Raw genomic sequence first — 1,153,433 nt, forward strand, 5'->3', positions numbered from 1 at the left:
TGCTCGCTGCGGACGGTAGAACTTTTTGGCTTTCGGTCTGGAGGACTGTGGTGATGTTGTCAAGGCTTCGGTTTAGTTCAAGCACCTGGCTTGGAAGCTGCTCGGTGGGCTGGGTTTAATCTCAACCGGGGGTTTTTTTCTCTCCACTTATCAACTTGACTCAATTTAAATGCATGATTGGTAGACCGGAAATATGGGTTGCGTTCTGTTCTGGATGTCCTGCGGGGATCCAGGCAGTGATGTAGAAAGAAAGATAGACCGGGAAAGGAATATTTATGATGCAAAAAACAAAACAGAATCAATTATAGAGAGACTGTATGACAGAATTTCTGGTGATCCAGTAGCCGAAGTGTCGGTCCGTTCACGCTGCAGAACCGTACATCAAATCTCGTCCGGACCGGACCGTCTCCTCTTAACTACGGGTATAATGACGTTTAGGCAATCAGAAATGGTGGCCAAACACTGTCTTAACCAAACGCTTCACACTAGTGATGGGAATGTTTCGCAAATAAACGAACGGAACGGAACTAGGTTCATTTGGAATAGCAACGGATTGGAACTGGCAGATTAATTAGCATGGAATCGCGAGGTGAGTGGGGGTCGTTCCTCTTGCAAGGTTTTTATATATTTTCATTGAAACGATTTAGGAAAACGCCTGATCATCATTCCGAACCTCCAACTTGATGCATCGATTCCATGAACCTGCCATGTTCAAAAATGTTGAACAGCACGAACCTGTTAGGTTCATTGGGGAACGCGTATCACTAATGAATACACTTCTCTTATGGTTTGCGAAACACTGGAAACGTGAGAGAAAATAGCGACAATAGCACTGAAATTTCTTCACAAAACTCTGAACAAAATGGGTGTTTAAATTTATTTTCGATTGTTCGTACGATTGTACCGTTTAGTGATGTGCAAACTGAGACAGATTGAGTGCATGACTTAAATCTTAGCAATGCATGACAAGATTTAAATCATCATGAAGAGTTTTTTTCAATTCACTTGTAATTAAACTCTCCATGCCGACTAACCACTCACTCACTGCGTTTTAACTCGCTCAATACGTTTTAATTTACTCACTGCGTTGTAACTAACTCATTTCGTTGTAACTCACTCACTTCATGGTAACTCACTCACCTCGTTTTAACTTACTTTCTATGTTTCACTCACGCGTGAGTTAATTATCGCTTTGATAAATTAAAACACGATGGCAAGATGATTTCAGTAATTTTTAGTATTTGAGATAAAAATAATGTAAAAGCCAGGCTACATGATGTGAGATGCCACAAAGATTTCACTATAACGAGGGGATATGCGAAATCTATACGTCAAAAAGATTTCGTCTCCTCGAGCTGAAATCTCGGGAAGATTTCGCTTCACTCTAGCCATCTCTGTCACTTGTTATGCGTTGCCATTGTTATTTTTCGGCTAAAGAGAGAGATGAAGTGCTCTAAACAGCACGGGTAGAAGAACCGAGATGTTTTTGACGTAAAAATTTCGCCACTTTCCCCCTTTTAATCGAAATCTTTTTGGCATCTCGCATCATGTAGCTTGGCTTAAATGCAATATCAAACTCACGAGTAGTGTTTTTTAAAGAAGAGAGGGCAACTCTCACTAACATGTGAGATGTGAGGCCTCCCGGTAGCTCTCGAGATCACTACCCAACACTGCTCACGAGTGAGTTAAATCGTACTGAGTGAGTTATAACGTACTGAGTGAGTTAAAATGAAGTGAGTGAGAGGTTAGTCGGCACGGAGTGTTAAATTATTTCTCGAGATTTAATTCTTAAGGAGTGAGTAAAAGATTTAACTCACTATTATAACTCATTCACCCTGATTTAATTCACGGTAAGGAGTGATTATTCCCATCACTACATTGTAGTTACTGCTTTGTTTCGTTTAGCAACGGTTCCGGAACCTGAGACTTTTAAAAGCTGCATAAATACGATCCACCCAATGGAAATTTTATTTTCTTTGTTTTGTTTGGGTTTTGGATTGTCTTGTAACAAACGCTCATCTATATTAGGCTTTAGGGTTGCCCTCTAGCCTAGAGTAACGTGTCAATTGGATCGGCAGATCTGTGGGCGGCTTGGATTGTCCTAGCAATAGACTGTCAGCACTATTTGGCAAATTCTTTCAGTGTCAGGTAGATTCGAACAATGGCTATGTATGCGTATCAGGATAGTCACAGACTTACTTGTGAGCATGGAGCATGCGCACTCTACACCGGGTACTGTTTAACTCTTGCTTCTTCTTCCTCCAGGCTTCGCCACCTGCGTAGTCATAGCAGCCATATAGTGTCTAACTAGACGGCAGGACCAGGGTTCATTGGACCAGGATACAGGGGTTTTCAGTTGATAAGGCAATAGTTTCCATTTTTATGGACTTTGAACTTTGTGCCGCGCTTGATTACGAACCCGTTGCCAGAATCGCCCGTGCACACCATCACCGCACTGGGCCATGTCTAAACACACACTATTTATATCGAAACTCCGAAGAAGAGCTCCACTTGGTAAACTTGGTGGAACTTGGTGGTGTTTCCACTAGTAGCTAGCTCCTCGAACTTTAGGCATTTGACGCTTTCTGCTATGCGGCCAGAGATGCGGCCTGATGCTTTCTCTTGTGAATTTCCATACCAGCAAATCCGGACATAGCATGCCGGGAAAATCCGCTCCTGGCTAGATCTCATCCGTCTCCGATTCGAATGTCTGGCAGTTTGTTTGGCGACTCTCTCTCTCTCTCTCTCATTATCTCCCTCTCTTCTCTCTCTGGCGAATTTTCATACATAACAATTCTCTCACGATCGTACGGGGAGAGAGATACAGTGACCGGCAAAATAAAGTGCCTACTCCTTATTTTTTCATTTTCTCTCACTTTTGGTGTTTGAAATTCTGATTTTCTGATCCGAGCTTTTTTTGTCTATGGAATATTTTTCCGACGTTTTTCAAGCAATAACTCAATGTGATTCTCGATGTGATAGGTATTTGCACCATTATACTAAAAAGAGTTGGAGGTATACGTGCTAATGAAGAGATAAATTGCTGAATTCTTCAAACTGAATGAGCGATCCAATAGGAAGTCCTGAGACGCATTGACACATCTCACAAGCTCAAGCGCACGCTTTATCAAATTTGATACTTTATCTTCCGACCGGAACACATGCTTGGTTGTTTGTATCTTTGTAAACTAAATCGACTGCCACCATATGCACTGCAAGCGAAGGAGTTACTCGATAGATGGTTCTCAATTTATTAAAGTTTGGTTTACGTTACGTTTACTTTGTTTCGACTCCCATGACGGGCGCCGAACGATAGACTTAGATCGCTAAATAAATACATTTTACGATCTACGCACTACACACTGTATCGTTTATTTTCTTGGTTTTGTTGACTTGGGTTGTCCTGGAATAAACGCTTAGCTAACGCGTTTCATCACTACACTTGGTTTCGGTTGCCCACCAGTCTAGGGCAATCTTGCAAACAGATCGGAAGACCCGTGGGCATGAGTCATCTTGGACTATGCTCTACCAAGATCCATCTCCGCTGGGCAGATCCTTGCAGCCATCAGGGGAACTCGACAGAATGGCCGTGTGTGCGTGTCAGGATAGTCACAGACTTACTTGCTAGCTTGAAGCATGCGCAGGCTACACCGGACACCGTTCATTATCCTACGCTCCTTTAATCACTTTCCGCAACCAGTACCGGAGTGGTGCTACGTCCGTGTACACCACGTACTTATTACGCGCGCAGGTCAGAGTATTCGGGTCAAACTGTCCGACAGACACTACACCCCGAAGGTAGTACTTTGTGCCGCGCTTGATTACGAGCCCGCTGCCAGAATCGCCCGTGCACGGTACCGAACCGTGCCCATCGGCACAGAACAAACGCGACGAACCGGCAATCACCTTTTCCAGGTTACGCGAGCAGGACCGTCGGTCGACCACCGTAGCCGTGACGTAGCTCGGATACTTGGCTTCGCCGCTCTCGGTAACACCCCAGCCGGACACATAACCCTTTACGCCCACAATCTGCTCCAGGTTGTCGATTTCGGTCCACAGACAGATGGGCCGGACGAGATTGTTGTAGATGATCGGCTGGTCAACCTTCATCACGGCAATGTCCGAATCTGCCAGGCCCGTGTCCTCAAAGTAGTACTCGTCGTGTATCACGATTCTCACTACCTTACGTTCCTGCAGATCGGCATCGAAGAAGTTGTCGATGTTGTACATGCCCGGCACGGTCGACAAATCGTTCGGGTTACGCTCCGCTCCGTACGTATCGTACATGCAATGGGCAGCCGTCACCAGGTGCAACGTGGTAATGATTGTGCTGCCGCAAATGTACTTCGGTTTGGATGCGGCAATATCGAAGATCGGTGACGCCCACGGGAACTGTCCTTTCGGCGATCGTATGCCGTTAATCGAGAGACGGTTGAAGACTTGGGCCGGTTTGCCACATCCACTCAAACAGAGATAAGGAAAGAATAAATTTGCATGAAAAAATAGAACACAAAATGCCGGGTTTTTGGTGCTTATAAGCCAATTTTTTTTGCTAAACTTACATGTCCTCTTCCTCTGCACTGTAGTTCGGTTGCACCGGCTGCGGTCTTTGCGTTATCACCGGCTGCGGTCTTACCACCGGCTGCGTCACAACCGGCTGAGGTCTTTGCGTTATGATTTGCGGTGCCGGAGTCTGCACCGGCCGATAGATGGGAATTTGCGGTGCCGGCGTCTGTGGCGGTTGGTACTGTAAGACGTTGACGTTGTTGACGTTGTTGACGTTGTTGCCATTACCACCGTTCGCCAACGGTTGCATCTGCGTGAAGAGCGTGTGCTCCAGGTTGATGGTGGTCACAACCTGTCCGGTCGCTTTCTGACCGGTACAGATCGTTTGACCGTTCACGCTAATTGCCAGCACGCTCGGGATCACATTTTTGAACGGGAAATTAACGCGATACTGTGCCGGCAGGTTGCTGTAGATGTCGCGGAACGTTTGCTCCCTCGATTTCACTAGTGTGATCGATCCGACGTTGTTCTGCAAACGAAAACAATGTGGTAAAAATTGTGAGATTTACGATAAAGCCCTAGTGTTCGATTCCGTGTTAACGGCATATAAATGTGTCTCTGTAATCCGCTGGCAGGTTCGTAGTAAATTAGTACGCGCAGATGAGGCCAGCAGACGAAGAACATCAGCTCGAAAAGCTTTTGCTAACCAAACCCTCCCCAAAACTGGTTTCTCCCTCTTTCGGTATAAAACAAAAGAGTGGCAACAAAAACTGCGTAAAACCATGTCGTTTGGATTTACCGGCTGTTGAGACTGCGGCCTGTCATCGTCGACGCTCAGCTCAAAATTTCATTCGAATACCGTTGCTCCACGCGCACTGAGACTCCCATCAAGGGAATCCCATCTTATCTACAAACGTCCAGCCACCGTCCAGTGCTAGTCATGATTGATAGAATATACAACACACAGGCCACAGGCTTGGAGTGACTGGCCGGAATTTCGAAACATTTGCTTTCACTCACGTACAATTCATTGCGGGAAGGAATTTCTAGTCACAGAAACACATCCACGGATGAGGATGAAGGAATCTTGAGGCAGACCTCTCCTTTTGGAAACAAAAATATAGAGCTTACATGGAGCTATAAATGTGCTTGCAGTGCCTATCGGTGTCGAGGTCGGTTGTTTTTTGGGGTCTTCCAAATGTCAAGTGTGTCCTCTCTGCGAAAATCTATATTTAGTTTTCCGCGAGCCGTGTAGGATCGATCCGATGGCACAAGGCTAGAGAAGCGACACTGGAAAAAATACGTAATGTTTTAGACCTTTGCGAACTTAAAACCGGTTTGTATAAACATTCCTGAATTTCAAAACTGAATATTTAGGAAGTGTCAGGGTTTGAAACCTCCACAAACCACCGATTCCACTCATTTATACCACATTGAATTAATGAAGCACGCGTGGCTCGTAGCAGAATTCTAATCAATGTTGGACAATACGTTGTTTGTGGTTGCGGACAATAATCTAATTTTTCACAATTTTTTTGTATCTTTCACAGAAAAATCGCGGCTAGGCGATATTGCGTTATTGGTTTCACCTTCGCACGAATCCCTAAATGTCAGCCAACGTTTCTACTGTTCGAAACATTTCGTTGGCCCAGGCAATGTCCCAGATACGGTAGTCAAAATTGGACATATTTGAATATCGCATTACAGAAGCGCATCCAAAAACGACCCTGAACCGTCTGTATCGGACGACCAGTTCTGGTCGTGACACATAGGGCACCGGTGGTGCTTCTTGGCCGAATTAGCCACAAATTTCGCGAAACTGTCTCGAAGTGAGGGGGGGGGGGGGGGAGGGTGTAACATTTCTGGTTTCGGGTTCGAAAATCGTGTGTGACTTACCTGCGGTACGGCGATACCGATCGAAAGATCGACGTTCAACTTGACCAGTTGACCGATGCGCAGACCCTGCAGCTGGACGTAGCCAAACACCTGGTTAGAGCTCGGATCGAGCCGGTACGAGAACACGTTCGGGCACGGTGACCGCAGATACTGACCCTCGACCGGGCTGTGCGCTACCGGACCGAGCAGCACCAGCAGACAGACGCACGTTCGCAGCAGCAAGCTAAACGCCGGATATCGCGTCGAACTTTTGGCGTTTATTCGTACCGTCAACATGATGTGTGCACTGCAGTAGCTGCTCTTGAGGGGGGGAGGTAACTGTACGCGCGACAACAGGGGCGTCGCTGCCCCACACACACTATACTCCGCTAGCGGGGGGGAGAAACGAATTACGATACGCGTAGGACACTTCTGACCTAAACTTCGCTGCTCATACTTCCTTCCTTCACAACCTGTCTACCGTCGGCGGTGATCTAGCCGTGCACACTATCACCGCACTGTGCCGTGTCCAAATGCACACTATTTCCAAACGAAACTCCGAAGCGGCGCTCCACTCCCCGATAGGATAACTTCAACACCGGAACAGGTTTCACCAGACCGCGATAGAATTCGAATCCGTTCTACCACCGAACGATGCGTAAGTATGTGGGGAATCCGTGGGGCACTACTGCTGTGCTAGTGTTGTTGCGACTTCCCAAATGCTTCCTTATCGGATGCTGCGATGAGCACCCAGAGATGATTCTCTCCGGCCAACTGCGACTGCTCCTGTGTGAACGCGAGGAGATTAAGCACAGCGAGAGAGCACAACAATCAACAGGTGCCTGCGTGTGTGCGTGTGTGGTGTAAAGCAACCTCCTAATGCGTCCCGCACACTCCCTCCTATTGATAACCCAGCCGAGGGTTGCCAGTCAGTAAGGAACACGGTCCGTTTGTGCGCGCACGCTACGTCTTGAACGATCCGTTCGGTTGAAGCTGTTGATACACACTGATTTGACGGGTGACGCCTCGGTGCCTCGCGCTGGCGGTGATGAACGCCGGTCGGGGTGAACTGACAGCTGAGCGGCACCTGAGGGCTAGGTGCAGGGCAGGGCGATTGGGTTGGATGGGATGGGGATTTCAAGTGCCATCAAGCGCCACCGGTTTATTGTTCAGTACTAATACCACCGCAGCTACTACCGGTTGGCCGAGGTCGGGCTTTTCATCGATCCCGCTCCGTGCGTACGCGTGTGCGTGTGTGCGCATGTGTATGTGTCACGCATATCACTGTTCGGGATGCAGCACGATCGTTGCGGACATCATCATCATCTCGGCAGTTTTCACGAACGGGTACTCGATCCCCATGCATCTTGCCTGCCAGGCAACAGATCTCTATCTTTTACTTGTATGTGCGAGAGTGTGTGTATTTCGCTCTTTCCATGCCATCATCTATCTTGAGTGACGCGTCGCGGGGAATTACCCGTATATTGGGTCTGTCCCCTAGTGTCGCCATGGTTTCGTTCGTGTACGTGAAGAAGCCGGGTAGGAGCTTCAGCATCGCTGCTGACCGGCCCCTAAAAGCGTGCAGGATAAGCATTTCATTAATGAACTACCTTGGTGGGGAATTCCACCACCTGCCTTTTTTGTTTTGATTGGCTTCCGTTGTTGTAGCAAAAAGGGTGTGAGAACGCCCTCAATATCATCATGTCCCTGCCGAGTGTTGGTATGCTGATGTACCTGGAGTAGGGCCAGAACACCTCAGCAAAGCATATGTGCACCTGTTGCAGTAAAGGACATTGGTAAGAAGTGCCTCGATTGCCTATTACCTAAGCAGTATGTGAAGCAAGCTGAAACTATTCGTGCGATTACATCCGAATGCATCTGATGATCGCACCAACAACTCCAACGAAACTCTAATATTCAAAGCTGCTCCAGCATATAATTAGAGGCAACCACGAGGGAGATACTATCGCTCCTAGTTCGAAATCGCTATAAAATTCTCACACTGGACCGTTTTGTTGTTGTTAGGTGCAGTGCAATGCATGAGATGCAATTCGTGTGTATTTGTTTTCAATAACATACATGTGATCTTTGTGTAAAGCTCTTTTGAATGATTACGTTTGCAATACCGATGTTGGCGGACAATTTTATTAATTAAGCTATATTCATCCTCACGATGCTGTGGCGATACTGTTCAGCCAACAACCAAGAAGACATTTACATCTTATTTGTCTTTCTGATTATTACGAACAACCCAACACACACGCACACACAGACAGACTAAAGTCCGGTTTGAGAAAAGTTAAATATACAAAAAGGTGAAGAAAACCTTGGAGATTCGCGTCACGCTATTACGCCATTTTGAATTTATCAGTTTTTCGATGTGATCCAATCCATATTATCCAGCTCCTCCAGCTGTGGACGATAATCGTTGCGCAATCGTACCGATCGCACCTTGATCGTGTTTTGCAGCGTCCGCGAACAAGAACGAAAGGTCAGGGAAAAGTTGGGGTTCATGTTACATTCTTATACATTTATTAGACACGTTAGCAATATCTTTTATTTGGTAACTAGATTCGTTGAAGCTGCCGTTGCAGCTGCTTAAGATTGGATGCGTGGATGCTATCCGCCCTGTATGAAGATGTGTTTAAAGTAGTCTAGAATCCCGTGGCTGATCGTGTGTGATTGTACGGGCCATGGGTTTGATGAAGACTGGTCCTTCGAATTGCCCACACGCTAGACTTAGAATCGAACCCATAATGCACCAAGATCACCTCGCAATCCAGACCTCGCTACGCTGCCGAGTTGTCGCGTATAACATCACTAACCGTGACGCCATTGCTGAACTCGTTCGCACGCTTATTGTACGTCACCACCTTAACCGCCCGATCGTGTTGCCACTTGCGGAACAACCACCAGCCACCGTACGCCACGGCCACACACAGCACGCAAGCAAAGATGGCCACCAGAAACGCTAGCATCCCGAGCAATCGGTCCACATCCCGTTCAAGGACGCGCAGTTCCTCGTCCTGCTGCTGCTGGTGCAGGACCGTTTGATTGTACTGTCCCCGGATGGTGGAGAACAGTGCGTACATGAAGTAGATCGTGTTGCGCCCGAGATTACGCAGCACGGTCATGTCCCGCTTGACGTGGTTCATCGTGTACTGCGGCTCGAACGTATCCGTAACGTAGGAATCGGTCACGTGCGTACCGTTGATGTAGCAATCACGCGGATCGCTCGTCGAGCGGATGTGCGTGCGGTTAAGGTACGCGTTCAGCTGATCGTAGTAGGTACAGTTCCAGCGGTTGAACGAGAGCGAGACTAGCTCGAGATAGGGGAACTCTTGGCCCAACCGCTCGTAATTGATCAGCTCCCGGAGATAGTTGAAGTTTAGGCTCAGATACTGCAGCGACCGCATCCGAGACAGATCGCTCACGTTCAGACGCACAAAGTTGTTCTGCGAAAGATCCAGGTTCAGGATAGACTCCGATGCCAGCAGTCCCTGGATGTTGTTCTCGCTGAGGCTACAGTTCTGCAGCCGTAACGTAACCAGGCTCGGAATGTTGCGGATCGAGTACTTGAGGTTGTAATCGAACTTGGACACATTGTTGGACGACAGGTCCAGATACTCGAGCTGGTTCATCTCGTGCAGGCCGACGATGTTGTCCAGATTGTTGTGGGACAGATCGATGTGTTCGGCCCGGCTAAACTTGAACAGGTCCGCGTCGTATATGTTGTTGTGCTGAATTTGCAGCGCCCGCACATTGAACGACTTGTTAACCGTGAGCGTCTCGATGTGGTTGTTGTCGATCTTCAGCAGTGCGATCTCCTTCGTCTCGATGTACGGCATCCGGCGGAAGTTGTTGTCCGACAGGTCCAGCTCGTAGATCTCGTCCACCATCGTGATCGGGTCGAACAGCACCGTGGGCAAAAAGGCCAGCTGATTGTGATCCAGCAGCACCGACGACAGATGATCGTTGAAGTGAAATTGGTTCTGCGCCAGTGTGATCAAACAGTTCTCCCGCAGGCTCAGCGACTCGAGCGCGTACAGCCGATCGAACGCTTGGCGTTCGAGGGTGTGGATCAGGTTAAAGGACAGATCCAGCTCGACCAGCCGTATCAACGAACCGAAGGTAAGGTTGTTGATCGAGTGCAGCCGATTGTTGGACAGGTTGAGCGTTTCCAGCGAGTAGAACTTCAGGAAGGTGAGCTCGTTCAGTTCCTCGAAATTGTTGAACGCAAGATTGAGATCAAATATCTCGTACCCTTCGCCGACGAAGCTGCTCAAATGCCAGTGGACCTCTTTGAAGCCCTGCCTCGAGAGGTCCACCTCCGTTTCGTTGTTGCGCAGGTTGAGCGTGTCCTCCGTCAGGTAGCCGTCCCAGTTCGGCGAATGGCGGAACTCCTCCATCAGCGTTCGGTGTCGATCACGTTTCATGCTGACACACTCATCGCCCCGTGATGGATCGACCGACAGCAGCAGCAGCCAGATAATCGTCACGCACAGGCTGGCCATTGTGAATCTGCAAAACGAAAAGAGAGTAGGACGGTTTAACAAAACAGGAAAACGGTGAACGCTGCATTCGAACGCGAATGCCTATCACAAAGGTAGAAAAGCGAGCAAAACTGTCGGAACGATGTGCAATTTTGTTCATTATCAAGCAAAGAACGTGCCGGTAAACCGTTTGGCAAACTACCGGGTACGTTGTTGATTCTTTTACACAGAATCGGCCCTAGCTTTTGTGATAGAATGTATATGGCAGTTTGTGTGCTTCTATGCAAAATCTTTGCGTTGAAAGCTCCCCATGACGTCGTCTCAACGATCGATCATCACGTAATTATTACACGAATATTATTTGACCGCATCGCGTCGCCGGTGGAAGAGATCTAGGACTTTCTGTTACATCCATCAGAAAAGCAAGCCTACCGAAGAGCCTTCATTTCAGCCTTCTAAGGTTACACGTTCAGCAGAAAACGAATGGGGATCCCCATTTGCATAAGGGGGATGCATTGTGATGAGATCCATCTAATGCTGAGTACATTCGCGTACAAAACAACGTCAGAATGGAACAGCTTTTGAGAGAGAATGTATCACGTTTTCTGTGGAATTGAATTGATCAATTAATCATTACCTCAATTAATCAAAAAATCCATTAGAAGCCTCTAAAACCAACCGACAAGAGCGAATTTGCTGACATTGAATGATAGAAAAACGAAAGACTTCACTATCAGCAAACAATAAGCGACGAACCTTTAAAAAATCAAGTACAATATTCTACTTTCACTTTTTACGAATTTGATTCCGTTTTTCTTCGCTTTCTCTCATTCAAAGTTCACACAAAAGTGTTGAATTGAGCGTGAACTAAAATTGCTCTTTCATTCCACCTTAATATGTCGAACAATATAAGCCAAACCTCGCCAATCGGCTCATTCCCGGCTTTATCAGCACGGGGAATAAAATTACCGCCAATTAAACCGACTGGACAAGATGTGCATACTAATGGTATTATAACACGGTGCCGTAATACACGTCAGCGTCAAAAGGGTCGCCATATCGACGGACCGCGCTCCGCCCTGTTCCGATCCACGCGACCTTGATTAACCACAACGATGGGGTGGGATGGAGCGCACTGGATGTGGATGGAGAGGACACAGCGCGGATGGTATAAAAATTCTAATGATGCGACTGCGTTTGTTTTTGTTTTATCGTAGCTTTAGGGTTCTTTCCGGTCGAGCCGTGTGCGATCGAAATATGGTACGAAAAGCGAAAGGTCTAGCAGGGATCTAGCATTATGAGTAGGTCTAGGTGACTGGTGTACTGTGGTGTACTAGGAATGGTATGCCCTGATCGATAAGGCGATGCATTCCGCTCGGCGTCAGTTACGACGAAGAACAAAAGCTGGACATACTGTGCATGCCGCATGGTTAACTGGGCCTGGCCTGTGTCTATAGGTATATCGTGCCGTACGTGATGCAGCTGTTTGCCGAAGCTGGTCGTCTGTCGACGATAAGGCGGATGCCTCAGGGTTTAGTCAAATGGATGGTCCGCATTGCTTGTAAACAGAGACAATCTTGCAACACCGCCAGCCCTCGAAGCTGTTCTACCTTTGTTGTACGGAGCTAGAACAGGCAGGCACATTGTAGCATGGGATTTACATTAAGGGAAAGTTTCTCCAATCGAATCAGTTGAATCAGTTAGCGAACCCGGCAATGATTCATCGTAATTATATTTCTGTATCACATCGCAACCGCTCATGCATGAACTTCCAATTGAAAATACCCCGTGAGACGCGAAAAAGAATTTATTTAGGTATAATATTGCGTAAACACACCCTCAGACCCAATCACGCTAAGAGCTACCAGAGGCGTGTTTTGCCTTTCGAAGCTGCTGTTTGTGTTTGTTTGCGTCGTTTGTTTGCTTCGCTCTTCGGAAGATGAATGTCAATGACAATCGACAAGTTCACAGTAGGCTATTATTGGGTGATCTTCAAAGGTTCAAGAGCGTACCGTCTGCGATAACCAGATTTAGTAAGTATTTGAGGCGTGCTTTGGTGCTGTTGCGTGCTAAGCGGATCAATAAAGAGAGTAAATTAAATCGATCGTACCTTGCTGTTGAAGCCATTATTTCTGTCGTTCTGTCGTTGTGGGTTGCCGCCACTGTAGACGACCGAAAGTGACTGTCACTGCTAGGTGGATGACTGGCGCAGCTTTCTCTTCGCTACCTTCACTACGCACGTGCTGGATGAAACTATCAGTCACCGGCCGCAAGCACTTGTTTCCTGTTTTTGTGCCGTCTATGTCTGACTGCAGTCCACAGCAATAATGATGTGGCCACACAGCGTATTGTCACCAGCTGTCAGATTGCGAGACCGATCATTCTACGCCACCTTTTACTGAAACCTAACACAACTTGCTACTGCCACAGCACACGGGATGAGGGTTCGTCGCTAAGCTCTATTACTGATCACTAATTACTATGAGCACCTTAGAATCGATCGTTGCGTTGGGACTAGAGGTTGGAAATTTTTTGCTTCGGCTGTAAGTTTCGGATTCGCTCACTTTGTGCGGATCACTTCGCGGGCGATCGGTGAGAACTTCACACGGAACGTGCCCTGACGCTGGATGCATCCACTGCACGCAACAATCGATAAACATCAGCAATGGTGCGAATCACGGTGTACTCACTGTTGCACACACGCTCGACAAGACGCACGATCGAAGCACTTGCATATCGGACGTTCGTTTGCTGCACTACACCACTGCACTGGCCCGGTGGGATGTGGCCGGGTTGCTTCAAATTTTCCACTGCGTCGGCTGGCGATGCCCGGAACAGGTGTGCAGTGGGCAACGGTTGAGCGCGTACTGATCGTAACGGATCGATCGCGGTGGGGATGTTATAATAGAACATCGAAACTGTCCGACACACGCGACGCACAACCCCTTTGGGACGATGCGCAGTGGCGTTGTGGGCCCCTGCTCGAGGTTTGTTGATGATACACGGGTATCGTAAACACACGTCGGCTGTTGATGGTGTGCGTACCGAGGTACTAAGAATCACGTATACATTAATGAGCGTTTGTAGTGTAATCGGCAGGTCGGGGATTCGAGGGTGCATCGGTCGGTCAAACTGCTTCACCAGGTGGTAGGTATCTAGGGAGGGATTAGTTAACCAGGAAGATAGGAAACAGCTCAAACATACTCACATTCAGTACGAACTGGGACAACAGTGTGTAGTGCAGCTGGTAGTATTACCGTCAACGTTATCCTGAGCCACCGGATGGGACCCTGGGCTGTAGATTGGTTTCGCGTAGAACAGAGGAAAAAAACACCCGCCGGGTTGCCCACACAGGGGTGTTTGGAACGTTTGAACATCGAACCCAACGGTGGCAGCGTACGTGATGCGATGAGCTTTTTGTCGATGTCGCGCTATGGCACGCGAAATTGATAACGCCACCAGCGATGGAGTGGAGTCACGGCTAGCACGGGCAGCATTAGACCGGGCTTACCTATTTTTATTTTTATTTTAATGTTGGCGCCTGGTTTTAGACAATACAAAGAAACAAGCTGGCCGCGAGTTTGTGTAACGCTAACATTTAGTGGCAAATTTTTAAAAAGGAAACAATTTTAATTTGCCGATGTCAACCCTTTGATAGTACTAATAAAGTGTTTCGAGCCGCCCGTGTGGCATTTGCTTGATTATCTTCGTGGAACATGAGTATGGGTGTGCTGAAATAGTACTAATCGCTTTATAATGTTATTTCGGATCAGATAAAATATTTGTTTGCTTTGGTCGTACCACCCAGTCCAGTCTGTGGTAGGTTTCTTACTCCCTTAGTTGTGGCACGGTTGTTAGCTGGAAGCGATTTTCATCAGCACGTGTTTATAATTGTAATTCCAACTGACACAGTTTTTGATTACCATAGTATCGAGTGCTCAGATACATAATGCCACTATTTCTAGAGCCAAGCGATGGCTAATTATTGTTCTGATGATTTTATATTAACAGAAAACCAGCTGTAAACAGCTCAATCGCCATTGATTTGACGCCCCTGCCGTTCGCATCTCGTGGCATTGTGTTGTGCGCATTGCATACCTTTGGGCGCATTCAAAAACAAACCGTCGAATTGTTTTAAATTGGTCGCTTTATTCACGTATTTTCATTACTACTTTAACGCTTTCTATACTGTTGCGCCCCCGTTTTGCGCTGTGCATGATAAAGAAAATCGTACAGAATTAACATAAAAACTGTTATCTCGAACGATAAACACTGCTGAACGCCCAAAAAATCGTGCTCCGAGGGCGTGGAAAACACTACTCCAATTATTCTACTTTGTGTTCGGAGCTTTTTAACCAACGGCCGCGGCCGTGACAACCGGCTGTCCGACGCTGCAAAATGGTACGCACTGTGGTACAAATAAATAAAACCTTATAACATGCTCATTCCACGCTCAGTCCGTCCCGCTCGGTTTCCGGCTAACTTGAATATCTAGCGGCGATTGGTGCTTGGTACTGCCGGACAGTACGCTCGACTCCTGGGCATCGATGTCGCGAATCTGGCTCGAAATTCGTTTCATCCTCGGTGGCGGTACCGGTGCGTTGGCTTCCACATCGCCGTACGGCGACGGTGCCGTGGCAAGATTTGCGATCGTTTCGGCTGCGTGGCCCCCTTTCTGCGTCTTTTCCCGGTTCCAGCGCATCAGTGCCTTTATCCGCCCCCCATGATAGTGATAAATATAAAGTGCAGCAAATCCACATAGGACCAGAAAAAGCGACATAATCGCCACCAGTGGGCCCATATACTTGATGCCCTTCGGTGGCTCCTCGATCGGCTCTTCGCCCTCGGACGGTTCCGTGCTGGAGTCGGGCGCGCGGGTCGGTGTCGGTTTCTGTCCCGGTCGTAGCGGGGTACGATTGTCCTGGCCATCCTTTTCGCTCACCCTTACATCGGCACAGGCACGGAATTCTTCCTGCGGACCACAGCCCACGGCACCGTTACCGTCCGGACAGATGCCCCAGTTGTTGCCGGCGACGTACTTCCACTGCACGACGCAGTTGTTGCAGTTTAGGTCTATTGGGTGGAAGAAAAAAGAGTCACGTTAGAAGTGAGTACGAGATGATCATCGGCGCTTGTCACAAACCTGCTGGAAGTTCGGCCTTCATATCGTAGATACGGCTACCGTTGCGAGGATAGAATCGAGTCTTCAGATCGTTCGGATGGGGTATGCTCGGTGTACCGCTGACGATCTTCATCAGATGCTTATCCAGACAGTCTTGCTTCGCTTGCACATTGTCACAGATGCGGAACTCGAAGTAGCTGCAACAAAGAAAAAGGATCCACATTAGGCGCCCAGGCCTCTCTACGCCACTCAACCTACGACTCACCCCATGTGGCTTGCTGTCAGCTCGACTCGTAGCGTGATGGTGGTGCCGGGTTTGTACCTTCGCACTATCACACCCTGGCCCCATTTGCCACCGAACTCGTGAGGCCGCGGGATCGGTGCATCGAACGGATCACCACACTCACCGCACTTGCCCTCGTTCTTTTGCCACTGCCGGTTAAAGCCACCACAGTACAGCTCGTGATCGTTGTAGTTTGGAGGTGTGGAGAATCCGTAACGCCAGGCCGATGCACGACTCGGTGGTTCTATCAAGCGTCCATGTCCGGAGCAGGGCTCCATGTTGACTACGATCAGCAGGAACAGCGCACATGCCACTGCAGTTATGGACGGTTTTCGTCGATTGATCATGATGCTGTTGTGTGCTGTGATACACTCTTACACGTGCAGTTGTTGTAGAATGTCCGAGCCCTGGGATTCAAACAAAACAAGACGGGAAAATAGAACCACTTCCAGGTTATACTCTTGATACACTAAACTAACTTAAAGCTTAAAGCCACAGAAACAAACGAACAGATGGATCGAAGGGTCCGACCACCTTCGATGATGCGCACACACGTCACTGACTTGCCCCGAACCGACACCGATGAACCGTCGATCGTAAATGAGGTCCCAAAAAGAGGTCCACCTCAAACTAAGGGCCCTCGGGCAACTCCCTACTCCGCGTTCGGTCGGCGGAAAATGGGAGGTGAGCCGTGTGCGTTCGAGCCCTGTGCACAATTTGATAATAGCTCGCCAAACAAATCCGTCCACCACGGGCGTTCCGATACGATTCCTCCTCGGGGGTGGATTGAAGGCGAAGGGTAGTACAGCGGCAAAACAGCGCATCTTCCGCGTGCCTGCTGGCAAATACCACCCCGCGTAGTCCGGGGCTCGGCGCCCAAGCATAAACGCTGTCGGGGTTGTTGCCGATGGTCGGAAGGTAAAGGAGTGTGTGGTGCGCTAAATATAAACACATGCTCGCACCCATTGGGCGGATATGCTTCCCGCCCATAGGAGTGTTGGCACAAAACACAACATCAAGTGCACCCGCAGAACAATGGAACTCGTCAGCGTCAAATGCCGATCCGATACCGACGCGGCCAAACCGATACTATTTCAGCACTATACGTGTGCGTGCGTGTGTGTGTTTGAAGGGAGGAAGTGTAGCAAATACGCCGAACTACTCCTTTCGATCACTTCCTTCCTGATAAGGGGCCGTGCGCTACCGGTATTTTGTCGGAATATTTTGGCCAACAGTCGGGTAGCAGCCGACGTCCGGTGATCGGTCAGTTTGAATTCCGTTTTTCCCTGCGAATCTCAACAATGTGGCGATAAATCTTGTACCGGCTTGACAGCTTAAAATCGTTAACCGAAGGAATGTAAGGAAGTATTCAGACGGTCAGAGATAAGTGCAAGATAGGACGATGTTAGCTCTATTACGCGAACACCTTCTGGCGATAGCAATCTTCCCTAGCTCAGCTGCTCTCTTGAGCTACCTCATGTAGGCTTGTTACGTTACAATTACAGTGGATGATTTCACATACGATATCCTTGCACATTACCTCGCCAAGACGCTCTTGTGTGGGCTCCGTTACAGATTACCCGATTACGTTACTGGGCCACCGGGCGGGGTTCTCAAAACGCACACTATCGGTTTGCGGATGCTCGTTCGACAATTGTGCGACAACAATGGCACGGAAAGATTATTGGGCTATGACGGCTCGCCTGCGTAGGCTCTCATACGTTATGTGCGGTGGTTTATATAAATCGCGATTTACTTTTGTCACCGATGCGCGCTTAAATTGTTATGTGATATTAAAGTATCGCATTATGATGGGATCGCGATGGAAAGAGAAAATCAGTGAGCACATGTGTGAGAAATTAATTACCAGATTTTCTTTAGCAATGGCTTTTCAGAAGTTGGATGGATTGCTAAGTACAAGTAGAAATTTGCTGTCATTATTATTTTTGAAAGAAGGAAAACATAATTCCTTCTGGAGCAATATAGCTATGAGCCGTACAAAAAATAAGTATAAGTAGTAAGAATTGAAGTCAAAATTCATTCATATTCGATTTGAACAAAATAAGCTTCAATAATTATCTCCCAGATGGCGCGCTGGTACGCCATGTTTTGATTGGCACTTAGCTCCGCCACCGTTCATTGTCATATGCCACAGCAAACCTACATCAGCTCAGCTTTCGTTTCGTTCCCATCGTGACTAACCGAAAATAAAAGTAATTAGGCAGCCGGCCCCTCGAAAATATGACTTGCGTTACCATCACCGGCCGGCCATACCAGAAAGTCTCACCATTGCATTTGCGTGTGTTTGTGTGTGTGTGTCTTGGTACATACGGTTGCATTTATCGACTTCTTCTACCCTTTACGCTTCTGACCATTCGCTCTGACCCCTTTCTCACGAATGCAACCGAACTTGGATGGAAACCGCGTGCGCACTGACCGCCAACGCTTGGACAACGATGGGACGATGGAGGTCCAGAAGTGGCAGCAAAAGCTATAAATTGCAACGAACACTTGTGCGGTGCGGTGTGTGGAGACACGCAACCACGCTTCGTCACAGAACCACACGCTGGCATTGAAAACTGGCCGGTGTCCAACAGACGACCGGCGGGGGCCGGCAAAAACAGATCGCTACTATTCTCGGTGACAAATAGCCGTTTCCGATCGGCATATATTTAGCGGCCATTGTTCTCCGACACGTCTACTGCTGGACTACTCGCGAGAGAACTAGGCAGGGACAAGGCGCTTAGAATACGCGCAGCCAGTAGCAAAGCGTCGGACCAATACAAGAAGCGACCTCTAGTGCGTGATCGCGGCTGTCAAACTCTTCAGCTGAGTGTACGATGTATGTTGGATAGCTATTACCAGACCAGCATGATGATGATTAGAGTCAGCGAATTCGTGAGTACGAAGCGGATTATAATTAGATAGAAATGGGACAGCTACATTAAATTATAGCACCCAACCAGAACAGATCATGAGTTGCATCTTTAAGTGATCAGCCGCGGATCGTGATGGATGTTGGTGCAATATTTACTGATACACTAAGAGGATTAGACTTAGTTTTGACATCTTTACAATCGCAAAGTATTAAAGTTCGTGATTCCCTTCGACCCGATTGACCCCAATTTTTTTTTTCTCCTAAATAATATCAGGGGAAAAGCATAACCAACACTGTAAACTCGTCATTGTCAAATAAATCTTCTCAGTCGCTTCAATCGCTCTACCGCAAATGTTAATTTAAAGACATGATTGAAGTAAATCACCATCTACAAAAAAACATAATGCTCAAAAGGGTGAAGCGAATTCAATGGACGACCGGTTAAATGGTTTGTTTGGGAAAGAAAAAATGACACCAAACGGTCGTCGATCATGCATGGGTGATGAACCATTAAACCAGCCCATTGGGTGCCGTTTTTCAGCCATTGCGGTACACAATCAAACATCAAACAGCCCACAATAAAATGCACTTTTATTTGTTATGGGTAGGCCATTTTCATGGATGTCTGGGTCTAATATGAGTGGACGGAAAAACACAAACGTAAATCACTCTGAAAAATGGAATCATTTCACTTTTATGTGTCAATGAAGCTATTGTCCGAACGCCGTTCAAATTAGCTCACTCACAGTCACCTGACAGTGTTGAGAGCATTTCAAAAATTCAACTAGCCACAGCTGGTCAGTGTGCTTTTCACGAGCGATTCGAATGATAATCCGTTGCTGATGCGTTACTCCGATGAAAAAAGAGGTGGTGCTTGAATGGGAAACTACTAATGGAAAGCTAATACCGGTGGCGTACCAGCTCGGCATCTCTCCTGTGCCTGTACGAAAGTCGATCAAGTGATGGCGCGATAGTGGCAGCAACCCCTTGATGCCGATAAGCACCATTAACTTAGATCACGAGCACGTGCATCATTTAGCTTTGGCTGGCACGAATCGGACAAGAGGCATCCGATGAGGTTGGTAGATAAAAGAGAAGCAAAGATGAAAGATGCGGATGATCTTTGGTGTCCAAAATTGGCTTAAAATTGCTCAATTAGCAATTCATTTCGGTTTTGTTGGGTAGGATGATTGAAATGTTGAGCGTGGCTAAGGAATGCTTTTTTTTACGATCCATATTTTGTTGGATTTAATCAAAATTTAACAATCTAATATGACGCACGTTCCAGTGAAAATATTATCCACTGTCCACCAGCACGTGTGGCTGGGTGGGTTTCGATGCGATTATGCAATGGGCGCACTTGTAGCGATTAAAAGCATCAAAAACCTAACTCCGGTGGACATGAAACGGAATAACGAGGACACCCGCGTGTGGGCGATGTGTGGAATGTGTAATACCGCCACTGTGTGCCGTTTTGTGGATGAGCAGGTCTGTGGAACGCAGCCGTTACCCTCCATTGTTGATTGATTGATGGTGAGCATTGCAGTGCTGCAGCACATGGTAACGGGCGTACACCTATACACTACTGTAGCAGATTGCGTAAAAAAAACATTCAATTGATATGCCTGCGCTCGTCCGTTGCTTATGCTGTGTATTGTTTGTATGTTGATGGAATTATTTTTTCACCTTTTGACCAGCTTAAAGTCGCACAGACACAGGAGTTGTGGTTTGTATCGGAACATGCTTCTCGAATCTTCCGATTCCGCGTACCTTATAGGATGTACCTGTCTAGCGAGCAAGCGTACTTCCTGCACATGAGAATTGGCTTTCAACTATTAATTTTCCACACAAGTGGATAAGTGAACCGATGATCTTAAGCTTAAAGTGAACGAGATCTATACAACGTCTGTTCGTGCGCTCTGAAAGGTGTGGTCCACACACTGCCTTTGCGGGGCTGTTTCGTGTTACTTTTTTATTTCGCGTGACCTTAAACAACCAGCAGGAGAGAACTGGATGGTGGCGAGACTCCGAGCAAAACCTTTAAACGCTTCGTCATCAACCAAGCCGCATCCAATTCAAGCCCGAGCCTTGTCATTGAAAAACGCTTTCCGGGCCGAACTATCGCAGCCGACTCCGGGCAATGGGGATAGCACTGCGATGACTGGTGTTGTGTTCTTGCGAACGAAGCGCAATCCGTAGTGAAAGGCAAAATAAGAATAGGGGGGGTCTGTGTTTCCGCTCGCCGGAGCGTTCTTACCGGTTCTTTTGCCGGCCAATGAATCATTCCATGGGTTCCAAATCAATCACCACTTGGTGTTTGTCGAAGCTTTTTTGGGGGGCCCCCCAGCAGCTTAAAATAGATTGACACGATACTCCTACATGCACTCAAGATAAAATGTTCAACAACAATCATTGTAAGCGAAACAAAAAGAAGGAAGTGAAAAAAAAGTATTTTTTGAGGTTCGTCGCTTGTTGAGTCTTTTGTTTTGATTTAGCCGTTTTTCAGTCGTTTTAAATGGGAAGAAAAACGCTTTTTGGTGTTTCAATTTGAGAAACATTCCACAAACCTAGAAGAAAACTGTGGCCCTGAGCTGGATAATGTCAAACTAATAAAAAAAAACCGTCACTCCTCAGCGTGCACCACATAATATGCGTCGTGTGCAACAATTACATCCAAACACCGGCTTCCGCTATCATTACCAGCGCTCGGTTGGGCTGCATAAGTCACCAGATGCAGTGCGAGATTGCAGCTCACCGGTACGCAATCGTTGGGCACCTTTCACTGCGTACCGAGCCACACCGACAATGCCACACAATGACAATGAGTGCCAGCTGAACACCCTAGTCTGAGGTGAGCTGGGTGTCCCCGGATCATTATCGTCACCAGTGATTACGGCTAACGAAGCTTGTGCGCCTTGATGGCGCACACACCGGTGGCGCATCTATCTTGCACCGAAACCACCTTAATGGTCACATTGAACTCCACGCAGCACCGCGAGTTGAACGAGCGAGAGATGAGCAATTAGACAACTTTCTTCACACCGGGTGTCATCGAGCTCATTTGCACGCCGTGGGAGAAGGGACGGCTAGAGACCTCAGCAAGGGCTCACCACTTTCGAGCGGAAAAGACGCATCAAGTGATTTGAAAACGATTCGCAAACCGTGGTTCGGCATTGTTGTGGTGCGCAGAATGTGGCTACAGTGCAGTTGCATCGTTGCTGCAGGGAAACAACAATGGTCTGCGGCAAGTGTTAGATTACAGCAGAAAAGCGTGAAAGAAAACGAACCGCTCGCGTAATAAGCTTCCCCCTTGATGAACATTCTTTTACCACACAAAAGCACCGGGGCATAGAAAAACCGGGAGGCCAGTGCTACCGGTGCATTGATTTGGAAAGTATATTGTGGCTGAATTGTGTGTTTCATTCTTCCCGTCAACAGCTCCCGGATGCTGCGGTTTCCCTTTTCCTACTGCAATCGGAAATGGTTTGCATGGTGCATTTCTGGCTTGGTTCACCGGTCACCGGATCGTCGAAGGTTGCAGATCGAAACAAAGTGCCAAAGAAATTAAGCTAATTTATTGGTCAGGTTGTTTTTCTGTGCGCCTTTTCATCCGTAAAGTAGTAAACTTACAATTTTTATGTACAACAAGTAGAGAATTGCGTTGGTGACGGTGAAGAATGATGAGCCAAAGCTGTTTTAATGCACTTTTTCCTTAAGCAGATGAGCTTGACTGAATGTGGGATGACGAACGATTTAGAATTATTCTTGTTGAATATTTATATCGTGTGGTTTTGCGACGTATTTTGAGCCCATCTTACACAACCGATTATTTTTAAATCAAATCTATTTTAACTGCTTCAAAAAATTTTTCACTTTCTCGCATTATACGCTGGACACGACATTTGGATCGCATTCCCCCCCAAAAACAACGCACAAACGCATGTCGTTTCATAAGGCTCATCGGCCGACGCAGCCAACGTATCCGGTACGATCGGTAACATGGCCGATACAGCCCAAATGATAAGCCCAAAACACGTTTTGCAACATTTCACCGGGTAAAACAGTTCCCTGTGACCTCTTACACAACCCAGCCTCCCTCGAGTGACAGCGGTGGGACAGTCGACGAGTGATAGCAGCCAGTTGACTTGTGATTCCGAAAGTCCTTCTTTCGGCGGGCCGCGGTTCGGAATTTCTCCTCCATGTCATATTCGCTTTCATTTTGTCGATTGTAGGCTGACCTTTTTTTTTTGTTTTCCAAAAGCCTTCTGCTTGTCGGCGACCTTGTCTTTCTTTTTGCCGTTTGGAAATGATTTTGGGCAGAGAAATGAGTGAACTGTCAGGCGAACCACCCCAGCCGGAAACTGCTGATTACGCTGGGGAAGTGAAGGAAAATGATAGTTTTACACGAGGAAGAAAATGTTTTCTGTACTTGTGCGTTGTGTATATCTTTGCAAAGCTTCAGGTTATTTATTGCCTGTCTCTGTGGGGACAATCATGATCGCGAGGAAATTGTTGCTTTGGGACCATAAAACGAAAGTAAAGGTGATCGATTGGTTGAGGTCCGGTACGACAGGTGAATAGTGAGAATGGCATTAAAACTCTGTAACTGTAGTTTGGTGAATCTTGCCTTGCATTACTAATTGGCTCTTTCGCACAAAAGGCAATCGACAGCTGCTAAATTATTGCTCAGAAAACGACGCCCCTCATGATAATGCTGTATAATAAGAGAAAGAAAAAAGGTTTACAGTGCTTGAAATATAATTTTTGTATCAAGTTTTTATTACAAAACATCTATAAAATGCTTGCTTGAGTGACTTTGAAGCTAATCTTATTCCTCCAATGTCGCCCAACCGCCATTAGCTGCGGTGTCACGTGGGTGAAATTTGAATTTATTATCACATGCATCGCCATCTTTGCTGTCACTGCTCTTCAGCTGTCAGTTACCGCTTTTTGCCTCTAGTATATCATCTGGTCGATCATCAAACCGATCGATCGTGTTGTGGGTTGTCGGTGTTTCACCTTTCCCTTTATAGCCGTACTCGTTGACCGCAAGCCCGCTGGTCGGTCGATGATGACCGTCCGAAAGAAAGGCTTTCCCTTTTTTTTAACAGCCGGAAAAAGGTTGTCATTGCTACCAGCCGCGGCATCTCACACTTCAAAAGACAAATTAAGATAAATGTTCGCCAAAAACTGACGGACGGACAAAGTTTACGCAACACCATCAGTGCTCAGGAACTCCCATCCGCTTGGGTAAACAGAAAACCGATGAAGCACTTTCTGCCCCGGGTGAGGTTAAGTGACACTTCACGAAGAGGTACAAAAATAGAGGTTCGCACGCTTCGTTGCAAGGCGTCGTAAGAGCATATCGAGAGCGAGATGGAGTCACATCCGTAAAGCTTGGTGGAAAGATTTTGACAATTATCTCCAACCCAAAAAGCCACAATGTATGCAACGACGTCAACGAGAGATCCCAGCACAATGCGGGTACTTAGAGTACTTAGTGTTCAATGCTTGGTTCCAACCTATTCCCATGATGATGGGAAGCGTCTTCGGTTGGCTTGGGGTTATGTCTTGCGGGACGACCATACATAAAGTACGGAGCTTTCTCATCGGTTTAGCTTTAAAAGGCACTCGGTACGCTTTAAAATTAGAAGATAAGCTACTAGCATCTTCACCAGCATGGTTTGTAACGCAGGTGGCCCAACGATTTCAACTACCCCGTTTTCCAAGGATTTTGTGTATGCGGGAGGAAACATGCAAGTGCGGTTCCAATTTTGGGTCCAGCAAACCACCAAAGGTCGCATGATTTGTCCCTTCCCAAAACCACTTACTACCTCCAAAATCGAGTGCATCTAATTCGCTCATTAACATTCAAGTCTCGCTACGAGGGGAGGCAGAACGGATCGATCGGTTCCGTACCACGTGAGTGCTAGTATTGGTAGTCAAATTTAAACATTAACTAGACGCACAAAACCCCCCACCAAAGGCCGAACGATACGCTTGAACGCCGGCGGATTACACTCTGGAGCTAATGAAACTGTTTACTTTTGGGATATCACCAGCAGACTGCAGCACGCATAAAGCGATACTAATATCGATGGATCGTGATGCGAATTTTGAATCCTCGATTCTATTTCCTGTCATTTCATCCATCCTTCATTTCGTGCAAAACATTTTAGGTTCAAGCACTCAACAGACTCATCCTCTCAAATTTAATTTACATACCCTTTTAATGTTTAGAAGTAAGCATCCCATAGACACAATGGTTCAACACTTCTAGACTCGTCATTATGCAAGGGAAAAGATGAAGCTTTTTGATTGTGTTCTCATCGCATGTCTTCGTTCTCAACGTGTGAAGTGGGAAGATCTCCAACAGATAGAATGCTGTTGTGTGAATTTCCAATATGATAATGAAGAAACTCATGGACCGTACGAGAGTGCGAGAGAGTCGTGGTGTGCGTTGAGTGCGTTGGTAGATAGTAAGAGCGCTAGACGATCTACTAACTGTCATGCTAACTCATATTTGACAGTTGCCTACATTTGTGAGTGCATCCATTACATTCTTGCACAAAACACAAGTTCCATTTCACCCCGGCAGATGAAAACTACCGTTCGCGTCAGTCTACTCAGACAAGCATTGCCTCACGAAAGATGGCCCCGTTCGCTCTAGTTCGCAGCCATCTTTGGGCGGGCATCGGTTGCGAATTGCGTGTTGACGTGACGTGGCTATAGTGGCAGGCAATAGGAGCGGATCACGATTGATCCATGACACCTAATTATCACGTTATGCGAAATGGTCAGAAGTTAGTGCTAGAGATGAGCGTCTACGCGCAATTCGTGCCCGCGAGATGATGAATATTCATTCGCCGTTGGGCAAGAATTGGAGCAATAGTCGAAAGAAGATGATCTATGGCCATTTGTGGCTTTTGGGCTGTGCTGAACCCGCGTGATGGTAAGTCTCGAGTTCAATGGATGGTAATTAGAGAACAAATCCGCTTAATAAAAAGAAGACAGGTTTAGCAACTTGAAATGCAAATTTCCCAACGCTACGTGCTATTAGCGAGCTTTCTTTATCGAACTATCGGTAGGATCGGGAGATAAACATAGCTAACCTGTTTGGCGAGGCAATGAACCTCAATTTACTGCACCACTGTTCCACTTTCCAGCGTAATAAAAATTGCACCCCAGGTGGACAGCAAGCAAGATCGTGCGGAAAATTCTCGTCCAGGAAAATATTTGCCTTCAAGCGGCGATGCAACGATGTCTTGTGCATCCAGAAATGACCTCCTTTGCTGGATGCCTTTCTCCTGCTAGCAGCAGGAAGTAGTCGTCTGGTGACGACTTGTGATCTACGTAGGAAGCATGAAAATGCTGCCGTTGGAAAGTATGGAACCGTTGTCAGTGGCGTGACTGTTTGTGGCCCACTGAACTACAAACGAATAGACCATACCGGTCACCATCTCACACACGGAGCTAGAGAGACTGCGTACGTTGGTGGATATCATTGCCCCATCCGGTTGTTTGCAAATAAATATCGTGGCATTTCACCAAAACTGGCTTTCCTTTCGGGAAGTGGAGCAAGCACAAAGGGAGAAACCGGCTAGATGTTTGATTTGTTGCGTTTCTTTGAAGAAGCAATAACACTAGGGAACGTAATATGCTGCACCCACTCAGACTTGATTGTACAATTCAGATTCGTTTATTGTTTAGCATTAAAAACATAACATAAACACAACGAAGCCGTTGCTTTCCAACTTTTTAGCGTGAAGGAAGGTTGATGCCTACGCATTAGTGACGCTTGGACCAGGCTAAACGGTGGAACAGCGTACGTCTTCGCTAAGGTACTCCATGTAAGGCAAGACCAGAAAAGACAACGAAACGTTCAATGACCGTAACATTGACCGAGAGGAGAATGTTTATTTTGCTTATTTTGGGATGTGTGCTTGTGTCTTGAAGATTGTTTAAAATAAAAGGTGCCTGTCTGACTCAATGTCTGTAAAGCTGAAGGCGAGTGTGTTGCCAATTCAAGACAATACAAGATAGACAGGCTGCAGGAGTGTCCGAAATCCCTCACAGTTCCTCGCAATTTCTTACCAAAAATTAAACTCAGGACTTCTTCCAGAATTATCCAAGATTTACTGGATTATCTGGAGACATTCTCTTTACGAGAACTTCACAGTTGCTGTGTTTTCCCAAGATATCAAGATCCATTCCTTTCTACTGTGTCCTTCATTTGGTTGGCGTTAACAAGCTACAGAGGCAAGAAGTCCCAGACAAATGAGATCTAGAACGAAAGCCTATACCAAGATTTGAGCTGACTTCGTATCCGATGTCACCAACTTCTCTGTTACTCTCCTAAAGTCTACACTGAACTGGAGGCCAAAGAACCCCGACGTCACGGCGTCAACTTTTATTTATAGTAGGGAGCTTTCACAGTTACTACAACACAGAGAAAATGTGGTGTCTTACACAGACGATTTGAGTCCGTACTGTACTTGACCCATTTGAGAAAGAAATGGAGCCTTGAAGCCCTATTTCAGTTGCGTCAAAACGCATATCACGTAGCAACGCTATCAACACGTTGCAATCTTATATTTTAATTAAGTGTGGCACGCACTAGCACATTGCAAAGTTTAGGTGGAAAAGAAGGTTCTTACCTTCACTTAAAGAAACGCATTCAGAATTTCGTGCAAAGGTTAGATCAGCGTTGTAGATACTGATGGAGATGCGAGAAGAAAATGAATTTCATAACACGATACAAAGAGCATTCACCAGCCTGCACTCTTATGATCTTATGAGCCAACTGTTTCATTTACCAACTCCGGTTTAAAACCTCTCGTTGGACTTGTTGTTCTGCTGTGCGGTAAACAAGTTTCCTGACAATCCCAACCTTTCTGTATTCTTGCAAGTTTTTGTGCCACATCAACGGCGCCTTTCCTATTGCTTCTCGAGAGCCAACCGACCGGGTGCTGACGGGTTGTACGCTATCAACCTGGCTCGGCTTTGTTAAACAACCGTTCGTGCACAGGAAGGAGCTCGTTCGGGTGAGCCAAAGAACAGCTGCATAAAGCGTTCCTTTCATGATGTGGAGCAAGTTGGGTCTCGGGCCGTTTTTTTTTGTTGCCACCAATTTGGACCCGACTTGGTTTGCGGTGCAGTAGCGCTAGCTGGATTGCTTCGCGTCGTGCGCAAATTGTGATGGCTAAATGCCAGAAGGCTTCTTTGAAGCAGATTAACTCCAATGTGCTTGGATCGACTGGAGAAGGGAGAAGCGTGCGCGGCAAGGGATGCTTTTCAATCGAACCTTCCAAAAACCCTCACAATCGTCCGTGACAGAATCGACCAGAAACGTTTGGGAGAGGTTTTGGAGATAATGTCGCCATGTTTTTCCAAAAGAAAAAGGAGAGACCATACATGCACCTTTAGAAAATGCATGCAAAACTGCACTTCAAGGTTCATGTCCTATGCGAAATGGAACCCACAAATGTGTGCCGATTTTATTGCAAACGGCCTGATATCGATTTCAGCTCACGAACACTGTTGCAACGTGGTAGACCTGAAACATGAATACCAAGCAGTCGGTAAATGCACCCTTAACCGACTATGACGTACCTAACGCGAAGCTGGTTGGTTTATAAGACGAGCGACTTTTTACGAGGGAAATATGAAGTTAAAATTGTGGAACTGTTGAACCTCACTCGTACCATCTTGAGATGCATTAAATTGCTAGAAAATTGCACACGAATAAGGCTTTCCCCTGCATTGCTCCATCCATCAATTGAATGGAAAGCTTCGAAAAATGTTTTGACCGACTTTTTGTTGTTGCTGTTGGCCGATCCATCCACACCCATCCTCGTCCCATTCGATTCGAGAAGGTGTTAAAAACAAATATACATCAGTAACAGCCAGCCTCCCCCAATGCCAGCGATGGGTTCGCCGTGTGGCGCGTCTCACGCGGCCTGAATGGATAAGAAAAGTAAAAGTAGCGAACCAGCAAACAAAACATCACCAATCATCCGGATTGAACAGACATGCGCTCACTTTCTATCGTACTGGGCACGATGTCCGCCGGCTACCACCCGGTTTATCGGCCAGCAGCAGACCCCAGCTTTTCGGTGCACTGGGTGCATGGGCGAAGACACACAAAAAGCAAAGATCGATCGATCGTTCGAGTTTGCAAAGATTGTTCGAACCGGTTGCCAAGATATCCCTCCCAAGCAAAGGAAAAGCAGCTCGCGCGAAGCATAAAACCACCACAAAGCAGGCGGCCCCCAGACTGTTTGCTTATGCTACACCGTATGCTCTCGTATTCTGGACGCACATTGTACACGTGTGTGTGTACGTGTGTTCTACTTACCACACTGAAGCGATGCATACGAGACCTCTCCCTTTCGGTCGTGGCGACACACCAGTGGAGTTGGTCGCGGGGGGTTGACAAAACTTTCCTTTTCACGAGCAGTATTTCGACAACGGCTGACCACTTGCCTTTGCCGGTCACTTTACTTGAGACGGTTCTTGCGCACTGCGCCAGTTTCTGCACCACTTCGGACCGGTTTTCGGTTTTCAGGTTGACTTATGGAAGGGCTTGTGGTTCTTTTCCGGGGCACCAAATTCACCACTTCTTTACTTTGGGCGATTATCACAAGCACACTGTTGGTTGGCTCAATCACCCAATTTGCATCGAATAAGCACACCGTTGCGGCACACACTCTGTCAGCCACACGAAACCGCTGGAGGAATCAGCGGGTACGTACGGGGTGGGATTTTCCTTCCAGTACCCACACCGCGCCAATGCACGAAACTCACATGCGTGACCTGGGCACGTCGAGCACGTTTAATTTCACGCCAACTGGCCAACTCCGCGGACAGTGCTCGCAAAACTGCGTTCGCATAAAGCCAACGAACCCGATCCGAGACCCGAACGCGACGACGACCGGTTCGAGCAAATGTTTGTACGCAACTGACGCCGCGGTTCTACGCGGTTGCTGCTGCGTGCTGCAAGGGACCACCGACCGCCCGAAAGAGAAAGAGCTAAGACCCCCAAGACTGTGCTCCAGCCGCTCTCGGGGGGTGGTTGTAAGCTGTCGGGTCGAAGTCGTTTTTCCAATTCCTTTCCGGATCGGTGGTGGGGACCGATCGGGCTGCCGTTGGGCTTCACGCAGCGTTTTTCGTTGCGCTCTCGGTTAGCGGAACGATTCGATTAATGGGACTAATGAGATGCTTTTGTTTTGCTTGTTACCGCTGCCTGCTGATAAACAAGTGATTCATATTTTTCTCAAAATTCTACACTCCTGCGTGTGTTACGTTAGCTACTTAATTGTAAGCCCTTTACGATCAACAACAGATGGCAAATGGGGTGCTGGAAATGTTAAGCATTCTTTTTCGATGAGACTACCGAAATTCGGATATGATAAAGTGTAGCCCTCGGAGCGCTGTTCAATATTTGTAGTAGAAAAATAGATTCATAGTATATTCCAGTCCATTTAGGAAAAAAGTTTATAACAAAATATTTTCTTTTAAAACCATCCTCTCACCCACCATAAATATTCCCTGCAACCGAAAACATATTAGCTTACTGAAATCATTTCACTATCGTTCTGCCTCTAGCAGCACCATGTGTGTCGAACACACGCGCCAATAATGCCCCATTTGGTATGTTGGTCCCTTCCGCTAGAATCGTTCGATCTGTTTGTGGTTTTCGTAGCTCTTCAGCTGATGCAAATTGTCCCACCATAGCGGTAGCCGGTGTTGCAAGATAAGCCGGAACCAGGGCGTTAGCGGTGCACCGAGATTAGCGATGGTTGCATCCAGCCCGTTGCGCGGAATGTACCGTACCTCGCTTACCTCGCTGTCGTTTGGCTTTAGATCGACGTCTTTCTGCAGGAACAGAATGTAGTCGATCTCGTGCTCGCCCCACGTCCCATCACCCCTGTCGGCGTAGTGAATGCGGGTGATATAGTGGAAGTTTTCCGGCCGTGCCTATGTGCATGTGAACATCCGCGAGCTTTAACAGGCATGTACTGATTTTGTTGAAGATGTCGCGCGCCCTTACCTGTGCCATCGGGATGCCGAGCTCGTAGTTTAATCTCCGCTGGGCAGCACGTCGAATACCAACTGCGTTTAGTTCTTCCCGCTCTCCGTCAATGTCGTACAACGGATGGCTGCAGCAGGCGTTCGTATAACAATCGGGAAACGTTATCTTTCCGTAGGGCGCACCGCAAATACCGTACCGTTGTCATGGAAATGTAAAAAGCGTCGAAAAACAAGCGATCATCATCTGCTGCTAGGGTTTGACCGTTTCGGAAGCGTTTGAATTATTCATGCGTGCTTTGCCACCCGCCAGCCGCCGGCGTGACGTAAGGAAGCAAACGGAAACGGAGCGATCCGGTGCGATCGGAACTTCCCACAGACTGTACGGGCACGGTGTGTGAAATCGGCACACGGAGAAAGTGGCGCGCATGTTTATGTGTGTGTGTGCCACACATGCTAACGTACCTTGTGGACGGATCTGCGTTGTAACAGCATGTCTCCGGCACTGTTGAACAGGAACACACTGAACGCTCGATGCAGGCGAATGTTACCCTCGGGATCCACCCGATGGCAGTCCCGCTTCGATGCACTACCGACGTACTGATCGCGTTCATTCACCAGGATGCACTTTTCCTCCAGCGCTAGCTCCTGCAGTTTGGCCGAGCTGGCCGTGGCCACATTTGAATAGGTCCGGGCGGGAGGCAGCAGTTTGCCGGCCGTGCGTAACCACGAAGAAAGCATATTGACGTTTATCCACCCCACGAAACCGACGACCGGACTTTCCTCACACGCGGTTAACTTTTATTTGAGCAGCGAACGAAAGAAAGTGCGGAAGGTTTCTCTAAAATCACAAATTCCTCCACACTGCTCTGTAATCACGGTGTTATTTACGTTGCGTTTCGTTTTGTTATGACAGTTCTCGAGATTGAATTTAAATGTCAGTGGGGCACAAACGTGTGGGGATTTTTAAATAATAGAAACATGCAAATTACGCCATAGGATTGAATTGGGGATGTAAAATTGTAGTATCCAGCAGTTTTTAAAAGTGCTTCGTTTATACAGAATACGAATTTCAACTGTTTTCTTGCAAATATCAGCTGTTGTTTTGGGCCTGCAGTAAAAGGCCTTTTTGATAGAGGCCGTTCAAACGTCATCAAAGAGACGAAATGGAGGTGAATGTACACGGAAGACATATTTGTATACTGGCAACATATAATATAAATTACACGGCTTTTGCTCATTATACAAAAAATGCATTTTTAAACCTTTCCTTAACTAATCGGACTTGTGTAACAAGCAATTGCAATGGAGATGGTCACCGTGTACGACCGCCTTAAGCAAGTTGTGAGCTGTCAAGATTCACTTGACGTTGTTGAAGAAGCGAAAAAATTGATAATCAATCTCATCACATCATAAGACTCCCCTATATTCTTTCGTAAATAACAAAAGAAAGCCCTCGCAAGGGTTTCCACTGATTGGGGAATACTTCTTTCCAGCCAGCCCACTAGCCAGTACGACGTGCGCTCTCTCTCTGCGGTACATTCCTACACGGTCGTAACATTCACGATGGTAAGCAACGATGGACCGTGGGTTCCACATCTCATCATCAGCAAAATATTCGTTCCCCACCCTGCCTGCCCCGCCGCACACCTCCCAATCCGCAGTGCTGCTTGGCACTGGAGCCCGAGAACCTGATAACAAACATCCGTTTTCCACCCACATCGTTTCCAGATTCGCTTCATACTGATACAGAACCGTGCCGGCAAGACGCGGCTCGCGAAATGGTACATGAACTTCGACGATGACGAAAAGCAGAAGCTGATCGAGGAGGTGCACGCCGTGGTGACGGTGCGCGATGCCAAGCACACAAACTTTGTCGAGTTCCGGAACTTCAAGATCGTGTACCGCCGGTACGCCGGGCTGTACTTCTGCATCTGCGTCGATGTGAACGACAACAACCTGTGCTACCTGGAGGCGATCCACAACTTTGTGGAGGTGCTGAACGAGTACTTCCACAACGTGTGCGAGCTGGATCTGGTGTTTAACTTCTACAAGGTGTACACGGTCGTGGACGAGATGTTCCTGGCGGGCGAGATCCGCGAAACATCTCAGACGAAAGTCCTCAAACAGCTGTTGACGCTGAACTCGTTGGAATAGGCTAACCCGCAGGGCGCGCGTGTGTGTTTTTATTGTTACTTGCTGCTGTTTCTCCTCACCTTTAGCTGGCTCAACTTCCCCATTCTTGGGCGGTACGCAGAGGCGCGAACCGAATGTAAAGATGCAATACGTTACACGATGCGCGGGGTCACCGAAGGTTCGAAGCACACGCACAGCATTCCAAAACAAAAGTTGATACTAAGTAGTTGTTGAACAACTTGTGCAAAGCCATATGTCAGGGACTTCGGAACCGATGCCCGGCTCCCTCAGCGACCTCCCGCATTCAACCTCCATGAGTCAGCTGGTTCTAGGTTCGCGTTTAAGTTTTTCCTTACGAACGTTCATCACCGCTTATCATCGATCTGTATGATATATCTACTACACGCTACTAAGCACTGTTCCCCGGGAACGGGGAGCCCAACCATTACATACAAACAAACAAACAAAACAATATTCGTGTAAAGAAAGGTAATTTTTCCGTTTCGGTTACTCCTAGAACTGCGAGGATGCTGAGCTGCCGCAGTTGGACGATACTTCTAGGAAAAGTGCAAGCGAGCTAATGTTGCACTGACACTCACCAAAATGCGAAGGTTTAAATTAATGGAAACTATTAAATATAACGAAAAGTAAGGCAAATATTATAGTAAATACTACTATTATGGTACATATTAACGAAAATGATCTGTATTGCGTATAGTAATCGAATAAAGCAGAGTAAACGAACAAAATGCTGCTGTAACTAACAAAAGGGGGAAACACTGCACCAAAATCGAATACATTATGCGGACAGGGGATTAATCGGGTTAAATTTTCTTTTATTATTGCAATTGCTTCATCTCAACAAGACGAATGGATTGTGCTAAGAATTAAGTAAACTTGTTGTACAATCTAGAAACATGTGTTAGGCCGCCGCGATTCGTTCGTGGATAAAATTCATTTCCAAAGGCACACATTAACTAACGTTCTCCGTGCTTGTCCCGTGTGTCGAGCGTGCACTAGCCTATCCTACTCGTAGTCAGTCTAAAAGCAACTCATTTCCAAGGTCGGGGTGTTTTGTTGGAAGATTTCCCCGCCAGTCCAAGCTGATTCAGGGCGGTAGCGGAAGCTGACCTGCCAACTCCCAGCGTGCCCGGATGCGTTTCATTGCCGTTGATGCGTACCGTCGTCTCCTTTTCCGATTGCTTCCGACAGCTCGACAGTACCTCCTCGAGCCGTTTGAGATCGTTTGGTGATTTTTGAAGCAACAGTTCGATGTAGTTGTGGAGCAGTTCCTTCGGAAAGCTAGGATTCCCGTTCGATTCCAAGGATTTTCTTCCACCCGGTGTACGGTAGGAGTCATTTTCATCAGTTAGGATCGAATTTTTCAGCGAGCTAACCCCATCGAGACGATCCTTGTCGACGTGCTCGAGTGTTAGACGGCTAAATTTGGCCGCTTTCGCATCGAGCTCCGCCTGGTGGGCAGCATTGTTTGTGGCAGTTTGCTGGCCCGGACTCATCAGCACGTCGAGCGCTTGCTTCCATTGGTTTTCCATGATCGAGTGGAGCTGTTCGGCAATGTCCGCCCGCCGACTGTGGATCGTGCGCAGCTTATCTTCTAGCTCGTGTATCCGCTTGGCCGAATTGGTTAGCTGAAGACGGTACAGTGACTCCTGCTCGTTGTATCGCTCGGTGAGGAGTTGCATCTCTTGCTCGCGCTTCTGATCGATCAGCTCGATCTGACGCTTTGCACGCTCGGTTAGGGTGCGTTCCCGTTTCTTAGCCTCCTCTTTCAGCTCTTCCTCGACGGTGGTGAGCTGCTTCTGGAACTCTTTCAACTTATCCGACACGACGTCTTCGAGCTGGGATTGGTAGTACTTCTTGAGCGAAAGGCGCTGAATTTCTAACTCTTTCAACAGTTTTTTCTACAAAGGTAAGGAAGAAAAACGAGAGAATTATTAATCATCCCAGGGGAGACGTTGGCATGCCTAGCCAATCTACCTACCGATTCTTCCTGATGGACCGCAATCTGTTCCTTCATGTGTTTCGCTTGTTCCTGTAAACTTTCGTTCTCGCGTGTAACCTCCGCAAACCGTTTTCCCAGCGTGTCCGTTTTCGTTTTGAGTGCACAAAAATCGGCCCTGATCCGCACACTGTCGGCAAGCTTTTGCTTTTCCGCTTGCAACTCAGCACCAAGCTGCTCGTTCGCTTTCCGCTGTTTGCCTAGTTGCTCCCTTAACTGCCGCTCGTTGTCACGGCTGTTTGCTAGCCGTATTTGCAGATCCTCCATCTGTTGCCGGTGTACATCGTTCACGTCACGATTGGCAGTGGCAAGGTGCTCTATCTTCGCTTCCAGATTATCTTTTTTATCCTCTAGCTTTCGCACTAGGTTCAGCGTTTCGGCCAGCTCCTTCTCGAGGAAGAGGTTTTTGTTCTTAATCTCCACATTTTCTGCCATAAGCTTTTCGTGCGTTTCAATGTGCTTGTGTTCCATGTCCCGAAGCCTACCCGTAAGACGGGCCGTTTCCTGTTCCAAGTTGGCGATTATGGACACCTTCTCTTTGTCCACCGACAGAGCTACAGCGATTTTCTCCTCGTACTCGAGCAGCTTTACGTGCAGTGATTGAATGTTACGCTCGCAGTGCTGTCTCCGGAGGCGTTCCTCTTGCAGCACCTTCGAGTATTCCGGCTGTCCGGCGGTACCGTTCGTTTGCCAGATATCGCTTAGATTGAGAAGGTGACCGTTTTTGCTGGCCGGTTTCGTGACCATTCCGCCGTGTACGTTGCGCGGTGGTTTTTGGGGCACGGGACCGCAGGATGGAACAGGTTTTGAAAGACCATTGAAATCGTTTCTCGTCAACGATGGATAGTCTTGCACCGAGAGACTATCCACATCGATCAAAGAACCATCCGGGCTTTGTCCTGGACGGTTGTGTTGGTTTGCGCGAGTCTGCTGGCGTTGCTGCGCCCTTTGCGGATCGTCCTCCTGCAGAAATCGGTCTATTTCGTGCAGCAAGTACTGTTCCTTTAGTGGTTCCTTGTGTGCGTGGTGCTTGAATGGCGTGGAAGCGACATAGTGCTCGGTTCGTTCGGCGGCCGTACAACCGACCACGGAATAATTTCCTATCCCTGCCATCGATTTTACGTTGCTGCGTTGAGCAAATGATGCATAGGACAAACAATCCGCAAAGTCGAAGGAACAGTTGGCTGGCGTGCGAGGCGTAAGTACAGCGGACGATTCACAGTTAAAGAAGTCGGGCGGTATAAGCAGCAGCACGTCTGTTTCATCGGAATCACTCATTACATGCTTGTGGAGTTAAGGTTAACCTTTGGAGAAAATGTTAAACAGGCACTTGAATAGTTGACCAACCGATTAGAACATGTAAAAAGATTAAAATAGAATCATGGTGGTGTAGAAAAACTAGAAGAAAAAACAAACAAACACAAGCCGTCGCTGTCGGTCGGTGTCAGTTGTAAACAAATGGACCGTTGCACTGTTGGTTCAAATACCAACCAAACGGACAAAGTTCACATTTATAAACCGAATGAATGAAACAAAAAACATTTTTATCAAGAGAATTAATCGTCTTATCGTGGAAAAAATTATTCCTCGTTCGAAGGACATTTACAAACGAAATCAGCACTAAACACTGGAAAATTGTTCAATAAACCGTTTCTTCCCAAGTGACGGAGAACAACTCCAAGAACGGGCCCAAGTAGCATTATCCATACCGAGTTGTACTAAAAATGGGTGAACATCGAGAAGGTCTGGCAAAATTAAGAAATCGCACGTCTCTCTTCTTCATTATTATTGTACTTCCATCACAGCAATATCTGCTGCAGTATCGAATGCAAAGAATTTTATTTATTTTACTTTTCATCGCACAGTGCTGCCAGAGTACAGGAGGCGAAACAAATCCTACCAGTACTGTTATTTGGGCGCGAACGGCGAAAAGTGTCAAACAAGCAGCAGCAAAGTGGTGGTTTGGGAAGCTTCCATTCTGTATTGCAAGGAGACGCGGTTGCACGTTGAGTTCAGCAAAAGTTACAATTCGTTTTTGTTTGTTCCCGGGAAAGTAAATCGAGACAGATACATCATGGCCGACGATAAGAAGGACCCCAAGAGTTCCGAGTCGGAGCATATCAATCTGAAGGTGCTCGGACAGGATAACGCTGTCGTGCAGTTCAAGATCAAGAAGCATACACCGCTCCGCAAGCTCATGAACGCTTATTGCGATCGGGCCGGACTATCGCTGCAAGTCGTCCGCTTCCGATTCGATGGACAACCAATCAACGAGAACGACACTCCGACCACGCTGGAGATGGAGGAAGGCGACACCATCGAGGTGTACCAGCAGCAAACGGGCGGCCAGTAGAGCGGATGAGCGTGTGCAGGGGAGGGGGAGAGGAGAAGAGGAGGAAGCGTTGAACCGGAAGAAAGAAAGACGACGCTGGATGCAGCGGGAGGGCAGATGTCACAACTATATGCTGTGTGCGAGCGAACAACATCTTGTGGAAGTAACGGACCGGCCAGGTGGCAGCATTATAAATTAACCATACCTATATTAAGCGCGTGAACTAAAGCACGTGAAATAAATAATATGTGAATCCCAACAATTCGTACTTTATTCGCTTGGCGTGTAAAATGAGAAGCAGGGAGCTGGGGGGGGAGTAAGCATTTTTCGCCGAAAGCCCGGAGTTGGCATCGGAGTCTGTTTGACAGCTGCTGTCAAAACCGCGAGCAGCCTCGCCGAGAGAAAGGAAAGAAAGGGAAAAAAAACATCTTCGACACCGCTTGTCCAGTTGTCCCCTTTTTGTGTTGGATTTTTCGAGTGGATTGGCGCACTGAAAAGGGCTAAATTTTACGCTAAAAATGGCTGATGCAGAGGTAATGGATGGCTGCCGCTTTCCGGTGAAGGCCGCTGCCGGCTGGGTGTAGCAGTGGAATTGCAATTTTCGTTCATAATAATGCTTATCTCGATCCCGACACACTTGCGCTTTTTCTCTGTAGCTTGCTAAGGCCCTGAAAGACTTGCCGAACCGAGTGCTGAATGTGCCCGTCGAGGAGCGGCCGGAACTGTTCCAAAATGTGATTGCGGTGCTGCCAAATCCCGGTAGGTGGTGTGACGTGTCGCATTTAGCCGGTGTGCCGTAACCGTGCGCCCGTCTGTAACAGACCTGTCTGTTCCGTGGCACAATCTAACCTCAATCTGTTTTTTTTTCTTCTTATATCTGCCCGTTGTGAAATTGTGTTTTTAACCGGCGTTCGGAACATCCGCAGGTATTAACGCCACCATCGTGCGGGGCATATGCAAAGTGATCGGAACTACACTCACCAAATACAAGGATCCCGAATCGCAAACGCTCGTGAAAGAGCTGCTGGTGGTGGTGCTAAAGCAACATCCCGACCTAACGTACGAACACTTCAATGCCGTGCTGAAGGCACTGCTTACGAAGGATCTTGCCGGTGCGCCTCCGATCAAAGCAGCCCAAGCGTCCGCCCTTGCGCTGGGATGGGCTAATCTGATAGCTCAGCATGCGGACCACGGGACGGCGGTGGGGAGGAAGGAGTTTCCCAAGCTGCTCGAAATCCAAGCCGGTCTCTACCAGCTGTCCCTGACGTCGGGCATACAGAAGATATCGGACAAAGCGTACAGCTTCGTGCGGGAGTTCTTTGCGAGCGAGGACGGTCTGGCCCAGCGGTACTTCGACAAGCTGCTAGCGCTGGAACCGTCCAGCGGGGTGATAGTGATGCTCTGTACAATTGTTAGGTATTTGCAGCAGGAGCACGGCTCGGTGGAGCTGCTCGACCAGCACAAAGCCAAGCTGCTCGATCACCTGGTGAAGGGATTGATAACGGTGAAGACAAAGCCGCATGCGAGCGATATCGTCGCCTGCTCGGTACTGTTGAAAGCCATCACGAAGGACGAACTGCGTACGATCGTGGTGCCGGCACTGCAACGGTCGATGCTACGCTCGGCCGAAGTCATTCTGCGTGCCGTTGGTGCAATAGTGAACGAAATCGAGCTGGACGTGAGCGATTACGCGCTGGATCTGGGCAAACCGTTGGTGCAGAATTTGGCCTCCAAGGAGGAAACGGTGCGCCAGGAAGCGGTGGAATCGTTGAAACAGGTCGCGCTCAAGTGTGCCGCCCCTGGTGCGATCGAAACATTGCTCAAGGAGGTGTTTGCCGTGCTGAATGGGTCCGGCGGAAAGATAACTGTGGCGGAATTAAGGATAAATCTCCTGCAGGTTGGTATCGCTTGGGGTTTGCGGGGCGATCAATTTGCCATTACGTTAATTGCCGTCCATTTCCAGGGTGCCGGCAATTTGAGTTTCAACAAAATTCCACCACAAAAGATTCAAACCATTCTGCCCGCCGCGTGTGATCACTTTTCGAAGGTGATCGAGGCAGAAATACAGGAAAAAGTCGTTTGCCATGCGCTGGAAATGTTCGCCCTGTGGACGGTTTATCACCGTGGAGAGATACCGACCAAAATTGTGCAACTGTTCAAGAAGGGGCTGGACGCGAAAGCTCAAACCATTCGCACGAGCTATCTGCAATGGTTTCTGTCCTGTCTGCACGACGGAAAGCTGCCCAATGGGGTCGATTTCACCAGCACGCTTTCGAAGATTGTCGAGCGAGCGGCGCAAAGTCCGGCGCAGACGCCCGTCGTCTCGGAAGGTGTCGGGGCTGCCTGCATTCTACTGCTGACGAATCCCAGCGTCAACGAAAAGCTAAAAGACTTCTGGAACATCGTGCTCGACACGAGCAAGTCACCGTTCCTGAACGAACGGTTCCTCTCGACGACCAACGCCGAAACGCGCTGCTATGTGATGGTCATCTGTGAGCAGCTGCTCACCAAGCACCGGCATGAGCTGAAGGGGAACAGTTCCGTGGACCCGTTGATCCGTGCCGCTATCGTCTGTGTAATGTCCTCGCAGGCAAAGGTTCGTCGCTACTGTCTACCGCTGCTGGCAAAGATCGTCAACGGCGAGGAGGGAGTATCGCTGGCCAAATGCTTACTAGCTGAACTGACCCGTTACGTGGAAAGCACCAAGCTCCTCAACGAAGGGGACCCGGCTGAAGAGGGTGTAGCGCCACCGCAAGCACTGATCGATGCCGTTAACACGACCTGCGGCGTAGAGCAGATCGCTAACCCGGACGCACAATCGTTGGCACTTAGTGCACTGCTATGTTCCCACCATCCGGCGGCCGCCTCGGTACGCGGTGACCTGTGGGAAAGCATACTGGAGCGTTACGGGCTGCAGGGAAAGCAGTTTATCGCGCTGAACACGGCTCAAATCGAGGAGACGTTCTTCAGCGGTTACAAGGCAACGGCCATGTACGAGAATACGCTCGCGACACTGTCACGCATCAGTCCGGAGCTGATTCTTTCCGTGCTGGTGAAGAATGTGACGGATCAGCTGAACAATTCGCGCATGTCGAACGTGACGGACGAGGAGTACTTTACGTATCTGACACCGGAGGGCGAGCTGTACGACAAGAGCGTGATACCGAGTACGGACGAGCAGATACAGACGGCTCATCTGAAGCGTGAGAATAAAGCGTACAGGTGAGTGTTAAGCCACTCTTCGGAATGGAATTGGTTCTTCAGCAGACGCTCCTATATGCTCCTCTTTTAGCTACAAAGAACAGCTGGAAGAGCTGCAACTCCGCCGCGAGCTGGAAGAGAAACGCCGCAAAGAGGGCAAATGGAAACCGCCGCAGCTGACACCGAAGCAGAAGGAGGTGATCGACAAGCAGCGCGAAAAGGAGAACGCCATCAAGGCACGGCTGCAGGCACTGCACGACACCATCACGACGCTCATCTCGCAGATCGAGGGCGCGGCCAAAGGTACGCCGAAACAGTTGCCCCTCTTTTTCCCCGCCCTGCTGCCGTCGATACTGCGCGTCTTTGCCTCTCCGCTCGCCGCACCGGCGATGGTGAAACTGTACTACCGCCTCAAGGACATCTGTTTCGGGGAGGATCGGGCGGAGCTGGCGAAGGACATCGCAATCGCTACGATTCGCATGAGCAAACCGCACTGCGATCTGGAGGAAAGCTGGTGCACGGCCAACCTGGTAGAGCTGGTGAGCGACATACTGGTGGCACTGTACGACGAAACGATCGATATGTACAACGTGCATCGGGAGGAGGAGGGCAGCAAGCGCTACCTGCTCGACGCGCCAGCCTTCAGCTACACGTTCGAGTTTCTCAAGCGAGCGCTCGTACTGCCCGAAGCGAAGAAGGACGAAAGTTTGATCATTAATGGCGTGCAGATCATTGCGTACCATGCACAGCTCAAGGGCGATACGGTGGACGGGAAGGACCTGGGAGACGTGTATCATCCGGCGTACATGCCACGGCTGGAGATGATTCGGTTGCTGTTGCGACTAACCCAACAGCATAGAGGACGGGTACAAACGCAATCCGTCGCCGCACTGCTCGATGTGGCGGAAAGCTGTTCCGGGCGCGAGTACACCACCCGAGCCGAGCAGCGTGAGATCGACGCGCTGCTGGTGGCGTTGCAGGAAGAGCTGGACGCGGTACGGGATGTGGCGCTGCGTGCCCTGGCCATCATGATCGACGTGCTGCCCTCGATTGCGGACGATTACGAGTTTGGTTTGCGGTTGACGCGCCGCCTGTGGGTGGCGAAGCACGATCTTTCGCCCGACATTAAGCTGCTGGCGACCGGCATCTGGCAGGACGGCGGGTACGAGGTGCCGATCGTGATGGCGGACGAGCTGATGAAGGACGTCATCCATCCGGAGCTGTGCGTGCAGAAGGCAGCGGCGGCCGCGCTTGTGTCGATTCTTGCCGAGGATTCGTCCACCATCGAGGGCGTCGTCGAGCAGCTGCTCGAAATCTATCGCGAGAAGGTGGTAATGATACCGGCCAAGCTCGATCAGTTCGATCGTGAAGTTGAACCGGCGATCGATCCGTGGGGTCCGCGGCGTGGTGTCGCCATTGCGCTCGGCAGCATCTCGCCCTTCCTTACGCCCGAGCTGGTGAAGAGCGTGATCCAGTTTATGGTGCGGTCGGGGTTGCGCGATCGGCAGGAGATCGTGCACAAGGAGATGCTGGCGGCGTCGCTCGCGATCGTTGACCATCACGGGAAGGATAGCGTCACCTATCTGTTGCCCACGTTCGAGTACTTCCTCGACAAGGCACCGAGCAAGGGTGCGTACGATAACATTCGCCAGGCGGTGGTCATTCTGATGGGTTCGCTCGCGCGCCATCTGGACCGTGAGGATGAGCGTATCCAGCCGATCATCGACCGACTGCTGGCAGCGCTCGAAACACCCTCCCAGCAGGTGCAGGAAGCGGTGGCAAACTGCATTCCACACTTGATTCCCGCCGTCAAGGACAAAGCGCCCGAGATCGTGAAGAAGCTGCTCCAGCAGCTGGTCAAGTCGGAGAAGTACGGTGTTCGTCGGGGAGCCGCGTACGGCATTGCCGGTGTGGTGAAGGGATTGGGCATCCTTTCGCTGAAGCAGCTGGACATTATGTCGAAGCTAACGCACAACATCCAGGACAAGAAGAACTGGAAGTCGCGCGAGGGAGCGCTGTTTGCGTTCGAGATGCTGTGCAGCACACTGGGGCGCCTGTTCGAACCGTACATCGTGCATGTGCTGCCGCATCTGCTGCAGTGCTTCGGCGATTCGTCCGTGTACGTGCGCCAGGCAGCGGACGAGTGTGCCAAAACGGTGATGGCCAAACTGTCCGCTCACGGTGTGAAGCTCGTGCTGCCGTCGCTGCTAAACGCCCTCGACGAGGATTCGTGGCGAACGAAAACGGCCTCGGTCGAGCTGCTCGGATCGATGGCGTTCTGTGCCCCGAAGCAGCTGTCCTCCTGCCTGCCAAGCATCGTTCCGAAGCTGATGGAAGTGCTGGGGGATTCGCACATCAAGGTGCAGGAGGCTGGTGCGAACGCGCTTCGCGTAATCGGCAGCGTGATTAAGAATCCCGAAATTCAGGCGATCGTCCCTGTGCTGCTAACGGCGCTGGAAGATCCATCGAGCAAAACGTCCGCCTGTCTGCAGTCGCTGCTCGAGACGAAGTTCGTCCACTTTATCGATGCACCATCGCTGGCCCTTATTATGCCGGTAGTGCAGCGCGCCTTCATGGATCGGTCGACCGAAACGCGCAAGATGGCGGCACAGATTATCGGCAACATGTACTCGCTTACCGATCAGAAGGACCTAACGCCCTACCTGCCGAACATCATCCCGGGACTGAAGACTTCGCTGCTCGATCCCGTGCCGGAGGTGCGTGGTGTTTCGGCCCGTGCCCTCGGTGCGATGGTGCGCGGGATGGGCGAATCCTCGTTCGAAGATCTGCTGCCATGGTTGATGCAAACGCTCACATCGGAATCGAGCAGTGTCGATCGGTCGGGAGCGGCCCAGGGTTTGTCGGAGGTGGTCGGAGGCCTGGGTGTGGAGAAGCTGCACAAGCTGATGCCAGAAATAATCGCCACCGCCGAACGGACGGACATTGCACCGCACGTGAAGGATGGTTACATTATGATGTTCATCTACATGCCGTCTGCGTTCCCGAACGATTTTACCCCATACATTGGGCAGATTATCAACCCCATCCTGAAGGCGCTGGCGGACGAGAATGAGTACGTGCGCGACACCGCACTGAAGGCCGGTCAGCGTATCGTGAATCTGTACGCCGAGTCGGCGATTACGCTGCTGCTGCCGGAACTGGAGAAGGGTCTGTTTGATGATAATTGGCGCATTCGGTACAGCTCGGTGCAGCTGCTGGGTGATTTGCTGTACAAGATTTCCGGCGTTTCGGGCAAGATGACGACGCAGACGGCTTCGGAGGATGACAACTTCGGTACGGAACAGAGCCACAAAGCTATCATTCGCAGCTTGGGCGCCGATCGGCGTAATCGCGTGCTTGCCGGGCTGTATATGGGCCGCAGCGACGTTTCGCTGATGGTCCGCCAGGCAGCGCTGCACGTGTGGAAGGTTGTGGTCACGAACACTCCGAGGACGCTGCGTGAAATCTTGCCAACGCTGTTTTCACTGCTGCTGGGCTGTCTGGCCAGCACCAGCTACGACAAGCGCCAGGTGGCTGCCCGTACGCTCGGAGATTTGGTGCGCAAGCTGGGCGAGCGCGTCCTGCCGGAAATCATTCCAATCCTCGAGCGGGGGCTCAGCTCGGACCAAGCGGACCAGCGACAGGGTGTATGCATTGGGCTGTCGGAGATAATGGCGTCCACCTCCCGGGACATGGTGCTCACGTTCGTAAACAGTCTTGTGCCGACCGTACGCAAGGCGCTGGCCGATCCCCTGCCCGAGGTGCGTCACGCTGCGGCCAAAACGTTCGACTCGCTTCACACAACGGTGGGCGCAAGGGCGCTCGAGGACATTCTACCCTCCATGCTGGAGAGCCTTGCCGATCCCGATCCGGACGTAGCCGAGTGGACGCTGGATGGGTTGCGGCAGGTGATGGCCATCAAGTCACGCGTCGTGCTACCGTATCTCATCCCTCAGCTGACGGCAAAACCGGTCAACACGAAAGCCCTCTCGATTTTGGCGTCCGTAGCGGGCGAGGCGCTCACCAAGTATCTGCCCAAGATACTGCCCGCCCTGTTGGCCGCGCTGGCTGCCGCTCAAGGCACTCCGGAAGAGGTGCAGGAGCTGGAGTACTGCCAGGCGGTGATTCTGTCCGTCGGCGACGAGGTAGGCATCCGCACCATCATGGACACGGTGATGGATTCGACCAAGTCAGAAATTCCCGAAACGCGCCGTGCGGCCGCAACTCTTCTGTGCGCTTTCTGTACACACTCACCGGGCGATTACTCGCAGTACGTGCCGCAGTTGCTGCGTGGTCTGCTGTGGCTGCTTGCGGATGGTGATCGCGAAGTTCTGCAGCGATCGTGGGACGCGTTGAACGCTGTCACAAAGACGCTTGATTCGGCACAACAGATCGCGCACGTAACCGACGTCAGACAGGCGGTTAAGTTTGCCAGCAGCGATCTACCGAAGGGTGGCGAACTGCCTGGCTTCTGCCTACCGAAAGGCATCACACCACTGCTGCCCGTTTTCCGCGAGGCTATTCTGAACGGACTGCCCGAGGAGAAGGAAAATGCAGCGCAGGGTTTGGGTGAGGTGATCAAGCTAACCTCGCCGGCCTCCCTGCAACCGTCGGTGGTGCACATCACCGGTCCGCTGATTCGTATCCTTGGCGATCGGTTCAATGCGGGCGTAAAGGCGGCCGTGCTGGAAACGCTGGCCATTCTCCTGCACAAGGTGGGCATCATGCTGAAACAGTTCCTGCCCCAGCTGCAGACCACCTTCCTGAAGGCGCTGCACGATCCCAGCCGCACGGTGCGCATCAAGGCGGGTCACGCACTGGCGGAACTGATCGTCATCCACACCAGACCCGATCCGCTGTTCGTGGAGATGCACAACGGCATCAAGAACGCGGACGATTCGGCCGTTCGCGAGACGATGCTGCAAGCGTTGCGTGGCATCGTGACGCCGGCCGGGGACAAGATGACGGAACCGTTGCGGAAACAGATCTACACCACGCTGGCCGGTATGCTCTCACACCCGGAAGATGTTAGCCGTGCAGCAGCGGCCGGTTGCTTTGGTGCGCTATGCCGCTGGCTAACTGCGGAGCAGGTGGACGATGCCCTCGCGAGCCATATGCTGAACGAAGACTATGGAGAGGATGCCACGCTACGGCACGGGCGTACGGCGGCATTGTTCGTCGCGCTCAAGGAACATCCCTCCGGCATTGTAACGGCCAAATATGAGCCGAAAATTTGCAAAATCATCACGGGAGCGCTCGTGTCGGATAAGATACCGGTTGCGATGAACGGCGTGCGTGCCGGCGGCTATCTGCTGCAGTACGGCATGACGGACGGTGCGGCCAAACTGTCCACCACCGTCATCGCACCGTTCGTCAAATCGATGAATCACAGCAGCAACGAGGTAAAGCAGCTGCTCGCCAAAACCTGCACCTATCTGGCGCGTGTCGTGCCGGCGGAACGGATCGCGCCCGAGTATCTGAAGCTCGCCATTCCGATGCTGGTCAACGGAACGAAGGAAAAGAACGGCTACGTGCGGTCCAACTCGGAGATTGCGCTCGTGCATGTGCTGCGGTTGCGGGACGGTGAAGAGTTCCACCAGCGTTGCATCACGCTGCTCGAACCGGGCGCCCGGGAATCGCTCAGCGAGGTCGTCAGCAAGGTGCTGCGTAAGGTGGCGCTGCAGGCGGTCGGCAAGGAAGAGGAGCTGGACGACACGATTCTCACGTGATCAGCAATTGGCCGTAGTCAGCAAGGGGAAGACGATGTGGCGGGAGCAAAACCCGCCGAGGGATTCGGGTGGCCAACACTGCGAGACGGAAGGCTATCGCACCGTGGTGCGTTTGGTTGGAAGTTGGCGAAGGTCAGCAACCGGCTGGTTGCCAGTTTTAGCCCCACCATTCACAGTCAGTGGCATCATCATCATCATAATGGACGTTTTGTATTGGCGCAACTAGTACCACTATTATTACTATTACCACTACTGCTACTAAACCTGTCGTACAATATCAAACCCGGAGAATAAATACATTCAAACGTGCGTGAGGGTATGTTTGAGGATACTCCTGTCGATCATCTGAATATCACACTTGAGTAGGGAAAACCTTTGCATAAGGTCCTTCAACAGCGGTTTACTTACTTACTTGCTTATCAGGCGCTACAACCGCTTTGCGGTCTTGGCCTGCTGCAACAATCCTCGATACCGCTCATGGTTAAGCGCCGTCCTCTGCCAATCCGTATTGATCCGTGCCAATATCAATGCCATCACTCCATCTCAATTTGGGCCTACCACGCCTCCTCTGTCCGTGTGGACGGCCTAAAAGGACTTTACGAGCTGGGTCGTCCGGTGTCATTCTTATGACGTGACCAGCCCACCGGCCGCCTGGAGAGTCTAATGCGCTGTACGATGGTAAGATCATCGTACAGCCCGTAGAGCTCGTCATTGTAGCGGCTCCTCCATTGTCCTTCCACACATACGGGGCCAAAAATCCTTCTGAGCATCTTCCTCTCGAACGCGGCTAAGATGGCTTCGTCAGTTTTGGACAGAGTCCATGTCTCAGAGGCGTATGTGAGTACTGGGACTATAAAAGTTCTATACAGTCCCAGCTTCGTCCGTCGCGACAGGAATTTGGAGTGGAGAAGTTTCCTTAGGCTGTAGTACGACCGGTTGGCAGCCAGCACCCTTGCGCGTAACTCGACATCAATGTTGTTTTCGGTGGACTGACTTTTGACCCCAGATAGGTGATGTTTTGGACAGCGGTTTACCCAACAACAATTCTATTGGTCTCTCCTGAGGTCACTTAAGCTGTTCCGATTTAACTAACAACGCCGCAATATTTTGCCTGTGCAGGACTAGCAGAAGTTTTAAATTTGGAAACGTCTTGTGGAACCAACCAAACTATCTACCTTTCCCCAGAAAGTCTTGGTTCGATGTCCATCCTGACAAGGCCATTAATGAAGACGAAGATTGTGTTGGAAGATACTTCCTCTTACGAGTGGAAAACAACAACTGACTAATTTTATTCATCTAACATAACTATTCAAGCAACGCCTACTAGATTCCTAACTCCCGAGGTTGCTATGATCCACAACACTCCTCCTCAAACTCGGCAGATTCTAATCCAATTTGTTGGCGCATCATCTCCATCTTCGCGCGTGCCAATGGTTTTGTTAGTCCATCGGCAACCATCGGGGCGGTCCGGTGGCCGAGGCGACAGCGGCGCCGGTCTTCATATGGCAGGACCGAGGTTCAAATCCCATCCAGACCGCCTCCCTGTACGCAAGGCTGACTACTTTGCTACGGGTAAAATCAAGTCACAGAAAGCCAGAAATGGCAGGCCGAGACCTCTCGAGGTTGTAGTTCCAAAGAAGAAGAAGAAGAAGATCGGCAACCATGATCACTGGAGCAATAGTGAATATCTACTACACCAGTGTTCAGCAACTCCTTTACAAAATTGAACCGAGTATCGATGTGCTTCGTCCTATTACTTTCACCGGCAGATTTTCGCATCGGCATCGATGTACAGCTTCAGATTGTTTTCATGTATTTTTATCGGGGTCGGAACAGGTTCGTCGATATCCTTTAGAATCTTCAATAACCTTCGCAAAGTGCCACGTACTCCGCTGCAGTTGCCACGAAAGTGTGACGCATGGTTGCTTACGTGCTGTACAACTGATTGGTCCTCCGAGAAGAACGACGAAACCGGTGTTCGATTTTCGGTCTGTCTTATCACCAGCCCAATCTGCATCTACGTACACTTCCAGCTGCTCCAGTGAACCCAATCCAGCTGCTCTTAAACTCCAATCCGCGGTGGACTGAAGATAACGTAGCGTTCGTTTTGCTTCGGTCCAGTCTGTTTCTGTTGCCATTACTCACCTTGCGGACTAGAATTGATGCACTGATTGCAGTATCTGGTCTCGTGTTTACCGCAACGTACAGAAGTGCGCCCACCAGGCTCTGAAACTCCTCGATTCTCCTCGCATGGATACCTCCTCATAGCCCATTGTTGCTCGGGCTTTCTGGTCACCGGTATCCCAAGCTGTGGTATCTACTGCAGTACTTGATCTGGGGACAGCAGCACTCGTTCCGGGGACAGCGACACTCGCCGGTTTCGTTCCAACCACGTGCCGCCACAAGTCGCGTGAAGCTCTTTTTAATCGCAGTTCAGATTCAGCCTTGAGATTCAGCCCAGTTTGTGCGCTGGAGAAGTCCTTGAAAAAATAGACCTCTCCGAAGCAACCGTACTCCGGTGGTGGCAACCCAAGCATTGACTCGGATATACAGTAATACCCAACATTCCGCAACAAAAAAAAGCCCAACGTGTAAATTACTATGTTTGTTTATTAATCTCTATAATATTTGTTGTCCACAGTTAAACTTTGAAGTGTATCGTTTCCTGTTTCTGCCAACCAGTCTCGTTGCTGTTCTTTGCTTTCCTAATATTTGTTCTTGTACCACCAGTTCGATCTACACACATGCAAACATAACAGATTAAACATGATTGGCGCGTGCCTTTTAAACTTTAGAATGTACAACCCCCGTGGGAAGTGGGAATTCGATTGATCAACAAACGGAAACAATTGCAACTAGCAACCAACCGGTTCGGTAGCAGCGTCCTGCCCGTGTACCGTCTTACCAAATGGCGTGTGCTTTTTCAGTTCACACATCGCATTGGAATGTAATGTAGAAGGAAAAAAAACATCAACAGCCACACACACACATATACATAACAATACGAGAGGTGAAAAACGAAAATACGTTACGAAAATCTTAGATTAAGCTCGAAAGAATCACAATCTTAATGACGGCTGGGCCGCATCGGAGGTGGCATCATCCTCCACTCCGTTCTTCCTCCGTTCTGCTCTCGGTTCCTGTTTAGGATGGCGGCACCCAACCACCGAACCGTCGTTCTAGTTCTTTGGCCACGGCAAAGATGAGATGATCCTGTCCAGGTGCAGCGACAATCTACGAAAGGATATTGGTATCGTTAACATCATCATTTAAAGGACATTAGAACGGGGATTCGAGTGGCCGGTACAGTACCTGTACACCGATCGGTAGCTTCTCCCGATCAAACCCGACCATGCAGGAGGCGGCCGGCAAACCGACGGTGTTAAACACCATCATGTAGGTCGTGTCGACCAGCTTGTGAAAGATGCGATAGTGGCGGTGGGCCGTGTTCGGGAACCCGGGATAGATAAACACCCCGTCCGTGCCGAGCAGATCGATAAAGTCTTTGCGCAGCTTCTCCGTCTGGCTGTCGAGAAAGTCGAGCCGGGACTGGGGAATGTAGTTGTTCACGATGTGCTGCATCGGCCCGATCATGACCGAGGGCAGATCGGACTTGGACATGCCGAGCAGATACTTGAACAGCTCCCGCTTGATCGTCGTGTCCGGTTTGCCGTTCGCCTGCGGGCTGTAAATCGTTTCCACGTTCTTCATGCGCAGCATCTTGCACACCGAAATGTCCAGCGTCCAGCGCAGCCGTTTGAGGTTGACGCGTTGCGCGTTCAGGTGTGCGGCCACATCCCGGATCGCGTGCACAATGTCGGGATCGATCGGTCGCGTCAAACCGGACGGTCCGTCGTTCTCCATGTAGTAACACTTGACCGCACCGAGCGGTACCGGTTTGTCCAGCGTGACGGGCGCACCATCCGGGTCACGCATCGCTTCCAGCAGCAGTGGCAAATCTTCCGCGTACCGGGTCATGGCGCCGGGGGTGAAAAAGCTTCCCCAGTTTTCATCGTCACAGGACGGATGATGTCCGTACGGCGACACTACGTACGGGGACGGTTTGTGCCCAAACACCCCGGTAAACATTGCGGGCAATCGGGAGGATCCGGCAATATCGGTCGTCACACCCATGAGGGACCCGGCGGACGAAATCAGTGCAGCTTCACCGCCCGAAGATCCACCGGCCGTGCGCTGCAGATTGTACGGGTTGCGGGTAAGCCCCGTGCACTGGTTGTACGTTTCCCAGCAGAGACACAGTTCGGGCGTGTTGCTCACCAGCAGCACGATGGCACCGGCACGCTTTATCTGGCGCACGACCGGTGCATCGCTCAGGGCGACCTTCTTCTCGGCCAGCAACCGACCGGCCGTATTGCTCATGCCCTCGACGGCGAGACTTTCCTTGATGGATACGGGCAGCCCCAGGAGGGGCTTTGTGCGGGCCAGCTCTTCCACGGTTCCGAGCGCACCCTTCGCCAGCAGTCGGTCAATTTCGCGCGCTTCTTCCAGCGCGGCCTCGAAGCGATCCTCCACGATGGCGTTCAGCAGTGGGTTGACCTGCTGGCAACGGTGGACATATGCGCGCACCACATCCTCGCTACGCACTTCCCCCTTGCGGATGCGGTCGGCGAGCACGGTGGCTGACAGCAGCAGCAGCGGATTATCAATCGGTGGCAGCTTGCGGCGCTCTATCCGGCTACTGACGCACTGCGAGTAGGGCATGACGAACCAGCTAAACACGCACATGGCTGCACGGAGCAGCCGGCGTATAGCGAAACTCATTTGTCTGTAAGAAGGAACCAGGTAAATGCCACATTAGTTTCCCCGGACTTTAGTCACGTAAAAGTGTTGGGTACTTCTTGTGGAGAATCTGCAAAGATCGAAATATCCCCCTTTAATCTTTAATCTCGATTTTTCCACAATTAAAGTGGGTATTCTAATAATAAACAACAATCGAGGTGAGCTTTCAACTAGTGGCAAATCCCTCCGAATGATTCAGTACTTCACAGTGCACAGAAGCCAATCGGGGAAGGAATTTGGCCTGATCCTCTCCCACATCGAGTGGGCCACCACACGCAATCGACATCCGCTACTTGAAAGCGTACTTCGCGAGGACGCATCGCCACTTTCCCGGTAGAAAAGTCCGTCGTCGTCGGTGTTTATGGCCGGTTCATGCGGTTTGAAACGACCTCAATCAGCGGTCTATAAAAAAAACGCCCTTTCTAACATTCCTCGGCTAAGAGGAGGGATCATCTTTCCGTTTGCTATTTGCTTTGGACCAGCTGGAAGTGGATACTGGTCGTTCGTGTTCGCGAAACGTCATCTCAGGGCAGTTCCTGAGGGATTTGGAGCTGTTGGGGCTCTCTCTAACACTTGTGCCGCTGAAGTGTAGTGCGTTGACGCTCGTCTCGTCGATTGCTCGTGTCTCGGTGTGTATGTACTTCACGCCGACCACGATCTTACCCCTGCCCTTACCTTCCATTAGGCCTGCCTCGAGCAATAAATCGTAATTTTATTGATTTGCAACCACACCGTGACTACGAACGTCAATTTTAACCTTGAATTGCAACACGAAAGTTGGTTAATGGAAGAAACCCGACGAAAACAAGGCAAAAACACCCATTCTCAAGTGCGCGAGAGCATTACACAGCGCTGAAGATAGATGCTTGATGAAGCTTCATTACATTCACAGTGGGACAGCAATTGAAGCACACACAAGCTCGTATCAAAACGTGTTTTATGGGAAATTCTACCACGGAGATCAGGTCATGCCTCAGTGTGAGATGGAGACGAAGAACTGTAGCACAGCAAGATCCAACTAAGATCATCTGACGCGTCTAGATGGACTGACACGAGATGATAACACGCCATTATAAGCGACTCAAAGCACAACACGTCACACGTTTGAGATCAGTGGCCTGTAATTGAGTTACATTTCGAGCAGGAAGCTCCCCGAAAACCAGTTTCCCTCACGATCTACCTAAGGCTAAGACTAACACGCTTCTAAATCCGTACGAACGCAAACACACGCGCTGCTATTCTTTCACTTGGCATACACTGCTTTCGATCGAAACTCCACGCACTCCAGGAGAAAGTGCACAGCTCAACCAAAGCTGGCTGAAGATGGCGAGGTGCTGTGCTTTGGTACGGGCAAGCGTACGCCACGCCACGCCAATTACATCGCGAGCGGCGTCGTATCGCTGAAACCAGACCGGAGAAGATCAACACCGTTCCTACCGTGGCAGCGTACAAGCAATCAAGGGCTGGTGCTGAAGCAGACTGACGATCGGTGTTTCGTAACTGCACGATCAGACCCGCACATACCGAAGGAAAGATCGCGCGCGTTCCGCTTCTCCGAGGAACTGCATAGCGAGATACGGTGCGTGAGCACTGGAGGACGAACTGAGATCCTCACCAAACTTTCTGTAGAGGCTTGATGCCCAACCCCATGATGCTCTCCAAAGGCAGGCTCTGGCCAGAGAGACCATATGTTTCGGAGAGTTGCGTTCCGTTTTTATTTGTGCTCAACTTCGTGTGTCTTCCGTGTCGAACAGTTTTTCCTTCACATCAAGCAAGGTCTTTAAAGAACCAGAAGAAGGTGTAATTTTACCACACTATGTGCTTAAGACTATGTGGCAGCAAAAACTGTTCAACATGTAGAAACGTTGGAAGGTTTGAACTAGAAGAGGACACACAGTGTTATAAACTGAAACAGACGAAACGATCGTCAGTACATGCTAACAACTCTGTATCGACATTTGCCTGGTTTTTGTCGCCTAATTACGGTAATACATATAAAACGTGATCGCAGCTATACAGTGTGTAGCAGAATTTAAAAGTTTAAAGCCAATGGCTTGGAGATAGATAGCTCGGATCTTCAAACACTTGGGTCAGATAGCAGAGTATGGGTTTTTGGGAGGAACACTGAGTACCTCAGATTGCAGAGTGGTGAGATGAATTGTGTCTGAAGATCTAGTTAAAAATCGAGTTATAGAGAAGAAATGGAAAAGCTTTATCAAGTTTATGTTAAAATCGAGAGCTTTGCTTTTATATATTCGCGAGCTCTTCTAGACATTCACTCAGACTAGTCCAGTCACACCAAGATGTTAGACAATATTGGAGTGTGAGGAAGTATACAATGCAGATGAGCTCTATCTACCGATGAAGCTCCTCGCTAGGTGTACAGTTACGTTACGCACTGTGCGGAGGGTAGAAAACGTTGAAATGGATATGCATTAGGCAATCTGGCCACTGTCACGAACAAGGGTTCACACATTCGTCCAGCATCCAGCAGCAAACCCCACCCGAGAACGTAACATCCGCCGCAGGTAGTAAAACAAAACCTCAAAACAATGGAAATTACACACCGAGGATCATCCTATCCGATCTCGGAACACGCAAAGCAATGTAAACCTTTTTACATCCTCAAAACAAACAATGCGATGTGTGGTTACGATTACGGATTAATTAATTCAATGCGATGCTGAAATCCCACTCCAATCTCAGCAACTCCACAGAAGCTTCCCTACCCTCCCATATGAGACTACTAATGGCGGCAAACGTCCCTTCGGGGTCACAGGTTTATCTAATGGAAGGCAAATTAATGGCGTCCGATATGCGCCAGCTCAGCGGTTGATAGATTTTAAGCTACCAAGCGGTCCCAGAGTGGGACCAACAGTTCGAACTGGTGATTTAAAATGAATTAGTCAAGAGCAACAGTGGGGCTCCTCGTTGGTGATAGATTAGCGATGGAGTTCAGGTGCCCCCTAATGATCTACCGACGGTGAGAAACGGACTGGGGTTAACTTTGGAGGTAAAATGAGCTGGAGATTTGTTAATGGATGTGTTGATGCTCACCGCGAACTACAAAGAGGGAGTATTTGGAGTAATATTTGGGACACACAAAAAATGGCGTAGGTTTCTGTGTCCTCCAAAAATTGGCCGCTGTGATCGCGTGTCAATCGGGTGATAGATCGTTGTTGATCTCCACGGCTAGATATGCTGTAACCGATCGGTCAAACCGAGTTCGTCGATAATCTTCTGACGCAGTAGTTTGGGATTTTTTCACTTTCAAACTCACCCTCTCCAGCGTCCAGGGAATTTCGAAAGCGTATGGGAAGCACGGGATCCCTTTCTGAGGCGCAAACTTGGGAAAGCCCTTGCCATCGCTGAGTGCGATCGTGTGCCGTAGTGTGGTGGCCACTGTGCTTTGTGGGTCTGTTCGCTTTGGAAGCAGGAGTGAACGTCCTTCGTGAGAGCAGCCGGCCGGTTGACCTGCTGCTGACACAATTGTACCTTCAAACTGCGCGTTTCATAACGCCCGGTGCGTTCCACACAACTTCACCAAGGGAATACCGCCACAGAGAGAGTGAGTGAAGGACGGTGAGATGTATGCGCGAATCTTTTACGTCAGGTGAAGTTGAAGCGAACCGTATCCTATTTTTGCTGGCGTGCTTCAAGAAAAGGTGCATGTGAGTGTGTCGCTGCATTATGCGTCTGCTCAATGGCGAGTCAACAAGAAAAAAAAAACAGCCACAACAGCAGCTGGCCCTTATGGACGGGGTTGCCACAGTGCACGAGGAAGCTGATGGTGACAAGGTCAGGTAGGGCAGCTCCGTCATCGCTTGTGCAACTTATGCAACGGGCTGCTAGAGGGCTGCGAACGGAGAGCACAGTGTGATAACTCAGTGTTTGGTGCGAAGTACGCAGGGCCGGGGTTGGATAATGAGAAGTAAATTTACTTTCGATAAACATTCCGTCGTTGCCCTTCAAATTTATTTCGACGGACAGCTTCACCTACCCTTGATCAGGAGGTTTCAAAATTTCGGAGCTTCTACTTTTGCCACTAGCATCGCAATATCTAATTGGTCCTTCCGCACATGAAAAGCCGAACAAATTAAGCTAGCTGGATATACATTTTAAACTCTTCGACAAATTGCGCAGATTGTTTCTTCTTTCTTTTTAAGTAACAAATATCCTGTCGTTGAGCAACATTGAGACATCAATGTTCAATTTTAAATATTTTGTAGAGGTACAGACAATATAAGGCACTTCTTTAATCATGATAACCAGCTTCACCAACTGTAAAGCGCATCAGAGTGCGAGACTTTCAGGAAGGGGTGGCTCGCCATCTAAACGTTTCGCACACGACGATTCTTAACCTTGAATTTAGAAGAATCTTTCTGCAGAAAAAAAAGATGCGACAGAAACAACACACTTTCCTATTGGCCAGCATAAAAATTAATTCTCAGAACCTGTTACACACTCTAGAACTGTCTGGACGAGATTGTTTTCCAGTCGCTGCGCAAACTGCTCCAACCAAGTCAAACGTCCAACCTCCTCAATATATGCGTAGACGTAGCGTTTCAGTTTCTTCTAAACAGGCAGCGATTAGATTGAGCTTAAAGTCGCAAGAGTGATTAACAATTCTTTCTTGCCAACGAACAAACCAGAGCCATTATCTTACCCCGATAAAGTGCGAATCACATCAATACCCCCAATGGAGGGGCCCCTTAGGACGGGTTGATACGCATATGCTTCTCTCGGGGGCTTTGCGACATTAAAGCGAGTTCGAATATTGGTAAGCATCGTGCCCAAATGGAGAAGGACTTCGGAATTCTCACTTCATCTCAGAGATGAATATTTTGGAGTTTATCAATGCAGGCAGGCATCGTGTATGCAAGCGAGCTACCTGATATTGCTTGTAGCAGTCCTGCGTACGGGGAGTCGGTCCGGGCGGCATTCGATACCTCGGTCACAGGACAGCTCTTTTAAATTATGTGTGTCAATGCTGATGGAGATAGCCATCAATACCATCTCCAGCTCGAGTCTCCAGAGTCAAGGGAAGATAAATTGCTTAATTTGTGGAACACTTTACGGTGATTCTCCGACCGACCCAACACCGTCTTTAGGGACCGGAAATATAATCACGGTGCTGCAATGAAACGCGTGCTTGACAAAAGAATTCACCATCGTCTCACTAAGTGACTTAACGTTAGCTCACGTGTCGCTATAATTTAGTGTGAAGCTGTTGCGATAGGCAATCAGCATGGTTTTGTTGCGGTTTATTGACACTGGGACTCGAGTGGTGGAACGAATGCCTTTTTTGAGCAAATAAAAATGCATTCACTAACACCTCTAGCACCAGCTAGCACCCCGATGCAGTGTACGTACGTCAGCGGACTTTTTGCACAACTGCATCGAAGTTGGGTTGGGGAGTTTTCCGATGCATTATGCATTTGTTCGTGGTTGTAATGGAAAGGTTTTGTCACAAACCGTTGACTATTTTAAAATATTCCCGAATTCAATTTCCCTATCGGAATTGCATTCAGATTCAGATGTGCATCGTAGCAGCACACTACTAAAGAACCTGACCTATCCCAAACTATTTTGTTCTTTTGCCATCTCTTTCACACACACTCGATTTATGTGTGGCATCAAGCAGCAAACGATCAATAATAATAAAAAAGCAACATAACTGACCGAATTTAATCAACTACAGGCACATTTCAGCATTGGATGCAATTTTCGGGTGCCGGATCGAAAGCAAATTGGCACTTTGGTTGGTAGCACGCCACACATCGGACGGCTCTAATGATTTGTTTATTTTAGGGCTGCTTAGCACTCGGATCGATATTTTCAATCGCACTGCAATTTCCTAGCGCTTGGCTAAACAATTCCAATTGGCTCACTCTTATTTGATTTTGCACCACGGCCTATCGGATTCTCCGTGCCGGGTCGGGGATGAATTGCGCGATTGAAACCGGTGGCAATCCAACTACGGACCTGGAAAACGGCGTATCATCGCTAAACGTCTTGCGAAACACAGTATCAAAATGTGTGACGTTTTGCTTTCACTCCTTTGCCGTAAAGCAGCTGAGCGGACACCCCGGCACACCGTGTTTGGGGATGTTGGGTGGGGTTGTTGAATTTTCCACTCCCAAAGACTTGCGAACCATAACACACAAGCACACACACTAGCAGCATCAGAGGACACGGTTCGTAAGGTTCCTTTAACTTTTTCGCTTTGAGGGAGATGTTTTCACGGAGATTGACTCTTCGATTCCTCAGCACCGATCACTGTAACACTTTGCAATGTAACTTACTGGTTGCATTCGCGCACCACTTTGCGGTAACACTTGGCGTAAATGAGCCGCAGGAACTCGACCAGCGCCTTCAGTGGCGAACTCATTGTCGATGAGTCCGGTTCGATTTTCATTGAAACGGTGATGTTGCTGCGTCGTTACACTCGTCGAAAGCTAATGCCCGGCTGTTTTTGCCCACTTTGCCACCACAAGCACATTTAATACTGTTGCCCGTTGGTGTTGTTGCTGTTGTCTGTCTGGCTGCCTGCCTGGTACGACGTTGCGCGTAAACTGGACCGTGCCGAGTGAGAGAATGCGGCCGTACCGGTGGGGTTTTTGTTGCACAGGGAACGATTCAGCCGCTGGTGTCCGTCCCGAAGTGGCGCAAAACAGTCCGACGCGACAGAAACCGAACCAAAGGCTGGCTGCTGTTACCTGTTCCTAATGGGTGCGAACGAGAAAGCGTGTCCCGTGGAACGGTCTAACGGTGCGCACTTTTCACCCCTACGCAAAGCGAATGCTGCTGCAACAACACCCCTAACGTGCGGGGTGCAGGCAGTGAGAGTTGCGTTTGCGATATGCGCAGCTAGAAAAGTATTGCACTCTTAGTGGATTTAGGGAGTTATCTTTGAAATTGTGGAAATGTGATAAAGCAAATGAGGATCTCATCAGATAGCGAATCAACGCGTTATGGTTGGAATCTTGGGCTCAACTACAGAGGTATTGCGATGACTTGATCGACTTTTCCTATTGGAAAAAGGATAGTTGAACAACATTCCGACACGGATAATCGAGCACTGAGCTTCACCTATTTAACGCCGAGAGATGGAATATCTTGGGCCGTTTGAGTCTTATAAGAATTAAATTGAATAACATCACTCATAAAGCGATCCTTAAGTGGATAGAAAACACTCAGAGCAATGGAACTGAGAGTCAACCAGGATCTGGAGCTATCTCGTGGGTAATCGGTAGCTGTCCCGGCCTTCGAATCCTACCTTCAAGTGATATAATTTTCTATCCCAGAAATATCAGAATAAAATCTTTTAAGGATGTAAAGTCGATAAAGAACTATGGAGGACTATTTTTAAATCAATCAAGATTCTAGCAAAGATTTCTTCGGTATGAGGTTCACACATGGAGCAGAATCTTTTGAACCATCTTAGACTCGCGGCTAGAATGCTCTAGGATCTTAGAGATTCGTCAAGGGCATGAAGTAGGATTGGTCACGTCAAGAAAAAAGCGCCGGACGACCACGCACGTAGAATGTTCGGCTGTATACTTGGACCTTCGACAGAAAGAGGAGACGTCGAAAGCTCTTGCTGAAATGCAAACAACTTCTACAGTGGACCGAGACGACGCAAAGCTCCCTCGGACGCAATAAAGGACGGCTACGATTATTAGTTTGTAACAAATTTATATTTATCCTGTACATGGTCTAGCAGTGACAGTTTCTAAAGTCAATACATAATAAGAAACTCTTAAGGCATGCATCAAGCATATCAAGAAATTGATGTAAGTCATTAGTATCCAAAGCCTGTAAAAGGCCTATCCTAACATGAGCATTCTTTGGATTGGAATTGAAGCATCCCGTAATGCCCAGTTTGCTCAACACAATATGTATGTACAAAAAAGCGGTTTAAATTTTTCAAAAACAAAAATCATACCCACCCGTCGTTGGCCGGACGTGTGTAGCCTTGTTCAATCCGCAATTAATTGTCCCGCAATTTTGCTCCTTCAATGGAAAGATCTACAAGCGGACGTGCCTTGCTTTGCCGTTTGCTCTCGTTAAACCTCTTCCAGCACAGTTCGTATCGGTTAAGCTGCTTCTTCGACCTATAGGTGCCGATATTGACTTCGATTTTCGGTTTCGGTCGCACGATGTACACCTTGTCGGATTGGCGCGGGACACGCGCCCGATAGGACCACCCTTTATCACCCGGCCGGATAATATCTTTCTTTGGCGTGAATAACCAAAAATCCGGCTGGCAGACCGGTGGAGTGGATTGAACGACAACCGCAACCGGTGGCTTGCTGCATGCGGAGGACAAATGCTGCAGATCATGCTGGCGCCGTTCCTCCAGCGACATTCCATTGAAGCTAGTGCTGATGTTGTAAACCGAACGAAACCAACCGGTGATCAGCACGTGCGCTCGGTCCCGGTTCACTTTCGTTTCGTCCGGATGTTTGTACAGATACATGACCGCTTTGCCTATGCCGGACTGCTTCAGGTAGCACTTGTCGATGGTGGGAAAATTGAGCAACAGCTTCAGGACACCCTCTCGGATCTGCAGACAGGGCAGCGCTCTGTTCGGTAGCGGTGCGATCCAATCGGTCAGCACACACAGCACGTTGTGGCAAAGCAAATCGTGCTGCAGATCCTTCTTGATCAACTGCGGCATGACTTGGTGGAGGATGGCGATCTTTTTCGTGGCTGGTTTGCCCGCTACGTTAAGCAGCCGATCCTGGCTGGCCGCCTGCCGCATCCGCTGCAGTAGCTCCTCTATTAGATCATCGTTCTCGATGCTGTCACGGTCCTTCTTACGTTTGAGACTCCGGGACCGTTCGGCCTGTTTACGCTCTCTTATTGTATCGAAATCGGACACAAATTCTTCGCGTACCGGACGATCTTCCGTGTTGTTCACTTCGTGGCCACTATTTTCCAGGATGGGTTTCTGCTGATCCTTCTTTTCGTTTTCGGCTGCATCGGTATTGTTCGGGATGTTGCTGTCCTCATCGTCATCGCTTAGATCATTTAATGCCATTAGTTGCTCGATCTGCGTTTTCCCGTCGGACTCACAGAACCAGGCTGTTTCCATGATTGCACCCCAGGCTGTAAGCTGTTGTGGTTGATGTTCGTTCCTCGCTGTGATACAGCATCCAACACGATGCAAGTTATGAGAATGTGTGGCTAGACTGTTGAAATCTGTACGAAACAACGTTTACTTCGAGCTTGTAAGATCAATTTTTCCCAAGCATAGTACTAGATCTAAACAAAATCGTGCTGAAAAAGATAAAAAAAACGGTGCAAAAATACAAAGAACGCACACTTCGCCGAAACGTCACTGAGAACAATAGAACATAATTTGAATTCGGTAGGAATGTTTTCGTACAGCGGTTATGTTCCACTATCCAGCGTTGTCCATCGTCATCGACCACTGTGCGATTATTGACAGTTGTTGTCACGTTCGGAGACGTTCGGCAGATGCGTTTACATCGACGGGTTCGTGGATGCTCAAAAGTGCAAGTTGTTCACAAAGAAGAAGAAGTTGTTGTTTTCCCCCTTTCGGCGAGTCGGTGAGTGTTATTCTGTGCTGACTGTAATTCACCAACAAACGCAATCGGTGTTAACTGATATTTGATCGGTTTGTTCCAGCTAGAGTATACAAGCCAAGATGTCTATCCTCGCGTACAACGGTGGCTGCGTGGTTGCGATGAAGGGCAAGAACTGTGTGGCGATTGCCACCGATCACCGGTTCGGCGTGCAGGCACAAACCATCGCCACAGACTTTGAGAAGGTGTTCGAAGTGAATCCACACATGTATCTCGGGCTGGTCGGGCTGCAGACAGACATCCTGACGGTGTACCAGCGGTTGCTGTTCCGCAAAAATCTGTACGAAATCCGCGAGAACCGCCAGATGACACCGGAACGGTTTGCGGCAATGCTGTCCAACTTCCTGTACGAGAAGCGGTTCGGACCGTACTTCATCGAGCCGGTCATTGCCGGGTTGGACCCGAAAACGTACGAACCGTTCATCTGCAACATGGACCTGATCGGGTGCCCGAATCTGCCGAACGATTTCGTGGTGGCCGGCACGTGTGCGGAACAGCTGTACGGTATGTGCGAAACGCTCTGGAAGCCGGACCTGGAACCGAACAGCCTGTTCGAGGTGATATCCCAAGCGCTGGTGAACGCGTTCGATCGGGACGCCATCTCCGGCTGGGGCGCAACGGTGTACATCATCGAGAAGGAGAAGATCACGGTGAAGAAGCTAAAGACGCGTATGGATTAGAGTGGTGCCGGATGTGCCCGTGAGGAGCTGGGCCGTCGTACACTATCGGGGGAGCTTTGTTTACTTGAATTAATACTTTCCGTTTCATTTAAGCTCGAGCAGCGTTTTGTAATGCTATCAATAAAACACAAAAACACACATTTCAAAAGGGAACCTCAAGAGCGAGTCTTCAGTCGGCGTTACGAGCGGATCGGTGGGTGAGTAGAGAAGGGGGGCTTTTCGGACAATCGAACCCGAGGAGAAGCGACGCAGGAAAGAAACGCGGGCCCTCTTCACCAGGTGGAGCTTAGATTTACATAAAGCGGTGGTTTATTTCAGTGTTTTGGTTTGGTTTTCCGTTTGCTTTTACGTGGGCCCCGGATGGCGCTCGATGTAAGGTTAGCTCTATACAGCGTCATGCGTTCCAATGGAAATGGGATACAGAGAGAGAGAGAGATCACCGGAAGTAGAGAAAGGAATTGCACCATTTTCTGTTAGCGTACGGTTAATGATGATAGATTTCACATTTGAATGCGCTTTTGCTTTGTCACAATTTCTACTATACACAATCGAACTAACGAACGAAATCAGATACCCCAAGAAAATCGCAAAACAAATCGGCGAAAGACACAAAGAAAGCTCGTTCGGCATATGCGTGCTGAAAACCAATCTAATCAGTCTTCTTATGTTGGCGACGAATTCAGCCTTCACCCCCCCATCCGCTGGGCGTTGATCAGCATCCGCCCGGGCATTAAGGAAAACAAAATTTTGAAAACAAATTAAAACTGCCAATTGGGAAGTTATTATTCGAGATATTCGGGTGTGTTGTTACACGTTTTAATATTCCTTTCCTTTCTTAGCAGCTGATAGGTTGTTGCTCGAAAGCTCGTTTGCGCTGCCCCGTGCTAAGGCAACCTGTACATTACATTGGTTTTCCCTAGTGTCCTTAGCTAATGATGGGAAAATTAAATTCGTAAAAGAAGCAGCAGTACGCCACATTGACTAAGAAACGGGTTGAAGAACATAAGCTTACAAATAAATATTACGGTTTCTCATCCATGATCCTTTCGCGCCAACACGTTCGCTCGCACCGTCTGCTCGGCCACGTGGCTGCGACAGCATGGTCAGCGCCGTTAGCTTACGCACGCACTCTGTCCTATGTGTATATGTATATGTATATATATATTTGGGTCTATATATAAATAAGCTTTTCTCTTTTACGGGCCAGCCATCCGCTTGGCCACCATCAGTATTATTAGCCCCGGATGTAGTAGTGATAGTAGTGATAATAGCGTGATGCTTCCTACTACTTTCTTCAGCGTAGTTAAAATGCAAATAAGCCTTACAGTGTAGTGTCTCCCTTTGCTTCATCATCACATGGCCTTCCATTGCTCCATCCTGCTGGCAAAAAGCTGAACTAATGTGACAGTAGCAGTAGTATTAGGTAGTGGTAGTAGAGTGATATTGATATTAGAAGAGCTTTCACCTGCTCACCCTGCTCGGCTGTAAATTTGCGTTACAAAATCGTCGACCGTGTGGTAAAATGGTGGTTGTAAATTTTGACTACGCCGACCGGCCAATTTTATCGTACACCGAACAAGGGGAGACTTCCACTAGGGTCGCCATCTTGTCGAATGCTGCCTACGAGATGGATGTATTGAGCTCGTTCAGTTACTGATATTGATGATCATTTGTGTCTGTGTGTGTGTGAGTACGTTTCTCTCTTCGCGCCCCCTCTGCTCTATATGGTTAGCTTATTGTGTTCGGGTTCAACATCCTGCCACAATACACCTATTAGTTCCTATATATGTATACTGTACGCTAAAGTTCCACTACCGTACCGCGCCAAACCGGCCGCCGTTGGTAGTGGTAGAAGTAGAAAGCGAAAAATCGGTCTCATGTTAATATTGTCCTGTGGTTTTACAATACTTGTTTTGCTGCAAAATCTTGTGTTTCATCCAACTATCGTGGCTGGCCTGTTCCCCGGACGCCATGTTGTTTTTTCTTTCGATTGATTCCTGTATATGGGTTTTGGCCATCTCGTTGTTGCTGATGGGTGAACTATTAATGAGCGTTTTGCTCGGGATGAGATGGGGCTACTAATGATAGTGTGAGTATAAATCGCTCAAAATACATTTGATCCGACTACGGGCAATCTGAGGCCATGATTAGGTGTGTGTGTGTGTGTGTTTGAAAATATATGCTCTATGCTTGCTTGCTCTCTCTGTAAGGGGGGTTTTTTGGCGAGATAAAACAGTGATATGACGAGATTCGGATTGTGGTTCCATCGGTTGTGGTCAGAGTGTCTAGAGGATATGCTTTGGCGGTGCAGTCTACAAGAGTCTTTTGTCGGATATTAGTATGGACCTTAACGCCCCATAATGCAGTCAAAAGCTAGTGATTATGAGTAGTGGACAATGAGTATCTTCTGGGGAGATAGGGCTGCGATGAAGAAACGGGGACTCTCCTCATCTACGTGGATGAGGGGGCGCATATTCGGCTAGCATTAAAGCTGAAGGATGATGTCACCGTATCGGGGAACAATTGTGAATGCGATCTTTTTGTCCTACACTAATCGAAGGGGAATGGGTTTATGTACACGAACTGGTCTTCGAAAGAAAAACTGGATTAGGTGATGCCCTAGCACTAAGTATACAAGATCTATATGAGTGTGAGATTTTTTTTTCTTTTGACTTTGTACAGAAACCAAACGCTTGGATTTTCTCCCTAAGATGCGAATAGATTGTGCGCCATTATGATTTCGAGGTTTACGAATTACGTGAGATCTGGGGTCCTTCGCTCTCCCTCTCTAATGCTGCATCTGCATGCCATTGATCTGTGACGCGTTTATGTACATTTCCCGATCCTGGTCGGAGATCATGGAGTAGTTGGCGGAATCACGATCCTCCGGGATGGTGGCCGGCGGCAGGAACGTGCTGTGGTTCGAGTGCGAGTGCACCGGCATACCGACCCCTGTCGATGGCATTGCGAGCGGGTCATGCAGAAGCTTGGAGAAGGTATGATGGCCGGCACCGAGTCCCAGATGTCCGTAGGGCGATTCTGCGTTCTTCATGTACGGTAGCCGCTTGAGGAACTGGTTGGAAGATGTCGCGTAACGGACATCGTTCGGAAGGGTCGTACGGTGCTGGGGTTGGATCTGTTGCCGCGAGCCCGAATGGGGCGGCGTGAAGGATGCCTGCGAGTGATAGTGATGGTGCTGCTGCTGATGGTAACCTGCCGGCAGGGGCATCGTACTGCACTGCGGATAGTCCGATCGGTGCATGTCGGAAGCACCGCGGGTTAGTGGAAGCGTCGCGCTCGTGCCATCCTTGTTGAAGCTCGACATCTTCATGTTGGTCGAGCGTCCGAACGGTTCCTCCTGGATGGCGGGCGGTGGAGCCTTGATGATGGATTTGTAAGGACCCGATCGGGGTCTTATGACCACCTCGTCACGCTCTTCGCCCGAGTGTACACCGCTCGAAGTTTCGGAGGGCGCATCGCGACAGTCGGGCGGTGAGGTTGAGCTTTCCGTCGAGGTGGAATCGGACCGGGGCGTGAGTGCTTCGGTTGGCATGCCGGAGTCTGCCCGTCGGAGACAGCGTGGTGTTGAGCCGGGAGCCTACAAGGAGGAGGGATAGAATTAGTAAGCCTCGGAAAAGAACTTCACTTCCTTGTCACTTACAGCATTCTCCAGATGGTTGTGCACGGTAACGGTGACCGGCGCCAGCGGACTGCTGAGCTGTTCCGGCGATCGCATGAACGTTTCGCGTGACATCGTACGAGTGATCGGAGGCTCGAGGTCCCGGGTGGACGCATACGTGACACTGTCGTCCCGCACACAGGCCAACAGTTTGCCCTCCTCCGACGTGTCGTCTGCATGATCGTTGGCACTTCCGACGAGCGTATTACTGTTGCTGGCCTCATCCAGCAGATCACAATCGTCCAGCAGCTGGGGAGGTGGTGGTGGGGGAGGTGGAGGAGATCCAGAGGGTGCGGGATGTTCGTACGGACCGAGATGGAGCAGATCGCCCGTTGGGCCCCTTAGCGTAGCGTAGTCTCCGTCATCAGCTTCCCCCGTAATACTGGACATACGTATCGTGGTTCCACCGGACGGATGGCTAATGAGCGACACATTGGCGATGGGAGAGGGGAATGAAAAGCGCGTGTAAGTGTGACTGGAAAGCTTTTTTTTGTCGACAAACACAAACGATACAAACAAAGGCAAGCAAACACTATGTTGTACGGATCAGGCTTGGTGGTGGTGCAGAGGTATGTACAAAACGGGTGCATTAACGTCAGGACATCATCAAAAACATGCTAAACTGTAGTACCGAGTAGGGACAAAAACACGCAAAACTAACAAACAACAAAACACACAGAACGAGCACGAGCGAGTTGAAACTTGGTAAGACTTGTCTTGTGTATGCTTTACCGCTTGTTGCCATGTTCGTGAGGACCGTGAGCGAGTTCGGAGGACGTACTGGTTACTTCGTTGAATGTTACTTTGAGCTTCGGCGAGTTTGGCGCAATCTTCGGCCAGTAGATCGTTTCCTCTTCGCCACCCGATCCCGTGCCGGGGCCACCGCCCGGACCACTGCCAGGTCCACCGCCTTGACCACCCTGCAGAGCATTCACCGGGGTACCGTTCGGTGAGCGGAGACTTCCATTTCCACGCAGCAACGGTTGACTAGAGGCACCGGCCGCTCCAACCAGTCGACCACCGTCCAGTGGGGGGAGTTTGAAGTGCCAGCGTCGTTTGGCCGTCAGTCCCAGCCATAGGACGATCCACAGAAATAGATGTATCACGGAACCGAGAGCTGTCGAAGAAATAATCATTAGGAAGCGCTTTCAAGGCGTTATGTGCACTAGATTACTTACCAGCAGCGAGTACAGCCCCATCAAGACTTCCCCGATAGGTGGCGCTGAGATCGTGCATCAGTGGTGCCTTAACGACGGCCAGCGCTAGTACGAAGCAGAGCGACGAACAGTGCGCAAAGTACGCCCAAACGTCTGCGCTCTGTTTGGCCGTGATCATGCGACGATCGCGCACTCTCGCCGCCAACTTCCCATGCCCGTACAGATACAGCACCATCGAGGATGCTATCGTGAGGATAAGCGCCAGCATGGTCAGTGCGATCGTGACGGTCCCGTTCAGGATCAGGGCCGGGGCTTGCAGTGGAAGCGCTTGGCCCAGGGTTTGCAGCTTGTACAGCACACTGGCACCAGCGAAGCTAAGCAGAATGTCCGCCCCGTTCGCAATCATCTGCAGACTGAACAGGCAGGCGAACGATTTGGACGTGTGCCAAAAGACGGACGGATAGCGGACGGCCCACACTGCTAGCGCAATGGCAAGATTCACAAACTCCAGGCTCGGTACGCCGGCCCACGCGGATGCGGCACCAAACTGACGCTCGCTCGGTGAGCCGAAGATCTTAGCCAACATGGCCGGAAACCCGGACAGTTGCATCGATCGCAGCGTCAAGTTGCCCGGTGCGGCACCGATCAGAAACGCTGGCTTAATCTCCATCCCGTGCTCATCCTTAATGATGAACTCGTCCTCGTCAACGCTCGGGATGTTTTCGATGCTTTCCAAACTTTCGCTGCTGAACGTTTCCATCGCGGACAACGGTTCCGAGTGTCTGCTTTTGCGGCTGATCGTGGCCGCTCTGGACAGCGCTCCGGACGCGCTGCTGGTGCTGGTTGTCGTGCTGGACTTCGGTTTGATCTCGATAATCTTGGAGTTGGTCGTGACCGGCGTGGAGGGGATAATGTTTTCCGGGATATTCACCGGCTTCAGGATGTGAATGTCACTGTCCTTGTTGGTGGTGGTGGTGGTAGTTGTGACCCTTTTCGTTACATTCGGAACAGTGGTCGTGGTGGTCGTCGTCGTGGAGATTGGTTGAGCAGTTGTTGGACGCTTCGGATGACTAGAGTCGGACTTTGCGATAGTGCCTCGCGTTGTACCGGGTGGGGCCGAGATTGTTGGAGAGCTCGTGCCGGATGGTTTCGCTTTGCTGGACACTCGCTTTCCACCGGCGGACGCTTCGATGAGCGTTGGTGTACCTTCGGGTTGATTGAGCAAACTCCAGTCCAGTTCCTGCTGTTCCTCCAGCTCCAACCGCGTGTCGATCTCTTCCGTGTACCGATTCCGATGCTCTTGTTGATGCTGTCCGTGTTGGTGATGGTTGGCGTGATGTGATTTCCCCTTCCCGCCAACGTGTCCCTTCCCGATCGTCGTCGAGTGAGACGTCTTTCGGTGATGGTTGTTACGGGTTGGATCTCGTCGACGGCTTTCGCGACTGCTGGATCGCTCTAGGCTTGTGTTCGGCACGGTGCCCAGGGTAGATACCGGTTGTTTAAGTCTCGGTGCATTTGTAGTTGTCGTCGTGGTGATGAGGTTACGCATCGGTGGAAGCGTGTGAAGTGTAGTTGGATTTTCGCCCGGTACATTGAAGTTTTCCATCGTTGAGATAGCAATCGAGGAGCTGCCAGCGAACAGCTGTGTGCCCATCTCGAGTGCTTCGTGCGTACGGAACGCCTCGTCGCTAGTGTCCAGCGTAGCGATGTCATCGTCATAGTCGGAGAACTTTTCCACGAGATCGCTCTGCTCGAAGTATCCGTTGCGGTACAGCTTGCGCTCCAGCTCGCTCATCGGCGGGCGTGCTGTGGTCGTGTTCGGGTACGTCGGTGAGGAGGTCATGAACGATAGCACCACCAAACGATCGCTGTGGGTGACCATAAAATCGAGATCCGTGCGCCAAACGTGTTCTGGAAGTAAATAATTACGAAAGCGGAAGCGGATGAGTTTCGTGCTGCCTCAAAACAACTTTGTCTCAATGAGTCCACAAAAGTGCATCAATTTCATGGAGAAGTTCACAGCTCCCCAAAAAAAAACAAAGATTTAACGAGTTTCCCGTCCTAATGGAGTGGCATTTTGAAGCATCAAACGTCCCGCTCGAGGGAACGGACCAATAAATTAGTTTCATTTCCGCCGGGAATGTCGCCAGGATGCATCCAAAGCATCCAAACGAAGCCGATCCTTAAACAGCGAAGACTGCATCGCTCGAACCGTCCGTTCCCCGGTGGGACATTGTTGATGACCGGGCCCAGCTGTCGTGCCCATATTCGCTCCTTCCAACTTTTTCGAGTTGACACACTTTCAGCACAGGAGACAGGCGAACCAGGGACTTTAAAAATTCTCTTTCATGTCGCTTACTTCAACGAGCTAACTCGTTCAAAGTGCAGCGAATGAAGCGTTCTTCCGGTTGCTTGAAGCGATTCATAATGCAGTAAGTTGGCCTGTGATTGTTTTCGCGTTTGCAGTCGGCAGCCTGCAAGACTCGTTGTGTCAATTAAATTGCATCGGAAAATGGGTCGTGGTTGTCGCAAGAAGCTAACGAGCGCTCAGTTTAAGACATCAGCCACTACTTTCCAATGCAGACGCGGACGGCGAGTTGAGATGGGTTGGAAATTTAAATTAGTTGAGGGCAAAAGTGACTGCCTGTGAGCTGTGTGGTGTGTTTGCCGAAAGGATCTGCCCGACGTGTCTGGCTGACGGACGCAAGGAGAGGTGGGCGAGCTGTGGTGCTGTTTGCAGTTCAGCCTACGCTTCATCGAACTTTGATGATCGGATGTGTGTAAGCTAAGGCTTATGAAGTGGTCGGTCAATATTTGATCAGCAGCCAGCCTGCCAGGTTGAACTGAACTCGGGGCAAAAACTCGCCCCCCCCCGAGTGTGTGTGTGTGTCTAGGTGGGATAGTTCGGATCCGATAAATAATGTGGGACAAGCACTTGATGGCAGTCCTACCAGCAGCGGGCAGTGGATATACTGTGGTTTAAAAACTTTATCTACACAGTCTCAAACAGAGCCGACGCTGCTCTGGTGATGAGCGCGCAGGTGAGTTTGATTTCATTATTATAGGGAAAAATGGTTTACAAAACCGGGCAAAATTCCGGTTTCGTTTACTTTTCACCCGCATAACACGGAACATTCTCGTTAGCAAAGCGGGAACGAAAGCGAACTGGCCGAAAGCTTCATATCGTTCAATTTGACGCTAAGCTGTCCTGGAAAGCGTGAACGCGGAAAGTAATAACAAATTGCTTGCGGCTACCAATTCGCCCGGCCGTCCAACATTCCATCTGACGGGGGAAATTCCATTTCTCCCAACCCATTTTGTCCATTCTTCTGCCTGTATGCGATGTTTTTCCCTCTTCCCTCTTCCTGTGCGTTGTGTTACGAGCCATCCTTTCCCGAGGCTGTTTCTTATAATAAGTAAGACCAAGCCCGTAAGGAAAAAGAAAATGTAAAAAAGGGACAGTTTTACGTTCCGGACAGTGTTTTGTACGGACAGTTGCAATAAGGTGCAAACAAAAAAAAAAGAAAGAAAGAACATGGTGTAAAAACTGTCCCGTCACAGATACGGAAGGAAAAACACAGGAAGCGTGATTAATTAAACGTCATCATGGTAACGCAGCCGGGCACCGGGCTTTGTATGCCGGTAGTTGTAGGCCTTTGTTTGGCCGGCGTGCTCAAATGCTTTTCCCGGCACCCGGTTTTTTAACGCATTTTTTCCCTTATTGATGAGTTGGTTGATGAAGCTCGGAGTTTTTGTTTTTTTCATTTGCTGTGTAATTTACTTTTCCTTGTGCTGTGTTCGGTGTTTGTTCATGGGTGTGAATTGGGTTTTTATGGCGCTTGCTCGTTTTGACAGGTTTGGTACTGTATTTCATTTTTATGTATATTTTAGAGTTTTTTCTTTATTTTCTTGAAATTATATTCGCTTATGTATCTAGTGTTAGTCTGTTCCACGATTCGTATCATATTATTTTAATTGCACACGAATCCTTACTTTCACCGTACATACATGACGGTGCTTCTGCCAGCGATAGACGACCGACAGACGTTTGAAAATAAAAAAAGTAAATCCACAATCTAACCCTTCATCTCTCAATTCTCTCTCTCTCTCTCTATTTACACTCCCCCCCCCCACCCTCCCATCAGACAGACGACCAGTTCCGGTGAAGCGCAATAATGTGAATGGAAGTCATTAGTTCTAATTACATTTTTCCGTTGCACAATTTTTGCAGCTGTACGATTGCAGCCTGGCCACGGGAATGTGGCCTAGAGTCCATTCCAGCATAGCAAGGATAGCAAGTGCTTGGAATCGCTTCGATGCTTCGGTCGCCGGTTACTGATCCTGTCTGATTGGGTAAGGAAAGAAATAAAAAACGAGAACGTCGAAAGAGTCGCTTTATTCTTAGCGCTAGTGTAGCGTTGCGTTCCAAGAGTCATGCCGTGTCAATACTCGGGCTGGTGAGTAGAAAAGATTTCTAGGCGGGGGGGGGGGGGGGGGAGTTGGTTTTTTTCTGTTTGGCTTTCGTGTCCAAAGAGCAGGAGCACAAACAGATAGAAGGAAAATAATCAGCTTAATTACCGCGCTCCGCACCTGCTGGCTCGGTGCCAGAGTATGGCTCGGTGCATAGTTTTGCTGTGAAGTGGCCCTGCTCTTAGGCTTAATTAAAGAAACCCTTAATAAGGGGATGATTTTTGTTGTTGTATTGCTTACCGATTTTCTTAATATAATACGGGGTGGGAAAAGATAAGACGTTTGGTTTTAAGTGAGATAGACAAGAAAGGCAAGATAAGGTATCCTGGTAAAAGTTGTTTTATCCTAGGGTTAGAAGTAACATTTCAATGTCTTGCAGCAGCTATGATCAAAAAGGTCGAAGAAATGTAGTTGAAGACTCGTTCGTAATAAATAAGGTTTCATCTCTGAGCTAACAGTAGAAAATAGTGATTTTAATGATTGTAGAAAGTTATTCTCAATTTTGTAATGTATGAATAATGTTAAGCGATCATTAATACTCTTGTATAGCCCTTAGCTTCGATTTGCTTGTGATGCGTGCCCCTAAAGGTATGCAATATTGTTTTAAAACTGCTCATGAGTTGAATTTTACAATCAACAATACAACCACAGTTCCAATTGTTTGTTTATGGTCCTTTTTTTTTATTCATAAACAACGGCCTGGCCGTATTGCTTAAAGCTAAATTACAAAAATAAGTACAATTCACGATGGTTTGGAAACATTTCCTTCTCCAAACCGTGAAAGGGCACCTTATCCCGGGTGAGCTCGGTTGATATATATCCGTCATCCAGTAGTCGTGGTAGTGTTGGTTGCGAGGGTCGGTATCGTAGGTGATCATCTCATCCCGTTTGTTTTTTGGGATATGCCATCGTCAGTTTTCTGCGTGTCGAGATCCAGCGTTCTTCCATCCCTCTGGCTTGTCTGCTTTCTTTGACCGTTGCAACACGCCATTGCAACGGTGTAGTTTTGGTCCTGGATCATCCTGGATATTCCGTCTATGCCATACCAAGCCCCTCTAATATCGCACTCATTCATACATTCATTCATTCAATCAGTCATTCATCATCATACACACAAGCGAGATACAACACGTATAACAGACAAACAGTAGGAGTGGAAGGAAAGAAGGTAAGGTACTAAACTACAATACCATTCGCTCGGCAGAACTCAAAAATAGCCCTCAGGTAGGCATCATCCCCGCCCCCCAGCAGATCTCGAATTGGAACATTGGGCGTTCTGCCGATGTCCCGAACTGCGTCCAATAAGGAGGGTCGTGCTGCCTCGTACTCCAGACAAGACCATAGAATATGATCTATGTCATGGTATCCGAGGCCGCAGCCACATGTTTTGGAGTCGGCCCGTCCTATACGCTGGAGATGCGCACCCAATGCGAAATGGTTAGACCTAAGCCTAGACATCATTCGAATGAACGCACGATCTCCTGAGATGCCTTGGAACCAGGGCTTCAAGCTAACTTGGGGAGTGATCGAATATAAAAACCTCCCAAGCTCATCTGTGTCCCACATACTCTGCCACCGAGCCATGCAGAGAGATTGTGGGGCACGCATGTGCTCGTGAGGTAGGATAAGCCTATCAAAAAGAGACCCTTCCGAAGCGCCCTTTTTGGCCAATTGATCTGCCTTTTCATTGCCTAGAATACCGCAATGAGCAGGCAACCAAACAAGAGATATTCGGAAAGATTTTTCAAACAAGGAGCTTAAGACCTTTAAAATTTCTTTCACAAAGTAGTCAGGGCTCTTAATTGCCTTCACAGACTTTAGTGCTTCGACAGCGCTTAAGCTGTCGGAGAAGATGAAATATTCGTCTGGAGGACAAGCACTTATGATCAATAAGGCGTAAAAGATTGCGGCGAGCTCCGCTATGTAGATTGAGCATGGTCGGCGTACTTGAAAAAATGCTTCGGAATCGATGTTATATACGCCAAAACCGATGCCCTACTCTGAGGAGGATCCGTCTGTGTAAAATTGGTTTCGGTTCAAATGGCCATACTTTTCCACAAAAATGCTGGGAATTGTCGTCCTGCGAAGACTATCGGAGATAGACTTTGTATCCTCTTTTAAAGAGGTATCTACTATAAAACGGGAACTGCAGGACCCTGGCAAGCTGGCACGATTTACATTTTCTGGACTGCTAGGGTGTACCTGTAAAGAGGCAAAATCATGATATGTGTTCATGATTTTGCATTTAGATCCTATCTCATGCAGTGTGTTGAAGTTCTCGATTATCAATGGGTTTGAGACAGTAGAGCGTACGAGAAGGCGAAGCGAGAGTAACTCAAAACGGAGCGCTAGCGGCATCACTCCATTGTTTATGGTCCTTAGGAGTGAAACAAGTGCCTTTTTTCTGCTCTATATCAACTTCAAGCAACAGTTTTTAAAATATTTTTTCTCCAAAACTTCACGTCCAAAAGCCACCCGGGATGCACTATGATTGTTTACTTTGTTGTGCAACCATAATCAGATTCGCTCGCAATCTCTGTTGGGCGTCGTTTCTCCATAACCAATACGACTATCCGAGCAAGCAATGGCACAAAGAAAACAGCCCACTGCCCACTTACCCATCCGATCGTCCACCCGTGAAAGTGGTTGCAGCTACAAAATACACCATAAACTCAATTTCGCTCGTTCGCTTTACGTCGATGTTTTGTATGATTTTCCTTTAGGTGTTTCTTTTTTTCTTCGGTGCTATAATTTATAACCTCAAAAGCTGCTGTCGAAACGGAACCATCCGGCAACCGGACATTATTGAACGCTTCCCTACACGCTCAGCATGCGTGCAAAGATGCTCAGGATGCTGGGGCTGGGTGTTACAGTTTCCTTCGAGCTTCTGGTAGCAATATTGGATGCAAGGAATGCACTTTGTCAAAGCTGGGCAAGATTGTGCACTGGAAAAGACGCTATACATTGAGCGGAGCATCGTGGAAATCGAAGCAAGGTACAAAAAACTTGAGCTTGTTTTGCAATGATCAGATCGATATTTCATGTGCATCGGAGGAAAAACTCACCCAGAAGTTACATCAGAGGAAAAACTTTGTTGCTTGCACGAGTAAGATATAAATATTTCCACCATCACCATTTATGATGCTTCGAGCGTGTGTGTGTGTGGAGCAAAGAGCATCATGTTTCAAAGCTCTCGGTAGCTGTGGCGCGTAAAAACGTGATATCTTGATTCGATATTGGTTCGGTTCGGAGAGTGGTTGTACAACGTTGTTGCATCACACGAGACTGTTTTTGTTGGGTGATAGAATTGAATCTTTTACGATGCTTTTAATGGAGCCTCCTCCCGGGCAAAAATGCTTGTGGGTTAAAGTGTGAACAGTGTTGCTGCAGCTGATGGTCGGTAAATGGGTCAACGAAGGAAACAGAAGAAACATCGATAAGGATGCAATAACAAGCGTGTTTAATGGTGCTGAAGAGTGGAGTAGAAATGTTGATTTTGAATGCAGAAAAAGCATAATTAAAGAAAAATGTTGGCAGCATATTTTTATCATTGCTTCGGTTCGGTTGTAATGGTGATTTAGTAGAAGGATTTTACTAATAAGAGATAATGATTTTGTGGACATTCTACCGAACCATTAGGCGAAACGAGAGGGGACGAGCAACCAGCACCAGCACCATAAGTAATAAGATTAAAGTTAATTCAGTTTTTATTACCTCCTTCCAGATAGAACTCAGGACGCACTCCCCTGCCTCGAGTGTCCAGACCACATCGTTCCATCCATTAAACAGCTTCAGATGTTTAATGTCTCAATCTTGGGGATCTTTTATCGGTTCTGACTTTTCGTTCCGCAAGCAAGGGTGAGGGTGAAAGGTCATTCGCATGAAAACTATTTCCGGGTATCCTGGTGTGATGTAGCACTTAAGGCACCACCCTAACCGTCCAGCATCCGGTTCGGTATCGTGTCGTTGACACATCAAGATCCGGAGGAATAAAGTAGCAAAGGTACGAGCAAGGTTGAGAACTGGAAGCAATTAAATCTGATCTATTTCAGATTAGAGTACCGTGGGACTTTCGGGTCCCGTCATTGGGAGTGCGAGTTGGGGATGTCAGTTGGACTGTTTCTCACGTGGAGGTGATACGTTTTACTCCATGTATTATCCGATTTTATGGACAGCTTTTTGGGGGAGGGAAGAATGAGTTTGGGTCATGTAATTTGATTAATACTGATTTATATGACACAGTGAATGATAATAGTTTTGGTTGGATCTGTTGTAGTAGAAACATGTGGATCACCATGCGTCTCCATCGAAGCTGCAAAACCACCAGGCGTCTCCATTAAGCCAAATTAGATAACATAGAACATAAAATCGTTCTGGGTTGTTGTAAATTTAAAACAAAGCAGTCATTTTACTGCATAAATTTAATCTTTTTATCACATTACCTTCAGTAAATGATTCCCTAATATTTAGAAAGCCTGTTTTGTCAACGACCCTAGCAGCGTAAAGGGATTGTTTATGTCTGGATTTTATTTATCTTAATTAAACGCTAGGATTTAGGTGCCCGTTCACTCACCCCACGCAGACCGTTTCCGAAAAAGCGGGCCGTATTATCTTTAAACCCTCGGCAACCATATGTTTCCGATCGGGGCTTTGATTTGGGTTGCGCCGGTTGCGGAAAGGATTAACGATAATTCGATGAGTTTACCGAAAAATGGATTGGGACACAGGTACGGTTGGGCCGCACCCTCGATTGCAACACTGTGACCGTTTTGCAATCGAAATAATTGCTTCCCAAAGGTTAATCCTCTTACTGCTAATGCCCTTTTCACCGGAAGTTGCCCCATCCACGTTGCCGCTTTGCTGAGCAAATCTTGTAATAAACTGGGCAAGAAGGGGAGTGAAAGCGTGAGTTCGGGTCCGGGTGTAAAGTTTCCCAGCATCCATTCATTTACCGAGCAATTCATCTACCCGTGTAGGTGCAAGCATTTAAATAGGATCCCAGGATGACGTAACTGAGCAGTTTCCCGGTCTTTTTGATACACCGGGATGCTTCCGTGTTATTACCACTTGTGGGGTTGGGTGGCGTTTGTTGGGTGGTTCTCCCCGGCGAGGACAAGTAGACGAACACAAACAATAACATGACTCGCTGTTGCTGCTACTGCTGCTTCTGAGTAACATTGTTCCACTTGCGAGGCACAGTCGAATGGAATGTCGGATACAGAGCTTCGGATAAGGAGTTGAGGTTTTCAACCCTCGGGCTAGTTGTTTGCTGAACCAACATGCAGACATTAAGCGACATGAAGTTTTTTCTTCCATCGCAACATAATGTCGTAACTCGGTGTGTGAGTCTAGCTTTTGCTCAAAATCTTGGTTTCTTCCGTTGAACTTATTGTGTGAAGCTGGTTGGAATAAATTTCACCACTGCCGATGGAACTTCACTCGCAGCGTGATAAAAAAATCTCATCCTTTTTTCTATAAGAAAATCACTATAAAAGAGAGAGAAAGAACATGGCATCAATTCCGTTCCGAATCGACATGATTTTGTGACTTCCACTTTGCTCTGGGAAAGAATAAATCGCCAGGAACAGCGCAGAGCGGCAGAGCTGTTGCAGGGCGAGAGTCTTTAGTGAAATTGAGTTTACTTTTACCATTGTCATCTTAAACAGATTTTAATGATGTCCCTTGTTCTGTGTCATCGCTTTTTCTGGATGGGGGAGTTACACTCACGCTCGAACGAATTTAAAAGCGAAGGAACAATATTGTAGCTAGGCGTGGAAGGATTAAAGTAGTGAGGATTGAGTAAAAATGAGGAGTATTGTTGGATGGTTTGGAGATTTTACCTGAGCTTTGTTACTGGTATTTGAGTTGAAATTGACGGAGTAGGGTTAGTTGGGGCTGGCAATGATTTATGCATGAGAATCATTTCAGCGAATTGTCTGACTGTGCCTCTCTTACTTTGAGCATTTAAATGTGAGTATTGTGCTTGTTTTAAAATATTCGTCTAGAAATTATGTCAGAAAATGGTCATATGAACTCAAGTTTTCATATCGTCCCACCGATAAACTTCCTTTCACTCGGACATCTTCATTAGCCGGGTGTTTTGCATAAAATCAACCCAAAAATTATTGACAGACACCAGGAAATAAGTGTCAAGATGATTGCTTTGATGAGTTTTTCTGTTTGCTCACTTTCCTCGAGTGTCGTCCAGATGAGTCCCAACCCGCCCCCTTACCGGGTCCCCCAATGTTTAAGGAAGTGATTAAGCAAAATCAGCAACTTTTCCCACGGTTTGCTTACAGCGGGCTTGAGCAGGAAATCCAGCGGTGTTTTACAAAAAAAAAAAAAAAAAAAACCCAAGGCGTCCATCCCGAATTATGATCCAAAAAACCCTAAAAGTTGTTGGTTTGTTAGCATTTCGCTTATCCTTCGCTGCCTACCTTAACCTTGTTTCCTTCCCGCTTAAAGCGGAGTTGTACACTCAACTTTAGAGGACAATCTTGTGAGGTTGAGCAGTAAAAAAAAACGAACAACCCTCTCTCAGGACATTGTTTGGACGGTGGAAAGTTAACGAAACTTTACCTCAAAAAAGAAAAGATTATCCCACGCGGGCCCGACTGCCATAAACCATGACCAAAAGCGCCAAAAGTAAAAATTCACCCGTAACTTTCTGTTTTGCCTGTCAGAAATGAACCCTTGTAGGAAGCACAAGTCTTTGGCCTGTTTGGCTTGCACACGAAGATAAGTGATGGATCATGGGGGAAAAAGTAGGCAAAAACTCCGCCAAGAGCACGGATACTATGCTGTACGGGGAAGCTGCTACCAACAGGCGCTACTACTTGAAGGATCATATTCAAAACAGTCCTTCACCTTCACGGCCGAGCAGGAGGAAGGATTCTTTTGAAACATGACTCGTTTCCTGTGGTATGATGCTGGGAGTCGGTGTGTGTGTGTTCTTGCGTTTAGTGCTAGTAAGTAGAGAAGGGTTGTACCAGGAATGTCGCAATAAGCCAATGTTCACAATCGACTGCTTCTGGGAGGAAAGTGCAACACGCTTTCGGGACTTAAGTGTGGTTAAGTTGTTGCAGCAGGAACTCCACAAGTTGAAAAACATTTGAACGGTTATGCAGAGCGAGAGAGAGAAAGAGAAGGATTGAAACGCGCCATTTGTTCGTTCGTTTCCAACTAATTTGTTGCGTACAATAGTTGTTGCTTCAATGTGAAGTGCGTGCATGCGTGTCACGCCGCAAAAGTTGTTGTTCTCCAACAATAATAACAAACCCGAACCATGTTACACAGGCCGGCATGATTCAATTACAAGTTTGTCCTGATTGATTGAAATGTTTTCCCCCTCTCTGTGGCGAGGCACACGCATGTGTAAGGAGGCAGCATGGGGTTACATGAGCACAGCGCCCACATAACCTCACCGATGTTTTACAGGAAGTTTGTAGCAAAACTTTGAACCCGATTTGTTTGACAATGTATTGTGAGAGGAATGCTTGTGATGCGATTATATGAGTGATTGGATCAAAACGTTTTTATTTTAAATTCCTTCAGCTTGGTAGCTTCGTAATGCTGGAGGTAATAAATTTGTATCAAAATCCCACTTGTCACACGAAGTACTCTTGAAACCGCACGCCCTAACAACTTTGAGTGAAGCGATTAAATGAACAAAGCCCAGACACCTTTTGTAGGGGAACAAATACACTAAGCTCTAAGAGAGAGGGAGCGCGATTTGATGAAGCAACAATTTGTAGCCCGGATTGACTTTTTTCCCGGCCACTCATACCGCGCGTTATTTAATTACTGTCGTCCGCGAAAAGTTAGTCCAATGGACCCGGCCGGAACGCCAGATTTTACGCCGAGCACCACTCATCCAATACGGAACTGGAAGGTGTGAAGTGGTTCGCTCTTTCATGCTGCTCACTCCGGTGGAAAATCCTACCGGAAAAGCCTATCAGAGAAGCTTTCGCAATCGCGGGCCCGGAGACCGTCTGCTGTCACCTTCCCTTGTGCCGGGTTGTTCCTGTACGAAAGATGACTTCCTTTGGGGATTTTTCCTCCAACTCCCGAACGCGCGCACCGTATCGCGTGAAAGCTAAAGAGGTGCTCAAGAGGCAACCAAGCGTGGAGGAGTCGCACGGCAAAAGGGGAAACCAAGAATCAGAGGCGTGGAAGGAAAAACCTCCGGAAGCTGGGAGGCGAAGGTTGAAATTTACCGCCTTCAGGCTGATAAGCGTTTCAAAATTTTTCAGGGGACGAGTCGAGAGAGCAAAAGCCTTACCTTCTGACACGGTAAGCCGCTAAAGAGATAGGAAATTTTGAAAACAAGACTGCTCCTGCACCCGACTGGAGAACGCCGGGTGGAGCTGGTTGCGTTGGTTGGTTTATTATTTTATCAACATTAGAACAGGATGGCGTGGCACTTCGCTAAAAACCGCAAAACCCCCTGAAACCGAGCTGCTTTGTTGTGCTGCAGTTGTGGAGGTGGATAGTGGAAGGTTGGCAGGCTGAAAAGGGATTTCGATTAGTCGACGTGAGTTAAAGCGATATGAGCCAGGAATTAGAGTGTGTGGCCACCGCAATTTATTGTGTCGGGTTGTCGGGAAGCAGACAGTTAATGAGATTTGTGATGGGAGGGCTATAATCGGGTAGGTTGCTTTTGTGATGCTTTTATTGCAAAAAGCGGTTAGGGATTGGGGAGTTATGGAAGGATAAACATTATAGGAAGAGCTACAGTTGCACTACCTTTTTTTGCAAAGGATTCACGAAGAAATGCCAGCAGCGCCATCTAATGGGAATCTCTGTTAGTCTACATTAGAATCCATGACAGTTCAAGGCCGGTATGCGTTATGGAAACTTTTGTATGCGTTATGACATTTGGTGACTAAAATGCTGTCAGTTATCCATACAAACTGGCGAGCTGAACTAGGGATATGTCTTCTTCTTTCCTTGGCTCGAACGATCTCTTAGGGCATGGCTGCCATTTCTGGCATACTAGACTTATTGATACCGCATAGTTGGATAGTCAGTCCTCACTATGAGGGAACGGCCCAGATGGGATTTGAGCCCCGGTTCTACCGAGTGAATATCGGCGCCGCTGTCGCCTCTTCCATTGGATTGCCCCATATATCTAGCTATAGTAATTGGTCTACGGAGATGAACTAGAAATGTTCCACGAACTCCTGGACGGGCAATCTTGAGTCCAGACACGGCTGAAACAATATCAGCTTATCATGGAAATCTTGTTTGATATCTGTGAGATATTCAATTGGTTTAGTCAGAATAGTAATCACCTTCATCAACTGTTACGAGATGCTTTCATCGGTTTGGCTCTGTCTGCTCTAACATTGCTTGAATGTTCGACTGATGTCGGGATAAAAGTTCCAGTTTTCTAGGTAATGTCGTCATAAGCCCTATTATTAGTACTTTTACAAGACTCCCAGTACTTCAGCGCTTCTATTCCTCCTTATTACTGACACAGTTTTCGCCAAACACACTAGCCCCGATTGCCGTCGTTTGATTACAAAGACTTTTATTGCGATGTTTTGTGGTGTAAGTGCAGTTGTAAAACAAAGCAAACGCCATCGTGGTTGTGGGGAGCCAACTTCACGGACTGACTCATCAAAAAGTCCAGGTCAATGTGTATACGCTTCGATTGCATGTTTTAATTTCTTCCGTACCAGTCATAAAACCCAGTCACCACTTTGCAGAACACGTACGGGATCGATACGGGTTTCCTCAACTCCTCCGAACAAGTTTTGCCTTGTGGACTTGCGGGAATCAGGATTGCATCGTGCAATTTTTATTATTTTCTTCTACACCATGTACCTTGTGAAGAGTTTTTTCCAGAAGTGCAAGAAACACGGGGCGAGTGAACCGTAACGCTTGCATAGGAATAATAAAAAGCAACCCTTTTCGATGTAGCCGAGTTGTTTTCCGTCCAGCGTGGATGTACAATGCAATGGCTTTCGGTGACATGGCGTCCTTGTGTGCGGTGTAGTGGACGGTTCGCAACGAGAACAGTCCACTTTTTCTTAGCAAGCGAGTGGATATGTTTTTCCCCCTTTTGCTTCAGGGTGTACAATGTTGTGATGTATTTCTGTTCAATTTTCGATGTCATCGTTCGATGGGCGTATTGAATGACCTTAAAGATTGTTGATGTGAAAACAGGGGGACAGGCATTTAGGGGTGCAATATTTGCGGTAGGCTGCTACTCCACAGTGTGTAACGCACCGAGAGAGATGTTGGAGATTGAAACGAAGCTGTGTTGTCCCGATGATGATAACATGGCTCCTCTCAGGAAAGATCTTGTGTGGGAGCAAAACCTACTCATGGCTGATTGTAAATCAAAGGGCAGGTTTATTTGCCCATTGTTTCCAGCCCGTTCCCTGCTGCTGGATGGAAGCTATTAGAAGTTTTTATTTGGTGATACACAATGAAGGAAGCAGAGCCTCCGGGGAGTAACCTCAAACGGACTCGAGTTGAACCATAAAAAACCCTCGTTCTCAACAATCCACATCTTACGGCGAGTCCCGTATGAGGCAATGGTTATATGGCTAGGGCTCGATGGCCTCCTGAAGATGCGTCCTGAAGGATGACACTTTTCCGTAGGCGATAAGCCCGATCCCTGGGTTGTTGATAAGCAGCGGGACCGATTTAAGGACGGAAACAAAGTTGTTTATTTCCATTCCGGTTTATCTAACTGTGGCCGGAAGGATGGGAATTCTTCGAATGGTCACAGCGATAACTTCAACACCACCGTACCCTATCCTTGATGCCCAATAAATGCCCTTTCCTTTTCCCGGGATGTCGCCTGCAGGAAGAATCTTGTTAGTGTTATCCAAAACTTTACGACATTTTCGAAAAATGATCCAACAAAGTCGGAAAGCGAGGAAGAGCGAGCCGCAACACCATTTCGACAGCTGCTACGCACTGATGCTGCCTTGGCGTTAGTCGAAGCAAGTCAGTGACAAGTGCGTTAGCTTCAAACTGAAGATGCTCGCTCGTGTGCGGAAGGTTTCAGTTTATGATTGAACATTCTGTAATCATACTTTGAAGAAATGTCTTCAAAAATCTCTCACCCCTGGGAAAATGGGAAAGGAAGAAGTGGGTAGAGGTAATTGCGTAGAAGACAATTTAAAACATCGCCGCAAAATGTTTTACTTCCCACAACCCCAGGTTCGCTTATCCCTTCTAGCGCTTATCGTTCAGTATGGTTTACTAGGGTTGGGATAAGACCATCTTCCCAACTGAGGAAGACACGGAAGGATCCAATAACAAAAGCTTCGTCGAATCGTCGGGGTGCGAAACTTTGACGGTGTAAACTTTGCATTATAATCATCCCGTTGCTGCTGTTGCTAGTCTCCGTCCTATCTTGGAGCAATGGGAGGAATTTGCAATCGATCGCTCGGCTCGCCGTGATGGAGAGGTTTAGGATAGGAATTTTAATTAGGATATTTTTGAATTGCTCTTTCCGTTTTGTGCCTGTCCTCTGGAAAATGGATAGAAAAAAAAGTGGAAATGGAGGTGCAGCTAAGGCATTAAGTTGTTTAAGCACTTAGTTAGCTAGCTTCGGAAATGGTTCATAATCGAAAGAAGAGGATGAAACGGTGAACTTCACCGTTGTAGAGCTTCGTGAGAGTTAATTTTTTAATTGCAAGAGAAGATATTTTTGTATGCGAAGAAAACTGCCGGATGATGCAAAATAATGGTTCAAAAACATTCTTGAAATATTGACCTAATCTGAAGCGTTAAATGAGGCCTTTTTGGGATTGTTGAATGCATTATCTACTGACACGAAGGTTTAAAATGATAGTTTTCCCCGTTTCATTATCATCGCTGGGTAAAAGCTTTTATTTTCCATGGAACGCATCAAACCATAAATAAACCATAACTTTTTCCCAGCCACAGATATAGACAGAATGCACCATCATAAATGCAATTTGCATTTAAAGCACCTTATTCGCCATCCTGGAGTAAGCTTACTGCAGATGCAAAAGAGCAACATTTCCAAGACAAAAAAAAATGAACCATAAGACACCGACATCAAAGCCATTTTCCTCGCAAAACAGGAAGCGATTTTTCACCTTCACAAAACATCACCGGAAAACGCTCGTATCATCATCAGCTTTTTCCAACCACTGTTCAAAAGGCACGGGGAAAGCAAAATGAGCTAAAATGTCTGTGGAAAATACAATTATGGCACCGTTAGGGAAATTCAGTGCCATCCAGCGAAAGATGCAAGTCCATCCGGGTGAAGACGTCCCCCCTCCCGCCCCAACATCGAGTGGGGGAAGTTTGTCTTTGTTGAGGTGGGGATTTGTTTTTCCCAAGTTTTCTTTTATGCTTCTTTAGTGCCGTGGTTATTCATACAATTTTACGCAATTTATTTTCATTGAATTAAAATCATTTTGTACTTGTGGTGTCACTTTTGCGGGTTTTTTTTGGAAGTCACGGTGAAGCATCTTGCTGTTTGAGGAAACGATTATTGATTCTGGCGTGTGATGAAAACTTTTGTCGAGGGATGAAAGACTATAACAAAGAGCTAAGAAGAGTGTTTACCGAAAGGTAGAAAACGAAAGAAACAAACGAACAAAATAAAACTCTTAAGAGAAGGAAAAAAGGAATAAAAGAACAGATAAGGACAGGTGAAAGAAATGAAAGAAAATGGAAAATTTCCTCCACAGTATAAGCACAAAGTGTGATGGAAGAACCGAAGCAGCTGTAAAGATGTGGAAAAACAAAACAACACTAATAACACCATTACTGATAAGACATAATCCTCCCGAATGAGCGGCAAGTTGTTTCCCTTCAATGTCTCTCGGTGTATGCAAAGAAAGTGAAAGCTGGCGATACTTCGGACTGGGAGGTTGAATCTATTTCCCGTTTTCAGTAAAAAAAAACAGGAGCTGTCCGATGGTTATGGGGTTTTCCTGTATTTTCTCCCTCTCGATGGAGATGGAGCCATGTTTTGTTCCTTTGTTTTGTGTGTGTGTATGTTTTCCATTTTCCATTTCCGTTCAAAGGCGAATGGCATGTCGGAGGAACGTGTACGTCCGTCCGTATAAAATTGGATTATTGCCTTTTATCCCGTTAGCCTTTGATTGGCCGTTAGTTTAGCTTCAGTTTTGGTACGGAGCGACAGCCGGATGGGATAGTTTGAATTTTAGCTGGCGCTTTTATAAACTGTATACGTCGGATTGTTTTCTATCCGGGGTTTTCTCCGCGAAGCGACGGTTCTGTTGATTTGACGGATCCGATCTGTAAGGTTAGATGCTTGTTTTCGCTTTGGTAACGAAGGAAGATTAGGGCAGTGAGCAGATAGTTTCGTTTGGTGCCATTTTCTTTAGTCTTGAACGAGTAATTGAATTTGGGAAATACTTTAAAGTGTAGTGCGTGGAACTAAAGCGATGTTTTAAAGAATCTCAGTGAAAATCGATTCAAATTTGCATTTAAAAAGAGACCCTTGTTGTAGATAAGATGCAAATGAGTTTCTTAATGATGCTCTTCTTGTATAGTGATTAAGGTCTATAAACACCTGAATGTATTCAATCATTATTTTGAGATTCTCGTTGGACAGTCTTTCAAGTTAAAGAGGGAGTTTTTACACTTTTAGGAGTTGTGTAGGTAAGCTACTTTGGATGTCTCCAAAATCTTGCGAGCAAGCACAAGATTTGATTAATAGATTGCATACTTTTAGGCGTATCAAAGAGTAGAGTCGTTGAAGGACAATTCTAATATAAAACTAAAACAGGATAAACATATTATACGAGCAAGATATTGAATGCATTGCGAAGTCTCAAAGATTATCACGAATGGTTCGAAGAGTTTCCTATGAAGGACTCTCCAGGAATCAATCCTATCATCAACGCTGCTCTTTTCATGACGCCGCCTTCATTTGGCGTGTTTGAAACATCAACGCTTGATTTGACGCCCCCTTTTCACCGCCCAGTAGCCCATTTGAGGTTCCAATTTCAAAGGAAGGAAACTTGAATAGACTCATCTCACATTTATCATCCTTCTGCAACTACACGGCTCTAGTTGATGAACGGTCTCATGCATCTTTTCTGGCTGACTACACTGGTGCATCTGACACCACAGGTAGGGTAACGCTTTCGACAGTCAGACCGAGTCAGAAAGGCATCATTAGTTATGCAAATGCGGTCAGCGGATGGTACAGTGTACCTGGACACACCAAGCTGCCCGAGGGCGATTGTCCGGATTTTATCGGTCACCAAGGTGCGATGGGTTTATCGCCGACGCTGGTGGCAAATAACGTACGTAATTCGAAAGCGTTCGAGATTACTGAACCGGGAGAGATTATCCAGCGGTGGTGGGTTAGAGCTACCGTGTGTGTGTGTGTGTGTGTGAGAAAATGGGATTTATTGGGCTTCTTGAAGTATCCTGCTGGTAGCTGAGGAGCAATGTAAATGGCACATTAAACGAGGCGAATGATATAAAGCTTCACCGGGAAAATGGGGTTGATTGAAATGTATCCGGTGAATGGGAGCTCACCAGGGATGCGGATTGGATTTCAATCACGAAGGAGGATAATTGTTTAAGCATTGCGTATTGAAAAAATCGCTAGAACAAAAGTTAAGTAAGTGCGCCTTAAAGTATGCAATCTACTGAACAAAAAAATATTTTTCGACAAAATTTCCCTTTGAATGTAACTTATTTAAGGTTATCAGGACCAAATAAGCAAGCTCATTAACTGTTCCATTCACCCACAAACTATTGCCCAGCTCGGTTGCCGTTTTGTAGCATGCAAATTAAAGCACACGCAATACAAGCTGATCATGTTTGTTTCGTCGAAAGTGCAATTATGCTTCGTTATGCACTCGCACTCGGAGTCCAGCCGTTCGCTCCTAGCGAAGTACGACCTGGCACCAGGGGTGTACCAGGGCCGGGTGGCATTTATAATTGAAACCGTTTATCATCGGTTGGTCAATGTTTTCCCGGAGCGTTGCATTCTTCCGCTTAGCTCTCGGAGGCTGCGTTTGCTGCCTGGGCTAAGGGATGCAGTTATAAAAGCGTAAATTATGTTGGAGCCTTCGGATGTAGCCTTCGGTCGATTGTCTTCCAAGTGGGCCGGACACGTGAAAGTGGTCTGCATGCCTGAGTCGAAATTGGGAGGCCGAAGTGTTTGCTTAAGGCAGCACAAGCACCGAGCTAACTGTGTTTGATTTATGTTCTTGGTTGGATGATGACGCAATGAAATGGACTTCGGTTGGAGGACATGTTTATTTTGGTGCGAAGTTATATTTTGAATCCGATTGGAATGTTTATTGTTTTGGAAAATTCTCCAAATAGTCATCGTCTCGTTTGACGAAACCTTGTCTAACCTCATTCTAGTCAAATCAATGGAGTTTTATTTTCATGCCTGCCATTTTTCTCCTGGTGACCTATGTCTTGGGTGAATATCGTTTTATTCCAGCTCATCAAATACATCTTGAAGGCGTGGTTAAATTGAAACACCAACAAGAAAAGGGTTCACTCAAGAAATCATCCCATAGCTAAAATCTACTTTCACTCGTCTTCAATCCAAAAATCGGACAAGGAACGAAAGAAGAAAAATCAATTTGGTGTATACTTTGCCACGGTTGAGTTACCTTTACGATTATAAACTCCCCTACCAGATGTCCGGAACCTTATCGGGACTGTAACACCAGAAGAAAGTATCCCTCACGCCGGTCTCCGTTTTTGGGGATAAAGTCGGGGTGCAAAAGGTTAAGAAAATTAAGCCCTAATGCCTATAATATTCGAATGCCTAATACACGCAAACTGACCCGTACCTCCCTTTCTGTGGATGTTTCCATCATCCAAAGCATCATGCTGGAGTTTCTAGGCCGGTTTGTGAGGTGTTGCATGCTTGAAAAATGTAACGGTAGCCCATAAAAGGCGGAAAGAAAAAGGAAAATGGGATCCGACGTGGCTACACTCCCGACAATCACTCACCTCCATCCACGCTTTTATGGGTGAATGAGAAAATATGGATTCAATTTATCAATTTTCCTCAACCGAAACGTGTTTTGGAGATGTGGGGAGTTTTCCGAACCAGTTCGATAAGGTGATCGAAAGGGGTGCCCTATAGCACTAAGTAGATGCAATTGGGTGGAAGGGTATTTACATAAAAAAATACTATGTTAATGCTTGTGTCTAGGCCATGGTCTAATTTAATCGTTTTTGATAGGCAATATTGGGTAACTTGAGTTCCTTGAAGAGAGTCCTTAGATGTGGCTTCATTTTATCGTGAAACACGTGTTGTTTTTGTACATTTTGTAGCTATTTATTTACATTTCTTTCCCAACACACCACACTAATACGCTACCATTGGTCTAGAACTGGCAGTATTTGTTGTTTGTTCTCCCTTACTAAAGTGTGTCTTGGCAAATAAATACTCTCTTCCATGTATGCCAAGAAGCGCCTACGGCAGTACGGTTGGTATTTCCTTATCGCACCGACAGCTTCCGGTTCTTCAACCTTTCCCTGTGCGGGAGCGTCGTATTTCATCGTTCGTTCCACGCGAAAATGCATCAACAGACTGGCGGCAAACTTCAGCAGGTAACTCTGCGGACAAGGTCTGTGGAACAGGTATTTACTGACCGAGGTTTTTCGGGTTGGTTTTGCGCACGGTAACCTACCCCCAAAGGACATTCTTTCTGACTTCCGGCAGTTCAATCACGACAAAGAAAGTGGGACCGGAGCGAGGATATGTTTATGCGAACAATTTATGTTTCCTCTGCCCGAGTGAAAATTGGTTGCAGTGAAAATGGTGAAGCATGACGAAAAAACAGCTTCTTCTTTCACCGTCTTGGCAAGTTCTTTGCTGCCTCATTTGCATTGCCTGTTAAGTTTCCCGCTTCCGCACGAGGGAAAGATAGTTTCGCCGAAAAGGGAACTTTCACCAAGGCAGGTGAAAAAACTTTTCTTCCCGCCCTTGCATCAAAACCTGAGACATGGAAATGAAGTTTTTTTTGCGTCTTGAGTTGGAAAACTGTGGTGGTATATGTATGCGAAAAACTTTACCCTGGTCTTATTACGAGCTTTTTTGGGGGGGTAGGGCGATCTCGCATGCACTTGCGGTGAGTTGGTGCGGAGGTTTAGACAAACTCATGCAATTATGCTGGTTTCTTATGATGTATTTTCATGAGCCACCTGAGCCGCTAGATTCTGCAATGTGAGGAGTAATGGAGTTCCGGCCCGGCCCTTTTTTAGGAATTCATAGCGGTATGAGAAGTAAGTTTGGCGGCAGAGAATTTGGTTTTGGTAGTTTGGAGAATTAATTAAAAATGGCTTTACATTAAACTCCACTAGCTAGAGCTCTGCATCATTAAAGTCTGATATCGTGGAAGAGAAATTGAAGTCGAATATCCAGTGAACCTCATAGTAAAATCGATTTAAACATTCTGAAGATATAACAAAAAAGCCTCGCAATATGTCACATTCGATCAAGAAACTAATTTGATTCGAAATTGTGACAGCCCTGTCAGGTGTGTTAAAAATAGCGCGGAAATCTCTTTTTCTCTTCCGGGTTCCAATCGGTTCTCCGCAGCAGTCTGGCAAAAATGCTGCCGAAGACAGATTTTAGCCAATCAGTTGCAGTATTGAGAACCTGCGTCTGGGATCAGGCACAGCCGGAAGTAGCATCCGCGTTGACAGCTGTCGTTCGTTAGTGTTAGTTGTATGGCTTTGTGGCGCTGCAGCAAAAGTAGGCAAAAAAATAGTAGCGAGAAGTTGACAAAAATATAATATTGAGCAGGTGTTTAATATTGAATGCCTGGCACTATTTTTTATTGTTAAATATGTTGATTGAGGTTTTTTTGCTCAAAAAATGCTAGTTTACCTACCAAAAGAGAGAATGGATGCTAGTAAAATTTCCACGACATCAATTAATGGTTCTTCTTCGAAGCTCATATTTAATTTCCATGAACGAACTCTTTTTTAAAGCGCCCAAGAGGTGTCAATAACCTTATGACAACCGAAACGTTTCTTTCTCTCTCTCTCCTTCGCCATCAGCTTCACATTCATCCGGTAAAATGTAGCAAATTACAGTTTAAAAGCTATTAATTTACGGCTGTTCGCTTGGTTGCACATTCTTCAAGACAATTATCTACCCCTACACACCGATATACTTTATCTCGGTATATCGATTTTCTATTCACCCTTCCCTGAAACCCTCCCCCCCGATTTTTGTCCGCCCTTGCTTTGCTGACTTTCGATTCTACCGGCGAGATCACGAGACACCGGCGTCCCTACGTGAACCCTCCGGCGCTGGGAGTGTCGTCCAGGGCAAGTGATGTGTTTTATGAGAAAAGTTTCACCAGGCTGATTTCCCCCGGGGACAAACCTTGTCGTCCCCAAAACCTCTTTGAATGAGGCCAAAAGGGAAAACCTTCCGCACGGAAGGTGTACGGAAGGCGTGTGCATTGTGGTGAAATGGTAAAGTAATAGAAGAAGCGAACGATAGGAAGCGGAAATGAACAAGGATGACTTACAATTACATTGGAGTGTTTTTTGCTGTGGGTGCGTGCGTATGTAAAGTTTGAAAAGAAAAGTGTTATTTCTTAAATGCTTGCTTCTTGTTCCGATAAACTGTTCGTCTCCTTCTTTAAAGTCGTGCTTGCGGCATATTTATGACACGTCTGGATGGGTAATTTTCATATGAATCGCTTCAAATGTAAATTATTTATTGTTATGTGCTAGAAGTTAAAATTTTCTCAATTCTGAAATTTTGAATTTGAACACTTTTTCTAACTCCTTTTAAATAAAATTCTATTTATAAATCATTCTCCACATCATTCGTCAACAGCACTAGGAGCGATAACGTTTGTTTGCGACATTTTAAAACAAAACGCACTCTTTTACAGTCCCATGTCCAAACGGCTTAAAATGTCATCCTTTTGCAATGGTCGTGAAAAATCGAGAAATAAATGCCATCTTTGTCCGATGTGCCCCGCGTGCTGGTAAGCGGGTAAAATCAAATCGAGAAATTGCGCGTTGTAAATCAATTCCTGACAGCGCGTAATAGGCGTACACTCTAGTTTTTTGGCGTGGCCAGCAGCAGGACACAAGTCACAGTTCCACGAGCATGACTTCCGGTGGCGGAATGTACGGTGGACGCCCAAAATTGAACGCTCGCGCGTGAGGGAATGTGACCAGATGGTGCCAATGTTTCGTAGTCGTCCGTACACTGGGCACCGTGGCTAATGTCAAATGTGATGTGGACGGGGTCGGTAGCGTTAGGGCGGGTTGGTGTTGCAGAGAGGATATCTCTGCACTTTGCGCACCCTATCTTTCCGATCGGCTGTCAATAATGCTACGTGGAAAAGGTCGCGCACGTCGGGTGTGTGGCCCGGAATTGCTGCAGGAAAACGCAGGAAAAGTTATTTTTAAATCATGATGACGATTTTATCCCTGTGTTTGCTGTTTTTGGGAGTGTTTGCAGAAGTTTGGAGTTCCAAAGTTTTCTCCTACATTTTGTATGGAGGGATAGGGAGTCTCAGACTAAAGCGTGATGGTTGGGTGGAAAAAGTTTGCGTCGATGTTGTCGATAAGCGAACATATTTAACATGGGTTAAGTAGGGATTTAAAGTACCGCAGCGAACGAAGCAGTAGAAGGCACTTAAGCGATCCTTGGAGGAGAGGAAAATGCTCAGTGAGATATAAAAAATAAGTTGAGAGAAAGATTTTTGAAAGGAATCAATATTTTATGAATAAATATTAAATATTAGAAGGCAATAATGAGGTTTGTTTAGAGTCATAGTAGGAAACAGAATAGCTAACCAATTTTCCAGTCCGAAAAGTGACACTGTAAAACACATTTTTGCCCTGTACACTTCCCACACTACTGGCTTTTAATGCAACAACGATGCTCTGACTAGTTTTATCCAATTAGGCTAATTTGTAAATGAAGTAATTCGAACGCAAAACCCCCACGCAAGCCAGTCACGGATGGCTTGCATTAGAATAATTACAATTGATGAGGCTCGCCGCTGCTTTGGTGAAAAACAATCCCGATGCGAAACAGGAAATGCAACAAATGGATTAAGCTTGCAACACGATACGCAGCACGAAAGCGGCGGAACATAATTTAATATTAATGTAAAGCACGTTTCAACATCCTTTAATAACTGTTTTCTGTTTTTGCTACTTTCGCACGGACATGGAGTTGAGTGTGAAACGTAATAATGCTCATGTTGCCATGTTGGTTGCCACCGACTCACCGCTATGTGATACTCAGCATAAAAACATACAAAATCAAATTATTGGCATTACGAATATGATCGGTGTTTGTTGTTGGGAGCGATCGCTATTCGCTCTCAAACGCGCTCGCTTCTCTGCAATTTCCCAATCCAATTAATTTCCGCTATCATTTAAGCTGAAGAGAGTATCGCTGCTCGCGATGAAAAGCTCACTTCAGGGTGGGTGGGAAATTTAATTATTACAATAATAAAGCATGACAGGTTTGCCGCACATCACACGCGCTGACAGGAAACCATCGTTGACAGCGGCACGACACTGGAGCTCCCGGTAGCATTTTCCACCCAAAAGCCTTTGCGTGGTTCTTAAGCTTAAAAGGGAGATGAAAAGCGGATTATGACACCGAGGACAGCGAGACCGAGGCTTCAATGGAGCCTTGTTGCACGGTAACGCTTTAAAGCTCTTGGGAAAGCCCTCAAGAAAAGGTGCTAAGCAGGTAGCGAAACAAATTGGGGAATTATATTTTACACCGGCAGAACAAACTAATCGCCCCAAATGAATGGAACCGGGCACTATCCACTTCCGGTTCCGGAAATGCGAGGGTTCTCTTACGAGTTGGAAGGAGCAAAAGCAGTCTTGAGCTCCACCATACCACCAACAAACTCACATACTCATGCTTGGGAGGGTGAAAAACCAACCCGGCAAAGGCCACCCTCTGGTGGGAGCTCTTCGAGCGACCGTGCGTTCCAACTGCACATTAATTCATTCTTATTTATTGTCATCTTTAATTTCAGTTAGCTTTTCCATTAGAAAGTTTCGCAGGTGAAATAGTGCTTTCCGTTTCCCGTGGCTTTGCACCCAGCTGCGGGATAGCGTGAAATCGTTCGCCGGTTGGGTTGGTTCGTGCCGGCAGACTGTCGTACTGAAGCTAAGGAATGCTCTGGGCTCACGTGAAGAAGAACGCTAAATTGAGGATTGTTTATCGACTGGAGGGAATAGGAAGCGGGACCTAGAAGTTCGGGGCTTTAAAACAAACCAATAAGCGAAACAAAGAGAGAGAGAGACCTTAAAAGCAGCAAGAAATAATATGATGGCTTAATAAAGTTTAGCTTGCTTAGCTGGGGGAGCAAAAATGCCGAGCTGGATAAAGAATGCGCTTTATAATATTTTTCATTAAAATAATACCCACACCGAAAGAAATCCAATACAATGTAGATACCGTTTATGGTTTTCCGAGCGAAATGCTATCAATGCGGTTCTAGTGAAAAAAGCTTTTTGGTTTTGTTTGGACACCACAATAAGTATAATCGCACACACACAAAAACGGGTTGCAGCATTCCCGGAAACCAACCGCGTTCTATTAACACTTGATCCTATTTCTATTATCGGGGCCTCCCTTTTTTGCCGTTGCTTTTCCATCGTTGTCCCCGGCCCGGGCGTCCTGTAATTGGATTTTCTCGGTATAATTTCCCGCAACTCAAGGGCAAGGCTTCGTGCGCGTCATTCGGTTGCAAGCTACTTCAGGTTTTGGTTGTGTGTGTGTGTGTGCGTTGGAAAATGGGCTTAAAATAATTTGCCAACAACAGCGGGGAAAACGGGGGGTTAGGTTTTCACATTACAGCTTTCTTGTGTTATTTTCTTAGGAAAAAACTTGCTATTTCAATTGGCTTTTGAAAAGAAGAACAGATTCTTGGGAAAAAAGGTATTTATTGCTTGCTGAATGGTGAATGAAAATACTTTTCTTTTACAGAGAGAACTGAGCATGAATGGAAAAGCATTTTTATTGGTTTTTTTTTCGGCGATTTTTTCACCCAAATCAGTTCAGCGTTAGTTTAAATATGAAAGGAGCAATTTTCTAATTAAATTGTACATTACCTCTTGGGAGGAGTCCATTTTCAATCACTTTTGCTTCGAGCAGCAATCGAGGGAGCAGCAGACAGATTGCCGTGATGATATGTATGAAGGCCGATGTAGGACCACCGTGAATCCAAAGAGACCTGATAGGGTGAAAGAGAGAAAGAGGTTAACTTCAACACTATTCCAAAGCATTTAAGTTTTACTACTTAAATTAAAACTTTTCAAACACTCTTTTTTCAACGAAAGGAGAAAAAAAATAACAATTTTCTCCTGTATCGCTTCTAAGGTGAAACACATTTTCATGCCCGCTGTTTTTTGCTTCCGAAGTTCTTTGCTCAAGGAATGATATACAGTGCAGCAGCGTTTGCATAATTTCGTTCAGCAGGAGCAGTGCAACCAGTACAGACAGCTCTACCACCGCCTCGTACGATTATGCACGTGCGCCGATGCAAATGCATGAAATGACAGAAGCGAAAATAATGCGATGATGATAGAAAAGCTAGATAAAGTGGTATGCACATTGGCAGGACGCTTTGCCCCGATCGGGGTTTGCTGTTATGTGTGGTGCCAGGCCAGGCGATGCGAAATAGTGCCACTCAAATAGCTCCGGGGACAGAGTGGTATGAATTAAGCAGGTTGTTTCCATTACCAGATGGGTTGATGAGTCGCAAACGTGATGCAAAGCCGGGCCATTCCCATACGGAGCGTACTGTGCACGGTTCACAGATTAAATTGATAGGGTGAAAATGAGTGAAAATACTCAGCAAACAGTTTAATAATAAGTCTTGTTTGAGAAAAAGTCTGTGCGTTAAGAGACAAGTGAAGCTGGCTTTAAATTATTTTTGAGGCAAGCTTTAGTTCTCCTTTTAGAATTGCAAACTAAGAAGAAAAATATAACTCTCGAGCAAAGATCTGGGATGCCCCTCAAACCCAGTGAGTGAGCGCCTAAAAGTATACTATCTTTTGACGCCATCTGTACGTGTGGTTTAGAATTTATAGTTTGCCACTGCTTGTGAAGGCCGGGCTGTCGGCAGGCAGTGTTTTGATTTTGCCAGCAGCTGTTACCATTGTTATTAAGCGCAGACGAAGCATCCATCACCGGCAGAAAAGACAAACATCGGCCCGTGGGAAGTTGTGTTCCAATTGGAACCGTCTAAACAGCAATTGGAAGCGACGCGAAACGGTGGCAAGAAGATTTGGCAAGAAGTTCTAGAAGCATTCTAGCATTAAAGGGAACCGGTGTTGCCCCCGGTTGTGGCTGACTGCAAATTGTGCTGCAAGAGTGAACAGGGGATTATGAAGGTTGCTCGGTTCTGCACGGTGAAGGATTAGCTGATAGCGGGGGCATATCTATCGGAACGCTTTTCCCACACAAAGTCTAGTCGATATTCTTTAGGGAGGGTTTTGGCTTCCTAACCTTCCGCCTGTTGTGTTTTGGCTCCAAGGAGTTCGTGCTATACGCGAGCTAGTTTTAATTAAAGTTGGTGCTTGTGTTGGGGCCGAATACTAGCTTGCGTCTCATTAAGACGATCCCAGCTCCTTGCTGCGGGCGCAAGCTGGCAATACGCACCGGGGCGTATTGTGTTATGCAAGAGCTAAGACATTCGGTTCCACAGGAACAGACGCGTCAATAGTGAAGGAACGGTGATCACTGGAACCATCGTTCATGCACGTACAACGCGTCGGAAGCCACCAGTCGTTGAGGAAGTCATCAAAAGTGCTGATACTGCAGCGTAATGAGAATATAATGAAAATTGTTTTGATTGTGTTTCGCTCGCAGAAACACCGGTCGGAATAGATGACGATGTCTTGTTGCAGTAATTGTCTAACAAAGCAGACACAAATACAATTAGGCAAGCTACGCGCGCGGATGAAATGTGCTCTCGCGAACTTTAAACGAAGCTTCGCATCGGAATGTAGGTTATGGTCCTTAAGTAAGTAACCGCAACAGTCAAGCAGGTTTGGGATGTACTTATGTTTGTTCACTTACCGCAAAGTTCCTTCGAAGGCTTCCTCCTCCAGTCCGTCATGGTTGGACGACGAAGAACCGTGCCAGAGCTTGGTGCCTGAGGCCAACTTCATACCATCGTTCGCAAGATTGCCCACGCGAAACAGTGCCGAAGCTAGGAGCAGCGGCAGAAACAGGATGACCAGCCCGCAGAACACGATCTGGATGTCAAGCTCGGTGGTGGGTTTTTCGTACTTCCAGCTTAGCGCGGATAGTCCGATGTACCGGTGGGTACCCTGCACGATCAGGTATCCCTGCAGCAGCGTCATCAGAATGCCGTACCAGATGGACCAGAGCGTGTTGAGGTGAAGCCGCCGGCGCCGATGCTTCCCCGGGTTGATATCGGCTGCGTGTGTCTGACGCCGCAGTGAGCCAGCGTTGGTCACGTACTGGGTGGAGGTGTTGCTCGTCAGCACGACGCTGCTGTGCGATATGCTTGAGTTGAGACTTTGGCATTGCTTGGACGAAGCGGTCGAGGTGGCGGTGATGTTGAGCAGTGATCGGTTCTTCTTCGAAACCATCGTTATGTCACCACCGTTCTCGTACCCCACCAGTGAACCAGTTATGGACATCGTGAAGCTGAAGTCGAGCTATGAGTGACTGCCGAAAGATGGGGTCTAGTAGGTGATGATGCTGCTATAGTATACTACGTTACGTTAGGCTACACTACGGCGATGGTGAAGGATCGCCCTTTTGGGTGTGCTTTAATTGCGCAAGTGTTTGACAGAACAAAGACTAGAGCCAACAACAAAGTCATTGAGCAAGTGGGCGTATGACGCGGCACAAAAGTGCATGTCATAAGCCTTGGTAGCCGACGGACGGCCGAACCGTAGGAATCGGCTCGGGGCTACGTATTTTGGAGCAATCCTTTCGGTGGTTGCCTTCGATATGTCGAGTACATCATTGTGTCGAGGGCTGGCGAAAGACGTTGCGCGGTGAGGGAATTATGTCTGTGAAAGAAAGCGAAGATGAAAGAAACGATTAGTGATGTTGAATAGTAATCTTCAATTGAATTGACGATTTAAGGATAGTTTTACGTAGATATTCTCAAAGTCGTTTCGTTACTTAAAATATTTAGCTTTGTCAAAGACGAATTGCATAAATTTAGGCGAACAAGTTTTAAAAAGCCTAAAGCTATGCATTCCGCATAACATGTTTAGTGTTTTCTTTCAAAAAATTCTTAATTGAATTTTCAAAAATTCCGTATTGATTCAGAAATGACGTCAAACATCAGAAAACACTGCAAGGCACCTCCCATTCTTCAACGTGTTTTACTTCGTTACCAAAATGTGTCCCACTCGGTGCGGGTGATTTGTGGCTACATTTGTGTTACCTTTTTGCTTTGGCACAACTGTCCCTAATCGATGTCAATTTGAAAACGAAGAAAAAGAAATCCCAACGAAAATGAAACAATATGTGCCTTCGTGTTTTTTGTTGCTGGCTGGTTTGTCACAAAGGTTTATCGTTGATTGACGAAGGTATGTATGTACTCTATGCCAGCCCCAAAAAACGGACCAGAAAAAGGTCTGCAAATCCGGTCACTACGCCAACCAATCATTGGTCCAATGAACCTCACCGTCAGTCCGTTTGGTGGCGGTATTGCTATTGTGTCTCGATATCATCTAGGAGTCGAAATCCACAACCGAGAGCCACACAATATGGCCCACTTCATCATGAACCATTAGCCCAGATGTGGTAAAGCGGAGGACCAAACTTTAGTCCACATTTTCTTCGTCTGGTAAAAAATGGGGAGAAGATGGTTGAGCAGAAAAAAAAAATACAGTAATTCTACTAGTATTACACTTTGCAGAGCATCGGTAGGTAGGAGGATATGAACGAGGGAGGACCAAAAATAAAAACAAACTTTAACAGAAACAGAACAGGAGCAACTTTTTTTGCAGCTTTATTGTTTGTTTGTCTCGCCCATGTTTTGTTTGGCCAATCGTAAAACGTAAATCGTACTATGGCGGAGTCGACGGGGAAAAAATCAACAGCAGCAGCATTACTGTGTCTCGATTGTAGCAGATTTTCATTCACACCGATCGATCGATTTTCAGACACCAAAGCGTAGGGAAAACACGTCCTGCAGAACAATATCCTGCAATGGGGAATTGAGAAGAAGGGGCGGAAAAAAATTGGTTCACTTTGTGCTGCTGTGCATACCTTCGGTACCGTCTGGTGCGGAGCAAGAGTTGAAAGGAAAATGAGACGTGGTAAAAATAAAATCAGCAATGACCAATTCTGCTCGTGTGCCGATGTTCGCCAAATGGCGAGGGAGAAAAATGCTTAGCGATGATGATGCTTATGGCGATGATGGGAGGCAAAAAAAGCACCATCCGGGGAGCTTTGCATACGAGATTTCGGAAAATTCTTCTCTGTGTGTGAGATGATGATTTTTTGCACTGTTCAAGCTCATGCTGATGATTGTGTTGAAAAAGATGTTCTCGAACGTACACCACGCCGTAGCTTTCTTTTCCATAGAAAGCGTCTCTTTCGTTTGGACGATCTTGAACGCTTTGTGTTGTCGTACTAAAGTTTCGCTTATTTTTCTTTCCAGCCATCCAGCGACTGTTTATTTACATAATTCGATGCTGAGGACAAAAGTTTCTGCTCCAGTAAAAGACATCGGTTACATCGGTGCAGGTCAAAACACAGGTGGACCCAGTTACTGGCATCAGGTGCTGGAGTGCTGTGAGAAATAGCATTCGGTTTCGTGTTGGTTGGTTGTTCTTGGGCAAGCGAGCGAACAATTCAAATGAAACGAAACGAGTGTAGCGCGATATAAGCAATAAAGCTTTAGGAACTTATTAAAAATACCGACAATAGCTTCGTCTGGTCGTTTGCCAAGCTCGGGTTGGCGGTGCTGGTTCGCGTCGTTCGCCATTGAAAGACACTTTAGAGTGCATTTGCGCGATGCAATCATCTTTGATTGCATTCAGCTCGTTAGAGGGCACGCATAAAAGCATCGTTGATGGTGATGATTTACGGAAAATTGAAAAGCAAAATCGTGATTGAATCAGACGGTAAACGGTGGAGAGTATTTGCTGTGTAAAATAACATAATAAAGAGAAGAACGATCGAGATAGTGAGAGGGTGCTTATGGAGATGGTTTGAAGGTGTATTATGAACTTCAATCATCGGAATATATTTATTTTATTATTGACATAAAATATTACCGATATAAACGATGAGTGTTTCATGTAGTAGAATGTCATACTCAGAGAAGTCCAGTTTAAATGGTCCAGTGTTGTAAAATCCCTTCAGAGGCTCGATCTGGATGAATCCGACTCGGGAGACAGTCGTCAATCGTATCCAGAGCAACTTTAAAAACAGAGGTCAGGGATTTTACAAGCTGGTCACCGCATGTCTAGCAGATTGCCGCTCATGGTATCTCAGGATCTTGCCGAACTACACTAGAACTCGAGGACCGTCTGTCATATGTCTAATTACATATGGCTCCCGTTAGTGTCTGATAAGATCCCTTGAAAGTCAGAGCAACAAAATGAATTGTCTCTACCCTTAGAAACAAATACGAAGTCTATCAAATATGAAGTCTATCTAGAAATATTTTAAATATCATTGCACAATTGTTCGAGAAAGAAGACGAGCGACCAGTATCATAGCGACGAGTTGTGAAACAAATTATTTATATACATACAAACTTCTTGAACATTTTTCCCCCAGCTCATAACTCCCAATCCCGTCCAATATTTCTCAAGTGCTCCAACCACTCTGGAAACGTCCATTTTCAAAATTGCTGCGCGTTCTTGGAGCTGCAGCGTTGCATTTCGAGATAAAATGGTACCACTTGTTGACGAATCCACGGCCCACAGCACAAAACTTGCTCTTACGCGCTGGACGAACGGCTGCGACTGTGATGTGATTGATGGTCCATCGTGGTCCATGAGGCAGTGGCAGCAGTTCTGGTCTAGCGCTTCCGGCACAAGAACTTTTAGCGACCTACTTTTTTACCAAATTGCCCACCCGAAGACTCGCGTAGCGGATATGCATTTTATCGCAAATGGTTTGATGATGATGATGATGGCGGTGGTGGTGGGCCCGGTTTTTTTTACGTCTAACTTCCGCTTGCCAGGTTGGAGCGTTCCAAGAAGTTAGTTAAAAGCAGAGAAGCACCACTTGAGAGAAGCAAAACTGTGCCACGATAAGGACCGCCAACGGCTGCAAGTTGCAAGGCTCGGAAAATAGAGCTCCCGGGGAAAAGAAAGTGTTTCGTCGTTCTGCTAATGACAACATTAACTTCCCCTTCCCAGGTTTTGTACTCTAAAGTTGGCAGAGCGTTTTTCCTGGAAAATATTTAGCAACAACATGTTTGCTACATTATTGAAACGAGGCACGCAGAACTATCTTGCGCTCGGCAGTACAGCATCCCGGACGTCCCATTTGCATAGGATACTTTGCATAAGCTGTAGCGTGCTTCGAACTTTAGGGAAGTGGCCTGGTCTAAGTTTTGTGTACCCTTAGAGTGCTCTAATTAAAAATCGATAGCAATTAGATGTCCATTTCGACACCTGCAGATGGTTGAACGTTGTTAAAGCGAAACAGAGGGCAAGAGAAAAAAAACAGTGGAGACAGGCTGAAAATAATAAGCCAATCAATTATCATTAACGTCCGGAAATCATCAAGCAAATGAAATTTCTCTGCAAACCGGACGTAATCAACCACGAAACACTCGACGTGTTGATGGGAAATTGATGATTAGCGTCACTGTGGCAAAAGGAGGCAAAAGGAGTAAAACGAATTGAGTGACAAGTTGAGTCGCGATTAAACGATGATGCTTTAAAAGATTATCGTTATCGATTTCGGGTAAGGCGTAAGTAAAAGAACCGAACAACAAAGAAGCAGATGCCGCCTGTCACTGAATGAAATCCAGCTGTCAAATCTAATTAGCCGGGGAAGGAATTTGTTAAACTGCTAAAGCTATTTCTAGCCAACTGAACAGAAAAAAATGGGATTAAAATTTCCTCACACAGCGTGTTGCTCCATTGTTGCTCATTAGCGGGAAAATGGTTTTAAAAAATGCAAGTAAACCATTCCGAGCCACCATAAGCTGTAGCATGTTAGCCATTTTGTTCCATTCCGCTGGACCGTGATTGATGAGACTGGCGCGTAATTTGATACTCGTAATTGACCGCAGAGCAACTCCCTCCCCTTTCTGCAACGTCTAAGGGCGGGCGTCTGTCATGTCGCCGTGGCCCGTAATAATTTCATTAACCATTCGTTTGGCCTACCGAGCCTTCCGGGTTTGCGGTATGTGTGTGTGTGTGTATGTGAGGTACCATTTTCCATTTCCTGGTTGGTGGCCGTGCTCAACAACCGGTTGCCGCTTCTTCCTTGCGCGGCAGTGAAAAATTGCTTCCGGAAGGCGATGGAGCAATATAAATTGTTTCAGCAAATAAAACCGTTGTTCATTTTGGTGGGAGTGGTGGAATGGATGGTGGGAGGGTTGGGTGGGGCATGATGAGGAAATAATTTTTAATAAAATTATCCCGCCATCCGCCCATCGACTCCTGGTGTCGTCTTCACTGTGGGCGAGTGTAGTTCCACCAGGATCAAGTTCATTCCTTAACTAACTGTTGGGCGATTGTGATGGGACGGGGAGTGGGTTTCAGCGATCAGCTATCCCGGTAGCCATCGTGACACTGACCGCAGAAAACGGGGGCAGTTTTCCCCAAAATTAATTACAGCATAATGCAGTCGATAATCCTATTAGTAAGTGTCGTAATCAAACCCACATTTACAGGCCAGGCTTGGTTGATGAAACAGGCCGACAAATGGCTGAAGGATTGATTATTATGCAGGGCGCGTAGTATTTAATCAGTGATTTAAAATCAGAAAGAAAAAAAAAAAGTTTAATTTTAATATACTCAAATTATGGAAGCGTATTCGCCTGAAAGTATGCAATCAGGGTACAAAAGCTTGCTGAAATGGAATATTTTTTTAATAACCCTGTTTAGGATCAATAATTTTCTATTAAAATTTTACTTTTTCATTAAATTAATATCGATTCTATCAAGATATGTCCATCCTACGAGCAAAAACACTTCCAAGCACCATGCATCAGCAATAAATAGGCACATAAACATTCGCACCATCCACAATTTTACAATGTTTGTCGGGTGGAAGATAAAAGTCTTCAATTCAATTATGGAGAGCACAATTTTCCCTTCCCCCTAAAACCTCCCTCCCACCCTTTTCCTCATTCTACCATTTCGTCGGGAGTAAATCTCATTACAGTACTCGCTGTTCCTCAAGGAACAGAAGAACAGCAAGTCTATCGCAGCAAAAAATAGAAACACACTCACCAAACACGAACGCAACGCAGTGCAAAATCATCGAAAACCTACAATTACGTTGCGGACAGTGCCATACCTGGTCGTAACGCGAAACTTCTTGCCCGTTGGCAGACAACAAGGAGCAAAGGTTCGCCGAGGAGGCAAAATAAACACAACAGTGAATGGTGGCCTGCCTGCCTGCCTGAGCTGGGTGTTTATTTTTTATGATGCTATAATCTCGCCCGAAATGGGCACTTACTGTCCTTTCCGGCGAGGGCGAGACGAGTGGAAGATTTTATGTTTTATTTATGTTTTGTTTTTGCCTCACTTACGGTGTTGATGGAGTCTTCGGGGCAGGAGTTTTGCTTCACGAGCGATCCTGCGAAAGGGCACCGTGGCATCGACAGAACGTAATAGAACGATCAAGTGCCGGTGTTTGTTTGATTTTGGGGCCGTGTTCACCGTCACCTCATAAAAGAATACACACCAAACGCTCCGCTGACCTGAAAAATCTCGATTCGTTCGAGGCATCGTTGATTAGACAGAGGCAATTTTGTTCCGCATTAGAAGTTTGACGGTGTGAAGAGAAACAAAAAAGTTGCCAAATGTCACCAGCCATTTGATTTTTCGCAAGTTCGCAAATGTAAACAATGCTGAGGAATGTGATTAAAAATGGACGACTGATGGAAGAGAATGGATCGGAGGTATTCCGAGAATTAAGTGGAGGAAGTTTGTTGATTGATGGACTTTTTATTAGCACATTCGAATGATGCTTGTGTGAAAGTTGAAGTCGTCGTGAGGTTCACCTTTTTGATGTTGTTTGACAGCAAATGTTCGCTGGCAATGCTCAGATATTTATTTGAGAGCCAATAGATGCTACATTGCTGTTCCATATTCGTTGAAGTATAAAATATACACAAGTATGCTCCGCGCAGTACGTGTAGTGCTCAGCTTAACAAACAACTGACTAAATTGAAACATACAGCATTCACGTATCGTTAAGCTTTACAGCTTCCTACCGGTGGCGCGAAGAAAAAAGAACCACCGCGCATAGCTCGACTAATCCCCGGCCCATTGTTTGCAATCCAAATCCCCACGGCTAAACACAACTAGTGACAAAATTTTGGTGCCAACGTGCGTTGATTGGTACGTTTGTTGTTTACATTCGGTCTCTCAATTGCATCATCATTCTGGCTCACGTTGTTTATCTTCTGGACGAACAGAACGTTGCCTGCGGTACTAGATGAAGTCCTGCGAGATCGATTTGCTGACGGGGCGGACATGCTGCACACAGAACAAGGGAAAACAAATTAAGCGAAATTTCCGTTTGTTCCAGACATGAAACGTCAATCTCGTGTGTTGGTCCACCCTGCTTAAAGCTTGTGGTTGTTGTAACAGACGGCCACGGCTAGTGAGGGCGGTGATAAATAAATATGTGACGGAATGTTAAGGTTTGGTTGACTCGCTCGCTGGCTGGTGAGTTGTACGACCAGCTGTTGTCGTTGTCGTTCATCATCCCGGATGGATACTAAGGGATAAGTCCACACATGGGATGGGCGAGTCCTGGACAACCAGTACCTAGAAGCGAGAAACAAGGAAGTGGTCCGCGCAACCCTACGGACCATTAAAACTCGCTTTCAATGGCAATCAAGCTTCGGGGCGAGGGAATCCGATTTCCCGGTCCCGTCGACTTTACTTACACATGTCGAAAGCTTCCCATCAGTCATGGACAACTAATCCTCCCCCGGGTCGTACGGGCAAAAAAGGGGGAGCAACATATCCATTACTATCATAATCTACATCATCATCAAACGTTATCATCATCCTTATCATCATCAGCCTTGCTTATCGTCTTACACCCTTATGTACGGATTCTTCCATGCAGGGAAAGCGCACCAGGACCCAGGAACGGATGGTGTTTGATTCGTTTTCCATCTTTCTATAACGTTACGAAAATAACATCAACGAAACGGGGCGGAATAAAAAAAGAACTCATGATAGCATTTTCTTTGAGTTTCTTTTTGAGGATACGGGACACGTTTGTTGTTGGCTAAACCGCTCTCAGGGAAAGGAAACCCCTCTTGTTTGGGAAGGGTTAGAGTTTGACAGACAAATTTCAAGCATGAGGAAATTCGCAACATTTTATTTTCGTGTTGCGATTTTCGTGATAAGAAAATAAAATTCTTCGACAAATATTATTGCTGATGTCGAAGCAAACGTTCTTTTGTGGCTAAATATGGAGCCAAGGCCAAGACACACACTCGCAAGGGAGTATTATGATGGAATATTGTGGAAATTTGTATTTCATGTAAATAAAGAATCTGGAGTTCGATTTCTGCGCACGGCAAACCTCGTGAAAAACCTTTCTATTTTGATTTATCCGGTGTATGGTTTTAGAATAAACATTTTTCAATCGCGTGGTTTGATTTTTGAAGGAAAATTCTTGGAAAACAGCCTCAAAAGATATGCTTAAAAACAAAAATAAAGGGAAAACATTTATCCGTCCCGAGGCTTTCCCTTACTGCAGAAGGAAAGACAGAAATGCGCCGGTCATATTTCATGCCAGTTTGTGCCGGAATAGATATTTCAAGAGATTGAAAAGGATCTTTCGCAAGGGTGTGAGGGTGATAAAACGCCCCGGAGTAGCAAATTCAGGCACGGGAGGATACGACCAAAAATGTTGCCATCGATTTTCGTGCCCTCTGCTGAACCCGTAAGCATCTGCATGATACCGGGGCCGGCTTTATTGGAAAAGAAAATCCTCATACAGGGAGGCTAGGAATGTGCACTTCGAGCGAAATGTGGCAAAAAGAAATGGGAAAATTTCCACCAGAAAAAAACGGGCCATCTTCTAAAGGAAAACTATTGCGAAGGAAATACCGGGAAAATCGATCCAAATGCATTTCAGCCACTTGCAATCTCGAGATTCGTCGCCTATTTCTTGGCAAGATTTTCTTTTTTCCATTTTTCTCCAACTGGAAATGTAACGGTGCTGGCAACTATGTTGGTAACAGTAATTCAACGTGATCGAACACTACCGGTGCGCTAAACTGCAACCCGTGGACGTGACGTGAAGCATGGTCACGAGGACGAACACCAGGCGCCTCCATCGATGTTGCGACATTGCAATTGTCGAGCTGCGCCGTTGAACGTGCAGTTTAAATGTGAATGCAAACGATCAGTGGGTGTAGCGTTTCCTTTCTTTTTGCCTTCTCATATTATTATTCTGCTCACCTGCAAGTACCTGAAAGTGCAGGGAATGGTCGCGATGAGCGATTTTGGATTGGCTATGAAAATATTGAATTTAATTCCACTTACATAGCGCATCCCGTGAGACCTCGATTGCATAAAAAGTTGAACTGGAGCAAACCTTTCATTGGAAGCAATTAATTTTAATGAATGCCTTCATTGGGAGCGTGTTTTTTTTTGTTTGCGCTCAACGTACCAAGACCGAAAGATAATAAAAACATGCACACACAAACTGACTGTGGAAAATGGAAGAGAAAAACAAGAAAAACACAATGCACGAACTCAGCGCTTTCGGACTGGCTGGTCTCGCGGTTCAATTAAAAACTTGTACACGTACAGACCACGCGAGAGAATGAATGACCACGACAGCCGACTCTTGCAGTGGCATTTCACCGGGAAACTCAATTAAGCTTGTACCATGTTTCCTGTGGCCTCCGTACGATTTGCACGAAAAATAAAACAGCACTCGAATGCCATGGAGTTCGGAAACTGCATTTCGAATGCATTCCGGGGGCAAAAGATTTGATTCCTCACGATCACGATGAACTGTCACCCAGTGCGGGAAAAGGTGTGACAGCGAAACAAGTTCAATTTGGTTCGAGTGGCCAACTCCGACGCTTTTTTTTTGCTTTGGCGGACGTCGGTCTACCAATGAAACCACCATTGGCGCTTAAAGCGAGCAAATGTCAACGGCATTTCATCAATCAACGGAACCATACGGGGTGATGGCAAAATCAAAACTAGCAAGCGTTCGTACGCTAGATGGCCGGTGATCCTGCGTCCAGACGGTGCTGATCTTTCCTTACCGCACTCAACTCGGATGATGATGACGTTTCCCATTGATTTTGATCGTTGTGGCAAAAGCGAGCGAGGTGATGATATTCATGTTGCTAGTTTATTCAGCAATGAAACAGAAAGTTTTTATGTGTTTTGTTGGTCGTGGGGTTTTTTTTTCTACCGTCCCAACCGCAAACAGCATTGAAAACCCGTGGTCGTGTGCCTGACGCGGGATCTAACCTCAAAAAACAAGCACTGAAACCGTTGGTCACCCCGATTGGTTTGGATGGCTGGCTGGTGGTTTTGTACACTTCGTTGTCACGTTATGTTACAGTGAGGGAGTGTTTTTTTCTCCACAGCAGCAAATTCTAAATCTCGTTATAGAACTGTTACATTCGTTTAGAGTTTTTTACCTTCATTTTGCTATGAGGGAAGGCAAACAGCGACCACGAAACCACCAAAAAGCAGGGATAAAATGTATGTTTGTACTGTTGCTTACAGATGTGACTGGAAATTACAGACGTAGTTTTTAGGGCGAGCGTTGTTTTTTTAACATACCACCAGATGTAAATTGACTAGAAGGTGAAAGGATCGTGTGAACTGCATTGGTTCATTGACCTTTTCCCCTAAACAATGTTGCATAGTGTGAGCTGTATACAACACCACTACATGCTTGACACAGCATTCTAGAGCACTCGCATTAAATTTTATACTTCAAGCGCCTGAATGTATGCAATTTTTATGCAATGAAAATATAAGTGAGGCTTCTTAAGGCTATTTTGACTTCTTAAGCTTCCCAGCAATTTATTTTAACTAAATTTAAAGGTGAGTTTTCCGAACGATAACAAAACGTTGGAGTCTACAGAGTCTTTAATCCTTCCACAATCCTTCGATTGCGTATTGCCAGGAGAAGGTGTATTTTCAATTTACGATTTGCACTAGCGACGCTATGTATAAAACATTAATCCAATTTCTAACCAACTGAGAGAGAGAGACAGAGGCTAGAAGAACCAATCAAACCAGTCGTATCATTGCCCAATCCTTAACCAATGGAGGACGGATAGAACGCAAAAGGACGGTGAAAAACTGCCCGCAGCAGTGTTAGCAGATCAGGGCAAGGAATTACTAGCAAAAAGAAGGGGGAAGGAGGGTGGGGGGGGGGGGGGTGTTCACCCACCTCGAGCAAACGTGACAAACGGCACTGGTAAAGGATAAATTTCATTTGTTCACTAGCCGCCGCACACTCCCGGACCGCCGCAAAGTCGTTGAATCGTAATTTAGAATGCTGCATTCGTCGTCGGGCAGACATCGTTCCCGTTGGACTTCAATTCAGTGATTGGGTTGCCGGATGCGGAATGCGTGTGTATTGCAGTGGAGACCCTTACCAACGGTGACCACCTGTACAAATCCTTGCAACGAGCTAAATCGTAGAAATCTTCCGAATGTCTCGGAATGGCCGTCGAGGGTTCTGGTGGGTAATTGATAAATCCCGTGCGAAAGATACCAGGTGAGGGCGAGGAGGATATCGAACGGTTTGTCATTCAAATGATGATTTCAAGGGATTGTAACAGCACCATTACGACGGACGGACGTGATTGGGTTGGGAATAATATTGCTGCTTAATGGATTGTGTTTTTGAAGTTAAACGATGGATATGGAAGGTTGTAATGTATCCAAATATAATTTTTCAACTGAAGAATGTGTAGCAACTATAGTGAATTTTTAGCTCGCTATGAACTCCTAATGTAGTCTCAAATTTCCATAAACTAAGCAGCCATACCAGAAGCATATTTAATTTATTATAAATAAACATGGTCGTGGTTTGTTTATTTTCCCAGAAACTGAATTTTAGTAAAGCTTCACCATCTACAACGTTACCGTGTAGCAATCAGGTTAGTTTTCCCATCGCTCATACTCGCACCGGACTGATACTGACAGTCCATCCATCCATCCATCGGAAGCACCCAAACGGGCTTTCCACCGACGCTGTCTACCATGTAAATTAGCAACGAGCGACGAATGCGTGTAGTGGCATGAACGCTGTTTCATTAGTGCTTCGAAATAAGCTAAACAATTAGGATGATTTAATGAAACGACCTACCCGGAGTAGCAGCGTCCGTCAGGCAACAGTCGGTATGCGTGTAGCTTCAACGATCTGCCGTACCGAAGACTGCCTTCATTTCACGAGGCGGAAACCAAAGCAATGCAATTAGCGGCGCGCGGTTACGTGCGGTATGTTGGTGGAAAACTTCATTGTACCCTTTAACGGGGAGTGTTGCGGTTTCGGTGAAGGAAACGAGGACCACCACAATTGGTGTGCTGTAATGAACATAAACAACAACATGCCGCTTCGCAGCAAACGGGAGGCTCGGTATGTGGCTGCGTTTTTGCCCGCTGCAAGGATTCGACGCAAAAATGAAGCACAGTGAATATTGTGTTAAAGCGAACCTCCTGACACGTTGACATGTGGAAAGGCTCTTGTAGATGTGCCCATTATCTGACTGCCATCATCACTGCTTTTGATTACCATTTCCTTTCGGACGTTTTCGGAATCAAACATTATAGGATGTACTGTGCGGAGAGGTGTGAGTATTTGAATGCGTGGCGTCAGATTTCGTCTGGCAATGCTGGAAGTCTTGCCCGAGGGTTTGCTCGTCCTAGGTCGAATAGTTCCAGGTATAGTCCTTGGAATGCACATCGAATGCACTTTTGTTAGGTTACCATCAGCTCACCATCACCATCAGGCATGTTAGAACACATTAGCAACGAACGGAGAGGCTTCCAGCGGATATCACATGGCAAACGGGCAACTATCATTGACAATGTACAGACGTCCAGACACACGAAACGTTCACCGATGATCCTTTTTTGGAAGGACAACGAACGGAAGAGTCGCACATCTCGTCGTAACAGTGCAACAGCAATGTAATAGCCGTTCGGTCCACTTGATCCCTGTAGCTCGGCCCTTGTTCACCAAGTAACACAATGCGATGCACCAGCCCAGACTGAGAGTCACTTGAAGTTTAATTCAATTACTGTACGGTGAATGACTTTTGCTTTACAACGCACACATGCACACAAACACACCCATTGGTCAGCCGGTGAATGGTCCGTACGCAGCAGCACATTCCTGTGGGCACTCCGCCTGCTTGATTGTACGGCACTGGTTTTTAGGGTTGAGCTTTAAATACCCTTAGGGTTGGGTTGGGTGGTTAGGAAACCGTTCGAGCTCACCGGTTCTGGCCGATGGAAAAATAAGAAACAGTAGCTTCACGCTACGGCTTACAGAATAGATTGACCGACCGAGATTCAACCGGGTGGAGTGGGTTAAAAAAGACCAGACACCATAACTAAACTTCCGGGCCTGTGGTTTACCGAGCAGCGTTAAGAGACGAGTGTTTGCCCGATTCGATCGGCTGATAGTGTTCGATCTGTGACACGTTGTATCGTCGGGCAGGCAGACAGTTTTTGGAGGATTTTGCTGGCTTTACTCGTCCCATTGTGTGTTCTGTCACCGCTAGAGAGTTGTCCCGGTATACTACCGGCTAGGGCTGTGGCTCGATTAATCTTTAATTTAATGCAAGCGTTTTTCCTTTGTCAATTATTTAAGAATGCTCAGCGTAGAAAGTTTAAACATTCAATTTAAAAATTCAAACAAGCTAAGCTACACCGCTTTCAAAGAAGGGTGCAAGGAGTTGAAACATTATCTATTTAGTGTGGAAACTTTTTAATACCATTGCTTGCGGTAAAACTCGGTGGAAGGATCATGTGGGAAGTGGGTAAAGGGAATGTAAACTTTCATCGGTGGGTTGGATTGATTTTACTTTATTTCCTTTGCGGTGTTACTGGGATGCTCTGGTAGAACGACACCGTGGGTTGAAACTTTCAAAGCGCATTGCGGAAATGTACCACAAAACTTTCACTCGAAGTGACCTAAACCACCGCTGGTCATAAACAAGTCAGGCAGGATTCACCCGCCTGGGATGGAAGGACAAAATATTTTCAGAACTTTTCGCTTCGGCCAAGAGCGGGGAAAAACGAATGATATGCAACCGATAGGGGAGGTTAAAGGGAAAGGAGGGCGTGGAAAACGCTTTTCCACAGCTACCACCGACAAGGTCATTTATTTGGGATTAGTGTTGCAGCATAATTATAATCTACGGCACCAGCATTAGACGGACGACGGCGGGTGCGAAACGGCGCCGTAAGTTATGCAATTAGTTCGCTTTCGCAACCACCGCAGCGCAGGATTTATTTCTCTAATGAGCACAAACGATGACGGGCCCGGGAAATTTTTGATCCGACATTATTGCGTTTCGGGAAGATTGAAAGAAGGGGAGTTCGTATCGTATATGTGGCCGTTATTTGCGGAGTTGTCATATGAAAAGATTTATGTTCAGAAATGACTAAATTGCCAAACGTAACAGTCAGATAGAGCATTTCAGTTGCAAATATATTTATATTCTCCATTATCCTTCTTTATGGGGCTTTCGAAAGCAATTAGTTGGATACCTTGTCAGGAAAAATGCAGCGACCTGCTTTTCTTTAGGATTATTTTTTCTATTTTTGTTGCTAACGTAAATCCCTGACAACCGCTGACTAGACAAAGATGCTTTTTCGACGGCAAAAACAACTCCAGACGGCTGGGAATGTTATTGATCGAATCAATGACCGTCGGAGACACTCGAGGGAGCGTTTCATTTTCAGAGCATGTCTGTGTTTTTATCAGCAACATGTCGTCCAAGCTTTGAAGAAGAATACGAGACTACAATGGGACACAGTGTGACGTCCAGGAATTTTGCTTCGTGAGAATATTTGCACCAACTTGACAGACAGTGAACGAATTCTTATGAATCTGTAGATCACAGTGGTAGTTATATTACTAGGAATCTCTGTATAAGGTAATGAAGTTCGTTTTTTGATACACTTAAGCATGTCTAACAGAACGCGAAGTAAATTTTCAACAATTTTGGATGATAATTATAGTCCCTCTGTTTTATCCTACACATTCAAGTGTTAAAGAGGTTGTTACCCGCAACCGACGGGACCGAGAAGTACAGGGGAAAATACGTCGTCTGCAATCACTCTTCCTCGAGAGCTGTGAATAATTACGTTCATTGCTTCCTGTGGCGTTCCTTTGTTTGGTTGCGTATTTAAACTTCATTGCTGCCGTTACACTTTGCACAGTGAGGAGCGTTTAATTTCACATTTTTAAGGTACCCAAAAAGCCGGTGCGCTAAACAGAGCGATGGTTGAATGAATGATTTGAAAATAGCTATTTTTCCTGACACCAGCACAATAGACTCCTCTCCCAGCGATTCAGCTGAATGGAGGGAGCGATGAAATGGAGACGATATTTTTCCTTCATTGTACTTCTTCGTTTCGCTGGCCCAAAACATTCACGGAGCTTAGCGAAACCATGGAAAATAAAAAGAAATCGACCCCCCCGTGTGGGATGATTCTACAAAACCGCAGGACGGAGCAGCAGCAGGTCGCACAGTGGGAAATTTCGTGGAACAGTTGAGTCGAAACTTGGGCAACCGCTAACCAGCATCTCAACTTGATGGACAGAGTAATCGTATTTTGGGTAGCAAATAGCTGGCGGGTTTTGGACGCACGCTGACACCAATGATTGGGACCCGTGCTCCCAAAGCTGACCAATTTATGATGAGAGATGAAAATGTAATGAATCACTTGCGTTGGTCGTGTGGAACGAGGTTTGATGGAAATAAATCATCCGACAAAATTAACCGATATTTACACTTGGCAACTGTTTAGGGTGGGTGTTGGTGCGAGCATCCAACAAAACAAACAAAAAACGCCCAAATGTAGGCAACATCTCTGCACGTTCTGTAATATTAGACGAGAGCTATGCCGCACTTTAAACAGTGCAGAGAAAAACAAAAGTGAAGCGGCCGATTATTTTGTTGACATCAGCATAAATGTGTGCAAACACAATTTAACTAATGCATCTTTATCGATGAAAATGCCCCAATGTGAAAGTACGTCGTACCATATCGTGTGGAAAATTGTGCCCGAAAGCGCACCCCTCTTCATACGAACGAACGATTGAGAATGGGTATGTCTGCTGAACGACAGACAGATGATTGGGTTTGGGGAGAAAAACGGACGAATAGAGCATAGAAGGGCTTAAGTTCTTGCTGATGATGTGTAAGAGAAAGTGACACTGACAGTGACACTGACGTCGTTGGGGAAAATTGCACTGCTGCTGCTCCACCAGCGTTGAAGCAGTGAAGGAAAACAGGTTCTTATTTATGCTTCAGCCTAAAACAAAGGGAAGAATGTGAGTGCCCTTTTCCCTGCTCGAAAACATTCACTTTCGTTGAAGAGACCGTTTTTGTGTTGTAGAATTTATGAATCGCCTGGAAGAGGGTGTCGTTCCTTGCAACAAGGAGGCACATGGCTGCACATTGTGTACGGTGTATGGTGTTGCTGCAGAAATGATTGGTTTTGTTTTTGCACACAACACAACCGTCCACGTACCTGCATGCTGTTGCATGTTTACCACGCTCTGCACGGCGAACGCTTGGAGTTTGGCTTGTTGTAAGCTAAAAAGTACATCGAAAAAGACCTGGCGAGTTGTTAATAGAGTAGCGTTTATTCTTCAACCCTTGGAGCTTGGAGTGTAGGAAGGAGCATTCGAGTCGCGGTTCGGTTGTGCGTGTATGCGTCTGCTTGGTACGCCGCTTCCCACATTTCAACGCAAAACTCAAATGGCAAGAGGGATGGAGACGCCTGGTGCTGACATGTTTGATACACGCACACTGACACACCGGCACAATCACTGAGTGGGATTTCAAAATGGCATTGCGGTGATGGTTAGACACAAAAACAGCCAGTAGCCAAGGGTGGCATCACTGAATGGCATGACGACGGGCCGACCGTGGAGAGCATAATTGTTCAGGCATTTATGCTGTGGTGTTACCCCGCCAGGGAATCTCTAGCCGTCCTTCGAGCCTTCTCTGTGATCGTTGCAAACCATGCGTTGCCGGGCCTGTATGCGTGAAGTTGAGCGAATCGGAAATCCCAACGGCTTGAGCGGGATCAGTCCCGGTATGCCTTTTTTCGGACGGGAAGTTTAACGGTGGGGCTGTCCGAAAAAGATGAGCAAGGGACAAGGGCGCCTGCTTTCGGTGCTTCCAGGCCTGACAGCAAACGTGGCCGTATCAAGCGTATGTCAAGTTGACACCTTGGCTGTTATTGTTTTTCTATGCTTGTGTGTGTGTCTGTGTGTGCTTTTGATTGAAGGTTATCACTTAGGTCTTGAAGTGGGTGTTGAACGAAGGTCAGGTTGAAGATGGTTGGTTTTATTATTCTTTCTTACTCTTTTATTATTGTTGTATTTCATCAAATTAAAATTTTATTGAAACTAAAAATAAAAACGGTTTGACGAAAAGGAATGAAAATAACACAAACATAAACCACAATGCGAAACGAACCACGGTACTTCTGTTGCGGTTAGGAAAATGAGTGAAGTACTACATACTATATTAACAACCGGTGAAAAGTGAGAGTTGTTGTTCCGGAATAAATAATGTTTTTTTTACTCTTACACACACATTGGAATATCTCGTGAACACAAAGGCTGTGTGGAACAATTTACTGCCTTATTTTCGCGAATGATGTAAAAGTGAGGAGATCGGGAAAAATACCTCCCAAAGTGCTATTGTGGCAAATGAGTTTGAGAGAGAATTGAATATTCATAGGATCCGAAGTTTGGCAGAGACGTTTTATAAGTGTTGAATGTTTTAACGCACAGAAGGGTATAATATTTAAAAATTGAGAATGATGCCTGAAGTTTAACAATTATTCAACTTCAATATATATACATGTTGAATGTAATTTGAATATCTTCAAAGACACTAGTTTGTCTTCAATGTCTGGAAGCTCTTTTTCACTCTTTAAATTTATTTTGATGACATGTTTGTAAGATCCTGCTTTAAAATCTTAACCCCATAGCCACTCGCAACCCATCTAGAATGTAAATGAAAATTTAAAGCTTTGCCCGAACCACGAACCACTCGAAAAAGAATCTAAATAATAATAACATTGCCATCTTGTTGCGTCCCATGCACGGTGGATAAACTTCAAGACCTCGAACAGTAACGAAAATTCAGAACGGCAGAGTCGCACCACCGTATGGCAAAAATGATCGCGACACAATGGATCGTTACCCTCGGCCCGCGATGACTATAAATGGTTGAATTAAAATCACGGCACGAAAGCAAAATAAATAATGTTTCCTATGGGGGAGGGTCCCTTTACTATCTGCTTCCTTCCTTCATCCTTCACTTCCTATCGACAACAGTACGGCCTAGTGACGATAAGTGACCGACCATTTCGCTCGACTTTGTGGAAAAAAAAAATCGTCTCCGCAACAGTAGCAAGCTGGGACACGCATTTTAAAACGATTGTTTCGTCTAGGTTGAGGAAGTGTACTTGGCGCGGAACCCGCAACGTTTGCTGCCATTTGACTGTAGAGTTTATGACGATGTTCGTTCGGCTGTGTATGATTCGGAACAGTCGTACAGTGGTCCCCCGTGACTTGAGAAAATAAACCAACACCGGAAGGAAGCATATAATTGGCGGAAAACTAGAAGACGGGGCAAGAAAGTTCGTGCTTTCGTGAAAGCGAAGATGGTTGGAAAAGGACACTTGAAAGGATTAAAATTCCATTCGGCGAGTTGAATGCAATCGGATAGGGTGGGATGGCATGGAAAAGGCCATCTTCTTCCTTTGTGTCGCTTTGTACAATACACTCGTCCAGTGTTCCGGTGTCACCGGATCAGGCTGGATCAATCTGCAGGATGCGGTGATTATTTGTTTGAGTTGTGCCTTAGGTGTAGCGGTTAAGCTTTTCCCGGCAAGCTTTCGAATGTGCAACCCCATTCGCCGTGGAAAGCCACCCGGAGACCAACGGACGGACGATGTAATGATTTATGTCCACTTGCCATATCCTGCCTGGTACGGGTTGAAACTTGATTATTTTTATGTCCTTTTTGCTTCCTTTGCTTCCTTGCCGTTGCATCCGATCCATTATTTGCGTCAACGATCGAACGATGCAGGCGAGGGATAGCAACGTGATTGCTAGTAACATGACGCTGTTCACCCTTCGAGGATGCTCTCATTCTGTCAATCGGTTGGTGGAGTCTCATTCCACAGCACTGCTTGTGACAGGACGACACGAGATCGAAAGGGTAAGGAAACGAAACAAAAGAGGATTTCATGTTGTGCCGAAGTTTGCTCCAAAGTGCAATGCAAAACACTTTGAAACTACAATCATGGTACTTTGACGTAAGCAAGTGTTCTTTCCTACTTCGCTCACAACAGTGCAAACAGTTGTTCAAACAGCTCCACAATACAACTTCCCTACCGACAGCTATTCCCGAGGATCCCGAGGATTTCTTTTCTTCGAACGTCCACAACAACTTCGATCGACAGCTGTTGTTTACTGGCTGAATGCTTTTTCCCGGGCAGACTGTCGCTGTTACACCGTCTTACCGTGCTTTATGATGTTCTGCCAGTTCCGTGTCTGTGTCGTTGGGTTATCCTTACAATCGACGTACGATTGCAGCTAGTCGTAAAACACCACCAGAGGCAACGGAATAGCCCAGAGAGCAAGCCCTCTCCACCATCATGTATTCGTCGGTTGGAAAGATTTACATCCGTTTACTATTCATCGAAGCATTGTTTATTTTCTCTGTTATCTGGTTTAGGTCTTTTTCTTGGCAGTGACGGAACAAAACATGGCCAGCAGCACCAGCAGTCGCAATGATTCGGAAATAGTGATATTTGTGTTGTTATTTATGTGTTGCGCCGTAATGGTGACGAATGCAGTTTTTTGTGTGTGTGTGTCGTTATTTAGGACTGGTGATGCATTTTCAATTGGAAACAAATAAAGCGTTATGGTAGTTGGAACTCATATAAGACATTGCATACATTTAGGCGCTCTAATTTACACTGTACTAGTGAACAAATCCAATTGATAAGCATTGACGTCAAAACAGTGTAAAGCAAAAAACAAAACAAACACTGCCTTTGTAAATACGGTTGTACCCATATCTCAATTCATCTTAACAAGTAAACGCCAAAATAGCGGAGAAGAAAATCGCTGCCGACACAAAAAACAAAATCTAAGAAAAGGAGGTTTACAATCGCAACATCAGTCACCCACTTCAGGGTACAATAAATCAATAAAATTCATAACGAAATGTCACCTCTCCACTCTGCATGTGACACGGACGGAGAAGCATTGTGACAGATCACAAAGACAAAAGGACGGGTGAAGAAGGGTGACAGAAGGGATGGCATCCCTTAGCTCATCAGTACGGAATCCTTCAAGTGTAATAAACGAATTTTCTTCCCCACGCTCGACATTTCACCACCTTATTGCGGCAAAAAAAAATGGTAAAGAGCCTTGAGTACACTGGTCGTCTATCATGGCATTTGAATGTGTTTCGTTTTATTTCATCGTTTTCCAGCGTACTCGTACACGGTGGGCCGAACGTTTCGAATCGGGAATTTTCGCACACTTACAACACATTGTGTCTAAGAAAAAAGAAAAAAAACCCCCAACCCGGTTGATGAACGTGGCAGGCAATATAAAAATTACCACCTGTGCCAAACATCCATCTCCATTCTGCATGCCCACACCGCAGCAACAACGACGGTTTTGGTAGGGAAATTTATCAAAAATATCCTTCCCTCGCCATCCACAGCTCGTTTTGTTTCGGAAGCTCCATTGTGTGGCGGTTCAATGTCATCTTCTTTAGTCGATTCCGAGTCGCATACATACGCATACACACTGTTGACTGCCAGATTAAACAATGGCTGACGCTTCTTTTGACACTGCGCTGTACCGGGGCTGTGAACACACACATGGTTATTCTTCCTACGCACGAAACCACAATATCTGCACCGGACAGGAATGGGAACCGGCAAGCAAGGAAGGTGTTTATGCGTTATGTGGAGTTTTGGATGTGTTTTGATGAGGCAGCTCCGGTTGGTTCCGTAACAATTTCCATAAAACGAAACGGCTTCAACCCCAACCCCCAGTGGAACGGGGCCCACCCACCCCCCAGCAGTCACATTGATCGGAAGGGTGGGTGTACACGCTGGCTGCGGATAAAAGAATAGACACCCGAACGGCACCCAGGGAGACTTTTGTTGAAAATTAGAAATATCCCTGTGAGCCGTTACCAAAGTGACACCCGGTGGAATCGATGGGGTCTCCGGTCCCTTGCCGCACCACAGCACAGCCAATACCGATGGGAAAAGATGGAAATGACAATGAAAGAGGGTGTAGTGCTGCTTTCCCTGTGTCGGTCCCACCAAACGTACCTTACTGGGAGGCGTACACAAGCGTTTAAACATTAAACGAAAAATTTAACCAATAACCATCGTACCGAACGTCCGTTTGAGCCAAGGTTTTAATGGTTGGCTTGTATGCGGGAGTAAGTGCTCTGTTCTGGTTTATCATTATTCCTTTGCTATTGCCTGAATATTCTCACAGACGTTGGCTTTGCCCGGCACAGTGAAAAACCCTCTTTCGATAGAATTTCCATGTGGTTGTTTGGGTTGACGCGTCTATTGCGTAGCAAGAAATTGGCTTTTGTGACACACCGCAACAAAACAGGGGACAATATCCCAACTTCTTTTCCGTCAATCCTTTGGTAGTTACTCAGTAGCGTCGTAGGAAAAAAAGGGAAGAATGTTGCTTCAATTTCGTGCCAAAATGCGCTAGAATGGATTCAAATCCGATTTGAGTGATGGAATTTGAAGCTCAACTCTTTTTTTGGCTGGACTTTGAATTTCAAACGAAATGGAAAGTACGTGCGTATATCGAGAGATAGTGGTTTTATGTTTAAAGACAGTTAAGACTGGCTGTTTTTTAGGTGGACAGATAGCTTTGGCGTAATTGAAAATTCGAGACAAAAGGATCTATTTTTGGGAGGATGTTTGTGCCATTTCTAGCCTGAATAGTCCTTGAAGACTATTCACTTTTAGAGGCATTTTACTGTGATGAAAATATCCTTGTAAGAGTTTCATCTATTCAACTGACAAAAAATATATCCAACAACATAAATGCTTGTAAAATAATGCTCCCGAAGATAATTATTGATTGAAGGTAGCAAAAGTAAGATCCAATAGCTGATGAGCGGCCATGAATCTCAATACAACCAATCAGCGAATGGAATTTCGATGACGATTTTAATGACATTCTACCACCTCACGTTCGCGTCGCGGTTGGGAAACATTCGTCCAATGTCCTCCTGCTCCACTTGAAGCATGAAATGATAAATGAAGGTCCTTGATGTTTTCAGATTCTTTCTGCCTGCTGGCAATACATTTTCCAGCAGCTCTCTGATCGAACTTAGTTTTTGCCCCCCAATCCACTCAACAGAGCGAACGGTATCGGAAACGTGCCCGCCAGTGAAGCGTTATTTAGAGCGCTCCAAGATTTTAGGTTTCTTTGATGAATCATTTTGAGGATTCTGGTGTTTCGTTCATGTTAAAATGAATGATGATTTCATCGTGAACGTGTATAGTATGCCTGAAGTATGCAGGGTTGTAACATGATTGAAGACAAATTGTGACAACAACAACCAGGCAGGATAGGGATAGTGAGCAGAAACTTTAATCTGTGTGATTCGTTTTCGCTTTTTTTCGCTTTCTCGCTCGTCTGAAGTACACTTGAAATAGGCGAGAAATAAAATAAATCAGAAAGTTTCCATCTCATGAAGCTTATGCGAGTGCATCCTTCGTGCTATCTTTCCTGCCGGTGTCTACCCGAAGACACGTACACTGGATGTGAGTTATAACCTGCAAATGGATGTTAGTGCATGGAACAAATGCATTCCGTGTGGAAGAGCAAACACGCGCTTCCGGTATCCGGTGCGATGAGTTATGAGGAGAATTTTTCCTCATCATTTCTGTGCTTTGCGTTTCTACAACGATTTCCACCATCCAGGGCTCAAATTATGGATTGTGGAAGGTAGGAAAAAAACTGTGTGGCTGGATATGTTTGACTTCACAATGACATGCTTTCCTGCCAGCCGGTTCGTTTGGTGTGGTGAACCGTGCTCTGCAGGATTATTAATGGACCTTCCTCGTACAAACGGTGCACACATTCGCTCTGATGGATGACCATCATGTTACGAGCCAACAGTGGACAGGTTAATTCCAACGTGTACGTACTATGATCCATGAGAATCTTCCCTGGTGCAGCCAGTGCCAGGACGGTAAGAAATTATCACAGATCTCTTGCCCATCTTACACTTCGACCCCAAAAAACCGGGACAGCGGGAATTGGTTAATTTGTGGGGACAAATTTTCGCCGAAAGGAAAACAAACTACTGACGATTAAAATTTCATGAGCCGGAGGGTTTTCACTCGGTGCGCCCGGTGAAAAACTTTCCTTATCATGCAATTATCCCTTGCACCACTTGGCAGGAAGTTTTAGCATCTTTCCCTTTCCGCAAAAGCTTGGTCGCTCGTCGCAAATTAATTCATTTTCACCGCCATATTCCGGCGACATACAACTACGAGCGACCTCACCTCGTGTGTTTGATAGTGATTCCCTCAGTCCATTCGGTGGTGGCGGCTCACCCTTCACGATGGGACGATAGGGCACAATGTGTTATTAGCTGTGAGACCAAGGTTAGGGTATGTCATTGGGATGGAAATTAAATTCCAAAAGTCCGGACTACTTCCTCGACCGCTTGGCATACGGGGTAGTAGTAGTGGTAGTTTCCCCACTCGCAAACAACCTTAGAAAAGGACTGATAAAGCGTACCGCAATTCATCCATGTAGGCTTTTGAAAATGGTTCCTGGTGAAAACCACGTAGCAAGCCCTCGGAGAAGGTTTTCTTCTTCCACCGATCCATACGTTTGAGGACAAATGGCTTTTTTCAAGAGTATGTGTGTTTGTTATTTGCTTTCTCTTGTACGTGGGATTCAAATAGGGACCAACACCGTACGAGCTTCGACGGTTTTGTGCGCGTTGTGTACTTTTGACGCGTTATTCCGTCAATAACCATTAATTTGATTACGCTCGACATGAAACAGATAGCCACGGGTGACAGAATGGGGACACCGGGTGGACTGAGGTTTGTTTGCCTTCTTCGTTAGTGTGGGTGGATGGGGTGGGCAAATGAGTGTGTGAATGAGGGCAAAGGACGTAAGTGAGTGTGAGGCCCGTGTCATTAATAGAACAACGACCCGGTTTGGCTTATCCTTTGACCCAAAGCATGGTCTTTGGTGTTTTCCTGTTTCGAGGGTAGTTCGAGAATAGGGTAGCTCGGGATTTAGTTGTTGGTGACTAAGAAAATCATGTACGGTTGGAGCAGTTTTTTCCCTATTTTAGTGGAGCTTAAAGAGGAAGGTGCTTCAAGATGCTCGTAGGGAAGGAGAATGATTTATGAGAACATAATGAAGTACTATGTGTATAAGTAGAATTTTAGAAAAAAAACATAAATTGAACATAAATTGGAGCTAAGGATAAAAGAACTCACGTTAGAAATTGGTACACTTTCCTAAAGCTATCCGAAGCTATTAAGTTTGCTTGCCTAGCATTACACCTGAACCCATGTATGGAGGATTGCATAAATTAGGGCGTATTTTTATTCGTGAAAATGTCTTTTACGCAAGGATTATTGGAAGCTGCTTCTCGTGAATTCCTTTTTAAAACTCATCATGAATTGCGTGGAAGTATCAAAAGCAAGTGCTGTGAGTAAACAGCGTTTCAACCTACATATTTCTTTATATTTTCAACCCTCGGAGTGCAACCTAATCAACACAGGATTAGTTTTCTTTTGCCTCCCGAAGCATTATTGCGCTTTTGCTCATTTCGCTCTCGCAGACTTGAAGTGGTCTGGACGAGGGGTTGGCAAGCAATTCGAAGAAATCAAGCGATAAATATATTCACGCCGCTAAACGAAACATCCTGCATTTGTTTGTACAGCACGATGTGTGTTTACGTGCGTTGCGTTCTCTATATTCCCGCGTACATCACCGCGAATCAACTTTATCCTGAAAAAGCAACACTTTCCTGAAACCTTCACAAAAAAAGAGCATAACGTGTGTGTGTACCCTTGTGATGTGTAGGCTCGCTGTGCATGCGTAAGAAATAAACGGAAGACGCGGTTTGATACTGAAAAACAACTTTATAAGCTCGTGTGTCTTGCATACCGATGATTGACATCTTGAATACCATCACGTATCGTCAGGATTCGGGATTGCGCTCCCACGTGGTTCGTGCAAGAGGATAAAGAACACAACTTCACACCTTTTATCGCGTACACCTTCCAGCGTGTTGATGAGCTTTTCCTTGGCGAGGCTACCTGTGACTCCGCAAAAGTGTTGAATAACATTTTCCTCCCACGTGTCAGGTTAGCTGGATGTGCTTACGTAAGAAGGACGAATGGCAGGTTTCTCTCAGGGTGAGAAAATCAATCGACAGGAAAGTCATCGCTCTTGAAGCGGCAGGTTGGGTGAATTGTAAATTTTTGAATTCAACACACGAAAACGATTTCCGGGAATGAGTTTCCCGGTTGCGTTTGGGGAAGGAAAATAGGCCAAAGTTATTGTGCGTGTCTAATGAAAGTATCCATACATCTCTGCAGCCTGTGCCCGACAGAAACGCTTCTCATCTTTCAGGAATGAGCTCACGAAGTACACTCAAATGTACTTTTTCAGATCGATCCAAATTGATGGATACATTACCTACCTTTAAAGTATGATGTTCAGTTCAACCGATGAAGGATCTGTGATGGTATATCCTGGAGGAAGGAAATCGAAATATTTCTTTACTGTATTTAGGATTTAAGGCAGTTGTATGGTCACCCTTAAAAGCAGCGCAAATGTTCATTACAAACCCAAAGTCAGTTCATACGTTTAGATAGAATACGATCTCATCTATAAGTTCTCAAGTATGATATCAGTTTTATTAATACGTTTCCTTGATGTGACTGTGCCCTTTACTGTATGGATGTGTTTTAATACAATCTTTTTGCCAAGAATTAATTGTTCTTCATCATGGTTTACCTTTTCGTGCCGTTGATTTGTATTTTCTTGACTTTTTCTTCTGTAAGGGCTTTTGTTTGGCGGGTTTTTGTCAAAGGCTTTATGTATACTTCTCGGCGTTCGTCTGATTTATCAAAGCATGTCTTATGTACGGTTTGGGTTTAAATTTTGCTCTCAGAGGGACTTTCTACATTTTTGTCAATTTTTGTGTTGATTCTGTCTAACAGCTTACACTATTTTGATTTCTATTTTCTAATGGTTTTATATGTCTGTGTGTGTGTGTACTTGCGGCTGTGATGTCTACCATAATAATTGCATTTGGAAATAAGTTACCTCTTTTTTCGCCAGAATGGTATAGTTTTAACCTCAATCGGTTCTTTGTGTTTTGGAATTTTGTCCATATAGTCTGAATTTGGTACGATAGGAGTTTCTATGAAACTAGATGTAAGTTTTTACTGATATTGGCATCGTCATTTGAAGGATTACAATATAAAAGTATATTCATTCAGAATACCTACTACATAAAACTTATAAGCGATATTGAATAGTTTTTTAAAATAAATAACTCATCATGACTTTTTATCGGAAGCTTTGTCCTGAAATCCTTGAAAAGCAAATACAAAATCGACAATACATTCAAATTTAAGCAATATTAAATATACTTCACGATATTGATTTTTTTCATTTTAAATATGCTTTGCGATGTTATATTTCTTAAGCATAACATAAATTCTATAGCAATTTTTCAACGCCTTCAAGTAATTCCTGTACTAAATCAGATGTACGGTTGAAGAAACCAGCTAGATTTTCAACACACATCTACAATCATTCAAGTAAAAGGTGGTGGAATGTCTATGGCAGTAAAGACCTACAGTATTGATGCTTTTGCTTGGTTTCTGCAGAGACCTAACATTACTTTATTTAAACTGAAAACATGACATTATTCTTCGATCCCAACTTTTAGAAAGTGAATAAATTAATTAAACCATGAAGAAAGGCCAAAGGAACGGTACACATCACCTTCACAAGCTGCAGGTATCTCGAGTGTATCGTTTTGCGAATAGAAAAAGAGTATTGCTTACAGCAATTGTTACCACCTTAAGACTTTTAGTCAACTTTCGTCTTCTTGCTAGGAGGTTGAACCGTGTGTTCTTCATCTTCATCATTATCTTCCTCCCCAGAACTGTTCTCTTTACCCTCGATCGAAGGTTTAGGACTGCTGAGCGAGTCATCGCTGGCCATCGCGCAACGTCCACTGTTTACCGTGGTCTTCCTTCGCGTTTTGCCGGAAAGTGATTTTCGGCCAGTGGCGTTATGCCGCTCCATGCTGTCCTCTGACTTTGTACAATCGTCCAAACTGTCCAGCACGAACTTGTTATCCTTGGAGGACTCGTCCGATCCGAGTGCACTTTTCTCGTGCTCCGTGTCACAGTTACTGTCATCGGAAGGTTCCTCATGGTTGCTTTGCGTCATCGGTAAGCTGGTGGAATTTCCGTTTGTTGTCATGGATACATCCGATTTGGCAGGATTACTGGGTGACGCACGACTGTTGGGATCTACCGTATCGGTGAAAGACTTCCCGTTTGCCGGTATGTGCTCCAGCAAGTCCGGCTGTAACTCACTGGCAACGTAATGTGTCCACAGCGCGAGCTCCACCTTGTGTGGCGACCATTTTTTCTCGTGTGCCTTCAGTCCCGGCTTTGACGTGTTGGGTTTGTTCTTTTTTGCAGGTGTTGCACTTAACGAGTCGTCCTCGTCGGATGTGCCGGAACTGCTGTCGTCTGTGTTGCCATCTTTAGCCGCCGTTCCATTGCCGGTCCCTTTGACGCTACCGGTCGGCTGTTCGGGCACGCAGTCTGCTGGATGGCATTCGCGATTTAATCGATCGGTCGTGGTCTGGATGTGTTGCACGAAGTTCATGTACTCGCGGGTGGTGTAGTCGATGCCTTCGATCTCGGGTATCGCCATCAAACATTCGTCCGCCATGAATGGGGCGGTTTCGGGTGCGGCAGCGGCAAGCAATGCCGACGCCATCGTTGTGCCGACGCCCTTCAGATTCGAGAGCGCCGTAATAGCCTGCTCTAGGTTCGGGAGTTTACGGAAAGCTTTTCTCGTTTCCGCCTGCACCGCTCGGGGTGTGTTTACTTTGATCAGATAGGAGAGTTGTGGGTAGAACTTGCCGCGAGTTTGTTTCCATTTCATGGTTTTCACCAGCTCCTCGTGCACGATGAACTGATCCTTGCCACGCTTTTTGATCAGCTGGGGCAGTTTGTTCTGGTACCAGTCGTCCAGTCGGATTAACTCGTCCGGTTTTTTGCACTTGTTTTCCGCTTTCAGCTTTAACACCTCTGGATACAATGCCAGCACGAAGTCGAACTGTGCTGATGTGCCCTGCGAGAAGAACGTTGCCGTATCCTGCTTAGACATCTTGGAAGCAGTCTTCGTGGTCGGGGGTATTGCAATCGATTTCGAGGCAAAACTTCCCTAGCCTAGACACCTTTAAAACTGAAATAATGAAACGAAATGGTACGTAAACGGTAATATGTGAACACTATGTTAAGGATCAGGAAGAACTGCAACGAGCGTCAGTGTTTTCGCTGCAACTCGTCGGCGTCCCAGAATGCAAATTAGTTCGTACAATGTTGTTCACTCGCTCCCCAGTTCACATAAACAAATGCTAGAAAATGCTCCCCTAGGAGATTTTGGGTACATTTCTGCAGCCGTTAATCCTTGCCGGCAGACTTGATGGCGTTTCATATGTTCTGGTAATTATTACACACCGGATTCCGGATCTATGCAAAAGTTTCCCTTGAAAGAGCGGGTTAAACGGAGCAATTCCTGGGTGCACGTCGGAAAATGAGTCCTTTATTGTTTACAGCAAATCATTAATCACCGCCAGCTCGAACCTAGCCGTTGCTTTCCAGACAAAACGTGCAGGCGTTAGAAAAATGCCTAGGGGTGAAAAAGTAGCATTAAACTAGCAAAACTTACACCACCACAAAACTGGGTAAAAACCAAGCACGAACAAAAAAACACAGACAAAAGCAATAAAAAAGCAAAAACTTTATCTACCGAGCTTATCTCACTGGGTTATGGAGAGCTCGGCTAGATGACGCCGGTTCACGCAAACGGAAGTGAACAGCGAACAAAAGGGAGGGCGAAAGAAAAACCCTTCCACTAATAATGTCGATGACTTTGGCTTACGTACGGTGGCAAACGAAGCATTATTGCACACGCGAAAACAATGGAAATGAGCTGGAAGTCGGCAGGATGCGGTAGGTGTCCTGGGCCGATCGTTTGCAGCAGAGTGAACCCAGCGTGGGCGCCTGCTTTGGTTCATAAATATCCGATTCTTTTCCGGTTCATTTGAAGACGCTAGTTCCGGTCCGGTGCTTTCGGTCGACGTTGCACTGACTTGGGGCTCGGGCTCATTGGGGAGCTCGTAAAGGGAGCTCGAATTGGATGAGTAATTCTATAAATCTTGCTCCCAAACCCCTAGGCCGTTGGTGGGCATAAAGTTTAACTGCGCTAGTGGCTAGTGCCCGTATGCAATGAAATGGGGTGGTAAATGGAAAGGTTGGTGGATTTGGTTGCTTTCTTTTTCTGCTCCGACTCCACTCTACCCAAGGAAAATCCATCCATCCGTCAATCAGTTTGGGACTATGTTTTTTTTTGTTCCTTCCATTATCCTGAGTGAAGTCCCAAATCGTAGCCCTACTTCCTGAACAGTACAGAATTAGATTCTCGTGCAATCAGCAATAGAAACATGAGGTTAATTATGGGAAATTTAATTAGTTTTCGTTTCCAAGCGGGAAGAGCTCAGCGTTTCCTCCTGTGCACCGCAGGAGCCATTTCTGGCCGACACACCTAACGAACAGTCTTACATAGGATCAGGCCGTAAGGATAGGCCGTAGCTATAACTCCCTCCCATAAACAGATTAAACATTAAAGTTCAGCAGGAACTCCTACGATACGTCCGCAATCGTTATGAACCCCGTCTAAAAATCCAATCAATAACAAATAAAACCGTTCCCAATTTTCTTTTCTTCGATTCTCACCCTCCTGCCTGCAGATAAGGCTAAGCCAAATAGTTATCCTCTCGAGCGCACGAACAAGAAGTTCGATTGCGTCCAACCTTACCAAGTTGAGTTTCTACTACTGCTAGGTCACAGCGAAACTTTCTTCCCGATGTGCGGTGATACCACCGCAAGATCGATCGATTTGAGTTCAATTATTTTTTGTTTGTTTTGCTGCACACGTACCGAACGCAATGCACACCACGAGGCTACGAACCGGCAGGAGCCGGGTGTGGAGCTGAAGTTTCTTATTTCAATTTCCGCCTGCGGTTTGTCAAGTCTTGCCCAAAATGTCTTCCCAGTGCGGCGAATGCTTTGTCAAGAACTAGCTCGCAAACTTTAATGTAGATGTCATCGGCACGCACCAATTGTCAATGGTAACGGTTTGGGGGAACATATCTGCACCACAAGGAACGATTGACATTTTGCTTGTGGCTGAAGAAGGTGTTTGTGATGAACTTTGGAAATGAAAACGCATTAAGGGAGAAAGAAGCGGAATTGAGAGTCACTCAAACAGTATTTATGTTAAAATGGTATTATAATAAGTTTGAATGTCAAGAGTAGCGTGATAGTAGAGCAATTGCATACTTTAAGGCGCTGAGTATGGCGCATCATGGCAATTGCAGCCTAGAAGAGTAATAAATCTTTACATTTAGTAAATTACGAAGCAAACTGAAAATCAAATTCTACTTCATAGAAACACTGGCTTCTCCCAAATATTCATATGACATTTTTTTGCTGATAATCACTCCACCGAGAACATTATTCACTCAGGAATGTTTTTACGTGATAGCAAAAGCCATGCTGCCTGACAGAACACTGCCCCGAAAGCTTGTTTAACTGATGAATTTTAAACCGAAAAACGCCAATCCCACTCAACCTCACGAGAACTTTACTGCAGCACCCAGGTTGAACTCTCGTGCTCGTGCTGATAAGTTAAGAAACGGTTTTTCGGTAGTGGTGCTTTCGGTTGAATTTTGGTGCTTCACCATGTCACACGATTCTGGCGAGGCCATTAATTTCAACTGTCTGCCAAGTGGCAACTGGCATACCCTTGGTGTGCTTCGCGCGTTGCACTCGGAACGAAGCGCAAAAGGATCTTAAAATAGTGTACTGAATGAAAAATGAAATTTCGCGTTCGTCTTACGGGCCACGGACATCCTCTGGAGCGAGCTGCGAACGGTTGCAAAGAAGCAGCGTGGTTCCATGAAGACGTTACTATGATGATATTTTCGAGTGGTTGCAGTGCATCAGCAAAATGGATGCACGGGTGTGTGTGTATACGCTCCTGAAGCGTCGTGGCTTGTTTGTTTCAGAACGTAAAACGTGATAACTCATATTTAATGGCTAAGCCAGCATGATAAATATGCATTAGACAGCAACATCACAGCAGCAACAGTCGCAATGGAACGGGTTGCGATGCTGGGCCAGAGGATCATAGGACTCTGTGCCATCGGGCAGTACATCCGGCGATAAAAAGAATGTGCATGTAAGTGCCCTACAAAGTGTACTATCTCAATCAATATTAGCGATTATTGAAAAGAAGTTTGCATCCGGTAGGATTAGGATGACGTATGGTGTGAAATTGACATCCATGGGTAAGGCGGAGCAGATGGCTTAATTAACGCAATCATTAATAACTCAAAGAGTGCCTGGGAAAATCATGCCTGGGAAAAGCGAGTACTTACAGCATCAAATATCAATAATTTGCATTCTGGTGACGCCATTGCAATTCTGGAAGATATTCAATTATTTCGTTTTACCTTTATACTTTTGTTGTTTAGTTGAGCTGGTATCTGGTTGTTAAATGTTGAGTTGTCAAATGTTTTTCTCTAGTTTCATTTGTCACTCTAAGCTTGTAGAAAATCGCCTTAGCTTGCTCTTGTTTGTTTGTTTACACTTTTTTCTGTTTCTTTTTTGTTCTTTTCGTTATGTTTAAGATGACAGTCTTGTTATTTCTATAAATTATTAGTCAATAATATTTTGTAGCTTTTCACTTACGATACTTGCCTAAATAAAGATATACAAACACAGTCAATTATTTTCTCACAATTCATATCAAAGCCTCTAAATAGCTACGTTATCACATCACACTTTATCATTCCTTGGAACATTCGACGGCTATGCTCGAATGTTCAACTTGTTCTCCCGCATAAAACTCGCACTCTCTTTTTCTCTCTCCGTTTCGGCTCTCTAATTCTCGCTCACTATGATCGCACAACGTCATGGCGCTAATGTGGGGTGTTCCGACGATATTTTCGCACACTTTACATACGGCACAGCGCTTAGACGTTCAGCGAACTCGGCTGTAAGAGCGTGGTTTTCTTTAAATAGTATACTCTGGTAAATAAATAGACGGTGCCCAACGCTTCTGCACCATGTGCTAGCACGATAGCGATATGCCCACAGGTGTTCAATATTGGAAACGATCTAACCACACTGCTAGGCTGCATGGGATAGCTACCGTCTCTCCCTCAATTCGTGGGCATCCTCTCACCCGCCAAAGTGTTTGCATTGATGACAGGAAGAAGCCGGTATCGATGGGTGGACTAGAAAGCGGTTGAAGGGGGGAGGGTTATCGGTACCGGTGGAAAGGGGGTGAAATTTATACGCGCGAACTTTTCTCCAGCCGGTAAAACCGCATCGGAAATGTGTTTAGCGATTAGAGGAATACATTTCACTATAATTTATTTTTATGAAATACTTTTAGTATTTTTGGTATTATTTGAAGTAACGGACGTTACAGACATTTTTTATCATTAATCGAAAGCGATAAAAAATCATTTTCTTTGTGCAAAACGCACACGAAATGGGAACGAAAAATCGCGAAAACGAAGCACCATACACACGACGTAGCAGACGAAAACCACACTAACACATCCGAGCGGGAATGCACCAGAAAAGAATAATTAATCATTAGCTTTCAGAGGGATAAGAAAAGGTTTCCACTTTACTAAAAAAAGGCTGTTTAACGACATTAACTTTTAGCCAATATGGTACAAATCACACACGTTCAGAGGTGGCTAAATAGACTGATATTAAACAATTCCTTTGTTGCTTACGACGAACATTCGCACGCACACGGATAAGCAGAGCAGAGAGCCACCGAATGCAAGAAGAACAACACAACACAACCGAAATACATTACCACAAGTACCATCACTGACCGTCACTTGCACCGCAAGACACGAAATTCTAGCACGACTTGCCCAAACACGGTGCCTTACGCCGTTTTCAGTTGCAAACGTCCAGCGCCCGGGTACATGGGAGAACCAACCGAACCGAGCAAGAAAAAAAAAATCGATGAGCGCACCAACCCTGGCACACACGCACACAGGAGAACTCGGTTCCGGCTGGCCAACCCGTGGCCGTGTGTTCGAGAGCGCACTGTGTTTGTCTGTGGTGTTGTTTCGCGACACACGGCACAACCCGTTGCGTCCACTACACGGTGTTCCGTTGCACAGCACCGCAACAGGACCGGAACCGGAAGATGCAGCAGGACGAGACACGTTCGAATTTCACCCCGCTGCACGATGAATCGAAAACCACGGCAGTAAAATTCACCCTTCGCGTTGCGGAATTTGCACGTAAACTTTCGCAGTGTGTAGGTACGATCGAATGTGTTGTGTGCGAAGACGTCAAAACTGTGCTACGTACCGTGCGGCCGTGGCCGCAAGTGAGAGTCCAGAGTTGCTGTCGCTCTCGCAATGTAGTAGGGTGGTTTGCTCTCTCGCGAAAATGGCTTCTCGTTCTGTCTGGTGGTGTGGACCACTCAAAAGGGGGCTGTTTTGGGGTGGGTGAATGGTGGGGTGGGAGGGTTGAAGTTCTCTCGCTCTCTCTCTCTCTCGCTCTCGACACACACACTGTGTGTGTATGTGCGCACTATCTCGATTACGGCGACTACGGTGAACTCATCGGTTTGGCCCAACACACAGAGTCGCAGTCGAGCCAGCAGCACCCGGTTTGGGAAATGCGTGCTGTGCGGTGTTCTCTTGGCAGCCACAATAATGCTCTTGCTGGCCTGTAGTGTTGTCTCTCTGCGGCACTGGCACACTCGCACACACCGTACACTGCTGGGTTTTTGGGCTGGTGGCGCAAGATGGCGACCGGGACTGTTCGAAAAATCGATCGCCATGTGTCATATGAGGAGGTTTTATGAGATTAGATGGGGGTCGTTCTTTTTTGTTCTTCAACTGTGTAAATGATTAAAATGTGAACGAGAGCTAGGGGGGTTGTTTAAATAAAGTTTAATGCGAAATTTCATCTGCAGGATTAATGAGTTTTGCTTGCTTCTCCCAGTAGGCAAATCGATAGAGAGAACAAAATAAAACGCATGTGAATTTTTGAATCGGGAAAGACGTTAAGATTTGAAAACTGTGCCAGATAGTATGTAAAGTACAAATGACTAAAAAAGGTCGATTTAAGGTACTACGAAGAAAAAATCATGAAATTGTTTACTAAGAATCTTAATGAAGTGATATGAAATAATATAAAAACTTTTGCAAATTAAGCAGAAAAAAGGTATAAAATAAAAATAAAAAGGTTAAAGGAGAAGAAAAAGAGAAAATAGAAAGACAATAGAAGAGGAAAAAAGAAGAGTAAAGACAACAGAAAAAAAGATAATGCTGATGATTACCTATCTAATCCCTACCAACTGATACTGGTATCAAAAATGAAAATGAGATTTGAATTCTGGTAAATACAAAATATTTGATGGAAATATTGCTGAGTTAAATCAAAGAATGGAACAAATCTATGGCAAACGAACCTTTCACTATAAATTAAATGCTTGTTGTGATTGATACTCATGAATCTGGAAGAAGATAGTACAGAACGATTTCGATTTCAGTTTCAACGAACGCAACCGAGCCACACTGAGAACCAGCACGATGCTCACAATGAAGCATAGGTTCGATATTCACTTGTTGGGCTGATGCAAAAACCTGGTGCACTGCTCCTTCCATAGCAGCATGAAGTGCCACCGGACAAGCATAGAGCGCACCACAGCTCAAGTGGACACGAATGCTTCTTACGCCAAACCGTTCCGCTTCGGTTGAAGTGGCAAATACCGGGACGCAAATGATGCAATAACAATATTTCTTTACGAACCACTTACGGCGGGTTCGGGTGGTCATTATGCATGTTTTCCGTGTGAAGAGCATTATGGTATTGGGTAGTGTTTGGGTAATTGATTCGTTAGCTTCAAGTGGTCACATCGGCTCGGGGTGTGTTTGGCAACGTGTGTTCCTACCCGAATGAAGATATGCTGGCGATAAGGAACAACTGCTTTGTTTCTGGGAAATTATTGTACATGGCTAGCGTGTTGTTCGTATTGGACTTTAACTTTGAGAGTTCAAGTATAGAACGTTGATAACGGAATAAACATTTGTAAGCGCTGCTTTAAAGGGTATTTTTAAACCATGAAATATGTGTGTTTACTTACCTCTGGACTGGAGACTTTTCGAACCAAACACGTACAGGCAACAATCTACAAGAAACAGAAAAATAACAGTTCATTAAAACAATATACTAAAGGAAGGCACCATCAAAACAAGCCCCACGAACGATGCAAAAATGGTGCATTAAATTATGCTGAGATAAACCCGATGGAATGTGTTTTTTAACTGCAAAAATCATCTAATTCGCCTACCCAGGGCGGATATTAAGCATCTGGAGATGCTTGTGGAGAACATAAAATTTAACGTAGTCCATTCAATGACCCTCGGGTCTCGTTTAGGTTTTTAATGACAGGCGAGTATAATTTAGAGCTATGGTTTACAATATTCCAGTTCAAGATATTCTTCGTAAGCGAAAAAAGCTTTTGCTCTTAGTAGATATCTTCAGACCGTTTGTCTGACTTCTATACCAAAGCAGACATTTTGACTAAAGCACCAACTGCAACAATATTTACCAACTTAGTCACGCGCCACGAGTAATGTTTGTGTTTATGTTTCCCGTTTCACGGTGCAATCACTCAGGTGAGAAATCGAATGGAAATATCGTACAGATGAAATATAAAACCTTTCGACCGAAGGAACCGACCTTCTTCAAGCGAACTTCCCGATGAGCTGCTCCTTCCCTGCTTTCGGTATGGGTAGGTTCTTTGTCCGGATGTTTTGCTGTGCGGAAAGGAAACCTCCTGCGGTAAAGGTTAAAATAAGGTAATCTGTATGCATGAAAACTGACCCAAGCAACAAATTTAGGTCGATTGTCTTATCATGGGACCGGAATATTTCGGAAGGTATTATGAATATTCTTCGTTGTACACCCTGCATTAATTCCATTATCTACGAAGGAAGTTTTCAGGGTTGAAAGAATACATATTTCGCCGGCCATTAATTATTGAGATTGTGTCATTAGTATTTTATATGTTGTTGAGTGAAATTAAGGATTGTTTTCTATCTATGGAAGAACCCATCAGTTTTGTGAACTGTGAGCTGAATTTTGCGATAATTCTGTATAATACTACTTCAAGTATTACACGTGTTGCATTGCTTTAGTTATTCTTTGTAAAGCTAAAAGGAGATGGCTTTCAATTCAATTGTTGAGAACGGTATCAAGTGTGATGATAAAGAACGACAGTAAACGTATAAGGAAGTTCGGAAGTCTCATCGGGAAGCTGCACCCAAAACTTCTACCACTGCTAATGGAAAATGCTTCTTCCTCTTCGTTGGTGAAGATGCATGGAATTGAATTTATCGCCAGTCATCGAGGATGAGCATGAGGATTATAAATTGTTCGAAGATGGTCAGATAAGTTTGTTGATTTCTAGACCATAGATAACGTTCTGTTAATAAACTACGGTGCCTAACACCCTTGGAGAATGAAATAGCTTCAGGATTAGAATCAGCTCTAAACCGAAACATCGGTCAACTTTAAAGGAAAAATTAGATAAATTAATGAGATATTTGATAACTATTAAAATAGGAAACAAGTGGCAGTAAACAAAGCGCTCTTTACTTTTCCATCCATATCTTTCAATCGCTGCCAATTAAATGTGACCCGCTAACACGTAAACGCCATTTTCTAGTCCAACAATCAAATCGCCAGAGCGGTAATCAAATAATCCATTCAAATGGTACCACTCGCATGTCAAACAGTCCGAATGTGTATAATGCACTTCGTACAGTAACGTTTTCCAATCATCCCCGGGTTATTGTCCTTACGCGAGCAGTACCCCTCGACCATCGCCAACTGTGACAACTCATTCATTACCATCATTAGTTAGTCATTCACGGATATTCACGCCCCGGAACATCGTGTATTTTTTTTCTGGTCCGCATTTTAACTAAGGGGTACCCAGGACTAATGGTTAAAAATAGCACGAGTGTGGCACACGGTTGGAGGTCTAGCGTTCCAGGAAAACACATGCAGATTAACTTTTGGAGGGCTACGGCGAGAAAACGGGGTACAGATAAATGGTTTTAAGTCCTGCTGTTAGGCTCAAACATCGGTGTCCTCTGGTGACGCACAGTGTCTTCTGGTGTGTGTGTGTGTGCCGTTGTTACAATGAACCAGAAGCAGAGAGATCGTACCAAGTGCTCCAGGGTGATGACATATGCAGGTCGAGGGTGCCATCGTTTATTAATTTTTAACATTCCACACACTAGACTCGGTTTTTTTGAGTGTAATATGTAATATAATACGAGAGCTAGGACCCTCTGTTTGACATTTGTCGCAATGGATACAAAGGGGTCTTCGCTTTAAATTTGGTGCCATGTGACAATGAACATGTTTCCCTCGTGCTTTTGCGAGGAGACATTGTACTGTTTCGTATTTGTAGACTAATGCAACCTCAAATAAAGTCTTTGTTTTGGGCTCGTGGTTCGTGGTCGTGGAGTTTTCCAAATATTATTGTACTCCTCTTAGAAAAGAGGGACATCCAGACGATCTTTCGAAAAGGGCTGAGCGTACGAACGAAGCCCACCATGGCAGCATGCGTAATGGGAGTTATAAATTATTCATTTCCTCTGGGTCATTGATGGCAACAATCGTCACCAGCGATCGAAGAGCGATTGTCACATGGCCCGATAGCTCGAGCCGGTTCCCTAAACGGATTAGGTACTCGAATGCCGGAACCATACACCCACCACACCGCCCCGTTTCATTCCCGGCCGGATGAATAATTGAGCATCGAACGGTCGAAGTGCACGAGATGCCGACCTAGAAAACGGTTAGATGATAAGCAGCGATTGAGGTCAAATCGTACGATGGCCCCGATTTTATTGCCCCACGCAATTGGTTCTGTCTTCCGGCATTCTTGCGGAAGCTACAACTACATTCTTTGGCTCGGTTGGTAATCAACAAATCGAAGGCAGAATCAAAATTCGGTGCCTGGAATTGCACTTCCGTAGATGGCATCCGGTCGCCGGCAAGAAGTAATTACTTTAAAAGTCTTTCGGCTCGAACAAACAGGGAGCACGTGCCGAGGGGTTCTCGTCCGTGCCGATTGGACGAGGAGTGAAGGGAAATATAATTTTTATCAATCGATAAGCAGCTGCCACTAGCAAGTAGCCATCGTGGTTCAGATACAAATATCCGTCCCTTCGAGGCATCATTTGGAGGGATAATGTTTCCGAGTTCTTCTCGGACACCGGAATCAATTGGCACCAGCGGTTGCAGCCTGTCAAAAAAATTGATAAGAAATCAACCCAACGCGCAGCACTGTGAGGCACACGTGCAGCGGATCAAAATTCTTCACCCTTATACTCGGGCTCCCTTGATAGCGTCTGCCGGCGGACATATTGTGCCTCACAGGAGGGATGTTTGTGCTTGTAGTTATTCGCTAATGCACCACTCCCCGCTGCCAAAAACTACAATCTTAATCCGACAAACCGGGATTACATCCCGAAGCGCATAAAGCATGATAAAAATTGCGTACCGTATGCTGGAGGATGAGTGGTGTCAGCAGCACGCAACGAAGAAAGCACATAATGAAAATGCGTTCCAGCCGACTGGCCATGAAAGTGATCCTCCCCGAATCCCCGAAAGGAAGCAAACTGGGCAGGATTCCTAGCGAGCGTACGGTAAGCTTAGGAAGCAATGTGGGCAGGTAAAAGAGAGACGCCCAGCTAAGAAAAGCGTAAGGAATATCATGCTGCCGAAATCGCTCGCAAGACTAGCCAACGGGGAAGGAATTCTGGTCCGGTAAGGGGGGTACTGTCTGATGATGGAACTTCATCCATTTGGTGCACCCGAACGGATTCAATCGTTCCTGCAATCGGGACATAATGCGAGAAGTTTGAGGTTAAGGCAAAGGAAACGCTCTCCGAAGAATGCGAATCCTATGGCAACGATGCGAACGGAACAAACGGAGCGTAATGTATGCGCAACGGTAGGCAAACCGGGAAGCGAGTCTTACACGGGGTTTTATGTTTGGTTGATTACTGCCGAAGTTCGCCAGTAAAATGGACGAGAAACTTTTGTTTGCCCTCGTTGGCAGGAAGTAGCGCACAGCTAGGGGAAAAGCTTGGAGCAGCGACCCGAGGATGGAGGATTCGGTAAATTAGAGAATCTTCAGGAAGACTTATTTCTCGATAAAGTTTAGTGAGGGCCTGTACAGTGCCGTTTCCTGTCTGGAGTTGGCCTCCCACGTGCGGTGAGTCATACCGTTTGGATCGATTGATCGTTACAGATAAAGCAGGATTTGTGGGCACATTGGTAGCATCAATATTTCTGAAGCTGTTAGGGAAGTTTGGTTCCGTGAAGAGGAAATAGACTTCAGACCGAGTGTGGCTGTCTATCTGCATTCAGGAATTCGATTGAACCAGGAAACAACTTGATGTGATATGTATTGCAAATCACTGTACCACGAAAAGCCCTGGTACATATTGGAATCTGCCATCATTTGTTTAAAAAAAATACGCAACACATCTCTCAGCACGCTTTCCATCTGTTGCGTTTCGAAAGCACCGTTCAATCACCGGATTGCTACCTGGGTTGACCTCTCGAAACGGTGCAAGCGGTCCACCGTAAACATTCGCCATCTGCCGGTAGTCCTCTAGGCTTCTAGTTTACTGGTCCCATGCCGATGAATTGCGTCCCATTAAGGGATTAGAGTTTGCATGCTTGTAACGTGATCGTTTTGATAGTTTTCGTTCAGTTCTCCAAGCTTCGCCACCCTTGGTAGCCACCGACAGAGCTCGACAGAGCTCCCTGTTGCGTCGGCAAAGCGTACGTATTCAACTATCCATCGGGGTCCGGCAACGTTAAGCGAGCCGAAATACGTTCGCACACGCACCTGGCCATCGAGGATATCGGATCCCGTGCAGTGGTTCGCGCATCCGAAGGTACCAATTAGAAGGGTTGGGTCCTCGGCCGATTGGTACATTTGGCGGCAGTTTTCAACCGAAAAGGCTTGAGAGGGATGGCATGGTGCAAAAATGCACTTTTTTGCAGCCATGTTGTCGGTCTGCTTTGGTACCGTCGGAAGCCTTATTTGCCGCGATTGACTTGACCGTTGCCCACGTACGCTGGGGTGCCCAAACGCTCGAAGCATCTTTCGCTGTGTTCGCCCTCTTTCGTGGTGCATCCGTTGTGTTTGTGTATGGTTGTTTTTGTCTCTCCCTGTCTCGCACGGACACCAACACACGATGAGCCATCGGCTGAATTTATGCTGCAGACGTTTCGGGGGTTTCGCATCTCTGTTCCTGGCTTCGGGAACCCGAAAATCGTCCGAAACAGCGTGCTCCGCTCAAGTACCTGCGGGCATTGGTGGCAGGTAATCGACCTGACCAAGCATGAAATGAAGCAGCCAAACAGTAAAACAGACCGTACAGAGAGGAAAGCAAAAAAAAGTCCCATTTCGTAGTGACTGCCGGCTGCTGACCGAGATCGTTTTGTCGGGGGTTCAGTGCATCCAGGGAACAACCTGATTTCCAATCCAGACTCATTCGCCGCGCGCTCGATGGCAGCCACACTCGAGAAGGATGTGTACGGGCGTGAAGGTGAGTTTTTAACTTACAATGCGCGAGGACGAGCCAACTGTTCGCTACATAATGCTGGACAGCGAATGAAAGAAGACAAAAAAGGGTCTGACAAAGCGAGGAACCATCAAGTCGTTGTCGAAACCCCGTAACGTAGCAGCAGTTTTTGGAAGCTGGGACCGGTCGAGTGCGAAGACGATGCGTAGAAGGGAAAGGAAGAAACGAAGGACAGAAATCGGAGCAATAACAAAACCGGTGAGCAGATGTTCGAGTTCTCCAATCCAAACGACCGCGTGTGTTGTGGTACAGATTGATCGAGGTTTCGGGGATTTTATTTTTATGGCATACAACGTTTTTTGAGACTGGCAGAAGGCACCGGCCTGCGACGACCCGGGAGGATCCCAAGCGCACAGTCTTAAAGATGTTCCAGGGCCAGCCGTCATTTATTGGGGATGTTTTTATTTCCACCAAAATGGTTTCGGTGTTCCTTTTAATCCGTTGACAGTGTGTCAATTTTGTTCTGCAAGCATTTTAGAGCTCGACAAAAAAAAAAGAGCGTCGAGTGTCACGTAATTGGTTGAAGGGGGTTTTGATGACTACAAATCCTCGATATGTTTTTCGGGGTTTCATTTTCGATGAGCCCGTATACATTGAATATTAAGAAGCTCTTGAGCAGCTGTCCCGCATAAGCGCAGCATGTACGAGCTTTAAATTCAAGTACCAAAGCCCAAATTGCGTTGTCCACGGGGTGTCCAGCCGTATCCCAACTCGGACGTCCCGATTATACGCAGTCATTAGTTGAACATGTTGCCCCGCTTATTCCAGCTTTTAACCCGGCCTGAGGTTAAGCATTGCTTGGACACGGGAGATGGAAACGAATGTTAGCCACCAGTTGGTTGGCGGTTTCATTGACATCAAAAATACTGTCCGTGGTGTGTGTGCCCTGTGGTTGCCAACACCAGCAGCACCAGTTGGGCGATGAAAATCGCGCTCATACTCACCACTGTCCTGTGATGAGTACAGTGTGCCGTGCTGTGCTGATTCTAGTGCTCCTCGGGGAGTTGTTACACGCAAAGCTACTTTTGTGGAGAAGGTTTGCCAAAGTGACCGAGCACTGTGACTACGGTACTTGCATACTAACTACTGGTGGTAGGAAAAATACACAAAAACGTAACATAAAATGCGGTTTGGCTAGGCGCGATAGATAAGTGGATCGACATTGCCGAAGTCGGTCGTGCTTATTTTATAATTTATGCATTTCCAAGTACGGTTTGGCTTGCTAACAGTCCTTGACGGGCGAGAGAATGGTATGATTTAAGTTTCTACACGATTTTAAAGGATTCTATAGAACCTATCGGGATATTTTTGATCACCTTTAGTGAGTTGAATAAAGACTTTGAGTTGACTTTGACTTTGATATTGATTTCAAAATAGATCTAAACAAAAACTCCCAACCGATGCTCAGAAACTCCAGAGCATAACCTATGCCTGTTTCGTAATTATAGAAATAAAAGCTAGGATAATGGCAAATAAATCCGAAGCCAAATTAAATTTAAAACCCTATCAAAATAACATAATTCCTACCCACCGTCGGAACCGGTCGTGTGTGTGCCCTTGGCTGATAAAATACAAGCCGGACTAAATTTGATCATCATTTTCCGCCTCGTTCCTGGACACCGGGCCGCGCCGTTAATCCCTCTCCCTAGCCGGACATAAACATTCGATCGCATTACTTATTCACGCACGCTTATTCCGTGGTTTTTATGTTTTGTTTAGCTCCGCCGAGCACGGTGGGTGCACTGTTTTCGATCACATATGGGTCCCTGTCGGTTGTGGTTTCGGAGCGCCACGCATGCGGGAGTGTGGTAGAAATTAATGCTTCTCTGCTCGATACGCAACACCTTAAAAATATGCATCCGCACACCATACCATGGCCTACACCACGGAAAAGTTGTCTCGCAATTGGGAGCGGGAAGTTATTCGGAAATTAATTATGCTGAAATTGTTTACAGCGCTGCCCCGGTGTCCCGGAGTGGACGTGTGGACCAACCGACGGATAAAAAAGAAGCAAAAACACTTTGGTGCATCGGTGTATGACTGGAGGCTCGATATTGATGGCCAGTGTTTTAAGTACCGTTCGCAACGCATCGCCAATAACCGATAGTTGGTGTGCATTCGCCAGCGCAGGATGCATGTTAAGAGTTGCCACAGCATGACTGGAGTTGGATGACAGAAGATAATTTATGCACTGAGAGCGAAAATAAAAACAAAACTCAACACAACAAAGTGTTCCCCACGGTGTGATGTCCAGCAGAACCGATAAATAATCATCCGATGGAGTAATTTTATGAAAACACAAAGTTGTTGGCTATTGGAGGATGAAGTACTGCTTTCGAAGCGCCAATCTGTGAGACGGAGATGGATCGTCAAATAATATTTGGATGAAATTCCAAGCACCTAGTTCAGCCGAAATGTCAATTAGGATTGGCTCAGAAGAGGTATTTTGTTTACGTAAACGTTCTCAAGAACTCGGTCGGGAATCTAATCCACTCCGGAGCCTTATCGATTTCACCTGTAGCACAGTGTTTCGCAGGAAAAATACCATTTATCGAAAATTGAGCCATAAAGCCATCCGCTTAGCTTCTGGTACGGTTGAATGAGCACTAAACCGAGTAGCTGCTAAAGGCGTTGGGACTAGGCGACTATCCGCACATAACATAGGCGATACTTGAGCATAGCTATTTATCAATCAGAATGTACCTACGCCTTAGGTGGCACTAGACCGAACTATTGTATAACCTGATGAGCTACGGTGTACACACGGGCATGAGTAGAGCAGCTAGAAGCCCACCCAAAAAATGGCACAAGCTAATGTCACAATCTTCTCTCCACGTATCGGATAGACGCTGTGTTGAGTCCAATTTTCACCAGACACACATGCGACAGGGTAATCCAATATGCGGAGCTCGAATTTGATACTATCCTTCCCAGTGACGGGTGACAGTAACTTCAACGAAGTTACGGCATGCACGTAACGTGTGTAAGTGCCTGCTTCATACAGCATGACTCAACGCAATGACTTTCATCGTCGCTAGTCAAAAAGCATCGAATCGTTACATGTGGTCACAAGGGGTTTTCGTCCTTTGCATTATCACATGCTTTCGAACTTATTACGATGCCAACGCCAATCCATCGGCCCAACTTCTCTCACAAGACAACCGTAGGCAAATCTGTCTTTGTTGCGGGAAAAGGGACCAAAACTTAGACGAGCTCGTTATCGAGCGGTGCCAGAAGCGGTCGGGTGGTTTGAGATGGCTTTTGAAAATAAAATGATTGATTGCGATACTCGCCTGCGATCGCCTCGGGACCAATGTGCTTTGTTTGGGTTTTAGATGCTGGGGATGGGAGGGTTTTCGGTTGGCCGGGACCGCTGATAAAGGGCATTAAAAGGTGAAGGTCGTTCCGCCTGAGGAGCTAATTAAGAGTGATGGAGCAATTAAAACGGGCGGTAATTGAATCCGTTGAATAGTGACAACAATACTGTATAAAGTGGAGGATAAGCTGGGATCAGATTGTCGGTGCTGGTAGCCAAGGCAACGTGTTGCTGTAGGCAATCAAGAGTGCTCTTGGTAATTTAGTTATACAAATGTTAGAGAATGTTTTATAGTAGGAATGACTAAAGATTCGGTGGATTTGTTAATTGCATCAGTCAAACCTGTACTCATGTCCTCAAAACTTGTTCCAAACATTGGCTTTTCTCTTTTTATGCCGAAACGCTTCAGTGATCTCTTTATAGGGAGTTTTCCGAAAAAATAGGCAAGCTCAAGGCGGACATTGTTCAATTTAGAATTCAACTCTTAACGGATAGCCTTGCACATATCCTTCCGAATGCCGCACCATATCGAAAGCAATCCAACCATCATCCTATAAGAATCTGTGCCAGTAACGAGAATTTCATTGCAAATATGTTTTCATACAATAAACGAATTATACTTGTCCTAGCATTGAAGCTACACAATAGAACAACTTCTGCAGAACTCTACGCCCTACCATGTGCATCATTTGCATTTGCATTCAGATGCAGATGCATCTTGTCGGGCTGTTATTCCGATGAGTCAATAAACGAGCGTGTCGGCAGCATCCCGGAAGCATTGCCCCGACTACCACCACCACCATCATCATCAACGTGCTCCGTATCCGGCTGTTGTGTGCGGACATCAACCACAGACCTCAGAGGAGTTGCTCACTTGCTGTAACATAGTTGCAGATAAAGCACCTTGCCCGAAAGAAGGAGTGTCAAACGCTGACCGAGCGTACAAAAAGCTGGAACCATCCCGTTTGTTGGCCGATCCGACAAAAAGCAGAAGGATAATCCAGCGTGAAGTGAGCATGTGTGTGTGTGTGTGTGCGTGTGTGTTTGATTCACAGGAAGAAAGGTCGTTGCTTACCGTTTTGTGGTTTCTGTTGCGGTTGCGGTGGTTTTTCCTAGTGAAGCTGGCAGATTGAGACGAAAGAATTGTTGAAGAAGTCTGCCGTTGGTGGAGATGTGCTGGAAACAGACATATCCAGCACCAGCAGTTTCCCGGAACCTTTTCTTCACGTGCTCTTGCAGAACGGAATGAATATTTCATCCTTGTCTGGGAGGAACCGGTATTCTTCACGAAAGCCGAACCTTAGTTAAGCTTTGAAAAAACACACTCAAAACTGGAAGCAGCCAAGCCAAGGTGGAAACCCGGTGATGATATTTCGATAGGATCCACTTGAGTTTTGCAATTTCGAATTACAAATAGCTTGTGCAAATATTGAAACGGCCCGAAGGATACAAAACCAGAGAGCGAAGGGTGAAATTGGGCTGGGTGAGAAAATTAGGGAACGACCGAAGATGTAAGAAGGAACTCAAACAAGAGCTTGTGTGTGTGTGTGTTTCTATAAGGAAGTTCATACCCATCCATCCACACATTTGACAGACTGAGCAGGAATTACTTGACGCTGAAGCCACTTGTCGACAGACAGCAGACATCAAATAGAGCTGCGATGAAGAATTTAAGTAAATTAAAAGTCCTCCATCTTAACTGCATCACCACACTTTTGGATGGATCCCGGTACAAGCGGGTTGTCTATAAAAATGGAACGGAACCGTGTAAGTGCCAAATCTTCTTACCCTCGCCCAAAACCCGGAGCGCTTGGGTGCTATCACGAAGCAATCGCTTTTAATGTTAACTTTTGATCTTGAAATGCTTCTCTCGGAAAGGGCACGGAAAAATTATTCGCGCGATACAAAACGACGGTTGTGTTGCGTGTCGGAAACTTTTCCGTGCGACATAAACCCGTCCTACCAGCAGGGATGAGTTTTATGGCAAAGATTTAAGGAGGGTTTGCACGGAGCTAGAACAAACGATAAGAAGACTGCGACGCTGAGCTGCAGAGGGGTAACTTTTCCTGCAGCACAAAGAACGGAAGTGAAACGATAGCTTGAAGGCACTCCGCTTCTTCGTTCGATTACGTGGAGTGGGCTAAATGAGAAGGTGGAACCGTCGTGTACTGTCAGCACACGCTTTAGAACGTAAACCAATCTAAATCATGTGAAAATTAGAGAGGGTATTGCGTACCAAATGCAAATGGAATGATGAGATTCGTCGTCCTCGCTGATAGATAGATAGTCTCTTGGTGATGTCCGGATATACTTCTTCCAAAATCAATACATGAGCAGATAGTCAAGATCCTGCCCTCTCAATCATGCCAGGCGACAAGGTCAAGAGTACGGAAAGAAAATGCCAATTACCACGATTTTCTTTTGGGTACCATCATCATCATCAGCTGTCATCAAGCCGTTTGGAATAAGGCTTTCAAACAAGATTCTGCTGGCTGCTGAAAAGACTGACCGTACCAAACACGCGCATACCAGCTTCCTAATCACACCAGCAACTACTCGCACAGGATGAGTCAGAAGGACGCTGTCAGCAAATTGGCAAAGCGATATCAGTTTCTGTGGTCCTGTGGTCCTACCACCCTAAAGCCGACGCTATTTAATGCCCTCGGGTGCTCAATAAATGAGGAAATCGAATTTAAATTGAAATCAATTGATAGTCTCTGATTGCGCAGCGACCTATCGACCTATCGTCGTCTCCCATTTGTCAGGCGAAAACGCACACCTTCTCGCTCCCACCCATACACACCGGACCTCGCAGGAACGGATATTTGATGGCAAAAGGACCATCCTTCCTATAGTAAGGGGCAGAGGAGTTCATGATGAAAAGCTTCCAGCTCAATGAGGGAAGGCTTTTTGAGATGAGGAGGCACCGAGTGACAGGCGCTCGGTCAGAAGTGTTTGACATTCCTCGAGCTGGTTCCTGGTTGATTTCCTGGCTGCAAGACCGCCGCTGTCCGAGCAGGGCGGTGTTGTGGTGAAATTTTAGTCGGAAATGAAATGAAAGCTCGCTTCCGGCGTGCCACAGGAAAAAAAGGAGAAATTGAGATGTTGGAGGTGAACTTTGGAGTGCCGTTTAGTGTGATGAAGTGAACATTACTGTCGACAGTTGCTAATGAAGTTCTGCATATCGCGATGTAAGGAAGAAAGGAGTCGATTAGAAAGGTTCGAGACATCCTTTACCGTGTGAAGGCATATCTGGCTTCACAGCCACGCCACAAACCCTCGAAACAATCACGTCAAGTAGGAATATAAACTGGAATTAAAATTCGTCAAAAATTCAAGTACATTAATGAAACAATTCAAAAAGAACATGACATCAGTGGTTTTACGCTCAGCCCTCAGTTGGTGACACGCTCCCTAGGCTGCCGTCATTCGTTTGAGAGTTGAGAAGTGTCCTTCCGCACCACTCTCCAACTGTAGCAATTAGTCGGCTAGGGTTTGGTTGAGTGCATTGTGGTGCCATGTACGCATCTGAATGGGAGTGAGAACGAAGGCACTTCACAAATGCCAACACGAATGCAGTCACACTTCAACAACTCTCCAAAGGACATTCCTTTTTTTTGCCCAACAGTTGAAAAAAATCCTCACTCAGCGTGTTGAGCAGCGCCGAGTAGCAGCTAACCGGGGAAAACAAAAATATTTCATGTTTCAGCATGATGATTGGCAGTTATATTATTTAAAGCCAGCGGCGTCGTTGCAACTTAATATTAATAATTTTACACAGTCACAGCAAATGAAACTGATGCACAAAAACCTAAATAAAATAAACCCAACTCGCCATTTAGTTTTGGTAGTTTTAGTTGACGTTTCTCGAGTGTTTCCAGCTCACACGCTTCGTGGGGCGTCAGTCGACTGCTGGGCGTAAATCAAACTTTTATTCCATCACCATTACCCTTTTGCGGAAGTGTCCGAAGCAGGACATAAAAATATCATCCCACACTCCTGTGCTGTTTTTCCCCTTTCCAATGGTGAAAAATCCTACTCAGGATACGCGAAACAGCATGAAAGGATAACGTCATGAAACCGGGCAAAAAAGCAGTAGAGAATATAAAAAAATGCCACCGCGTGATGGGGTGGAATGGAATCAAAAAAGTTATGCTGCACATTCACCCAACGGCGAGCGACTATGCGCACGTGATTATACCCCGGCTGACGATGGCTAGGACAATACTGTATAACTTCAAACGGGTGGTAACAAAGCATTTTTGCGTAGAACCGGCGAACGGAGGACAAACCATGGACCGCTGGAAGACACGAGTAAGAAAGGAAGCGCCGGGTGAAACAAGTTGCCAAACATGAGCACACATGCCACCCGGACCGGGACCGGGGCACAAAGTTGAAATATGTTTAACGTGACTTTTTGCTTATGATTTTTCACGATATGTAGTTTGCTTCTTTCTGCTCCGGTAGAACGAATTTAATTTTCCTTTTCTGCCGGCATTTTTATTTCGGCATTAGCTATTACGGTGGGACAGACTGGCACGGGCAGGCACATACACACACGTGAGCCAAAGGTGTATTGTGATATGTTTTTTATTTGCTACGCTCGTTAAGAATTGTGCAGCATTATTTTCCCGGGCAGGACCTCGCACAAGAGCACCGCTAGTTTTGGGAAAGATAATTTCATCCACCAAACCGACCGGCAGCAGTTAGTGCCACAAACCCGTCGTTGTTTGGACATTGTTCGCACAATAAAAGCAATGTGAGGAGGAACAACAGCAAATAGAAAAGAAAACAAATGGCGCAGCAGCACTCACTCAAAAGACGAATTAAATCCTTTTCCACGATCGGGGCACGTGAGGGCAGCCGAAATTGGCAAACAAAAATAATAAAAGAACAGGGGTTTCGTAGTCGTCGTTTGTCGTTCCTGCCCGGTGAATCATTTTCCAGTTCCGGTCTAGGCGTACGGTGGTGGTGAGAGGGGAAAATACACCCCGTCGAAGGGTAACATAATTTGGAAAATTTGTGCAACATTTGTGCAACGTGTGAAATGGCGAAAATTTGGTCACGGTGTGCTCAAAGAAACAGCACACCGAGCCGATGTTTGACTGCTTTCCGGGATCTCGCACGCGGAGAAAAGTTTTTTCCACCCTTATCAGCAGAGGTTTCGTTGGATGGGAAAACGATTGAAAAACGGGGCCAGTCGTTTGTCTGTTTAGTTCCATGCAAAAAGACCGGGCGTTCGCGGGAAAATGTGCAGATTGCTAATATTTATTCAAGGGATAAGACGAAACCCGGCTTCGCTGTCTCTGGTTGGTTGGATTTGAACTAGAACTTTGTGTACGAAAGCACGTGATGGCGAAAAACTCTCTCAATGATTGTATCGAGCCACAAGCAGGACAAAACATGTTTCCTAATCGATTGAATTCTCGAAGAAAATCTTCGGGAAAAGGAAGATAGAGGATTGAAAAAAAAACCCACACCAACGACGTTTTTCTCGATGGAAAATCGATAGCCAGGCCAAATCGGCGACAGTCCACAGGAAGTTTCCGCATTGCCTTGACCAAAACGAAAACGCTCAGCTTTTCACAGTTGGAACGAATCACGGAAGCAGCGAGTTCTGCAGCCGGGCCTCCCAACATAAACGGAAGCAGCGTTCAAAACATTAGCCTTCCTGTTGTGGGTCGGGAAGCATAGAGAAGAGAATCGTTTAGCTATTCTTGCAGGATAATCTGTAGCTTTTCGGGATTACTTGCTGGCCGTTTCTATTTTCGCAGACAAGAATGGACCACGGTTGACGGAGTGTAGTCAATATAATTGGGAGCTGAATGGACGAAATCTTTGATAATATAGAATCGTTATTATCATTTTGTGCTTAGCAAGTAAAACGGGAAGGCAGGAAGTTGGTAGTAGACGCTAAAAGTATTGATTTGGTGGTATGAACGCCTGAAAGTATGCAATATAAAATGTATTCGGGACTTTCAAGAGGACCGCTAGTAACTTTGCCCAAGAATACTAAAAGTCAACGTTTAAAAATGCTTTAAAACATAGTCCTGATACAGATTTTTCATCCAGGAAATTTCCCAACAGAAATCCTTCAAAAAGGAAATAGAAAATGGGAGGAACTAAAACAAAACTATTAAAAAAGCACCACTCAACGAACACCGAAATGAGGTCACAACACGGAAGAGGCGAAACTAATCATATTTCATACAAACCGTTGACACTAATCTGGTGCGTTAGTTCAATTTAGATTTCAATTTAGATAGAGCATCCTGCGTGTGGCAAAAAGGTTGCTCACCTACCTATGGACGTACAGGAGAACTTCGAACAGGACGCACCAATGATTCATGGTTGAACGGAAATTGATCAATTATTCTACACCACTACAGCCCATAGCGCACTCGCACAGCCAATTTGTTATGCAGGAGCTCTCGACAGGAAAATGAAGGAGACTACGTATCAGGTGTTTTGAGCAAAGAAAAAGCTCATTTTTCCTCGAGCTTAGGTTTCGGTAAAACTGGAATAAATTAAAGTTTGAAGAAGACCGGGGGAATGGTCCGGAAAAAGAAAGCCCACGCTACGTTTTCTCATCACTCAAAAGCACAACACATCTCCAACGTCATCCGAAGCGGATGAGCTGGAAAATGCATGACTTTCCCGATAACACCAAAAAACCGCCCACGGTCGTGGTGGCCAACGTTCGCAAATATTCACACCTTTATGCTCACCGCGTCCCATCGCACAGTCATCGTTGCTTTCACAACACAACACAATGCCCAGGTTGCCGGACCCAGGGCGCAACAAAGTCACCGAGCTGAACGGAGCAGGACGAAACGTCCATTCGAACCATCGCATCTCATCGTCCCGGAAGTACCGGAACGGAGCATCGGATCGATAATGGCACGCTGATTTTACTGCACAGTATCCGGACCGTACGATGGTCATTCATTTGGTGAATATGAAAACTACGAAAATGGATTCGAAAGGAGTGAGTGAGCGAGGCGACAAAAACAAGGTTTTAGACGGGTGCGTTTTTTCTCACATCACAAAACTGGTGGACGATAACCGATGCTTCGGATACGTTCATCCGAAATTCCGAATAGTTTGTTTGGGAGCAGCTGTCGATTTTGTCGGAAAGGTTTTGCGATGGTAGATTGTACTTGTGCCCTTCTGTTTCAGTGACGTTACTGTTGCTCTGTCCCTTAGGGTAAGGTCTTGGTGGCGTAGGCCAAGTAATGTCATGACCCTTGAGCTACGTCAGCGAGAGAGTTATGACATACACTTTGAAACGCAATTTAACATTAAAAAGTATAAATGAGACGATATCGCCTGAATGTATGCAATTATAATTTAGTTTTCATCGGGGAATTCAGACTAATATGTAGTTTTCCGAAGCAATTTACACTTTTAGACAACAAATATTAAATGACATCGTGAGTGCGAATAGGACTTCAGAATCTCACTTCACTGCATGATGGAAACTGTTGAAACAAGGCCAGCTTAGCCTTTCAACAAACACAGCCGAAGCAAATGATAACAGCTCTCGTGCCAGCGCTTGTCAGCGGCGGTTTAATTAGTCACATTTAAAGTGATGTTTCGATCGGCTTTATCCGCTCCTTCCTCATCAGGTTTTCCCAGGTTTCCACTGTTTCTGCCCGTCCGAGGAATGCATCCGACGCTTCACACATCCCAACTAGGCATAGCATCACTACACACCACTGTCCACGGGATTGTACTCATGCATTTGTTAAATTCCATGCCAACCCGATAATCCGCCTATCGAATGCACTTTCACGCACGGGACCGCCCGTAGCGTTGTCCGTGGGTCGGAAAATCATTCGCCCCAGCGGAGCCGTGCAAAAGCTTACTGCGTCCGATAATGTACGTACATTGTGGCACTTTTTTAGGTGGCTTCCGGGGTTAAAGCATTTGAAGTGCACGTTTGAAAGCACGTACCGAGGTACCCGGGCCATAGTAGCCCTCTCTCCATCAAAACTAACAATCGATGGGGAGCTATGAGTTTTCCGGCAACGGGAAAATGCAGCACAAGATACATAAAAGGCACACTCACGCAGACACACGTGTGCTGCATTATTCCAGCGTTTGGAGCTTTGGTGCAAATTTGTTTCATTCCGCTTTCAACCGTCCATACATATGCTCGCAAGCCAGTCGGTCGGACATAATCCACGCCCAAAACCATCGACCATAGGCTGTTGAATATGTTTTTGTTTTTGCGCTTTTGCGCTCTCGCAGCTCACGTACACCGGTTTTATCGGCCCAAACTAAGCTTCTGGCTAGAATTTAGCATCGAGAAAAACTTGGGGAGCATCCGACACGGTTAAAGCTTTGGCGATGGAAAATACAAAAAACCGGGGGTCTAATAGTTTTTGTGCTAGAACCAGCATCAGAATGCAACATAGAGGATTCTTTAAATGGAATTAAATGGCTGGCAGGACGCTGTCGGGCAGAGCGTAAAGTGTTGTTATAGTCGAGCTAATTTCCATACAAATCGTTCGACCAGTAATGGATGGGAAAACAAAACCTAAACGATGGAACAAATGCAATTTGATTCCTTTCATGTGCGGACGATTCAGCTGGACGGTGCGTTTGGGCTATAAAAAAATGATAGCTTGTGTTGTCGTGGACATTGGTGCTATCAGAAACACAAGAAAAACACAAACGGATTGGAAAAAAAATCTGGTTATCTCTGTTCAAATAACTAAAAGCAATCAGCACTTGTGGCCCATATTAAAGTTGAGCAATTGATGAGTTCTTGTAGCTTGTGTTGAGTCGTAGAATAATGCAAATGTTCGCGGAATAAATGTTTAATGTTCGTTGATAAGAGTTTAATTTTAATTCCCTTAAGTCCTTAAGTCATCTTGATATCAATCTTATGCCGATTATTTGATGCATGTAGCCTAACTGCTAGACGCAAACAGCTCGTTTTAATGTGTCAAAAAAGGGACAATTGTTCAGAAAAAACCCAAAAATACAAAGACGCCTGCCTGATGCTACGCCTCCAAATATCTCGTAACCATCAAATTCTTCCGGATTTCGCTTATCGGCTGTGAAGATAATCATTAGCGCTCAATGTCGATCGTAAACATTGCAAATTCAGCGCGAAATCACGCTTCCGCATGAGCCGCCTCGAGTTGGAAAACGTATTTTTCGGTCGTTCACTCACTACTTCTCACCATCATCATCATCATCATCGTCGTATCCTTATCGCAAGCAATAATATTGGCACTGTTTTTAGCCGAATACCAGCACCCGTTATCAGCCGGGTCCGATCGGTGTATCAATGCGCACCGACGCAAAAGGTCTTTAAGAAAATGGAATAGAATGAAGAAAAACACCACACCCACCCGGAAGGGTAAATGGTAGCTAATGATGGTAAAACTATGGCAAAAGAATGGCGAAAGGAAAGCCTCTAAGCCTACCGTTCTGGAGCTTTGTCCTTGCCACCGGACGACGTGCTAATGAAACACATGTAAAAGTGCCGGTACGTGTTCGCAATAGTGAAAGCTCGCAACGAGACGGCGTGTGTGTGTGTGTGCTGCATTTTCCTGTGTTTTGGCCTCCATTCCCCAGAAGAACCTCATCCAATCTCTGGACCAATTTCCCGCACGTGGAAAGATTTCACCGGCACGATGCGCGTTGGACATGGGGTTTTTTTTTAGTTGCTCCCTCTATTCTTCTTGCGTATTTCGCCTTAGGCTTCTGGTTGCTTTTTATGTGTGTATGTGAGTGTGTGTCGGGTGTTATTTTCCCTTTCAATGGAGCACGCCTAATCGTAACATTTTGCTTGTGACTCCTTTCACAGTGCCATGCCGTCCACTCGCTGTGCAGGCCCATGTGGGTGGACTGTTCGGGGGGGTTTTTGGGGTATTTTCCCAGCAAACATCAGACGGATGAGAAGAGATTCGGTCTGACGTTTAGGTTGGGGTGTGAGCGAAGAATAAAAAAACCAGCCCTTATAGGGATGGTCCTGATGGTACATACCGATGGGACTAGTTTTCCAGCGAACTATTATCGGGTGGCTGTGTCGAGGAAAAACAAAACTCTATTATAAGCTTCGTTATTCGCCAAAAAGGATCCTTAAAGCGGTGATGCATTCTTGGTAAAAGATACTCAAGGTCCTTTTTCATCGGACTCCGGTCATTTAACTTGACCATCAAGTCCTTTTTCGGCATCGCTATTTTACCTTGAAGTGAGAAAGAATATTCTTTTATACTTCTGCCCTGTCCAAGCCCGGCACAGCGAATGAAATAAATTATTCAGTCCAATCAGTTACGGAATTACGCTGAATCGTCATCCGTGCGGCACCAAAACGAAATAAAAACAACGAATGTCCCAAGTGCGTGAGTGAGAAATTCCGCCACTGAGTGGCACGATAGAATTTGCCGATGGTCGTAAGAAGTTGGAGAAACGATTCGGGCTGGAACTGTTTACGAGTCGATTGGCCACACCTGCGAATAGGGGACACTATTACTATTAAGTGGTTTCACCGCTTAACGGAGGCATAATAGAGCTCTGAGGAAGCTGGAACTGCTGAGCGATGAAGAATTTTCCCGATCGAGAAGGATGAAACCGTTGCTGACCTAATTATTGTGGGGCCTATGGGAGGATTAATGGGAGAAATATAATTCTCATGAATAAAAGGGTAATTTACACTAGCAACGGGCATGCTGTGTACTGTATACTGTACGTATAAAGATCTTTAAAATATAATATTTATGGTCATCTTTCGCTAAAAAAAGCTCCGAGCACACGTAATCGCGTTGTGATAGAGCGGAAAATGTGTCCATGGCATAATTTACGACCCTGTCGAGGCTCGATCGTGCCACAGTTTAAAAATTCATCATTGTCGCGAATATCGCTGCCCATTTGCGTTTCATTTGTAATTGATGTGTTACACTATTCGTGGCGGACTGCAAATAATTGCCGTTGCAATTCCGAGGCTGTAGTGGCACTCTCGATTCGAGGGGATTTTATTGGAAATGAGTGAGATGTAAGGGATGACATAAAATGGACCAAATTGTTGCGGCTTAATGTCCAATGTTCGATGAAGCATAGTAATGAACAATTTAATACGATAAAGCGATACATGTAGATAATACCTGCGAGGAAGCCACGTAGTCAGCGACAAGGAAGGATTATGAAAAATAATCGTATTCTTTCTTCAATTTGAACACTTGCATGGCTTCAGGTACACAGAGAAGCAAGTAATTCCATCAATGATAATATTTAATCCTGTAAAATTGGGGATGCGCGACTCAGCCAACCTGTCCACAGTATTTTAAGCCACATATGAGTAGCTCCCTCTTGTCTAGAATCTCCTATGCAGCTGCCAGGAAAGTGATCCCATCGTTGTGGAATCGAATTAGACGATGAGCTGGTCATGTCATAAGAATGGAACCGAACAACCTAGACCGTAAAGATTTTCAGGCATTCTCGTGGACATGGATTCATGGACAGACAAAACAAAACTAAGATGACTTTGCTTAGCCAGACAGGAAAGCTGGGATATTGGATTGACAGACGCGGGTCTCAGACCGTTAGCGATTTCTATTAAGACCGTGAGCTAGTTGTGGAACTATTAATATCGTAATTTGATACTTACTTTCTAAGAAAATCCTCTTTATATTGTTCTTTTATATAATCCGTTGAAATTTATTAAGCTCCACAATTAGCACTTTGTTTACACAACTTGATTTGTAATTAAAATCACCTCGTTTGTTAAACACACAATACTGTGAATCATTTCATAAAACTCTTCCCTAACCACTTGGGCACACTTTAGCACTTTAACAGGACGCTATTCACAACACCTCACTCCTGGACTTGCTATTGGCACCTCAAGTCAGAAGTCCTCTAATTTTCACCAAGAACCGCACCAATGCTATGAGAAGTTAAGTTTTCACTCACTCACTTTTACGTATTATGAACACTTGCCACTGTATATTGATTTAATCATAACGGACATCACTTCAAAGCTGCAGCTCTGGATAATTCCACAATTGCAGCAAATCGAACGTTTTCACTGCCTGATGACGCACACGGCGAATGACGCTAACGGTTCCTTGTAAGGTACATGGAGGTCTCTGTCACCTGCAAATAGAGAAAATCGATTCACCGAAGGTCAGCACCGTTGCCAAACAAATCGCAAACACTCGGTACACAGCACGGCACAAGACACCAACGAGAACCATCCCTACGTTGCCTTGTATTCCATGGATAGGCAGGCAAAGTACACAGTAGCCATAGCACCAGCGTAGCAACCCCCAGGACGAAGAACACTTTTTCCACACTTTGCTTCAGGTTGGGCGATCAGGTGCAACCGAGCAGAAAATGAAGCAACTTTCAAACTTATGTGATGGTAGGATGGAGCACAGTAACTTCGGATAGATTTATTTTATCGGGGTTTTTCAGCAAACTTCTAGCCAGCACGCTAACCTTCCCGTTTTACGATGCTGGAGGTAAAAACTTGGACGAAATAAACATCATGAAAAACGGTTTTCTTTTGTCATTTCTGCTATATCCATCTGGTTGGGTAAATGAAATTCACTCACAAACATTCGGCGTATGTTTCGCCGCTAGCGTTATGTTTACGCGTTCACCACGTTTTTTTTCTCAGTAAATCTTCCACAATCACGTGCCGATGCTTTTCGCGTCTCGGTCGGCGAACGGGGACGAGAAGAATCACAAACATTCGGCATCGCAAACGCCACGACTAATTACACGATGTTCCATTTTTATCCTCCATCTCACACACAAACACACACACCCGCACACTTTTGCACCTTGTTACTGCATCCCTGTTTCTGGCCATGCACTCAGGTCCACCGTCAGGGACACATTCCATCGAAGCGGTTGCCAAAAAATCTTTGCCAAAAAATTCCAACTTCCCCAAATCAAGCAACGGGCATCTTGGTCACCACGGTACGCGGCGTGCGCTGGAATCCTTTTACGTCGTGCGAGCAATCGCGACACTCACACCTACACACTCGGTCGTCATCATTCACGACGAATCCAAGGATGCGTTGATTCGGGTTCGGCGGTGTTGGTTTTGGTTGCAGAAGCGCGCGCGCACACACAACCCGGCAGAAGACGCGAGCCGGCAAGCCGAAATGTTCGCTCACACCCGCACACAACAACAAACACACACAAACCTCCTCACACGAAACGCCAGCTTTCTGCTGGAAAGGATGACGGAAATGTATGTTGAGGGTGCGAAAATGCGCTACAGCACTTTACGCCCGCTCACGACCAGTTCCCGCAAATGAATGACAGAATGCGTGCGGGAGTAACGCGGCGAGAGCATAAAACATCGCACGCGGCTGCACAACGGGTGCGAGTGGTTGACGGTTGGTCAAAAAATTTGTACTTGGTGGATGAGAGTGTTTCAAGTTTCTCCGTACATGCAGAAGAAATTTCGATATGATTCTTCCTCATCTTTTCAGTCTTTTAGTTGTCATAAATTTAAATAATTTAGCTGATTAAAAATTACACCAAGGCTAATTTTTCCCATGATTTTTTTGAATCGTCCGCACGCTGTCAAAAACATTTTATGAAGTATTTTCCCAATTTTCTTCGTAATGTCCTTGATAAAATTCACAATGCACTGTAGCTTATTCTCTCCCATTATCCCCTCTCTCATAATTTCGATACTCTCCTTCGCTCTTCACCTAAGGGCGATGTTTTCGTTCAACTTCGTGCAACCGCCGATTCAAATTATACTTACGGTTGCTGTCGGTAAACAAACCGAAAGGACAAGGACGAGCCGGTCTTCTGGCCGCAATACCTTCCAAACAACGCCACGATTCTGGATACTTTTGGGAAACGGTGGAAAACGCAGCAGCCCAGCTCTTTGTTTTATGCTGCTTCTATCGTACCTGCCACGCTCACTCTTGCCCGACTGTAGGAGGACATCCACAAGCGACCACCCACACATCTAGCCCGGCCGGTTTCCGCGCGAAAGGGAGTTCAAGTTCATGCGCATTCATTCTGCATTATTTGCATCCTACCCGGCACGGTAAATCCTTGAACGGTACGCGGCACCGATGAACACGGATTCAATAGAACCGGTGGCAGAATGTGAGGGTGTAATGGTGAGGCATGGATGAAATGTGATCGAATTCAGTTTGTGGGGTTGAAGTTTTACGGGACGAGAATTTCGCCATCTGTTAAAACGTTGGTGATTTGGTTAGTTTCCTGGCGGTGGAGGATTTTGGCAACTTGTTTTTTTTTCTTTCGCCTGTTTGAAGAACTGCGATGATGAAAACTTGCGCCCCGGTGTGGATTGATATACCTATTTGCATATGCATTAACCAATCGAAGTGGGAATGATGGTTTGTGGAAATCACGACATGTAAATCTAGATTCGTCCGAACGGTGTACAATAGATTTTTCGTCCTACGACGAAAAAAGTATATGTTTTTAGTTCATCTATCGGAAGTTTGATTAAAGGGAGTAAGTCAATTTACATATTTCGCACTAGTCTGTATTGAATATGCAATCGAATTGGTTAGTTTATTATATTTTTAAGTTATTCGCCTGGCGCTGTGCATCGTGATCAAAGCGCCTTAAGGTATGCAGTAGTATGGTGAGATGATCATCGTAGAGCCGTTTTAATAATGCTTTTTTAGTTCAAGTCCATTATGGATAAAAGGTATTTAAATATAAGATATTTTATACAGATATAGGCGTCAATGCAAAATTACGAGAATTAATTTTCAATTAGGAAGCTTCAAATTTATTAAGCCCTTCTGCCGAATATTTTCACCATAAATTAAGAAAAAAGCATAACCCAAATACTTCGATAATAACATGTCCAAAAAAAACCCAAGATTCCCACGAATAATTACGCATCAGGGTTTTCATTTTTTTTTTCGTGGCGTCCCTTGTGTGCCCTCACAGGTTGAATCGCAAAAGAAATGACAGTATGGCATGCAACACACACGTTACGCATTGCTTACGGCTTCTTTGCCAGCGCGGCCAGGTAAATTGTGCCAGAATTGTCCAATACTTTCAACCCCTTTCTATAGGCCTTGTTGCCCGTTCGCAAGACCTTTACCGCAAAAGAGATTCTGTTACATTCTCTCCAGGCGAAATACGAAAATTGTCCAAAAACGAAACGCGACCACATCAATTACCACCCTGTCGCTTCTCGCTACCCAACCCCTTTTGTGACCCCTTCTGCGAGCTACGTTCTTGTTGGTTGGTTCTTGAAGGCTCCAGGTTCAGATTACTTCAAGTCTCAGGCTGTGCCAGGTGCCGGTGACAGTACCGTCTGGCGTCTGGTGATGCGTAAAATTGTTCCAACGCTCCTTTCTCCCTGTTTGATTACTTGAGCCCCGACGACTGGTGACATCTTTCATCGCCACGCTTGTGGACAGCGGTGTGTTTTTGGTTGGGAAGCCAAAGCTAACCAAGCCAACCCCATAATTGTCACTAATTATTAGTTATGCAACTCGGGAGGGGCATTTCGATCTTCAAACGTGAAAGCTATTATTGCAGGAAGTGCAGAAAATGCGTTCTGGTGCTGGTACCGAGAGCTCGGGTCTGTTGCATCGTTACCTGATTTAATTACAACTTTTCAGCACTTTTATCTCGTCCAACTCGTCCACGTGTGTCGCAAGGAACATCGTGTCACACTTTTTCCTGGTCGCCCGACTGCTTTCAAATAGTAGGTCAACGAGCCACGTTTTACGTAACGCGTGTCCTCACGGGAGAAGATCCTTTTGGAGCATCGTTACAGGTAGAATAAAATTCACTTGTCTGCAAAGTGGCGTTTCTTGTTTGCCGTGTTTATTTTATCCTGTCCCTTCGAAACATCCTTCATTTCGGTGCCAAACACCTCAACTCCCTGGAGAGAGACACCCGCCTTCTTCCTCATCCTTACGATCGGCGTTCGCAGCGGGTAAGTTACCGTGGACCCTTTTTGTTTGAATTTCTTGTCAGCTTCTTACCGTACGCCGGCCTACTTTTTATCCCGTAACAGGATGAAGCATCCTCAAGGGGGGTGATTTTCGTTTGTGAGGAGTAAGGAAAAATTAAGGCGCATTTTCCCAGTTTAAATTCCTTTCAACGCGTGGATTTGAGACTTGCACACGGTTTGCAAATTTGTGAAACGTTTTGTTGTAAAAGAAAGACACACACACACATCACAGACGGAGTGGCGAATCCTTGATGCTCGCGGACTCTAGATGGGATGGATTTAATTAAAATGTTATCAACGTACTCAGCACGTAAAGTGGCGCAAAGTGGTCGTTTGCACGAACATTCATGGCGGTTGCAGTGCAAGCAAAGGTGGTGCATTATTATGCAGAACGAGTGCGTCGTTCACTGGACGGCTGACACTGGCGAAATGTTTCCCTGGGTGTGATCCGGTTTTTTTTTCTGTTAATGAAGCTTCTGGTACCTCATTTGATTTCATGAAGTTGGAGAAAGATAATGTTTAAATTATGCTGGACTGGGACTGCAAGAGTGCTAGGACTCGGAGGAGCGAGATGTTAATTGTATGCATTATCTCACCCATTTTGAGATTGATGGAAGCGCGTTCTTTTAGCCATTTTCACCGTGAGTGCGACTCTTTAGTTAGGGAAGGATTCTAGTAAATATGTGTCTATCAGTGTGTTGAAGCAGTTCTTTATTTCTGCTTGTGGTGTAATAAACTGTGCCCTTCATCGTGACTCCTCGTTGTTGTCGGTAAAATTCCCTCTTCTAATGCTTTTATTTATGAGCGACCAAAGCCTACACTTGACACCTGCTGTTTTATGGGACCGTACGGTCAACTCGAACTGTGTCCTTATCCTTGACACTGTTTAACATTCCGGGACAAGAGCGACGGCGAAGGATACGTGTATGAAGCACCTTGCAAAATTTGATCGACGAAAGGACAGAAAAAAACAGAAGGTAAACAGCATAAACAATCGTCAAAAGGAATCCCACAAGAATCGATTCGATCTCGAACAGAACAAAAAGGTAACCCGATGGAACATATTTCGTATGTTTACGTAGGATCATCGGTTCCTTCAGATTGTGCGTGCAGATAAGGCAGCAGCAGCAGCAGGTATAGGGAGCAGTCAGGTACGACCGCACGAACGCATCGTGTAAGGTTATTTATTGGTTTAAGCAATTTGCAACACATGTAAAAATGATGCACGAATGATATTTTGCTCGCTGCGTGGCTAACGTACGGACCATGGTCTCTAGAATAATAATAAAGTACGAAGCAAGACGCGTGAAAGTAATAATTGCGCTCTAAATTGATTCTCGTTTGCACGCTTTCACGTCACGGGCTGACAGGGGTTGCTGCCCCTTTTTCTCCAATAGTGTGGTAAGTTCCCCTTTACCGATTGGTTCTAATAATTGCTTCATTTTTGTGTTCTGTCGCGCACTGGGGTGATAGCTTTAAATTTTGTGAGGGTGTTCAGCAGGACGGGGGGGAGCGGGAACAAGGGAAGTACGGGGAGTAGTAGCAGAAATTTGATACCACTGTGGAATGATGTTTTGACACCAAGAAGCAATTTGTTTCGTCTTATTATGGGCTCTTTCCATTATTGAGATAGCGGGGATACGGGTTGTGATCAATATTTTGTTGCTTTCAGTTGGGTAGGGAAGGCTGTTGGTAGCTTTATACAGTTGATACGGCTCTGCCCTGTATGGAGAGAGGCGTGCGCCTTAATGTATGCAATTGTGCTTTACACGTACGTCGAAATGCTATAGTTAAATTAGAAAGAACCTTTGGGAAATATTTAAATGCATGAGTTTGCATACTTTAAGGCGCATCAGAGATGAATTACGCGTGTAACTCAAAAATCTTTCCTATACTGTTCGCCAGCATCATAAAGCAAATAAATCATGAGTATCAAACGCTAAAAAAATCGTTTGTTCTGCCTCATCCAGGAAAAAAATCGACAAAAATCAAGAGTTAAATATGAATTATTCGATTTGGTTGCGACAGCTCTGTCCCCTGTGCCGACGACAAGCAGACCGGGTAGTAGCAAAAAACAAAGAAACAAAAGGTGCATAAATTTTGCTTCACTTGTTGGTAAAAAAGTGACGAACAAATCGTTGAAAGCAGAGCGGAAAAACTTCAGCAAGGTATTTGCTGCGAGCTATGATTAATGTAAAATTTATTTCACTTCCCCACTCTGGCAGCTCGTCTTGCTTCGGAGTTCCGGTTGTTGATTGCCGATCGGTTGACGGCGTCGGTGGACTTTGTGGCTGCTGGCCAGGTGGAAAAAATGAAACAAACCACCACCAGCCGAAGAATCGTTTGGTGGCAGCTGACGGAAAGCGGATCAGTTTGTTTGCGAAATTCTCACTGCATTTCCGGTTTCTTTTTCGCTTCATCTGCTCTGATGGTGGGGGAAAGGACGGGCAGTCAGGATTGGAAGGGACACAGCGGGAAAAATCAAACCAACCTGTTCGATTAACAGTAAATCAACACGGGATTCGTCCGAAGGATGTAAATACTACCGGACCGTAATATAGGAATGGAAGGAATGTGATGCGGCATCTGGTTGATGAGTGCATTTTCAGAGTGGAATTTCATATTAATGCACAGCGGTCAATCATCAATCAAGCTGTTTTCGTTCCATTCTGTTTGCAAATATTAAATAATTCATATCGGACGAGTTTGAGGAGCAATAATGTGTGGATTCTGCACTATTACTCCAGGTTAAAAATCTCTTTCATGTAGTCATATGGGTTTAGAAGTATAGAACAATCCCTCGCGGTTGAGTTAAAGCTTAAGCAGTTTTCCCAACTCACAGGGCTATCCGCTTTAACAGTTGGCGCAAATGAAAAATTGCAGCACATTTTTCATATTTTCATCTTCATCTCAAGTCATCATAGCTCGGTGTATTTGGCCACCCCAAGTTCGTCCATGGTTGGGAACAAACGCTCGTACGTACAATTCCATTCCTTGTTCTGGAAAGGTACTTTGGCATGATGATTTTTTGTTTTCTTTTTTGCATTGGGTAATGTTGATAGGAATGGTTTCTTCAGTCACCAAAAAGAATCATGAGTGTGTGTGTGGACCGACTTCAGAGGCTGTGCGAAAAACGTGTAACATTTGGCAGGAAATGAATACTTATAATGTTTCTGCCTAAATCTGCGTGGCGTTGGTGATTTATGACACCGAGAGGGCGAAAGAAAACCTCAAAACAGGCAGCAGGGGAATTCGGCGATAAGTTATACATAAAAAAGCAGAAGAAAAACTTATCACAAAAACTGACCTTGACAGTTGAACTAAATTCCACCCTTGCAGCAGTTGCAGTTTCATCTAGTTTGAATATTTTACTGCCATGTAGCGCTGGTCAGTATGAAAGTGTAAACAAACGGTAATGTCTCAAGCGCTTTCCACCAACCAGAAGGAAAATTCGATGTACAGTTCCACCACGTTTTCTTCTGGCTGGCGCAATCGTCAATCGGCGCTCGTCACACGCTGCGTCTTCCGCACTCTCGGGAACGCGTTGATTTCGAGCAATTGTTTACAAATCCCTCAACGTGCGAAGGAAGGGAACGATGTTCGGTCAATTTTCACATCTGGAACACGGATGACTCGCAGCAGTCGCACGACCGACAGTGAGTCACAGCCCAACCGGCTCTTCGGATTTATTTGTTGTCTAATAGGTTGCACCTCTATTCATCAATTCAGTCCAGTGTTTTGCTTTCAGTTGAGAATTTGTTTTTATTTGTCCTATATACTGAATTCGGCTCAGTTCGCACCACGTTACGAGCACTTTACGGATGCAGCAGCTATGGGGACGGTGGTGGTAGTAGGCACCACCAGCGCTGCCCGGGGAGACTGTTTACGCTAGAGCAATGAACGAAACGATTTGAATGCGATTTTGCGAAAGTGATGCGGAACATAAATTTAATTTTGATTAGACTGCGATCTTTGTTAATTTTTTTCCCACAATCGGTAAGGTTGCGGTGTTAGCCGTTAAGCAAGGGAAAATAAATAATTTTAAACAACTCCGAAATGCGTGATATGCATCGCTCTCTATCAAGGAGGAAACGCTTCACTACAAGCTCTCTACAGGGGGAAACAGCACTGTGCGGGTTTTTCGATAGCAAAATGGTTAGCATGGTGGGAACGTTTTAAGGGACAATCGTCACATTAGCAGCGTGTGATGCATCCTTAATCTCCACGACAGCTTCAACAAGCCCCTTTAACTGCCTACACACACACACACACGAAACGCAAGCGCAGCGTTGCCTAATATTTTAAACGATTCGTTTTCCTATCAGAGGCTCGCAAGCTTGCAGTACAATTTGTTTATTCTAACACCGCAACGCCTGCTGAACACCACTTGCCACCCGTTCAAGGCGACAGCCCATTCATGCTTACCCAAAAAACAACAACTATAGTGGTGCGATTCGGAACGTTGCCCTAATATCCTACACGCCTACTTGCTGGCGCTATAGCGCTGCTTTGTTCGGCACGCGCCAGCTTAAACGATCACACCGAGGGCGGGTTTGGTGCCGAGCAGATCGGAAAGCTTTTGCTGGTAGGAGCCGACGACGGCCGGGTCTATGATGCCACGGTTGCGGAAGATCAGCTGCAGCGCATTCAGATATTGCATCTCCGTAAACTGGGCACCTTTCTCCACGATCGCGGTAAGAATTTCCTGGGGGTGGGAATTGAGTGGAGTTAGTAGGTAAGCTTAAGAACTCCTCGACCGATTGTTACCTCTGGATCGAGATAGAACATTTCGTAGAAGGAACGTGCATAATCCAGCGCGACCTCCCGTGACGCTGTGATGCTGCTCAGCGTTTGCTGTAGGGCCAGCGCATTTCGGCACATCCGCTGCACGCCCGAATGATCGATGTATTCCATAGAGTTGGCGGCCATTATAAGAATCCGCGCAGCCAGGTGTGCTAAACCTTCGAAGACATACTGCAAACAGCAAGATCGATCGCTCATTAGATTTGTTTTCTTCTTTTGGTTGAAAATCCCGCACTTACCTTAGTTTTCCTCGGATGCAACGTTGAGCTCAACGCTTCGTCCATGTCCGACAGTACCTTCGTGAGCTTCAGCACCTTCGCGTCCGGTTCGAGCGAATCGTTCTTGTTCGGATTGTTTGCCTTGTAGCGATCGGAGGGGCTCGACCGGAGGTAATGGAAACACTGCACACGCACCTCCAGATGCAACACCAGCAGACAGGTGTTGGCCAACTCTTCAAATTCCAGTGCCAAATTGATGAGCACCTTGATCATACCGTCCTTCACGATTACCGGACTGTTCACGATCGTTGCCGTGCCGGCGGGTGAAGGAGAACCGGGCGTAGAAACGGGCGATGCAGTCACCAGCCCATTTACGATCGGTTTCTTCAGCTCCTGGGCAAACTCCGTAATGCGATTCGCGAACCATTCCATGCTTTCCTGCAGTATGGCCAGCTCCTTCAGTACGCCCACATCGGACAGGATCTCTTGCTGGGAGATGCCCCCTTCGCCGAGATTGCTGGTCAGCATTTCGGCTTCGCGAACGTTGCGCTGCTGCACCTGGGTGGGACTTTCCTCCTCCGATGGTTCCGTTTTGATCAAGCGCTTCTGCTGCAGTTGCCGTATGCGGGCGTTCGATGTTTTCAGATCCGTCCAGTTCGGTAATGATCTAGGGGGGGGGGGGGGGGGGGGGGGGAGCGGAACATTTTCAATCAAAAACGACCTCCGAGCTCAGCCAGCGTAAGGACTTACTTCAAGAATCGTGTAATATCGTCGTCCTTGAGCCAGGCGACACTGTAGATGCGCTTGTCCTCGGTTTCCGGCTGGACAATGCCCCGGTATGCGGCCTGGCACGTCTCACGGTACGTCTTCAGTAGCGAACAGACCATTTTTAACAGTTCATCCGAGTAGGTGGGAAGATCTTGGATGAGTTTCTTCGTTTCGGCAATTCCTGTCCATTTTACAAAGGGGTTTAAAATCGTTACCATAAAATAATTAAAAAATATATTTAAATACTCACGATTCTCTACGATGACCGTATTCTGCAGTAGCGGACGCGTTAGGCCGAGTCGCTTCATTTCCTCCGGACTGATAATGGTGCGCCACGCATCCTGTGCCTTCGACAGCGACTCGATCGTTAGCTGCAGGTTCCGATTGTGACCACGTGCCAGATAAGCGTCCTTTACGTAGTTTGCCAAGAACGTGTTCAAACTGCACGGTTGTCTGTTGATGGAGCAAACGATTCAAGTGCATTAATATAGCAATTCGGCATCGCTAAACCAGCCCTCTAACGTACCCAGACTTGCATTTCATAAAACTCTCAATCTCCTGGATGTATCCCATCAGCGGCAGATATATCTTCCGCACCAGGGACGCATCCGGCGAACAAACCAACGCTCGCTCACGCTTTCTCCGTTCCGCCGCGGCAGCACCATCCTTGCCACCGAAGTAAACCGGCTGATGCTGATGGAAGCTACTGTTCAGCAAATGGGACGAATTTCCGCTGACGGTGTCTTCCTTTGGCGTACTGTTCGACACGTTCGACAGATTGCGCCGATGTTCTTTCGGCTGTCCCTGGTCACCGTCGGCCGGCTGTGCTGCTCCTGCGTCCGCCGTGTGGGACGATTTGTCGAAGCGGAACAGCAGTTTCTTGCCCGGCGTTTTTCTACGGCTAAAGAACGAATTCACGTTGGTGGACTGTTCGGCAAACTGGCCCCGCAACAGTAACGCTTCGTCACCGCTATCGTTCTGAATGTCCAGATAGTCGGTGAGCACAAGCTTGAGGACGGCTTGCGCCTGGCCCCAGTACTCGATAATGTCGTAAGGCTTCACTTGCGGAATGTTGTATCGTTGTATGACGTTGCCATAGTTGCGGAGCGCTTGCTGGTGCGCGTTGGCGATAAGCTTGAACTGTCTGAACACCAGATCGAGCAGCTCGAGTATTGGTACCGGTTGGGCGGGTTGCGTCGGATCCGCAGCCGATGCACCGGAAGGTGTTCCATTGCAGGCAGCAACTGCCGCAGCGGACGATGGTGTGCTGGTAATAGCGAGCGCAGACTGTTGCGTGTGCTGCGGCTGGTGCTCCAGCGAATTGATGTGCTGAGTGGATTTGGTTACGATAGCTAGTAGTTCGCTTTGCATTTGTACTTTTATTGACTGCAACACAAAAAGGATAGTTAGTCATGATACAACTTGAAGATCGCAAAGGACTCACCTCAATCGATTCAGGCACTTTCTGTAACAATGCAAAGCATTCAACAATTATACTGAGGAAATATGACGAATTGACATCCGGATCTAGCAGCTCTGTATCTTCGATTATTTCGCTCTTATCTACGTCCAAAAATCCGTTCTTGGAGATCTCAAACAACGCTTTGCGTGCTTTCGTGTTAGCCTCCACCCGTTCCGCCGAGCGCCGCAAAACGTTTCGCTGGAACGGTGACGCTCCCGGCGCGTACTGACTGTTGCGTCCCGATGCTTGACGCTGGAAGTTCTGCAACACGTCCGCCGTGCTGGACACATACAGATGTTTGTTCAGCTCTTCCAGCAGCTTCCCGTACAGCTGCTGGCGGCGATTCTGAAAGTCTTGCCGTAGATCGTTTAATCCTTCCACACCCTTTAGCTTTCCGTCCGTCGTTTCGATCGATGCCATCAGTAGCTTGGTGGCGTGCAGGTAATGCTTCTTCGCCATGTAAGCAGTCAGCTGGGCCGGCACCTTCCGGATCTCGGTGATTTGATCCAACATCTCCAGCACGTACTTGTGCTGGATTGCGTCGGTGTACAGTTTCTTCAGCTCGTCGCGGCGACAACGCAGCAACTGTTTGCAGGACTGTAGGTTTTCCTTCACCACATGTATTCGCTCCCGGGAGGCCGTAACTTCCGTCGACACCTTGCCGAACAGCTGCATAACCCGCGTGAGGTCGCCATCGCTGCGTGAGACGAGTTCGTTTAGCCGCTGGTCGGTTTTTCGAAACTCCCGCTCGATTTTAAGCTTCTCCCGTTCGCGCTGCTCGTTCGTTTCACTGGCATCGAGTGTTTTGATCACGGAAACAAGCAGCCCGCAACCGCTCTTGAAATGGGGAAACAAAGAAAAGCAATCATTCACTTTGGGTTGGCCACGTACAAAGCAACGGACGAAACATAAGCGGGCGGATTTATCTTATCGGCGGCACTAGTTGTTCTGGATGTGTTCTGCCTCCCAAACGATGATGTCACTAGTCGCTAGAAGGGGAACGGGCGTTCATTGCCTTGTTGGCGTGTTTTGCTTACCATCTTGCATTTAGCGCTTGCAGATTCACGTGAGGCCAACGCTCCTCACTCAAGCAAACCACCCAAATGGTAAAATTTTGTACAAAAATTCAATCAAATAACAAAAACTAGCGAATTCGTCGGAGAAACTACACTGTTATGATAATAAACAACACACTCATCGCCAAACTGCATGTGTGTGCATCTGACAGCTAGCGTGCGTGAAATGAGCCCGTTTGTGTTGAACCGTTTGTTTTCGTTGCGCGCATCGTGCTGTATCGCTCACTTCAACGGAATCTAACGGAATGCATTATCTATTGCTGGCCTAGTTTGGCCCTGGCCGAGATGACGCACCATCCGCCAGTCAATTGATTGATTACCACCCACTGTAGAAAATAAACACAGCATCTTCTTCAAGAAAAATGCTTTATACGCTCGATTACATGGTTTCGTCGGTGAAACCTTCAATTTACAGGCGTATCGGGAGAATAGAGCACTCGAAAAAACGTACGTTGGAAGTTCAAATCGTGATATTTACCGTTTCTTTGGTATATTTAACTCCTCGCGGAGGTTTCACTGGCGGAGAATCCATTGAACGAAAACACACGAAAACAAAAGCGAATGTAGGGTTATATCACGGCTGGTGTCGATAAATTTCCACGACTGACAGTTGGGTGCAAAATGTCAAGCTGTCAATGTGTGTGTATTTTTTGGAAATTCAAATTTGTTCGTTGCGGTGTGTTGGTATGATGGCCGGGATGGTGCTGCTCTGAATGCGTTTGGCCCATGATTCGCAACAATTCCAGTCTGTCTTGGAAGTGGGACCGATTGTCCAGCAATTGGCATGCTAAATCAAAGAAGCCAGTTATGAAGATAGCAGGTTAAGACTTCTCGAAGTTGCAAGACTGAAGTTGATTTTAGTAAAATTGAGTTCGTTTTTTTGTCGAATCTCATCAGTGTCAAGCTCAGTTTTGAATATTATATAATCTACATCACATGGAGTCGATCAGGTTGGCGATCCGAAAACAGCGTCGGTCCAAACAGCATGAAAGGATATTGAACCTCTTTTGGACCGTACCCCCGAAGAAGGGGTAGACTATTCGACTTCGGGAAATAAGAAAATATGTTGAGTAAACCATTGAGATGACCAAATAGGGGTGTTAGTTCGATAACGAACCGTTGTTGAACCGACCACGCGAAGGAATGGTCGATTCGGAGATCTCCGCGCAGATTCCTGGCCTTGTCAGAGTTGCTTCAATCAGGCGGCTAACCTTTTTTCCTGGAAAACCAGGAGAAGTTTTTAGCGGCGGACTCGCACTACACTAACTCGACGTGGACAACGGGAATGCCGTAGCTCGATCAGACGATTAGCCTTTTTTCCTGGATAACCAGGAGAAGTATCTAACCGTGGTTCTTGCTTGGCTTGATTTCGCCTAATTCTTCCGACGGAGTGGGGAGACACCTAAGTGCGTAACCAATTTCCGGAGGGAAGGCAAAGGTGAAACTTTCCCGATTCTGTATGAATACCCAAACAATGAAACACAAGTTTCTTCGTTGAGGTTTGGATTACAAGTCGCTTTTATTCTTAAAAAATCCTGTCTTATATACTAAAATTCTGTGGGAAAAAGAACATGAAATAGCATTACATCGATCTCCTTTATCCTAACTCGGTATGCCGATGCGTTTGATCCCTGCCTGACGTCGGCTAGTGTAGGAGGTCTGTAACGTTACAATGTCTGGCGATTGTTACCCTATCGTTTTATGACCATGGGTAATGCATCGCGCATCTGTGGTTCAAGTGCGTATGTTTATTTTCCTATTGCCTTTTGCCTGCGCGTCGTTTACTCTATTCGTCAAGTTGGTCTTTCCTTCACTGCCCTACGACCGTGCCTTGATCTTCGCGCAGGTCCTTTTTTCGTGAAACTAATCGCGCAACGATAACGTATGCGTTGGGTTCTAGCGTTAACCTTTTTCGGCCTATGTTCTTCACTTTCGTATTTTATTACATGGTCTGAGTTTAGGATTACCATATGTCGAGATTTGTCCCTTTTTCGAGATATTTCCAATAACGCATCATAATCTTGTCGCTCTGTTAGTTTAGGGTTTTTTCCTAAAATAATATTTGCCGGTGATAGTTTATCCCAAACAAAGATGTTTAGTTATTTAAAGTTTTCATCTAACTCTTGCATGCCTGTCAGTTTAGCACAATTTATTTTGTCGCGTTCGCAACAAGGGGGTTAACCCAATAGGAAGTTCTGTTTTGCAATTGCTCAGTTGCAGATGAATGATTATGAATAAGTCTAACTTTAGGCGCAGTAGAGATGGTTCAATGATATTACGCAAATTTAAAAGTGAGAAAGTTGAGTATAGAGAGAGGGTCTGCATGGGAATCAACTACAGAAAGTGTCTTGTTCAAACTGGCACTGCAATCACCTCGGCCACCGGACCACTAGAAAAGTATTAGAAACAATGAAAGAAAGTTGCATAAATTTAGGCGTTCTGCGATCCAAAAACACAAACCACCAGCTGGACCAAACAAGGAGACACACACATAAAAGATTCAAATAAACGGTTATGATTTAAAATTCATTTTCTTTCTTTTTATAAATTAACTTTAAGTAATTCAATATTACACACAGCTTGTAAAGTTATTCCATAATTAGTTTACTGTTTTATTTACTGTTTCAATGTTTCCATCATCATCATCATCGTCATCTTTGTATCGATTCCATTGTTTGTATTGTTTTGTTTCATGCCGTTACCATGCCGCTCTAACACCTGTACCGATTGCTAACGGTTTTACTGTGCTCTACCCTTTCTTTCACCGCGTCCTCCTGGTTTGCCTTTCCCTTCTTTGGACCCTATACAATGTTATATTATATATCTAGCGCTTTTTACGATAGTGTTGTTGCTGTTGTTAGCCGCTTGTTAGTACAGTGCTCGTTCCTGTGCCTACGCTCTCTGTCCCAGTTGAATGCAACGCCTTGTGTTTTTTTTTCGTGCGATCTTCGCTTACTGTGGAGCAATCCAGTCGAGTTTAGTTATTGTTTTAACATTCGGTACATGAAGTGAACAGGTTTACAGATAACCACACACGCGGTATGTTCCAGATGCATTAGGGCGTAGCGTTCCGATGCACTTTCTATGCAGCACCGTCTGGTTTGATGGATGTGGTAAACAAGAGCCAAAGCTTTGGGAGGGAGCTTTTTGTTTTAAATAAACGATCACTTGAAAGACGTTTGATGCAATTGTACACCAACACAAGTAAGATGGGTTTGCTTAAGAAGAATTTAAGAATCGTGATAGCTTTGCTCGCGATAATTTCTGCACGTTCAATCGGCCGATCAGCACACATACTCGCACACATACACAGCTCTCCAACCAACACTTTCAAATCGCTTAAAACGTGTGGCAAACTAAAAGATGAACATCGCGTCACACGGCACACGATCAGAATGAATTAGCCTAATATATATATGTATATATATTAATATAATTAAACAATTACTTTTTCTGTTTGCTGTGTTCGGTTTGCGGTTGTGTTTTGGTTTCCATTTTTGGGTTGATGTTGTGTCTTTGTTTTTTTTTTGCTGCTATCTTCTCACTTTTTCTCTTTTACTAGATGCACACACACACACAAATTTCACACATACGCACGCACAAACATGGCGGCGCACTTGTTTGTTTTTTGTTTGTCTTTAGATTTATCAGTAATGCTAAATAATGTTCTTAATCACACACATTTGCTTATTCATTCTACGGCGCGTCTCCTCTGCCCCCTGTCCCGGCCGTCCACCCCGCTCACCCCGTGTAGTCTCTTTACAAAGATGATTAAATTGTACAACATGTCTTGTTCTTATGCCTCCTCGTTGATTGATGCGTTATTTCCACGGCGCCGTTCCTCGGTTCCTTGTACGGAACGGAACACATACAGACGTACGAGACGAATCAACCGTTAACAGATCCTTAGCCACGCTAGATTGGTTTACCGTCTTCGCTATCCTCCTATAGATTCTCCTCTTGTTTCTGTTTGCTTTCTAAATCTGAACCGCTAATGTATTATTACTGTTATGTATCTCATTTGTTAATAATGTTTTTCTCAGTATATAATAGATTGACTTCGTCCACTTGTTTTCGATAATTTGTTGTCTTGTTTTTGTTTTCGTTCTTGTATTTTTAAAAAATCGTTTTTTAAGGCCATTCCTGTTCTGAATTGTTTGATAGTTTGCAGCAGTGAGCGTCACTCAGCAACAACAAGATGAGCTGAAGATGGTGGTAGATGTTAAGGAAAGGGACGAAAAAGTTAAGTTAAGAAGGAAATGTAGGAAAAAATAGGAAAAAATATAAAAAAAGGAATAAGAGAAAAAAGAAGAGACAGCTTTACAAAGTGTAAAGTGTTGAACAATTCAGAACAGTTTGTTTGTTTTTTTTTTGTTGGGTTTGTTTTGTTTGATGTTTTGTATTGTTTCATTATTCATGCTTTTAATTTATGCAATTTGCTTTGTCTTTTTTTCCTCTTTTCTTTAGCTATGAACGAACGATGTGGAGCGAACGTATGGGTTTTTTTTTCCTCAACATGCGAGAACTTATCCGAAACCGAAGGAACATTTATAGAAAGTGAACGACACGGGAAAAAAGTACATATCTTATGCGTTTTGTTTAACATCCTAAAACTATACTTTAAAAACGCCTTACAAATGGTGCGCTGTTCCTTCTTGCTATGTGCTTGCATTTAATAATTTTTGGTTTTTCACATTCCTCACTACTCACGCTCACCACGCCATTGCCATGTTCGGTTTCCTTCTATCTGTCTAGTTTTGTTTCCTTTCCTTGTCTGCCCCTTACAGTATTATGTTTGCCCTACCCACTTTTCCCCATTGTTTAATCCCCATCCCCAAATATCGCATTTCGTTTTTTCATATTGTATCCTTTCTGTCTGCTTTCACACGTTCACCCTAGTTTACAGTGGTGTAATAATGGTTTCTTCTTACGCTTTTTTTTGGTTTTATATATTTTCTTTTCACCTTTTACCCTTATTTTGCATGCACGCAATACACTATTCCCATACTGTGGTTGAGAAGTGTGAAGCGTTTGCTTAATATATGAAAACAGAACAAAAAACAAACCATAAAAAGATACTCTACTAGTGCACATCAATCAAGTGAGGGAAAATCAAACAAAAAAACACGTTACAATCACAATAATGCGAAGAGTTGGGTGAGTTAAATAAAAATCCCATATGTTTTTCTTCCCCGACTGCCGGACATGCGTCAATCGGCACACAGCGATCGAACAATGTGGGAGGTATCTTTGTGGTGGTGAAACCTGTTCGAATCAATCGTTCAACCTATCGGGGCACTAGGGTTGACGTGTTAGATTATAGATTAAAAATAGTGTAAAAAACAAACGGCACAAATGGGCTTCACTTTGGTATTTAGTAAATGGATGAAATGACTTACGCGTCCTTGTCGGGGATGTATAAAAGTTCGATAAAAATCAGTATGCAAATTTGTTACTAACAAATGTGTAAAATGATGTAAATTGCTTTAAAAAAGAGAAACACTTGCGCTGGCAAATTGTACTAATAAATAAGTGGTACACATCAAGGAAACAACAATGTTCCGTCTACACACATACACGCTTAAGAAGAAAATGAGGCATCCCGATCAATCGAAGTTGCCCCATTTCCAACCATCTTGAGTCCGCTAGCTTCGATGAATTGCTTCGACAAAAAGGAAGCATACAGCGTCCGCTATCGTGAGCAGTTTTGGTGGGTGGATCCCGCCGCCCTGCAGGACAGAGCAGTGGCCACATCGACATGGAGAAACCTAGTCGCTAAACGTTTCCGAAACCTCGCCGCTACGCCGTAACGTTAATTATTGCTTTCGTTTTTTTTTGTTACTTTACTTTATTGTACCATAATCGGCTTATCGCTTTAGATGTGAGGGGGTTGTTTTTTGTGCAATTCGGTTGAGTTGAGATGGAACAAAATTTTCAACCCCAAAACTTCTGAGCTAGAGGTTGAATCAAACAGTTGCCAAACATAACTGCCATAAAAAGTGCAGCTGGCTTGGTTGAAAGAAAAAACAAATATAAAAAAAAACCTTAACAAGAAAAGAAAACAAACATAAAAAAATGTGAGATGGTGTAATTGTGTGTGTGTGTGAGAGAGAGAGAAGGTGACTAAAACATTTGACTAAGAAGGTGATTTTTGTGCACTAATAAAGAACTTTTACTGCATTCGTTTCCGTACGAAGATGAGGTGGGTTTGTAGTTCTTAGATTTGCCCGTACTTGTTGGTGTCTGCCGTGGGTTGGAAAAAACCAAACGTGCGATACAGTGGGGCGGGGTAGGTGATTGTGGGTGCACTAAAGATCCTCCACTACTGAGTAAACGTAAGGACGTGAGTGGCATGAACAAGCTGTTGTTTTAAGACATTTGATCCGCCTGGCTTTGGAGATCTCGGTCGAAAGATCCCTTAACGGTGACAGAGGAGTTGTGCATTCGAGAATAGAACAAATGTGTGTGTGTGTGATCAATTAAGGTTGCCAATTTAGCGTAAACAGAATAAGGCAGAGAGAGTGAGAGAGATAGAGATGCATCAAGAACCAAAGCTTGGTAAGCTTAAGCCTAAGCTGTCAACGGTTCTTACGTGCGCCATTAGATGGAAGGGTTTTGCCCTTTTGGTTTTGCTCGTGGGTGTGTCGGGTGATCGTGCGCCATCGAACGTGCCAGAAAAAAATCGTGCGTCGAACAAAAAGGTTTAGGTCGTAATGGAGGCATTCGGTTTTGCATTTTACTGCTTGCGGTGCTCTAAAAGAGAGAGAGAGAGAGAGAGAGAAAGTGCACGTGTGCTGCTACTATTGCTTACCGACTGTTGTTCGGTGCTTGTTTTTCGATTGATTTCGATTCGATGTGTGTGTGTTTTAATGCGTGCGTTTGTTTGTTCTCTTGTTTGTCGTTTCTGTCTTTTTTCTTCTTGCTCTTGCTTTATCCTTTTTCATTCATTCTTTTTGTGTTGGTTTATTCCTTTCTGTTTTCTCTTGCTTGATGTTGTAGTTTCGGGTTCATTACTTGACTTTGGGACACTGCTTCTTATATCCTGGTTATTTATTATTACTTTCTCTAGAGCTCCACTGAAAGCCATCGGTCTGTTTTTTTCTTCTCTTCAGGTCCAGGGTTTTCCACGCTCAACATGCTACTTCACTAGCGCAGGGTCCAACTGCTAAGCTAGCTGCTTCGGCTGCTTTCGTCCTAGAAATTTCCCTATATCAAATCTGTGTACGTGTATGAACAAAACAAGTGACTTTGCTCTATTATCTTCTCTTATCGTTTCCCGCTTTGCTTTTTCTCTGCTCCTCTATCTTCTATCCACGCTTAGGCGGATGTAATAAGGTTAGTAAAACGCATAAAATTCAGCCAGCTCTCAGCACACGGGACCAACCATTGTGATGTGATGATTTTCTCTTCTACACTCGGTTTTTTCCTTAAGAGTTTGGTTTTGCAATAGATAGATAACATTGTAACGTGGGGGGTTTTGTTGTGTATTTGTTGTTGCTGTTTGTATTATCTTATGCTTGAGTTGCGATACCAGAGTTTTCACCTATTTTGTATTTCCATTTTTTAAATTTAGCTGTTGTTAGCAATTCTGGTTTTGTAGTTACGATAAGATTAAAATTTGCCAAGCTGTTTCTTGCTTGTTGCTTTCTTCTTTTTTTCTTGTAGGAAAATGGGTGTTAGTCCGAAAACTGTACAACAATCTCGTCAACAAAAAAAAAAAAAATGTAAGTTGTTCCGAGCGTTATTTTGCTTTGCCTGTTAGCTGGTTTGCCTTGTTAAACGTGTTGTTTTGCATCTTGTCTTGTCTTCATCATTTTGCTAGATTTACCATTACACTCGATTGTACTACATAGTATATATCTAAATAAGTGTATATATATATATTTACTTGTATATATAATTTTGTTTTTGTTGTTCACTGTATGCATAGTATGGTTGTTATTTTACTCTTATGTTTCCGTGTTTCATCCTTTCTTGATGCCTTTGTCTAGCGTCCTCTTTTCGCGATCGTGTTCCCCGCGCATGAAGGGAGGACCTGCTATGGGGCTGGTTGAATTGGTTAAAGCAAAAACAGTTTCTGCAACGCATATCTATAAATGTAACGAAACTATTCCTAAGCAAACACACGCCCTTGGATCCTAGCCGGGCATGGTGCGTAAGTAATAAATATTATTTAACCAATACACTACGACACGAACATAAATGGAATGGACCTTTTTTAATGTAGCAGAATTACAAATTCATTTGAAAACGAAAAGAAAATGAAGGACAAATAAATAAAATATCCCTCAAGTGGGGAGGAAAAACATAAGACAAAAAAAGGAGCTCTAGGTGGACAGTAAATAAATAAAAGAAGGAATAATTTAATCGCGCACAATGCACAGTACAATTCTTTGGTTAATCCGTTTCCATTCTATCGTCCTACGAACACGAGAAAAAAGTAGTGTTAACAGAAGATTTCTTGTAGGATTATTTTTTAAATAATTAACTGAAGGATCAAAAAATTCTTTTGGAAATAGAAACACATACTACTTTAGTCGGAAAAATAAAGCGACTTTTCACTGATGGCGTATGTTGCAGTATTTTTTGCAGGTCATAAACACAAGTGTCCTAATGTTTAAAACAACGAACGGCTTTGAAATATCAAACAAATGAAGCAATCTAACTCTTATGTGGTTATTCAAATCGTCGGCTGTTTTAAAAATGTAGACAATTGTTTTACGACCTTAGATCGCTTGTTTTCTTCCTCGATCCTTTTAATTTGGGCGCCGTATGTGTGTGGTGTTCAGTTTTGAAAATTATTTCCCTCTTCCTTATGATCGTTCTTACTGCTGATGCTATGCTCCACCTATCGATAGGCTGCCGATGTAATTTTGCGTGCCATCTCTTTTCTCATTTGTGTGGGATAAAGTGTTTTTTTCATATCGTTTGTTTGATTTGATGTGCACAAATTGAAAAGGTGAGTGTGTGTGTGTGTGTGAGATTTGATTGTCAGAATCATTTTCATTCGTTATTCACCAACGCCACCTGGTGTGGGGGAGGGATAAAAGTTAGTCTTTCGCATTTCCGCATTACCTCGGTCGAGTCAAGTCTTGTTTGTTGGTTTTTCCGGCCCTCTGCACATTTTTCGATTGGAAAATTTCATACTAAACACCCACACCCATACACACACCGCCATTCAAAAGGATCTCCTTCATATCGCCACCAGTAAAGTAAAGGGAAAAGTAATGAAAAGCGAACGTTAAATAAGACTTATAATTAAACTCACTCAATACACATCCATAGCCAGGTCGATCATGTGCCGGGGATTCGGTTTTCCTCTTTTTTTGCTAGATTTGCTCACTGTTTAGCTACGAATAAAATTTTACTTCTGCATATTTGCTTTTTTGTTTTGCTTTCAGTTTACCATACTTTCGAATATAAATGTTTTTGTTTTCTTGTTTTGTTTACCACACGACACATCACTGCATTACAACATCTTCATACGTTTACTATTCTAAAATGTGTTTTTGTTTGTTTTGCTTTTTTTCATTCCGCTGGCTTTGCTGCGTTGCGTATGCTCTGTTCTTGTTTGGTATTTTTCTTGTTACACCTTTATAGTTGCTTTTCCATAGAATTTTACTGCTCACTAATTCACTATATATGTTGTTTTTTCTTCTTCTTTGTTTTGCTGTTACCTTGCTAATAAGAATCTGCCTCCACCGGTTAGCTTAAAGGGGTTCGTTTTTTCTTTATCTTCTCCTACTGGGTTCGTTCAAATATGATCGGGCACGAAATTGATATGTGTGAATTGTTTCATCTTTGTTTTGGTTGCTGTTGTATCATTTAGCATTGTTGTTGTTGTTTTTATCATATAACATACTCGTCTAGAATTTTTGTTACTCTTTTGTTTTGTCATTAATCGTTACAAACGTCTACTTTCCTACTGTACGGTTTTAGTCAATCTGCGCCAAGCTGCGAAGCTCATTCACCCGGTAGCTCGATGCAGATGCTCGTTTTGCAGATGTCGTGTGTTGTGTTTGCATTGTTTCGGCCTATCGACCCGCTTTCTGCTGGGTTCGATTTGTTTTCCATCAAGGCAAGACACATTTCTAGATGTTTGCTGCTGTTATCTTAGCCCTTTTTTGTAAAGCTGTCCCATTTTTTTGGGTGACATTTTTATCCCATTTGCTTTCCACCATACTGTTGCTGCTGTAGCTGGGCTAGCGTTAGTTAGTGAAAACGGGCTCTTGTTTTGGTGTGATAAAACGAAACTTTCAAAACCAAACCGAAGCTAGCGTTGCTCTCTCCTTTCGTTTAATAAGGATAAATGTGTCTTTTGCTGCCACACTCACACATAAAAACTCACACACAAACACACTCACACACACACAGATGCACACTCGACATCGACTACACGTACACGCTTCGCAACGATTAATGTTCTGGCTTACTACACTTACATGCTACGCTCATCGGGGACTCCGGGATCGCCAGAATAAAAACCACCGGACCAGGATCCACCCGGTCAAACCCGGTTGGGAGGATAGACGAAAAAAAGAAAATCTGAACAAAGTCTACCTTTCCGGGCGAAACAGGAATAGCCTTATAGAACGTAAAAACGTAACGCTTCTTCTTATCGAGAACAAAAACTAACGCTAGTGAAAGGCATTTCGTGTTTGGAGGACCGTCTCGTACGAACCTAGGAAACGCTGGTTCCCCGTTCGTTCGCGTTCGGTCTCGTCTTAAGATGTGCTAACACATGAACAAGTGAAGCGCTGCAAAAAGCGCTTTGGTCGAAGCTCTAACGGTCAGATTGAAGCGCTTGAAGCGTGACGTAAGCTGGGCGTTCATTGCGCAGAAGCGAACGGCCCGGATTCGATCACTTGCGGGTTCAAAACGGAAACAGGGAAAAATGATAACAAAAACTTACAGTAACTACCAGCTGTTCGGGTAGGGATGTCGGCTAAAGATGCACTTATCGATTCACTAACGAATATGTTAGCGTGTATACCTATATATGTACCAATGTATATGTTAGCCTGTGCGAGGGGAGAACTTCCCGACGGGTCGTCGGTTGTCGCTCTCCGCATCTCGCAATGTTCTAGTTCAACTGCTACGCTAAGAGAGAAAAAACACGCTTCGCTAGCTGCTTTCGTATGTTGCGTTCGTCCTTACGATAGATCCAAATAAAAATATGTTGATATGTATGATTTGCAGTAGTTCCCACATGTTGACAAGCACCCCAGGGCATCCGGAGATCCTGAGAATCCAATCGAAAAATGCTCTCGAGGTCCGCTATCCATCTGCTCTAGTGGATGGATATCGCGAGAATCTCCACCTCGGTATGCCCATTCGGTACGCTCAAAACTGGCCCAGATTGTCGGCTTTTTTGCGGCGATTTGCGGCCAAACGCCTATCCCAAGTCTTAACTACACACATTGAATTGGACGGAATGATTATGCTTCTGCTTTTGTCGCTTTCCCTTATCTTGCCTTGCCCTTTTAGCCCTTTCGCTTTGGGTCTCTTCTCTTCTCTTCTTTATCCCCCCTCCCCCCCATCAAACCTTCTCCCAAACTCTCCTCTCCCCATTCCCTTTCCCAATCGCTTCTTTCACTCGCTCTAATCTTTCTGCATCTTTCACTAGTTCAATGGTTTCGTTAAGCTTGTTCGTGTTTGCTTCGTTTTGTTTTTGGATTAATTGAGTTTACTTACACGCTACAGTTCTATGCTTACGGGGGTGTGTTTTTCTTCTTGTCCCCCCCGCACATTATTTCATTAGAGACAATTACGGTCGTAATAAAGGTATAATTAGAATAATTTAAAAAGAAAATCAAACATCAAAGTTTCACTACTTATTGCTATGCATTGTTTCACTTCTTCAGTTTTTTTCTGCTGCTTCTTGTCGATCGATTACTTGCTTTGCTGCGTTTGGTTTTTTTGTTAATAGGAGCGAAAATCAGTACTGTCTTTTCTGTGGAGCTCTTTTTGCATTCTTTGTTACTAACCTATCGCCGCACAATGTATCTCTTTGGTATTTAAGAAAGCATTTTCTCTCTCTCTCTCTCTCTCTCTCTCTCTCTCTCTTTCTTTCACTCTTCTGTGTGCTCAATCCGAGTTGTTTTAGATTCTTTGGTTTTTTTCTTCTTTTTAGGTAACTATTGCTGTTCTTGTGATTTTTCTTCTCTGAATGATTTTTCCTAATTAAAATTTACTTTTCCTTCTGTATTTTTTCTCCTTTTTAGCTTTTCATTGCATAACGCTTGTGCGGCTGGTTAGCAACGGGCTCGTATGACTTTCGCTCCGTAATCGTTATGCAGCTAATAAACTACGATGAACAACAAGACATGTTCTTTTTGTTTGCACACTGTACAGCAACACATAATTTTAATCACACGCAGCTAGATCATTTCTCCGGGTCGGGTTTAATGTTTTTTTTTCTACTTCTATTCTTCCTCTCTAGGGTCAGAGGCTCTCTTCCAAAGAACGATATCGGTGACACTTTTTGATGGGTGTTACTCAAATTCGATACATAAGGCAAAAGTATTGCAAAAGATGTTCTTGACCACAACAAAACCTAACCAACATTGATCGAGGGTGGTTTCCTGATCTCTTCTCCCGGAATGGGTGGATGGAAACAAGTGAAACAGGCAAAAATCCGGCAGCACCGGAACGTAAACACACCAGCCCAGCAGCGCCAGTAATATGGCGGCACACATCACACGCGTGTGCGGGGTCAATTTTTCGTCTATAAAAATCTGTCTTTTTAGAGACACGCTAGGATTGCTTCGAAACAGACACGTATCCGGTCGTATATATGTATATAGATATAATTATATGATTACCTAAATCCCTTTTCCAGATCTCCCCGATATATTCGATTTTTTAAAATTGCTAAATACGCTACACTCGCGTGCACGTGGTTTGTTGTTGTGTTTTCATTTCTCTCTTGCTATGTCTCGCGTAACGAACGATCCTCTTCCCTTCTATCCTGGCTAGTAAATGTATCTCGTTTCTTAAATGTCGATTCAAAATCTTGATATGCATGGATATTTTCATTTACAAAGTTTTTTTGTCTGTGTCAGTGTTTCGTTTTTTACTTCTCCTCCGGTCGGTGCTAGTGTTGCTGTTTCCCTCTTTCCTCCGTCTTTGCCTCTATCTCAGTGTTGATTTTTTTTCTCTCTATGTGTGTTAATGTAATTGTGTCTTATTGCTCACATTTTGTTTCAAATCGTTTCATTTTTAGTTTTTAACTGCTAATGTTGCGCTTTGTTTTCCTTTCTTGCGTTCGGTTTTAGCTGATGTGAGGCATCGAACCAGGGCTTAACGCAGCAGTATTGAACGGCAACGGCTTACTGCAAAGCAATGCGTCCATTTTCTTTGTTGTTTTCCTTGCGCTCTGCAGTGATGAAACCCTAATCACATAGTGTTGCCATTCGATCTTGTGATATTCATGTGTGCCCTGTTTGCCTGCTTTTATGCCGTTTTGCTTTATATCTCAGATTGTTGGATTAAAAATGATGGTAAGTTTTAAAAACGGGATGTAAAGAATGATTGAATGTCCCTTTTGGTTGTTGGTGAATGAGTGGGGAATAAAAACGGTTGTTCGTCGTTTTGCTTGTCGTTTAACCGTTTGTTTGTTTGTTAAACACAAAATTGGAAACTAGGTAGAGTGATGATCGGGTTGAAGTTTGCCAGCTCTTCAGGACGCTCTGACGCTCGTTTTGCTTGTTCACCTTCACCTCCAACAGCAGATCATCACTCCGTTTAGGGCACATTTTGGTAAAAAGTGATCAACTAGTATGCTTTAGCTAGCGCGCTGCTTGCCTTTGCGCAGCGTTACACTACCCGCTACCCTGTCTGCTCGTAACGCAGCGTAACGCGATCGCCATAATTTCTTCGCAGTAATTGTTTAGTTTTTTTTAAGGACAGTAGTAGGTAGTAGTAGTAGTAGTAATCGTAGTACTAGTGGCTGCAAGGTGTTTTTCTTTGTTAGGTAGGAGAGTTAATGATTACTTACATTCCTATCATCTAGAGCATCGTCTCGCAACCTTCGCCAGTGTTACAATCTTAGCGTACGGTTGCTAAAATTGCGCCTCATAATTTCGTCTTTTCGATCGCTTATCACAGGGATCATCGAACGGATCGAACACACATCGATCCTTTCTGTATCGCGCTGGGCTGTACTGTGTCTCTTCCATTACGGTCCTTTACTTTTCTGATCTTTTTTTTTTTTGGTTTGGTTGTTAGATTAGCTTATCCTCTTGCAAGTAGCCTGCACACCGTGGCCGCCTTAAGATGTTGACTCGCTTTTACGCACGTGGATGGACGGCAAAGGTGAACAGTCCCGCATTCTGTCCACCGAGTCCGGCCATTGATGTTACTGGCGGTGGACAAGCGCGTTCGTGCATGCCGCCCCCGATTAATGTTGTTCCGCCGATACTGCCTACGCCGCCACCGCCGCCGCCTCCGCCGCCGCCGTTCAAGATGGTGGGATTGCCGGTGCTGCCGATGCAATGATGGTTGCCGCTAAGATTGCTATGGTTCATGATGGTGGTGGCTACGGGTTGAATGTGTTGTGGTCAGGTTGTTGCCATTAGGTACGAGCTGAGATCGGTTCGTTCACTCTTCTTCCCCAAATGATGTTCCATTCTTGGCTCCAAACCCGCCCCCCTGCGATGACCGAAGAAGAATGAAAAGTGGACGAAAGAGAAAACAAAGGAGAGAGAGAGAAATAGTGAGAAAGTGTTTATGGTGGAACAACAAATAAATTTAAAAATGAGCAGCCTTAATTTCCAAGCTGTACATTGGTGAAAAAAGTAAAACACTCTGACACATTTATTCGCCACGTGGCCGTCACGTGGTGTGATGTGAATGTAAATAAAGACTCGTTTTGTTAGCACGAGGGTCCACAAGGGATCCAATAAGTGAAAAACCAAAATGAAAGTCTGCACTTTGAGCAATAAGTTACCCCAAAATGAAGATTAAAACGTAAAAAACCGGAACCCGTCACACAAATGGAGACGCATGGTCCTTTGTACAAAAGGAAGCAAAACCAAAAATAAATTCTTGTGTATTTTTTCAGCTTTTAGCCTTCTAACCCACAACTAAATTGTCTTAAAATGTACAAAAAAAAAAACCGAATTGTAATCACACGGTAAATGCATGTTGGAGATCAGTGTTTTGCGTCTGATTAGTGCTTAATATATCGGGTGGTTTAAAGGTATTGGTTTTTACTGTTTTTAAAGAAGGGGTCAATTTACAAAAAAGGGGTTTCTAAAATTTGTGCAAAAAGTGTGGTTGTGTGAGTTTTGGTTTTGCATTTTTTTATGTAAGTGGTGGTGCGACGTTCGCAAGAACTGGAACTTTTGCATTAATCGTGCAATGTGTTAACGGTTACATCACAAATCAAACTCATTCAAAAAACCCGCAATCGGTGCAAATAAATTGGTGGTGAAATATTAAACAAACTTGTGTTTATGTGTGGCAGGGGAGAGGGAGGGCGAGGAGGGAGGAGGAAAATCAAACAACAGTGAGCATCAGGTGTTGTGGGCTTGGAAAACATTTCCCAAATCGAGCAAACCAGGATGGATCACTGTAAGCATGAGTGTAGGTGATCGTTGGCTGTACTTATTCAACAAAATACGTGTCTTGTTTTTCACCTTTGCATTAATGGAGCACACAATATTTAAGGGATAGACAGGTGATCGGTTGTTGGCTTGGTTTCATTTGTTTTTGGTCACATCTTTTTATTAGCCAATTTTGATACTCAACAACCGATCGTGAGGGACACAAAGGATGGGGAATGGTAGTGGTGGTGATGGGGACGAGGATGGTGGGTAAACATACTTCTCTCTGCTGCGCGTGATTCTGTGCGTAGAACTGGTGCGACGGTATGTCCGCGGCCATCTTCGACTTGGCAAACTCGATGCGCATGGCGCCCCGGTCCGATGACAGCAGGAACTTGCCCTGCAGGGCGGCCATCGCTGCCGCCGCGCTCACCACATCCTTAAACTCTACGAACGCAACCGGGACCGGGGCCACCCCACCGCCCGACCCGTTTACAAGCGTGGTGTTGGTGGCAGAAGAGAGTGCTGTACCGTTGCTGGTGGACAGGCTGTGATGGTTGGTGCAGTGACGATAGATACCATTCATGATGTTGTTGTTGTTGACATTGCCAGCGGCAGCAGCGGCGGCGGCGGCAGCAGCAGCAGCAGCAGCAGCAGCAGTAGTAGTAGTTGTTGTTGTTGCTGAACCCTTAGTGTGCAAACGAAGGCGACAGAAGCCAGGCAGACTGTGGTGGTGGTTGTGGTAGTAGGTTGGTGGAGGTGGTTGTGCAGAATTTAATTTTTTTTTAAATTTTTTTTAAATGACAGTTTGCAATAAAAAGGAGCGAAAATAAAGAAAAACGGGTGGGAATTTAATCAGGTCAGTATGATATTCGTTTTTAAAGGAACAGCCAGGATGGATGGAAAACGGGATAGAAAAAGCATGAAAGTGGAGTTATATTTTCGTTGGGTTTCCAAGGGGAAGTTTGGGGGGGCAGTGTTGGTGGTTTTAATTGTCGTTGCGATGGAAATAAAATGGAAAACAGGTAACAGGAAGTATGTGTTAGAAACGGTGCATAGTTCAAATAGAGTTGATTGAAACATTCATTCGGGCAGGCAGGGCGGAACCGGGCGGCCGTTGGAAGGGTGCGGTCTCTAGCGAAAGGCCGTCCCACTAAAAGCCCCGGCAGCCAGATTAGATAAGATAATATGGTGGGGTGAAAAAAATTTAATAGTAAAACCAATTTTCAAAATACAAACAAGAAACAGACAATTTAAGGAACGAGAAGGAAGACAGAGAGAGAGAGAGATAATTTTACAATGTGATAAAGGGGTGAGGATGTAAGAAAAAAAGAAAACAACAAAAAAACTTTAATAGTGAACCAGTAAGAAGCATTCCGAATCAATGAGGCTAAAACACTAACACAGCTTTACAGTTCATTCAGTTCAACTCGAGTGGCAAGGAACACGGGAACATTGTGGGGTGTGTTTGTTTCATTAGCTAGCGAGCAAGGGGATGAGAGGGTAGGGGGTAAGGTACGAACCAGTGAAAGTGGGGATGAGAATAGTAGAGAGTTGAAGTTTAGTAATAGTGGCATTAAGTATAAATATCGAACTAACGGATGGATGCAGTGACAGTTTGAGTGTGAGTGTGTGAGTGTAAACATTGTTTTTTCGGTGAGAAAAAGGGGATGCAAATTTTCCTTTTACTGATTTGGATTTTTTTGTTCATGAAAAATGATGTATTTCAAATATAGTTAAACATGGTGCACTATAGAATCAAGTTGCGAAGTGTTGAATATTTCTATGTTTAGATATATGCATTTATATGAAGTTAGTAATGGGAAGGTTTGCTACAGTTGGATGGATTTATTTTGGGAGTTTTATTTATAGATCGAAAACTTCTCGATCGAAACTTGGTTTTTAGTAGTTGATTATAGAGGGTTGTTTAATCGATAATATAAGATGACATTTCGGTGTAAACACTTTTCTTATCTTGAGGAGTTTTAAAGGGAATGTTAAAAATACGCCCAGAAAACTCAATACCCAAAAAAGGCAAAGAAGAACACCAGAGAAACAAAATGTTCTTCAACAAAAAACGAAACAAAAGTCAAAATACTGAAATAATTGACTATGACAGCGATCAGTTTTTGTTCATGCAAATGGAGCTAAGACTTTGCTCTGTGTGGTTTGTATGTCTATCAGGTTGGAAACAGAATCTTAAACCGTTTTTTGCTCAATCAACTCAGAAAAAGAACATAAAAATGACGGATTAAGATCCAGATAGAGCTAACACACACAGACAGTTGCAAGCTACAAACACACGTACACATCCACTAGAAATGAACTGAACAAAAATTAAACCAAAATTGGTTGCTGAGAATGAGCTTAGAGATTAAACCGTACTCCCACAGGCGACAGGAAACACGATCTCGGCCACCACATTTTCTCGTGCTAGCCGACACCGATTGGCCGTAAACAAATTAGAAAACGGCCCAACACAGAACACAGATTGGTATAAATCGGACAAGAAAAGGGTTAAATAAAAGACGAAAAAAAAAAACGGACAGCAGGGAAAAAGAGTTCGAAAAACACAAGTTGATAGATGAAGATAATGAAAGAGCGGCAACAAAAAAGGGAGGAGACAAAGAGAAGAACGAGCGAGAAAGCAAGAAGGAACTGAAAGAGAAGAAAGTGAGGAGCGCGAAAGGAAGGGTTGGAGAAAAAGAGACAGAGCGAGAGAGAGCAAGAAGAAGGAGATGGGCGGAAGGGAGGGAAAATCGAGAAAATGAGAGGCGACCACTCACCTAGCGAAAATTTCTTTCAGCTCATGCTCGGATACAAACTGTCCGAGATTGGCAACGAACAGTGTCGAGCAGGGAGCGTTGGCGGCTAGCGGCGGGTTCGGTGGCTGATTCCCACCGGCAGTGCTGCCAACCGGACTGGCCAGTGCCGGACTGGGCAAAAAGTGGTTCGCTGGCAGGCCGGCGGACACATGCATCGATGCTGGATGTATTGCTGACGGGTGCGGCATTTGCATTTGTTGCTGAGAATTGGAAAAGAAAACAACAGTGAAAAACGGATGGCAGATAAGGGACTCAGAGTGAGAGATTCAGAGGGGGGTTAGTCATGATAACAGAGGACAGGTGAGTTAAATACTTTGGAAGAAGACCGTTGAAAATTGGACGCCCTAATTGGAGAGAAGGACCCGGCGTATTAAAAGGCTTAGAAGAAAGGCGTTAAATAGGGCAAAGTTGTGTTATCGGAGTCCTTAAATTTAAAGATTCGTCGATATTTTAAAATTCCTTGTTAAATAAAAATCATCAAAACCTTTCGCAAATTCCAACCATGAGCCTCTAAGCCTATAAAGCAGCAACCTATATTAAAACCTCACTCCAATATATTCTCGAAGAAAAATTATCGGTGCACATGGAAATAGGCCGTCCCGCCACGCAATATATTTCCCTTGGAGCAAAAGTTTGTCCAAAGCCAGAATGCTGCAGTTGGGCTAATATCCAGCAGTCTCTCCATGAAAACTGCGAACAAAATCTGTACTTCCGGCAGTGCTCACCCGAGCGTCCGCCATCGTCAACCAACAAGTGTCGCTTCTCGAACGAAAGGCAGCCAAGAGGCCCGCTCCTGGCGCAAGTGTGTGTGTGTGTGAGTGTAACTTTTAATTAAAACTTCATTATTATGCAAATGAGCCAAATTTACGCTCCATTGCAGTGGTTCTCCGGGAATGTGGGCAAAAAAGCTTTCAGCCGCATCCTTTCGCTCGCACGTTGCATTCGCTGTAGGAAGGTATACGCTGTGTGTCGGAAACGGAAAAGCAAGTTAAACAATATGTAGACCGAGGAACGAACACGCACACAAAAAAGGCTCCCCTTGCGAATCACTGCTTCCGAGCGCTATTTTCGGCCTTGGATCAGTGGGGAAAAAATGCTTCCCAAAAAAAGGTTTTTCATTGGAGTATTAGAGAATTTAATTTTCCTCCGTCGATTAAACCGATCCTTATCGAGTCGTCGTCGTTGGAACGATTTTAATGATCGTTTGTGAGCAAAACCGTTTCGACCATTCGTAACAAAAGCGGCCGCGCTATCGAGCAAGGGATAAAAGCGAAAAGAAGCATAAAACAAAGTCCTTTCGGTGGAAATTGGGTCCCCCGATTTTTTGTGGTCCTTCTTTTCCAAGCTCATCTCGTTCGACAAGCTGCTTAGCGAACAACAAACGAATCATAAAATCTGTCATCGAACCTTCGAGATCATGTTGGCCGGCTGGGGCGTTGAGTTGAGCAGTGCGGGCCTCCATAATGCGGATTACGGACCAAACTTGTTCATTTTGGGGAAGGTTTTCCCTTTGCCCGGTTTTGTACTGGGAGGCAAATCTGCTTAACTAGATCCTGGGGTGGGAGAAAGCCTTTCGGCTGATGATGGGAGAATCAGTTTGGCTTCATGGCTTTGTCATTTAGGATGGAGAGAGAGAGAGAGAGAGAGAGAGAGAGAGAGAGAGAGGGAGCATTTTTTTGTAGACTCCTCTCGGTGTGGGTCATCTGATCCGGTATGGAAGACAGTAAAGTAGTTTTCCCTTTGTTGTACACGCCATCTCCATTTATCTCGGGGTCAGTTTTCGGTGGTGAAAGTTAGACGCTTGCCGAGGAATCCTTTCTTTCCCTTCTTTTCGGGCAAACATGTCACCCTGGCCATAGGCATCCTGGTGTTCGATTGAAAGGATCGGAAGGATTTGAGAATTATTAATTGCGGGGCAATCATTAGGAAAAAGGTGAGCGCCAGGGTGTGACCGGGTATTAAGGTTAGATTTACTGGCCGGCGTTACTCTTGCAGCTTATGACAGGATTGTATCGGAAAGTGGGACAATCTTGTTAGGGGAAAATCTTGCTCTTTCTCCCTTCTCATTGAAGCCCAGCCGAGTCGCCACACCTTTAGGAGCGCGTCAAGTGCGGATGGAGTGGTTTTGCAGGCTCGTCTCTCGATGGGCTCAAAATAGGATTAAAAGTAAGTTGCCCCTTGACCAATCAGCCGGGCAAATGGAAAGAAAATTGTGATGGAGGTGGTAAAATTATTTTAATTTTCCTCCGGAACGCAAAGTGCATCCCACGGAACTGGATCATGAAGTGAAAATGGATGTCAGGTGCCAGTAGCGATTTAGCCATCCATTAAAGGCACTCGTTTTCGACCCAGATTGGATTGGATGTGAATGAATGGATTTCGATGGACCAGGAAGCTTGACGGCGCTTGATGGAAAATTTATTTTCATTAAAATGCAAAAATTAATTCTCGTTTTCATCAACGCTCGCTCGCTACACAACAGTCGGGGAGCGCTTTCTCCCAGGCTCTGGTGTGAGTCAAGCTGGAGGGAAACTATTCTTCGACGGTGCAGAAATATCTTCTGAAGAAATGGTAAAGAATTTAATCTCAGCTGACGCGCTGGCGTAACTTTTTCTTCCATTTGCGAGGCCAACAAGCATGAAAACGGTACAAACAATTCATCTTCAAACGTGTACCGTGTTCTACCCGTCTCGGGGGGGTTAAATTGGTGGCTCACGGACACACACACACAACCACACCTCCATTGTGCACCGGTTCACGCGGTCCGGGAAAGCGAGCATAAAGCTAAATGGAATACTTTGTTGCTTTTCATCTGAAACGTAAATAAAACAAGTTTTGTACGGAGCTGTTTAATTTTCTCATGATCTCCGGCCACCAGGTCGGGAGGTGCGGGACACGAATAAGGGGGGGGGGGGGGGTGGGGAGGAACAAAAGGGCAGAACAATAGACCGGCAAAATGGTAGATGAAGAAGGAAAAAAATATTTCCTTTTTTTTGGGAAGGCGCTGTTGTTGTTGTTGTGTGCTCCAATCACTTCCGCTGGGAAAATGGCCACCGGGTAAAGTTGTGAAGGTCCGCGTGGGAACTCCGTGAAAAGCTGTGTTCTAGGCACAGCCCTGAGAACGGCGGAGCAAGTCGCAATTGGAGGAAGATTATGAGCCCGAGGGAGTTAAATATGATTCCAAGAGGTGAGTTTGAACCACCTCGCGGGTTTTGGGTTTCTCTGCTGTGTGGTTGAAGAAATTGAAAAAAGGAAACCACGCACAATGGGTTTGTACCTGTGCAGAGCTTGATCGTATGGTATCTTCAGGATGTTGGAAAATCGTTGCAGCGGAACTGGCAATTCTTGCTAGTCGTTTACCCATCCATTCTGAGCTACTAACTGAGGTGAATATGAGAAGGCAGTAAAGCAGTGAAATGTTTGAGAAAAGATTGTGAACTTGATTTAGTTGTCAAATCAGTGGAGAATTTGTAAGTTGTAATGTGAAAATGAGTCAAAGTACATCTAACAAGCAACAAAATATTACAGCAGCTATTAAAGCAGTAAGTTTAAAGCACAATAATATAAGCCCAAACGGAGAAGGAATTGATCCCTAGCTGACATAAAAGCAGCACAGCAGAAGTTTGAATGAAGAGTTATCAAACACTGACAGTATCGTAAAGCCATATACTACCGTCCATTATCAACGATGGCCACCTTGGTCCCAACCAAAAGGGTTTCCCAATTTCGCTTATGAGGCGCACTGTCTCGTGTACGCGTTTAGTAGACGATAAAGCTTTATGACTTCATTCCTAGTCGTTAAATCGAATGGCGATACTAACGACACAGGTGGACCCTTTTTTCGGGGAGGGATGGCCTATATGATCCAATGTAAGTGATACGGCAGTACAGTAAAAGCTAAAAGGAGCATCCTAGGACGAAGTGCTTCAATAAACAGGTGAAGGTGAGCACATTGTTGAGAGCGATGACTTCATCAATATCAAGATCTACCTCAAGATGAACTTTCACAGTAAATAGGAACGTTGCTAATATCAACAATCATAAGTCATAAAGCGTGAAAACAAAATGGAGTACTATAAAAGGAAATAGAATTTATTTGGAGGGAAAATCTTAACTACAGTTAACTCTTTTAAGGTTAAAAATAGCCCCCAGATGTAGGAAAACTGATGATGCGCTGAGGATGAGGATGGCTGATGGCTGAACGCAAGCAAACTGAGCGCTGTGTATGTACATTCTAGTGGGCAAGTGGCTTCATTATTTCCTAGCCGCAGGTTGCACCGTGGCGAGCGATCTGTTTCGGGCGCTGTACAAGGTTGAGCCGGTGAAACGGTCATATTTACAAACGCATACTAAAGCGCAACTCAAGATGCAAATAGAAGCACAACCCTAGACCGAAGGGGCCCGCTGAATAAACTCGCCGCAACGCAAAGCATCGTATGGGAGTCGTGACTGGTATGCAGTTTCCGTTGTTCTCATTACGTGGTACCTCACTGGGGCGTTTTTTGTGTTGCTTCTTCTCGCCGTTGCTGTTGTACTATAGAACAAAGAAAGGTACGTGGAGGTGTGTACATTTCAAAAGAACTCTGCCACGCGAAGAAAGAGCAGCAAAAACGGAGCGCCCCGGAGCAGGGGTTCTGCAGAACAACTGAAAGCGGTGTATGTATGGGAATAAAAATTCTCGGCAGGTGATATTCTACACGCTTTAAATTATGCATGGAAAATGGGAAAGAATGGCAACAGTACAAGGGTGGCTTTGTATGCGCTGTTACAAATGTTTCAAGCTGCTAGAGATGCAATGGATACACGGTGTAGAACTGATTGTAGAAGTGAGTGATACTAGCTATTATTGATGCTCAAACATCTCCATGCCAAGGAGGAGAGGTTTCATGATGAAGAACTTGTTTCATATAATTAGTGAGATGACAGTGAAGATGATTAAACTAAACCACGAAACAACTTTAACTTCTTTCCACTGATGATGGCGTTAATCCTAACACAATTTCAATCACAAGAAGCAAGACACAAGACTACAAACACGCTTGAGGTTCTATCGGTGCGAAGGATAAAATCGGATCAGTAAACGGGAAGATTCAGGCAGACATTTGTATGTACACAGGACACCCCTTTACCGATCAAGATGGAGGACAAACGCTTGGAGTGATTTAGTGAATTTTGGTGGCAACCCTTATATGGGAAGCTTCTAATATAGCGTGTACTTACTTGGTGCATCGGCTGCTGCTGTTCGAGGACTTTGTCCGTATTTAGTCAGAGGTAAGACCGGACCGGGACCTGCGGATGCAGTGCCGGATGGACGAGCGTTGCATGCTGCAGTGCGGCTGCACTCGGCAGCTCAGCGGCCGCCGCCGAGAAGGCTAGCGGATGGTGCCAGAGTTCCGGGCCGCCAGGAAAAAACGGTGTACCTAAGTCTGACAGAAAGATTCAGTTAGAGTTCTTCGCGCGATTCGTTTGCGAACCAAAAAAGTTGAGGATTTTTGGGACATTCTTGTACGGTAGGGGCAATCTGGATCTCTTGGGGGAAAACTGTGTGGATGTGGATGATGATTTCTGTTTCGGGCGAAGAGTAGTTCAAAGAGTAGTCTTTGCTGTTCAAGGTTGAGTTAATAAAGAGTGATGGATGTGGGCCATTATGCTGTATGCTGTTTGCAGTGCTGGTTGCTATCGGTTGTACAGGATCCAATCACTTGCTACGAGACAAATTGAAGTTGCTTGCAAGCGGCACCGATCGTTCCGTGTCGTCCTGGTGCTCGCGGACAGGGCTTTTTGTGCACGCACGTGTGTGTTTTGTATGCGCAATGAGTGTGTATGTTCGTCTGTAGGGGTGTGTGGATGTGTGTAGCAGCACAATGGTGACTATTCGGGGTGCATTGTTGCACGCTTCTTCGCTACAGGGTGCTGCTAGGTCGAATGGATGAATCGCAATAGTTAGTGTACCGGTGTGCGTGCACTTGCTTAACTGTACTAATAGAACATTATTTAAACAAAAATGTACAAATACGATAAGGGTGGGGGCAGGAAAACAGGTTCTGCTGTGATTTGCTATGCGGGTCCATACTACAAGTATTATGCCGGAAAGTGCTTCATTTGCTATAAAATAGGTTTCAAGGGGCGTTGAGAGCTTGAGAGAAAGGTTTTTTTTTGGTGGCTTATTGTCTTACGCAACCGAGCAAGGATTAGCCAAAAAGTTGCGTCAACAATCTCGTAGAACACAGCGACTGTATAATCCTACGTCCCAGCTTTGATATTTCTTTCCTCTTGACTTCATACACTTGCGTGTATGGCTGTGTATGAATGACGGGGTTCCTTTTTGGTTTTCGCAAGAGAGACAGGGCGCGTTTCATGTGTTTTGTGTGAGGGTGGGAAAAGGGAAAGAAAATGTAACGAAAAAAAAAGTACTTACGTCCAGCAGTAAGTGGGTGCATCAATGCAGGATGTGCAGCTGTGGCCGCTGTATTAGGTTGTGGTTTTGGTTTGCTGACTTTAGTGTTACTCTTGGCGAATTCCAAGCGTATTGTTTGGGGCATATCGGGATCGAAGCGTACACCTTGCTGCAAGATTTATATTGTTTTTTTTTTGGTCGATTTTTGTTTTGTGGTTGCGCGTGTTGCGAGTCCGATTTTGTAGTGGAGAGGATTGTTCATCAAACGTTGGGATGCATTTTGCAAACAGTACGATTGGGATGCGTGTAGTTTTGCGTTCATCCATGGAGCGGGAGAGTTGTTTGATTGTTTGTTTTTTGTTGCAAAATTTGTAGCGAAGTGAAATTTGGTATTTTTGGAGTTTGGTGCAGTTATGGTGGGTGAGATCGAGTCGTTGAATGTTTTGTTGATGTAGCGAGAAACGAAAGAAATTTCCATTTTCCATCGCGAGCCCACGAATGGAAAACAGTGGACAGTATGGCGTAGAGTGGGACGTAAGAGAGAAAGAGAGATGGGAGAAAAAGGAGAAGAAAATAATATGCATGAATTTACGTCGCGATGGTTACATATTACGATTTGGAACATTTTGTATTAGATGAGGAAAAATCATGATTTACTTTCTATCGAAATAAAAAAAAATATTAGGAGTTGTATAAGGAAGTTAGATACAAAATTCACAAAAAGTGTTAAAAATAGTTATCGGTTAAAGCAAACAAAGAATATTGAAAACAGTTTAATAAAAAAATGCTTCAAAATTACGTCAGTCACACAGCAGTGGGTTCAACACAGTAAAAACGACCGCCTCTTCGTATCACTTGGTATGGGAATGCAATAGGACTTTTCTTGGGAAACTTTCTCCTTCCGAACGATGAGCTTGATCAACCGTGGCGAAATGTCACAAGTCAAGGCAATGAAGCGAGCAAAAATCAATCACCACTTAACAGTGGCTTCAAACCCCATTGTGGGCTTCAAAGGAGCGTGAGAGAGTGAGCGGGTGAGAGAAAATAAAAAAAGACTAATCAGATTAAATCACATCAAAGATCAAGCTCGGTGAAGCATCCTTGGCAGGAGCACACAAATAAAAGCACACTTGGTGTTTCCCTCCGCTCCTTTACACGCTCGTCTTACAAGCTTTTCTTCCAGCTCAGCCAATACCGGCTTGCTTTGGAAGGTTAGAAAGCGGGTTTGGAAGACTACACCGCTCAAACATATGTATAGTGTAGACGTTTGACTTTACAGTGAAGAAGTCTTAACTTTGGAAGGGACGCTGGTTGAAGAGAAGCGAAGTAATCCGGGTTGTTTTTCGTTTGAAGACTTGGGTCAATAGCACTTCTAAGTGTCAGGACGATTAAGAGTGTAAGTTGGGTGTGTGAGTGTGTGTGTGTGAGTGTGTGTGGGTATTAGTTTTGAAGGACGTCGACGAGGAACTGACGATTGTGACGGTTCGAAGTGACAGAGTGAATTACGTGTTCGGTGTTTCTTTTTGTGTGTGTGTGTGGGTAGGCGTGTGCAAGGTTTCCGTCGTTCAACAAGTTGCTTCAACAGCAGCAGAATGGGAGGGACACTTAAAAAAATGGTGTGATGTGAAAACATAAGGACAGTACGCTGTCCAGCCAAGTTAATCGTGTTGAAAGTAGCAGTAAGAAAAAGGACCGGCAAAAAAGGTGTTTATGTGTGAGTGTGTGTGTGTGATTCCAAACCAAGTTACTATTCTATTCTGTGGACGCAGAGAGACGCTCAATGAGAGAGGATTGCAAGAGCGAGAGAGAGAGACAGAGAGAGTAAAGAGAAAAACAAAACACCGGTACACCCACGAAGGAAAGTTGGAAAACCCACTAGCTATGTGATTAACACGACAAACAAATAAAAGCATCAAGATACATCGAGAAGGAGTGGGAAGGGCGAGTGAGGTCGTGGGTTAGTAGTGGAACGGTGAAACGAGCCATAGGAATAGAGCTCCAATCATGTAAGAATTTCCAAACCAAAGAAATAGAAGAAAATGTTATAATAATAGGAAGGAACAGGGAAAAAAAACATTATTCTAGCGGAAAATGGGAAATGGTGAAAATGGATTCTTCTTTTTTTGTTTATTGATACGGCCGGGGGTTTCTTCTTGTTCATTTCGTTTGCATCAAGACGAAGAGGCGCATTACGAGGGATGGTGTATGGGTGTGAGCAGTTTAGCAAAAGTACGGTGGGAAAATTGGTACGGTCGGCCTTTACCTGTAGATCCTGCTTGGCGGCTTCCGCTCCGGCCCGGGTGTTGAACGTAACGAAACCAACAGGCTGCAAGAAGAGTGACGAAGATAGAAAAAAAAACGCGTATGGAGGTGTATTTGTGTATGTTTTTCGGAGCAGTTATTACGCAGCGAAAGGAAAACTCGCCGAAGAGAAACTGCTTCGGAGCAGAGAAGCGGCAGTGAAAGAAAGTACACAACACCTTGCGATAATGGGACTTACCGATGCCGTTTTTCCATTTTTGCTGGTTACCTTCAGCAGCGATCCTTCGTAACCTTCGTAGGCTCTGAACAGTAGATAGAGCTCGCGCGGCTTCGCATCCATCGGCAGACCACTGACGAAGAGTGTGCGAACCTGGAAGAGGCAGAACAAAGTAGAATCGGGGCGTGAGATTTAAGGGATTGCATATTGTTAGCAGTAAATTGATGTAGGAGTTTTATCACCATGTCGTTTGTGTACGTGGTGTGAGCGAAAGAAAGAGAGCGAGAGAGAAAGATAATTCTAAAATCAGTTAAAGGTCTCACGGTGAACCTCGTTGTCTCGACAATCGGCAAAGATCCATCTAGAGAGTTTTCCGGCTGGGTGTTTTTTTTCTTTCGATCTAGCTTTAAAGTTTTGTTTCCCTTTTTTATCTTCAAGGTAGACCATTTTCCACCACTTCCTTCTGACGGCGTGCGTAAAATCGGCGGTGCGATGATGGGTTTTTCCTTACATCCATCCCGTCGTTCCAGAAATAGCACTCCGACACAAATAAAGCAACAGCAATGTTTTTGATGCAAAATCGCTCATCGCGCGATGGTTTTTCGTACCGAGGGTGGCATGAATGGTGAAAAGTTGAATGGAATTTGCACCGTGTGTTTTTAGTGCTTCCTTTGGATGGCTTTCGTTTGAAGAATGTTAGAGATAAGACACGAGCAGGTATGGCGAACAAGAAAAACGCCCCAAAACGTGTTTGCTTGATAGGTGTTTTTCCATTCTTTGTGATCAGTGTAGTAAAAAAAAAAAATCGACAAATCTTTCTGCAAAGTTTGAGTTTGAAGTTGAAAAACGGTTGAATTCCAAAATCAAAGAAGGAAGATTTCACGCTCTGCGTAATAATCGTTCGCTCATGTTTCCCATTTCAGAGGTGAAAATTTTAACGGACGTTTTTAAGCAAAACTTGATTGTCTTTAAAACAATAACAAAACGAAACATCTCCCTCGCTGTATCGGTTCACCATTTTGTTCTTATTTATTTCTCCACCTCAGTATTCTAGTTGGTTGGTTGAGCTAATTTTAATAAAGAACAACTTCCGTCCGAGCTCGTTCGAAGTTTGCAACGTCTTTCGGCGCTTCGGTGTTTCACTGTGCTGACGGTTCCGGACCAATAGGGAAGAGTAAACTTTCCGTTCGCCCCTACAATTTACGAATAGCAAAAACGCCGGCCGTTTGCCACCGCTGGCGAACGGTTCAGTATCATGGAGAAAACCGATTTAGTTGTAGAACATAAAGGTTAGTGTAGTCTAGTGCGCGACGGTAAAGCCGGGAACGATTGCTGGGCTGTGAGTCGGCCAAAGAAAGCCCGAAGAAAGAAAACACTCATTTTGTGGTAAAAATTTGACCATCAGCAACAGTGCAGCAGGGGAAGCTATTGTTTAATTTCTGTACAGAAGAAGAAAAAATCTAATTTCGAAACGTAACAGCTTTTCTTGGGCGTTGTGGTTTGGGTTTGGACCTATATTACCGAACGGAAACCACCGTTGGGAATAGAGATGAAGTGAAATGTTTTTTCTTTCTCCCTCACTGACCGCTTGTTTGCTTTTTTCATTTTAAAATTCGTGTGCAAAAAAAGCAGGAACTTTCCCGGGCGAGGTTTTTCCACCTGAGTTTTCTACGCAATTCTGTCAAGCTATTCCACTGTTTGTTGCATGCTGTCGGTGTCGGTTGGTTGGACTAAAGTAAATGTTTATTATTTTAAAGTTTTTCCTTTTTTTTCTTCTGCGAAATGGTTTCCTTTCATGCCGGGCACATTGTCTTGTCGGGATGTTCGTTTATGCTCCGTCATTAGTGTGACCTGTGTCTCGTGGGTTGGTTCGGACCCGGGAATATCAATAAAGATCTCTATCTTGACAAGTGGTTTTCGTGCCTTTTAAACGGTTTCCCTAGCTTTTGCGAGTGTCTGGAGGAGGAAAGGTCACGAAAGCTGACGGGGAAAGATTACAGCAGCGGGATGAGAAAAGTGATAGGTTTTTCGGTGTCGGGCAATGATAATTCGTTTCTGATAAGCGAAGGATCAGTATGAGGTGCCAAGTGCCACAACAGGCTGATGAAAGATTAAATGAAAAGTCTTGTCTTGTGATGATGGTTGGAGCTGCAGTCATGACATGATAAGATAGGCTGATTGGAGAAAAAGTATTTCATAGGGAAGATTTAAATAAACGCAAAACTTTTTCATATGGAATATTTAAATCGAGTTTTATGTCTCGAAAAATAAAAATGAAATTCGAATCACAGTTTATTAGCAAAAGATGAGTTGAGTTCTGTCTTGTCCATGAATAGTAGAAGAAGGCCTGATTATAGTGTTAAGGGCATGATCAATTATTCACCAAGAACCAATAGATTGGGACGAACATAACCCTAACATGGCAGACAAGACACGGCTCATCAATGCGAAGATGGAAAACTATCCTTCCTATCAAACACTTCTCGTTTCGGATTGGACGAGATGTTACTGAAACAATAGAGCGATCTTCGTACCTGATTTATAATTTATCGTCCGATGAATTAAACATCTTGACATTTTAGACGCAACCGGTTATTCACACCTTCAGCTGCTCAAGTATGCAATAATTTGTTGCTGATGTGTGTGAGTTTCAAACCAATACACTTCACCCAATCCCTTCAGAATAATAAATTTGCTGATGTGGGTTGTTCATCATCTTTGGGCAGTTTTTTGGTCGGGCGCCCGGCCCTTCAAACAACAACGGTTTGTGGGGTTTTCCCATGTAAAGCGTCGTGTTTAATCCTTCGCACCGTGCTCACACACCGGGTGAGAAGGGGGAAGCGCTTTCCAGGAGGTGCGAACGAGTGATGATTCCCTTGTTTAACAAAAGCCCTCCAGGGCTAATACCCAGCGCACGCTTGTTTGCCCTTCATCACACATAGGTGTGGTGTGGGTTTTTGGGGAGTCTGTGACGCGCCTGTTATCGTTTCATTTTAAACGAAATTAATTATTAACTACGATGCGAAATGAAACTTTCCCACGTGACAGTGCCTGGTGGGCTGGTCAACCGAGGGTGGAGGTGAGGCGTGCGTGCTCAAGTAGCAGCGAACATGGCAGGCGAGTAATGGCCGGCAACGGGAAGCTGCCACACATTATGCTCGTCCTTATGGGTCGTCGATCCAGTCGAGCCAATTCCAATTAACTTCCTCCACTACCGTGCCGTGTGCCGGTCAGTGTGGGAAAATTAGAAAGCCGAGGCAGAAGAAGATTGCAGCCCGATAACGTTAAAGGCCGGTGTGATTAAAATTTCATCCACCGACACTATTGCAACTAGGAACCGTCCTAGTTGGAGTTCAGAGTGAAGATAATTGGCTGAGCAGAAGGGCATGGGAGAGTGGAGGGAAAAGTGGCAGGTAGGCTAGTTTTCCAGTGTTTTTAGCAAGTTTTTATCACAAAGTAGTTTTAAGTAGCATGAATTAACGATGAGCGTGTGTGGACGGTAGTAGCAGTGGAAGGAAGTAGGCTTGCTGCAATTTTTTCTCGTGTCATTTGTTTGCAATAGCAAGGATGAGCGTAGTAAGTCCACTCCTAAAAGGATATGATATGGTAGGGCAAATTACCCGAAACCCAGCTGGTTCCGATCGCAGCCAACGTATCGTCCGATGGAGACGCCCGGTCGCTCGTAACAGAAACCCATAATTTTCCTCTTTCGATGCAGTTAATTGGTACCGGTGGATTAGGGCGATGGTTGTGAGATGCACTTACCGAAAGGATATGCATAAACTCACCCGGTTTGTCTCACCCACATCTGGCTGGGCGACTAGTTTTAGCCCATTTTTTTCTTTGCCTTTAATCATACCGAAAGTTGGGCTCGATGTGCGAGTTTGGAAGCAATTAACAAGAGCTGTAAGAATAATTTACATCCAAAGAGTGACATAAAATATATGCACCTGAGAGTCATGAATATTTGCATGTCCCTGTTTTGGAGTTCTAGGGTAGATTCAAAAATATCCTTCATCGAAAGATCCAGGCCCAACAGATCGAGATGAAGGGTATCCCACAATCCTGGGTATGCTCGAGAAAAAGGTTGTTCGGCTGAGTTGGTTTGAAAAGTTTTAATGAGCTTTCTTGCCGATATCAATCATGATAAAAGTGATAGCTAGCTCTGGGAATTCTGGAACGTGTGTGTGTGTGTGTGCGTTGGGAGGGCTATGTCCATACGAGATCGAACCTTTCCCGGGACTATCAATCTCTATCAGGGCGATGCGGTTCCGTCAGGCTGGGTGCGGTGTCGTGTGTGTTTAGTATTTATGAATATTAATGTGCATCAACGGATGGGTTACCTTTATCAGCTACCTTCGGGGACTATCCTTAAAATTAGATTTGCATTATCATTAACCGTATCATAACTTTAACCCAATTTGATCTCGTTAGATTTTTCTTCGATTTTGTTAGTTGGAAATCAGTTTTGGAAAAATTTGTTTAAATAAACGGAAGTATTCCTCATGGCTCCTGGATGGTTAGAAAATAGCTTCAAGTTCTAGCTACTAATTGTCTACACGATTCATCTGCCACGCCGATACTTAACTAATGAACTCGTCAGTGTCATCCAGAATCACGGTCGTGAAATCGCGCTGAAAATTTTCCACCCGCAGGTAACCGTCCCGGCACGATAACGAACTTTTCCGAAAACGTCCGGAAAAATCGTCCACCTAGGCGTGAGAAGGAACCTAGTTCCTGGGATAGTCTGTGTCTGGCTCAAGCCGAACGAATGATTAAATTATTACTCTTCGGCGGTTTTCCGAGCCACACCGAGGAACAGTTTTGTCACCGTCAACGGTTTTGACTTCCGCTTTGCCGCTTCCGCCACGGTGGCCACGTCTCAGTGTTGCCAATATTTGTCACACTAATTAATTTAAATTTCGTGCCACGCCTCGCGGTCCTGAGGACGGGCGGAAAATGTTTAATTAAAGTGGCGAGGTCGTGCTTAGGGGGTTGGCTTTTTTCTCCGACCAGCGCGTCGATCATATCGCGACAAGCTGATAGCGTTTTATTTGTACTGTTTTTTTTTGTTTTTGGTTAAAATGGTTCTTTTCAAGAAAACTAAATAAAGAGCGTGAAAATTTGTTGGAGAAGATTCTACGAAGCTTAGGCCTTAAAGATGAAAATGTCACCTTTCGCTTGCAGAACCTCTTGCACGTAAAATTTCCAATCTCCAGCAAACCGATCGTTCATTACGCCGTGATAAAATAATGACAAAACATTTATTATTTTTCTTATCCCAAGTGGATCTCGTCCCATTCCGCTCAATGTTCTTTCCAATTTCCAAGCACGCTAGAATCTCGTTCCTGCTGGTTTTATTGCAGGTTCGTTTGAAGGGCACACGGGGCCCGTCTATTTTCCCTTCATTTCCACTCACCAAACAAGAAGCACCGACTCACCCGCCGGGGAGGTTGGGTTGGAAAACATGGTGAAAATTATACCAAACGCCGGCCGTAACAACTTTCGCTTCCGTTTGACAAATATTCGTGTTGCGTATCATCGTGCTCACTGACAATCTTTGGCTTTGTTGCTTTCCAGCAAACCAACTCAAACGTTGTAGATTGAGAAAAGTCTTGCAAGTCTTGAAAAGTGTGGGAAAAAAGGAAAATAAGCTAGCTGTACGGTGGAAAGCCGCTTACACACTGTGAAAATGTGCCCTCGCAACGTTCATTGTTGTCATCCATCTTCCGTTCCCAGTTTCTCACCGCTTCAGGACCGTTCTCGGTCGACGTGGGGACAGATTGAGCGCGCTCTGTGCCCACGAGACGATAAATTACGCGCATCGCTCGATTTGAATGGGAGATAATCATTAAAATTTTAGCAGCGTGAAATTTTCATCAAACTTTTGTCCTCAATTCGTTCGCTCGGTGCGGGTGGCTTGGTGATGCTGTACCGGGGCTGCGCTCATTCGTCGTCGCCCTTCCTGAGCCATGAGTCCTTTCGCGGAAAACGCGATTGAGGTTTTGAGGTAGCCAATGGGAAATCTGTACTCTCTGCCCGCTGGAATGGGGTTTTTGTGTGTTCCTGTTTTCATGGACCCACTCGACGGTACGGTGTGGGGCAACAAACATCGATGACTTAATTAATTTGTGCCTGTTATCCTTCCCGGAATCCGTCGGGCGAAGGTGAAAGTGTGAGTTTTAAATTAATGTTTTTTAGACAATGACCTGTCTCGCGAGAGGACTATCTTCATTCCACCGGCCCTGGGCTGATTGATTGCTTGCTTTTTGGGAAAGCTTTTGCTTTAGTTACCCGTTGGAATTCGTGTGTAAGTACGGTGTGATGTGCTTGGTGTAAGACACCGATTAATCGATCACGAACTGGGTTTTGGAAGGAAAATAGAAATCTGGTAGCTAAAGCGTTTAACAGGTTACTGAACAAAATTATTCACTGTCACTCATCTGAAGCGGTGCAATCATGATGATGTAAAATTAAGATATCGTTTACAAAATCCTTCACACATTGGAATGTTATGCAGGAGGACTTGTTGGTTCCACGCTACAGGGCTAATAAATACTCAGTGGATTTTTTCTATTAGCTTGCTGGATAATCAATCAAGCTTTAAGAAACACAAATGTGCCACATATTCATTGATTAATCATCCACAAAAGGTAAGATGCATGGAAGCGCAATGAAATCATCAAACACGTGTCCATTCTACAACGTACTGGGCGTCTCCATCAAACCACGCATCGGAACCACAGCCACCGCATATGTTATTTTTCCCGCCAGCCCAAACATCCACCCGACGGAATGCGAAGCTAACAGCTTATTTGCCCAACGGGTTTACAATACCATCCCATACCTTCCAATTGGCCACCATAAACCACGCTCACAATTTATTCAAAACCCTTCTTTTTGCGGCTCCAAGGAAGGTGCCCCGAGGGGATGCTGTACAAATGGACAACAACATTTACGGTGCTTCGTATTACTTTTATCTCTTTCTCCCTTCCGATGGTGACGGTGACCATGAAGAGTTCGATTAAAGCGGTGAGTGGGAATGCAAAAATGCTACCAGGCGGCGTTTCGATCCCACGCGACGACATGTTGGATAAATATTGACACAGTAAACTTAGCAGGGCAGCTATTAGACGAGGGGTGAAAGGGTTCCTCCACCCTTTCGGCGAGACAACGAGAAAAGACAAAATGTACGCCCACACTCCCGTTTCTGGTACGGAACATCCTAAGCAAACATTTTAAAGCCTCGTCCCGTGTTCGCCTCTTTTTCTCCTTTTCCCTCCCGAAGGATCGAGTTGGGGTTTTCTTTTGCTCCATTTTCAATCGATTGTGGGCTGGCAGCAAAAACTGGATCCGTTCAATTTGCGTACATACAGAAGAAGTTGTTCAGTAGATAAAAAAGGCTTCCCGCAGATGGAATAGGGGGAGTGATGGGGGGTGTGGTAAGACGAAGCATAAAAGGAAAGCATGCGTATCCGCAGAACGAAATATGCCAGTTCGACACAACAACTTCCTCGAAAGGAATGTGGTGAATTAATTTCACGACAAGAATTCAATCCGAGGGCCCACCCCACAAAACCCTCGGTACAGCCGCTTTCCCGCGTGCTAGGAAAGCTTCTCCGTGTGGCAGGGAAATGTGAGCTCGTTACTTTTCCGATTGCATCGAAGGCAAGGAAGACAGCACCGAGTGGGTTGGCCAAGGCGGGGGGGAAATGTTTTTGCGCAATGGTTTTACGATGTGTGTTTCGAGTTTTTGCTCAAATTATACACCCACCCGCTCTGCTCCGGGTGGGGTGGATCGCGCTAATTGACGCAGAGATTCGGTCGGTATGGAGCTGGCTGGCCCCCGAAATTGGCTCCGTGCTCCGTGTCTGTTTCGTTTCGTGCGATGGAAAACGCAACACGTGTTGACATTGCCGGGTGGTGGCGAGGGCTTGGCGCTTTTCGGGCACGGATAGGAGCTAATTGCTGTCGCGTTGCTGTCGTAGATTGTAGTGAAATGTGTGCCTGGTTGGTTGGGGGGGGGGGGGGGGGTGCATCTTCGAGCAAAGCGAAGCAGTGGTCGTGGTGGACCTTGGTAACAGCTTAATGGTGGATAATGTAGCCTAATAAGCGATTTAACGAGCGCGTAGAGCAACTCGTTCGATGTTGATTTTTGCAAAAGATTACATCAGACCAATGGCATTCGCTGTTTGCATTGGTACATGGGGCTTTGAGGTCTTGAGTAGAAACTGGAGTCATTTCATATTATTCTTAGGTCTCGTGGAGCGCGCGAAAAAGTTAAAGCTTAAACTCGTGGTTGAAAAATCTGCCAACTAGAAACCTTGACAACGAACAATTTCATGCATGAGCAGCCATCATTACGTTGTGAATGATGGTGTAAAGTTGTGTCGAACAGGCCCAATACACCACTCGCGAAAAGTCGCAACAGAAAAAAGCTCCCCCATTACTCGGCCACCCTTGTGTGGTTATTCTGGCAGAAAACAACTTTAAATGCGCACGTGTAGCTCATTTTTATCCATTCCAAACGAACCCGCGAACGATTCACGAGCCTTATTAAACATTGTGGTCTGTGTTTATCCCCCCCGCGTTGTTCTGGTTGGGAACCACAACAAAAATAAAACATAAATTGGGAAAAAAACTCATCTCAATTTATTCTGTTCAACCTTTCTCCGCAAGAGGGAGGCTTGACAGCGCGAAGAACTCATCCCTCTCGAGGCTGCGAGGGTGAGTTTTAATCCGAATGACGGAAGAAAACGATTTTCGCGAATTGTCAGCATATTTTCGCTGTATTCGCTTGCGTGCGTGTACGGTTGCTGTGCGTCGCCATTTTGTTGTTGCTTCCATTGTCAATGTTACGTAAAAGCTTTGTTCAGCGAGACAGATTATGAGAAATTCCTTCCAGCCGCTTCCGTCCGTTGAATTCATCACTACAGTAAATATGTGTGACCCGTCCCGGACCTGGAGGCGTACAGTAATGTAATACAACTCGGATAAAGCAAATCTAGGCGCGAGGGGTTTTACAGCGCTCGCGGATCTCATGTATAATCGGGCTTAAAAGATTCACCGGAATATGGTAAGGGTGTGGTTTGGTCCATTTCGATTTCGAGCCGGAACAGGACATATTCATGATTTTACTGCTCCCTGTGGCCAGTTGTGTGCGTGCGCTGGGCAGATCGTGCTGGCGAGCTTGACCATAACTATTCATTAAAATTTACAGCCTACCGAATTCATCCCGAGCAATCGTGCAATCGTACAGCGCACGTTCGCGCGTATTTTGGACATTCGCCGGACGACGATTCTAAATCAAGCTCCGTCAATCCGTCTCCAACTCCGAGTGAAGTTTTGGCTATCGCTCCTGGGCTCGAGAATGACGTGCCGAGGGAGTTGGTGTGCGTGTTGTGTATTGTTATTGTTGTCCACCACCAGGGAAAAAGCATTTGGCCGACTGGGCTCGTGTATGCGTGATTATTAAATATGGATTTATTATAATTATACCGGTGTACTGGTGGTGCTGGCGCCTCGTTACTTGTCGCCGTCGATAATTCCATCCGATTTGGAGCCACGGTCTCTCTCCTTCTCCCTCGGTTGACCTCGTTGTAATTGTAACGCATAATTTATTTCACCCATAGAATTGGGGACACAAACACACCCGTGCACGCAAACAGAAGTTGCGATAAAATTATTTTGGCGAGCTATGTCACCTCATGTGGGTGAGTTTTAGGACAAATTCATCATCGTTCACTTTGGACAGACATGTTTAGTAGTTGAAAAGCGTGTACACTTATTATCTGCTGCTTCCACTAAAAGCTCTCTTTTCATTCCTTTCTACCGGTGGAAAATTTTTCATTAAGATAAATACACCAGACACAATGAAACAAGTAAAGGAAAACTGGCCCGTAAATGTTTTTCACCCTTAATGGACCCCCACCAGACTATGTACTAAACAGTAATTTGTGTCGTTAAACTACCCTCCAGCATGCGATTGCATATGGCTTTGGGTTGAGCCCTGGCGTGCCAAAGTGGGTGAAAATGTTTCGCACGAAATCGCGTGCGCGTCGCGCGGGTAAACGCGTCCAAGATGGCCACCGTCGGGGGCAACAGTACAGCGTGAGGGTGTGGAGCAAAAAAGTTGACGTACATTTTCGTGATGATTATTAAAATATTATAATTAAATCATGAAACATTCGCAATCGCAATATAGTTTGCTCCCAGCGGAAGGCAGTTTTGACGTAGCCTTAGGCAAATGACCATTGGACGTTCGGACGATCGGTTGGACAAGCAGTGAGCTAATGAGAAGGGGTTGTAACGCGTTCCCGAATTACCACAGCACAGCAACGAAATCCATTCGGAGCCAAATGGCAAATGATTTATTCATTTATTTAATATGCGCCCACCACGTTCGGCACGCAGTACGCTTCCATTCAATCATTGTGTAACGTCGTCCATGGCAGGGCAGCTGGCCGTATGAGCTGGTAGCTGGTTTACATTGGACGAATCGAATTTACCATGACTGATTAGGTTTGGCACGGGCCGTTTGCTTATCGAGAACGAAACGAAACGTTCGAGCGCGATTCGGTTTGAAACAATATTGGCACAGCTGCTAGGATGTAGCGATGAAACCCACTCACGCAGCAGCATTCGAAAATAGCAAATAGTTTACCGATATTTTCCACGAAGCAATAAAGGCGTTGCATGTGGAAAAAGCGACTCCCAGGACGGAGTTTCAGAGTTTTGGTTGAACCAATAAATTATCGCATGGTTTTTTGAGTGGATTTGCATTAGCTGAAGCTGTTGGTCGTTGTTGGAAGTGGAGCCATTTTTAACCAATTTCAAGCTGGGTCGTCTGACTGAGTAGTTAATGCTACGGTCCCGCAAAGCGCACGGAATTAACCTCACGAGAACGCAAGAAGTTTTGTGTGTCGTTCAGTGGTGGAGTTTAAATACGTGTCGTGATTGTCCATTAGAGCGAAGCTAATAATTACACTAATTATCTTAATGTTATGTGTGCCGCATGGCAAATGTGCTTTGGAGAACTCACTGAGCACTCGGCGGAAAGATACGTGTGTGTGAATGGGTGTTTCGATGCTTTGTTGTGTAAAGCGAAACGAAAATCATCCAAAAGTCACCCTTTTTTGGGGATGGATTTTTCTCTCACGCTCTCTTGCAAAATCTTCACACCGTACTTGGCAAACGCCTCCGGCCCTCGGCGGATGTGCACGAACGAATATGTTTGAAAAAGTTGGGTATTATAAGTATGTTTCAGGAATAAGGAGGAGAACGAAAACCCCTCTTGCACTCGCGTTTATTTGGGAAGTTTGGGAAGTTTGCCAGATTCAGCTCCAAATAACTGCATTTCCTACCCACTGAAAAGGCTGAGCCAGGAAAAAACACAACTTCACCGTGTGTGTAAAATATATACTTGCGCACACCCGTAATGGAGGGAACGAAAATCTTTAAGAATGATGGCATTACGAGGAAGTTCGTTCTGGGTGCCGGGCAGCTTCAATCTGATATGGGGAGGGGTACCGTTGGTCGGTGCTGGGGTGCTAAATCTTCCGTCATGTTAACGGCCGTAAAGCACGGTTTTCTTTTCGGCAGAAACGTTTTTGAACGAAGGATCGTTTGCGGGAACGTTCGGGTCAAAATGATCCCGTGTTTCATGTTGTTTGATGGCAACAGGAAGTGAGAAGATTGTAGCGCGGTTGTAAGTTATGGTTTAGGAAATATGAAACTTTAATTTTGTTTCTATTTCGCTGGAAAGTACTGCTTTGGTATCTTCATATGCCCACATGATTTCGGCTAGGTTAGACTGTAGAAGTTGCGGGGATAAAAGTAAATGAGTTGTTAACGAAGACTTTATACACGCATGGATTCGTAATTGCTTCATAAAACGGCATGAATCTGCCATTGATGTGCCTTTTAATTAGGCTTCAGTAGTTGATTTTCTTGGAAAAAGTTCGAAGTGTCAATTATAAATTTTAGCTGTAACGTAAATAAGTTACATTTAACAGCTCTTCGCCTCTCAAGCCGGGAAAAAGAATAACTTCAAAAAAGGTCCTCTAAACCACAGAGGATTAAGCGCCATCCACACTCAATCCAATCCAAATTTGGTTTTTTTGAAATATTTGTAAAGTTTCTAGCACAAAGGAGAGCCATATGCCAATATCGTAAATTGGTCATATTTGTGCACTTCTGGATTGTCTTTCAAAAGACGTTAGCTGAAGTTTTCTCCTTAGAGTCTCAGATAACTCAAGCATAAGATTAAAATTAAGATAAGCAAGAAGATTTACAAGTCTGGTGAGCTTTTCCGGTATTAGCTTAGAACCCTATCTATGACTTTTTTAATAAATAAAGAGAGGTAGGAATGAACCTTCTGCGCTATCTTATTCAGGGGTTCCCTCGTGGTAAAGATCTCAGCAGTTGATTTACCATACTTGCAGATTCAGAATTTTCCAAGTATTCGTAACCAAAATTTAATAAGTATTACTTCGAACATCGTTTACTTCCTGCTCTTAAGTAAAGTTGCGTAAGAGTAATTTCATCATCAAATGAGCAGTGTTCAACAATGATTCTCAAACGCTTTAATAGCAAAACACGTCCTCAAAAAGGTCATGCACATTTCCACCTGCTCTACGGTACGATTGGTGAGATGACAAATTGTAGATAAATGATACCATCCACAAACATACCCCTAGACACCTGTCCAGTTTCATACATTGTGTGTCAAACGCACGGCTAACCGACCAACCTGACAAAAGCGAACCCCTTGCCTGACGGTGCATTTTACCGCGAGAAAATTCATCCTACACTGCAATCGATCAGGGCTGCTCGACAGTGCCCTGTGGTCGGGGAGGAAACCGTATGCAACCGGAAACGAACCTCGGCTGTGCTCATTGTGAAATAGACACCGAGTGACGGTGCAGGTGGTGAAACGCTAGCGAAAAACGGAAAGGTCACCATGGTTTTGTTAGTATTAAATTATAAACCGCCAGTATCATGCAGGGCCTCGGTCGGTTTCGCGCTTTGCGAACCGTACGAAAAGCACACTTCAGCCCCTTCCTGCGGGTGCTTGGAAGCAAGCGGGTGCGCGATTTTTTATAATTAAATTCTAGAACAGAAAAATTAAATTATTACATTATTTTCCACAAGCTCGCCGTGGTACGCTTACTGCCATCTTCCCCTCCCCCCCACCCACTGAGGCATGTGATGGTGCTCCGGTGGGAAGCTTTCGCTTCTTTGGAATGAGAACAAAAATACACACAGCAAGCAACACCACCAACGGATGCTTTGGATGCCGGCCAGAGGGACTAATGAAGAATGATTTATGATGCTTACGGTGGGATGGAGAACAACATTTCCTTCTGCCAGCCAGTGCTTGGTGTGGCCCGGGATACGCATGTATTGTGTAGGTGAAAGAAAAACCCCAAAATCACACATATTCATCGCGTCATCTTTAAGATAATGCGTGGAAATTTGTTGGCAGAAAATCTCGGAACAGCGTGTCGCCCGGCGTTCACATCCCTGCTGAGGGAAATATGATAGCACTTAATATGATTAAAATTTGACGTGTCGCACCGGGCGCCTGACTACCTGTCAGGCGTGACCTGTGAAAGTGCGTGTTAATTGAGTTTCGTTCAAAATTAACGGACTCTGAGCGGGGGAGGACCATCACTGGCTGAAGGGAAAATTGAGAGTAAATATTATTTGCCCAACGCCGGTGACAAGATTATGGTGAGAGGATTAAGTGACTTCGCGAAGAAGTGCAAAAGGACAAGCAGATAAGAAAAAGTGCTCCCAAGAGACATAGAGCTAAATTACCGAAAGCAAGATAAAAGAAAAGAGTTATCTTACCATAAAAAACAATTTGACTGGTCAACAAAAGATTGTGGATAGCGCGAGCAAAACAACCTCCTTCAACTTGTGACTCCCGCTTCCTATCAAACTTTGGCGACACGCTGCCGTCATCTGCAAAAGGCAGTGGCGGATACCTAATAGAAATGCAAATTGTATTTAAAAGTGTCCGTCAACTGTACGCCTCCGACCCATCCGATTCGTCTGTCAGATTTATGCAGTTAAGCACAACAGTTTTGCCGCGGCTACTATCGGTGGCGTCTGTTTCGAGGCCAAACCCATTACCGCTTAAATAGGGCGCAAGGATAACGGAGGATAACGAATTCAAAGTTTATCTGGACCGTTGTTGGTGAGTGTGTGTGAGCCATTACCCGTGTGCTTTGGGTTTTCCTCGTGTTTTTTCCACTCACAACACAAAGAGGAAAGGTTTATCCGTTTTGCATTTTAATGGCGTTTGTTTGCGGAAGTGATTTGCTTTGGTTTGGTTGCATTATGCTGCGGTACTGAGTTTGTCATCGAGTATGTAGGAGCTAGCGTGACGAAGGATATAGTTTGAGTTAGTTTTTCTATTTCGAAGGAGATTTGCTATAAAAAGCTAGTAATGATTTATGGCATGTAGAGACAAATATCTTCCGTCAAAGTCAAAGAACTGAATGGAGTTTTAAACATTATTGATTGACTCTTATAATCATATTGAGGAAGATTTTTTCTTGATTCACAGAACTCATGGCTTATAACATTTGACTCAATCTGATTACTTCGGTAGCAGATGCAACATTCTCCAGAGTAGCACGTGTCAGGATTTCAATAAGATTATGACACACACAGACCAGCTTTCCAAGTTGAACAAGAGCACTGTGTTCGTATCCAAAACGCAAAAAAATTGTACTCAAAAGGAACATGGCACCGAGGCTCTCAGAGATTCGTTTGTCATAGTCTTCCGATTTATATCACGCAGCGCACCTCCTATCGCGACACTGATTGGCATCGAGATGTCAATGGCGGCACACACGGCGGAACAAATTCAATCGCACTTATTTACCGCATCGTGCATTCCATTTCCTATGCAGCGCGTGCACCGAAGTGATGTGATTTAGTTTGCTTCCGTTGAAGTGACAGATGCAGCAGAAAGCAGACGTCATGAAGTTTGGAAGGTTGGTTCGTAGAGCGTGCGAGTGTTTTCTCCCCCGCAGGCCATGACAAGACAGACTACTCTCGGGGTTAGTTTTTGCTACTTAAGCATCCAGATTCCAAATCTGTATGGCATAGTCCTGGTGGCAAAAAATAAGCCATGACCAAGACACGCAGCGTACAGACGTGTGTATCACGCTGGTTTGTACTGGTGTGTATTCCCGGTGGGGATCTTCGTGAACCTTAAAACGTTCTTCAAATACTCTCATCGTCGCGCACCTGAGATGGGGATCCACACATAACACACCACACACACACACGCACACATGAAGTGGAGCTAATGGAGAAACCCACTCGTGCCTGCTGTCTGCAGATCGGGAACGGGAACCTTACCCAGGCCCAAGGCCCCGTGTGTCTTCATTACGAATTTTCGGAGACATTAGGATAAGACACCTTGGGTCGTTAGTACAAGGTTAACATTTTTCCGTCCCAATCGGAGGCCTGCCGTAGCCTCCCGAGCCATTACCGCGTAAATGACTCCATTCACCAGACCCAGGATTTTTGTGGGGGGGGGCTTGAAGTGGCACGAAGGAAAATGTTGCCATAACAAGCGAGCCCTCTTCACAACTTCATTTCCTTACACCAGCGCGTCGGGCAGGATCTCTCGACCTACACCTTTAGAGTAGTAATCTAGCGCATTTGAAGGCGGTCGGAGAAGCTTTAGAAAGGAGTTGCTTCTTTCCGGTGTTGGTAATGGTTGCTCGGAAAACCGTGCTGGGATGAGTACCACACCCGTTGGAAAGCATCAAAATTGTTGTTATCGGCGTGTGGAGGTTTTTTTGGCTTACTTCTTCTTGCTTTTATTTTAGAGCGTGTTGGGTTGTTTCTAGCCCAGGCGATACGGCTCGCCCCAAAGAGCCACTTTTCTGGAGGTAAGTCAATTTTCATATTAAGAAAATGGTCTCGCCATCAAGGTGAACTCGAAACCTCGGTACCGACCCGGTATCTTGGCACTGTTTTGCTAGGATATTTACATTGCAGGAGCGAAACGATACAGCCTGGCAAACGGTAAGGAAGTCGTATTTGTCTTCGGCAAAGCCGTATTTCGCTCCCTTTTTCGGTTGCAAACTGGCTAAGTAAAGGGCAAACTCCTCATCGTGGAGCGGTGACTATTTTGGGTTTCTTTACCAACATCATCATCGTCAGCATCACACTCGGTGGAGGCCATTGGATCGATAAAGTACAGGGACCGGCTGGGTTGGGAAGTTGGAAGGGATATCAAAGTTGCTCACACCATTTGCTGCCCAGCAAAGGCAAAATGAGAGCTTTACAGTTTTCGTACCACCGTACCAGCACTACTACCACCACTACCGCTCAAACAGGGACATTAAATTATCTCTAATCGGTCTCGAAGGTTCCGAAGCCAGTTAGGTTTCGGTTTCGGAGAAATGAACTCACTCATGAATAGTTTCCCCGGGATGGTCGAACCAAGGGGAGGGAGCAGTCCGGGACCGAAGCCTGCGAAGCCAGAGGTGATGACGATGATGTGAGGTTTACAGAAAGCACTTAGCTTTCGAAACCCTTTTGGCAGGACCCGCTCGGACTCGCCCGGCAGGAGCTTTCGAAAGCAGTTAGGAGCTCATAAAACTATCATTTAATTAGTGCTGTTTTTAAATCGGTTCGAGTGCCTTGAAATATGGTTAGATTATTTTCATTCGAAAAGCTTTTTCCCGGTGCCTGTGGAAAAGCTGTGCGACATGGACAGGGGACAAATTTAAATGAGTCTGTATGTGCTGATACAGATGGAGAATAAATTCAGCTGGAACATCGTTTGGAAATTCGATCGTGGAGAGTGGGTTTTCGTTTACTTGCGTGCTTTGATTGTTGTAAAAATAGCATCCACAGAGTCGTCTTGAATGATTTGCATACCTGTGGAAGGAAATGGGAACGAGAATAATTAGAAAATCTGCTCACTGTCATATTATGTCCTTAAAAATAGGACAAATATTTAGTAAAGAATTTGATGAGATTTTTCCCTTCCTTTAGTGATTCAATAAAGGGTCAGAAATTCAATTGCCTCGGAAAATGAAGAAATTATTGCGCCTTGGATGATTTCCAGCATATGTTGACTTTCCCTGTCCTTGCATCATCAAACAAATCAAGGAAAACTTAAGCCAGATTAAAAACAACACCTTATTCTACGGTAGGACTGTCCGTTTCCGGTGCGGTTGAATTTAAACTCATTGGATTTCCCAGTACGGATGTTTGGCCTCTAGCTATCAACTACTGTCCAGAGCTAAGAGAGATAAGCTGGGCTGACTTTTGTCCAATTTGAAGCCCAAATGGACAATTCTATGACCTCAGGAACTATCTTCTGTTAGAAACTACAGAACAAGGCATTGGACTGATGAAAAATCCAGCATTGATCTGCAACTGGTGGATTAAATCACCATCAACAGTATTACTGGAAATCCTATCATAGGAATCTAAGGGAAAATTTTGCCTTTCCAAGTGAACAAGAGGCTTTCGACAAAGGGACAAGAACACTCCATTTATTGATGAGAAAGATAGCATGTCATAGAATTCAAGCAACGTAATTGTTGTGAAATTAAATTGTAAAATATAATGTATGTATAATGTCAGTAAAGTAGTTTATAAGACTCGTAAAAAGTCTGTTGCGTTTCGCTTTTCCTGATGTCAAATAATTAGAGTGCATTTAGCGATTAAAGCTGCATTTACCAGACACACGGAAACTACACTTTAACGATGGCTATAGCGGGACAAGGATCAGGAAAAAGCGAACCACCGTTCTACCTTCTACATTTCACTCAACTAGTAGCACAAACACAAAACAGGCAGGAAACAGGGTCATAGTACTGAAGGGCTATCGTTGCTGCTGTTGTTGTTGTTGTTGTGCCTCATCATTATCCGGAAGGGGACGTGACGAGGCACAAAACAAAAAAATGAAACGGCAACGCATGGAAATGATGATCAAATTACATGTTTCGATATAATGATTTTTTTTTGCCGTCTGTTTTTTGCTGCTTAATGTTTAGCCGGGAGTTTCTTTTGCCGTTTGCCGTGTGTATGGAAAAGAGCTCATATTTTATTCACTTTTCCTTTTTCGCATGCAACCTCCCATCGACCGTGGTAACGTACTGTCCAGCAGCAAGCGAAAGGCATATTGATGGACGTGGATGATTTTTTGTTGTTGTCCTGGCGTAATGTAGAGGACAAGGAGGTTTTTTTCCTGTGCGCTGAGGCTCAATCTGTGTGCTTTATCGCTGGCGTGGACTAAAAAATCGATCGTTTTCCCACGTCAGCCAGGAGTACGCACTGTTCAATGGGTTGAGCCACCGCCGGCCAGACATGATGGCATCGACGTTAATAGTTTGAAGGACTAACGACGAGGACGCATATTACACAAACAGCCATGTATATCCGAGTGTTATGCTTAAATTAGTCACCATTAAATGACCTTCCAGGTGTGTGTGTGAGTGTGCTTGTTACTTCCGAGTAAGTCTCGCTCACTACTGCACTTAGTAGGAAGGCATTTTAGCGAGCAGAATGCTTTCGGTAGCTTATCTTACAAGAAAAATGTTTTTATTCAAGACAAGCGAGAAAGGGAAACCTCACCGGGAGATAGGTTTCCCCGTCCTCAAGGTTTGTTTAATTTTAATTGGCTTCTCCATCTTGTTTCTTCTGGCTGGGTTGTAAAAAATGCGCCCTCCCTGTATGTGGCTGGGTCACGTGCGAAAAGTCCACAGCATTTCTTCTCGTCCTGAAGTGGTTCGAGTGGGGCGCCCTTTTTTTAACTGTGTGTGTTTGGTCCGTGTTTGTTCACAACCAGTACTTTGCTTTGTTTCCAACTACGGTCGGTTAGACGTGGTGAATGGGATGCAGCAGCAACAAAAAATGAACCTTGTTATCCCTGTCATTAGTCGGATAAATAGGCTTTCCTTTCTGTTCGCGTCAACGCTGCGGGAGGATGTTTTTGTGTGTGCGAGTGTGCATTCCACCAACACCAGTGTGTACCCGGGTCGTTCTGCAGAAGTTGTCGAGTACTGTCGGGCATAAAAAGCAACGCAAACAAATGGTTTGAAGTAGTTGGGATGGAACCTTACTTCATGCACTACAAAGTAAAGGTTTTTTTCTCTGCATTGTAAAAAAGTACGCAGACTTACATTAGATGTTAAAAAGTATTTTAAAGAACTGGAAAAAAATTGGAGATTTAACAGCTGCATATAAATCTGAACCTCTCTAACATACATTCTCTACTAAAGTGTCGTTTGATTACTAAATTTAGCAGTAGGACTGGCACAAATTGGTGTCGTCTTAGCAACAACCACTTACTGCATTCCTTTCGAGTGCACTGGTTTCATGTGCTCACCGTAACAATGAACATCACTTCCAACGATGGCTTGACTCACTCATGGCAATGGAATCATTCCGAATTTCCCTGTCGGACGTCGTGTTCAGCGCGGTTCAGTAGCTCTGCAGCAATCTCACTTCCGACCACGGATACGGTTAGAGTCCGTCAGGAATAAAGTGCTACCATTCGGTGGGTAAAGTTAATTTAAAGTTTAAATTTTAATTACAATTCCACCATCGAGCATCCGGATAGCGGGTTGGGAGTTTTTGATCAAACATATCAGGTGGTTGTGAATGTAGGTGCAAGTGTGATACGATAACGAGCGGAACTTGATAAACGATGCATCATGGAGAAGTAAGAGATGTTCTTCAAAAAGAGTTACCATGTTGGAAATATGTATTAACAACTGAGAAGCCTTAATTGCAGTACGACTTTCAAGTCGTTTGAATATATCTTTTAGCAGGGAAAAAATGCTAACGAAAGTGAGTCATTGGTAAGATTATATGCACAAGTAGAAATGAAACGAGCCCCATAAACTAGCACAAGATATCATCCCGTACGTAAATGAACATGTCATTGAGTGCAAAGATAAGTTGGCTCGTGTCATAAGTCATCCCTGATGATGGGAAACTCTCAAAAGCGACCGTGTAGCGTAGCCGGAAAAGTTCTCGTTAACTTGCAGAATGTAATGAGCCTCGTCGGTAGCTACAGTCGGACGAGTTCAAAGCAACGTTAGCAGTGTCGGGAGATCTCGTCGGCTTGTACGCCTCACGCATGTCCAGCGCAGAAACGGGGAATAGAATAGAGAGCTTTTCGGAAATTGTATCCGTTACAGATTTTTCCATCCAGCTCGGCGGGTAGCGTTAGCCCGGACTTGGACGGATAAGGTATCGGAAAGGCGAAATGCGTCTTGCAGTCGAGCCGTAAGCTGTTGCGAAGTTCATGAATAGCTAACAAGTACCGGAATGACGGTATCCATTGCTGACTTTGCAGCACGGATTGTGCCATTGGAGAGCTGGGAACGTTCGGGAACGACCTCTCTTAGGCTCGGCCCGGAGTACTTTCATTTCCAATTCCCGCTCGGCCAAGGCTGCCTAAAGGACGTCGTGGCGTATTCTGCCCCGAGGGCCCATTTGCGCTCGATGCAGAAAGAAGGCCCTCACTCGTTCTGTGTTGCAAGATGGTGAAGGTGTTTTTATTCTGCCTGTCTCTCTTACTTTCTCTCTCTCTCTCTCTCTCTCCTCTAGTCTGGATTCATCACACTGCAGTCTGGGATGCACCTTCGGGCGATACAATGTTTGCAACGAAGCGTTTCTCGTCCCGTCCTGCTGATGGAACACGTTGACGTTGAATCAACTGGAATAAAGGAACCACCGAAAGGTAGGAAACGATTCTTGCTCTCAATGCATGCGTTTTTCCCTTCCGTCTTCCCTCCATCCACATATGGCTTGGTCACTCAGCGCGTTGGTGGCACGGTAGCCTCGAGGAATATGGGAAAGCGCCAAGCGGATTGGTACGACATCGCATTTAGAATGAGTTGCACTCTCGACGTGTACGGCTACCACCAACACCACCGTACTGGGGAAATCTTGAACCATCGTCATCGTCGGCGCCATGGATTGCAACCCCCCTGAGCTGGGGGATTTTACATCGGGCTTGTTTGTTCAGCTTAATTGCTGCAACGTAACACTGCAATTGACTGCGACGTGCTCAAGTGGATGCACTTGTGTAGCGTTTTGCCCGAGCCGTCCTGCCATGCGATCAGCCTCATCCCATATCAGTTCCTTCAGAAGGGTGGCTCGTTTTGCCAGCAGACCCACACACTCACACACACGTAGACAACATGTGCTGCATTACGTTACCTTTATATCATGTGCTGTGAAAACCCTGACGTTTGTTAGTGCTTTTACTGTGAGAGAAATATTTCGTAGAATTTGTAGGGTCTGCATAAGGTCATGGGCTATACATTTCTTTGGAATTGAAGGATGCGAGCGGTTGTTTCAATGGGAATCGGTTAATTGGTTCTTATGGTTGGGGTTTCCCAAGTAATAGTAAAAGAACATGATTAATCTGGACCGAAGTCAATAACCCGAGATTGAATTTGGTGTTTAAATATAGATCATGGAAGGACTAAAGTTTCATTCGGCATTAGCATTAGGAAAATTAAATTTCCTAAGCTATCTGAGCTATCTCCTGCTTCTTGATACATCAGATTTTAAATATGCTATATGGAAAATGTAAGAAAACCCACAAAGGCCGTAACAAATCATTAAACCACATTCCGCATTCCTCTTGAATATATTCTGAGAAAGACGCACCAACAACAGCGCTGCAACATGCATTTTCCCATTTGCAATGCAGCTTGTGCGGTCGTTCGATAGGCTAGTTCCTTTATTGAACAACCAATATTAGTTCCTCAGCCTTTGCCGTCAGTGGAATGCTTCTTCAACGAAGATCGAGGCAGGCAGAAAATGGGAAAACTAATACCAAGCCTTCCTCTCGAACGTCATGAGTGCGCAGTCAAGCCATTTTCTAAACACAAATGGAAACATGATGTTTCCTATCGATGAGGAAAAACTGCACTGAGCTGCCATCAACTATCAAGAATAAAAGCTTTGTAGTTATTGTGGATCCTGTGCGGTGAGCAAAATAGCTACGCCACAGGCACCGTTTTGTTGACCGAGTTAATGCATTTGGGAGAAGCGGCACAGGGGGTTGGGGGAGCAATGAAAAATGGCCGGGAAGGAAAACAACCTGGAATGTGCTTTTCAGTGCTAGCTTATTTTTATTCCGTTAACATTATCCTATAAGTCTACACAGCAGACAGCGGCATTCACGCTGGAAGCGTTTCACAATGCTCAAACAGTCCGCTTTGGCTAACGAGTCAGTTCGATGTGTTTTGATGTCGTGTTTGATAGCTATTTGGAAGCAAATAGCTTTTCATGTCTATTTTTCCTGTCAGTTTCTACGGTACGGTACGATGGATCGGCTTCAAAATTAAATTATCGTTTGGCTGTGGTGGCCTCGGCCGGAGAGCTCCTGCTCATGCTGAAGGGCATGCAAGAGACAAACCCAATGTTTTGATACATGAAGTTTATGTCTACTGATTGTTTTGTACGAGGCATACTTAGGACCCGGGAAAATGGGACAGTTTAAGACGAATCCAATCGAAAAAGGACTTAAAGAAATTGCATCATACATGTTATGAGTGCTCTTAATAAAATTACGATTAAATAATGCTGGTTGCATTGGTTATCTGTTTTGTTTAACGAGTTATTATTTAATATTATGAAAACGATATTAAATGAACCACCCAGGTGCACCACTTAGGACAAGCTCATCTCGTTACCGTGCGTGCATCAGTTTCATTAACGGTGAGCATAAATCAGACCACTTTTTTACGACGCTAAAAATGCTGATTCACCTTCATCACTTAGCTTTCATTCACGATGGGTTATTTTATCCTCGGGCACAAAAAAATAAACAATTGATAACGGAGAGAAATAAAGTTAAAAAAACAGTATAAATCGCTGGAAATATGACATGCTGGGTGAATATATTTCATCACGTGTTTCGTTATTTTCCATCCGTAAAATTACCTGCAAACGTAGCACAAGCGAATGGCAGTGTTATGAATCGTTTGCAGGTTTGAAACAGTTGGAAGAGTTAATTTATGGTGACAGTGTTGCTTTTCAACCGAACTTTAGCTGGATGAATTTTGTTGCTTGTATTTTGGGTACAAAATTACGAGAGAGTACATTTTTAGTTGGTGCAGCAAATATAAAGGATCGTTTCGTTGAACGCTCAAAAATACACAGTTGGAAGGATTTCGACTCAAGTTGTTGAAATTAACATGTTGAATAACAAATTGCATGATTACAATTCGTTTAACGAGCGGCTGAATATTGTGTGGGAATGAAACAACCAGGCGCCTCCATGAGTGCGTAGCTTGAAATAATATTATCTTGAGCTCTTGATGATTCCATTTAAAGCAAGTAAAATGTGCTATAATAATAATAAATTTCCTTCTCCTATAAACGAACAATTTCACCGGTAGCGAATAGGAAATGGCGCCGAAAGACTGTTGATATAGGCATAATATCAACTTTAGGAATAGTGAGAAATGTTTATAGCCTCAAAAATGATTCTGAAGCTTTACTCTCAATTTTTGTGTAGGTTTTCCAACTCAATGTGGTATTATTGAACCACTCCAAACGCTACATTTATTTTCGGGTTTCGGGCTAATTTTTGAGGCACGCATGCAAACGAACAAACAACACGTGCCTGGGTCATCCAAACACCACGGAACGGACCACCGGTATTGCTCGTTTACATTGCACCTTGCACAGAACCAATCATAATTAGCACCAGTTCATTTGCATATCTAAACATATCGATCGTCACCATCAAGCACAGCAGATACTTGGCGCGTGGGAAATTCGCATCGGCTAGGGATATTTAAATCCAGGAATTTAATCAACATTTTCCAGCTACTAATGTGTGGTTTAGAGGTTGCTGGATGGAATTGGGAAAACACAATCCCACTCGGTTAGATGTATTGACAATTTAAGGGTCAATGTTAAAACTCTTACAGTGGTTGGCCTTATTGGAAAAGAGGGATAAAGAGAGAGGATTACTCTAATCAGCTGGATCCATGTTGCTGTTGTTCGGCTGACAGCTTGTCTCATGCATGCGGATCACAGCTTTGATTAGTTGATTAGGAGGGTTAAAATGGCTTCAATCGTTGTTGGATTTAAAAAAAATATAATTAACTTATTTTGGAATTATTTGAAATAGTATTGTATGAAGTAGAATCCCTTGCATTTAACTTTCGATTGCCCTAGTTTTCATTAAGCTATAAGTTTTCCCCGTTCAGTCCCGTAAGTTCCAGCTATGGTTAGTCTGGTGGAAAAATGGTGTTATCAACAGGAAAGCAGATGCACTTTGCAGTCTGCTTTACACAGATTGTTGCTTCAATTACGAACCATCTTTTTCCCGTGGCAACGAAAGAAAGCAAAACTTGCTTTCCAGCTATTCCAGTTCCGAAGTAAGACGAGCAGGATACGGCAGTTCGGGGCGTTAACGACCATCACCAATACTAGACACCATATTTTCAAGGTGGCTTATCGTAAAACCGCACCCCAAACAGACCGGGGGAAAAGGTGCGCTCGTCACTGCCGTATGCGCATGATTATGGGTGCGGAGAAATTTTCATTTTTCGCTTCGCCAGCCATAAACGGTTCAGATGCGTGAAAGTAAACGAACTGTAAGCGAGTAAAGCATGATAAACACCGTACGGATGGAAAGTGTTTCTGGCATGGCGCCCGGTAAAACCAGCCGGAGCCAGCAAACCAAATGACACAGGGACGTAAGAATATTTGTGTTTATCGTCGTCCGGATGGGAAGGATTTTCCCTAGTTGGTGGTGGTTTTCTGATGTGGTTTGCAGTTTCGTCCTAAGGTGCTAAGGATGTGGTGAGTGGCTGGTGGGAAATGCAGTTTTCTAGGTGAAATCAGAACCGCTTTGCGCTTGATTTATGAGCATATGGTTTAAATTTGATTTAAAAAATCCGTTCCGATCCTATTTTTATATTTCGTTGAATATTTCCTAGCTCGCACCAACACCGATTAGTTCGTCTCTCCCTCGTCGGTATGCAAAACACCGAGCAAGCTACACAATGTTAAGTGATTATTTTTCTTGCTTAACCATCGCACGGATTGGAGAAATATTCAAATGGCGGCAAGAAGAAGGAAAACTGTTGCTCGATCGTCGTCTGTTTCAGTTGCACGGACCGGTTCGAGCCGAACCGTTTAACCATCTTCGTTAGCATTTTCTATCCATTCCTCCGTTCCGGGCATTGCAACAGTGTAGAGCGGATCTTGGAAAATAGATGCAGAGCGGTGATGGGCGTTTTTTTTTGTGGCGTTGCAGCGTCATGGAATGCGAAATGAGCAAAAAACCAAGGGCTTCCTCTTATCGAGCGACTTACTCATCGCGTCTAGTTAATTATCCGACGTTGATTTTAAAGGCATGACCAAGCTGTGACGTACTTGTTGCTGAAGATAATTTTCCTCTCGGAGCTTTGCGATATTTTTAAAGTATTTGAAACGTTTCTTTAAAACTCTGACTTTCTTTACTATAAACATTTTTTGATGTAGCTCAATGAACTATGGCTGGGAAAAATAATAAATTGCTGTAAATGTCCTTACCCATCACTGGGACTAGGAGTGTTGGAATGAAAAATGCCTTTTTGTCGCCATGAACGTCAGAGGCGAATAGCGAACGCCCCAGCTGGCTCTGGTCAAATTCCTGTGGAAAACCCTAAAGCATGTAAAAATGGTAGCCAACGCAAAAAAACAGCCATCAGTTCACCCTTGTCAAGGGAAACGACAACGGACCAGCGAACGGAACTCTCAAATATGCGCACCAAAATGGTGGGAGAGGCAACCGAACCCATCGAAGGCGCACGTTGAACGACCGGAAGTTGAAAAGTCAATTGAAGGCATCAACGATTCGGGGGAAAGGCGAATGACGGCGCTACGTGGAAAATGCAACACGACAAACTGCGATTCCGCTCCGCAGGGGAGACCGTGTCTACGAAAGGACGAAAGGTCTCGTTATTGAATTAACTTGTTAAAATAACCGACAGGATGACTTGCGAGCGTTCGGGGGCATGGAAGCGAGAAGAAGCTCGGAGTTTGTGTTTACTTTTTTTCCTCTTTCTAAAGGCGAGTATGTATGGGTTGAAGATTGGAGAAAAAATTGAGAACAGTCATGGCACATCTGAACTCTCCTCTGGAGACATGGAGTACGAAATGCATTAAATATTAATCGTATAAATTTACGACACACTTCAATTTGTCTTTAAACGGGAGCTGAACATAAACAAATAAAACAAAGTCAGCTTGTTATTCTATTGTCCCACACAGCCATTCAATTGCACTTGGAGCAAATTTTTCCCCAAATTATTATCGCCAATCAGCGCCCTATAAAACACGGCGCCCCCGAGATTCCCTGGCCCCTGGTTCTATCGATAAAATCGAGTTTTCTGTATCGAGAAGCTGGAGTGAAGTCGGTCATTGGTTTTTGTTAATGGTTTTCTTTTCTATTTTCCCCGGACACGGAAAAACACGTTGCCGACACCGAGGGTTGGACCGGATGGCGCGGATTTTTACGACGCTCGTTTACAGCCGTCCCATTACGAGGCATATTTAAAGAAGCATTATAATGGCGAAAATTGGAAGTATAAATTTTATTATCGTGCGTAAATAAGTTCAATCTTGAGCGATTGGACAACGATTGCGAGGACGGTGGCCAAATGGTGTGCTGTTCGTGCAAGTACGCACTTTTGGGCTGATGTTTATGTAAGTAGTCGACCAGTGGCGAGTGGGCTCCAATCTCACCATCGATAGGAACACTCAATCGGAACATTTACACGAATGCGGCAGCTTGTTGGCATTTGCCGGAAATGGCAATGTGCTTTTCAGGGAATGTTTCTTCAAACAGTGTGGCTAAAATTCCGGCCATTCCACGTGCGGAAAGAGCAGATAGTAGGAATTGGCGTTTTTCTTCTGTGCCGCACTGCTTTTCCCGGTAAGTATAATTATGAGCCATCGTATTCAAAGTGTGTAGCGTCACATTAGCAAAGTATTGACTTTTTCGCTTCCTAGCTTCCAAGAGGGTTTTTGGCACATTAAAGGGCGGATGGTACCTGTGCGTTACAGCCACTCAAATTAGTCCTGAGCAATTTACGAACTGCGATGGAGTGAGTGATGTAAAGTATGAACTACGATGGTGTCTACCTTGATATCAAGCAGGAAGAACTCAAGTAGTTAAGGGGTTTTAGATGGACTTCGAGTTGGACGTTGTAGAAAATGTTGAAAGCAAGCAATTTCAATGAGCAATGGTAGAACGTCATCGGTAGAAAGATGTCCTAAATATTATTACTATCAATTCAATATTGCGCCGTTCCTCGTCAATAAACATGAGAATATTTAAGGTTCGAAGAGAATTTTTACTTACAGCAATCAAAACGGTTTGAACCTATTGATTTTCGGTCTTTGAAGCACGAAATAAATGTGCTGTACATACCTGAAAAAGAAAGAAAAAATAATTGTAGATTAAAATAGTTTATGATGTGTCACATGAGATTGAATTGGATTGGATATGATTGAATTGAACCCTGGATAATAAACTGGATTTTCGATATCGAATTTTATTAGTTGTTAATTAGAATATAGCAGTAATACGGCCAGGCCGTTCTTTATGAATAAAAAAAAAAAAAAAAAATTAGAATATAGCATTAAAACCTCTAACAAATCGTTCTCTATGCATGATAACACATAATGAAAATATAATGATCGTTCTGTGGTCCGCAAGATCGGCAGATATCACGAGACGTCATTTTGAATTTTTCGAATATACTGAACCTCCGAAGATAAAGTTAGAAGACTAGAATGTTTTACTCAAGGAACACATTCATAAACCATGGAGCAGATTGTTGTCATGTACTGAAGTATCAAGCCTAGAATTATGTACGTAAACCTATGTTGGGCCATCTATCCGAATAAACACAGCACCAGAGATGCTTCAGAAAGTATGACACACCTGGATGATAGGCATGATACAATTTCCTTGGAGAGAAATACGTGGTATTAGCAATTTTATTCAATTACTTGAGAACGTCCTACCAAGTTTACGCTTTCCTTTGAAAAAATCCACAATTATCTTCTTGGGAATTTTAAAAGCATTACCAAAAGCTTGTTTGCTCTATCGACAAACGCTCACACTTGGAACATGTTCAAACAACGCTGCGATCGCTTAAGCTCGCCCATGTTTGACACAAAGCTGTACATACAGTTGCTGTCAACTGGGTGGAAAACTCAACCCCAGCAACAAAGTGTTGTGTCCCAGATTCGACTTGAACCTGCCAATATCTTAGCACGCTCTCTCTCTCTCTCTCTCTCTCTCTCTCTCTCTCTCTCACTCACTTTAACAGCACCTGTTTGAAGCAAACGAAATTTCTCATCCATTTCGTGCAGCACCACGGCAACCACAACACCGAAAACCGAACCGAAGCACACTCTATCGACACATGTGTTTTGTTGCCCCGGTAACAAAATGGAAGGGGAAAAAATGGCCGCACGCCCCCGTTAGGAAACAGGTGGGAGTAGATGCGGTTTTTGCTATCGCAACGGCCCAGAAACACTCCACGCATGTTTCTTACCCTGTCGTGTTCTACAGCTCCTGCTTGAACACTTTATCGGCCGACGGTGATGGTAACGGAACAGAAAAGGGCTGTAGAGCTGTTATTGATAATATTTGAAGCTATGAGTAAAAATTTGTTGCTTCAATGATGGGCCCGGAATTTCTCCCACGCGTAAAAGACGCCATCGGCAGAACATGCTTCCGGAAGCCTTTATCTCCGGCTTCCCGGCTCGGGAAAGCCTGCATTAAGGCGTGATGAAGCTTTATTTGGGCGGTGAGAAGTTTGGTAACTGAGGTCAAACCATAAAATGTATGACGTACAAGGGAGGTGGGCGAGTATGTTTGACTCAAATGAAAAAAAGAGGAAACCCGGTACCGATATCTGAGACGTGCGATCGGGTGGAAAATATGGCATTTCACGCAAGAGATAAATATTCCCAATTTATTGATTGCGACACGCGCTATTGCGAAGGAACGCTTCCTGAGGAGGAATCGCAACATTGTGCCATTATCGTGGATCATAACACAAGGAACTCGAACAGGTGTGTGCAGTATCGTAGGGTCACATACGTGCGTCGCTTTTATTGATTGATAAAAGCGAGTGCGTGCTGGTGTGCGGTGCCTGGTGAGTGAAAAAATCGCTTCAGTTGGTGCGCTCGTGTTCGTGGAAACATCACTTAAGCTAATGAAGCTTGAGCGCTGGATTATCGTGGGCTTTTCCAGCGTATGATTATATTTAGCAGGGCAAAGCGTTTCCTGATGATAATTACTTGAGCGATGCGAGTGGTACGTTTTCGCATTTTCTCTCAATTATACTTGTTTATTTGTTGCTTCTTGCATCGCTTGACGATTATCTTATGTCTTGGTATTGAGAATAAGCTTGGAAAAATGGCACGATTTATAAGTGCCCTAGTACTCCAGAGATTTCACTGTAGGAGTGATACAGGAATTGTTTTTCTCTGAATAAAAATGAAGAATGGTACTTCATTTCCCGTTGGCTCGAGTAATTGTCTGCAAAAAATCCAGCATTATCTTGGATCTCGTTCAACAAAATTATCAGCCATAAGGATCACATCATACTTTCCCCTCTTCAATTCCAACCCCAATTGATCGATCGATCGATTGATGATGGCCATTGTTATAAAACGTTAAATTCAATTAAAACGGAGTCATTCTCTGTGATTAACTTCCATTCGGTGGTTTGTCATAAAACAATTCCTAATCAAACCACATCTGAAACCGAACAAATCGATTCCATTCCTTCTTCCATCCAATCGTTTTCAATCTTCAACGCGTTGCTCAAACGCAGCCAAGCCCTATCATCCTTTCGACTGGATGCAGCCACCAATTGTTTGTTGGTAATTGTTGTACAAACCGGCAAGGTTTCGACAGCAGCACAAGGCGCCTGCTCAAAAGTTCGAACGGCTTGGGTTTCGATTTTCACCTGAGCGATTCTGAATTTGAAATCGATCTTTCCAGTCAGTTGCGTTTCCAAAATACCGCAGCGACTTCTTTGTGTTGATTTTACCTCCGTGCTCGCCATCTTCTTCAAGGAAAATGGACCGAATGATAGCAGCCAAGACATTGCAGCTGGCTCTACGATGTAGCACAGTTTGTTCGTTTTCTTTAAAGCGTCCATTTCAACAGCTTCTCACAAGCGGTTGGAAGCACGTTGGCTTTCGTTGAAGATAGTTTCTAAGTTCCGGTGTTCCCCACAGAACAGCATCACGCCCTCATCTCGCAACATCTTAACACCATTCGGGGCGCGTACGTATCACAAAGGGAATTGTTGGATGAGCTCTAATTTTAATTAGAACAACTGCACAATGGCTGTTGGAATGTGGTGGGCACACAATTCAACATGCAGCTACAACTGCACACGTACACGCTTCAATGCGCTTTAACGGTAAGCGAGAGCAAGTTGCGCTACTCATAATGCATCATAAATGAGCAGGCGAGGCTTATCCCGCGAAGGAATCTTACGGAGAAGAGGTTCGGAAGATGAGCCGTCAGTGTTTTAAATATCGTTGAGTAAATAGAAAAATTCAACAGAAGCTGTTGATATTAAATTTTTAAATGAAAAAGCTATGGAATAGTTTGATATTTGTATGGCACATCTCACACAAGCACAGCAGTCGGCTGTGCTGTTCGTTATGGAAAGAAAGATGGAAATTTTTATCCACAGCGAGAAAGAAAGCGCACTGAATACAGAGTGATTAAACGCTAATGGAATACAAACAACACCATTACCTAGGGGTGGGTGTCAGCTGTCTTGCATGATACCGTCGTGTTTGGCATCATTTACACCGTGGAACAATGGCAATGGCAAGTGGCACGCACATTTGCACGTTGGCATTTCCAACATCTGGCTCTCTCTGTGTCTAGGCATGTAAAGCAGCAGTCCAGAGCTATCCGCTTGGCAGCTGTGCAGTAATGCTTTTCCGGAGGTGGAATAGCTTTCTCTAGACCGTTGCGTTCCATCGCGTGAAAACAAGCTCAATGCAGCTCTGTGAAGAGCATTGCCGATCCAGTGTCTTAGTCGTTGTTGCGTCTTTCTTCTGAAGATTATATTTATTGCAATTAATCCTCCCTGGTTGAAACATATTTCAAGCTGGTTTTGTTTGCGTTCTTTAAAATCAATCAATCAATAAAATCAACTCAGAGAAATTATGATATTGATTGACTTGACCCTATGGACTAGTCAAGTTGAAATCTGTGTCTTAGAAGAGCCAATCTAGATCCGATGTTTGTCTTGAGGGCTGCTTCAATGCGCCATACGATTAAGTAAAGGAATCAGACATCATTAATCGTTCATGTCGCTTTAGCAAGGCAAACGATATCACCAAAAATCCTCGCAAGTCTTTCCATAAAACATAAGGAGAAATATGGTTCTACGGTAAATTAGGACTGCAATTATAAACGAACACTTTGTTGAGTTCCTCGAATGGCCTGAAATGATTCCTACCCCGATATAGAAGATACAAGTACGAAGATGCAAATTATCAATTCAAAGACTTCGCTCATATATCCTGGGTCTGATTTGCATCATTCCTTGGAAATCCTTAGGGGTATACTAATATTTCTTCGAAAATCCAGCAATTTGCCTTAATCATCAGAACAAATACGATGTGCTTGAACATGTGTCTGGTTATTATCTGAATTCTACTTAAAAGTCTCCAGAAATGCAGTAAGAATCCTGAATGTAAAGCATGTTATAATGTCCGGAGAAGCATATTAGTGGCATCAAGGCTTTTATTCAAGTTCTTGAGAACATTTGAAAGTAGCGATTGAGCATTTGGTGTAAAAAGAGCAGCAATCTCATAACTGCTTCAGCTTTTCTTTGCTGCACAGTTCACTATTCTTGTTTAAGGCGATTCTAGACCAACTTTTTTGCTTGGCTCTAACACACACAAAAAAATGCGCCTCAATCTTTCCTACAGACCCGTCCACAATTCTCGCCTTAAACCCTTTTAAAGGATGGTTTTATAACGCCGTACCGTACGCCGGTGGGTAGAAAAACCACGACTTGACATCTATTGTTGTCGTTTGGCGTGACACTGCACTGTCACTCTTCATTACGACCGTCGACCGAATACGACCAGGATCTTTCGGATCCATATCCTTTACACACGCCATGACAGTGTTGCTGATCTCACCCTTTCAAACTCGCCATGGCACGGCCAGGGGGCTGGGATGGCTGGTGGTGAAAGGCGCTAACAAAACCACAATATGGTGGGAAATAATTTTCGCTGGAAAATGTCAACCCCTTCGGAAAAGCGACCTACCGATGGTAAGCATAAATGGTTTAACGATGGCTCGTTTGGATGAAAGAATGAAATGGGCACGAGAAGCTTTTTTCGTACGGAAATAAGTAGAAGTAAATTAAAACTCGCAATAATTGGAAGGTGTACTGAGCAAATAACAACCGAAATTAAATGGAAGCACTCCCATATCATCGTGGAAATAAGGATGTATTGAGTGGTGCCATTGAATTTCATTGTCAAAAGCTTTTTCGTTGGTCCTTGTAATATTGGCAATAAGCCAATTTAAATTTTTATTTTTAAGTTAGAAAGATCATGCTTTTTTTGTGGATTTTAATGGATGTGCTACAAAATAAATCATAACCTTTTAAAATGCTAATGTAAAATTATTAAGGCACCTAAACATTCTTAGAACCCCTTATTATCTAACCTCACCAGCTGGTATGAATGGAATTGGTGTACAAATTTCACAAAAGGAAGCACGTGCCGAAAGCCGGTGACAAATTAATGACATCCATTTACGAGCCTCAGAACATGCTAACCGTGCCCTCAGGAGCAAATGCTTCCGAAACATCGACGTTGGCAAATTGTTTGCTACACGTCAGCCGACAAACGGTCAAAACCCTCGGAAAAAGCCTGCAATGAAGGATTTTTAATCCACTACCGTCCCACATTGAAAGGGGTAGCCGAAATGACACACCATATCTGGGCACCAGACCCACCCATTTTCCTACGTGGTGAAAAGCTGGCTAAGAGATATTGGCCATGAAAAATAAATGCGTTTGTAATAGGAAAATGAATAAAACATTACGAACCGACCGTGTGACGATTCTTGCCACTCTGTTTGCGAAACGAGGACGGAAGGTGAGTACGAGCGAGCGAGAGAGAGAGAGAGAGAGAGGGAGAACGCGCAGGGAGTTGAAAAGTGTTATAAAGCGAAAGGGATGTTTGGGATCTGGACGGGTTCCATCGCTTCACAACCGTTACAATGTTTCAATCCCACCGCTCGGGAGGGAAGGACCACGTGAATCGGTCCACGGTAATGGAGTCATTAATCACTTCGATAAAACCTGATGCGTGTGACATTAGAGTGGTGTTTGAAAAGCAGCCTGACATCGGATGGGGTTACATGGTTTCCTTCGTAGGTGAGTAGGACAATATGTGGGAAATTTAATCAATTCTTACTTAGTAGATTTTTGGGGATTTTTTTATTACATTTTAAATACTTAAAAAATAAGTTTTCTTAAAGAGGTTCAAAAATACCCTTAAATCTATTGATCCCATAAGAGTGCTTCACGAAATTGTCTGAGTGAGCTTTTTCCAAATGAACACTTGTGTGTGTGTGTGTATTTCACACGATCGCAAGCAGGACACGACCCGAACATAATCAAGCCGTCCTCATTTTTACCATCACACTCTCATGCACTGGCTCTGAAAAAGCGTTGTTGGTTTATTACGTTTACGTGCCAAGCTGCTTTAAAAATCCCGCTTCTTCCCACTTGAGCCACTTTAAAGGTGAAAGTAACACAAACTGAACATTACTTTCAGTGGAACCAGGGTAGGATAATACATCTAAAATCGATCGAAAGCTGAGCTCTTGCCCGAAGAGATCCGCTAGCAACCGTCGTCAACGCGTTAGGAAAGTTGGTAGAAAGAGCAGTTGCTTGTAGTGTGCGAGCGAGCGACAGAAACACCACCCACAGGTAAAATGATCGGAAAAGCTTTCCCTTTCCCGATTGGCAAGCAACATAAAAATAGCATGCGATGAGAGAGTATCCATTTCGGGATAGCGCATTCACCAACCAACCCACCACCCACCACCATCAACACGCGGTGCGTACGGCATCGGAAAAATTGGCTGTCGAGGGGGGTTGTAATGGGTGAGAAGGTCGAACGAAAGTCTCACGGAAAGCGCGAAGGCGTTTCCCCATTTATTTTGCCCCAATCCGAAGACACGCACCGTTCGAATCGTTCGCAAAAAGACGAGACAACAAATCGATGTAATTGGAACAGTGCAAATGTAAACAGCAGGCAAGGTAAAAACGCGCTTCACGTAAAAACCTCGCTCGCTGACGATCATTACACGAGTGTTTGCTCGGAGTTTTTTTTTTCGACAGTCGCCTACCACTGAAGATGAAAGTGCTAACGAAAAGAGGGAAAACGATTTTCCTTCCCCAATCAGGAAGGATATGGGGGACAAAAAAGGGAGAAAACGAGGGACAAAAAAACACCAGTAAAACAAAATGGCTCAAACAGTTTTTAAAGCATTTACTAAGAGCCTGTTTTTTTGTTTTCAGTCCCTATTTCACGGCTCAAGGAAAAGTTTTCTCATGTTTGCGCTTTGTCAGTACCTTCAGTTTTTTCCCCGCGGGGAAGATAGGAAGAAGGGCTGACACTAAGACAAGAGGAAAAAAACCGCATCGTTATTGATGTGCTATTAGGCGATGGTAATTGGAGTAGATCGTAGCGAAGGATGTTGGTTGGGTGGGGCCCGTAAGAAGGGTGCGCAATCGAAAGCAATCGGACGATTAATGAAGGTCGATATGTTTTTATGCGTTCGATATTGGATGCTTTGCTTGCTTTTGTGTCTGTGTGTGCCTGTGCGTGTGTCGAAACGATCGCAATGAAGCATATAACAACGCTATTCATTATGGTGAAGCACTGTCACGTTACTGGAGGAAGTCTTTATCAGGATCGACATGAAAATTAGATGACTATATGAGTGGTGCAAACGAAAAGCAAAAGAAGAAAAAAAGAATTTTGCCTGTCACTAGGATTTTAGGAATCCTTCTTCCTCTTCTTGTCACTATTGCCTTTGGAATCCAATCGCCACTTGCTTGTTAAAAAAATATTCGAATAATGGAGTGTCTTCCTCAGAATTTCCAGTAGTGATTGGAAATCCAGAGCATGTTCTGGAGCACCCTCCAATATTCCGGAAGAACCCAGTACCTCAGATTGTATTCCTAAACTCTGGATCCGTTCATTCCTTTGAATCATCACGAGCTATGGCCAATCACGAGGTACTAAGGCTGACACCTTAAGTGACTAAATTTGCAGTCTTTGTAGTCTATGACAAAAAAAGGCAACATTTTGACCTTAGCGCGCACTTGATGTCCTTATGAGAAAGCTCTGATCGATGTTAGGTAGAACCACTTCACTTAAAACATAACCTCAAATACAGAGCACAGAAGCGCAGTTTTTAATATGGTTATGAAGAGTAATGATATTGATTCACCCATTCGCTCAACTACATTTCAATCTGATGCTGACTTTGCGTTATATGCTTCCCACGAATTTATGCCCTATACACATATCCTTGATGCTCTAACACAATATTTACTTCCTGCTTCACCATCCGTGGACCATCCGAGGCAAATGACTAAAGGTCGTATAGTAACAACGCACGAGTTTCACTCTGATCCTGATTCTCTATTGCCGTAGGTATGCTATTCCTCTATCTCCAGTTTCTCCCTTCTCATTTTATAAAAAAAATCACCACAGAGAGCCATCATAAAACACCAACATATCTGCCGGTTGCGCCAGTCGCCACATGAAACCACCTTCATTAGATGAAATGAATGTTTTCACTGCACTTAGACCGATGAAACGATGGTGCAATTAATGCCCTTTTTTACGTTTGGCTCTTCACAGTTTTTGCACTTCCCGCTGTTATTACACACGCAAATGAAGAAATCTCTGCAGCAGTAATGATTTCATCACGGTTACTGTTTTGCTCCCTTGCTAAAGCAACAAGTTGAAGGATGAGGAGCGAGAGATAAAATACACTCATTTACTTGATGCTACGCTAGCTTCTGGGACGAAACATTGGCTAAACTGAGGCCTACCGAGTGAAGGCGATTCATCAAACAACTCACCAGAGGGCACCGCATCTAGTCTGGCTGATCTGATGCCCAATGTTGCAATGGAAAAACCGTCCGTACGCACACGGCACAAAGGAACGGGAAAAGCTTTTCATCTAATTGCTTCATTTTCTGGTGTGTGTGTGTGTGTGTGTGAGTGAGCCAGTGTTATGTCGGTGACATCGTGCCTTAATCACTGCCATTGATTGAGGGGTCCATTGTCGAGAGGTTACGTCCGATGCGGGCTGCGTCCTTCAACGAGTAGCCTTAGCATCAGCGAAGTGTCGAAACGTGTGTGATTTAACCACTGCCGCTGACGTTGACGGCAATCCGATGAAGGACGCAATTATTCGCAATACCTGTCCGATTAGGATCCGAAGCATGCATGGTGTGAATCCGCTATCCTCGGCCTAATCACTTGTGATGTATCGATAGGTTTGAAATGAATGCTGAACAAAAACGACTGTGAAGATGATTGCGTTTTATGTCGCTGGCCAACCGATACCTTTGACACATGATGGTCTTTATGGGATCGTACATCTAACAGCTAATTAAAGACACATCAGAAAGGTGGTAGTGAAATGATTTTGTCTGGCAAAATAAAGATTTCATTTAAAGAAATTTCAAAATGTTTAAAGTCCATGTATTTGATCGACCAAAAGCAAAACACTTGCTTTCCACACATGTCAACCGTTTTGTGAAAAATGTGCTCAAGTACTCAATCAAGACATTCCTTTTATTTTCCTTGAAAACATTTCCTGTCTTCCCTTCCTTTCACAGTCCTGCTCTCAACTCATACTTATAAAAAGAACCTTCAATCGGATGTGACACATGGTGGCACCAGCAGCCTGAATTACGCTGAGTGGATAATGGGAGTCCGGAGTCTTCACACTGCCGAAAACATACCTACTGAACCGAGAATGAGCAAATGAGCTCTCGCAAAATAAACCACACTTTTGCAGACATTCTTCGGCATACTTTCGGTCCCACCGGGACCAACCAACCAGCCAACGCAAGCTCTGCCAACAACACTGCAGACACACTTTCCAGCTCCCGGGGTCATAAAAAAGAACCGTACGGTGCTGGTGCTGGTTGCTGCTTGCCACAAAAGTATGAACCTGCGAGGCTGAAAGTCAACCAGCGGCATTAACGGAAGCACCGGGTGGAACACAGCTCGTGGCCAGATTCGCTGGATGAGACTTTTGGTGTCATTTTGTTCTCGCTTTTGCCATCGCTTCTCATTCATCTCGTGCTTGTTTTTTTTTTGCTTGCTTCTGTTGGCTTACTAACGATTCCTCTGCCATCGCAGTGTGTTGATGATGTTGTCGCATGGATGCGCCACCATTTCCTGCCCAGCCGCTCCATCTCTGCCTCCGCTCCAGCTTGACAATCAAATGAAAATTAACTCCTCCATTAGGACTGTCAGCGGCATATTTTCATTTTTCGGCACTGTCAACTGGATGTTGTGCGCCTTCGTACCTTTTCGGCTGTAGTATCGTTGCACTGGTAAGCTCAAAACACACGAAACAAAAAATTATCTTGGTTTCCGTAGTAATGTGGAAAACGATAGCGAAAGAGGGAGCGAAAATGGTGACTGGTTGTGGAACTGCATCTATCTTAATTTGAAGTGGTTTGAGGCATTTTTTTACGATGTAAAGAGCAAAGAGGAAAATATTTAAAGTGAAAAATAGGTTCAATGCAAGGCAAATGATCTTTTTAAAAACGGGATGCTTAAATCCTGCTAATGAGAAACTTTATTGCAAACCCCGATGGAGGCGCCTGGTGGATTACGTTGCTTGCTCTACATCTTTAATGTTTTATGGTAACCAATTGCTGCTTTTGTGAGTTTTGTGTCAAAAATAAAAATTAATATTTTTTCCTCACTCGAACGTTACAAAACAAATATAAGCTTCGATTTTTATGGACTTTCAGAACATTGGTATACACTTAACACCCCATGATATTTCCCATACTATTTTAATAACTTGTAACGTTGTCCTCATGCGACAGACCACACATACAACCGAGTGCAAAATGTTCAACAATACAAGTTTAAATATTTGCTTAACTTAACTATTCATGAACTCTCCCACCGTCGCAAATAAACATGAAAAAGGCAGGCTCCAGCTAGTGCACTCAGCCATTCATAGGAACACCTCGGTGTTGTGTAGTGTGTGTTTGTTAGCTACTGTAATGCAGTACTGTTGACTGGTACCCCTTTGAGAACCTCCTTTGTTGATTTTTGTATCACCCCAATCGAGCCTGCATGTAACTCCAGGTGCATGCTTAATTTTATTTATCCCACTATCAGGAATGGCTTCAACGAGTTACGGGAATAATGCTTGAACACGCAAAAGTTCTATGTTTCAAAACCCGTTTCTCTTGCTTCAGCATGATCCAAAATGTCATACACTGGTTGTGTAACATTTTTCCGAGAGCAACACAAAAGTACAATTAGATCCAAAACAGGAACAAAACCTCGATCTCTTCGTGGCAGTGGCTCAAGGGAGGGAGTTGACGTTGTGAAGTTGTTTTTTTTTCTTTCTTCTTTGCCTCGCTGCTCAAAATACAACCTCTCTGACACTGTATGATTGCATTGCGTTGTGAGGAAAAAAACCTCCTTCCCAGAGGGTAAAAACTGCCATAGTAATCAGAATCGATCTCACCTGGGCAGCTAAACTCCACACCAGCCAGGAGAGGGACTTTAGAGAGTCTGTCGGTTCTGCTAACGGTGCAATGTCGCTGCGTTGTTAAATACACACGCCAGCGCTGCAGCAAAACGTACTAACAAATAGACTTGTGCATTGTGTGTTGGGCACCGTCAACAAGAAAAAAGTCAACCATGCATCATGGACATAACGAAAAAAAAGAAGTTCTCTTGTAAAGCCCGAACTGCAGGCAGGGCGAGCAAAAAAAACCCCTGCACTAAAAATGCACTCGGAAAATCTACTCCAAGCTGCAGGGAGGCGAGCAACACTCAAAACCAAACAAAAAAATCCACCCTGAAGCGAACCCCGAAAAAGCACCGAACAGGAAACCAAATCTGCAAGTTCATGCATATTCAATACGACCTGTCACTGGCATTCAAGCGTCGAGGATGTCCCCGTTTGCTAGGCTAAAGGTGTCCCGCATCCTGAGCAGAGCAGAGTAGCTTTGCGTCTGGTCGGTCCCTCATGCATTCAGTTGCCAACTCACCCCTTCGGGAATGGTGGGGGGGTTTGAAGAAACACGTCATCAGCTAACCGGACGAAGTTATGGTTGGATGACCCAAACAGCATCACTCTCGTGCAGTCTGCCTTGATACTGGCACACCGTGAGCCAACCTTCAATCCGTTTTCCGTACCTCGGCTGATTTCCCAAACGTGAGTGAATGTGTGTGCGTGTGTGTGTCTGTGCGTTTTATTTTTATGATGATCCTCGCCTTTGTTCGGCCTACACTTTCGGGGAAACAAATTTCGACACCACAGACAACCGTTTTTAGGCTTTCACTGCACGTGTGTACAATCACAAAAATAGAACCGTCTGCGTGCGTGTGTGAATGTGTGTGTGCGTGGAGGTTTTTTTCGAGGGAGTATTTTTGCATCCAGAACTAAATTCCAACGGAAATGGAATGGCGATTATGTTCGGGGTCATGCGTTTGATTTTGTTCGAATGGTTCCTTTTTGTTGCGTTTCTATTGGGAAAATGTTTTCTTTCTAAAAAATACGCCCGTTTATCCCTGGCTTGGCCTAGTGAGGGATGAATTGACTGAGACTTAACTCACGGATATCTCCCACGGTGAATCTTCCAGAAATAAAACTCGATCCCATTTCGCTGATCTGCATCAATAAATCATAATTTGCCTTACCTGGAAAGATACAAAAATAAGGATGGTTTTCAGTATTTTGAAGAAAGCTATTGTGGGCAATCGTATATGTGAGATTTAATGAAATATTTAAAGAGATTATTTGCACTAGCTTTATATTGGTTATGAGACGGTTAAAAGTAAAAAAGGAAAATAAGCCTAAAGGTAGGCAATTTGCTCTACAGTGTAAAGAAGGATATTTATGAATATCATTATTAGTTCGCGATTGGCGGGCCCTTGAACATTGTCGAAATAGATTATAACCAACCATGAATATAATAAGGTTCTTTTAATATTTTATACTAGGCAACCTTAACATAAACAACCAGATTGTTTTTACTATAAAGTTTTACAGAAATGAAACAATCAGTGTGATCCGTATTAATATATCCATGAACACATCCCAGGGGCCACACCAACAACCTATTAACCTGATAGTAAAGCAACCATGTAAATTCTTCGCTCACTACGGTGATTGAATTAATTCCGCGTTATTTAACCGTTCTCCTTACGGCAACAGATCTACAGAAGAAATCGGCTCCCTCGTCGGTCCGTTTCAATTCTTGAACGCCGACGAACACCAACGCAAACGAACGCCCAATGCGGTACTTCACACCCTCAGCAGCATTGCACCTAGATCCAAAGAGAACGCGACAACAAAAAAATCCATCCGCAACACGTACCGCACGTGCATCACAAGCCTCCAAGGATACACATTTACGGTTTGATGGTTGCGACGCATCAAGAATCGGAAGTGAAGGAATTGAGCGATGTAGAGGGACCTGCTTGTAGACGATCCCTCTTCGAGTGTAGTGCATCCTAACATCTTTCCGTGCAATTTACCTTAATGCCAGACAGATTTTCTCTCCCGCAAGGGATTCACAGTCACTGCCACCGTCGCCACGATCATCTGTCTCCGGATCCCGGAGTTTTATGTATTCAAAACAAGCATCAGCTCATGCGGCGAGCGTTTCTGCTGCTTTTGCGTTCTGTGCCCTTATTTTTAACCACAACCGGATAGACGAAGACTCATTCTTTATCGTCACGTAAGGGAGTGTGTCGCCAAAAAACGGGGAGGTTGCCTTGTACGCTGTGAGCTGTCAGCCGCGTGCTGGTGGTTGTACAAGTGTATCCCATATGCACACAACCGTTAAAGTATGCATCTGGTTAGGAAACACGTCTGGCTGAGGGTGTGCATCGTAGTCACTGCCACGTAGCCATGTCAAAAGTCGGGTGAACTTTGCTCGAACTGGGAAGAGAACGGCGAGACAACTCGTCTCAAAGAAAAACACATTTCCTCGTTTTCCATGTGTTACACACACGCACACAGTTCGCTTCAATCTCACGGGTTTGGTACAGCTAAAATGATGAAGACATTCAATCTTGCAAACCAACAGCCCCAAAATGGCGCAGGAAGAGGTGAGCTATCCGGGATGTAAAAAACATCTCACACCGAAACCCACACACACATACCGCGACACATCGGTGGAGCAAAGAAAAGTGCGAAAAGGATTAGCATGTTACCTACGGCACCGAACATTTGCCGGATGAGTTTCGCTTTTTTAAGCTGGGCCAAACGAACATTTCGTGCAACGGGACGAGCAAGCCCTGCTCGTTCTTCTCACGTCACGCACGGCCCAACTTCTTGCAAGGGCGATTTTTTTTTTTCAGTGGTTCGTGTGAGCTGTGTCGTTTGGGAAGTGATAGTGAGTCTGGCAGGAGTCGTTTCACTTTATCATCCGTCCTCCGGCTCGGTGCCTTCTGATGCACGTCACCGGAAATCAGTTTTAACCGTGGTCTGGTTTGATATTTTGTCGTTCCAGCAAAACCCGCGGCCCATCGGCTCGAGGGTGCGGCATGAAGACAAATGAGAAATCTCAGTTTTCATGACATTGCCCAAAGATTTGCTGGGGTTTGGGTGGTGTGTTGTTACCATGCGCTTTTACCGGTCGTCATCATTTCAATTTTTTTTCTACTGCTCCAGAACAGCGAGTGAGTGATGGACGAAAGTTGAGGTTATGTTTTTCTCCGCTCGGTTTGCGACTTCACTTATGGGCGCTTGACGAGAGCGCGAATGTTGGAGATGGAGATTGTAATGGTGTGAGATTAACTCAGGAAATTGTTCTTTTAAAAAAGCCGACTTTATGGCTGTCACTTTATGGTAACGACGCGATCATTGGAGGACGGCACGCGCGCCTTTTGTCAGCTTGTGCTACCGGCCACGAGGGGGCGCGTTGCTTCGGACGACATCGGCGGACGGACCCGAAGCGAAGGATGACGTGGTCTGGCGTGACGATCGAGATAACGAGGAAAGGTCCTTTCTTTTTGATCCTGACCAGCGGGCTAAGCGGACGAATTTTTAGTTTCGCAAAATAAAGTAAAGTATACTAAAGAATCCACTCGCCTTCTTTTTGATTGCTGGTCAGGCGTTGCAATTCGCAACATTCTAAAAATTCGTCATTCTAAAAATTCGTCATTCTAAAAATTCGTCAAAAAGCGTAAAAAATCACACCTGTAATTTTGTCTTGTAATTGTCCAGTAAAAGTAACACGAGCCGTGCAAATTCGGTTCGCCTTTGCATTACTTCCAAACCACGTGGCAATCACTTAACCTAAAGGACTCGGTAAGAAGTATACACACACACACACACAAGCATACATAACCACACTCCACACAAAGGATCCGAAACGCGTAGTGCGAAATGGAGCAGAGTGGTGCCGAAATCTCGGAGTTTACGTGTGCGACTTGTGAGAAAGTGGTAACGCAAGGCGAATCGATCCAGTGTGACTTTTGCGATAAGTGGTTCCACCAAAAGTGCGCGAATGTGGACAAAGCGATAGAAACCAGGGCGTGGTGGTGCGCGGAGTGCGATACGAAATGTAAGCTCGGTATTGCTAAGGAGGAAGAAATAGCGAGCATGAAGAGAGAGATGGAGGCTCTGAGAGCCAAAACGGACGACGTGCTGAAGGCGTTACGAGAAAAGGAAGCTGAAGTGGTACGGCTCCGTGAGGACCGCGGGCAGACCACGTTTTCTCCGGATAAACCGCTTCCTTGCTCAACGGCTAAGCGGATTACGGTAACCGATGATGGTGAACTAAGTCAGAGCCAAATAGCTGCCCGTCAGGCTGTCCGGTGCGAACTCCCTTCATTCGCTGGGGATCCCGATGAATGGCCGCTATTTCTGTCAACCTTTAAAAGATCGACGCGCACATTCGGATTCAGCGATGACGAAAACATCCTTCGCCTGCAAGGTGCGTTGCGAGGAAAAGCGCTACGCATGGTGCAAAGCCGCCTACGCAACGCGGATAATTTGGATCAAATTATGGCAGCATTGGAAAAGTCCTACGGCAGAGCGGACGTTCTCGTTAACTCGCTCCTCGAGCAGATACGCGAAGCACCGGCGCTGAAACCAGAGCGCCTAGATAGCTTTATCGAGTACGGTGAGCTGGTAGCAGAGATTTGTGCGACCGTCAAGACGAAAGGAGCGTCCGAGAGGCTGTACGATGCAGCGTTGCTTCAAGAGCTGGTGGACCGGATGCCCGCGTTTCTACGATGGAGCTGGGGAATGCACAGGCGGCAGCTGAAAGGTGTTACGCTGAACGACTTTGGTGCATGGATTCAAGAGGCGACGGATGGAGCGATGGCGGTAACTCCCCCCCAGCCGAAGAAGAAGACGACAACACGACAGGTTCACGCGCAACATGTGGAAACGCATGTAACCCAGTCCAGCAGAAATCGAGCATGTGCGGTGTGCAATAAGGACACGTGTGTGGCGGTTGGTGAGTGTATAGTTTTTAACCAGCTTAGTGTTTCAGCCAGATGGGAAAAGGTACGCAGCTTAAAACTGTGTAAACGTTGCTTAGGAAAGCACTACGGCCCGTGCTCGGTACGTGTTGAATGCGGTCTGCAAGGATGTGTGGCTAAACATCACCGCAAATTACATCGTACCACCAGTGAGGAGCGACCGGTTGAAATTAATCATCATGGTACGAGAACAGACAGCATGCTGTTGCGATACGTTCCGGTGATGCTTCATGGGAAGAGCGGTCCGGTTTACACCCACGCGTTGCTAGACGAGGGGTCGACGGTGACGCTGATGGAGCAGGAGCTTGCAAGAGAGCTAGGAGTTTCCGGTACTCTCGATCCGCTATGTCTGCTGTACAGTGCTGGCCAGAAACGTGATGAACGCGAGTCGCAGAGAGTGACAGTGCAGGTGTCTAGTGTCGAAGAAAAGGCGCCCGTTTACTCGATGACCGATGTGCGGACGGTTAGCCGGCTTTCACTCCCTAGACAGTCGGTCGATACAGAAGAGCTAAAACGCAAGTTCACGCATCTCGCGACGATTCCAGCACAGTCATATGAAAGTGCTTCTCCACGCCTGTTGATAGGCATCGACCAGTATAGGCTGACGAGACCTCTGAAAACGATAGAAGGAAGTGCGGGACAACCGACAGCTACCAAGACGCGATTGGGATGGCTCATATTTGGTAAGTGCACAGACTACGATAACGATTCGAATTTAGTGCAGCCAGAGTCAAGCTACCACATCTGCGATTGCCAAGGAGCCATCTCAAGGGCAGATCGTATGATGGCAGCGTATTTTGAGGTCGACGGTTACGGTCCCGCCAAGCAGCTATCGCTTTCGAAGGAAGATCAACGAGCGCTGGCGATCCTGCAAGGCAACACGAGGCACATCGATGGGCGGTACGCAACCAGTTTGCTATGGCGGAGTGACAACACTTTTATGCCGGAAAACCGTCACATGGCTGCATCAAGGATGGAGTGTCTCGAGCGGAAAATGCAACGAGATCCGAATCTCGCCGACAACATAAACCGAATCCTCAGGGAGTATTTGGCGAAAGGTTATGTCAGGCAACTAGGAACGGACGAGCTGAAGGTGTTTTATCCCAGGAAGTGGTACCTACCTGTGTTTCCTGTTACTAACCCTAACAAGCCAGATAAAATCCGCTTGGTTTGGGACGCAGCGGCTGAAGTGAAGGGTGTCTCGCTTAACAAGAAGTTGCTGACCGGACCAGATCTGCTGACGCCGCTACAAACCGTGTTGTTTCGTTTTCGCGAGTGTAGGATCGCGGTGGCGGCTGACATTCGCGAGATGTACCACCAGGTACAGATTTACGGTGACGACGTGCACAGCCAGCGTTTTCTATGGCGATGGGGCGACACCAATGCAGAACCGCAGGAGTACGTCATGCTGAGGATGACATTCGGTGCAGCTTGTTCTCCTTGTACGGCGCAATATGTCAAAAACGAGAATGCCGAACTGTATCAATCCCGGTACCCTCGAGCGGTCCAATGCATCAAGGAGGAGCATTACGTGGACGACATGTTGACAAGCCTGGAAACCGAGGCGGAGGCCGTCGATCTAGCGCACCAGGTGAGCCACATTCATGCTAACGCAGGGTTTCGGTTACACAATTGGCTGTCGAACAGCCGCAGTGTTGTTGCAGCAGTGCAAGGAAACCCAGAAGCGGTAAAGGAGTTGGATTTTGAGTCGTGCCTGAAGCCGGAGAAAGTGCTGGGAATGTGGTGGGACACTGCAAATGATAGTTTCAGCTTCAAACTATCCCGCATAAGACACCTCGAACTGGCACGCAAAGATAAACCCTTATCTAAGAGGCAGATGCTAAGGACCCTGATGTCCATATACGACCCCTTGGGCTTGATTGCCGGAGTATTGTTCTACTTGAAAGTGCTGCTTCAGGAAGTTTGGCGCCTCAATCTTGGCTGGGATGATGAAGTACCGGACGAGATACAGTGCAAGTGGGATTCCTGGATGCAACGATTGCCGGATCTGGAAGGCATTACCATACCACGATGTTACCGGCTGATCACACCCTTTGCTGAATCGTGTCTTCAACTCCACGTGTTCGTCGATGCAGGTGCTGATGGTTACGCGGCGGTCGCGTACTTCAGATTCGAGTTTGATGGCCAAATAGAGGTGGCTTTGGTTGGGGCAAAAGCAAGAGTAGCTCCGCTTAAATATTTATCCGTTCCAAAACTAGAGTTGCAGGCTGCCGTGATGGGATGCAGATTAGCCTCGTCGATACAGAGTGCTCATCGACATGAAATTCATCGTTACTATTTTTGGACAGACTCGACTGACGTCATAGACTGGATAAATGCGGACCATCGTAAGTACTCTATTTTCGTCGCTCACAGGGTTGCTGAAGTTCTGGAGACAACTACTGTTGACGATTGGAGGTGGCTTCCTACCAAGCTGAATGTAGCCGATGAAGCGACGAAGTGGACCAACCTAAAACATCATCTCGCTTCCAACCGATGGTTTCTTGCGCCGGAGTTCCTGCACATACCTGAAACAGAGTGGAACGTCCCCTTCAGAACACCATCGGGAACCACAAAAGAATTACGGAAGAAGAGAATGCTTGTTGGCGCTCACGCTGTACACAACACGTTCATATCCTACGAACGGTTTTCACGCTGGACTCGCCTTGTTCGGACCATTGCCTATGTCCGTCGGTATGTAAACCTGATTTTGAATAACAAACCGAGATCGACAGGTCCTCTCACTCGCGAGGAAATCCAGGAAGCTGAACGAGTCGTCATAAGGGATGTGCAGAGAAATGCATTTCCGGAGGAATACGCCCTACTTCAAAGGCACCGGGAGACACCCGCAGCGCCTTCATGGAAGAACCTGATACCCAGAAGCAGTGTGCTGTTCAAGCGGAACCCTTATATGGACGAAGATGGTATCCTGAGACTGAGTGGCCGGATTGACCGTTGCCGTGTCGTGGATCCGGCGACAAAGCGACCCATCCTGCTACCGAGAAGACACCGCGTAACAGAGTTAATCGTCGACGACGTCCATCGCCGCTACAAGCACGGGAGCCAAGAGACTGTGGTCAACGAAGTGAGACAACGATTCGATATTCCAGCTCTTCGGTCGGTGTGCAGACACGTACGTCTGCAGTGCAACATGTGTATGTTGCTGTACGCTCGTCCGGTTTCGCCGCAGATGTGTGAACTGCCAGCTGCGCGTCTTGCTGCATATATGATGCCCTTCTCATACACGGGAATAGACTACTTCGGCCCTATGATAGTTGCGAACGGACGGAAGACGGAAAAACGTTGGGGCGTTTTGTTTACATGCTTGACGGTTCGAGCGATCCACATTGAGGTGGTGCGGTCACTGTCTACCAGTGACTGTCTGATGGCGATTCGCAGCTTCATGGCGCGTCGTGGGACGCCGATCGAGATCATCTCCGACCGAGGTACTAATTTTGTTGGCGCTGATCGGGAACTCAGAGAGGCAGCTGAACGGGTCAACTCGGCGATCCTCAGCGAGTTCGGTCCGCCCGACCCAACGTGGAAGTTCAACCCCCCCGCAGCTCCCCATTTCGGTGGATCATGGGAGAGAATGATTCAATCGGTTAAACGGATGCTGACTCGCACCCTGAAGGAGAGGCACCCCACGGACGCGGTACTGACAGCAGCGCTCATCGAAGTAGAGAATATGCTAAATTCTCGCCCGCTTACCCACGTTCCGGTCGATGGTGAGGATGATGAGCCGTTAACCCCAAACCATTTCTTGTTAGGATCTTCCGCAGGGACGAAACCTTTGGTTCTGCATGACGATTCTCCCGCGGCCTTGCAGCAGAATTGGAAAGCTGTGCAGGCCAGGATGAATGGCTACTGGAAGAAGTGGGTAAAATCGTACCTGCCAACCCTGACAAGAAGGACGAAATGGTTTGAACCACATAAACCGATCCAACCCGGAGATGTCGTTATTATCGTTGACGAAAACAACCCGCGGAACTGTTGGCCGAGAGGAAGGGTGGAAAGTGTCATTCCGTCTCGAGATGGAATCATTCGTCGGGTCGTCGTAAGGACAGCACGCGGGACAACGCTGGAGAGGCCGGTGGTTAAGCTGGTCACGCTAAACGTCGCGCAAAAGGTTATCGTTTAGCACAGCAAAACGACTGGTGGACTGTCACTTTATGGTAACGACGCGATCATTGGAGGACGGCACGCGCGCCTTTTGTCAGCTTGTGCTACCGGCCACGAGGGGGCGCGTTGCTTCGGACGACATCGGCGGACGGACCCGAAGCGAAGGATGACGTGGTCTGGCGTGACGATCGAGATAACGAGGAAAGGTCCTTTCTTTTTGATCCTGACCAGCGGGCTAAGCGGACGAATTTTTAGTTTCGCAAAATAAAGTAAAGTATACTAAAGAATCCACTCGCCTTCTTTTTGATTGCTGGTCAGGCGTTGCAATTCGCAACAATGGCCTTAAAGCATATCATACGGGACGCATCTGCGTGGTAAAAGATTGCACTTATGTTAGGCGTATGAATAAAATCTTAAGAAATTAAAATAAAATATTACCTGTGCTTGGCTGACAAACCATTTCATGCGACTAGTGACAAAAAAAACATCGACCAGACTGCCCCGAAAGTTAAAAGGCTGACCCTATCTATACACAGTGAGTTCCCAATTTATGATACCAGTCCATCCCGGTGCCATAAAACAAACGCTCCAACCCCATAACCTTCGAAAACCTCGAACCACTGGTGAGCAGGGGCCATAAATTCATCAACTTTTACGACCAATTTCTGCTGGAATCAAAAACCAATTGATCACTTTTCAAATTACTTTCGATCGACATTCGCGACGTGGGTCGGCTGGACCTTTATGCTCACACGGCATCCGGCGATGGAGTGCCGTTTCTTAAAGCCAAAAAATGCGTCACCTTTAAGAGCTTGCAAAAAAGCAAAAAGGAGAGAGAGAGAAAGAGAGAGAGGCTAAGGATTTTTTGTATGAGTACTCGAGCTTTTCCATCAAATGGAGCCGCATGGTGGCAGCATCCAGAGCTGGAGCGGAGTTTATCTAAATGTTTTGTTTTATCACCACACCACATCCTCGTGAACGATGGCGCCGGTAATCAATATAACTTCGCCTTGATGGTTCGCACGAGACGCTCTCGTCGCCAGCAAATGGGAAAACAAATAACCCGAATGTAATAAATTTGAAAATAATGACCTATTTGACGAACGTGTTCTTTGGTGTTGGGTGTCTACCGGGAAAGGATGCCGACCAGGAGCGAACTTTTCTCTCTTACTGCAAATGGTGTGCGAGACACGATTTTTCCACCGCTCAAGTTTTCCTTGGCAAAATTAAGTGGGATTAAGCAGCACCGACTGTTTACGAAAAACTTGTAGAAATATCTCACTAGAATTCTATTTTTGGAGGCAGTCTAAAAATTTTGGAAGCCTATCAAGTTTACTTCGTTGTTCATGTCTCAGTTTCATGAACACTTGGCTTATGTATTGGATGCTTAAGTGGAAGGCTAATAGTGAAGGCCAAACACTGCGCTTAAACCTATCCTGAGAACCAACGCTGGGTTTAAGAGGCAGCAATACACTTTTGAAGCGTTGTATAGAATAGTTGAAGGCTTAGTGTTCGTAGAAATTATAAAAGATGAGCATCATCAAATTGTCTCCGTAGCTGAGGTGTTAAAACTTTTCTTATTCTGAATATTTGTCGAGGAGGATCAATGTTTGGGATAATAACTATACGATCTATAGCAGAGCTCGTCATTTTTACCATTTTTAAAACTTTATAAAGATAATATTACGCTACCAAACATAAATGGCTGAGAAATCTTATTCCTTGGACATCATCTATGTGAGTTGATGCTACTCTGACTCTACTACTCGAAAGAATGACCACCAAAAACGTCATCTCATTCACAAGAATAACTCCGAAATCGCTGACCTCTGTAACTCAGCTCCCAATCTGGCTCTTCTCATCCAAAAAAGAGTTATGAGCTCTCAGAGTGTCTGCCCTATTACGATAATATACAACAGCCAAAAAACATAAGTGGGTTGTATTTTTTACTTTATCATAGAAAAATACTGCAATTCAAACGATTATACTGAAATGCTTTTAGTGATTCAAATTCTTTTTATTTCCTCTTAAATCCCAACAATGCGTCACATCTTCATATGGAGTCAGCACGCGTTGCAGTCGTAGCATAGAACTTAAGTGCCTTTTTGTACCCTGTACAGCACGATTCGAGCCCTTCCTGCTCCCAGGCATCCAATATATTTACCATATTTTACGCCTTTTTTGCTGACCGAGTGTGCCCCTGATTTTTCTTCTCTTTGCTTCTTTTAATTTTTTACTTTCCCAATTTCCCCACTGCCCGTACTCATCGGTTGCAGCACCTGCCTGCATGTTTAATTAAACATGTTTCATGTATTTCAATTTTATCGATCATAAATTATAACCCACCGCGAGCGAGGGTGTGCACGCTGACCGGTCTCAATAAATATGTTGGTGTGCGCGTGCCTCTGTGCGTGAGTGTGTAGGTGCATCCAGCCGACCCTGAGCGGCCCGCTCGGTCGCTGGAAAATGAACCAACAACGTTTTATGTTTCGCACACATGGGTCACCATTTTCGGTGTCATATAGTTGGGTGTTTTGCTTTATTTGCACCGGCCACTCTACCTTCTGCCGAGAAGTATTAATATATTTTTATTTGTTGTTTATTTTTGATCCATTTTTTTACTTCTTCCCTGCTGTGTTGTCTGCCCTGTTCGATGGTTGTTATTTTTATGTGAAAACCCATTAAAACACACTCGGCCACGAGGGAAAAAGTCGGAATGGACACTTGGGAGCGGCATTCGCACAAACACGAACACAATGTTCCCTGCGCTCAATATCGTATTGTTTGAGCTGCTATCGCACGAAATCCAGCGTAGTGGAGTTTTGTTTTAATCTCAGCACTAGGAGCTGTTTTTTTGTTTGTTTGCTGTAGTCAAAGGATCACTATCAATCCCGGGTGGAAATGGAGTTGAGGGAAAATGCACAGGATTTTTTTTTGCTTCTGGAGTTGGAGCTCTAGAACGGATGCATTCGATGACGGATGATTATTGAGTTGATTGGGTCCGAGGCTCGAGGTTAACCCCGGAGCGATAATCCGCCCATCGGTAGGTGCATTTTCAATTAAAAACCCCGGGCCCGTGCCCGGTAATTTGTGATTGTGAAATGCTTTCAATTAAATGCTTTTATCGCTCGGAGGCAAGTGAACCTGTGGATGGATTCGGCGAGGCGGGCGAACGTATGAAGAAGGTGGATCAGGATTTTGCTTTGCTTCGGTGGTCCGGCAAACTTAATTTTGATCGCCGGAAAAACACAAATTATTCATGAAAACGCATAGAACGCTTTGAGCCTAATTTATTATTGAAAATGAGCACACTCAAAAACACATCTACGCCCATAAATAGATTTGAGCTTCCAGGAAGAAATTCGCAATACAAGTAGTTAATAACAAAATCAGCATTTCTTGAGCCAAGGAATCCAGGAATATTTTACAGCAGTTCAAAACAAAATCACAAATCTAGGAGTTGCTTTCGCCGACACACAAATAAAACGAATAAAGCTTTCGAGCTTCCCGGTCGGAACAGTCGAGTAGATAAATTATCGATTTCCACCACCACAGCTCATCCGCACGAATCGTAACACACAGACACACGGCAGACCCATCGAGACAGGCAGTCACCACATTTCGACACTCGCGCTCCCGCTAAACTCCCACCCATCAGCACCACCCACCCACCTTCCCATCATTCGTTCGCATGATTATCACGTTGCGTTTCCCATTTCCCGGTTGGCCGAGGGAAGAAGCAGCAGCAGGAAAATGGTAGGAAAATCGTTATTCATAGTAACAACCCGTGCCAAGGGGAGGGTGAAGTGTGTGGAGCGGGACGGGAGCATACATGTAGTTCGGGATACCCGGGAGTAAAAGCAAAACCGTCTCTCCATTTATCGACCCCAAAGCCATCTTCGACATTTCGAAAGAGCGACGTCATTACGATGGCGCGCTCCTGTGGCGTCATTTCAATCGGCGGCTAATGGGCGAGACATAAATGTAATGAGCAGCTCTATGGCAACTCGTATCGTGTGGTTAGAGTGTGGTGTGCGAAAGGGCAGGAGGAAGTGAAAGAGTCGCGTGAAGAACTCATCAAGGCTTTTACCGGGAGGGTGAACCATGGCTTCAAGTCTTCTGTAGGGAAGGAAAAATCAGTGTTCACGTTCACAGAATGTTGAGCAACATGTAACAAGCTTAAGCCTTTTGTAAGATTCGATAGTTTTTCCACAACTTTTAACAGATAATTTTTTGGAAACAATTCTTCCCAGAATACAAAGGATTAATTAATTTTCCATACTCGCTCGCTCTCTCACTTGGCGTATCGGTTCGAATGGCAAATGTTCCTATTTCAATGCCAAATCCATCGCCGAGAGGCACCTGTACGTTCCAGGTAAGACAGGCAAGAGATTCGATCTGGTTCTGAAAAGCTGCGTTCCTCTGTCGCCCGAGGAGAGCTTAATCCTCAAGGCTCGCACGGAATGGTATGCAATGGAGTTGAACAACCACCGAAAATTGAAACACGCCCAAAGACCACCGGTTCGGTTCGGAAAAGCTGCAACGGCTACGGATACGGACAGCACACTGTATACGCAATGGGTCAGTGAAAGGTGCAGTCAGCTGCAGTCTTGCAGGCTGTACTGCCACAGGGAATGTAAAATTTAATTGAATCGCTCTGAAATTGATTTCCAATCTCGGTGTTAGATTATCGACTTCTGGCGTTATTAGGCATGTGCTGCAGTGTTGAGGTTAAGGGAATTCATGGTTGAAATTTTTGAATCAGCATTCTATATTAGATGTTTATAGCATAACTTCACAATTTAATAGATATCTTTCGCTGCAAATTATACTTAACATTTAAAAATTTCTAGCAAATGACTCAACTGGAAACTGAGATCTGGAACTGGATGTGATTCGATTCATCTTTCACATCAATTATGAACGATTTTCAATTTGCAATAGCTACATCTTGCTTTTTAAGAATCGGCTGCTGTCCACATCTGATCCAAACAGCTTTTCCTCCGATATTGAACCTGTTTTTCGCACCCGAAAACTCCCCGTAATCAGTGAAGCTCATTCAATTATGCAGCACCAAACCACGGATGCTTGACACGGTATCCTGGCAGCAAGAAAACCGTTTGTAAGCTAAATCAATTTAGTGTTGCGCAAACAGTACAAACCATCCACCACGATATGGGTGTCATATTAAATTATTAGCAAACGCAATTAAACCGTGAGCTGACTAAGTATTACAAGCCCGTTGTAGCAATCCCGGCTCCGATTTTTCTGAATGGGCGCCTTACCTGCCTTTTTTTTGGGGAGGAAGGAAAAGCTTCAGACGTCGTGAGTGGTTACACGCAGAACAACGCGGAAGGAAATTTAATAAAGCAAACATCACGTACCGAACGAGTCAAGGTTTACTGCTCTGCCAACCGCAGCCCTTAAGCAAATAGCTCGAAAGGTTTTCTGTGGACCAAAAAAGAAAGCGAAACGGAAAAGAAAATGCCCCCACCTCGCGTATAATCACTCAGTGAAGAAGTGCATAAACTTCCGGCTCGTTTCGATCTTTTAACCTTCGCTTTAAGATCAGCCTTTGCCTCGAGGACGCTCCGAACGCCGCTAGACGGAGCGCACATTTGGTGGTACAAATCAACTGCTCCAACAAGCTCCCGATCGGTGTCCTCTCGTTTTCCGAGCGCTTTGACTGTGTTTTTTTCGGAAGATGATTTGATGTCTTGCTAGTGAGTGCGAGCGAGCGAAAGAACGGAGGAAAACTGTAGCATAGATAATATGCCGCTGGGCAGGCAACTGCGATGGCGCATAAATTATGCATGAACGAAACCTTTGCTGGCCAGGTTTGGGCTGGGGGTTTGAGGGCTCGTAAGGAAAACATATTTGCTACAACAAGACAAACCCGACTGTGTGTGTGTGTATAGCCGAATGGAGTAGATTCCTGCCTGTTTCGGGGGCTGATGATTTGGTAGGTCTAGCTTTCACCGGGAGCTGCGAAGGGACAGCGGACGACAAATAGCAACAGCGGCATGATTCGTAACTTCTTCTGCGGGAAAACGGAGAACTGGGAAGAGTTGCTGCGATGATGGTGGATGGTGGGTAAATATTTTATTCATGACTGAGTGAGTGAGGAGCAGCGGCCAAGAGATCGGGCAACGTGTTTACCCATTGTGAAGGTTTGTTTGCTTACCAAGGGACTGAAGGGACTGAATGAGGGTTGGTATGTATTTTCGCTTATTTGTTGAGTTCAATAATTGCAACAATCATTTATTTCCGCGTTCAAGGATAATGTTTTCTGTTGCGAAAATAATTGAGAAGACTTCTCTGATCCCTTTTAAATAAACTCTTCCCATAAACTACTTTAGGGGTTATTATTTGTTCCACAAAATATTAAATTGAAACAGACTTTAAGAACCTGTTACGCGTCCGCACAAATTTTCAACAATCACCACATCGACATACGCCAGCAAGCAGGCAATCGTTCCCTATCGCGCTAACTCCCGAAAAAAAGCTCACGACACTCACGACAAAAGAGCCCACGACACATATTAATGGGCCCTACATGGGCGCACTAAATCAAACCGAACCCACCGAAAATCGTGGGCCCTTTTAACAGTCTTACCATATCGGGGAGGGCAGCAATATTGTTTTTGCCGGTTGACTCCTACCGTCCGATTCGTCGTCCGCCCGGGAGGAAAATCCAAACCACGGGACATCATTTTCATCGTCAGTGGCGAGCGAACGTGTGGCATAGGGCTGGGCGATCCATAAAAAAGCCCGCACCCTTTTCTGGTCCTGGCCAGCGCGTACGGAATGCGGCGGCAACAACAAGTTCGGCACGTCCGGCCAAACGGGGAGCTAATAAATTATGCATTAAAGTCATTACCGCTAAGCTCCTCAAGGCTTGATGAATATGCCGTTTTATGACAAATTGTGAGAGGCAAATGAAGGCACTGCTGCCCAGTGCCGGTGAGGGCGTGTTGGGGAGACTTGTGACTTTTTGGGGTTGGAAACCTAGCGAGAATCAGTGCGTTAGCTTTATCGTGAAGCAGTAATTAAATTGGACGTGATGCGAAAGCTACTATTTTATTATAAATATTGTGTGATTCTACTTAGTGCGAGAGTCCTTTCCGATAAAAATTAAAGAACTTCCAGAAAAAATCAATAACAAATGTAGTAAACAAAAAAATACCCAATTGATTTTTGAAAATTCCCCAACAAAATCCTTTCCCTCAGAGTGATTCAGAAAATCAAACAAAACGCAAGAAACAATTTTGAACTCCAGTCAACCATTAATCGCAAAAATCGTTCAGTGAAAAATGTCACAAAACTTTCTCCGATTTTCGGTCCCCACCCCCAAAAAATGGGATCCAGGGATACCTCAGGAGGATTTTTTTGTTGGGTAAACAATATCGGCAACCACATTTCACTGAGTTTCCCAAACTCCCTCGAGACATTTTCGTACGAGCATAACTCGATATCTTGTTAACCGTTTGCAAAAACAGCAGTCCCGGACTGGAGAATCGGTCAGCTACAAAAGATCAACAAACATACCGAAAAAAAAACGAGAAAGAAAACAAGAAAACACTTTTCCACTTTCTTGCACACAAATGAAACGCTCCAAATGGGCAGAAAGTGCAGGTTAGAGCAAAAAAGCTGAACCGGGAATCTCTTCTCTTGAATTAGCAAAACAGAACGGCAGAGACGAAAACGAAGATGCAAACGGAAAAAGGTGAAAGGATACAACCGAACCCTGGCCACCCGAGCACGATCGGAAAAGTGATTTCACTGTGGACAGTGTTGCAAAAACAATCGATCAAACTTCTCTCGTTTTTAACTTCCAGCTTTTCCAGCTTCGCTCGCTCTTGCTTTCCGGTGTTTGTTCGATGTTTTGGGTTTGATTGTGGGCAGCTCGATTGAGCTTTTCCGGAGCAGTGAATTCCCCGTGCAGCAGAGTTTAACCGCAGCAGAAAACCGCTTGAGCGTATCCCGAGGTTTAACTGGCAGGATGAAACGTCTCCGTCTAAGAGACAGTTTAAAACGAGCTCAAGCTAAGCAACTATGTGTGGAACGGATTTCCCTGGTGAACGTTAAAGTGATGCAGTGATTGTTCTGCCGATGGAGAGCATGGATTCAGCAAGAATTAAAACTTTAGATTGAAATTGACGTTCGATGGTGGACCACATATTCCCTCGATTAATGCTATTCTCAATATCATTCGTTTCGACGTAGAGAGAGAGAGAGAGAGAGAGAGAGAGAAAGTAACAAGATACAGACTTCAATACAAAAAAGGACTCCCCAATCAGCAACCATTGATGGTTTGTTGGCTTTGGAAAACAAGTCTCGAACCCTCGCAAAAGTTCCTTCCAAGCATAAAAAGGACATCCCTCTGCTGAACGACACCCCGGCAGCGGCGAGGAGACAAGTTAAGTGATTTTCTTTTCTGTTATTTCATTAAACTTTCCCATTGTACCGGACACACAACGCCGGCCCACATTGGAAGGGTTTTGAGACTTTTGCCGCAGGACGAGGTCGTGCAGTCAAGAAGCAAGCAAGTCAAGAATCTTGCCCGTTGTCGACGCAACAAACTCGCTACAAATCGTCATTCGACTACCGGGCCGGAGTGTGAGTTTCCGGCATTTTCCCGGATACGACAGGCAGTAAAAGTGGCAACTCACCAACCCGATTCGTAACGATTGCAACGGACGGGAAAAGGGCTTTGATCGGTGTGGCGAAACCCGGCGGGGGAAGTATGGTCACTTCAACTTGATTGAGTTTGGATAAATGATGCCGAGTGCGAGTGAGGATGGCAAAAAGGACAATTGTTACACCAGGATCGCACCATAGGGATCCCGTGAGCGATACGGTCTCGGTGTGCACACAGAAGACAATCGGAACGGAAAACGGAAGTGTTATCTTAGCAGCAACTCCCCTTGAGCCGGTAGGTCGGTGTAATAAGAGAGGCATCCTGTCGCCGTTTGCTGGACGTTGGCGATAGCTCGTTAGGGCCGTTTCGCAAAACCACATTCTTGAATGCGCATAGCAGTGTGTTCACCGCAAGGATACTTCTTCAAGGAAGAACAATCATCAAGAGCTACTGTGTGTAAGGCAACGTCTCACGCTGTCGGGAATGGAATTGCATTAAACTTTTCATATGAATTTTATTTATTTTTGTTTCGTTTCGTGTGCGATCGGAAAATGTTCATCACTGTTGGGGAAGACGCTTCCAGTTACTTTACAGCAGCCAGAATGGTTTTCTTTTCATTCGTATTTATGAAGATGAAATTCCTGTTTTGATTATAGTTCCTTTCCTGACAAATCCGCAACCGAGGAAATGCCACTCATCCTGTCAATTAAGTGATTGATTTTTTTTTTCGGCCGTTGCTACCAAGGACGAGCAATCCCGAAAGTTACCTTGGTGCTCTGTTCCTGGGCTTTACTTTGTTTACTACTCCATGGCCAATGGCGTCCAATGGCAACCGTTAAAAAAGCGGAATGTTCTTCATTGTAGGAAAATATGTCAGCTGCAATGAAATATTGATGCCATCAGAAGACTTTACCGTACCCACGCCATAAACAACGAACCATAGCGTACGAACTTTCCGTCCTGTCGAGGCAAAAGGATTAAAGGTGAATTTAATTCGATTTGTACGACTTTGCCACCGTACTGCGACAGCCTGGTCCTAGGAAAATATATTCGAATGCATTCATAACTCCCACAACCAGTCGACCGTGAGCGAACACTCGATCCGAGGGTTTCCGATGCCTAGCGCTACGTTTCCTCACGGGAAAAGCTTTTCTCAGGAAACAAAAAAGAAATTCGTCCCCCAATTCGACATGGTTCAATTTTGGACCACCCTCTTTCCGGGGAGGTTTTCCGTTAAATCAAAAGTCTTTTTGGTAAGAGCACGCTGTTGGGCTTGGTTGACTGTTGCACTTTTGAGGGGAAGCGAATATGATCGTTTTTTTTTTTGCTTCTTCGCCGTTACTTTGTCCGTTGGTTAAATTCATGTGCTCACTCTACTCAAACCAAACTGTCCAAACGGTGTGATTTATGAGAGGGAAGTGTGTGAAGTTTTATTACACATCCGGCACACAAAGGTACGGTGGTACGGTGGTCTGAGGGAAGGAGAATAGGAGGACGAATTCTTCTTAAAACTCGATGCCAACTCCGTCATGCCGGAACGGTGGTCGAACAATGAAGAATGAGCGTCCCAGTGGTCGGCATCGATATTGATTTTGATAAAAGTTTCCAATACTTTCAACCACACAAGCTTTGTAACGGCGTAGAAGCATGGGGACATCCTGTTTGAGAGTTGAAAAGAAGAACCATTACAATAGATCTTTTACATCAAAAGCACATGCTAGTATCCTGGATAGTTATATTAAAGTTTTAACTAAAAAATTAAATCGTCCTGCTTCTTCTTAACCTCTTCAAGCATCTCATGGTGACCTTTCGCAATCGATTCACGTATAAGCTAATGGACTTGATTAGAAAGAAAAAGTTGTCACAAACAGACACAGGGAAAGAAGGAATATCGTCTTCCAATGTGAAACAATCGGCACGATGAAGGCAAGTGGAAAATAATACACATCATGCATTATTCAGGGACTGCCAAGTGTGTGTGTGTGTGTGAGCGCGCGTGTGTGGATATAAATCAAATTTTCAGCAAGCATGGCATCGCTCAGCACGCTTTTTATTTCCCTCGGAAGCACACGGACCGTACAAGTCACGCAATTTTTTGGGGGGTCCTAGAAACATGTACAAGATCTCACACATCTGTAGAGTTAAAGCAAGTGGGACAAAATAGAAAGCTTTATGGCCGGAGATTGCGTGAGATAGGATGTCGGTTTTTGGGGGTAAGGTTTTGTCCTTAAAGTCCTAGAGCGCTCTAGTTTTGGATTCTATTATGTATTGGGCTTATCTTTTATAGAGTTTCAGAAAGTAAGTAAACTAGAAAATCCGACCCGATATTGTCATTCTGTGATTGAGTTTGGAAAAATTGAGGTAAGCCGTTCGAGGACCTCAAGATTATCTTAAAACAAGTTAATTCAGAGATGCAAATAATTTGATTGAATTCAAAATAATAAAAGTAAGAGCTCAACTCCAATATTTGGGAGACTTTCTTGGGCAGCAGCATGATTTGTGGGTCTCATTAGGTACCACTAATAGCACGGTTTCTATTTCTACCGAAACATGAAGCATTATTAATTAACCTTTCACTATTGCCAACCATTTCGATATCGAACAATACCAGTTACTACAATCCCCCATGCACGACTTCGACGACCAGTAGTAATTATTTAATTTGGGTCTTACGCTAACGAACTTGGAAATTGCTGCAAAGCGTTACCCGTCGTTGGAAACGAAGCTGAACGCCAACCGCAAGCTTACATTCCATCGTACCCGATAAGCTGCCACGCCAAAGCTTGACACGCAATCGAACACCCAACGCTCCGATAAGACAGTTCTCCGAGTCCGTGTAAGGACTCGCTGGTCTCTCAATCCCCCGAAGGACCAAGGTTGGCTGCCAAAAATAGAAATGCCCAATTTATGCGATTCCTTATCCTGCTAATGTACCAATCGAGCGAGTGGAGTGAAGGGAACAACTTTTGGCCCTTTTTATTTACGAACCGTGTCGAATGGCGGGGAGTTCCAAAGTTCGTTTGCTTACATTTTTGCACGCATCGGTTATCGTTCATCGCTCGCGCTGTGAGTGGACCAACAAGTGAAAGAATGCCAAAACGCGACTTCACTTTCCAGGAAGTAGGACAAAATTTGCAATTGTCGAGCACTTGGCAACATTGATGACGGACTGGTCAATGCTATAGCGCCACCGTTCAGCTTTTAATTGAGCACGTTTCGTGCTGGCGGTGACCTTCCGATTAACGTTTCCAAACCTGCGATTAACCTCCACGGTGGGCAGTATTTTGTGCCACGGGAAATGGGCAAAACTGTCCAAACAGAAGCGAAAGAAAAGCGAAACACATTATATCTTTAACGACCATCGGGTACGTTTTATATTCGACATTATTAATTGGTCGAGCGCGAGATTGAGTACAATATTTCGTGCCGGTGTGAAATATCGTTTGATCGAATGGCCGACGACTACTCCCGGCTAATGAAACCTTGTATTATTTTATTAGCATTTCCACAAGACGGATGGTGCTTTTAGCGACTGTCGAATGGTCGATTGAAGTGTGGTGATGAATATTTCAAGCTTAATTAATACCGAGCTTCATTTGTGCCATGCGTTTTTTTGGAGCCCAATGTGTTGATGAAGTGTGCGATAATGGTTTGCGAAGAATAGTCGAGAGGTATAATTTATTTTTCACAATAACTATCAGATTCGTGAAAATGCTTATTCAAAGCTTCGTCGCTGCCTAAAAGCCAAAACAAACCTGCTCCCGAAAACGCAATTCTTCAACCCCTCATTCCTACATCTTCCTTTGCGTCGGTTCGATTGCTTAGCAAAGCATAAAATTGCTGACTTTAATTTATGCAGATCTACCGAACCAAAAGGGAAGAAAAATCATATAACCCCCAAAACACAGAGCCAAAGTGTTGCCTAAGGCAGTGCCAGGATGTGGGATCACCCGGCATCACTTCCCGGTGGCTCAACCAAATGCTGAGCGAGCTCCATTATACAGTGATCAGGGTAAACGTAAAGGTGGGTTCGGGATTTTTCCAAAGAAAACAAGACAACCATTTTCCAATGTGCATGCCCGGCGGGTGGAACTGAAGCAGGAGATGGCACCCTGTTCTGATGGCATGAATTCAGTTGGTTTAAGGTTGTACGTTTTAAGGGCCGCTGTACCGCCAGTGTCCCAAAATATGGCCGTGCCGGCGCTACCGACTCGCAGCCCGATAAAAGGCTGTTGTTGATTTTGCTTCATCCTGCACCATTCGGTGTGACATATCTGTGGAGTCATTTCGAATGAGACTTTCGGTCCTGGTTCGGTCATTTGGGGATGGGGTGGGAGAAAACGAAGGTGGGGGGCCGGAAAAACTGTCAGCAACTAAACCACCCGTGCACGGAAATGATGTGCATGTGTTTTACTCCGGTTTTCTGCCGTCGGAGGTGATGCCGTCGGGTTTCGACCTTCCGGGTAAAGGTGAACATTTGGTTCCTTCTTTGTGACAATTTTTTGCACTTTTCTGTGCACGTGTTTTATTCCGGTTTGGTTGGGCGGGGGATGGTATAGATCATCGAGATAGGGCAGGGCGGTTTCACCTTCGAGCTTAGGGGAGTGGCGTTTATGTCGCCAGTCACAAGTCCAACATACTGCCGGCCGTGGTTCTGTTTAACGAGTCAGTTTTTTATGTCACAGTTTTTCCTCATTTTCATGTGCGAAAAATGGATGACAATGGGAAGCGAGGAGTGCTTAAAAAATTTCACCAAACGTTGTGCTAAGAGCGGAATAACCTTCGGCTGTCTAAAGGCAGACCTGCTAGCTCGGGCAACAAAACGGGATAAATGTTGTTCATTTTTGCCACCAGGGTTAAGGGTAGATATTAATGAAAAGTTTATTTTTATTTTCAGTTCCACGAAGCTTTTCGTATAGTTGAGGGAATATAGGAGTTTAAGCAACCGAAAGCGTTAGTTTTTGTATTTGTAATGAAGATTGCATACCTTTAGGCGAAATTATGACCGTTTAATTCATTTTGCTATCCGACGGCGGACAAATAAACTAAGTTAAATTATTACATACCTAGCTAGACGGTTTAGAATGATTTTAATGCATACCATTGCTCTTCAGTGCTCATTAGCACCGTTTACGCACAGCGCGCTCCCGGAGTGTTCCATTAAACTCAAACGCAAATAAATTACTCCGCAGCGCGATTACGCTAAACGTTCTCGCTCGCATCCCCACGTTACGTTACGTTACAGTTTCAGTGCCACCCGTGCAGGAAAACAAGAACACCAAGCACATAGCTTCCGAATTCCGAATCGAATCGGCTCGACTCGCGTTCGCGTTCTGCTCTGGGCCTTGGCTCCCATATTATTTAAATTTTCCACGCCCTGTTTTGTGGCGCACGTATCGATCGATCGCGCGATTAAGCGTAACAACCTATCGAAAAGACAGCAATCGTTCGGCGGCCCGTTGCCGAAAGCGCCGTTTGCCGTTTTATGCATATTTTACCCTTCCCGGGAGAGATTGATGCGTTCAAATTAGGGGAGCGCTCACCACGCACCGGCACGGAAAAACGATTCTACCTTCGATGGGGAACGTGGCTTGCCCGTGCTGTGCCGGTTTCATATTTGTTCGCATGGTTGCTCAAGCAGCAATCGAGCCAAAGGCTGGCTTTTCTCGACCCACCATTGTGCTGTGTGATTTGTTGGTTTTTGTTTTCCTTGCCCTTTCATCCGTTTCAGCGTGCCGGCGAACATTCCGTCGCATTGATCATGTACTTATTATTCGGACAGAATTCTCGGAGAAGAAGAAAAAAACACCCACCAATTTAACTCCACTCCCTTAATTCCCGGTCAGAACAATCGAGCCGAACAACGCGCTTCCGGTGTAGCGATCAATATGTAACCGTGTCGATGGAGCAGCCAACGCCGTGACAAATTTCGATACCGATCCATTGAACGGTCGCCATGTGGGTGCGATCGATATTGATGCGGCGGAATCGATTCCGACCCCAACAGGCCTGCCAACTGGCAACAGACGGTTGGGCCTCAAAATGGCCGCTCATTGTGCTTATCACAATGTAATGGTAATGCTTTAATGTGCACTCTAGGTGGTCGAACAGTACACGCACAGCCCGAATCATCATCAGCGTTGTGAGTGTGTGCGTGTTTCTTTAATGGGTTCGTTCCCGTTTGGTTGACGATCGGGCTGCACTTGCATAGCAGTGGTAGCTGTAACCACACTTCCAATGACTTTTTAAACGATGGATAACAATTACAGCATCACGTCACTTCTGCATTCGAACGTAAAGCTTCCATATCGCATACCCACAATCGCACCGACAAAATGGAACTAGAAAAAAAGGCGCATCTAACAAACAAAAAACACACACAAGAACGCAAACAAACGAACGGAAGTCATGCCGGTAAATTACAGCCAGCGTACTTAATCGACTCAAAACATCAACCGGTGCGCTGTATGCACTACAATGGATGACGGGTTGATGGAGTGGCGAAGATGAAACAGCAACAATAACGCACCCGTTCACTGTTGTTCTGACCTAAGCACACGTGCTTGTAGAACCTTTGGGAACCTCGCAAAACACGTTGCGCTTGGTTGGCATTGTTCTGAGGCGACAAACGTCATCGGGACGCCATTTTGTGCAATCCGATCAAAACGGACTTTAAAATACCTTTCTGATGAAATTCGTGTGGCTTTGTCTAACTTCTTACGAAGAGTATTGGTATGAATTCGTCCATTTAACTTGCGTAGTAACATACATTATACTTGCTCCCTGTGGGTTACTACGAGAAGCTTCCAAAGACTTACGCAACGCATACATCACCATGTAGTACAGGGTTGATTAGTTTTGATAACATCACTCACCTGAAACGGAAACGGGAGGAAAAAAAGCACTCATTAATGAATATTCATTAAAATTGTATCATTCTACATCATGTACAGTCTCATGGGCGAACTTTGTCTTTTCATCTTCAAACATTACGTTGGGAGCGTCATCTGACCAGCGTCTCTTTGACAACATTATAATATTACTACAATTTAAAAGAGTCTCAACAATCTACTAAACAGACAACTCCCTAAAACTAGTACAAGGTAGTAGCAATAATGCGTCACCGAAGCTAGAACAAGCCAGAAACCCATATTAATTTCGCACATTGGAAACTGCCATCGTCGAGCTAATTTGAATAATGTTAACTATGGCCATACCCACCACTAGAACATGAAAAGTTAGCTCAGTCGCACACACACACTCCTCGATTCGGAGAACGGTTGGACGGAGTGATGTATTTCGGCTGGCACGCATGTCGATGGAAAAAAAATGAAAAACCCACCGAAATGGCGGAATGATTGCTGACGGCCGGTCCGTGGAATGAAAGACCGAAAGCAATTTCATTTGATGAACATCCAGCCATAATGTGAACCGGAATCACGGTTCGTGTGCGACCCGGGTGTGCACCGTATCCACACACGCACATGTCCAGGGCGATCACACAACATTTCAACGCTTTGATGGAAAATGAATGTTTTCCAATGGGTCACCGGGCACCGTACGGATATTAGCGTGGTACCGATTGAATGAGCTTCGTCTTTTTGGGGGTGGCCATTTGCGCTGATGGTAGTACCTACTACCGAACTACCGAGATTATTGCATGTGCCGCACCCCAATCACGCTAGAACGGGAAACCGATGATCCAATAGTGTTGTGTTGCGTCATGTGAGCTGATCACGGGTACGGTTCGATCGGTACACGAACGAGGGTGATCTCACGAGCTTTTGAAGGAGACTTCAAACATTGATTCAACTCTTGAACGAACGAAGAAAAATCAATCAAAGAACAGAATTTGTTTAATCCTTGCTCGGTTGTGACATCTTGAGCGCATCTTACACCTCAGTCGAAGTTACCTCTGATTGGATGTTAACGTACGATGCCGTGACAAGGCACCGTGAGGGAACGCTGATATACCACAAAGCTGGAACCATTACACCGGAGGCCGTGACGGCATTTGCGTGTGCGTTAATTTCCCGTGGGAAACGGCGTTGATTAGCTTAACCACCGTGAGCGCTAATTGGATGAAAAGATAGGTCCGCGGATGGATGGATGCGATGGAGGTTTGGAAAAAGGATACGCCACAGCTAAGCTGCATATGCATAGACATGTTGTTGCAAATATCGGTTTGCTTCACACGCAGTACTGGGTTGGTAGCGATAGTCAGGGAGTGGAATCCTTTCACACTATGAAACACAGCACTGGTAAATAATTACCAAAGGCAATGGCAACGGTGCCGAGTGTAGTGAATGAACTCGCTATTTCGTGTGACGTGTAACATCTCCATACTGGTGTGATATAAACAAATAAACATCCCATAGCTCATAATTGTGCTCCCGGTCGTGCTATCATGGCTACTAATTTTCACCACGTCCTTCGAGCGACTATGTATGTGTGTGAGTGTCCCTGAGCAGACATTCCGAATATCGAACGGAGAGAACTTCATCCACGGAACGACACAAACATAATCACTTCCACTCGGAGCACACTTCCGACAACTTTGTTATATTAATGCAGCAAACACCACGCAAAAAATGGTCTGTTTACAGAGTTGGTGCTTAAATCGGAATAAAATACTCCGCAGCGAAAAACTTTATTGATCCTCAATTCTGCTGTTTCGAGGGTGCTTAGTTTGTTGTTCGACTGTTGGGCCCTCGATTCATTGTCCGGTTCGGTCCAGGTTTTTTAGCAATGCACAACAAAACTTTCTCGATCTAGCCCTGTTTCGTGTTTTGTAAGCTTGGGGAAAGTGGAAATATATTGAGCGATACTTTATTCACAGTTTTGCGTTTAAATGTTGTAGAATAAAAGACAGACATTGTAAGGATTGTTTTCAGTAGAGCAGCGGAAATCAGAAAAGAAGCTGAAGTTATGATTTATAGCTTCTCGGGTCAAAATGCAGCGAGAAAAAATATTATATCATGCTGTTTTGAATAAATAATGCGTTTTGCTGATATATTAACTGTTTCATATTGAGCCAAAGCAAGGGATTACAGATACCAAGAACATTTTTAAAGAGGCATTTCATGGTACAACATTTGAATTTGAAGCTAATTATTCCATCCAAAGGAGATATATGTCCTTGTTGTGTAAGGGGCTTACCCAACCAAACTATCTTATCGTCTTGAAGGTCTGATTATCCATGAGATCTTCCTCTATCAAGATACCTCCCATTCTAACAGAATTAGAAGTCTAGGAGAACTCCTTGAAGCTAGTTTCCAAGAGTCACGCTCTGAGTCTTTCCTGCCGCGAGTTTTACTCAAAATAGCTGTGAATTAAACTCTTCAATAATACCTTGTGTTTTTTTTTACAGAAAAATACACTGTTGCCTTGTACCAAGATGATCCTAATGATACATTCCTTCTTTCACGATAAAATACTCATTTGCAGTTCATACACTCATCTGTTTTTCTCTAATGGCAAAATGATGAGGTCAAAACGTGGAAACATCATTCCCAGATCATCCTCACTCCTAGCTATATCACCATCACCATCTGCTACCTCAACTAACGAGTACAGTCGCCTCTACTCGCCTTAAGAACGCTTTTTCCTAAGACTTTTCGTTTTTGTAAATGCTCCTACCACAGTACCTAAACCAGATCTTTGGGTTACCGAGCAAAAAGAAAAAAAGCCACCTATGCGAGTATGCTCAAAGCCCAACACGTAAGTTTGCGCTCCGATTATGTTTGTCAGAGCGTAACGGGAACCGGGATGACGTGGAGAAAACAAAAGAAACCGGCCCATAGTTTGGGGCCGTGCCGGGTGTGCGCCGCATTGAATTCATTACGGATAAAAATAACGCCGCAAGGCGTTCTTTTCCATTACGAAGAATGAATGCGAGCGCACAGTGGTGAAACTACCCATGGACAATAAGAACACCTTAACCGGACGCATTTTCAATCCCATTCAACTCCGTTCTCTAGGTTCTGAGTCGATAGCCCAAAATCTTTCGTGACGCCATTTACAGTGGAAGTATGCTTCTTGTGTAGGATTTCACCTACAATACCTGTATGACAATATCGCCCAGCAAAAACCTTGCACGGCATTACCTACTGCCACCGGCCTTATCGGTAAGTTTCCGACGTTCAGTAACGTTTTGGGGGTCTGAAGTAAGTACTTGGATGGTTGCTGTTGTTGTTTTTCCTCTTTCAGTCAGCAACTCTTCTGCGCAACCGACCGTGTCCACGTCCAACGGAACGACGGTGAGCCTGTGTCTATAGGTTCCGGTCGCCTAGTTGCGCTCGTAGGGTAGCTGTAGGGTGGCTGTCGACGGTAGCTGTGTGACTATAACCGCTGCTGGCTGCTTCGGTTGACCGGCCAAGCGGAGCATAAACAGAGTCATCAAAAAGCCCAACCCCGTGCTAGGGTAGGGCTGCCTTCCAAAAGGCAAAGGAACAAACGCAAGCGGCTGACACACAATGTGCCCCCGGTTCGGAGGATGTTGCTGGTAAGTGTTCACATTCCGTCGAGCACTGGCCGGGCAGGCCAAGTGCAATACAAGTAGAAACCGGCCACGCCACATTCCTGCAGTAATACAACACCAAGGAAATGGGTGAGCATCAGGCCTTTTATAGTTCAGCATAAAGAACAGATTTGTGAATGAATAGGAGGAACATTAGCTTATTACATTTAATATTCGCAGCAGCGAGAAAAAGAGGCGCAATTTTAGCGAACTGATATTGTGTCCAGAGATACTGAAGTTCTGTAGAATAGTTCGGAATTAAAGACGAGGGTGGTTCCATGAAACCATAAAATTGATACGCAGTGTATCTGAAGCGTAACGAGAAATGATAGTGAAATCCTATTTTTAACCTCACACCTAGTCATCAAGGCGTTAAAAAACAAGCTTTCAGACACGAGCAACCAAGAATGGCTGCGTCAGCGATACCATGAAAGTGAATCAATATTCACTTTACTTACTTCTTTTGGATAACGGATTATGGTCATTCATGGTGACGTTCGGCTTTTGGAAGACCATTTTTTAAAAGAATTCATAATTTCTCGAAACTATATTCTTCCCAAAATAAATCGAAACGAAATGAGGAATTTACTCTAAACTGTACTATTTTGTGGTGTCCTATAAAACGTTTGCTATAAAATAGCTTAATGAACATCCGCTTCATGCGTATGATTAATTGCTAACAGTTTTATTTTATTACAATTTCTTCAGTACGTGGATTCTCATAATTATGCAGTTATCTCTCATCACACAATCACATGAGCTTCAGGTTTTTCCCTCTATCCTGTAAAACTGAAGAACAAGCAGACATGGCGACTGATGCAGGCCAGGGATTAGGTCAAGTGTAAACAACGCGCCACATCAGATCAGATCGATGGTTCATTTGATCCATGTCGGGACCACCTTTCATTCAGGTGTGTACAGCGACCAGTGCACACATACGCTGATCGGTAGGAAACGGGAAATTCTCGGAAAAATGGTAATAGAGCTTTTCAATACGGCCAATGAACACAAACTAGCGCGCTTGGGACGTTTTTACGATATGACGCTGTTCCGATAATCCTAGCTAAAAGCGTGCTGGTGGAATATTCATACACGTACGTAACAGCAGCGAAGAATCCGTACCGTTCCATGACTACCCCTTTCGTACTAGAGCGCCAATAATCTTTCTCATTAATCTAGCTCGTCGGCATCATGCCGTGCAGGTGAGAACGACAATGTTAGCTAAAGCTTCCAATTAGATAAAGAGCCTTACAACACACCATACTTTTCTTCAGAAATTCTCTTATTGATGTGACACTCGTATTGTGACTAATTGGGAAGTTAATATGGTGGTGTTACGACATTCCAAAACAAGCAAGTCAGAATATCTTCAAACATGGTCTGCTACTTGCTTACAATGAAAGACATCCATTGCGCAAAGATTGAACTAGGCTCACTGAAGATGATACGAAAAAAAGAAGCTCTGGACGATCTGATCAGCTAATTGACCGGAAAATCGATTTCCCTGCCTTCCCGAACGGAACGGAAGATGTGCGCCGTATGGCACATCGAGCTGGAGGACAACACAAAAACAGCCCCGTAAGTTGGGTCCGCCATTCGATATGAACCCCTAACCTAGCAAAAGCTAGTAACGCATGAAATTGTATTCTCTTCTCGCCCCAGAATTTGAACAGATTTTGGGGCGTGTTCGGAAGAGAGCATTGTGCTTGTTAGATCCACCCAAACCACCGTGCCGAAGCACCGGATGCGTTCGTCCGGACCGGTCTCTTTTCTCCGACGAATATGGCAACAGTTACTTACAGCGAGCCGCGCACAGGAAGGAAAGTAAGTACGCGTTGCGGTTTCTTCGGTGCGTTCGGGCGAATCGAACGCTGATTGACGGACTGTCAGTCTGAGTGGCCGTTTAAAATACCGCCACAGCTGAGCCGCCGGTAGCCACAGCGACATTCGCCTATCACTTCCTGTGCAGCCATCTCGTTGCAGTGCGGTCCGGAAGTTTGCCATGACAATTAAGCTTCCAAGAGCCCGCAGAACCTGGGTTCCGTTCCGGTGAATGTAAACCACAATTAAACAATCCACTCGTTGGCTGCGTACAGCACACCGCCAAGCCCGAAGCGTCTGCGACCACAGCTGACGTACCCAGCCGCGTTACAGCAAGGGTAGGCAAACCGCATCCACGACGCATGCCAAGGTACAACCGTGTCCAACGGAGCGCAATTACTGCAACACGCTCTTGCAACCTCTCGCACAAGTGAAATGGTAGATTCTAATCGTATTAATAATAACTCCAAGAGCTGAAGTGACAGCATGAGGTACATGCAGCAAATTGTGGAGTACCTTTCTGGTGCGTTCTGGTTTGCCAGCAGCCGAGAGCGGTTGTCATTAGGTACGGGCAGCACGGATCGGATACGGTTACTCGTCCCAAAAGCCACAACGTCTTCCGTTAACGTGTGCTACAGTAACAACACAGTTCCGTCAGTAGGAAGATTTTGAATTTTCCAGTGACATTGCGTACCAACACACCAGCTCACAACATGAGTACCATCACGGGGTGTTTGGTAAGCACAATTAAAATGATCTTCCCACCTGAGGAAGAATATTTGTGGTTTGATATTGAGGCGCTTATCGGTTGGCCCTTTCATCCAGAAGAATTATCATTAGTACTTACATCAAACACGTCAAATTGCATCATGAAAAAGTTTTTCAAACTCACCTGAAAGTAAAAAGAGAATTAAATGTTAGAACAGACTACTCATACTGTAAAAATCTTTAGAATATTATCGGTGAATAGGATACTTTATGAGTTATTCTAGGCGTACTCGAATGAGACATTATATCGCTAACCTATGGCGCAATGGCAACATTAAAACACATTGTCCAAAATCACCACAAGAAAGCTTTACAACCAACTCCCCAACAACGACAAAATATATTAGATGACCCATCAACAATACATCCAGCGTTTTTATCGAATCTTTACAGCTCGCCTCCAATAATCGAGTTTGTGTTGGTTGTTTATTCGAACGCTTTTCCACTACATCAAATACCTTGCCGTGCGGTTTATGGGAACGAACTCGCGCCCCGTTGGCCGTTGGAAGCCGCTTACGCAAATGTTAACGAGCTACAATAATATGTTCAACCTTTCACAAGTCCCCGTTCAATGGCTGACACGGTCACAGGTCACATACACACCTACCTTGGCTCGGAACTATGAGCTAGAAGGTGTACACAAAAAAAAACACGCCAACCTTCCCTATGGAAACGAAAACAGTCAACCGACAATAATTCCGGTCGGTCATCAAACTTGCGTGGTGGAATATTTAGGCGCCCGGGTCGGGAGAAAATCAATCGACATGCAATAAAACCATAAAACCTTCACCCAACAGCGACTAGTTGGCGTTCATAACGGGGTGCGGTTCGGGGTGGTACACAATCAAACGCAACCACGCGACCATCGGCTGACAACAAGGCTGGGGTCGGTTAACAACACTCTCTGAGCCACGGGAGGCTTCGACCGGGAAGGTCACGGGACGGAAAGGATAGCCAGGACTCTGGGTGGACGCGTAGTCGCATTCACTCCGAGCGGATCGATCAAAGCGCGCTATTTTTGCAAATGATTCTGGTCGCTATTTCACCACCGAACGGCATGTGGTTGATGGAGTATATAAATTACAAACAATTGGCCATAAATATGGTGCAAACGTGGTGCCGTTAAGCTGGCTGGAATTATTGTACGTTTCGGAGAAGAAAAAAGGTTGACACACACGCACGTACGAATTCTGGTAATTTATTCGACCAGAAAAATACAAATTAGCGGTTGCAAAACTATAAGCCAGCATTCAAATCAATTTGAAACTGCTCGCTGAAAGAGGTTCAATGGTTGGACAAATTTTCAAAGCCCATAAAAGCCCACCAACGCGCCGCCATGATTTTGTTATCACCTCGTTGCTGTTAGCCTGTGTAATCTGAACGGGCGACCCTTGCGAGTCGCACCAGACAACGGCGGTCGGAAACGGCTGTCATCGCATGGGCAGAGTGAAGCGTTGTATTTTCCCGTACCATCATTCTACGTGGGTGCTAAAGTGCTCACCCATTGCCCAGTGACATCGGAACCTTAGGCAACAGCACAAAAAAACTCTAGCCCCCAAAGCTTTTACTCGTCAATGTGTTTCCCCCTTGTAAAATCTCCTGCTGGGCGTTGATTACGACTACGGAACATGTGGAGAGGGTGAGAGAGATACTGTGTGTATGTGTGTGTGTGTTGAAGGGCAACACAAACAAAAGCATTACAACAGCAACAGTGACACACGAAGAAAAAAAAACGCAAAACAACAAATGGTTTTGGCCACATACAAAAAGTTGTCGTCGTTGGTAACAGCGTTTCGGTCCGGGCACTCGCCATTGTCACCGGTGGATGGCAATAAAATGTCCACCGGCATCAGCAACCATTTCCAGCACGATTCATGTGTGTGTGGAGGGGGACAGAAATAACCGATTGAAGGCACGCAACCACGCGTCACACTAAACACGCGCGATGGATGATCCCAGATGGGTTCCAAAATGGGGCCTCGATACGGCCAAATGAACGAAATAACAGAAATTATAGCCCATTGTTTCCTGTCGCGATATTTTTCATTCTTTCAACCATTCACGCGGCCGGGACGCGGATGATGCAACAGTTTCAAGTTACCGAGATCAGGTTTAGCGTCCAGATAGAACGTATTTTACAACTGCACTGCCCACCGGATCGGGTTTGTTCGGGGAAACAAAAGTGAGTTCCTACGCGATTTTCAAGCTGAAAGTGGATTTCTGACATATGATCTTATTATAAATCGAAGTAAATAACCTCAGATTATTTATTTTACATTATCTTTCTGCTTGACTCAACAACCTTGAAGGGTCTTGGTTAGAGACTTCTGGTTTTCTTGACCTGATGATACCAGTAACTGAAGAGCTGAACTCGGAGGATATGACGAACAAACTTAGGTTTTGAATTGACCAGTCAAATGACTTGCCTCTATTTACAAAAAAAAAACTACTCAATGACTCAAGCAATTGTTATTTCTATTTATTATTATGCTCTTGAAACCAGCGTCAAAAATGGCATGATCACAATAAGTTGAAGAGAATATTGTGTACGGAGATAATCAGACCCATTCAATAGAACCAGTCCGCTGGAAAGTGAATAGAAATTCGTTCACTATGTTAAGTGTCCCATCAACCGGTGAAACTTCCAATACCGGCCAGAAACCCAGTTTTTTTCCAACGCAAAGAAATGCACCAAACATCTTGCCGATTGGAAGAATGCAGAGATTTCACTGCTACACGCTCTTAACTCCAGCTACCATAAACATCCAAACATCCAGCACCGAGAAGAGCAAGAAAAACTCCAGAACCAAGCCCGCAGGATCCGGACACACCCACATCCTGCCCGTGCCCACCGAGTCATCCTGATTCCGTTTGCCGGTTTTCCGGACGAGCATTGCCGGAAGCGACTCGATCATGGCGGAGGAAGCGTAAAACTTTGAACCAAACCTTAAAGTCAATCTGCGATGCGGGAACGAGCGAACGAGAACTAACGAGTAACTTTCTTCTACCGAACTGTACTGCAAAACTTGCCGCCTGCAATACACGGCCGCAGGGAACCTTGGATGGAATTTTGTTCTGACGGTACTGCCTGCTTCCCGTGACTTCCAGCGCGTTGTTTACTTCATTCGAGTAACTACCAGTTTTGCTAGCATCGATTAAGGATCCAAAACGGGGGAGATTCCGTCCACAACTGCGTCTTTCTGCAGCATCACCGACTTTACGGACTTTCGTTCACACTTTTCCGCAACTTGTTTACCTATCGAGGAAGAAGAAAAGCATGCTGCACGGCGAATAAAAGCTAGTCCAGAATATCTCATAATCGTGTCCCACTAGCATTTTCCGGGACTGGGTGAGCTGGCACTCCGGTAAACGACAGTTACTGATGGTTTAATAATGACAAAATAAATGGGTTGCTCATTTTCATGCAAATTTCCACCGGTGTCGAACACTCCCCGCCACGATTAACACGCGGTTTTCATATTTTATGATGCAAAACGAGCTGTTCAAAAGGTGCCATGTGCAGTTTTACTACCGGGGAACATCCTTCATGCTCTCGGGGGTGGGTCAGTTACTCGTTGTGAATATTAAGGCGCTGTGGTTTAAACACTGTCATCGTTGGCTTTTGTTTTCCCTCTCCAATCGATCGAAGTGATTAATGTCCCACAGGTTCCTCGGACGACCGATCGATTAGAAGACTATTTTCACCAGACCTTCTGTGAGCAACTGTAACTACATCGTCGTTACATGATGTCCCAAACGCAACTTAAACCGCACCGTAAAACACTCTGTTTAACCGAACGTCAGCCAACGGTGCTATAAAAGTTCGGCTCAGTCACTGGCATTGACATTTGCCGGAATTGAACAACTTTTTCTATCTGTCCGCTGTTTCAACAACTCAACTGCTTGACAGTTCCTGCCACGATAAAACTCTCCTTCGTCGGGTTTTTGTGTGTGCTGCTCTGTTATTGATTTCCAACGTCCAACGACCGGTGTCCACAACGACCACACCGATGACTTCTAAACAACAGAGCAAGCGTCGTCCGAGCATGGGCACTGGTAGTTGAAATTAGCACTAACCAAAAGCTTCGGCGGTTTGGCAATTATTTTCTCATTGAAGTTTTGCGTCTGCTGTAGACGACATCGAGTGACGTTGTCCGGTGCTAAGAACTTTCAGCACTGCTTTCTGTTGATGCAGATCGTCCGGCTGGTAGATAGCACGGACGGAACAATAATTAAGGTAGTTTTATTGGGTATTTGGTTTCGTGTTCTGGTGGAAAGGAGTTTGTTTGGTATTTTGTAATAAATTCCACTTAAATCCAAGATAGTACGAGATTGAACTCTCTGTGAAATACTGAATGCTCAACGATAGCTAGTTACTGTTATATCGTATCTATTTAATGAAATAACTTCAGTGGGGAATAATAAAAACGCAATTCAATCCTGTTAGACTCTACGACCTTAGTTAGACCATTAAATATGAATAGTTTAGTCTGAATTTCAAATGTAATGTTCGAAAAGCATAGGGCGAAAAGCTTTTGAATAGCTCAGTAAATTATTTCTTCCACGGTTCTGGCCGATACTGTTGCATCTAGCTCGGTTCGATTTAAATAATAGCACCCAAGTCATCCTTAAATCGATCTTTCGCTGAAAATGCCACCATAAAGCTTCTCCCCCAAATATGCATACGCCAACCGCACCAGCACCAGCAACGATGCACATTTCCAATAAACGCTGTAACCGACCGACGTGTTCCAACGAGACTTGCAGCTTCAACCCAACGTAACTAGTCCAGCCATGTAAAAAACGGTTACAAACTTGCACCTTTTCCAGGGAGGAAACATTTTAAAACTGCACCATTTCTTCCCATGCTTGCAGTGGGTGGTTGTGTGGAAATTTAAAATTTATTCCCATAAATTTTCAATAAACACATCGAAAACAACGGCCACCGTGCAGTTTCGGTCGATTCTTTCACACTAGCCGACGGGCGAGTGGGAAGAAGGGTCGGAACGGCGAAAATTCTCGCGGGAAATGGATACGGTACGAGTACGAACAGCACACAGGTGCTAAATATTTAATCGCAACCATCGAAGATGCCAACAATACGAGGAGAGTTAAGAAAAACGGGGCAAGACACAAACTTCAGGTGAAATGGGGGTGGCTGCAATGGATCGCTTTTCCGCTGGGTGTGAGTTAAGCACGTGAATATCACGGCTGGATTTGTTGCACTCTTTAGTGGTCTCGAGGTGCACTGCACCGTTAAAGATGTGCCTTTCGCTCTTTGCAACACGAACGTGTTGATCGGGGTTCGGTTTTTGGTGGACGTATTTTTGGGTTCGTTTAGCGCCTCGGGAGGGTGTAAAGCGACGACCATAGCCTTTACATTGGTTACGCTTTTCCTTTCCCAAAGACATGGCAAGAAAACATGTTACATGCTACGGAAATGCACCGGTTCCGTTGGAACATAAAAGCAATAAGGGAGTTTTGTGTTCCACCGTGCGCGTCCCACTCGGAAGGACACATTCGTGACAACGGGGCGCCATTTCACCACACTACCCAGCCGGCGAACGGGAGCGGAAATTGAAACACATGAAAAACAATGAGATATCGTTTGCCAAATTTGTGCTAATCCTCCGAGAGCCATGAAAAATGCTCCACTGCAACAAAGGAAAGCCACCACCACCACCACTTGCACAGCCGTTTGATCGGCAGCAGCCGGATCGGAAGGTGAAAACTACCCTCCCGAGTTTCCTTCGGCGTTCCTTTTACACGCGGAGACTTCACACAATTCCGGTGGTTTTACTGGAAGGTTTTCGCCTTTGCTTCTGCTCAACCGATCCTGTCCCGAATGTAGATGAGCTTGGGGATTTCCGCACACATTCCAGGACAAGAAATATCACGTTCAAAGCAAGATGCTTCTTTTTTCCGTCCTCTTCAGTCTGCTTCCTTACTTGGTGGCAAAAACAAAACACAACGACCGACCGGTTTTTTCATTCCCCTTTGGGAGGCACATGACGAACCACTGGAAGAGTGGGGGCAAAGTATACTAAACCTTTTAGCGGCAATCAAAATTTAATACCTCATCATACACCAGCCCAAGCGTTCTGGGAAGTCTCGGTCTATTTCTAAAGGTGAGATGAGCCTACGAGTACGCCGACGACTACGGAAACGGTGGGATTCTGGGATATGGGCGATTTTTTTTCTTCTCATTGGGTTCCATATCATAGTGTGTCTTTTTCCGGACGGAGTTCGTGTTCTACTCATAAACAAACTCGCGTCAAAGCATGGGGAAAAGCGTCTTCCTTTCTTTCTCCAGCGATAAAAATTGCCACAATTCACCCATCAAAAGCAAGATTCATCAGAATTCCCTTCCCGAGAGGGAAAGCATCCAACTCTCGGGTGGGCGTGATGTGTTGAAAGGGGGAGCCGAAAATTAATCAACCTTCTCTCGTACACGTTTTGACGTGGTTTTGCTGGCGGAGTGGATAAAGTTTGGGCAGGAAGGATGCATTAAAGCGCAGTTAAATTGTTCCTTCTAATGAAAGATTCTATCACTTTTGAACTGAAATCGAGACAGTTTCTTGTTTATAACTCGCTCATAAAAATCTGTAAAAGCTTTTAAAAATTGGGAAAATATCACAAAATCCATCTATTGATCCTTGTGATTTGTCGAAACTAGTATCCTGAGCATTTCACAGCTCCACTCATAAAGTTCCATTAGTTTATCGAACAATCTTTTCTTCCTTTTTTAAAAATCACTTGCCATTATCCTTCACATGCAGCAACGAGCTAAACCTCAAAAACTTTTCCTCGGAAACACGGTCGAAGAGAGATGGGAAAACACTGGCGACAGCTTGACGACAGCTTGCATAACTATGAAAAAAGTTTGTTGGTCATAATTTTTGTCGACCACAGCTCAGTTGTCTGGTCGGAAGCAAACATTTTATTTCTACGAATAGGGCTAGCTTTGTTTGAGTGTGTGTTCGTATGTGACCGTTTGATATGACTTTTGCTGACACACGAGCTCATCAAGTTTTGACCAGAATGGAAGCTCGAAATTATTTCAGCTTTGATAAGTCTAAACGGATTGTATGTTTAACTCAGTAAATGCTTTTCATTAAAATTACTTTTGAAAATGGTATTATTTATTACAATCATACTAACACGCTTCCCTTCACTAGCGCTCCAAAATCTCTGTACAAGAAAATGCTTTCATGTGCATGATACATATGCCGCAATGCATTGCCCACTTTCATCCGAAAAAAAACCTTTCTTCTTCCATCGCTTCATCGCTTCCGTTTCAGTGCGAGCCAAATTCGATACGGCACGAAACAGAGCCCTTCACAACGCTGTACGACGACTCCCTATTTTTCTCTCGCACCCATCTCGTATCGAGCCGAAGATGAATCACTTTCACACAGCGCGCAACTAATCCGAAACCCGTACCTTTACGAGCCGGCATCGGGTCCCTGTTTTGTTTCCTGCACCATGCTCTCGACAAGGATCTTCAATATTTCCGACGCGATATCTTACCGGCGGACAAACGGCCTACCCCAACGAACCGTATCCCTCAAGTGTTCACCACCCTTCAGTAGCGTGGGGCTCTTATTTCGACAAGCCCGGCGTAGTAAACCAATCACACTTGAGCGAATTTTTCGTTCCATTGCCATGGAACCGGGTGGCGCGGGTGATGTGCCGGGACAGCGGAAAATGTGACAAAGGCACACTCTTCACCGTAACACTTCAGTGCCAACACTTGTAACCTTGCGTCCTTAAGAACTTGCGGTGAGAGGAGCGGAGACAGCGAGGCGGAGGAGAAGGCTTTACGCTTCACAATCCGGTCGCCAATTTATCAAATCCTTACAACAAATCCTTCGACATTAGTGGAGGATTTATTTGCTCGGTTTGGTCGGGCGAGACATTGAGACTCGCTTTGTCAGCGTGGAAAAGGAGCACAATTGGAATGGAAGTTAATATTTTCGCTACCTTACTGAGGACGCACATGTGAAGATTGACTGAAGGATTTGAACAATTATCTTTAAAAATAGTAAACTCAAACCATGGAAAAACCATTCCAAAAATAAATTGTACTACTCAAAATTATACGTATCTTGTTTAAAGCAGTTTTAAGACTCTCGTAACGATCAAACATCGTCCAAAGTTGACATCTGCCATAAAACGTACCATGCGTCTCCATCGCTGCTTTGCTGTCCCGTTTCCACCGCTAGCAAACGAATTCCGTTACCAACTCCAAAAATTCCATCCAACCTACCTACAGTACTAATTAAGAAGCAGCATTCCGAAAGCAGCTTCAACATTCGGGGAGCGCTTGGCGTCCCATTCTCCAGCAACGAACCCATAAAGAAAAAAAAATCGCTCCCTCATTCATGCCGTAACGATGACGAGCTGATGATGATGGTGGCCACGATTCCACGTCGGCGCGTCCTTTCACAGCGAATTAATTGCCGGCCACTTTATCACTTCGAGGATCGTTTCCACCCAGGTCCCAGGGCCAGTCCGGTCCAGGACAGTCGGAGGGGAAAAAACGAAACGGTTGATAAAAGTGCTTACTTGATGGAAGAAAACTCATAAAACGCCTGGTAAAATATCAACGGGGAATTGCTTTCATTAGCCGCGTTTTATGTGAAGCGGTTTTGTTTGCGAGACGCGAGCTGAAGATCGGACGAATGAGAAAAAAAAAAGAACTGACGAACGTGGAACCGGAACTGGTGAAAGTTTTTCCAACACTCGACCGCCCCTTTGATAAAAAGCGCCATTTTGGCGTATCGAAAACCAGCAAGCAGTAAAGCAGGAAGAAGCTGGTTGAAGTTGAGGGTTTTTATTTGATTTTGTTTCGTCTCGTTTCGCACTTTTTTCGGTGTTGTTGGTGGTGGATCCTTTTTGAGTACCGAAACTCGAAATAGCTCCCGTGGCAGATGCTGCTCGATAATTTGATGACTAATGCTGTCCAAACGAAAACCCGGAAGGTCCTCGAAATCGTCTTCGCTCTCGTCGTTACAAGGCAAATACAGCTAGTCATATAGGGCCCAGGAAGCGAGGGTTCCTCTGGAATGCTATGCACCGGAGGGTCTAAAATATTTAATTATTCACACTGCAGTAAAATGAATTTCGTTACCGGGAAGACCACCGGCCAGAGATCAGCTTCTTTGGCTCGGCTGCTGACGATGGTTTGTTTTACGATCATTATTTATGTTGGACGACGCTCTTACGGGGCTAAGTTGCTGCAGTTGGTGATGAAACATGCAGCAATTAGATGTTTCTAATTGAATAATAAATGAAACACTGGCAATGCTCGTCTGGCACTTCGGGACGTTTTTTCTCGACTAGGATGAGGATCTTTCCCTGTAGTTGATTATTCGAAGCAACATTCATCAATTAGCTGTGTTGTTGAGATTAATTTTAACTGTAATCTTATTTATTTTCAACGTGCAAGGTCCGAAGACATCTTTTTGGTAAATATTATAAGAGTTGACTCGACTCTTCGCTCTACAAAATTTTCCTGAATATCAACCGAACTTTCTTCAAGGTTCCTTTAAGAAGCACTAACTCGTATTGAAGCTCTTTCATAAAAGTCTAAGCGAAACACCCATCAGATTTGTTATCGTAAAACTTTCAACCACTTCAAACCGAAACGATTGACCACCAACTCCGGCATGCTGTCACCAACTGTTTTCTTACACTATCAACCCACTTCGTCAGTGCTAAGGGTCCAATTTCAATACCCGTCGAGTGTCCCCATTTTAGACTGAACCACTTTCCATCAGGTCGTCTTCCATTACGTAGACAACTAGGGGGGATTTCTCCAACAAAACTTCAAGTACGGGAGGCGTGAAAAGCTGATCCCATTTAAGCCATCCATTTCCTACCTGCACTTTCCACCGGACACTTTCCCACCCGACGCCCGATCCGATTCCGTTGCTTGTTTTGCAACAATGCAGTGCAGCTCGGTCGAAACAGAGCATACACTATTGATTGCAATTGCTCTGATAACTTTCTTGTAGACGCATCGCACGGAACGGTTTTGCAACAGGCGCACATCGAGGCCGTGCGGGATGTTTGCATGCATTGGCACGGTAACGAGTGCTCACGCCGCTAGTGCCACTGGGAAAAACGCCCCCAACGGATGGTTCGAACCGTACCCAACAACAAACCTCCCGGATACATTCCCACAAACGGTCAAATATTCGCTCAGATAAATAAACAAACAAGCAAACAAAGTACTTGCCCTTTTCCACTCACTGCTCGGTCGGTTGTTGTATCTTGTCCCAAACACACGGAAAAAGGAAAACTCGGCCATGAGCAAACACAGCACATCGACAACATTTTGCTGCATTTACGAGGAAGCCCACACAATCGTTTGTGCCAATCTGGTCGCTTCCCTCCGAGCACTTGCACCAGGAAAAACTCTTTCTTCTGCAGGCCTGAGAAAACTCTCTTCTCGGGATGGGATAAGCTGATAGGACGGGTTTGTCGAGCATATACATGTAACACTAGCAGCACAAACCCGAGGGGTCACAATTTTATGGACGACGGCAAGCCATTTCCCTCGCCGTAATCTTGCCAGGAGCGATGAAGCTTTGCCGAATGCGTATGAGCCGTAACCGAACGTAACCAGTTTCTCCAGCGCGCGAAGGTTATCTTTGCCGGAAGTGCAAAATTCAGTTGCAAAAGTTCAGCCGAAACGATTTATCTAAATCCTTCCCATGAATTCACTAATTGAAGTTTTCTGCTTAAAAGTTATCTGCCCAAAGCGGGTCGTGCCCTAGCAGAGCGAGCGAAGGACAGTGGTGAATGTGGTAGATGGAATATAAATTCTCCAGAATTTAACCCCTCACAAAATCAAACATACGCTCACTGTCCGGACATTTCATTATCGCTAAAAGCACAACCAGTCAGCCAAATAAATTAATCATTCCCATCGAACTGCATGATAGTTCCAGCCACAGTCCGAAAAACTCTCGACCAAACTTTCTGCCGAGTGAAAATCTATCATTTTGCGCCGACTATTTGCACTGCGAATGAACGCTTCCGACCCGATTTATCTCGGATGTCTCCGGACTGTGTTTGCGGAAAACGGGACTATCAAAACAAGCTCACCCTGGGCCCCCATTCTCCAAACATGCCCGGCGGTTCCCGCCCCCGGGGTCGTACGGCTTGGACAAACAATCTCCGAATCAGGCTGGCGCCAGGACCGCTTTCGAACGTTTCAAGATGACGTCCCGTCGGTCGTCCATCGACCAACCTAGACCGGGTGGCTCCAAGCATCTGGCCAGCATTATGCTCATGACTGAGGACGCACCGACCCAGCAGAGTCCCGGGGTGATGACAGCCCGCAAGAAAACCGACCGGCAGCCAGACCCCAGCAAACTTCCTGCAGCAACATAAACGTCATCATTAAACATGTATCAAATAATTAACAGCATATGTCGGTCGGTCGATGGAACGTCGGGACGATAAAGCGTCAACTGGTTGGTGTGTGTGGGTGTGTGTGTGAGGAACCGTTTTGTGACCGAATCGATTCACTATCGTTCCCATTGAGCCGTGCCAGAGCGAGAGTACTGCAAGAGTGCGCATTTGTTGCCACAGATGGGTCGTTGATGTGTTTCGTGGAATGGAGCTCGAGTTAGTTCAAAGTGTGGTAAACGGACATCTATTCGCTGTGAGGTGAAGTTGTGCATGACGAAGGAATATGTGTCCCGCATCGCAAGGAACAACCGAATTGTGGGTACTACGGCAAACAGCCGTGAAACGAAGAAGAGCTCAGTTTACTAAGAAATGTACGGTGGCGCCCTCTGACGGGAAATTGAGCTTAGTGCACGAAGGACGTAGCTTAGACTTCCAATATTTTACATATTTTTTTACTTTTATGTAATTTCTAAGAATCGCGTCCAGAATAAGATTCTTACTATTCTCTGAACCAGCAATTGGACGCCCTTAAAACCATGTCTACGTCAGCACATCAACGCTGCTTTACATATGCATGCCACTGAGAATAATTCCGATTCGAAGTATCGTTTAGGGCATTTATCGAAAATGCATTGGATTGTAAAATTTGCAGAGAGGAAGGGCTTGCTCTCAACCTTGCCCTCCGTGACGACAAAGCGCTTCCCGTGACAATGAGCGCTCACGTTTGCAAGGTGGATCGGACGGGCCAACGCAGCGAAGCGTACCAGATGGATGGGTAAACTGCAGGCTACGTGAATCATGAATGATTGAAACATGTTTACAGCAATTACGCCTGCTCGTGCCCGTGCCGTACCGTGGCTCATTGATTGCGCAATCGTGTCGAACCGGGTTCGAGGTCAGTCAAGCTGGCAAAGTCTAGCCCAGAACCAGCGAGGGATGGCGCTCGATTTATGACGGGGATATGAAAGGAGACAAACCCTAGCCAGGCTCATTGCCAGCTTGCTCGGCCGGTCGGTCGGTCGGATCGGACGGAAGGGTTGAAGTTTATATTCTAAGCATAAAACAAGCTGTATGCTTACGGATAGCACCACCAGCATAACTCTGGTGATCGTACCACAGCTGTCGCAATCAAACATGATGGCTAAACCTTCATCACAAACACCCACTCTCCCGTAAACACACACACACACACGCACCAGCAATCCACTTGAGCGGTTGGAGAGTTCATAAAATTTGCATTCTCCTCCACTTCCTCTTTCCACGCCTTTCGTCTGGGAAAATCCCTCACAACTTCTTGTGGCGCTCACCATCATCCGCTCCAAAAGGTTGATGGATGGGTTTCGTTGGATGATGAATGTGATCAGCTTTTTATTGGCCATCCTTCCACAGCTGTTCCACGCGCAAGGAGGCAAGGAACCGATCCCGCACAGTAAGTGGCCAACGGGATGCGAAAGGGTGAAAAACCACATGTTTTGCCGCCCATTTCAAACGCCTAGGCACCACTGCTACCACGCCGAGTGCAATGAAACTTCGCTCGAGCGTACCCGGGCAAGCGGGAACCTCATTCATATTACATTGGATTTTATTTGCCCACTTTATGGAGATGGAGCTGGAAGTCAAGGATAATGTACTTTCGTGTCTTCGTGTTTGGTCGCCGTTGTTTGGCAGGTTTCAACACCGTGCTGTAGCGCCCTACAATACACTCATTGCTCTCACGCGCTCTGCCACACTATTGCACTGCCCCGTTTTGGTTAGAGCGTTTGGGGAGGGTGAATACGTTCAAAGTACTTACTCGCGTAGTATTTACCGGGTGATGGTTATGCTGAGTGCTTTCTTCGTTAACGACAATCAAGATCCGCCACGCTTCGTCCTGGAGACGCAATGTGAGTGGGTATGTTGCCGAAGAAAGAATATCACATGCACTACGCCCTGGTAGCAGTCGCTTGTTCAATTGTCGCTAGTTTAAGACGAGTTATTTAACAAAATTTTGTGGCTTTTGGTACAAAAACACGCTAAAATGTTGTGCCTTTTAAAACAACTTCATGGCATGTCGCCGGGTTTGAATTATGACTCTTAATATTGTCGTAAATTTCTTCATCTACTCGGGGATATGAAGCAGAAAATTAATCACGCAGCATCTTCTTGGAGGGTGAGTCATAATTCGTAAGGATTTTAACAACCGGAAATTATGGCAACTTGTTTGGGAGAAGTTTATGCGTTGCGTTCCAGCTGGAACGTTTCGTTGTTTTAAAATAAATTGCAGTCATGAAAAGGATAGTAACTCAAAAATTGCAATCAGTTCCTTCTAAAAGCGGATTTTGTTTAACTTAGTTTCGATATCACTTGTGAAGGTCAAACTATTCCTCAGAAAAAAACCTCATGCTGATCACCTTCGATGAGCCGACGTCAGGTTGGTTTGGGGTCCTATGGTCCAATTTTTCGACCAACATTTATTACACGACGCCATTAGCCATAAAAATGTTGTCCCACCGACAACCATCGGCCATAATTTGTTCTAGCACATCAGCGATTCCACGGAACGGTGGAGATCTGATTTATGCGGCACGGTGCAGTTTTACCCAGCCAGCATACAATGTTGATCTCGTTCGACGCGTTCGAAGTGATCAAATGCAATCAAGAATTATGGACGATCGAATCATAAAAAATACCTACACGCTGCCAACACAAGGTGCACAAGTACAGAAAGCGGAGCAAAATAGAAGAATCATTCGAAATGCTCATTAATCAGTACATCGAGATTGCAGGCGCTCGGTTTCGGTCATATGTGTCCACCGGATCAACTAGGAGCTATGTGGGACCGAAGATGTTTTCCATACAGTTCCCGCTCACTTTGGGCGAAGAAGACCTAGAACCGTACTGTACGGGAACATAAATTAATTCCCAACTCGTTACCCTGTCGAGGTATCCATATTGACAAGAAGATTGAAGATGCATGGCTAAAAACAAACACACCGAAGGCAAGCAATGAGAAAATTACACCACAATCCCAAACACTTGAGACGAGCGAGCTCAGCACGTCTGCTCACTGTTTCGGGACGGTTATCCCGAGGCTTGATGAGTCTCGACAGCGAGTCGATTGCGTCTTGGCGTTAATCTGCACCAATTACTCTTCCGATCGCTAATCGAAGGCGATCATTTATCGATGGTGGCAATGGAATGTTCCTCTCTAAGACGAAAAAAAGCGCCAAACGAAGGGCGATCTTGTAAGAAATTTTAAAAATATTGTATCCTTTTCAGATCGATAGAATTCATCTAACCTGCGCCAAACGATCGCACTAACAAGTCCCACTGTCAAGCGCATCAACAGCAACAGCTCAGCTTCAAACTACCGGGTTTCGTGCACTCTTCCGTCATTCGATCCCAAGATACAAATTGCACCGCCCAGCCAAGGTATCCGATTGCCAAAGGTGGAGCGCATCTGTGCATATTAATACGCAGTTGAACGTGATCCTTTATCCGCGAACCAACGCCAACGACCGTATTTCGCACGCCTCGCGCGTCCAAGCTCCAAGGCATCACCTTCAACACGGTATCGGGAAGGATTAGTTTCAGCAAAATCGCCCCAGATCGCTGGTGTCTGGGGAGTGTCGGGTGTCGTTTGCAAAAGGTGAAACACTAGCCGGAAAAGTATGAGCCGGCGAGATGGAAAGGCAAAGACAATTTATAATTAGCCGATAGGTGACGCAGAGCCCGTGCGACCATCGAAGGCAAATATCAAAACCATACGGTGCGATGCGTTCCTACCGAGCCGGATCATTATGGCACCCGATCGGATTGTTCGCCCGATTCCCCACCCAGCCGAATGGCAATTTGAGTCGCGTTGAACGATGTTGAAGCATCCCTGGCCGCCCTCCCCGATCGGGTTCGGTATTGACTCAGTCAGCGCCAAGCCCCTTCGCCCAAGGTTGCGACACACAAATGCCAAGTCCCCAAGAATCGCCGACCGATCGAAAAACCGGGACGCACAACTGCAACCTGAGCAGCGTTTGGAACTTACCGCACTTACGGTTCGGGGCTAGGGTTTTCTTTTTGCAAAACCTCCCGATGATGGGCAAACACACATACACCAATTTCTAAAATTACAGACGTCCACTAGAAGGCGCGCGCACCTTCTGTGACTCTGCTCCAACCCCCGGGGACAGTTTGATGTGTGTGGAACTGTCATTTTTCAACCCTTCGGCACCGCGACACTGCACTTGCGAGCTGCAAACGGCTCGCGTCATCGGCCTCCCCAAGCGATCCCGCCAATATTTATAGTTGATTGTGACCTAATGGGAATGAATCTTTTAAAAATAGGATTGAATTACATGTCTCGCCGCGAAGTGCACCGCGACACACAATCGTTATGCTGATCATAATGCCAGCGACCGGTCGCCAAATCGAATGGTAAAGGTCCGTTTGGCGTCCAATGGTCGAGCGTCGTCTCGAAGCGTGCGATATTCTACGCCACCCGGAAAGACTTGATCGGTACGCAAAGATATGACAGATGTTTCGTTTGGACAAATTCACATCTCTTCCAGATAGCTAATTTGTCTGTCACTTAAATCAGGTCCGGGGAAGCTAACTTCACATAGAGGAGAATTCTGATAGATTTACGTAACACCTACCTCTTCCTCGTTGCTGGCTGTATTGACGGAGTCCATGCTCTGCGACAACGCCAACGGTGCCATCGGTGTCATCTGTCCCATCGAGCTGTCCATCTTGAGATTGCCGGTGGCCGACTGGCCGGTCTGTCCGAGTCCGGTGTGGTTGTTGTTGGCTGCGTTGACGGCGTTCACGTTCAGCGCTCCGTTCATGGACGGACTGCTGACCACGGCGTTCGACTGTGCTACGACCGGCGAGCTGAACATCGGCGGCTGCCCTACCCCAACTGCCTGCGATCCGGTGCTACAGGTAGGATTCGTACCCAGGGGCGCTTGTCCCGCTAGTGCACTGGCAACCGATACGGACACTTGGTTCGGTTGCGGTGAGATCGACTGCTGTACCTGCTGCTGTTGAGCTTCGGTTTGCTGATGGTGCAGTTGCTGAAGATGCTGCTGCTGTTGCTGTTGTTGCTGCTGTTGTTGCTGCTGCTGATGATGGTGCTGATGGATTTGGTGCTGCAGCAGGGCGGCTGCAGCGGCGGCAGCGGCAGCGGCCGATGGATGCGCCGGGACGAGGCAGTTGCCGAGGGCCGGAAGGGCAGCCGCCGCGACGCCGGGCAGCGCGGTCGTGCGGAGTCGCTTCGGCGATAGGACCTGCGGGCCGCTCGCTACCGTAATCTGCGGCGCTGGCCTGCGTTTCACCACGGTCGACGAAATGGTGACGGAATTTACTGACGCGCCACTGAATCGAACACCATGTGTCGATCCTGCAAGAGAGATAGATGTAAGGCAAAACATTAGTAAAAATGGGTTTTGGTTTGAATATCATCCAGTTTGAAGTCAATGTTTACAACTGTCATCCATTACGGTCATACTGCCAATTGTAAAGTAGGTTAACGCATGTGGTCAACCCATACTGATTGCAGCCCGGAATGTCATGATTAAGATCTGTATAATTAATTCGGTCCAGCGCAATGGAGGCTTGGATTAACTCTGGCAGTCCGTACGCTCACCCACCTCCCTGTCGGTGTAATCGTCCAGCACGCAAGCGAGAACTCGAATGTGAATGCGGCGTACATAAACCATTCATCCCGTGAGGCCAGAGTGAGAAAATATGACCCTATGATTTCCCATAACTCTGCTAATAATTAATGGCGGTGCGGCACGAAGACAGCAGCATTAATGGTAGGAAAATCGACCACGACGGATGTCACACCATCAACGCAAATGGGCGTTTTTCGTGATCCTGGTAATCCGGTGGGATGGTACACGTGTGCTGTGAAAATAATCACGTGCCAAATGCTGTTCCAAAATCTTTATACGGCCTTTCCAATTTTATAGTTTTATTTAAACAAACGCCTTATGCTTCGGACCAAACTCAAGGAAAGCAAATCTGCAAACAACGATCAAACAGCATGGAACGAGTCGATGCAAATGGGGCAAAGAAAAACCTCAGATCTGGCCCATTTTCGTAAAGTACTTTAGCGGCATCATAAACATTCCTGTTGTGCGCGAACGACACTCCTGGGGAACCTGTTGCCTAAAATCTTGCTCATAACTCATGCGCTAACGATTACCCTGGATGGGGTCGGCCGGGTCGTCCCTTCCAGCAACACTCCTTGGTCCTCCACATTCGTTCACAACTCCGGCACCAGTCTGGGCGAACTTGACTCGGTCGGCGTTCTCAACCACGGAGTTCGAACCTTGCGGAACTCAGCAGCAGTGTGTGCGGGGGGGTTTATTATTAGCGTACCGTTTGCACGTTACCGCACGTTAAACGATCGTTCGCGCAATGGACGCAGTGTACCAATTCGGCACAGGTGTTGTCAGTTGTGACGTGTCAAAAACCGATCCCCGTTGCACGGTAGGCCATAATAACCTACCCCATCCAGCATCCCACGAGCCCGGGAAGGGGAGGGGGTATTTCTCGGGGTGGCTTTTAAATTCTGACCGAACCAGGCACTACCGGTGATTCGATGGCCAATGGCACCAAACCGCTTCGATGGTAGGTTCCGAGGTGGGCAAATCGCGGTGGAAGGCGAAGCGGTTTGGTTTAGTGTGAACTGGCCGCGGTTTAGAAATAACGTAACGAAATACGATGCGCCTTCGCGGCTGCAGCGTTACCGTAGTGCAACGCAATCGATCATCATCGTTGCAGTTGCAGGCGCGCTGCGTTTGTGTGTGTGTGTGTGAGTGTGCCGTTGGCGTTGCGGAACAGTGCAGCTTCGTGCGCTGGATGATGTCGGTGTTCATTTCAAACGCCCAACACTACCGGACGCCACTTGCATATTTAGTTTCTTGTTTTTGATGTTTTGTTACCGAGAAGAAGGATTCGAAAAGTTTGAGTTAAGAGTTTCAGGAAACCTAATTTTTTATAGACTCAAAAAACGATAGAAATATTTTGTATCAAATGAAGGAGGAAAAAACTATGCTATAAGAAACTATAATATTTGCTATAAAAAAGTCACTCCAGAGACTTATCAATCCATAAGATTGGTTTGCTCAGAATTATGTGGGAGAGCAGCACGTACGGTTTAGGAGGCGGTGAGTTCTTGCAAACCGACCTACGACTAAATAAAGTTGACGGAACAGGTCAAATTCCACCCAAGTTTATAATTATTCTGCATCATTATTTGAATAACAATAAGCAAGGAAAAACATCACATCAAGGTTACGTGTGGGACCTTATAACTGCTTTGATATTATCAACAAACACTTCCAATCACACAGAAATGTACTTCAACGACCAAATTGGAATACTGCCCTTAGTAACACAAGGCACTAATGCTGTTTCAAGCATTAATTCAGCTAATATTCGCTTTCCCGATTTACGCTGGAACCGTGCCAAGGTTGGCTGATACCTTATAATTTATTGAACAGTTGCATGAAACGAAACCCTGTTCGAAGTATTTACGCCGTCTGAGACGTCCTTTTGGTCGTTCCCATCCTCCAAGTGCATAGGAAATATGGAACCTAAATTTATGTGTACCGAACAGTGCACTCCGATTTCTGAGTCGATGGACAAATGTTGGTCGTGCACGAGATGGGTTATTTTTTCTTGCTGCTCCCTCGGACAGTTGATAGATGAACATTCTTTGCCAGCGACCGCACTGACCGATTCAAAGTCGCACCGGATTGATCATAAAACTATTACCATTAATCATGTTTGCAGTTTTAAGCAAGTTGTTAATACTATTAAGCAGCGAGTCTGCAGCGACTTTCATCGTTGCTCATCGATCCGATCGTCGACGAGATGTGGAATTATAATTTTGATTAATGTGCGCTTTGCGAAACATGCACTTCGGGAGCATGCTGTTCGGGGCAAGATTAAGAGGGAAATGTGGTGCGACTAGAGAAAACTGCACTGCTCTATCGATCTTGTCATGTGCTTCAAGCTTAGCTCACAAATCAAATTGTTTAAATTCTTTTATCTAAATTAATAAGAAGTTTGGACTTGAACGAAATGATATGAAATGACTTGGTAGCGTAACTTCCATTTTCTTAACCAGCTCACAAGCTCTCTTACACAAAATCCACTTTCGATGAACCAAGGCACCGAAAAAACTAATTAACTGGCAAGCTGTCAGGCTAAAACCAACCACAGTAAGTTGATCCTTAACGCTATAAAATCCTTTCTATATATAGTTAATATGGCGCGACGAAAAATGACGCAAAACAGGAAAGCTCTCCAACAAAACTGGAATTCAAAACTCAAAAGTCTCTTTTTTATCATCTCTCACCCTAGAATGGCATGCTGGGTTGCAAATGAGACAGGAACGCAACAAACAAGGAGCAAGTGTATCACGACTGCACTGCTAGTTGGCTCGGGATTTAAACTTCACTGGCTTAAGGTTTTGTGTTTTTATTCGGACTGCATCACTGCAACACAATGTTGACGCTTTAAAACTCTCCAGACGACCAGGAAAAAACGGTTTGGAGGGTTCGTTTTTTTCCCTGGCAAAACGTGCCTTGCGTAGATCAGACGTGGCTGCAAAATAAGTTTCTCATTTGTTTTATGGAGCAGTCAGGGCTTCATAGCTATGGGAAAGGAACTATTGAGAAGATTCTGGCGAATGCTTCAAACAAAAAATCCTTTACGAAAACTCCTATCAAACTACTTGTTTGTGCGTAATTATCTAGAGTTCCGGAAAATTGAACAGCACAACTAGTTGCTGGCAAGTTTTGATTACTTTCTGCAGAACGATTGACATCTTTACTTCCGCATTTCGGTAGGGCTCACTTCATGCGCATTGCAAAACAGTTCAGAGAAACTACAATCGAGACTGACCCACAAAAAGACCTCCGCAGCGCTCAGAATGGTTCGATCGAGCTCACGTCGCACGGTAATTAGAAGTTGGCAGTCATTCGAAACCACGGCTCAAACATCAGCCCGGTGGCCATGCTGCTGTAGTAATTAAAAGCGGAAAGAATCCTGCCTCACACACACACACACACCACGCAATCAACGTTGCAATGGAAATAGAGTAAAAGTTCTCTATCGACATTCCCGTAGCGTTGGAAAAACTTCTAGTTTCACTAGCCTCCGTTCGACAAGGATCGGTAAACGTAGGGAACAGAGGTTACAGATGGATTGCAAAATTAGAATCCAATTGATGCTGGAGGCGACAGGCAGCAGGAGTACCGTGCAGGTGTAGGTGACTCGGTCCCGAATGGACAGTCCATATGCAGCGAAGCAAAACCATTGGTTGGACCATAAAATGAATTTGCTGTTCAATTAATTCCTCAATTGAACTTGATTGTGTAAAAGCCAACCCGGCCATCCCATCCCACTTCCCAGTGTAATGGGCCCGGATGAGGTATAGAACTCGACCACGGAGGTTTGTATGGGTCAGTAATTAGTGTGGCTGTATTCGTTTGTGCTAATTCTCTCCACTAAACGGAAAAAGCGCGTGTGAAGTCAAATTTCGCTCCCAATTGGAAAGGAAAGCTCTTGTGATTTTATTCCAAAAACTCATAATAACGCTCAAAACGAGCACGTGTTTTATCAAAAGCATTGTAACATTAAAAGCGTCTAATTTTACGTAAACCTAAGCGTCCTTAACCGGACGAAACGATCCACTTTAATGCCCGGCAAGCTTTATCCGTCTAAAGGCGTGTAATAACCAGTGCCGGACCTTTTAAGCCGATTAGCAGCGACTATGCGGCACCGCACACTTTCCCGGATGGATGTCTTCTGAGTGTGTGCGATGTGCTACTATTACATTCATTCGGACTCACCTTGCCGACGCCATAAGTCCTTGGACCATTAATCTTTTTTTTTTTTGGTCTCTGGAGCGCTAAAAACGCCTCGCCGAAGCACGGTAAGCATCCATCCGTTCCATTGTCCTAACCGGAAGCACAGTGATACCGGCTCGGACTCGGACAAATACTTGTGAAAAGAAAATTAAGCCTCCGATTCTGGCGTTCTCTCCTTGCTCTGTGTCCTCTGTGAGGGAGCGCTGGCTATCCGTAAATAGCGCTCTTTAGCTCGTTCCGATGCCTCAAACCGTTTGCCCGTGTGCCTACCATCGCTCGTGGCTCTTAATTAGGGATGAATTATTCCCATTATATTCCATATCTTCGCCATCTATCGTGCACGAAACGCGTCTCGAGATCTCCCTTTTGCTGCTGTCCAAGATCCATCGCTCCACGGGAACCGAGACTTCTCGTTTCTACCGAGAACAACATCTCCATTCCACGACAGCAACAGCATCGAAAGGAAATCGCTCTTATCAACGTATTTTGCTCGAGCATTCTTTGCCCACTCCTGATGCCAAATGTTCCCCGAAGGAATGCATCGCCGAACGGAATGCTTTCGCCGAGGTGTACACAATGGGCCGGATTTGCGTGTTCACTTTGCGACACGTCTACATAGAAACCTCTGCTCGGCGGAGGGAAAAACATGCGCGCAATAAAGCTGGAATGCGTTCACTGGCGGTATGCGTCCGGAATGTTGTCGTTTCATCGCAAACGAGATATCAAACATTCCGTTCCCTGTCGTGGCTAATTAAACCCACGAACTCAAACGCCCCGACGCTTTCTCTCGTTTCGTGTGGGCAGAGTGTGGGCTACTTAACTCGGCAAAGGGAAAGAATCGCACCAAAGAACTAACTGATGCCACTCGGCCTCTCCAGGAAGTGGGGCTTTTAGTGCAGTGCGCGGGACAGCTCTGACCACAGCGGAAGTACAATCATCATCGGCCATTATCATGATCACCGTCAGGAGCGTCAGTATCATTGTGCACCGTGCATCCGGGACGACGAATGCAACCGGTACCGGGCCAAAATTGTCCAGAACTCTTCACGATGACGATGATAATGCTCTTATTAAAGAAACAAGAGTCGTACGCACCAAATCCTGACACTGACCAACGAGTGCATCCTCCCTCCCAGACAGATGCACTAGAACGTACTTTATTTTTCCGGTGGCATCGCTCACCACGACCGAGTGGACCGAGTGGGACTCGGCTCCATTGTGCTCCAGTACGCTCCAAACTCATCTCCAGCTCATCAGTCTGAAAATTCCATCCGCTTGGGGCTCTAACGGTTAGGTACGATGTCTGCCCGGGGAACGAAGCTCAAATATATCCTTCAAACAGTTCCACAACCGGAACAACAGCTTGGACACGATTAAGCTTTATTTATTGTGTGTCTCACCACATTTGGAACCGTGCTTCAACCGGCAGCAGATTTTGCACATTTGTCTTTTCTTTCCCACTTAACCGGGAGTAACTGGGTTGGTAATCTTGTTGTTGGAATTTCATACATACCGACATCAAAAGTGTGTGCGTGTGTGTGTGTGTTCGGATGATCCTCTTTGGGCGGATCAAAATCCCAGAGAAAACAGACACAGAGAGCTAGGACATTGGTTTTGAATTTTGGACATTAGTAGCACCATGATTCCTGAAGTTGCATTGAGTGCAGTACACTTAACTCGTGAATTATTATGTCCTGCGTGTGGAAAAGGTTCTGAATTGGATTCTAGCAATAGCAGAGAGAAATTCTCTTTTTAAATTATAATCATCTTGCTTTGTCATAAATACCCAACAAACCCATACCAACGATTCCAACGACGCCTCTACGTGACAGACGTACGACCAGCGACCATATAACCAAATAACGCCTGAATACCTTTTCAATTCGACCACATTCAATAGAACCGTGATTGATGAAAGCGTGTGAGTTTGGCATACGTCAGTGCATTGAACTGTCAGCATGTAGAGCCATTGTGTGAATTGACAGGTATTTCGCTGCTTTTTTTTAAATCCTCACCTTAACTCAACAACTCCATTTCCATGTGCTCTATATGTACCCAGCCAGCTAATGCTCGAGTTGGTGTGCGAGCAGATTTGTTGTTTGTCGCAACCCAACACCCCAAACAGCGTGTAGTAGTAGTTGGAAGAATATCTCTGTACTAATCTAAATAAGATTACCCAACACAACACGAAGGTGCATTCGTCACTCACACTCACGCTCAGCACTTTCGTTGCCGTCGGGTACGTGAGAGACAGAAATAGACCAACAACAACAACAAAAAATGGCCCTTATTCACTAGATTCCGATCTGACAGATTGATATTGGCATCGATACAGGTGGAAGCTGGTGCGAAACTTATCGGCTAGGTAAGAGAGCGTCACCGAGGCAATGGGAACGAAAGCGAACAGATGGATTGACAAATGAAGTAGACGTGTGGCGCCTGGAATGAGAGATAATGGATTCTGAAATGCAAGTTGATAGGTCTGTATCTGTCTGTCAACGAAAGGATTCAAGTAGCTCACGCGTGTGTATTGATTGCTTTTTGCTGAAGGTATGCGTCATGCATACATACATTTAATTTAATGCACCAACAACTCTCCCTTATTTGCATCCCACTGGAAGCTGGTAGATGGGCTTGGTAGCGAATCGATTTCCCAGAAGAGCTGTGAAACTGTGAGTATTTTATGGAGTATGAGCACAACATCATCTGAAACCTCATTTTCCGAGGTTTCGACGCAGCTGAAGAAACGGCACAAATCGTCCATAAGCAGTGTTTTTTATCCCGCACGCTCGTGCCGCTGTGCAATCGTGTGGATTGGGTTAATTAATTTTTTCACATCAACCCCTGTAGGCGAACCTACACCCAATTACCACCGACTGGGGGCGTCCGTAAACACATCCCGATAAATATCGACCAGTGCGCAAGAAGATCCACCAGACCCACCCAGACGCTTGCTGGCAGACCAATTAGCGAACGTAGCATTAAATTTAATTGTTAATTCATCTTCACTTCACCGAGCGCACACAGCCGGGCGGAGTTGGCTGGAGAATCTTTTTATAGCCATTTTCGATTTAGCATGTCTATTTTAACTTCCCTAAACATTTGCTGTTTCATGCTCTCTAGATGGTGGGATGATATTCTTCGGAGGCTTCTCGTTCTTTCGCAGCTGGAAAGAAGTGACACGATTTCATAATTTGACACTCTTCCCAGCGTATCGACCATTTGTTCTTGGTAATTGCATTTGGTCGGGTGTTGGTTGCCCAGTCCATCCCATAGCTCACGCTCTCTCGCTCTCTCTCCCTCCGTCCGGTTTCAGTTGATCTTCGATGATCTTTCAATTGAATTTGATTGATAAATATTGTTTCATCGATAACAGTGCTCGGGCAGCCGGCAATGCGTGAACGCCAGACCGTATTTGCTTAACTCAATTAACGTGGACATCAACTCCCATTCTCGTTCGCTCTTTGCCGTGCCGAAACGAGGGTGAATTCCTTCTGGGGTTCAAACGTATAAGCGGCTGCGAGCACGAAGAAGCAGCTGGCCCGAGATGGACGAATGATGAAGCGTACTCAAAAATATTTACTCAACTACGTGCCGAAGCGACGATCTGGGTAAGGTGTATTTATATTTTATCCATCTTCCCCACGCACACAGACAGAAGGTGAGGCTTTTTACGTTAGCTTTTCCCACCTTTCCGAATAACTTCCTGCAAAAACAAAACCGAAAAGACACCCAGAAAGGTAGTTTACTGGAGCAACAAGCGGCTTTGGCATACTTTCCGGAAAACCAGATCCCACCGGGACTGGAACGACACGTGTGTTTGAACGAGTGTAGGTGTGCGGGCTGTGTGGTGAGCTGTATTTAGAAATTGCGTACGTGCTGGCGTGCGTGCTGACACTCGCTGGCAGGATTTGTTTGCCTAGTCGCTGAAGCCACCGTAACGCAAGTCAAAGTTACAGGACCGGTTGGAGATGAAGGAAAAATGGCACCCGTTGGTGAGGACCGATGAGTTTGAAGTGGTGCTGCTGATGATGGCGGTCGTCGGTATTTGCGCAAACCATTTGCCAAAGGATTCTGGGTGGGTTGTTTTGGTAACGGTAAGTTTGGTGCTGACGAGGCATGTTACTTTCGCCGTATAATGTCCTGGAAAAGGACCTGACGCCGGGCTTGCGTCACTCAGGCACGAAACATTTCTGGGACGACAAACAGACCGACCCCCAAAAGGACCGATGGGACTCTCCCTCGGTCTGGAGCCTCACTGCTGAAGGTAGGCTTTTTTCTTCTCCAAATATCTTCCACGAGCCAACAAAAAAGCTGGCTGCCCAAACATTCACTCCTGGGTGGGAAAAGAGAGGGCTGATGAAGTAACAAAATATTAATGATGACGCTGCACCCCGATCGGACGGACTTCGGGATGGTGGCTTTTCGCATTCATGTGTCATACGCTCATCAACAGCAGGGCCCGGTCGATGGTCGCATCGCATGCTCGACTTGATTAATGGTTCTTTCATAGCCAACACACACACACACAAACACTCACGCAAATGCAAACGAATGGAAATGTCCTGCCTCATAGCTAAAAATGGGACATTCTTTTTTTTTGTTTTAGTTCCTGTGCGTTAACTACCCAAACCCATTGAAACCTCACTGGGCGGATGGAGTCCAGCGAACCCGAAAACTAATGAACAGTAAACGAGTGAGCGCGAGCGTCAGAGAACGAGAGTCCTTAATTAAGACTTCTGGTGCGGTTATGACCGCCACCGACAGACAGAACGAAAAGATTTCCATCCGATGACATTTCTGCTGAAAGCCTCCACTGACGTGTGGAAGGTTAATGAAAATACGAGGCTTGTAAAACTCGGGCCCCATATCGCCCATTACTATGGGCCGTGGTCACGACACTCACGTCCTTTCAGATAATTATCAAAAATGTAGCACCGGCTTGTGATGGCTGGTCTGGCTGCCCACACTGTTTTGTTTGCCCGTGCTCCGAGCATGATCAGAATTTTAACTACCAAATATCCACACGGGACACCGAGTATGGGATGGCATGTGATACAGAATAGCCGAACCATTTCGTAATGGAGAATTTTTGGAGTGAAGTGCATGAAGAGCCTTCACAACTCTCCGAGGGCTTTTGAAAGATCTAAATATGTTGCAAAATTTCTCATGCGAAGGTAAAGAACATAATTAGCTTTTTCTAGACAAGAAGCATAGACAAGAGTCTCCAGGAAAATGCTTGATTAAAACGATTTACCCATTCTAAAATTAACTCAGGGTGGAACTAGGTTGAGGGCGAATTTCTAACATGTTCCAAACTCCTTTCCGGGTAACTCACTTCCGGGTTGGATCACATTCCAGAACTTCAGACATTGCAATATGTGCTCTTGATGTTGCTTAATTTTCCACCACCTTCGAGTGTACCAAGTTATCACCCACATGATGAAACATACGATCCTTTCTCACGAAGATGCATGCAATTTTCTTTTCACACTCTCTACCTGGCTCAACCAAGATGCAACACATTCCTTTTCCATCATCCAACCTCCAGAAGACTCCACACGAGACGGCCGAAGAAGCGTTTTCGTCACGATGCTTTGATTGAATCAATCGCATCGCTGTAACGCTTCACCGCCACTGGAAAATGCTACGCCCCGAAAAACCTTTCCCTTGATAAGATCGTTGATTTCGAGAAAAGTGTAAAGTAAAAGTAAACCCCGTTCTGCATGCCGAGGTTCTGGCGAGAAGGTGTATCATTTACCGCAACGTTTCTTCATTACTGTCAGTTAACAAGGACTCGGTGGGAGCAGAGGGAGCGAATTTCCGCGGCTTCCAGTGTGAAAACGGGTTTTCGATCGATTTTCCAATGCACGGAAAGGAGTTTCGCTTTTCATCCTGGTAGTGCGAACGTTCACTTCCACGCTGGTCGCTTTTCACGTTGATGCGAATTTTCTTCTTGCTGGCAACGGCTCTTATTTTCATACAACCGATTTTCATCACACACACACACACACACCGGCTAGCACCCATTTGCCTTGTCTTTTCAATCAATGAGCGAATATTGATTAGACAGTCGCACAAAAGAGAGCCACAAAAGAAAGAAAAGCTCTCAATCCGATCAACCTTCCTAGCAAGCTTTCGCACCTGTCCGTCCGTCCGTACATGCAATCGAGCCTTCGCCCGGGAACCATCCTTCAGCATTCATTCACTCCAGGTGGTGTGCCGGGTTTTCCCAAGCACCACGGCGACGACGACGACGACGAAGGGCGGACACTATTTTCTGCTCCACTCTCAAAGGCACTATCGATCAATCACTTTTTGATTGGGAAACCGGACGGTCGGTCCGTCCGGAATGGGTGGGGAAAAATTGGATCAGAATGGAAAACAACATTCCAACCAACACACATACAATCCGCATTCGGAGCTCATATACACGATCCTCGCGATCGGTGGAAAAAGCATTCCGGGCAGAGTGAGGTTACGTTCGACTGTGCCATCCCTTAAGGAAGGCACACCAAAGGTGCGTTTGGTTCGAATGTTTCGTTTTATCATTGGATTTTCCCGACAGTCCTTCCACCCACCGGTATCCTTCGCTACTGCTAACCTTATTTTCCACCCGGTTCTAACGAGAAAAATGAACTTCAAACACGGAAGAATTTTTTCATCCAGGGTTTTCCCTTTTTGCGTACCTTTTTATCGTATCCACCCAGTAGCCCAGTCACTGTTGGCATTTTCGTAGCCCATTTTTCAAGTCCGCTCGGTACTGCATTTGTGTGTGTGTGTGTGTGAGAGAGAGAGAGAGAAACCCCTTTCCCGGAAAAACGGCCACAGACGTAAGCGGTGTACATTTTTATATTTACTTATTTGTTGATGTAATTTCTTGCCGCTGCTACAGCGTTTATGTTTTCCCCTTGACCACTGTTCGCTGTTTCTGAGTTTTTCTCCGGGTTTTTTCCTTTCTATGATCATTGCTGGACAGAAGGTACATTACCGGACGATCCAACGCTCGGACTTATTGAAGCAATTTTGGGCTTTTTTCACCCTCACTCTCTCGCTCAACCCAAGTCGAGTATGAATGTAATATTTTCAATTTTTCCTTCCACGATCATAGGGAAAAGCACGCCCGCAAAAAAGGGGTTTTTGTTTGTTCTTGCGCTTTCCTCCCAGCCAAACAAGACGGTCAAACGGGGAAAAGCGCTACAGCGAACCCCCCGGTTTTGGGAAGGTGATACAAAATGATGCTGGCTTTGCTGGTTCGCTCGTAGAAAAGCAATTTTTCAAATCCGACCAGACAGAACCCTGACCTGTGTTGGATTTTGGTTTCCCCAGTTTACCGGTTGTTTCCTTTGGGCACACACACACACACACACACACACACACACACACACATACACACAGGGGTTTGGATGCATGAGGGAAACAGGCGAATGAAAATCGCGATAAGAGTGCAGTCACTGTCCGATGCAGACACAAGGAATCACTTTTGCACCCGGCCAACCATCATCATCGGCCTCCCCCAGAAAGCCCCAAACCTAGACCTGACTTTTGTTTGTGCGGAACCATCCATGAATCAACTCTGCAGTACCGGCATTTTTGGAGTCTTTTTTTCTCTTTCGATCCCTCTCGCTCCCGGTCGCTCTGCCGGAATGAAGCTGCGTAACTCAGGGTTTTTTTTTTCTAGCTGAGTTTGTTTCCGCTGACGTTAAACACGGTCACTAACGAATGCAGCATTGGCGTTGGACGGAGACGGTTTGACCGTCCAGAACGACGGCCGGAGATTGCACAAAAGCCAATTCGCCATCATAATGCGGATTTACGGACGGGCCAAATGGATTTCGAATGAACGTTTTCGAGCGTTGGGTTGGAGTACAGATATTCCCAGTCAGTCGTACAGGGTTATATGAACATTATTTTCCTGGAGAAAGTCAAGGGATGATACAGCTTTGAAGATGCTTTTTCAATTATTGAGAGCCAAATCAATCACTCTTGATGTAAGATTAGTATGTGTTGTGACTTATATAAAACATGTAGTTTTGTCGTAGAATATTTTCCATTTTAAGGATAACTTTACAAAATTGTCCCCCAGGTTACCCCTTTTCGCATACGCGTTTCAAACAGCATGAACTAATTAAAATGTGTTCAACAATCCGAGCAAAACCACAACCCAACCCAACCGTGGCTCACCAATTTTCCGCCTGCAGATGTTTGTTTAGTTGGTGTTTTTTTGCTGTGTGTGCCTGAATTCCAATTAATTTCAAGGATGCAACATGTCCACCCCAGCCATCCGTGGGGTGTGAAATTTTGCACACCTTTTCTGTCCCGGGTGTATGTGTGTATGCGTACCTGTGTGTGACAAATTGAGTGATAGCAATTAGCAAACACCCATGTAACGGCTCTCCAACACGTAAAAACCTTCCCGGTAATGCCGGTTACGTACCAGACCAGATCAGACCAGAGTTTGTTACGTTACGTTAGCATAACGCTTGATACAAAAGAGAGAGAGAGCGAGAAAAAAAAATGATTCTAAAACAATGTAAAACGCATGTATTCCTCGAAGCCAACATATGATACAGGGGGTTTCCGATAACTTCACAAGAATGGCAATATTTTAGACAAGGCAAGATAATTTCTGCTATTCGCATAACGTTTCAGGAACGTTTTCTTCTTATTTGGCACTGCAACCACGAAACACTCCCATTTCTGGCTTTCCGTGACTTACTTTTATCCGTACCCGACCAAATAGACAGAGCTGCGTCAGTGAAGCGCTCGGAATGGGATTTCGACCCCGTTCCTGCCGTGTTAAGATCGTCGCCGCTATCGCCTCGGTCACCAAACCACCAGATATTCATTAGAAACTCTCACAAAAAAAAACCATCCGTCTATCCTTGAAGTCTTTAGACACTAACATGTGCACCAGTTGTCGAAAGGCCTGGAAGACCCCTAACTATTGTATTACAAAAGTCTTCAATTGAACACCACAATATCTTTTATTTTTAATCACATTTCATACCACGATTACTCAATACTCAAAGTTCTGAATTAAATTGTTCTCAATTAGTAGCAGCTTTAGATTTAAAAAATCCACAAGAGCGCTTTTTTCAACTAACAGTAAAGCAACAAGAAAAATCCAACCCTGCACAGAAAACCTACTCTGTATTGTCCGTTCGTTGACCACCACGGTCAGTCAGTGGTTGGGCAATGGCTCGTGACGGACAGTGCGCCAACGTTCCACGCGTTGCAAATATGGTCCGATGAAGAGAGGATTGTGTTTTTCAGTGCACGCTGCTGTTTAGTTTAGGGCTTACCCAAAACTCGCCCAACCGTAACCGAATCACTTGATGATGATGATGATGGTGGTAGCGATGGTGGTTCGACGAGCTCACAGCCACAGACAGTTACAACCCGTTTGATTTTGTGTGTTGCATACTCGGACAGGATACCAAGGCAAGGCCTATCGAACGCTCTTTTTCTATTCTTTGTGGCTTCGTGTACTTTACCCGTACTCACCGGAACAACCACCTAATGACAGTTCATCGACTCCGAATCACGCTAGACACGTTTCCTGTGCCAAACAACGGTCTATTGCACTGCACACATCACAAAAGAAGCAAAACCGTTGTGTAAAACGAGTACGATCTGATACACTTCTTCAGGTCATGGTCAATTGCACTTATCGGGTGGTTCTGTTTTTTCATGTCGAAACATTTTCCCTTCCGGCGAACTCTGATTGGAAGGTGTGAATTTTAATTAAGGATCGCTTGGCGATCGCTAGAAGCAGGTGTGCCCGTCCCGATTGAGTCATCGCAGGCGCGGCCACAAATTTTCCGCCTCTACCCCAAAATCTCATCACATACGGGCGCCAAAAGAACGATAAACAAACCATCGGTGTGCGATGTGCGAGTTTTACTCCGGCGAGTGAAAAGAAAATAAAAAATCCATATCCCCCTTTTCCCGAATACTTTACAGTTTGCGTGGCGCAAAAGCACACACAAAACAATGAGGTGAGAAGAACAATTTCTTTCTAGTTACATTATAAAAATAGAACCGCTCCAAGAGGGAGCGAGAAGGAGAGAGTGTGTGTGAATGGCGGGAAATGAGAAAAGGGGGTGGTTTAAATTGAAAATTAATCCCCCAAGCACCCGATCGGTGCCGTATCGTGACTTTGAGTGGAAAAGTGCATGAGAGTAAAAACCGTTGATGCACTTTCCATCTTCGGGTCTTCAGGAAAAATCAGGTTGCGGCATTCGTTCGTCACTGAGTGTTGCCTGAGCATCGCCAACAAAGCCGAACCGATTGCGTTCGAGGTTGTATTGAGTGTTGTTTATATTAACAACTCCTACAGCACCCATTACTCAGTAATTGGCAGGTGTAATAGAATTTTTCCCGTGCGTTCTCGTGCCACCTTGCGTGTCCGTTTTCCCGAGCTTGTTTTCCTTTTTTGTCTAGGTTGCCGCATTGAAAACGCAACCCAATCAGCACCGACCCCAAAACTAAAACCCTCAAGTAATTGGCAATTGTAACAATCGTTTGCCGCGCACAGTGTGCCCGCACCACAACGCCGGACCGGAAGTACGTGTGGCATCACGTGTTCCTTTGTGGTTTTGTACGTGCATCGGTGCCTTTCCTTTATTTCTCGCGTTTTCCATCGCCATCGGAAAACCTGTCCCGGAAACGGTAAGTACGGAATTGCTTCACCTTTACTGCTCTCGCCTTTTATTTTATTGTGAGGTCGGGTTGGTGTTTTTTGCTGTCCATTCAACCGGCGCATAGCCCAAAGGTATGTTTGTATAAGTTCCAATCTGTTGGTCAGATTGCCCACCAGCGGCAGGTGTTCACCACAATGTGTTCACCACGCGACAACGCGAGTCGTAGCACGGGTGTTACGGTTTACGGGTACATGAACTTATTGTAAAAGAAAAAAGAAATATTGCTTAATACTTTTGATGGATTTCAACTCACACACGCAAAGAATGTGAAGGCCCTTAAGCGAAACACGTACCTGCAAGCAGAAAGAGAGAGAAAATTTTCTATTAGAAAACTGGTCCTGTATTAAAGCTCGATTTTTCAACATAATTTAAAAACATCAATTTCGTCTTCTCTTCCCACGAGAGCCCTCACAGCGAACACATTCACTCCCATTGGATCCTCAACAATTTCCAGCAAAAGGTGAGCTATCCTATCCTATCACATCCAATAACACACCGATCCCGCAACTAAATCCCTAACAGGCTTTGTACCGTGTACAGGAGTTAAAACGGGACACCAACGACACCGTAATTTTTCAATTTTCCAATCCAATCCCCAAAATGCCAATATTATCGGCAAACGTCAGGCCGATATCCCAGAAGGGGTTTTCTACCGTTACCATGGTGTTAACGATCGTCCGAACCGAACGAGGCAACAACCGGTTGACTATCTCCATTTATATAAAGAATAAAAAAAAACCTTCAAACACACACACACATACTTCGAGAGCATACACACTTCTATTAGTCCTTCCCGTGCAAATTTCCCGGCAGTGATGCTTATAAATACGGCTTATCTATCCGTGGTATCTATATCAACTATTAAAGCAAAGCAGAGCAAGAAAAAAAAGGTCGGTACATGGAACCTTCCAATGCTTGGATGCTTTTAGCCGAGGACATAAGCTTAATTTAGTTGTCTACTATCGATCTACCTGGGCCGGGTTTCGATCCCATTCATACATCTTTTTCGTGCCCTCGACGTCTGAAGTCCTCGATGGCTCATTGATAACTTCACACCGTAACGCTTGGACCCTTGCATCGTCCTGTGGTCCAGAGTGGTTCCTACAAATCCCCACAGGCAGTGGAGAGATAGATATGTATCAAGATAGCTGGTGATTGGTTAGCATCGGAAAGGCTAGACCAAAACCCGGGTACCGTTGTTTATTAGCTGTTCCAAGGGATTCGTCTAATCTTGGACACACCGGTGAGCTGGGTTTCTTCAAACCCTAGAGAATAATCCAAAACGGATCCAGCTAGAATTGGGAGAGCATTGGAGCAGTTTCGAAAAAAAAGTTCTCCCAAAACTCCTTATGAGAGGACGGAGCGGGTTTTCAGTAAAGTCTCTGTTGAATCTAATAATCATTTCCAGAAATGCTGGCAAACCATGAATTATGAGTTCGGATCTTTCTTGTTAATGAACGAAATAAAGAATGATGGCAATACCGAAAGCGCACCCCGTGAAGTAGCCAAATCAAGAGTCTTGAGGATATCCTCGTCGATCCGAAGAACCAGAGCAAACTCAGACGGTAAAGACAAACTCACTGCATCCACTAAATCAACGGAACCGTTTTATTCAATTTCCGAAATGCAAACGACTTAAGCAACAATCTTTCGACCCTTATCTCCATTCCGTCGTATCTGGTAGGTATTTGAGTAAGTGGCGGAAGATACAGGAGCTGGAAACTACAACAAAGCTGGCAACGGAACAATGTACAAAATTAAGCGAACGATTTGATCAAACACAGTGCATCCGGGAACACGGGACCGGGTGTCGAAAAGATGCAGAGGAGGACATCTTCGCAGCCAACCTCTTGCCAACTAAGTAATCAGTGAAGAGGGTAAGCGAGTCTCGTAAGCGATTGCTGCGTATTTCGATCTCGTTCTACCAGTGACTTGCATTAGTTGTTCATTTTATTCTCATTCTAGGGGGTTTCCCTGAGTGGGATCCTTTTATTTCTTATTGTCTATCTTCTGTACTTTTTTCCAAAATCTCGTTCTGTTCCAGAGAGAAATTCTTTTTGCGTTAGAATTTTGTAGCATTTTTCTGTCTCCCCAGAACCGGCCGAAAAGCAATCGGTAATGGGACTAATTAATTACGTTTTCAGTTCAAGGCGAAAAACACGTACTTCCTGTGGCAAGCAGCAGCCACGAAACCCAAAGTCCCGAAGAAACCTTGCAAATCCGGCAAACAATCCGGCAACTGCACTGGAAGCGGAGAGGACCAAAAGGTCCCGAGAAATGCAGCGTCCCTCGATAACAAACCAGCCCGAAGCGCAAAAACCTGCAAACGCGTCGAAACGTTTCGGAACATAATTTAGTTAGTTGAACAAGAAACACGTACCGCGGATACCGAGGTTGGGGAGCAACTACTACGCCCGAGAGCCAGTGCAAGATTTCGCTATAATTCACATCAAACACTAAAGGAGAGCTGGAAAAAAAACCTGTCCTGAATCCATTATTTCGTACGGCATTGCCGTTTGGGTTTGGCCGGTTGTTTGGAGATTGTTTCGGCTTGTTTTTGTTTTTCTGACGCTCAATTTGGGCCTTTGGTGGCGTTTTGCAGATATTTTAAAGACTCAGCGAACGGTTTTAAAACTACCGTAATAGCTCAATTTCTTCAACTTTTTTAAAATGTTACTTCTGTGGGATTTCTGCAAGACTTATATCGCACTCGAGCATTGGTACTTCAATTTAATGACTCTGAAAAGCTCACTTATTGCTGTTGCGAGATCCACCGCACATAGCCATCTGCAAACAGTCTCGATAAGAGGTGATCCTAAGCAATCAAATTTGAATATAATAGTTACCAGAAAACAACACACATAAAAATCAGCTCCAAAATCCCATCGACAAATCCCTACTTCAATTTAATGAACCATGGCCCACGGTCTATTCCGGCATGCACGCCTTCCAACGGCCATTCACGTTGGGAATTTGCGTCCAGCCAATCAGCATATCCTCTTCGGTGCGTTAAAGCTCTGCTTGTTTTGCGGAATGGTCAACAGGGACCCACCAATCGACCTAACCGTGTTGCTCTCAACCTACGACCAAGAAGAACAAGACCATCACATCATGGGGGTTTTGCGGAGGGCTCGCATATTATTTTGGAGAGAAACGTTCGATAAGCTCTACTTGGAGGGTAGAACAATTCCAGCTAAAAAAAACAAGATGCTCCAAATGGCAACACGTGGTATAGGGTCGTCCCTTATTTCTACCATCCCATACATCTGACGCCGAAAACGAGCTGTTACTGTCCAGTCCTCCCAACAAGAAAAAAACAAACAACGTTCGTCGATGGCTATCACATTACTCATCGCTTTTGGGGGTATAAGGAAAGTTGATCAAACATTTATGCATTCCGCTTCACCCACACAAGTGCTACTATTCGCCATTCACTCCAATGCAAATAATGGCGTGTCTTTGTATCGGATCTCGAGCCAGAGGGAGCTTTATTGGAGCATGTGTTTTTTCTTGCTTCTTTCACTCAACCGATGGCATGACATTGAGGGAAAGATGTATTCCTCAACTCGAGGGCACGCATAAAGGACGATTGTGTTAAACGAGGGGAGATAAGCAGGGCAATGGAAGGGCGGATGGACTCGGCCAGATGAAACATATCTGGAGCTGTAGTACAGATCCTAAAAGCCCTTACGGTTGCTGCCACCGAAACCGCCTGGAACTCCTAATCGATGGTCTGAAATTATGCCCACCATTTCGGAAACGTGTTCCGTACCGTAGAACTATGCTCCAACACACATACACACACCCACAGCGCTATCTTTGTTTGTGTGTATGCAGCACAACATTGTTGTTCGGAAAACCTCCCGGTGCGAGTCCTTCTGCCAGGTGCACCTACATATCAATCCAACATGCTCGTGGCGTGTCCACACACACACACACATAGATTCAAGTCCTTTTTCGTCCCGATGAACCTGACGGTAGAACAAGTCTTGTGATAAATAATGCATGTGAAACACATCCCTCCCAGCGAGTACTTCCCCCTAGACCTCTTGGTGAGTGCGAGAGCTTAGCCTGTATTAGTACGCTCCGCATACGCTATGTCCTGTCGCTAGAAAGTCGTGGCCAGACAGGAGAAAGCAGCCTGCTTCGATCGCTTCGACCGATGATTGAGAAGTTTGTATTGGTGTAGTTGCTTGGGACGGGGGCTTGAGTGTAGTGAACTGGTTCCCTTTTGTTGTACTGTGGCCGGTCCGTGTTGCCATGGAAGCGATGTACGTGGCACAACCACAGCCCCGTACACGCTTGATGGGCGCCCGTTCTTCGGGACATGCTGTCGCCACATGCAATCTACCCCCGGTTTCCCCACAACGCCATACCTCTTCCAATGGGTGGACTAATGTTACGTAAATAAAAACCTAGTTCCATCGAAAAAAAAAACAAGAACGCCATTGTGTTGACGAAAGGTTCCGAAAGTTGAATAATCCCTTTGGAACAAAGCCAAAAGCATGCATTAGAAATGATAAAGAATAAACCGTTTGGGGGAAAAGAGTTTCCCTTTAATGAGCGCTTTTCTGTATATGTAAGTGTGGAAAGCGCATAAACTGCACCTCATCCTACGGGTAAAGGATGTTTTCCTCTGTTACATATTATCTACCCTGCTTTTATCTCCTTCTCATATAGCCGCCGTCTAGTGCTTTCTTTTGGTGTTTCATTTAAAGACAAGTCGAATCGTACCGAAGAAAATTCCGTTCCAAAATGGCCGGACTCGATAAAAAAAATCGAACGAAACCCAAACCAAAAATAACAAAAGCTTCACATTCCAACGCAATCGGAAAACGCGTTTGGAAATTTACCATTCCGTACCACCCACCCGAAGGTAAAAGGTTAGTCTGGCGAAAGGTAAGCATGATTCTTGCTTCCCAATATCTTCCCAATCGCTGCGCCAAAGTTCGTGCAGGAATTCGAACCACCAGCACAATGCGCTTCCTATCCGTTTGCTACAGTTTCCCAAGAAAATGGTACCCACGACCGAACGTCCGGTTCGTGGCTATCTGTGTGGCTGTGGGTTAAATTTTTCCTTACTCGCTTTTCTTTATCGGCAACAGATTTGCTTCCTTACAGCTTTCCAACCCCGCGAGGAAAACATTCCGGCGGCTCTGCTTGTTATCCCTTTTTTTTCTTCTTCGTTTGGTTGGCATTGGAGTAGCGGTTGGGCCAGCGCAGGGAACATTTTTGGTTCCCAATTATTTTCGATGAAATATCAGATAACCATTTGGTGGTGGATATGGAACCCTTAAACGGACCATTGGACAACTTGCCTCTAATGGTATCGATTCGCTAGAAATCGGTCCGGGAATCGATTCGGAGCGCTCGGTTGCTGTATGCTTTGGACCTCATAATGGTTAGATGATATTTTTCCAGTTCGATACAGCGCGTTCAAGTCTATTTCTGGTAGAAGCTTCTTGCTTGAGTTTTGTTTTTTAGGGTGTGGAGAAAGTGAAAGTATCGTTAACAATACCGAACTCGGAGCTGGAGCTTGGTATGAAGTTGGCTTAGCGGGGATTGCATCCTACAAAAGGATTAAATTACACGATTGAACAGAAGATCAGCAATTTTTTTGGTAATTTGTTACGCAAGAAACGTCTTCCGAAATGGGATCCATTACAGCTTAGGATGAGTTTCCGAATTTAATTCCTTTTCCTAGAATTGCGTTCTTTATTTAATCTCTGCTCTCTCCCGATGGCTATTAACCGCTGCTTCTTTTAATGGCAATAAAGAACGCTTTTTGGGAGATTATTTAATATCATCAAATTATTTTACCATCAACTTCGACCACAAATATGGACATAATGGTGCTGTAATAAAAGCACCCGTGCAAGCTACCGACCAAACCCCAGCAGCAGGCTCCGGTCCGTAATGTCAACCGACTGTCAATAAATATTGTTTCATAACAAGAGTAATTGCGCACTGGCAATAGCATTCATCGTTGGAACATTGCAGCGGCAAAACTGATCAAATACGTCCGACACACAGGCAGACGGACCGATCTGCTTTCTGCCTGCGCTCGACTGTGACTATCTACGGACCACTCCTACGCGGTTTACATTTGATAGAAGAAGAAACACACCGTGGCCTGTTTTATTGTGGAGCAAATGTAGCAGAATGCAGAACGATGCCCACGTGCCCTGGTGTTGTTTGATGCCCACCCGATTTCCCTCCACCAAGGCTAGGTTGGACGGTTGCAAACGAAAATGGTGACATACAGACGGCTCCGAACGAGCTCGCACAGCAATCAAAGTCAAGCGATTCCTGGTTGGAAAATTCATCCATACAGCTCGATCTTGGACGAGCTCCACAATCACGTTGCCAAACGTCGGAGCAAGAGTTTACTTTTACATTGTTTTCGAATAGGTTTTCCGACCGGATCGTACATCACCCCAAAACCCTTTGCTGGTCGGGTTTTTTATACCCTTCTATTTGCCTATTAGATTTCCTAAAGTGTTGTGTTGCGTTAGCCGCCATTCTTCCCACACTAAACGTTTGCCATTTTAAAAATCAGCGCTCGTACGGCGAAACGAGCGACACCGCAAGTGCGTACCTTTGTTGGTACCCGGTTGCCGGAAATGTCCGGAGCTGACGAGGTAGCACTGCAGTGAACGTAACGGGCGCAAATATGCAGCTGCGATCCCATCTAAGGGCGGCGTGTACGACCGCATGTGGGATGAAAGGGAAATATTAATGCACAGTTTGCAAAACCAAGGTCGGCCCAGATGACGACCACGGCGACAACTACGAGATACAGCTGCGGTGTTTGGCTGAATGTTCTAGCCTGGGCACTTAATCCACCGGGGCAATTTGTCTCAGGAATGCTTTTATGTCTATAACACCTATTAAACGATTACTTACAGGCCCATCGCCATTGCCCTCAAACCTTGGTACCTTGATGACCTTTAACTTCATCAAAACTTCGCACTTCTCCCCCCGCAGTTAACTTAACATACCCGGTCGTTAATTTCAAACATTGTTTCAAGGATCGGTTTCTTGCTCCAGTTCCCTTTCTTATGGTCTGGTGGTCGAAAGTAATGGTCTAATTTCTGCCCATTTCGTCTTAAGATTAAATTGTGAGCATAAAATCTCACGTGCGAAACACACCGAACAGCCAAACGCAAGTGCGCAAGGCAAGAAAACTTTTTCCACCCCAAAGGCCCAGAATTGGTCAGCAGTTGTGCTGTTGTGCCCAACCGTCAGGTTAAAAGATGTCACGCTGGCGACAGTAGTCCGCGACATTCGACCTTCCGAACCGACCACCAACGGTAGCAATTGGCTCCGGCAGTCCCACTGACACGGGCACGCCAACCTAAGCCACACGGTCACCTCTGCACCTCCCGGGAGAATAATCATTCTGGCGTAACATCATTTATTTATTAGTTGTTTCGAATTTATGGAGTCCCATTTCGGCATGCAGCGTCCAGTTTCGCCCCAACGCTGTCGGTCGCGCTTTTTTCGCTTCGTTCGTCATCATCGTCATCGGCCAACGTCGGTCCGATGTCCCAGGGTTTGGAGTCGTAAAACAAAAATACTGGCTACCGCCAGACCAGTAACGATGCCACAGCACGGAAAATGAATTTTTCCGCTGCCCAGCTCGTGGCTCGTGGGTTAGCCGAATGTCCCGGAGGAGTTGGTCAAGTTTTGTTCGTTTTTTTTTTTTGCTGGACAGTGCCACCGCAAACACTGGCGTGGTAAAGTTTACCACAAGATGGCTGTGTCTGATACATTGAAGCTGCTGCAGTGTTGTTGTCCAATAGGAATTATTTAAATTTTGGATAAAAATAAATTTCTTATTCGCTATTGAGTAATAAGCAAATAAATAATAAAACACTAAAATCTAATAAAGAACTCTAAACGAAATCGACATAATTGCTTGCCGAAATCAACTTAACAATTAATGAGCAAACAATGAACAAACGCTTGCACGCGTGCAAAAATCCCTTTGTTTCGTACTGATCGTCCTCCACCCCGAGGGTAACAACTACACACAAAAAAACCTTTCCACGGCACATAAACTACCCCTAATCGGATACCACGAACCGTATCACTACCGTCTCCCATGCCACCGAGAAGGGTCTCCCATGCTCGGGTGTATCAAAATCCAATATTCCTAATTTCCTTTCGCTAGTTTTCCCCCGCTCGAGTCGCGCGTATGGCGTGCTGGCGCAGGAAACTGGAACGGTAATCGAATTTTCATTATCGACCCGAAAGTTAGGCACATCACGAGAGCGGGAAAATTGATTGAGCAACAACATGTCGATCCCGAAGGGTGGGCCGTTCTCTTGGGGCCGGTAGGACGAGTGATGAAAGGACGCCAACCATTAAGCGTGTACAAGCGAGCTTAGCATATTGGTTGGTTGCCTTCAGGTTGGTGGTAGTTTCATTTTGAAGCTCTAGGTAATGATCGAAATAGTTAAGACATGAGGAGAATTTAAATAGACAATACTTTATAAAATTATTGAAAGTTAACTTCATTGCCCTATATTTTATTAATTTAAAAGTAACAATAAAAAAACACTTCAAAAAGTTGAAGAAGAGAAATCCGAAATGAAAGTGAACAAAAAACTATATCACCAACTCTGAAACATGTCCACCGTAATTAGCTCACAAACACCAATATGCTCCAGTTTGAACAATCAAAACTGGCACTGGCCGGAAAAGTCACCATTCGAAAAGCAGCGACCTTTGACGACGGCTTGTCTCCTCCGGTGAGCGGATGTTTCAAGGATACGCTCAATCAGTATCGTGTTACGCGAACCTCCATTCCACATCGACCAGCGGCAATTGAAGAGACAAACAAAGTCCTTCTCCCCGCCCAATCTCCTTCTCTGTCGCCCTATTGTCGCCTCGGTGAGGTTGATGCTGGCGGGCAGTGACGATACGGTGGTAACCTTATCCCGAGCACTTCGTGTACGTGTATCATGTTATTCGGGTGTTAGCTTTCTTCCTCGCTCTCGGAATTCTCGCCGCTCCCGTCACCCACACTCTCATCCGACTCACTTTCCATTCCGGTAGACTTCCGGTTCGGCTTCGGCAATGACTATTTGCCTTGCCTTGAAGGGTGCTTTAAACGAGAATCCACGGCTCGAAACCAACCAATGTTCAAACCCCAATTGGTAAAGTGAAAGAAGAACAAGTACTTGGAGTGTTTTCAAGAGTTTTTCTTCACCTTTTTTCTCTTGGCAGTGCTTTCGCTGGTTCGCAAAATCACAACCCCCGGGCAAACTAGTTGGTGGACCAACCAAAAATTTGTCATCGTCGCGACAGTCCGGTAGCATAGTTGCGTACCGTCTTAATTGCGACCAGTTTATCATCCGCTCTGCAAATCGCGACAATCCGGTTGACAATATTGATCATCCGGTGCAGAATCGTTGAAGCGGTGGGCCAGATAAGAGCAGCAGTCGCTCTCCAGAACCACAGACCTAAAGCCAAACACAGAAAGAAGAGAAGCCAATTGACTCAAGTTGCTGCTTTCACTGTAGCATTGTAGGCCATGGTTCGGCAGTCTAGCCTGGTCGTGCGAAACGACCCAGGAACAAGTTGCCCAGTTGCAGTAAAGTGCGGCACTAGACAGCATTGCAGCTGTACTTGCCTGCGACGCTCGAAAGATCTAGGCAAGAAACGTATTGACCGATTTCGCTTCGAACCGATTGAATGTTTTTCCTTTCATTCTCTCGTCCTTAGCTCTCGTCCTCACTAGGATATCCTTTGGAGCTTCCTAAAGAGGAGATTGAATCACAAAGGAATACAAAAAAATCAATTCAGCACAGCTCAACCGAACGCTGGATGCATCGACAAAAACCGGAACCAAAAAATCTGTCCCAACTTCTCCGCGTGGTGAGAATCTTGCAGCAGCAACAAAAAAAGGACGAAAAGCGAATGAAATTGAATGCAATTTAGACTCAGCAAATTCTTGGTCTGACACTGGACAGGCCATGCCGAGCCCCCGGGCAAAGTCGAAGCCCACCACCAGCAAACTTGTGTGACATTATCGAACAATTTGCAGAACACCATCTCGATACGGTGTCTACGACGGCACGGTGATAGAACTGTAGGATTTAATGAGGTTTTCTGGTGGGGTCTTTTTTGTTTCAACTGTGTGCCGTAGGTTTTTTGTTGTTACGTAGTTCATTTTTGTCCCGCAAATTGCCTTGCCAGCGGGACGAGATTATGCTGCGACAGATTTATACGGCGATAAGTTTTTCCTTAGCTCAGAGTTATTTTATCCGAGTTTTTCGTTTTGCGGTGACCGACAGGAAGAAGGTTGAAGTTGCGTCCGTTGGCCACAGGATGACATCGAATTATGTGCTAATATTTGATCATTGTTTTCGATCCAGGGCATTAGTTCGGCAAACTTGACTTAGGGAAAAGTTGAGCCTGACGTGTTTGACCACGAAGCAGAGATGAATATCTTTTCCATCCCAGTTGATGTTATTAATTTGGATCGTTTTGTGAACGTGAACGATGGCTTTAATATTTTAGTTTATCTAGCTGTAGAAATAATGATAAACCTCAAACCTGGATCACAAAAGCACCTCGATAAGGTCGTAACCTTTTTGTCGTGTTTTTGTCGCTGCGCCCTCCTTAACAGCAAGGACCTTAGATACCTTCAACAACGTACCAAGCTGCCAAGCTGTTTTGGCACATCGTAAAAATAAGGGTGAGAAGTGTTAAAGAGGTTGTGTCAAACAACACGCCCGACCGACCCATTCCGCCGCACCACGTTCGATAAGGGTTGTTCAATCCGGCCCAACAGCACTCACACACACAAAAAACGAGCCCACAGAACCACCGACAAAGGACGACACTTCACGTCCATTCAAAATATTGCCTCTTTTTGCAACTCCACGCCGTACCGTAGCTATCGTTATTCTGGCCGGGGTTCTGTGCTGGTGTTCGGGAGGCTCTTAAGCGCGTACCGCACCGCAAACCCAGCTTTCTACTTCTTCACCTAACGAACCCGGTCCACACAGGAACACAGGATTGCTTCAGTTTTGTTTATCGGCAACGTTTCCAACTTGGGGTAATGTTGTTGATTATGGTATTTGCGCTCTATTTTCATCCCTTGCCGAATGGGAAAGGTTTCCTTTAGAAGCTAATGCTTGCCTATGTTTTACCTCCATCCATACATTACGCTGGCCCACACAGACATTGGCTTTGATCGACCAACATAACCTTAAATAAATCACAGAGTAATAACGACAGCCAGTCTGGAGCATGGAGCGAGTAACAGACGCTGCCTAAAGTTACATCGAGAAGCATCGGGTGTTGGCATAAAATATTGGCACAAAAGTTTTATCAATAAACGCACGACCGAAAGGCGCCATCATATCATGTCGTTCGATTCAACAAAGTATTCCGAGCCGCACCGAACCGGATCGAATTTCGCAAGCATCCGTTGTTTCGTCCGTACCATGGTGACGGTGCTGAAGTTTGGAGTCCTTATTGCGGGGGAAAAATGGACAAAGTAGAGGTAGCTGCATGTAGGTAGCATAAAAATAAGCCATAGCTTCGTTCATGTTTGTCATCCTGAAGCCTTACAGTTGGCAACCGAAGATGAGAAAAAATGAATATCATAGTGGAAGTGCTATGGAAGTTCAACTTTTTAAAGCTAAAATTACACAAATGTTTTATGGATTGAAATACGAGACGTCAATCAAGCTACTATATTTCCATCATTTGTGTAGTTAACAGTCAATCCAGGAAGAAATATTCTGACAACAACTTTAACTTCAAACATCCAACAACGCACTATTGAGCCCTCAGCAAAATGTCATTCAAACAATTGTAATCATTTCTCCAGAATGGAAACTTCACATTATGTACAACAATAGGCGCTCCAGAAAATATTATTATACCTAGATTCCAGAGAAAATATCTTGCAAAACTCATGGAAAAGTCAGCGAAACTTGCACACTCGGAGACTTCCGTTCGGTTGGAACGTGTTTTTGCTCCAGACGGTTTGGCCATCTATTCTGGTTCATCACAACGTGCCAGCAATCCGAATAGCCACGGAATGGTTACGAAATGTCTCACGGTTTGCCGTGCTTCTAGCACCAATGAGGCGTGCTTGGAAAAAAAAAAGTTATGCCAAGGTGCATAAATACTTGGGCCGTAAAAATAACACACCGCTACCGTGTGTTGCCCCTGTGTTGGTGGTGAGTTTGTTTAAGTTTAACGTTATTTTATTTGAAGTCATGTTTCCGGTGGATTGTTTTCGGAACTGGTGTGAGGTTGAAACTGACACGCTTCACTAGAAACTATAGCATGAAGGGCAACTTGATGTTCGTTTCGTTACATGATCGATGAAATTGCTATAAAACTTTATAGTTAATGTGTCATCGGAACATTCCTAGATTGAGAAGTCAGATACGCCTCTTAGACCTGATGAGAGTACGTAAAAATGCTTCTTTCTACGAAATATTGCTGACTGCATAAGAATGCAATTGAATGATAAAATTCTCCTCAGATATTCCTCATACTTACGAACACAAGCATTCGACAAAAAATTCCAATTTTAAATGCTATAATTTAATTATTAAATGCTAAGCGAAATTTCCCATTTTCGATTCGCCGCCGCCAATAGAAACGAAACCACCCAAGCACCGCACTTAAGTAACTAAATTTGAAAACAAACATTGCCTTTCACAGCGTTCGAATTTGGCCTCACAACAAACCCACAACCTCCGCCAATGACGAACCCGAAGCGGCATCGCCGACAAAAACTCAAAGTAACACATTCCGTCAAACAAGTCAAACTGTTCTGTTGCCTCAGAAGTATCAGCGCACGGCTCGGCCGTACAGTGCCGTACAGTTACGCATCGGCAGCGGAAAACATTGGCCAGCCATCATCATTCTCCACGCCCGTACAGGAGATGGTTTGTTCTAGCGAAAATGTGTTTTTAATCAACGTTGGGCGAAACAACCGCAGCAGCAAAAAAAAGCTCATTTCTTTTACATGACACGTGAAAAGAATAGGTTTGTAATGTGCTATGTGTGTGCTTGTATTTGTGTGTTTGTGTGCCGTGTATTTTGAAGATCGTACTTTGCAAGAAGTACCGTGCAGCGCGAGAGAGAGAGAGAGAGAGAGCAAAAAGAAGCTAATTGTAGAATTGTTTCCAGCATGATTGCGATGATTAACATTAATTAAGTGTTGCGGTGGTGTGGCCCTGGCGAGCGGAGTTACGTTACTCGCCGGTTCTTTGGGTGGTTTTGGTATGCATTATTTTTTGTTCTTACAACGAGAGAACCCAAAGAAATAACCAAAGGAGAAGCGTGAAGAAATAAGACATCTTGGGGGATAATGTGTATGCGAGCATGTTGCTCTGTTCCGCCATCTGTCGGTATGATCGTACGGTACAAACTCTCGCTCTCCCGTCAGTACCGAAAGCCCTTCACCATGCATTCGCCTCACAAACACATCTCGGCCGCTGAATCGTTGGGTCACTCACCCAACTGGTGTAAGAGTCTATCCAACCAGCAGCGGCCCGGTGTAAGAACAAACGATGCGCTTTATGCGTTTGGGGGTGTTTTGGATCATAAAACCTCGCTCCAATAATGAGGCGCCTTATGGACTCGCGTAGCAACAACAATGAGCTTATAATCAAGCAATGACAGTGTCACCGTTAGTGCTCATTAGTCAAACATCTTGAAAATATTAAATCCAACAACAGCAATTGTAGCGCACCACGTGTTGCTTGAGGCTTCCTTTCATCAATAAACCATCATCACGTTTCAGTCGCAACCAAGCACCAAGCTCGACCAAGCGAAATAAATCAAGATCGAGAACAACCCCACCAGTCGACTGTCTGCGGCTCCTTGTGCATGATAATGAACATCCACTGCATTGCGAAGCTGTTTCCGCAAAGTGTTGTGTACGAATTGCGGATGTACGATGATAAATCACCCACATTCAATCACACAACGATTGCAATCACAGACACACAGACACACATGCACACTTGGTCACATTCCGATCGAAACCACATCAATCGGTGCTGAAGGTACCGAAGGGGTGTGTGCCGTTAGGTGTTTGCTGGTCCGTAAATGATTGCAAGAAAAGCTCGACACTACTGTACGCCCGGCTGGCTGAGCCTTCAACATTTTCTGATCCGTTGAGCCGGAAAATAGTCGAATTGTTGAAGCCAACGATGAAGAAGTGAAATTAAACTCATTGCACCAACCAATTTAGCGTTAGCGGCACGTTTCGTAAGTGTGGCTGGCTTGTTTTATCACATCATCTTGGTGGAATCGCTTGACGAAGTCTACAGTTAAATACTTGTTTTAGAACGACACCTGTAAACAAGGAGGATTGCCTTGATCATCATGCTTCCTTTATATGAACAGTAACATTCAAGGGAACGCAATCGCTACAACACATTTCCTGTACCACAGATGGCGACGCTTGGATCGTACATTCCAGTCCAGTGATTGATGCAAAAGCTCAACAGGCAAACGCACGGAAAGCATAAATCTTCGCCAAGTATCGAAGGGTTACAACCTGCATGATCATGACTGTTTGTCAATTCCTCAACAGCTGTTGCATTAGTTCGCGAAGAAATAATGTCCCGCATCGGCTATTTACCGGTCAGCAGTAGAATAAATTAGTCGGCAAAATGTCGGGGTTTTACCACCCATTTGCAGTGCGGTCAGTCGCTTACTAATGCATCTTGAAACACGTGCATTCTACACGAACTCTAATGTCTCCGATGTTGTGACAGTCTACTCTCAGCTATTTACTCCTGAAAGTATGCAATACGTATTGAGCGAGTTGAAGACTTCTCAAGGACATTATACTTCCATCCACAGCAAATCCTAATGTTGTTTGATACTTGGGCTAGAGTTAATTTTGGAAATCTAATTTTCTCGATAAAATACTCCAACAAGCATTTAAGCTTCCCCAGAACGGTATCCACATTGCGTTTTCTAACCTTCGAGATGACTCACGCCATCCAATCACACGCTCATTAGGAAGATAATTTTATGACTGTGAGTTCTTACGCTCAAACCCCGCTCGGGTACTCGGGTCGCGCTGCTCTGTACCGCACCGAGAAGCTTGTGACGATGCGGGTTGAATGTCTAACGAAGGAACGTGCTCGACCGGCTTTTAGCTGATTTTAAGTAAATTAATCTTCATGCAGGCCTTCCACACAGCTGGGGCAGCTGCGTATGCGAAAGATGCTTCGTACCTAAGGAATGATAAAACAATTTGTTCACCCATCAAATCCACTTTAGCCCGGAGCGTTCAAGGCTGACGGGTGGTGTATGTTGGAGATCAAACAACGAACAACGCAAGTTCTAAATACTAATCCGCGATCAAGGTGAAGCGTTTTCGATCCGACCCAAGCCCGCTTCTAAACAGCTTCTGAGTGGCAAAGATCACCGATCTTCACCCACACTTATAACATGCATTGTTTCGCATAATTGCAACGTTGGCACGGGAATAATGCACAACTACTGCAACAGAAGAAGCTGCACCTGCAAGTTGTGTAAGGTTTTGTGCTTTAGAAGTGCGAATGATGCGAGTCTAATGGAATTCTCTGCCACAAGCTGATCATACACGGCGAGCCTACGAACGAACGAACGAACACCCGCTCCATGATCTTGATCTCGTTTTACGTGGTAATAACTGGAGAGTAACAAAACCCTCACACACATTTTTCTTTATCTTGACGTATAACAGTGTAACTCCCTTTTAGAACATTGTTTCAGCGGTGCTCCATCTCCATTCTAAGCACGTCGATTAGACGCGCCAAGATCCGAGATTTAAGATCGTTCCCACAATCATCGGTTGTTGATTATTAATTATCCGAGATGAAAATTGGCGCAAACCGGGTGGTTGAGGCACACGTCGAAGTTTGCTGGCAGACCTTCAGAGCACGGAGTCTGGTGCACGATAACACTAGGGAGACTGTATGTGGGTGCTGTGTCTGGGATGGAGGGCTGGCTAATCTGGCGAAGGCTTCACAGTGTACGACCAGTACGCCGCTACGCTGATGGTGGTCAGCGATTTGCATTTGCTGAGCATCGAAGTCGGCGAAGGCTCTCTCCGACCACGACCTACATCGAGTCGAGTCGAGCGCCCGCGTGGCTCGATGGCCGTGAAATTGAACAGGTGAGCGTGTAACGATGGGCCACTATCACTAATGTGCATTCGGCGCGTTATTAAGGGCGACGTGCCAGAACTGCCGGTAACGGGTGGGGAAACATAAGAGCGCTGAGACGGCAACAAATGTTGCTCAACGTTTGCCTGCATTACGCGTATCGAGTCGAGTAATCTAATTTCATTAATTGCCAGTATCAACGAATGGACTCCCCGAGCGTTTCCTTCCCGTCGATGGGAAAATGTGTAGCGTCCTAGCATTGTCCGGATGATATAATCGCATTCCACATACACCTCTAATTCGATAGTGCTTAAAATAAACATCTCTCATGATTGAATTGTCTCACAATAAAACAAGCGCAGAGATAAGCTTTTTCAAAGAATTCTGTAGCTACTAATTTGGACTCAAAATTGAATGGCACTATGTCTATATGTTCCAGATAGAGCTTTGTTAGCAATATATTCGTTTATTGCCAACAGGTCGTACATCATATAAACAATTTACTACACCATTAAAAATTATTTGCTTTCTCCACAAACCTGCTGAGCTGCCGAGTGAGGAATGGCTCAGGGTAAAACCACTTTCATTGGTGCAAATAAATTCACAAACGATTTAATTATGACACCCCAACAATTTTAGCAAAACTTCAATCAGCTCACCATCCCACCCAGGTGACCCTTCATGTGCCATCCTCACCACTGACACCACTGACTGGGGAACAATTAGAAAAATAAATGAAACGAGGCAAAACACCAACCCCCACCCATCTAGAACCAATAATTGATCGTCCTCTCGCGATTCGATAACTGTCGTGAAACCGGTGCAAATGACGAACCAACGCATTTGCAATTATTTTCCAGCAGCACCAGCAGAAATGTAGGTAATTATTTTCACTTAAACCATTCACGGGTGTCAACGGCACATCGGTAGCGGTTTTGGTGCAAACAAACAATATCGAGCTCATTATCACTTCCCGTTTTCGCCCACAACCCGACAGTAATCAATTCCGGTGGGAGCTTCAGTACCCATCAAAAGCATGCTCGCAGCTCGACAAAATTTTAAATTGCTTTGAACTGAGCAAACGGACCGTTGTTGATTCATCGGTTTTGCGTGCGAGATTTAGATTGATTCACCTGTACATATTCGAGCACACGGTTGGAGGGACATTATTGCAATATAGGCAGATATTTCTGCCTCTGTGGCACGATGATTTGTTTGATCAAATTGAGACCAAAGAAAAAATTCGGTTGCTAATCCTCGTTGTAGCAATTATGGCTACGATAAATAACCCCAGCGAAAACCGTTTCCCAGCGACTCGATTCTCACCAAAATTGGGCTGCTGCTCGGCTAGATGATACAATCCACCAACGTTATAGTTGGGATCTACAAACTGCTGCTGCTGCTGCTGATGAAAGTAAAACTGGGGATGTTGCTGCTGCTGCGGCTGCTGCTGCTGCTGCTGCTGATGGAATTGTATGAAGTCCCCAATTTTGAACCGTTGCTCCGTTACTGCACTGTACGGAAATACGTTTGGGTCTCGATTGGCAATGGTGTCACCTTAACGTAGTAAAACTCGAACGATCACTCGTAATTGCTCGTAGTAACGGGAAACCTTGCGATCGTTTTTTTTTTTCTTCTATGCTTTTCTTCTCTTATTTGCTTTTTAAGCTTTAAAAACACTGTTTTTCTTTGTATCAAAATTATTTGGTTTTCGCTTTGTAATTTGAACTTATCTCCGATGCAACTTTTTTTGGATAGAAACTAAGTTTTTATCGCTTACTTTTCTTTCGTTAATCAATTATTAAAACCAAGTAACGACACAATCACAAAACATTTCACTCCACACACTTGTTAACGAAACTTGTTATCATGCTTTGAGCTTCACCACAACGCAAGCTGCACACTTGAAATCGATTTCAATGTTTAACTTTTTTCCTCTAATTTTTGCCTTTTTTGTGATTGTTGCTAAAGCATTACTGGACAAACCCCTGCGAAACAGACCACACGGTTAGTTGGAACGTGAGCAAAATAGAATATGCTTCCCAGGAAAATGGTAAACTTCCTGCGGAAACACTTAACACATTGCCACAGGTATAGAATCCATTCAGGCACCACACGATATCACTAGGCACGGTATGATTGCAACGTTTTAGCAACTTGACGAACAGCCACAACGGCGACAACGACAGCAACCACGCAACGATCGGTTCGATGGAAAATGTTACCCCCTATGTTGGTTCTTGAGCTCAATGGAAAACTCGTTTCTAAGCTATATGGGAGTCTGTCTTGTTAAGGCCAGAACGATCGGAGAGTAATTAAGGAGTGAGAAGGCTTTAGTTTAGTTGTAAACCAAAAATATTTGATAAGCTGCCTTGTTCTTCAGGTTAGTTCTTCAGGTTCTCAAAAAAAAAGTCTTCTCATGAAATAACATCTTCACCTTCTAACTCCCATAGATATGAACAAAGGCACTAGTCCGCTGCTTGAATTTACACCCCAAAACATTTCCATTTTTCCCACACTGATTCCCCAGAAAAAAAAGAAAGAGTTCCCCACCAACAAACAAACAGCAGACTTGGCTATTTTTCTACCCTTTCGTTGCATTTTCTGCCTCACCTTGCGAGCGTTTGTGGTTTTCTGCAAAGCTCGGCAGAACAGCACCTGGCACGAGAATGGTTGAAAGAAGTGCACCAAAAAAATAAAGGGAAAAATCCTACCACAACCCATTCACTGTGGGTCAGCTGTGTGCGGAACGCGCTTTTCTTCCGACTCTTTTGCCCCAAAAAACGGAAAGTCCATTTTCTTGCTGACTCTTGGTCTGCACCCTTGAGGTGTTGGTTTTGGGGCGTCCATTTTGGTGACTTTATTGGCGCAGTTTTTTGGGACCGTTTTGGGCTTTACGCTAGCTGCCTAACCGCGTTTGTCGGGATTGTGGTTTAAATAAGGTGGCGTAACGAGGTATCAGCGTAATTGAGGTTACTTTCAACGAGAATTTCATCATACGGGGTTTATTTTCCAAATAATAGTCTCTATGGCCATGAACAATTCTACAAATCAAAATAGACTTGATTTGTTTTGAAATACGCATGAGCTTTTTCGTAAATTGGAGTCAAACTCGACTCTTAGCCCTAGAGTTTCTTTAACAAAAATCACTAAAAAAGTCAAAAATAAATATCAGAAAAAAACCTATCAACATACTCTTCCACGCTCAGAAATCGAATCTGATCGATCGTTGGAGCGATTGATGGACCAAAATTAAGCACGGTATTAAGCTCGGCAGTGACTTTTCCAGAATCGTGGCGTTCGGACCACCGTCACCGGCACCAAAGCACCGTCAATTGCACGACAAATTGCCCGTACGACCTTCGCGGAAGCTTCGATCTGAAACTGAATCGATATCCGCCCGAATCGACGAGCGGGTGCTGCGTGCCACGCGGAATTTGCGCACCCCGCGCACCCACTCGCCCGCTGTAGGGTCGATCTAACGCTAACCACCCACAGAACCACCGGATCACATTTTGTTTTGTTTCAAACACACACAAAAAAAGAAGTAGTGCGACACGGCACAACGGTGTGTGCGGTTGGGGTTTGTTGAATTGCAACTCGAATCGTGGGTGTTGCTGGCGCTGTTCGACGTCGTAGTCGTCGTCTTGGGGATGATTATTCCACGTTTCACGAAGCTTCTCCAGCTGAGTGTACACTCGTGTGCGTTTCGATTCTCACAGTAAGCACGGCACGGCACGACTCTAGCACAACTACTACGGGCAGGCCGGTTGCTACCCACTGGATTCCGCACCGAACACGGGCTGTGTTGCAGAACACACGGTTTAATTATTATATTTTTCCTGCCCTTGCTTGCGAACAGGGGGGGGGTGGAGACAGGAAATCAACAACAACAACAACAACACCAACACTGTATGGAGCCCGTGTGCCTGGCTTGAATGGTTGTGTGCGACGCGGCGCGAAACTAACGTGAACGGGTACGGTGACACACGTGCGGGGATGACGGTGACGATGACGGGAGGGTTGGCTTTGGTAGAGAGTGTGTGACACGACACGAACGGCGACGGAGTGTGACGACGATGCTAAAACAGCTTTGCCTTCTCATTCGGTGCGATTTTCCCGACTGCTAACAGTAAACTGAGACCGCGTCGACAACAGCCGTTCGCAGTTTGTGTTGCTTCGGTTGGCTTGGGAGTGTTGGAGCAAATGTACGCTGCGTAAGGCGGAGCGAACCGAGAGCGAACCGCGAGAGCAATCGGAATGAACACAACGGCACGACGAGAAACAATCCAAAAGAACGATTCCGAAGCGCGCACCGTTTTCCAGCTTCGCTCTACCATTCGTTCGACTCCTACGCCAGCTGGCTGCCGCCAACGTGAGCGAACGTGAGCAAATGCGTGAGAGGCATCCGAGCGTTTAGAATGAATGAGAATTCGTGGGAATAGGGGCACGATCGGTCGCTCGCAAATCGGTCGGAAAAACGGGGAAAACATAGCAAAAATGAATCTACTTTATGTTGCCCAGAGAAACCATTTTGTTCAGTGTTTTGGAACATTTGTTAGGGTCTTTTTAAAATTATTAGCAGAATTCACCATAACGCTATACTAAAGTTAGTTATTGAACTATAAAAATGGCCACTAATGTCACAAGAACTTCAACATGTTTTAATACAACCACCGAAGCAGCGAAATTCATTCCGCAAGTGAACACGGAATGAACTAACGAGAGCTTAACGAATGAACCTCGATTAAATTCAGACATGCCTACGCTGTTCTGAACAATTTCGAAATAACTCATTCCTCAATTTATTTCCAGCGCAAAAATTAAAGCCTAGCACAAGATATCAACAATTATCGTTCGAATGTCACTGCTGCTCTAGATAAAAACTGATGAAAATCGAACGTAGCACATTCGCCTTTGACAACCTGTTTACGAACAGTCCACCGATTCGTCCACCATCCCACCCTGCTAATGGTTTCGTTCTCGCTGCACGACCAAACGCAATCATTTCTCAGCTGTGCAACTACAAACATGATGCAAATTGTGTCCACCGTCAGCGTACCACCTCCAACCATTTGCAACGACTCCGTCCGTCCGTCCGTTCGAGAAATCGTGCCACAACGCGACAGACAAAGTGTCGTACCGCGGTGGTCAGTAGCCGTAGTCAGTACTTTTACCCAAGCCACGAGAACCCGTGTTGGACGCAACGCTCGGTACACCGGCGTTTGACTGATTGCCGACGCCGGGCTCAAGCTAAAGTTTGCCACCACCACGAACTACCTGCACGGTCGGTAACATTTCCCTTGGCACTGATTTTGAATTCAATCGAGTAATTCGATCGCTCGTCAAATGGAGCCCGAACCCGGAGGGGAACGTGCTGGGTGACTGGCAAGCCGCGTGGAGTGAAATTGTAAGGTTTCTCGCTGTCTTGATTCTTGATCGCTTCGTGTTTTCGTGGCCACAATCGAAAAGGGCACCGGTTGAAGATGGGGAGCGTCCGTGAAACTCTTCCAATCGGGCTTACAGAATAGAAAATGGAGCATTGAAAATCGGGTGGAAATACAACGGAAACGCGAGTATAAACGATCATAAACGGAACGAGCTAATAGCTCAGCGCGGTTCAGTTAAGCCAACGTTCGTTTCCTCGCGCCAAATGACGGTGTACGAATTACGAACGAACACAAACCAATAAGACATGTGCTTGCTGTTTGACTTTGTGTTTCAGATATTGGAAGAATTGTGTTTTCTTCTGCCCGTCGTTATAATTATTTTACTACTTTAAATAACAAACAAACACACAAACTCAAAGCTACACAGCAAACCGGCGAGGAGGTTCGTCGCTTAAGCCGGCAATTAAACTCGAAGTCACCCGGTACCGGCAAGCAGATCTACGCGTGAGAATGAGCACGATCGCATTCTCATTCGACCAGTGAGCAGCCGCGGAGCAGAAGCGAACGGAGAACCCGGTGGTGATGTAACACGCGCGTCCCCGACCGTACACCATCTGCTGGTCATCCCTCGCGCACAGTTCCTCCTCAACTTGCCCTTCCAGCCCAGGTATGATTCACCTTCGCAACATGGCGGCGTGAGCATATTGCATCTCACTGCTCAACTACGCAACGAAAAGCGATAAAAAGCGACGGCGCAAGAAAGCGAAGACGAGCACAAAACAAAATACAACCTCTCGCGCGGTCCCTGTTGGGCCCGGCAGACCGTTCTACCGGCAGGTTGTTTTCTTCCGTCTGGCCGGAACGTACGCGCTCGTTGTGCAATGCTGTAAACTGATGACGAAAGAATTGATCGAGCTGCGATGGTGGACACGTGCGTGGAAGGGGGTGTGAGTGAGTGGGCAAAGGCAGCCAGGGCAGGAAGTCACTTTGCTCAGGTGCTTTTTGTGTTTTCCTTCGTACTTCGTACTTGCATCTGACAGCGTGCGTGTTTTTAACGAGCGACCAGCAAAAACCTGCAGAACCAGCAGCTGTGAGTTTCTTGCGCTCAGATCTGGAAGACCAGCTCGTTGTGCGTTCCACGCGGAAGCTAATCGATGTTGCGCTACGGTACAGAGATCGATGAGAACGGGGCAGGTGGATTTTCACACACCCAAGAAGAACGAGTTGGATCGAAAGTGCTGAAGAGCTTCGCGCTGGCTAAGGGATCTGATGTGGACTGATGAAGGACAGAGGTAGAAAATGAAAGTGATAACGCTGAAACGAGTTCTTGCGCTACGCTAGAGAAATTGCTGACAAGAGCCATCTTCAGCAACTAGTTCACATACTTGCTCTCTTGATTTTCTAAAGGATTTGATAGGATCTAAACAAATATCCAACAATAACGTCATCATCAGCGAACAACTTTTGTACACCACAAACCATCCAACATCCTAAAATGTTTCTTCAGCCGTGCTCACCACAGCTCACCAGCGCACCGAAAAGAAAACCAAACGAAGCAACACAGAAACGCTCACACGCTGGGGAAAACTTCCGACAACTTTAATTTGTCCACCAACATATGACAGAAGCCGAACTCCCGGAACACAACACGCCGACCCCTTCTTCCTGGGCGACAGATGCTCCAATGGTTCATGTTATGATTATGACTTTTTCTCCCCTCTCGCTTCACGTTGCAGCCCCTGCACTGGACCTTCCCCCTTGAAGCTCTCGTCGGTTCGGTGGTGACTTCCTGAATGTGTCCTTGCGAGTTTCCATCATTTCACCCCGCGAGCACAACGACATCGGTCCAATTTTTCGACCAATGTCCTTTCGTGCTTCGTGTGTCGTTTCTCTTTCTTTTTTCGGCTGTTTCCCCGGTTCTGTCCCAGACATTCGTTTAACCTAGCGTTGAAACATCAGACCAGAGCATTTGTCTCACCGTCAGCTGGTTGATATTTTGTGTATCTTTTTTTTGTTTCGTTGTTGCTTTTATGTTTTTTTACTGACTGATACGGGCCTCGTTGTCGGAGGGAGATTTCATCTGCTCAGCAGAAGCATGATTGTATGGTGAAATGTTGATGTCCTTGTACGGACGACTCATACGTCAATTTTTATATTTTTTTTCTATAATTGGAGTATTAAAACAAATTTAAGCTCCATTTTAGACTACTTTATGTTTTTCGATTGATTAAACGTAAGCCTCACTTTATGTGTTCGATATTTGTTTAGACCAGCTTAAATTGCTCGTTTTCACTCATCGTTCGCTGGCGAATGGCATCGAAAGATTCCCACGATTCTTGCATGAATAGCAAACAACGGATTAAAGTAAACACTAACACACTTCCATCACGTCCGAAAGCTTATTTCATCTAGAGCTGTTGGATTTAAAAAATACCCAGCATCGCACTGCCCTGATGATGGGCGATGAATTAGATTCACCTGATCCAGACTCCGTTACCGTTGGATTTCTCGGCTAGCACACAGCATTATGGTAGCTTCAGTTTCATTCGAGTCAACACAGTTAGAGCTATAGAGAAAAAAAAACGAATCACACAGAAATTTCACCCATTACGTTTCCCCGGTTGGCATATGGTCCGTTGCCCAGGTTTTCGAGCCAGCACTGCCGTCGCATAAATCTTGGTGGCCGTGAAAAATGAGAAGCCACCTCGAACTAAACCACTCGAATGTGGTTCCCGTTTCTAGCTGTCGCTGGTCGCGTTTTGTACTGATTGATCGGTCAATCACCTGTTTGATTTATTTTTAGGACGATCAGAAGACGGTAGGTAAACAGAGAGGAAACTGTTTATATGAGTAGTCTAAGCTAGCTCACTATTTTGTTGCTCTCTTTTTTCGCTAGTTTAATATGAAAATTAGGTCATGGTAGAGCTAAGCACTTATTTGATTAGGAATTTTAGAGAAGAAGTTGAAGTGCCCTTCTCGTGCTAGAATAAATTTAGATTAAAGTATCAAAATCGATTCTGGACGTGTATTCTACAAATTTCAAGAAGGCTTCAGAGTTCTACTCGCAATCTCCCCATCTCATTTGCACAATCTTCGCCAGCTACCAGCTCTGCTCCAGTTTTACAATTCCGATAGGCAACCTTCTAGCATAACGAACTACCTTTCTCCAGCAACGACCTTAATCGAAATAAAATTATCTTCAGATCGCCCGAAAGCTTCACTTTAAACAAATCGCACAGCGAATGCAGTGGCCTGCAACGAACCTCTCGCATCGAAAACGTTCAAGGTGTGCGTCTGAACCATTCCTAGCACATAAAATACAACTGTTTGGAAAACGAAGAAAGAAACACAATACACATGGATCGGATGGAGAAAGAAAAACTGATGGAAAAAAAACCTTACCTCAGGCCCGCATAACAGCTACTTGCGTAATTAATAATTCATTTTACCACTTACCAACGTACCGATCCACGTTGCGCGATTCTTCCAACGTTGTGAGTGGAAGAAAAAGGCCAGGCCCTAGAACGCTGGACCCGCAAGGTGTACCAACACATAAAGATACAGGCTGAAACACATCTTCGCATGAGAAAAAGCGCGATTCCCAGCGATGATCATTCTGTAGCCGAAAACTGACCGCCGGACTCACCCCGGTTCGCATGTTTCGATTGCTTTAAGGGTGGAAAATAAAAAAGCGAGCCCAACACCCACCAAATAAATGCTTTTCGTTCTATTGGATCGTTTAGTGTCGGGCAACGTATCCGAGCAGAATGATTTCGTTTGCTATTGGATGGTCTACCATAAACAAGACGGTTTTTTTCTGTGTGTGTGTGTGTGTGTGTGTGTCTTTAACCATTAACATTTAGCTTGAATTAAGGCATGATCTTGGGCAGTTTCCTTCCTTTCGATGGTACAAATCTCCGAGCCCAAATCATTAACGATGCAAAAGAAGACAACAAACAAGAGAGTAAAATAGCTAGAGTAGCAAATCCCCAACTTGTAAAGCGGTCACATAAAGCGCTGAACGAAGATAACCCAAAAAAGGGAATAAAGATGTTTTGATGCACAAAAAACAAACGCAAACATTACGAACATTTCTGCTCGAAGGTGAAGTTTCTCCCTCAAAAACACGCCAACACGCTCGAAAAAGCCACGCAAAAATGGGTGGTAGAAATGGTCTTCCCTTCAACTTTCTACCAGCCCTAGAAACAGCCCCAGCAACTGCAACAACTACCCCGTCTGGCGGTCGATGCTCGATCCGGCCTGCAATTGTCGATTCGGTTGGGTTGTAAATAGCATTCCAATTGGTTCGTGCAATGCAACGTGCATTTATGTTGCACTCACTCTCACTCTTTCTCTCTCTCTTTCTCACTCTCCCAATCGCTAGACACCTAACGCGCACAACCTTGACTTACACCTACTCGCCACATCCTTTCGGTTGCATGTGTTCCATCCGGCCCGTGTAACATACCTGGCCGTGTTCTTTTTTGTCTAGCTAATTTTTGCTCCCTTCAAGAAAGCATCGAAAGCACACTGCATAATCAGTCGAGCATGAAGAATCGTTCATCAGCCCATTGCCTGGGGGGGGAGGTACGGTCGAACGTCGGTAAACACCCGCCACAATCTACCGTGAGCACCATTATCGGCCATAACGAAAGATGTTTTCCTTCCCTTCTTCGCGCGATTTCTTCACGATGATGAATTGCTCAAATGGCGATAAGTTTCGTCCAACATTTTATTTTGACGAATAACTACCGAATGAAACTGAACTCTTAAAGCCTTAACTAAAAAGTATGATAAGTTAGGGAAACATCTCTACCGAACGTTAGTGCAAAGTTAACATGAACTCCATTACACTTAATGCCAGATCAGCGGATCCATTCCAGCGAATGCTTTTACAACCGAGTAAATAAAAATGGTGGAACCAGAGCTGCAGATTGAAGTGCAGTTCGAACAGTGCGTTCTCGCAAACGTTTACTTTTTCTTCCGCCACTTCAAAATACAATAGACTCCGATGTTGCCCTCCGGGGCTATCAGTTGAGACGGTGTGGAGTCGTCGTCGTTTGTGCGGGCACGAGAGTTTCCGGATAGGGTTTAACCATAACTGCATCCGTCCGTACGGGCATCGTTAAAAAGGTCAAGCGAAACGGTACAGTTACCCCTTAAAGATTAGACGTCAATTGCTTGCACTTTCGCACTGCTAATCGAACGATCAGCGTGAGCTCGCCGCTCAATCGATCACTGGCTTTTGCCGTATTAAGGTCGTTGCGCTAGATAGAAATAAGTCTACCTTTTAACATCGGGAAGTGCATGACACTTAATGAGAGCTCTCACAATATTTTCTCTTCTTTAAAAGCAATTTGAAACATTCAGCAATTTTAAATATCCTCACGAGTTTCTTGAAGCTAGCTCTGATCTCAACTATCTGTGTCTATCTGTGCAATGCGTTGCATTCTCGATGATCTAACCCACCCAAGTGACAGGCCAAGTCCCCTCGGCTAGACTCATTGGGCTTCGTTACTGACGAGTGCATGAAGTCAACGTAGGTCAATTAATTACCACAACTTCCTCCGAGACTATGCGACGGCAAGGCGGCCCTGCTCCTTACCATCGTCGGACCCTTGCTTGTCTGTTTAATTGAAGATATTATCAACGGCTTCGTCGGCCGTGGCACGGTACGACCCCACGGTCTAATGCTTCCCATACGCGGAACGAACGCGAGAACCTAACTAGCATGGCAAGAATGAAACGATACAGAGGAAAGCAAAAAACGCACTCCGACTAGAACGACCCAAAGCGGGCTAAACACACACACACAGACACACACAGACTCATGCAGACATCCGAACAGCAACGTTTAAGCCATTATCGACCGCTAAAGGAAAGCAGGAAGCGATTCTTTCCATTCGGCGGATTCTCTGCCCATCTCTGCCCATCGGTTGGAAGCTTTTGCTTTTGCGGCCCGACCCATCGCAACATTCCCACTGGCAACAATCCGGGGTTTTTCTTCGACCCCTGCAAGGAAGATGAAAGTGAATCGGTAATTTAACTGCCAACGTGGAAGCCTCCCAGTTGGAGAGGAAATGCTCGACATGCCCTACAGTATGGTGGCTACCGTATCCTATTATACGCATCCTGTGTGTTGCCCCACAATGCGAACGACGCACGAAGGGGAATCTCCGGAAATTCTTTCGCACTCGCCCCGGAGGACATCGGGAAACAGTGCTGCAAGCTGCAAAAAAGCCGGAAGAAGCGTTTGCAAGCCGTCGTGTTGGTATTCTAGGGATCCACACGATTCTAGGGATCCCAGTTCTGCTGGTTCCCAGCTAGAGAGATTCATATTCCAGCGTTTCTTGGAAGAGTAAGGCATAGACCCTTGGCGACGCTACAAACACGTGTTTTTGATCTTTCGAGCACCTTGCGCTGAACTTGATGTGCGCAATATGGGGTGAGAAGCAACATAATTGTGTGCAACTTCCCGCAGAAAACACTGGCTCGGAGTGTGTGTGTGTCATTGCATGCCATCATCAACGATGGCTAACACCTATCAACGAAGCAAGTAATAGCGGACACTTGTGTAGCTAGGGTTGCCACGGCAGGAGGAAAATTAAATTCTCCCCCAGTGAAAAACAGTTTCCCTACACCCTCGCTGCTTGCGAACGGTAGCGATTGCCGAGGAATGGCGATATCAACAACTTTAGCTCTGGTTTCACACTGCACTACTAGGTAAATGGCCACAGATAAGCGCGTGGAAAACTTTTCCACCACACAAATACACACCCAGACCAACAAAAAAAATCAAACGAACTCCAACAGTTAGCTAACCTGGGCGAGGATGGTTTACGTTCGCGAACGTAGAACACCCCCACAGAAGAAATGGAAGCATGCCCGGCAAAACGTGAAGGCCACACAAACGGAAGGAAGATGTACGAGAACAGAGAACGGAAAACTAAACCCAATCCAAGCCACCTACCCGACCCGGCGTTACCGCAAACCCGCACAGAGCGGTAAAAGCAGCCGAAAATAAGGCCGATGGAAACAGGCGAAAAAGCAAAACTCATGCTTCGCTCGTCTGCTGGTACGAAGGGAACACGGAGAACACGGAGAACGGAAATGGGATACAAGGAAGGTTGTGGGGGGGCGGTATGGGAGGTGGTACGCAGGTGATTTGGCGGAGGAAAAGGTGCGCGCACATGGCAACCCCCCCAAACATGAACCGGGAAGGGTTGAAAATGGAGCGAATTCGTGCCACCAGCGAATGTGTGCGAGAGGATGAACACAGCGATGCGCTCTCGTTTGGGAGAAACCAATTTTTCGTGAGAGATAGAACGATTGAGAGAGTGAGAGCGTGAGCGGATGAACGTTACGGTTGCTATGGAAACGGGGGAATCAACAAAAAACTCATTAGGGAGTGTTTAGACGACGTCAACGCTAGAGTCTCATCGGAAAAGGGTAGGTTAAACTGGAAATATTAAAATTTAAAATGAATAACTAATTTTACCAATAAATAAAAACTTACTTATTTTTGGTACAGTAAAGCCTACAGTACACACTTATAATATTGCCAAAGACTTACAAACATTTCACAACCACCTCGAAGACTCAGTTCTGTCCTCCAGGATTAATCTAAATAGAAGATCGGGCATTTGCTCCCCCATTTTCCCTCCCAACTCCCAGCAATTGATTTGGTGTTAAATATCTCCATTAGAACGCTAGAACAATAGAGCGAGAAGGGTGGAGACGGTGAACGCTTGCTTTGCGCTAACAATTAATGTTCCCAACCAGCGGCATTGTTTGCGATACAGTTCTACTTTTCGCTGGCTTGCGATGTTGATTATTATGTTGGTGGGAAAACTCTGTGGGCCCGATAATTAGATGGAAACGGCATCGGTTAGGTGTGCCACGCTCTGCCGCCGGATCTCTATTTGCCGATTGCCCCGGAGGGGGGGGGGGGTGGAGAGAAAAACTGCTCAGGAAAAGGAAAGGCATGGAAAGCAACATAACGGAGGTTTTTCTGTTTTCTGTTACATATTTCAGCGCGTTCCGATGTTTAGCTTTTTTTTGTTGTTTTTTCGTTCTGCGCCATAAAACTCGGGTACGGTGCGAAAGGCGTGCTAAAAGCTCGATACAGAGAACAGAACGATACGGGGAAAAGAGGTGATGCTTAATGATGGAACAGTAACAGTTGTTGATACTTATAGCTTATTTTATTGAAGGTTAGAAATGATGTAATTGAATGATATTATGGCAAACTTGTTTGTCATTGCTATAAAATTCGTTCCATATTGGCTCCTATTATAGTAACTCATGGAGGCTAAAAACTCCGTAACATTTTTCAATACTCCAATCTTTAAAATCGTAACCAATATCTTGAAATACACCAACCAAAAAAAGCATGGAAGTTACACATCAATAAGGCTGCAAATGTTATTTTTCTATTCAAATCTATATCCTTGTTACATACCTTTCCCTAGCACACGCATATCCACCAGGTACGACGGTAGGTACTCACTTTTATCTGTTCATTAATAATAAATCCCTTTTGCCGTAAGCCGCTAGTCTGAGAACAGGCGAACGGATTCAGCAGCAATTTTTGCTCAAACGGCATTCGAAATACGAATGTGGTACGAGCCGAAGCATTCTATGCGCACTCGATGAATCATTCATGAGCGGGAAGCCCAACCGCATAAGGAAATGGGAAGGGGCCCGGCACAGCCATTGCTGATTTTGTTGCAAATGGAAATAGAGCCCATAGTGAGATGTAGTCAGCCGTCTCCAATTGCCAAAGGTACCGTGTGGAAGTGTTTGTAACCTTCCGATAATATGGGATTTTACTTATGTTGTGCTCCAACAACTCATAACGTCCATAAGTGTTAAATTCGAAACACACAGGTCATGCCGACTTCAAGATACTTCAAACTCTTTAGCTTCCTATAGTGCATTAGTCTTCTTTACCAGCTCTGAAATTGTACTACCTTCATGAGTATCAACTACGGAACTACGCTGGGAAAAGTATGGTCCTCTTAGCAACGATTTCCGTTGCCAGCCATCCATTTTGGAGCCGTTTCGAATATCGATATCGAAACCACCTCCGCTACTATCCCCAACCAACCCTTCACCACGGTTTCACCGCACACCTACCAGTTAGCAACCAGACCCGTCCCGTTACCATGGTGACGAAAGCTTCGAGTTTGCCATAAACATTAGGAGTCTCCTCACAACCACCTACAGGGCTAGTGGGCGCAATTGTTGTTGCCCGTAGTACGATCCATACAATAAAACACTCCCTCAAACCTGCACAGCTACAGAGGAGGTCTTTCGCTTTCGGGGAGGAAAAATGAAAGCAAAGAAAATACTTCCATTTGCCCATCATCGTCATCATTGCAGTTTGTTGAAAGTGGATACCGATGATTGCTTCGGCACATTAACCCATCGGGAAGGGTTGACTGCAAACTTGGAGCGGTACGGCCGAATTTCTGAAAGATTTTCTTCTGTTTTTCCGAAGAAAAACCGCAACCTTTCAGGGAGATGGCCTACACAAGCAGGTATTTGAAGGGGTACGGCGCAGTTAGTTGCCTGTATGGCGAGGAATCGATCGTCTAACACTTATTTTAGAATACTTTATAAGGATTCCAATGTTTTCAGGTATTCGCCTGTAGCCTCACAGAAGCTCAAACTATCTTGATGTCTAATGCCCATTATTAGCCCCATGCTTTTTAAACTAAGTCCACCGTGCTGTCAGTCTTAAACATGTTTAGCAACGCGGCCATCCATCAAACTGTCAACCATCAAATGACAATTGTTCATTACTTCTTTGTATCGAAACAATCAACGTGTTAAAATGGACGCATAATTATCATTCCAATCGCGCTGTCCCAGTTCCGATGTAGGTCAATACGGGCTCAATATGAAACTATTTTCCCATAAAACATTCACACACGACTCAATCTCGCGCCCGGATGAACAGGACACCCGGGGTGGATGGTAAACAATGGACCTCTTTTTAATTGATGCTATTAATAATTCCCGAGCCGCAATTGACACTCGGGTACGGACTCGCGTCAACAATCATTACTGACGTGTCAAGCCGGCTCAGCCAACCACGACACGTCAGGAAAGCACAATCCGGGATGACTGGCTAATGAGTTCAAGTAGAAGTAGAAATGTCAACTGTCAACATCCTTTAATACTCACCAAATATGTACCACCAACGATCTGCTCACCACCGAACGCTTGGGATGTTTTCCAACGGTGTCTGCTGCAGTCTAGACAGAGCTGCTTCGAGTTATCCCGAAAACACTCCAAAATCTTCACAACAGCAGGGACTTCACTTCGCACCGGGGAGTTCGCGTGCAGGAAATAGCTTTTGCACACGTATACTCTTACACACACACACAGAGACAGGAGGAGGTGGGCTGTATGTCCTTCCGGCGTACGTTGCGCTTACGTCACACAAAACGATGCACACAAACAAACACGGGAGCGCTCGCTACACACCCCCACGTTCGGGTTTCGTGGGTACCCTCCCTGGCCAGTTTTGTCTAGGATCGTATTCGACGGGTTTTCCAAAGTTTCAATTTTCCGCAGGTTAAAGGTCAAGCGAGTTGTTTGATCAAACTCGAAATGTCGCTCTCGTTACTAATGATGCTGCTTGTCGTTGTTGAAGGCCTAACCAGCAGACGCTAGTCTTATGATATGTATTGGGCTTTATTTCTATTACTTTGCACTTTAAAACTCTCCTTCGGGATTTCCCTTTTTTTCTTACATTTACACTTACAAGATAGATAGATATATTAAGCTTTCTAGTTGAACTTTTTACCACACAACATGTATCGCTTCGATGTTGCTCTGATGATATGTATCGGTTTCTGACGACTTACGGTCTAGCTTAGAGCATCCTAGGTCTACGTTTTCTTACAGCTATGGTTGATATGTAAGTGATATTTGTAATGCGTAGTAGTCGACTACATTGAAGTTATGTTTCTACCGCTCGGTGCATCGGAATGCAACTTCCACTTTGCACTGATGGTCCAGGGAGGTACGGTGGCATCCACTGTGCTTATCCCGCACTCCAACGGAATGTATACGCCGTGGGAATATCACTAGCACTTCGCCGCACCGTGTTACACCGTGAGTCGCTCCACTAAATGCAGTTGTATTCACTAATAAACGATGGCATACAAATTCCAAATAACCACACATACACACGCACACACTCGCCGTACGTACGCCGGAACTGCTCAATCGCTCACTCCCCCTCACACGCTTAGAATCCTGCCCGTCCTGGTCGTCCCCACAGTAAAAGAGGGTCAAACTTCTTATCGCAACTTAACCGTATCCGTTTGTGCCAATTGCTGCGCTGCTCTGCAAGGGTGTGCTCGCGTGGAAAACGGCCTTTTGTTTGCTGGACGAACCCGCTGGTGATATGGTGATTTGCGTTGGTGGTGAAATTTTGTTTGGTGGCAAAAATTTCGCAGCCCCGTGTAATGATTACAGCCGTTTTGCGTGCCGTGATGCAAAATTGTGAAGTATTGACTGATAAAATGGTTGCGATTAGTTGCGCGCCGGCGCGCCACACACCTTCAAACATTTTCGTTCCGTTTGCTGTCACGCCGGTGTGACAATTTTGCCTGACGTTTGGTACAGCGATGTGGCTGCGTACGTATAATCGATTTGAAAAAGGCGTGGCTGCGTACTCAGTTGTTTTAGGCTGCGTCGGTAGAATTGTAGAACATTAGTAAGTGTGAGTGGTTCAGTTGCATTTTAAAAAAAATTATATTAAATTTAATAGTTGGATTTGTTTTTCTTATTCATTGTTATTTGTGCCAACAAGACACGGTAAAACAATAACAAACAACAAACAAAACAATAACAACATTAACAAACAAAACATAAAATTAAAAAAATGACCTAAAAATTAAATTGATATTGACAGAAAGGGGACTATTTAATCTCACATTCTGACATGAAATGAAATGAGGAAGATATTCAACCACGCACGAAAGATCAGACGGTATTGAAGAAAATCAATTTTACGTAATACGTAGTACACCAGCTGGAGCATGAGAGACAAAGAGCCATGTCCCAACACAAAGAATGTTCCGTTTTCTTTACCAGAAGATCCCTGGAACGAAATAATTATGAAAGAACATATATACAGACAAATGAAAGTAGATCTGAAGAACCATTAGACCCAAGTAGCCAAAAGTCGAATTGATTCTCAAGATGCCAATGCTGTGATTATAGAAGACTCGATTGGAATATCTTACAGTAATACCATTCCTATTGGAACTTTGGATATTAGTCGGATACCAGATACCAAAGGAATATTCCAAGGTGGACCTCATAAGGCTGCAGTACAATATTGGTAGACGAATTCTCAAGGATAATGAATACACAAAGCGAGTAAAAGTTTTCGTTTTCAATCTCACAGTTTTATTGTCGTTTCTCGACATTTTCTTAGCCGAGAGGGGATACAGTTTTTTTTTCCTTTCTTTTATATATATATTAGTATATATATAGATTTTTTGTTTGTTTTGTTTCGGTATATTTATATATGGTTTTAATAATAATAGAAATTTTTGTATTTTACAATATTCTCTTGAATTATGTTCATGGTTGCGATCGCACCTATCGCTCGTTTAATCGCATCCCCGCTCCCTACGCCAGTGAGCAGTGTGTTCTGTGCCTGTCCGCCTATCGTATCTGTCTGTCTGTCTGTCTGCCTGACTGCCGTAAACGGTTTCTCGAGCGGCGATCAATCCGGTTCGTGTGTTCGTTTTGCCTGTTTTGCCATGTACGAGTTCAATGTATACGCGTTCTTAGTGTGCATGTTACTGTATACGGTTGACACTGTAAGTATAATGCAGTTTAACTATAAGGTTTGTGTATATTGTGTTATCCTGTTTCCCATTTTTGTTTTTTCGCATTTTTTTTTTGTGTGTGTGAATGTCGCTTCGTCCCGCATTGTTCTTCCTAAATGGAGTGGAATGTTTGTGTGTTTGGTATGATCATTGCGTCCTTGCGTCCAAACCGAAACGAAATGTACGATGATATATGTATGTAGAGCAGTGTGACCGTTTCCAAGCCTGCGTACGCGTTTGTTTCATTCCGTTTGGCGCATTTTGTGGTTAGTTTGATGTTTGTTCATGTTAGTTGATTTGTTTTAAATATTTATATAATGTTGTCGATTTTCGTTTCCCGATTAACTTCTAGTGTGAGACAAACAAAACGCATGACTCTAGCCATTAGCCGCGTACCATCTTCTTGGGTTCGTTCATTCAGCATTTACTTACAGCATTGTCCCAGTAGTGACGTGTTCTTTGTATGTATGTATGTTTTCTTCATGTATCGTGTATGTTTGTGTAGTGTGTATTTGTGTGATAATACTTAGTTTGATATAAAATAATTTTAAAATTTACGTTTTTTTTACTTGCATGGCTAACCTTCCACCGTCCAGTCGTTCATCATTGGTTCTTAGCTACGGGATACTAGTTGATCTCATGTGTCTCTGTTTTTGCCTAGCTTTGTACAAACGTTCACCCATCTCACCACGACGGAAACGGGCAAATGTTGCGGTTGTATTTTGTGTTCCATTGTGTTGGGTTTGGATTGTTGATTCATTTAATGGTTTAGTTTCTTTATTTGTTTTGGGTTTTTTGTTCAATTGTTTTGTAAATTATTTTACTCTTTGCTTAACATCCCATTTTGTTTTATCTACTAACATTTCTATTTCCCCGTGTTTTCCCTCCCCAACCAAACACTTGCGTACACATGCTCTCACTTGCCAATAGTGCGGCCATTTGTTATATGTTTGTTTGCTTTGCTTTTCGCTTTGTTTTGATGTTGATGCTACTAGTGCTCCCCGGTCCTATCCGACACTCCTAACCTCAACAGCAAATAATCGATATAGTGGTAACATTTTTCACTTCCCTGGATTCGTTTGCACGTGCGTCACCCGCCCGCCCCAAAACAAAAGGGCGAGCCGTTCGCGCCATTTAAACGTCGCATCCACACAACTGGCAACTGGCATGTTCCAAGCAACCTATACTCAACATTGCAAATGATAAGCAGCAGCGTACAGCGATTCATAAGAATTTGCTCCAAAAACTTGTTCCTGGTTCCACGCGTGCCATCTTGCTCCTATCACGTTCCTCCGCAAATTAGGCATTCGGTCGTAATCGTTTGGAGCATGTGAAAACTTACCCTTAAATAGGAGAACAATTAAAACATTAGCTTTGCATATGCATAACACAACACTACACCCTAAACTATGCGTTTTTGTTAATTTTGTATTCAATAGGCCTCAATTGCTGTTTCCGAATTAGTTTGTCCTTGGTTTTCCTTCCTCTGTTTGGCGTGGTGCTTTTTTACAAGTTGTCGATCGTTCCATGGCCGCATGGACTTTTATTATACTGCAAAGCACTTAAAGCAACAAATTTTAACCCTACCCTCCTGTGAGTAACCTTGTTCATACTCGTTTGTTCTCTTGCGTTTGCATGCTCAGCGGGGCAAAATGGTGCAGGATCGTCCACGCCTGCGGACGTGCGGACCTTAGCTGGTACTAAGCGTATTACGGTTCCAGATGAAACAAACTTCAAAAGAAAATATGCACAACGATATCCTTAAAATCAACTTTAAGCTCACCCAAAAAATAAAACACTTTTCCAATCATCAGCCTTTTTTCGGGGGCAAATGGGTTCGTTGGATTCAAAATCGCCGTTACTGTTCTTTGTTTTGTTGTTGTCGATAAACCAAAGATTATCCAGAAATTCGCGGGAAGAGAACAATCGGTTGGTCCTGGTATTGTTTTTCTAGCTTCGCCACTCATCCGAGTGTCCCAAGGCAGCACGAACACGTGGCTTTTGTTTTCGTTTCTTTTCGGTTTGTTTTTCTTTTTGTTCTTTTGTGGCGTTTCAGGAATCCATTTCCACTGGACGGATCAAACATCTGTATCTGTGTTAATCAAACACTCTGTTTTTGCCAGAAAAATAAAGCAGCAAAGTAAATCATACCACGCTGTATAGTGTCCAAGTTTCGTTGTTTAAGAAGTCATCGAGAAAATCGGACAAAAGATCATCTTCAAGAACACATCAAATTAAATATGTCCTTCGAAAGAATCCTTATTCCTGGTACTTAGAGAGAGGAAGAGATAGAAAGAGAGTTGTGAATGAAATCGAGTTTTAAGAAACTGCTAAAGAAGAAACGCAACTAAAAGGAGGAGCTTCAAAGCTGAAATCCAAGCACATCAAAACCGATACCTTTGGTGCGTTTTCGTCAAATCTTCCATTCAATTTTCTTGCGTCATTGAGAAGTTAGTTTGATTGGCTATATGATAATGAATCGTTTCTCAAAGTTCCCTGTAGAAACCTGATCTTATTTACAGTGCAGCAAGCTTGCTTGCCTGCCTTTTTCCCACCGTTAAGCGTTTCCTTCGCTGCGCTCCTTCCTTATTTGTTAGTTTGTTCTTGTTTGTATTTTACTTTGTTCGTAATTTGTAAGACAGCTGATGCTCGTTGCATTGCGTTTCCTAATTTAATTTAATTATGTTGAGGCTTTTGCTTTCAAAACGGGGGAAGAAATAAGCTTCGAGAGAAGAGATTGAGAGAGAAATAGAGTGAGTGTGTTCGTGTGTGTGTGGAAGAGAGTGACCAAGCAAACCCATTCTTAATGGTAGCTCCAATGTACTGTTGGACACTGCTGATAGGTGTATTGTTCAGGGCTGGAGCAAGCGTCGTCTACACACTTTCATCGTACCATCATTCCTTTCTATGTACAAAAACCCAAACGCAACCAAACGATATTCTGGTGATGACGAAACATTTTCCATGCGCAAGAACTAACAGACCCACTTGGAATCCGAAACAGACAAATAATCATCGTTCAAAACTGACTCTCTAATGTTGGTGTTTACGAGGGAACGAATGTTCTGTGTCCTCCCGAAGAAAAAACAGGCATACAGCGCCATTTTTTTGTGAAGATATTGAACTTTGCCAAAACATTGGAATGCCAAGATCCTCACTTTAACAGTTTCGCAAAGAGATTTACTTACTTTCATCACCATCCTGTATTGCACCGGCAAAAAAGCGATTAGCGAACTTTTGCCTGAACATCCAACATATCCACCAGAGACAACCCAGAGCAAAAGCATAACATACACACACATACATATACACACGCGTCTGAGCGGCCGGGGTGGCCATCGGCCTTTCCCTTTGCGGTAATATGGTTGATTCAGGATTCGAACGGTATTCTTATTTCATGCGCCTAGCTAACCCTAACGTTTTCTCATACTCAGCAAAACAAGTGCTGCATCCTATATAATGTTGTTGTTCTCGTTTTTTTTGTGTGTGGTACCTATTCCTTGTTTTCGGTTTTGTTATGTTTGTTTTATGTTTTTTTTTTATGTCTTCCTATTTTCTTTTTCTTTTTTATTCATTTTTTCAACTTTCATTTTGTGTTCATATTTGCTAAGAATTGTCTTACTGATAAAGATATGGTTTTTGGCTCGTTTTCTCATTCCATTGGTTTAATTTTTTATTTTCCTTTCTCGGCAAAAGCACGCATCCTGACCGCCTTTTTGCTGGGGTTTTTTGTTTGCTTTAGTTTAGTATATAGTAAACGTGCATTAGCATTCATTAACTACGTCCCTTCTCGTCAGCTGGTGTGATGATGTTTTGTAAATTGTTTTAACATTATGATTTGTTCCTATTCTCTTACACCTTTTCCCATTCCTTTCGCGTCCATCCCGTTTCGCAAGCCGTGGAGCACGAGAAGCTCAAAGCTTTTACACTGCTGCTGCTGCTGCTGTTGCTGCTGACGCCACAGTTTTGATGGCCGTTCCGGTACTTTCCTCTTATTGTGTAAATGCGGCTTAGTAGCTGATTTAGAAAGCATGACTTTTATTTAAACAGCGTCTATTCGTGTGCTAAGGCAAACAATATGTTGATTTTAGTTTTGTTTTGCTTTGTTTTTTTTTGTTTGCTTTGTTGCTTCGTTCATATGTCATAAGGTATGTGTGAGAGATACTAGTGTTTGAATGTTGCTGTGTGTGTGTGTTGTTTGTGTGTATTCGATTCACATGAGTTTGTTTATTTAACTGATTCGGTTTATCGTTTGATCACTTACCTGACCTTCTAGCTCAATCTACCTATCCCATCTTAATCGCTCGCACAAGCCATTTTGTACTTCTGTCGTTCCTCGTGACAAATTTGTTGCTGTTGAGCAAGAATAACCCAGTTTGTGGAACATTGTGATGTTATGTTTCATTTCAGCTGGACAAGTATTTGATATTTAATGCCCCTCTTTGCCCTTCGAAGGGCCCTCATCTCACGCCAGACCGGTTTTATCCATTCGTTATCCTTCCTAGCTGCTCTAACTGTATCCGGCGGTTCTGCCTTCCTTTTCCTTTTAACGTTTGACTGAAGCATATACTTATTATAATAAGAGTTATGATTTTTCTTTTTATTTTATTCTTTAACCTCACCCTACCCTTTCGTGTCTGTCTGTGTCAAGTGTGTTTTGTGTTTTGTTTAGTTTTGGTTTGGTTTCAAATATTACAATTTAATAAATTCACAGATTTGAGTTTCTTTTTTTTCTCCTCCTACCGCCTCGTTTATTTCACTTTCGCATTACATAATACGCTTGTGAAAAGAACTTTACTTTGTTTTTGTTCTTCCTATTCTTGCCTCTGTTTTGTATAAGTTGTGTTTCAACATGTTGGGGCTTCATATTTGGTTGAGTTGCCTCACTTTGTTCCTAGTCTCATTGTCGACTTACAACGAATATGCTTTACAAGAGAAATGGTTAAAGTATGGTAATGGTAATGGTTTTGATTAAAACAAGTAATATCTAGCTCCGCATCCCGCCCAAAACACCGGTTGATATATGCGCTCCGACTGCATCTCTACTGCCACAGCAGATTGGTTCCGGTAGTGGTGTGTGGACGCTGGTGGGCAGACCCCCACAGTTGGCAGCGCAGAACCGAGCGTGCCAGTAAGTGTAAGTTTTCCAGTGCGTCCCTGCGTACATAAGGCCGTAACGGTTTCGATCGCGCGCGAACTAGCAGACACGTGTTGCTGTTTTCCTTTTGTTTTTGCTTCAGCGTTTTCCACGTTTCCACTATCGCAGACGTAGCTCACTATCACACCCGCCTCGTGATGCATATTCGGGTGTGAAGTTCGCACCATTTCCTTGGATACAGTGCAGGTTAAGAAATAAGTTTGTCTTACTGTAATTAAAAGTACGGAAAGAGTGCAAAACGAAGAAATGAGAGAGAGAGAGAGAGAGAGAGAGAGAAAGAAGAGAGTTTAACTTTTTTCAAACATTTATTTAACGTTGTAGTTTGAATCTTGCATCATTCAGCATAAGAAATAGCTACCCTAGCGATTTGGAATAAGATAGACGCTAAATGATTGATCAACAACCTAACAGACGTTTTATTCGGAAATGAAGGTAATATGAAACTAATGCGATTGATAGTGAGACGATAACAAATGCAAGGAAAACAAAACTGCACGTGCATTCTCAAGGAATAGATCAGTTTTTTGATAAATTGTCCTAAAAATATATATAATAAGCCAGCAGAACCTAGAATTGCACTGTCGAAAATAAGGGATAATCTAACATGAAACTTAACCGCAAAGCAAGCTTAACCGAACTGCACATTTATGTAGTACACATGCAAAAGAATGTTTGAAGTGATTCATAGACGTACCTAGAGAGGAGATACCGAATATTGGGAAAACAAGGTGAGTTGTTTTGTGTTTGCGTTCGTTTGCTAGTTAACGTGTTTGCAGCTAAGATTTCGTTATGCACATTCGAATAGTGTAGACTACGATGTGCTCAAGCTAACCAGCTACGGTGGCACTGGCTTACGATTGGTTCATCGTGTAAGGTTTGCAGGAGCATTCGTGTGACTGGGAGCACAAATTTTACAGGACTTTGGATGTTTGTTGGTTAGGAACCTGACTAGGTTTGGTTGGAAGTGTATGTCGTTAAGGAAAAGGCGAAAAACTGAACTTAACAGGAGCTGGAGCAGGATTCCTCCAACATTAACTTTGGACTAGACCAGATGGCTTGACATTGTATTAAAATGGAATGTAGGTTGAAGTAAAACTAATTCTGCGCAAGCTTTTGCATGATGTATGGTCAGCATAGACATACTGCAGTAAAATTAGTGTTTAACAATTAAATACGAAGAATAATAGCAAAGGTTAGATAATGGCAACATTTAACTTCTTTAACAAACCTATCGGAGTGTGTTGAGCTGCTTTCCAGTACTTATAGCTTCAACGTTTCGCAGTCTTCATGCTTTTTTAACGATAAACTGAAGGGTGGTAAATGACATCTCCCGGGAGGTCTAACCTCATATGTACCTCAAATTATTCTTGCTACCCTTCAAGGGTCAACATTCTGGTAGAAGTCGTGATAGCAGAAATAAGTTCAGTTTAACTACACAAACAAAGAACCTAAATCTAGAACGATTACTAAAACCATACACGTTTCAAACTTATTGCACGCACACGGTGCCAGTAGGCATGGCTGCCTTTCACGGACGTTGGGTGTGAGCGTGTGTACGTGTCAACAACCAATCGAACATAAAACATTTGCTAAACGTTTAAACAGAACACAGCATTCTTTGCAACAGGAATTTGATAGGTTCAGAGCAACATCGGAGCCAGCCAGAAACTGGAGCAGCAGAAGGCAGCACACACTTGCTCGACACAGACATGGCGGCTGGAGAAGCAGGCAGAGGTGTGTTCAACAGTGGCTATGCTTATTATCAGCACACAACATAGGAGATAGAGATCGTGTGTGTGTGATGTCTTTTGGGATAGTGAGATAGAGAGCGTGATGATGACGGAATGGTGGAGAGAGAGAGAGAAATAGAGAGAGAGCTGGGATAGAAGAAATTGTGGATTGATGCTCAATGGGTCTCAGCTTAGAGGCTTTACAGCTTGAGTGAATCGAGTGAGGCGATCGAGGATCTTCTAGACAGGCCCAAACTAGGTGGCCCACTGACCAGTGACGTTGTTCCGAACAGTTTGTACCAGCCGATGACTATGTGTGAGAGGTTGAGGTTGTCCAGCATTATCTGTGCTACGCCCATGAATACTTTCTTGCCCTCCATGCGACCATAATCTCCCCAAACCGTGACCTGTGGGAGGTGGGGGAGAGAAGTGAGACAGTCAAACATTAAACGAAGTTCCTGCTCGTGTGTCGTCCTTCCGGCGATACTTACTTGCAGTATGCACCCCGCAAACGGTTCCCTAAACACTAGTTGTTGCTGATATAGTGGGTCTAACGTTTTCCTAGCAGTCGTTGTTTTTGCTTTTTCTATACATTTTTTACCGGAAACTAAATACACTTTAACGTAAGGCGCTGGAAGTACTTTTGAGCCAGGACGTGCCTGTGGGATCGAAACAGAGATGCGATTTAACAGTGTGGCCGGACGGCATTAAGCCTAATGCTTTGAACTCACCTGCAATCCCCTTGCTCTTATCACTTCAACCTCTAAGGAACCCTTCTGATAGCACATAGACAGTTGAATATCACCTAAGGCCGGAGCACCCAGTACCTGGCGTCCAACTAGCTGTCCTGGTCCCAAACCATCGATGAAGTCCGATAAAGGTCCCGTATCACCCGCTACTCGTAACGATGGTGACCATCTGAGGCGTGCATGTTACACGAGTGTGTTGGATACGTTATGAGAAGGGAAATATAATAATACATTAATCACTGGCTGGCCGTTGGATTTATATCACTAAAGAGAAAACTAATACATAATTGCAAAATGAAACGGTACCTAGTGCACTAACGGGAACAGAAACTAGAGGTATTCATTCAAAAACTAATAAATTCGTAATAGATAGACGAAAGTACGCAGGATTTTATCGTTCCTGACCAACTTCATTCAATAAGTTTGCAAACATTTCGTTTATCCTTTTAGCGAATCCTATAAATCGCCATTCTTAGAAAGGACCAAGAATAGCGCAAAACTAAAGTAACGAAATTAGTAACCAAACACACAGACATCAAGCACACCAAAACGCACACGTACACGGTGAATAATAAATATAGCTGAAAAGAGATTGGTTTGGATCCGGAAATTAACTAAAGGTTTTTTTTTATTTATTGCAGTTTTAACGAGGAGAAGAGACTAAAAGTTAAAAAAAGATAGATCATGGTTAAATATAAACTGAATAAACACAAAACGTTGCAATTATCGTTCAGTTTCCTAGAGTAGGAAAAGGAAGGGTTAATACATAAGTAAATCAACATGAACGGATAGTTTCGCACAGGTTTTGCTTTTCATAAAACAGGAAAAAACAACTTCAAAAGGGCACAAACCACATATCAAGGTAAAGTTTTCTAGCAAAGAGCGTTATATAGCGATGTACAAAACAGACGGTTCGGTTAAGAAGTCTCTGAAAGTAGAACATCCTCAACATACAGTACAGCTTGGACACAAGTGATACTGAGGAAGCTGTGCTATGTTGACCGACATAGCCACATGGCAGGCAGCACACAGGGTGTTTCATTCGTTAGTGAAGAACAGATTACAGTAGGGGTTCGTACACTTAGGATTGTAAGAGAAGCGTCTCCGTGGAGGGCGACCGTAAAGTCGGCTTGGGCATAACGCTTCGGAAAGTATACATCAAACGATCGGTAGAATAGGAGTTGCTTGCTTTCGCTCGAAAGAAAACGGCTAGAGCTCACAGTGATAAACGCTTCACGAGGGAGAGATAGACAGTTTGTAGTGTGTCGTGTAGTGGAGCATTCTACGAAGCGTACAACTACTAGGTGCTGAGAGACAGTCATGCAAACTACTGGTGAAAATGGAGAATGACATTGGACCAAGTATTTACATGAGTATTGGCAACAGTGGCAACAACCAATTCGTTACTACACTACTGGAAAATCGTCAACAGAAACTTTTGTTAACTCCTTTGGATAGAATAACCATAGGAGATAGGCACACGTCAGTATAACCTGCCAAAAATGTACATTTATTTACAAATATATCTCACTGAAAAACAGAAACATATGCAAAATAAAACAATTTGTACAAACCCAACAGTAAACAAACGAAATTACGCTTAAAACTTAAATAAACTATTCTGTAAGCCTTGTTTGCTTGAAGCGTTGCGATTATAAAAGCATTGCATTGCATACATTTCGGCGCTTGGCTTATACTGAGCACATTAAACAGGAATAAAAAAAAACAACTCGCGATCGAACACGTGTGCCACGTTTGCTTTGCTTGAGTAATAACGCATTGAACACAACAATTGGACAGCTAAATAGTAAACAGCCAAAACATGAGCAGAAGGATACAACAACGGCAGCCAACCCACGAAAGCCAAAGAGAGGAAATAGAGAGAAAGGGAGGCGTTACACAGAGAGAGACAGAGAGAGCGTTAAAGCACATAGTACAACAAACACTTAGAAATTGAGAAGAGAATAAAAACACTCATTAAACATGTCCCCACGGAAGAGTTGAGACAGACACAGAACGAAACGAGAGTATAGATAGACGAGGGTGAAAACACATACGGAGTAATAAAGGTGAAAAAAGTTTCGAGTGGCGACAGGAAACGGAAGGCAAAATTATTAGAACAGAACGGAAACGGAAATCGTTTTCGCATACGGCAACACGGCGCCACACCGAAACGGTGGCTAAAATATACACACACACACATCTCACACACACACACACACACTTACGAGGAGCCTTCGGAGCTCGAGATCGAGTGTAAGCTTCCGGCCCGATAGGCTGCCGACTGTGCTGGTATCGGTGTCACTTCGACCGATCGCTGTATCGAACCGGCCGACGCCCGTTTTCGCTGCGACGTCGAGGATGAGGATGAAGACGACACTCCTTGGTCTGCGAGCAAGATCGAATGGGCAAGATATGGAGATGACAGTATTGGTAGCTGTGCATGCCAGTACGGATGTGTGCGTGTGACTATGGGACGCAATGTACACGGTGAGCGGGATCGTCCGAGCGACGATGCAGGCGCTAAACACTTTTGCTAGACGCTGCGGCTGAGTCGTTCCTGGCCTACAATTGCCAGACGTGGTTCACTATTCTCTAATCAAATCAGTTAGGATCTAGCTAGCTAGCTATCGAACGCAGGTTAACCTTCGACAGAACTTCATCGGCTCCCAATGCAAACGAAACGCGATGAGGTATTCGCGAATCGAATCGAGTCTCGCCCAACAAACAACTGAACATAGGTGTACAAACGTAACAGTGGCATGACATACGGACGATGACAAACACTTAACTGAACAGAAACAGAAACAATTGCTCTAAACACACTTCCAAGCGAAGAAACAAACGAAACGAATTTACAGGACGGCCATGATACAGAAGCAAGTGTTTCGCCAGAAACATGAGCAACAGTCAGAACACACCGAGTGAAACCTCTTCCGCCATCGTCTATGGACAGAGCTTTCGGCACCACGCTACACATACTCCTTGTGCACAGCCTCACCCCGTCTACGCCATTACGAATACGACAGCAATTAACGCTTACTATACACTCTACCCATCAACACGTGTCGCCTCGACTTGCCCAACCAGCACGATGCCATCGTACAGCTGAGCCTCACCCAAGGTTTCAGAACAGCAACAGAAACACCCTTGCACCAAACAAATACGATGTTGCAAATGATGAACGATCGAATGTGTTAACGATAACTTAGTAAACAACAGAAAATCAAAACAAGACACTAAGAACCATTAAGTTTCGTACTCGCGCATCTAGTAAAGCGTATCTAGTTTACAGTAGTGTTTGTGATGGAGTGAGTGTGTAGGGGTGTGTAACGACGGCTGCATCCCTGTGGTGTTGGGTTGGTGTATGCGTGTATGATGCAAACGCGTGTTGAGTGTACCGTGTGGATCATCCTCGAGCTTGGTAAGGTGCAGCAGCACTAGCGTATAAGCGGGTTCGCGGTGTAGCTGTCGACAGTATCCGACATTCGGGACGATTGTATCTCTCCCCGTAGCTCCTTCACGATACGATTGCTTCAAGTTCAACGTTCGAATCTCATTCCGCATCGTAGTAAAAAAAAACTTCCACTTATCGGCAAACAAGCTCAATGTCGATAAGCCCCGAATGATTATGCCTTAAGACGTTGCAACTTATAACAAGGGATCCTAACCAAAAGATGGGCAAAGACGATAAAAATAAAACCAAACTGAAATACTTTGTGTTTAACTTCTCGTTTAGTTAGTCCAAACTCTTTTCCTGCTATTTTACTACTAATACACTACCGACTAACAGGAAGTAATGAACGAAACGAACATATAACGTGTTGCAGTAAATAAAAACAAACCAAAACCCAACTACAAAGGAACATCCGGACGACGATTTGCTGGTAAGAAAGAGCCACCAGTCTTTCTCAACTCAATAATAGACGCGTGTGGATGTTCCGTCAGAAATTGATTACAACACCATAACTCGATACGGTTACGGTAAGAAAGGGTTTTGTGAACTAGCAAAACTAGAAACTATAACAAACAAAATGGCCGAAAACAAACAAACTAAAACGACAACTATCGACGGAACGGATAAAGAAACGAAAGAAAAACCAAGACCCTAGTAACCAAAACACAGGAGTGAAACAAAAATGGCTGCAGCGAACCTGTCACCGTCGGCACTTCCTTCACCATCGCTGGAGGCGGACGAGCCTCGCGATAGACCGCTGCCGCCCCGCACCTCGCCCGGAAGCACCTCCTCGCTTCGATGTACGGTGAAGGAATTCTTGCCACGCTTACCAAACCCCATGCGTCGCTTACGACCTTTTTCATATGTTGAATGAAATTGATTATCAAAACAGTGTCAGTTCCGCACGCTATTGGCTGAGAATGGTATTTTTTGTACATTGATGCTACACACAGAAAGAGAGACACACAGTGAAACAGAGAACAGGGCAGGAAAAGGGGACGTGCGACGTGGCAAGGATATGGCGTCGGGGGCAGGAAGCCGGGGAAAGGGAAGGACGCTGGAGGGATGGAGCCAGCGCTCCAAGTATCACCGTTCGGTTCGACTGTTCCCCTCTTTCTCGCTGCTATTGTCATTGGGCCATTGAGCTGAATTTAGAACACCAATCGCCAGATTGCGGCCAAGAATTTCGATACGCTGGGCACTAGTACCAGCGATTTGGAATGTGACGCCGTCCAGGAAAGTTACGCCACTGTACGTAATCCTGCGTCTGCGTCTGACAGCAACCACTGTACAAAAACTCAAACTCACACGAATAACAAGACTTATGCAGAAGTAGTTACCTGTTGCCGACAGTTGCGATGTTGAGTTACTCTTGATACCCATACCAGTGCCGAACCGGTCCCGGTCCCTGGTGGGTGTTTCGCTTTTCGGCGATCGTTGGTCCAACTTACGTCGTGCGTCCAAGCTCTGTATCACTGCTGTATCACTTAGGCTACCGTCTGAAATGAGAGCGGCAGAGCGAGAGATATCAGCTTCCGAGATGGAGATCCTGAAGCTCTTGGCCCACTTACCTATCTTATCCTCCGGTGTTCCCTCGGTATTCGAAAGACTTTGGTCCAGTTCACCGCGCTCCCGCGATTCCCGTTGCTCTCGATCGCTCAGATCTCGGTCCCGCTCCTGATCGCTGCTGTTCCGATCGCGGTCTCGCTCACGATCACGCTGCCGGTAAGCATCCCGTCCTCCGTTGTGGCCACCGTAGCGACTGCGGCCCCGCACATCGTAGTCACTGTGGGACGTGCGCGTACGTCGTTGCGGATGATCGAATGCCCCCGAGGAAGTAGACGGTGATCCAGAACGATTCGAATGACGATCGTGCGAACGAGAACGAGATCCACCAGCACCACGACCACCACCACCACCATTATCGTCCACCGTTGACGCGTTGGAAGATTTTTTCATCGACGGACGTTTCGGTGTGGTTTGCAGCAACGCAACGCCGTTGGAGGATTTGTTGGAGGGAAGAGTTGAAGCATAGTTAGCGGTTTTTCTACTACTAGCAATACGGCCACTACCACCAGCGCTGGTGCTATACGGTGACGAGGGAGACTTGGTGTACTCGAAGTACTCGGGCTTCTCGTTAATACTGACGGAGCTATGCCGCGCACTATCGCTCTTGCTACTCCCGTACGTTCCCTCTCGCGTTCCACCATGCCGATCGTGACGATCGCGCTCCTTCAAGTTGGCCAGAAATTGGTCCAAACCCTCAAGGCTACTCGTACGCCTCGTATCATACCGTGCTCTACGTTTCAGCGAAGACTTCCCATTGAACGAAGAGTTCCTTCCACGAGAGAACGAACTTTCAAACACTTCATCATCACCCTCCTCCTCTTCCGCTCCGTCTACATCGTCATCGTCTTCCGCACTGTCACTGTGGTAAACCTTACGCCTGAGCCTAACCTCACCCTCTTCGTTCGACACAAGGCTAGAGCTGCGTGACTTACACTTGGGAAACATTTCCGGCCGTCGGCAAGGATCATCTTCCTCTCCGTCCGGTACCATCCGGCGTCCCTTGCGTGCGTATTCATCATCACCGCGACCTCGTCTTTCCCCACTTCTCTCGTACCCTACCGCTCTCTCTCGACCATAGCGATCGGTGAGCCGTTCCTTCAAGCGCTCATCCTTCAACAGATAATGCTTACGGCCATCCACAAACTCATACTTGTCGTAACAATCATGGACCCGTTTGCTGTAGTTCAGCTCACCGTCACTAAACGAATGACTACGATTCAGTACGGTTGGACTTTCGTCACTCAAGTAAACTGTCGACTTCGGTTTCTGCAGCAGCTCCATGCGCACCTCGTCAATGATGGACTTGATCGATTCAGAGCTACTGTACAGTACGGTCGATTCCGACTTGATCTCATCCACACGACCCTTGCTGTCGGACTTCTTGCTACCAAGCTTAGACTTGGAAGTCTTCGTGTCTATCTCCTTGAAGTTGGGCTTCTCTGTCAGCTTCCCTTTCGAGGTACTCGCAACCGAAGCAGATGATGCCGCTTTGGTCGTTTTTCCTTTCAAAGATCCAGCCTTCTTTATCGATCCTCCACTGGTTTTGGCTGGGCTTTTGGTGCCTTTTTTCGGAGTACTAGCGGTTGATTTCGATTTCACCATCGCAGAAGGCTTAGATGTCGAACTTGCTCTAGTAGCTTTGCTGACTTCTTTCTCTTTCTTCGTTACAGCAACTTGAGTGTCTTTCTCTGCCGGTTTAACTGCGCTCTGTTTTTCTACCTTTCTAGTCTTATCCATCTCGTTCTTCTTGTTGGACGAAGAGTTCTCAACATCAACATTTTTCACTATATTCAACGTCAAATTGCTACGATCTAGACTGCTCTTGGAGCCACTCCTGCTCTTTCTACCCTGAACTGGAGCAACCTTCTTCGTATCGCCGTAACTATCCTGCGGGTCCATCGTTTCGTCCTCACTATTCCCACCACCCAGCGAACGGGTCCGTTTCCTGTACACCTTCTCTTCCACACTGCTTGCAAACACATTCTTCCGAACGCTTTTCGTCTTCCACCCCGTATCCGAATCGTACTCAATGTCTATGATTTGATCCTGAGCGATCAGCGAATGGGAGCGTGCTATCTTTTCTGGCTTACCGTGAACGACACTACTGACCATGTACGGATCTTCACTCGGTTTCTTGTGGTAGGACGAATAGCGATACTCGCTTGGCGATCGGAGTACTTCGATCGGTTTGCCAAGAATTCGTTCGGGATTCATCTCCATATTGCCCATACCGTACTCATGCTGATCAATCGCCACAGGAAGACTCACTCCTATTGACTCTGTCAATGGAACTCTTGCCTGCTCCAGTGGTAGCGCCACATCTTCGTAGATGTTTGAAGTACGCGAGCTACGAAACTGGACATCCGGTGCGTTGATCTCACACACCGTACCTTCCGGGTTGCTGGTGTAACGGATATTGCTTTCACCCAGATTTTCCCTACTGTTGCTAATGCAAGTAATCGTTTGGTTCTGGTAGCCAGTATTCGGGTCGTACACATTTTTGTTCGAAATGCAAATATTCTGACCCCCGGCTCCTCCCATACCACCCGGTTCGTACACGATACTATTATGAAGGTTCTGATCGGAAAAGGAAGACTTCAAAATTATCTGATTCGTGGCAACGGGTGGTGGAGCATACTTGGTCGCAGGATCTCCACCGCCTCTGCCCATCGAAACATGCGATTGCGGATGGTAACGGTTAGAAATGGAGATCATCTGATTGCGTGGTTGCGAGTAAGCAAACGCGTGCTGTTGCTCCATTGGGCGATTGGAGAGTCGTCGCATGATCATGGAGTTTAGATTAGGTTCCGACGTGTTCGTACGCATTGCATACGACGGTCGTCGACCCATTTGTGGTCCAGGCTGTTCGTAATCGACAGTACCTGTTCCATCGCCTGCGTGCATTGAGGAGGACATAATGGGATCCATCGACACACCACCGGTTGGAGGTGCTCTCGCACGGTTAAAGTAATGTTCAGTTGGAAGCGATCCAGATTGGAACTCAAAAGAGGTGGCGGACAGCTGGTTACCTTGCTGGCAGGAGGAGAGATTAACCGAAGTGCTCATAACGTTATCGTTTCCCGGATTCATAGAAAAGCTCTGGATGGTAGAACCACAGTCCGGTTGCAGTGTTATGCACTGCTCGTTAAAGTACCCCTCCGGCATGGACCCTCCATGACTCACCGGCACAGGACCGTAGCTACCGGCCATTCCCGAAATAGTCTTATCGGGTGGAGCCGGAGAAATCGGTATTGGATCCGACAGTACCGACTCGATCGGAACACCTAAAGGTAATGGGGATCCAGAAGCGAAATTGCTACAGGTACTAGCGTTACCAACTACGGTAGGACCAACCACACTACAAGCGGGAGGTTGCAGTTCAAACTCCGGTTTGGGAGGAATGATTGCGGGTTGCGTTACGTCCGACAACACCGGAATGATGCCCGACTTATCGGTTATCGGCTGTCCGCCCGAGTACTCACTCGGCAGCGCACATAGTGACGTCGTTGCCCATCCCGTCGGTAGGCTTCGGTGCTGTAGGCGGCGGTTTTGATGCGTCCTTCAAGATGTTCATACGAAAACGATACGTGAAGCGCTCGTCTTTTCAACTCAATGCCCGGTTGCCTCGAAGCAAGCTCACCGTAGGTTTCTGCATATTTTTCGAGACATTCACCCCACATGACTTACCTGATCCCTTTCGATCCGCGCGGTCGCTCCGATTGGGTTGAGAAAGCACTTGAAGTAACACTAACTACCGATTCCATGTCGGAATCACCAAAGTCACCCATAAAATCCTTATCCGGAGATAGCGAGTGTCTTGGCCTAATTCTACTCTCTAACGAATGCGTCGTCAAGTCACTGTCGGATAGTCCGGAGTAGTGTCGTTCCCAGCCTGAAAGAGATGCAAAAAGCATTTGTAGAACAGTCGGTTGAGTGCTTGAGCCTCACTCTATCTCTCTGTCCGTACCTCCCATCCCTGTGCTACGGTACGTCGGCTGATGGTGGCTCTGGCGGCCACGATGCCGCGCGAATCGACCACCGCTGCGCTCCTCAAAGTCCTGAATGAACCGCTCCCGTATTGCTGCATTCCGTGACATGTGAGGTACTTGTGGTAATTGTCGTTTCTTCGGTGAACCGGTTGGTGTCGCAGTCGCTGATCGTGATTGAAATCTTGGCGCATACTGATGCAATGGAAGAACTGGATATTCTGTATATCTATCATCTTGTGGCGATAACGAGTCCCGCCGATCGTCCCGATAGTTGTCGCTCGGTGCGGCCGATTGGCTTCGCTGATTCATCGCCATCGTACCGTTGCGCCTGTACGCCGACGATGCCTACAGGGACAAGGATGCGTTAATCTTCAACCTCACCACACACAAGAGGACAGATCGCATGCACATACCTCTGCACTCATCTGGTTGTGAAATCCCTGTCCAACACCAGAAACTGTGCGATAGTCCTTCGCTACCATGCCAGCTGCTCGTTTCCTGCCTTGCGGGGACATATCCCTTCTAGATCGTCTGTCCTGCAGATCGACCTGCGAGACGGCGTTGCGGCACATACACAAACACACACACACAAAAGAGTTTCAAACGAGAAATAGATTCCGAAACAAAAAAGAGAAAAACAAACAACAAAATTCGAAGTTAGTAATGTTCGCTCCAATATCTCAAAAGTGGATATCGCACTGGAAAAGAGTGATGTTTTGTTATGCTCGAATGGTCTGTGATCTGTGGAACAACTACTCTGGTAGTGAGAGATGGTCACTATCGCGCCGCCCTCTTCTTCGCGGCAAGTTTGTCCTGTTACGTGTAGATATAGGTGTATATGGGTATGCGTGTGTGTGTGGATTATGTCCTGTGATGCTGTACGAGTTTCGGAAACGGAAGGTCCCACACGCCCCGACGTATCTCCAGTGTTCGATGAGACGGTTTCCCATGTACCCGTCGCTAACGATAAGCTCTACTACTGCACTACAAATATTTCGTTACAGGTGACAGAACTAACAGAGTCAGCATCAAGCATCGATAGAACCAGCTAAAAAGGGTGTACTGAAGCTGGCCAAACATCGGCCTACCCTTCGAAATATATAATACCCAAAGCCAAACGTTGTACTCTGCTCTGTTGCAGGTTAGCTAGGTCGTTAGAATAGAACAGGAAATGTGTAACAAACATAGTTAAAAAACGGTAAAGAGCTAGAGATAGAGAAGGAATCAAAACCAAACAAGCGGAAGGAAGTAAAAGTAAAGCTTAACAAGAGATAGAGAGAGAGAGATAGATGAAGAGAGTAATAGAGACAGTGAAAGATAAAGATGATGTAGCGTAAACAAAATGAATGTCGAAGGAACTGCTCAAAACCAAAACAACAAAACTATTAGCAGAGTAACAGTCTAACGTAAATGGTTACTAAAACGGTAAATAGCTAAGTGTGTATATTCCTCTAGTATATGTAATCTTCGTTTCCCAACTGGGGTTCGAAAAAAAAAAACTCAAACAGGAAGCTATACATTTGCCAAGCATAGAACGAGCCCTGTTTACCGTGAAGGTATGTGCGTCATACACTGCACGGTAAACAGCAGTTAGTGTATCTGCTGAAGTTCACGTTATTCATTTCTCAATTACAACACCAGCCGTGAAGCGTGTTTGCATTTGGTTAATTGCCCGATTGACATGACTAACTTCAAACTTAAACTCCAACCTCGCGCACGTATGTTTTGCTGAAAATCAAACAGAAGAAAACATAAATGAAACACATCAATGACAGAAAGCATAGAACAAGTACCTAGAAAACACCTAAATGTGAAGGAGCTCCTGCTTTACATCGTTTGGCGCTTATTCACAATCTGAATTAAATTGTATGTAACTTACTTTGCTAAAAGTTAATCGTTAAGCAAATATACACACCGATCGACATGTACACTCAAACATCGGAAGTTTGATCGGAGTTTGAAAAGGAAAAGAAAATGATCCTCGGAAATTTTGCACTAAAGTGATCAAACCAATAAGTGACCAATGAAACCTTCCTACAAACAGATTCCGCTGTCTCTCCCATGCAGCTGCAGAAACAGCTTTTTGTTTGGCTTGCTTTAAATGTGCAAGCACGAGCGGAAACACGTGCTTTCAATTATGCTGTTTTTGCTGCTTTTGGTTGCTGCTCGCTACTGAACTGAACAACTGGTATCCCTTTCCGTTTGTGGCTGTGGGGTTAGATGTGGCACACAGTGGCAGTACAGGTGGTATATCATTTTGGCACGGATTTGGTTGGTTTGTTCTGTTCTGTACTGAGAGGGGATGCTTATGCGAAGGTTATGCGTTTACCTCTGGCGGAGGACTAGATGAGCTGCCTAAGGATGATACACTAGCGCCGTCACGTCCGGTCATCAAACCATCTATATCGCATTCGGATGTCGTATCAGAGTCACTCAAGCGTGAGGTCGTACTCGGCGGCGATAAATGATCGGTCGGGGTCAATATCATATCCAATTCGTTGCCAGGTTCTTTATCGTCTCTACGCAACTACGAATAGATATTTGTGAAAAATGTAATGATTGGTTTGATTTGAGGTTTGTTTGGTTGGTTGGTTTTGGTTTGGTTGGATTTTGTATTGTTTTAGTTTTGTTTGTTTTGTTCGTTCGTTTGCTTCTCTTTTGCAATTCATTGGAGGTTGCCTTGTGCGGAAGGCTAACCGTGCTAGAAGGACGAAGATCATGTTTGCAGATCCGCTCTTTGGTAGGTGCAACATGGAGTTAGATTGTTTATTACTGTTGTTAAACGTGATAAGCAAATCAAAGAAAAACATAAAGGACTAGAAACTTAAATCGAACTCTTCATCATTATATCGTTATGGAAAAACAATCATAAAATGGAGGTGTGACTAATTTCTCCTTTCATTTGGACACAGCTACCCAGAATAACAGTGCTCTTCTTTCCAATTTTTGTTTGCTAATCACATTACTCACTCAAGACGGGTGTTGTAAATGATTCTATGAAGGAAAAGTAGCAATCAATTTGCATGATAAATAAAACAAAATAAGAAAAAGAAAACATAAAAGTTCATCGTCCTATGTATAAAGCCGAACGGATGGCAAGCGTCTACGATGATGGCGGACGAAAGTTCAAATCTGGCAGTAAGCGGTATTGCTTTGTTTGAAATGGAGATAAATAGAAAAGAAACAAATAATTTCGAAAAGGTAACAATAAAATTTAATTATCGCTAATAAAGACAAAAAGCAACTGGGTTTTCAACTCCAAAACTCTGCAGAAAAACCAACAAAGTGGAGAAAGAAACGAAACAGCAAATAGCTAAGGAAAAAGAGTGAAAAAGATATCAATAGAGAGAAAGACAACGTAAAACATGAGAGGGAAGTATAAAAACCTGCTTACTGTTAACAACTGTCACTAAAAAATAAACGAGAACGATCAACACGAAAACCAAAACAAACCACGTGTGTATGTGTATAGTGTGTATAGTTGGTTGTTTTGATGTAAATCATTTTGCGGTAAGAATTCTCATAGTAATGTTCTGACCGGTTATTAGATTTCAAATTTGTATTAACTCTTAATAAGGGAAGAACAAAATGGAAGCTAACAAACAAAACATAAAAGATTCGCGTTGTGGGATAAGTAGTATAAGTAGTAGTAGTAGTAGTAGTAGTATTGGTAATGGATAAGAACGGTGTGTTAACAACGAACGGACGGATCGCAGATGGATCGCATACCAGTTCGCAATATACGTACAGTATCTCGCAGGGAGTCCTGGTGGGGTTGAAGAATGTACCATTCCGCCTCATCGTCCAGCGGGTGCGTAGACAGATCGATTATAACCTCGCCAAGAAAATCGTTCGCACCGTACCGCACGTAATCCCACACCGTCACCTGCAAAGTATGCAATCGTGAGTGCTTCTGGCAACGGCCCTACATCCCGGGGTATAACTCACCTCAAACAGACGGTTGTTAAGGTCGGCCCTTCTTAAGCCTTCGTAGACGAACGTTTGTCCCCAGCGAGGATCGTTCGTAAGGGCTAACGTTTTGGTGCGTCGTTTCGATTTTTCACTTCGATCCGGCAGCAAACAGATCTGTTGACGTAAGCGAGTTTGTGTGTGTGTAGCAGAAACGATTCCCAACCCCAACAAAAACGCGAGAAGCAGATAGAAATAGGCGTAAATAAAACGGTTAAAACCGGAGCAACTGAGCTGCGAACAGAGCTTACCTTAACGTACGGGTTACGGGCGGCACCGTTTCCACGCGGGACGAGACCATTGGCGCACAGGATGGTAACGATCAGCTGCAGTGAGCTCGGTTCGAACCCAAGCTTGATCTGTACCCGGCCACCGACACTATTCTCCTGCGATACCGTACCGGCCGGTGCTAGCCGGTTGCTGTACCGAGAGTTGGAGTAATTTCGCACACTGTGCAAATCCGGCGATCCTGGTGAAGTGACCAGCACGCTCGGCTTATCGCGACGATCGTAATTTTCTACGGCGAAGGTGAAGGTGAAGGTTTGAACAGGGAGTTATTAAGGTGGTGCTTACATTGGCATTGCTTACCAACCGGTCGCCGGCAAGCAAACGTCGGGGAACGAATGCACAACACGACGATGAAGAACAGAAATTAACGTAAAAGCAAATTGGCAAACGGAATGGAAGAAATCAAACGAGAAATCAACAATAAAAGCCTTCAATAAAGGCTTCAAACAAACCCGGCATGAAGTCGTTTCCGGTTGTGTGAGTACGTGTGAAGGAAACTGTTTCTGTTCCTTGCGGGATATTAAAGTTATCAGCAGCACGATTAAGTAAGCGTTCAAAGCATGTTAAAGTTGCTTTTTTGTAAAGAGATATTAAAATCGCAAGCCTTTTATCGTCCCCAGCTTCCAACCATCGAAACAAACAATAAGAAACATTTGCCCCTCCGTTTTGCAATTCCCCATTGGCAGATCGCTCTGCAGTACCGCTTGGAGTTACCCGGCTTGGAACTGTGAGCGTGTGTGTATGTGATGTCCCACATAATTACCTGGCCTAATGTGAGCACTTTCCAGTTCGATGAGCGCTGCACGGGTATCGCTCGGTAACACCTGGCCACCGCGCACCTTCAACCCTAGCACGTCTTCGCCGTCAAACTGTCTGCGCTGCACCAGCCGACCGACCATTCGGCCACCGTCCGCCGATGACACTACTTGCCAGCTTACCGGATTCTGTGCAGGCGGCACGGGACAATGTGGAAGTGGAAGTGGTAAATGGAGAATTTTCGCGCTTTTGTGTTTTTCGTTCGACTCGCGCAAGCAATATGCCGGTGCGCGTGGTCACGAACGTTCTAATTGTGTATTTTTTTATATGTGTTGGTGGAGATTGCGTGAGTGTGACAGATTTGTATCGAGATTGTTTTTTGCGGCAGAAAGATTGGTCTAATGAGTGAAGTTGGTGCTGTGTGACCGAAGGAGGTTTCTTTTGGTTATCTTGGTGAGTAAACGTAAAGATGCCTGGGGATTCTTAAAACTAGCTCTTATGGTCCAAACCGTCAACGTCAGTGATCTTTCCCTCTCGTGGCGACATTATACCTAGTTAACCTTCGATTAGAAGGTCCAAACGAGCAGAGTCTTCAACAAGGTCTCTCGTCCATCAAACAATATGGTAATGCTGGCACAAAGTGCTACAACACATTCGCACACAGAAAGAAAAAACAGAAAAAAACACAGCTCAGCCACACCTCAAAACTTACAATACACATCACATTATGCAACGGAAGGGAAGAAACAAAAACCGGAAACCAACGGATGCTCGGTACGAGCAACGGGCGTATAAAGTGGCCGAAATCAATCATGACGAATCGCTCGATAAAAACTAACACACAACCTACACAAAACGGATGGCTGTCAATCGACCACAGACAATACAAGCGATGGAAACAAAGAGGGACGAGATGAACGAGAGCGATCAAGGCACGAAGCAAACCACACATGATGAAGGCGAAGTCCTCGCCATCCTGTAAAATGGCTTTCGTCTACCATTTCCGGTTTGCCCTCCCGGTGGCCAAGCTCGTAATCGTAAGAAGGTGAGGCGAAAAACGAAGTCAAGGACGGAAAAAAAGGATTATGTATCGCAGAGGATGAGTTCGGGTGGGAGGCATAATAAGGATGCGGAATGGAAACGGAGACAAAACGACTTGTCACAAACACCGGATGAATTGAAACCATGAATTGGAAAATGAGAACGGAACAGAGCAGAAATGGTAAAATGGTAATGGCAGCTTCCAATGAAGGACCGAAACGGATTGGAACCAACTCCAACTCACAGATCGATCGAGTGTGACTAGTTTGGCGTGCGGTACGGAACTAAAATGTAGGTTGGTGTTATCGGTGGTGTGTTCGGGTGATTTCTTAACCAATCTAATTACACATCCAAAAACATGGCTGAAGTGATGTTGAAGGAGGTTTGAAATTTTAAAATGATTTAGTTTTCCACTCTCTAACTTTACACACACACAGAGATACAGAGATACAGAGCGAGCTGAAGTGAATGGAATGGAAAGGGTGCGATGAGGCGCGATGAGCAATGTTTGAAGGTACTAGTTTCCAAAGAAATGGATTTTTATGTTACCCTGCGGCACAAACAACACCGGTACTCTATCGAGCATGTACATACATACAATGGTGTATAAATAGACATTGGCAAGACGTAGTAGATAAGGAACACTGTCTGCGAGAGCGTGACAGCAGACAGACGGATCCGCTTGCTGGGAGAGGAAGAGAAAGAAAGGTAAAACACAAACACGCACACACAAACAGGAGACAGAAGACGATTGTGTACATGAGCGTAGATGTGCGAAAAAGAGCGAGAGAGCGAGACAGAGGGATCGATAGAGGGAGAGAGAGACAGATTGTGTGAGATAGCTAGATCACGGCGCAGATGAAAACATTCGCAATTTGCTGGAACAAAGAATGGCACAATATTGTGGTTTTTTTTGCATACGATGAAAGCATTAATGGACAGCCATATTTACAAGTTTTTTTTTTTTGCTCTGCACTGAGCACAATGGGCGATAAGAAAGGGCAAACCAGCCAAACAAAGCGTTGCATGCCCACGACGTGTGACATTAAGGTAATCGTGATGATCCTGAATTTATACTATTTTCTAGCAGTTTATGCATTAATAGTGCAAAATTTTTCGTTTAATTAATATTAATCTTTATCCAAGGATATCACACCTTCATGTCACATCGTTCGATGATCGTGGAGTCAGTTCATGCATAGAAATAAAGCAGATCGTACATCGAACATGCAAAGCAAGAGCGTCAGAGTGTGTTAAGCAGAAACAAAACAGCGAGCCAAACCAAAGAATAACTGAGACTCTAGGAAGAGTAACACAGGTAACAATGCTAGATAACTTGGTGCTAAACCACTATCTGGTGAGCTTTCACCACCAACACTATCAGCTACTAGCGGTGCATTCCTGTAATGATGCTGTCGTTTCGTTTATCCGGCGATGATCCGCTGCGAAACACAAGCAATAATTAGTACGTCGGAAACGTGTGTACCAGCGTTGCATACATTCCGGCGCACGGGTCGAGGCGATCCACACGTTCGCGCAGCATCTTCGGAACCGGTAGTAGCTTGTTCCACAGACACGTTGTACGATTGCAGTTAGAGGGAGTTGGCCCCGTTTTGTCGTGCATTGTTCTGTACGTCATCAATGTCGTCAATGGTCGGTAGGCAACTCGTTCTCCCAAGTCCAAGTCCCAAGATTGTTTACATGTGTATGGGAAGATGTTTGTGCGGTGTATGTGTTTATGTTAGGGTTGTGAAGTTAGTGGAGATGTGTGACAAGTGTGTGTGTGTATGTGTGGCACTATACCTTTGGGCCATCGCCACGGTTCGAGTCTTCGCTACTGGTAAACGTGCTACTCGTATCAATGCCGGAATCTTTGGTCGCCGAGTCCTGGCTGCCCTGTCGTTCCGATTCCCACCGGGACCAATCGTCCGAGTCCTGCCCATCGAACCGGACCGTCTTCTTTCTGCGCTCGGTAAACCGCCGACTGTCGGCCGGTTCGTCCCAGTACGGATCCGGCTGCTCGGTCGCGGCCGGGCTCGTGCCGTAACGTGTGTGCGAATTCTGCGCCACAGGATGATGTCCCGTGGTACTGTGGCTGGAACCACCGCTGCTGCTACTGTTACACTGCTGATGATGATGGTGCGGTTGATGGTGCTGATGGTGCTGCTGCTGCTGCTGCTGCTGATACGGATGATGCTGACTGCTACTGCTGCTCCCGCTACTACCGCCGTGCAGGCCCTGCGGTATGGTGGCCGGACTCGGTGCCGCCGTACCCGATGGATGATGGAGCGAGGGATGATGCTGATGGGGCTGGTGATGGTGGTTAATACTATCGTAGGCCGTGGATGCAATAGTGCTCTCGCCGACCACCACCTGCGGCAGTGGCTGCTGCTGATGGTAGTCCCGCCCCAGCGGATCCGCCGACTGCTGGTAGTGATAGGGATGGGATGAATGCTGCGTCGACTGGGACGGTGATTGATATCGGTTGTGATTGGTACGATTGTAACTGTTGCGTTGCTGCACGTCCAGCTTTGTTGCTCGATAGTCGGTAAGGTTTGCGTTCAGTCGTGTGTGATTATCGAAATACTGTCTTTGGTGACCGGCTGGAAGAGAAATGGGTTCGAAAGCGGAACAACGCCTCAGCAACACTGCTTCTGTGTTTTTTTGTTTTGTTTGGTTTTCTTCAAAACTTCTTCAACTACTTCGTCTGCTTCGTTCACCTCAGTGTGCAAAGCATCCTTGCCACGCACATACACATACATAAGGTAAATCGCTACAACTTAGGGTTAATGTCAACACAACAAAACAAATCTAGCGATTGAGCTTTAAGATGAATTGTTTGTCGCATCGTCATCTTAATGGCTAGAAGTAATCTTAATTTTCAAGGTAACACAAATGAACGGAAAAGATCTCATTGGCTCAATCAAACCAATCCACAACCCATAGACCCCATAGACACTGTGAAGTTTCGCAGGAACCAAAGCTTTACACAGCTTTACCACGTCATAGCAAATAAAATCAATGAGTAACAACTTAAGAAAACAATGAAAACTTTAAACCAAATGTATTCCGAAATGTATTGATCTTAGTGCTAGAGATTGCTAACGCAACATCAGCGGTGCATGGTAAAACAAGTAACATCATGTGTGCAATTGGCTGCATTTCTGTCTGCAACTACTGACGAATGTATCTAGGCATCGACATCATTCTAGACGAGAAGAAAACTCAACCAACAATGTGACGAAAACATAAAACACAAACTCGCGTGTTGTACTATCGACGAAATGCTATCCAAATAAAACACAAACCGAAATTTTGGATAAGAAAGATAACTTATCAACCTATAGCTTGTGGGAGGTTTTCGCAGCAACATAGACGACGAACCCTTACTTGCACATTCAATCACAGACTGACAGATTTGATCAACTTTAACGGTGTAGTTAAGAAGAGTAATAGACAAAAGAAAGACAAGTAGGTAAGGAAATGGGAAAGTGCGAGAAAAATACATATAATTATACAGAGAAAGAAGGATAGACACAGGCACAGAACATTCCAATACGATAGCCAGAAGAAAGAAGTAGAAGAAAGTAGGTAGTATGGTAGTAGTATGCAAACTGATTGTTAGTCACAAACAGACACTTTGCTAACAGCTGATGATAGATAGAGGGATACACACGACACACACACACACATCCACCGTATCACAGTGTTGTACAAAACATTCACAGATAAAGCAGAGCAAATGGTGAGCGAAGTACATCAGGCTAGTAGTGAGAAAGATATGATGGAAACAGCTGAATTGCGAATCAGGTAGATTTAATAGAAAAATTTTAATCCAGTTTGGGTATTTCATTGCTGATAGCGTTGATGGTAGATAAAATTGGACCTTAATGATGGGACGTGAAATATGTTCTGATGTTATAATACAGTAAATGCACAACCGAAAAGAGGATCTCCAAAATTGAAAGAATATGTTTGGAACCCACATAAACGAGCTAGAAAAAGGCATGAAACCTTCAAATTGTGGTACTTTTAAAATCATTAATTTTTCATTTTTAAAACTCTTGATGGAGACGCCTGGTGGTTCATATAAATAAAGTCCATTTTTAAAATTTCTCACATTCTCATACACACCGACTCCAGTAATGGCAAACCAGTTATAAATATATTCATCATAGAGTCCTATCCACGGCGGCCGACCAGTCTCAGTCAATCATGCAATAACACAGAAATCAAAAATACTTCCAGCACTGCTAAGCTCGCTACCGGAACCACTTGACGTTCGCTAAGTGTGCGGCGTGTGACGTACATCACTCAGCATGCTTACTGCGGTCGGGACTGTTTGTAGCAAGAGGAAGACTACGTAAGAGATGAAGCGCTGTTCTCCGCACAAGAGTAACATGCTGTTACATCAATGCCATCGCAGACCTTGACAAACCTCCCCGGGAAAGAGGCACGGCAGAAAAGCCTCGATTTGAGGGCACTTCTAGGCTACATACACACTCCAAACCCAGAAGTTCTACTTGTCACACGGTTGCCCCGTTGGTGTTCGGTTTCATCCAATGATCGACCGATAGAAACGATTCGGTGTAGAGCACATGTACCTTCGTATAATTACACTCACACATCTGCACCGCTCTTCAATCTCTGCTTGAACGGTGATTCATTGTTTCAGCGCTGTATGGCAGGGTTAGCATTAACAAGCCACACATTCCACGGACGATAAAAAAACCGGGCAAGAACAACTTTGGCCTCCTGGACACAAAAAAAAAAGTTCCCGATTCACAGATGATGCCAAGCACGAACGCTCCTGCTGTAAAGGATGTGCGACGTGGTCAAAGTTTTACCCACCGTGAAGTGCAACGGGAACAGTGAGCAAAAAAAGGAGCAGCGATTTCGCCAGCACGAGCCCACCCCATGAAAAGCGACAATTGGGTCATCGATAAACGATCTGCCGTTTATGTGTTTGCAATTTTTTCAATATCAATCCATCGGAAGGTCAGGTCACGGTGGGAAAGGATTAGTAGAAGAAGATTCTGTATTCTACAGGGACACCGGGCCAGCTATATTTAGCGCCGTAAACGTCGCAAGTCACGAGCGATCTCCAGCCGGTATTAGCGAAGAAGCCTTAGGGCTGAACCTACTGGAACGGACCGGGCCCAACAGCAGCAACAACAGCAACAGCAAACCAACCACACGGCACGCACTCGCCCATTCCATAACGGGCGTATCAAAACAGTAAGGTGGTTTAGCACACCGCCGTACGATGCTGTTTCAACGCGGATAAAAATAGTTCAACACATCAAATGTAAAAATAAACCCAGCTGCACCTCCCCTGTACTGGCGCTGGCTGATAATGTTCGCTGTACCACCGCCATAGTGCTTGAGTGCAATAAAACAAGTTGCTGCTGGAAGAAAATAAATAAAATTAGCCTCCAGAGCAGACTGTTGCGTGCCACCTTCGTGGCCAATAATATCCAGTTGGACGTAAAGCGGGCCTCCGAATGCTGACCGCACATTTCCACAGGGTCAGTAAATTTCGTTTTACGAATTACATCGCTACGAGTTAGCTGAAAATATATCTAATCGCTTTTGGGTAAACTCGTTTGTTTGTTTGAGGCTAAAATGTTCATTCCAATACCAAAAAAATAGCTTCAGTTGTTCCTTTTCCACTAGAAACTTTGTGATCATTCGAATTATTGTTTCTTCATCAGATCGATTGCTTATTCAATAATCTTGAATTCAATAATAATACTCTTTCTTACGACGTTTTCCTCCCATACAAAGCCAAATCCAATTTGCGAACCACACTTCGATACTAATTTGCATTCGAAAACATTCTAATTCGCTGCACCAAAACTACCCTACGAACCATCCTCAGCGGAGATGCCACACTGGTTGGAAAACAAATGCAACAAACTGCACCATCGATCCGTTTGTAGTACCTCTACGGAAAAGACGGAACCAGGCCCAAAATCTAGTCGAACCGATATGGTAATAGATATTGGCAGAAAATCATTAATTTGGCAGCAAACTGTCGAATGGTGGTGGCGTGAAATTGAATATGCATTCATAAACACTCCGTTGGTTGCGATTTGGATGCCTTTCAAAGCTTTCACTTTGCCGTAGACTGTATGTAAGCACCATTTATGGTGAGTCCATACAAATGGATGAGAAGTTTACGAGCAAACATTTTCCTTTCGATGGACGTTCTTATTCAATTTATTCGAATTGAAAGCGTCTTGTGTGTTTTGTAGGATAGAAACAATTTTAATTATGCTTTCCTTGTACTACGATGGACACGCATGGTTGTTTGTAGTCTAATGGAGACGCATGGTGTTTTGTGGAAATAAAGCCTTTCACCTATAACTGTATTGCGATTCTAGTAACATTTTTAAATTGCTTTAAATCAATCCTCGAGTATGATCCCAATTCTCCATTGGGGGATAATCACATCAGCTCATTATCGAATGTGGGCATTGGTAAGCAATTTCTTAACAGGTTCATTAGAGAGAGAGAGACATTGAAATGAAGCCGATGTAGGTCAGATAAGACGCCACTTCACTGCTTAGACTTCCCCGGGTCTTCTCGACCCGAAGAAAATCGACCGGACTCACGTGGCTGATGTGTAAAAATAACAAATTATCCTATACATGACTGCAGTGGCATAACGAAGCCATGTGAAACTGCCCAATACGTTTTCTTTTTGCGCTCCACCGCTTTTTCCGACTAGCCCGATCTTCCACAGAACATTCCCCAGAACCATACAATACCATGCACGGTTCTTACTTACATCATTACGGTACGGTGGAATCTTCGCAACGTCTGCTATGGCTTGAAGAAGATCTTCTTCGTTGGTAAGCTTTCTTTCGTTCAACAATCGATAGCTATTCCACAACCGAGCCAATAATGAGCGTTGTAGTAGACGGTGCGAAATCGCTCGAAAAAGATCGCGAAACGGCAATCCAATTTTCTTCAATAATCTCTTTGTCCGTTCGTGCCCGTGGTGCACTAGTGTCATTTGCAAATGCGGTTTGGTGACAACTTTGTTGGTGACCAGTTGCAGAAACCAGGTAAAACAGTAGAATACAGGGAGAGGACTGCAAAGTTCCTTCTTTTGTGGATGGAGTTTAAAGATTTTACAACAAATTTGGTTCTTCAAAAATGTTTTTTTGAAATTAGATGTGTGCTTAAGTAATAAATTTCATAAAGACAAAAAACAAGTTTTAAATAACAAGAAATGGATAACGTTCACAAACAAAAATTCTATTTTACTCAACGAACAACTTTGTGTAGAGTGTTTCGATTTCAGAATAATTCAATTAGGACAACAAGCACTTAAATAAACGATACCAAAACACACTAAAATCGAGCTTAATTTTATCTCATGAGCTTGATGTACGGATCAACGAGTAGATAAATGGTTTTGTGTTGTGTCGGAGCGGTGTGTCGGTAATGAAATGATAGTACGATTGACTGTTTTATAACAAAAAGCAACACTCACATTTTATCAGGTCTCTGTAGCCTCGCTAGGAAAATAAGTCAAGCATCTGTAGTACAGTCAACGCGTACACAACACACAACAAAGCTGTATCGTAACATCATCCACTGGTTTGATTACTTCAATAGATAAACTTCAATTTTGGACACAATGTAGATTTCTCATAGCTTCTTCCGGCTAATTTTACTACATCCGGTGTAATTGTGCATGCACTGCTTGACTTGCACCTTTATTTTGCACAATAAACCAACGTTACCTCACGCAGCGCCTATTGGCATTCGGAGCCGAAAGTATGGGACTTTACACGTTTTCCAAATTTCCAGGTATTGGTAAGGCGAGATATTGTCTTGTTTTTCCACCTTTTTTTTGCAACAGAGGGGTGTGATATCAAACACCACCACCAGCATTGGATCTCTCGTTTTCGCCTGCTTTTGCTCTCTTTCCTCTTTCCTAACACCCGTCAGCGTGTCTGTAGATCCTCGACCCCGGAAAGGGAGAAGTTTATTTTTAGACACCGAACCGAACCGTACCGATGCCGCGTCGATGGAGCTGAGTTCGCTCGTTCGGCACTCACCGCGACACAAAGCGAACTTCAAACATCCTTTTACTTCCGATGCATTACCACGACACAGGTACGACCACACGTACAAACACCCCTATCACACCCAAACTGCGTGCGTTATCAACACAATACACAATCTCTGGTCTGGTCTCTTTGCCGGTCTCGCCGCCACAACTCGATCGTTTGTCGCAGTATCGCTCTTTCCACTACTTCTGGTCTTCCTGCGATCCTCATAGCCTGGTCTTTCTGAACAACATCTACACCACTAAACACGGTTGAGATCTCTCGTTGTGTGTGTATGTGTTTGTGTTTCCGCTCTCGTTATATTAAATTATATTGCGTATTTACGATCACAGAACTTCCTCGAAAAACGGCTTTGCAACAAACAAAAACAAAGTCCAAATTGTTTGTACGCACCCACGGCACTCTCTTCGTACTGTCTCAATCTAACACCCAGCCAGAGTCCGTCCACGGGACGGAGAATCAAGCGTAGATTTCAACGACGCACATACACACTGTTTTTCTTTTTAACGGGAGCCGTTTTCGGCACGGATTAGCCACGACGAGAGCAAAATGTGTAGGGAGCGGGCTAAAAATAGCATCATTCCCGTCCGACTGGTTCTATTGTTATTTACTCACAAAACCGTCCCGGGATACGCGGATACGCAGCCTCGATTCAGGATGTCGCACTAACCGTACGCACCTCGTTTCGTTTACGCTAGCGTACTATTAAACACACGGAAACCACTGTGCGACGGTACGGTTGCATACTTGTAGGCGCTGTAAGAGTTTGAAGCATATTTCACTTGCTTCTCTGGTGGGTGGCCATCATCGGGCCTGCAAGCATCATGTGACGAATATTCCGCACTGACTCCTTTTCGGGCTCAGGGATAGGAGCACCATCAAGGACATTCACCGGAATGGATCCTTGGGCTTAGTCTCTCCGGTGCACGATACCGACCCGGACCGAAACTTTGTCAACAAAGTTTCACCAACCGTGCACGTTTGTCCACGTTTGACCACCGAAAATTGATCCAAAATCGAACCGACCGACGCACCGACTTTTTCAACCGTTTTTATCCTTTTGCCCAAAATGTGTCCTCGCACACTCTCACACTCTCACACAGCTGAGGGCACAATCAAACTCAAATTTTGCTCTCTCCTGATGGGGTTTTTTTTTTTTTGCTTCTTCCCACTTGCCGTGCACTTCTTCGCTGTACATGTGTGCTTTTACGGATTTCGTGTGTTTCGGTGAGTGTTTTTGTGTTCGTGTGTGTGTGTGGGTTTCAATGTTTTTTTCCTCTTGTTCATATCTTCCCACTAGCATCACAGCTCTGTCTTTCTCTCGCGCGCGCTTTTGGCCTACGCTGGCACGATGCGGAACGGCGTGAATGGTCAATTCTTCCGGCAATCGATAATTTCCGGTGCAAAGCTGTTTTCCTTCAAACTGTGTAGAACCCCCACCGAAGGCACACGGGGCACACTGTCACACGCGCGCACACACTCACACACACTAACGCGCGTCCTGGAAGACACATATGCGCATCCATGCAGCTGGATACGATCGAGGATGCAATCGAGGATGCATGTACGGTCGTAAGCTCCCGAAAGTTAGCTCCTCAGTCTGGCAATAGAGGCATGTGGTTCCATCTTTTCCACAGATCTATTACACTCTTGCTTTTCTCACCAACTTATCATGGGAAAATCTTTGCTCTGAATGCACAGAAAGACATGATTTGCATCTCACCTTACACTGCAATTGTTAAACACACCAACTATTCCGCTTTTTCACCACACTTCCGGAATACTTCCAACCTCACAATGGTTTCCAGTAGAGGAAAACTAAAACACACTTTCACTCTGTTATTTCACGCCCAACCCGTACACGAAAAGCCACGGAGGGCATAGAAAAATCCGTCCAATCCACACGATATCGTTCACCAGCGGCATAATCTTTTCGCCCTTAAGCTGAACCCGGTGAACAACCTCAATATGGCACTGGCCTGACTCACAGTTCCTCACACTGTCCGGCAGAGCTTAAACCACATTCATACCGCATCGACACCGTTCCTCACAATAACTGCGCCCAAAGCAGCGCAAAAAAAAACTTCTTCTCCGGCTGTGTGTCCTTATTTATCGTTTTCAGTAAGCGAACCGAAAAACTGGGAATTCGGTTCGGTTCCGCTGGTTCCGAAACACTGACACGTTCGGCGGCTAGCGAAGGACTGAACCTCGGCGGTGGACTCGGAAAAATTTACATACACTGCAAACGGTCCTGGCCCGGTTCGCTACGCGCGCTCATGCCTGCTCGCTTGCTTGCTTGCTTTGGCTGCTTTTCGGACAGGCGGGACCGAAGCGACCAGTGCCAAACTTATACGCACCGGCGCTCATCAATTACCGTACCGGTGAGTTACTCGGTTTGGTAATTTCGGAGACCTCCAATCCCGAAAGAGAGGCTAATGAGGCTCTGCTGAGCTGCCAGAGAAGAGAGCACTACGGCGTGAGTTCCATCACCGACAGGGACTGACAGGATGGTGACGATTTCGTTCATATCTTATTGGGATTCTTTTACGAACAGTGTAACATTTCTTACTCATTTACTGGACAAACCGTGTTTCATGCTTCAAAACGCTATGGTGCCCTTTTCTTGATCAGGTGTTAATTTTCGTAAAATGTTTACTGCTACAAGCTTTTGTTTCCAAACGTACGGCAATCGATTTCTCTCTCTATGCTGTCAGAATTTTACTCATCTCTAGCTACTATCATCTCCCTCTCTTTCTCTTTTCTTGCTCTTGCTCTCTCGCTCTCTCCTAATATTCACATGTAATTCCCTTCCGAAAAGATAAAAAAGTAACGCCAAAGAGCAAATGATCTGTTCTGGCCACTATTGTTTTGGTTGTTTCGTACCATCTCCCTTTCTTTCTCTCTCTCTTTCCGCATCAACACCTTAGTTCTTTACAAACGTTGGGGCGAGAAAAAAAAAATCAATATCTTCGCATCGGGGACGCAATAATCAAACCAAACCCTACGTATCTACGTCAGCAGACGGTAAGAAGCGTATCGGCAAGCGCCCAAAGACGTCAACATGCAGAAGCCAAGGAGAATCCATGGTTTTCCTGTGCCGCTGACTATGCCCGCAAGTCACTCATGGCAACGGTGTGCGAAGAGCGCGTTGGAGAGGGTTGGTCCTGCATGAAAGCGTCCATGCGTCCATGGGTTCCACGATGGGGGAACCCGTTTCCTTCCCTTCAAGCGACCGGGATTGGCTTCACAGCGAGAGACCGTGCGAGAGTAAGGACGCCACTCAGCATCCTCGTCCAAGGTCATTGATATGAATTTATTAATTGGATATCTACTCTTTGGATAGCACTTTGAATTACTTCAAATACGCATACACACAAACACATTCCAATAGTAAAAGATTGTTCAACTCGGTAAAAGAGAAATTAAGAAGAAATTCGAATAGTGTTTCTACTTGGAAGCATTATTCACTGCACAGTGAGCAAGGCAGACAGAGTGCTCTCGATTTTACAGCCCATGCACGTGCTAGCGCTGTGGGCAGTAATTGCTATCCCGTATGCGTCGGTGACACTGTGTGTACCTCGGTGCGCTTACCAACACCACCGCAACCGAGCGAATCCAGTTGTCAATGGGAAAAGTTCCAGCACGTCACACATTTACACACAAGTAAAAAAGGCGTTCGGTTTTGGACGGGCTCGAGAATGGAACCGACTGTATCCATCCAACCACCATACAAAATTGACGTCAGGATTGCCTACACACACGACGGCACACGGCTAATCCTTCACCATACGGATGTATCGGTGCGGCCCGGCAACATCGAAAGAAGAAGAAATTCATATTCAAGCACTCGGTTCGCCAGTGCGAGGTGTCATTAAATCGCAATCAATTTCAACCTATGACGTGGATGACATTACTCGATGAACTGAACCGGGCACCAGACGTCTCCATCGCTGACGGGCCGTTCAGTGAAAATTTGAGAACAAAAAAAAAACAATTAATTATTTTCGATCGAACCGTAACGCTTTCTTTTGTGCAACCTCCGCACATGCGAACCTTTGCAAGCATGAAGAGATCATCTCGGCTTCAATATGCTGCATCTTATCGCAAGCTGCAGTATTGTTCCTGATTTTCTGTACGACCCGTTTTTCCAGTACCTCAGGCGCATCATGGCACAATCTAGCCATCAGCAGACAGGGCTACCTCTACGGGAAACCTTACAATTAGCTACACTGATTGCACCGATCACACACACACACACATCGGCATCTGATTTGGTGCAATCTTATCTGCTGCCACAAACTGGCCCCATTTCCCAAAGGAAGACTCGAAAATTCTGACCACAATCAATATGTCGAACACTCGAGCACAAAAGCGGCAAACTTTGCAGCACACACGATCTATTGTATTGCGACCCAGCAACATACTTTACCCATCGCAGCCAAGCGCAAGGTCCCGAAGCAACTCCATTACAGTGCAGCGGAACGGGCGCAGTGTGCATGTTCACATTATTACTATTATTGCACATCTTCATCGTCTATAATGAAATTTATAACAGCAAATAATTTACGAGCGCTGCGAGCAAAAGGGCCAACCACCTCAGCCAGCCAGAAATGGGACGCAAGCGGAGGTTTTGTGTTGCACAAAACTTCCACCGAAAAATAGGCCACCAGCGCCAACTGGAGCATAGGGGCACAAAAGTGATAGTGGCCCTGACAGAGAGCAGGTGGTAGCGGGTTGGTAGGCGAGCAACAACAACAACAGCAAAGACCCCAAAAAAAAGGGAACTTTTGCTTCAAGATACTGCAGTAGCATAGAGATACCGCACCCGTTGTTGGTTGCTGCTGATATCGTGGCCTGGCGCTCAACAGCACACGCCGTTGAGCCCCTTACACATGCAGACGAACAATTGCATAGCCGATGGTGTGCAGGAGGCGAAAAAATTGCAACCTCTATGAAAAGCGAGCGGTTGCGGCTCTCCTGCTCAGGCAGTACAAAGAAACGGACCATAACCCTGTGGTAAATGGTAGTTGACAGTTTCTTTCCAATTTTTCCCATGCACGGGCCCGACCGGGGGCTCCATTTGTCTCGTCTTACACCGGGGCACGTGCAGATAAAGATGCCCCCGAAGACGTTACAGGGAGACGAGAGGAGCAAAAGGGCGCGATGGGTGGTGTAGTCCGAGGGAGTGAGAGTGAGGTGGAAAAGTGAAATGCAACAACGGCAGAAAGCCAATTGACGATGCAATGAAACGTGCACCCCGTGTACATGGGAAGACGTTCGGGTGAAGCCACTTAGTCAGCGACAGAAGCGACTGCCCGGGAAACACTTGGGTGAGGGAGCAAAAGAGACGAGCCAACCACCCCCCCCCCCCCCCATTACAAAGCAACTGACAGAAGTCATAGCAACCGGGCCACGAAGGCACCCGGGGAATGCGTCCGGGGGCCGTGGAGTTGTGCGAACAAAGTAAGACATTCTCCACTGTCGGCCACGTACGTCGCCTTGTCTTCCAGCTTCGCTAGCGCAAGTGTCTCCGTGCGTGGATGTGTGTTTGCTGGAGACACACAGGTTTTGTGTGTGTGTGTGTTCTCTTTTTACTTCTTTGTTCGTTGCACTCCGCAAACGCGAACGAGACGAACGCGGTCCTGACCTACAAAAACCTTGGAGAACAAAGCGAATTAAGGGAGGAATTAAAGAAAGGTCGGTTCTTGTAGGGCTGCGAGGTACACATATACACACACTCACACAAGCACACCGCGAAACATATGGAAACGGACGTGCGATGTTCCAGACAAATAAATTGTGAGCGGGGTTGCCCAAAACCCATCGATTGTGGGCCAAACGGGCCATATGAAGTACTGATTTAAAACTGAGTGCGGATCAATGCAAAGGTCGTACGAGCATTCGTGCACATTACTGCGAGCTCAATTCTACATAAAGTTGCTAGTCTTGAGGCTAGCGAGCATACTTTAAATACTCTTTCAGGCCCGAAGAACGGGCGCTTCCTACGAGAACCGTGCCTTAAATAGCATACCGTCCTATTCAAACAGAGCGCCGAATGGGACGAATTGACGTTGACAAGCTTTCAGCTAATTAGATGGCTACAGAATGCTAAATGTCATCGCCATCCTACGCCGTTACAGCTCGTAGATTTTCGTAAATCGCACAAATCATCGGCGATGCTCCAAACTTTCACGCTTTGCGTCAGGCTGAGAAAAATCCGATCATTTGTAAATGTTATACTTAATTTCTATTTCATAATTAAAAACCCCTCCAATTTGGACGAAACCAACGGACATGGAAGGAATTTTAGAAACCGAAGCCTACCGTATACCATATTTTGCTAGCGAGAAGGCAGTGAAAGTTAGCAAAGGAAATCATTCAATGGAACTGTCTGAGGGAAGCGAACGTTTAACGTCATACGCGGCTTCGGTGCGCGTGACGTACGCTACTTAGCTAAGTGCCCTCATTTTGGCCTGGCTGCGTCATTCCTTGCCTAGAAACGCACGCAAAAAGCCTTCGCTCCGCAATCGAAACTACTTTTCTCCGAAACAATTTTGTATCCGAAATCATAACGACACAAACAGAGGCGAGAAACAGAAAACAAAACCAACAACAAAAAAACAAACACAACACGAAAGTAGAAAATACTTTCACACTAAACGCTAGCGGAAACACTAAAGAGATAAAGTGAAAGCATATTTGAGAACCGACGTACTATACCGCCCGGGTTCCCTTGTTGGAGATAAGGAACGGCAAGCAGTACAGTACGAGCGAAAACATAAGGGAAAACAAACATAGGCTCGTGGAAACGAAGGGACCTCTGGCCGATGGTTGAACGTCAGGGTCACACAGATAAAGCGCCGCAAACTTACCTTCGAACTCCGGCGTGGAGCGAATGTCCTCATCGGAGCTGCTGAAGGACCGTTGCTGGGGCAGGTACGGGCCACCGAGCGGTCGCTTGTGGGATTTGGTGGGCTCGGGTGGAAGATGGACGCCACCAACGCCACCAACACCGCCACCTCCCAGACCGCTACTACCGTGGGCCGAGCTGGATTGGAGCGATTCGGCGTAGTGTTGCTGCTGTCGCGGATGTACCAGATGTGGATGGGTGCGCATGAGATCTTCAATTTCACTCTGCGAAATGTTGAGGATGTACGTCACAATGGACCGGATTAATTGAGGATCAGTTGAGAGTAGCTCCAAACCTACCTGATAGTAGCTGGGATCATCATGACCATACCCGCCCAACGACCCACCACCACCTCCAGCATGGGTGATGTGAACCTGGGGAGTCATTGAATGTTGCCCACCGTACGGACCTCCACCAACACCTCCTCCGTGTTGCATCGGTGGCTGAGGAAGTTGCGAATGCTGTCCGTACGATCCACCGTACCCAACGCCCTGCTGACCTCCGGCCCGTCCACCGTACATCCCTACCTGCCCGTGACCCATCTGCTGCATCCGTCCCATCTGCTGCTGGTGATGGCCGGGTGACATCATCATGTCCATCCCGCTACCATCCGACTGGGATAGCCGGCGGGTCGGTGGATCTTGCTGGCTGTACTGGCGACGCAACTGGCTGTTGGCCCGTTGCATCGGATTGTTCTCCTTTTCCGCCGCGCTACGTGCCCGCTCCAGCTTGGGCCGCTTGTCGGAGGGATCGTGCGGATCGAGCATCGTTTGGGGTAATGTCTGGGAATCAAGGAGCAAGGAGCAGCCAACGAGGCACGTTGAAGCAATTGGGCAATTAGAAAAAAAAATCATTTTGAAAGAAGACACTTACCCTCGGATCACCTTCCTGCCTTCGTATCACCCCATCCGGGCTGGTGCTCTTGTTCATCCATTGACCCGTCTTTGATAGGAGTTCCTGCTTTTTCCTACACACTATGCATACCCATATGACCTGTGAAAGTGTGTGAAAGTGATGGAGTTGAAGTGATTTTAGCATATAGACATTGTTAAACTAACTCTGATTATTATTTCAGATATTTTAAGCTTTTTTTTAATTTCATCTATCCACCTAGACTTTCATCTGTAGCTGGATCCGACTTACACAAAAACGACCCGTATGGGATTAGAAACTTGCCTGTCTGGGATTCGAAGGACCTAGCGTTGATTGCCTTGTGCTCTAGCCACTAAACGAATATCAACAGATTTAATGTCACTACTATTTTAATTAGTCATTTTATATTTCTGCCCAACAAAGTCCAAATCTGGCTCTTCTTCTTCCTCTTCTTTCTTAACACTAAAACTTTGTCAAGAATCTCCGAAATATGTCAAGCCTCTTTACCATAAAAAATGGAGGAAAAATAATTTAAATTCAAACTCTTTAATAAAAAACAGATTTCCATACATGTTCCTTGTCCCAAGCACGTCATCACTTTTGCTAGGGAAAAGGGAAATTCTTATCCCAAACGAACCGTCGTGACTCACGTGGATCGCCCATAGCGAAACACAATTATGCCCCGGAAAGCACAACTTGTGTATAAATTTTTAAATTTGATTTTCTGCGGTACCATGCCCCTATAAACGACTGTGTGCCGCTATTCCTCTGCTCGGTACGGTCCCACAAACCCGGCCGACATTAGAGCGAGCGTTCATCATGAGCTGTGCATTTTTACACACAGCTCGCATCCTTTACGACAACGTGCGTTGTTTTGATGCCAACAATTTAAACTCGCTGCGTATCATGAAATATTAACCATACGCCAAAACGGCACGCGGCAATTCCCTATTCGCGCACTCTCCCGAGGCAGGCCGAACACCCCTTTCTTCCTGTTGCCTCCCGTTTCTCCTGCCATCATTAGGACACGAGGTTCTACATTTGGGTCAGCGAAATCTCTCGAGGACTCGCCCGAGCGATGGGTTGCGCTCCCTTGGAGCCGCTTGGCAACTGTAAAGCGCAACTGCTCCAGAAAATCGGTCCACAAAAACAAGCCGCTTCACCAAAAACCGTTCAGACATAATGAATGAAAATCTTGCCTCGCTTCCCGATTTCCACGCCCACCCACCCCCATCACAACTCGTTTGAGCGAAATTAGTTTTCAATGATCCAATTTGGTGATGGCGATGGGAAACAGTTCGCCCAGCACATAAGGGGGAGGTCAAGAGTCTCGGCAGCGCTTCGACATGCTTCGGAGTTCGGAGCCAAAATAATAATTATTACTTTGCCATCTTCGTCCGTGGCACACCACACCGCTCCGGCGCAAAAAGCATTTCCACGAAAAAGGAAATGAAACGAACAGGCGGCCGGAAAGCTCGACCCGGACCTCCATTTTTGTGAGGCGTAGTGGCTACTGCCACTTCAGATTTTCGTCATATTTCATCGACGCCGACGATCGAGCTGTTGTAGCCGACACCCGGTCGACACTCATCCCCTTCCCTCTCCCCCCCCCCCCTCCCCGTTGCGTCGAGCCACCTAACAGATACGGCTCGCCACGGCCTGTGTTAATAGTCAGTCAAACTGTCCGTCTCGTGGCACCATCCTCTTCCCCGCTTCCTTGAGCATTGACAACAGCGGGAGAGAAAAAAGGCGTACCAATCCGTTGCTAACCGAGATCCGTTGGTTGGAGGCTGTGAAGGAAGGTCGATGTCGCTAGACAGCCGGACAGCCGACGATCAGTGCCGTGCGTAGCATATGCGGATTTAATTTTTGGAGAAAACTGGCACCAGCATTCTGGGCGCCTATGCTGATGAGCCCAGCCAAGCTCGAAGCTCGCCCGCCGACTCAGATTTGGATGCTCAGATCTCGTCTCATCACCGTACGGCGGAGACTCAACCAAGGCGTAACGATAATGACAAGGACGGAGACCAAATGAATGCCAGACTAGACACAGTGCATGCCACACACAAATACACACGACAAAGACAAATCGAACGCGAAAAGACGATGCGAGAGGGTTGGGCGGGTATTTAAAATTATGTTCACTTATATTATGCTCCCCACGCTCCGAAACGGCCCAGGGAGGTACCGTGCGCAGACCAGTGCGCCAGCAGCAGAAGAAATTGAAGCCAAAAATTATGACCCATGTAAATGGGCTTCCGGCTTGCCATTTTGGTGCCAAAGGCTTTTTGCCCATCACACACATTGGCGAGGCTCATTGTCCTGGGAATGCTCACTTTATTGGGCATCACCAAATCCGAATGTGTGAAATGTTCCGCAGCGGAATAGAAGCGACGATCGTTAACAAATCCAACGGTCGGTCAAAGCAGATTCACAATTCGCAAATCCGCCCGTTTCCTGTTCGTTCATAAATCAAAAATCAATAGAGAGTGAAAGACAGAAAGAGAGAGAGAGAGAGAGATAGAGGGGTGCATGATGGAAAGCTGCGTGGCAAGGGCTTTTGCTCCGAAATGACGTCATTTCATTCATTCGCATTGCTTTTCGTGCTAAGGTAGGCGGCCTAGGCAGTTAGCCTAACCCATCGTAAGTGGTGATGGTGTGTGGGAAGCAAAACGTGGTAAAGTTTTCATCTTCGATGACTTTCCACTCCGAGCAGCAGAGCGATACAGTATTGCCCTCCTCGTGCGCGCGTGCTCACGTTTCTTGTATGTGTTTTTCGTTTCTCTCGCTTTTCCTACTGCTTGTGGTTTTCGCTACTTTCCCTACCAACGTTTAGACATTATGGACTCGTTTTGGTTGCATATTGTTGTTCGCTTGTTTCGCTGAAGTAGCACAACGCCTGCTTCCGATTAGTCGGTGATGTGTTTCTAGGGAATCCTCGATCAATACTCGGCTTTACTGAGACGTGTCGTTTGACTAGCACGGTACCAAGATGTCTTGAATGAACATTGAAGTAATCGTTCTTTTAACGTGCTAGTGACAGTTGAGATATTCCTAGTTCAAGTAGATTTGTTTTTAAATATCGCCCCTAGAAGTATGCAATCTGCCTCCACTACAGCCCTCAGGATTTATGTCGAAATCGATCCCCTATCCTGCTAATTTAACTTCGATACCTTTTTATACTCTTTTTTAACTCTTTTTTAAACTCTTTTTGACCCAACTGAGAAAAAAGAGTAAAAGACTTACCTTATTGTTGCGTAGTGTTACTTTGCCACCGCATTTGGCACAGCAGCGAATGTTGCAGTAGTGACAGATGTGCCCGATACCGTCCGCGAACTTTGTCTTGAGGCAGATGTGACACGTGGCCTCCAGCTCGACTCCTGCCTTCTTCTGCTGCTCCGACTTCTGCCGGATCGAGTCGACGAGCGTCGCTACCTCGTCCTGTTTCCGTCTGTTAAAGCGAAATTGTACAAAAAAGATGGTTTTACGATTTAGAAAAATCTCCACCCTGTCATTAGTTTTATAAATTGTGCAAAAACTAGCTCGATATGTGTGTTTTGATTTGTATCACGTGGGTCACTGTTTTTACCGTCACGATCCGAAATGATTAAAAGCGTTCATGCCTAAGCTGACGCCAGTGCAGCAAAACACTTTATACATAATGGAGTTTGAAATTTGCGCCAGCTTGTTCACTGCGAATCCGCGAAAGCAAAACTGGTAGGAATTTTAATTTTACATTACTTTTTACACGACTTTCCACCATCCCCCGGCATCGATTGTTTATCAATTACCGATTGCTATGCTCGGCTAGCTGCATCCCGACACGGCTTAATTGCTTATTTATAGTTGAACCAACCCCCTTGCCAGTATTTCAAATTAACTGCAGTATTTACTATTCGGTTTGCATAATCAACTCCATTTTTTAATGCTCTAAAACATGGCATCCGCGCCCCGGCTTACTTACCGCATAATCTCGTTCTCCCGTTCCTCTTCCTGCTTCTGGCGCATCATCACACCCTCGATGATGGCCCGTTCCTCCTGCGTCAGGTGCGATAGATCGGGCATGTCGTCCATTTTGCTGTCGCTTGCTAGTAATTCACTGCCTGATCTGTGAACTGTGAAATTATCTCGGTTTTTTTTGTTTTGCTTTTTGTAACTCGCACTCGTTACTGCAACTCACTACCCGACAGTGGTGGCACAGCTATCCGCTTGCAGTAAGAGAGCGAGTACGCACTTCCGTAAACACCGATTCACACCTTGTTTATCGATTTCGAAACATCTTTCTTCGCCACCTTAATAACAAATTTGATAATCACCCCTTTTTGTCTGCTTTGTGTGGTTAACAATTTATCACAAACAACACATGGTGCGGATTTCACCGGTTCGCTTTCACGTTTGAAGTGTTTTGTTGCAATCGAGTTTATTTCTTTCGTACTTTGTTCTGCAAACTAACGCGCCGGTTGCGCTGAGATATGCAATATGATGTTAGCACTTGGGCAAAGTTTAACTGGGCACAGTAACACCGATAAGCACGTATTTTCGCCTCACTAGCACACAGCTTTTGCTCACTTGCATTGTACGTTTTAGCATGTTGCACCGTACACTAGCACACACCACCGCACTGTCGGCACTTTTTCTTCTTGCGAAACAAATCGGCAAACGACGGTTTGTCACCTACGCGACCCATACCGTTCGTAGCGGCTTGATACCGGTTCGTCACTTGCAGCCCATCGCTGGCATCGAGTTCACCGCTGATGCACCGGCACCGGATCACGATCACTTGCAAGCGGCACAAGCTTCCGGCACACCGTGCTCGGTCGGGTTGCACTGTGTACACTGGTTTGACCCGACGCCTAGAACCATCGTCGTCGTTATCGTCACCGTTGGCTACACTGGAGAATCGAATGTCGCGGTTGGTTTGGGTGAACATCTTCTCAGCGCAACGTCACTGATTTGGTGAATTGGCCGTTGTAGTTGCTGCTGCTGATGGTGATTCTGCCGTTGACGATGGTGCTGACGACGGTGATGATGATGATGATGGTGGTGCTGATGCTGCTACTGCGCAGCCCACCAGCCGATTACAGACGGTGGTGTGCCGTTCACCACCCGAAAAGCAAGATGGAGGCTGCGGCGTGTTGCCAAGACGCACCACCCACCCTGCCACCCTCTCAGGATGTATGATGCATGGTTAGAAACGACGCGTGTTGGGTAGACATTGCCCGATCGTTTGCATCATGAATGGGTTGAATTCGTTTCAGAAGTGTGTGTGTGTGTCTTTTTTAGTTTTTTTGTGAATCCTGGTGAATAAAGAAAGAAGCGTTAGTTTGGGTGTTGGATGTTATTAAAACTATTTGAAAAATAAAAATATCTATTTGAGACCGTTTCTTTTGTAAAACACCAGGCGCCTCCATGTTTTTGCCTAAAGGACCAGGCGCCTCCACCATAAGGGCTCAATTGAATTTGTTTTGCAAATATAATGGAAATAAAATCAGAAATTTTCATGTCGATTTTTTAACCTTAAAACGCATATCCGATCATTGTGCTACTTTACAAACAGTTATATTGTAAAAATGAACTCCCACAAAACTCCCTTCTCCGCTAGCGTTTGTTTTGTTCTGCTGCTCCTGCCGGGGATCCATTTCCCAGGATCGATCTCAAAAGCGCTTTATTTTTTGTTACTTCACATGCAACCAACATTGATTCTTGACTATCGTATCGTAATGCGCCCTACGTCACTCGAGCTTATCTTCGTCGCTACGTACGTAACGGACGTACGCTCACACACGCAAGCGTTGCCACATTTCCTGTGCCTGCTAGTGTAAGAATGTGCGTGGGTTACTGAAACACTGACACCCGTCCAATGTTGCCCTTCAATGACAAATCCCTCGTTCGTTGGTGGTCAACGGTTGAGAGTAGCTGAGACGCATTCACTCTCCCCCACACACACACACACGCACACTGTCACAAAACGAATTTATTCGTGAGAACCGTATGAACAAGCAACAACAAAAAAACGAGGAAAAACCTCCCCAAAACGCACCATCGAAAGCCCCTGTCCCAACTTTCCCACACTGCTTGACGCATTGTCAATTTGCGCTCCTCTCACTCTCACTCTCCCACACGGGCTATCTCCATCGCCCACCTTCACCATAGTCCAGCTGGAGTGGCAGAGCAAATGGAAAGTCAATTTTCATTATCGGCGCATGCTCCGATGAACTGTGAAAAATGTGTAAGAGCGTGAAAGAGTGCACTAGATTTACGTTTCGGCCAAGTACTCAACCACGATGATGAGCGCACGACAGCAACCAACGAGCCTGAGTTACAAATTACTCTCAGTGAAATGTTTCATTAGGGGGATTAGGGCACTCACCGCGGCACTCAACTAATGTCGACGATATGTATACATGTGTGTGTGTGTGGGTGTGTGAGTATGCGAAGAAATAGAGTAGTGATAGGGTGAGATTATTAGTCTCACTAATAAATCTCATTATTGCCGTCCGTTCCAAGTGTGGCACTTTCAAGGGAAAGGTTTAAAGCGATCTGGTTGTGTTGTGAAGATTAACTAGTGATCAATTTCAAATAAAATACATTTCATAAAAAAATCATTCAAACAAATTAAAGCTAAATAGAGAGTTCTCACCCCAAAATTCGTCTTACCTCAATTATTGTTCACCAGCCTTTAGTCAAGTTACGGAGGATACAGTTTTGATATGGTCTCCATTTTTTCCTCACAAAATCACGCTGCTCTTTTTCATCACCCAAACACACGCGCTGGTACCTAGCCTTTAGCATCGCATCGCACCACACTGAGCAAATCGGCCATTCCCGAACTACTCAACCGTTGTTGTCTTCTGCTCATTAACTACAGCTTTCCTTTATCGGATGTGTTGAAAATTCGTTGTACCAAACACAAGTTGCTACCATTCACTGTATTAAACATTAACATAACCTGTTAAACACTTTCACACCACCATTGTGCGCACATTGCTGCATCATTTTGATGTGGAAACCATATGGGTTGTTGGGTAAACAGTGTACCTTCGACGGGACTACGGTTGAATCATGCACCGGGTTTTGCCGATTTTACCACACACAAACGCTGCTTCACTAATCGATGTAGTGCCCCGAACCCGGACGCACAACCGGACTTGCAGATTAACAGACTGGTGGCTCGAACAGTTAGCGCTTGCTCGTACGCCAGTAAACACGCTCGTCAGGCATCACGAGTTTCACTCACTTCACCATGATTAGTAGCAGCAGCAGCAGCAGCAGCACATTCACTACCAGCAGCGAACGAATGCATGACCAACATCATCGTACCGAGCGAAACTACAACCAGCTGGTTGGCTTCTTTGTTTGAGACACTTTCGAAGGGCCAACCGTTTTGCTTACCCACTTTTTGGGTTAAAGTATTTCACCGCGTCGATACATTTTAGCATCTGCATCTCATTTGCGTTGGAATGCTTTCTCTCTGCCACTGAGACACTTTATTTCCATACCTGTGGATACGTTTTAAAATTGAAGGTTAATTTAGCTGACTAATCCCAACACACAAGAAGAACTTTTTTTATATGAGAAGAATCGTTAAACAGAACAATACGTTAAATCTTTTCACGCCCAAACCAACATATGGAGGAACAAAACTTGGCTCATCTCTTGAGCAACACCGACGACCGTTCAGACTTTTCACTCCGACAAGACAAAGAAAGCCCTTTTGATGTATAATAAACTCACACACATCATACAATTTATCAACACTTAGCCTTATTTCGCAATGAATCACTAAAAACTTGAATAGCACAATAGAAGCAAAGAATTATTTCACTTCAACCAAGATGCACCACGTACAACTACGGCCACACAGTATCCAGCCAGTGATGCACTTTAGCAAGCACATCACATCACTTCAGTCGCCAGACTCCAGCTCAGGACGATCTTTTAATCGCCTGCTAGGCGCGGACACGATGCATATATACACTGTCTGTCTCCCCTGGTCAAAGGCCACACTGGTTCAGCCCCACTAGCATCCACAGCTCACCATCATCTCACAGCACAATCCGGTGAGACGCTTCCGAACCGAGGGTGAGCAAGTTTTCGTTTTTGTGTTGCTCACCCACTCGACTGACTCGGCTGCGGCGGCAGACGCTCCCTACCGCCTGGGACGACCACGACGACGATGCACAATCAAAGCACAATCGATTGATTAGTTGTGTTTCACTTCACCATGTGTCGTTCGGTATATAATTTTCCTACGGCCTTCACCAAACACCGTCTATTTCCTCCGAGTGTTTCACGCACTCGAATGAAGAAGTTGTCCTGCCTATCAGCGCTTATCTCTCACATCGCACAGCGCGTGATAACAAGCATTTATCTTTACAATATTTCCACTACACTTTTTACTACCGAAACTGAAAAAAACCCCAAAATCCAGAGCCCGCAATCAGTTTTCACACGATTTCGTAAGCAAAGCAAACAAACTCAGTACTCCTGCTCCACTACACAGGTGTGTGCGAGTGTGTGCGTACTTTAGTAACGGACATGTACACTGACGGTGGAATGTGGTAGTAGTGTAGTAATAAACCGTTTGCCTATTGGTAGTATTGGTGGCAGCTGTCCGGGAAGCAGCAGCAGCAGCAGTGAGCAGACGAGGCGTAACACGCGAGTGGGAATAATAATTGCGTTCAAGTGTTTGGCGCTGTCTTCGCGGACGTCACCGTCACCGATGGTCCGTGGGCGGTAAGAGAGAGAGAGTGTGTGTGAGTGTGTGCGTGTGACGATACCAAACAGGGCAGCATCGGTATGCGTTGTGTGCGCGTGTGTAGAACGGTGCTGACAGGCGAACGATAAGGATTAGCGCGGCGGCCCGAACCTTGATAAGCTGTAACGAGAAACAAAAACACACACACAACACGTCAAACTTTTGGACACATTGCGGAGGGTGGAAAATTTGATGAAGAGGACACTAAGTATGGTTAGCGATAGTAGTTTAGTTGTAATAGATCCTTGTAGTCGCTGTGAGGGCGCAGCGGTGATAATGCAGATAAGCTACCATGCTCGTACGGGGTCACCAACACCATAAATGTTGGGGTGGGAAAACTCGCATTTCACAGGGTCACAGGGCGCGCTTTAGACTCCGTTCGTCTGTAGCAGTACACGGTGAGCATGTTTTGTGGGAAGTTATAGGTCATAAAAATTAACCCACCTTTACTTTTACTTTCATAAATTTGAAGTTTTTAAATAACTTTTTAATCTGAAGTATTACTAACTCGAATTCTTTTCGCACCAAAAAAAACCTCTCTTTGCGCTCGTACACAGGTAACATTTAGCATTGCCGCCATTGCAACCGCTCGTAAAGTCACCAAACTTAAAGTCCCAAGCCCTATACACCACTCTACAAACACATGCCACCCAAGTATGTATATGCAGGGGCCGTTTGTTTTGTTTGTTTGTGACACTCCCGGTTTTTCCTTTGCCTTGCTTCCCTTCCACCAGACCACAGGCAAGTGAGCAAAGCCCTAACGCATCGTAAACAATGTGAACTTATACGCTGCTGCTACGTTGTACTGTACTGCATATGTTTCTTGCAAGTCCCCATGAAGAGCATCCAACTTTGCACCCTGTCGCCCACCTTAGTAACCCATCGTCCCCGACCTGGGGATAGCGGGAATTTATTGACTCGCCAACGTACAGTACGCCCCAAATCGGGTGGAGGATGTAAAGTGCAACGATTCGAACCCATGATGCCTATGATGATATCGATCCTAACGCTAACTCTCCTAACATCGACAGCAAATCTGATAACGCTAGACGCTGGTGGGACTGAGGACAGTGTTCGGTTCACCTCATCGATGCGATATGATTTAATTTGTTAGATCTATAAGCCGGTCCGTCGACGGTGAAGCCAACAATATGGTTGCCTGAAGTTCGCAAGCAGGTCAATGCAATAAATCAGGAGAGCACGGTACGATGATGTGATGATGTGTCCCGGTTGGTTTTATTTTGTTTTATTTAAGCCCCGACTCCCGCTGGTGGTCCAATCTATACTCACCTTGAATCTATTAACCTTCTCGTTGCACTCGACTACGTTCCTCGCAGAGCACACGGCTGTCGTTCGTCGGTGTCAAACTCTTGCAGCAACTTCGACCTGCCAACGCCATTAGCATCCTTCTGTGGACTTGGACTTGGCAAGGATGAGGACCGGACATTAACGTGACACTAATTCCATCCCTAAGTGAATTTTCTACATTTAAACACACATACACACACACACATGTACACGTTCCATATCCTTCGAAGCTTGTCAGCGCTGGCAGCATTGCCTCATCTTCGTATCTTCGGGCCTGCCCAGCAAAAAGGGACACACGAGATGTAGCACACGGTATGCATCACCCGTATGTGTGTGTGTATGTTTGTGTGTGTGTGTACCCTGTGTTTGTTGCAACGACGATGCGAGTATCCTTCGAGCATCAGGATAGGTTTTTGGAAGACGAGAGCCGAGCGCTCTCGGTCGCTCGCTCTCGTGGCTCCTTCAACAGGGAACGATGAGCGTGTAGCAGGGAATTGCAACAATGGAAAAGAAAATTCACACGCACGCACGCACACAGATACACCAAGTCACACAGATAGTACTCGCAGCTCCCTCTCTCTCGCTCTCTCTCTCTTTCGCACACATGGAAACGAACGCGCGCACACTTTACCAGCAGATAGCAGGAATCGGACGCAGGACAAACGAGCGTGTGGAAGTCACGCAGGTGGATGGGAGCAGTGGAGTGAAAAGAAACCTCTTCCACACTTTCCCTGCACGAGTACGAGGATGTCCTCGTCCACACACACACACTCCGCGGATCGTCCAAAATGCGTTCCGTTTTTGTTTCACACTATTCCAATGTAGTTTGCTGTCTTCTCTGCCCTGCTTCCCGGGCGTCCCTCCCGGGGCAGGAACGATTTTTCACCAGCTCCGTGAGACTCCCTGCCCGTTTCGACAAAGGAAGCGAAGGACCAGCCACGTCTTCTTCGCCGTCGCACCCCCTCGCGAGCGCTGAGTGAATTAGAATTTGAGGTCGCCTTTTTCTCGTCGAAAACGGACCTCCCTGTTTCGGTGGGTCACTGCGCTGGGTTCGGTAGCGTAGATGGGTGGTGTTGGTGGTGGGTGGGCTGCTCGGGTGCGCAGTACTGCGGAGAGGGGAGGCAAGAGCAATCTGTTGGACTCCTCCTTCCTGCCACTGAAGTAGCGGAGCACTGATGTAGTAGCATATGCACTGGGTCACACACACACCGAACGGGAAGTCCTTTGCGAGGGGTGAAGGAGCGTTGGGGAGGAGGGAAGGGAGGAAAAGGGAGGGTAAAGGGTCACAAAATAGCAGCATAATGGCTCAAAATTTTCACTTCTTTTCTTTGCCCGTTCGCCCTTTTTCACAAACCTGCAGCTTTCCTGCAGGACGTGTGCGTTTGCGTGAGTGTGTGAGCGCGTGTGTGTGTGTGTGTGCGCGCTCTAGTGAGTTTGCAAAATTGCTCCAAATTCCAGAACAACCAGACATTTTTCTCCAGATTTTTCCTCACATTTCCCGAGGTTTTCTAGCACCCTTGGTAGCATTTTCTTGGTTAAACAGATACACACACACACGTACGCATGCACGCACGCACGCAGAAACGCCACAAGAAGGTGGAGAGATTTTGTCACGGACTTCAAACCCACCTACCCACCCGCAATGGCCAGTTTTTGTGGGTGAAAACAGAGATATGGCACACGCACACGAACCATCCTCACACACACACACTTCCTTTCTGCTTCTGACCGTACTTGGTCCCCAAGTGTCGCCCAACGGTGCGGGACCGAGATTAGCTTACATGCACGGAACGGCCACGGAACGGTCGACGTCCCACACGTAGATACACACAGGTTAGCAGCGATCGACGGCGCGGACTTGCACGGGATTGTTGGGAACGAGACGAGAATTCAAAAACCATTAACAAACACAGGAAATGCAGAACCAACAAGGAACAAGAGCACTGAAAACTGGCGAACGCGAGCCCGAAAACGCTTTTCTTTCCCGTCCCGTTACGGCTGTGACGAGTGAGTGGAAAATCGCGCTGCCATCCACACACACCGAGGCTCCCGATGCTAGGCGCTAGGGCTGGAGCGATTTTTCCACGCTTCTCGCCCAAATTCTCGTACCCCAAAATTTTGTGTCCAGAGAGAGCGCGTGAGAGCGAGCGTTTTGCCAGCGAGCTCGTGGCGCTTTGGATACGCGGCAGGAACAGCACACAGATGCTCCACACGATGCTCCACGGGCAGCTAATTTGATTCGACGCTCCGCTCTGGCGAAATGTGAACTGCGTGAGGGAGCAATCAAGTTTATACCGTTCGGTTCGTTTTTGAAAATGACAGTTACGGGCAAAGTAGCTCCAGAAAATGGGGAAAGAAATTCTGCATTTAAAATAGAGAAAAATTTAAAACACCTCTTCAGTTACGCTGCACATGGAAATCAATCGACCAAACATTAATAACCCCCTCTTTATCTCTAGCATTTTGATATACTGGTGTTCAGTGAGCTTCCGCAATAAAATGCCAACAACATTCGTAGGATAATACACTAACAAACGATTTTTAATTGCAAATAAAATTAACGAAAATCTATTTCTTAATGATATGAATGCTTAAAAAACATCCTTTCAAACATGAATAATATATTTTATTAAAAAAACTTTTAACCACAAAATCGATCTTTTTCTTCCACTATGCTAGTGAGAAGGAATGTTGCTTCCGTGAGCATCCCGTGCGAGTTGCCCACTTTTTTTTTAATTGCAAGACTTTCTCATTGCACCAACAACCGCTTTCGGAAAAAATTGTTAATACACACTCTTACCACACTTTTCCCACAGTATACCTGTCATTTTATATTAGTCTTTTCTCAGTGCAGAGCATATGATTACAACCGAAAATGAGTACAACTGATACAACCGCATCGCTTTGTTTCTTAAAGCTCTAAACTAGACGATAAAACCCAACGTCTCCAACGCAATGCATCGGAACCGAAGCTAACCGGACTAGGTAACGCACGACAAACAAACACAAAACTTAAACTACATCGTGGTAGCAAAACGTACGCAAGCTGACGACTTGTGTTGCTACTTACTGGTGCCTGTTCCCGCTATAAGCTACATTATCTCTTAATGCTCGATTGCTCGTTTCAGTCGTACCGGTAAAAACTATATTGCAATCCGATGAGTTTGTGTTAAAAATTATCTCCTAGCTGCTTGCATTTTTTTTCTTCCTTCTTTTCGGCTAACCTAAGAGTACGGATTATGCTAATCTTTACGAACTACCCCCCAATGAGATGGTTCATTGGGAGTGGAATAAGAGTTGCTTTGCAAAACTATAACGCGATGCGCTTCTATCCTGCCCGTACCGTAGAAAAGCAGGTACGTCTTTACCACTGGCAAACGCACAGCACCAGAGTCACACGCATAGTGTTGCTAAAAGCTAAACGTCCTAAAACTGAACTACATCTACTTCATGGCATCCGCTTTGGGTGATGGGCCATATACGTAGCAATAACGTAACGTACGCGTGGTATGCACAGATTGTGACTATTCAATATCCCCTAGTAGTAACTGTATGTGTGTGTGTGTGTTTTGTTCCGGTTAGATACCGCTACTGACATCGCCCTGGTGTCGAGCAGGACGATGGACGGAGTGACGACCGATCGGTGACCGATGGTGGTGATAAATTCATGGTTGATCGATTTTGGAACAAGATTTAGATAAATTTAAAGCATTTCTGTTTGTCGTGTGGTATTCGCGTCTTGAACAGGATCGAATCGGCCCGGTACTGCGTGTTGAGTAAGGGTGTGTATCCAAACACCTGAAATGGGAATGAAAGAAGGGGAAAGCAACTTAGCAATTGTGATACACAGCAAACATAGGAAAATTCTATACTGCACACATTCGTACACCAATCAAAATCAAGCAAGCTGCTCGTTAAGATAAAGGTACGCGGTCTGAGAAAGTGCTATTGAAATGAACCACAAAAGCCGACGCAAGCGGCCGGGGAAGCGTAAATATGGGAAAAAAAGAAAAATCAGCAAAAAGCAGCGATTTACCAGCGAAGACCACGATGTGGCGGTTGTTGGTGTTTTCGATCACAACTCCATACAAACTACTCCAGCAAAGGCAACAAGTTCTCTGAAGAATTCTACAGCCGAAACTAATAAGACGGAAACAACTGAAAGCGTCGGTGGCGCTTCCACCTTTCCCGATAGAAATCTTCCAGAAGAGATCGAAAATGACCAAACACCCTTCCCGGAAGTGAACCGGAAGGATGGCAGCTCTTATCCGGAGTCGGCAGCTACAACTAATGACGAAAACTGGCAATCGAAGCTTCTGAACAACTGTACGCCATCCACATCAAGGTGTTCGCCGAGCAGCGATCGAGCTTACTTCGATTTCTACTCCTAATTTACACTTGCCACCAATAAAAGCCCCCCCCCCCCCAACTGCTCACCTTGGTAAAGAAATTGATGCACTTGTGGCGCTCCTGGAAGTGTGTGTCGTCCTCGCTGAGCGACACCGGACACACCGGACAACGGAACGTCCAGCGGGATGTGACCTTCACCGGCGGTTTGCGTGTTACGTGCGATACCAGGAAGTTCATCGCAATATCCTCACAGTTCATGTACTCGTCCACCTTGTCGCGGATCGCCTGTGGCAGCGTGTACGTGTACAGATAGGTGTAGTACTTGTGTATGAAGGCGGCCCCGGTCAGCACCATGCTCAGCTCGCAGCTGTAGTTCGAGTTGTAGTTCCACGAGTCGAGCGTATTCACGTCCCACGCATGAAACCGGCCCGGGAAACCAACCACCCGGTCCCGATGCTCACGCCAGACGCGAAATCCGAACAGAATCTCATCGTGCCGCAGATGGGCATCGTCATCGACCGATAGGACCGCTTCCGTTTCGATCGCATCGAACGGTAGGAAGCGATTGTTGAGTGAGTTCCGTGGTGCACGAACGACGTGCACCGGCACACCAATGTCCGGCCATCGGAGATCTTCCAGCGGCGGTTTCGGTGAGTTCCAGACGACGATCACCTTGTGCAGGTACGGCAGACCGTACAGGCGGCTCAGCGAATCCATCAGCACCTGTTCCCGCTCGTACGTTAGCATCACGATCGTGAACTGTTCACGTGGATAGTTGCCACCGAGCGATTCGCCAAACTCCTTCCCTGTACCACCCGCACCCTTCCCGATCGGCCGGAAGCCCATGTGCGAGCCGATAAATTTGGCGTCCGACGGTAGCACGGGATCGAACGGCAGCTGCGGATAGAGCGAGAACGGATCGGCCCAATCGTTCCACATTTCGCGCGATTGCACCAGCGTGGCCGTGTAGTTTCTGCGGAACGCCGGACTAGGGTACGGTGGTTCGATGGGGCCGAGTGATTCCTCCGGTTCGGTGTCGATTACCGGGTCGGATTTGAGCGGGACAAAGGATGAGTTGAACACGCTGTGCGCTACGACCGAGGGTATCGGTTTCGGTGGAATGCCGAGCCGATTGCGCAGACTTGCCACGATCGTATCGACGGTCGACTGTACCGAGCTAAGGTATCGTTCCCACACGAGCCGACCCTGGCGGCGCATCATCAGCAAATCGGCATCCGGAATGGCACGGAGCAGGAAGTGTAGCTCGGTGATGCGTGCTTTCGGGAGCGAAATCACCACACGCCTCCAATTCGATCGTTTCTGCGTACGGCAGCTGCACCTGGTCGCCTCCCAGCACCAGCGGAATCGCTCCTGCTCGTAGCGCCTCGTAAAGCCGTGCCTGCAGCAACGTGGAGCTCGTACTTCCTCCGCCGGGCGCAAGCAGCAGCGCAAAGGTCGACTCCTTCAGTACGAACTTCCGAGAGTTGTCCGTCCCGCAGAGTGACCACTCTCGCAATCCCGACGGACTGCGCTGCTCCGTGGCGGGTACACACTCAAACTGCAGCATAAAGTAGTCCTGCGTCCTGCCCGAGGACATCTCCTTCAGATGCTCGATAATGAACTCGTCCACCGTGTCGCTTTCCGTGTCGTCTGTACCGTGCGGTCCGGCCACACCCAGTGATCCATTCTGGCCGTGCAGTTCACCCTGAAAGCTTAGCAGATACTTCCTTCGGGCCGGCAGCATCGGGGCACACTCCTGCCAAACATCTCCACCGGGCGGTCCCAGGATGGGTGGCGCAATCAGATCAAAGCCAACGCGAAATTGACTTTCCTCGAAGCTCGACTGTACCAGCATGGCTCGACCCGTGTCCATCGAGCGACCCTGCAGCATATTACCCGTGCCGGGGCCAATCTCTCGGCGGGCGAAATTCAGCAGCACGTGATTTCGACCGTCGCCTCCCCAGTACGGTAACAGTCGAAGCCGGGTAACGTTAAGACTCGATGGCTGCATGGTGCCGGATTCAGGCAACGACGACCGGTCTGAGCCTCCCAGGGCCGCGTTGTAGCGATTGTTCTTCAGTACTTCGTGCTCCGCAAGCGCTTCGCCGACGAGCACGAGAAAAACGCATGCTTTTTTCGGATCCGTTGTAAGGTGCGCATTGTAACCGAGCGTTTGTTTGATGGTGGTCTTCAGGAACCCGTCGATATCGAACCCTTCGCTAACTACGAACGTCGTGTCCGGATCGTACAGATACACCGGAAAGCCGGACGTTAGACTGCAGCGCGAATGATCGAAGCAGGTGCTCATTTTACACGCCCGGCTCTGCTCACCCCCGATCGGGCGCATGTCGGTCGGTAGTGTCTCAGAATACAGAGCCCTAGGGAGGGCTAGTTCCGGGGTGTTGCGTAGCACCGCTTCACGTTGAGCCACCTGTGCTTGCTCGACGGAAATCTTCAACCGGTCCAGCTCCGTCTGTTGCCGCGCGAGTTCCTGCTTAAGCTCGTCAATTTTCTGATTGTACAGTCCGATGTCCGACTGTAGCTTCTGGCGGCGGGATTCAAGATCGCGCAGTTCCAACGACACCGTACCCTTCATGCGCAGCATCTCGTCAATGCGCAGCTTCAGATCAGCCGCCTTCATTGGGGTCACGTCCTCGAACGTGAAGAGTTGCGAGCGTGTCCGGTGGATGTCATTGTGCTGGACGTTCGATTCCTCGTGCACGAGCAGATTGTAGAACACGAAGGGTAGCGTTAGCGAGCAAACCACCACGATCAGCACCACCCGGTACAGCTTCATGTGCTTCAGCCAGTGACATACGGCGGCGGTTCCGGACGGACCGCTTCCGTTGCCACCGAGCGTGTCGTAACTGTTCATGGTAAAGCAGCAGAGTCAGCGCGTCGTCGTCTGTGGGCAGTTATCGCATTGTTCGTGGAATGAAGTTGAAGTCGGAACAGTTGTAGACAGGGATAGCCCGGGATAGGGACCGTTTCCACGAGGAATGCACACACCAATGTGCGAAAGGGAACGGCCAACGGGATCGAGTTATGGAATAACTTTACACAGAAACTTTTCACAGCACAACTTTATGGTAAAAACATATTTCGAGTGCAGCGCTTTGCATGATCCGTACACATATGTAAGAAGAAGGTTTTGTTTTTCCTTGTTGACAGCTGGACCAATGTTGACAAAATAATCTGCACAGTGGAACCCCTCCGATTGGGTGCAAATTTGCGTAGAATTTCAGAAACATAAAAATATAAATTAAAGGCTGCATGTGCTGTTGTAATTTCAATATAAATTCATAAAACTGTGATTTAAAATATATAAACCTGTAATATTTATATATTTATGTAATTTACAGTAGAGGACGACAATGCAGAAATCAGAATCAGAAAGATATCAGAATTATCGTTGTTTTGTTGTAAAAAAACTGTACATTTTCTTCAAAATTTCAAGGCAATCTAACAAATGCTGGATCATTTATTCAACAATAAAATAAGGCCACTACAGCGTGTTTGCTGGATCCTGTCATCCAAGCGATTGGACTGGTGCTTTTAGAAATGATTTTGACAGTTCCTTTCGCACAAACATATATTTTGTGTATTTAAACTCTTCCAGTTGTTTTATACACTATTTTACCAATTTATTCTCATTAATGAGCCACATATAATCGCGTTAAGTACATAATATGCAATGAAATAGGATTTGTATGTCTTTTGCTGATGACCGCTGGGTGCTCCTTTAGTGCAACGGCCTTTTCACAGTTGGCAGACGATTCGAAATCAAACTGAATGACAGGCGGATACAAAATAAAATAAACCGCACTTTTGCGTTCGGGACGGTTTACCTTTCGAGAGTGGTACGCTTTGCTTGCCTTCGCCTTTGTTTCGGGATTCGTAGCCATTAAGCCGCTCATGAACGACGCCTAGCAGTTCCCGGTGTGAGATATGCTCCGTTTGCTTGAGGTCCAACCCTTTTACCATGTTAGCTAGGTGGAGAAGCCCGCGGTGAGAAGTGAAGCCTACCCATCGCAAAGGAACATTGTTAGCATCATTGGGAGTGTTGATAGATTAGGAAAAAGATTGAGTGGTATTAGCTTAAGCGCCCGGTACCATGATGGATGTTGAAGAAACTACCAAGGTACGACTGGATCAGGAAATTGCCGGCCGGCTGCAGGATGAACACCCCGAACAGTTTATTACGTTGGTACGAATGCACCTGTCGTTTGAACTGGATCTCAACACCGACACGGAGTGAGTAGCTGACCCGGGGAGTGCTGTTGGGAGATTTTGTGTGCTTTCCCTATACCCGTGTACCGATTCCCGCCCACAGGAACGATCCAGCCGGATTAGACAAGCAGAAGCTGAAGAAATGGAAAGGATTTCACAAGAAAGCGAAGGGCTGCACATCGGCCAAAGTGACCTCACCGGAAACGGCAAAAGCAGCACTGACGAAGGCAAACATCGATGACCTGAAACAGCTGATTGCATTCCTGGAGCAGGAAGAGAGTATGTATCTAAGCCCTATTTTGTCGATTAAATTGCTGTGCTGAATTACCGGTCGTTTTTCAGATATCTCACAGGAAGGTATATTCCGAAAAACCGGTTCATTGACTCGTCAAAATGAATTGAAAAACTTACTGTTGCAAGGCAACATGTTACCGCTGGATGGGACCGGTTACACGGCGCACGATTGTGCTAGCGTGCTGAAGAGCTTCCTTGCCGATCTGCCGGAACCACTGCTCACCGAGCTTTACTACCCTGCGTACTGTCAGGTGGCCGATCTCTTCCACTCCAAGGAATCCTCCCATGCATCGCGCAGTGAAGATCGCCTGCTAAATGCTCTACAACTTCTGTTGCTTTTGCTGCCGGAAGAAAATAATATTCTGCTACGGCACATTATCGAACTGTTGCATCTGACAATTCAGCACGAAGCGACCAACAAGATGTCGGCCGTAAATCTGGCCACGCTCTTCACACCGCACCTGATATGTCCGCGCAAACAATCACCAGAGGCACTGCATATGACGGCTCAGCATATGTCCGGCATCGTGGGATTCATGATCAAAACCGGCACCCGATTGTTTCACATCCCGCCGAAGCTGGCCACCGATATACGGGCGTACTTTGTGGAGCAGCGGCGTCGTAAAACCATGTCCCCGGAACACATTCTGAACGAGTCCACCACCTCCGACTCGGTTGCGAACACGGTATACACGTTCGTTGATCGGGAAAAGACGGCCGAGGCGCATATAATGAATTCTACGGACACGGCTCTGGCGCAGCTGTACGCTCACATCCAAAGTTTGCCCGAGTCGTCGAAGAAGAAGAAGCTGGTGAGCAAGTTTAACCGCCAGAATGGGTACGGTACACCGCTGCAGGTGTTGATGCAGCGGGAGAAGCACGGGTCGGGCGGAACCGGCCCGGGTAGTGGCGGTGGGTTGAAGTATCCCCGCTCGATAAGCGACTCCATCAAGCGGCACATTTTCCACAAGTCGCTCATGTCGAGGACACCGAAACAGTCGAGGACGGGCAGTCAAACTCCGACCACGTTTCAGGTAGGTAACGGTGGCCGAGCTGCATGTGGATGTGAATGTTTTCGGTTTGTTACGATTTTATCCTCTACTCCTTTGCTAACCGCACCGGCTGTTCGTTTGCTATTGGCGTTTGATGTGTGCTGATGCCCTGAATTCACCACCAAATCCATTCATTAATCCTCTAACCATTCTCATACTGCTAAAACAAACTCTAACCAACCTCTAACAGACTCCGAGCGGGACGAGCTACGGCAGCGGAGGTCCGAGACAGCGCGTACTTTTCCAGAGTCCCGTCTCTGCATCCGATTCACCGTCCAGCGTTGGTTCGCCTGCGTGCATCAAGCGTTGCTCCTCTGTATCGTCCTCGTCCTCGTCGCTCTCTTCGATGTCCTCACACTCGTCGGCCGGTAATCATCCCAATGCCGGTTTCCTGACACGCACGAGCAGTAGCGAGAGTAGCTGCAGCACTGCTAGCTCACTAGAGCAAAAATCCATCTCCAACCGGGGCACAGAAATATCGAAAGCTGAAGCACTCAAAAGAAGGTCGTCCGGTGATTTAGGAGACGAGCACCAACTGTCCGCTGAGCAACGATGTGGCAGCATTGAGCCGGAGGCGGATGCTTCTTTAGAGCGGAAACGAAGCAGAGTAGACGATCGCCAGGAGCAACAGGATCACCAATCAGCGGGTCGCTCGAAATCCTCCCTGATGGTGCGGTTCGGTGTCGATACGGTTGCCGGTTGCAATCTGATCGAGGACCATGAACCGCCACCTCCCGAGGATGATGAAGACTTTGTCGAGCAGGAGGACGACGAGATCGATGGGAGCGAAAGCGAGCACGACGTGGAGTTTTCCCACGCCCGGCAGCTACTGTCGGTCGGTGACGATGGCGAACAAGATGACGATGAGGATGGTTTCGAGGACGATAGCGAGCGGATACTGAGCGATACCGAGGAAGATCGGTACGGGTCATCGGTGCTGGGCGAAACACGATCGCGATACCGGTCCGAGCCAAATCTTAGCGCTATCGGCTACCAGCATCGACACGGCCGGAACAATCGGGATAAGAAAGCGTTGCTAAACGAAGAGCTTCCCAGCGAAAGCTCGGAAACGGACTGCAAACTGCGATCGTCAGGCACGCCAGGCGGAGGTACATCGACCAAGCAGCGAATCAACTTCTTCAAGAACAAACTCATCAAGGGTGTATCGATGGGTAATTTGCGTTTTCCGTTCGGTGGTGATGCTAGCAAGGGAAGCAAGAAAAGTACCAACCGATCCGTTGAGACGTTAGATCAAACGGCCGCGACTACTGCGAGGAATGGCAGTTTTGCGGACTGTAGCTTTCTTCCGACGCTGCGAGCCTCTGCTTCTAGTGGGGCCACCGGGTGCACGGTGCCCGATTCTCATCCGCTACCAGCGACCGTTAGCTGGACGGCCAGCTGTCTAACCAGTACGCCCGGTCCGGCAACACTCATCGGCGGGCGCAATTCAATGTCGCCAATCACGAAAAGTACGCAGCGGATGCCAAAATCGATGCAGGTATGTGTCACTGAGCTTAAATTTAGTGCTTTTTATCGCTGTTTCAAACCAAGCAATGCTTCTAGCTTTGCGCTTTCTAGTTGGTTGCGCTGGTTTCTGTCTCACGCTTCGATCTAACCAGGCCATTACTAAAAAAAATTACATTCTTGTATGCCTTTGTTGCTTATTGTGTGTGATTTAAACCCGGTGGTGGCTTATGTATGTGGCTTAAGCTTTTTAAAATTCTATTAACTACATTTGTATTCAATTTCGAACGGGAATGTGAGCTAAATTTGTAATGATCAATATTTCCAATTGAAATTCGTTACAGCTTACTGAAGGTGGGCGGGCTTTATTTATACAATAGTAAATTAATGAAATAATTGCATCGATTGACTATTATTTGATTACATTCGCAGGAATCGATCATGACACCGCGATCGCGTAAACCGGTCATGCTGCTAGCGCTGGCAAATGCAAACGAACAGCAACAACTGTCGACGACGTGCGCCAGCTTCTCAAGCTTGAAGGAGGAAGATGAGGAAATGGATCTGGAACCGGCGGCAGGCGTTTCCACGCTAAACGGTGGCAGCAATGTGGCCACACCGTCACGCATCGATCGGAATATTAAGCAGCTGATTAACGACACAGGGCTGCCACCGATCGGTAACGAGGTGGGTCTACCCCCGATACCCAGCCATTTCCCTGCCAAAGGTAACATTGACTCCGGTTGCGTGGTTGTTCATGGTGGTGGTGATGTAGCTGAAGGAGACCAAGCGTCTAGCTCTTTGACGAGTCCCTTTCGGTAAGGGTTTACTTTCTCTGTATTGCTTCGCGAAGTTCCCTTCATCCTGTGGCTTTAATCATGTCCCGTTACAGACATTACCTGCTCAGTCGCGGTTTAATGCCGGCGGAAAGTCCGGCCGATCTGTCGTTCGCCAGCCAGTCGGATGATTTTGAATCATCGGCAGAAATTTTGGACCAACTCAGCGAATCTAAGATGAGCGAAAGTTTGCTGTACTGTATGAATGGGAACGAACCGAAGGAGGACCAGACGAAAAGGACTGCCGCCCCGCTGCAGCGATTACCCGAGCGGGTTGATTCTGACCTAGACGAGACGGCACTGTGAGAGGGAATCAGATTTCCAGAAAACAAGAGAGAGAATTCGCTTGAACCAGAGAGAGAGAGAGAGAGAGAGAGAGTAACAGTCAATCAAAATTTTAACTTTTTGCTCGTACATGTGCAAGCGAAGAGTTAACAAGCTTACAGATAAAGAAGCTTAATGCTGCTTAAATTACGCTATTATTCACGTACCGACACGTACCGAATCCATCATAACGGATCAAACGGTCGGAATGGCACGCTCGACCCGGTCAGCACCATATGGCGATGCGATTCTTCCGAATAATAAGCTGAATGGACGCGAATACTTAATCGGGCGCGTATTCCGATAAATACAGCACAATACTCAGTGCGCCACGACAGACGGATTCGGTACAAGACAAGTTGTAAAGAAATTGTATTACTTATGAGTATTTTTTGTAGCTAAGACACACACTTCTATATTCCCGTATACGTTCGAGCAATAAAGAAGGCTGCATATACGAAGAACCGTGCGTCTTACTGGGTGCTTTTCAAATAAAACAACGTACACGCATGCATTAAGACCTTTAGATGATATTTTAAAGTAAAAGTAAAAAGCGCTTCACATATGCTGTATCATCATTCCGGCAGTCAGGTTTGCGTTAAACAATAGGACAACACTAAAACTCATCCTGAGCCATCTCCGAGTTCATGTTCAACCCTCGCTCCTTCAGGGCTTTCGCGACCAATCGATGCTTCTCCTGTCGGGCCTCCTGCTCCCGGCGCTGTGCATCCAGTATGTCGTCGACGGAGATTTCCCTCAGGGGCAAGTTGCTTTCCTTCTCGCGATCCTGAAGCAGAAAAGTGAAACGAGACATTATTAATTAAACGAAACAGATCGCGGACCACTTTCTGCGCTGCGTGCGCTTACAATCTCTCCCAGCAATACAACGTTTTCTCCGCGGATGATCACCACACCACGCTGAATATCTCCGTACTCGTTGCCGACGTGTATCCGTTCGATGGTGCGGTGTAGCACCAGGTTAGCGAACTGATCCACGCTTCGCAGGTAACCGATCAGAGTTCGCCCGTCATGTAGCAGAACCATCAATTTTTCTAAGGTAAAAAGGAGATTGATTAAATTCTCGATTGAAGCTCTGGCTGTTTGCCAATACGTTTACTCACTATCGACTTCATACAGCATGTGGGCGGTGCCGAATAGTGGATTATCCATCGCAGAGGAATGTGGAAAAGGTGGCCGACGCCACTTGAGAGCAGTAGTTAGAACGTTAATATAGTTTTACCGGAGATCTCCAGCAGGCACGGAAAACACACAGAATTGGGATGTTGGTAATGGCAGAATGTTGTTGTAAACAAAGTTGCGGTAGTTTGACGTTTCGTGTCCGGTTCCCCGGTGAAAAATGGCTTCACAATCCAACATCAATAGGCCTTTTCGTTTTAATTCCCTTGCAAATGGTTGAAAACAGTAAAATGTTTGTTAAAATTAACTTGAAACGAATTGAGTCTCATATTCTTTAGATTGTTTGAACTGATATTACATTCCTTAAAATTTTTGCACAAAATTAGCAGAAGCAAAAAAACTCCGCTCCGAAGCTGTCAAACATGAGGCATTGTTGTGTTGTTGACATTCGGATTGCGCGCTAGCTTGGTGAAAACCCGGTGTCGTCTGCAAAAACTGTGCAAAAATTAACTTATTTCGGCACTCATTAGCTATAACTTGTGTCGAAATATTGTTGAGTGTATTTAAGATAACACTTCCCGGTAAAAAATAGTGTAAGCATCCCTCGCACATACTCAAAATCACTCTTGCTGATTCGCTTGTTCTGTTTTAGGTTATGGTGCAGTGTGTTGTTATTGGCGCATAGAAGAGTCACCATCGAATCTTGCGGCTTGTGTTGTCTCGTAACACACAATATCAAAATGAGCTATTTAGAGCGCAGTATGCACATGTTGGATGAATCGGCGGCCCAACCGTACCGTTTGATGGTCGGGTCTAAAGAATCCAATCGTTACAACTCGTTACAGCAGCAGCAACAGGCCCACGACCAACAACAGTTTTCGCTGTCCATGATGGGCGATAGTGTGCTAGATTCCGTGCAAGACGTTAGCATGCTTCGAACAGTCGATTCAGAGCGCGGTGGCCCCCTGTCCGGCAGTCAGATGAGTTTGGCTGCAGGTACGGTGAGCTACAGCAATGTCAACGTGCGAGAATCGACCAAGCAGCTGTGCGAAGAGTTCCTGCATGTGGTGCAACGCCACAAGAACGCGTCGGATGTGTTCGAAGCGACGGATGAGCTGATCCGAACACTGGAAGAGACGCTTGTGCCGATGAACAATGCCGCCAAGCAGCTGCTATCCGCCGGCCGCGAGCGCCATCTGCATGCGGAAGAGATGTGGCTGAATGCGGAGCGCGATACTTGGCGGTTGATGGTGTGCCTGTATCGCGACCGCTTGGTTACGCAAAAACAGGACAACGAGATGGACGATTTGCCGCTGGTAAACAGTGAGCAGACAATTATCTCGCATCTGTACGGGGGCAATGCGAATCTGCGCGAGTATCAGATGATTGTGGACTGGCTGGAACAGATGACGCTGCACCAGAATCAGACGGAGCTGAACCACTACATGGGCCGTACGGTGGCGTGGGAAAACACGCTTCATCAGCTGCTGGAGGTGGGCCAAACGGCATTCGGGAGCGGTCGTCCGTTGGTGAAGAGCCTCGATCCCGATGCACCGATCCGCGAGAAGCGTCCACTGCACGATCTCGACGTGGAAGATCAGATGCAGCTAGCCAAGCGCGTGTTTCTCGACATTCGCCAAGGGCGGCTGAAGGAAGCGCAGATCAAGTGCGAAAACTATGGCCAAGCGTGGAAGGCGGCCCTGCTCGAGGGCTGGCGGCTGCATCACGATCCCAACTACGAGGGCAAAACTGACTTCGCCACACGGGAATCGATCGAAGGGAACCCGAGACGGGATCTGTGGAAAAAGTTTGCCTGGCAGATGGCGGAAAGCCGCATGCTGGATCCGTACACGAAGGCTACGATCGGGTCGCTGTGTGGCCATCTCGATTCGATGGTGGAGGTGCTGTCCGAGCACTCGTGGAACGATATGCTGTGGGCGTACGTTAAGATCCAGATCGATATACGGGTGGAGAGCGAGATACGGTCGCACTGCATCAAGAGCTACCTGCCCATGCCGGACCGTTACTGGAACGGTAAGAAGTCGCTGGAGCAAATATTCGATGCGCTCGAGGCGCACAAGAATGTGCGCATCTGCACGGCGGCCAAGGACGTGGACAAGGTGATCCAGAAGTACATCATGCTGGACGACATTCCCGAGCTGATGCGTATCGTCGACGGATGGCTGGAGGGGACGGAAGTGGTGCTGATTCCACAGATGCTACGCTTCTTGACGCACTTCGTATTGTTTCTGCGGCAGATTGGCAAGACGTTCCAGGAGGATATTGGAGACCGGGTGATTAAGCGATACGTGGAGTATTTGATAACGCTCGGCGCGTCGCACATGGTGGCGTTCTACACGGCCGCACTGCCGCCGAACATGCAACTGTTGCTGTATTCACGGTTTCTCGACACCATCACCGACAGTCTGCAGCGAAAGCAAGCCCTAGAGGATGCGTACAATTTCGGACTGGACGTTCCGACCATTACCGTGTACACGGTGGAACGTTACCGTCTGATGGAGCCTGAAAACGACGAGTCAGCGCCGACCGCTTCCGGCACGTTGACCGAGCTGGACGAGCGGAAGATTTTCTCCCTCGAATGGCTTACCTTCTATCCCGAGCAACGGGGTGAGCTGTTATGGCAAACCAACACGCTCATCCGCTACTTCCTGGCCCGGCGCAGTATCGAAGCGGCACGGAAAACGTTCGCAGTGATACCGGCCGACACGATGGAGCTTATATTCACCCACTACGGTTCGAAGGATGACATTCCGTGCCGGGAGGAGGTTAGCATTCGTGAATATCTCTGCTACCAGACGTATCTGGCCGCGATCCAAGGGTACAACGATTGGTCCCATCTGTTCTACAACGGTAGACCGAAACCACCGCCGGTGGTGAAGATATCGAACTTTACGGAACGCGTCACGTCTGAGCACCGGGAGGAAACGTACCGGAAGGAGCTAAGCAGCTGGGAAGAGCGTATCGGTGACGTAACAACGCTGACGCGTGATTTGCTGTACAACGTACTGCTGTTCCCGGAGGCGGGCTGGCTGGTCGATACGGACACGATGAAACCGATGCCGGAAGACGACGAAGATTGGCAAAATCGAGCGGTGCAGATGGAGAACCTGCGGAAGCTCTGCATTCCCGAGATAGTGCTGTTGCTGCATCAGCTGCACACGCTGACCGATCGGCACAGCGAGAACCTGCTGCTGGCCGATGTGCTTAGCTCCGAGTCGCGCAAGCTGTACAGCGTGTTCCCCAAGCACAAGCTGGCGGAAACGCTTACAAAGATAGCCGAATCGTCCCTCACGCTCATGAACAACCGGAAAGACCCGTTTGTGGGCGATGGTGCGAAGAAGTAGAGATGGTGAGGTAGCACCAGATGAAGATTGCATTTACTGCCCCGATTTGTTTTTCCTTCTCAATTCTCTGTTTGTGTTTCAGTAAAATTTTAAGTAATAAAGTAATTAACTGTGGAAGAAACGTAAAATCGTAACGTATTATTGTTCAATTCAAACCGACGGCGAAGAGCTTCGAAGAACGTTCGAATGAAAGCGACCCGCAGGTTCGAACACTGAGTAGGCGCTGGAGTTTTGTACGACTGTGCGCGTGTGTGTGCGTGCGATCGCACTGGGGAGCTTATCATTTTGACAGCTGTGCTGAAGCTCTCGGCCGGATTCTTCATTTCGTAAACATTGCACGCGAAACCAGCTTCGTTTTTCTCAGTCCGCTGTTAGATCCGCTGCTGTTGCTCGGTTAGTGCAGTTTCGCGATCGTGTTCTATTGTTTCCAACCTCCAACACGGGCTGTTGTTTGCGAAGGTGGTATTTGCGTGTTGTGGTGTTTGTGTTAAGAGCTTAGTGTGTAAATATTTTCCGTCTATCGTTTTCTAGCGTGTGGAGTATCGGGAGGAGGCGTTAGAATCGGGTGCTGGGGTGGTGTGTTTTGATGACAAAACGGGGGTTGATTACGTACAAGGGGTTTTTATTCGTTGGGTGGTCGGTCAGCACCAGCTGGTACGGAAAGCTTGCGGTCCCGTTGTCATCTAAGTAAACATACCGGAATGCCGGTGCAAGTGTGGTAGTTTGGCATGCCGCACAATGTACTGGTGGTGCTCTATCGTGGTTGGCATCGCGTTGGGGTCATGGACTAATGAATCCGAAGCAAGTAATATCGCGACCAGCGCGATCGGTGACAGTGGATGTGTGATGTCACCGACGGAGGTTCGCTGTAATCGGTTTGGAGTGTGTGAAATGGGCTCAGATTGTTCAGCAATTAAAACTTTGATTCTTAATTTAACATAATTTTCTACCAATGCGAAGGCCCGTTCTAGAGGAATAAAAATAATTGAATCTGTCTTTTATGCGGCGATGCGTTCATCGGGAAGGAAATAGAAAAAAATAGACGAAGTAGGCTACGGTCGCCTCAGTTCGGGTATAAAAGCAGAGCAATCTGGTATGAAGATTGAGTATTATTTTATCGGTTGCCGCGTACGGTTCGTGTTGTAATAAAAAGTTGGTGTTAATGCAAGAAACGTTCCAAAGTGTAAATCAGTGAAATGTTTTAAGAAAAAAATCCCCCGAAAAAACGAACGGTAACGGAAAGCAAGCGTGGAATGTAAAGGTGTCCAGAAATTGGTGTTGGTACGCGCGCGCCCAAATGTCAAACTTCCAGCAGTAGAGTAACTCACAGGAAGCGAAGTATTCTCGACGTGTGTGTGTGTGTGGTGTGAGGGGAAAACTCACCCCACGGTTTAGCAAGGTAAGGAAAATGAGTTTCCGCTGTGCGATGAGGACGCGCGTACGTGTGTGCGTTCTTCCCGCTCGTTGTTACTGTGTTGGTACCAGTCTTTCTCACGCTGCCTTAGGAGAAGGAGTGCGTGTGTGTGTGTGCGTTAAGGTATCGCGATTTTCCCCGGAAAAAACGGTGTCCAACAAGGATACGCGCTCGGATTGTTGTTCTAGGTGGATCTTTCGCCCCGTGTGCTGGTTGGTGCTTTTCTTGCGGTCGCCTCTTTACACACGCTGTCAGTTTCCTACGGAGCCAGTGCCGTTCCGGTGGTTTTTTCCGTGATTAATATCGAATAAAAGCTATCCGTACTAATCGCGAGTGAAGCAGCATCAGTGTAGTGGGAACATTTACAACCGTGCTTTTAACCGTGGAAGGTGTTTTCGTTTTCCTCGCTCTGTCCACTTTTGGTTTCGCTTTTTGCATTGAAAAACGGCATCCGTTTGATCTGCGAGCACCCTGCCGTGGATGAAAACGAAAAGGTAAACGGAACGTCGTGTGTGTGTGTGTGGTTGTAGTTGTGTGTGGGGGAACCGTTCTGGCTAGTAGTGTAGTAACCGCGGCATTCCGTCCACTACGACGGGAGTGTCTGTACAACCTGCTTGCTAACCACCGAGCGGGCAAGCGAGCAAGCGAGCGAGCAAGCAAGCAAGGCGGGAGCCAAAACAAAAGCTGCGACAATTTTCACCCGACAAAGTAAGCTTTGATTGTGTGTGCTTTTGTTGTTGTGGATGGATGGGAATGGTGCATTTCGGTGGTGTGGCTCTACACTGCAGTAGTACAACGCGAGTGTTCCGTTTGGCGTGCGTATTACGTGAAAATACTTTCCTTCTGGTGGGAATCTTGTGTGTAGCAGCGTTGACAAGAACGCGTGAAAAACGCCCCACCCACCTGGTTACGGGAGCAGAGGCAAAGGTGTGTGTGTGTGTGACGGACGGGCGGGTGGAAAGGATGTAACGGAATGGCAATATGTAAAGTGTGGCCGACATTTACACGCAAATTCAGGTCTACGGCGTTTCATCCAGTGTTTATGGAAAGCTAAACATAATCTAGTAAATAGAGCGCGTCACGTCACGCGTAGTCAGTGTGCTCTGTGATGTGTCGCAATGCCTGCTGTGATTTGGGAATTGTTTTTGCTAAGCTCCATGCCACGGCTGGCAAAACACACCCCAAACGGCATTGCTGGACGCATACCAATGCATAAAGAAGTTTGAGCAAAAGCTTTAATATGTTTTGGATTGTAAAATAGCGGAGGTAAAAATGGTAAAAGATTGTTTTAACTACAACACTACTCCGCTCGGACGTGTACGGCAGCAGCACCAGCAGCTGCGCGAGTGCAAAATTCGGTGACACTTGTGTTGGTGTGTGTACTTATCTGCTGGTTGCTAGGTCTGTCGGTGTATGAGTTCAGCGCGCGCGTGTGTGAGTGTTTGTGCTCTGGGCTGGAAAACGTGTAGTAGAGAATTGCATCCTTTTTCCTTACTTCACAACGTGTTTGTGTATGTGTCTGTGGGGAAGTTTGATTGTGTTGTTACAAGCGAATGTAGGAAATGTTTGAGCCTCGACTGGAAGTGAAGTACTTGACATGAATGATGACAGTGAAGGTTCGGTTTACTTCAAACATTCTTGGGCGAGTTGCGGTGTAACGGCATGATGGCGAGAGTTTACATCTGTCAAAGTGTACTTCAACTATTTTAATTTCGTTTCTTTATTTCATCATTTATTTATTATAGAGTCGTTATACTCTATTGATCGTCTTCTTCGTATTGGTCTGCCTCTTTTTGGTTTTCTTGATTTAATTTGCACTTGTCCAGATAGTCAAACTGGTGCACGGGTTCGACATTCCGAATGAAATTCGATGTCCAATGCTAGCGTAAAGAATGATCCAATGCTAGCGTTTATGTTGATATTTTACAATCTTGGGAGGACTTGGCAACAATTTTTGAATGCTACGCTGTAATTATCCTTAACAGGATATTGATTCTAGAATTCGGAATTTGTCAAAAACCACATTTTCGCGTAAACAACGAACGCTGTTAACACTATTTTAGATAAATAGAGCAAATCTGATTGAAGACCTTAAATTTTGAAACTTCAGTAGAACTAGTTGGAATGAAAGGGCGGAAGGACAGTATCTTCAAATATAGTACAAAAATATCCTAAAAATAAAGAGTTGATATGTATAATTAAAACACGCTTCAATTCAGACTTCAACCCACTCAATTTGTGTTGTTAATAGATAATCAAGTCTTAGTTTTTCAAAGTCTCTTCAAAACTTATTATACAACTTTTAGTGTGGTCGTTACTTAGATCATAAAACTAAAAATACCTTAGAATACATCTCGCTTATCCTTGTATGCGTTTTCAATTTTGAATATCAACTCAAAAACACAAAAACCCCCTCGAACTTGTCAATTGAAGTTCTGTTTTCCGAACCCGCCAACACGTCCATCCTTTTGTGTTGGTGTGCACTTTCCGTGGGTGCTGTGATTGAGAAGGTCCTGCCAGTGTTCCACGTTACCGGTGGGCGTTAGGTGGTGTACCGTTACAGCAAACGCTCATCTTGCACGTGTGTGTGCGTTGGATCCTCCCCATGAGAGTGAGCTGAGTGGCTCAGGGGTTCGCTTTCTCGGATGGGAAACGGATCCCACGTCTTCCTAGGAACTCGCACCAGGCCCGGCTTGACCGGCGTGACGGCTTTCGGTGGATCATCAGTGCAGCAGGAGTCCTTCACGTAGCCGGATAAGTTAGGCCACACCGTCGGTCGCAACACTGGTCGGCAGCTGCCCCGCACAGCGAAAATCGCAGGGTTAGCTGCCTTGGTTTGGCTGCCTAACCCAACCGACCCAAAACAATGTGGTGTCCGTGCGTGCGTTTGTGCTTCGGGAAGACACACGGTGGGAACCGTTTGGTACGTAAAGTTGGTCATTGTTGTTTCGCCGAGCGTTTGCGTTGGCAAAAGGGACGAGTCATCGCGTATTGTGGTTATTTTTAGAGAGCTACCCTGCCTTATTACACACGAGGGTTGTCGGCGATTTTCCACACTTTGTTACGCTTGTAATGCACATGTAGTACGTGTTCAATTGGTCCGCTCTTTATGCACACACCGAGCGCTGGGCGATTGATAGAAAGTGACAGTGATGCGGATTATCCGAACGCCGCCGCCTACCCCCGTCTGATAGGGGTTGTGGAAAATTGAAATCGAAATTGGACGTATCACTGCAGAGACTATGTTTATCAAGGCAAACGAGAGTGAAAATATTAGGGCGAGCGTGGGTGGAAACCGGGTACTACTGATCGATCGTAAACATATTTTTGGGAAATTGATTCGCATTTCCTTCCAACGAAACGATGCTCTGCCGGCCGGAAAGTGTTGAGACTATCGAGAAGGGAAGGTGGCAATCGATCTGTGTTACATTGGATGTTTTCTTGTGATTTCCCTGGGAGGAAAAACAGACCGTACACAACCGGCAACGGAGATCAGTCAGTAGTACGGACGGCGTCGGTCCGGATCCATCTGCTTTCGGCAAGGGAGTTAAATAAATAATAACACCAGCGCACCAATGCGTGATTTGTACCGTCAACAACATGATCGGGTTACGGACTAATTTCAGAAATTAAAATTGCTTCTGTTCATTCTTGTATGTGTGTGTGTGTTTGTGCGTGTGTGAGAGAGTGTTTCTAGTGTATGTTTATTCATGCGTTATTTCGCCACAGTTTACGTACGACGCCGACGAGCTATCGACGACGACGCCACAGCGCAACAGTGCAGTGTGCAGTTGGTACGGTGAAGTGCAACCAAGTAAAGAATTTTCCCTAGTGTAGTGTGTGTCTTTTGCTAACCAACCACACCAGACAGGCGAGTAAGACAAATTTGGTTTGGTCTTTTTACTGAGCTTAATTTTCGCATCCAGCTGTGAATGGTAATTGTGCATGTGAAACACGGTGTCTGTGTGCGTGTGTGTGTTAAGAAATCATCTCAACAGTAATTAAAAAATCAGTAGCAGTAGAAATAAATAACGAGCATCGCGAGCGTTGATGATCGACGGGCCATCGTTGCGTGGTGGGAAATAGTGTGACACACATCGCACAAGGAAAAGCAGCACGTAATCAATCACAAATCGCAACTGTGCTGGGAAGCGGAACGATCGGCACACGATGGCTGACGACGAGATTCTGTTCGACGATGTGTACGAGCTGTGCGAAGCGATCGGGAGGTAAGCTTGCTCTTATGTCATTAAAATTAATCAAAGTAATTCATCAATTCCTATCCGCCAGCTGAGGTGTGGGACCGCCTACGCCAGCCGCACAGACAGATAAAGCTCTCTGTTTAATTAAAAAAATAGGCACGGCTAAATTCTACTTCCAAGTACCGAGGCAAGCGTGGTTCAGCACATTCCTGTGTACTGGCGGTGCATAAAACTTTTGAGCCCTGCAGAGAATTTACTACCCTCCACACGCAGTCTTTGCTAACAATACGACTTGCTTGATTGGCCGTTCCGGTGCACGAAAGTTTTTGCCAAAGTTCTAATGAATGCACTTGAGAACAGAGAGCGAGCAGCTTGAAAGTTGGCATCGCATTCGCGAGCATGTTCCCGTCTAAGGCCTATTTGTATGCAGATTCATTTGACATGGCATGGGCTGCGGGGGACATGGAGGGTAAAGAACAGGAGGAGAAAGGTATCCCAAAGGTATCACACACACTCACAAAAGGTTAGCGGTTGGGAAAAGTCTTTCCCTGAACTCAACAATCGTATTTGGTTTGGGAGTAAGTTGCTGTGTCTGAGTCGAGCAAAACAATTTGGTTGATGCACATTTTTGAAGTTGAAGTTGGTTGGGGTGTTTTTTTATTGGGGATGAAATATTCGAAAGAACGTGAATTGTAAAGAAATCTGTTTATTTTGTTTATTTTATAAAAAAGTTCTAATTTGTACATAAGCCAGATATTTGTAAAATGACGAAGTTAAGAGGGGAATACGCTGGGTAGCAAGACAAATAGGCTGTTAACATATTAAAGAGTATTCTTCAAGATTCTTCAAGACTTCAATATGAAACACTTTTCTAACATGTTTTTAGTTGAATCCGTTGATGTTTTCTTCGCGGAATTTTATTTGGTAAACTGTAGAATTCCAATATTCTATCAGCAGATGTAAGTCTCCGACGTACATGAATCACATGTTGCAGGTAATCAGTGATGGACGGAATCATAAGACCACACCAAAAATTTCAAAAAACCAGAGATCGTAAACTGCGTTTTACTAAAAAAAAACTAATGAAGATCGATTTGTATAATTATCCCACTTGCACCCTTAACCCAATTAGGTGGTCTTACTCTAATATTCTTCACTGTATTATTATCTTCCTTCGCCGTTTTCTCTTTGAAAGCCAAAACTACAAGTTATAAATGTTATTGAAGCGTTAATACGGTCAACTTGTTTGTTGTCTAGGTTGGCTTCAATTTGCGTATATTCAAACTTTATCCTGCTGTCCATTCAGAGAGTGAAAGCAAAACAATGCTAAGCAAAGAACGGACAAAAACATTCCTTTAACTTCTCGTCGTTATTTCACACCTTTCACACAATGCTCATTTGTCCTCCGTCCGAAACTGGAAAAAGTACTGGACATAACGAGATATATAGTTTGCATCAGATGCCTTCGGTGGTAGGTAAAACAAAAGAAAACGAGCAATTCCATCCGTATACCGCGCCGAATGAGATGTTGCGAAAGGTATGGCCGCGTAAAGTTTGTCCCGCGTCCATTCACCGCCGTCCGAGTGCGCTCTGTTCTGATTTCAATGATTAATGACAGCCGAGGCTAGGGTAGGCTAGCTTTGGAACCGACTCTGAAGCATCAACTTCATCTCGACAACTCGAGGAATGTTGTCCGGTTGTGATTCACCACTGCATCGTTTTACGCATTCAATTCACGCTGCTCCGGTGTGGCATCCGCGTTGACAGACGTGGTAATTGCGAAAGTTTACACACCTACACCCCCCCCCTGCTACGCTGTTCCACCTTGCCGGTGGTGAGTTTGCAGGGTGGAAAATAGCATTCGGAAGGATATGTGCAGCATCCGATTTGCGTAACACGAATCCTTTTGCATCGCTAAGGGGGCTGCATACTACGGGGTAAGCATTTGACCTACCACCTGCCGTCAGTCGACGTCCAAGTACACGCTGTACGGGCGCGCGCGAGTGCTTTGGGTTCCGCGTTTTGCGCATGGTCGACAAACGTTCGGTTGTATCTCATGGAGTGTGCTGTTCGAGTGGTACGATTTACCCCCGACAGCTAGAGAGAGAGAGAGAGAGTGGTTGTCGGTGTATGGGTACGATTGCTTTCCATTAACGTCCATGTCCGAGATACACGAGCAGATAGCACCTTACATTGGTCGTCCTTTGATGTGTAGGACAGGACAACCGATGCGACTGTTTGAGTGAGATAAAGTGAGCGCTGGGATTTTGTTGTCAGAAATGTAGCGTCCTTGTAAGCGTGCGAGAGTGTGTGTGTGTGTGTACCGGAACACTGAGTTCAACTGTCATCAGACATCCGGCCCGTTTATGTCACTTCGCAATGGTTTGATGTTAAACTTTCGCACGCGAAGAAGGACGTACCGCGCGAGAGGGAGAGACAGGCGAGAGTGTGAGACTGTGGCCGAATATTATGACGTCAGAGAGAGATGTTATGCTCCGTCACGGATCCGCTGTGTTACAGTGGTCCATTGGACCAAGGTGAAGAAATGCAAGAGCCACCAAACTTTGCTGCCCATCAATGCTTTGTTGGGCTGTGTATTTTCCTTCGCACTCAAGGGCTTATAGAGAAAGCTTCCGCGCCGAGTACTCCAGCTATCTCAGCATCCGACGTTATTCCAACGGAAACGATGGACGCGTAACTATCTTGAATCAGTCCCACGAGCATCCGATAAGATCTCAAATGGGTATCTTAAGATCCCGATGAGGTACGCAAGAACCGAGCCGGATGGAAATTGGTTATCATTTTGTGTTACAGTTTATGCCCAACCCCCACCCGTACCGAAGGTGCAGGTTTAAATGGCCGACCCGGCACCAGGAAATGGGATGGGATGGGAATCGCGTAGGATCAGCAAAACGAAAGACGCTCAATGACACTTGAAATTATGGTTGAATGATTTTCATGCCGCTCCCGGGGCGACGACACTGTCCACGATAATGATATCCTTGTGTGAAGGATTACTGGGCAACGAAATAAGATTCCAATTACGTCCTGTCCCGGGTACTGTTGTGTGGGTGGTTGTCGGTGGATCTCCCTTCACCCGGACGTAAGATGTGTTTCCGCCATGGGAGGGGGTTTTTCCGACCGCCAGTCAGGGGAGAAAGGTGCTCGAGAATAATGTAATAACGTGGGAAAATGGCATGAGACGAGCTCAGGAAAAGACTAAACTATGGGTACATTTCGTCGTTCGATACTGCCCTACCTCGGGTCTGGGCCTAGCGCACCACGGACAAAAGCTTGGGTGCTCGGTACCCGGAAAAACCGGATCGGAACCGTGCTACACCTCCCACAACCGAACCACCGTCAACCAAAAAGGAGCCAGAGGAAAAGGAAAAAATAATAAAAATAAATAAATGAAATGTACTTTTACCCTCTTTAGTATCATGGGTCGCTTCCGTAAGCATTAGTTTTCCGGTTCCACTTTCGCTCTCTCACTCTAGCTTAATGTGGTCTCTGCTGCAGCTTTTCCTCGCAAGGGGGGTGGGAGGCAGGAATCGGAAAAACCGGTGTGTGGTGGCAAAGGTCGCATTGCCGGTCGGGACCTTCGGTCGGTGCCAACCGGAGATTAAGTGTGAAAAGCATGATTAATGGTCGCATGCGATGTGGTTGAGTTCATATTTTGCACCAAACAGCACAACCACACACACACACACACACACACACTCAGCACGACCCTTTTACCATCAAACCACGACTCCGTGGAAGTAATAATTGCTTTCGGCAGTCCGCGCATGGTGGATCTTTGGGCGGTGGATTAATTGGGTGATGCGTGCGTTCGTGCGTGCGTGCATGCGTGCAACTCGTGTGAAATGTGTTCACCCCTAGCCTAGCTGGGAATTAATTTTTCACGTCCCACGGTGCGAATGCTCGAGATGAGCAAGGGCTTCAATAATTCGTATCGCTGTTCTTAAATGATCCTTTTTATTTACTTCGAGTGGAATAAATCGTACCGTGCGTCGTGGAGTCCCGCCTAATGATAGGTAATATTCATAAGCATAAATCATTCGTTTTGAACTAGATCATGCACAACTGTAAGCATACGTTACAAACGAGCTTATCCATTGTTGTACAAATGCTATCAAGCAGAGAAGAGACCATGCCAAACGTTACCTTCGTTGAGCCCCTTTTCTCATGGAGGCGCCTGGTGTCTAACGGCAAAACCGATCATACGTCCCGCGGTGGTTGCGCACGCGAAACACGGGCAGGAAATGGCCCCGACCGGTGTTACCCTTATTTATTCAAGAATTTGTGCGCTTTTTTGTTTTGTTTTGGGGGCAAACTTCATTTCGCATAAACTTTTGGCTAAACTCATAAATATTAATTGCGTGTGCATCCGGAACACGGTTAATTTCGTTTTGTGCTTCGGCGCTACTTATCATCTTTCAATTTGCGCCCAGTTTTAGGCGTCTAGGGGAGTAGAGTAAGGCCATTTTAATCATAATGTTTTGTTTCCTTTCGATGTTGTCGGCTCTTGTGTTTGCTTGCGGGAGAGAAAATTGAAAGTTTTTACTAGTACAATAAAAAAGCAATGACTGAAGAGTGTGTCACTGTAGTCGTGCAGTCATGTATTGGATTTTGTATCGTGGTTAGGATTGGTTCGTTTTGCTCTCGGTTTTCCAAGTAATGGAAAAAGCCAACGACATGCTCTTGTGGCTTCTGGCTGTTCAGGGGGTTGGAATCGGTCGCACCGTTCGCCGAAGTAAAGTTCCGGGAAAATGGTGCTGAATGACAGGCATCATGTAGACTGCAAGTAATCAAAGCTCCCCGATTAAGGATTTTTATCTGCTTTAACAAGCAACTGATTCTTTGCTGTCCAACTAAGTTATATAATCTCATGGGAGCGTGCGGCCCGGCTATCGGAATGTATCGCTGGCCCGGTACGTATCGTCCCGGTACGTCGTTTCCCCGAAGTAATCTTTCGCTTCGTAGAAGAAGTAGCAGAAGAGATGGAGGATAAAAGGAAGAAGGCTTCTGGCAACTACTAGCAACAGTAGTAGTAGCAGTGTGACAAATAAAGATAAACGATGACAGGTTTTCCCCTTAGTCAAAGCACTCCATTTGTGAGATGTGTGCATGTACACGTGTGTGTACGGGTAGAATACTTTTACAATCCTACACGCACGTGGCAGCGTGGTACATTGGATCGTCGCGGTTAGCATCGTGACATGATCAATGGTGTGCCTCGTACGGATGGTGGATTTATGGAAAAGTTTGTCTTCACACAAGCCACACAAGCTTCAGCTGCTTCCTGCACTTCACCGTGTATCCTGTGCCTTTTACTTACGCTTGAAGCATTCCCACGGGTTTGAGTGTGTTTGTGGTTGCGCTGAGTGGTGCATTTCCTTCGGGCCGTTCCGCGCGGTACGTGACTAACGAGCATTAAAGTGTATCCGAGGCGGTCCGCCGGCTGTGGTTTGGCTGTGGCCCTGCCACGGAAGTAATGTCCTCTGGTAGGGCAATTGATGCCGATGGGTGATTTTTGCCCCTTCATCCGAGATTGTTGGTCTGATTTCTGCGCACACACCACACACGCTCCGAACTTCGAGGTAAAAATGTTGCCTTCTTGATTGTGGGTTGCGATTGAAATCGGCCAAGTTATCCGGTTTGCAGTTGTAGCCATTTCTTCCAAATCGGTTTGTTCGCGGTTCGATTGCGTACGGTCATGTTTGCAAAGTTGGAAGCGGTCGTTCGATGGTGGGGTTCGTCTTTAATAGAGTGCATGTTGCAGCAGCAGACGTGACTTGTTTTCGACCGCAGATGTTTGCGGCGAGCGTCCGCAGCGTTTGGCTGTGTGTTTGAGGCCTCGTACGTGTGTCTTTCTATTGACGAACGTGCGCTCATCGGGATGGTTTACGATCGAATCGACGACACAGCACAATCAATAGATAGCGTATGTGTATATAAAGAAAGAGAGAGAAAGCGAACGAAGAATTGCTTCTTTTTCGAAAGAAATCTTCTCCTGGAACTAAAGGAATTGATTTGCTATCAGAACGTTAGACATCAAGTGGGATGAAAACACGGTGGAGAAGATGCCGGATTTAGCTTTTCTGTTGCTGGTTGCTGGGATATTGAAGAAAATAGCAAAAATAAAAAAAACCCGTCCAAGACACTAACCCAAGGAGGGTTTTTGAAATTACAGGTTGTGGCCGGTCCCACAGCCTGGAACATGACGAAGATTTATGGCGTTTATGTGTGTACATCGGTTGGTATGGCAAGTGATGGCTGAGTTACATATGGCTCTATTTATTGCTCAAGCGACCACCAACCGAACCGTGGCCGCGCACATGGCAGAACGTTCTGCTGTTTGATGCAGTTCAATATCGCACTTGACGCTGACAAATCGAATTTCTGCCTTGTTTTTTAGTTTTCTTCCTGAGGCTTGTCCTTACCCAGTTTATCCACTGGTCCAAGCACTCAGTTATCGATTGCAAAACGGCCGACGGCTCTTGGATTCATGATCGAGTTGTACTTCTTTTTTTCTCTGTAACTCTACCTCCATTTTCTCCATGTTCCAGTGTTGGGCTTGTGGGACCTGGAAGCTGATAAGTCGAATGCATTAGCGTTGGTATTTTCGTTTTGGAAAGTTACGCTGTTCGCCGTACTGGGTTTCTGTTAGTGCGAAGTACTCAATGAAATCCAGACTCCAGGCTTTATGGGAACAAGCTATGACGGAAGAAGTACTCTAGGTAGTGAGGACTATGAAAATGCGCAGAGAGAGAGAGAGAGAGAGAGTAAGAGAGGAGTGGTGGTGAAAGTGGGAACAAAGTAAAACATATGTGCCCTGCGAGGCACATCGTTTTGGGTTGCCATTTTCGTGCGCCACTGCTCCGAACAGGCTCGAAAGTTGTTACCTTCATTTTTTCTCGAGCTGGATTCTTTTTTGCCGGCTGCTCTGAGGTCACGTACCGGTACAAAACAGGGAAATAATTGATACGCGATCCCTTAAGAGTTGACGGAGTTGAGGTGAGGCGACGAGTTTGTGCTGAAAAGTGCGAAAGTGACTCCGCCGTACGGAAAACCGGGCCTCTGGTTGTTGGATACGTGACAACGGGTGTAGCGCTGAAAAGTTTTTGGACGTCGTTCAAAAAACATTCTTGCCTCGATGGCCTCGTGCCACCGGGAAATCGCATATACGTGTGTGAGTTTGCGTTTATACTGCTCAAAATAAAGCTTTCCCACTGGGAGAATCTGGTGTGCGTGAGTCTTGACTTTCCGGATGGCCGAGGCAACATTTAAGGTAAAAAAATAGAAGGACACAAAAAGACAAACTTCAGTATGCAGTCTACACTGGAGCGGCAAAAATATCTCCAGAGTGCACCTGGACGTGAATTTTAAGGAACCACAGGCATTCAAACATCTTGCCCGGTTGGGAAGTGAAAAAGGCGAAACACAAGCTATTTTGGATCGTTTGCTCGGGCATAAAAAAGGGGTTTCTCATACTGTGTGACGCATTTTGCATCCCATTTTGAAAGGCAAAGGCAAAAAGAGAGCAAAAGAAATGGGGGGGGGGGGGGGTGGCAAGGGTCAGAAGAGAGCATATGTTTGAGCTAAAATTGATCCTACTGCAATAAGAAATTATGTTCGCAGGGAGTTTTGCTTTCTCATGCGCAACGCTTAGTATGTTAATATTACATCGCTCGCTTGATTGGACAAAATGGACTCGTTTATGGACTTTGCCGTCGTTTGCATGGTTGCTTTGGCGAGAAATTGATTATAAGCTTGTAGTGCACGGCTCGGGCAAAAGCTCGTTAACTACTGCATAGTGATATTGTACTGGTCGGATTCAAACACAGCGTACACTTACGTGGATTATACTAGATTGGACATTAGCTTGCATTATATCGTGTAACTCGCCTGTACGCCTGAAGGTATGCAATTTTTAACTGAGAAGAACCCAAACAAAGACTTCCGTGCCGGACCGCAACAAGAGATTGCATACTTTCAGGCGTCTCAGCTCAACCGTTTAAAACGGATGAATTAACACACATCTACGTCAATATTTTAATCAAGGAACATTTAACTTGAACGTAGCAGCACTATTTATCTTTTAATTGCTCTCTCCCCAACACATTCTGCTCAGCAAGAAAGAACTTCGCACCAAAGTGGTTTCGCACTCTAAAGACGTCGATCTAGGCTGCTTAAAAACGATGCATATTTGATCGTTAGCCGGCGCACTCGAAACAATTGTACGCTGTGGAACTCTTCATTTGCTGCAGTTGAATGGACGGGTGCCCTTCAAGCGCACCAACCCTGTTTTCCATGGTCGATGCCCAAGAAGCAAATACAAGTGCACAGGACCGGTCGGTAACAGTTTCTCTCATAATATTTCGCTTCGACCATTAAAAATTCATTGGATCAAATATTCAATGGAGCTCGGTCTGACTTCGGTCTTAACTTGGGCGTTGAGTCGGAAGCAAGGATCCCTCGCTTCTCGGGGAAGACTGGAGAACCAAAAAAACCCACACACACACAAAACAAGAGGAATGGATAAATTTTCCGCCTGAACCCTGCCGCCGTGGTTTTTTTTTTGCTGGTTTTGGGGAGTTTCTTGTGATTTTGTTCTTCGCTCTCGGTAAAGGTTAGCGGGGTGGGGTGGTGTGGTGTGGAGCAGAATGTCGCGGGGAGTGTGTGCGGTGTCTCGGGGACATGAAAGGAATTGTCCTTTCTATTTGAGGACACTCCCCGGCATCCGGAATGCGGAACTATGCGTCTTTTCTTTGTCCATTTCATCCGCCATTAACCGGGAACATTGGTGTGGAAAATATTCATCCTTAAAGCGTCGGGTGGACGGGGCGAAGCGGACAAGCCAGCAGGATGCGGCCACGATCGTTTGCCATCTTCTTCGGGGTAACGAATGTTAAACTTTGTGAACCCTTTTTATGGTGTTGGCTGTTTACGGATGTATTGTGCCGTCTCTCTCTGTGTGTGTATGTGTTTTTCTTCTATCGTTTCGCTATTGTTTGCACACAACCGTATCTTTGTGTTTCGGGACATCATCTCGCCTTTCTCGTGAGTGAACCCCGAGCGGTTTGTGTTTTTTTTAGCGTGGTGTCATCTTACGAGCCGGGGCTACGATTTATGTACATCGTACACGCGTACGCGCGGCCAAATGATTTGCTGCCGGTGAGCTTTTGAAGGGTTCTCCAAGGATTGAGAATTATTTCGGTGTGGTTCTCGGGCGTCATATCACATGAAGTACTTCGGGTGTGAGGTGTTTTTTTCTTCTTCGTGGGCACAGTTACATGAGCAATGTGAGGTTTAAAAATAAAAGCAACTCTAGCTACCGTAGCAAAAACAAAGAGGATCCAATTTCTTCTCAAAGTTCAATCCTTTGACACCTTTGCCGAGGATGCTCTGGGGTTTTTTTTTTATTCTCGGAAATTTCCTTCCTGGGGTTTATGCCTGGGTCTGCTCAACCCGGAGTGATATATTTCGTCATAAACTTTTCCTTTCTTTCCGTGCGTATGATTTCTTATTCCCTCTTGATGATCCTTCATTGAAAGTGATCAAAACAAAACTTTTGTCCCAATTTCGCTGTCATCGTGCGTTATGAAACCGTTTATCGTTGAAACATTCATGAAACGCGGGCCAGGGATAGGGATTGGCACAGCAAATTGAAGGATGAACGCTGTAGTGGTAAAGTAATTTTCTTCCATCGACGGTTGTTTTCGGGTTGGGATCCTCCATCCTCCCCGGTTCGTCGATCCCCGCCCAAACCACCGCTCAAAGTTCAGGTTTTAACGTTCACTTTCATTTTTATGGCGGTATCATTTTACGGGCTTTATGAGTGAAAGTGAAGTGAGGGTTGATTGAGGGTTAAAACACAATGATGGTCCCATCGCCTTGGGGTAAGTGCCAAAGGTTGCAAGGTTTTGTGACGCAAGGCGGCAACACCGGCGGCGTCCTTCCTTTGTCTACCCTTGTTGCCGTGTTGTGCGTTCGGCTCGGTTTTTGGGGTTATGCGGTACTTGCGCTTGATATGCCTTTTTCAAGACACACTCATCCGTGCAGGAGTTAATTGAAGAGGCTCGGAAAAAGTGTTTGTAATGTGCGATAACGTGGGTGCTTGTTTTCGCTTACCTGGAAAACAGAAGAAGAACGCTCAATCTGTGTTTTGAGTGGTGTGTTTTTGCACCTTGGTCTGGCCATCCATTAGGTTGGCAGTTTTTAGTGTTGTGGTTTTATGTAATTGTTGGTGAACTTTACTTTTTACTGTATTGTTAAAAGTTGTAAATTGTATTTTTAATGCAATTTCGGTCCGCAAATCTGTGTTTTATAATAAGTGCGGCAGGAGTTGGTAACAGGGTCGTTCGGATATGTGAATAGAATACGCCAGTACGATTTAGTCTAACCATGCTAGATTCCATGTCATCATTTTGAAATAAATAGACTAAAGCTTTTACCACTAATCCAGTTCGGTTACATCAGATAATATCGAGCCAGGACTTTGTTCGTCTAAAATCCTGTTTAAAAATAATCCTGTTCGCCTGCTCCAAATGTATGCAAATGCTTCAGGATAAAGGTTGGGATAACAGATTTTTTTTTTGTTCCGATAAATTGATGATATTTTAATGAGCTAAGGGGAATTCATTTTTAATGGACAATTATATTATGTTTAATGACACTGCTGAACCCTCGCCATTGTTGCTGCAACAATGTTGCCCTTCCAGGAACATCAAAGCATTTTTAACGGCTCAGCAAAAAGGGTTAACAAGAGCATCAGGAGGTCAGTGCTGTATCGTTTAAAAGTGTAATAAATGTTAGGCTGAAAGCCTGAACATGGCCGAAACTCTAAAAGGTTTACATCTATTCAAACTACTCTCTGCTGCTCTTTTGTGTTAGAGATTTTAGATGCAACGATGGTTAGGGATCCAGTTTTTTGTAGGTATCTAATCGCAATAGTTAAATCCTATCTCTTCCACACATGCTGCAACGCAACAAAGTTTGGTGAGATGCAGCTGAACCCGCGCGAAACATTGCTGCTGACACTGCAGCGATGACAATGTAGTGATGAGAGTAGGAAAAAAGGGCACAATTTCACGGTAATTATGAGCCTAGCTGCAGTATGTCACAGGAAGCAAGGAACACAAAGCAGCGAAAAAACATCATCAGTAGTAGTTGTTGTAGTAGGAGCAGCAGTGGTATTAGTGACAGTAGCAAGGACTAACAACGATATTGGCCCTGTGGCATCGACGGTTGGATGAGTCGCCAATACGGCACACGCCATCCGTGATGCCTGCTGTGGTGCCCGAGCTTCTTATCGAAATGGCACAAACTATCCTGACGTGGCCTAGGGCCTGCGTCTGTATTGTTGCTTTTTTTTTACTCACACTCGCGCATACGGTAAAGCGGAGGACATGAATGTAGCGCCCCGAATGTGCATGAATCTCGGTTCACTCGTCCGTAAAGCTCGTCCGGTGCATACAACGTACGACACACTGTCATTAGCTGAGGGATTTGTCTGCTTTTCCGGGCTTTTTGATAGCGTGGTGACGTAATGTGTGTTGCATTTTGTTTGGCGTGTGTGAAGAGGCAAAAGAGCAAGTGAAAACTCATGAATTGCATTGTTATGCCATTGTATTGGTGAAAGTTGTTCTTCCCTGACAGTTGAACAATTCTAGGATTAACGATGCATAGGTGGTGGCTCTAGTAAAGATTCTTACTTAGCGGCTTTAAATTTTTAAGAATTTAGATGTATTTGATTATCTGCCACACTAGTCTGCCAAGGATTAAGGCTACTCAATTTTGCAGAATTTCCTCTGAAATAGCTCCAACTATATGGTGCCCGTAGCGTGAGCTAAATTATTCTCACGAGCGTCCTATATTGGTTAGTGCTAACGTAGCTGCAGCTGAAATCAAGTGATAGAACAAGTACTGCTCTTGTTTCACCACACACAATACAAGGAACATTGTGAGCTGGGAATTAATTTACTTCGCTGTTTTGTTCCTGGTATGACCACCGGAATTGGACGGCAACTTGTCGTTAAGATTTATTCCGACAAGCGCACACACTCGCCAGCTGCATGAGGTCTACTTTAGTGAATCTCGTGCACCAGCAACAACAGGAGCTAAAATGGAGATAACATCTTCAAACAAGTCTGCCCTGAAATGATCGTTGTCGAGCTAGAGAGAGAGAGCGAGAGAGATGGTTTGCTGATGGCCAGTCACAACCCGTCATACTTCGTTCCCAGATGTGGGAAATAGGGCAGACGGAGACGACGTTGAAGGGCAGACGCTTGGCGAACGCAAAATCAAATTGAGTGTGGATGGAATTTGTCAAATAGAGAGCGTGCGAGGGTGAGGGCTAGAGTTGAGGGACTGTTGAGTAGCGTGGCACGCTACGGATAGTAGGCTGAAGCAGCATTAATGAATGAGATGCTCAACGGGTACCAAATCGAGTTTGTTCGTTACGTCAAAAGTTTTCTGACGGAGGATCAAAATGATGGTTGCCGTACAGACATCGGCTGGTGCTGCGGTTGACACTTAATAAATGTAGCAACATGGCGGTACACGGAAGAGGTGCGCTAGGAGCTGGAAGTAGAGAAAATTCGGAATGTATTTAGAATGTATTTGTGTTTGGGGCACTGATCGTTAAATAAGGGTTGCTCTGTAAGAAAGGGTCTTCGAAGGCCGGTATTTAACCATGATTACGAGAAATCGATAATTTTCTTGGGACTCGTTATTGGGATGCTCTTTGTTGAAGATCGCTTATGCCTTTGTAGTGCAACAAATAGTAGTGTAACAAGACTCTGTTGAACACTTGTCCGAAATGCTCCAGCACAAACGGCTTTGTAACATTGTAGTAGCTCCGGAGGTAGTTAGTCTGTAAACCACCCGTAACAAGAACCTTCGGACCCACCGGGAGAGAAAAGTTCAAGCACGCAAACATTAGAAAGGTATTCCGTTGTAGGTTGGCCAACAAAACCACAATGTAGCGTGTCTGGTTAATGGCGGCGAAGGGTATGTTCGTTACTACCCTTTCGCCGAGCAGCAAGGGTGCATCGTGTTGGTGGATGTCTTCTGTGTCTGTGCGTGTGTTACGCCTAAAGACACGCTTACGTGTCGAAGGTAGGCGAGAACAAAGTTAGGGAAAGAACAATAACAATATTTCAGGATTTTTAGCACCTATCCTTTCATCTGTTCAGCGTATCTTGAGGAAGGCTTAAACCACGCGGTGGCCAAAGTGGATTCATCGTTATATGTCTTATGATGGAAGTTTTTTCTCCTCTTCCTTCGCCGACCGAACTCAGCTCTGGCATAACGAGAACGATAATGCCTGCAGGTTGTCGGTGTTGTTGTTCTTTTTCGCTCTCGTTCCAGTAGCTCACGCGTTATTGGCGGTGTTACTAACGAGTAGCAGGTTAGCACGACCATACTATTTGACCTTTAATGTCGTGGGAAATATGAAACGTCGGGCACCGGCTTGAAGTTGGTTGTGAAGGTTGTTTCGGGCAGCAACGGCGTTGGAAGCGAGGGAAACCATAAATGGCGCAAGAGGAGCCACCTTTTGGTGAAAAGTTTTCCTCCCGCGACACACGGTGGCCGATGTCGATGTGTCCGTAAATCGGAACAGAACTTCGACAGCTTGGGTAGTACCACCGCTTAGCGACGGATTGTTGGTTGAAAAATCGTGAAGCCATTAACTAGATGCTTTATGCGGCGCCTTTCCTGTGGAGGACACATTTTCGGGGCGGTTTCTATTGTCTGGCGGTGTGCCTTTCAAAAACTTTGACAGGGGATAGAGAAAAATGGATGAATTTCTTTTTCCTGTGTGCAAACGAGCGCAAGCTTCCTGTCAATGCCTCGGGGGCTTAACTGTTAAAGATTACGGTACGGCGTTCGGGCTTGGTGTTGAGTGTTTTTTTTTTCTTCTGTGGTTGGTACGATGGGGGTTAGCGCAAAGCTTCATTTACACGTTATGAATCGGTATTGTTGATGAGATAAGATAAATCAATCTTGTTGCGAGGATCTTTTGTTCGGGAAATGAGTATCATTGATCAATGGAGAATCTCAATGAAATGCAATTTTTACACGTTTTTAGATCCACGTTTTCAAAAATGTCGCTCTAGTCCAAGAGGCTTTCGATTTTGCAGTAGTTAACTTTGTTTCACAATTTTATTAAAACACAAAGCAAGTAACACAAAAATAGCGCAAAAATGGCATGTATCACAAGATCCGTCTGTTGTAATGGCTTTGTTTGCATTTAAGGTTTCTGTTACCTTGTCGATTTCTCTTTCATGGCGGGCTTTTTTATGTTTCAAAACAAACAGCAGAACAAAGGGCACCTTCATTTTCACAACGTTTGCCTCAGCTAAGGTTCTTTTACAGCCACTCAATGGCACTGTCTCTGATTTAAGTCAAATTAATGAGATACAATTTCTCTTTCTTTCATTCAAAAGTTTCCACATTAACAACGACGAGGATGAGCCGGAACAGGTTTAAGTAAAAGCGAATTAAAACGAGAATAATGAATTAAGACGAGGAAGTAGCCGGATTTTTTGTGTGGATTGTGGCCATTAAAAAGGACACGGATTTTCGTTTAGTCTATTAATTACTCAAGTGTTTAATTATCATCCGCGTATGAAGGTATATTTCGGTTGATGTGCACACCAAATGGTAGATCGAATATTTTTATAGCAAAAGTTAAAATCATTAAACATGTTTATAATCAGCCTTTATTGCTTGGCTTTGCTACAACGTTTGCTGGCTATCGAGTCTAGTGGTTCTAGGCAGCGTAAATAAGAGTTGTAAAATAATTTAATTAGAGATTCTTGTTTTTGAGGTTAAGTTTTCATAGTTAAAATACGTATGATTGACTAGATTTGAAATTAACAAGAATTATTTTCTAGATTGTTTATATGTCAATATATAAAAGATATTTATGTTTTATAATCAATCTTCCAGTGGCAATTAGAGTTACTCACAAGTCAATAGACCACGTTAAAAGACTCTGCTGTATTTTATGATGGAAAATACTCTATTCGTAATCCGTTCTTATCATTAAACTTTGCACGTATTCCGTCTTCTGATCCGATGAAATATCGATTAAGATGTAATCCCGTTGGATAGATTACGTACATGTCTGGCATAACACCGATGAGGTTATAATGAAAGCTGACAAAATCGAAGCTTCTCAAGCAGCAACGTGTTAAATAGGTAGATTATGGGTCGAAAAGGGATGAGCAAAAAAAAAGTACATTTCCCCGCACAAACGGTGCCTGCTGAATGTAAAGTTGATGAAGTCATTGAAGAGACACGGACACGGTAGGTCGTTATGCTCTGACTATTTTGCTAGCCTGCAGCATTACCTAGCTCTACACCCTTTTTTTTATTCACTTTGTGTCATGATCTTCGCGCGAGTCATACACACATACGAACATACATACAGCTCGCTTAAACATTCTAACCCCGCACATTTTCGTCCGGTGTTCGGTAAGATATCGCTGACAATGCACGGTTGGTACGTGCAAGCGCGGGTGCACTGGATGGGTGAAATAATAAATTTGTTCCCCATGGTAAGAAAACGGGGGAGGTTCCTAGGGTTAGTGGGGAGACGGGGGAACTCCAGTTTGAGACTTTGGTGCTCGTTAGCGGCACACAGGCGAGCAGATGCTTCCGTAGCACTTCTGCTGCTGCCAAGAGAGCCGTATGATGTGATGTGTGCTGGGGGTTTGGTCCTCTCCCAGATTTGCTCTGGAGGCAGCTAGAGTGACTTTTCCGAGATAACTTAATATGTTACTTTTGCCTGCTACCATCGCTCGCGAACCCAGTGAAGTGTGCACCAGCAACGCCGTGAGCTGGAAGACGGGAGCTATTAAATAAATACGAACGTGGAAGGTTAATTGGGATAGGTTAGACAGAGTTAAATTTGTTTCTCACGCACCGCCGATTACACAAACCTATCGACGGCACAGAGCTCACCGAAAGAGTAGCGCAGAGTATGGGCGTTATCGCGGGTGATTGCCGTAGAGGTGCAACTTAAGATGGCTGTTGTTTTTAGTGCCCAAGACACAATTACGAGCAGATGGTGCATCGAATGGTGAACGAGAGCCGGAATGAATAATAAATATTTGCTTTATTTTCGATCAAGGTGTGGTCCGCTCCAGGTGGCGTTTGTTTACAATGTCGCTTAAATTCAATGCTCCGATTCTTGGCAAACGGTATCGGGTGGTTTCGTTAGAGATTCGCTGAACTTTTTATCTACCTTCGAGCGCTGAAAATAGATGGTCGGTAGAGTGCTTTTTAGTTGGCAGCACCGATAGAGAGAAAGGGACGTAAATTAAGCGAGACAAAGTCCTGACAAAAACTCTGGGATTCACTCGAGACAGGTTCACCCGAACGTTGGGATGAAATAAGGATTTTCAGTTTTATAGCGGAAGTAACGATACTGTCAAGCAACTAATTTATTCTGTGTGTCAAGCATCCTTGAAAAGGTGGGGGCTTGTGCTTTTTATATCAAGCCAACATTTAATCTCAATTTAGCAAGATTAAAACTCCAGTGGACCTCCACCAGTTCAGTACATGTGCGTGTATTCAACAATCCAAAACCGCACGGACACGGTCGGACATCCTGCGTACGGCATTGGAACCTTTGTTTGCTGCAAAATGTGCGTAGAATTGTAGTTACTTAGTTACTTGATAATGGAATACTTCTGAAACCTTCTTATGCTCGACGACAACATTACCCTTGAAGCTCGAAAGTAGGGGGATCCCGGACATCACAAAGCATTGGGGGCGTATTTTGTGTCGTGTACGTGCAAGATGCTTGGGCATACCGAGTTTTGTAGCAGCCAACCTAATGTTGGTCCTAAGTGGAAACTGCATACGACAATGAACGTAAGCGAGTCACCGTTCGGGTTGAACGAAAGAATGGAAGCACATGGCGATAGGGGTCCCGTGAGCAATGGAAAAACGGCAACGTATCCTAATACTACATAAGTACCACAACAGGACAAAAAGGAGCGATCGGGTTGCGAGAGAACACCGGCGGTGCATGGGTTGTTCTACAATGAACAACGTTTTATTAAACGAATGCAAACATGATGATCAAATGATGCCTTCGTATCGCACCGTACCAACCAACGTTCTCTGTGTGTGGAGTGCCACCAGCCGGAACTGCAGCAGGAAGCAAAAGCAGTAACCGAGCGATGAAAAAGAAAGGAAAACCCTCCGAAAAGCCCTCTCGGTAGACGTGCAGCAGGCAGGTAGCTATTTTCGCAGCCCGGTGCTGCTGTTACATGCAAGTAACGACGCTAAAGGGAACGACCACACGACATACAGAGACATTGGGAGGGATTTTCTAGCAGGCAGGTAGAGGGCTCTGTCGCTCTGGTGCTAAGCATCCGTTGACGGGCAAAGCTCAGGTTTATGAAAAATGGACATTTGTAAATGCCTCTTTCGCACATACGGGGCTCTCTTATCCGTCTTACCATCAGCAGCGAGATCATCATCAGCAGGTCGCACAAAAGTCATTTCTGTCATCTCTTCCATCATCAACGCAACCTCGCGTGGTGGTGGGTTGTTGCTTATTCAGTATTTCCTCGGGATTTATCCACCAAGCCGCATCTGCTCGACCTGTTTGCTATTAGCTTTATTTGCAAACGCTCCTGGGAGCAAACGGTCCTCCCGTTCTGGTCTGGCCTATGGGAAGCGAGAGGTTGCTGTTGCTTGCGTAATGAACGTTCTGGTGTCGCCCCGGGGGCAGCTTTTCTGCGCGAAACCGCTTTGCCGCTCTATCAAATTAATGTCACTTTGACAAAAACATTAAGCAGAGCATAAACAAGAGCACTGGGCACCGGTTTGCGTTCCGCCCTTTCGGCAGGTGTAAGATTTGCTTTGATGTGTGAATGCTTTTTTTTTGTTTGTGTTGGCTTCGGGGTTATCTTTAACTAAAGCCATAGAATCTAAGAACTAGCGCATATCCCGTTTGCAGCTGAATATTGACAAGCGGGGCTATATTGGACGACCTTATCCCTGCTGTCACAAACTTCCAACCCAGACAAAAAAAAAAGATGTGAAAAGAACTACCCGACAGTAGTGTGAGGCTTACCTCACGTCGGGTTGGATTTGGTGTTCGGTAAAGGGAAAAGTGCCTTGAATAAACGGTACCAATAATAGCAATAAATTTAGCAGGAAGCAAGCATGAGCTCGAAAAGAGGATAAAATCTTTTCCAAGTACAAGTGTCTGTATGTAGTTTATGCTCGTCGAACCGAGTCTCAGGCTCGGTTAAAGTGTGGTGCTTCCTTTCTTTTCCAACACCGAAGAAGTGATAACCCGGGACCAATTTCTGTACCGGGGCGACGAATAGGGTTCACTCGTCGAACGGTTCGGCTCGTTTGGGCAGACTAAAGAGATTACATTGATTTGCGTGCTTTCATGTGTTCTATTTCTGCCCAAAGTCTCTCTCCTGCTCGTACCAAGGAACACACTTGGTGCTACCACACCTTCGTACCGATATATGATTGGATGTACGATTTTGGGACAACACTAAAGGCGAAGCTTTTAATGCCACCAAGCGAGGCCGGTGGTATGCCTTTCGTAACTCAACTCCGATTGTACCTTAAAGGTGTTTTTCTTTTGTACCAAACTGTACCCCGTCCCACCGGTGCTGGAGTTTTCATTTTACCGTTGTTTGTTTATCGGGCCGTTTCGCCGATGGGATTTCGGGAAATGAATAGGTGCAAAAATGCTATCACTTTTCACCAGCCGGAATCGACTGCTGGGAGGAGCAGCAGCAGGATTATGCCATCCGGATTGGATTGTAAATTTTTCATACATGGGTGCCATTTTTTAGGGCAATTCAATACGTTCGCTTAAAGCCCGGTTGTTTGCCCGGAACGGAAGTAACGTTAATCCTTCCGGTATCCTTTCTTTTCTTTCATTTACGTTGCGGGTGGGGATTCATACAACTACTGCTGTCTTGCTTTGACAGATAGTAACTTACTCGGCGAGTGTAATTGAATTTGAATTTAAATTGGAAATGGAGGATGGAAATAAATTCCATAAATTTAGCCCACAAAGCTGGTTTTATTGGTGAATGTCGCTGTGTTTTTTTGGGGAATCGTTTTCGTATAGTAAAAGAAGTATCTGGATGCTCGTTGAAGCAGGAACACATGACGCAATTTTCTTGGATAAATTGGTTCCATTTAATCAAGATTTGGCCACTTAAATAATAAATTAAAGTCTGTAATGCTGTACTTTATATTGTGTCCATATTTTAATATCATGCCATTGATCACCTGCACGACAGCATTTCCCAGATGCTTCTGTGCCGCCGGTGATTAATACTAAATTACGGACGCTTGTGCCGCCAGTCGCACTCCGCGCTGTGGGTTGTGCGTGTTTTGTTGATCACAAATGATAAATGATTGATTAAATGGACAACCTGTTTTTAAAAGCTGGTCGCTACTGCTACCGACCGGGAAGTGATTGCCGCATCGTCTTAAACTATTTTATAAGCCTTGCTGCAAGGGATTTGTGCCACGCACACGTTCTAGCGGCCGGTTATTTCACTTGGTCGCCCAGCAAAAGGACGATAGAGCGATGTTATTGTATCATCTATCTTCATTACTCCGCCACCAGACAAACAGCTTGTTGAGGTGGTCTACCGGGTTGCTGCTGTCCTGTCTGTCGGCTAGGCCACCAGGTTCGGGGAACACCGTTCGACCAAGCGGCGTTCGAAGGCCTGCGATGTCCATCCCCGGACGGAGGTCGATTTCGAAAATGGCAAATCTCTCGTTTTAATGGAAGATAAATATTCGAAGAGCTTAGTTGGAAGTTTTTAATTATTCATTGGTGATTTATTCACTGTTGTAAGCATTTGATATTCATAACCTGTCACAAAACTAATTAGGCAAGCTGGGATGGGGGGGGGGGTTTTCTACCTGTGCCCGGTTGGCTGATCAGACGGTAGACTTTTCCCAGGAACAATTTTCGGCACAGTAGTACCTGGCATACCGCAAAGTGCCAAAAGTATGTCGAACGATGTCACACAATACGTGACGGGACCGAAGCGAATGGTGGAAGAGTGGAAACTGGACGCGAGAATTTGGGTGGTGAGGGAATAGTTTTTCCGCCAGTTTCGTAACGATTTAAATTACATCGAAATATGCTCTGTGGTGGGAGTCGACATTCCTGGTGGATTTGGACCCTAAGCGTGTTCTGTGTTTTTTTGTTGTTGTTGTTGTTGCGTATGAGTTTGATGTCAAACACACTAACCATAATGAAGTTTTGGTGTATAACGAGTGGGATGTTGTTGTTTGAAGTTCATACAGATGGGTTGGATAATTGAATTTACTGACGCATTATGATGGTGAAGCTCATATTTAGTTGTTATTTACCTGCCCTGTTGCGAAGTCCACAATTGTTGGCTTTTGGTCTATCGATGTGGTGCAGCCAAGGGTCGCTGCCAGGTGCTCACTGCATGGTTACTGCGTAAATGTCAATTATGATTTCCCAGAACTTTCTGCTCTCGGTATTTGTGTGTCGGACGGCATTCGTTTCAGTTTCAGAGCAAACTGCTCGGAAAGACAAAAAGTTGTTTGGCATTTGAGTCAGTTTGCCGACCCAATTACTTTAACAAAGCGCGTGTGGTTGTAATCCTGTACGAATGTGGATCCATTTTAAGATCCGTTGTTAGTCCCCACTCGCATTGAGATGCAGACATTGAAGGACATATGATAGGTTGCTACCGATACATCATCGCTATTCGGTGTATCGTTTGTATAATTCAATGCTTGATCCTTCCCAGTTTTGCTACGGCACAACGGCTGTGACCCAAACCAATTCTGCAGACTCCCTGGAAGCTCGATGTTGATGGTTGCTGTTTGTTCTTTGAAATTGCATTGTTTGTAATGTGGTATGATTGTCCGGTTGTTTGCTGTAAGCTACCTATGACGAATCCCAACTCGACTACATCCGTTTGTACACACCGAAGTACGACTGTTATGGACTAATTAATAACACGTTTTTACCGTCGATTACCTAACAAGGGTGTGTGTGCGTGTGTGTGAGTGGTGTTTCTCTCATATTCATCATGTTGAGTATGCTCTCAGGATATTTGCACTGACAGTGAAGTTTGTTGATATCCTTACCGTTTGGTATGTACAGAGAGAGCAGGCGAGCGAGCAAAAGTGAGAACCATTAGCGATTATTAATAATCCACCCGTAAGAGGACCCTGAAGCGTTCCGTGTGACATGCTGCAAAATTCGACCATTTGCCGTTCACCAACCGTAACTTTGGCTGTTTATTGTGCATACAATCTCTTCTCCCCGGGTCTTCTGCTGGTCCCTGGGAACGGAATGTATATTTACGGATTGTTAATTATGATCGTATCCGCTTTTTGCGAATCCCTTGAATGCCGTGAGCCATTGCAAAGAAAGACCACCGGTTACCGGTGGGTCGTCGCCGTGCATGTCTTCTTTATGGCGGTACCACGGCTAGGGCTCTGTTCATTATCGAATCATGAGCATGAATGGTCCGGACTCCCCGGAATGGTGCGCGCTTTCGACGTTTATTATTTGCACGCCGATGGTCATTTTTCCATTCGGGAAGGCAATTATTCGTTGGTTGGTGGTTTGACTCACCCCAAGTGGCATTGTACATTCTGAAATGACGTTACATCGAGTCATACGGTAACTAACTACATGTAGAGCATCAGACGAAAGAAGCATAAATCCTTCTATTACTGCTTTTATCACAAATACTGTAGCACGTAATAAATCCCTAAATGTCGGTACTCGGCACACATTCTTGGGGAGCACGAGTTGCACGGTTCTACAGTCCGCACACGCGTACCGACAGACACATTATTCCATTATGCAAATGATAATGCACATTTTTTGGTGTTCCACCAGCGTCTAAGTAACGGACGATAATTAGACGGCGGCGTGTCTTGTTACCACGTTTGCATAAAAGGTAATTTTCTGTGTTCTAATATTCTTTTGCCCAGCCGGCTCATGCTCCAAGTGTAGTGGTTAATTTTGCTAACTGAATTAGTAAAAAGGGGAGGATGTTCATTATGTTTCACGCGGCCACCACGGCCGTACGTCCTGCAGATGTGTGCGGCGATGATGAAAAAGTAAACAGTTCCCAGGCGGTGCGTGTGTGCGAGTTTGGTTTTGGTGGTAAAATGATAGCGCCAGGACTAATTGGCTAGTTGTAAATGGTGTGTCTCATTAGTCTTTTTTGCTCTGATGTTGTATTCAAACCATGTGCGTGTTGGAAAGTCCTCCTCCTTTTCATGTGTTTGTTTTGCGCTTTGATGTCGGAATAAAAATTGGGTTAATGTTTATTTAATGTTGATGGTTTTGTTTGGTTCCTGACTTCTGGTTTCGCACACATTCCATTGCCCGGGACCGATTCGATCGGTTCAATTGTTTCTCTCATATCATATCTTAATATTGTCTTACAACCATTATCACCCATTACATTCCGAATGCATGAACAAAAGCGGTATGAATAATCAAACGCGCCGCAGTCTTAAAACCAACAGAGAATTGCAAAAAAAAATTCGCAACATAATGGTTTCCTTCCCCGGGTGCGCGCGCGTGTTATAGTGACTGTAATAATGGAAGACGCGGTGGTACATTTTTGTTGGAATCGAATTATGCAATACCATCGCCGACCATGCACACCGTGTATTGACAGTGCCGGAGCAGCATCCAATTTTCCGCTTCGCCAGGCGAAAGACGATTGCGACTGCAAAGGTTTGGCGCCGCCAGCAGCAAACACAATTTACTCGCTCGCACATTACGCAGCGCAGATGAAAGTATTGAACAGAAAATTAGGTGCTAATCCATATATTATTCGTAAGGCAGAGCTGCAAGCTGCTGTTCCAAGCTGCCGTATGGAGACTTGCGTGTGCTGATGTTGCTCCGTACGGTGTACTTTAATCCCGGTGAAGATATTGTGTTAGCTGGCTGGCAGGAACGCATGCTGCGTACGTTCAATTACTTGAGTTAGTGTTGCTCATGAGCTGGGAGTGGCGTTTGAAATATAAAGAAAGTAGATTTTAATGTATTTTAATTGAAACTCCACCGAGCTTGCTTAACTGCCCGTTTTTATCAATTTGTTTTCGAAGCTACCCCCGTTATGTAAATTTTCTTATAAAATTTATGCTCCAACTTTTGAGGATAGCTCCACAAGATTATTGTTTCCAACTTTCATATCTTTTTATATTAAAGCATTACTGTTGCCAGCTGTTAAATGAGATGTAAAAAAAGATCATGCAAATGATTTCGTTTCCCGCAGATGGTAGCATGATGAGATAATTAATGTGATTTCTCGTGGTTATGCGTTGAGCGTAGTTGCGCATTAGTGCCCCGGTCGTACGACTGCAGGAGCCTGCTACCGGTGTGCCCGGCCGAGGAGTAATTGTCATACTTGATTTGATTTGATGTCATTAGCTTTATTATGTGCATAAATTAACATTCAATGAATGTGGATGGTGGTTGCACTGCTTTAAATGCTAGTGACGATTGTGTGGTTAATGGATACGTTTCGCCGGTATTAGTTTCACTGACGAGTTGAACGTAGTATTGTCTTCTAGATCATTAAATGTGTGGTAAAAATTAAGCCTAAAGATGTGTTTTCTGTGTGTTGTGTACTTTCAGAGGTCCATTTTCGATAGTTCGTCGATGTATCCATCGGGAGTCAAATCAGCAGTTCGCGGTCAAGATTGTGGACGTTGCCAAGTTTACGGCCAGCCCGGGTCTCAGCACATCCGGTAAGTAACAGCGAGCGTTTGGTGTAGATAAGCAACCACATATTCTTAGAATCCATTACTCACTTCACTGTCTCCTGAATGGAGGAGTTTTGATGGTTTCTTGTTTGATGCCCATCCAAGACATGGTGGGCTATAGAAATAGAAATAGCTTTCCGGAGTCCGTTTTTTTGTTGAAATTTGTATAAAGGAAACCCGAAAGATTCTACTTACCCACAGTAACACTTCCTGCTACAATGCTGGCTTTAATTTCCGCCCGTGAAACACATCCTAGCGTTTGCCGCTCCAGGAGACTATCCGAAACCTACGCCTACCGTACGTACGTACGTCGGGAGGCAGTAAATCTGAATGGTATGGTTTCTGTGCCGTGTTGAGAAGAGGCTGAGAGGTCTCCTTGAAAATTGGCTTTTTCGCCATGCAAGTCGGCCTTACGGTGGTGTGGTGTGCCACACATATTCCCATCACTTTTCATTCTTCATCAGTTCATTTTTCCTGCTGACACAGGCCATATTTCAACCAGAAATCAACCATGCGTATGTCGCTCGTAGCCGTTCATTCGCTGTACAGAAGTTCTTGGTGTGTGTGTGTTCTTGCCCAGGTCCTCGGGCCGGGTTGCTCCAGCAACAATCACGCTTCCGCAAAGAGTTTCCGTCCGGGGCCGGGATAGAATAAAGCAAATAAGTAGGAGGCAAAGTTGCTTTTTCCGTTCGGAAAGTTACACGATCTGACGCTAAAATTACGTTTTCATGCATCAGTTCTTTTCGACATATTCGAGAAACTCTGGGAAGCATCCGTAACGGTAGCAATCTTGAGTGTAGTCGCATATGTTTCGGACGCTGTAACGTAACCTTGGCCGATTCTTGAAACACTGCAACGTTGTCGTTCCTTTCCACCAGGAACCAGGACGATGGTTGGGCGCGTGCTTCGGTACGCGAATTTTCAATGTGCTGCGTCTCCAAAGTTGGTACTCCAAATGTGTTACGTGGGAGCAACGTTGATCCGATGTGTGCTGCTCGCGCTGACGAATATTTATAATTAATAATTTGATGTACCCACATTAAGGTGAGGTGTCGGGGGTGCGGTGGCATTCCGCGAAAAGCTGGTTGTGGTTTTGTGATTTTACTGTTCGCTGATTTGCCGTGGAAATGGGAGTGGGAATGAAACACGCTTGTTTTAGGGAAAATGTTCCAACCGAGGTGTTTTGGGAAAGTTTGAAGGATCGCTTCGTTCACGCGGTTGTTGTGTTCGTAGTCAAAGGGGTAAGAGTTATGTCCCATCGGGATGGATGGCTTCATTGGGCTTTTTTGGTGGGCAGGCGTCAGATTGTGGCGTCAACATTTGAAGCTCCTGCTCCGGCACGGGAACCGTAATTCAATTTGGCGGGAAATGGCTTGGAAGCAGAACGGTCTCCGAAACGGACCGACCGAAAACCCGTGGATCTCCCGTGTTTGCGGATGATTGATTGCGTCGTCACTGCCGTTGTCATCATTATTCATCCGTGCGGCACCAATGAAACACCAGACGCCAGACATTACTGCGGGACGTTTTGGGAGCCATTTTGGAATTTGGAGAATGCTCGCAAATTCACCACGAACGCACGTGCTCTGATCCCTGTTGGTGGATGGGTTACCGCGCGGGAATGGTGTAAGGTGCGATGTTAATTGAAGTGAACTATGTTCGCTTGAGCTTCTGGGTGGGGGTTGGGAGCAATTTGTGCGGGGAGAAGGGGTCACCGGCTCTTGTTTGATTTGTGTGCCAACTCCATGAAACAACGTCAAGGTATTATGGTCAAGAATTACGGCTTGACCTACCGTTAAACGTTTGCCCGGCTGAGCTCTTGGGGCTAGAGCACCAGTTGCGTTATCTGGACGTAAAGTTGAGTTCAGGAGCATAAACTTGCGACACTTGAGCTTGAGTCTTGGCTGCTGTCAGAATGGAACGAAGCTGCGATGGCTTCGCGGGTTTACTGTTTGTCTGGTGTCACTTGGCGAATCGAGTGCAACGGTGTGTGTGTACTTCGCCGTCGGTTGATCGTCGTCGTTAAAACAAGCCGGCAAAAGGAAGCCAATTATCTTCGGAAAGATTAATGGAATAGGACATGATTTATTGTGTTTCTCACCGAGCTGGCAAGGGCACGGTTTGCAGCTGAAGGGACAGACGAATGTTTGATTGTTAGGTTGTTGCCACGGGGAGCTACTGTGAGCTCTGGCAGCTGGTTAAAAAGAATGTTACAATCGAAGATTGTCTATCACGCACTGTGTTCGGCAAGCGGACAGGAATAGTATGTCAAGTAACCGAGAAAAAGAAAGCAGGAAAAAGCAACACCGTTCTCTATTGGCAGAGAAAAGTGTATGAATTATTTATGCGAGGCAGTTCCTAGAACCAGGATACCAGGGTTACATCTGTGATCGACTCGGTCGCGTTCGGTTTTGCAGTGGTGGCGAAAAAGATACACAATCACTCAGAAAAGTTTTCGACCGTTCTTTTTTTGTTACTTGTTTGTTAGGGCCTTGCATTAAACATTAGCCAGTACAGTTCGGTCGTTTTCCAATCTTCCAAACTCTTCGAAGCCGATGTATGCATGTGGTCGATGTTTGCGGTGTTAGTCTATATTGGTTCGAGATAATTTGATAAAGTACTGCTGACGAGTGCTGTGTAGTGTTTGGGGTTAAGAAGGTCCGATGATGGAGGCATGCGTTACTTCCTGGCATGATAGGAATTTCTTGTTAATGCCGGATCCCGGAACGCATCGATTTTGATGCATTTTGATCGTTTCAGTGAAAGCGGTGTGATTTGCAGTAAGCTTTGTTGTTTGGTGTAGATGAAGGGCCATTCTATCCTTGAATATTGAGGCTTTTCTTGGAGACTTTGTTTCAAGATTCCTCGTATGGTGTTTTAAAATTGTAATTAACATAATGTTTTTTGATGTGTCTGTCCTATAAAAATGGAAATTGAATTGCCCTTTTTGAAAGCCGTTACAAAGCATTGCAATCCGGCATGTTGAATAATTCCAGCAATAAGAAGGTGGCACGAACTTCGAGGTTCTTTATGCTTTTCTGCTCTTTTGTTCGTTTGCTCTGCTCTGCAATCATTACAACGTCTTTGTGTCGTGTGGTTGATAAAATACGTTCCACTTCATTGTGCCTCGTCTGTATCATTTGCCTTATTCCAGCCGACTTTCAATAATTTTGTACAGTGTAACGACCGGTACCTCTCCCGCTGTGGTGCCCTTCAAACCCAGGGACCGAAGTGTAAAGAATGTCCATCGACGTAAAATTCATTACGTTGAAAAATTACTTCAGTCGGCATGTCTGGTGAGCCTTAGTTACCATCGCCATTCGGTTGATTAGTATTCTGGCCACACAGCACGAAGGACACAGGAACGGCAGCGGTGTGCATCATTGGCCTGTAGGCATTGGCGGGGACAGGGGCACCACGTCCTAGCATGCTGTGTGGTGTACCAGTTGTCCTGTTTGTTTTAGCTCGGCCGGTCAAAGAGATCTGAAATATTCGAAATCCTGTGTACATTACCATGGTACGGAGCCAGCTTCATCTGATATCATCAATGGGAGAGCGGTACACAGGAAGGTGTCCGTCGACGAAAAGGACAACCGAGACCGAGTGGTTGGGGTAAAGAACAAAAAACCCGCCACCAACAACCACTCTGCTTGTAAAGATTGTGCGCTGGTATGCCTTTTTTTGTTTCTCTGTGTGTGTGTGTGGAGCAATTGCGGCAGGATGAGCCGGGAAAAAGCGAAAGCAATTATCATAGATTATGCACTGTGGCTTGCTGTTCGTTTCGATTAGCGCACAAAGGCTGGCGGCGGAGTGTGGAGCGAGCGCTGGTGGTAATGTTGACTATGGACACATTGTGATTTTGCTTCGCTGCTTGTACTCTACAGCATCATGCTTTTTTACTATTGCGTCCTGCCCGGGGTGAACAAAAAATAACAAATCTTAAAATCAGCAAAAGAAAGACTAAAATAATTTGTTGTTTATTAAATTTGTCTTGTTCTTATCGGTGCAGGACGAACGACGAAAGCACAGCGCGGGATAAAAATCTGACGCTACCCTTAGCGATTTGTGGCTTAATCTAGCTTTGACGCTTGGAACTGATGGGAATAAGGTTTATGGAAACTTGAGCGAAGCAAGAGAAGAGATTCATCTGATTTTATCCTGTCTCTTGATGCTGTAAAAAATGGCTTTAAAAGTTTTGAAATAATTAAAAGCAAATGAAAACATGATGGCTGCCTGGCTTGCTATTTTCAGACGTCATGGAAATCATTTGCAAACGATGCTTTATTAGCCAAACATGATTTAAGACAGGTTCGGAAAAGCAAAATTCGTCCATCATTCAGATACGCCTGGCTTGGCAAGAATTAAAACACATAAACCGAAACAGTATGCCACTTCCTCCGTGGGAAGTCGTATATTTGATGACGTAAGTGCGTGCATGCGTTATCTGCGTTGCTGCTCAGCCAGAACGCGTAGGTAACAGGCAGTAGAAACGATTACTCGAAAAAGGCACGTTAAACTCGCGGAAAGGTTGGCAGATTCTGGTGCTGTGAAGCGTTATGAAAAAAAAAAACACCCGGAAAAGCAAAAGCAAACCACAAAAACACAAGAAAAGGCGGTAAAGAAACCGCTGTGCATAAATTATGTTTCTCAGGCTTTTTATTGCAATGAAAAAAAGAAACGGAAAACCTTTCGATGAAAGTGAAATTTATGTTGGGGTCAAAATTATTAAGTTTAAGCAGAGTGAGGAAAAGGGTTTGGATGGAAAATCGAATTGATTTCTCAATTTTATATGGGCACTCAATGGGGCTTTTTTTTCCTTTGGGCGAGAAAAAACGGAAGTATGTTTTAGGGTTGAATGAGAAAAAGCGATGAAAACACATGCGCGAGCTAAAGATGGGAAATCAAATCCGTAAAGCAAATGAGATATTTTTCTTCGATCGATAAACCCATTTCCCTGACATGGCCTGCGGTAAGTACTTTTTGCTCCCAAGCATCAATCGTCACACACACACACACACACACACACACACACACACATCAAGTGAAAAACGCTAATAACCAATATCATCTCGAACGCTTATTGTACGTTACAAGCTGGTAAAAATTGAATATTTAATGGGGCCTAAATTATGGCCGCTGCTACAGGGCGTCGGCAATATTTTACGCGAGAATCTCTCAGCAGACCTTACCTGGTGCTAAAGGGGTCATCGGCGAACGGAGTGAGGTCGGACTAAATAATTTGACTCCAGTAAATGGAAGGCTAGAAGTCAGGCAGCAACCATAAAGAACACGTGTGGTGTACATGTTGGCATCTGAACTCTCTACTACCGGGAAACGGATTGTTTTCCCAAAGTCCCAGCATCCAGAGTACTACTACGGCACCATTCGTCACCGGTTCTCACGAGTCAGTGGTTGGGTGACAGACCGGTGGACTGGCCATTGTGAGTGAGTGTGGGAGGTGGTATGTAGGGGCGAGGTTTGTGTATGTGATGAGAAGAATTCAATTTCCGGACAAACGATATGGCACGAAGGATTTGATGTGGGCGGAACGCGGCGTGTTTGCAACTACGAGAAAGAATCCCACGGCCGAATCTTGTACGAGGCGCTGTATGTATGTATGGTGCTCGGGACAAGGAAACACAGGCTGAGAGAGGAACATGGAGAAGTTTTGGTAGGGATGCTGATGGTGGTCTGCCTGCTACAAAATGTTCTAATGAATGCAAAAGTTCCATTCGGTATGTTGGTCATGTGCGCCACTCGAACCAACCTCGGTTTGCTGGGTGGTGTCGAAACAGTGTGTGCTTATCGTATGGGTTCGGAGTAGTATAATAAATAGTGTCAATAGTTAACCAAGAATGTTGGTACTTGTTACACCACCACAGGCTCTCTCACAATGGAATACTAATGAAGGACGGTACTCCGGCAACTTGAATGGAAACTGGTTTTCTCAATCACTTTGTTGAATTGATGTTGAGCTCTTTCGTGAAAGGCTTTACAAACGAAGTAACTACTTAAGAGTGGTTAAGCTTTTAGGTTAAAGAATTCATGTCTATATCTACATCCGATTCTCAATACCTTGCAAGTAAACAGTTTATTCTTGCACTGTAAACACTATCCTCGCTATGGTTTCATTTCCTTCCAGCGTCGGTGTCGTTGCAGGTTTAGGCTTACCTACTTAGGAATTCATGCCAGCTTATATATGCAGATCTACGAGCGCGTCACTGAATTACATGCCATGATATTTTGGCTAAAGTGTGGCTCCGTTTTCATTTGCCTTTTTGGCTTGCATATTCCTTCGCAAAGGGTCCTCGCACATGTATGCTACCGTAGGCTGTTTTGGTGCATGGATTTCTGGGCTTGTTGACTGCCTGGGTAATGCCACCGCTCTGGTGCGTCTTGCTCTGTCTCTGCCGCTCTATTTAAATGGCCTGTGGGATTAGGCCGTCGTGTGAGAGCGCCCCCCACGGTGGCGCAGCATGAGGTACCGATGTGGGAATGAAGCAATTTTTAGCCACCCAGTGGAATATGTTCGGTTTTTGATTGTTTCACCAATGCCGCACACCCCGTACATTGTTTATAAGGCTGCGTAAAAACCTGTAGCTCTCGCATTTATTTCGAAACCGGGTCGTTTGTGCGACGGGGGTTTTCATTTTATTTCTGCTTGAAAATAATCGCTTTTTCATGCAAAGTGGGAAACTAGCGGATTTGGGTGGTTAGGATTGCTGTGAAATAGGAAATTGTCATTACCACTCCAAGGCCAGTCGGAAATATTGAATGTAAGGGAGAAAAAGAGAAGATAATATTTTTTCTCCCATCTGATTAAACATTCTTGAGCATTTCTATGGGGATGAAACGAAACAAACCCTTTTGATGAGAAGAAAGTTGGAGATAGTATCATTTTACGTGCCATTCTGTTTCTACCTGTGGAACTTTGTTGTGACGTTGTTTACCTTCTGAAGATCAAAGAACTGTGGAAAACAACGAAAAAGAAGAAAAACAGCAAAGAGAGTTTATTTGTACAATTGTTTCGGTGGTGTCGCAATGGGTTGAAATTTAGCTTTGATTTTAAGCAAATTGATTATAATCTTTTAATCTTGTTTTTTTTATAAAGAGCGAATTATCTTATTTTTTTCTAACTTTTTCTAGTTCGATGGTTCGATAGACTTAGATTATTTTATGTCTAGTAAACATTGCAGAACTACAGAACTCAGACCGTTTACTCTACATTAATCTAGTTCTGCGCTCGATCTACCTTCTAATCCTAAATCGTGTTTTGCGGATTGCCTACCGTTAGGCGCAAACGCTTATCCTTAGCGTCTTGTGTTATTTTTTAAACTTTAGCTACTCTAAATTCACATTGATTGCTACAACTTTAGAACTGTCTCAAATAACACAACATTGTAACAAAAAAGAGCAAGTTTCGGGTGTCATTATGTTAACCAAAATTCTTCTTCTCTTACAGATTTGAAGCGAGAGGCCACAATATGTCACATGCTGAAACATCCGCACATCGTCGAGCTGCTGGAAACGTACAGCTCCGAAGGCATGCTGTACATGGTGTTTGAGTAGTAAGTATGATGAATGTTATTTGTGCCGTGTTGTGCAAACGGAACAGGCACGGCTCTTGGCCCGAGAGCAATCGCTTCTCAGCTGTATCCTTGGGGGAGCTGCTGTGTGAGCTTTCGGTTATAATAAATAGACACGCAAAATCCTCCCGGGACTGTGCTTCGAATAACAGATACGAGATAAGAAAATGTTGTTTTTTGAAAAAGATCCAGTGAATTATGTTATTTAAAAGATAAATAGGCGTGCTTTATTAGTGAGAATTGGGCTGAGCATTGTTCAGTCGTAAGGTTTTTGTTTTGCGAATTGTGTTATTCATAAAAATCAAGGAATGGAGACTGTGACGAAAGAGCTACTACTTTCTTAAAACTTGTTCAAAAGAATCAGAGCAATCCTCGTGCCTTTTGTTTGCAAATTTCAAGAAATGATCCGTTCGTACTTCATCAAGCTTCATCTTGTTGAATGAATTGCTTGGAAGCAATTTTCATTACCCTTTAGCCACAAACAAATGCTTCTCCGAATCGATCGCAAAGCAAAGGGCGCGTGTTTCTCAAAAATTTAAACACGAACTGCAGTTCTTCTGAAGTTGCTTGAGCTCGTTCAAGCTATTTTCGCCTTTTATGGGTATATTTTATGCATTTCCTTTTTGGGGCAGGCTGTTTGCGTGGGTGCTTATTCGTGCGTGCAATGATAAGCGGGGTAGCATAAAGCGAAATTGGAGATGGCAGCAAGCGGTACGCACAAAACCGATACGCATCTGGAATATTTTTCGATCTGTGGAAGTACCCACTTTCGTACGCATCTAAATTTATGATTATGGATAAACATCAAGCTTCACTCAATACTGATCGCCAAACCGAACGAGTGAAGGGGGGGGGGACAAATGGGTGGCAGCAACGGTGGGGTACAATTTTGTTTTAGTCCGCTTTCGGATCAATACTTTACACATTCTTCCGCTGCCCAGTCTGTATCACTTTCTTTCGCCGTTGTTACGCTGCCAGTGTTCGCCAGTGGTCGAGACGATCGATTTAAAACGATTCCCAGGCACTGCATTCTGGGCGCGATTGGTGGGAGAGGTTGGTGGAGTTGCGAAAGTAAAGTGGACTTTTGGAGATGATTACCACTGCCACACTGGCATAATTTTCCGTCGAATCATCTTAAGTGGCTGGCCCCCGAGCGGATGCTGGCCAGGCGGACAGTTTTGTTCGCTGACTAAGGATATAATCTTCTTCCGTAGGTCGTGTTGATGCAAAAGTTTTGCCTCAAATAGTCGACTGGAAGTGATTTGATGGTGATGGTTTGTGCCTAGAGCCCTAGAGCTGACGGAGTCGACGAACGATGATGGTGCTCGCAGACAGGAAACTCGGATTCCTTTTCCGATAGTTTGATGTTCGGTCAGTAAGATTGTCCCACTGTGTGATGAGTGTGGAAAAGGAAGTCCCAAGGAGAATCCCAGCAAAGGGGAAAGTTTACTCGTGTGAAGTTGGGACGGCTAAGAGAACGCTGAAGCTTAGAAGCGTTTTGAACACTGATCGAATTAGTGTAATTAAATTTTATTGGAGGGACTGAGAGAGAGAGAGAGAGAGAGAGAGAGAGAGAGAGAGAGAGAGAGCAAAAGCGCCAAGAGCTGTGATCGTCTCGAGCCTTCGACTGGATAGCAATACCGGAAGTAAGCGGTTGTTCTCTTTGCTGTCTTGCGCTCGGATGTGATCTTGACGGACCTTTTTCGGGTGTGTGTGTGTGTGTGTGTCGGGGTGAATCCGGAGGGTTGGTGTTTGAATAGGAATGTTTGCCTTTTCACTTTACACTCAGCAGACAGTTCGGACTATCAAAAGCAAGGTGCTTGTTCCGAAATAATGTGGTATAGATTTAGCAGTAGGACGGAAACGGAACAGAACTGTCGACTGTACGGATGTTTGTGGAGTGATTGTGGAGAGTACAGGAAACTAAATTAAAACTATTTCAATAACAATATAAATGTCTACGTTTTGGGAGAGAAAAACAGCTTTTGTGTTGCTTTCTCGTTGCAATTATGTTGCCGGTTCGTTTTAGGTGGGCTGGGTGTTATAAACATAACAATTATTTATGTTTTCGATGCTATACAAATAATTATTAGCAATTTTAGATAGTTAAGCTATTGTTTTGCGGGAAATTTTGATTGGTGGATTGGTTAAATATTGGTTTGGCAGGACTTTACATCAAGCTACGAGCAAAATCAATTCAAGGAAGGAAGCAATGGTAAGCTTAGCTCTCTAGAGGTGATAGAGCCATAGATTTGTAGAAGATAATTTAATTTGTGAATGCTCAATATTTCAGACTTTTCAGATTTATTTCAAAACTAATATTCCGAATCTACTTCATCCACCAATTTTGTACCGCCATAAACCATTCAGAGATCCTCTTGATATGATGGGAAAAGCTTTTATTGGTCAATTTTCACCGCTCAGACTTTTGACCACTCATCGTGGTCACGTAGCCTGGTAACGATTTCCGAACCGAAAATCGGGTGAAAATTTGGCCAGTACTTGCCCGAAATCAATGGAAGCAATCAAGCGGAGGTTCCCTTCCGCTTTGTCTGAGTTTTTGTTTTTTTAAATTACACTCGTTTCCCGTCCATTACGGGCTGGAAAACAGACGAGCGTGTGAATGGATGGATTTGAAGAGTAATTTTTCCATCATGTTGAAATATTAGTCAAGGCTTTGTGTGTGTGATGCGGTCCGTGGCTGTTCATTAATAAAGAAGCTATCCGATGGCGAATGGCCAAACAGTACGATGAGAAGCACGTTATAGCGTCACGTTTTGGGGGTAGGGATTACATAGCTAAATGATGCTGCTGTACAGGATTGTAATGTGTTGTTTCTGTCTGGTGAGGGTGTATTGGCAGTGGGTCCTGTAGTCAAGGGCTGTAGAAATCGATTGAACAATGGCCGTTTCGATAACACTAATTGGGAAAACTCATGTTTTCCGTTGATCGTTAGGCGCGGTACAAGTTATGAATGCAAGACGTCCAGTCTCCGTGTACAGAGGGATCGAGCAAAATGGTGGGATTTTTAAATGGATGGAAGATGAAAACCGGGAGAGAAGAAAAAAAATCGTTACCATAATTAATAAACATCGTTCGAATGGTTAACTTTCGTGGAAAATATTAACGGCATCTTGTTTCAAGCGTATAATTTATGCAACTGTTACGAAGAATGCCTGCAGGTTGGGCCAAATATTACGAAGAAAGTAAAGGGTGCGCGTGAATTGTACGTGATTGATTCTATAAAATCATTCTTAATCAAAGTTAGGGCCAGAATGAAACATGATGTTGGGGAGTGTGTTCAAACAGTAGCGTTCAAGCCGTTTGGATGATAAAATAGTCAACATTCAACAGCACGGTGTTGGGCTCTTGAGTTGGTCGGGTCGATTTTGTAAAACCCAACCTCAATTCTTGTGCCTCCAAAGCGTCCATTCTGGCAATGAGCAGCAAAACGATGACGGGACCAGTTCTCGTTTGCCATTATCATATTTTATCATGCTTAATTTCGTTACCGTCAGGCTGTCTGCATTAGGCCGCACCGTTGACGTCGTGATGGTGACCGACGCTCGGAATCAAACGGCGAAGCCAACTCGTGGCGCGCTTTCCCAGCACCAGCTGCCTCGCATCAAGTGATACACCATCCGTTGGGAGGAAAATTTTGAAAGATCGTTTCTGGCCGAAGAACGATGGATTGATGAGGCAGTTTTGGTGCTGTGCTGTGCTCTTCTTTTCGCATTCTCTGTGTCTCGCTCCCTCTAGATTCTTATTTCCGTCGCGATAGTCAGTCACACTTGAAGCGCACACAGCGCTGGGCTGTGTTTGATTACCGGGCTTCCGAAAAGCATTTGCGCCACGTCACTATCGATGTCGTTGTTTGTTTGCTTTGTCATCGAAGCTTCGGTAAACTGATACAACGTTTCGTTTTGTCTTTCTTTCTTTCTTTTCCCTTGCCCGTGTTTCCCGCCCGGTGGCGTACGTGCGTACGGAAAATCCACATCTTCAACGTCAAACCCGGACAAATCACATTGGACAGCATGGAAGGATCAGATATTTGCTTCGAGGTGGTGCGCCGAGCCGTGGCAGGATTTGTGTACAGTGAAGCAGTAGCGTGGTGAGTAAAATGGTTGTTTTGCGCTTCATTTTCTTCCCCCATGGGTGTCGGTGGGGTTACACATTTTTGATAGTAGATTACAGATCGTGGATAGGTGTGTGTGCGCTTTTTATGGTATTATTGTTTGATTGAGCAGTTGGTGTGAGATATTGATGAGATAGAGTATCAATTCATCAATACGGTTTGGGGTGGTGCTATGAGATGTTTAGAGACGATAGCCGATAAAACAATAATGGATTACTTGCCGCCGGTTGGTTACAGTTGAATTCTAAAAATTGGTTGATTGATTGAAAAAGAAGGTCCGATCCACCGATTGCAGATCTAATTGCGCGATGATTGAAACAAAATGAGAAAAATATTTCTCAATCAGACACAACGCCAATTTATATAGCTTTGCAATTGGAAACGCTGGCCTTTTCGAGGGAAAAATAGTTGCACGAAATTGCTATCAGAGAAAGCCCTCTAATCGTATCAATAGCAGTTGCGGACAGCATTACCGCGGAAAAGCCAAATCTACGTATAAAATCAGTGGTGCATTTTTCCCACCATACGTATGCGTTTGTGGGCAGCTAATGGATCTATTGTTTTTCACGTGGAAATAATTTCATTTTACCAAATCAACCATAACGACGCGGGTGCGTATCACGTGGAGAAACAATGAAAACCAGCGCTTTTCACTCGCCACGATAATTTTCTACCCCTTGCTGCAGTCAAATCATGTTTACTAATCGATTTTCCTTTTTGTTTTTACTCTCCGTTTCTGGGGTGGATGAAAATGATGGTACCTCCTTTCCCTCTCTCCTTGCTCTCCCGCCACCCACCTCAACCACCGGATGCATTCATTTCAGTCATTATTTGCGGCAAATTTTGGAGGCGTTACGCTACTGTCACGAGAACGACATCATACACCGGGATGTACGGCCCGCCTGTGCGCTGTTAGCAACGGCAGACAACTCCGCGCCCGTCAAGTTAGGTGGATTCGGTTCGGCAGTTCAGCTACCGAATGGGCGCGATTCGGTGGAGACGCATGGTAAGTTTCGGTTTTGGCAATTTTACATGTACGCTGATACGATGTGTACTACGATTCGATAAACATAGAATGGGCAGGTTTTTGATTTTTGATTAAGTGCAAGGTGTAGTATTAAATAGTGTGATGCGGACGTTTTGCAATTTAAAAATATGAGAATTTGGTTTGTCGATGGAGGCGCATGGTACTTCGTAAAATGTTGTGTGGTGATAAATACGGATTTTTTATGGATATTTGTTTTTCGAAAGGTTTGCTTGATATTTTTGTGAGGATTTTGAGATTTTGATTTTTAATGTCGATTTTTATTGTAATGTTTTGCGTCTTTTGAGATAAACATGGGATTTATTAGAATGTTTTAGCTCATTTCAACTCACAGTCCAAATTGTTGCTTGGAAATGATACTCAGTCAAAACAAAAACTCCCCGTGAGAAAGGTTATGCTTGCAAATGTAATACGGCTACAGGTCTTATGTTTTTTTTTACTATTTTTAAACACGTGTACAAAATGTTGATTTCTGAATGTGATGTTATCAGACCGTCGTTCGTTTCTGTATCCAGCAAGCTTAAATGAAAGATTGAGATTACGGTACGGCGGCCGAAATTTACATGTGATGGACATCGCGTCGAAAGATAATTAATTGGAGGCTTCACGCCCTGAATTAATAAGGACAAGCGGTGAAATTAATGAACATTTTCCCCGTGGGCAAATTATCCGGGCTTTCGGTTTGTGCGGTTTTGATGAAAGGGCAATCCTTTAGCCGTTGCTCTGTATTTTGTAACTCGAACACACTGGACACTGGTTCGTTTGAGGTTGTTAGGTTAAGGGTTGTAAATCTATCGCAAACAAAAAAGGAAAACCCGTCCACAAAAAAAAGGTCAACGAACGCGCTGAGATCTGTTGAGCGCAAGGCGCAAACCATATGCTAAATGGTGTGCATCTTGTTTCGTTGAACGCGGGAGGACGGAAAAAAGGCAACAGGATGAAGATGAAATCTGTTGAGAATCGGAGTGTTTTGGTTCGAAAGGAAGCCGTTGTTGGAACAAATGCCAGTTGCCTGTAGGGACAAAGCGCACAGTAACACGGTTGGTGATTTGATGCTTTTGAGTGATATCAGTTTAAATTAAGGGAAATCTGAGGAAGATACGAAACGAAAGGAATGCGAGAATGTGCTTTCGTTCGCTGTGTTGCAATAGTTGTGTCGTAAAACTAACCTCCACGGTTGGCAGAATACATTTCTTGGCTGGCCCTCTTGGTACAGTGAGTTATTATGTTACCCTCTTCTAAATAGTATTTTATCCCGGCGTTATCTATTGTGATAGCGATAACATACACATAGACAAACACAGACAACGGAAGAAAGTATGATGCTTTCTTTTCACTAACAACATTCCTCCTAACTGCTACAGGACAGAACACTGTTTCACGATTTTCTTTCTCTTTCTCGCTCTGTCTCTCTTTCTTCCATCCGTTGTTTCCATCTACTTTCGTTTCGGTCAACATGTTTGCGCTGGCAAACGCTAACAAACACACGCCCGCACACAAAACACACATACACACCTTGCCAACCCACCTTAAATTGCTGTGGGTGGTATCGCCCGGAAATAATACAAAAACAAAAAAAAAACTCCCGGTTGTAGAGCGAGTCGACCCCCATCGCACGTTTTTGAGTCCGAGAGGAAAACTCTACCTGAAAACAGATAGCGAGGGTAAGCAGCAAGCCGAGCCATGTCCGTGTGTTGTTTGTTTGGTTTGGGTTGTTTTTGTTCTGTTTTTTCGTCTTTGTGTGCCTTTTCTTCTTTGTGTGTACATTTATCTTTAACTATCTGTTTTTCATAATATTCATATGCTCCTTCTTCGCTGTTGTTTCGGTTTCTCATCTCTCACAGACGTTGCTTCCACATCAATCTGCTTGCAATCGTGTGTTCGCGTTGGTTTTGCACACGTACACATTTATCATTGTTTTCCTGCTGCATTGTTGTGTGTGGGGTTTGGCGTTGTTCGGAGGGACAGAGAGGAAACACATACACTTTTTTCACATCGTTTTGTTGTTGTTTGCTGTTTGATTTCGGTGTCGTTAATGCCGCCAGCCCGACCGAGACCTGTTCATCTTTTGGCGGCTGTAGCAATCAGTGGCAGACATAACTAGTCGTTAGTTTCCATCATCTCCGTTTCGTTACCGAGTGCACACCGAGGGTAGACAAACACACCCACACACACACACACACACACACACACACACACACATGCATATCTTAGCTAGCACACGTACACAGCTACACCGACACATTTGCATACAGTTTTAAATACACAAGTATTATACAGAAAAATATTGATCTTAAGACAAACTTTTTGCTATTTTGATGCTTTTACGATACCGAAAACGCTCGAACCCCGAACCTAAGGTCGGCTAAAAATAAGTAATAGAGCTGCAGTGAAGCGTATCGCTTTGACGCTGTTTGCTTTGCGACATTTTACGAAAGACAATAACTTTTGTGCAGTAGAATGGAAAGTTTTTCCCCGTTTGCTGAAGACACTCTCGCTCGTTCTCTCTCTCTCGCTCTCTCTCGCTCTCTCTCTCTCTCTCTCTCTCTCTCTCGCTCTTGCTCCTTGGTAGTGGTGGCGATTAGAGAAGTATTTCCATCTTTGGCTGAAGCTTTTACAAGACAGAGGTAGCAGAAATGCCGAAGTTCTGCACTGGCGGTGTGTCCACCGACGCCCACAACGCTTTCGATCAAAGCGTACGAAAAGAACATGCGGTTTATTGGAGTGGCAAATCATTTCCAGCCGCTTCTTTGTGTATCACGCCCCGCACCACCCACTGCTGGTCACTCCCGGGCTCTGGATACGGTTTGATATTTGCATGAAATGAGAAAAGTTTTACTTGAATAAACCGCTAAACGTTGCTGCCGTTCGGAGGCTGCTTTCGGAGACAGGCGCGCCCGTCGTATTTAAGCCTTCGGTGAATGGGCGAACTGTGGTTTCGGTGACAAGTTGACTTGCCGTTACTGTTGAAGTATGAAGCATTCCTTGCCTGCTTCCTTGTTGAATAATCTGTTAAGTGCGCTAAAGTTTGGTGAGTCGAAGGAGCTTGAGTTCGGAAAAAGTATTTCGTAGCTTTGTTTTACTCGATACTGTTAAATGAATGTCTTTGTTAAGTTTCCGATCATAGACTAATTTTGATTTGAATTTTGAATTGGTGTGTATATAGTTTGTTGATTGTATTAATTTAATATAAATAAATCTCTCTTTGGGAAAATGTTAAAATACTATGTTCAGTAAAGAAGCAAAGTAACGACCGTTTGCTCTAAGCTAGAAGCAAGTGCTAGAATGTATTCATTAAAAAATCATACCATTCACCCACGGCCGCACACAGTCTAGTGTCCGGTCGGAATTTGCTAAAGGTAGCACGCAAAACTTTTTGTGGTATTCCAATTTACCATTTTACCGGGTGAGTTTATCCTACGTAAATACTCAGCCCATAACACTCGGACCCTTGTTTGCAGTTACGGCAACCAGTTTGTAAAGGAAGTATCACAGTTCAGCAAACTGCGCGTGTGTGTGTGTGGAAAAGTTTGGACGATACTTAACGATACCAACAGTTTGTTGTTCAAATATTTAGACAGTGAAGCACACAGCGAGTGTCGCATGGTGTAACTGGGAGGGTGTTGGGCGGTCAGGGGTGGCTGAATTGCGTGGGTGGGGCGGGGCGGCATAGATGAAGAGGGTTTAAAGGTAGTCTTTTTGCTAATAATAGCGCTACGTCAAACTCAGCCGGCCTTACTCACCCACCCAGCCCATATACACACGTGCAAAAATTGTGGACTTAAGGGTTTTCTCAGCCTGGGACTGGGATATGTAACTTGCATACGCAGAGCCAGCAGAGAGTGTCTAGCAGGTGGAGAGCTGTGAAGGGGCGGATGGGTTAGAACGGTGGGAGGATCAGAGCAATGTAAAGAAAATCTCGCTTTGCCGGTTGGAAAAACTAAGCTGGCGAGAAAGTTTTGGTTCGCTTTAGTTTTAGGGGATTTGTTCTGAATTATCGGAACAGGCCAGGGGAATCCAGTGAACTGACCTACAAGTTTGGAAGATAAATTAGGAACTTTCTGTTGCTGTTTCTGATTGAAACAAGTTACGAATGTTAGATTTTGGTGATGGAAAAGGGTTTACTTCGTGCGTGGTGAATGGATTCTAGAACTTAAAAACTCACACACACACATAACCGAACCCCGGAGTGCAAATAGAATGAAATAGGTTTTGTGTTTTTGGGCGATGGGAAAGTGAAAACTCATAAATGGTTTTATTAAACTGCTGTTGAGCTGTGTCCTGAAGCCAGGTCACATTTGATCGGAGCTAAACATAACAAGAGTCCTTAAAATAATCTGCAATATTTTCGTAGAACCATGTGTTTGTTCTCAGCTCACTGGAAAAAAGCCGGTTACGCAAACAGTCGGATGAGCCTACGTATCGCATACTTCTCGATAAGGGCCTCTCTTTTTGATAAAATAATTGCTTAAGAATGATATGTGGATACATGGCGAAACTGTAACGCATCCCCGGGATGATACCGACTCCATACGCAGACATCCCCCACCACCCAAACCGATATCAACCGTATCCCTATCCGCTCAGCCCGAGCAATCGAGCTTCTTATCATCCTATTTCCGTCCGGCTTTCGGCCACCTCGGGCTTTGGGGATCTCTCGACAGCACACGCACGTTTGTGGAATTCTAAATCACTTTCAATTTGTCAGACGTAGATCCGTCGGTCGAGGTCCGTAGAATAGAGTGTCCGATCCCGTACGTCGGGTTTCGGTAGTGATTGAGCATTTTAGCGTGGTGGTGATTTTCTAGATTGCTTTCGGTTGCGTTACCCAACCGAACCGGAGGTCGATGTCGAAGGTTTTATTGAATTGATGCAAGCTATCGCTTTTAGCGATCTTTATCCAGGGGTTCGTTGGTAGAAAGAAAGAGCGAAGGAAAAGAAAAACATACACACGCATTAAAAGGAAGACAAAAGTGATGGGAGCTTGTCTAGAGCTGGCTGATAGAAAAACACATGGAGATAGAGAGATAGTATGGAGGATGGTGGGATATGTTGACGGGAGGAGATTTACGCATGGCTGGATGACAATGCGGAAGGAAATGTTCCCGACGTATTGAAGTTCGTTCAAATGTAAATGCACTAGTAGTGGGAAGAAGAAAATAAATCGTTGATTGTACATGGGAAAGGAAGTTATGTTGAAGTAACTAAGTAAGTAAATATATAGCACAAAGTTGTTCAAAGTTCCTGTCCACAGCAGCATTGCATTGAAAAAGTTAGTTTGAGTTGGCTCTTGATGCTGTATACTTTGCGAGAGTAGCTTTTTACTGTACCGATCTGTTAAGAGTACGTCAGTCGGGCACACCAACGCACCTGATAAAGCAAACGATAGTTAGTTAATGCTTTCTCACCATGTTCTGTACGTGTTTTCTTTTTTCATTCGGTTCTTTGCGTCAGCGAGCTTTACGTATAATTATGTTCTTACACTTATCCATCACCTTTTTGCCATCAATAGTCGGCACAAATATAACTGTTACCGTTTTTTTCTCTCCAATTTTTACTCCCATCGGCTTCTTCGTACTTCATAGGACGCGTCGGATGTCCTCACTATATGGCCCCGGAGGTGGTGGCCCGGCGAGTGTACGGCAAACCGTGCGACGTTTGGGGTGCTGGTGTGATGCTACACGTACTGCTATCCGGCCGTTTACCTTTTCACGGATCTGGCAAACGGCTGCAGGATGCCATCGCTCGAGGACGCGTCTCGGTAAGTGTAGTTGGTAAGATTTACCCGCATTTCTCCCTGCTTCGCCCGGTGGCCGCAATTTCTTGCCACCACACTGTCACACGAGCTATCGAATCGATGTCAATCGACGCGAAGGGATGCATCCCTGGACGAAGATTTGAAGGCTCACGGAAGCTATTTATGTACCGTGTGATAGAATTTAATATAGCATGCAATAGCATGTTCAACTTTGGCATCCCTTTTCTCGCACGCCGGTGTGCGGTGTGTCCTTGGGGCGTTTGTCATCGACGTCGTCGTCGACACATCGCCATCGCCGTAGAACGATATCATAACGAAGACACAAACATGTCTGCGCTCCCATTACAGCTGGATACTCCGGAATGGAAGAATATATCGAGCAATGCGAAGGATCTGGTACTGAAGATGCTAGCACCGAATCCCATCAGCCGGCCGACAATAACGGAAATTCTGGATCATCCTTGGATACGGGTAAGGGGTCTTTGCCTGCTTTTCGAATCTTGTGACGGGTAGGTCGTTCTCACGTTGATGCCGGCTTTCTTTTCTTTCTATCGGTGCTCTTTACAGGATCGTGACAAACTGCAACGTATTCACCTGGGCGACACGGTCGAGGAGCTGAAGCGTTACAATGCACGCCGTAAGCTGAAAGCCGCCGTCCAAACGGTCGCTGGCGGTGTTGCAATGGATCCCCTGTGCTGTGCGGATACCGACTCAAGTGAGTTAAAGCGATGCGGCTTTTGGATTTGATTTGATCCTTCATAGTAGTATAGCGAAGAACACCAGTTGTCGGGGTGTATCACGATTTGCCAATTATCATTTGAATCAAAGCACAAGCTTCGCGTGTGGGCTCCAAATATTTGTCGAGCAAAGCAGACCTCCACCAAGGTCCACACTGTACACAAAAGAGCCCTTAAAGTCCTTACGGCATCGTTCATGATAATTTTAAAGCTGCTTGGGATTTAACTGCTGCAGCAAACTTAGGCCACAGCTTATTATTAGCGTACAAGATGTGCTATCTCTCCGGTGGGAAAGTTCGCTTTCACCAGCACAAACTAACGACTAATTAAAATGCAATTGAACTTGCTTTTTTTGTTTTGTTTTGCCTCGGTAGTAGCCTCCTATGCGGTCTTTTTCTGGACGCTCGCTTACGTGTCTGGAAGGACGAGCACAATGCATAACGAAAGAGCGTGACATGAACAGTAATCCACGGTGTTTCGAAAGGGAAGGACGCAAAACTCTCAACACTCTAACCACGTCCGGAAGCCGGGAGGGTGGTAACAGGGAAACAAGGGAGAGAGGGAGATACAAAAAAAAAGCACCGACTTGCTTTGATGCTTTCTGCCGCCCACTTTAATGGCGACTCTCGATGTCTGGTCTCTCGAGGGTGGGTTTTTTTTGAAACATCAGCCGCTTGTAGCGACATGCTCGAGTAGCCCGAATCATCTGGTTCTTCGTTCTTTAATGTTATTGAAATGGCCCCGGCGGTAACCACGGCGGGGTTGACGACGGTGACAGTGCAGCAGCATATTGAGCTCCGTTCATCGCTTCGTGATGTGGCTTAACGTCGCGAGATGACTTGTTGCACAACGTCGTTGCCACGGTTGCCTCGGCTCCGGGTGGTAATGTTTAGTGCACCGTGCTTAGAGTTTACGCTCGCCGTTCTCGGTACGTGCTAGATCGTGTCGATATAACCATATCTCGGAAAAGTTCTCCGTTCCCCCGTACTGGGTGTAGTTTTTTGTTGTTGTTGATGTTGTTATTTTGGTTGGTTCAAAATGGACGTTTTATTACCGACGACATGCTGCTGCTGCTGCTGCTGCCACATCCGTGTGCTGGATGGGTAGGTGAAACGAATATGTCTAAATAATGTCATCTGATTGGACTGGGCGCTCAATGGGCGGGATGGGAATAAAGGCGGGCAATAAAACGCGTTTGGGGTTTATACGAAATATATATAATTTTATTATCCCCATCGCTCGGCAGTCATTGAAAGCAATCGAATGAAGCCGACGCACGCAAAGTACGATTATGAAAATGTAATTGAACATGTGTTTGAATCCTTTTGTTGTACGAAAGGCATTAATGGGGGGATCGGTATACTTTTCGTATTAATTTTAATGTGCTTTATTGTTGATTTATTTTTGTTTAGTAGTTATTGGTTCGAGCGGCTTCCAACAAAACCAGAGCCACACAACCACACACACTTTCAACTAATTTCATGCTATGTTTCATGCTTATTGTTTGGTCTCTATTTTCTTCTCGTTTTTCTCCCACTCACTCACATTCGCGTCCCTCGCTCCTTCCATGCTGCAATCCCCACCCACCACCACCCCATCGTCCTGCTGCGACATCTGCAATCGAAACTCTGTCTCGATTCCGAATCCTCGGCTAAACTCTGATGTCGGGGGATTTGCAGTGGCTATTGGTACTGCATCGGAAAGCCTCAACGAGTGGGCCGACGAGGAGGCGGGCCTGGAGGCGATCCAGAAAATTCTTGACTCATTAGACGATATCATTGCTTTGCAAGATGCGAACTGCGATCCGGATGTGCTGGCCGGCATGCTGCGCGACGTCAAGCTGCACGAGTTGCTGCAGGTAATGGTTGCTCTACCAGGGTGTCCCTTCCGGTGACAGGTGCCCTGTGTATGTGTGTGTGTGTACGTAGTAGTTTAGTAGTTTGGCTCGTATTCGTTGATGCTTCATTCGGTGGGGTATCGCTTCGGTGCTATTGCCGTTGGATCGTATTTTAAATGAAGTTTTGAAGTCCCAAAAAGAAAACGAAGTACAATCCGCGGCAAGACATCCCTGGGCGATGCCACATATACCCTTGAGTTATCGATGTTCGTTATGTTGATTTTATTCTAACTTTTATCTCTTTCTCTTTCTTTTTTCCGTTCTCTCTCGGTTTCTTTCCCCATACTCCCGATTTTACTTTACATCACATTTTTGGCTTTGGCTCATGGCATCAAACCGATACACACTCAAAAATTGCGCTCCATCACGTACAAAAAAAAAACAAACGATCTCATCCACCACGCACGAAACGACCCAATATCCTTGGATGTGGTGACCACGCGTGACACGGTCACATCCAATTTCATTTCGCGTTTGCCGGCGTTCTTGCTGCACTTCTGATGCTGTTCTGCGCAGTTGTTTGATAGAATCAGTAGTTCGGTTATCAATCCTTCGCGGGCCCCACCGGGAGATGCCATCAGCCGCTGCCGGGATGCGATCGATGCCATCTCATCCACCGCGGGACACAAGTATGTGCGCGAGAAGACGGAGCTGATCAACCTGCTAGGATCACCACACATTCAGGTAGGTGGGACCGGAAAACCCCGTCTGCTCCCGTTCTGCGAAAATGCCGGGTTTTTCCCATGCGTCATTCCGTTCCGATGTCCTAATTGCATACGCTGGCTCTATGTAGCTCTCTCGCTGCGGACGTTTCTGTTGCGTGCAATGTGCTTTAGTTGCATTTTATACCATCGTCCCCCTAGTTGCATAGAACCCGTCGATGTGATGGGGGGGGTTTTCTTCTGTCGTAAAGGGTCGTGCTTGCAATTTTCCCGTCAGGCGTCACCAGCGTCGGTAGCGAGATCCGGGTTTGGTTTGTGGGCTTGATATGCTTTCGTGAGCGTGTTTGTGTGTCCTGTCGATTCGCCCGTGAACTTTGCGCAGGCGCATTTTCATCCTGTGCAGCGCCAACCAGTGACCGGTACTGGAATGTTCACCGGGAGCTTTTAGACACTGAAAGCTCTCGCCGGTCGAAGCTTTTTTGTGTTGGAAGTAGGTTGCTTGGGGTTTGTGGAGAAAATAATATCTAGCTCGAATGTGGCAACCTTCGATACCGGCGTCGTCAAGCCAGTTCTCCAGAATCGCTAGACGAATTTCCATCGATTGTTCTTTTCCATTCCCCAGGCTCCCCTTTATCCTTACCCGCTTGTCAATCCGATATAAACGTTCCTTTTTCATAGCTTCTTGCCCATCGGTTCGCTGTATGTTTTTTTTTGTTGCTGCACAGTTTGACTTAGATTTTATTATTTTCTTATTTCGTTTGATCCCTGCCATGTCGTGCCTCCGTGCTGGGCCGTCGTCTCTTGGCTGTGGGGTGAATCGGTGGGAGTTTGGCTGCGGATGATGTTTAATTAAATTTTTCTAATTATTTCATCCAGTTCAGGCCGGAAGTGGGAATAATCCCTGTGTGCGTGTTTTGTGTGTGCGTTTTTCGTTTTCTTTTTGTTGTAGCTGGTTGTACAAATTCGCGGTTCGTACGACTTTGTTGACATTGTGTGTGTGTGTGTTCGAAAATATTAAAAATAAAAACCTGAAACGGGAAGTGCTGCCCAGAACCAGAATTTGGCAAAACAAATTCGTAACAAACCAAACCTTTTTCTAATCCCTAAAAGTTATTGCGGTGGGATTCAGATAAATCAGGGATTGTTTCAATGCTGGGTGGAGAGAGACAGAGAGAGAGATGAATATTTACCACGGGTAAAAAAGCGCAAAATATGCGCAACACAAACACTTCTACACAACACAGCGAAAACAAAGACAAAAAAAAACTTTGTTTAATGTTAAATTGAACAGTTTTTAAAGCCGTTTTCACATACATTTACACCAGTTTCGATTGCCATCGCATTAAATTTAAATATGCGTTGTTTTTCTCTTTGGCTTAAAGAAGGTTTTCCAACTTTTTAATGAGAATGTGTCAAGAAACTTGATTAAAAGTGACGAGCACGTAGCACACGGAGGACGCTCTTATGCGACACCGACGTTCGGTTCGGTCGGCGCAGGAATGAATGCGGGAATACTGCCAAATTAAAAACAAAAATGTGTCTACGTTTCACGAAACCAATAAAACTTAGGCGAGAAGGAATCGTAAAATCTTAGGCAGTGCATTTAATTTGCTTCGTTCATTTGCAATGCAGTAGGAGAAATAAGCAGAGGTGTACTTGAGACGATAAAACGATTTAGCATAAAAACACACTAGATTTAAAGTGGAGTTATGCTGGAGAGAGTTAGGAACTCTAGAAAAATATTTAAAGATCAGCCACGTGCTCGGCTCCTTTCCGGTGGATGGATGTTTGAGAGCCGCCATCTCCACTAAACGGGCGAATTGGTAGGCAGATTTGAATTCAAAATCACTAGCTTTGGCACCGGAAAGACATGTTCGATACATCCGGTGCGGCATCCTATATGTGCTTGTGTGTATCGGCAAACGAAACGATTCCGGTGGCAGGCCGGTATACGGGCACGGTTTGATGCTTAGCCGATAAGTACCGATGCCAGTGCCAGATGGCACTGAAGAACGGCGACGACAAAAAATATGGGAGTCGATTTTCCGCTTTTACCCGGTTCTCTCGGTCCCACGCTGCCCAGGATATGGTCGGGACAAGCGTTTTTCAAAGTCGATTTTTCATGCCCTTGTCACGGTGGCACAGTGTCACCTTTCGTCGGGAGAAAGGTCAGCGTGAATGCGTGACACCAGGTTGATTTGGTGCTGGAGTGTCGGAGTCTGTGTGTGTAGGGCTTAGCATCGTTCACAAGGAAGCACAGGTGTGCAACAGCTGAGCCGAGTGCTAGTTTGATTCGTAGAAATACCAAAACCTCCCTAAACATTGACACACCCGGGCCTGCTCGGGTTGCGGGTGCTATTTGTTTTTCCCCGTTTTTCACTGCACTGCACCGAATTTAGCGAGCCGGATTGAAGATTTAGTCTCCCGACACAGGACCGTTGGTAGACGACAGGGTAAAGTTAAAACGATTGTTTCCAGGTCAAACTTTTTTGTGTGTGTGTGTGTACGCTGTTGAAGCTGTGTATCGCCTTTAGGGGCTAGCTAAATAGCTATTTAGTGCTGCTGCATGCTGTTCGGTTAAAGGGGTGCAAAAAGTGGGATACCATTGGAAATGTATCCAGACAGCTCGGAATGGGATTCGTATAATGCTTTGACATGGGAATGGAGCAGAAAAAATGGCAGCTTCCCTTTTTTTCGGAATCCTTTATAGCGAACGGATCAGCTTCAAACGGAACGTCTCTCGGTGTGTGAGTGTGTTTTTTTTGCTCTGTCTCCCGCCGTACAGCATCATCTCGGTGAAATCCGACCAGGATTATAGAGCTACACAGCGAATCTTACGGTCTGAATTTTTCCCTTTTTAGTGAGTGTGGGTAAATTTTCATCTCTCGTTCCACGATTATAACAAACGGACGACGTTTCGTACCGTCCAGCGCAGGAGGTAGATACTTTACTTGGGAAGACCAAACAAGCAAAAAAAAAAAGAACTGGAACTCCAGGCTCTGGTGCAGACTGAGGATTCCTGCCAGATTAATATATCATTCATTATGATTAAATATTTGACTATTGCTCGCAGTCATTTTAATATATTTCACTAAACCTTTAGAGAAGCTAATGCTGGCGGGCTGCCGTGATTTGCTCCCGGCAGCAGCAGTGGCGTGCAGAATCGGGGAAAAGAGATAAAATGAAACAGTTAGGACTGGAAGTGAAGGATAAAAGCGCTGTTTGGCTCCCTTTCCATTCCGGCTAGCTTTAAAGCGCACAGTAAGATGTTTTTTTTTGTGTGTGCGAGCCTTACTTAAGTTTCGTCAATTTCGCGATTCGCGTAGCTGCTGTTGGCTAATGCGCTGGGGCTGGTTCAGGCAGCTCAGCAAAACCCTTCATTTTGGATGTTGGCTGTACCCGGTGCACAGTAAGCCAATTCTTGCGCTGCTTCCTATCCTGGAACCGCGGATCGGGCACCGTGTACCTACCGCGCTGAACTGCATGAATGTGCAGAACGGCAGATGACTTAGAGAGATTGTGTGTATGTGGCGTTGCTGAGTGAGCTCGGGTGAGAATGAAAAACATCCCCATAAACAGCACACTGACGGTTGTTTGTGGAATTCATCTTTGGAGCGCTCTGCTATTAAAAAATGAGTCTGCATCTTTCCACGTCCACGGGTGCTTGGTGCCGGGAGTCGTCGTCGCTAGCGATCCGTGAACGGGGTTGGCTTTCATGTGCGGCAGCTGGTACGCTCCTGCTGGCGGCACAACATACACCAAACCAATCTAGATCCTGCAGGCAACTAAACATATAGCTCGGCGTACCGCATACCGCACGCTGGCTAGCTGCGGCACGCTCCAGTGCACACCGGTACACCCGGGCAGGATTATAAGAATCTGTCGAGTTGACTTGTGCATGTGATGTTGCCACTGCACTTCTTCGACATGCACGATTGCATTTGCCCGGTGTTATGCCGGCCCACTCTTCGGCGGTTCGGCGGTGCAGCGAAACACGGGAAGTGTGTTTTCTTCTACTGTTGTCATACATATTTCGTGTGCCATACGAACATTGGTTGGTGTTATTATGAATGCGAGCGTCCGCTTCCTGCAATTCATTCGCCATCAAGTGCACCACACACACACACATACGATGCTAAACGTGCAAGGCAGGCGTTTGTAGGTGAAGGTTTTGCAGCATTTACGCTTTCGTTTGCCCTCGTTAGATTCACCCGTCCGACGACGACGACGACGTTGGGAGAAAAACACTGCACTTTGCTTACGTGGCCAAGTGTGTGATTGATTATGGAGTACGAGAAGTGAGTGGATTTGCTTGCTGGCCTCTTGCAGGTTTGCGGGCGTTGCGATTGCGGGAGTTGCCGGGGACATACCGGGCTCCAGTGCAGCTTTCTTATGTGACCCGCTTTGGGAAGAACATATTTGCATAGTGACGCTAAAAGGAGTGGATGTGACCGAGATTAAGGAAAGGCAGCAATGTTGGCGAAACAAAAAGCGGACGAAAAAGGGCATGCACAAAATGAAGTTCGGAGAGAAAAATAGCTTGAATGTGTTTTTGATGATTTTTGGAGCACAGGTATGAGGAAGACTGTGCGGGATGATAAATAGGAAAATGATTCTTTTGCTTATTTGGGTTTTTTTTTTTGTGTGAGTTCGTTACGGACAGTTGAAATAAAAGAAAGGAACGGAAAGAATCCCACAGAGTTAATTAATTGTTTTTGATAGCATGCACAGATGTTTGTGGTTTCATTTGGCTCATTGGATTGGTGAGTTCAAATGTTAGTGAATTCTTTAAATCATGAGGGCTTAAACTAGCCCAAAATCATGTTGAATTCTCTGTAGAACGTAATGAAGTATTGCATACTTTCAGGCGGTAAAATCAATCAATGTCCTCAACGGATCGATCTAAACTATCCTAACTGTACCTTAGTCTTCAGGATGATGTTCTGTAACATGTTCAGTAAAACACGAACGTCTATTCTGTCGCTATTGTCTTTCGATCCGATAACAAAACTTGATTAGCGAACCCTGTGAAACTCGTAATTAGATTGGAGCTTACTGGAATTCAATTCTGCATGGAGTTACTCGGTAGTAGGGCTGCGGTTTAAGTAAACAATAGAAAACTTCATTTGCTGAGGAATAGAGGATTAGTATATTTTATTGTTATCCTTTACACCGGCGGTTGCTATTTCTGCAAACTCGTCTACCCAGTGCAATTGGTAATCAATAAGGTAGCAGCACAGCACTGTTGACTTTTCATCAGCGTTCGTTAAAATTGAAGTGGCTTCCCTGCGAAAACTATCAAGATTGTTTTGCGAAGATACTGGGAATAGATTTGAACCGATTCGCTTGCAACTCGGTGCGGTTTGAAGTATGGTAGTTTTTGAGTTATACTTCATTTGCTTCGAGCGTGTGTGTTTCTGTGTGTCTTGTTTAGTCACCGCAGAAACCTCAAGCTATTGCAGCTCTACCTCCGACACGGTTAGCGGTCGAAGCATTTGAAGAGACTTTTGGGAAAGAAAAAAAACGGTGGTCCATTTTTACTGGAACACCCATCCGTCTATGCAAGCCGTATATTAATTGCTTGCACCAGGCGGGAGAATTAGTTTAACTCCCGACACAAATGGAGATTGATTCTTGTGTGTGGTCTGGCTGTATTGCCCCGTACTATGGTCCTGCCATTGTTTACCGTAATATCATGGTTTTCTTGGTCTCGGTTCATTTCCTTACGCGGCCAGTGCGTTCTTTGGCGGTAACTTTTCACTTGATCATGGGTGGTTTGAGCGGGGTTGTTGTCGGAAAGTTCGAACCTATTTTCCGCTTGCCGAGTGCTCCGCTGCCATAGTGGGGTGAATTGGAATTGATTTGAGTTGAAGTTTCACTCCAACCTTTGGTCGGTGGATACGCTGGGATGACTTGCCAGATCGCAGACATTGACTCGCTAGCGTGTGGTCGTGATCAATAGCAGTGAGCAAGGGTCTTAAATCACCACCGAAGACAGCACTGGTTAGGTTTCGGAAGCGACTACTTCTTCAGCTTATTGTTCTCAGTCTCGTCAGAAGTAACGCTCAGCCGTGATACAGGAGTGTGACAGCATTATATTCTGTCCATCCTTTTCAGGGTTCCGATTTTTAAACTTCCAGACTGTGCTCATGTTGAAAGTTGTTGTACCATTTTAGAAAAGTTGTTCCAGCGCCACGCTGACTGGTTTTGGAGTGGTCATGGTTTTCGCGCTGGAAAACACATTTTTTCCGCAACCCATTCAAACCGTCGCACAAACGGGAAGCTGGTTCCAGACCAGGGAAATAGCAATGTAGGGCACGTTCGTGTCGGAAGAAGGCTCTGCTAATGGAAGCGCTCTGGCTGGAAGCAGCTCCGGAGAGTCGGTGTACTACGGAGCACGGCGGAAAAGTTAGGTGACAGCAAAGATGGTTCGCGCTGGCAGGAGAAAGGCAGCCATGCTTTTGAAAACTTTTGTCCGAACCGGTGTTATTGTTGTCGCTTTTATTATCATTAATGTTATTACCGTTTGGTAGCATCGATGAAGCAGTGGCCTGAGCGCGACGAACAGCACAGAGTAGCAGCAACAATTCGGCAAACTTTTGCAACGTTTTTCGCGTGGCGCGGATGCTCCCATTATTGAGTGACAGTTTGCGTCGTTTACCAAACACAGAGTCACGATTTGGTCTGTTTTTTTGCGTGGTTTTTTGCCTTCCTCAGATGTTTTATCCGTTGTTCACCTTTTGTAAGCGTTTAGTGAAGTTGTAGAAGTTGGAAAGATATCTCCTGAGAGTGGTGGTTCCTATAAGTTGGTACGTTTTGTGTAATATTCTCGAGCTCTAGGATCGGCAACGGGAATCCGAGGCGCCTGATGTACCTGGGTACCAATCCCGTGCATCATGGTCGCTGGTCGCTTGCGGACCACCTAGTTCTTTAGCGTTTATTAGTCCCTTCGGGTGGTTTCCACCGAACTTTGCGCTAGGGTGAATGTCTTGGCCGGAAGTACTCGCCTTGGTTGCAGCGCGGCGAAGCAAAACAACTTTTTCACCCGATGCAGCGTGGTAATGGGGAAAGTATTTTTACGCACCACAGAGCCCGTGACATGGTATCGAATGAAATGCGGTTGCTGACCGTACGGAACCACCCGGCACTGCAGCCCACGGAAAAGGGATATGGAAGTGATGCAGAAGCAGTATCGCAGGACGCAAGGGAAAAGCTTTTCAAGTGTCGCTTACTTGAGTGAAGTACAGCACTTTCGGTGAGCTCTGTCGACTTAAGCAAGGCGGGCTCTGCTACCGGGAAACTGTTCAGTTCGACGCTTGCATTAAAACGGTGTGCTTGATTTTTTTTTGGGGATGGGGTTTGAAAATAGTGCTTTTGAGAAAGTTAGCACGGGAGAACGATAAAGGAAGAGCATGTAAAATTTTTGCATAAATATTGATTTAACGCTGTTTTGTTGTTGTTCATAATTATGAGTTTTAAACTGGGAGTTAAAGAACGAATGCTAATGTGATACATTTAATTATAGTTTCGTGGCACGATTGCAATTAAAGGACCGTACCTAATGTGCTGTTTACGAGTAAATTGTTCCCGGTAACGTGGACTTTCTCGCTAATCACTCGCATCAGATAATCGAAATTGGCATGGATATCCACGGGCATCAATGGTTGGTCCCTCAAAAGCCCGCCTGGAAGTTTTATTATTTAATTATTGCATACTTTCCGGCGTTTATAGCCGATGATCAATACATTTTTAGAGCATGATTTAATGAGAATAATTGTCATTATTTTATATTTGAGCTTTGTAACGTAACGCCAACAAACAAGCTCAGATGATTGATGTGACAATTTAGAGATTAAAGTGGCCATTTGCTGGTGCGTAATTATTTGTTCGACCGAAATGGATGGCGAAGCAGTCGCCACTTACAGCTGCCCCGTCCAAAAGCGAACCTTCCATCGGGTACGGCCTCATTATGTAGTTCAAATTGATGTGGTTAGGAAAAAATAAATATTCATTTGCTTTTTAACTCTTCGTCACCGGCCGGCGCTTCCGTTCCGTTGTCCGGTTTTGAAGCCGTCCGAATATTTGTAAACCCCGAAAAGCAGATAACAAACGCCCCTTTTGTATTGATTTCTTTTATGATATCGCCCCCAAAACGGTGGTGCGCCTTTTGGCATGTTGTTTTGAATTCACCAAGTCGCACAACTTTCTGAGCTGGGCTTAATTTCTGGTGTCCCGTTGGTGGGACAGTGGGCCGGTGAAGCGGTGAAGATTTTAATTGGCATCTGGCAAGAAAAGGATTCGAAAAAGGAACGGCTTACTTTAGCCCTCCGCCCCCTCGTGATAAGTGGTGGTGGTGGTCTTGTCGCGCAACCAGCCGTCTTTCATATCAACCCGTAGGAAGAAAAATAAAGCTAAATGGAATGGTACAGAAATTAAAGTATTAAGCGACACCCTGATTGTAATGGGAAATGGGCAGTGTTCGGGATCGGGAGCACACAGAAACTCGCTGGCGTTCAGGAGTATGATGTTATCGAATTAAATTTAACGATTTCCAAACTGCCACAAAAACCATTTCCACCGGGCGAAGGCAGTGTTACGTGAGGATGGTTGGAATGAATGCTGTGGAACAAAGGCGGTGGGAGTTGGTCAACTACACAGGAAGTGATCGTGTGAGTGGGTGTGTGTGTGTGTGTTTTTTTTCGAGGCTGAATTTCTAATTTAATTCACAACGTACCAACTCTGGTGGACGAGTTTTGAACGACGCAAGGGAGAAAAAACGACCATGGTGGGCGAGGCAAACCGAAACCGGGCGGACGGAAATTGAAATGACGGTTCGTAGGGTCAGTGGCTATTGCTACAGGCAGCAGTGGCCGGTGTAAGGGTGTGTGTGTGCGAGCCCCGATTTATCTAATAGAAATAGTTTAGAAAGTCATATTTTCACACTCGAGTTTTCCGGTTGCAATCGGATTTAATTTTGGAAACCCTGTGAAACATCCACACGAGGCGAATGAATGTTTAATTTACCCATCGGATTAAAACTGAGCGCGGAGGGTTTTTCGGATAGGTTGGAATAAGCGTTATTGTATTCTTTTCTAGCTTTCTAGTAAATCTCACCATCTATCTGGACGATCGTTATGCACAGGGTTATGAGCAGAGTATACACCGCAAGCGCCTCGTACTATTCGGAGCTGTTTCCGTGGTGAGAGTTGAGAATCGTTCAGCTTTAAAGGTGATTGGGATCATTAAAAAAGGGGAGGAAAAGCCCATCCTTAATGCCGGTGGTGGTTGCAAATGCAAAACGAACGCACACCCATACAAAAAATCATATTTTGAGCAATCAATCGTGCCCGGCCGTAGCCTGTTTCGGTGTAATAATCGTTTATCGATGCGAGTAATGAAAACTCAGTGCCCGCGTAATAAAATGCTTATTGAAGGATGCGCAAAAAAGCACGAGGCCACCACACAAAGGGGTGGAGTTGAAGTGTGTTTTATTACTTCGTGCGGTTTCGACCCGGGACGCGAACGACACAAAGGCTTGTGGAGAGGAGAACGTGCTGCAGTTTGCAAAAAAACAACCCCGCTTGCCCGACTGAAGTGATAAAATGATTTCCTGCTCGCAAAAAGGGCGATGGTGATTGTTTTGCATTTACACAGGACGATTACATTCGTTGGTGGTGTATGTGTGTGGGGACCATGTTGGGCACAGTTTTTGGTGTAGTGCTCTTTGAGGATAGTGTTTGGGCGCCGCGACACCACGAATTGCTGGGTTTGTGCGTCTTGAAGTGGTCCGAACCATCCTGGACACTCGTTTTGAATGATTGAATCGTATGTTATATGGCTTGCGGATCGTTACGAATGTAATGGCTTTCCGTTGCCGTGCCGGATGAGAAGATGCTTTGCATTAAATTACGACTTGAAAGTTTTGCAATTTTGTATATTGCTGCATAAATAAAATGGCCTTCTTGCCTCCCGGTTCTGTTGGAAATAAGGGAAAGCCCGTTGATGCCCGTCGTGTACGTATGTGAACGGTCGGTATACATCTTGCCAGTTTTTGATTGACTTGAGTGTGGAAGGGGAAAAGTTTTCAAAAAATGAAATGTGGAAGATACATCGTCGATTGAATAGAATTTGGGAAGTACGAATGTGTGTGCCATTGAGCTCAGTGATTTTCAATCAATTTTTTTCTTGTGTGTGTGTGTGTGTGTGCTTCGCATGCTTTCACTCTTGAAGCTTCTATTCATGGGGCTGAAAAATGTGTTCGAACCCAGTACATCAATATGGATAGTTGTAGCGCTCGTTACTGTGGTCGTAAAACATTTCAAACCCAAACTCCAATTCGATGTATTGCTAATGTTTGGAACAAAGTTGTACCATTCGTCGACTCGTTAAGGTACTACCTACCTACCAGAGTGTGTAATGGATGGCTGGTTCCAGTGTGTGGTTTGCTTTCAACGCACTGCATCAGTGTGGGGTGAACACTGACCATTGAAGGGGATATTTTTCGCAATTAAATGTAACAACATAATTTTAACTACAAATGACCCAGTGTTGATGTAAGCAATTTTTCATTCATTGGTTGAAACGATCTCGATGCGGTACGGACGACCACCGGAGTACATCGATCGATGGGAAAATATAGTCCAGGCCTCGGGGCGATCGGTTTCGTATTCATGTCTTGTGCACATCAAAAATTTGTGCTTCCCTGTTTTGTACTTCTCTTTCCCGAAGCGGAGGCAGCCTTAGAGTGTCATTGTACGAGCGCATGTAATTTGTATCGACGTAGTGTAGTGTAGCCCGGTAAACACACTTCTTTTTCACTTCTTTGGTGGAAAGTTTCACACCGCCACCACCCCTTCTCCATTAGATGGGATTGTGTTTCCTTGTTTTCCTTTGCCTTTTCTGTGCAATTCTAGTGAAAAACTGTTTTTGGTGTGTGTGTTGTTGTTGCTGCCGGCGCCATTCTATCGTGCAAAACGCTCTACCAGCTTACTGCTGGCTCGTTAGAGTCGTGGCAAAACTTTCGCAAGGCTTTAACAGTTTGTCCATTTCGACCTTTTCGTGCACTGGTGCAGAAGATGGTGGTTCGGTTCACGTGGCGTGTGCCGGTGACAAAGCTCGCTCCGAAAAAACGCGTTTCGGGAAAAAGTTGAAAGTTGCGCGAAACGGGAATCATAATAAGGCCAGCCGGGTTGCTGGGAGAAGAGATAGAGAAAAAAGTTTTGAAAAATTTACATCATAAATCTATTGCTTGTTCTTGTTCAGGGCGGGGAGGCGCACTTCGTTTTGTTCAAGTCGTTGCCGTGTGCCTCGGGTTTTTTTGTGGCTTTGGTTGCGCGGACGAATCGAATCGCGCTCGATTTGGCGGTTATTTTTCTTTGGACGAGGGGTGTTTTTTTTTTGGAAAGCGTGGCGTGGAATTATGGCTCAGGAGATAATGGATTGGAAGCGATAGGAAATCGTGATCCGTAGTTGATGCGAATGGTTGAATGGGGGTCGGAGTTGGGGAACTTGATGGTTGGCAGAAGTCGGTGGGAAAATGTTGAAGAGTAGCTTCCAAAGTTAGATATTCGGAAGGGTCGTTAATGTTACAGGGAAATTGAAAACAGCGCGCACGGAAGGCATGGCCAGGCATCCGTTGCGATTCAAACGAGCTATCCATCTGCTGATTTATCATCTCCAAATTGAAGTCAGCCTGCGAAATGCGTGACATTTGATTTCCTTTCCCCGGTGTAAGCAGAACCTGTTAACGGATAAACATGGCACAACGCGCCAGGATAAATGTGTTTGCGGTAAAACAGGATTGATTTCTTTGAAGTGTTGCGCGAGCATGGAAAGACAATTTATCTACCGCCATCTCTAGTTCTCAGCGCCATCAGAGTAAGCTTCTGCTCAAGTACGCGTGGCGAAATCGTTCACGGGGTTTGCCGCTCGGAGTACCTAAAATTGATACACGAACATACTTCTTCTGCAGTTCGTGAGTACTGTGTGCCTTGTACACAGCCGCATTGTGCACGGTTGTCGTCCGAAGGATTTAAATCAGCTTTGTACGTTCCATTCAAATGGCATTGGTTTCATCCCGATGCATACACACCCTCACAGGCAGACCGAATGAACCTCCTGCTTGTTGCTACTGTTTTATTTACATTGTACTCATATATTTCCTTGCCCTTACCCGCGTAAGGGATAACGAATGCGAGCAGAGTTTAATAAATGTTTCTTTCTTTCCCTTTCTTTTCATGGCCGCTGTTCGTCGCTTCCGTGTGCCGTACAACAATAGGTAAGTGTCATAAGAATGGCGGCGACTTTCTCATCGCTTTCGGTGGTTATCGATTCGACCCTTTTTTTTTGTTGGTTTGGGGAGTTGGCCTGAGATGAGGTTTCAAGCCGTACTGAAGTTCAAAAATGGGTATACAAACGATCCGGCGTAATGGTCGGTAAAGTACAGCAGAATCGTTTGCTGCCCTGTGACACTGCGGGGAGAAGGGGACCGTGTAAGGCACAGACAAGCACTCTCGGCATCGTCGAATGGTAATGCAATTTTTCATACACTGATAGATGGTATCCATTTGTCACGCGGTTGCGCTTTCGCGCGCTCGGAACGGAAATAGGCGAGCGTCATCAAGGAAAACATGATGATGATGAAATCGGCAAAGTGCTGTAGGACGCAACGAACACTAACGCTTGTAACAGTAGAGTCAGCTCCTCGTGGTGGGGATGGTGTTGTGCATGTTTTGTTTTGTTGTTCGTTGAGTCGAAAACATTTTTAATGTAAGACGTCGAAGGCACGTGAAGTGAAATAGTAAACGGTAATAACTTCAAAGATGGTCCATGTCGCTGGTCGACCCATGTTCAACGATTGGATGGGAGGTTCGCGAACGACGCCCTGTGTGGTCAAAGTAATTGGCTCACCATTAGCGATAATTTTAGAATGCAAAAAATGCGAAATCAGAACCGTCTGGTTTTTCTTGGTCGCTGTCGGAGTCGGGGGCTGGTCCAAGATGACAGTTCTGAATGAGGGAGAAGCGAAAAAATGTGTAAAATTTTTCTAGCCACGCTCTGAATGCCCTTCCGAGAGAGCGGTCTTAATGGCCATAATTATGACGATGACGGTGATCGAGGGTTTTGATCGGTTGAAAAATGTGTCGGTACAATTCTTCGCCCAGCAAAGGAAGACGGTGTATGTGAGGGCGCCTGAATGTAGACTATCCTTTTCGTCCCCTTCGGTACAATCGAGTGGCATAATTAATATTGCGGTTGTACCAGAAGTTTTCCTCCTCAGCATACGAAAGTGAGCTGTGGTTGGTTGTGGAGTATGGTCGGTCCTTTTCCTACCTTTAATAATGCCAGACGAGAGTATGTGTGTGTGTGGTCTGGTAAAAAAATGGGATTCAAGAAACGAAAGGATTCATTTCTCCACTGGTCTATTGTACTCGAACTCGCTGCAGGCGATGGATAGCGACCTATTGGTCGTGGCAGATTTCCCATTGAAATGAGAATGAAAAGCATTCTGCTAGAAGACGTCCTTAGGAGCATGTTCTCTTTGCCCGCGTTTTCCCTTTTTGTTTTTGTTCGTTGTTTTAACCAAGCGAAGAATTAAATCGACCTGTCCTGGCTCATCAAGCTACCCGGAGATACCTGTCGCCATTCAGCCAGCCAGAGCAACGAACGGACTGTAACCGCTGCTCGCCAAAATCACCAGAGAAAGAAATACTATCGTTTGGAGTGGAGCAGGAGCGTGATGTGAAAGGGTCAGGTCTCGCCATCGTTACACGACATGGAGGCTAATATTTCAGCCCCCGTCGGCAATGGCAACAGATGGAATAGATAATGCCGGCGCTGGGCGGGCTGGGTGCATCGTGCCATGCCTTTTGCTGCAATCACCAGTGTATGGCCGCCCGGGTCCGGGCGAGTTTTGATGGGAGTGAATATTAATATTTTTCGCTTTCCCGCTGTGAGTATGTGTTTTGTTTGAATTTCATTGAAATGCTGGCACCCTTGGCGGTGGGGCAGCGCGAGCGCGTGCGACGATGGTTTTGGGACGAGTGGCAGCGGTGGCCTGGGTTGCATTATTTCCGCCCATCGGTAACCATGGTGTAGATAAACTGACGGTGCAGTTGTATTCAATTTTCGTGTTCATATTGTGCTTTGAAATAGTTTTACCCGATAGCTATGGTATGTGCGTGCAGTCTATTCCGGTCGGTTGAAGAATTGACGCGGTGTACGCTGTACGATGTACTCATTTTATTTTCATGGCATCGGCGTTACATGTAAATCGGTGTGTATTGTTTTAGAATACAATGCAGCACTGCTACTTTTGTAGGGGAAGTGAAAGGTTGAATATCTGAATATCTAACGCAAGGTTCTGTAGTTGACACATGTTGAGTGTTTGAGTAGCGGATGTATTAAAGGAATGGACGCACCACAGATGGCAATGCAGTATGTTACTATGAATGCTCAAGGGATAAAATTAATCTTGAATAACACATCCACAAGGCATTCTTCAAAAATAGTGCCAGCCTTCCAGAAGTGACCAGCTGTTGCAGTACTGAAAGCGGCAATAGCAGGTCATTGATAAGACATGAGATGATATTAACTTCTTCTATAAAATTCAAGTAAATAGGATCATCGAAGAATCCTAGGATACATCAGTATCGAATCAAAAACCTTAAGAATCAGTCTATTCGGTAAGATTCATGATTGTAAAAACGATCTTCATTGTTTTCCCAGTACTTGCCATCAATATCGCTCATTGTAGTTTTGTTGCAGATAAGCTCGGTAGTAACGGATTGTGTGAGCATGTACTAGAAAAAATGCCATCGCTCCGACATAAGCCTATCGGCTTTGGCGATACTTTATCCAAGAATAATGTTTATCACTGCCCGCCACAGCCGGGCATAGACGTATTTCCTAAGTCTCCCGTGACTCATTCAACAATCTCCATCATCCGTAGAGAGAAAAATTGCACCCAAAGTGAGGTCCATTCTTTCACTCGTTGCCAAATAAAGTGCACAGCCAGTTGGATTTATTGTTGCTTTCCCTTTTGTCCACCGTGTGCCACGCCACCACCACCGCCGCCTCAGCAACTATTAACGACTGCTGTGAGCCGACCGGTTTCACCGTGCCCTATCGGAAGGTTTGCTTCCGAGCGGTTGATATGCGACAAAGCAGTGCCAGCCTGGTGGTGTGTGCCGGCAACGTTGATTATTTGCAACTCCCGAGGCGCGCTGTAATACATACTAAGTACGTGGCGTATCGAGACGCCGTTCTATGGAGGCTTACTCGGCAGCGATTCGATTAAAAGTGTTTCTGCCACCAGAGGGTCCAGCGCACGGGGGAGTTCGCATGCTGGTTTGCGGCAGGATTCATATTACGGCTATATGAATCCAAAATGAGTGCTTCGCGGGTTCAGTCACCCAGTAGAATGTCCGGCGCGCTCCAGGCACGGTGAAATTAATAGTTTCGAATGGCTTATAGCTGTTGGAGCGAGGGCCGGCGCAGCAATACGCTGGACCATTCCGCGTGGGTGTGCATCCGGGGAAACTGGTCGGGCGTACCGAAGTGGAAGTTTGCTGATGGTAAACTCCGCCAGGATGCCAGCGAATCCGTCCGCGCTAGCAGCGAATCATTTTTGGACCAGTAGTCGCGCGCGCGAACCAGGATTCTCGACGGGCAAACAAGCAATAGCACCGGTCCGAGCCTTTTCCATCGGAGAGCCATAATGTAATAATTCCCGCGAGAATTGCATGCGCTTTGGTACGACCGTGCCCGGAGGAAGGGATTAGAACAGCGGAGGGGTAAAAATATGGAAATAGTTTCGCTTCCGTTCAGCTTTTTCTTATTTTTAGGGGTTTGCTAGGTTTCACCGCAAAGGATTCGTTTTTTTCCTCCCGTTGCATAAATCTAGGCGTACGTCGGAGCTGATCGGTAAAGCTGTTGTTGCTTGAGAGATTGCTTACAGAAGGATGAGGACTCAGAACGCAGAACGGGCATTTGCTGAAGCGAGTTCGTTAACGTTTCCGCTCGGAAAACGCTGCTGCTCCGTATTTGGGATGGATGCTTTGTTTTTTTTTTCTCCGTTTCCTTATTTTACGATAGCAATTAATAGTGCCCGAGCTTCAAAGAGTTTGCAGGATTTCTAAGTGGAAGAAAAGTGCAGTTGAAGCGGTCGCCCTTACAGTGCATGTGGCCTGATGGATGTGGGTCCCTGTCGAGCGTGGCGAGAACGTGCAGAACGGGGAGAATTCATAAAAAAATGATCAACTCAAAGTTATTATTACAGTAAAACAAAAAGCAAAGAAAAAAAAAACACCGAACAACACATAATAACGGAAAAACAAAAGCAGCGCAGCAACGTGATTTGCAGCCAAGCCTGCACTTTTGTTGAGGCTGATGGGGATGCAATTTTCTGCACGGGCGTTTTCATGGGATGCCGAAGCTTCAATTGAAAAATGAAGCACTTACATAAAATCTGCCCGCCGCCATTCGGCAAAGTCTTTTAATATGGTTCCGAGCATAATGGGCTCACCGCTCGGAATTGGTGGTGTGTTGCCTTTATATCGTTTCCGGCGCGTACTGGCGCCACATCGGTAAAGCCCTAAGATCACTTTTTTACTTGACGCTCTCCCGATAGTGTCGTTTCCGGTGTGGGATTTCGTTCCTTAGCGTAGCGCGGATGTGATTTATGGGAAATAAGGCCGCCAGGATAAGGCGAAGAGAGTTTGGCCGGTGCAAAAGTGGTGTAATAAGCGCACGGGGACGGTTCCTGTTGGGTTACAGCAAACGAAAAGGAAAAATGAACCGGGTAGCTACCGGAAATCGAATATAGAAATATAGTTTGTTCGCTGTTCGGGCACGCTTATTGTGGAACTCATTTGCTCGTGGGTGGTTGTACAGCAGTCCGTTTTGTTGTTGTGCCCTATTGTAAGTTAGAAGCATATTGTGGGTAAAGAGCAGTTTAATTAGTGTATGATTTATCGCAGCAAGCTTGCAGGAAGCTGGCACGCGATTTGAATGATGGGAATTGCTTGCATTGGGCTCCACTTGAACTGAAGTTTGTTTTTAATGGGTAGGTCGTTTAATAATAGAATGGAAAGATAATATATTATATAATTTCAGTGGATTGTGCTCCTGAAACGGTGCACACCAAGGGTATAAATATGTGAAAACTATTCAGCACAAGTGTTGTTCGATGCAATGAAATAGCATACTTTTAGGCGCTTATCACAAGCTATCGTTCATCGATATTGCTCTGAGCATTTGCAAAATATTACTAGCAGTCTGTCTATTGATAATTGATATTGATTAACTGCAACATGATCACACGTACCTGTGTCAATCATCTGCAAAAATTTCTTAGAAGCAATTACCCGTTGAAGCATTTTTCCAATGTCACATACTTCAAACACATTTCCTTGGTAGCGTTTTAATGGATACGCATTTATTACTCGGATCGGTAAGCCTTCTTGTGACATCTCAATCAACTGCTACACCGGAGCTTCAATACTGGTCGACAATTAAGCCGAAAGGAATACTTGTACAGCAGGGCACGGGCTTGCGTTCCGCAACGTCCGCTTGCGACGGCATTGCTAACGTTGTGAGATTCTGAAATTCTTTCCCCTCCACAATGCTCATTTACTACTACTAGCGTGCTGTTGCAGGTAAAGATGTCCGTTTACGATTGGTCGGTGGTACAGGCCGTTCGCCCCGAGCCGATACAGGCCGCATATGCCATCGCGTGCGGAATAAAGTGCTGCTCGTAGGTACCGCTGAACAGATGCGCCCAGGGACCGCTGGCAAAAACGGCCACATCGTCGCCACCGTGCGTTTCCAGCCCGAGCGGTACGGTGCTCGGAAAGGCGAACGATTTGTCCCGCATGTCGACCCGGTTCAGATCTAGCCGGGCTTCGCGTTGCACGTTCCGATCGTAGCCCGGTCCGTTGGCGTAGCTGATGGTAGCGTACGGCAGATCGTCGTCCGCCCGCTGGCCATTATTAACTCCGAGTATGTCATTTTTGCGACTCTGTATGTGTGTGTGAGTTTGTTTGTGAGAAAGGATGAGAAACGAAGGACACGAGAGCGTGATTAGAGCATCATTTCCAAACTGGACGAGTACAGCACGCGGTGTCAGGAAAAATGAACGAGCATAGCATTCGCAGGCCCTCATGAACTCCCTCTACCCATGGGCTGCTTGCACCACTTACCGAGTAGCCGCTCATTGTCATCGTGTGCGAGTGATCCGCAGTAACGACAATCAGGGTATTATCCTGGCTCGTGCGGCTGCGTGCCATCTCGATAGCTTTGGCGAACTCGACCGTCTCGTCGAAGGCTCTTATCGGCTGTGTGTAATGATGCCCATGATCAATCCGACCGCCTAGTGTGGCAACGAGTTTTGTTGTTCACGGACAATCCGGCAGAGATGGCGCGAACAAAGTGCATGGAAAAGATAGAATAAGAAGTATAGTTAAGCGGGTAGGGTGAAGAACCGGGGCTGGGGCTGGCTTCATTCAGCGTCCAGCGTATAATGGAGAGCAACGGTTCGAAAAAGGGTCCAGTTGTTGCAGTGTCACGTACCTTCCACAAATAGAAAGTAGCCATCGTCGTTGCGCTCGAGAATGTCCATCGCCTTCGATACCATCTCGGTCAGCGTGGGGATCTGCTGCTCGTCCGCGTCGAGATGATAGGGAAGATGCTTGCTGGCGAACAGCCCGAGCAGATAGTCCAGCTCGCCCCGTTCCGTGTCAGTCTGGATATAAGAGACGAAAAGATGCTTCGAATTATGCGCTATTCTTGGTTTTGTTTTAGTCATGAATTTTAAATTGCTTCATACTAGCAAGCTAGCTTAGTTGTTTTTCGGACTGGGCCCGAAAAGGATTTTATAGATGAAGCAACATGCTGCCAGAGTCCAGAGCGCAGTGAACGTTAAAAATCTCATTCCCGCAAAACGATTACCACAAATCGTAATTGGTTGAAGTTGACACGGCTTTATGCTGTGTATCGCTACAGGACAGACACAAACCTGTCAAACCAACCCAACGTAACTCATCAACCGTAGGGATAGGTGGGATATTCGCTTCGTTTGCGGGCGGGCTTTTTTCGTTGCTGATGTTGCTGCTGCTGCTGTTCTTCTTTGCCTTTGCCCCTAATTACCTCGAGTAATTGGATACGGTTCTGCACGTATGCAGATCGGTGATGGGAATGATGATGTTGCCAGTGTTTAATTAAATCCTCCCCATCGGTACGCTTGCCCCGGATGCCTTCGATGTCGGTTTCGTGGGTTGGCAGGAACTGCCGACGGCCTCCTCCCATGATAACCTGCCAGAGAGTTACAAAAGGGAACCCATATGTAATGCACCCATTTCATCGAACGCTTATCGCAGCCGAGAAGGGTGTGGGAATCGCTTTCTTTCTAAAGTGGAATGTTGATGCAAGTGTGTTCGTGACTAATGAATGGGTTGTGTGCGAAATTATGCTTCAAAGAGATCGAAGACGAGGTTTTGCGAGTCGGAGGTGCTGCCAGGAACTCTGGCACCGAATGTAAACAAATGGAGACTCGTTCAGAAACGCTTATTGATCTAAGAAAAGCCGCTGTGTAAAGGATGATGATTGGAAAAAAAAGATAGTGTCTAATGTTAATTAACATTGATTCCCGACGTTTGGGTTAACTCTGTTGCTTTAGGATAATGGTGATAAATTTGCGTGTAAAATTTACATTCTCACTAATGAAATTACATGCTATGGATTCCTGCACGCATCGCACAAACTTAGGAATTTAATTTTACTCCCAGAATAATATGGATTGTGTGTCCGCAGCAAGTGGTGTCAGCAATACTGCGTCTCTTTGAATAGCCGAGCATCACCAGTGTGGAGTGGCAATTGATTTCATTTAATTAAAGTTGACGTGCGCTTTGATGTGTGCGATCTCAATTATGTTTGCGGTTGGCTGTATGACACATAAGCGCAAAAGAATTGGAAGAAAAACACTCAAAATCCCAGTCAACCTCCCAAGGCATTCTACTGTCAACAATAGAAGCTCGGATGTTCAACTCTTGATTCCAACTCTTGCCTTTAACTTGCGCTCTAACCAAACAGCATTAGCAAAGTCACAAAAATGATCATCTGCGCTCTAGAATCACTAATTACGTTCACAGTTTATTGCTAGCCACGGCGGGAAGCTAGCCGGGAGCTGCCAGCCGGGAGGGTTGCGGGCGAGAAGATTGAAGTTGTTTGCGGATTAGGGGAAAATCGTAGATTTTCGTCCGCTCGTCGAACGGAACAGTGCATCTCGCCTCGGTTAGATAAAATGCAACCCCAGCGGAGGTTCGCGGCTAGCGTATGAAAGCACATTTGCGTTAGGGATTTGAACAGAATTCGATTATTGTTCGGGTGTGCGGTGCAGCGGTGAAGACCACTATTCCTCCTCCCTTCGCTTATCACATATTGGAAAGTTTGAGGTTAAGTCTGAATTGTAGGTGATAGTCGAAGCTTAAGGGGATACACATACAGCCCGAGCGCTGTTGATAAAGTGAAGCCCTGCCGCTTACACTCGGTGACAGTGCGCGGCAGATCCCTGTCGAGATGTGGAACCGAGGGCCGTAGCTGAGATTCTTTTCTGACCAGTTCGTTTCTAATTCGATTCAAGTTGGTTGAATGTGTGTAGTTGGCGCGCAGTAGAGTAGAATTTGCGGTCGAATGTCGACTGGATGGCTAGATCTTGTACAATCAGGGAGCAAAATGAATACCAGGAACATCCCTATGTTCCTGGTGTGCCGGTGGAGTGGGTTGCAAAAGTGAAACGTAATGCCTCGGGATGCACTGCCATGGGTAATATCTTGCAAAAGCTGTACTTGGGAGGGCGATATGTGTTGGACCAAGAGGGCTTGAGAGCGTGTTGGATGACTTTTGATAGTGCTTCCAGAACTAGGAACACTCCCATGACTCAAATAAGTTGACCAACGTGAGTGTGTGTGTGTGCGTGGCTGTGTGTGAATTTTGGTTTACTCACTCGCATATGTTTGCCCACCGGGTCATGGATAAGCTGGGTGGCTATATCTTGGCATACGGCCGGATCAAAGCCGTCCTTCTCGATAGCACCATTATGCTCCCAGTTTCGGTTGGCCGTATGGGCGTACATACCGGCCGGCGAAGCATTCGTTACCTCGGTGGTCGTCACGAATCCTGCAAGAGCAAAAGAACAAGCAATAGAAAACGATGACGAACGAAGCAATTCGGTCAATCGAAGTTAGGGCATCATTAATGGGGCATTTTTCTACTCCTCTCGCACGTTGGCTGAATGGTGTTGTTTTGGGTTTCCAGTTTGTTCTATTAGCCCGACAGATGATGGTGTTTACACGCCGAGTCAGGGACCTTCGAAGGGACCCCGGCCCGGTCGGATGGTGTTACGAGCACAGTCTTCTGACGTATGTCTGAAACCCCTTTCTCGAGCCGGGTTAACCGGGTAAGGTTAAACGGGTATTGGCAGAAGATGAAAGTGTGTCAATAAATTTGCATAAAATATTTACGAAATCGCAAGGGATGTAATACTGAACATGGCACCGACACCGGGCCCCACTGCCCTAGCCTCACCAAAACTCAACAGCTTGACCGGAGGATGAAGTTGGGCCGGGTTTGCCTATCCCAATCGATTTTGCAAGGCATCTTTGTCGCACTGTTGTTCTCATTTGTGCTGTCGCTGCATTTCTGTCTGTTACAGGCAGAAATGCACGTTCAGCCGCTCCGTACCGCGCAACGGGTACGTGTGGGTGCAGATGGGCCCGCCCAGCAAACAAACCTCGCCGCCATGGGGCGCCCGTTTGAGGTTAGGTTTGTGTTCTAGCTTTTGCGAAAACGTCCAAGCTATGAAAGATGAATGTCACAAACAAGAGCGTTCGTGGAATCCTTGCAAGGGAGTAGAGGGTGGAGGGAGCTGTTGGTAGTGGGATGGAAGGCATCCACCAACAAAGCTGTAAAGAAAAATGCTTCGTACCATCCAACCCCGGGTATGTTGACACAATGTGACGAATGATTGACGAATGACAGTGTGGTGGGGAAGGGAGAAAGGCAGATAGCGGCAAGGAAGCGGGGCATGGTTGGTTTCAATTGTTTTCGTTAGGCATACCCGTACACACGTACCCAACCCTAGTTCCGTCGCGTGGTTCGCTCGAGCGCTAGACAACGTGCGCTATCCGCTGCACACCGGTCGGTGTATGGTGGAAAAGATAAGCGGTTGAGTAACGGAAGCAAGCAAAACGGTCGGGTGGGTACAGTAGGGTGTGTGTATGTGTGTGGACAGCCGCGGTATTCGAAGACTTGTGAGTTTCGATGGTGATCGGCCAGTTGATGGATGGGAAGGAGGTTGTACGGTAGAACGGGGAATTGTACGAACCGGTAGCCAGCCCAGCATCCTGGGCCCATTTCGCAATGGACTGTACATGGTTGGCGGTATCGTTCTGTGCCTGACAGTCCCCGAGGGCAGCCGCCGCCGATAGCCCGATTGTACCGTAGTTAGCCTTCACCCCGGCCAGGTAGGCGGTGGCAGTGCAGGCCGAATCTGCAACCTGCACGTTGGCACAGTACGTCTGGGGGGAAGAAACGGACGGACAGAGGACAGACACGTTACACGACGAACTGGCAGCGCGACACAGCGAACCAAACCCGGGAATGAATATTTGATTCAATCAATCCGTCACTGAGCTAGGTTTTAAGCACAGGTTAGGCTCTCGGTGCCGTACGCATATCCATTGCCTACCTTGGAGAGTCCCACGTACGGGAACCGCTCGAACGACAGCTCGGTACTTTCGTCGCCGAGGTAGACGCGCGTAGCTGCGAGCGTTGGTATCGAGAGTCCATCACCGAGGAACATGATTACATTCTTGGCCACCTTCCGGTTGAGCTTGTTCTTGTGCAGCTGGCGGTCGAGGATGTCTTGCGCGAGATTGTTCCAGTACTGGGCATGATGTTCGGTCGGAGTTGGTGGTTCGAAGCGTAGTTTCGGCATCGTTGGAGACGAGCGCTTGGTGCGTTGGTCTGCCGCTGGCAGCATCTCCTCGAACAGGAACCGCTGTGGATGCATCGGATCGTACTCTGCGGGAAACCAGCGAGAACGAACGACCAAATTGTAGTGCAAGAGTTACGGAAGAAAAAAAAAACCGATCACCAACAAACATTGTTAACCACAAGCCAACTCATTTTTTCTCTCTCCATTTCGAACGACTGTCCACGACTGAATGGTTATTGGTGATGGCTGTTTGGTGGGTATGCGGCACTGGCGTGGCTGTGAATTGCAAACAAATTCCACATTGAATACTGACCTTCCTCAGCCGGATGGTGGTGCACTGGTAAGGATGAAACTAGGCCACCGAACAGAGCCAGACAGACGCACAGCAGCTGGTACATCATCTTGAACGATAATTACCACACAGACGGAGTTTGCTCACGAACCGCCGGATTGACTCACTGACCTATCGTCTTGCCCACGACAGAACGGTCAGCTAGGCTGAGCCGCGTATGCTATGCTCGATGCACGGCTGGAATGGACGGCGGAAGCGCAAACACACCTGCACACTGCAACGATGGACGAAACGAGAAGCGTCTTATATAGCGTCTTGCGGTAGTGATAATGGCGTTCGGGCAAGTCGTTTTCTTACTCCGATAAGCCACACGCGGCCGCTCGGCAATACCATGTGATAATGGATTTCCGAACGCGGGGCAGTTGTTTGCCTCACTCTGGACAGCTGGAGCAAGCATGCTCCTGGCAGCAGCTTGCACTGAGCTATTATCCGGATGAAACCGGACAACTGGTGGTCCCAGTCAAGGCTATGTTTTTGCAGTTACAAGGAATCTGTTGTTGTATTATTTGGCGATTCCGATGTGCTGAGACTTCCTACAGAAAATACCTACGCTTAGTTGATATACTTCAAGGACAGGATATTCGCTCATGCACAGTTTGGGTCTAATCATATTATTGGATTTTTGATTTGATTTTACGATGAGTTAAAGTTGAATATAGTGTATGCTCACGAAGAAGCAATTTTAAACACCTGCTAAAGTAGTGCTAAGCTTTAGCAGGAACAGGTGTTTAATGGCAAGTCTGCTGCACTGTGTAAGATGGTAATATTGAACCACTCTCGCGCCACCATGACAGTGACAGTTAAATTTGTTCTCGAGCGTTGCAAGCGACATGTGTGCGCGAGCAGCGTGATGGATCTCGTTATTTTACACTGTTTTTTTGCCCTCTTGTGTAGTGCAAGCATGAATCACGAATAGTACACACAACCGGGAGCTTTGTCGGTGGTGTTCTGGCGTTGGGTTAACACGCCCCGGTATGCATAGTTCTGGTTTCTGGTTTGTGGGAATTCTTTTCCTTTTTTGTCGCCCATACCATATCAGCATCGCTGCATCATCAACTGTGCTTGCGTGTAGCCCGGCAAGCCTTTGTAGTTTTCTGGCGGGTGTAGGAAATTCGTTTGGAGAACGTACATCACGCAGCTTTCGCAGCGGACGCGTTGTAAGTATCTTGCAAATATTTGACACAATTTCCATGCCGTGTCGGAAGGTAGTGAGTGTATAGTACAGCGTATAGTACAATATTAAAAAGTGTTTTCTCTTTTCTTTTTTGGCGTTAAATGTTCTACTAGAAAAATGAATGTTGGCTCATGAGTATATTAATTGCATTTTTGTGCAATAACTCCACTTACTCCACCAAATGTTTGTCAGTACTTCGCATTACACTGGACAATAATAACCGTGTTTAAATAATGACTGCATACATTTAGGCGTTCCAAATGGATAAATGTTCACTCATGCTGATCAATTATTTTTATTGCAAGCCCTCACATGACACATCATCTCCTAATCCATTGATGCATTGAAAAGGACTTGCCCTGGGAATAAAAACAACACGTGCTGTAGTTCGTTGGCAGCAGAAGACTATTTCATAGAGTTCATCGTATTCTTATCTATAATTGGTCGTATGTTGCGATAAGTTCCCACAATAATTGAGCCCAATTGTTTCCACCCCGCGTTGCTGTTTCGGTCTCAATGTCAGCGATCCACATAATCACCAGTCTCACCCTTTGCATCTAATCGGTAACGGAATCAAACATACTTTTGACTGTCACGCTGGAGTGTCTCATGCGCAGCACGTGAAAGGTGTGTCGTCGTGTAGCGTGCGTGCAATAAAACCGTGCTCGCGATAACATGACTAGACGCGAGTGTCTGTCGGTATGCCGTTGATAAGAAGATCTGTTCGCCTGAAATGGCAATGGTGCGATGCATCCGCTGTTTGTGCACTGTGAGCATGTGACGAATGCGAGGATGTTTCAACATACTTTCCATTTTGCTACGCTGATCGATTAGCAGATTACATGGCGCTAAAAATGGCTACCGCTCTGCTGTCACCGCTCCGTTACCGAGTAGGCTTTTAGTGTATGTTTGATTGATTATTATCTGCTTCGCTGGTATTCGAGTGAGCCTGCTTTGATCAACTGGTGCGTAATCTGCGAAGCGATTTTGAACCATGATGTAATACGCGGTTTTCAGATTACATGTCTGTCGGTGCACGTTTGTCTGTTCCATCTATCTCATATTCTGGTGGACAAAATCGTTTCTCGCACACAGCCGACATACGTGTGTAAGGCTTTTGTAGTCTAATTGCGGTTCCCCGATACTGGGGAATTAGTTTGAAATTTTAATTACATTAATGCACGATACGAACACGTCGAAACGGAATCAGTGAATGACGGGCAAAATAGCGACATCAGCAGCTGTACTGTTGCTGAGTCCATCAATATGACATGTTTTAATTTAATATTAAAAGCATATTACGTGTGGGGCGTCTTTTCTCTAAAGTTGACCATTTATTTAAAGCCGATTTGGGGGAATATATTTCGTCGTGTGCATAATGCAATCTCTATATCCTTTTCCTCATTCAATGTAGAGACATGCTTTGGATTGGAACATTGTGATGGTTTTATTTTGGTATCAAAAATGTATTTAATATTTTCCAATTTACTTTGCGGATTATACTTTCCACGAAACGTTTGTAGAAAATTTTTCCCACTTTATTAAAGCTCCTACATGTAAGCTAATATTTCCGAAATTTGTAGCTGCACTTATTTACAACTTGTTGTAGACAATTATGTAGCACAGCTTTTGTTCAGGCAATGAAGCGCATTACACTCCATTTCCCGTGTCTCAATCGACAGCTTTCAAACGGCACATCTTTTGCTGGGTAAATGTTATGATCCTGACTTTTGCCTGACACGATAAGACTATAAATAGCTGCTACATATTCGCCGAATTCTGAATATCTGTACGGCCAGGTCAAATGGATCGGGCTTGCAATTGTGTGGCCGGTTTGGGCTCGGCCCGTACGCCGTCGAATGTTTGACAGGACGAATCCGGTAAGGCTGATTGCATACATTCAGGCGGTCGTAGCGGATTTCTCATTCGCCAGCAAATGCCCCGCCGGCAAAGACTGTTCTCTATTGAAAATGGTTCAATGCACTGCTTGCCCCGGTTGATGCAGATGTTGGGAGTAGGGTTTAGTACCCACAGCACCAATATCAATTCCAACGATCGATGGTTGTTGGTTAAAAGGGAGTAGTTTTGTGAACCGAAATGCAACTGGGTGTCACAGCAATCTGCCAGAATATGTCTGCCTAACCTCGTCGCGCATCAGGGCTAGGCAAATGTGTGCAATGCCCGGATAGATTCAGTGAGATTTGCTGCCGGTAGTGAAACTTTTCGAATTTCTGAGAAAGGTGGTGTTGAACGGATAACAGGTCAGGGAACCGGCCTGGCCAGCAGGTTCATCAACTGTCTTGCAGTGGGTAAAAACCGAATCTCAAAATCGGAAACTCTAACCAGACTTTTGGGGGTGCTTTTTTTGCCCGGTGATGGTAAAGTAATGTCAAAATGAAATCCCCTAAGCTTCCTCGATGGTTTACAAAGAACTGCACGAAATGAAATCACCTGTCAGTACAAGAATCAGAGGTCAGAGGCAGGGATAGGCAGGGTCGCTTACCAACATCGAAGAAACCGTCCATTTCGACCAATACCTGCTTGCTTTATTTTAGAGGTTTCGGTCTCTTCGTTCAGCTGTGTATTGAACTTTGCTTTCCCGGGTCATCTGTGTAGCATTTTGCGATGCATCACTGCTTTTCATTCTGTTCCGATTTTGTCGCATTTCTTTGTGAAAAAATAAACGGAAGCAACAAAAAAAAAAAAAACAACAACAAGTTTGTTGCAGTCATTTGCATCCCCCAAGGGGCGGACGAAGTCTTTCGCTAACGGAAAGTCTTCGGTGCATACTGTCGAAATGCTTGCAGTCTATTTTGAATGCCGCAACAGATACTTTTGGTTTATTTGTGATGATACTTTGCGAATTCCCCAGCCAGGCGGGCAAAGTAGGGTTGAGCGGACGTTGTTGGAATGGTATGGAAAATGTTCATTGGTTTGTCATTTTCCGTTGCTGGAATTTTTATGTAACAAAGTTGTCAGGTTTAAAATATTTGGCTTCGGTATGCTTGATAAGCTCTTTGTAAAATTGCACAAATCCTTTGTGAATATTTTATTGGCTTTTGCTTGCTTGCATCAAACATTAGCGATGTGCTACGTTCACGTTTGCATTGATTTTAGTAATCATTTGTTTACTTATTACTTTCAATAAATTAGTTTCAAAGTTCCACAAAAATGAGTTCGGCCTAATTTCCACACATTAATCCATAATTGGGTTGTCCCTTCAACGGTCAATTAGGGTAAATTGTTTCGATTGTTGACGGTTTGTTGAGGCTGACCAGCAAAACTTAACTACAAAACCCGATCAACTAATTACACCACAATTACACACCGCATCGTCAACCCGATGCTTGTCGGAGATTTTGCTTATCCACCGAACCGACCGCTTAGAAAACCCGGGAAAATGAAATGTTGTAATTACCGTTGAACAAACTTTGCTTCCTATACAGCCATAGTGCAACATTGAGGTCATGGAAACATGTTTTTGTCCATCATTTGCCTTTTTTTTTTGCTATGCTCTCCCACCCACAACTCCAGCCGTTTCCCTGGTTGCAGGAGGGCGGTCGTTTATCTATCATTTGTGCTTTATTAGTTTATTCCGCTTTTGTCCTCCGGCGCTCGTCGTGTCCACGGTCGTTTACTCTAATCATATGGATGCGCATTAAATGTGCATTGCAAAGCATATCATCTCCGTGCAAACGCGCGGCTGTCAACATGTGGGATGAGAATCGTTCGCCAAACCTTATCACGATGGCAACGATGACCTCGCGCTTTGGCCGTTGGATATTAATCTGTGATTCCGAAGGACTTGGGCAAACGGATGTGCTGGTGTTTGGTAGCGGGTTTTTCGGAATTGTGTGATTTTGATTAAATCGTGTTATGAAATATTAAACCATCATCATAAAACAACAGTCCAACCATTTGTCAAAGCAACCGTGGCGGTGGAGGACAGCGTTTGCAGCGTGGCGCTGCTAATGTGTACGGTGCTGTCAGCTTGCCAAACTTATTTGGAGCTTTTGTACTTGGCTTGCCATAAATCCACTTAACGTGTAGTGTGTGTGTGTGTGTGTGGTGAGGGTAAAGGCGAACAAAAAACCCGGCCAAACAACTGGGCAACGAGGTGTAGAAAGTAGTTAAATTAGAATCGACAAAATGGGTAGCGGCGATATACCGGTCAATTGGTGTTGCCATAGTGTTGAAGCTTTTTTGGTACAACCGAATAATTGGCTGCGTGCACTGCCGACGCACCGAACCGTAACGCGGATACGTTAGCAATAAGTTATATTGTTGCTGACGATTCGACACACCCTAGGACACAATCCGCCAGTGTCTGTGCTTCAAAGCATCTGAAATGCAATTTGAATATTGCACACAAAAAGTTGTAGCGTTGTTTGGCGATGTTTGCTGGAGGGTGGCGTTACAAAGTGCTATTAGAGTTGGCAATCCATCAGCAGACGATCGCTGGCTGGGAAATGCTTTTCGTAGCTATAGGGGGGTTTTATCGCTTGTAGGACAATGTCCTTTTCATCGGATAGTTTAGCAGTTATTAGCGTGATGAAACACAACACATCTAAGGAAAATCAATTTTGGAACGCAATCATAGAAACGATGCGGAACTGGGATATTTTTTTTACATTTGGGAACTTTCTGATACACGGGAATGAGGAATAAAATTATACAATAATCCTAATAAGCCAGTAGAGTAAATAAGAGAAAGGACATTACGCAATATCTGATGGCTTTTGCAAACTTGGAACATAAATATATTCTTGATATTCTCTAGAAATCTCGGGACGCATTTGAAGGTCCAGAGATCTGGTCGTAGTGCGGCTCCTCATTCGGAGGACTGAATATCCAGAGTAGAATCTGGCCAAGGGAGCAATAATTTGCAAAACCTAGAGCTCTCGACGTTCTAATGCCAAAGACGCAGGAGAAGAACCTTACAAACTTCAACTCAGCTTGAGCGTGACTTCTAAGAACTTGGACATGGTTTATGCCTCAGAGCGATTTGTGACATGCAGCTACCACATCACATCGCATGAAATATTCTAGCTTTGTTCGTTTGTTTCTAGATCCCTTCTTTTGTTAACGAAAACTCTGCTCGCCGGTATCGTTATGGACGCATAAACTTTATTGAACAAATCACCTTACACTTTAATAACAGATCTATTTAAACTCGCACCGTTCGACCGCCGCTTCGAATAAAACAGACACCCATCCGAAGCGGGGGCCCGTTCGGCGCTATTGCTTTACGATCGAAACAAATTAAAAATTCAAATTTCAATAAAAACTTTGCCACCGTCGTTTCGCATTTCAGCCAGCAGTTACTGTGATGTGGCAATTTGGAGCAACGGCGTTCGGCGCTGTAACGGAACACCGGTCTCGTCTGGTTGGTCGGTTGGGCGGGTTGAAACTCGAGAGGAAAAATGGAAAATTATTTACCTCCGTATCCGGGTTCCGAACGTTCCCGGTACCAATTTTCTGTCCATTAAACTGACGAACCAGCTTTAGGAGCTGCTGGAAGCTGGCTGGCTGGATCGACCATTAATCGGTGCGCCGGGTGGGTTGACAGTCTCAGCCAAGCAAAGCAAAGCAAAGAGAGAGGGGGCGGTTGTTCATAAATGCTAACTAACAGGTAATATTTTGTGTTTAAATTAGCGTAAACCCGTTGCTCTGCCCGGAAACACACGCCGAACCTTACCATGCAGGTCGGTCAAAGTTTAATCAATTTTCTTATCGAAAGGTGCTTAGCTCTGGTACTACTCGGTGTACGTGGCTTGACGGGCGGGAAAGTGATTTTTCGATTGTGGAAGGGTTGGTTTGCGAGAAGGCAGGAAACCGTTCAACGAAATGGCTTATGATAATCATCCACCATTAGCTTTAATTAGTTGACAAACAGTTAAAGTTAATTTTGCTGTTTATGCTTCATCTTGAAAGGGACGAGCAAGTGGCCCAGCCGACCGGCTGTTACCGTTCGAGCAGTGTACCTGCCGGCTGTAGTGAGGCCGAGTGATCGTTCGTTCGTTTTTTCACTTATCCATGAAATACTGCCATCACCTCCTGTTGAATGTTCTATCCGATCGAACGTATCGTTGGCAAGTATAGCGTTCAAAAATCTCGGGACCCTGGCGGAAGGGCGTAAGAACTTGGGCGTAATATTTTTCTTCACCCAAGCCAATGGACTTAAAACCACCCGAGAGCCCGTAAAAGCGACTTCACCTTCCTTGGCAATGGAGAACACTTTCACTTTTATACAACACCGCGAGCATTCATCCCTTATCGCAAGATGCGGCATAAAGAGAAAATTGATGATAATCTACTTTCGCACTGAAGGGTGGATTTTAAGCGAGTGTGGGTCGATATTCTTCGTGTCATGGTCGCGCTTAACGGGGAGGTAACCATTTTCGGCAACCAAACCGATCCGTGTGCCGGTGCACCCTTGACATGGTGGAAGGTTTGAATGACGCCCGAGAAAGCAACCAACAACAACAAAAAAGGGTCGAATGTTGTCGAATTCCAGCCAGCACTGGGTCTTCTCGAACAGTGGGCGGCTGAAGACGTTTTCCCGTTGGCTTTCGCTCCTGTGCTATCATCCGGGATAAGTGGAATTGGTTGGTGTAAGTTTTAAGTGGCTCGTTTGCAAACGAAATTTTCATACACTGCTGTGTGTGTGTGCGTGTGCGCGCCTTAGGATGGAGCGGTGAGGGAAAGTGCGCGTGCGATGCACTCGTAAAGGAGATTTCATTAAAGGATAAGCTCCTGCGTGAGGTACACTCTCCTGGGTGGCCGTCGGAGACTTGCCGAAGAAGTAATCCCGAAGTACCAGTTACGCATACTTTTACCGTGCCACTGTTCCTCCGGCGCTGGAGGCAGAGTGTATGGGAGGTATTGTTATGCGTTGGAGAATTGATATCGATAGTCATTGCAATTAATTTACTCTCCCCATGTAGCTTATGTTGGTTGGAAAGGTGTTTGTGAGTTTGCTGGGGGATTATAATTTGCGCTTGCCCGGGCACTGGCAGGTTATCTTTGACCGGTGGGAAAACACTTTGTTAGGGGTTAGAAAAACATCAGTAAAAATAATCCTTTATGCATAGAAAGGTGATTTCGATTGAAAGAAAATGGGCGCAGGTTCTATTGCAGCGAGGTCAGCGAGAACCCAAAGCTTGAAATTCGTAGGATGTGGTAACTTGTGAAACACTCCAACAGCGGTAGACAATCACTAAAGTGATCGTTTGTAACCTCACGGATGAATTGAAGAGTATATTTATTCTTCCTTGGCACTACCACCTCAAGAAGTCTCGGCCTGCCATTTCTTGCTTTCTGTGACGTGATTTTACCTGTAGCAAAGTAGTCAGCGCTGCGTACGGGTAGGCGGTCTGGATGGGATTTGAACCCTGGTCCTGCCGAAAACTAGACTATGATATGTTATTCTAGCCACGAACAGTTTTTCAGGGATTCTCTTGTGCAGCAGAAATTAACGAGGAATCCAAGGTTATCCTATCAGATCGCTAGACTTGGCTTCCTTGATTTGATAATACCCACTGTTAGAAATTTACGTTACCAAGTTATCCGAAGTCATAGTTTTATTTTCTTCATCGCCCAATGTTATTTTAGTATTTTTTGCACAATTATAGCAATTGAAACGGTGTTGTGATATTGGGGTCAATGAACCGATGTCAAATACACACGAAAATTGTAAGCAAAAGTTGGCAAGTTTTCAATTTACAATTATATCCTTACATACATTGGCTCTGCCATTGTTTTCGCATGAAATCGTTTCATCGTGTGCTGCACATGGTAGAAGACCAGTACTTTTCAACCCCAACCATTCATTACTGTAGGTGATGAAAAGCATGCACACTACTAACCACAAAGCTGGTACAATGTTAGCACCTGTCGAGCAAAACCCCGGACTACAATACCCAGCGTTGAACTGTCAACAGGTGCAACTGTCAGTTGTACATTCCAACTCCTGTCCAGACCGGTATGGAGGTGCGGAAGGTGTCATCGATTTAGGAGGTGTATCTAATTTCCTTTTCACATGTATCTGTCATGGAACTGGGTTGTGATGTGTGTGTGTGTGTGTGTTTGCTTAGACCGTTTTGTGCGATGGGCGATGGTCCAAGCAGCTTTCGTTCTTGGTACCGTTTGCTATAGCTTTCACCCATGCACTCATATGCACCAGCATATGTTTATTTAAGATTTAAATAAATGCAATGATGACGATACCGATTGCACGTGTGTGGTTTCGATCGAGAAGTATCCAGCAGACATGATTAGCTAAACGAATCGGTACGAGCCACACCGAGACGAAGTTGGCAAACATGGTTGATATTGCATAATGAATATGTTAACAGATGTAAACCCTGGCTGAAATAACTGTTGATCAAAATACTTCACAATCTTTACCATCGTGATGGTTGGCTAGTGTAGAATTCTTTGCTGATTGCTGTTTTTGTCACAACCGCTTGAATGCTTGAATGAACCGTAAGTTATGCTATATTTTTCTTTTCTTTTTTTTTGCAAACTCTAACTATGTGGCCGCTCGAAGGAATGTGTGGGGAGTTCACTACCACGGTTAGGGGGTTTTATTTAGTTATATTTTTTTTCTCTCTGGTACTATTTTCTCTAGCAGGTATCTGAGCTATGCCGAGGTATTTGGAGCTATCAGTACGACGAACTATCGCAAACGGTAACGTTTGACCTCGGACAGGACAGGAAAAATATGCAAATTTCTATGTGACGGTAAACGAGTCACATGGCTAGATGGGGGAGGGGGGGGGGGGGTGCGGGGGGAGAATAGACAGCATCACACAGACCAACCCACACCACATCACATCGATTGCGCATACTGTTGGTTGGCTATCCGTTGGCTGATGTCGTGCTTCATCTGGCCGGGAGGAGCGCTTGAGACCACGGTACGAGCTGGTGACGATTTTCGATGGAATAGCTATTTTCAGCTGAGCATGCACTGTTGCAAAACACATTTGGTCGGATGAACTTTATCCCGAACACACGGGGTGGGGAGAGCAAAGACTGTCTGACAAGAAGCGAGCAAAAGATGATACCGGCAGATGCATAATTTTATTGTGGATTTCGTGGTGTACCATTTCGGTGCTCGGATGAAGGCGGTTTTTTATCGCACAGTATGGCTGCGACTAGCGCTGCAGGATGATAATAAGTTGGACGGGAACTCCGGAACGCTCCCAAGGTGTTGATGAGATGGTGACGATGAGGATGAAATAACTAGAAATGGGTTCTATTTGAATATTGTACCTTCGTCTGTAAATTGGCAGCTATGAATGTGATGAAATGCTGAGTTGCCCGAGACAGCAACTCGATTTGTCGCGTTAAAGATGTACGGAAAACCTGAGCTCGAGCTGCATCTCCATTAAAGTGTTCTGCGGCGCTGCAGTACCAGTAAACGCTACACGAAAAAGTTGTGAAATTCTTGTTGTGAACTATAAACACTTCAGTACAGATATGTGTGGTGGCAGCACAGAAATCAAAGAACAGATTAGCATCGGAAAGTTTCCCGCTATCGCGTCGTGTGCCTCGTTACGCTGTCGCACGCGAAAAACCAGCAAAACACTCGTCACGATGACAACCGTTCGGTGTGGTTTTCGGCATTCGTTTAAGCTCGTTACTGTGCTACTACACTCGTGTATGTAAACAGTTTCTTCCGTTTCGTGTGATGTCACATCAGCATATTTCTTTGGGGGAAAGTTGCCCGTGCTCAACGAAGGTCCGGAGCGAACGGTTTGCAGATTAAAAAGTAAGTGCGCGGCGCAGCACCGGCACTGGCAATAGTTGAAGGCAAACCTTCCCAACGTACGGGTTAAACTTTGTGATGTGAAATTAAATATGAAATTAGTTGTGCCAGAACATGATGCCAGTGGCGCGCATGGAGCAGAGTAAGCATCTTGATCGTGGTGCTTGAGCTTTCTTCCATCTTGCTTGCTACACGTTTGCCTTGACATTCGCGATGACAGGGGAACCGTGGAGTTGAACGGTGGTGCTGATGACATACGGTGACATCTGTTGGTGGTATTTCTTTCCGATTCTGTAATTATATGAGTTGGTTCGTTGAGGTTGATGGTGGCTTGTTTTTTAGCTGTGAGTCGATAAAAAAGGGGACCTATATTGTGGAGCATACATTATTCAACACTCTATGGGAAGGAAGGAAAAAGTTTCTCTGTGTCAGGAAGTTGTTGAGACCTGCGCACTGTTTCAGCCTGGTGAGAGTAATATCTTGAACATCATGGGATCACAGAGACTGATTGGTTGCGAGTAGAAATAGTTTAAACTAGTTTTAACCCCTTTAGGTTTCTTAGATATTTCATTATGGAAAACTCGAGCTGTCTTTTAAGTTGGAGCATGATTCTAGCATTGGGATCCCTGATGATACTCTTTTTTGAACGCATTTCAAACAAATTGCCCAACAAAAATGGCCTCCAACTAGCCCAAAACTTACTTAAAAATCTTCAAATTAGGTTGGGTAAATGTCAACATAGAAACATTTCATGTTGGGATTCAGTTTAACTTACAATGCTCTCAATATGCTCACACATTATAAGGGGCCTACAGCCTTGGAGGTCTGTAACTCAAGAAATCAAGTTTTGGGCTATTTGATTGTCAATGTATGTAAATGTTCTGCCCCATTTTCTGGTGTATGATTGCTCAACCGTTTGACAGCTGTCGGCCGAAAATGTCCGAAATTTGTAATTTAAATCATCCTAGACCCCTCCAGCACTGGTAACGATTTGTTTAATTAAAATGAAACTTTTACAAAAGTAGTTGCATGCACTCGAAGCCAACACAAACCGACTAATGTTTAATTAGAGCTTCTTGCTGTGCGCCCCCCGGTCGGTAAAAGCTGCCGGACGGGTTGGTACAGATTCGGTGGGTCAGCTGGCTGGCTAGCACCCGTCACGCTGTGGAAGCATTGATGGATGTTGCAACTGCACCCAAAATGTGTGTTCTGCTTCGCTTGGTGTTCGGCACTGTCCGCTTTCGCAACAGTGCAGGCGGCAGTACACGGCGACAGTGCTAACGAGATGCATTGATTTATTATGCACAACAGTTCATTATTAATGGAAAGCCACACGTAAATTGGCAAAATTTCATGATTAATATTTGAGCTGCTTTGAGACGTCGACGAGGTTATAGTTGTTGGGGGGCACCATTTTGACTTTGCATCGCCTAAATCAAGCGAATGATGTGGAACGGGTTGGGGCAAGGGAGTGGTTTGGGTTTTAGTCCACTCCATTGATCATGGTGTGATGCGGATATGTGCCTTTTCACCGTGGGTGTGTATGTGTGTGTGTGTGTATTACTATGAAGTTGTAATTTCATTTCTTCAGCACCGGGAAAATTGGTTCAATGGGTTTTTGGTTTTTGCCCTGACTGGAATTGTGGCGTCGAATGGAATGCTCCGAATGTATTACAGGCTATAATATGCAGCTGAGCGCGAAAAAGCTGTACCGCGTTTCTCCATACATTGGCGGACATTTGATTTATTTGGAAACAGATACGTATCCAAGCGTACGCAGACAACTGGTCAGAGAGAACCTCATGCCTTGTGCAATATGTGTAGCGTATTTGTTGAAAGCATACAAGAAAAGCAATATCGATTTCACGATTCGTATATTTTGCGATGCAAAACCCCGACTACCGACGATGCAAACTGTAGTACGGGATGTTTTTCGCATAGTTACCTGCTATTTGGGTACGGCTTAATGCTCGGATTAAAGGAAGAAAGGCACATCGAGGCAGCTAAACGACCCATGCCCATTCGGCGAAGACGTACATTGAAGGAGAATTAAATTGATATTCGCAAAAGAGGATGAGCGTGCACGGCTATCGAACTAAAAACACAAACACTTGAAGCGACTGGGGACGATGAAAGTGTGTCTAGAAGTCCCATTTCAAAATCATCTTAATCGGGAGAGAAGGAGAAAAAATCTGCAACCAAGTAGTAGCAGCAGTGGCAGTCAATAGCCGGTCTCTTGGCACAAGGCACAAGTGAATCCGAAGGAACGAGTGCCACTGTTGTGGCGGTGAGATGTTGTGCGATGAGGGCATTCGGTTTTGTCCGAGTCCGAGGTTTGTACCACCGACTATTGGTGGTGTTTTGCGTGCGTTTCCTTCTATTTACCAGGGTAGTTGCAAAGATGGGAACCGATTTTTCTCGCTCGATCCTATTTGTTTTCTTACCCGCTTGATACCAGCTTTCGTCTTGGTCGGGTAAGGCAAATCGAAGATGCTTTATCTAGCTGAACAAGATCTTCGTTTTTTGTTGCTGTTGTTGTGTGCTCTCGCCCTGACTGTCCGGATCGTGTTCGCAGGATGCGGGCTTGGCTACAAGCGCTTTTGTCCGTTTTACATTGTTACAATAATAAATCTCGCTCTGTTGAGAAGAAGCAGATGGATTGCAGCGCGCTCACCACTGCGAACAACAATTTGAAGCAATAAAATTGAAGAACCCGGATCCATCACCGCTTGAGCAGCTTGTCGAACGAGATTTGACCGGCATTCGCTTTGGTTTTTTTTGTTGTTGTCGTTCATTTTTGTTCTGAAGCTGTTCCGTGGACGAGCTGGGGAAGAAGGGCTTTGTGCTGGATGCACTAGAATTGATGGTTGTAGTTGGAAGGTTGAATGGTTTGCAGCAGTTTTTCTTTGGACGTATTATTAGAATGAGATCAAATCCTGGCGCTTCCTTGGACGTTGTCCTGGTAAGGAATGTTCGTTGGTCTCAGACGTACAATGCAAATTCTCGGTATGCAAAGCAAAGCCCTTACATTTAGTCACACAAATGGTACAAAAAGCACTTACTCTACTCGATAAAGCTAACAGCAAGTGGGAACAATCGTATTGGTATTTGCAAATTGGTCCTACTCTTCATGTCGGTACATCTTCTCTCAGGTTGTTTTTCGGGCTTATTCTACTCGGTTTCATTTCCATAGTGTAGTCGGTTTCATTTCCTTTATGTAATTTCAATGATATATGTGATTTTTTTTTCTTTTTCCGATTCCATTCCAGGTAAGAGTACGCAAACTCCAGACATGGACATGAGTCTTGAAACAGAGATCAGACATCTCTGCAGCCAGGTATTTATTTCGTCGAAACATGAATCTCGTTCTGTGTATTTTCAAACTATTTGTGTTTTGCTTCCGATTATTCTCTATCATTCTCACTTCGACAACCTTTGGGGAACGTAAAGCCTTTTTGAGAAGCTTTTTGGAACAAGTATGAACCCTCACCACTGCTGATCCGAATGAAGAGGGTGGTTGTTTTTATTTTGCTATTCCAACACATCATTCCGGGTCGGCCTTGTACGTATCTCCAGTAACAGTTTTAGCATCTCCAGTATTGTCTAATTAAATATCTGCACTACTAGTGGCCGCTCTCGGGCAGCACAACGAGTGGTGGCTTTCATTTAGGGAATGCTGCAAAAAGGTACCTGCACCACCAGCAGAAGCAGCAGCAGTCCTTAAGTAATGCTATATGGCTCATTTGTAGGAGCATTCTTTCGTTTGTTCTCGGAATTACTAGTGAGCCGTTTGTCCCGTGGGGAATAAAAAAGGAAGCCCTCTCGGTCTCAGATTGGCCCACTTCAAACTAAGGTAGTGGAGTACGTTTTAGCGTTGGAGTTTGTGTTCTCGTACGAGTTGGGTTGTGCTGGACACCATCCAGAAACGTGGTTCGTCTGGTGCTTCTACTGCTCGTGCCACGGATGGACCGTTCTCCGGTGCTCCATGCAGTTGCAATTTGCCTAAAGGCCAGCTAAAAACCGCGCTTAATGCGTCAGTTTTACGACGAATTGTCTGAATGGGACATAAACACATGTTTATGAGCTTGAGCATACATCCCTCGCTGCGCGAGTGTAGTTTCAGTGTGACCGACGGTGCTAGTTGCAGTTTGTGGCAAGTTTGTATTTATGTTGGCTCTTTGCTTCCACGGGTTCGTGGGTTTTGGTTAAATGAAAAGATGAATAAAATATACATGCTACGGTGTGATTGTGGGTTTTGGCTGGTTGAAGAAGTTGTTTATGTTTGTTTTTAAAATGTTTATTTAAATAATATTTAGAAAAATTAAGGACAACAACTTATAAAATATTTCAAAACATTCAAAAGAATTGTTATTCGATTTTTAATTTTGCAAAAATGCCTCCGAAGCATATAAATTGCCAAAAATGGCTTCAAATTGTGCAATTACCGTCCTCGTTCTTCGCCACGTTTGAATGTACCGAGCAAATATGTGCCATCTTGGGATGTGACATAGACAAACAAGGTGCTACCGATGAACATATCAGCAGCGCAAACAGCTAATGCCACACGCCATTTATATAATTAATCTAATAACCTCAATTACTAAATTTTGTGCTTGCGCGTTCTGGAAGCGGGCTTTGGTCGGGAGCCGATTTGTGTGGAGATCAGTGTCGGATTAAAAATATGTACAAACAACATTTTCAATTCCACCAATGCTCTGTAGCACCCAACACACATACACACACCAAATAAGAACAGGAAAAACAAAAAGCAACAACAAGAAAAAAAATACGCACCTCAAGATTGGAGGATCGCTAGCAAATTTTGTGCGATTGGCTCGGCATTCACTCGGCAAACATCAAAGCGAACAACGCGGCCACGGTACTATGTTTTCAAAAACCGTCCCAAAATGCTGGCTGTCTTAAGCCCGCGGTCTAGGCTTTTACTGGGCCGACGAAAAAGGGGGAAGATGGTTTGGTAGTTTGTTTAGACTTCATTAAATTTCAATCAGTTTATAATGGTTTTGGTTGCGCAACAAATTCGAGCACTTAAGATGCCTTGTAAACTGCTCCCGGTTTTCTGAGATGAGGCGTGTGAGAGAAACAGTGCAGGCGATGAAAGACTCGGTGGTCGTAAAACGCGAAAGCAAAGTGGCTCGGTGTGAAAATGGGGTGTGAGAGTCAGATGGAGGTGTTGTGCCAAAAGGCGAACGGTTTGCGATGGGCCAACTTTACCACAGGTTCGTCTGCTAACCTGCCTGTGAGCTAAACGATGTGGCTTAGCATTTGATCGAACCACCACGTCCGGGAAAAGCAGATCTTACTGTACGTGTGAGTGTGTGTGTTGCAGGGAAAAATGCCCGCTTTTTCATTCTAATCCTCAAACATGATGCCCTTCTCGCATCAAGTGTCGTCGCTAAAACGCGACTGCTCCTTCGGCAGCAAGGGAGGACCAAAATCAATGAAACAGTAATTACGCTTTAAAGAATGCGCCCAATGAAAATGTCATGCAAAGTTCGCCGATAAGACGGCAACCGGAACGCGAGACCACGTGGCTGATGGAGGCGCCTGGTACCTTTCGCCCTGTTCGCTTGACGCTGTATGACGTTTTGACATTTTATCTCACCGTGTTGGCAAAGGTCTGGTGCGGGAAGTTAAAAATGAAAGCGAAACCGCGTAACCGGTGTGTAACCGCACAAAAATTCGATCACAAAAATGCTCATTATCTTATCCCGAAACGACTTCTCCGCTTGCCTTGGAAGCTCGGCTCGGTGTGCGTGAGTTAAGAGGTTGACGTGTGGGCGTCGCTCGAAACCTATGTAGATCATTTAAAAATCATCAAAAAAGTCGAAGTACACCCATTTGGTCGCTGCCGGGGTTGGGAGTTTACCGCGCTGATGCGATGATGCACGAAGACGGTTTGAGTAAAATTATCCTCCCCAACTGACTCATTCCTCCCACTTGGTCGTCGACCCAGGACGACGGCCCTGGATGAGCTGACTAGCTCGTGATGGATTTTTGTGTCCCCTTTTCGTGGAAACAAACGGGGCAGCCTGCAACACACGAAGACGCACGGGTTTTTACGCGAGTGTCTCGGCGAAAGGATACGCGCGTGCTTATGGGTTTGACATGCTTTCGCCAACGACGGTTACCCGTGGTGGGATGGGCGGCAAGATGGGTAGAATTATGACTTAAATAACTCCCCATAATGAAGGATAATAATGTTCGTTTAATGTTGTGACGTTAGGTGGCGAACAAACGTCGCTCATTTCATAAATGGATTGTTGGCGTTAGTAAAAGTGGCAGTGGCTTTAGCAGAGGTTAGGAAAGAGAGTGAGAAAGAAAGAAAAAGAGAGGATGGCGCAAAGTTTTGGTGGCGCTGGGCCTTTTTTGTAGGATTGGTGGATGAGCAGCAGCAGGTAGAGAGGTATTCATTTTAGGCCTGGTGTCGTTGCTGGTGGTGCTATTTCTTTCCACTACCTAACCACGTGGGCAAATTAGAAGTACCGAAAGTTGGTGGAAATCTGAGTTCTGGAACAACACGGCAGAGTTGAAAGAGCGAGTTTGTGTGTGCGTGGGAGAGAGAGAAAGAGAGAGAGAGAGAGGGAACGACCGGGTAGGTAAAGTAATTCGCTTTTCTTATCTGTTTTCCCGGCGGTTTCGGTTTGCTTGTGGCTACATGATTGACGGTGTCTGTTTTCTCTAGCAGCCTCTGTTCCATTACTTGGAGACATGCTGATGGGAGGGTTGGTCCGCAGCAATAAGCGACTAGGAAGAAACTTGTGGGGATGAGACAGATCCCGGCAAAGCTGCCGTTGATGTCGGTGCCTGTTGAATCACGTTCCGACTCTAGTTGTTTTAATTCCACTCAAAGGACCCATCAGCACCGTGTCATCTCGGTGCGGTGGTAGGCTGTTTATCGATTTTGTACGTGTGTGTGGGTGTGTGTGTGATGTGTGTGTGTGATGTGTTGTGAAAGAGTGCGTGTAAAGGTGTGCCGTTATGACAGCTCGTCTCATACCTTTAGCCGTTTTGTTTTCCTTCCTTTCTTTTGTTAGGCAAACTTGCCCAGAGCGAGACATACTCTCACACACACACCTACACACACACACACACATAAGCGGGATTTGGAAGAGAAAATGGAGTGGGATTCCAGGCTTGAGGCTTTACGGGCTATTCGACATTTCTTTATTGAAGCTGGAGACAATCACTCGCATCGATACGTGTGAGGAGAACCGCTAGCAGAGATATTCGATGGCAAGATGTGTTTCATCGGGTTGGGCATAATTAGGCTCAAAATTGGCTTTATTTCTTGTGCAGCAAACGCCTCGCCTCACCTTACTGCCTTAAATCGTACCAATTAATCGATCAAAGCGCACGTGACAATGGGACATTTCTTCTGCTATTCGTTACCGGGACACGCCCGATTTGTTTTGTTTGCGCTTTGTTTGTTTTTCTTTCATTTACTCCGTTCGTCCCAGTCATTTGTGCTGGTATTTGGGGCAATTTATTTGTGCCAGCAGCAGCACCGAGAGGCTGCATTGTCCCAGTCGCGCGTTCACTGCAGTATTGTTTCGCACGTGCATAGCAGCACCGGAGCGCTGTTGTTCCGTTTTTTTTTTCTAAGAGTCCGGACGAGGTGGGAAAATGGAGTTGGGAGGGAGATATTTTTGCGCTTCCGGCTACGACTGTCACAGCGCTAGCTGAACTGGACTGACGGACGGTGCAGTGGATCGGATAAAATGTATCCACGCGTTGCACACGTGCTGCTGCAGGAATGGATGCAATCAGCTGTTCACAATTCGATGTTGCACCGGCAGCAAACGCTGCCGGGATGTTTGAATTTTAATTTTATAAAGTTCGTGAAATATTGTTCAAAATTTGCAATAGCTTTTCTTGGTCTGAAGCATCAGCAAGGGTTAATCGCATTTCCGTTTTTGTGTGTTTGCGGTCACGTGAAAAACTGTAAATAGCCCTTGATACTTCTGAAGTACCAGGCCTTCTTCGCCACCTGTATGCTGGCTTGTCAAAAGACAGCTCTTGGCCTTGGAGCTTTGGTCATGTGCGATGCTGTGAGCACATGTGCGCTTGTATTGGTGATCCAGTTTTGAAAGTCGGTGATGATTCGAACTTACCGATTACCCCTAGTGACTGTCTTGCTTCGGAGCTTTTCCACGAATGATGACCCTTGCTGACGATGACTGTGGGCTGATGATTGTCGATGACGTGTTGAAGCCCTTTGAAAGTTTTACTTGTGGAGCAAAGGCACGAAAACGCTGCATCTCTCGGAGCACGGCAACGTGCGGGAGAGCTCGGATTCTCCGGGATGCTGTGCGCAGGCCCTAGCCAGACGATGCTCTTCTTCGCTGTCGTCTAGGTAACATTTCGGTGAGCTTTAGCGCGAGATCTCGGACACTGGGACGTTGGGGACGGAGAGTGGGCCTGAAGGAGAAGTGAGAGTCCTGAAGCACTGACACACTTTAACGTGCTCTGCCAACGGTGTATGTGTGTTTGGGGCAGCTTTTGGAGCTATTACTGTGCTATTTTCGACAGTTTGAGAGTGTTCTTGGTAATGACTGGAGGATGCTGCTCGCGTGGCTTCTACCTACATGTGTGTGTGTGTTTGAATATTTGCGTGGGAATAGACTTCTCTCGTATTGCACCTGTAAGTTTCGCTCTTGCTCTATCCTGTGCCCCAACCGGATAAAGCTCCGAATTTCTAGAGCACGTTGACTAACAGGTCACACGCTATTTCTCATCCAGAGAGCACTGACAAACGGGAAGCTGTGGAGCACAAACGACCACTACTGATGATGATGATGATGATGATTCCAGCTTCCAGAGAGCGGTACATCTGTGGAGTCTGCGCCACTGGATGGCTCGACAGCTTCCCGACTTCGGGTGCTCGTGCGGATCGGGCATCGGTTGGCCAATGTCTGGCACGAGCTGCACGAATTTCTCGCAGCAAACGGTGGCCAGTTTTCGATTCGGTACGTAGCAGCGCGACACACGAGCGCAGCATCAACGGTATAGCGGCCTACAAAGGACGCACGGATACCTTGGGTTTTGTTGTGTACGGTTGTTGTTTGGTGTGCGCTATCCCGCTCTCCCCCCATCACACCCCCCCACGAAAATCGCCCCTTTTCCGGTTCGGTCGTGAGCGCGCGTGTTCGTGAGCCTGTGTGCGTGTGTAAGTGTGATGGTGTAGCTGCGTGTGGTGCTGTGTGCGTAGAGTGTTGTCGCGCGGGTTTCATCCCGGTGGCGACGTCGGCCCTAGGATTCTTTCGCATCCAGAACGCGCTCCAGCATCAGTTGAACGGAAGCCCTTCAACCGAAAGGGTGCAAACACAAAACCACCACCCACTCACTGCATATTGTTTTTTTTTAAACGCAAAGTGTACTTCTAGTTTTTTTAGTTTTTTCGTGTTTCCTTTCGTTTATACCCCCTTTTACAACACCAACAGTGTGCTTTAAATACCTGGATAACTGTGTGGTAGGACATGTTTCGGGCGAACATTAGAAAGATATCGGGATTTGAATTAGAAGTTAATGGTTTTGGACACTGGATTATAATCAAAGAACTTAAGCAGTATCTAGGAACAATGAAGTTCATCAAGCTTTTATAGATATCTGTCTAAACAAACTCCTAGATTTACAGCTGTCTGTTGATCATTAAAAGCCGAGTTCCTATTACATCCTGTTTCACACGTAACTTATCGGCTGTCGGTTGTGACTCTGTTGAACATAGTTCCGACCTTCTCGACCGGATGCCCTGACTCCGCGTGTACACACACGTTTTCTCTGCCGGGAGAGCAATCGACGAGCAAAAGCCGCTGCCAAGATAAGCAAACCCCAATCGACGTGCGTCTGCTGCCCGTCTGTGTTGGTGCTTTTTCCCTAATACTACAGAAACCACGCGTTATTACACTTGTGTTTGTGTGTGTGCTCGCCAGTGTGTGTAGCTGTATGTGGTTTCCGTGGCGCCATCGTTTTCCGTTTTCCGAATCGGTTCGGGGAAAAACGCGTGGATGAGAAAAAGGCACTTCCACCGCTTGTGGTGCTTTCTCAATGTCGAAGTCTCGGTATTGCGGATCTCGTCCAGACTCCTCGAGTGGTAACGGTGTACGTACGGTTAGGCTCGTCTTGGTGAAGTGCGTTTGATCCTGCAATCTTTATCACCGGTGGCTAACTTTTCAGACCCAAGTTTCGTGAACACGGCCGTGGTTGTCCAGGTTGACCCAAGCACATCGATCATAATTTTGCGCAACAATGTACGCGAGTATGGTCAGGGCTCGTTGAACCAGAAGGTTGGAAAAAGTACAGCTCAAGAGCAAAGCACACATACAAACACGCACTACACGTTGGGTGCGTTAGTGTGTATGTGTGCGGTGTGTGTCCACGTTGTGGAGACGGAAAACCTCCGAGAGCGCGACCGAGCGTACCGACCGAGAGTCGACAGGCGCGCCACGAGAGTTAATGGAATTGGAAATTTCCTTCAACTATTGTGAAAGAAGTGGATGTGTGTGTGTTGTTTTTCTTCCTCTGGTCGCGAATTGTTGTTTCGAGGTTTTGATTACTTTCCGTACGGTGAGGTAGCCCACAATTTTTGCATCGTCTGTGCCTGCCTGTTGTAGCCGTGGCGAAACTCAAGCGTAAAGTAAACTCAAACAACACTCGCTAGAGCGCCACAGGCACAGACACACAGTGTTGTTGCGTGCGTCGCACCAGAACATCTCTGTGGCGGATAATCCCGAAAAGGCTGGAAAAACGAGAGCAAAAATATGCAAACCGTCTTGGTGTGTGGTGCGGTTTTTGGGTGGAAAAAGTTTGTTTTACCAAACCCGTAACCCCCCAAAACCGAAGCTGGCGCTAGGGTCCCTCCGAACAAGCCTCAATCCCTGCGGTGCGGTTAGGAAAAACGGGTTTCAGATAAAAAGTGCTCGCGTTTGCGTGTGTGTGTGTGTGTCTCTATGTACGTGTTTTAAGGGTTGGAATGGGTGATAGTAGTGTGTGGTGATTGTAGGAAGAAACACAACACACAGTAAGCAAGCAGAAAACAATCGTTTACGAACTTGCGGAACTCGTTTCAGTAATTCTCTCCATGACACACAAGCGTCAGGCGGGTAAACACACACACACACACACACCACATTTTCCTTATCAATTAAACTTTTGCCGTACAATGCCTTCGCGAATCTTTAACCAACGAGCTGTTGTTTCCCAATCATTTCAACCATCCTAAGGGTACTCTGGAAGGCTCGCTAGGCTTACCCAGTGCCCGCTGGTACAAGGACGAACAAACAAACAGTTGGCACATACAACACACACACACGTATAACGGGTTGATCGTGCAAACGAATAAAATGCTTGTTAAGGATAATCGTGTAACTTTTGTCCCGTCACCATCGTCGGGTATCGGGATTCGCGCTGAATATTCACGCGCTAAAGGGGGGTCGCCATGTCGACGAAGCCATCTGCTCTGTGCGGCGTGCCTCCTCTGTATGTGTGTGTGTTTTTGCATGTATGTGTGGTTGGTGAAAAATTTGTCACCCCCATCGAAAACAAAAAGAAAAGAAAAAAAAACAGGACACGTCAGCCATGAGGTAGCATGGTTACAATAAGTGAGTGCGTGAGTGTGTGTGTGTGAACAGCGTTGTTTTCCTTCGCGTCGTATGTTCCAGAAATCTTAATTAGTGCGTAACCCGGGAGACGATGATTAATTTTTGCATTTTGCACCTTTGGCTGGGCGTCGTTTTAATTGCTTGCTTGTTATTGAAACAAAGTGAACGTTTCATTTCGCGGCAAGAGACATTGTTTGGAGTGTAAAAATATGATGTTTAATAATTTTTGTATTCTCCTGACGATGATGAACCTGATTGCAATGAGCGAGAGGCTTAATATTATTTTAGGTACGTTTCTTGTGCTGCTTTTTAGAATTTCACCATCACAAAGGTTTCATTTTGTATCGAGGGCCTTTGCTTCAGGACCTTAGAAGGAAGGTAAACGTCTTATGGAACGTCCATTGTCGATCGTGATGTTGGTTGGTTGGGTTAGCTAAACAAAAAAGTAGAGCGATGAGAATGTCTGGTGTGTTTCTACCTCCCGTGCAATCGTGTAGGTTTTTCCTGGTGTTATTCTTAGAGCCTTTTTTTTATTGCTTCACTTTTCACTGTTACCTTTCATCACAAACCTTATGGCTCATCGCATATTCTTTGCGAGCGCCCCCAGGGTTACACGGGAAGCGCTCCGCAAGCTAGGGTTGTGTGTGTGGGGCACGACGTAAGGTTATGAAACTGACCCCGGGGGTGTAATATTCATATTTTTATTTTATTATTCAACCCTCGGCTCCCAGTGTGAGTGGCGAGGAGGTTCCACCACAGCGGGATTTTTCTTCCTTTTGCACTTAATGTGCGCTTTTTTGCGTGTCCTCGTTACACACAACAGCACAGAAGAAAAAGCTCCGAAAGATCGCCAAGATTCTGGTGAGGTGAGAAGAGCAGCGTCTTTAAGCGACCGCTAAGCAGCGCAACCTGGCAGCGTGGTGTGCTTTTTTGTGGTTGTTGGTTGCCGGTTGCGTTGGAGGATCTTTTTTTCCCCGGTAGGCTGTGTCGGTTATCTAAGGTTGGGCTCCTATCGAGCACATGAATGATACTCGAGTTTTCCTTCTCCCCCCAATTATGGAGCGGTTTTCCTTTTTTTTTTGGGATGTGTATGCTTTTGCCATGACTCATGCGATGGCTACTACCGCTGCTGCGGGTTCGCTTTGTGCTTGAGCACCAAACACACGCACTTCAGCAATATGCTAGATTACAATTTGGCTTGCATGACACACGAATGCGGTACCGCTTACCGGTCCTGAACCAATAAGGTTCCCTTTTCGGGTCTTTACACACAAAAAGACCCGGGCCAGGTGTTTAAGCGTTGGAGGATGACGGTATCCACCGAAGATGAGGAATGAGTTGCCAAAGATCGGGTTTTTGTTTATTTTCTTTTATCGGAAGTTTACGAAAAGGTTGAGGTTGGCTACAGTGAGAGGTTTCTATTTTCGATCCTTACCTTGCGGCCAGTCGAACTGATAGGATGGGCAGATTTCGCAATACCTTTGTGATGATCCCTCGTATGCGGTGGGTGTAGATATCGCAAAGCACGAGTAGTGAGGCATTATGTAGACATTGGGTAAAAGGATTGCAGCAAAGAGTAGAATTTAAGGATCAAACTGCAGAAAGCACTGGGAACGTTCTAGCCACAGAAGGGTTTTTCGATGAGGTTTTTCACTTTTGACGTGCGATGATTGTTAAATGCCTCACACATGTACGACTTTAACTGGTTGAGTGCTTCCCAATTCACATTTTCATTAACTCTCTCTCTCTCGGTAAAGGATTATGTAAATGTTAATTAATGGCGACACATTTTTTATGCTCTACAGAGCACACAGCAGCGGGAAGCATTTGTTGGTGGGACTTAACTGCTTACTTATGGAAAAACGAAAATTGGATGGGAAATGGAGCAGGGAACCTTTCCAGGGCAGATGGTGTGATAAGTATGATTGAAATGTATGGGTAGATTGAAGCGAAAAAGATTCTCTTTTTTAAATCCACACTGTAAGCTTACGGATTAAATTTCCATCAAAACGAACGCCACACCCATATGCTCGTAGAATGATTATTTTTGATTGCCCGTGTACATCCGCATAAGTAGCCCAATATTGATGTTAGAAGTTTACGACGGCGTACCACAACAGCACCACGTTCGGAGGGTTTTCTTGGCCCGAAAGCTGATTAATTGTCGAGTCTGAACGTCCTCGGACGGTGGTTTTGATTCTGTCTGTCATTGAAATATGGTTAGAAAAGTGCCTCGAAACATTTAAAAGTTGCCCGTTACATAACCGAATCGAACCCATTCGAACCCACGCAGGATTAAAAGCAAATAAATTTAACATCCCAGGCTTCCCCCCTTCCCAGATGCCCAGGAGGAAGGACCTTCCCTAAAAGTGTAGGAAGCGGCGTAGGTGTATATGTTTTTTTTGCGATGCCTTTGGTTGTGTGTTAGTTCGGTTTGTTTACTCTGCACACACATGCGAGCCGATTCGTGTGTTGCTGCTAGGTTCTTTGGCACGATTTCGTCCGCCTATTTGCAATTCTTAGCTTAAGCCTTTCGTTCGACGTTTGTGTGTGTGTGTGTTCGGTATGGGTGAGTGTTCGTTCAAGAGTCTCCCCGGCTGTAGAAGCTACTCGAAGCGTAATCTTCTTAGTGACTCTATTCGGTGTGCTCTGCACTCCATCAAGCACGTGTTGGAACGACGATGTGTTGAGCCATTGAGAAGAACTTTAATGGTTGGTAAGATTTTCTGAAATGACCAAGCTGGAATTTGAATTGTATCTTAAAGCCCATCTGTCAGCAGAGCACCTCAGAACAGAACAGAGCCCATTCGATTGCTGGTAGTCGCTAGTGAGAATCCGTGTCTACGGCCCACGTTGGTGGAATGTAATTGAAGATAAGGTTAAACAATATCACTTTCAAACATTCCGAACGCGATTCAGTATCTTTTGATGTGCGCCCTATTATATTTTCCTATCGCTGCTCCACGTGGTACCTACCTGACCGTTGTGTCATTTATAACAATCAGTTGTGGTATTTTTTGTCCTCTCAACCATCAATCCGTTCTTTGATCCTCTCAGCAGGATACGGTCGACCGGAGCTCTCCGGCTTTTTTCGTTGTTGCTATCCGCGTTGTCTCGCTGCTAGTTCCGTATGGTACTATTACCATTTCTTGCTACGTTTATTTCTGCGGAATTAATATTGCTTTTGTTTGTAGTTCATTGTGTTGTCCATTGTTTCGTTGGTTTATATTTTCTCCACAATCGCACCGGTCGCCAAACCAGACCAGCGAATAAAATGAAAACACCCAAACAAGCAAATGATGAGCTTTGTTGCCACGGATATGCTGGCGGTAAAGCGCGATGACATCATGTCGTGCAAGGAAATACTATCCTAGCCCCGGGAGAAAACCGAACGCTGGGAAAGCACCCTACTGTGAGTGTGTGGCTGTGTATGCGCTTCGCGACAACGGCCGTGACGAGAAGAGGCATCTCCAAAATTTCGTCTCGGTCCTCCGGTTAACCTCCACACCGCGAGCCTCTCCTGCCACTACACGCTGGGGCTATTTATTTTCCAATTTAGCCCCTGTTTGAGCTTATAGTGAACCGTGTTTACTTTCCCATCAGTGCGGCCGGTACGGTTTGAAACGGGAAACTCCCAAAATGCGCAACGGCCCGATCAAACGTGCCCGTGTACGGTGTGTTGTTTGGGGGGGTTTATCGAGTGCTGGTCAACCGACCTAAGCGTTTGGAGGTGTACGTTTGGAGGTGCTCTGATCACTTAAAGCATCATTGGCTCTTCCGCAACTTCCACAGAACGGGGGATGTTGCTGCTTTGCCTTGAAGTTCGATGCTCGATGCTGGTTTCGTGTCGAGGCAACCCTTCACGCAGTTAGCCGTACTCGAGCATCGAACGTCATCGTTATTCCGAGGGAGAGATATTTGGATTAGGCATCTTCCAAGATGGCTGGGACATTAAATCGACAGCGGAGAGCCCAACGCCCAACAGAAACGCAGCTGTTGTGTGCCGGTGGCATGTGTTATCTCACCACCGGTTCCGAAAATAGGGAAAAGATGATTCTTCGGCTCCGCCCAATCCGCGCTCGCCCCGTGTAAAGGAAAAGGTTGGAAAACATTGAAATCAAACGTGCAATTTCAATATTGGCTCTGGGAAAATGTGTAAGGGTGCGTGTGGACATGTTGATTCGAATAGAAAAGCGATTCGAAAAGCGCACACACGCACACATGACAAAACGGTGGCGAGGTTTTGCTGTTTGCGTAGGAAACATATTCAAATTTTCAATTTTATGATGTGCTCAATACGTGCTTTTGATATGTTACGCATCTGGGCAGTATTTTGTGCGTACTTCAGGAACGAACTTTAGGATATCCAATTGGTTTTAAATGAAATTGAATGGATTTCCATCTGCAGGAGTGTGACCGAGTTACAAAAATAGATAAAGAAAGGAGTAACGAAAAGGTTTCGAAATGACTGCCAACAGTGACAACATTAGCGCGCGCAATAAGTACAGCGGATCACCTGTTTGTGAGATGAAGTTTTTTTGCCAAACAAATCCATGCCCGTACATAAATCTTCAATGAACGGTTTAAGGTGAATCAGATATTTTATTAAAATCCCAGCCATGAAATAGGCAGAGGCAAGTGCCTCATATCAGTACGAAGAATTGACAGCAGCAACTGTCTTGGATGGCTCAACTGAGATGTACCGAGCCTTGAGTTGTGGCGAGGGCTTTACTGCCGCCTTCGTTACCCCGCTCGTGAAAGGAAGTTCAATTTCATCGGCTCAGGTTCCGTGGTATTCCTGGTGGTGCGATAAATCCTACCCCCGGTACAAACGTAGCCGGTTCTGTGCCGTGTGCTCTCTCCTACACAAACGAAGACTTCCCCTAATGCACGTTGAGAGGCGGCGGCACTGATTTGAAACTGTAATCATCTTATCAATGATTAATTTCCTTCAAGTAGCAGCGGCTTTCGCTGAACGTCGAGCGGAATGGCAAAACAAAAAACGAAAGAAGCACCCGAAATTCACTCCACGGGAAAGTTAGACGCGGCACTGCTTCGTCTAACAGTGAGGCGTAGAGCAGGGAAAGGTTTTGGGCGATATCCTTGAAAGATGTTTGCGTGCTAATTCCCGTGCTTTCAGGGCGGGAGTTTTCATCACTCAACGATGCGTCGTAGCGGGAGGGCAATCTCGACATTAGCCTACCGCTGAGAACCGATTGCCTTAAAACAGCGTGGGCCTAAACCTTTCACTCGTGACACGCTGCTGCGCTGGCGAATAGCTTTACGCTCGGCGCTCATCACACGTATACACACACACACACACACACACACACACCATTTCCAGGTCCCTGGCACAAAACAAAAAAGGAAAAACGATCCTTAAATCTGAAATCGTGGTGTGTTTTTCGCAACAACTTCTCTCCTACCAGAGCGGGAGAAATGTTGTTCCGGAAATGTTTTCGCGCGCCCGGCCCCATACTCGCTCGCGGGGAAGTTCATTGCCGTGCTGCCGTACGTACGTGAAATTTCGCTCGTTCGACAGCCAAATGACACATCGAACATGTGCACGGCTCTGGATGTCTTCATGAATAAACATGAACACCCTCTCGCACGAACCTGGCGTCCTGGGTGGGAGGATGAAATGAGGCACGGCCCAAACACATCTTACTTACGGAATCCAATAATTCATGCCGATGAGCTTGAGCCAGAATTGAACGGCGCAATGTGCGAACGTCACTAGTTAGCCAGAGCAGACCGTAAAGAAAAGAATGCTACCACGCTGCAACATTAGTCAGGTTTGGTGGTAAAATTTGATCAACATTTCGGCACCCCTTAGTAAGCACCCCAAATCGATCTAAATCTATGTCTGCCGGTAGGATTTGTGTTGCTTTAGATGAGGAATAGCTGGTTTACGTGTCCTGGTCCTGAATATCCTCCATCTTAAATTCGGATGAAGTGCTCAAGTACGCAATCATGTGTTTTCAATGATTTGTAGGGCGAATCATGAGGACTCTAAAGATAAAACGAGTTGATCAATTTGCCAGACAGTTTAGGGGTTATCAATATTCAAGATTTTATGTCAAAAATGTAGTTGGTACCGCTGAAGCTTTCACCAAATGCGCCTAAAGGTATGCAATTGGTGCTCCATTTTCTGTTAAAATGATTACCAATATAACACAAGGAAAGGAAAGCAAATATAGAAGCATTTTTATTGCTGTCACGTACGTACCGCTCGCATTTAAGTCTTCCTATCTTAACACGCCAAGTCCACAACATCGAAATTAGATTGTCCTGTGACGTTGATACACTGAGCCAACCTAATGCTAGGCTTCAATGCATCTTCAAGATTGCTGCCAGGATGAGGCAGGTTTATCTTGCCTGACATTCATGTCCTCCGCACCGAAATAACACACACGATCAAAAAGGGTTTAAGAAACACTGACCTCAAACAAAAAGCGAACGACAGCGAGCGGCGAGCAGTGCACTTGCATGTGTACTGTCACAATTTTTTACTTCGTTTCTTTTCTTTTCCACCCGTTGCATCGGTGATATGTGGGTCGTTTGCTAGCCGGCCAAGTAAAACCGGAAGAACGTCGTAGTATCGTGTCCTGTACTTGTCGCCACAAACCTTGTACCCTCGATCGTACACGCGAAACGCCGTCAGTGTGCAGCAATCGGATGCATTCAACATATGACACAACTCTGTAAGTGTGTGTGTGTATGTGTTTGTGTAGGGATTGAAGAGCCGGCAGCTTTGTTCATTCTTGTCACTCTGCAGGAAATAAGTCCCGGCCTCAGGAGCAGCACCGGCAGCAGCAGCAGCAGTAGCATGAAATATGATAAGCTGATTTTGACAAAAATACTCACTGAATCATAGATGAGAAATGAATGAGATGCTTTGGCTCTTGCTGCACTGGCTGCTTGTCGAGTCGAAAGCTCTCAGCTTTGCTTGATAATAGTGGTGTTGGAGTGATGTGTGTTGTTTTCCTCGTTTTTTTGTTGTGTGAAGCAGTTTAGAAATGAAATTCAGAGTGTCGCTTCTTGTTGTTGCTGTCAAACAAGCTTATGTATCATTCAAGTGCTTCAATAACAATCGTCTTTATTGCTTCCCTTTTGTTGTTGGAGTGTGTTTGCTAAATTGGAGCTGTTGAAAAAGTTGAACCATTTTAAGAAAAATAATCACCCTCCCGGTTTTATTTCACCGCAAGCAATTATCCCACCATAAATGCATACCACGCCCGGGAAGACTTCGGGTTTGACGCAAGTCTGTCAAGATAGCACGCGTATGGGCAAGTTTGGTCGTTTCATACGTGTTTCCTTGCAATCAACAATTAACCAGCAAATTTATGAGCAAGTGTCAAATTTTAATTCGCTTCCAGAAACTTGTTATCGTTCGGATCGTCCCTTTGCAGCTAAGGCAGAGTCCCGCTGCGTATGAGGAGAAGCTATTTTCCGAAAGAATGCCTCACAAGTTCACCTCACCACCTCCAACGACGCCACCGTTGGCCTTTTCCGGAACAGGACCGTGTGAAACTGGAATCCACCAGCCAGTTATGACCTTAGTTAGGCCATCATTGTGTTTATTTGTGCGTCGCCTGAGGCAAACCGTGGTACGGCAACTTGCGCAAGAAGTTCCGGGCACAGCACCAAGCAACGGGAGCTTGATAAAAATCAACCAAGTGACAATACTGTGACCAGCTGACTACCATTGGCTAGCTGACAAGTCTTCCATCGCCCAAGAGAAAAAAAAGGCAGGAAGAGATCATCCCACACCACACACTCCCGCAAGAAGTGTCACAGCCTCCGACGGGCCAGTCCCCGAAAAACGCACACAATGGGGTGAAAAAACTTTGTTAATTTCAAGTCTAATAAAGCCATATCTCGTGTGCGGCGGCGTGACAGTGGGGACAAAACTTTCCGGCAAAAGTATGGCAAAGTTTCCGGTGCGGTATGTGCGACGTGCAGAAAATGCCTGCCGACGAATGGCGTAGTGTTTCCGTCCGGTCCGGAGCATCGAAACGCCTCGGATGCTTGGCGTCTTACCGAGTACTGAGGGAGCTGTGTGTGTGTGTGTGTGTGTGTGTGTGTTTTTTTTCCTTGGTGTGCCGCGTTTTGGAATAATACCATCGTGAGAATAATTAATACTTCCATCAGAGGTTTCTTGCCCATTTTCGTGGCCCGGCTCTGTTCGTGTGGACACAGGATGGTTTCTGCTTGGGGTTTTCGGACGATTGTAAGGCTTCGAGAAGCGTTCTTGGCGAACTTTGCTCGGTTTCGGAACTTCTGTCGCCCATCAACCAACCGCATAAAATTAGGCTCGCTCTCTGTTTATTCTCGCAAACGAGTGTGTATGATGCTTTTGTTTTTCGCGTGCCGGGTTTTGCGTGTGTTTTTTTTTCTTCTCGCAAGCTGCAATCCCAGCTGCTGCCTGGGGAGGGGCGCACAACGGGCCACAAACAGGCAAAACGCCGGGGCGTGTATAATTATATCGCGAGAGTTATGATCAAAATAAAAATTAAATTTCAATTATACTAATTATGAGCCTCTCTCGTCCCTCGGGGGAGCGTGCCACTGCGACACATTTGGGAATGCAACCTAGCGCCTCGGAAGCATTAGCATAGTCATTAAAATGAGTCCGAATGTGTGTGGTGAATGCGGGAAACGTGGTGAAGCTGTGCCGGGTTTTACACATTTCTATCCAGTTGTGACACATGTAGGAACTGGTTGAGGCTTGCTTACAGTAATGTTTTTTTTCTGCCTCTGTGTTCTACTTTTGATTTTGGTCAAAAATGTCATTACAACACTTGGGGAGCGAAATATCCAGCTGAAGGTTGCTCATGCTGCCAGATGCTACAATTTCCATACCGGGGAACGTAACGGGAACAGGAAAATTGAGAACACCAGAAAACGCAACTGCTTGAAAACTGCTTGAATGCTGTACTTGGGCAAAGTATCGTCAGCGAAAGACAGAGAGAGAGAGAGAGAGAGAGCGAGAGAGCGTAAGGATGGCGATGCACATTGTTTATTCAGCACATGTTTTATGACAGGTTTAAAATAAATCATAAAAAATTCATGACCGAAATGAGTGGGAAAATTCCTGCTGCTGCTGCTGCCGCTGCTGCCCCATCGAAAGGGGTGTAAAGAGCAACCCTCAAATAAGAACTCAATTGCTGAAACGTTGACGTGCCCACAGCCAGTCCCTCAATTTCCGTAACCAACAGGAAGCGTAAAGTCAAACGCATCAACATACGTACTGCCTGCGTGTGTGAGTGATTGTGTCCCAAATTTCCTTCAAACGAGGAGGAGGAAAAACAAAAAAGACGAATGAACAGTTAAGCTTCTGGTTTGCGAACCATATCCAGCGGTATCGCAAACTTGCATACACAGCAACTTGTGCATCGCTCAGCTGGATGGAGCTCTGCGGTTTCGGACGGGGCGTGGATTTTAATGTTCAAGTCCGATGGGTGCTCGTCAAAATTATGTACGCGAGCGAAAAGGCAAAACCATCGGAAATAATTGAAACGAAATGAACAAGCAGCAAACAAAGACAAAAAAGGCGAGCAAACGAACAGGACGAAACGATTTTATGATGGTAGCTTTTGGGCAAATATTTATGCAACCGTTTTTAACCGATTATCCCATTTCCGCTTTCCTTCTCGCCCGCCCATAGTGCCACCATCCCACACGGACGTGAGTGATCGAATTTGAAAGATTAATGACACGCATTCGCATTTTTGTTGTGCAGTACGGCGTGTGCCCGAACGGCACTCTGTTTACTTTGGCTAATGACGTTTGAATTCGGATGCCGTTAATCAGATGAACTATTATGACAGCAAACTTTAAATTCGAGTTGGCCGCTCTTTTTTTGCTGCTCTTCCCCTTTTTTTTGTTGGTGCTGGAAACCCATTTCGAAACGGCTCGTTGAGCAATGGTCGATTGGCCGTAAAAATGCTGCGTCGTGCGGGTTGCAGCCGAACAGGCGGAAATGCGTTTTCGATCGATTGCATTCGAAATAATAGCGCATCCGTTTTTGGTTTTGACACTACTCGGGCGATTATTATGTAGCCTAGTGTCGGTTTACTTTCGTCGCCTGAGTGTGCAGCAAAGCTTCAAGCACTCACGTTTGTGTGTGTGAGTGTGTCCGTCCGTACCGTCCAATTGCTCTGGTAAAAGTGCTTCTTCACTTTCTATGGTGCGCCTGTAAGTTAGCACGGTCTGCACCCGGGACGATAAGAATGGTTTTGAGCGGAGAGATCTTCTAACGGATTTGCAGTCGCAGTCGATTATGTACGCCTCACTTATTGGCGATTCGGCAGATGGGCAAGACAGATGCACTCGATGGAAAACCCCAATCTAGCTCTCCTTCTCTGTGAGGCGGAGAGGCGGTGCACCGCTTTTGCGCGCCGGTTTGACACTTGTGACAGTCGAGTTTGAAGTTCCGAACGGGAATCGTGTTCTCCATCCAGAGCAAACCTCAGTGTAAACTTGAAGCCCGTCATAAGGTGGTGTGTCGATGGGGAAAGCGAGGTATGATAGAGGGAAAATAAATTGAACTTTATGGCTCGGTCTCGGTCGCTTAACCCCATTGGCGAAGGGTTCGCTGAGGGAACTGTGGGCAGTACCGAGAGTCCTTGAAAAAATCCCGCCCCGTCATGAAAAATGCAGCGTCAGGGAAAAAAGAAACACCAGAAGCTGCTGCTGCTGCAACCCAGATAGTGCCGCTCGGTACGTCGTTTGTGGGCAAATGGTGCTCCCGTTGACTCCGTTATCTGCCGCACACTGCTTCTTCGATCGGTACGGGGTCGGACTTTGCTGCCAGTGATCAAAAACAAACCCATTTTATTCCTTCTTTTTCTATTCGTTTGATATTGAGGATATGAGTTTTTCCGCTTATCGATTAAGGGTGGCCTGTTGGATAGTAGAGATAGAGAGGGTAGTTCGAGGGGCGTTTTTTCGCGCGTCGACTTGATTTGCATTGATTTTGCTAGGACGATAAAAGGAGCTGTGTTTTTTTCTTCGTTTGAAAAAGAAGGTTGGATTAGTGAAGCCCTAATAGGTTTACATTAAGATCACAAGGATAAGGAAAGTTTGAGCAGTGTAGCTATAAAATGACTTTGACTTGCAGAAAAATTTACCCTCCTTTCAATTGATTCGCTTTGTGACGATTTCACCCACCCATGACTACATCTCAACAGTTATTACATCAACAGCCATATCACCATTCAAAACTAAAAGATCGAATACAGGTAGCGGCTTTGATTTTCTTGATGCTTTTCCACCACGATGAATAACGTCAATTAAGAGCAATAACAATCATGTTTCGATTGACCGTGTTAAAATCACCGCTGACCATCAGCATCGACGGTTGGTGTTGTTTTTGCTTCATCCGATTTAAAATATGACACAATGTTCATTTTATGCCCCTCCATAAAGTTTTATTGTGTCCTTTCCGCACTGAAGCAGAGTGTGGTCCAAAAAGTGTTTACCATGGGTTTCGATGCAGAACAAAAAGGAAAAGATAACTTTTTTCTGGCAAGTTTTTCTTTAACATTTTTTATCCTTAAAACCCATACACCTTTAAGACATTACAGGCAAAAGAATCCTTGTACCAACACGATGCGATGCCATTAAAGTTAATTATTTTTATTAACAAGAACTGAGTCACTTTCACCTTTAATTTCAACAGTGAATGATCTCGAGCTTGAAGGGCTTGAGAGCATTGGCTAGGTTTGTTGTGCTTTTACCATGAAAAGAATCCTTACTTAGTCAGACTATTTGAGAAAAACAAACTGAACACTCCCATCTACGGGCAGCCCTACCACGCAAATTGAGCCAAAAATTAAATTACATGCCGAAAAGAAACAGGGACGCTATAGAAACGGCAAGTGGTATACGTGTGTGTGTGTGCCTGTATGGGAGCGAATTCGTAATCAAAGAAAGGTCAGACCAAAGAAGAAGAAAAAAAACTCCCAAAAAAGAACGACAAAAGTCGATAACAATGAAGCTTCCTCTGTGCGCTTATCTTTAATTTGTACGAGCTTCTTCGGTTCAGTGATTATTGTGTGCGGGGCGTTGGAAACTGTGGAAAATCGATTCGTAGAAAGAAGGGTGTATGTGTGCCTGTGTGTGGAGGTTTCCAGCGTTGCGGCGAGAAAAAGTCTCTAACCGAAACCGAAGGACTGGAGAGTGCGTGTGCAGAGCAGAGGAAGCTAAGTTCGGATCGTTTCTTTAACCTCAATGTACGCCGGGCGTACTTTTTTTTGTCCTGTTATTTTTCCTCGTGTACAGATATTCTAACAGCAACTCACAATAACATCGCCGAACAAGCAAGAAAACATTGTTAAAAAAGTGACGGAAATAGCGGAGCGAAAAGGGAAAAAAAGGAGCAAACAACACGAGAGCCTGGCTTGTGCTTGCTTGTGAAAGCAAAACGGAAGTGTCATTGCGGAAGTCGAGCGCGGAAAAGCCGGAGACGGTGTTAGACAGTGTGCGTGTGTGTGTGTTTTTAGTGTGTTTGAGTGTGCGTCGTGCGTATCCCCGCCCCGGAGAGTACGCGTGTTCGTGAGTTTGTTAAATTTATGAACAACTTGCTCAGAATTGCTCAATGAGTTGTGCTACGCCTGATAATGGTGTCGAGCGTATCGATTAGGTGGCACCGGTGATGGTGTACGTCCAGATTGGAGATCCGCTCGGAACGGTACACACCCAAAGCCGGACGTTACGTGGCAAGCCGTGCGCTTAGCCAACCACCAACGGAATTCGTCGACGAAGCATAGCCACCAACGCATCATACCGACGAGCCGGATTTGGTGAACGTGAATGGTGCATGAAGGAACAGAACCGATACAGTACAGCCGGACAGTAGCGAAGCCGAGCATCAACCAGCAGTAGCACCGACAGTTGGTCCAACTGCAACGGCGTGCTGTAACGCGAGTGTTCCCGGCGCTGCATTGCAAGATTCAAAATATACTCGAGACAATCATCGCCGCCGCCAACGCTGAGGTTGCAATGTTCTGGTAGCCAAGAAAATTTCGCCGTGGATCCGTATTGCGGCGGTGGAATCAACAGTGGTGGCCAATGGCCGATACCGAACTGCGGCGGACCGATGTGTCATCATGGCCCCGGACCGGGACTACCGCCGGGAGCGGGCGCGGGAGCGGCGGCGGTGGGGCCGGGCGTGGTGGTGGGCCCGGGTGCGGCGGGACCGGGCCCCGGACCCGGCATGGGTACGCTAGTGCACGGTCCCTCGCAGCTGTCCCTGCACGGTCCACCACTGCCACCGCCACCGCTGTGTAATCCATGCAGCAATACGAACAGTTTTAACTCAGTGCCATTACCGGGACCGTCACGCTGGGGTCCCCGTACATCCTGCCCTGTACATAGCCCTTTCCGAATACGAGTGCCAAACGGTTCAATCTGCTCCGGACATCAGGTAAATGGGGTGGGGACTTATTCTACCGGAAAGCCAAACTCGCTCTAGTTGTAGCTGTTGTGGAGCTACACTTGATCGAGACCCTCACAATAACCACAGGGCCCTAGCCATTTGGGTCGAACGCGAAGGACGAATTTCGAACGGTTGTTTGTTCCGGCGGAAATAATCGACAAACCGATTGAAGTTGGGTACACGCCTGGCAATCGCCGTTGTGGCTGAAGCACCACCAATGAGCGGATAAACGATTCAATTCGAATCGTGGTTGCTCAGTACGCTGCTCGGGCCGTAAATCGCTGATCATAGGCTTAGGACACATTGGTTAGCAGATGCTCGGTCTAATTACGCAACATGAATTTCAATGAATTTCTTCGAACCTTCCGAAGACAGGTAGCGCTGATATTGGAGGTATTGCGAAAGGCATTTCTTGGAATTCGTTTCAAGGAATTGGAAACTATTTCCAGTCGCATTAATTCGGCCGTGCGGGAAGCGGGAGGTTAGAGAATTTACAATTCAAATAGAACAAATTCTTCACCTACCAGGAGGCCTAATTCATTCATCAGAATTAGATATTTGAAGCGGATGGCGTACAAAAACGTCTGGCTTCCTTTTTTTTTTTGGCAATAAAAGTTTGATTGCAGAGGATGGCTTGGCTACGGTGGTAGCAAGTAGATCAAGGTTTCCTGTCTTACCATTAGTGCTTCATCCAAAGTTGATCCAATCAAGCCGTTCCGTTCTCGTTTCCCATTCCCACAGGAGCATCAATTGGGAAGTGACCAAATGCTTGAATTAGAACTTTTACACGCAACCGAACCGTTCGGCAAGTCTTTGCTGAGGATGGAGTGAATTAAAATTCATTAGCCTCCTCGCCGATAAGGAGAGGAATAAAGTGCACGGCAAGGATACCGAAAATGGCCGATGTAAGCATAGTTGTTGACCGGCAGAAAACTTTCCACTTTCCAATCAGTCCAATTCCAACGAGGGCGCCTTTGGGTTAGACTTTTCCGTAGTGGCATGGGCGAGGTTTTATGTGGCCAGAATCTTAAGTGGTTGAACTACTATTACCCAGTCGGAGATGAGTTAGTGGCTTTGTCAAAGTATGGTGAATGAGTGTTTGAGAAGTTGCGATGATCCCGTTGCTTGTCCTGTGCATCATTTGTACCATGTTTTGTGGAGCTTTGGAGATTTGGACAACATCTCAGCAAGAACATCACTCATCGGTTGATGTATGGTTTCCTCAATTTTCTTTGATGCAGCTGCAGCAATTTAATCATCTCAAATACTTACCATCAATCGTCGGAGTAAGCTGTCAGTGGTTAAGATAATGGTTTGAGTCAAGATTACGAGATAGATATCCTTCACCGCAGCAGCCTCACTAACTCCTACTGTTTCCAATGTAATATCCTGACAATGGAGACATCTCTCTGTTTGCAAATTCCATCCTCATCCATCGGTTAGGTGTGGTCAAGAACATCCGAAGGTTAAAATTAATTGAATTTAATTATTCATTTATCCAATTTCATATGGATGCTTGTTACACGGTATGCCCACTGCCGATTTGGTTTCATATGATACATTTACAACTGTATGAATATCAGCTTATCCACGTAGTACATTAACCTTTAAAGCATTGTACCTCAAAATCGTTATTGGGTAAAATAAACTGTACATGTGAAGCACAGATTTGAAAGCATCGGATAACCTTTTGCGAAAAGTTTTGAAGGTTTTCTGAATGAAAGAAGCTGTTGCCCTTTTGCAAAATAAACATGCTTGCCCTTGTGCGAAACCATTTCGCTCCGGTGGGTCAAAGAAATGCTCTCAAACCCCCTTTTACCCTCAAACTGTAAAGAGCCAAATATCGAACCGCAGAACGTCAACATTATTTTAGGGGGGTTTTTCGTGGAAGGTTTTTCCTGCCACTGCATAAATCATGCTGCTTGGGCGATGAATTATTGAATGCTGTCGCTTGTGTGCTTCATTCAAACTTTACCGCCCGTACGGGTCAACCGGTTGTCAGACGTCACCGTTCCCGTCAGGTTTACCCGCCGCTGACGACGTCCAAGCCTCTTGCCTTGACGAAGTCTCACGAAGCACAACACTGCTGACGATCACAGTTGCCGCTCGCCAACGGAGTGTTGCGCAGTCTAGTGTCTAGTGTGCGGCAGATGTTTCATTCTCAGTATCTCAGGCTGCTGCTCGTCGCTGTTTTTTTCGCTCCCCGCCTCGTAACTTCAAGCGCAAAAGGAAGGTGAGAAATTAGTGTAGATTTCAGGGCGACGTGTCTGTACGGTTTGGGAAAATGGGATCGTATACGCCATTACCCGTCCAGCTCCAGTCCCAAGGTGTCATCCAGCAGCCTAGCATTTGTAAAGCCAGTGTCATTTATCCTAGCAAATCAAGGATTTTCCCTTCGCTGCACTAATTGAGTGAGCTGTTAAACGGGCGATTTAATGAACGGATGGGGTTTTGTTTGCGGGGAAACGAGGTCGGCAGGATGGGGGTGTGATGGTAGGGTAGCGGGGGTGCGGTTGGTGATCATTAATTATTTCATCCTGATCCGAAGATTTGCCAAGCGGAGCGCGCTGCCCGAGTCTGCATTGGTGAACCGAGCAATTGCCGAGCGCTCTGGAAATAAGTGGCAGATATCTATCGGAAAGAAGGACAGGTTAAATTGTTATTTTAATTGATATTCGAGCGTTTAAAGCGGTGGTTTGCTGCAGGAAGACCAATAATCAAATCAGTGCCAGGTGAGGGAATTTGACGCTGGGGATCATCATCATCAGTTTGTGAAAGCACTGGAATGCACAAAAAAAGAAGCGATTAACATCTTGACTGCAAACTATGCCAAGTATGCATTAGCAGGAAATAATGATAGGCCCGCACGGTTATGATTAAATGTGCTGGAAGAGTTTTTTTTAATGCAAATTTAATGCAATTTTCACGTCACAATTGCCGGCTCGCCCAAAGTGCCTAGGTGCAGTTGAGCATAATTAATGTGGCAATGTTTTCGAGCTGACACATTCTAACTACAACAGCCAAATGTGTGTGTTCCCATAAGTTAGGACGCTTTTGCGATGGGATGCAATAACACAAAAAAAACACATGATATGACATGACATTGTTTTGGTTGCTGACATAAAATGCTATTGGTCAATTATGCAATAGCTGTACCCAGTGGCCGAGGGCACGACGGTACTTGAATCCATTTTTCATCACTGACCTAGCCGGACGTATAATTTGTGGACAATCGGTTGGTTTAGTCGGATGGTTTCTCGGTCCGAGCGTGTTGAAGAGTCATTGTTGGTTACTGGCAACAGTGTTGCCGTTTGCGATACGTCACAAAAACTATCAACAAACGATGCAGATAATTTACAATCCTATCATAACACGATGTGTTTTAACAGTGCATAAAATGATTTGGTTTGGGCATCTCGGATGCAAAGCGCACTCAGCTGTGAAAATAATTGAAATGTTTTTATATCCGATCGTGTGCTATCTTTGCAACATTTCCAAGTGTCATTGGATCGTTTCGATGTGGATCGATGTTATGCAATGATTAATTTGCATACCCTTATGTTAATGCAATGGAGTCAGGACACAACTTGCCAATTCTCTGGTGGGATTTTTATTGCTGAAAATCAGACACATTCCACAATTGGACATCTCGTTACAATCACAAACATCAGACCGGACACAGCACCATTCGGCAAAGTTTTCTCTTATCCATCTGCTGTACAGCCAATGGCAGATTATTAGCATCCCTCAATCTCTGGGCACAGCTTCGGCAGCTGTAATCCATCGATAAAGTAATGAGTTTTTTTTCGGGAGCTTTATTCTATCCCGCCATTCGGGGTTCAACTTCACATCCCCAAGGACACTCGCTCATTGGAGCGATTTTGGTACGATATTAGCCTACTCGTCTGTGTGTGTGTGTTCTGAGCGACTGCCCACCACCAGGCAGCGAGGGCAATCGCGAACGGTCCTCAGTAGTAGAAATTGATGAAAAACTTTTCCAATTTACTCCGTTCGTGTTCCCTGGCCAGTTAGAACGCAAATCCTGAAGTGTTGAATGGACGAGTTTGGTTGTATTTTTTTTTCTTTCTTTCGCTGTACTACTTTCCCAGCCGCTGGCTTCGGTCAGCCCGATGTCGTGCCCGAAGCATTGAATGGGTTGGACATCCAATGGGTTGGAAGTTTGTAAATGTTGCGAACAGATTTATCATGCTGTCGACAGGCACCGTCTGGCCAGCGGGCTTACGGTCGATTTGCTTCATTCGCGACAGGACGAATTGAGGCGCGCCCAATCACTTTGTTTGCCGATGGCAATGGTGAGGGACAGCGCGCCAATGCAGATGACACTCCGGCGTTCGTGTTGGAGTTGTTACGAGTTTTGACTTTTGCGCCCATCCATACCGGGAGCGGCCCCCCGGTTTATAGTGCGAGCAAGTCGAATAAAAATAAATCTGAAATATAATGCTAAACTTCGGCAGCTTGTTTTGTGCGCAGAGTTCGTTTATCGTAAGTGCAGATGCAGAGCGAACAGGGTGAGCTAGCTAGTTTTGGGATGGTAAAAGTTTACCATTCGAGGAAGATTTTTTCGTTCTTAACGTCTCAAGATAGTTCAGGAGGCAATTTAAATCTATTTTGCGCCGTTTACACTTCCTGGTTGGATGTGTCCGTGGCGTGTGGCGTGCTACTCTTCTCCCCAGACTAAGCTTCGACCGATAGCCAAACTTTCACTGAAATAGATGCCAATGCAGATGAGGCTGGTTAGTGCCTGACGAGAAGGCTCTGGACCTGGGTTGGTGGCCGTGCCCGAAAAGGCGTCGCAACTTCCGGATACCGGTGACAGCTGGGAGCGATTGGCCGTAAATCTTCTTTCGAGGGGAATAAATTTCGAACGATTTGATTTATGATACTGGTGAAGTAAAACCCCCGACAGGCCGCTACTCATAATGCGGAAAGTGTGGGTGGCATCCGGGTTAAGCTGCCCGTTCGCCGGTTATAAGCACACAATCATCGATGTGTACGTTAACGAGGTGTACGCAGTGTAGGGACCGGGTCGAGAGTGCTGCTGATGACAGCACGATTTGCATCATTTCCTCGTGGACTGCAAGGTTTGTGGACTTCGGGAAGAAGCAGGTTTGTTCGCAATTCTTTTACACTTTTTCAGCAAGAGAGATGATTAAATTTTGATGATCTAAAGTCAATCGATGCACATTCGGAGTTTTGCACACTGGCGAACGATCCGTTCTGGCCGCTTTGTTCGTGTGCAAATCAATGGTCCAAAGCAATTTGGAGTGTTTGACCTGCGTCGGGGGAGCGATATGAACGATGAACGAAGTTTAAATGGCCCTCGTAAAGGTCATAAATATCGTTACCGTGTGGCAAAGTTTGGTGCTTAACACTTTTCATTGAACCTCCCCGTTGCATGGCGAAAGAGTTTGGCGCTGAATGTTAGTTTCTTCTTCGTCTAGTTTTAAACAAAAAACTTTTTTAATAGAGCACACGTGCAAATGGCCATCAGTAGTGTCGATGAGTTCTGTTTCTCAAGTTGAGTTAACTCTTTTTTTGGTACAGATACTCATGATATGGTTGCCCGAGTGGCGTACAAACACGGTGGTGCGGTTTCGATTCACCGCTCATCGGTAGAATTCGGTTGTATGTAATATGCACTCGATGTTCGGACACCAATATTCGGCGAAGTGAAAATGATATGAAACACATTCGAACAACCTCACGACCTGGGGAAAAGTGTACCGAGTTGTCGAACGTCCTGTTCGCTGCTATCGAGCTTGTGGAGAGTGGTGCCTCGCTTTCGGAACGACCTGTTGATAAGGCGATAACTTGCGACGGTTAACGAAGTGATTGTTGTTGATGTTGTGCCTGGCGCTGGCCCAGCAGACCACAGTGGTGGAATGGGCAACGACGACCATTCGCTCGGCTGCTTCCTTTCAAGCGTTGCAGCATTACCCGGCGGGGGAGGGAGGCCCGGCGGCCCACGGGGGAACATTTACTAACCGGACGGACGTACATTTTTCGAACTATGACTATGGCGGATGTAAACAAGGTCCTTACCGGCAACCGTACGCTAGTTGTAATAGTTGATCGCTTCGAGCTCGTACCGTCCGACCAGGGCCAGGAGTGCCAATTAAAGATGATAATAGAGAAGCAGAATTTACGGCGGAATGACCCGCACTAATGATGCCGGGTCTACAGCAGTAGATAGCTGCCGCTGTATCTTGGATTCAATCGTTTTGGTGGCGTAACGGTCGTCGTCAGTAGCCACTGGCCGTGCACCCTTGCTGTGCGTCTGCCTATTATTGGGTCATATTGCTTATGCCTTTTGTGTGGTGTGCCAGCTACACCGGAGCGCCAATGTCACGCGCGAACCACCATTGCCTGGCATGGGATGCCATTGGTTGCAAATAGATTTTGTACATTGGCAATGATGAGCAGAAACCACGGCGTGCAATATTCGCTGCATCACAAGCGAACCTACCGAAAGGGTGCTTCACTTACGTGTACCCCGAGCTATTTGCTGGTGTCTATTGCATATTGGAAGGCTTAATTGTACTTCGCGTTATTATTGGAACGATTCCGTTAAATTGCAGTTGATTTATCGAAGCGTAGCGTTCAAAGAGTTATGAGAAAATCGATGGATTTTCTAACAAAACCCCCCGGAGTATTACTTCATTAGCTACAGTACAAGAGCTTTACTGGTTCTTGAGAATAAATAGTAAAAAACGGTATCAAAGGCACAAGGGCAGGTGTTGTCATGTTGCATTCGTACGATAAACACCAGCTTCTGTGTACGATGGTCGATCCCTGAGGAGCAAGAATTTCATTTTCCAATCCCCAAGAGTGGCAATGCTTTCAAGAGTTCCGAGTTTTCATATGTGGCATGCATATAGTTTTTAATTAACTAGAGACATTCCATCAAACCGGGAATCTAGAAAAATCTTCTATTGGAAAAAGGATGAAGCCCTGGAGGATGTCATGAGAATGGTGATCGAAATTCTCCTCCCAACAATGCAGGTGTTGGAATCCATGCATTTAATCAATCTTTTGAGGATGTTGTTGAGAAGCTGGAGTTTTAATTCCGATGTAAATTCCTTGAGACAGCACCCGACACGTGTAGTAAGATACATTTACATTCAATATCAGAAATACCTTCGGATCTTCGGTGGTCTTCTTACTCTACGGAGGTCTCTGGCTTCATTCATTTCTAGACCTCCCAACGGGAGCAGGCAGATGAATATTATATCTACCTCAAGTCTACCGTCGAAGGCTTCCCTGCCAGACACACATTTACTTAATTCGTTTGGCATCGGTTCAGTTGAGCTTTGCCGTTCCTAGCTAACCAATCCATTTTTATTTAACAACTTTCCAATAAACTTACCCGAAGGAACGCACTACATAATTGTCAGCTTCTATGTCTTTCCATTTGCAGCACGGTTCGAAGAAAACTACTTGACATTGCGCTTTCGGTGATTTAGTTAGTTATTTAGTTGCTACGGCATCTCAATCTCGGCCGGCATCCATTTGAGTACAATTGGCAGTGGAGCAATGTCTTCATGTACGCCGGAATGCTTTCTGGGACGTCAGCTCACACAGCTAATTTCGCCGTGCCAGCGCTGATGAGGGGCGGGGAAGAAAATATTATTTCATTTGAAGGAAACGCTTTTCTCATCACAGAACTCGCTTGGACAGCAGAATCCGGCTCGTCGTGAAAGCAGCAGCAATAGTCTAGTAACTTCATTATCAATACAGTCAGCATAATTTGCTAACGCGCGGAAACGTTATCAGCATAAGCTGGTTGGCATCATTCTTTGGAGTGTTTCGTGTGTATCTTGCGTATCTTTGGCCAGTTTTTTGAGCCCCGAGACTCAGAACTTATTTTTACACCTATGTCAAGTAACACGAGAAGCTTTAGACAAGCAGGGTTTACCGTGACATAGCAACCGCGTTTAATCCTCGTTAAGACTTCACACAATTCTTTCTTTAAACTCATTTTTAAAAAGCTTCCCCGATGCTAGGTTTTCTGACCAAAAGTTTGCTCCCGCCACTCACCAGGATTTGGATGAACCCCCTCCCAACCTACCAGCATGGGGCAGACGTGCAGATGACACCGAATCTCGTGGAGAGATAAAAATAATTAGTCTCTTTTTTCGAGACCCGCAGCCGGGACAAATTAGACTGCTCTGGTGCGATAAAAGCTGAAAGCTGAAGATTGGCAAATAAATCTGAAACTTTCCAGTGGCTGTGTCTGAATTTCGTTTTCCGCGGCTGTGTCTCGGTGTCTGCTTTCGGTTTTCTTTTTTCTTTGTCTCCGCTCCCTAGTGCCGACTCATTTCTTATTTTTATTGCCTCTCTGTTCGTGCTAATAGTCGATCATGGTACGGGTCCCGGTATGTGCCGAGCAAGCAGCGGCCAGAAGCAGTTGGAATGCACTGGACCTGGAAGCAGTTTCCGTCTTAATCATTTTTACACCCACCAGTTCGAAGGTTGTTTCGTGGCGAAAAGAAACGATGAAATATGCTGCAGTGCCTTGCTTTCCATGCGAAGAAGCCGTGGAAGCGGATACAGCGCAGTGCCAAGACAAACCATACGGCGCTCGCTTCGGCTGCTGCTGCTGCTGCTATGCGCTTTTTCGCTGACTCGCTCCCTCGTGACTTGCTTGCCGGGTGTCATTGTTTTTGCCGTCAGTGTAGAGAAATTAAAGTTTCATTAAATTTCCTGCTCATTACGAACGCGGTGGCGTCAGTTTCCGGCTTTCATTTTTCACACACCGGACGGGCTGGCCTGAGTCCGGGTGTTTGCGGTGTTTTCTTTAGCAGCCAGGGTGTTTGTCATGGGTCGGAATTTCTTCCCATCTTGATTTGGGCTTGACTCGGATTGGCGATGAGTTTTCAGCCCCCACTCACCAGACTCCTTCTTAATCGGCTTATCTTGCAGGGTGAGTAAATTGTTTTCTCCGCTCCTTTTCTTACACTGAGATTTGCCGAGGAGCGTTACGCCGTTGGAGAATGCAACAAAGACTTGGGCGATGTGACAAGGCTTCGTTCCAAAGCTGCGTGACCTAACTTCCTGTCGGGTGTAAATCGGCCAGCTGCTTGTACTTGGGCATGCTTTTTAACTTGCTGTGCGCAATTCTTGGTGTGGGCTTGCGGTAATGTTGGTTTACTGTGTGTTTGTTCGCTTTGAATGTTTTCCCCATAAATAATAACACTTGATAATTGGTTTATTTATCTAATTAAACAAAAATTCAATCTCGAGCGTAGGGAGAAGTTGTATTTTTCCTAACGAATTTCCTTTCTATTTGCTTTTCATTAGTTCATTGTTTGATTGTGTATGCATGTGCCTGATCTAACCATTATCTCGTGCTATCTAGCGTTGCCGATAGTGCGGAAAATTAATTAAAGCTCCTATCGCGTTCCCGTCCACTGAACGGAATAGCTTTTGCCCTGAGCGTTGGCGTGTGCAGATCACAACTTTTCGATATTGGAAAAAAGGAAGCCTGATTTTTTGCACCAATCAGCGAATGGCTGACCCTTGTAACGAATGCTATTTGACTGCACAGATTGGACACGATACTAAAGCGAGATCCTTTGTATGCACACGATTCACTGCTGTTCCTTTATGTTATGTTGAACATGCCACACACATACACGGAATGACAGGAGCAAAACGACGAATACGGTATCCGATGGACTGCTTCCGTTGACTTCGTTCGTTTCGAGCTAATTTCCGCTCGCAGACCAGCGTTACCATATCACTTCTGTCGCTACCTTGTGACTGGCATTTGGCACACCAACTTCATCGATTCGAATTGACCAGTTTGACATTATTTTTTTTATACTTCATTACCCAAATGACAAAGGTAGTAGCGCAGAAGCAGCAAGCCTATCCCACATTTCTATCACACACACACACGTGTTCCGATCGGTAGGACACGTGAATAAAAAAGCGTTCGTCCCTCCGGGGCATATGACACAACCGGGGGAAGAGCGGCACATCATTTAGCGCGATGTGTCGATAAAAACAGCTGTGGAAAAGGTCGGAAAAACCTTGTCACACAGGGTCATGTCATAAATATGAATGACGGCGAGCAGCACAAGTTTCAATGGTGGAGGCGCTTTCAATTTTTTTGTTGTTGTTGTGCCTGTTGTCCATGTCGTCTTCCGGGAGCTTCCTTTCGGGGCTGGCATCCGACCTAATGTCCGTCCCCTTGCATTGTCACCGGGGCCGGTTTTACCGCGTGCTGTCGTTGAAACACTTTCGGTTTGTTTTCGGTGTTGAAAACTGGTGCTCAAAAAACTGGTGGTTTGGCCTGTGGACTCGCCATTTTTTTTGGGGAAGGGAAATTGTGCGCCGAACTTTGAGATGATACCTCCAGGCACAGGATCGTATCATTGTGTGCCGTAAGGTATTGAGCGATAGCAGAAGTCACTTGAAGCGCAGAATAAAAGGAACATGATACAAAGTTCTCGTCGGAAGCGAGAACCACCCATCACCAGCAAGATGGGCTGTCGAGAAAAAAAACCCTGTTTGTGTATGCGAGTGTGTGTGATTTTTTGTATTATTCAACAACAACAAAAATCATCAGCGAACATAATAATGTCATCACTGAGCTGGAAACTGTCCTGATAGGATTGATGTTACAATAGGCTGTTCGAGCGAGTTCTTGCGATTGACGCGCCTGCGAGCAGGCGGATGAGGTACGGGCGTAAACATCAAACCGGAAAAGGGTGATGTTCATTATTAAAAATACACTTGAACACACAAAACTGCTGTTGTGCCTGTTGGAGATTGTTTTCGGTGGAAAATGTTACAAAAGGCAAACGTAGGACAAGGCTCTGGAGCGACGGGCTTGATATTTTTGAAGCAGATATGATGCTATTTTCTAAGAATATAGAAAAATGACAAGATTGGCGTAGTTGTTACGCTGTCAAATGATAAAAGAACGATATCTCTCTCTCTCTCTCTCTCTCTCTCTCTCTCTACGAAACAACATACAAATGGAGCGTTTTAGATTTCTAAGAAGAAACATCAATCGTCAGTACAAGTGTATTTAATAAACATTCGGCTTACGGACAAAAGCGAGAAAAACAATTTATCAGACACTGCACACGGGCATCAAAAGCCGTTCCCAGTTTACTTATCCTCGATATGGTTGTCCCGAGGGCAATCTCCCCAACTCGCGCCAGCGAGCCACAAACACAGTGCGCCACAGCGTTCGAATGTACTCCAAAAAAGGTATCGGGTTTTACCGGTGGAAATCAATATCCGGTACTACGGGGTTTTTGTTTTCCATCGACATAATTTGCAGTGCAAAGCCATCACCTACCCTAGTCCTACGTCTTCTTCTTGTGCTTCGGTCGAGTGCCGACTGCGATACATTATTTCCGTTCCGTTCAAGGTAATATTCCCTGGCATCGGTTGCCTGCCTGAGGGAGCGTACCCGTGAACGTACGACGACGTCTGCTCTTGTGGCGCAAGCGAGCGAGATGAAGAATCGGTGTGCTGTATGACCAGCTTTCCGAATAGTCCCCGTGGGAGGTGCACATCTAAATGTGCATCTAAATCATGCTTACCTAATGGAAGCCGTAAGCATTCGTAACCCCCGAGTGTAGCAGAGGGTACATTTATGTTGGTAAAGTGATTGGAGTACACTTCGGCCGGCGTCGGATTTCTGTCAGCCGCTAGTAACGGAGGTGTTGGAGCAAATGGACAAGAAAACAAAGAAAAAAAGAACGAAGCAACAACACCTAGCCAAGAGTTAATGCATTTTCCAAACTCTGCTCACAACAGCCTTCGTTTCAAGATGGGATGGAAGTTAACGGCCAAGTGAGAAGGAGAGAGAGAGAGCGAAAGAGAGGGAGACTTCAATGGCTGGTGATGGAAAACCTGATCTAGGATTTCGGACGCATCTCGCTTGAGGGTTGTATTAAGGATGAAACCTTTCCCAGCCCACAGAACCAATATTTTAGGTCTAGCTCCAAATAAGCCGATCGGAAGCTTTACTTTGAGTTTATTACAGTTGCGTGGTGGGAAAAGTTTATGGCCACTGGAACCATTTGTGTGCGCTCGATACTGTAAACGAAGCAGTCAAGCATTTTCACAGTGATTACGAAAATGAAAAATGGTTAAACTTTACAAGGCAAAATCATCTAATTAGCATTTTGCGAAACTTGGAGCCTCCTTCCACTATCAGTTTTATCTGCATCATTAATTGTTTCCTAATGGATTGTTTGTGATGGTTTAAGCGAACTGTGACGGGTGATAGATAATGCAATGATTAATGATTCCTGGCACAATCGTTCGGTCGAAGTGTTTCCGACGTGTTTCCCAGGTTTCATCTTAACCGAAATCGATACCACTGGCAGGAAATCGGTCCCGTTTATTTGTCACTTACATTAGACTAATTGACCTGTCGTCCGCCATAACGTTACAAGTGAGTGTATAAGCTTCGCCGTAACTATAAGACCATATCAAGCGAACACTTTTCGCCCAATCTTGCACAGCTTCATTTCTCCAAAACGCAGCGAGTCCTGGAAAAGCATTCAAAGGGAAAGGATTCTGATCTGATTGCAACATATTACACATTTTATCTGACTCGCAACATTCTGCTGTATCGGTTATCAAACGGAGGCTCGTAATACGATATTATATTCTGTACATCGGATGATTGATATCGGAGCACGATAAGGTTTCTTCTGCCCGGGAATGTTTTACATCTTCATGTGCTTGCTTGTACCCATCGCCCGGCAGTGGCAGTGCGTCTTTGCTGTCTACATTCAGGCGTTTGTATCCATGGAGAGGGTTTAACCAGCAATCTTCCCACTCGCCATCCACACACTCCCTTGGGCTAAGCGTCTTAAGTATTGGGAAGGATAAATGCAAAAGTCAGGAATTCAATTTCCTTTCCAATGTGTCTTGAAACCGTCCATATAGGGTGGAGCTGTCCCCGTCGGCTACTGCTTCGGTGCTGTAAAACCACGACGTTTCGCTTGCTCCCACTACGGTTTGCATACTTTACGGCTTAGCAAATAGTGTGCCGAGCCACGAACGTTTGGTAGTGAGGTGCGTGCCTCAGTTCACCATGGCCGACATCCACCAGCATGGCATGGAGGAATTTCCATCTCGGTACTCTGATTTATCATTCGGCTCTTTATCTGATGGGAAATGCATCGTCCTTTCTTAACCCGCACACTCCCCTATTCCCCCATTCGTGTGCATGGGCTGTATGTTTACGCATATATGTACAGCATCATATGGAGCAAACGCTCAAGGAAACAATGCCCCTAGCAAGCGATTCTATGTGTGAGTGTGTGTGTGGATATGTTTCGCTTCGTTGGCAAAGCTCATTTGTTTTTGTTTTCCGTGTCGTTGAAAAGCAGCAGCTAGTCGACTTTGTGGAGTGGAATTATTACAACGAACGAACGAACGAGAAACCATCCGTTCGGTGAAGGAAGTTACGGGCAGCTATTACGTAACCGTGAGACTCATTTGCCCGTATCCTTTTTTTTTTTTGCGAATCCCAAGTACTGGCCCATTTCCACACTTTTCCTCGCCCGTTTTCCGCGTCGAAACTAAAACGATCTCTTCCCGAGCGATCTTGGACGGCCGGTTTTCGGCCGAGTGGATCCACTAGAACGGAACCGAACCATTTTGAGGTGTGGTCGTGGTTTTCTTTTCTGCCCCAGCTCGGCATCGTCCTAAATTTTCCACATACCTTTCCACATCGGCCTTGCTCCACCAGGCAGGCTGGTTGTGGTGCTGCTTACCTGGCGCGCATCCAGGCGGCAAAGTATTTAATTAGGATCGCGGAATGTTTAGAGACCGAAAAGGAGATTTATTTATTTTTTGCGTCCCAGGGCTTTTTCTTTCTTCTTGTGTCCCTGTTGGTGTGTGTGTGTGTGCAGGCCGGGAAATTTTAACAGCTAACGACGCAATGAAATTAGCAGATGGCTACTACTGCTGTGGGCTGCCTGCTCTAGGTCGCGAATGAGTGCTGGAGCTCGGTGAGCGGTTTGCAGTTGTTGGGGTTTTGCTGGTTGACTGCGAAATAATTACAAATATTTAAATTAAGCACAATAATAGTACCTCATTTTTACACTTGCCGGAGGTGGTCAGGATTAAACCGGGGCAAGGGAGTTGAATGTTGTTTGGACGACGTGGGCCAGGAATGTTTGGGGTTAATGAATCCTGAAACTGTAATTATTAAAGTTGATCGTACTGCTGGCCCGCTCCGTCGTAGGTGAACCATTTCCGAGCAACATTTGAGGTGCTGTTCTGACAGCTTCCAATATGGGTTTTTGGGTCCTTGGTTACATCCATTAGTTGATGTACACACAATGTATTACCGGAGAGAAAATGGAGTTAAACGAAACTGTTCTCGGAAATGTGTGGAACTGATGCAGCGACCGAAGCGTTGAGCATGATTAATTTGAGTTATTTGCATGCGCCACTTTATTTGGCGCATGTTTTGCACAATTTGCTTAATTAATTAAGTAAAATATTGGCTTCTGGTCGTGCCAAGGAGCGAGCACTGGCACTTATTCAACGTTTTCCAAGAGATGTTTTTAGTTTAACATTGACACGTGGCGCTGAAAGGACCGAAGAGATCGTGACTGGAATGTTGAACAGCCCAGCCAAGCCTGCCTGCCTGTCGATGCTAAACTATGTTAGGAATTATTTTCCGAAAAAAGAAGCAGATGTTGCCTTTTTTCATTTTGTTCTGGCTAAATGCATTTAATGGTGTGTTTTCTGACGTACCTTTCTTCTGCTCCTATCGTCTTTCCATTTTCTTTCCGTTTGTCTTGCCCAAAGCAAATACTAAACACAAAGTTCGGCACGAGTGTCTGCCAGCTTTATTGATTGATTTGCCTTTCGGTGCACTCGTTCGCTCGCTGTGCTCGGTGTTTCAGCCAAGCGCCATTCGCTTCATTGCAGCTCATTATCGGAGCGCTGCTAGTGATTCCGTACGCAGGACTTCAAGGACATGTTTTTTCCGGTTCGGCGTTCGGTTCGCGTTTGGGGCTCGTTAATTAAATTTTCCTACTCCATTTTCCGCCTTCCGAAATGGGGTCGGATTTTTTAGGAAGGTGGCAGAAAATTGAATAAGTGGCACTATAGTGTACGGCGCTATTGTTTAGGGCAATAACACCGCACCAGCGATGCCCCCATGCACACCGCGTGCAGTTGGGCCGCGTGTTAGGAGACGGAGCCTGGTGTGGCTCGCGTCGTGGATTTCATTGTGTCCCGATGGTGGTAACAATACAAATGCCAACGGGTGTTTTCGCTCAGCGAAGGCCTGCCGGTCGGGACAGCATTTTTACTGTGGATCGGATAGCGATCGGATCTCGGGGCGTTGTGCGCTGGTGCGTTTTATAGCGCGTCGTTAAGGCGGCCGAGGCATCCCTGGTGCGTGGACGCGTCGGAGCATCGTTCTTGGATGGAAATGAGCTTCCGAGCGCGATTTGTGTGAGTGCCCGTGTGTCGGGGAAGATCTAAAGGGCACGATAGAAACGACGGATGCCTGAGGCCGCTATTTATCTTGTCGCCGCTCATCGGCCTACCATATTTTTCAGGTCCGGTGAATCAGGCGCAAAGTTTATCGCTGCCGATGCCGATCGCTGGCAGCCGGGATGAGAGGTTCATTGAAAAACTCAGCAAGTACCCAAATAAACAACTGGCCATGGTCGACTTTTGCTTAATTAATTTCATTATTTACCAAATTCCATTATTTACCGGCCTAACCTGTCAACCGGTTTACGTGTGGTTCAGGTGGTTGGTGCGTTTTTTTCTCGTTAAGCTCACCGGGGAACGGTGTTGAAACTTTTATGCTTTTTTATCTGAAGTAAGAAAGCGTGAAAAACAGGAAAGATTAAATTGTACATTTATAGGGTATTATTTTATATTAGTTGTTATGTTGAAAGTTAGGTGCTTTTCGAATAACCTCAACTAATAATCTCTCCTTTCTTCTCTTTTGTTGCAGGTACGTTAGCTGACGATGCAATTTTCATGTAAGATATTCCAAATAACTTCAACCAAGCACTTCTATGAAGATCTAAAAACATAATAGAAGTCTGCTCCATATCAACTCTCAGCCGAGCTGAGCTTTATCTGGAAATCATTTCAGCCCTAAGGACAAGACATGGGCCGCTTCTAAATGATTTGTTCCATCGGAAACACAAAACCAGTCCAGCGGAACAAAAAATTGAAATCTCATCTCAAACAAAAATGTTCCCCCATTATTCATGTGCGAGATGTGGTCAGTGATTTCGTCAGTGAATAACAACGACGCTCCAAAACGGAATGGCTCTTCATGCAAAACTTTCCAAAACTGCCCAAAGCAAGCAATTTGTCACGACTGCGAATTGTAGAATTGTACTTGCGTGTGTGTGTGTGAGTGCTCGTTTTGTTCTTCAGGTTTTCAACTGTCAAACGAACGTCCTTAGTATGACGTTTTGTGTGTGTGCTGTGTCTCATCTCCGGTTGGCATTTCTCAGGTTCATTTAGGCTGCACTTATGCCTCGAGGGCTGCTTATTCGTTGCTCCAAATTTTTTGGGCCAGACAACATTCAGCTTGGCCGCTTTTTGCCGCTATCCTGACCATTGAAATGGAGAAAGATTTGTCATTTTGGCAAATGAAATGTTACTACTGTTTTATCCCCATTTCTAAGGCCTAGTCCAAGGGAAAGACGCCCGAGGCCGTTAAAATCAAGAGCAATCTGCTCTTTATCTTTTGAGGTTCGTCTTTTGAGCAAGTGATCCTTGTTGCAGCCGTTCGGTGATAGCTTCCTTTGGTTTCCGTTTTCTGACAGGGAGAGTGGAGCGTACATTTATACATAAAACTGAAAACCTCGTTGATCTTAAGAAACATTCGAGCCCAACGAAAATTGTCTTCGGCAGGAACACGTCCAACGATACAAAAACCCCACGACGTATCCGTTTGTTTTTTACCCATTCTCAAGATCGATATTCTTGGTGGGAAGGTTGATAGTGATCCCTGGCGAAAGAAAATGAAGGGAAAACGAGCGAAAGAAGAAAACATTATCCGGAAAAACGAACAAAACCTAGCAGGCAGCAGCATGCGATAGCATTAAAACACGGGAATCGTCGCCCGAGGCGGACGAGATAAGAAGTTGTGTAATTTGTCAAGCGGGACGTGAGCAGGTCTTTTGTAGGTTAAAATTTTCGGCCATATTTTCTCGGCGTCATTTTGTTTCGTATTTTTACCGCGTTGACAGGCGTCGCAGTGGATGAGGCGTTAGAAGCATCAGCTAGCATTGAGATAAGCTAAAGCGCGGCTGTGTCGTTAAACGGCGAGGGACGCCTGATAAACCCGTGATGAAGTGATGATAGCTCTCGAGATGCCTGGCAGTGCTCTAAATTCGAGTCTCTGGCCGGAGTCGGCTGTAAGAGGGCAATCGTTAGCACAAAGGTGTATTGACTGAAGAAATGCTTTCTGTCCGGATTTGAGATTGTTTGCACGCTGGCTGATTGGCATGGTGCACGATATTGCCTGGCCAAAGAGAATTCTCATTACCTTCATGTCGTTTGGTGTTGATGGACCGTTACGATGTTGAAGCAGCTTATGCAAAAACGATATTTCTTTTGGTCGAGAGAGACATGGGAACGGATTTTGTTGGCCAACGCCAGCTAGCAGCAAATGATCAGGCAAAGTAATTACTCATGCAAGAACTCTGCGTCTGCAAAAGAAGCAACACATTCGTCCGAAGCTCATTAAGTAGGAGAAGTTTCTTTCGATGTGGAAGACTGTACACGTGATAGTTTTCTTTACCACGAATGTGTGTAGTATTTTTCTATCCCAGTTTCATGCTTGACATGTTCCTTTGAACACGGTAATGGACTGCTGAAGCTATTATGCTCTGAGCCTTTTACAGGGCCTAGACTCCTGAACCGAACGAACAGGATAATAGTGGGACTCTTGGTAGATGTCTAACGCATAGATACTCTCGGTTCCGGAAGCTAGATTTATGATAGTTGTTTGGATATACAGCTTGTAGATTGACAGAATTACCGTTGGACTGTGAAATCGGCAGACTAATCGATTGCGTTACGAGTACATCTGTCTGCGGAGCTAGATAGATGTTATCTCTAGCCTCGGATGCTATAGTCCATCAATCATACTCCAACAGCTTCGATTCAGCTAATGGAATATGAATAGGGACTGGTAAATTAGTAAAAACGTACATTCCATCCGTTGATTACCACTTGAAAGAACGCTTAATTGCCATTCCTATTGGATAAATAGCTATTACACAAATGGATGAGCAGTGATCGGCGGTTCACAAAAACCGTTCTCGAATTTCCACATTTTCCCAAGAGCTATGCTGTTTCTCTCTTTTTTGTGTTGTTGGTGTCGTTTATTTTAAACACACAAATCCAATTGCAATTTCTAGCACTTGAACGAAAACAAAAATAGGCGATTGTGCTAACTTCCCGTTCTGCGAAATGAATCCAATTAGTGGGTTATTCGATTGGCGAATATTTAACTTTTTCGCACATTCCAAAACCAGCCGTACACCGCCAACGGCCATTGATATTCCCCAAAAAACCGATCGATCCTTCGGGGCGTTTTGTGTTACAACGGTATTCGGCTGAAATTATCCAATTAAATTTTCCAGCTTTTTATTCGGTTATCTGTTTTGTGTGTCTTTTGTCGCTTTCGGTATCATTTTTTTACTTACATTGGGATACAGAAGGTTTGTCTAAAACGAAACACCAAAACCTCTTTTTTGTTATTCAAGAAGGTATTAGATTTTGAAGGTTGAAAAGGTAAACATTGATCAGAAAAGTCTGGCTTTCTTTGAATGCTTTTTAATCTGGAAGCAAAAAGGAAGGGGGTGTTCTGCGTAGTGAAACACAATATAATAAAGAAAGATGTAAATCGACGTTGATAAGTGTTTTAGCTACTTTTGTGCAGTGATTAATCGTGGACAGGAATTCTTGGACATTCCCTTTTTTGATGACATCTTTTTGGCGATAAAAAATGGATGTACTTGATATCGTGTCACGGGTTTAACGCTCACAAAAATTGTTCTGAGGTAAGACTGTGAGGTAATTATTATAAGATAGGTGGCTTGAAGTCTTTCAGAAAAGAGTCTTCTTGGAAAAAAACCGTCGAACAGAAAAAAGCCTGCAGTATCAACGAGATCTCGAGTCCCTGATATTCTGGGCGACGGATGTTTTTTCATGGACTGGACTCAAACTTTTCACCATAACTCAATAACTCAGTACAATCAGAAGCATAAGATGTAATAGATAAGTACTGAAACACATTGAACTCCGTTATCCTTATCGCTCCATTTGTAAATATTTCAATATCGTGACAATGTCGCCTTCTTGGAGTGACATCGTTAAACTATAAAATATGTAAACCATTATCTCAAACACAAGGTTTATTAAACTTTGTGCAAGATACAACAACAATGCCTCCGCACTCTTATCACGTGCTTCAAGCATAGAGAATAATTTAACTTTCCTTTATCTCGAGCTCCACCGCCATTGGAAAACCTGCTGTGGAAACGTGTTCCTGTTTGAACTTTTGTGCCTTCTGTTTTTTTCCGCAACTCCGAGAAGAGAGTCTCGGCAACAAAAACACTCATCTTTACACGCCGTACCTGTGACTGGAATGATAAGAAAAACGATGGCGACGGTGTGTGAGTGTATTGTTCCGACTGATGAGGACGTCGACAATGGAAGACAACGGCATGCCGAGTGTTGTTGTTCGTTCGCAACGGAGTGTGCACAGTGTTTGTGGGGCTCGTGAACGATTGTTTACATTTCATTAGAAGAAAAAATCGATTTTACACTTTGCTCAAGGTCCTCGGGACTTGTGTAACCCCTCTTCGCGAGGGGTTAATGGGAGGGTAGTCGAAGACGACGTACGCCGTCGATGGGATGTAGCAAGCAAAAGTTGTTGCCTGTGATACCTAACCACTTGAAGGTTTCATTGCCGAAAGCGATGATCTACAGAGATCTTAAAGGCGTGCTTCAGCGTTGCAGTCTATCGCTGTTCGTTACTTTTACGAAATCCGTCCTGGAAATGGAGGTCCTTGGGCCGGTAGAAATCTATGAAACGGTTATGAGCAAACAGTTTTGTTTTCTGATTGACGTCCAAGTCGCCAGTGGTTGGACCAGACAATGCTTTGGTGAAGAATTGCTTCAAAGGAAACAAGAATTGGTTATCTTTATCTCCAGTGGGAAAGAAGAATCTCGCCTCGAGCTAGTGTATTTGTATTCCTCACCCAGCCAGCAGTGACGTGTGTGGATTGTGAGCTACTGTTAGGTCTAACAAGGATGTAACATGTGTGAGAGTTCTTATCCCTGGTTGGATGTACAACTTTGTGAACGCATCGAAGCAAAAACGTGAAAATGCTTTTATTTGCTAACGCGTTTCCTGAAATCCCGCCACTTGGCTAACAATGTTTGACACCTTTGCACACAAATTGTTGACGAGCGGTTGTGTTTTTTTTGTCCAGAAAATTTGGTGGACTGCCTGCAAGTGTGAGAAACACGAGACAGTTTCACACCACATTACTTTCACCTCACTGTAAAAGGCGCCGAGGCGCTAGTAAAAACGGACAGCTATTAGACCTGAAACCGTGACCGTGTTGTCCGGGAGTCCTGGAGCTAGAAGGCAACCGTGGACAAACGTGTCCGCGTAGGTAAACATTCCATGTGCGGACGTGATTCCTGAACCGAGTGCGTCTCCCTGTTCTGGAGCAAGACTAGACCGGCTGCGGGCATGAACGTCACGTTACGTAGTGCTTCGGGCGTCGCGCCCAAATACCTGCGAGTCACTTTAGTGACTCCAACAAAGCTGTAAAATGTCAACACTTTGTCTTGATAGTGACAGAACAACGGTGCGGCGGCGGCGAGCTCATCACGGTCCTCAGCGTCAACAGATGCGATAGGTGTGCATGATTTTATGGTTCGCACGCTGCTGGGTCTTGATTTTTGTTCTATCCTGGCCGTGTCTCTCCTGGACGGGCAGGACCGGAATTCCGAGGACACGCAAACATGGTACACGTGGTGGACGAGTGCTCACGCGCAGACAGGAATAGACGAAATTTTGGGATTTCTTACGCTCGTCGCTCGGTAGGATCTGACACCTTTTGAGGATTGCAATGTAAAACATCTCTCTCTCTCTCTCTCTCTCTCTCTCTCTCTCTCTCTCTCTCTCTGGTATGATGGGTCGTGTAACGTGTTGCTTGATGGTGTACATATTTACACCCACCAACACAGCCCCAAAGGGTGTAAACTAATGGCGCAAATGCGTGCCCTAGTAGGGAACATTCCATCGCGAGCATCTTTCGACGGTTTGTTTAGTGTTAGCGCTGTGGAGATGGGAATGAAGGCTACTGTTTAAATGCTTTAAGCAAGTTAGAAGGAATGGAGTTTATTGCTGCAAGAGCGAATTACATGTCTTGGCAAAGTGGATTTGAAACAGAATAACGAAGTTCATTAGTGGAGTTGCGTTGACTGAATGATGAGAAGATTTTTTTTATTAATTTTTGTTCTAAAGCAAGACTCATATAATCTACATGATCGTATTGGTCTTGAAAAAAGTTTCTTGTAGAGCTTCGCCCAACTTTTCAACCTCTTGTTTCATATTTATACAAACTTCTTCAAGTTGATCCAAACATCATATGAAGCCGTATGTATGATAAGGCGATATACTAGTTTTAAAGAACATTAAGGTACTACCGACTTCGGGTTTCGTTTGAGGTTTCAGTAAAAGTATTTATAGAACAAACTTCATCATTCCTTGCTTTGGTTGATTTTCATCACACTTCACCGTTCAACCAAAAGTCTTTTGCTCGTTTTCCATTAAAAGTCTCTAATAATATTTCTGTTAAACCATCCGACAGGTAGGAAAACATTTCTTTTATCCCTTTATTAGCACGAAACACCGACAAAAAAAAAACAATTGCTGCTGATGGCTAAAGGCTGTGCTTTGAATCGATCAGCTTGTGGGTGAGTATCGTTCTGGAACCTGCTCGGGTAGAAAATATTCATTATACGATCAAAGAGCAGACGATTCACGCCCCGAGCAAAAACAAATTGAAAGACGTTTGGCAGCAAAATGAGAAATAGCACAAAATCCTACTGTTCTTCAAAAAGCTTCGATTGAAGGATGGTGAAAAGGATGTTCTAGCTTGAGCTGTCGTAAAATATGTGTCTTGTGATAATAGAACAGAAATTGCGTTTGAAAGTATTTTGCAAGTATTATTTCCACTAAACAAGCTACTAGCCATTGACACGTACACCGCCGTTCAATCAAATTATGAAGGAGTTACAAACAATTTGACCTAAACAAAGCTGAAGTATTCCATAGAGGGCTAACCGAGGCAAATGGAAGGTATGAAAATCAATATCTTTAGGTTTTTTTTTCGCTTCATTCTGCCATTTTTCCTAGAACCACCCTTTGTGATGACTTTTCCATCAAAAAAATTCCAATCACCTACCACCTTCCGTACATTTGCCATCTTAGGGGCGCATTTATTGAGCCTCCCACTCTCTTGGTGGTATTATTTCAAAGGTGCTAGGTGACGCTGTTAACAAGCGCTCCTCTATCCACCGTGCGCCGGGCGATGGTTATAGCAATGAAAAACAGCTTCAATAACAGTTAAAAGGTTCCCCGTATATGGACCGGTGCGTTACCAGTAGCGTTTCTATGGTGCGATTGATTGAAAATTATTTTTTACGATGTATCGATGTACTTGATCGTGGAAAAGTAGTCAGCTCACACCTTTTGTGTGAAAAACCAGTGCGAAAATGTAGGACGTAAACTTTCGTTTTTGGGCGCTGCTATTAGGTCGCACAGTGAAAGATAAAGAAACCTTACGTGCTTGATGGCAATAAGTTTCACAAATTAACTGGTGCTAGGAGTGGTGGCTCTGTTTCTTAACCACTTTAACGATTGTCACCAGAGACAAGATTTGTACATGACTTCGAGTTTTAAATGTCTGAAGATTGCTCAGATTTTAATTATCTAAATTTAAAGCGTTACTTGCAGACGATAATTCAGTACCATTCGGTTAGCGTGCTTTAATTTGGCGTAAATGTAGCGCCAATCCCTTTTTGCCACTGCTTCTCGCATCCCAAAGCGAGGGTTAGACGATGGCTGTAACTTCCATTAGACGGTTTCATTAGCCCCTCGGAAAACGTCGTACGATACGTATTCGCGCGATGCGTTGCGCGAAGCTGCTCTGTGCATAATGAATGACCCGATTTTTCCGGCGCATCGTCGAGGTTACCCGTGTGCACGGTGGGAAAAAGGTTACTCGCAAAGGGAGTAAAGTGAAAGCGAGAGAGAAAAAAGAGGAAAATTGCTAAAACGCGAAAACGAAACGCGGGTGGAGGAGAGGGCATCACACTTGGAACAACACTGCAGTGGTAAAACTTTACTCGTTATCCCCGGGAGCAAACGAAGAAAAATCCCCACTAATGGAGTGAACAGAGTTCCACCGAGGTCCTCCACGTCCTCCACGGACGTGGTGGTTGTTGTTGTTGGTACGCTGGGGTGGAAATTTGTTCTACCGTACTTTCCAGGTATGCGATGAGGAATCTTCACCCACTCGAGCTTCTTCCTCAGCGAACAGCAAGCCGAGGAAAGCGTATCTAAATCAAGCACACAGGGGTTACACGAGGCATCCGAGCACCGATGGAGGTGATTCCGATGGCGCGCGGTAGTAGTGGCTGCAGGCAAACGGCGGACGCGCAATCATTACCTTTTTGTCGTTCATTTTGGAGTTTGCATAATTTATTTTGCCACAGATTATAATTGAATTTCGAGTTTTTTCCTTCGCTCCGTTCCATGCAACGGTTGAACCGGCCCGGTAGGAAGGTAAAACTAGCACCAACACAAACGCCAGCAGCATGGATGGAGCATCCCAGCATCTAAATATACAAAAGTACGGTCAATCTGTAACTGGTTTCGCTTTCTTCTAATTACATCTTTTAATTCGGTTAGGAAAGAGTTTCTTTGCGAGACGACGCCGACGCTTCAGGATTCCGGTGCAGCCGTTTCAAGTTGAAGGAGTTTCGGATGATTCCAGAGGGTGCTAAGGCAGGCGAGGACTCTCCGGTGCACCTTTCTCTTTTTCGCCGAGCAAGTGGCAAGTGCTCCAGTGCGAGAAAGCAGAATCGAGGTTGCATTGAGGAAATGTTATTAACATCTTTTTGCAAAATAATTGCTAGATGTGATAATGACGAGAACGAGTGTATGAGTGTGCATGATGGCAACTGATACGGGGTTGGAGATGTTTCGAGAAGTCTGGCTGATGAAACGTTATGATGTTTGAAAGTTTTCTTGGTAGTTGCAAGAATATGTGACTATGACCATCGTTAATCACAATTATCCATGGGAGAATGTGAACAGCACATATGGTATGCATGAGGCATCAACATCGTAGTTGAAGGTGGTACGTAGTGAAAGTTTTAATGGAAAAAATTACTTATTCACACGTAAGCTTCCGAAGCGGAGCCTCAAAGTACAAGCTATTTCAGCTTGTCTTTGTTAATCACGGAGTCGTTTATAGGAATAATGGTGCTCATTAGTGTAATGTATAATTCTGCAACGTTTTGATGTGGACGACAAGTGGGGAGTGGATAGGACATACGTGTAGCTGTACATTTTTAGGATTTTTTAGATCCTCTTACTGAAATTCTTACTAGAATAAAAAGGTCTCCTATTGCTACCTATCTCCCTCCCTGGCGACTGGTCAATACGTGTTGCTGCTTTGCTTTAATTTATTTGGTTTATATTTGAAACACTCCAATTAATGTATCGTGTTCGTATCGGGCGCCAACTCGGGATAAAATGTCACCGCTACAAGCTACACAACAAATTGGTCAATACTTGTAGGAGCCAAGAAAATTTATTGAATCCCTTTCGACGCAGGGAAAAAGGTGAACCATTCGTGCAACGCAACACATGCACAGCTGCACACACACACATTAGCGCTAAACGTTGGGACGAGCGAAAGGCTCCAGAGAATTACTGTCAGCGCTCGGGTGGTGCTGCTGTCACCGGCAACAGCAACATCGGCCATTTAGCTCCGAATAACGGATGGGAAAGGCCAACCGTGTAGAGGAGAAATAAATTAACAATTTTCTCTTCGACGATTGCGTGAGCAGTCCGAAACCGGTGCCAAGAGGATCAAGATCGTATCTATAACACCTGCCTGCCGGATTGCCATTTTCCCGCATCCGTCCCACCCGATCCGGCTACCGATGCGGGCGAACAACGCACCTAATCATTGTTCATTTTGGCACCATCTCGCACTCATCTGGACGAACCTGTCAGGAAGCTGTCCGTAAGGGTGCGCGTTGTGCAGTATCCGGAGCAACCGGCATTACGTCTCGGTCTCGCAGGAGCAGCCTCCTCGGTGACTTCGGTTACTGTCAGATTTCGATTTCGACTTGAATGGAACACGGTGGTTGCCTTGTCTACCCTCGTACAACCCGGCAGCAGCTAATCCATTTTGATGTATGTGTTTTGGGGAGGTGGGGTGCGTTGAGCAAACGGGGGTAACACCGACACGGTAGAAAACTTGACGCTCCGGAACATTGGCAGTGTTCTCCGGTGTAATCAAGTCGTCCAATAGAAGGCTAGGAAAATGCTTTCGTCTGACACCTATCGTCTCACACGAATGGATGTCCCCGGCGGAGATACAAGTGGTTCTTGTGGACCTGCCGTTATGGACTTTCAAAGAGGACTGGGACTCCCCCGTGGCATTGAAGGTGTTTCTTCAAAAAGGGGCACCGAGTGGTTCATTAAGATGTAGGGGTATTACGTTTCACGCTCTCGTATCTCGGCTTGGTGGCGTCTCAAAGCAAAGCTAACAATGTGGCAACGCAATCCGTAGCAATGCTGCCAGAAGAATGTGATACGCGATTGTGCCAGGGAGTTCTTCGCGCGCACCGTCTGCACGCGATACAATGGGCAGAAAGTGGAAGATCGTTTTTGCAACCGTTGCATTTTACATAAACGCTCCGTGGCATCGAGTAGGTAATCAGCCATGTTTCATCGCGAATGATACACAGCGATGGTGATGATGAGAGAGAGAGAGTGCTGAAGAAGCGACGAAAGTCCTCACCCTAGACCCTCCCAGCGTGCATACTTGGATTGGGATTGTTCATTATCCTACGGATTACCTCCTTTAGTCTCGCTGGCGGAGATAAAGACACACCAGAAGAGTGAGTAGACATCACCTCCAGGCAGAAGCGAAACGTCTTGCTCTGATGCGCACCTCCCGTGTCCCAGTGGAGCAGTGGAGAAAATGGTGGGCAAGCAAAACCGATGGTGGTGATGGTGGTAAATCTCGACGTCCAATCCATCTTCCATTAACACGAATATTAAGCAAGTTTTGCTTGGCAGCAGTCGTCGTCGCACTTCTGCCCACGGTGATCGTGTTATATTTTGATAAATTATTCTCACCTGTGCTTTATCACGCAATTAGCAAAGTACGCTTCACTTTCGGCGAACCAGGCGCACACACACGTAGAAGTATCGTGCACATTCGGCAGGCTTAAGGCGCTTTTCTCCGAGCGAAGAAGGATTATGAGGTAGCTCTCCTGAGCTCTGTGGCTTCTTCACAAATGAAATGGTGAAGCTCGAGGGATGTTTGGCCAGTTGGGTTCACCGTGGTGAGGACGAATCACAAGCCGGCGAGTTCTATGATGAATAAATCAAAGATGGTCTAATTAATAAGCGCAATGTTAAAGCTTCCGCCCGAAGACCGAACAAAGTCGTAGAAAAATTCCACCCAAAACGAGTCGCCTCCAACTGTGGCTTTAAGAGCCGCGAGGCTCATTAATCTTGCGGTTGTTCTCATTTTAATGTGGTCTCTCGATACCACCGACCCTTGGATGGAACTTTTCTGCCTTTTCTTCGTTACATTCTGAAGCTCTCGTTACGTCATTCTTGGTAGCGTGGTCTTCAACAGACACGGAGAAGGCAAAAATCACTGCCAAGCGTTTTTTGCTCTCCTCTCAAGCCCGAACCAGTAGCAAAATAGCTTGACATATAAAATATGCGCCTCCAGCTCTCGCGCTTGTGTCTTTAAGCACAACAGAAAATCGCACCGAAGAGAAACCATCCATCTGAAAGCCTGCAACCGATGAATGGTATGCTTATTAGTTGGTAAGCATCATTGAAAGTTTTATAATTTTCCTTCATTTGTAGTACGATCGCGGTATACCGACGACGGGTATCTGCCGTCGTCCTGGTGAGCGGAAAACCAGGAAATGGATACATTCCTGCACATCCTGCCTGCCCGGCAAGGTGAATAAGGTTATTTGAATATTTTACCCAGTGGAGTTGGTTGCTGTCCCACACACACTGCCTAAGGTGGAAGGAAGTACCCGGCAGTGTGGCCCCTGCTTTCTTCGCCCGGTGCAAACGGTGCTGTAATAACACAAAGTACCTCAAGGTTCTCCGTTCAAGGTTCGCGTTAGGAATTTGCTCAAGATTTTCAGCTCGCTCTACTAATGAGATTTGTTTAAATTACTGCAGATTGAATATTCATTTGGTGCGTTTACTTAGATGAGGAATTGTTTTCCTCCGGTGCCTTTCGGTGTTCGTACCGTGGATTGCGCTTCCTTGGAAGGTGGATTTTTGCACCGGAACGCCACCTCTCGGAGCGCATGATTTATGAAGCGCTCCGTCTGTTGAGAGCATGTGTGTCGAACAATGAATATGTGGTGCAATTATTTTCAATTTGAATTTGAAATTTCTGGCACATTACATCGGTGTAAGTGAGTAAAAGTCGTTATTCGGGATGCTTCCTTCACTTCAAACGGACATTTATTCTTGTGTATAGCATGCCTAGCACCAACCAGATCATCGCTTTAAAAGCTTTAAGGATGAAGATGAGTCCGGTTCTTATCAGCTGAGCACCGCAAGAGCACGCCGGTAAGAGTACAAATAGTGAGGGAGAAAAAAAGATCACTGTGGTTGCAGTGGCTAACAGTTATTTGTTTTCTATTAGAAAGTGGTAAAAGTTGAATAACGTCGTGCTTGTCCGTGTTCCCTCTATCTCTCACCGTCGAGCGATGGTAACTTTGGTCCCGGGCCCGACTCGGCAAAATAGGTAACGCAACCAGCACCAACCACTGCAAGAAGCAAAAACTTTCACCAAACTATGAAACTTTTCCCGCTGCAAACATCCCAAATCGCTCTTGATAATGCATTTGTGGTTCCGGTGGGCGCCCTGAGGTTGGATGGGAGTGTTTTGTCAGCCGATGTCTCTACCCGTAACGCACTCGTGAACGGGATGGATGTGCTGTTTAAACCTCACGGCTCAGATTCTGCTTCACCGTTTGCCGGCGTGTTTCGGGATCAGTTGTTCAGCTTTCTATTTGTTGTGCGAGATTTCGTTTTATTTCACCAGCATGTTCCGGTCGGCTTTATCCTGCGAAAGTTGCGCCTAGTTTTGTACGCTGCTCGGTGCTCGGAGATGACAGTTGTTACCAGTCGCCTGGTCGTGGCCGGTAGTTAGGGGAACTTCGTGAAAGCAGCACACTTCACATCTCGTACCGATGAAGGTGAACGGGGGCGGTTTTGCCGAAAAAGATGAAACAAAAGGCCCATCACATTATGCCTGGTGCTCTCGGCGAGGTTTAGGCAAAGTTTTGCTAGTGGATAGGTTTTTGAGAGCAATCTGAGGTTGCGTTGTTTGAAGTGAGCTGTCATACAGCACTTGAATACTACTTTTCTTACCATTCATCGAACGTCGGGTTCCATCAAGTATCAGGTATTATGTTGTGGAGCAATAGCGTTGATTTTTTGTCTGTATTTCATTGTTGCCATGTAGTCTACCCTGACATCCTTTTCGTCCTGACGGCACATGTGAGGTTATCTGAGACGGTTCGGAAATCTTTACATTCGTTTGATTGACAGCTCTTTGTGGGTTTTAATGCTTTTTTAGTTTTCTTGAAAAAAACTTCACTCCATTATAATAATATGATACTTTACGTCAATTCGGCCCAGCTAGCGAAAGGTTTCGTGTAATAATGGGACTACTGCTTTTGGTTGCTGCTGCTGCTACTGGTTACAAAGCCAACCGAAAGTTGGCTTACCGTTTTCCCAACCACAAACAATCAACATCAAATGGTATCATGTATCACGATTTTGGCTGGTACTTTCCGTGTTTCGGTGGAAGGTTTATTATCATCTCGCACTAATGTTATACCCAGGAATGCTCGTTTATGTGGTCTATTGAATGCCTGCACGTGTCGATTCCTCCGCACTCGACGGCCCCCGTTGGTCTGATCGGTAATCAGCAAAATCCGGTGATGAATAGCTATACATTGCCGAAATTAATGACATCAAATTACGACGAAATCAGAAAATCGAACACATCAGCTCGGCTAGCTGGGGCAAGTAATCGATATTCCCATTTGGTGGAATGATGGGTAGAGAAGCATTTCAATAAAAGTCGACGGCTTCAAGGTAAATGCCGGAAGTTAGTTTGGTCCTGCCAATTGGAGAACGATAAAAAGAAGTAAGTTCTTTGAGAACTATATCTTATTGAAACCAAACAAATCTGTCCCTTTTCTTCCAGCTCATTTAATTTGGAGCTCTTGTTTAAGCAATTAAAGCATACTACAAATGATCAAACAGCCTCACTTAACTACAAAGCAAGATTTAATTGAATCCGGTCTATCTGAACTATAATTTCTAAGTGTTGAGTTGCTGTAAAAGGTTTACCGGCTAGCTGATGCTAATACCTCGGCAAGTCGCTACGACTACTACTCCGGATGCCGCATGCAAATCAGGAACAGAAATTGTTTCAATCTAACCGCCCATCGCTACGAGCAAAGGAGCATCACCGGATCTCAAACTGCCACCGGCAACCTGACAACCCAGAGAGTGGCTCACCGATACAGCTCCCGGTCCGGATGGATTGTGGAAAAGAAGTAATTTTCTCGATGATTGTACAACAGGTTCATTGGTCATTGTTCATCGGTACAAGGTACGAAACAAGCTGTTGATGCTGTGGGATTGGAGTGCTGAGATTTTGTAACGATTTTACATCACCACCGCTCTAAGCGGTCTGTAATAATCAGAAAGACGAGAAAGGTGTCATGTTCAAGGCTCTCGGTATGAGGCCCATTTCTAATATAGTTTCATCGCCGGCTACACCGACTTTCAGCCATTTCCGACAGCTCAGCGTTTTGTTAGCATTCGGAACGGTTGGACGGGATGCAATAATACTGGCAAACGTTCCGGAAAAAAACAATACCCATCCAGTACGGTTCCAGCCCGTGTGACTTGGCGCGATCTGCTAAACAGAAGATGTGCCATCGTTAGGATTTGTTTCACCAGACCTCCGGACTCGAACGCGCCCGGGCCTGCTAGATGTAAAGGCGGATGGGTGGGCTATTGGAAAGTCCTCGCTGGCGCACACAACACAAAAAGTCTCGCACCGAACGGTCAAAAGAAGGCGTGCGCGCAAGAGGCGAAAAATGTTCCGCCTCTGCAACATTGTGCAACCTTGCTGAAATGCGATACTTTGCTGTACAGATTCCGGCACTAAAAGGAGTTATTGGTGGTGGGCAAGAGATGAACGCGAGGTTACATTATGTGCTAGCCAAGTATGCAAACCTGTTTCGACAGGCAAACTTACACCAGGCATGGAACCGAGCAGCTAGAACTGAAGTCCTGACAAATGTCTACTGTGCAAGGCACTGGCACAAACTCCACTCGAGTTTATGACGTTTGTAATGATGGCGGGCTGGCTGGCTGGCCAATGTTTCTCCCCATCAACTCTCTGGATGTGGAGGTTGGAAGAGCAGGAAGGGAGCGAGCTACAACACGACGGTGTATTGTTTCCGGTTAGGCATTGTGTTTTGGTAGGGCTGATCTTGTAGAACAGCTTCTTACAATGCTGAGTGCGATGGGCGCATTCTGTTGGCGTGCTGTGCCGCCACCGCCGCCTGATCTGGAATTGACTGACGCGTTCGAAATAGAATTCTGACATGCTGTGCAAAATGAATAGCAATGGTTCAGGGGGGGGGGGGGGGGGGGGAGCCTAGCCCAAGCACCCAGTCACATGGTTTTTGTTGTAGAAGTCGTGCGAATAATACAGCCTTTTTGTGAGCTCTGCTGCAGAAAGTTTATTATGAACAGGACGGTGTTCTGAACCGTAAATTAATAATAGCGCCTGACGGATGCTCTGCCACGGGTGCGAATGTGTTTAGAGAAAAATTTTGCCAAACAAAGTAATTACAAACGTAACCGTTGATGTGAAGTGAAATTATGTGCTCTGCCCCATTGCCGTTGACACAATTCTCGCAATCTATCAATTTCCAACCGTTGGAGCAGAAAAGGTTTCAAAATTAACTTCAGGTGCGCTATGGTGCACGCGGCGGTTGTGAACCACATCACCACAAAACCTCAGTCCAGCCCAGGCGAGAGCAACTTTTAGCTCACACCACCAACGCCATGATGAAGCATTAAAACTTTTTCTCCACCGTCACCGTCGGGTGGGTTGGGTTTCGAAAATTTTGGGCTAATCGGTCGCACAGGGGTAAATTGTACGCTTAGCCGTGAATTTCCTTTGCTCTGGTGATAAGGTGAGGCTTCTTTCGCGGGGCACAAGACGCCGGGGCATCCTTAAAAATCTGCACAACGCCCACCACACCACCGGCAACACGGGAGCACAAACACTGGCGCCAATTTTCTGTGCGACCATAACTCGTTAATGGTCGAACGCTACACTTACACCGGATCGACCCAAAAGGGCGTCCTAGGGTTTGCCGATTCACGCGACCGGGTAAAGGTGGGCGCAAACCACGCACACGGATCGAACTTTTTCCATCTCGACCCTGTTGGTTGGTTTCCACGGGGGTTTCCACACTAACGTGTGGTGGGTTCTCGAACGAAAGTTTAGGTTTTCGCAGCGCAGGTTCGTTTATTTGTGGGGATTTTTCCGGGCTTGCTCAATCGGTTGAGCCCAGCCAACGAACGCGGTGAGCCATAAAAAAATAATTGAGTGTGAGTTATGACGCAACTCACGGTCCTGCTAAGGCATTTCACTCTTCAGGGGTGAACCAACGAGTAGGAGAGCAAGCTGAAGGAAGAAATGTTTCGGGGTCAGCATGTAATGGGAAAGTTTTTCACCCCGAACTATGCTGCATGGCGAGCTTAAAGGGAAGATTTTTCTCTACCGAACCGTTAACTCACCTCACCGGCTGTCGGCAGTTGGTTGGCCTTTTTAACCGGTATCTTTTACTTTGAGCCCTCGGCGGAGGTGTTGAAAGACAGGGGAGGAAAAGCGAAAACGAAAGGAACTTTAACCATTACTCTTTCCCGTTGTGATATCTGGCCGAACAGAAGGAGAATATTAAAATTAATTAAAATTTCATAGCAATTTAATTTATGACCGATAAGAGATGGCCCCCGCTGTTCGCCCACTGTTCGGCGGGTCGCTCTAAACCTCCAAACCGTATGAGATTTTACAGTCACCCCGCGGGTAGCAGCAAATCGTCAAATCCCTTTCTACCTGCAAATATTTTATATCGGTTTGCGAAAGAGCCTTCCGGACTTAAGCTGGTTAAGATTTTGAAGCATTAAAAGTTATTGTTCGGTTCCTTTGCTGGTGACTTAAACCATTTCACAACGTACCAAGCAAACGTTACTGATGGCACACTTTGCCTGCTGTTATTTTGAACCTTTTCATAGCGGCTTAATTTAAATCGAAGAATTGAAACAGTGAAAAGTTTCGAAATGAAAAGTTAAATGAGCGTGATCATCATCGAGATGCTGATTGGGGGATTATTGAACAAATTTAATAACAATTTTTATGACAAGACAAGTATTAACATGAAGAAGTTATTCGTTTTCCGCTTTTAAAATCCGATTTTCCTCAAGTGGAACTGTTTGGAGCTAATTCTTAGGAATTTCCTCTTATACATTCACCCTTAAATAACTCATAACCAACCGAAATGGGAAATGGTAGCTATTCGGTAACACTCTACTTAATTCTGCAATTCTCTACACGGGACGAGAGAGAAATTGAGTCTTCCCCGTTTTCTATTACGGGCAGTTTCTTCTTCTTCTTCTGCTTGTTTTTGGGTCAGTACGAATGCTGAGTGAGACATTGACGAAATAAAACATCTCAAGAAAAAAAATTGGAAGCTTGCATGTGCTTGGTTCCCATGCGATTCTTCCGACAGCTTCGCCTGTCGCCGGTCACCGTTCCGATGTAGTACGCTTGTGTACGCTTTTTTCCAGAAGTGTTTTCGTGTATGTGTGTGTGTTGTTTTCTTTTTCGCTCTGTTTGTCTCGTCTCTCGCTCGTGCAGACTTCATAAATAATCGCACACAATCCACAATTTTCCATGCTCACCGGAGCTTGACGCGTGAAGATGATTTCTCCCGGGAAGCAGCAAGGGACCGATCCTTTCGGTTTGTCCTTCCATTCCGATGGGGATGAGAAGCGTTGGGAAGCAGAAACCGTGTTGCGTCATCGTGTGTGAGCAGATTGTGCTGTTGTTGGGCAATGGTTTCGAGATGTAAAGCGACTGATTGAAACGGAACACAGCGGTGATAAAGCTTGGCCGTGGCGAAGGAAGACCACGTCGTTCGGGGGAATGCTACAGGTTTTTGTGGCAGCCGTAACCCCGAAAGCTTAAGCGGATTCTGTTTCATTTATTAAACTTCAAACGGAATGTATGAGTATGCAATGAATTTTGACATGTGAGAGCGGGTTATTAGTTTACCAGCCTCGCAAGGGTACGCCAAACGAAAGCATGATGACTTCCCGACGGAATGTACTGAGGCACATTCAAGGCTTCGTTCATGTTTGTCTGCTTTTTGAAATAAATATATTATTTTTGTTTGTCATTTTGAAGAAACAACTATTTGGTGGGTAACGGAGCGTTATTGGTGCAGCATTTTATAGGAAACCCAGCCGAAAACAGTGTTTGTCTCTGTCTCTCCGTCTCTTGAGAGTAGTTGAAGCAATCGAATCACCTCACCAGTCTTACGCTGTACGTTTAGCAGAAAACTTTTGCAATCCAGTTTTCCCTCGGTGTAAGATGCCCCCGAGGGGCTAGAGTAAAATACACAAAACACACCCACACACCCACCAATCGCTTTTCCTGTGGACGAGTTTTAGCACAAACGCACACCAAAGTCCACCGAGTGCAAAATATGTGCGCCATCACATGCGGACGATGGGTTATTCGGTAAAAGTTTGACGACTGTTGGCAAACTGCGGGTGCTAACGTATGCTAATTTAATATTTCAAATTGAATCAAACTATTTAAACGAGTTTCGAAGCAATACGAACTTTTTCCCTGAATTGAAATTTGTAGTCCAAAAGCAACAGCTATACCGAGCGTACTACGGGGGATACCTGCCATACACACACAGACACACACCATCGTGCATTAGTTGGGGATGTTTTTCTTTCGCGTTATGGTTTAGTTTCAGTTACAATACTCTCCACTTAGTCACATCGTAAGATCCCGGACCATCATTTGGTCGGGCGTCTTGCGAGACTGGCGTCGTCTACCAGGCGAACGTGAAACTTTAAAACCTTTATGAAAACTTCCACCCCCGTGCAGCAAGTACCAACAGTTGTAGTCGGCGAATGCACGACTTTGAGGCGTGTGGAAATAATTGCACGTTCTCGTGGCATAAAAAGCTACTGGTGGTAAATGGTTCTTCCGTACCGCGTGTGCGCTCTATTTGCCATCATCCAGCCATGTGTGAACGAACTTTTCACGCGCAACACAAATGCAAGCACTGTGTGGCAATGTGTGCTCTAGATAGACGGGCAAACAATAGGGAGAGCAGTCGGGAAAATAGGCTGGAAAAGTAATAATTTTACTTTCCACCTAGCATCGGCTAGCGTATGACGACGAAATATATTAACACATTCGTCGGCGAAGCGAAGCGTACAACTCCGAGTATTGACGAGTGGGATCGCGGATTGGGTGGGAAATTCTGGAGAACTATTTGCTCTCGCTTTCCAGTTGCCAGTTTGTGCCGTTTGCCCGGGTTCTGTGCAACTGCAGTGTGGGTAATAATTTAGCACGGTTCGACTTTGGTCCCGGTCGGTCTCGGCACTGCAGCAGCAAAGCAAATGAAACGTGAGACGGCATAAGCTTTTGTGTAGCGTCTATGGTGTATTCTTTTTTTTCCTCCAAACTCATCGAAGAACATCATTCATGGCAGTTGGCGAATTGAGAGTTTCCTTTTGTGCAGGCACGATTGCGAATAAATTGTGTGTGACTGTGTTTTGTGTTGTATCCACTTGGGTTGTAGAATACGCTCTTGGACGTTACATTGTGCGGGGTTTAACTTTTTTGTTGTGTGCATTAGCTTCGAACGATGGTTTGCCTGCCCAAGTTCAGCCGAATCAAGTTTTTCTTCACCAGCACCAACTTAGATTGGCCATAATATGCTAGCTAAAACCATCCAGTACAGTGTACACGACTGACTGTCTGGTTGAGTTGCGGGTACGCTTCCATTCCGATTGCATTGTAACCGTGAAGCAATAGGCATCAAGAGAAATGGAATGATCAGTCTCCACCACGGCAGGAAAGCTAATATTTCGTTGTACTTTCTTTTTTTTTTGTTCCTCCTTACGCGTCCATGTAAGCCTCCGCTGCACAACATACAACGACAACATGAACTGTCAGGCAGTTCGCCAGGATCATGCTCAAGCGCTCCGACTCCGGAATGAAAATGCATTCCCCGTTTCTTGTAGTGTTTTTTTCTTTTCTTTCCAACCCTCGTTCTCTCTCTCACACACAATTCCTCCGCCGGAGAACGATGAAGAACCATGAAAAACGTCTTTCTTCATACATGCGACGCGAGCTTGAGAGTATTAGTTTTGCATACAAAATGCTACATTATCTACAAATTGCGTTTCGTGTGGTGTGGTTCTGCTGGGTGGTTTCGCTACTCATATAGCTTGCCAGCCAGGTTTGAGATGCTGAGACACGGGCTGGTAGGCTCGCCCGATCTGGGCCTGCATTTGTTTGCAGCGTCACCAGCCGGAAAACGACACTCAAAATCGAGGAACCAATCTTCCACCACCGGTCCCCGGTCTGGGCATGGGCATGGAACCGCGTGTGAGCAGACGGGAGTGCCCTTCAGTGAGTGGTCACAGCACAGTGGGGAGGCGAACCAGTACCATCTCCAAAACAGAAGCGAACTCCATTGGTTGTGTGTGAGGAACGTAAAAAAAGCACATGAGGAAAGAAGGCCTCTGGTAAGCGTGGGGAAGGATGGGTTTGTAAATTTATGGCAAGTGTCTTGTGTGGCATATCAATTTGGTTTTGCTAGGAGTGCCAGTAGGGAGACAGTTTGTCCAAAGTCGCAGAGCGTATGGAACTAGTAGGGAGGGCTTCTTTTTTTGGCTGGTTTGATGAATAGTGTCGTACGTGCTGCATGGGTTTGAAGGCTTCCGGAAGGAATCTCCGATGCATGTTAGTCACATATATTTTACTCCAATTTACGAACCAGCAAGAACCGTTTCGTTTCAAAAATGTCGTCATTTTGTCATACGTTTTAAACCGATTTGATTAATTTAAAAAAAATTTAAAACGACTTTAAGCTTTTTTATTCCGTTTTTACAATAGCCTCTTATCAATTAAAGCTGGGATTGATTTTGTCCCTACCACAAAGAGTACTCTTCATAGTAAGCCTTATGTTAGCAACCAACAAGACCAACATGTAGTATATGGGAATAAAAAAATATATTCCGACATTGATTGGTTATTAATTTTGCATATACTTTGAGTGCCATTGAAACGCTCGATAGGCAACAATGACAGAGTATGGAAAGTCCTATAAGTGTAAATCCATATCCGGTTGCACATGATTGCGATTCGTGGTGGAACAGATATGTTGGAGATATAATGGAACGCTTATGAATCGGTTTTCATCATTATATCGGTACTTTTGCTGTCGTTTATAGCAGAGCGTGATCGACATTTTTGTATGGAAGTTGTTATTGTTCCATTTCCAAACGTAAAACCAACTGTAAGCGATGGGACATATGGACATAGTTGCTGGTTCAGGAAGGGATATTTAGAGGTATTGAAGAAGTATTAGATGGCCAAGGAATCTGGAGTCGTGTGTTGTATCATGGAATACCTCTTAAAAGAATCAGGCACTTGAATGTATTCTTTACCCTCTCTAATGATTACATTTTCACTTTGATTTGTTATCCGGCTAGTGCAAGGAAATTGGATTTGGTTTGTCAAATGTTATTCAGTATGTTGAAGTGCATTCCATGAAATATCGAATTCGATATTAGAATGAAACATGATTCAGAAATTTCATAAACATAAAACCTTACCCAGGAATGAAACAAATTCGAACCATGATTTAGTTTATTGTTTTCGGCTGTTAGCAATTTTCCAAATTTTTCATTTAGGTTTGCCTCACGTTAGGACACAATTGATTTCTTATTTCAAACAACAGTTAAACAATTTTTTCTTAAAAAATGCAATTTTATTACAGTCGTTCTATGCTTTGCCATCCCTTCCGGTGACGCGAATCGTGCTGCAGATTTATATCTAATGAAACGATTTTTTTGTCTCTCCTTCAGTTTTCGAAACAGTGGGATCTAATTTTGTGGTAGATCTGTATCTGGGGACATGAATTTCAAACCCGATTAAGCGTGACAGTCAGCGCCACATCCTAAGGGGAGGAGCAGAAGTTGTTCGGAAACTTCCACCGCCCAATATCGCCCGATAGGACCAACGTGCGTCTCGATGACTACAAAACGCACCGTATTGTGCCCGGCTGTCGACGCTTTTTATGCACTATGGACAAGGCCGTGTGTTGGATTTATGGATCTGTTAATGAAACTTTTGGACAACAAGCTTGCTGGAAATAGAACGGCGGGGCTCAACGGGTTTATGGTGGTTGGACCTTGTAATTATGTGTCTGGCTGTGCACAAGTAGCATTGGAGTTTTCGTTCGTGTTTAGTGTTGAAGTCGTCGAAAGGGAACGTACCGGCCGATAGCATCTTTTTGTGGACAGGCTATAAATTAATGAATTTTCTAGTCCATAATTCAAGATGGTCGCCATATCGCTACACTCAATCAAGAGGGTTTCCCCTTCCAGCTTTACAATTCCGGACGACCAGCTTCGCGATAGTAAAACCCTACCATCGCCGGAAGTGACGACAACCGACTGCGATCCCAAATTGCCATTTCCATTTTTGGAATGTCACTTACATAATGCTTTTTTTGGCAACAACAAAAAAAGAAATGAATGAAAGGGGGAAAACAACAACACTTTCCCTTCAAATGAGCGATTCAAAATCCATCTCGCTGCTGTGCTCGGAGACCATTTTCCCAAATCTCTCCATACCGTGTGGCACGTACATTTTGTCAGATTTCATTTCTCATCGCCCGACCGCGCATAAATCACGTTCTCGAGCCGCGGGCGTCCAACGTTAGCGAAGCAGCAACAAAAAAGCAAAGAAGCATAATAACTTCCCATTTTCCACTCACTTTTCATGAGGTGACATTACTGCTGCAACCCTTCATCGTGTGCTACTACGCCAGGGGACAGGGAGATGAAGTGGAAATGAAAGGAAAGGAACCTCCAGAACCCCTTCATTTTGTGACTTTTAACGCGCGAAAAAAGAATCATTTTCCATGGCCTGATCCATGCCCCGCTATTTGTTAACCTTTTTTCCGCCCAGAAGAAGAAAACTCTGGAAGGTCCCAGCGTACGATGGAAATGGTTGCCGTGAAACGGTGCCAACTTCACCTTCCCAAGTATCGAAAGAACTTGACAACAATATTCATAAAGCTCGTCCCATAAATTATCACTTAAACTCCGCTTCGGGGAGTCATAAGTGAGTGGAAAAATGGGGCCATCAGGCGTTTCAAACCCATACACACCGAGCACTGGAAAGAAGCTCGCTTTTGGAAACTGAATCGGTATTCTGCCACTTTCTCGATAGTTTCCTCGCCGTCCGGCTTCTTCACCGACCGCCCGGGTTCTCGGGTTTTATCGTTGGCCCCGAAATCGGCCAGCATCAAACAACATCATCTGCAAGAAATCAACCGTGGCATATCAATCAAAGCTTTACCGTCTTCCGATTCGAACCGTTGTGCGACTGGTAAACGATCGTCGGGGGAGCGACAAGAATACGGCACTTACAAACACACATGCACACACACATACAGAGAGCCCGATGCGGGCTGCACCGGAAAACCCATTTAGTGCTCGGCTTCATGGTGTTGAAAATGAGCCTCTCCGGTGTCCGCCATTTTATCGCAACGGTACCTGTCCGGACGATGGTGCGGACCGGAATCGGACGCTTTCTGTTGAACGTGTTCTGGTCACGTTCACGATCGGTTGGAGATGTCCAGGTTTTCCCCAAACCTTGGGAATGGTTGGCAATCGTAAATATTCATCACACTTATCTGCCACCGGAAACCGCTCGCTCAGAACAGCCCCCCGTGTGTGTGTGTGCTGTTTGGCGATTGGCTTTTGGCAGTTGTCACTTGACGCCTTGGTTGCGGGAGCAGGTTGAAATGTTTTTGGGTGTGGAAGGTGAAGGTACCCGATGTCATGTTCCGGGAAAATGGTCACCAAGAGACCGGTTTGGTGTGTATCTCGGCCAGCAAGGCGCGAAGATCGAGCCAGGAAGGTCGAAGGTAAATTACGAACACGAATCGTCAAGAAAAGGATGATGACATTCATGACATTTATTTGTTTAGGTCGCAATGGCCGATATGGGCAATGGTGGTGCGCCGTGTGGGGATTGATAACGTGGAAGTCGTCTCTGGTCTCTTCCACTCCATGGCATCCAATGTCCCTCTGTGTACGGGTGTGGGCTACACGGTGGGACGACGTTGACAGAATCGCCTAATGCTATCATTCAATTTGCAGTTTATTTGTGATTTTTTGTTTTTTTTTGTCCATTTCTTACTCTTCGCCCATTTTGAAAAAATGGCATGTCTTTTGAGTGTTGATTTTTTTATTAGGTCTTGAGCGTGTGCTACTACTGCCGCGCTACTGATTTGTGGGTTCTGATGTATGCCGTTCACGTCGGACCGTAGGATTTGTCGGCAGCTTTGGAAAACGTGGAGCCATCCGTGTTGTCGGTTGACGCTAGTCACCGAAATAGTTAAATCCCTTTGATATTGAATGCCAAAATTGTACATCGGCATCGACAAAACAACCGGTCGAGGTACGCGCGCGCCGTCTGCAATACTAAACACACTGAAGGCCAGCAAACCTTCAAAGAGGCTTCCGCTGGGCTTTACAAACAATAACTACATTTGCCAACAAAGGGATGGATCAAACAAAATCGGTGTCCGTCCCACGGACACCCGACCCAGACCCATAACCGAACGGAAGGAAGTGAGCAAAACAAGTGAGGCGCCCTCCAGCAGAGCGACGACGAATGTAGATTTGGATGGTTTCAACTTCCAGCTATTAGCAGGGTTCGCCATGTTTTGGTCCAAAGGAAAAGGAAATCCGGTTGCACAACGACCAACAGCACTAACGGTCAAAATGAAATTATCGAACACCGAGTCCGGGTTGTGCGAGACTGCTACCGACTGTGACTTGCTGCGCACCCTAATCCCTAATGATATATTGCTTTACAGCAGCTCGACATGGAAAGCTTTTTCCACGAAAACTAAAAAGCTTTCAGGCCGTGCTCGACATGTCACCCGAGATCCACCATTACCTGGGACTTCCGTTTGAATGCACCCATCGATTGAAGAACATATTCTTCCATCCGTCTAACTTTATCGATCGAAATTGGACGCGCTCGAATCGCGCGGTCGTTGGGTGCGGTCGGGTCGGACTTCTGGAACCCAAACACCGAACCGGCATGTTATCCTTTTTGGTCATCCGTGACAGTTGGTGTCCTGTAGCGAATCACAACAAAGGAAGCAACGGTGATGCTCGTTTCGGGGACAAATTATTTGGGATTCGAATTGAATACTTGATGATGCTAGAACTTCCGCTACTACTAGAACAAAGAAAGACTTTGGCCGTTGTCCTTCCTTTTCGGACTTCCGTTTTGTGAGGTGGGTAGTGATTAGAAAATAATTAAACTTATTTTACCAGCTTATCGGCATCGGCTCAAAGTACGGACCGTTATTATTTCCTTTCCCGGGAGGGGTGAGAATAACCTCCCACCAAACCTCCCCGAGATGTCCCGAAAAATGTCCGTTTTCAATCAACGCACACTGGGTGGGATTTAAATTAGGACCACTTCGAAGTGAAGCTCGGAAACCACGAAAGCCTTGCGACAAGGGCGCGGCCACCGAACCTGCACCGGATGGACGGGTGAGAAAATAATTCCTCTCGACCCCCCGGGGAAGCGGTACGGCAGGGTGAAAAACGCGAACACGTTCTCCGGAAACCAATAACCCACAAACCGTCCCATCGATCGGTGTGCCCGGGCATCAGGAGCCAAGGTTTGGGTTTTTGTCGGTCCGGAATGAATAAAACTCTTAAGTTGAAGTTATTTTCTTCGTGTTCTTGTCGATTTGTCGCGTGTCCGACCGTTGCGGTTGGCAATGAAGAAAGGATAGCTGGAAAAGGAATTTCCACCGGCCAAAAACACGGCGGGGTTTGCCGAAACGAACAAAGCATTCTGTTGTGTCCTTCCGGCTCCCGGGGGCCGAGACCTGCTTCAAAAGGGTATTTCGTCCTTTAGTTTGCTTATTATTTGCCAGCTATGTAGTTTGGACGGTTGCATTAAGCCGCCGGACGACGGTTAGGGGGCCTCGGTACTTTGAGGGAGGGCGTAAAAGATTGTCCGGAGAACCGGGCACTTTGGTATTTTCACAAAAGCACAAAGGGATGTAAGTAAATATTTACTCGATTGATTGTTGCCGTTTGATTATAAAGGACTACCCTACTGCTTGGTAAGATTTTTTTTCTACCGCTCCTGGCACATTTTCTCTTGTTTTCTTTCAATGTTTTTGTCTCCTTCTCTCTTGGGCCCTAAATTACAGGAGGCCTTGGGTTGGTGCAATTTTACCAAATGAAATGAATCGAATTGTTATCGGCTGGGCATGAAGGAAGGACAGTAGAACGATGGAAGATACAAAACAAAAACTATTCCAGAACTCTCGGTCGAATCGAGCGGAAGGGTTCTCATCAAATGTACGAAATCCTAATGCTATTGATTAGTGAAAACGATTCTATTTCACAAAAAATGCTGTCAGATTCTAGCCCAAAATGGGAGTCCTTCCTCTTTGATCTATTTCAGAACCAATATCGTTACTTCATCTCTTGTGCTTTCTAAAACCGTTAAGAGTAAAGTTAAATTTCCCCTCAAAGCTATACGATGATTTTGTGGTAAAATTTTTATTTTTATTTAGCAAAAAACTAGATTATCCTTATAATCCTAATTGAATTCATAACGCTTTCCTGAGAGTCTAGAAAAGGGTTTACCACTTTTAGTAACAATAATTTTCATCTCCAATCTCCTACAATTAGCATCTCATAAAAACAATAATTCCTGCGATCACATTTCTTGGTCGATGCAATTTCACTCAAATCCTCGAAAAGTCCCTACAGTGGCTTGGGCAGATTTTCCCCGGTTAGCCACCGGCAAAGTGTTATCTGGTATCTCGCATTCCTTGGCAACTCTAATTAAAATGCATTCAAAGTCGTTCTGGACTGCTGCACCACGGACTAATGTTTCCTTTTCCTGTTTACAAGCCAGGTAGCCAGGTTGGCCATTTTGCTGTCAGGCCGACGGACTATCGACCCTGCCCTGCCCAACTGTTGCACCGAGAACTGATTGAGCGGGTTCGGTCAAAAGTTTTACCATTGAAATTTCAATATTGCATTCTTGTAGCCGAGCTTTGGGGCTTCTCGTTACCCGGCTCGTTTAGCGTTACCATCTCAAGATGCTCAAGACGGAAACAGTTTTCGCTGACAAGCGCTGAAAATATATTGCCTTGCAAGATGGCGTCCGGGTGAATGGGTTCGTGCAGTAGCGCAAGACAGTGGGAATGATTTAAATTTATGTCATTTTAAGGACTTTATCCTTTGAAATATGATTTTATTCGACGTTATGGATGTACGGACGGTACAGTTTGCTTGTGTCGCGAGGGATTGTTTTTTTTTTTGCGCCACTAAAGTGGATGAAGAAAAATACGGTTCGTCCCTTTTTGATTGTTTAGTAAATATTTTTTCCACATATTGAAGCGTTGTTTTAGTGTGGGAAAGCTATCTAAAATCAAATGTAAATAAGAGTCTTCTATTTAATTTAACTCTTTGTTTGCTGTGTGCGTGAAAAATGGTTAGAGGCCCATTTTTCGGAAACTGTACAAACAAACCAATTTCCCAATCAAATGCAAACAGTTGGCATGACCAATCTACAACAGAATGAAGATAAACGAGACACCGTTATGAGGTCGACAGACCGTTAATCTGACAATCTACCGCACATAGTACATTTGTTTCAACCAGCTCGAGTATCAGGCCACGAGCCTGGGTTTCGCTTTTAAATTGGTGAATAAATGGCTTTAGCCGCTTCTGTCTGTTTTTCCGGGCCCGTTAAAACCGTTATCATTGGTTTCGGAGCACAAACGGATCAGGGTTTGGTGGGGGGGCGAGCGATAGAGTTACGAGTTACTCCGAAAAACAGAACAAAACCCAAGAGCTAACAACAACAAAAAATCTAGATCAAACATAGGAAACAGCATTGCATGTGGTTTACCCAGATGGGTGTTGCAAACAAAAACTAACAGCCCAGAACAACAGTGCCTCTGGTTGCAGCTTATCATAATAAATACGACACAAAGCCATAAACGCGCAGCCGGAGATACAGTAGGTACGACTAGTGGGTAAAATTGGTAAAAGGGTTTTCATTTTTCCCCTGTTCTTTTTTCTTTGTCGACTACTCGCTCACCGAGAGTGTCAGCTCTGTCGGTCTGCACGCGTTTGTCCACAAAATCCTCGTTTCCTTGCGTTTCGCTTCGCAAGTCCTTTGAAGGTGTGTATGTACACACACCGAAGAGTATGTTGCAGCGTTTCGTTTTGTTTTAAGCCTGCATTTCCAGTCGGCAAACAACTTTACAACACCTACACACTGTTTTTTGGGTTCCGCCATGTTTGGGGCTAGTCGTGTCCTTTTCTTTTGCTGCAAGAATGTTTCCATTTGAGGTTGGGAAAAGCCTACCGGAGGCAAACGAAAATCCGGACACACTCGTGTGCAAGTAGTATTTTTACATTCTGGACCAGGTTACAGCACGAAAAATCGATAAACCACAGTCGTCGTTTTCTACCTCGAATTGTTAGTAGTTCTGCTGCAAATGTTTGCCGCGAAGCACTAAACTGCAGCACAAGACATTGCCCCACATCTAGTGATGTGAAATACACTAACAACAACATTTCTTTTTCTCTTTTACCATTGCAGGTCAGTACATTTACACACCGGTACAATCGTTCGGGGGATTTTTTTCTGCTGTGTTGCTAGGCTAGGTGAACAAAGAATGTGAAACCACGGGCGGGCAAGTAAATGCAAATAATTTTCTTTTGTGCTTCAAATTTACCTTTCCGCAAATTTACTCGAGAAAAATGCGTTGCGCTAAGGAAACGCGGAACAGTTTTTGGTTGGTGTTTTTGGGAAAAAATGGACTGAAAATATTTATTCTGTTAGCGACAGGAATTTTCTGTACAGCAATCTTAAAATGGAAAGCCAACAGCGCTCTTGCCTACTTGCTCTGGCTGTTTGGGCTGTTTGCAGCACTTTTATGAACAGGATATGGGAATGTGTATTATTGCTTGTTGTTCTGTACGAATTCAGGAAAAGGAAACAATTGTGTTCTAGACAATTGAAAGTAAAGGCGCGGACAAAAATGTGGCAACTTTTGCTTTAAAAAGTATAGTGATTTTACCACGATTCATGCAACTTCCTGCGTTCGTGCGACACACAAAACTTTCCATTGTACTATGTCTTTTATAACCAGACAAAATATTTCAGATATCGCAGTTCAATTCGAATTCGCATTCGCCGGTAATAACCGTTTCGAGTTTTCACCTTCTCCTTTTTGAAGATAGATGAAAACGTCTAAAAGGGAAGCTATTCTAGCCAACGACAGCTTTATATGACCCTTAAGTAGCAAAAACTTATCAAGCAGTGACCTTCTTTTTTTTTTGGAAAAGGAACTTGATCTTTTGATAATCGAGCCTAAAACGATCAGTTATTTGTTGTTCATTCATGAAGGACGCTTGACCGTTTTGCTGATCAGTTAATTGTCAAATCTCAGAAATAGTTTAAAAATATGATTATGAATATGAATATTAAATACTACTTTCGGATCAAGGTCTCTGCTAATCACCGTGATGAGCATTCGAGATGCTCCACATCCTTCTTGAGATTTTTTTTGCATTAGAATGTGCTACAACTGGGTCTTGTGTCAAGATTGCCACACACATGCCGCTTTTAACAAATCTTTTCAAACGCTCTACATCGGACGCCCCTGCCATTAAAGTTCTGGATAATATCTTATCAACTGCACTTCCCCAGCTAAAATCGCTGAGTTTGATTATATCTACTTTGCTTGGTGCTTGTTAATCGCTTAAAAGAAACACTTACGTATCTCTGACTCTAGAGAACCAAATCCATCGTTTACTAATGTCACTTATAGCGCTGACAAAAAACTTCGACCATAAACCTCGCCAACTGCTTCAATTCTCATGTTGCCTGTCGATCGATAGGTAAGCGCAGACTAGTGAATGGGCAGCCACAGGGCATCCTTTCTTCGAAACCATTGGAGCCCAGAGCTCATTCAAACCCGGCTACCCCATAATGCTGCACCCGAGCGTTTGGAGTTTTCAAGCTCAATGAAGCGAACCGTGCTTGGATCGCTGACTAAGGACCCCGGTGAAAAACACAGCAAAAAAAAACGACGCAAACTTAAACAAACCCCAAAGCTGCGGGCGTGTAAGGGACCGTTTTTTCCCTTTTTTCGGTTTGCCTAAGTTTACAACAGGTTAGAACACTAGTGTAATAATTTTGGTTGGAAATTGTTTTCACAAGTGTTTTATTTATTTATTTATTTATTTATTTATTTATTTAGTTCATATTGTCCGCCAATGATGGTTCAACAATGTTCATTAACACTTAAAGGGAAAGCGAGGATGACAGTCAGGATTAGGTGGCAAGGAAAGAGACTTCTCGAAGACGGACACGAAAACGAGACAAGGAGACATTATAGTCGAACAGGTGATAGCACTTGTTGAAAGCCGACAAAGCTCGTAGCAGAGGATCGTTCGAACCGTAACGGGTGTGGCGGGATGGGATATAAAGGGGAGGTCTATCGCGGAGGCGACGGGAAGGAGCATAAAGGGGGATGGCAAACAGAAGAGAAGGGACATCAAGTTCATTTAACAGGAGACCTGCAATGAAGCTAGCACGGATATGGAAATGCCTATCCTCAATGGTTTCTAGCCCAAGAAGACGGCAACGGACTGGATAGGGAGGGAGAGCAAGATGATAGCCGTTAAGGAAGCGACGAACAGCCACACGAGTGAATTTGCGCTGAACACTCTCCAGTCTTGCCATCGCAGTGGAGCCTGGGGGAGACCAGACTACAGCCGCGTATTCCAAGGAGGATCGCACCCAACAGCAGTACAGGGACTTCAAGCAGAGGGGATCGCGGATTTCGGACGATAGCCTAATGATCAGACCCAGTGATTTATTAGCCTTGCTAATTACATAATCAACGTGGGAACTGAAGGACAGCGTTTCGTCGAGCCACACACCTAGATCCTTTACAGAGGATACACGACGTATTACTGTATCACAGAGGGTGTAGCTAAACGGGAAACGAGAACGAGAACGAGAAAACGAGATCACACAACACTTATCGGGGGACAGGAGTAGGCCATTCTTACGACACCAAACAGAGAAGGAATCAAGTACAGTTTGGAGAAGACAACAGTCAGCAGACGAGGACACAGGAAGGAAGATCTTAAGATCGTCTGCGTAAAACAGAAAACCTTCGGCGGGGAGGATGGAAACACAGTCATTAACAAATAACAGAAATAAAATAGGACTAAGGACACTACCTTGAGGAACACCCGAGGAACCTACGAAGGAATCGGACAGACAAGACGTAACTCTAACTCTATACGATCTCGCAACCAGGTAAGTCTTCAGCCAGGACAGTAAACGACCCCCGATACCAAGTCTTTCGAGTTTGGCAATCAGCAGATCGAGAGGAACACTGTCAAAGGCAGTACTGAAGTCGGTGTATACGACGTCAGTTTGACCACCGGATGACATGTTCGATAGAGCAGAGGATACAAGACACATAAGGTTGGAGGAAGTTGTGCGTTTGGGAATGAATCCATGTTGGCGCGGGGATAGGTGACCAACAATGATAGGAAGGATGGAGGAGAGAATAATTGATTCAAGGATTTTGGAAATGGGGGGGAGTAGTGAAATACCACGGTAATTGGAGCATACAGAGCGGTCACCTTTTTTGAAAAGGGGGACCAGCCAAGCAGACTTCCAAATGGTAGGAAAGGAACCCTCATTGATGGATCTCACAAAGACGCGAGTCAAAAGGGGAGCAAAAAAGGAAGCACATTTCTTAAGGACAGAGGAAGGGATACCATCAGGACCAGGCGAGTAGGACAACTTGATCTTTGACAGGGCAGACAATACAGAGGGAACATCAACGTGAACATCGTTTAGGGAGAAGACGTCACAAGGGGTGTACGATAGACCGTCGACTAAAGGCACCGCACTACTGCAAGGATCAACGAAAACACTAGAGAAGTGTTTGGCAAAGAGGCGGCATTGATCGAGAGGATTGGAGGCGGTTTCATCATTAAGGGATAGGATAGAAGGGATGCCGTTAGGATTACGACACGCATTACTGAACCGCCAGAAAGATCTGGGGTCGGTTGTGAAGCGGTCTTGTAGCCGTACTACAAAGGACGCGTAGCGCCAACGGTTATAAGAGCGATAAGCGCTGGATGCATATTTAAAAATACGAAGCGTAGTCGGGTTACGGTTGCGACGATAATTACGAAAAGCTCGATTCCTGTCGGATTTCAGAGTGCGCAACGATCTGTTCGACCATGGGTCACGTGCATTGGAGCTGTTATGTAAGCGCCAACGGTCCCCGTCTGCCATCCATCGCGCCATGCTCTGCGCCGTCCAACCTTCCATTGTCAGCAATTATTGCATACCAATTTAGTGAATGAGACGAAAATCGGGGGAAGGATAGAGTGTCCGGGGTAGGGGCAGCTGACGAGGGAAAGAACCCATCCCGCCCATCAGGTTCTTTAGCAGTGAAGCATGCTTTTCACACCCACGTGATTCGCTGTAGGCGGCTGCTAAGGTGTCGGTGAAAATATTACGAAACGATTTCCACCATATGGGGTACATTCTCATCAAGAAGTGGTTGGTGTCTGGTCCTCTCAGCCATTCACAGTTTATTCAATTTTTTCCCACTAAAGAACTGTAAAGCTGGTAAAATTGAAATTATTACTAAGTATGTATGTATTTTTCGTATTCCAAAATAACTCTATCAAACTTTAGAGCAACTTAAACTCCTGTTCCATTCCTTAAAAATCAATTCACTTGTTATAGATTCTGCTGCAAGTGATCCATTTTTATTTGTAGCTCTGTGTGTGAAATTAATTCTTTCCAATTTCCCATGCGAATGTCTCACTTATCCCTAACATGGCCCCGACGACACTTGGCTATTTGTTTCCCCTTTACAGTCTAATGGAATATGCCATTGTTCCATAAATGTTGTGCCATAGTAAATCTTGCTCAAAAATCCATCCCTCCTATGTGTTTGCTGTTCCTCCCTTTTGAGTAAAGCTCTGCTGCATGGCTCAATGATTGGAAATGTGGAAAACAAAACTCGCAGCAAACCATTTGCATAATGGTATCGTCCCAATACAAACTGCCAAAATCCGGACCAGCAGCGCCGGGAGCAGCGTTGGGGTGTTGTGCTGTCTTTAGTTTGCGAGTGAGAAAGCTTAGATTCGTGAACCTAGTGAGTTGAGTTGGAGGGTTCCTTTTTTTTCTCTTCACATTCGGATTCGAAAATGCTCTTCAACCATTATTGTTAAAAAGCGGATTTTGATGCGCGTTCGACTAGAACAAAGATGTCGCCTGTTTTGCTGCCTGCCTTTCTTTCCCCACAAGTAGCGCTCGACCGAGTTCCCTTACAACCGAGGGACATTATGTGTATGTGCTATTTGCAAAAGACATGCTTGGGAATTATGTGGAGTTTGCTGGATTTTTTTTTTGTTCTCCCGAGTTTTTCCATTAGTCGTCTTGATGTGTTTCGGGGTGGGGACGTCCTCACTGTGTCTATTTATGTGTGGTGCCTGCAGCGAACAATACAATTTTGCATAAGGCAAAAATATTGTAAATATAAAAAGAATCCTACCAGTCAACGCAGAGCGAGAACCGATCCTGCCGCACAAAGGCGACCCGAGCGCTGGTATCGATGCAGCCACCGACAATGGGAAAACCTTGGACCACGCGTCGTGGGATGGTATACTTCGTCTGCCTTTTATATGGAGCGGAAGCGTGTCGGTCGTTGGAGTTGGTGCTTGCAAATCGCTGGAACGATGTTTTGACGGCGGAAGAACCTCCGGACCCGTTCCCGGTTTCACCCCAGAGCATTTTGGGGGGAAAGAATGCCTTTTGCGGTGGTTTCATGGACGATTTCCTGAACCCCAAATGTGATTCCCATTTATACAGATATATGTATTTCTTCGATGCGCTAGTTAAACAGACACGCTCGCCGAGTGGTGAGCAGCTGCCGGTTTTTTGGGCAGGATGGAGTGAGTCTTCTCTATATTGCCGCTATCTGGCACAGTAATTTGGCAATGACTCGGCCAAGTGCTCGGCTGGGGTCGATGTAACCCGAGTTTTATGGTTATTTCACGATCGATAATAGTGACACGGTTTATTGAGCCATTCCGGGGCGCGTACGTGGAACCGCACCATGCGCTGTCGAAAACTATTAGCTGTGCTGGGCGGGGTCCACCCGTTGGTGACGTTTTGGCGACAGATAGTGTGCACATTAGTGACCGACGGGCATATTAAAAAGAGAGGGTCGACGGCACAGTGAGTTGCGTTCGATTTGATTGTTGATGGCTGGGATTGGCATGTCACGTACGTTGTTTTAGCAACATCGATGACCTCCGAGCGTGTCGCCGTTAATCGGTTGCCCTTCTTGAAGCAATCGGGAGTTTTGTGGGCCGGCAATATATGGAACGATTTATTGAATGCTGAACCGCACGGACCGCTTGAGTGGTCACTTTCGTTAATCGTCCTGGTTTTGAGCACAGTTGAGTAGATAAAGTTTTACGACACGAGCAAAGAATTCGGAATTCTTTGTGGTCCGCAAGCTGAGGCCTGATAGCATGCAATACATCAAAGCCAGATAAATTATATCCCAGTTGTGCCTGCTCATTCGCTGTTGCTGTAGTATAATTATTAAAATTAATAAACGACGCAATTTTCCGACTCACTCGGCTCGCAATCATACAAATGAAATGCAGAAATGTAATATATCAACTCGCTACATGATCGGAACCCCTCAACTCATCATGACTGCGTGTTTGATGTTCCACCCATTATTAATCCACTCGGCCGTCTATCTTCGGCACAATATTTCGCATCATTTCGACACTTCCATCTACGTGCCAGCGCAAAAAAGGGTGCGTCCGACGTGCGAGTGCGCTGATCCATATTTTCGTGCCAAAAGGTTCGGAAAAGCATGCCACTGCCGAAAAGCGGAATACGTGGGGGGCTTAGCTTAAAAGCAGCAGGTTGCAACAAATTTCCGTGCCGCGTGTGATCCTTATCAAAATTCAATTAAAGTTTGATCCGCTCGCAAAATGGTGAGCACACCCGGTGATGGAAAACTCTCTGGACACACAGTTATACCGTGTGTGTGTGTGTATGATCCATCCCGGTCAGTATCACAATGTGTGCGTGGCTGGAGGCATCTTGCCGATCGACACTGACAAGCGAAAAGGTGCTGAATGGTTTCTCCCGAGTAGTCCTCGTCGGGAAAAAGGGGTGAAATGAAAAATTAACCATTTTCAGATAACATTCGCGTTGGCGTTTGTTTGGGGACCGAAAATAGGCTTAAAGGTTGCTGTAGGAAAATTATGTACAAAAAACATGCTTTCTTTCGGAGGTGGGTTGGCTCATCCTATTGAGCTCGGACCCAGGAAAAAGGGACGATTGCTTTCGGATGGTTGCAAAATACGACGGAATCCTAAATCGAAATGATAGCATCAAATCCGTTGGCTGGACTCTAGGTTAAATAAACAGTCAAACACAATGGTATCAACGAGCGGCGAGTCTAAAACGGACTTTATGCGATTGAGTCATTGGAACATTGGAAAAAAATCTTCATTCCTTTCATGCCAATAGATGTTGAGTATGTACAACCTTAAGAAAATATTTGGTGTAGCTTAACGAGACCAACTCATATTCAAAATGAAGACAATATCAATCATAAAAATGTGTGCTTTTTGTGTGTTGCAAATGATTAGCTCACCGTGGTTTCAGAATTGTTGTCAGTTTAATGATACATAACTGTCCTATAGAAACTGCCAAATTTTGATTTCGGATCCTTCTACAGTGAGCCTACCGTGATAAGGGTATGGGACCTTCTCGAGTAAACAAAAACAGTCCTTTTGCTACATTTTAACAGCATTCATCTGATTATCAATTCACTTGAAACAAAAGTTTGAATATTTTTATCTGATGTTTTTTTGTAAGCTAAGCCTCTCACCGGTTTCGATGACCATTTAAGCTCAGCGAAGTGAAAATTTCACAAATGAAAGGATTATTTTTAGGGTTTTGTTCGGGTTGTTGAAATTATTAGCATAAAGGGTCTCCCAGGCGAAGAAGAGAGCAAAAAAATATATATACAAGCATACATTCATACCCCAGAAGTTCTTGGGCTGTTTGAAATTTCCGTCAGGACACGAAAGGTTGGTTGTTGGTAGGGCGAAAACGAAAAAAAGGGGATACACTTTCAACGAGGGTGGCAAATGTAACCGAAAAAGGGGGTTGTAACCAAGCAGCGCCAAGATAGCTGCATTGTTGGTGCTTACGTACCTTTTAATTTCTCGTTCGCACATTAGGCGGCTCGGATGGGTTGCGTGGCTGCGGCAGCACACTTTTCTAGCCTAAAAGACCGTGCCATTCTAATTAGCGCACCGTAAATGATTGTAAAAGAGCACTCGAGAGTCGCACTTAAATTGTTAAACAGCGGATATCCGCTGTTTACCGGCGCTTTCTTGTGCCCGTTAGCGCACGGTTGGGATAGGCATAATTTATTCAATTGCAATGGAACATTAGGTTGAGGGGAATAATCTTAGCAAAAGCAAACACCAAACAAAAAGATTAATTGGAAGTGAGGGGCGGGGAAAATAGGTTTAAGATGTTTTTTGTTACTTTTTTGGGGGATTTTGTTTTTCAACAATAGGCAAAAACATCAATTGAATGTAGAAAAAATATTCATCAAAAACAAAATCCTCATCATGTAACAAACAATGGCGTCAATTCTTTGATGGATTGTATGGGATAAGTTTTGGTTGATTTATTTCGTCCCACAATAAGTAAAAAAAGCAAAAGGTTGAGCATTGTTTTACTGACATGAGATTTGCTGGAGTTTCTTATAATTCTTGGAGAACGTCTCTTGTAAAAGAATTTTCCCTACACAATATTTCTCGGGTAGTAAAGGGATAATGAAGAAATATTGGGAAGATTTTTTTTCCATCTCAAATGGGTCAAGCAATTATTGTTTAATAAATCCTTACAATTCTGATTTGTACGATGCTGTACGATGCTGTGAAACTGTACGATGACCTCACCATCGAGCAACGAATTAGGTTCGCTAGACTTCAGTGGGCTGGTCATGTCATGGGAATGACACCGGACGAACCAGCCCGTAAAGTCCTTTTAGGCCGTCCACTCGGACAGAGTAAATGTGATAGGCGCAATCTGAGGTGGAGTGATGGCGTTGATGCTTAAGATCCGATTTACGTTGACGCTTGTCCTGACGCCAGTCCCAATTGAAGTGAGAGATATTCCAATTTGATACTTTGTCATCAAATCAATGTAGTAAGCTTTCCCGAGACTCTCGTGAAACGGTCAACATTCTTTTAGCGGTTGATTTTTACTATGTTTTTGAAATTCATTCAAATCATGTTGTTCTGCCCGTTAGCGGTTTCCCTCACTGTCCATAGACAGAAAAAAAAGTTGAATCGGTTTATTGGCACCTTTATCCTTCATTAAACTCATTCTCATGTTCTCACGTACCGCAAACAATGGCGACCATCGATGAACGAAACCGTAACAATGTGATTTGATAATTATCATCGCTGGAAACGATCCAAAACAGCAGTGACCACCATAAACCCCACAATGACCAGCTGTAATGTAATCGTATCAGCTTTCAACAAGGGTTATAAAGTACGGAGGAGAGAAACAAAAAAATCCCTCACAACACAAACCGCTAGTTGGCGACAGGCTGCCAGCTCCATAACTCAAACCTTGCATAAACGCGATGCTCAACATAATGAGCAAAATATGTTTATGAACCTGCCTGCCGTGTGATTGCGAAATTCAGCCCTCAGCTTTGATGATAAATTTTCGTCTACCAACTTATGAGAAAATGAAATTTAGAAACGCTTGCCTGTAAAATGCCCGCTATATGGACGGTTAATGTGCTACATTCTTATCGCGCACCAGGCGTCTCCACGGCAAAGCGAAACAAACTGTAGCCTACCAGGCGCCCACCGTGGCAGAGCAGAGTTTGGCGGATGGAGCAAATTAAAAATGCCACACATTTCTACCTCACATCATTAATCATGGATGTGAGGTGGAGAACATAATTTATGAAAGCCGGTCCGGATGCTTTGTTTTTAAGTTTGGTGTTATGTATTATTTTTCGGCGATGGGGATGTTGTTTGAATACCCAAGGCTTAATTGTGGCTGGTCGTAAAAATGTGTTTTTAAAAACTGAGAAAAAAACAACGAGAATGGCCCACCAAAGTTTACCTAAAGGATTGTTTTTAATTTGATTAATCTATGCGTCAAAATAAAAAACAGAGCACGAGTCGAGCACGAGCTCCCCAAAACCGAGTTCATATTTGGTCAGCCAGGATCATCTCGAACATAGAAGCTTTGATAGCGTTTGGCGTTTGTTTACGTTCCAAGTTTGCTATTCCCGGACGGTAAATCTTTGGCCAGAAAGCAAACGTTGTCACAATAACTCATCCTCTAATTAAATGCATTTCTACAGCGCTCTACAATACACAGTCCACCGGGACTGCATGAACAAAACATCTCGAGCTCTCGTGTGCTAGATTTTGCACCCGTGGGATCGCGCAGCAACTTGGCAGCAGGAAAAATTCGAAAATGCCAGCCCATTTAATGTGCCCGATGAAAATGTATCGGTCGCAGCGGACACTGCGGTGCTCTAAACCATCCGAGCCTCTATCCGAGCTCGAACTGTGTCGCGTGGATTTGAAATGGTTTAGCAACGGTTTAAAGTAATCCCAGTACGATTCTCTTAGAGTGCCTGCTAGAAGTTCGGAAGTCCAGAATAGCCCCACTCACACACACACACACACACGTGGTACCGAAAGCAAATATGGCGTTACGAGAGCTAATCAATATAATTGTATAATGAATTATTTCACTAATTAATCGGACGAAACGAGCGAGCGACAGAAGACAGTGGTGGTGGGTTGAGGTCATCGAATAAGGGTGTGAATTTTGGAAAGAGCTAACGTGAACATTGAATGTAGGTATGTGTGCGCGCGCTTGTTCCAACAGTTTGAGCTGATTGCAATTTTCGCCAATGGTATGGTACCCGCGGCACACACCGATCCCAGCCAATATATGTATGTATGAACCTTCTCGGTGTTGGAAACCTTGTCTGTGGCCTTGCGAATTGGCCATTTGCTCGTGTACAGCGGTGGTACAGTTGGGCTCACGTAACGATATGCGATATGAGGGTATTTCGATTATATGCTGGTTGGATGTTAAGCGTGCGGGCAATTGATGCTTAATTGAATCATCATCGTAACGCCCGGTGCATTTAACGTGCAAAGCATGCGACCAAGAGAAGCGACCGTGTTCCATAAAGCATGCCATTAGAATCCTGTGCGCTAATTGTGTGGTAAATTATTGTTTGTGTTTGTGTCCTTGGCAGAGGTTGTTTATTCGATGCATTTTCATTGCAGCAATACATATTGATGCATCTTTTAAGGCGAGCTTCAAATCAAACGCTGTACAAGAAGAATCCTTGTCCAAAGTTGCTGTTTTTATCTCAGAGGCTTTGCAAAACTTCCCAAGGCAGAAACGAGCTTCGCGAACGCTTTGTCAAATTTAATCCATCAACCAATGTTCTCGATTGTGCAGATGACACATTTCATGTAACATGTGCGTGGTCTACCACAACTGTCTGTCTTATGGGGTGGAAAACCTGAAAAGTACCGTCGGCTCCCAGTCAGGCGCATGGAAAGTGAAAGCCTCCCAACCTCATATCTTATCTAGCACGCACGTCAAACAGCGCAAAAGAGGCCGCCGATCTTATCGGAGCCTCGGATAAATGGTGCCCCCGAGTGTCGTTCAGCTTAAACATGTGTCGAACCTTCAAATCGGTGTCAATCACTTTTGATGAACGTGTGGCTGAAAGATTCTGTCACGGGAGGTTCAATAAAATCATTCCAATTGTGAAAGCCGGTTGTCTAAATACGTGCAATCTAGTTTGAGGCAACATCCCATCGGTCCCATCGGTTTACGCCCTAAGGAACTGCACACTCACTGGCAAGCAAATAAACACTGCGGTAAAGCACTGGGATCACCTTCAAAGGTTTATCTGTGGGTTCCGCAATAAATTGGAACATTCAACGATTCGCTTCACAGCCAGCAGTACTTCCCGGTGCGGTAAAAACGCATAAAGGCGCTGGGTGTGTAATAGTAGTGTGAAGGTGAAATTAAAATGCCACCAGAACGGAAATAGGTCCAAAAGGCCAAACCGATGGCGCTCTGCGTCTAGGTAGGTCACCTTCGGGTAGATGCAACCCCGCTCGTCGATGGCAAGAGTGGAAGAGAAAATCGAGGCTGCAATACGTTTGAAAAGAACCGGGAAAGCGCCTTCGGGAATATGGAGGCGTTATCACGCTGCCTTCCCTTTTTTGATGGGTAGAAGGAGGAGACGTAGGTTCGGTTGGCTCGGAAGCAGGGCAGGGAAAAAGGCTCAACTCTCTTTATCTCAACCCAACCGAAAGGGACTGCCCGTCGTTGGTCGGGCTGGGTTGCCCATACCCAGGGCTTTGTGCGATGCGGATCTAAATGAATCCATTATTAATATTATCACTCTCCATTTTTATGCAGCCCAGGGTGACTCGGGAGGTTTGATGATCTAGCTGTCAAAGTCATCCCATTCAACCTTGCGGGAAAGCCAAAGGAAAGTGAACGAGTGAGGGTAGTTTTCCCTTTTTTTTAACCATTTTCACTCTCTCCACGAGGTGCCTTTACTTTAGCCTCTGGCTTTTGCTAAGAAAACCGATGACCTACAATCCCTTCATTATCCGGATGTCTCTTTTGCCACGTCAAACGCGTTGGAATGGGCGGGAGAGGACACAGGTGAAACTGTTGGCAAAAAGAGGTTAGCTTGAAGTTGCTGTAACTGCACAGACCCAAAAAAAAACCATGGTTGAATGATAGTCTCCACCATCCTTGTAGGATGTGAATAGTGACGTATGATGGCTTCTTAAGCTGTAATAGTTGGACATCAGGAAAAAGTTCCAATTTTGTGTCAAATGACTTGATTCTAAAAAAGCATACCTTTGAGGGTTCTTCGGCTATCTTCTAAGCTTGTTGTGACCGAGCAAGAACCGTCGTATAGGCTTCTCAGAAATATGTTCATCACCCAAAATTTCATAGCCATGAGTTGTGTTTGTTTTCGTTGCTCGAATACTTCACTACCAGTTGATCGTGTTTTTTTTCCCGTCGGCAGCAAAGTTGGTGTGAACCTTTTTGAAGCCTTATCAGTCAGGCTTCTAAACACCTGTCATAGCCAATAACGTATGTCCATCTAATCTGCTTATCAAACTGTATTAAAAGTTTTTTTTCTCGTTTCTTCTCACCGCCAGGTATGTTTCGTCTGGATTCATCGGCCAAACCTAACTCCCTCCGAACGCTCGACCATTAACGACGCAAATCCTTCTTCGGCGAAAGATGAAGATACACATGAAACATCCAACCAATCGGGTAAAACTAATCCTTCGCAAGCGACTCCCCTGCCCCGGTGGCAGAACTTCTTTCATCAGATATTCAAAAAGAAGGAACAAAACATCATTCGCCTATCATGCGCACGTGTTTGGCTGAAGTACATCCAACAAGGAGCGCTCGGTTTGGTGGAGGATAAGCTGGTGTTGGCCGGGTTTGGCTTGTGTCCATCGGGCTTGAATCGTAAACAACAATTTTGTTGAATCTGTACTTTCGTGCGATGAGTATGGGGTTATACACACACTGCACCATTTTTGCCTAATCCACCCCACAAAAACCACCCTTGACCGTTGGTTGCGTAGAGCAGAGGCATCGGTACCGCTCATCCGCTTTGTGGTGAATTAATCTTTCACATCTTTCCCATATTTTGGCTCTTCGAATTCCCGGTGCGGTTGCGACCCAACTTTGGGCGCCCATCAGTACCCCAGTGCGACTGCCCCGAAGGCATAATGAGGCAAAATGTGTACTGATTTTGTATCCAAAAATCTGTCAAAAATACTTCCCATTGCCGTTTCTTGCTCGAATCCGGAACTCTTGGAAAGCAGATTACGAAGTGATTCGGTCCGGCCGGGTCCATCCTTCTTTTGGTTGCGCTGCCGCTGTCCGCCAACCAAACCAACCGACCGCTCTACCATCTGCTCGGTGGGCAAGAATTGTTAATACCTTGCTCAAAAACTATATTTACAAGTGTGTAGTGCTCCTAGCGCTGACCTTTATTCAACCGGGGAAATGGTAAAATCCAGAGCGCATACCCTTACCAGAGGGCACACGCACATAAATCTTTGTAATAAATCAGCCAAACCCTTTTTCGCCGTGAGAGAGCGAGAGCTGGAAGCAGGTTTGTTTGGCTAGAATTGGACTGCGGAGTGTAGAAAAACCCGTGTGTCTGAAAACTAACAAACAATTTGGCTTTCCAGTTTTTGGGGTGCTTTCACGGTAAACTGCTGGCCACAGAGTATATCTAGATGTGAAACGTGAGTGAGTCGATTTTCCAAACCCGTTCGCTTTTCTTAGACAACAATTTTCAATGGGATGATTTAATCTCGCTCTTATGGTGTACGAACGGGCAAACTTTTCCCCGGAGCTAACCCGTCTGTCTGTCTTCTTCTTGAGTTGGACATCATCCAACCTTTAGATAGGAGTGTATGTTAACAGCATCCTTTGTGGTACAATTCTAACATTGTTTAGCCCCACCAGCGTCAGCTCTTTTCAACGCCAAAGCACGTGAGTTGCGCTTATCAGTGGATGGAGTTGTTTCCAGAAGCATGCTGTTTTTGGGTAAGCAAAAGCCATAAAAAAACTTTTAATGGATCACCACATATCTTGCACGATTTGATGTTTGTGGTTGCTAAGTACCTGTTGTTGAAAGTTGCGCTCCTCCATCAGACGACTCGATCGTCCCTGCCTGTATTCTATTAGTCTCTGGGCTGCCGGGCTGGGCTGGGCCAAAAATACCACAATTATTTAATTGCCCCTTCGCGTCAGCTGTTATGACTTTACAACTATCAACCGTTGAAAATGGATTCTACAGTGCCACCAAATAGGCTGACTATGGTTTAGACGAACGGAATTGTGCCACTTCTTAATGTGCGGAACCAATTAAAGGAAGTAGTTTATAGCCGGCGTGTTACTGCACTTGAAAGTTCCGTGCAGCCAGACGGTTAAACTCACACAATGATCCATCGGCATCGGTTTCGCTCGTGGCATCTGGTGGTAACCGGAGAATGAATCCTTTCTTCAAAGGGTCTGTTCTCATCCACATCATAATGTCCACAGTTTTGCCGAAATCAAATCACCAAACCTCACAACGACTTGATTCGGTGCACGGCTCGAGTCTTCGCGACTCGTGAAGGAGCGTTGCGGTTTCTGCTATTTCTTGTACCTCTTTTTCTTTAATTTAAGCTCATAAAATATACATTTTTATGGACGCTCGTAAACATTCTGCTCCGGGTTCGCGGGTAAAAGGTCGCTTTACGATGTCCTTACGCCGTGTTTGTTTCTTATTTTGCACTCGAATGGCTTTAAAATGCGTTTTCCGTAGCTCGTTTCAGTTTGATTTGCGATGGAAAGCCAGCCCGCCGTCGAAGCGAAAGAGTGATGGGCCAGTAAGGTGAAAGGGTAAATTTGTGAATTTTTCCCCACCCCGAACCGAACAACGGGGCAACCACGTGGGCATTGTGAAGATGATGATGTTTGCGTTCTCGCAGAGAATGGTACATTCTAGGATGATGAAAAAGACGAATGGATGGTGTGTGATGCCCAGCAACACGACTTTCGGGGCGTGGTACGGCGAGTGCAAAACCACTTGTACCGGTTTGGAAATGGGAAAATGGGTCCGAGAAGAAAAAAAAGGAAACAAACACACCCTCACACTGGAACAACCACAAACACAACGCGGCAAACACTGATGTTCGTTGGAAATGCATAAAACATAAGCTGAAATCATATTATCATCCCGCTCGATCCGCGGCAGGTTCATCATCATAATCATGATGGAACTGTGAGGTTTTAGAGTTGCTGGCCGTGGTTTTTGGGCAGCGTGAAAAAAGGGTTTAGATAAATAAAGCCACCGACGCCAGCAACTGGGTAGTAGTAGTGAGCGTACGCGGACAATCTGAAGATAACTAAATCGTTTCGGAAAGCAAACTTGATCAACGCCAAAAACCACACAGCGAACCGAGAGCACTGTTTTACTGCACCGTTCTCGCTTTAAACTACGTGCGGTTTACCACAGCTTTTCATCCCGAACTCGGTTCTTTCGGGCATCGACCAAATCCAAATCTTCCCTAACTTCTCGTGCTGGGCCCTCGGTCGCAGGCAAAAACTCCTCCTCAAAACCCATGACAAAGTAGGTACCGTACGTACGGTGTGTTTGATCTATTCACCTGAAAAGACTATTCATTTGCCGCCAAGAACCGTGCGCGTGTGTCCCTCTTCCGTTCACGGGCCACGATGACACGTACCACGCTATAAGATTAAAACTTTCGTGGTTAACCAGCACTCGTGTGAAAAACAACTCAGCCCAACCTGAGCCCCAAGTGCAAAGGAGAAGAAGGAAGGAAGGAAGGTGGATGGGAGTGACGATATTGGAAAGGGAAGATGAGAAGAAGAAAAAACTTTTTCCCGTAACGTGATCGAGACAACACGCAATTTCTCTGCAAGGTGAGCAACGAACTAGCACTCGCTGTCACATTTTCGACAAACGTGTAAAGAAACTTCCAACTTCGATAAAGTTAACCGTATCGCCCTTTTCCGTCCCACTTTTGTGGGTGAGAAGAATTTTCCAGGTCAAACTGTTGCACTCCCCCCTCCTCGGACGGACTTGCTCTAAGCGCTTCATCATTCACTGCTCACCACTGCTGCCATTGTGGTTGGATGGGCAGGTGTCACCCGGGAGGGTGTGTGGCAGTAGGGGTGAAAGTTGGCTAATATTGCTCACCCTACACACATGTGAAGGATTTTCGGCTAAGAACTAAAGTTGTGCCAACGCCAAATGATGATGAACGCTTTTTGCGAGTGACATTTATTGCGTAGAGTACAAATATGATCTTAAGTTCTAGCTTAAAGAATAGATGCTTGAAAGCTATCACATTTTGATCCATTTGATTAACGGCAGTGACAGAGTGGTTCGATGGGCCCAGAATAGTGGCTCTGGTCTGCGCTTTATACGACAAGACCGTGTTTCGAATCCAATCCTGTTCGTGGTGTCGCTCTTTACTCGTAGGCCTTTTTTCCAGTTAAACGAGGAATATCAATTCAAGGAAGCAAAGGATTAGACAGAAAACCCAAGTCTTAGGCCTCTCGTAAAAACGTATAAGAAAAAGAAGACAAGAAACAACGACAGCATGTGGTCAAAATCGCCCCCGAACATCTGCCCAACACGATTCAAGCTCATCTGGTTCATTAATAACCACACCTTAACCCGTCCGTGTCGATTGCTGAACCATTCAAAATGAGGCCAAATTGATGAAATGGTAAATTGATGCTCGAAAATTTACCTTCAATCATCAAAATTCATTCAACACGCACCCACACTGGACCGGTCACCAACCGAAAGACGAAAGCCGCCCACCGGAAGAGACGCGCTTCTTCTTCTTTACGGCTGATTTCTCACCAACCACCTTCCAGCACAAAGTCGCCCATAATTTACAAATTCAACAGAATCTTATCACTCCCGAAATAGTCAAGACAACGATGGGGTCCGCCGGACTTATAACCCTGTTGCCGATCGGTGTCTCGCTTCAACAACCTTCAACACGAGCCCGGACGGATGATCCTAATCCACCCCATCCACGTCCATCCCCAAACTGCTCCTCTTCGTCCCTCCAGAAAACCTTGGGTGCTTCATCAAATATTTTCACTCCATAAACTCACTCTGTAGCTGCATCCTTCCATTAATCTTCTCACTTTTTCATCCCCAACTGGCTGGGGGTTTCGTTCTGTGTGGACCGTGTGAAGCAGAAGGCACGACCGATTTTACTCGGCTAACCGATGGAAAATCGCCCGGTTGCTGCTCTCGGTGCGTTTTAACAGCACCAAGCGACGAGTGTCGAGTGATAATGAAACTTCGCTTCTAGCCTCTCCCGGTTCGGAACCCGGCCGGCACGGTTTCGGAAACATGTATCAAAAGAGAGTATATTTGCATATTTAAATTAAATTTTGTAACCATTAAAACCAACACGTTGCTGCTGCTGCTGCTGCTAGGGTGTGTGTGTGTGCAAGGTAAGGCCCAAGAGATCTATGGGGCGTCTGTATTGAAGGGGTTGAAAAATCTAAAACACCCATCACACCACAGAGGAAGGAGGACACCACGTTTGCCGCATGCGATGCGGTAAGATCGGGAAATTATCTTATCTGCCCGATCCGTCCCGGGATAGACCAAAATTGGCCGGTTGAGGGATGGCGCGCAGTGTAAGAGAAGGGTGTCCGGAAAACACTCGGGTAGATATAAAGTTTTATCGCTTTTGGCTCGCTATTCCCCCTGAACGGATGCCGTAGCTGCGAGGTTACGAACGAGCGAGCAACCAAGATTTTCGTCCACCTTTTCGCTATCCCAACACATTCATCAGTCACTGTCGGTGAAACGTGTATGTTTTCACAAGCACCCAGAGAAGCGGCACCTTTCGATCCTTTGCAAATCAGATCTGATATAGTTTTAAGGAATTGTGGTAGAATGTGGAGGTTTGAAACGGGGTTTTGTAATATTGAATTACAACGGATTTGCACAGTTTATAGGAGAAAAAACATTTCCACATCACATTAACATTATTTATCAGCAGTCAACATGATTAAAACACGCTCAAATCTCCTGGCTCGCACCTGATGGAATACATGTTTGTATCCAATGATTATGTTAGTAAAATAAGGAGATTTGATTTCCGATCGCGTGTTGTTATACTCAATCGCGTGACTCATTCAATAATTAAAGCATTTTTTGTACTTCGAGTAAAATATCTCCTTTTTTGTTGCTAAATCATTCAATTCGTGCCGTGTTGAAAGCCTTCGCGCAGACATTCAACAATTACTTCGAGAAAGGTGCTAATGGTAGCGGTACATCCAAGCTCAATCGTAGAAGCAGTTATCCCCCATTCTGTTTGTCACTTGTAATGAATACAAGGTAGGCAAACAAGCTATTATCGTCACTTCTTTGCCCGGCTCCACGGCAGCTGATGATGAAATTCTTAAACCGTTAAATTTACCACATGATGTAGCAGGCATTATTCTCACCGCCGTACGTTTTCTAACTGACGTTGTTACTCAACGATCCTGAAAAACGACTGGCTCCGGCTTCCATTATCCTTACTTCACTGTTGCGAAGGGAAATGATCCGTGTAAGTTAAGCATTGCAGGTTCACAGGCTGTAATTTTGCAACTCACCACGCCACAAAACCCGACTGTACCCGACATCACGATGCCGACAGGCAAAGCTGGCATCCATTGCGCATACGGTCGTAATTATCAACGCCATATACCTTTTTTGTGCATTTCCTGTTGATGGTACGAGGACCGGTACGGTGAGCGTTAATAAATTGAAGATTCTTATGTACCGTCCCACTTCTTGAGAAAGGTGGGCGTTTCCTTAATACGTCAAACGGAACCATTTCAACCGTTGCCTGCCCGATGGGCAATGATCATGTGAATGTGTCCATTGGAAGGTGGTTCCATATTGTTGAGTGATAGAAGACAAAAACTCGGGACATAAAAGGAAAAAAACTAGCCAAACACTAGCCACACAAAAAAGGACAATGTAAAGGTTTGCATGAGCTAAAACAACTCGTGCATGTTTAGGCGAGCGTGAGACTTTCGTGTGCGCTTTGTCTTGCTGTTCCAAGACAACTCCTCCATTGCTTGGTCCTTTTTCGGAATAGTTTATTGTTATGGTTATTGCTGCTATCATTGTTAACTCAAGCATACGTTGTTTACAAGCCAGCCAGGACGACGCACACATACACAGAAAAAAAACGGAAGAAAGTTATTCAACGTTATCTGTGCCTGGTGGTAGTGCTGCTGCTGCTGTTGCTGCTGTTTGCCTCCTGGCCAGATCGTTAGCCAGTCGTTATCGACTCATTTTCTGGGATCGAAGACACGCAAAAAAGAAAATTGCTGAGCGGTGGGCAAAGAAACCGGAAGCCCTACCGGAGACTTGGGAGGACAACGCTTGGGAGGATGATAATTTTCTTCTTCAAACAGGAAGTGTGGGGTCGCCCAGGACGCAATGTCATTGTTGTCAAATGCAACCCACTAGGGACGCGCCGCATGGTCGTGCTGTTTATCAGTCCATGACAACCAGTTGAAGCTTCCGTTCGGAACGGGAACTAGGGGAGCCTGGGCTTGGTCATCTTACGCCATCGATAGGAGAATGTTTGCTACTACAATTAAATGTAATGTATTCTTCGATTGGCATGTAGTAATTAAATTTAGTTGGACCAGGAAGGAACACGTTGCGGTTTGTTGAAGGAACCTGGAATGATGGAAAAAAAATTTTATACATTTTAATACTTTACACTTAAAGAGCTTAAGCGTCAACCAGAACATGACGTCTCGCAAAGCGTTCTAAGAAAACTGTAATTCCATTCCAGCATTAGTCAACAGTTTAAGATGTCCCGGGCAGATTAATTTAATCTTCCCTTACATTCCCGGCATTCATTTAAAAAAAAAACCCACACTTCTCTGGGCGCTCTCTGCCAGTACGGCGCAAAGACTTCAGGCAAACAGTTTCGCTTCAGTCCATCTTCTTCTCAAACTGTACCGTGATCAACTTTTCAAACGCAGCTGCACACGAGTGGTGCCTTTAATCCCGTACACAATATGTCTAGTTGGTATTATTGCGCCAAAAACGCAACGTCTCTGAGAGGCTTAACCAAGACGTGACATTCTTCTAACCGTACCGTTTTTCCTTCCCTCGATCGTGTTCGCTCCGGTTCTGGTTTGGGCAATTATTTGTTCAGCTCTTACGGTTCTCGGGTGACGGTAAAGGTAACGCTGCTGTCCTGTGTTGTTTCGAAATGTAATTGAGCAATGCTTCATAAATTTTCCATTGAATTTCGTGCGTCAAAAAATGTGCTCGCACCGGGGTTACATTCCCTACCCGGGTAAGCCACTTTTCCACCTGTGCCGCAGTGTGTGTGTTTTTTTTATTTCCTCCCTTCCAGCCCACCATCATGTAACTACTTCACTCGTGCTCATGAATCAGTACCGATTAAACCTCGTAAATAGCGCACTAAGCCGATAAAAAGAAGCTGAAAAAACGACCACCAGCGCACGGGGGAAAGGAGGGCAAAAACAAGCAAACCTGGACTCTTTCTTGGCCGTTTCGTCCTGGGCAGGAAGCAGGCTATATCACGCGCTCGTGTCTCAAAGCGCAATCTCATTGCGTGCCTCATAAATCAAAGGAGGAATTTTTGCACATTTTATTGGCGGTGTACCTGGTGGGCGCACATCATCCTGGTCTCGGATTTCCGGATGCGCCGTTTTTCCTCTGCCAACTTTTGTGACACACACCTACACACTCACACACGAAAATTGAATCTGGGGCTGTGTGTGTGTGTGTCTGAGACGCAGCAGCTCTGTGTGAGATATTTGGAGCCGAGTTAGGCATGACCCGGCCGCAACCGATCGGTGAAGATTTTATCAGATTCCTGACGAAAAATTTTTCTGACAATTTATGTCTTTTTCGGCACGGATGATGTTGCGTTATGTCAGGCTCCCTAAATTAGATTGTCTTTAAAGCCCCAAGTTTTGGCTACTTGAGCCGTACGAGCTTTGTATAAAAAATTAATATTGCAATCGTCGCTGGCGCGTTTATTTCTTCAAACACACATTAAGAAAATGCAAGTAAAACTAAGCTTTAAGTAGCTTTTCATGTTCCACGTGCAGCTTCCATTAAGTGGTGATGTGACTTTAATTTATTAGTTTCACTTGTTTATTTCATTGCACTGTTCTCGGCTGACTGTTACAGACTCTAGCGCATTTCTAGCACGAGACACTAGCGACCGTGCGACCGAGTTAAAGTTTCATGAAAAATCACTAAAGAACAATATTGTGACGGTATTTCTCCGATGGCTAGGGCTTTCTTGCCACGACTTGAAGCGTAGAAAGAAGAAATACTGAGAAGATGCCTTCAGAAAGAAGTCGGTACCGCACCGAACGAACCGGTCCGAATGAGAAACGGAATAGATAGCAGTAACAAAATGGCCGAAACGATAAATCGTATCACGAAGTACGTGCACACAGGGCACATCACCTCACCGATGCCAAAGGACAATCGGGAGCACAACGACACCAAACACCACCCCTCCCACCATCCGACCATCGGAATGTCAACAAACTAGCGGGCCAAAAGATCAGTAAGGGATCGTGCCTGAGGAATGCTTTTTCGGTGTTTCGGTTTTAGGAGATGGGTCTGTGTGTGTGTGTGTGTGTGTGTGTGTGTGTGTGTGTGTGTGACACTGCCGCAACGGAGTGGAGGTGAAATCATTTGGTATGTTCGTCTTTTATGTTTAGCACATAATTTTTCTTCAGGTACAAATTTGTTGCCCGTGCCCGCTGCCAACTCCCAGGCCCGCTCCGTGCGGTGTCACACGGGTTGCATACGTTCTAGGGGCAAAGTCACATTCCGTTGCTGGTTGCAATAAATTTCAAATTGAAGCCTTCTCCCTCACATGTGTGGGACACGTGGCGTATACTATTAGGGCTGCCTGTTTTGTTGCATTCTGTTCTATGACCCTGAGCTGCCAACAAATCCGTGAATGTGTCGTGCCCGTTTGAAGAATCGTTAGAGCAGAAAGGCAAGGAAGCGTTGCTTCTTAACTGAGCTTCGCCGGATCTTCTTGGTTTTGATTTTTTCAGTTAAGAACTTCAACTTTATCAGTGTAGAGCACATGTAGAGCTTGTTTTTGAATGTTGCAACGTCATGCAATATACTTTGGTCCCGTCTGCACGCCTGTCAAATGTCTGTTCGTGACGTCGAAAGAAGAAAACAAAAAAAAGCCGGTGACATCAACACCGGTTTGAAGTGTGTCGGTAATTTCCAGCATGATTGTGCTATAAAGTTTATGCTGAAATTAATGTGCACATTCATGAAATGAAAAACGATGCAAGAGGGCGCGATCAAAAGCATCCCCTTCGTGTTGGTGTGAATGTTAAATTTAGTTCTTAAAGTGCATTTTTTCGTGGATTAAACTAATAGAGAGAATACCTTCCATAGTAATAGATAACGTGACGAAACATATTCTTCTTATTAATTCAACCATACGATCGCACGCAACCGAAACGTGTTACCAATAATCAAAGCAAATAAGCAAACAGTAGTTTGAAAGAGGTTCGGCCGAACTCTTAGCCCGAAGCCTCAATCGGGCAATCGGATTGTGTTCGATTGACCAACGAAAAGAACGAAAGTCCGGCTGTTTTGTGCCTGAATGGTTTTGCCCTGGCCCCCAAACCCACCCTCCAGGAAGAACGGCACAATTTGTGGAAGTGTCCCTTTTTCCAGCCCACTAAACACTTCGCTGTGAGTTTGCCAAATGCGCCTTGCGGCCAAATGGGCTAAAATCGGGCTATTGGGTGTCCTCGTAACAAGTGCGTCCATATCCGTGTTCTTTTTTTTCTCTCTCTTCCCAATCAATCAGTGGCCAGATCCTGCGTCCCACAATCGGGATGAAATGGATGAAGTGAATATGCTAACGAAGAGAGAATGAGACTGATTTGCTGCTCTAAAACCCCGTGAAGGGCACACGCGAACGTGTGTTTCAGCTTGATTTTGGGCCCATCGCCATGGCCGGGGTGGCAAAGGTTTTTTTTTTTCGAAAATCAAACACAGCTCAACAGAACAACAACAGCAAGCGAAACATTAGACCTGAGCAACAATTTGATTAGATTTTGATTTTGGTCCAATTTTTGCGCACTCTTTTCAATTGGACACCAGCGGACCCTCGTGTCGCTTTGTTTTTGTTTAAGCTGCGTATCTATTGGGGCTGATTTTTTCCGCTTTCCGCTACCCCTGGTGATGGGAAAGCTGATTTTTCCAGCCGCGTGTGACGGATTGTTATTCTTTATGGTCAATTTGAATGGCTATACGGTCCACGGCATCCCGTGGACCGGGAGTGGGTTCGTGATTTGTGCTGAACATTTCATTTCGCGCTCGATATTTTCATCCGATTATGACATCGATTTCATCACTGGACCGCTGAAGTGTCCGCTCTTTTGGAAGTTGGTCGGCGAACGGGTCGGGAATGGTGGAGGTATGTTGGTGATGGGAGAACGAAATTTGATGACCATTATTATCGATCAAAACGATTCCGAACGAGCGCGGAATGCATTTCCTGGGCAATATAGATTTGATTCGTTTCGTCCACCGCCGAGTGGACATTCCCTAGGTCTACCAGGTCTACCGCGGTGCTTTTCATAACGTGCTTCTGTTGATGTTTATTGATCCGTTTGTCATCATACTCCCGGAAAAAAGCGGTACGGGCGCGAGCCTAGGGCCAGGTGAATCGGTGCGGTTCTGCGATCCGAAATGACATACAAATGTATTCTGGCGTTTAATGAACTTTGCTACATTATCGTCATCGTCGTCGACATCATTAGAGATTACATTATCTGAGGACCGGACGTATCTAACCATCTGTAATGCTTTGCCGCGATCCTACCCACCCACCTTCACGGCTCGGCTTTTAATGGTATGTTATGAAATTTGGAAGCTTATTTAAACCCACCATGTGCTTGATGGGCGATTATGGAGGTTTTGTTTATTCACAAAATTTATTGAAGTGCTCCCGTTCGCGACCACGATAGCCTTGTAACTTGTATTTCATTTCATTTGCACGTGAGGGATTATTTTAACAGTATGAAATGTGTACACAAACTCAAAAAGTTGTTAAAGTTGTAACAGTTTTGTTGCCAGCTAATGGGTCCGTGCAGATCTATCTCGCCTCATCCAGGAATAGGATGGATCCAGTTTATGTGTTTTTATTTGAGAGTACACGTTCACGAGTTCACTGTGCGCACGTAAGTCTTCCCGTTCGCTGACCACCATAACACTCATAAACGTAAATCTTATCAAAAAATATTGTACATCTGTAGTAATGCTTTTTGTTGCATCCCATTCATGAATTTATTTATCTGTCCGTGAATACTCCACGTTCACCCTCACACATAATGTCACACAGAAGAAAAAAACACACACAAACACTGTGAGGCTGAATGAAATTCCCGACCATTTGCAGATTTCGTTATTTCAGCGAAAAGTATAAGTTATATGGCGAACAATCGAGATATGGTAGCCATGCATATGTATGCGTACCTGGTCGTGCTCAGCTTTTTGTACTGGTATCGGTTTTTGTGTGTTCGAGTTTTATTTCGAGTAAAACACCTGAGCACCGGAGTGGTGCGTGATATTTATCGACTGTGTTTTTATTGGGCTGGCACAAATTTTTGGAGAGGGTGGGCCATCAAAAACCCGGCCAAGTCCCAGGTCGAGTGATAATGAATTTATCATAAAGCTCACGAGCGGACGAGATTCAATGTATCGTTTTGTCTCGTGATAGAATTGTGTGTGTGTGTTGGGATATTTTATTGACATAACGAATTGAATCGTGAATTTCTGGTTCTATAAATCTATAAGAGGATTCGGGATATTCGGCGCCTAATGGCGGTTGGCCCTCTGCAACAACCGCTTTTAATCTCTCAGGACGCTCAGAAGTGCACTGTAAATATTACTTATTTCAAAAACATTCTCCATTATAGCGTAGAACTGTGCGTGCGGATGTGTGTGGTTAGTCCTACAAATTATGCGACGGCTTGCCTTCAGAACCATCATCTCCCAAACTATTATTCCGGGCAGCGTCAAAGTCACGCAATTGGGAAAACGTGAATTTTATATTTTATTTCCCTTTCCCGTTTGCCCGTTCTGTGTTCTTGACGCCCGAATGGCGCCTTACCGCATGCATTTCAGCAACAATAAAAAAAATTCGAAAACACCGACGTAAGAATTCGGAATCATTGCTCGGTTGTCCATTTTCTCCAAGGACTAGCTTTTTTTTATCACCCGCCGAATGTCACGTTTTAAATTTGTGTCACTTGGGAAAAGCCGCAAAGAGCGTTTGATTAAAAAACTTTTATTCTTGCTCTACTTTTCTTTTCTCTTTTGACGCTCCAATCACAATGGATGATAAGCTTAACTTCCGCATCCGTGTACTGCTCGAGCTCGCGTTGGGCATCCTTCTATTTTGTTTTTCATGGTACCGAAGGACTCGGAGCTCTCGTACCGCCTTTTTTATTGCGAACAACGATGTTCGGTCAATTTATTTGCGAAAATCGGTAACAAATCACACGGGCGCTCGCGCGGATGTTATGCATAAAGGCGCTACGCAACGACAAGATAACTGGTTGCGTTTGGTTGGAAATTATTAACACCGTCATTAGCCTAATGGGATCAACTCGCTGGGGAAAAGGTGGCACGAGCTCCCAACGCCGGCGACGAAACAACACGGTTTCAAAGTTATCAAATTAATTGTGCCGGTAGAAGGGCTCACCTCGACTGGGGTGGGTGGTGGGCAGCAGCACCAGCTGGCGGGGCCGGATGACACATTTTGCCGATATTTGGCCAGGGCCGGCAGCATTTGGTGAAAATTTCAAATCCTATAAAACTCGGTCTCGCCTGACTAATTCGTCGATGAGCTAAAACGTTCGTAGCGATTACGAATGGAACGAATGAAATGGCCTAGCTTAGGGAGAGGAGATAGGACTGGCGGGGTGGTGGGGATGGCGGTTGGGAGGGCGGGATCTGGTAGCGTTTGTTCTGGTCGATAAGTTTCCCCCCCTCCCCATCCCCGATGGTGTGTTCAGTTGCTTTGCCGAGTGGCTTTATCCGGTTGTTGGTCTAGGACCGGGTCCCGTAACAGGATGAAAACAGCTTCCAGTAATGAAAAATCATAGCTCCGGGGAAAAGCAAAACGTCCCTTGGGCAAACAGGCAAGCGCACCGAGGAAATCAAATGGAAAGGGGGGACTGGGAAAGCCGTAGTAGCTGATTTATTATTTAATAAACGAAAGATTTGCTCTCGCCAGCCGCCCGCGTACAGTGTTTACTTGCACGAATTTTGGGCCAAAGTGTACCTCACCTCCTCCACCTTTCGCTTCTCCTTTCCCTCCCCGAAACCACATCCCTTTCCGCACGCACAGTTAAAGGTTCTCAATCACTTTCACCAACGAGGCGGTAACAACGATGACCGGAAATTACCGAAAAACTTTGGCCCCGCTGTACATGGGCATTTTTACACACAGTTTTGGGATGAACACAACGCAAACGCAAAAAACAAAACCAAAGAATGCATTTGTTTTATGGGTGGATTATGGAACATAAAATTAACACATCGTTTACGATAAAGCCTGTTGCTGGCCGGGTACTGTGGCCACCACGGTACTTAAGCTGGAAGCGGGTAAAAAATCGAATAAATCCCGTAACAATGATGGATAAGGATTACGTTTGCAATTTTCTTACGCCCGCACCCGTATGACTGACGATTTTCGGACCTGTCAATTATGGGTTCTCTGCACCACCTGAAGCCAAACTAATGACGGTATTCTTATGGGGTAGGCATCTGTTTTTTTTTTCTGTGTGTGTCTCAGTCCTTCTTTTAAGGATGGTGAAATTGTTCTCCAACAATTCTTGAGGCACCCTTGAAGTTGTTTGAAGTTTGATTTAAGAAGGTATTGTTTGAGACTTTCAAAAGAGGTTTTGAAGCAGTATATTGAGGTACTGTGTAAAATTATAACACTCAGTATCAGATAGCACTCGAAACACTAACCTGTCCCCTATCAGGATTAATATAGTATGCAGCTTACTGTTCTGTTGACCTCTCCTCAGCCACAAGTCTCCGAGACTGATTGAATCCGCTGACTGGTCGGTTTGATATCCAATGCTCAATGAAGTGGTGCTTTGCGGTGCAAAATAAATTACTTTCGGCCCGATCCCTGCCGTCAACCCGCCACCGGTTCGCAGATCAAAGCTCCCGGAGTGCGCATTAATTCATCTAGGCATAAATGGATCCCCGGGGAAATTAATACTAGTGACGCTTCGCCCAATCTTGCACCACCCGCCTCCTTTACATGCCCACACCACGGTTATGTTTCAATGTTGTGTCATCGGGAGTCATCTTATCAATTGTTGCAATTAATTAAAACTACCGATGCTCAATACGGGTTTCGTCCACCGTCTGTCAGCCAGCCCGCAACGGTAGCAGGCCTGTCACTAGTCTCGTGTACGACCACAACTTCTCCTTCTCCAATTGAATTCCGCCAACCTGTACAAACACTCGCACACTCGGGGTCGGCGTTGCCAAAAACAGATTGACTTACTACACTCGCGCAGATACATCAACACTTACACACGTTGGCGAATTTCCAGCCCATGTTGCTTTCCCCACTCTCTCGACTGGATGTATCCTGATGGATGCAATTTCTAAACTGTCTGTTTGCTGCTCCGATGGAAATCCGATCAAACTGTGTGTAGGTGCATACGCCATACATCGTCGTCTCCATTCACCGGTCCTTCCGCACCGTAGTGATGCCACCGTTCCGTGTCAGTAAATGGTAAAATTTCGCTGACGGATGCGCCTGACGTTGAGCGTAGGCAACGAGGGTTTACCACCTCCTCCGGATCGACACCGGATGGCGAGAACTCAATCAAACGCGTTTTCGTTGTTCCGCTGCTCGCACTGGGTCGTCGTGTTAATGATGCCGCCGAAAGAAAATCCCGCAAAGCGTGGCACAAGTAAATGAAAAGTGACTGGCCCTTGTGGAAGGCGAGCTTGGCGTTGAAAGCATCATTCGTTTGTGATCTCGCTCGCTGTAGAATCGGTTCAGTGTTAGGGTAGAATGTAGAAACGAATTTCGTCCATTTCTCGCCATTTCCGGCTCGAGTGCATGAGCTGCATTCGGACGCATTTCACCTGTCAACGATAATCGTGGGAATGATTGTGCCCGTTCAGAGGTGGATGGCTGTGAGAACGGGTTGTGACATCCGCTTTTCAGTAACGAGTCATCTTCGGCTAGAATGCAAAAAGCTGCTATTTTTATCCTACGCTCTATATTCTTAGAACAGTGAGGGTTTTACGTGGAAACAGAAATTTAGCATTCATACCAAAAATGCTCTATAAAGGTCTCTTTGAGACAAAATTTAACAAAACCTTTAACACACACCTTAACTGTCTAGAAATCACATACAAACGCAGGGAAAATGAAATATTAGTAAAACAACGCTATGATGCGTTCCCGTCACAGCACTTTACAGATACGCGTACAAAGTGCGAAAATTTATAATCTAAATGGATTTTACATGTTTGCCAGCCGGGGCTCAAAGTTAGGGATGGAAAATGTAAATTTCCGTTGCTGCGCTGCTTTCATTTCCATGCTGTTTTCTACATTGATGGTCAATTTTTCTACTCACACACACGCGCGCGCGCACACACCGATGGAAATCGAGAGAAGGAGGAAGGAAGATCCATGTAAAAGCTTGAAGCCGATGGTGCGAATGATTGATTTTCCCAGCTCGAGGTGTTTTTTTCTCCTTCCTCATGCGAGGTTCATCCGTCCGTTGGGACCTTTCGCGATAGAAACGATCGTCTGTTTGAAAAGTGGCTCAGCGAAAAAAAAACGGACGGGACCAAAGAATAAAAGCGAGACCAGAAAACTTCACCCCCGATCCGAAATGCTAATGATTTCGTTCGTCTCACAAGAGCCATCGCGCTTGTTGCCCTTTTCTGCCCAGCACTGCTGCCGATCGCGGTGTTGGAACGAAGCGTTCAATTTGGACGATACATGCTCACATACTCGTTTGGTGGTTTGCCGCCAACGATGGTCCTGTTGAGTTTGCTTCCTTTTTTTTTTCTTCACATGCAAATCAACTTTGGTCGCGCATGTTTGTGTGTGTGTGCGTTTTTTGCTATCCTCATTCATTGCGTTAAAGTCAAGAAGATGAATGCATAAGCTACGGTTCGTTCTCGATTTGCTAGATAGAGCTGGGCGTTGTGTGGTCCGCGCGTTAAGTGGATTTTCCGCCGATGCACATGTCGCACCGCACGAACCACGTCAAAAGTGTGGACTTGCTCACGTGGTAGACGTGAGCTTTCGTGTCGTTTCGGATGAGAAGCACCGTGAAAAGGGTGACGACAACACAACAAACAAACAAGTAAAACCCCAGCCAGCAAACCCATCGAACCGTATCCCATGGAACCCGTGGTTGGTGGTTGGCTACATTCGAATGTTGTTGATTGATATTTTTTGCTGGCTGGCTTGCTCGCTTGCTTTTGGGGGCGGAGAGTTCACGCATGTTTTAGGGAAAACATTCACAGCCAAACGATGTTATTGACGGTTGTCAGATTATGCTGCGAGAGCATAAATGATGGAACTGCGTTTATCTCCACACTCGCCGGCTAATGGTACGATAAATTGGCCACTAATTGAATGAGCCTTTTGTTCTGGGCTAGGAGCCACCGGGAGCAATACCTTGGACGAGCTTCCCCATGGTTTTATGGCCGCTTAAGGTTATATGCTAATGTGCGCAACCATTGATTGTCTGTCAAACACTGTGCCGCGAACGCAAGTGCCAAGAAAAGCTGCATTTGATTTGTAATAATTTATTCATTTGCTATTGTTCTACTGGCTGCTTCGCTTTTTAAACGCACACTCGCAGCTACACCGAGAGCGCTCTCATAACTCCCGAAGTCCCGGAGTGGTTCGGTCGCGGGCGGAATCGCCGGTGCGGTATGTTTAATGCGGGCTGGCGGAACCGGACGAATGATTTATGGTGTCCTTTTTGCGCCAGTGCGCCTTACATTTGGCTCTCGCGGTGGCACACGGAAGTCCTTCGGTCGTTCACCATTAATCAATCTCATGCAGCGTTCGCTTTCGGTTTAACGATATTAGTGCCGGTGGAAGCCACTCGCCGTCGGAGCAACAGTGTTTGTTTTTTGTTTCTAGCGAGTGGGAGCTGGTTTTGTAAGGAATTGTGGACAAGATTTAGCATTGGTTTGTTATACTGTTGGTCTACCAAGACAAAACACTCTGGGCTCATTACAGAATGGTTGTTGAATGATTCGCAGGCGTGACACCTGTGGTGAACTTGGCCAAGATGTACCTCAGGTTACCTTTCCGATGAATAATTCATCGCTACCACTTACTTGTAACGAATCGTAGCATAATTTTGTGTATTAATGAACTTATGTAAATCGTCACTAAGATCGAATCGTATCCTCTATCTTGCTTACATTGATTTATTATATTTTATACTATATTGTGCCTGTGGAAAGGGTTTCATCTCAACTCCAATAACATAGCGCAACACAAACTCTGGCAAAGACGCGGTCGTGCAGTCTAATATTTGGCGTTCGATTCAAATGTTAACTGTAAGACTGTGTCTTTGACATTGTTTCACTCATCGTGCTATAGAAACAAAATGCTTCCTCAGGATGTTAAAGCTCTACAACGCTCATCGAGGTGGCGTTGATGTTGATTATTTAATCTACCGTACCATTACTTCAATTCATCCACCCGTTTTATGTTCGTGCCCGATGTACCCCAACTCCAACGCCACAGGTTTCACATTCACTCTCGATTGTCTCGAGTTTCTGCAATTTTAAAACATCCACCATGTTTACAACCTTCGTAAATACAATAATAAGCCCTGCCCATCCCGATCCTGTCTGTCATCCGCCACGTCCAATCAATTCATTCGCCTGCGCTAGGTACAGTGGGCAGCGAGTGAGGACACGGTTTGAGTATCACATCAAATCACTGAGCGTACTGTTAGCAGGCTTTGTGCACTTTACTGCATTCACACCGTTGGCTTCTGTCGTAAAGCAGTAGCAGCAGTAGGCCGATTGCCACGAGGCTGAATATTTCATTCGAATACCCTTCCATAATCAAGGCCTATCGTGTTGATGCCGAGGACGCAAAATGGAGCGCTCGGGCGATACGCCCGCGAACATGGTGTGAACCTAGGGCGAAGATTATATTTCTTCTAGCAGTTACAGATGTGCCATGCCGTACAAGTGGGTTTTGGGCGATGTTGTAAAGTGCGCGTACCGTTTTATGGTTCAAAATTTTATTCCAAGCAATCAGTAAAAATGGTCTCAATTTTTATGTTATAAATGGTGTTTTAGATATTAACGTTCAAATGTTTAGATTAGAGCGATTAACATTTTTCTTTCAGATTTTTTTTTGGGATTCAACGTGAAAAATCTGAGAAAATCAAACCTATAACACTTTTCTACGATAATAAATAGCCTTGCGTTACGACTGTTATATGGTTTTCAGTATAACAGTTCTACGTAACGCATTGAACGGTTCAGATGCTTTCGTGTGTTATAAAAGCTTTCATTATAGCATCTTGTTGCTAGTACTGCGGAAAACTCTTCAGCAAAAAGCTTATCTTCAAGGATAATACGCAGAAAAGCTCCGTGCTTTTTATAGCAGATTTTCTCATGGCAAGAGATGTAATATTCTCTTCCTTTCAAAAAGAGAAGCTTTCCAATGTTCTAGCCAAATGTTAGCTTGGAGCTTTCATGATTTTCCTCAAACACACTTCTCTATCTCTGAAACTTATTTGGAGAGAGTCCTTGCTACTGTTAAAAGGAGGCAAATGCTTTGGAAAGTTTTCCCGATACAAATGAGAAGCTTTTGAGCACTCACTCACTTCACCGCGAGTGACTTTCGTGGATGAGTTGGTTGAGTTCCCTTGCTGGTATCGGGACCAGACTACACTGTTTCTTATCAATCGTCGTTCAGTTTGCTGACGGTGCTCGCCGACCAAACGTGCGTATCCTTGCTCTCGGTCTCGCTGTCGGAGTTTGCGGTTTCGCCACATCGTTACGGGGTTTTGTTTTTCGTTCGTTTCTCTTTTTTTGCTGTAGCGATCCTAGCCGGTGTGTTTTGTGGTACATTTAGTTTTTAACCCATTAGTGGTTGAAATTGAAATTGTGGTCAGTGTTAGAGGCAGATGGGGTTCCCGGCGCCGTGTGTTGCATTGTAGCATTTGCATAATTAGCTTAACTTGCCACAATGCCAAATGTGTTTTGCTCGCGGGGACCAAAACCGATGTGAGATGTGTTTTTGTCGGCTGTAAATAATAATAATAATAGCATGAATATGAGTGGTTCTAATGGCTGTGAGCACAACAGTTGAGTGGAGTGAGCTGCTCGTGTCGTGATGGCAAGGCGGAGTGTTTGTGTAGAAGTTTTTAATTCAACCACCTCGTACCGTCCCTACCATCATCCTGCCCGTGGATACTGGATGCGGTAGGGCTACCCACGCGGCAGCTTCACTAACGGATTACATCGCGAAGACGTGCAGGCGGCAAATGAAACAACTTCATGAATTATGATATTTGGATTTTCAATCAAACTTAACAAAGTAAGCAAACGTTCGTTTATCTTCTCGTTGGGTGTAGCTTCGTGTTCTTGATAAAAAAGACAGTTTCATTTCACATACGGATGCTTGGTTCGCAAACTTTCTTCATGCAATCGTTTTTCTTGCAAAATACTCGCTCCATACCACTGTTTGTCCAATTGTTGTTGTTTTGTACCATTTTCGGTGAGTTATACGTTATACGTTTTGAAAAAAAAGGGTGGTGAACAAAAATCCCCTGGCAACAAAGCTGGTTCAGAGTTTAATTGGATGGATTTGGAACACATCCTAGCTTCTGGCTTCACTGTACATTACTGTGGTTCTGGCAATGCGGTTAGTCCCTTTTGTGAAATGCAGATATATTTTTCATCAAAAACCGGTACCCGCATGAAATGATTCTACAATTTCTTTTTGCTTTTTGCGTTTTGTTAATCGAGTCGAATGTACTCAATCACCTTTTGTATCCCGTGAGTGCAATTTGTGAACGCTTAGAGCACTTTGGAACAATTTAATGTTGACATATAAGATAAATTTATTTTTTATAATGTGTATTACTGTTTAATTGATCAGTTTTGAATTACATAGCTCGAAAAGATTACTGGAAAAAATAGACATAGCGTTGAGAGAAGAATACTTTAGTACATAAAAAAAAATCCTCATGGGTCACGTATACCGAAATACAATACTTATGACTGTCTGACTGTCTGAGCTATTCTGCTCGAGATAAACCAGATGGAAGGATAGTGATGATAATAAATTTTCACAGGGAAGCATTCATTTCGCATGATAAAATGCCTTTCTTATCTGAACTGATGTGAAATACTGATGTTTCTTGCTTTGAATTTGAAGGATCAACAAAAACCACTCCAATTTTACAAGCAGATGTGACCTCTCCGATCTTCTATAGCATTTGTGTAACATACGGTGGCTGTAGCGTTTTTTTAGAACTTCACGGCGAACTCTAGCATTATGTTTTCTAGAAAGATTCAAAATTCAAAACCATCATGCTGGTGGCTGAGTTCCTGTTTCTAGAGCGCAGAAAAACTGTTGCTAATCTTTGTCATACGGTGGCATTGGCTTAAACGAAGCTCATAAATATTCATAGAGCAAATTATCACTGAAAACACCGACACACACAGACACGCGCACGCACTACTCTACTGGATCTACCACACCGTTTGCAAATGAATAACTATTGCCACCACCATCGGTTGAGCACCGTGAATCGTTAGTGCGGCTTGATTCATCATACCATCAGATAGTACGTTGTAATAACTTCTTTTCTGAGCCGGCAACTCGCTATTAGCTCATCAAAGAGAGAGCCTCAAACTCACTTTTTTTGTGTAAACCACGTACCCAACCCCCAAAAGCGCGTGTCGTTTTACCCTTGTTCTGTGGAAAGTTTTATTCAAGCAGCTCAGATTTACTGGGAAAGGCTCTTCTTACCTTCGACTACGACATCATAATTATTACCCGCAAATGAGAGAGTGTTTTTTTTTTTCAAACAAAATTTCAAACGCCTGGATTCTCAAGTTCCGGAAAACGTGGCTAGAGTGAAACTGTGCTGGAAAGTTTATCCGCCCTTTTTCTTGGTGCTGATGCTGCTGCTGCTGCCATCGATGTACGATTATGCACTGAGGTGTTCCAGAGCATTATGGAAGGATTTTCTATAAACATATTTCTTCCTCATTCTCGCGCACATACACCTACCCACACACACACGGACGCGGTTGGTGAAAAGTTTCGTGATGACATGTGGGAAAACTTTTCATTGATTCGAGTTGGTGAAAGTTTCGGCAGTTACAACAGCCTAATCTCTATTTATATGCGTACAGGGACTATAAACGAATGATGTATGAACCCGTTCCTCGCCCGGTCCAAAGTGGGTGTGCGCTTGATCCCCTTTTTTGCCTGCCCATCCAGCGCTCTGGTAATCAACACAGCAGGCGAAAACGCACCTACACTGTGCGTACTGAACAGCACGTGTACGAAGTGTCAATGTGAGCGAGTCCGCCATCTTTTTTTCTTCCCCACGTCCTAGCGGATATACTTTTTTCCTACGATGAGAACTCCCACCAGGAGTAAGCATAATGTTTGCATACATTTCGCTTTCGGACATTTGAGAAAATCCTTCCCGGAAACGTTACCTACGGTAACGCGAACGCCAGAGCCGGGACTCTGCGTGCGTTTGCCTAAATAAACGATAAACCACTATGAATATGATTATGTTACTGCTGCGCTCGCATAACTTGATACAATAGCCAAGTGTTTTGCGGTGTGTGCGTGTGCTAAATATTGCTACCATTTTGTTCTAAAATGTTATATCCCCTTCTTTTTATTCAAGCATTATTTAAGCTCATGAGTCTTTCATTCATGCACGAGCACTGGTTGCGACCTCAGTTCGAGTGTGTGTTGGAACAGCACGAAATACGCACGTATCGCGCGATAAGTGGAATTTGGTCCAAAGTACCCACGCATACGAATGAAATCGTCGTGATTCAAAAGCCGTGCAAAAGATTACTGGATTATAGATTGCTCAATGCGCGAGCTGTCATTTTTAAGGTTCATTCAATTTTAATCAACTCGAAGCCCGATGCACGCACCTTTCGTCGCCATTACGGTCAAGCGTTTCCGCACCACTACTCGACCCGAATCAATAAATGCAAAACTCTTGCAAACATTAACAACTTTTTATGCATGGCACGGTGAAGGGCGCGTTCCGTTAATTAATGTTTCACCCGGTGATCAACTTTCTCACTTCGTTTGGGTTGTTGGTTTTTGTCATTTCAGCCGTCGGTTGATTTTGATTGCGAAAGCAGAAAGCCACTTATTTTAAATAGTGAAACTTCAATTACCGAGCGTCAAAATGCTTCAGCGTTTGGTCAGTGAACGCAAAAAAAAAACAATCATCCAGTGAGTTGGTTGATTTGGTCGATATAATTTTGCCTCTATCGCTCAGTTCCTCTCTTTCTCTTGCTGTACTCCTGCTGAGCAAGCTTTTCGTCTGTAGTGCTAAATTAATCCTACACATTTGACATGTCCGTACGTGAGCCAGTAATCCCAGCGGTATCATGGTAGCTTGTTGCGTTTGAATGTCGCTCTCACATGCCCCACAGACATTACTTTATGTCTCGCAGCAGTGAAAGCTGAAACGGTCAATGGCTCGTATCATTTTGGACCAGACAGTCGATCAGTTACAGTCCAACGGAACAATGTCGAATGTCCGAAGGATGTAATGTCATTCAGCTTTCGGGAGTAGAAAGCTCTCCAGCTGTGGGAATTGTGCTCGCAAATGGATGGTCTATTACGAAACCCATTTAGCTGTTGGAATTGTTCGTTTTTAATTATCTCTTTTGGGAATAATATTCATACGGTCTAAATTCGAAAAAACTTCGGTGTAGCTCTGCATGAATTTCGGTATTTTGACAAGAATGTTCTAGTAATATTCATAGCGTAATCGGTTGATTGCTGCTCGATTTTTCAACAAAAATTTTACTACTCCTTTGTTGTACATCTCTAGTGTTTGAGAAGTGTTATTGGGAAGTGCGATAACATTCTGTGTGAAGATGAACTACCATATACTATTATCCAGAACTTGCTCATAAATAAAGTATCCCACTGTGCCTTTTGATCTCTTTTATGTGCAGAACTTTCCATCGCTGATCCATTGCTCTATCATAAAAAAACAAACCCAACGCACTCCAATCAGTGCTTGTGTGCCTGTGTGTGAAGGATGTTTTTTTATCCAGACTTTGTGAATATTAAAATCCATGTCACTGCAACCACGGATTGCAATTTCGCTAAATAAATTCCTGCCGTAGGGCACAGAATCATAAAACATTAAACATGCCACGTGTAAACACAGCTAGGCTTTTCCATCAGCCCTCGCTTTGATGTTGTGGAGTGTGAAAATATTTGCCAAGAGGTTAAGCAAAACTGGCACACAGATAAGAAGAAAAAAATCGCACTTCCCGGTTCCCAAGAAGAACGCTTCCCAACATTCCCAACAATTTACTTAACCGGTCATCGTTTCCGTCTCTCGGATGTACGGATACGGACCATAGGTTTAGAAATTTATCGCTACTTTAACTCACACTTTACGCTGGTCGTTTACATCCCTTTCGTTGGATGAATCGCTCCAGAATGGTGCGTCAAAGAGTAGCCGTTCGTTTGCTCAAGAACCATTTGCTTTGCGGACCAGCATTATTAGGTAGGACATTTGGAGCTCTTTTTTATGCGTTGTCCTCACGGTAAATCACTTTCCGAGTGTCGAAGGTGAATTGTTTGGTAAATGATGTAGCTTAAGTTGAAAATTTATTATTTTACAGATTATTTACTTCCTCTAGGGTTGCATTTGGACCGTGTAAATGCAATGTGTGAAACCGAGTTCTTTATTTTCTTCCTGGATAAAGTTGCTTAAGAGCTAGTAGTTTGTCCCACATTCTTAAAACAGCAAGCTGCCATGGTTTGAGGAAGCTTTTTGGGTTACTGCAAGCAGCTTGCTTGCTTGCTTGCCGGCTTCCTTTCCTTTTGCTTTCTTAGTGCACATTTATTATTTACACCCATTTGCCATGCTCCGTGTCCCCGTCCTGGATCGTTGCACTAATCGACCACTAACAACAACCACCCCGGGGAATGGGGTTGCCTATCCAGAAACAAGTTTACCTTTTTACTCTCGCGAAGCGGTCGTACGCCACAAAACTTTCTTTCCCCCGGCCTGGTCAGAGTTTCAGTCGGTGCGAGAAACAAAATGGCGACAGCGAAAAACGAAGTCCTGTGCACCAAAATACCTTTGCCGTTGGCGAAAGTATTGCCCCCGTTCCGTGCAGTCGTTAGCACAGTTTCTTTGATTAATTTTACTCATTATCGTTCACTTCGGATCCGGACTTGGTTGCCACCGGGTGAGTGGGTGGCTGGTGTGTGTGTGTGTAGCCGAAAATGGTCACCGTAGGCAAAAGGAAGAAAAAGCCAAAAGAAATGTTCACACCGAAGCTTATGCGAGTATTCTCAGCCACGGTAATAAACTTTGCTTGTTAGCTCATAAGTTTTTCTCCGGCTCATTTTAACCAGTGTGAAGATAATGCGCCGCTAAACGGTTTGTACGTTTTGTTTGGAAGAGTTTTGTGTGTTGGTGTTGGTTGTAAGTAAGGGTTGAAACTAATTTGTAGTGGATTAGTGCTTGATATAATTATCGCAGCAGCTTGGATCGTCAGTTTTATGTGCTTCACTTTGTTGATAAGGATTGTCTCAAAGTCGCAATCAAAACACAACATTGTTAAAATGACATTATGCTCCGTTTTTTCTCAGTTGTTTTAACACATTTGATTGCATTTCAACAGTGACAAACATTCTGCAGCTCTGATCCCTTTGGCAGTCCAGTTGTGTCTCGCGCTTAATGGATCATTACCGTGATGAGCTTTTCGTGTTTTGCTCTGCGACGTCTGAGCGCTGTGGTGCAATAAAAACAGTTCTAAATAAACATTCAACGAACAAAAACTGTTTCTGTGTGTGTGTGCGCGAGAAGTGAAGCGACCGTGCCTGCGGCCGTGCACCGTAGTTGCTGCGAAAACAATAATAAAGCGACTTTTTGAAAATTTCGCACCCTGCCAGCAGGAAAAGTCGGAGCTAATGGAATTGGGAATGCACGCCCTTTCGTTTTTAAAGGTGTGTCGAAAATATTAAGCCTTCTTTCTATTACAATCGGCATAGCGCCAACAAAAACCCTTCCGCCATATTCTGTTCCCTTTTTTGTTGGGCGATTGTGGACGACTGAATGATGATGTCTCCGTAGAGAAAAGGGACGAACATGCGCGGTTTTTTTTCGCTCCTCATATTGCAGCTGACCAACCGCATTATCTTTCATCATGATAATGAGTGCAATAACTCTTTCGCAACCCAGCAGTTTATAATCATTTTCATGTCCGGAGGTTTTCCTTTCTCGTGTTTGTATTCGGCACTGGTAAATTAAGGGAAAACGTGGTTGAGCTCTCCAAGGTTGCAGTATTATGGGCCTTCTTGTTATTTGGGGTGTTTTTTTTTTGTTTGCTACCCTCACCGAGCTTTGCTTTTTCCTTTCATCACTTCTAGAGTAAAGTAACCCAAACAGAAACGGAAAACAAATACGCATATCAAATAGGGCGAAAAGGGAGTTTTATGGTGCGTTTTGTGTTTTTTGCTTGCTTCCTTTGATTCGCGAAATGCAAATCAGTATTTTCAGCATGGTTGCATTTTTATTGCCGTACAGTGCTTTATTCTTCCCGACCCTGTGCTTTGCTCTTCTTGCTTGTCTTTTCTGCCTATCGTTTGCAACTACAATTCATTGGTGATTGCATTTCGCAACAAACCGGGATAAAGGGCTCCAAAAAGGCTTTTATCTATTTTATGAAGGTTTGTCGATAAGATACGTTTTGCCATTGAAAGATATGTTTTGCCAAATTGTGCTTGCTTCATTGTTTCCCTCTTTCCAGTGTTCGATGTAAAGTGTGGCTCAAAATGGGCCCCGTAAATGGTGTCTTCTTCCTGGAACTGACAAAATTGGATCGAATTTTGAAGAAAAAATACATTGCATTTTGATTGAAATCGATTGTTTTTGTAGTGGAAAACCTACTTTTTTTCCTGCGCTTTAAGCGAAATATTTATGCTATTTACTTTCAAAAACATTTGATGGAGACGCCTGGTGTTTCACTTCCGATGTGCTGCATGACAATGGAGACGCATGCTGTTTCGTTTAAACAAAAAAGCAATCCGTTGCTGAATATTACTGCAACACGTTGCGTTAACAGTCAACAGGAAGTTACACGCATGCAAAAAAGTTGTCCAACCTTACCAAAAAAATCCCCAACAGCAAACGACTGTTGTAAAAACCGCATGTAACAATATGGTTGACATTTCCCGAAACAAAAAAAAGTAAACTTTTTCAATCAAGCATTGTTTTGGAGGGTGGCATTAAATTTTTAAGCTGTCTGTTCGCGTTTTTATTTTGAGAATTTTCGGTGCCTGTTGGTTGGAAATGGTGTGTGTCCCGTGCTTTTTTTGTGACCAGCAGTCAAAGGTTGGATCAGTTAAATTCGTTACGCAGCGGTAAATCAGCCGGCAACGCGAGTTGGTGAAAGAAACGAGAACGGAGGGCATAACAATATAGCAACAAACGGAAGGTACTTCTGGCGGCGTGTGGTTAAGAATAGCAACAGCTTGAGTACGCAGCACACACACACACGTACAAAAAACTGTAGATTGTTCCAGCTGCACAAGCACTTTTGGCATTTGTTGAAATTTATGGTAGTGCGACACAGTGTTAAAGGGCCTCACGAACCGCTTGCGTTCTACCAATGCAGTGTTGTAAGCTGTGGGTACCATAAATCATTTCAATACGATACGTTAACCAGATGGTTTGCTAGGTGAACCGTATGCCAAACTCTCCCACACCACACCCTCGCCCTTCTCTGTGTGCAGTGCGTACATGTATGCAAAACTAGCATTTCGGAAGTTCGATTTCCATTCGCAATGTAATGATGTAAAATTCAAAACACCGTTTACTTTACCATTCCGCTTGTAACTTATACCCTTTGCACACAACGGCACGGCGAGTCTGTGATTCGTACGAAGAAATGGTCGAATGTGTAAAATGGGCGAGTTAGAACGAAACAAGCTGCTGAGGCATCCATTTCCTGTTTGGATGTTCATCAGCTGCTACCGGAACCACATGATCCAAAACTATTTACTGTCACCGCCAGCCGAAGCAAATCCTTTCACTATTCTAAGTACACATCGAACTCACGATACTCCAAGACACGTGCACACACACCCAGATACAGTAACTATATTTGCTCAAACTGTTAGATGTGCTTCCAAGGAACGGAAGAGAAACACTCGCAATATCGATTCGGGGCGTGAAGTGTGGGTCCAAGGCCGACCCTCGTCGTACAAGACAGGCAGCAGCCTTAAATCTAGATTTCTGCTGACGATATAATGTATCTTAACTCGAGCGATAGTATGTGCCACCTAGTGTGGCACCAAGGAATGGATGCTGTAGTTCCATTGAAATGCAAATTTTTACATCCCACCAACATTCCCCGGCAAGTTGTTAAGAGGCAAATTGCACGATGAGTGCAACCACTTACCATGAAAGCCGAACATGACAATGCGGAGAATGTTTGAATTGCTGCGGGAGCAGGCATCAGAGACACTTGAAGCGGAATATAATGAGAAGTACAAGCGCCACAGTACTATGTTAACACTGTTAATAAGCGGAAGAGCTGGGATCTTCCGCACGCAAAGTATCAAAAGTATAAAATTGTAACATCTCAACATAAAGTACCGCCGTAAAATAATGATCGATAATTGAAGTTTTGTGAGGCTGTCTTTTCCACGGACAAGGACAAGGACAAAAATAATCATTCTGAAATGGAAAGACTTCCGATCAAAATGGGGGGGGGGGGGGGGACGGTTGGGTTTGCCGTTCGTTCTAGGGTAACGTTTCTAACTGATTCCAATCAGCATTACTCGTCGCATCGCATGTTCCCTTTATTCAATCAATCGAATATCCTGACCTCAATGCTTTGGAGGGCGTATAATTGACTTTGTGCGCTTGTCGCTTTCACAATCGGAGTTGCAACCCATGAATGATTTCGGATCATGCCGATGAAAGTCCCGAGATTACGCAGTCAGGCGAAGTTTATACCCTTGGCAGCAACGATGCTACGGTACTCAACAGTTCAATATTATACTATTTCGTAGCCTTTTGGATTTATGTTCCGTTCCGTTCCGTAATCTTGTCTGTCGGATCGGAGTTAAAGTTGTTGGGTGGTTTTGTTTGCCAACCTGAGTTTTTTTTCTCTGTTGGCAACCAAGTTTGAAAGCAGCTTCCACTGTAATGCTTATTCAGGTGAAAGAATTTTGTCCAATTTCAAAACGAATATTTTCTTTTGTTGCCGGTTTCTGGGTTTGCAAACATCTGCAACGACCACTTCACCGAAAAACCCCGAACCGTTCGATACTGCAATGGCGTACGTGAATTGCACCGTAACTATCTTTCGCTCAATGCAGTCTCGGTCGGTGTGAGAATGCCGAAGAGACGTGAAGTGGGCCGGAGATTTGTTGCAAAATTCTATTATTCGCTTCTGTGCCTTGGTGTGCCTGTCTCAGCAAGAAACAAGCCCGCAGACGAACAAGTTGCTGGTCGAGAAGTCGATGCAATTATGTAAACGACAGCCGTTCGTTCGTTTGGGTGATGGGGGAGACCTTTTATTGACAGCATTGTGACATTTGTTGCTGACTGACTTTTGCTGCTCGCGTTAATCATGGGGCAGCCGTCGGCAGTAGCGTTTCCATTACACCACCACTAACCTCGTATCATCGTCAGGCAACGTTAACCTTAATTTGTGTTTAGCTGCATACGACGTTAGCCCGCAACGGCTGTGCCGGTCGAGCGTTCGGAGGTCCATCGGTTCCATTAGTGCATTATCAATTTCCACCCACACGCGCAGTAATATAATCGCATTCCTTTGCATCCCCATGCACTGATACACCCCTTTCCGCTTCTGTTTCCGTTTCTCCTGCAGGCTCTATTACACACGCATGACGTGGTAGCTAGGGAAGTATACGGCGAAGAAGCGCTTCGTGTAACGCCACCACCGATCGCGCCCTACCTGAACGGCGGAAACGATGAAATCGACAACGGTGACGCCGGAGAGCTACAGCACGTTACGCGCGTCCGGCTGGTGCAATTCCAGAAGAACACCGACGAACCGATGGTAAGCGCTCGATGGTGAACGGGCCCACGCGAACGATCGATCGCTAAGCCACCTTGTGTGGGTGTGTTTCTTTTTTCTTACCGTTCCCCGTATCACAGGGTATAACGCTGAAGATGACCGAAGACGGCCGGTGCATCGTGGCCCGGATCATGCACGGTGGCATGATCCACCGGCAGGCCACGCTGCACGTCGGCGACGAAATACGGGAAATCAACGGCCAGCCGGTGCAGCATCAAACAGTCAGTCAATTACAGCGATTGCTGCGGGACGCGCGCGGTTCTGTTACTTTTAAAATAGTTCCTTCATATAGAAGTGCCCCACCGCCGGTTGAGGTGAGTAATGACGCGTAGGACGTACGAACTCCTCAAACTGCGCCCATATGGTGAATCGAACCTTTTGCAAAACCTTCCACGATCCTATCAAGTCTGCCCACCACCCAAGTTCAATGCTTGCATGTGTCAGGTTTCTCAACATCCCCCACAGAGGGTAATTTTATTACTTCCAACAAAATTCAAATCCTATAGCAACCAACCCCCGGTACAGCAAGAAAACCAAGTTGTTTATTTGAAGCAACGAAACATATGTTACCCTATCGAAATCCATTTTTCCCCTGTACGCTGTAACCCATGAATTTGATGTTTGCCCTTCGTATTTTCTTCCTTTACGCCGGAAATACGAACACGCACATACGCGCGCGAGCAGCTATTCAGGATAAGACCAGCACCGGTTTTAGTAAGTATTTTTAACGGTACTTCCACATCTTCGCTACTCGCTACTCGCCTTACACAAGCATATCATTTTCCAAACGTGCTCCGTTCCGTTTACTTCGAATCGGTTTCTTGTTTGTTCATTTTGGTTGTTTTAATTCGTCATTCTGTTTTTCGATGACTTCACTCATCTGTGATAATAAATATGCCATTTTTGTGTACCCAAAACGAAGCCCCGGATATGTATTCTTCAATCATTACAAACAAACTTTTGCTTCCTACCCAATTTCTGGTTGATCAGATTTTCGTACGAGCTCAGTTCGACTATGACCCGCTGGACGACGAGCTGATACCTTGTGCGCAGGCAGGGATAGCTTTTCGTGTCGGTGATATTCTACAGGTAAGCTCCATTTCGCACCGTCCACCCCACTTCCATCCGTGCGTCGAGACTGTTTTTAATGACATCAATGTCCGGTCGCACTATTTGCAGATTATTAGCAAAGACGATCATCATTGGTGGCAGGCCAGGCATGACGCTGCGGGAGGTTCAGCCGGATTGATACCCTCACCAGAGCTTCAGGAATGGCGCATCGCCTGCCAATCGGCGGACAAATCCCACAAAGAACAAGGTAAGCTCCTGAGCTGATTGGCTTCCGCCGCTTAACTCTTCATCCCAACCACTGGGGATGGGTCTTCAACGTTGCCATCGGGCAAGACTGTAATTTGTTTACGCAACATCACCGTCCGACTTAATTTTTCGTTTGAGGTGAAAATGATTAAAATATTTATTGGCTTCATTTTGATACAAACATATGGTCCTGGTGATGTCAGTAGACAAAATATGGCTGGCCGACAACGTTCGCAAACTTTTGTAAAAAGATGTGAAAATGATTGTAAAAACTTCGCCTTAAAGTAACGTCACAGTCCTATGTCAAACCAACACACACACAGACACACAACCCATGTATACCACAGATAAACAGCAAATGATCCTCATAGTGTTTTCGCAAAACTCACAACACCCACATCTCACCACGATTAGTCATCCATGCAGCCCATTCTCGATCCATTGTTACTGTGGCTCAATGTTAATGCTGTTCCATTTCCTGTGCGTGCATATTCCGTGTGTATCCGTATTTCTGTGTGTATGTGTTTCGATGTGCCTCTTCTTCGTTCTTGCTCTACTCTGTTTACGCTTTCATTTTATTTTCATTCCGGATCAATGTGAGAATGATAACTCGTGCTCGAGTTTTCTTCTTTTTTTATTTGTCGGGATAGCCGTAAGCGATCCAGCTACTTATGGTTTTTTTCCCCCATGTCCATCTAATCCCCTTACTCTGTTAGTTTCTCTACTGTTTGTTACTGGTTACATGTGTGTTTATGTGGTCGTGTCTGTCTCTCTCTCTCTATCTCTTTTTCTAGAAAATATATCCTTTCTTCTATAAGTTTTTCCTATGGTTTAATTTTTCTACGTTCCATAACATTTTTTTCAACTGACCCTTAACTAACGCTGTACAAAAAGTTTTCATTCCGTACAATTCTACAATCGTCTGTGCTCCTGAAACTCTGTCCATTTGTATTCGCTATCCAATAGTGTCTGTGTGTTCCTGTATCTAAGCTTCAAACTTGTTGTCGTTCGTTCCAATACCTTACAAAAAGCGTGTCCTCAAACCATTCGTTACATATCTGGGCGAGCTCATATATCTGGCTCGTATATATCAGATGCAAATATTTACCAAAAAAAAAGCAACAAATTGAATATTTACCGCCATCGATAACACGTAGTTTAAATTTGTTTCGAAAATCACTTTCATCGACTGCGTCTTGGTGCAACCGTGCATTCGACAGGAGAGGCAGGGCCCGGTTGTTCAGCACAGGCCGAAGGATGTGAAGGACCCACAGGTACAGGAACCAGTTGTTGCAAGAAAAAAAACGAATCTGCAAACAAACAAACCAATACACCAATTTGATCATTCCGTTGCGATATTTGCGTTCGGGTCGCCGACATCGTTCGGTGGCAAGGACCTGCTATTTACGCGTACTTTATTCGTGTTCGTGTTTGATTTTGTTTTCCAATCATTCATTGTGATTTTGTGTGATTATTCGCCGTATTTTCTTGAGTATTTTGTACTGTAGGTAGTTTATATTTTCTGTTTCTCTATAATACATTTGCACAAAACCACATCGCCTAGGTAGGATTTTTATTGCATGATAGAATTGTCGAATTTTCAAACTCATTTAGTTTGTTAGTGTTGGTGTTAAATATGGATCTTGTTGTTGCATTTTGTATTTTGTCTTTAAGGGTTTTTTGCTGCATAATTCTCACACTCGAATCATAAATTGAAAGCAAAAGCTAGTACACGTTCGAATGGTTCCAGTTGAGCAATTGTTACTGTGCCATCGACAGTACAGTATACCATTTATTGTAACACAAAGTGATAAACGACCACTGCTCGAAATCGAAATACATCTTCCACTGTCCACTGTTTCTTACGATTGTGTTGATTGCATTTCGACCCACGCACACACAAACACACATTTATTATGCTTTTGTGATGGTGGCATTCGGTCAGCAACTCATACAACCCGAACACCCTCCCGGGTTTGGCGAGCGAAGGAAAGTCTAATAATCATTATTCAAAGCTGCAGCACTTAAGTGTAGCGTGGTCCGTCTTGGACGCGCCATTCTATTCTCCTATCGAACGTGACAATAGAGCCTCGACGGTTTCTTCATCGATCGAATAATCCGTTCGGGAAGGAGTCGAAATAGCAAGTGGAAATAGAAAAACTGGCACCCAACTAGTTGTGGATTCATCTGCTGGCACGTTCCAACGATCGTTAAAAGCTTTGTTCAAAATGGGTTCGAGAGAGGCCCTTGTGCGATAGAACAAACTATAGGCCATTCGTCGGCTATTGTTCCTCGCAAAATAGGAACTTTTCTGGCAATGGCGAATCACAAATTTCTCTCACGAATTTCTTGCTTCATTAACAACAATCAATCGCTTATACACAAATGCTTTTAGCAATTTGAAGTGTTTTCATTCTCGCCATCTACTACCAGGGTTGCTTTAGCAAGTTTTTAAAAGGCTTTCTAAGAGATTTTTATCGCGTTTAAATTTTTTAAATAATTTTGTGTATTTTTATCATATAATTTAACAGCATGTTGAAAATATTGTTTGCACAATTTTGTATAGTAAAGTAAGCCTAGAACTTCAATAGTTACTACTCTCAAGCACACTTTCACTAAGCACTACAGCTGGGCTAGTGCATATCTAACACTCACCAGTAATTTTTCTTGTACTTCACTTTCACTACACTTCATCTAAAAAAGAAAATCCAATTTTGGCACTCTCTGCCCTTTTTGCCCCCAGTATTATCAGTAACAAGATGAAATTGTTCGCTTTAATCAAACACGCAGACGAAGCAATTTTCTAACGCCGAAAATGTCTAATCAAACAATTTGATGTCTTTTTGCTTTTCAATCCACCATCATCCTGTATCCACGATGAACGCGACTATCAAAGTAGTTAATTGCTCAATATTTAGTCGTAAAAAGAAACAGTGTCGGGATAAATATTTGGCGAAACACAATGCGGTCTTCGATCAGCTGGATCTGGTAACGTACGAGGAGGTGGTCAAAGTACCGAGTAAGTAATGCCCCATGCACATTCTACACCATCGCTTCAGCGTGACGATGCTCTCCGGTCGTCCCCTGCATATGCTTAATTTGGTTCATCTCATTCGTAACACACGATGTCCATGTTCGTGTTTCTGTTTCTGTCTCCCCGACATCCGCCATTCGCGCAGTTGGTGATCCAGCTTTCCAAAGACGCACCCTGGTGTTGCTCGGAGCGCACGGCGTAGGACGACGTCATATCAAAAATACGCTCATCGCAAAATATCCGGATAAATACGCTTATCCAATACCACGTAAGTACTACGCCCCCGCCCAAACGATGCATGCAGTTGAGCTGCTGCAGAACCTAGCTGTAGCGGCATCAAAGTATCAACCATGTTCTTGACTAACTCGCTCGGTACGTTTCGCTGACCAACGCAGATACCACCAGACCACCACGACCGGATGAGGAGAATGGGCGAAGCTACTACTTCATATCACACGATGAGATGATGGCGGATATTTCGGCCAACGAGTACCTCGAGTACGGTACGCACGAGGATGCGATGTACGGTACCAAGCTGGAAACGATACGACGCATCCATGCGGACGGCAAGATGGCAATACTGGACGTGGAACCACAGGCCTTAAAAATACTTCGAACAGCCGAATTTACGCCGTACGTTGTGTTCATAGCAGCGCCACTGCTGCAAAACATCGCCGACGTAAGTAGATACCACTCGTTCTATACTTGCTTCGTTAAATTTGCTTAAAGGCTTTTTAAAGTATGGGAGGAAAGTTGTGAGAACACCTCAACTCTAGGTTTTCTGGTTATTGAAGCTTTTAGCTCCAATGTTGATGCTAATGCGATTATTAACGCATGCATTTAAAAAAATAGACTGATTTCTTTTGACAAAAATATTGTCGATGGGTTGCTTTCTGGCAATCCTTTGGGACCCTAACCATGACGTTAAAATAAATGTTCACGGCTGTTCAACTCTTTTTGGGCATAGACGATCAGTTGACATCCCACCTTGGAGATAAAATGATTGCGATAGAGAATTACCTAATAAATTTTAATGGTTGCAGATGAGATCAGGAAGTTCGTAAACGTGTTCACTTTCTGAAGGATTGTCACTTACACGGACCAGGATATGTTTTTCCTAGACGGGATTTATATGAATGCTCTGAACTCTGGATCCATTTTTTCATCGATGATGCCCCAAGCAAATAAGTCTCGACTGTTTTCACCTTAGACTCTCCATCTAAATGGACAATGGTGAAATGTTTTGTATCAATAAAAAATAAATGATACAAAATACGAAAAAGACTTACGTAGATCGCTAGTATTCAGGATTTGAGGAAATCAGTCTATGTTTGAATGCTTACGTTATAGCGATTCAACTCTAATTATCCTCCATCTTTGAACGGAGATTATCTATAGGAGTTAAAATTTACCTTCCATTATCACCCGCTTTGCTTTACGGCGGGACCCATAATTTCCCACAGTACGACGGTAGTCTCGAGCGTCTCGCCAAAGAGTCCGATATGCTGCGCCAGGCGTACGGTCACTTCTTCGATCTGACCATCGTCAACAACGACATCGGTGAGACGATAGCAACGCTGGAGAACGCTATCGACAAGGTGCACTCGACCGCCCAGTGGGTCCCGGTGTCCTGGCTGTACTGACAAGATAGTGAGCTAGAATGTCCCGCTTGTTTGGAGGATGAGTGCGATTGTGAGTGCGACTGTGAGCTGGATCTGAAGTGAGCGGTCGGCCGGATACCTCACGGAAGAAATACGAAACAAAACAAACAAACAAACCCACGGTACACAGCTACAGTAGCAGAAAGAGACGGTACACCGAAACACTGAACCCGGGTTAATTTTTGTGCAAGCACAGGGTATGGTTCAAAACAGACGGTTCTTAGTGTTTTAGTAGCGAATCAAATCAAATTGGCGATTGGGTGCGGTATGTTGTTATCGGTTGAGATACACGGCGGTTGTACAAATTTTGTGGTTTTTTTATGTTTAACATCAAATTCATTGCAAAGTACATTATTCCAAAGATCATTTTGTTATGCAGATAATTGATTGTTCAATTTCCCATATAGTTAATCAACCAGTATAGTGAATTAAGAGGTCTAGTTTTTCTCAATATAAGTGTTATGTTTTAGTACAATATTACATCACCGTGTAGCAAATTTCGTTCAAAAATGTTATTTTCTTGGTTTCAATTTGTTTCTTTAAAGTTGGAGTTGTTGCAATCCAACGTAACATTGCTGTTTTATTTGTTGAACACTCCACCATACCCTATTGTTATATGTTGTCAAACACGTTTCTACTAGCGACAGTCGGTGTATTACACATACAAAATGAAAGAAGAAAAAGAAAGGAAAAGAAAAGAAAAAAAAAAACAAAACCAAAAAAAATAAAACGAAGTGATAGAAAACGCAAACATTCACACAACAACACTTACTGCAAAGGAGTATAATTATAAAGATAATAACTAACGACACAAGCATACACTTAACTAGAACTCTTTTTAAAAGAACTAACGCAGAAAGCAAGCGCAACGCCAAACACAGGGCGAAAGCGAAACAGCAAAAACAACAAAACAAAAACAACCCAAGTTACAAAAAGCGGAAAAGCAAACAAGCAAAACAAAAACCAACACAACTAACAAAAAAAACAACAAATAAATTCAAACGATTACTGAAAGGTGAACAAAAACAAAAGAACCGAGCGTAGGAAGAGCAGAGGAAAATATTAGTTAGATTTAATCTTAACCAAAATAAACTGAAAATGAAAAAAGAAAAACAAATGTTAACATAATTCATAATAATTATTATAATAACGCTAATAATAATGACGAATGAAATTAAATCAAGAGTATTGCAATTCAAAGAAAGTAAAAACAAACAAAACACACACTCAAACACGTGAACACAAACACATTAAAAGAACAACAACAGAAAACCAAACGACAGTAGAAACAAAACAAAATGGTTGCAACAAACACACCCACACAAACACAAAGAAAGAAGAAGAAGAGAAAACAGCAACACACACACACATACACGCAACACATATAGGAGAGAACTTATTACGTTTGAATTGGGTGTAGAAAAAAGTAACGTTTGACGAATGTGTTTTCGTGTGTTTTGTTTTCTAGTAATTTGAGGCATATTCTGCGAAGAGGATAAAGAAACACCACCCTCTCCAGGTGGGCGGCTAGGGTTAGTGGAGTAGATGAGGTGGGGATTTGAAGCGAAAGGTTATATGTTATTTGAAACAACAACAGCAAAAAAACGCAGCTGGAGTAGTAGTTGTAGCGTCGAACAGAAGCAACAAAACAATCGGTGCGGTGCCATATGCAGACAGACAGTGTTAGGGTGGGCCGCAGCGAAAAATACAAATACATGATGCAGTGCGACTACTGCAGCCCCTAGCAAAAGAAAAACGGGGGAAAAAGGGTGAAAAAAAACAAGTTCAAAGCAAAAGCAAAACCAATCGAGCAATTGGAGGAGAGATAGTTTGTTGAAATTCATTCACTTATAGATGGGAAAATTGAACAACAAATACCAAAACAAACGAGCAAAACATGTTAGACGAGGACCTTTCCAGGTATCGTTCATACGGTGTAGAAGATAATGGTCATGTTCATGGTTTGATGTTCGATTTTTTTTAAACATCATTTAGAGGTTTTTGAGTTGAGCTTTACACAACTGTTTTGGCATTTCAAGGAAAACCCATCAAGCTAATTTATCGAAGCCGTTCGGCTGTCATCAAACTGCAGTTTCTAAAACACGGACAGCTTTCATGTGGTGTTGAAAACATACACTGCGCAAAGAAAAACTTACACGCACAAACAAGTACGAAATAAGATCTTGCCTTGGCTGATTACAGTAATTGTGCAACGAAAAATCACTTGGAAAATCGAAGCACAAAGCAAACCCAATACTTGGTCAACCATTCAATCATCCCAACCCCCATTCTATCTGTCTCTTCCGAATTTCCAACCTATAACGAGTGTGTTAGTACCGCTAGCTGCAAATGTAACACTTTTTCGTTGAACAATTCTAACGCACACACGTACATCAGAACCCGGTGCCAGACATACTTTTTTAATGTGAAACACACTGACCCAACCCAACAACGGCCAGTGCTGAAAGGTATGAAATCAGGTTTTAAAACTTTCTACTAAACATTCCATACGGATTTTCCTCCCATTTCCAATGGAACGATAACAGTGCAGAAAGACAACATAAACAATCGGAGCGTAAACACTAACGTGGCAGCAGAGTAAGTACAGCCGGCGCACGTTTGTGAAGCTTGCCGCATGTGTAACCGAGGAGCTTCTCTTTATGGGTGTGTGTGTGTGGAGTGGAGAGAGAGAGTGTGTGTGTGTTGAAGACGACAATGAATTTCGGAAACAATCTTTAAAACATGAAAACCCAACAAAAAAAGAAAACACAAAAGCATTACAATTGTTGGTTCCCAGCGTAGAAAATGGAAAATTTGTATTACACACCATTGCGAAGTACTTTATAGCAAAACATAAAGCCCCCTAAAAACATATATTTGGGACGATAACCTTTGGTCATCTACATGTTTTAGAGACAAAACAAACAAGCAAACAAACAAACAATCAAACATATTACTCATAGTGGCAAGATACACAGACACACGCAGTGCACGCTAATAAACTCACTCACTCACACTTTACAGCCAAAGCGTGCCAGCACGAACGGCACACGGCCAGTGTAATCCAATGCGCATCCAGTGTAGGGACACGCGAAAAAATCGGGACATCGTTGTTCTCCTGCCTGCGAATGCTCCCGAGCGTGTACTACATTGGGCGGTGCCCGTAGCACGAGTAACTGTGGTAGAGTTGTTGGACAAATTTGCACATAACGCAATCAGCTAGCAGAGCAGAACAAAAACGAATCCTCTATACTAGAGTCCACTATCACGAAAAGCAATTATAATACAGCAAAAGAAGAACCCACTCACACACACACGTGTATCAAAAGAAAGACAAAACTCTATATTTATTACCAAAAAAAACACAAGCAAGCACACACAAGCAACATGTTTAAGAAATCAAAAAGTATTGAGCCTAGTTTTCAGTTTTTTCTTCTTGGCAACAAAACGTAGAAAACGAGCAAAACAAATAGAACCGATGCATTAAACACGCATCCCCCTAAAATAGGGTTAAACAAAGCAGCAACCCAGTGTATGTGTTTCTATCCCGGATGGCGTTACGCGCTGGTTCGCTGCCGTTACGTGAATTCAAGATATGCGCCTAACGTTATGCAATATTACGGTTCCAGCATTTGAATCAACAAGCGAACGAACAGCACCAACGAGCCACAAGGGAGTAGAAATGCAAAGCTACATCAAACAAGTGATGAATAAAAACCAAACTCAAACTCATACCAAGCAGTGAGATATAAACACACAACAATCTTAAACGTTAGCTAATTTGGAAGGGTTTGTTTTTTTTTTCATAATCAAACTAAAAGCGAAACCAAAACCCCCGAAACAAAACCATTAAACGCACAGTGTGACTTCTTCTTCTTCCCTTCCTCAACGAGACGGCAGTGTAATCTTCCCCGTGAAACCCGTGTATACAATAAAGCGAAGTTTTAAAACTATAATAATGAAATCGAAAAGTGAAACAGCAGCAGCAGCGTGGCGCTACAGGAATACACCTACAAAGAAACCTACACACAGATCGAACGTAAACGAACTCTTAACAATAAAAACAATAATTTCGTCGAAATTAAAAACAAAACAAAAAAACCGCATGAAACAACATAACTTCACACCCTTCTAGTGTTTGTAAAAGCAAAAAAAAGGGGGGGAGGCTTCTGGTATGGCGGTGAAAACAAAAACGAAATTTACTAAACATATAAAACCACAAATCGTTATCGGAAAGGATCGACAGACAAGTTCGAGCAATAGGCAAACAACAGTCGAAATTTAAAACCGCAAAATGCAAATTTAAATTTTCAATGCCCTATACCTAAACCCGCGGCACACCACAAAGCAACACGGTTGACTTAAAGAGGAGAAAAAACAAACGAAGGAAAAGAAGGATGAGACTAATAACACAAATAAATTAGTAGAACGAACGTCGTCTCAACAGGGAAGAAAACCTTCCTTTTTCACTTCCACCCTCAATTTACTTACGGTAATCACAGGCGCGTAACGCAATGCTAGCAAACGAAATAAAAACAAAGGAAAACAAAGAAGTGAAAGTTAAATAAATAAAACAAAACAAAAACCCACACACGCACACATGCGCGCGCGCGCGCGCAAGTAAACAAGCAATGGCAGCGGGCAACGGGTGTGTGCAGTAAAGCAAAGCGAGAAGTTAAACATGGTGAAGCTCGGAACTCTCTACTGTAAAAGTATTATTTTACTAGTTTATTTTGTTTTTGGATGAAAAAATTCTAATAAAAGTGACGTTAATATAAAAAAAATATAAACCAAAACCTTGTGTATGTTTATGAGTGTGAGACCGTGAAGATGTGATGACCGGAGAGAGAGTTATGATTAAACATTTTCATTAAGCATCCCTTTCCTCGTGATTGGTATCTGCTAATACATGCAAGGATGGATCGTCTAGTATCAAATTTACAAGCACTAACGTGTGTATGTGCATGTGTAGTTGCTCATCTTCCTACAAAGAATGTGCAGAATAATCGTTTTTCTAACCTCGAGCGATGCGATGCTTTGCCACCAACAAATCCATCCCATCGCCGCTGACGCTACCCATCATCCTCGCTCGTCACGCTATCTCGGATCCGATTTCCGGTTCCGGTCGTCGTATTGAGGCCACCCCGGGGAGGATATGTGTATAAATATATTACTGTAGCGTGGCGAAAGGCCACCCAATTCTTTACATCTGCTGCTCCGGTATGAAATACGACCGCAATGCTTAGCGTCGCCCCGGTGCAATTTGCACAATCGATCCGCCGTAGTAAGGACTATGACTGGTGTGACCGCGTCTGTCTAGCTCTAGACAGAGCATCATGGGTCGGCCACGATCGAAGACTGTTTGTTCGTGTTTGTTGTAGCGGTGGAGCGGAGCATCGTGTGCCGTCGTGGGTTTTGCATGAATATTCATATCCCGCCCCAGACACCGGGTTCGGTCGCCGGACGTCGGAATTGGCCTCGGCCAAATAGTGGCGCAGCAAAGTAAACCCAATCCTGCCTACGGCGCTTGTTTGCCCAGCGTCAACCACCATAATTAGAGCGCAATCCTTGGCCGGGCCGTGCGCTCTCATTGATTTCGTACCGACTAGCGACTAGCTCGGCCGGGATGCATCCCTGGCGTCCGGTGCGTGCGTCTGAGGCCAAGTTACAACGGTGCGCAGTGCAGGAGAAAGAAAATTAAAAGCGCCCCGAGCGTAAGAGCACATCTATTATGGTTGGATGGTTGGTGGTTTACCCCAATGCAACTGACAGCGTGCAAGTACAATTATTCGCTACAAGGTAACCTGCTGCTTATGGCTGCCTTTGTGCAGTTCCTTGTACACAGGCGGGCGCTTTTGTGTGCAAAGGGAAGAGCAAGCATTTTCTAATGAGATACCTTAGTGATTGACACGTACCGGGCGTGTTTGGTAATGTTGCTATTGCTAACATACAAAACAACTACTTGGAATATTGTGAGCAGGAGACCAGCGAGTACAATGTTGAGTAAGGTTAGAAAATTTACTTTGCGCTCACAGCTGATTAGAAATGAAATTGCATACTTTTAGGCGGCCAAAAACTTCGTAGCTCCGGACTGTTCGAGCAATGAGTCCTTTGCAGAAGGAAGCAATATAGCATACTCTCATCATAAATTCGTATCAAGGATTTGTCTTCCAGGATTGTTTTCTACAACATATCTCCTGACAGCATCTCCAAGCTTGCTAACCTCCATCTAGCAGGATATCCCAATATACTCTAGTACTGCAAAATAGTTTGGCTTCGCGTTCTCAAAAGGTCTTGGCCTACCATTTTTGGTAGGGAAAACCAGGGTAACTGTGACTACTGAACCGTATCGCCCTAATACCTCCTCTGTTTCATGAACTCTTATGAAGTTGTTAATACCAGAAATAAAAGTCTATGAACCATATTTTTCCGAGGTTGTAGTCATATATAAGCCGCAAGAACATTGTGTGGAGTTCACGGATAAGACCGGATGACAGTTTTGATTGCGCGATCTCATCTGTCGAATCCCAAGCAATGTTTGTACTACTAGTCGTATACGACTAAGCAGTGATTCCAGCCCAAATCCAGTGTACTGTTCTTCTTACGGAACAGGATATCAGGCGAATATTTTATTGGCTGAATGTTCTTAGCTAGTGTTGAAGCAATGAGGCTGAGGGTACTGATATTCTATACCGATATAGCCCATACACAACATCTTCAACGAATTCCGATGATCCATGTGGACTCTAGAATTTCTCTGCAGCCTGATCAAATTGATACATTGTATCAGTAGTCTCTAGTGGGAAACCACGTCAAGAGAGTGAAACCGAACATTCTAACCATCCAAGTTCAAACGATTTTTTTTTCGCAAGACCAAATGACAGAATATAATGGTCCTGGATTTACATTACTTCCGGTTTTTACTCAGATTTTTTTTTTTAATCCACTAAATAGAAACAAAAATTGTACATTAAATGTGCTAATAACCTGTCAGATTCTCACATCACACTCATGTCGTTATTATTTTATGGTTTTCAGCCATCTCGTTCAACATCTCTCAACGTCCGGTGCCTATTTGCTTGCCGGACTTCCTTGAAAGAGCATCCTACGTCCTGCGTGTTGTCCCTTGCGGCAATGAAGTATTTATATTTTTGCATACACAAAACCTTGCCGCACCGGTCTGGGACGTTTTGGTTTTGTTTTTTGCTTCTATTGCTAGTTGGCAAATGTTTGCGGAACATTCCATTCCAATTTTTGTCCCATCCCGAATTGTGTGACCTGGCGTACCTGTGTTCTGGGACATTAATCTTACCGTCAACAGGATGGAACGCTGGAACGCCCTGACGTTGACTGGTGGGTAAAACTAAGGAGGGACGATCAAGTCGGATAGGAGCACGAGGCTTTGTTTACACTCCTTTTCACGGAAAAGCATGATGGCGATTGAAGATGAAGGCGCAGAGAGGACGCACAGTGTGTCCGCCTTTCGATGACATCTCTCGTTAGCATTTATGGCTGACCTTTTGACCCGCCTGCCGTCACATTCTTCGGGAAGCTTTTCCCTTTGGGGAATGTGTCTTCCATCCAGGAAAAAAAAAACTTCTTTTACTTTGCCGTACGTTAATGTTAAACTGCCCGTTAAGAAGGGACGCGCGCGCGTGAATATTAGGCAAACCGGAAACGAGTCCAAAAGACACAAAAAAGGGCTGCCCTGCACAGGGTTTGGGCGCTGAAAAATGTATGCTCGTGCAGGCTCGTTATTCCCCGTTCGAATCTTATTTCCATCGAAACACAATTTCCGTCCACTTGCGCACCTGGCGAAAGGAGGAAGGAGGAGGTCCCGGACCGGTCCACAGGATGCTCCGTTCGTCCGCTCGAAACCGGCTCGAAATCGAAACGTATAATAGCGGAAACTCGGGATGAAAAACAAAAACTTTGCGAATCGGAAAAGAAAGTTCACGTTCACGTTTCGCACCGCATGGCGGCGTGAAAGCGACGTAGCCCATTTGCGTTGATTGCGCCTATCGATCGTTGTAGCAACACTGATAACAGGGCGGGCCATGCCGACCGTCGCTTTCGCTCGTTCACTTCCGGGCGTCCGTTTTTCCGGCACACAAAAGGCTGGCCAGGCTCCTAGCACACGCAGACAGCTCGAACCGAAAAACAGATGGCTGTAACGGCTAGAGTTTCTGAGTGTATGTGTGCGGCGTGTAGGCCGGCAAATTATGTGATTTGTGGCCGGCTCAGCAGTTGGTTACCATTTTCTTGGAAGTGTCGGCAACCACACGGCAAGTCCCTGCCCTGTATGTCCGCATAGTAGCGCACCCGGCACGCTGAATGGATTTGATTGAGCGTGGCGCGCGTCGTGCGAACTGCGCTCTGCTTATTCGACGGCTAATTGGATTCATCGTTCATCGGTTATTTATTTTCCTTCGCTTCGCGTGCTAATTTATTATTCGCTGCACTGTGAATGCAATTGATTTATCACACTAGATCGGCTGAAAGTGGTCTTTAATTTTCATTCCAAACACATCGGTCCCGGGCGCCATTTCCTCGCGGCAAACGTCTTCAAACACTCTCAAGAGCCAACTTCCGCAAAACCGAACGACAGGGCAATCTGGGGCCCGGCCCGGGGGTAAGTGAATTGGCCCCGGCACAGCTTTAAACCTGACAGTACCGCCGCTGGCAGTACATTTGATGTCCGTTTCCATAATTTGATTTCGGCAAAACCGGGCCGGAAATGGACTCAATGCATAAAAAGCGTCAGCGGTGAGTGCCGATAAGAAGCCTTAAACCCTTAGAACACACACACACACACAGCGATCACAAGCTTGCGAGCTCGGATGCTGTAGGCGCGTCACAGAAGAATACAAAATTAATTTTCACCGCCTTGAAATGGAGACGCCTGGTGTTTTGTTGTGTCGCGCGCGTGGACGAAAGCTCTCACGCATATCGCACCATTGGTACCATGGACGTGGAAAGCCCTATTTCCTACAGCGTTTACTACTACGTTCGCATTCTTTTTTGGGCTTTTTAGCCTATTGAAAAGTTTATCGTTTTTATAGATGGTTTTGCTCGAAGCTTCTTTTTACGCTTTACGTTTTGCCATGAAATGCAAATGGATGTGATAGATCCGCGTATTGAGATGGAGCTGATTTTTTTAGTTAACGCTTCGTGAATGATGTAGATAAAAAATATATACGCACAAGAATTACGTAATTAATTTAATTTCGTTCGTAATCACTAAATTAGTTGCTCACTCTATGCCTCACTGCAATACGGCTCACGGCAGAGATGAGAGTTAAACATAAAAGCCAGCAAACATACTTTCTTATTAAAGGTCAAATGCTTCCATTGAAATGTTCAGCAATGTCACAGGAATTTTAAATCTGAACGTAAAATGAAAGAATTTAATTATAGCACTGCTCGAGAAACTTTTAATTTGCTGCTGTAATGAGAGTTCTGTGAAGCATCCCATTGTGATGTTGTAAAGCTTGGTGTAAACATTTTCGTGGGGGTTCTCCCGTGCTATGTGGTTGAGAATTGCTTCAAGTAGCCATGGTTGAGTGCAGCAGTTCTAGGAGCATTATAAGGTTCCATAGCACGTACTAGAGTTCATCCCTTATACTACAAGATCGAGAAGAGGAAAATCAGCTATGAACTTTCAAAGAGGATTCATGCCTCAATTTTTTCCTTTGATTTTGAAGGCTCTCCTATTGTAGCAGAAGCTTAGCAAAAACACCAAGAAGCCCTAAGAAACGGTAACCATAAAGATCGCACTTTGAAAGTCGTCCATCTATCTATTCTACCTTAAGTCAAACATCCTCACCGACAACAACATAGATGTTGAGGTACGTGTAAGAGTCTCTAAAATTCAGACTCGCCTCTGAACTCTGTTCAAAACTGATGAAATAAAACTTAAAATTTATGCGTGGCTATGTTTTTGTTGCCAAATTATTATATTTCTAAAGTAATTGAATTGAATCAACCATCAAGAGAACCAACGTGCTGTTCATACCTCCACTTTCATAACGCTCGATTTCAGATGCGCGCTGCAAATAATTGTAGTGTACAGCTGTGCAAAAGGACGACAGAAGTAGTGGATAAATATTTGCCACCAATCAGTGGGCGCCACATTGCTGCAAATGCTTTGTTATCTATTCAACACTAAGGATGAAACATTATGCATCGATGCATACGACTAAACCATGCAGCAAATTATCTTATTAGCGATGTTTCCCTGCTCATCCAGCAGCCTGCCGGCGATTGGTGTGATGCACCAATCCTCAGAATCGTGCTCGTGCTGTGGCTAATTATTTCTCTCAGCTATGAAATGTGAAACTTAACAGCCGGACTAAACCATTGTCTCTTCTTTCTCTCACTCTCTCTCTCTCTCTCGCTCATGTGATATTTCAAGCGGGAAAATGGGCCACTATTAGCGAAACGATTCTTGTACTTTGATCCCTGCACGCTGCTACGACACTACATGGCCCGCTATATTGTTTGGCAAAACAATTAAGCGCACAGTGGTAGTTCGTGACTCTTACGTGAACAAAGGATCCGATGAGCAGATACCTCACACACAGGGGGGAAAAAATAAAATAAAACCACGGAGGCAACCGTAAAACGAGTCCCCCGGAGACACAACAACGAAACACACTGAGGAAAGCGAGATCGTTTCGTTCAATGTTTATGGGTGGTATGGGAAAGTAAAAACCTGTCCCATATTAACCACACTTCCTGTCCGTGGCCAATGAGCCCACGATAAGGACGGTAAGTAAAATGGGGGAAATTATTGTGAGAGCTGCAGGTTTCTGTTGTTGCTTTTGGAGTTTGGTCTCCAAATTGAATGTTTACAAAGTATAAAGAGATGGCATTTTATCTCGGCCTTTAGGAGGCGAGTTGCAATCTAGAAGACGGTGCCACGCCGTGGAATTTTATGAAAATAAAATGTCCATCTAATGCTAGCAATGTGAGATGAAAGTTTGCCACAATCAGAAGTTTAAAATTGGTTATTGAAACGTAATGCGAGTAAATTTTAAACTTTTATTTCATCGAATGCGCCTGAATGTATGTGATTCTAATCATTGATCCAACCACGAATGTGCATACTTTTAAGGGGCAATCATATACTTGATTTGAAACTTGTTTAACAGCCTTTTCATACAAAAACAACAGTCAACAAAATCACAAACCCCACACGAACCCCACAGCGATGAAAATCATTTAATTGGGTTCAAATGTCGCTGTTAGGGGCTCAACCAATTGAAAAACTTTACCTCGTTACACTCATTTTCCGCACTGACATAAACCCGGCGTATGCAAAGCAGGCTTAACTTTGCTGAAGTAAATACTTCCTATTTTTGGTTTAAGATCATTAATCTTTTCCTGCTTTACAGACAGGCACGGAAGAAACCGTAATAGCTTGTAAGGGGGAGGAGGCCCCCAGAAGAAAAACAAAGAAAAGAACAACAGAGATACAAGTGTTGAAAGGATTCCGTCCGATCGTCCCACGGCAAACGATACATCAAATTGGAATGTCTAACGCTTTCATGCTCTTGTTTTCCACTCTCGCATTCATCCCCATTCATCGGGCAAAACACGCAACAAAGCGTTCAAATAAATTGGAAAGCGAAAAAGAAGCGAGGCAAAGAAAAACCCAACGAGGTTCCAATTTTTCAACTCACCTCAGCGAAGGGACTCCGGACGAAGACGACGACAGTGTGGCCTGTGCAAGGGCACACGTATGAATCGCGTTTTTTCCCTAATGAAGATTTACTAGAGTCAGTCAGCGCGCTTTGGCAACTCTCCACGGTGAGCAGCTTTCTTCGGGGGCCGATTTTCCCAACGGGGTTTTCGGTACGGGCAAGGGCACAGGCTGTACGCAATTTGCTCTCGGCGATCCTGACGCACCTAGGCGAGATAAAAACAAGCAAACGTTTGAGTGGAAAAACCGAGCCCGACGACATATACGAGCACGCTCAAGCACAACAAACACACGACACATGACTGCTGATAAGCGGCGTCAGAACGATGCTGTGCCTCGATGTGACAGGGTGCGAGCCCGGTACCTGTGTCTTCGCTGCAGCAAACCAAGATGAAACCACACACGAATTGTTTCTCGTACCACCCACCACCCACACGCTATTGTACGCCATAACACATTCCAATGACACCTGAGAATTGTTGGGCGTGAGTGATGGGGCGATGCGGCGTGTAGCATCAAAACACACCAAATCACGCTATTACCACTTGGGCCGGCTGGTTGCCGGGAGGGAATTATGTACCGCACTCATGTCTTGCAGGTCAGGTCCGGGAGGATCCATTTGCGGTACCACTGCTCGACAGATTATTGTGTGTGTGTGTGTTTGTGTGTGTCTGGCTGATGTTCCCAGAAGTGTGTTCGCTTTGATGAAGAAAATGTTTCTCACACGCATCGACCATTGAACATTGTACAGCGTTGCCTTTCCGGTTTTCCTTTTTTTTTTGTCCCCGGCGGAAGCGACAAAGCACGATGCTGTGAGGATGTATGTGTCTGTTAGGCAATTATAGGGTTTGTGTATGGACCATTGCCTTTATCCTTTGCAGGCTCCACCAAAACTTCACCAAAGAAACCGTACGACACACTATCTAATAACTCGAGCAAACCGGGCACAATCCGGTGAATCACAATCAAAGCCGGGCTTTTTCCTGAGAATTTTCAATCTCCAAACACTTGGGCGGATGGAGTGTTCAGTGTACAATACAATGTTTCACCAAAAAGAAACTCCCTCAAACTCCCCTTTTTGCTGTGCGACAAAATAAAATGGACAGCAGGGGAGCAAAATCCTCGCACGACTTATTGTCCCAGTGTCGAGCCGATCGCAACCCAGGAGGAAGTCAATAACAAACAACAAAGGTGGAATTTTTAACTTCACCTTTCGACTTTTCTTCGATGAAATCACACTCTCGCACAGCACGGTTTCCTGTTCTGCACAACACCCGTACCGTACACAGGTGGGACACATAGGGACATGAAAACGAACTCGAGCAAAAATTACCCGTGTATTATTAAGGACCTCGGAACTGATGTTATTTGTGCCGATGGATGAAAATCGATGGTGTGACAACGACTGCTGTGCTTCAGGCGGCTTCTTGATCACTTACGACTTCTACGGTACACCACAACTCTTCTATCACCCGTTCTGGCTGCTCGGTAAATGGAAAATAACGTTCGAAAACGTCACACGCCAAACCGTTACGCGGTTCACGTGTTGTGTACTGTCAACGTGATGGGACTGGTGAAACGTGGTTTTCGCCCGTGTGCGGTCCAACACATTTCCCATGCAGAACACGCGCGCGCGCGCCACACACAAGACAACGGTGTAAAACACATCATTATTGATTGTGGATCACTTTTTATTTGCATGCGAATGGTAAATCCTTTTCCCCCCCGGGGTGTGATGTGTTTGTGGTGGTCGGAGAAGTGCTGGTAATAACATTTTACAACGATGAGCGAAAAGGTAAACGGTAATTCGGGAAGTCGTTGAATAAATGTTAGTGGTATTCAATTTGAAGGTTTTTTTTGCTGTAAGTGAAACATATCTGGATGGAGATCAAAGTGATGGTGTATGAATGTTTATGATGGTTCATTTAAGTGCTAGTTGGGTCCTTTTCATCAATTCCGTCCTTTTCTTCAACTTTTAATTTTATTATAGAATGATCAACAGTTTAACTTGAGTTATTCTTTGGGGAAACTTAATGACGCCCAAAGATATGCAATCACCTAGCAATGCTAAATTAAGGGCGATATTTTGTTAGCGTGTTCTTTGTCATTAATTTCATGTAACTGATAATCCAGCATAATTTTCTTATTATAAAATATCTACTCATGAAATCCGAGCAGAAGCACTCAACCCCAGAATTAATCGGGAGAGCAATCGCATTAGCGATAGCATTGGCTTTATCCTCTAGTAGCTCGAGTAACTCACTTAGCAACTCATCAACAAAGCCTAGGGGTGTTGTCTCTTTGCAGATGTCCTCTATGACGCTCACCACTATCTCTACTCACTACACTCACGTTATCTAGTATCCTCGTCTATTAATCCAGTCTCCGGTTTTTCTGACGGGCGGAACGGACGGTTTCAACTTCAACAGTCCATTTTAATTTGGACCTACCAAGCCTTCGCTGCTTGGTTGGAGCGGTCCAGTGGCCGAGGCGATAACGGCGCCGATCTTTACACGGCAGGACCGTGGTTCAAATCCCATCCAAACCGCTTTCCCGTACGTAGGGCTGACTACTTTACTACGGGTAAAAATTAAGTCACAGAAAGCGAGAAATGGCAGGTCGAACCCTCTCGAGGTTGTAGTGCCAAGGAAGAAGAAAAGAGAAGCCTTCTCTGTCCATTTGAATCGCCTAAAAAGACATTGCAGAATCCCACTAATTTCGGATTGTCAGTTTAACAGAATTGTTTGGTGTTGCTGTTTATTTACTAGCCAGTTGTAAAGCGCAGGGTCCAGTCCGATCAAGCTTTGGACCGAGCTTAAACAGACATTATAGGTTTAATCTGGTCATCAATCCTTGAGTGCCTTGTGCGTCTAATTGGTTGCCCTAAATTTTCATAAATTTATTCTGTGGCTAATCGTCGATTGTTTTTTAGCATATATGGAGTCTAGAATCCTATTAAGGGTTGGATGTTTTTAGAACGGCATTCATAACCATTGCGTGTAATTCAATCCATATGCTGTAGTGCTGCCATTCGACTCAAAATATGTGGAGTTTTTTTTTTGTTAATGGCTGACTGTTCTTATTCGTCCGTAAGCAAGCTAATTTTAAAATGAGCCCCATCTTTAAAGCAGCGATGAGGGCGGTTAAATCTTAAATTGCATAACTTTCGGCTCTGATCATCCAATTCTAAATATTTTTGTTAGCAATTTTTATTAAAGATGTTTATTTTAGTTATGTTTTTTTCATTTATTTGCTTACTCTTTAATTTTTCAGGGTTTTCATGAGGCGTAGAAAAGTCAGAATAAAACCTAATTTCTATACAGCATTCTCAATGATCTTAGCCTCACGTTTGACTCATTTCTCTAAAATAAACTTTCGTGCTGTTTAACCTTTGTCCGCCTCGCTTATCACCGGTTCGCTAGCTCACCCGTACAAAACACTCTATCTGAATGGGTTAACCCCCAAGCAAAAGCCCCTTTGCCACTGCACCTGCATACAAACAACACCGATTGCAGTTTCTCCGTTCGAAGCGTATCGAAAAGACGCTCGACAAATTTCATTTACATTTACTACACCGTTCACTAGTGTACTGGTCGATGATCTGGATGATAGCAAAAGTAGCAGCGAACGTTCGATGCTGCGCTATTCTACCTTTCGAGTTTTCCACGGCTCGGTTCCGGCACGTATCCCAGGCACTGGGTACACCCCGAGCCACGCGCCAAACGCTAATGGATTGCTTCATCAAAGCAGTATGAAGGCTGAGACGTGCTGAAGTAGCTCGACGCCGGCGCGGCACCCAGCAGAACGGATGGATTGTAACGCACAAACGAGCTATTGATAACGTCATAATAAGGTAAGATGATTTTAATTGTATGCTTTTAGGCGCGCTGACGTGCCCGTCATAACGCGCCGTGAAGCATGCAATTTGCATAACAACGCACTCTTTTAAATGCAGTGAAAGAGCATAATTTGGCTGTTTAGTAGCCGAGCGCTGCCGACTGGGTGGTTGTAAATCCAACGCACCAAACCAACCTGCAATTTAATTTAAAGCAATGCGTACTTCAAATTGCGTGCTTCAATGGGTTCAAAGAGATTGAAATAGAAAATTGGTAAACTTTAAAGAAGAGCTTTCGAGAGGTAAATTGTAATTGCCGGCCAGTTCGAGCCGTTTTTGCAACGAACCTCCATCGATCGTTCAATAAAACCATTCAATTAGCCATATGCTCCTTGAACGTATTTCGCTTCAAAGCAATTTTGAGCTAGCGTTGTCGCCTACCGTTGAATGTTTGAAATTAAAGAAAAACACTCCCAACGGATCCATGGACAGCACAGCACTTGACGAGAGCAAACTCGGTCCTCTCACATTGTGAAAACATGCATTGTTTTCTCGTTAAAATACTAAATACCAACCAACCGGCACCAAACTGCTGCTAGTGTGGGAAGACGAAATTGTTTTTATAGCACTCGTTCCGGCGCGTCTAGAGTACCAGTACGAAACTTATCGTAAATACTCCTCCACACTGCACTGCACCGAGGTGATTATCCTAAACGTATTGCAAATGGCACCACACACGAGCAAGCTCGCTCCGACCACGGATTAGTTCACGCCACGCATGTAGTTGCACAGTTGGAGTACAGCGGGACCAGCTCACACGACCAACACGACTCAGTTTTAATGGGAAGGTAATTCTATTAGTCAGCACAAACTCCCAAAAAACAGCTTCCCCGGGTCCCTACCAGCCGGTACCACCTTCGTGAGGTGGGGCCAAACTTCGAATTGCGGTAATGAAAGGATGGATAAAGATAACACGATTCCCCATGGCCCCCGTGAATGTCCCATCCAATCACTTCGACCAAAAACATTTCCGAATGTGCAACCTTGTGGCTGTGGGTGTGTGTGTGTGGAAAGTTGTACATTAGAGACGGGCTAGAATGTTTCACCATACCTCAGCATGAAGAAAAAGGAAAAAGAATAAACTATTGTGATTGTTGGTGCATTTCTAACAGGTAAAAAGGTTCTAACGCTCTGTATAAAATGGAAGACATAATGGAGATGCGATTGGAAAGCTGATAGAGGTTAGATTCCATTTTTGTGTTCCTTTTCTTTCCGACCCAACAACACATGATTGAAATTTAAGTAACGCAGCACGTACAGCGTTTCACAAAAACAACGTGTGGCATACCAGGAAACATATCGATTCTGCTTGCTCATGTCATACCTGAGCTTTAATTATCCTTTTTCTCGGGACGATGTTAAAAAGTCCGTCGCTCGGGGGTCGCTCTTCTTTAACGCTCTGAATTCTGACGAGTGTAGCCTTTAATCTGATCTGCTTGACACACAGGCAAACCAGGATTTGTACTTGGCTTCTTAGAATATGATATGGTATGGCATCAGAGTTTTGTATTCAAACATCTTATCAAGTTTCCTCTTCAAGTGTGTTGTCCCATAGGAACGCATCTCGGAGGCATAAGACGAACCACCTGGATGGACATAGCTTGAAGTGTTAAGGATATCTCACCTTTCACTGGCCAATTCAACCTAAATTTAAACAATTTTTGTTTTGGGAAAAGAAAACATTGCCTACCTTTAGGCGCTTAATAACGCTTCTTGTCTACTTTTAGCCTTCGAGACGCTTCATATGCGTAGGTTTACTACTTGCACAAGCTTAAGCGATTTTAAAATATCTTTTAAAGTCTTCATACCCCCACAAGTACAGCTTCCTTCAAGAACCAGGCTTTTCCTTCGAACTTTCCACACTTCCAACAAAATAATGCTGAGCATTCCTTAAGCTTCTGTCTGTCAAGAGCTTCCCCTGTTCCACGGCGGGCAGGCAGCTTCCATGGTTGATAAAGCCAACAGTCGCGTAAACATCACCAGTCCAGCATATCGCATCATACGCAGCGTGGTTGCGAGTGTCGTCTAATTAAAAACCGACTCGATGCGGGGAAGTAGATAAGAGAATTCGTTTAAACAAGCCCCACTAGGCCGAGACGTCGACAACGGCCTCCTTCCGCCCAGGTCGTCCCGCGTTATCTTATCTTTTCATAATGCCATAAATATTCAAGCACGAGCTGGTACGCACGAAATTGGCGCGTAAACCGTCCATGGTGAGCTTTTCTTGTGATTAACATATCACAATATAGATAAATTTTTGTTTGTGAGCGCTTTTTCCCGGCGACGTTCGCGTTGGGGTCGGGCGAATAAATTGAAGTTGTTTAAAAATCAAACGATGTTAGGCTATTAAATGGTGGGAGAGTGGTGTAAAATTCCTATAAAAGGTATTGACCTACTTAAATTTATGGGAAGGAAGTATAAAAAGCTCAAAGCGGCAAATATTAAAGGCTACAGGCGTTGTTGCATGCTGGCTTTCATGCACAATCAATTTCAATCAAGGATGTGTCACTTTTCTGATGTCTGATGCCACATTAATTGCAGGTTTTGTAGCGCTAGTCCACCCAGTTTCCCTCGATCGACTTCCGCAGCTCCGATTCCGCACCATTAGCCGCCATTCCGATTTCCAAGGACGCGAGGAGGTGATGCAAATCATAAACACCGACCGACTGGGGGCCCGGAAACGGAAATAAACGTATCGTCAACATTTTTGGGCTACCGTCGGTTAGGCTTATTTTTTATGCTAATGGAAAACGATTACTGTTCACGGCCAAACACTTGCTGTTGTGATTACCGTTGACGCACGGTGTGACCTTTGAAACGGTGCTTTAAGTGGGGTGAAAGAATGGTATTGACTCAGATAATAATTAAACGTTTATTGGAATAGAGGGAGTCAAATTTAATCTTTTTAAAATAAAACTTTTACCTCAATACAAACAACAAAAAAGCCAACCCTTGATGGTGCATTCCTGTAGACAGTTCAATAGACTTACTTATACGGTGTGGTAATGATTTTAATTGCTCAAAACAAAAGGGAAGCCAAAACTCGCGCTACCCGGCACACCAACTGACGACTGGTCATTACTGCAAAAATGTAATGCCTACGGCTGGGAGAAAGAAACGAGCGCAACAAAAAAATCCTACCGGGAAAATTTTTAATTGATTTCATTAGCTCATTAATTGCGGTGCGTTTGTTGGCGTACATTACCAGAGCCTCTGCCTAATGGCCATCAAACACAGGGACTGTTTGGTTTAAGTTTTCAATTTGCCATACGAAATTTTTTCCCAAAGCGATTTCTTTAAATCTACCTCATTATTAGAAACAGGGAATGGGTCCTGAAATGATCCCAAGTTACGAACAAAAAAGAAGATTGTTTGTATGAAAAGAACAATTTTATAATTATACTCACTGTAAATCAAATCCAATAATGAAACGCGAGGGTAAATGTTTACCATTAACAACGCTTCACTAAACGGCGTGCTGCTAATGTGATTTCGTGTTTTCGTTTTTTTTGGATTGTGGTTTGAATGTGTAAAATGAATCCTGTCCTGTACCCACAATCAAACGCCCAGCAGAAGGGCAACAAAAATGAACAAAAATAAATAAACAAAGTTAATTAAGCTAAACATTGGTGGGAGTAGCAACGATTGGAAACACGGTTGGAAGCTTTAAATCTACTTTCGGAAGAAGTTTTGTGAATGTTTTCTTATGAAAAAGCAGTATTTAAGATAAAATTTGCAACCATAGCATCAAATAGCATAGCTTTAGGCGCTCTTATGTTTCAGTTGCTTTATTACGCCTCAAAGTATGCAATTTGTGGTCAAACCGAACAGGTGATGATGGGTTCTGTTAAATTTTCAAGAAACAATACTCTCCCGTAAACAATTTCCCACAAATGGGCTACCCATCGGAACCAAATGTATTGTTTTCCATTTTTTCCGTATTAAATTCCACCACACTTAACCTAGCACGGCTGAACTTTCGTACAAACTCCTCTCGAAGGGCAAAGTGCAACCGAATCCAACGTTTAATTTTACTGCTCCTGCTACTATTGCTTGCTCTTCTGGGTTCATTTGTTTGCAAATAGTGCTGCACAAACCTGGTAAATATTTAATTCTACGCTTAGAGTCAAACAAGCGGTCGCCTTTTTTTTTTGTAGTCCACAGAACCGGTCCACTCCGCAGACACAAAGCGTCTTCGCCGTACAAAAGGGCTTACGATTGATTAAGCGCCGGGCCCGCAAATAAAGGTGTACCAGTACGGTTGTTGATGGTCGTTGTTTTATGGTGTGTTTGTGTGTGCCTCCCGGTCCAATATCTTCCATCTCGACATGCTCGACTCAACTCAACAACCCTTCTTCTTCCTACGGGTGGGATTGTGTTCTTTCATCTGGATCTCGTTGTTTTTTCGCTTCGAGAGGCCATATTTGTGTGCCATTGATTCTCGATCGCTCCATTTTTCTTAGCCTTAAATCGAAATATTCATCAAGCAGTTCAACAGCGGTGATGCTTTAGGGTAAGGGTTGTTTGATTGTTAATGCATAAACGTGAGGCAAAAAAAAGGATTGGGTAAACCTTTCTCAAGCCGTCAAACAATCGACGACCGACGGTTGGAAAAGCGGGTTAAAACTTCCACCAAGCAAATCGGTTAGGTTGTGCGATTGAGCTCGAGAAGTCATCCCGATGAACTTTAAGCGCCTTTGGGAGAGTGTTGGTGGTCGAGAATTTCTTAAAATTATTGTTTACCTCAAGATTTCTCTACACGAGCTACCGCAAGTTTGCTAAATAAAGCTGGCAGCCTTGTTTACTTCCGCATCGGAAGTTCTGCTCAAGGGACATGGGCGCTGCTGCTTCTTGGAGCTCATTACATGCCACTGTACAAACAGGTACAAACGATCAAAATCGACTTCACTGGCGACTGGTGAGTGAGTATGAGTGCAGTAGTTTCACTCTTCCGGAAATCACTTCCACTGTTCAGGATTGATTCTAAGAAGCTTTCCTCCGGGTCTCACCCTGTTTGTTTGACCTTCCCCCCTCCCCGTTTTCCTGCGAAATGTGGTCGAAATGCAACCACCATGCTCAAGCTAAACCAACTCACTGCTCGAGGGCCCGCTGCTGGTTTTAATCCTTGAGCGAACTTTTCACGTTTCGACGTACACAGGCACGGACACGTTCCCAACAGTGTCGGACCGGTTTCCATCACCCGTAAGCAACTTACCAAAGAAGGACCGGCATTTCCTTAAAAACATACCCCAACATCCGACGTCACCCTCGCGAAGAGATGGCCTCCGAACGGCTTCGGCAGAAAGCGTTTGAAATGGCAAAAACGAAATCCCGATAATGTCCGCTCCGTCAGTGATAGAAGCTTTTAAGCTTAACGGACTGACATCAATAAATAATTACCCTTCGATATGGCTGAGCTGGAGGGTCAGTCGTGGGTGATGGTTTTTGGTACGGTTGCGAGCATTGAATTTTATTTTCTCTCCCTTTTTCGGGATGCGTTATTAGCTACATATCGGTTAAGCGGTCTCGGAAGCACTTTCGCTCGTTTCGGGCAACCCATAAGGCGGACAGCGAGCCGTGCAAATCCGTACAATATTATCGAAGCTTTAAAACTTCCCATAAACACCCTTTGCCTTAGCTGAGGCCAGGCTGTAAGGAAGCTGCAAGTGTTCCGCATCGTCTTGGTCGATTCTTGGTCGGATTCAAACGTTCGGAAGTAACGCTTTGCCCAGCACAGTCGCATTGCTGCACTCCAATCTTGGTTTAATTGATTTTCGTTCCATTCCACACTCACTTACTGGGGAACTTGTGGCGGCCGTTCGACTCGGACTATTTTGACCAACTTTTGTCAAGCTGCCAAACCAGCAGAACCTTTCGTGACCTGCCATTGACCACCACCAGCACCACCAGAGATAAGGTTTGTCTTCGGCCGAACGGCGCGGATAATCGAGGACAATGCATTTCTTACGAATGCTTCATATCGGGCCAGTTCGGGCCGGAGATAAGCGAGCGCATTCGACCGGAAAGCGTTCCAAAATGTAACATTATATCAGCGATTCTGATGCGGCTCGTTCCATTATAATGCGCTTCTGTGATTGGCTAACAAGCGTCTTCATTTTGTGTGGCTTTAAGCAAGCGGAGAGTACTGCGGCCATTTAATTGGCGGCGATGACCAGCAGTAGGAGATGCTTGAAGTAAGAGCAGTTTTACAGCGACTAAATGTATGCAATCATGAATGGATCAGTCAGCGTGTCCGGAGCATTGCTTCAGCCTCACCGATCGTGAAGAGAAGGTCCTATTTTTGTACCAGTACCAAGTACGCAATTCTCAGCAACACGAAAACGACCTACAAACTTTTCCCAGCTGTCCCACGCTAATGTCACACGCACGAAAAAGTTGTCAACTATCGATTACAATGTGCCACCGGTGCGTGCTCAAGTTGACCGACAAAAATAATTGATTGGCGAAGAAATCCGAAACTTCTTGCCGCTGTGAAGTTGGCAACAAATAAAACAAACCCAAGCTTTCTTTCGTCGGGGATCTGTGTAACATGGGCGATAATTGAGACAAATGTCATACTTCCAAAGCTCGCCAACGACAGCTTGTAATGGAAAGATCCATTTCAAACCACATTCCTGTAACACCGTTTAATCTTTCGTGCGTTGAAATGTCACCGTTCCTTTGATTTACGGTGAAAAGCCGGTGGGTACGTATTCACTTTCAGCCAACAGTGCGATAATACCCCTTTGGATGCCATACTTGACCCATTTCATTCATGTTTGATTGACAAAAGGAAGAATGTTGTGTAGGAGCTCTCGCTTTCTATGATTGGCTAACCTGAAGTCCACTGTGTGGTGTAAATAGAACAGTACATTCTTTCGGAGATGTGTGAAAAAGTTGGCCAAAAGAGCAAGTTGAACAACAGAAGCTACTCACACACACACACACGCCCTGGCACATGGATTTTAAACTTGTACATTCCAAAGTTGTGGTAAGAATAGGCAGCTTCGGCTTCAACTTGGCTGACACTTGAGTTTCGCATTTCTTCGCATCCAGTTTCCGTTGGCAATGTAGAAATGATTGTCTCCTTCTGTAGGAAAGGGACAAACTTTGCTTCGTTTGAGCATTTGGAAACTGTACACGAAATTGATTGATTTCCACACAATCCCAGGTGTTTTGCTTAACGTTGGGATGGGAGAAACATATTTTTAGACAACGTTTGCCCCGAGGCAGGCAACTTTAGAAATTGAGTTCCATCCAAGCTCTTCCGGATGATGCGGTGAGTATTGGAAGATGCCATATGCCAAATTCATAGCGCCGTTTTGAGTGGTGTCAGGATATTCGTTGAAGCAGCAGAGAACGTTGGAGAGACCATCCGATGCATGAATTGCTAGAGCAAAGGATGCGTTGAGTACAATAAAATTTACTGCACAGAATTTGGAAGACAGGTGGAAATTCATTGAAGGACTTTCGAAGCATGTATCATCAAGCATCAAGTATGACTAATCCACAAGAAGTTATATGAATTACATTAAATGCGAGTTAAGAATGTCTAAACCAAAGCAAGAAATATTTAAACTCGCGATTTTTTTTAACATCGCACAAAATTCGAAACAAAAAACATCGCCCTAGCAACTCAAGATTTCAACTCGAATAGCTAAACATCGCCGAGAAAATAACATCGCCTCACATGACGTTTCACCTTTTTTGTTATTGTTTTCTTAATGTAAACAACACACCGCAGCCAGCAAAATAGTCCACGAAACATACTTTACGCTGGAAGCACCCAAAATTCGTCCAAATGTTTAAATTCCTTTCGAAAGCACTCGGTGTCTGTGGGTATATCGTTCAGTATGGTTGTATTACGCACTGTACCTTCGAGTACATCGGTGACTTTGTGGTGGTAAGTTGGAGTGGAGCTACTTTACATAATCATCCCCGAAACGACGAGCCGGTCCGGAATAATGTTTTCGCGTAAAAACACGCTTTCTCTCTGCAGTGCGTTGGCCCATCGATGGAACCAACCCTCACGACGAACAACGTGCTCATAACGGATCGTATCACGCCACGGCTCGCGAAACTGCAGCGCGGCGACATAATCATCACGAAAAGCCCCACAAACCCGGTGCAGCATGTGTGCAAGCGCATTATCGGCATGCCGGGCGATCGCATCATGACGCGCGCTTCGTTCAATCTGAACCCGCTGTCCAACACGTACACCATCTATACGGCAGTGCTACCGAACGGTGCGAGTGAGCTGGATGTGGACGAGCAGCGTCCGAAGACGAAATCCCAGCAGCACTACGAAGCGATGGCCAAACTGCGGGAAAAGGTCGATTACGTGAGCCATTCGGTGGAGGAAACGCAAACGAAAAAGCAGGACACGGCTGGGCAGACGCAGCGCGTCGCAATGGATAGTGATGGCCGAGGGATGGAAATGGAAATGCACCCGGAACCGAGGACGAGCATCGTTACCGTGCCCCGGGGTCATCTGTGGATCGAGGGCGATAACGTGCAAAACAGCTCGGACTCGCGCAACTATGGGCCGGTACCGATCGGGCTGGTGAAGAGCCGTGCCGTGTGCCGCCTGTGGCCTTTGAGTGAGTTTAAGCTGTTCATCTGAGTGTAGGATCTGTTCTGCGCTTGCTGTATGCGTGTCCGTGACATGTTGTTCATATGAGATATTAAAGTTAATGTAATTTAGTCGAATGTCGAAAGTAATGCGTTCTCTCTTTTTTCAATCGTCGGCTGTAAAGTACCATCAAAACCGCCAAAACTTATCCGTATCATCGATGGTGGAGTTTATTGCATACTAAAGGGAAGTTTTGTTTTGTCTTTCGTGAATCCGGTCGTTCATGTAAAGCTAAACAGCTAAAGAGGGTGCCTGATTAAAGTTACGATACATTTTTCCTACTCCCTCGAACACGTACACACACACAATACGCACACACAGACACGGACACGGCGTACACCGCGTTTTGGGTGAGGAAATAGTTGCGAGTTCGTTAAAAACTAAAAGCAAAAACCAATTCTAAACTAGAAATTTCATTATAAAACCAAACGAAAAAAGCGCGCCTCTGTCTGCCAGCTACGTCCTGGCAGCATCCAACTACGGTACGGTGGTCGACAAGCAAAATTGGGCTAATTGGGAAGGGAAAGCGCACACCCCTATTGGGCTACTGGTTGGTCCTCGACGGAGTCGTCCGCATCCATCGCGACTGCCGTCGGTGTTACGGGTGTGGTCGGCTGTTCGCTGCTGTTCGTTCCGGCGGCGGCGGCAGAAGCAGCAGCAGCAGCGGCGGCTGCCAACGTAGCAGCATGACTCGCACGCTTTTCCTGCATCCAAGCGTCTATTTTGGCCTTTAGCTCATCGTCCCGCTTCACCTGTTCCATCGTGAGCGGTGACCGATTGAATGGGTCGGACTGGTCCGACAGGAGATGGCGCGCGATCGTCGAACGGTCGACGGTGATGCGCGAGCTGGGCAGTATGACAGGATCGGACATGAGCGAGGACATGATCGGGTCGAGAAACTCGTCCGGCGGATCGATCAGTGCCTCCTCGTCGATCTTCTGCTGCTTCTCGATACGCTGCACCTTCTGGGCGAATTCTTGCATTTCCCCAATCAGCTGACCACCACCGATGCGTGCTAAAAAAGAGGCAAGGAGCACATTAACAAAAGACCTCCCTACATCATGCGAGCTTAAGAGACACTTACTAAGCACCTGCTCTGCGTACTCAAACAGCTGCGGACTGTAGCTTCGGCCGTCCTGTGACACGGCGAGACAGAACGCGTCGCACTCGCACAGATTGACGTAGATTCGACAGATTTCCAACACCGTTCGGGCCGGATCGAACTCAAACTCGCGCTTATCCTTCACCTTAAAGTTGCCCTTCTTCGGTCCGGTAAGGTTCAGCAGGAAGTAGTTCAACATGGCCGCCACTCGATCGACCATGGACGAGTGACAGAAGATGGACTTGGTCTCGGACGTTAGCAGCTGCAGGATGTTAATCGTGTCGCGGCCCAGTATGTTGTCGAACCGTGCCAACATGCCCAAATTGCGCAGATTGGCCACATTCTGTTGCCGTTCGTTCTGTGCCAACGATTCCCACTCGCCCGCATCCTGTGCGCCCTGCATCTGGCGGATCTGCTGCAGATTGCTCAACGATTCGTCCAGCAGGAAGATGGCATCGTTGATGAGTAGGTTGATGAAGCGCAGAAAGATGGGTGGATCCTCTGCCTCGATGTTTTCGATCGCTTGCCGTTCCAGCGCACGGAAGCACTCCTTCTGCTCGTCGATCTTCCACAGGTAGTCCATGATGGCGTACATCGGTCGGCGGTAGTTGAATTTCTGCTCGAACTGCACGCTCTGTCCGGTCATCTCGATGCTCACGAACACGCGCAACAGATTCGGAATGATCTCGAGCCGATGTGGATGGTTGGTGAACAGTGTCGCGCTCAGGCTGAATCCGGCCGGTTCCGAATCCTTCGGCAGCAAGCTTTCGAGCCCTTCCGCAAGCCGGGCTCGTAAGTGCGGGTTCCGGATGCGTTCCGAGCTGCCCATAAAGATCAGTATCATCGTGAAGATCGCTGTCTGCGCGTCCACGTCCACCCGTAGCGACCGGCTGTCGAAGTGGCGCGAAAACTGCAAATAGCCCACAATGTTCTCGATGATGTACTCGGGAATGCATTTCAGCACACGGGAAACGGCCACCCCCGACAGTGGTAGATTGACCGGTTGCTGCGTTTGGGGCGAAAAGCCTTTGCCCGGATCGAGCGTATCGATTTGCGACGCGTCACGGGCACTCAGCTGCGCCAGCCAGATGGCGGACGCTTCGTAGAACTGCAGCAGCAGCTCGTCCGTTTCCGGCTCTAGCAGCACGTTCTGCAGGCACAGGAATTGCTGCATGTGGGAGGACACCATCTGCACCAGATCGTTCGGTACGTCCGCCCCGTTCTGGGCCATCATCTCATAGTACATCGTCTGCAGACGGTGCAGCTCGCGGTTCATGCGGAAAAACTTCTCGATGCACACCCGGTACCCCAGATCGATCGCTTTGTGCGTCATGAAGAAACACTCCGTGATGAAGTTGTACTTTTCCGCCTCGAGTCGCTGCTCTTTGTCGTCTTCCAGCGGCAGAAGACAGGTTTCCTTTTCCGCATCGAGCATGTGCACGGCTTTGGTTTCCTTGTCCGCCTCCTTCACGGCACAGTACGTCGGATCGACCATCAGCACTTTCAGCTGGGGCTTCAGCAGCGGCTGGCACAGATGCAGCAACACTCCGGCCAGATTGATGCTGAACGAATCGGGAGACGTTGTCTGGTTGCCGAACATTCCCATCCCGTGGTGTGTGTTCCAGATCTGTCCGCGGGGCACGTTCGCATGCAGACAGCGTCCGATCCAGTCCAGCATCTTGCTCCGAACGTCACCTCCGAGCACGAGGAAACTTTTCACGAACGCGTGCATCCGACTGAGATGCAGTTTGGTGTAGTTCCACAGGTTCGACGACAAGCTATCGACCGCCGATCGGTTCGTTGTGAGCGGATTCTCGTAGTACTCGTACGGGCCATTATGGTTGCGCGGCATGATCGAGAGCGACAGCAGCTGTCCGAGCAGTGAGTCGGAGTATTTGATGCCGTCCGCGTCCGGCGGCGGCATGGTGTAGCCGAGAAAAATGAGCGCCAATCGGGGATTGTTCTTGTCACTCGGGAACACCTGCAGGAACGGCATCACCCAACGCTCCATCGTGATGAGCGAGGCGGCTCGCAGCGCTTTCATGACGACCACAAAAATTGGTCCAAATATGCCCCGTATCACCACGAACCCGTCCGATTCCGTTTCCGAATCGGCAAAGATTTCGTTCACCGTCTCGGAGATGAACCGTGCCGCCACGGTGTAATCGTCCGTGTCGGACTGTTTGAAGATGTCTAGCACCTGGTTCGAGAGGTTCTGGCCTTCGTACAGTTCCGGTTGCTTGAGGGAGGTGCACACGTTGCGCAGGATGAGCGCCTTCATCTTTCGCTGGTTGTCCAGCGCTACACTATCGGTCGGTTCGACCGGTTTCTCGTTGCGCTCGAAACATCCGTACAGATAGAGGATGACCTTCGTTTCCGCAATCTGGGGCGTATCGGCCGTCGTGATGTTGTTCGGTATCAAATACTCGGACGGATTGAACAACATCAGTCGCTCGAACAGGGCCTGCTCGAGCACGTCCAGATCGAGCAGCCCGCTCTCGACCCCTTGCGCCACGTCCTCCACATACACCAGCTGTTTGTTTTTCTGCGGGTTCTTGTTCAGCGTGATAAGAAACACCTTCTCTATGTGGGCATTCGTCTTCTGCTCGAGCGGGTTGGGTTTGTGTGTAGCGTCCATCGCTTCCGCCATGTGATGAAGGTTTCTATCGTGGGACAACTAGCGGGACTGCCTATTGCCTGCAAAAAGCGGGAGGCCAAACGATACAATCAATAGAACAATTTCACCCGCCTTCCACCCGTCCTCGTTGGGTGCGCACCCAGCCGCACGATACGAACCCGTGTGGAATTGTTGGGCTGGAAGAATGAACACACAAACACACACAACTGTATGGCAGCACTACTTGGAATGCGATGTGATGGGGGATGTAACTTTTGTTTCAGTTTCTACAACTTTACGCACATTTTCGTCCGTTTCGTTTTGTTTTCGTTCATAGCAATTTCACGACGAGACGAATGAGTTGTAATTTTTCTCGTATTTTTCTTTGTCAATTAACAACTGTCACTTTTTCCAAATATCAACCACTGGCGATGTAGCGAAGGTACGTCCATGCAACACGCTGACAGTTGGTTTTGGAAAAACAATCGAAAATAAAATAATCGAAGGGATGATTGAAGGGATTTGATTGGATTTTAAAACTGGAAATGAGAATGAAATAGTAGGATATCGGTTGAATGAACGATGCAATGTGTTCAGTTTAAATAAAATTGAATAAATTTACCCTTTTTTACGAAGGGCTGTGCGATGTTTTCTTGTAATATTAAGCTGCGTCTACACGGTTACGCGACAGCCACCAGCAATGACAAAGATGACGATAAAAAAATGAAAAGATTAAAATTTAAAATAAAATTACAAATGTCCCAACAAACGTTGGATCAACTTTCAGGACATTCATGAATAAATAAGAGAATAATAATCAATAGCTTTCGACCGATTCCTGAGAGGGACCGTTTATCGAATCTCGGCCAAAGCGTCTACCCGAATCCATCCATCTTTCCCTTAGGGGAGGCAGGTTCTCACGAAGACATGGATCCAAATAAGAGGAATTAATGCAAAATAACAGGATTTGTGAGATTTTTATTTATTCAATTTACAACTTTTCCTTCAAAGAGGTACAATCAAAAAAGCATCTATTTTATCTAATTTTCCCAACCCGAAATCATAATGTCCGCCCTTGCCGGCCTTGCTGACCCACTGTGCGCATGTGTGTACATCGCCTCGCAAGCCCGCGAACGGGAAGATACAAAAACAGTTTGCGATCGACCGCTGCGAATGAAGCACGTGTGTGCGCGTAGGGCTATGCTGTTTCGGCCCTTTTCGAAAGCTCGCGTACGCGCGTATGTTGTGTTTGGGAGTGTTTAGATAGCTCTTCCGTTACAACACCGTACCGGAGCGGCTCGACTTGTTTGTCCGCCAGCGACTAAAATACTACAGCGAGACGAAACTGTGCGTCACAACAAATCACATGCCAAGTGTTAATAAGAAAGTAAAAAGCTTAAAAAATAGCACATGTTTTCTTATGGTAGGAAAAATCGTGAAAACGTACGATCGATTTTTGTTTGCTTCCTTTGCCGTGTTCTGTGCGTTTCCTGCCAGCTTACCGCCACTCGTAACCCGTCAAGGTTACGCCTAAATGGGGGGAAAAGACCGGCAAAATGTTGAGAATTGAAAATTAGGTAGTGTCCTTCAGTGTGTAAAGCAAAACCCCCTCGAAAAAAAAAAGTATGCGAAGAAAATCATCTCCATTTAATGCTCAATGCCGGTGTGGGGTTTAGCCTTCTCAAAAATACGGAACGCATTAACGCTTTTCGAATGTGTGGAATCGAAATTGAGAGTGGTGAATGGTTTTGTGTTTTGGAAAAAGGAAGGGAAAACAACAAACCATTACCGCTCGACATCGTGACAGTGCTTTGCTTTAATTAATATAATTTTATGCCCGGTCGGTGTGTAAAGTGTTAACGCGTTTGTTTGTGTGTGGTTGTTTCTGTCTCGTCTAGGCCATTCAAGTTCGCCCATTTATTACCATTAGTTTGCGTAACCAGGGAAAAATATTACAATTACGACGACGCTACTGCTCATCTTCTTCAGCCCAAGTGCTCAATCACGCGCAACTGTTGCAACGTGCAGGCTGTTGTTTGTAAAACGGAAACGGATTAACCAGCCGTGGAACCGGTCTCCCAGTACTTGAAAAGGTAAGTCTGTTTTTGCTTGTTTGTTGTAATAACCACACACGATTAGCGTCTATCACGTTATCAGTTTCACGCATCAGCTTGTCCTGATCTACCTAAAGTTCAGCTGATAGTAAGAGGGGGGTTGTTTTTAAACCGTAATCTACCCGAAATGGCAATTTAGCTGAAGGATTCGCCACATTCCTAGGTTTCTTGTGGAATCCGCTGTCCGATAGTGGTACAGAAGGCAAACAAAAAATAAACGCCTGAAATAGTTTTTTGGGCGAATTATGATTCATCAATGGCATCAAGCAAAATGCGACACATGATTACGTTTTTTTTCGGGTTGGAAAAAAAGGGGTTGATAATGGTCTACCGGGTCATTCGGTTGAGTAGAAACAAGAATTGAATTCGAACGGTTATTTCAACGACAAGATTCTACGGTCCACAATAAAAATCAAAAATTGATTATTCTCGTACGCTCCTTACGTTTATCCCACGAAAAAAAAAAAATGAAAACCCCCTAAACAACCCCCCCCCCCTCTATATCCGGGTTAACTGTTGGAAGCTTCAATTTTGTATGCCTTCCCTTCGCTGTTCAACTCCTACAGCCTAGTTTTGTTTTAAGTTGGTCGTTGTTGCTTTCTTGCTTTTCGAACACACCTTTCGGCGTCGACACTTGCGGTTGTAGCATTTTCCATTTCTACCCTTTCTTTGGGTCCGATCGCCCATCACTCGATCGGTTGTGAGTCAAAATCTCGGCAGCGGACCAGTTCCAGAGCCGCTGGCATGTCATCCCGTCACATCAAAGCCCGGGCGCAAGTTTGTGTGGGATCAGAAGCACGACAAACACATGTCCCGTGGCGGCTTTACTGTTGCCTGAAGCCCCGTGCTGAAGCATACCATCCCATATGGGAAGTCTCTATCCGTTTTTCTATTATCCTCTGTGTCGTGCGTTCTTCAGGGTCGAATAGTTTTTTTTTCGTTTCTCATGTTGGCTTTTGTTCCCAAATCCCAATCGGAATAACAACCGGCAGGCATCAGCAATGCTCACACCCTCCCAAGAGAAAGAGGATTCCGTTGGCTGTAGTTTGTTCCCTTTTCCACGTGTGCTGTGTCCGGTTTGTTTTTCATGCTAGCACCAACTCTAACCAATATCCTTGACCAGGCTGATCCGTTCCGTTAAGGTTACTTGCTTGCCGACTAAGGACAGGTTGGAAGGAAACCAAAGTTGGCTCTCATTGCATCGTTGATTTCTAATCTAATTCGACATTTTACTGCTTGCGGTCGGTTTTGGTGGCGCAGATTTTTGCAAACAAAAATACGCAAAGCCACCTCCCAACCTAACAGGAACAGGAATCAATCGTACGCGTCGAGGTCGATCGATTCGACCAGCTCGAAAACTCTACCATGTAGTATAGGGCTTCGTCTAGCGTTTTGGCGAGAGGCTTTGTGCTGACCTTGAAGCATCGTACCGAGGGCGACAAACCTAACCGGACCGCTTAACAGACCCACCGCACGGTTTTCGAGGTTTTCGCGGGAGGTACATGAAAGCCTACTTCAGCTCACATCATCCGGATCCGGCTCCAGGGGCCAGACGATAGCCGAACGTCTTAAGGCTCTCTGGCGGCTAGAAAAGGTCCGTCGCACGTTCGCGCAGGACAAGTTTTGAAGAGCAGCAGCAGCAGCAACACCACAACAAGGTGTTTTGAAAGGTTTTTTCTTCCCCGTGTTTGCATCTACACGGTGCGAATACCGCCGAATCTCGAGTATCATCTAATCCATCATGACGACGTGCGTCGGTGTGGTATAGGTCAATCGAGCCAACGAATCGAGATATTCGTTTCCAGTGCTCCGGTGCTGTCGGTCTATCCTAGTGAGCGTCGCCAGCCGTTCTAGGCGTGCAAAAAGGTTTGCCATGTTTGAGCACCACCGAAACGTGTCGGCCGACAAGACCGCGCCAACCGCGACGAATTCAATTCTGTTACCAACACAAACAGTTATTGATTAAAATCCTTTCATTATGTTTGTTTTATCGTTTAATTGCATTGAGGTTTCGATTTCGCTGCGTGAAAATGAATTGGAATTTTGGGTAAACATGGTTCGGTGATTGGGCTTGGGGCTGGGCACTCGTATAAAGTGGTTGAAATGGATTAATTTAAGAGGTGAGAAATGGCAACTCACAAAAAAGGGCTTTAAAAAGCTGTTCCATTATCATTTCTTGGTGCGGGAATTATTTTACTTTTTCGTAGACAGACCGACATTTTTCATATTTCTATTTTTCTTTTCTATTCCATGTTGACATGTTAAATGCTTGGAATTGGATACGGTTAGCCAAAGTTCTAAAGTTGCTAGTATATTGTAGGTCCACCAAACGCCATACGGTGGCACGCGCAGAAGCTCAAGCCGGCATGTAGCCGCCACCTGCACAGATCTTGGTGGTAGGAGAATGCCCTTTAGCTATTCCAAGAAACATAATAATTAGTCATTTAGCCAGTGTCTAACAAGCTTTCTAACAAGATTGACAAACGTTCTAGAGCTCAGAGGAAGAAGCGAATCCTTGTGTTTATCTATGCTTGGACAGAATACCAGAGCTGGATGTCACCGATCTTGGTCAGAGTCTACGAAAGCTTCTCTCCAAACATCTGTCACGACTGAAGAAACTGAGGGACTACGTTGAACATTTATAGTAACCAGCTGTGATGAATTCTCTTTAAAACTGACAAAGTTTCCTAAGCCGTGTACGAGAGGAGGAAGCTCGTAAGGATAAGCATAGATAGCCATAAGCATAAAGAGTCATTAGAAAACAAGCTCAAGAAGCTATAATGATTTGGACTCTTCTTAGTCTGGTGTGCTGGTAATGTCATGCGAATGACCTCGGACAGTTCCCTCTTTACAATATTTTTAGAAACCACATTGAAAGCTAATTTGACCAGCCGCATTTGGACTATCATGTTTTACATAAATAATCAAAAATAGCCATATTCTTTGGAGAAACCTTAGCTACGTTAGCCAAAACATATTTAACTTTCTTTATCAACATGTAAATTGAGGTGACACCTGTTCCTACTGATGGTAAATATTTTCTTTAAAGAAGAGTAAACTGAAACATACTTGTTAACGGCAAGTGTTCAAAATACTACTCTTTAGTTTGAAAAATCTAGTATTCGACTACCCAACCTCACATCTCCCTACAAACATGAAACAATGATGTCACCTCCCGCCATATTGGATCCAAACAGTTTGATGCGGTTCTCTATTTGCCTTCGCCTATCTTGTTTACCCATACCCTAAGCGACCCTACGTCTATTGAGCCGCTACCGTTCAATTTGTTTGTTTGCGAGTACTGTTAAAAAATCGTCAAAAAGTGACGTGGCGTATGCAAATCCGTTTGAAGTTTGGATCAAACATCGCACGGGTTAAGTAAAGCCAAGACCAGCCAAGTGATTGGTCAGACTTCTTGGTGGAAAACAGATTCGCGTGATCCGTCTTTGTCGCTAGTCAAATGGGCAATCGGGTTCTCGTTGTGACGCATGCCCTAGCAATAAAGCCACACCAGATCCGCGTGGAGAAGAAAAGCTCGATAAACGAAGGGTTATCTTTAATAGCTGTGAGTTGTGAGGTACGGTCTGGCCCTGTGTCGATAGTGACCCACATGATGGGATGGGGTTTTCCGTCTAGTGAAGCGCGAGCTCTTAAAACGCGTGTAAGTATAGTTTCGCTAGCATTTGTTTCGCTATCGAGGCCGTTGGGAGGTTTTTTAATTAAGTGCGCCATCGCCGTTCGATCGGAGGTCCGGAGCTGGAATTGTTCCTTCTGGGGCCAGTTAAGCTTGGGATGGGGGGAAAACAAAACCCCTCCGGACGCTAAATTAATCGATGACAGGCTGTAACATTGACTGCATTATTCGTAATTTAATTATGATGTAGCAGTTTGCCTTTGTCCTCGATGGTGCTCCCGAACCCCCAACAACACACATACACACCATCCATATGACATCTGTAAATGATTTTAAACCATTAAAAATTGCCCTCGGGCGGATTCGGTCGAGTTTGAGTAATTTCTTTATATCCATAAGGAGGAATTTTTCTTCCGAGAGAGCAGAAGAAAAAAGACTGCTGCATGCCAAGATGCGTATACCAGCAATGCTGATGAAATATTGGCATCCAAGGCGGAAGACGAGTTCCCTACGCAGAACCGAGGCGCCCTTTTTGTTGTCGATCCAAAAAAAAAAAACCCGGAACTGCTGCCCGTTGCTGCCGCCGCACTTCGCGGCCGGCTGGAGGGGTTTTATTTTTATAAATAAATTACGAAAATGTGCGTCTGTTTTCCAGCATCCACCGGCTGGCCCGCTCTGGATGGAGTAGGACAGCCTTGACGTAGCTCTAGTTTCGTGCTCTATTCTCTCTCTCAAATCTGATCCATAGAAACCTTTTTGTTTCGTCGTTTTGGCACGATATTTAACATTCGGCGATGTGGCGTAATAAACGGGATTGCGCCGTAAGTCCCTCGCGAAGCAGCGGCTTTCTTTCCTCCGGGAAAATGACATTGAACTGAAGCTCCCGCCTGAGCTGTTCGGACGTCTGATTTCATCACGGGTGTGATCAGATCGAAATCGGATTGTGGTAAATGCAATCAACAAGAAGCGTTCTCGTTCTCGACACCACCACCACAGCAAGGCCAATCGTCATCATAACGATGTCAATCGTTTGTCGCAAATTAGTACACCTCGGAGCGATGCCATACCGGATCGATGAGCTCAGCAGCATCAGCAGGAGAACGGAGCAAAAAAAATCTCACCAACAGTCGTCAACTAGCCCGCGAAAACAGAGGGGACTAAGGCCGCACGGCTAGCAGTGTTGCTCGCATGTGTAGTAAACACTCGACCCAACACAAACAACTGCATCGCGATCGCGACTTCTTACGTAAGGGCGTGTAGAGGGTGCAATTTGCAGTGCGACCGTTGCAGCTGACGTGTGTGATGCAACTGCACTCCAGCCAACCATTCGTCATCACTCCGTACTTTGGGTGTTGGAATAATTGGCACACACACACACCGACAATCGGGTTGGAGGCTGATAGGTATGAATGGGACAGATAATTAGAATAATGATTGAAGCCGTGTCGACTGATTGCTGGAAGCTTTGATTCGAACAGCAACCGAAATTCAGCTCAGTAGGATGACGTCGCTTATCCACCGATGACAAGCTGCATCACGTCCTCTCGAATGTTTGTTTCTTTGCGACCTTTACCTTGAAAGTGGATAACAAAAAAACACGAGCAGCATATCCGGATTGAGTTCGGTAAAGACAACTTTATTCACCCGCTTAGGGGCGTTTTAGGGATGGAAACTCCACCGTGGAAGCTGTTGATTTTTGAACCACACATTTCGGGGGTCTGCATTCGAACTAAGCGAGGGTGGATTAAGGATCAAGGTCTTTTACTTTGTTTTCCCCTTCCCTATCCCTCTCTCTCTCTCTCGTTCTGTGATCGAACAACTAAAAACCCCGTATGGTGGTGTAAAAAGTCATCAACAACATCGAGTTGGAAGAAATTGCCGAGCCGGAACGAAACCGAAACAGATGGTAACAACCGACCGGAGCAGTATCGGTCCCCCGGTACGAAGGGTCGCTCCCTTTTTTTTTTTCGTCGTTCGAGAAAGATTGACTCTACAGGAATAAAAAAGCCAAAACCCATTCACCCGGAATTGATGCGGATGTGAACTATTAGTGCACGGACGGGTTGTTGAAGTCGAACCGGCTCAAATTACCGATTGGAAATCTTGAACAGCGTAGAACGAAAGGAGACGTCGTGCATCTTACGCCGCTGCGGTGATTAAAAGAAGATGCAACAAAAGGATTCTGGTGGCTTTTAACTTTTCCGAACCTTTCATTAAAAAATGGTACTTTGTGGTGGTTTTGTAATAAACACACACACACTGTCAACCGTTTACCGAGTGCTGTCTCGTTTTTTGCAAATAGCCCACGGTGGAAGGATGCGTCCCATACCTACTTGAAATGCATACGGAAATGGTAAAAACACATGCTTTTAAGTGATATGTTGATCTTTATTGCCGTCGTAAAGCGCATGGGTACGTGTGTGCTTTATAGACTTCTTCAACCGGAGACTTGACTAGTCTGGCCTGCTGGGAAGGCACCGTTTTTCCCATAAAAACGGACCGTTCGAATCTATTACGGAGTTACTGTAGTTGGGTTGTTGGGCTCGGAATGTGTTAAACAGACACAACACAACGCACCACCATCTTCAACCTCAATGGGACGAGACGGAACCTCCCGATCCCTGATGCTTCGGACCTCGGGAAGATGACTTAATATTATGTCACACGATAATAAACCTCTCGGAAGGCCGCTTTGAAGCTGCCGATGATGGCTCGATTTCTTCTGCCGAGATTAGCAAACTCGCCTACCGCTGATTAAATCCTTGCTTGTGTCTACTGACTCCACACAACAACTCGGTCGCGTAATTGAATAATAATTCATAACAATACCATTCCCGGGTCCGATAAGCCACGTGGCCCGGCTCGGAACCATATAAATCACCCGTTTGGCCAACTTTTCTGCTTATTAAGGTCATAATTTACGATCCGCATTAAACCGTATCAGGAGCCCGGGTGAGGCCATTCGTTTGGCCACAGGTTTCTCCGCAGCGGAGTCCTCGACTGTTGTTCGTGCGTTGTCGTTGCTCAAGAAATTCAAATTACCCCGTTCAGTGCCGACTCGAGCTTGTCGTTTGAATTGGGTAGAGAGAAATTGAGAGCATCCGCTAAATGGGGACTTATGGGGTGCAAGGGGGTGGAAGGGGGGGGGGGTAAAGGGTAAAGTGAAATAAAAAAGGCAACTGAATATCACACACATACACACACACACACACACACACACACACACACACACACACACACACACACACACACGCAGGCAAACCCTAACGTGGAACCTCGTGATTTGGGACTCACGGAAATATCATCTCCCCGTCAAGCAAGGCACACCACCGATGTGCTGCGGAATGTATGGCCATAAAAATGGCGACAAAAAAAACGTACCCACACACACATCTGGGGGGGGGGGGGAGGGAGTCTCACTTGATGGGAAAGGAAAATAGAATAAAACAAAAACAGCATAAACAGAGTGTTGTGTGACCTAGGTGAAGGAGGAACGGAACCGAAACTCACGCTCGTACCTCCAAACACAAACACACACACACCCACTCGTGGTCCCTTTTTTCCCCCCCTTTGCCCTACCCATCACGCAGCATCGACATCCATCGTGCAACCTAATAAAATTATGTTAATGATACCTCCGGCGAACCGTTTTTTCGGTGCGACACTATTTTCTCCCCGGCGCATACTATTTGTGTGTGTGTGAGGAGAGTTGTGTGTATATAAGACTTTTGGGGGTTTTTTTGTTGCCTTTTCCCCCCGTTCAGTGGATAGTTGGTACAGCTTGAAGTTTGCTTACCGTTGCTTGGTTTTATTTTTTGAAGAACTGCATAAATTTCCAAACACTCACTTTGCTGGGGCGTGATCGAGAAGCATTCGGACGGAGAGAAGGCGCTTCGAAAAGGAATCGAGTGTTATGCAAAAATAGAGGGGTCTTTTTTGCGACTTTCTGACAAATATCCTAGTTTTTCCTAGGGTCGTGACCACATACATCCGATGGAACTTTCGCACGATCGTAGGTTCCTTCGGTTCTTTTTTCGCATCTCAAATCAATCGATCAATCGAATAGAAGATAAACAGAAAAAAATGGCTCCATTGAGTAAAAGCACTAGAGGTTGGGTTATGTTTTTGGGCAACTATTTGGAGCCTTAATCCATCATGATCAATCTCACGACTCTGTCCTGCGATAAAGAAGAGACCCACTCGCTAGAACTTGACATCCCGCTTGTCATTCCAAGTTTCCAAGTGCTTCAAGAAATGAAAAACCCCAAAACGGTCCTCACTCTGCTAGAAATTGTTTGCAAATTAATTCCAATTAAATTAGCATACATCATGCACCGGTTCCCCTGTGATGACGGATAGTGACGCACCACACATAGGTGATGATCACATCGCCGATCAACGCTTGTGCTCACCGGTAACCTGCCAATTTAAATGTTCGTTCAAGGTTTCGATTGGTTTGTGACCTAGAAAGGGCATGCGTGTGGCTTTTTATCCCCCCTTCGCTATTTAACCTTGGCAAGCACACACACTGGGAGTCTCAAATGTGCCTAAATCGTGGTGAATGAATCGAAAGCCAATTCATTCAAGTATCGATTACGGCGATTAATGCGAATCAAATTAATTTTCCAGTTCCGGTGATGGCGCTCCAATGAAACATAATCGGTTGACTATTTCGTTCGTTGGGTAAGCTTTGTTTCAGACAGTGCGTTTACGGGACGGTCCCCTTTGAAATGAATCCAACGATCCGTCCCCGGGCGAAAACTCGTGACGAACAGGAAAACAACAATAAAAGCGTGCGCCCTCCGAAGATAAAGATCACCTCCTCTCGATGAAGCATGTCAGCAGCGAGCAGGCAGGGAGTCTCCACGCATTTTTCGATTTGCCGAACCACCCTGCCGAAAATGGGCAGTCGGCGAAGGGTTTCCCATAATCCAATTTGCTTCCAAATTCCCGCGTGCTCGTACGATCCCTTCCCTTCCAGCCCCAACGCGATCGCAGATCATGTATGCAAATACTCGGTAAGAGCGATTCCGATTCGCAAAGCGAAAGAAACATCACCAGCAACAACAAGTTCGCTGATTCGCTGTTCAAGATGCTGTTAGCATATGTTGCGCGTGTACGGAGCTGCTGAATTTCGTTCGTCCCGAAAAAGGTCAATCTGCACGGTTTGTGAGATTGTGCTTTTTTGTGGGTCCTTTTGAATTTTTGCCGCCCCTTTTCGTCAGCTGTCGAAAGCTGAAACATTGTCATTAGTTGGTCTGCTGGTGCTGAAGCTCTGGTGAAGTGGTCCTTCGTGTTACGAGGGCTGTTATGAGCTCGCTGCGATTATCATTCCCTTGAATCGCGAATCAGAAAAGCTGTGGACTGTGGTTTGTATTGCTAGTTCCCAGTTTTTCGAAGAGCGAAGACAGGGAAGGTATCAAATATCAGTATCACTTTCTTTTTGTACGTTGTGTTTTGCTTCTATTTCGGGACAGAAACAATTTGTCGGACAACGTGTTTGAGCGGGCTGAATGGTTGCGTTTCGATGGTTTTGACAAGGGATGCTGATAGGCTCTGGTCAACATTTCCGTTGGTGTCGGATATACAGTAAGATTGAGCAGCAACCTTTATAAATATTGGTAAATACAAGATATGTTTAAAGATATAAATATTTTAGCTAGATGCTCGAATAGCCTTGAGTAATAGTTCTCTTCTACTAGTTATCTGATGTTACTAGCGATTGAAGCGTTTAAGATTCATTTTAAGCGTTAATCAACGAGACATATTTCCATTTTCCTCCTGGGAAGTCAAAATCTTTAGACTAGGGGACTTGTTCACAGTCAGGCACCGATGTCTGCTCGCCAGGATATGAACCCTCTCTTGTTTCTGAAGTAATATCTTATGAAGTGAATGACTGAGGCCCATGGAGTTTGTGATCCATAAAACTCAAAAAGTCATTAGACAATAATTCGCGCCAAAAGGCTTCTTTGGTCTCTTTACCAGATTTTCTCCATGACTCCATGACTAAAAAATGACTAAAACTCGGCAAGCATTAGAGATCCGTAGTGAGCATATTAGACCTTACTCTCAAGCCCATAAATTGATGTATTCGGTACATCAATCAGTTAAAAATCCTGGCCAGTTGTCAATTTTGTTCCTCGAAACTCATAAGTGATTGCACAAGAAGCATTATTAGAAGCATTAATGACCAAGAACTCTATGACACGAATAAAACTCCATCTCGCCAAACAGAAGGAAGTTTCCTAGAATAGTTCTTAATGCTTTGGAGTGGGTTGTTTGTACATTGCTTTTAGCAAATGCTTGCTACTTTACCTTTCCACTCGTCCTAATATTCATCTCCATTCGACACTCATCGCCAAAATGCACCGAAAAGCAAACGACATACTTATCGTTATAAGTAAGCATTTTCCTTTGTGCCCAAATTCCCATTAACCGAAATGTTTTCCTTACAACTCTAATACATAATACAATGCAAAACTATTCGGTACAAATTTGTCCTACCGCACAACAACCGCACGCTTTCATCGTTCCGTGTGCCAATACAAAAGCTGTGCTACATTTTAGTGTGTTTGGCTGTGTATTGTCTCAACCCAGAACGAGAACAACAACCCAATCCCGTAGCATAAATATTGTGCAGAGCAAGAAGAACGTTGGGGGCAAAAAAGGGAAGCCGGAAATTAATCCTTTCCTATCTGACCACGGCTCCGGTGCAACGATCATGCAACGAGATGCACCACCAGCCTTGAGGTGTGGTCCATTTTGCTTGGGTTTTCGGGTGAGTTTGTGTCCGCAATCTGTGTCCAACCGGCATCGGTAAATAAAAGTTACTACCCAGCAGACCGGAAGGATGCGTTGTTCGAGATTTGTGAAGTTGTTTCGCTGTGGTTTTGATTATTGTTTAGATGGGTTTTTGTGTAGATTCTTCTTGGCCAAAGAGAAGGAACGGATAAGCTTTCATTAAAGCTCAATCTAGCCTTTTTGATTATGATTTGTTTCTGGTTGAGAGAAACCCTGGAGAGGGTTGTTTGGTGCAGGATGGCAATTAATTGCAGGATACTGGTTCGCCCTTCCTTGCACTGCAATAGACGCAACTGTATCATTACTTTGTCGTTGATGTGACTCACAGTGGGTACAGTGTACGCAGGCCCTACTTGCTGGCAGACATGTTAAAGGGTGGATATAATAATACGATACACCCAGACAACAGCAACATGGCAGTGACCTCGTGCAAGTATGCCACTCAAAGCAATCGAAAAAACAAAAAAAGCAACGATCAACGCAACCCTCTAAAATACGTCCCAAAAGTGGGGAGATGTCGGATGCGCTACGGAAAATGAACTTTATGGCCAAAATATGCTACACGCCGTCCGCGACCTTTCTCCCCGTGGGTAATGGGGTGTGGGATGGATGGACAGCAGCAAGTTTCGGGGCCGCAACATCGGGCGCAACATTTGTGTGTTCCCATAACAAATGACTTCTTCGTGATGAGCCCGTATAATAAGCGTGGCCTGTAGTTATGTTGCTACATTCTTGTCCAATATTCGTACAAACTCTCACACACACACATACACACCCTTTTTCGATGAATCCCTAGGTGAGGCCACAAAGGGTGGCTTGCAGCACAAGGAGGAGCATCCAAGATCGGGCACGTTCATTATCAATTATTTTACCTTTTCCCGACCTCAGGCTTTGGGCTCGGGTTGGCTCACAGTCCTTGTAAATCCTAAGACACGAATACCGGTGCCAGGCAGATCGTGCAACGAAACGTCCGGTGCTGTGTGCGTGTGTGCGATGCCGTTCCACACATACACACGCAAGCACGCACTGCCCAAAGCAAAAAGGGAGATACGCAACCCATAAAATTGATGCCCAGCAGTTAACGTGGAATGAACAATCGTTAAAAGGCGTATGATAAATCGAGAAGTGTGACTATTAAGCAGCAGCCCGCACGGTATCGGATTCCCGAAAAAGAAGCAAGCAATCGCTAGATCTCGATCGGATACAGATCCTTGTAACTGTGCCGTAGTAGCGCGGTAGCCTACAGCTGGAAGCCCCCGACGGGAGTGCTCCAGCGGTGAAGGCGACCGCTGATTGTGTCAATCAAAATTAAGCGATGAAACACAAGTAAACCGAGTGTCGGAGTGGAGAGACAGTAAATTAATTTCTTTTTGCTGCCCTTGCTGCCTCGGCTCTGTCCGGCTCGGAAGGTCCGAAGGGAGTTACAACAACAATGTTTCCCGGTTGTTCTGTAGTGGCCATGTAGTGGCTTTAGGTAATTTGTTTTTCTACTTCTTTCCCGATCTCGATGGATGATCGCCACGAGGAAGGAGATATTTGATCTCCCGCATCATCAGCATCATCGTCGTTCCCTGGGCAGTGTGGGTTGATTGGTGCGTGATTAATTCTGGGAAGAAAGGGGCTTCTTTTCTTCAAGACAAGCTAAGTTGCCTTTGGTCGCTGTCGTGCTGTTCTTTGCGAGAAAAACAATTAATAAAGGAGGTTTTCAGATTTTGAAGAGTGTGATGTTAAATTTCGTCGATTAATTGGACACAGTTTAATAAATTTTTGTCCTCAGTAATAATTGTAGTATTGACTCAGCACTAATTTGAAGATGATTTAGTGATGTTCTGGATCCATTTCTGGATTCTGCTCAGGACCAAGAGAATCATTTCCTTTTTTTTGTCCTCTTTTTGTGCCATTTTTCAACGATAGAAATAATACAAAGTATCCACATTTTTGACCTATTCTCGGAGTAACTCGCCACAATACTAATAGTTCGTCCAGCACACAGAACCGCTGCATTGTGGCTGATGCAGCAAGGGCTTGTCTGGCAACCATAGCATAACGATGCGCTCGGATTCTGCCTTACAACATCGCACCGGCAATGGAAAACTGTTGTTTTCCGTCTCTCATTCGCTAAGTGTAAAACAGGAAAAGCAATTTCAGCAAGAAGCCATGTCACCACACGAACCGACCGGAGAAACAATTTCATCCCCGAGGAGCGAATTTTCGGATGGAGGCCTCTTTCGGGGGATTATGGGACCTAGTTTGCCAATTTTTCCCGCCACTCGTACAAAAGCAGCTGACGCCACCACCACCGATGCGACATTGCATTGTCGTTTTGCTTTTTGGGGAGAGAATGTATGCCACCGGGACTGGGGATGGTTATGCACCATTTGCGTCACGCTCGTTACGGGTTACGGTTTACGCGTGGCGTGTCTTTGCGGCGAAGGAAAAACTCTAGCAAAGGTGAACGAACGGTAGCAATAAAAGCGAAAAGTGGAAGGTTTTTTGTTTATGCTAGCGGTAGAAAAGTTTTGCTTCCGTGGTTGTCGCCGGCTTCAATGTAAACATTGATTTTTGTATCGCTTTGAAGTTAATTAAAAAACGTACCATTTGAGTGATACAAGAAGGCTCCCGTGGATTATCACACAAATTAGTTATGAAAATTTCTTTGCACTGTTTTATCTGTTCCAAAGAAAATTCAAGCATTTAAGCAGTTTGGCAAACATCAAACAACCGCCGACCCGACCGAAAGTATGGTTAAAAACCGAGGTTCAATTGTTGATGGTGCACTTGAAGGAGCTTAGTTTCCTTTAATCTGCTATCTTATTACACTCCCAATGTTGCCTTTAACGTGGGTTAGCGAGCGTCCCAGTGTAATATAATCCACTGTTGGCTTCTGTTTCGAGAAAACCAGCAAGACCAGTGTGGCTTGAAGACCAAAAAAAGATAAATTGATTTTACACTGTGAAGGAGTGTCTGTTTTCTGTAGCGTATGAGATGAAACAGCTTCATTGATGATCACCTCGAGCAGAATTTTTTACTGGAGTATTTAGCCTGTGGTTTTGATAAAGTAATGATCTCTCTTGTAGTAGTGCGTGTTAAACGCTAATCTCGCTGGTACGCAACTGAATTAGGTCTAATCAAGTATTTATAAAAGGCTTACCTTGGCTAGGACTTGCTTCCTTTCACTCTATGCATACAATGATGAAAGCTATTTTGAGCTGTCACACTGAAGCTGCTAGTTTTATTCACACGTTCCACATTACTTCTGTCAGCTCATCAGCCCATTTACCCAGTGTCATGTTCGACGTAAGACATACGCTTTTATTAGTAACTACAGCTGCAATAGTACTGCTCGTAAAACAGGCAACACACAAGCTCACAGCGCATCGTATCCTTTCGGTGTCGTAATGGCGTGCGAGTGTCAGATCGGTCGCGGACAGTGAGTGTGTAGGAGTGGGTGGACATCTTGCTCGACACAGGATTTTATTGTGTCCAGCGAAACATTCATTTCCCCGAGGGGATTGTAAGACGTGTTTTGATGTTGTTGCTTTCTCTTCGTGCGCACTGCAATTGCTTAGCTTGCCAGCATCCATTAAGCTCCGGTACTGCTGAACGGCGGGATTAAGCCGCAAGGAGCGAGACAGCGTTGGTGTATGTGTTTGTGTGCCTGTCAGGACATTGGAAGTGCGATATTAAGCTTCTCACTGTCTAGGAGCGAGTATAGAGACCATGCTTTGCTGCGGGATGGTTTGATTGCTTTAATAACATTCCGGATGTCCTTCCTTTAACTCTTCTAATGCTAGAATTGAATGTGTGAACATGATTATAAATAGTGTGTGGAAAATAAAAGCGTAAACAGCTTTCATCCGGATCGTTAAAGACGCACCCGGCACCCATTCATCATGCTATGGGCGATGGCAAAACGGCGTCAACTTTAGGTAGTTACGGTTCCGAATTGACCGAATCACAACAACACGAAGCTGGCGGAGTATCAGAAAGCCAAAACACTTCGTCACCCCAAAAGGGAAGGGTCGTTTCAAGTGCGTTTTTCTTCCAGAACTGACTCACCCGCCACAACAAAAAGGTGATGATTTGGCATGTTTGTTTTTGGAGAAGGCATTCTTAGCGTCCTGTGGGAAAACTGGGCGCCTCGACACCTCGTACCAGTCACGATCACGGCGTGTAAATTCGGTGTCAGATGCAATAAGTCTCGGCACACGGTTCGGGCGAGGTGACGCTTTCGAACAGGCCCGGGAAAGCCCGTCTTCACCCGGCGTTCCTTTGGCGGTTCATTATATCGCTTTTGGCACCACCAGCCAAGTTGGCTAGTGTGCGTTTTCATAAATCATGGTTGGTCCCGGGGTCACCCTATGAAAACGAGAGAGGAAAAAGCAAAACCCGAAGCATTCTTCATAACGCGCTATCGCGCCGCGACGAATAGGCGATGAAGATGGAGAAAAGTGTTTTCATAAATCATGTCCACAAAAGTGTCCAAAAAAAAGGGAAGCAAGTAGCGAAACCTGGCGAGAACAGGAACAGGACCAAAATAGAAAAAATACAACGGAGAGAAGCTTTTTGCGATTGGACAAACAAAGAGGAAAATTGGATTTTCGCGCCTCGGAAAAACAGTCGCCCCGAAAGTTTATTATTTACGTTATGCGCAGTTTTCTACTCAATTTAATTGTACCGCCGCATTCATTCGTTCCGTTTGGTGTGGAAAAAAGTTTTACCCTCCAAAAGCTCTCTCTCTCTCTCTCTCCGTGACCGTCTGTAAATGGCTGAATGGAATGGAATTGATCTGGAGAAAATATGTCAAAAATCGTAGTCAAAACCGAACGAAGAAAAAGGTGTACACGAGATAACTGTTGGAAGAACGAGGTTGAAAAGAAGATCTGATATCTGAATGGGGGAGCTTAGGCAGATTAGAACGGGGGCAGAAATAATACGATAGTGACACATTGATCCATCCCATCGTGGGGGCCTCGAGATCGCTTCGGAGCCAGGTCGTTGGTCCGATGGCCGGAGTTTGATAAATTTGTCATAAGCATAAAACAGCCTCCAGATCAAAGCGTTCGAATTGCTGCCACGAAACGTCAGAAGCTTTCCTGCTTCCTTACCGGGTGATGGTTTATTGGATTATTGATAGCGAGTTAACGATCGCTGGAAGTAGGCGAGATGTGTTTGTCGTTGTCCTCCGGTTACCCCAAAAAAAGCAACCCCGCTGGAGATCTTTTCCAACGCATAATAGAATCAATGTTAATCTTCCATACCCTGGTTCGGTTCGGTACAGTGAGAAACGACACAATTTTCCCACACCAGCTACCTAATGTGAATTCCATCATTAATCTTTCTCCCCGTGAGCCACTGAGGAGACGAGAATGCTTCGGCATTCCGGGCCTGGATAATCCAAACCCCGGACTTCGATCACTTGCGGGTCTCTTCCAGGGAAAGGATCGCACCAGATCGCGATATAATAGTAATGTGCAGATCCCACTTTTATGCGTACCATTATTCTATTTGATCTGTCTTATCCTAACCCCGCCTAAACCTTATTAGGGACCTTATTTTTTTTCAACCGCCGTCTGTTAGTTCCATCGCTTAAGCGAACCGTTTTGTTTCGCTTCCAACTGCTCTTGTCGGTGTCTTGTCCCGGACGAGCTGGCTCGCGGCAGCCAGTTTGGCTGTATAAATAATGATATTGCTTTTATTCATTCATCATCCTCTCGCCTGGTGGAGTGGTGGAGGCTGCTTGATACATTGGGATCCGAATGCCGAATGTGGAATTGAACCGTTTGATCCACGTTTGTTGGCACGGGCATCGATGCCATGATACTGATATCCACTGCGAATAACACCGGCCTAGAGTCGCCTGATAGCAATCAGATATTCGGGGACCCTGTGCGAGCTCTCGTGGAGGAGATTCAAAGATCGTGGATCGTAGACTCCTCCATCGCGGGCGCGCGCGCGCACTCGCACACTCTCTCAATCGCTTAGCAAATACGATACAGCGAGGCAGAGTGGTATCCACTTCAATGTCGATCGAACTGATCGAAGATAGATATGTCTTTGCGGCGGTTAAATTGTTTTCCGCCATATACGCCGGGTGGGAAACAGCGGGAGACCCGTGATCCGGTATAATTGGACAAACTCTGAGCATTGATCTTGCAAACGAATGCCGGGGAGCAAAAAAAAAAACGCCGTCCCGTTGTTTGTGGCTGTTTTCGTGTATACAAAAGCCTCTTCTTCATCAAATCGAAGTTGCGAAGCACTCGTGAAGAAGAGTTCTTTCTGGCCATCCAGGATTATCTTGAGCGCTTAAAACGAACTGGCGGAAAATGCGCAACAAGAATGACTCTTAATGGGGAACCCATTTGTGCTGTATAAGCCGACGACGATGGCCCGAAGGGCATTGTGTGGGTAAAATCTCCCCAGGGGAAGGAGTGTCCTTTGATAATTATCCCAGAGCCTTCTTTTCGCACCGTAACGCACTCTCGCTCGTTTGTTCTCATTTCGGCAAGCGACTCATCTGTATGCCTCGTGTCTTCCGACCGGAGAAGATATTCGGCCTGCGATAATGCAGAAGAAATGAAGCGATGCTAAAGACCAGAGTGCCAGAGAGTGACCAGAGTGCCTGGGAGTTTGATTTGGTGCAGGGAATTCAGGTGTACGAACGAAACGATTACGACTCCGGGTATGACGTTTGTGTGGCAAACCATTATCACCTACCAGTGGTCGTTTCAGCTGTGTTATTGGGTTGGCTGCCTCGGGGCACATCAGTCAGATCGTTTATTAGAGTTTGATTATCTGATGCTTTCAATCAGCATTCGCGGGTTGGTTTCCGTCTCCGTTGGCTGCTTGTGAGGCATTATACTCGATCAACGTCCCAAATTGGGGAACAGAGCGTTGATTGTGAAAAATGGGCAAATCATTAGTAGGAAGTAATAAATTAAATCAAACAGTTTAGCACAGCACAAATTGGCGAGAGGAGGAAACAAACATTAGCAGGCAGTTTGTTAGCCTAAACACATGATTTAGCTTTTAATCATTTGGGATGAGCGGATTCCCGGTGAAGAGGAGCTCACTCTAGAGAGCTTAAATTAATTCCATATTTTTATAGCAAAATAATCAAAATTGGGAAAAGCAGTTTCATTTCTCCCAACTTCTAGTAGTTTAACAGTCCGATACATTTCGGATGACCAATTCTCTCCAGCGCCAATCTTCGCTAGGAATCAAACCCACATCGACCGAGAGATGGTTATGCTGCTGGCGCGCGTCGTAAAGTGGGAAGATAATATTTTTACGGTTTAATTAAGTTGCTATAAAATGCAAAGCTGCTCCGAGCTCGAACCGGATCAAACAGAATATGCGCTCTTTTGCTCGTGGGTTTTTAACTTTTTATTGAAGAAATATTGTTTTATTTCGGTTGGTGGTCTGCTCCTTTCCTTCCATACGGGCTTGTTATGTTGTCTTGGTGCTGGTCCGCAAATTAAGGGTTGTAAGTAACGGTGGTTTCGGTTAAAGTTTATGTTCCGAGACAGTTTGATATGGTCGCCCGTTTGACGAGCAGTTGGTGGCTTTCTTCGGGTGGGAGGCTCCCCCCAAAAAAAAGTTCTTTCCTGACGCACGCATGATTTAGGTCTGGTGAAAGCTGAACGGGAAGAGGCGTCTAATTACCATCACGGAATGCCAACACGGAGTACAGTCTGTTCAATGGAATAAAAATATTAATAACGTAGCCGCAATAAGGGAAGAAAGGCTGATGTTTATCGGACTGTGATCGTGGTCAAACGCAGGAATTCGCTGCGCCCAATTCAACTGTCCCTTGGGTGGTGGTGAGCTTCCTGCTAGCTCCGTGGCCCCTGCTCCAGCTCGGATTTACCATTCATCACTTGAAACGTTTGGTCAAGAAGGTGTGTGTGTGTGTGTGTAGGCCGCCATACGGAATCGCAGGGTGCACGGGTGGCACTCGAGAGTAATTGTGGATGCGTTTGTTAAAAGGGTCATTTGGAAGGTTGTAAGCGTAGGAGCGCCAGTTTGGGTCCGGTGGAAAATGTAAACCCTCAGCGCGCGTTCCCAGAAACCATCAAAGCTTGGCAGGTACCTGCCAGTGGGCCTCTTCGTCGAGGGTCGCTAATTTGCATGCCTGCACGGCCAGCAAAGAACCGGGAGCTCACGTTCGTTCGTCTTGTTCGGGTTGGACAGCTGGCGGTGACAGCAAGTGGACAGTTTTTCCCCGTCAATACCGAGCGGCGGCTTTCTTGGTCGGGGCGCAAGTTATTGTTGTTAATATTACTTTTATTAGCAATAAACCATTTAAACGAATGGGTGAGCTTGAGAAGAGTTTATGGAGAGTTGGACCGAGTTTGTACCGATTCGTTCGGGGGGAGAAATCATTACAGTAGAAATGCAGCGCTGACGGGTGGTCACTTAGGGTAGAATTTTTGGGCCATGCTACTGTCAAACCGGCGTCGTCTTTAGAACTGCCAGAGCAATGACAACTGTCAACCGGCAGACTTGGGCTGGGAAACTGGTTCGACTCGAATCCAGGGGAATTATATGAAGCAGAACAAACACAATCTTATTCCACGCGTGCCTGCGTGCGACATTGCGGTCGACTGACGTTGGACGGTGCCGCGCATGAGTAGATCTTGGGTGTGTACAAACTGATCGTTACGGAGCGATTTGATAGCGATCGTCAGTGGGTTTAGATCAAATTTGATAACTATCAAAGTGCTTATAGTGCGTATAAATTTCAAGCACTCACATTAAGATAATAATTTTCTTCCAAGCGTCCGATCCTATGCATTGAAATATATTGATGGTATTGTTTTAATGGCCGTCCGATTAGAAACACAAATGTACCCATTTGCCTAACCGAACGCCCATTAAATCCCATTTGGAATGGTCCATATTTTATCCCCACCACACCACTACCAACATCATGCTAAGCAGGGCGTTGAAAAAATTGTACCCCTTTTTTGTTTCAATTAGCCGGTACATAAATAATGCATATTAAATCACCCAATCATACGCCCTGAATCCGGCGGTGTTAATTTGACATCACAACGCGCGTGCGATGCTGGAGCATGTAAATTAATCGAGTATTATACCGTCCCCGAAACCAACGGTCGATTGTAACGCACCCAAGTACAATTGCTTGCATGAAGCTTAAACCCGGCATTTACGCGGTGGTTTGTGCCCGAATGGCTGTCCAAATAATAAATCATAATCAACCATTAGCTGTGCGCCCTCGGTGCCTATTCCGAATGGATGCTTTGGATCTCTCGGTCCATTCCGGTGGAATGTTCAGAATGGCGTAGAGTCATCGAAGCTATGCCGTCTGACAACTCTGCCTATTATTACTGGCCGAGTGAAGCATCAACACTCCAAACTAGCCCATCGTTGTTGTGTTCTTTTTGCTGTTTTGGTGGTTGTTGATGTAGTTTTGTAAAGGTTTTGTTGGCGTTTTTTTGTTGTTGCTGCCTCTTCTCTATTTTTCACTTCAAAATACTTCATCGGCGTTGATGGATTCTGCCCGGGTACGAACGAACACGCGCCCGGCAGTGTTCGAGGCACACTCGTCGCTCGAGCACACGACTCGTTTGTTACAGATTTTTATGCAAATTAACCTTACCATCAAGCGGGCATAATGGAGAGCATTAAAATTATGCTAAACACAACACGCCCTCTCCATGCACGGCCCTCCCTCTTCCGCCTCTCCTCTCATCTTAAGTGGACCATTCTGTGCGGTTATTCGTAGGGCAGGCGATTAGCCAGCCGGCCGGCTTGGGGCCGTTCTGGTGCTCCGGCTGACTGTGTAGGCTCCCGGGTGGTGTTGACTGTTGGAAATTAATTTATTATTTACATGCGCTTTTGGGTGGAAAAGAAACAGATTACGTGTCCAAAGTCTTTTGATTGTTGTTGCCGTACGCAGGGGGGGGGGGGGGGGAAGAAGCGTGACCAATCTGTTGCAGGCTTGGCCCACGGGGGCTTGGACTGCTCTGCCGGAAAACATAAACTTTTAAATAAATGCGAATGGCTTTTTATTATGATGTTACACTGTCAAGTTGCGAGATTGAATCATTGCCATCAGAAGCAGAAGGTGAAAGTTCGGGTTCCCCCTGAAAGGGGTGAGGTCCTAAATGACATTTTAGGATGATGTTCGGTTGTTGTCGAGCGATAGTTGCTAAGGAGGGCCATCATCAAGTGAGTTATTGGGCATGATTAATGAATAGTTAAATAAATCAAATACATATTTTTGAGACTATTTTACTCATTTTCTTATTATCGAACGAATTAACCTTGAATCGATTTTCCATTTCAAATGCAAACACTTGAAACGGTTCTGGTAAAACTCACCGCGAAAATCAATTTAAAGTTTGCGTCATCCTCCAAACGCAATAGATAAATGCTTCTCTATCCCCGTGATACGCCGTTCGTCGAACGGCCATCATTGACTTACTGCCGGTCGGATGCGGTTTTGACTCTCGTTGCTCTTGACAAGGATGCTCCGTACGGTGCGCGTACCCGGCCCGTGCCAACCTGATGATGGTGAAAAATTAAATTTTGGATAAAGAAGCAGAAGCAAAAAATACCTCCACTGACTTGTGTGTTGGTGTAGCTGTTTTTTTTTTGTCTATTCCGAAGGTTCCTCCTCCAACGATATTCCCATTTTTGTCAGCTATTCTGAACCGTCTCAGGTCCATGTTTGGGAGAAGACTCGTGAGACTTTCGCGTCGCGGAATGTGCAACGAAATGGAACGGTGTAAAGGCGTCCCCACAGCCGGCAACATCGTACGGCTTGCCGGTAATGGCTTCTTTTTTTTCTCGGGGTGACGTGACCTAGCCGTGGTATGGATGAGCCGGGTGGCAAATTGATGCGGGGTTTCGTTTAATTTCATAAACTATTTTCGGCTTCGAGCGGCGAGTGAGTAGCTGACGCGCGAATCTCGCTAGAATCTATGACAGACAGATATACTTTTTTTTGCGACCAACCGACCGGCATATTTGTCGTTTAAATGGTTGCGTATCTCCAAATCTTGCGACGCTGGAAAGATTTGAGAAGATACAGGTTTAAACTGATTTCCTTAAGCAAAAGACGTCCGCATGCTAGTCATGGTCATGGGTGCCATTTGCACATCATCTGAATGAGCAATTAGTCTGTTCTTGAGCGGATTAATTCTTGGCGAGGAACTCCGAGCACGATTTGGAAAACCCCGAAATGGAGATGTCTTGAGCTAGGTAGGTAAGCTCAGCTCGGATAAATTAACGCTATTACCCTTTTCGGGATTGCACTTAATCGCATCGGTTAACTACCTAGCCCAATTAGAACGAAGGCTTCTCCTTTATACAGATTTCGTTACAATGATGTGCTTTACCCCACACAAAAACCAGAAAATCAGTTCTGCGCGTTCGAGATAGTCTGAAATGTTTTGAACTGGGAAAAAAAGTAATCGCATAAATCGTTGCCTACTTAAACTATGCGTGATCCCGAGTACCCACTCGAGCGTTCTTGATCGGTGATTGACTTACGGCTCGCGTGGAGTGGCTACCAAAAGCGGCATCCACGCATGATTTGGATGTTTCGTTGAACGCTGTCAATCAGTGTTGGGGGAAGGCAAGCGTAGCAGCATCTGCAGTACGTCGGCCAGCGATAAATGCTCTTCAAAGTGTTGTGGCTGTTCTTTGTGATGCTGACCGAAACGATGCTACAAAACACGCGACCGGGAATGGTTGGCATGAAAGTAAGAAGCGCTCTTGCTATGACCCCTTCCGATTGTCGAACAATCAATTGGAGATAGGTGCTGCCGCATGCTTTCTCCCTCTAGCGCCACTCTAGAACGGAACTTTGTTTAGAGTGCCTGCACTCATAATGAATGCCACTGCACTAGCCCTGCTGAACTGAACCGATAGCAAGGTAGAAGAATGGTTTAAAGCTCATAAAAATATGTGATATGTTAATTATAGCCGTACGTCCACTAAAGCCTTCGTGAGAAACCCTGCAATGTTTCAGTTCCGCCGACAAGCGACGATCTTCCCGATGAAGGAACGTGTCGAGATCTCGTCTAGAAGTCCACCGGCCAAAAGCGCAACAGATGCTGAAGCAGTTTTCCCCCGGCTTGCTTCTAATGGATAGTCTTGCTGCGGCAAGTTTCAGTGAGTGAGCAAAAACTCCAACCCTTGTACCCAGAGGAGAACCAAAGGAGGATGGAAGTTGTGGAGAGGGCTTGTGAGGAGCAAAGAACATACCTCGGAATCTCGTACCATCATGGGAATTTGAAGTATTAGAGTAAACAAAACCGAGCTTTCAGGTCTGTGGGAGAGAGAAGCGTTAAATGGTGTTTTCGAGTGGAGATACGAATTGATACTGTTTGAGAGCTCGGCCACGCACAGTATGCAAGCGTTTAAGATGGACGCCTAAATGCACGGTTACATTACAGGTGGCTAGCTGATGGGATGAAAAACAGTTTCCCGAACGCCGGCTGCATAAAGTCCCGTTGCGTCGGTAACACTCGGATCGTCGTCGGTAAACGTGGGGAAGATCATCAATCACGCTGGCAAAACTGCTCCATCAGAGTGTGGGCCACATGTAAACCGTTCATTGTGGGCCATATGTAACAATACATCATTATCGTCACACTGTTTCAATCGCACCGTTTCGGTGGAGAAAATAGTCTAAAACATACGTTCTGCGGTCGGGTGATTATGTTAGCAAGGATATCTCCAAGCGATCATGTTGGACAGTTTATGGGCCTTTTTTCCATGCTTCTAGCACACGTACATAAATCCCTGCCATGCAACACACACACACACACACTCTTCGGGCGCTATGTGTGACGGTCGGATCCGCACTCCGTCGGTGCGCAACACAGGCGAACCTTGGCTGTCAGGAAGTTGAATGTATAATTAATATTTCTAAGCCCCCACGTGGATGATATACATGATTTATGTTCATCTTCATGTCGGCCTTCACTGGTGCCGCGGTCTGCCAGATAATCTTCGCTGACAGGGTATGGCCAGGGACGGCTTCACGCTTACGGGTTCGTTACTATACTTTCTTTTCCGGGGATCATTCCACGTGTGACAGTCCGTTTATGGTATCAAAGGTAGCTTTACCATAGTGACACCGGTCTAGGTGGTGTTGAGCGGGCCTAGTTTTTCGCTCTGCTGTGTACAGATCAATTTCCTTCCTTGCAGAGTTTTATGGGAGAGTGAAAATGGAGGTTCCGAGTAACCCTTTGGAAGTGGAAAACAAACTTTCCTGGTGCATACAAGCTATCGGTTTTCGGGAGACATGTTTATGATTTAAAATTGTTATTGAAATTCGATACGTACGATAGCTTCAGGCAAAAGTGTAGGAAGCTCTTCGTAGATTCTGACATTCGAAAACACCACCACCAGAAGCATAATCGTTCTGAGTCAGTTTTTTTACTCATCCCTCCACCCATACGGAAACCCAGATAGGGAAAATTGAATGATTATTTATGATGATAGGATATTAGGCCGTGATTGAACCAATGAATACTCCACTATCATTAAACGATTGCTTTCGTTGCATCTTCTTGGCTGTGAGTGGAGAGAAGCTTTTCCAACTCCAACACTTGTGCTCGGTTATCGATCTTTCCTAATGAGAGACGCGGCAACAGCCTCTAGAATCCCTTCAATTAAGTACTGCCAAGTGTGCATTAAATAATAACTTCTTTTTCCGTGCTAAAAGAGAACCTTCGATACAGGGATTTCTTGGAAGGGGACGAACCAAGCCGCTGACTTCTGTTGCTAGTGTTTGGTGCTAATCACGAAGGATACCAGCGCATTGCAAGACTCGAAACATGGCATTTCGATTGTAATTCGCTAACGAAACACAACGAAATTACCTCACGTATCAAACATAATTGGTTCGTTTATGGGTGTGTATGAATCGACAGCAGAGTAAGCTCAGTGAAGCCGTGCGCACGCAATGTTCATTAACGATGTACAGCGTTTGGGATGGCGAAATACAGTGCACGACAGTTAATGTAATGCAGAATGGAAAATAAACAATTTGAAGTAGAAATCGATTAAGGAGCATAAACGACAGCACGTGAATTAGATAAGAGCATTGACTCAAAAATGAACTCAGGAATGAACTAGTGAATTGAAGTTGTTGACAGTAGTAGGCAACCATGAACTGAATATGGTCATCTTCAATACAAAAATGCTATCTTTAGGCTAAAAAAGCGTGGAAAGTATTTTTGAATGTCCTATTTCTATTAATTAAATAATTGGTATGCTGCTCCAATCGCCTAAACATATCCACTACAGTGTGTCGCTACTGTTACCCAGGCCAATATCATCACCGCACGCAGAAAACGGTAGCATTAGCCCAGCTGTAATCTTTCACACGGTGAACCGACAAACACTCGCCGCCCGGTTGACGTGACAGTCAAGCTTTCGCGTACGCCAAAACGAAAAAAGCAAACCTCGAGTTCGCGGGCTCCCTTTGCGTCCCGGTGTCTTTGCGCACGTCAGTCAAGTGCACGCAACCGTAGAGGTGTCAAACGTCGGATTTATCGGCTGCCCTTTACCACCAAGCAGCCTGCTGCCTGCTGCACGCCGGACCCACCACACGCACGATTCCACAGTTGGGGAGCTTGCTAGCAGTGCTGGCATTAAGTATTCACGGAGCAACCCTCATCGCGAATCGGTGTTGGGGCCCGGTGACGTGATGCGACTCCGCTGTAGGTACGCGCTGCTTTAGGTGGGTTGGTCAGTTTGCAAACGGGGCACAAAGTATCACAGCCACATTTGCCCTAATTGTGGTGAAGCTCTACCGATGGACCGATTATGATGATTTGATGAACCGCAGCAGTACTTAGGGAGGATTGTTTTTTGTGTGTGTTTTGGTCATTTGTCTACTTACGGTAAATGGTCGCGCGTGACTCAAAACGCTCCGGTACCGGTTTTTGGTCGCGCCCTCCTTGCATATTGTCCTGCGATAATAAAGCAAGGAATAGGAAACCGAAACCGACCGAATCCCCATATAACCTTGTTTTATGCGCGTCGTGATGACTTCATTTTCTCAACTGCTCAATTATGGATATCCTTTTTCGGGGAGTGCAACACACTGAAATGCGCAGCGCGCAAACGCCTGTTACTTTTCTCACATCTCGCGATATCGATAAGGCAATATAAAGACAGAACCATTCCGAGAGTTCGATTCGCGCTGCCACCAAAAAGGCACGTAGTCCTGTGTGCGGTAATCACACCGGAGCGGAAAGACATGATCGACGCGCGATTTATTGTGCCGCAAATTAATGCTCACGGAACAATCGTTTTCCCTCCGTTTGCGACTGAGCACCGTCATCATCAACGTGTAAAGGGAACGGGCCTATTGGACACAGCTTGCCAAATGTTGCTTCATGCAGTCCGAACCACGGTCGGAAAATCGCGGTCTTCGATGCCAGTTGTCGGCAGACACTTGTTTGACCATTTCGGGGTATGAATTTATGGCTATCACAGTGTTAATTACGAAACATTAAGCAACAACAGGTCGGGTGCAGGCGCTGCAGGTCCTGATAAGAACAGTGTTGCGGCCCCAATCACGCACCAGTGGCCGGGCGTGGTGAATGATTTGTTAAATGTCTTTTGATGTTGTTGCTCGGTGCATTGTGCAAAAGCTGTGCACGATACAAAAGGAAACGATCGGTTGTGGTTGAAACAATGGGTAAAAAAGAGAAAGATAAAAATAACCGAAATGCCGCCACATGTTTCTTTTCTTAATTGTATGTTGTTTTTATTTTGTTGCTTCCTTCGCCCGCTCCTGTCCAACCTTCGAACGATGATTTATGCACTTTCATTAATATTTTATTTTTTATTTCTCCTTTTTTTTCCTTTACCAGGTATGCACCACGAAACATATGGCCGAGCGGCCGGTCAGGCCAATGAAGATGAAAAAGAAAACACCTCACTGATGCACTGATTGGCTTCGCCGAAACCTTCCGAGCGAAAGGATCGGAAGAAAACGGGCCACAAATTTATGGAGGGTTTATTCAAATTTGTCTGCATCGGTGGCAAATGGCGCTACCGGCGACATAAATTGCGCGCGCCAAACGGATGCCGCCAATCGCATCGGGAGGTAATTGTTTGCATATTTATTACAGGACACGAACGTTTTTGATCGGCCTGCCGAAACGGTGCAATTTCATCGTCAGGGAAGCAAACTTTTTCCGATCCGACCGGGAAGTCGGGTTCTGATCTGATACTGAGAAGCCGGCATTTCGCCGTCAGTTTCCTGTCAAGGAGGGTGGTATGCTTTTTTTTTCGTGGAAGGCAAATGCGTTGTAATGTGTTCTAAGGTTTGCTGATCAAACATTGCGGCCTAACATGTTTGTACGCAACTTGATTGGTGTCTTATCACTTTATATCATCCGCACCCATTGAGCGGTCGTGAGGTTATCATGAACTACAGCAATGTCGGCACGCCCTTCTAGCGATGTTGGGAAATTCGAAGGCGCCTTCGTAGGATAAGCATAATTAACCATATCTAAGTCAAGCTAGTGATCACTGTCAAACTGTACTAGGCCGAGCAGTGGTGCTTGTTTATGAGGGCCCTCATAATACCGGAAGTGAGACATAGTTGAGCAACCGTACACATTCCAATGCGTTTCGACGGTTCAACAGCTCAACAACTCCATTCATTATGCCACAAAAGGATCGTCCTCCATTCATAGATCACTCCCACCCTTAGTAACGGTAACAGCTTGCAGCGGGAAGGTTTGGAAGTTGTTTGCCACCCAAATGCATCCATACTTCGCAGCTACTTCCGGACGATCACCCTTTTATCGAAGATAATCAAAGTCGAACGTAGTTTACTCGATCAACGGCCCTGTAATCAACTAACGGGAATGATAGCTTACGGGTAGTTCTGGAGAGGAAAGCTTTTCGTTTTCCGCCAGCACGCCGAACCTCACGAAGGTGTGCTAGATTCGAAGTCTCGGCTTGCCTTTTTGTAAATCGATCGACCCATGTCCACCCAACGCTGAACACGCTGCAACAAATCATTTAACTTTAGGCTTTCATTTGATTTTCCTTTACAATTTTGGAACACTGTGTGTGAGTGGAGGGAGAGTTTGTTTTTTCTTTTTGTCTATTTGAGCCCTTTCTTTCAAACACTTTCCCCGCTCAACACAGAGCACCTTACCGTTCTTCATTATCAAAATCACGATTCGCCCCCGAATGATTTGGGTTAAACCAATTGTGGTTCAATTGGCAACTTTTACCCCAGGGAGCTATGCAATTTCCACCCCAAAACGGAGCCTTTCTTTCTCGGCTTTTAGGGGATTAGAGATTGATACCAAAAAAAAAAGAACCAACTGGATGGGCGTATACGTCCATTACGTTCTATCAAAATATGCATTCACAAAGGTTGCATGGACAAAGGATTGGTAGGGCGAATGGGAGGATGGTGGGGAGTAAATGCACCATTGCCTGCCCCACCCCATGATTATGCGGCCGGGTTTGAGTTCAATGGTCATTCATGAGGTTGATTCGATTTACGGGTCCAATACTTCTCAGCCTGAATGCAACAATGGAGAGAAGGTATGTCCACCGCTTGATCGCTTTGTGTCGATCATTGGAGAGACTCAGGCTTATTTGCATGAACAATAATTAAATTAGTGATGGCCGAATCTAAAACTTGAAACTTTTTAAAGCGGGGAGATATTTATTTTCCTTTATTTACCAAACCGTATGTGATTTCCATGTTGTCAACGCCTTGCTGCCAATCGTTTGTTGCAGTGCAACCAGCCCTTGCTGACCTGACACCGTTTTAGACGCTAGCGTACTTACTGAAGACTTTATTGACCAGTTGACAAGCGATTTAATTAAAGACGGTTTACGCATCCAAAATATTTGAACTGTAAGACGGGAGACGCAAATTTTCGCCAGAATCCCATTCGAATGTGATGCATTGGCCGGCTGCCACCTGTGCCCAATCCGGATGTTCACTAGCCACGTCCCGGAATCTGTCGTTTGAAATGATCGCACAGTCGTACTTGGCTGCGATGGCCATCAATATTCGGTCATCATAGACCTGAGATTTGGGGTTTGGATACTCCTTGCAAGGAGTTGGTACAATGTAGTTTTTCCGATACAAGTTATTCAACCGAGGCACATCGTCCCACTGTCTGGTGTAGAGATGAAACCTTGGAAACACGGCATACACTGCGTGGCCTCTGTCGACGAAATGTTGAATGGCTTTCGCTAGCCGCTCTGTCCTAAAGCGGGGCAGCCTGGTGCTGGTGTGCGAAAGATTGCACCCATCAAGCAAGACGATTCGCCTTCCATCTCTGCTGGCCGTATCTAGAAGTCTGGCCGGTAGTTTCTGGGTACGCTTTTGAATGGGTTTCTTAATTCTCAGCTGTTTCGTGCGTTCTCCGTTACGATGTTTGGCCGCAGCAAGCTTTTCCGGACGCTTTCGATTGATTTGCGGCTTTCCCGACTTGGGAAGAGGTCCGTCCTTACGTTTCGACACCATGTTTGCGTGATCTGACTATTGTGTGAAATTTGGTACCGAATGTAGGAACGATAAAATTTAATCTGAAGCTATGCACTATACACACAGTGCTCAATGGTTACTTGAACGAATCGGAGACGAAGAAGATTGAAGATTGAACGCAAAATCCAATGGGTGCTGGGAACGAATTATGACACCTTATGTTTACGAACCGATGTCGGCCGATTTGCATAATCAATAACAAATGAGGTAGCCCGTTCCGGAGTGGGGTTCGGGACTTTGTGTCGGGAAGAACGGTCTACTTTGCTTCGCGAGACACGGAAAATGTGCGTACGCAGACGCAAGACGAATAGATCATTTACATAAATTTTACATACAGACCGCTGGCTATAAGCTTTCTGGAGAGCTTTTTTGTGGCCAAAACCGTGCACTTAAAAGCCCTTTTTGAAATAGAGTTTTGCTATTTTAAATTTTTAAAGGGAGAGCTGAGTGGTGGTGGGTAGGTGATGGAGGCGTTGCTCTTAACCTTGAAGGAGGGCTGCAAATATTTGTACGTTTCGAACACGTGTAAGTTAAGGTCAAGGATTCACGGCAGTGTGAACGAATTTTGAAGAGATGTCACGAAAGAGGGAAACAAAAATGGATGATATCATCAATGTAAATCGACTACACTTTTGGCCGACTGATATTGGGGAGTATCTACATGATGGAGCTGGAACGCCATCTGCTGGTAATCCTAAGAACTTATCGATGTTAGTGCACTATCTTCAGCTGTCAATTAAGAGTGTAAAGAGTGTGTCAAGAGAAGAGTGTAAAAAGAATTTAAATTTGTTGTTTACTTTCCACGTAATCGACTTGCATTGTGATGAGTTTCACCAAGAGTTCCCATCGTTTAATTGATGCGATGAGGTAGGTTTAATGACGGTGTTTGTGCTCTTCGATAAAAGTGAAAGTAAGAACGGGTGGCCATCAACTCACAACTGTTGCACACTTTTACCGACCGCAACGGCGGGCTAGGTTTGTGTACGGCGGGTGACTGATTTTCTGCCCTTGTTGCAATCAGATAGCCCTATACTCTATCCGTGGGACAGGGCTTTGAGACGAACGCTCCAAACACGACCAATGTCGCCTCCGGTGTTACGCACCCGATGTACCGAAAACCCGTGCCCAACCTGTCCAATATGTCCTTTTATGGGATTGATAGGATTCTTGTTTGGAACCGGTATGGATGTGCGTGTGCGTGTATTTTGATGGGACTCTTTTTTTTCGCTGCCACTGTTACTGCACTGTGTTTTATTTTCGCTTGCCATGTCAACCGATGTGTTATCGTGATAAAGGGGAGTTAAGATGGAAAAGCACCAGCGTTTCTGCAAAGCATGCCCACAGTCGCTGTGACGAGGAAGGAGCTTCAAGCGAAGGATTCGTCTGGAAATGGTTAGCCATCTGCTTCGTACGTGGCCGAATGTGTTCGTTGTCAAATCTGTGTAGAAAGAGGAAACTGGTTTCCCTGGAAGACTCTTACCATGAACCAATAACAATAATTTTGGGCAACATCGGTTGGTTCGTTGGTGAATCTTTCACTGCCATGGAAGAAGCTATCTGGTTGGTGAACAATGTTTGAAAAAAAAAATCTAAATAAACCTTAAACAAAGCCTTCTTAATGCCATCTTATAACTTCGAGCTTCGCTTTAATCTCACCACAACAAAACAATTCTCGTGAAATCGCGTCTTCACTAAACGTTCAGTCCTCAACCGCCGCTTCGCTTGGGGTAAATTCCATAGGCTCGAATGCATTCCGCTTTTGCAAAAGTGCACAGCATGTGCAAGAATGCACTTCCTGCCAGCAAAAGGTGAAGAAAGCGACAACGAAAACCTCGAGACTGCGGGCGGGCGCGTCGGCGATGTTGGGGTGAAAATTATCGCAAAATTCTTTCGCGTGAGTTGTGCTGCTGAAACTTGGAAGTCGGTACGAAAGGACAAAACACACACACACACACACACACACACACACACACACACCGAGCCTCACAAACGAGTTGTGCAACGGGAAAGTTTTATGAATGAATTCAAACAACCGAAAGGGTGTGGACGGCGTTGTTGGAGGCTGTCTGCCGATGGAACCGAACGTGACGAAGTTTAAAATTATTCCATTCGATTGCATCGGAACCGGAGCAGCAACCGGTTTTGTTTTGTAGTGATGCAGCAGCAACAGTGCTAAATTGTGCGGCTCGGGCTCGACTGTGGAGACGGCCTGGCGAAGGACTTGCCGGGGCTTTTGCCATTTTCCAGCGGCTTCTGGGCTGTCTTAACAGCCGCGCACAGCAAGTTGCGTTCTGGCCGTAGGAATGCAATTTTGCGCCATTTTCCATGCATTAATAATGTGCCTCGTTTCGGAAGATCGTTTCGGATGTTTGAAGCGTTTAAATGATAACAAACTTTTGAGCTGAAAAGAAGCAGGTCCTATCCACACTCGCACGAAAGATAGATTAAGCGTGCGGCTATAATTTCAGTTCATCACTTGCTCATAAATCTGCAGCCTCTTTGCACCATACCACAGCACTACGAACGTGACGTCCAATATGGATTAAATCATAATATCAGCCCACGACTCAATTTTCACCTTTACGCTGTGGGTGCGAAGCTATGCGTATTTCTGTCGTCCTTGCAACAAAATATATCGCTCTACATCAAAACGAAACCGGTTGCGGCGTTGCATGAAGCCATGAAGCTAGTACCAGGAGGCTTCATCTCAGCATAACTCTCGAAGGTCAGCAGACGATGACTCGAGGATACGTTTTTGCTCGATGTTGGGTTACAAATGTCAATAAATCTCCGGGCGCGTTCATTTGTCTAGACAGTTTTGATTTGTTGTCACTAAAAAGCGAGTCGAATCTTTGGCTCTTGCTGATGTTCCCTAGGGATGTGTTCTTAGTTGTTGTAGCTAGCATGTCTGTTCGATTTTTCTGATGCAAGCCAGCAAAGACAGGTTCTCCAGAGTAATTATACAGAGCGACGTTGAAACCCTTCTGTTTTGATAAGTTATTCAACCGCGTGGATAGTTCGTCATATCACCAAGCTGTTTCTTATTCCCCAAGGAACAGAATGGAGCATAGAAATGAAGAGCAAGACTGCATCAACATAACCGTCACGTTGTTCTTTTCCGTTTTGTATCGACGACGCACACAGAATAATACTCAATCAATGGACCAACATATCCGTTGTTCCTAACAAACCTAACCTAACTCTGCCCAGTTTGCAACCATTTTTCATTTAGATAACACACATGGCTATATCGTGCAAATCACTGTTTGAGTAAAATAGTTGGCAATCAACATAATTTAAACGTTACAAATGCGTTACCACATGCACATGGCATTATCATTCCTATCGCCTGGCACAAAGCTTTAACACCAAGCGTTCACCACGCCAGCTGGGCCCTTTTGCATGCTCCGCCACCAAAACGAAAGGCGAACAATTTTGTTGTAAGCTTCACATATTATCATTATTAATATAAATCTTTTAAGCACTTTCTGCGGACGGAATCCCTGGTCTGGCTCAGCGGGACGCTTGATTTATGCGCTGAATTGCTTGACGCTTCGTCCGGACGATCAGCGGCGCGAAGGCTCAAACGATACAACGGGTGTCGCTCTGTCTGTATTTCCCTACACTCCCCCCCCCCCCTCCTTGAACAATCTTGTTCACACCCCAGCACGGATGCGGCTTGATGCTAATACATATTTTATTGTTGTTTCTTGTGGAGATTGCTTTGGATTTGATTGCTTGAATATGTTATGCGGAGAAGACATTGCCTCACGTTGGCCCTAAATATATGCGACGGAATTGAGAGAGAGAGAGAGAGAGAGCGCGAGAGACGCCGACTTAAGGAAGGAAGTATCATAACGATCATCAGAAATCTTTAAAATTCCTTTCCGCCCAGTTGAGGTTTTGAGGGAGATTTGTCAAGGTCAGTGGCATAATATACGCATGAAAGAAAACATGTTGCTTATTTGGGTGTCCTCCGTGTGACGTTTCACATTGGAAGAGCATAACGAGTTGACTTAAATAAAATTTATAGTTAAAGATTATTCAAGTTATTAATCATTTTCCCATTCCATAGAGCAATGTCAGCCGGAAAAACAGAAAAAAAAGTCAAACACTTCTCGTCAATCATTCTGCACTCTGCAGGCGACTCCGGGCAAATGCCAGTAAAAGCACAATAATTATATCGTTCGCTAGCGAAATGCATTGCCAATCCCGTTCCTGATCAGGTCCGATTATAAATCGTTTTTTCAATAGACGATCCTCGACCCGGTTCTACCGCAACTCTGCAACAAGCTCATCATCCCAGGTTTTCCCGTTCATCATCAGCGGTAGAGTTTCTTCGGCTAGCTTCGGCGAAAAAAAAAGGGGCCGCCGGCACCATCGCTAACCCATCGCAAACAGCTTAACATTAATTGAAATGCTATCACTTCTGCACAACCATTCCCTACACACCACCACACACACATAGTCTTCCCCAAACGAACGCGGGAAAACGTAATTTATAGGTCGTGCCTTTGTTGGTACGATCGCGGGATTGCTGAGCACGATTTGTACGAGCTTTTCCGATTGCATACTGTACCCGGTCCAGCTTCTGGACTCTCTCTCTCTCTCTCTCTCTCTCTCTCTCTCTTTCTCGACTATTTCTGGACTCATGTTGGGATGTAGAGAGGGAAGAAAAAAATATTATCTCGAAATAATTATCGTAATACATTGCCGAGGACGCGGAAACCCGGGGGCGCGAAGTGTGGTGCGCGAATTTCACCATTGAACGTGGAGCCCGGCCACAGCCATGGCCACGGTCAGGGCTACGGTCGGCAAAAATGGAGGATGCAACGTTGTAATCAATTAAGCCTCATGATGGTATTGCATCCAATAAATAACTCGTTAAACAACAGAAGTTGAGCTGCAAGTGGAGGTTAATTTATTGCTCCGTGCCCGTGCTGAGTGGATCAGACCTGGTGCTTCGGGGTTTCGAGCGAAGTTAAACGGTTTGTTGTTTTCGGTGGTGTTTTATGATACCGAACCGGGGATTTCAAATGTTTTAACTTCAAGAAACGGGTTTTCCTGGACGATTTGCTTGGTTCAATTTCTTGTCGTTGCTCAGGTTTCGAAGATCTCACTAAAAACCATTGTTGAAGTCGTGCATTTTAATGCAATCTTGTGCATCAAATATCTTATCGAGACACATATTGATACACTTCCCAGTGGAATTGAATAACCGCAAAGCAAAGACCTGAGAAAAGCCGGTTGTAAATGGATTCATTCAACAGAGCCCAAAGGAATAAAAATGTCAAAGTCCGAATCAAAGCAGAACGCAAAACGGAATGGAATGCATTTGCATCTCCCATTAACTGTGTTGCCTTCTCTGTTTTGCACACTTCTTTCCAAACCCCAGTCACGTAGTTCTGCAAAAAAAAACGAAATAAAATCGCGCATGTTCACACTTCCTTTCAGGTGATGTTGGTTCGTTCAATAAATTATCTCCCACCCGGACGACAACATCGACGACGGCTACGGCTTTCATTGGTGCAGTATCGGAATTTTGTGTGCAGGTCCGGTGTTGCATAATACCACCCAACCCAACGAGACGCAGCCTGAAGCAAGAGTCCGCGTCACAATTTATTAGCTGTCATTTGTCTGCTCGCTTTCGGCAGTGTTGAGGAATTAATTAAGCAAAACAGGAGTATCCTACAGGTACAGGGTTGCGATGCGGTCAGCTGTGCAGCGCTGGAGAAAATGCTAACCAGCTTGTTAGCCAGCAATAAACAAGGTTGCGTGCACGGCTTTGGATGCGAAAGGAGGGCCAGGTTGTTGTTTTTTTGTTTAGTTTGGAGGGCTCGCGATGATTAAATGATATCGACACCGATTTAATGTGGAGCTGCCTAGGGAAACTCCCCTAACGCTCGTTTTACTTTCAACCAAATTGAATTATGTTTATGCTTGGTGCCGCCGTTGACGCCCCATTTAAATTGGGCCGGTCGGCAGGCGAAACGCTCCCGACACGGAAAGGTTAGACCCGATTTGCACTGATAAAGTGGGCACGATAAGCCAGATGGCATGATGTTGTATTGACACGCCATTCAGGATTCGTGGCGTGGTGTGAAATAGCAGTATAACCAGGGATAAAAACATCGTTGTGCTTTTAAAGACCGAGTTCGGCGAGAGTCTTGCCAAGGGACCATATTTGGACCACAAATTATTATTATAAGTTATGTTTAATTGATAAGCGTGGGTTATGAGCTATAAATTTATTATGCTGCAGTTATTTAATGACTTCCAGACCATGATTTTTTACACTTTTTACTTTAATTGTCCGCTCTCTCTCTCTCGGTGAGGTCCTTTCGGATATTTTTATTCATTCTGCAAAAGTGTTTCACAGTGTGTTCCATTTCTTGCAATAAGCTTTTTTTTCTATCGCGAACTCCTTTTTTCGCTCGCATTTCCTTTGCAAACGGGTGCGGGATTCCGAAAAGGGCCCAATCGAACTGGCACAACAATGGTCCTACAATCTTGTACCACCTTAATGACCCTAACACGCTTAAATAGCTGCCCGGACTTTCTAACGGTCCGGTCGTCATTCGCATTGCCGGGTCGGGACGAAAGAAATGGTACGTTCCCATTGGCAAGGGCACTCCTACACTCGTGCCAACGAAATTAGTCAAGAGTAGCACCTACTCCGTAATGCCCTAACGCCCTTCACGAAAAAAAAGGGCTGAAACTCTCGACCCAACAACCGGACAACCCTGGCCCTCGTTTGCTTGTTGGATGCATCTTGAGCTTCCATTTGGGGGGGTGGAAAAACAGTTCGTGATCTGGATGCGATTCGGTCGCATGTTTGGGTACTTCAACTACAAGTAATCATCGAGTCTGTGCATATGAAGGGCAAAACATGCAAATGACGGAAGGATCACTCGAGAGCTGAGTTGGTCTGTCCGATGGAGAAGTGGGAAGCCGTGGAGTAACACAGATTCCAAGTGGAGTTTGAGCGTTTCAATAGCCAGCAGTTGATTACGGAGTGGAGATATGTTATTCAACTAAATCTCCACAATGGAGCATATCTGGATGCTTAAAGTTATAGGCTAAACGATCAAGTCTAATTGTCTGGCATAAATTCGATATCAAAGTGGGATAATAGTACTTAAAACTTAGATTTCTAGTTGTTTATTTAGGATTGATGGGCTTGTGGGCATTAGATAAAATTTTCCTATAGATTTACTTGCATAAATTTTCCCAAGGTCTTGCAAATTCTTTGTACTGTGTTCGTAATGAGATACGGACATACAGGCATCAGCTGGACTTGGTTAAATAAGTGAAGTTATGATATTTTTCTAGGGGACATAAACAACTCCAGAAAACGATTAAAAGCTTCATAAAATCGCACGTGAAAGCAAAACTAAGGTTAGGATATTGCCAATACCGCAGCGCATCATGATGTTGACCTTCTGTTCGCACAAAGCTCGCATGTTTGCCCTTTTTTTCCTCCTCTATCTTTATTTCTTTGATCACCTTTTGCTCTTAACACCATCCTGCATATGTTGCCAACTAACAATCGAACCGATCCGATGTGTTATTTTGTCCCTAAGTATGTGTCTGTGTTTGCGTTTACCGGGCTCGGGTGCATCTGCGAAGATCAAAACCGTATGTGTAGAACCGTAGAGCTACCCAGCAAATCCCGGCACCCGGATCATCGGACACATGCACCGGCTGGGGACGAGTAAAAGGTGAGGCCGCAAATATCAACAGTGAGCGAGGGTGATTATTCAATTTAAATGCCCTTACCGACCGGGGATCGTCCCGGTCCAGCACCCGATCCGATCTCGACGCAATGCACACCCGCGCAATTAGGCGTGCCCAGAGAGACGCGTACTCCGGCGGTTGGTCCCGCGGTGAGGTTGGAAGCGTCACGTTTTCTCGGGCCCGGCATCCCTGCGGTGCGTAGCGGAAGCATCGGCGTACCCATTGTTGACGGTACCGCTGGGCTATCGGGTCGGGGGTAATTTATTTGATTTAAAATTTTATTGTCATTTCACGCTGTGCGCTTCGTCATCGATCGGTGCCGTTTGAGGCTGACGCAGGAATTGGATCACGCGGGGACTTCGGCTCAGCGGGCGGCCAGCACCACCATCCATTTGCCATTTTACGATACCCGTTTGCCAATTGATACTTGAACGTTTAATGGTTTTTGCACTTTTTGTGGTTCCGGATCGTTCCAGTGCGCCGTTTTTGAGGTTCGGTTACGAGTTTGTAGGTCAATTGCCAGGGATGGGATGGGTGCCGCGTGGCAACCGTACCAGCTGTTACGATTTGTCTTTATTTATCGAATTGCGTTTGGGATAATTAAGTTATCGGGTCGTGTGCGGCTGTTGTCGGAAGCTGTCCTCACCTTTTAGGTGCACAATGGCTTCCTTCCCTAGCAGACGGTTTCTTTCACAGATCTGTTGATTCAACATGTTGATTGTAAGGGGGATATTAGCGAGGATCGATAGTTTTGTGCGAATGCTCAATTCAATAAAAATGTTTTCCATGTCTATCGAACTTTATAAGCGTTGCCCATACTCTCAAAGCTCCTACCGACTCGTTGTGCCTCATCAATAATAATCAGCGTTTATTTGACGAATGTATGGTAATGTTTGCTGTGGCACCTCTTTTAGGCCACGTTTTGTTTTCCATCAAGCTTCTGTCAAATTCAACACATTTTGAAGATGAGAGCATACGGTGATCTCGTCTGAAGGAATCTGAGCCGGTGACCTATCAATGATGTGTGAAGAATCCGGAAGATTTCGTGATGAGGATTGTGGATTGAGGAACTCGTTTTATTGACGTTCATGTTGCCAAGAATTTGTTCCAAGAATTCTGCGCTACATGCAAGGCGAAACTGAAGAGTAAAATGGCGAAGGTATCAGTATTTGTTTTCAAAATATGCGCCTTTGGTTAGTATTTTCATTTAAACTTAAGGTAAATCCTTTAAAGCAACTTCAACTTCAGGAATAGCTCTTGGAAAAAGAATTCTGAACACCCGATACTTTTAGGTAAGAAAAACACGTTAGATGCAATCTTGAACCCCGTATATGCATCTCTTTCACGAGATAGTATCGAAACACGGCATCTACATACTTGCAACAAACCACCTGCCAACCTGTTCCCGCACTATCAGATAACGCTGATTTGAATATGGCGTCCGGCATTGCGCACGCCGCCATCCGCCAGCGCTTACCTTGATGGGTAAGAAACGCAAAAAAAGGGGTGGCAGTTATTTTGACCATCACACACTCCAGCCCGATGGAGACCGAAAATCTCAGATAAGCCGACAAAGCGGTGCCACTTACACCGGGCACCGTTTCACCTTACACAAGTCATTAATTATCTCCCACGGCGTGTAGCGTGTAGGAACTGTACTGGCAACCCGGCAACCTGGACACGCTCACAGTAGCGGGTGAGCGGCGCGTGTGTATGTGTGTGTGTGACAATCGCTCCAAATTAACATGTCGCAAATCCGTGACTGACTTTCTGACGTGTAGCAGCAGCACGAGCCCGTAAACACCAACGTATCCATGGCAGAGAACGTAGAGGGGATTGGCGTAGAGAGACCCTAATCAATGCAAAATTGCATTAGTGGGGTACGCTGGTAATTAATTACGCGATCCCTTTGCTCGGAACCCTACGGCTGCCCGTGAGCAGGATGGCAAGTGTAGCGCCAACTTAGTTGATGCTGGAGGTTACTTTTATCTCGCCATTTTTTTGTTGTTAGGGAGCTTTTTACCACTTTGAAGTGTGTTTATGTTTATCTGGTGGCTAAGAGGACGTTATCTACACCGACACGTATACGAATCAGCCATTTGTGACACCTGGTTAGCGTTTTGTGTGATGCATGCATAAATCATTCGTAATGTACGTTTGAAGCTGGAGGCCTTTTTCGTGTGAGATCCCTTCCCTCCGACAAGACAAGCAGGTAACGTAATGACTTAATTTTCGAAAACGCTTTAGTCACCTTGAAGAACTCACCGGTTTCGGTGTAAACGCTTTTGTAAGGCTTTCGGGAATTCTGAGAGATTTGATGTCTCACGTTTAGAAAAGGAAACCGAAAGAATGTTTTTAATGGAAAATAAATGTACCTCTTGTTAGATTTTCCCTGCAGAAGTGAACCGACGGTTCGTCCATTAGCACCTCTTCCCATAAGAGGGGGTGGATGTGCTTCTTTCGCTCGCCCTTTTCCTGGTCGTGCTCTTTCTGTCCCAATAAGCCTCACGTGATATGTTGGAAGCTCATAACTGTAATGGCAATGGCAAACGCACGCTGAACGAACGAGCCTGGAAGTACATCGAACCGTACCGCGGCAATCAACCGGCGTCGTGAGCAAAGGATTAGTGAGGCGGGCTGTGAGTTCGATTCGCTAAATCGTCTTGGCTTGGCGAGTACGAGCTGGAAGGATTGCTAACCCGCTTTTTTCCCGACTCGTGCTCCCGTTTGGTAATGTCACTGACACAGATAAAGCGTCACCGTAGACATTGTGCAGCGAAGGGTTTTTGCTTTACCGATTTTCCATTTCCGGAACCTGTTCCTGTTTTCACACAAAGCCCAGTCCCGATTCCACCCAACGCTATTGTTGTTAGATCGATCGAGACCTGTTCGTAAACGATTCGATGAACTTTATCACGGGTTACGGAGCTTTTTTGTGTCGGGCGACTACTATTTTGGAATCTAGGACGGACGAACCGTAGCTCACATTCTCTCTCGCACGCCGGCTAACCACAACAAGGTGTTCAGCGCCTAATAATAGCCTATCAAATATCAATTTCCTTTGCGGTTTGCGGGGCCGACGATTCTGTACCATTCGGGTACATAAATCATAATCCCTACTGGTTGACTGCTTGGGTTGGTGTGTGCTTTCGTTGGAGGATTTTTGGAAGAAATCTTATAAATTATAGTTCTCAGTGAGAGAACCCGGGATTCTAGCGGCTTAAAGCGGGCCTCTCACACACACACTCACACACTCAGTTTACATTGTAACGAGCCCATTTGACGGTTGGCTTGGGTCGCTAATTGAACAAGTTTAGCGGATGAAAACAAATCCAAGGCGAGAAAAGGTCTGACGCATAGACCCCGTTTGAAAGGATTCGATAAGCGGCTTTTGAAGAGCACATTAGGGCATGATAAACATCTTACCGTAGAAGGGATTGATTGAGTGTGATAAGTTGAAATAGTGTTAAATGGAACGCAAACAGCGCGGGTATTCGGGGTGGAAAATTTATGTTTTCCGCAGGGAATAATTTGAAGACGCATTTCCTGCTCAGGATATGTATTTATGTAAACATTCAACATGATTTTGAAGAAAATATTTATGTTGCTTCGATGTTCCTTATGAGGTCGATAAGTCAATCAGTATAATAAACCAATAACGATGAATCTTTACTATTACCTGGTCAACCATTTCATATTTAATAGAATAAGTTTAGCGCCGTCGTCTGCCAATCCGTTATCCCGGCCGTCCTGGCGGACGCATCAACGCCATCACTCCATCTCAATTTGGGCCTACCACGCCTCCTTTGCCCGTGTGGACGGCCTGAAAGACCTTTACGGGCAGGGTCGTCCGGTGTCATTCTCATGACGTGACCAGCCTACCGACCGCCTGGCGAGTCTAATTCGCTGCACGATGGTGAGATCATCGTACAGCTCGTAGAGCTCGTCATTGTAGCGGCTCCTCCATTGTCCTTCCACACATACGGGGCCAAAAATCCTTCTGAGCATCTTCCTCTCGAACTCGGCTAAGAGAGCTTCGTCAGTTTTGGACAGAATCCATGTCTCAGAGGCGTATGTGAGTACTGGGACTATAAATGTTCTGTACAGTCCCAGCTTCGCCCGTCGCGACAGGAATTTGGAGTGGAGAAGTTTCCTTCTCCAGTGGAGAAGTTCCTTTTCCTAGTGGAGAAGGACAAATAACTAGGGCAAATAAATAAAAAGTCTATTTTGGTTTAATTTACCAATTGCGAGTATTGGCATAGATATTGCTATTCGGGATCAGAACTTCCTGCGTTCGTCCTATAATTCGTGAGTTCTAACTCATTCGACCAAGCAACCTCGAAAGTTACCTTCACGATATTTGTTCGGGAATATCCCAAGATTCTACGTCAGAATATTCTACCAATATAATGCCTTTTTCTCGAGAATCTGCCGACTTAAGGTACTGTTCAGGAAGAAAGAAAATCGTTGAAAAAATTATTATAATACAGTTTGTTTTGAAAGCCGCATGTTAAACGGCTTGACGATAAAGACTGTGGTAATAATTAAAACCAACGATTACAACAATTTACTCTCCCTCAATGCGATCCCTTTTGGTGTTCTCGCGCGGCACAGAAGTCATCCCGGAAATGCTAGATTTACGTACCTCGTGGGTGCTACAAACAAAAAAGGGGATTCTGCATTCCGCCTGTTCTAGCTAACATCCATTCAGCTTGTTTCTCTGTTCCCAACCACAACTGACCCAATTCTCAAGCATCAGATCCGTCCATTACGTCGGCCCAGTGCGCCATACTTCCGCAATTTCACCGAGGCGAGCACGCTCGCACCCGATCGTACCACGGACATATGGACCATGAAAAATTACATTTCCAGACGCGGCCAGTTCTGAGAGATTCAACACTGGACATTCTTTCCCCGGGCCCGGGCCAGCATCCACTGCCCTCCTCGCTGAAGTCGAGTTCCTGCGGCAGTCGATAATTTGTTATATCTGCTCGGCTCATTCTGCGTGTGGGGCGGGTAAACACACACACACACACACACAAACGGGTTGTAAAAGCGGAACGCCATAGAACCGAAAGGGTGTTATGGGAGGGAAAAACGAAGCGACCGTGTTTGCATTCTTCGAACTGCATACTCTGGTCTTCTTGTGGCACAGAGCGAATGTCCAAGAAACTCTAGCCTAGAACAAGCAACCGCACCACCACCACCACCACCACCAATAAAGCATGCATACATGTGTTGCTTATTTTTTATTTCTTTAGCTAGAAATTTACATTTTCTTCCGCCAGGAAAGAGGGAGCATCTCGGAACTTCCCGATCGTGCCCAGCAAAACGCGATGGTGGGTGTGTGTTTGTTGGTAATTCTGGCGTCGCCTGAATTAAGCATCGACTCCCACCGTCTGGGGTGGCTGCGCGATTGCAATCGCACCGGAAAAGTGTCCGTACGCACTCTTGGTCTACAGTAACGCACCCGGTGCAGTTGATCAGAAAAACTCGATTAAACACACCCAACCCACCCAACCCGGGGAATCCTTCTCTGGTGCGCGAGGTTAATTATGCGTCAGCCGCACACAACGGGCTCGTCTGTGTGCTGCATAAACAAAACGTTTGTTTTATTGACTGTTACATGGAGGATGGTTGCGTATTACCATTCAGGCTAAAGCGGAAAACGATGGGAAAAATTGCTCAACGAAGATGCCGCCACCGGGCGGAGTTTTTTTTTTGTTTCGGGTGGCCCAACGATTGGCCTAAAAACACAGAAATGAAAGATGAAACCGTAGCGTGGAAGGAAAGGAATTACGGTTCTCCTGGAACGGTTCTCCGAATTGCATAACTCGTTGCAAGGCGCTAAGTTACAATACTACCGTCCATCCACGATAAAGCTAAATGGATGTCCGAAATATCCGGGAAAAGTGAGCTGACCAAAGTAAACAGAAGTAGCAGAACTCATCGCTGGTGCTCAACAATCACCCTTGAAGGTTCCGAAGCCACCCAAAGAGCCATTGTTGACGCTGTGGTTGACGAGTGATCAGTGGCATGTCATTTGCTTCAAATCGAATGTCAATCGCTCCTCCATCATTAGTAACGGTCGATCGCCTATCGATGTTGCGGTTGAAGTGCGGCAAAACTCCACCTCCACCAACAGTCAGACCACCTTGGTCACCCTTCGAAGGGTGAGGTCACTGGACGGACCTGGTCTCAAGAAGAACAGTTTTATGGGCTTTTTGCATGCACAAAAGAGGTTTGTACTCACTGGAGCGGTAGATAGATTCGATTTGTCAGCGCTGAGTCGTGTTGTTGGTGGTCTGTAAATTAATTTGGAAGGTCATCCGGCAAACGCCTACCATTATTAGTTGGCTTCACGGTGGCCTAGTACCGTGGTGGCCCAATTATAGGGTATGGCGCTGTGAATGGAGGCCCTCAATCACTCATTAGTTAATTGATAGATGTTGATTGAGCTAATCGCACTGCACGATGGTGGACGGTAATCGCCATTGCTCCATACAGGGTTATTATTATGTTAAAGTCTATGTTTTTATTAAAAATAAAGTCATTACAAAGATTTCGACAACGTATCTTTACATCGCTGTGACTCATGGTTTTTGGGAGTCATCAAAAAACCTTTTTAATGAATTTTCGTTTTCATACTTCCTGATGGCTCGTCCAGATAGCCTTCAGAGTAAAAAAAAGGTAATTTATTTGTCTGTAAAAGCAGGGTAGTTTTTTGCTCAAAAAAGACGCGTGCGTTGATTAAAATCTTCCCCAAGCCTGTACAAACAAGGATGGCTTCATTTTCCGTGATCTGAATTTGGAATCGTGCGTTAGGTCATCAGCGACCAAACAAAAAAAGACTCCCCCACTCGACTGGTTGAAACAATTGTGCTGCTGCACCCACTACTTAATGGGCGGTAAAATGACGTTACCACAACGAGTTCAAATTATCGTTCAATCGGAAAACCCACCCACACACACACACGCGCGCTCGCAGAACCTTTTCGTTAACCGATCGTCATCTAGATAACGCTTCTGCCTACAACCAATTCTCCAAGAAGATATTTCTTTCGGATTAGGTTTAACGGATTTTTTAAATACTTTTTTTTTGGTAATCTTACTCGCTAATGTAATTGATCGCAAATCTTTAATCATGTGTTTCAAATTAAGATTCTTTTCACATCCTTTCACGCCTTTCGCTGAGCGTCTTTATCTGACTGTCTGTCTGCCTGTCTGTCGGTCGGTTGGTGGCAGGCTAAAGTTCTGCCAGTTATTTATAGCTGTCCAATATATTGCCGCCTGGATGCCACTTGCTGGTGTGCTATGTGTGCTGTAAAATGCAATAAATTGTGCATTCGATTCTGACACGAATGCGCGATGCGGGTATTGCATTTCCTTACCGGTCGGCAAACCATACCGATGTCCCAGAGGGTTCTCCCGTTCGTTACGCCCGAAAAGTGAAATCGAGAGCGATAAGCAAAAGTGAAAAACCACTTTGCACCGAACAGTGGCCAGCCAATGCGTGCCAGGAGCTTTTGATAGATGAGCATTTAATGTGCAAGTAATTTGTTCTGTTCTCCAGCGTGGATTTTTTTTTTTCATTTTCGACTGCTCGTTTGGGTTTTATGGTTTTATCTGTCTGCCGGTGGTGCTGAATGATGAGCCGAAAAGGGGGGAAAGAAAAACGAGATCGTCGTTGGGTTTTTTTTGCTTAATTTTTCATACTACATTTTCCCAAAGCCCATCAAACTGACAGCCCTGTTCTGTGTTTGCGCGTGAAGTGTGAACATTTATTACGTTCCGGTTAAAGCTTTTGTTGTTTCTCATTTCCTGCTGTGGAATGTGTTCTCATGGGGTCGGGTTAAAAAACTGCTTGGTATGATTAAGCTACAATTTATCCGACTTTAAGGAATCATTTTTCTTTATGATTACGAGCTCAGCGGCATTTTCGGCACGCCATGTGGTACAAATAATTAAAATCAAAGCCCTGCATACATCAATAAAAGAATAAAAAAGAGAAATGAGATTGATTCATACTGCATTAAGGGCTTAACCGGTGCAAGATATTCAAAGTAGCACTCCAAACCATCCCGCCGAACCTTTCCAAAACCCTTTCCGGAAGTGTTTGCCCTAAAACCGTTTAATGTGCAATATTATGTTTTACGATTTACCTGAACCGAATGCTGACACTCAAGCCTTGCCTGGCTGATGCACCATCCCACGCCGATAGCTTTTGTCTTGAAGATGCCGGAAATGTAGTGCATCAGAGAATGGTGCTGGCTGGCCCTGCAGTTTCCAGCCATCAAGCTCCAAGTGTTGTAACAGCTATGTGCGGCAAAGGAACGGACGAAAGTGGCAGCCTTGGGAACAAAACTTTCTCCAGCCCACACGTACTCCCCGAGTGACTCTCCCATCGCCCTTCACCCGCAGGCTTGGCACTGCCAGCGAACAATGATATGTATTGACAGCAAAAGTCAATCCGTGCCGGGGTGGATCGATTCGAGGACGCGTTCGAGTCTCTCGAGTGGCAGCGGCACGAATCGCAAACGATGAGATCGAGCGGCATCGTTTCGAGAGCACGTCGGTATTTTTTTGCGCCAGATAGACGAAACCACGTACGAGGTACATATCGTGAAGATTATACCGCCGAGATTCGCTTGTTGCAGAGGGAGACCACTCGCCTCGTACTATGTTTCTAACTGTCAGTCGTGCGTGTGCAATTCTTTGCCCGGCCAGAACAGACCTCACCTCATGTGTGCAACACAACGCCGCATGTTTTGCGACGTTCGATGCAATTGTAAGCGACAATGCATGTGAGGAATTCCTTGTGTTTTCCCCCTTGCAGTTGGATGCGGAGTTCCGCGCATGACAAATGAAAGCAAATAACTCCTCAACAAAGCCGCTGTCCGCTGGAGCGAACGTGTGCGCTAGGTCCTGGGGCACCCTAGCGCAGATGTGCTTTTTTGTGGTAGCGCTGAAACGGTCAGCGGACATCGGGGCATGACGATGGAGTTCTGGGAAGGGCTCATGTGACACAAAACAAATGGCAATAGACAGACGCGGAAAACTGCATTTTGGGGCCGACGATAGACGAAGATGGGGATGCTAGATTGCTAGGCGATCGCCTCCAGTGGAGATTTTCATGAGATACAATGTACGTGTCCTCACGATAGTCAACACGGGATTTGTTTTGCAAATCTCTGTTTGAGATACAATTTTTTCCGAAGAATGGATTTAATCGCGGCCTTTCCCATGTATTAGCTACCGGTTTAAATATTTATCATAATAATAAACATCATCTTTTTACCGATTAAATAAAATTTCCCTCTTACTGCGTTGTACCTTGTACGTGTCTTTGCCACAATCTAATCCCCCAGACACGATTAATATCACCAACAAAGAGGGGACTTTAGCATGAAAGGCAAGAAACGTGATGATGGGTATGCATCATCGATCGACACCAGCGAGGCATAAATGGTGTTTCAACAGCTCGGCGCCCCAAAGCACTTCCCCGAGCGGGCAAAGTCCTCGTCTAAAAGCAATAGCCGGCCCTGTCACTAGCAAATCATCTAACGCAAACAGTATTTGCAAGTACGTGCAATGCACATATTTAGATACATTTCGCGCATTAACGCTGCATAACTCCGAAGCTCCGTCCACCGGTTGTTCTGTGGAGTTCTGTGGAGCTCTGAAGTTATCGGTTCGGTCGGACGGTCGGTAGGTTCCATCGATGTTTGCTGATCTTCTGCCGGCGGGATGTTGATGTGCCGAGTGCTTTCATGCACACGGTGCAATTAGTAGGGCGTTAGATAAACTAGCAGGAAAAGGATGGTCTCGCGATGATGAGTGGTGTTTGTGTTGATGAAAGGGAGTGCTTACATAGCAAATTGGGATGACAGTTTACTGGGTGTATTTAAGCTCGCTTAGTTGGTTTAACGGCTAATCAATATGGATTCTAAATAATAATCAAAGTTTTATACTTAATTTTATATATGAGCAGGACATAAACCGATTCAATAAAACTTAACAACGAGAAATCCTTGAAAGAGTCTTATTGTCCTATTAAAAGGTTTTTTATAGCAACTTAAACGTCATTTGGCGAAGTACCTACTATTAAGCAAATAAAATATAAGCGTGAACAAACACCATCTCTATGGCCAACATGACATTTGACTTACTCATTAAAATCGCATTACTTTGCACAATAAGCCTTATCCAGGGTGTAGAATCTGTAAGGTGGAAGTGTTATTGGAAGTTGAGCATGAGGCTGTTAATTTCCATGTCAAATAGAATTAGCTCCATTATGTCGCTTTTGAATGTATATAGCCAGCATTCGGCGTGGTTTAGCCTTAGGGTGATGACATAAGGAACTTTCCTTGAAGGTCATATGCGGAAGTAAGCAATAAATATTCTATAACAAATACTATTATCATGTTACTAAATCAAACTATTTTATGCATTTTTTCTGTTTTCATTTTCTTGCAGAACAGTGAAGAAATCATCATAATCTGCTTAACGGACGCCTCAAACTTCAAATAATATGCTCCCGCAATGAAAATAACAATTCGGCGTGAAACTGGATCATCATCGCTTTGCCAACACACAACCATCTTAAGGGACCAGTGCATTAGAGAAAGCCCTAGACAATGAAACGACACAAACCCTCGCGACGGAATGTACATTCGGAAAAGACTTGCAGTGTTGCAGTGCATGTACGTGTGCTTTCGTTCGTTACCAACCCATAAAGTGTCCACCGGCTGAGAGAGTGTGTCTGTGTGTGTGTGTGTGTAATCAGCAAAACAGTGCCCATTTCCGTTCCACCCACCGTAAGATGCCGTGGGGTTGCCTCTGTTCAAAGGAGAAAAAACGGCCCCAAATCAGCAGTCCGATACTGAACGTAAGTATGCCGGCCATAAATAAGGAAGAATTATAGCATCTCTGTAAAATGAGAAGTGCCTTATGAGCGCAATTCATTAGCCCGTTTACATACGCGGGTAGAAGATTAGTGAAATTAATTGTTGCCAGCTTGAAGTTTTGTGGTTAATGATTTGAATTGAGCTTTTTACTTTGTGCAGTGTAGTGAGAGTGAGATAATTACATCTTGATTCAATACCCGTGCCATCTAGCGCGGCGCCACCTTCAATTGCATTATCTGGGCTTCCGCTTTGTTTTCCATTTTATTGAAGTCCGCCCTTAGAGTTGTCGCCCGTTTTATGCAACAAGCGCTCAAAACGACTGTCAAAGTAAAAGTACATATCCAGGGTGGGCCTGTGGGGAGGAGGGAGGAGGAGTGGTAGAAGGAGGAGGATAAGTAGGAGGACAAACGATTTTCTCCCGAGTGTGGTACACCCACCGGAATGGAGGATGGATCGAGCAGCATATGCTGGACTGGTGCATAAGACCAGGCAGTAGGAGGAGCGTATGTTGTTCGTTCGAATGAAAATGACAGGCACTGCAATTTCCATTCACAACAATCATCCATTCACGATGCGAGCGTCCGTGTACGGTTCCGTGCCGGTATCGGTATATAGCCTTGCGCCTGGGCAAAACCTTGGGTGTCCGGAGTGACCTAGATTTTTGGTTTTTGCTTTTGTTATGTTGTGGCTTTTTTTTTGGGGAGGCTCAGTTTTATTTTCTCTTCGTTCTAAAATCTCGGTTTCAAGAATGGATAGGGAAACTCTGGGATGCTGCAGTGTAAATCACAGAGTTTTATTTATGTGTATCCTTGGTCGTTAATTAACAGTTACAGGCAACAGAAGACAGTCGTCTGTCCTTTTATCTTATTGAAGGTGGAGATTAAAATCTGGAAGAAACTCTTTAAAAATCTTACATTCCATAATAATTCTACACAAATGTTCTCTACCATTCCTGAGAGCTTAATGGCTTAATGATCTGATAGGTCTCGTCAACCATCTAAAGACTTACTAGCCCTAATGATACGGTCTTGAGGGAGTTTCTAATCGAGTCTCGGTCCTGCCATGTCCTTCACCGCTATCGCTTCGACTACTGGACCGTCTCAGGATATACTCAAAATCTTCCAGGATCTCCAAAGAAGATCCTGGTGCAGTCATACTGCGACCCAACTTTAAATTGAAGTTCCTTGCCTATTTTGGGCATAGCTGCCCCAAATAGATTTAAAACACTGTAATATTATATAGACACGTGTCTATAAAAGAAGACAGAAAAGAGTTGGTAGGTTAACTTGGGCAACGCATTATCGAATGAAAAAAGTGTTAAAAGCAATTCGCCTTTAATGCATACGTTAAAACGCACCGGATTATTCGCTAGGGAAGTAATCCCTACCTTGTGGTCGTGATCTTTAAATCATGTACCGAACTGGCCAAAACCACAAAGTAATACATATTTCATGCCACTTTCGCACGGATATTACCCGCGTTCCCAAGCGCTGGTTTGTTTGTTTGCAACCATTTTGCCCCAGCGTGCTTTACCTTCGCCATTGAAACCACCATCAGGAAATTGTACTCTTGCCCGAACGCAATTCACTCTTGCGGTTTTTTGAAGAAAGCAAAAACCGTTTGAGCTTATCATCTCCCCTTGTGCTAACTGGCGGTGCGCAATATATCATAGCCACATGTCAGCAGATCGATCGAATCATTATCCAATTATCGGTAAGCGATAGAAGTCGGCCCGCAACATTGCGCTCGTATTGCTCTTGGACAGTGATGCCAGCATATTTTCAAACCCTAACCATCGGTCAAACAACACACCGCAGCGTGAAGCCAATGAAGCTGTGCGGCGGTAAGTAATAACAAGAAGAGGGAAACACAATACTACAGACGAAGAAACGACAGGGAAGTGGAAAACCACAGAGGTTGCAAATTTCAACGCCAATTCTTTAGCTATCCCGGTGACGGATGTGGGAAATGTAGGAAAGCACAGATGGGTGAAGATATCCAGTGGATGAGACGCTGTGATCTTTATGTTTTGCTGGGAACAGATTTATGGGAAATAATAAGAACAATAATGGCAGATTTGTTAGCAAGAGTTGTGAAAGAAATTAAGGGAGCTACGATTTTATAGAGCCATTTCTGCGGAAGCCTAAAAGCAAATTAATAACAACTCCAATTTGTTGCCTTTTGAGCGTTTTATAACGCGATCGTTAAGCGTGCTACTGATGGCACAGTAATTTGTTTTCGTTAGTAAAAGCTTTTTAAAATAACATCCAGCAAAACTAAAAACCCATTTATGCTGTTTTAACACATTCACTGCGCCATAAAGCGGAGCGAAAATCATCGTTGGCCGTTGGATGAGATCAGCGCGTCGGGGCTGCGCGTTAGCAAATTGAATGATTCGAAAAATTCAATTAGTCTTAAGTTTTATCTCCTTTGCCCGATCTTTCATCATACACGGCTGCACATACGCATTCAGCAGCCATCAGTGCCATTAGTCGTGCCGACCTTCCGAAAGCGTCTTCGTTTCGGAGCAGCTGGTGGTTGCCTTTTCCATAATCACCCGGCCAAAAGTCATTTAACTGAATGGAGCGTTTGCGTTTGGCAAAACAAAAACAACTCCCAAATATGCTCCCTCCAAACACTCCCTCTCGTTAGCTGGTCCTCTTTTTGGAAATTCTACACTTTCGCTTTCTATCGAGTCGAGCGAGATTCATTTCCGATCGAAACACCTCTTCCGAACGAACGAACGATTCCGACGGATATGTCGGATTAGCTGCGGAGGATAAGCGTTGCATCACGCCTCGCTTCGAATGGGGTGCATGCCGGTGCAAGTATTAGGTTTCCAATACCACTAAATTCTAATTGCATAAGCAACCGATGCATCAAATCGGACGGCCTGTCGGCTGGCTAGCCCTCCAAGGCGTGGGAAGGAACGGTAAAAAAAGAAAAGCAAAAGCAAATATTTACCTACCGCTACCGGGGAGTGAGACACCGCGCGAAAAAGGCAAAGAAAGTATCAATTATCGGTACTGGTGTTCCATTAAATCCGTCAGTACGGGATGCGTACGTCTATATGGCTGAGGGTGAACGAGACCTCAAAGAAAACGAAAAATCCCCCAATAGTGTTTCTTGGCTCTTGACTTGCTCCTAAGCGCTGTTTTCCGGGTCACGTGTAAGTTTATTGTATCAGCTGAACACTGAGAGTAGCGAGCGAACTGACAAGGCTCGGAAAAAGGACGGAACCTTCCCGCAAACCGAGAAGGTGACGACAGATTTACACTAGCTCTTACCGATACCGATGAAACGAGAACTTGCCCGTTGCTGTTGCACGTGCGGGAAGAAACATCAAGTGTCGATGCAACACGGACAGTGGAAGCTGAGAACCTAGTCCTAGAACAAAGCGAAGCTGAAACGAAACGAGAGAGCGTTGAAACGCGTCAAGATTATTGTCACTGTCACAGAAACGCTGTCAAATCACTTAAACCCAATTTATGCTGCCGTTGCACGCTGCCGCAAATCAATAAAGGGCCTAACTATGATGGATATTCAATATTAAAGTGCGTCCGCTTTTACGCAACTATCGATATACGGGTTGACGTAACATCTTCAACGACCCTCGCACACCAGAACTCTCGTCCATGAAAGAGAGCACCCAGAAAATCCCCGAACCATGTGCTTGGCAAGACGTTGGAAGTACATTTTCCCCTATGCAAATCATATTTTACTTTCTACTGACAGTAATTCAATGCCGGACAAATATTATCATCTCCAAGACCACACCGAGCGTCCGAAAATGTCTGCCAAAAGTCGTATGTCCACACGGCACGGCGACAGGACCCCTATACATCCTGCACTCCTAGCGGATGGAGAGAAAAACTTTTTAATCACTCGCCCAGTAGTAGTGGTCCACCAGTTGCCGTGGTCCGATCGTGTCGTAAGTGTCCATAAATCTCCATTTCCAATCGTTCGATGTCTGATTATGGTGGAGCGCTCTGAGGCACTCGACGGGCTTTTCGAGTGTGTGTGTGTGTGTGTGTGTACCCAGAAAACGACCAAATCGCTCTTTGACCGGTCAACCCGGCGACCAGTTCCGTGCTGGCGACCATTCCTTCTGTCACACGGCTGCAATCTGTTACGGACAGGAAATTTACGAGCGAGAGCAATTGTTCCGTTCCCATAACCGTGTGTGTTTGCCGGAAAATTGTAGATTGGAAATTTTGCTTTCCGGAGCTACGGTGGGGCAGTGAGGCAAGGATTATGGAGAGATCTGGTACAATAACCATTCCTGAACAGTTCATCGAGCAAAGTTACAGTTTAATCTTTTGCTGAGGAACTGTTTCGTTATGTTGTTTCAGGGGATGTAATTGACATCGGAAATACCTTGACGGTTGTTTATTCCTCTCTTTCCCTCTCTCTCCCTCTCGCTTTATTCCAGCCGGAGGATACTCAGAAGCTTCAGTTGCTTCCCGCCGTTAGACTTCCGTTGCTATCGGACGCGGAGAAACTCGAGCAACGGTTGCTGGCCCCGCACCCAAACGCCGACTTCGACAACGAAAGCAGCGAAGAAACGCAACCTCCGAACGATGCCGGTCGTGATCGACTCCAGCAGCAGCTGCTCCAAAAGTCACGTCTCAAGTCCTCGAACCTCAAGAGCACAACCTACACCCGCAACACCGAAAACGACAAGCTAACACGGCACCTCAACACCGTCAAGTTCAGCTTCGATGAACCCGTACCGCAGAAGCCAGACGGTGCGGGCAAACCTCTCCGGAAGTCGTCCGAACGGAGCGAACCACCGCCGAAACCAGATCGTAGGATAACCTCAACGGCAACGCAACAGATTGTGGTGAAGCTACCGGACACGGCTGGGAATGTTTCGCTGGAACACCCCGCAGCGGATGAGATCGATTGCAATGGCAATGGGAACTATGACATTGTCCCGACGATTAAAATCAGTGACAATGGTGTCCATGGTGCTGAGCTGGAAGGACGCACGGAAAACAAAGCACAGGTGGATGAGAACAAGAACGAAATCCTCGTGCCGGGCAGTAGCGAGGGCAGCATACCGTTCATCGATGAGGATCCGACGCAGATATTGAGACAGCTGAATGCGAACCCACAGCGAGGTCAAAACTTTCATGACGCTCGTATCATCACGCTCACACCAAAGAACGTTGGCTCCGAGGCAACACGGACGGCAGCAGCAGCAGCAGCAGCAACAGCAGCCGCGGCGACGGCTGCAGCTAGTGAGCAAGTGCACCGGGAAGCTCAGTTGCGCCTGTTGGCAGACACCAAAAAGTTTACTCGCTTTCTCGTGGAACCACCGCCGGTCGTGACTGTCGAGACGGTTAAGTTTACGCACATTTTCCAAATTCTACCACCAGCGTACGATCGGTTGTGCCAGCAGTGTCATAAAGCGCTCCATCTGGACATTGGACTGCGGTGTGTGGTGTGTGATTTTACCTGCCATCAGCAGTGCGTGAGGCTCGAAAAGGTAAGTGGACAATAACATATTGATGGTGTGAAAAATATTTTCTTGACGAAATTTTAGCATTGACAAAATTGTAAGTAAATTTGAAAAAGATAAAAATGAAAAGAAATTTAAATCGAACAGTTCTCAATGGCTAACGCTCACTGTGCAAACGCTTCCTTAGTTCGTGCTTATTTCAATAGATGGCGCTGCATCGAAGCGTTGCTTTGAATTGGTTCAAGCAAATGCTACGTTAGGACCTTAACCGTTTGCAGTACGTTTTGTGAGAAACAATTTTATTTTCATTTACAAATAATTTAATGCTTAAATTTAAGTATTATTTTTTATATAAAAATGATAATATATCAAATGTATTTATCATATTTGTTATAAACATAATGCTGTCACAAGGTTATCAAAGTCATTCGTAACCATTTTTAAATTAAATATATCGTTGGAATCTCTAAAATCTTCTTAAAACAAAAGCTTCTCAAACGATAATTTATTGCACATATCTCAAATATATGTAAGCAATCACATCTACCAGGCGTGAAAAAGTCATCCCATTGCCACCATGCCGGGGAATGCTCACGACCTCCCTCCGGACCAAAAATTCGTTAACTGTATTTGCTTAGGAGTTGTCAATATTGTGCGCGTTTTTTGTTTTTTCCTACCTCTCGCGTGATTTTTATGCTAACACAAACATTGATTCTTGCTGTTCGTTTCATTTGCATCGTCGGTTCGATGAGCTCTGTCGATGAGCTAGAAGCAGCATAAGAACCCATGGGAGGTACCGGGTCCACCCGGGAGGATAGGAAAACAATCAAGAACACGTCAAACGGTCGGTACCGGTCGTGACTTGCTCGTTGGCCATTTCATTTGAATAGCACCGAACGGGTTTTGAGGAACGTACGGGCATGCCGGTGTACTTGGACATGGAGTACTTGCATATGTATTTTTGTCTGAACGAACTTAACAGCGATTTAATGTACTCCCTGAAAGTCTAGCAAATGTTGCGTTCATTGGAATACTCAGATTTAAAATTTTCCTTTGTAAATATAAGTCCATTAACTTATAATAAATAATTAGGAATCACCAAGGTTATTAGACCTCAACCCCTCAAACAGAACTCTTCACAACAAAGAAGAGAAAATCTGCAAATCAAGTTCTCCAAGTTCCGGGCGTCCCATGCTCCAGCTAACAAGACCTCAGTACCCAATCGCACGTTGCCGCTCATTCTACGCCTGTCTTGTCAGCTATCGGCCGACGGATGAATTCGAGCCAGTGTTCGCTTTTGTCCTGTGTGTGCCGGATCAGGTTCGCCTACACCCGCCATCGGTGACAATCGAAATCGGAACGAGCCACAGATGCACCTTCGCTCACCCGTTCCCATGCTCGCCCAGCTCTCCTCATAACAAATTACGGTTCGACAGAGTAGGGCCCGTACCATTCAAGGAAATCCAGTCTACACCGTCAGGGCGCACACCGCCGCCTTGGTGCACAAATACCTGTGCCCGCGAAAATGGTGGTCGACTCGACCCGGTGGTGGCCGGGTTTGTGTGTGTGTGTGTGTACTATGGTTTGCGAACGGATGAATGATTTAGCACAACTCGAACGGAATGAATGAATGAACCGGCCCGCCAGCCAGCCTCGAGCATAAACAAACCACACTCGCGTCTCGTCCGCTTGATGCAGTTTTGCCCTGTCCCGTTCCGACTCTCCGGTTTGCTTCGCTTTCGCAGTGGGATGGATGCCATTCATAAAATTGCGGTGTTATCAATCCCATGGAGGCCTAGCCTTCCCCACCGATCATCTCCATCAGGTCTCAACTCCCGAGGGTGTATGTTTGTCTGTGTGTGAGAGTTGTTCTTATTAATGCCTCTTTTTCATCCACGGGAAGTTTTCGATTTCCAACATCGATGTGCAGAGTAAGCATATCGGTTTTGGGGCGTTGCAGTTGGTGTGGAGGACCTGGTCGTGAGGTCTATGGGTCTTCCGAATGAGAATGGGAAGACGCAGAGGGTGTTATGTTTCATCGGCAAGCGCTGCTCACTGCTTGTATTGCCCTTTTTAAGAAACCGCGCGAAACCTGCGGCCTGACCGCAAGCGGAAAAGCGGAGCATCACCACACGAGCGAACCAAGCAAGATGTTAAATCGATTCGTTTTCTCTTGAGCAAAGAGAAGTGTGTGGCAAATGTTTATGGTTTCTTTTTGTGCGTCGCCTTGCGTCAGGCCAGGCGGTCGTTTCGGTGGTTTATGTTTCACTTTCTAGTGTGTCAGGCCAGATCCGCTTGGCTGGGAGGGTCTGTTTTGCGTATGATATGGATTTCAATGTACCACTCCCAGATAATCACCAAGGCGAAGAGCCAATTGATGCTCTCCCGACCCTCTGGTTGGAAGGTTTAATTAAAAGGTGCAATTTTTCTTTCATTCTAAATGATAAATAGAGAGGTCGCTTTAGGACCTCGGGACCATTTGTACAACTTCGATGCTCGATTTCGAAAAGCAAAACACCTACCCACGCCAGCTTTCTGCTCGAGAATGTCGAAGCAACAGCGTTTATTTTAGCACGCGACTCACAACTATTCCATGCCAGAGCTGCACTTAACACAATCCCTCTTAAACCTACAGACACTCACACACATCGACGGACATTCCAATGCACGTTGATTGTTATGTTGGAGCTTCCTGGGGATTCTCCATCGTGCCTGGCAATCCACACACAGCCACAGCCACTCGACGTCCCTTTCGGAAGTCTGAAGGGTGCACGATCGCCCACTGCTTCCCGAAAAGAGTTGTTAAGTGGCACGCCACACCGTCTCAGCGTACGGCGAAGCGTCGAAAATAAATGCACTTATCATGTGCACAGCACCGCCAAATGCCGACGGGACGACGACGATCCTTCAAACCGGATCCGGTGGTCCCCTTGATAGGTTCCCTTGCGGCAGTGCAGCATTCCATTGCCGATCGATTTGTCACGCCGTGTACTTGCTTGCGCCGACCCACATACGTATCTTGGCCGATCCTCAACTTCCGAAAAACTGCAGCATCGTCGGCTGGGCCCGGCTAATCCAAAAACTAATTTCCTGTCGAGCGGATCGAGTTTCTGAGCACCGACACTAATCCGACCAAAACAAACTGTTTGCCTTGCTGCATAGGCGCACAAACGACGGACGAAACTGCGCATCACGCGTTAGGGCACTTTACCATACGGCGCAGCATCCGAGAATGCCGGAAGGTCTGGCTCGGAAAGAAGGACCGAGTCAAGAAGAACGGATGTGCCGTTTTGCATTTAACGACTTGCTGGCTTGCGTGTTGTTTTGCCCTTTTCGTTCTTCGGCGCTCCGGCATAGAAGTTGTCGAACGATCGACAACGATCGATCGGTTTGACACTCTTTGCTCTTAGAGTTGGGTTCTATTTTGGTGCCGAGTTTAATTGTTTAGTTTGTTGATTTTATTATGAGAGTTTCTTATTACTTCTAAGCTGCTTATATGCTTAAAAAGCCATTGCAACGGGCCATTTTTCATTATAAGGACAGCACAGGGCTACCTCGCATACGAACATGTGTATTCTATCCGACGGCCTTTTATCGGTTAATTTACATACCAGTCCACTCTGTCTTGTTACGGCATCGTTGCATCGCGGCGGCGGTGACTTATGAACTTCGCTTCCCTAAACTCTGCTATTTGCATTTCAGCTCATGATGGCTCAACTTGTTGATTGCTTCTCCGCAACGGTCGATGTTAAACCGATTAGCATACTATCTTACCGCCAGATCCGCAACTGACTCGGCCGAAATGGGCAGCGGCGTTTTTGTTGTCGTGGAGTCGAATGCGGCCAACAACAGACAACTTTTTTTTATGTGCATACACCTTCGAAACGTCTCCTTCGTCGCCCATCTTGCCGCTCGAGCGTGTTTGCCACAAATGCCACACACATCGGGTAACGCCATCGCCATGCACCTTGTGAGCCCTTCGCGAATGCATTGTTACGGAGGGATTTTCTCCCCCTTTTTTTCTCGCACTCTTTCACTGTCTCTCTCGCTCTCCCTCTTGCCTCATCTACCACTTGACCATGTGTGGTATCTTCGAACGTTAGTCAGGCGAAAAGGGCACACAAAAAAGAGGGTTCTGGAATCTTAGGCGACGATATGAGGTGGATGCTGTTGAGCGTCCTCAAGTCCCACGTCGGAAGCCCTTGAGAAAGCAACGCTGTCGTCCGGCTTGCTGTTGCTTGCTGACGAGCCCCCTTCGATCGTTTGGCAGTCTTGGCAGTGATGCATACCTCCGCCTGCTGTTGCCGGAGAAGCAAAGACCGCGAATAGCTGTTTCCTGAGAGAGGCATATAGCGAGAAAGACAGAGATGGAGCGAAGAAAACAGAGATCGAGGAAGAGAAAAAGATTTTTATGCTCATGGGAGATGCACGCGGCAAGCATTGCTGGTTCACTATGTTATTGTGTAGGACATATGGCTAGGAATGGTTATGGCTAGTAAAACTTCGAGAAAGTGTTCAGGATTATGAAAAAAGAATCATTTTTATTCCTTTTTATAGTTATTTACAATGTATTCTGCTCAGTACACTAACTGCTTTATATTCTACAATCGATCGTAAATTCTAAAAACAAGATTTTCCACATTTCTCTTTCGGAAAATACAGGCGATGACGGCAAACATGATCATCTTTCGCCACTTTTATCCAGAATTTGAGCGATGCTATACGTTATGTGTTGATATATTAGAAATAGTCCAAAATATTTTTTCGTTTGACTGTGCTAATGTTGTGGATGAAAAATAGAAAATAAAGAAAAATCGGACCTTAATGGTCATTTTCACCTCTTGGAAGTTTGAATGGTGATTCTACCTATTTTATTTTATTTGTTAAATATTATGGTCCGATGCCGTATTGTCCATGATTCTACCTATCTTGTATGTTTTTTTTAACTTTCTTCTTAAACTACTTCGCAGACAACAAACGATCGCAAATATTTAAAGTTTTTAAATGTATTGCAACAATACATCCAATAAGAAAATGTTAGCATTAAAAACAAATGATCAAATAATGTTTCTCAAGCGATTCTTGAAACGTTCTTTATACGTTCACCATGACCACGCAGTGGCCCACTGTGCCCAACCCTTCGGAGAGTGCCGCCATGCGGTTAACGCGGGCTCTCGCCGAGCAAGAAAGCGCGATGGAGACGCATTTTGTTTTGATTCGTTGCCGCGGCTAGGTTCGTTTTTCTGTTTCTCGCGCGCGCTCTGCTGCTGCCACCTACTTACACTTGCTTGCACGGTAAAAACGGCGTCGTTTGTGGGACATAGGGAACGAGGGAGCGTGTGAGAGAGACGGGAGGAGGGAGGGGAAAGTGTATGTTTACGTGAATGTATGCGCGTGTAGTTAGGTAAAGTGAACCGCGTGAATGTTTTTGGCAAGATCGACTAAAATGCTCGCGCGCGCCACTGATAAGCGCGTGTGTGTGTACAGGCTCGCGTCGATGGTGGCGTTGATTGTGAACGTGTTTTTCCGTGCTTGTGTGTGCGTCAGGTACAAGTAGTGCGATAAGATGATAAGCCCGTTGCCCACAGTGTACCACGCGTTATCGTTATCGAGTGGAGATCGATACCCGTGCACGCGCGACAATGGGCGTTTGTTTGCTGTAATGTTGTGACACTCGCACGGCGCGGGCTATCGATCGGTTTGGGTTGGCAAAACAACGGCGTGTAAAGTGGTGCTAGTTGCTGTTGTGTAATTGGTGATGAGCTTTGTTGTTTCTGTTGTTCTTTCTGTTTCCTTCCAAACACAACAATATGCGCAAATAATGTCTGAGACGGTTGTGCGTCTGTGCGTGTGCGATTAAGCGTTCTGAAACCGTTTTGTTATGATCGCCCCATTCGTGTTTCGCTTTTATTGACGAGTTTTCGATCGCGAAATCGTGTTTCGGCGCGAAGGAAGTGCGCGAACCCTTTTCTGACAAGGCGTCGACAGCCGGTTATGACAGCTGGTGATTAATTGCGTCAGTTAGCGTCAGGCCGCGATTGATGAAATGTGCGTGCGCGTACGAGTGGTTGTGTCTTTCTTTCGTTTTGGGTGCATATTTTCCATTCTTTCCGCAAACAGACAGCGCGCCGGCTACTGAAGCTATGTCGGGAGCCCGCCCAAAAAGGGTGAAAGTTCACTTTCGCAAAAGCCATGCCCTGCCGATCGCGGGTGCCTGGAGATACTACTCACCATCAGACATCAAGATGCCGAACGAAAATGATGACGAAAAGTAGCGCAAGCCGTTATCATAGCCCGAAAAGCCCCGATTCAAAGCCTCAAACAAGGGAGCTGGGAAGCGGTAAAAAGAAAGTAAAAACACACCGATCATCGAAAGTGATCGAGAGCGATCGGGCCGGCCGGGGCCGGGAAGCAGCATCGGGGACGCTTATGATGTTTATGTTGAGCCAACAACATATCGCGGGTATCGATCCGCCGAAGCATCCCACCCACCTGAACTGTTGTCCTCCATTCGGCGACGCGTTGTCGCGTGCGTGGGCTGCTCCAGAGCTCCGGGTCAGCGTTTGGGGTTGTGGACAGTTTCGAAACCAAGATCGCTATCCCCCAAAAAGGCAGGCGTTCGATAATCATAATACAGAAAACCACCCGTCTACCGATCGACTTTGCACGGGTGTGTGATCGTTGTTTGTCGACGAGCGCGAGATTAGCTCCGAGATGGGTGCGAGGTTTCGTATGTCTGCCCTTCCGAATGGTGTTAAATTTCGGATTTCAAACACTCGGGCATTGATTTTAATGACGCTTAGTTCTATCGCCTCAAGCAGCCATTTTTTCTCCCCTATCTGCTACCTCTGAATGCACTTTTGCGTCCGGCGAAAACGGCCAAACGGAACGCATCGGAGCACCGAATAAATTTGAAGTCCACCTTCTCGCTGGGGATGTTCTATTTTTATCGCCCACAAATCGCGGCCACTTCTAGCTGTCGGACAAGTAATGCCAACGTGTATTTGTGACAAGCGAAACACACACGCCTTGTAAGCACGTGTTTGATTATCGAGCCGTCAGCTTGGCCAAAGGTGTGTAAAACATGCACACTGGCTGTACAAGCTGCTGTATTGGTTTTTATTTCATTGTAAAATGTACCGTGGAGTGTGGTTTTTGTTGAAACAAACTGCATACCTTTGGTTCAGATGTCTAAACTTGGGTGTATAGACGCTCAAACCGCCACGTCACCATAAATCATCTTTTTTTCTTCTTCATGTTGCACTCTTGGTGTAGCCTCCAAGCGACGGGGCCCTTTTGTGCCAAGAGTATGTACGTGTGTGTGTGTGTAATAAAATAAAGATGCTTCCTAGAACGAGACTATTGGCACGGTGCGTTTGCTTCCCGGGTTGAGCCGTTCTGGGCCTTACACCTTACCTGAACCCTCTCGGCACGCTCGCGCACGTGAGCAAGGTGCCAACTGATCAAGGTGCCCCAAAACGGGCCGAGGATGCAAAAAAGCAACAACAAAAAAAACACGCAACCCGGCACCGTCAAACGAGAGTGACAAAGTCATGTCGGTACTGTGGTCTGACCCGTAATGGGCACGCACCGCCCAACCGTCTCGACGATTTCCTTCACCGAGACGCGGCTTTCGCGGGCGGCACCACTTTCATGTGTGTGGCGCGTCGTGGTGAACTTTGGATAAAAACTGCACCACAGCACACACGCCCGTCCGGCAGACAACCGTTGACAAATCGATGCGTTCTGGTCGCCAGTTCCTGGTGCTGCGACTCGTGTGATTCTAAGACCTTTCGGGCGATCCGCGCTTGGCTGTTTGGGCCTAACCAGAGCTCAGTAATGCTAATTAAAACTAGAAACTGGTGGTACTGATTGACCCAGAAAAGCGAGCGGACCTATTAAGAGATTGGCGATGGTAAGGTTCAGCTGTCTATTTCACACCAAACGAGCGCCTCGTACACATCACATCACTCGCCCAGCGTGGTGAGGACACGTTCAATAGATAACAATACTTTTCGGTAGATGATGCAAGAGCCGGTACACTGGGTCCGAAATGGTTGATAACGATGAGGTTCCAAAAACTCGAACATATTGCGATAAGGTTGTGCTTGATGCTAGAGAGTCTTCCAACGACGACTTCTTTCCGTTCGGTTCGGTGTTGGCTGGCTCTCCGCTAGTCGTACAATTCTATTCCAAGGTGAACCTACAACTTCCGCCCGCAAATAATCATGGTAGCCCTTAGCTTTCTTAGGGAAGGAAGCAACCATAGCAGAACTATTGGAGAACCGCGACTCACCAAATCGAAACAGTCGGCGTGTGAAGTCCGCGGTGGAGTGCGAGAAACAAGTTTCCAAATCAATTAACAACCCGCGCCCGCACACCTTACCCGACTGGCGGCATCCGGCCTCCGCTGGCGTTTGGGCGTTTGTGAGCGTGTAGTTAAAATAGGAGAAAATCAAAAGTCCTTATCGAATCGTTGGTGAGTTGAGGTTTTTCAGATCTCTTTTTTGTTCCTGCCTCGATAGTGTTAGTTTCAAGGTTCATTAAAGTATGATTAACGAAATTGCTCTTATTATCTTGGATTTACCTGAAGGAACCGATCATGGTGTAACCTTTGGCTGTAGCTGTGTGAGCATGCTGGAATGAGAACTCTTTCTGTTTTATTCAGTCGGCTGTTCTATTCATGTTAGGAACCAGCTTCAACTCTACCTACAAAAAAAATCCTTCACCAGGTTTAACATCAACAAACAAGCCCTAGAAATAGTAACAATCCCTGAAATAATAGTAAACTCCACGTTTTTTCCCCCGCTTTCTTAAGTACGGCACTTCATCGTGACGCCCTCTGCAGCATCTGGCTAACGGCAGTGCAGGCCACTTGTAACCATCAACTGCACCAGATAACTTGTTTTCTGCTGCTCGTCAACGCGGGGCACGAAAGCACCTCGGCTGAAGTTGCATTTGCCGACCCGGGCCACGCGCCGTTCGCCCAAAGGTCCAACAGGGCCAAAGAACTTTTAATCACAATGTTTATCGTGTGCTGCACAGCTCAAGATTTGGAGACGCCAGTCGCTCCTTGAATGCCGCCAGAAACGGTGTGGAGTACAAAAAAACGAGGACGCCGTCAGACTGCACAGGTTGGATGCAGCAGAATGTTGGATAGGTTTTGCGGATATGTTTACAGTGGCACATAAATTATGTATGGTTGAATTTTGCTGCTGCTGGTGCTTCCGTATTCACGGCATTCTGTGTGAGTGGTGCAAAGCATTTCGTACGAGGCATGCGTACGTTGAAACACCGTCTGTCTGGCTCAAGTGCTGACCACTCGGAAGTGCACCAGACTGTAATGGAGCAATGAAGAGGAGCATATACCAGAGAGCGAGAGAGAGAGGGAGAGAGAGCAGCACCGAATGTAGGTTATGTTTAGATCGCACCCAACAATCATAGTTCCGGGATCATCCAGCAACATGCCACCGCTCCATCTTGGTGTGTTTTCGAAACGGAGGCACGTTTTGGACGAGGAAAAATCTGATCGTACCGGAAAAACATATACCGCCGTTTTTGTCAGTTATGAGGTCCGGGAAAAATGGTTTCAAGTTACCAAACCGCTGGCGGCGTGAATAATGATCGATGGTCTGGTATCTGGTATGCGGCGTGTAGGAGGAAAAGTGCACATCACCGTTGCCTCGGGATGGAGTGAAAATCCTATTCGACGGTTCTACCGATTCCAACCCACCAGTAAGGAACGTCAATTTCTCCATCACCCACACACGGAACAGGCCCTCCCATTAGACCGTCCTCGGGGCACAATCGCGTGATGGTTGACGCGTGAGTTGGAGCGAAGAATTGTGGCACGCTTCCAGACACAATTTGCATTCGATCGCGCAAAACGAGTATTGCACCGAGTGCCAAAGGGGTGGCATTCGCGAGATTTTTCGGAACACCAATAGCTGCAGGATGCAGTTTTCACTTAATTGCAATCCAACAGGCATTCGGCGGATGAAATGGCGCGTGCTGTCGAGCTGCCCTTTGGCCTCGTTTGGCGGCCGAGCGTTGGAATTCGTTTCATTCTGTAATAATTTTAGTGCTTTGCATGGGCACGATTCAATGGGCACGATTTTTGGGTACGTTTTTACTGGGCGAGGACGACGGCAACCTCCTTGACATCTCTCCAATCTAGCTGCTACTGTTTGGACAATGGTTACAAGCGAGTGTGTGTGTTTTTTTTGCTTGTCCGTTGCCACCGTGAAGACCGTGAGGAGCATAAGAGGCTGCCGGCATGTGCTGTTGACTTTCCCAACTTCTTGTAAACACACACTCCGCTAGGTCACTCGTATTTGTTATACACTCGTCCGGGAACTCTCGCGATGAGGTGGTTGAGCTGATGACCGAAACCAAGCAACAACCACAACAAAAAAACCTTCCATACGGTAGAGTTGATGAATGTGATGTTGGCGACGAAATTGTTGGTAGTTAATGTCGTCGTCATCATCACGTCAACCCTTGTCAGCTTTCCGAATCATTGGAGGGAAGAGGGTCCGAGTTATCCGAGGAGTTAGCCTCATGATTTGTTTGACTATTTTTGTATTTTACACATCACTCTCCTGCTGGCTGAAACGAGTCTGGCTGGATGTCTATGCTCACTGGCCACGGAATGGGACTCCGTTCCCACTTGTCTCCGAAAAAGCTCTCCACTCCAGCAGCAGCCGGATAAGAAAAGCTCTCATTTTAATTAATCTCAAGGACGACCACCGACAGCAAACCCACAGCCTGCTGTCTCGTGGTCGTGGTGACGAATGCGGCGCTTGTTTTCGCAGCTGGTTCCGTCGACCAGGTCGGTGCCGTCCGTGGGTCGTGAAATTATTCACCCGAAAACGCCTTACAGCTCCGTCGATCAGCTTCGCGCGGTGGAACGCTTGCATGGTGAAGCAGTTGACAGCTCACGATACTGCAACAAAATAATGCGAACACAGCGGGAAGGGAACTCGGGACTAGGGAGAGAGAGAGAAGGAATTTCTGACCCTTACGGTTGAAACGAGCTCATTAGTGTGTGGTGGATAAGGGTTGGGTTGGAAGTTACCTGGCTGGTTTTTGGACGCCGTGTAACAAGTGGCGCTCGATCGAACGGGCTGTTTGATTGACTTTTGTTCGTCAGGTTTCTTGGAGGAGAGATTTAATCCTGCTGAGGGTAAGTATTAGCCAGAACAAGTTAGTTATGATAATCGGAACATGAGTTTACGCTCCACCCTCGAGTCATTGGGTGGAAAACTATTCAACTCGTTTCAAATTAGACGAGGTTTTTGATGCTTAAAGAGGCGTATCAAGCGGAAATAGTTCCTTACAATCATTCCACTAACTTGCCTCGTTATATGGTTCAGTTCCCCCGGTCGGAAGACGCAGATTTCCATGAATGATTCTTGAAGGTCTGATGCTCACCACGTGAAAAAAGTAGCCCGCCTCCACAACTACCGGGGTCGCCCAATTAGCAATAATTTTGTTACGCCCAATTGATGGTGCAAATATAATCCAGCCGAATGATTGACAGTCGGATGACAGCTTGACAGGTGTTTCTGGAGGTAAATGGATTTTCAAAACAAACCACCAGGGGCTAGGTTGATGATACGGTTCGGAGGGAGTGTTGCTTTCGAACGGAAAGCTGATGATTAACCATCCATCCGTCCGTCACATCCGTTTGCTGATGTTCTGCAGTTCCAAGGACGGTTTAACACTTTCGATAATATTTTTGACACATTCCGTCTCGTTAGAAATCAAACACATTAATCAAATGTCCTCTAACAGTGGTATTTTTTGGAGGAACTTCTTCCAGTGGACGATACTGTCACAAAAAAAAAAAAATAGCAACCACGTGAAAGAATGTCCCAGTCGCTAAGCCACCGGAGCAAAAGTGCCGCATAAAGCTAGACAGCAGATAAGATCACCATTACGAGACCCAACCGCAAGCAGTGATGGTGATGCGGACTTAATTTAATTAAGACCATCCTTTGCACGCGATGCTTTGTACCCAGTTGCTCGCTTTCCCAGCCGCTTTCGTGGCTCGCAAGTCACCTTGCCAGAACGCGTCTCTTACGGCGCAAACCCTTGGCAAAAGGTGGCAAATATTTGCCACCGTGGGGCAATCGCCGGAGAGGATAGTTTAATTATTTGCTTCTTGATAGCCGTGTGCGCTGGACGGATATGGGGAGGGGGTTCAAGCATTTTATAGGTGCCTTTTGGCGCAATGAAGTGGGTTTTGTGTAGAAAAAGAGGGGGAATTTTTTCTGGTGTTTGTTTGCCGGTGTGATAAGAACCCTTGCTCTTTTTGAAGACATTAGTAAGGGACTCGAAGCTGCCCGTAATGGTTGGTAAGGGTACTTCAAGTTTTCTTCATCGTTAGAATGTGGTCATTTTTTGGGGAGACTTTGCTGTGGGAGACTGAATTCAAGGTAAACAGAGTAACAGTTTTGATCAATTTGTAAAGTGTAGAACGAAGACACCGGATATCTTTTATAATTATTGGAGGAGACCTTGGGGAGTAATATTATTCTCTGGAATGGACTATCTCCCAAATTAGTTTATATAGTTATGACTTATGCTGTTATTTCTAATACGCGTTTGAACAGATAAGCTTTGTTGTTAGTTGATCTCAATTACTGGACCTTCTACGGAAGCAAAGATCTCAAGAATCATGTCCTACAAGACATTATGGGACTTTAATCGTATTCTGAAGTGGACAACTTCAGATTGCCTTCAATTCAATCTAGCAGCCAGAATGAGTCAAGTACATTACATCATCAGAATGACATCAGGCGACCCACAATATTCTTTCATGTTGTCCACAAGGCCAGAAGAGACGCGATAGTGTAAGGCAACACCGTTTAGATAACTGTTCCTGTAGATAATGCTGCAGCAAACTGTTCAGATTTTATCTGCAGGATAAGTTACCCAAACCACAAGCAATCTTCAAGAATAGCTCTCAACAAATCGCTGAGACTGACCTACATACAGCAAAGCCTGAACAGATGCATCTCTAGATCTCACGCTTTACACTATCGAGGGATTGTTTTAACAATTAGCTCTTTAATGGATGAGCCTTTGTAAGATAATCTTCAATCTCTCGTGGCATCAGCTGCAATGGCAGCATTTAAACCAGCAGCGAACTTCCCATTGCTAAAGCCCTTCCTGAAAAAAAAACAAAACAACTCAGTTGGCCACAGGAAGAGAGCGTTACCTGCCTGACCAAGTTAACCTAAAACGACAGCTCCAAACGCTACCCCGACTAAGGGCAAAGCCGGTCCGCATCACAGTTATTTGCGTGCCAGATTGTGATTAATAATTGAAGCCTTTATCAATGGCTGGGTCTCGCGTACCTTCCGCAGCGGAGACCTATTTTCGCCGTTACTTCCCTTTTTAGAGGGCTTCCGGAAACCCGTTTTTTTCGTCCCAGCCACACTGCACCGTTGTTGGTTGAAGTCGTGAAGCCATAAGTTCTGCAAAGCAAGCAGTGTGAGGTTGGTCGGTGTGGTACGCTAGCTAACCAGCAACCGTGCTCGGGAAGTTTCGGGATGATCTTCGCCCAACAAGAGAGAGAGAGAGAAGAGGCAAATGAACTTTAATAATACCGAATTATTAATGATCATCAATTTCAAAATAAATAAAGAGATCCGTTTGTTTTCGGTTCGCGAGCTTCACGATGGCGTGGTGGAGTGCGCGTTCGAGCAAACGATGGCAATTTTATGGTTCCGTTCCGAGCGGGTGGCATCGCCCTGGAGTTTCTTCAAGGGTTGAAGTATCATTTGGTAAATGCAAACAGCGCTTCGCCCACCCCCCTACTTCACCTCGCATCAGCTCCAGTTCCCCCAGGCTCCCCGACTCCCTATCTCAATTAGAATCTTACTCAATAAATTTCACCACAGCGCGTTCGTTCAACGGGTTGGCATTGGCCTGCTGTTACTTTCGTGCTGATGCAGCACAACTGCGATGCTGGCTCCAATGTTGCCGATTGAAGCCTTGTGCCCCTCGAGTCACTTCTCGCCATGACTTCGTTTGCAGGAAAGGCATCAGCAAGGCTTCTTCTCAGGAGAGAAAGGTTTCAGCGGCTGCTTGACTTCATTTCGTTTAATCTTACCTACGCGATGGACGACCCAGGAGGCGCGAGGGTTCCACAAAATGAAAACAAATCAAATTAAAACGTTCACACATCAAACGGACGGTACCCAGCGAACGATGCGCATGGATGGGGAATTTTCGTTCGGCGATGTTGTTGTGTGCAAACATTTCGCTTGGAAGCTGGGCGCTTTTTCCCAGACGACCGGTCTGCGCCTCGGGTCGACACCCGGCGGCACATTGTTTACAAACAAATCGGCGGTTTTGTGCGATCGCGATTGATGATCGGCGGTAGAATGATCGGGCGATCTTAACACAACGGGCTGCTGCTCTTGTCGGTCGATCGCTCGGAACAGAAGCCCACGCGGGGTCATGCTTTTGCAGCCTAAGGTAATTCAAGCTCTCTTCCGCCGGGCTTCTGTCCACGCAGCACGTGTAATTGGCTAATCGGTCGGTAGGCGATCTATCTCCATCGTCGTCCCGCGGCCTGGAGAAGATACCGCGCGCAGGATTCGCGCTTATTTACTGCAGCCATAGGTACGTGACGTTTCGTAATGCGGCTTACAGCTGTCATACGGCTGGTGATGGTGGATTGCGGTTTGTAATCGTACCTTGGTGCGGAGATGCGGCTGCGGTCCAGACATTACGGCTACTATGGGGCCAGTTTTTGGACGAGGCCCGTTGCCTCCGTACGGGCGAAGCGGTGACACCGGTGTGGCTTCCATCACGCCCGACACAAATTGGTCCATAAAAATGAGAACGTGAGATAGTGGATTTCGTGCCTAGTGTCTAGTAATTAGCTGAAGTATTTCACCTCACCATCACATGGGTCGTCCCACCACCAAGGATGGTGATCGTCGTCGACGGCAGTATGTCGTTCACCCGGGCTGTAGTTGGCTTAAGAAGTGCAACTACGTCGCTAAATCTTGACTGCTAGCACTCTCCCGGCCCGGCAGCACTTATCACGATGACAAACAGCTCATCGATGTGCTGCAAATGTCGCGCTCAGTTTGTCTGATTTAATTTGTGTCGTGAGCATGGTTGTCACCGCTATCCAGCTGTCATTCGGCGAGCGTGATAAAGTGTACACAGTGTTCCCGGCTGTTCCGGTTCATTTTCACCTCACAACCACTTTCATTTGCGTTGAGCTGTCAGACATTGCGGGTTGTACGAAGGCAACCACCACCATCACTGATTAATGGAATACGGTTGAATCTGAAGATCACGCCGATTGCTAAAGAATGGCAAAGAAAGTGCAATGTCACAACTGTACCGCCCATACAAAACAATCACTTACATTGATCGTCGGCAAGGACCTTAAGACTCGCCGATAATAATATCCGTTTTAATTGCGCAAGTACCTCGTTGTGGAGTCGACCGATCGCTTAAACACATGTGGCAAACTCAATTGCCATTGCATTGGCCGATCAACAAGTGTTGCCGCCTGGCAGGATATAATGCTCTGTACACACGTCACCGCCATTGTAATTCATCTGACCTCCCGAGTGACCTTTCGAGATCGGGTTACGATCGTTTACGCCCACAGGCGTAAGCGGACTCATCCTCTGGCATGTTTGAAATATCAATTAATACACCGCACTTACGTGTTGCGTTGTATCGATTGCATCGATATGCAAAGTCTACGGGCTAATTGGATTCGGCTGTCAGTTTTTTGGAGTTTCTCTTTTAATTTCCCGCACATACGGAAGATTGATGCTTGCACGATGATAATTTCAAGTTGACGAAGCTGACGGGTACTTGCTCGAGTGACATCATTCATCTAGCGCTACTTGTTGCTGCTACTGCGTGTACGCGCAATCGTCGCGGTCCCGCCAGTGCGTTAGATGAGTTTACGATGACTTCACGCACTCCCCATTGGATGCTCCGAAATGGTACAGATTAGTGTGTCTAATTGCAAACTATAACTCGGTTTTCGTTTTCGGCTGGTAGTTTTATTAATCTTGAAGGTCTACCAGACCGTGTAGGTGATCCACACAGCAGGATGGCAAAGATCCGTCCGTCATCCATGCGAACCATTCGTGTGTGTGTGTGTGTGGAATGTGAAGTTAATAATCGTTCAGGCGAAGCGGCTTACTACGCCTTTCGCAGTGGTTGGCCGCCATGATGTAACAGGCACTCGTATTCATTACACTAAGCCACCCGTGCCGCCTCCGTACGATCGTATCGCGCTGTAAGCAGAGTGGAGCTACTTTTTTCGTTTGATTAGTCGTTTGCCGCCGCCATGTATGATGCTGTTTTATGACCGTTCTCATTCATCGAAGCGAAGCAGCAACTGTGTGCGAGAGTGTTGTGTTGAGAATCAGAAGAGTAACAGGTTGGTGACGTGATCGCCCGATCGGCTGTTCTGAACCGTACTGGAAAATTGTGGAGAGATACAGAACTCTTTGAAGTATTACTTTGCAAATGTTTGATTAAGAGCGGTTGTCTTTACAGTTGGATATCTTTACCCAACAGATTGACAGCAGCGCGTGGAGCTCCACGGTGAAGTTCGTCGAAGGCTATATTTCATGCTTCTTTATTTCGCTGCTAAGCCCTCGCTTCTAACTCGTCCGAGGCGCCTGAGATCCATTTCACCTACTTAATTTAATCTCACCAAATAAATTGGTGCAGCTTGTGAAAATCTCCCGCCGATTGGAGTTTTTTTTTTTTTGTTCCTGATGTACGGAAACAAAGCGCACACGGTGGTTTTGCACCTAAAAATAACCTCCCCAAAATGGAACGACGATGACGACGACGGGGACGGCTATGTAACGACGGAAATTAGACGTGCGCGGGACAACGCGCATATCTTTGGCCAGCCATCGGAAGCGTTTCGTACGCGTCTGCCTAAATTTAGATTCATTCGACACATTTAGCCGGTATGTGGGAATGGGCCAACGTTGGAGATGGAGAGCCGGGAAAAAAGGGTACAACTTTTACGATTCACCGGGCTAGTGATGCTGCGCTGTCGTAGGATTCCGTTGAGAACGGAGAACTAATAATCGCCCCGTGATACGGCGATCCAATTTCAATATTTTACTGCAAAGGTGTTGCTTCTCGAACGCACGCATACAGCCACAATCTCACACAATAATGTGTGTACGAAATGACAAACAAAATGAAACATTTCACCCGACTGCGGTAAAAGTGGCACTCTCATAAAACCATCAGTCAACACAGTAAACACCCACTTTGGGTCATTTCGGGCCTGAGGACCGACCTCCTGTAGCCGGCAGCGAGCTGTGGCCAACAGTGATACAAAAACAATCCACGTTCGGAGGTGATCTTACAAACGATCTGAGATTAGTGTGGCAGGGGTGGGAAGGCGTTCGTCGCTTAAGCAGCCGTTGTCTTCCTTCCTGCCATGGGAGAAATCGAGCCGACTTCCGAGCTGGAGACAGAAGAACGGTAGAAAGCAAAGCCATACAAACTCCCTCTAAACGGTGCTCCAAACCCTGACAAATCACGGTGCACAGTAGTAAAGGTAAGGGACAGAAACGAAGGTGGACAAACACAGCGAACCCGCGTTTGATGAATTTACAAGTTGACAGTATCCATTACTGATGCTAATCGATCGAGGCAAATTAGGGACATTTTTTGTGTGTGTGCTTCTCTCTCTCTTTCTCCCTATCTCTCGCTTTGTGTATTTTATAACGGCTTTGAGTCATGGTGAAAAAAAAACCATCCCCTTCAGAATGCGGAAATCTCGTTAAAACCCACTCGCGTTTGTGCCTCCCACATGCATTCGAGAGCCGCGTGTCGAGTGCCTGCAATTGCAACAAAACAAAAGCGCGAAATTGGCTCCACAGCGCGCCTAACAGTGTCTAGTGATTCGGTGTGTTTCTTGTGGTGTGGTTTGTGGAATTGTTGCTAAATCTGCTTAACTAGACGAGTGAAACCGTTAACGGGCAATAAGGTGTGAAGTGTAGTTTATTGATTCGATTGGTTTCTCTTTCCGCTAACAGCTATTCGTGCTTGTGATTAGTGACTAGTGTCTCTGTGTGTATGTGCCTAAAACCGAGCTGAAACTATTATTCGCTTCCCCTACGCCAGAGTGTGCCAGCAAAGTAGTGAAGTGAGTGTGTGTGTGGTTAAGTGTCATTTTCCCGTCCATGAAAATGTTGCCTTCGAAAGACTATCAGTGTAGTGACAGTTGTGATATTGCCTGCTAAAAATAATGGATGTTTCGGTAAGTATGTGAGCCATTTGGGACGCGGGAAAGAAATTAGCGGGTCCTTTGAGTCACTTAAAAAATGTTCTGTACTCTCGGTGCGTCAACTTTGTGACCGCAATCCATCTTCCTAACAAACAAAACCTTTAAACCACTATCCAAACACCGAGCACCGATCGGTTAATGTCATATGGGATTTATAGTTTACATCGGAGCCGTCCACACCGGGCACTACATCAAAACCGTAGCTTACTTCTTTGGGCAAAGCCAAGCCGGCTCATCAATCATGTTTAATGCACACACACACACACACGCACACTTGCGATCGGCTTATCAGAACCGAGGGACCACCAGATATGCATTCTCGGCTGGTTTCTTATTTTCTTGCATTGCAGGGTTTCCACAATGGGTTTCGATCAAGTTTAGGATGATGTCTAAGACTTTAAATTGCATAGAATCAGTAGCTCTTTATCGACTTGATTCATGATTATTTTCTATTTCAATTTCAATCAATTCTGGACAGATATCTATCAATTCTGTCATTGGCTTAGATCCAATTTTGGACATATTCCAAGAATAAATTCTATGATGACTTCCGTCAGGTTTTGTATGTTTCTCTTCTCCGGTTCGTTATCCGTGCAAGCTAATATGTAACTAGCCAAAGTCAAGAAGTCTGATTTTGTTTTCAAATTGAAGATCTTTAAAAATTTTAAACAACTAGTCTGTCAATTGCATAAGATAATTTTGGTTGATTGTTTTAAATTGCTAAGAGCGTTACAGATCCAGGAGACAAATTTGATTTTCCTAAATGGAGACGTCATCGACCACATTAAACAAAATTCAGTAATGGTTCAAACTGTACTTCTTCGTCTCAAAAACCCTGCATTAGAGGCGCAAAAAGAAAAACATTTTTCTGAGACTCGCCCCTTGCGAGTTCTTCGGATTGTAAAGATAAAGTAATAAATTGTAGTCTGTGAGAGGAGCCACTAAGTACTACTGCACTCATTTTTCATATCTTCAATTTTGATGACAAATGTCTCGAGTGCTAGTTACGGAAACTCGAAGGAAAATTTGATTCATTCCCTTCCACGATTTTCCTTCCAGAACTGTTTCTCTCTATCTCTTTCCCTCTCTCTTGTTCCGAACTTTAAAAAAAATGCATCAAAACTCTCCCTCCCAGAAAAGGAAATAGAATCATTTTTATGATAAAGAAAACATTATGCTTTTAAACCGCGTGTGCCTGCGCCCGGGCAGGCCCCCCCAGCTTGGGTTTGGTTGAAGGAAACAAGACAACAAAAAAAGCAGACACAGGAAACCTACAAATTTATTAACTTCACACTTTGTTTCAACAAGTTAATTCTTCGCCGCCGCACCATCCCAACCCTTGGCAGCGGCACGCGAGACAGCTACACAGATGAACACAGACGAAAACAAGATAAAAGGAAACTTTTAAATGCTGTGTCTCGCGGTCTCAGTGAATGCCTAGCAGCGAGCAAGTTTTGGATTCGTTTTTTGTGTGTGCGTGTGTATTTTCCCCCTGAGCTGGTGGAGGGTTTGGGATGGAAGGAGAGGCAGGATTGCATTATTTGTAATGCGTGGTACACATAGCCAGTAAAGTGCATAAATTCTGGGTTATGCGCAGATGCGCTTTTCGTCGGGGTCGGGTGTGTACGTTTGTAATTCTCGAGCATGTCGATGCGCTGACGGGTATGAAATGCATCCCCGTTGGATCGGATGGGGAAAAGCAAGGAGGGAGGGAAAAAAGGCAGATAATAATAATGTCGGTAATATGTTTACATTCGGAGGAGGCTTTTTTTCTTTTTTCGAGGAAGATAAATATTGTTCATTCACTTTTCGATGCATCTGCGACTGGATGCGGGGTTGTTGGAGGGCGGGAACGGAGGCATGTACAATTTTCGAATCTTTTGGTGTGTGTGTGTGTGTGCGTTGGACGCCGGACGTTATTCTACCTTTCCTGTGGGGTCAAAAGGCAACGATCATCGCTTCCGACGATGGTGACGATGATGTTGATTTCTTTACGATCCCCCGACTGTATCTTCTTTCGGTGGTCTGGGCGATCGTTACAGCCGCGCCAGATCTCGATCGGGGGTGTCTTGCGCCCGGGTGGTTACGCTTAATCGTCGGAAATCTTTTAAATTTTCGTTCTAAAAATACAAGAAATCGTTCGTGAATAGTCGAACGTGTGAGGCCTCGCATGGAGTAGGCCTGAGCACAAGAGCTTGCTCATCTGCTTCCGTTATTAGTTGTGGGGAGTTTTCTTCCCCACTCGCACGATTTGATAAAACCTAACCGTACCGCAGCATGGAGCGATGTAAAACATTACCAAAACAGGCACGTCATGAATGGTCGCGGGCCTGTGTCATGACAGCGCAACAAGCTTTCCTTCCCGAAACGGTCAATTAGCAATTATTAAACGATGTTACTTAACGGCGTTAAAGATGGTCATTTTGTGTGCGAGTTCGGTTTGCAATCACGCAAACGTGCTCACCGGTGACTAGAGTCGTCTCCCGATGTGGGTAAGTCACGTTAGTGTGCAGCAGTTGCATTCGTGCGTTATGTTAGAAAATTATACCTCGCCATCGGAGGCAGCCTTCTGAACTTTACCTAAAATCGATAATCGGCCATCGCAATCGGTGGTGTCTGGAGGCGTTTTGGATGGATGGTGGGTAACATACGTACTGTGCCGTGTAAGTTGAGCCTCCGACGAGATCTACTCGTGAGAAAGAAAGGGCTGCGGTGTTCCCTTGCCGGATGGAATCACGATAAAAAGTGACGCCGGGGTGAGTGCATCCCACAAGACGAAGAAAATTGTGTCTTGTTTCGAAAGCAAACTCCAAAAGCCATTAAGTAAAGTATTTTTCTTTCCTGTTGCCCCACTCGCGCACCCCTGTGTGTGGACATTTCACTTGAGGATGTGAATTCTTTTTACGCGCCGCATCCCGGAATGCATCGCGTAGGGCCGTGCAACGCAGGAACGCTGCATAAGAAAATGATACATGTTCAGGGGAAAAAAATGCGAGTCGTGCGTGTGGTCAGCGTAGTTAAAAATGTACTAAACGATGGGAAATGCATTCGAACGGAGAGATGCTTTGCTTAAATTGGCACATTTTATTGAGGACGTTGGTGAGCGTGAAGGCAGCGAGACAGGGCACGATTTTAACTGCAAGATAACACGCTGCTTTCATCGAGTGTTCATCGGACATTTCATTGAGCCCTCAGACATTAACTCCACTCAATCGAATTAGTACGTTGGATAAGCCTGTTCAGCACATGGACACAATCTTACATCAAGCATGCAATTAATTACGATGTTTTGAAGCAACGCTTGAGGCACACAATAAAGTTCTTCAGCTGCTGCAAGCGAATAATCTGGATCTTTGTTTCTTGATTGAGACAGCTCACCCATGAGCTCATCTGTCCTGTCTTAAAGATAGTGTCACATAGCGTCGTACACAGCTTAGGTCTAATCTAGTCACAGACGGCGAACAAACACACACACAAATCACGTCGGTGGGTCAAAGGGAACGTATGCGACTCTCGGGCGCACATTCGTAATGCACCTAAAGGCCTCGCAAATCCCGTCCTTGATAATGGGACTAGAAGCCCCGAACGGTAGACACCCGGTTGTCGCTTATCACCGTAAGCATGGGATTTGTGGTTCATCTGCAATCTTCCTTCAGCTACAACGTCACATCGCCGAGTACAGAACATTTTTTTCCCTCATGTGGATCCACTAAAACCTTTCGATAGCGCCTCACACTAATAAACACAAATTTCTTCCGCCATTTTTTTCCAGCGCAAGGCGCGGTATACGGATACCTCGTACCTTATCTTCCAGCAGCTGGACAAGGGTGGCGTATTGTATGCGTTCCCACTGGTCGTGGGTCTAATACAGCGTTCGCCGAAGAAATCATCGCCCAGTAGCGCACCCTCCTCACCGAAACCTCGATGCGACGTCAACGAGGCACTGGTGATCGATAGCCCGGAGGAGTCGATTCTGGGCAAGCACAAGAAGCCCAACAGCTACAAAGCGAAGGATACGCGCAAACCGGCCGGCAGTGGCATTCCGCGCCGTCAGAGTAAAATCGCAGAGAAGCGAAAAAATCGGCGTAGCTTGGAACTGAAAGCGGTCGAGGAGGTATCACGCGAGGAGGAAGAAACCAAAGACGATGAGGACAATGGGCAGGAGGATGAAACGAAGGTGCAGGTCTGTGATATATCCGGCCGTGGGGCGATTGGGTCCACCAGCGCGTCCACCAACCAGCCACGGACATTCAGTGTCATCAGCAGTGACGAGCCGGACAGTGTGCAGAAGGACATACAGGTGGCGGTGGACTTCCACCATCGGCCCAACTCGGAGGTGGAACCGTTCCGATCGAGTCTGATCGAAGCGAACAATAACGATCTACGGTGTAAAACGGCCAACGAACCTGACCGGTGTCGAGATTCGGACGTAGAATCCGTCAGTACCCTTACACCGAGCATTGGCCCGGGGACGGATGGACGGGGCGAGGATGGGACGAAGGTGCCGGAACCAGCCGGACCGCAGCGAATGTTAGCGCCCGGTGTACAAATCCGGCGTAAACAGTATCCGTACGAACCGTGCTATCTGGTCGGGTCGGAGTTCAGTGACACGAGCGATTTCACTGATACTGCCAGCAGCGTCGCCAGTGACCTAGATGAGACCGAGTATGCTCGGGTTGAGCTGCGTAAGGTACGTGTGCTTGTGTGTGTGTTCATGGAGTAAGGTATCTGTGGACGACGGGTTACCAGTCGGATCAAGTTACAAGTTAGCGTTTGTTTACCTTTCGCCAGGGGTATTGTAAAAGCCCGGCGACAAGGTGGCTTGTAGGGTGGCCATGTTCTTCGCAGTGATATCGAAGGTTTGCTGCTCCCCAATCAATCCGAGAAGCTTTAAATTGAAACATTGCACTGACATCGGGTTGACAGTTCGACTTTACTACTTGCTTGCTCAGGGCAACCGGGAGCTGATAGAATTCCCATGTCCTAAACAAAACAGAGCTCCAACGGGGTGCGGTCAACGGCCACACGCGATTGATAAGCCATTTTTTACGGTACCCCGTTCTAGAGTCCGTATCGAACGGTCCGCCATTCGTCCTTCCAGCATTAGAACGAGCATCGTAAAAGGGAGGGTTTGTTTTTGTTCAAATCTTTCAAACAGATTGAAATTGAGCGGCTATCAAGTGACACATGACGACGACGACGCCCCCTTTGATGGACAGTTCTCGGACAATTTATTGCCGCGCTTCAGCATTCACTCAACGCACCGTGGAAGATTGATCCATCGCCGTGTGATGGGGTTTTATGGTGGCCGAAATTAAGCGTTAAAGTGTTTCCACGAAATAGAAGGTCGTGCGGGTGGTCGGTGGTGGAGTTGGGTTGATGTAATTCCTTCCCTTACGCGCCAGCGATGTGATGGAAAACTCGAACTGACCACAAGTGGACCCTTTCAAGTTTATATTGTGTGCATTAAGACATCTTCGTCTGCACGATGGCTCATTTGTTACTGTTGAGAATGGACATCCATTTGTTGATGGTGGACGACGAAGAATGTAATTCGATACACTAGAATCGATTGTTTTGTTCGACTCTATCTATCGACTCTGTCTATCTGTGTGTGTCTGTGTGTAAGATTGAAAATATATTGTGTGATGAAATCGAGAAGAACATAATGTCGGTTGATGCGTTCAATAAACTGTGATAAAAAATGAAATTAATGAAGCATTCAAAGCATGCAGTTGTAGATTCCGTTTCCTCGGTGGAATGAGCTGCATCGAAACGCTTAAATGTGTGAAGCGTTTCTACTGACAGTTATTTCCTACAGATGGCGCTGTACCGATAGAAACGCTTTGTAGGTGTGTCTTGGATAAATATTTAGTCGTTGAACGGTGAGCTTGCAGTAACGCTCTTTTTTGTGATTTTTTATGTTCAAAACTGATTGAAACATATATTAAATAGCATGAGTTTTTCTTCTTTATTATTTAACAAACATCCTGTGCCTCCATTCAATTTTTCTAAGTTTGACGAAAATATTTTCAAATAAATAAAACTACTAGACACCTTAGCTGCATGATTTGATTTGTCTTAAACTTAGCCTCGATGCATCCATTTTTATTCATTCTCTTTTACCGCCAATGAAAAGCCACTCACTCGCATTATGATTCGCATTATGAACGGTTTTTCCTCCCATCCCACCCAAAGCATCGATTGATTTCACAGACCCATTAAATCGGGCCTCGGCGTGATGCCAACCGACCGATAGCGGACCGAAACATTGTACATATTAGCGGGACATCCTTTCTTCTGCGCGCCATCAACCCGGTGGGTGTAATTTTGTGCCCGATTTTCCACCCACCGATACTAAACTTAAATTAAATTGTCTTCACCGTACGGTGCGCCGTTTTGCGGTGCAACCTTGCGGCACTTTAACCGTCTTCCGTCTTCATCGTGGAAAATTTATCTGAAATTAATCACTTTCCTTCAACCGACTTTTCTAAGCGCTTAAAGGAAGGTAGTGCCGGCAAGGTATTGTTGCACGATTTTCTTCGTTGAAGGTACGGCACACGGGCATAGCGCACGTTCGGTGGTGGTCATCGGCTAGCCTTGGGCTTGACCATTCACTGACCGACTGGCCCACTCATGAGGTCTTAGAAACTGCTGAGGGATAAAACGAGCCGATCTGCCCGTATCGAGCCCCCTCGAAGGGAGATCTACATTCCAAGCGTCCTTATTCCCAACTCTCTCTCTCTCGAACTCTGATAACAATCTAGCCTACAACATGAAGCGGAAACGCATCTCATTGCAAGTCTTGTCCGAACATGAAAAAGCAGACGATCATAGCAGCAGGCAGAGTAAAAAGCATTAGCACAGCATCCAAGGGTTAGGAGCGGGCGAGCGGGCGAAACCAGATGTGGGAAAACACCATCCACAACCAACTCCCAAAAAAAACGCCTGTTTGTTTTCCATGCCAGCCGGAACGAACGATGGCGCGGACATTAAAAGGCATCTCGCAGCATGTTTGCCTGGGCCGTGGTAGGGCCGGAACAAATCGATCACTAGTTTGGGTGAGAAGACCACCATCACCACCCATCGTACTCTGTGTGTGCATTATTGTGCTCGGTTTGTTCTTGCTCTGCGAGCGTGTGTGTGTGTGAGTGTGTGTGTGAGTGTCTGTCCAACAAGCATGTAGTTGTATTTTTATGTTTTAATCTCACGGCTCACAGTTGTAGGATCAATAAAACCAAGCAAATGGTCAGCGGAAGGGGTGTAGGGTGAGACGAACTGGAGGTAACCGAGGAGCGGAAAGAGTTATGTAAACAATGGATTGCTCAAAAAAACATTGGATATGAGTGTGATTGAAGGAATGTATTTTTGTATGGGATTTCACCAAATATTTCTATCGGGAGAAGCCTATCGAGTACGCTAGAACTGGTCAGTCTGCTGGACGGAGCAGAGCGACTTATGTCTGACGCAAGTTATTTTACGGACAAATATTTTCACTGCTAAAAATATTCTCCCCGCGCTTTGAAGCATATTACGGGCTCAATCAAACGTGTCTATTAATAAAGGTTTCATCATGCACAATCTTAACTGGTTGATGGGATAGTTTGGAGATTGTCTTTAAAGCTCAAAAAGGTTGAGTTAACGCCTTCCCATATCAACACCCAGGTGTGTGATAATTGAAGGAGCGTCTGTTGTTTTGGACGATGCCAAAAACGAGTTTCTGTTTGCTGTGGAACCCAACCCCGTGGAACCCAACCCCTTAAAAGCTACCCATTTGTAATTTACATCTATTATTCAAATCGAAGTCGAGTCTGTTCGCTTTGACAATTGTTTGCGTCCGAAAGAAGATTGAGCTGGTGATGAGATTCTCGAAAGTTTGTCTACACGGTGATGGTGTGAACCGATCGCCAATCGCAAGAAAATGGTCAATTCATTCCACCGAAGGACACCCGGGTTGTTTCGTTTAATAACCCGTTTCCTAGAGATTATAGCTTGATGGCTAAAGTTTTGCTCCCATTGATCCGGTAGTCATCACAACAAATAGCCGTGTCGTTGGTCGATAGCTATCGGCGATGTTTTGTGATTTAATCATGCACAAAAACACACGCTTTCTTCTTCTCGTCGGCTACCAGTCTCACCGTTTCAACCATTATCATAGGATCAGGACAGGACAATGCCACTCGTTGCTGTACTCTGGACGTTAAGGACTCTTTATTCAGAGAGATGCCTTTAAATCACTCGAGCAAGCGAGAGCGCACCATCAAAGGCTGGCGAAACGGTTGAATAGCTTAGACGGATTTTAATCTATCCGTGCATCTAGTTTTTTGCAAGCGAATTCCTAACCAACAGATCGATTTCTTCTCCAGGAATCTGTGGCTCTTTGTTGAATGAAGACGCCAGAAGTAAAAAAAAGTTGTGCCCAACCGTTGCTTCTGGTGTTATTGTCTCGTCCCGGTTGATTGTTTCGTTAATAGACTCGTAAATTATATCTGCATGACAGTTTTCCACCCATTCTAGCAGCTGGCAGTTATGCTGGCTTCGCTCCAGGTGGAGCTGATGTATCCTTTCGGAAGCCTTATCGCATCGGCAATTCGCAGCGGGATCAATCGAGGGATCCCCAGGGCGATACCAGTAGCGAATGTAAAATAATATTCCCATCGGGGAGTCTCGAGCGAAGCAGTTGCTGCCCATACTGGAAATGTGACCTTTGAAAGAATGTATCCATTACTTATTGTCTTAAAACTGTGAAACGTCTTCACTGCTCAACAACGTCCCCACCATCGTTCCTGTTGTGCCCGGTTTGATTCGTCATCCCGTATTACTGCAAACAGCGTAGCGACCGCAGGTAAACAGTTTGCACTCTGCAAACGGTGTCAAAAGGTGTACTCACTGTAGAAAACGCTTCATCGCACTAGACCGCCGGACGAACCGAGTCCGTGCGCAGTTTGAAGGATTTAATGTTGTCACCTCGATGACGGTGCAGGCCCGTCAATCTTCGGCTGCATTTTCTGCGCCGCGACCAGGGCCCCCCGTTATTTGCACATATTTCACACAACAATCTGTGTCAGCAGGGTGGAACGAATTGCTTGAATGATAATGCGCGATCGCCTGGTTTAAGAGGCTGGTTAGATTTATGATGTTTATGCGTCCGCAAGTTCTCAACTCGATAGGGCCGTTGTCCGGGGGTGTTGACGTTGTTGTTCGTCTAGCACGATTGCTTTCGTGACCTTTGTACCGTGGCTCACGGGGCCCAGGGCACACCTGAACGCAGTAATCGGTCGGGAAATTTTGATCACAAAATTACTGCTTTTGTACAGAGTTTGAGAAGAAAGCCCGACGAAGCGCAGTGTGGCTCATCGTTAAACGTACCATTACTACTATATAAATCATCATCGTGCACTTTCTCGTAGATGCACAGGCGCGACCTGGAATCCTGGGCTGGTTGCGTTGTTGTACAACGGTTGAACATGACACGAGCACCGGAGCTACATGATAAACTTGACCGTCACACCAACGAGTGGGCCAGATCAGGCAGAGAAGGTTCCGCTTCTCGGATATCTCATACCGATCCGATAGCCTCTCGCCATGACATGACTGATGAGCCTAGCGATCTCGGCAGCGTCCTTTACGAAACGGAGTACACCACCAAGGAGTGTACCACGAAGGCGAAGAACTCGGGGAACGGTTCGGTAGCCGATACGCCCGTGTACCTTACGCCCGAACGCACCTGATTGACACATTTGGACTCGAAACGTCGAACGGCGGTCGTGTTTGCAGGGCCTTGGAATGTTGGCATACGCGTCGGAGGATCCGACAGGCGGCTTTCTCTGATGCTCGGCTGGCACCGTTATGTGGGATCTTTGAAAACCTCCGCACGATAATACTGGAGAGGTCGGAAAGGCTCAATGGTTTGGAGGGAAAATTAAATGCCTTGCAGATTTCTTGCCCAGCATGTGAACGATAGGCAAAACGCGATAGGAACGTGTGCTGGATTCGTTTGGGGATTTTTTGTATGAGTCTTCCTTAGCAAATCCGAGCCTGAAGTATGACTAATAATTGAGTTTATATTACATCATCGTAGAGAAGCTTGCTTTTGAACTCATCTTGTCTCGTAGACCTTCATTTTGATTAGCAGCTTCTTGAGTTGGTTGTTTGCGTAAAGCATACACTCCAGCGCTATGAATCATGGCAAAGAAGCATCTCAATTGACTGTATCTGTTCAACAGCTAGTGTGACCTTTCTTGCGGCAGCCCACATCAATCCTCTTGGGTGGATCGATCTTCTTACCTACCGGGTCTCATTGCGTGAGTAACAGTTTTGTGCTGCAGCTAAAACCTCTTAGACGACTGAGCCAATTTCACCCTAGGTGGATGCCACCACCAACCAGCCAACCATCGACGACCTTTGACGGCGACCTCGTCCACGACGGTGGTCGCATTTGGGAACGCTCTTTGAATACTGGCGAGCCACTCGAGTACGTGCCACTAGATCTCTGACCAACTCGTTTTTAAGCTAATCCTGTTTTCTTTTCCCCACACCACACACAGCTATCGATCGTGGTCATGGTCGTGTGCTAGAGGCGAGCACACGGTAGTGATGATGTGCGGTTTCTATACTGCCAAATATGGGCAGCATAATGCCCGCCCCAGCCTAGCCCGCCCCAGCCACCATCAGGAAATGGTCAGGAATAATTGAGTCAAATAAGGAAGTTTGGAAAGCTTTCCCTGTAGCTCCCGACATTCGTGATTGAGCGGCCCCGTGCCTAGATTGCTGCTCTTTCCAGCAATCAACATCTTTTTGGAGTTTTCGGAACCGGGAAGCTTCAAGAGTTTTCAATCAGATCATAGCCCCGCAATCACGGTTGAAAAGGATGTTAACCAGCAGCTTTTTTTTCTTTTCTGGGTTAAGCCTGAGAAGAATAAAATTCTGACTTCCAACAATCAATCCACTGCACGGTGGTAAGCCTGCAAAATGACGCAGATTAATGATCTGGAGCCGTAAATCGTTTTGACGACTATATTTAGAGCACAGGCAACGGTGAGCCGGTTAGCTGCTTCAAGAACTTCTCCTAAATCAGCTGGCGTTTGAAGAGGATTTGCTCACGCTTTCGTTCAGATCTGGTATGCGTCAGTGAACCTCGGATTCCAGCCAGTCGGTTCAAACTTTACGACCGAGCGTGGTAAAAAAATGATCGATAGCTTGGTGCTCGCGAGGAGTGGAGTACAACACTGAACGGGTTTTTGCTTCACGAAAACACGTATCTGCTTTTTTGTTTTCGAGCGCCAGAACATAAAACGGGATCGAACATGCCAATGTTGGAGGTCGCCTGTGCCCACCCTTAAGTTGCGTTTGGGCCGGAGGGAAGCGAACAGCGACCGTAGGAACGTCCATTAATGTCACTTCATGGGTGCTATCAAAGGTTTCGAGTCGATCGTTAAATTGATCACCGTTTAACAGCTACGGCTAGAGAGTTTACTGCCCCGCGCCACGGTAAATGAAGTTGTAGGCTGATCCGTTACGAGCGCCTGGAGATGTCCAACTAGTTTGTGCGGAAAACCTTTCTCATGAAAAATGTTTGTCCGGAGAGCATGTTGCGTGGTGGAGTAATTACAATCTTAAAAGGACGGTCTTAATTCTCTGGATTCTAGCGTTTTCTTGCAAGGAACTCAACTGGCTCAACTCTTCCCACCCAAAACATCGCAGGAGGTCCGCAGACGGGAACTCCAATCCCATCCAACCCCGACACATTAATCGCGTTCGACCTGGTCCGGTTTTTTTGCTCCCGGGGTTCATGCCAAACATTCCCGCATTTTCACCGATAAATCGTTTGGCATATATGCAGTGCATGGATGCAACGGGCACACAAGCGTACGCCGACCGAAGCCATGCATGCATATGCCGGGTGTCTGTTCTACTTTTGTCTGACCCCACCACCGTCCATGGGGTCCGCACCACATCGGGACCACATTCCGCACCGCGTGTGTGTGTGCGTGGTGAGATTCGATCTCGCCATGGGTGGTACGCGTAGTTAGCTCCGGTAGCGATCGTGTGCGAGTCGCGGGCCAGGACAAACAACACACACACACACAGAAAGCCACAATTAATCCGAAGGTCAATTTCTCCTTTTGGAAAGGGTTGCCGGGTTTGTTAGCTCTCCCGCAGAATGGTCGGCGTATGAATGGAAGCGAAAACCGGGTGGTGATTTATAATAACCGATTCAACAGGCCGTGCTTAAGATGTGTTGAGTAATGAGTGTCATTTGTGCTTGACCTCCAGGACTGGGATACACGGATGGGGCAAAACCGTTTTAACCATGACGGATGTTGATTTGGAAGCAGTTTGTTTGCTACTGATAGAATCCGGTTAGGGCTGGTTTTATATCCTCCAGCTTTATTGCCATCAATCGCTTTAGAAAAAGGGAAGATCTGGTAGCTATAGAGGAAATGGACATAAATTTCCCAAATTTCTTGCTCGATTGCACAATCCTTCCGCCCTGACTACTTGCTACGCCCCTTAATAGCTTCAGCGGTCAAAAGCGGACAAACAAACACTAGAGCACGTGACCTCGAGAGATCACAGACTCTAACCTATCCGGGCCTGTTCTACCGACTGGCAGCCAGTTTAAAGCGAGCGAGCTCAAGTTCTCGAGGTCACCACGAAGCAAATGGAACATCATACGGCCAGCCAGTAACCGATAGCAGCACGGTGGAGAATGTTTTTATGCAACATCCCGCCAGAAACAGAACCGAGAACCAACACGATCCTGAAGCGGTAACAGCTCCGTTGATTGACTGGTTGATTAAAGTGCGTTAACTGTTTACCTTCGGGTAAATGGTGCGTCGTAGTGGTGGTGGTGGTGGTGGTGGTGGTGGTGGTGGTGGTGGTGGTGGTGATGGTGGTGGTTGTTGGCCGCTGCCCGGTTTCGCGTAATGGTGAAAAACGACACGAATCACACCGTTGGACCATGCTTGAGATTATGCCAACCGATTGCTTAATGGTTGGGAGCAGAAGACTCAGTACCGCCAGCCAGTCAGTCACATCCGGCTAGGAAGGAGGGCAGTTTTTCACCATGCGGGATGCGAACCGGGAATGGAAGTCGTATTTAACGGTTTCTATTCGCCGAGTAAACAGATTTTAAATTTTCAAGCGGTCAAGTTCGTTCGCTTTTGAGATTTTTTTTTGTTTTGCTTCTAAACTCAGCTTCCTTCCGAGCTCTCGTACACTCTGATGTGTGTATGCAATTGCTCGAACGTGGCTGGTCGGCTAGCAACCCGACCACCATACCATCCGTGCACGATCGCGTGCACATTCCTGTGCCACCGAAAACCGACCCGCATCGGAAGAATGTTTTCCACCCAGACACACATTTACACTGTCGCAATCGGCCAGGAATTAAAAACGGGGGAGGAAACTTGAAATACGGCTCAGCCCACGCATCCAACTGGTTGCGATTGTTGGATTGTTCCGCATCGCCCTTGCCCACCGTCCAGCGGTGCTTGTGTAAACATGAACTCGGCAACACGGTTTCGTGCATGATAAATGTATTGGTTTTGGGGAAGGTGTTGCTGTACTTACCTCCTGCGATGCTTTCGGCACGGTCGCAATCAACCATGTGTTTGAGTTTATTTATTGTTTTAGCTGTAATAAATCGCTACCTGAAGTACTTGCTTTACCTTGAAGTCGCCAAGAATAGTGCATGACACTAGAGAGCCAACAATGTTCGAGGAACAGTCTGACTGAGACGCATGGAATCGTTTGAAGCGAGGGATATAGCTTTCTATAGGACAAACAACTTGCTCAGCGTGGACCAATTCAATAGTAAGACTTGTATCGTGCGACTCCACAACATTGTCGATCAAGTACAAAATCTCGACTGAGCACATGATGAATATCCAGAAGCGCAACATTTATAGTCATTCAAATTGGTAAATCAATACGAAGTCCACCGATCATAAAAAATTCTTATCTAGAGTTAAGTCTAAGAAGGATCTCAATCCCTGAAAAGAGTTCTGGAGCTACTTAACCGATTTGGCTTTTTCTGGCTATCTAGCTGCGAGTAACCAAAGAACCCAGCAATAGGAGGCTAAGACCTTTTGAGGTCATGAAGTCAAATTAATTAAATAACTAACGTTCATAAGCTTTAATGAATCATAAATCAAGCTTTTGACTAATCATTTTATGGTCTATTTTTCATTGCAGGTAAGAGTGACCTCTTAATAATGGCTCAATAAACACAGTTCGTAAGTAAACGATCATTTAAGGCTGTTTGTCAAATAACCTATTGTAAGTATAACCCAGTGTCAATGCTAATAACTTTATTCGATAAATCTCCTCAAAATGGCAATGCCAACACTTTTGCCAACGCAGTGCTCCAGAGCAGATTCGATATGCAACACGCTCCGCACGTACCGGTGCATGCCGAGCGAGCGTAATAGACATGTTTAATTCATTGGCGCTCCGAGAAGTTGCACACTGGCTTGAAAAATGATCACTACCGTCATAACCGATTAGCGTACGTCTCGTAAAAGCTATCACATTCACCGCCAGCGCCTGCCCATTAACAAGTTCGCACTCCGTAAGTGGAATCGTTCGTTCGTCGATGCACCGCCCGATAGTGGACCATTAATCAGCCGAGACCTCTTAAGCTGCTGCTGGGCGATCGACCAGGCTGAACAGGTTGTACTGCAAATTGGCAAAAGCTTTGCGTCACCGTCATCCGCCGACCGTAGTAGCGCAGACGCAACATCAAACGCAATCCCCTAGGCTAACACTGAAGTGTGCATCCAATCCAATCCGATCGAATCGAATTTTATTGAGCTGATCTTTAAGCGATCCGTACTGGGTGTATTTCGTAGTAAAAGATGATGGGGAAGATCTTAACTCGCAATGGCCGGTTAAACACTAGTTGCTCTCGGTAGCGTCATGGATATTTTTATGCTATGACATTCCACAGCACCAAACTATTGCTCCGACCATACCATCGTGTAGCTGTCATCACCGCCATTTTACCGCGATGACGTCAGCTGGCCGGGGTCAGTGTTTTAAACTGGTTTCCAAATAATTAATCAAACTCCCGCTCTTCGGAATTCACAAAGCGGGCAGCGAGAAATACGCACCAAAACGGTAGGAATCCCGCGCTTTTGCACATTGCCATTCGTGGCGCTTTAGGGGATGGGAAGGGGCACTATTCGTGATCTCGTGTCTCGTGCGTTGCAATCACCGTCCAAACCCTTTCTCACGAACGACCCCTTGGAGGTGATAAACAAATCGTTGACTTTGGCACCCAATCACCCCGAAGCGCACGCGGTGAATCTCGGCACTTAAGATAATGTCCTCACGGTGCGTGCTTCACCTTCCGTGGATGCTGTCGGCGAGTGTGGCCACTCTAGCCACGACGGCACTCTTCCCAGCCACACTCAGCACAGCGCAAATGTGCGAAAACTAATAAACTGACAGAATTATAATTTATTGTACAATTGCCCGATGTGGAATGGTGGTGCGAAGCATTAAATGTCTCTCTTTTTTTTCTTGACTACCATCCTTGAGGTCCGCTACACCGCGATCACGATCGATGGCAGTGTTTTCCCTGGGCGCTGTCAGCTGTGATTACTTGCGATCTCTCTCTCTCTCTCTTGCTCGCTCTGTTACTTCGGGGGATGTTTTATATTAAGTTTTTACAAGCTTGCGTGCAACCATTTGTTTTGCAGCAGAGCAGCGGTTCATAATATTCTTCCACCAATTGGAAAGCATTAATCGTCTTCTTCATACACGGCAGCTTGGTAAAACGAGCTGCGTTGGCCAGGTCCACCGGGAGATGCTGCGAATTACGAATGATTTAAAATACTTATGATGGTCGTAAATCTATTTTCCTGTTTGCATTCGCTCTCTCTCGCATTCCAATGTTTAACGTTTCACGTGACCTTAATTTTTTTCCCGCCCGGTGTACTCCACGGCGAGAGGAAAACTCCAACCCGGTAGGATGGTCAGTTGGAAATGAGTGTTGTAAAATGATTTCGGTCGGGAGGGAATTTTCCAATTCCACCCAGAGAACCTGCTCACCGCATCGAGCTTCAGTTCGATTGAGTAATAATTCTCATCCCAACCGTCTTGCAACTGGAGGCGATGGCGATACATTCTTTCTTTCCCGCCTGGAAGGCTAGATTGCTGGGTCTTTGGCCACCTATTAACCGATCAGAAACGGCGAAACTCGCCTTTCGGCAAACCAATCTCACAGCACGACCTTTGGCAGAATCGAGTGAAAGATTAGATCGAACCCTTCCCACTGTACCGGTTTATAGGTGGGCCCGGTCGACTTGCCGGGCACTAATCTGCACATACCCGGGCCAAGACGCTGCCAAGAAGGCCAAGAGCGACTGCGTCTAATCATGGTAGGCAACTCCGCTCGGGGAGGCTCGCGCCATTCGAGGTGCAATAAAATCCTGCCAGACACCTCGTTTAGCATCCTCTGGGATGTTGCTTTCGCGCGGGGCCCAGCGGTAATTATGTGTCTCTTCTTCCGTTACACTGAGTACGAGGTACTTAGCACAGGGTACGCTTAGCACAGTGAACTTTCGTACTCTTCAGCAACCGCCGATTCGCAATGGAAGCGGGAATCTCCTACCACATATAATCTATTTTGATTGAATCATTTTGATTCATCGTACGCCGCGCTGACATGTGGCTTTTATGTTTCTGGTTCCTCCCGATACCCCCAAACGGGCGAATATTTATTATCCCCGGTCGCGTTCCCTGGAATTCTCGGCAGTGGTTAAAGGCAGCAACAACAAAAAAAAACCCCTCTCCGATGCTCTTCCCCGAAAACCTCGACTCGGGATGGCAGCAGGATCGGGACGTTGTTTGACATGGCTCGTGCTATTTTTGACAGGGCGCAACAAAACGCCAACCGTGCATTTTCCACGCTAAATTGATGGCTTGGCGAAGAATGCGGTGATCATGACGATGATGATGATGCGCCCGAGCCCGATGAAAACTATGACGGCTGCCTGTCGTCGTAATGTCTTGGCTTCTGCTAATCTCCGTACGGCGGAAAAACATTGAATTATTAATCGCAAAAACCTGGACAAAGAGAAGGAGAAGGAGAGAAGGAGCTATTTTAGTTTCGTGTGGCATAGAAAGAATGTCTTGTTAGCTGACATGAAAAGCGCTAACCAGATGTCGAGTGCGAGTTGTGTGTGCGTTTCTGACAACGTCTTGTAATTAGAATCGATTCGAAGCGGACAGGTTAGGTGGAGGCAAAGATCGATCCATCAATACGACACAGTAGGTCGAGACTCACACGGACGAGTCTCCAAGATACCTCCCAGCGGGAGAAAGTCTCTTCCAATACTTTCCCATACATTTTCTTTGACTACATCTTATTTATGCATTAACATTATCTTCATATTAGGGGCCAAATAACGAAGGTTCGCAATTTTGTTCGTCCCTTTTGCTAATCAAATTGGTTGTGGCGAAATGAGTCCCAATCTCTTGGATTGGTGAGAAAACTTCGGGAAAACACATCCTAATGACAACGCAGCCCACCAACCTGAATGCCCGGCCTAAGGTGAATATAATGAAATAATTAAATTTCATTTTATCTTCAGCGCCAGCCATCGTCCAATCGAGTAGGAGGGAAATCATCCTCAACACCCACCCACCCACCCACCTTTCCCACCACTCCACCGAGAGCGAGATGATTGATTAGGTGTGGAGTCGTGAATTTGTAATTTCGCACATCGCCCAAAGTACTTTTCCGTGGTGGAAAGTGGGACACAAGCAACACAGCTGGAGCAGAAAGAGAGAGGGAGAGAGAGAGAGAAAGGAAGTGCAGTTTTTAACTTCCCACACCTGGTTTTCTGGTGGGCGTTTGCATGTCAGACAAGCTCGCTTAAAAGCAGTGTCATCGTCGAGTGCGTTCTAATGGACAACATTGTAGAATGTAATCGCCCAGGCAAGGAATTCGCAGTGAGATGAGTTGCAGATTGGAATAATCATTCCATGTGCATGAGCTCATGCCTGCATCAGTTTTGATGCAGATCGGTTCATAAACGCTCTTATGCGTTCCAGATGTGGAGCGTGGAAGTTGTGATCCTCGCACCAACCGTGGTGTGGCATTCCAGTGCCGGGGTAGTCTTGCGTGTTTGGTGAGGTCTTGTTGACTGGCGGGTCCATTCCATTCCCGGCATTGCCATCCATCACATTGCATTAACGTGTCGCCCGGAGCAATGGTCCTACGATCATAGGGCGATCAACAAGCACCAACGGCTTCGCACTGGAGCTGTGCGGATTTGTGCAATTCTGACTCGCTCTGCAACGGTATTGTTAGCTCGGCCTTGACATAAATCATAGAGCACCAATCCTTCTGGTCAGATCTCTTGTTTCCAACATCGCGGCGGACAACACTTATCCCTTGTGTGTTGTTTACTTATTTATTCGATTGGAAAATCGATAATCAGCGAACCGGGGAAACGGCTGTCATCCTTGCTTTGCCAGCTGAAAGCGTTAAACAAGGCGCCTCGCCTGAAGGATGAATCAGCGCCGTGCTACTACGCCCTACCGTAAGTGCGAAATTTGCAAACCCGCCACCCGAGCTGCCAGTGAGACGGTTCGGTGCACGGTTATTAAACGGAACAGCTGTTCCGAGGGGACAGAGGAAATGAGGGTGAATTTTATTTTTGAGATGATCTCTTGTTTTGCCCGTCCTATTAATAGCGGGCGCGTCGTTCGCTTCTGCATCAGCTTCCACAGTAATTTGTAGTTTCTTTGTTGGCATCAACAGCTTAAGCGATTTTAAGAGCAAAGGGCCAGAACTAGTAACTGGCAAATATTAACACGTACGCTACGGACCCAGCTTCATTTCATTGCCCTTGACCGTCACAGATCGAGCTCGTTTGCCAGGGTGCGCTATGTGTCGAAAGTACAATTTGCAACGCAATTAACCGTCGCCGTAAGTGGTATCGTGAAGCAATTCGTTTCACGTGCACCAAGCCCGATAAAGAAGTCATTACGGGCAAACACTTGATACAAACGCATTTGTTTACTTTTTGGCTGGAACTGGCTGGAAAAGGAATGGCAACGTTTACACGCCTTCCATTCGCTCAAAATCGTCATATTGACCCGAGGGACCGTTTCTTTGGCGAATGCTTCAAAGCCCTCTTGCAACTTGCCACTCGATCATTTCGACAGGCATCTTTCGCTCAACCTTCCACCAGAGCTCACTTGAGATCGGCTGTGGGCCGCTATCAATCGTGGCTGGAGAATTCGCCAAAGGAGCACGGCAAAGAAAACGTTCCACCAGCAAAACCCAGCGCCCAACACGCACGCAAGTATTTTCATACGAATGATGGACGCCGTCCTAACATGTACACCTTCCGGTGAATTCTTTCCATCATCGATCTCCCCGTTGGACCACGGAAGATCGGATTCCCGGTTCCTTCTTTCTCTTCTTCCTCCTCCAAAAGTCCAGCTGTTTGGCGCGTACCTGTGGAAAGTGTCATGAGCACGTGAGAAAGCGATTTGCGTGCGCGATTTTAGACGCTAGCAAAAGCAAGCAAGCTCCATAGAATGGAACAAGTGGAGATTGGAAAAGCAAGAAAATTACGAAGGAGTTTATCCAACCGCGGAAGGGTTGCGACATAAGTGCTATGCTTGTATGTGTGGGTATGTGTGCGTTTTTTGTGTTTTTGCAAACCGAAGTACCACTGGCTCGTATAATGGCTCCGAAGAATGGCAAGAGTCAGCAAGAACCGTAAACTCTTCGCTTCTTTACCTTGTCTCTCTTTCTCTCTCTCTCTTACTGTTTGTGTCTCTTTCCTTCTCTGCGCAACCCTTCTTAACACGCTTAACGTGATCGCGGTCAGCGGGTTTTTTGTACTTTTTGCACAGTCCCGTTCGCTTGCTCGCTCGCCTGGTTGCTTGTCATCGGACCCATGGATAAACTTTCGTCCATTAAAAGAAATGATCCGAACCTGTAGGTCTCTAGGAGTGCGGTGCAACGCCAATTCACCGAAAACAAAAAAAAACGAACAGAGCCCAGCAGCTCCGCGCCAGAAACACGCGGACGGCTGCCGAACGCAACACACTTACCGAAGGATGTGGGGGAGAAAATAAAACACCGAATCAGGCGCACGAAAAAAAGGGCAATGAAACCGATCCGCGAAAAGAGGCTCATCTTGGAGGCTCATCGATGTTGTAAAACGTGTCGGCTTGCAGGCCTTCCCAGGCGTTAAGCGCGGAACACACATGTGGGTTAGGGATTGGTTTAGCAGCGGAAGAGTTAAGGCGAAGAAGAGGGAACAAGAAAGAACGGAGAGCGAGAGATAGAGAGAGAGTTTTTAAGGGAAAAAGGTTGGTAGGGTGTGAGGGGTGCGTTTGCAGCGGAGAGGGAACGCCTGATCGCCCTATGTCAAGGGTGTCGAACTCACGATCTGTTCAATTCGCTTGTCGATTCTCTCTCAGACGAAAAAGACTAAATCAATTGCACATTGAGTTTTCATTTTGATTTTAATTTGTAATTTTCACTTCAAATCCGTGGTCTATTTTTGATTTGCAGACTAAGTGCTATGAGATAGTTGAGTAAGTCGAAAATCTCTATAATCTTTCCATTATCACAAATGGTAATACGACAATTCTTCATTGACGGAACAATTGCAAACGTTCTTAACGTGCCTTTACTGGGTTTCTTGAATAAAATTGATTATAGCCGAATAGTCGGTCATTCAAACGTTTCCTCATGGGATTTGATATTGGTGCGTACTCGTGTAAGCAAATAGTGCTGCTACCAACTTATGACGTATTCTCTTCGACAAAAAGTGTCTTAATAAGTAATCTCCAGTGCCATACTCTCATAAACCATCTGGGAATATTTAGCGAAAGCCTGGACGAGGTTATTTGTTGTTAAATTTCGGGCTTAATCAATTTATGTCTCCAATAGCCTCTATGGAATCTTGTGTTAAAGAAATATCTGTAATGATACATGAATTATATTTTGGCTAAAGTCTGAAAAGATGCCCTCCCCCCACTCACGGGCACTCATTTTTACAGGTGAGTTCCGCAAAAGTGTATCTTTTTCAGACTTTTAACTGTAATTATTTATTCACTTATTTTTTATAATTATATTAAAATATTATTTAAACAATTTTTAACACTTTCGCTTAACTTTTACTTAAATTTGAGGTAACTTATTAGCGAAAAGTGAGTACCGTAACTGAGGGGACGTCTATTCAGACTTAAGCCTCATAGGTCTATGTAGGATAGACGGCTAAAGTCTGTGCTAAAGTCTGAATAGATGCCCCCCCCCCCCCCCAATCACGGCACTCACTTTTCGCTACTGAGTCACCTTAAATTTAGGTGAAAGTTAAGCAAAAATTTGAGAAATCGTTGTAATAATTATTTATAATGATTATAAAATATAAATATAAAAATAATTTTAGTAAAAAGTTCGAAAATTATACCCTTATAAGTGGGGAGGGAATCTATTCAGACAGGCTTAATTGCCAACAAAAAAGTTTCAAGTACTTGATTATAATATCAATCATATTAAAAAATATTCTTATAAAAGAAAATTCGAAATAATGTGACTAAGTGTATGAGGATAAGATTTTAAAATATATTAGAAAAATGTTTTAAAATATTTTAAAAGTACTAAAAGTACTCCTAAATGACATAGTTACTTGCTTTAAGCATCGTTCTTTGCACTCCGTCCCACTGGCACACCAACCCATGGGTTTGACACTCTTGCTTTTACACGCTGCCGTTGGCGCTGTAGGGGGAATCACGGAGAAGCTTTTGAAACACATCCTGCCACCGACGGACCGCGAGAGCACGCCGTTCACTCTCATTCGCGTAGGAACTTTTGAACAGATCGTACGTACGTAGGGCCGCGCGCGTGTCCCAGTTGCTGCTCGTTTCGCGACTTTGGAAGCAAATATCCTGGGCCACCGTGGGCATGTGGCGTGTGATGGAGCAGGCTGGGAAGAGATTCGCTAACGCCTAGATCATGTAATTAGTGTGTAGTGTTTCTGTGCGTTCTTCTGTGCTTTGTGAAATTTCTCTTCTTTCGCGTGTGTGCTTTGGTGTGTCTGTTCTGTGTACTATCCTGCCGTTCGCTGATCAGTGTGGATATTTCGTACCGCGCAACGCAACCAGTCAGATCGATTGGCTGAATGTGGTGCTGAAGTCATCCGCCAGGTACAGGTGGGGTAGTTCCTTCGCTTGCGTCCCTCTGTCTGTAATGTGTTTCTGTCTATGTGTGTGCGTGCAAAATTCGAATGTGATTCTACCAACTAATTTGAAGTATCGTGAAAACAACAACCCTTTTCCCACCCCGTAAAAAAAAAATCCCACACCCAGTGTACACTCAACCCTTATCGTAGCAATCAATCCAGTCTGTACGGCCCTTCGCAGCTACCCTTATCAACCGGTCGCATGTGTGTGTGTGTGTGCGTGCGCTAGTGAGTGTGTGTCAGTGTAGTTGATTGCCCAGCGGAAAAGAATAGGTGGTGAAATAAAAATCGACACCAAAATAAAAACGGGGCTAAAAATCAATTTTCGAAACACTCTCCAGCTCGAACGCAATCGATCCGAGTTCGGACGCGCTCGCGAATACTCCACACAGTAAGGCATCGAGTGTCTTCGTTCGCGGTTATCAGTGACAACGGTCGATGGAATGCTTATCGGAGTCGGTGCTGGGCTAAAACACAATACTTCCCAATACTGCCCGCAACGGTGCTGCCTTGATTAGCGCAGAGTGAGAGTGAAGCGGCGTACAGTAGCGTGACAAGGCGATGCCCGAGTGAACCCATTCTCGCCACTTCACGTCCCGCGTGAAGAGTAATCCCTAGAGAACGCATCAGACGAAGGGTTTTTGCCCAGAAAAACAACATACGGGCCGGGAGGGGTAATCCAGCCAGTCAGCAAGTCATCCAGCCTCACCATGATAAGAGTCAACTCGCAGTCATTCAGTCTTTCCAGCACGCTGAAAAAGGTACGGTCGATTGAGAATTGAACAGAACGGAACAAGAGTTGGGATGCGCCCGCATCATCACCGCGCAGCAGATCGTTTACTCGCCACGGAACGCCATCGAGTCGGTAGGGTGTTAATTTTTAACCCACGAACTCGACATCCGATCGAACGAAGCGACTATGGCGGGGGGTCGCAACAGATATGTCAACCATGTTCTTTCTTGGTCGAAAACTTGGAACCCTCTGGAAAACCCGGAGCGATGTATTTTCGATCAGCACGGAATGAATGATGTTCCGTTGGCAGACGCTTTTGTTTACATTGGCTACCAAGGCGCATACCGTGGCGGCGAAATGCACTGTTTATTTACATGCAAATGCATTTAATTATTCAACCTATTCTACACACCGTCCCAAACAGCACGAACCACATCGCGAGCCTGGGAATATAAATGTGAAGCATTAGTGTTTTTTGGGAAAATATTGTACTATTTTCGTAGGGTGCATCATCTGCCCGGGTTTGTCGATAGTTTGTAGGAAAATAACTAATGAAATGCATCATCTTTTCCCATGCATGTTTCCGAATCGAAAAGGAAAGTGTAACTACACCGGATCGTACGGTACGCCATCAATCTAGATCTCAGTGGTTAGATGTTTGACCATAAAAACACAACATCGGTACCACTTTCACGACATGTGCAGTACAACATGGACAACGTCCCGAGACAGGGAGAGATACCCAGCACATCCACCCACTAGAGATCGCAGAACCGTCAGAACCGACCACTGACCTACTAATCACTTTTACTGCCGCGCACGATGCGTCGCGTCATTGATGTGTGTTGCGGCGGACCATAAGACTTAAAACAGCCGAACGCAACACCAACTCGGATAGGACACAATGTCTCGAATGCTTGATCTGGTCGGTGCTTTGGTTTGACGTGTTTGGAGTTTGGGAATTTGGCGAGACACAACAGTTGTGATGCACATGGTGTGCATTATATTCCAGTCGAATTAATGTGCCTGCAGCCTGGCTGCCACTGATGACGTAGTTTGAAGACTTGAAGGCACGAAGTCAAGATACTTCGCGTTTTCTGTTTTGTTTTCGTTCTGAGACCTCCACAAAACACCATCTCCATTCAAGAGGAATTCAATTTGCGTATGCCTCAACTGCCTGGTTTTTGTTGTTTGCAAAGATACATCTTTTGACTTCAACGGGCATTGCAGACGACTGATGAGTTCGTTGCCCATATGTGAATGAGATCCTTTTTTTTTCGCCAATCTCTCTCTCTGTGCGCGTATGTGATTCAATTAATTAATGTCAGTCGAATGAGACGCCAGCGGGCGATTGCGTCCCCCCCCCCCCCCCCCGAGACAAGTGGGGCAAACTTCAACAAACGTTTCTTCAGTCTTATTGAGCAATGACAACTCCAAGTTCTTGTGTGTGTGTTGTTTTGCTGACATACCAACTCAACTCAACTTGGAGCTACTGTTTCCTTAGTCCACACCCATCGCATGCGGGATGGATGGAAACATTCCGGCCCGGTTCCTCAAACAACCCCCTTCGGGCGATACCAGCCCGGGAACCACCATCTTTAGCCGCTTAATCAGCTTAGACCAGCAGTCCCGCGTCCACAAAAAAAAACCCTGCGCAATTAATCACACCTGTCAAATTTTGTACAAAACAAAGCGGGAAAACGATTCGCCCAACTTCCAAGAAGCACAAATTATGTTTTAACGTCTGTATACACACGCACGCGGTTCCTCGAGAAGAATGAGAAGGAATTGTGGAGGCACTTTTTACATCTTAACCGCAACGATTTTAAAACCGTTCTCAGGGGAAGTCCTCTGGGCCCTGGGTGATCGCCCAGACCGCCCCACCATATCCCATACGATAATGCGCGTCCCAAGCGGTCAAACATTTGTGACGCACCGAGACACACACGCATACACACAACCGCATAAGCTACACGATCTTCAATTCTTCAACGAAAAACTCCGATACGCTTAAATACTAATAAACCATGCAAATCACGTTCCAACTGTGCTAGCTCTGCTGACTGGTTCTGCCCGTAGCCGTGTGTCTCAGCGCCTCACGGAAATTTGGAACCCTCGCTTTGCTTTGCGACGTGTTCCTCTTCCTTCGAGGTGCTAAGGTGCGGGTTTTTCGGAAGGTTCTGCCGTGTCGGTGTGTCTCCCTGTTGTCTTAAGAACAAACGCAACGAAATATGTTTGCCTTAGTTGACCGGACCCGGGGCCCATGGATGTTGTCATTCGTGCCATTTTAACATTTGTGGCCGTTATTTACCCTTCAGTTTGGTGCCTTGTTTTTCCTGTTTGGCGAGTCAGTTTTAGCGTTGCTAAAATGTTGCTTTGTTGACTTGTGTTTGTTTCTACTTCTTCGACGACTCGGCTTGTTCGCGGAGCTGTAATTACAATGTGAAATATTTATTTGCTGCGTAGAGTTAAGTTTTGATAACGCAATGAACGACTAGTGTGTGCAACTTTGTTCGCTTTAAATAATTATTTATCTTAACTTGGGTAGGAAGAAAAAAATAAATACCTCATCGTGAATCAAACATTAATCTTCGCTAAAGCTTCATTTCCTTTCGAAGCGAGCCGGAAAACACACCCCGAGCGCACACGACCACCCTTTGCTTGATTGGAAACACATTCCTGATCAGCATCAGTATAAGGTTATGCAAAAAAGCACCAAATCGTGAAGAAAAAACAAATCATCTCAGATCTAACTTTTTTTTTTGAATTCCCGCTGCCCGTCGTTGTTAAGTCTGCGCTAACAATATAAGACAAAAACATGCGAAGAAACCCTCTCGGAAGCTTATAGGAACGGAAATGAATTTATGATTTTATGACACGGCAAACACATTGTGTGTGCGATCCTCGGTAACGCTAACGAAGGCTGGGCGTCGGTTTTAGGTCGGGCGCAGGTTAGCTGCTTCTGGCCTGGCGCGTTCCTAGAATACCGAATCCCTAGCGTGAGGCCTTTCTACCTGAGGCAAAGATTGTCAGAGTTTGGTACAGCCAGAGATCTCTCGATCTTTACGTAAGAACTATCATTTCATGCTTGTGGAGAAGCACGTTTTGGGCACGTCTTTACGGCACCTGTCCTTGAAGATGCATTAAATTCGATGTAGATAAGCGAAATCGTGTCTGATCCTCCGAGGATCGGTCTTTTGTGTTCCGAACGGTCCTTCCCTTCAACTCCCGCAAGAGGCGCCAGAAAAACAAGGCTTGCTTGTTATTCTCGAGGCAGAGCTAATGGTGACAACGGAAAACCAATGTCAACTTTAAACAACACCCCACATTCGACGTGTCCCACTGACACTCGGAATTGGTTCTTATGCTCGCCCATGTAAGCCCACACTCATCAATCAATTTGCTGGTGTGCTGGAATGTGCGAAACCATCTCACGCTTGTGTTATCGTAAACATGGGCACCCGCGCACGCGAATGTCTGCGCTGACAAACGTGACAAGGACTCGCGTGTCCTGAGTTACCACCAACCAAACACGGCGGGACGCAAGCAACGGATAAACAGCAACGTTGATGGATCGATTGTGACAACCCGCAACTACTCGCATCTTGAACGATGCCAGGTGAGACCAGAACAGACGGTACCATTCACACTTACCCAGGGTCCAGGTGTGCGCACAGTGATTATGATAATGTTGAGGTTGTTCGAGGTGGGACATTCTGGGTGCATTTGCAGGCATTCGGGGATGCCTAACGGTGGCAATTCACTTCGAGGTCGTCGAGGGTTTGTGTGCTTCCGCTTGGGAGCACGAGGATTTATTTCCTGTTTACAACCATTTTGTTGAGGGGGAAAATGCGCTTACAGTAGTGATCGTACGCGAAGAGGACGTGCTGAGTGTCCTCAAGATGAATTGCTGTATGCAATCGTTAAACTAATTGTTTATGAGGGGTTTACAAAATTAATCAACCCTCTATTCTTCGCACGGGTAATCATCGCAAATGTCTTCCATTGTGCAAAGGGATGTAATATCTGCAAGCGTAATAGAAAAATCTCTTCTTACCTGTCTGAAGAATCGGCCCGAAAAAGAAGATACACAGATACACACGCGATCACTTTGGAACACGGACCCGGTTGTCGGTTGTCTGGAAAGTAGCAAGCTAATTAGATATACCTTTCATTCCCGAAACTCCAGCATCCCTGGTGTGGGGCATCATTTGCGCACATTGCTCTAGCATGACTTGGACTTATTTTTAGCCATTAGCCAATCGTTCGTTTCTAGCATGAGATGCGGTTCTAGAGCCGGCGGCGCCGCTAGCTTTTTTACTTCTCTTGCTGTCTTTCTCTCTTTCTCTCTCCAAGAAGGCAGCTGTAAAGTTCAAATCCTCCCGGTTTGAAGATGAAATTGGCCAGTTGCTGGGATGGCAAATAATAGTTGTAATGTTTGGCTGCTCGGTGCTTGCCGCACAACGGGAGCGATCAGAAGATGAAGACCAACATTGCGTTGGGAGAAGGTGATATGGTTAATGTAAGACTCGAGAGATGCAAATTCCATCCAGATGAAGATGCTTACTTTGGGCGGGTGTTTAGGGCTACCAGCTACGTACATGTATGATGTAAGCAATGTAGACGTACTTGGGTTGGTGTATCATAACTCAAGAGTCTCGTCTATTAATCGAAGAAGCGCCAAGAGACTTTGGAAGTAGTGAGTATCGTCTAGAAATAAATGCTCACATCATTTACAGTCCCATCTTTACGACTGTTCAAGTATACCATTAGAATAACTTTGAATAATTGTGGCATATTAACCTTCTCTCCTTCTCCCTGTATCGCTCGCGCTTCTCATCTTAAACTGTCATCAAATGTCCTTCTCACACGAATCTTTAAGCATCCCATCAAAAAGGCCTCTGTTGCATAATCTAATGAGCTTGATATTCAATACCTACCCCCGGAGGGAGGTTCGAACCTTCTCAAAATGAAATCGCAGCTCATTTTAATATTATTAAACGCTTTTCCCACCACCAATGCCCGCAACTGCCTGTGGCATCCACACTGGCCGACCTCACCTCGGGTACGGGCTAATGATAGTAATTTGATTTGATTTGACCCATACGCTCCCGCGGAAGGTAGGTTTTTGGGATAGGTCCGGGGATGGTGATTTATTCGCTCGGTTCAACATTTAGCCGCCAGGCAGCATGCTTCAGAGGCAAGGCTTTAAAAACAGCGACGAGTGTAATTGTAATTATATGAGTCTCCGTTTTATGATACACTCGAATCAATTTACTTCACGGGGTTGTGTCCTGGTTGTTGCTTTAAGCCACTATCTACACACGCATTGAATCATCTTGTGCAAATATTGACTACCCCCAAATGGAAAAAAGTATGTTAAGTCAACTTTAAAGTGAGCAAATAAATGGGCATATATTTTCGCGCCTTCCAAATAGTAAATCAGCCAGTAAGTGCGATCAATAAATCCTCTCGGTTCCGTTTTGCGAGGCATTTGCGAGCGTCGGGAAAACAAATTACGGAAACGGGCGAAGGTTGTGCAAAATGGCGTATCCAATAATGGCTAGACATGATACCGTGCCAGCCCGTTATTGCCATCTTTAGCATAAATTAAATCCATAAGAAGTGGCGAAGACTCCGGGACCGCCGCATGACTCACCGCAAACAGAAACCTCATTGCTCAAGATCGTTGCGGCACGATCCGCGAGACGGTGCGATGTACACATTAAATAGTTCACGAAACAATCCCCGACCGAGCGGTCACGCAGTGCTAAGGCTGACTCGAGCGGGACCATCTGTCTGGAAGGCCTGTTGCAAATTTCTGCAACAAATCTACGAATGTCCCAAAACCAATGGGGCGGTGTGACACGACAAACGATCCTTTTTAGGAGCGGATTTACCGCAGAAAGTGTCAAATTACCATTTTCCCATCGGACACCGGGCCGACACGTTGAGCTGAGGAATGGTTTGGAAATGGCTCCCATTTTTATTTCCCACTTTTAAAGGGCCACTGCCTTAATTACTCTTGCCGGTGACGATGGAGAGTGCAAGAGAGCGAGAGGGCACGGGCGGAGGGACACGCGACCCAATCATTAGCCCTGATGAGTTTTAATGGACACACCTTCTCCGTTCGCTTCTGCTCTGCCTCTGCTGCGTTTTATTGGCCTCTATGAAAATCTCTTATCCCGGGGAAAGGTAGCCCGAGGAAAGCTCATTTGATAATGTTTTGATTTTAAAAGCTTTTCAGCTTTTTCCGTCCGTTCAGCATTTCGGAGGCAAACGGGCCTGGTCATGCTCATCAGAAGTATCGCTTCTCGACCGGTTCGACCACGACCTCCAAGGGCCTTGTACATTCCTTTGGCACTTGATTGCTTTCGGATCGCTTTTCCAGATTTTGCACTACACGGAAGGAAAAGGTGGAGAAGTCCTGCCGGGGGGAAGTTCGCTTCAACATTATTTTTGATATTATGCATTCCACAAGGTCATTCTTCGGGAGCTTGAAAACGGTGTCACGAACGGTGCAAACTTATGTTGCTGGAGGTCGTTACCCAACCCGGGAGAACCTGGGAGTTCCTTTCCGTTTCGGGTGTGGCATTCTGATGCCCTACGACGACGAATCATGGGCGATGGTGGTGGTCATCAATGATTGATAGCTAACGCGGCAACCCTGCCCTGCCTTAGAACCGGTTCCCGCTCTTTGAATTATTGATCTGCGAGCAATGATGAAGTTGAAATTGGATTTCCTTTCCCAGGTTAATGACACTGCCTGCTCGCTCGTTTTGCGTCCGTTTCTTGGAACCAACCGAGCGGGGAGACCTGATGGACAGTTTTTGTGGGGATCGTAATTTGACATTTAAATATGATCAATTTCAACCCTTGAAACGTGTCTATAGTGTATCAGGTGCTGAGGACGGACACACCGCTTTCTCGTGCAAAACAAAACGGTTTCGTTGTAGACATTTTGTGCTGGACAAATTTGCAAGCTGTCCACAGGTTGTGGGTCCTCCCCGCCTGGTCTCATCATTTGTCTTGCTGGGTGGCATCCGCACCAACGCTAGATATGCTCGAGATGAAAAATGAGCTCCGAAAACCGCACCGCCTACTCCCAGTCCGTGTGCTTCTCCCGCAGGTCCGCGGGCACATGGCAAGTGTCAAAAGTTCATGACAGCTGCTGTCAATGCGGCGAATGCTCTGATGTTGGGATTTTTTTTCTCTCTCACTCTCTCCCTCTCACCTCTTCCATCCTCAACATTTCCATTCGGTCAGCGATCCCTCGCGCTCCGTGGTGTGTGTGTGTGGCGCTACCGGGCAGGTTATTTGTGAAACCGATGACTTCACGTTCGACCTAATGGCCGCTTACTAGTGGGGAGATGGCCCATAATATCGCTTATTTGAAGTTACGATTAGCACCCGTGTCACTACGCTGCAGTGGTGATCGACAGCCGACCGTGTTTGTTCGATTATCGCACACGATCGCTCGTTATGATTCGAGGCAATTAGTTTGTACTGCGTAGGTCAGCAAATGCAAAGTTCCCGCACGCGCACGCAACCCTTTGTGCGTGCGTGGGACGTCCGAACGTGTAGCAATTAACTGCTGCTCCAGATGAGTAGATACGTCTGCGATGGGCCGCGATGATCTATGTGAGACGCAAAATTCTTGATCGTACCAGTGATGTCAGCGCCCGGGTAGCGAAGGGTGCATTCTTGGTACCATTTAAAAGCTGGAGATGACGCTTGCAAATCACTAGCATTAGCATCGCTACGACCCCCACTGCAATGGTGTCGCACTTTGATGAAGGAGTGTGCTTGTCTACGCGTTCAAGGCAGTGACAGCAATAAATTCACGTGCCATCACTTGATGCCTTCTATTAGCTCGGATGACCATTCATTAGACCATGCACGACTTCTTCATGAGTGTAGTCGTCCGGACTTAGATAAGAGCTCGACAGCCACTTCACATAGGTCCATTCGATCGGAAGTCCACCGTGTCACCACTATTAGGGCACCACACGAGCCTTGTGTTAGCATAAATTAAAAAAGCGCCACCCTGCATGCCACCCGTAAAGTTCCTTCTCGTGAGGGCACTCGCGTACCTGTTACGTGCGCCTGAGCGGTAGAAGAAAAGGAAGGCTTAATTTACGATTATAATTGCTTTTAATTGTCGCTCCGGCACCGTGTGTAGAGCACCTCAGTCAATACGTGGCGGGCGGGCGAGATACGCGGTCGCGGAAGGGGAAGGTTGTTTGTTTGCTCTTGATTAAGGCGCACCTTGGTGGGCTCCATGCTGACCATAATCATGTCGTACCGAAACCAGTTTATGGCAAACGGCGGCAGCACGGTATGTGAATGGGTTGCATATCGGAATCGAACGCGCTAATAGAATGTTGATCGTGGCGGTGCATTTGATTGAACGACTTTCGCAATGTCATGGGTCATAAGCGGTGGGGTTGATTGTAAGCCGGACGGCCACGTTGGTTGGATGGAGCCGAATCGTTATTTTGGGGGGACGTAATCCAATTGCAGGCGAGGAAACCTGATATCGATGTGTTATCACTTTCCTGTATAAATAACCGGATCAGAACTCTTTCGGGGGCGTGCTGCAGTAATGGAAGTAGTGCAGGGAGAAGCGAGTGAGGGATGGAGATAAATGACCTTACTGATTGTGTCGCTGCAGGGTGCAGTAGCGTACGCATAGGGGTGTAATGTTGGCGATTATCGACGTCTCTCAATACAAATAATGGTTTAAGTCTCTCCACTGCTCGATGCCTCCTGTTGTGGCAATCACTCCTGAAGGTATGCAAGTATATTTCACTTACGCTGTCAAATTGATTAAAACATTTTAATTGCATACTTTCAGGAGCTTCGAAAACGAAATTCTCTTCTGAGAAGACTGTTATCAATGTGACTAATAAACTGATGGCAAAATATTTGAAACTAAGCGTCACAGCACCCATACACTCATCCACAATACGTCACAGTGCGTTTCCTGCTACGTGACTCAAATCGGTAACTATCAATCATGTCGTCATGCTTTCGTCATGCGTGCGTTTAAATACGCTGACAGTACAACATGACATTGCCCTGATAAATAGTTCCTCCTAAATCGATTTGAAGAAATGATCGAGCATCGAGTTACGTTTTTTGCTTCGAACTGTCAAAAGCGAGACTTCCCCAGCGGGCACTAAAAACAATGCGTAAATCAATGCGTAACAATTTTGCGATAATAACCCAAAATAATTAAGCCGGAACATTATTCTGCGATCCATTTAATACAGATTATCTGATCGAATGGACATCAATATTTTGCACGCTCTCAAGATAAAAACCCGCTCAGTGTCGGTGTAGCTCACAAACAGGTAGCGTTAAAGGGGGGAGCGATAGCCTGTAGCGATCCTTTCCCAAGCGTTTGCGCTTCCTTCGCTGTCGCCGTACATAAGACGTTCCATTTTTCATGTCAATATCGTCGCAATTGACTTGTACACTGGCGTAACATGATAACGGCCGGTCCGAAGAACGTACGCACGTTCCCTCACGTTCGTCCCTCTCGGCAGAGTCAATTTACCGATCCCACTGTGGGCCGTGATATCGGGACCGACCGAAAGGAACGATCGCTGAAAAATCGCCTCATTTAAGAATCCATTCATGTGATGATGTCAAACTCTCGGGGGCCGGTTCTTTGGTGGGTTCGCGTTGCCCGGTGCTGCATCACCCGAAGGACAAAGCAACCCAAGCCGCCCAAGTCCTGATGCAACTCCAACCGAGATGCGAGTGTGCGAACGGTGGGGAAGATAGCGAAATAAATTTGCATTAAACATCATCCACACCCCGAAGTGTCCCGGGAGGAGTCTTTTATTCCTTCTCGCTTCCCACAGGCTTCAGTCGCTCGGCATGGCATGGCACATCGTCGCCAGGGTATCGGGTTTGACACGACACCGGTGTCAACCTGCAGCCGGGCTAAAAATCTTAGTTCCCTCTTCTTCGGCAGGACCGCGAGCAGGTTTTTCTGTTTTGCTGTACATGCCCCGGTGAGGTCCGGACACCCTCAGCGCCTTTGCGGCTCATTTATGCAAAATCGGTTTTAACGATCTGACAGCGAAAAATTATGACGACGGTTGGCCAGCAAACCATCGGAACCGGTTTCCGTACGCCCGCCGGACGGTTGTGTGTCCTTCGGCCCAAAATTTTAACCATTTTGTGAGGACTTCTGTAAACCAGCGACTCTAAGCTCCAAGAAACAACGGACGCGATTTGTCTCGTACTTGAGCAGAATTGAAGAAGTGCTAAAAGAAGGTAAAGTTAACGACAAATTAAATAAGCATGGGAAATGCGTTTTCGTTAAGCTTGTCCAAAGTCACACACACACACACAAGCTCACAAGATGAGCGCAGAATGATAATCGCCGGCTTGCAAAAGCGCGCCAATCGGCTTAATTCTTGTGCGCCTCGGCACTGACCATCGCGCGAATCGGGGTTGTGTCTATTTTTAGTGATGACTCAAAATGACGCGAAAACTCGGCCCAATACGATTCCGGTAGCGCTTCAGGTCCGCTATCGCGCACCCTGCGCACAATGCGCGCAACTATCTAAGTCAATTCACACACACGCGCGCGCGCTTGTGCAATCAGCGGCGATGAGAGGCCATGTGCACTTGTTGTGGTCGTTGGCACTTAACCGATTTCAAACAAACATCAAACAATCTTCAAGAGCCACGGCTGTACGGGAGTGGTGAAGAAGATGTTTTTTCGGCTTGCGTGTGTGTCTATTCTACGCTATCAATGGCCTCACGGCAGACAGGTACTTGGCGATGAATTTCGCATCAGCTTCTACTCTCCTTCGAGGGAAATCCTCGAGCGCAGGAAGAGAAATATTATCGCCATTACAAAATGGTTGACTAAACAATGAAGGATTATCTCTTCTTCTGTTCATTCGTTCGTTTGGTCATTTGCGGCATTTTTTTCTGCGGTACGATCAGCTGCCCCCTTCGGTCGGATGCAGGAATGACATCTAATGAGCACGTTAATCAACGCCATCCGCCATCCATTAGCCGAACCGCCCGGGCTGCTTCTCCTGGTGGCGCGTCACGAACAAAACAAACGAGTGATGGCCTTGACAGTGTGCGGCGTGCCAGGTGATGGAGGCTGCTGCCAGGGGCCTCATCGCTCAAGGTCATCAAAGTGCATCTCCACCATCATTTCTTGCTCTCTTTGCCTCTGCTCCGGTGCTGCTGCTGCCTGCATGCACCGGTATTCGTTTGTGTACGTATGCGCGCTCTCCCCCAGGAATGCAACATCCCGCGGTTGACACAACGACACCGCCAATGTCGCACATCAACGTTGTTTATTGCCCTTCTTCAGCTTGCTTTCATCGCGCCTTCTGGATGCGCGCCAAATCGTTGTCGTTGCCCAAATTCCAAGGAGCCGTGTTCGTTCGGAGATAATTCTCGGAAATTTGGGGAAACAAAAATTTCGCATGCTCCACTGTAAGAACCGGTTTGATTTTTCTCTTTTCGTTTTTGCTACTTTCGATGTTCTTGGAGAGGATGTAGATATCATGGGGATGAAAAGTCACAAAAATGTGTCGGGATGAATGCAGTGCGCCATTTTGTCACATTCATAATGACGATCGGGCGGTGGATGATGAAAATGCACGACTTAACCTTTAAATCTCATTTGAATATCAAATGGCTATAAAAATAATTCTTTAAAATATTGAAAGGTTTTTGCAACGTTTGAAGGATTAATAAATATGTTTCCTCCTTAGTCGCCCGAAACACCTGTTACCGTAATCTATTTTCATTAGCATAAGAGAGAAAAAAACGGTTCCACCTTTAATCTAATCGGTTACGGCTATAATAAAGCCAACTTTTTGCTCGATTAGTTTGGGGCAGGTGATCAAACTTTTGCTTTTTCTTATGGAAGCCAATCATAACAGGACCATCTATCAATTTCCATAACATATGCATAATTGGTGTTTCCAAATATGCTAATCCTTTGCCGCTCTAGCCGAGGAATTCCGAGAGGCGAATCCATTTTTTTGCACGTTTGCAGCGCTTATCTACAAAACACCGACCCCAACTTCCCAATCAGATCAATTAAGATAACCCTGGGCCGGGCCGGGTCTGTCCAAGTCGCGGACAAGTTTGGTTTCAAATAAGCAACCGCAAAGACCGAGACATAGCAGTGTGGTTAGTCCACTTTCGCGCGAGCAAGCTTCTTGCGTACTGGGATCGCGAACTGGATTTAAATCATCCACCCGGCGAGTCCCACGGCCGTCTTATCGCGTCCCGAGTTGAGTGATCAATTAAGCACAGCTAATTGGTGCAAACAGTTCGCGATTTGACACCCAGACTCTCGGGTGTCCCAGTTTTGTGTCTGCACGCCAGTTTGTCTCGGTCTCGGTCGAGAATTTGCCGCAACTATTTTGCCGGTGCTGTCACGGTCTCGCCAACTGTGCAGCTGATAAACGGAACGTAAACATCAATAGTGAATTAGCGACGGTATGCCATAAATTAGTGGCAGTGTTACTATTCCTCACTATCGGTTGTACGTTTCAATATCTCCCGAGAAGTATTCGAGTGAACCTCCGCAAGCCATATCGAGTGGAAGGTGTTTGCGGGCTGGATAATGCACGTGAGCGAAGGAACTCTCGTTTAGAAGAGTTATTTATCGCAAGTTCAGCTGGGAGATGATTTAGTGTGGCGTTGTTGCGTGCTGCTATGCAAATAATAGTGCAGCCACCGACCGGTCCGTAGTCCACCCTTGATTGCCTGATCGGTGGAATGATCGTGTGCTTGTTGCTCTCGCGCCTATAAAGCTGCGTTTGATACGTGCCGCCAACTGCAACAAATTTGCTGATTGCATTTTAATTCTCCCTACGCTAATGAGCAACCCTCAAGCGAGCTGCATATTTTACGCAAGACAGATCGGTTTGGCTGCAATCGACAAGGCTTTAGAAGTTAAATGATACAACCTTCGTTTGTGGCATCAACAGACAGGAAGTATTCTTAATAAGCCTTATGGTATTTGAAAATAATTGGAAAAATGCTTCCCTCACAAGAAGCAACAGGTGCTGCTTGTTATCGGGAAACTTTTGGCGGGAAATCTCTTGCCACCCAAGCTCGCTTATCAAAACAAGCTTTCTCGCGAGAAGTAGAAGCCTTTTTCTCTCCAAAGTCCTTCGAATGCCCATCAAACATCCTTGACATTATCGCGTGAGAAAATGTTTCGCTTCTCTCGCTCGCGATAGAGTCGCGTGTAATGTCACCGCGGTCACAGGTTAGGTTCTGGGGCTTCTGTTTACTCCGCCAAGGGAAAAGAGACGACTAGGTCGTCGCAGAAAACCGCAAGCTAGCTGCATCGTGCGCATGCTTTCCAATCCGTCAAAACAAACCGACGCCGGTATGTTGATGCCGCTAGCGAGTACAGGGTGACCCGTTCAAAATGTCCTTCAATGGAGCTTATTTAAGATAAATTCATTTGAGTTGCATAAAAATTGTCTATTTTTAGAGAAACATAATTATTCCGATCAAAATTACATGAACTTTCATAATTATAAAATGCAAGTTATTAGAGAACTAAAAAAGGAAAAGTTCTGAAATGTTTTGAAAAAGGCAATGCGTCACATCCACTGTGCGGTACCAGTATCAGTTGTCCTTGTCGCACGCAATGTCGAGGACACTCTGGGCGATGGGAAAAGGCAACGAATCTCCTTTTGACCTAGCGCAGTGCAGTTGTACATGTCCTAGCGCGTAGACACATTCTCCATCTTCCCGTTACGATTAGTTTCAAACGATTTTTCCGTCTGTTTATTTTGCGATCAGTGTACTAACGACTCTTGGGCAACCAGTTACTAATGTACTAAAATGATTTAAAAGAGAAAAAACCTCCTGTATCGTGTCCAAAGTACACCGAAAGTGCGCATACCGTGTCCGGGTTCGGTTAAGGGCGTCTGTTTGGAAGGACGCCAAAACCAGGCTAGCGTCCGAGGCGTGCGTCCCTTACTACGACGCGGTGGCATGGGAGCACTGCTTACTACGCACTGCAGCAGTGCACTGCATTGCTGCTGCATCTGTCGCAACGCTGTCCCCAGTCCCAACGGTCGACAGCAATGGACGGTACCGCCCGTGGATGGACTTATTAGTTTGTGGCTTTGGATAAATAAGCTAAGCGCCTAAACGGGGCGCTAATGGTGTGCTAATTGTATGATGTGTGCATTAGATTCGGTGTGTGCGTGTGTGTGTGTCCTCGGCTTGTCCAAAACTGTCTCCCCTGAAAAAAAGACAGATGCGTTGTGTATATATTGCTTTGAGTGTCTGTTTGCTGACAGCTAACGTGCTTGCCGAAAATGAAGACCTACCTTCCAAGAGGAGCACGTGCATAGGGTTGGGTGGTTTTTGAAGTGCTCGTTGAAAATGGCCACCTGCGCCTGTCTGTGTGTGTGTGTGTGTGTGAGGAACAAACACAAGACCATTCCCTGTAACACGAGGTTTCCAATCGACTGTTAAAGATCGCCATGTTTGCGCACTAATCACGCCCTGCCTGCAGCATTATTGCTTCATCTCGCTTTCTTGCAGCACCACCGATGCACTTCGCCGTAAAAGGGCCGTGTAAATAGTGGAAGTGTTAATAAAATGTAATTAATCCCTCTAATAAACCACTCTCGCCATTGGGATGGGAGATCAAAATAAAAAGTACAGTTCCGAGCGTACGAGAGTGGGTCAAATGTTACAAGTGATTAATAGCTCGATGATTGCGATCGATAGCAAGCGAATGTGCAGTGTATAAGTTTTCCACCGGGTCCACTATTCTCCGGCACGATCGGTGCCTTTTGATGGTGATCGGCAAACGCTTTCTTTGGTGAAGGAAAAAAAAGGGCACGGACCGACCATCCGAGAGGTCAGCTAATTCGACCGGTTTTTCATGCTTCCTATCGAGGGCACTTGTTTATGAAAAACGGACGCGTTTCTTGTGTACACCACCGGCCACCCTGCTGAATATATGCGAATGCGTATGCTTAATGTCTTGTGCTTGCCCTAGATCGTAGATCTCCACTGTACGCAGCCAGTAGATTAGCTCAGCTGATTTCTTTTCCATGTTTGAGTGGTTTGCTTGGGTTAAATTTGGACTCGCCGCTGATGTCATTCCCGAACGCGAAACGAGCTGACAAATGCGAGCCATCCAAATTTGCAAAAACCCAAAATGCCAAAATGTGAAATAAAAATAAAAAAAGCGAGAGTAGGAAAAACAAGACACAGAGCAAGTACACACGCATATCGGCATCGTCGTTGAAACTCGTAACGAGAGAGATTTGTTTATGTGTTGCTTGCCCGCTTTGCCAATATGTTTCGATAGAAGGAAGCAGGAAGAAGAACAAGAGTCTCAAAATTGTCGCCAAAGTGTATTTTTGACCGTGAATCTACAAATGTCGTTACTGAGGCGTGCAAATAGCATTTATTTATATTATCCCTCTTTTGCTGTTGCCTTTGTGCTTGAAGAATTAGAGTAGGAAAATGAGTGCTGTATAATGTGAAACTTTAAGGAAACAAAAAGCAAATTAGTTAAGCACAGCACCGCGACACGCCAATAAGAGTGTGTAGCATGAAAATAAAAAAATGGCGCTCGGTGTGACTTTGAGTGTACCTGGTTCATTAGCTCATTACGTACGGAGGTTCCGTTAATGTTGATCAAATCGAGCACATAATTTGCATAGCCATTTACGAAAGGTGCGAATATTGTCACTTCGACTTCCACCAACTGCGCCTTCGCCACAACCTTCGCCCCCCAATTCCGGAATCGGACACATTTATTTACCGAGCTGTTGTTGTAGCCTTTCTGTGGCTCTTTTTGATGTGCGCGAGTGTTGTAAATTGTGTCGTGAGCTCTGTGTGTACCGGTGCTATTTGCCGTAGAATCGTTTTGTGTTAAGCTAGTGATTTAGAGGTGTTGTGGCCCGTTTTTACAAGCAAACAGCCGATAAACCCAATCGTCCTCGTCACCATCGTTCGGAATGGACGCGAGCCCTTCTCTCTAATGGATTGATGATCCGGCACGTACTCATTGCCGGTGTGTGACATCGTCGACCGCCAGCTCGAGAGCTGCCAAACGCAAACAGGACGGACCGATAATTTATGGGCAGTAGTTAGAGCGGCAAGCAATAACACCGCACCACCGACCGTCGTCCGCTTCCGCTCTTCGCCAAAAACAAAAGTGCAAGAACAGCGCGACATCCTATCCCTTGCCGGGAGGAGCACCGGGGTTCCAGCGATCGTGAATATGGAAACATATCAACTTTGAGCCTGAGCAAGCGAAAATCGGCACCGGCAAATAAATGTGCGACCGGGTGGTAAAGTGCCACCACCGCCAGCACCGGACATCGAAGAACATACGCTGAGCCTTGAGCTTGTCCCCGTACCGGGCGTCCTACCCTGTGTTTACGTTCAAGCTGGTGTTGACTGTTGAGGGGAATGTACGATGATCACTACGACGAGACGAAAGATCCAACGGTTCCACGCTGTTCCGTCGCGACGTTCCTTCATCGGATTGCGTTCACGGTGCTGCATGCATCTTTTTTCCTGGAAAATGTACGATGATCCTTCCAATGAAATCCTGTTCCTCCGCTGTTTGTTCCCTTACCACGATCGAACTGAATGGCTGTATCGCGAACTGTAGATTGTTTTCCAGCTAATTGAGCTTTCTCGCTTGTACGTATGTAGGCTCTCAATCGACATCGGTCGCAAGATGTCATGCGTGACCGTTAGGTTAATGAGAAAAACGAGCATCGGAAACTTTCGATTACTCAAATTATGCAAAACAGACACGCTAACGGACACGTTTCGTGCGGTAGGAGAGCATGTGCGCTATGCTGTTTTACGAAGAATTGAACGCTCGTCTAAGCTTGGTTGCACAGTTTCACGAGTAGATGGCGCTTTTTGGAAGAGAATTCCGCTTTGAAGCACTTGGGATTGTTTTTCTTGATCAGGAATATTGCTTCAGGTCTGAAGAATCTCTAGGGACTCGACAACAATCCTAGACGCTGTGGAGATCGTGAGTTTCTAACGACTTCTTCTTGCAAAATCTAGTACTTCCCACTTAATAAACTTCCAAACTTATTGTTCACCGAAAATGTTGATGGACGACAGGAACATCAATCGTCTTCTTCGAAAGCCTTCCTTAAAAAACTTTAATTCCAAAATTCCACATCCAATTTCCGCCTTGCTCTGGTCCTGGAAAAGATAATACACCGGCACGCACAGAAAATGCCCTGCGGCGTTGCTGATTTATAACTTTACCACCGCTATGGTTTGCAAAGATTTACTGCAAGTGTGATATTTCGATCACCAACCGTCACCGACCCCTCGAGATGGTTGCGTGTGACAACGTTGGACCAAGACACCAACAACAACAACAAAAATCTGCAATTTTCGAGACCTCAGCAAGATCTCGGTTGGGATTTTGTTATTGACCACGGCAAAAGCCCCGAAGCCTTTCAGCCCGAAAGATTACATTCGACCACATTCCACGACCCCCGAAGTTCACAAAGTTCGTGGGCGGAATATTTTGCGTTCCGTTCGCGATCGTAACTTTGCAGTAAGAAAATGGTGCAGACCGCCCGTTTCCTTCGTGATCGTTTGTGATCTGGAGCGGCTGTGTGCCATTTACACGTACGCAGGTTTAATGCTTCAAGTGTAGAAAACCCGTACCAGTTGAAGAATTTCGTTCACTCTCTCTCTCTCTCTTTCTCGGCATGCAAAAGCTCGATAATGTACCGTGCAGGCGACATACCGCGGACCTAACTCGCTGTTATGATCAGGCAAAAGGATCAATAAACCTGTCGGTCGGTTTTTGCGTGTCGTTTTCGGCAATGTTTATGTTGCTGTTTTCGTTTTATTTCTTGTTGTTTTTTGTGCTTGTTCATATGCCAAAACCATAAAGTGGAAGTGTACTCTCTTGCTCGAAAAAAGGCCTAATTGCAGGACTTTTGCATTTTATGTTGCGCCCGGGCAGCAATAAAATGTAAACGAATCACTGCCGTCTGCTAGCGGAGTTGTCTGCAATTTTGCAACCAAAATCGTGCAGCGAGAGAATATTGTTGAAAAGCAGCGAAATAATTCTTTTTTCTTTCGGACAACGAGCTGCTGCAACTCAAGCAAGCATAAAAGAAGCATAGCCACTAAGTAAGACATTCATTACCGTTAATCACATGCGTGAATCACGAGTGCTGAGTGCGCAAAGAATTGGATTTTTTTTTTTGTTGGGTTTTCGGAATCGCAAACGCATTTTTGCCCAAACGCAAGATCCCAGGCTGATAGGAATGCTCGGTAGGATTGGATGTTTATAATGAACTCCGGAGGAAAATCCGACCAGCATTCTTCTGCCAGCAGAAGCCACATTTTAACCGGTTTTAAGTAGCATTTAAATTGATCTTTCACGAAGGATAATAGTTTGTATTAAAAGCGCAACATAAAACCTTATTTTTACTGAGTCTGAGTTCAAAGTATAAATAGCTTATTTTCCTTCTCTTTTTCTCTTTCTTCACTGTATCACTTGTGTTGTATTCACGATGTTGTTGCATAAAATACACCTTCCAGAGGAAGACGATTAAAAATTACAATTTGTCACGCAAATTCCGTTCCATTTGCTGCGATTTGCGTTCCTACGGCCCCCCGACCGATTCGCCACACTGTATTGCAATTGCAAGTTTATTTCCGTATTATTACGCCGTGCGCTTTAGCTTCATTAGCGCGATCTCTCCTTTCTACCGTACCATTTATGACACGATCGGACGTAATCGAGGCTGTATTATAGCTGCTTTTTTGCCGTTTCCTTGGGGCCGAGGGTAGTGTAAATAGGATGTATGAAATGTGAAGAGAAGAGACCGAACAGAACAGGTTGACATAATTTCTAATCAATTTGTGCAGGATGATCTGCTTGATTGCATCATACACACCACCTGCGACCGGTGACAAGTGGCAAGCGTGACCGAAGAAACGGATTAAAACCCTTTCTTTCTTTTTCTCTATTTCTATTTGCAGAAAAATGGCCGAGAAGAGGAACAGCAGCAGCAGGCAATCAACAAGTACAATTCGGTGAGTGTACACGATGTAGAGAACTTACTATGAGGAAGAGATTTGTTTAACGACCCTCTCAGTTGTTTTGATTGCCCTTAACATCACTGCGAAAGACATCAAAGGCTACACATAGTTGGGTTTGCTCCACCACGAAGTCCTTAAGCTGTAATTAAATACAGATCATCATTTGGTGTAATATTTAATTTGAATGTTTCTAGTAAGAGCTTTCGTATAACGACATCATCATAAAGCTGGACGCGCGCTTAAGGGGCGCGTTAATGTGCCCGGCAGATCGTTCTGAATCGAGGTGCGATTAGTTTCACACGTCTTTTGACGACTTTTGGAGGAGTCTCTCTCTATCCATTCGGACAATGTGATTCGTATCGTTTTAAATGACTGTCATTAAGGCTTCAATAGACTGCCGTTGGGTTACTCCACTGGGAGAGTTGGGGTTCTAGTTTGGGATGAACCCTAACTAAAAAGGTTTGTTTTTCCCGTTTGTTTTGTTTCGTCTGTCCTGATAGATATTCTAGACACCTATTCGGGATCTAGGTCATCTTTCATAATGACAGCTATTTGTCATTTAAATTGATCAAATGGGGATCGCAGCACGGTTGGAATGAGATTTGAACCCAGGAAGAACGTACTGTAGAGCAGTGCTTTACCGTTGAGACTGTTTGACCCTTAAGACGTTGAGACTGTCACGTCTTAAGCTCGTGAAAACATCATCATATGATAAGAGTGCCTTGGGGATCTCATCGAGACATTCATTTTGATTGTATGAAGATGTAAGAAGAAACGCTACAACGTTTTCCTTTGACCAAGGCATTATTTAAAACAGGTAACTTGCGGTGATTGTCTTTTCCCAACCGATTGACGCAAAATCTCCATCCCTGATTAACCATACAACACCGTCACTGGTTGGCGATTGTCCGGCATAAAATGGATACGGTTGGGCGATCACGTACCCTCCATCATGTCATTTACATGTACAATTCCGCATGACACAACCCGTATGCAGCGCAACACAGCTCGTGCGACTAATGCTGATCCACTGTTTCGTTGCCTGGTTTTACCCCCTCCGGCGAGATGCTGATCACGTTTGAGCCGAGATTTCACTTTTTAACGTACTGCAAAAATGCAACCTTCCGTCGTCTCCCTGAGGACAATTGCACGGTGGACAATTGCAAAGAGAAAACATGTCAAGGTGCTTGCTGACGTTGACCTCGAACATGGTCGTCCAAATTATTCTCCTCTACACGAGACGGCCCCGAATGTTGTCTGTCTCTTTCTGAATAATTCCTTTGGGAAAGTAAAAAGCAGGATAAAAAAATCTCTCATTAGAGTTAGATAACAAGCAGTGTGTAATAAAGTTATAATATTATGGTACCCTGGTGGATGGATGGACGCTTGTTACCTGACGGACTTAAAGCAGCATGCCAAGCAGCAGTAACAGCAGCAGCACCTTCCCTTTGTGCACGTTTATGACGCCCGTTTCACACATCCCACTATAAATTATGGTAATGAAATAGTTCCAGCAAGTACCCGGGAGCGGATGGGGAACGGAGTTGCGAAATGCTTCCTCGCCAAAAAAAAAGCTGGAGAACTGCTTCATGGGCTCGATGAATTATGGAGCATAACTAAGTATCGTAAAATGTAAATGTTATCCAATAGTCTCTCAGCGTGTTACGTGGCAAACGTCAAGAACACAGACACCATTCTAAAGAGACCGAAAACATTTTGGGGTAATAAACTTTCCTCGGTCGCTTCAAGTAACGCCAAACGATTCTGGAGCTCTCGGCCAAACAATTGAGCTCATTAGCGCTGTTCCACGAAATACTGTCCGTAGACGCACACATCGTACGGCTCATTTCTCATACATTGCAATTCACAATCGAACGTTTTGCTGGGAGCAAATCAGCACCTACAAGCCGGTCTTAACTTAACCGTAATGCGCTCGGGAAGGTCCACCGAGACTTCTCCAACAGATGATCATCAGCCACCTTTCCGGCAGACGTTCCAGTTCGCAGGATGTGGGCAATTTTGTTTGATCAAATAAATTCGCCTCAATTTCGGTTTGTATTCGAAATTGCGTTTCAATTTCTTTGCAGCGCTTCCTTTCGCTTTTGGAGGCGGCCGCTACTGACCGACGGCACGGGTGGAAAACGAAGGCATCGCTCATCGTACTCCCCGAAAGACAACCGAACTCCACGGGCACAATCGATCATTATTTTGGGGTCATGCTCGGTTTTAGACCATAACATAGACACTGGGATAATGATCCGTTAGCCCTGGTGTGCCGTCCATTTTCTGTACTACAAATCTATAATCGCAAGCAAATCGTTTCACTGGGCCTGTGGTTTGGCCTCTCTTTAATGGGCATCGGTCAAGATGCTCAATTTAGGCAAGAAGCCCTTCTACGCACACCGCTACGGTATACTGTGCGAGACGTATGCTTCAGCTTTATGATTGGCATTTAAAAGAACCGACTTCAAATGCGATCGGATATAGCTCAGATGAAGATACGGCTCTGGTTCGTTCTGATTCTCAAACTAGCGTCCCTTGCACGTGACATTTTATGGCAGGGCTCGGGACTCTCGATGTGCGATCGGGAAAACCCAATCTCCGCAGATGATGATGATGATGATGGAGTGGGCCATAAATCTATAAAATAGAAAGAAAAGAAATACGATGCGTCACGGTATCTGTGTCTTCGAGACAGGGTCAAAGCTAAAAGCGTCCAGGGGGACTTCAACAACAGCAACGGCCGGACTGGATTACGAGCGCCCTAAAGGGAATAAAGATCGTTATCTCGATCGTTTCGTGTTTCAAAGTTTGGGCGCCACACTCGCGTTCCCAGGAACTTCTCCGCCATATTTTCCCCCAAATTTTTTGGCATTTACGTCCGACACTGACCTTGTTCTTCTGTTGCTCTTCCTCCCCACAGCTTCCCTTGCATGCGATCAACGCTCAGCAGCAACAGCAGCAACAGCAACCTAGGCCAGCCACCAACCTGAACCATGTAAATAACAACCATTACCATAATTATTCGCTTCAACCGTACTACAACCGGCAGCCACAGCAGCATCAGCAGTCACCGCATCAGCATCACTCGTATCCTGTCGCACGGATCGCCGAAGAACCGTCGTACCAGTCGCTGCGGCTCAACTACGTCACCGAGCGGATACTCGCGTCAACCTTACCGGCCCGGCGGCTTCAGAATGGTTCGTCGTCACCGCACGCCTCCAACGGTTCGCTGCCGGCCGATGAGCACGAGCGCGAACTCATCAGCATGCTGGAGCAGAAGCATAAGCAGGTAAGGGTTAATTGAATTAAATGTGCGGTCCGGCTCAACGTGCTGCGCGCTCTGTTTGAAAGACACTTGACAGGAAGCGAACATAAGCGTCCTAGTGCGTTGCGTATGGTGGACCTGACTCTTCGCCGCCAGCTTAATAATCGCTCATAAACCGGTGGTCGCGTTTGATTTGGTGCCGCTTCTAATTTCATGCCCTCGTTCACTTCCAGAACTACCGGATACTGGACCTGGAGTCGCGTCTCGTCAACATCACGCTGGAGAAGCTGTGCGAGCTGTGCAAATACATCGATTCCTGGCTGGGCAGCGGCAAGGAAAAGATCGTCGTTCTGCAGGACAGGTGAGCTTGTGCGTTTGCGTGTTTAATGTTGAACAGGAAAGGGAAGGCTCTACATGAAGCTGCTGACCGTTCGGCAGAGTTTAAAGGTGATCGAATGGTAATCCTACACTCACGGTCCGTGTGCGTCACTTCGCTGGGAAAGCGATTGCGTGACGGCGATGTGAAAGGGGCTGCTTCGCTCGAGTTGTCCACTTGAGCAGGACCACCACCATCGAGCTGTGGACCCGTCCCGGTCTCTGGACTCGTTCGAAGGGTTCGAACTTAAAGAATGAAGGTGAAAAAAAACATTGGAAACGAAAGAACTCACAAAACGCTCGATGGTGTGTTTTCTCTACAAACAGAACGACCGATCGTGGTTGCCCCTTTCCATCATATTATCTATTTATATTCTTCTTATCATCTTATGCTTGTCTAAAAAGCTTAACCCTAGCCCGGAGCAGGCCAAGAACCTTCGCCGGAGAGTTAATGCTTACCCAAGCCACTGGAATTTAACTTAAAAGCCGCTTAGAAAAGGGGTTTTGTCCCAAGTCTGGTGGCAAGTTTTGGTCGTCCGGAACCATACCGGGGTTGTGGTGGCTAATCTATCAATTATAATTTGAATGAGAATAGAGCTCATGAGCATTGGGATTGAATTTCCCAATATCTCAGTGCCTCATTAAATTATAATAAAATATTAATTCAATATTGTCTCTCACTGATTGGTTCGTCATAAAGCGCTTCCGCGCAACTCTCAATGGTTCGTGTTCTTTCACCCGACTGATGGACAAGCTTCTGACGTTGTCCGACCCACTTCCTTGTGACAAGTCTAAAGTCTACACGCGGAACAATGTAAATCCGAACCAACGAAAACACCAAACAAACACCATGAACAACCATTAGCATAAAATGGCCCGGAGTGTCATATTTGAATATTTACTGCCAATTCAAATGCCGCACAACTGGCAAAGGCACCAAAGAGCAGTTATGCGTGCGTGTGTGTGTGTGTTTACTGTACCGCCGATGCACCCAGCGGTGCATTATACCGGCTTATTGGCTTACATCTGTTTCCTTTCAGCGGTTGGTTTTGTTGTTGTTGCCCCGTTGGGCAACACACCTTCCCGACTCGTCGCCGAACGCTCAAACATGCCGGTATGCCGGCTCACGAACGTTACTGGCGCTTCATGCGTACCGTTCCACGATCGGTACACCGATCAGGATGATGTTGGCGATGATGGTATTTGCCGTGTACAATAATCAAATCTCCGAATCGGGAAAACGTGCCCGTGTCCGAATATTAACATGGCGGTTGCGGCTCGCCGGTCAATCATTCCCTTCCGAACGGGCAAACTCTTTCTCCGGATTGCTTCTGGTCATCCGGCGTCAACCGTCCACCGTCGATCGAGGGTAAAGAGGAACACGGCAATTTGTAGTCCCCTTACCTTACGTTTGTTGTCTTTCTCTTTGTCGCAGCTTTCCGCCTTCAAATCGCACGAAAAGTACGTATGCAACATGCAAAACACACTCGACCTGGCGCTTTCGGTGGTGGTGCGATGTTTATCGATCGGATGGCCACAAGCACACTGCACCGAAAAAAAAAAACAGCAAACTTTCGCGAATCCGATCTTGCATAAATAATTCATGAGCCTAGATTTTGAAGAAGCAGAAATGGAGGCTTATGTTGTTTCTTTTTTGCACGGTAACAATCAATTTTCCAGCTTGCATTCTGTGCGCCGTTTGTGGGCCGCGGGAAGATGATAAGAAAGTCGGTGCACAAAGCACAAACCCAGCGAGTTAGATTGGTGCAGCAGCGCTGGAAAACGGCGAAACAGGAACATTACTGTGGTTGCGAAAAAGGTTTAAAGCCGTAAAAACCTTGGGGGGGCGGAAATGGGCGTATGATTTTTATAATCGTATTCAAACGATTCGGCGTCGTGTTAGGAATCATATTTTGGTGGCCGCAGAGTAAACATTCGCGTGTACGTGTGGAGTTATGATTAACGGGTTGGAAGCAGACGGTTTGGGCTGTAATTTTTCGTACGCCATAATAATAGAGTTGCGGCCGCATTTTGGATTAACGCGGTGGGGATATAATTAAATTAAATTTGGCTTAAGAAACGGCGAATTGTTAATTGCACACCACATTAATTTGCATTTCAATGTATGTGAAGATGATTTGAATGTTGAACGCCTGAATGTATGCAATCACTAGCTCTTGGTTCGTTTTGTTCAGTACACGAATCCTAGTAGACTAGCAGACCTAACAGTTAACTTCGCAGACTCTCACAATCAAGAAGTAAGCTCTCGAAACCTGAGCCAAAGGTTAATTCCCGCAGAGATAGCGTACAGCTACACTTGGGGTGTGATAAAACTGCGAAACGAAATGTGAACAGGAAGTAGCACATTAAACCTCACTGTCCACGCGGAAAGCAGTCCGTAATTTGAGCATCCATTCTCACCCAACCAGTTGCGGAACGTTTTAATTTGCACTTATCTCAAAGTCGAACCGAATGAAGAAAAAAAAATCCTCAAGTACTCTTGCCACTCTTGAGCTTCGTTTAATAACACAACAGGAAACCGTTTTTCAAGTTTTGGCTCAAGTTGTCAGCGAGTGCTGGAACGCCGGACGAGTGCTGTGGTCATTCGGGAGAAGTTGATAGTTATTAACCTCCTTTTTGGTTTTTTGGGTGCATCGTTTGCCGATATCTTTGGCTCAGCGCTAAATCGATTTCTTAATGATGCGTTGCGCGTGAATGGCCGTCGCAACTGTGCTTTCATTATCAGTAAATAATAATTATCCTAATAACGATCTTTCGAAGGAAATCTTCCGAACTCCAGATCGATGGAGCGAAACGTATCGCAAATTGACGTGTCAAAATTTATAACACACCAAAACGGGCCCTCCGATTCCAGGTCCTCTGGAGTTCTCTTTGATGCAGTTTGTTGCAAATGGTTGTAACATGAATTGCATTTTTCGTGGCCCGCTTTGAAAAAGCCCAACGTCAAAAACGACTCCGCTCCACTCCGGTGGGATTAGCAACCACATCAAGAGGCTGGACTCTCTTTAACGTATTTTTTCTCTCTTATTTCATCCTTACAGGGAAGATAAACATCGGCTCGGGACGGCGATCGCCGCTTACCTGCAGTATCAAAAAATCTGCGGCTCAAACATTCCGCAGGCTGGTGGCCACTCGAAGAGTTCCCTTTCGCCCGGCGGTTCCACGGATAATGGGCGCAAAACACCAACCTGGTTGGATTTGGACATCTTCTCGATGCAAAAGTTTCTCGAATCGTTCGCCAATCCACTGCGCATTCCTTCCCACAAAAGGTAACTTAGCCTAGCTTAAGACTAGACATTTGATTTACTTACCGTTTTCTTCACCCCTGCAACAGATACATTCAATACTTCTCCGGGCTGCTGTCGGGTGTGATCAAGTTGAATTCGTCCTCCTTCTTCCTGAAAGCGATACGGGTCGAATCTCCGCCATGTTTGCACTACCGTGCCATAACCGTCAACAGCGAGTGGCGCAGCTTCATCAAAATCTTCGAAGGCGTCCGGTGCCTGTTCACGTCCGACATCTACGTCATACCGATCACCACGCGGCACTTCATCTACGAGATCAAGCACCCGCTACGGTTGCGCGGTGACATCCTGGTCCGGTGCTACCAGATCATACCAAATAACAACAAGGCGACGTACGAGAAGGAGCTGATCGCGTCCGTGCAATTTCACACATGTGCCATAACCGAAAAGGAAGTACAATTCAAGAAGGGAGATCTAGACTGGGCGTGCGATGGTAAGCGAGCGGGAAGGGGAGGATTAGAGGGAGACGAAAACGAACACAAAAGGGTAAATTGTAATTTTCTACTCACAATTCTTGTTATGCTAGATGAGCGCTTCTCGGCGGAACATACGATGACGTTCTGTTTCGACACCGTACCGAACGAGCGGCCCATGATTCTCGTCTTCCAGGATCCACTCGTAAGGATAGAACCGATCGCGGAGAATGGTGATCATCTGGAAACGATCAATGAAGGTGAGTGCCGTTTTGCCCCATTTGTTTTCCCTTCCAACGATGTGTTGTACTAAAAGTCGACATTGCCGTATGCAACACGCATTGCATACCATCAGGCGTATAGATTGTACAGTGTGTGCCATATTAAAAGAGATATTCTTTGTCCTCGAATTCTTTGGACTAAGTTTTCAAACATAGTTTTTGAAAACCTTTTTTCAGAAAGTTTTGATTCATTTTTTAAGCAATTCTGAATTGTTTTATTTGTGTTAATAGCTTTTAAGACGACCATCTTTTTAACTATGCCTTAGTCGTTTAAAACGGTGTAACGATCTTGCCAACCAACACATGTCGATGTTGAATTGTACTAATTTTTTGCATTTTTTCCATCATGATCAAATGAGCAAAGGATTAGTTGTTTCGATCGATTGATCGAGTAGTAGAAACAGAGCTTTTTTGTAAAACCAGTTTAATTATTTTATATTCAATATTCAACATTCGATCGTGTGTTATGTAAATTGTAAATGTGTTGATGCTTCCGTCTCATGACTATCACATTAAAACACACACTTTTTGCGTAGTATCCTACACTTGTTTCATAATGCTCTACCAGAATAAACATCCTATTTGTTCGACCGCTCGGATGTCCTGTCAACTGCTCACACCGCTGAGCTGCCAGCGTTTGGCTCAGACCATCAGCATATAAACAAAGGCAACATTAATAGCTTTCATCCGTCAGTGCACGATCAAAACACTTAATCGCAACCGACCTCCGCGCCATCCCAACGTTGTCGTGTGATTCACCTGAGCTCAACATCTGATCCGATCGGTGACATTGTTTAAGTACTTTACATCGCCCAACGGACACGGCACAATTACAGCAATTATTGTTGTTTTATTGTTGAGTGCTTAGCGCGAAAAGCGGAAATTCAATCTCTTTACAATTTCGTGCCCAAGACACACACACACACCGTTTTGGGATGTAAAGAAGACACACACGTACAAGTGTGCGTAATTAATTCACTCTAATTTATTTGACAAACGTTTGATTTATTAGTGGTGTACGCCAACAAAAAAACGGGAAGTTATTTTGGTCACAAACCCAACACACGTTTCACCACACTTTGCAAAAGACCCCAAGACAGAGAAAAGGGCGCTATTTCGGGTTGCGCCGTCCCGTCCTGTGCGACGGCTCCTGATGATTCATCAATCGTCGCCACATCGACTTGAGCGCGTCTGATAAACTCTTTCCTGTCTGTACACTCCCAAAACAGCTGGTGTTTGCAACGTGATCAAATACAGCGTGTGTGTCTGTGTGTTTCCGTCACCGCAAAAGCAAAGTTCGGTGCGACATTAATGGTTGGCGATCCGCTTGTTTACAGCTTTTGAGAGCATATCGTAGAAATGTTTCTTCCGACTAGAAATCAGGTGGCATAAATTTACAACACGCAGGGAAGTTTTTCGGGTAGTTGACATGTCATAATCACGCCAGAAGATATTTCAAGCAACTAGTGTTTGTTGTGTCTAGCGAAAGATGAAAGATGTTGTACGTCATAAAAAGCTTCCTTTCCTTCCGTTTTATGTTGCGCAATGAATTTAAACGGATAATCATATACCACACGCAGCTGGTTGCCTTAATGCACTGGATGCACCACACACCACGGGCAACAATTTAGTGTGCTGCCCGTAAACAACAGCCGTATTGCGAGATGATTACGATCGATTTATTGGAGCACTAAATAGCGCAAAAGGTTAACGCTGGTGTAATGGTAGTGTGTGTGTGTTTGCGAGCGCGAAAAAGGTTAATTTATTGATTGATTGTTTTATGATCGCATCGTGTAGGTGTGGCGGCAGTAGTAGAGCGTCGACGACTATGGTGATGATGATGATGATGATGGTGAAGAAGATTATCGCGTGTACGGCCTTGGACCGTTTAGCGAGCATAACCTTCATACACTACTGTGGGGGAAAGCGAAACCGGGGAATGTGAATGTTACGGACCGATACCTTCTGGTGGGTTCTTGTTGACTTTTATCTATGCCATCAGTTTGCTTAGAAATCGATAAAGGCGTATTTTCCAGTCTCTCTCTCTCTCTCTCGTTTCGATTTCCGGGTTATCGATAGGGCTAGTTTATCGTATCTGTAAACAGCACCCCGGAAAGCGAACACCTTGTATCAAAAAAGGTTCCCCCGTAATGAAAAAAGCAATATTTTGCAAAACATTAATATTTCGCCATCGATTTTGTTCACAACACGGTGTTCCGTAAAGTATAAAGACAAATAAACAGCAACGCAACGCGTCGTTGGAAGTCTTCAACGTTTTTGGTTACGCTCCAGTTACTGACCCCTAACCCTCTAAGCCCTTCGCTTCATCGTCCTACTAATGCCAAGAGTAGAACGTGGTTTGTCGATTTCTTCATCGCGATGCGCTCTACACACCCCGGCGGACCAAGGAAGATGATGTTAGGCATCATGGATTTTGATGGTTTTTTTTGCGATCATAAACGTTGGAAACGCCCACCAACGAGCTTAGATGCTGAATGCGGCTTGTGGTGGGATGTTTTCAAACGCACAATTCAGCCCGCAGCTTACTTGGTGCGGCTTCTTGATTGTTGTTTAGCGTTATTGATAATTTATAACAGGTGTTTATTGTTTGATGTAAAGCAAAACAAAACCAGTACGCTTTACAAAAGAAGGCTCGATTTTAATTTGATAAAAATGTTCAACACGTCTTACAGAGATTTCTCGATCAGCCGTACTAAAACATCAAATTGCATACCTCCAGGCGCACACTCCTTTTGTTCGATTTGACGTCATCCTTAGGGATAAGTAAACACTTAAACTACTCCTTCTATCCCATTAACCCTGTCTCTCCAGATACGAGGATCTCTACCTATCTCTTCCGCTCTACAAACACAAATATATGCAGTAGTAACGATCAGGAATGCTAACGCACACGCTGCCAAGTAAACACAAAACTCCGCCACACTAACGCAATGTGATGCGTAAGGGAAAAGCGTTCGAAAGAAAACTCGTGCGTTGACTCTCCCATTTTCGTACCTCCCCGATCCGAGCCCGATGATGCGTTTTGTACGCAATCCAGAGGCCGGCAATCCGTGCGCATGATGAAAACCACCCATTCCGACTAGTGTGTGCGCACAACAGCCGCCAGCACAGCTGAACACGGTGAACACTGGTACGCCGCAGCGGTCCGTTTGCAGTAGCGAATCTTCTTTCGGGAGTCGCGTTCCCTAGTCTCGTTCTGGTTGCGGTACGGCGTGTATCATTCGAAAGTGTGTCATCCATCGCCGGTGCTACCCGAGGCACAATGGGGAAAACGGTCTAATACGGCTGGCCGATAGTGCGAGGAAGCCGGTGCAGATAATGTGCCCGCGACGACAACCAGTCTCGTGCGTGTGACAAGGGAATATCCAAATGTGTCATCGGTTGTGTACGAACGGGTTGGCTGAAAACCGTCTGGTTAAGTGAAAATGTACCTCCGTTTGCTTTCGCCGATAACGCAGCAGCGCAGTGCAAACCGACGGCAGTGATTCATTCTCGAACGGTGAACCGATTGCTTTTTGGGGTCGGAAAAGTGTATCTATAAAACAAAGGGAGCGAGTGTGCCGCCGTCTGTGGCGAACGCAGATAAAATGCTACGGTGTAAGTGTTCTAATCACACCCATTTTCTAATGATAACAGTACAGTATCTTATCGACGATACATATTTCGGGGCAAGTGTAAAGGTCAGTCACTGTTGCTGGTCATCGATTTGATGAACTTTGAAGAGAAATCCCGGCCCTACTCAACAGCACAACACGTCGCACAGTCGGATCTGCAGCCGTCGCTTATGCTGCTAGCGTGTCTATTTTCAGTAGCCGGAATGGGGCAGAATCAAGATTTTATGTTGCGACAAAACGAACACTTTCCGTGTTAGGGGGTTGTGACGTCAAACCACTTGTCGATTCGGGAAAACAGTTGCTTATCACGATAAATCTCTAACTATCTCCACGCGGTGAGCAGTCTTACGGATGATTAGCTGAACGTAGAATAATTCATAATTTTCCTGTCAAGACAGAAATGAAATCCCTTTTAAGCGTTAATATTAGCCATCGCGTAGTGATGATTTCATTAGGCAGCCAGTTTGTACCATCTGTGGAACATTTGGCCAGCTGTAATGGTCGACGACGCACGAATCAATATTCTATAAATAAAATTATGAACAAAAGGTTCGCTTGTTATTACGCCAGGATGTGATGTGTTATTGTTGGCCAATGGGTAATGGTTGAATAATTGGCGGAAACATTCCACACTTGCCTCGGTACAGCTCTGCGTACCTTCAAATTACATCCTGACTTCAATGCTTTCAGCATTGCTTAAACGCAATTTTTCCTTGAAGAGTTAGACAGTATAAGCTTGATTCAGCCCGTATCCAATGGCAAACCGCCGTAGGAAGAAGGTATTCTATTTCGGTAACGCATACCACGCCAGGCACCACTGGTGTGCAGTCCGAATCGCTGGAAGAGGCTGGGTTGGTGCAGTTCGGGTTCGCCTGTAGCTGAGGCGAAAGTCCAGTCACACCTACGCGTCTGTTTGCCGTACGCGGTCGCGTGGTACACGTTGGGAGTTAGATGTTGTCGTTTTGAAGGGAGAAGTTGTCGCAGATATTTCGTCCAAGATATACGCCGACCACGATGGTGTCAAGCGACACGAGACGGTGTGTGTGGTGTGTACTTGTATTTGGCACGAATCCGTGCACTGATTGGGGCTGATTCCGAATCGGAAAAGGTCGCACCAGACGCTGCCAGGTTCTCCAGGTGGCACGCGGTGACAATTCGCGCGACATGCAAGCACCCGGAGTTTTTTTCTGGTCCTTTAACCCACCAGCAAGCTCTTCAGAGTATGGAGTGTGAAACGTAGCGAAAAGGCTCGTGTCCACTGACCAATCTGCAAACGAACATCTCGGACATGTTTGGTGGCTTTTAACTTCGGCTATCGAGAAGGGGAGCTTGAGTCTAGCAGCAAAGGAGGTAAAAGCAGTTGCTCCGTTGATCGTAGTTTGGAGCGTTCAAAAGAGTCTTATTTGAACGTTTATCCGATTCAGTGCCGATGCGTCTGGTGATTCAAAATTCGTATCCATAAAATTGATACCAACGAGTCAAGTGATAGCCACTTTTTAAATTAAAATATTCCAAACATAACGGACATTTTAAATCAACCGAAAATTCTCATCATCCCGACGGGAAGTAAGCTCTCCCTTTTTCGCGACACATTTCCACAAGAACGCACAAAATTTCGATCAACATTTTCTAAATTAAATTTTCCGCTCGCTCTCGTTCGTCGTGGCTGGCCGGCGTCGTTGGTGGGCTCGTCATAAAATCGTATCACTTACCCGACCCGTTCCGTGTGTGTTTGTGCTGCGAAACTTCATCACCACCATCATTCCGTCATAGGTTGGACCAAACAAGGTAAATTGATTAATATATTGCTCGCTTGGATGCTTAATTACCACTCGCTGCCATCGCACGGACACATCGGCTGCTGCGAACTTTAAGACACTGTTCAGCCATTGGGGTAACCTGTGCATAAAATGGAGGATAAAACGATATTCCAATTATTCGACGCTCTTCTTTATAATTTCGGTTCGCTCACATTATTTGCACTGTTTGGCCACAAGCACACCTGTTTGGCCTGTTCACAGCAAGTAAGCTTCATTATTAGGAACCCTTTTAAGAGGAAATGCATCAAGTCAACGGCTATAAATCATCTGCCCTGCAACGAAAAAGGTGTAATTAGAACGATGCGTTTCGTAATTAATCAATTGCTTGACAGAAAACATATCAAAGGATCGATTCTTGCCAATAAGAGTACGCTTCATCACGCTCGTCCAGTCTGTCTCGAAGTCTGTAAGAGAAGGCCTCCCAAGACGATGCATGTCGCTGCCTTCGAGTGGAATTACATCAAGTGCTCCGAACAACCTTCATAATGTTTTGACGTGTAATGACGATCTTATCACAACTCAACAGGCTTAACATTTCTTCAGCGTCAAGAACACTTTGATGAGCTTTTGCAGCTTTTGTGTCTAGCTTAGGTGTCGCTAGACTTCAAACGAAGGTCCTACCTCCCCCCACACGATCGTTTGAGCATTTGAAGCCCCAGTCTGGGTCCGCTTCTCCAAAGCTTCGCGACGGTGCTTTTATGCCTTTTTTGTCATCGATAATCGACTTAATCATTCTCAATTATGTCCACTTTCGTCGGGATGCGTACCGACAGTCGCGCAGGCACCGCGCGAGTCGCTGAGAGCTGTTGCTGACACTTGATTTGATTTCTGTGTGTTTGTTGTTTGGTTTTTGTTTTTTAAGTTATGCTTCACCAACGGCTCCTCCAAACGAGCCCACCAAACTTAAACCAGTTTTTGCCTTTCTTTTTCGAGCTGGGAAGTTCAATTTTTGAGGGGCGTAATCTCTCCTTATGCTGAATATGTTTGGAGCCACCACTGCCGACATTCGTCTTGTCACGCTCATCTCTGATTGCCAGGGCGAAATGCGATCTCATCTCGATCATCCCGAGTACTCTATTTAAATATAATACAACTTTGGCGCCGATCATAATCCGCCCGGTGCGTACCGCGATCGTATCGAACGCCTGTGATGGCCCTGTTCGTAATGTCCGGACAGTTTTCTCTTTGCGACCCGGTACCGACTATTACCAGCGAACTGGTGGCAATGCTATCCCACACTTTGACTTATGTTTTTTTTTTCTCCTGAGTTGTTCCTTTTGCGCCCTACTCTGTGCTCTGTGGTGTGGTGGTCCTCCCTTCGGCTCTCGCTCGTACCGTCGCCACCGTGTGCGTACGACGGGGAAGGTAATCAAGATCTCCGTGTAGACCAAATTTGGAAGCAGGACCGATTTCGAATCCGTGGAGGGAAAAGCGCACACGCACCAGAAGGTCGCCGGGTATAACAATAATGATGCTTGTTATGTGTTTGATCTGTGGCCATCTGTGGGCTCGCGTTCCCGTGGATGGTTCGCTCGCCGTCGGTGTTTGTCGGGTCAGTGTTCGTCGGTGGGTTCCGCTGGCAGGTTCCTTCGGTTTTGGGCCAATCTTTTCGCTACGCCACTGCACAGCATTCAATTAACATAGATTTAGCGTGTGTTTTCTCTCTTTCTCCTTCTGTGTGTGTGTATATTAGTGTGTATGTGTGTGTGTTTGCTTTTGCCCACAAACAATCTGACAAGCGAGTAGTGAACAACCATTTTTCGCCTTCGTTCTATATTCACCAGATGAGTCCGGCCATACGCAAGGTCCGCTGGATGGATCACTGTACGCGACCATACTGAAGAGCCCAAAGTCTCCGACCGCACCGCATCTCATCTCACCGCCGGCCGAGTTCAGCAACGGCAAATCGCTGCTGCTGAACGGCACCGGTCCACCGCCAGTGCCGGAACGTTCCAAGACACCTAACTCGATCTATCTGAGCCACAACGGGACGCCGCGCAGTACGCCCGTACCGTTCGCAGTGGCACCACCGCCACCGGCGAGTCCCGCACTCGGGAACGGGGACGTGAAGTATGCGCTGAACGAGAGCAAGAGCTCAGCGACCAGCGTTAGGACCGTGTCCTCCAGCTACGGCTCGTATCAAAGTCCGGGTGCGCCCGACGGTAGTGGAAGTCCCGGCGTGACACTAGCGTCCAGCGGCAAGACACGGCCCTCCGCCACGCAGGTCGATGGCCGCGAGTCGGTGCGCAGTCCGCTGACGGTGTCCATGGACTCGGGCATCTCGAGCAGTGGCCCAGTTAATCGTAAGTTTGGGTTCGGCCGAGCGACAAGTTCTGCGGCGCACTGATACACCGTTCTTCTCTCTTTTCTCTGTATCGTTTTCGGACATTTGGCAAATCAGGTCGCATACAGGGATCCAGCGTTTCGCCGTCAAGTTTTCCGAGTCCGCAAGCTAGTCCGCAAGGTAGGTAGGCCGGCCCCGCCGACACACATTCCGCCAAACCCGCGTCGCTCCATTCGCTTTCCCATTCGCGGGGAGATTCCAGTAGGTAGTGGCGAGGTGACGACCAAGACCTGAAAGCTGGTCGTCTCCGTAAAAGGACGCCTGAATGTGGTTACTGCAACTCCCGGCTGCTGGCTTATGCTCCCGCACCAAAGTCAAGCTTCCATTTTCCGGCATTGAAAAGAGAGTGTTCCCTCGTGAAAGACCACAGCAGGGTACAGTATGCGCTGCTTTGAGCGGTGAAAGACTTTCAGGCACCAGCCATCCAAAGTGTGCAGGATGTGCCTTCCTGTGCTGAGATTGTGATTGTTGGTGTGTGTGTGTGTGTTTGCTGTCTGCGGCGTGCCGTTTATGGGAGCTTGTCTACCGCCGTGTGGTACTCGTCAAAGTACACTCGTATTCTCACCGGGGGTCGCCACACAATCAAATGCACCTTTGGCAAGCTCGCAAACCGATCGATGATCTCGTACGTCCATTTATGTAACTACCTTTTCCATGATCGTTGGATCCAGCTCGCTTCTGCGATCCTTCTCCCGGCTCGATAAGAGAAATCAATCTCGCGCCATCATGACCCATCCATCCGACGCTCGGTGGCGACCGTGGGGATCGGCTGCGGGCGGAAGTGAAAGAAGTCAGCGCCTTTTTCAGATTAACTGTGCCGATACAGTTTCGACACACGGGAACGTTTGCTGCCTTCTTGTCCTTATTTCCATTCCACGACCAGAGTGAGTGCTCGGAAAAAGATGTCACCTATTTCCGCGTTGTGATTTTCATCGATTCTTGGAAATGGTGGGCCGGTGGACCGGGCGCATTTTCGCCGCAATGGAATGGAATGCGGAGTACTCTGGTGGGCTCTCGCGCTCGGCCCCGTCACCATACCGGGACGCCATGTTCCGTGTACCGGTTCGGGCGGGCTTTCATTTTTTCCTATCGCCAGTTTTCCTTTGCATACGTTTCGGAAGGGTACCGTTCGGCTGTTGTTTGGCTTGTGTGTGTCCGGGTGTCGATCATTGCCACCCGATAAACACCTTTTGTGAAGCGTGCATTGTCGCCCCCGTGGCTGTGCTCTCCGGTGCAGTCCGGGAGATTGAGTGATATTGGTCGCTGCATTCGTCATGAGCTCGCGTACTCGGCGTTGGGTGCAATCGATATCTGGACGAAGTGGAAGAAAGTGAAATCTCTATTAGAAAAGGGCTCACTGGTGGTGAAGAATGTTTGAAAATCGAGCACCTACTTGTGCCACACAGTGTTTGACGCAGTGTGCTACGGGTGACATTAGGCTTGTTCTTTTTTATCAGTACGTTCAGTGCGATAAAACATAAATCAAACCTTTCCTCAACGTTCCGATATGGGTCCTTGGTTTCGCAATTCATGAATTATTAAATTCTCTAAGCACACGTTTTTTATCCCAAACAGCGAGTTCTAAAATGGCGTTGACATTATTATCATTTTGCAAGCTTAAACATAGCATTGCTTAATAAATCGGTGTGTTGGGGTTTTTGCCTTTTCCCTGGACATTTTTGTTTTTCACAAAGTCTTTCTGGTTTGACCCAACGATCCGATCATGTCAGTCAAATTATTGCTCTCTAAACACATTATTAACAAGAAGCTGGAGAGTCTTGGATATACATGGACATTGGAGGTTATTCTATCTGAGACATCTTCTACGACCTTCAGAATGCTCAGTATAGTTTGAAGAGACCCAACTTTTATCTACGTAAAGCGATACTTAAAGCTACTGTAAAGCTTTTCCTATTGATTATTACAACTCGTCCTTGAGCATAAGAGTATCATAACTGCAACTAATTTCTTACCACTAATCAACGCTTTTCATCGCCTATCACCGTCCCTTCAAGGTTGCCAACCGCATGTCCATAAATCTTGAAACCCCGTTTAAGGATCGCTTGGACAGAGAGCATAAATTAATTCATCCCGTAGCGTACACCCGACCCCGTTGGAATGAAGTTTTGACGAGCGAAAAGCGCGCACACACACACACACACGGGTTAGGGAGTTTTCTCGCGCATAGTTTCTCACCTTTTTGCAGCGAGATCCGGGTGCAGATTTAAAAGGTAGCGCGCGATTCAATTTTCTATTTCTTCGTGCACTGTGACTGGTCACATCGATTATGTGAACGCAGCTCCACGCTCGACGATGTTTTGTCCCGTTTCGTTCACGCCGCTCACAGCCACACATATTTGGAATAATTTCACGATTTTTAATTACATGTATCTTGTTGTGGCAGACCGCTTCACAGCAAAGCAAAGTCTCAGGCGCAAGCCAGTCCAGCACAGCGGCAATGCTGGGTGTCAGCAAGCTTTCAGGTGGTAAATGGTCTCGTTTGACTTTTCCATTTTTTTCACCCATTTTTGGGGCGTCTCACAGCGACCTGTCCCGGTGATTGCACCCCTTTTTGCAGGCGCGCACGGTTGACACCCGTTTTCGGATCGTTTCGATTCACATTTTGGTGATCACATCATCCCGCCGCGGACGGTCGTGCGAATAGCGGCTCCCAAGGCACACAGGGTGATCCCTTTTAGGTGACGGAGGACCTGATTCCGATACCGTACTCCGGTTTCGTAAGCGCTGGTGCCAGCCACTCCGCTGGAAGCTGCAATGGAGATATTTGAAATTGCAAGTGTGGAGAGCAAACAGTGTCTCATTTTCATCGGCGGCCCACACGTTACGTGCCAGATTATTGTCACTGTAAAAAAACAGTAACTAGTGGCTGCCGCGCACTGCACTAGGTCTACGACTTACCCATGCAACCGAGCGTCCAATTAACCTGTCAACTTCAATTTGAATTTCTGACGGCAAAAACTATACATCGGTTGTGCGCCGGGTTTGTGGCGGAGGAGTTGTATCGAAATTATTGAAGCGTGTTACTTGTTTTTGCAGCATTCTTGTACCTGCAAAGAAAGATATTACGTTATAAAGAAATTCTTGGAGGAGATCGGGTGCATGTTTAGGATAAAGCAGGGCGTATTTCGCTCACACTGTACTCCAAGTTAAGAATGCCTTTGATGTCCAACGTCGATTTGAAGCAACACATTCTTAAGCGCCTCGTTTGAAATCTTTGGCTCCCACATTTTTCTCCCACTCATGCTGTTTATTTGCATTGCGTCAATTTTCCAGATGATCGTCATCGGGAGCTGGACGACCTGCTGTCCGATATGATGCTAACCGTGCAGGGCATCCCGGACGTTGGCCAAAAAGCAGACCAAACAAACCATCACCAATCCCAGCAGCAACAGCAGCAGCAGCATCATCATCATCACCATCATCAGCAGCAGCATCAGAATCCGAACGATCACTTCGTCAACACCAACACCGACACGATCAAGCGTTCGCACTCGGCCCAGCTGCCGCCGGTAACGACGCGCGAGGACAACCGCTCACGTACGCCCTTAACGGTGAGTGACTACTCCCCATCGGCAGCAGCAGCAGCAGCAGCGGCAGCGGCCGCGAAAGAGCGCGAGCTGCTCATGTACGAAACGTCCAGCACCACGACGACACTCACGCCGCCCCCGAGCGAGAGCGGTCGCGAAACGCCACTGCTGAGTGCCTACGCATCGGGCGGCGGTACGATTCGCGAACGCGACCTGCAAAATATAAATAACAATAATCTGACGCCAGCCGAGCGCGAGCTCATCATGAGCGTGCAGCGCCATCAGCATCAGTCGCTTGCGTATCCTCGACCGGCACGGTCGACCACGGGAGCATCGGAACGGTTTACCTCGGACGACGACGACGACCTGCTCGGGGGCGGAAGCAGCGGTGGCCAGATCCCGTACCACGCCCGGGAAGACTCGCGACCGTTCACGTACGGCAACATACCGGCCAGCGGGACACCGCAGCATCCGCCGGCCGCCACCATGATCAAGATGCAGTCGGGCCTGTCGAGCCCGTCGATGGTGCGGAAGGCGCTCGGTACGCCGACGGCCGGCCGCAAAACGGCCACCCTGCCGCGCAACGACTTCGAGGAAATGTTGCGCGAACGGCGCGAAAAAGTGCTCAGTGAAAAGTACACGATCGGCGATCAGTCGCCGGGTGGCGGCACGGGCGGCATCATGGTCAGCGACACCATCAACAACAACAACAGCAGTGCCGGTGATGGTCGGTGGACGTACCAGCAGCATCACACCGTGAAGACGGTCACCACGCAGGGTGCGGGCACGACGCCCAACGGCTACCCGGCCCACGAACCGCTCAAGCGGTCCAACACCATGGACGGTAGCTTCGGGCGTCAGTTCTCCAACGAAGGGTAAGTACTCCAAACAATCCTACACTTCATCCTTCGCTCGGTGGTCAAACGCGAACATTGAACGTGTGTGAACTTGGAACATTGAAACCCCGGGAAGAACCAACAAAACTGTGTGATCCTATAATTAAATTCGAGTGAAATTAAAAAGCGACCTTCATGGGGTCCCCACACGCCCAAACCTCCTCTCAAGGGTGGAAGCATATAGCAGCGTGCCAGTGGCCGAGAGGCAAACAAGTATATCGGAACCGTTTTCATTGCATTCGCGATCGGTTGTGTGGCGTTTATAAACAGTGGGTGGAACTGGGGGATGACGAAAACGAGAAAGTATGAGTGTGTGTGTGTGTGTGTGTGTGTGTGTGTGTGTGTGTGTGTGTGGTGAGGTGGAGAGTTCATTAATTTATGCGTGCGCCACACAATGTCAACAAAAAGACGATCAAGCAGTGCCCACCTTCGACTGAAGGCAGTGAGATGTGAAAAAAACGACCAAGCAGCTTAAGCCAACCGCGCCGACATTCCAAGATCCTCTCCTGGGAGGACGCACTCACCAATGGCGGTGCAAGATTCGCACCTTCACGTGTGGCATGAGTAATGGATGTCCGCTTTTCGCGGGGTACGACACAGGTGTGCGTTACGGTGTCCAAAGCCAAATCGATTGGTCTGGTGAAGCGGAAATACCATGACGGCGAATCGTCGCCTGTTGTGCTGCTTCCGTCGTACCATGTGCTGCGTGTGTGTGTGTGTGTGTCCTTGGCCATGTGAACTCTCCCTGCTGAGTGGACACACCATCGCTCCACGACTGGTTCCAAAAATACGTAAGCAGCAGCAGATATCGCCCATGACCTGGGGTGTTGGAAGTCTACGTCGCTAGTTGGACGACATGACGTCCAACGTCTGGTTCGGATCCAATCTCGTGGATAATTGACAGAAATTTCACTTTCAATTTAACCCTAGTGTCCAGATCTGGAATGTTGCCTATTCTTGCTTCTTGACCTCAAAGCCAAGGGCTCTAATGCTGCTTCTATGTTGCCAACACGTTGGATCGGTTCGCCCTGCGAATTGCGTCAAACGGAGATAAGCACCGTGCGAACTGAGAAGGGAGCACAGTAGTGGGGTGAACTATTTACGATGATCCCATCCCTGTGTACCGCCCTGATCCCTTTTAGCAGACCCTGATCTCCGCACCAAGAATCGGGACGAACATCAGCGGTCGGATTGGGAGAGGTTGGGAAAAACCGAATTTATAAATAGAGGAACCCTGAGTGCGCTAGTTTTCAAATTTTCTGCTTTGGTTAAATTCAAGGTTAGGCAAACGTTTCCCCCTTTCACCGCCTTTCCCCCCCCCTTCCCGACCGGAAGCTCGCCTAGCGGGAGGGTGATCGAGCTGCTGATGGAGGTTTGGTCAAAGATGATGACGATGATGAAGAATAAACATTTGCCTGGTGTGGCGGCGCGACTTTGGTACCTTTTGTGCGGTTTAAGTATGGCCGCACGTAGCGTTCGTCTGTGTGTGGGCGGTACGTTTAAGGGCACGATCAGAAGTAGCGCAGCAGTACGGCGTGCGCATAAAACCGCAAGTGGGCTGTGATTCGACGGTTTTTGGCTACACATCAAAACACGTGTGGTGGGGAGATCGTACCTAAAAAAGGTGTGTTTTCGATCGGGGCGACTTTATTGAGCGATCGATTTGAAGAATTCTTTAGCTTTGAGCACTTGAAACTGTGTTCCTCGCCAAGAATCACTCAGCAGCTCCAGAAGGTAGATAAAAGACCCAGCCAACCTTTACACAATGTCAACTTTTGCATGACATCATACTGTTCAACTGCTGTTCGACTTTCGACTCATTCGCGCCTACTCACACCGCACAGGGGGTGCGCAATCCACGGCAATCCTGCTGGACCGGTCCGAGAAAGCCCAGAACAGCATTCAGAGGCTATGGCTCGCTGCAAGCTCGTCGAAATAGCTGTCGAAATCGGCTCATTAGCGAAAGGCAGCAAGTTGAACGAACCTGACCGCTTGCGGCGGCAAACCTGTAGGCGCGATCGGCTCGCGATCAAGTGCACTGCGAACAGAAGAAATATTTGCATCACCATCGCCATCACCACACACAGTTTTGGGGCGTTTCTTTGTTGTTTGGAGTGAAGAGACTGCGCACCCGAGCGGCCCGACTGGCCTGCACTTTGTGTGCATTTACGATCGAGCAATTTCGCAAACAAGCTCACAAAAGATGCCGATGTTCCGAGAAACAGGTTTTTGCTTAATTAGATACGAGCAGCTCAAAGCGCACGTCAGGCGTTGTCGATGGGTAGAGTTCAGTTTCAACCCCAAAAAGATTGACGCCCGATCGGTCCGGAAATGGACAGCACACACGGACTACACACGTTAGACGACGCTCATCGTCCCACACTCCACACTCGACCGAGACTTAACCGTCACTTCACCTTGGCATTGGCGGTTGGGAGAATTCATTCATAAAAATTCTAAATATGTCCATCGATAATTCTTGCGCGCTAGAGCACCGCGGATATCCCACGCAGTTCCGCACCGATCCACCATCATAGATCCAATGGGAATCGGTAACGGTGACGTGCCCGATGCTTTGTTGCACACCACGCACCTACCTATCAGCTGGTTCGCTAACCCACTGGCCCGATGGCCCATGAAAGCAGACCATCATCGCCAAATCGGTAACCAATCAGCGCCATCATCTGCTGCTCAGTAGTGGAGTTTTTAATGCTGGGCGTTCAGATGCCATTAGCAGCAGAAGCAGCTCAGGACCGGACAGGTCGACGTCGAGAGCACGCAATTGTGTAGGCTGTCGCGTACTGTTCTGTAGTTGACAGTGACGCCTCCACAGGAAATTTGTTATTAGTGGACACGATACGATGTTTGCGAAAAATAGAGGAACTCCCCCCTTACAAACCGGTTGATGAACTTTAGACGGTCCCGAACGCCGAAAAGTGACGCGAGCTTGGCTTTTTACGGCTCTTTAGGCGCCTTTCGTCATTAACACCCTCGAGGACTAAGTTATGGGACAACAATTTCAATACTAATAGCGCCGCTTTGGAGAACGCATACATTTGGAGCGAAATTATGGCAGCCATGGCCGGAGACAGGAAGCAGATTTAATGCACAAACAAATCCATCCTTTGTCAGACAGACACACGGTGGTGTTTGTCTTGCCCGTCCGAACACTGATAAACGTTTTACGCGAGGCGGCACCAACGTTTTTGATGCAGCTGAATGTTTGCATGGTTTATCAGTTGGCATCTAATGCCCTGGTAATCCCGTATCGAAATTTGCTTTGGTCATGTTTTGACTTGCCACCTCAAAGGGTTTGAGCAAGGTATTAGGATCTCTGGAATGTGCTTTTCGGGGAGGTGCTTAATATACGGGAGGTGTTGGATGGCAAGGTCACGTACATGGTACGGGATGACGCACTTGTTTCTGAAGTGTCGAAAGCAGGCCTCCGATAATAATTGCACTTCAAACACATTGTATAACCTGATTCTGGCGGAGATAAAAAGGTTTAAAAGCGGTATGTTTCGGTACGCTCTCTCTCTCTCTCTGAAAGTAATCAGCCAGCAAATATCTTACTTTGTATCAACATGTTTGCATCCAGTGCATTCGTTGCATCACCAGCGTAGAAGTGTATGGCAAACAAACCACTGCTGCACTTAACGCACCTCCTCCTGTTGTTACATTGTCTCCTGTTGGGCGTAAATGTTTTCTTATCGTAGACTCTGGCGAGATATTACCCAGCCGCCAATTTCGCCTTCCAGCACCGGCTTTTATCTGCTCGTGTTTAACCAATTCTCCACTGCGTACGCTAAGCGAAACGTCAAACAGACGTAAATCATCCTCGATGAACGATGGGACTTCATGGAGCACTTCCACAGGTCACCGGCTCCGAGGACACCTTTGCCGGAGGCTGGGTGGGAGAAGACGCTGGTGCTTCTCCAACATCATCGGCCTGTTCTCGATCACAACGGATCGAGGCCGCGATCGTGCCCCGGGTGGCCTAGACTAGAGCATTCCGAGCAGCACACAAACGAACCACCTCCCTGGGTTTGCCCAAAAATGGATTTCGGATATTAATTCGATCTCGCTTTTCGCTTGCCATTTTGCCGTGATCCTCCTCCTTCTCATCCAATTCAAAAGGGAAAACCGCGCAGTCCGCACGCGGCACATTATTTATGGGCATCGTTGGCACTGTGCTGGCGACGCGCGGAACACACCAAAAACAAATAGAATCATGGGATGGTTTTCGGTTTAGTGCGATATCGTAGTAGTGTAGCACCATAATACTCACGTGAGACGCCCATATAGGCGAGCGCGCGGGAACTACCGAGACGCCGCAGCAACATTATATCACCACCAACCACTCTTAACCCCAACCGACCACTACTCTCCAGTTCGTTTGACGGCTTAGCGGCAACACACCGGTCGTCAATCGCTTCAAACTGGCTGTTGGTGGTGGATTGGTGAACACCAAGGAGGGTGAAGCACCCAGGGTGATGGACGCAACGAAATGCTTGCTTGATTCGCGTTCGTGGTGCGCGTGGATGACTGTGCGATCGATCGGATCAGGCGCCATCTGTCATCAAATGTCGCTCCCGTGGCCAAACGGGTCCTGCTAGGTCCCGTTCGACTGAGCCCATCCGTGCACCCACTGGAAAACTGTTCCTTGGCACCGTCGGCAGGGTTCAGCAGGCAGCCAGGAGTAGAGAAAATGGCTCCTCTTTAACGTCATCCGCTGCAAACCAAGCGCCAGTTCAACGATCACCGATCCCTGGGGGGTTGGCATTGAGAATGGCCTGTTCGTCAAGCTGGTAACCTGTGTGCCGCTCTCGCACGTTCGATTAAAGAAGCGACTAATTTGCTCCTATCGCAGCGAAACTGGTATTTACCTCGTACCAAGGTCTTCAGGAAACGAATCTGTGGATGAAACACAATAGGGACGGGAATTATTTATTGGCCCTAGTTCGTCCAAATTAGTGTGTGCAGCTCTAGTAGAAATAAATCCTCCAATAAACGGTCGTACCGATGCTTCGATCACAAGTCCTTAGTTGCAGTCGATCACAACATTATGGGATCAATTGACGATTTATCGGTACGTACAAGTGGCCAATTAAATGGTAAATGCTAATATACAGCGCACAGCTACTGGATTCTGGTCATCGCAGGCTGATGCATATGCCCAGTGTGTGTTGCCATTTTGTAATGCTTGAACCGACCACTACTGATCGGACACATTATTACGTCAAGTAGCAATAACGTTTAATAGCCCAGATAAACTGTACGAGAAGTGCAGAGTATTGATCGTCAACTACATTTCAAACCCGCTTAACCTATCTCAATATGGCAACTTCAATGATCCCATGCAAGTCGGCATGTAATACGTCCACATTTAAGGGAAACACCTCACCTAGGTGAATAATCTCGTGCGCGTTATGGTCATTTAATTATAGAAAACCGAGATTCACATCTGCCTGATGTGGCGCCCAGGCGTCGCCACATTCCGCACTGACCTTCGACTTTTTCCCCTCAACGGCACTTGCACTCCTTACTTACGGTCATTGAACATCCTTGAACGGAAACAAAAACACTTGCAGAGCGCGAGAGCTCACCGTGCACCCTTGATTAGATTACAGACGACGAGCGCACTTGCCGCTTCACAGCATCGTGTTCCGGTTCACCTCCAGACCGGCCCAAATTAGGTAAAGACTTGCTTTTGCAACAATCTCATTGCCTCCACCTGGCGTGGATCGTGCGCATGATGGAGAATGATGGAGGAGGAAAAAAAAACCCTTGAAAGCGGAAGTGACACCGAGGCACAAGTGATTTTCTCGTGCGCAAGAGTCCTTGATGAGGTGGATGAATGTACCACGAACGTAACGAACCCCGAAGGACATCGACCGATCGGGAGCGTGATTCACAGGATCCTGACTTTGGAATTGATTTACCGTGTTCAATTAAACCCCTTTTTCCTATAAAATTAGGACAGTGGTCGGCAATCTAAAGACAAAACTTTCAACTCCGTTTTGGGAAACGCGTGGGACGTCTATTTCAAATAAGTGTGCATTTAAATTCATCAAATCATTTTCGAATAGGTCATTCACTCTCCACGCCATTCTGGGTGAATGTGAATCTCCTTTAATTTGATCATTATGTGCCTCTTTTCACCCATAAAATGCTTTTGATCGCTAAGCGATCGTTGTCCCACTTACAACGATTCATATTTATTGCATCTATCTATTGTGCCCGTACGAATGGCACGGCCGCGGTAAAGATCCATTCGATCGTGAACAAAAACCATCGAGCTGCCCAATAAATCCACCCGCTTCGTCGTATAGCAGCATTGTTCCCGGTATGGTTGTGCCGGGATAGCGCGTGTGTGGGCAAATTGCATAGATTTTGTAGTGCGTTGGACGATCCGATCCAGGTTCCGATGCGCACATCCCACACCCATATAACAGGAGTATGGCGTACACATTCGGGCGTGCGTACTCCACCCGCACACACATAATCGAGAGCTCGCGTGCTGGTTGCGCAAAAGGTTATTTTAAAAAACCGATGCAACGGTAACCGTGAGGTAAAAATAATAACGTTTAACCATGAACGTACGTACCTGGTTTGACCTCTCCGGCAGTCAGTGATCCGCAAGGTGTAGCAGCGTCGTCTCGGGTGATTATTTGTGCAAGGTTGGACAGAGGATATTTATTAGTCTAAGTCGTTTTCATGCTTTAATTCTAGACTTCAAGACTACTTTTAGCTGAGGAAAGAGTTGCAACTAACGATCATGAAAAATTAGATCCAGAACCGGGTTTTCCCCCAAGTTGCTCACCACTGACCGTAAAGAGGGATCTCTTGTCAATGACCGTTCCGAGATTGGAATAAAGAGTTGGACGAATGACGAACGTTGATGTTGTTGTTGTTACGTCGTCCGTTCTCGTCAAACGTGATGAAACCAAACGACATACACAGATAGGACACGAAATGAAACCATGCCTGTGTCTCGCAAATGAGCCGACGAATGGGGTGAACTTCTACTATTTTTAACTCGATTTTCACTCTTTTTTCCGACCCCAGAATGTAAACAAACCCGGCGATGAACATCGTCATCGGCCTCTACCCACCCGGTCTAATCTGAAAGGATGGGGTCACTGAGGACCACCGGAACACAAGTGGGCGACGGGCGTAGTAGATATTCCACAATCCGTAGATTACGATCACCTCCCCACCTTTCGGAAGTGATCTCGATCGGACGGTCAGGTCGGTTGACAGACGGCACCGCGAAATCTCATCCGCCCTTCCTTCCACTGGCCATCTCGGCCCTGCTTCGCGCCACATATTGGGCGGCGGTGGTTAGTATTACAGAATTTGCGTGGGTTTGCTGTTTTCCGTTTTGTTTACGCCACATCAAGCCGCGATCGAGTGATGTAGGTGGAGCGAAACTTATGTTTCACCACCATACAGGTCGGAGATGTGTTTCACCCTGAGCATGATAAATTTATTCGATCGTTCTTGAGGCGCCGTACGTTGGTCCTCGTTCTAGCGAGGTTTCGTCTCCGCACTTCGCTTCAAGAGCATCAGAATCCGGTTGGTGGCAGATTTCTTGGAACGCCCAGTGCTTCTCGTGGTGTTGCTTTTGCCTTCAAATAAATTAAACGCAATCAGTACGCGTCCAACAACGCGTAAACTAGTTGTCGAGCGCGAGCGTCTGCCGTGTTCTGTGCTAAGTGTCGCTCCACATACACGCACCGGATGATTAATCCGATCACAATTACACATGCGCCACTACCAGACGCAGGCCACTCGCGCGTTGTTCTCGTTTAATGGTTTTGTATTCGCTAAAATTAGTGCACTGCCCCTCGCCCATCCTTCCAACCTCGTTCCCTCACCTCGTTCCCTCTAGAACCTGATAGGAGCGGCATGAATGAATCACGATCGCAGGCAGTTAACCTGCGTAACCTGTTGAATGTGCCCCAATGCCCTATTGCTCTCGCTGTTGCATTAGGAGTTCTTGCGTTTCTTTTGTACTTTCCTCAGGTTTTTTTTTCTCATAGATAGATGACCTTCGGAGATGCGTTGTCCGAACGCAGTTGTTGTGGATGTGAAATTCCTCTCCAGAACAGGGAACAGAGAGAAAGACAAGATCAAATCCTCACTCGATCATGCCAATCGGCAGGACAAGAGGAGAAGGTGAACGGGTATCCACATTCCTATCGCCCCGTAACTGTGGTTCACTTTTCCCTTGCACTCGCCACGATCGATCGAATCGAATAGCAGGACGCCTGTGTTGTCCGTTTTTTCTTCAGCGAATTGTTCGATACCACCATCAATAGCCGATAGCGTACTGCAGTGTTGCCCAGTTTGGAGCAGAGCGCAGAGCATCTCGGTTGACCGATCCGGTTGACATCAATTGCCGTTTACGGCGGCCTGTCGACGAAGGGAGTTCCGTTCCGTTTTTACTGGCCCCACACTCACCTCACATTACTCTCTTTTTATTTTGTTTGGAGCAAGGCGCGGTATGTTCGTTCCCATTTGCACACGTACCGAGAGTTTTCCAGCCCTGAGCAACGCGGCACAACTTTCTTATTGCCAAAAGATGAAAAACCCCACCGACCGGATGATTTTGAGCCGATTTTCGAGACATAAAAATGCACTTGAGCACCCCCTTTTTAATGTGGCATCAATCGCTACACACCCATTTGGGATTTTGGACGAATATTGCGCTCATCAGCGACATTCCAGCGTGACTTCAGCAGGCTCGCAGAAAGGGATCCTCTGAAATACAGTTAGAGTAGAAAATTCGGCCCCTAAAGTATTGCCAGAATGCCACATGGAATGAACGTTTTTCATGTTAAAAAGCAATTTTTCATTTTGGAATTTGGAATGGAATCAAAGAAGGGAATCTGGGAAAAAAACTAATCTGGACCCGTGCCAAATGTGAACGCTATCCGCTATAACACTGCTGTCGAACGGTCTCAAATTTCATGTACGTTCGCAAACATCATAACGCTCTTGGAACAGATCCAACTATAGAGTGAGGCTGCTGCTTCGGGGCTTCGAAAAGGATATTAGAATCTGAGCTGCTGACATAACACGATTTCAATGGGAAATTATAATTGTCTAATCCGAAACAATCGCTTGCTCTTCTTTCTCCAGAATATCCGGTCAGTCATGGCTGCAGCTTCAGCAGCAAAAGCTACGAGCACGTCGGGAGCAGCAGCGGCGAGAACATTCGAATAGTTTTAGGTAAACTTGGGAGTCTCTTGAGTGCAAGAATTGAGCCTTAATTAATCTACTGAAACCTCCCCTCTTCCACACGCAGTTACAACTACGGCAGTCCGGCTTTCCCGACCGGCGAAAACGTCTACAGCACAACGCATCGGCGAAGCCAGACACTGTCGCCGGTACGGAACGATCGGAACTATCACACGCTCACGACGACCAGGACCCACTCGACGGAGCGTCCGTTTGTGGCGGTACAGCGAGCTCACGAAAATGCGAAGCTCCAGACAATTGGGGTGAGTATTTGGGGTTTGGGCCAGCGATATGTTGCCAAAAGTGGGGTTCAAAATTCAAAATTTCGGTAGCACTTGTTTCGAGTGGTGTGTTGCTCCACCCGTTGTCTGTAGAGTTAAGATTGCTTGCCTTTCGGAACGAATCTTTTACTTTCTTTTTGGATTGCTTACACTGATCTTACACGACTTGGCTTGAGTTTTTGAGAGTTATGATTTTCAATTCAACCATAATATCTTATCCATATCACACACATGTATGACCGAACCTCGTTCGTAACCACGAAAACTACTACTCCAATCTGCACCCCCCCACGGTATGTTCAGAATGCACCACTCTCCATTTTGAATGCCTCACCGCACGGTCACATTGCACAAGCACAAACACAAGCCTCCTCACCATCGCCGTCGTCCACGCACACGACGGTGTCGTCCCCATCGCCGGCCCCACCGTCGACCGGCAACTCGGTATCGATCACGCACCACCACCACCATCATCATCAGCAGACGGTCAATGGAAGTAGTAGTGCGGCCGGTAGCCCAGTCAATGGTCAGCAACACCCAGCAACGCCACAACAGCATCGGCACATCAACGGCAATGACGCTCACTATCAGTCGCAGCAGCAGCAGCTCAACAGCAGCCTGAACGGTAGCAGTGGACTATTGTCCCTCGCCGACCAGGACCACTCAACTCCGAAACACGGACAGGTTCGATTGGTAGGTTTTGTCTAGAATTTTGTGAGCCCAACCGAGTCCGTGCCGTCCAACCTACATTCTACGTAACTCCACAACCTCTGCTAACACACCTACGTACTTCTTCTTCGGCTGGTGGTGGTCTGTCGCTCCTTCTCGACGACGATTTTCTACTTCCATCGTTGCTGTAGCTGTGCCACTGAGATCGTTCTCTCCCTTATATCTACCAACCTTATTCTGTCTTCGTCTAACTTCATTTTCATTTCCTCATCTGTTTTATTACCTTAACCTTCTAATTTATATCATTCCGTTTTATGTTTGTGTGTCTACTAACAAAAATTGTGTTTTTGTGCTTCAGTTTGTTACTAACCAAATTGTGTGCCTTAGTTAGTGTGTTCCTTCAATTCATGTCAACTCTCCCCACAAAATCGCTACTTCATTTACTTATTTTCCATTACGCCATTTTTGTTTTGTTTTTTTTTCTCTCTCTGTGTCTCCCTCTCTCTCTGCGTACTTTTAGGAGTCCGAACAGATAATATTCAGTAACATAAACAGTCTGAATAATCTCGATAACTGCGAAAAGCTCAATAACCTGCTAAACGAAATAACCAACAGTGCGGCGGCTGTGGCGTCCGTCGCGTCGTCGGAACCGCCGACCCAGACCGTGGCAAGCGCGGAAAGCCAAGCATGCATTAGCCCTAACACTACTACTTCCAGTGTAACTACCAACAGCTCGTCTTCATCCTCCATGTCCGCTAGCAATAATAGTGCAAGTCTCATTAATCACAACACCCATCACGTAATCGACTCGTACCATCATCATCACCATCATAAACTACATCAAGCGTCGGAGTACTGTCACCGAAATGGGCACACGGCGCCGGGAGAACAGGAACCGATGGAACTGTCCTCGCCGGACGGTAGTGTCGATGAGAAACCGTTCACTCAGCCGGCAACGATCGAGCGAAGGAATGGTCACGCGAACGACACCTCCGTGAATGTGATCGGGCATGGGCAGCTTGCGTTGGATAAGCTGCTCGCCTCACTAGCGCTCGAAAGTGACGTTACGGAAGAGCATTTGGCCAAGATAGACGGACGCACCAACAACACCACCAACACCGGCAATGGTTGCTATCCGGAGCAGCGGCCCACGGCCAACTTTCATCCTTCGAGCGAACTGTCCGACGTGTTGGCAAATTTGGCCGAGTACGATCTAAACGAAACGCAGCGCAATGGCAACCTGTACCACTATCAGCAACATCAACAGTCCGCCTCCTCGTCCGTTGATACCGCGAATGGCAATTACCGGCACTATCCGGCCCACGGGCTAGCAGACTTGGTGAACGGTTACACGCTAAGCAACGGTCACCACCAACAGCCCGGCCAACCGCCGCGCAGTACCAGTCGAAGTAGCAACGAGACAGGAGTTGCTCAGCAGTCGTCGTCGCCGCAGCAACACCAGTCACAGAACGGCTCCCCAAACGTACAGCAGCAACAGCAGCAACATCACCATCATCATCCCCATCATCCGTTACTAATGAATAACCATGTGCGACGCATTGCTTCCGAAACCGACAGTACCATCTCATCCATTTCGCCTAGCTTATCCGAACGCAGCAATGCGATCTCTTGGTGCGATCAGGTAACGTTCAACAAACGCTCCCCATTATACACCTTCCTCCGTTATTAGCCTGTTTGCGAGCGTTACGAGGCGGTTTGATCGATTCGCCGTACATCCATCCATTGGGCCTGTGTAGCATGCTTTCCATGTTTTACGCTCTTACAGTATTGAAGTTCGATCGTCGCACCATATCTTGATGCTCACTAATGTTAATGTTTAACCGTGCACCCCCTTAAACTCACTATCGGTCGATAATTGAAGAAGCAGCTCCTCAGTTCAGGATTCCGATCCTGGAACGAGAAGATATCGTTCGACCGTTGGTAATGGTCTGTCTTTCTCTCTTTGATTGTAGGCACGCGAAGAGTCCTTCTCATCGTACCGCTCGGAGACGGAACCGGACAACTCACCGATGGGTGGATCACCGCGCCCCGAAACGCCGGCCTTCCCTGTAACGCCACGCACACCGTACGGGCTGAGCAATGGTACCTCCAGTCCCGCTCTACCGCCCAAGAGTCCGACATCACAACGGTAAGTACGGGACGGGTGGGATCAGCGTCAGAGACAGAGAAGCAAAACAAAAAACACACCGGACACCTCACCAACAAACCCCACCTTTCTTTCTTCGTCTCTCTCTCTCTCGCTCTCTCCGCTGACAAATATCTTTTGTCCGGTTTTGGTGGGCGCGCGCGCTCGTGTCTTTGGGCTTTTCCAGAAGATATAACTCCGCTTGGTCGCTACGAAGCCAGAAATCCAGTGTTTCTACCTACGACGTGAGGTTAGGCCTTTACTTACCATATCTGCTGCACACTAGTAGTAGAGCGGGTCGTTTGTGCCCACTACGGGCACGCGTTCGATGGTTGTCTATTCTGTTTAGTTGTGTTGTGCACCCGGGACTTGGGAGTCCCGAGTTCGAGAATGCTGCTCAAAGTTCTGCTGAGACAGACTCACTCCCGCTAACATTCTAGCCGCTAACGTGATGGGCGTTGCACGACGTAGTAGTATGGCGGGGCATGGCGTATCCCCCACCAGACTAATCAGTGGGAGGATACCACGTACCGTGCATATTGGATAGGTGCCAACACTCACTCTGCTAACACTTGTCATGCGCTCAAAGCTACACCCCATAACACGATCCAACAACGTACAGGCATGATGTAGACGTACAGAACCGGCTGCTCCACATTAACCGTTTCCTTTCCGATTCGAACTTTATCTGCTCTTATCCCCGGAACTGACCGCAGAAAAAATGTGCTATACAAACATCTCGAAAAGCTTGCGCTTGCCAAAGCTTCCCTCTTTCAGTGCGTTGCACCGGTCCTTGAGAAACGGACCCAGGGATGTACTTTTTACTATAAGTGAGTAGCAGCACTAGATGGCGTCAGTGCTCGTGCGTCAGTGCTAATCCCTAACAAGCAGTTTCTTTTTCTTCCGCAAGCAATGCTCTAACAACTAACACCCCCCGTATGTGTGTTTGTGTGTGTGTGTGTTCAATGTTGTTTCGTATATGCGTGGAAAATGTACGCGTCTGTATGGTTCGACCTCTCCAATAACACGATTGCTTCGATTCCAGCAAGGACCTGTTCAGTGGTGGCAACCAGCGAACGCAAGAGCTTATCAACCAGAACGAAACCCTCTCCTGCTATACGTCGCGCCGCAATTCAACCACCTCGAACGCGAACAGCGAACCGCAGGAGGTGGCCCCGCAGTTTGTGAAGTTTGCCCGCGACTCATCCAAATACTGGTACAAGCCAAATATTAGCCGCGAGGAAGCGATCGCACTGCTGCGCAATGCGGCACCCGGCACGTTCATCGTGCGCGATTCGACCACGTTCGCCAACGCGTACGGGTTGGTGGTGAAGGTGAACCATCCACCGCCCGGTGTCCAGTACACTGGGCCGAACAGTGAGGAGCTCGTGCGGCACTTCCTGGTGGAGCCCACGATCCGGGGCGTCCGGTTGAAGGGCTGCGCCAACGAGCCCGTGTTCACCTCACTGTCTGCGCTGGTGTATCAGCATTCGATTACACCGCTAGCCCTGCCGTGTCGGTTGATCATCCCAGATATGGTAAGCAATCATCGAAGTCGAAGGCGAGCAATATGCTAAAATTGAAGAAAGAATAATTAATTTCAAAAAAACGCCTAAAAGTATGCAATTTGCTGCCTTCACCTCGTTAGACGACTCTTGAAGCATGCAACGTGGTTTCTAATCGCCATTTTTTCGCTTTGTCACACAGGACCTTCAACAAATGGAGCATCAAACACCGGCGCAGCAGCAGTTGCTACAGCAAGGTGCAGCCTGCAATGTGCTGTATTTGTTCACCTGCGACACCGAGTCACTCACAGGTAGGTTCGCCCACTCTGCTTTTACCAAAAACGTGTACTGAAAGATTCTTCTTCCTCCGTCTTCCCGAAACCAGGACCACAAGCAATAAGGAAGGCAGTCAGTTCGTTGCTTGCGCTACGACCTCTTCCGAAACCAACGCAAGTGCACTTCAAGGCCTCACTGCAGGGCATTACACTGACCGACAACACGCGACAGTTGTTCTTCAGGTGCGTCTCGATTGGAAGCTTTGCAATGAAAATTAGCGATCCACTAACACTCATGGTACTTCTTCCTCTTCCCTCTACAGACGGCACTACCCATCGAACAATGTGTCGTTCTGCGCTCTCGACCCGGACGATCGTCGATGGAGCATTCAGTCGACTACCGGGGATATTCCCGCTACAAAGTAAGTGCTGCCTTTGCTCATCGCTTTAAGATCACAATTTCACAACACCGTTTTCCTTTCCCCCCCTTGTAGGCGTATGTTCGCGTTCGTTGCGAAGCGATCGCCCTCGTCGGCAGACAACCAGTGTCATGTGTTCTGCGAGCTGGAACCAACGCAACCGGCGGCGGCCATCATACAGTTCGCCAACAAGGTGCTGACCGGTACCAGCCAGCAGCCAGCCGTTACCAGAGCAATCTAATAGAGGGCGCACATGTAGCCGCCGCCCTATCTATCACTGTCTCTCACACAAACGCGAGCGTATATAAGCGAAGAAACAAACAAAAAAAAGCAATAACAAGTAGTAGAAGGAGTAAATTTTACTAATAAAAAGAAAAAGCGAAAATATACACACAAACACACACGTACACCGCATTATTAACGTCCCAGCTGAGGAGGGTTAACGTTTTAACACACACGCAGCCGCACAAAGTTGAGGGCGCACATGTGCAATGATTAAGCAAACAGAAAAAAAAGGATACTAAAATACTTAATTCGGTGTTTTTAACGGGTTTGGGGATGGATCCGGTCGTCAGTAAGGCACGCGGGATCCAAGACCGGAGTTTTTCACGGTTTCCCTGTGTGCGTGCGGACCCCCCGCCCGGCCCGTTAACAACACCAGGCAAAAAGCAACCGCCAACTACCATATTTTTATCGTGTAATTCGTGTAATTATTACTTATTATAATTTAGCCATACACCGTGTAGTGAGACACGGGGGGATGGCGATAACACTTCCCTCCCCGTGTGTGTAACCCTAGTTTCGTCATGCATGTGTTACAGTATGTGTTGAAAAAAAAAGCAAAATGGAAGCCGATTAGCTTTCGCCGTCTAACGTCTGTCTATCACTCACTCAACTCTCGTCGTATATGTACACTACTTCTTCTAGGCCCGATCGGCGGATAGATCTGCAAGGATACAGTTAACGGCCGTTTTTGAGTTAGAGCGAGAGAGCCCGAATCGTCGTAAACCACTAACACACGCCTAGCACAACGACGGTGGACGACTTCGATAAAGCCCACTCTGTAAGGCACTCAAAACGTTGTTAGATAGTTGTGTGAAAATATAGAACCGAGAAAACCGAAACCCAGGGCCGAAAGCATATTTCAGTGTTAAAAGCGCCATCACACTCTCACACACTACTGTTTGGGGTTCGTATAATCGTTCGTATATCCGAAGCGGGCATCGAGTGGGTCGAGCCTTTCCAAGCTACTACTGCTGCTGCATGCCGTATGCCTTAACGACTAACGAAACAAACAGCACTAATACAAACACGCTCGTATTAACAACGATCCGAACACTCTATGCCGTGTTCGGTCCCTCTTCTTGCCTTTAAGTGGTTAGCACAAAAAGCTTTTGAAAATTTAAATTCTTTTTTTCCCACAATCGTAGCTGTTCTCCTGTGTTCTTACTTGCAATTTTAATTCGATGAAAGCAATTATTTTTAATTATTTATTCCTTTAATTGGAAAAAAGCGAAAAAGTATAGATTGTTGCAAAATTACTTAACACATACATACGCGATATTGTAGTATGATTTTTTTTTCGCTTTGCGTGCTTTCGCTGGCAAAGGTAGGAAAAAGAAGGAACGTTGTTAATGAAAAAAAAAACTTGACATTTGTAGTATTACAAAACGAACGACTAAGTGTGGCTCGTAACGGCAATAACATTTTACGGCTGCACTTAATGATGATTGTTAGCGAAAAACTGAACCGAATCGAACCTAACCCACACACACTTTCAAAACGTTCTATCGTGTAGAGGGATGGGCAGTATTATATGAAGCAAATGGTCAGTTAAATTTTGATACCCACGCGTGCCTCATCGCAAAATGGAAAAAAATGATCCAGTGAGATTAGAAGAAACAGCAATAAAACATATATCAAAAGATCAACCTCACAACGTTAGAAAGCAATACGAAAGAGAATGAAACACACACACTCACACTTTCAAGCAGTTCAAAAACGGATTAACCTGAAACGTAGAAAAGTGGGTTTGCATTTTTACGGGCAAGCATAACAAATCATTCAAAGGTTTCTCTTCCTCTCTTAAGGCACCGAGCCGAACCGAAATACTTTGAACTAATTAAGTAAAAACTTGATCGCAAACGGAAGGCAAAAAGCAAAGAAACGAAAACAAAAAAACGCGAAGAAAACACTACTAGTCGTTGTTAGAAAGTGTAAGACAGAAGAAAGCAATAGGAAACGTAACAAAAAGAAAACCTCCCCCCTCTAGTGCAAAGCAGTTAAACACAACGCACAAGATAGATGGATTTATGTTTGTTGTTTTGTTTAGTTAAACCAAAAGGTTTCGTTTTCCCCTGTTTTTGTAGAACTTTCCTTTACGAGATGGTTTATGTTAACTTTTTCTCCTTTCTTCCTTCCCGATTTCGTTTACATGCGGAAAATGATCACTTTCTTAAATTATTTCTAATATAGTAACTTAAATTATTCTATCGCAATAGAATGTTTTATCGATTAGCTGTCGAAATTTCTGTTGCCTTTACTACACGAGGCCGGCACATGCGAAGCCGGTGATCTTACTCACACAAATCATCACTATTAACCGTATGTATGAAAAACACACACACATATACACACGCATGATTCGATTAATAACAAACAATTGTACATAGTTACAGTGAATTTCATGAAATAATAAACAATCACTACGAACAGCGAACCATTGTGTGTTTGTTATCCTTAATAGTATACTTACCTAACTATCCGACACAGCAAGCATTTGAAGATTTTGGATGCAGTCGTTGTCAGTCACTCGGTTATCCTGGGAATTTCAGTTATCCTTGCATTTATTGTTACGGCTTATTAAGCTCGTCATAGAAGCGACACCGCGTTTATCAGTTCCACATGTGTTCAACGTGTCTAGGAGGGTTTCATATATGATTACTGGGACTATAAATTTGCTTTACAATCGGAGTCCCTTTGGCGATTCTGTACTACACCTCTGCAAAAAAGCGACAATAGTTATCAATACCCAATGATCGTCATTTATGGAAAATGGTCTACGAAGATTCCATCTCCGAATATCAGGCAAACGATTAGAATCTATTCAGATATCTTAGGTACTCTGAGTTACATTAGGAGGTTGAAAACTTTTCTTCCTTCTTCATCAGACATATGATGTAGGCTACATCGTTGTACAACTAGATCAAGACATCAGAACAACGATCCAAAAGGCACAGATCTTGGTGGTGATGAATACATTATCCATTGAAGTCCCTGAACAACGTTGTGAAATAATAAATGCTTCGGGACTCATCACTATGAGATTTGTCCCAGTAGAACAGATGTTGTACTAACTAATCTTAGTCTTTTGTATAAGTCATGGGTCAGGTCATACGGCTCATTTCACGGATCGAACCGGAGTCGATTTCGTCCTTATAGGAATCGAGTTTAAACCATGGGTGCAGCCAAGCATACGCGAGAGATCGACCCGTGGGTGCTACGAATTCGGATCGACACATGGGTACAACGAGTCCGGGACTAATTGGAACCACGGGTCGACCCGAACCTGCTCGCTTACGGATGAGTCCGATCCGGTAGGTTCGAATCGATCCGCCCATCACTAATATGTATTGATGCCCAACTCCGAGAAAAGGGTCAGTGGAACAATATCGGAATAAACTGATGCCAAGAAAAACGTTTAAACAAATCGAAAGGGACTAATGATAATCTTATTTATGTGTCTCTTTTGCCTTTTGTCCTTTTAAGTGGAAACGACATAATACCCAACATATTAAACTCTGATAAAACTATGAAACAAAAGCTTTCTTGTTTCACTAAATTCTAAATTCGGATACGTATATCAGCGAGTGATTAGCCGCGACTTACGATGTAGATTGTAAATAACATTTTTAACTTCTTTATTTGAACCCTTTCACTTGTCCTTCTCTGAGTATGAGGACCTGCTTTTCTTTCCTTGTTCTTAACACTATACTAACTGCTTTGCTTCGTATTTTTTTTGCTGCAATTTTTCTTAAAAATCTATTTTTTACAAGTCTCTTCCTTCGTGCTAGGTTGATCTTTCCCGGCAAACGCTTTCCCTTTTCAGTTCTTAGCGTAAGCGTTTACGGATGATTTTTTATCTGTATTTTTATGTCTGTGTATGTTGTGTGTGCCACCACCCAGCACACGGTTTACGTTCTGTACACTTGTAGAAAAATTAAAATGGTTTAAAACAAAACATCGCACGATTCAGTACCGGTAAGGTATTTGGGCTAACGAGTGTCAATAAAATTAAAGCTAAAATTCGGCACAATTCTTTCCAACCCTGATCGAACATAATTATTGAGCCAATTGTAAGTGGATACTTGAGTGTGTTTGTGTGTTTGTTGGTTGAGGTTTTTTTTAACTTATTGTAATCGGTCCGCTAGTGGGAGTAGTCGAACGAAACGGGGGAGTAAGTTATCGTACGTACATGGCAGCATAAGTTCGTACCGATTGTGGTATGATCGGGTACCGTCCTACTCGCTTCTGTTGCTCCTATCGACGGCGGTCCCGATCACGGTCACGCGATCGTTCGCGCTCGTGCTTGGACGATCGGTGCCGACTGCTACTATCACTATGGCGACTAGAGCCATATTTATCATGCTTCCCATTGCCTCGATAATCTTTCTCGCTACGTCTGTAATCGTCCCGATCGTATCCACCGCCGCTACCTACCTTGCCACTGTCCGATCGCATCCGATCTCTGTTGTCGCGGTCTCGATTTGACCTGGAGTGGTCCATCGAGTTGCTCATCCCTTTCGAACGGTCACGATCACGGTCGGAACCGTTGGTGTACCGATTGTCGTTGTTTCTGTCCTCTCTGCCAGACCGACGATCGTACTTTTTATCACTAGAACTGGGAAAAAAAGATTGCAGTTTAGAAAATGCGGCAATTCTTTTTGATATAATTCACCTCTCACCTCTTTTTGTACTTCTGGGGCGAATCAGGCGACGGGGAACGGGATGAGTAGTGGCGAGAAGATTTCTTCTTGGCGGAGGACGAAACCTTTACCGGTGTTCTCGAGCGGTGTCGCGATTTTTTCGATGTCCGTCTCGAGCCACCCTTTTCGGTGGAATAGTGAGGCGAGTGTGGCGATCGGGATCGCGACCGTGAGCGTGACGCAATGCTTCGCGACCGTGACCTTGAGGTGCGCGTTTTGGACCTTGAGCGTGAGTGGGATGTGCGCGAGCGGGACCGTGACCCGCGAGACCGAGACCTCGATACGGAACGCGACCCCGAACGGGAGCGCGACTTCGAACGGGATGATTTCGATAACGATTTCGATCGGGACCGCGACTTTTTCCCATCGGCCAACGATCCTGCTGCAGCATCCGGTTCGTTATTGTTCAACCCGGTGGTGCCACTGTTCGCGTTGCTTCCACTGTTAGCCACACCACCAATCGCTGCCGCTGCCGTGTTGCTTCCGCCGCTGTTCGTGGTGCCCGTATTACCAGAAGAGTTCAACGGCAATGGCATAGCCCGCTGAATGAACCCTCCCCAAGCGTTGTGCGACCCATTGTTCCGATCGACCGTGATTACCGTCGGTGCCGCCACTGCGCTAGCCTCCGGGCGATCCTTTTTGCGCTGCTCCTGGTACTTCTTCTTTAAAGCTTCGACCGCCTCCTCCAGCTGCTCCGCGTTCGGTTTGCCCCGCTTGTACAATGCCATGATGCGATAGCAAACGTCCAGCATGTCGTCCTCGCTGACGCGAAATATCACAAACCACGGTGGACTGTTCGGCAGTGGAATGTTGTGCTTGCGCGCGGTCAAATAGATGCAGGCGCACGCGATCGTTTCCGGCTGGTACCGCACGAACACATCCGTCCGGAACGAGTCGTTCATGAAGTTCCACGCCATCTGCATCATGTTCTGGTGCTTTTCCAGCTCCAGATACTTCAGGTACATCACGATCAGCTTGTGCGGGTGCTTCACGTGCACGCAGAAGCCCAGTTCCTTCAGCACGCGCCGCTCCGCCTTGATGACCTGCGACTTTAGATTGATGTAGTGCTGGTCCAGTATCATCGGTATCATGGGCCTACGGTTTTTTTGTGGTGAAAGAAAGCAGAAGAAAAATAGCAAAAACAAACGGGTAAGGAGAGAAAGAAAAACGAAAAGCGAGACAAAACACAACGCAATGGCGCGTTGTTGTGGCTCTGCTCTGCTCGTCGCTGGTTGGGTTTTTGGGATGGAACCTTCCGTTGAGATTCCCGAAATTTGCATGAACAAAACAAAACAAAACAAAAACGCATCTCATCTGCACGCTCTCTTCCAAACCCAACGCTTTTTTCCCTGGCCTTGTCCTCCAACCGGATATGGAACCAGTTTCTTCTGTTTTTCCCGGTTAGGAACCAGTTTCTCTTCTCGATTTAGTTCATCTTTCGTTTGCAAACCATCTTCTCATTCAAAATAGTTGAATTTTCTAGAAAACTATGAAAATTGCCAAAATAAAATAATTCTTCTATCGAACAACTACTTAAAAAAGAGTAGAATCATAAATTTCGCTTCCATTTTCCCGTCCATATTCACTCGTACGTCCGTTAGAAGCGTTGCACAGTGACCCTTCGATAGGGTAAATTACCTGCCAACTTACCAACAGCTCTCCTCCACAACCACTCTATTCCCCATTACCGATCATCTTCCAGTCGGAATCTTGTTGAAACCAAACAGGACTAAAAGAAGATCTTAAAAGTCTTATTATTACACTAAACCAGAAGCCGCATAGACGCGGCTCGTGCTGTCATGAACTCTTCTGCCGACTACTACTCCCGTGTAGACGATCGTGCAGCGCTCTGTGTGAGTGTGTGTTCTTCGCCATGCCACATACTTCCGGTGCTGAAAATACCGATCAACTTCTTCCAGCCAATCTTCCTCCCCATTCCAATCGTCACTCGCCCTCGGTCACACCTCGGACCGTCCATGGTCGCACGCGCGCCCGCGTTCCGAATCATTCGATCGCACAAGGGTTGAGCCTCTAGATCGCTCCCGCTTCCGGTGGCGCTACGAATACACCTGCTGTTCTCATCGTACTTACGGTTGGTTCAGGGTTCAGTGATAAGGAAAAAAACATAAAGAAAAAAAGAGAGAGAACATACTATGCTTCGAGATTGGGAAAGAGAGAAGTTAGAAAGAAACACAAACAAGATCAAGTGGCCACACAGTAGTGGTAGGAACCTGCTACTATTTGTCACACACACCCCCAGCAGGCGTTGCATCCGTTGGGTCGGTTGGTTTCTGTTTCTTTGCTCCCCCTTTTCTCTCCCCTCATCGACTGTACGACTGGCCGCGCTCGCCATTGCGCATTGCACCGTGCCGGAGTTGCTCGGGGGATCTTTTGGCCGTCTTCCGATGTGATTGATTCACGCCGCAGACGGCGCTGACCGCACGGTGGATCGATGGATGAATGGATGCGAAGGGGGTAGGACCGACTGTGGATCGATATTTCCAGGCTCCGTCCGTCCGTGTTTCGGTCCCATTCGAAGGGCGCTACTTCGCAACTGTGCTGGCCGGCAGCTGCTTACCGAAGGGGGCTTTATCTTCGCTTCACGCCGCCACACGCTGTGCCAGTTGGCGGCTTGCCTCTTTCTCTTGCACCCATCGTGATGTAGCAGGCAGCGGTGCTTCAACGATGGCTGGTTCGAGCTAAGGACACTCACACACAAACACACGCACACTCTCTTTTAAACTAACCTGGCCGCTGGTTCGCAGTCGGTAGCGCTCGCTTACATGGGCTTTGCGTGTGTTTTTTGGGTACTCGTCGCTGCGCAGCGCCCCGGATACACATGTTTCAGAGATGGAGGCTTTGGTTTTGTTTTGTTCTGTTCAGACCGTAGTTTTTGTATGTTTTTTTTGGTTTGGTTTTTGTTTGTTTGTTTTTTTGTTTTGTTTTCTAAAGCTTTGTTTGGCTTTGCTTTTAGAAGGGGACAGAGTTTTGAGTAAGATTGCGTCTTACCTACAAAACTATAAGTGAAATAAGTTAATAGAAGTCGCTTAGCGGAACGAGCAGCAGCAGCAGACGCTTGTTGCTTGCGGAACAGGAGACGGTTACCGAATCTTACGGATCGGCCCCCAGGATACTTACTTTTGGCTGCGGACCTGCTTGATATGGTGAAAGACGTTTATCACGTCCCGTATCCGCCGTGGCGCTTCCTCGATCTTGGACGCCAGACAGATGCAGCTCATCGCCGTAGCCTCCATGCTGTGACGCACGAACGACTTCGAGTAAAAGAACCGCTGGAATAGAACCTGCCCGGTCGCCATGGCAACCTAAAAGCAAAATAAATTTGGTTAACTGCTGGGTTTCGATCATAGTACCGTGCGGTATTTGCAACAAAGCAGCTGGAAGGACACCTTCAATGACATGCACAAACGATGAGAGAACACCTTCTTGGTGCGAGAGAGTTCAGGCTAGAGAGGCAAGCGGAACTGTCCATTGTTTATTGATGTCCATTAATTATTCACTGTGAATCATCCATTTTGATTAATGAATTCAGTACGATGGTCAGGATTTCCACACATTTTTATGCTAAAATTCACATTCGCACACGGGCCGACTCACACCAACATACACACGCACACACGCATGCACGCGACAAGATGGCGTCGGAAGCGCTTATGAAACTATCGCCCGAATGAGGCAACCTTACCTGAGGCAACTTTAGCAGTATCCCCGCCGTCTGGATCAGCTCACAGCCCAGAATACGCAGATCCGTTTCCGTCTCCCGATCTAGCCCATCGTTCTGGGATGGGGTTTGGTCGAGCTTCACTTCCGGAAGCAGACAGTTTTCGAGCGTGAGCACAATCTTCCCATATGGGCGCTGTACGGGCATCGTCGCGCTGGCTGCAGGTGGCGCCTGAGCCCCGATCACCGCCGATGCCGTTTTGCTGTTGGTAACCGTTTCGGTGATTGTTTTACTCACGCTCATGATTGCACCGAGCAACTTTAACTACGCATCAAGTGAGGAAAAAACAACCTGCGATTCACGGAAACACTGCCTGGTTCGTTCCGCGAAAAAGCAACTTATGATCTGTCAGCAGAGCGTGCGATGGTGTTGGTGACAGCACGGAGCGCGTGAACGCGTAGCTGCCTGTCAGTTCCGTTGCTCACCAACACACCGACGCGCCAGCTTGACAGTTGCGAGCGAATACGACATGGTATTTCAAATTATCTATTTAATTGAAGCTTTTTACTTATACCATCCATTTAATACACAAAGATAAGATTATAATCAAGAGTAATTATATGGAAAATCCAGAAATAATGCTGATTCTCGATGCTTAAAATCGAACAAATGAAGGCTGGCAACGGCTGAGCGCTGAACCCTACAAATGTTAAGCGACATTTGTGTTGTTTTGTTCCGATTCTTTGAAAGAAATTTCAAATCACGACGATATTTTTATTATTTCCTGATAATTGACACCTTTAAAATATAATCTTTGGATTCCTTATGAAATATTTTGGAAATTCATAAAATATACACCGTATAGTCATGATAAACCACGAGAAAACGGTTTGCTAGCGCGTACTAATACTGCCATCTGTTGGACAGTAGCAATTCTACAGTGTGTTTGAATCGGTTTCAAATTTTCAAACAAATAAAATTGTGTGTTCTACTTCTTCGAGTTCTTATCGGTTTTGTTTACAGTTGATTATATATTTTTTTATTTTGCGTTCCTTATTTGTAAAAGTTTTTTTTGCCAAGATGCACAACAGATATTCATTTCCAAATAAATCATCTCATAGAACGGACTGCCTGTCTTTCACACGAACAGGTATCCCATCTCATTCGGATCATTTCCCTATAACAGGTAAATACTTCAGCCATTACATAGACAGCATAACCAAGCAGGTTTTTAAGCCGAGAAGAATAACATATGAAGAGCTCATCCACATATCGTAACTGTAGCTACATTACCATTTCTACAAAGAATGCATTGTTATCGGTCGATGCATTGTCGATGTTCAGTGGAGGATCACACAGAGTACCTTCAATATACTAAATTCAAAAACCTACCCCCTCATCGAACTATTCGTTAAGCATCAGATAGAAATGGGTTCACCTCCCTCGTTCTGCACATAGAATCTCTGTGACAAATTAATTAGTTTTCATCTATGTAACCCGAAGCACCTTTGCATATCGGCTCCAGACCAGCCAACGATAGCAGGATGCACCAACAATCCAGTTCAAAGAAGAGAACAAAAAATTAAAATGGCAACGCCAAGGAACGATAGCGGAAGAACTCGGGAACTCTGGGTGCTCTGGTTACGAGATCTGTTGTTTCGGAATCTTACGAACCACCATCGGCTGTGGTGCATTGTGATTGTTGCACAGTGGTGAATGATTCCCGGTCCGTGCTACCTGTGCCACCAGGCAGACGTTCATTCACAGTTCAAGTTCACTGTTCCCAACTTCCGCAATTTGGGGAACCGGTTCAGGTGGCATGATAAGCCACCATCTTCACCACACAACCGGAAGAGGTTGTCGAGGCATGCTAGTAACAGTGATCATTTAGCATAGTAGCCACCACCTGGTGGGAACGGATGCAGCAGCGTTTTAATTAAAACTCATTTTTATTTAGCTCTACCCGTGTGGAAGGGTAGCGTCGTTCGATTGGTTGTGCTTAAGACAGCGAAACACGGGAGCGTTCCAGGAACATTGGCGGAGGTGTTGATGCACGGGTGGGAAACAAATTAAATCAGAACTTGGGGAAAGACAAAATGCTGAAAGGGCGATGACATCGGTCGAAGGACCGGCTTGCCTGGCAGGTGAGGAATCATCTTTGAAGAAGAATAAAAAAGAATCCTTCCAATACCACCGGCAGACCTCGCGAGTAGCAAGTAGTCCGATAAGTGGTTGACAGAGGTGAGTCCCGTTCGTGCTTTTGTGCCGTGCCGGGCGCAGAAAATGGAGTTTTCCCACCGGAAAGAGTATTAGTGAGAAATGGGGCGACCGATTACGGTACGGTTCATCATCTTCTTTCCGGAAGGACTCGGAAACCGTTTATAGCACCAGCTTCACCGCTCAGCGTTCGACGTTGGCCACCGTTCTTATCGTTTAATCACGTTCGCTACTCTGGCAGGCTGGCAGGAGTAAGTAAGAGAGAGAGAGAGAGAGAGAGAGAGAGAGAGAGAGAGAGAGAGAGAGAGAGAGAGAGAGAGGGAGAAAAAAACAATCTTATACACACACAAATGCCGATATCCTTTCGTCCTCCCTTGGGGAAGAAGGGAAAATCCATGATTATTGGTTGAAGCGAAAAAAAAATCATCATCACCACCACTTCTTACCCGTTAACCGTTCCCACAGAGGGCAGAGGAAACAAATTAGAGGGCTACTTAAGCAGGAACGGGGTCTAATTCATAATGATTTCAGATCAGTTTCGGCTGGCACCCTGGGACGCGAAACGATAATGGGAGCTTGCTCCTTTTTTATTGTAGTCCTCGCTTGGTCGGGATCGCGATTTGCAGGCGCGAGGCACGGCATGCAAATTAGCCCAACGGAGATGAACGTTTTGTTCGCTTCTGATTTTATAACCTGCTGGATATCGGTTTAATGCTCCTGTGCCATGCCGCGAATTTTTCGGTCCCCATTTTTGTCACTTCAATTATTTCGCAATCGTAAGTTTAGGATTAGTTCCTTTCCGTTTTTGGGGCGGTTTGTATTGCCCTTAGCTCATCACAAATTTCACCAATTTTTGGAAACTCAACAAAATGAGGTTTGCAACTTAACTCCTTTTTGGCTTGGCTGGACCACCACCAACCGATGGGACAACGGACGCCTCTTTCCTGTGTCTGTTTAAGCGGGGTTTTGTTCAGTTCTATGGGTTGGAAAATTGAGAATAGCTGACGGTGGAGAATGTTTGCAAAGCGACGACAACGACGTAGTTAAAGTTAAAAACGTATTAATTACGACAAATTAATCAGCTTAAGGGACAAAGCAGCGCTCAGATTCTCTTTAGGCTAAAACCAAGCTCCCTTCCAAAATATTCCAGGATTGGGAACCGAACGCACCGCACGTTTGGGTTTTGTAGAAATCAAAATGGTCAGTAATTGATTCCGAGAGCTTTTAGCTGGTCGATTAATAATGGACTAGGAGATACCTTCCTATGTTGTGTTTCGGCATATATGCTTATTTATGTTATTTCACGAACAGCATCCAATGTAATGTTGGCGCTGCAAACGATTCTCAGAACTACTCTTAAGCATTGATATTGAAGTTGCACAACGAATGGCACCGTTCCAGGCTCAGCATCCTGGTTTTGGAGTGTTGTATTAAAAATAAACTGGCACCGGGACGTGACGACTATAGGCCCCGGAATCAGTGTCGTCGGTTGGTTTTCATAGAGCCTTCGGGGATTCCATTACGGCAGGCGGACTACAGTGAATCTGCAACTCCACTGCCGGAAATGCGGAATGAAGCCGAAATGATACACGGAGATGGAAGATGAGCTTGGCTTAATATTATTTAAATGAAAAAGCAAACGTAATTGAAGCGTCTTATCAATGGTTTCTTCCGGCTACGAACGGAAAACGATGTAATGAATGAGTTTTTAAGCCCACCCGTCTGTTGGAGGAGGCAGCAGACAGAGAACTCACCATGATTCGTAATGCCGCTTGAAGAACTTTTTGATTTTGGAGTTGGATTTTTTTCCCCCATTGGGAGCAGGGTTGGGATGAGCGTGGTGGTTTGAGTATTTTTCCCTGTTGCATGTACTCTGATGTCTTCCATTACATTATTGTGCCTCTCGGCAAATAATCTTCACCGTTCGGATCTGCCGGGAAGGTTGGTCGGTGGCAGTTGACGAAGCGCCAAATTTGACTCCAATTTGGGTGTTCTCCTTTGTGCCGAACTCGGAGGACTCGGTGTCGATTGACAATAGTGCCTTTAAATGAGCTCTCTTACCCAGAGCAACGTCTAGGTTGGATTGAGGCTTTTAAGGCGAATCTCGTGTTACATCGTGCTCGATGGGGGGAAAAAAGGAGATATAAAAATCTCGCACACCTTGGCGGACAGCAATATCTGGAAGGTTGAAGAGACAAAAGTACCAGACCAGACGAGGGAAGCGTAGGAAAAGCTTCATCAAATAGCATCCAACACGTGAAGGCAAAAGTGGAGATAAAACGGGTTTCCAAAAAAAAGGAAAGAAGTCCCAGGAATTGAAACCTTGGAGAATGGGTGGGCGAGGGCAGACGGGATACACCGATAGGGATTAAAAGGTTCTTTTTTTTACCTTGGTTCTTATTAAGCTCTTACCCTGCTGGTAGACGATACTTCGTCCTGCTGATAGCTTTAAACGTTCGCTGCTTAATTTACGCGGAAAACGGAATCATCCCGGGAACGCGGAAGTGACGGGTAGGTTCCGAGAGGAGAATAATGTATTTATGGTACAGTGGGAGAGGGCGAATATCCCATCCCTTACCTTCTTCTTCCCTGCCCCCCTTGGCGCTTCACTCGATTTGAAAATGTATTTTCATTAATTTTGCCAATATTCCAGCAGCAGCAGCAGCAGCTCAAGGTAAACCGCTTCGGGCCATTTCGAGGCTCTCATCCTAACTGTGCTCGTGCTGTAATGAAGGTGTGCGATTGTGTAGGTGAACGCGGCCGCGCTATCAGATGTATCAGACGCTGCAAATCGGCTTCTGGGTACAGAATTTATCTCAAATGAAAGCAATCAACCGAGCTCGAACCCTGATCAGTTTATGGGCAGAACGTTTTGTGCCGGCACAGTTGTCTGGAATCGATTAAGCTAAAGAATTTACCCGGAATGAGCATTATTTGAAGCCGGCTGGGCTGAATGAACTCGGCGCTGCCGATATGTCTAAAGCCGTGTAGCAAGATGCGGGAATTATGAATCAAAGATCTGGCATCTGGTTGCTTGTATGTATCCCGGTGCAATGCAAGGTTAAAGTTTCGGCCCGTCTAATTCTCACAGAGTCTCAGGAGATAGTTTTCGACGAAAGTTTGCAAACAAAGAGCTGGTCAAATGCGTTTGAACTATTACAGAGAAGGTTCAGGTTCAGGTCGGCATTCATCATCGGCATCATTTATTGGACGCAAAAAATACCAGGATCAATAATTCCGGGATGCTCCCACTCCTGAAGCATAAGGTCTTCGACGAAAGAGTCAAAAGCGCTCGAATTTCTCCGACCGTGGCAAGGAAGGAACGCACTATCTTGAGATGCAAAATGTGGCGTTCGACAGCTGAGGCCCGTTCTCAAAATTTCTAGACTTTCCCGATGAAATGTGAGATGCTCTGACATGGAACGAAAACATCAATGGGATCCGGAAGTGCATTTGGCTGTGAAGTATCGGGCATGCTTTGGGCTCTTTAAACTATAATTTGGACGACTCAAAATTCATGACATATCGCCATTAGCAATTAGCAGGAATCTAATAACAGGGACGCTGAACTTTGGTGACATTAGGATTATGTTAAACTATTTCGTGGATCAAATATCTGGAAGGTTTCTTGTCATCACGACACAAGACATTATTACAAGACATCCTGAGGTCTGCTCTACGTCTCGAGGGAATAAATATTCAGTTTGATGTGACTCGTGAAGAAACACAATTCCTTTTGGATCTAAATTACATTACAATCATTGAAGTCCTCAGCCTTCTGTCATCTAATAGCTGGCAGAATTGGGCCATTTACTGGGAAGAGATCCCGTCACCAACATCAATTCTATTGCGTTTGCTCAAATTTGATGCTTCGTTGCACCAAACTGATTCTTCGAAACTGATTCTAGGACCACACCTTCCGCCCATGGATTGTAGCGTCTCGGTGTCGGTCTCACAATTAGCACAATTGACTTGCTCGGTACGGCGATCAAAGGGGTTTTCTTTATGTTCGGACGAGCAGAGAGAAAAAAAGGTAGATCCCGATCGCACTCGCTTCACAATCACTGTTCAATTTCACTCGCTTGCGACGTCGAATAATACCTCGGTTGTGTTCATTGGGATGATTGAATTTTCTCCCACCATCATTAGCTGTTGACTCAAGGCTGAAGCGTTTTGCTTGGCGAGCGTGTGTGTGTGTGTTTGGTGAAACGAAGATCGAATGCCATCGTCCGGCCCTGATGCAAATTTCATGCCTTTCTCTCGTAAGGGTGCTTGATGTGTGGGATGGGGAGTCGCTTCGAGTACAGCACAGACGGACCATTTGTTGCTACTGCGAGAACATTCCGCACCAGAAAAGCATCAGCCCTGGTCCAGCCCACACTCTTGCCAATCGTACCCACCACCACTGTTTTCTGTCGCTGCCGTGCAAACAATGTTGGCAAAACGGAACACAAACAATGGAAGAATAGTAGCTGCGATGGAGGAGCTAGAACGCCAGGGTTTTGGGGGCAACGGCAACGGTAACAACACTCCCGAATGGATGAAATTGAAATTTGCATTCACGGTTTCTGTTTATTGAAAGCTGTCGATTCGTTCCTTAAACATACCCGAGGTCGATTCTCGCCAGCTCGGCAGCGTGTGCGGTCAGGGCATAGGGCACAGTGGTCGGTGGTTTCCACCATTGCTTCGCTATTTGTAGCGCATTCCTTGAAGTTTGCCCCGATGTGTCTTCGATTTTGCAGCATTACTGTCTACTTTGTCCTGCAATCTCGGGATGCCCCGGGACATCGGCTGGAAGCCTTTTTTTCTGGATCGCACCTCCCGTGTGCGCCGTGTTTGTGTTGTGTGTGAGCGCGTACTTTTACGGTTAGTTGAGTGTTTGTGCAGTGCAAGGGTGGGGTGTGGGTGGTGGACGGTGGCACGCGGACGGTGTCACCACTACAAGGACTCTGCGCGCAAAACAACCTTCCAAACATGCCTGCCCGACCTGCTTTCCAACCATCCTCCACCCCCGCGTTTCTGTGTGTGTGTGTGTGGGAACATTTGTGCCATGATTGTATTGCCTCGGCAGTACACATCGCCATCCGGACGGCCTTCCCCAACCCGTTTCGCCCCCGGATGCTTGGAATCGTTAGACGCAAACATAGTGCCGGAATGATACCGGGCTACATCGACAATGGCGGTGACAACAGTGCGGACGACAAAGGTAACAACGATCGTTTTGAAATGTCACCATGGTGTCGCCCGTTGCTGCTCCATCCTCACATGGACCATGCTGGCCGGGATGCAACATCCACCCGGAGCCCAGGCGAAGAAGTTTTTTTCTCCGTTTGTTTGTTTGTTAGCACGATTGAATTACGATTCGCACTACCCGGGCCCAGGAGCCGGTATTGTAAAATTAATAAATAAAACTCTATTGATACTCTTTTCCTCATGCCAACTTCCGATGGCTTCCATCAAACCGGGTCGGGCGTAGAATCTGTACGCACGCAGCAATGGGTTTAAGGTTGAGGTACTGTAAATGTTGAAGAAGTTTTTTTTGCTCTGTCCTGTTCGGAGAATCCCAGAAAAAAAGGCACGAACCGGCCTCGGTGCCGGGCATGGTGTCGAAATGAAAATATATGCCAACCATTGTGTGTGTGCGCCGGTTCTTCTCACGCAAGGAAAATGTTTTGTCCCAAAATAGGTGGCTACCGAGCTGGGGTAGCTGTGCTCCAAGTATTGTAGTTTTGTCCTTTCGTTTGAAGAGTGATCGTTCTAAACGGATGTGTAGTGTACCGCAAACATGGGTGTGCTTTGTTTGTCGAAATATGCAACATTGGTTAGAAAATAGCTAACAAATGATTCTTGCCTTTTAAAGCTACTGTGCATGCTGGTACGAGAAATCTGATTCTTTGAAGCTGGATTTAAGGATATTTTATGGGTTTTAAAATTAAGGCAAGAAGCAAAACGGCCAGGCCGTCCTATATAAATAAAAAAAATCTCGATAGCACCGAGAATTGAATTTCTCGCCTGATGAAATCATATACATATACATGTACAATAAATTAATCTAGCTATTAATTGACCTACACACCTATACGCGCTATTGACCATGACATGCCTGACCTGTTCAAAAAGAGAAGCTTCAAGTACTGGGCGTCTCCATCGGTAAGGCACAACCTTTCTATGAACTGTTTTAATTTGTTTCGTTCGCTAACAACATTTCATACAGCTTTTTTTTAACAGAAACACCATCAAACGACTTAAATCAAACGGTACAACCAGCAGTACTTTTCGAAAAGGTCACTTGAAGTAAACCAAGTAAAGCTTCCTTCGGCGAACAACGTAATCAACAACGATAAAACATTTCACAATAATTTAATAGATAAAAACAAATAATAATGCATTATGAATAACTACCCGGGAGGGGTGTTTTGCAAACATTGTACGATTTCATTATCTACCAATTAAAAATTGCTTTCATGCAATGAAAATAATGACAAAATCATTATTAAATCAACTCCATTTCAAGCGTCCATCCAAAGCACCGGTAAAAGTTTGATGTACCGATAGCGACAGCAGCAAAAAAAAAAAAAGAATACGAGCCGTGGAAAAAATAAGAGGTTGAAAATAAAAATTTCAAATGCATTCCTTTCCATGGCATAACACGAACAGTGGCATCTGCGAGTACTGAATAGGAAGGGGGAAAAAAACAAACGGCACAGCCTTCACCATTTTATGAGCGTTATATTTGAATCGAATTAATTTGCGAATCATTGAGCTAGCAATAAATATAAATTTTTAATAATAAATAACTTTCATTTCGATGTGTTGCACCCATTTCGTGTCATTTTTTGTTGTTGTTGTTGCTGCGTGTGTGTTCGGTGGTTCTCTGCTTCGACGGTTCACGATCCACGCCGCCGTGATGATAAGAGAATGAAAGCGTTGTGCGGGCGTGTGTCCGTAGTAAAAGGATGGAAATCGTCACGCTGTCGTCGGGGTTTTAAAATAAATGCACCAAAGAGAAATGATTTCGTTAGCGTAATATTGGAAACAGAGGGAAGAAAAGCCACGGCAAACGCACACTCACACACATTGCAGTCCGGTCGGTCGGTCGGTCGGTCGGTCGGTCGGTCGGAGAGATTGCTTTGATATAAAGCACCCAAAACGTCAACTGGTTTTATTTTGTTCGAATGTTCCCCCCCTGAAAAAGCTCAATCCACGAGCCCTGACGATCAGCCGGCGGAAGGAAATCATTCCGAAAACTATTGCGCCTATTTGCCTCCCAGAACGGATCTGTGGTTTGGGTTGGCGAATCGGAAGAGAGAGAGAGTGCGAGAGGGTGGTGCATTATGAAAAGCGCTGTAATGAACATGCAAAGCACGGTGCAAAGCGGGTGTTTTTTTTCGATCATAAAAATAAAACAAAACCAACGAAATAAAAAACTTGCTCCACAATAGCTGTAAATGAGAGAAAAAAGGGTATTTCAGCAAAAAAAAAGCAACAAAAAATCTGTTCCCATATTTTTTGGGGTCCGTTCTCTCTCTCTCCAGTTGGCATAAATGTAGTCAACACCGTGCTTCAATTGTGCAGTGGTGGTGCAGCTTATTAAAAAGGAAATGTGAAAACACGAACAACAACGAAACAGAAATAATCATGAAGTACATCTGGTAAAGTGCAGCAAAAAAAAAAAACGAGTGAGAGATTTCCACACACAAACACGCGCAAAAAAGGGGGAACATAACTCTAGACATAAAAAACTGGCAAATGCAACAAGCCTCCTCCAGCCTGTTGGAAAGCAGCGTGCATGGTGCGGTGGAAAGCGAAATTCGGGTTGAAATATGAGCAATAACAGCCATAACAAAAAATCAACCCACTACCACCGCGGATGGATGAGTGGATTTACCGTGACGCGCCCGGCCGACAATGAAAATTGGGAATGGGAGCATCGGGCGAAAGCATAAAATAAAAGCGACACATATTATAAGTCAATTATGAAACATTTAATTTCCAATAAATAATGCGCCCGACGTACAGCACGTGCAGCGCGAGCGCGACTGAGGTGAGCTGAAACGCCTTTTAACAAAAAAAGCGTGGAAAACTTAAATGTGGAGAAAGAAAAACTGGGAAGGTGGTGGGAAAAAAATGTCACAAAATATATATATTAAAAAGTGTAAAGCTCACACACACACACATACGTGGAAAAGTGGATATGGAAAATCAGGCTCCCCGTTACCGTGTATTGTGCCGTTGGTCGTAATTTTTATTTCATCTTGCACCCTTTTTCGTCGACTGGTTTTTGCTGAAATTTGTGTTTTTCCTCTTGTTTTCCATTTTCACGCACACATGCAAAAGGATTTTTTTGAGGCACAGATTTTTTTTTCATCGCTTCTCTTTCTGGGTGGATTTCACGTGATGTTCAGAAATCAACTTAAATTATTTAAACAATAATTACACGAATCAAAAAGTTTTTCGGCTTTCGGGGAAAACCCACGTTTTTTTTTGTGGCATTTTCGTTTCACTTGCTCCCTTCTCTCTTTGTGTGTGTGTGTGTGTGTGTGTGTGGGGAGCAAACGAGCACGTGCGCGTGGTGGGAATGAATAATACATGCTGATTTTCACGATTGAAATACGAGATAAGTTTAAATATGACATGGAATAAATTAATGGGTAAGAAAGTTTCAGCTTACGTGCTGCCACCGTCAGCCCTCCCACCGACATCCCCACCCGGTGAGTTAAACCTTGGGATACTGACAATTTGGCGAAATATGCGTACGCGGATATGGTTCGATTTTCAGCGGCTGAGGGTAGTGCACAGTTGCAGTGTCACCAGTCAACGGCCGTGCTGGGAAGTGGGAAAGCTCACGGTCGACGGGGTTCGCCCGTCTGGCTTTCTGGAACCGGGAAAAAGCCTTAATTGATGAGGATAAATCAAAGGCATGAATAATGGGCCACGAACGATGCCGATTGAATCGTCGATAAATGCATCGGGCGGAAAACTTTAACAAGAGCGAACTCTGGGCTGCAGCTGGGTGTGATTAAAGCTATGGCGTGGAATTGAGGTTTTAAAACCGAAGCAAAAATCACCCGTAAGTGTGTTTGATATTCTAAAACACTCACCCACACACACGCACACAGCTATGATCTACTTAAAATGCATAAGCCGCAAAACAGAAGCAAAGCATCGAGACTTAGCCGAAACCATTAGCATAATTTGTTTACTTTTGATGAAGCAATTAGCAGGAACAAAAGCCTTAGCACTCTGTGTGTGTGTGTGTTAGTGAGTCGGTTTGTAGATTCGTGCAAGCGTTGCAATTACCATACGCCTCACTTCCGGCCATTTGGCACATAATAAGTTAGATGAGCAGTAGCGTTGCAAAACACGGCTGATGCATTGTTGCATCGTCGGACAAGAAATGTCGGATTTGACTTATATGCATCAGCTTGTGATGCGTCTTAAAAGCATAGACTTCTTAAAACCTGAACGCTAAGTAGTCATTTGGATGGGGACGGAAACCCATTTCCTCCCACTCGCTAACCGATGTGTATCGTCGTCCAAATGCCGTATGTTTCCTTTCCATGTTCTGCCAACACTGCTGCACAGCTAATTCGCGATCGTTTCGCAACATTCTGTGCTAGAGAAAGAGTATTCATTCCCAGCATCGGCCAGACCAGCTGGGGAATGGACCGAATACAGCGGAACGAATCCGAAAGATCCGACATCCCACTTAGTCACCGCCATTATCCTGCTGGAAATGAGGTTGTTAATATGTTTATAACTTTGTCTCTTGGGCACATATACACACACTCGGCACATGTGATGTGACGTTCGGGCGGGTTTTCCAGCAACGAGCAGCATTTAAAACTTCAAACATCATAGATTGGAAAAAAGAAAGAGGGATGGAAGGTTCGGTTCCAGCTTTTGGGACTAGCCGGGTGTGGTGTGAAAGTTGTGTTTTTCCCTAGGAACCAAAGTTGGTCTATTAAACACATGTGGTCGCCTTTGTTTTGAAATGTCAAATTTAAAGGGGGAGAGGAAGTGATAGAAAAAGGAGAAAAAGGAAAACAGTTAAAGTAGTTTGATAAAGTCTGTTTGTGTTGATTGAAATAATATCTAGACAGTAAAAGTTTTTTTTTTTTTTTTTTTTTTTTATTCATAAAGAACGGCCTGGCCGTATTGCTGACGGTAAAAGTTGCAGGAAAAACTTAAGGGATTATTACAGGGTTTACTCAGCCAATCGGTCATCGTAAAGCGTCTCATTGCCACCGTGAACCTGTAATTTGGCATCCTGATTCTCAAAATGACATGACGATGATTGAATCGGTCATACAAAATTAGTTGTTCGGCCGGTTAACTTTGCTAACTAGGGAGAAAAGCGGAGAAATAAGAGATAATCGTGGGAGGAATGGGAGGGAATCATATAAGAAATTTGAGAGAATTGGAGAAAAGCGAGCGATAATGGATAGAAAAGCGAGAGAGAATTGAGAGATAAATAAAAGAGAAATGATAGCGAAATAAAAGAGCCTGCCAATTGAGAGAGAATCGAAAGGTAAAATCGAGAGAGAAATGAGAGAGAATCTTAAGAGAAATGAGAAAAAATCGAGAGAAAAATGACAGATAATCGATGGAGAATTGGGAGAGAAATGGAAGAGAAATGAGAGATAATCGAAAGAAAAATTAGACTCTCACTATTCTCTCGCATTACGCTCTTTTTTCTAGTTCGACTCTATCGATTCTATTTTTTTTTTTTCATTTCTCGCTCGATATTTTATCGATTCTCTGACATTTTTCTTTCGATTTTTTTGACTCTCCCTAGATTATCTCTAATTTCTCTCTCGATTCTTGCTTACTTCTTTCTCATTTCTCTCATTTTTCTCTCATTTCTTTCTCGATTCTTTCTCGATTTTCTTTTATTTCGCTCTCGATTCTCTCTTGGATTTCTCTCATTTTTCCTTCGATTCTCTCGATTCTCTATCATTTCTTTCTGGGTTCTCCGTCGATTCTCTCTCATTAATCTCGCAATTCCTTCCGATTTTCACTCGATTTTCTGTCATTTCTCGTTGGGTTTTCTCTCGATGTTCTCTGGATTCTTTCTCTCTTATTTCTATCTTATTTCTCTCTCATTTATTTTTCATGTTTCTCTCCATTCCCTCACGATTCTCTCTCATTACTGTGACTTGAATTGGTATTTGTTTCTCAGCACAGCTATCACCGTTTCAATGCATTTTGTCCATAGGATTACTTACATTAATTGATGTTTTCACGCCCACAAAACAAGCTTTTTATATTTTTTATTTATTAACAGGAACACATTATGTTACATGCATCGTACTTACAATTGAACATGCACCAATAAAAATGATGAGTGAAAAAACTGATGTCACATCCTCCACTTTACTGCAAGGTGATCGGTCGGTCTCGGTGACGTTGGTGGCCTTCCGAACGAACATGACATTATTATTAACATCCATCGTTATTTTCATATAAACAAGATTCTCTTTAACCCTTCTTCCGTACCTGCTCGGCACTGTTGTGTCTGTATCGGAGGGTTACGAAAGCATCGCCGTGCGACATCCTCATTGTTTGTGTACAGGGTGCACAGTTGGTGCACAGTTGGTTTTGAAAACAGTTTTGCTTTTTTGCCTCACTCATCCACTAGTTCCTGCTAGTTCTGGCTCGCTGGCTAGGTTTCCCATTCTCATACGCTGTAGAAAGCGGAGTACACTAACATAAAAAACGGGCGAAAGCTTCGCCTCGAGTACGAGCTATAAAACGTACAAAGATCGCTACTACTGGCGAACGATGTAGGCTACACGCTCAACTTCACACTCGGTGCAGGGAAACTGATAGCTCCCAGCTCGGAGCTCTCCATCCAGCACGGGCAGCACATCGGCTATTGAGAAATGGGAAGATAATGGGAGACAGGGATAAGGCCGTTTCTTTCCCGCGATGTCCCACCATGACTTGTATGCCCGGGTGTGTGTGTGTGTCTATGTGTGGAAAAGCAGTTATTGCTTGCCAATCTTTCCCTGGTGGGTCTTTCGGGCAATCGGGGCAAAAAAGCGAACGAACGAATACGATACCACGATGGCCCGAGTATTGCCATCATCATCATCGTCATCGGCCTCCTCGACGAAAAACGGTTCCCGAAACCCTTGGCACCAGGCGAGCTTCGAGCTGCCTGCTTTCTCCTCGCCTCACACCGGTGCGCCACGACTCTTGATGCCTTCATTGGTGGCTACTTGAGGTGGAAATCACTAGCCGAGTGCCGGAGGAGCCTTTTCTTCACACGCAGCGAAACGCGCGATCCGGCAGCTATCGGATGGCTAGCGTTTCTAGCGGGTTTTTCCATTTCAAATGTCCTCCTTAAAACATTATGCTGTGTTCGTAGCCGGCGATGCTTTTACCTTCGGGCAGCATATTGTCTTCTCGGTAGCATAAAATGAATACGATTTGAATAAATGTGTGTAGCTGGTATATGCAGTTTGGTGGATGGTACGGCCACACTGAACGTTGCCGGGAAGGGGGAAGAAGCCGGCTGGATACGGTATCATTATGCCTGCGGATGGATATTTTCCATCCGCTCGCTGGCTCGCTGGCACGAACAATTTTCAACTCCATCTTTTAACGATGCCTAATGGACAATTATGTGTTGGTGATGGTGACTGTGCCCGAAACGGCGCTAGCTCTGCTGCCAGTACGAAGGCAAAGAATTCAAAGTGAATTGATTTTAATTTTCCCAGCAATGGGTTTGGAGTTGGCAAAATGGGCACATAAAAGCGGGATTGGCTTCTGGGAGTTGCGAAAGCAGTAGGAAAAAGACATGGCATCGGAGGATAAGGAAGCTAGTACAGGCATATTCTTCCGTTTAAGTGGCTGTTTTACATCTTTTATATTGCAGGCTATTTTTAGAATGAGAGAAAAATACCTGTCAATGATGTGATGTGGACACGTTTTCCTGGTGTAATATCGACATGAGCTGCTGCGCCTTTTTACTTGGATAAAGTGATCACATCCTCAGCTATTTCATTGCGTTTATTGAAGTAAATGCATTGTACAGCCGTATCGGCAATAACGATTACATCTACAGTAATTGGCATAGATTTTGTTATAGGACCTCTGCTAATGTCTGAGACTGTACATCTTGACACTCGCAACGAATGCAAGACATACTCATCAAACTCTACTGCGATCTCTCAAAAACCATTGATTGGCAACCCAGGTACGACGTAAAATCGTGACAGAAGACTTTTGATAATGCATTGGCTTATGTGCAGTTATTTTAAGCAGAGTAATAATGCTAACCGACGTAGATAATCTGAAGTTCCACATCGATTCGGAACAATATCAGATCAACAATGCATAAACGACTCTCATAGGCATCTGCTCTAGGATATTGGTGTGTCCACTGATGAGGAAGAGAGAGAAGGACCTACCACCGAAACATCTTAGACTTTAGCGAGACCTGCTTTTTTGAGAATCTAAACAGTAGTGTCCGAAGTCCACTGGTGATGAACTCAACTAGAGGCTGCAATAGCTGATGATATAATGCTATTTGGGTCAAGTGATTTGACCTTCATACTAGAAGTGACATGATTTAAAGTTCAGAAGAAGGTTGAATCCCTTGACTCGTCCTATTCCAAGAAGAGACAGTCCATCACTGACCAGATCCTTAATCATTTTCCGTTTTTGTTTAAACGAAGCCGCTTCTTGAATATTAAAGTGAGCTTCACTTTGAACTGATTAATTGATTTGGTTAAATTTTCCACCCATTCACGACCTCGTTACGCACGTGCGCTTTGGTGTGTGTGTGTGCGTATATTCTCCGATCAAATTAATTCCTTCTGCCTCCCACTGTCGCAGAGCACAGGAAAGAACCGATGGCGCATATGTGGTGCTTCTTAATTGGTTTCAAGTGTGGCTGAACTTTTAATATACGCGTCGGAGAAAAACGATTCCGGGCGGAGGCATTTTAATTTGTGTGTAGTGTGGCATTTGCCTTATCCTCCACACTTGAGCTCCGCTTCCTTCCACTCCCACTGGATAAGATCAATAATTTACATTCCTTCGATTGATTCGTTCACTTCAGTCAAACCGTGCCGGAGGAGTGTAGAATGAGCAAACAAAAGGAATCCATTTTTACTCCGTCACGAGGTACAAGGAACTCTGGCATTCCCGAGGCAGGCTCCCGGAGACCAATCTAGCATGATGGAATGGTTTGGGGCGGAAGAAAATCTTTACCCTGCACACGGGCTCACGCACTGCTTGCTTCTCGTATTATGATATGGCTGACTGCGCCCTTGGGGAGGATGGGATGAACTTTTCAAAAGAAGCAAAGTCAACGACTACTACCTTTAGCAGCAACGTTGGAGCAACAGGAGCGAAGCGATACGGTGCGGTAGTGAAAAGGCGGGAAACAGCGGGTGGGCATGTTTTATAATGAAGTGAAGCAAAGCCAACTCCCTCCCCGGGATGGTGAGCATGGTGTGCTCGTGCGCTTCGTCAGCCATGCCGAGCCAGCCTGCCAGGAGTTTTCGGTATATCGATTTGATTTAGTGTGTTTACTGGTTGATTGATGTTGTTTGAATATTTTATGAGTTATCCGGTTGAACGCATGTTTCGTTTTATGTGTGACAATGATGAAAAGCCCTTCGGTGCCCGCGTCCGAGGGAGAACGCGCCGGGATGGTAAGGAACGTGCCGTACGGTTAAATTGGTTCGTCGCACTCGCCGTGTTTGTGGTTGAAGGTGATGTTCGCGGAAGGTGATGTCTTAGACCTTGCTGGCGGAGTGCGACGGTACGCACACATACGGTGCCACACTGACATTATGAATTGCTGGCGTGTCGAGCGATCGCTTTAATGGTTGCAAATTTACGAAGATGACTATACGCTTGTTCCTCACTCTTGGGATGATGAGAAGAGCGTGAACGTGTGTGTGAGTATGGTTAGAAAAACATGATTTCATAATTAGAATTTGGTAGAAAATGTTGTTTTGTAATTTTTTGTTTGCTAGGTGCCGCGAAATCGCGTTACAACGCCTCGCTGCAAGACAAATAAACATTGTGCGCGTGATGATGCTGCCAACAACAGTCACATACGTATGAAGTCAACGACCAGAAAAGGGGTAAATTGAGTGGAAAATATGTTAATGATTATACGGCTCAAAGGTTGTCAGCAATTTATTTGCTGCATTTATATTTCTTTTTTATTGCTTAACTGGGCAAATCAGAATCGAAAAATTATGACTGGATATTGGGCTATCGGACTTATACCAAATTGAAAGATGTTCACTCGAGAATATGAATCTACTCTCTCATTTCAGTAACACTCAGACATAACTGTAATCTCTTTAAAGTTGTAGAACTGATCAGTAGAACCCCAGTTAGCTTCAGATAACGTTAAAAAGCTCAGAAATATGTTACAGACGCGAACACCTTTGAGCGGGAATAAATCTGTTCATTCTTGGATCCCTTTGAGTCTGGTACCCTTCACTATACCTGGTACAGACCACTATACCAAGAGATTCTTTGCCTACAAGTGGGCTTGGTAAATGGTGCCTCGGCGACGACGACCTTTTGTATTTGCAACCATGTTGACCAAGGTTCCTTGGTGTTTCAAAGGCTTGATAAGGCCTCTTTGACTACAAAGTCAAGTGTTAGAAGGAGACTTCGTGGTGTTTTGTTAGATGACACTTGAACGACGAAGCCTTTTCAATTGAATTATCTCATAATAAATGAGAGTTCTTGGGTGACCGGATCCTGAAAAACCAATGTCCTCGGAGTCCTTGAGGGTTTCTTTTTGCCGTTGACCAACTCTTGGTGGTCGAACTTATTACTGCGGAGTGTGTGACTCTCCTCTTTGGGCTTTCCAGATAAGAATAAAAGTCTTTCGATAGAACTGTACTAAAAAGTAGGTTAATAGATATCGGAGAAGAAGCCGGTTCAACCGACCCGCAACAAGTGAATCGTCTCTTCAGTAAAGACTCGCAGTTGTCCAGACTGTCATAAAAGTTGTTCAGAGATAAAAAAAAATGAACAGGCTAGATTCCACACCCAAGAAGATATTCTTGAAGAAACACTGAATGATCTATTGGTATTTAATGACTTCAAAATTACTCAAGTGTTCCCATCCAACGCACTTACTTACGTACCCAATTCGTGGAACTAAAGTCCATCAAATTTACCCTTTTCCTTCCGGGAAGGTACGCTCGGAAGCTTAATAAAAATTAGATCAATCCTGTACGACGCGGAACAGGAGTCAAAAAAGATTACCGCTTGTTGTTAAACTCGGGTGGAAGGTTGGAAGTTGGTAATTAAAACCTGCTTGTGTTTGTACTTCGTTATTTCAATATTTCCCGGTTTCACTAGAACTTGTAAACATTCTACAAATATATCGAATTTCGCTATTTGCTGTATGTTTTGGTGTGTGGGTTACCTAAATTTCCAACAGTTTTCCACCGCTGAACCCACCACCTGAATAAACCCGATCCCATCGATGGCATGTGTTGCGAACGCGACAAAATAAAATTGAGCTAAACTGACAGGCATGCAAGAGTTAGATGAGAAACTTTAAATAACTAAATATCTTTGTTTAGGATAAATTCTCACCGGAAAATATTATCTTAGGAAAACAACCTTAAGTCACAGAGAGGCCTCATACCGTGAGGAAAACGAAAGTATGGTGCGTTATTGGAAATATCAGAAAGGGGACAATATCCAGACATATGGAAATTATAAATAAACTCAAGCCATGTAATAAAAACGAAAGTGAAGAACATGGGCCGAAAAGGGTTAACACTAGAACACAATGCATACATTGTCATTGCGCGATTAGTTTCATGAAAGAACGATCAACGCACGGTCGTAGGGCAGTGAAGGAAAGACCAACTTGACGAATAGAACAAACGACGCGCAGGCAATAGGCAATAAGAAAATAGGCATACGCACTTGAACCACAGATGCGTGATGCATTACCCATGGTCATAAAACGATAGGGTAACAATCGCCAGATATTGTTACATTACAGACCTCCTACACTAGCCGACGCCTGGCAGGGGTCAACGCATCAGCATACCGAATTAGGAAAAAGGAGATCGATGTAATGCTGTTTCATGTTCTTTTTCCCACGGAATTTTAGTATATAAGACAGGTTTTTTGAGAATAAAAATTGACTTGTAATCCAGACCTCAACGAAGAAACTTGTGTTTCATTGTTTGGGTATCCATACAGAATCGGGAAAGTTTCACCTTTGCCTTCCCTCCGGAAATTGGTTACGCATTTCGGTGCCTCCCCACTCCGTCGGAAGAATTAGGCGAAATTAAGCCAAGCAAGAACCACGGTTAGAAACTTCTCCTGGTTATCCAGGAAAAAAGGCTAATCGTCTGATCGAGCTACGGCATTCCCGTTGTCCACGCCGAGTTAGTGTAGTGCGAGTCCGCCGCTAAAAACTTCTCCTGGTTTTCCAGGAAAAAAGGTTAGCCGCCTGATTCAAGCAACTCTGACAAGGCCAGGAATCTGCGCGGAGATCTCCGAATCGACCATTCCTTCGCGTGGTCGGTTCAACAACGGTTCGTTATCGAACTAACAAATGGTGGCTCCAGAGAGGAGTTGTTTATATCCGCGCGCGTTAACAACTCATTCGAGCGAACTTACGTTCGTGGTGTGCTGTCGCCAAAAGAACAGCCTCTAACTGAACCCGCACCAAACAGTGCTTCAAAAAGGTTCAGACTCAAATTCTGCGCTTGTGAAAATTAAAGTGAATTGCAGCGAGTGAAACGGTTTACAATTAATACACGTAAGAACTACAGTGCTATAAGTGAACCGATCGAGTGCCGTTGCGATCATATCAATGTGCACAAGTGCAGAACAAAATCGGAGAGCATCAGTGAGTGCCAGTGCGTGATATAAGCTTTATATAAGCAATAAACACGGCTCCGAACTAACCCATACCAAAGGGTAATAAAGTTCTTCCAAAAAGGTAGAACTAAAAGGAGTACGTTATTTTACTATTTGAGAACAATAGTGTTACAATACGGCTCCGGAGTGAACGAAAAAAGTTCACATCCGAAATAACCCGAAAGAAACTTTAAATGTTTAGCGAAGACGTCTATGCTTACGAAAGAAATCGTGTTTAACAATCAGTACGTGGACAACCGCGGAATAATAAGTTAACCGAGTGAATGACGTTTCGATCGTTTTAAAGTGCTCGCGTTTAAATAATTGAGGACATAAACACCAGTGCATAAAAGAAGCTTATCAGCAATAAGCACGTGGGAAAAAGTTCTCGTAAGGCGTATCTTAACGGAGTAAGTCAGTGACCATCAGCGCAGATGGTTTTTTAGTACGACTCCGGAGTGAATTATCAGCGAGATCGAGACCACATTGCACTACCGGGCACGTCAAGGAAAGGTAAAACCGAAAACGGTAAGTCAAACTTTCTTATCTATAGCTCAGAGTAGGAATTTTAAAGATCCGCCGAAATGCCTTATAAATTTACCACGAACACTTCCGGCAGTTGCCGATTGTGCGTGGCGGAAGACACTTCCGAAGAAAGCATGATCTCATGCTATGAATGTGATAGGTGGTTTCATTTAACATGTGCCAAACTAACACGTAAACCAAAGCCGGAAGAATGCTGGCTTTGCGTGAAATGTCAAAAGATAGCATATGAACTTAATAGATTGCCCAAAGAATCTGCTAGTAAGGATACAGAGGCTATGTTCACAAGACTATTGATTGGTCAACAGGAACAGTCAAAGGAACAGTTACAAGAATTTTTAAAAGCAGTAACAACTATTGCGGGCGACAAACAAGGATCGCCGCACATAGAAACACTATTAAAAAGACAATCGCTTATGCAGTTGCCGAGATTTGGAGGAGATCCAGTAGAATGGCCGAATTTTAAACAAACATATGATGATACAAATGAGGAGGGAAGATTTTCTAATTTAGAAAATTTAAACCGCCTTAAACAGGCTTTATATGGACCAGCCCTCAAAAGCGTTCAACAATTAATGCTGGATTCTTCAAACGTGCCAGAAATAATGACACGCTTAAAAAACTCCTTCGGAAGAACAGATTTAGTGTATCTTGAACTACGTAATAATCTGTATAAAATCCGAGGAGATCCCAAAAGCATTGTAGTGGAAATGGTAAACGCTTTAGAAAACCTCATTCAAACAGTAAACTTGATGAGGGAACCGGACTACCTGAAAGATCATACTTTGGTGTTGGAGTTGACTGCTAGGCTACCGCACCAAATTCAGGAAAAAAGAGCCCAGTATATGGCTGAAGCGGAATCACCGTTAAGGGTTCAAACTTTAGATAACCTATGCGATTGGTTGAGACCTTTCGCTAAAACGGCAAACATGCTAAAAACAATATCCGCACATACCCAACGTGGAGGCGTTCATCTCCACGAACAAAAAATCCCATACAAAGGTTTTCAACAACCAATTAAAAGGGGTAAGGATTTCGAACAGAATTCGAAAGAAGCAAGCAAATGCTTAATATGCAATAAGCTACATGAAACGATCAAATGTTATGCATTGGTCAATGAGGTGCCATCTGAGCGAATAAAAATTGCTCAAAATAGAGGTTTATGTTTTGGTTGCTTGAAATCTAACAATCATACAATACATGATTGTAGATCCGCGCAAATATGCGGGATAAATGGATGCACCGATAGGCATCATAAAATGCTTCATGTACCTCAAAATTTTGAAATCGCAGGAGTAAACAATCATCAAGAACTAGAAGCAGCGTCATTAACGCACTTCCAAGTGTTGCCAGTTGAATTGATAAACGGCAATCACAAAATAAAAACCTATGCGCTTTTAGACCCAGGTTCATCCTCAACCCTATTAGAAGAAAAAGTTGCGCGTCAACTTAACCTAAATGGGGAAGTAAAACCGCTCCAATTACTATGGACACAAGGCAAACAAACTGAACACGTTAAAAGCCAAAACGTGGAATTAAGAATCAAGGGTCCAACTAAAAAATGTTTTCAACTGAAGAATGTGAGAACGGTTAAAGATTTGAAATTACCTGTTCAATCTTTAGATTATGATGATCTAAGCAAAAAATATCCTCACCTTGCTAATCTTCCTGTTTCAGGATTTCAAAATATTCGACCCACTATAATGATCGGCTTGAATAACAATCATTTATTGATGGGGTTTAAACATAAATATGGTAAACCCACAGAACCGATAGCAATGAGGACAAGATTAGGTTGGCTTATTTACGGAAAAACAACCGAAAGCCAAGAAGAGGAATATTCCATGATAGTACAAGAGAAAGAAAGTTTTCGTAAACCAATATCCACCAAATTTTCAGTAGAAAAGTCTGTATTGAAACCAGGTGTTAAAATTTCTCTTTCTACGGATATTGCGAAGTCAAGCTTAAAACAATCAGCAAAAAGACGGAAAATAAAATCTGAAAAAATAATTTGCAGAGATATCAATAGCCATCAGTCAAAGAGAGACAAATCCGGAGAGATTCGTCAAAAGGGCTACAAATTAATAAATGAAAATTCAGTTCTTCAGGTATCAACTACAAAAAAGAAAAGAAATAGGATTTCTACCTGCAACGCAAACTCCAATCATTTTATGGAAATACAAATGACAAAAGATCGAAAAGGATCTACACCTGTAAACACTCTACACGGGAAATACCGCCGTCCAGTCAATGAACTGGCGGATTTGAATGTTTACGGCAAACAAAAGTTTGTATCACCGTTAAACAAGAAACAAAGGCTACCCAATAAAGGACCAATTGAAAGTAGTTTCATAGGAATTCATGAAGAAAATATGATTGAAGAGGTAATCGATAAAGAATTACCAACAATAAAGATGAAAAGTAAGCAAATAATTCCTGATGCATGGAACTACGAGGTTTTGACAGCCAGCTCAAAGAAAGCTACTGCAATCACACAAACGATTAAGCCTATAGGAAAAGGGTTTATTGGCTTAATCAAAGGCCTCATGGTATTGTTCAACAATTTATCGACCTTTATATTAATCATGTTATTTCTCTTTTCAGTTGAAGTTTTGGGCAATACAACAAGGGGATTGATTACATATTTGATTGCAACCAACAAACTATTCGCAAAAGAAAATAGCCTCTTGCATGCCACAAATGATATAAGAAGACAAGAAAATCTATCAAATCCAATCGACACAAATGAAGCGTTCAAGTATTTTAACTTTAAAAAATTCAAAGTAAAAAACGATCGTCAAATGGACATTGCGAGAAAAATACACATTAGTTTTCTAAAAGAGTAGAAGTGAAGAGATTAGCTCAAACGTTCGAAAATCGACTATGACTCTCTATATCAAAAGTCAGGTAATTGCAAGGCACCCGTACAAGAGCAACGCATTTCATCAGTAACGTCTGAGTTCAACCAGCATCAGAGAAGTCTTCAGAGCGTCATTCTTCATCCGGCAGAAACAGTTGGTCTGCTATCAACAATTAGATGACAACGGTCAACGTCGAAGGGAACTACGAAGCGGTAATATGCGGTTGGCTAGTGCTTAGATACGAAATTGGCTATCTCAACAAAAAAGTGGAACTTCAAAGGGTGTGCAAAGTCACAACTATAATCTACGAAGAAAGCTAGCTAATGTTCAACTATCAAACGTTCAAGGTCGAACAAATGCTGTATGTCTTGCTAACGCCATCGAGAGACTACTGTTTGGTCATATGGGCCGAGTCTGATGGAAAGCAAGGTCAAGATGCTGAGATCTCCAGAAGATGAAAAACCTGCTATACAAAGTGATGAGAGAATCACTTCTTCTGTGCAACTAAATCAGAGCTGAACAACACCCAAGTCTAAAATAGTTTCCGCATAACGCCTTACTGCGGTCTAAACTATAATCTTGGTCGACCAGCTGATTACAATGCATCTTCAACTATCGATATCTAAATCTTAAAATCCAGCATCAAAATGACGACTATTCTTCACATCGTAGCCACTTGAGAAATCGCCCAACTGAAGCCATCGTGTTTTAAGACGACGACGTGTGAAATCAACGAGCAACTACAACATCTCTTATCCTGTAGAGATTCTTGAAAATCGTGTCAATCAAAGTCGTACCTAAGCTTCAACGCCCAACGCGCAGCCCTACGAGTAGTCCAATGTGCAAACAACAGTGAATTATGCCTCACAACTATCATCTCCTTCGTGCTTCGTCATCGCCTCGACAACCTACGAGCACCAACGCATCCTCACCGGCTAAACAACTGTAAATTGGTTTCTACAACCAACTGCAAGCATCGACGAACCGTCAACGGCAGAATGCGTGCAATTAAAATCAGGTGTCGTATAATGAGAGCGCGAGACAATTCAATTGATTAAAATATTAGGAAAATCAACTCAAAAGGAGAAGTTAAATTTTATCTCGGCAGTAATACGTCGCGTTTATTTGGTAAAACTTGTAGTTTTACGAGGGCCGGAATGTTGCGAACGCGACAAAATAAAATTGAGCTAAACTGACAGGCATGCAAGAGTTAGATGAGAAACTTTAAATAACTAAATATCTTTGTTTAGGATAAATTCTCACCGGAAAATATTATCTTAGGAAAACAACCTTAAGTCACAGAGAGGCCTCATACCGTGAGGAAAACGAAAGTATGGTGCGTTATTGGAAATATCAGAAAGGGGACAATATCCAGACATATGGAAATTATAAATAAACTCAAGCCATGTAATAAAAACGAAAGTGAAGAACATGGGCCGAAAAGGGTTAACACTAGAACACAATGCATACATTGTCATTGCGCGATTAGTTTCATGAAAGAACGATCAACGCACGGTCGTAGGGCAGTGAAGGAAAGACCAACTTGACGAATAGAACAAACGACGCGCAGGCAATAGGCAATAAGAAAATAGGCATACGCACTTGAACCACAGATGCGTGATGCATTACCCATGGTCATAAAACGATAGGGTAACAATCGCCAGATATTGTTACATTACAGACCTCCTACACTAGCCGACGCCTGGCAGGGGTCAACGCATCAGCATACCGAATTAGGAAAAAGGAGATCGATGTAATGCTGTTTCATGTTCTTTTTCCCACGGAATTTTAGTATATAAGACAGGTTTTTTGAGAATAAAAATTGACTTGTAATCCAGACCTCAACGAAGAAACTTGTGTTTCATTGTTTGGGTATCCATACAGAATCGGGAAAGTTTCACCTTTGCCTTCCCTCCGGAAATTGGTTACGCATTTCGGTGCCTCCCCACTCCGTCGGAAGAATTAGGCGAAATTAAGCCAAGCAAGAACCACGGTTAGAAACTTCTCCTGGTTATCCAGGAAAAAAGGCTAATCGTCTGATCGAGCTACGGCATTCCCGTTGTCCACGCCGAGTTAGTGTAGTGCGAGTCCGCCGCTAAAAACTTCTCCTGGTTTTCCAGGAAAAAAGGTTAGCCGCCTGATTCAAGCAACTCTGACAAGGCCAGGAATCTGCGCGGAGATCTCCGAATCGACCATTCCTTCGCGTGGTCGGTTCAACAACGGTTCGTTATCGAACTAACAGCATGCAATCAAGGAAACGGCGATGTAAGAGAATGCTTTTATGACTTTCGATGTTTTGTTTTCACAAATCCGCTGTTCCCTTCCCGCACGAAGCCCCGACCCTCCATACGTGCAAATTGCACAACCACCCGTCACTCGGAAAAAAACTGCACCATTCCGATGAAACTCGGCTAGGAAAGAAAGCAAAATGTATGGGAAAAGAAAAGCCCAGAATCGACAAGCGAAAGCTGTTGAAAAATTGTAATCCGTTATTGTCTTACTCTTTTACTCGTTTCACTTATTCGAGGAGATTTCTATCCTACCCTACCTAACCATCCACTACCGCCCACTTCCTGGCTCGGGTGCAAGGATTAAGAAAACTTTTGTACCGTCAGGCGCAAACCCGGAACAAATCGTGAGAAAATAGGAGCCAGAAAATGGGGATGGAAGTCAAAAAAGCGTAAGAAGAGTCGGAAAATTCTCCGTTTCCGATCGGTAATGATGGAAGCCGGGGGGGTGGGGGAGATGGGGGTACGAGTACCTCGGGGAAGGACGAAGCGATAAGCGGTACCAGCGGTACGGGTGTGTACACTTTCGGTCTGGTCTGCGGAACCGGTTGCCTTCGAGCGGTTCGGAAATCGGAAAACGGGGAAAGTTCTCACCGCTTTGCTGGCGGATGGGTTGCGTGGCCCGAAGCGCTAGCCGTGTTTGCGGGCAAACGGACAGCGGGAAAGCTGGCAGGAAAAAAAAAATCGATGAAATAAAAATTAAACTTTGTTTGCTAGAGCAACATCCATTCCGCTGTTGGATAACAAGATAAAGCTTTTAAACTCTTTCTATTATAAATTATTAGATGTATGTGGTGCTATTTTTCTTAACACGCTCTTGTTCTCCGCTCCCGGTCGGCGTCAAGGTTGGCCAAGAAGTCGGCAGGGCCAACTGGTATGGGAAAACGGAACTGGAGTACGGTAGTGTAGCATCCAGAGTGCCCGGGTGTAACACCAAATGGACCCGTCCTAGGAAGGCTCGACGACTGACGTCTTGTGATGTTGGGAACATGGTTCGGTCGCCGGGAACTCACCGAGGACGGAAGGCAAAGTTTGAAATGCTTGTACCGGCGGGCAGAGAACACGGCTGCGAACGGTTAGATAGGACGGAAGAACATGAACACGTGCGCTTGCTCCTGTACGTAGGGGGTTTCGTCACGGTACGGGTGGACCGAGTATTCAGATTACATCGCACAGCACGGACGCAAGCATGTTTCGCTTTTGAAGCGAAGGAAACTGTCGGGAAAATCTGGCCGGAGTTAGTGGGGGGAGGTTTGGCTGGTTGGTTGATAAGAATGTTCGGTCGCGCCCGGGCTGGACATTTGTACGCGCGTGCACAGGGCGAGTATGCAGCAATAATGTGGACTTAACAAACAGCTCGCTTGTACCGTGGCGTTTGAGGACGCTTGGTGCGTTGAGCAGAGCTGGGGGAAAGCCTTTTCCGAAGCGAACGCACATCACGATAACGCAATTACCTTGGTGAAATTGTTTACGATCATCAACCAGTGCGCGTTTGCGACGATGTGCAGTAGTGTGGTGGGTGGGGGCGATATTACAACTCCACAATCATTTTGTTGGAGCTAAAAGATGCAAGTTCCTTATCTGGTAGCGGTACGCTGTACGGCATTAGGATTATTACTTTCGGCTTACCTCAGCGTCTGTCGTAAATTCATTTGGAAAAATCGTGCAACGAAAATAAAGACCTTCAGCAAACGAAGGAAGCGTGAGGCCACGTGTCCATACTGCTTCCCACCATAACAGCTGAGCGGGCACAATTATTCGAAGAGCTTTATGTAAAGGGACAATAATTTGCCCGGTAAAATGGCGAACTTTCTATACGGCGTTGCAAAATCATCATTTATGGAATTATCTCTCACTCGCTCTCTCTCCCTGTTCTTTCACACCCTTCGCTAGATCTCGGGATGATTCCTCGCCTTCGGCCAGCCTCCAAAACTGAACAAATAATGAGCAAGCCAAGAGGAAAAACCCACACACACCCACCCGTGAGCGGGAAAAAGTGAGTGAAATTAATTTTGAATATTGCGTTTTGCCTAGCGGCCATTTGGCTGGCCGGGGGGGAGAAAAAGGACTCCCGGAGGGAAAAAGCTTCTTTTATGTCGCGCGAGCAATGATAACGACCGACCGCACATGGTACTTGGTTTGGGTGTGTGTGTGTGTGTGTGCGTGTGTCTGTGTAGCAGCTTGGATTTGTGCACAAGTTGCCATAGCATTGCTAATGAAATGTGTACTTCCACCAGCTACACATACACAAGGTGCACTAGAATTTGAGGGGATCAATGTGTGTGTGTGTGTGTGTGTGCATACTTACACACCAAATCGGAAAACCGAAATTATCCATTAGCTAAAGAGCAATAGCATTTAATACGAGTATATTATACGAAATTCGGCTCCCAGCTTGCTCCGGCTACCGAATGGGATGAAGATAACACAACAGTAAGCACAACCACCAGGCACAAGAATTTTGGTGCTAGTGATGATGGTGGATCCCCAAACCCCCCCAAAACTAGTGGGCACTCTCTTGATCGCACTCCAGAAATGTTGAACCGGCTGTGTGGAAATGAAGCAGCGCGTACGACCGTTGATGATACAGTCCTCCCTTTTCGATAGTGCGTATGGCCTGGGTGTGCGAGTGTGGACAGAACAACCGGTTCGGGTTTGGCAGATTAGAAAGCTGATAAAACTATTCTATTAGCTTACGGCACTACACACACACACACACACACACACGTATGGGCAAGAAGGAAAGTTGGAGTGCATAAACTCCCGGAAGCTTTTAAAATCACTTTGAAAAGCACTTAAAACTTATGAAATCGACATACCGAAAAAGATGGCAGTCGGGTAGAATATTTTTTTCCTGGTGAAGAGGAGGAGGACTTTACAGGGGTTGGAGAGGGAAGGGGGATGTTGTGGAGTTCAAGTGTCTCGCTACGATGTGATGAGAACAGTTCGAAGCATACACATGCACATACAGTGTGAATATGTGAAGACTTCCTGTAGGGTTTGGGAACCTCCTCCAGCGCAAGAGGTCACTCCCGGACCTTATGCGAGAAGTCCAACAGATATACAGCCAACAGTAAAAGAGAGAGAGGCTGGAAGGAAAACTTTTGGCGAAACTGCGAAACAGACAAGCCATGAAAGAAATTGCATCTTTAGTGTGCAGGCTGGCAAACATCAAAATGGCAGCATCCTTTCGCAACGGCTAGAATTGTCCTCCACTGTGGCCATCCACTCATCTACGGTCGAGGTGGTAGTATCGCGTGCAGTGAGCAGAATAAGCATTTGCCTGAAATGGCGTACGGGGAACAGCAGAACGAGGGAAGTCTTTCATAAATAAGCTTTATCATGGTGGAGTCCTTGGTGGCAGTGTGTGGGTGGCAGAGTTTGGCAACAAAACTTAAAAGCAAAACTCACATACGGAAGATAAGTAGTCGTTTTGCTATCGGGACTGTTGTGTGCGTCCAGTCGAAACGCGGTTGATAGGAGAATAATGGGAGCCTCTGTATGGGTGGGATGTCTTGCGAGAGTAAATGTCTTTCCTTTCCATCTTGCTCTGTCGCACTCTCTCCAAGTAATGAAGTTGGTTGAGTGAAGTTGTAAAGCAGCAATGGAATAGTTATCCACTGTCGGCGTTACTTTCATTACAGCACTGTTGAATAATGCATAGTTACTTGTGCCATGGCTGGCAGAAAGCAGCAGACTCCCGCAGCAAAGCCATGAAGTTAAAGTCGAAAATAGATCAATTGATGAGGCTCCGGTAGTATCTGTCAGCTAATTGGGAAGGGGATTTTTATTTCATGTTCACGCAACACGTCTCTAGCGATGTGATACTTACATGTTTACATTTATTTAACGTAAATGACAACTGCTTATCAGAATATGCTTTGGTGTGTTTAAAGCGCACTCATTCCCACAAACTAGGCTTACCGAAGGTGGCAATTAGCGAAGATTGAACTTGGAACCGCTCGGAAACTGGTGATGGCTGCTTCTATCAACGCACCACCGTCTGGCGAAGGATGTAACACAGTCGGTAGGTCCCAGCTAGAGCCAGCTCAGTAAAGTGGCTCAGCTAAACTGACAAGGGATTTTGTAAATTCATCTACAATGCTAATACACCGCCACCTACATATTCTGGCTTCAGCCCGGAGTTCGGAGTACCACAAAGCACAGCAGATATCATGTCACTCGGGAGCAAACGGAACACACCTTTGGATCATATCGTAGTGGAAACCGCGTGAACAAACCTTCTTCTCCCGGCCAACATCCTCCTCGACTACATCCTCAGAAGCGATGTGGTGTCAGTCAGCATGGCAGCGTTGAAAGTGTCGTACAACTCGAATGACGGAACCGGCTTGCCACTGTAATCAGATAAGATGACAACCCGTGTACGGCTCCTACTGCTGCTGTTGCTGCTGCTGCTGCCTGGCGAAAGTGACGCTGATGATGACTGATATGATTCAACGGTCGGTTGCTCGTGAGCCGAACTTGTATCATTTCAGGGAAAAACACTTATGAAAACTTGCTGTTGCGGGCTGTTTTTTCCTCTCTTCGTTGCTGTTTCTGTTTTTGCGTCTTTCGCACTTGTATTTGTTTTCGCTTTTCGCTCGTCTCTAGCTGACTGGAGATTGCAAAGTTAGATAAATTGTTGTGTTTCGTTAAGCGTACACTCATGTCGAATTGGATGTGTGAGAGTGTGTTTGCGCTGTTTTTTGTGTGTGTGTTTGTGTGCCTTGCTTCTTTATCTATCTGTGTTGATTAATAGTTATTGGTTTTAGTGTGACGTTGTCAGGCGTTAGATATTTGATTTACAACAAGATTTGTGTATCTTGTTAGCAGCTTATAGGATGTGAGGATCCGGTTCTAGAGAGAAGTATATTTGCATGGATTTTGACAAATTTTGCAAGAGGAGAAGTATCTTGAAATTCGAAAGAATTTTTACTGTTTGTAAGTAGATCTTTTCACAATAAAGGAGTTTTTCACGTCCAAAACAAAGGTAGAAATGGTGCACAAATTTAATGCATTATACTAATGCAAGCAATTTGTTATCATTCCGTTCGTGCCGTGGCAACCATACATAGGCGGTGCTTACTTACGAGATGGCGCAATCTTAGAGTAGCTACAACATGTAAAGTCCATTAGACAGCGCCGCGCCTATTACATTGCCCGTTTCGTGGGTGAAGTAACGTATGATAATTCAACGTACAACGCTGAACCACCGTAGACGGTGAGTAAGTGTAACTAATGGCTCTATAAGAAAGGGTTCCGAAGCATTCTGCTTGTCTTTTGATAAGATTTTTTATGTATGCAACTGGTAAGGGACGTCTTCAGAGGAGTAAGATGTGCAGAAAACTTCGCACACAGTAAAGAAAGTGTAAGTTAACAATTCAAAAGGTTTGTGTGACTTTTTCCTTAAGCAATTTAAAGTATTATATAAAAAACACATCAATACAATAAAAACACGCAATAAAAAATATTAAACCACTGAGTGACGCAATGGAGGCGCATGGTGGTTTACAAAAATACTTAGGAAAATGGTAATGAGAATCATGTATGATTCTGTTGTAGTTTACACAAAGTTTAAGATTTATTACTTAAAAAACATAGCTGAAAACGAAGTCCTGAATAAAAAAAAATCCCACTTCATCAACCTCTTTCGTTTAAACTAGCTTCGATTCACTGTGAATGATTAGAATAAAATAATTGAAACGTTTTCGAGCTCATCCAGTCTCTTTCGCCCAGCTAGCAACTGAAATAGAAAATAGTTTAACTGTACCTATACCTTTACTTTTGATTCTGTTTTTGTATATCTAAACCTCGATGCGCCTCGTCTTTTCAAAGGAAGCGAGCAAACGCCCCGAGCCAGATTGTCGCAGAATTGTTCCGAAGATACAATATTGTGCAAACTTTCGAGCTGAAACGAAACAAAGTTGTTGCAGTTCTTCTTACCGCTTGCGTTTGACTCAAAGATAATTGAAATACAATCACATTTGCTACTGCAAATAGATGGAAAACAACAATCGGTTTCATCTCGTAGCAACGAACAGCTTCAACCACGTGTGTTTGAATAAATTAGAAATTTGTTTGTATTTTTAAATGACATGTGCTGTGTTTCTTTTCCTCCAGCACGTAGTTTGCTTTCAGCGCAGCGCAAAAGAATCGCCCCAAAGTGGAATTGGTAATTGTTATTAAAACGTTATTAAAACACCGTGCACAACCGGCTCCGCCACTAGCACCGCCAGCACGCGAACTTATGATGTCAAACGGCGTCCAGCCATCCGAAGCATCGCTCAGTCCGGCCCAGGTGGAGCCACGATGGAGCCACGATGCCACCGGAAGCAAAAGTTTCAACCACTTGTGAATGCGAAGTGCTTATCTGTCGTGGCGTAAAAGTTTAATTAATTCAAATCTCAAGATGCCCATCCATCGATCGGTGGCATGGGAAGGGAGAGAATGGGAGAAAGGAATCCGCGGCAGTACCGAGCCAGCAGATGACTAAAGTTTGGACTAGTTATTCAGCCATAAGAATGGTACCGGTACCGTGTGCCGATAGAAGATGGAAGTCACCTAGGTGGAGGAAAGTTCTTAAACTGATTAAAGCACATGATGGTGAGCTGTTCGGTAGTAATTGGCCACATTGCAATCGGGTTGTGTCGTTCTGGGCTCTAAGGGTTTGAGGCCCTGTTTTTCCTCCTCCCTTCCATGTTCTCTCTCTCTCTCCCTCCACCTTAACAGGACAAGAGGAGCGTTTCCAACGAACCGAGTAAAATGTTGATGCTTCAGCAGGAGTTCAGCCGAAATTGCAATCTTAAGAAGTCTATCAAATATAAAACTCACGTAGCGCTTAAGGTAAATGAAATCATAACGTTATTACCAAATATTGATCTGATTTTGTTCGCAAAGAGAGGGAGCAATGCATGGGCAGTCCCCAAAGCATGGGCTGTCATGATGATTGTGGTTGTGCCGGTGGAGATGATTTCTCGAATCAATTGAACCGTTCCGAAAGAATGGACTTAGAAGCACCTCAACAGCACTCGAGACATGGATTGGAAGTTGGAAGTCTGACTGTCGACGGGAGTATTTGTCGATTGGCTTTCGAGAGATTTTTCGTTAGATTACTTGCGATAAGAGCCGAGAGTGTAGTTTTTCTGGTTGTGTTAGAACCGCCGGCCAATGGAAAACAATCGATGGATTATTTTGGTGTAGAATATCAATTCAGTAGACTTTTAAAAGATGTTAAAACAAAATAAATTTTAAGCTGTATTTTGAACTCACTAAGTAGATATTTCTATTGCCAAACAGTGAGTTTTTAAGTTCATATTTGTCACATGAATCTGACCTTTGATAGTAGATATCACTAAATTCTTTGCGTCTTAGAATCCTGAACAAAGATAATGGAGGTGACTAATGGACAGACTCATGGACTATTAAAAGAGATTTATAATCAAAAACCCTTCGACTTAGACTTTGGGTAAAGGTCAAAAGAATAACTCACTGCACATCCTTTCTAAAATCATCGCCAACTCCCGATGGTCCAAAGTTTAGGTTTTAGTCTACCAAGAATTTAAATAAACTTCAACTGAGGTGACAAACAGGCACCAAAATTGACTTTTTCTCTATCTTTACTGTCTATTGGCATTCTGAAAACTCCACACACACACACACACACACACCCGCATACGTTTTCTGTTTGGTCATTCCTAACCTCATTCTTCGGGAACCGGTCCACCTGCACACATACAAAACAGCACAAGAATCGCAACGTGCAACGTAAACGTAACGACTATTTCTACCTTTCCCTATGCTTACAAAAACAACCCATTGAAACTTTTTGAAAGAAGGTGGTCCTGGGTGGGTGGTTGGGTGGTTGTGTGGGAGGTCCAAAAGCTTTCCTAAACAAACATTTCGATCCATGATGGATTTTTCCGTTCTCAGGTTTTTTCTCTTCTTATACGCTCAAGATGGAAGGACCCAAGAAGTGAAGAGTTTCCTTAGACGGAGCATAATAAGGAAGACGTTGAGGTTAAGGACAGTCGAGGTGGAATTCATCAGTTGAAGGGGCACAGCGCAGAAAGAAAAACGCAACATATGAACCAATTGAAGGCAGTAGAGATAGATTGGTGAAGCGCATCCTTCACCTCCGGGGACTGGTACGTGTGCTACCAACCGACGAGTGTTGGCGAAAAGAAGCAAATTCTGGTCCACAAAAACCCCTCATACACAACACAAGGAGCACATTGTTTGATGTTGTTTGGAGTTCCCATCCGAGAACCACCACTAGAATGTCCGGGAATGTGTGTTTGTGTGGGTGTGTGCGGGAGTGGAGGTTTTGCTTGATCAGGATTCTTTCGACCAGTGAAATGGGAAAACGGCACAAACGGGCTCACGTGGTAAGTGTGACATCTTCTTCCAGCAAAACCCACATCCCGGCACGACGGACGACGGTTTGAAGCCCGTCCGATGGGAATTGAATACCAAATTAGATGCTGTAGAACAAATGGTTCGAGTGTTGTAAATTGAAAGGGGATTTTTCGGAGATAGTTCCCAGATGGGTTTTTCCCGGTGTGGGGTGTCCGTAGCAAATGAAGAAAGCAAAATCGGGTAAAAGGTTGGTTTCATGCCTGAGCTGCTTTACATCGCTCGCAGTCCGTTGCGGTGTGCCCCGGAACAAGGTGCCAGATGTAGTTCCGTAATGTGTCCCGAAACCAGAATTGTGTCCGGGACACGCAGGAAAAAAAAAACACCACCGAGCAGAAGCACGTACGGCACACCTAACGTCAGCTAGCAGAGCTGGAAGAATGGACAGGTCGAGTCTATGCTTAAGCAGCCGAAAAAAAAGGGAATGCTTCGTCCGAATTTAAACTAGTTCAATCGTTTGGCTTGTTGAAGGTTAATTGAGTGAAGAATCCCTGGGACAGCAAGATCCATTGTTCGAAATTTTAATACCCAACCCAGGTGAATAGTGCCCTGGACGGATTAGGGCAGGGAGCAAATGAGGAGCAAACCCTTCAAATTCCTGCATCAATACGACTTCTCAATCGAGCAAACCAGGAACCCATTACAGCCTCCGGGTGTGCCTGCGGATGAAATACACCGAAGCCATCCAGGAAGCATAATTAATAATACTTTACATCGAGTGCTGCTGTCTCGGCCAGCCACCAGCGTTCTAGCGTTCGGTGCTGAACTGAAGGTGATAACCAACGCAGACGCTGCGAATAAAAAAAAGGGATGATTACCATTCGATGAAGGAGATGTGGGAGAGCCAAGAAAGAAAGCAAAAACTTCTTCGAGACTTCTTTGATTTTCTGCTCCAAGTTTTTCCGCCAAAGTGAAGTCTCGCAAGGGCGAGAAGGAAGTTGAAAAACAGTCGAGCAAACCTTGATCGACTCACAGCTTGGAGAAAGGGCGTATCGATGCTGCTTCCCGGTCTGTGGTAGATAACGGGGTGGAAATCGATGCTTGCTATTCCTCGGAAAAAACTACGCCCCCCTCGTTGCGATCCCTCCCTTTCTTTCTCTCTCTTCGTAGAACTCAGTGTAGGAAAGAATTATAAATTTAGCGAAAATAATTGCTCACGATCACTAAAATAAGGAAGCAAGCACGAACGAACGACCAGAACATGGCAAGTCATCGGCAAGAACCCTGGTCGGAAAGAAAAATTCGCAAACGATTCGCTTCCACTGTCCACTGGCACGCTTCACTTCAAAAGCAAGCGGACAAAGCTAATGGAAACATGGACGTGGAAAAATATGCACCAAAGCTTACACTAATGGAAAGTTATCTCATTAATTACACCGTTTTGTGTGTCGGTGTTGTTTAGTGAGTGTATCTTTTTTTTTCGTCAAACTTGTTTTGTCTTTTCAATTAGCCAGCATTCGTTTCATGTCACGCTGACGACATACTTTGCTCATTATCATATTTATTAAAATCGGTACTTGCGCTGTCTTAGAAAGGTTGGTAGAAAGAAAAAGAAGTTAATAGAAAAAGATACTTGACATGGTTGAAAGCAATTTTACTTCCTTGCTGATAACATCAGGCCACTGAATTTAGCTACCAACAACTGACAAATGAACAGGCGAGAAAAAACAGAAAAATTGTACAAGACCGCAGCGACATGATTTAAAAGCTCACTAAGCATGTATGAAGGCAATTCACGGACGGGATTTATCGTTAACAACAAAATACCTTTTCATTTGCCCTTCTGCTTCTCCATGTTTTGCTGCCGTTTAGAATGCGAACACAGACTAACCTCAATTGCAACAAAATACGCTCCCGGTCGTTACAGGCGACCGTGCAACAGATTACGGTTAAAGGATTTTCGGCCCCGGATTCCGGAATCCGCACCAAAAGTTAAATGCAGGTTCGTGTTTTACGATATGCTAACGCGCGCCTTTCCTTCGCACCCAGTCGAGGGAAAAAGTCCCGTGGGGTTCGCGGGGGAAACATTTGTTTTATTGCCAGGCATTATTGCCATTTTTGCAAATTCACCTTTCAACGAAACACGCTTGCCCAGGAGATCATTTTCCGCCCCGATAAAAAGTGGAGCGTGAAAAATCGTTAATAGGGGAACCGGAGGGGGGTTGGGGGTGGGCAAATATTTCACAAAAGGTTTCTAACCCTCACCAATCATCTGTTGTATCCGAGTTCGATGTGGGGCATTTTTTTGTTGTTGCTCCAATCGAGTCGAAATCGACGGGAAAATCCAGAGGACGCTTTTCGGTGGAAAGCGATATTGGCAGGTTGCTCACCGCACGATATCGTGCTCTTGCCATCACGCAGATAGTCCACCGCACAACCGTAGGATGGTTTTTTTTCCACACCCATAATCCCGCTGACTTTCAATGCTAGCCCGATAAGCGATACGAATGGTGAACCGGGGCCGGCTTGCTTGCTCGTTGCAGTATGTGCTGCGTTTTCATTTTGCACCCCTCCCGATAACATTTACATTAGATTAAATTCCATTTTATTATAGACTTTGGATTATCGCTTATTCGCATGCGACAGTACGGTGGTGACCTCTGGCGCAATTTTCCCGGCCCCGACCCGGACCCGGTGCTGTTCTGGTTGAATGTGGTTTCGCGTCAGAGGCGCACTGGATGTCATGTGGATTCGCATGCGGCGAACAAGAACCGCATGCAGTACGGGAGAAAATAGCGTCAGAAGAATCGAATTCGTACACCACCAACACTCGGTTCAAGAAGGATCCGATAGAAAGCTTTTCCACGGAACGTTCGTTAAAGCGCAGCCCGGACGATGATCGGGAACACTTCAGCCGGCACCGGAACAAGGGTCGGCAAGGGACGATGGGTGCGGCAAGGCTGGTAAAGCTGCACGTTTTTCATTCTATCACGTTTGCTGGCGATGAAGATAGGGTTTAATTGCTTCCGATGTGCGCGATGCGCTATATTACAAGCAGTCGCTGCTCGCCGCTGCTTTCGATCTTGATCTCTAATTGGTCGATATAAAATTGGAATTTATTTCTTATCTAATTGGCCAGTTTTTGTTTGCCAACTCTGTGTGTGCGTGTGTTTGTTTTCGCCTTTCGTTTCGATATCGATGGGCCTCGGAGCGATTGGTCACGAATTGGTCACGAGGTAGCGAGCAACTCCCCCCGAAGGATTAAACCCGTTTTTAATGCCATTTTTCCTTCACTCGTTCCGTTCTGGTTCTGGGCCACACGGAAATAAAGACTCGCAAAAAATAATGAAACATTATTTATGGAAACGGAAAACAAAAGTGCGGCCTGACAAAATGGAGCAACTTCATTTCGGTAATGGAAATGCCGCGGTTCCCAGTGCCTGGTACTTGATGGGACACAGACTTCCTGTCAGGTAGGACCTTTTGTACGCAACAATTGCGTTCCGCCGGAGCGGACCAGTGATGGCAGACAAAAACAGCAGCCTGCGGCAATGCATAATGGGATGTCTCGTTTGCATCCGTTATCATTAACCATTGTTTAGTGATGTTACACATGCAATAATTTGCAACACGGCGGGTGCGAGCGTGGGTCGTGGTGAAATCGGCTCGTCAATATGGAAGACGGGTACAAATCGGGCAGTGACCTATTTTGAATTCAGGAGTTTGAAAAATGGGTTCGGTGGGATGGGTGGGGGGAGTTGGCTTGTTCTTTTAAATTTCCACGCTCGCAAGACAGAGGGAACAATTTGTTTAATTCGGTGTTTATTTCTATAGCCCGAACGGTGGTTGTACGGTGCTGTGCGGCACGTCAGCAGTTTGTTTGTTTATGGTTTAGCGCGGAACAATTGGTATGGGTGTTGCGTGCTGTAAACTACTCACGATGGTACGTTTGCAATGCAGTTAGCAATTGTACAAATCACATGGTTAAGCTGCAATTTACATACTTTTCTCAACTGGTTGTTGGATAATATAAGGAGTTATTGTAGGATTCGAATGAGCTGGGAACGAATGTCGTTCGTCGGGAAACGAAAGCTGATTTAGAATCGCGGACGATTGGGAGGATTGCGGTCCCTTTTGTAGCTTGAGTGTGGAATAAATAGAAGACTTTACTGTCCTTTAAGTTTAAAGTAAAATTGTGATATTAACCTGCTAAAATTAGTACTGTAATGAAAGATTCCCCTAATTGCACACAATGCAAGTTGAGCACCCTTTTGATGGAAAATGAACGCAAATGAACACAAATGAGCGCTTTTTGTACGAACGTTCCCGAAACGATTGACTTCAGCCAATAGCTCGAAATGTTATCCTTGGAAAATTAAACTTTCCTTCAATTTTCAGCTCACTTTAGAGCATTCATTTTCCTTCTCTAACTCGCCGAAAAGTCAGGTGACTAGCGTGTGTAGACAGCTTTGCATGATAAGATGCAATTCGCAGCGATTCAATCATTGCTCCTCCCGGCAGCACGACGTGGCTAATCGTAGAGAAATAATTTATTAAATTATGTTTTGCTTTGCACACGACTGATCCGGTGTGCTTGATAGGTCGCCACTTGATGCCAACCCGATCTAGAGTCCACAAAGCTAGAGAGAGACAAAGAGAGACAGAGAGAGAGAGAGAGAGAGTTGTGGTGTGAAGGGCGCCTAATTAGTAGGATCTCTTACCTCGCAAGCCGGCGCACTGGTTTGGGGGGGGGTGGTGGGGGTTTCGTTGTGTCGAGATGAAAGACAGTGACCACTTGAGTCCGCGAGCTCGTCCCGTCTCGAGAGGAGTGAGATTTCCCGGAACGGGGTTGATTCCATGCCCGGTCGGTTCGGAAGTCCCGTCCATCATCCGTAAGTGATCCTGCCTGAGTGCGGTTTGAGTGTGCGCTTAAGTGGTCCACCAAGACAGTCCGTGGAGTTCGGGGGCGAAGTGGAGTTGGTGTTGGTGTTGGTCCAAGAGCCAGTCAGTCAGTCAGTCAGTCAGGCCCGGCTCTAGTCAGTCAAAAACAGTGTCGGTTTGTGGATTAGCACGGTGCACAAACGCACAATCGAGCAGCTTCAATTAAAACATCACTCAATATGTTCCGACAACTGGCGCCAAAGCCAAGAGCGAGAGACAGCGAGAGCTTAGCCGCTGGCGGATAGTCACCAGTTGGCTCCATTCTGACGGCTCAGCGTCGGGCGTGTCGTCAGCCACCTTCAACCCTCGGCTCCCTCATCGTCGCTTCTCGCGGCCGTTAAACGGCTTGCGGTACCATTTGCATCCCGAGCATCGAGAACGCGTACGGTGCAGCTACTGGCTACTGAATTATTTATCATCTCTCCCTTTCCGTACACGTAAAAGTACACAAAAACATAAAAGCTACCAGCCCTGCCCAGGTATCGGAAAGCGTGAGTAACACAATTTCGAGCGTTTGGTTTATGTGAATCCCCTTTAAAAGGGGTTCTTTCGGTTTTTTTCTGCTCCTGCATTGGCGCTTCTGTGCGGGACTCGTTTGTTGTTGTGTTTTTCAGCAGCGAGCTCACTTGGTTGTCGGTCACTGTTGCACCAGTAAGCGCGAATGCACCAACAGCCGGTCGATCGGTCGGGGTACGTGTGTGCATTATTATCGTTGGAAATTTAAATATTGTCTCGTCTTCGCTGCTTCACCAGTGGAACGCCTCACAGTGGGCAAAGCGTAGAACAAATTACGAGATGACATTATTACGATAAAACTGTGTTAGTTTTATCTCAAGTAATTCGCTTAATTTGTGAGATTAAGAAAGGGTGAGTTTAGAGGTTTCTTTACACTACACACAAATGGTGTTATTATAGCCATGGTCTGTGATAAAGTTCTGTGATTGTTCTTGGAGTATATCCTGTCCTCCTCTTAGTTTAGTCCGACAATTGTAGCGAAAATTAGAGATTTACTGTCTAAGCTCTAGTAAAATTGTTGATTTCCGTCCTAATATTTGCCCATTGTGCGATACATATGGAGCGGGTGTTCAACGCTCAACAAGCAGGTCTCGTGGAAGGATGGTAGGAGAGACGACAGCCACTCGTAACATAATCGGAGGATGCTGTACCATGATCCGACCATCCTGTGTAGTGTTGGGGCACATGTAAAGCAATGTGTGCGTTTGTGTGAGTGAGTGTGTTTTGGTCCCGTTGTCGGACTAACCCGGTCTATCTCTAGCCGTTTGGAACGTGTGGTTCGCGCTTGACATGCTACAAACAGCGACGACGCGTTGTGGGAGCAGGACATGAAGACGAGATAGCAAGAGAACACTTACCGAAACCGTGCTGGCCGGGCGCGTACTGGCGCTCCTGAAACTGACAGAATGCAAGTTCTGTCAGTCACCCATCATAAGTGGTGCCCTGGCGGTCCACATGTGACCAACGAGCTCCATGTTCCGAGGGTATCTCGGTGACGCTACTACCATTGCACAATGCCCACACTGCTGCTGCAGCTGCTGCTGCAGCTGCTGCTGGAAAAATTGAACCATCCTGATAGTGCAGCCGGCATTGTACAGCACACCGTAGCACGACGATTTTAACCCGTCGCTTGCCTGGAAGTGTCATTTGCAAATAAAGCGGCGTACGCGTCCATGGGGTGATGCCTTGGCCGTCAAAGCATTAGCACACGGGCAGGCACAAAGCAGCTCAAACGTTGTCGTGATTGAAGCCTGTGGATATAATAAGCAATTCGAAACGAATCAATGCTCCGCTAGGGATGGGATTCCAGATTTTGTTAGCATGATCGTGTACAGGTACAACGTAAATAGTTGCTTACACAACTGCACCAAACTCCCCTCAGATGAACTCGTTGGAAATCGACGTACACAAAGGGCTACAATTAACAACATGACTCACATAAAAGCCAACACTAGAGCTCGATTGGATGGAGCGTAGCCATCTTGAAGGAACGATTATTTATGTTGCTCTCCTCGCTCACTAGCTCGCCTGGCTTTGTTTGTACCTCACACCTTCGAACCGCATCCACATCCGGCATTTCAACGCATCATCAAAGCAAAATTAGTTTCAAATAAAATCGCACCCGCTCTCGAGACCTCGGCCAGACCGTAAAACGGCGAGTTTTATGTGTTGCAACAACTTTTTCCTTCTCGGGGATTTTGCTAGAATGGGAGTAAAACAAGGCCCGAGTTGTGTCTGCGGAGTTGCAGTGGAGTTCATGTTTTGTTCTCCACTTTTCTCTTGGGCCGGTTGCCCGCTCAGTTTGGGGGGTTGTTGATGTGTTTGTGATTTTCTGACGTGGAATTAACACCCGGAAAAAAAATCGAGTCCATGGGGCGGAGGCTCGATACGCCATCGTGACAGTAATGATTATGATCGTAAATTGAAACCGAGTTAACGGGCGTGCTCGTGCGGAACGGCCGAATCCAATTCGAGCCCCGACGAGCAGCGATAGAGAGATAATAAATTAGTGACTGAATAGATTAAAACGAAACTGCAGCAAGGCGAAGGCTGCGAACGCGAAAGACAAATAAATAAATGCTCGTCAACGTGATTGTTATGAGTTTTTGTTGTTTGCTGGGTGTTCTGGCTGTTGCTAGTAGCTTGTTGATACCCTGTAGCATTCACTTATCCGTGGATCAGTGATTGGAAGAGAAACCATCATCATCATCGCCATCATCATCGGGTGCTGTACGGTGTAGCGCTCTGGTTTGACCTACCATGCCGATGCAAGCGATGTGTGAAGGGGTGGACCCGGGTCGGTCGGGAGCTAGGGGGACGCTGAAGTGCATTAGGGACCTCTTTCCCTCTCTCTCTCTCTCTATCTCTCTCTCTCGCTCTCTCTCGCTCTCGGGGGCTCATGGCTACTGCTTTTCACCCATATTACGCCCTCCAGCAATGGCGAACCGAGCGGATAGCACGGACGCAACGAGGAAGGAAAATTGAAGCGAAAATGAAGGCGTTTGACGTAAAACAAAGACCACGGAAAATGGATGGAAACACATCGTTTTCACGGTGGTTTTCCAACCAGTCATTTTATTGAAGGTTGAACTCCGTCCCGTTCCCTTCGGCTACCTCGGATGATTTATGCTGAGCTGGGTTTAGCCTTTTTCCTTACCCATTCCACCCTCCACCCCGTCCGCTACGCTTTGTTTTCCACGCGACCATTCACTCAACTTCATTTGTTATTTTATTTTCTTACGGATGAATGGCATGGATGCGATCACTGCTGCTTCCCGAGTGGGTGTGTTCGGTTGTTCATGGTTTCACGCGGAAGGCACATGGAAATGGATTTTCCTCCCTACCCTTCCCTTCTTCCCTCCCATCTCCTCCCTCTCAACTGAAAACGTTGTTTTGAATTTGGTTTTCCACTTTTCATAGCACACACACACACGTTCATGTTATCTCAATTGCGTCTTGTTTTCTTCGTCAGCTTTGGTTTTTCCGCGGCTGCTTTGGGGGTCGGGGATGGATCTGCTTTATCGTAACAGGCTGGGCACTGTTTTAACCGTACGCTGGCGGTGATCCGAGATCTCACCTTGCGCCTTGCGTGGGTGGGGGGATGTCGCTTTGCTTAACGTGCGATGATACAGCGGCTGCACGGAAATAGACTTTTAATGGATTTAATATCATCATTCCGCTCACGAACGTGTGATTAGAGCAGACACAATCGATCACATTTAGCAGGATTATATTTTCCCTTATGTGCGTGTGTGTGTGTGGTGGATACTCCAGTCCCATAGCTTTGGAGAGGGAAAATGGAGATACGTGTGTGTGTGTTTGTGTCCATGCTCTGTCAGACACAACCGGTGCCAAACGATGATGACGATAATCTGGCCCGTACCGGCGATCGTCCGGAGAGGAAATGGTAGAGGTGGGAAATGGGGAGAGGGAGGTGTACACATAAGATGATCCCCCCGTGGTGTGTATACGGAATGTTTCACTTTTGTTTGAAATGAAACAGAAAACAATCGGCCAGCTGGAGCGTTTGTGGTGAGAAGATTTATGGTACGATCTTAATTTCGGAATACGGCATTGTCTTTGGGTTTTCCTTTTGCGTTTCCACTGAGCGTGTGTGTTCTTGTGATTCTTTGTGTGTTTGCTTTTTGGGTTGATTCTTGTAGAGGGTGACAAATATCGACAGGTTTGAAGGCGTCAGTTTAATTTATGTACGTACTCGAACCACTTACGGCTAGACGCACGCCGGAGAGTGTTATCTGGAGTGTTTCCTGCGAGTGTGTGTGTGTGAGCTAATCCTGTTGCCCTGGAGATGTTTGTAAAAATAATTGAAGTGGAATTAGTGAGCGATAGCTACTCAAATTAGCTCTGGATGATCTTTATGGTATGGATTTGATGCACTTGGGGGTGCTTCATAAGACACCGTTGCTGTTAAGACGGGTTTAAAGAATGTTGATCGCGTAAAGAGGATGTCAATTTCGAGTTAAGATACAACTTGTGCTTTTGGATTTTTTGATTGGGAATTCTATCATGTTTAAAAAAAGAAAGGTATCAGTAGAATTGTTTACCGAGAGACTTTGGACAACCGTTTTCTTGGGTTTCCGAAATGAAAGTCGAAAGCAAATCCATTTCATAGCATGAAAAAAGCATCAGAAACTGTTCTTCTTCAGAAATGATCGCCCGTTGGATTAAAAATTCCAGAAAAAAAACCGTAGTTAATAAATGTTTTTATAATAATGGCGGAAAGAGATTGAACATTAATTTCCTGTCTAATGCAATAAAAAGCTCTTTTCTTTTCCCAATAACTTCAATTAACTTCTAGTTAAATAATGGCCTCAGTGCCACATAATCTCATTTAATGCGCAGCACCTCATCGTTTAACAGTTCATTCGAGAACAACAAATCGGATTACAACGTTCTAGTAAAAACTAAAAACTAAGAAACTGATTCTTTAGAAATGGAATAAAATGAATGATTTTGCCAAAAACACATTGCTGCTTTATTAAAGTTCAAAGGTTTCTGTTTATTCAATAAAAAGCTATGCGAAGATAGTTAAAATTTGTTCAACCCGTAAATCAACATGATTTAAATTAAATCAATCAAAGGTAAATAATGTTGCTGGCGAGTTGTTCCTCCGCATTCTCTTTCTTGTAACACGGTGCTTCAATTACTCAGCGCCTGCGGAACAACCGAACAACCGATTGATTGGTCCATATTTAATAAAGTTATTGCGAAGAATCGTTTCGGAGCTGCCATCTCTTGATTGGCCACCGTAAATGGAACGGTTTCAGGGCAGCCGACACACGGTGGTCGATGACGGACGGATGACAACAGCAACACACCACCGCTGCGAGCCACGGCAACAATCCCCATTCATGTAGCTCATTCATCATCCTCGGAAGCACCGTGAGACAAATATGCATATAAATGAATAAATTCGGAAATCAGGAATCAATTGGACCACTGGCTTCCGTACATTCCCGGAACAATATGCGAGTGTGTGTGTGTGTGTGTGTGTGTGTGTGTGTGTGTGTGTGTGTGTGAGTGGGAACCATTTTGCCAGCTCGCAACCGGCATCGAAACTCCACCAATCCGACCGAGCTACACAACCGGATGAGCCTTGAGTAAATCAACACAAATAAGCAATATTGGGTTATCGGGCAAATCCGCTTTACATTCCACCAATAACGCTTGCGCCACCGCCAAAGACGCAAGTTTCGCGTACGGTGTCGTCAACTACGCAGCGAAAGGGATGCTTACGACCCTTTTTTTCCCCGGGCACCCAGTCACTTCCAGGATGGGAGCAAGCGAGGAAAAAAATGGGCAATTCAACCGAGGTTGGTTTCAGCCCGACTTCGGTTGGGTATTGCATTCTGACAGGCAAAAGGAAAGTCGTTTATCCGGTGTGGTGCGGGTGGCCCTTGTGTGTCGTTCAGCGTCAACGGAAAGCAGCACTGGGAAAGCTGAGTGAAGAAAAACTGGCAAAATTGAAAACTAACGCTCATCGTTTTGCATATGTACCGAGCGAGCTTCTTGCCTCGGCGTTCGTCTTCGCACGGCTGAAGGTTGTCCATGTCAAATCGTTAACCGGATGTATATAGGAAAATTGCTTCGCTTTTCTGTACTGCTTCTTCTTCTGCTTCTTCCAACTCAAGCGAGCGAACGCAAAGTTTGCTCACTGTAACGCACGTTGTTATTCTTTCTAATCCAATCCAATCCAATAGGCTGCTTGGGGATGCCCGATGCGTGTGCGTTGTGGAGAATCAGCGGTGAAGTTGTGTGGAGTTTTTGGGGCTCGTTCGTTGGTTTATTGAACTTTTGATGAGGCCTACTTCGGCTGACATGCCCACCGGTTTCGACCTGTTCGGTGGGGTGTTTTGTTTGTGACACTTCCTTGTGGGTGCGTACGACCAGCAGTAGAGCGCGGGAGCGTTTGCTGCTAAACGGTTTGTGCTTGTAAATAGAAGGGAATAAAGTTGTACCCGTCGGTGAAGGCAAGCAAGTCACTGGGTTTGTTTTGAAATAACTTGCCGTCCAATATTGGATAGTCGGGAGTCGTTGTTTATAGTTCGTATTAAAATTGTTTTCCTAAAGTTCTACTGCCAGCAGTATTTATATTCCAAGGCATCCGTAAACTTATAAATACTGCTCTTAAGTATGGAGCAACAGCGATAAAAGAGCAACATGCAAATCGAATCACAGCATCGTGCGTAAGATATTGGCTGGAAGCTTTGCATTGATTTTGTTTAGTCACTTTTGAAACAATTGCTTGATTCGTCTAAAATGGAATCCAAAACTTCACCAAGATCGTCGTTCCTAAGGTCATGAGTACTTCGAAGCCGCTCAGTAACGATAGTCCTCAACTTTGTTTAACATATCACACAAGCAGATGGCCTAATCACGTTATCCGAAGACACCGGAATACCTCACCCGTAATGACAGACTTCCAGGAAGCAACAGTAGCAAGATCTAAATTGACATGGAATGTTGGCGTTGAATCGTTTGCCAGGAACGTCTGAATAAATTATCAATACACGAGGACGCTTGGTGGCGTGCTTTTCAGAGAATTCCTGAAACTGGATAGCCTAATCAAGTTCGATAGGCCTGGGATGAACTGGATGTGATTCACACTTGAATTCGGCCAATGTCTTTGTAGCATTGTACAGTTCTTCCAGATTTTTGAAGCTATCAAATTTCCAATTGGAAAACCCTTTTTTAATTTGGTTTAGATCAAAAAGAACTTCTCTGAGTTGCTGCACTCAACATGATTATTACTAATAAAAAATTCGGATAAATATGTTATGTTGCGTCTATACTGTCGAATAGCCACAGGTGTTGACAGACCATGTTCGTAGTCCAGTTTTCGAAGAATTCCAACAAATGAGGATAATGGACAAACTTTTAATGATTACTTCGAATTTTTTCGACCTCGATGTTCGTACCTGCTTCTTGATCGTTCTGGTCGAATAAATGCAGGACCTCGTTTACTCGTTGCCGGACAATTCTTCAGGATACTTCACTGCCTTAGTGACCCTAATGAAGAGCTTGTTTCGAAATAGTTGCCTTTTCTTCTGCTTAATTGAGTTCAATTTAGAGAAGAAGACCTAGAATTCTATGCATGTTCAAAATATTTTCTGTTGCTGTTTGAAACTATATTCAAGCTACTTTGTAGTAAGAAACATGCCTGTTATCATGCTTTAAAACAAAGTACTTCCCAGCAAAAATTCTTTGCACACCACCGAGCCAGAGGTTCAGATGAGTCAGTCAGTTCCAGGAAGAGGAGTCGTTTAAATCTCATATGCTACAAACGATTGATTAAGGGTAACGAAGGATTAAGATGCACACATATTCCAACCACTCCATCGCTACGCAGCATCAGTCTGTACCGTTACATCAGCAAACACAAAACATGCTTCCGTAATCCGGCGGTAAAGCAGTCTTAACGCCCGTTCTAGTACATAACCACAGAAAGGTGCTGTAGGGATAGCTAAGCAGCACCGGGCCATGGTTATCCCTCCGCTATTCCAATCGTTCATGTAAAGTGTAAACACCACCAGCGTATCAGCGTAAAGGCGAAAGAATGCAAATAGCGATGGAAAATGGTCCATGAAAGTACCTCCGTTCCAGCGTGATGGCGCAGAGAGTTTTGGCATTTATTCGGGTAATGGATACGACCCGTTACTACCCTCGCGGTGTAGAAACGGTGTAGGCGCGTACAGAGATGTTAGCGTGAACGATCAAATTATCGTCGGTGTAATTGAACGTGATTAATTAAATATGGAAAATAGTGCGTTTACCCGGTGATGCAGTAAATGCAAAGCAGCCGTAAAAAATATGCTTCCGACGGAGAACAGTGAAATTTCATCACCTTTTTAACGGGGATTCGGGACTGAAATAATGGCAGTACACACACACACACACACACACACACACACACACACACACAAAAGAACTCGCCTGACTGACCGGGAAACCGACGACGAGCGGATCCCGAAACCGAAACCAATTCGGTGTGACTCAAACCTGTGCAGTATCGGATGCTGTGCTTTCACTTATGCTCAACGTGGCGAGAAACTCAATTGTGTGGAAAATCATTACGACGCTCGATAAAGCCGGGCAGTTGAGTTCGGACAGTTTGAGCGGCTGTATATTAAAGCAGGACACCATTGCCCGTAGTGTGGCGTGTCCGGGAAGTTGTCGACCATCGTTGGTTGCTTCCCACGTTCAGCGTCGGCTATTTGTTTGAACAATTAAAGTTTTCCAAACATCATCGCTTGCTCCGTGCGTGCGAAAGAAGCTGTCAAGAAAGCTAATTCAATTCGTTCCCTGCCGCCCGGGACAGTGGCACCGTGGCATCGCACCGGAAGCGCGCGCGCGGCCCAGTCTTTCGAGGGTGTTGATGAGCCCTGAAAATTGTCCAGTCCGGTAGAAGTTATGAGCTGGGAGTGGCCACCGGCTGTAAATGAAAATGAATGGTGGTCATTAATCACCCCTCCAAATACCCGTGACATTGTGATTATTCATGACAGACGCCGTTCGAGAATTGGTGGTGGTGGTGCTACCTCAACCGGCGCAGGGCGAATAAATAGATGCACGTACCAGATGTCTTGTCTCTTTCGGATGAGACGTTCCTTAAGTGAGGTTAGTTTTTCGTACTATCAGCTCGGACGCAGGCCGGTCCCGGGTGTTTGTAGACTGTTGGGACGGAACACAGAAACACAGGTTCATGTAAGCCAACGGTCAAGCTGTGGCCCATCATCATGTCCAAGGGTGCTAAGGGTGCATATTCGAATGTGAAGATAGCGTCGATGCTTGGAATATCAAAATCTTTCCCTCCCCCGAATGGCGATGTGCGCTGCGACCGGACCGGGGTCTTAGATGTTGTTTTACTTCCCGGCTGCACGACCCACAGTAAAAGGCTGCACGATACTCGGTTAGGACAATAACAACACTGCTGACGACGTGCTAACATGAGTCATCATCATGCCTGCTTGACAAGTGTAAATCGACCCCACGAGAGGATCCGTCCGTGGGCCGGGTTGGACGGCTGGCCGGACGAACGAATCGTTTTCGGCAAGCAAGCAAACACCAGCACACACACACACTCAGGGGGTGAATAACGGGCAAGTTTACTGAACGTTTTGACGGCTACGGTGCAGTTTTCCTTTCTGGAGAGGGCGCTGGGACGGAAATTGCAATCACGTACACAAATGGAGTGCTGCCGTTTTGTCAATGAGTCACCAAACGTTGGGCTCCGGTCCGGCACTGGTCGGTCGGCGGCTGCCCGGTTGACGGTTGACCTCACCGGATGAGTATGGACGGTGGCATGAAACAGTGGAAATAATGGCCGCATAATTTCACTGCGGTTCAACAAAGTGATCTTTTCGGCCGGCGGGAAGGCACGGATGAGGGCTAGCCGAGGATGGACATCAAATCAGTGGCCTTTTGAAGTGATTGTCACATCGAACCAGAAGTGGCAAACAATGCAACAAGCGTGCAATTTGCGTGCAACGATTTGCATGGTTCATAAAGTTTTCATGACGATTGATATTATTTATTGGACATACAGTGTGAGTGTGCGGGCCGATCGGGTACCAATCAGAGACCTCGGTAGAGGGGTTCGGTTCGGTAGTGAGCCATTCGATTTGGGTGGGGAGATATCGCTGGAGATTGTGTGCAAACAATGTAGCGATGGAAGGTCGGCGAAATAGGATCTGCTTGTGATGATTATGCATTTGCTTAGTAATAAATTGTATCGATGCATGCATACTAAAACCTGAACTAATTCGAAGGATAGTTTATGCAATGATCCGGCTTAGTTGCTAACTCAGGATCATGTTTTGAGTTGAGTCCTGTTTGTAAAATAAGAAACTGGGTCATCGGCATTTGGAGGAGTTCAGATTAAAACATTCAAAGAATTACACCAAAAATAGAGATTGTTTTGGTTCATCGATAATCCGTTGGCCCTGGTCATATTTGTTTGAAATGTATTTTCAACGTAAAAGCGATCCTCGTACCTGGCGAATCTAACACCTTAAAGTTCAGAAAATGATGATGAGTGTAATCGAAGAGGTCCTATCATTTGGTTGAAAACATCATTGACAAGAAAATCATTCATTCATTTGTGTCATTTGAGAGTCGTTTGCAAGAAGTTGGGAAAACGAGTGGTTCAAAGACGACGAGAGCTACATGCTGGATAGCTTTAACTCTCTCACATAAGAGTTGGCAGTTGGTAAAAAGATTGTAGGATCTGTAATAATTGAATGAAAATTATAAATTTCTTCAATATCTGTTTTATCATGTTTTCCTCTTAGGCAACACCTTGTTTACACACGGCGGCTAAACTAAAGCGACACACAGTGCAACCGGCGCACTTACCGTCGCCTTCGTAAGGGTCAACATAGTTTTCCCCCATTTTACAAACCTTCTTCCGCGCCTACCTTCAAGCCACCGTTGAATGTCTCTATCGAACAACACCGAAACGCAACACCGAGCTTGCATCTGATTGTGATCTGGCACCGATCAGCACGCGCCTGTCGTGTGGCGGCGCTTGACTTCGCCGATCAATCGAATCTCTGTGACCGTTCTTACCGTACCGCACGGCAGACATAACACACACACACACATACACCACAGCACATGCAAGGCACGCAACAACGCAAGAACACGAATCACGAATTGACACGCGACTCGTCTAAAATTAGCCGGTGGGTTTTGCCAGGGCGAAAAAGATGCGATCGACAGCGAGGTGCCCCAGAGGAGTGCAGCTGCTGGGGTTGCAGTTTTGGGAAGTGGAAAACCCATCGTTGCAGCAATTAGTTGAGCTAAAATGGAGAACTATGCTTGAGAAATAAAAACAAACAGTTCCATGCTAAGCCAACAGACAGCTGGACGAAATGAGAATGTTTTGACGCACGTGGTGACGCACCTTGAACCTTCAGGGAAGGTTCTGTGTGTTTAGAAATTGATCACGGTAGGCAGGACACAGCTCGTGGCTTAAATTATGCAACCTCCGGCCTGTCCACCGCCATGTTTTTTTTTGATTCCCTACATCGTACTCTAATTTTGGAGACTGTTTCCCATTAGTTGACGATAATAAATGGAGCAGCTCCGGCTGCCGGCTCGTGGAGTGGTGGTTTTGTGGTGGTCTTGCGCTGTCATTGTTGCGGTCGTTGCTACATGTTGGCGCAAGCAGTGGATGCACAACCGCTTCCCGCATACATTCCGCACACTGCCTCGCACACTTCCACCCCAGGGTTAACGGTAGCTAATTATTGGAAAATAGTTGTGGCAAAGCGATAATAATTTCATTACTGGTAGCGTCACGCATATTGACACATTCAATCGGGACCGCGTGTGCAAAGAGACGCATTTTAACGCACCACGCAGCACCAGGCCAGGCCATCTCGGTGCCGAGATCTAATTATGTGGCTCAGTCGCGGGCTGGCCCGAAATGTGGGGAAAAAATGTGATGCCATCGGAGATCACCAGCCAGGGTGTTGCCGTCCCTTTCCCACACACTGTATTTAGTCAAATAATGCGCCTCATATTTCGCAGGTGGGTTGGGATGCATCGCAAATCATTACCGCACGTCGGTAAAAACCCACACTGCGCTGGGCCTAGCTGCATCATAATGTGATTTATGCGTTCCGGTTTCTAACCTGGCCATCGGAATGCTGCTTTGAATATTGAGACGGGCACCAGGCATTCACCTCACTGTTGAATGCACCCACCAGCACACAACGAGCGGGCAAGTAAACCAGAAAATGGGAACACCGGAGGAGACTATACTAGCGATGCGGAAGAGATGTCATCATTATCATTGTCGGCCATCGGGTGCCGAATCGGGTGGATTTAAATGGAAATAAATGGCAGCCAAATGGAAGGATGCACGTGGATGCATCCGACGCTCTTGCTTCCTCTTCTCTACCTTGTAATCAGTATGGCAGGACCATGGTTGGGTTTGGTTGGGATAACCGAGAGCACAGGGACCACATGCTTAATTATGGCCTCGATCAATTTGACCCGAACAGGCAATGCATTATTGTGATTGTTATGGCAAAAAATTGAATCGGATGTCTAACCTCGAGCTGGTAGTGTCCTTTCGACGGAGTGCTATAACAATATGAAGCATCCTCCCGAACGGTGACATCTGGTTTGTGAGGAGAGTATCAAAATTAATAGCATGATGGGGAGAAACTGCAATGTATCTCTATCTAGAGAAAAGCAGTGTCGTCTCATGAATCTCTCGCATTGAAGACAACATAAATCATTCCTGTTCATATCACAATGAATTTATGAGAAAGAGCAATTTGTTCGCTATACAGGTATACGAATCGGATCTCACCAGGAGGTACAAATTGTCGCTTTGTTTATTAAAATTAAAATTTGCCCAAGCAAAACTAAACTATGGTGTTAAGGATACAAGGTATGGAAGAAGCAAAGAAATAAAGGAATGATGATAATGAAATATTGAAGTTAGTTTATTTGAAAATATTTAAAATCAAACATAAAAAGTATGAAGAATCAAGAAAAACAAGTGAAGATTAAACTAATAGTATAAAATTAAAAAATAAATAACGAAAATGAAAGAAGAAAACAAAAAAGCAATAACTGAAATGCTAATGCAAAATCAGATAAAAAAAAAACTCTTTTAAACAAGACGTAAATAAGACACTAATAAATCCATATCTCCCCGGTGCAAAGCCTATCACTCGATGAAGACATTACTCAAAATATAAACACAGACACACACCCAGAGAATCAGCTTGGATTGCTGTGGAAGAAAATCAAATGCATAAATAAAAAGCCTATCCTGGTGCGCGCATCGCACACGGCACACTGATTTACACTTTACACCATCACGCGGCCAGCCAGCCGCGAAGAGTTGCGCTTGTGAGGTATGCCTAGATGCCAAAGACTGCCTGCTCGGAACCATAAATAACAAAATCAAATAATATTTACTCGCGTGCGTTTGGGAACCAATGTATGGCGGTACCGGTAGAAGCTGTTGAAATATGCACATTCTATCAGTTCAAATTATGCCGTTGTTAAATTCCATTCGTAACTCCCCGGTGGAGGCCCTTGAAACACTCCATCCATCCATTCATCCATCCATCCATCCATCATCCCGGAATCCAGGGTGCCGTGTATGGCAGCGCACTGTGGGTACAATAAATTTTGTGCAAAATAAAGTATTCACTGCCGTCATTCATTCATTCGAAGCGTGCTGAAGTAGCTGGTGCCTACACCAGGAAACCTATTGTGCGTGGGTGAGTGTGTGTGTGTGTGTGCGAGGGGGTTTTTCTTTTCTTGGGCGCTGTTGGGGATTTTTTTGTTGCCTTGCGGAGTAAAACTTTACCTCCTCAATAACCTTGCCCGAGAGTGGCGGTTCTTACCACTAGCTGCTCGTATCACCGAAAAACCGCACTTCATGATGACAGGTGAAAAGATCGTTTTAACCCTTGGAGTTTTGTGGCCTGCCTGAGATGTCGACCACGAGAGTGAACGAGCACTCTCAGGGTGGAAAATCCGACCCCGCCTGGAATGACGCGGAAAGGTAATGGAAAGCGAAAAAAGAACCCCCGAAGAACTCTAACACTTCATACAAATAACGAAAAAGTAGCCAACCGTCAAAAGCCTGCGTTGGGCAAACACAACAAAAAAATCGGCAACTTCAACCTTAACCTCGGTCCCGGTACGAAGGTAATACTTTTTTCACCAAATGAGCATTGCTAAAACAAGCTGGCATAGAAATATGTTTTTAATTAACGGCTTGACTGACAGCTACGGTAAATGCCTGCGTTTGTGTGTATGTGTGTGTGTGTGCCTCGGCCGAAAAACAAACATTGCTACGTGCCAAAGAAATGGCTATCTACCGTTTCACATCGGTTCACATGTTTTTTGCCTTCGGTCGCTTGTTCTTAGTTGGAAATTACCCTTCTTTTTCTCCCCATCGCTGGTAGGTGTCGGGCCAGGTGAAAGTGGTTGGCCACCATTTTTCGCCACCTTTGGACGCGGTTCACTTCCAGCCGGGCACGGTACGATTTTTGGGCCACGCCGGTCTGGCACGGACTTGTTGTTTGATTCGGTGATTTTGACAGCACGACATCCACTAGCAACGACCGGAACCAGGGGTGTAGTAGAAGGATTTGTTTTCCTTTTTTCCGTCGCCGGTTTTGGAACCATTCTGCCCGAGGTCTGTACCGGTCCTGCTGACCTTGTGCTGCAAGAAGAACAATGTAGCTAATGGAAGCCGGGTAGGCCGGGAGGACTCTCGCAAGGATACGCAGCATGAATCATGCAACGGTTGACCGACAAAATAAAATTATCATTTTAATTAAAGCGAACGGACACAGCGAGTTAACGAAACGGGCGACGGGCACAAACACGCGCCGAACTGAACTGCCAGCGCCGTGGGACAGTTGGTGGGACGGTGGGGCGTGCTTGTAATTCATCCTCACCGGGATATGACAACCTCGTACCTCGTTTGTTCCACTCACTCGCCGGAGAAGAGAAGCAAACAGCGAAACAACAGCGCAAGCATCGCAAGGGCGATAAATTATGTTTCACGAGCCGCACACGCTTTAAAGTGTATTCAAAAATGGTCATCATGCATGATGTAGATATTGTTGGCATGGTGATAAATGAACTGTGAATTTCATTATTATTACAGTACTCGTTTATGATCACCGGCGTGTGGACCGGACAGCGACAGCGTTTCTGTCTCCCGTACCGTTTGAAGCTCGCTGGATCCTTTGCCAGGGTGGACTCTTAATTAGTTTCACGTTGAAAGTTCGCTGTAAAATGATCCAAAAGTTCCAATTTGTTTGCTGTGAGGTGTGTCTATGTGTGTGTGTGTGTGTGTGTGTGAAGTTGAGCGTGTGAAGCGAGGTTGCATTATTTCGATAAAAACGTGCTCTTTTCCTCGATTAAGTTTATATTCATTTATTCATTCATTTGATTGATAAAATTCTTTCTTGTTGTTCTAAAATAAGAACTTTGTCTTCTTTTTTCATTTGGAGTTTTATTAGATATTATTTTACGTTATAACTTCGATCCTTTTCTCAAGTTGAAGTAATATTTTCAGATAGAACTGGAATATGTTGCATTTTCTGAATAAATTAAAATCCAATCGGCTTTCAGTTCTTTCTTCTTCTATTTGGCTATAAAGACTTCTAAAGTCTTCTACTTATTCCTTGGCCTAAAGACCTCTTTGGACCTCTCTGCCATTTCTGGCCTACTAGACTTAAAGATACCGCATAGTTGGATGGTCAGTCCCCACTACACGTTAACAGACAGCATGGGATTTGAACCCATGAAGACTGGCGCCTACTAAATACCTACTAAAAATTGGCTTATTGCTTATATATTTCCTTATCACCGGATTCGTTCACGTTTGCAAACTTTTTCTATCCCTCATCAATTCATCACTTAGTAATTAATTCAAAGGTTCGCTCATTCCATCACCAGGCGCAGTGGGCTGCTCATTAAAACCCGGAAAAATACTCGGAAAACTCACGGCAAACCATCGTACAAGCCAAATTAAAAGACGATTCAACGGAACAACAGCTTTTAAAGCATAATATGGGCCAAGCTTCGGGTAGGCTAACAGTCAGTTTGCTTTCTCCAGAGAAGCAGAAAAAGAAGCTAATGTTTGTATCCTCAGCAAAACCCGAAGGAAACGACAACAAAACGACATCAAAACCGATCCTCCCATTCAAGAGAAGTATGATGGGTTTTTTTTTGTTCGCTGTTTCATTTCGTTTTCTCACCCGCCATTGTTCTAGAAACGGTTGGATGAAAAGGGTTGACATGTTATTTTGGAATGCTGAGTGATTCATAAGATTCCATCAAAGCGCAACCCTTCTGGGAAAGGGTTCCTATCGGGCTTATTAGTTTGGTGGAGTTGAAAAGGAAGCACAGACACACACACACACTAGGGTACTCTTGAACACACACTCGCAACACGGTTACAACGCGGGCTAGACCAATGTACACTTGCACGCTTTAATGCGCATTCCCGTCCACACGGTATGACACGGACACAGAAGGAATTTATAGGAATATGCATGACAATGGTTAAACTTTTGTGCTTCGTTTCTTTCGTGGCCGGGGCTGGCCAGCCTCAAAATGGGCACCAAACATCTAACCGCGTCTCTTTTGCCGAATGATTATGAAGTATTTTGATATTGGATCGTTTCAGGCAGCAGCACTACTAAATTGAATTCTACTGTATTCACTGTTGGAACATTGGGAAACGATGTCTAGGTTTTCCGTTGGACTAGAACACTAGCTGGGTATTATCAGAGTGTTGCGCATCGAATGGAAATGTTTGTAGGAACCGGTACCATTCGACTGAAGCGGGAACATTAGCATTGCACGAACTGTGGCGATGGGCGGCGGCGGTTGGGAATGTCGTCTAGTCAGCTTGCCAACTAGCGCGAGCTTACTGTTTCCTCGCTAGTGGACGTGTGTAAGTGAGTTGAGCTTAGTGCACCGTTCGTCTTCGCACCTTATATGGTATTCAGTAGCTAACAGCTGACCGATTTGGCGGCGCTTGGCACACTCATCAACCGAACGATCGATCTCATTCTATCCATATCGGGCCAGTCTCTGGCACAGGCAGAAGGCTCGACACGTTCGAACCGAAACGAACACATCGACACATTGGCCAACTATTATGCTATTTTCGTGACGTTGTTAATTAATCTAAACCTTCCCCCCTGGGTCTCCCTCCCCAATGATCCTCATCCACACACCCTTATGCGAAAACCGAACGAGCACCATCTTCGGGTAATCGAAAATCGGGTTTTCCGATGACTTCTCCCGGTTGGCAGCTATTTTTGGGGCCGACGACGGTGTGCGCGACGGCAGTGGCAGGTGAGGATGGGGGGGCATTTTCGCACGCGTCGGCAGTACGCACCGCCAGGAATACGACGATCGGGCTGCGCTTGGTGCCTTTTGTCCGATCCTTTAATGGTGATACGGCGATCGATCTTTACTACCGCAGTATATAAGTTGGCACGCGTCAGTTTTGGCCCTCAGTCACCGCCTTGTAGCTGTCGGTTTTATAGCGCGTAGCAGTTTCCGTTTCTTGTTGAGGTGAGTTGAGGTGTTTGGGACGTGGTGAGACCGTCTCGGTAGTTCGATACAGTACGTTGAATTTGCAGCCAGTAACAACACTTAAGCCTCAAGATGTGTGACGATGATGCGGGAGCACTGGTCGTGGACAATGGATCCGGAATGTGCAAAGCGGGTTTCGCCGGTGATGATGCGCCACGTGCCGTCTTCCCGTCCATCGTGGGCCGTCCGCGCCACCAGGGTGTGATGGTCGGTATGGGCAACAAGGATGCGTACGTGGGTGATGAGGCACAGTCCAAGCGCGGTATACTGACGCTCAAGTATCCGATCGAGCACGGCATCATCACGAACTGGGACGACATGGAGAAGATCTGGCATCACACGTTCTACAATGAGCTGCGCGTGGCGCCCGAGGAACATCCGGTGCTGCTGACGGAGGCCCCACTCAACCCGAAGTCTAACCGCGAAAAGATGACACAGATCATGTTCGAGACGTTCGCTGCACCGGCAGTGTATGTGGCGATCCAGGCTGTGCTGTCCCTGTACGCATCCGGTCGTACCACCGGCGTGGTGCTTGACTCTGGTGACGGTGTCTCACACACTGTACCGATCTACGAAGGTTATGCGCTGCCCCACGCTATCCTGCGTATGGATCTGGCCGGTCGCGATCTGACCGACTACCTGATGAAGATCCTCACCGAGCGTGGCTACTCGTTCACGACCACGGCCGAGCGTGAGATCGTGCGTGACATCAAGGAGAAGCTGTGCTACGTCGCGCTGGACTTTGAGCAGGAAATGCAGGCCGCTGCCGCTTCCTCCTCGTCCGAGAAGTCGTACGAGCTGCCCGACGGCCAGGTCATCACCATCGGCAATGAGCGTTTCCGTGCGCCGGAAGCCCTGTTCCAGCCGTCCTTCCTCGGCATGGAGTCGACCGGTATTCACGAGACGGTGTACAACTCGATCATGCGGTGCGACGTTGACATCCGTAAGGATCTGTACGCCAACAGTGTCCTGTCCGGTGGTACCACCATGTACCCGGGTAAGTCTGCCTGAAGCAATCCAAGGTTTGATAGCTCGATTACATCATCGCTTTGTGTTATCGAATTGCAGGTATTGCCGATCGTATGCAGAAGGAAATTACCTCGCTCGCTCCGTCGACCATCAAGATCAAGATCATTGCCCCGCCGGAACGTAAGTACTCCGTGTGGATCGGTGGTTCCATCCTTGCCTCGCTGTCCACCTTCCAAACGATGTGGATCTCGAAGCACGAGTACGACGAGGGCGGCCCAGGCATTGTGCACCGCAAGTGCTTCTAAACGGGTTCTGCCGCTCGGGGGTTCCGAAAACCCACGGCCCAGAAACCAAACCAAAAACCAAAAAAAAAACAACAACAACAATCTCTCTTCACCAGAAAGTCCTTCCTATCTCCGCATCCGCGGAACTCGCGAAGCGCGGAATGCTCATGTGGTGTTTGTCTCTTTTTCTTTTTACATTACATCGTTATATTTTTTTAAATCTGAAATTGTACCATCTTGGGTGTAGCCTAGAGGAGTAAATATATCTTTTTTGATTACATCACGCTGTTCTTGCTCGGGTGCTGTTGAGAACTGATAAAATATTGGAACATGCAGGGTATGTAAATTATATCACCACCGTACCAGCACCAGCACCAAGTCTCTTGACAAGCATTTGTTTGACGAAGGAGACTGGTATACACTCGATAAGCTTCTTTTCGGTGAGGAGCCACGCAAGACTTCAGCAAACTGTTCCTTCCGTTCTTTCATCCATATGCATTATGACACGAGCCGGAACAGTGTGTAATGATAGACTGGGGTTTTTTGCTACTCATCAATGAAAATTGATTCCTCTCCCACTGAATCAATGCATGAAACAATGCCGCTTGAAGACGTCTCAAGGTACGGAAGACCGAAGCACGAACATGTCTTGCCAATGCCAGTCCCTCGTTTGCCGAATAATGCTAATTTCATGTAGATGACTTTTTTCGCCAAACGTGTGTGCCGCGTGTGCTCGGTCGTACGCCATTTCGCACTTTGTGTGCATGTGCACTTGTTTCTTTATTCTTAGACGAGACAAGATCCACCGCTCGCACGTCTCACGCACGCCCGGACAAGCCCGGCAAAGCAATGCTGCTCGGCAAAGCCATTCGACATTTCATCACACGGGAAGCGGTGGAATTTTTACTGTCCTCCGCATCGCCCAACGACATTTTATTCTTGGTGCACCACATTTATAGACATCGGGTTGGTAAGGTGCGAGCAAAACCGATTGGTGAGCCGCATATCTTTCGCTGTAGTTGTTGAACTTGTACTCCGGGATTCGTTGCGCCAAATCGGTGTGAAACAAGCGAAAGTTAAATCGTTCAAGTTGAAGTTAAAGTTGTCAGTCCAAACATTGTGCCTCGGATGAAGAGTTCTGAGCTATTGACCTAAGGGAAAAGTTTTAAAACGCAGTGTAAACAGAGGTCATCGCATTACAACTCGCAGCTAAACTTCGCCCCAAAAACCCATCAAAATCGCTGGCAGTTAGTTTCAGCATTCAGACAACAATCAGCAGCAGCTGATAGAGAAGTGATCGAACTGGCGTGGATTGTTTGCCCCGTCTGTTTGGAAGTGAAGGCAAAAATTGTGCTGATTCAAATTCCATCAGGGTTTTTAAGAGAACAACTTTTTCCACCACCAGCACCATTCATCGCGATGGGAACAACTTTAAATCCAATATCGGTTTGTCAGTTCTGATTTACGTTTGCCCCGATCAATGCGGTGGATGTGATTGTCAGAAATAAAATAATTTTCATTCTAAACGACTTTTCTTCCACACCCTAGGACAACTCAGGAATGTTTTTCCCTCCTCCGAAAGACATGATGAGGATAACGCGTTCAAGGTGCTTCCCTTGAGTGGTGCTTATCTCTGTTGGTGAATAGAGCGTCCCGACTTGAAGCTTGATCAACAAATCCTTAAGCGTAATCCTTTCCAAACGCTCACGAAGCTCACGGAGAAGTGTCCCGCCGGGTAATAAGAAAAAGTGAACCCATTTAGCTTTATTGTCCTGCGAGCGCGTTACAGTTTGGGCACTCATATGCTCTTACGAAATCTGTGCCATAATACTGTGGACGATTATAATGATACTAAGGCGACAGTCGCTGAAGCTACTGTGGCACGGAATGAGTGCAGAAAAAATGGACCAAAACTGGGATATTGGAGGGTTACGCCGTTTAGCTCAGCAGCCAATTGTTTACTGAGACCCAGACAGAAGTTGTTTTTCCCACCATTGCTGCTATCATCTAAGTTTTTGTAGGTCTTGAAGTGTTATTTTAAGGGAAATCAGTTTTTAATTTAGCTTTTAATCAAGCGATGGTCGTTTACTTTCTGTGGTTTATTATGGTTTGAATTTGCTTAAATAAATAAAGCAATAAAAATGATCATGAATCTCGAAATAAATCATACTAGCGAGTGTTTCCCTTTCTGCTTGTTCTTGCCTTCCACCATGCTAAAACAAATAATGTCTGCAGTTCAACCCAACTCCAATCAACGAATGCATTTTTTATCATCATATTTCTTCGCTGCCAGCATCGTCTTCGCCATTCCTTGGAGCAATTGCAATTCAACCTTCATCAAAGCCATACTTACGGCACGCCGTGTCTGTTTGTGTGTTGCGCCAAAAATGCGCTTTACTCACGGATGGAACAGAAGCCAGTGGTTTGGTCGGTTGGCTGGCTTCATCGGATTCAACCACAACGGAAATGGGACTGTCCTTCACCATTTACTTGCGATTCGCGTGAAACGTGAAAAGAAAAGACATCCTCCGGCACGGCACTACCCACCACGGAACCTGCACCAGTCCGTCCGCTCCAGCTCCATTGCTTAATCAATGAACTTGTGCTTGAATTATGCAAACTTCGGCCCCAAAAGACCTCTGGCGGAGAAGCAGCACAGTAAGAACGGAATGCCCTTAACAATTTCATACCGTGGCGGTGGGTTTTTTTTCGCTCGCTCGCTTTTATGCATTCTTAGCCAAATCACCCCCCAGCAGCACTTAAGGGTGGGTGGGCAATTTCGAAAGGTGACGGTGAAAATTGGTCAGCACGAGTTGAATTAAACTTTAACCATTTTGCTCTGCTTTTAGTGCGGCGTTCGGTACAGGTTTTAAAAGCAGCCTGGAGTGGAGTTGGTTATTTTTAACAAGCTATTTCGAATCTGGGAGAGCTAGAATTGTGCTCGAATATTTTGTTTTGGTTTATCAAGACGCGTTTCTGTGTAATCAGATCATAGGGAAAAAGAGGTGCGATAGTATTAATCCAAGGCCGAAAACTGAACGAATTCTTCCAGCATTCATAAATCATGTCTACAGCGATGTGCAGCGTAACTCTATTTATCATAATTAGACGTTAACTTCTCTCTCTCTCTCTCTCTCTCTCTCTCTCTCTCTCTCTTTCTATCTGTCTCATTACGAGTGCATTGGTTGGCTTAAGATACGATATTATCCTAAGAAGGTCGTGATTCGAATCTCATCTTGAAATACTTGTCATTGTACTTTGAAGCGTCCGATAAGGTTCAAAATAATTGAAGTTCGTGCACCTCCAATGAGAGAGTCTCTAAGTCAAAATTAGAGGCTATAACAGATCTTCAATTGGTAAGGAATACATAGAATGTTTGCATTAAAAAGGAGTTTCTTGCTAAATGGATAAGCTGCTCGCTATCTGTTTAAGGAGCATAATTTTTTTTTCAATCACATCAAGCTTTAAAATAATACGACTAAAGCCACGCGCATTTATCGAACGCCAGCAACAACGACTTTACCCGGTTCAATAATGTGCAGTGAGCAAAATCATTAGTGCAACGGAATGGTCAAACACTCGCTTCAGCTGACAAATGCATTTTCTACCCAACCGACTCCGAGGTGGCCGTGTCCGAGAGCTGGGTGGGCGAACATCACAGCTCGCCTATTGTGTGCGTCGTCCTTCAAAATGCCAGCACCAGCGCCAGCACCAGTGCAGTACACGGAATGGGATAGACAGGACAGCCACAGCAGCAGCATCAGCAGCCAACCGGTGACGCATCGCTGCTGACCTTGTTTGCGCTGGCCGTGTTTTAATTCAGATTGAAACTAATGTTAAATTGCTTAAATAAAACAACCGGAAAACATAATCTGCTCATTAGGAGCGACGCCTGTGACAGTTTGCAAATGAGCTCTGGGGTGAGTTTCGGAAAAAACCACTCATTTTGTTTCGCTTTTCCCGCTATGCGGAACGAGAAGCATGCTGGTGCAGGTTCTTGAAAAAAAAGGGCGGGGAAGTTCCGGCCATCATAGGCACCGGTTCGGTGAAAGGAAAAATGGAAATGTGTCAGTCCAAGACGTGGTACAGTGCTGTTGGTGGTGATGGTGGCAAGAGAGCATCAGCATAAACCCACTCTTTATGGGAACACTACGCTTACCATTTTTCTCAATTTCGCAAACATTCAAAGCTGAAAGGCAGCTCAATTATCGTTGGCGTTGGCATAGCGGGTTCGGGTGGCCGTACTGTTGTACGCTTCGCTCACGCTGCAACACGTCCTCCCGGCGTTCGGGGCTTTGCCGGGGTACTGGGCGACTCCATCCTCAAGCTTACGCGCTGACAAGATAGCGAACTGACATTGGCTGTGTCGCCGTGGCTGGTTGGCTGACTGGCTGGCTGGCAGGGGTAAAGCATTCTGCCACCACAGGCATCATCTCGGCAGACGTTTGGCTTAGCCCAGCAGGGCAGAGGTAGAGAGACTCCGCTTTTTCCACGCAGCATCCAGCGGGGAAAGCAGGGTTTGACGGGCCGGGCAGGCAAAATCGCATACAAGACGCACAAGCACAAAGCTCGAACAAGGAATATCCCTAAAATAGATTTTCTCCAAACTAGTCGAGTCTTGCGGAGATAGCAGTAGTCGCCGTACGGGTTACTGGAGGAAAGCTTTTCGGGCGTTCTGGTGTGGCGCGGTGAACCCGCAAAGAATATTTTCATGCCTGCCCTCCCGGAACCGGGGGATGGAAAAATCTTTTGCATAATGCAAAATAAACAGACATTCTTTATGAGCAGCTGTTAGTGCCCGGCAACAGTGGAACGTCGTTTGTCCGGACGATGAGTGTGTCGCATCGCCGTGCAGCAAAGGGTTTCTCCACCAGCCGCGTTGACCAGCCGATCCGGTCCGGAAGGGTGGATAATAAGGGCGGCCGGCTAGCTGACTTCCTGTCTACTGTAACACCAGCCCCCTATCACTGTGATGGGTGACTGAATTTGGGTGTTGCTTTTCCTCCAGAACACGCCGCATGCGGTAAGCGGGCTCGAACTCATAACAAGACGTTTGTAGCAGAGTTGGTTAAAAATTCTTAAAACATAATCACCTCGGACATGGGCCAGCTTACCGGGAAGATAATGCTCCAGAGCCGCGTGGATAGCTTGGATCCAGAAGCTTCCCCCACACACACACAAACAAAAACAACAGATTAGTTCGAGAGGAAAGTTTTCCCGGATACCGCAGCGCAATGGTTCCTTGGGCCCAACTTTACGTTCGCTGCTACCCGGTACAAATGTAAACAAATTTGTTTTTTACAATTCGAACAGCAAACCGGGTTGTAGCGCTGGAAGCTGGTTCGTTTGAGCGATAAAAAGGATGAAAAATGAATGATGTTATTGTAAAGTAAAACTGGGTTTGGCCCGACTAGGCGCTTATGCTCGAAACGCTAATTATTCTGGGAAGACTGTGGCCTGAAGGAATAAGCTTTGGTTGTGTAGAAAATAGGTTGTGTTCTGAGTTTAATTCTTCAATTTATTTTATGAATCTTAAGCTGGTTCATAGGAAATGACTGGGAAAATTATGATCTTCAGCTACAAATGCATTGACGTGGAGGATTCAACAATATGCCCTTGACGATCAAATAAAAATTTATTTTTACAAAAAACCTTCGAATACTAAAACTGTAGGTCTATTTAACGATACTTTAAAAATAGCAATATTATCTCATTTTAAAATGTCTTCCCACCAATCATTTATTCCTCTCGCTGTCATAAACATTGAACTGATGCCAGGAAAATTGCATCAAACATTTACGCTGTTCGCACGGTCACGGTTACCATCGTTTGTTTGGCATTGGCAGAAAGCTTCACTTCATCGCCCGGGAAACCTTCAACAAGGAAGGAAGCGCCCAATATTCGAAGACCTCACCAAACTTTTCCCGTAAAACGCAATCAGCAAACAGCTTGCTTCGATGTTTTCGTTCGCGCCGCACAAGGAAAGCTTCCCAAATGTGTGTATTTCGCCATGTTTTCGCTTCGCTCATCTTAGGCGCGTGATTTAATTCACAAAAGAAAAAACATTGAAATGAAAATTTAATATTTTAATTCACACACTCACAAATAAAATAGAACGGCCCAACGCGTTTCGTATGACAGTTAAGTCCGCGCTCGAGTTGGAGTGTAGCGGCCGGCGTACAGCGAAACGTTTTTGCATAATCCAGCGGGCTTTTTCGGGGAAGGCCAGGAATAAGGGCGCGTTCGAAACGAATTTGAAATGAATTGTATTTCGTTTATTGATTACGAAAAGAGCAGACCAGACCAGCGGAGAGCTTAGCTAGAACTTGTACATAATTCATTAGCAAACTTTGTGACAACTGGATCAGCTTTCAGTGTTTGCGATGTAGTTCGCATGATGCCAATCGTGCCCTTCAATAATTTAGCACGCTAAACATCAGCATCAGCTAGTTTAAAACATCATTCAGTTCGTCCTTTTTTTTAAAAAACGAGACAAAAAACTGTCCATCGGTAGATAAAGCGGCAACAGCTGTAAGCTTTGCTTTGTGGCCGTGAGGGTGTGAACAAACAATTTACATGCTGCAAACGCTCGGACAAATTGCGTGTGTTGACTAATCATCACCGTGCAAACTTAGCATAATGGTGCATTAATGTTCAATTAATTTGACGTACTTACCGCAAATTATTACTTAATTGCCTGATTGCATATTCATCAACAAAGCGGGTGGTGCACCATGCTGCAGCCTCTAATTAGCGCAAAACGGTGGGCTCGGGAGCCGCGAGGTCGGCGAACCTAATCATCTCCGATCAGTTGCAGCGTCCAGCAGTTTGATGTGTGACATGGCGTGTATTGATTGTACATCAACGCAGGTTTTTATTCTCTATTTAATGCTCAGCAAAAACGATTACAAACTATAAGGTAACAGGAAGTCCACCGAACGACCAATCTTGTGCAATCCAATCGCAACACGCACGCAAATCTTTGCTGAATGTTTTATGAGCCTGTTTACGAGCACCGTAAAAATATATGTGCTCCTCGACCCCGGGCCGTGTCCGTGTCATCATTGATAAGTTTTAATGGTCCATCGGTAGGCCTCTTGACCGCACCAGTTTTTGAATGAAGTTCGTTAGGATCGTTACAGACCGGCCAGCGTCGCCAGCGATAGATAAAGTTTGGCGAAACTTATCGACTCCCAAGCCCCAGGTTTTGTAGAGGACACGGTCTCCTGTAGACTGCTGGTGTGTGCCGAGCATCCTCATCCACAAGCGGGCCCAGGGTAAGGTCGGAAACATGTAACGAAACTTAAAGCGGATTAATTAAGTTCTCCAAACCGCTTACGGAACGAAAACATTCTCTCCTCGGCCCATTTACATTTGCCCAGCCTGCTGTAGGTTGGCTGGTTGCCTTTGATCCGGTAAGATAATGTGACGCTTCGTGCTGGGTTTTTTTTGTGTTTGTTTTGTTCCTGTGAGTTGTGGAGTTGCCTTATAGTTTTCGTAACGAGTGGAGGTAAAACTTGAACTAGCGATCGGCCACATGCATAGGTTTTTTGATAAGAGCTCGCACAGTTTTGCTTTATGGATCTCTGGGGGAAGCTGTTTAGTGCGGAAGTTAATAGCACAATCGTTAAAGTTGTGTTTGATCCAGTTCCAGGGGCGATTTCTTCGTGCCGTAGCTGTGCGTTTTGAAGTAATTAAGGCTGTACGATTCTCGATTTGATTGTTACAGAATGGAAGTGGGCTTTACGGTGAAGATGTAGCCTTCCGTATATTATGTATGTTTCGTATAAACAGGAGTTGCTAGCAAAGAATGTTTTTTTTGTGTAAACAATAGCTTTATGTTCTTAGCAGCACTTAAAAACACAAGAGAGACTAACAATAAGAAGGTGATGATCCTGCCAAAACCTCAGAAACTGATGGAATAACTCTATTCCGATGATATCGATTAATAGGACTATTTTGAATAAGGCATATTACAACCAGCAGAACCTACCTCACCTAGTAACGGTGTCCGACTACATTTAAAAGTGACGATTCCATAAAAGTTTTCTCGAATACTTCTTTGGACAACTTTTAGATGATAGATGAGCACAATGAAAGTTGGGTTGAAACTAGCGTAGAAAAGGCGCTACTTATTCTTGGTCTTCTATGCTCATCACGGTCATTAGACGAGACAACGCCAGGGCAACAGAGTCATCTTGGAGACATAGACGAATTAACTTGAAATAGAGCTTTATTGCCAACATTGACATTATTTGATTTTGAAGGCAGGATACGGCTTAATAGGCAAATCGAGGCAGCTAGGAGACGGTCTTGGGCCAAGAATCAAGAAGGACTCATCAAGCAGAGGTCTAGGTGGTAAACTGAAAGAACCGTCAAAAAGTACCTTGCAAATAGGATGTCCTAAATTTCAGAAATCCTTAGTTTTTAGTTTAAGTGAAGGTATCTTGGTATCTTGGTGTTCTTGTAAAAAGCCAAATCTAGTAGAAAAGGAGTTTTTTGCTCCCCTTTGTTCGAATTGTTTTTAAGATTTAAAATGCAGCCAGACCTTCGTTCAGACCGTGTGCTACCTTCACCAAACATGCACTGACAGAAACCTAATGCCACGTTATAGACTGTGTCAAGATGGACAGTCACCACCAAACCTCCCAACAATGTATGCAGCGTTGATGCATTAATGCTACTTTAGTTGAAAGCCGTTGCGGAGGAAAAAGTGAGGCTTTTTTTTACTTATTTCGTTCCTATTTTTTGTATGTCGGCTTCGGCCGTGCGGTCCAGATGGGCCCGGAAAACACATCCACCAAACACTTGCTTGGACGGTTCAAGTGCTTTCAAGAGCAGCCCCCAAACACACCAACTGCCGGGCTGGTAACCGGAACGATGGAACGATGCCTACGGCTTTCTGCAAGCAGAAAAAGGCTCATTCTTCATCGCTGGATCGCTTTTGTCGTTGTGTTCCAGACAATCGCCTGGGAACGACGGTATACGGCGTTGCAAAGCGGGCATAACGTGATTTTAGTTATAATGGAATTATTTCGTGAAGATTATGCAAATCTGCTCAAATGCTCTTTGCGGCTGTCTCCGCCAGGATGGGCGTTCTATGCACGGAACGGAACAGGCGTCTCCGTCTACCAGTCCACCGGAATGGCGATTATGTTTTAATGAGGCACAAAAGCAGTCGGTCACCGCAGTAAGTTTTCGGGAGCTTTGCCGTCGCGCAAGGACTGCAGCTAGGAGCTGCGAATTGCACCTGAAGCATTATCCAAATTGATAGTGTTGCAACCAAGGCATTGTAGTACGATGCGCTTGGGAATGTTAACTATCCACTGGGACATACAGCGGACAGAAGTAACATCGATGTTACACGAACGATCAAACACACATTCCGCAAAACTTGGCAAGCGTTCATCAAGTGCTTCTGGTGTGAAGCAGATAGCAAAGGAAAGCAAGGCAAAAAAAAACTTAAATGACTCCCACCTATACCACACCCAACATCAAACATTATTTTAACCTCGTGCCCGGATTATTTGTTGCCACGCGGTATAAATTAAATTAACAATGCAACATTGATGAAATCAACAGCAAACTGACGGATACTGGTACTGTTTGCTTTAGCCAAGGCTCATCCGGCTGAGGTTTTTTCCCGCCCCGTCCCGGCCTGGCCAACACCCTTGCGCACTCCCTACCAGCCGAAACCGGGCACACCTGAACAAATACAAAATTATTTAACAATCGTTTATTAATTCCCATATCATTGGTACTGTTCCACGGTTGCAGCCGGTTGCCATTTGGTTTGGGCCACACAAGCCACCGCACTGCAACAACATTCGGAACCACATCACGCGATGACCACCGGTGTACATCATTATTGATCGCCGTCATGCTCACCGTGCCCGGGCCACTTTCATTGCAATTTCGATTTTGGGTGAATAAATTCCGCCCCCCCCCCCCCCCCCTCGTACCCGTGTCACCACCCCCCCCCCCCCTTTTTGAGGTGAACCATTTCGTTCGCTACGGGCAGGAAGATGACCTCCAAACGGAGCGCAGTCCTGGAGTGCACTTGAGCGTCCGGGCAATGGGAGCCGAGAGCAAGGGCAAAACGATAGGATAATTTGGTGCTCGATAATAAATAACCGTACCCAGCTTGGCTCGTGGTCCTCCTGGTGGGAGATGGTGGGTGGGTGGGAGGTCGGCCGGGCGTGGGGTTGAATTTGAATAAATATTTGTGTCTGTGCGCACCGGGTCTCGGAGCCGGCACGAACTTTTCGGGCTAGTGGAATAATATGGGTTGAATGAGCTTGCAGTACGGTTAACCGAGAATTAATAAACATTGACCACAATGCGCGGTCATGAGAACGTATCGATACCGCTGCATTTCATTGCGTTTTAATGAGCTATCTTCCGGTGTTGGGGCATCGGGTTTTGGCTCGGTGCGTCGCATTCGAGTGACCGTTACACTTCACGGAGCAACCATCTCATCATTTCGGTATTATTTTCGGCCTGCCGTTTACATCCTCTCTGCATAAAGGGATGGACACAATTGCGATCAAAAAAAAAATGGGGAGCGATTGCCATGGAAACGTACTTCAGCTCGCTTGGTGTGCGACCTTGAAGCTTTTCTATGGTCGACGACCGATCGACGAAGAGATTCGACAGTTTGCCAGTCTATTAATATTCATTTTAAAATCTTATCACTCCTCGGAGGCCAGCGGCACAATCACCTGCTCCGAGCAGTTGGGCACACTCGATGAACTTAATCTTTCCCACAGGTATCTTTATAGCTCACCGATAAATCGCTCGGTTCGGATGGATGGGTCGCCTTTTTCCGCAGCAGCCGGGTGGCGAAACCGACCGACCGAGCGGGCCGGAAGTGATTAGTCGCACGGTTGGGCGAATCTGGTAATTTATCGTTCTGTCTAAATTTTCTCCAACAACATTATCCTGGCGAATGGTTTGCTGGTGTTTCGTTTTCTTTTTGTCGCTTTTTTCACCACTGTTTAATGCCACGCTCTCGACATAAAGGGAAGAAAAGTGAGATAAAAAGCGGGATGTTTCGATTTTCTAAGCAATTGAGGCACAGTCCATTATGGGAAGCAAATCGAATTTTCCATCGGCGCTGAAATGGAGGATTATTTCCCACAGGGGCGTTAAGCAAGGCACAAAGAAATGTGTTTTTTTTTTTTAAATATGTGTGCAGGAAGGAAGACATAGACAGCAAGTTAAGATTCCTGCGTGAACGCTCTAACTGACTAGAGAATAGTCAAAATTTTGAAAATGTGTTGAAAGGAGAGATTTAATGCTACTTATTATTTGTTTATCGGTTTTAGTCGATGCCATAGATGACGGCTGGCCGAGGTGATAATGGCGCCGCTCTTCACACGGCAGGACTGAGTTATGACTTTTCAAACTGCGGGTAAAATCAAGTGGCAGAAAGCCACTGGCAGTCCGAGACGTTAAGGGGGTTGAATAGTGCCAATACAGCAGAAGAAAGTACCATTGAAGTAGTTTAATAATGTATTTTGACACACTTGGTCTAGACGAGATTTTAAACCACCTCAGTCAAATATGACGAGATGCATGGGTCAATACCGTCAAGAAAGTCTGTATAGGCAACACAAGTCCTCCTAAAGTAGATTTGCTAACGAAGAGCCATAATAAAAATTTCGCCTAAATAATTATTTAAATTCCACAAATTTAAAAACTTGCCAGCAGCATTTGTGTTCCATTTAAATATTCGATAGCCATCTTTAATTGCTCTCCACTGTACATGGAAATTAGCTACCAAAAACTGTTCCAGCTGTTGTACTCTCCGCATTCTAAGCATATGTAAATTCTTTATCAACAAAACAAACTGCATTAGTTGAACAGCTATATCGTTTACTAATCAGCACAAAGTACTTTGGAGAAAACTCCTTTTCGATGTCACATCTGTGCACAATTGAACTGGTACAAGCTATTTGCAATATCGTACGTATCGAGAGCGGCTCCATAAATGTGCGCAGTGTGGACAAAACTTTTTTAATAAGTAGATCAAAAATATTTACCCCAAAACTTTGCTGCCAAATATCGTATCGGCACACATATGCCGTGGGGGTTTTCCACTTTGAAACAACCGAACGGTAGGAAATGTGTCCTGGATAGTCCGAAACGGACAGCAACAAAGCGATCAAACGATTTCAAACTCATTCAATGGCATGTTTGCTGGATGCACTTGTACAAGACTACATCTTTTTATGTTTTTTTTTCTTGTGTTACATATTGGATAGAGATTAAAAGTTTTGTGGAAAGTTTGGCTGGGATTAACTGGAACTGGAATGTTGCTGCATTTTAACTGCAGCGCGATTGCCTCGGTAAGTCATATTGCTTAGTAGGAAAGCGGGATTTTTTTTCACTCAAAAAAGGAACTTTGTTCATTAAAACGTGCAAAGTTCAGGTATTTATAGGTACCGCCTTATCTCAAAAATAGTCCTCTTTCCAAAAAACACTCACACACACCTGCCCAAACCCTCACCTGGTAAGAGTAATTTGGATGGCCCTCTTTAAACAGAGAGGCACCCAATTGTACCGGGGGAGTTTAGCTAGAATTATCTCGAGTTCTCACCTCCTTTTCAACCGGTCCACCCAGCGCCAGCGAGTGTAGTACTGTGGCGTCTTGTTTGACATGAACCCTTGCCTTAGCTACGGCCGGTGCTCATCCCACTTGACCGGCACCGTCCTTGGCCGGCGTGAGCGAGCGAACGTTTAGCTGACACATGTAAATAGCTGCTGACAGGAGTTAATTAACCATTCTTCGGCGAGGCGGAGGCGTTAGTTCGGCCACGCCACGTCATGTCCGTTTTGCTGATTGTTTCGAGCAGTGGGTTTTGTGTGCAAGCACAACCTGGTGCAAATAAACCATCCTTCCTTCCGTTGTCCCCGCGCATCCTCCTACTGTCTCTCTCTCTCCAGGAAAGATGGTCGGCAGAATAAACATTCGGCACGAAATTTTCCCACTCCGTCACGAGGTGTGGAAATTTGTATGCAAATAAGAAAAGTGGTCCGTCGTTCATCCGTCTGTGTGTCCGTCTGTCCGACGCTTCCAGAGCGGACGTAAGCACGCGCTCGTGTGTGTGGTTGTGTGTGTCGTGCCGTCCAGTAGGTGTTCCGGGTATTCCTTGCCCGAGATTAAATCCTTGCCACCTGCGACTACCTTTATGATGATCAGCGAGAGAGAGAGAGAGAGAGAGAGAGAGAAGAGGATAGGGAAGAAGCTGTCACGGAGCTGAAACCGTTCGAATGTTCGGGAGTCGCGAACCCTTAACCACCGGGCACTGGGATATGCTTTCTGGCAAGGATAACTGCTTTCAGTTAATTAAAATAGAGCAAACAATTAGGTTTAATTATCATTGTGAAGGTGAGCGCACTGAGGCTAAGTTGTGCACACATTGTATGCATACAAATGCCAATACGTATGTGTGTGCGTGTGTGTGTGAGAGCAGGTGAGTGTTTTCCGTGTTTTGTTCGAGTGGGCAATCGCGGAATTCTTGTGCCTTGAAGCGGTTCAGGCTTCAGAATTCAGAGCCACCGGGAGCGGTTCTCCTGCTATTCTAGTCATGCTCAGTTGAACTGATTAAATTGGTTGCAATAATTAAAACAACACACACACACACATACACACTCGTGCTTAAATGGTTAAGAGATCGGAATTTTCATCCGCTTACCAGGCAGGCAGCCTTCGGGTCCGGATTCCTTTCAATAAATATCCTTAGACTTCCTGGAACCGAGGAACTTCCTGCCTACAAAGAAGTCTATTTTTAACGAAACCTATCGAACGTATTTTCACTCTTGTCCATGTATTTTTAATCTTTAATTTAACATAAAACCCAAAAAGCTCTGCTTAATGCTAATGGTTGGCCGGCAAAATGCTGCGAAACGGAAGTTAATTTAATTCAACTACTAACCACTCGCACAATGTGAATAGAATTAACGAAATTTGTTAACAAGAACAGCGAACGGCCGTGATTACTGCTAGGAACGCAATTGGAAAATGGTGCCGGTACGGGTTTTAATTCCAGACCCGTACCGGCCGTATCCAGGACCTTATAAATTGCGAGAGTTTGTGGTGGTCCGGGCGTTGGTCGTTTGAAGCAAGCAGGAAAAACAACTAGGCAAAGGAAAACAACCAATCCTAGCAGAATGCGTGGAACATTAATGAAAACAAAACGAATGCAGAGGAAACACACAAGTAAACTTGGAAAGGAAAAGCTCTCGGAAAACATTCGCCATGTAATGTTTTCTATTTTATTAGCCCTTTTTGCTCTCTCTCTCTCGCTCGCTCGCTCGCTTGACTAGTCAGGAATAAGTGTACCTAACCCTGAGTAGTATTTTTTTTTTCGGTGTTCTTCTTCTTTGTAACTTCCGTCCATTTTCACTATTCATTTGCAGCAGCAGCACCACCAGCATTCGGATCTAGAGTCTGGGCAAAGTGGAAAACATCTGTACTGGCTACTAGCTCTCCGACTCCGACTCTGGCTCTCAAACCGGTTAATCCGCTGGCCTTAAGTCTGCTGCCGGCGTGCTTGTTGGAAGGATTTTTCGGTGGTGATTGCGCTTGTTTAGTGACCAATTTGTTTTGTAGATTATTATAATGAACTCACCGTCAACCGGGTCTGGTAAGATGGTGGTGGTGGTGGTGGCGCTAAAGTATTGGTCCCAGCCTCCAGCACGCGCGTCTTCAACAGCACCGCTCTCCGGAAGCGTGTAATTTAATCTTCCATTCAGCATTGGTAATGCTTGAGCGGACGTGCGGCGAGTTGTGGTCAGTGTTAGAGCATCCTTTGTGCCAACACCTGGTCCCAGGTAGCTGGGTTCCCCCCCACTCCAGAAGACTTAATCCCTTGGCTCCCCGTTTTTACACCCACCGTTTTGTGGGTTTTGTAGAATTGCTTTTAATTTTCAACAACAACTTGAGAATATTCCCATTGCGCGCTCGGGTCAGTTGGCCTTGGTACGTTTAGCTGCTAATTTATTCCAATTCACGATTCGACCACAAGACCACAGTTTGCGATGCGAGGTAATGCGCTGCCCGGGGAGATTTGAATCCTTTCTTCCCGTGTTTGCCGTATTCTCGAGCTTCCGTGCGTTTTGCTCTCTTGAAGTAGTTTAATTATCAATGAATTTTTACAACCATTTAAAGCGGCTGGGCGAAAAAAAAGGTAAGGGAACCCTGGATGAAGCTGTGCGAGTGCAAAGACGTACGCGAGGTTGCCGGATTTTGCTGCCGAAAACTTTCAGCTAATTGTGTCGGAATCGAGGCGGAATGTCTGATAAGAACCAACCTGGCGGCAACCTGGGCACGAATTGTGCCACTTGCTTTGCCCTGCCTGCTACCGGTGAAAAGTGGTTACTATTGGGTGTGTTACCAGTTACATGTCCGCGTGTGCAGCGCAGAAGTTTGCTGCACGCTCACGGGCGCGTTGGCGTCCGCTGTTTGCCAACCCGGTGAGCGCGGGCACGTTCCAGGGGTTTTTTTTGCGGAAAATGAAGGTGATTATTCATACCGGTTGCTGCTTGCTGTACCGGGTGATAATTTATTCATCCCGTCTCGAGACGACGAAACCGTTTACTCATTTTGCGCCGGATCCCGACAATGCACTGTGTAGTGATGGAAAGTTTGCCCGCGCGAGCTTGCAGGGATCGGTGTTCGGTGGTTTGCTGTAGCGATTCAAATCATTGCAGCAGCAAATCATCATCAGTGATGTTTCTTTTAAGTGCAGCAGGAAGCGGCTGCCTGCTTGCCGTAGGATGAAGATCTAGCTGGGAACTTTTTTTCGCTTGCAGTCCTTTCTGAATTTTCCGATTTTTTCACGCCCCCCGTTAGCTCATTCTCTTCTTCAGTGAGCACAGCGAAATCACACACCGTACACCGAGCAATGTTTCATTCAATCGTGCGGATTGATTTTTCCCTCGATCAGGGAACGAAAACATCGCTCCCCTGTTTGCTGCTGGCATTTCGAGAGGTTTCCCAACATCGTTATCGGTGCTATCCCGGAAATATCTTCTTGCAGCGGTTGCGGTTACGCTCCCGGGACGGTGCGTATGTCTTTCCCTGGGCTGTTTGTTTGCTTTTGTTCTTCTTGCTGTGATGCCACTACGGGGGTTGGGAAATGTGTGGTTCTTTTTGCAATTTTCCACGGGAACAAACACTTGCATTCGAGTGGGCGGGTACGATGTTACTGATGCGTTTGCCGCATCCGAGTTGCCGAGTTGTATCCGTGAATGAAGAACAGATTAAACGAAATGTTTCGTTCGTGGATGGTGGGAACTTTTGCTGAGGCGTGAGAGAAATAAAAATTGGCGTCGCTGCTAGTCGAATGGGCAAAGCAGTTAGTGGAAGAGGACTCTTATAGCGCACACTTTTGAGAAGTTTACACGAGTCTTGATTCTAATATTGGGTAATTCGTTTGCGATGCTTTACGTAAATAAACAGTTTGAAAGAATCTTTGAACGATCTCTTGTAGGTATTCAGACAGATGACTTGTAGAGATCCACAGCTTCTGAATAAGTCCTATTTACCAACGATTGTAGCTGGTGCAAGCTCCAATAGACTTCTCCACAGACTCAATTTGGTTGCCTAGGACTTGTCTGTTCCTGATGACAAGCCTGATGAAAAGCCACCTCAAATCCACGAAGCATGCAGACAGGTGTTGAATACAACTTGATGCTGCAAAGATGAACAATAAAACATATTGAGGAGGGAAAAACGTCTGTAACAGCAGAACTAGACTTAGGATATAGAGTTTAAATGGTTGAGATATGGTTAGTTTAGGTTCATCCAGTGATCTCACACCTTTGACTTCCTGGTCGAGCGGATAAAAGGGATGTGAACTTCCGACAGTGATCCTGTGCCCTAAGATGCACTTCATTTTAAAATTGCTCTCTATGGCCTCCGAGGATGATTGAGCCCGTCAACCTTTAAAAGTTGTAGAATCGGCCATGTCCACAGTATCCCGAATACTTGATAATGATGTTGGATTCCGATAGCTTGCATCACTAAGGAGACACTTCTGCAGTGCTCTTTGGAGCAAAGGATAGCTATTTTTGCCAGACTAAATGTGAAGTAGCAAAATAGTCCAATTAAGACATCCTTGGTTACAACCATTCCCAGAACCATCTGCAGCAACTATCTACCAGACTCAGACGTGCGTTGCGAAAGTTTTTTTGATTACTGTTGCAACAAATCAAAAATGTCATTTCACTGTTGTTTTTTCTAGCAATTTTTCCATATTTTCAGAAGGCAAATGCGGTGCAACGATGTACACGTGCGTTCAAATTATGATGCTTGCAATAGAAATCAAAGCACTGATTGCATACCATTGCAATCACTGGTCTCTAGGTGCACTCTCTGGGAGCAAAACCCATTCCCCAGCAAATCGGTAGAGTTGGGGATCTTGTGGCTGTGATGAAAAACAGCTTCGTTGTGGCCAACCACAGCCACAGCAAGAAGCAAACTACACAGCCTTGTATGGCTACTTTGCTAACTGCAGCACAGCGTTCTTGCCTTCTTGAATGGCGTGTGGGAGCATTTTGGGGAAAAACATGTGTTGCTCTCCCCCTCATGTATGATGCGAGCAGAGCATCGAAATTTGTTCGCCACTTTACCATGCGTTGCGTTGTGCGGGAGAACCGTTTCTTGCCGGCTGTATTATGATGCCTCCAGTACAGTGTAGCACGGTCGGCTGACGGTGTGATGCATTGATCAGTGCACGAAGCTGCTACTCGATGAAACAAAATCTGTACCTCACAGGCTGTCTGTTTCGAGGAAAGACACCCAGCGCTAGTGTCGATGCATATCCTCGGGAGGCACACGTGGTAGCTGACATTTGCTCATTGATGTGGTATCAGAAGTTTACCTTCGATGAGAATCTTCCGGTCGTACATGTGTTCTGCATCACACGGCCATCCCATCCGTTCGGACCCGGCCCGGCTGTGATGCGAAATTCTTTCCTTCCTTTCTTCCGTTGCGTTGCGTTTGCGGCAGCTGCTGTCGCGGTCTTGTGAGTTTGTTTTTGTGCGTTTATATACCTTTTTATTGGGTGATTTTTTGCTTCTTCGTTCTCCCAAAGTCCGTCCGCAGATGGAGCGCTTTAAGCTGAGACAGTTTTGGTCGTTTGATGTGTGTCCAATAACATTTGAAGCTGGAATTTCGTAGCAAAGCGTGTGCAGCATGTGGTCGATCGTTGATGAATGCACGTCAGCGTTGTCATAGCGACGGCTACTTTGTTGCTGCTTCTCCCGAGCAATAAGCTTAAGCAAACAAGACCAGCAAATCAGTCAGCCAGCCAGCCAGCCGGCCGGCGAGCAGCAAGGCAATGGTGCGTACCTGGTTCGGGAAAATGTCGGCATTCTGCGGTTTACCTTAGTATTCGATGTTTACACAACTGCTGCCGAGATCGCTAATATGAGCCGCTATTTCTTGTGGTTGTATCGGGGAACATGCTTGAAGCTGGTGCTTGTTTTGGAGGCCGCTATATTGGATGGATTATATGCAGCAATTTCCTGCACCGAGCATGAAGTGTGTTCGTTGTGAAAACATACTCAGTTTGTGTAAGGATTAATGGCGATTTTGAGCGCATCGTGTGGAGCGCACGTAGGCAAGGTGGGCAATTCCTTATTTTGGAATATGTGAGCTGTATAATAACCTTTTGTTTTGAGGTATTCTGATGCTCAGGAAATATTCGGAAAATTACGTCTTATCGACTCCAAGCAACGGTGGCCACGCTTCGTACAGCAAATTCTTCTTCCTCAGTAACGAACCACACACACACACACACTCATGAAAATTACCTTGAGGCGCGGTCAAACGGACCAAACACGCTGGGTTTAATATTTATGGCACATATTCGTCCGTATCGATTCCTCGCCTTTTGGTACAACAGGGTTTGGTCCAATTCTACAACCTGGCCGGGAATGATCGAGGCTCCGGGATGCGGCACGACTGGAGGAAAGGTCAGTCGAGTGAGCTAGAAATGTGGCATCGGTCGGTACAAAACAAATGGTCGTAATTCTTCTCCGGTTGCTGCCGGCAATGTTGAGACCTGGGCGACGTTGCCTTTGCCCACTGCTACCCAAGGCGTGCCTTATACCTCTGCGCTAGGTTCATCAAAGCCCAGAACAGAGGGAAAAAAGCAATGCGTAAAGGTTCTCCGAGGGGTTCGTTCCGACAGCGACAGCAGGTTGGTTGATCGATCCTTGCCCGGTTTGCAGTGGACAGGGATGCGGGCACATTTATCAAAACAAACAACAGCACACAGTCACAGACGCACCACGCATACGAAAAGCGTATTGGGAAAGGGAAACTCAGAATTCCTAATGCCGGTCCGGTCGTGTCGTTTAAGCGCCGGGGAGTTGGTTAACGCGCAACTGCACCCCACACCACACACACACGCTCCTGCATGACTTTCGGATCAAAATAGGCATTTTAAGGGAATTGATTGTTGAAGTATAATGAAGAGGGAACACATTTCGATGGTACTTTCGAGGCGATACAGTGGTTGGTAATGCGAACACGGGCTGGTTAGGTTCGCTGAAAGGATTGTTGCGTTGTTGGAAGGAAAGATGCTTGCAAGAAGTCGTCGTTGTACGCTTCGTTGACACTGATAGATTGTTATGAAGATGTTGGGAATGTTGTGCCATACGGGAGCGAAGGCTTTCAGAGACGGGAATTTATACCAAGAAGCGAGAAATGTGTCTCTGTGTATTGTATATTATCAAGTGAATTATAATCGTCAAGCTGTAGCATGTTTCTACACTTCTTCCATTTTCCATAGAGTCTCTTGGGGTTTAAGACAACTCATGGGATGTGAATTTTCTTTCGCCTAGCTTTAATTCTTAAATTGACTTTAATGAAGTTGGAATTCTTTCGCAAAATTTAAGGGACCTGTTATTAATGTTTGATCAGAATTTATTGGACTTTAGTCCACGCGATATGTACACGTTTTGGCTGTTGATTCCTCTGTTGGAGTAAGTGAAACCACTCACCATAGGCTTCAAATAAATCTGAGTGGTTTATATATAAGAGGCCTCAACGCCTTTACTGGATATTCCCTTTAGGACGAATTTTGAGAGAAGTCTGGACTAAGTGGGCGTTCTGGACGTTCAATTTTCGGTATTCCGATATAGTCTTCCAGAAATATTTGTGTTTCGCCTTTTCCACCACCAAAAAAAAAAAAAAAAATCCCTCTCATAATCTTCCCAAATCAAATGTCTCTGTGGAAACTGAAAGTAGTGTAGGATAAAGCCTAGATCCTAGCAGGGGTGTGTTGACACAATTAATTTTCAACGGCAATGATACGCCCTCAAGCAAAGCCCACTTACAAACACACTGAAAGGTGATTTATAATTGAGCCAAGCTTCGCGACCTGCCACACAAGCTGACAGATTGGGTCGAAAAGAAGACGTCCCTGCACGAGCAGCAAGATGCGCTTTTCCAAAAATCAATTATCCACTTAATCTCCTTTTCTCCTGCTGCTGCTGCTGGTGCTGCTCGTGCACCGGGTCAGACTGTTGGGATGTGCCATTATCGTATCATAAACCTACTCCTAATGTCTTGTGGTTCCCGGGGATGCGTCGGTGCTAATAGCCCAACTGACTTAGCTTCTTTTGTCAGTATGTAACGGAAATCGGTCGTACCATTTAGTCGGCGGCGGCGACGACAATACGGGATAGCGTGGGGTTGGTTCACGTGCCAGCCGGCCGGTTCGTAATCGAAACCCGAAACCCGCCGTATGCACACAGCCGTCCGACCTAGCGCGACAATAGCAACAATGAGAATAATGCGACCAAACAATGGTCAGCCCGAAAGCGATTGGGGTGTGCCGCTTCTAGGGGGCCGGGGCCGGTATGAATAATCATGATGTCATGGTCGTTTAGGGGTGTGATTAATAATCATGATTCATGGGGAAGTTTATCGAATAGTTTTGTTCTTTCGCTTTCGGTTTAGCGTTCGTTTCGATTTCGCCCTCTGTCCTCGCCGGTACAGCTCCCTCGAGGAGCAAGTCGAAACCGAAGGGATCGAATTTGGGCACGTTCTAATCCAAAACATTTATTATAGTACCAACCGACGCACACGGGAGACGGCAGCAAAAGCAGAAGCGAGGGAGGAAATGTTTTCGACTGTGGTTACGAGTGCCCAGAAGCATGTCGAAACCGATCGAACGTAGCCGATAAGGGAACGAACTCATCTCACCTCTAACGAACGAAGGTATACGCACTCGCCATCGCCAGACAGAGAGATCCCTTTTTTTGCTGGACACCTTTTCGGTTGGCAAAGGAACGTGTCACGCACGCGGAAAGTGTCGCCTGCGTCTGTGGGTCTATTGCGTTATGCCGCGTCCTAAGCTTCAGGGCATCGGTTGAAAACACACACACACCTCGAGTACCGAAAGTATCGGTGCTTCTCCGCCTTCACCGGATGTTATCGAACGTTCGAGCCCAAAATCCACACCCCAAAAAGGTGCCCGCCGGCGGTGTAGATGATGACGACGCGGACCGTGGACGGAGGTCGAAACTTTGGGCTAATGGAAAATGGTCGAATGGTGGACGTGGTTCGGTTCTCCGGAAGCTATGCATCTAATTTGATGTGTGTGCGTCCGATAAGACAAGCGCTGCCACACGACTAATTCCAATCCAGTTCAGCCGTGCACGCTGCCCGTTGATGGTATTATCTTCACCGATGATTCCGACTGTTCCGACTGTTCTCGCGCCCGAACCGTCGGTTCTAGGGATTGAAAAGTTATTAACGCAGAAGTCGCGCCTACGTGGCTGAGCTGTACTGATAGCCTTCGGGCTTGGTGTGGTGTGAGGTTGGAAGGCGGGTAGTCGGGGGTATTTTGAACACTAATTGGATTTCAGCTGCTGTACAGCACCAATCTGTCCGCACGTTGTCACGTAGTGGTGTAATTTGCGACAGATGTTGATAATGATTGAACAGTGATTAAGAAACGATGTGAATGGTGCTGTACCGGAATTGGTCAGTTGTGGCTGGATTGGCGTAACCTTTACAGCGTTGTTCGGATTGGCGCCATGCGTTATGACTTCAATGGTCGAGGATCAGTCGAGTGCTCGCTTACGCTGAGTGTAATTAATTATCTGGCGAAATAAAAGGCTTAGGCTGCGAGGCATTGTGAACTGATCGGGAAGATTAGAGGATTTGGGCGAAATACTGTCTAAAAGCCAAGAGTTGTGAAATTGTATGAGAGAAATATGGGTCTAATTAGATTGATAATACTATAGTGTAATTCATCTCACTTGAGGACCCGGTGGCAGATGCGATAACGGCGCCGGTCTTCACACGGCAGGACCGGGGTTCAAATCCCATCTGGACCGCCTCCCCGTACGCAGAGCTGGCTTCTTTGCTTCGTATAAAATTAAGTCACAGAAAGCCAGAAATGGCAGGCCGAGACCTCTCGAGGTTGTAGTGCCAAGGAAGATGAAGAATTTAGACTTTGTTAAACAGCAGTAAGTTTTGTATTTTTTTTCCAAAACTGTTTGCATCTCAAATAATTGAAGAATTGAGTTTCATGTATTTTTTTTATCGATTCTAGATTATTCTCTTATTCTCAAGATTTTCCTTAGACCAAGAAAATACGATGATGAGCATTAATAGTTCTTAAATCTTCTTCATATTTTCTAAAATATATTTTAAAGCCTCAAATTATTTTTTCTTTAGTTTTAAATAAAATCTTGTCTACTTTGTGTCTAGACATATTACTAGCTGCTTCCTTCGCGGAATTCTTTTCTCGTTTCAGCATCTCTTACGCTGTCAACTAGCGTGATTTCTTGGAAGCCGTTATTTATACAACACTTGTAATGGATATTTTGCTTGAACCTTCTAACCTATCGATCGAATATATTGGCCGTGAGTAATAGTAATGAATTGAATTCTTGCTTCTGCTCATATTAGAGTGCTTTTTCAGTTAAAAATGCATCTTTGAAGGAGTTTTTTCTATTCTCATTTTATATTTCAAACTCAAAAAATTCCTTTCTCAGTTCATGGGTCGTATTCATCCCAATCTTCAGTGGAATAGTATCAACGTGATGTGTATAGCCTAACTACCAGGCGCAAAAAACACATACAGCAAACAAATATTCTCTAAACAATCATCAAGAACAAATAGTCGATGGACGGATGGTTGTATTATGTTTTCTTTATTAAATGCAAATAGTCTTCACAAGTTTTTTAATTGTTTGAGTTATAAATTTGAAAAATAAAATTTGTTTTTAATAATAAATCAATGAATGAAAAATTAGTTTAAGCCGGTTAAAGTCTTTAAGAAAAATTGTGAACAGGGATAATGGACGGATATGATGGTAATTTAATCAAAATTTAATTTTGATTTTAACACACATCCAAATCAATACACAAACAACGAAAAACACAGCGCGTTAAATTGATTATGTCTTATTTCCATTTAATCAACACAATCATCACAACTGGCAACTTTTAAACACTCATTGTTCTTAACACCAGCAAACAGCATTAAACGCGCCCCTGTTGTTGTTTTTTCTGCTTCCACTATTTAAAGAAACATTTCAGCTAGTTCAGCCTCATTAAGATTTATGACCTCTCCACCATAATTAAGGTCTTAACACAAAATTTTCATTCTTACCCGTGCGCACGTTACGCATCCTCGTCCTTTTGTGCTGTTCCTCCTTCCCATGCGAGTCGTGAACACAGTTAGCGGTCAAAGGTTACCATGGCTAACTAAAATTACTGCCACCGCCACACACACACACCATCATCACACCATAAACACTAGAGAAAAACAGCTTCATCATCGCCATGGAAACGATAGAGCCACAAATAGTTTGCTCAACCACAGTGTTGTGCTGCCCCCACACCATGACAGCACATGACAGCATGCTGACAATTTTACACATTTCCCAGTGCAGTGCCATGGGACGGGGAGGAAAAAGCGAAAGGTGGTGGTGGTGGAAAACCCGCATTGTTTCCGAGCGTGTCATGTTTTCAGGGGGCTCCCTGGCTAGAGAAGTGCGTCGTAATGACGGATGACTTAGTTAAAAACCGAAACCGTTACCGAATGCCGGGGTTTTTCTCTCACTCATTCGCTCTTGGAGGGTGTTTTTTTCCCCGCTGCAGCACTCACTTGATTGCCGTTATCTGTCCTAATGTGTTGTTTTTACGATACACCATTGAAGATGCCCCTATTGTTTGCCCGTGCCCAAAAACTCTCCGCCAACAAAACGTGCCATTTCATGCCAGTGAGGCAAGGAGGCGGTTAAATTTTCACATCCTTGACCACAAGCCGCTTTTGCCACTCACGTGGCTGCGTGAGAAGATCCAGCAAAAAATTCACCAGCTCCAAAATGTGTCACGAGGGATTCAGCGTCGATCCGTATCCAGTGTCGGTGGTGGCCCACGCGTGTCCCAGGCACGAATCGTACCGGGCCGCGCATGAGTAGTAACTATGGCGCGCAATCGTCGACGAAACGAAATTATGTTAATTTCTTTGTAAGTTCATGAGAATATGTTAATTGGAATTGAATTAGGGGCAATATTTGCTTTTTGAAAAACAGAGCTACACGCCACGACGAGCAGCACTCATGAAGTCAGTATGGGGAAGCAGTGGGGGAGAAGCCGGCACGAGGGAAAGGTTGTTTTTCCTGCATTGCTGAAAATTGCGTACCATGTTTCGGTGAAATTTGGCACCGCTCAGCAAAAAGGCTGCGGCACGATTGCCAGCAACCGACCAAATGTATGATTTGGCCAAATCCACGCACCACCGTGAAGTTCCTGTTGATCCAGTTGACCACTTTTGATGTTAGTTCCGTTACCTATGCAAATCGATTTATTTTTTAATTACCATTACTGGGGCCCGCGTAATTTAGGCGGTCTCCGGTCGGCCAGAAATCGGAAAGCTGGCGGGCCAGTTTCGGGCTCGGCAGTTCACTGGAGCTGGGCATTAAAATTAACATTTAAATTACATTCAGCGCTGATGCTGCAGTGCGCTGATTGGACCAGTCGCTGATGGGGGCGGGCCATATTGGTATGTGTTTTCGGTACAAATATTTAGCCGAGAAACATGAAGTACGACTTTCGGTGGAATGGCCTCACTTAAACTTCTGCACATCGCGGTGTAATGCCAGCGTGAAAGCTCTCCCCAACTCGGCGTTTGGGGAGGTATGCTCCAGCAGGCGACTTACTACTTCGCACACAGCCGCTGCTAATACGTTGCCATGGTGAAACGTGCACCTTCTTCCAGGATTTTTTTTTCCACCCTCCATCATCGTCCGCCTTAGATTGGGCTGATGTCTGTAAGAGATGTCCGCTCAAATACCATTTTGTCTTCCTTCGCTTTACAATGAAAAATGATTCTGGCGCCTGGCTGACCCTGGGACGCGCTAAGCTTAGCAGAATTAGTGTAAAACCTTGCCGAGTGAGAGAGAGAGAGAACGGGAGAAGACGAGAAGATACACCAGCCTAATAGCACCAACCATTGGGAGCAAAAAGTTGGTCAACCAAAGTGCCGGGGACATGCCGGGAGCAAATTATGACGATCGAATTTCGATACAAAGCCCAGTTCGCGCGAGCCCCGGCAACGAACGGTAAGGAAGTAATTGAATTTATGAAACTTTGGCAAGTATCATTTTTCTTTTATCGCTCGAATTGAATTAAATTTTATGGCTTTTCACCGGGGCAAAACATGGCGCCAAGCAAGTAAGCAAGCGAGCGAAGTGTACACATACAGAACGGACCTCACAAAGCAGGACGACCGGTTACCGGTCCGAATAGCGCAGCCAGCATCGAAAATTGGCTCCGGCCAACTTTATTTATTGGCTGTAATCGATGTGTTCTTTGTTTGAGAATCATTTTGTAGCGAATTATTATTTACGATACAACCCGGTTCGAGCGTGTGGGGCACTTGGCTTAGTATCTCGAGAGTCTTGTAACTCGGCTTGCTGTCGGTAGGTTCAGGTAACCCTTGAGGGTAATTTGTGTACGGGAGCACGCTCTTTAAGACGGCTCATGCATATGCACCGGCATGAAGTGGTGCTAATCCGACAGTGGCCAGACATGTCCCGAGACGGCCACGGGCTACTTAAACCCGGTTGCGAACTAATCATCTTGGAGCCAATTTCATTAGGGCAAACGGCTTCAAGGAAATGGTGGATATACGCGGTGGAAACATGGCTGCCGGCTGCGGGATAAGCTGCACCTAGAATTAGGAAGTCACTGAACCGTGCAAACCTTGCAAATGCTTCAGTATCTTGACGTTGGGTGTAAAATTCGCGCCGTTTTGTTTCGTTCGCTGTTCTCCTTTCGCCGTCCCGGTGGTCCCTAATCCACAGACACGTTTGCCCGACCGAGTTGGGAAAATATGCTACGTGTAAGGATGAGGCAGGAAAAGCGCTTCCCGGGAGGGCAGACCGCTTGTCCGAGCGTTTTGCTAATTATGATGTACGAGGCTCTTCTTCCCGTCAGAAGCAGCAGCAACAGCAGCAGCTGGTACGGTACAGTTGGGCGAGCTTAAGCTTTCACTCAAATAATGAATAACCTTTCGTTGTGCACGGCTTGCACAACACCGGGTCCGTTGCGAAGGGTTATGCGGTGAAAGATATTTCATTAAATCGTTGCGTAACAAATTTGGGGGGAATTAAAGCGTTAGTTATTTGCCTGTTTTTATGCTCTCCAACATTATTTTTGCTTTTCTCTTTAAGATACTGTGTTTGGAACTAAAACGGGGCAACAAAAACTGCTTAGCCCCCGGTAGAGGGAACGACTAAAAGCAGATGCATTACATCGATTAGCCGATAACTTCTATTGCACACTTGTGCTTAGTAGCTGTGGAAGTGGATGCAGCTACCGTGCGAAAACACTCGTTTGGGGCAGGTTCGGGTAACAATTTGGAAACATGAGACCCGTCCCGGGCAACCGGGATCCGAAGGGGCAACGGTACGCCACGCCATGGAACTGTTCGGAAAACAAACAATTGGAAAAGTTTTCTCATAGGAACTTCATCAGCAAATGCTAGACACTCTGGTCGGAATTTTCGGACGGACACGGATATGGACGTGTGCTTCATTGCGTCCCGGTGTTGCTGGGTAAGTGGGTAGCACAAGCTCCCAGTATGCCATTTTAGGAGTTCGGAAGCTACTGAGTCCTCGGTGTGGCACGCGATCGTGTTACGGTTGATAGGGTGGCCGTTTGTGACGAAGAAGCTGAATCTGCAGTTAGCATCAAGTCAGGCAGGACAGTTAGCTCTAAACGATCCCTGATAACATCCTTCCCCGCACGGTGGAGCTTTGGGTTGGGAAATTGATTCTGCAAAGGAACGCCTCAAATGCAGCTTTTAATAAATCACATTTTTCCAACTTATTTACATCTCCTTCCCCTTCGAGATAAACAACGCTAAACGCTGTCCCAAGTTTTGAAGCAGATTTTTCCACGGAAAGCTGTCATCGCCATTATCCTTCAAACTTCAGCACGACTTTCACACCCATCGGCGCACTGTTCGGGAACCGGCTAATGCCACCCGGAAAACCGTTGACACCATGAAAAGCGGCAGTTTTCTCTTGGCGCTTCACAGTCGGACAGCCGTGGTAGGTCTTGAGGAAGCAGCTCGTTGAAGGATTTAAAGGGAAAAACTTCGTGCAAAGGATTTATCTGTCATGCTCGTCGTGCCGGCGTACTTTTCCTTGCATCGATCACAACCGATGGTTCGGTTTGGTGCAGTAGTACATTGGCTCCCTCAGCCTTGCACCTTGCCTTGTCGGTGCATCTACATACACATTCGATATGAAAAATAATGCAGCCCAAGTGAAGCAGAATAATTTGAATTTAGATTGGATTCCATTCCATCTCCTTTGTGTGTGTGAGTGAGTGAGCGAGGGTGAGAGTTTTCCATCCACCCAGACTTGCACCACCCGTCATCGCTTTCTTGACGATGAATTGTGACGCCGACTCAGGGATAACACATATCGTCAATAGACAAACATAACTGGCCCAGGACTAGGTGAGGAGCGAGGACTGCAAAGGGGACGCGCGGGTCGGAAAGGTGTATGCAGACCAAACAAAAATAATGCTACCATCTTTTCGACTATGATTCTGACAATCGGTTATCCATAACTTTTATCAGGACCCAATTTTCCACACGTCCGGCCCATCCTGCCGTCGTCTGCGTATCTTCCCGGCCATCTTAAAATTGTTTGTTTGCCCCAGTCACATCCTTTGACGCTGGAACCGTTAAACTTGTGCAAAGGAAAAGCTTGTCTGAGCTGCACCGAGCGTACAGCTGAATAGAAACCGTACCGTGCATGGTTTACATGCTTTGGTAAGATCCTACATGCACCTGATCTTGGTGGGATGAACGGAAGCACAATGGACGATAAAGGGAGATGCGGACTTTCCAACTAGCTTGAAGGGAAAATCCTTTCTCAAGCTAATATTTTGTTGAGTAAAACAAGTTGCACAACGATGCTGTTCTATTAAACTCACTTTTTAAGCGAAAAGCTCAGATTCGATACATTCGCTCGTTAAGTTCGTACGCTACTGTGGCAGTGTTGAATAATACAGCAACTCTCAACAAGAGTGTGTGTGTGTGCATAAAATATGTTTAGTAGCCTTCTGAAGGCGAACGCTTTTGAGGAGGAACGGCATCGTAATTCGATTTCGGAGTTGAAAATCAAATTACACACATCTGAACACCTTGGTTGGAACCACCCGGATCCGGTGTTTGTGGTTTATTCAAGGAGCATATCAAGACGAGTAAACGTTGGGACAACATGTGCGTTTGGAAGTAACATTCGTCGATTGGCTTTTGAAGGTGAGCGCTGTGCCTTTTCAATTTGAGCTTTTTACTCCTTGTTGATCCGACTTTAGCTTCTTGCGAGCGGATAGGGAGGAAATATGGCGTCATTTTTACATCCGAGCGAGGTGGACGAGTTTTTAAATATGCAGCTACGGACTACAGGTTAAGTGTCTACAGTTCGGAAAGGTAAACACTTTGATCTTACACGTTCTTTTGAACAAAAGTCAACAATTGGTGTAAGTGCTTCTATGCAAGGCGTTTGGAGCAGTTTGTTTTACCTGAGCATTTCTCAAAGCACTTTTCCATTTTCTTTGGTTGTTACAAAAGGTTCGGTTTTTGTCTTGTCTACCCGAGGGAAGATCTTAGTTTCTCTTTCTAATTTTCCTTAAATATCATATTGAGCCAACCTGATAAGGCTGAAGGTGTAAGGGGCTCATGAAATATAATTTGCTTTTCTTCGAGCTCTTCTTTCCATGTGATAGCTTGAGTTGACTGTTCTATGGAGTGAACAAGAGTCATCAACAAAAGGAATTAGAAATAATCCGCTTTACACTACTGCAGTACTTCATCACTAGTTAGAATATGGGGTAACAACAGATCAACGGTTCAAATATCCTTTATCCATGGGAACAGCCTCGAAAGTCTTTACGTACTGGATTGTCCGTAGCAATTCACATGACCCGATCAGCCCATAAAAGCCTCCTGGGGATTGTTTTACTCTTGTTTATTCCTCCAAAGCTCTTCGACAATAGCTAGGGAGATTTTTTTCTCTCGATTACATCTACGAGAATTTTATCAGTTATTTACCTACTTCCGGTTTCATATACTATACTTGCTTCCATTCTTGAAGTAAAAAGAGTCAGATTACTACGAGGCATTTCAGACGCAGAAATTCACAAGGAGACATCAGAGATGAAGTTGAGCATCTAATTTTTATTTAAAACATGAATAGAACTTGAAAACTAACGCCCGGACGACGCTTTAAGTCATTTCAATAAACAAACTTCACATTTTCCGCCCCAATAAAAAATGCTTTCTCACCCACAAAAATTCTCCGCTTCAACGCAACTCGGCCTCGCCCCGTAGCACCAACGCACTCCAATTGCTCGTGTGTCCGTTCCGTTGCCAGCCGTTACCTCCGGCGAGTTTGACGGAAGCTAGAACATCTTTGCAAAACAAAATAGTTTTATAAATTGCATTTCATCCGCACGTTAGTTAGCGCCACCGGTCCGGTGATATGATACATGCACCAAGCACCGCACCGGTGTCCAGTGTCCTGTGTTTTTTTTTTCAACGTCACTGCAGATATGGCAACTGGCTGCGATCGGGTTTTTGTCTGTTCACGGGCTTTCATTTTGCACCCATTCATTCGGTGTGAAATGGAATTAGAACTGACGAATGAAATGGGGCCTGTGTCAAGGATCCATTGGCGCTTTGTGTTCGGCGCTTGTTAGGCGATGTGGATCGAGGGGGGTATTATGGAGGGGTTTGGTCACAATGACGGTGGCGGCTGACATACAATATTTGCTGTCAACATTTTATGACATTCTGCGCTAGTAGATTAAGCTCGGTTATTGTATTAGCACCGAAGGATGGGCGCCGGTGCGCTGGAGGGGCTTTTATTGAAGAATACATAAAACTTTAGCTTTTCACTCACAGCTTATGGTTGCGTATTTTCTGGCGGTGTTAGTTTCAATCGTAACTATGCAGGCAGAGTGAGTGAGTATGTGTGTGTGAGTAGAAAACACCGGGAAGTATTTGCAATCTATACAATATGAAACAACGTGTCTGTTCGCTTCATTGATCCGTTTTTCCTACACCAGAAATTCAATAATCCACCGTTTGCCGCGCGAAAAGAAATTGACTACACGAACAAATATTTTGCAATAAAATATAATTGTTTACCGTCGCCGTACGTCGTCGCGTTCGGTTGATTGGGAGATTGGGGTTTGTTCTGCTTTTTTGAGAATTCCACCAGCCACTGCAAACACAATCGCCAAGGCGTACGAACGAGCTTTACGATTACGATGTGGCAGAATGGTACTTTTACATTATTGCCTGTGCGCGGTGATTGTGCGACGGCCAGAGCTGCTCTAGGTCCCGGGTCCCAGAGTGCGGTGCCAAGTGGAAGGAAAGGTCAAAAACCAACCAAAGCACCAGCTACTAATGCACAGTTTCATCGTGCATCCTGTGGCACGGTTGTGAGGACGGCTTGGGGGGAGGAACGGTTAGACCGGACAGCCGAACCGCCAAACCAAACGCTGGAAACAAATCTGTAAACAGACGGCAAACGGATCGAGAGCACGCGCTTGGACTTGGGCAAACAAGGAATGCTCGTGATTTTTATGATATTTCGTTAGAAACACGTCTCGTAGGTAGTTCGGGTCGGGGTTTCTGTTTTCTTCGTTGTTGCTTCCACCAATTCCTCTTTAATAGCTCCAAAACATATCAATAGCATTGTCTTGAGCAGAGCTGAATCCCATCCCATCGCCCAACGAAGGGAACTGTACACCAAGGAACGCCTGCCGTTGGGAGAGAGCTGGTGTTCCTAAAATAATCCTCCAAAGCGTACCGTGTGCCGTGTGGGAGGCTTCGAATTCGGTGGCGACGATCAATAAAATGCATCATAAATTAAAGCAGTTTTCATAAAACACGAGCTAACAAGGGCTGCTAGAATTGAGGTTTTTTGCTCATCGTCTTCGTTAACATCTTTATACTGTGTTTTTTTTTTTTTGGGGAGTTGTTGAACGGTTGGGAACGATGATGTGGGAAAATCAATCGAGGATCGAATGGCGACTTCCAGCGACATTAGCATAAGTAATATGAACCGTACGTTTTCGGCGGGGTTCGGTAGTAATAATGTATCATCAAAATGGGTAGCAGCGATGGAAATGTGATGCTATAAAAATATTACAACATGACAGGCACATGTCTCTTTGGGAATAGAACCTTTCCAGAATAGAACCAGAGACATGCCCTAGTGAAGTTGGTGGATGCATTGCTGCTTCAAAACAACCAAATTTATTTGAAATTTCATGTAGAATATTTTTATAGCAACTTATGTGTGCTATAATTTGAAGCCTCGGGAACCCATTCTTTGTCACCCGCAAAACCGAACCTACTCCTTCATCATCAAATTAATTAAATCATTTAACACAATATACATCTCCTCTTGCTGTCTTTCCTTATCCCTCAAAACAACTGATTCCCATCTGGGATGCGTTCCAACGGGTCCAATATTTCACGATGCCCTCACGTTCGTCAACGCATCATTTGTATTATTTTTCATACTTCTTGCTGCTGCGTACGGCTGTGCCCTCCCGATGCCCGACACGATGGGTTGCGTTTCGCTGCGATGCACAGATGATGTCAGCTCGTTTCACCGAAACCAAACGAGGTAGTTGGTTGGCTGGTGACAATAAAATCTTTTATGGAGGCAAAACCCGAATCCCCGAAAAATCATAAACAAAACACCATCAGCATTGGCAATGGGCGGGTAGGGGTTGGGGTCCACCAGCTATCATCAGCCCTCGGGTCCCATCGTCAGACGCTCGAGGGCGTCACAGACATAGCGTAGCGGTGCGTCTAGGCCATTCCTGAAGTGACAAGGATTTCCGCGAAATGGAAACACAGGGGGCAGGACAAAATGACTGTCTCGCGGTGATCGTTCCGGGGTCGATCGTTCGTCCAACCAGGAGCAAGAAAAAAATCATCGAGCCCACCGCATGGTCGGTGCGATTCGTTTGAAGTTCGAGCTGCCATCATGGAGCCCGTGGAACAGTGCCTTCATCTGCGTCCCTTTTTGCTGTGCCTCTGCATATGTTGTGTGCCCGGTGCCGGTTTGTATGATTTTATTATGCCTTTTTCCACGTTTTTCGTTCCTATCTATGTGACGGGCGTCTCTGACGTGGTCTATTGGCCTTCGCGAAAGCCTTTGTTTCATGCATATGGGTGGGAATATTGTTGTTAGTGCTGCTGGCGCTGGAGATATTATTGCCATACCGCGCACTGGTTCTCCATGACACACTACACCCGACAGGGAAAGAGTACAAAAAGAAGTGTAAAAGGGCAACAAACGCGGATTCTGGTGACTGGTCCCGCTGCTTTTGTGATCCCCCCAACCACCCAGCTTTACATGACATGTGTGGCGACATAGTTTTGAGCCGTTGTTTTCAAAAGTCGATACAATTACATTACGCATGACATATTTTGTTATGTTTTCTCTCGCGGCGAGTGTATGTTCATCATCCATTGCACTGGGTCAGGTCGTTCCTTTTTTTGTTTGCCGCTCTTCCTTTTTGGTGTGTATTTTTTGGGCTTCTTTTTAGTGGTTAGTGCTTCTTTTTTTTGCTGTTTACCGACATCTGGCGGGTCCAACAGCATCAAAGGAGTAAAAAACAATAACAGCAGGCAGGGGAAGCGAAAAAATGCTAATGGAATTGGGTCTCTCTCTCTCCCTCTCTCTCTCTCTCGCTCTCTCACTCGCTTTCCAGCAATCGCCACCATGTGTTTTCGGTCCTAGACCAAGCTGGGAAATGCACCATGAAACTTGAGATCGTGGCACTGTGGCGCTTCCGACCTCGCGTGTGTTACATCCGCCAGCTCCACGGGCGCGTCCCTCGTGTGGGAGACGTAAAAACCCATCCATTATAAAGCCAATGAGTCATTACGGATTTAATAAAACAGAATCTTGATTGCTGTTTTTTTTATTGTGGAAGGGAAACATGGGGCAGAACTGTTTGTCTGATGGGAGGTTGTGGAACAACACGTGATTGTAAGCTTGTATCTGACAGCACACGGAAAGGCGCGACTGATGCGTGTGTGTGTGTGTGTGTGTCGGGAAACAAGTGGGACCCTCTTTTTTGGTTGGAGTGTCCACCATATTGAACCATGTGCTTTAATGAGACAAGTGGCAGGCTTTGTGTGAGAATGTTTGGGAATTTGGGGTTATGGGGTTGAGTGCGATGAGAATTGATTGTGACATGGAACGAAGCTGGAATGAAACATGTTTTACAAATTTAATGAATCCGTTTGGATTTTTGTCCGGTTGGCAGGTGAAACAATTCTTGACATGAACAACAGAATACATTAAGATCCCCATTAAAGAACTTCCCCATTCGAAGAGGGGACACATCATAATAAGCGAGAATTGGCCTGTTAGCTAAGACTTAGTTCAACTGTTTTGTCTCTAGATTTCCTATCCTGCCTTCAAAACGACTGTCATCATGGAACTTCTTAAAGGATACTCGCAATCACATTACTAGGGTAGTCTTAAAATTCTGATCTCTTGAAAGCCTGAATCTCGTTTCAGGTCCCTAGTCAACTAGTCTCTGTGAGCTCTAAGAAACTACTTGATCAAGCATACGCATATGAACGAGGGAGACGGAATACAAGTTTATTCAACTGATATCTTAATAGAAGTACACCAGACTAATAAGTCTTGATGCTTTCTGAGAGTGGGAGAAAAAAAGATGCTCAAAGTTGAATAAATTTTTCAGGGAATAATTCTCTAGAAATTACAGTCAGAGTATCCATACAGATAATGTCGGAGTAGTTGACCGATGATACTCCACGATTCTTTTACTTCTTAGACTTCCTAGAACATTGATACACATGACACAGACCTAATGGATATCTTTCAGAGAAAACTCTGTCTCGTCTGAAAAGCATTCAACAACCAGCTATTGCTGGAACTTAAAACTGAGAGCAAAACGACTTAGGTGATACTTTAGAAGATAATTCTGAGTATAGAAATTGCTGGTGAAAGTTTTAATGTCTTGTTGAACTCTTCACTTTGATACTTAATACTGGATTAAAAACATCTATTCGTTGTACAGTTTGAAGAGGTTAAAGTTTGAGAGCATTCATTTGTAGAAACCCTTTCTTTAGCCGAATGATTTTGAAACAAATAATATTCAATTTATTTGATAAACTTATGTAATGCTGTGTATTTAGTATCGAGCACACAGCCTGGCAAAGTACGCTTTCATTCGATTTTGAAATGTAAGGAAGTCTTCGCTACTTTGTATCGTCCTTCCCATAAGCCATCCGATGAAGTGTCATCACTTTCCGCGACATCTGTAATCAAATGCGGACCCTTTGCCCGCAGACAAATCGAATGAATTATTCAATCCAATTGATAGCTCCGCAGCTTAAACCGATTGCATAAACCATATTTGCAGCAGCATCGTCGGCGAAAAAACAATCAATCAATATTGCAGCCCCGTACTCTGCGGGCATACGACGGATCGATGTGAATATTATTTTTTCATTTCCGGCGAATGAAAAACAAAAAAGACGAACTCCTCCGCCAACCAGTGTCTCGCATCTGAGGACGCCCGGGTAAAAGAGTTTCCATCGAAGCGCACAAGCCGGGCAGGGCAAGACAAGTCGATCACAATTTAAGCGGCGTTTGAATATTTATCTCGGTTTGTTTCTCTACGAACAGGGGGGAAAACACTTTTCCTCTGGTAGGTTGGGATGGAAGGATGCCAGCCAGCGCGAAGCTCAAGGAATAATTTCCCCGCCGTTTATTCTTGTACTCGATGCCGCGACATAGCTTGTCCGGGGACCCGTTGCGCGGGTGGTGAGTGGAGGAATTGTTTTTGTGCTCAGTTGTGCTTCCCTCTTCAGTACTGCAGCAACCGTTTGTCGGACGGGTCGAGGAAGGAATGCCGTCGAGATCGGGGTTACTGGGCGATGTTAAGGCTTTGATCGGCTGACAGTTGAGGCGTCAGAAGGCACGATCGATGAACACTTGTCAACAGCGGGACAAGAAAACTTTTAGCCAATCTTCGTCGCTTGGCCGTGGGAATCCGGGGGGGACGAAACCAAAGTCGGGAGTGAAAAATATAAATGTTTCCAATAGTTTTTCTCGTGACAAATGTAAGCGCCACCAGGAAAAGAACGGAATGGGAGGTATTCAATCGTTGGGTGCAATTGAAAAGAACCAATCGTTTCAGGATTTTTCTTGCTTCGATCGGAGCACTACTAAACGGGCTCGAAGGTGGTAACGAGAGATTTGTCCTACCGTTGGCCGCGTTGCACGAACCAACCAACCTTTGTGTGCCAGTCGCATTATCCTTCCCTACCAGGGACCCAGGGAGTCGGATGCAGGAGGAAAGTCATAAAAATTTATCATATTTATTGTTTCGCCCTTGTGTCTATCCACCTCGGTGCGCACGTCCTCGATCGTCGGCAGAAACCCCCGAGCGAAGGTTCCGTGTTCCGAGCAGTCGGCTAACCACCACCAACCGGCTAAGACCGGGACCGAGTCTCCCGGGACATGATAAACGGTTGCGCTGAAATTACTCTCGGAAGGATGTTGACGCTTGACAATTTTTCAAGTTCGCAGCATCTCGGTCGGTGCGCTGGCACGCTAGCAAGGCGCCCGGGCCAAAGTGTAAATCGGACGAGCGGAAGAACCAACCGAACGAACGCAATCGGTAGGACGGAAATTAACAACGACAGCGGCGACGCTCCAGCGTTACAGATGGAGGTGGACGATGAATCTAAAGCTCCCTTTCGTGGCCCCTAAGCTCGTTACGCCTCCTGGGACGCCTGTTGGAAATGGTGATGGTTTATGAATTGACCTCGTCGCGGTGCGTCGATTTCCTTCGCCCGGTTCGATGAACAGCAAGCGATTTGCTCGAACTGTTGCGCGATCTAAACAGCATTGCCTGCTTTCGTTTGAAGTTTGTGGCCGAACGGATAGAGACTCGAGCGCACTTCTAAAATAGTTTCGCGGCGCTGGCCCATACGCAGGACGCGAAAGTTAATCAGGGCGTATAATTAAGTGCGCCTGTAAAGATGGCAATGAATTTCGTTTGAAAGCGCACGAATCCCGGCTGGGAATTGTGCAGTCACTGGAGCTTGATTAAAATATGAAAGAACTGTGAGTGGGTGTAAAAGGACAATGAGCGGGCGGCCCACTAAAGCGGCTTTAACGGTCGAGAGCCACAGGTGGTTGACATATTTTTAGGGCAAACCAAAGCCGAAACGCGCAGAAAGCTGATGGTCGCGCTACGCGGTTAAAGCGCGTAACGTTGAGGTATAAACGGAGAGCCGTGACGTCAGGCTGCTGGCGTTTAGTGTCATTTAGCTGAGGATATACAAATCGCAAACAGACGCAATCGGCAAATGAAGTGAAAATGAAGTGAATCACGACTCGTTGAGCCCTATCTTCGACGCGTGGAATCGACTCATTTGTGCGCTGGTGCATCGATAGAGTAAACCTCAAAAACCAAACCAAGGTTCGAAAATAATGCAATCGTGGCGGAAGTGCAGCGAACTGAGTAAGTGCATTGGCGGTGCAACGGAACAGCCAGCACCCCAAACTGTAGGAATATTTCAGCAGCCCCAAACACTCTTCCAGCTGGTGTGGTTTTGTTATTGCGAAAGCTTTCACCGTTCCGAAAATGAAGCCAAAACTGTTTGTTTATAATTTCCGTCTGTTCCGGGCATCGGGATTTCTGGGCAGATTCGCGTTTATGTTTTTGTGAACACAGTCGATGCATGTAATTGAAATCAGTTCCATTAACAAACCCACCTTCCACGCGCGTGCACCATTTCGAGCGGTTCGATTTTCGGTGCAGGCATCCGGTGAGGCTCATTAATGATGGCGATAGCGTGTAAAAATGATGGTGAAGCTTGCTGCCTGATTGTGCCACCGAGCTTTGAATGTGGTACAGAGGGAAAGCGTCGACTGCTGACAGGATAGCGATTGCTTATCTCTGCAACCATTGTGCTTCAAAATAAAATAGCAATAAAAGATCGATTGCTCTGGCACACTGCTGGTGAGTGAGGAAAATCGGGTGACAGCATTGTTTAATTACCGAGCGGCGAGTTGTGTCAGTTCCTAGCTCAGCTCCGGTGTGCGTACAAACATACGCCGGATTTGTTGACCCAGGCCCGAAGGAACCAACGGTTGGGTAGCTTTCCGTTAAACCACTGTAATTAGTCGCATCCACCTTGCCAGTGGGACAGTGTGCGGAAGTTTATCTATGAATGGTGCATCCGCAGCACTTCAACCAGGCCAGCTTGAATGGTGCCCTCCGGAGTGGGAGAGAGACCCCGGCGTAGAGACTGCTCTTCGCCGATGATGCACAGCACTCGATGCAACGCTTTTATCGAAGCGTTAAAGGGCTGGCTGGTAATTGAATCGACTCATCTTGAGCCGTCGCTATCGGTGGAATGATCCGTTGCATCTCGTGGACGGCACTGAAGTGCAACAGTGTAACATCGGTGAAGAAGCTAATTAGTTTCGATTTGTTGATCAACTGCTGAGTTTGCTCCATTTTGCACAATCGTCAATGATTTGCTCCACCTGCTGCTTTTCATCTTGCTCCAGTTCTCTCGCCAGGTTTAAATCGGTTGGTGATAAGGAAACTACAATCACACTGCTGGCTTTGTCTAGCGAGAGGCTCTAATCTTACACACACACATTGGGTGGGTCGAATAGTTTTGATGCAAATATTTTATTTCACTGAACTTATTCACGTTAAGGCAAAGAGCTGTTGTGCATTATTGCTTCATGTTTCAATAAACACATCTAACTTAATCTGACGCGCTGCTAATCTAAAATTTACTGCACTCTGCACAATAAAATAGATTATTTACACCAGGCAAACGCTTGTCTCGCTTTCGTCGATACGCAACACAGATGCCGGCTTTCATCGGAACAAACGTTGACCTCGTCGAGTGAGCGATAATCCCCGATCACATGCCCGGAAGTGCTCAACCATTTGCCATTTGACCGGCAGCCGGCGACCCCCCCCGTCCGTCTCGTCTCCCACGTCCCACCGAAAGAAGTCGGGCGATCATCCATGGCAACATGCAGGCAACCCGGTCGCTCGGAAAAAACGGGGAAATGGGAAAAAGCTGGTCAATGCTGGAATAGAAATGAAACGGCTACTGTCACACTGATTATAATGTGAAACGTGACTTTTCCGATGATGCGCTTTTGTTACTCGTCCTGCACGTTTGCTCCGCCCGGCGCTGTGCCCGGGTGGATGGGGCGACTCCTTTAAACGTTGCGGATACCCGGTATAGAAACTGCTTGTTTGTGACGGTCTCGAGCCTTTTTAGACTTTTCTTCTGCTCGGTTTGTGTGTTTTTATTTTCCACCGATTTCTTTCCCTACCGACACACTGAACACTATTAATTTACTCCAGCACGAGCGACCAAACTCGTCGGCTGACAGCGTCCCACAGCGGGTCGATGGGATTTGAAGGCTTATCTTTTATCTTTTGCACACTTGCTTTCTCGCCGCTGCCATTTGGCGTTTGGCTGTAACGGAAGTCGATCCGTGCAGCCCGACCACGGCAATATGCAGGATATGCAGTTTCGGACGGCTGCCCGAGACCTGGTCTGGACTGGCTGGCAGCAAATAGGGAAAGACAGAGTGAAGCGTAAATTTTTCCAACGCCTGACACTTGTGCTGATCCTGCCGGATCATTATCATGTAAACATCGAACGACAATGTTCGACGTGCATGCGAGCGGAGACGGTTTCGGCTGTCTGCTGGGCGAAGAAAAAGCCAAACGACGCAAAGTGAGCTGTTGTTTTCGATCTTTGAAGCAGCAGGATTGCACTCTTCTCGGTTTTTGTTTTATACGGACGGTACGACTTGATAGAAAACTAGAATTAAAAAAAAGGATTCCGTATAACTCATCACTCCATCGCACCGAAACGTTGTGCTCTATTTAAAATAAATTTCTGTAGAAGTCATTAGTTACAGTACGATAGATGGAAAAAATGCATTTTATGGAAGCGAAAGGAATGGTGATTAAGACAGATACAGATTGAATGAGTTGATGTTCATTTTTTTTCATAGTCGATGTGGCATTGGAAATGATGAGGCCAACTAATTACTTCTAATAATTTTGTGTAGAATTTACCCTTTTGAATTTTTTCGAGTACGAATTCAGGAAAGTAAAAATCATTTCTCAGCCATCAAATGTCAAAACGTAAGCGAAATCATCAAAGTATCATCATACCCCAGTAGCTGGTTTAGTAGTAGCCTTGCTCCACCGGCAGGACCAGGATAAAATATAGTACGAACCGTTTTCGTGTCAACTGAGGCTCAATTATGTGAAGGAATTCAGTAATCAGGCTCAACCTTCGCTGTGGGAAGTAAATGAAAAATATTGACTTTATTGCCTGGACTATCAGCGACACATTTTGAATGGTTTTTGTGACAAACCTCTTCTGGTTGATTTATTATAAACCATCAAAAACTTGCTAGACACTATATCAAGAATAAATTTCGTGTTGCTTTTCCTTATAATGCACCTCTTTTACAGAACGATAGGAATCAAGCTCAGATATTCAGATTCGTACTGCCGTGTCAGAATCCGGTATTCAGTGTATTTAATGGAGTTCTTCTTCTTAAACACTATCGAACTTCGAAACTTCGAAAGGTCTCGGGCTATTATTGTAGGCTTCTATAACTTAATTTTAGTCGTAGCTTGATAGTCAGATCTGTGTTCTGGTCTACGGCACGGTCTGGGCGGGATTTGATTCCTGGTCCACAAATCTAGAGGTCTTGTATGTGCAAATTTACGAAGTATCGTATGGAAGTCCAGGAAGTCAGATTCTTCAGTCGTACCGGGAAATATTTCACCAAAGAAAAATAAAAAATTCTACAAATAAATTTAAATAGTTTTTTGTTAGAAACTCAAAAAGCTTAACAGGTAAATGTATAAACTTTGTAAAAGTTAAACATACATCATCGTTTAAAGTTACTCACGTTACAAAAAACCTAACCTTTGCCCCGTTTTAGAGCACGCTTAACTATTGATCTCGTAAGCTGTTTGCAGGCCCGAAAATTGGACAACCCATTTGCCTGTGTCAACAGTGGGTACGCGCTTTGCTTTTAATTTAATTGTGCTTTCGACCCCCGGACGCTTAGCTCCACAACGCTTTAATCGCCATATATCCGAAACGAGACTGCCACCCTTGCCCCGGCGACTCCCTGATGATGTGAGTTTTTGGCCAGTTTTTCGAACAAACCACCGTCATCACCACCTTCACCATCGGTGTCCCGGGTGCCCCCCTCACAGGATGAATGGTAAATGTGAGCATTCGCTTAGATAAAGTGCAATTCATTGCGTTGTGCGGTAAATTAAATTTCATCGACCATAAATTGCTCCACCGTTTATGTAGTTTGAAAACGTGCTGCAGGCCTTGCATCACCCATCGTGTTTGCCACCCCCATCCCGTGTTCGGTAGAGCAGGGAACGTTGGTGGGTTTGCTAAAAAAAAAGGCGGACGACCGGGTGGAACGAAACCTATCGCCAAATCGATGCTCGATGAGATGCGAAAGCGCGCGGAAAGCTTCGCGCCAACGGTGGCCTAGGGTGGTGAGTTTGATGTAACCTCCACGGATGCTTTCGATGCAATCGCTCAATAGAAGAACAGCGAAAAAACACGCCACGCCACCCCACGGCACATTCCGCAGGCACGGAAGTGCATGGTACAGAGCACATTATGGTGGTTATCTTCTTCACACTTTGGCACACAAATCGTTGTTCTCACGCGCTTCGCTCGGACAGTGTGGCCCGATCGGATGAATGCTGACACGGTGGAAAATCTAACCTCCTCGATAGCGAACGTGGAAGTGGCACACTAATAGAACCACAAAATGTATGAGTTCTCACAACTTTCAGCTAAACCGGGCGTACCAGAACCTATGATGATGTTGAATCGTGATGAGGATGACGAGAACGGACCCATTGTTTATCGCTGCCATCGACGCTTATCGAGGTTTTTATCGTGAAAATAAAAACTATTCCATACGCATTTTAAAAAAATGCATGAAGTAGCTCGTTGGGATGTGGGCAAAAGCTGGGGTGGATGTCGGAACGTTCAGTGCACCGTTTCACCCAAACTGTCTACTGCTCCCCAGCGTTGGATTTGTGGCTAGAGATTAATAGCTAAGGATAATTGAATTCTTTTCGATGCAAACCATGCGCCAACGCCACTGTTGGATCGAGATGTTGGTGTGTGTGTGTGTGCAAAAAATAAAACGGAAACCGAGAGACGACCTTTCCCACTGCAACGCGAGCGAGAAATTTATTGATCTTGTTCGGAAAGGTTTTATTGGCTCGATTGTGCCTCGACGGTGGCAATTGACTGAAAGGATGCAACGGGCGTCCGATCCCACGATTGGGATCGCGTCGGTGTAACGGTTTAGCAAATCGTTATCAATTCAATGCAAACAGCTAGGGTGAATTGCTATTGGGAGGGAGATTAAAATACGTTAAGTGCCGATGCTTTTCTCGCTTTTCGTGGTTTGCTTTGGAGTCTTGGAAGGTGGAGCATGGTTGAAGGTCAGGGCATTTAGAATGCAATTTGAAAGGGCAAACGAAATTATTGCAATCGTGATGGAATGCATGTCGAGAGGTGACGAAATTAGGCATTTAATTATAGTTTGTTCAATTAGGAAGCTGAAAATTCCCTCTCGTAGACGGTAAAAGATTAAGAAGAAAATTTAAACAAATCAATCAGAAAACAATCATTTCTTGAACTCGATACCTCCGATGAGTAGAATTGTCTAACCATACCCATGGTGGCAAATTTAACAAGTATGCAAATGAGTACCGCATTAGAGGTATCAAAAACACGACTTGTCCCAGACGGCGCTGTGTCTCCCGTTTTGAAGACATCAGACTCCAGGTTCCGTGTTCTTCGATTTCAACCTCCTTTTTCTGTCAGTCAGGCCCTGTTTTTGCTAACGTTCAATGAATAATTTTACCCACTTTGCAATTCATTACACTTCATGAATCGTAAGTAATGCTCATTACCATGTAGAGTAAGTTGTGTTCCAATTGGTGAACGAGATATTGTAACCGATTCCAATTGGCAGCCTGCTCCTGGTGGTGAGGAACGCGAGAAAATACTACAACGAAAAAAAATAATCAATTTGAATTTGATTACAGAGCCACCGAGCGCGTGCGACCGTGGGAATGAAGCTTCTTGGCTGATGTCGTTTTTTCTTCTGTGTCTGCCCACAGGTAGGCGCACAAGGTAATCTTTGACGAAGCTTAAAAGAATCAGTGTAGGTGTTGGTTATTGGGTGGCGTCTCGGTGAAATGTGGTTAAAGGGTGTAGGATGGCGTTTTGAAGTAAGCGTTTCACCAAGGAGGAAAAATGGTGCAAATAGTATTATCTTCACGTGATGATCTTCACGCCAAATACAAATTTCTCAAACCGATCATGTCCAAAACACTTAAGCTCTTAACTTCGATTACTGAAATGCAGGTCTTTTGTAGCAATTTGTGTTTATGCTTCCGTGTGCTTTCTTCGGATAGTTCGTTATCGTTCGTGGTATCGTTCAGATTCAAAACAAAACAAAATCCTTCGCTCACATGCTCACGCGATGCTCACGGTTCAGTCAGTAATGCTCTCGCACGGTTTGTATTTATGCTCATGCAATGTTGCTGCAGTTTGTGGGAGAGCTGAGCGTGAGTGACTAGCGCTCCCACGAGCGTCTGACAGGCCGCATTTGTTTATTCGTGAAATTCACCACATACGCATTGTGGCACTGGTGGTGGACATATGGTGCAAAGACGGGTTTGAATAAATTCTATGAAATTAAAAATAAAATAAACTAAACTAAATTGAAACCTTAAAATAAAGCACTCATAACTTTTTTCAGTAGTAAAGACTGTACAACTTGTATAACACATAATTTGGAGGATGTTTCCTCATGTAATCCGTGATAGCACCTTATCTCAGATTGTTTCATTGCACGGTTTTCCGTCATCCACAGGCAGAGTCCTGTTCCTAGTGAGGATCTTAACCGTGAGTGGTCCCTTTACCCCGGATGTACTTGGACACTTCATTACCAAGTTTTCTCAGTGGTGGATTTAGCGGAATCGGGAGTCACCTTGGGATCGTTCCTAGCTCGTACAAGAGGACTCGTATCGGCCTGGTATTAAGGGTCTCGTCGGAAGTATCAGGAGAGATATTACTAGCCTCGCCTTTGATGGATCGACTAAATATAGATCCACCTCTGTGTATTTGGTAATCCATATGCAAAATCCTGATGTTAACAAGAGCTTGTTTCATATCGTATGTGTGCTCGGGTGTGTTCGAGCTTGAAGTTTTCACTATCTTGTCTTTTAGAACGATGCAACTGCATCTGTACAAGGCGGGTCGAGCAATCTCATATTCTATAGAAGACCCCAGATTCCATAGAATCATAGAGATTGATAGATATATGCCTGGAGATTTATGCCTTCGTACCCGAGGCCGATTCGCTAAATTTGTCATTCGAATGGACGCACGATCTTCAGAGATTCCGTCGTGATTTGAATTAAACGTAAAAAAAATCTTTAGCATTTTAGGAATCTTTAGAAAAATTTAGGAAAATTAAATCTGAAGCTTTTTAATAAGGAAGCTTTTATTTATTCTGTGAAAACGCTTAACTGCTTCAAGATATGTATTTAACATATCTGTAAGTACCATTGGAATATTAATTGTAAAATGAATGTCCCTCGAACAACTTTACAGTGTATGTCTCTCAGCATGATTCATCCACTCAATATGCATCTGAATGCCACAACAGGATGGAACTCACGAGAGAGCACGCTCTCCACTCACGAACCTGAACTTCCTTTCGCGTTTCGCATTTCTGTTTTCAAAAACGTTCACGGTTCACGCTATGGTGCCACTCCCAAAAAAGGACCACTTTTCCACACTCTCAACCGGAACAATCCGCGGAAACAGAAGGGGAAATTTTGCCGGCATTCGAGAGAGAGCCGGGAGAGTCTCTCACAGTCACGAGATCCGGTGCTCTCACGCACGACCAACCAGTACGGGGCCAGTAACAACAACAAAGTTCGAGCATCTCGAGCGTTGCGTGCGTGTGTATGTTTGTTGCCCACCCGAAGACGCGACCTCTCGTTTTTCATTCAGTTTTTGTTCGAGTTCGGTCCAAGCTGCGTCGTGGCGTGCGTGCGTGTCTGCACTAAACAGCACGGCTGGATAAGGCTGTGTTCCGTGTTCAGTGCCCGCTTGGAATTGTCGCTTTTTGCGTGTGTCATCTCGGTTGCGGTAGGTTCTGTGTGCGTGTGTGTGGTTGTGATGGTGGTGGTACAAGGATACACAGCATCGAGTCCTTATCACGGATAGTGTTTATAGGTGCGGGAAAACACACAAAACAAGGCGCTGATAAATGGATGGCCGCTTTACTGATGGGTGGGAAAGAATTTTTTCACGTGTTTCCATAACGGCATAAAGTGCGACGAGAAGAAGAGGAAGCGGGGCAAGAAAAGGCATTACAAAAAAACAAGGCATTAAGAGATGCGGTGGTGATGATAATGTTTCTTTTTTGTTGCTGTGTGGATGCGCCACCGTGTGTCATCGCGCGTGTTGTTGTTAAGCGTCCTTATCGGTGTGTTGAAAAGGATGAAGCTTATCTGCCGCACACTGGTGAAGTGATATGGGTTTGTGGGGCTTTTTCCGGTGCTGTGTGTGGGGGGCGAAAAAATGCTCTCCACCTCGAAAAATAATCGTGACGCAGAAGAAAATTATAACGCAAAAGCGAAATGAATGTTTAAACAAAACACCTAACGAGCCGACCGTGTGAAGGATGCAGACTCCACCGTACTTAGTGCATGCGTACGTGATATTTCATCTCCGGATGTGAGTGCTGTGACAGCAGGGAAACAAAACACCCAAAAGGCAGGAAAAAATCCGCTAAAACGAATCATAGAATCACATGGCCAGCGCCAACGCCGAAAGTGGCCTGTCAACGTGCTATCATCATTATTTCGCAGCTTCCCTGTTCTGCTGTTTGTTTAGTTTGGTCCTGCCGTACGTACGTAGCTCACCGTGCATTATCGTGCCTTTCCACTGGCATACGTGTGCGGCATCGGTGTGTCCTCGTACCACCCTCTGGCCTCCCTCGCACCACTCCGGTGCTTTGGCCGGTGCTTCCGTGAAAAACGATGTGCGTATGATTTGTTATTTTGCTTCAACCTCCTGTGTATCTGTGTGTGTGTGTTTGTGTGCGTGTGCCTGCGAGCTGTGTCTGATCTCTCTGAACGACCGTGTGGCAATGTGTGCGTCGGTGTGTTGTTTTTCCACCGGTTTTTTCTTACTTTATTTAAATCACTCGCTCATGTGCTCCTGCTGCTGTTGCTGCTGCTGCTGCGGCTGGCTGCGGCATATTTTTCCTCCCATCGCTGCGAGCAGAGTGCGAACGGTCTTTGAAATCGGGCATGAAAGGAAGATGGAATAAAAATACGGAAAATAAAACGATAATTTGGCCTGCGGTAGCCGCGAGTAATATTTGCTGCGGGATGACTCAATTGTGAAACGCGAAATGTTTTATTTATGTGTCAGTGAAATACACACCATAACAAAAGCGCCATCTTCATCAGCGTGGAAATCGTTCTTTCGTTGCGAGTGTGGATGTGAATGAAAATTGCGACAAGAAGATGGTGCCTTGTGTCATTAAACGCGACGCAAAGCCTTACTGGCAGCGGGGGAAGTGATCATCATCGTCATCATAACCTGTGTCGGTGACTCATCTCGATGAAAAGAAAGAAAAGATGCCGGAAAAGGAAGCGACTGGACTTGACTTTTGTGGATAGTTTTCCTTGGGCCCAGAGTACAAGGATATGGATATGGGTGAGCGTGTGTGTGTGCGTTTGCCCACACATGTCCGTATTATCATCGCGTGCACCTATTGTTGTAAGGATTTCCACACGCCAACACATCTGTCACACGGAGGCGAAAGACCCGATGGAAGCTGTCGGCATAAAAGGAAAAACTATTTCACCCGAGTCGTCGTGACGCAGCGCTGGAGGATTGGGGACGAAGTACCAGAAAGTAGCATGATGGAACGTCTTGAGAACTCTTGAGAATCCTGGTTGCTGGGGAAGAAAGCGATAAACTAGGACACTAGTAGGCGGGAAAAGTCCACCCCATGCATGTGTTTGTGTGTGTGTGTGTGTGTGTGTGTGTGCTTTTGTTCTACCGGACGGATGGTACAGTCGCGCATAAAACACATCGACCGTTTGGTGTGTCCAGGGAAGCCATTGACATGCTGCCGTCCATCCTCTTGACCTGGCCCGGGGGGGATTTTTCCGAGCCAGTATTTGTGCGGATTATTTCAACCCCACACACACACGCACACAAAGACATCTGGTGCAAGCGTTGCCATTTTTTTGAACTTGACCTCGGCGTGTGTGTGTGTGTGAGTGCTATTAATGCCTTCTTATTCCGCTGAATCTGATGAATAAAAGCTAATGAAGGAAAAAACAAAACCGGAGCAAAAGGGACGAAGAACTACCCGCATGAACTGTTTTTGTCCGTTTGACGGTGCAATTTTTCCGCACATACGCATCCTAACGCAACCCAATCGAACGTTTTTCGTTTCTCTTCCCTCTCGTTTGTGCAATGCTTCCTCGAACGATTTGCTGGACTTCGATTCGATTAGACTTTTCCTCTGGTCTTTTTGGTAAAAAAACCCGGAGGAAAAAGAACCCCATTCAATAGAACCATCTTTGGAGCAAGCATCTTTGCTTTGCTTTTTGCGCGTAAGTGACACCGGTCACCGGCTCGGTACTAAATGCGCTTGCCATAAGAAGACCCGGCGTGCCGGGATTAGATTTCGGCTTTCAGGTAAAACATTTGCCGGCTTTGCGTCGGTTGCCAAAAATTGCTGGCGCCAGCATGGTTTCAGCATGGTTGGCTCACACTTTTTACGACGCGTTTGCCATTTAGCGTCGGTGCTCCGGCTGCGTGTAATGGGGTAAGGTCTTCTCTTTCGTTCGGAGCTAGCCGATACCAATCTCGGCATGGGAAAAATATCAATTCCGAACCGAAATAGCTCCAATAGGATGCTGGTACTGGACTTGGCAATGGTTGGGCGAAATGGCTTAAATATTGCTCGATTAAATGCACATTCTACAAGTAAAAGGGCGGTGAAGATGGGTTGGTGCAATTGAATTTAGCGCAGAATGAAAGGGGTTTAAGCTGATTAATTATGAAACTGCTCCAAAGGGAGCTGATAAAAACCAGTATCACACATACATTTTATCCCCTTATATTTATAATACGATTAAATTTTTTAAAACCATTATTATAATCATAATTACCAGCACAATTGAAGCTCATAAAAGGTTTTATTTTCCTGTTCATTTTCGCTAAAGTGATATGCTAATTGTTCAACAGCATATACTCTGATAAAAAAGTGAAGCAAAAAAAGTGAAATTCAATATCCCAGAAACGAAGCAGCAAACAGAGAAAAAAACCCAGGTGAAGTAAATAATGTGCGAAAGAGTGATTAGTTGAGTGGCAGCAAACATGATAAAGCTAATAGTGCAATGTGTGCGATCGAACAGGAGCAAAGTTCACTGGATGACGATCGTCTCGTGTTCGTAATTGTGCCAATCGTGCAGCAAACTGCATTAGTAGCCAGCTGTGTGTTATGCAACGGACGATAAGTTTTGCAGCGAGCAAAAAAAAAAATAATCCAGAGTGAGCAAATCGAGAATCTATCTTGCTGCAACTGACACAATCGTAATTTGACGTTCCCGGAGCTCGGAGGTTTCGGAAGTGAAGCTCCCGGTACGGCCCCGGGACGGACCATTCGGAGGTGAAAAATGCATCGGAAGAGTTCCCAATCAGCCGTAGTCGTTGGTCGCTGCCAGCCATACGCTTATCCGGGCGTTGTGAAAACTTCACCCTCCAGGGCGGATTGGTTGGATACACCGGAAATAGGTAAATATTTGATTTATGATCATTTCCTTGGCATCATTGCGCTTGGGGTGTGGGGGGGGGGGGGGGGGGGTGTAAAAGGAGAGGATAGCTTTATCGCAAGCAAAAATGGCACTTTGCTGCTGCTCGGTGGGAAAGCACGATACTGACACACATATATTGAATCAGAAAAATGGGCGGAAAAAAATGGAAAGTCTCTCCCATGCAGTTGGTTGAGTTTCAGAGCGCTGGACGATTTGTCCACGTTTGTTTTAGTCCTCTCACACACCGAGCGAATGATCCGTGTGTGGTGGCGCAATGGGTGAGCGGGGTGGAAAAATCCATGGTGGTGGAAAATTTTGCCTCCGAGCAGGACAGATTTAACGATGAAATATTTGTTTTTCACTGCTAAATCAACCGATAGCTTCATCTCCGGGCGGGCAGGACTTTTGATGATTTATTGCTGGCAAAGGTTACGATATAACGGGGTGTGTGCGTGTATGTGCTTTGTTTTTGTTTCCGTTTTGTTTCCCTGGCCTCAGTGTCTGACCTTCTTCCCGGGAAGCATTTCGATTTTTTGTTTTGCACTCGTTTTTTCCGAGCGTGGTAGTGTCACATTGTGGATTCGATCGGGTTGATACGGGTTTTTGTTTCTCTCCGACGACTCTCCGGCGCATTTGTTGCTAGGGCAGTGTGCAGTTTTCGTCCTTCAAAAATGTTTACCCAGGTTCGGTGGTGGTGTGGTTTAAAGGTGGGGAGGCCTGATAAGCTGGTTGTGGAAAAGGATAACAAAAAATTGGAAAACATTGCTGGAAGTTTATTTGATCTAGTGGATAAAGTTTTTCGGTTTGTGAATAAATGGAAAAAATCAATACACTTCTCGTCCTCGTTCGTGGGTAGTAGGGAAAATTAAATTTTCCGTCATAAATCAATCTGAAAGAGTTAGGCAGACGAAGCTGACTATTGGATCATAATGCTGGTGGAGATGTTTTCCACGCACGAAGCGAACGAATTGAAAACGGATTCAATTTATCACAAACGCACACACACAAGCATTGGCCCTCACTTCAATTGCTAGTTATTGTGTAGTACAACAAACAGCAGGCTTTCGGACAATGTTTTACACAACTTTAAGCGAGCTCATTTTCACCGTTTGCTTTACTTTTAAAGCAAACATAAATAACTGTCAGCGTTTACCGATCGGCTTGCACTTATAAGCGATTGATGGGCCAATATTTGTAATCAACATGTTGTGTTTGTGTGTCTGTACGACGCTTCCGTTCAATTTATAACAACCATTACTCTAAGCCCGGTTATTGCTTTCCGAGTAGGTTGGCTTCACATTTTACACCACCATCGTAGGGGCTAAGTATGGCCTGCACAGCTACGCACTTTCCCTCGTGAGAAGCGCGTGCGGTCTACCGGGAAAACTGATGCACAGTCGAAAGGCTTGTTTGATCCATTTATCATACTCGGGGAAGCTTTTTCGGGGCAAAATTGATGTCACGGCAAGGAACCTGTCGAAAGCCTAGCCCGAGTAGCTGTCACCCACATTTACATCGAATCGATGCTGATGTTGTGCGGTGGCTGGGGGAGGGACTTTTTCGGTGTGAGTGACATAAACAAATCTCACCATTTTCAGCCCCCGCTATTCTCTGCTTGGTAAGGTGTGGAAACGAGAACAATTCCTTAGCACATATGTGGTCCCCGAGGATATTCGGAACGGGAAGCCCTTTTTCCCGCTGTAGACTTTATCGTTTTTGAGGGTTTTATTTTATGTTACACCGCTTGAGAGCGGACTTGTTGGCGGCGGTAGTGTGTGTTTTCCAGTAAATAAATGAAGCGTCGGTCCGGATCATGAATATTGCCATTTTGTCATCGAATTTTTCCGCACAGCCGATCGGATAGTCCATTTGGGCTCATGTGTGCATATCCCTGACAAGCAGCTTGTCATGAAGAATAGTTACAAGCTTTGTGCTCTCAACATTGTTTGCGGAACCATTTATTTGGAGGAAATATAATTAGTCAAAGTGTGAGGCGATAAAATTAGTTTAAAAATTATTCGGCACTATGGATGGTGATCACTTCCTAGGTTGGATGTTGCTAAACGAGGATGTCTTTCGGAGAAAATCAACCTTAATTATGCTTTTCTAGCACACTGCAAAGAACATTTTTCAACAACGTTCTTCCCTGAAAATCGTCTCAAACTTCCGGTTTTTCAATTTTTCCCTTAGAGAGGAAATCGTTATCAACTTCGTGGGAATCGTTGTACGTGTGATGTCAGTTGGAAGAAGGATTTTTGATGCCTTTTTCCGGTAAAAATAGTTCCTCAAAGCATCGTGCAGTCTGGCAAATCACTCGATTGAACATGGTGCTATAAAAAAAAATATAGCAAACATGAGGCTCTGGCTAATCAATTTAAACTTGGAGCTTCCATTAATGATTGCTACTTGAAATGTCTTCGAAATCCAATCTAGCTTACATTTTAAATTATACATCGCTTTTTCGTGATCAACATCAATATTGATCCAATTACAAGACAGAGAGTTCTGGAGCATACACAGTAAGAATCCGCTGCTCGCTCTTGACTTCCTTTTGTTTCAAAATGCCCGAGACAGACACACTCATGTTTGTACAATTTATCCGTCTACCGGTTATGTTGTCTCCAGTCAGCCGATGCTTATGCCCGGCAGCGATGTAATATCGGTATCCGGTCCGCATCCGTCTGCTACTACCGCGAGACAGCAGCAAGACAGCTCGAACTCACGACTTCGGCGGGCAATATCTTGCTTTCCAGTGCGAATACCTTACCAAAACCATTGTCAATTGGCAGACGTCGACTACGGGTGATTTAATAAGAGTGGCTGGGCCCGGGTAGCAATCTTTCTCGCTGGGAAACTGTTGACGGAAAGTCTGAAACGTGTCCAATACGCCCGAGCCTCGGGGACTAGCAGCCGTCGTATCCTTGTGGCCCGTTGAAGATGCGCGCATGTTTCCGCTTCGGTGATTTTCTTTGGCATGGCAATGCCGGTTGGAAATTAATTTGATTTAAAAGTTACGCTCTCTCGCTCGCTCCCAAAGGTTTAATGAAAGGAACAGTGAAGAGGAGCAAAAAAGAAAGCCCATCTGACAGCCGGAGCTAGATGGAAAATGCAAACGTTCCTGCACCGAAGTTCGGCAATAGTTGTGAGAGGACGGGCGACAATCGATGAGGGTTGTCACTGCTGTCACCGGTCGGTTGGAGGATGGTTTTGAAGTTAAAGCCAATTTCATCGATTCACCTCAAGTTGATCGTCACACGTAGTAGTTGCCTCGGTAGGACTTTTGTGGTCGTTCAATTAGGGTGCTTTATTGTGATTGATACGTTGTTATGGAATGGCTCTCAATAATGCTCGATAGGATGCTTTCGGAAACTCAACACTTGAGCCATCCGAGGTGGGAGCTCATCGTCAGTGGCTGATGAGAGTTCACGGAACATGTTCTTACCACTTGAAAGTTTTCGATTTGTTGCTGAGAGATGATAATTAGACTCGAACGCGATTCTAATCGCTCTTTAAGCGAGTTTCCAAAGTTGTGAAATCTGTGTTCGAGTTAGCTTGTGCTTAAAGTTGGTTGCGCCAAAACGACAATTATAGCTATTTATAAGCTCCGATGGCATTGTGTCTCCAGGGTGAAATATTTATCCAGCCACTGTAAACTGATCTCGTCCATCTTTGCCATCGCTCTGGCATGAAGTCGTGACGAGTAAATCTGTTTGAAGATTCAAAAAAAGACTCGCTCACCAATTCAATGCGCGATCCCGTCCACCGAATCCCATCGAACACACAAAACATCAAAAGCTCTGTCGCTCTCTGTGTGTGTGTGTGTCACACAAACACACACACAGCTCGATGGCCAGTAAATGTAATCAGATTCTTTTCACCGAGGGCTTACTTTTTCATCCCCGAAAAGTTCTACTCGTTCGCGTGGGCATTGAAGGTTTCAGCGCTAAACAAGGTGGTTTGTTGCGTTCCGTTCGGGACGCTAGTTGATGGGACAGTTTTGTTTGGTGCTTTGGACGGAGCGTTTGCCGCTTTTTTCTCTGGCCAAATGTCGAACTGTCACCGACGCAGAACGTCCACCAGTTGACTGAGCTTAAAATTGGTTTCGATTGCTGGCAACGGCCAACGGCGGTAACCCACTCGCACTCGAAGGAAAACCAAACGAAATTCAGCACCGTGTTGTCGAGATCAGCAGTGGTTGGAGATTCTTTTCCCAGCATTGGTCGAAGCATCCGAGCTGCTGCTGCTGCTGACCCGAGCGTTGGTGTGACTGTGCACTTTGTGGCACTAATCCGGACGCTGGATGGGAGCTCGGAGGGGAAATGCGAAGCAAATGGGCCGGGGAGATTCACTCGCCGTGAGCTTTCGCAGCTGGGCGGCGAAGCAAAATCACCCGGGGGATAAATTGAATTACCGAAATGAACCATCAAACGCTGGACCGGCGGGGCCATGGTCAAAGTACGCAAAGAAAACTTTTCTGTTCCATTAGATTAAACTTGAAAGTGAACTTAATTATCGTTTCAGCTAATTCAGTCGAAGCATAGCGAATCGAACGTGAAAACAGTGCGCCAGGACCGGTAGCCGGGCATAGCTGATAATGAGAAAGAGCAAAAGATTGCCAAGGCGCTTGGCAAGTGTCTATCGGGTGGACATGGAGTGTACGCGGTTCAGTTTTTTTTTGCTTTCGGTTATCTATTTTGTGCAAACAGTTCGTAACAGAGCGTCGAAGGCGTTGCGAAGATGCTTTCGGCGTTCGAGTTTTTCCAGCTGTTTCGACGAAAGGTGGAGCAGGTTTTAAGGCAATTGATTAAATCAGAGACAATGATTAAAAGATTTGTCGACAAGGGTGGGGTAAGAAATCAAGAAAAGCGACGAAAATCAGTTTAGAATATGTCTTTGAATAAGTGGCTTGAGTGGATTGGATGATTATTTTGCACAGTGGAGGGCACCGTGTTTGATTTCAGTGACGAGGGTTTTGAACCTGACGGGCAAAATAATTGTACGGATTGACTATTTCACAGAGAGTATTTTATATAGTAGGAAAGCGTTCCAACTGCTTGGGTCTTTACCGATAACTCACCAGGCTTCTTTATGTCTCACATGTAGATGGAGTCTCTATTGGTCGATGATAGCAGTCGTCCATGAGCTAGCGGACTGATGCTGGGAACAATAGTCTTATTCATTTAAATATAACTTGATGGCCATCAAGATGAATCAAACCTTTTAGTAACTCTTTTGCGATTTGAAACGGTTGATGGAATTTAAAACTCGGCACTTGATACTTTTTCATGTTCTATAAGTAAGGTAATAAATAATCTTATATAATGTATCTTTTTGCTTTACGTGTAGGAACAATTTAAGAAGATAAATTCTAGAACACTCTAACAAATTTTTACCACAATGTATGCGTTTCGGTTCATAATGTAACACAAATCAATTACTTCTGTTATCTCTAAGAAGCTCGTATTGTAATAATGTTCTTCACACGGGTGCAACTCCCAAGCCCCAGGTTGTGTGAGCTAATATTTCATCAATACGCACAAATACAATTTCAGTTTTTTATTGTCATAGCATCCCCAACCAGAAAAAGAAACCCAACAAAACCACAGTTCGCACAGTTTATTACCACACCAATATGGTCACGGGCCCGGGCTACTGTGCCCACTGCACGTCGATCATAGCCAATAAACGCGGCTTTTATCATGGGCCTTCGGTTAATAATAACTTTCTCCAGCCCGGCCAGGAACCGGGTCCGGGAAGACATTCGGCAGATAAAGGGCAATTTATTCGCCGTAGGTGCCATATTTAGTTGTTTTTTTGCTGGCCAGACAGCGACCGGAACGGTGCCGGAACCATCTCATCCTAAGCGCACTTGCGTACTTTCGATACCGGCCGCAGAAAAAGACAATCCGCGAATCGGCACACAAAACCACAAACACCGGCTAGGCAAACGGATCCGATAACAAGGTACACACGCAGCCGCTTGCGCAACCATCATCGCCATCGTCCCCCCCCCCCCCCCTCCACTGGAAGGTATAATCGCTCCATTATTATTTCGATGCACAGAATACGGAATCAATAATCAACATATGGCGTAACGCAGTGAACCAAAAATCCACAATCCACGCAGCGTTCGTGGGTCGAGGATGGGCGCAGGACTTGGCAGAGGGAGCTCGGGAATATCACGCACGCGATTCCGTGAGGCACTTCTTGCGTGAACACGCACGGACGGTTGGTGGCGTAAATTTACGAACACACACGCACACAAGCTGGGTTCTGCCTTTAGGGGAGCCATTTTGGCTCCGAATTCAAGCCGCGTTGCAGTAACAATTTTCCGGCCAAGAAGCGATGCCAAAATGCGCCGCTCGGTCGCTTTCCCGATCAAATTGTGTGCTCTCATGTGTGTGTGTGTGCGAGAGAGAGAGAGGGGAAGAGTGGGAGTTGGGGTTGGGGAAAAAGAAGGAAAATATTAATAACGACAACGCAACCGACAAACGACGGCTATGCCGCCCAGAAGGATGCTTAGCACTGTGCGCGTACGTGCGCGGTGTAGTGTGTGTGTGTGTTTGTGTTTGGGTGCGAGTGTTTGTGTGAAATTCGGCAGTTTAAAGCCTACATGCGTGCGGTTTTTTGGGTTTTTGCGTGTGCGGATGAGTTCCCGGAGGGCACGTTCCGAATCCGTTCCGGTCGATTTGCTGGAGATTGGTTTGGATGTTTAGCGTACCCCGGCATGAGCCCGATGCCTTGGGTAAACTCTTGATGCTTTTCCAACCGGTATCAGTATGTGTGTGTGTGTGTGTGGCTTATTGAGGCGTCTTTCGATGGTTAACCATTTACGGGAGACCTCCCCGTGTCGTGCCCCACAAAAACCACAATCCACCCATCACTTTTCCATCACTGAAATATATCATTCGGTTGGGTCGGTGTTTTTTGCTGTCTTGAACCTTCATTGTGGGGGGCGTAAGGATTATGCTTTCCTTTTAATCCTCTTCCCAAGCTGTCTGCATTATCTTCGCTTTCCTGTGGTGTGCGTCAGGGTTGCGAGCGTTACGGCGTTTAAAATTTGGTTTGATTTTCCGGCAAGTTGTTACGTCCCTTGGTACCACTCTGTTTGGCCCAACACCAACGTGCGGAACCGTTCACTTAACGATATCCATCCAGCAGGGAACGGTTTCATGGGCAGGCGGAGGTTGAGAGAACCGGGAACATGATAACGATGGTGATCGGTGAATAAATAATAAAATTTCAGCCACGGTGTAAAGTAGGGGAACAATTTATAGCTTCGGGTGTGTTAATAAACATAAACACGACAGTATGCGAATATATAAGCATAAATCGACGAGGCCCGGTTGCGTAACACCACGGAAAACGGAGGTCTTCTTCGGCCGGCATTACCAAGCAACGATACGATACTCTGATGCAGAAGATTGGACGCCAGTTACATGTGTAGCGTCGGTCGCAGCAGTAGAACCTGAACTGAGCGTGAGTGATTGAATTGTAAACGATGCTGGTTCGGTTTGTTTGGTGTTGAGGTGTGCGAGCACGGTTCGAAAAAAAAAACCGTAAGGTACCTTACCTTTGTGTGGGGGAAAAAAAGAGAAAAAAAGTTTATCTGAAGCTGCACATAACGGAATGTACACACACACATACACACACTCACAATGAAACCTTTAAACCAGCTTCGGTTGGGTTGGAAGAGATGGTAAAGAATGAGGCGGGCACGAGAGAATGTTGTGCGATTTTGCTTCCCTCGAGGGTATTCTGAATGGACAATTTTGATGAACGAACGGTGCGATTGGATCGAATGTGGTGGAAACTTGGTGTTCCTGTTGATGTTTGTCATCGGCTGTATATTTTTTGCACTCTTTCCTTTATTTTTCCATAGTCGTCGCTTCCTTCGAACGAAACGGCGATCGATCGATTACTATCGGATCGGACCACGAGTGATGTGTGCGGTCCAGGATAGCGCGCGATGCATGAGTTATTGCTGAGGCTGACGGGGCCTTTGGAGTTAAATATCAATCATTGGAGCACCCGAGCCGGGATCGATGATGAAAAAGGTGTCATTTTGTGTGATGCCGTGGTTGCATAATGAGTTTGAGGCCGTGATACATCAATGTCAGCATTAGGCTGATGTGTGATGCGAATTTCGACCTATTTGTTCGTTTAATTAAGGGTGTCTTTATGGTCAGATCAAGAGCCTTTACCTGAAATGTAGTGTGAATTTCACATTGAAAAAGCTAATCAATTGTCGCAGAGTGTCGTTAGCCACAAACCACTAGGCGCCTCCATCGGTAGTACACATTGTATTATTAGCTCAAATATTCGTTTAATTAAACAATGGAAAGACTCACTCTTTTGCATTTTTTCACTCAACAAAGCATTCTCTTCACACCTAAATCGAACGCCAAACATACAAACTAGTCTGTTACATTCTATAGCGCCTTTTCGACACAAAACACTAGGCGCCTCCATCGGTAGTGCACCTCGCACTTTGTACCATAACACCAAAAAGAGTTGTTTTTCACACCATGCTTTCAAGAGCATGCGTAAACTAGCTCCAACATAAAATGAAAGGATAGTAAACACATTAGGCTCAATTTTCCATTTACACCCGTTTATTGGGAATGCTGAGCACCGTTTGTTATCTGAGTCAACGTAATCGCAATGGAAAGCACGACCATACCCGTGATTAAACGGCAATAAGGAACAGGGCGCACGGCCTGACATTCTATATCGGCTGGGTTGATAAATACATTCGTTGGTAATCATCATCATCAGCATCACTGCCAGCGTCGTTTCGTGTAATATTATCACAGTCGAGGTGCGTACTTCAAAAGCATCGGTACGACGATAGCAGGAAAGATGTGGAGTGCGTCAATGATGAACTTTAAATTTGCCGCTGGAAGATGAGCAAGTATTTCCACGAACCAGAAGCCGTTCGTCTGCAAAACAACCTGCATTAGACGAGTGTGAGAGACAGAAAGAAAGAGATGAGGTGAGGCATTCGATTGCTGTAGGCCTTCTTGGTTGGAAAGGTTATTAGGTGCGTTTGTTTGCGATGCGTAGAACGTCGTCTCCGAAAGGCACGATAGCGTGAGACGGAGCCAATGCTAGAGCGAAAAGAACATATTTTGTATTGAATTCTTGCTTAAGGGCGATTCCAATTCAACGAGCTAACTTTAATTAGCGATGCCGACAATTCGCTCCAGGCACACCACTTCATCCATGCCAGCGACAGTAACGCTTTTTGGGCTTCATTTTTCTGTACTCTTCACTGCGCGACCCCAAACTTCCGAACCTGAAGGCCTTCAAATACCGACAGCCTGTCTCTCTCTCTCTCGGTCTCCCTCGAAAAGGGTTTGTGCAAAAGGGGCGGGATGGTTTTGCGGTTTTGATTATTAGCTAACACCAGCTACTTGTGCTAATGGAACCGGCATGATTACGATTATTACGGCGCCCGGCCCAGTTAGGGGAAACTTTGGCCAGGCGATCAGAGCGAAGGCGAAGGCGCTTGTGTTTGTGATTGTTGTTGCACAGGTTGTTTAACCGGCTTGCGACTGTGGGAACACAGGTTTTCGATGCGGTTAAGTAATACTGCGGAAAGGGCGAGAGCGTGGCAAACAGTATTTAATGGATCACATGTTTTCATGCTATCGATACCGGGAAATCTTTTAAGATAAGATTCTTGTATGACGCGTTATGGGAATAGAGATATTGTTTCCCTAGGGCTTTGAATGAAATCGTGTTTGCGTTGGATTAGTTTCTTTTGTAAAGATAATAGGTTGAGGCTAAAAATCGTAGTTGGATCATGGAGAAAAAGAGCACCGCCATGTGCCATTTCATTAGGCATTTTAATTCTCGTTGACTGGTTCATTGAATCTTGCGATGATTAATTAAGATAACGAGATATATTGTGCAACTTTCATCAGGCAGTGTCAACGTCTAATTGATCCGTATGCTTCTGTTTGAGCGTGCAATTCTGAGAATAGTGCGTTTCTGGCTTGTGACTCAGTTGACAGGCGATGGGCGTATGCAATCTCACAGTTTACAAAGCACTACTCATGGCTGTCCAATGCTTCTTATAAACAGGACCATGTAGGGGATTTTGGATAATTGAAGAAAAAATACACCTAGCAATTAGATATGGCTTGCCTATGAAATTCGAAACGCAGAAGCCCTGAACGACACCTGAATCTCGGAAGACTTTACGTTGAAATGCACAAACATAAAATTCTAGGAATTTAAATAATTTTAAAGGACTTATTTTGTAATTGGAAGGCAATAGCTAGAGAATCAAGTTATAAAAATTAATCAAATAAACCAATAATTTAATAGCCCAAGTTTTTGCTTAGTTAACAAGTAATGCTGAAACAAATTAGTAAAAACATGATTCTTTAATGTCTCTGCAGTTGCAATTTCCATTTCCCTCATTAAAAAAGCATGCAAAAGAAAATTTCAACAACGATATTGAACCGTAACAAAACAAACACATCTCACCGTCTTTTGTTTTGCTATTGAAAATAAGCTAAAAATAGTCCACATCGTTGTGACGAAAAGCAAAATAGCTTAAGATCCTTTCATATTGGCCTGGAATGCTTACCGTGCATCGAACGATACTCGCTCGTGATTTTTTTTTTATTCTCTCTTCGTTTTTACGCCATATCTCGTCACCGTGAGAACATTCTCTACATTCTCCCGTTCACCGCACACAGCAGCAGCATCAGCAGCAGCAGCAGATCCAAGCAGATCCAAGATAAACTCCGTGGTGAGTTTTTTAACTGGCAAAATGGATGTGAAAAAGTTCGTGTTGACTGGACTGGCAGCACTCTTATTTTAAATTCTTGACTGCTCTTTTCCCCCGCACGGGCAGGGCGTCCGGGAGTCCGTTACACTCTTGACTCCTTCCTTTGTTGGAGTTTTCTGTGTGTGTGTGTGTGTGTGTGTTTGGTTTTGGCACAATGGTGGCTCTGCTCTGCATAAACCATCGCTCCAAACGGGCGATCGTTCTTTTAATAGCTGGGAAATTCATTCCAGTGCACTGCATCGAGATACGGAGGTTTTTGGAGGATTTTGTTGGCTGCCACAATGTTACGACGCTCGGGTGTACTTGTATGGCTGCGTTTGTGTGGCGGCACGGTTGTGATGCAAACCATGCTGGGGTATTTTGTGCTGGTTTTGGCTTGCCGTCCGCAATCGGTGGTTGTGGTACATTCGGCTGGCACGCGAAGGCGTCCTGTCGGACAGCTGGGATGCACGGCCACGGCACCAGAAGCGGCAATGCCCCAAATGACAAAAACATGAGCCAAAATCGTGCTTCAAGTGTGCGATGAGGTTTGTTGGGAAATAATGTTGTTCTATGAGTATGATTTATGATTATTGTTGTTTAACGAAAGCAGGGAAAAGGAGATTATACAACGTTTGGCGTTTTGGTGAGGGATTAGTACCAATAAAAATGTATTTCAAAAGGATAAACTTCAAATTTACTGACATCTTTCACTGAGCTCCAAGATTGAAAGACTGATTTAAATACTTGGGATGAATTGAGAAATTCTAATTATCAATTATCATTCCTAATGCTTCTGATGAATTGGGTGTGATTATAGAATATCCAAGCATCCAAGGCATACGCTGCAGTTTGTGGGACAGTAAAGCACTAAAGTTTGCCGAAATTCATGAGCCAAAATTCGTACAGGTCCAACCCACACCGCTTAACCATTTCATAACTCACTCGTTAACGCAGCGCCATGAATCTGTTGTGATTGTCTCGAACCACGGGGACGGAACGGATCCTAGGATCCGTGTCCTAACTTTTCCACGGAATCACTACCCTCCGCTCCATATTAATGGGCATTATGTGTGTGGCGACTTGGGGTTGTTGAAACCGTCAGCCCGCAACGGAGGCGTTTCGCGATCGCAGCAGGAAATTGAAATTTCGATTAAAAGTGAGATTTCAGTAGAAAATTCAATTAGCACTAAGGGCCGTTCGGTGGGGATGGGGACGATGGGTTCCGTGTTTGACGCGTCGAAAAAGTTGGTGTTTTCCCGGCGCTTTTCTAATTTTGCTCACACTCCACCCCGTCCAACTACTGAGTCCTGATGGGTGTGTGTGTGTGTGTGTGTGCTTATCAAATGAGATTTCTTTCCCGCTTTTTCGCCCATTCATGGTGGGACACAGAGGGACGGGAAGGAGGACGGTGGACGGTGGGCTAAAGCGCAAAAGTTCACGGCACACATCGTCAGCATGCAGGATGGGGCATAAATTGCATGAGATGAAGCGGCAGCAGCAACAGCATCACCGTTTGACGCCATCTTCCTGGCGGGCGGAAATTTGCAAACACTCACACTGCGTCACGGCGTGTTCTGGTCGATGATGATAAAACAAGTGTACGACAAGAGCGGATCGGATCGGTGCGGACACACACACACGCCGTGGGAGTGTATGATAGGTTGCTATAATCGCTTTTTTATACTGCCCTGGCTCGGGCTCCTCTGGCAGAGAAACAAACGCCGGACGGGTTTCGGCGCTCCGTCATCCGGTATAAGGGAAGTTGACATCCGTCAAAACGGGGAACCGACCGTACGACACACCCGACACGGTTTCGAACGGCGCCAGTTGTGAAGGTTTGGATGAAGTTTAACTCATCGGCAAACATATGTTCGGTGCAGCGAGCAAACACACATACACCCGGGCACGATGATGATGGTGCTGAAGCTGATAGCAGCGGAGAGACAGAGAGAGAGAGAGAGAGATACAGACGGAGACGCAATTCGGGGCACGACAGTCACGGTCAATGTGGCGTATCCGGTTATGGAACCATTCGTGTGCGGTTAATTTGAAAAGTAGTTTTGCAAGTTTCGTCGTACGCCGTTCGCCCCGAGAACGAACCTGATACGGTGCGAACACCGGGTAATGAACACGATCCACATTGGTGGTCTACCTTTGCAAATCCTTGGTGGAACTTCGGAGGGAAGGAAAGAGTCGCGGGGAAGCGGGCGATCGTGGAGGTAATGGCAAAAATAAACATTCGGTTAGCAACATTTGTCTCTCGGTATCATGTCGGCTCGCGGCTGACGGGCTGTGTACCGACGAGCGGCATATAGAAATTGTTTAATGTACGGGCCTTCCGTTTTAACTATCGCTGTCGAGTGATAGAAAATGGCCGTTTGATTGAGGTTTCAAATTGAAAATTAAATGTAATGGTATTAAGCTGGAAGCATCTGCCATTCAATATCAATTTATTCTGCTGAAGTACAGATTGCGCCATTGATTTGTGGGTGATGTAGTTTTATGTGCATACTGAATATGAAAGGCAGATAAAATAATGAAGGCTGGAACGTTCATTTCACTGGCTGCCATTGCTACGACAAGATATAACTCTGTCTGCACGGCAGCGATGCTTCATAGTTTTGATAAGGACGATAAAGGGGCTACTTTGTAAGGATTGTACAGAGATATTTGCAAATCCTCAATTCCATCCATACTTTCCCAATCTCACTAGCTCATGTTGACTTAAGACAAAGCAAAGCATAGCTTTTGGATCCACATGACTTTGTTTTACAGGGGGAAGCCTATTTTTTGGAACATTCCTATCCCATTACGCCAATGAATGTGCTGGAATTGCTCTTGCTGTCGGACGTTCAGCAATGTAACATGAGCCGGTCTGAACCTTTTCCCCCCATTGGTTGCACTTTACCGGGAAAGAAAAAAAAAACTCGAAACAGGTTCTTTCGGGGCTCTGCCTCGTTCCGGCATGACATATGGCTAGGTCAGGAGAGCCATGTAGTCGTCAGCTGTATTTGGCTCGAAACACACACCACTCACCACCTGCCGGAAGAACTGTCAATCGAAAAATCGAGTTTAATCAGATGGCAATCTGTGCGAGGGTTCTGTTAGCGGGAATTAACTCACTCAGTGCCTGGACCAAAAGCTGGATGGATTAAAATCGATTTTGGAAATATTTCCATCGCAGGCATGTTTTTCCTGCAACTATGTTTTTCCTCATCTCACCGAGAGCTTTCGGGGTCGTTTTGCAATAAAAAAGGGGAGAAAAATCTTTACTTTTCTTTGCTCTCGAGGTAAAATTGCAACGATATGAAATTCAATCGACTGTTGCTGATGCCGATCCACGCTCGCGTCCTCGAGCGAGTGTTCCGGAGTTCATTATGGAACATTGTTCGATCGAGCCACCAGCTTCCAGGGGATACACGGCTGAAGGGTTCATTATTAAGCACGTTGTTCGGATGCAAAAAGGCATGTGTTGCCGTGCTTGGGAATGCTTGGGTGGATGAAGATGAAAATGTAATTTATTTCCCATCGCCATTAGAAACTTAATTTCGCCAGCTGATTGACCGGGAGTGTTCGAAACAATGAAAAAGGAGAAGGTTAACAAATTGAAACATTTTCATCAGTTGCATTTAATGTAGTGCACATTGCTATGATGATGTTAATCGGGCTTAAAGTGACTTTGTTCACTTCCGACTATCGGGATTTTATTGGATTGCATCTATTCTAGGATATCTTCGAGTCTCAACGACTTCGATAGTTCGATCAGCAGCATAAAATTGGACATAAATCATCAATATTGGCAGGAGTGGCAGGAATGCGAGGGCTCACTTTCCAACTTCGTGGTACTAACAAGTCTAGTAGGACTAGAATAGACTAGGATCTAGAGAGGACCAACATATTTTGATTTAGAAATTTCTGAAGCGACTCTATTCCAAATTGAAACGAGGAACTGATTATCCAGGTAGGAGAAGCATCAAATCTAAGAAATTCTAAAAATTGTTTTCTAAGACCTCTCAAATTTTCATTGATAAATTATCAGAAATAGTCAGATATTGAGAAGATTCCACAAAACCTGCAGAAAAGCAAGAAATAGATTTAACTTTTACCTGAAAATCGCAGACCTGAACCTGAACAGAAACGTCCAGAAAGACTCGAATTTTGTTAGTTAATCGTAACAACTCTCCATTTTTTTTCATTTTTTACCTAAAGCACTACTTAATTATGATGAAAAACTATTTTATCTTCATGAATCTGATTAAAGCTGCTTTAAAAAAAAAAAGATTTTAAGTTTCCCCCGTGGTGTTTGTTGTTTGGCCCAAACTTCCTCCTCGAATGGTCCAACACTATCCACGGGATGCATGGGTTTCCATCGTAATTTTTCACACGATCGAAAATAGAGCAGCAAATTTTCCACTCCATAGATACCTGTCACAATGCATCCACGTTTACCTTTCGACCTCATTTCCGGGAAGTGCTAGTTCGCTGGGGCGCAGTGTTGCACGAAGCGTCATTCTAGCGCATGAACATTTCCACAAGCATTTCAAAACGTCAGTCCCTCTGGAGAGGTGGAGGAGGACGGGGTGGGGGAGAGTAGGTTGTGATGGCATTCAAGGCGAACCGTTTAGTCGAGTCGAGGATTCCTTCTCTCTTCCGCTCACTGTATCTCCCATCAATCGATCTTTGACTCGAATCGAATGCTTAACGAACTGAAGCTGCTGTTGAAGGTGCTGATGCAGGAAAAACACATTGTATTGGTGTGCTTGACGCCGGTTTGCCCGTTTAACAATGAAGGGAAAAAAATCTTTATTTCTGTACTCGATATATTTGCTTGTGAAAATGATTGGAAATATGATATTGGCAATGAAAGTGGTTGCCATACACACACACGTCATAGGGACCCTTTGGTTTCGTATTTCCGACAAACAGCCGTGGTGTGTTTGTGTGTGTGTGTGTGAAACGTGTTTGTGGTCGAACAGGGCATTCTTCTTCAATAATTCGAACCACACCTCGGGAAAACCGAGCTGAACGTCAAATAAATACGTGGCAGGATAATAATGTTGCCGCTCACGGACTGGGGGGTGCTTGATTATGATTATTATTTTTATACACTCCAACCGCAAGGGCCAAACACACACACACATGCACGCACACCTTTTTCAGGTCCTGGGTCTATATTATTATGTCTCCCTGATTGTCCCTCCAACCCTCAAACGGTTGAAGCATGGCGTGCAAAATAGCCAACAAAGTATAGTTTATTTACCACCACCGCATCGTACACACAGCCACACGCACACACACACGTACCCACACAAAAAGAGATAGAAAATAGGTAACAGAAATATAGGGACAAACCCGATAATGACCACCCCGGCAGCTCGACCGGGCGTTTAGAAGGCAATCGGAGCCGCGCCCAACCAACCCCGGGAAGCAAACAATAGGGCACGAAGGCTTATTTGATTATAATTATGGCAGTGCAAATAAAGATTGATTGAATGATTAATTGTGTTTGTATAGCCTATTGCTGCTCAACAACCCACCATCCGGAGCTCCCGCATCTAATGCTGGTGCGCTGTTGAACGGAAAGAATTGACTTCCTTGGTCGCTCCCCAGGAAAATGGATCAGCTTTCCGGTCAAACGAAAGCTCGTTTGTTTAGCTGTTTTTCGCTAATTTTGGTAGGTGGCGCTTGCCAAGGCAGCGAAGCGAGCGAAAGGTTAATAAGAAAGATGGTCCCAGGCTTTAAGGTTCATTAGAAAATCGAAAGTTGTTGCTGTGTGTATTAAAATTTTCCTTGCTTTTTTGTTTTGCTCGTGCTTGCTCTCTGTTTGCTGATGCTCAGTTTTGATTGGTTGAAAAATGTTAGCATCGTCTCGGTGCGCTTGGTCTGCGTCCTTGTAGGGTCATTGAAGCTTGAAAAGTGTCTAGAATCATTAGCTTAATTGGTTATAATTATTTGGTCTTTAAGGGCGGGTTCGTGGTCGCTCAATTAACCGTTGATCGGGTTCGCGTGAATTTATCGGAAATAAATGTTGGCAAGGAGTGGTTTGATAAGTACTATAATGTTTGTTTTAAGCAAAATAGTATGGGCGATGAGGAACATAAAGATTCAAGGGGTGCCTCAATGGATTACATTTAGCTGATTTTGCTGTCTGGTTTAAGAAAGATTCTTCAACAAGTTTCACACCTGATCCCGAGGTTGGTCATTTGGCAATTACTTGAAACCTTGTCTATGACTGTCTGGAAGTTTTTGTCTGTGTCTTAGAGGTGAAAAGGCTTCAAAAGAAGAAGTCCTTCTATAAATGTATGTTCATTAATACTGGTTTCTGCTAGTGAGATCAGTTGGAATATACTTTACTCAAGCAAACTGCTTATTATGTTGGCTTCGTCTTAGACATGGATGGCGAGTCTTGTTAGTCAAATAGTCCATCTTGTCCAGAATATTATTCAGCAAAAGCTCTGACTTCTGGATCTAACTTTCCACAATGATAAATCCACAAGACAGTAATGCCTTGGGTTTCCTTATCAGTTTCTTCAGCATTGGAGGGATCTTATAACCCTGTTGGGTGCCAGAAATCTGTCTCTCATTACATTTCTACACCAGGATGTACTTCAATATTCAGCACTGACTAGCTAAGGGATACATTTGATACATTTTAGTAGGAACAATCCAGAATGTCTAGATTCGTGACGCTTTTGGCCATATCATATCCTAGAAATACAGAGCACAGAAGACAATTCTCGAAGGAATTCTAAGGCCCATGGTTATCGCATGAAAATTTGTGCAAAATAAGTTGTAACTTAAACCAATCACTCTAAGGGTGAAAAAACTATTCCACTAGAATGTTGGTTAGTCAACAGTTTGCTTGACACATTCCGGGTGTGTTTAAAAATAAAACCACGCCGAAGAGTCCAACATCAACGAAAGCAAAAAAAACACCTCACCCGAATCGTGTAGGAAATACATATTTAAAATATGTTGTCACTCAAGGTGTGGCCAACAGCTTCATTTCAACGTGGAAAGCGTGGACACGCGGCTTTGGAGGTGCTATTTATAGTCGTGCTGTGCGAGCAGACTGCAGCCGCGGGCTTACCTTCCCGAGCTGGTGATCGTTTCCATACATCGTTTCCACCGATCGAGCGATGAAGCGTGGTTTGTGTGACCGTGGAAAACATTATTTTTCGTGACGGCATATTTAAGTCGGCCAAAGATAAACTTGTCTCTTTTTTTGGTTTGTATTATTTGAAATACCACTCCAGCGAACGATCGAAAGAATGCATTGAAATAGCAAGTAATTCGAATGCACAAACAAGAAACAAATATTCCTATTCCTTCCTCATTCCCTGGTGCATTGTTTGCCTTTCTTTGCTTATACTCTCGCCATAAAAGAAAACCCTCCACAAACGCTCTCACACTGGATGCATTCTGCTCGATTTAATTATGTTTGTGTTTTCGATTTGCAAAAGCCAGCACAAAACACCCGTTCCACGAGCCACGATAAAAAGCACCATAAACGGAACGGACATTTTAATCTATTTAGAAGTTTCTTTTCGCAACACTTTCAAGTGGGTTTTTTTTCTCCAACCTACCACCTTTACCTTGCACTGCTGTGTATATGCGCTAGACGTGTGTGTGTGTGTGTGTGTGTGTGTGAGTTTCCTTTTGTTTTGTTTATTAAATTTCGCCTAAAATAATCAAATTTTCAATCTCTTCAAGCATCGGCCCAATTGGGAGGATCTCACGATAAAAGGGTTCCAGAGAGCAGGCTTGTGTGTTTGTGTGAGGGTGAGTCCTCAGTCCTCTAAAAAGGAAAATCACAAGGGCCTGTTCAGAGCTTCCCTGTCGGGGCGGGTGGCGATATGGCCGCACCCAAAGTTGGCAACATCGTTGGCCAGTTGACAAACAAACAGGATAACAAGGAACGATCATTTTACGTTTTCCGATGTGAAACGGGATTTAATTTGAATCCCTTGCGGTAGGAAAGCGTTTTCATTTCGGGTGTGTGTGTGTGTGCGGTTGTTGCATCGTTTCGTGATTTCTTTCCCTTGGTTTTTGTGAGGGAAATCTACTGGACGACTGGTTGGTGGCCTTGGTGCGCGGGACCGAACGGTCGGGCTTTCCGAACGCACAAAAGGAAACCCTTTGGTTTTTTGAGAAATGAATCCATTCTCATGCCACCCAGAATGCGATGCTGGCCGTTGCAGGAAAACCAGCAGGATATTGGAACTGCTCTACCGAGCCCTGAGCTGTGGGAGCTGCTGTGGGGCTTTTTTCGGACCAGGAACGGCATCCCAACAGCGTAGCCGGTCGGAGAACGTACACATTGTTTGATATCCTGGTCCCGTTTTTGTGCCCGGTACGTGCGGAGTGGTACATATTTTGTGGCAACATTTTCTCGCTCCCTGGTCGACGGTCCGGCCAGAAGGAAGCTGCCGTTGTTGATGCATCGTTGCCAGTTGGATGTATGCTGGCCAGGTAAAGCGTGTCAGCAGTGTGAGCGAAGCCCCTAGCGCTGACCGCCGCATCGAATGGGACGGAACGGCGGAGTTTTAAAATTCATGCTACGTCCGAAAATGAGGGTACGGATGCTCACCGTACGGAAAAGTGGGTGACCACCACGCTGAGTCGATCCGAGCGAATTGCATGCTGCCGGGTGGGGGAGATGTAAAGACGTGTCCAAGGTTTTAACGCCCAAGCAAAAGCCATAAAGCCATTCGGCGAAGAAAACTTTCGAACCGGGCGAACGAGTTTGACAATCGTTCTTTTTTCAGCGGAATGAAAGAAGTTGAGTAAGCAAAAACGGCTGAGATTAAGCTTTGCTGATGCTGTTTTGACCGAAATGCTACTGTGTTGCAGAATGCTAGTTTTTCATTTGACAAACATATTTTGAAACTGAAATCGGTCTTTCGTGGAACTTGAATGGAACTTTTGGGGGGGAGATTGAATAAAGAAGACCAAAATGTCGATGGAAGTTATTAGTTTTGATATTTCTGACATGTTTTTTCTTGATATTTTCGCATTGAAAAATACATACAGAAATCTTATAAGCGATGAATACTAATTTAATGTACTAAAAACCATTAGAATCTTGAGCCTAGTTCAACTATTGAGTTTTTGATAACTGACATTCTCTTCTTCTTCTTCTGTGGCACTACAACCTCGAGAGGTCTCGGCCTGCCATTTCTGGCTTTCTGTGACTTAATTTTACCCGTAGAAAAGTAGTCAGCCTTTCGTACGGGGAGGCGGTCTGGATGGGATTTGAACCCCGGCCCTGCCGTGTGAAGACCGGCGCCGCTGTCGCCTCGGCCACCGGACCGCCCCAACTGACTGACATTAGAATTTGAAAATGTTAGCCGGTACCTGTGAACAAAATAAAAACAGCGTTGTAAAAATGACATAAAAAACAAAGTAACTTAAAAAGCGATTAAACTAATGAATCAGATAATAAAAGATGCTTTAGATAGAAACAGAGATAGTAAAAAGCAAGAAGAGCATAATAGGAACATTTAAAAAAGGATGATTATTGACATAAGGTAATATCATCATAAAAAGAACATTTATTATTATAGAGATAAACTGAGAAATAGAAGGAAAATCAACTGAAAGAGAAGATGATCAAAGAGAGCCTTTAATTTATGTGATAATAATTGTAGAAGCAGTAAGAAACCTCAAATAACAAACAGATACGCAACGGTGATTGGTAAAACAAAAGAAAACTAAAATAAGGAAAAGGAGAAAAATGAGAAAGAAAACTGATAAGGAAAACAAGAACTACTAATAAAAATTATAGATAATTGATAACAAAAAAGTGAAAAAATCTTTTAAAAAATTATGAAAAAGAAGCATGATGAAGTGAGAAGAGATAAAACCTTTGTATTGAGAATAAAGACAACGATGAAAAAAAGGAATAAAATTCGGTCGGAGTCGGTCATTATTGAATGTGCAGAAAATTGGAAAATTCATATGAAAAGTGCACTCACATTCAGTTAACAATCTGCTCCTAACAGCGAGAAACATCCTTAGGTCGTTCGTTAAGTTAAGTCTCCTGTTAATAACACTGCAATATCAGAAGCTTCCGGCAAACGAGGACTCTATTCGATGTTGTTTTTATCTTTCGCCGGAATGCTATTTCGCAGTTTTTCGGAAAAAGAATTTTCCTCAAAATCATTCGTCCCAGTTGTGTTTGCCTGCTGTCTCTGTCTCATTCTCTCTCTCTTGCTCTCCCTTCTCCGCTAGACGCAGTATCGCATCATTCAGTCTGCTTGGAGCACTTTCGGGGCATTTCGGGATGGTGCTGAACTGCGTTTGTTTTTTCCCTACCTCTCGATGGCCCGGTGCTATTTTCCGTGGAATGTGCATTCGCCGGTTGTGGTGGTTGTGGAAGTTTTTAATTTATAAGAGAATGACGATTCGACCGCCAAACTATTTGTGCCATCGGTGCGCACCGACCCGAGGGATGCACAGAGGAACATTAATGGAAAAATAGCGATGCTCGAGTGTGCAGTGAAAATAAAGCTGAAGTGAATGGTGGATGGGGTGAAAAAAAACCTATCCGGAAAATAAACTGTGGCATGGATTCCAAGGAAAATGCTTACCAACACTCACACTCAAGGCTCGCAAGGCTCCAGAATTCCCCCCCGAAAAAGGCAGCAGCGCTACGGCGGCTTTTAAACCATCCGATGATTTCCGCACCACAAACGCCAAGGATAGTTTTTCCTCGCAAGTGGCAGTTGGCAATGAGATGACTTAGTTTGGTGCAAAGGGAGTGTAGCGTTTGGCCGGCAAATAAGCGGCCCTCCGTTTATTTGCACAAGGACAGCGGTCAAATCTGCGCCCCAAGAATGTGGCCACCGGGTTTCGATGGTTTATTTGTTTGGCTCCGGGTTGGAGTGGTTGGGCAATTTCTTTCTTTCGCATTTAATCGGTAGAAAGCAATGAAGCATTTTTGATGCTTCTCCATCTCTGCGTTCCTCCTTTCCCCCATCCATCCGTGTGTGTAATTTCAACGTGGAATTCGTGATGGCGTTCCACGGGAAAGAGAAGGAAACAAATGCCAAATAGAAAAACGCAAGCGTGTGATGTGTGTGTGTGTTTCGGCGTCAACGGCTCTCAAAATCGGTTCGGCCGGCGAAAAAGGCGCTCGCCTTGGGTCGTTTGGAAAAACTAAAAAGCCAAAGAATCAAAAGCGACGCAGTGGAAGGCGAATGTACGAAAATAATGTTATAACTACGCGTGTGCCACTGCCACTAACCTCGTTTCGTGAGGGTTTGGGGTCGGCTTTGGGGCTAAAAATAAGCAGCCACTCATTTTTCGACGCTGGCTGGCCCGGTTTCGGCTCTTCAATTTCGGACAACCCCTAGCATCGGTGCTGACCGAGGTTGCCGTTTTGAGTTCTAACCGGTAGGAGTCACTAGTCACGCCCGAAAGATGGAGTCTGTTGCGAAAGAGGGAATAGAAAATAGTCGTCCCAGCGCTACACCCTCTAGCTTTCCTTTAAACCGTCATCCGTGTGAGACACCAAACACACGCACAGCATATTTGCTACGATGATCATCACCCATCGCTTACGTTACTTTACTAGGCACACGGGCGAGGGAAGGGGAGGTTGGGGACAGAAAGGGGTGGACACCGTCCATGGATCGGAAAAATTTATAGTCGGTCGGTGGTTTTTTTTTCTGGCCTTTTCATAACGAAAAAAAAGGGTCCGAAAGTAGAGAAAATGGGCCCATTTATGACGGTCCGCAGAGCGGTGATGTCTCATTTAGTGTGTCATTTTATGAAGACCGTAGATGCATGGTTGGCATCCAAAAATGTTTACATTGGTTCGTTTAGGATTGAATAAATGCTTCCATGGTGCTGGGGTTTTTTTTTTTTTTTGGTAGTTTTTCCGAGCAGAGAATATGTTACCGCAGTGAGGGAGGGAGGAGGCGCATCATAACTCGTTCATTTATGAGTGATTTTTTTCATTTTTCTTATGAAAAGCCGTCCAGTTTTACATTGTCTATGATTTTGCATAGAGAGTGGTAGTATAATTTGTGTCCCTTTTTAGAATGTTGGAGGTTGAGAATAAATTTGTCAAAAAATCTCGCTGTTAAATTTCGCATGCGTTAGTTGAATACGAAAATTTAGATCAAACGGTAAAACAAACGGCGCCGGTCTTCATATGGCAGGACCGGGGTTCAAATCCCATAGTGAGGACTGACTATCCAACTATGCAGTATCAACAAGTCTAGTAAGCCAAAAATGGCAGGCATGACCTGTAAGAGGTCGTTAGGCCTAGAAAGAAGATGATCAAGCGTGGATCACGCCAAATATTAGCATGCCGTAGCTATTAAAGAAAGAGCATTTTTAGAATTGTCACTGATGTTGTTCAGAAAGGGACTTGTGTTATTTGCGCTGATTTTGCCAAAGCTGGATTGTTTCAAAGCTTGCCTTACTGTTAACTACATCTTTTCATCTGATCTAGACAATACTAACATTTCTGGCTTGCTATCACTTGATTTTTCCCTATTTGTGTTGGATTGGCATTACAATCAAAGGTTGAATATTTTTAGAAGAAAAGTCTTATGAAAGTAAAATTTTACCTACAGTCAGTAACAACCTCGAGAGGTCTCGGCCTGCCATTTCTTGCTTTCTGTGACTTGATTTTACCCGTAGCAAAGTAGTCAGCCCTACGTACGGGGAGGCGGTCTGGATGGGATTTGAACCGTCCTGTCGTGTGAAGACCGGCGCCGTTATCGCCTCTGCCACCGGACCGCCCCTATGTTCATTACCTAATTTAGCTTAAAATGTTATTAACTTAGGACTTAGTGTTCTGTCTCTGAGTCTCTAACAACAGTTTTACAGACAGTAAAAGTTCAACCGTTAGTTTTCCTTCAAGTTAACACAAAATGCTCAAATTTTCAATGCGCAAAAGAAGGCTCCCCTAGAAAGCCATTATTAATTTACATGTAACGTACGCAATATCAACACTCAATTACCTTGCCATTTTTCATGGGAAGGGAACGCTTTTTGTTGCCCTGGTGTCCCCCATTACCACCGCCCACCCTAATGGAATATGCACCATTATGCTTTCACATTAGCACACTGCATACAATCGGTAGGAAAATGTAATTACGGAATCCGCGTGGCCACGTCGCCTGTGTGAAGTGGGCTACTGATCGGCGAAAATGCTATTCGCACGGGTTCCCATTTTTCCCTACCCCACCGATCCGGGGCGTTGAAGTACTGGCCACATAATTTTACCCTCGCGCGCACTATCTCGTAGCATACTCGTGATGGCACACACACACACAGATTCACACAAGTATATCCGGTTATCTAAATTTTATCCCTTTTCGTTCGTATTCTTCCCGACGCAGCGTCCTGACCAGCGAACCGTTCACATTTCCACCAAACATGACGGAACGGGCTGGGATGGGTGGAAAAGTGAGGATCAGCCTCACTGTTCCGAGATTCATAGACTTCCGCAAAACGCGTTAGCCGAATGACAGCACAGGCGGTGCAGCAGTGTCGTGTCGCCCGGTTACGCTTACTGGTTACGGCGACGTGCAAATCTCTCGTCTCACTTTCGTCTACGTTTCGAGTGGTTTGTGTGGCTGTGTGTGTGCGCGCTGAGCTGGCAAGCACCGGTCGCCCGGTAGCCGTAGCAGTATGGGTGAATTTATTCGTCTCCTGTTTCTAATAATTCCTCATTTTCATATGGTACTCGAGCACGACCAGTTTCCGCATTCGACATTTGCCTCGGACGACCATTCCGAAGCAGCCCACCAACTTTGGTCGGGAAAAAGGGCCATGTTTACTGCGAAGTAGCGCGCTGGTGGTAAAGGTGTGTGTGTGTGTGAGGGAGAGGGAGTGGATGGGAGGAAACAGAGATCCCAACTCGGCTCGGCGTCCTCGCCGGTGGCAGAAATGCCAGTTTTTGAATAATTTCCGCAGCATTCATTTCCTTCCTGTTTTCATAACCGTCGCTTGCCAGTTTCCCGGACGCCGGTTGCCGGAATCAGCCTCGGCCCTTCCCTTCCTTTCACTGTACCAGCCGGCCAACTGAGCGCGCTGGCGTTTCCGTAATATTTTCCAACAAACCCGCACCCGCGAGTGCCCACAAACCCGGGGCGAGCAAGTGCTTTTCGCAAGGTTTGCAGCGTTTTTTTTCATAAATGTTAGATTAGTACAACGGCGCTGGTTCGGATGGGTTTCTGCGAAACATTACGTAACGCTGACTAACGCACATACACACACACAGCGAGATCGAGACCATCATTCCAACGTTCGGTGGCCGGTAAGAAGTCACATTATTGCCAGCGATGGAATGTGACTCAATGTGACGAAGGAACCTGAAGGAAAACTCCGAAACGGTCGGTGTGCGCCCATTGCCACGCTTTCGGTCCACCGTTCTCGACTCGCGCCGAGGTCCTGATGAAGATGAAGATGAAGAAGAAGAATGGGAGGGGGGAGGTGGGCGAAAAAAAACACGACTTAACCACCACGGAACAGAACGAACGGACCCGGGATTCCGGGCGCCAAAGGAAATGAGATGGAAATAACCAATTATTCTGTCTTGTTGAACGTGTCCCTTTGCGCTGTCCGGAACCGGCACTGGACCGACCGGGTGAGCGTTGTTTTTTCTACTTCGTTTTCCTCCAGGTTATTGTTGTTGGTGGTTATATATTGCTCTGTCTGCCTCCCAGTCTACGCTCTCGTCCCCCACGAGGCGAAGTCTTGGACAAACGATTTCTGCTCGCTTTTGTTTTACCACAATTCCCCTTTAACTAGTACTGACGTGTGGCTAACTCGAAGCGGCATCAAGCGTCCTCCGTTGGGTTGAAGCAAACCGCTCACTTGTGTCCTGACGCCAACACACACACACACGAGAGTGGAGAGTACATTTTTATTAATTGTAACTTTGCAGACCGAACGCCAGTTTGCAAAACTATTTCGTCAGCTCACTTACTTCAGCTCATTATTCTCTGCCATATCTTAATCGGGTGTAGGCAATGTTGGGGCTGAGTGAAATTTTGATGATATCATTCTTGACCATTGCAGCGCTGACTGTGTGTGGGAAACATTCTAACACCTACTCCTTCCACTCATCCACCCATCCCACAAGGACAGGGTGTGAAATGGATGCTAACACGGCACGACCTTTTCTCCCGGAGCCTGGGGAGCCTGGTCTGGACGAAGCTGGACAGCAACGAAAAAAGACTCTGACTGCAACACTGTGCGTGTGCGCTCAGTTCAGGAAGCAGAGCATTCCGAGTCCCATTTCCTTGCGTCCGTAATGAACGAGAGTGCGCTGTCATGATGAATTGCTGGGAATCTTTCACACGCGTTTGCGGAAAGGCAGGAACGAACCGAAAGCACGCTTCACACGCTTCTTGATGTTAAATTTCTTCTTCACCATAATGGTGCGTCACGTTGTGGTACACGGGAGGCTATACGGTTGCGATAAACGTGGGCTTGACTTGCATTGCATTGTTTTAATGGGATTCCGGGTTTTTTTTGTTGCCTGGGTACGTTTGCGATTGTTTGGTTCGGTTCGGAAAGGAGACGCCCGGTGTTTTTTCACCCCCCGATCCGATGAAAAGCGGGATGCTCTTCAAATATATATCCGATCGAAATGACTCAGCAGCAGAACCAGCCAGCAGTGACACATGGTTGCCCAGGCCCGGCCCAACCAGAAGGAAAAGTGTCAATCGAAGTGTCAATTAGTGTGCAGGAAAAAGATTGATGGGATGACGATCCGAACGAGGTTACTGCCTGGAGCGAACGCTTGAAGTGTCCTCTCGGGGTTGGGATTTAAGAGAGAAAAAAAAACAATGTTACAAGTACCGAGTGAAAGAATGATTTGAAATCTTTTGGAGTATGAAGACTGGCAAAGAAAGAAACCTACGTCACGGTCGGGTGATAGTTAACAAGGAAACATTTTTAAGTTGATCTTGTCCTTTTTAAATGTCGTGCTACTATTAGAGCAACATGGTCACTTAGACCTGAGAGGTCCTGGGATTGTTTCTTCAGAACAATTACTTACAGGTCCGGTGCTGCAGCTGCTTAGCGTCTTTAGTCTGCTTCCTTAGTCCTTGTCCTCAGACTATACGGGTTGGGTCGTCCGATGACATTCTCATGACATGAAACCAATAGCTTTGCATCAAATTGAAGTCAGGGTCAATGCTCTGTAAAACTACATTCATCGCAAAATATGTTCTGATGAAAGATGACATCGTTTTTCATTCCAAGTATTTCTATCAGTCATTCGATTCTTCCGCAAGCTTCCCTCCCGTAGGGATGTCATTGATCATCAATTTTTGATTAGATATCCAAAATAAAGGTTATGCATAGAATTGAACAACATTATCCTTGCAGAATTAACTTCCAAGTAACAGATGTCCCTATCTAGCTCAGGGTTTTTTGGTGTAAGCAATGGGCCTCGACAGTTTCCCATCTAAATGAACCTCAAGCTATGTATCCTTTTTAATAATCCTGGTTAGCATGATCAAGAAGAGAATTCAATGAATAAATGGCCGAAACAGCTTCCATGCCAACTTCTCCAATATCTGGTCTAAAAACATCGAATGTCTCATAGAAAATCTCGTTTGATTTAATCGACCTGCCAGCTAGCACGTGCCTGTCGAAGAAATTAATGTCCATCACCGCTTCTCTCCCCCTTCCCCCTTTCGGGAGCATCATAAATGTAATGAGCATCACATTTTCCCACACAGCGCTCACCGGGTGAAAAAGCGCGATGAAAATCACATCACGAATTAGACATGCGGGACTCGTACCGGAAGGAATCAACCAATTTGTGGCCACATTTACCGGCGGACGTTAAAGTCTTGCTGTCATGCGTGCCCACGGTGCCCTTCCCAATCATAATGGCCGATCTGAGGTGTGCTTGTGAGCTGTGAAGGTAAAAAAAAACACAACAAAGCTACCGGTAGAACTGACGCCACCGTTAACGATCGACAGGCACGCACGCCCGGCCATTTTCTTCGTCTCGATATTTGGTGTATGTGTTTGTTTAAGGGCAGCATGTGAATATAAATAAATTACATACTCCGGATAAAAGAAAAAAAAAACTCGCACAAGAAACTTTCGTGTGCAAAACTTTTTTCCAAAGACAACGACCGGAGAATCACTGTCATTTGTATATCCGCCTCGGGGAATTACTCGACGGGGTTCGATACTGCTGTGACTGCGTGATGAAGCCACATTTGCTGCAGAATCTGCCGCCTGTTCGCCATTTCCGAACGAAAGCTGATTCGCTACCTTCAACGTTTCACCCATAAAACATTCCCTCCGTGGGCCGATTGCAATGATTTTTCGACCACCATCACCACCCAACACGCGCGCAGCATTTCGCTTTCCAATCCGGCGAACGAAAGCGAACGAAGAAACAATCCGGAAGGCGTAGATTTAATTTTCTCGTTCTCTCTCTCTCTCTCTCTCTCTCTCTCTCTCTCTCTCTCTGTCTGCGGTCTTTTGGGTGGGTACACGATCTGCTCCAAGTTTCAGTCTACGTTCGGTATGGGGTGATGAACCGAACGGCCGATGTCAGGCTTTGGTTCCGATGCTGCTACCGTTTACTGCTGAGTATTTTTATTTGCCGCGCATTCGGCCGCTCCCTCTGAAGCGGAATGATCCCTCTTATCAACTGAACGCACTCCGGGGCGTTTCCGCAGCTAGAGATTTTGAGCCCATAGGTTCTGCCCCCATCCCTCCTCCGCATTTCCCACTCTTCCCACTCGCATCCTCGTCCCGCTTTACGATATGTGTGGAAAGCCTTGAGGAAATTTCGCAAAATCCATACCGACTGCCATATGAGTGTGTGTGTGCGGGTGCTTCCGGGTGATCTTCTACGGCAGCTCATGCCGGCTGCCATGGTCGATGAATCTGAAAAATCTGCCACCTCGGAACACTGTGCACAGTAGGGAACGGAACGGTCTTTATTGGTTTTAGCGCAAACCGGTACCTTGCGCTCTTCCCTGCCTCTCTGCCCTGCCTCTGGTTGCCATCGCCCTCGTTTCAGGTCGTCTTCATAGGTGGTGGTCGTTAAGGCTGCGAGGATTCGGATCCGGATCCCGCCGTATATGAACGCAACATGACGAAAGAAGCGAGAAAAACCAAGAGCTTTCGCTATATTGCTCTACTGGGGAAAGGCCGCACACAAGGAACAAAAAAAAAAAAATACACAAAACAAGGAGGTTTGTAGAGGGTGGATACAAGGGGCTAAACTTTGCTTTTTGCCATATTCATAGAAGCGCCTCTTTGAAGCAACCCGCCGGTATGGGATGGGGTAGGGTGATTGAGTGAAGAATGAACAAAGAACAATTTTCACCAATTTAACGAAGCTCTCGAGCATCGTGGCCAGTGGATTACCGTGTGCGATATCGGAGTTTACGTACGGCTGCCAACTGGCAATCATAACCTGCCAGAAATAAACCGACTGGTGCTACGGCGAGAAGAAAAAAGGCGTTTGAACATATGTGGCGGCAAAAATTTGATTCAGTATCGACTACGTGAAGTGGTGTACGCCGTTTTGGAGTATGTGATTTGAGTTTCCGCTGTTGCCCGTTTCTGCCGAACGGATGCTTCGGCGTGGCGATAGAAACCAGTGGAAGAGAGATTGTAGCAAAAAGTAGGGGAAACAGGTTGGCGTTCATTCAACTGAATCATTACAATTTTCTCATATTTTCTGGTGTAGTTCAAGAGATTTCTTCAAGGATTCAGGCAAAGATTATTTTCATGACCTTTTTTATGGCTTCGACATGTTGGCGGATTTGTAGACACAAAGCATTGTTAGTTATGGATTTTTGGATTCATTATTCCAATTTCCCACTCATGACAATCAATTCTTGAGATTTTTTTGGAAGATATATCCAAGCTTTAATGTTGATAAAGTGTAAGGCTTAAAGCTCTGTTAATATCCACAAACAGAAGAAAAAATTTCCAGGGTACCCAGTAGGTCGCTAAGGCCATCTCTGTAATAAGAGACCCAGGAGAATATTCCTTAGAAAATATTGAATGCCAAGACGCTTAAGGACACGTGTCGCCAACTGCGCTGAAGGAATCTGATGTACTTTATGGCGCGGATAGTCTGATAACCCAAAGTTCCTATCTGCTGCACGAGACACCGACCTTACTCCCCGGTGGGATGCAAGATGTCAGAGTTAGAGCTTGTGAAGCACCAGCTTCAACGTCACATCAAGCTCATTATCATGTTGTTCCGTTACGTGCTCTCAGCAATTCTTGGCATACAACACTCTGAAAGTGTAATTATTTTGTCTATCGTGGATTGCAGTAAAGCTCTGTGACGTCTCTCTTACTAACGATATCAATCGGTATTATTTCAGGGTTTAAAATAATATATCTGAGGATTGAAAAATATTTTAAATGCTTAATTATGGAGGCTTTGGAACTTTTTAAATATGCACCTATTATGACAGATACTCGTTCTGGACATCTTCAATCAATGCTTTTACCGTCTGACGTGGGTTGAGCATTAGTTATGGATATGCAAGAAGCTATCTCAGAGTTTCTGAGAATTTGAAATGAATGTGCATCCTTAAACTGTTTAGTTCGAAGTAGAGCAAGAATTTGTGTCTGGTTGCCTTATATTAATTCCTGCAACCCGTCTGAAGCAACACGCCATAAACTTCTCGGGGGATTTGCGCTACTGCTTATCAGTCAACTCTTCTACCGAATTACCTTGCTCTCAGGTAATGCTGGTTGGTGAAAATGATCAAAAATGCTACTTTTATGCACTCGTTCTATGCTGTGCTCACAGGTAAAACCACTTCACCAGTATCGTTCTCTGAAATAGAAACCATTTCACACAGAGACACGCACACTCACACATTTACCGGAAAGTTTTCAATATAAATATCATAAAACGAAAAAAGGTGGCGAGGACTCTCCAAACAAGCGAACAAATATACAACTGTTTAAAACTTCCCAACTCACTGCCCTCCTCACATGGTGGAGCCTTCTAAAATGCAACAAAATGAACAAGATGGTGGTGATACTTGTCGAGCAACTATGAAACGGGTAGGAAAATTAGCTTACAAAAGCTCACCAGTTCATTCATTGACTCCAGGTAACTTTTACTGGCGCCATAACCGAAACTACACACAATCACAAAACTAATTCCGCACCCATGGTATGCATGTGCAGTGCACGGTGGTTGCTTGTCTGGTTGGAGTGTTGGTGAATGCAAGTACGAATTATTTTGCCTCTGCAAACCATCCTGCAGAAAACGTAACGCTTCGTCTGACCCCCGCCTAATTGAAAGGTTACTCAAAATCAGTTCAAAGTTGGATGGCCCGGAAACATTTTTATGCATGTCTTGCATTCCCAACCCAGGCAGCAGACATCATCTTGCCCGGATTCACCCCTGGGAAGACCTAAGACGCCTTAGGTGAACCGAAATTTCTGGACGATGGTTTGTGCAAATCTTTCACCCCACCATTACGGCACACCGGCACGTAAGCTGACATCCCTCTCTTTCTTTTTCTCTCTCCCTCTCTCTCTCTATAGAACAGAAGATTTGAACTTTTCGGCTTCTGTTTAATCTCATTAGCCTTCGTTTTTGTAGCTTCTGGTGCAGGTGAGCACATGCACGCTTAGAATATATGCATTTAATTTCTTATGTGCTTCTGCTGAACTCTCACACACACACAGAGCTACACAGAAACACACAAACATTCTAAAGGGCTCCCTGTGGAAAACCTCTTTCATCTCGGTAAATTATTTATACCACCGGTTCCGATTCCTTCAGGTAGCAGCAAGAAAGCACATAGTGTGTGCGCAACAGCAACCCGCACACTGGGAAGCTTGATTCTCCGAAAATCAAGCAGAAGACCAGCCACCCCCCGTTGATGGCTGAAGATGGAGGAGCTTTTCGGAGCGCAAAAACAGATATTGCGAATCATAAGGTGCGCTGTCGTTACATTGGGCGTGGGGTAGTTAAACTGAAAACCCACTTCCACCCTTTTTTCACCGGCGATGGTGAAGGTGGTTTTTCTGGTTTGGAGCAGAAGGAATTTGAGTTTTCTCTGACGTTTGGTTCGGTTGCCTTAAATCTTGCATATGCATATTAAAACAAGACTGCTGGTGGCTAGGGATTGTGGTCGGTTGCCTTGCATTTCGTTGGCGGTAATCAAATATTGGCAGTTGTCGGAGTTGTTACTTTAAACCGATCGCAGGAATACAATGAGCGCAGGTGTACATCAAAATTGTAAAAGACCAATAAAGCACGGTTAATCCTTGAGCAGTCCCACATCGGACAGTAGCATTAAAGCTGCGTCCAGCGAGAACTTCCTGCCAGCCAGTTTCTAAGTATTTTCCTGGCCCAATCGCCCACCAGGAACCTCTCCGCCGGATATGATCTGTTTAATATTGCACACAATTCCTGCAGTCAAGAGTCTCTTGATTTCGTGCACTTTTGCGCTTCCATGTGCACATGTTCAGGCAAAGGTGGCTTTTAAGCTGCAGCATCCGATGCATGCATCGCTATTTGGCCCTTTGGATGTTTATCTTTGTGTGTGTGTGTTGTGCAGTATCGTTAACCTCCGCACCGTTAGGGGTGTTAGAGTATGGAGCGATGTACAACAGCTAGTTCATAATACTTTACGGTTCCCGCAAAACCCCATGCAAGTGAGAACTTTTCACTGTGAAGAGGAGGTTTCAGTGGAAAATATTTCTTTCGCCACCACCAACCTCTGTGTGCAGAGGTGGATTAGAGAACTATTCGTTAGCATGCGAACAAGCATCTCATTCGTTGTCTGTCTCACTGCCATAAGAAGGAGAAGCTTGAAGGCAAAAAACAGCTCTTTTCTACAGGTGGTTTTTCTGAGACGCACCACAGTAAGTAACCTTATCAGTCGGCGGGCTTTTACCATTACATTCTCTGCGTCGGGGTAAATTAATGCGAATAATAAACCTCAACAACGGCACGGGATTTATGTGGAACATGCACCTGCATTGAAACCGGCGACCCATTATTGGGACACGAGCGTATCATTGTAGACACATTGTTGTACACGAAACTCTCATCGTTACTGGAGTGTGGTTGGCAACGAGCTTGGACCTGATATGATCCGGATCTCTGGTGCATTTGTTTCTAAGGTAAGCAGTCTCGCTTACACACGCACACACTCCGTTGGATGATAAATAGAGCGGATGATAGGTAGAGCTGTCGGACGGGAAGTCTCGGGCGGGCGACAGGAGCAGTGTGGAGGATCAGGTCGTTTTGTGTTCGTGCAGGTGTTTCATTTGAAAATTATTACCAAGTGACAAATTGTGCTGCCATTATCAAGTGTGGCGACGGACGACTCTTCACACCGGCGCTGGTCAACCAAAGGGCGGCCTCCGGGGTTCAGTCATTTGTCATAATGCGTCCGATGTTATCACGTTCAACATCACTTTCCTTAAATCACTACTAATTTCATTAGAGCTTCCAATCGCATCCATCGTCCCCGGGGCGTTTGTTCCTGGCGGTCTTCACGATTGTATCTCGACCACCGTGTCCTGACGGACTGACGATAGGAGAATATCACCGAAACTGTAGCTGTTGACCATCAGCTCGGCGGCGGCTGCAGGCATGATTTATGATTATTTCCAACACTGGGCGGGAGCGTGGGGAAAGGGGGAGATGGAAAGGCGAAAAGCCACCGGGGTGATTGCTGCTGCTGGCCGAAAAACGCACCCGCTCGGGAGGTTGATGTGGCCTTATGGACGTCATCATCTGTAATGATGGTAGCGCCTCGGGTACGGGCCGCGTCCTTTCAGCCGAATGTCACTGTCATATCATGGCTGATTCATATCACGGAAAATTGTTCTCTCTCTCTGTCTCTCTCTCTCTCTCTCTCTTGTTGTGTGTGTCTCTTACTTTGGTTCTAGCGTTTCGCGATGTGTCTTTTTCGCTTTACTGCCCTTTTCAGCATCCTCCAGCCGGAGCCACTGTCAATGATAGCCGACGATAGTTGCCAGCTGCCGAACGGTGTTTGTTTTTCCCTGTGCGCTTCTCAAGATCACAGCAAATATCGGTGTGACCAGCGCTGGTTCGTCTTTCAAGGAGACGCGCGAAGGAAAAACACTTCAAACCCGGCACGTGCACCGGAACGCTTTCCGACCAAGGGAAAGCGAGATTGATGGGACAGCCTTTACTCCGATTACATTAGGTTTCGGCATTATCGTTTTGCGGTGTGACCGTACTGTTACCGGACGGAGATTTTTCCTACCTGAGACACGATTGAAATTCTACCATTCGCTTGACGATTTTCACCGAAACCCGAGGTGAAGCATATTGAACAGAAACTCGCAACTGCTCCTGTCCGGTCGAACCTTCTCCGATGGCAAGCTAAAGTGGTGGAGCTGTACGCGTGGAGAATGGTTTCGATGGAGCGAGCTTGTTTGTTTCTTCGTTTCTTCGGTTTGTCATTCAGTGAAGCATCAAATGCGGCTCCAGCCCCTTTCAGGACACCCGCTCCACACCTGCCCTTCATCGCTGCCTTTCGATTGTCAGCAAATAGAGTGCTGGGAGCAATAATTGGCCATCGTAAAAATGATCTAGAGCAGCTTTATTTTCAATTTCCGTCCCCGTTTACGAATGGATGGTTGTTTTGCTGCAATGATTTCTATTGCGACACTGGTTTCGCCCAGGTATTCATTATGGTAGGAGCTTTTCTAGAATTTACCATGATGGTGCGTCTGCTGTCTGAGCGGGTTGTTAGCGCGGGCTGAATACGGTTTACAACAGGCGAGCGCTTTTCAGAGATTTTATCGAACGTTGAATTGAATGGAAATCATTTGTTATAATTGCTTTATGTTGGGACATTCAATTTACTAAATACACTTTTTTCTTTTCAATTTCTTGCAGGTAAATATTGGATACAGTCGGCACATAATTATTGACTTCCGAGTACATCAACCTTCAGAATCGTCTTGTAACATGGATTTCAAATTTGAATATTTTGATGAGTGCAATTAATTTTGGTGAAAATTCTTGTTTGAAACCAAAAAAACCCCATCAATTTCTCCCTTACAACAGCAAAGTGTTTGATTGCTTGTTGCCGTGTGCATCGTTGTCACTATAGCGCACGCGATTGAGTGCAAAATGTTAGGGGGTTGATCAATTAAAAACAATTTCACGCCTACCGAACAGTCCGCATTGCGCCTCGTTGGGCCATTTTGAAACCATATCGAAAGCTACCCCGGTCCCATCGAGGGGGCCTGAGCGAGCGCCAGGGAGGTGAGTGATTTATCGTTGGTATGGTATCCCTTATCCCGTATATCCTTTTCACACAACAACCACACTCAACAACAACAACAAGTAGTTGTCGTCTCTCGTCCATTCTTTTTCTCTTTATTTCCCGGTGGTTGTTCACAGTTGGAAAAACCTGCTTTCCCAATGCATATCCGTAGAATTATTGGTTCGATTGTGAAGGATTCCAGCGTTTGGTACCGGGCTAACACTGCTCACACCGAACCGAACCGAAACCAAATCGAACGTGGCGCAACTGGTGGAGAAACCAGAAAACGAAGACCACAGTCGAGCTTCGTTTTTTTTTTGCTCTCCATTCCGTGCATCAATTTTTATTGTCCACCAAGTTCTGTCAACAGCGATAAAACCACTCCGGGGAGGTTGTTAAAAATGGTCGCCGCTGCAGGCAACCGGCTGCTCCACCCTGCTCGCAGGGTCGGGGGTTGACACAATAAGGGATGAAATAAAGTTTCACACTGGCAAATGCATTGGTGTGAAAAAGAGAGTAACACACTCACACACATACACACACACGTTCAGCGTGATGTGAGGTCGTACGGAAACCGCAGTCACAATTTTTACATCGCCTGAGTGGATATTTGATTCGTGGGTTTTCGTGGAAAAAACCTGCAACCCATAACATCATGCGACCTGCACCTGCTACTGCTGCATTCCTTTCGGTGAAATAGTTGCAGTGGATGCAATTTCATTTGAAATGTATCTTTTTATAATACACCTATCAGAATGGAAATGGGCTGGTGTTTTATATCGGCAAGCGAATCACCGAAAAGCTGTCGTCGTATCGCGCAAACTATCAGGCTCAGGTTTGAAAATAGCCATTTTCCTTTTGATGCCATTTTCATTAACTTGCACCATTTTTGTACAGCATTGATGGAACTTTTTTAATTTTTATATAATCCTGATCAAAGCGAAAAATGTTTATCTAAAATAAAAACAATCAGCTAATTTAAGTTCATCTAACCTTTTTGCCTCCGGAGCAGTGGATATAATTGCCAACTGTGTTCGTTTGACGATCCCCACGAGTCCAGGGATTCAATTGCGGAGCAAGTTTTCGTTTCAAAATTTGAGTACTCGAGCCCGCCTTCGGGGAAAGTTTGTTTGATGGTTTCTTTTTAGTGCAAATTCTTCGCTTGCTAAAATAGACGAAAGAGTAAGAATTGGCTCTTGAGATGAAGTGTAGCCGTGTAACAGACAACATAATAATGGAGAGTTGCACCATTATGCTAGGTAGGATTAAATGGATTTGTTCAATCTGTGTTGGAGTGCCTATAGAAAGCTTTTAGGGTAAAGGCGTTTGATTCGTTTTGTTTCTCGTTTAGCGTGGGCTTATTAAGAGGCCAATATTCGGTTTAAGAAGCTGTCCTACAACCATGGGCAAGTGTGATGAGCTATCTTGTCGAATCATATGGCTTTGCGGATAAAAAACTTGAGCATATTTCTAATTAAATAGAGAAGACTGAAAATCCTTGAATTATCTTATTCTTATTCACTCTAATACTCTTTCCTTCATAGTACATAGTGGCTCAATTCTTGGAAATCACGGGAGCTAAAGGGCAAACACAAACCACCAAGAACGAGAATGAACAGCTTACAGTGAAAATTGACCAGCATTCGTATTGCCTCACTATCGCCCACAGTTGACGTTCTATTGTTACTCGGACTCTCTACCGAAGGAAGAAGCGATATTGAACGCCTCACGTCGCCCAAGGATGCTTGTGTAATGGTAACCTTTGCTGCACGAAAGGCTTGATCCGCTTCATGAAACAGGCAGCATCCTTCTGTCGTACCGTTCATTCCGTCCAATCAATAAACCTTTTGTCTGCACAGGACATTGCAATCGGAAGCAATCGAGACACTAGCCCGATAGGTCTCACTCAGACCCTTTTTTTGCGACTAGAAGCAATTGGTATTGCGACGCTTAAAAGTTTATCCGCATAATGAGAATTATGAATGCAAATGAAGTTAGGAAGATTCGTGTTGAAGGATGTATCTACATATTGGGCTTGGATATTGGTACAAACGTTCTTAGTCTTTAAAGAAGGATTGGCAACAGTGACTATTTATTTATAATTTTCCACAAAAAAAGACTCCAACAAAATGTTTCCTTTGCTCTGTTCTCTTGCAGCAAGAGTGCAAGGCAGATTCACTAGACGAGCTCTGATACTCTTGCGGCTTACTTTATTGGCACTACCACTTTGACCGACACGGGATGCCCACTTCCTAAATTCCCTGCATGTCTCGAGGGCCCATTGCTATTGCCTTTTGTGCCGTGGTACCTTGCAGTTGTTATTTCATTGCATTTCCGCCCTCCAATACAAGGGCCGGACGTATCCTGCTCGCTTCGTGTATGTGTGAGTGCTACTCGGTTTGAGCACCAGCCACCCGCCCGAGGCGACATTTTGGAGACCGTTCTTCGTCACGTTTCACGATGATTTCTCGCTGGCCACTAGCAACCACCATCAGCGAGTGGTTAGGCCCCGATCCCCGGTGCACAGAATTTTGAAGCAATGGCAGTGAAAAGAGTACGTATCTGCGCTCTGCTCCACCGGTTCGCATGACAACTCTGGAGCGTTGTGATAGCTACCTTCCTCCCCCCCAAAAAAAAAAAAAAGAGGTCCGACTTAAGAAGCTCTACACAAGGATGCTTGAAGGATGCTGCCTGTACCGCTTACCACCTACCCTTCCGACTGCCAGCCAACAACGGAGCAAGGGTTTTAAGATTGAGCACTTAAAAATTCATTTTCGCACTTGCCATGCTCCGAGCGCACAGCGTCCAAGATACGAGCGCTCTTCGAATTGCACGAATTGTAGCACTTTAATCCGACTGCCGCCGGTCCTACGAACGGAACAGGTCTCCCGAGGACGCTGCTCTGGTCTCCGGCAGCGAGAGGAAAGCGAATGAATTGAAAGGATTACCACCGACCCGGGTGAGTTCTTGTTGTTTAAAGAGCCCTCACTCTCGGGCCACTGCCGTTGGGGCCCTGCACCCTTGCATCATTATGCGAGATGCACCCCGGATAGGGAGGAAACACTTTAAATCTCCCAGAAAAGTAGGATTACCACTAAAGTGTTTGTTACCCGATCACCTTGTTTTTGTGCCGAAGTTGATTGATGTTTCTTGCTTCCTGGCAGGGTCCTGCTATCGGGGAGACCTGTTGTTGAGTGTCTGTACAGCTTACGGGTGTACGTGTGTGTGTTGGTGTGGAGCTGTCATAAATTTCTTCTTCATCGTGTGGCTTATGTTTGGAGTGTAAACAACCGATGTTGTCACAAGAGAATGGTGCCAAACTTACCGTCCCAAGCTCCCACACCGCAACTCCGGTACTCGGAATCGCTATATGTGTGCTGTCTTATTGGGCAAAAGCCAGGGCGAAAAAAATGGCGTTGAATATAAAGTGTGAGAATTGTTACGTACGTGTGAGGAGAAATATTGACACAAGAATCTTCTCACCAAGGGTTTACGTCCTCCCGGAACGCCGGGGAGTGATTGTTGGAAGGATTATGCAAATTGCCTTTTAATAAATAAATTTCATTTGCTCGCTCAATCGACCTGTGGCACAGAGATTTATCAGCACACACTCAGTTACAATTGGTGGTTACTTTTAGTGCAGCAAAACCATTCCAAAAGTCCTTTAGTTTTGGAGGGATTTAGTGAATATTAATTGAAAATCCTTGCCCAGCTCAATCCCACAGATGCACAGATAAAAGGATTCGTTATGGGGCGACCATTCAAAGGCTCGGTGTTGTGTGCTGCTCAGGCTGCTGGGACGAGAATAGGAAAACAGGAGAAGCTCTTGCAAGCAGCCTCAAATTAGTTATACTTCCTGCTCGATACTCCCTGGCACGTAATCATAATCAGATTTGTGGACTTTATGAAAGACATAAACGAGCGTAGCGTCACAGCTCGGCAGGCCGACGGTTGGAATCCTCTCGAGAGATTCCTGCCGTGCTGCTGACGTGCTGCTCGATTGTAATTGGCGCATCTCTCGGCAGGAAAACGTTATGCAGTTAAGAATTATTCTAATGCGGGTTGCTTTGAACTTTTGCCTCGGCCCTGCCAGCTTTACTTAGTTATTCCTGCACTGTGCAGAACGTACGTCGTCTCATCGAAACTTTTCTCTCAAAATTGATGCTTTTTTTGTTCTTGCATGTAGCTACATGCTTTACCGAATGATTCTGTCTAAGCCGATAAAACTGTATCGTTGATTGGAAACACACTGGAACAGCAACTACTTAGTGTTAGTCTCGGCCAAACCACCGATTATGGTTTGGTCCGCCTATAATATGTTTCTTTGCGCCGGGAGCAGAGCGAAAAGCCAGATCGTTATCCTGTGATTGAAATCTTGGGCCCGAGGCGAGTTTTTACTTTGCTCATCCACCAATGTTGGAGTTTGGGGCGGTTGGCAAAAGCTGAATATATTAAATCCTCCATGATAATGAAAATGTTCCGGGCATATGAAGCTTGGATACATTCAATAATGTGATTTTCGCATTCCGATCGATCGTGTCCCTCGTCCCGTGGCGTCCCTGTCCATCCATGCGTCCCCCCACTTTACCCGCCCATGACTAATCCAATGGGATTCTGAGTTGGTTCGGTTGGAGAGAGTAGATCCGAAGCTTCCGATAGGCGCACACACACACGAGCACACACAGCCATCGCCAAGGGATGTAGACTTTATGCTCAAAACTTGCATGACCGTACACGCTACATTGGACCGGATGTATGGAAAGGAAGAAGACTCTCGATTGGCCATTGCCCGTGTGCCCTGAGCCGGCGGCCCAGTCTGGTGATGCGAGAGTGTTCGGTCTTGCAGAAATTCGATAGTCACAGTGTGACTTTAGCCCTGGACTGGAAGGTCTGTCGGGACGAAAAGTTTTCAGCTAGCTAGCTCAAACGCCCACATACTCTGCCCACACTGCTGCTCCAGAAGCTGAGTTTCTGATTATTTCCGCCTATCGATCGGATCAATTCTCGGACTGAAGAAAACCGGAAGTGACGCTAGAGTAGTCGATGACAGCAGAAGCCTCCGCTTCATCGTTCAATCGTTTGGACGGACGATGGGGGCCTCTTCCTCTTTATGGGGGATGTCGGCAGTCGGGGTGGAGTCGTGAGTGGGTTGTCTTCTTAGCCCGCTATATCCAGCCCCGGTCTCGGTAAGCCAAAACCTATACGTGGGGAAAGTATTTATACGGAGAAGATAATTCAATTTCAAAACTTAATTTATCTAACAACCACCAGTCGGCGATGTCGTCGTCGGCTCGAGCGACGCCTTGGGACGGTAGGATGTGGCTGCGCTCGGGCTGGAACTGCTAGAACTGCACAGGACGGGGAAGCAGTTTCGGGAAGCTTTTCGGAAGGTTGAAGGGCACAAGGAAGACATTTCTCCGCATCGGCCACCAATTTACGGATCCGGCTTCCATTGACACACTAATCTTCTAAATCGTCGTACAGCCGCGCCGGCCAGCAGATACACTTTTTTTGTTGTTTTGGTGCAGTGTTGGCCCTGTCTTTGCGAGGCGAGGCTTTTCGAGTGAGAAACCCCATTTGTTTTCTATTACCCGGCCAGCTTTGTCGAGCGACCACACATGACGAGCAGTGAGCGAGCGTGGCAAAGTGCAGTTTGGGTGGCGTGAGACCTAAATTGGGTGCTCTTCTAATGAATAGAGTGCCGAAATGCCCTCGGGCGATCGAATAATCTACTCCTATCGGTAAGCTGGGAATTGTTTGTAGGCGTTTCAGTGCTGTATAATAGATGAGGAGTGTGAGTGTGTGCGTGAGATAAACTTAAATGAGATGGTTTGATGTATTAATTCGGGCTATTATCAATAAGGATAATAGCCGTTGGGATCATAATTGGTTTGCGTATGCATTACAAATTCTTGCAGATCGCTAACATGATGTTCGAGCCTATTGTCGGCAAATGAAGGGCACGTTTGAATAGTTAAGTTATTTTTAAACTCATTTTAACGTATCGTGCGATGGACAAACAACACGTTATTGTGCTTATAATGAAGCTAATTTAATTTTTCCCCATCACATGTAAACTATTTGGAGGAAACTGTATTCCTCGTAGCCAAGCAACGTTTGTTTCACATGTTTTGCCCGTGTCATGATGCTTTCGTTTTTATTCTTTTCCCCGAACGAGCACCAGAGCGTCAAACTCCAGGAAACTGCTCAGTAAACGAGCACCACTATGGTGTAATTTAATTGTCGTTACGGGCACCAGCACCAGGAGTTGTTTAGGGAAGAATTGTTTTTTAATTATCCACGGGGAGTAGTATGGAACTACTTTGGTGAGGAACTTTTTCGAACTATAGCGCTGGGCGAGTCAATTCTGTCGCCCTATACAAGGGGTGCAAAGTTTGTTGGTTTTTTGTTTTTCTTCAGGGGCGAACACATTCAATTATTGAACGGCAATAGGGGTGTTTGGAAGTTTGGTGTGTATAAATATTTGATAGCCCGGTAAAGGTGAGCCTTAATAATTGAATACCACATGCTGTATTTTGAAAAATAGTTTCGCGATGGTTGGCACCTATCAAGGCGGAGTCATCTAAAACTAACTCTCAAAAGCTGGGAGTTATCCAGGGGTCTCACCTATAAATGTAGAAACTTCTTCTTCTTCTTCTTCTTTGGCCCTACAACCTTGACAGGTCTCGGCCTGCCATTTCTGACTTTCTGTGACTTAATTTTACCCGAAGTAAAGTAGTCAGCCCAATGTACGGAGAGGCACGGTCTAGATGTGATTTGAACCCCGGTCCTGTCGTGTGAAGACCGGTGCCGCTGTCGCCTCGATCACCGGATTTCCCCAGTAGATGTATGAAGGCTACATTATGTATTCCTCATGTAAGCTGGAGATCGCCAATTAGCTCTCTTGCTACTCTCGATCTCTTCGCTGTGCCGATCGCTTCTCCAACATCATTAAATGACCCAAGTTTAAAATATACAATAAAACTACAAATCATCGTTTTAATATTTATTTGTCCCATCACTACGCCCCCAATGATTGATTGTCTGCAGCGGCTAATAATAATTTCCCATCAGCTTTCCAGCACGTCCCCATTTAATTGATTGTTCAAACAAATTCCGTAACGAAACGAAACATTCGCCTGACAGGTCGATTCATTGAATCATACTATACCCCATTCAAATTTGATGGACCCGACCCGACGCGTGACGTTAATGGACGACATTTAAGCCACATTTAATACTCGCCGCCCGTGGTTCTAGGTATGTGAAATTAAATGGCAGATATTTATTTGATGTGCGGCGGCAACACACACCGCGAAGAATAAACGTGTCAGTTTGGAAGAAATTCAATTAGTTTTAATATTCCATCCCGTCGGTAGGAACACCAGGAACAGTTCCCGATCGTAGGTGAGCAAATGTTTTCGCTTAGGAGCTTGACAGAGGACACCGCACACACACACACGCACAGTGCAGGTGCGACTCGCACCAAACACTCAACCAATAATCCATTCGAGGCACGAATCGACAGGAACACTCCTCTTCGATTTATAGCGCCACCGAGCATCAATGACGGTGCCCCTTTCCGACGTGGAAGGTGCGATTGCGTGTGTGTGAGGTCTTGGGCCTGAAATTGATGCCGGAAATGAAGTAGCTGTCAACGGTCTAGCGTGGGTCGAGCAACACCCAAGCCGACGCGTTTCAACGTGAAACAAAGACAAAGTGAGCCTTGTCGGGTGTAGTTTTCCGTGCCGACGGAACGGCAGGGTTCAAAGTTGTCCACATGTCAAACGCCAAAACCGGGTGCGGCCATTGAGTTGGAACGTGAACCACTGATATCCCGGTGATCCTCGGTGCAGCAGTGCAGGACACTCTGGACAAGAAAACCCGTTTCAACGTTAGCTTGTGAACAATCGGTCCCGCGATAAGCGGTGTGTGCTGTGCTTTTGTTTTTTCTTGCTAGCGCCACTCTGAGTTGGAGGATAATTTTCCAGAAGAACTATCGGCCAATCGCGTCTGCCACAACTCAACTAGCTCGACTTCATCAGGCACCGTCGGGCCGTCGTCAGATGGCATGGCGAGTGGGAGCCCGAATGGCACACGGAACGAATCTGATTTACAACGCCAGTCTCGTCCGATGGCAATTTATCAGAGGCTTTGAGGCTGCTTTGAGACCAAGTGCGTGACACTGTTCCGACTGACTGATGACGGTGATGACGACGTGCTACACACTTCGATACTTCCCCGAGCGCAAAGCAAAGATCGATTTGCCGATTTTGGATCGCGATGCGTGGAACCGTTTGACGTGGCCGTGGGGTTTGACGGAACGGGGATGGCTCCGAGGCCGAACGCGTCATGAAACTTCTTGACACTTTGACGATAAATAATAAATCGCCGGCACCGGTGCCGAAGGAACGCTGGCAACCGTTCGTCGTAGGCTCATCATTGACGCATTGTGCAGAGTATGTACAACGTTGCCGCCGACGTTGTGTCTCCGTTTCTTTTCCTCTCGCTGTTGCAAAGTGATAGACAAAACGATGGAAAGCAATCACGAACACATAATGACGCGTAATGATATAATATGAAAACGTAATTACGTCAAATCTGTCAATTTATTTTGATTAATGCGAGTTTCTAGTGTCGATACGCCCTAGAGTGCGCAGAATTTGCATCCGACGATATCAATCTCGCGAAAATGTTGTTTCAATTGACGCGTGTGCATATGTGTTATCCGTAATGATGGCGACACAAATTGCGTATTGCTTCAGAATTTTCTTTCGGCTGGCTGGAAAATAAAATAACCGCATCCCATCATGCGTTTGTACTTTAACGAAGTCATATTTTTTACATTCATTTGAGGCTCCAAATACATGTAACAATTCTCTTTTCCTTCCTTTTTTTCTTGGTCAATTAATTAAAATTGTCTGATACGCGCTCTCCCGATGCAAGTCAGCATCCGTCTGGGGTTAGGGTGTATGCTGCTGCAACATCCACGTTACAGTTGGCCCTCGGGAAACCCCCCCACTGGAGCTGGAGACCCCATGAATCCGATCCTCGTTGCAGGAAATCCCACAAAACGGTGCTCGGCGGTGCAGCAGGACAACAGGTCCCTGAAGCAATTTCTGTTCCGTTTCAAATTCAATTTTTAATTAAAATTAGAACACGGGTTATGCTGCATGCAAAACCAGTTGCACCGCTCGGGTCCAGCAACCCGAGGGTGCATATGTTTTCTTTTCGCTGTTTTCACTCTATACTCTTCTCACTCTATGATCCGGACGCAAGCATCTGCACGCTACGCGAGCTTGTCAGAGCGATGGTGAATAATATTTCCCTTGTGTTAACAGAAATTCTGACTCTTTTCCTCACTGCCGGTACAGAATCTAGCTCGCCGCAGTGCCATAGTTGACCAGGGCAATTGCAGTGCTACATCTGGCGCTGGTAGTGCTGCGAGACATGCAGTTACGACAAGCGTTGGTCCATAATTATGGGCCTCAATCTTTTATGATGGTCTTTTCGTTTTGCTTTTGCTGCTTTTTCGCTTTTGTGCAGTTGAGGTTAGTTTGTGTGTAGCTGGTGAATGGGTAGCGAGAATCTGCGAAGCGTCTATGTCTATGTCTATATGTATCTGTCAGGTATTATCAAGAGTAATTGTGTCAGGAGTTAGGGTGGGGAGTCTTTTAATATTCCTAACACAACTTCCAGCTGTCAGAGATTGCATTTCTTTCAAACCGAATTGACCGTTTAGTGGGAGTTGTTAAGGTTGTGTGAGTGACCATGACGTAATCCTTATAATAGATAATTATGTAATACAATTTAGAAGATATTAAATTTTGTAGAGATTATAATGGCCGGTCTGGCAGGCGCATCAACGCCATCTTCTTCCTTTGGCACTACAACCTTGAAAGGTCTCTGCCTGCCATTTCTGGCTTTCTATGACTTGATTTTTACCCGTAGCAAAGTAATCAGATGGGATGGATGGGATTTGAACCCCGGATCTGCCTTGTAAAGACCGGCGCTACTGTCACCTCAGCCACCGGACCTCCCCGACTCAATCTTATTTTGGGCCAATACGCCTCCTCTGCCCGTGTGGACGGCGTTGACTGTCTTTACTGACTGGGTTGTCCAGCGCCATTCTCATGTCATGTCCTCCCCACCGGAGCCAGGCGAGTCTAATTTACTGCACAATGATGAGATCACCATAGTGATCATTGTCATTGTCGTTTATCTAAACATACGGAGCTATCAAACCTTCACTGCTCCAAACAGGTATGAAACCACAAAAAATAGAAGTTCATCGGCTTTAAAATAATTACTAAATTTGAAACGTCGGTTCATAATACCGCAAAGTCAACCTGCATTATTTAAACATAAATTTATGAAACGAATATTCAAACCATTTCTGGTATGTGTAACAATTCCATAGTTGATTCATGCAGATGAATTGGTAATGCTATTGATGTGTCGTTAATTGACAGAACTCCAACAATTTAAATTTTTCTTCAATTTTTTGGGTAAATTTAAATTTTACGAGGAATTCCCTGTGCTCTGTCAGCAATGCAAAATCATTCATTTAACCAAACCATTTAGATCATTACGCTGTAAACAATCAACAAAAAAATGCATTTCAAGTTGCAACTTTCCAAATTAAACATGCTTAAGAACAAAACGGAAAAATTAAACCACAAACACTGTTAATTTGTCTGAAATACCAGCAGCAATCAATTGTTTCACGGTAAAAAACTATTGATGTGCGGATGACAGGCACCAACGCTCTCTGCTGCTGGTGACATTAATGAAGGTTTACACAAAGCGTTAGCAGGTGATGAATGGCATTTTATTTGAATTCAATTTATACGTTTAATTAATATGCTCACGCTTCGGTGGGCTTTCACCGATCGGGTGTGTGATGTTTTGTTCGGACGAAGTGAAACAAAAACAAAAACCAACGGATAGCAACTTTGGTGCAGCAGTTGAGCGAATTAATTTCGATTTTTAATTGATGATTGTGAGGTGCTGATGATGGTTGTTCCAATTGGTAACATTTTTATGAAATGAAATTGTAATCGTGTTAAAAACTGTGTCAATTGAATACTTTTGTTGATCATTATGTGATCTTTTAAATACATTGTCGAAAAATACGTTTTTTTTTAAAAGAAATTGAATGAAATTTGCGTTTCCTAAGCTATATGCTATAAAAATGGTTCAGATACTTCCAACCAAACATACAAAACAGTGCATCCCAACACATCACCACACAGAGAGCATGCATACACAATGCAGAAATTGAAACAAAAAGCAATTAACGGGTGGGAAAAACGGTCATCCTCGGAGTCCGGAAACCCGACTGATGTGTCCGCCGAACGCCGCCCGCTCGATGAGTTCCGTCATGAATGTTTATTACATTTTATGAAGCGCCCCGAAGCATATGGTCATCAGATGGTGATGCACCGGAGATGCGCTCTATGTTATTTACGGCATTCTATGCCGTCAGCATTTAACTGGAACACTTCTCCCGTTTTTCATCCCCCGTTTATTTATTTCCTTTGTTTTGCTGGATCGAGGTCGGGATCGATCGGTTCGGCGTCGAGGCTAGCAGGCAAGTCAACGATTCGGCTAATAATATTCTTTGCTGCGGCGTCACGCTTGCAAACAAAATGGGAATCCAACGAAAGCGAAAAAAAAAGGGACAAAGGACGGCGTCCGAACGGGCCCTGGTTCCCATCATCATTGGCCGGGTTGGTTACGCCAGTGAATCCATCATCTTCGTCGGTGGTGTACTCGCGCGCTCGCTGATCAATTCTCACGATGATCCATTACGTCGCGGATTGGATTTCCTGCGAGGTAAACGTGGCTGCTGGCGGAAAATTTTCTTCCAGCGGTACATCTTTTATGACGCCGGAGAGGACAGAGCTGAAATAGGATTATTTAGTATCCGTCCGAACGGTTTGGACGAGTAATCTCGTTTTGAGGCGAGCTAGTCGAGACACATTGGGATGGTAGTTCGGGGACGTTATTTGATATTTATCCGCGGGATAGTGGTGTGTCACAGCGCGCCACACGAGGGAATTGTCCTTGCCAGTTTAACAACCCAGTCTGGTACGAGCGATGCACGCGTCGGGTCAATGTCACACAGCGTTTTGCTAAACTCCCCAGCAGCGCCCAAATATGCTTATGCAATCGGACGCTCCAGCTGGTCGCGATTGCATCAATCTTAATAAAAGCATGATGCTTCCCCACAGCTCGATTGGCTCGTGCTAAATGATTGCTGATGCAACTGATGAGTACCGTCCCAACACCGTGCTGCTGGGCCTTCGGGGAGTGAGTGAATGTGTTTAATTAATTTTTATTTATCATCAACACTTGCGACTGACTGCCCGCGAGCTGCTTTTCGCGTATGCAAATAGCTGACATCTGACGGATTGGCTGTAACACTGGGCGCGTTGTGCAGTTGCTCCGGTCCGGTGGACAATCGATGCTCGATTGAATTGTTGCTTTGCGAGCTACTTAAGGCTACTGACTACTGGCTGACCAGCGAGCGCACCACTCGGAACCAGGGCGCGAAAGCGATCAGGCTGATGATTGGTAAAATATTGTTTTGACACATCGCACTCACACACCGCACGAGAACGCACTCGTTACCAAGAGGCGACACTGGTGCGTGTGCATGAGTACGGGCCAAATGCATTAATCACAATTTATGCTGTACGGTTGGCGGTGCGATGCGATGGTGGCAAGAACCGGCCGGACGACGGACAGTTCGCCTTCACTAACGCAATTATTGTTCGCACGTCTGCCAGTCGTTCAATAATTAAGCTATGAAGCTTCCCGGAACCGTTATCCCACTGTGCGTCGGGCGGGTTCTTATGCAGAAGACGAAAGGCGTTTCATTATCGTTAGAGTGCTGTCAGCTTTGGTGTGAAAGCTTGCGCTTTGTGTACTGGCACTGTGGGTCCGAACGGTATGGTGTGAATGCTGGTGTGAGTTGTCAACTGGCTGGGCGGTTAGCTCACAAAGCAGTTGGTGAAAAATGTGTTTTTAATTAAATTCCCAGAAATTGCTTTTGCATACTTTACCCAACCATCAACCCAATTTTTCTAAATTTAAATTCATTTTCTTTACCGAAGTAGAATTCTCCATCGAAGTACATCGCCCTCAACGTGAAATGATTCACCGTAGTAGCACTTCTTCCCCTTGTTCGCTTATGCAACTGCATCGACCTGCATAAATCCGTTGCATCCGCATCGACTCGAAGTCGCACCGTGCCCTACAATTTACTGACCAAGCGGACAAGAAATCGTCAATCGTTCACGTACGTGGTTGGTCGCTTAATCCACGGCAAATGCATATCAAACGACCCAGCGAGTGTGTATGTGTGTGTGTGTGTGTGTGCGTGAGTCGCGATATTACGCTATAAAGCCTGCTGCGGCATCATTTGTCATGGTGTATGCAACACCCCTACCTCTCTTCTCTACCCGTCCAACCAACCCGGGCGATGGATGAAAATTTGCGGTGTATTTCCTTATTGCTTTTCAAATGGCTCAAAGGCTACCGTCGATCATACGGTGTCATTGAAACGATAAGTCCCTCCTGCTTCTTGCGTTGACAGGGGGAAAGGTGATACCAAGGGGCTTTGGTAGTGGAGAGAGGAAAGTGACGATGGATTGGCATTAGGGAAAGATCCGGTACTGGGCGGCCGAGTGCATTCGCCTGCCGGACTTGCAGCCCGAGTTCGCCAAACCGTGTGCCGACGCTTACGTGTGCACCACCGCTTACGCCTAGAAATCGAGGGAAGAATCGTTCTGCTACACTTGCTTGCGTGTCACAGACTGTTTACGATCGGATCAACGCTGTTTGCTAATTAAGAACTCGCTTCCGCTTGGGGTATGGGATTTTGAGCAAAGTTATGTGAAGAACGGTGGGATTAGGGAAGGGTTAGCAACAATTTCCAGATAATCTGCGTTTTATTTTGATTTCAATGTGGATGTTGTTATTTGAATTCTAGAGGAAATTTGTTTTGCTAATACGGGACCAAGCGTGACAGGATGAGATTGCCAAAAACGTTAATCGCTCTCGAAGACCTGACCTGTGGACAGGTGCAAATCTCTTTCTGTACCTTTTATATACTCTTTTTATTCGCTCTCTTGAGCCAGTCAAATAGTATTACAGGTTACGCAGGATTCAACAACACGCTCGGTATTGTATCTAATCTAACTTATACCACATTCCCTCTCATTCGATGTGTTAAAATTTCAAAATAAAAAAAAAAGTTCGATCGAGTTCATTATTACTTCTCTGCTCTTTTGTGGATCTTTTTTTTATCTCCCTTGTTACCTTAGGGAATTTTCGTTTCCGCTTTAGCCGATCAATGCCAATTAAAACCCTGACAGTAATACAAATTGCGCTGGATTACGATCCCAACCATTTATCCTTCTTCACAGTCAGTGGACCAATGAAAAGGGCACATTGTTCCTTGTTTACTATTGCGCTGTGTTCTACTTTCTTCTCTTTTCTCCCTCGCTAATAAAACCGCTTGAGCTAGAAAAACAACAACTCACAAAGCAGAAGTGAAAAGTCACATTAACCCTCGAGTCAAATTAACTTTCAGTTTGTAATGTACAGGATCGAACGAAAAAAAAAGCAAGTAACTTCCCCCGAAAAGCTTCATCAGCCGGAAATGAGCCTTTGATTACAATTTTTCCAATCAGATTGAAACAAAACCTTTGCAAGAGGGGGAAGAAGCGGGGCCTAAACTCCCAAAAACCCTAACAGAAAACAAGGCTTCGAGGGGTAAAAGAAATTACCTGCACAAGAAAATGGATAGCTCCCGCATAAAACCTGGCAAGAAAGGTGGTTCTGGTAAAGTTTCGCTGCGCTACCGGTCGCTAATCAGTGCTGACTCCTGTCGAGTCGGGTGAAATAAGAGATGAAATAAATTCAAAAAACGTTCGAAAACGTGAAAGCCTTTCCAAACACGAAATCAAATGAGAATCTGCACAGCGAGAGAAAAAAAGGCAGAAAACAAGAATTATCCAGGCTTTTCGGTGGGAAATTTGCAAAAAGGGTTCTGTAATTAATCTGCCGACGTGCAGTGATGCTGCTGCTCCCGGTACCTGGTGAAAGGAAGTCGTTTGGGCAATTGGAATTCTTGTTTTCCGAAACTTCAGATACCGATAGCGGGTCGTATTGTGTTTCGTAGTACACTGCGGAGAGAAAATTTTAATTATGTGCCTTGATTCGGTCGAATTGAGGTTGACGTGGTTAGGGTTCGCTCGTTACTTGTGCCAGCTACTACAGCATGCAATAAAATTAGTTTCGGATAGTTTAATTTAATTTATCAAAAAGCTATGGCCCTCTCACTTCATGGCTTGACACTTTACAGCAGCTATTTGCGCCTCTCCAAAATTTGCCTCATTTGGGCGATATTGTGACAGTGTGAAATGTAATACATTCAACCCAACCCAGAAATAGCACGGCTTACGGCAGTTTGGAGCTATCGATGGAATGTTGCCATTCAAATAATGTAATGACCTGTAATTTGTCCCAATACCACCAAAACCGGTAATGACGTAGCACTTTGAGCACATCCCGAAATGTCACGTTCGCCACTTTGTTTGCGTGCCTATGACGCACAGTATTTGCTTACGCGCTGACGAAAACAACCTCCGTCACCGGTGGCTGGCCGAAAAAAGGTCGCCTACCTCGAGCTTCTTCCTCAATGAAGCTCATCAACATTCAGAACAAAAACCGATCGTTATCCTCCCGAAAAACGCAACCGGCTGGTGTTTCCGGCTGAATTTCATCCAATCGATATGGGTCCATTCCTGAAGGCCCGGCGTGTGAAGGTGAGGTGAGGTGAGCAACACCGGGGAGGGCGGAAAAGTTTCCAAGAAAATGATATCGTCGCATTCGGCGCAAGGATGCTTGGCACGGGGTAGACGCAAAAATTGATCCCGGATGTCAAAGATGCCATACGACGAATTGGGCCACGAGCAGGAAGGAGAAAGTAAAAAATGGCAGCAACAGCAACCAAACAAAAAGGGCTGGAATGTTGTGCTTCAGGCTCTTTGCCTCACCGCTTCCGGAAATCGGAACCTAAAGTTGAAGAAACAAATAGCTTCCGCTTTCGTTTCGATGCTGAACGCTCTTCTCGGTCGACTCGACTCGTCAGAAAAGGTGGCGATAAAACGTTGCTCTCCTTCAGACCTTTTGTCTTTTCCGACCGTCCGTTCGGCTACCAAAAATATTATTTTTTACTTGTTTCCATTAAATCATGCCACCCCGGTTGTTGGTTCCCTGTTCCCGAAAACTGGGTCACCGGCATAGGTCTGCGCTAGTTTCGCCGGCAGTGTGATGGCGGTACGGCTTATGATCAGTCCAGTTTTGCACCAGCTCACCAGACACCGCAACCATTTACCGCTGTCCCGACACTGAGGATGAGGATTTCTGGCGCCAGCGAAATGGGGACAAAATGTTAAATGAATCAAATTTACACCAATTATGCGACCATCATCATTCGTCATCCGTAGCTGAGCCGGTGATGCTTGGCGATGCCTTGGGTCAGTAAGCGTGCAGCGATGGCAAATGGCGAACCACGCGAATAAAACGGGCACGGCTTAAATGTAGCGGCTCGAGCGTAGGATTGCTCCTTTTTTATGAGAAAATAATATTAAATTTACGATTTGAAAGAAGATATTTGATTCAATTTGTATTACTTCTATTGCTCGATGTTTTAACGTAATCAAATGTAGGAACCATGAAGTAAAAAGTTTTGTTGGGAAGTTTAAGTAGAATATATTAAAATGTCAAACAGCTATGGTTGTATGATAAAGCTACAAATTAAATTTACTGTTTATTGGAACCTTGTATCTTTTTTCTTTCTTGCACCGATATTCGACCAAAGAGTTGCTACATTTTAATGGAATTATCTAGATATGACAGGAGTAAGGTGTCGCGCTATCAAAAATGCAATACGAACTCTTTGGCGCAAGTGCCGTAAAAATGAAAAGGTATGCACAGCTAAATACCTACACGGAAGATTAAAAACGGGTCATGATAGTCCTCTCGATTCAGTAGCTCAGCAAAAATATAGCGCATATGTGCTCCAAGATCCTTCCTGTAGTTCGGTTCTCCATCAGAGGATAAATCAGTAAAATAATATTCTCAGACCTCAAGCGATGTATATGGTTGAGACCCTCGAAAGGAAAATTGTCTTGTGATGACCGAAACTCGAAATTATTAAGTCAGTAAACTGGATACTCTTACATATGTAAGTGAGTCCATCCACGTGAGTCCATCCACGTATACATATTCCGAAGGAAGAGTTTGTTTTTAAGTTCAAAAATCGTATAATGGAAAATCAAGCCGAAAACATAATGATGACGCCTCTCAAGCACCTCAAGAATTTAGAATGGCTTTTGTTGTTTTAACCTCAACAGGAGAGAACTTCTAAAGGAGCAACATATTACTTGGCCTACATTGGGAACTTCTGCCAAAGTCGCCTATCATAGTATACCGTACTATACCTGCTATTTACTTCTCAGAGATTGAAATCCTGAGCAGTAACATACTTTTTTTAATCTCTCTTTACCTTAACATCCAGCAATACGGCCAGGCCGTTCTTTACGAATAAAAAAAAAAACCTTAACATCCACCACATGATATATGACTTCGATTCTAATTTCTAATGCCACTTGAAAAATTAAGTTTGTTCCGAAAACAGTTGAGCAAACCGATACTTTGGGATTTGCAACGGAATGTGTAAACACCTACTGATGGTCTATTGTCCCGGGCCTTTACTTCCCCTCCGTAGGTCACAAGCAAAAGGTCTCTATCACATGCCAATTGTAATTGTAAACTAATCCTAGAAATATCCGAGGTTCATAGCCAAATTAAAAATAGTAAAATTGATTCGTCATGATCCCACGCGATAAAACTATGCCTCACTGATACTGAAACCCCGCATAATGCTACCGTGAGAACTGCCAGCTGCCGAACAACAACTGCTGCTGCTGTTTAGCACAAAAAAACCGCTCCGTACGAGTGGTGCTGTCATTTAGTCTCCCACGATTGAAAAGCGACTCCCACTGTTTGCGGGAACTCCAAAAAAGAACCATCCTCACGCCAACACTTAATACGTTAGTTTTTGCCTCCGCGATAACAGTCGCCCCTCAACCAGCACCGCTGGCTGTGGGGACCGAGACCCCGACCGTTTAATTTGTTTCTGATGAATGTGTTAGTAAACAGGCGGGTACCGGGCTTATCCACGCTGATCTAGCTAATGATGGAAATCATGTTGTTTTTCGTCCTTTCAGCCACACACACACAAGCACACCCACATGCACCCACGACCCCATGTCACGCGTATGTGTCCCCGGGTCTTAACCTGTATCGCGTGACAAACGTGCCGGAATCGTGATTGTAACCCATTTGCTTGTTCGCTCCACCGTTCTATCGGGGGTCACCACAGGTTGCAGCAGCGTACCGTGGGTGACTAATCATCAGTCATCATCTAACCGTCAATTTATCCTTTACTCCCCAACTAATGATTTCCCTTCGTTTCTCTTTTCTGCTGGGGGGCCATTTTCCTCAGTTAATCGTTTCAGAGCGTGAGTCACACCGGTTGGTCGGTAGGGTTTTGGAATGGAGGACGGCTCAACTACAGGACGGCGAAGATTCAACTACCGATTGAAGGCTGAAATGATCCGGTTGGGCGTTTGAAAACGCGTCAAGAATTCCAATTAAAAACACTCCCAGGGAATGGTAAATAGCAGTGGCTCGTGTCAGTGTGTGCCAGAACATTAGAGCATAGAACCGATTTTCTCAACTTCAACAAACTCGTGTACGACCGTACCTTAATTAACGTGAATGTTGTGTCCGCAGTGTTGTAAGCCGAGCCGTGCGGTCCCCCAACAGGGGAATTAAAAGTGTGCATCGGACGGCATCCGTCGGCATCGACCCTCAAAAACGCTCCGAAATGCAGTCGGCAGCTGTTCCGTTTTTATGGTTCACGACATCGTTCCGCGATCACCGCTCACGCTTTCGACGCCGGTGCGATCGTGCGTACGATCATGTGTGATAGAAGCAGCAACAGCAGCAGTAGCAGCAGCAACGTGACGTATTATGGTGGTGTAAGAAGGAAAAAAAATGCATTCGTTCCAGAAAAGTGTCCCAGCGGGGCATCGGTTGGGGCCTTGTTAGTGCAAATGGGGGAAACTCGGGTCTCCTCACATAAATAAAATTAGAGCATAATCAAAACGGATCCCCCCTCGACGGTAGCAGCAAATAAATCTCCCCGTGAGCATGTGTTCGAGTGGTATGTGTGGTGAAAAGAAGGGAAAATGAATTTCGGAGTGTAGCGTGCGTGTCAAATTTAAGCTCTCAGTTAGGCGCAGTAACCCAAAACCACGGTCGAAGGTTGGAGAGAAGAAAAAGTAGTAGTTTCGAATATTTCGTAAGATCAAAGTGTTGAAAATCGAGTCTCCCCACTACCCACTAGTGTGACAAGGGTTTGGCATTAAGTGATTTCCCACCCCCTTCTCCACCATATATCCTCTGTGAGGTGAAGTCGAAGCTACACATATTAAAGAGGCGACAGAAAGATAGCGAAAGTCAAAAGATGTCGCCATCCGATCGGGCGGCAACGGCGTTCGGCGGCTCGTTAAAATCCGATCCATCACGGTTAAAGATGTATCGATGTCACAAGCGGCTCGATTTACAGCAGCAGCATCACAAATGCAAAAGCTACCGAAGAACGTTAGGGAACGGTCCTGGCTCCGGTCAGACCGCCGGTGAGCGTTTGTTCGAACCGATGCTTCTCCGCGCGCGTGAGCCTTGTTGCGCGCCGGATGTGGATGTGGAGTCTTCCAGTGCTAGTGATTGCCGGCGGCTGGTGCAATCCGATCCTACGGCTGGGCCACCGTACACCACCGCCAGCAACAGCAGCAGCCCGAGTGGCCGCTGTCCCACCGTTGGCCGTCTCCAACCATCGCGGCCGCGACGCATCTCGCAGCAGCTGTTCTGGACTGGCGTCCTGCTACTATGCGCCAGCTTTTGTACACGGACCGGATGTGACGATACGGAGCAGTTCCAGAAAAACAGTAAGTAGATGTATACATATATATATATATATATTTCTGGCCGTCACATGAGATAGATGGCAACGGTTTGCGACAGACGGTGGAGATATTCGAGGAATTTCAATGTCTTTCAATGACACCCGAATCGGGATGGATCGAAGTCAGTATTTTCGATTTAATCGGAAAATTGGATCCGGGGTTCGGGTCGGCGATCCTCCCGAAGGGCATCTGCAGCTGGAATCGATCCAACGGAATGGAACATGGATTTATGGGGTACGCCTTTTTAAATGCTTGTGGAATGCGAAACTTTTGGCCACGCACGTATGTATGTGTGTGATTTTTTTTACAACAGCCTCTTTCGGTTCTCATGTGCTCTCAGGGAAATTTTAAACCAAAGTACGCCAAACCCGCACCGCGTATCTTGATCGTGCGACGAGTGAAATGTGATGATCTCTATCTCGTTTCGGGAAAGAACATTCCGCAAGCATTTCAATTAAATTGTGGAAAAACTCGTACGAGAACCCGCGAAACAAGCACAATATCTAGTTGCAAATGTGGCCGGATTTCTTTTTGTAGCTCAGATCTTTACCGAGGGCCCATGACATTCTGTGGACTCCTGGTTTCGCTCAGCCCCGCAGGCAACGGTCGGGATGACGGGTAGTAAATGAATTTCTGGCTCCGTCTGTCATGTCGGGGTCGACATGTGCGCCAATGGCGGACGAGCACCGGGTACGGGCGCGTGCCCAGTCATCATTTGATTGATTTGACTGCCATTGATTTCGGTTTCGCGCCCGGCGGGGACCGATAGAAATCGGAAGCTCTTTTACTGTTTTTCGCTTCCCTTCGTTCCTTTCTATCAGCCTGAAAAGCACTTTGGCTTTTCCAAGAATCAATTTGGCACCCTGGGGCGCGCTCGGGCACAATAGATGTGCATGAGGTTTTTGCAAAAAAAAAAAAATAAATAAAATCGGGCTCTCCGGTAATGATGTACAGAAAAGGGCAAAATGGCGAACCTTTGTACCACGCTCTTTTACAAAAATCTCCCCCCGAAACATTACGTTGCATTATGTTTGTGGGGATGGAGGCCGTACGCTAATGTGGTACGATTATAATCTGCCTGTGCAGTGCCATCGAATTCCTAATGTCATTTTTCATCCTTCCTGTGTAACGAGGAAGCAAATAATGTGGCCCCGGACCAAAATTTGGCTATTTTTTGCCGAATTCCGACAACGATAATGAGCATTTCCGTTCGGGTCTCGGAGGTGTTCGGAGAAGTTGAGGTTGAGTGGTAAGTGGTAATTGGACGATGGGGTGCTATATGTGTGTTTGTGTGTGATTTCTTTTTTCCCCCGAATAAGTGACAGCTGTCAAACACAGCAACGGCAATGACAGGTGGCTATGGAAATGTCCGAAAATTGCTCCCCGGTCCTCCAATATCTGGAGTGGAAGTTGATGCCGATGGAAAGGAGTTCGAAACATAAATATGTAGATTTCCCTAACACACACACGCACACACGCACGCGAACATGTGAGCGTCTCGTTCGAATTGACCAGCTTGTATTGGGGATATCCGAGCCGCTTGCCCACATCAACGGCACGAGCATAAATCTTGGCCGTGCTATTTCTGTACTCCCAACTTTCCACAACAATTTAATGAGTTTTCGGTTCTCTCGCTTTTCGGGACGGTTCTGGTTCGGAAGAAGGGAACATTCTATATGTGTTGGTGTGTGTTGGTGTCTTCCCATTTGTAGGGCATCCAACGCTCATTTCCACGCTGCTTTACGCACCGCGCTGCTGCTTCACTGTAGCGCAGCTCTTGAAGATCTTCACATTTAGGCGTTGTTTTTGAACTTCTCAAGAAGCAGCTCCGATGTAAACAGTAAATCTTGCCAACAGGGGGCAGGTGTTGTTGGTGAGAAGGCGGTTTAACGGGAGGCAACTGTATGTGAGTGCACACGCGAGCAGAAACTTTATGATTTATGCCAACATATGCCGGGAGCGTGCAAATCTTAACATTGAAATATTTTCAGCTTCCTCGGAATGGTGCTCGTGCCTGCCAGCCTTTTGATGACTTCTTTTGGCTCCGGGTTGAGGAAAATGCCTGGGACAACGGCGTTGTCGTTCGCATTCGGGACGCAAGTTAAATGGGGCCATCGCCAAGTGTGCCAGAGGAGTTGGCAGATGGAAGCGTAGATCGTTTTTGATGTCCGCGTGCTGCCGTATGTTGTTGCTGCCACGATGGACCCAAATGTTAGATTTCGTGGCGTGTAGGTGCGCTGACATTAGCGAGACTGTGAGGGCCACGGTACCGCACACACTCTAAGAAGACCCAGTTTTGCGTGAAAGGTTGCGATTTTGTTGGTGAGCGTTTGCCTAGATCGTGTTCCAGGTCAGACGTGCTTGAAGGGTTATGAGCTGTCCTCAATGATTTTCCCAACTAACAAGTTTTTCCAACACCATTCCCCGTAGCAAAAGGAAAAATGTCGGGCAAAGGATTTCGCAAAGCCCACTACTGCCCATATCATAAAGATTGGCCATTTAAAGTGATTGGTTTTTTGGTGGCATGGAAAACTTTCCGCCCGCTTTCATGGCCATCTTTTAAATCGAGCGCCCTTTTTCCCCACCTCTCACCCCCATTCCTCCTGTTCTTCTTGTCCAGTTTCCATTTCCGAGAAGCTGTTGCTTACTGCTAGCATAAAACTTTATCCTGCAAGCAACTTGCCACAACGACAACGATGACAGGAAGGAAGAAAGAGCAAGAAAAAGAAACACCGAAGGTTGGCATAATTTTTACCACCCACTTTGGTTGGGTTGTGGGGGCGGGGAGGATCGTGGTGGATCGTCAACAAAAAGCAGATTTTCACCACCGGCCACCTTAGCCGAGAAATTGTTGATCAATCTGGTAGTGAATGTTGGTGGGAGAGGGAAGGCGAAGGTGGTGGAAAAAGTTTCCCAATGGAGCTGGCGTTTTTTTCCACGCGGCGTGTAAAGAGAGGTTTTTCGGTGCCGGGCGTATGAAAAACCGCAGAACAGCTAGCTTAAATAATGAATGTTGCTTCGGGTGCTGGCGTGACGATACGGGAGGTTTCCCCGGTTTCGCGAGTTTATATTTTCACTCGGGGTGTTTTTCCTGAGCTTTCCCGTACGTGTGTGTGTGAGTTTGTTTGTGCTTTCAAACAGCTAGGCTGAACATGGTTGGTCGATTCCGGTGGTTTGGCGAGTGGTTTTTCGCTGGTTGTTTAGTGGAGTTGCTGGCTTGAAGAAGTCTCTGTCTCTCTCCCTTTCTCTCTCTCTCTCTCTCTCTCTCTCGTACTCTCAAGCTTTGCCAGAAAGGTTTGTTGGGTGTTTTCTGGTTCCTGGTTGTTGTTTTGTTTGTGCTAACCCACTAACCGAAACCATGGGCCCAGCGAAAGGTTTATAGCATCTCGCACAAGTGCGAGAGTCGGTTTGCGATGCAGTGCCAGCACCCAGCTCGTGAAACTCATCGTTCGCGAGCATGAACTATGAATATCGCATTATGTTTTGCTGTCGTGAATTATGACACGAGCCTCATAATAATATTTCGCTTCCCAGCACAACAGCCCCGCGATGGAGGGAAGGAAGAAAGTGTTCGTCGGCTGATGTTGCTACACGATCATGATTCTGATCGTTACCTGTGTTTGCGTCCTCTTTAGTGAGCAAATGGCATTGTGGGAAATTGTAGCGCATCGGAAGGACGATGGAAGTTGAAGAATATTTGTGGAGAGTAAAGTTACACGCTTGATTAGATCATGGTGGAGTTGCATTGTTACGTTTATTGAATGAACTTGACATTGAAAAGCTAAAACTCTAGTTTGACATTCTTAAGAGACAAACGAATATTAAAAGCTTGGGTAAATGAAATGAGATTTTTTTTGGTAAATAATATATTTATTATATTTGTTTTTAGATAAATTTGTTTAATGTTTATAACTCAATTTTGAATGTCTTGTTTATAAAAATATTTTTAATTATTTTTTAATAATTACCTATAGGCATTTAAATCATCCATTCAGTTAAAACATTAAAGGTCTTGTATTCTATTTTGAAAAGTTTAGACCTGTAATGCTTTCTGGCTTCGTGGCTAAAGTGATGGTCAAAACATTAAGGTTAACCTGATATCCAATTTTAAAATTATTTCTATTAATACACTTATTTAAACATAAAAATGCATCAACAACATTCTTACAGCCCCCGTTTACAAATATGTTTCCCTTCATAATTTTCTGATTTTTTTTCAACATTTCAACAACTGTCTATCCCTGAATTTATGTCATTTTTTATTAAAAAGTATTTATATTCGCTTCGGAAAGTATGGGCATGAAATTTATATCAAATTTTGAAAAATGATTTTATTTTCTTGGTTGTCTGCGTATTAAACATACGGCACTCACTGTATTAATGGAAAGCTTTTGGAACATCACATACAGTTTAAATTTATTCAATTATCAAAGACAAAAAATAGTTAAATTTTCCTTGTGGGTGTTTGTAGTTGAGCCCTAAACGCTTAATGCACTCCAATAAAATATAAAGATACACCATGGAAAAAAAAAGAATACAAATGCACTATGTGCCACTACTTCAAGTCCAGGAAGTGGAATGTATTTAAATGGACAGGCAAATTCACTCAGTCTGTGTGCGTGTCATTCAAGCTGGTGCAGCATCGCAAATTTATGACCAGGATTCGAAATTTAGATCGCCCATTATAGCACACGGTCGTCCGGCTGTGATGCACGACCCCAGAACGCAGAAGCAAGGTCGTAAGTAGGTCGTAAGTTACTGCTCCACTAACTTCATTTGAATATAATAAAAATCTACGGCCTTTCCATGTTTGACTGACTGTTCCCCGTTTTTGCTGCTGTGCCTCAGCCGCCTTTGCGTCGACTTTCTCGCAACATAAATCTACGACGAGGTTTTCTCACATTCCAAGCTGCCCGGGATTACGCTTGCATTATTTCGCTTCTCCACACGACCCGGTTTTGCATCCCGCCATGATGCAGCTGCTCGGTTCCGTGTGGCAGATAATAGACAGTCCCCAATGCTCATGGCCGGAAAGCTCCCTAAAACGTTGGGTACGCTGTGGCATTATCATTTCTACTCCCATCGCTCTGCGGACAACTATCGGACATTCTTTTCTCTCGAAATGGAAGGATGAGGGTATGAAGGATAGTGTCTGGGGACACGCCACAAGTCCCACCGAGGAACGAGGAACCGTGGATCCGAGGATCAGGTTCTCGTTTAGGAGCAAAAGCTTAGTGATATTTGCCAGCACAAATCAATACATTGTCTGGCGTGGTAGTCTTTCTCTCTGTCTCTCTCTCTCTCTCTCTGTCTCGCTCGCCCGGTGTGGAAGTTTATTATGAAATAGTGCTGGTGGATTGTGCTAAAATGGTGTTCGGGCAGCTTCAGCCGGAAACGAAATGCACATATTTTAGTGATGCTTAGCAGCGCACACTCGGGATGGCCGGGCTGTCACGAGCATTAGCTCTCGGGTGTGCCAATTGTGATCTATGCATGTTTTGTTTCAGCTCTAGCTCGAACTGCAATTGAAGCCGGCTTTCCGGTGCATGCTGAGCTAAGCCGGGCCGAGGGTGTGTGTGTGTGTGTGCGTGTTGTATCATAAATTTCCATCATGGCTTCATTGGGACCTGTGGATAAAAATATGCTATCCCCCCGATGGATGTTGGTTTTGCTCGTGCATACATACACTGGCTTTATTCATTTAAGAAGCTTTGCACAGACAACTGTTTGATGCAATAGGTTGCAATTTGTTGGTGTCTATGTGTGCGAGCAAAGGGTCCACTATAGAAACGAAAACCCTCTGTGTAAACCATTATAGTCCTGAAATTGAATATTTAACCAAATTCAAAGCCATGTTACGTGTTTTGTTCTGTTCTTCAAAAACTCCCTTCAAAGCTGTAAGCCGAGCATTGTATTCGATGTAAGCAGAGGTCGTTACATTAGTTAAAAAAAACACACACACAAAACAACACATTCATCCTATTACGCCACAAAGAAATATGTGCATGAACAAAAAGCTTGTTGCCGACCGCCTTTGTACTGCGGGCCCAGCACACAGTACGTATGATCCGAATTTGTTTCCAAACTATTTCCACTTTGCAAAACAATGCTGCTAATGACTGGCAAAGCGGATTCGATGCCTATCATGCATTTCCGATTGAAAAAGTTGACTATTTCCGTTCGTACCTCCACCGACCACAACACATGCCCTCGCTGCCAGGAAAAACAATTGCCGTGCGTCGGGAAAGCCGGAAAGCTTACACAACTACACTGGTGCTTACACATAAAGCTCATGGCATTGCGTCACGTCCTCCCGGCAGCCGTACATCCACCTCCCCGAAGGATATATCGTTCGGGTTAAACGAGCCGTGCCCGCAGTGAACACATCTATAGGCAGCATAAATTAGTTATGAGTTCCGCATGTCCCAACTCGCCCAGCCAACTTCTGCCGCCCGACCAGGACCGGTGATGCTGTGGTCAGTAACTCTTGGCACCTATCGGCCACGGGTGTAAGTTCCGAAGTTCATGACTTATGCAAAGCAATTCTTACGCTTTGTCAAGCATTGTATTGGCTTCGTCCGGTTCGGTATGGCTCGGTGTGCCACGCCGTCAATCCATTAGCTTTCATTAGTGTGGCCTAATTGTCACGATTCGCTTGTTTGCTTAAGATCTGCACTAAGCGAACGCTGAGGAAACTGAGCACAACATAAAAAAAAACACGAGTGGGGAGAACTTTTCTCCGATCTCGGACAACAAACGAGTCACCTGTGATGTGATGTGCTTTTCCATGAAGTGATACCCTCCTGGAAATAGGCCGAATGAAAAAAAACAACCCCTCAGTGCTAACCTCAAGTGGCGAGCAGTTTTTGCTTCTTGAATGCCACCCCTATATGCTCTCAACTCTCGGGGCCAAAGTTGTTTGCATTATGCAAACTAATTTTACGCTCAACTGGCAAAGAACATACGCCTCACAGTGGCGCACAATTACAGGCGGCACGGCGTTTGATCCAGTTAAAGCTGCGTGTGCGTGTGTGTGCCTGTTGTCTAAAGGATTGCCTCGCATGAAGGAGGTAAAAATAGGTCCTTTTGATATGAGGAACAAATACGTCGTTTTGCGATAAGAGAAGCTGCGGATAGCTAAAAAACAAAGACCGAAAAACAAACTCCAAAGTGGTGCCAAGTGGTGTTGTGTAAAGGCCCATGGGGATTAAATAAATTCTTGCCGGACCTACGTTCTCTCACACACACACATACACACACTAAAATATGCCAGACTTCTAATCGGAAAACCGTAGTTGGGCAGTGGACCGAAATAATGGAGCGAGTCGGTAAGACACGATCGTTTCCTGACCTGGCACGTAACACAGTCGCTCGCCTTGAACTCCTGGTTTTCGGGTGGACGGGTTGAATATTTTCCTAGCCGAAAATGAACCGAAACTTTGATCTCCATCCGTACCATAATTAAATATACTTCTTCCTCTGTAAGGAACCACCCTGGCGCTTCCTGGCCACCACTGGAACGCATCGTTTTGTACGATTTTCCACAATCGTTCAAGGGAAAGCCAGACAGCAGCAAGGAGCAGTGTTTGCGCAGATGTGATGTACATTTGCCGGAGAGTGGTGAAGTAAAGTACACTGAAGGCATTTTAATTACTGAGGACGACCCCCTCGTAAAACTACTGCGCAAGCTGAGATGCATTTCGGGCAGGTCCTGTACACTGCTGCTTGCTTGACCTGCAGAGAAGTAGTTTGAGGTTAGGAAAAATAAATTTACAAGTTTGGGGGCCAACTTCTCGGTCCAAGAACGAAGGTGACCCTGTTTGCTGTGGAGACGGGTCAAACGATTCCAATGGCCAAACCACAAATGAGATAAATCTAGATTCCCCTGTACGAGATTGATGTGTGTGCGAGTCACTGTGATGGCCGCCGTTCTGGTGGGACACCATGTGGGACAGTTTATTTTGCTTAATTTAATTGATTCGACGAGCGCTCTGGCTGGCTTATCCAGGGCCAAAATGTAGATTAGATTCGCTTTCTAGTTCGCATGAACAGACATGGTTGTCATTAGAGGCAGATTCAACCAATTAGAGCGAAAATCTTCCATCTTCAAAAGCGCCGTGCACGATCGTGTCGTATTCAAACGGCACAGTTATTGCATTAGGAGCTTTGCCATGGTTTGCATTCGGATTGATTTAACGACGCAAGGATTAGCGACTCACAGAAAGGGAGTATGGCAGCTGTGGAGTTGCATTACAGCGCGTTCCCCACTCCGGGGCCCGGATGCCCGGATGGAAAGAGCGTGTTCCAGGTTTCTATGCTTCGGGCTGAAGTGACATTTTGTCATCTTATACCCGCCACGTGGTGTATGATGTCTGTAGCACGCTCATTATATGTATCATCATCATCATCATCATCGTCATCATCGTCGTGTGGAGAAGAGGCTTCTTCCTCGTGCTCGCATCACGGCACAAGCTGCACGTCAACTCCAGCAGAAGCAGCAGCAGGAGTAGCAGCAACTTTTCAGTGCTATTAACATGATCAAAATGAAACCCGTAGCTATTGTTTTTGTCCCCCCCTTCTCCACGCCCTCTCTCTTGGCTGTCAGTCAGGTCCGTTTCCCCAACCGTTGGAGAAGTCTTGCAACTTTTGTGTGACGCTCCGGGGGCTACCTTTCAGTTCAGCTTAGTTTGCAGCATTCATCGGTTCATCATAAGGAGCACATTATCTACGCTTTTCCTGTGCCTGTGCGTTGTACCGCTTTTCCGCCGCCCTCGGTACGCCGGCCATATTGTACACCGGCCTTGTGCAGCCGGTCTGCAATTACATTCACCAGTTTTGTGTGAGCGTCGCATGCTTTTGAATTGTGCCCGGTCTACCGGGCGTGTCGGGGTGGCTTGATATCCTTGAGAGCACCAAGTACGACCACTCACTTTCATCAAGAGCACACACACGCGCGGGTAGGTTGAAAGCGTGACTTTGTACGGTGGATGTATTTCCGGTGACCGATACACGAGACTAGGCTCATCAACATGAACCAGAGCCCGGTGATCCTAGCGAACACCCTGTGCTGCCAAGGCTAAATGAAAGCAAGGCAGCATATGAGACGGCTTCCCGGTACATTATAAGTACCGCGCACATGCAACACTCCATTAACAGTACGTTCCACCCATCCGAAGCACCCGACCAACCAACCTGCGTCAGAGGATAACATCACTTTTGAGCAATTTTTTACCATGCTTAACGAGCCTCTAACGCGTGCCCTTCCAGGAACGTGGAGCTGAGGCCGTTGGTGGGCACCGGTGTGGAGACGTGTTGAAGGCTACTCCCCCTCCAAGGAACAAGACAAGGAAAAACAAAAAAACCAAACAAAAAACAGATTCACGTACACGGGGAAAACCCCAGCGCAAGGGCAAAAACGCTAGCACATAAACTAAATTGTTTGTGAAAATTACACGACCGTTTTGTTTAGCTTCATCTTGCGCTGGTGTTTTTTTTTTGCTTGTGTGTGTGTTCCGAGTTTTCCACCATCTCCTTTCAGCGTTACTTCACGTTTATCCGTGGGCTGAGTCACTTTTTCGTGGCTACATAGAGAGAAAGAGAGAAAGAAAACAGATCTCCTTACACGTCTCACACACATTCAAGCATTGGGCCTTCTCTTTGCGGGATGGAAAATGTTGTCGCCTACTAAGGAAATTCGCACAGCAACTCCAGACGAGTACGGACGGAGCAGAAAATGAAACTAAAACAGTTCGTAGTTAGGCGTACATCAGGTACATCTACAGCCAGACAGAGTTGGACGGGAAAATGGGAAAAGGTGAGGGAGACAAAAAAAAAACACACGAAACGACCACAAACGAGCGCAGAAACGGAAAGTGTGTGCTCCTGTTAAAATAACCCTTGGCCCACCGAAACCTCCAAGGCCTGGTGCATGTTTGTGAAGGGTGAAACGTTTCGCCAAGGAAAAACATCTTGGTGAGAAAAAACGAAAAATCATCCAACCTTTTTATCCTCGTGCCGTGCCCAAAACTGTAGATTCGGCAGGTCAAAGAAAACCCGCTGAGCTGCCTGGAGTCACGGAGGACGAAAAAAATCGGCCAAGAAAATCTGCTAAGACGCGTTGCCTGTTTTCGCTCCGGTCGTCCGCTTCGGCGTCTACGTTGGTGGAGAAGGATTTTTGTAACGCCCGGTTCTTGTTTCAGTGCGGTGTTCCGGACGAATGCGCGCGCGTGTTCAAACTTCAAACGCTCCCCAGCATCGTCCTGGTGGTGATGATGGCCCACACCCCACGCGCAACGAGTCTGGTGGAACGTTTTTGGACACCAGCTTCCGAGCACGGGCATGCCAGCAACACATTCTGTCCCGCAGATGGAAAGTTTGCTGCCGGCACCGAAAGGGTCTCTGGTCCCGATAAGAAACGCGCGAGCAACCAACTGGGCAAACTTCTCAGTTACAACGCTTCGCAACTTGTGACGGGAATGCTTCTTTCTTTATGTGACTTGCGTTGGTCGGTGCCGCCGGTTACGGGACGGCGCTATGCCAAAGACGTGGCTTTGCGAAGGTTGTGATATTTCCCAGCCCAAACCGAGATGGATTTCCGAACGATTCTACATCCATATTCCTTTGGGGTATGGGATTTACCGCGGCCTCCGTTCCAGGAAAATGGTTGTGCACGCGAATTTCATCGTCATTTGGTCTGCTGGAAAATTATGCTTGTTCCGAAGCGGTGCGTACAGCTCGATGAGTGGCCGAAGAGAGGGTGAGGAGGGAAGGTGAGACAGGAAGATTAGTGGAGGGGGAAAAGTTTGCAGTTTCCCGAAAACCGCACACGCTCCACTGCGCCCGCCTACCCGGTCCGGTTATAAAATCCAGCTGCTGTAACGGTTACGATTGGGTTTCCGTTCCGTGGAATGGTGAAAATCTTTGGTCTCTGGTCCGCTAACCGCTAACGATGGGTTTTGAAACGTTGTCTTTGCAAAACCGTCCGAGCCGGGGTTCGGTGGTTGGTCGGTTCGTGATCGGTAAGTTAACCGAGCATTCGTAGCCACATTCGTGCAACGTGTGTGGTTTTTTGTAGAAATGCATCATCATTCATACGGGATGTGAGCTGTGGCGTGTTTGCTGGGAAGGATCGGGAATCGGTGATGTCTGGGAATGAGGTTTGCTTATTTATTGCAACGGAATGTACGGGCTTTTGCTCCCGACGGGGGTTTTAGCATAAACCGCAGTGTGCAAGAGCATATGTTCAGTCTGATATAATTTTGTAAGTTTTATGTAAAGCTGCCATGTTGCTGCATTGTATTAGTTTTGAGCTTCTTCTCAAGATAGGTGAAATCTCATGATTCTTGAAGCTTCTCGGTTGATAATTTTATCCAGCATGAAGCTTATACAGAGACAGCCAAGCCTTTCTGACTGACGAGGAATCTGCAATCTGCTAGTTGGTCGATACAAATTATGGTTCTAAGGTCCCAGGTCTGATTCATGTGTACTTCAGGGTATCACGTTCACGTTAACGGAATTGATTTCAACCTTTTGCCAGATGCTTCGATTCTAGCTAGCCTAGAGTCAGACAGAACCAGTCAGAACTTCTGAGATCTTGACTATCAAAAGTGATCTAGAATAGCCTTAGTCCTTTGACTGAACCCTCAAGAAAATCTGAAGATTCTCAGAGTCCGATTAAAGTCTTAGGAAGATTTCCAGCTCTTTTTCGCATATGGCTTATACTGATCAAGATGGGTGTGTCGCAAGGGTGTGACACTTAGAACTACTTAATTAGAATACTAAAACAGCTCTTCAGGAGTTTTAACCTCAAATCTATCATAATGGGATGGTTCAAAATTCGTAAACGATATATTCCAGCTTCTTATCAGACTTTAATACCCTCAACAGCTAGCCAAGTCACTTTGTCCAATTCTCGATCACGACCTTTAACTTCAAGTTCAACCAGGAACGTGAAGAAAAAATTCAAAATCGTTTAAGGACCCTGCTTTCGTTTCGATGATACGAAACGTGATTTAAAATGTCGATTTGAACTTCCAATCCCGGCTGTTAGTATACCAATAAGCTAACCTTCGCACCATCACCAACCATTGACCTTCTGGGCCGGGTGTCAGAACGCCGTGTGGAGAGTGTCAAGTGCGCTCCGTACACTCCATGGCCTTATTGACAGCGGACAGCGCTAGCGTCGTACATTACGCTTTACGCTGCACTGCAACCACCGCAGCCGTGGCGTCGGCCAGATTTTATGACCATTCTTAGAAACACAAGCACAAGTCATCTTGAAACGCTGATGGCAAAAGTAAAACAAAGAATTTTCCATCGCACGAAAAACCATCTCGTGTGCTTGGGGTTTTAACCACCATCGCCATGCCGGCCGCCACTGCTCGCTCGTGGCCGGTCACCGTCGAACCACCCCCCGCAACCGTAACCACCGTCCTGAGGTCAGGAGTTAGGATGTGGCTTCCGTTCGTCGAATCCTGCCCTCCGATCCCGTCCGACCGGGAATATGACTTGGCGAAAACTCATTGCAAAAGCTATAATTGAACTTATAAAACCTCACCCATTACGGACGTGCCACAGTGGACCGAAAGTGGATGCTGCTGCTTCACCAACGATAGGCGAAGGTCCCGGGCTGCTTTAAGAATGTGGAGATTCTTCGGCAACCCGCATTTTAATGGCGAGTTGTTACGGGATCGGAGATTTTCCATCGATCGGCGGATGGCAGGGGAGGGTAGGGCCGACCGAAACACCGTTCCCTGCCGATGTAAGCATTTTCGAGTGATTTTAATTGACTCCTCCGCAGCTGGGTATCTCTGGTGTGGAGTTTTATGAACTCTCGAGCGTGCCTTCGAAACGTTCGCTTGGCTGTTTATTTAAATTTACATCCATGCCACCCCGGTACGCCACCAGTCGAGTCGGGGGATGGTTTTTGTTGTGATAAAAGTACAATCTTTTAATAAGAGCATTGCCTCGGGAGAAGCGTTATTTATTGTTTTGTAACGCTTACAGGCCTTGACAACGCACCAGACGTACGCCACCCAGCTGCTAGAACAATGAAGTGGCCCGCGCCTTGAGTTGACGTTTGCCAACTTTGTTGCCCGACAACATCTTGCTGTGCAGAGCGTTCCTAGATTTCACCACCGCGATTGTGTATCGTGACCAGCGTTGCGAAAAAGTTTACAAATATAACCCTGTCAGAGATAACAGGCAGTAGAGCGCCATTGATGCAGTGTAAAACAGCTCATAACGCCCGAGAACAGCTTCCCTTCGGGCGACTTTTGAGTTGATCTCGATAAAGAGAAATTACTGTGGAAACCTGGGACAGTGGGAAGGATACACACAAAAAAACCCCCTGTGCGGTCACTAACTCTCTGTAAATAACGCAGAGTGCGTAAAACTGTATAAAAAAATAATTACCACCATTCCGGAGCAGCAGCAGCAGTTCGTACCACAGACAGAGTAAGGGGTCATTTTTATGATTTTGCCAGGAGTTAAAGGAAGGTTTTTTCTTTTCATTTTATGCGTAATGCCACAGCAGAGGGAACAGTAAAAAACGCACTCACACACATAAAACCCGCTACTAGTACCACTGTTTGTGGTGTCAATTGTGAGTCAAAAGTTTTTCACTCACCGCAGCTGATATGAACCGGATACGGGATGTTAATTAAACACGGACGTGATTTGACCGACTGTGTTTGTGAGGTGAGCCACCACCGCAAGGGTGTTATTATAATTATAAATGCTGTGTTTGTGTTTGGCTGTGTTTTCTCCTTTCTTTTTTTCTTCTCCCTCCCACGGGTGCATTGTTTTTCACGACCACATAAACATGGCCGAAGAATTAGTGATGGACGCGTAGCGCGTATTAGGCTGAGGTGAGCGAAAGGCTTGTTTTCTAGCCATGGCTAATTGAATGAGTAGAACTTCATCAATGAAGGAGGAGTTAATTTTAAACTCTCGTGTTACTTATTGGAAAATATTTTTATTCCTTTCGTAAACCATGGGAAAGCATCGTATGTCAGGGCACAGAGAGTGTCCGAAAAGCCCCATCGAACCTTTGATTGTGCACGATAGTGCTTCCGTGAAAACTGCTAATAACCGAATTGCTCTCTGAAAAAGGCATAGCGAAACTTTATACCTTTTGCAACGTTTCGTGCCGGAAAAATAGACTTTTCCCCGTCATTTCCTGGACAAGGACCGTTATGCAAGTATAGCCAAAACTTCCCGCAAGCAGCGTGTGTATGGTATGGTGCTCGTTAAACTTTTCCACGCCAACACGGAAATACCGCGCACAGTGGATGAAAGGATGCTGTTAAGTTTATTCTCGGCTCATCGTCGGCGGCCGGGCGGGTATTGTGTATCCGGATGACCCAACTCTCAACAAGAAAAAAACAACATGTTTGACAGTTAACGTATTCACCCTTTGCGCTATTAGCGTGTCGGGTTAGGTATCTAACAGCGTTAAGATAATGGAACTACATCTACTTAACTTAAACAGTTCTAGTAATAAGAGAACTCCAGAGCTGGCTTGGAAGAAAGAGACGGCGAAACAACGCAACAAGACAATCAACAGGGATGTTGTGGCGTCGTTTCGAATCTTTTGCGTAAGAGTGCAAACTACGTGATGAGGATTTGGAAGCACTGGTCCCACACCCGAACACTCGTTTACTTGCTGAAATCCTTTACACGGCACAGTGCACGTAGCTCCCAGAACGACCCACACGATACATCCCTCGCTCGGCTCGGCTGGTTGGTTGGCTGGAGCAAGCCGAAAAATTTGTTCACAAAACTTTCAGCACCCAGCACTTTGAATTGCGAGAGCGTTTCTGTGTGTCGCGTTTGGGATTGGGAAACGAGTGTGGCAAGAAAAAACTGTCCCTCCCACCCACCGACCCACCCACAAGCACAACACGTTGGTGGGGAAGCTTTCGGAACGGGGGATATAAACATGATTTGCTCGGAATGACAAAGCTTTTCTTCAGGGTTTGCCATCTTTTTTTTCTGCCTGTCGTGGTCCTTCCTTCGTTCGCTCGGTCCTTCCTTCCGGTGGTCTCGGGAAATGCAATCGTGTTGCATTCTCGCCTGGAAGAAGTTGCACATGTTGATCTTGCTAGTTATTAGTTTGCCCTAGGGTTGGTGTTAACGAGTTTGCTGAAAAGTTTAGCATGAACAGAATTATTCGCTACTTTACTTCGGGCATCGCACCGGCGAAGCGGATGCTGCCGGGTCGGGCGTTTCGCATCCGCCCGATTTGAATATGCGCAGGAAATTGTCGAGTGCAATTGAAAGAAGTTCCCTATAAGCCTTGTTTCCAGAGGGTTTTCCCTCTATCTCGCTCTCTCTTTTCACACACACACGCTTGAATGATTGTGTGCGCGGGGTCGGTATTGTAGCGTAATACACTGTGCAACAGTTTTCCAGACGCCTGTCAAGCGAGAAGAGTGCAACACATAAACCATAAGCATGAGTGTTTTTTATTGTACAGCTATAAATTATGTGTGCCCCTCTTTTTCCTATGTAGGACACGGGTTCTTTACCCATCTGTTACGCAAAAGTTCGCCTGATAAACGATTAAACTTTGCTTACCTTTGCCGCTGATATGAGCAGCAAAACGGGTGCCGTGTACAGCACACGATGCGGCAGTTTTGAGTTATACGCTTGAATTCAAATTGAAATTTTATTCCGATAAACAGGAGGGCAGAAAAAGGGGGTTGGTGGATAAATATTATTGAACATTTGGATGTGGAAGTTCAATCGGGAACTTCTCTATAAACTTTAAGGAAATAGATCGGAGCACTCGACAAAACATCATTGTAGGTTAGACCTCAATACTTTTTCTACCATAGATCTCGCATACTCCAAATTCCTCTTAGTCCTACTCTTAATCTAATGTCTATACTTTCAAAATTGCTGTGCCATCCTTCACAAACCTTTGTTAAGCGATCCGTTGCAATTACGCTCAATGAGCTCCTGTATAGCTCGTAAGGAATTTGGCGAGGATTTTTTTAGATTACGGCTTTTGCAATACGTTAGATTTTAATCTTCATCGTTTTGATGTATCGTTTCTCCAGGAAAATTATCGTTTTTCAAGGAATAACACTCATATCAAGGGAAGTCCTCTGGTGAATAGTTAATGTACCGCAGATCCCTAGTGCTGCGAAGATTGCGCCCAGTGCTATTACCAGTTATAGCGAGCCAAGTTCGTTCGAAATTGTATAATTATATCGAAAGATTCAGTAGCCGTTTCATCTCAAATATTACCGCCCAAGGTTTGGATTTTCGGACTCTAAGTCTCAGAACAGTATCATAAACCCAAAGATATCGAAAGGTGTTCCTCAGAGTTGAATTTCAGCTAAGTCATTCATACATGAGATCCCACATGTACCAGTGAAACCAAACGACTTAAGAAAACCAAGTCCTCAAGAGTCCTGAGGCATGTTGAATGAATGACTGAATGATTCCTTATAGACTCATTTGAGATCACCTAAGGTGATCAGAATTCAAACAAGGTGATTCGACATCTGCTCCAAATACACAACAGACAGATTGGCCGAGGCGATGATGCTTCTTCAGCCAATTGCTTTCAGGAAATAATTGAGAGCGTCTAGTTTTATCTCAAGACCCGTAAAGGGCCCAAAAATAATCCATGAAACATATCCCGATAAATTTTGCTTGCTTCCAACCGTGCTCGTTGGAACGTTACGACTTGATCATAAATAGTATGAACCTCTTTTTGACTTATTTTCAAACATGCATCCGGATAAGTCACTCCTTCCTCTATTGATGTTTACACAGAACAGATAATCCGTCTCTTTCATTAAAAATCGTCCTGTGTGCATTGCCTCCAGCTCGGCTGGGAATAAACACATGTTTTCCCCGTTGGTGGAGCTCGAGTTCTACGTGGAAAGCGGAAAAATCATTGCTAGTTTCCTTGCAGGCATGCTGCACTCCATGCGACATCCGAACGGCCGTAAACATAGAAAACGATTGAAAAAGAGCAGCAGCAACAAAAAAAAAACGTACCAGGAGGCACACACACACTCGCACACCCATAAACAAACAGCTGGGCTTGGGCTAAGGGTTCCCGGGGAAAAATATGGTTCGCTGTATGTCGTCCATGGTAAAACTGCAAAACGTAAAATATGCAACGGAACCAGAGCGCAGCAAACCCGGTCGCGCAGGAAGCAGAACATTAAACGTGTATTTATAGACGTCACAAATGTCTCGCTGGCCTTACGCCTCTTCGCCAGCACCAAGGTACGTTTTGCGTGCCATTACTGTATTAGCTTCATTGCCTTGTATCACTCGTCTCCTCTATCACTGACTCTGTGCCAGCCGCCTGCAAAATTTGCCAATGCCCTGCGGCGCACGGGGTTGTTGGCACGAAGAAAATATCATCTCGCATTGGTACGGTTAATGCCATCGTACGAGGAGAATGATTGGAACAGGGATTTACGGATAGGGATTTTTAGTGGGAATTTACTAGAAGAAAACATGACTGAAGCTTGATTCGAATGTTATTCCTGAAGAAAAATAAGTAATTTATTCATGTAGCAGAAGACCTCCTTCGCAGCAAGAGCTCAACAAGTCAAGTGCATTTGGTTTGGACAGTCCTCAATTCGCTCCAGGCTTACTTTCTTACAGAGTTCATCTTAAGCAACGTGCCAATAGCATCTTCACTTTAACCACTACATAAACACAGTGGTACGAACACACACACGTCTGCTGAGAGCACTTGAGGGAAGCTCAAGTGTGTCAACGTCGGGCACGATTACTTCGCAGTCGAGCAGGCTAATGACTCCCCTGTGGTTGTGAAAATAACATTTTAGCTTCCGGGGGAAACGGAACATCGTCCACACAAGCCCGCAACCAGAGCACACAAATGTCCCAGAGGGAAGTTTCGATTTAAACGGTAAAAACACGTCCGGCACGGATCGATCCGATGGCCGATCAAACCATGTGAAACGACACTAATGCTGATACAATTTTAATGATGTTTGAAAATCAGCAAACTCCGGTGCTGTGTAATATTTATAACATCAAAGCACATTAAATTAACGAATGCACGGGAAGGAGCAAGTGTTCAGTGCAAGACACGAAGAATTCTGCAGTGATCAGCTAAAGACAGCCCTTCCAGCCGGCAGCACGGTAATCAATTGCATCAATGAAGAATTCATCGGTCGGGGCTTTAAGCACCGGTCGTAAAAACTGGACCGAAATCGCTCGTCATTTGCCAAGGCTGGATCGGTTGTTCAAATTTTATTGCATTCCGTTGCGGGGAGGGCAGGAATAGTTTCCCTTGCTGGGTGGATCGTCTCTCACACGTTCCGGCAAAACTTTAATGAGCGAATACCCGGACATAGTGGCGACTTTCGCCCACCGCTTCCCATCACTGACACAAGTGCGGTCGTTTCCGGTGTGCACCCAATGCTCCCAACACCGCCTGCAAGCGTTTCCGTTCTTTTTGATTGTCGAGAGAAAAGTTAACACACATTTACGAGCCACCTTTCCCCATTAGCCGCTGGTGGAGAATGGCATCCCCGAAAACACAGCCCAGGATGTGCTGGTGTGCTTCGCTTTAATCGATCCTTTATGCGATGCCACGCACCACGCCAGGAGCGGGTTTCGGTCGAGTGCCGAACCTCAAATCTCATTAAAGAGCCGGCGTAAACTTTTGCGTAAATAAATAAAAGTTGGTTTTCGCCTGTACCGCCGGTGTTGCCAAAGTGTGGAAGTGGGTTGCATAAAATAAATTACTTCTCCAGTGTCCGTGGCGAAGCTTTTGTGCATCGCTTTGCGGCGGAGCGATTTATTCTTAGTGGGGCAAAAATGTTTCGGGATTAATTTTGGTGGAGGTTTTGCTGCTGCTGAAATTTGTGCTCCTGAGTGAGAGAGTTGGTCGGTTTGAGGAAGAAATTATTGCTGTGTTCGATACATGCCCGAAAGATATGCCAAGGTAGCTTCAAAGAACTTTTCCCACAATTTTGGCTTCAAATATTAGTATCAATTGTTAGAAGAATATTATCATTGGAACCGGATTCTATTTCTTATAAGCATTCATTTGGAGATTAGCTGTAAGGACCAAACACTCTGTTCTTCAAGAATATTTCAAATATTTCATTGGAGAATCACAATGACTAGAGAGGAAAAGAATATGGTTATCTCGATCCTTTTTAATCCATTTACAGCTTTACGATAGCAAATTCCAAAGACATCCTTCACATTACCACCGTCACGGTTACTAAACAACTGCCAGAAGAGACTACCGAAAGTTCGTACTGCCCTTATTATGAACATCTCCGTAAGTGCATCAAACAGCAAGAGTAGCTCGAGAGAAGAGATTCCCATTACCGCTGCCGAGTTTTTTACGTGCGATTATTTCATAAATTAAATTATCTTCAAGACATTACCCGGGCGATAATGGGTCTCCCAGAAATATGCACCATTGTCTGCCCGCGATATGCTTCGCTCAAAATATATTTTCTTTAATTGCATTGCGTTGTGCCTTCACTTGTCGCTTTCAAATATGTGACGGCCTTGAGCCAAAGTGTGTGTGTGTTTTGCAGTGGCACCAAACATCAGGACACAGCATCCACACACAGCAATCAACGAACACGAAGTACTAAATGCCATCCAAATTATACCACAATTTTACCAAGATCGCAGATGCAAAACAGTGGAACGGCCATAGTGGGGAAGGAGATAGAGATAGAGCGAAAAGCGAAACAACAGCAACGAGCATTGGCATTCAAGAAATAAAACGTTTTTCACATTTTTCCAACACTCTGCGCTGCAAAATGGGCGAACGGAGCGAAAGCAAAGCGTTAGCGATAATGGTGTGCCCCCCCTGGTGGTGGTTGAAATGAGCAGAATGGCAAGGAAAAAATCGCATCTCCCTCACGAACCACAAGACAAAAACCACTATTCAACTACTCGTGTGAGGCTTTTGCCTAGGGTCGGATGGGAGGGAGTTGAAAACGAAAGGGCAAGGCAACCTTCCCCAACCGGATGCCAACTATCTCATCACACTATCGGTAACTATTTACATAATAAGAGCCTTCGAATCAGCATGAGCCGTCTAAAGAATACGTCTATGCAAATTGAATTAGTTTCGATGCTATAATATGGCACCCTAGCGGCAGGGCTTGGGCTGAATTCCTGAAAAGGCTACGCTGTCGTGCTCTTAGTGTGTGTGTGTGAGGAAGTAGAAAATGGCTGGGAAACCGATGAGAGGGTTAGTGGCACACACATGTGCGCGAGATGGATGGGCATGGCATCTGTTGGGCCACGGTGTTGGCGCGTGTTGGCAGGACGAAAAATGTATGCCAGCTATACGAGATCGAGCTGCCGGTTCTCTGCTGGTCGGCCGTGAACGTGTCAACGGTACTGGAAGAATGAAGCAGAACAGATGAGCGACCCAGCAAAAAAACGTTAAGGCCATTTCCTTAACCACGAGCATGTCAGAGATGGCAGCGAGTCGGGTGCGAGTTTTTCCGGATACCTACGCCGAAGAAAACACAGTCAGAATTTTACCGACTTTGAAAGGAGTGGTGGACTGGAGACAGAGATGGATCCCGGAACGGGGTCGGAAGATGAAAGATGAAGCGGAGATACACTTGCACGCCGCCGACGACACAGCGCACAGCGCAGCGTCGGTGAAGAATGAATGGGAAGCATGAATGCATTTGCTTAAAAAAGTCACGTCTTCTTCTGCAGACGGTCGCTGGGAAGCATAAAGAAAATAGCAAATTTAGCCAAGCCAGCAACAGGAAGTAGCGTCCGACCGGAAGTAGCAGCAGCAACAAAAAAACGAAACAGAAAACTGGGGAAAAGAGTTCTGAGTTTCATTTATTTGTTTCTATCACTTTTTCTTCATCGCAAGCGCTTCATTCAGTGGGAAAAGCCTTGTGGAGGTAGGAAGAAAAAAAAAAACGCTAGTGCTGGATGCCGTGTCGACAGTGAGCTGCATTCGTTTCGTTTTTTCCAGAACCCTCTTCCTTCCTTCCTTGGCCCGTACCCACCGTTGCAAGGGGACACAGCATCTCGCACGCTACAGGCACAAGCTGCACAGAAGGATGCTCCGTCAACGGAACTGAGTTGCTTAATTTTTCGCCAGCTTCAGATTCCTCAAGGATCCCCTTTTTTACATCCTATTTCTTACAGTGTGTGTGTGTGTGTCTGTCGGGGAGAAAAAAAAGCAGCAAGCAGCACGTGATTTGTGTCGAACGAGGCACGGCGGCGTCGGTTGGCGATTTAGTGCCCGTTGTAGGCAGCGTGAAGTGAAAAGTTGGAATAATTAGCATAGTGGTGCTTGTAAGTAGCTCAACGAAATGAGAAATAGGTTAATTTTTATACGGTACTAGAAGGTGCTGGATGGGGTACTTTCAATTTGAATTTTTAAACTGGCCAGTACAACGCGGGCTTGCGGACACCCCTGGGGGGCGAGCGTACCCAGTTGCAATTTGGTAAAGTAATTTTCCGAAAATCGTTCCTTGATTAATTATTCTATGGAGAGTACAGTTTATGAGTAACTATTGCCACACTTTTGTATGGGTTTCTTCACGTATATTAAGGAGAATTATTTATGGCCATTAATTTTCGATTTATTTCGGGCAAATTATCTTCACTGATAAGAGATTTGCTATCATTGTTGAGTAAGAGCTAGAGAATGAGTTGAATCTTGCAAGCGGAATTATGGATTGAAATCATCATGAAAAGTTTTTACATGACTCGCCTCACTATTCTCATTTTTCACTCTATTTATAACTCACCCTTTGGGAACCAAACTCACCGACTCACTCTGCCGACTAAAGACTTGAATAATGAATGAGACTTCGTGCCGAAATTCTTTCTGATTTTTAAACAGCCTTCAAATTTATTCTTCTACTTACAACGTTTTTCAAGCAATTTCCATCAAACCTTTATCAACGTGGGAAATGTTTAACCCGAGTTACCCTTAAATCGTGGGCTTCTGGCCTTCCAGCGTAACTCAAAACTCAAAGCCAATTACACGAAATAAGTGTTTAAAGTTGACAACTCAAAAACCACCTGATGGCTGACGGGGCTTTAGAACAAGGCTTTGCTGTTGTTTTTTTCCTTTTCCTCTTCTTTCCCGAGCGCTGCAGTCAGTGATGTCTTCTAGTTATTATTTGTTACACAAACCGTTTGAGATGGTTTATTGGCGAACAACACCCACACACCCACACACACACACACACACACACAAACAGCTCTCTTGGAGTGGGCAGAGTTTTTTTCCTAACAATCCTGAGCCTCCGTTGAGTTGGTGAATCTTCTTCTGTCTATCATTAGCTTAACGGGGAAGATTCGTTACTGACGAAAACTCGTTTTTCGTCCACCAGCTGGCTCCTGCCTTCCCGTTCGTACTCGCTTCAAAATGGCTTTAGAAGTTGATTTTTATTTTCCACCCTGCGCATCCCGCGTAGGCCAATTTTCGCGGTGGATGAGGGATGAGCAAGAGGGAGTTTTGGGTGGGGGGTGTAATTTTGCCCGACAGCTGTGCTGCCTGATTCGATTTCGCTAAAGTTCGTTGAATATTGTGCCCTGGCAAAGGATCCTCTACCTACTCACCGGCGGTCGCTATTCTCCGTCGACAGCCGATTGTCCGGCGCACTTAAACATCGTTATCCGGACGATGGTAAGAGCGCATAAAAAGCACGAATACCGAGGTGAAGCAGCTCACAGTGGACCTTCATCAAACAAAATTGACAAGTCATTTAAATTGGTATCACCGGTGTGGAAATGTTCTTGTCAAAAAGTTGAAGGATTTTTCGGCAGGCCAGCAGATAACAGCCAGGGATGATGGTCGGGGACGGGAAAATCGCCAGCAGAGATCATCCAAGATCAGACCAAGGGGAACCCTATGAATTTTGATGCATTTGCCTGGAGGTTGTCTGTGGCCGTGTTTGTGTGTGTGTGTGTGGCAATTGACAGGGCGTGCTTAGGGCATAAAATGAAGCAAATAAATTCATGGCCTTATCGGCACGTTGAACTGTTGTGTTGGATGGCAATTATAAATAGCTTCAAGTAAAGCAGCTGTTCAAAGGGATCGCTGGGCCGGGCTGTTACTGGTTCACTGACGAAGCGTTTCCGGAGGTCGAGGTCGGGAAGGCGCGTTGAGTTTTCCAGTTCCGGTGAAGCGAAAATTTGCATAGCAAACTTTCCAGCTGAATAACTCACTCGGGCAAAAATTATGATTTTCCAGCAAAGATCCATCCAGCCCCTTACCATTCGTTGGCACATTTTTCAAGCATGAACTCATCCATCGAACGGTAAATGGAGCCGATTTCCCGGTTTTCTAATTTTAGGTTTGAGGAAAAAACGCAGTAGAAGAGTGATTTCTGAGGCGAGAAAGCTACGGAAAAACATTCATAGCTTGATCTATCCGCTAAAAGGTTGAACAGCGTGTGTGTGTGTGTGTCGCTCTATCTCTTTTTCAACTGTTTTCACGGAAACGAACTAAATACGGTGTGGCGCATCAGCTCCCAGAGCGAGCCGGCCAAGGCCAGCAAGGGTTGCCAGCTGAACGTGCCACGCGCGTAAACTAGTTTGCTTAATTGATTTGAAAAAATAAATATCCCAATCGTGTTGCCGGTGACATGGCGAAGGAAAACCCAGTCATCACAGTGGGTGGCATTCGAATGGGGAAACTCAACCGTGGTGTCATTTAACGCTGATGAAATGGTCGAATTGGGGGCAGGGTTATATTTTTCCGTTTTGGAATTTAAGAGATGAACAAAAATACAAGCAAGTGAACGATATACTTTTGGATTTAAGTCAAAGCCAAAGACAAAATCAGTATCAGTAATATCAAAATGAGAAATAACAACGATCGCTCTTATCCTACAGCAGAAGTCCTTGATATTGCTCGCGATCTAGCGCCATTGTCAGGAAATCCGATGTCCTTCATCTCAATTTTGATCTATTCTCTGTAGACAGCTTTACTCAATAAAACAAGCTGGATCTTTCGGTACCATTCTCATCACATGTCTTCCCTACTCAAGGCTAGCGATATCCGTACATCTCATATTTTAAGTCATTATAGCGCATACTTCATCGCCCGTAAACTGCCAACAATCTTTCTAATCAACACGGATCAGAGAAATCCGTTTGGCACCGATGCCATGCTTCAGAGGCCTATTTTAGTACGAATCAGGACTGAATTTTAGATGATGAGCTAGCTCTAAGGCAGTCTCGCTGCCGCGGACCCTTTCTGATTGCAAAGGACCTTGGGAGTTCTCCTTCATCTAACATTTGATGCGGTTCATTCACTTGCTCACAAACCTGATAAAATTTTCAGTGGATCCAGTGAAGTATTTTGTAAAGCTGGCTATGTTGTCATGTGCGACTTTAAAATCAGATCAAACTGTGAAGAACTGCTATACTTTTATCTTCTCCAATATTTTTCATCTGCTGAAGATCTTAATGATCTTAACTTTTGTTGGCCAAAAAAATATCAGTTTTTAAAGAAAATTGAATGACGATAAACCAATGATAGTACAAAGTTTCTTTAAATACTTAAAAAACTGCTCTCAACAAACTAACACTGTATCTACTCAACCAGCACTATGAATTATTGCTCAGCGTACCACTCGCCGTCCGAAACATCAAGCGAAAATCTCACATCTGTCAGGCAGAGTCTAAACAAAAGCAACGCGCGTATGTTATGCATAAACAACCCCACCCAGCAACCCTTTGCGATGTAATAAAAGTCACATCGTGATCATCAATACTTGATCGTTCGGCAGATTGATGAACAGTTTTATCGTTTGTTTCAATAACAGATTTAGTAAACATCCGACTTCGCTTTTTTTCTTGCTCTGCTTTGCTCGCCCTTCCAAGAATGGGAAACCCACGTGGCCTCTTGATTGCCGCGTAACCGGGCCAGTACTTGTCCGTCCATCACGTGGGAAGTCTCATCAAGCCGATGTTTATCCAATTCCAAAGCGATGTAGCCGAAATCTGGTAAATCCCGCATCCTCCCCGGGGCGCTGAGCGCGTACGGAAGGAAGACAAAATTAATCTCAGTCCTTTCATCAATCAGATAAGCTTTCCTCTCAATTAATATTTGTTTTGTGGTGTATTTATAAGACAACTCGCGCGATCCCGGTGGGATCATTGCTCTCGGCAATCAGGGAAAAACAAAATCCACCCAGCCCTTGGAGTTAATGCATTAGCGAGAGAGAGAGAGAGAGAGATAGAAAGAGTGAGAGCATGCAAAGAAAAACTTCAAGCGTTCGGGTTTTTTTTTCTTTTCCAAAAGTGGTCTCAAGAAAAAGGAAAGAAAGCAACGGAGACTACACTTCGCTTTGCAAACCACCAACAAACGAGAAGTTTGGCCGAGAAGTCGAAGTCCGAGTAACTTGTTTACGTTTGGCAAATGTTTCCTTTTTCCGCCAATGATTTCATACGGAAAAAAGGGAGGGTGAGAAAAATTTATAGCTCTTGGGAAAATAAAATCGTTTCATTCTAGCTTGCTAGCAGGCAGGGTGTTGTGGAATTGGAGAGCATCCTACTCACGAGCCCGAGATGGTCAGTTTGGAAAATCATGAACTCGAGGATGCTTATGGGTCGCTTCCGCTGTTCGCCTGTTTGCTTCCCACTGGGCAAGAGGGCATCAGCCGGGGCAAGTGGATTTGCGGCATTTTGGGCAGCCCGGGCGAAAAGTTGTTTATTTCACATTCGACGATTTTTATCGATAACTTAATTTAACTTCTCTGATTGAATTCATCGGGGAAGGAGTGAGCGAGGCTGGCGCTACTACCGGTGAAACTCACCATTAAGTTTGATTTCGCCGGATTTCGCACTACACAACCAAAATGATGAAAAACAGCTGAGGTACAGCACAACGCTGGGACAGAAGCGAAACAAAAAAGAAACGTTAGAAAAAGTGCTATACGAGCGTTCCCAAAAAAAAGGGAACCATGAATAGATGAAAAATAACTTGCTAACGAAAAAAAAGTGAAAATAAGCTGACTTCACAGAAGACCAAATGCCGCGCTCGTGACCGGGCAGTCGGGAGTCAAAGTTGCTGCGCTGAGTTCGAAACTCAATTTCTCAAGCTCAACAGCTCGATCGTGATCACATGGGGATAAAGCACCGAGACCGGCTGGCCAGTCGTCTGTGGGAAAAAGAAATGTCCCTTTAACTTTTCCTGCGAAGGGGAAAAATCGGGATAGTTGTAGATTTGTGTGTGTCGTTGCTCCCACTGGTGGCACCTTATTTGTGCAGCTCTCTACTATTTTACTTTCCAGAAAAGGGAAACAAGTTGTTTTGTGCATACGAGCGTATCAACACCCCGGCAAGCGCCCGACTCGATAGCAAATCCCGACAAGCGGAAATAAATAAATCAATTTACTTCGAACGCAGCGAAACAGGAAACTTTCTGAGGGATGGGAAGCTCGCAAAAAATGGAAACGGAAATGGGACAATTTTTTTTCGTTGTGTGTGTGCTCGTTCACTTGTTGGTTTGAAAGCTGACGGAAGCGTTTGGATAAAATGGTGGTCAAACAGGGAATTTAATTTCATTTTTCCAAGTAACTACTGCTGAATGTCCTTTCACGATAAGCTTATACGGTTTATTATAGACTTGTTTAATGGAGTTTATGAAGACTACAGTTTGAAAATAAAACATTTTAGTCTGCTTCTGTCAAACATTGCAGCAATCTTTTTCAACATCATCAAATCTAGCCTTGAAACATCAGGTCTAGTTTTGCCTTACCATAGGAAAGATAAATCAGGAACTTTCTCTCCAAATATATATCAACGCACTGGTGAAAACTACTGATTTTTCTTTCTCGGAGGTAAACCTCAGTGTTGGAAAGTTTCATAGTCCTCCTCCTCAGGATTGGCAGGGTAAGCTCGGCAGACTTTCCATAGAATTTCTCTTCTACAATATTTATTCTAGAAATTCCTTTATTCCTTGCAGCTTGTTTGTGTTGATTCAATATCGCAGTAACCTACTCTACTTGTGATTCGCTATTTCAATTCTGCTTATTTAGCGATGTCTATAACAGGTACTCACTAAAAAATCCTGTAAATCAAGTAGAACTTACCATTCGTATATTTTTGTCATTCCTAAATTTGGAATATGTTAGGTCGACAGATGGGGTAGATTGAAAATGAACGCCGAAGAATACTGAGGACCAGCTTCATTTACTTACTAACTTATCAGGCGCTACAAGCGCTTTGCGGCCAAGGCCTGCTACAACAATCCTCGATACTGCTCACGGTTAGCGCCGTCCTCTGCCAATCCTTTATCTCGGCCGTTCTGGCGGACGTATCAACGCCATCACTCCATCTCAATTTGGGCCTACCACGCCTCCTCTGTCCGTCTGGACGGCCTAAAAGGACTTTAAGGGCTGGGTCGTCCGGTGTCATTCTCATGACGTGACCAGCCCACCGGAGCCTGGCGAGTCTAATTTGCTGCACTATGGTGGTATCATTGTATAGATCGTAGAGCTCGTCATTGTAGCGGCTCCTCCACTGTTCTTCCATGCATACGGGGCCAAAAGTCCTTCTGAGCATCTTCCTCTCGAACGCGGCTAAGAGGGCTTTGTCAGTTTTGGACAGAATCCATGTCTCAGTGGCATATGTGAGTTCTGGGACTACGAATGTTCTGTACAGTCCCAGCTTCGTCCGTCGGAAAAGGTATTTAGAATGAAGAAGTTTCCAGCTTCAGTTCAGTTCAGGTTTCAGTTCTTTCTGGTTTATAACGCCTCTAGAACATCTAGAGTACCTATAATAGTAAAATGGGTGATAATTGCAAGCAATATTACGCTCGAATAAGGCAAATTTCACAAGGAAACAGGACCATCACAACTGCGAACTATATTTCTGGCTGTGCAAAACAATACGGAAGTCCTGATTACCTGAGATAGCATTTTCAAATTAAAGGATATTAAAGTGTTGATCATTCGTCGTAATTGGTCGTTATTTATTTTAATCTATCTGCGTATCATTCGATCATTAAGAATTAAAAATAATTCCAAAGGCGTGAAGAATTTATTATGCTGCATCTTAGAGCAGCAATAAAATAAAGCTGAGATTTTTCTTATGCATTCTCATTTACAACGAATTTTCTGCAACCATCGTACCATGCATGACTCTGACTGCAGTTCAAAGGTCTCGGCATTCTTTGGAAAACGTCATAACGAGCAACGGTGTTTGTCTACCAAAAGTGCATGTCATGCCATCGATCGGGCTTCAAAGAAATTTCGACCAGACTGTTAAGAATAAACTATCGAACAACAACGACATCAAACGATAGATTATGGTTGTAATGGTTCCTCCTTTAACCAAAGACCACCCAACATACATCTCCGTTAAATGTCACCTCATTGCTCACACAAAGAAGGCTGGCGCTGGGGACGCTGTAATCCAAGAACACAAAACGACAATAGGATGGGAGGTTGTTTGTGCAACAGAATGCAGGTGTTGACGTTCTAAGCTGGCGTGTCTTGCAATGTGGTTTTTCACTGGAAATAAATCCTACCACAACCGATGCCCACAAACCAGGCGCAGCGTACCGTCTGTTGTGCCGTCGTAATCCTTAATGAAAATGCAGATGAGTTTTCATCGCTGGTAAGGGGGATGAGATTTACATCGTTGCAGTCTTTTATGGTTTTCTTTTCGCACTCTCCTCATTTCCATCTTGCCACAATCACACCGGCCGATGCTTCTGTTTGCTAGCCCGAGTGCCATTCAAGTTATGAAAATCAATAACCGTTACAGGGAAAACGAGGCAATGAAACTTACGCTAAGCTGGTACTGCTGTTAGTATAATTGTTCAGTAAATAAAATTCAGTCGGCTAAAGCTCCATCGATACACCCATCTTGGGGTGGGTGGGTTCGTTCCTTGTGTTTGCTTCCTTCCTTGGGCTGAGAACCAACTCAGACGGGTCAATCCCGATGGGGCTGGAATAGCCTGATGAAGCGGGATGATTTTTTCATCCCTCGCTCTCTCTCTCTCTCTCTCTTTCGAGAGGGATTAAATTGCCCAGACGTGGGCCACAGACTACCATCGTCATCACCATCACCTCCAAACAGCCGTGCTCGGATGCTTAATGTCAATAGCAAATCAGCATAACCTCAAAAGAATGCTTGCACAAACCAGACGCTTGGATTATGGTCGTTTTCTTGCGCCAGTGAAGATCGTTTCGTGTTGTTTTCCATCTTCTACTTACATTTGGGGTGTGTTTGCTTCGACGTCTCGGCGGGTTTGATCGCCAGTCCACGAAACAGATGGTGCCCAAAGTTTGTTGACCGTGAAGAAGTTTCGTTTGCGTTTGTCATTTGGAGAGCAACGTTGGCTGAATGCAATTTATACCCTGTTCTAGCGGATTCGCTACAAGATAGATATCGGATAAAGTTGAAGTCAAATATTAAGTACAAGATGGTTGGTGTTCTATTCGTCTCGAGTACTATACAAGGATGATGGTTTTTTTCGTACTTCAATAAATCATTGATAGCGTATCGTTGTTACTCTTTTGGAACCCACAAACTAATTTACACAATTTGCGGTTGTTCCAGTTAGTGGCAACACAATATCCTGTGTGTGTTCTCTCCGTCAATCAAATGTGTTCCCCCAGCATCGTGTGCCGTACAGCATGCAGCACGAAATGAAAGTCGTTCGAGCATGTTCTCATTTCTGTCCTCGATCTTTCCTGCCTTTATTAACCACATAAATATGTCTAGCATTGCTCAAGACGGATGGCGGCTCTCATCCTCCAAACAGAGCGAAAGAGAGAGCGAGAAGGTTCGCTTTTCCCACCGAGCTAGCGACACACATGCACGTTCTCGTTATGGAAATCCATTCTACCCAACCCGGTTGACAGTACGTTTCCGGTCCCGACAGAGTGTCAAATGATGCTCCATCCCATCGCTCCAACCCAGTTTTCCTTGGCCCTTGTTGGTTGGTTCGCTTGCGTTGCCTGGTAGGGTGCTATTTTAGATTAAATTTTCCGCACAGCAGTACGTCGGTTGCGAAACATTTTTGTTTTGTTCTTCTGTTTTGTATTAACTGAAAGCAGATGTGAGGCCCTGAACGAACGAAGCGAAGTACTGATTGGTGATGGTGTTTGAGAAACGGCGTGTGAGAAAGTCATTGGCGGAGGAATTGTTTGATATATTGACTGTTTAATATAAAATTGACTGTTTTACTATGAAATGATACCAACTATTTCTCCTCTCTTCGTTTCTTTTCAGGTACGTTTGAACTATTGGCTCAGCTGAAGGAATCCCATCGCGTTTAAGGACCAATATTAATTACACACACTTTGATGATACTTCTCACACACAAGCACACAATCACTTACTAACCCAACTAACAATACTATTTTAATTTACTTTTCGTTGCTTTTCTATATTAAAAAAATTGTTCGTTTAAAATTCATTTAACAGCAATAACTTTCGCCCCATTCCTTCAGTTGACAACGATAACGATGGCCCCAGCAAGTTGTACGGAGCGTTTCTGGTTCCTAAGAAACTTTGCGCACCCACAAGCAATTCGTGGCAGAAACATGTGTTAACAATGCTTCGGTTGCGAGCAAATCACCGCTTCGGCGAATCGGAGGATATTTATGATTTCTCGGCCCGTTTCGAGCTTTTTTTGTAGGCCTGCCAGCCTGCATAGCCCAAGCGTCGTGTCTGTTTTTGGGGCTTGTTTAGTAAATCAAAAAAAAAAAACGCAGCAGAAAACAAGTCAAATGTCGCGAACCGTAGCAGGCGCGCTAAAGTTTTCCAGTTTTAGAGTCGCGGAATTTCGCCAAATGCTGTTGGGTGGCCTCCGTCCATGTCCGCGGGCAAAACCATCATTTATGCTCTGGCTGTCGCCCGGGTTGTGCGAATAAAATTTGAAATAGAAATAATAATGATTCCCCGAATCGGGTGGCGAAAATGGTTCCGAACGCACGAGAAAATGGAATATTGTTTTATCGTTGTACGTAGGCATATTTAGCATGCTTTCTTGCTTTATTTCGGTTTCTTATTTTTCTGTTTTTGCCTAAGGTTTTGCAATATCAAAAGTCAGTTCTTTTGTTTAACTTTCGTCCTACATAATAACTCCAACAGTACACACAAAAGCGCGCCGACAGCGACGAGCGCACGCTACATCAAACCTTTTGTACAAAAGCCCGGATCGCTGCATTTACAGGCCAGTTCGTTGAAATTGAAATGTTTTCCAATTTCAGGAAAATTTACTCCCACAACCGCAACAGTCGACACCAGTACGTACGGCTTTAACGATGCCTGTAGAGAATGATTTAGCCTCTCTAGTTCTGTTCACGTAGAGCTTTGTTCTATCTATTTATTGCTCGCTTTTCTCTCGATGTGTCCCTTCAGAGTTTTTCCTTTAGACATTTAAGTAGAACATTGTCCTGTTTCGTTACCTAGACACCTGTTTGAGTTTTTTTGTAGAATGTTCCACTCAGTGAATTTTTTTGACATCAGTAATTGGATTACATTCAACGTTAATTGATCGATCGAAACAGTTTTGGAAGTATTTTCGTTCGCAGAACTTCTAAAGAATTCTTTTGCAGCATCTACTTCTCAATCTTTACACAAAATCTATTATGATTACGGCCAGATCGTTCTTTCAAACCTGTTATATCCGTATTAGTTAATAGTCAGTCATCACATGAAAACCGTCGACCGATAGCGAATCTGAAGATCGGTCGGATGGCTCTGGGAATCTTTTGAACTCGGTGTGCAACGGGCTCCTTATACGAATGAGTCCTTTGGACAACAGAATCTGGCGGCAAGGTTTCTTGGTAGATGAGGCCCATCTGAAGATGCTGTTTTATTTGATAGACGAGTTCTTTTGAACGACGAGGTCTATGGCACTGCAGGTATTCTTAGTAGAGGAGGCTCTTCAGATGACTTCAGATGTCACCTACTGGGAGAAGATCCCTTGCGAAGGGTTGGTCTTTTCGATTTCGAGGACTCCTGATACAAAACGGACACAGCCCTTTGATACTAGTGATGAGTCATACGACTCTTTTTAAGAATTGACTCGGATTCGAAATCGATTCTACGAGTTCTATGGATTGACCCAAACTCCTTCAGAGTTCATAGCCCAACTCGATCAATTTTTACTTTTTTCGTTGCATGAGGTACTTTATAGAAATCCTTGCATGCATTACCCTTGACCATCGAATAGTAACACTCAACGTTTTTTCATAGGCCATCTGTCTTCCTCTAAATGAGTAACTATTCCACCCAACAAAACCTAGACCGTTTTCAATAATCAACAGTTCGTTAACGCGCAAACGTGATGTCTGCAGGCCGAGATGAGAGATATGTTTTTGTCGGGAAGTTCCCAAATTCTCCTGATCCTTTAGCAAACTTTTGCACCCCCCCGAAAACCCGGAAGCACTGGATAAACCGTTCCACACCGGCTGCACAAAAGCCGCTAGAAAAACATCGGTTTTTGATCGTCTTACACGGGGTTGGGCCGCACATGGGAGAACAGCGAAATGGGATTGCACGATGTACTTGCGGGTGGCACGGTTCGTTCTGCGGAAAGAAACAGCATAAATGGACGCTTAGGTGCGCTCTGGCAAACGGATTGCTGTGCATGGAGGGCTTATGTCGAAAACGAGTGTATGACTGCTCCAGGGCAGTCTTTTTTTTTGCTGCCCCATGTGTCTTCTTTTGCACCGTGAGCAGCTTGTATGCTCCAGCACATAATCTTCTAATCCTTTTTTAACATTCAACAAAAATAAGTCCCCACAATATGTTGTTACTGCTGTGATTTTATGCCTGTTTTCTTCCAGCTCAGCCATCAGCCAAGCCTCGGGCTACGGACAGTATTTTACCGGGGCCGGCTTTGCTTTGCTGCTTTTTTTTGTTGAGTCGTTTACCCACTACACTCAACCCACCGGGATGGGAGAGATGGGCCTTTCATTTCGTGTATGGTACTTTGGAGACGGGTTTTCATCAGTTTAACTCCCCTTTCAGAGCACTCGGCCAGGCGTTGATGCTCCGTGCACGAGACCGCCTGAGGACGGCTCTGCAACCTGGGCGGCGTTCTGAAGGTTTTTTTCTTGCTCCCCGTGTGAGGATGCTGTTGTGGTTCCTTGAACAGTGGACCTAACTGAGGACGAAAACACGAGGCACGGCTTTCACTGGGACAAATAACAACAATTTTACGCTTATGTTGCAACGATTCGTTTTCCATCCTTTTTGTTTTCCATCGTTCCGTCCGTCGGGCCGGGCCACAAGAGTTTGCTCACCCTCCCAAATTTCCGTAGCGCCGTGTGTTTCATCGGTAATTTTACACACGGTTGGGCTGGCTACAATTTACACACCTGTACGGTCATCTTCCGCTTAGCAGTATGGTTGGCGATGATGCTGAGGGACGGCTCCCGTGGGTGGCTGTGGCTGTGAAAAAGTACGACCGACACGAGGTGCTGGGTCGGGATTTATTTTTTACGAGTCTTTCGGGATAATGAGCAAAGTACTTTCTCTCGACGTGGTCGTCCCGATGGCCGTTACACTAACCTACCGTTGCAACGGCCGGGTTGGATAAGTGGAAGCAAGACACAAGCTCAGCGACCATTCAGCCAAAAAAAGAGAAGCGAAAAATACACCAGAACATGGCTAACCAAAGCGCTACAACCGAAAAACCAGGTGTACGAGGGAGATTAAAAATTAATGAACCGGACTTACCAGGACCACACACACACACACACACGGCTGTTCTTACGCAAGTGGAAGCGCGCGTGGGCATATCGGCATACGCCATCGGAATGTTTGGCCGAGGATAAGACAGAACGGTGCTCTCCCCGTGTTTCGCATGACAAGAGAAAAGTGGTTTAGTTTTGATAGGATAATGTGGTGGCCACTAAGCTTTGGCGAGAGTCCCAGCTAAGGGGAGGGGGTCGAAAAGCCATCACACATGTAGTAACTGCGTTTGCAATTATTTGCATTATTTAGTGGTTTTCTTCGGTAAGATACGACAGCAGAAAATTGCATTGGCTTCGGCTGTGAGACCGGGCTTGGTTCGTGGTGGTGATGGTTGGAGTGAGCAACCATTTTCTACCCAAAACCCTCACACCGAGCATTCCTTGTGTGCGTGTGTGCGCGGCTAATGCATTCACTTCGGATTACTACGGTACAACAATTACAATGGACAGACGGAATGGTATGCTGCAAGGCCATCGGTTTACCCGAGCCGAGCGGCTGACAGGCATGGGATTAATAATTAACGCTACAGGAGATACGGCTGCAGGGATTAGCTGTACCAGGGCTGGCTGGCTGCTCACCAAGCTCTCGCCGATAGCTCCCGATAATTCTGTGTATAATATTTATTAGCATTTAAATGCAATATACATCACGGCACAAGCAGCATCACCTGTGGTGAATGGGAAGCCTTAATTTAACACGCAAGAAAGGTTGTGTAATATTTCCTGGGAAACGTTTCGCCTTTCAAGGTAGTAATTTCTGGAATAAAGTTGAAAGCCAGGAGCTGCTTCCATGAAACTTTATGCACGCATCATTGCAAGCTTTCAAATGGCTCTCGTTGGAAGGTTTCAGTTGGGGTGCACAGTGGTCTAATGGATGACATTCATGCCGAACTTTGAAGCAATGTGAAGTTAGAGGAGCATTGAAAGCTTTATTTGAAGTCCTAGTTAGTTCTAGTACATCTCTCTGAAGTGTTTCTCGTTTTTAAATATTGTAGAATGATTATTTGATCCCCATTAGCGTATTTAGAGTTATACTGTTTGTATTAGCTGTGTTTCCTGCATGCCTTACCTAATCTCACTAATACCTTTAAAATGTGTTAGCTTGCCTCCAACTTCAACCACTACCGTGCCTTCCTCACACTTCAAGAACTTCTCCTAATTCTACTCCACCTTCGCTTCACAGTTCCAGCGCGCATCGTATGGGCAGCGATCGATCACGATGCGGAGCTACCGTGCGACATCACGGCACCATCGTCACAGGACGGCGTGAAGCTGGTGCTGTGGTTTAAGGATTCCACCGGAATTCCGCTGTACAGTTTGGACTCGCGCAGCGGTGTGGCGATATCCGCCGCCCAGCACTCTACCATCGCGAACGATCTCGGCCAGCGGTTGTTTTTCTCGGTCGGTGCCACACCGAAGGAGGCCCGCCTGCAGATACGCAACATCAAAACATCCGACGGTGGCGTCTACCGGTGCCGGGTGGACTATTTCAACTCGCCCACGCGCAACTACCGAGTCAATTTGACGCTGGCTGGTAAGACTGGGATGGAGTGAGCAAAGTTACTTGCGCCCCCCGGGAGCATCCTGCTGCGGGCGTTAAGCTTGGAGTTATTTCTAATATATTTCGTACCTCGGAGGAGGTGATGTGTGATGGGAGAAGGGGGGACACTTTAAACTCACCATACTTCCATTGTTGACCTATTTGCTTCACAGTACCACCAGAAGAACCAAGAATATTTGACGCGCAGGGCAAGGAAATATCAACCGTCGCTGGACCGTTCCGGGAGGGCCATGAACTTTTCCTATCGTGTCAAGTGTCTGGAGGTAAGTAATTGTTGTTAGTTAAAATTCACCCGAAGAAATGTACAGTTCAACTAGTCTGTTACAACTTCAAAACCTTCTCAATTTCAAGAAATAAGCATTATACTTCTTGGTCTTGTTGTTCCGAAGCATTATCTCGGAGTCCTTGAAATTTGCGGAAGGTATCCTACGTCAGAACCTGTACCCAACATTTTACAATTTCTCCGTGCATACAACCCTCAAATCCATATCATACCTTCCAGTGCAATGTAACTGTTTTTCCAACTTCCCATAAACTGACTGGATCTTGTTGCCTTTTTCGGTCAACTTGTTTTCAAACTCCCGGACATCCCTTAACGTAAAGTGAAGAAGATTGCAACGTCCCAACCAACACCAATTTTAGTTGCAACGGTATCGATGTGCCGCAAAAAAAAAGACTTGATGAAGGTCACACTGCTCACACCGCTACGGTCGGCAATCCGATTTCCGAACTAAATCCCCGCGGGAGGCACGGGCGAGTCAGATGTCCTGAGTACACATCACGAAATCCGGCTCCCACTTGATCGCGCACTGAACGTTCATGACTTTTTCGTGGTGGCTGCTGGAAGATGGAAGCGCCGCATGGTTTGCACAGCGAAGAAATCCTTTAACCGAGCCAGAACTGTTATTCGATGAGCGAGCAAAGCTTGTCAACAATAGAAGCCACTACCATTTCGACCAGACGATAGTTGGGCTCGCCGATTGGTACTTGGCGTTTGTATTTTTTTTTTGTTCCGGGATTTCAGTTTGATTTTTCCACCATTTTATGTCAGCAGGTAACGTACACCAATACCCGGTGAGACTTCCTGCCTCTAGTAAATTGCTACGCCCGTAACTGGAAATTCAGGTCCCGCCCGCAGAGTAGAAAAGGAAAGCGAAATAAAATAAAAATAAATAAATTTTCACAACTCCGGCTGCCGCTCGTTTGCCGGAGAGCACACACCGAAGGGAGCTCCGGAGATACCTTGGCTTCTAGTGATGATGGTGATGATGTTGATAACAGAAAAACGGTGAAACCTTCGGTAATGCCTGCAAGCTCGTAAAAAGTCACCAAACATAACCCTACGCCCGCGATGGGAATGGTGCACGGCACACACACACAGAAAAAAGGCGAGGGCTTTGGTCCTTGGTGTCGAATGTAAATTGTTTGCATTCGAATTTAGGGCACAGATTGGTGCGGAAAATCGTTCCATGCACGGGCGCTCCATATACGATCCTATTCGAGATATAGGAAGAACTGTTTTTTTGTTGGTCCTGCATAAGAAGGCCGTATATTTGTGCACAGGATGATGTCAATCGATCAAGAAGCTGTTGGATTGGAGCGTTATGGCTGAGCGGCCTAGTATTCGTATAAACAATTCAATCACATTCCTATCCAAGCCTGAGGAAGTTCTTTGAAGCTCCCTCGTTTGGTTTACTGGAAAAATGTAAAAAGTTGATCTTTTCTGTGCCAATATTTTGTTGGTCGAAATTCAAATAATTTAATAACAGCTTTCTGACAATAAGTCAATACTCCGAAATGGCAACGGAGAAGTATGTTTTAATTAGTGTTCAATTTCTGGCATAACTGTCCTTGGAAAAATCGAATGGAAATACTCTGAATTATTAGCCTGAAAGTATGCAATCGAAATTCAATAATGACTTTCCAGCTTTGAGTATCACTCACCTGTCCTTGAAGACTTCCTGGAAGGCTCTTTTTGTGTGATATATTTTTGTGAAAATAAATCTTAAATATTCAACATAAAAATCTTTAAAACATTGCACTCCAAAAAATGGTCCATTCGCCTGTGGTCTAAATCTACTGCCGTAATGCTCCTCCAGTTCGTTGCTCTCCCGCCCATAAACACAAGCGTCCTAAATACTTGCCCGAAATGTTTCCAATGAAACGTATTACATTGTAACGTTGCCACCACATCACTAAAACACCCATTCGAACCGTACCGAGCGAGCGTACCGAAAAGCTTCTCGAAAAGTTGTTCATTCACGTAACCACTTTCCAGTTTTCCATTTAGCTTCAAACATTTGATAGACCATTCGCTATACCTCTCCCTCTGCCCCTGCATCCTAATCTACCACCTCGTCGGTCGGCATGAGTGGCAAAAGATGGGATGTTACTGTAAAACGGTTGCCGAATTTAGCAAGGGTGCAACATAAAAGTCACACGCTCGCCTACTGTCACCAACGCCATCCGCTGCTGTCACCACTAAATTCGACTAAATTGCGCGCCACACTTGCAGGCCGCTGATTTGGTGCTTTGCAAAAAAGCCCGTAACCAGTGCCTGGCAAGGTTTGCCACACGCCGAGAGGAAAATCAAGGGCGCGCATGAAACATTGTACTTTCTCTATCTCGCATTGAAGGGAGTCGCTTTCGGGCGGATGTGGGCACGGTGGTGAAGCTGATAAACTGGAACTGCACGAACTTATTTTCTCTAAGTTTTTCTCATCATTGGAGCGTTTTTATTACCCGCCCCCTTCCCTCGCTCCACCCCCTGCCTGCTCATCCCCTGCAAATAGGCTTATTATTTATTTAGATGAAGCATGAACCGAGCATGGGGCGAACACACTCCCATTTGCGTTGATGCAAACAAACGAATGAAGGAAGTGGAGTTTGTACACACTGTACGCGAAGACATGTGTGTGTATGACGGAAAGCTTCCGAACGGATTGTTGTGGAAGAAACACTTTATATTCATGGTTGAAAAGCGCTACGAAATGGGCCACGTGCCAAGTTCCGTTGTATTTCTTTGGAGGATTGAAGAAGCTACGCTTCAGTAGGTAGGAAATGGAAACGAAACAATAAAGAGGCAAAAGAGAAAAAAGCAGAGTAAATCAAATGAAACGCAGCAGTGGAAATGTTTGGAGCTTTAAAGCTTTCGGAACAAAAAAGTTATAACCGGGATTTTCCGTTCGACTTTGTGTCGAATATGTGCCGTAAAGCGGGTGAATGAACGGTTTTCCACGGCTTTAAAAGCTGAGTGTTGGAAAATTAGCTGCAAAACGTACGTACTACTGTTAACAGTGATCCCGGACAATAAATAAAACATTAGCTTTATGCTTGCCTAATTTTGATAAGCATCGTGTTTTGAAACGCGCGCCAACATGATTTCGTGGCCCTTGGAGCTTGAGGCTCCAATGCTCGCCGGCAGAAGAACATAGAATCAAACAATTTAAATAAATAATGTTCTATTTTCTTTCCACCTCACTCTCCTCTCATCTGCTTCTCCTCCTCCAGGACGTCCACCGCCCCGAGTGACGTGGTGGCGCGATGGGGTAGAAATTTCCAGCACCAGCCATCCATCCGCCGTCGAAGGAACGTCGGCCATGGTTAATCAACTATTCATCAGCACCGTCACGAGGGACTTTTTCGGCTCGAAGCTGCAGTGCCGTGCGGCCGGTTCGAAGCTGGTCCCGGCCGTCTCGAAGGAAGTCGCCATACAAGTACACCGTAAGTGGTCGGCTGGTCTTCCCGGGAAAGCCTCAGCACACAGATCGGAAGCTATCGCCACACCGGATGAAACCCAAGCAAACCGGGGCCAATCGATAAGCAAATGAACCATTCCGGGTTTTTTTTTCTGTGCTTCTTTATTTGCAGTAAAACCACTGCGAGTGAAAATCATCTCGCCGAACGAGCTGCTGACAGCGGGTCGCCCGGTTCCAATTAGATGCGAAGCGTGGGGTTCCTTTCCGGCGGCGAAAATCGTATGGCTGCTCGACGGTGAGCCACTGCGCAGTGCCGACATTACGGTGCACACCGACACCAATGTAAGTAGCGCCCCTCCCCCGGGGGTGATGGCATCATCCAAGAGCCAATGTGGTTCAATGTTTTAAGACACACTTTTCCGGTGTTCGTTTTTGGATGGCAGGATTCGAATTTGACCTCCAGCATACTGACGTTACGCGTGACGGCGGAAAACGATGGTGCTGAGCTGGCCTGCCGCGCTTCCAATGCGTGGTTTTCCGGCGGTGCCATCGAGGATAAGCGCATCATAAGTGTTGCATGTAAGTAAAGCTCACCAGCAACTCCAGACCAGACCACCTCCCACCGGAACGACGTCTCGCGCGTATATTCGCGCGGTATAATTTACGGCCATCAAGCAGCATACGCAACCATCGCACCATCGAGAAGCCTTTTAGCACGCCGAGGTGATGAAATCTTTAACGACTTCTGTAAATACCGCAACGTCGCGGCCACCGTTATTTATGTGTGATGCCATGTTATAACATCGATCTTCAGACGAAGTGATGCGTTTTCCCGCGCGCCCGTTATCGCAGCAATAATGGGAAAGAATGTGAATGTGTTCCAAAAACTGATACCTCAACTTCTCGGGCGAGCACTGCCACCAGCAAGCTATAACTAATCATTCAAAACAACATAAGGCCTGGTATGGAGACGACTCTGTTTTTCAGAATTTCTGAACGGCTGTGTGTCCCGTTCTCTTCCTATGCACATGCGACAATGTGCAGCAGCTCAGTGCGGATGAAAAATAGTACACGTTACGATTTATCACTGGCACGGGCAAGTGGCGGGTAAAAGCACAGCACGCTGGCCAGTCGGTCGACGGGCATGACGGGATCCTGTCCGTCCGAATGGTCGCTACGAGCGAAGATGAAAGACTTCGCTACCGGGAGCGCTTTTCTCATCCATCCAGCGTGCGCACCGCCGGTTCCACCGGTGCAGCATAACTTACGACCGACCATTATTGCAACTCAGCAAACCGAAGAAATTGCTGCACACGTCCGCCAAGCTTTCGGCGGACCGGAAAGAGCGAACAGGAAAAAGGAACGATGGCTACCTCCTTGGCCCGGCTAACCCCACCGGCCATCGGTCCGGTTTGCTGCAGTGCTGACTGAACACTGCAAAGCTAATGGTTTTTGCTGTGACCTTCTGCGGTTGTACATTGATTTATGAACGGTTGCTGCTGCGCTAGTCTGCTCTCTGCCCGGCCAGGCAATCGACTGTGATGAGCTTTAATCATGTCATGCGAATATCGGCCACCGGGAGTGCATAATGTACCGTTCAAGCGGTGCGCAGCCCCAACCGGCCCGCTTTACCGCGATGTGTACTTTAATAAAATAATTACTATTCAATTTTATTGAATTTTCCGTAATTAAAAGCATTTAAGCCTAAACTGGAATTAATGCAATTTATTTGCACGCACCCGTCCCTGGTAGTGTGGTTTCGGCTGCGACCCAGAATTGGATTGGAACGGGCGATGAAAGTTGGTAAAACCAACCCAAAAAGCTTCCCCCTAGGAAACGGTCAAACTTACTGGCGAACGAACATTTCCCATCCGCCAGTATTTTAGTCGATTTCCATTACGTGCTCCACTGAAATGGACTGCGTTTTCATTTACCGTGGATGCGCGCCCACAGTACGCACAACAACATGCTTATCATCATTATCGGCAATAACACGATCTCCAGCTGGGCTTTTACCGTACCCTCTCTCACCACACACCTACCCTGCTCGCCCTTACCACCTGGCCACCACATCCACATTGTTGGCGGTCCAACCATTTCATAGATGGGCTCCGGCAGCTCCTAGGTGATGGACCGGCATATCAATATTTTACGCGACATAGTTTTCTATTTTCGGTGAATGTATTCATTCGCCCATAAAATGCTTACCACCGTGCGCGCGCTCGCCAGGAATAGTTAATTATTTTCGGTAAATTTTGCAACCCTTCCCTGCAGAGAGCACCCCGGCCGTAAGGGTTTCCCCATGGTGTGTTTAGCTAATGCTTAGCCGCAGGACTGATGGGATGGTCGGCGGTGTGGTTTTAGTTGTGTCCGCTGTGCATCCATTGTCGGTCGGATCATCCCCAGCAGGCGGCAAGATTGATGGTGGCTAAAGTGCGCATTGTCGCGTATTGTCAGTCTAGCTGATAGGGTTCCCCCGCAAGCAAACTAACAGCGCCCGTTACATGATAAATTTTAATTAAGGTCAGAATAATGAAAATGGGAACTGTTTGCAAAATTTTGTTTGATGTATGAAGGGTGGTGCTGATCATTTTGCTGACGTTTAGCTAAATTAATTTATGAAAAATGTGTTTGAATATCCATTAACCTTTTTCCAACACTAAATGAGAAGGAAAATATTAATTAAAGTGTAGCTAAAAGGCAAGCAATTAAACCAGCAAAATTCATCAAACGCTAAACGTATTGAGGCACAATTAGCAAATCCTGTATGGGATACTTATTATTGAGATGGCTCCATCATGGTTACTTTGGCGTCAACGTGGCCGGACAACGATGAAGCTAAATGCTATTCTGGTACTTGAAATTATATAATCTTCGAACGAGCCTTATATCCTATCAACTCTGGAGGTTCTTGCAGCTTATTGAAGAATATTTGAGTTTATCGGCAATTCGTTACGGTGGACTGAGGCTTATTGAAGTCCAGCTGATGCCTCATTACAGGTGATTTTATATGAGGTTTTCTATATCTTCAAACATCTTCATTTCTTCGGTTGAAGTGCAAAGGCCTCCGTTTGAGTTATCTTTAAAGCCGGCCGATGCTCTGTATTTTGTACTAACTGTCTTGCTAGTATTTTATCCCCATCACGCATCAGCGCAATAATCATAAATTGTTAAAATAGTGCCACATTCCATGAGATATAGTATGTCCTAGCTTAATATAAATCTGATCCATAAAACAGCAGCCACAGTAATCGGTAGACATGCGCGCACAAATGTGATTGTAATTGATGTCTTCTAACCATTACACCAGGCATTTCAAAAATGATGACCTTTAAACGTTACATCTCAGACAATCCGTAACGAACTGCGTGTTATGTTAAGCCATCAATCCTGCCACCAAAAAGCTGGCTCACTATCAAAGTAAAATTATTTCCCTCGTTTAGACACCGAACACTCATTCACACGCGCGACACCGGACTGCAGTGGCGAACAGTGGTAATGTCATTTAATTGGAGTTGAACAGGCTTCCTGCTAACCCGTCACCCGGAACCGAGGCTTCACACATGGCATCCAGCAGGCAGGCGCGAGCGGGCCCGCGTGTGTGTGTCCTTTAATCATCCCACGAACTGGGGCGTGTGCAATGGAACGATAAATTCAATTTTATAGTTTCCTTAATGGTGCGTCTGAGCCGACAGCGGAAAACGATTTCGCCGAACGAACTGGAGTGCCAACCCGGCCCCCTCCCCCAGGACCGTGCCACCTCCCCGCGGCCCTATTGTGCGAATTAAAATTAACTTTTCACTGCGTGGTTGCTTTTTCAACTCGTTCCCTCCGTTCTGCTTCCATTTTTTTTTTCGATCTTTCTCTCGGCTGCTGCCTCCAACGACGCACACATTCTAGACGAGCCGGTCGTATCGGTGCATCTGTCCAACGAGGATCCGAGTCGGGTGATAACGCGCGCCGAGGGTGAAAACGTTACGCTCAAATGTCGAGCGGATGCGAGACCACCGGTCACTTCCTTTTCCTGGTACAAAAACGTAAGTATTATTGCATTTCCTCACTGCAGGCTCACAACACCAAAACATATTTGCTGGCGTCCCGAGATGGGGAGCGAACATTTGCGCTAGATAATGCCTCCTCCTGCTCGCCGTCATCTGATCCGAGGTTAGTGTCGGGAGTTCATGGTAAAAGCGTGTCTCCAGTTCCCTCCCAGTGCACTCAATTAGCTCGGGTCGAGCGTTGGCTGAGTGTTGGGAGGATGAAGAAGCTACGGGAAAATATGATGCTCTCACTGGGAAATCAAGCACCTTCATTAGGTCGAGCGTTCAGCTCTTCGCTGACCACGTGAACGACGAACGGGACGGATGCGAAAGCCACAGAAGTGTCGTTTCTGGTGACAACACGAATGTGTCCTATACACACGAATGAGCGAACGGACGGACGGAACTGGATCCGGCACTGGAATGGGCTAGAATCACTCGAGTGAGCCACTAAAGGCAGGCTTCATTCTTGATGAGATTCCCGGTCGCTCAGTCAGTGGTGCGGTGCCACGGTGTCTTCCTGTTAACGGTCGCCCTGGAACTGCGGCTCGACTGGAAATTGCGGGACCCAGAGCCTTAATGCGACCGCCGAGGGTTTGCTGGCCCGGCGGTCCCGAGTGTTGTGGGTTTCCGGCACGTAATTAAATCATTAATCCCTTATTTCAAACAAATTAATCTTATTACCTTGCCTCAATCCTTCAGATATAATTAGTTTTACTATCACCGCACCCGGCACTCGAATGGCGCAGGCACCGACCGGTGGCATCCCGGTTGGTGGCAGGCGAGTGAGCTGGATTTTTGTGAATCGAAACCGCCTCCGATGCGGCCAGTCGTGCCCCGTCGGAGGCAAAGCGCTCAATCGCCTTATCCTTCGATCGATGGTTTCCAGCACCAGTTTTATTCACTGCACTCTTCTGGCTTAATTCACTCGGCCGGGAGTATCCACAGTAGCTGGCTGGTTGGCCAACTGGCTAGCTACCGACGACAATCGACCGGGAGTAAGGTGTACAAATCCAATTAAAGAGATACGGGTCATAATTCAATTTGTATAAATAGTGCTTACAAGCAGTTAATGTGCAGCCCTCCACCACCTCCCCCGATGGTGCACTAACTGCTGCAATGCAGTGTTGAGCAAATTGAATCTTTTGCTTTTTGCCCACCCGCCCCAGAGATATTGGAGCTGCAGGCAATCTGATACGAGCCGAGCTTTCGGTTTGCTTTAAAGCTCTTAAGCATACTCATCAAATAATGGTTCTCTTGTGTCGCTTGCCCCAAAAAAGGGACACCCAAAGCAAATGTTGTCCCTCGTGCTGGCATTCTGGGAACTCCAAGCCTTAACGTGACATCTCATTCGAAAAGATGCGTTGCGTTTTAATTCGCCCCATGTGATGAATGATACGATGGAGCTTTGCTGGATGCTGTGACATAGCCGGTCCCTTCATTTTCAACGCTACTGAAAATGAGTCCTGTGGAAACTCAATTTAATTATCACTATGAACCCTCATTCACTCGCGCTAAGCCATTCAAAGGGTGAGCCGGGACAAGGGGTGCTCGAGATGGACTTCAGCTCGCCAGACACCCTGCGCGAGTATTGACCCGTTTTGCTGTCCACTATTCCCAGGCACGTTCAGTCCTCAGACTCGAACCGTAAGTTCCTTTCGTAGTGTCTGTGCGTGTGTGTGTGCCCGGTTACTTCCAGCAGAGAGATAACACGACGAGTTTGCTTACCAGCTTTCTATCATCTAGCTGACCTCGATCCGATGGCTCGAGCTACGGTGATATGACAGCGGGCGCTATCAAAATCTTTGCCTGAGTTTACAGAAAGAAAGAGAAAGTTAACTTCACTGATGAATCCTCTTTTGAGCAAACCCCTTCCCACGTCCAAGGCGTAGTAGAGTCACGGGGAGCAAAAAGTTCTCGCTCGCCCAACACAGATGATAACCCTTATTTTGACGATGACCTTTCCCGTCCCGTGTGTTACTTGGCTTGGTCTGAAATATGGCTTACCAATTTTCCTGACGCCTTCTGAAGTTCGATGTTTGAACTTCGGGCTGAAACGAATCCTACCTTTCCTCAGTAACAGACCTCTTCTCCAACGGTAAACAGGGGAATCGATTGGCAGTCAACCGTTCCGTTTCGGAAGCTGTCTCATCGGATGGAATTTCGGGCTAGGGTTCTAGTCTCGGGAAGGCTTTACGCAGGTTCGACCATTATCATGCGTTCGAAGCCTTCCAGTACGATGTGTTGGCCGAAACGCACAAGACGATGGCGTAGGATCAAATAAATGGCACAGACATTGCGAGATGGCCAAGGCAAGATAAAACTAATTAATTTCCTCTCGGCAGGATGTCTCCGCACGCAGCTCCACCGTGTTTCGATTGTTCGGTTCTCTCGAACTTTGCCGGTGCCCGAATGTCAAAGAAATCGTTATTAGCCTGCGTATTGCTGCAAAAGTGATTGGGTGGTGTCGGTGATGTAAAGTTTGCTGTCTGTTCCTTTCAACTTGCCCCGTACTGTCGATTGCCGGGTCGGTCGGTCAAGTTACGAGTCAAGGAAAAGCTGTCCGGCCCGATGGCTTCACAAATGGGCATAAAGTTACTGGAGAAAATCAACGAAGGCAACTTAAACTGAGGTCGTCTAACTTTTTCAAGGGTAGCAAAGCTAAACTCCGACGGGGAAAGTTTGTTTGAATTTTTAAATTAATGAAAGTGAATCGCGTAGACAGAGGTGGTTTGTTTGTACTTATTCAAATTTCTTTTTCAATTTCTGATATGGCAATTTTGACTGTTTGTAGCGGTCAATTCAAATAATTAGAATAATCTCAAATAGTTTGAACATATTCTTTAAGCTTGTGAAGCGACTAAAACCTTCAACATGAAGAGTTTATTTTGTCGATGAACTAATGTCGAGCCTGTAGCATTGTATGAATACAAATCACGCCAATATGCGTTGTTTTAGCCCCCCCAAAACCCCCGAACGATTTACTCCCAAATCAGGTAAATCCCCTTTCAAACCCATCAGCCAAACTTGAAATGGGTCGAATTTTTGATTTTCTCCCGTCCAATTTACAGCAAACTTCTCAATGAAGCTATTTCCCGAGCTTTTGATTGATGCATGGCAACAACAGGCGCGAAAAAAAAAAATCGACGGTGGCGAGCAATCAGTAGTACGAATTGGGAATCACCCACCCAGGGCGCAGTGCAGGAGGAAATCACAGGACACAGCGACTGAGCAGGCACCACGAGTGTAACACACGAGCTTGACAGTTCAATTATAGCTCGATTTTTTACCTTTCCGGTCCTTACCGTCCGATCCCGACCTAGGATATGCCATTTTCCCACCAGCGTTCTTTTTGCGAGCCGTGTTTTCGTGTGATAGAAAACACTCTCAGCCCGGAAGACCGTTGCGAACCGAAACGACGACGACAACACACACACCGGGTAACCTTATCGACGGTTGGTGCCATTTCTCACCAAGCCGAAAACGACCTTCAAATGCTGCCGGTGCAAACGTACCACCGGCAGCCACCGGGTTTGCGGTCGACTGGGCGTACGAACAAGCAGCATTTTCGGTCCAAACATGGCAGCTAAAGATTTGTAACAAATGTTCATCTATCGCAACGAGATCTATCATTAGCCCGAAACTGGAAAAGATCGATTGGTCTGAAGAAGAAGGGGGGGGGGGGGGGGGGAGGTCATGGGAGGGAACGAAGGGACACGCCGGTTCACTCGCTCGGTTCGGTTGTTCCGGTGAGATCGAAACGCAATTGAAGGGCGCTAATGATGCGCTTGTTCCCGCGTAATCCACTCCCGCCACTTCCACCCACGGTGACTACGCACGTGGAACACTCGGTACCGCATCCGTATTCCCTATGCGAGGGTGATCCTAACAGAGGAAAAGAGTGTAGTGCATTTGTTCCTAGCTATCTCCCTGTGACAGTTTTCAGCTTTTCCGTCGTTCCGTATCTGCTTCTACTAACGATCCTATCTCTCTCCCTTTCTCTCTCTCTCTCTCTATCCGCCGGCACACAGAACATGAGGATGTCCGGAGAAAATGGGGAAACCTTGTACTTGACGCAGCTGGAGCGGGAAAGTGCCGGATCGTATGCTTGTGCTGCCTCGAACACGGAAGGTGAAACTCGCAGCTCATCGCTAACGCTCAAAATACAGTGTAAGTAGTACGATATGGTAAAGTTGTTCCATTCAGCAGACAGTTTTGAAGGATTTATGGGTGTGCTTGCTGGAGCGTCATCTCCGATGCACACAAGGACACAAGGATTCGTTCTTGCTATTTTAGTTTTTAATAGTCTCGTTGCACGGGAAGCCACCTATATTATGATGTTCAAGAGAAAATCTTTATTTAAATTGGTTTAAAGGCTCGGTGTAAGGCTGTCCGTTCGGTCTCAAATTTACGCAATATATTCTACGATTCTAGTACACACCTGCACTATCTTGGCACATCTTTCCCTATTCAATCGCCATCTGACTCATCTTAATTGGTGGTGGTCATATTTTTCCTTCCTTAACCGCCACCATTACCATAATTGAAAATCCATGAAAATTTAACGTGCTCTCCGGCCTCGGCTCGTGTTGCCGACCGACGGAGCAAGATAAAAGGTACCACACCAGGGCGATAAAAATGTACAGTGGCCCATAAATGCTCTCGATAACCGTTCGGTCAACCGGCGAGAGTGGGCCGTACCTTGCGATGGTTGGGAAAACAGGCAAATAGCTTTCGGCGTGTGTTGGCACATCGGGCACCGGTGTTGGGTGTCGGCCTTGGGTGGGTGTGAAAAATGTCGCCGTTTTTATAATTGGGACCCTATTTAAATGTAAATTTGGTTTGTCCAGCCATCGTGTGAAGGAGGGCTTCACGAGACGGGAAACAAAATGGATAATTGATTTATGATACAAATGGGTTTGAGTATTTTAATTCGAAAGAAAAATCTGCTCAAGGCTGTTTTATAGCGCATAAGTTTGATTTTTTCGGCGATCGGTTTACTTTCACTTTCGCACTACTAAGCACTGTTGGCTTGTTTAGTTTGGACCAATCGTTAAAGCTTATTCTATTGCCGCCAGCGTTAGACCCCATCTCCCAGTGCTAAATCCTGGACACATTGGGCATGCCTACTGGCCTCGCAACGCAAACCATGAAACACATTGCACACATCATACAGATAATTGAATAAAATGGAACCGAGCATAAAGAATAACAAACGATAATCATCGAACAGGGACACGGTCCCTCCGTCCAGAGGTCCCATCCCCCAGCTAGCCCACTATCAGTAACATATCAGCGAAATGGTCACAGCTCATCGTACCTATACGTATGCGGTAGTAAAACTCAGGAAAATAGGGAAAAAAGGAATAGGGCCCCCGCATCAAGAGTGTTTGGCCAATAAAAAGCATCGCCGGACGGGAGCAAAGGCAAACAAATGGCGGAAAGGCAAATTCCCGCCGGCGATAATCAAGACAAGTTCCGCCGGTATCGTTGGTGGGCCGCTTCTGCCATGAGGCCCAACGAGTGTCGGGCTTTGCTGAGCTGCCTTTTCGTTCCTTCCGTTCCGTGTTCGGTGTGGCGATGGTAGCTCAGCACTTAGTTGCTTATTCGTTAGTCCCTTCCTGTGCTGAAGCAGGCTCAAAAGGTGGCAACACCATCCGATCGATGGACAAAAGAAGTGCAGGCTTTTGTCCGGCGGCGTTTCTATCCCTTCCGTCTAGTCCAGTGGCAGGATGAAGAAGAGATAATAATATTTCCGTTTGGGGATTTTGTTTCTTTTGCGGAGTTGCTTGCTGCTCAGCTGTCGTGTAGTGCCAGCTGACGCCCACAGCCAAAACATCGCTACATGATGTGCTGTGAAAGCAGTTTTATTTGTGTACCAGGAGCCATTTCGCCTGACGTGTGTTTGTCTGTGTCTTGTAGCGTTTTATATTTAACCAAAACCCAAAACATGGCCTTCAATTGCTCATGAAAATATTATCACTGAATGCTTTAACTTTGTTTCTGCTGTGTCCAGGCATCCGAGCATGGGCTTTGGGACAAATAAGAGAAAGCTTTACGAGAAAATTATACTTCGCTACAGAGACACACACTGGCACTCGCACCCGCTGCAAGCTATTCCTTGATAAGGTCTATAACCACACTTTCCTTCTTCACAGTCACACCACGAGTTTACCACGAGTGCTACATAAATGCTTAATATGTTGACCCCCGAAAGGTCCTCCCGTTCTCCCAGACTCCCGAGATTGGCCCGAACACGTTTCCGTTCGGTGTCGGAGAGTCACTCGAGAGCAGCCCCTTCACGCAGGATCGTCACTGGTGAAAATTAGTCTCCGTCGTGGAATAAATTCGTCCTGCCAGATTTCGGGGCACTGTCGCCGCGCGTTGGGGTATTTTTGGGGGGGGGCGAATGTTCCCCGAAAAATCAGGACACCGAACCAAGGGAGGGCAACGAACGGAATGGAATTAAAATCTGTGAATAATGAATGAATGGTGTGAGGCGCGTGTTTGTGTGAGTGTGTGCGACGGGATGGAGTTTCTTTGCGACCGCTTCCATTGTCGCCTTAAACGAGGGTCTGCTTTATCCCTTTTTCCGAGTGCTGTTCTTGTTAAGATTGTGTGTGCGTGTGTACACAGGCAGACTCGCAAGCTTACCCAAACACAATGTTGCCATTTTGTACTGTAAAGCTCCAGCACAACTTCAAATCGGATTCCTGCCATCCACCAGCAAATCGTACCGTAACGGAAACGGAACCGAGCGAAGAATGCGCAATGGTAGCTTGAAATAAAAGCAACGACGACGACGACGACGACGGTTTTGTTTTTGTTTCGATAAGTTTAAACAATTCCTTACGCCCGGAAAGCACGTGTTTTCGGTTTCGGCAAGCAACGGGCGGTTCCAGGGCGGAGAAGCAATGCGAGTGCTCTTTGCTTTTGCACTAAAATATTTGTGTAGGGACTTTTGCCGACACCCTCCAGCGCGCCCATATGCGCTAAGGGCAACAAAGATTCGTGGGCTGTGATTTGGTCTGTTGCGGTGTTGAAATGGTTGCGTGCTTATTTGAATTTTATTTTCAGAGCTTTAAAAAACTTTCAACTATTGTTTCTTGAAGATATTTTTATTCCGAGCAATCTGGCCTCATGGTGAGATTCAAATGCAATTTAAATTTCAAAATGTAACAAGCAAATGAGCCTGATGCGAATCCTTCATGCTTGATAGGATGCTTTCCAAGAGTTTGGATGTAATGGAAGCTTATTCCGATGTATAAGAAGCTATTTGCAGATTTGTCCTAACCAGTGTTTTGCGACTCTTCAAATTCTACACACTAATGAGAAAACCTGAGATTTGATCGAAGATAGACATTTTCATAGAAATATCCTCGTTTATATCTAATACGAAGAAATAACTGTGACAGTAACTCAGAATGAGCAATAGACGATAATAATATTGGTTTGACGGTAATCGTGTATACTATCTTTCTAGAAGACATACAACTGACCTTGGTTGCAGCCAGACCTGTTGATTAGATCTCATCTAATCATACTACAGCCAACGCGAAGGATCAACTGATCATTCCGGCTCTGAAATGCATCGCTCAACTTAATGAGAATATTTATTTTGAGGACAGCTGTGCTGAGGCATAGAGTAATTGAGGCCATCTAAAGTTCATGATATCTAAAGTCGGTATATTTTTGTTTTGAATTCGTTTGACGAGCTCCGGCTCTTACATAGTTACTTTAAATCCTAACAACTTAAATATCTTAACTGTTTAGTCGTTTTTAAAAAGTTCGTTAACGGTTACTTCAAATCAAATTAGCACCTACAGCAACTCTGTTTTTTATCATTCGCCTCTTGAAATTCCACACAGGAACAAAGTCCTCAACACGTAACGCGAAATTGAAAGCAATAAAGACTATTTCGTGTCCGGGACATCGTGCTCTGGAATGTGTTCACTTACCTACAATACATGTCATACCATGCTTACCAGATGCTCCTTCCACTTCCTCTTCTTCTTCTACTCCTTCTCCACAGTTGCACCACGCTGCAAACCGGGCACGGAGCAAACGTCGGTCGGATCACTCAACATGCACTCGCTGCACGTGAAGTGTGAGGTGGAGGCCGACCCGCCAGACGGTGTACGGTTCAGCTGGACGTACAACAACACGCGTAACGTGTCACCGGTGCTGAACTCGCGCATCAGCTCGCACGGGCTCGTCAGCACCATGACCTATCTGCCCCAGTCCGACTCGGAGCTGGTGACGCTTGCCTGCTGGGCGATCAACAATGTCGGCCGACAGACGGTGCCATGTCTGATACATATTTTACCTGCAAGTACGTTCTGCATTCTCGCTTCTTTTTTCTCGCTGTTGTTAATGCTCCGTCTTTGATTGAGCCACCGAAAGCTATCGTCGTGCGAGTACGCCCGTACGCCAGGATGGGGTAGCCGTGATTGCCAAAATGCAACTTAGAGAGCCAAAAAAAAAAAATGCAATCCACAAATGAGAAGTGCCAAATCAAATAACACGCTGCTGCCAGCGGGAAGGGTTCGGCAGCGAAACCTCCCCGAGGCCCGTACTACGTAACTACGATCGCTTCGGTGTGCAGTGAGTGACGGTCCGCATTTCCTGCTGGCCACAGAATGAACCACTGCAGTTACTGCAAATATGCTCGATTCCATGGCTTTTAATTAAAAATGCTGATGTTTGTGTCTTTTGCGCCCTTTTTTCTCTCTCTCTCTCTCGCTGTTCGTTCGCACACACTGCACTGGGGGACTGACGACGACGATGACGACGACGACTACAATGATGATGTTTTCGGTGTGATACTGTCGAACGCAACGCAGAGATTCCAGATACGCCCCGGAACTGCGAGCTGCACAACGATACGGTGCTGGAGGTGGTGTGTCTGGCCGGGAGTGACGGTGGTCTAATGCAGTCGTTTCTGCTCGAGGTCGTCGGTGGTGTAGCGCCACCCGCTTACAATCTGGACTTTACCCGTGGCCCACCGACCGAGATCGATAATGAAATTTCCACCATGAACGATCAGGTAATGGCATTTGTTTGTACGTTTCGTTTTCGCATGAATATCCCACAGCGCTGGGAGTGTTCCGCACTGCAGAACCGGAAGACCCATCCCCATCCGGAAGACACATTCGAAGATGAACAGGAAATGGCTTCCGAAAGTCTCGTTGAAACTATTTTCGACTTGACTTTAATTGGCATTCGTACGTCGATATTCGATTTGCATTTAGAGAAACAAAAACTCTAAAAAGGAGAGCAAGTTAACCTTTAAAACCTTCCACGTTTGACTCGAAGCGCTTTCCTGTTGCAGTACTGTATTTAAGCTTCATTAAACGAACATATTTTGCCGGTGCAAGAGCCGCTGTCTGCCGCTAACGATACGATACGACCATTTGCATCCTGAGGGTACGTTTTGTGCCCAGCCAGCCCGTTTTTCCGACCGGTTAGAAAATGGAAGAGCTTCATTTACGAGCTGGTTGGCGGTTTTTCATTCTTTTCCCCCTTAAATCCACGGCTATGCCACCGGGGCGGATGTGTCACAGGTAGCAGAAGAGCAACAGCAGCAGCACATATGTATGTGCCGGGCCCATATGATAACTGGGGGCAGCAACCCAGCAGCAGCAGCAAACAGTTTGCACCAGCACTGCCATGTCGGCAATTAAAACTTAATCCCACACTCTTGCAGCCTTCCACCCCGGCAACGGGCACGTGCCGTTTCTCACCTCCCCCCCCATTCGTATGTTTATTATTTTCATCCACAGGCCACATTAGCACCATTATTCCGAATCCAGGAGCAGATACCGCAGTTTAAATTGCACAGCTTAGAACCGGGTCGCGACTATCAGCTGCTGGTGTACGCCGTCAACGCGAAGGGCAAAAGTGATCCGCCGTTCGTTATCGATAAAGTGCGCGTCGGGTCGGCGCTGGTACCACCGTACGGTAAGTTTTCACGGCCACCGGGTCACGTCACAGGGAAAAAGGCGGGGGACCGTCGTATCATCTATTCGCTGCACTGTGGCGGGAGGCCCATGAGACCTCGGACGAGCTTTTCCGGCAACCACTTTAATTATAATCTGTGTTGCCGCTGCTAAGCCATTCCGACGCCTGCTTGGGTGGCTTGAGCTGGGCGACGATGTGTGGAGCAATTTCGAGCCGATTGGGAGCGGGGAAAAGTCAAACGATTGCTGCGGAAACTATTCCGCTGAGCTACTTGTAATAATCTGAAATTCCGTTGAAAATCTGGTTTTAAAGCCATTATAAGTTGCTTAGCGTCTGTTAATACTCAATTCGCGTGAACGGATACATAATTTGGCGCTGTACTTAGTGTTTTGTAAGCTATCGGCCTAGCATTAAACTTCAAATTGGTTAAGAGACACGGGATTGCATACCTTTAGGCGTAATCTGTTAATTGCTGCGATATTCTGGATTTGAAACGATTAAGACGATGGATTCCTTTGATCTAACGCATTAAGCGGATAAGGAAGTGAATAGTTTTTCTATTTTCAATAACTTTAAGTTATTTTAATAAAAAAGCACAAAAGAATTCGATCACAAATCAAACAACCAAATAGTTGGAAATCCGTCAGGAATTCACGCCCCTCTGCTCGACACGCAAAAAGGTGTAATCGTGCTGAAACATATGATCTCCGATTGGTGCGTTGAGGTAGAATGAATTGCACGGATCACAACCGTTCCGGGGACTAATGCGATGTTTCTGTCACATTCGTCACGGCAGCGGGTGGCTGCGGAGGCATCAATAGCGTGTATCAAAAGGGAGAAGGATTTAATTTCAACCCGGCTCACCTGGAAAATGCGTATTGAGTGTGCTTTGAGAGACCTATCCAGGGGGACGCACGTTCGTACGTTCGTTTCTTCGGTCCGAGTTGTTGCAGATCAATCGTCTCTTGAATGTCATTTTTTATATTGCATGTTGATGTAGGCACCAGCTCATGTAAAGGGTCTTCCGGTGCCTGGGACTTGGGTGGGTGGGTAAAGGCTCAACAGTAGCTCAGTTGAGTGTGAATGATTTTTTTCTCTCTCACTCCTTTACCTAACAATATTCCCCATTTTTCCGGCCACATTTTTCCCCGTAAAGCTAGCAGGAGCAAAAGGATACGGAAGTATCGGATGGAAAATGTTGATCTGTTTTCCTCGCTTCCCTCACAACCACCGGCACTAGAAATGTTTTCACAGCAACCGAACGGCCCTGGAGCGAGCACGTTTCCGGAACGGTTTTGCACCGGAGATAAAAAGGACCAACACGCACACACACACACACTTTGCATACTCTGGCATGATTGGACACCAGTTCGATTGTTCGACCCGTGCCGGCCTGACTGAAGGAATCAATTTCGGTTTTCCTACCCTGTCCACCGTAACTGGGGGGTTGAAAAGGAAAAGAAAAAAAGGGAAAACCAAAACGCGGCACCGTACACTCGGTGCCATTCGAAGGTCCGGAATCGATCGCTCATAGTATAAAATAACCATCAATCTTGTGTTTTCATTTGCGAGTGAAACGCCGTGACAGGTCCGCACGGGGTTCTGTACGGGTTGCCTTTGCCGGTTCACTGACCAGCGTATGTGCACACACACGCACGGACCGGGAAAAGCCTCCAAAGGCGTGTTCCATTTCCACTCGCACCAATAATACGGTGATCCCAGCCGTGCGGTATGCAAGTGTGCGGTGTTCGTGTGGTTGGTGCGGTGAAACTCGATCCATTACGCAAATGTTTTCCCACCGAACTCCGGTTCCGGTGCTCGGTTGTATTAAGAGATTGAGTAATGGATAGATTAATCGAGAAAATATACACATTTTATCCAGCCTCTCGAGCGTGGTGTGCAGGCACAGGTGTGAAACAAGCGTTCAGCTGAGCCGGATAGAGTTGTTCCGCGGGATCCGGCCCCCACAAGTCCTTCAATACGCGATGAAGTGATTGATCTTTTGAAACATGCCGATTGCAACCTTTCAACCATAAGTGTGATAATTCTTCACAGCACCGGCAAACTGTTTAAACTTCTAAACTTCCGATTCTTTACCTTCCGCAGTGGACGAAACCATCATCTCCGAGGACCCAACGCCGGCCGAGACTTCGCACCAGGACAAGCAGAAGCAGCAGTCACAGATGGTGATGTTTGCCGCGGTTGCAGCTGCCGTGGGAGTTATAATAGCGTCCATAATCGTGGCCGGTTTCGTCGCGATATGTAGGCTCAAGCGGCAGAAACCACCCGAACCGCAGGAAGTCCGGAAGCGCATGCGGTACGTACACATTTATTTTTATCCTCCCGACAAACCACACGATACTCTTACATCGAATCGAATTACTAGTAGCGTCATCATTAAATGAAAACATACGACCGAGCAGGGTATCAATATCGTGCAGCACAAAACAGCTCACGTGACTTAAAACGGGGTCGCCAGTTTTAAATAAAACCATCCAAAGTAACTAGGGTCCCAATCATTATTCCTTCAAGCGCTTGTGGCAATATTTTCCCTCCGATTTCATTCCGTCATCATTGGTTCATCATTTATTCTCGCACCCAAGCCCGAAAATCGAACATCACAACCGAAGCCGAAATGCTGGCAGGATTGGGATTGGCGCAACGATAACAAGCTCAAAAATCATTTCCTTCGTTCGCTCGCTTAATGCATAGAAAGGCAGACTCCCACGGTGTGGAATTCCCTTTTTTCCGTTTCGTTGCCCTTTTTCGATTGTGAAAAGGCATTACCTGTCCGGGACGGTTGCAGGACTCGGGCAGGATCCTTTCCCGGGTTCGGGAGCGATTTGTTTCGCCACTGCTTTCCATTTTCCAACTAGATTTTCTCGCTTTTCTTTCTTTTGGCCTGTTGTTTTGTTGTTTTTCTTTTCGTAGTGTAAAGACTGTGTTGTGCGTATTGAGACTGATTTTGAAATCGGAAACAGATCCGGAACCAGAACCGAAATACGCGTTGCGGAGCTTGGAGCGAAATAATGATATGCGTCATTTTCCATCTTCACTAATCCCAAGGGTTAATGATGCCGACCGTGGGTCGATTCACCGCCGTCGATTCGGCTGCTCGGTGCGAACAGATGATGATGCCACACTTTCCCATCGCGCCAGAGAGGGGAACAGGAGTGTGGGGAAAAAAGGGAAAGCTTGGAAAAGCTTCATCGAAATAATTCTCCGCTTTTCATTTTCTCTACAGAGAGGATGCCACGGTTAGTACGAGGGTCGTGAATGGACACACGGTGGTGGCGTCGAATGGTCGGTCGCGCACCGTTCAGGGACCATTAGGCTGCCTGACGAAGGGCACTTTTCGGTTCGCTACCCCGGCGCCAAGAAAGCTTTACTTCGGGTTCGTAATGTCTTTCTCGTCGGCTGTATTTTCTTTCCGTAGCCGAGGTTGACGTGGTGTGGGGGTTTCTCTGCAACATTTTGCTGCAGTAAGGCACCGGTTTGGTGGAGGGAACAAATGACTTAGATTGTTTAAATTGATAACGTAATTTCTCCTGACTTTATGGTTCAATGGTTCAATTGGAGCAAGTCAAGGGAAGAACCGAATGCCATTCGGCCCGGCAACTTCATCGCCCTTGCCCCTCTCGGTCCGGAGCGAACGGGAAATAGATTCCCGTCGATGCTTTACGATGGTGGGAAAATGAATTGCCGACTACCGGTGTACCGAGCCGTATCGAATCGCCTCAACCGCCTCGATTGAAGCGATGTCGTCGTGTCACCCTACGGGAATAATTACTGCCTGCGCTCTGGACTCGTCTCTAGCTGTCCTTTGCTTTGCTGTAGCTGCACGTTTTGTTCCTTCCGACCGACGTTCGACGTGACTTTTGATAGATCTGTTAATAACACGCCAACCTCCATTGCCGACCTCCGGTTGGCAATGGGCAATGGTTGGTGATGTTTCTGCCTTTCTCGACCCAAGGCAAAGTACACGGCAATAAAGCCCTTCCCGTGCTCCCTTGGTCGAATGGCCGAAAGCCCAGCTCGAAGTGTGTGACATAATTACAAGTGATTCGGCAATTGGTCTAGCGACGGTCTGAGGCGGCGTGATAAGCGAACCTGTCCCGCCAATAGCCATCTCGTTACACACGAGGCACGACATCGTAATCGACACGGTTTAGGTGACGTCCTTGCAAACGGTTTTAATGCCCGGTCAAATGACAGTGCCCCGAGCGCTTTCGTACTTGCGATGACGATGATCATGGTGATGACGATTGCTCGCCAGCCTCGGCGTATACCTCGTGTACTAATGTAGCTCTTTTTCTGCTCTTCCTCCATCTACTTCGCAGACCTGCCCGAACCGATGTGCCATCGATGTACGCCGAGGACGATGTATTCGATGATGAGTATCAGCGGCAGCTGGATGTACGCTGCAGTCGTGCCTCGTCCACCATTAGAAGTAGTCGTTACGTATCGGAAGGATTTGTACAGTATTCACAACCTAGTCTTAATGGTAAGTACCGGGGGGTTTTGGCGCACCGGAGCGATACGATACGATTCGACGCGAAAGGAAGATTAATATCTTTGCGGGGCGAATTCTTCCCTGCGAAAGCATTTATGTTCCTTTCCTCATTATTTCGAAAGGGATAAAACAGAGCTATCCGTTATGAAATGCATCAATAGCGGGAGATTATGCGGTACTGCGTGCTTCGTTTAGTTAGGGTTGAGTGATCTGGGAGAGCAGTATTTGACAAATTTTATTCAAATATTTTTAAAAATGTGGTAAATTTGTCGTTGAGCGCTTTGTCGATCTTAGAGAGTCCCAGATAAACCTCGATTAGTGGACCTTATCCAGTCATTACGTATCCAAGACGGAAAAAACTACGATCATTCATTCTCAAGACAACCATATCCAAGGTGTCTTGTACTTTTGAACAATTTGAATGATTTGTTGTACTCCAAGCTGATCCGTTCGCTCAATGCAAACGTCGTTGAAAAATGTAACATTTTTTCATGATTCCATCTTGGAATCGCCTTCATTCTATCGAGAAAGTATTTACTTCATGCTGCATTCTAGTCCGAAGCACGCACTAATGTAGTGAAGAAAGTAAAAAGGATACCCATCTCCGTCATAAATAACACACTCCGCGCATAAAGATAATACCGTCCACGGGGTAAAGCTTAAACCAAGCGAACCAAACAAATCATAGAACGACGAACGGTACCCACTCACACATACACCCCCGCACAGTGATCTATTATTTAGGCGGAACTCAATTCCACCACCGAAAAAGCTCCTCAAGGGTATATATCAAACTCGATACGGTTCATGGGTCGCAGGGGCTGCAGCTAATGTGCGTGCGTGCTTGTGTGTGTGCACGTGTGCTTGTGATGCAGATGCTCGAAAGTACCCAATTTTCCCTCCCGGAAATATAATCCCCTACTTATGCCCCACATCACCGACACCGGTGACGTTCGATGTTCCTTTTTGCTTCCCCACTCCTGTCGGTACGTTCGTTTTGCATTTTGGGATGTTCTTAATCGCTTCTCGAAGGCAGTGCTTTATCCGTCTCCTGTGCCCTCGGATGAAGTTGTACCCCGGTCCAAACGGTTGCGAGTATTCCGTTTCCGGAAGGCAAATGAGCATTACCGCACGCCCTCTCTTTCTCTCTCTCACACTCACTGTCCGCCAGGACATTTTTCCCAAAACCCTGATGATGAATGTGAGTTTTCAGCACCCGATGCCGAAGTGGTTCTCTGGTCTGTCGGGCGGTTTTTTCGAGGGTTGCTCGAGCTTTCGTACGTCTGGTTGTAAGTGTGTGCATTTGATGCTCGATCCTATTAATGTGCCGCTGTTCCTTCGATTCAATCAATGACGATTGTATCATATATCAACAAGATGAATGAGGCGATAAACAACCTCACCCCAGATGGGGATCATCCTGTTGTGTCTGTCTGTGTTTCTCACTCTCTCTCTCTCTCTCTCTCTCTCTCTCTCTCTCTCTCTCTCTTACTCAGCAAGTGCAGGAGCTTTTTCCCTCTCAGCTAAGAAAGCTTATTTCGGAGCACACAAACATTCTAATACGTTTTACGCTGTGCCGCATTAGCATCAAATCACACACGAATGCTGCAGGAAGTGAAAATCCTGCCCGTAGCATCTAGTTTCAGGGTCACTAGAGAAGACATACCAAATACACATACCTAGAGAAGGAAATCGCTTCACGTCAATCGCCAAAGCTTCAACTCTTTAACGTTTCCGAGGTGCAACGGTAGCGTGCTGCAAACTAGCGTTCGGGTTTGGTAGCATTAGAGAAGAAAATATTCGTTCCCATTCCTTTTGCTTTGCTGGAAAAATGGTGGCGTTAATGCATTCTCTTACGTAGCAGTTTGGGTTGCTTTTTTTTTCTTCCCTTCTTTCCCGTGTTCGAAGAAAAGTGAAACCTTTCGTTTTTGTTCGCAATAACCCGCCACTTATCAAAAACCTTCACAAAAGCAGCAGCGGCGAAAAGACCGTTTTTTCCACTTTCGTTTCGGAATCCATCTCGCCGAGACACGTGCGGACCAAATGGAATACAGATTTGCCATCTCATTTTACTTAATTTCACCCACATTACTTACCCGTGCATACAAGAAGGATGTCCGTGTGCCTTACTCTCTGCCAGCATCCATCAAGCGAAGCGGTCTTGTTGTCGACTCACCGTCGACGCACTACTAGCAGCTGGATCTGGGGCTGGAGCGCGAAAAAACCCATCTCTAAACCACACACCCACACGTACAAAACGATCCGACGAGTGCTACCTTTTCGGACGGATGTTCCGTTTCCCGCTAGAAATACGCAAATTCGATTACGTGATGATGATAATCCAAATCAATAAATAAATGAGATTCGCTGTGTGTGTGTGTACCATGCCATCGCGGTCAGGTGTGCTTTCTCACCTCAGAGACCGGGGACCGACAAACCCGGCACCACGGTACTCACCCGGTGCCGGTGCCATTAGTGCGGTATGCTGACAGTTTTGGTTTGGTTTCATCGCGCGCCCGTCGTTGTGGTCCTGCTTTTTTGCGACACCTACTTCACTAGCCGACAACAGTGACAGAAATTATGCGATGGCACCCCAGCACACGCTATCGACGCGATCGATTTCAAGCCAGCGTTCGGTGTTTGGATACGAGTGAATCTGGGTGTCTTACGTTGGGAAACAGCTTATGCTATCGGGAGGATACTTTATGCCATGCTTTCTCACCGTGGAGCGCGTGGGTGAGCGAGAGAATGGTTGTTTAACATATTTTACCACCAATCATGACTGGCAGTGATAGTGAGTGATAGATTCCGAGAGTGGTGTCATTTCTATCATAATCTAAACCATTTGTTCGGTAAAAGCAAATAAGAAACGAGTTTGCGCCTGTTGGTATGCAATTCGCAACACACGTGCATTTGAAACTAGCCACTGCTTTAATTTAAATTACTTAAAAACAGCGAATAACGTTATAATTAAATAAAGTTAAAACAAGCGACAAAACATCGTTGATAAAAAGTAAAATGAAGAAAATCACCTAAAACGCAAAAAAACTTATTTTTCTAATTTCTCAATGGAGACGCCTGGTGCTTCATTACATTTTTAGCATCTTCACGACCTTTGTACGAGAACTATACATCTCAACCAACGATTGGAGATTGTTTATAGAGACAATATATTTATCTAACGTTCTGGGTGGCTGCATCCAACAACAAACATTTCCTACCCTTCTGTTAGTACATTGAATAATTTATTATTTTACTCGCCGCATGCTCAAAGTTTCAAGTCGCTCGTACGTCCGTCCGGACATACATTTTACGTGTCGACAATCTCTCTGTGGTATTAATCAAAAGGACATCAAATATTGGGTCAGTACATTCCACCTCCTTTTATTGCTCCTCTTCGCCGCCACTGCCATCCTTAAGACACTCCTACCGGCACAGATAAGCCGAGCTGTCGGTTGCGCAAACACTTCAAAAAATCACATCAAATAAACTTATGTACAGAACGGAACAGCAACACTGATCGCACATTTTCCCTGGTGCTTTTTGTTGTTGTTGGTGCTGTCGATTGGGGAAAAAGCTCCAGCCCGGTTAGGACGGTGACACTCGGTACATACAGGCACACACACATGCACACTCCTATGACCGTCTGGCGTCTGCTGTTGTGGTGAAGGTGAAAATGGTTGTATGGAAATAGAAAAATTGATGAGCTTCCAAAATCTTTCACGCCCTGGAAGGATGGAGCGTTCGGCAATCGGGTGCGCACTGACAATCACGACCCAGCAGCAAATGAATCTCTCTTTCTATGGCGGAACCGGCTCAGTGTCGGGCGGGCTTGCTGCGGGGAGTGGAGTAGAAAACCCAATCAAACACTGAATCCTAAACAAATTCCCACACAACTGGCTGGACCACATTGATGGTACACAAGCGGCGTTTGGAAGCTGGTGTGATTGTGTGCGTACGTCGCTGGGTTGTCCTAAAAGTTGGTTACTTCTTCTCAAAAATAATTTAAAAACATGAAAATTGCTTTACTTGGTTCAAAATTTCCTTTGTGAACAACTAGCTCTTTATATTTAAAACAACGCAAAATAACTTCGTTCCATCTCGTTAGCCGTTCAGTGTGGATGCTCTCGGAGTTTGTTGTTTTAATATGACCCTAAATGGACCAGCGAACGACCGATGCGTAACCTCCTCGCCGAAAAAAAAAATAAAAGAAGAAACCCAATAGAAACCACGAAAAAGCTTCCTACCCCAAACGGGTAATAAAGTTCGATCCGGGGCCCTTTTTTCTCACTCTCTCTCTCTCTTTCCCATCCAGCATCGAACCGAAGCGAAGGGTCTAGCAATCCCTGGGGTTTCATATGCAAATATGTAATGTGTTTGTTAGATGATTTGGAGCTACCTTCGAACCGAGCGCAAAACTGTTTCACTGCATGGCGCAAGTTTGTGTGCTGGGCAGGAGGCTTTTGGGGTGGGAGGCCCACCAAAGTAAGAATTCTATTTCGCCCAAATCTCTCGTTTCCCCCTTCCGGCTGGTGTCCTTCCGGTGAACAGCAGCTCTATCTGGCCTTTGTCCATATCTGTGGAGCTCTTAGGGAAGCTTGTAGGTTGTGGAAGCGTCTGTGTACGCTTCGTTGAACCTTTTCTCAGTCGGTTCATCGGAAGCACCGGTGAAAACACGAAGTTGCTCCATCATCATCTTCACTTCGGTCACTTTAGCCCTGCCAGGGTGTTTTTGTTCTTAAGGTTGCGAATTCTTCTTCGTTTTCTGCCTGTGGTCGAAATATTTACCCAAATTCGGCGAATTTTTCGTTTGCCTACATGTTTGCCACTACGACGACGACGAGACTCTTGGGTGTTATTAAATCTTGCCTCGTTCGAACATTCGGGCCCGCTGATCGAAAAAGGTAGTTAAGCATGATGCTTTCCTGCTCACGGGTACTTGCCCGGGTGCCGTGGTTTGGTTTTGTCTGTGGCTTATGCCAATGTCGGTAAATAAACTAACGAGCGTGATAAGCAAGCCACAAAGCTCTTTTTTTCAAATAGAAAGCCGGCAAGAGACCCACTGTAATGAAGAAAATCCATTAAAAACCAAACTATCGAGGGCCGTTTAGAGGAGGAAAAGCTTTTCTTATTACATTTCTTTACTCGAGAACGCAAATGCGATTTAGTGCGCCTCAAGCATCCTTAAGTTTGTTTTATTCACCACTCAACATGACACGTCTCTCTTCTCACTAACCACGTTTTCACGTTTCTTTTATGATTTTTCTGCTTTCGCTCCAATCTTCTGTTGCACCGTTTTATTATAATTTTCCAGTTTATATTGCAGATCCCGATCTAATACTGCCGCGCGGAGGCGACATCGAGTTCACCACGCTATCAGGAGCTTAGCACAAACTGCTGCTGGAGACTGCTGACCAACAGCGGACAGTGGTGGGCCAATAGACCGGGAGAACGCGTGACGGTGGTGTGTGCATATAGTGTAGCCATTATGAAGCGGCAGTCCAAAATGATGCAACTAACTCTTAATCACAGTAGCAGTGAAGCGAGGGAAGTACGTTTTTAAAACAACAAAACAAACAAAGAAACAACCACTTAAAACAAATTCACAAAGCAGAACAAATAGGGAGGGAGCGAACACGTAAGGCGTAGCCAGGTAGGAAATGGAAAGGAAAAAAAAACATACAAATCAAAAGTAGCTAATCAAACCAAATAAATTAAAAGAAAGTGAAACACACTGAATCAAAGAGGAAGAGAGTAAAAGAGCGGCAAAACAACCAGAAATTTTAAGCATTAGTGTTTACGAAAAACAGGAACATGAAGCAGAAGTAGATTGGCCGAAAGTTTAAACACAAATTGTTGCCCGTTCGTCGTGGTTTGCACATGAACAGAGTTTAATAGGCAAAAAGAGATGAGAAAGTCGAGAAATCGAGTCGTTGGTCGGGAGTAGAACAGTTTTACGTATTGGTTTTCTGTTTTCATGTAACTAAGCTAAGCTCATCAAGATGACCTGGAATTTTGCGAGTGGAAAACACACTCGTCGACGTGGCCATTGGTTGTCGGTTGATTTCGTTTCTGAACATTATTGTATAAAAGCGTTAAGATTTATTAGTGGAGTAGCTTATAATCGGGAGAAAACGGAGCAAAAACACTCACACATCTGTAATGATAAACACAGCGCAAAACCCCGAACTCATCATTGTATGAAAACCGAAGCATAATGTCGAGCAAGAGCAAAAGCAAAACAATTGGGATAGAATAAAACAACCAACAAAACTGGCCAAAAACAAAAGGAAAAAAATGGCGCGCGTTCACGGAAAACTAAAACACGAACGTGTGTTCCATTGTGTTTTTGCGTGTGTTGTAATTAAAAAAAACGGAGACTTGCTATTTGAAACCAAAAAAAGGATCTACTAACATAGTAAATCAAAACACACACACACACATACACAAAAACTCATCAGGAAGATAGGAAGAAGCGAAAGAAAACAAGCTGTTTTTGTTTTCCTTGTTTTAAACGCAAACAAATAAAATCAGAAACCGAAATGATAAAAAACACACTCCACTTGTCACTGTCGACGGTTAATAAAAATAGACTTTAAAACAGAGAAGAAAGGAAAAACAAGCAACACTTTTAGCGATGTATGAACGATGGAAGAAACAACGGGGAGAAAAAAACAATAACAGAAAAAAAGGCGAGAGAACAAAAAGGCATAGAAAAATTAAAAAAGATGTAAAAAGTACTGACGCAAAATAGATGAAAGAATACAGAATCGAAAAAAAACGGAAAATAAAGAAGAAAAACAAACAACAAAAACACACACAAAAAAACTACCAATAAACAACCATGCCACAGTTTTCGATGGAACAAACACTAACTAACAATCAAACGAAATAAAGCAAGAGCAAAACAAAACTGGATAACTTCGTTTAAATGAAAAACATGCGTTATGATGTCGGATTTTTCTTTCATTTTTGTCCTTAAAGTGTAATATAACAAGTGTCTCGATATATTCTGGCATATAAGCGAATCTCTTCTATTCATCGAAATGCTCAACATCACTGTCATTCAAAAAAATATCGCTCCATACGACACTTTGCTGAAAGAAGTCAATTATATGCCTAAGCAAATCAATGTCTCAAGGAACTTGTTCTCAAATATCCCTGCAAACCACCGCCACACATTTATTGCCCGTTCCCAGATTGTGCCTAAGGTAAGTATTGGGCTGGAAAGAAAACTTTCACTTCCCGGAAAACCACGTGTCAAACCACTCAAACCGAAACAAAAACCTTTTTTCCCTCATCGGGCACACACACACACACTCGGCACGGTTGTATTAAAATGCAAAACACTTGTTTTAGGACACTAATCTCACTGATCTCGCTGTCTCGTTTGCTCGCTGTTGCTGTACGTTCTTCCCTGGAGTGATGCAAATAAAAAAACGTTGGAGTGGACACGTAGAGCTGTGGTGCCAGGGTTTGCTGACACCGATCCCTAAGGAGGAGCAAAAGGTTCAAAAGTCCTGATCGTTATTGTTTGTCCGCTTCACTAAAGAGGGAGAGCGGAGACCATCAAGCAAAAAGGGACCCAGAGCAGTTCCGTTATGGGTTTTCCTTCCGGTGGTGCCTTTTTTTACTGCTGCTCCACCCAATTTCCCACTTTTCCAGCGAAAAAAAAGGGGACAGAATGAAATGGTTGTTGGCTGTGCGTCGTAAAGGTGAGCGTCGTAACATTTGCCCGCTCCCGGAGGATCGGGACGGTTGATTCTTTGCGTGGCGAGATTTTGCTGACACCATCACGAGGACTTTATGAAATTTATCACTCCCGTTCTCTTTACTCTTCGCCTTCTGATTGAGTGTGTTCGTGCGGGTACGTGTTTAATTTACAGCAAACAAATCCGAAGCAGGCCGAAGAAAAGCACCTGGTGAAGCAAAGATCCGCCAACGCTCGGTTCGTTGATGGCTTGTTGAAATTAGTAAAAATTAAATGTGACAATTACTCCGAACCGTCCCAACGCTGGACTGGCCATGATGTAAAATATTAATAAAGCACCGACCACTCTCTCTCTCTCTCAAGAGCTCGTGAAACATTACAATGGTACAACCGGCCCATTAAACGTGCAATATTACATGTACTGAAAATGGCATTAAAATTATACCATTTCATAATAAAACTGAACAGCAAAAAAAAAGCGCTGGAGCCGAGTCCCAGATGACTGGAGGAAAAACCCATGCTGCTCACCCTTTGTCTCCCTGTCCCAATGTCAACAAAATCTCGGCCTCACCTGTAACAAAAGCGGATGGAGCAACATTATTCTTCAAGCTGCTGTTTGTGCTGCTAAAACACCTTAATCGGAGGTGGTGGACGCACTCGGACAGGCACAGGTGGTTGGTGAAAGCACGGGTGAAAGCACGTGGACTTAGCTGAACGTTCCAAATGAAGGTAAACGGTGAGTCATTATAAAGTGCAATAAATGGACGGTGGACACTTGTGATAAAAATGGAGTTTTGAAGTAGATGAAGCAGGTGAGTATCAGAGCGTCGGAGAGTACGGGGTCTCCAGCACAGTCACAGTGGTGATCGTTTGAGTAAGACTGTGTAGCTAGACAACTAAAGCCATTAAAGGAAAACTAAATCGTTTTGCTATTATGAAAGAAGCCCTTGAAGGAGCTTTGAAGTTATGTAAGCATCGAACAGCACACGACTCTGGCTGATGCGTGTAAGGTAAACGATCCTCATTTTAACAACGAGACTTACTGTACACGGTATAGACGACTTTCCCAAGGATATGACGGCCACGAAGCTTCACAGTCTAAAGGTCCATCCTTTAGCAGGCATTTTAGTCGAAAGAACCTCGGCCTTGTATAGACCTTAGAGCCACAACCTCAAATAAAGCTCGTCGACTAAAGGATCTCTTCCAAAAAGAGAGTTGAAGAGGCCTGGCCGTTCAAAGAATCTATCAAGAATCTATATAGACGGATGACCCACATCTACCAGCAGAACATGTCTCATTGCTCTAGGACCGCATCGTTTACTAGGCTATAAGATGTGCGTTAGATTATTTTTTGTATGTAAGGAATTCTGAGTTGTGTTCAACTTCACCTATCTGGGGTCAAAAGTCAGCACCGACAACAACATTGATGTTGAGTTACGCGCATGGGTGCTGGCTGCCGACCGGTCGTACTACAGCCTCAAGAAAATTCTCCACTCTAAATACCTGTCGCGACGGACGAAGCTGGGACTGTACAGAACATATATAGTCCCAGTATTCACATACGCCTCTGAGACATGGACTCTGTCCAAAACTGACGAAGCCCTCTTAGCCGCGTTCGAGAGGAAGATGCTCAGAAGGATTTTTGGCCCCGTATGTGTGGAAGGACACTGGACGACCCAGCACGTGAAGTCTTTTAAGGCCGTCCACACGGACAGGGGAGGCGTGGTAGGCTCAAATTGAGATGGAGTGATGGCGTTGATGCGTCCGCCAGAACGGCCGAGATAACGGATTGGCAGAGGACGGCGCTAAACCGTGAGCGGTATCGAGGATTATTGCAGCAGGCAAGCAGCAAAGCGGTTGTAGCACCGGATAAGTAAGTAAGTAAGAAAGGATGTCTGAAATCACCTATTTCCAGTAGTTGATACAGGAAGTAAATAAATATTTTTTAAGAGGAAAATGTACTGAACAACTAACTTGCAAATTTGTGCAGCAACCCCATTTAACTGTCCACCACTGTACATTCTATGAAGCATTGTTTTTCGTTTTTCTAACCTTCAAACGTTTCATTAAACAAAGAAAATTCGTTTGTAACTGCACCGGTTTTATGGCCGGCACCCGGTGTTCCTAGGACCTTTTCAATTACTGTTGTGTCCTTTTCAGCAAACAGTTAGCAAAAACCAGCGGCTACAGCAACACAGCCACAGCAACTAAATCCTAATCGCGCCCCACACTAATAGTCGTGTACGAAGTTCGCACGAAATCTTCCATCACCGTATTGCCCATCATCATCAGCAGTAGCAGCAGCAGCAGCAGCAGCAGGTAGAATGCGCTCAGAGCAATATTTTCCTTCCAAACGAGCTTGTTGTTTGCTACGTGGCGTGCGCTTGGGTGGCGGAGTGAAAAAAGCTTTCCCTCTTCGCAGCTAGCTATCGCTCAGAAGCACGTCTAGCATGCTGGTGGAACATTTCGGCAATGTCACTGCTCTATCTCTCTCTTTCTCTCCCTCTCCCTCTCTCGATGGATGGATTTTCACCTCGCTTTTTTGTTGTTGCTGCTGGTTCGTTGGAAACTTTTCCCGCCTGCTAGATGGGGTTTTGTCGTATGCTGTTGGTCTTTGGTTTCAGAATGCTTGTTTCGAATTTTCACCAAGTGGATAAAAACATCTCCCAACGCTTTCCCACCCCGGCATTGGAGCGACACTAGCCGGCAGCTAGCAATACAGCGGACACAGACTATGTGGAAGTGCAGGCACAACACACTCACGCTCACACACACTACGCTGGCGTGGAAATGAAGAATGCTAGAGAGTCGGAAGCTAGACTTTGAGTATTGCTTCAAACAAAACTTTTGATAAAACGCTTTTCCCCACCCCGCACTCGATTGGGCGGAAAGAGAGTGTGGAAGGGGAAAGTGGGAGGAGGGAAAAAAACTTTCTCACAGCTTGCAGAACATTTGTCCTTGCGGTTGTCGGTTAGCGAAGACTTGTCGAGTGGGCAACGCAAGCCCTCACCATCCACCAGCACCAGCCCAGCCCGGGATGGAAAAGCGCCCGGAAACGGAACCTCAAGTGGGCCGTCACTTGCTTGCGCTTGCATTGTTTACTCTCGCCGTAGTGCGCTCAGCCAACTCACGAAACAGTTAAGCGATAATCCACACACACACACACACAGTGGCGACCGGCGACCGGATGCTTGCTGACGCGATCGATTCGCGTACCGTAAAACCCCCGACGGGCGTGCTGGCCGCACATGAGTGCACTGCTAAATTTGAGGAAAACTCTGCTCGAGCTTAAGTAAAAACAACAGCAACTACCACCAAGACTGGCTGCATTCTCCACTTTTCTCCATCAATTTTGCTGCTGCTGCTGCTAGTCGGGTGGCGCGTGGTGGTGAGTCGTCCCAAGTGCTGGCCAAAGATGCTCGTGCAACGAGATGGTGGTGGTGGCCATGGATTGGTGTATATTTAAAGGAAAACGATACAGTGCTGGAAAAAGCAATAGTGTGCTTCAGCAAAAAAAAAAGTTTAAATGGGAAGTTATAATACAAATGAGATTACAAGTTTCACTCAAATCGATACAGCTTTGCGGGAAGATTATCATTCCTATGAGATATAAACCTCACTAGCACACACTATTCATCTTACCAACATCTCGTTACACACTGTACGAGTGACTCATTTAAGGGACTTTACCTTTCGCGACCAGCAGAACTTCCCCAAACCGTAACCGTAACTAAAGGGTCATAAGCACATTGGAACGTATGGACGAAAACACTTACTCGTTGCACTCGACCGAGACAGCATACGAGCACATATGTGCGCAAGTGTGAGTGGGTGGGTGTTTGGAATAAAAAAATATGCTTCCGGGTGCATTACCGGTAGATTAAGACCGTTATTATTATGATGATTTTTAAAAAGCACTTGCACACTTTCCCCGCGCGCTTTCTTTTGCTGGTGCTTTTATCGACGTTTACCGACAATTGTTGCTAAAAACAGGTGGTATAATGAAATAAATTGTTGTTTGAGAAGTATACCTAGCAGAGAAGATACCCAAAATCTCGAAATTTCGGATGTCAGACTATTCTAGCTTAAAGTTTATTTAAGAGGAGCGCCTCATTTTCAAGATCCGTCGAAAGATGAGACTCTTCGACGATAAGTTCTAATGGTTGATAAAGCTTGGAGGACGATGTCTTTTAGTAGAATGAATGAAGATTTTTTTTAGTAGATCAAACCCTTAGAAGGACAGGATCGCTTGACAGCCGAGGTCATTGGAGTGGATAAAGCTTAAACAAGATGGCTCCACTTAGAAGACGAAGCTCCTTGATTGGAGATGCCTATTGAACTATGAGGCATAGTGGCAAAAGAGGATAAGATGACCCAGACTTTACGACTCTTGGTTGATCTGATAAGGTCTTTTGGTGCATGAAGCTCAGTCGAGGTGGATCCTTTGACTACGATATCCATTCGACTAAAACGGATCTTGAGAATTGGATGAAAAGTTCTGTTGGTCGATGACATCTCTTAGGCGGATATGAATCTTCTTCTTTGAGGTATATGGTAGAGGAGTACTAGACCACGAAGAGTCTACGACTACAAGCCCACTACGTAGACGCGATTCCTGAGAAGACTACGCCCCTTGAACGATATGTTTCTTTCATGAGATGAGGAGGTGTCTTGGCACCTATGTTATATTGGAATTGCTGATTGAAAAAGATCTTTAGAACTTACAAGGTGAGACTGTATATCGAATCCCATCTATATCATCTCTTCGAACGAAGAAATGACTATCCAGGTAAACCAGCAAAATCAAGCAAAGGAACGCAGAATTGACAGGAACCATTCAATCTTAATTCATAATATAATTTAGATAAACATTCCAACCAAGAAAATGACTCTCTCTTATCAATTGGAAAAAAAACCCTCTAAAACTCCAAAATAAATACAGCAAAACGACGACCTATCACTACAGCACACAAACACACACACAAGCTACGTTCATAAATCCAGGCAGTCCAGGGAAAATCAGTACCATAAATTTGATTTTCCTTATGAAATATTTCAGCGTAACCTAGTAGCCGAAGCTAAAAGCATGGCTTACTTAACGAGCTACCTAGCAACCGGCGGCCGCTTTGGTGGCTCACCTTTACCGAGCTTGAATCCTCGTTCCAGCACACCACATGGCCAAAGCACCGAGTCCGCTGAGGAATTACCGACGAGGAATGCGCAAGGCCAACCAGCAGCAGAAGTAGCGCCAGAAAAGGCCATTATGAAAATGAAAGGATAGTGAATATAAACAACAAACTCCGAAACAAAGTTTACCAAAACTTTTGCAATCCGGCGAACAGGCTTTTTCCGGGAAAGTGCAGGGCACGCTGCCAAGTTAATTTCGTACAGCTTTCCAACACACTGAATGCTGGGAGGCACTTTTCGGAGGCCGGCAAGGCGCTTTTTGTTGCCATTTCTTTATTTTCGAATGCAATTTAGCAGTTGCGTATGGGACGCTTGTTGGAACAAAACTTCACTCGCCAGACCACTTGAAGCACGTTTTTGTATTTTTAAATACACACACAAATTATAACAGTAAGTGGTTTCGGATCGTACCAACGCACTGGAATGGGTAGAATCATTCCCCACAGCTATTTCGTAACCTTCTTTCTCTCTCTCTCTCTCATTCGCGAATCATTGCTTCACAGATTACAACCCACCATTACCACGCAAAACAATAAAGCAAAAGGTCACGCGCCACCTACAATCTTCCGCCTGCCCCTCTTTAACACAGCGGGAGCCCTTTGAAGTGGGTGAACGAAAGCTTCCACAAACTTTACACCCAACCCCAGTGCAAAAAGCACCCAGCGCACCAAGCAGCATCCGCCATGGGCAACTGACGCGTGAACAAATGAAAACTAATTCCTACGAACAATCAGCACAACCCGAACCCGCGGAACACGTCCTCGCATTCGCAGCAGCAACACCAGAGGCAGCAATATTTACAACTAAAACCAACCATTTTATCGTCCCCCAAAATGGATCCGTTGATTGTACCTAACAATGTTAACGACGGCGAGGTTGCCTGATGACGATAATCATGGCGCACCAGTGACCGTCGAACCGTACACCCGGAGAACAATGCTAATCAGGTGATGGTGGGAGTTTGGAGGTTTGTGTGTGTGGGTGTGTGTCCACCATCCACCACTGCAGCCCATTGTGCATTTTTCGACGAAATGCAGATTAACTTTATTATCCGGGCGGGTTTCGGGATGGGACGGTTTTTACGTCTGTCGTCCCCGTTGTTCCAAGGACGAGCGAGCGAGCGAGGGATGTTGTTGTCTATTATTTCCGGCTTTCGTGGGCGCCATCTCGGTGTGGTGTTGAGCCGTCGTCGTCAAACCATTGTGTTAAGCTTTCGGGGGCTTCTACATCGAGCAGTCAGTACTCGGTGGGGCCATTAGAATGATGCTGACTGACTGAGACCGACACTCGGTGGAGTGGCATTTCTTACGCGGTCAGATCTTCTTCTTTTTTGAGAGATGGAGAGAGGGAGAGAGGGAGAGAGCGTTGGGTATGATTTTGGTCGGTTTGCTAACCGGAGACCGGGGATGACATTGTATCCTTGACGTCTCGTAAGACTTTATGGATAAACAAGTAGACTCGCACCGGCTTATCGACATCAAAGGAAAAAGGGACAACGGGAAAAAAAAACCTTCGAAGAAAGGAATGAAATTTGATACCCATTGTCTATTGGCCCCGGCAGCTCAGTAGTAGATGGCTATCTTTGGTAAGCTGTCACCCGGAGAGGCGCATCATTTTGAACTTCAACGACACCGATGATTACGATTGGGGATTGTGGTGCTTGGGGTTATTGTTTTGTACTCTATTTATTTACAACAAGTCTACAGTTGTACAGCTAACACATTGACGGTTAAATTTTCTACACATGTCACGATCCTTTCCGCTAATCCGCTTGCGCTTTGTCACAGGCAAGTTACAAAATATGCTTCTGTTTTATGCTTAAAATTTAATATCATTTTCACCTTCTCTACATGTAGTGCCGTTAATAAATCGACCAACTTTTGCTTTCTCTTTCCTAACAAAACCACGTAAAGGACACTTGATTTGGGGACACATTCATCGCACGGCGCAAGTAAGGAGAAGGTTCTGTCTGCACTTCCAAATCGGACCCATTAACTTGTGCGATGCGATGAAAATGTGCAGAACACGAACCAGTGTGCTCCTGTCGCAACATCAATCGTATTAGTATGTAGGTAACAGCATTAAAACCAGCACTTTGGCAACAGCAGCAGCAGCGGCAACAGTAACGATGTAAACAGCAGATGCACACATATTAACAGCCTCAGCAACTGCAAAAGCAACAGCAGCAGCAGCAGCTACATCAGCACCGTCGATCCCGGAACATTATATCCGCTTCAAAACAAAGAACACTATCCGGGGAAAATTGTTGTACGCCAGTATACGGCGATGAAAGTTTAGACATTGAGGGTGTGTGAGTGTGTGTGTTTCTGTATGAGGAACTTTTCCCTGAGTGGTGTATGAGCACATCCCCGAACCTGATCGGTTATTAATAATGCCCGCGCGACAGCCAGGGAACAACCGGGGCGCACCGGCAACGCGCACCGTATAGTTAAATAATGATGAAGCAAAGCTAATTAAATTTTGCAACTTTCCCACCGATTGATGATGTTCCGGGTAGAGTTGATGGGCTTTGCCAGCACGGGCACGCCACCATCATGGAGCAGTTAGTACAATAAAGAAACAAGCAGAATGAATTGAGCTTTTCCCGGGTAATTAGTAGACAAAACAGGAAGTAACATGCGTCTCTTGTGAAGGAAGCGATACGGAAAGTAACACAATTGTAAGGACGCTTACCGATGAGATCCAAGGACGTAAGGGAACTCATTTTGAATATTTTGTTTTCATGGTAGTGCTCTTGAGTTGCTCAGAACGTGAGAACGAGGTTTGGGCTCTCGTACACATAGTTCAACTTCATTGGGACCCTTGCAAAGTCCGCTTGAGGTTATTTTGCTCAGGAAAACTCTATGCAATAAAATGCAATTTACTAAATTATGATGCATTTTTAAGAACCCTCTCTAAGTCGACCTATATTTACTGAATGAAAGAGCTCTCTCGCACGCGAGCCTAAGGCGACGCTTCAGAATTGCATGACCAACCTGGCCTATGCCGTGTTACCCCGGGTCTTTGTATGCAAATTATCCCTTAAAGGGTCTTAAAAGGAGTAAAAGTGAAAGGAAACCAGTAGTGGTGTGCTATTTAATTACAGATTTCCTTCCTATTTAGGTCAAGGACATTCTGGGTAGGCTTCCTGGAAGCTGACGACCCCATAAAATGGGGTCCCATACTGACCTCCACACGCCTCCGACTAGGCAAGGACATGTGGAGGAACTTCCGAAAACAACGCATAGCAACGGAGGTCAAGGTGACCGTCGGATCATTATTAACGACCTTCGGGTGGGGAAAACCCAACCAAACCAACCAAGCGAGCGAACGAGTTGTGAAGAATAGTTTTCTCAACAGTACCAAAGTACATTAAGCCCTTGCCTCGGGCGAAACAAAAACACACACACACACACACACGAGACAATGGGTTGCGAGTTGAATGAATTTCTGGTTTGATTCTTTTTCTTATTTTCTTCTGCTTCTTTTTCGAAGGTACTTAAGCGAACGTTACAACACTCACATAAATGTGGCCTCTCCCCTCTATCGTAATGCCCAACATCCCAACGCCAAGGGTCATATATTTACACCAAAGAAAATACACCAAAGCCTACCCACAGACGGGGTGGCAACGGCAGCCTGGTACGACCTGGCTCATTGTCGCCTCCGGTAACGTGGAGCCACCGAGTGAAAAGAACCCAACCCACACCGGACACCGCCGCAGTGCCGCAGCGTCGGTGCTATGCAGGAGTTCCCCCGGGACTGGAACGCTCGGACCGCTGCTCCTCTACTGTGGGAAGGGCACGGGACTGCGACTGTGGCCCAACAGACGGTGCCCGTTGCTGGTGGTGGTGCTGTGGCTGTTGCTGCTGCTGCCTGCGTTGTGGCTGAGCGTTATCTTGGGCATCAGTAGCGGATGGTGGTGGCTGTTGCTCGTGGGGCTGGTGCTGCTGCTGCTGCTGTCCAGGTTCGCCTGCGGATAAACGAGGATCACCGTCAGTGGTGGAGTCCGGATTTAGCGTGAACGTAACATAGTATCGCTTATTGCTATCGAGCTTCTCCGATGGCAGTGTAATGACCTGCTTGCTGTTACCGTGCGTCAGCTCCAGCGCCACCTTCCCGCCGCTGCAGCTGCGGTCCGTCGGGTGCGTTAGGATTTTCGGCAAGAAAAAGCTGCCCACCCCGGACGTGCTCGATTTGTACGGTCCGAAACCGAGCTTCGGTATCGTGTGATGGTTCATCATCGGTACTGCGGGTGCACAGGGAATGCACAATTAGATCGTTAGTGCCAGGTCTGGACGGACCCGGTGACCGAAGCCCGGGTCCTGTGGAGAGCGTTGTTACTTACTGTACGCAGCGCATGGGATGCCCGTGTAGGCGTGGGTCGCATGAAGACATCGGTGTGTTTTGGTCGTGCAGTTTAGGGCACGCTCGTATCGGCTCACATCCGGGCTGAGCCTTCGTTCGGCCTGATAATGGGAGAAGGAGGGAAAAGAACGTGCGAAAACATGTCAGACTGCTGGTAAAACTGGAACTGATCTGGTGCGAGACTACTGAATGCTGATGCTGAATTATAGAAAGCGGACAGCTCTTGACCGGTCCCGACCAATCGCATCATCGTAATCGTGATTTCGTGATTGCTATTTGAAATATTAAACCACTCATCACCTAAGTGAAAAACGGCTCGACTCGTGACATCTGAGACGAAACCGACGAACTTTCTCCACCCAACGACACGATAACAGACCCATCACCGCGATGCAATACATGAGGAGGTTATGAGCTGGACAACAAATTTATGTCCTCAACGTGTCGGCTTGTTCTCTCTCCCTGCTTCCTACGTACGTCTTTTTACGATCAGTTCTATTTACTTGCCAGCCCAGTAAAAAGTGCACCAGATCATTATAGCATTTCCACCACTCCGGCCGTCCGGTTGTCAGCGCCGGGAAAAGGACAGCGAAACAAAAAGAGCACAAACCTTTATGATGCTGGGTGAGCAGCGCTCAAAACGTCGTGTCAATTGACGACGCTACGCGACAACTCGCGCCGGTGGTAACAAGGACAAACAAAGCGCGAAAACGAGACCCGTTGGTCGCGCTCGGCACTGCGACAGGCAAACTGGACGAAATCTCTGCCAACGTTACGATGTAATTACGGCGACAGAAATGAAGGACTTATGAATAAATCTCGTCAACAGCGGCTGCTGCACAGTTGCCGCCCGTTGATGTCGACGGATTGGCACGGGCGCGCGCGCGCGCTCGGTCGTGCGAAAAAGCCATGACTAATGAAGTCCCCCGCGGCAATGCGACGACGACTTGACTTGCAAATGCAAAAATGTGCTCGACTGTTTTTGGGACGGAAAAACCACCCATCGAGCGGTAAAACTTACACCAGACTGCTTCTTGATGAAGCGATTTTCGATCTGCTTAAGCTCGACCGGTTAAATTAATCTACAAAAGAGTGGCTAAAAACGATACTTGCGACTACCGCAATAAAAAGCAATACTCACCTCGTCGTACACCTCCGAGATGTTCTGGAAGTTGTACGTCTCCTTCTTCTGCAGGCTCTTGAGCGTGTCGTACAGGAAGAGCTCAAAGTTCCGGAACGAGTACTCCGTGTACGGGTAGCGCTTGAGCGTGCTGCCCGTCTCGTACCCGAGCTCGATCGTGGACTTGTGGTAATCGTCGACGGCCCGCTTCACCAGCACCGACTCGTTCACTTTCGTCGACCGTATTTGCAAACTTTTCAGTTCTAACAAGTGTTGGAAAATTTTTCTTTCCATATAATATCTGGGAATAAGAGCGGGCAGTGATGGCGATTGATAGGTTGGTTGGGTTGATTTTAAGTTGTTGTTGTTGTAAGTTTGGGTTTTGATTGTTTAGCTGGTTTTTTTTTATGTGAGTTTGCTGTTGTTGTCAGTAAGCGTTCGCGGTGGAGTGTATCGCTGATTGTTGTATTAATTGCTTTTAAACTATCTCGCTAGGTAGATCTGACCTCTGTCGCTCCCTCTCTCTCTCTCTCTCTTTGTAAATTGCTTTGCAAGCGGTACACTTAGTAGAATCGAGAAAAATAATGGAAAGCTTCTTAAAGCGTACGTACGTGTGGTACACGGGCACAGATGTGAGCAAATGATTGATCGAGGACCGAGTGTGTTAGTATACGTTTTTTGCCTTTGTGTGCGAATTACGCCTAAAAGTATGCAATCACGATAGAATCCAATCTTTTAATCAGACCAATACTCAAGGAAAAACAATCAAAATTGTGAATCAACCAATTGACGTACACTTACACACAACACATGATTACGTTTTTCTAAAGTATGCAATGAATACTTTAGCAGGGAAGCTGACATGAAATGAGGATCGCGATAAATAACATTTAAACAATTACATACAAATGAAAATGAATGGAAGAAGAAAATTCGATGTTTTCGATACGCGACAGGGATTCAAGAGGGGTTTCTTGTACTTGTTGATTACTCGTTGTGCTAGTGCTTTCGTTCAAATCCATTGTTGTTCACTCCTATTCACTTCATTATGGTGCATTTGTCTTGCACTTTTAATCCTAACGGCTAGCATTCTATCATTTGAATTGTTTCTAATAGGGGTGTCAAACACTAACCCTCTCGGTGGGCCTACAACACTACAAGGTCGGTGGGTCGGTAATTTGGTCTACAACTCCTACTCGCATTACATATCCCCAACTGCACACTGCAAAACACTCGTGAAAAACACACGCACACACTTAGCAACTACCAGTATTGGTCACTAATTTGCCTAAAGGGAAGTTGTCGTCTACCTCACAAACATATCGCAAACACCCTTGTCTAACACTTGAACACGGTTTACTCTATTTGAAAGTCGTTTGCCTATCACTTGCACACGCATCTAGTATATAGTCTCTACATAAAACCGTTTTGCCGACTACTGAAATACTACGTTCGGAAAACAGGAAAAACTCGGGAATAAGCCTGTAGGTGACAGGTTCTGGAGATTAGTGAGTGTGTATGGGAATGAGTCCTTCCTTCGCTCCGATTCCGATGCATTTTCTGCTTTTCATTCGGATGAACGCGTTCGATGCTTCTCACTGCTTCTGGTAGTAGAAGTTCGATTTTGTTACAATTTTTCACTCAATGCACACTTACTAGCATAGAAACACAAACAACAACCTTACGGAGCACGGTTCATACTCAGCTCAGTGTTCGAGTACTCTATAGTGTTCTACTTCAGTTTTCTTTACCACACACTCACACTCCGAAACAACAATCATCTTGACTCTTATTACTTTTATCTGAAACAATAATACGTGGGAGGGGTTCGGCTTCAGAGTTAGGTCTCTTATAAGGTGGCAAACATCTCTAGTTACGGGGATGGGACGGGGAAGAAGGAAACAAGGGTAGGGCACGTGCAAACACTTCCTCCACACCAACACCAATCATATACAACACGGACACACAGTGGACCTAACGGGCAGGAAGGCACCGAGGAGCGAGGAGGTATCGAGTGAGATGATGTCTAAGTGAAGGCGGCCGACCACTAACGGAGCGGAACCGTAACTACTTGAAGGCGTTGAGAAAGTGTGTATGTGTGTCTGTTTATGTGTGTGTCTCTCTCTCTCACTGTTGTTGGTGTGTTTGACTACGCAGCTAGAGCAACTCAGTTAGCCTACCTTCGGATGTTACGATGGATCGACTGCTGGACGGTCGTCATGTTGACGGCGTTCTTGTCGCCCGGCTTTCGACCCTCGGGCCGCGAACTGACCGCTCGCTCTTCCACCATCGTAAAAGCCGACCTTCGCGGTAGTGTCGCGGTGTGCGTCGGACGTTCGAAAACGGTCGACTTGCTACGTATCGCCTGCGGGCTCGGCTCGAACCCCGAGTCCTGATCCTTGCTGCTCTGCTGCTCCTGCTGCTCTTCTTCCTTCAGACGAGGCTTCTTTTTGATTTTCTTCTTCTTCTTGTCGTCGTCGTCGGCCTCGGTACCGTCGAGACTCACGAAAAAGCCCCTCGTTTGATCCACCTTCTCCTGATCCAACTGTTGCGGTGGGGCCGCATCCTTCGCCGGTTGATCCTTTACCGGTGTCGGTGGCGCCATTTTCGAATCCTCCTCGACGCTTTCCATCTTGGATTCCATCGAACGGCGCAGCTTCGGTCGCTCTTTTGGAGGTTCTGGTGGTTTCGCTTTTTCCACCACCGGTGGCACCTCTTCCACTACCGCCGGCGGCTCTTCTACCTTTGCCGGCGCTGGTTGCTCGGTTGCTGCTTCCTCCACAACGGATGGCGGTTCCGTCTCTTCGCTTGATTTTGAAGGTGTGCTTTCGGTCGATTCTTCGGGCGTTGTTTTCTCTTCTTCGACCACCGGCGCCGGGATGGGTTTTGCTTCCATCTGCTGCACCGGTGGAACAGGTTCTTCCGGTTCTATTAGAGGTGGTAACGATTCCTCGGCTATTAGAGACTCATCGTCACCCATACCTCCACCACCACGGTCTACTTCCAACTCTTGCAGGGTGTGCGCTTCAACTGTCGGATCCTTTCCATCTTCCTTGACTTCTGGCAGTGTTTCTAGCTGTGGCAGTGGTTCCGGTACCGGCGGTGTTGCTTCGGGTGGCTCCGGTACTGCTACCGGTTCCGGTGTTTTTTCCTTTACCGGAGGAGGCGACGGGGGTGGAGGGGCCGGTGGTGCGGCCGGTTCCTCTAAAGGGGGTGTCGGTTTTTGCTGCATTTTCCCAATTTCCTTGTCTGTTGATTCGGACTTTGAGCGACTTTTGCTATCACTCTTGGCGGATTTCAGCTTCGAACGATCCTTGCGCACCTCCACTCTAGTTGCGGTCGTTTGCTGATGTACCAGCTCTACCGCATGCTCGTCCCGGACCTCTTCGATGGTTTCCGTCACCGGTTTGCTCGTCACCCGGGGTAATCCTTTCGCGCTGCGGTCTTCCGGCTCGCTGAGACCCTCCACATCGGAGCGCGTTCGCTGTTCAATCGTGTAGGTCGCATCCGTTGCTGCACCATCATCTTCCGTCGACTTTGACATCGATTCGGGTGGCTGCTGGTGTACCTGTGCTTCCGTCACGATCTCCGTCGAGCTAGCGGGCTTCGTGTGTTCTTCCTCGCTCGGCGAGTCAGACTTTTTTGCCGACTTGGCTAGTTTCGACTTTTTGCCCGTTCCTTTCACCTTCTTCTTCTTCGTCGTGCTGGAATCGGATGATTTGCCTTCGCTCTTCACGTCCGACTCTTTGCGAATGTTAAACTCCGCCCGTGGTGGCGTTCGCGGAGACGTCTGTCCGTCTAAAAAATCACCTAACCCACCGGAAGCATCGAAACCGCCCGCACCACCTGCGTACTGCAGCCCAGCCGGCAGGCCTAGATGCGTTTCACGCGCGGTACGTTCGGAGGAGAACTTTAAGCCACCCCCACGGCCGCCCACGTTCGAGGGAGAATCGTTCTCGGAAGAACCACTGTGCACCTGTTTAAGGATTATTTTCCCGCACCGTTCGCCAGGCTTTCGAGGCCCAGCGTCCTTCTTTTCGGCGTACTTAAACTCGTACTCCTTCATCGAGTCGGGTTGCTTGAGGTCGTGCGACTCTTCTCGCTCCCGATCCCGGTCCTTGTGACGATCGCGCGAGTGTGATCGTTTGGAAGAGCACTTTTTGTAGCATTTGTGCTTTCGCCGTACATGCTTGCAGCAGCTGTCGGAAGATGATCCGGTTGTGCTGACGGACGATGAGCTGCTGCTACGACGATGCTTTGTCGATCGCTGCTGATCGCTACGATGCAGCTCCGCATTACTGCGCGATCGACTGATATCGTTCGATCCGTCCCGGTACAGATACACCGTGTCGCTGCAGCTGCTGGTGCGACGGCCTCGGTGACTTCCTTTTCGCTTGTGACGGCTCTTGCGGTGTGTTCGGTCCTCTTGCGATTCACTCTCGGAGTTTGAGTTGAGATAGACGATATAGCGTTTGGATGTTTTCAGATCAATCAGCTCCTCTTTTTCGGTGAGCTTGAGCGGCTCAACACGATCAATGTCGGGGAGAATCTTTTGCTGTCGGCCGGAAAGTCGCAGCTTGTTGGCCGGTAATCCACCCTGCATCTGCAGATACTTGGCCGTTGACCGGTAGCCCTTAACGAGCGCGTAATCCAGTGGCGTTAGCGGTGCACCTTTCGAGGACGGTCGATACAACAAATTTATATCGGCACCCAGCTCCAGCAACAGCTTACACATGTCCACATTATCGTGCCCGGCGGCAATATGCAGCAGCGTCCGTCCGTCGTTGCTGGTCGTGTTAATGTGCTTCGGTTTCATCTGGATCAACCACTGAACGAGCTGGCGCCGTCCGGACGAAGCCGCATCGTGCACTGGCAGATCGCCCTTTGCATTCCTCAGCCACAGGTTACCCTTTTTCGTGTGCAGTATCTTCACCGTTTCCATCTGGCCTTTCGCACAGCCACAGTGAGCCGGGGTGCGACCCTTCCGGTCCTGTCGGTTCGGGTCGGCATCGAGCTTTAGCAGTAGCGAGGTAGCATCGGCATGCCCGAGCGTAACCGCATAATGCAACGCCGTGCAGCCATTCGAGTCGATCTGATCGGTGTGCGCTCCGCAAAGGTTTATTAGCGTATCGATACACTCGGTGTGTCCTCGTGATGCTGCGCAGTGTAGCGCGGTCAATCCGTCTCTGCAAAAAGAGGGAAGAAAAGAGATATGTAGATATGAGATGGGCAATGCAGCTTCGGCAAGGTACAGCACCAAAAACTCCACAAGGTGCTACATACTTATCGGCACTTTCGACGTGAGCCCCAGCTTTGATCAAAGCCAGCACAGCCTTGGCCGAGCCGGCGGATGCGGCCCACAGCAGCGGTTGTCGGCCATCCTTATCCTCTACTTCGACCGAAGTATCAGGATGGTTCAGGAGCGTGTTGAGGATCTCGAGCGCCAGCTTCGCCGATGCGCGGGCCGACTTCCCATCGTAGTTGGCGCCACACATCTGGGCCGCATAATGCAGCGGACTGCCACCGTTTATGTCCGGCGTGGACACGTCCGCACCGGCTGCTAATACTGCACGAAGTGCTTCCACCTCGCCGCACACTGTGAACGAGAAGAAGAGCAAAACAAAGCCACACCGAACACGGAACAGCCCGGTTCCGTTTCGCTGTCATTAATGTCGGTGCTAGGTAGCGTAGACGGAGCGCACCAACACTACGATACCGGTGTACTGTCAAACAGTAGCAACGGAGCGCGCGAATATCGATTAAATATTGGTTTGCGTTACTCGACGCACTGCGATTGTACCTCTATGGTATAAATTACTGCTCTTTTGCTGGTTCAAAGCTAAACATTAATTTGACTAATGATTCTGCACATGATTACAAAATATGACACTGGTTTAAAGCATATGGAATTTATCTAGGCAACAAACTACGATTAGTTTCCATAGCTGAAAGGGCTAGTGGCTACCACCGAGCAGTATCTAAGCGGGATTCAAATTAAATTTCCATAATTATTTCACCGGAATCACACATCAACTGTACTGTAACACATACCGGTGGCCCAGTGTACGACCGAGTGTCCCTCGTTGTCGAGCGCATTCACGTCAGCCCCGTTCGCCAGCAGCAGATTGACCAGCTGCAGATTTCCCTGTATCACCGCGAGATGAAGCGGCGTAAATCCGTCCTCATCCGCGGACTCGATCAGCTCCGGTGCTACCATGGCGACGCTGGCAGCCGCAGCAATATCCTGCGCGCTGCTACAGTAGTGTAAGGCACTTTTGTTGCTCCGATCCCGTCGATGTACGGCGCTGGGCTGGAATGGGACAAATAACACAGACGGACGTTTTTTTCCTTGTTAGAAACTACCCAGCTCGATTCCGGTCGGTGCGTTGGTAAGCGGAAATTCATCCTTTTACGATCATAACTTCACTTTTCTACACATTAAGCGGTGGCTGGAAAATGGCAGGTTCGATAGTTTTGGCACTACGGCGAAACTTAATGTTCAATCACACGATTCGCATCGTACTAATGCACTAACTAGCTATCACTTGTACTGATGCGGCTGATTCTAGTCCGCTCGGTTGTGTTTACTTCTTCTTCGGAGAGCAGCTCACAGTGACATTGGTTGTGCACGGTGCGAGTCAACCGAGTAACAACACAACACCGGTTCTTTCGAACGAATGTTTGTTAAACTGAAATTGGACAAAATAACAAACCCACGCACACACACACACACACACAAACACGGCTGCGGACCAAAACTGCGCCAGTGTGTTCAGGGTTGCTACTGTGTTGTGCTGCCAGGCAACGGTTGCTCAGAGTGAACATGCGGCTCCGATTGAGCATGCCGCCGAAAGGCTTGTTTGGTGGTTGCAATCCGACGCAACTGACTGAATGCCAAGTGTAAACACACACAAAACAGTACACGGCACAACAAACCAGACATCGGTGAGAATTCGTTGAAAAGGTCGCTGTTGTGTGGTGCTTGTGTTTCTGAAACTTTAGATATTTGAATCCATTTCATTTGCCCAAAATCGCGCTGTCCTTGGTAAGTGCTTTGAAAACACTGCACTTGAAGTATATTTATAAATTCGTTATTTATCTTCTAATGGATAGAGACTACGTTTCAAATAATCCTTCACAGTCTGTGCAGCTTTCAAGGTTAGCGTGCATATCATAAGCGCGTTTTGGCATTCCAAAGCCTCGGCTCGTAATGCCATTCTAGACGTCCTCGACCTCAAAATCGCCGTCTGCGTTCGATTCCGTCTATCTGTCCAGAGCTAACCTTTCAGCGGTTATCCTGTCAATGGCACCGACGACGAATTGAAATGTCGCTATGAATCAACAAAACCGAACCTTCGTTCTCCTTGATAGACGAAACATAAAAGGAAGAAGGAGAGAAAAAAAACCACACGAACAGAACCTACAGCCAATTCAGTTCTATGCCACGGTACGAATCGGTAGTGCCGTGAATTATTAACGATCCGCTGACGACAACCGAGCGTACCAAAAGCTACGGTTACGGCCAAGTGCTTGCAGTTGACGTGCATTATTCCCAACTTCAGCTCGCGTCGATGATGCGCGCTCGGGTCGTACAGGGAGGTTTTTTTTTATTCACCAACTGGCTGTTCCCCCAAACGCCACGCCGAAGCCCTTGAACTCATCCCTCTAACCTTTTGTGCTGTGATGCCGATTGCATGTGCCACCAGCATTTGTGCCCCTCGTACTAGCCCATTCACCCGGAATGGATGGATTTGAAGGAACAGCCACTACCCGATACTACTCTGCTGCTCTTTAGCCTCTAGATGCCAATGCCAATCGAATTTTACGCCCGAAAATGGGATGATTGGTGTTTTCGACGCCGAATACGCCGAACCGTATTCATCATGGCAAAAGGCTTTGAAATCGGCTGTGTGCAGGTGAGCCGGCAGTTGAATGCAGCAGGCATTCAAAGCAGAGTCAGCCAGCTGCTCTCGTTGCAGGTGATATGTTGTGCATCTGTTTCGGAGCGGTTCGGTATCGTACTTAAGGGTGTCGGTAAAAAATATATATATATTTGTTAAATGATTGGCCCGCAATCAAGTTAAATGGGGCAATAAACGAGTTAACCTGAGTTTGCGGCTGTTGAATTGTTCAGTAGCTTGTCGGCATTTTCAAAATTCGCGAAATGCGTTTTGATTCGAATTACTTGGAATCTATTTCCGGTAGCAAGCGAAACGGATAGCATAAATTGTTTTTTGAATGCTTTTTGCAGGCCATAAAGCAAACAAAAATACTGGAAATTCTTTTAAATAACGACGATGTTTGATAGTTCACGCGTTTTCGATACATTATTCCATGGAAATATTTTATACGACAAATGAAAACCGATACGGCAAAACTGTGATCTGCCAGATAATTGATATCATTGTTCGGCTTCTGGAGAATTTAACCCAGTACTTTAATCCGTGCGAAGTAGTTGACTCTTTTTGCTGTCAATTGATTTCAAGCTGTCAGTGCTGTCAGTTTATTATAGCAAAGAACAAAACACTTCCAGGGATAAGTACAAAATAATACATTCACTTTCGAAACAATGACCATTGTTTACATTAGCTGATATTACAGCTCTATCGTCCAGTTCGTGCGAAACAACTGTTGATTTATAATGAGAAAACCATTTACCCAACCCAAGCAGTGAGACAGCTTTCAGCGATCCGACCGACTTGGCGTCTAATTGGAACGACCAGCTCCCAATCACCGTATTCCGAATGGTTGCCGAAAACAAGCCAACCACCTCAACTCAATGGGGATTGCCTTGTCAACTGGGTCATTCATCCTTGTTTACCATCAACAAGAGACCGATTATACCGGACAGCCTATAATTCAATACGTCTTCTTCGTCAGCCTTCGGGCACACGTCCAGCCGACTGTCGGCCCATTCGCCCCGAGTAACGGCACGCACCGCGACAACGATAAGAACTGGCCGACGACAGTGAAGTGAATAGCGGACCGACGCAACATTTCCTACACTTGCCGGGGGCCATAAATAAATCTTAACCCCGGCCGGGCCAGCTTTCTGGCGGGCCCGGGACATCCGCCGAAAAGTGAGTGGAAAGCCTTTTTCCGAATGCTTGAAAATAATGTCTCATGGGATAAATGAGTTTTTGCTGCGCCTTCGTTTCCGGTTTGCTGTGCCCACCACAGTTCTTGGGAAATCCTCTTGAGCAATCTCTTGAGTCGCCGGGAACGGCTCATTCGCAATCGTAGGCCATCTTAAAATCCTGTTTGAATGATGAAAGCTGCCGAGAGTATCCATCAAATTGTAAAGGATATTATTAACTAGAGCGTAATTTCTTTTAATCGAATTCGGCAGGGCGACGTAGGAAAATCTTGTCTCATCAATTAGTGCACAAAAACAGCTGTCTAATCCGACGATCAATTGAAGCTAGGGGGAAGCAACACTACCCAGCAGGGGGAAAAAATTATAACCGGTCAATAAAATTTCTCCCCCGCATAATGGTCTAAATCAAATTTCTTGGAATAAAGCGATCGGATTATGTTTGAGAGTGCGGTAAAGGAAAAATAAATAGGTGCTTGGCATGCTTGCTTTTGGGACTGTTCCATTTTCCTTAACGGTTGAATGGGAAAGAAAATTGAAAATTCTTCACTTCCATGCTTGAGCTTCATTCTTCAGTATTCTCTGGCACGTACGCTCTCTAGACACCAGAAATAGATAAAATCTCATCAATGTCACCCGAAACTAACATAGGCCCATCCAACAATCCCTCAGGAGGTGAGCGCTGTCGGTACTTGCACTGATTCGTCACTTGGCATCAATACCCAACCGGGGGAAACGCTTCCGCAGAGTCCAACTCGGTGGACAAGCTTTTGCTCGATCGTTGTTCTATTGATGGATTTTTACGCCCGAGTCAAAACCATACCCCAGGCGCATCCGTATCTGCTGCCGGACCAGCTTCAACACAGGGCTCGGGTTTGCCATCTCAGTAAGCAGTAAGCAGCACCGATGACCAACTTCACCAACAATGGCCGGCCGAAACTGTATCCTGTGCCCTAGTGTAGGTGTCTCGAATGCGCTTCAGTTTAAATGGGACAGTCTCCTGTGTTCTGTCCAGCGTATGTGGTCCAGCATATTGTCAACCTTTTCGTGACCCACAGACACAGACACACACACACCCGATCCCGATACCCCTCCGGATAAATCTGGACGAAACCGTGAATACACTTCGAGAGATGGCAAATGAACACGTGTCCTTTCTTTGCCAGGAAAACCCGACCGTTACTGGTCCTTTCCTTAAGTTCCGCTCTCTTTCTCGCTCTCCTGCTCGACAGCTTATTGGTAGAAAACGGCAAATGACCCAAAACAAGGCTTGTTTTGTCAAGCTCCTAAACCAATTGACGTAATGGGTTTCCGGACGCTATTCGAAACTAACTTTGGCCGTGTGTACATGCTGGTCCAAGCGCTCGGTCCAACTGACGGTGGCTTGGACCTTTTCTGGACGGGTCGGTCGTCTCTCCCCTCTCGAGAGTACCCTGGACAAATACAGCCAACCAACACACAAACTCACCTATATTTGCTGTAACAAAGCAGCGACACGACTATTAGCTCTCGGGGTTTGATAGTCCTGTCTGGACTCGGGGCCTCCGTTTCATGTGGGCCGGCTTGGACTTCCCGCCAAACGGAAAAGGGACACTGTTTGTTTTATCCCGATTGTGTGGCGCTTTATCGACAGCATTCAACCCTTTTTGTCACCGATACGAGATGCTCTCGGTCTGGGTCTGAGGCTGAGTCTGGGTCTGTGTGTGTGTGTGTGGCAAGCAGTGCCCTTAGGTGCTTCGTTATTCATAAAAAAGGAGTCAAATGAAAGTAGCCTTTGTAATTTGCGAAAGAACTTTCTTGAAGGTACACTTGTTCGATTGTCTTCGGGAAGGCAAGTGTGCAAATACAAAATTGATCACAATGTCATAAATTATGGAGCGTTTCTTTGGTTAATACAGTGAGGCACGTAAGAACAGTTGAGTTCATAAGATAGGGAAAGCAAAACTTTAAGATGGCTTCTACAGCAAACGGAACTTGAGACTTGAAGTGACAGGCTTCTCTGATACAAGGTAAAATAGAACTTTCAAGATTTTCTAAGTCAGATAACTTATTTCAAATTCAAGCTATGGCAGACGCACTCCTATTTCAACATCAATATTTTGAAATGATCGTTGAACAAGTTTAAGAAAACTTGTCTCAATTGTTCTAATTTGAGACATCATCTTACGTTATTTGCTTCGGAAAGTCGAAAGCACTTGAAAAGCCTGGCAGATAAATCATACAGATTCGTTCTCTGCTGCAGCCGTTGTACTGGGTTTGCGATATCATGTGCCACAATTGTGATATTGTGACCTCTTCGCACCCATGCAAAATTGATTCAATTGCCATCGTCTAAACATTTTCCCGCCAAAGCGTACAAAGTGTCCTTAACCAACTCGAACGATTCAGTTCGTTTGCCTAAACGTATGTAAAGTGATTGTCCCATGGCCGTAATCGGAAGCACAGCATTTGCTGTGTTAAAATATGATCCGTGCATCCGTGCACTGCGCAACACAGAAGCCACCGCTTTGCACAAATCGTTCCACGCTCTGCCCCCAGATTTTTTTTCTTCTTCCTTTCTTCAACTCAACGTTCTGTCAATCTTCATGCAAGATGCAAACGCAAAGCTGGAAGCATAAATGCGGAAGATTATCGATAAAAGGCTCCGGCTAAAGGCACTGCAGAGCATTCATGCGAAGAATGTATCGTTTTGCAAGCTTCCATTTTCATCGATACACGGTGGCGCTGGTGGGTGGTTCGTGCCCGGGCGGCCACTTTGATCCCATCTGGGCGGCCTTAGGCAAGCGATGCAAAGATGCAACGATAAGGATGCTTACTGCTGCTGCCTGCGCTAGAGCTGCTGCCTAAAGGATGAGAGGGCTTTCTAGCGACAAGAAGGCGAGCGTGCATGGGCGAGGTGTACCTCGATCGAACCCGGATTACGATTCGCATACCAGAAGTCATCGACATGTGTGCACCGGGGTACAATACGGCGTCGTTGAGCGATAAGATACCTTCTCCCGATAAATAGCTACAGGCACCGATGGAAGCACAACGGTAAACGATGTTTGATGTAATCTTTCTATTTGTTGACATACGCACCAATGGAATGTGAACGAGTGTGTGTGTGTGTTTGTGTGCAGCGCTGTTTCCATTTTCCATTTTCCACCTTCAAAGCAACTCCACTTTGCGCCGTGTGATATTTGGATGGAAGGAAACTGATAAATCCTTGATCTACCCGTTACATCCGTCGCTCTGTAGTCGTTGACAGGCACATACACAGACATACGCGCGCTCAGAATCATCCCAAAGATGTCGATAAATTGAAACACAAAGTCAGTTCGGGTTTGCATGAAGGATGAATCGAGGTTATGATTTACTGATAAGATAAAACAGGAAGTGATTTGCAAAGTGCATTATGGAAATATTTGATTAAACGGAATGCTATTACAGACATAAACGTTGATTTGAGCATAACGTAATATAGTTGCTTGTTTGTGAAACACAAAGTTGAATAGATTGCATTTGATTTATAGAATTCCAAAAAATCTTTCAATGTCAAACCCACCCGCGGAAAATCTAAGAAGTTTTTAGAATTTGAACATCGCTTTTTTATTTAATAACAAGAAAAACGTAATATCTCATAATCCGGAAGTCAGTTTTCCGCGGCACGCTTTTCCGAAAATACATCCCACTTATTGCGTGAGTATTTTATCAAATTGTGTCACCTCAAACGAGCACACAATGCAACTCCCGCCCAACTTGACAGTGCTTGTCTTTGCTCGACGCAACCATACAGCGTGACAGATGACACAACAGGTGTCATCCCTCATGTATGGAACTTTTGGGTTTAAAATTGGAAAACCTGTGCACACAATACGGAATGCGAGACACAGACAGTGCACACGCTCCCACCCCCGGCAGACCAATCTAATAATATCTGATTTAATTTTGATTTCTTTCGCAACAACTGGCACACAACACTGGCAAAGCGACCGTTTATACAATTTATCCACAATTTATCCATCAGCCTGAAAAGCGACCCAGCGAGCAGAAAGAACGTGACGGGATTGATGCGTTGTGAGCGGTTGCTTTGCACTTTTCTGTCTTCCCACAACTGACAGCACAGGGTGGTGTGATTTATTTTAATGTCATTTAACAATAACACGAGAACCTTCATTGTGGACTATTTTTGGGGCACATTTCCAAGGAAGAAGTTACGAATGATATTTCAAAAATATATAAGCAATGACATGTCAATAGCGCGCCGTATGCGTGAAAGACTGGGCGTCTCCATTCGACGATTGCCCAGCTGTTATTATAATGAACTACTTATCCCCTCTTACGACGAATAAATTGATAAAGTTTTTGGTATTGAAAATCACGCGCATCTTCTCCACATTATTGGCCCTGCCTGCTGTACTGCTGTTGTGAACAATGTTGTGAAGGATTTTCCTGATTTTATTTGCAAAAGGGAGCATTTCCACGGCGAAGCTATTGAGTGGATCAGGGCTAGGATAGTGATTACGAAATCTAGATTGATGGTATCGTTTTGTGCCGCATCGTCCCTAGGTTTGAGTGATTTAATAGACATTTTCACTTATTAAAGTTAGCCGTCGTAGGCATCGGATAAACATTGTTCAGCTTTCAGGAGGGAAACTTTGACCCGTTTCCACCGCACAAGCACCAGGAACAATCGTTTCAATGACAAAGAAAACGCAACAACGCGTGACGAATGGCGCACAACTACAACTACAGCTCGCCCTTTTTTCCCCAGCGACAGTTCAAATTCAAACTGACCGAGGCAAAGCAGAAGGACCGCCGAGCGAACGAACCGCACACCGGAAGAGGACGGATACGGGCAGGCTAAAGCAGAAAATCTCACCTTTTGTCGCAGCTCCTTCAATATATCACCGGTAAGACCCTGCTGGCAGGCGTACATTAGCGAGGTACATCCTTCGGATAAACGTTGCTGGTCGCCGGTCGGCCGTGCCTTCCTCGCCGTGTCCTTCTTCGGCAGCGACCGGACCGTCGTCGAATCGGCACTGGGCGACTGTTCGAACCCGCTGGACCGGGGACGGCGGTGGGGTGTGGCGAGCGGCGGAAGCGCAAAGGTTACGGCAGTCTTTACGGGTGGGGAGGGTTCGGGAGAGCCGGGCGTGGGGGAGGGAGGCTCGACCGTCACCACCAGCACGTCCTCCCGCACGTCGCTCTGGTCCTTAAACTTGACCGTGTGCTTGGTAGACTTTTTCTTCACCTTCACAGGCGAACCACCGCCACCGGCAGTCGGCCGGCGGGTTCGGGTCGGTTCACTACGCGGCTCCATTGATCGCCCCAGGTGCGGCACGGGGGGCAGGCACTTTTCATTTTCTTCCACACGGACACCGGACGCCACCGCAGACGCGAGGAAACACTCAGCAACACACCGGTACGTCGCACACCGGGGTCGTTTCTATCCATTTAGGATGCTCATTGGAGGAGATAGCAGCGAAGAAATAATTACCTAATTGCACTTATGAACGGCAAAAAACAGTGGGGAAACACCAACACAAAAAAAAAACACGCACACACACAACTAATCTTGTACGCTCGGCAGGGCAGCAGCAGTATTGATTTACATCTTCTCTCTAAAAAAAGGGCATCTCTAAACGAACACCAGACACACCACAATTGCTTGCTGTTATTTACAAAAAATACTGCATTACCAGATATATTCAATGTTTAAATACTTTGTAAGCAATAATTATACATTATATATAATCTCCAGAAAATATTTCTTTTGGAGAGTCAAGAGATGCAAATGTTTGATACGAAACTGTATGGAAAACTAACCTGCCCTAAATAAATGTATGTTAAGAACTTTTAATTGAATTATTGTTATAAGCTAAGCTTTTACAGAACGACGCTACTATTTCATCTACTTTGTCTTTGGAATGCTTAGTCCAGTAACATTTTCTACAGAATCCCTTACGACTCCTCATTTCGTTCGATCGATCCTCCTCCTGGGTCGATCGATTTTAGACATCATCCAAACCATGCACCAGCTTAGAAACTTAAATGCACCTCTCGGTTTAAGTGCTGCTTGCCGTCGCTCGTACCGTCGGCGAAGATAATCCTTTACAAGACCATCAATCAACGGTAAGCGAATGTGCGAACAGCATCCTTAAATCCTCACCACCGACTGCATCATAGCACCATTTCTTCACAGATTGTAATTAATACTTTCCGCCCATTTCCCAACCTCACCAGACCTTCACTAGCGCTGAAGCATTAAGACCGCTCTTCAAGCGCTCTTCCTGCATTATTAGCTCAAGAACGCTGCACGATGCAAGTTGTACAGTCGATTAACTGCGAGTTTAATTTATCATCATTATCGATGGCGATCAGATATTATTTTGGCGCTCTGGAGGGCGCTCTTACTCTCATTACCCAGCGAGCCCAAACCCAAGGACGACGCTAGTGGCCCATTACTTCTGCTTACAGTGACCCGCTTCGGGTGGTCTGTAGCGCGAACGTCAGCGAAGGATTTGTGCTGATGACAGCAGACACATTCACACACACACAACCCACACCCCCCTTTACACACCCGTTCGCCCGATTTGATGGTCGCTTGTTTTGGACTGCCGGCTGAAATATGTTACACTTTCGGTGTTCTACATTCTCCCACCCAGAATGGCAGGTGGTGGTTGCACGTGTGCTACATAAATATTGATTCCGAACCATCATCAAGGCACTGATTAGGAAAAGGGAGTCAAGGCTATCCGTCGAGTCCTTCCGATGCATCCGATTACTGTCGAGCGAACAGCAGCGCCCCATCAAGATGCGGATGGACGAAAGTAAACCTGTGTACCAGCAATTAACCTATATTCGAGAGGTGTATTCAAACGGCCGCACGTACCCTTGCACGTTCGATCAAGAGCCTAAGTGTTTGTGTGGCTTTGTGTGTGTATGTGTGGTGGCTTTGTTTGGCCACCGAAAACGAGGCCCACCTCGGTGTGAACCTGGTAGCTTCATTATGCAAACCACTGAACGGTGCCTAAATAGCAGGTCACCTCCTTGCGGTAGTATCGGTCCCGGCTCCCGGAACCGTATGAACCTCGAACATACACACACATGTGCACAGTCTCTCAGGCAAGCAGTGCTGAGCACCTTTCTCCCATGGGAAGTGATAAATCACAAGAGACTACACTAATGCCGCTGTTGCTGTACCGGAACCGGTGCCAGCGAAGGTTTACTGCTCGGATGTTCGGTGCTTCCCCTTACAAATCTCCAGTTTAAATTTGAGTGCCACTGTGCCCGGATAAGGCACCGAGTCCAAAAAGCTTCCCGAAAGACATCGGCATCTTATCGGGAGACCAATTTGCCCGAAAACACTGTGGTTCCGGGATGGTCCACTTGTTAGAAGATGGTCGAAGATCACAAACCGTGCCCGGGTGCACTCATATTCCGTATCACGGCCAGTAATCGATGAAATACATTAATTAATCGATGGACAGATTATGCTTGAACCACAACCGGCAGCTCACCACCATCGGCCGGCCAGCACGTTATTTGATAGTTAGCGGGCATCAAACCGTTCTCGAAACTCGTTTCAGCGTCGATCGTTTGCCGAGCAGGAGAAGTCCAGCGGATAACCAGTCAGAATATGGCACTGGAGAAAGATACTTATTGAGCAAACTGCCGGAAGTCGGACGGAACTTCCGCACTTGATGGTGTGGTGGCTCCGTGTGACGGGTACGTTAGCGCAGCTGGACACCGAACGAGCGTTCTGTGGAATCAATGGCTTATGTGAGTCAACAGACACCGATGCCTTCAAAAGGCAGCGCAGCTATCGCACAGTTATCGATCACAATTAGCAAACAATTGGACCGGCGCAGTTGTTTATTATTATTGACAATCATTGTTCCGAGTGGTTTGATTCTGTGCCGGAGCTACGGGGAAGTATATTGGTGGCTCTCGTTTCCAAGCCTTTTGTGATGAACGTATTGTTGAGTGGCTTCACAGTTCTGCCATTGTCGAGATAAATGTCCTTTTCTTACTTATTAGGTACTTTGAGCCGGGATGCTAGTTGCTGGGTGACTTTTATGATTATCCAAAGGTTTTCAGAGAAGATTTCGCTTCAATTTATTGAACTTCGTAAATATGTACAAATAGCTACCTCAAGGCAGCTAGAGATAGAGCTCATAAGACTCACAGAGCTCATGAGATATTCCAAGCTTCACGATCTATCTACACCTATGAACTGGGTCCAATTTCGAAAGGCATTCCCATTACTCCAGGTCGATCCTAGAACAGACTCATATTACTGGAACCCTAGTTCTTGAAGCAACAGCTCATGATACAATACTCGATCGGACTTTTTAATATACTCTATCGATACTCTCGATAGATTTAATATACTCTCTTGTAACTCTATCGATGGAAAAATATCTTTCCTACCCTTTTTTCGCAAAGAACTCTTGTTGAAATTAAAAATACTTTGAGTTTGTTTCAGTGCAATAAAAAAGTCATGGCACCCTTCGATCCCTTCTCCTTTTCATTAGCTGTAAACGCTGCCGGAAACTAGGATCATGCACATTTTTCCAACATAGTGCGCCAACAGGAAACCCCATTTTTCCATAGAACGTTGCAAACTTCCATCAATGATTGTATAATGTCATGTACAGGAAGGAAAAAAAAAGTTATTAAATTCCACCAGATCTATTAATCCATCGGTTCATTTCACCCATCTCTAGGAGCGGGCAGAAAAAAAATGGAAACACGGAGACTCTACAAAATATAACCGGAAATGAATTAAGACATCACTGGTAGCATATTGCGCCCGGGCTCGTGCAGTACCCGGAACGGATGAAGCGAAATATGATCCGCACCAAACTATGCTACTGGCACTACTGACGCACCGCTCCAATAAACTGCGGAACACCAGAGCACACGAAGAGCCCGCGTAGCAGCAGCAGCAGCGGCAGGATATCGCTCCGTTCTAATTTTCTCGCTTGGAAGATGAAAGCTAAATGTTTCAACATGCTTGCGTTAAAATGCTTCCACTCTCGCCGTGCGCTTCGTCGTAAGTGAGCGTGGTCGTTCAGACATGCTGGAAATCTTTAATAAATTCCTATTATTTCCTTGCGCTGCTCACATTCTTATGACAAACGGTGGGAGAGAGTTTGTAAGAAAGTGCAAAAAAAAGCAAACGTTCAACTACTACTTGCTGCCGTTCTAAGCTTTTAAGAGAAATCGAACGAACGAACGAAAGGAAGAAAAAAAAACACACGAGAAGCATAACATGTTTTAAGCATAAGAAAGTTGATTCCCTGTAATGCTCTACCTTCGCCGTTACTACATTCCAGAGTGTGGGGGCTCGGAGACGAATGATAAAAAAAAGTAAAAGAATTTGCTGCTAAGTGAGGTACGCGAATGAAGAAGCATCTGGCTAGAGCGATGCAATATTTTGTGCAAGGGAAAACTCTTCACGAAGATTTTCTTTCCCTTTTTTTTTTTGGTCGTTTAGTCCACCACCATCTGAACAGTGAAGCGCGTTTATTTACACAATTCATGGGAAAGCTCATTTAGCACAGCTCCTTGTGCAGCTTAATAGCAAAAAAAAAGGAGTTAAAAATATGCCAGCTGCCACTGTGGTAAAATTGAAATTTAAACCATGCAAACGAGATCTTTTGCACCGCACAACAGCACAGCAAGGTGCTCCAGCGCATCGCCCACAATGGGGCATTCGATGACGGATAAAAATACATAAATAGTTCTATTTGCAGGCACGCATTCATAAACTTTCTGCAGCCCACGTTCTGCAGTAACCTTTTTGGAGAGTTCAAACACGTGCCACTGCCTTAAAATAAGCTTTTGATCCTCGTGCTGAAACGGTTGTACAATAATGGCGCGTGTATCACTATCGTACACGGTATGCCCTCTCGAAAAGTTGAGTTCTATTTTGAAGGGTGATAGAGAGAGAGAGAGAGAGAGAGAGCGAGTTCCTATGAACCACTTCCACCTGCAGTGAGTGGAAAACAATATTATGAAGCCTGAAACTAGGTGTTTTCTAACGCACGGTGTATCAAAGCGAAAGGTTTCTATCTTTCTGGGAAAACACTGGAAACTATGATCCAGTTTGCGACATTATGTAGGACTGAAGCAACTCGTAGCATTCCAGGTTTGGAGTAGGTAATAACCTACTTGTTTTTCAATAGAAAAGGCATTCGACTGTGAATTGTTTTAATTTTTGAAGCAGTTTTTTACTGCCAACAATTATTTATTTACGTACGACGACACCGCATGCTGGTTGCATTGGAGTTCTGGAAGCTGGAATGCATACAGTTACAGTAGGAAGTGCATGTTTTGCTGCACAAATCTATCGTCATGGTTTGCTCAAGCTTTACTATCTTGTGATCTCCAAGCCAACCGATTCTAACTTCCTGGACTTAATTAACCTATAGCTGGAGAGTCATTTGTCCAAATGTCCAAGTCCAAATTAAATGTCCAAGTACGCATGCAGAGATCTGTATATCATGCTGAGGGCCGTACAGAACTGGGAAAGGCTCTTTTCTAAAAACAAGGAGTTTTATCCCAGAAAAGATAAAACAGAATCGTAAAAATCCAATCGTCAGAACTCGTGTAACGTAAGTAGGGAAAGTCGAGCTTCGAACGCTCGTGAGAGTCTTCAAGGATCGCAAGAATCTTCAACATTCACTTCACATCAGATTGATGCGAATGCATCCACCGATGCCTCAAGCTAACAGACAGTACTGGAGACATTGAAGACCAGAAATAAAAAATGAGAAGAAAACTACTTTGAAATTGTTGGTGATGGTGCTCAGTCACCAGTTGGAGCGGTCCGGCGGGCAAGGCGACATTGGTGACAGTCTTCACACGCCAGGACCGGGGCTCAAATCCCTTCCAGACGCATGGCTGTCTTCTTTGCTACGGGTAAGACCAAGTCACAAAAAGCCAGAAATTGCAGGCCGAGACCATTGAGGGTTGTATTGCCAAGCAAGAAGAAGGCGATCAGCAATGAGCAATGAGAAAAGATCTCCAAATAATACTATCCTTCATCCCAATAACTTGCAGAACTAGTAGTTCTAGTCGCGAGTGCTTCATTGGATTACATTTTTGAAGTCTTCTTCTTTATCTGCTTTGTCTGAAGTCTTGCCACAAAGCTACTCCTGAATGCCGTACAACAGCCTTAAGCCTATTTTCCTGTTAAAGGCATTAGCTGTCTCAAAAAAAATTCTCTAGATAGGTATCGACTGGATTTAACCACCTAGATATCTAGACGGCTTTTCTTATTTCTTTCCTATTTCAACTCCGCTGATCTGCTCTGATATCTTCTTCTTATTACGTGGCTCTACAACCATGAGAGGTCTTTGCCTTTCATTTCTGGCTCTTCATGATTTGGCTATAGCCGTAGCTGGAAAGTCATTAATAGTCGTAGATTTTTCCTTGAGTACTTCAGTACACTCAAGTTTTTATCCCAAATCTATCCGTGTTCTAAAGTAACGCTCTCTATTCACTGAACCATTCCTGGACTCCATTACATGTATTACCGTCCAGGGAACGGCACAATCTTTCCTCATCTTATATCACTTTCATCACATCCCATATCTCTAATGATGTTTTAGAACATTTCCGATCTTACCAGCCAGCTGGCAACATTCGTCCCATAAATCACGGAGCAATACTAGACCGAATCGCTCTTCGCCAGAAAACATTGTCCATCGGTGCGCGGACGGAACACGCATCTCGAATGCAAAACAACATTGACCAACTCCATGACATGACAAATCCCATTTTGCGCATTTTCCCTTTACATATGGTGTTATTTTCCATCACGGAGCCCAGCCCCCCTGTTCCTACCACCACCGATTCCAGGGAAAGAAAATGAATAATTTATTTCACTCGAAGCGCCAGACCAGTGCCGCGGTGAAAAACAAGATGATGAATATTTTCCACCACACCTCCCCAGGCAATTGGACGATTTCTGTTTTTGTTCAGCTTGGATACAATTTTTTTTTTGTAGCTGCTGTTAGCTTTCCTTTTGCGATCACCACCAAAATCTATTCACATCTTTCTTCATTCAACATCTCGCACATCTGCTTTTCTTTAGCAGTTTTTTTTTACACATTTTGCTAAATATTGTATACCTTTTTTTCGTCTTGGCCCAGTTCGTTTTCCTTCTCATCTTTTTCTTCTTCTTCTGCCCCTTAATCATGCGTATGTTTCTTTAATGTTGTGGTGTTTTCCTTTCTCTCTCTCTCTCGCGCTCTTTTTCTCCCTCAAAGTCATCAAAGTCAGCCACAGTGCGAGCCATACGCGGGCTACAAATTGATGTTACAAATAACAGACCACGCAGGCAAGGAAAGCGAATATGCAAGACCAACAAAGTTTTGTCATTTTCATCGAAAAGTTTGGTCCTTCTGGGAGCGGGCCGAACTTCGGGTGTGGGTTGTTGTTTTCCCCCTCCTCCCCAGGATTGGGGGTTGTGGGAAGTTGAAATTTTTCATCCTGCCTACCGAGAACTGGGTGCGCTTTTCGGTGAGCTATTTGATTATCACTGTTCTGCCCTACTGGTCTGCGCGAAAATAAAAAAAGCCAAAGCACAATGGTGATGGTCAGTAGCAGAAGTATTTTAAAACGCAAACATACTTCATCCACCTTTCACATCAAAAGACGCAAGCATTTGAGTACGCAATGATAATTTTAAATTATGCTCCCTCTATCAACAATCCGATGTAATGCAATTATGTGGTAGAAGAAAAAGAAATCCTCTGGCAGAAATTGGCAAGCAGCATGGGAAAAGTCCCACGCCACAATTGGTTCATAACTAAACCAGGCAGCTTCTCCAATATCCCGGAACTGATTGCTACCGTTCGCTGGTTCGAACAGCAAACCCCCGGTATCGTTTCAAATAAATCTTTACTTTGATTAAACAACGGAGCAAATCGCCCAGCTCCCAGAGCCCCTTGGTTGTAAGATTTACAGCGGAAAGCTTTCTTGTGTGTGTGTGTTGGTTCCCCAGAATTCTGGCTAGCAGGCTGACTGGCTGGCATGCGAGCGAGCGGTACGGCACATGTGTGTGCAAAAGTTTTCCCCCGACGGTTTAGGAAGCAATTTGGCTGCAGGGATATCAAGTGCGATTTAGAAACATGTAAAGCAGTCTGGCGGGTCCGAGCAGTCTAATCCAGCGGAATCCTGGGCCAATCCATGGGCCCGGCCAATCGCCCGGGTTTTGTTGGGTCGGGCGCGTTATCGAGCGGCACCATGATTGTTTGTGTATTGCAACGCGTGTTCCGATCTAGACTCTAGCCCGAGCCGTTGCGTTGATTATACACTGGGGATGAATTATACATGTTTACAGCATTGGTCGAATAATTATCAACGAGTTATTTATTGAACGGTACTGCTTGCTACCGACGCTTCCGAGGCGAAAGCTTATTAATATGGAAATTTGACAATAACTCATCCGAAGCCGTATCACACCGAATGTAGCTGCTTGAAGTTTAAAACTATTGCTAAAACAAACTCAATTCCACACAAGAAAGTTGCAATGCTTCAAACTTTTATGCAATATTTTCTTGTCACGTCCCGTGCCCAACGCCAGGAAAAATCGCTCCAAACTATCGTCACAATGCATTTCCACAAGGTACGACAGCAGGACGATACAGGTGGTGCTCGTGTTTCGTTATGCTTCGAAGCATATTTCTCCCCCACGCGCACACACAGTTTCAATATATAACGTAAAATATATTGCCCGTTACAGTGCCGAACATTGGCTCGGTTTCCCGGTTGCGTTGCAATTTTTGCGTTCACATTGGGGAAAAAAAACGGGCTGCTTCAAAGCGGAACCATATTGGCGATACCGTTTGATTGTCTGTTTGTGCAAGGACATGGTTGATTTCCATTTCTGCCGGCAAACACATACCAATTTCGGTTCACTGTTGACTGGCTGTGTTTGTGTGTGGATGTGTGTGTGTGTGTTTTTTTTCAGGGGGTTTCCCCTTTTTGTATTCTATTTTGCCCTTTTTTGCCTTCTAGCCCACCAATAACTGGCAATCGGTTGATGTCAATTCGATATTCCGGAATTTCCGAATCACGACACATTGCCCGTAACGGTGCAGTTTCACATACACCTGATGTTCGCCAGAATTCACCAGGTGGATGTGTGCGTGTGTGTGTCTTTTTCTGAGTTTCACTCCACGTCTCAGAACCACAACACAGTTTTCTTGAACCTCTGTTTGAACTTCGGCAGCACCGAACACTTTTGCTAACTTTTTCTTTCTTTCTCTCTCGCTCTGTTCTGTATCCCCACAATTTCCATTTTTACTTCCTTACAAACTCACTCACACAACCGAACGAAAGAAAAGAAAAAAACGATTCCGGCAGGTTTTGGGACAGGCAAAATAGCAGCACAACAACTGTGAGAGAATTTTGCACCCCATTTTCTCTTACCAAGTCCGAAACAAGCGTGATGATTGTGTTTGAATCAATTTTGGGCGAGAAAATTGCGAGCAACAACCGCATCGCACGTTTGCCGGGAAGGCACAACATTCTAGGCAAATAAAATAAAACACGCCATATTGGCGAATGGAATTGAAATGCGGGAAAGCGAGCATCGTAAATCCGGACATTCGGAAGGTGTAGGCAACAGTCTTCGGCACTGCAATTGAGCTAGATTTCAGCATTAAGCCAACACGAGCCGGTTGGTAGGAAAATAGGATAATCCAACGGAACCGAAAACAAACACAAAATAAATGAAGAAAATTGAGAAAATTCTCCGTACTTTATCATCGGTCCGTCACGAAGTAATTTGTGGCTATATTAAATTGGCGACGAAACGGAACAGAAAGCTGTTTCAAAGAATTTTGCCCTAGATACGTTTGCCGAGCGAGAGTCGTGTGCTGCCGAGATGAGTGGTGACTTGCGCTTGCTGTACATGTTCCAGGCGGCGATAGTGGTGGCAGGAAGGAGTCAGAGCAGGTGATAAACATAATTGGTGGTGGTTTAAGTGCGAGTGGCTCGAGACCTAAGAGACTTGCCTGTGTGTGTGTCTTTTCGCTCACCTTGCTAAGCGATAGTGGAGTTCGATTTTTGTGTTACATCTATGTTTGAACCAAACAATTTGAACGATATGGACCTATTTTCTTCTCGCAATACACACACTAATAAGAGAGCACTACTCGAGGAGCGATTTATAGAGGGAAAACCAACCACAACTCGCGTAAACACACGCCACCTGTAAGGATCCGAAAGGGGACACAAAATAGCACAGCACACAACCGAATCGGCTACCGAACTATGCCATCCCGAGTGGCGAGCTGTTGGACAGTAATTGGGTCAACTCTTCCAGGCAAGGCCGAGCGAACCTTTAATGTTCCGATCGATTGCAGTCCCGAGGGAGAAGATTTTCTGGAGCAGTAATCGTATCTAATACTCTACACAGATACATCCTAAATGGCATTTAAACGATTTTACAATTTAATTAATAATACAACCTAGCAAAAACAAAACTTTCACTTCTTATCACACAAAATAATACATCAGTAAACTAGGCTGCATGTCTCCGCCATAGTGGCAAGTTAAACATCGATTACAACTTCAATTAAACCATCAGTTTAAACACCTTCAAAATCGAACGAACCTAACAGATCAGCAACATTGCCCTTATCGCACAAACACAGCCCAAATCACACGCACACACACAAACACACACACACTCCCACCAAGAACACAACACTGCGCGCACCGCCCACGGAAGCACTGCTCGAAGTCCCGACCGAGCTCTCGCGATCACGGCCCGGAGGTCCGAAAGTGAAATCCACCCGTCGTCTAGTGGAGCAAACTTTTGACTGACACAATTCGCTGCCAAAGTTCAGCCCGCGACCGGCCGAGCGGCAGCGCCAGGACCTCTCCACACTCCAGAACACATCGAGAGAAAGAAAAAAAATACGGCGGAAGCTTCACGTCTCCACCACTCCGAAACTTCCCGCCCGTTCCTGGTGGTGGACTAGTAGTAGCAGGCAGTAGTGCTGCGCTAGTATTGGTAAGACCCTTGGCTGACTTCAACTGAAGGCATAGACTAGTTGCCGTCCCACTGAACTTAACCTGTACCTGTGAGCTAGAATTCTTCTGTGAGACCCTCTCTCTGCGTGTAGAGACTCTATAGACAGGATTGATTAAGCACTCGGTCCACCAACCCGACCCAAGCGTGAATGGGCCAGAGTGAGTGAGGGAGAGAGACAACCACACACAGTCTGCCGGAGGTCAATGGAGCGGTTGAATGAAGTGGAAAGCAACAAGAAAAAGAAAACAGAAGGCTGAGCAATAATAGCAACAATGGCGGAAAATCGAACCAGCCCCATCAATGGGAGCCGGTGATGGGGCGCTCGAGGACGCCAGCCAGCCGTCATCGTGCCAGCCAGCCGTCAACCAGTCATCGATGAAAGCGGAAAACCACCCGGAAGCCTTTGCCATTGGTTTGGAGTGTTCAAGGAAACGATGCCTGCCACCGAGGAGCCGATACCGTAGGAGGGGGCTTCAGCTGCACCCTTCAAACGCAACTGTGGACTTACTGTAGGCCCGCATACCGACACTTCTACACCCAGGTGTGACAGGATTGACACGTGGTGCGTATGTGCGTATGGGCACGTGTGTTTTGATGGACACACACACACACATCCACATACCTTTCTTGATTGAAAAAGTCCTCGGCAGCTTACAGCTCAAGCACCCAACGCAACGCCCTCCCACAGCAAAACTAGTCGGCAATGAGGTAAAGTTTTCGCAAAAGAATTGGCCACCCGCTCGGTATGTCGGCTCGAAGTGTGCGATGGGGCTGACAGAAGGGAAAATATTTGCATAATCTCATTCGCAACACCCGGCGTGTGTTTGGTGCTGGCTGGAATCTGGTTACTGCGGCAAGGTTGTTGCAAGCAGCCAACATCCGTAGTAGTGTTGTAATGAAAACACCCCACAGTACTGCGCTGTTCTTTCCTACGAAATTGCCCCGGATGGGGTCGCTCGTCCAAAGCTCTCGAACCCGTCGCTTTGTATGCTAAGTAAAGAGACTTTCCGTATTTCCCGGCCAAACGACGTGTAAATATGTTTGGGAAAATTACTTCAACGTAGTGTAAATTGCATTTTAATGCACCCAGCCCTTACTAATGCGCGCTGGGAAAGGTGAAGCTTCTTTGAAGCCTGAGAAGCTTGCAGAGAGTTGAGTGAGTTAACAGTTTTCCCAAAGCTCTCCCTTCCGGCGACGGTGAACAAATATTACTTCTCTCCGGTGGCGCTTGTCTACTGGTCAAGGCGCGTGAAAACGCGGTCAGTTGCGCGTCAGTTTGTTGGTCAGCCGGACCCAAACACTGGTAGCCAGGCAACTCGCTCCCGGTGCCCCAGCTGCAGGACATTAGTGTGCGTCTCATTACAATGGAATGTCCGGGTCCGGCTAGTCGTCCACTTACACCATCAGACCGTGTGACCATGAATTCCTTCTGACACTCCGAGGACCCGGTGGCACCAACACAAGCCCACCCTGGGCGATGAACGCTTAATGGGGGTTTTTCCTCCGAAGGTGATGAGAAATGGCATAAATTATGAGCACGCGCGGGCCAGTGCAGTGCGTTTGGTACCAAACGGCGCATAAAGATAAATATAGCATCATGACGGCTACAGAAGTCATTGTGGGTGTGAGCAAACCGGCCAAGCCTTCTATCCTCGCTTTTACTTATTTTTAACGCGAAGGATGTATATTGATCTTGTAATGGTAAACCGAAGGGACATAGGGACAAGCCAAAGGGACAAGGAAGCCTTAGAACTTTTTAAAAGCAATTTAAAGTCATCATTGGGCAACTCCTTAAAAGCCCTCCGCAGAAGAACTGTCGACAGTCCTCAGCAGAGGGCATCGTGAATTTTCCAAAGTGATCAAACCCCACATCAATAATCTTATTGGTCCTAATCATCAACAGTGTCTTATGCAATCAACAAAGCCCTCAGAAAATTCAGAAAACGTTGAAAAGAAAATGGAAAAACGATGTCTTTGTAGATCGTCTAATTTATTACACTATTAAACACTAAATCGTTTAGTTTGGCTTGGCTAGTTTAGACAAGCCACAGGAATTAACTGATCTACTAAAAGTCGATATATTACATGACTTCTCTGTACTATACCGAACAGATTTCCATGGGTTCGTTTTGAATAAATAAACCTTTATTACCTAATAAACATCGTCTGCCTATCTTCATCACAAACGCCTGAAAGTATGCAATTAGCGGTATGTACAATAAAATTGACTTTAAACAGCAGGACTCAACTTTCTTCAGCCGGATCCAGCCGCACCAATATGTTTGCATTTGCCAAATGATATCCATACAAACAGACACATTCGCCGAATGTTTAATTTTCGAGGAAGTTTTTAATTTCTATGGAATTTAATTGAACGCTTTCACCGGCCATAAAATAAAACACTGCCGTCATAAGCAGACTGTACGATGCACGGTTCACTTTTCCACCTCATCGAAATTGTGTGAAAAACAAGCAAAATGATTATTTATTGTTACTTTTAATTGCTTTCCGAATCACTGCACATGATCGAGCCAGCTACTTGCGATTGAGTTCAATGAGATGTATTGGCCATGTATTTTAGGTGCAATTTGCATTTTTTTTTCCGAAAAACCAGTTGGAGAGCACCAATAATGTTCTGGATGTGATTGAAATGACGCTCTACGAGGATGGTAGAATCTGGGTTTATTGCTTGATCGTATCCATGTTTTTGCACATCCGACGAATGTTCTATGCACCATAACCATACCGAATTCACTTAAAATCTTTTCAATTGATTTAAGGTTCATTTAAGAGGGCAATTTCGGAGGCTTATGTGATTTGGCTATTAGAATAATCACAGCATACGGATGGGCAGGCAACACCCTCCTCAGACACAGACCATTGTTCAAAGTAAAACTGCTCTACGGGCACAACCCAAAAAACCGCAGGACCGCTTCGTTTCTGCGGACATCTTGCACACCCATCACAGTGTTGTTCGGATGCATCTATCTGCATGCCGCATTTGATAAATATTTCAGTTGAACGAACCCAAACTGCATGCCAGCCCCATTCGACCGTTACTTCTTCGAATGCTGGCAGTCATGATGATCGAATCGCTATCTCTATCTTGCTCTCTCTCTCTCTCTCTCTCTCTCTCTCTCTCTCTCCCTGTCCGATGCTGCTGAACCAATGAAATATGTTACAACGCTGTACATTAATCTCTCACTACAGCCTCGAAACGTTTCCCATTACAACGCGTCCACTGCTCAGTCACTCGAAGTCGTCCGTAGCACGTCGGCCCCCACTCGGACAGTCTGATGTCCTTCCGGAAAGCATTTTGCCCTGGGACATTGGCCTGTTCCAAAATTATTCAACTACCGGCCAATGAAGTCCAATGTTTAACGAACGATAAAATAAATATCCGATCGCAGAGATTCAACAGTGTCGTTGTTGTCCGAAACTAAAACGGACCAGCAGAGAAGCGACTTGCGAGCGACTTGGTGCTGTGCTGTGCCACTGGCAGGAATTGGGCAACCCAACCGAAACCCATGTGGTGGTACACTACGGGGCTACGGTCGGTTTGAGATAGTTCGTTTTCACTCTCGCACCGCTGGGTGGCTCGGGAGCTTACGGAAATCAGCACTGGAGAGGTGGGCATCCATGGTCCTTCAGATTCAGGTTGAGGTCGAACGGATGCAAGAAACGGATACGAACGGGACGGCTGCAGGAAACGCCGGAAACCACGCCATTGGTGGTGAATGTTTCCGATCTGACCACCAGTTTGTGCTAACTGCCAGTAATTCTAGCTTCAAGAAGTAATGGGATGTCCTACGAAACAATACATAAGGACGAAATCCTGAAGAAGGCACATTTTGTTCGTTACGATAATGAAAGCATTTATTGCTTTGAAATATGTGTAGGTAAAAAAAATATTATCTCTAGAAAGTTAGTACAAATTGCACGTTTCCAATCACTTGCACCCAAATTTATCGTAAATGATGAGCAAAATATTTATCAAACCTAAACTGGCTTCGAGGAATGCTCGCCATTTATCAGCTATAGGTGGCAATAGTTTCCTTAATGTTGTCTTTTTTGTTATTTTCTTTTGTTGGCCCCCATCCTGTCCCATCGTTTTTCTCACGTCCGCCCCTTCCATCCACACACCGAACAATACACCCGAAAAAAGAAGAAGTTTCCGACGTTGATTGAAAAACATAAGCGAAATAATAGCGTACCCTCCTAGCAAACGGAAAAGGAGGAATAAATTTGGTCGCTTCGATTTTGGAAGTAATTTTTCTCCTATTATCGGCACGGGAAGAGAAACGGGCAGCAGGTCCGCAACCCACCACCCGAACCTAGTTCGTTCGTATGCAACACGACGCAAGACCTCGGACCTGGCTCGTGAATCGCCAGCTCCAACAGGACGTGCTAATGATGGCCTTGTAAATCGTTTACGCCGAAAATGATAGCTAGCAAAACGTGCCAAGGTTAGGATACATTTTCGTAGCGGGAGACAGAATGAGAAAGTTACGGAAGTTAGGCCGGGTTAGTTACTCAACGAGGCCGGTACGAAAATTGAATACGGTGTCAGCAGAAACGTTAATTCCAAGCGAAAGCTAAACGGAACGATGAGCGCAGGAATGTCCAGCAGAGTTTTTTCTTTTTTTTGGCACGGGGATTATTGTTGAATTCCAGCATAATCAACTAATTTCTAGTTCTAGCAACTGCAATCAGCGTAGAGCGGAAGAAGCTTTGGGACATTTTTAAAACAGGGCCATGAGAAGCATTAGGATACGGTTTAAAATAATACAGGGGTTTTCAGACGATTTAACAGGAGTTTATATTAAATGAAAATATAGATCGAGTGAAAGTGGAAACATGATCTCCAGTCTTCTCAAGTCTTTTTGAAGATAGTAACTGAATTTCCAGATATGGCGAAATCAAAGTGCAAGAACACAGAAATAATAGCCCAGGATCTCACGAAGATCTCAAGCTGAGCCCACTGCTAGTATAGTCTGCTACGGATAATATTGAAATATCAGGTTTGACTTCCCGTAATACGACATTTTATTATTGGCCTGTCTTTATTATCTCCCTTGAATTAGCTTTCCCGTCGCTGAATAGTCAGTCGAGTTCTGCATGCAGAAAGACGGTCCGGATGATATTCGAATCCAAATCCATTCGTATGGAAACCGAATCTGTCATTGTTGGTGAACTAGATGATATCTTTGACTTTAAAAAGTCAGCTATTCGAATCCTGGACAATTGTGATATTTGGAGAGATTTTCGCTAAATTATCTGAAAACCCCTGTACGCATGGAATCAACCTAAACCTTTCCACGCAACCAAAATCTTTAGAAAAATTGCTTAAAATAAATGGTATTTTTATCAAAATAAACCAAAAATCCAACTTCACACCCAAATACCATCCAATAAATGTGTAATGCTATTCAAAAGATTAGCAAAAAGCTCATAACGCTTCACTCACCAGAGCGCACTCCTCGCACACGCTCGTCGCTACGGGTGTATAAGTACCCAGCAATAAAATGATTAATCACCACAATTTTTCATTTCAGCAAAATATTTGCCTTACGCCCACGGCTTATACTTCTCTTCTTTTTTCATTCCGTTCCACTGTCCGTCCTCGTTCACGGTGTATGTCACACAAATGATGAATGGGATTCCGCTGCAGTGAAGCACTGTGCCCTTCCAAAAAACAACCCCACCTCGCCCGCTCGAAAATCCACTTCCGGAATGGATCGCGGGGTAGATTTAATAAATGTTACCCAATACCTACCCGGAACACCCAGGCCCGGACCAGGCCCGGCTGGCACTTGTTTGATTTTTAACCCAAAAATTATATCGATCTCGACGGCCGGCCGGTCAGATCCGCTCCCGGAGTGGACCATTTGCAGTAAAAGTGGGAAACGCGAATTCTGGCAAAAATGTCAAGGCCAGCCATCATCATTCATCACTCGGCTCGTAGGTCTAGCTAAAAATATGCAGGACGGTACAATCACAAAACAAAGCCTTAAACCCTTGAACAAACCTACAGGCGTAGAGGGATGATAATCTTTAAGGACGTTCTGGGAATAAGCAGAGCACAGTCTTACATCAACTGCAGTTGAGCATATTTTTGTAATCGTTTCATGGAAGCTTGTCCTGCCGCCAGACTAGCTTCTGGCTTCTGAAGTTAAAGTTTTACCGAATTACTTAGCACGACGACAATGCTGCACAATGATATATTTTTATTGACCCATTCAAGGACTACGCTTCATTAGATAGCGCCACACCAACGCCCTCGTGATTCATTTCAACACCATTACAAAAGGTCGTGTTCTCGCCTCCCGCTCCCACCTCCTTCACCAATCCATCCCGGGTAGCATTGACCCAATTCCTGCCGTCTTACCGTTGGGCGCCCATAAAATGCCGACACGGATGTGGTCCAAGCGTCGTTGGCATCTGGCATGGCAGGAAAACATAATTGACCGTATTCCCTTCCGTTCGGATCCGCGCAGCCCAACCACGGCCCGAATCCGTACCTAGTGCCGGAAATGGCGAGGGGCGTAATTTGAATGTTTCCGTTCATCATTTTATTTCCTTCCATCTTCACACGGCCCAGCCACACCAGAGGGTGGTGTGGTGTGATTTGATGCTTCCTGCCCGGTCAAGAGCAACTCGACCCGGCAAGATCGTGGAGGAAATTCCTTGCTGAAAAAGGAACAATCCGTCCCCTGGTCGGACTTTGGAGGCACACCTTCGCGCATGATTATCATCTTTATAATGTTTGGGTCAGTTAAAAGAATAACCTAGACACTGGGGCCACCAGCTTTGATTCGGAGCCTTCGGACCGAAGGTCAATTATGCTGTCACATGCGAGTCCTAGATCAAGCCGGTACCTCGGCTTGGCTCGTTAGGCTGAAAAGATGAATGGAGCTGGGGTTGGCACGTTACGTCCCAATGGCGCACGTCCTACGGAAGGTCATTCCCTTGTTATTGTGGTGGAATTTCCCTACCCGAAACGAGTCACGATAGCAATCAAACCAAGGTAGCTTGCCACGTTATTGCCCTGACAGCTCTACTCTGTTCTAAGACCATTTTATCTCACTTAAGTCCACTTAGATTTTAATGTATTTAACATGCACATCGAACTCACATCCTGCAGTACGGACGACCCCTAAAAAAAGCGCAAACACACACACAGTGATTAACCGCCAAAGCCAACCGAACGCACCGAACGTCACGTTGCACGATGATCTCACGCACGATGCATCAATTTCTACGTCTCGTGCCATACGGTCACCGGGCGTCTTAAATGCTTCAACTAAAGCTCTGCTCGGTGCCCGGTCAGCAAACACCGGTACCGCGAGACCACGTGAGTTCGTGCTCGTTTGCCATGACGTACGTTCGGCGAATCCCATTGACAGCAACACACACGCACACCTGGAAGAATGCAACATCAATCGACTGTACCTGGAAAGAGCTATTATCCTCGCCGGCAGGTTTCGCCGAACCAGGTTCAAACGAGGAATATCGCTTTAAACGGATTCGATTGATTGAAAAGCGAGAATGCTGGAAGTTTCCGTCTCGTCCGTCAGCAGGAATTAGCCAGGCGATACTCGATTCTCGGAACTCTGTGAAAAGGGATCCGTGCTCGCGTGCGTGGCTATGTGTCGAAGCGTTCGATCGATCAGAATACATAAAAAATATCGCAAACTATCGATGAAAATGGACAGGAAACCAATTTTTTGTTGCCGTGCTCCAGCAACAGCTTCCGCAACACTACAGCACCATCCAGCATTCAAGGTTAACCATGCACAATCCCGAGTCAGTCAGTTGCGGTTACCGGGGGATCCTATCGTTCATTCATTCTGATTTCGCAAATCGCACCTCCACGCTTCAAGCTCTCGCACTCACCGCACCGTCGATCTATTATTACTACGTTATCTCAACACAACCACATTGCTGCCCGCTAGCATTTTATCACGAGCATTTCCGCTCACAGTCATAAATCAAACAGGTTGGCCCGCGCGCCTCCATGCGATCCGATCCGGCTGTGGATGTCACTCTGGTCAAGGTTCTGTCGAATCCCGCACCCTCCTCCCGTACAACCCACCCGCTTTTCAAAATGTCCCATTTCATAAAAAGCTTTTCCTCCCCCATCGGTTCAGAGCAGTGCGCCCGAAACATTCCAAGTGCTAGAAACGGACTGGTATGCTGGGTTAGGGGAACGGTCGCTTTTTTTCTCGCTTGCTTTCGGGGTGAGAGTGATTTTTGTTGCCTACATCCACCACAAAAGCAGAGGTGACATCTGACTGGGTTCGGTATCTGAATCGCAATGTATGTGGAAATTGGTGGGCACGTGGGCGAGAGGAAGGAAAACCTTCATCAACGATTATCGACAGAACGCTAGCAGATGTCCGGGCACATTATTGTTGGATTACTGTGCGAAAGCCTTTAATTTTTGTTTACTGGAAGTGATGTGAACGGGCAAAAATAAATATAGACAGCGAGTTTTCAATAACCCAATTCAATATGGCGGGTTTTTTGAGGAGTTTTTTTATCGTCGTTTTGTTCGCGATGAAGGGTTTATTTTTATGTGCAATAGGCTCTGCCTGGCCGTATTGCAACGAAAAAAGAAAATATTTATTATCAAAAGTAATCGGTTTAACGAATTCGCATAATTTAATCATTAACATCTGTAAATATTAAAAATATTCGTTTTAATTCAACGTTTACACATTTTGCTAGCAAACGGTATGGAAAGCAAACCTACAAGGCTCTTCAGTGGAGTAGCTGCGATCGTTATGTAAATAATATCAAAAAATATAAACATTTTTATGGACCAAAAAACAGTATGGCGAGCATTGGAACAGACAGGAAAAAAATAATAATGAATAATACATATGTCTTAGGCGAAAAAAGACCAATATCTATCGTAGTACATCAGGATCAGGTATTAAGTATCTGTTCGCCTAACAGTATGCAATTTGTTTCAAAGATAGCTTCCTCCAATTTCGAAAAATACCAAGAATGTCTCCCTGCTCAACAATCGACTTTTTTAGGATATTTATCCGTTGCTATAATTGCTTGACTACCTTCTTCTGCTGCAGAAGTTCTTCAAATCATGGTGAGACTAAATTCATCATCTACTTCGGTGTCCGACATCCTCCAACTATTTGACAAAGCGTTATGAGCGCTTCCTACAAATTCAATCACAACAATTTTACTGCCCAGAGAAAGAAGTCATCAGTCAACCACATCAAACCAGATTTGCAAATAAATAATCCGTTCATTATATGATCCAGTTCGGTATGCACTGCAGTATAAGCAGCTCGTTTGTTTTTCTCTCCCACTAACACATCGCGTCTCACCAACAGCACTGGGCACAAGTAATTCCTTTAATGTTAAATTCATGTTATAATCGTCACCCTTTTTCATCGCCAGGCCGGAGACATACGCGACACAAACATTCCGCCTCTTAACCCCACCTGCAACATTTAAGCCAGCAGTTGAAAGCTTTAAGCTTGCCGGCACTCTTCGCAACCCTTTTCTTTTCTCTTCACAGGGATGAAAGCACTGCATTACTTTTGTGTTTCAGCAGCGCTGAGAGATGAGAAAGAGCGACGATCAAAAAGAAAAAACAAGGATGCCAGAGGATTCGTCGTCACGGGCAGGTTGAGCTGCACACGGTAGACTGTTGGCAACTGTACTGCCAACACGCTCCCTCTCGCGCCCGATACCCTTCGTTTCCTATGATAATTGCTTAATTTCCGCAGGAAGAGGTCCTTTGGCGACCATTCCGAGCAAAAACAAAGCTACCCTTCATGTTAGATTTTCGTGGACGAAAAAGGGATGAAAAGCAGTTTTCATCTATTTTGATATTTCGGGTTTGAGTGGGGACGCTAACAGCAAGCAAATATTAAAGAAACGAGCAAAAAAAGCACACCGCTATTAAAAACATGCAAATATCTCATCCACTGCCCAATTTCGGGGCGCAATTTTGCTACCCAAATGCTTTAAAAAAAAGCATTTCATCATGTGACAGACATTGTGATAAAATACGACGATAAGAGTGTTGCCATTGGCGAAGGTCGACGACGACAACTTTGGATGGAGAAATAACAATTTTATAATCACTTCAAGTGAGCGAACCACATCCACACGCAGTGTGAGTATCACACTTCCAGCGTATCGCATGACAAACGCAACATGTTCCGGGTGTGCCTTGGTGCGATCGACCTCTCGAGCGGTCCTGCCACACAATCGTTGGATAGGTCATAAAACAAACGGCGCTGTAAACGTACCGCCAGCAAAGACACCCACCCCCTTCACGTGCCCTTCACACGCACACGCACACATACCGGAAGTGACAATGAGAATAAAACGTTCCGATTCATTCGCTCGCCACTTCAAACTGTGGTGTAAATTGATGCGTGCAAGGATGTGTGGCGTTCCTTTTGCCCGTTTTTCGTCACCTATTCCTTGAGATTTTTTTTCGTTGGTCCCCTACTTTTGATAAATGGTTTCGACTTTTATGCATTCTACCACACACACACACACACCCACCATGGGCTGAAAATGAAAAGAGGACGTTCAAAAAAGGGAAAACCCGCCAACGGCTCTGGAGATTCTGCCGCCGAAGGCCGATAGACGGGATGCGTTTTGGGCCCCGAGCCCGTATCATGCCATGATGTGAGAAGCCGTAAAGGTAATCGTAAAAGATTGCCGAATGATGATGCCGGGGTGTCGATTTGTCTTTATTGCTAACCGGGTAACAGTTACACTCGATCATATACGATGGAAATTTGATTTTGTTTCGGCACGCGAGAAAACCCTGGAAGGAGGAGATGGAATTTTTCTTCAAAATGCCTCCTTCACTGCGTAGGCTTGTCCCAGTTTACGGGTACACCTTGGTATCGTAAACGTACATTTATGATATGCTGCCCGGCCCTAACCGTTTGCCGGAAATGTGTTTCAATTCCTCACACCATAGCCGGCAGGACTATTGCCGCCTGCACCAGGTGGCTGTACGGTGCCGGAATGACATTTAAATTGAAGAATCTTATGAATTGAACAACGGGCCACGCAACGAGCTGAACGTTATGAGAAGCTACAAATTAAAATTTTACCATCAACTTTCCACCATCCTATGCTAGGCCAGGGAACAAAGCGTCCTGACAGTGTTACTACTTGCCATTGCAATCGTGCGTGACAATTCGCTTTAAATAGAGCACTAAATGTAAACACCACCCGTTAACAATTTGATGAAATTTGAAGCTTTATCCTAAGCCTTTATCCGTCCGAGCACGCCTACAAACATGCCAGATTATTTCGACACCATTTCAACTACATCAAACGGCCTATGATAAACGTGTCGAATTTGTCATTCGTTTGTGAGTAAAAACAGACTGCGTGGAATATAATATCATATGCAACAGCCAGCAGAAGTTCCGCCTCGTTTCTAATCAACATCAAACATACTTACCCGATACAAACGCTGCGGACTGTGATACATGATCCTGCTGGATGTGGATGCGTAGCTGCTAGTTAATTAAACCGTCCGTTTCAGCGAAAGCAGCATCAAACAGTTGCCCAAATGTTAATGCACCAGCTTCACGACTGTCACTGATATGTGTGGGTTCTGTTGTTTTCTTTTTCTGTTAATGAGGAACCAAGCCACAAGGCGACTTGCTGCGTTCTGAGCGGAAATCTGTATCCAATCTGTACTCTGGTCAACTTTCTTTTTTGTTAACTCCAACTTCACGTCACTGTGTTCCGTTTCCACTCCACTGATACACGCGCTCACTGGAGATAAACTTTCGCCCGATTGCAAACTCTGCCTCAAAACAACTGCGAGCAATCGCTATTACAGCACATCATGCTGAGCACACGTTCACGGCAGGATGAGTTCTGAAGCTGGCCCGACCCGGTCAGCGTCCTGATTAAAACTAAACTGCCACCACCGTTCGGATCGTGTGGCTAGTTTACACCTCCCGTGTCGCCAATAGCAAACTGACCACAATCAGCCCGCAGCATGGTGGCAACATTGCTCTTGCTCTTGCTCTTGAAGCTCAATATCACGATCAACCACTCACACACACATCAAGAGGCGTCTGAAACAAAACAAAAAATCTCGTCGATCCCAAAATCGTGAACGGATACGAAAGTTCAAAACAAATGCCCGAACCAGGCACGACATCGATGCGCGTGTTGAGCTGACCAACCCCTTCACGAATCCTTCGGTGGAGGTCAATCGTTGGGTTGAGTTCCAGTTAATGCCGCTGGCCGCCACTGTATCGGCTCAAGGATAATTGCATTTCTTATTTACTTTACCACCCATTCGAAGACGTTGGTGGGTTGGCTAGATATAGTGTAGTACAAGTGGTAGGCGCTGACTGCCTCACTATGGGACATCAGGGATTTGAGCATGAAAGTTACCTAAAAAAGAAGAAGAAAAATAATAGTATTAGATTTAGAATTAAAATTGAAGCAAATGTAAGTTAAAGAACCATGTTATATTTATACAAAATATTTTCTGGTTGAGTCTCAAGTCTCAAGACGAGGTCTTGGTCTACCTTTTCTGGAGTTCTTTGAACTAGCAAACTATTTCCTTTCTTTGCTATAATTATTTTCCTCTTCTCAGATTTTATCCCACTATCCTCATCGCGAGCTCTTGGCCACTTAAACACACCCACCAACATACAGCAATTCGCACCAACCCTATTCGCCCATACTCGGGCGCTGGTAAGCACTGCTCATTGTGTGTGTTTTTTGTTTTATTTTCCCTACGTTCACTCTCCATGCGGACCCTCCCTTGACCGAATGGGTTGAATTCACGGTTACACGTGGTAACACTGAACCATTAAACAAGACCTTCCCTGGCACGACCTGGCCGCTGGAGTACGTCATGCCACCCGTGGCCGTCTAGTAGCGTCGAACCGTTCAACATGCCGCAAAATCAAGGATAACGCCGTACCTTGGATGACCCCGTCGTCGAGTGGACCCACGGCTCGCCCTTGTTACTGTTGCTCGTCCAGTTTCCTGCTCATGCCCTCACGCGCACAAACGTGTTTGGATCCGTTCGGAGCAACAAATAATGTGACCATAACTCAAAATGAATCACCATTTATATTCCGTGTATCCTTGATAAGACGAAGGTTTATCGGTTTAAGGGCCTTTTGACTGCTGAGCGCCGCAAGGAAAGCTCAAACGGAAAGAACTCTTCCCTTTCGAGCTTTTTTTCCTCTTCACCAGCGCCTTCATGGCACATCCGGTTACCGCCAACGAATGCTTACGAGTTCGGCCGGAAAAAGCGATGCTCTCGAGACTGCGGCATTCAAGCGTGAGCAGGCACCCACCGTGTGCAACATCGAGTGACGTGCAGACGGTGAAATAAATTAAAATTACTCCCCTTAAACTCTGCTCGACCAGTAACGCCTTCCTTGTACCATCGTCTTCGCGAGTTTCCTCCGCTTTGCCCATTTACAGCGGAATCCCACGTCCACGAAAAACCCCAGAAAATCCAACCGACCGTCCAGTCGCGAACGGATGCGGACACATTTTTGAGGCACCCCGTGAAGGTGAGAAAATTAGCAGCTTTTTAAATGCAAACAAATTAATCACTCTCGAGTGAGGCATGATTTATTCGATTTAACCGGTATCACGCGCTTCGCGAACGCTTTCACACACACACACCCGGACCCGGACTTGTCCCATCCGGCGGCCGGTTCGTGTGTCCCTTTCTATGTCCCTCTTTCATCGCAATTTGGTAGCCGCCGACCGGTGGTGGTGCCCTGGTTGTCGACCGCGCTTGCCGGGAAATTGGAATGCAGCCCGAAATGTTTCCAGTGATAAATGTACCGTTTTGTTGGGGAAAATGTGTCTAGTTTTTCAAGCACACTACCCATCCCGACCGTTGCGACCTTGCCCGTGCTCTTTCTCGCTTACGCCCAACGGTGTAGCGTTCAGTCCGAGACTCAGACATAGTAGCACAGGTAGTGCGACAGGTTGACGAAAGGAACGTCAGCGTCTGGATCGGTTTTTATATTCTGCCCTGGCACATGAAAGGTGATGTTGGTGTGTGCGTGTTGGTAGATCCTTTATGCTGCTTACGTCCCTGTCCTGGGGGAAGTTGCTTTCGGTTGCCTACTTCGTGTAGGACTCATGTCAGCATGGAAATGACACTGGCGCATCACGCTGACAGACACCCGGAAAGAGGATACAATTAATTTTGGTATTTTTCATTTTTCCATCACATCACCTTCCTGAAGCGCTGCTGTACACATCCGTAATTTAGCATTTCATGTAAGCGGGAAACCGCACTCACATGGTTTCAGATTTTCTAGTAGGAATGTAGATTGCTACTTAAAGATTCATATGACACATAAATCTCGCATTGTACGGAATACATATGATTTTCAATTATATTTCTGAAATATCATCGTTGTGCGAGTGCCTTCAATTACTTCAATTTTGTATAGTAAAATAATGTTAATTATGATAATTCTTGCTCCAGCAACAAAAGAGTAATGAAAAAAAAGATTGCTGGAACATGGACCATTAAAATCAGGACGATTTATAGCCGTAGTCCAAAACCATGTATAGGACAGACATCTTTGTTTTTTATTATGACCCACTATTGGCCCACTTAAAAACGAGCACGTCATGTTGGGTCACCACTCCGTTTACTGGGAGCTCAACCCTAGTCTGAATGTCTCCACTCACCACGATTGCATCCAATCTTCTGCCGGATCATCTCCGCTTGATCCTCATCACATGCCTCAAGCATTCTGCACCGTCAGGACACCAGAATAAGCCTTAGCATGAACCACTCGAAAATGGCGAGAGCAGGACGAGATCTTCCGTCAGTATATTCCAGAACGTGTGACCGTAGAGGATTACTGTAAGCATCAGTGAGTGATATGTATATACAGTGTGTCCTAACTCCCGGATTCCAAACTCCAGATCCGAGCCCTTGAATTCCAGATGTCACATTCTGGACGGAGAATCTTTTCACCATTAAACTCTCGCAGTGCGAAAGAGATACCGAATTTCTATTGGTGCCGCGACCAGGATTCTGAAAAATTCTACACCCAACCACATCGCCCTATTGTATCCTACAGAGCTTCAGTTTAATGTCGAAATTATTTCTTAATCTCACGTGCATGAGTAACACACCTTATGACCATTTCAATCATGCCCTCTAATTTATTGTCCGCACTAAAGCAACGGTTCGGCTGACAAAACTTCACAGCACCACACATAAGACACATTTGGCGCGAGGGTCAGGCAAGACTTTAATTACCAACAAAATACCATCCCGAGCCAAAGGGGTAAAATGGCCGAAAAGTGTGCCATCGGCTTCATTACACCACCACCGAGGGTCATGCACATAAACTTATGACGATCGTGCAACTTATTACGTCCTGTCGGAAGCATCGAGCGCTTATTATTGCACTCCCTCCAGTGGCCGAATAACCCCACCAAGAATGTGTAGAAGATGATGGAAAAATCTAAACATAGAGCAGCTTTCGGGGGACTCAGAAACTGTGTGCCGGCTCTCGGGAGCACAGAAAATATAATCACATTGTCCGAGCGAGCTAGCAGCGCTGGCAAGAACTGGGTTAAGGACACCGGCACCGACGCCATCGTGAACAGCGACCTTAAAGGTTATGCTTACTTTCTCCACTTCGGAGGTCGTCTGGGTTGTGGAATGGAACGGTAATACTGGAACTTCTTATTTACTCTTCGTATCGCAGAACTTGGAGAACTCTCGGTGTTATGCAACACAATTTCTTACAGTCCGAGCGATAAGGTGAGGAACAAATGAATTGCTTTCCTTGCCGTGCGTCTGTACCCTGGCGCTCGTTTGTTTGATATTCATTAGCGAACGAAGCGAACATCATTTCCTCCCATTCGTCTAGTGACCACAGTCCATCTCCGTTTTGCATTAGCCTGAGTCCGGTCTGCATTACGGCGGAAACAACACACCACACCGAACAACAAGCTCTAAGCAGGTCAAGTTTACATTTCGATGCCCAGTACTCGGTGGTTTCTGAACCCGTTTAGACGGAATCAAGCTCAAAAGCTCATGAATATATGCATTCGTGTATCCGCGACGGACATTCACGCGATATTCGGAATACTTTTTTTGCTACTGAAGAGCGGTCCAATCTATCCGGCAGAGACAATCGAGTCACGAACCACCAAAACAGAATAGGGAGAGAGAGATAGAGCAAGCAATGAAATAGATTTCTTATCGTTGGGTCGTCTTCTTCGGTTGTCGGTCTGTGTCGTTACGCGTGAACCAGGCACACAACATTGTTGTACCTCGTCACGGTCACCGGAAGTTGATGAGTGGATTTGAATTTGGCTGGCCGACCACATTAGTCACATGGCCTGCGGCTCTGAAAGCGTTTCACACGCCCAAACCTACCCGAAAACCTTCCTTAGAACGGAGCAGACGAAAGTGTTGAAATAGCGTGCCCGGCATGCGACTTTGCACGCCACCACCTTAGTTCAAGGCTAAGCTTTTCAAGCACGGTGAAACTTCCTTCCTGTTGCCTCGTTAGAGATATGGTCCCAGCACTTCAAATGGTTCTCAATTATGACAACTCAAAACTTGATTTATCATATTATTCAAGGCAATAAACTTTCACTACATTCATCAACGGCCGAGGTACGAAGGTGTCACAATTGGGTCAATGTTACAGCAAGGGGAAAAAACCTAAGAGCGCCTTCCGCGAACGAATCCCTTTTTTCCCACGTCCGTTCACTTTCCCTTCTCCGTAACGTGTCCAGTGCCGGCAGATCCATCTATTAAGATTGTCGCTTGTTTATAAGCTCTCGCTCACCCCATCGCGCTAAGGAAGAATAAGTTTGAATGTGCTAACACGCGCGACATGGCCCTTTGTTTCAACACTTTTCTCGCCCGGTCTGCGTGTCGGTGTGTGCAAAAGGGCAGGCACGCTTGGCACGGTGCAATTTCTCCGCAATCGATACACCATGGCCCCCGACCCGCGTTAATACTTCGAATCGGAATGTGCTTCAAGAATGCTAATCTTGTCACGATCAGGAAGTTTCGTCCCATCGGTAGCGCGCGAGTGTTGAATTTCGGGCAAAGGATGGCGTGAATGGGTGACATTAGCATTGAGAAACGCTCAGCCACATTCGCATATCGCGCCCTTTATGTGGTTGATTCAATCTGATTGCGATACGCCAAACGGGCCTTTATGGTTAGAAGGTGATGTGTTGAAAGGCGTCACTTGGTTGGTGACCCTAGGAAGCAATATTGCAACATTGAAGAACGCCCAATAAAGCTTACTTAAACAATTATTCAAAACTTACGCCTCAAACAAGAATCATTACTAATGGGTCATAAAAACCGAGGACGTTAAATTTAAATTCTAATGATACGAAATAAACAGCTTTGACCTCCTTTACGTTCACTTATATCGTTTATTAAAGATCAAATCGCGCCATTCGCTGGCTGCCCATAAAACGACAAATTTGATCGATACACAACCTGTTGAGCAAATTGTTTCCACCATCGGTTCTATCCGCAAGCTGGCCCATTTTCTCGAGGAGGTTTATGAACCTGTGCCCTACAGAGTCTAGCCTCTCTCTCGAAACGCCGGGTTCGCTGGTTCCCGTGGCTAGGCTGACTTCCCGGAGCGCAAATACATCGACGCAAAATGAATCGTAAATTTAATCACCTCGTTTTGCTGTTTTGCCACTCACTGGGCCGGTGGTTGCGCGCGTCCGGCAGCGGTTTAGTGGTTGGTTGGTGGATTTTTATGGTGATTTTTTCGCAATCATTCGCTTATTTTCCGCATTATGTTTTGCAATACGGTGATCGCTTTCGTCGCGAAATAATAAAAAAATCAATTCACTGCACTGAATCGGTCCTTCACCTTGGCGCAAATGGGCCGTGGGGGTAAGGATATACTACAGTATGGAGTGGAAAATTATATTACAGATAATGGAAAGCTGTACGAAGGCATGTACATTTTTTTTTTATTTTGTTGTAGGCATGTTCCCTACACTCACATGGTAACAGTGCGAGCGCTTCATACACCAGGCGGCTCCATCAGAAGCACAGAGCCTCCAATTATTTAAATCTCTAACGAAAATCTCTTCTCAAAAGTTTCGTTCTTTTTCTCGTCTTAGGTTTAGCGAAAGCCAAATTTATTTCAGTCTGTTTTTTTTATAAATTATTAATAGAATTTATGACGAGAAAAAAGGAGACTTAAATGTTGAAGGTCAACGCATAATAATATGTTTATGCAATTTTTTTAATAGAACTTTTCTCTACGATCGAGTTTGATAATAAATACCTACGTTAAGTTCTCAACGTGGAGAATGCTCTGGCTGACTCTTCTAAGCATAATGTTAGGAGAAAACTAAGAAGATAACAATATTCATAATTCATTAACATGAACAATTAAACAAGCATAATCATAATTCAATTAAATGAAAATTGAACAATTTATGGTAACTTTTAAACTAAAACAATTACAACGTAATTTCCCTTCACATCCATCACGTGTTCATCAAACTTTTCCACACACTGTCGATACGTTTACCAGCAAAAAAAAAAGTATTCCCTCCCAGCAGTATGACGGGTAAGTTGAACAAATGATGTGTAAAAATAAATTACCTTCAAAGTTACCACTCACACCGATCCGATCCGCGTAATGAGAAAGCTCCCGGTCGGATATCTATACTGACATTAGACACGGAACGCGTCTTCTGTAAGGCAAGCACGATCAGTCAGCGTGTAGCTTGGGTGCAGAGAAACATTTTTCACTTTTCCTCATACAGTAATGAACAATCGTCCTTAATCGTTCGGTCGGGATGGGAAGGGACAACAGCAACAACCAAAAAACTAGTCGTAAAAATGGAAAAAATAAATAAATATCGGAATTCAATGATACGTACGAATGAACAGCACTGCAGCAATCGTGCCACAACTGCACAGGCAAACCACCGTATTGCTTTTCGGCCGTATTTCGGGTGTTGTTTTGCCGGTGGGGTGAGTTTGTGGTGGCAACATTGCCGCTTCATCAGATTTTTCGTTGATTGAAGTCTTTCCCACATGGAAAACGGGTGGAAAAACTACACGTACTGCTACCCCAGCCTGTGTGCTTCCGGTGGATACCAAACAACACACACACACACACACACACACACACACACACACACACACACACACACACACACACACACACACAGCGTGTATCCCGTATCCAGGCAGTGGTAATGCGCGTAGCCGTAGTAAGCGTTGGATAGTTTGGTGCGGCTGCTACTTCTACTGCTACTGTGTGTGTTCGATTTAAAGTGGAAATTAATGCTCAATACTTTGCCCATTGCACGTTTGCACCTCGCGAGGTACGGACGCACCTCGAGCTGTTGTTTTGTTTTTTTGAGGTCCATTTTTTTCGGTGAGTGCAACCCGTGTACTTCTGAGGACTGTGGTGCTTTTGTGCACCGTGCGTGAGTGGTGAAAACTCGTTGATCCGGTGCCCGGTGCAGCGAAGGAAAGCATGGCAGAAGAAAAGAAGAAAAAGGATGAGAAGGAGGAAGATCCCTGCTCGGCTTTTGTCGGCCGGTACGTGATCAAGACGATGCGGCTGAAGGACGAAAAGTGGCAAAAGTTGATCGGGAACGAGGAGCTGCGGACGATCGTGATGGATTGGGTGATGCAGCCCGCCGTAATGAAGCTGTTCATAACGCTCAGCAATGCAGGAGCTCTGGTACCGAGCTACCATTTTGCGACCAACGCCAAGGGCAAGATATGCTACTTTGTCAAGATCTCGGAGATGGCTTTGGAGATTGGGAAAATCCGTGAGGTAGGTTAAACAACCTTAAATTCAGTTACATGTGGAGAACATTTGTGTCGATGTGTATAGGAGTCCAAAAAAGGAACTTCAGTTCGGTGTGGTTTGGGGGAAATGTTGCTTTGGTTTAAAACGGAACCCCTAAGTTAGCGAATAGCGCGTCGCATTCACCGACATCGTCGGTTACTATTGGGAACGGCCATGGCTACTTGGCCCTTGAATTGTTTATGCGTTCGATTGTGAAGCACGTTAAGGTTAGGGGAGTTGTGTTTTGAAAAGCTGTATACAGTACCGCCAAATTCAAGGTTCGTTGTAGTACCAGCTCAACTCCCTAGTGACGTCCCTTAGGGTCGATACGCGTACATACAGCCTTAAAATACACACTCTCAGTACCGCGAAAACCTGAAATTTCCTTGATATGATAATTCAAAGCACAAATTTAACAAATGTTTAATGTGTTGGTCCCAAAATTCCGACACGCTTCTTACAATGCAAATACACAGCTTGTTCACACTTTTGGGGTGCTCCTTTGCTTCCGAAAAGTTCCAACAGATTGCGTGCACAGATCCATTTAGTTCGCACACACCTTGCCGTGACCGCGCTGACTTTAAGCAACATCTTGGTAACGATCCGAATAGTGGACGTCGCTACAACGCGGCTAAGGGTGGCTATAAAATTTCTTAATTTAGGAACAATTACGACGTATGTAATCTTAAGGTGCTATTGGTGTGGTACATTTGCGGAACATGCAACACACGTGTTTTTGCAGCTGCTTGTAGAACTCCGCCGCAAAAAAACTGCTTGTCGAACACGATGCTATTGCATGACCTTGCAGCGTAAAGCAATACGTTTGATGAAATAATAGAAACTGCTAACGTCCTTGTAAACAAATTGAGCACACTGCTGATACACGGTCTGCAACACATTACACTTACTTCATTAAACGCTTCACCCAAACGCCCGCAGCAAATCATATACGGTGACCTCACACCAAACCCGATCGATGATCTGTCCATTCTGGTGGATGAGATATTCTACCCGATGATTAACAACCCGCAAAACCAGGAAGGATGGCCGACGGCAATCGTTAAGGACATCGACAACCATGTCCAGGAGTTGCGAAACATCATTTCCGAGGTATGTGTTGCGTAATGATAAGCAACAAAAAATGGCTTCAAATAATTATGACTAATGCTCTTCGCACGACACTCGTCCCACCAACCCCGTAGGTGAAAGGTAACATCATAAATCAAACGCTGCTACCGATGCCTATCGCCATCGACAACATTATGCAGGTCGGGGAAGAAGTTCTCGAAGGGTAAGTGTATCGCTTCGTGCCGATCCTTGAACTCCCATATGAGCAGGCAGTTTCCGCACACTGAGCAAAAATTAACTTTCTCCCAATTTCCGGCACACATCATTCACGGTGGCTCTAATTTGCTCATCCTCACCACACCAGCAACATCGATGCATGCAGCCTGAAAATGAAAAACTCCCTCGAGGGCATTATAATTAAGTGGGCTTGCCAGATTAACGACGTACTGAAGGAGGACTCGGCCCAGGCATTCAAGGACGGGCGCCATCCGACGCCGGTGGAGGAGATCAACTTTTGGGAATCGCGACAGAAAAATTTGCGCAACATCTACGCCCAGCTAACCGAGCCCAAGTCGCGCCAAATTGGTGTCATTCTCGAGGGTATCGATTCCGTGTACTCCACCTCGTTCAAGAACACGTTCAAGGGTGTCGTGCAGGCGGTGCACGAGGCGGATGATATCTCGCTCTATCTCAAACCGCTGGTAAGCTTCAAAATCGATCCCAACTTCGCTGGAATCATTCATTCGTTATGCATCATCATTACGCCTTCTCCTTTGTTGTTGTTGTTTCCTTGCAGCGAAAAACGTTCGAAACCTTCGAGAGTACCGATTTCGTCGATTCGACGGATATGATATCGCCGATGCTTCACCTCGTGTGTTTAGTGTGGGCCCACTCGTGTTACTATGGCATCAACTCACGGTTGGTGATTCTGTTTAAAATGATAAGCAACATGATGATTGCCGAGTCGAGCAAATCGCTTGATCCCGGCTCGCTGTTCCAAGGCGAAGTCGATGAATCGCTCATCAAAATCAGTCAGATTATTGATACGCTGGAATTCTACAAGTAAGTGGCGCACTAGATGTCGCTTGCGAATTCCCTAATCGCGAGCTATTCCCGTTGCAGATCCGAGTTTCACGACTTTCGTTCGCGGCTCAACGAGTTCGAAAAGCCCAACACTCAACCCATCAGCTGGACGTTTCGCACGCGGGACATCTTTCACCGTCTGGACATGTACATCGTGCGGCTTAATGAGATTAAAGACATCTTCAATACGGCGACGGAATTTAAAAAGCTTGAAAAGGTTGAAATCGGTGGGTTGCGAGGTCGTGCCATTAGTCGCAAGATTCAGGAAATTTACGACGACTATAACAAGCTCTACCAGCGTTGGGGATCGATACAGTACGATCCGTTGGATCCCGATCCGAAACTGAACGGATTCCAACGGGATCGCCAAAGGTACATCGAGAAGGCAAGCATTCTGGAACGGCGACTGGCGGCTCAGTTCGTTCTCGCTTTTGAGGAGTGTTTTAATGTGGAGCAGCTGATGAAGCTGGTGCAAGTGTTGGGTAGCTTGCTCAACCGGCCGCTCATACAGCCGGATGTGTCGCAAAAGATCGCTAGCATTGTCGAACTGTTCGATGCAGATATAAACGCCATCAAAGCTATATTCGAGAGTGGCCTTGAGGAGTACAAAAGTAAAGGGCTGAAGGGCATTCCTATTGACGATGGATTCCCACCGGTTGCTGGAGCGATTGCCTGGGTACACAAACTTCAAGATCGTATCAAGAAACCGTTGAATGAGCTCGTCATGATTGAGCTACCGTAAGACGATTCTGTCATATGCGCGATGAAATGTGTTTTACAAAAAAAAAATCTCTTTTTCTTTTGGCAGAATTTTTCAAAATGAAAAAGGACAACGGATGTTGCAGAAAGCGGAACAACAGAGAGAGCAGTTGGAAGATTTCGAGCAACAGCTCTTCTCAACATGGGTTGCCGACGTTACGAAACATATTGATAATTTTATGAGCAAATCGCTACTCAGTAGAACCGATCCCCGTTTGCTGGAGATGAACTTCAATCAAGTTCTTCAGACCATAATGGCCGAAGTCCGCTACCTGAAGTGCATGAAAGCTGTCAACATACCAGAGAAGGCACAAAATTATTATGCCTCGGGAGAAGCACTCTGGGTAAGAGTCCCTCATCGGACGACTCACTGAATGCTCTTACAAATTTTCTTTCCCATTACAGGCCGCCAGGATGAAACTTTCTCGCATTGTTGAATGGTACAATGAAATATGCAAAACTTGTGCACCGTGCGAGTTCGAGCTGATACAGAAGGAAATCGATGAAATCGATGCAATACTGGCGGACGCATGCTCCGGGAGGATCGATTGGAATAATTTCAATCAAAGCTTCATCGATGGGTTGTACGACAAGCTGTACAATCTTTACTCTCGTGTGCTGAAGGCTAAAGCAAACATCAAGAAAGTTCAGAACAGCATTCGAAGCTGGGGCCAGGTTCCGCTCTACGAACGGTTGAACGGTGATAACACCTCACTCATCAACATCGAGAACCGTTCCCTTATCGTTCAACGACGGCTAGAAGCGTGCCTGGATACGAAGAAACTCATCGAGAAGGTGATGGATGAAAACTTTAAGCTGTATTTCGATTATCTAGTTGCTTTGTCCGAAGAGAAGTTGTCCTCCACCAGTGGAACAAGCTCACAGCGTAGGAGTAGCTTTATAATGCCCGCTCCTGAACAGGCTGCAGAGCAAGAGGAGCAGCAACCAGTGAATGTTGTGGCTCTCGAAGTTCCAGACATTGAGGAAGAACAGTCGGCAGCTGATACGCTGGACGATGTACCGTCCTTGGATCAGTCAGAGCTTGGAAAGAACCTGTCTCAGCTGGAACTCTTCCGCCCCTACGAGGAGTATGTAGATTCAATACTCTCCAAAGAAATTATGGATGCGGTGCATGTAAGCGTTAAGTACATCAAATTTGAAATGGAGAATCGGCTCAGTCACAATACACCGATCTTCGAGATCAAGTACGAGCTACATCCGCCCGATACACGCTTCTGTCCCTCGTTGGATCCCTATGATCCGGATGGATTCTTCGCGCTGGTCGAAAGTATGATCACGGATATCTACTGCATGTCGGACATGATACCACGAGTCGCCCAGCCTCCAGAAAATGAGCGCACAGATGAAGAAGGAAATGTGTTTCCCGAGACTTACATCAGTAAGTTGATAAATTATTCTAAATTGTCTAGATTTTACTAATCAAATGTTGCAATTGTAGCTCATCTAAGCAACAACGATGCTATCGAGCGTATGAAGCACTCCATCATGCTGATGGTGATCCAGTCAACAAGAGAGGCGGAAAAGTATGTCAAACAGTTCGACAACTACAACTATCTCTGGCTGGACGATAAGCACAGTGTGCTAGCCCAATTCCTCAAGTATGGACGACCACTAACGCAAGACGAGATGGAAATGCTGCTCTCGACGGAAACTCCGCTCAAAGAAGTAGCCCCAACGTTGGAACAATTTAAAGCCCAGATTGACAGCTATATCGATCTCTTCGACGAGGTATACCAAACGGAAGTGTCTCACGTATTCGACACCTGGCTGTTGGTCGATTTTCGTCACTTCAAACATAAGCTACTGCACGAAATAGGCAAATGGTCGAACATCTACAAGCAAACGCTAATCGACCGGGTCGTGATGAGTTTGCAGGAGCTAGAAGAATTTAGCCTCGAGTGCGATGAGGTGCTCGGACTAGATGCGGCCGAGGAAGACTTCCCCACGCTGCTCAAGATACTGTCCGTGCTGAACAAGATCAAAGAACGTGAAACCGCCACCGACAACATGTTCGAACCGCTGAAAGCGACCGTCGATTTGCTGAAAACGTACAACGTGGAGTTTAACGAAACAGTGTACAAGCAGTTCACCGAGCTACCCGAACGCTGGCTGCACATGAAGAAGACGGCCCAGAAGGTGCGTGAAAAGATTGCCCCTGCACAAGCGTACCAGGTGGATCTGATCCGGAAGCGTATCAGCCTGTTTGACATTCGCATGAAACTGTACCGCGATGGATTCAAGAAGCTGCCCTGCTTCAAGGTCCCCTGCAAGAACGTGTACGACATCTGTGACCAGGTCAACCTAGAGCTAAACATCATGGAAACGCAGCTGAAGAATCTTACCGACTCGGCAAGCCTCTTCGAGCTAAGCCCGCCGGATGATACGAAGCTACGCCTTTGCCGGAAGGAGGTGAAGATGTTGAAACAAATCTGGGACTTTGTGTACACGGTGGAATCGTGCGTGAACGATTGGAAGAAAACGTCTTGGAAGAAAATTGACGTGGAGGCCATGGATGTGGAGTGCAAGAACTATGGCAAACAGATACGCCAGCTGGATAAAGATATGCGAAACTGGGCACCTTACCTGCATTTGGAAGCGATCCTCAAAAATCTTATGACCTCGTTGCGTGCCATAACAGAGCTGCAAAATCCTGCCATTCGTGAGCGCCATTGGTTCGAGCTGATGCAAGCCACAAAGGTATGTAATTTGGGCAATTGAGATTTACCCTTCTCCATGGTGCTTGATGATAATATGCTCCATTGTTGCATCGTTCGCGTGGTTTAAACGATTGGTTCTGTTTTCTATTCGACTTCATCAACACCAACGTAAATCACAACGCGGGATATCAGCTGATACAAACATATGGAAAGGAGATGCTGGTTTGTGATGGCTTTCTGGCAATTGCTGCCTTGGGCTTTGTTTGATTCTTTAATCGTTCACATTAATGCACAAGTTCTTGCACAATAGATTACACTTTAACAGCACGTTGTCAATGTTTGTGTCACTTCCTACAACTCCTATTTACACTGCACTTCAAGCTTTGATTAGCTCTGTTGAACAGAACTGTCAGATTTGTTGGCCTTATTTTGTTTATATTTCAATTTTTGTTTCTTCCCCACATGCTGTAGTTGTGTGAGTGTGAGTAAAATAATTTGTTGATCCTAATGCTAATGTGCCTCCGATTCCCAGGTTCGCTTCCAAATGGTGGACTCAACCACGCTTGCCGATTTGCTTGAGCTCAACCTGCACAACTACGAGGAAGAGGTTAAAGGTATAGTGGACAAATCCGTCAAGGAGATGTCGATGGAGAAAATGCTGAACGATCTACAAATTGCGTGGAAGGATCTGCAGTTTGACTTTGACCCGCACGAGCGCACCCACCTGAAACTGCTTAAAATATCCGAAGAAGTCATGGAAATGCTGGAAGAAAACCAGGTGCAACTGCAGAACTTGCTCTCCTCCAAGTACGTCGCATACTTTCTCGAGCAAGTGTCCCGATGGCAACTGGCACTCTCGAATGCGGATTGTGTCATAACGGCCTGGTTCGAGGTGCAACGAAAGTGGATGTATCTGGAAAGTATCTTCATCGGTTCGGAGGACATCCGGAACCAGCTGCCGGAAGACTCGAAGCGTTTCGACAACATAGACAAAGAGTTTAAACGACTGCTGGCGGAAATCGTCGCTAATCCTAACATCGTCAAAGCTACCAACCGACCGGGATTGTACGAGAAGCTTGAGGGACTCCTCGAGCAGCTAATACTCTGCGAGAAGGCACTTAACGATTATCTGGAAACGAAACGCCTGGCCTACCCACGGTTCTACTTCGTCTCGTCGGCCGATTTGCTGGACATCCTTTCGAACGGTAACCAACCCGAGCTAGTTGCGAAACATCTCACCAAGCTGTACGATTCCATCGCCAAGCTTCGGTTCGGCAAGAGCTCGAACAAAATTGCGGTCGGCATGGTGTCGAAGGAGAACGAAGAGTTTGTCCAGTTCAAAGACGAGTGCGACTGCGAAGGCAAGGTGGAGATATGGCTTAACCGCATCACCGACTCCATGCGCATCACGTTGCGGGATCTGTTCGAGCGGTCCGTGACGGCGTACGAGGAGAAGCCACGCGATTCGTGGATCTTCGACTGGCCGGCCCAGCCAGCGCTGTGCGCCACCCAAATCTGGTGGACGTCCGAGGTGAACGTGGCGTTCGCGAAGCTCGAGGAGGGGTACGAAAACGCACTCAAGGACTACCAGAAGAAGCAGATCCTGCAGCTGAACGCACTGATTGTGCTGCTGTGCGGTGAGCTTAGCCAAGGCGATCGGCAGAAGATTATGACCATCTGCACCATCGACGTGCACTCGCGTGACGTGGTGGCGAAAATGATACAGCAAAAGGTGGAAACCGGCCAGGCGTTCCAGTGGCAGAGCCAGCTGCGCCACCGGTGGGACGATAAGCTGCGGGACTGTTTCGCAAACATTTGCGACGCCCAGTTCCGGTACGACTACGAGTATCTGGGCAACACGCCCCGGCTGGTAATTACGCCGCTAACGGATCGATGCTACATCACCCTGACGCAGGTACGAAATCAAAAACCATTAAATCAACGTTTCATCTCATGTTTACTACATGTGACCACACGCACGCTTACGCTACCTTTGCAGTCGCTGCATTTAATCATGGGCGGTGCACCGGCAGGACCGGCCGGTACGGGCAAAACCGAAACGACCAAGGATCTCGGTCGTGCACTCGGCATCATGGTGTACGTGTTTAACTGTTCCGAGCAGATGGACTACAAATCGTGTGGCAACATCTACAAGGGCTTATCGCAAACCGGCGCTTGGGGATGCTTCGACGAGTTCAACCGCATCTCCGTCGAGGTGCTGTCCGTCGTGGCAGTGCAGGTCAAATCGATACAGGACGCCATCAAGGTAAGCGGTCCGGCCCCGTTCCGAGGCTTGCAATCGGTCGTACAAATTCGCCCCCGTACACAGTGGTGATGCCCGTCCCGTAACTGGAACCGATTTTCTTTCTCTTTGGTGGTTGAATAATGTTGTGTTGTGTGGTGTGGCGTGCGTGTGTGTGTGTGGTAATGATGTAGGGTGGGAAAAAGTATGCAACCCTTAGCGATAGCAAGGTAAATTTGTAAATCGATCGAATCCTTTCGGTGGTACACTTGTGAATAGCAATGTTTTTTGGTGATTTAGCGTTTCCTCTGCATGTACGTTTAAGCTGATTTTGTTCCGTAGCTAACGATGTTCATTTTACACAAACAGATTCTTAGTTTTCGTAAGTACACAAGTCCACTCGAACGTTGCCCCGAAATTTAAATCGTTCTTGTCTTCAAAGTGCATGTTTTTTTGAAGTAGTGGTGCTAGGTATTTTACTCGCTTTAAGTGTATTTAATGCTATCAAAACTTCACCGCTCACCTGTTTCCTTTCTCATCGACACTACTACTACCAGCACAAATCATACCATTTCTTACAAGCATTGCAATTACATCAACCTCGTTGTTTTTCCTCTGGTTTCTTTCTGTTCCATCCCTCCGCTTCTCTCACCTCTTACCACTCGGCCCGCCCTTATCTTGCACTACATCTGCAACATTCTTGCTCACCTGTGTAATGTCGCTGGGAAATGATAATCACATTTACATACAAATAGGGCAAGAAAACCATATTTAATTTTATGGGCGAAACCATCTCGCTCGTGCCCACCGTGGGAATTTTCATCACCATGAATCCCGGCTACGCGGGACGTACCGAGCTGCCCGAGAATCTGAAAGCGCTTTTCCGGCCGTGCGCGATGGTCGTGCCAGATTTCGAGCTCATTTGCGAAATCATGCTGGTCGCGGAGGGTTTCCAGGAGGCTCGATTATTGGCCCGCAAGTTCATTACGCTGTACACGCTGTGCAAGGAGCTGCTGTCGAAGCAGGATCACTACGATTGGGGTCTCCGGGCCATCAAATCGGTGCTGGTGGTTGCTGGATCCTTGAAGGTGAGTTCATTGAAGGGATTGTTTGCACCGTGGTGTTACCTTCGCCACGTACGCTTTTAACTCTTCTTTGGGTGTTTTTCTTCTTTTGTTTTTAGCGAAGCGATCGAGAACGTCCCGAGGATCAGGTGTTGATGCGTGCCCTGCGTGACTTTAACATACCGAAAATCGTAACGGACGATGTGCCCGTGTTTATGGGGCTGATTGGCGATTTGTTCCCCGCGCTGGATGTGCCGCGAAAGCGTTCGCCCGACTTCGAGAAGCTTATCCGACGGTCGACGCAAGAGATGAAGCTGCAGCCCGAGGATAGTTTCATTCTGAAGGTGGTGCAGCTGGAGGAGCTGTTCGCCGTAAGACACTCGGTGTTTATCGTCGGCAATGCCGGCACGGGCAAAACGCAAGTCTGGAAAGCGCTCTTCAAAACGTACCAAAACCAAAAACGCAAACCACACTTTAACGATCTTAACCCGAAAGCCGTTACGAACGATGAGCTGTTTGGCATCATTAATCCTGCCACGCGCGAATGGAAGGATGGGCTGTTTTCCGTCATCATGCGGGACCAGGCGAACATGCCCGGGACGGGACCGAAGTGGATAGTGCTGGACGGCGATATCGATCCGATGTGGATCGAAAGCTTAAACACGGTCATGGACGACAACAAGGTGCTGACGCTGGCGAGCAACGAGCGGATAGCGCTGACGAAGGAGATGCGTTTGCTGTTTGAAATTTCCAACCTTCGCACGGCGACACCTGCGACCGTATCGCGCGCCGGCATCCTTTACATAAACCCGCAGGATTTGGGCTGGAATCCGTTCGTCGCGTCGTGGATTGATTCGCGCGAAACGCAGGCCGAGAAGGGCATCCTGTCCGTGCTGTTCGACAAATACATCCCCCCGCTGATGGATGCACACAAACGATTTAAAAAGATTACACCCATATCGGAAATCGCCATGATCCAAATGACTTGCCACCTGTTGGATTGTTTGCTGACGCCGCAGAACCTGCCGCCCGAGTGTCCGAAGGAGTGGTACGAAATATATTACGTGTTTGCCGTGATTTGGGGCTTCGGATCATCGCTTTATCAAGATCAGCTGGTCGACTGGCGGACCGAGTTTCACAAATGGTGGATCAATGAGTTCAAGGCGATACGTTTCCCGCCCGGTGGAACCATCTTTAGCTACTACATCGATCCGGAAACGAAGAAATTTAATCCCTGGACGGAGCTGGTTCCCTCGTTTGAGCTTGATACGGATATTCCGCTGCAGTCGATGCTGGTTCCCACGACGGAAACTACACGGCTTCGCTGGTTTATGGACATACTGATCGAAGACAAGCATCCGATAATGTTGGTTGGTGGGGCAGGCTCTGGGAAGAGTGTCATCGTGGCGGATAAGTTGAGCAGTCTTTCCTACAAGTACGCCGTGACGAACGTGCCATTTAACTTCTACACCACCTCCGAAATGTTGCAACGTGTGCTGGAGAAACCGTTGGAGAAGAAGGCGGGCCGAAACTATGGTCCACCAGGCAATAAGACGATGGTTTACTTTGTGGACGATATGAACATGCCGGAAGTCGACACGTACGGCACGGTACAGCCACACACGCTCATCCGCCAGTTTATGGACTATCGGCATTGGTACGATCGGGCGAAGCTATCGCTAAAGGACATCCACAACTGTCAGTTTGTTTCGTGCATGAATCCCACCGCTGGATCATTTACCATTGATCCACGGTTGCAGCGACACTTCTGTGTGTTTGCCGTCAGCTTCCCAAGTGGAGATCCGTTGTATCACATCTACTACTCGGTTCTCTCCCAACATCTGTCCAATCCGATGAACAAGTTCAATCTGGCTACACAGAAAATCTGTGCCGCCTTGGTAACCTGTGCCCTGAATCTGCACACCAAGATGGGACAAATGTTCCTGCCGACGGCGGTTAAGTTCCACTACGTGTTTAATATGCGCGACTTGGCCAACATCTTCCAGGGGATGTTGTTTGGCAACGGAGAAACGTGCCAGGAACCGAACCAACTCATCCGACTGTGGGCTCACGAGGCAACGCGTGTGTACGGTGACAAGCTGGTCGAAGAGCGAGACATTGACAACTTCAACAAACTGATCGTGGATGTGGTGAAGAAATCGTTCGAAGAGATGGATGAAACGAAGGTGTTTTCGAAGCCAATCATTTACTCACATTTCGCGGAAGGTCTTACCGATCCGAAGTATATGCCCGTCGCTAGCTGGGAGATGTTGAACAAAACGCTAGAGGAAGCTCAGGCCAACTACAACGATATGATCGGTGCGATGAATCTTGTGCTGTTTGAGGATGCAATGAGCCACATTTGTCGCATCAGTCGCATTTTGGAAGGACCGCGAGGAAATGCATTGCTGATTGGTGTTGGTGGTTCCGGTAAGCAGTCTCTGTCCAGACTGGCGGCTTTCATATCCGGACTGGAAGTGTTCCAGATACAGCTTAGGAAGGGATATAGCATTGTGGATCTTAAGGCAGACTTGGCGGTACTGTACATGAAGGCAGGTGTTAAGAACGTTCCCTGTATGTTCCTGATGACGGATGCGCAGGTGGCAGAGGAATCGTTTTTGGTACTGATCAACGATCTGCTAGCATCGGGAGAAATTCCTGAGCTCTTCCCGGAGGATGAAATTGACAACAACATCATCAACGCACTGCGCAACGAGGTGAAACAACTTGGCATGATGGACTCCAAGGAAAACTGCTGGAAGTATTTCATCGAAAAGGTGCGCAAGTCCCTGAAGTTGGTGCTGTGCTTCTCTCCTGTTGGATCGACGCTACGTGTCCGAGCTCGCAAGTTCCCAGCGATCGTGAACTGTAGCGCCATTAACTGGTTCCATGAATGGCCCAAGAATGCCTTGGAGTCTGTGTCAACGCGCTTCCTCTCGGAGATTGAAGTACTACCGGTAAGAGCATGGGGAGGTCTCTTATCTAGCTATAAGTTAATATTGATGTAACAATGTCTCTTTTACTCTTCCTATTCAATTCTTAGCCGGAACTGGTTGAACCAATTGCTGTGTTTATGTCGTACGTGCATGGTACAGTGAATGAGATGTCACAAACGTATCTGCAAAACGAGCGACGCTACAACTACACCACACCGAAATCTTTTCTGGAGCTTATCTCGCTGTACGCGAAGCTGCTCACAGACAAAACGCTCGAGCTGCACGATCGAATCCATCGTCTGGAGAGTGGTATCCTGAAGTTGGCCGAGTGTGCCAAGCAGGTGGACTCGTTGCAGCTTCAACTCGCCGATCAGGAGATTGTGTTGAAGGTGAAAAACGAAGAGGCAGACAAGCTTATCAAGGTGGTGGGTGCAGAAAACGAGAAGGTCCAAAAGGAGAAGAACATTGCTGCTGAAGAGGAGCTTAAGGTGCGTGTTATTGAAGAAGACGTCGGTGCGAAGGCAAAGATCTGTGAGGAGGATCTCCGGAAAGCCGAACCAGCGCTACTTGCCGCTCAAGCTGCCCTCGACACGCTCGACAAGACGAACTTGACGGAGTTGAAATCGTTCGGCTCTCCACCGGATGCCGTAGTCAATGTGTGCGCCGCTGTGTTGGTGCTGTTCTCTCCGAAGGGCAAGATACCGAAGGATCGCAGCTGGAAGTCGTGTAAAATGATCATGAACAAGGTGGATGTGTTCTTGAACGATCTCATCTACTACGACAAGGAGCACATTCATCCTGACGTGATCAAAGCACTGCAGCTGTATCTGAGAGATCCCGAGTTTGATCCGGACAAGATTCGGGCCAAGTCAATCGCTGCCGCCGGGCTGTGTGCGTGGGTCATCAACATACACAGGTTCTACGAGGTGTACCAGGTGGTTGAACCGAAACAGCGTGCGCTTAACGAGGCGCAAACCGAGCTGAAGGACGCGCAGGACAAGCTCATGGAGTTGACGTCCAAGATTACGGAGCTGGAGGATAAGCTGGGTGTGATCGAGGCCGCGTTCAACAATGCGCTGGCGGAGAAGCAAAAGTGTCAGGACGAGGCGGACAAGACGGCCTTTACTATCGATCTGGCGCATCGTTTGGTGAATGGACTGGCATCGGAAAATGTGCGATGGCGGGAATCGATAGCCATGCTGAAGGGTCAAACGGTGACCCTGCCGGGCGATGTGCTATTGGTTGCTTGCTTTATCAGCTATGTCGGTTGCTTCACCAGACGATACCGCGTCGAGTTGCAGGAAAAACTGTGGATTCCCACGTTCCGCATGTCCCGACCGATGATACCGTTCACGGAAGGTGTTGATCCGCTGAGTTTGATCTGCGACGATGCAATGATCGCGTCGTGGAACAACGAAGGTCTGCCCTCGGATCGTATGTCCGCCGAGAATGCGACCATACTGACGTACTCCTCCCGTTGGCCGCTCATGATCGATCCACAGCTGTGAGTAGACGGGGCTTGAGGGCCATTATACTCCACCGAGATCATCATTCAATTTCTTTCTACTTCCAGCCAGGGAATCAAGTGGATCAAGCAGAAGTATGGCGAAGAGCTCACAGTGTTGCGTCTCACCGTTCGAGGGTATCTGGACGTGATCGAGCGATGCGTTGTGAATGGAAAAATCCTCCTCATAGAGAACATTGGCGAAACCATCGATGCCGTACTGGATCCCTTGCTGGGTCGAATGCTCGTGAAAAAGGGCCGATGTCTGCGGATGGGTGAAAAGGAAATCGATTACAATCCCAGCTTCCAGCTAATTCTACAGACGAAGCTTGCGAACCCACACTACAAACCGGAGATGCAAGCTCAAACGACTCTGATCAATTTCACCGTCACAAGGGACGGTCTAGAGGAGCAACTGTTGGCCGAAGTAGTGAAGGCCGAACGTCCCGATTTGGAGAAGCAAAAGGCGGATCTAACGACCGAACAGAACAAATTCAAAATTACACTCAAACTTTTGGAGGACGATTTGCTCAGCCGGCTCTCATCTGCCGGTGAGAACGTGCTCGAGGACGCCTCACTCGTGCTGAATCTGGAGAAGACGAAGAAAACAGCAGCTGAGGTCGAGATCAAGGTTCGGGAAAGCAAGAAAACGTCCGAGGCAATCGATATCGCGTTCGAAAGCTATCGATCGGCGGCCGAACGTGCGTCTATTTTGTATTTCATATTGAACGATCTGCACAAGATCAATCCTATCTATCAGTTTTCACTGAAAGCGTTCACGACGGTGTTCAAGGATGCGATCGCCAAAACACCGCCAGCGGACAAGCTGAAGGATCGCGTCATTAATCTGATCGAGTCGATCACGTTCGCGGTGCACATGTACACTACGCGCGGTTTGTTCGAGAAGGATAAGCTCATATACATGGCACAGATGGCGATCCAGATTCTGCTGCACGCGAAAGAGATAGATCCAGTAGAGCTGGACTTCTTGCTGCGCTTCCCGTACACACCGAACCTAACGTCACCGTTCGACTTCCTGTCCAACAGTGGCTGGGGTGGCATTAAAGCGCTAGCGAACATGGACGAGTTCCGGGCGCTGGATAAAGATATTGAAGGATCGGCGAAACGTTGGCGCAAGCTGGTCGAATCGGAATGCCCGGAGCGAGAAAAGATGCCGGGTGAGTGGAAAAACAAGAACGCACTGCAAAGACTGTGCATAATGCGCTGCTTGCGTCCGGATCGGATGACGTACGCGATACGGTTTTTCGTGGAGGAAAAGCTTGGCGCCAGATACGTTGAGGCACGCACGGTTGAGTTTGCACGCTCGTTCGAGGAATCGAGCGCGAGCACACCGGTGTTTTTCATTCTTTCGGCCGGTGTCGATCCGCTGAAGGATGTGGAAAAGTTGGGCAAGAAGATGCGATACTCGTCGGATTATGGCAATTTCTACAACGTGTCGCTCGGACAGGGCCAGGAAGTGGTTGCGGAGGCGGCGATGGACGTCGCCTGCAAGGAAGGTCACTGGGTGATTTTGCAAAACATTCATCTGGTTGCAAAATGGCTGCCAACGTTGGAGAAGAAGATGGAAGCGACTCAGGAAGGAGCACACGTGAACTACCGTCTGTTTATCAGCGGCGAACCGGCACCGTCGGCCGAGTATCACATCATACCGCAGGGCATCCTCGAGTCTGCCATCAAGATCACGAACGAACCCCCGACGGGCATGCTGGCCAACGTGCATAAGGCGCTCGATAACTTCAACCAAGAAACGCTTGAAATGTGCGGCAAAGAGGCAGAATTCAAGGCAATCCTGTTCTCTCTGTGCTATTTCCATGCGGTTGTGGCGGAACGGCGCAAGTTTGGTCCGCAGGGTTGGAACCGGTCCTATCCCTTCAACGTTGGTGATCTTACCATCAGTGTGTACGTGCTGTACAACTATCTGGAGGCGAACAATCGCGTGCCGTGGGAAGATCTACGGTATCTGTTCGGTGAGATCATGTACGGCGGTCACATTACGGACGACTGGGACCGTCGGCTGTGTCGGACGTATCTGGAGGAGTTTATGCAACCGGAGTTGGTGGACGGAGATCTGAACTTTGCGACAGGCTTTCCCGCACCTCCCAATCTGGACTATGTTGGGTATCATAACTACATCGACGATAATCTGCCCTCGGAGTCGCCGCATCTGTACGGGTTGCATCCGAACGCTGAGATTGGCTTCCTGACCACCCTGTCCGAGCAGGCGTTCAAGACAATATTCGAACTGCAGCCACGTGATTCTGGAGCGGCGAGTAGCTCGTCCATTAGTCGCGAGGATGTGGTGAAGAACATTATCGACGATTTCCTGGACAAGTTGCCGGAGGAGTTCAACATGGTGGAGCTGATGGCACGGGTCGAAGACCGTACACCGTTCATAATCGTCGCGTTCCAAGAGTGTGAACGGATGAACATTCTTGTGCGAGAGCTTAAGCGATCGCTCCGGGAGCTTCTGCTCGGTCTGAAAGGTGAGCTCACCATCACGACCGACATGGAGACATTGGAAGGATCGCTATTCTTCGATCAGGTGCCTGAAAACTGGACCAAGCGTGCGTATCCTTCGATGTATGGACTTCAGTCATGGTTCGCCGATCTGCTGATACGCATCAAGGAACTCGAAGCGTGGTCAAACGACTTCAATCTACCCTCGTCGGTGTGGCTGGCTGGGTTCTTCAATCCGCAGAGCTTTCTCACGGCCATCATGCAGCAGACGGCCCGCAAAAATGAGTGGCCCCTGGACAAGATGTGTCTCAGCTGCGACGTGACCAAGAAGTGGAAGGAGGACTTTAGTGCACCGCCGCGCGAGGGTGCGTACGTGAACGGGCTGTTCATGGAGGGTGCCCGGTGGGACGTGAACGTTGGCTCGATTGCCAACTCGTTGATGAAGGAACTGTTTCCCCAGATGCCGGTCATCTACATCAAAGCCATCACGCAGGACAAACAGGAGACGAAGAACATCTACGAGTGTCCTGTTTACAAAACGCGGTAAGTGTAAGGGGGCTGGCGGGACACGCTCGTCCGGGAGCACTGATACGTTATAAAGGAACGTTTGACTGATGAAAGTTCTCGCTTTTTTTGTCTTGTGATTTTGCAGAACCCGTGGCCCTACATTCGTGTGGACGTTTAACTTGAAAACGAAGGAAAAATCAGCCAAATGGACACTCGGTGGTGTTTGTCTTCTGCTGCAGGTTTAAGCAAACATTCACTTCTAAATTATGCACCATATAGTGGTTTACTCACCTTTCGTGCTTTCCATTAAGTGATGAAAAGGATCTAATAAATTAACGCAACTGGTTAGAAGCAACAAATTCTAGTATTCTCTTTTTTCTCCTAACGTTTTATTTAGTGTAGAAACTTAAATTAAATCTTTAAGATTTTTTTAAGAAACACATTTTGAATTATAATAGCTTAACATACTCAGTATCTTAAATAATCAACACGCGAAATACACGTAAAATTCAAATCAATTTGAAAGTCAGCGTGTAACGACTTTATCTGTAATGCGCATTGCATACAATCAGGGTTATATCGCATCGAAGGCTGCATACAACGAAAGCTTTGCGAAAAGCATACCTTCGGGCTGATTCTATTTACGGCACCTAGATGTCATACCCATGAGTTACTATTACTGACGTACAGGTGGCGCTAGTAGAACAGCTTTGAATGTTTTCAGTTGAATTATTTTCACGCGCTGTTTGGAAAGTTAATGTTCGAGTTCTTCAGCATATTTCACAGCTTTTTGTGTTAGGAAACACTATATTTCAATTACAGAGTATTATAGAATGTCTAAATTTAATTCAATTCAAATGAAATTAAATTCAAAAAAATAAAAGAACTCATTTCAATGTTCGTTGGCAGTAGAGACTTTTTATTGATCATTTCAAACAATCGCACTTCCTTTCATAGTCAGCGTCATCGCCGTTTCCAGGTAAAAGGCAATATTCATTAAAGAACAGATACAAATCGTAACCAGTACATCAATAACCGGTACACTGGATTCGGGATTCTGCCCAAACAATACCACTGTTTTCTGGTAATTTCATCCATTCTTGGCAAAGTTTCGTTCCTAAAAACCTACCGACAACAGAATTTGTTTGCATGCCCGTTCAGTCTAGTTTGGTTTGTATCATATTGACGCGGCGGTACCAGCGCACCCTTCAAGCCATACTCAATTTCTGCTTACGAACTCACACACCCTTTCTCCCGTTAGTGTGTGAGTGTGGCTGTGTGGCTAAGTGGCTGTGTGCGTTACCGGAATCGGATGTGCAAACAGAGCTCCAAAAATTTAATCAAATAAATGAATATATCCTAGATCCTTTCAAGCTAATGCGGTCCCTCCAGCCGTGTCCAGGCGCCTTGCTACGCTTCCTCGTCTACCGATACCTAATAATCTGCCAGCGTGCTCTTTGGTTCACCAAAAGTGAAGGCAGCTCACTCACGCCGAAACAACAATAACAAAACTAAAGAGCGAGCAGGACCGAACGATGCTTTTCGCCGGAAAACTATATCCCTCGATGCTGTGGGAAACTGAGTACATTGGCAAATAGAAAGATAAATATGAATGCGATATTCTTATATTCTGCATCCGGCCGATCACGTCCATCGTCCGTCCGTCCGTTTGTCCGTCCGGCCCGATTCGGACTACCGCATTTGGTCAGCCCATGGCCAGATGAGCATTAATTATCGCTAGTGAATCGCTCGCTCTAGAAGCCGGTGCCAAGCAATTCAATTTCGTCCCGATCGCTCTACCAACTGCTCAATTTCTTCCATTATTGACACCGACGGACAGTCGGAGGATAACGCAATTTTTCCTTCACTTCACATACTACCCTCATACATCATCATTCGTCATGACATCTAGCTGGCTCCAATCGGTCGGTCGGTCGGTTGCTTGGTCGCTCAGTGAGTTCGCCAATAATACCGCCCAGCGACGGGCGAACTAAACTAATCCTTAACCGGCAAACTGGACACTGGCAGTGCGGAGTGTGTCGCTAGGGCGTTCCGAGGCGTCCATTTTAATTTGATATTTTAAAAGCTTCTGGCTACTGATTGATCCGTGTCACTTTAGCGATGGACAATTCGGTTCGGCTGCACCCACATCCGACCGGGAAGGAGTAGTGTAATCCGATCCGAGCCTTCTTGCCAGTAGCTTAAGGCGCGTTGCAATTGGCTCAATGCGGCTAACGGGGTCGCATTTCGCATTGGTGGTCGTCTGTCGGTGAATATTTGGGAGCGTCTTGCGGTCAAATTTCGGGGCGAATGATGATCGATTAGCCTGGTAAAGGATACCGCTGTTCAATTATGGAGCAATAGTTTTAGCTTAATCAGATATTGCTTTCGGTAGGATTAGGAGCAAAGCAAGAATTGTAATTTTCATATTTATATGAATATGCTTCCAACTATTAAAGAAGGATAAATTAAGTGTACGAAAATTATTAAAAAAAAACTCTTCTAGTCAGTTTTGTTAACTAGGGAGCAATGAGAAGAAATGAAAGACAATAAAGAGAGAAATGGGAGAGAATAGAGAGATAATCGAGAGAGAAATGAGGCAAATAAGAAAGAAATAAGACAAAATGCGAGAGAATCGAGAGAAAATCGTGAAAAAATTGAGAGGAAAATGAGAGAGAAATGATAGAGAAATGAGAGAGAATTAAGAGAAAATCGAGAGAGAAATAAGCGATAGTGGAGAGCAAATTGAGCAAGAATCCAAAGAAAAATAACAGTGAATTGAGAGAGAAATGAGCGAGAATAAGAAGAGAAATAAGTGAGAAATAAAAACATAAATCGAGAGAGGAATGAAAGAAAATGAAGAAAAAATCGTGTGACAAATGGGAGAGAAATAAGAAAATGTCGAGAGAGAATCGAGAGAGAAATGAAAGAGAAATCAATAAGACTCGAGAGAGAAATGACTCTCTCGGTTCTCTTTCATTTCTCTCGCCATTCTCTCTCATTTCTCACTCGATTCTCACTCACTTCACTCTCGATTCTCGCTCATTTCTTTGTCGATTTTCTTTCGATTTTTTCTCATTTCTCTCTGATGTCTTTCCCGATTTTCTCTCACTTCTCTCTGATTTCTTTTTCGATTCTCTGTTATTTTTCTCTCTATTCCCTCTCTATTTTCTCTCCATACTCGATCATTTCTCTCTCATTATCCTTTTGATTTTTTCTCGGTTTTCTCTCGATTCTATGTAATTTTTCTCTCAATTTTCCCGCAATTCTATCTCATTCATATCTTTTCTCTTGATTTTCTGACGATTTTTTCTCTAGTTCGCAAAAATAACCGGCCAAACTACTTATTTTTTAAACCAATTCAATCTTAGTTATTCATTAATACCTTCTTCTACAGTTGTATTGCTGAATTTGAATAACTCGTACAAAAATATATAATTTCAATCTCTATTCAGTTACTCACTTGTAACTCTTTGTACCAAGACATTCTCCACACCTGGAAAAGGACTCGAAATAGTCGAGGATATGTCTAGTCGAACAACACTTGTCCTTTCCTTTGATTCAATGCGACAATAAGTGTCCTACCTGATTTCATAAAAGGATTCATCCACTTCAATAGCCTCAAACATCTCATTTTCTCAAAGAATCCATAAGAAGCTAAACAAACTGTCCTCCATGTTCCACTCAACGTTCTACATAGACAAGCACACGGAACGAGCTGCTGAATAGATGGCAACGATTAACCCATTTCATAATTAATATCTATGGCATTAATCAAAACATGACCATGCGCGGGATGATATCAACACATCTCACACTTTCATTTGCCGCATTCGGTAGCTAGCGACCCCGACGAACGCATGACGACCTCTCGGCCTTTCGTTTTTTCGGTTTTCCTGGTGCTGAGGTCCATAAAACTCCGCACCAGTATCGTACGCAATTAATCAAACACAGTCCCTCGTTTTGGACTCCCCACAACGGTCCTTCTTACCGGTCCTTACCTTAAATCTGTACGGGTCCACCGACACGGACGAAAAAACGAAATCAATCAATCGTAAGGCATCGTCCTTTCATCTTGCTACCTCGAACAATCGTGGTCGATGCTACGGCACATTTACAGCCAAGATATAGCAACTTATTTCACACCGCGGCCAACACGTTGCCCTGCCACGGGGATGGAATTTCTTTCATATAAAATTAATATCTCCACTCCGCTGCAATGTCTATCAATGAGAATGGTTCGGCCTGTGGGAGAGATGACATCGGGCGTAACTTGGTGGCATTGGCAGCTTGGTTGGTTTATAGCACCTGAAAGCGACCTGTCACTCGGATGCAGCAAAGGTGCAAAGTGACTTTTTATAGCTGGTGCACCGGTCCGTTGTGTGTGACACAACCGTTTTCTTTAATTTAAATTCTCAGAAACCTGCGCATCCGCGCCCCAGTAGCTAGGTGGTAACTTTAAACAAATTATCCACAACCGATTTCAGCGCACCGACTGAGCATGCAGTTGCAAGTGCGCAATCGCGTATCGGTTCGCATTAGCAAATTATTTCTCACACGAGTGTGAAAACGGCCGCTGAGGTCACTGCCGCACCAAAGGGTGTGACTGGCATCCAACTAGCTTGGGTTGGGGCTGGCACACCAAAGCGTGTGCCCAGATGGACACGTGACCGGAAAGGAGGACCCCTTTTTCCACTAATTGCTTGTTACAAAAAAAAAACGAGCCAGAAACCTTTAAAGTATGTCCGGCACACCCGTTTTTTTGGAGAGTGAGGAAGAATAATTGATGAGTAGTCGTGACACGTGATTCGTGCACGACTTGTTGCTGCATACGGGATGTTGGGAAGATTTGGGATAGTTCGCTACTGCAACCACACCGGTCGTGGTTGTGCATCAAAGTTCGATTGCGTGTCTTGTCAGGGTGGACGTACGCACGTAATTACGATATAATGGGACGCTAGACGCTCTTTATCTACACTACTCTGCGGCGATGCAACCGCCAACCAGTGCTACCGATTCAGAATTGATCGATGCGATCAGTGGAATAAATGAATCATTTTTTAATAGTTCCAACTCAAGACCGTCTGTAGCCAATAAAAGGATGGATTTTTATTATGAGTAAAAAAAGAACCAACAAGTATAAAGACAATTTAATGCATTTTTTCTATTACAAAGATAAAATTTGACAAGTTCTAGTTCAGCAATGATTTGACTCAGATGAAGAAGCCTTGGTCTAACACTCTCAGATCTCTACACTTTATCTAATGATTTATTCTCTTGTTTCAAACAGTTCTGGAAACGTGAGAGTGATATGGATAGGATTATGGTCCGGTCTAGTAGAAAATTGTGATATCTTGAGTTAGTGCGGTAGTTCTGACTTCCAGACAGACTATGTAGTCAATCATTATATCATTAGATATTGGTGATATTTCCATGTTTCTAGGCAGAAACGATAGTTGCATCGGTCTTCACACGGCAGGACCGGGGTTCAAATCCCATCAAGTCACGTAGAGACTATCCTGCCTCGGGGTTCAGTCTAATTAATTAATTCACAGAAATCAAGAAGTGGCTGGCCGAATCCTTTCGAGGTTGTAGTGCCAAAATATAAGAGATATTGAACACTTTTAATAGAACTTATCCCTTAAGCAAACTCTTCTTTTGCTACTGAAGCACGACAGCCTAAGAAGGTTTTGGCTAAGAATTCCTGGATTTCTTGACTCACTATATCCGTACCTAGACAGTCATAGAATAGTTTTGTGGATATAGTAAAAAAATGAGACATTATTTAAAAGTTTGATTTATTGATTTTTCTATGACATATTATTCGATCAAGAAAAAAATATTTAAAAAATCAGTAAGCGAAGTATTTCAAGACAAGCATGTTAGACGTGAATCACTGATGTGTACCGAATTGCGATAAGAAACATGGATAAACAGAACTAATCTTAAACTATTCCTTAACGTAAATATGGCTTGCATTTTCTTAGAAACAAGATGTAAATAGGTTTTGCCGCTTATCATTTCATATGGTAAAATGTAACCCATTTCGCCCCCAGCAACTACTCATTGACCCTGAAGACCTCCGTCACGATGGTCGATGATTAATCAGTTCCCTTTCGTTCGCTACTCAAAGTCTCCCCCAGCCAGACCAGACATCAGTGGTTAGTGGTTGCAGGTCAAACGAGAGGGAAACGGGAATGGATGGATCCGCCGGTCGTTTGGTGACACGCGACTTTACAACCGTTTCCGTTTGACCCTAATTTTTCGGAGGTCCCACAGTACGTACGTTTCCCCCCCAAAAAAAACGAGACTAAAAAGCGGCATTACTGCAACATATGCATAATTAATCACCCGCTAGTTTGACCATCGGCGAGCACCGGTGGCAGCGGAAGGATGAGCACAATGACACTCGTTGTGGTCACGTGACGCAAACAGACACACGTAAAGGTGCTGTGGGAACGTGGCATCGATCCGATTGAATGGCGAATTCGGACGACTGTCGACGTGAAAGATGTTCATTCTCCGTCTCCTTTAAACGAGGTTACCACTATTGCTTCGGCCGAGCAGTCATTAGCCGTCGTTAGCCTCGCCTTTAGGTATGCAACAATTTAAGCAACTGATGCTCTGTTTACACTTATTAGAGCATTTGTGAGCGACGGACTTAAAGTTGTTTAACTAATTATGCGAACAAAATGCAAACGAATGGGAAACGTAAACAGTTCGTGGCGGAGTTCTTCTTCGCCTCTGAACTCTCCAACACCACTGAGCACTATCGGTGGGTGGTCTTCAAGAAAATAAATTCCTCAAGTTTAGTCCTTTCGTTAAATTCCTCTATAGGTCCTTTCGTCTAAAACACCTCCGCACACATACGGACCGAGCATCCTGTGCCGACTTTTATATCCTTTTTAGCACAAACACTCTAACGATCGCGTTGGACGTGATCGAGTGCACGATCAATGGAAGGTAGCCGCCCGCATCCAGGTTTCGTATCCTTTCGCGAGGACCTCTCGCCCTGAGCTCTCTCTCTATGCCCGATGGGGTTCAATAATGTGCCACATCATTGCCCCTTGCGGACTCTGGTCGGCAAAGAGAGCGATGGAGGGACCACCCGAAAAACATGATCGTTTCAACACCTTAACGCTCGCAGTCGTGGCAGTGGCGGTTCGCTTTCACAAAAAACGAGTTGAAAAATATCATAAAAAAGCAAACGCGATTCCCTTTTTCTTGACGATTCTATTGCTGTGGAACCACTTGAGAGCACAAAAAAAACCGAGTGACTTACAACCGGAATCGAAGCCGAAACCAAAAAAAACGGGCAGGAAACACTCGACGAAACGCACAGGAAAAAAAACAACACCCTCTGAAAGGACCCCGTGCAAACATCAAACAACACGGCCATCACAATCGGTACGCTCGGAGGCTCAGAAGGAAAAACAAACGTACTTAGATCGCCGGTGGAAACTCGCGACGGAAAGCACGTAAAGCAAGACCCGGCCGTGGCCACCAACGAGACCAACGGGACGTTCTTTCATGCATTTCGGAACTTTCTTTATGTTTCACCTGCTTTAAATAGCTTCGATGGCAATGGACATCGAATTTGGGGACTTCCCGGTGTCGTTGTGTGTGATGTTTGGTACCGTGCCGCGGTGTTTATTTGGGCCTTTTCTTCTTCTGCCTTTTCTCACTTACAACGGGGCAAAAACACAGCACGGCAATTGGATTTGGTAGAGCAAACACTAACTAGCCAGGTATACGGTGAGGCGATAATTTTCAAAAACCTCCCCGAACAAAGACATCCAAACCAAACGAGCGCGGTTTAGAGAGGCGGCAGTCCTCGAAGGATGGCTTTACCATGTGATGCGTTTCGGTAAAAAATGGCTCGGTCGGTGTTTAGTGATTGCACTGTGCTAAATGTGCATCAAATGGGCTGAAGGAGCTCCCAGTGGAAGACCATGCGGAATGGATAAGGATCTCTTTATCTCTATAGGTGTAGGTTCCAAAACTCTCCTACAAAATATATTTCCTTTTATTGGGTGTCCTGAGGTTTAAATTTTTAGAGGACATTAGATGTCCGCATCAGAACTTTAATCATTAAAGTTCCCTATTAGCATCCTAGAATCGCTGATGTTCAAGGTTGTCATCATGATAGCCATTATTGCTATGGCGTTTTAAAAATTCGATTAGCAGATTTCTGATATTGATGTGTATGTCAGCACCAATAAGCGTATTTTTCCTTGACATTATCTCTGTTGCTTCTCTTTCCAACTCTAAAGTAGTGAGAGAACCTGGAATTCTGCATGACTTAGCTTAGATGAATATTTCGATTACCCAACCGTTTCTATTACCAAAGGTCTTGCTACCTTGGGAATCATCTTAAGTTCCACTCAAATTTCTGTCAATAGCTTTTTCTGCAACCGAAATCCCTGGAATCGATATAAATTGGTATCAATTCCATCCAAAGCATGCAAAACCATAATTTTAACCTACATTTACTCGCATCTGCCCACTGTGCATTCCATTCAATTTCAATTGCCACGACGGGATATATTAAACATCTAATTCAATTTGCTTATCACGTGTTCGTTAAACACCGCTGCACAAAACAACACAAAGGAGATCAAAATCAAAATAGGAAAATCATTTCCCATGCTAAACCCGACGCTGGGCTCTGTTTTGCTTCATGCACTTGCCGCATGCCCATCGGCTTTCGGCCCGTTTCGGGGAAAAAACGTGCCCAAGTAAAAACACGTGCTCTGGCAGAAACCATAACAAATGGAAACGGTGCTTCCTCACGGCATACGCTTATGCAGTGGTTGAGATTTTAGAAAAACAAAGCTTGATCCATACGAAAATATTCGCCCCGCCGGGGATTGCACCCCTTTTTTTTTGAGGGCGTGTAATACGGCGGCTTAGAGGAATGGTGTTTTAAGAACTAGCGACACGACTACTCCGTTAGTCATTTCGAACGTTGCTGATTTGTTTGTTTATGGCGATTGTACAACGAAATTAATAAACTGTTACGCACACTCCGATAAAAAGGGAAACTACGCACCCACCCTATTCGTATAAGGTGGAAAAGCGCAAGGAACAGTTCTTGCCAACATTTATTTAAATTCATTTCTTTCCTTTTGCTTTTCATGTGTACACTTAAACACCTTCAGCTGATCACCGCCATCTTGATTGTGATTGTCATTTTCACTTTACAGCCACATTACGTGCCAACCTAACCTTGACATTTCGCGCTCGTCCGCTACAACCGCATACAAATATGTGTTTGACACCAAAATATTTGCTACTAAACCTTACCTCGGGCAGCTCCGTCCGCTAATCGGCCCCAGCGTCTCTCGGTTTGGAGGCTGGCAGCTTGCTTTTGCCAATTCCTTGCCCGGCCAACTCCCGACAGCCAAACAGCTTGACATGCTCGTTTGCTCGACAAACGAACACATATTTGCTCAATCACTTACAAACAGGTACTCACTGTAGGTGCTTATTTGCGAATGTTATTAGAATTAAATCATGGTAGTAATTGGATAGAGGAGGCCAACGGGCAAGGCTCCCACACCGGCCGGTTCCAACCCCTTTTCGGCGTCGATTACGCTGGCTGTTGAAAGCGAATCCGGGTGCTATTTTGGCCACCGCACAGTCCACTGTGCAGATGGATCAAAACTATTTAAAATCCGGCAAACGTTATCATACTATGCTGATGATAATCACCGCACAACCACAATTCCCTTGCGTGTGAGACGTCCACACTTTAGCGTCAGTCTCGCATAACAGCCCTTCGCATGTTCGGGCTATTCTTAGCGATGGGAATGGGGGTTCGCTCAAGTACCTTTCCCGAGGTTCAATTTTCGGCTCGTGCAACCTGTTACCTCCAAGAGCGTCAGTAGTTCATGGGAATTGATTCAGAATGCACTTATGAATTGGTGGTAAATTGCTCGTGGGAAACTGTGGTTTCGGAACAGGTTATCCTTGCATGCAGGAAAATTGGTCTAATGAATAAAAATGTCGAAACCAATCAGGATTCTTTCTAAATTATGCAAGAAATTGTGGAATGCAAACTCGAAAGAATCTAGCTGAGGTTCCTTCTTAGTTATCCCTTTCTATTTGAAGCTATGCTCGGTTTAATGTAACTTATGTTGTGGTCCTGAACAGTTATGAAATACGTACAAATCTGAGGTGATATTGCTCAATGTCCAGTCCTAGCAAAATTGAAGGTCACCTATTTTTGACGGCCTTCAACTTCTGCCAAACCCTTCGTTTATGGGTCATTTTCATGTAGTTTCCCTCCGAAATTGTTGTAATTATTGCGATTTACAATAAAACGAAACAATAGAGACGTCAACCCGGCGTAATAAAACTTACCCATTTCACACCCTGCTCAAACAATTCCTCCTACAAGCATCAAAACACACACCACCCGTGGCGCTCTATTTGTAGTCCCTAGTCCCACGATCTACCGGTATTCCCTTGCCCAACCAAATCCGTATCGGCAACTCCAAACCACACAAAGCTGGCGAAAGAATGCGAAACGGCGCGATAGCGAGCGACCGGAGTGATTTGTTTCCCATCCTTAACCATTCGCCTCGGTTCTTACACAATTGGCTGTATCCTTAAACGTTTATTAATATCCTGTACCGGTGCGTGCGTGCAGAACTCCCTTCGCACACGCTTTGGGCGTACTCACCCTCACCGAACGTCGTCCTCTGTTTTTCATTCACGCTTCCCTGGTACTGGCAAAACGCTTCAGGACGGAAACATTTACTCTACACGACACACTCAACGTGCAGAGTGACCCCTGTTTCGGAGGAAAAAATCCTTCCGAAACCCACCCTCCACGATTCGGGTATTCGTTTATTAGCATTCGGAGCGATCGTGGAAAAGGGGACCGAACAGGAACAATTGTGCTTTGCTGCGGCTGGTTGCTGATTTATCGCTCCGGGGCCCAGACCAGAACCGTACGCACAAGGGGATATTCGGTCGTGATTGGAAGAAATTGAAGATTATCACGTTCTCGGTTGGCAATCACGGGACAAATGCGTCTTTCACTCGTCAATTGCTGGGATTTGGTTCGCCCCCGGATCGAGATGAAGTCGACGAAACCGAAAAGTTGTCCAGGCGAGTTGAAGTTGGGTTTTTGCAGGACTCCCGGTTGGGAACACCATCGAAAGGGTGGATTAAATTAAGTATTACAGTTATTCAGTACGGGACTGGGGTTTGGCTGGTGCTGGGGATCCATCCTGCCGGTCCATCCTTCGAGATGATCCCTTTGAAGTGGCTTCGTCCCGTACCCGGCACAGCGTTCATGAGGGTGGTGTTTGCCGAGATTATGGTGAAAACTTGTAAAACGAGTCCCCGTTTGCTCGGCGCCAAAAGGGAACAATGGGAAGGTTTCTTTTTTGGTAGAATATTAAAGATTCATAATGTCAGATGTGAAATGATGGGTTTTTTATTGGATATTTCAACAGCTGTAGAGCACGGGTTGCGGTTTATGTTTGAAGCATTGAAATGGGGTAAAAAAGTCGAAGAAATCGATTAAAAGTGATATTAGCTTCAAGACCAGAGTCAGTTTTTTTTATTTCGTTTTTCGCATTTCCAAGCTCCTTAGCGGCTCCTTAGCGGCTCCTTATCGCTTAGTTCACCTTAACAGTTGAAAGTGAGCAGCATAAGCCTTACACTGAATCCATCTGGTCATGTACCACACTTACCTTTACCTTTGTTGGCGAAACTTACCCTGTGCTGGAACTTTTCAAACCCGCCAAAGACCCCTTTTGTATCTTCACCGTTTAATATCCAATGTGTCGTCGTGCAGCAATCGCCCTTCCGTTTGTCCGTTCGCACATCACAACGCATTACTTTTCTCTTTTAGCTGTTGTCGTTGAACGAAGCGCTTGTGTTGCACTAACGAGTCGGAACTTTCACGGCACGGAACGGAACAATTTCCGACCTGCGACAAACCGTCTGTCACCAGGGGAAGCCTACCATCGGCAACATCCTGCCCGTCAGCGAAATCGAGCTTTCAGTTCAGCAATATTTAAGGTCACCTCAATTTTGTGCAACAATCGGATCCATTGATCGGCGTTGCACACGCCTATGGGGCCGCACCTTCTTTTGCGAACTGCCATAGCGCACATTTGCCAGGCGAACTGGGGTCTTCCTCGGTGCACCGAGGTCAACGCCGGAAAGGTTGAACGGACAGAAAACGGCAAAAATCAACAGAAACATTAATCTGCCGGCTTATGGTTGGCGATCATTTTACCTGGCGGGACAGACGGATGTTTATGAATGAACGCCATTGAATCCGCGTGCGAATGGAACGCAAAGGGACGTCGACGCATCATCAGCATCACCGCCCGTTGCACACAGTAGCCCGGGACTGGCGGTCAGTTGTCGGCGCTTCTTCTTGAGAAAAAGAAATTCCCAAGCCATCGCGTCTGAGGATCAGGTTCTTCCTGGGTGGTCCCATTGCTGCTAGAACACGGGACAACCTCCAAAGCTCAATCAGAACCATTGTTGCTGGATGGTGTCCAAATGCGTGTCCACTTGTTCTGCATTTCACCGTCCAGTATCTCTATCTTGACGAGTCATTTCACCGAGTGTCCTTCACGGGAGAGATGGATCCATCTCTTCGGTCGAGTCGAGCTTTTTTGATCGATCAAGATCTTCAGCGTTTCAATCGGATGCCGACGTCCCGGTTCCGGCTCGGGCTGCTTCTCCTCCTTCCGCCAGCAAAGCTCCCTAACCGACGCTACTTACCCACGGTCACTTTTCGGGCCCGTGTTTTGTCTTTTTATCCCAAGCATCCATCTCGAACGCTCTTAACAACAACTAAACGCCACACCGAGGCCCGCGTCCACGTACGTACAAACGGGCAATAAAACGTTCTAGCCATATCGTTGTTGTTTTTCTTCTTCTCTTTACTTCGTTTCGAATAAATTCACACCCTTGCCGTGTTGAGAGATCGACGGATGGAATGGCCGGCGAGACGCGGCGTACGCGGGCAGGCATCGTCGGAGGTCCCCGGTACCGGCTCGGCGACTGTTTTGCGGATTGCAATCAATGACTGCCGCCGGCTGAGTGCTGTGCGAGGCAAGTCACAAACCTCTGCCACGGAACGGAAATATTCCTTTTTAACAATCACATGTTAATTAAATTTGATAAACCCGTACACGCACTGACTGTAATGCTCCTCAGCCGGAAGGGTGAAAACGAAAGCCTCGGGTGTGTGTGTATGTGCGTGGTGTGGGGTTCCGTCCAGTCCGGGGTTGATGAGTAGGTCACGGAAAACTGGAAACTGGTGTGCTGATTTTTGAACCGGAGTGTATGTGTGTGTGTGTTTGGATGAGAGACAGGCCAACAGCATCTTCAGAAAGCGATCGTATAAGGAAGTGGATCGGTGTAACCATTGTCCTGCCTTCAATTTCATGGACCGTCGGATCAGTTATTATGCTGCTAAGTGGCATTTCGAAAGCTTTCGAACCGTTCCCAACAAATCGAGATCCCAATATGCTTCGAGAGTGCGAGAGAGCGAGAGATGAATCCGGAAATGAAAAAAAACCCACTGTGTCCTAGCTTATCGGACAAAACATCGTTCGATACGATTGGCCCTTAAGCGAGTGGACAATGTGAACAACAACCTTCAAGAAATCAAATCTTGAAGCCATCTCAAAGATCTCGCTGGTGCTCATAGGAAGCCAAGTCAACCGTTCAAGCGAAAAAGGGAAATTGAAAGCAGTACGCCAAGGGCACGCACTTCTACCAGCCCATTGAACAAACGCCACCAGTTAACCTTTTTTTTGCGGAAGGACTTGCCATTTCCGAGACAAAAGGACTCGTCAGCCGGTTGTGAATGAATATCCCTTGCTCCCTTTACTGATGCTGGTCAAGTCCTGCAGCTCTCTCGCCGACTTTATCTTCCCCGAGCAGTACCGAGCCGACCGCTTCCCAATTTTTGTCTGTAAGGAGATTGAACTTCCAGTACAACAAAAGTGCTACTTTATTATTCATTATTCACCGAGGAACCACCGAGTGCTACAGGTGTTCGCGTCTACGAAGACGTTCTCCAGAATGAAAAGGTGTAAGTCGTTGGATGAAAAGCATTGCCAGCTCACGGAAAGTGGAAGAGGTCCGGGGTTGTCTATTGTTCTACTTTAGCATGCATGACCGGCATCCGACAAACTCCCTCCAACGATCGAACGCGACTGTGTTGAATGGGGTCCTCGAGTGTACCTGAAGAGTGTCAATATCATTATGGTTTTAATCCTTTCCAGCAGGCTCGCTAATATGTTGCTACCGGTATTTGGCATTCATCTAATAATCTTATGCACATATAGGATGCGTTCTTGGCTCGGCGAGACAAGCGTTGTGCCAATGTATCTACGGAAAAGCAAACAATCGTCCCACAATAATCCTTTTGATGGAGAAGGTTGTAGAAGTGGTTGGAAGACATAAAAGATATACTAAATGATGACTTGAATTAGATGATTTTAAAGAGCGATTACCTGGGTTGTAAGGATACATTTGTTTTCCCAAAGTAATGGATGATAATCAGGAAATTCATTTTCAGGGTTTACAAGGACTCCCCAGATAATTCAGATAGGTGTAGTAGGGAAAGATGAATTTAGTATTTAAAAGGCCTGGAGGAATTCTTCATTAGAACTACTACAATCTACCAAATTAACCGAGCCCTAGACTATTCCACACTTTGGATTGGTTTGATACGCTGGTCAGATTAATCAGGTTTCAGGATGTTTTGGAGGATTGAGAGAGGATCAAACAATAATGTTTCATAAACAATTGAGGATTTATTGCAACAGCTTATCGAAGTCCAAGTTAAAGAAGGTGATACTTTACTAAAGAGTTACTGATCTCGTAGGCCATGATATTGTGGCTGTATACTAATCTAAAAAAGCGGTTCGGCCAGTCATGTAAGTCATGTCACATATTGGTCTATTGGAGACAGAGGAGTTGCCTGGCTTAGTTACAAGGACATCTTTCAGGCAAGATCACTCGTTGTTTTTTACTAACACTCGTGACCTACCAGTCTCCTCGTCATCTTGCGAAAACCATCTCTTGTTACCGTGAAAATAATCATCGGCCACCAATCACTTGGCGTATGCAGGTGAGCTGGACGAATTTTTATCACCAAACCCACACCAACGCAAGCGCTGGACGCATCTGTCCCACGGTTTTTCACTACTCATTCAAAGCATAATTTGTTTGCCTTGCTGGGACGCCGGAATCCGGCGTAACGCTTCTATAAATAAAGTCTTCTCCAGCCAACGGCGATATCTAAAGTACTCCTGGAGCCGCATGATGTCACTGCTTGCTTTGCAGCCCAACTGCCGGTTTTTGGTAGTGGCTGGCTGTGACCCGATACTCGAAGGATTGAACAGTGCCTGTTGGGTGGTCCGATCCGGTGCGAAGCAAGATATCACGGACGAATGCAATCGGCATTTGAGCACGTCCCCGGGCACGTCCGAGCACGAGTGGCCGAGAAGCTGACGATCACTTCAAACTGCACGCTCCAAAGGTGCACAGAAATCGAACAGCGAATGAATGAGTCTTGTATGGCGTTGTACGAATATTATACAAATTAGTTGTGAAGTTCGTTGAGCACAAGACAACTTCTTTTTGACACCAAAACTGCTGCATCATCGGTGGCGTTAAACTCGCCCTGGTCTGCTCCTCCACGACTAATGACCATGCAGTGGGCCCTAGAACTTAACATCAATGTTGATGTCCAGCGTGGGGCGCTCGTCGGATGACGAATCAGTTTGGGCCTTCCCCTAGTTCTGACCGCTAGCGATGGTCACATTATAATTGGGACACGCGTATGAGCACGAGTTACGATTCCCTGATCTGCGCTAACAAATTGTGTCCGTTTTGTGCTCATGTCTGTTTTGTGATTGTCAATGTAAACAAGGTACAGGAGAAGGAAAAACAGCTATTGCCAGCAGGATGCAAGAGCGTCGTTGTAATTGAATTGCGCCCTTTGTGCCGTACCGGCCGGATCGATATTAGATAAGCGACGGGAGTGAGCTGCAACTACTTCCCGAACAGCTGCAGTCGTCAAAGCTGACAACAATGGGTCAGCCAACATGGGACGGGGCCTTTGTGGTGTGACTTTTGACGCCGGTCGGTATCTGTCATACTGCCGGCAAATCGATCAATGATGATGATCATGCTAAGGTAAGGTAAGGTCAGATATGTCCATTGCATAAAAATCATCCAAAACAAAACAAACCATACCTCGTTCAAACTGGTCACCTCGTGTGTCTTACGCCAGACACGGCTGACCTCACCTTCAGTACCACCCTGTCTATGTGTGTGTGTGCATGTGCTTTTCGGAGTTCGGATCTTTCGCCGCCGGGTTCGGGGGTTTCGCGGGTGACGCGCTTCGAATGAAAACGAGAAAACGAGACAATATTTAGACAAACAATTTTTATTCTTCCCATGCTTCTCTGCGATTACGTCGGCCCAACCCGCCCGAGAGCCCCGAATGCCCGGGACACTGTTTGTCCGATAAGCTTTAACAATGTTTATTTCTTAATTATTAGCTGTGATTTTTCGGAGGTGAGATGAGGTTTCTCGATGCGATGCGATGAGATTTATGTACATTTTCACTTACCTCCCGTGTCGTGGCTCGGGTTCCCCCCTGTTTCCCCAAAGCACTTCCCTCCTCCAACCCGAGCCGGCTAACTCTGCGGTCCTGAGGTTCGCCGATTGTTTACGTGGAGCGGTCCGCGGTTTCGTGGCAGCAGACACTTTACCGGGCCTTAAAATCCGGAGTGGGGTTTTTGTGTGTGCGTGTGTGTGTTTTTTTCTCGACGGCAAGGAAGTCGGATGCTATGTGATTATTGTAATGATACGATGATTTTTTGTGAAAACAAACATTTGCCGGAATGCCGGGAATGGAGAAAACAAACAACTAAGCAATGGTGGGTTTCCTTCCAAATCTGTACCCCATTCATTTGGCCCTAACTGTGGGTCGGTAATGGTGCGGGCCATAGCTAATATAGCAAAAGATCTCCTGAGTACGCTACTTAATGATGCGAGAGACAGCGAGCTTTAAAGCTTGCCTTTATCCGAATTATTTGTGTCAACAAATTTGAATAATCTTGCCAGTTAGTATTAATCGTGTTTAGTGTGTGCTGATTCATAGCATCCAAGCTAATGGACGGACACTCGATCTACCAATACAATCCTCCTGAATATTATCCCGTTGTGTCGCTTCCACAAACCGATCAAGCTATCATCATATCAATAAATATACCTTCCAACCAAACACAAGGACTTCAAATGCCGTCGGTAAGCGGTTACGCACGTTACGTACTAGCTACTGATAAAGTTGGTCACCAACCTAACGACGGCAAGTACGCATGTCGCGTGCCAAAAACGCCAGGAAAAAGAGATAGAGAAGGCGTAAAAAAATCACAACCCCGGCCACCAAACGTCACGCGCCACTGATAGAGGCCAAACTCGGTCAGTTATCGATCGGAAAAAATTAGTCAATCTTTAAAAAAACGGCGGTGGCTCACGTTTGGGGGAAGCGATGATTGATAAAGAAGCTACATCGACTTCAAAACAAAACCCGACGTCCATTGAACGGGAGCTGAATGAAAGCAACACAAAAACATAGCAGAAGCAAACGCCACCGACCTGTGTGTACCTGTGTGGTTAATTTTATAACATAAAGCAAAATACACATCGATTGTTATGTTTGCGGTAGACTGGCGGCACGCCACACCGGGACGCGATTGATTTGATAAACCAACCCCATTATCACTTACAACTCAATCAAACAACACAACCGTAAAAAAAAGGTAGCGATAAACAATGAAGGACTGGAAGGAAGAAAACTTTGCGCTTCGATTTTTTCTGCTAATGATAAGATAATTGTTTGAAAGTGGATTTAAAAACACAAATCGATTAGTTTATCGCTGGGTTAAGGAAAAGTAAATCAAATGAGTGGCAGAGCACGATATGGATGGGATACGGTAACAAACCATCACATTTTATGGCAACTCTATCAAATTTTAATTGCTTGGTCAATCTAGCCATCTTATCATAGGAAGTTATTTAAGCTTTTACAGCGTTTAAACAGCCCTTAAGCAGCTGATGAGAGGGAAATACTGTAAAGCAGAAGCATATCAGGCTCCAAACGTCAAATCGCATACCCAAAAACTGGTTGACGTCATCAAAGCCCTCATCAAAAGTTTAAAAAGTTTTGGTGTGTAAATAAAGTTATTCCAGTAGATTTGTTTTTATTCTGCTTTAACAGTCTTGGGGGTTGAATTGAGCTTCATGTACTTCGAAACAGATTTCCAACAAAGACCCTGTGCCTTTTACTAGCCAAAAATTGTCATCCAATGCTTATTAGGCAGGTCTTAGACCAATGGTTAGAAGTGGTTAGCAAAAATGTGCCAGCTTTCAATGTTTGATGTGAAAATTTCAATCTAGACTTTAAATTGCTTATTATATCCTCACGCTACTCATCCCTAGTCATCCTTCACCTCGACTATAAACTTCATTGTGGCGCCATTCAGGATGCGCCCATTCCTTCACGGCACATCTTATCACCCTAGACTTCGATCGGTCATACATGTTTACCTTCATTTACGCCTGGAGCGCCACAAACAAAGCTTACCAAAGCTTGCACATTTAATCCATCACTTGGCGTAGCGCGTCACTGATACGTTCCAACCTTGCGACGAACGTCCAAGGCTTGCATCTTCCGATTGGACGTCTTGTGAGGCGTCTTTTCTTCACCCTGCGAGTTCGGCTTGACTCAGCAAAAGCCCCTCGCGCAAAATGGCTGATGAGGCTGAAAAGTTTGATCCGGAAGCAAGGCTCCCAGCAGGGCGATTCGGGAACCCGTTTCCGCCCAGTCCTCCATTATTATCCCCGACATCCATACGACGGAGCCCACTGCACACGGTTCGATAGTGTGCCCGAATGATGATGAGTAAGCTTCACCGCAGCTCTGGTCCAACCCTGGCGAACAAAGAAGTTTGCCAACCCCGAGGATCCGTCGGGATGAATCTGCGGCCGCAGTAGCAGCAGCTGGGGAAACGACATCTTAGCGTACTTTCCTTCCGCATCGAGGCACGTATTATCGCTATATGATACTTTCGGTAAACAACAGCAGCCCGGGCAAAGAAGACAATCTGCGTCATGGCGTCGCTGCTTCCTTTCTCTCGCTTCACGCGGCACAAAGAACGATTTCGGTTTGCGTTAGCTTCCCTCATACACAATCACAATCACACACACACATGCGCATGCACATACATGATCATCTGCGGGCCATTGTGCCATAAAGTGTGTCCATGAGTTACCGAAGCCCAAAGCGGTCCTGACGGAATCGCTTTGATTCTGATTCCCGTGTTCTTATCAGTCTGCCCGCCGATGCCCGCCGAAAGGGCAAGGCAAGGGCAATCTTCAAACATTCTCGAAATGCACGCACGACCGCACGCACACGCATCATAAAATGGCCACCACGGGCAGCTGTTCCTTGCCACGTCCTCTCATATTACCAGCAACTTCTGCCATGTCTACGCAAGCGAGTCATCGGCAAAGTCCAACGAGAGGGCAGAAAAAAAGGCCGACGAACGATGATGACCTTATCCTTATTCAAATGTGTCGCTCGTGGTGGGCTAGGGAGCATGGGGTAGTGGTGCGGTGCGGACTGTGAGCAAATAAATTTGGTTCGTTTCGAGATTCCCGAACAGCCTGAACGGGATGGGGTGACTTTAAACCGATCCGCGTCTGCCAGCGTTCCTTGCCTCGCCGAGATACCACGATCCAGGTAATGGTGATGTCGCTATTTAGTATTTACCATCCCGTGCGTGTGTGTGTGTCGATGGCGGTGTGTATGCATAATGATAAGCGTGGAAGATAGAACAAGAACATGGCCAACTACGAATGCCAACCGGGACTGCAGATAGCGACGGCTCCGTAGCATCGCGCTGGATGCCGGATTCGGTCCCGGGACATTGTCATCGTTGCCGTTGCTTTACGATGCTTCATTTTTCACGACGCGTTGCAACGTGCTGGTTGGTTCCCGGAATCGGATGATAAGCGCCCCTAGCTGGGAGGGATTGCCAGCGCATCTTGAACGGAAGAAGAAGCGAAGAAGATTGGATGATGAATTCTTTTGCTGAGCAGGAAGAAATCGGGAGATGGAAGCAGTGAATGGACGAAGCTTTTGTTGGCTGAGAACATTTGCTCCTGCGATATCGGGACCTGGTGGTACTTTTGAAAACGAAAATTAATTTCCAATTGTTTGGAAGCAGTTTTGAGAAGCTTACGGACGATTAACAAGAACTAATAATGTATTTCAGAGATTTTGTTAGAAATTTGTGCTAAAATAATCAGATATTGTTGATAAAAATGAGAAAAGTATCGAACGAATCAAACTATTTCATCAACATTTGACTGAAGCTGGAGTAGCTCGCAGGAGGACCTTTGGAAAATGGAGTTAATTATCTAAAGGGCGTCAGAGCAACTAAACTTTGAATAAAATCAACAATCAAGAAGTAACGAAAAAAGTCAAGAAGTTATCTCGAGTATACGTTAGAAGACCATAAGCTTCGCGTTTTAATGCCAGAGATGAGTTCAGGGTGTTCAGAGTTTAAGAACCGCAATCTTGCTGGTATGACAGGCATGAGGAAACAATTATACAGTGTGCTGCACTCTACTGGGCTAGTGATGTTTCAGCCAATAATGGCCTCTTGGATGTTTCTTGGACACTTTCTCAACATCGCTCAAGGTCCGTAGAGCTTTGTTGTTGTAGTTGTAGCTTTTGAAGATGTCCATTTAATCTTCTTTACAGTTTCCACATCGCAGATATGGCTTCAACGTTACTAGTTCACCTTGAAAACCTTGGAAAAATTCTATTTGATATTACTCACAACTCCTTGAAATAGAAATTTATCATCACAATCATCAAAAATGCTGCCTTATTAAAAAAAGTCAGAGCAGCAGCAGCATTTAATAAGGCAGCAGAGACCTTATTAAATGTACAGGGTTCTTTAGAAATCATCAGTAATCATTAGCATTTTTGCATATCAACTTTGAGACACTATTAGAGTGAAATTCTTACTGGAAAAGGGTTGCTTGTCATATATTTACAAGTTATTCCCAGAGTTTCACCATGTTTTCGAATAATCATAGTCACTGTTGACAGTACGCATCACTTCTGAAGCCGACTTTAAGTAATAATCTTGCCATAATTGTACGCCCAGTTCTATTTTCAGTTACAACGAACTTGAAGTTTTCTAACTCGGATACTTCAACCAGCCATATTTTATTAAAAAATATACAAATTCAAATTAATTCTTTAATCTAGCTTCAGTGTAAAATAAAAATACATAAAATGATTCGGTAGATGGCAAATGAATAATGAAATTGTCAAACAAAATATTGATCTCCGTTAACAAAGTTCTCAAGCAAATCACATTATTCACTCGCATTAGAATCGTTTGGCAGCTAGACCAGATGCCAATGAAGAAATGGAATCCCCGGGCACACAATTTTCCGTTGGGTATGCTTTTGATAAACTTCCACGCGCGAAACTGCGCAACAAAAAGTGTAAAAATCAAGCTGACAACTCATCCGTCAAACCAGGCGACTACCATCTCACGCTTCTTCGCTGTTCCCCCCCAACTTATCCTCGCTCGACAAGGAAATGCAGCCCCGAGCAGAGAAGTAGAAAAGTACACTCAACAGCAAAAAAACGCGACATTTAAAATAAAGTAAATAAACTATCCGTTCTGATAAGATAAAAATAAACGCGACACACACGCACAAAACTATCGTACCACTTCACTTACCATCTCAACACGGATCGGTACGGACAGACACGGCCGTCGCACTATCTCAATCTACCGGTGGTTTGGAAACGGCCCGAGGGCCAGGGTTTATGGTGTAGCTGGAGGAATTTATGTCCCGATTGAGCCAGTCAATCGCTTCCTGTTCCAGTTTTTTTTAAACGACCCATCGTGGACGAGTTCCGACTACTTCCGGAAACACATGAAAGCGCCATCTGCCACAGAACCCGATACAATTTGCACAACTTTGCTCGTACATTTTGAGGCCTGTCAAAACTTTCGTCAGGTTCAGCGGAATAACTCGGCCATGCACTTCGCGACTAGACTGGACTACACTTTAGAATATTTGTTATGTGTTAAACCATTTTAAAATACACCTTCGGTTATACTTTTTTGCTACTGGCTCTGTCTTTGGCTCTCTTCTTTATCCACATTCCCCGGGTATAGTGGTCGATTTTCCTGTCGCGACCGAATCTGTCACCGTAAAAATTGTCACTACGAGTGCGGTTGGCGTCTTTTCCATCGATAAACTGTCAATTCCTCGAAGCGGGCCTGCCACTAGCCGGCATGTTCAGGGCATGCCCACAGCCCGCTGGCCGCTGTGCAAACGGTAACCCATCCTTTGCCCCGCCGTCCGGATATTCACGCTGCTCCGGTTTCTGCCGCGCCATTTCTAGAGCATCCCCGCGGGACCGAGCGTGGCCGGGAGCGGGGCCAACGGGAAAACGGGCGGCAGGAAGAGGAAAAGTGTATCAGTCGCGAAACAGTGTGCGTACGAACGGAAATGTTTTTCATCGTCACCCCACGGAAAGGAGACAGCCATTTTCCACGCACACACACACACACTCGGGTGAACGCTGTCACGTTTTGGAATTTTTCGATGTGGTAGTTTTAGGGGTGAATCTCGAGCTGGAAAAGCTTGACGTTACTTCGCATGCGTACGCTTTGCTGTATCTTCCGTCCCGCTCTGTTGCGTGTGTATGTGTGACAGAGCGGGAAATTTGCCTCAACACACCTGAGCGGGACGCGTGTGTGTGTGAGTAATTCACCCCCGTGCAGCACACAACCCAACGGCACAACGCAACCCTTAACACAGCGTAGCTCCGCCCTTTTGCAACGCTTCACAGCGGATCGGCTTCACCCATTGGAGGAAACTTTCTTCTCCCTTTCACGCGCTCACTCACACACACACACACACGCAATGTCGCGTTCGCACCCTCTCTCGCACACACGCACACAGACGCACCAGCGACGTATCGGTCGGACGCACTTAAAGTTTAGGCACTTCAGCTCGAAAATACTGTTTGAAAGCCAAATAGTTGCTGTTCCCCTCTGCAAACAGTCGCATCTTGTCGCTTGTCTGCCACGGCCAGATCACGGGCGACTTTGGAAGTTTGTTCAACATTAGAATATATAAACATCAATATAATAAAGCTCTCTCTCGCCCGCGCAAAGTGTTCCCCGGCGGGTGTTCTGGTTAACGCGATTAGCACCGGGATTTCTGGCAAGTCCGAGTGCCCAGCCAGCTTTTGCAGCATCCGAAAACGTGTCCAGCTTTTCGTTCCGGGCGACGATCGGTGAGCGTTGTTTTGTTGTGATGTTGTAAAACTAAGGTGCGATCGCGGTGCACGATCACGCGGTGCACGTGTGTTGTGTTTATGCTGAGCTGAGTCGGGAAAGTGGAGTCCTTTGGGCGTAATTTCGGTTCATAACGATCGCCATCGATCGAGTGATCTGGAGTGGTGTGATCTGTACAGTTTTGGAAGTGAAAAGTGGACCTTCGAAAGGATTATTCTGGCCAAAGTGATAAGTAAAAAGTGTGAAGAAGGAAGCAAATGGAGTAGTTTCATTAACAAGATCGAAAAGAGAAATTGTGACGCAAATAAAAGAAAGAATATTGAAGTTGTGAAAGACTAAGCGTTAAGAGATCTCAAAAATAAACTCAAGCAGTGGTTCTTCTGAAAGTGTGCATCCTGACCGAAATCGCGCTATTGAGATTATGTGGCCTCAAGTGAAAGTTCTCGTCGATGCATTTTGCCGATAGAAAACGGAGATGTTGTGAGTCAGTGTGAGGGCGATAAGAGTGAACACGGATCATGATTCATGCGTCGTACGTCGGGTGCGACTTCGTGGTGCGTGAGCTGAAGCGCCATTAGGTGATAAGAGTTGAGCGTTGTGTGGTCTGGTGGTGAATCTCCCATACCTAGATATCTATCGCAAAAGGATAACGCTATCAGTCTATCTGTGCGCGAGTCTGTGTGTGTGTGTGTGTGTTTTTGTGGTGAGTGTGTGTGGTGCCGACGGTGAGAAACACAGATAAAGATGCAAAAGCTTTATCCGGAAAGCTCGATCAACACGAGCAGCAGTATGGCGGTGGGTGGTGGTGGAGGTGCCGGGGCTGGCGGAAACATGAGCCCGATGGCCACCACGTACAGCAGCATGAACAGTATGGGTATGGCGGTGGGCGGTATGACGTCCGTTTCCCCGCAGGGCGGTGGGTTTGGGACGACGGTCCTCGGAAGTCCGGGGATGGGTGGGATGGGTGCGGCCATGAACAGCATGTCCGGCAACTGTCTCACCTCGACACCGATCGGCTACAGCTCGATGGGATCACCGATCAGCAATATGGGGTCGTGCATGGGGGGCAACGGGATGAGCACAATGGCGGCCATGTCCGGGTACTCGAGTGTGGCCGGCAGCCGAGAAGTACTGGGCGATCCTAGCTCACCGAATTCGGTGGCACTGCAGAGGGCACGAACGGAGAAACCGGCGGCCACGTACCGGCGGAACTACACGCACGCGAAACCACCCTACTCGTACATCTCGCTGATTACCATGGCGATTCAGAACAACCCGCACAAAATGCTGACGCTGGCCGAGATCTATCAGTTCATCATGGATCTGTTTCCGTTCTATCGGCAAAATCAGCAACGGTGGCAGAACTCGATCCGACACTCGCTCAGCTTCAACGACTGCTTTGTGAAGGTTCCGCGGACGCCGGACAAACCGGGCAAGGGTTCGTTCTGGACGCTCCACCCGGACTCGGGCAATATGTTCGAGAACGGGTGCTATCTGCGGCGGCAGAAGCGCTTCAAGGACGAGAAGAAGGAGGTGTTGCGATCGTTGCACAAGAGTCCAGCGCACGGCGGCAGTCTGGATGCGGTCGGCAGCCCGGACAAGAAGGACCCGAACGAGGAGCACCATCACCATCATCATCACCACAGCCACAGCCACCACAGCCACCGGACGGAGCATGTGTCGAAGCTGAGTGCGGCCGACACGCACGGCATGCTGAACAGTGCGCACGGTAAAGACGCGGACGCGCTGGCAATGCTGCACGCGACGGCCGACTTATGCTTAGCCCAACAATCTCATTCACAGCATGGTGGTTCGCACCACCCTACGCACCACCACCACCACCACCCGGCGCATCAGCAGCTGCAGCAGGAGGAATTGACGGCTATGGTCAATCGTTGCCACCCTTCGCTGCTTGGTGAATACCACTCGATGCACCTGAAGCAGGAACCGGCCGGCTACACGCCCTCTAGTCACCCGTTCTCGATCACGCGCCTGCTGCCGACCGAGTCGAAGGCCGACATCAAGATGTACGAGATGAGCCAGTACGCAGGGTACAACGGGCTGAGTCCTCTGCCGAACTCGCATGCGGCGGCGGCCGCCCTCGGGCAGGACTCGTACTATCACCAGAGCCTCGGTTACCACCATGCGTCCACGGGCACGACCAGCTTGTGACATCAGTATCCGCTGGCATAAGTGCGGTTGAAGGGCTACTACCACTTTGCGGACGCATCGACCGCGTCCCAACAGCAGCAGCACGACCAGCAGCAGCATCACCAGCAACAACAGCAGCAGCAGTACCAGCAGCAGCAGCAACAGAACCTTCCACAACACCACCAGGAGATGTCCGAGCTCGATCAGCAATGGTTGGAGCTTGCGCAGCTCGGCAGCTCCGGCAACTACGCGCGCCACGCCGGCGGAAGCTATCTGCAGACCAATCGTTACGTGTACCAACGCCACCAGCACCATGCGCTCGAACCAGATCCGAAAGACGGGCCTGCTGGCAGCCCCGAGCTGGACGAGGACGAGTACGAGGACCAGCGGAGCAGAGGGTTAGCTGCGGCCTGCAACAGCAGTGCATCGTCATCGAGCAGCAACTCCGATACGTCACCGCATAACATTTCGTTTTGAGGACAGGTTGAAGCAATCCGAGTGCGGTGACAACCCGGCTGATTGAGGACTAGGAGGTGAGGACCTCTCGAACACGATGGGCGATCGCCGATGCCGAACCCCACCATAAAAAAACGGTTCCGTCCGAACGGAAGCCTAAACGGTTGGACGACTTTTGGAGTGTCGATTTTTTTGTTCGGCTGCTCTCCGAAGTCTGACTGAACAGACGACCTTCACTCGGGGAGCTGGGGGTTGTTTTGTTGTTGTTGTTGTCTCTCGAGATGATCCCTTACGTGCAGCCACATCACTCTCGATCGCCACAAGATCGTTTTCAAAATTTCTGAATGAACATCCGAGCATCCATCCATCCCCGAATATGGTTTATTTATCTTTGTTCGTTTGCTGTTTTTTTTTCGGCTGTGGCACTCGATGCCCAACAACGAGTCTGCCCCGCCACTAGTTGGGTGGTTCTATTTCGGCAAGCAATTTGTTTGTCTAGATGCTTGTCTCGTCGGACACGTGATTAGCCGGGACTCCGTTCCAATCCACCGGAACGCTAATAAATCTGACCAGCAGCCCGTCAGGCGAGGCTACACAACCTTTCGCCTGTATGTCCCCAGAAATCGATTTTCGAGTGCTTTCAGTGTCCAGCTAACCAAACGCACTTCTTACGTCTTGCGGGGTTTTGGGGAGTCGGAGTGCGTGCTTGAGCCGGAATTTCGTTCACCCACGGGTTTACTGTTGACGCTGTAATGGTAATTGTCGTTAACCTCAACCTCTGGTTAAAGGCACCCGTGGCATCCATCGTCCAGCAAGGGATTGTACGTTTTGGATGAGTTTCGGGTGGTTTTTTTGTGTGTTTTGTCTCTCGTTTTAGTCCTCCTCTGTCCATCGTCTTACGCTTTGGAGGGATTTTACGCGGTAGCGGCACTCGAGATGTGAAGTCTTCGAGTGGTAGTAGTCGAATGGACACGCACGCCGAACGCCGAACTGATGACCTCAATCGGTCGATCGATGCCAGCGAGCAGGTTGCACGTTGGATGGGTTTTGGGTTGTAAGATGTCGTGGAGCATTTTTCACGGGACACACGTCTGAACGAAGAAGGTGTAGAATACGGGCCGGGAACACGCGTCCAACTTGTTTCGGATTCTTGAACTAACCAGTTTTTTTTCAGTCTCCCGGGACAGGAGAAGACTGTGAGAGACTAGATTGACAGTAGCAGTCCATGTGAGAGCATTTTTCGACTATCATTTTTATCTCCCATTCACACACACATAGACATAGACTCAGACACAGAATACATGGCGGGAGGGAGATGATTTTTTGCTGCCCTTGAGAGTGACAGCTTGTGTCAATAGTTGGGACGATGCGATGCTGAGCGACTGGTCCGAAAAGAAGTTCAATTTAAACTTCCACCCAGATTGGAGCTGCTGATGGGCTTTTGATTTACTTTGCCAAAGTCTAGTGTGTGTGTGTGTGTGGTGGTTGCGGGGGAAAGTTTGGGGGCCGATTTTAATGGATTCAATTCCGAAATTGAAAATTAATCATAGATGATGCCCTCGTGTGTTTGCTGATGGGTAGCCCTGAAGTAGCTAAGTCGTCTTGGGGGTCTTGTACATTTTTGATGAGTTTTGGACCGTTTCTTCGGCCGGATATTGCCACCGAAGATAGCATGTGTAGAAACTGAACACCGATTGCCATAAAACTGCATCTCTTGCCCATCACAACCACCAGCACCAGTCAGGTGTGAATTCCCAACGTGTCCAGCAAGAGCGTCTCGTTTTGGGACAAATATCGAATCTTGCTGGTTAGCTGCTGTATGCTAACGAGACACATTACGAAAACTGGTACCGGTGTGCTGTGCGATGAACTTTCTTGTGGTGTCTTCAGATGTACGTGCGTGTGTGTGTGGTTATTGTGTGCCCCAGTGAAAATTATTCCGGGGGGGCTCCAGGTCTTACGGGTGTGATCGTGCGAGAAGTCCAGTCGTGTTCGAAGTCTTCGAAGTCAGAAACAAAAAACAAAGAATGGGAGATGAACTCGCGTCGGTGGATGATTCTCGGTACCACGAAAAGGTTTCATTCAGTAAAAAGGGCCAGCTAGTGCTAGGAAAGGCAATGGAACAGAAACAAATTGAACATTCGAACTCGAAAACAGAAAACAAAACACAACACAACACACATTCCTCTCCATCTTCTTCTGCGTTGCAAACGTCACGCACACGGAGACGACAGTTTAGGCCAGCAGACGAAAGTTGGCGTGACACAGGCAGACGGTTATCTTTAAAAAAGCAAACAAAACGTAATGTGCAATTAATCTCTTCGCTATGCAGAAAGACGTAAGAAAAAACAAGTAATGAACACACAGTTGAAACAAAAAAAAACTATTGCAAAATCGAATATATTGTTTTTTAGTTCAATTTTTATATGCAAACTTTCTTTTTAAGCTTATTCTTTTCGTATCAATCGTGGAACAATAGTAGATACGTTTGTAATTATTTTTGTGTAAATTTTTATTTTTATCGCTTTTCTTTCTCAACCTCATTATGTCTATCTCATTTTGTTTTATGTTTTTAAATTGTAAAATAACTTTCTACAATCGATCCCTAGCTAAAACATAGAAGAAGAAAAACACAATAGCAAACAAGCATTAAACCAAGACATCTTTTTCTAATCAAACAAACACAGCGAAGCGAAAAAAGAGAAGAAAAGAAAACATGAAAAACAGGAATCAACTTTGTACGTTTTAAGCAATTTAACGAATCTTTGTACATATTTATGATATTTTTCTCATGTCGAGCTAAACGAGGTGATACCGTGATGTTGTAGAAGCAGGGCAGCCGAAATCAAACACAAGTACACGGGATCTCGTGCAGACCGTACCATTCCATTCCGTACCCGTGCGAATTGTAGATTTAACAAAGAGAGGAATAAACAAAATGGAGCAAAAACACACTATGCTAATATAACGTAAAGTTCGCTATAAGAAGAAAGAAGGCAAAACGGGGAGGACGAGCAACAAGGGTGGCAAAGGTTCACGTCCATCAAAACGCATCCAACGCAAAACAAACCCATGCAATTCCTGGTGCGATACGATTAGCTATTAGACGGAAAGGGGATAGTGAGTAGTAGTAAAGAGATATGTATAAGGTACACACATACACGATACGGCCAGAATCCTTTTTTGTTTCAAAACTTCGGCAAGCAAAAGGGCCAAAAGGGCATTTGTTAATAGCTTTTAGTTGTAGGGAATACCTTTTACGATCGATTAAGTATTTTTCACCGTGGCCCAAGATCGGCTGGAAGGGCAAAAAGGGAAAAGTGGTGAAAAACGTAGTACGAAAGACGAAACAAAAAACAAAAATGCCAGAAGGAATAGTGGAAGGAAGGAAACTGCAACCAAGCTTCTAAAAATTGATTGGATGGATCTGGTTTTCACTCCCTCCTCACCCCCCCCCCACCCCCCCTTAACCCTCTCAAATCCTCACCCCCTAAAATCTTGGTCGAGTACGTTTTCCATCCAGATTTGAGAGGAAGCAAAGCCACCTTTACAGAATTAGCAAACGAATTGTAAAAACTAAATTTAGAGTAAAACCAACATACACGTTAAGGTTTGGTCTTAAGTATGCGCGGGAGAAGAGAGAGGGGAAGGAGGAAGAAAATGAGGGGTGGGGGACCGGCAATACGGCCAGCAACAATTCGAGTAAACTGTGAACCTTAGTGGCATTTTTATTTCCTTTAAAAGAATCGATAAAAAAACAGACGGCAAGAGAGAGAGAGAGAGCGAGAGAAGAAAATCGAAAGTAAAAAAAAAACAAACAACACGATAATAATAACAATAAAAAGTGATTTAAAAATAATAAACATTGAAACAGTTGTTTTTATTATAAATTTGGAATTTTCCTCACGAGTCCTTCTAGCTTACATTGTAGCTGCCAGCAGAACCGTGTCTCCTGGTAGTTCCTCATACCTTCACCATGTCCTTGCCTGTTTTTCCGTTTTTTTTTTGCTTTGCATAAGAGGATTTTAATCGATGTGTCTGTAAAAGCTCGCGTTTGACATGGTGCTGCGGAAATGGAAAATAAATAATTGATTTTTATCCCTGGCACTCGATTGAAGCGATTCGGAAACGCGAATCCAGGTACCCACGTTCGCTCTCTTTCGCTCTCTCACTCTCGGAATGGAGAAGTGTCTTTTGCGCATCATCGCTTTTCCTGCAGTTCCCTTGGCTTGCTTCGCTCCGTGCTGGTACATAAATCGATTACAAAACCCAACCCATGCCCCCGGTGGGTATGGCGAGCCGAGCAGCTGGTTCGCTTGCAGCTCTACAACTCCGCAACAGCGAATCGTTTGATTCGGGAGGGTTAACCGTACCACTACTAACACTACCAGCACGGTTGTGGTGCAGAATCGGAAACAGACAGCTTTATCTTACTTTAATATTTTAACCGTACACGTACCCGTAACCGCCATTTCCCATTTCCCAGCTTTGGGCACGGGAAAAAAGGGGATGGCACCAGTGTGGAGCAAGACAGCAACCATCATCACGAGCCGTTCCGTTTCCATCCCCGTCGGGGTGATGGGAAACGAGAAAATGGGAAAATGCGGAGTAAGGCGACGCACAACGTGGATCACAGACAGCCATGAACAAATACAGATGAGACATTAGTGTAGTAGCGGATGAAACATTTACTATTAAGGGTAAAAGCCCGCCGGGAGTGAGCTCTGGCGATAAAGAGAGAGTGAGAGTGAGAGAGAATGAGAGGGAAGGAGAGAAAAACAAGGCCGGGAAAAGTCGAGCAAAGCAACACCAGCACAGAAACAGATAAAAAGCATTTTCCTCTATTCTCGTGCGCGCGTTTGTGTGTGTGTGTGTAAAATGATCACAACCAAAGCAATGAGGGTGTGTTGGTGAGTGCGCCAGTATTCGTGGAATTGCTATACGCTCGTAGTATCAACGCACGCCGGGGAGCATTTTTCCCGGGAAAACCTTTATTACAAAGCTGGGAAGCGCGGTTGTGCGGTCGACATTTTCCTTTCCGCGTCCATTTTGAACCAATTCGAGTGTGGGGAAGGGAGAAGGGATGGAAAACTCCCCCCCAACCCAACCGATAGAATGGGAATCCGGATGTGCTGTGTTTGACACGAGCGAACATCGAACACGGAACTCCAGAAGAGGCCACTTTTGCTTCGTACTACGACCACGGTCGGGGCGGCACTAGCCGGTGTGGTGCTGCTGGTAGTGTTGGTGAATGAAATATTGATGGGAAAAATCAATAAAAGGTGGAAAACGTGACGATTTATCTGTGCGCTACTGCGGCACTGGGTATGGATTTTCGTAAATATTGTCTGTACAAGGGAAAGTATGAGAAATTACAAAATCGGAACTTTGCCTCAACAAACTTTCAGGAACGGTGGGACAGATGGAACAACAAAAAAAAAGCGGCCTGGTAAGATGAAAAGTTTAGGTGAATAAATTAATGCCATCAGTTTCGGGCAGCTTTTACGCTTGCAAGTAAAACATTATTTCAATCAAAGCCGCAGGAATAATCGGCTCGTCATTATGCGAAAGCGGTTTATTTATTCAAACACATATCAGTACATTCGCCATCCTTGCTTAACCCTGTAGTCCTCATTTTCTATCGATCCCAAAAAACAGACCTCCAAGCCGACATAAATGTCAGCGAGTAGCAGAAACACGGTAAGGCACTTGAGCGCGATTTTTTTGTTCTGCGGTGCATCACAGCACGGTCTACACGCCATATGCGCTGGAGTGCATCTTTGCCCCGTAATTGTGTAACCTGCCAGTGGCACGGAAATGAGCATAGTGAGCGGGAGACGATCGGCAGGGCATCCGGGAGTCGGAACCCCAGCATTGACAACTCTCCACCGCTGCAATGCAATCGATAACGATGCTTGGCAGCGATGAAAACAGCACACATGGAGTGCAACCCAATTATTTAACGAGGAAATACTTCAAATGCGGCCCAGAATCGAAATCGCGCCACTTGACTGCGTGCCCCTTACGCTGACTGACACCATTTTCTATTGTTCCATTGAATGCGTCTTGATTTTTCCTGCGTGTTTTATTACCTATCTGCTTTGGTGCTGGCGGCCGTAAGGTGGAGCGTGCTTGTATGGTTACGAAGGACCAGGTTTTAATCGATACTCGAAAGTCACGGTCGAGTGGTGGTGGACGGGTGATGGACGCAGTGTTTTGATCAAATCGTATAAATTAACTAGCTTCTTTGAACGATTAGCGATAAGTAAAATTTTAAATAAGATTTACATGCTTTAATGTATGCTTTTTTGTGCTAAAAACTTTCTTTCTCGGATTTTTTTTATTAGCAGTCAGCATCTAAGATTTTTTTATCTTTTAAGGAGCCGTTAAGCAGCATCGATGTGCATCCATCAATCTGTACAGTTTTGTTTCTTGCACATTGTATTCTCAAGAAAACGATACAACGCATGCTTTTGGAGTGATGGTAGAAAAGTAAATCAATAATTTTGAGACAAATAGTAAGATGTTTAAAGACTCATAAATATTTATGGCAATTTATTTGTTGGGCAGTACTCGGAGACTTCAACAGTTAATATTTGAGCTATCGATGGGTTAAAAAAATTGAAATATAGAGAAAATTATTTTCACTTTATGTAAACCACTTTCGAAATTCGAAAAACTTATTTATGAAGAGCTTCGTTATCACAGCATTTAACAGATACCAATATTGTGGTTGTGTTCAATTGTCTCCTTGTTCCATGTCCAAACTCTAAATAATTCGAAGTCATTCTTTATAGTCTGTGGCATTCACGTTCCTCTAACGACGGATTTTCAAAATCTTCGATGTTCCTTGAGTATTCATGAGTGACGTAATCAGCATTGACGTTCTATTAGATTTTTTTTGTCTTTCTCAATACATTGACTCTCTTGCTTTTATTCAAATTTATCTCATTCTCGAAGATAAAATTTGTTAATTTGGCACAATACAGACAAAAAGAAAACGCAATGCACTTTTCAAAAATTAAAATTCAAAATTGCTTTCAAATTCGTATAAAAAGGATATAGTTGCCAATGGACCTGTTAAACAGCTATGAAGTTCAACCGATTTCGTCTTAAACAGCTCTTAAGCAGCGAAAGTGCTCAATTTCTTCGTTTTCGGTTAGGAATGTGTCAGTTACAAAGATGCTGCAAAACTGAACTTATAAAAAAGTGCTATTAAGTTTTATTCAGTGATTTACGTATTAATTAAATTGTCTTTTTGGTTTGCATAAATTCCCATGCTTCAAATCGATTGCACCGAAACGTTGGAAACCCTTCGAAGCCGCTGACGTTTATCATACGGATGCTGCAAAATTTATCCAACCGTGCGCGCGTATGTATGTGTGCTCCCCGGTGTCGTTGCTCTTCTGCCCGGCCACTAAAGATCTTCGGCTAATCCAACCGCTCTAGTCATAATCACGCACCGCGGGAAAACGAAACATCATTCGCCGATGAGCGATAGTGCGTCGGTTAGTGGTTCGAGGTTTTTCTGTACGCCGGTGTCAACGCCATCACCGCCGAAGCGATTAAACAAATACACCGTGCCTTCGATCGGTGTATGTGGGCCACGCGTCTGGAAGGGCTTTGAGCTGTCTTTGGTCGGAGATGCAAAGATTGGTGGCGTTTCGATTGTTGCTTGCCGGGTGCTGGAAGGAGATCCGATTTTCGCCCCGATCACGTGACACGTGTTGACGTGAGGTTCTCGCTGTGGAGAAGCTTTTCCAGCCGACTGCTGCCGCGTGGTGTGTGCGTGAGTGTGCTGGCGGTGATAGTTTATTACTGGTTTATTACTGTTTTAAGCTGGTCGGGAAAGAGCAATCAGTTGTCAAAATAATGCCAAATAAATTAGGGGAACTTGTGTCCTCCCGAAATGGAGAATTCAGTCACTTTGGCTAAACCTTTGAGTTGAGGTAAGCGAAATATGTTTGGGAATGTTCTAACAACCCAATGCCATACGCAAAATTGGTAATAAATATCAATAAAGGTAAAGGCATGCATGGCAGAAGCCAAACAAATCATCCCGTCAATCGTTGTTATCAAAACAGCGGCCCGTAATGGTTGATGCGCCATGTAATAGATCCACCGCGGTCAGACGAAATTGACGTTTTATGTTAACAGCATACACGTACGCTTCCCAAAGCAAACACCGGGCATCGTTCGGCCCAGAACCCATTGACCCCACATCGACCGGCACGGGACCGAGTGAGTGACGGGCTGAAATTCATACTTTTACCGCAGTGGCCGGTTCGCTTTTGAGCCATCGTAAAAGAAAGCACCCGCTGGGACAGGAACGTGTAAGTGCTGCAAAACCCAAACACACATCTTCCTGTACGTGTGTCTGCTTTTGTGTATGTGTGACCAATCCATGCTACCGCGCTGCCGCATTATGCAAAGGCTATCGATATATTATTTCCTTGCTTCCGAAAGGTTCGGCGAGTTCCTCGTTTATGGGGAACATTATTCAAATTGTTCCGGGCATCATCCTTCATTTTGATGCCGGTAAAACAACAAAAAAGACCACCCCCGTCAGCAACACACACACACACATATTCCTCTCATTCGCATATTTTACGATGTGGTTGGCTTTTATCCGCATCCCGGTCGAGAAGCGACCGTCAGCGCGTCCGATGGCAATTTGTATCGCCGAGCGCCAACAGGACGAAAGCAGTGCGCTTGAAAATTTATGATGACATGCACATGAAATAATGTAGAAGGTGTTTGCCGAATGATAAGAAATTTTCGTTAATTTCTCCACGAGCTGACTGCCGGCAGGCCAGCGTTTCTGGTGGCTCTGCTGACGGTGCTCTGCGTCGGGCCACATAATGGCGGAGGGCCAGAGTGCTCGTTAGCGTTTAAATAAATGTATGCAAGTGTTCAATGTCGCTGGCCGGCCAGTTTTTGCACCCAGCCGCGTCCGGAAGCCGGAAGCGACAGATAATCGAAGTCACTGATTTTATGCATAATCATAAACCCATTAACATATCATCCCACGAGCGGGCTCGGTTGGACTGGTGGCCGGACGGTTTGGCGATAAAAAGCGATGGGATGGCAATTCTCGGGATGGCAATTTTATGACACCAAACTGGGACCGTAAACGTCAAGCGTCTAGTGGCGAGTGAGTAACGAGCCTTGGTGAAGGATGACCTAAATTTTTGAACGAATTCCCAAACAAACGGCTTTGATTAATAAAATGTCCATTCGAAGGGGACGCTTACGATGGTGGAGTTCGATTGAGCCGGGCCATTTAATGACTGTGTTTTATGTTTAATGACACCAAATAAATGATGATGTGTTGAGATTTATGTGAAGAATTTATATTAAACTCTTATAAATTAAATGTTTGTTGTGGGCACTTGTATTAAAAATACAAATATTTTATGGATAAGGAAATAATGGGCAAGACTACTCTAGGGTATGGAACAAGGCAGATGTAAACGAAAATTATTCTAAGGATATCTGGGATATTTAGACTTTAAAATCAATGGCACGGAAAAAATAACCTCATTAGATTCGATTTGCAATGTCCTGGAAATGTGGACTACATACGAAACCTGCACAGTGCAAGAATTAGTCATATCAGGCTGTTGACGTATCTTTCCTCGTATGAGTGTTCTCTCTTTTGTCAGATCTGACTTGAAATCTCTAAGAAACACTATGGATTACTGGTACCGTATTAAGCTCAAAGTGTATGATTTCTTCATATTCCCACATTATTTGCTTGAATATTCCAATGATGTGAAAATAACAGCTAGACCTGGCATTATCAGGCTTATCTTCAGGATTAAATCTCTTACAAGCGCTTTAGCAGCTTCTCGGAGCTGAGCAAGTAGCTCTGTATGCTGGCAAATAAATTTAGAGCAGTCTCCGCCAAGTTCAGCGTTTAGTGCCAAGTTGGAGATCTTCAAATGACCTAAGAATTCGATTCGATAAAGAATAAAGGCATGGCACTGGCATTGTTACCGTCTGCGCGAACCATCACAAAATTAGCATTAATATTTCTCACTCAGACTGTCCGACACCATGCTAAATGAGCATTCCTATTCAAGGGCCATCCTGCATGAATGGATTTCGCTGACCAGCGAACCCGTCAACCCGAACGCTCTTGAGACCCAAGAAGATCCAAGAAGACGAAGACGAAGGGTTCTACCACTACCGCCAGCACCACACGTGATGATTGATGAGCCCGTTTGCATCCGTTGTAATGACCCCGAAATAGAAATAGAGATGAAACTGTCATAGCTTCTTCCTAGTCCGTTTGTTATTCCGGCCGGTCAAGAGGTGCACGTAAGCTTCCACGTAGCTCTTAAAGTGTTGGTTTTACCTCCCCGGCTGGCTGGCTGGCTGGCTGGCTGGCTGACTGACGATCTGCCACGATCATGCGAAGGTGCAACTTCATTCATAAAAATCGTAGTTCTTGCTGGTTGCTTCTAACATATTTTCAGACATTGTCAGTGGCTGTCCGGGTGTAGCTTCACAGACACCGGAATGTGACGCTGTGCAGTGCTGATCGAGTGGACAAAACAAGTTTTCGTGCTGAGCCCCTGGTTGCCGTGGTTCCCCATTAAGCGTTGCAGGGCAGCAACCGGGAATCGGGAACACCGGACGCATGTTTGGAGTTTGGGTTGGGTTTTCGAAATGAGGATGATTTCATTTGCCGTGGCGTGTCGTGGAAGGAAGTACTTGACGAACATTAAGAAGTCAAGATGGTCAGCGAAGATGTGTGATGAGCAAACTGTAAGTGACACTCTCGAGATTTTGTATTGTTTTGGTGGAGGTAAAAGGGTTTGGTCCGGTCGGAAATGCATTGTGATGCATCACCTCACCAGATCGTGGGAGTTTGACGAGATGATTAGTCATTTTAAGACCCTGGCCACTAAAAAACAACCCCTATTTCAACACTAATCGGGAAGAAGATAAATCTTCAGGCTCTCCATAATCGTCATCACACACATACACACACACACACACACACACACACACACACACACACACACAAGAGCCAATACAATTTAGATGCCAATCCGTTTCCGGCACGCCAAAGCAGTATGAATGTTTGATAGTTTTCCCGCCGACGACAAGCAAACCGTCCGGCTAGCTGTACCCCAAGGGTAAAGATTATCACTTTCGTTTGATAAATACCACCCTTGGGTCAACAACAACAATCGGCCTCGTCTCGTCGCCTCGCGTTCGACTTCCCTGGGGTCTTTCCCTGCTCGCCCGAACACGAAGCTCCAATGGCCAAAGACGACACTCATTATTGTCCGGAATCAAACAGACCACAACCCATCGATACCTTTGCATTTCGGCACGCTCTAGCCGATAAGTGCACCGAGTGGCCCTTTTCCCTACGGTTGGTCCTCGCCGCGTCTAAGATCGGCTAGATTCAATGCCAATGTCACGGTTGACTCCGAGCGCTCCACAGCAGCAGCAGCGCCGTCATATCGCGCCTTGACGCGTCCTTCGCAAGGCGTAACAAAAGCGAACGGCCAAACAAACGGCAACATCGGCAGCAGCAGCAACTTTATGAAGAAATCAAACAAAAATCGATTCTAAATCAAACAGAAAATGTTGTTTATCGACAAATACCGTGCGCAGTTGTTGCTGGTGCTGCTGCCGCTGCTCCATATCTCTCGCTCTATTTGCTCTAGATCGTACCGAAAGCGTCCGTACCGTGGAGGACGTCGTACAAGTTCGCCGCAGATTACGGTGCACAAGTCCAGGCTGCCCTTGGTTTGTTGGGTCCGCCCGTCCGCTGTGTGTGTGTGTGTTGTCATCGAGAATCAGGTTATCTGGTAGCTCTGGTATGGTAGCCAGACTTAGTTTTTCTTCTTGCTTGGTGGCCAGGAGGAAAAAACAAATGGCGATGCTTCGTAGAAAGCTGCCGTACGAGTCAGTTTTGTTTGAAAACAAGCGTGGAAAATGCATTTTTTATCAACTCCACTGGTGATGTATCGCAACACCATCGGACTGGGCGTCCTTGTCGTTGGAGCTGAGCGGTTGATTTTGCGTGGCGAAAAAAGGCCGAAGGATTGATTGTCGAAGGAGAGGGTTTCGTGAGTGACTAATCCTTGATTTGTGTGCTGATTTTTTTCGAGCAATCTGTGGGTCAATCTGTTCCGTGACTTGTTGGTTTTGGGCTGAGATGAGTGGAGTAGATTAGAGTTAGAGAATCTTGATTGGTATTAAATTTGGAACAATTTTTAAATACTCTTCAATATAAAATTACTCAGAAGAATATTTTTACTCCAGAACATCTCTCTCAAAGGCTCACAATACTTCCAACATCGTTTAAGCCTATGCATCCGGATCAGGCACCTAATACTTGTGCCGATTTTCAGTGTTAGACCCAACAACTGTCCTTGTCACGTGTTGGCACACCGTTCATCCAACTGGTCATAGTGCGGTTTTCCGGAGCAACACAATCCAATGCAAACTCTCTGCCGTTGGCCCACGAAGAAGCTGCACAAGTCAACGCACGGCAAAGGAATAGAAATGTTTGCGACCGGCAGCATGGACGTACTCCCGGGCCCGACTCGCCCGTACGAGCAAAATTTTCAACACAAATATTAGCTCGATAAACAAAAATTTCCAAATAAACTGAAAGGTGATAAACGAAATCTTTATAAAATGACTTTCATAGTCGATCGTCCTGCTGAGCGTCGTGGTGAGGGTGCTTCCCCATACCACTTCCTCCCCACCGTTTCTCTGCCCCATTTTGGGACAGATCTATGCTGCTTAGAGGCTGTTTGCTTTCCTTCAGGTGTGTCCCTACAGGCTCCGAGGCGAAGGTCCTGATGATAGGCGGGTGGACGGTTTGCATACCGCTTGTTGGGAAGTGTTTGAAAGTTGGTCATATTTTGGTGTCCCATTTTATCGTTGCAGCTCCGGATGTGTGCTTACATAAGCGATAACTATTTCCGGGTGTGATACGGACTCTGTGTGTGGAATGTGGATTTGGGTCCTTTTTGGGCGACGGTACAGGAGTAAGACAGCTGAGCTTACGGATGATCGCAGTTAAAATAATGCTGAACGTGAGATTTATAGAAAAATTGGTAAAGTTTCGAACAAGGATAAAATGTCCTTTTCCATCTATATTCAACAGGCTTGCCGTAATTAGTTGACATTATAGCGGACCTCAAACGAAGCGGTTTTCCATTTTCGTCGACTAATCATCACCAAGAGAGCAAGACGAGTCTCGTTAAAATCTATAATTGAATCACGATCTGTTTCGCATTCGGTTTCCACAAATTAATTTTCTCCTACTAGTTGAAAAACCTCTAATGAACATGGCGTTATAATCAACGATTCTCCAAACCTTCCAAAAGTTGATTCTTGAACTCTGCTGGATCAGAAGCGTGATAGGTGAAAGGCAATTGGCAAAAAAAGGCGATTGTCCATCATCGATATCTTTGTTAGGGTTTTTCTTTCTCGCACTTTTTTGCGAAAATTTGTGTCCAAAGGTCAAATCGCAAAAAAATCATGGCAAAGGAAACAAAGAAATACAATTAAATCGGGTTCACCATCACATCGAGAGCAGATGAGTTGGAAAATTAAATCACTAGGAATGGTTGTGGTTCGTTATTTAATTTGTGCTTGAAAAGTTTTGTGACGGAAGGAAGGAACTAATTTGAAGTGTTATAATTAACCGTGATGATGAACCTTGAATTGTGTGTTTTGCTGTTGAATATTATTTTAGAAACAATTACACTTATGATTTTTCATTGCTTTGTTTCGTTTTGCTAATGTCCATTTACAGTGATGGGAGTTAAAAAAGGTCAGTTTTTAAATAAACATATTTGGGTATCTCATGTTGTTTCTTAGATTCTAGATTTCAACGCTGTAGAGTGAGAGAATTAGTATCACACAATACCAATATTGCTTTTAGATTGTTACATGAGATGCGTTTTATGAAGTAGCAAAGATGGTAAAATTATAACTCAGAGCTGGGAAAACAAAATGATTACGCCTATTGTTTCCTGCTGAAAATGTTGAAATGAAAATACATCCTCTTCTGCACCTTTCAGCAAACTACCTGCAGTCATTACATCGCACTGTACGATGATGTTCATACAAAGCTCGTGATGGAAACGGTAAAGGCCAATGGGAAATTAATCAGTAATTTTAAAACAAGCACACATCAGGCCAGGCACATGCCCGGCCCCAGTACTGCACTGGACTGTCGTGACGAAATGCCTTTCCATTGTTAGTTCGCCTTGGATGTGTGAAAGGTAAACAACCATCATTACCAGTCAGTCGCTATTTAAAACGACTGCGGGGCTGCCTGCAACAAAGCCACCGAGACCAGAGCAGGACCGATAGTGCAGTCGTTCGTTACATGGAAAAAGCTTACGATGCACCCACTGCTGCTCGGTCGGTGGGCAAGGAGAAGGATCATCGCCATCATCTTGGCCACTGGCAGGCCCATCCGACATAAAGCACAACGTGTGCATCGATGATGGGCCGGATCGAACCAAGCCCAGCCTTTCCCCCCGGAACGGTCTGACGGCCCCTAGCCAAACAATCGCCACCCCAAACACCCAAGTAATTATCGTTTATGCGTGTTTTCTCCGCCGGGGACTTTCCCGGCCACTTTTCAATCCTTCAATTGTCCGATCCGGCGCCTCGGCCACACGGCACGGTACCGTTTTCGGAATCCTTTGTTCCCGGCCGTGGCCCTGGTCAAGCATGTGACGTGACGGCCAAGCATGTGTGCAGAATGTCATAAATGAAAGTTTTCCCCCATCTGTTTACCTTGCACCATCCAAATGGGGCTCGATAATGTTGAACCTTAATACCCGGGGCAACAAGCGGGCAGGGCAAGTAACAACACACAAAATAATGAAAAAGAAACAAGCACCATTTAAGGGAGGACGATCACGGGGAAGCGTTCAAGAAGTAACACGATTTTAATTAGTACAACCAAGTACCGACGGCGGATGCCAAGGCAACGGATGGCAGGGTTTGCTGGCCGGGTCACTTCTGCCGGTCTAGTGTCCGGTCTCGTCCAAGGTGTCGAAGGCCCATTCAATCAACGTTGGAAAATATTGATAAATCAAGCATTCGAAAAGTCTGATTATGCTGGCAAACAAGCGAGACGGTGACGAGCAACGAGTTGCCCCCGCGGGTCAACTGAAAACGTCAAATTGACATCAATCGACTGAACATGCGGCTCACACGATGAAGACGAACGAGCCTGGGGAGCACGTGGAAATCGGTGGGTCACGCTCGGTGAAGCTTGTTTCATCATGCAAATTGGTTCGGTTCGTTTCATTTTCCAGCTTCCAATGCAACGCGAGATAGACAGGCGGTTTCCCGGGCGGTGGGCGCTTTTTCCAATCCGGCGTGTTCACCGTGTGTCGTACGTCGAGTCTCATTCTCTGCCTTCCCATCTCCACACAGAAGAGGGAGGCTCATTTCGATTTTATGATTTTCCCCATCGGTTTCTTTTTACTCCGGTTGCTTTTCTTGCTGCTATCACCGCTAGATTCCGATCGACGCGTTTTCCATTTCCACCATTCGGAATTGGGAAAATGGTGGAGTTTTTCATTTGCTACACGCTGCTCCTCATGTGCAATCGGACTGATTTGCACATCCTCGTCCGGGAGTCGTAGGGATTTGTCAATGTGGCACCATACCGTTTCATACCTTCCGAGCGCTGGCTGGAGTGATGCTGCTGACGAACGAACACGAATGTTTGTACATGGGAAGCAAATTCAATCAATATACACGTTCATTCCCGTTGGAGCGAGCGGTTCGAACAGGAGCAAGCTGAGGTAGAAATTGGGGAAAAAGTCAGCAGCGACTCAATAAAGCGCAAAGTGACGATGGAAAACTCGGGTATGCAGCATTTTCCCCCGTTTGGCATATGATTAGTTTGATGCGGAAAGCATCCAGAAGGTGAAGGTTGTGTAGAATTTAGATGGCAAAGGATGTGTTGTCTCCGGGATGTGATGAGTGGATGATGAAGAGGGGACAATAAAGATAAGGGATTTGTATTAATTTGGTTGATTGCAGTATGACTTTACAAATTAAATTTTAAAACGTGTTTGCTACTTGTATGAAAGATTATAAATCAATTCAATAAATCAATCAATAAATCAATACTTCCTTTAATGTGCAAAAATATGATATTTTTCTCATGACTTTGGCATATTAGTTCCCGTACTTACTATACCAAGTTCGCTCAAGGATTAAGAGTCGAAGAAGAAGGAGAATTTGGAAAAAAGTTCAGTTTATAAGTTATAACGCAGAATTGTGCTCCCCAAGATATATCTACTGGAGAGGATTCTGGATGTCCTAGAGGTCCAGCTCTAACGATTTGACCGAATCCAGTTTCACTTGGTCCCAACAGTAGAAACCTTTTATTAACTCAGAAGTAGTTAATCGAGACTTGGAAGGGCCTATCACTGAATTGACTCTGATCAAAACTCTTGGAACCTTTTGGACCATTTGCACCTAACACGAATAGACCTTTGCGACGCATAAGACCCAAAGACGACAAAGCCTACAGGTAAATAAGATGCCTTTAACAATGCGATATTCCAATGAAGAAGGTCTCTTCGTCTTTGAGATTTCTTGGAAGATGAAGCCTAGTCACCGATACCTGTTGGTAAATTGGCCAGGCTCTTTGGTTAACAACCAAGAACCTTGGTAGGTGTGGCAGCTTTTACTCCAAGGAATGCTAGTGGTCGAGGACGTTCAGACGATGAATTCATTGGATGAAAAGATTTTATCAATTCTTTGATGTTAGTCTCTTGAGAAATTGAATGCCCTCGATTACGAGAACTCATGTTAAGTTATTGGACGATATGTTTCCATTTTTTTCCAACTGCTCACTGTGCCTACTTTTAAACTTACAACTTCATTTCAGCAAAGATGGTAGATTTGATGACTTGGATGTTCATTCCGAACCTTAGTTTGTTGTTTGTTACAATTGGATCCAACTGCAACGACCCTTTCTCTATAATCTATCTGAGAAGAACTCATAATAAGCTATTTTTCAGCCCCTTCAAATAGATTACAGCTTTGAGCGATACTTTGCAAAATTCCATTACATCATGGGAACACCCAAACGGCATGTAACGTTCAGTAGCTATTTCATAGTAAATTGATTTATCACACTTCACACATCCAACCATGGAAGATACGATGACTATCATCTAGGTCATCGCCAAAGATAACCAAATAAGCGTGCTAATTCCCGTGCCTATCCTTCCCAACACAAAGAGTCCTTTGCTCGGCTGAGCCTCCTCCTCCCTGTGAATCATCCGGCTGTCGTCCGGATCGTCACTGTTGTAACACAATAATAAACGAACCAACAAACCAATAACACCCCTGCTCGAAACGACACTCAATTAACGATCTAAATCGACGAAAGGCTCATAAAAATAGAGCGCACCGCTCTGTAGATGCCAAGAACGCAAAAGCCAACCCAAGATCAATCAACGCGTCCGATGTGGCCACAGCGAAAAGTGAAAGCCCACAACCCGCTTGTGACGCATTTCGACGCCTTAGGCGCCTGCCCTGCTCGCCCTACCCTCTATCAACAGCTAGTGTGCGCAGTGGATTTGGATGCAATAATAAAATCAAATTAAAATCACCCCCTACTTTTTGGTCGGATCGGAGTTTTCCCTTTGCGAGCTACAAACTAACCAACAAACGGTTTCGGAACAACGGCAGGGAAAATCGGGACCCGGCGAAACGTTTACAGCAAATAATTAATACATTAAATCAAAACCAGGCACAGATTTTACCGTCCGGTCCGCGAACCGGAACGATTATCAGCGAGCGTTTCCTGCTCGCCGGCAAATCCACCCGAAATCCCGCGTTCGAATAAGGGTTGCTTGCATCCCTTACCGATAGGGGTTGATGAGATGGAAAGGAGCGGCGGGCAAGGGAAGGTGGACGAGGGATGAAAACCTGCGGCCTTAAGGGGTACGCTGCTTGGTAGTTTATTTATATCATATGTTCATGATTTTTATCGTGCCAAATACCAGGACTAATAGGGTGGGAGTGATGTTGGTGTATGGCCGACCCTTCACCATCGTTTATTGTTATGTCGTAAGGGGATGTTTTGGATGTAGGGGGTGAGTAGGACACCGGGAAAGCCGAGGGAAAACTCAATCCATTTCGAGGTTCTAAACAGCCGACAATAGTGGGTCTGTGTTTCACAAATTCACGCTACAAAGTGCGGTGTTGTTATGATGCACAATCGGCTTTGACGACCCTCGCTTATCCGGCCGATCATCTGCCCCCACACAGCCAGATTCTTGCGTTCTTAGGAGACGGTGAAAAAAAATCACTGTGCCACTAAATAGCAATAATCCTGTCACAATGAATCGGAGCTCTTAGGGTGCTTTAATGCCGATTGTTTCCCTAATGCTGCTTTGGTCGCGTTCAGCATCACGGGGTAATAAGACCACCGCCACAATAAGCTGCAAATGTGCAATGTGTTCTATTTCATGGACGATTGCCGGTGAAAAGCGATTGAGCTGACGGGAAGGTGTAAATTAATCGTTGCTTACACCGCGCACAGAAGCGCCCCCCGACTTGCGCATGTTGCGCCAGACAGCTGTCGAGGACAGGGTCTGCAGCTTCTCATTGCCATTTGCAATGCAAAGAGGTGATGATTGTTTGTGTTTATGTTGAAAAGGAAAAAAAGGAGAAGGATTGCACATTTGAACCGTTGATTCGAGGTGATACATGCTTTAAAGTGTTGACTGGATACTGGGCTAATCCGTGAAACGTTAAAGCACCGACAATCAAGCGGCTACCGTTGACGCGATCGTGGCCACGTGCGAAGAAGGAAATTGATATCCAAGTTCAAATGTTGCATAGTTTAAAAAGGGTGAAATAATTCTTGATCCGTAGTTTAATGCACAGGAGCTTAGAAACTAATATGTTGAAAATGAACATGGCATGATTTTAAACAGGTGTAAAACAGTGCCACGTGGTATGTGTTGAAACTTTGGATGGAATGAGCCTTGCCTTAGCCAGAAGATTATACATCTACGTATAGGCAGTCGTGCTAGACTAAAGCAAAGATCAATAAGCTTAAAAGAGCTGACAAAAATAGCAAAAAGATAAATATAGTAAAAATATATTATGATTTTCCATTCCAAATACATTCTAAGCACATAATTGGCCGAGGCTGCGCGTTCAGCTGAGGATAAACTAAAGCTATAGCTAGATAGAAATGGAAGGTCAAGACCTCTCGAGGTTGTAGTCTCACATAAGAAGTAAATGAAGATCTGAATGAAATTCATGCAAGGGCTTTCGTAACGTAAAACAAAACGGATTCTGGGAAATTCACACAAGGCGCAGGATCAAGACGGGTTCTGGGAAATTCACACATGGCTCAGAGATATGGATTATGTCCAACATTGATAAGTTTCTCTTAGTTGCAATCGAGGTTGAGATGCTAGCAAGGTTTTTTAGCATCTCGTGTATGGGGCAGTCCGGTGGCCGAGGCGATAACGGCGCCGGTCTTCACACGGCAGGACCGGGTTTCAAATCCCATCCAGACCGCGCCTCCCCGTACGTAGGGCTGACTACTTTACTACGAATAAAATTAAGTCACAGAGGGCCAGAAATGGCAGGCCAAGACCTCACGAGGTTGTAGTGCCAAGGAAGAAGAAATATGGAAGGAAAACAGTGAGGTCTATGTCTGTCCATTAAGCAACGAATCAGACACATCATGCTTCTGAGAGCAGGTTATGTCATGAAGAAGCCACCGGACGACCCAGTAATCTGTTTTAAAACTTACAACATGAACAGAAGTGGTGTGGTTGTCAAATGAAAATTCAGTGAGAGAGTTGATGCGTCAAGCAGAAGGACTACGATATTTTATTGACAGACGATGGCGCTGGATCGTGAGCGGTATTGAGGATTTATAGGGAAGACGAACTGACATAATTAATCGTCTCTAATTATCTATAAAGCTAGTGTCAACACTTTATTTATCTTCAGGATATTTCGTCTCCTTCTTCCTTCATGATATCTTAAACACCCCAAAACGCGCATTCCATAAAGCTTGAGGAAATAATCAAAAATTTTCTGATATTAATGCCTTTATTTAATGCCTTTTGATATTGGATGAATTACTAACAAAATTGCCCCATAGGTGCAGCATTCGTCACAGTCTCACAAGTAATAAATTTAAACTGCACTTCCGTCATACGTGGGACTGTTGTTGCACGCGCTAGATTTGCAGCTTTCGCTGACACATTTATCAAGCGTGTTGCGTGATACCATCTACAAACAGGCCACAAACTGTGCTGCTGCTGCTGCCGCTCACTCGGTACATCAATCCTGGCCTGGGATGCACTTTAATTAGAGCAAATAAAGATATCACCACTAGCCCCGACGGAGACTCTCAGTAAGGACACCGGAGCAGTTCCAGCACGGTCGTAAGTGGTGAGGAGACAGTACGCGAGGAACGATAAAATGGGAACAAAAAGCAAAAAAAGCGCTATACGCAAATAGCCCTACATCAGTGTTTGACATAAAGTACTACTCACTTGTCGTCATCTTCGTCATCGTCCGGCACTCAGAAGCGGGCACACACACGCACACTAATAACAAACAAGCGCTGGCAAAAACGGGCTCGCCTGGGCTCGCCACCATCATCGTCAGGTAGGGCGAACTGCAAAAGTTAATCAGACGTCAACGTCGGTTCGGGCGCGCGCTTGACCATCTGGTTCCCAAAACAAAACCGAAACCGGAAGTTTCACAGCAACAACTGTGTAATATGCTAAACTATGAAATATGTTTCACCCACACGGGGCGTTCACGGGGCTCGAGTGGCGTGCGTAGGTAAGTTGTTCGAGTAAGTTGTCGAAACAATATGGTACGGCGATAGCATTCAGCGCGTCAAGTGGATCGTTGCTCGTGCCTGCATCGGGCTGCAGTACGATGGCGGGTTTGTGTTGACCGTTTAACTGATTCGAAGGGTTCAAAAAACGCCAAACCAGGAGGCACAACCTCACCCCCACCGCCTACCATTTTCGGGCTCGAATTGGATCTCGGCCCAAACAAAGAATAAAAAACCATCCAAGCTCTGGTTTTGAATCGCGAGAAGCACACAGCTCGCTCAGCTGCCAGTGCACACAGGCAGCCAACCCGTCATAGAACAGCACGCCTTCGGTGCGCAGTGTGCCCGATGCGTGTGGAAAAACCAGCACAAAACAGCGCTCGTGGAAGTTCAGGACCGCGTGCCCGTACGGCTGCCGGCAGCCCAAGCAGCCAAGAGAGCCTTCGAACCGGGCCATACGGCAAACGGGAAAAATTTGAACAGGTGCTCTAGTTTATAAATAGTCAATTGAACAAATATTTGAGTTCTCTAGCGTTTGAAAAGTTTTTCTTCTCACCCTCCGCTGGGTACGCCGGAGTCGGTGCGTGGGTCGGTCGGTCGCTAGAAAGCCCTCGAGGGGGTTTCCGATGGTCTAGCACGAAAGATTTCCCCACCTAAAAACGCACAACACAACGCAACAGCAGCAGGCAGTGGAATCGTTCCTTTTCGTGGCAAAAGTCTGTCCGTTTATGAGCCTGCGTTCAATTCGCCGGTTCCCGGTGCACTTGTTCTAGCCGCATGGTGGCGATATTGTTGGCCTGTTGTCGCACAGTCACACACACACATAAGAGCACAGGTTGCGAAAGTCTTCTGTTGCTGTTGCGGAACAATCGAATGAAAAACAGAACAACAAGCACAAAGAAAGAATCACGCAACAAAAAATGAAAAATCATCCATCCTTTCCCTCGAGGCATCCATCGGATAGGCTTAAATGCGTGAGTTTAAAACAACCCCTACCAGTCGATTTTGCGTATGTGTGTGTGTGTGCGTTTTCGCCCTCGGTCGACGATATATTGCTCCGAATAATTCATGCAACAATCAAATCCTTCCACTTGGGTTTCACACAGCAGCCCGCTTAAGGCGCGAACATGGAAAATTCAACCCGGGGGCCGCCCCGGGAAAGCGCTAAAGCTGGATAACTGTCATTATTATTTTATTGCACTGCTGCAGTACTCTTCGCCACGCGGCCAACTTTGGCCCGGTCCGATACCGGCGGATAGATTGCGCACGGGACGGAATTGGCGACTGCGACATCCTTTATCTCGTTTTGGGAGAGCTTTTCCAACCCAGGGGGGTGGGAAAACTCTCCAAAGAATGAGGATTTCGTGACCGCCATCGGTGGCATGTCGTTAAGCTGGACTGATCGCACAAATGAAGACAAATTGATGTTTGGGCTGTACCGGTTTGGTCCAGTTGGACGGTGGCAGATAAGAGAATATAGCATATGGTCCCCTTTTTTTGGAAGGATGTTGGAATGGGAAGAATACATGCTGGGATGATACATATGCTTCGCGTATTCAAATAGCTACAGCCTATAGTACTTGAGGGGCTATGACAAATAGGTTCATAATTGATATAACTATTTTTATGTCACTGTAAAACATGTTACTGTCACAGGAAACATATGACTATGGAGCAGTTCTCTTTCTTCTGAAGAAAAACTGCAATCTTTTATCGCTAAAAGGCTCTAAATCATGCCTCAAAAATCTCCTTCGTAATTGGCACTACAACCTCGAAAGGTCTCTGCCTGCCATTTCTGACCCACTTTGACTTGATTTTACTCGTAGCTGGAAAGTCAATCCAGCAATCTGGACGGGATTTGATCAGAGGTTCTCTCATGTGAAGCCACTATCTGTATTGCTGTATTACTCCTGGACGTCGAGTGACACGAAGAGGACACGTTCCGAAGGCCGGTTTGCATTCTTCACATTCTGAAACGAATACCTTTTGAGTACATCACGACCACTCTAGGTGATATTGGAAGAAGTCTTGTGATGACAACATGTGAGTTGTGTAGAACTCAACTTCTTCGAAGCAGTATGAGGCCCAAATGTCCTGTTGAAATAAATGAAGATAAGCTTATCGTTCAATCCGCCCCATTTTCTTCAGGAACCTGCAAGCTCTCAACATTCAAATTGGTATATCACAGACAAAGCCATTTCAATGTTCGTTCTCATCCCGAAGCCTTTACCCATCACACCCTGACATCTGTATCTGTTTTACTTTATAATTGCATACAACCACGTACACGCTTTATTCTATTATTCTGCAAGAACCGTAGAAGTAATCTTCACGTACACTACCGCCACCGTTTTCCCGGGCATCGAAAGCTGATCAAACGCTTAATAGCAAACATGAAATGCCAAATGTTCTTCCGGCGCACTCGCCCGCTCGCTGGGTGGAGGGTGGATTAATTTAAATAGAATACAATGAGTGTAATTGTTGTTGTGGCATTTGTTTGTTTATGCTACATTCTTGGCATCTTTCCCCTCTGTTTTCCATCATTCCCGTGATCCCTCGCAGGAAGGCAAACGTGCGTCCTGGACCTGCAAGCCAGGTCCTGCTTGCACCCCACACCGACTTGGAAATCGATGTTGTTGCTCGTTATTTTCAAGTTCTTGGTGAAGGATTTGTCGCGATTACAGGCACACACCGTACCGAACCCACCAACCCGGTCCGTCCGGTGCCATTTCCCGGGATAAGCACTTCGCTGACTGTCAACCGAGCGAAGTGAAAATAGAAGCGAGAAGGAAATGTAACAGTTTTCCCACAAACACACACAAACACGATGGAACGAGGGTTTGCTGTTTGGTATGTTGTTTTCCTTTTTCCCCTGTTTCACTGTTGAACAGAGCTCAAAGCTAGAACTGGGAGGGTGGACCGCACAACGCTGCAATGCTTTTCGCTCGAAGGAAAACAAATAAAATGCGACAAATTGTGACGGCTCTCCGTCTTCGTGGGCAGGATCCAATGCAAACGGCATGCGTCACCAACTGATGCAATACAAGCGTCTGTCTCGCTGGCTGACTGTCTGGCTGGCTGGCTGTCCATCAGAAACCTGCATAGCCCACATGCCCACATTTAGCGGTGATTTATAATCTGATGATTTGTTGATTAGATTGGGCCAATGAATTTAAATCGTCGTTCAAACCCCCTGTGTTAGCAGTTTTGAACATATGCCACGTGGAGTAAGTATTTCAGAAGGGAGAACAGGTTAAATATTACAACAAGTGAATGTATTTATTACATGCACCTGTTCGTTTTTATCCAACCCAACAACTAGACACGGCGTTAATAAGTCTGGCACATAAATTGTTCATGATTAACACCTCGTTTGCGTGGGTCAACCCTTAACCTAGGCTCTATTTATTATTTTCCAATTATTTTCAGATGTCACAAAAGCTTTTCGTCCTATTCTATCTCATTCTAAGGCTGGTCTTCATGTACTTAAAAATGTCTCCACAACCCACAGCCCTGAAACGGTCAGAAGAAACCTTCAAACTACCCTGGAGATTAGTGCCGAGCCGGCGCACCATCCAATCGGCTCCGCGAATGGCAAATTATTTACAGTCATCCTATAGACATACCATTTTCTGGCAAATATTTCGCTCTGGCAAACATTATCACTCTCTAAAAGGCGACGTTCTCACGATGTGACGGCCGCGCACAGTTGCACCACCAGTGGCGGGATGGACATTAACGACGGGACTGGAGTTGTGAGTTTAAATTGTCAAGAAAAGTTCATTAATAGCCCATAGTGAAAGAGAATTTTTAGTTCACGAGCATCTAGGAAAATTAAAGAGTTGCATAAAATGCTTGAAAATAAAATCTCAAAGTACTTTATTATACTTTTATCACCCTAGAAAATTCAGATGAAATTTAACTTTTTTCCCCATTCCACGCAATAAAAGTTGTGGTACCTTCGTGCTGAGATTAAATATAGCATTAGCTGCCATCCTTCCCTGGTGGGCCGCTCACGCGTACCAGTGAATGCGTTGGCCGAGCTGTTTAAGTTAACGATTTTGAGAATGACTTTGCTGCTCTCGCCCAGGAGTCGGCCGCTCGGTTGCTCACGAGCTCCGCTAGATAAGTCCTGCGGCTGCAAAGTCTCGTTCCTCCATCAGGCAACGCCGTGGAAATCGTGGAAAAAGAGACCAAAAGTCGCTGTGCGCAGGCCACAGCCACTGCACGAATCGACAGCCAAAGCACGCTACGAGCGCCATCTTCATGAACAGGAAGGCTCCGTGACGGGGGGTTGAAAATCCCCGGACCGATGCCGGCGTGGAAGGAAAAGCGAAAGAAATGCTCCTGAGAGAGCAAGGGAGAAAAAAAAGCTTTTCTCTTCCCCAGCGGTCGGGCGGAAGCTTGGGCATAAAAAATCGAAATCTAAACACTCGTCTTATTACACAACTTAATAATATATAGAGTCATCGTCAAATATTTGATGAGTGATTTTGATAACAGGAACACGGGAACGAAACGGAAAACGAGGAAGATAAACAGATAGAAGGTGGGTGGCTTCCGGGAGGCTTGGGGACGCATGATAGAGCAGCAAGTACACAACCGGTGTTGGCAGATCGAAGAAATTGAGTACAGCTTTTCGGTCGTTTGCCGTTTGCGCTGCGTTTGCTTTCGCGGGAAGGCGCTCGCTTTTGGTGCGACTTTTTCTGTCCCTGTTCGCATTCTCTTCAAATTGTCTTTTATTGTGTGCTTTAGGGACTTGTGGAGGGATTGCGAATAAGCACAAGATTTGGGCTGAATTGTTGTGAAAAGATCGCTCTTCGCTACGGACGTTAGTTCAAAAGTTTCGTGTAGAATATCCTTAAATTTTTTAATTCTCCTACTAGAAGCTATTTTAAGCGAATTTATTAAAAAACTATGAAAAGTCCCATAGCACCTTGATCAAACACGTGGCAAAACCTCGAGCCTGGAGTTCAACAAATAAACGGCAAAACCCCATTCCCGCAGCACAAAAATACTAAATAAAAACAATCGAAAATCGACGAAAATCGGAACCTGCCGCAGCTAATTCGTAGGCAAATATTTTTACCGTCCACAAATGCGACGGATTTTCCACGGCTGCCTGGGACACCCAAATAAAACGTCGCCCCGCCCCAAAGCACCGTGCACCGTTCGTATTTGTATGTCGAATCAAAAAATAATGCCACCCAATGTTTACTGGCGAGCATTTGTGACGACCGATCCTCACTTCCGCGTTCCACTCCGAGCAGCAGCCATGGGGAACCAGGCCTGGCTGGCCGGTCAACGTCAATGATCCGATTAATGATATTTATCCTCAAACAACTCGGGCTGGCCTCGTATCGTATCGAACGCGGAAGAAAGAGCAGACAGGGTTGGGTGGGGTGCGATTTCTGGATTGCAAGTGCTCCGGTTAACTTGCTAAGCCGGGAGGTGAAGATAAATTATTGTGGGTCCGAGTGGCAAATGCAAGTAGGGCCAAACGATAAGGGTGAAAGTATCCTTTTTTAATGATCGTAGCCGAGAAACAGTTTTCCCTGTGCAAATGAAGCTCGGATTTACAGTGGTACTGTGCTATTCATATTTTATGTTTTGTTTGTGTTTTATCTAGTGGATTGCATAATAATCGAGAACGACGGTGATAGCCTACGAGTTGATAAATACAATTCATTTAAGATGTGTTATTGTGGAATTTATTGGAGATTCTTTATAGGGACAATTCTACAGGGATCTTGCAACAAGATTGAGCGGTTTGAGATTTTTAAATAGACGGAAGAAGATCAAAGCAATAAGATATCATCATCGCGAATCCTGAGGATACAGGAGATGCTATTTTTTTAGACATACCTGAGACAAGTGATTTTTATGTGGTACCAGAGCCTTTGCATACCAAAGGTGTCTCTTCAAATTTGCGCCTTCCTTTGCAATAGATGCTGACGATCTTTTAGGTTCTTTTAGCAAGCCTCACAACCATGGTGACTTGAATATCCACGTTACCCTAGTGCTCCAAAGACTTTATCAACCGGCAGATAAGCCGTGGCGTCCACGAGTTCTGGACCAGCACAGCTCTTACTCTGGAGATCCTCCAAATAATCGTCTTTAAATCGTCTATACAACCCAGGATGCTAACCATAGCGGACATCCCCACAACAAGTACTTCAACTGCTTGTTCAACAATGCTTTGAACAACTCTTTTATAGAATTCTTGTTCTTCCTTGACACTACAGCCTTGAAAGACCCCTCGGCCTGCCTTTTCTGGCTTTCTGTGACTTAATTTTATCCGAAGCAAAGAAGTCAGCTCTGCGTATGGGGAGGCGGTCTGGATGGGATTTGAACCCCTGCCTTATGAGGATCAGCGCCGTTGTCACCTCTACCATCGGACCACCCTCTGAAGACTAAAAACTTCATAGCTTTATCATACCGAATGCAGTCACTTGTATCAAAATTGCCCCGAAAGCTGCATTTAACCACCAACATAAATCGATTACTCTCGTTCAAAGTAGCTCCACCCAACAAAGAGTTTAATTTTTGGACCAGCTCTGTCCATTATACGGTCCATTAGCGTTCGAACCCTTTCCCTCCCAGCGGGGCACTCATTCATAAGCCCCATTCATGCACATTTGATGAGCGCATATTGTTACAAATTTGCAAAACATTTCGGTACGCATTGTGTTACCCGAACGCTGCCCCGATAAACAAACGCCCTGCACACGTCCATTTAATGAAAATTCTTCACAAAAAAGGCTTAATAGGTGGTGTGCAAGTGCATTTGAAAAAATGCATTTCGCGTTGCATATTGTATTAAAAATCTCTCGACACTCGGTGGGAGATTGGCGGTTAAATTATTAATGACAACAATTATTGAACGACTTTTCAGTCGCACTGGCGGTGCCGGTGAAAAAGCGAAATTGGTACGATCCTATTAGCAGCACGGTCCAAACCCCCGTTAAACTAACCCCCGGGCACCTGTGGAGGTGTTTATTTGTTAAATATTGTATGGTTAGACTGGCAGGATGCGTGAAAGGACATTGTTGGTACATTGTTTTTTGGCCTGTTCGTTAGCTGCAGCGAGCTGAAGCTGTGTGGCGCGTATGAAACGGACCTGGAAAAAAGGGATTGTTGTGTTTGCTGTCGCAACAAAACAACCGCAGGAATTATAAATGCGGTTTGTTGAGTTATTTTGCTATGTATGCTCTGAAAATCTGGAAAAGGGAAAAAATCCCACTAAAATAACACTTTTTTACGCAGGAATTTACCAAATCCAAAAACATATCTGTTACGGGGGGGCCTTCTGTTGTTATAAATCAATTTATTTACAACTATTATTAGCAGCAGCTAATCATGGTTCACCTCTGGTTGCAGTCCACTTATCAACTTGCACCCTGTTTATTTAGCTTTACGACCATTAGGAAAGTTTATTTTATCGGTTGCATGACAAGCTAACCGTGGTTAAATTGACATTAAAAATAACCAACGAACGAGAAGCAAAAGAACCACCGCTCGCATGTTTCCATTGCAGTAATTGTGTGCGCTCGGCTGGATTCGGACATTATTCACAGCACCATGGCCCAAAGCCTAATAGTGAAGAGTGAAACCAAAAAAAGACCAACAAAATCAGAGCAAAAGCACCGACCAGAGGCTGTGTCGAGCCGACACGGGCCAAATGGCACGTTCGGGGTGCATTTTGTTCCTTTTATTTGTTATTACTTTTTTATTCCACCAGTTCCTGACCCGCTCCACCAGCTCTATGTTTCTATAAATATTTGTGATTGGACAACATTCCGCTCGCATTATAATAACATTTTAATCATATTTAAACGATACGCATACACACACACACCCATTCACGGTGGAAGGCACGCGTGACGGGGCGTCTTGCTTGTACATACACACACATACAACAACAACAAAAAAAGCCAACACGCCGTGTACATACTACATCGGTGAGTAGGAAAATATTTTTCCGCGGTAAACTTGGCACACCGTATGATCCCGCGGTCGGGGAACGACAGATATCGCACCGCGCAACTATTTGCCCTCGCGAACTAGTTTTTCGTGTTCCGTGCGGTGGGTGTTGGGGGTGGTTTTTTCCCCCGCGGGTTGACTCACCTGGACCAGGGGAATATCATCTTGTAAATGAACTCTTTCTCGGAGCATAATGGAAGAGATAGACGACTGTTTAACATACCGGAAACCCGATAGCGAGCAAGCATGTCACGGTGACGAAAATACATGTGCAAAATATAGACTCCCTAGACGGCACTCTCGGACGGTGCGCAGAGTTCTGCAATTGATGACATCTGTGAAACCACAGCACACACACACACACAGACGCCAGTCAATTGGATGTCGGTCAATATTGGACCTGCTGGTTTATCCAATTAGCGGCTTCTGGTGTGGTGGTGGAGCCACAGTTCGGTGAAAATCTTCGTCTGTCTGTAGGTAATAGGGCAGGTTGGGAGAGCTAATTTTTCGCTCGCTTTACATCGCGAGTGCGTGAGATATTATTTGATCAAAAGATCACGCAACAAATTATTCGCCAGGTTTCACAACGACTTGTTACTGGCTGGCTGATTTGGAGATTGTCATTGTAGCACAAGGCAGAAGTGTAGATAAAAGTATTTCTAGAAATTGTAACAACCATACCTTCAAAGCCTAGGATACATGAGGTTTTAGATTGAGATGATACTTACTCCGGTGAAACCTCTAAACTTATTGAAAATCCAAATAACTCTTAAATCTCACTCTTCGTTTTGAAAAGTCGTCTCTAAGTAATACATTCAAATGGTCTCATCTCGGATCTATTGCATGATCTTGTACTTGGACTAAGATGAAAGTTTATGGATTAATTCTGGACAGAATCGACTTTCTTCTTTACTTAACGACGTCTTTGGTCATGCCTGTCATTTCTGGCTAGCGAACTTATCAATACGACGCAGTAGGATAGTCAGGCATCACTACGGTTTAAAGGCTCAGATGAGATTTGAACCTCGATCTTGTTGCGTTATAAAAAAAAACAAATCATTTAAAATCAATCCAACCCACATTTAACGCCAACTTTCATCCACATTACTCAGGACTATCCAGCTACAGGCAAAGTAAATCAACGAATCATAAGTTGGAAAGGCCAAGAAACCTTCCTGGTTTTTCTTTCCAAAAGAAAACTTTTAATTTAAAGATTTAAATTCAAATTCTTAATTCTATGTACCCCTCCTAGAATGCTGAAAAAATATTGAATTCTATAAGTGTCCTTTGAAGGCCTTAAAGAAGTTACTTTAAGCGATTCTACTCGACGGCACATTATGAATGTTTTAAATCAGGATTAAAGATTTTTTATGACTTTTATTCACTCCTCCACCAAATTCATTTGTAGCCTAAATAAAAGAGATTTATGCATGGTTTTTAGCACATAAAACTAATCTTTCACTGCTGCAGCTTATTTTAATTTACCATAGCATTATCCCCGTCAAGCTGCATTCGCTCCCAACACCAGCGCCCAAATGTATGCAAATGAGACACACATTTTTGCACCGAAACCCACACGCAGCTGGTTTGCTGACTGCCTATTTGCGCTGCCGCTTACGGGTAGGTTCTAATTAATAAACAAATTATTTTATTTGCAACCAGAAACCAATAAAACGGCCCGACGAGCACCGGCCGTCGGCCATTCGGAAGCGGCCGCCCGGTGGTAGCCAAGTGGAGCAAGCGCCGGAGATTGCAGCTCTGGATGACGCTCGGATGGGCTACAGTTTTCCAGGTGCAATTGTGGCTACCGTGCTCGTGCCAGACGCACAGATCCGTGGGATGAGTCGGGGTACTGAGCTCGAGCAAATATACGCACACACACACACACACACACACACACACACTGTTCTAGCGTAGGGAATCACCGAACACAAAGGCCAACAGCAGCATCACCAGTGCTGTTTAACAGCTTTTATATCTAATTAATTATTTTATTTGAAAGTATTTACCTAGACACGACTCTGGCTCGGTTGGCGGGCCATGACGCTGTTGTTTGTAGAAGTGCATTCCGAGGCCACCGCGGCCCAACGAAACGGATACTGCACACGGTCACCGTCCCGTCGACAATGCACCAACCCGCCCCGAAGAAATCCCCGTAGCCTTCGTGTTCCCGTTTTCTTGCTGCCGGGGAATGCTTTATACCGTATCTGGCCCCGCAAGACGCTCTCTTATCAGCACGAGCGCAGACCAAGCTCCACGAATGGAAGCGCACCGTGTGCAAATAACGTTTTTGAAATTAAAAATAGAATAAAACCGTACAAAAAACACACCTCGAACCGTTGCGCGCTGTGTTCGGGGAGCTTCTTGCTTCTCGAGGCGTACAAGGCTTTTTTTGGTAAGATGAAATAAAATCGCTTAAAAATCGGTGTGTCGTTTCTGTGCACAAGCGAGCGAGTGTAAATATTCCGAACATGCACATCCAGGACAGGAGAAGCAGCCGAAGCAGCCGACCCAACGACAAGGTCTGTTCAAGTTAATACACACGGAGCGTGCATCGTGCCGGCGTACGGCGACCGCCAAGCTTATCTAGTTTAAATACTCCGATTTGGTTAATCGTAAGCCAGCCCCGTCTGGTTCATATTAATGAACGGATTTTATTGTACCAGATGCCGGTGCTGGAGATGGAAAATTTCCATTTTTATAAGTTTATTGCGATGTTTCCTGTACTTGTTGGGCGTTGGGCGCTGGGTCCTGGCGATTCTTGGGGCAATAAAACCGAACGGTTCATTGACATTATGCTTTCCGGACTGTTAAACAGGGCTTTTAATTCTCGCTTGTTGAGAACCCGAGAGCCCAACATAGATCTGGTCCGCTCTTGAAGCCATTGCAAGTGACGCCTCAAGCGCGTCGCTCAACAGCCAACCTAAAAGACATTAAAAAAAACGCTGAAGTTCCGCAAACGACAAATAAAAAATCGAAATCATTCCAAACAAACGACTTCCAAAATGGCAACCGTTTCACAAACATCTCGTCGACGAGTCCATTATTTTAAAACGTTTCTCTAATCGATTCCATCCATATTGACACACACCGGGTCGCACGGTGAGGGTAGCCGTCGCACCAGCAGCATCACGGCCTTTTGCCCCAACTACCACTGCACGCGCATCATTTTGGTGGCGATGTTTTCAATTTCAGCTCATCCCAAAAACTGTCCAAATATTTCGACCTATACGTCGCGTCCCCGCGTCACTGCGGATAATGTCGGGCGGAAAGATCACATAAAACCATTCCATCGTACCGATCCACTTTAACTCATCCGAATGTGGGAAACCGAGAACCGGCGGCGGACAGAATGGTTGAAGAAGACAACAACAAAAAAAAAGCCACCCAAACTTAGCCAAAAAAGAGAGTGAAAAGACAATGTGCGGCCGCCATTTTACCGGGCTCGGATGGTTCGCGGCGAGCAGATCGTATCATATTTCAATATTTTATTTCATTTGTTCCCGTCAAATATTTGTGAACGAAAATTTTATTTTAAGAAGTCCCATCCTCCCATCGCTGTGCTTTTAACGGGCTCGTCCGACCCGCTCCAACTCCCGCCCCTGGGTGTGTGTGTGTGTGCAGTGAGAAAAGTTGATGTGCTTCACATTATAATGGCGGTCACCGTGGATTCGGATCGTGGATTTTTTCGGGGCTTTTTTTCGTTTTGTTTTGTTTTCTTTCACTCACAGCCAATTTAGCTCTTCGGTCCGGGGTCCGGCCCGGGAGAAGACAAATCGATTTTATTTGAGCTTCATTTGGTCGATTTGACCATTTGCTTATGCACTTTTGATGACGGAAAATGCTTCACGGGACCGGGCCGGCTTTTGATCGAGCCCCAGCAAATGCGAGAAGGATATTAGTTTATTATTTAAAACTTGCTTAAATGTGGTGGGACACAAATAAGAGAGATAAGGAGAGGTTTTTTTTTATTTGATCAATTTTAAATGAGGCAATATAGCCAATCTGAACTCTGTTTGAAACTGATTCCGGTCGTGCATCCTCAAACACGATGAAATTGTTCCTTGAAAACAATTCTCGACATCGCATCAATATTTTCTCCAATAGTCTTACTTATCGCGCCAATAGCCGCACATATAGCTAAAAATGCTTGAAGATGTTTTCGAGAAGTTGACATCTAAGTTTCGCACCAAACTTTCAGCAGGTTGAATCAAGCAAGACGCTTGGCTCGATAGAAAATATCGTCTGTTTTTGTTACGTTTGTTGTAAAAAAATAATTACTAAGAGGGTATGGGAAGATTACACGCTTCCCAGAACCAACTTCCACGAAGTTCAAAACGTTGTCCTATCCCAGGATCAAAACAAATATTGGAGCGGCCTGGTGGCATATTAGTCACTGCGGCGGCCGCTGAATTCTCGAGATTTCTACCAAATCTAACTCGAACCATTGCTAAGGAAGCAGGACCTTAAAGTCCTCAGTCAACTCCACAGCTCTAAAATGATGACTCCAAGATTCGTTAATTCTCCGCATAACCGTCTACTTATGAGCTTTCTTAAATTTGACTCAAAATCGAATACAACTAGGCACCTTCACCAAACGCTACCAACGCTTTCGGAACGTTCAAAACCCAACCACAGCTCGGAATACATCAACTCCTTCCAGATCTTTGTAGTTGGCCAGCTATTTTGACGATCACCTCACCCAATAGCTCACCAAGAAAACCGGACGATCTAGCTGTAAAGAGCAGATCCGTCGCGGCTGCCCGTATCTCATTCGCCAACGGAGCTAAATCTAGCGACGGGATGTAAACCGATTGGGCAAACAAATTACACAACATACGTACTGATGTCGTTCTGTCGTCATCGGCGTCCTCCTTTCGCGCGAAGGTTCCGCCTCACCGAAGGCTGATGATGTGTTGATGATGCTGCTGTCGTTGCTGCTGCTGCTGCTGCACCACCACCACCAGCGACTTTGTAATGAGACTCGGGACGGAACTGGGCTGGGCTTCGAATGTGACAGGTAATTGTTAAACAATTATTGTTTGTGAGCCTTCGCCGTGGCTCGAAGGTGACGAGGGAAATAAATTTCCTGGAACACGCGTTCGAGGAATAGTATTACGAGAGGACAAACATGCTGCAGACAGTTTTCTGTAGAAAAATAAAAAGTTCGCTCAAAACCAATCGTACGCAAAGACACCCGAAACAATTATTCAAATCAATTCATTTACAACAGTCGGGCGAGAGTTCGTGCTCAGTTTGTGTCTAGCAACAGCCCGTAGCCGGCATCGGAACCATATGCGATCCTCGATGGTTTCATCCGAATTGTTCCACTGTGCGCTTGATTTAGCGTCGATGCAGCATCCGCTTTCCTAACCATTGTTGCGTTCCGATGCGCCTTTAGGGCGCTAGAAATCACATGAATGGATTAAGCCCGGCTGTAAGTACCTCTCGCGAGCAGACCAAAAAGGGTACCGGTAGCAAGCGGAAATGCACTCATCAGACTAGGAGGAGGATGAGTAGGGCGAAGACAAAGATCCCCTAGAGCCCTGGAACTTTCCCGTCAAAGAATAAGAGCAAATACATCCCGTTGCGGTGTAAACCTTGGTTGCAGCTTAATCTCCATCCTGGAAAGATACCTGACCGAAGCGGAGACAGAGAGAGAGAGAGAGAGAGCGAGAGAGCAAGAGAACGAGAACCAGCGCAGATGGAGTTTTGTGTGATTGCTTGCGGCGAAAATCTGTTCCATCCGTGCATTACGAGGTTGAAAACCACCATTGCATGTAATATGTTACCTTTGATTTAAAACTTTTATCATTTAGAAAAAGAATCCTTGAAGCCCCTAACAACTCCTTTCTATTATCAATTGACCAGCAGAATGATTAAAAAGCGCCACCAATCGACAGCCCTGTCAGCCATTATTCCCATGGCACAGAAAGATAATAAACCATACAGTCAGCATACACTCGTACACTCGAAGTACTACTTATCGTACGCCCACCATATACACCTCCTGCCCGTCCTTCCTCCCTGCCTCCTATTCACATCCCCTCGGCACGTGGAATCCCACATTTCCCTGGCAGCCGGAATTTTCCCCGACGCCATCGCAGCGGAACGGCAAACATCGTTTTGTTTGATGACCAAAGCGCACGATAAACACCGAAAATTCGGCTTCTTTATTAGCAATTTTCCACCGGGAAGCTCGCCCACCCGTCCTCCAAATGTGGCCGCTTTTTCACGATCGGACGCACATTTTATGGCGTGCCTTCCTACGCACCGATCCGCAGCCACAATGCATCCGGGAGCCTCTCGCTCGCTCGCTCCCTCGCTCTCTCTCTCTCTCACGCCTGAATTACCTAATTGGTTTGCAAATCCCGAAAATCTAAATCAATATTTTCCCAAATACTCAACATTATTATCTTTCGGCAAATAAGTTTCCGCCAAGCGCGTTCGCGCACATTTACCACTGAAGCGGGAAAGCGGGCAAAAGGGGGCTGGATGGGAAGGGCAGTGCCGGGGGAGGGGGAAGGAATATTGACGGAGCAGATTTTCCTCCACCAGTGTGAGGGTTTCCTGTGCGCGATTTTTTTTTTTGCTTTCTGTGTCGCTCTCCCCTGAATCTATATATTTGGTTCCTCATCACTACACTCTCGCATGGTGATTGGCCACTGCACTGTTGGAATCGCTTGTTGTTGTCGCGCTGGCTTGCTAATTGGCTTCTCGCGGAATATTGTCGCACCGGGAAATGTGTGAGCAATCGGTCGGAAAATTTGTGCGATCGATTGTGTGCAGTTTTGGACGCCAGGGAAGTTGCTATTTGTCCCCAACTAGAAGCCATTCACACAATTCTAAGCATTCTACACAATATGTATAATGCATTTGTTGAATAATGAAATAAATTTCAACAAAACAGCACATTAATCACCATGCTAGCCGGGCTCACTTTATCAAAAGCAAGTGTGGCTAGTTATATTTATTCATTTGCCTGCCCCAAAACAGCAAAGTATGATAATAATGCTATTATTCTATCTTTTCTGTGTTTGTTTGACAAACGCTCACACGAGCCGGCATGTGTGTACGTGTGCGGGGTGGTACTGTGTACGAAAATTCCGCCCCAAAAAACAAACCCCTGGCACCGAATTGGATTGCTGCACGGGTTTGCATTGCTAGCTACACAGGAAATGTTTTCTAGTTTCGTTTTCGGAGTAAACACCATGTACTAACAAAGCGATACGGGAGCCTGCTTTGCCTACCGTAAACAGGGTGCGGAAAATGGACAGGGACGGAAGATGGTGGATTATAATTTCGGACATAAAAGTACTTGTTTCTGTTTGGGTGTTTTTTTTTCTTTTCTTTCTTTCGGTTCTCTCAAATTTACCCGAAGTAATCATTTGCATAGCGAGGCGTTTCGGAAGGGAGCGTGTGCGTTGGTTGTTGCTGTTTGGCTAAAGGATCATTTTATTATAACAAATAATTGCAATTTTCGTAGCTATTTGGTTGGTGATTACCCTTTTCTATATGCTTTCATCGATGTGAGGGAATGAACTACGATCATGGACCTGTTTGTCGATGTCTAGGTCTGGTCTAGCTCACCTAACCTCTCTCGCCACTACGCAGACTATGCTGAAGAAAGTCTCACAAGGACTTAAGGCCAAGGCATCCTTTGCATACTGTTCTCAGAATTGTCCCTAGAAAGAAAGCGAAGCCCCTCGTGTCCTAGAGGTCAATTATTTTAGCTCTAGTATGCCCTTTTCATGTAGATAAGTTAGTGTTGTGAATGGACATACTAGGTTCCCGAAGCCAGATGGAGAATCTGCACCGATCTTAATGTCTTTCTGGAAGCATATACTTAGATTTTTCCGGCTGGATTTAGCTGAATTCAGGATTTAGGATATGAATAAACCTAATCAGATCCAACTTATCCAGGAAGTGTAACTATAATGGTGTGGGACAACACAAGACTCAGGTTAGAGCTCTGACAATTCTGAAATATTTAACCTCAGTTTGACTTTGGACCCCGCGGGAATAGCTCTGACTATAGCCCAGGGTACATCAATCATTGGATATTGCCTAGGAACAATCGAGAACTGAACTATGAAGTTTCTGAACATCAAATATAACTTCTTCCTTTTCTTCTTCCTTGTCACTACAACCTCGAGAGGTCTCGGCCTGTCATTTCTGGCTTTCTGTGACTTGATTTTACCCGTAGCAAAGTAGTCAGCCCTTCGTACGGGGAGGCGATCTGGATGGGATTTGAATCCCGGTCCTGCCGTATGTAGACCGGCGCCGTTATCGCCTCGGCCACCCGACCGGGGCGGTGATGGGGGCCATCATTATAATTATAATCAAATATAAAATTTTCTATATATTCTATTGAGATTATATGTAAAATTCTATTATTTTAATATCAACAACAATTGAGTAGAATTTCTTTAACACACCCAAGAACCTCCTGCATGCCCTGCAAAGTCCTGCACATTTTCCACAATTTTCCTGCACCAAAAACGTCGTCAACCTCCGAAAGCCCGGGGCAAAACCCCGAAAGGATTCCCGATCGGAATCAAAATTGATACACATGTTTGACGTTCTTGTTGCTCGACAAACAACCCGGTTAAATGGCGGCCCGGTGCACGAGATAATGGCACCCCCGGTGTGGGGTTAAGAGTTCTAATTAAATTTCGATCCTTCGAGCGCCGCCCGATCCACCTTCGCCATTCTTTCCGGCCACGGCGAGCCTGTTTTTATACGATTCACACCACTGCACGCCAACTCCACGCCACCGCACACCGTCGCCGTCTTGCAAGCCAGCGTGTCACGAATCTATAGCTCAAAATCTTCTTTTAATGAAATAAAAACAACAGCATTGTAAGTAATTAAGTTTTATGCTTCGGAAAGCGAACCATTTCGCATTTCTAGACCAAGTCACGAATTCAATTAAAAATTTATCCTTTCTTCACAACCCGTTTTTTTTTGTGTTCGAAAGCACTCGGCTCGGCTCGACTTCAACTCGTTCGCTCCGGCTCATTTGCTATGCAGGGACAAGGTGAGAGGGTCTGCACAGTGGTCTGTGCAGGTTGCAGGAGAAAAAACCCGGGGAGAAAAAATACATTCTGGAAAGTACAAATTGTCACCCACCGCAACGCAGGCAGCGATGGGAAGTGGGGAAGTGAAAAATCTCGGTTCTAACAACCGGGAAAACGGTGGATGGCACCATGTACAGCGCGTGGCCGGGAAAAGCAAAATACGCGACTTTTAATTTGGATTTGCTTGCTCGAGATTCTCGACTGGAGCTAACAGCGAGTGGGCTCGGAGTACATTTTACTTTTATTACGTCACGGCAGTGCTGGAATGGATTTTTCGTGAGTTTCATTTAAGAATCATGCGACACCAAACACAAACGCGTTTGCGTTGTTTGTTCGAAGACTGTGTCTTTTTTTTTGTTTGTTTGCGTTCTAATGTTGATTTTAAAGAGTTGTTTTAAATTAAATTCGTCTGAAATTGAGTTGACCAAGGCTGACATACACGCCAGCCGGGAAATATTTCCCTGAATACACATCCTCACACACCGTTTGAAATTTTAATTGCATAAAACAAAGCACATTAATTGCTGCACAGAAAGCTCCATCGATGCACTTCGCCGAAAGAATCGGGCCCTCAACCCGTACCGATGATGGGCCGCTGAAGCACTTCATCCCTGGTGATGCAGTTTATCGTACGCCGGCACTCAAAGCGGCCCAGGAAGCCCGTTCGATGGGGCTGTAAAGTAAAGAAAAATGCATTTTCACTTAAGTCCACTTCACCTTTGGCAAACAACGAACCGGTACCGCGAAACGAAGTCACCGGTTCGCGCGGTCAATTGATGGGCGCACGGCAAAGATCAAAGCCAGCGGCGTCGTCGTACCGCGGCCCGAGGTCCTTCACCACCACCACCACCACATCTTTTCATCAATATTTCACCTGACGCACCGGGGCCCTTTGTTGTTGCGGGCCGCCACGGTTTCGCGTACGGTTCACTTAAACAAGGCAAGCATCAAACGATGGCCATAATTTTAATAAGTTTGGAGTGATGATACCACTCAACCGGCATCGCCTTAATGTCTCTCCAACATTGCGACAATGGACGCTGTACGCTGGCGAACCGTTTAGACACATAATGGGGACAACCCCACTGCAGTCGGTAGCGAAAAAGTGTCCACAGGGAGATGAGGATAATGTCGCGTGGAGTCTTTGATGACTGCGCGTACACTTCCTGATTTGCCATTTACCGATAACTTGCTGTATTGCTGGAACTTGAGTATCCTCTTTTCGGTTGAGAGGGTTCACAGTGACATTTGCCTATAGACGTCAGGATTCGTATCGAAATAGGGGAGAAAGTTGGAAGAATTATATTAGCAGAATTTTAGGACATTCTTGAAACTGCATCAGGATTTGTAGGTAAAAACTATCTCCTAAGCAATAAAAAAGATAAAGTTTCAAAAATAATTTATTAACATCGAACCGACTACCTTGTAAGAGCATCTTTCTGCGTACGTAAGATAAACTTCGACGCCCTCCTAAAACATCTCACCAGAGTAAACGCTACGACGGCTGCTAATCGAAACTTGTCTAATCCTTTTTCCCATTACCATCCTAGACTCATCACTCATCCCGATTCTTCTTTCACTTCTCCTACTCGCTCTCCGGCTGCTTCGGAAACTATCTGAGTTCATAATTTATGAAACATGTTTACAAACTGTCCCGCCAACCAGAAACCGAGACGGCCCTCTCACTAGCGATCGCTTTCCATTTTGTGGCTGAGGGAGAGTGAGAATGCGTTTGGAACAAAATGGAACCATGTCTAGCGTAGATGGAGCCATTTTTGGAATAGGAACCGGTCGGATGCCGGCTGCGAACAGCGAACCAGCCCCGTACCAGCGCTCATCCGATCCGATGGATCATCCGGTTGACAGAATTGGGAGAAAGAAAATATGATACTGATAACGATGGAGCTGCTCGACAGGCTTCTGGTGGTGACGGAGAAGGTGAGCTCTGCTTGGTTGGTTTTGGATAGAACAGATGCCTAACACGCGTGCGTACGAAATGAAAGAAGGGTAAGAATTCTAATGGGGATTGATGTGTTAGAATTCTTTTGAGCAGTTGCTTCCAGAATTTCAATGTAAGCATGCTATTTTTAAATTATTTTTTCCGAATACTATTAAGGATGTTTTTTGATACTTAAAGCTATCGACACTCCGATGTCAATACTTGATGAAAGTAATTTCAGTCTTAATTAATACATTCAAATGATCACTGTTTAAATTGACAGTGTCGACCACATCTTTTACATGAAGTTAATATTTTGTAGAAACTTCTCCAGAAACTATCTTCTTCTTATTTGGCTCTATAGGTCTTGGTCTGCCGTTTCTGGCTTTTCAGTGACTTGATTGTACATGTAGCTGGACAGTCAGTCCTGTGTGAAAGGACTTGAAGGGATTTGTTCTCCAGTCCTGCTGTGTGAAGACCGGCGCCTCGGTCACAAGACTACCCCACCGGAAACTATCAATGCTCTTGGAATTTTTTAAAACCTTAATCTAGAAGAGGAATCCTTGAAAAAAGTGTCTCCTGGTGTATCAGAAGATTAGAGATAAATGGGTATGGGATGACTGCAGATCTGCTGATTTTGTCATCTTTCAAATGAGGACGTTCATAGTCTCTAGGACTTATGTCAGCGTATGTGTTATCAGTTGATAGACCTTGTTAAATTATAGGAATACCTTGATACTTGTTATCTTCTCGTCAATTCTCTCAGTAACCGACGACCCTTTAACGTTAAGGATCTTCTTGATGATAGCTTGTGTAGTCTTCGTAGTTTGTGATATGTTAGGTTCCACAAGTTAGGTCTTATGATACAACTTTTTGGATTTTCTATAAATCTCTAAATGATCTGTCGTAATATTCGCAACTACCTATTCGCATACTCTCCTCACTAAACATCATTAATTAATGGGCCTCAAAAAGACACGAGTTATTTTCGCTTGCGAGCCATCACAACACAAACATTCGTCGGCAAATTCTAGCCCCACCGACATCCTCCACTTGTAATCACAAGTAATATCTGTTTACACTGCACTTTCGTGATGCAAACTCATCGCTTCTGCGTTGGAAAACTCATTCCGCTAAAAACCACGCACGCACGCCACAAAGACGTGCACAGTGTTGCAACATAAATGCTGCACAAACATTGCGGCGCAACAGCGTTTCACGGCGTGACTGTCTGCTGCAGTACTACGCCTAGCTGCTGCTGCTGCTGTGCGCAATAAAACCTTTCCCGGTGTAACTGTGAAGGAAAGAAAAACTTGCAGTTTGCAGCACGAAAAGTCACTCGACGTCATCAACGAACATTCGCTGTAAGCTAAGCTGTGCGTTTACCTAAATTACATCAAACAATCACGTCGGATGGCCCGTTTTTATCGCACCCTTGCTTCTTGACACACACACACACGGGCGCGTCCACTGTCTTCCGGCCGAAGGCGAACACAAAAACTCAACATCTCCCTGCCAGGATGCAAAAGTCGTCCAACAATTTCGCTGGAGGAGCAGTAGTGGAAAAACAGTCAAAAAGCGAAAAACTGCAATCCGCGGCCCCGAAAGTTGCAACACTGGCAAACGTGTGCCTGGAGTGGTCGCGAGCAACCGACATACGGCAAGATCCCGGCTTTCGCCATCGTAGCCATACACTCAGCCCGTAGTAGACACAGAAAACGTGCTTGGTTTGCTCTTGGCACACATCCGCATTAAAACGCCCGCGCCATATCCACTGCCACCAGCAGTGACCTCCCAGCAGCTCCCCAACGATAAGACGAATTTTCCGACCAAAAACGCGCCGAAAATGCCTTCCGAAATTGTTTTAATGGGCAAAGTTGGACGAGCAGGCACGCAAGGACCGACCGGAATGGACCTAAACATCCCGTCACGGTGCAAAAAAGTCATTCCAGTGATTACACTGCGGCGACCGGGCAAAAACAGAACACCGACCAAGGCTCAAGTTAGCCCTGCTCCAGACCAAGAATTCGCGCGAAAGGATCGGCGAACCGACCACAACCGGCCACAACCGTTCCGGCGCGAAGGAGATAATCCCACGGAGACGCATCCCGTGCAAGTGCAACCCAAAGCCCGGGGTCCCGATATTTACCGAACCTTCGCGCGACCGAGAAGGAAGGACCGGGTCCGGGTTCGGCCGAGTGTTTGCGCTTGTGTAAAGTTTCATTCCATTTTCTTTGCTTACATTTGCCGCAGCGTGTGTCCTGCTGCAGCCACGATGCAGGAGGTCGACATCGATGTTGCTGCTGCTGCTGGTAGATGCGGTCGCTCGGATTATCAAACGGACCTGCAAAACGCGACCGCAGAAAGAAACATACACACACACGTCCGTATGAGACAGTTGACTCGAGTCCTCGAGACAGACTCACCGTTGTTACCGATGGTGGGAAATGCATGCCGCGAGGAGTATGCATTTGCGTCAAGTCATTTGGTCGTCCCGGCCTGGTCGTGTCCTTTCTTGTGCACGTTCTTCACCAAACCGGAAGGCAACATTGTTTGGCAAAGTGGTCATGCAGCAGCGTACTGGACATGCGTTATCCTTAGTAATAGTAGGCCTTGCCGTGTGATGGCGACGAACTGGTACGCTAGTGTGACTTATGAAAGTGATTCTTGGCTGAAGTTTGTTTATCTTTTGAAATATTCCGTAGAGTGATGGAATGGTTTTTATACAAGTTCTGGAACTCTTGGGAGATGATTCTAATTTAAAAAAATCGTACAATCGAGTACATATAAATGAAATGCCTTAAAAAACTAGTCTCTTGCAATACACTTCCACAGAATTTACTTATTTGATACGCTCTTTTATGTTGAGGCGATTTTGGATAGCACATGACAGAAAGAAGTTGTTGAGCCAGTTTTTGAAATATTATTGTGAAGAACGAGCTCTCTTGGAATCCTTAGCACTAGAACCTGAAAAGGTCTTTTCCTCGCATTTCTTGCTTCTTTAACTTCAAATACTTGAGGATGGACAGTAAGTACTGCGTACGGGAGCGATCGGTGCTCTGCCATAGACCTGCCAACAAGTTTGGAGAACAGCAAAGCATAAAAACCGCTCAAATTCTTCGAAGGTTCCACGTAGCTTAATAATTTGTGAATGGAATTTATGAAGAGCCTCAGCTGAATAACAGCTGTTTTAAAGCTCCCGGGACGTAGACCCTGCTAATTCGCTCTATCTGTAGTGCGAACTTTTACATTTGCTCTTGGAGTAATGTCTTCATGAACTGATTCGCTGAGCTATTCTTTATAAATTTTAAATCTTCAACGCAGATAGCACCCTTAACTGGAGCCTCTCAATGCGCGTATTACAATTCACCCCCAATATTAATTATTCACCTCCAAACTCTCTTGGGAACGTTGGCTGTAAGCAACTCCAAAACATCACCGAAAATTACTTCCAATGTTCATGTTGAACCCCTACATGCAATGGTTCGACATTTTCCACGCCGGTTGGTACCATCTTCAACAACCAACGCACCAAATCAAACAGCGGCCATAAAAATCCTTCCGGCAATGGAAGGGAAAAACACAAAACTTCCACCATATCTTTCCCACCGTAGGGCGGAATTCGCTGCTAAACTTTTCCATCGCCAAACCATCTTGTCAGTCAACCAGTCATAATGTTAATTAACAATTTTCCATCATCAGCATCATATCAGTACGGGGCCCCGAGTGCGGCAAAAACTTACCGGGCGCACTTTGCGACACTCGAAGCGCCAGTCTCCTGTTCCGTCGGTCCAGTCCCAGGGTAACTTCAACGTCCGCTCACTTTCTTAACTCGTAACGCTCAGCTACTAATGTAATAGAATAATCTTTCGGGTGCTCTCGCATCATCCACCGGCACCGACTGACCGACCGTTGGAGTGGCAGATGCAAAACTCGCCCCTGACATAGAACGCCTCCGGTCGAGAGATCTTCTGCAAAGGCGATCGCAACTTTCCAGCAGGTCCTCACCGACGGTGCGGTGGTTCTAAAATATTTTCTATTAAAAGACTGTCGGGCGTTTGCCACGGTGTACCGTACCGAAAAACTTTGTTAATTAAAATTATAATGCTACTCTACTTTCGCTCGAACACGGCCTACAGCCCGTGACTGGCAGCAGCCGAGTTTTCCTGGTAGAAAAGCAAAATTGAAAGTAGAAAAACCCATCACCTTTAGGTAACTTTGAACGCGCACACACACACACATTGCAGAGCAGAGACGTGAGAAGAGATTAGGTGGTACTTGTGCTGGGGATGCTTAGAAAAGCTTACGGCCATTCAAACAAGTTTAGTTCCATTGGTCTATTTGAGTTGCTGTGTTCTTAATTCATCTCATAGATTACAAACGAACGAGTTTCATTCACTTAAATGTTGTACAAATTTGCTCTAAAACGTTAAAGTCCGATCGGACATCGGACCTTTTATGTCTATGTACCGGATACTCCGGGCCGGTCGGTTTTGTGGTTAAGGTTTATGTGCATCTTTGCCTCAAAATAATGTCTCATTTGCTTGTTTGCTTCAGGACTCCCAGTATTTTATGGCCATGCTCTAAGTACACCGAAGCCGGACTGGGGGAAAGAGGAGTGCAATAAAATTTGTGGTAAGCAAAGGTCTAAAATCCCACTACTACTCCGAGATTACCAGGAACTCCAGGTCTTTCGAGCGTCCCTTTGCTTTGTTCGGAAGGTAACTGCTTTGGGGTTGGAAATGCCTTTTTCATGATGTCCACGGCATATTATGCCCTTAGTTTAGGCTACATGAAGCAGTGTTTATTTGTTTTGGCCAATAAAAGAATCATGTCGGGCTGTGGACTAAGAAGGGGGCCTGCGCTCTACCTTTCTCCGGAATACTCTAATATACACCACAGATGTACATCACATCTAGCTCATATACACACTCACCCTCATTGAGCATCTAAAAAGGACCTTATTACCCCTACCGAGAACCATTCCAACCATCCAACAAAACGAAAACAAGAAATTTGGTAAGAGATTATTGTTTTAGTCAAGTGCAAAACCACATGACGGGAGAGCCGAAACCGAATGGAACTCCCTTTTTTCCCCGGAAAGCAAGATATGCACCTTCTCTGCACCACCGCAACCGATCGTGGCCGACTATTATTGTTGTTTGTGCATTTAGCAGCAACAACAGCTCTCATTTGCACCAAACCACGGGTTCGTTGGCCACTACCTATGCCGGGGGAAAACTCGTCCCCGGGTCGACGACGGGTACTCCAACATCTGGTGCGGCTTTGACAGCGGGGAAACTTTCGATAACTTCACTTCAATTGAGGGAAATCCTTGAGCAACCTCATCGGATCACCCGGGCTCGTGTGGTGCACTCTGGGATGTCCTCTAATTGAAGCCCAGATATTGGAATTTCCCAACCAGATGG

The 1,153,433-nt window shown here is 45.7% G+C and overlaps 31 protein-coding genes and 4 long non-coding RNA genes across 121 annotated transcripts; 14 read left to right on the forward strand and 21 right to left on the reverse strand.

Moving 5' to 3' along the window:
* Positions 1-3,227: 3,227 nt before the first annotated feature.
* Positions 3,228-7,530, reverse strand: LOC118505122 (serine protease gd-like). Its single transcript, XM_036040436.1, has 3 exons — positions 6,403-7,530; positions 4,563-5,035; positions 3,228-4,459 (listed from the first exon to the last, which is right to left on the reverse strand). Exons 1-3 carry the CDS (start codon positions 6,676-6,678, stop codon positions 3,670-3,672), a joined length of 1,539 nt encoding a protein of 512 aa, XP_035896329.1. The 5' UTR covers positions 6,679-7,530; the 3' UTR covers positions 3,228-3,669.
* Positions 7,531-8,482: 952 nt separating this feature from the next.
* Positions 8,483-14,196, reverse strand: LOC118505121 (toll-like receptor 7). The gene is made up of 3 exons (XM_036040435.1): positions 14,083-14,196; positions 12,985-14,006; positions 8,483-10,902 (listed from the first exon to the last, which is right to left on the reverse strand). The coding sequence occupies exons 2-3, from the start codon at positions 12,999-13,001 to the stop codon at positions 9,171-9,173; spliced, it is 1,749 nt and encodes a 582-aa protein (XP_035896328.1). The 5' UTR covers positions 13,002-14,006; positions 14,083-14,196; the 3' UTR covers positions 8,483-9,170.
* Positions 14,197-15,003: 807 nt separating this feature from the next.
* On the reverse strand, positions 15,004-30,125 carry LOC118505123. Of its 3 annotated transcripts, none has more exons than XM_036040437.1 (4): positions 29,515-30,125; positions 16,262-16,686; positions 16,018-16,193; positions 15,004-15,947 (listed from the first exon to the last, which is right to left on the reverse strand). In XM_036040437.1, exons 2-4 carry the CDS (start codon positions 16,624-16,626, stop codon positions 15,328-15,330), a joined length of 1,161 nt encoding a protein of 386 aa, XP_035896330.1. In that variant the 5' UTR covers positions 16,627-16,686; positions 29,515-30,125; the 3' UTR covers positions 15,004-15,327. The 3 variants fall into 3 exon arrangements, with proteins under 3 accessions (XP_035896330.1, XP_035896332.1, XP_035896331.1); XM_036040439.1 differs by lacking the exon at positions 29,515-30,125 and adding an exon at positions 16,790-16,919; XM_036040438.1 differs by lacking the exon at positions 29,515-30,125 and adding an exon at positions 16,759-16,905.
* A 472-nt stretch (positions 30,126-30,597) lies between these two features.
* Positions 30,598-32,175, reverse strand: LOC118505125 (isopentenyl-diphosphate Delta-isomerase 1). Its single transcript, XM_036040441.1, has 3 exons — positions 31,653-32,175; positions 31,210-31,356; positions 30,598-31,136 (listed from the first exon to the last, which is right to left on the reverse strand). The coding sequence occupies exons 1-3, from the start codon at positions 31,926-31,928 to the stop codon at positions 30,828-30,830; spliced, it is 732 nt and encodes a 243-aa protein (XP_035896334.1). The 5' UTR covers positions 31,929-32,175; the 3' UTR covers positions 30,598-30,827.
* Positions 32,176-32,527: 352 nt separating this feature from the next.
* On the forward strand, positions 32,528-34,073 carry LOC118505127 (AP-2 complex subunit sigma). Its single transcript, XM_036040444.1, has 2 exons — positions 32,528-32,756; positions 32,919-34,073. The coding sequence occupies exons 1-2, from the start codon at positions 32,754-32,756 to the stop codon at positions 33,342-33,344; spliced, it is 429 nt and encodes a 142-aa protein (XP_035896337.1). The 5' UTR covers positions 32,528-32,753; the 3' UTR covers positions 33,345-34,073.
* A 72-nt stretch (positions 34,074-34,145) lies between these two features.
* Positions 34,146-36,821, reverse strand: LOC118505126 (227 kDa spindle- and centromere-associated protein-like). The gene is made up of 2 exons (XM_036040443.1): positions 35,326-36,821; positions 34,146-35,245 (listed from the first exon to the last, which is right to left on the reverse strand). Exons 1-2 carry the CDS (start codon positions 36,619-36,621, stop codon positions 34,376-34,378), a joined length of 2,166 nt encoding a protein of 721 aa, XP_035896336.1. The 5' UTR covers positions 36,622-36,821; the 3' UTR covers positions 34,146-34,375.
* A 308-nt stretch (positions 36,822-37,129) lies between these two features.
* Positions 37,130-37,934, forward strand: LOC118505129 (small ubiquitin-related modifier 2-like). Its single transcript, XM_036040446.1, has one exon. It carries the CDS (start codon positions 37,418-37,420, stop codon positions 37,694-37,696), a length of 279 nt encoding a protein of 92 aa, XP_035896339.1. The 5' UTR covers positions 37,130-37,417; the 3' UTR covers positions 37,697-37,934.
* A 115-nt stretch (positions 37,935-38,049) lies between these two features.
* LOC118505128 (eIF-2-alpha kinase activator GCN1-like) lies at positions 38,050-46,915 on the forward strand. Its single transcript, XM_036040445.1, has 5 exons — positions 38,050-38,208; positions 38,332-38,434; positions 38,602-39,572; positions 39,639-40,897; positions 40,968-46,915. The coding sequence occupies exons 1-5, from the start codon at positions 38,194-38,196 to the stop codon at positions 46,603-46,605; spliced, it is 7,986 nt and encodes a 2,661-aa protein (XP_035896338.1). The 5' UTR covers positions 38,050-38,193; the 3' UTR covers positions 46,606-46,915.
* A 2,282-nt stretch (positions 46,916-49,197) lies between these two features.
* Positions 49,198-58,065, reverse strand: LOC118505130 (fatty-acid amide hydrolase 2-B-like). Of its 8 annotated transcripts, none has more exons than XM_036040447.1 (3): positions 52,930-52,997; positions 49,918-51,391; positions 49,198-49,839 (listed from the first exon to the last, which is right to left on the reverse strand). In XM_036040447.1, the coding sequence occupies exons 1-3, from the start codon at positions 52,971-52,973 to the stop codon at positions 49,750-49,752; spliced, it is 1,608 nt and encodes a 535-aa protein (XP_035896340.1). In that variant the 5' UTR covers positions 52,974-52,997; the 3' UTR covers positions 49,198-49,749. The 8 variants fall into 8 exon arrangements, with proteins under 8 accessions (XP_035896340.1, XP_035896347.1, XP_035896341.1 ...); XM_036040454.1 differs by having other exon boundaries at positions 49,202-49,839; positions 52,856-53,015; XM_036040448.1 differs by lacking the exon at positions 52,930-52,997 and adding an exon at positions 57,711-58,065 and having other exon boundaries at positions 49,233-49,839.
* Positions 58,066-59,398: 1,333 nt separating this feature from the next.
* On the reverse strand, positions 59,399-60,505 carry LOC118502489 (protein IWS1 homolog). The gene has a single exon (XM_036034721.1). The coding sequence runs from the start codon at positions 60,503-60,505 to the stop codon at positions 59,399-59,401; it is 1,107 nt and encodes a 368-aa protein (XP_035890614.1).
* Positions 60,506-60,853: 348 nt separating this feature from the next.
* LOC118505133 (proteasome subunit beta type-3-like) lies at positions 60,854-61,852 on the forward strand. Of its 2 annotated transcripts, none has more exons than XM_036040472.1 (2): positions 60,854-60,983; positions 61,063-61,852. In XM_036040472.1, exon 2 carries the CDS (start codon positions 61,082-61,084, stop codon positions 61,697-61,699), a length of 618 nt encoding a protein of 205 aa, XP_035896365.1. In that variant the 5' UTR covers positions 60,854-60,983; positions 61,063-61,081; the 3' UTR covers positions 61,700-61,852. The 2 variants fall into 2 exon arrangements, with proteins under 2 accessions (XP_035896365.1, XP_035896366.1); XM_036040473.1 differs by having other exon boundaries at positions 60,962-60,980; positions 61,049-61,852.
* Positions 61,853-61,985: 133 nt separating this feature from the next.
* Positions 61,986-153,083, reverse strand: LOC118505131 (protein tincar). 9 transcript variants are annotated; one of them, XM_036040465.1, is made up of 10 exons: positions 152,991-153,083; positions 151,434-151,921; positions 130,956-131,000; positions 121,141-121,192; positions 95,055-96,022; positions 93,083-93,204; positions 66,557-68,446; positions 66,111-66,495; positions 65,361-65,796; positions 61,986-65,297 (listed from the first exon to the last, which is right to left on the reverse strand). In XM_036040465.1, the coding sequence occupies exons 5-10, from the start codon at positions 95,642-95,644 to the stop codon at positions 64,488-64,490; spliced, it is 4,233 nt and encodes a 1,410-aa protein (XP_035896358.1). In that variant the 5' UTR covers positions 95,645-96,022; positions 121,141-121,192; positions 130,956-131,000; positions 151,434-151,921; positions 152,991-153,083; the 3' UTR covers positions 61,986-64,487. The 9 variants fall into 9 exon arrangements, with proteins under 9 accessions (XP_035896358.1, XP_035896357.1, XP_035896355.1 ...); XM_036040464.1 differs by having other exon boundaries at positions 152,983-153,083; XM_036040462.1 differs by having other exon boundaries at positions 152,955-153,083.
* Positions 121,303-129,181, reverse strand: LOC118505132. Of its 5 annotated transcripts, none has more exons than XM_036040469.1 (3): positions 129,077-129,181; positions 127,276-127,522; positions 121,303-123,941 (listed from the first exon to the last, which is right to left on the reverse strand). In XM_036040469.1, the coding sequence occupies exon 3, from the start codon at positions 123,861-123,863 to the stop codon at positions 122,544-122,546; it is 1,320 nt and encodes a 439-aa protein (XP_035896362.1). In that variant the 5' UTR covers positions 123,864-123,941; positions 127,276-127,522; positions 129,077-129,181; the 3' UTR covers positions 121,303-122,543. The 5 variants fall into 5 exon arrangements, with proteins under 5 accessions (XP_035896362.1, XP_035896360.1, XP_035896361.1 ...); XM_036040467.1 differs by having other exon boundaries at positions 128,680-129,155; XM_036040468.1 differs by having other exon boundaries at positions 128,670-129,155.
* Positions 153,084-159,486: 6,403 nt separating the features above from the next.
* Positions 159,487-164,652, reverse strand: LOC118505134 (exocyst complex component 4). Of its 2 annotated transcripts, none has more exons than XM_036040474.1 (8): positions 164,556-164,652; positions 162,984-163,838; positions 162,066-162,925; positions 161,790-161,992; positions 161,522-161,720; positions 160,793-161,438; positions 160,518-160,724; positions 159,487-160,455 (listed from the first exon to the last, which is right to left on the reverse strand). In XM_036040474.1, exons 1-8 carry the CDS (start codon positions 164,607-164,609, stop codon positions 160,279-160,281), a joined length of 3,201 nt encoding a protein of 1,066 aa, XP_035896367.1. In that variant the 5' UTR covers positions 164,610-164,652; the 3' UTR covers positions 159,487-160,278. The 2 variants fall into 2 exon arrangements, with proteins under 2 accessions (XP_035896367.1, XP_035896368.1); XM_036040475.1 differs by lacking the exon at positions 164,556-164,652 and adding an exon at positions 164,039-164,307.
* A 2,008-nt stretch (positions 164,653-166,660) lies between these two features.
* LOC118505135 lies at positions 166,661-310,729 on the reverse strand. Its single transcript, XM_036040476.1, has 9 exons — positions 310,498-310,729; positions 277,083-277,825; positions 191,348-191,479; positions 191,111-191,173; positions 188,869-189,016; positions 187,734-187,876; positions 182,412-182,650; positions 179,906-180,350; positions 166,661-178,729 (listed from the first exon to the last, which is right to left on the reverse strand). Exons 2-9 carry the CDS (start codon positions 277,323-277,325, stop codon positions 178,679-178,681), a joined length of 1,464 nt encoding a protein of 487 aa, XP_035896369.1. The 5' UTR covers positions 277,326-277,825; positions 310,498-310,729; the 3' UTR covers positions 166,661-178,678.
* Positions 310,730-310,826: 97 nt separating this feature from the next.
* Positions 310,827-313,358, reverse strand: LOC118505136. Its single transcript, XR_004905388.1, has 2 exons — positions 313,081-313,358; positions 310,827-311,159 (listed from the first exon to the last, which is right to left on the reverse strand). It is a non-coding gene; the product is annotated as an uncharacterized LOC118505136 (long non-coding RNA).
* Positions 313,359-326,970: 13,612 nt separating this feature from the next.
* On the reverse strand, positions 326,971-378,098 carry LOC118505137. 9 transcript variants are annotated; one of them, XM_036040479.1, is made up of 23 exons: positions 377,845-378,098; positions 372,655-373,496; positions 369,962-371,294; positions 369,244-369,448; positions 365,998-366,117; positions 365,424-365,906; positions 365,087-365,348; positions 351,931-352,730; positions 349,094-349,274; positions 348,294-348,559; positions 348,022-348,159; positions 347,822-347,959; positions 346,403-346,600; positions 344,487-344,621; positions 344,052-344,418; positions 343,772-343,976; positions 340,087-343,643; positions 339,856-340,014; positions 337,287-337,446; positions 335,041-335,227; positions 334,801-334,968; positions 333,274-334,716; positions 326,971-332,787 (listed from the first exon to the last, which is right to left on the reverse strand). In XM_036040479.1, the coding sequence occupies exons 3-22, from the start codon at positions 370,069-370,071 to the stop codon at positions 334,510-334,512; spliced, it is 8,046 nt and encodes a 2,681-aa protein (XP_035896372.1). In that variant the 5' UTR covers positions 370,072-371,294; positions 372,655-373,496; positions 377,845-378,098; the 3' UTR covers positions 326,971-332,787; positions 333,274-334,509. The 9 variants fall into 9 exon arrangements, with proteins under 9 accessions (XP_035896372.1, XP_035896376.1, XP_035896371.1 ...); XM_036040483.1 differs by lacking the exon at positions 337,287-337,446 and adding an exon at positions 339,213-339,378 and having other exon boundaries at positions 334,582-334,716; positions 377,845-378,097; XM_036040478.1 differs by lacking the exon at positions 337,287-337,446 and adding an exon at positions 339,213-339,378 and having other exon boundaries at positions 333,808-334,716; positions 377,845-378,097.
* A 770-nt stretch (positions 378,099-378,868) lies between these two features.
* LOC118505138 (exostosin-3) lies at positions 378,869-383,583 on the reverse strand. The gene is given in 3 exon segments (XM_036040487.1): positions 378,869-379,861; positions 380,501-381,721; positions 381,723-383,583. Coding segments are annotated over 3 exon segments (2,892 nt in total). The 5' UTR covers positions 383,289-383,583; the 3' UTR covers positions 378,869-379,756.
* Positions 383,584-384,172: 589 nt separating this feature from the next.
* On the forward strand, positions 384,173-389,077 carry LOC118505160. Of its 2 annotated transcripts, none has more exons than XM_036040555.1 (6): positions 384,173-384,667; positions 384,747-384,922; positions 384,986-385,971; positions 386,180-387,487; positions 387,886-388,180; positions 388,346-388,460. In XM_036040555.1, the coding sequence occupies exons 1-6, from the start codon at positions 384,528-384,530 to the stop codon at positions 388,369-388,371; spliced, it is 2,931 nt and encodes a 976-aa protein (XP_035896448.1). In that variant the 5' UTR covers positions 384,173-384,527; the 3' UTR covers positions 388,372-388,460. The 2 variants fall into 2 exon arrangements, with proteins under 2 accessions (XP_035896448.1, XP_035896447.1); XM_036040554.1 differs by having other exon boundaries at positions 384,174-384,667; positions 387,886-388,271; positions 388,346-389,077.
* A 46-nt stretch (positions 389,078-389,123) lies between these two features.
* On the reverse strand, positions 389,124-389,922 carry LOC118505258 (U6 snRNA-associated Sm-like protein LSm1). The gene is made up of 3 exons (XM_036040816.1): positions 389,735-389,922; positions 389,481-389,665; positions 389,124-389,400 (listed from the first exon to the last, which is right to left on the reverse strand). The coding sequence occupies exons 1-3, from the start codon at positions 389,781-389,783 to the stop codon at positions 389,230-389,232; spliced, it is 405 nt and encodes a 134-aa protein (XP_035896709.1). The 5' UTR covers positions 389,784-389,922; the 3' UTR covers positions 389,124-389,229.
* Positions 389,923-390,178: 256 nt separating this feature from the next.
* Positions 390,179-393,243, forward strand: LOC118505176 (nuclear pore complex protein Nup107). Of its 2 annotated transcripts, none has more exons than XM_036040629.1 (2): positions 390,179-390,331; positions 390,403-393,243. In XM_036040629.1, exon 2 carries the CDS (start codon positions 390,491-390,493, stop codon positions 393,113-393,115), a length of 2,625 nt encoding a protein of 874 aa, XP_035896522.1. In that variant the 5' UTR covers positions 390,179-390,331; positions 390,403-390,490; the 3' UTR covers positions 393,116-393,243. The 2 variants fall into 2 exon arrangements, with proteins under 2 accessions (XP_035896522.1, XP_035896521.1); XM_036040628.1 differs by having other exon boundaries at positions 390,180-390,343.
* A 173-nt stretch (positions 393,244-393,416) lies between these two features.
* LOC118505168 (peripheral plasma membrane protein CASK) lies at positions 393,417-601,361 on the forward strand. 30 transcript variants are annotated; one of them, XM_036040576.1, is made up of 23 exons: positions 393,420-393,574; positions 393,647-393,802; positions 398,259-398,758; positions 422,403-422,515; positions 429,993-430,098; positions 434,150-434,227; positions 435,076-435,257; positions 436,892-436,960; positions 440,882-441,057; positions 441,403-441,525; positions 441,622-441,769; positions 443,471-443,649; positions 444,205-444,372; positions 590,473-590,664; positions 590,763-590,996; positions 591,367-591,396; positions 591,664-591,771; positions 591,862-592,000; positions 593,220-593,273; positions 594,896-595,018; positions 595,179-595,301; positions 595,429-595,712; positions 596,497-601,361. In XM_036040576.1, the coding sequence occupies exons 3-23, from the start codon at positions 398,700-398,702 to the stop codon at positions 596,674-596,676; spliced, it is 2,868 nt and encodes a 955-aa protein (XP_035896469.1). In that variant the 5' UTR covers positions 393,420-393,574; positions 393,647-393,802; positions 398,259-398,699; the 3' UTR covers positions 596,677-601,361. The 30 variants fall into 30 exon arrangements, with proteins under 30 accessions (XP_035896467.1, XP_035896480.1, XP_035896481.1 ...); XM_036040574.1 differs by lacking the exon at positions 393,647-393,802 and having other exon boundaries at positions 393,417-393,574; XM_036040587.1 differs by lacking the exon at positions 393,647-393,802 and having other exon boundaries at positions 393,417-393,574; positions 594,899-595,018.
* LOC118505202 (alkaline phosphatase) lies at positions 461,757-467,926 on the reverse strand. The gene is made up of 8 exons (XM_036040683.1): positions 467,657-467,926; positions 467,095-467,429; positions 466,732-466,924; positions 465,352-465,524; positions 463,497-463,661; positions 462,921-463,092; positions 462,551-462,720; positions 461,757-462,369 (listed from the first exon to the last, which is right to left on the reverse strand). Exons 1-8 carry the CDS (start codon positions 467,742-467,744, stop codon positions 462,022-462,024), a joined length of 1,644 nt encoding a protein of 547 aa, XP_035896576.1. The 5' UTR covers positions 467,745-467,926; the 3' UTR covers positions 461,757-462,021.
* An 18,639-nt stretch (positions 601,362-620,000) lies between the features above and the next one.
* LOC118505242 (mitochondrial inner membrane protease subunit 1) lies at positions 620,001-621,010 on the forward strand. Its single transcript, XM_036040792.1, has 2 exons — positions 620,001-620,196; positions 620,293-621,010. Exons 1-2 carry the CDS (start codon positions 620,095-620,097, stop codon positions 620,914-620,916), a joined length of 726 nt encoding a protein of 241 aa, XP_035896685.1. The 5' UTR covers positions 620,001-620,094; the 3' UTR covers positions 620,917-621,010.
* Positions 621,011-621,077: 67 nt separating this feature from the next.
* On the reverse strand, positions 621,078-625,044 carry LOC118505161 (ubiquitin conjugation factor E4 A). The gene is made up of 3 exons (XM_036040557.1): positions 624,824-625,044; positions 622,010-624,724; positions 621,078-621,940 (listed from the first exon to the last, which is right to left on the reverse strand). Exons 2-3 carry the CDS (start codon positions 624,675-624,677, stop codon positions 621,462-621,464), a joined length of 3,147 nt encoding a protein of 1,048 aa, XP_035896450.1. The 5' UTR covers positions 624,678-624,724; positions 624,824-625,044; the 3' UTR covers positions 621,078-621,461.
* Positions 625,045-625,796: 752 nt separating this feature from the next.
* LOC118505144 (tensin-1) lies at positions 625,797-777,354 on the forward strand. 13 transcript variants are annotated; one of them, XM_036040505.1, is made up of 24 exons: positions 625,797-626,737; positions 673,933-674,344; positions 678,796-679,854; positions 740,129-740,182; positions 743,112-743,480; positions 743,690-743,817; positions 746,894-747,121; positions 747,187-747,590; positions 747,684-747,830; positions 753,260-753,274; positions 755,091-755,609; positions 755,708-755,770; positions 758,945-760,073; positions 769,242-769,331; positions 769,408-769,603; positions 769,925-770,314; positions 770,811-771,932; positions 772,264-772,439; positions 772,624-772,686; positions 773,482-773,974; positions 774,144-774,252; positions 774,327-774,459; positions 774,540-774,638; positions 774,711-777,354. In XM_036040505.1, the coding sequence occupies exons 2-24, from the start codon at positions 674,279-674,281 to the stop codon at positions 774,874-774,876; spliced, it is 7,218 nt and encodes a 2,405-aa protein (XP_035896398.1). In that variant the 5' UTR covers positions 625,797-626,737; positions 673,933-674,278; the 3' UTR covers positions 774,877-777,354. The 13 variants fall into 13 exon arrangements, with proteins under 13 accessions (XP_035896398.1, XP_035896399.1, XP_035896408.1 ...); XM_036040507.1 differs by lacking the exons at positions 625,797-626,737; positions 673,933-674,344; positions 678,796-679,854; positions 772,624-772,686 and adding exons at positions 685,021-685,122; positions 697,893-698,116; positions 701,916-702,833; positions 773,153-773,266; XM_036040508.1 differs by lacking the exons at positions 625,797-626,737; positions 673,933-674,344; positions 678,796-679,854; positions 772,624-772,686 and adding exons at positions 685,260-685,374; positions 697,893-698,116; positions 701,916-702,833; positions 773,153-773,266.
* Positions 773,855-774,156, reverse strand: LOC118505270. The gene is made up of 2 exons (XR_004905400.1): positions 774,077-774,156; positions 773,855-774,009 (listed from the first exon to the last, which is right to left on the reverse strand). It is a non-coding gene; the product is annotated as an uncharacterized LOC118505270 (long non-coding RNA).
* Positions 777,355-778,527: 1,173 nt separating the features above from the next.
* On the reverse strand, positions 778,528-783,751 carry LOC118505191 (cyclin-L2-like). Its single transcript, XM_036040654.1, has 4 exons — positions 783,324-783,751; positions 782,759-782,943; positions 779,600-780,715; positions 778,528-779,535 (listed from the first exon to the last, which is right to left on the reverse strand). Exons 1-4 carry the CDS (start codon positions 783,600-783,602, stop codon positions 779,175-779,177), a joined length of 1,941 nt encoding a protein of 646 aa, XP_035896547.1. The 5' UTR covers positions 783,603-783,751; the 3' UTR covers positions 778,528-779,174.
* Positions 783,752-791,242: 7,491 nt separating this feature from the next.
* LOC118505271 lies at positions 791,243-792,094 on the forward strand. The gene is made up of 2 exons (XR_004905401.1): positions 791,243-791,666; positions 791,731-792,094. It is a non-coding gene; the product is annotated as an uncharacterized LOC118505271 (long non-coding RNA).
* A 47,612-nt stretch (positions 792,095-839,706) lies between these two features.
* LOC118505225 (actin, muscle-type A2-like) lies at positions 839,707-841,548 on the forward strand. 2 transcript variants are annotated; one of them, XM_036040754.1, is made up of 4 exons: positions 839,707-839,772; positions 839,903-839,994; positions 840,063-841,012; positions 841,084-841,548. In XM_036040754.1, exons 3-4 carry the CDS (start codon positions 840,088-840,090, stop codon positions 841,287-841,289), a joined length of 1,131 nt encoding a protein of 376 aa, XP_035896647.1. In that variant the 5' UTR covers positions 839,707-839,772; positions 839,903-839,994; positions 840,063-840,087; the 3' UTR covers positions 841,290-841,548. The 2 variants fall into 2 exon arrangements, with proteins under 2 accessions (XP_035896647.1, XP_035896646.1); XM_036040753.1 differs by lacking the exon at positions 839,707-839,772 and having other exon boundaries at positions 839,884-839,994.
* A 36,667-nt stretch (positions 841,549-878,215) lies between these two features.
* Positions 878,216-1,009,384, forward strand: LOC118505166 (hemicentin-1). Of its 6 annotated transcripts, none has more exons than XM_036040568.1 (17): positions 878,216-878,370; positions 889,243-889,813; positions 943,451-944,957; positions 976,178-976,213; positions 979,857-980,207; positions 980,387-980,497; positions 983,745-983,957; positions 984,105-984,274; positions 984,376-984,511; positions 987,833-987,969; positions 992,004-992,142; positions 996,005-996,304; positions 996,816-997,018; positions 997,755-997,932; positions 1,000,039-1,000,249; positions 1,002,273-1,002,436; positions 1,007,760-1,009,384. In XM_036040568.1, exons 3-17 carry the CDS (start codon positions 944,477-944,479, stop codon positions 1,007,831-1,007,833), a joined length of 2,904 nt encoding a protein of 967 aa, XP_035896461.1. In that variant the 5' UTR covers positions 878,216-878,370; positions 889,243-889,813; positions 943,451-944,476; the 3' UTR covers positions 1,007,834-1,009,384. The 6 variants fall into 6 exon arrangements, with proteins under 6 accessions (XP_035896461.1, XP_035896459.1, XP_035896464.1 ...); XM_036040566.1 differs by lacking the exon at positions 878,216-878,370 and adding an exon at positions 885,984-886,135; XM_036040571.1 differs by lacking the exon at positions 878,216-878,370 and adding an exon at positions 885,984-886,135 and having other exon boundaries at positions 1,007,772-1,009,384.
* A 7,631-nt stretch (positions 1,009,385-1,017,015) lies between these two features.
* LOC118505146 (serine/arginine repetitive matrix protein 1) lies at positions 1,017,016-1,058,123 on the reverse strand. 6 transcript variants are annotated; one of them, XM_036040520.1, is made up of 9 exons: positions 1,045,548-1,045,851; positions 1,034,790-1,035,581; positions 1,026,883-1,027,141; positions 1,026,115-1,026,427; positions 1,023,012-1,026,017; positions 1,020,853-1,021,132; positions 1,019,692-1,019,812; positions 1,019,437-1,019,592; positions 1,017,016-1,019,316 (listed from the first exon to the last, which is right to left on the reverse strand). In XM_036040520.1, exons 2-9 carry the CDS (start codon positions 1,035,228-1,035,230, stop codon positions 1,019,084-1,019,086), a joined length of 4,809 nt encoding a protein of 1,602 aa, XP_035896413.1. In that variant the 5' UTR covers positions 1,035,231-1,035,581; positions 1,045,548-1,045,851; the 3' UTR covers positions 1,017,016-1,019,083. The 6 variants fall into 6 exon arrangements, with proteins under 6 accessions (XP_035896413.1, XP_035896411.1, XP_035896410.1 ...); XM_036040518.1 differs by lacking the exon at positions 1,045,548-1,045,851 and adding an exon at positions 1,057,438-1,058,123 and having other exon boundaries at positions 1,017,016-1,019,592; positions 1,034,790-1,035,372; XM_036040517.1 differs by having other exon boundaries at positions 1,017,016-1,019,592.
* A 7,166-nt stretch (positions 1,058,124-1,065,289) lies between these two features.
* LOC118505141 (dynein beta chain, ciliary-like) lies at positions 1,065,290-1,082,495 on the forward strand. Its single transcript, XM_036040493.1, has 16 exons — positions 1,065,290-1,065,802; positions 1,066,757-1,066,927; positions 1,067,020-1,067,108; positions 1,067,250-1,067,586; positions 1,067,682-1,067,947; positions 1,068,008-1,068,706; positions 1,068,777-1,069,071; positions 1,069,133-1,070,126; positions 1,070,187-1,071,445; positions 1,071,938-1,073,320; positions 1,073,405-1,073,671; positions 1,074,403-1,074,735; positions 1,074,831-1,077,668; positions 1,077,755-1,079,151; positions 1,079,221-1,082,172; positions 1,082,282-1,082,495. Exons 1-16 carry the CDS (start codon positions 1,065,497-1,065,499, stop codon positions 1,082,379-1,082,381), a joined length of 13,686 nt encoding a protein of 4,561 aa, XP_035896386.1. The 5' UTR covers positions 1,065,290-1,065,496; the 3' UTR covers positions 1,082,382-1,082,495.
* Positions 1,082,496-1,098,557: 16,062 nt separating this feature from the next.
* LOC118505266 lies at positions 1,098,558-1,104,802 on the reverse strand. The gene is made up of 2 exons (XR_004905393.1): positions 1,103,970-1,104,802; positions 1,098,558-1,102,247 (listed from the first exon to the last, which is right to left on the reverse strand). It is a non-coding gene; the product is annotated as an uncharacterized LOC118505266 (long non-coding RNA).
* A 457-nt stretch (positions 1,104,803-1,105,259) lies between these two features.
* Positions 1,105,260-1,111,965, forward strand: LOC118505211 (protein fork head). Of its 2 annotated transcripts, XM_036040721.1 has the most exons (2): positions 1,105,260-1,107,273; positions 1,107,348-1,107,613. In XM_036040721.1, exons 1-2 carry the CDS (start codon positions 1,106,289-1,106,291, stop codon positions 1,107,461-1,107,463), a joined length of 1,101 nt encoding a protein of 366 aa, XP_035896614.1. In that variant the 5' UTR covers positions 1,105,260-1,106,288; the 3' UTR covers positions 1,107,464-1,107,613. The 2 variants fall into 2 exon arrangements, with proteins under 2 accessions (XP_035896614.1, XP_035896613.1); XM_036040720.1 differs by having other exon boundaries at positions 1,105,261-1,111,965.
* The last annotated feature ends 41,468 nt before the right edge of the window (positions 1,111,966-1,153,433 follow it).

This window comes from Anopheles stephensi, chromosome 2, assembly GCF_013141755.1.
Source record: "Anopheles stephensi strain Indian chromosome 2, UCI_ANSTEP_V1.0, whole genome shotgun sequence".
NCBI lineage: Eukaryota > Metazoa > Arthropoda > Insecta > Diptera > Culicidae > Anopheles > Anopheles stephensi.

Coding starts and splice junctions, on each gene's coding strand:
- LOC118505191 (XM_036040654.1), bottom strand. CDS start 783,602: ATGAGCGTGAGTAAAACAATCACCGAAACGGTTACCAACAGCAAAACG. Junction 780,716..782,758: donor AAGCAGGTCCGCAGCCAAAA/GTAAGTATCCTG, acceptor AAAAAACCGTAG/GCCCATGATACCGATGATAC. Junction 779,536..779,599: donor CCCCAGAAGTACAAAAAGAG/GTGAGAGGTGAA, acceptor TTTTTTTCCCAG/TTCTAGTGATAAAAAGTACG.
- LOC118505126 (XM_036040443.1), bottom strand. CDS start 36,621: ATGAGTGATTCCGATGAAACAGACGTGCTGCTGCTTATACCGCCCGAC. Junction 35,246..35,325: donor CGGTCCATCAGGAAGAATCG/GTAGGTAGATTG, acceptor TTACCTTTGTAG/AAAAAACTGTTGAAAGAGTT.
- LOC118505130 (XM_036040448.1), bottom strand. CDS start 57,823: ATGAAAATCGAACCGGACTCATCGACAATGAGTTCGCCACTGAAGGCG. Junction 51,392..57,710: donor GTGGTGCGCGAATGCAACCA/GTAAGTTACATT, acceptor TCCTTCTTACAG/ACAAATGAGTTTCGCTATAC. Junction 49,840..49,917: donor AGCTACCGATCGGTGTACAG/GTACTGTACCGG, acceptor ATCCTTTCGTAG/ATTGTCGCTGCACCTGGACA.
- LOC118505125 (XM_036040441.1), bottom strand. CDS start 31,928: ATGCTTTCTTCGTGGTTACGCACGGCCGGCAAACTGCTGCCTCCCGCC. Junction 31,357..31,652: donor AACGCAGATCCGTCCACAAG/GTACGTTAGCAT, acceptor CCCTACGGAAAG/ATAACGTTTCCCGATTGTTA. Junction 31,137..31,209: donor TCGGCATCCCGATGGCACAG/GTAAGGGCGCGC, acceptor ACATGCACATAG/GCACGGCCGGAAAACTTCCA.
- LOC118505133 (XM_036040472.1), top strand. CDS start 61,082: ATGTCTATCCTCGCGTACAACGGTGGCTGCGTGGTTGCGATGAAGGGC.
- LOC118505129 (XM_036040446.1), top strand. CDS start 37,418: ATGGCCGACGATAAGAAGGACCCCAAGAGTTCCGAGTCGGAGCATATC.
- LOC118505123 (XM_036040437.1), bottom strand. CDS start 16,626: ATGATCAATCGACGAAAACCGTCCATAACTGCAGTGGCATGTGCGCTG. Junction 16,194..16,261: donor CTGACAGCAAGCCACATGGG/GTGAGTCGTAGG, acceptor TCTTTGTTGCAG/CTACTTCGAGTTCCGCATCT. Junction 15,948..16,017: donor GAAGGCCGAACTTCCAGCAG/GTTTGTGACAAG, acceptor TCCACCCAATAG/ACCTAAACTGCAACAACTGC.
- LOC118505161 (XM_036040557.1), bottom strand. CDS start 624,677: ATGGCGGAAGCGATGGACGCTACACACAAACCCAACCCGCTCGAGCAG. Junction 621,941..622,009: donor GTACGCAGAGCAGGTGCTTA/GTAAGTGTCTCT, acceptor CCTCTTTTTTAG/CACGCATCGGTGGTGGTCAG.
- LOC118505258 (XM_036040816.1), bottom strand. CDS start 389,783: ATGGATAATCCACTATTCGGCACCGCCCACATGCTGTATGAAGTCGAT. Junction 389,666..389,734: donor CATGCTGTATGAAGTCGATA/GTGAGTAAACGT, acceptor TTTTTACCTTAG/AAAAATTGATGGTTCTGCTA. Junction 389,401..389,480: donor TTGTATTGCTGGGAGAGATT/GTAAGCGCACGC, acceptor TTTCTGCTTCAG/GATCGCGAGAAGGAAAGCAA.
- LOC118505134 (XM_036040474.1), bottom strand. CDS start 164,609: ATGGATTCTCCGCCAGTGAAACCTCCGCGAGGAGTTAAATATACCAAA. Junction 163,839..164,555: donor TTAAATATACCAAAGAAACG/GTAAATATCACG, acceptor CCCCATTTCAAG/AGCGGTTGCGGGCTGCTTGT. Junction 162,926..162,983: donor AAGTGCCTGAATCGATTGAG/GTGAGTCCTTTG, acceptor TTTGTGTTGCAG/TCAATAAAAGTACAAATGCA.
- LOC118505166 (XM_036040568.1), top strand. CDS start 944,477: ATGTCGCCATCCGATCGGGCGGCAACGGCGTTCGGCGGCTCGTTAAAA. Junction 983,958..984,104: donor AGTCGCCATACAAGTACACC/GTAAGTGGTCGG, acceptor CTTTATTTGCAG/TAAAACCACTGCGAGTGAAA. Junction 984,275..984,375: donor CGGTGCACACCGACACCAAT/GTAAGTAGCGCC, acceptor TTTGGATGGCAG/GATTCGAATTTGACCTCCAG.
- LOC118505132 (XM_036040469.1), bottom strand. CDS start 123,863: ATGTCTAAGCAGGATACGGCAACGTTCTTCTCGCAGGGCACATCAGCA.
- LOC118502489 (XM_036034721.1), bottom strand. CDS start 60,505: ATGGAAACAGCCTGGTTCTGTGAGTCCGACGGGAAAACGCAGATCGAG.
- LOC118505137 (XM_036040478.1), bottom strand. CDS start 370,071: ATGGACGACATGCCCGATCTATCGCACCTGACGCAGGAGGAACGGGCC. Junction 365,907..365,997: donor GGCAGGAAGGTGATCCGAGG/GTAAGTGTCTTC, acceptor CTTGATTCCCAG/ACATTACCCCAAACGATGCT. Junction 348,160..348,293: donor CCCGTAACCCGTACGTTAAG/GTAAGCTCTGTT, acceptor TTACGTCAACAG/ATCTGTTTGCTGCCGGATCG.
- LOC118505176 (XM_036040629.1), top strand. CDS start 390,491: ATGAGCTATTTAGAGCGCAGTATGCACATGTTGGATGAATCGGCGGCC.
- LOC118505202 (XM_036040683.1), bottom strand. CDS start 467,744: ATGATGTACCAGCTGCTGTGCGTCTGTCTGGCTCTGTTCGGTGGCCTA. Junction 467,430..467,656: donor CCACCATCCGGCTGAGGAAG/GTCAGTATTCAA, acceptor GGTTTCCCGCAG/AGTACGATCCGATGCATCCA. Junction 462,370..462,550: donor TGACAATGAGCGGCTACTCG/GTAAGTGGTGCA, acceptor ACACACATACAG/AGTCGCAAAAATGACATACT.
- LOC118505141 (XM_036040493.1), top strand. CDS start 1,065,497: ATGGCAGAAGAAAAGAAGAAAAAGGATGAGAAGGAGGAAGATCCCTGC. Junction 1,066,928..1,067,019: donor TGCGAAACATCATTTCCGAG/GTATGTGTTGCG, acceptor CCAACCCCGTAG/GTGAAAGGTAACATCATAAA. Junction 1,070,127..1,070,186: donor GTTTCCCGAGACTTACATCA/GTAAGTTGATAA, acceptor TTGCAATTGTAG/CTCATCTAAGCAACAACGAT.
- LOC118505242 (XM_036040792.1), top strand. CDS start 620,095: ATGTTTAAATTCCTTTCGAAAGCACTCGGTGTCTGTGGGTATATCGTT. Junction 620,197..620,292: donor ACATCGGTGACTTTGTGGTG/GTAAGTTGGAGT, acceptor TTCTCTCTGCAG/TGCGTTGGCCCATCGATGGA.
- LOC118505225 (XM_036040754.1), top strand. CDS start 840,088: ATGTGTGACGATGATGCGGGAGCACTGGTCGTGGACAATGGATCCGGA. Junction 841,013..841,083: donor TGGTACCACCATGTACCCGG/GTAAGTCTGCCT, acceptor ATCGAATTGCAG/GTATTGCCGATCGTATGCAG.
- LOC118505122 (XM_036040436.1), bottom strand. CDS start 6,678: ATGTTGACGGTACGAATAAACGCCAAAAGTTCGACGCGATATCCGGCG. Junction 5,036..6,402: donor TCGGTATCGCCGTACCGCAG/GTAAGTCACACA, acceptor TTTCGTTTGCAG/AACAACGTCGGATCGATCAC. Junction 4,460..4,562: donor AGTGCAGAGGAAGAGGACAT/GTAAGTTTAGCA, acceptor CTGTTTGAGTGG/ATGTGGCAAACCGGCCCAAG.
- LOC118505144 (XM_036040503.1), top strand. CDS start 674,279: ATGCCGTGGGGTTGCCTCTGTTCAAAGGAGAAAAAACGGCCCCAAATC. Junction 771,933..772,263: donor CGATCTCTTGGTGCGATCAG/GTAACGTTCAAC, acceptor CTTTGATTGTAG/GCACGCGAAGAGTCCTTCTC. Junction 774,639..774,710: donor GGGGATATTCCCGCTACAAA/GTAAGTGCTGCC, acceptor CCCCCCTTGTAG/GCGTATGTTCGCGTTCGTTG.
- LOC118505135 (XM_036040476.1), bottom strand. CDS start 277,325: ATGTTCAGCTCGCCGGTCGTAGCACAGTCGAACGCCGTGGTCAGCAGT. Junction 187,877..188,868: donor GCACCCACTTACTGCTGGAC/GTAAGTACTTTT, acceptor TCTTTCTGTCAG/ACTTAGGTACACCGTTTTTT. Junction 178,730..179,905: donor ATCACGCGCAGCAGAGAGAA/GTATGTTTACCC, acceptor CGGTCATCGCAG/GGGGGCGGGTTTGGAGCCAA.
- LOC118505131 (XM_036040465.1), bottom strand. CDS start 95,644: ATGTCCATAACTGGTTCACTGGTGGGGTACGAGAACGGTGGTGACATA. Junction 65,797..66,110: donor CACGAACATGGCAACAAGCG/GTAAAGCATACA, acceptor GTCGCTCATTAG/CCATCCGTCCGGTGGAACCA. Junction 65,298..65,360: donor ACAACCATCTGGAGAATGCT/GTAAGTGACAAG, acceptor TCCTCCTTGTAG/GCTCCCGGCTCAACACCACG.
- LOC118505146 (XM_036040518.1), bottom strand. CDS start 1,035,230: ATGGAGCCGCGTAGTGAACCGACCCGAACCCGCCGGCCGACTGCCGGT. Junction 1,026,018..1,026,114: donor CACGTCGAAAGTGCCGATAA/GTATGTAGCACC, acceptor CTCTTTTTGCAG/AGACGGATTGACCGCGCTAC. Junction 1,021,133..1,023,011: donor ATCCATCGTAACATCCGAAG/GTAGGCTAACTG, acceptor TCTTATTCCCAG/ATATTATATGGAAAGAAAAA.
- LOC118505211 (XM_036040720.1), top strand. CDS start 1,106,289: ATGCAAAAGCTTTATCCGGAAAGCTCGATCAACACGAGCAGCAGTATG.
- LOC118505128 (XM_036040445.1), top strand. Junction 38,435..38,601: donor TGCGGTGCTGCCAAATCCCG/GTAGGTGGTGTG, acceptor GAACATCCGCAG/GTATTAACGCCACCATCGTG. Junction 40,898..40,967: donor CGTGAGAATAAAGCGTACAG/GTGAGTGTTAAG, acceptor CTCCTCTTTTAG/CTACAAAGAACAGCTGGAAG.
- LOC118505168 (XM_036040574.1), top strand. CDS start 398,700: ATGGCTGACGACGAGATTCTGTTCGACGATGTGTACGAGCTGTGCGAA. Junction 422,516..429,992: donor CCCGGGTCTCAGCACATCCG/GTAAGTAACAGC, acceptor CTTCTCTTACAG/ATTTGAAGCGAGAGGCCACA. Junction 441,526..441,621: donor TGGATCATCCTTGGATACGG/GTAAGGGGTCTT, acceptor TGCTCTTTACAG/GATCGTGACAAACTGCAACG.
- LOC118505160 (XM_036040554.1), top strand. CDS start 384,528: ATGATGGATGTTGAAGAAACTACCAAGGTACGACTGGATCAGGAAATT. Junction 385,972..386,179: donor AAACTCCGACCACGTTTCAG/GTAGGTAACGGT, acceptor AACCTCTAACAG/ACTCCGAGCGGGACGAGCTA. Junction 387,488..387,885: donor GGATGCCAAAATCGATGCAG/GTATGTGTCACT, acceptor TTACATTCGCAG/GAATCGATCATGACACCGCG.